This window comes from Bos taurus, chromosome 13, assembly GCF_002263795.3.
Source record: "Bos taurus isolate L1 Dominette 01449 registration number 42190680 breed Hereford chromosome 13, ARS-UCD2.0, whole genome shotgun sequence".
NCBI lineage: Eukaryota > Metazoa > Chordata > Mammalia > Artiodactyla > Bovidae > Bos > Bos taurus.
The window spans coordinates 12547396-13700828 of record NC_037340.1 but is presented as its reverse complement, the minus strand read 5'-3'; the positions used below and the strand labels follow the sequence as shown (position 1 = coordinate 13700828).

Here is a 1153433-nt window from a genome sequence, read left to right as displayed (position 1 = left end):
CCCCATGGACAGAGGGGCCTGACGGGCTACAGTCCATAGTTTCACAGAGTTGGACACCACTGAAGCAACTTAGCATAGCACGACACAAACAAGTGTCTGAACCAGAGCATTGTACGATCTGTTTTATGTTTTGAAGAAAATCTCACTCTGACGTTTGGAGAACAGATTGTAAAGGAGAAAAATAAAAATAAGAACAGTCTGATAATAATGTAAATAAACTCAGCATTTAAAGCCCCCTGTAGCATGGGGGTTTGTGCATGGAGTGACAACCAATGCTACAGACCTGGAGCTTCTCTCCAGAGCTGGGATGCTGGTTCTACAAGGAGACCTTGAATCAGGTCTGAGTTCCCCTATCTATGGAAAATGAACAATGAATAATAACATCACTTACTTCAAGGGTTATTGTGAGAATGGGTGAGTAAATATACATAAACCACTAAGAACAGACTACATCACACAGTAAGAACTACAGAAAGCTTGCTATTATTACTTTCTTTCTTGAGGTTAATGCTTTGCACTTATAGTTTCTCTTTTCATATTGATTGAAAGATTTTTGGAAAGCAAGAACCATGTCTTTTCTTCTGAAAAGTTTTTATAGAACCAACAAGAGATTGCAAGGGCTACACCTTCAATACAGAGATAGCTATTGAATTGAATTACGGGAACCTCAAAACAGAGGGATAGCAAAATGGGTATATTCCTGAAGGACTATGGGAATCTGGCAAAGTTAGCCTCATTTTTCTTTCTGGTTATTCATTTTTTTTTTTTAATAAACTAACAAGCTCCTTCTCCAGGGTGTAAATAAAGCAATCAGTTTAGGAGGTTTCTGTAACTGAAGAGCATGCCTCCTCTTTAGTCTCTATTCCCGTGGTGGGAACTCAGTAAATCTTTGTGCTCCTGGTGACAACATCTATGGTGACAGTATTTGGAATGCATGGCTCTACGTGTAATAGTTCCACACCAGGAAATATAAAACAATTTATCTACTGCCAATGTACCTCTTACATGAGACCTTGCTTCTTCTGAAAAGCCCAAGGTAGACACCTCTGGGAACCCTTAACAGGATCGATAAAAGATATTTTGATTTCTGCTCCTTGGCAGTTCCTACCATCCTGTAAAACCACAGTTGACTCTGTTTGCTTCTTTGAATTTTCTTTGGCATCAGAAGATAGAAAAATCCACTATTAGTCTTTATGGGTGATCAAGTCAACACATTGGCTTCGATCCCAGGCTTAAAAGAAACAGTCTTCTGACAGTTTTAGCCTACTCCTTCATGTGAAGCTGCCTGTTGTCTAAAATTGCCTGTTGAAATCCAAGGTTTCAGTGATTGATAAGACACAATAAAAAAGGGTGTGAAGGTGGTGGATTTCCTCAGATACATCAGGTCATCCAGGACACCCAGTCTTTCATTTGCTATTGTATCTGTGTATGGCACAATGATAATAATCAGTGTCCATTAAATGACTCAGGTTAAGCATTCATAATGGCTCGAATTCTCTGCTACCTTAATTGTTCACAGGGCACTGGGGAATCTTGGCACTTTTTCCCTTGTGAGTTGCAATGCCATAAGTAAGAAAAGATAACATCCTATCGACTCTGGTAATCCAAGGATGATGGGTCACAGCCAGATCATCCCCACAGTAATCCTACTGGTCCTGATCTGTTGAAGGGCCAACATTTCCTTTAACCCAATATGATCAACTTAATATGCTTCCCTGATGGCACAGTGGTAAAGAATCCGCCTACCAATACAGAAGATGCAAGAGACATGAGTTTGATCCTTGGATCTGGAAGATCTCCTGGAAAAGGAAATGGCAACCCTCTCCAGTATTCTTGCCTGGAGAATTTTATGGACAGAGGAGCCTGGCAGGATACAGTCCATGGGATCAAAAACAGTTGGACATGATTGAGCATGCACCCGCCCACAATGATCAACTTATTAGGCCCAGAAGATTTCCCTCTTCTACTATCTGTTCCAAAGCTTTTCTAAGAGGAAAATGAAGTCAGTCCATAAGAGCAAATGCTTTTTTCCTGTTAGGTGAAATCTTCCTTTTTCATTTAATATAAAGTAGCAAAGAGAGAAAAATGGAACACCAAAAATAAAAGGAAACCTCAGTTTATCCTAAGGTTTCAAAACTGTTTGAGCAGAGCTACTCACTTGTAATCTGTTCTGCATGCATGCCCAGATGTGTCCAACTTTTTGCAGTCAATGGACTGTAGCCCACCAGGATCCTCTGTCCATAAAATTCTCCAGGCAAGAATGCTGGTGTGGGTTGTCATTTCCTCCTCCAGGGGATCTTCCCAACCCAGGGATTAAACTCACATCTTTTGTGTCTCCTGCATTGGCCAGCAGATTCTTTACCAATAGTGAGGCCTGGGAAGCCCTACTCACATGTTCAAATTATAGTAAAATAGTCAAGATGCTAATATCAAAAGATGTGTAGTTGACCTAAATCATAAAGTATTTACTTTCTTTGAAGATTTCTCACTTTTAAAAATAGGAATACTGTGATTCTACTTTGCAATGGACCCCACCACCTTCTAAATTAGCTCCAAACAAGGGGCAAAAGTAACATATGTCAGCAGAACCTAGATTTCTTCCCTAAACAAAGCCTAGATTCTTTCTCTTGCCAGCAAGTCTCCTTACTTTTCATCACCTACTCAAATACCCTAAAGCCTTCCACTCCTGATGGCTGCCAACCTGACAGCCTCATTCATATTCTTTGCCAAGTACACAGAACCCCTGAGGGTTTTAGTAGATATTATTCCTAGATCCTCTGGGCATATACACAAATGTAAAGTTCTTGATTGCAAGTGTTCTGGAAGGAGACATGGTAAAACTCAGTTTGGAAGAGTGGGAAAGGAGACAGTTCCAGAAGGAAATGGTCCTGTACCATTATTGCACCCTGATCCATCCATGGAATTGGCTTTCAATCAGTTGGTCAATTGGCTTTCAATCAATTGCACTTCCCTGGTGGCTCAGACGGTAAAGCATCTTCCTACAATGCTGGAGACCTAGGTTCAATCCCTGGGTCGGGAAGACCCCCTGGAGAAGGAAATGGCAGCCCCTCCAGTGTTCTTGCCTGGAAAATCCCATGGATGGAGGAGCCTGGTGGTCTACAGTCCATGGGGTTGCAAAGAGCCGGATACGACTGAGTGGCTTCACTTTCACTTTCAATTGGTCAAGAACACAATTGACCTACTGATAGATGATGAGTCACTGGATCAAGCATGCCTTTTATTGTGAATTTAATAGTTTTTGAGGACCATCTGTATATACAGCATCCTTTAGGTGAGATAGAAGATCAGAAAAATGACAGATAGGGCCCCTGCTCCTCTGGAACTTAAGAAAGGAACATCAACCCACAAAGCAGCAAGTACAGAAGAGAGGACAATTAAGTGCTGGAAATTTCATGACCCAGAAAGCTTCCTGAGGACAGTATCTTGAGCCTCAACTGAGAGAACAATCCTAAGGTGAGCCCTGGAAGAAAATAGGAGGAACTTGTTGATTCCTTGCACAGTGAGGAGAATAGCTGGTGGGATTGGGAGTCCTTCAGGGCTCAGAGGAGCTGTTGGCAAAAGAGGTGGTTTTTTAGAGTCCCTTTCCAAAGAGAACAAATAAAATAGATGGTTGTATGGCTTAACAGAGAACCAGCAAATCAATAACAGAAGTACTAATTCCGAAACTGCTGTTGGGTCACCATTTGGCGTGATTCAAATGATTGCTCCCCAGTAAATTGTATCCTCTGTTTCTTCTTCAGTCAAATTAGGACACCCTCTGGATGCCTGGCAAAGTACAGCTAATTAACATTTGTTTACAAAGACTTAACAGAAGAGGCCCTGGGAATGTGTACTAGCAGCAAGGACCAAAATGTTTGCCTGTGGCACTTTGACTTGAAAGGAGATCCAAAATTAAAAAAATAAAGCAAAAACCACCAGGAATTGTAAGAGCTACTGAGGACAGCAAGTACTGAACACTCGAAACCCTCTCTGAGCTCTGTGCAAAAATTCTGAACTCTACAATAACATCTGGTCATGTTTGCTAAACCTTGAACTGTGTTCTCCCAATCAATTCCATACATGTAAGGAAGCTGAGGTATACTATCCATGCAAATTCATGAAATCACTCGTTATCAGATCAGATCAGATCAGTCGCTCAGTCGTGTCCAACTCTTTGCGACCCCATGAATCGCAGCACGCCAGGCCTCCTTGTCCATCACCAACTCCCAGAGTTCACTGAGACTCACATCCATCAAGTGGATGATGCCATCCAGCCATCTCATCCTCTGTCGTCCCCTTCTCCTCCTGCCCCCAATCCCTCCCAGCATCAGAATCTTTTCCAATGAGTCAACTCTTCGCATGAGGTGGCCAAAGTACTGGAGTTTCAGCTTCAGCATCAGTCCTTCCAAAGAAATCCCAGGGCTGATCTCCTTCAGAATGGACTGGTTGGATCTCTTGCAGTCCAAGGGACTCTCAAGAGTCTTCTCCAACACCACAGTTCAAAAGCATCAATTCTTCAGTGCTCAGCCTTCTTCACAGTCCAACTCTCACATCCATACATGACCACAGGAAAAACCATAGCCTTGACTAGACGGACCTTTGTTGGCAAAGTAATGTCTCTGCTTTTCAATATGCTATCTAGGTTGGTCATAATTATGATATGTACTAAACCTGGTCATCTAAGTACAATGACATGTTGAAAATACTTCAGTGGAGTCACACCACTTATTGTCTTAATTGCTTTGACTAAAGATCACTCATTTGAGCTGGAATCTCTCCTACTACTCTTGTTTTCAAACACTAATCAATAGTAGGAAAACTAAGAAATTAGGAAAAACGAATATCATTCAATCTAAGGGGAAATAAAAAGGGAAATCAAGTGACCTTGAAGGGAACAAAGAGGATCCTTAGAATTCAAAGGATCTTTTTTAGCACCGTATCCCACTGTGCTTCACGAATACACTGTTATTATCACTGTTCACTTCACTCGAAACAAAGAAGGAAAGCAGGGTAGCATAAAGAGAATGTGTGACTACTCAAGGTCACAATGCTGAACAAGTGAGGTTGGAAAGACTTCTAGAGTCAGAAATTGGAGACTAGAGATTCCTGGGTTTGCTATTTAGTAACTAAGTGAACTCCATTAGGTCACTTGGCCAGTTTCTTCTCTGCAAAGTGGAGATGTCATTTTTCATAAATTCTAAGGTTACAGTTTTCTCTGATTGAACATCTCTAAAATGAAAAAACCTCTTAACAACATGGTCTGGTACAGTTCAGGGGAAAGTACTTTTTCTTAGTGTAAATGAAATAGCAGTGTGTTTTGACATCCCTGGAGTTTAGATTTGATAAAAGACAATTAGAATAACTAACTCTGATGAGGCTAGAATATGGTAAGTGCAGGCACATGGATTAGTAGAGCTGGAAAGTATGGCAATCAAGGAAACACACTTCAGTGACTGGAATTTACTAGGTGAATGTAACAAAAAGAAAAAACTTCACATCTTATCTAATACTAACTTTTGGAACACAGGCCTATTAAATCTGACACCCTTGAAATACCTGGCCACAAGTTAAGTGCAAACAAAACCAACAGAAGTTTCATGGAATACTTCTGAAGAGTCTATTATTTAAATCTGAATTCCATATTAGCTTGTCATCTTGATCTTCTTGACAAGTGCACGTAAGGGTTTTGACACTAGGGAAGTTTCCAATATACTTTTACTATATATATTTAAAAAAAAGAAATGTAAAATACACAACTGTGTTTCTAAATTGCTACTGTTTATTTTAAGAAATAAAACATTCATCATCTTAAAATTCTGTACTTCTGTAGACTGATTGCTATGTGGTAAAGGGTGAGGGTAGCAGCAAATTATAGTCAATTCGGCAGCGCAGATAAACTGCAGCTGTTTTTGGTTCTGTTTCTGTAATATCTATAGCGGAATTCAGAATTTACTGAGAGCTGGCTTTTCTCATTTTACTGGCAAAGGAATTGCTGGCTTAAATTATGTCCATAGATCTGGAGAGAGAAGATGGCAGAAAATAAATATTCAGCCGCATTCAAAAAGAGAGATAGAGGACTTCACCTCTGCTGAGCATGCATTCTCTCCCCTAACACCTCTGAAGTTTGGAAGGTGACAATCCCCTCCTGGTCTTAGATGAATCCTTAGTTCTGCTACATGCTACTCATCTCAGAAGCATCTCTCTTAGCCTAGAATCTTCATTCACCAAGACCAAGTAAGCCTGGGCTTGGGTGGCTGTGTTTTGTCATTGTCATTGTCTTTTAGCCACCAAGTTGTTCCAGCTCCTCTGCAACCTCGTGGACTGTAGCCCTCCAGGCTGGCTCCTCTGTCCTTGGGGTTTCCCAGGCAAGAATACTGGACTGGATGCCACTTCCTACTCCAGGGGATCTTCCCAACCCAAGAATTAAACCCACGTCTCTTGCAGTTTCTGCATTGGCAGGTAGATATTTTTTTTTTCACCACTGCAACACCTAGGAAGCCCTGGCTGTGTTTACTTCTTCATTTATCCACCATGCGGCCAACGTTTCTACCCTTCCATAGAGCCTTTGATCTTATCCGCTCATGCTTTAATGCTGAAACTACTGGGAGAAATGCATGGGCACATAACATGAATTAAAGTGTGAACTAATTTATGTCTACCTGTGAAACAAAGACCACTAACTTAATACCTAACATTTATTGAGAGTCACTGCTCTGCCCCGATCTCCTCCAAACTTCACAATCCCTGGGTCATAGGCAGGCTTTACGAGGCGTATTCTTAATTCAGTGACTGATTTTTGGTACAGCTTGGAGGGAACTGCACGTAGGTTCAGGAATCCCAGACAGAGGGGTAAGTAACTCTGGCCTGGAGTAGTAAGAGGTAGAGCCAGTTTTCATCCAAAAGCAGGCTGTCTGACTCTTGAGTCCACACTTTTAACCAACTAATTCATTTTTGCCTTCTTGGTATTGAATTTGGGGACTGAAGGAGGGAAGGAGAGTCTAGTAAGAAAAAATGCAAAGGCTGTCAAACCTCCATGCTGACCTCAGTCAGCTCAGCTTATATACTAAGAAATAGGAGGTTTTGACATGTGACTCTTGCCTGGAGTTCAGGCTGACACTCTAAACCTCTATTTTGCATCCATAGCCTGCATCCCATCATCCAGCGCACTGAAGGCACCAGGAAGTGCTAATGTCAGATTGTCCCCTGAAATTAGTCCAGTTCTAGGGAGCGATCTGGATTGGCGGTGTTCAAAAGGAAATAGGTGGAGAGAGCAGTGGTGAGGTGTGGTCTCGCCAGGCACTGAAACGCTGCTGCAACTCCCAATAAGAGCTCTGAGGCTTTTCCATACACCACCCTACAGTGGAAATTATGTGGGAGAGGTCTGCACTGTGCCCAGAGCCTGTGAGCCTGCTGAGGAATTATGCAGTTAATGTGCTAAAAAATCCTTTATGAAACGGCGCTTCCTTTACCAGCGTCTCAACCGCCCACACCTGGGTTGTGCCTCTTGCTTGCGTCTGTGCAGCGACCTTCCTGGCACTATTGTATTTCATTTCCATTGAAAAGGCAACAAACTGTGTCATAACCACGCACTGTCTCCTTACCCACCCAGGTATGCAGACACCCCATCAGACCTAGCATCTCTTTCACGTTACAAATAGAGTAGCTAGCTAACCTCTCGTTGACAGCACCCTGCCCAACTGCAGCACTGCAGCTAGAAATGGCCCCAAGATAAGTCCTGGGCTTTCTCTAGCCCAGATTTCACAGGGACATGTGTGTGCATGATACTATGATAAAAGGAAAATACAATAGAAAGCTGGATGGTATATTTCCACTTTTGGGGTCTGCCACTGCGCTACCTCAGAAAAGTTACTTAATCTCTCTGGATTCTGGTCTCCTCCTAAATACTGAAAGAGAATTGTACTGGAGAATGTTTATGGGCTCTTTTAGTATGTATCTATAACTCCAAACATTGCAAGAATAGGAATCCTCTCTTATTATCTTGAGTTACAAAGTATTAACCAAGACTAAAGCAGGAGATGCAGGAGACATGGGTTTGTTCCCTGGGTCAGGAAAATCCCTGGAGAAGGAAATGACAACCCACTCTAGTATTCTTTCCATGATAATCCCATGGACAGTGGAGCCTGGTGGGCTCCAGTCCATGGGGTCTCAAAGGGTCAGAAATGACTGAGCGACTGAACGTGCATACACACACACAATAAAATTATTAGTTAAATACTGTGATGATGCAGAGTCTAAAAGAAGCTGGATGTTTGCACCCAGCGTTGGCGTGGATGTGCATCTGACGGACCTGAGTAGATAGGGCACACCACAAAATGGTAAGAGACAGCAGAGCTGTACTCCAAATAGAAGCCACTTCTAAAGAGCATCGTGTTAGTGACCCAAACTCCAAAGATGCTGAAGAGGACAGGTTGGCTGAGAGGCTGCCATCAAAGAAAATCAATTTCTCCCCGGGGTGGGGAAGCATCTTGCTGGCAGCCAGGCATCAGAGGTGGCAGCCAGGCATCAGAGGTGAGCCCAGTGGAGCTTTCCAAGTAAACAAAAATTTGTCAGGAGTTCAATTCAAAAAAGAGTCAGGAACGGGATGACTCAGAGCCAAGTTTTAAGGAAAGTAAGCAGAATTTCAGGAAATCAGTCAGTCAAAATATCATAAAATACGATGATCTGAGGCTGTGTTATGAGCACACACTTGAGGGCAACCTGGCCTGGATTTGGGGCGGGGGCAGGCCAAGCAGCAAACTAGGAACAGAAATCAGCAAAATGGGGTTTGCTCAAGTCAGGGAAGGAATTGGGAACATTATTTGCCTATTTGGGGGCAGAAAGGAATGGCTACCCACTCCAGTATTCTTGCCTGGAAAACTCCAAGCACAGAAGAGTCTGGCAGGCTACAGTCCATGAGGTTGCAAACAGTCGGACATGACTGAGTGACTAACATTTTCCCACACTTTTTATGTGTTCATGAAGCAGGGTCTCCACTGATCTCCAGAAAAAATTGCCATTTAAAGGGTCAGGTTCAGGAAGTCCTATTCAGACAGGGACACAGGAATATTTTGAATAAATATTCTCTAAAATCAAGATAGCCTAATATTAAACCAATTTAAAAAAAGAATGCAGACCATGAGTGATTAAGCTGGAATTTTAACAAATGAAATGACCCACGCCATTACTTTGGACAGTCTTTGTTCTGGTACATAAGATATGCCTGCATTATTACCATTTAGGACAACATTATGGAAACTTTGGAACTTCACAAGTCAACACCTAATTTGACTTCTTAGTTGTAGAAAAAGAAAAGAAAAATAATCCTGACAGCTGTATCCCATGAAAGCCAAACGCTGAAAATTAAAGAATGCCTGCACTGTTCCCGTCAAGTCCCATTCTCCTCAAGAAAGCCTTCTTGCAGGTGGACAATTTCAGGTTTTTCCATTGGTGAAAGCCATCTCCCAGAGGCTGGGTCTAGCCACACCACAAGGCCAGTCCCAGCTTCAAAAAAAGTGAGAATGGTGAGTTAGTCTCAGTTGGGTTGGTTTCTCTTGCACTTACTATTAAGCCAGCACTCAGTTCAAGCGATATACATGAAGTGGGTGAAGGGGTGAGGCTCTCTCCTGCCCTGATGACTCCACAGTGTTCCAGGTGGACTCTACAGAGCAAGGGAAGTAAGGAGTCTTTTACTGTAGATAAGCCCAGAGCCTCTGGCTGGTTACTGCAGCTAAGAAGATAAAGCAGGAAAGGGCCACACATATAACCAGCTGAGGAAGTCTGCACCCCAATTAAGGACTTCATCACTCGGTTTCTACTTCATAATGGGATCTTCTAAGTGGTTCCGTGAACCAGGTCAGACAATGGACCACCAAAGATTTGAGTCTACCTCACATATTAAAAACGGCATGATAACACTGAACTGTCCCCAACTTGGTAAGCATTTTTTAAAGACCTAAAGTGCATGCATGTGTGCATACATGCTCAGTCCTGTCTAACTCTTTGCAATCCCATGGGCTATAGCCTTCCAGGCTCCTCTGTCCATGAGATTTTCCAGGCAAGAAAATTGGAATGGGTTCTCATTTCCTTCTCCAGGGGATCTTCCCAGCACAGGGATCTAACCCGAGTCTCTTGCATCTCCTGCATTGGCAGATGGGTTCTTTACCACTGCACCATCTAGGAAGCTGCAAAAAACCTAGAGAGAAACCTAAAATTTCTACCAGTTTTCATAGAATCAGGAAATAGCAAGAAGAACTAGCTCCCTTCCTGCCCAATGCCTGGTCCAACTTCCACTGAAGTCAATCCAGGATGCCAGTGACAACTGTAGAATCCCCAGACCATGCCATAACCTTGTGGCAAACTGTCCAGACTGCTGGGTCAGGATAAGTTGACTCTCCAGAATATTTTAGATTTTGGGTCAAGCACTGGCTACCATGGAGCCAAAGATTCGTATTCACCCGTGCTTATGTGCTTGTCGTGAAGCTTCTACCCTGCCAGTGATTCTACAGAAGGCAAAGCCCATGCTGTGTTTTAAGCTGCCAGGATAGAATGACATGCAGAGGGGAAATGAGGGCACGCTGCTGAAGGCAAGGGGGAGAGAACAGGGCGTGTGTGATATGGGAACAGCAGCCGGAAAGCCAGAGCACAAGTGGATTTGCAACTAGCAAGAGAAACAAAGGGCAGCCCGACAATATTTCACAAATACATTAGGAGCAAGACAAAGGCGAATGTAGACCCGCTAATTAGTGGGGAGGGAAAACAAATAGCAGATGCATCAGAAGGCCTGAGCTTTTAATACCTATTATGCGCCAGGCTTCCCAAAAATGGTTAGTTCTCATCAGAAGCTGAATAAAAACCACGGTAATGAGCACGTGGTGGGAAAGGGAAGTTTAAATGGAAACCAAGCCGATTAGTAACTACTTAGTCAAGCTGGATGGTTTCACATCAGGCCCTGACAAGAGCCACGGTGCTAGGGCAATGAAACTAGCTTCTGAAATGCAAGTTCTTATTTAAAAAAAAAAAGAAAGAAAAATGGAAAAATGTATCAAAGGAACGCGGAGATTTCAGGTAGCTGAGTCCGAGGCAAAGGCAGGGTCAGCATTGAGCTTTTGCTCAAGAAGTGGCTGGAAAGGAGGAGAGAAACATAGGCATACCCACTGTGTGATGGTTGTCCATGCGAAGTCACTTTAGTCCTATCCGACTCTTTGTGACACCATGGACTGTAGCCCGCCAGGCTCCTCTGCCCATGGGATTCTCTAGGCGAGAATATTGGAGTGGGTTGTCCTGCCCTCCTCTAGGGGATCTTCCTGACCTAGGGAAGGCAGGTTGGCCGACAGGTTCTTTACCACTAGCATCACCTGGGAAGAGTAAGTTAAAGAGATTGCAGAGGGAAAGAAACTCAACCAGCAAGGGAACTTGCAGTGCCACATTCCAAAACAGACCTTCTGTATCTGCAGAAAATGGCAGGTGCTTGACCAAAGAAGGCAAAGGTCAGAGCCTAGGGTGGACCTGGGAGGCTGAAGACAGAGAGTATAATATGAAGCCGGGTTAAGGTTCCATCCCTTTAGATTTTGGATTCGTAGGAGACAAGAGTCAGCATCTCTACCCTGTACCATGCACGGTGCTAAGTAGAGTGTATGCATTTTTAAAAGTTTAATATTCTCAATAACCTGCTAGGATAAGTGCTCCAATGATCCGAGTTTTAGAAACTCTTAACTTGTTAGGCCTCAGATCCTTTCTGTAAATTACTTTAAAAAGTGGAGCTAAGATGGTGTGCGAAAGAGAAGCAGATGCATTTATCTGTTTATTTGGTCACCCTAAACTGCAAAATCTATACAACCTTTTTGATTTGTTAAAGCAAAGTACTATTAACAGATTTTTATCTACATGTCTATTAACAGATTTTTATCTACATGTAACTCACAGGGTTCCATCAAGATGTCCATACTTTTTTTTAAGCTTTAAGCAGATGTGTTACTTTAATAAATAAAAAAAATTGAGGCTTGGCATACTTTTTATCCTTCTCTAATTAAAGAAGAAGAAATGCACTGGGTAACTGGGCAGTGACTGTCAGCTGGCTGCAGTTAATGAAAGAGAATGATCACAGCCCAGTCAGGGTCTCACCAGGTGGCAGCATCTGAGTGTTGTTTTTGTTGTTCAGTCATTCACTTGTGTCTGACTCTTTGCGACCCCATGGACTGCAGCACACCAGGCTTCCTTGTTCTTCACTATCTTCCAGAGTTTGCTCAAATTCATGTCCACTGAGTCAGTGATGCCATCCCACCATCTCATCTTCTGTCACCCCACTTCTCCTTTTGCCTTCAGTCTTTCCCAGCATCAGGGTCTTTTCCAATGAGTCAGCTCTTCACATCAGGTGGCCAAAGTTTTATAGCTTCAGCTTTAGCATCAGTCTTTCAAGTGAGTATTCAGGGTTGATTTCCTTTAGGATTGACTGGTTTGATCTCCTTGCAGTTCAAGGGACTCTCAAAAGTCTTCTCCAGCATCATAATTCAAAAGCATCAATTCTTTGGCACTCAGCCTCTTTATGATCCAAGTTTCACACCCGTGTGTGACTACTGGAAAAACCATAGCTCTGACTATATGAACCTTTTTCAGTTAAGTGATATCTTTGCTTTTTTAATATTTTGTCTAGTTTGGTCATAGCTTTCCTTCCAAGGAGCAAGTGTCTTTTAATTTCATGGCTGCAGTCACCATCCATGGAGATTTTGGAGCCCAAGAAATAAAAGCTGTCACTGCTTCTACTTTTTCCCCGTCTATTTGCCATGAAGTGATGGGACTGGATGCCATAATCTTAGTTTTTTGAATGTTGAGTTTTAAGCATCTTAGTTTTAAGCATCTTAAGTCATTTTTATCAGAAACAAGGATGATAAAAATGACCAAGTCCCTCACAATGGCTGCACCTTTGGCATTTATTACTAAATCATCCCAGCAGTCTCTCTTTTTAGTCCTTCTTGAGCCCTAGGAGTTCGCCACACAAAATACAAGATTCTGTTTGCCAAAATATTTGCCGGTACTCTGGGGAAATTCTTCTTGGTATCACGGTTTCTGGGCCGTCACATGAACTGCCAGTAGAATACGTGGTGAAGAGGGACCTAGGAATTAGCGCTTCCTGGCTTTTCTGTTGTTGTTGTTTCATTCATTCAAGAAATATTGGGAAATGTTGGACTTCCCTGGTGGCTCAGGGGTAAGGAATCCATCTGCCAATGCAGGAGACACAGGTTGGATCCTTGGTCTGGGAAGATCCCACATGCCATGCAGCAACTAAGCCCATGCACCACAACTATTGAGCCTGTGCTCTAGAGCCCGGGAGCCCCAAATCCTGAAGCCCATGCGCCCTACAGCCCATGCTCTGTGAAAGGGAAGCCACCACGATAAGAAGTCCGAAACCACAACTAGAGAGTATGCACCCCTGCCCCTGCATCTGCAGAAAAGCCCGTGCAGCAATGAAGACCCAGCACAGTCAAAAATAAACAAGTAAAATGCAAAAATATTGGAAAATGTTGCACTCGAACAGACAAAACTCATTTCTGTACTGTATCACTTCGTAATCTTTGACATGCCGATTTGAATGCTAAGGATATATATAAAGTGGTTGTGGTACACAGCATTTCCCAAACAGGAATTACTGGAACAGCTATCTTCAAAAATATGAACTGTGCAGTGTCCGATAGGATTGTTCCATGTTTTGTGGGAATTTCCCACGTGGCACTAGTGGTAAAGAATCAGCCCACCAATGCGGATTCAACCCCTGGATTGGGAAGATGCTCTGGAAGAGGACATGGGAACCCACTCCAGTATTCTTGCCTGGAGAATCCCATGGGCAGAGGAGTCTGGTGGGCTGCAGTCCTTGTGGTCACAAAGAGTCAGACACAACTGAAGTGACTTAGCATGCACGCAGGCATATTTAACTGTATGTTGCCAGGGGGCTAGTGAAACATAGTTAACTTAGTATTAATATAAAACCAGCAAAGGAGATCTCCTTAGTTTCTACCAGCAGAGCTGCCATTTCCCAGAGCCAAATTAAGGAGTTGCTCCTGTGCCAGGCCTGGGGACATCATGCAAGTCCTGGACCTCCATCTAGCACTTATTCACTTAACAAGAATTTCTTGAAAGCAATTCTTCCCTGAGACAATAGAGATGCAACACTCAAACCAGATGTAGCGCACCTTCAGCCTTCACATTGATGATGGTCCTGCTGCTGCTAAGTCACTTCAGTCATGTCGGACTCTGTGCGACCCCATAGACTGCAGCCCACCAGGCTCCCCCATCCCTGGGATTCTCCAGGCAAGAACACTGGAGTGGGTTGCCATTTCCTTCTCCAATGCATGAAAGTGAAAAATGAAAGTGAAGTCACTCAGTTGTGTCCGACTCTTAGCGACCCCATGGACCACAGCCTACCAGGCTCCTCCATCCATGGGGTTTTCCAGGCAAGAGTGCTAGAGTGGGGTGCCATTGTCTTCTCCGGATGATGGTCCTGGTGCTGTCTAAATGGTGGAGTGATGTAGACATGAGGTCAGAGCTCCAGCACAGCAGCCAGGAATTACCCACAGTTTCCATTTAGCAAGTGAAAGACTTGATATTTCAGTCTGGTTGGACATTCAGAGCAACAGGGGTGTCTCACATGTATGAATGGCAGCACCCAGCATCCAGCACACATCCTTCAGCCAGCACAGTTGTTACAGCCCCACACTTGTGTAGATAAACTATCTGTGACAATGTTTAAGGCAGATTTAGTTTCAATTTTACACAGACGAATAAAAGTTGTACACAAAAGAAGCTGTGTGTTCTCATTCAGTCCCAAAAGACTTTCAATGAATGAAGTCTTCCACAGACAGTGAGTACTTAAAATAATAAGAAATGTGGAAAGATCAAAGTAAAATAAAAGAGAAGGAATAAGAAAGAACTGGAGTGACAAAGAATATGGGGACTCTTGACATTTTGCTTTTGGGCTAAACAGGTTTCTCAGAGGGCAAAGTTCATCATAGACATTTGAAAAAGTATTTTCCTTCTGGGTGTATGTGTGCGTGTGCATGTGTGTGTGTGTGTGTGTGTACATAAATCTAAAAGAAAAATAATCTCCTAGGAAATTCAGAGCTTCTGGAGGATGCAGTCAGTTCCTGATTAGTGTGAGCACAGGATGGACAGACCCTTGAATAGATGCTCAATTATTATTAACACAGTGTTGAGATCAAGGGGCTGTGGCCTTTGCTATACTGTGACCACAAAAAACTGCCCAAATGCCTTGAAGACAATCCACCGTGACCTTAATTTTAAGTTGCTTCAAAGGAGATTTTTGCTTTCAGAAATAAGGATTTAGGAGACAGTCTTTAGAAGTGATAGAATTTCTCTCCCTGAAAGCTTCAGGAATGGGTAAGTGGCTTTTTAAAGAGATTTCAGACATTCTCTTCTATTTTCTATCACAGCAGTATTCAAATGATGCTTCACATACTGTCTGAGTATGTGAGCATTTTCCTTTGAGCTAATAAATTACCAGGATAGTTTTGAAACTTTGGGTGAAACTTGAAAGTTTTTGTTTGGAAATATGGGCTATGTGAGCTTTCCAGGTGGCTCTAGTGGTAAAAATACCTGCCTGCCAAAGCAGGAGACCAGGGTTCAATCCCTGGGTTGGGAAGATCCCCTGGAGGAGGGCACGGCAACCCACTCCAGTATTCTTGCCTGGAGAGTTTCATGGACAGAGGAGCCTGGTAGGCTACAGTCCATGGGGTCACAAAGAGCTGGGCATGACTGAAGCGACTGAGCAGGCACGCACGCATAGGCTGTGTATTTCTCAAGGAGAGGAGCAATGTCTACCACTTATTTAGTGCCTGGAGGCCTAGAAAATTTTCATATGGACGGCAAATGTTCAGCCCTTGTGTGTGTGTGTGTGTGTGTGTGTGTGTGAATACATGGACTGTTTCTGTAATGGCATAGTCCTGGCCCTAATAACAAAGTGTTCTGAAATGGTGCTATATTTCTTTGTTGCTCAACTCTTTAAAAAAAAAGCTTTTAAAGATTTGCTTAATGGATTTGTTAGGCTTTCAGTCTGGTTATTAACCAAGTATACACCCCTTTCTCCTCTAAACTATCACTGCAAAGACATTATAGACTCAAAAATAATAGGCTGTCACATGCAAAACAATATTCTAATCAAACATCACTGTGATTCAATATGTAAGAATTTCACTGAGGATCTCTTTTTTGGAATTAAAGCTTCAGGTAGAATTATATAGAAAAACATCACATGTTACAAGGGAGAAAACAGGGCTGGTCTTAAATTTCTGATGACTTCTCAGTAAGCTCCTTCTGTGTACCCTTATTTATTGCTGTTTGATAGGCTCTCCTCTGTCATCACTATTTGTCACTCCCCCCGAAATCTTTTGGAACAACTTCACACATGGTGGATACTGATGGCTCCTAAACCAGCCCTCTGATCCAATCACGTATATCCAGCTGCCTGCTGGACATGTCCATTTGGGTGACTGACAGACCTCTCGCATTCCACAAGTCCATTCTGAACTCATCCCCCACCAACCCTAACCTTTGCCACATGCTATTTTTTTTTTAACTCAATAAATGTTTGTTAAATAAGTGAATGGATGATCTCCATTAATTGCTAAATGAATGTCATATAGAAGACAAGTTCTTATTTCTACATATGCTGCTGCTGCTGCTGCTAAGTCGCTTCAGTTGTGTCCGACTCTGTGTGACCCCATAGAAGGTAGCCCACCAGGCTCCCCCGTCCCTGGGATTCTCCAGGCAAGAACACTGGAGTGGGCTGCCATTTCCTTCTCCAATGCATGAAAGTGAAAAATGAAAGTGAAGTCGCTCAGTCGTATCCGACTCCTAGCGACCCCATGGATTGCAGCCCACCAGGCTCCTCTGTCCATGGGAGTTTCCAGGCAAGAGTACTGGAGTGGGGTGCCATTGCCTTCTCCGATTTCTACATATAGTAAGACTTAAAGTGGGTGGACCCTTTCTAAATAGAGTTGGTTTTTCTACTCTTTCTGTAAATCACAGGCTAGTCAATCACTGGGGAGCCGGACTTCTGGTTCCCTGAGCAAAGAGGCAAATCCCAGGCTAGGACCAGAGGAGGCTGTATTCAACTTCCACTGCAGTTTATAAATCATCTGTGGCATTTTCTTTTGAACCCTCCAAGCAAAATGTTATGCTTTCATCACAAACAAACAGAGATCCAGATGTGTTTCATTGCACACACACTTACATCAAAGGAAAGCAAATTGCTCAATATTTGGCTGACCATCTTCTACCACTGTGATACTCAGTGATATCCCAGCCTGATGATGACTGAGGCTGTGACTCTGGCCTACTCTTTTTAAAATTTATTTATTTTTCACTGAAGGATAATTACAATATTGTGTTGATTTCTGCCATACATCAACGTGGATCAGCCATAGGTATACACATGTCTCCTCCATCTTGAGCCTTCATCCCACCTCCCACCCCATCCCACCCCTCTAGGTTGTCACAGAGTCTGGCCTATTCTTAATTAACCAAGCTACAGGGTAGAATAATGTGTTAATGCATGCTCCTTTTAAAGAGAATATACACCATAGAATATGTGGAATTTATTTGGTTTTCCTAAGTGGCTCCAAAACTCAAGTTCTTCTAAATGATGCTTGTATTTCCTTTGAGTCTTGAACTTCTTACGTGGCTGGGGCACCAGAGGTACCCTGGCCAATGCCCAAGGAATCTCAAACCAGTGATTGAGGCCCAATTATTGCTTCCAATGCATGACAATAGTTATTTACAGTTAGAAAAGTACTGTTGCTCTCATAGCTGTTCTCCTCTGGAGTTTGGACACCCTCAAGAGTAAGTACACGGGTCAAACCATTGTGAAGGGGTCACTAAGACTAAGTGACTAATCCTTCTTTGACTTGTTTCTGTGATATTCACTCAAGAAAGGCTTTCATTTCAGGGAAGGTCGTAAATCAACTCTATGACATGTATACAGAGATTTTCTACTCAGTTTGGGTGGGATTTTCCATGCGTTATCTTATTTCGTGTCCAGAGAGGGTAAACAACTTACCCAAGATCACACAGTGGACGCTCTCCAATCGGTCACACATCTGTGTGCAACCTCCCTAATCAAACCACCTCACGGATTGGATTTCAGCTCACAGCTGCTTGAATTTCCACAATTTAAGGTCTATCTCTTTTTTCTAATTGTCACAAAATACACCAGGAAGGGGTAAGTGAATTTAGACTCTCTGGAAGTAGATGATGATAAGATGGAAGACATAAAAATAAAAGGCACATGTTGTCTGGAGGGCAGAAAGCAGGCAGGTGTGAAGGTGCTCCTGGGACAGCAGACACCTTGGCCTTCCTCTCTATTGTGTGGTCAGCTAGTTGACATTGACATTTTATATTAATGTGGAAAGTTTCCTGGATAGCAAACAATATCTACACAACAAGAGCAAAGTCTCATGCTTAGAGAACTGCCTCCTGAGCTTAAGAAATTATGTTAATCTACTCCTCTTTAAATAGCAGGAGACCTTGCTGTACTGTGATGTGCTAAATCACTTTAGTCATGCCCAACTCTTTGCTACCCCATGAACTGTAGCCTGCTAGGCTGTGGGATTTCCAGGCAAGAATACTGGAGTGGGTTGCCATGTCCTCCTCCAGGGATCTTCCCAATCCAAGGATTGAACCCACATCTCTTATGTCTTCTAAACTGGCAGATGGTTTCTTTACCACCACCACCACCTGGAAAGCCTAGAAAGAGACCCTGGGGATGAGGAATTCCATAGCATGAGCTCTACACAGGAGTCTCTCTGCAAGCTGGCCTGCGTCAGTGTTTCATCGATGTTCAGGCCACACTGGTTGAGATCTGAGTGAGGACCATTATCATGGTGTCATAGTCCTGAAAAGACTGCCGTGCAATTGCACATGGCAATATTTATCACCAAACAAGTGAAACAGAAATGCAGATAGTTCACTCGTGACTCTTTGATAATTTAAAGAGACGAGTGTATTTTGATCTTAAAAGTATTTTATTCTCCAATACTTTATCATGATTATTAATTTTATTTTGATACTAGTATTTACCCAGGAGTATCTGTCATAGTACAACCAAGAAATGTAATTGAATCAAGAATTGATTTTTATTGTAGCTAATAAAAAGCAAGTCATTATTATTACAAATTGCCCATAATTACAATTGTCTGGAGACTGTCTTATCAGTCTGAGTGAGATAGAAAAAGCTAAGATGTATAATAGCATGTCCTCTGCTATGAGTTAAACGTGTATGCTTATTAATGACATGTAAATTAATATTATAGCAAATTGAGTCTATTTCACCCTATAGGACAGAGCCTAACACTGGTGATGAGTGTTATTTAGTAAATGTGTCATTTATTTGCCTATATAACCCTATAATCTCTGGGCTTCCCTGGTGGCTCAGATGGTAAAGAATGTGCCTGTAATTTGGGAGACTTGGGTTTGATCCCTGAGTTGGGAAGATCCCCTGGAGAAGGGAATGACAACCCACTCCAGTATTCTTGCCTGGAGAATCCCATGGACATAGGAGCCTGGCAGGCTGCATGCAGTCCATGAGGTTGCACAGAGTTGAACACAGCTGAGCAACTAACACACCAGTATAACATGCGGATTTGCATATAGAGTGTGCCTAGCATTTTTTCAAGTGAGTGGAGATTCTGTCAGTCTTTCACATCAGGGATTGGTTCATAAAATTTCAAGTACCTGTCATGCTTATTTTGTAGTATAATTTTTTTTTTAAACTTTACATAATTGTATTGGTTTTGCCAAATATCAGAATGAATCCGCCACAGGTATACATGTGTCCCCCATCCTGAACCCTCCTTAATCTTGAAGATTAGTAAACCATTTGCTAGCCATGTTCTGGAGACCCCTTGTCTAAGTCTAAGCTCCTGTCTTCCAGCCACCCTTCTCATCTGCTTTCTTGGTGGACAGCTAACATGAATGAAGTCTACCCTCGTCTCAGCTGGAACACTAAATAATTCCAGTGGAAGGACAATGAAGGCTCCCTATCCAAGTCCTTCTGACTGGCTCTGAACCAGATTCCAGGGCGGGGTGTACATCTACCAGCTGTGTCTTTGCTCATATCTCAGGATAATTCTCCATTCCCAACACAGTGTCCAAGGCTCGTAGAAGCTGAGCAATTTCTAGGGGTGCTTATCTACCTTGATGGGAAAAGGGAGGGACGTTTCTCTTCTTTCTCTACTCGCCACCTCCCCACCCCCTGCCACACACACAGAATCCAGGGGAACTCTTTCTTTGGGTGCTAAGGGGCCCCCTCTGCCAAACAGGTAGAAAATGCAGAGAAGTTAAGGCAGATGGAGAGAGAACCATTCTCAGTTGCCATACAACCATCACATTTTGAAACATGGTTTCCTGCACAGTTGTTTAAAAACAGTGAGGCCTGAAATCAGACTGGGTGTATTGGACGAGAAAAGGTTTCTGAAACAGCAAATACAACATGCTATTCGCTAATTATCAAAAACTATTTTCAGTGTTGAATTGGTAATGTTCTTTTATCCCAAATGTGGACTAGAATGATCTTTTTAATGCTGAGTCTTCAAATTACATAGGAGTGAACCAGAGGGTGGACCCACACCTGCAGCTGATGACTGCTCATAGTATTTATAATGCAAGTAGCTAATTAGGATGATGGCCAAGTGGTAGTCTTCTGCTGATGTTAGCACAGAAAAGCATGGTTGTGTCTCTGTGTGCTTTTACCATGTACAGTATCATCAAGATAAAAACTAATGGTTATTTTCAACACCACATCTTTCAAAAATAAGCTAACCTTATCTTCTAAAAAGGGCTTCCCAGGTGGCTCAGTGGTAAAGAATCTGCTGCCCATGCAGGAGATGTGGGTTCGATAACTGGGTTGGAAAGATCCCTTGGAGAAGAGACTGGAAAACCACTCCAGTATTCTTTCCTGGAGAATCCCATGGACAGAGAGACTTGGTGGGCTAGGGGTCACAAAGGGTCGAACAGGACATAGTGACTGAGTACATCTTCTAAAAATCAAATCTATAATTCCACAGAGACAAAAAAAAATAGGTTAATAGTTGCTTTGGGATGAGAGTGGGATTTGGGATAGGGAAGTGGAGGGAATAGGAAGTGACAGCTAATGAATATGGAGTTTTTCTTAGAGGGGTGGGAAAATGTTCCAAAATTAAATTGTGGGGCTGGTGCACTGGGACGACCCAGAGGGATGGTATGGGGAGGGAGGAGGGAGGAGGGCTCAGGATGGGGAACACATGTATACCTGTGGCGGATTCATTTCGATATTTGGCAAAACCAATACAATATTGTAAAGTTTAAAAATAAAATAAAATTAAAAAAAAACTAAAATTACAAAAAAAAAAAAGAAAATGTTCCAAAATTAAATTGTGATGGGTCTACAGTTCTGCAAATATACTGCAAATCACTGAATTGTTCACTTTAAATCAGTAAACTTTATGAATGCCATTATATCTCAATATAATTAATTATATTTCAATAAAGCTATTAAAATGTTCTAGTCAACATTGTGAACTCTTTAGCTTTATCGAACTATTTGCGAGAAAGTGCTTAATTGCTAAATTGCATTTCTGTTTTATATTTACTGAATGAATTTTTAATTTTCTGGAAAAAAAACCCATTTGACTTGGCATCACCTACAGTCATAAATCATCTCAGCGTGAACTTTAAACCACTGTCTTTCAAAGTAGGACATGAGGATTATATACATCAGAATCAACAGGGAGCACTTTAAGATGCAGATGCCTTAACCTTCCTCTGGACCTACTACACTAAGTTCCAGGAATCTGCAGACTCTTAATGATCCCCAGGTGATTTTGATAGACAATGTGATTAAGAATCACTTTCTGAAACAAAATGAAATAACTGACCAAAGTCCTGTAATGTTTTTATGATGGTAAAATAAAGATGTTGTTTACCAGGCTCCGATTCCTGACCTCAGATTCTATCCTGAACCACTCTTTTTGGCAGCTCTGGGCTCTGACTTCGGCCGCTCCTAAACTTGCCACTCTCAGTCAGCTCTTCCCAGTCTGTGGGGCACTAGTCAAGGTTGAGATGCTCTTATCTGTGAATTCTGCAGGAGTAGGAGGCTAGTGATTAAATCCCGTGAGTTCAACTTCTTTCTCACTTTTTGAAATACATTTTGAACCAGAAAATTTTAGTCGCCTATACTGAGGTTTCTTGTTAGACCTTGTTTAATTGGAAATTTGTAATCTTTAGAAAGAAAATAAGGCATGAAATGTGATCAGAGTTAGCACTTTTTGGTCCCATAGCCAGTTAGGAACAACTGGTGGCCACAGAAGGGCCCAGCATGTCATGATGCCTCAGCCCCGCTCGTGGGGTTGCAGGTGCAGGACTGGCTGCACCTTCTCTTCCACTGGGGGAAAGCAGGCAAGCAGAAGTGGACATAACTCAATATATGAAAGGCCACGTATGACAAACACAGGCCTTCCCTGTGGCTCAGACGGTAAAGAATCTGCCTGCAATGCAGATGGCCTGGGTTCCATCCCTGGATCACGAAGATCCCCCTGAAGAAGGGAATGGCTACCCGCCCCAGTATTCTTGCTTGGAGGATTCCACGGACAAAGGAGCCTGTCAGGCTACAGTCCACGGGGTCACACAACTGAGCAACTAACACTTCCACTTTTCATGACAAACTCAGAGTTGACATCATTCTCAGCAGTGAAAAGCTGAAAGCTTTTCCTTTAGGATCAGAAGCAAGAAAAGGATGCCCACTCTCACTACTTTTATTAAACATTATATTAGAAGTCCTAGTCACAGAAGTTAAGCAAGAAAAAGATCTGTACTCTGAAAACTATAAGGTGTTGAGGAAAGAATTGAAGGTGACCCAAATAAATGGAAAGATAGGCCATACTCATGAATTGGAAGAATCAACATTGTTAAGATGTCCATACTATTCCAACACTATTTACAGTAGCCAAGATACAGAAGCAAGTTAAGTGTCCATCAGTAGAAGAATGGATAAAGAAGATATCGTATATACTTCTACATCCAGTGGAATATAACTTGACCATAAAAGGATTGAAATCTTGCCTTTTCTGGCAACATAGATGAATATGATACTAAATGTAATAAGTCAAAAAGAGAAAAATAATACACCATATGAATCCACTTATATAGCAAATCTAAAGAACGAGACAAACAAAGCAAAAGAGAAACAGAGCCATAGATACAGAGAACAAACTGGTGGTTTCCAGGAAGAAGGCAGTGGATGGAAGGATGAGATAAGAGGTACAAAGTACAAGCTTCCAGCTATAAGATAAGAAGTCATGAGGATGTCAGGTACACATGGGGAATATAGTTAATACTGTTACCGCAACTTTACATGGTGAGGGGGGATAGCTGGTCTTATTTTGGTGATCATTTCATAATACAGAAAATTATCGAATCACTGTGCTATACACTTGAAACTAATATAATATTGTATGTTAATTATAACTCAATTAAAAAAAGAAAACATATCAGCCAAGATGAAGAGTCTTGTTCTTGGGATGGTGATTGACAGGGAGGAACAGATTGACTTGGCATATATGTAGGACTCATTCATCTTTTTCAAGTACATTCTGGGGAAACATGGAGTTCTCTCAACAAGCTGTTACCAAAACAGCACTTTTATTTGCACAGTTGGAATCCTAACAGTTTAAGTGGAAATCCCAAGTTAAGAGAGAGGGGCATACTCTCCTGTGATAAAGGTTTCTGTGATTATATAACCTCATATTATAAGTAGCTCAACAGGAGTTAAACAATATAACCATATAACTGTTCCAGATGCTGCAGTCTTCGTATCTAAATAGGATACTTAATAACTAAGGTCAGCATTAGCTATTACTTGTTAAATGTTGATCCTTTTCTGTTAGTAAAGTTCGTGTCTCTTTTAGGTATCACATATTTGTATTTTAAAAGGAAATCATTTACTTGCTAGAGATCTGAGAGGTTTCTAAGCTATCTTAGTATATCATTGGAAGATAAAATGCTACGGCAATCCAAGAGGAGAAGAAGATAAAATGTAGCTTTCATTTTCTTGAAGAAAGAAATCAGTCAAAATAAAACAAATTTAGAGCAGACGCCCTCAAGTAGACACCCGACAAATATTGGCGGGAGATCTGGGCTGATGGGAATTTTCACGAACTTAGCATTTCTGGCTTTGTTCTTCTTCTGAATGCTGTCTCTGCAGATTTAAATCCATCTTGTTTCAGAATGCAGGATTTGTAACTGAGAAGAAATAGTGCAGATGGCTAAATTATCCTTACTTGTTTGAAACCATGACAACTCACCAGAATATAGCTTTAAACACCTGAAATTAATTAGAGAGAGTACATCTGAATATGGAGACTATGATTTACAGTATGGGCTTAAATACAGAGATATGTTTTGATTTCAGGTTGCCATTTATTGTTTTAGCTACGAATGTTGTTCAAACAAGCTTTGTTTCATTTTTTAATGAAGACTATTTTAAGGGGCAGTAGAAAGGGTATTCTGTCCAGTATTTAGAACATAGATACTTTTGAAGAGTCTGGAAAAAAATTCCTTATAATCATGATAGAATCTTTAAGTGCCTTAAGTGCAATAATCTTTAAGTGCCTTCTAAGGATCTTTAATTTTTTTTACAGTAATATTCCCTGAACTTTATTATAGGTCCTTCAAGAGTTGAAACTAGGTCCTGCTGGCTCTTCACCTCAGAGCAGTTTATAAAGAGAAAGGCACTGCATAGTGGAATCCGTTTGAAACTAAATTCACAGCTGACTAACCGTGTGACCTTGTGAAAATAGTTTAACCGCTCTGATATAGAGGGAGGACTCACAAATGGGGGAGAAATGGAATCAGAGACAGTGGGACAAAGACTGTGCCCAGGAGGAAGCTCTCCTGAAGGAAATAAATGGGTGGGTAGGGTTTAGATGTTTTGAATCTGAGGTTCTGGTGGGCCATCCAGTAAAAGATGTATGGCAGGCGGTGGGACATTTGGGCACTGGAAGGACTAGCATATACAGATATATACTTGGCTCTCCCTGTCATCTAATACTTGGATTTTTGAAAGTGAATAGATCATCCAATTTCATTTCCCTTCTTTCAAGTATAAAGAGGAAAGAATAACTCTAAGGATATCATTGGAGACTTGAAAGATCGGTGGCAATGAAAGAAACAAAGAAAGGACAGTCTTAAAATAGAAGGAAAATCAAGATGCTACCATTTGACAGAGTGTTTGAATAGGAGAAAGTAGACTGGAAGATCAAATGCTTTAGAGTGATCAAAAAAGATCAGGACTGGAAAAATAAAAGGTAAAAGGTTAGGAGTAAACACAATTAAAAAAAAAGCAGACACTAAATATAGACACACTTTTAAGAAGTTTAGGGGGAAAGGAAAGGTTAAAAAATAGCACAGTGATTTGAGGCACTCTAGAGAACTTCTTTTAAAGTTGGGAGACTGGAGTATGTTTGTTGATGGGGCAAAGAGCTCAGAAAGAAAAAGAAATTGAGTTTCTAATAAACTCAGGAGAAAATAAGGTGAGGGACGCAGAGTTAGATTAACCTTGGAAAGGAGGAAATCTCCCTCTGAGCCAGAAAGAGAAAGGACAATGGAAGGTTCAGATAAATTTTATGTCATTCACTAAATTGAAAATATGGATCTTATGCTTTGATTCCATTTCTCTTTATTCAGTTGTCTGTTGCTCTGTGCCTGTCTCCGCCACCCCACCCTGGCCACACACACATACTTACCAGATATCAAGTAAAATTCTATCTTTGAGAAGAAAACAATATACTCGTTTTTAAAGAGATGGTTAACCTCAGGCCACTGAGATGTTTCTTAGAAGGAATCAAGAGGTTATTCTGATACATTATTATGGTCTGAAAGAGTTGATGCACTTGGAAAAGGGGGCAACTTGATTTTTCCTGTGGTAGGGTTGGGTATTATATAGAATAATTAATACTTGAAAGGACCTTCCGAGTTCTTCTCTATAAGCAGTGCACAGTGTAGTGTTCAGTTGCTCTTTCATGTCTGACTCTTGGCAGCACAGTGGACTGTAGCCTGCCAGGCTCCTCTGTCCGTGGAATGGACAAGTATGCGGAAGAGGGTTTCCATTTCCTGCTCCAGGGGATCTTCCTGACCCAAGGATCAAACCCATGTCTCCTGCATTGGCAGGTGGGTTCTTTACCACTGGCCCCACCTGGGAAGCCCATAAACAGCATGGTGTTAAACAAATCTGTGAGTATATATTCACATATTTTAAACTTATTGGTTTAACACCACAGAACTCATTACTAAGAAGAGTTTTAGGAGAAGGAAAAGGAAATGTATTTTCTGTAAACAAGATCCCATGATATCAGCTCTAGTGTATGTTTGGAGAGCTCCATTTCGTCCACTTTTTTTTTTCTTTTTCTTTTTCAGCTGCACTGTGTGGCTTGTGGGATCTTAGTTCCCGAACCGGGGATTGAACCCACAGCCACGGCAATGAAAGCACTGAGTCCTAACCACTGGACCACCAGGGAATTCCCCCATCTTACCCAGTGTTTAATCACTTTCTCTTCACTGCTTCGGTGAGGTCAGGGCTTCTGCCTAGGTTATGACGGTGCCTCTGAACGCAGGGTGCCTGATACTGGACGGGAGAAATCAACTGCTGCTCCTTAGTCACACATACTCACAGCCTGAAGGAGACACTGCATGCCACCCAGGGCACATGGCAGCTACATCTGGGAACAGAACAGTTAGGGGTTGTGGGAGCCAGGCTTTGTAGCATCAGAAGGTTGAGGTGCCCTGGTACCCATGGGAGGACCTGACTTGATTGACTGAGTGAATGATTGATTGAATGAATTGAAGCTTGACTGAATGATTCTGTGAGCTGACAGGGGCCTGGGACACACTGGTACTCAGGGATGAGCAGGAATTCGTCCTGGTCCCTTTGATAAGGAAGGCTGTTTGTCTAAGGGACCTTACCCAAAGCAACAGAGGAGGGGGAATTTGTGGCGACACCATTTGAAGCTCTCCTGACTTCACCAAATGTTAGACAGCTCAGCATTTTGAGCCTTACTTTTATGCCTTTACACCACACCTGTAACATAAACAAATCCAAGGCATAAGTGGTCATGTTATAATGGGATTTCAGTGGAATCTGTGGTAGCTTAGTCATTATACTGGGGTATATCTGCCATGACTTCAGGCATGATTTTGGAGTCCTGCGGGAGTGATTCCTATAAATGATACTTTTTGTACTTTCTACATACACAGTTTAAGAGAACCACCAAGAAGAATTGGTTATAGAAATACCTCCTAATGCTTTGGTCTGTTTTGAAATGGCATCTGCTCAGTAAGCATATCTTTTATCTCTAAATGAAATCTTCCTTACCAGAGGATTTGTTGTTTCTGTTATTCAGTCACTAAGTCATGTCCAACTCTTTGTGATTCATGGACTGCAGCACACCAAGCTTCCCTGTCCTTCACTATCTCCTGGAGTTTGCTCAAATTCATGTACATTGAGCCGGAGTCGGTATCCAACCACCTCATCATCTGTCACCCCCTTCTTCACCTGCCTGACAGTCTTTCCCAACATCAGGGCTTTTCCAATGAGTCGGCTCCTTGCATCAGGTAGGTGTTGGAGCTTCGTTGAGTTGCACAAGCGCCTTAGCCACAACAAGGCTGTGACCCATGGAGAGGAGGAAAATTTAAGGAATCCAAAGCCACTGATTAGACATCAAGTGGGTTTTGTGTCTGGGAATGCTCATCACTTACTCAAATTGTGACTCCAGAAACAGGATTCCTGGGTTAACTCTTGGCTAAGAGTATCATTCAGGGTCCCAGCAGGTGACACTGGCCACAATCAAGCAGGGCCATTGAAAAGGATTTGATGGTGGATGTCATTGGAGTCAGAAACCACACCAGTTATTTTACAAAGAGAATTTAGTATAAGGATAGTATAAGGATAGTATAAGGATAGTGTTTAGTGGATAGCTGAAAGAGTAAAAACAGAACACTAATAATCACAGAGGAGAAATCAGCTGCAGGAAGTAGCTTGGGCAGAGGGACGGTGGGCAGCAGTGGAAACTATTAAAACATAGACAATTAGAGAAGGCATCTCATGGGGCAGGAACTAGATTTCCTAGGATGGGGCTCCCCTGGCTGGTGCTGACGGCTCTCGAGGGAGTGCAATGAGGCTGCGTCGGCAAGCTTTGAAAAACAAACTGGCTTCTATTTTTGCTGCTACTGGAGCAAAATGCTGCTGCCAGAGTGAAAAAGTGAAGGTGCAGTGATGCTGATAGGAACAAGAAGCAAAGACAAGGGAGAAAATTCCTTCTTCTTCCTCCAGGCTCACATCTCCCACAGTGGGAAGGACCTAACAAATAGCTCTGGCTCTCACAGAGATGCAGAACGGGTCCTGTGTCACGAAGCAGGATACATGACTGGGGTGGGGAGGGTTTCGACGCTGTGTTTTGACCCTGAGAATCAAGAGCCTTACAAGCAGCATGGGAGTGTTTAGAAAGGTGGGGACAACATTAAGGGAAACAAAGCGGGTATTTGAAGACTCTCAGGGGGGTGGCAACTGAAGGGGTAGCCATCAGGCCAATCTCAACATTTGAACATCTTGGGGCTAAAGCACAAATGGAAACCCACCTACCATAAGTCTATACATATTTCAAAGTTACATATTAAGCAAACAAACTGAAATAAAATATATTCTATCTTCTACCCTCTTACCTTAAAAAATATCATTTCACGATAACCTGAAAGCTGGCTTTGAATTTATAATTTTGGAGCTCTATTGGAAATGTGTGGCATAGAGAAAGCCAGCAGTCCTTGAATTATGTTTATTTGGCAGACAAAACTGAGAGCTTAAGCATGGGATATAGTATCTTAGATAGCTCAGAAAGACTGCTTCAAAGAGGCAAGGGAGGAGCCAGGATATATAGGAGTTTTTCCAATAAAGACTGGGAAGTCAGAATTTCAAAAGATTATCTGATTTCCCAGGTGGCTCAGCAGTAAAGAATCTGCCTACCAAGCAGGAGACACAGGTTTGATCCTTGGGTCAGGAAGATCCCCTGCAGGAGGAAACGACAATCCATTCCAAGATTCTTGGCTGGGAAAAATCCATGGACAGGCTACAGTCCATGGGCTCATAAAAAGATCAGACAAGACTTAATGACTGAACAACAACTGTTAATTAAAGAAAACCAGAAATCTCAAGGAATTTAGTGCTTTTCTAGGTATACTACTACTAAGTCACTCCAGTCGTGTCCGACTCTATGCGACCCCATAGATGGCAGCCCACTAGGCTCCCCTGTCCCTGGGATTCTCCAGGCAAGAACACTGGAGTGGGTTGCCATTTCCTTCTCCAATGCATGAAAGTGAAAAGTGAAAGTGAAGTCACTCAGTCGTGTCCGACTCTTAGCAACCTCATGGACTGCAGCCTACCAGGCTCCTCCGTCCATGGGATTTTCCAGGCAAGAGTACTGGAGTGGGGTGCCATTTCTATGTACAGGAAGATGCACGAGCCTGGGCTCACTGAAATCATTCCTTTGATGTGCACCTCAGCTCTCTGGGCCAGTGTGCAGTGCTTTCTCATCCTGAGTCTCCTCGGGTACACCCCTGGGGTGGCTGCAGTGTGACGGTTTAATGGCTGCAGCGTCTTTTGTTTACTAATCTGGCAGGCAACATTTTTTTACTGAGCGGCTTCAAAAAATTAGAATCCTCCCATTCTGTGCTAATTTCAGAATTGAGTTACCCATTAGGATTTCACTCATAATCACAACAAAAAAAAGCTGGGATAGGCATTTCAGCCCCATTCTGCAGATGGCAAAGGCAAGGCAAGGAGGAGCACACTGCCTGATCCAGGCTGTGGAATGCATCGCTGCTGCAGCTGAACAGTTACCCTGGGGCTGCAAGTCTTAAGAGATTATTTTTACGATGGCACTGTGATACTGCTTTTACTCAGCTTGCACTGAGAACGCCTCCCAGTTAGAAATTGCACCACCAGGCATTAGAACTCTGTGCAAAGTCCATCATTGAAAAAGGCTGAGGCATAATAGAACGCATTTGAAATAGCGCAGCAAATACACATGTTCAGTTACAGCAGCTTTCAAAGTAAATGGCTTGGCTACTTGAAGCAGAAAGTAAGAAAATAAGCCTGGCTAAATAAGGGAATCTTTTCTAGATTTCTATTTCTTTTCCCTCGGGTGCTCAGGGAAGACTTCCAGGTGTAGTTCTAGCAAATTTTAGGAAACAGACTATTTCAATAGAGGTAAAGGGAGAACTTGACTTGTCTGGTTCCCTTGTTATTGTTGTTGCTTTAAGTAATATTTATACTCCAGCCCTTTCCAAAAAACACTGAAAGAGCCATCATTCCTCCTGCTCCAGCATCTCAATTTTGAGCAGAGTTGGTTTAAGAGCTCTGCAAGTTCTCTTGCTGGAGGCGGTGTTTCTCAGTTAGCTGAAGAAAGACTTCAAGGTGTAGTTTTAATTGTGTCACAGCCCAAGTTGTTTCATTGCAAATCTGGGAGCATGCATGTCAGTACATACAGCATAATACATCGCCACCCCAAACCAAAAACCCAAGGAATGGGTTCAATTTAATGTGAGACAAAGGACAGCATGTTTCTGGCTGTAACACCCACATTATCCTTATCTCCTGCACGCAGTTTCAGGCTCAAGGCTCAGAAACTGAGATCCTCTCAGCAACTATTTGCTTAGGGGGATGTTCATAATAGCCATCAAGAGAAATCTCATGGCTTGCCTGTTTTCCAGTAAAACATCTAAGCTGGGTTTGCCTTTTGACAGAGAAAAGGGGCTTTTTAAAATTCCTAAAATCTAAAAGATCTGCCTCTCCATATAGTGATTCATGGCTAAAGAGGAGGCTTCAGAACAGGGGCCATGTGTGGAAGCGGGTCGGGAGGCGAGGAGGGGAAGGTTGATCCTCTCCATCCAAACTGGCAAATGTTACAAGTGATAAATTCTTCAGATAGCATCCTGATGAACAGAAATAGAAAGTCTGCACAGGGAGCACTGGATTTCTTCTGGAGGAGGGGGGAGGGGGCTATCTGCTTCCACCCATAATTAAAATAGGTGAGGCTGTCACTGTAAGAATCCTGGCCTTGTTAAGTGGATGGAAATTCATGGTACTGAGGTCCATTTTCAGGAATCCTCCCCTACGGCCATATGTACACATCTTAAGGAATTTCGCACCTTACTGCTCTTGTCCCTTCCGTGTTCATCCACTGCCCACTGAACTTCCCTGTTACCTACCCACCTCACTACCCCAAAAGACCCACACATCTGAGCCCTTTCTCAAGCCTTGCTGATGTCAGATTTATTTCCAAGACTCTTCCTAAGGTTCATAAATCTCACCTGCTAATTCAGGTTAATTTGTGAATAAATGTCAGTGGTTTCAAGAAGTGGCTTCAAGCCTCTGCAGATTGGATTTACATCTTGCTAAGACGCATACTTGCTGATACAGTTATTAAAGGAAGGAGTAATGGGACAATGAACTTCATTGGAACGGGGCTGATAAAAATAGCCACCACTAGCGTTTTGAAGGGCTTCCCTGGTGGCTCAGCAGTAAAGAATCTGCCTGCAATGCAGGAGACACAGGAGATGCAGATTTAATCCCTGGGTCAGGAAGATCCTCTGGAGGAGGACATGGCAGCCCACTCCAGTATTCTTTTCCTGGAGAATCCATTGGACAGAGGAGCCTGGTAGGCTACAGTCCATGGGGCCACAAAGAGTCAGACATGACTGAGCAACTGAGCACAGCACAGGGCACTTTGAATAGATAAAGTCTGGTGCTTAGAAGGGTATCAAGTCATCAAACTTGCATCAAACTTATGAGGGAAATCGTTCCCATCTTACAGATGAGGAAACTGAAGCAGTGGGTTAAATGACTTACTAAAAGCCACACAGCCAGCAAGCGTCAATGCCCATATTCACTACAATGCTACAGTCATCAATCCAGTATGGTACTGGTACAAATACAGGCGCATCGATCAATGGAACAGAACAGAAAGCCCAGAAATAAACCTAGGCACTTTTGGTCAATTAATCTATGACAAAGGAGGCAAGAATATATGATAGAGAAAAGATGGTCTCTTCAGTTCAGTCTCTCAGGCTGAAAGATATTCTGGAATCATACCTTTGGCCCCGGTATGGAAGTAGGCCTCTCTCTGGAAAGGAGCCCTCCAACTAAGAGCAGATGCTTTCACCAAGGCAGGTTTGTGGAGCAGTTGGTCTTGATCTCTGGCAAAAAGATATCTAGTGAGTTCCCTGGTGCTGGTCTTCCCTTGTTGTTGTCGTTCAGTCACTAAGTTTTTCCAACTCTTTGTGACCCCATGGACTGCAGCACACCAGGCTCCCTTGTCCTTCACTATCTCCCAGAGTTTGCTGAAATTCATGTCCATTGAGTTGGTGATACCATGTAACCATCTAATCCTCTGCTACCCACTTCTCCTTTGGCCTTCTATCTTTCCCAGTATCAGCATCTTTTCCAATGAGTCTCTGCATGAGATGGCCAAAGTATTGGAGCTTCAGTTGCAGCATATTCCAATAAATATTCAGAGTTGATTTCCTTTAGGATTGACTGGTTTGATCACCTTGCAGTCCAAGGGACTCTCAAGAGTCTTCTCCAGCAACACGATTCAAAAGTATCAGTTCTTCCATGCTCAGCCTTCTTTATAGTCCAACTCTCACATCTGTATATGACAACTGGCAAAACCATAGCTTCGAATATACAGACCTTTGTCAGCAATGTGAAGTCTCTGCTCTTTAATACACTGTCTGGATTTGTCACAGCTTTCCTTCCAAGGAACAAGCATTTTTTAATTTCATGGCTGCAGTCACTGTACACAGTGATTTTGGAGCCCAAGGAGATAAAATCTGTCACTGCTTCCATGTTTTCCCCATCTATTTGCCATGAAGTGATGGGACAAGATGCCATGATTTTAGTTTTTTGAATGTTGAGTTTCAAGCCAGCTTTTTCACTCTCCTCTTTCACCCTCATCAAGAGGCTCTTTAGTTCCTCTTCACTTTAGGCCATTAGAGTGGTATCATCTGCATATCTGAGGTTGTTGAATGCCAGCGAGCAGTGTTAAAATTGGCATCTAATACAGAGTAAAACAAAGGTTCCTCCTAACTGCCAAGTGAGCACAAACCCAAAAGCACGCTGGCCACTATCAGCATAGCTGAAATGCCAATGAAGGCATGCAGTGTTTGGCCAAGAATGTGATCTTACTCACTCCTCCTGGCAGGAAGCAATTTGGGGCCAGGGAAAAGGTCACAGGAAAGCAGAGGTAAGGGCTGTCCTGTCACATGGGGCTCAGCAAGGATAGCTCACAGTTTGATGAACCTGGTTCTAGCCTGATTCAGTTACTACCTAGTGGAGTGACCAGGCAAATTGCTTCCCTCTCTGGGTTTCGGTGGAGCTACATTGGTAACACAGGTGATATTTTTGAACAGATTTGTGTATAGACCTAGAAAGTGTTTTTAAAGTAAAATAAAAGTAACATGACTAGTATTATATATTAAAATGATAGTTACATAGTTTTAGGCTTGTTTTCTTCTTATTTAATCATCTGCTCGTATTTCAAAATTATAGCTACATACAAGAAATGTCGGAGAAGGCGATGGCACCCCACTCCAGTACTCTTGCCTGGAAAATCCCATGGACGGAGGAGCCTGGTGGGCTGCAGTCCATGGGGTCGCTAAGAGTCGGACACAACTGAGCATCTTCACTTTCACTTTTCACTTTCATGCGTTGGAGAAGGAAATGGCAACCCACTCCAGTGTTCTTGCCTGGAGAATCCCGGGGACGGGGGAGCCTGGTGGGCTGCCGTCTATAGGGTCACAGAGTCAGACACAACTGAAGTGACTTAGCAGCAGGAGAAGAAATATGAGCAGATGATTAAAGGAATAAGAAAAAAGCAAGCCAGAAATTTTGCAAACCCTTCTCACCATTTAACTATGGAGGAAGAGACAAAAAGAGCATTTTCCTTTAGGAAGACATACATGGAACAGAAAAAGAAGTGTAGGAGATTGCCCATCAACCAGGAGTGACCTAATCTGAATATTCCTTCCGATAGCATATGTAAAATAAGTCTCTAATTTGATACCCTATTAGCAAAAATTGCCACAACGGACTCAGTGGTCTTTCCAGAATGCTTGAATGAGTGTCTAGGCTTCTACAGCTAAAGGAAAATATTTTGTCCAAAGTCGTCTTTAAGATTCTTAAGCCTGAAGAGCCTGGATTCCTAATCACTGTAATACATGCATCTCAATGGGTTTTCTGTTTCTCTTTGATACACATGCGGAACTAAGCAATCAGCCCACGCAACTCCTCAGCTCTTCTCAGATACTTGATGAAGAGAATGAGAGACCACAATAAAACCTGCAAGATTACGCTTTCTATTTTTAACATAGACGATGCCCATTTCCACCAAAAACTATTCCTTTGTGATTTTTTTTTTTTTGAAAGCCAGACATAATCTCCAGAGATGTGTGTAGGCAGTCATGCAACTGCGTGTGTGTGTGTGTGTGTGTGTGTGTGTGTGTGAAGAACTGGAATTACACATCCCCACTCAGGTTACAGCAATTATCTGTATATAAACATCCCACTTAATCTAGTATGGCCAGTAATCCTATAACTGGTTTAAGTGGATTTCTGCCTACAATCCAAAGAAACCCAAACAAGGCCCACTTTAAAAGAAGTGACACCAAGCACTCTTCTCTCAACAAAGAAGAGGATGTTTTAATTAACACAAAAGATGTCCTATTGTATTAAAAATCAAGTGATCACTCACTGCATTCTTCTCAACAGTGAGCCAGAAAAAAACATGCACACAGGTCCACAAATAAAATAATGCTTCTGCTCTATTTCTTGACTTCTAATTTTCTGTCATCAAATTTTTTATTGGGTTGCTATTATCCTCAGAATAGAAAAATATATATGTGTATATATATATATTATGTCATAATACACACACACACAAATAAATAGATAGATACATATCTTTTTATGTTAAGGAAAATCAAACCTTGAAATGGAAAGCAATGTTTTAAAAAGAAAAAAAAATGAAGTTCAATACTTTTAGGATGAGCAAAGTAGCAAAGCCACCGGAGGAGACATGTTGCAGTGCACTGAGAAATGTGAGCAGCAGATGCCCAAGTCTGGGCACAAGCAGCTTTTAAATGAAGAGCATATCAAAACAAGGGCACGTCTCTGGTGAAAAGCATGGAGGCAAGTGGGAATACATCCATGGAGGAGGTGTGTTACTTTGGCTGTATTCCTGGAAGAAAGTCACAATCCATTGAGAGGTTCAGAGAGCAGATCCCATGCAGACAACCCTTCAGGATGTAGGATGACTCTGACAACAAGCAGGGAAAGAAATTTGACAAGCACTTAAAAGAAATTATTCCTGTCTAAGGTACTTGGCACCAATAATCCATTCAAAATGCACTTTAGAAGCACTGAGGCTGTGTATCCAATGGTGGTTATCTGAGAAATTGCCACTGAACACGAAAACCACTGCTACAGATTGCCACGTGTGGGCGGTGTACAAACGCACACATGGCAGAATAATGTGGCAGTCCTCCCCAAAGAGTCTCTATACTGCTAATTACACTCACCAAAATTTGACAAAAGACCTAGAAATAGCAAAAGTGATGCTTTTTTGTTGGCAGAGTTCAGGCAAATATCTTTTTTAAGGGCTCATTTTGATTTTGGTATATTTGGACTGGTTGGCGCAGGTTTCGAGAGTTTCCATGGTCACTGGTGAGTTTAACTCTAGGACACTTAGATAGATGAAACTCGTGTTTTTGAATTTTGTAATTGCAGTGTGGTTGATTTACAATGTTCGATTAGTTTCAGGTGTATAATAAAGTGATTCAGTTATTTGTGTATTATATATCATATATATTTTCAGATTCTTTTCCATTGTAAGTTATTACATGATGTTGAATATAGTTTCCTTTGCCATACAGTAGGTCTTTGTCATCTGTTTTATATATAGCAGTGTGTATCTGTTAATCCGAAACTCATAATTTATCTCTAATGAACCCTGTATTTTTCACGACACACTGACCGCATTATAAATACACTGGTTATGAGTGTTGGCATGAGTCAGCGTGCCTGCCTCTCTGCCCTGGCCCCTCCCTGCAGGGTAACGAACCCGCTTATCTGAGCAGTTACACAGCATGAATTGCTCTCCAGTCAAAAGCACCATACATTAGCATGGATTTATATGCTGTAGGTACATTATCTTCCTGACTTTTGTCATCAAAGTGCACTTGACACAATCTTCTCCCAAAAAGTGAGGAGAAATGAGAAACAAGTACCTGCTAGACATTATTTTCCTTAATGGTTTCTTGAGACTTGATTTTTAAGAAAGCATATGCTAATTAAAATGATTTTGTGTATATGGGCGGGGGAGAGGGGAGCAGTGTGTGGAAAAGAGTCTTGGAGAGACAAAGTTTTAGAATCCTGACTCTACTCAAAGTGCTTGCCTATCAAGAAATATCCCTTACAAGCTTGTCATTGTTTTCCCAAAGGTACAGCCCCACCTGAGGCTATCTGACCAGGCAAGCTGTGTCCTGGGCAACCACCACACACAGTAGTCACCTTAATTGGCTTGACAACTGTCAGAAATATGTTGAGGATGGCAGGGGATTTTATTTCCACTGACTTTTCCAGTGAAAGAATTAACAAGAGATAAATGGTGGCTTGCTTCACAAATGAATTCCACAGGACACTCAGAAGCAAAGCACAGATATGGGAGGTCCGAGGCCTTATATCTCAGTGTCTTTTAAATAAGCATTTTATTCTTGAAGGGTAGAGAGCACTCGCCTCTCATCATAGGAGTCACTCATGTGTGAGCCATATTTCTCCTTGGAAATCTCACCACTGTGGAGATCTCCCCCTGGAAATATCACTGTCTTTGTTCTTAGAACACCAAAGAGTGCAAGTAGGCTTCCGGTGCAGGGATTTTTCTTTCTCCTCCAGCAAAATGTTCTTGTCACGTCCATTTTTATGAACACGTGATTCATCGAATAGGCCTGTGGTTCTCTAATCTTTATTGTTGAACAAGTTTTGCTCTGTCTTCTGTCAAGCATCTATCATCCTGCCCTCCAAGAGCTAATATCATATTGTGTGACACAGAACACAAGAGTAATGCTTAGATTAATCCCATTTACAACATGAAGTGATGAAAACTATTCACAAAAGGAGTGGTTCTGTTTTAAAGATTACTTTCGGATTTCATTAAACTTGATTACATTTGTATTTGAAGTTCAACTTCTGAAGAAAGAAAAGGCAGCAGGTCATAGGGCAAAGAATTCCTGGCCAGGAGTGGGGGGCTGTTGGTTCCAGGCCTGGCTCCAGCACTAATGAGCCCACCACTGTGGACGCATCATTTAATCTTGCTGGCCCCAGTGCTCTCATCTATTAAATGGACCAGAGAGTTTCCAAGTCCCCTCGCAGCCTAACACTCAACTCCAAATCATTCACTGTCCACCTCCTTGTTTATAATTCTGACTGAAGCATGCGTTTGCTGGTGGTTTCTTCCTGAAGAGATTTTGTCATAATTTCATCTGTATATGTCAACCTTCCTCTTCCTAAACTCCAAGATAACTGTTCAATTTTTCCCAATACAAAGAGTGATGCTAGTTGGAGAGATGAAACTTTCAGCCATTCTAATAAAGGTTTTTTTTTTAATTATGAATATATAGTCTAATAAATATCCTAATAGTGGAAAGAATATGGTGTATCTGACATATTAAACTTTTAAGTTTCAAACTGCAGTTCTTATTATTTTATGGTTATGGAAATCACAGTATAGTGCAAAATTGAGTCTTTACCTTCCAGGGTAAACCAATAATTTTCCCTCAGCTAAAATTAGGCCGTGGTTTCTCATTTCTTATGAAATTCATCCAGGTTTACTTAATTTCTCTTTTGAGGTGGGTTTGAAGTTAGTATAGTTTTCATAAATAAATTATCTATTTTATATCCCATAATTATTGTTCATCCCATATATTGCCCTGAATTTTGTAAGGATGTTTGGGGTAGGAGGAAACATACTATTTGTAATGATTAGTAAAGTAAATAAATAGCAGTTTGTAGCTTGTACCTCTGAATCAACCCTATTAGAAAAAGGCAACATTCTGGACAGGGGTGAAATGCCATTGAGTAGTAATTTTTAGTGTTTTTCTTAAGAGTTAATTGTGGCCATCAAGGGATAAGCAGGTGGCAGTGGGAAGCTTGGATTTCATCTCATATAGTAGAGAGACGTGGACTGCATGAGAACTCCAGCTCTCTGGCTCTGTGACTTTAGGCTCATTCTATAACCTTTCTGACCCTCGGGTTCTCATTTGTAAAACAGAGAGCTGGAGACAGAGATGTCTCTTTTGCTGTCTTTCACATGCCTGTGGGTCCTTTCTTGGTATTTTTGTTGTTGTTTGTTTGATTTTTATTGCAATATAGGTGATTTACAATGTGCTAATTTCAGTTGTACAGCAAAGTGAATCATATACACACACACACACTTCCCTGGTTGCTCAAATGGTAAAGAATCTGCCTGTAATGCAGCAGACCCAGTTGCAATCCCTGGGTCAGGAAGATCCCCTGGAGAAGGGAATGGCTACCCACTCCAGTAATGTCCACGCCCGTAGGCCCCTCCTAAACAAGTAGATCCTGAAGCAGTGGGAGTCCTGGCCTCCCACACAGCATTCCTGAATCCATTCCTGGCAAATAGGAACAGGGTCTGGGAGAGCTGGTTTTCAGGTACTTTCCAGTGTTGATTTTTATCTTCCCTCCCCTGTGACCCCCTTCCTTCTGCTATTCCCCATAAGCCGGAATCAACAGTACATAAACCATCTGAACTCTTGATCAATGGGGTTCTTTAGGCAGCCGCATGCCACTCAACTGCAAAGCTCTATAATTTTCAGGGTGATTTTTTCCTTATTATTTTTAAATACCCTGCATTTAAAGTTTCACATCTGCAGAGCCACCGAGAAGAGCATGGAGAACATAATGCACAGTGAGCCCTGGAGGAAAACAAAGGAGGAGTGGGTGGTTTCAGACAAAGAGGTTGCCTTGAATCTCTGACACCGGAGTTTTCTCCTTGTTGTTGATCAGTATAGATGAAAGGCCGCTGGGGACGGCCGTGTGACTCTCCACACTGTAAAAGAGTGCTTCATGGCGTCGAGTCCTTGGGTTGAGGACCAGTTAGGTGTAGAGAGAGAAACTAAATGGCAGCCCATTGTTACAGAAAGTGTAACCTAGCAATGAATGGATGGGAAGAAAGAAAGAATTTTCGATAAAGAAAGGCCAGGTATGAAGCAAAAGACATACAGAGTATCCTTCTGGCCTGCAGCTTTCCTTATGGAGACAGGAGAACATACATGCAGGGTTGCCCGACATAGTTGTCCTCCCAAGGACAAACCTCACACAGCCTGTCCTTCCATAGCATCCACAGGTGGACGCTATTTCCGGGTGTCAACTCACACTCCTCACAGAAGGAAAGATAAAGTTGCAAAATGCTTCGGGCCATGAAACAGTTTCTTCTGACCTCAAATGAGCCTTCAGAGTGTGGCAGGCATAAAGCAGATTCACACCCTGCATGATGGCTAGAGAAGATAAAAGGCTATTCCACATTTAGCAAATTAGGCACCAGTGAAGAATCTCAAGGGGGGTCTGTGGCTTATTGAGCTGCCATTTCCCTTCTAACACTCTTCATTCATTCCCCATTTACTCTGTACCCTCTCTTTCAGTCAGCTCACGCTGCCATAATAAAAAAATGCCACAGACTGGATGGCTTTAAAAACAATTCCAGAGGCTGGAGGCACAAGATCTAGGTGCCAGCAGATTCGAGTTCCCGGTGAGCATTCTCTTCCTGGCTGACAGATCGTCACCTTCTCGCTGTGCCCTCACATGATAGAGAGAAAGAGAGAAAGGTCCCTGGCACCAAGCCCATCCCGAGGGTTCCCTCCAAATGACTGTATCTAAACCTAATTATCAATGCTTCCCAAAGGCCCCAGCTCCTAATACCATCACATGGAGGTGAGGGCCTCAACAGATGAATTCTGAGGGAACATAACCCAGTTCATAGCATCCCACCTCTTACCCTCCAAAATTCAGGTTCTCACATGCAAAACACATTCCTTCTACTCAGACAACCCAAAAGCCCTTAAGACATTCTAGCATCAACTCGAAAGCCCAAAGTCTCATCTGGACATCATTCAAAATCAAATATGGGAGAGACTCAAGGTAAGACTCACCCTGAGGCAAAATTCCTCCTTTTGAGCTGAGACCTTATAAAACTGGACAAGTTATATGCGTCCCAAGACACACTGGTGGGAAAGACCTATTCTAAATAGGAGAAATAAGAAAAAAGGAAGGGGTGATGGGTCCCAAAGAAGCCAGAATCCAGCAAGGCAAATTCCATGTACCTTAATGCTCCAGAATAATCCTCTTTGGCTCAATGTCCTGCCTTCCAGGTCTGCTGGGGTGGCAACATCATCACTGCAGCTCTGAGTAGAGGCCCTGGCCTCTTGAGACCACCCTTGAAGCTCTCTGTGAAGGCAGCACCATCCTAAGGTCCTGGGAAGGGGCATCTTGACTGACCCAAACCAGAAAGGCAGGCCTCACCTTTTGAAATTAAGGAGGAACCAACCCTGCTCCCTGGGGCTGTGGTGGAGTAGTAATTCTGATAATCTCTGAATCATTCTCAACTTTTCCTGGAGAATACAATGCATGCTATGCTTTACAGTCCTGCCTTATAGAACATGATAAATTCCACAGCTCTCCTTCATGACATCCTGCTTTTTCTGCCCTTGCAATTCACACTGGCAATGACTTTGCTGACATAATCGCATCTTCTCTTCTCCTCTGAACAGGCCTGCTCATCTTTTTCAGTATGGACAGAATGAAGTTGTTAGGTAGGTAGAATAGGGAAAAGGAGTCCAAAATGGTGGTGGCTAAAAGACAAGGAAGGGAAAAGCCTGCGAAAATAGAACAAAGGAAGGTCCGAGGACCAGAGTGAAGACTTCAGGTAGAACAAACAGCACTCCTGGCTAAGCCCAATTTGCTTAGGGCAGGCCCAGGTGGAGGAAAAAACATAAAAGGAGGGGCCAAAGGGCTTTCTCCCTCTCTTTCTCTCCCACATGCGTGCGCTCTTTCTCTCTCTCTCCCTCTCTCTCTTTCTCCCTCCCCCGTGCGCTCCTCCACTCTCTTCTCTTCGAGTCTTTGGGTTGGCATGCCCTCATGCTTCAAGGATGGATTCTCCTGCTATCTTCTAAATAAAATAGAGCTGTAACGCTGATTTGCCTAAGAGCTATAACACGGTTTGTCCAAGACCCGAGAGCTGTGATGCTCTGAGGGCTTTAATGTCCGTCGCTCCAAATCTTTGTTGTGACGAGACAAAGAACCGAGGACCATACACTCGCGTGACAAAGTGAAAGTGCAAGTTGCTCATTTGTGTCTGACTCTTTGCAAACCCATCCACTGTACAGTCCATGGAATTCTCTAGGTCAGAATACTGGAGTGTGTAGCCTTGCCCTTCTCCAGTCATTGCAGGCAGATTCTTAACCAGCTGAGCCACAAGGAAGGACCAAGAATACTGATGTGGGTAGCCTATCCCTTCTCCAGTGGGCTTTCCCAACCCAGGGATTGAACCAGGATCTCCTGTATAGCAGGCGGATTCTTTACCAACTGAGCTATCAGGGAAGCCCCATGGACAGAATGAGAGTATTCCAAATCTTCAAGTTCCGGTTCCTCTTTGTTTAACAATTCCTTCTTCAATTCACCCCTTTCCTTTCACTTTTTACTATAAGCGTAGGAGGAACCAAGCTGCTCCATCAATACTTTCCTTAAATCTCTTCAGCTAAATATCCAGTTTCATTGCTCACAATTTCTACCTCCCACCAAACACCTAGAACACAGCCAAGTGTTCTGTCGTGTTTTAACAAGGATCTCCTTTCCCCAGTTTTTCATGTTTCTCATTTCTGTCTGAGATTTCTCCATAATCAACCTCCCTGCCTGCTAAGTCGCTTCAGTCATGTCTGACTCTTTGCGAGCCATGAACTGTAACCTGCCAGGCTCCTCTGTCCATGGGGATTCTCCAGGCAAGAACCCTGGAGTGGGTTGTCATGCCCTCCTCCAGGGAGTTTTCCCAACCCAGAGATCGAACCTGCATCTCTTACGTCTCCTGCATTTGTAGGCGGGTTCTTTACCACTAGCACCACCTGGAAAGCCCTATTATCACCCTTAATGACCATATTTTTAGCAAGCACCTCAAAACTCTTCCAGTCTCTGCTGCTGCTGCTGCTGCTGCTAAGTCACTTCAGTCATGTCCGACTCTTAGTGACCCCATGGACTGCAGCCTACCAGGCTCCTCCATCCATGGGATTTTCCAGGCAAGAGTACTGGAATGGGGTGCCATTGCCTTCTCCACTTCCAGTCTCTACCTCATTTCAAAGAGCTTTCCACATGCAAAGAGCTTTCCACATGCTAAGGCATTTATTACAACTTTACCCTACTTCTTGGTGCCAAAATCTGTCTCAGTCAACTCAGGCTGCTCTAACAAAATATCATAGACTGAGGCTTAAACAGAGATTTTTATCTCAGTTCTGGAGACTGGGATGTCCAAGATCAAGGTACCAAGATATTCATTTCCACATTTCAGCTGTCTTCTTGGCTCTCAAATGGCCACCTCCTCAAGGCACCATCCTCAGGACCTCATCTGAATCTAATCACCACCTCCCCACTCCCCAGTACCATCACATGGGATGGGGGATGGTTAGAGCATCAGTGCATGAATTTAGTGTGGGACACACATTATCCATTTACCTTCTATGCCATAGAAAGAAGGTTGGGGGAGATAGGATTTCTGCTTCCAAAGATCTGAATTACCAAGATATAATCTGTTTGGAGAAGTCCAAAAAGACCTTCCCCAAAGAAATGATGACTGAGCCAGGATCTGAGAGATAAACAGAGGTCAACTAAAAAGAGCATTCAAGGCACCTGGCAGTGTCTGCAGATACTCTATAGCAGGAAGCAAATGTGACAGATTCAAAGCCTGAAGAAGGTCATTGTAGCTGAAGTAGAAAAAGCCCAAGAAAGCACAATGAGCAGAGTGAGGTTGGAGAAGCTGATGGAAGCCAGGCCAGTCCCAGCTTTGTCCATCCTTGTTAAAAAGCTGTCCTTACCACTGAACCACCTGGGAAGCCTGGAGTGGGGATAAACGGAGACTACAAAGAATGACAAGGAGAAGGTCAAGGAATGAAGGGCTTAGAAAAATAAAGTGGCACATGCTAACGATTGACATGCTTCAAAATGTGCCAAGGGCAAACCATAGGGTGACACCATTTTTGTACAGAATTATGAAGCTGCTGCTGCTGCTGCTAAGTCACTTCAGTTGTGTCCGACTCTGTGCGACCCCATAGACGGCAGCCCACCAGGCTCCCCCGTCCCTGGGATTCTCCAGGCAAGAACACTGTAGTGGGTTGCCATTTCCTTCTCCAATGCATGAAAGTGAAAAGTGAAAGTGAAGTCGCTCAGTCGTGTCCAACTCTTAGCGACCCCATGGACTGCAGCCTACCAGGCTCCTCCATCCATGGGATTTTCCAGGCAAGAGTACTGGAGTGGGGTGCCATTGCCTTCTCCGAATTATGAAGCAACTCTGCCCAAAGGTTGGGTAAGCTACATAAAAAGGTAATAATAATAATTAGACAACTGAAAGGATCTCAAGAGAAATAGTTGTAAATGTGCATTGGCAAAGTCTGGAGACCAAATAGTTTACCCTGCTTTTTGCTTTGTCTGTGGGAAAATTAAAATAATTTCCACCTGAAATCTGTAACAAGCTATGATAGTCATCCTATCTCCATTCCATATTGAATGCCATTTACAAATTAAAAAAATGTATTTCTATAGTCTACATATCATTGGTAAGGACATGCCTAATGTACTGGAGCAGGAGGCAAAGCATGAATTCAAGTTATGTTTGTTCAGACTTTTTTATACTCGTGAGGATAATTCTAGTGTAATACAAAATTGGATTTGCTCGCTTGTAAATATAACCTATGTATTAGCAACTTATGCTGTGATTGACCCAGATCATGGCTTTTATAAATAGCCTGCACTGTTTGGTATGGAATACACCCTGCACCATTTAGTACATCGAACAAGCTGAATTCTGCAACCCCTCCACCTCCCTAAGTGGGCGCGCACACACACATACACTCACACATATTCTTACATCCATCTTGCAAATGTTTTTAAATGAAGATTTGCAAGTGAAGTTCAGTAAGCTGTGACAGTAACTTACACACTAAGATGAGAGCCTCACCTGGCCCTCCGTGATTGCTCACACTAATTTTTCCATTTCCAGACCTTAGGAGATATAGGGGGTTGCGTACAGTCTCTTCTCTCAGTAGAGAGAGGGCGATTGAAGTTAGCAGATGGCTGGAGACAGCGAGGATTTTACTAATACAGGTCTATATAGAAGCTGACTACCCCTTAATAGCAGTCTGTACTTAAATGTGCCTCAGGTAAAAGGTCTTAATAGGTAATCTACAAACTATGCAGATTTTTCCTGGGTCACATCATTAATAATGTAAATTTCCCTATGTTCATATTTGCATCAGTTTATTTTCATTTACTGATCAGTTTGTTCATAAAGTATTAATATGCCAAATGTGGGTTCTATACCTGCTGGAGGTCAGTGCTGAGTGCTGGTCCTCCCTTTTGTGGCCTTTGCCATCCAAATCTGTGCTGTCAGATGCCGCACGGGCCACATGTGGCTGCTGATGACTTTAAACGTGAATAGTCTGAACTGAGATGTGCTGTGCATGTAAACTATACCCTGGATTTCCAAGACTGGTTACAAAAATTCTATACGATATCTCATTAATAATTGTTGTGTTGAATTGATGTTGAAACAATATTATTTTTGATAGACTAATTACATAGACTTCTAAAATTTATCATAACTGCTTCTTTTTATTCTTTTAATGTGGCAACTAGAAAATTTAAAAATACCCATGGTGCTGAGATTTAAATAAATAATCACCCATCTAATGGCAAATTGTAGTAAATACCATGAAATTCAAATGTCCACCACCCTCATTAAGCATGTCACTGATGATTTGAAGAAGTTAATATTTCTTCCTAGAGATATGGAGTGTAGCAAAATAAAACAAGGTTGGTAGACAGAGAAACCTGGCTTTGAATCTAGCACTCACTAGCCATGTGGCCCTAGACAAGTTTTTGAATTCTCTGAGTCTTGATTCCTTCATCAAATAAACACCCCACAGGATATTAGAAGGATTAAAGATAATGAATGAATGAGTACCTAGCTCAGAATCTAACATATACTCACTGCTCAAAAGTAACCCCGATTATTTAGTGTATGTGTGTAGTTTAATCACGTATGCGTGGAGCAGGTGGGTAGCACCGGGCTGACTTTGTATCAGTGTCACCACTGTCAGCTCAAGTGACATCAGTGGTGACGATGAGCAGTGGAAATAGCACATGGACACAGGCTGAGAAAGGCTCCCACCAGCAAAGTTCTTTTTAATACAGGCTCTCTTAACCCTTCCTTGATTATAAACCATATGAACCTCCAGCCCATGAAAGGTCTAGCTGGAAATCCTAAGGTAGCTTGCATGCCAATGACATAAGAGAGATGATCAAGGCATGAGTCCCCCATTCTCCATGTGTGACTAAGGCTTCCACAACCTTAGCCATGACCTTTGGTAAGCAGTTCTAAAAGTATAAAAATGTGCCCTGAAACAGTTATTGAATGCAAATTTGCCATTTGCTGACACATTAGAAGTTTCTGATAGCACTCTGTACTTCTTATAGACGACAAAGCCAACTTCACACTGCTCAAGGTTGACTTGCCAACCGATTAATCAGGTAAAAGAGGAAATCTTAAATAAAGACTCAATGTTTTGAAATCCTGAATCTGATTTATATCTCTTATGACCATGGACAGACAGATCGAAATTCAGGTCAATTTACCAAGAATTTACCCTTGATTGTGTACATGAGAATTCACTGCATTTGTGTCTGACTCTTTGTGAGCATATGGACCATAGCCCACCAGGCTCCTCTGTCCATAGGATTCTTCAGGCCAGCATACTGGAGTATATTGCCATCTCCTTCTCCAGGGATGGAACCCACATCTCTTAAGTCTCCTGCATTGGCAGGTGAGTCCTTTACCTCCAGGCACCTCCTGGGTTCATTGTACCTATAGCCAATCCAAAAGGGAATTTTAGTCTGAATCCATTCTTCCTAAGGCATACTGGCCTCCTCTTCCCCTTCCCCTTACCTCCCAAAAAGAATGATAGATAGCATTGAATCAAATGTAGGCATAAAAATATGCATGCCTATATTAGTCGCTCAGTCATGCCTGACTCTTTTTGACCCCATGAACTATAGCCTGCCAGGATTCTCTGTCTATGGGGATTCTCCAGGCAAGAATATTGGAGTGGGTTGCCATTCCCTCCTCCAGAGGATCTTCCCAAACCAGGGATCGAATCCAGGTCTCTGGCACTGCAGGCGTATTATTTACCATCTGAGCCACCAGTGAAGCCCATATATATGTATGCTGCTAAGTCACTTCAGTCGTGTCCGACTCTGTGCGATCCCATACACGGCAGCCCACCAGGCTCCCCTGTCCCTGGGATTCTCCAGGCAAGAACACTGGAGTGGGTTGCCATTTCCTTCTCCAATGCATGAAAGTGAAAAGTGAAAGTGAAATCGCTCAGTTGCGTCCGACTCTTAGTGACCCCATGGACTGCAGCCTACCAGGGTCCTCCATCCATGGGATTTTCCGGGCAAGAGTACTGGAGTGGGGTGCCATTGCCTTCTCCAATATATATGCATAGTATTGTTTAAAACAGACTTTTTTCCACATTTCAACAATAATTTATGTGCCTCTGAAACACACTAAACTATTACTGACAGAGATATTAACCACCTAATGGTCTCAGGGGAAAACGAGTCCAGAACCTAACTTTACTCCAGCATAATACTTCTTTCTGGGCTTCCCAAATGGCATTAGCGATAAAGAATCTGCCTGCCAATGAAGGAGACACGGGTTCAATCCCTGGGTTGGAAAGATCTCCTGGAGGAGGACATGGCAGCCAACTCCTGTATTCTTGCCTAGGAAATCCCCTGGACAGAAGAGCCTGGTGGGCTACAGTCCATGGGGTCGCAAAGAGTCCAACACAACTTAGCAACTGAACATGCACGTACTTCTTTCTGCCCTCGTGGAATTGGGCATAATGTTCTCTCAGTCCTCAGACCCTTTGGTTTTCTCACTTATTCCCTCCACTTGCAAAGAAATGTCCAACCTCCCTCTCATACAGCCCCGTGCATCCTTGCTTCCTCCCTCCCAGCTACCCTGGGACCCATTTTTGTGGCAGACTTGCTGACCTGGTTAGTGAGCATCCAAGTATGTTTACCTGGCAGAGGTTTGCTGGTTGTATGGGCTACCATGTGTTAGAGGTTACACAGACACACTCGCATTCCTTCTTCCCTTTTATTCATTCAATAAACACATGTTGAATGCCTTCTCTAACCCAAACATTATTTCAGTGGCTGAAACAAAGCAGAACCAAATCCCTTTCTTTGTGGAATTTACATTTTCTCTGGGAATGATTCTCAACAAGACAAATAATGAAAACACTGCAAATCTCAGATGGTGAGTGCTAAGGAGAAAAATAGAGCAGGACATGGGGGAGTCAAAAGTGTTGCATTTTAAGACGGGACAGAGGAGGTCAGTGTCACTGAGAGGTGGTGTGATAACCTGGACCTGGATGCAGAGGCAGGCACCCTGCTCCCAGCTTCTCCTTGACTCTGTTCCTTCATGAGACTGGCTAGAGAGTGACACAATCTCAAGCTTAAATCTTGTGGAAAACATCTAAGCTGTGTGCTCCAGTTCTAGCATTTACCAGAGGGCTCCAAGCCTACCAAATGGACAAATTCAGCTCTGCATTTCATCACCTAGAATTCCCTTGGGAATTTCCCCAATGTAGAGGTTATTAGCAGGGCAGGATTTGAGAATCACTGGACTTCCAGCTCTAATAGTTCTCAAATAGCATGAAAACAACACTCACACCCTCTGGTAACAGTTTTCTCTCCATCTCCCCTAAACCCCTTCTGAGGCAGGAGTTCAGATTCCTAATATAAAACTGTGAATTGTGACTTCTGCAGGCAGGCCTGGCTTTCTAATTCAGTAAAGCATAAAAAGGAGCAGTTCCATGCCATTAGAGATGAATAATAATAATAATCACTTGCTTTTATTGATTCCCCCCCCCCTTTCTTTTTTTTACTGAAAATCCTATGCTTTAGCACTTTTCTAAAAATTTACATAGATCATTTTATTTAATCTGCTTCCCTGGTGGCTCAGATGGTAAAGAATCCGCCTGCAATGCAGAAGACCCAGGTTTAATTCCCTGGCGAAGGGAATGGCTATCCACTCCAGTATTCTTGCCTGGAGAGTTCCATGGACAGAGGAGCCTGGCAGGCTACAGTCCATGGGGTCGCAAAGAGTTGGACAGAACTCAGCGATTCACACTTTCACTTTTCACAAAAATTCATTTGGGTCTGCAAGTAATTATCCACTTCTTAAATTTGAGGAAGGAAACACAAAGAAGTTAAGTCACTTGCAGCTAGTCGTGGCCAATCTAAGACCCACACTAGACAATATTTGCCTGGAATACTGGAATGTGGTGATTGAAAGGTTCTTGCTGGCCAAGTTGCCCATGCATGCTTTGATCCCTCCAGGTTCCCATGACATCGTTCCTTTCTCTTCTTTCTCTTCTCTTCGATTCCCATTTCTCTCTTTCCCCTTCATTTCTGGACCGGATGTTGACTTCACATCCTTGCTTTCCACGGTCATGTTCCCTCCAGTCCAGGACCCTCTCCTCAGACTTTCCAGAGGACAATACCTACTTCTCTAAGAAGCATAGATTCTCTGGAAAGTCTTTTTAATGCTTTTTTCTAAACACCAGTGATAAAGATAAAAAGATAGAACATAGAGACCTCTTCCTAGGGCCCTTCCTCCTCATCACCTTCTCTTTTCTCTCCTAAATCCTGTTGAGCAAAAGTTATTATACCTGGTGGCTCAGATGGTGAAGAATCCACCTTCAGTGCGATCGAGACCTAGGTTCGATCCCTGGGTTGGGAGGATCCCCTGGAGAAGGGCATGGCAATGCACTCCAGTATTCTTGTCTGGAGAATTCCATGGACAAAGGAGCCTAGCAGGCTACAGTCCATGGGTCACAAAAGAGTCAGATATGACTGAGTGTCTAAGCACACACAGAGAAATACTGGGGAGGGAGGGGAAATTATTTTTCCTTCTACCTTCCTAGGTTCTCCAGCTAAAGCCCCATTGATGGGACTGACAACAGATAGGGTAACAAGAGAAAAACAAACCAGAAATTTTTTAGCACGTGCATCCTGCATTCACAGGACATCCAGTGATGAGTCCCTGAAAGGGATGGTTAGACTGGGCTCTCTACACCCAACTCAGTCAAGGCAGGAGTAGGGGTGATAAGGGGGAGAGAGGGCACTTATGTAAAAGCAAATGACTTTCCGGAAAATACATGGGCCCTTAGCAGAGCAGGTGGGAGAAATGATCATTTGTGCAGGGGTCTGGGTGGGGCACCTGAAGAGACTGTAGAGTTGCCTAGGGAGGGGGGAAATTATGACAGTTTGGTTCTTTGAGGGAGGCTCTGCTTTTAGGCAGATAAGAGGTTTCAGGAACTTAAATGCCTTCAGCTCAAAATCACTTCTATGCCAAATGGCATATTTTGGGATGGCCAGTCCTGATCCTCTTCACTGTGTAAATGTTTAAAAAGAAGCTTCTATCTGATAACCCAGGTGTACCGCAGTGTCTCTGAATGAGGGACAGTGTTGGTGGGGAGCCCCTTGGCCACTGGGAAAGAGAGAAAGGCTTACCTCTGGCATTTATCTCTCATTCTTCATCCCCTCCGAGGCTGCTATCACCAATCCTACCTGGAGGGCACCCAGGCTGAAAAGGTCTTGGGTGAGAGATGAGGAGTCAGGCTTTGCAAAAAGGCAAGAGAAGAGAGATGCTAAGAAATTATTCTTGGCTGAGGTGGGCCCCCCAGGTCACTGGCCATTCCTAGATTTGTCGGTTCCTCCGTGCAGGTACATTCTCAGCCCTTCTATTCAAGGACCTCACAATCCAGACAAATCTAACCGTTCATTGCCTTGAAAATATTTAACCTTCTCACTTATTGAGGTTTGTGGGAGGTAGATTGAAATTGTTGATATCAGTGGAAGCAAATCACAATTACACTTTGTTCTGTAGACAAGAGTTGCTCAAGCCTTGGGACTGGATGCAGCTTTCACGTTTTTACATTAAAAAGTGCTAGTACGATGCTGGATGCTTGGGGCTGGTGCACTGGGACGGCCCAGAGGGATGGTATGGGGAGGGAGGAGGGAGGAGGGTTCGGGATGGGGAACACATGTATACCTGTGGTGGATTCATTTTGATATTTGGCAAAACTAATACAATTATGTAAAGTTTAAAAATAAAATAAAATTGGAAGAATAAAAAAAAAAGAAAAAAGAAAAAAAAAAAAAAAATAAAAAAAAATAAAAAGTGCTAGTAGAAGTGCAACGTGATACACGGCAAGTTTATTTGAATTTTTGTTTTAAAAAAGAAACTCTCTCTCTGCCACACTTTGCCCCCTTCCTTTTGCTTCCAGTATCTCTGTGTGAGATATGAACCACTTCCAAACATGTTAAACTTGAAGCCCTACTTAGTTTCTCAGGCTCATTACCAAGGATTTAAAACCTCTCTATTCATTCGACAACAATGGTTTCCATGGCAATTACTGCAACACATGACATTCCCTGCAGCTCTGCTTAAAAATGCACCACAGAAACAGCTACACATCAACTCAATCCTTAGGAAAGGCGGATTTTCTTCTCACTGACGCTGGCCTTGAGAAATTAACAATAATAATGATAATAATAATAATAATAAGTAAATTGATCATTTGGATTTCTTTGTAGAATATTGATTTTCTTCTCCTTTTATTCCCACCCATCACACCTGTGAAGACATAATTTCTTGCAGGAAATCATTTGAATTGCATTTATACAAAGGTGGCTGGGGTGAAGACAAAGTACTGACCATAATTCCCATCATCCCATTACCCCTTTCATCTCTTTCTGACTCTTCATTCATTTTCTGTAGCCCTTTCCCCTTCTAAGAGACACATAAATTCTGAAATAGTAAGTAGAGTGCCAAAGCAAAAACCCAGACGGAGCAGAGAATCACCTTCTGCACAATCTGTCTGCCCGTCCTGCCTCCCACCAAGGAGTCAAACAAAAGCTGCACTTAAAATGCACCCACAAGAAATGAGTCCAGTGGATGCACTCCTCAGTGAGGATAACTTTCGTTGAGCACAGGTGATGTGCAGGTACCATGGCAAAGAGCTTTGCGTTAATTACTTCATCACCATCCTGTGAGATCTGTATTTTCAGCTCTGTACAAATTAAGAAATGCATGCTCAGAGAAAAAGAAATTTGTTTGAGATCATGCAGCCAGATGAGTCAAAACTGTGATTTTTTTTTTTTTTTTAACCCAAATTGACCTGGCTCCAGAGCCCCTGCTCTTGAATTAATTGATAAAAAGACTTATTGTCTCACTCAGATTTGAGAGAAGATAGAGTGGGGAAGGCAATGGCACCCCACTCCAGTACTCTTGCCTGGAAAATCCCATGGATGGAGGAGCCTGGTAGGCTGCAGTCCATGGGGTCGCTAAGAGTCGGGCACGACTGAGTGACTTCACTTTCCCTTTTTACTTCCATGCATTGGAGAAGGAAATGGCAACCCACTCCAGTATTCTTTCCTGGAGAATCCCAGGGAGAGAGGAGCCTAGTGGGCTGCCCTCTATGGGGTTACACAGAGTTGAACACGACTGAGGCGGCTTAGCAGCAGCAGCAGCAGCAGCACAGTGGGGAAAGGACAGTCAAGAAGAGGTCCAAGCTGTTATCTGAGTTCTTGGACAGGCCCCTGTACACTGGCTGAGACAATTCTAAACAAGTCTCTGGAGTCTTATCCCTTCATTTATAATAATGGTGATGTTGACCTGCTTCCCTGGGTTAAGTAACAAGAGACTGTGACATAAACAATAGGGGAGAGTTTGGAAATGCTAAGCGGTAGTGATGGTGATCATAAACCCACAGGGAGAGACATATGCAAAGGAAAGACAGAGGGGAAACGCAGAGAACAAGAAAGCTTTAAAATGAATGGGAAGAGGGGCTTGGCCCAGAAAGAATGAACAATGTAATCCAGTCACCCTCATTCCGTCAAGCCCTAAGCAGATGTGTTGGACAAGAAATACAGCTCCTGATTCTAGCTTCTGGAAGCTTCTGGAAGACCTGACTCTAGAGGAGACTATCTGGGTCATTCCTGACTGTTTCCAGTCCAGAAATACATACGGCTCTGGAAGATTTTGTGCATGTGTGTTCACTTCTTCACAAGGAAGGATTGTGGACATAGAGGTTTCCTTTCAACAAGCATTGTAGTGATGCAAATATCAGTTTTCTTCTGCTTGGGAGCCCAATTATGTAATCATTAAATAAGGAGCTACATTAGCTTCATATTAAGGTAATAGCTATGCTTATCTAATTTCGCATTTACTTTACTTAAGCTAAGTCCTTGATGATGGATGATACCTTTAATTAAAGGTTGGCAATTAATGAAGTGGTTAAGGTTACCATGCTTGACTTTATGTTTATGTAGCAGAAATGAAACATGGAGGACCTTTGCATTGTCTTCTCCTTTTCCTACACTTTAGAAGCTATTTAAAGGAAAACTTTGGAATAATATTCATCCATGTATTTTTGTGAAAAGCATTATTCAGTAAAAAAAAAAAAGAATGGGGTTTTATTTTAAAACTAGAGAGTCGTGTAATACTTCCAACAAACAGATGAAGAAAACTGTGCTGACTTTAAAATTCAATAAAATTGGTTTGAATCCCAAGTTGCCATTTACAGATCAATTAAATTTTGGCAGATGTCACCGGGAGGGTTCCCTAAGGATGCTGACTCTAAAATAGAGATTGGAATATGGGAGGTTTATCTGAAAGTGCCCTTGGGATGTACATCCAGGGAAAGGAAAAGAAGGAAAGAGCTAGAAGCAGGATTGAACAGAGAGAGAAGCTGAGATTTCCTGTAGTCCCGACAGTTTTCAGCTGGCTCTCTAAGAACCCTAAAGCTGGGGTGACCCTTCAGAATGGTCCTGCATTTAAGTGAGGGGACCAAGCCATTGTCATTCCCACACTGATTAGTCATTGGATGGAGCCCACCTAGGAAGAGGCCATGACTTTGGGCAATGGGATTCCTTTCAGCAGAGGCACAAGCAATGATCCACCTCCCAGAAGCACCCTCAACATCTGGGGAAATAACATTCTAGAAAGGGCATATGGACAGCACATGACAACATCTGAAATGATACATTGTATCCATCCATCCCTCCATTTATCCAACAGGTAGTTATGGACCTGCTGCCATCTGCAATTAGGGTACCCAGTCATTAAGTGACCACCAAACCAGACCAGGCCCTTACCCTCATGAAACTTTCACTCTGAAAGACGAGGAAGGGGTTGTACCAAAAGAAAACAAACAAATGAAATGATTACAGACTGACAGTACTGTAAAGGAAATAGAGTGGTAAGTTAGGGACTCTTGAGAGTTGAGGCCACTTTAAATATAGCCCCTTCAAAAAGAAAAGATTGAAGAATGAATAGACAATAAGGGAGTAGAGAGTGAGGAATTCATTTGAAAACAATGGCCATGAGATAAAGGAGAGACCAGAGCTGCAGGAGGACCTGGTGTCCGAAAATGTCATTACTATTTTCTTGAGATGTTTGCAAGGCAATTGAGTAGAGAGGAAGGGAAACATGGGTCGGGAGAGAAAAGATAACTCAAGAAGCAATGGCAGGAGTTAGTGAAGTAGGGCCTGAAATCCAAACTAGCATCTGTTTCTGTAAACAACGTTTTACATGCCACATCCCCTTGACAACTTCACGCTGCAGTTATCAGCCTTGAGAAGTTGTGACAGGGAACTTATGCCCACAGAGCCTGGAATTTTTGCTGTCTGGGACTTTACCGCAAAAGTCTGCCGACTTCTGGTCTAGAGGAAGGGAAACAGAAGTACAGATCGGGATATACAGTGATGGAGAAGAGAAGGAAGTTGCATTTTGATGGCTTCCATTTCCTCCCGTGACCAATTAAATAAGAATGTGAGGAGTTGGGAGCATTTGTAAAGAGAAGTTTTGAAGTTCTGTGTTTAGTGGATTTACCATCAAAGTGCAGTAGAATTCAAAGAAGTGGTATTGATTGCTCCTTGGAGTTCTGGTCACAAATCTAAAGTAAACTCAAGGTTTAAAAGGAACTACCAGTTAAGATGTTATAAGTTTGTGCTTTGCCATCACTTCCTCTCTTCCAGCCCATAGCAGTGAGAAATAAAATATAAAAAGAATAAAGAAAAAAGGGTTGATTGAGCTTAGGAAGAAGATAGTCCTCTCAGTTTATTCAAACAGAGCAGAAAAGTAAGACAGCATTTGCAGTTGAAGCTGTGAGGCTGCTGGTAACTGGTCTAGAATCAGGCATTGATGGTTATAAATGTATATCCCTCAGGTTAGGGGATAAAATATGTTTCATTTCAGGCTCTCTTAAAGCTGAGATTGGGCGTATACATCAGTTAGGTTTAGCAGAAGAAACAAAATGTTCTAGAAAATTGAAGCATAGAGGAATTTAATACAAAGAAAATCACTGGGAAGTTGAAGAATCAGCTTCTTAGGCTAGGTATCTTGGGATGACTTCCAGAACACCATGGGACCAGCCACTAGGGAGCCACAACTTTAGAGCTTTGGGAGCTGCCCTAGGTAAGCAGCTACACAAAAAGGAGAATGTTAACTAGAAACTGCCTCAGGAAAACACTGCCCTTGCTACCCATCAGAGACAAACAAAAGCTGCAGGAAGATTGCTTCTACCTCACTTGCACTTTCCTAATCCAGAATGGATGTACTTAATTGGCAGAATCTAAATCACATCTGAGAAAGAATTTGTAGCTTTCCGTTTTTCCAGTAGTCATGTATGGATGTGAGAGTTGGACTATAAAGAAAGCTGAGTGCCAAAGAATTGATGCTTTTGAACTGTGGTGTTGGAGAAAACTCTTGAGAGTCCCTAGGACTGCAAGGAGATCCAACCAGTCCATCCTAAAGGAAATCAGTCCTGAATATTCATCGGAAGGACTGATGCTGAAGCTGAAACTCCAATACTTAGGCCACCTGATGCAAAGAACTGACTCATTTGAAAAGACCCTGATGCTGGGAAAGATTGAAGGTGGGAGGAGAAGGGGATGACAGAGGATGAGATGGTTGGATGGCATCATCAACTCAACAGACACGTGTTTGAGCAAGCTCTGGGAGTTGGTGATGGACAGGAAAGCCTGGCATGCTGCAGTCCATGGGGTCGCAAAAGGTCGGACACGACTGAGCGGCTGAATTGAACTGAACTGAACCTCTGCAGATAAAAGGAAACAGCAATGAAAGTGAAAGTGGCTCAGTTGTGTCCTACTCATTGTCACTCCATGGGCTGTAGCCCACTAGGCTCCCCTGTCCACAGAATTCTCCAGGCAAGAATACTGGAGTGGGTTGCCATTCCCTCCTCCAGGGAATCTTCCTGACCCAAGTATTATCAACCCTGGCTCACATGGTAAAACATCTGCCTCCAGTGAAGGAGACTCAGGTTCAAACTTACCACAGTGAAGTGTCATTACATAAATTGTTGCTGACCAGAGCCCCGGGGTCTTTCATTAAAAAGAATTATGAATCTTTTGAAATAAATAGGGGGAGAAAAAAGTCCTCAGGAACAGAAACTGAGTCAGATCACTTCCTGGGTCCGTGAATGATCTGGTGAGCCCTGAAATACCATTGTTGTATTTACACCTGAATAGTGACATGCATAATGTATTTCTGAAAAGGAGTCTGGGCCAAGGAACCACACTGCAGAGTAAGTCTTTTAAGAGTTCCTACTTGTAAGGCTTAATTAGATATAAAGGGAACCCAGAAAATTATTTTTTATTGGGGCAGTTTAGTGTCTATTGAGGTCCCTGTATATTTCTTTTTTCCCCTGGATGTCACTAGATTAAATCTTACAACTATATTTCAGGATTCTTGGAATTTATACCTTATCTCCATTGCCTTACAATTCCATCAGTATCCAAGAGTTTTATGTAACTGTATGTCTTCTTTTTTCTTAATATTTTAACTTTATTGGAGTTGTTGTTTGGTTGTAAAGTCGTGTTTGACTCTTTGTGACCCCATGGACTGTAGTGTGCTAGGCTACGCTGTCCTTCACTATCTCCTGGAGTTTGCTCAAACTCATGTCTATTGAGTCGATGATGCAACCCAACCATCTCATCTTCTATCACCCCCTTCTCCTCCTACTGTCAATATTTCCCAGCATCAGGGTCTCTTCCAATGAGTCAGCTCTTTACACAGTTGACTTACAACGTTGTGTTAGTTTCAGATGTACAGCAAACTGATTGCTATACATATATTCATTTTGTTAGGTTCTTTTCTCATGTAGGTTATCACAGAATATTGGGTAGACTTCCCTATGCTATACAGTAGGTCCCTGTCAGTATCTGTCTTATATGTAGTAGAGTGCATGTGTTCATCCCAAGCTCCTCACTTATCCCTACCCCTTATATCATGTTACTCTTGAGGGAAGTAATCTGTACTAAACCAATATTGGGTTCTCTTTATCAAAAAATCTACAGTCCAATGAAATAATAGTAGAAAATAGATCATTATGAGTACATACACTTATGTTTTTACTGTTTATATTGATTATAAACACAATATGCAAACACCCTGCAGTATACAGATAAAATCTATCTGTAACATAAGTTTAAATCTGTAAATAGGCTCAAATTAAACAAGGAATAGCCATTCTGATTAATCAAGTATTTTAGACTTCACCTGATTAAAAAGTTAGATAAAAATACTTATTGAGCAGGATCTCCTGGTGGTCTAGAGGTTAAGACTCTGTGCTTCCAATCCCTACTTGAGAAACTAAGAGCCCTCATGCTGAGCAGTGCAGCTGAAAAATTAAAAGGAAAAAAGTTATTGCACCCCTTGCACGTTTAGGGTGATGGTTTCAGTGTCACAAGTAATACAAAGAAGTATGAGAAAATGTCCCTACTTTCCAGAATTTTAGCTTATGTATTTTTAAATTTATAGAATATTTTATAAAAGCCATTCAATATTAAATATTTAATTGAAGTATGACTCAGATTATTTTAAAAATTTCTCTGGATGTTCAGAGCAGAAAAGGATTAATGTGGTCTGATCTGGTCAAAGAGAACTTTAGAGAGATTCTGTGTTTTTAAAGAGAAATTGGAACGTTTTAAATGGTTAACATATAAATTGGGAAACAGAAATGCAGAAGACATGTTTCATAGCATCAACTTCTTAGATAAAGGGTGTTTGTACAGGAATCATGGGGAAATCAGGTTACATGGTGAAGGACTTGGATGTCAAAGACATTAACCCCCCAGGAGGTATTTGGGGCCAATAGGAGACTTTGAAGCAGATAAAGATACTATGAAAGCAAGAAAGTAGGACTAACTGATGACAAGATACAAGTAGGGTTATATAAGAAAGACATTAGGGGCTTGAAATATTGTTGGTGGTGTAATATAGTGCCAGGCATGAAGGGTTATACCTCTACTCCAAAGTAAGGAGAAACGTGAAGAATAAAGGTCTGAATAAGAAAAACATTAGGATCAACCAACAGACATTCATACTAATTATTAGCAGTGAGATGACAACAAGAAATGAAAAACCAGAGACTCCAGAGGATCCTGCAAGATTCAATTTAGTTAGGAAAACTGGAGTATTTCTCATGAAAATAGTGAAAAACAGGAAAGAAAGCTGCTTTATCTCAAACCAAGCGTCCTTATATTTTTGAGGGATAATATGTATAAGCAACCCCAAAATTAGTAGCTGACAATGTGTGTGTTCATGTTTTATCTCAAGCAATAGCTTTTTACTTTGTCATAATGCTAAGAAATGCTAAGCACATCTAATAACTTTTTCTAAAAAGCAACTTTGACAGTGGAAAAATAAATATTCAATAGGAGCGTAATTGTTCACCAGGTCAGGCATACAGTGAATGTTTCATTGAGCCAGTGCTCCTGATAATGGCGAGAAAGCATAAATAAACAAACACAAGCATGTGTATTACTCATTAAATCATCCTTGACGGGCCTTAGACACTGAATAAAGAGAATTTATAAAATGCCCAATGTAGTTTAAGGGCCGGCTCATGGAAGAAATCTTAGGAAATCGAAGCTTTGTGTTTAGCTTATACTTCTCTTCCTGTTTTGCTCTGTTAACAAAAGTTGTTGGCCTTGGCTAATTGGTGTTTCAAATAGATTAAGGTAATGGACAAAACTTCATTGATGTTGGAGATTCATTCTTGTGGAAATGTAAAGAAATTTTAATCTGCACATTATCTGATCCAGAAGGTTCTTCTTCTGCTAAGTGTGTTTTATTAACCATGTCAGGAGTTTTGTTTTGTTTTTTTTCCATTGCGGGATCCATTCTACCACCAGGCAAAAGGAATACTCTCTCACTCTGTGAATTCTCTGTTTGACCTAACATCAAGTAACTACCGTCTATTCCAAGAATTGAAAACCTAGCTTGCCTCTGGCTCCTAAGGTCATGTGTTTAATTTTTTTCTAATTTATTTGTTCCTTTGGCTATGCCAGGTCTTAGTTGCGGCATACAGGATCTTTTAGCTGTGGCATGCAAATTCTTCATTATAGCATGTGGGATCTAGTTCCCTGACCAGGGATTGAACCTGGGCCCCCTGCATTGGGAGCGTAGAGTCTTAGCCCTGAACTACCAGGGAAGTCCCATGTCTTCAATTTTTTAGGTCATATACATCCAATTAAAACAGATTCAGCGCAGAATAAATGATAAAAGGTGGAAGACTCTCAAAGGACAGGTATTTACTTCAAGTTAAATAAATATGCAAGGGAACAAAAATTTATTCCTGGTTTGTACTGGGAGTATTGGGCACTTTAAAATTCAACAACTCAGAAAACATCTTTCAAGACAGCATCAAAGGAATCCTGTGACCCCTGGCAAGGTCAAGAATCATGAACAGACATTATCTTCCAGATCTGGAGGAGGAAATCAAATCAAAGTAGACTTTAAATCAAAGCGAATTTTATCAGTCTCATGAACTAATAAAAGGGTGCTGTATCTTGAACCCTTTGCAAAAATTGCAAAGGATAACCTTTCCAAGTATCCACCTGCTTCTTTATCTGACTAAGCCTTTAGTCCCAGAGTCTTTCTGCTTCTCATGTGGCCATAACTCCAAAAGCCCTGTCTCATCCCTATAGGGAAATAGAGACCAAATCAGGTGCTTCAAGCTGTAAGAAAAGCTAAAGGACTTGGAAGGTCAGATGATTAGGCATAGCTAACTGAAGGTTTCCTACCCATTTCCCCTTTCTTTAAATTTTGTGGTTAACATGGCAGGAGAGACTACCCAGATTGATTTTTAGGTTCTTTTCTTTAGCACAATGTGTGATGAGCTTTGTCGGGCTGTGTTTTGACACCATATGCACCCAAAGAAGAAGAAATCAACCCCAGAAAAGGCTCTAATGCTCTTAATTAACTAGTCAATATCTCATTAACTATGAATCTATCTGAATAGTTAAGGGAGATGGTGTGTCTTCAAAACAAGCACATGTTCTCCCTGAGTCAAACTCTTGAGTTTGTGTCCAGGGTCTGCCACTTATGAATGTTTCACCTCCAGCAAATTGTTTCAACACCACAGGTCTGAGTTCCTCACCTATACAAAGTAGATAAGAACAGTGCCTGCTCCTCAGGTTTCTGAAAGTGAAATGAGCTAACACACGTGATGCATTCAGTCCAGTGGTTCTCTCCTGCTTGGTGCTCCATACAAGCCAGCTGTTGGGACGCTGTTACTATTCCGACTCACAGTGAAAACTTGATAGCAGCACAATAGTACTCTCCTTTTGTGAAACTGCCTAATTTTCCTGGGATTCCTTGTCTATCCTATCACTGTGCCCTTACCATGCTATTTCCCTTATCTGGATTAACCACTGACCCTCCCTCCACTGAAGGCTAAAACCTGACACAAAATTTAGGATGTTTTCTCTATCTCACCCATTTCTATCCACTCTGATCCTTTCTCTCATCCCTCATCCATCCTCAGTGATATACACTACATTATCCTGAATAACCTACATAAAGTTAAATACACCAACATTAGAGTTACTCTTGCCAGTAGTAAGTTTGTGTTATACCAAAAATGTAGTGTTGCTTACGCATATCTGGATGAGAGACATGTTTTCATTTTAGATACCAAACAGGAAGAGGCTATTCTATCCCCAAAGGGGTTTACAAGCCCACTACCGTAGCAACAAGGCAAGCACTAATCATACCAGGAGAACACAACCATTAAAGCTAAGGTCTCTGATCACAGCAGAGAGAAACTCAGAGGCAGATACTATATATACTCAGAGCAAGTGCAGAAGCAAAGACTAAAACAGAGGCCCTGAAGCAAGAAGAAAACTGCTGTGGGCCAAAAGTGAACGAGGACAATATCACAGGACACACAGAAGAATATCTAGACTGAACTCAAACTATTCACTGAGCCTCCATGGCCATCGGTTATTTTTTCTTACTCAAGAACTGACGGTGGAAAAATCACTTAGTCCACTCTTCAGGTGTTTCTAGTAGAAATAAAAATCTGTATGTCATTCTTATTGTAAAAATTGGGTTCAACTGTTCTCAACAAATCAATTTATCAACTTTCATGAGGTCTTCAATTTTCATACATGACAGAAATAATCCAATGTGAGCATGTACCTGGGGTTTGCCCTACAAGACTATTTCCAGTGGGCAAAATACCATCGAACATCCTCTAACCACAAAACACCATTGTCTTAACCAAATCATTCTTTCTGTATATCCTGTCACTGCCTTTGTGTCTTTCACTAGAATAACTTAGGTTGCTCATAGTTTGTACACATATATGGTCCTACCATGGGTCCAGATACTCTAGGCTTCCAAATCTTTTTTTTTTTTTTTTTAATGGGTGATTTGAAAATTTTAATTTCTTACAACCTTATATTTAAAAACAATAAGATATTTTACAATATCTTACGTAGATGCTGGGTTATTTCAAATTATTTACCGGGTTCACATTAGCTGTCCAGCCCACAGACTTTTTTTTTAGTTGGGGTATAGTTGCTTTTCGATGTTGTGTTAGTTTCTGTTGTACAGTGAAGTGAATCAGCTACATGTATACATATGTCCCCCCTCCTTCTTGAGCCTCCCTCCCACCCCCCAATCCCACCCATTTAGGTCATCACAGAGCACTGATATGAGCACTCTGTGCTGTACAGCAGGTTCCCACTAGCTATCTGTTTTAAGGCAATGGCACCCCACTCCAGTACTCTTGCCTGGAAAATCCCATGGATGAAGGAGCCTGGTAGGCTGCAGTCCATGGGGTCGCTGAGTCGGACACGACTGAGCGACTTCACTTTCACTTTTCACGTTCATGCATTGGAGAAGGAAATGGCAACCCACTCCAGTGTTCTTGCCTGGAGAATCCCAGGGACGGGGGAGCCTGGTGGGCTGCCGTCTGTGGGGTCGCACAGAGTCGGACACGACTGAAGCGACTTAGCAGCAGCAGCAGTGTATAAATGTCAGCCTTAATCTCCCAGTTCATCCCACCCCACCTATTCCTGCCCAGTGTTCATACACCCATTCTCTACATCTGCATCTCTATTCCTGCCCTGCAATAGGTCCATCTGTACCATTTTTCTAGATTCTGCATATGTGCATTATACTCATTCTTCCTATCAAAGCTGAGAATAATGTCATTCTATTCGGATCATCCCACTCAGTACTTTACATGTTAAGGCTAATAACTCTTATACTTATTAGCTTATACATGTCTTGCTTCTTTAGCTTCCTTATAATCTCCAGGTCTAGAACATAGAAATTATTTTTCCTTCTTTGGAAAACTTCAAAATGCTGACTAGTTCCCTGCGCATAGTGGGATAAACATTTTACTTTACTAAATGACTGAAGAGATTGATGAAAGGCCAAACAAGTGCTGTAAGAGGGATAACAAGTTTTCTCTAGGTTCTTGGAACTTTAAACTGGAAAACTAGAAAAATTCAGATCCTAACAAATTCCTTTAGGAGAGGGTCATGAGACTGGGGTTTGGAGATCAAGAAGGCTGAATGTATGTATTCTAAACTCATGAAGACACATACACGTAAGAGCTGTTTTATTCATTGTCTTTCAATGCTCTTCATGTCATTGACTTTTTCCACGGGATGGAGGCTCTAAAGTAAAGCGGGAAAGGAAGACTCATTTTGGCTTACTCTGCACAGATCCTCAAGGATCAATATAGGCTGTTAAGTGGTTACTTAAAATAAGTGTTTCATTGTGTTGCATTTGTTATTGGCCTTAAAACCTCTGGCTGTTGCATAGCTTTGGAATTAGGATAAAAGAAAAAAAAAAAAAAAAACCTATAACCTAGAATAATCTCTTCCCCCAACATTGAAGAGGCAGCATCTTTAAGAAAGGGTAAACTTTGGGAGTCTCTTACCAGAGGCAGTGTTGCCCCAGAATAATGATATTCATTTTTTGGTCCTATAATGTTCCCTTCAGTACCATTTTTTAATCTCCTTTGGGAAACAAACTGCCTGATACTGAAAAATACTTTAAAGTTCCAAATATCTGGGAAAAGAAACAAAATTGTTTTTGAGTGGGAGCTGCAGAGTAAAAGAGATATGCCCAAAACACAATGAGGTATTGATGGAATGGCTTATAAATAGAATGCTGGTAGAAGAAAAAAAAAATTCAATTACAGGAACAGATAACAAAGAATGTGAGATACGGATTGACATCTGGGGACTTGGGAATGTGTTGGAAAAGGTTACCATAAATTACATTCTCCTGCTACACAGCAGTAATAGTCATCACACAAGAAAAGTGTATTTAAATTAAAATTTTCCCTTAAAACACTGCATCACAAAATATGTCTCCATGTGAACTTTAAAATGAGAGAATGAATTGGCAAGCCAGTTGAGCCATTTGAGAAGCTTATAATCACTCTTGGATTCATCAATATGCAGACAACCTTATGCAGAGGAAGAGAGAGGAAGGATTTATTCTTTTCCCAGATTCATCCTTGTACTTTGCAAGGATTAGTTTCTTAGTTTTGCTGTTAATCTCTTAACTATACTGATATATCGAGCCACTCATTGAAAGGAAGACTCCAGGTCCTATACCTACGATGGATTCACTCAGGAAAAAGTAGGAATATTTTTTTTCTAATCTTCAGAGCTCATAACCTGTTCTCCAGTGAAAACAATTTGCATTTTTTCAACATTACCAAGACCCCTAGGTTGAGCGTTCTGGCCATATCGTTGATCAGTTGTGTGACCTTGGGCAAGCCTTATCTTCTCTGGTCTTCAGTTTCTTCATATTTAAAATAAAGCAATTGAGCCTAACAATTTTTAAAGTTCCTGGCCATTCTGCAGTTCATGTTAATGGATTAATACATGGCACAGGTCATAATATATACAAAAAAATATGATCTAGATCCTTGTATTTCCCAATTTCAAGACCTCTTCTCTTCATAATTGTGTCTCCTGAGAATCAGAGACAAGGCAATGGAAACGGATTAAAAAACTATTCCATTTACTGTAAATATTTGCCTTTTGGTTGAGTCAATGGTGAATTGATCTCATAGTGACTACATAAACTCTATAGAAGTCAATAGAATTATCTGAAAATATAGTGCATGTGGTAGGGAGTGATTTCCATTTATCCCTTTCTCTTCCTTGTGCTAACATCCATGGGTAGGTTCTAAATTTAAAGAAATGGATTTTTTCAGGTCACAAATACAGTTACACAGTTATATCTTTGTGTTGGGCCTCTCAGCTCAGTGTGGTCATTCCTGCCTCTACATCAGGAATAATGTGTTTTCATTGTTTAAATGTTGGTGAATTACGCATATCCTGAATCTCCTGACAAGGATAAGATGTCAATATTTGTACATAATGATTGCTGTGTAAGATATGTGGTATTTACAAGCTAACAAATGAGTAATATTCACAAACAGAACTGAGAATGTAAATGTATTAATTTAATTTGCTAATCCTTGCTACCCAGATATTAGTTTAAGTATAATCTTTAGTTGTAATTTGTATGTTTAAAATAGTTGTAGAAGTAGCCAATTATTTGAGTCAAGGAGAAATCTATGAAAGTTAAGTTGGAAAGAGTGCCAGTTTTGATCCATTTACTATCAAGAGGGTACCTTGAAGGAAAACCCTGAAGCACTGGAACTTGGATTGACCATTGCAAATAGGAGATGACAGTCAAGATGAGAGATAATGAGAAGACTTTGGCAGGGGTGAAAATTGTGTCAATAGCACTCAGAAAAGCTGGCACACTGACACAAGTAACAGAAAGAGACCACTCAGTCTCCCGCCCACACTCGGGCAAACGGGCCTTTTAGCCACACGCGCCTTCAACAAGAAGTCCTGAGAAAGAGACAAAGCTGAGGAGAGCAGCTGCAAGCATCTCAGAGGTGAATGCTACAAAGCCGTCTCCAGATTCTTTTGAAAATCAAGAAAAATCTCTGGCCTGAAAATTTGATAATTACTAAGATGCCCTCGCATCCTTCCTTGAGAGTTGTGTATTCCAACCAGCAGGAGCAAGAGCGCTCAACCCTGTCCATGTTTTCCTGAATCTCTATAGAACCCCATGAAGGTCCTTTAGCAGTCAAATTTCATTTCTTCTCGACTCGGTTTTCTTGCACACCACCGTGTGCTTGTGAATCCCAGATCGGGCACTAAAGATATTGTAACTATTTGGGATAACTGCTTCTATAGAAAATTCCTTGTAACACTCTAAATGTGTTATCCAAATGTAAATATATTGATGTGAAACCCATTGTTAGATACCTCTCTGTGTCTTTAATGAGGCTCTTTGTCATTCCTAGATAACCAAGATATAAGAAAAGCTGGAGCTATTTTTGCTAATGCCTTTAAGAGCTTCTGGGGCTTCAGATTTTTTTTTTTAATATATTAACTGATAATAGGCAGGAAACTTAGTGATTACAGAGTTCAGACTTCTCACTTAATAGATGATTCAACTTCGCTATCTAGAATTTTTTTTTTCCAATCACAATCCTAATCCTTTCCAGTTTCCAGTAACAACCATGTTATTGTATTTATTTTGTACTTTCATCAGAATGAGTATTTTCTCTTAGATTTTCAAGCAATCAATAAGCATTCTGTTGGGAGTACTCTTCCTCCTCTCTGAGTTATGTTAGCTGATCTACGAGATGGAGTGAACTATTTACATCCTGGTATTTCCCTAAAAAATCATTAAAATCAGAAAACAAGGTAAAATAAATGAAGGAACAGGGGCCAGCAGACCCTGAGCTTCTGCTCCATTTAGCCAGGCTTTGCCTTCAGCATACAAGTAGAGGATTTTGAAAGAAGAAAAGTGGTTCTTTTCTATTCAAAGGTGATCAAACCACATCTGGAATAAAAGGTTCCCTCCTGGACTCTTCAATTTAAGAGGAGTTAGACAAGCCGATATGTGCTCAGAGGATAATGAAAAACTCCAAGACCTTGTACCGTAATGACAGATTGAAGAATAATATAGACTTTAAAGAAGAAAAGACATAGGGGATAGTGAAAACTATCTTCAAATATTGGAGGGTTTTGCAGTACAATTGTGTGAAAGAGGATCATGCTCCTATAGAAAGAGATAACCTCAATATCTCTAAAATCAGTGACCTGAGGGTATAGATGAGGACCCATCAGTGTCTGGACTTTATTTAACTTCCCCGCCCCACTTGAATAACTGCGGGTTCAGCTCCGCCCCGTTTATGTCTGCGTGCCTTCGGAGTATTTTCTTAGTACTTTGCACTTGTCCCCTCTGGTTTGTTTCCCTGTCACCTCCATTGCCTGTGAGGGAAGGACTTCAGTCTACCGACGCTGCTGGCGGAAACCCTATTACTCTGCAAGGGGTGTGGTCTCTTCATGCCTCAAAGCTTCAAAACCACTGAAACCCAAACATCTATGGATCCTTTAGGCTAAACTGATGTTGCTTCTGAATTGGTCTCAGTAAGGAGACCTTCCCCTCTCCCAGTAAAGCCAAGACCTGGTTACTGGGGTAAAACTGGAGACCTGATTCCTTTCCATCACACCCAAGACAGCTCACTAAAAGTTTCTCTTTTCCAAAAGCTCTTTCTATCCATAAAACATATATTCCTAGAGCATGACACCTGGATGAGAGGGGCTGGGGCTGACATCTGTTTCACATACTCAAAGTCAGGATTAAGTTCTGACCAGAGCAAACTGGGACTGATGAAGGAAGATCCTGGAGATGCTTCAATATAAGTGGCTTTATCAGCTCAAATGCTGGAGAAGTGGGTTTGATCCCTGGGTCAGGAAGATCCCCTGAAGAAGGAAATGGCACCCCACTCCAGTATTCTTGCCTTATAAAGAGTCAGATATGACTTAGCAGCTGGACAACAAAAACAAAACAGCTCATATGTGCTACCTGGAGAATTTTTCCCCTGTCACTGTTCCTGTTCAAGTGTATACTCTATAAGCATTCCCTGGAAAGTGACCTGGAGAAGATGCCAGCAGCAAATGAGTGTTTGGATTAAATAACCTTAAAGATGCCTTCCAAGTCCAAAACTGTAGGAGTCTAATCCTGCCTCCTCTCCTGATGCTAGAATGTTGGTGATAGAGACAGATTAGTAGGGCAGTAAAAACACAGGCTTTATGACAAATACCATGTGATATCATTACATGCCGACTCTAAAATGACAGAAATGAATTTATCTCCAAAACAGAAAGAGACTCACATAGAAAAAGGACTTATGGTGGTGGTAGGGGGTGCTGGGGGAGAGATGGGATGGGAGTTTGAGATTAGCAGATGCAAACTATTAGCACATAGAATAGGTAAACAGCAAGGTCCTAAAGTATTATTGTTGTTTGGATGTGTCCAACTCCTGGGGACCCCATGGACTGCAGTACCCCAGACTTTCCTGACCTTCACTGTCTGCCAGAGTTTGCTCAGATTCATGTCCATTGAGTCAGTGATGCTCTCTAACCATCTCATCCTCTGTCTCACCCTTCTCCTTCTGCTCTCAACCTTTCCCAGAATCACGGTATTTTCCAATGAATCAGCTCTTCGCATCAGGTGGCCAAAGTATTCGAGCTTCAGCTTCAGCATCAGTCCTTCCAATGAATATTCAGGGTTGATTTCCTTTAGGATGGACTGGTTTGATATCTTTGCTGTCCAAAAGACTCTCAAGAGTCTTCTCCAGCACCACAGTTAAACAGCATCAATTCTTCATCACTCAACCTTCTTTGGAAATGGCACTCAGTCTTTGGAAAAGGAAATGGCAACCCACTCCACTATTTTTGCCTGGAGAATTCCATGGACAGAGGAGTCTGGCAGGCTACAGTAGATGGGATCACAAAAAGTTGGACACTACTGAGCGATTATCATATTCAGTCTTCTTTATGGTCCAACTCTCACATCTGTACACGAAAAAACATAGCTTTGACTATCTGGATCTTCATTGGCAGTGATGTCTCTGCTTTTTAATTTGCTGTCTAGGTTTGTCATAGCTTTCCTTCCAAGGAGGGGGTGTCTTTTAATTTCATGGCTGCAGTCATCATCTGCAGTGATTTTGGAGCCCAAGAAAAGAAAATCTGTCACTGTTTCTACTTTTTCCCCTTCTATTTGCCATGAAACGATGGGACCAGATGCCATGATCTTACTTTTTTGAATGTTGAGTTTTAAGCCAGCTTTTTCACTCTCCTCTTTCACCTTCATCAAGAGACTCTTTAGTTCCTCTTCACTTTAGGCCATTAGAGTGGTATCATCTGCATATCTGAGGTTATTGATATTTCTTTTGGCAGTCTTGATTCCAGCTTGTGATTCATCCATCCAGGCATTTTGCATGATGTAATCTGCATATAAGTTAAATAAGCAGGGTGACAATATACAGCCTTGACGTACTCCTTTACCAACTTGGAACCAGTCCATTGTTCCATGCCAGGTTCTAACTGTGGCTTCTTGACCTGCACACAGATTTCTCAGGAGACAGGTTGGGTGGTCTGATATTCCCATCTCTTTAAGAATTTTCCACAGTTTGTTGTGAATCACACAGTCAAAGCCTTTAGCATAGTCAATGAAACAGAAGTAGATGTTTTTCTGGAACTCTCTTGCTTTCTCCATGATCCAACAAATGTTGGCAATGTAATCTCTGGTTCCTCTGACAAGCATAGGGAACTATATTCAATACCCTGTAATAAACTGTAATGGAAAAGAACATGAAAAAGAATATTTGTATGTATTCTTTATATATATGAATAATAATATGAATGTATATATACATTCTTTATATATATTATATTGTTATATGTATTATATAGGAATAACAATATGAATGTATATATATTACATATATATGAAAATATGAATGCATATATACATTCTTTATCATATTATATATGAAAATAATATGAATGTGTATATATATATTTTATATATACATTTATATATATATATATACGAATAAATGAGTTCACCTTCTGGTACAGCAGAATTTAACATAACTTGTGAATCAACTATACATCAATAAAATAAAATTTAAAAAGTAACACAGGCATTACCCTTAACAAAAAGTAGAAAACAAGGGGTCAGGATGTCTGTAGGCCCTTTTCTTAGTGCTGTTTCCAAGTGTGGTGTGTAGACACTGCATTATCATCCCCTGGGGAGCTTATTAAACTTTTAGATTCTTGGGATGAACCCTTAGAAACCACTGTCTCTCTGTTGGAAAACAATTCTCTCCAATAGAGCTTGCTGCAGTGATAATAGCACTCCATTATCTATGCCATACAGCGCAGTATCCACAAGCCAGATGAGACTATTGAGTATTTCAAATGTGGCTGGTATGACTAAAGAACTGAAATTTTAATTTTAATTTTAATCAATTTAAATAGCCACATATGGCTGGAGTCTGTCATATGGAACAGAACAGTTCTGAAGTCTTAGAAGAAGGGAGTTGAGAGAAAAGTAAGTTTGAGTTGTATAGGATAATGGTGGACATTGGAAGCAAAAACATGAGATTAGGGCCAGGATACAGCAAAAGTTAATGAGAATTATAACAGGAAGCGACCTAAGAGATCCTCTAGTACAATAGCTCATAACGTTTCTGAGGTTTGGGTACCCTCTGGGAATTGTTGAAAGCAACGGATATTCAGAGTCAGTAATATGCTCAGACTAATTCATATGATAAATTTATATGAAGTTTCAGGGCAAGAGAGTTAGTAATCCCTAAAGCTCATCCCTTGTCCCCTTTCCAAACCACAAATCCCTGTTTGGGAATTCCTGATATAGTAAAACACCCCCTCATCTATAAACAGAAAACTAAACCACAGAGCCTCAGGGTTGGCTCAAAACCGTTCATGTATCATCAAACTTGGCTTCCATTGTCTCCCTGTCTGATCCTCTGTACATCTTTCTTTACCAGAGTCACATAAACTTGTGTTTGATCTGGATAGTAGAGCTAGCTAAGATTTATACATAAAACTCAGGAGTTGGAGTATGCCCACTTAGATTTATTTGAAAGTGCAGTGTTTTTAGCAGCACTTAACCTTGTTCTCCTGTTTTTTGGAAATGAAGGAGCCGCTAGTTCGATATTCAAAATGCAGGAAGAACAAGGTGCATTTGACTATCTTTTCTTTCTCTTATATGAATAAAATGTGGTTAAAGTACATCAATAAAGAGACGTCTTGCTCCTTGGTGTTTGATTAGGAGAGCATTTATGCAATTGATTTTCCAAGTTCTTAGTCATAGAGCAGAAAGGTCCCCATACGTTTCAGGAGTTTTAACTGTTAAAAATAGTTTCAGTTGCTGGGTAAATACCAATTTGCAGCAATTGGTAAGAAAAATTTCGCATGACTATTTACATACATTGTAGAGAGACCATTAGCATCACCTTGAGCTATCTGTTGTTTGCTTGTATGTGTGAAGGGAGAAAAGCCAATGCTTAATACAACACTTAGAACTCACATTTGCTATTGTATGTTCATAAATATTAATCTAGAGAGATAATTAGCTCCATAAATTTTACAATTAGCCTTTCAGAAAAGAAGTGGATACTAATAAAAATAAGGCATGCTTTTAAGCATCTCCACTGCAAGTGTTTTCACTCTAAGAGCTCTGAGTCAGGTCAGTCTTTGTTTAATCTTTTCCTGAAATAAGCATGTTTTACACTTATTCCATCTCCCCCTTGGGATGATAGCCTTGCAACAAGGAAAATAGGTTTCTATTCTTAAAATCTAAGTACCACCTACTTTAAAAACTATTTTCTTTTTTTCTCTGAAATACTCTGGGATGACACAAAGGCCATGGTTCACCTGCTTGCAGATGATTCCAGATCAGGCCAAGGGAAACGTACATAAGTATATTCCACAAGTGAAATCAACATCTTTATTTTCACATGTTCTTCTGCATCTGTGGATTTGAAACAATGCTCTAGTCCTTAAATCTAAGAGTGAAATCCTACCATTCAATATCAGTTGCAAAATAGGGAGATGTTGGTCCCAAAGTCTAGGTCAAGGCCCTCTTCTAGAAGCTATGTGGTATTGTGGGGAAACTAATCCATTGGAAGTTAACAGTCCTGAGTCCTAGTACAATTCATATTAAGTCTAATTAATATTAATTAAATGGGTAAACTTGGATAAATCACACAATTTCTCTTTCTTTAAGAAAACAGATTATTTATGGCTGTGCTGGGTGTTCACTGCTGCGTGGGCTTTTCTCTAGTTGCAGCAAGCCAGGGCTACTCCCTAGTTGCAGTGTACGAGCTTCTCATCGTGGTGGTTTCTCCTGTGGATCCGGGGCTCTAGGGCTGGTGGGCTTCAGTAGTTGAGTCACATAGACTCCAGACATTGCAGCAGGTGGGCTCAGTGGTTGTGTCTCTTGGGCTCTAGAGCATAGGCTCAATAGTTATGGTGTGGGGTCTTACTTGCACCATGGAATATGAGATTTTCCCTCATCAGTGATCAAACCTGTGTCTCTTGCATTGGCAGGCAGATTCTTTACTACTGAGCCACCAAGGAAGCCCAGTCGCTTTTTCTTTGAAATTAAGAGGTCAGCTTGCTTGGTGGATTCCTAATCTGTCTATACATTAATTAGCATGCAGCTTCCTGGGCCTCTCTCCAGTACTATGAAATCAGAATCTTGAAGGAGTAGGGCCCGTGCATCTATTTTTAGAGACAAGCTCCTCTGGTGGTTCTCATATATCCAAAGAAGCCAAGTGGGTTTTCTGTGGCAGCTGGTGAATTCGGTGGTCTTTACAATTCCTTTGTTTTCTCAATGTCTGTGACTAAAATGCTCCCATGGATTGATGTAGGGGACAGCAAGGAGACCTCTAGAAGAAAGGGGCTGCTCATCTGGACCATGCGAATAAAATACAAAATGTGAACAGAATCAAAGGTTGGTTGTGACCTTTCTAATTCACTTAAGGCTAATTCTTCACTGTACAATGAAAAGGGTTGTAGTAGTGGAGTGTTGGTTGCTCAGTCATGTCTGACTCTGCAATCCCATGGGCTACAGCCCACCAGGATCCATGGGATTCTCCAGGCAAGAATACTGGAGCGGGTTGCCATTTCCTTCTTCAAGGAATCTTCCCAAGCCAGGGATGGATCCCAGGTGTCCCAAACTGCAGGCAGATTCTTTACCATCTGAGCCACAAGGTAAAGGGTTATAAGACTGCTCAAATTTTTCTCTTGAGGCAACCTAAAATATTCTCAGGATAGGAAATGATTTTGCTCTCTCACACCAGCCATAACTGATCATTCGTGGAGCCTGAATCCCTGTATTGTGAAGGACAGCAAGGTCACGTCCAGGGCCAGCCCGTGTTCTGCTCTCAGACCTTGTAAGAAGTCTGACACGTGCCAACTTCAGAGACCTGGATTCAAACCCCAGCCCTGCCATTCTCAGCCATGTCACCTTGACGTGGCCTCCTCTGTTCCACATTCATTAAAAAATAGGGATAATAAAACGTATCTCATAAAGGAATCTGAAGACTAAATCAATAATGTTTGAAAAGCTCATAACTTAAAAGGTAAAAAATATTAGTTCTTTATTCCCCTACATCCCTCGAGCAAAAATTCATATCTGATCTATCGACAGAACTTCCAATTAAGCCAGGGCCATACCTGGAAGATGAGAATAATTGCAAATGGATAATGAGTGAATAATAAAAGAAAACACATATATAATGCTTTGTGTGTCCCTGGCACTGATCTAAGCCCTTGAAAAACTCATTTATCCACATCTGCCCTTTTAGAGATGAATCAACCTAAGACAAAGAGGTGAAATATCTAGCCCAGAGTGACACAGTTAATAACTGGACTGCAAGTATCCATGCTCTTAAATACCTTGCTGAGCTACTCTTGGGATGGAGGCAGGGAGGGTAAGAGGATGGAAAGGAGTTCACATCAATATCAGTGAGCAGGATGAGAAGCCCACAGACCCCACCATGATCAAAATGCACACTTTATGTGGCCTGCCTGGGATCTACTGAAAAGTCACACTGACAGCTGTAGGTAGGACATGCACATATCAGGTACTTTATTCTCCCCCACCTCATTTTTTTGGTAACCAACCTGCTTTATTTATTTCACTCATAAGCTTCCTTCCCTGACCCCAAAGAGTCTGAACTTGATATTACTGTTTTTTTAAATGTTTAATTATTTTTAATTGGAGGATAATTGCTTTACAATATTGTTGGTTTCTGGCATGTATCAACATAAATCAGCCATAGGTATATGTGTGTCCCCTCCCTCTTGAAATATGAGTTTATCCGGTGAGTCCCAGTGTTGCATACTGAAATTCGTAGTTCAGTTTTTTTCTTATTCTTTTTCTTGATGGGAGTGGTTTTCCCCTTCCTAGTTTTCCTACTAAAGAGGCTGACTTAACTAAATCCAAAAGGAGGAATGAGGGCCTGGATGATGACGAAAAGTAGCTTCTGGCTTTCTGCACTTCGTGGGGAAGACCCCAGGGTGTGTTAGGAAGAGACATTTGCAGCCCCGAGAGTTTACAAGATGATCACAGTTTCAGCTGGCCCCCACACACCCTGAAGAGGAGGAGCTGGCAGGAAAGAAGTGATTTCAACTTTCTGTTTTTAGCAAACATAAAATTTTAACTGTTGAAGACAAAGATGCCACCCCCTTCTAACAGCTTACATGTTAAAGAAACATAAAATATTTCCTCCAACAGAACCATCGGTTCTGCAATTGTACATGTTTCACACTTGTCAATCTCCTCATGGGCTGGTGGCCCCATGATCCATTCACCCCCCCAAATCTCAGGGAGGCTTGAGACCACCTCCCACCCACTAGGATATTCCCAGTATTGCTACTGAACTTGGAGCCATGGGAGGAAATTTGCTTCAACTTGAAAGCTTTTCACTGAAAGGAAAAGGCAGATCAATGAGACCAATTACCTTGGTCTGATCTAGGACCCCACACCTGTCACTCACTCCTTCAAACCTCAGAGGAACCTCGTAGCTTCTGTGATTTCGAGGTTGGTTCAGAGGCACTGCTGTGCCACCCTGGGTTACCCAGAAACATCTTGGGGAGCCATGGCTCTCATCTTATGATTTCCTCCAGAGCAGTGATGCTCAGTGTGGTGTCTGGGTCAGGGGGAAAAGCTAGGGGCAGCTCTTTCAGGGCTTGTAGATGATATAAGTTTGGTCTTAATAATTAATATATTTTGACATTTCAAACAGCATTAAAGAGATATATTAGACATGTACCTTTATCAAAAGAAGTCATGGACATCCCTGGTGGCTCAGTCAGTAAAGAACCCACCTGCAATGCAGGAGACCTGAGTTCAATCTCTGGATCGGAAAGATCCCCTGGAGAAGGAAATGGCAACCCACTCCACTCCTCTTGCCGGGAAAATCCCATGGACAGAGGAACCTGGCGGGCTACACAGTCCATGGAGTTGCAAGAGTCAGACACGACTTAGGACTAAACCACAACATTACCTGCAAGTCATTAATGGAACTAAGAAGCCTCTAGCTATTCTCAGGGTACTCCAGGCTTGAAAACATACCCTCCTCCCCACTCTGGTGTGGATGCTAATATTAGCAGAGCACTGCCTCCTTCCATTGAAATGTCAGTTTAAACTCTCCCTGCACAGCCCCTAGAGCTTTCATCACATCAACTTACTGGATCACTACACTGTTAACCACTTGGGTTAGGTAACTGTGGTGGTAGCGTTCACTCCCATTTGATAGGACATAAAGCCAAGGAGGGTGAGCATTCAGTGAATACTCCAGGGTCTGGCCGGCTGGGGAAGAAAACATGTCCTTTCCACACCACAGGACAAGAGCCACTGTCCTCACTGTTCACATAAGAAAAGTTAAGAACCATAGAAATTAGGTGAGTTCTCAAAAGTTATTTAGCCTGTGAGTGGTGGAGAACACAGCTATAATCCAGCTTTCCCAACTCAGTTTTCTATTGTTTCACATCTTACTGCTGCTATAACACTGGCTAAAGCCCCAGCCCTTCCTCAGACACTAGGATCAGTGTCCTCAGGACCCCGAGACTAGTGGGTTTGAGATGCCCACCTCTGGCTAGGCAGCTTTTCAGTCGAGGCAGGAATTTGAGGCAGCCAAGTGCCAGTCTCTTCATGGGCAGCTCAGCAACCTTCCACACCCCCACGGAAGCAAACATGGGTAAGGCCACTCTTCTAGGTGTTTGGTCACCTCCAGGGGTGTAAAAGTGCTCCAGGACCCGAGTGCGACACACAAGGAAGACATGCAATCATAAGCACATGCACACACTTGCACATATTTACACACACACACACACACATGCCAATCTTGTAGCAACTCTACGCCAGGTGATGGAATGGGGAGAAAAAGCTTCTGAAGGTTAATTTGCTATTTTCTTTTTTGTGGCAACAGGGGTCAAGGCTATTTGGAATCCACAGATAATCCCCAATCCTCCCTTTTAGCCATTATTTGCTAACATTTCAGAGAGAAGTTTAGGAATAAAAAAAGTGCCTAAAACTCACCCCGGAGCAAGAAAAACCAGGAACCAGAACAATTTACTAGCTGGATTATCAACCCCACCTGGAGAGTAAGTTCTATAATAAACAGTAGAATTATCAGCCCCAAATCGAGAGTGAGTGGTATAAAGGAAAGCAGAGAGATGTGCTAAGCTATTTTCATCTCTGGTTCTGTCTTGATAACTTCCTTGCCCTGTTACCATCAGCAGCCCTGAAGGAGCCCATGTCTTCAAGCTGGTCCCCCTTCACCCTCTCCCAGAATCCCACCAAAGCAGCCTAGACACTTCCTGCAAAGCTCCATCCCCTGCTCCCTTTCTGTCTTTTAGAAAACACCAAGGCCCCACCTCTCCATGACCAGTTAATTCAAAGTCTTCATAAATTCCTCAGCTGGCTCTTCTGTGCAACTATGTCTAAGCTCTGCATGGTTCTTCTTTTCTTGCCATTTTCCATCCAGACATTTGTCTGGGCCCCATCCTTTCATATCCCACTCCCTTCTAGTGCAGAATGCATACGTTGAACTGCTGTCATAGACAAATGAAATTGTTTATCCCTGTAAGGACCAAGAGAAATGCAAATTAAAACAATGAAGTAGACCTTTGAATTTATCACAGTGACGATATCTTAGAATATTTAATTCCTGCTGTTCACAAGTATATGGTAAAGCTTGCAGTCTAATATACCTTTAAGTGGGTATAAACTGATGCAATATTTCTAAAAAATCAATTTCATCATCTCTTTAAGACCTAAAAGAGCTCAAAACTCCTGAATCAAAAACTTATTTCTTTGAATTTACTAAAAGGGATTAGTGAAACCTATGCACAAAGATTCATTATGGGAATGTTCAATATTGAGTTATTTATAACATTAGAAATGATAAATAAATGAAATGAGACATGAAATACTAATGGGATGGCTCTAAAGATACCACACTCTACCCATACTACAGAATAATAGTTGATCATTAAAAGCTATACTTTCAAAGGTGCATAACATGGGGATATCCTTTCAGTATATTAATAGTGATAAACATGAGATACAAAGTTATGCATATGAGCATATATTTACATAAATACATATATAGGGAAGTTTTTTAAATATATGAAATTTTAGTGGTTATTTCTGGGTGGTGGAATTATAGATAATTTCTGTGATTTTTCTCCCTTGCATTTCTTCATTTTCTAAATGTTCTGACAAAAAACAAAAAATGCATTATTGTGATAACTAGTAAAACCAAAAAATGCATATTTCATTAAATATTGCTGTGAAACTGGCAATTTGATCTCTTCCCTTTCCCAGATAACATACTTGCACTTTTTCAAGAAGCTGACTTTCATTAGGACATAGGGTTTCCATGAGTAGAAATCTCTGGCTGTTCAGATGAAGAAGATGATTCTACAGAGGGAACGTTTCCCAGCCTCTCAACTCCCAGGGCTACAAATGGCTGCTTTTCCCAGCAGCTCCAACACACCTACCCCAGCATCACACACAAGTCTCTTCTGTACTCACCGTCAGACATGGGGTTCTGACGTATTGTGTGTTTGCTGCCTGTGGTCCTGTATGTACCCTCATACACACTCACACTGTCTTGTAATTGGGCATCTTTTGTTTCATTCAATTCACTCTGTCAGCAGTTTCTGCTCTAAACAGTCCCTGAGGCCAAAAGAAAAAAAAAAAGTCAGTAATCAACAGACTACTTTCAAGTACAGAGTACCAACCTATTTATAAAAGGAAATTAAGTAAAACCGGTAATTATAACTAGCGTACAACCTTTCAACATAGTCAATGAGAAATTCAATTTGCTTAAAATAATGAGATACTCTGGCAGGAACAATCTGTTCGCGGGCTGTTCCCAAGAGCCTGGGGATGGAAACAAGCCCTGCCTGACATTTGATACTATCTGTCAGTTTATCAACTCTGTCTGGGGTGAGTTTTACGATTGCACTAGGAGGTTTAGAAGAGAGAAAGGAAAGGAAAATTCTCTTTTCTACCCAGCAATAGGAAACCCGTTAGAAAATGAGTTCAGATTTCTATTTTAAACACTTGAACAGTTGAAATAGTCTATCTCAGACCTACTTTCAGTGGGTTTAATTTAGCTACTTTCCACCCTTTTCTGCTGCTGCTGCTAAGTGGCATCACTTGTGTCCGACTGACCCCTGAGACGGCAGCCCACCAGGCTCCCCCGTCTCTGGGATTCTCCAGGCAAGAACACTGGAGTGGGTTGCCATTTCCTTCTCCAATGCATGAAAGTGAAAAGTGAAAGTGAAGTCGCTCAGTCGTGCCCAAATCCCAGCGACCAGATAGACTGCAGCCTACCAGGCTCCTCCATCCATGGGATTTTCCAGGCAAGAGTACTGGAGTGGGGTGCCATTGCCTTCTGTTTCTACTATATCCCAAACCAAATGGTTGAAGTCTCTTCAGTCTCTGCCCTACTTACATGTTCTTTGTCTAAAGTTTATCCATTAGTTTGTTTTCTGTTTTTTTTTTTTTCTGTTTTTTTTTTTCCTTTGTGGTTCCCATCTTATTGAAGTAAGACAAAGAAATATAAAAGTTGAATTAATAAGTGTCAACACAAATCAGTATCTACTGATTTGGGGGGCTTTCCCTACCTAGCTTAAGACCACCTCCTGGGTTTCATTCTTTCATTGGCTGCACACATTTTATTGGCTACTAAGTGTCAGCCCCTCTGCTTGGTGCTGGCAGGAAAAAAGAAAGAATAAAGCATGGACCTGTAGTTGTTGTTTAGTCGCAAAGTGGCGTCTGACTCTTGTATGACCCCGTGGACTGACTGTAGCCCGCCAGGCTCCTCTGTCCATGGGATTTCCTAGGCAAGAATATTGGAGTGGGTGCCATCTCCTTCTCCAGAGGATCTTCCTGACCCAGGGATTTCCTGCATTGGCAGGCAGATTCCTTACTGCTCAGCGACTAGGGAAGCAAAGCATAGCCCGTGTCTTCCTAAATCCCAACAGCTAGCAGGGAAGTAGATTCATAAACAGGCCATTATAAAAGCATTTGGAGATATGGTAATGGGGATCCTTGAGAAGGTTTAGAAGAGGTACCTACCTAAGTCAGCCTGAAGGGCTATCAGAAATTAGGATAGAAGCGTCAAGGAAGAAATAAGGAGATAAAATCCAAACTAAGTAGGAAAGGATGAGTCAGCGTTAACCAGGCTGAGAGGAATCATGCTCCCAGTGAAGTGAAGCCAATGAGGCAAGAACCCCAGGCCAACAAGCAGAATGCCCTTGGTAGCCAATGAGTGGCCAGTGAGGAGTGGTGAAAGATGAAGGTGGGAGGGGAGGCAGGTGTATCGTTGGCTTTTTCTGTGTAACAAACCACCCTAAAACTTTATGGCTCGAAATGCTGCTGCTGCTAAGTCATTTCAGTCATGTCCGACTGTTTATGACTCTATGGACTGTTGCCTGCCAGGCTCCTCTGTCCGTGGAATACTCCAGGCAAGAATACTGGAGTGGGTTGGCATGCCCTTCTCCAGGGGATTTTCCCAACCCCAGGGATCAAACCCAGGTCTCCTACATTGCAGGCAGATTCTTTAACACTGAGCCACCAGGGAAGCCCCAGGGCTCAAAATAACCACCATTATATTTATTAATACTCATAAATCTGTGGATCAGCTGGGCAGTTCTTTGGGTCTGGACCAGCTTGGCCAGGAATGAAAGGTATAGGATGACCTAACTCACACATCTGAGCTATCAGCTAGGATACCTGGGGTGTGGTCACTCATCCTTGAAAGAGTTCACTTGGATTCTTCATTTGAAGAACGTCAAGTGTTCCCAGAGAGCCCAGGAGTAAAAGCATTTTCAAGCCTTCACTTGGATTCACTTGCTAGTATCTAACTGGCTTAGCCCGTGTGGGAGAGGACTTTCAAAACCATGGGAGGTGTGATACATTGCAGGCTGATATGTTAACAATCTCCTACAAGAAGAAGGATGATAAAAGGTCTTGAGTGTTATGACATGCTAGAGAAATGGGAGACCGTTTAAGACTTTACAACAGAGGGAATATATATACACAAACATATATTTGCAAGCTAATGTTGTCATCTGTTTGGATAACTATCCAGAAGTGAAATTGCTGCATCCACTTGGTTTTTGGTTGTTCTGTTTTTAATTTTTTGAGAACCCTCCACCTGTTTTCCATAGTAGCTACACCAATTTGTATTCCCACCATCAGTGCACAAGGGTTCCTCATTCTCTACATCCTCACTAATATTTGTTATTTGTTGATAGTAGCCATTCTGACCGGCGTGAGGTGGAATTGCATTGTGGTTTTGATTTGTATTCCCCTAATGAAGAGGGATGTTGAGTATCTTTTCATGTGCCTGTTGGCTATCTGTAGGTCTTCTTTGAAAGAAAAAAAGTCTATTCAGATATTTCGCCTATTTTCAAATTGAATCGTTTGTTTTTTTGATGCTGAGTTAAATGAGTTCTTTATATATTTTGGATATTGACTCCTTGGTAGCTCAGACAGTAAAGAATTTGCCTGCAATGTAGGAAACCTGGCTTCAATCCCTGGGTCAGGTAGATCCCCTGGAGAAGGAAATGGCAACCCACTCCAGTATTCTTGCCTGGAGAATCCCATGGACAGAGGAGCCTGGTGGGCTACATACAGTCCATGGGGTTGCAAAGAGCTGGACACGACTAAGCAACTAATCACACATATGTACTGGGTTTTGTCAGCTATATGAGTTGCAAATATTTTATCCCATTTTATAGGTTGCCTTTTCATTTTGTTGATGTTTTCCTTTGCTAAGTGGAGTTCTTAGTTTGATACATCCCCACCCTTAAAAAAAAAATGTTAGAGTAAAGCTGATTTATAATGCTGTGTTAGTTTCAGGTGTGTGGCAGAGTGAACACTTATACATACCATAAATCCACACTTTTTAAAATGCTTTTCCCATATAGGTCATTACAGAGTATTGAGTACAGTTCCCTGTGCTATACACTAAGTCCTTATTAGTTTTCTATTTATAGTAGTGTGTATATCTCAAGCCCAATCTCCCAATTTATCCCCCTCTCCTGAGCCCCTCCCATCCATAACGGTTAAGTTTGTTTTCCACATCTGTGACTCTATTTCTGTTTCGTAAATACGTTCAGTTGTACCTTTTCTTTTTTCAGATTCCACATATTAAGTGATATCATACGGTATCTGCCTTTCTCTGGTATAGTCACATTTGTTGATTTTTGCTTTTGTTGCCTTTTCTTTTGGTGTAAACTCTAAAACTCATTGCCAAGACCAAAGTCAAGGAGCTTACCACCTATGTTTTCTTCAAGGAGTTTTATGGTTTCCAGTCTTACATTGAAGTATTTCATTCATCGTGAGTTAATTTTTGTGTCTGATGTATAATACTGGTCCAACTTCACTTTTTTGCATGTGGCTGTCCAATTTTCCCAGCACCATTTATTGAAAATGTCTTTCTCCCCATTGTATAGTCTTGGCTCCTTTAGTAGAAACTGACTATATATACTTAGGTTTATTTCTGATTTCTCTATTCTGTTCCATTGATCTACATGTCAGTTTTTACACCAAAATCATACTGTTTTGATTATTCTAGCCATGTAACATAGTTTGAAATTAGGGAGCATGATGCCTGTAGCTTTGTTCTTCTTCAAGATAGCTTTGTTCTTCTTCAAAATTGCTTTGGCAATTCAGAGTCTATGTTTCTTAGGATTGTTTGTTCAATTTCTGTGAAAAATGCCATTGATATTTTGATAGGGTTGCATTGAATCTATGTATCACTTTGGATAGTATAGACATTTTAACAATATTGAGTCTTTCAATACACGAGCATAGAATATATCTTTTAATTTATTTGTGTCTTCTTCATTTTCTTTCATCAATTTCTTATAGAATTCAGTGTATAGATCTTTCACCTCCTTGGTTAAATTTTTTCTAGATATTTTATTATTTTTAATGCAATTGTAAGTGTAATTTTGATAGTTCATTATTAGTATGGAAATGCAACAGATTTTTGTCTATTGATTTTATATCCTGCAACTTTATTTAATTTGTTTATTTGTTCTAACAGTCTTTAGGGTTTTCTATAAATAATATCATTATTCCATCTGAAAATAGTGACAACTTCACTTATTCCTTTTTTATTCGGATGCCTTTTATTTCTTTTCTTGCCCAATTGCTCTGGCTAGGACTACCAGTACTAGGTTGAATGAAAGTGTCAAGAGTGGGGATCTTGTTCTTATTCTTGGTCTTGGAGGGAAAGCAATCAGCTTTTCACAATGAGTATGATGTTAGCTGTGGACTTGTCATATTTATATTTTGTTTGTATTTTAAATGAGACAACCAGGAAACTATAATTTCACAGAAATCATAGACTCTGTGTCATAAAAGCTCATTCACTGAAGACAGAAAGACCTGGATTTACTTTGAGAAAGTTCCTCAACATTTGCAAGCCTCAAATTTTCCCATCTTTCAAAGTGGATATAAAAATATCAGATGCCTACCCCCATAGGGTTATAATGAGGATTACATGAAATAAGGCATACAAAGCACATCAATAAAGTCTAAACTTGTGATAAGCACCCATTAAGCATTGGTCATCCCTAGTTTATTATTATCATTATTATTGGTTTCTAGGAGGCTCAGCTGAGAGATGATCACCTAAAAGTTGAAAATGGGCAATAGTAGTTAGGGCAGAGACAAGAGGATGGGTTTGAGAAATATTTGGGGCTTAACACTGGAATAAGAAGGAAATTGATTTTATGGAGAACTCTAAGAAGAAGAAAGACTCAAGAAAAATCTCCAGATTTTTTTTCTGACTTAGGTTGCTGAGAGGATTGCTTCTAACTGGTACAGCTAATATGGGAGGAAAGCCTCATTTAGCAGGAAAAATAAAGATGAGTTGTATGTGAGGCGAATGCGAGATACCTGTGGGAGTCTAGGTATCTGGGCAGCCATTGGACAGACCCTGTGAGTTTAGTTGCAAGCCAATTAATGGCCAGCCTTGAGAGAACATAATGTGAAAAGAAACTACCCATATACTCTACTTTTGCTTGCAGGCAAAGGATCTTATTTTCAGAAGTGAATAGAGCATTATTCCTCCATAAAATCCAAATCCAAACAAGCAAATGTAAGTGACTGGAATTCCTCCTCTTGTTCACTGTGGGTTAACCGACCACAGCTTCTCTGAAGGGTAATGCAGAGCTCGTTCTGTCATCCATCAGAAGTCTCCATAGGGAGGGGCTAAGCTAAGTGAAATGCCCAGAAGCAGAGAAGACCAAAACACAGGAAGGGCAGCAGTTGTCTGGAGAGAAAGGGAAAGAATTTCCTCTCCTCCAGGAGGAAAGAGCAATTCAAGATTGGTCCCAACAAAGGCACTGTATTTGTTGGGAAATTCCCAATCAAATGATGAGTGTCAAGAGTCACGAGGCAGGAAGAAAAGAAAGATGCAGCTTTGCTTAAGAACCATAGAACTTTTACTGGAGGAGTATCGAGTACCAAGTCAATTCTCCTGGGAATTCTCTCAACTCTTAATTCTTAGACAACTAGAAAAACTCCTTCTCTTCCCCTAAAGGAGGGTACAAAGTCTTCCAGGTGGAAGAGATTTCAGAGGGTGTGCTGGTTGTCTTACTTTGATATCTGGAGGACTGCTCCCAGACAGCATGTGCCTCTTCCTTTGGACTTAGAATAGACAGAAACCAGTTTCCAAACATGCTAGAGTATAGGATAAAGGATTTGGAAATATTGACCTCCTAGGTCATTAGCTCTTAAACTGATGAAAACCATGGACATCTTGCCATAAAAATTCATATTCACATACAGTTATTCATAGGATTTGAGGACTTGTTCAAGGCTCTCAGAAGTAATCCATGGAAATTCAAAGGTCTGAGGACCCAAAGCTAACATCCTGACAGAGAAGTGGGGTAGGAGGGAGCACGAGAGAACAAGTCAGGGCAGGGACAGGCAAGGAATGCACAGTTTCACCAAGATATTAGCAGGAATGGCTGAGAGATTTGATAATGACATGTTGAAAGTAGTTCATGAAAACCTTTGTTCCCGCTCCCTTCTGGTGTCATGGGTGCTGAGGCTCAAAGGGCTGAGTTTGATGAGAAATCAAGGAATTTTGAAACTTGAGACAATGTTGCAGTTTCTGTATATAAAGAAAAAAAAATCAGTGCCAAATTCACATCTTCATTATAATGTTTGCTTTGAAAGAGGCATTTAAAAAACTTAATTTTCACATTTTGGGGGTTTGGTGAAGAGGGTGGAGAATGGCAGGGGCGGTGGTAGATTACTGTTCCAGGACCGTCCACCCACTCTGCCTTTTGTCTCAGATTTGGGCACATGGCTTGGTGTCCTTTCAGGGAACTCTGCATGCCTGGGACTTGAGTCTGCTCTGCTGTTCTGGGTGGGTAGCAATCTGTGCAGGAGGAGCCCCAGTTGCTAGTGCAAAAAGTGTAGGTGTCCCAGGATACCAAACACTTCTGTGTTACAAAACAAACAGGAGTAGAGAGGATGGAGTTTATGTCCTCTCCAGCCACATCATCGCTTCCTGTTTAAAGAGTTTGAAGTTCTCTGGTATGGGCTCCTGGTCAGCCCCTCCATGTATGTACATGTGTCAGCTTATCATTTACCCAGTTTCTCAGAGGAGATGAAAGTCATAGCCTCAGTTGTCTTTCTTCTTCCTCTTGAGCATTTCCCATCTTTCCTCTCTTCTGTTTGAAGTAGAGCATTGAAAGGTGTGGTCATGGCAAGGGACTCAGACATTCAGCCTCTCTTTTGAGTGTAGATTTCCTCTTCCTGTGCTCCCTAACTTCTCTCCAATTGCTTTCACTAGGATTTCTCCCTCTTCAGACCACTGAAATACAGTGGTTCCTCAAAGTTCATGCAAGAGACCAATTCTTTTTAAACATCAATCACTACCAAAACACCAAAGCTGTGCCTCAACCTTCCTATGTAGCAGTCATATGTTTGGTTACCCCAGAACATCTATTAAGATTAGGAGAATATAAAGCTTCTTTTCAGTTCAGTTCAGTTCAGTCACTCAGTTGTGTCCGACTCTTTGCAACCCCATGAATCGCAGCACACCAGGCCTCCCTGTCCATCACCAACTCCCGGAGTTCACCCAAACTCATGCCCATCAAGTAGGTGATGCCATCCAGCCATCTCATCCTCTGTCGTCCCCTTCTCCTCCTGCCCCCAATCCCTCCCAGTATCAGGGTCTTTTCCTCACATCATATATGAGTGTCTGAAGTGTGTTAATTAAGGATAGAAAGATACATGTTTCCAGTATCTTAAATGTTAAAGATAAGTGATTTCATCTATGGGAATGAGGAGCCCAACAACTTAGAATGTAGAAATTCAGTGAATTGTAATCATCCACACTGAACTCTGGATGATGGTATATTTGGCAATACCATTCTGAGCAATGGGAATATTTTAACTAAGCCTTGAGAACAGAATTTCCTTTTGTCTTAAATATCAACAGCTCCTAGAAACTAAAGTGTAAACATCACACCTTAGTATACTATGGAAAGAAAGCGTTAGTTGACCTCAGTTGTGTCCAACTCTTTGGGATCCCATGGACTGTAACCCGCCAGGCTCCTCTGTCCATGGAATTCTCCAGGCAAGAATACTGGAGTGGGTAGCCACTCCCTTCTCCAGGGAACCTTCCCAACCCAGGGATCAAACCTGTGTCTCCTGCATTGCAGGCAGATTCTTTACTGTCTGAGCCACCAGGGAAGCCCCTTGTATACTATGAAAAGTGTACTCAAAACTTTGAGTTTATTAAGTAATAATGATAAAATATGCTTCCAAATCCTTTCTGGACAGGCATAAATGTGACACAGACAAAATCAACACTAATAGCCAAGAGAACATTGTGTTTAATAACCTTCTGATATTACATGGTAATTATAATTAACTTTAAAGGACTACTATGTGATACACAGTCCTCTAAAACATCTTTGTAGTTGATTCCAAATTATTGGTAAGATTGGACAAATGGATACAATAAAATTGTATCATTAACAGAAGTTGCAACATTAACAGAAATCACATTTCAAGGGCCCTGATCCCTGGGTCTCTTCTGCCATGAGGTTTTGTGTTTCCCAATCTTTCTCAAGTGCCTGTTCTAGTGACCCTGACCCTTGACCGTAGATAAAGCAACACATTTTCCCAATTAAATATTTTCTCTTAAATATTCCCCAGTGCCTTCAAAAAAAATGGTGTCCAGGATAATACCTAAATATTTCTTTTCAATAAAACCCAGGGTTAAGCTTTTTATTGTAATGACTCTAGTCTAAGGAGACTACCTTTTTGTGCATGGTGGATATATTTATCAATACAGTGCTGTATGGTTAAAAAGGAACGGCTTCATGCATGGGTGGAAAAGCATTTCAAATACTTTCTCTTAAACTGATGGAAACCTTGTGTCCAGAGAGAGCACGGGACCTAATGAATGGAGCTCTTCTAGAGTGTTTCACTTCAAATCTTGTATTTAGTATGAGATATCGATACAGTCAAAGATTGTGTTCTGGAACCTCAGATAGACATGAATAAAATATGGACGTATTTATTACATGAGGTATTAGTTCCTCCTTAGGAAAGGTCCATTATAGATTTATGTCAGTCATCATTCTTTCAGAGGAGACTTGTATCTTTGCCATAGTTCTTTAGGGACTTGGCAGTAGGTTCTGCACCATGGCATGACTCATGTTCAACAACTGTAATAATCAATATTGAAACATGACCCTGCAACACTGCAGTAAACGCCTCACTGCAGGCAGCTGGGGTCTGGTGAGAGGCCCGGATCCCTGACCACATTGGTCAGGGGCCACATGATTCCAGTTGTGGAGTCATAATGCATATGGTTATGAAAGCATCCATATCTATGTAAATGATCATGAATGTCCATGGACATTCAGAGCACACTATTTAGATGAACTCAACTGAAACTGAAGAATTTAGGCATGCTGAATACTTTGTGGGATTTTGTCAGTTTTTGATGACTTTTGAAAACCAAATACTGATTTTCTGAATTGTGTATCATTCAGCATTTTGCTTCACTTTGTTTCCCTGTGCCCAGGTTTGGCACTGATTTTTAAGCACTGTTTATGAAAATTATTAGCTAATATAAATTGTAAGAAGAGTTACTGTGGTCTGAATATTTGTTTCCCCCTCCTCCCTGCCCCAGAATTCATATGTTGAAATCCTAACCACCGAGGTGCTGGTTTTTGAAGGTGGGACCCTGAGAGGTCATTAGGTCATGAAGGTGGGGTCTTCATGAGTGGGATTAGTGCCCTTATAAAGAAGACCACATACAGCTCCTTCACCCCTTTCTCATCTGAGGTTGTGGTGAGAAGCTGGTGGTCTGCAGTCTAGAAGAGAGCTCTCACCAGGGTTCAACCATATTGACACCCTAATCTAACTTCCAGTCTCCTGAACTGTGAGCAGTAAATTCCTGCTGTTTATCATACACCCAGCCTGTGGTGTGGAGAAGGCAATGGCACCCCAATCCAGTACTCTTGCCTGGAAAATCCCATGGACGGAGGAGCCTGGTAGGCTGCAGTCCATGGGATTGCTAAGAGTCAGCCATGACTAAGCGACTTCACTTTCACGTTTAACTTTCATGCAATGGAGAAGGAAATGGCAACCCACTCCAGTGTTCTTGCCTGGAGATTCCCAGGGGCGGGGGAGCCTGGTGGGCTGCCGTCTATGGGGTCACACAGAGTTGGACACGACTGAAGCAACTTAGCAGCAGCAGCAGCCTGTGGTGTTACGTCACAGTGGCCCCAAAGGACTAAGACAACAGTCCAGAGAAGTCATTAACAACAATGGCTTCTGATGAGATTTGAATTGAAATTTTGGCTTCACTTCTTGTTAACTGTAATGAGAGCCTGTCTTAGGCTCTTAACTTCTCTGAGATTCAAGTTTCTTACCTGTAAAATGGAGATAAGAGTAGAATATCTCTCTAGAGTCATTGAGAAGATTAAATGAAATAAAGTAAAAGCATTTAGCTTGGAGTATAAACTCAACACATATTAGCAGTCTTGATGTTTACTAGCAGTAGACAGTCATATTACAAAGAATTTATTCTGTTACCAAATTCCAGCTGACATCCTTAAGTGTGCCCATCAAGAATGTAAAACAATGGCAAGTAGACATTACGAGAAACATGAGCTTTGAAGCTGGTGGGCATGCAAAGGAGGAAACGAAAGCCATGCTTTAAAAGGATGAAAAGATTGTCACTATCCTCTTGGCTGCCAAGCCATCTGTGGCATGTTTTATTGTTTATTTCTGTTGTCCTTATTGTCTAGTTTCTGCCCCTTTTCTTTATAAGCCTTACTGCTGACCTCCTACATAAATGCACTATTTAATCCTTAACAATTATGACTAGCTAAGGGCAACTGAACAAAAAACAAAAAAAAGTGTACTGGGGGCAGCTGGACACTGTAAAGTTTGTCATCAGGAAAATAGAGAGTAATTCATACCTCCTGGGATGCAGATGTGAGGAAAGAGGAAGCTGGCTCATGATTTGAAGATACAGATTTTGCTGAGTAAGCATTCGTTTAAAAGTTATTTTCTTAATTGGCATTCACAGAGAGTCAATTTCCAAAATTCTAGTTTTAAAACCTCATAGAAGCCTGGTCTCTCTCTGAATTCATGTTGAAAACCACAGTGCTATTCATAATGTATACAGTTGTCATTCTGCTTTGCATTCTCTTAATGGAAAGGATTATAAGCATTTTTGCTTATAGTATTTTTAAAAGATTTATTTGGATAAAAACAGAAATGTGGAAGTTGCCTGACTGGTGACAATATTTGTAGCCATGGAAACAAATAAAATCCCAAAGTGGAAGGGGAAGCATGAGATCTTGGTGCAGACCTTTGGGAAAAGCCTTCATTCAGATGATGGATAGAGGAAGAAGAGACAAATCGAATAGTTTGAGAGGGAGAAGAACCAATATATTCATTTAACACATAATGCAAGAGGGACAAAACTTTAGCAGGAGTTTTCACACTTTTTAAGACACAGATCCTTATTCTCAAAGGATTTTACTTCACTTTCAATAAATAAAGTAACAAGAATAAACTGGTAGGACTTACTAATATGGCATTTTTTAAAATATTTATGCATTTATTTGGCTGCATTGGGTCTTGGCACATGGGATCTTCAATCTTTGCTGCAGCCTGTGTGATCTTTACTTGTGGCGTAAGAATTCTTAGTTGAGGCGCGTGGGATCTAGTTCCCTGACAAGGGATCAAACCTGGGTCTCCTGCATGGGGAGTTTGGAATCTTAGCCACTAGACCTCCTGGGAAGTCCCACTGTGTGACATTTGTAAGCACGCTATGTAAAGCCACTCTTAAATCTTATGCAAGTCTGGAAAATAGGTATTTTGATTACTCCCTTCTATTTTCTTATTTTACAGATAAGCAAACTGAAACACAGAGAGGTGAAGCAGCCTGCTCAAGGTCACAGAATCAGTAATGGGTAGATCCAGAAAGAATGACTCAGGGTTTGAAAGGTCTGGGAAGATACCACGAAGGTGGAGGAAGGGGCCTTAAAGGGGCCAGAGCAGCAGCCAGACTAAGAGAAATGAGGAGAGAGCAGAACAGAGCAATGATCTTCTGGCTCCAAAACGTTCAGCCAACACCCTAGCTTTAGAACACACTTTCCTCTTCATTTTTCATAACCAAATGGGGGTTTAATATCCCAGTTGAAATCTTGTAAAAAGTAGTCCCACACTTTTCATAGTGCCTCAACTCCAATCTCTCTCTCTCTTTCTCTTTCTCTCTCTCCACACACACACACACACACACACACACACACACACACACACACACAGTTTCAAGGGAGAACACAAGGAAATGAAGAGGAAACCACTTCACGTTACTGCTGCTTTGGCAGTGAGTGTCGGGATGGGGAGTGACGGTGAAGGAGATAAGAGGAAGATTTTAATGATGCTGTAAAGATTGTAGTGCATCTCCAGTCAGGGTGATGGGATTTAATCAGGAAACATAATGAACTTTTGATACCCCAAGCTTCCATTGCACAAAATACATATATTTAAGTGAAAAACAGACACTACTCCTTAAACTTTGGGCCAGGAAAGCCTGTACTGAAATGAGGCACATTTAAATTGCAGTTGATTCCTCTTCAAACCATTCTGTCTGTAACCTTTTAACTGTCTAATTTACTGCATTGTAAATCTAAGGAATGGCCCATCTGTGTTCAGTTCCCTCTTAGAAACAAAAAACAAACTGAGCTCCTATATTTGCTTTCTCTTAATAGCAATTTGGCTTAAGCCTTGGATTTCTTGATACTTGAGAGGGGTAGCTCCACCCATGGTGAGAGGCTGCGGACATGGGTTTTCTCTGAACTTCCCAAGGCATGGCTGACCTTGTACGGTGTCACGAAGTTCCTGGCCTCTGGCTTCAAGTTTGGGCTCCTTAAATGTAGGTACTTACTCCTACTCAGGTCTGTTTACCCCTAAATCCCTTCAAAAAGAATAGCACATTTATGCACCCACTTGGTCCTCAATCTTTTTAAAATAGAATAGAACTGAATTGCTTGCAGGAGTATTATGACCTCGATTAACCAAAAGCATCAGGAACTATGATTTAAAAATCCTTTTTGCTGGATCATAAGGCAGTTCTATTTCCAGTTTTTTAAGGAATCTCCACACTGTTCTCCATAGTGGCTGTACTAGTTTGCATTCCCACCAACAGTGTGGGATTCTCCACACCCTCTCCAGCATTTATTGCTTGTAGACTTTTGGATCGCAGCCCTGGGATGACTCAGAGGGAGGGTATGGGGAGGGAGGATGGAGGAGGGTTCAGGATGGGGAACACAGGTATACCTGTGGCGGATTCATTTCGATATCTGGCAAAACTAATACAATATTGTAAAGTTTAAAAATAAAATAAAATTTTTAAAAAAAGAAATAAAATGAACAGAAATTGCAAAAAAATAAATAAATAAAAATCCTTTTTATTTAGGTCAATTTATTTCCTTTTCACAAATGTTTATTGAGTGTCTACTGTGTATCAAATTTTAGATTTGGTGATGAGCTTTCAAAAATTAATATAAATATTGTAATTTGGGCAATGAGTCCCCTGCCAAAGTTGGACAGAGATGAGAACTTTATTTCCTAACCTGATTTTCAGCTGTTTTTTGATTGATTGACCCTTGGTAAGCACATACACATTTAAGGAAAAAAATAGGCGGGCATCGCAAAGTATCCATGATGGCAACAAGGAAATGGTCTTCTGTTTTCAACAACTTGTCACAAAGGAGCCACAAAATAGCCCATAGCCAGATAATAGGGCTTCCCTTGTATCTCAGATGGTAAAGAATTCATCTTCAAATCAGGAGACCCAGGTTCAATCCCTGGGTTGGGAAGATCCCATGAATATTCATTAGAAGGACTGAGTCTGAAGCTGTAGCTGCAGTACTTTGGCCACCTGATGTGAAAAGCGGACTCATTGGAAAAGACCCTGATGCTGGGAAAGATTGAAGGTAACAGGAGAAGGGGGTGGCAGAGGATGAGATGGTTAGAGAGCATCACTGACTAATGGACATGAATCTGAGCAAACTCCAGGAGATACTGAAGGACAGGGGCGCCTGGCAAGGTGCAGTCCATGAGATCGCAGAGTCAGACACGACTAAAGTGACTTAGCACAAAGCACACATAAACAGATAATTCACAGATAAATTTTCCTGTCTTTTCATGACTGATATTTTTTGGGGATTTGGAGTTGTCTCTAAAACACCTGACTGTGCCTATCATTCAAGAAGGAATGTACATTTATATTTGAAAATATTCTGGATCTCATTTGTATCTTTGCCAAGTGGTCATCAAGCTGCTCTTAGACCATTGTTTTCTATCAGATCACACTGTAACCATAAGTCTTTGATGTTATTTTTTATGATTTCTAACTAAGAGGGGCATGAGATAAATGTGTGTGTACTAAAACCCCTGTCCCCTCCTCTGTTGGATAAAGAATTGGAGACTCAGTCCTGTAGGGAGACTTGAAGCTCCTTTAAAGTAATGTGAAGTGTGCTGGGAAAGCCCAAAATAGTTCCATGCAGCTTCAAAATGAGAAAAATAGCTAAGAGGACAATGAACTGGAGGTAGAATTGTTTTCCATATATTTTGCAAATCTAGGCAATGCATTCTTCATTCAAGCCACAAAATGAATGAACAGCGGAGACAGTAAGACTCAGATGAAGACTCAAATTGCTTTTTACCTGGAGACCACTGTCTTCTGTCTCTTGGGATACATTTCTATCTAAACTCTTAGTATTTGGGGAGAATGGAGAGGAAAGGGGGCTAATTATCACAAGAGCAGATCTCATCACTAATCTTATTGCCAAAACTGAACCAATAACTTCAACAGAAATATGGAATATGTTACTGTAAAAAAGAATCCATTCTCTGAATAAAATAAATATAAATGGCTTTTTTCTAATAGTCTGCTAATAAATCTCTAAGTCTTTAGTGTTCCTACAGAAGGCGGTCAGATCTCATAGCTTAAAGATACACAAAGTAAGGAAGCCGTGTCTGAAGTATTTCCACCCCTCTCCCCCAGAAAAAATCATCTCTAAAAAAATTTCAACTTATAAAATTAATTTCTTCACGATATAAATGATAAAGGTTAGAATGCTTCAGAGAGGTATAAAATTAAAATGTTGCTTAAAAGATTCACAAATACTAATTCTCATAAGGTAAAACACATGAGCTTAAGATTTAGTAATTTTGCTAGGAAATAATGAATCAAATGATCTGGTCAAAAAGAAATTTGAAGGTTGTGAAGCCTTGACCAAAAGGATAAAAACTTTACATTACAAGATTCAGTGAATTTACCTCCTATAGACAGAGTAAAATGATCTTTAAGATTCTTCATAGTAGTAATAATATTAGTAATTCACTGAACCATTATATAAGCTATGATAAGTACGCTGGGAGCAAACATAAGATTTATTGAATTTATTTAGCTGTTCTTTCTACAAAGAGTTACTAGTAAATTTGGCTAGAAATACTTACCTGTTCCAATCAGCAGCACAGAAGTCTTGATCAGATAATAGAAAAAGAATAGTCAATTAAGCATGTCTAACTTCTTCACTATCAATAAAAATGTTTTGTTCAAATTAATAACTAATGAAGAGGATACCCTTACCCTTGTATAAAAAAAAAATGAAAATACCCTTGGTGTCTCTCCTTTGAATATATATATTTTATATCATCATTTCATGACTATCTTCCTAAAAATATCATTACAAATAAAAGCACATAATTTCAACTATAGAACGAAGCTTTGGATTTTCCGTGAGATCAAGGAAACATCTGTCTTTGCCGCTGAATCACCCCTAATATGATTACTCTTTCGGCTGGCTTATTGGTCAAATCAGAGTGCATGGTTGACCCTGCGGTTTACCACATCATCAAACATGAAACCTGCTTAAAGTAGTGACTGGACCACACCCTGGCCGATTTGAGCACATTGGACAAGCATGTTTACTCTGAGAAGCATCCAGGCAATGGAGGTCACACGTGTTTGCACAAATGTTCGGTAAAACTCTGTGCAAGAACATAGGGTCACACCAGTCATGGACAAAACAGCGAAGTTATACTGCAAGTGGAAGCTAGGCTTTGGGAAGGCTTTCTTTAATCAGTCCAAGGGGCTTTAGTGCAGAAAGCAAATATAATGAAGTATTTGGAAGTGTACTAGAGCCTCAGGAATTGCCTGTAATCAAAAGCCAAGAGGCATTTACATCATATACTTGAAATGCATGATCTATGCTGAGTGTTCTGCCAACATCTCCAGAGCTATAAGTCATTTTACAACCGTGCATGTGACTCAGAGTTGGAGAGTGCGGGTGTTTTGTTGTGCTCATGGCTCCTTCCCTTACCCTCCCATCCCTTTCTGCCCTAACCTTTCTCTTTCCTTTAAAGAAAGTAGACATGGCCCTCGTTTTCAGAGGTAAACAAAGGGGCTACTAGGACTCACTGCCTGCGTTCAGTCCTGCAAGTTAAGACACATTAAATGGACTCTCTGCTGAGATATCTGTGTTTTAGTCAGAAAAATATGACTGGGGAGACTTGGCTAGTTTCACTCCTCTGGGAGAACTTGGGAGGATTCAGACTGTGATGGAAAATCTGCTGGACAGAGAATAAAAGGCCTGAGTTTTAGTTCCAGTCCAGAAACTAAAGGCAATTGCATAAGTTTTGGGGCATGCATGCCCTTTGGAAATCAGCACAGTGGCACTGACCCATGGTTAGTTGAGAAGGAGCTTTGAATTGAGCTGATTTACTAATGATAAATTGAGTAGAAGACACCATGGCCACTCCTGAACCACTGGCATGTATTTTCACAAAGTGAGGTATCTGTATGGCCATGAAACATTAACTAGGGGTTCATTGTATGGGGTTCCAGTCAGTAAACGGGGTTCCTTGTAACAAGTTCTAACCAGTTTGTGAAATAAATTCTTGTGAATCTGTAAAATTCCATGGGTCCCTTTGTGAGCTGTCCCTTACAGCTCTCAGAGGTCACTCTAGTAAAACTAGAAAACTGAGATAATAATTTATTTGATAAAATGGGGTTGAGCTAATGATGACAAGGATTGAAAAAGTCTGGTTTTTCATTTACCTACAGATGTGTGCCTTTGTGGAAGGATGTTCAGACTGGAAGGTGGCAGATGCGGGGTTTAGACTAGGTTTGCGAGAATCAACTGTGTAAACAAAGGAAAGGGTTCAGTTCAGTTCAGTCGCTCAGTCGTGTCCGACTCTTTGCAACCTCATGAATCGCAGCACGCCAGGCCTCCCTGTCCATCACCAACTCCCGGAGTTCACTCAGACTCACGTCCATCAAGTCAGTGATGCCATCCAGCCATCTCATCCTCTGTCGTCCCCTTCTCCTCCTGCCCCCAATCCCTCCCAGCATCAGAGTCTTTTCCAATGAGTCAACTCTTCTCATGAGGTGGCCAAAGTACTGAAGTTTCAGCTTTATCATCAGTCCTTCCAAAGAAATTCCAGGGCTGATCTCCTTCAGAATGGACTGGTTGGATCTCCTTGCAGTCCAAGGGACTCTCAAGAGTCTTCTCCAACACCACAGTTCAAAAGCATCAATTCTTCGGTGCTCAGCTTTCTTCACAGTCCCACTCTCACATCCATACATGACCACTGGAAAAACCATAGCCTTGACTAGATGGACCTTCGTTGGCAAAGTAATGCTATCTAGGTTATGCCCACCTTATTCTGAAGTTCTTTCTAGACCTGAAATTCCGTGATTTTCATCAAAAGAGAAACCAAGGAAAAATATTACTGAGGTGGTCTTTAAAGACCATTTATGCTCCCTATAAATATTCAGAAGCTGTTTAATGCTGGAAGATGATCCTTGACCAAGAACAATTTTATTTCCTGACTCAATTTATAACCTTAGTAATAAATACTAACCCTGAAATCTGCAGCAAAGACCATGTGTTGACCCACCACTGGAGATGAGTAACGTACATGCTCTCAGGGGCACCTCCCCATGTGTTTTTGTTCAGGTGTTTCATTTTTCACAGTGTTACATTTTATTTATGTAAAGAGAATGTTAAAAATAGGAAACGGCAGTGAAATGAGCTACCTGACAGCCCAACAAAATGCCTGCCACAGGAGTTGTGACTTCCATTTGTAACTTGTAGGTTCAAACTACAAGTATTGGAATTACAGGCTTATTCTTTGATAGATCCCAAAGCCAAGCATGGGTAGAATTCTGTGCTGAAAGGCAGTGGGTATTTTCCATTCATCCTGATTTGGAGCCCCCAAAACACAAAGGTGTGGAAGGAAAATCATCATAGACAAAGACAGGGGGATGCCTCAGTGACTGTTTCTCAAGACTGTTAGGTACATTTTCTTCCAACATTGGGCCAGAAGTATAAAAGTTAGGATGTTTTAAACTTAGTGACTCATTTTCAATCAGGCTCAACTATTTGCCCACGATCATTGAAAATGAGAGAGCAGGCATTTTAGAGTGACACAGTGTCTGTTTTCTTGGATACCAACAACGGGAAGTTCTAAACATAAGTTGAAGAAGGAAAAGGATTTCTCATATCTCTGGTTACATCCTGGAGATCTGTGGAATTACACAAAAAGACATTTGGTTGGAGGATTTCCAAGTTAAAGTAGCTGTTTGATTTAGATGAGAGAGAGCATTTTTGAACACCAGATGTGTTTACCTTAAGACAAGCATATTAACACTGGCCTAGGGACCTAAAATCATTCATCCTTAGTGACTGTCCATTACTTGCGGCAAAACAACATCCTGCACACAGTGTCTCCCACAGGATATTTCATTAGCTCCAAAGACAAAATTAGACACTGCGGATGCCTCTGTTATTTTATCTTTGAGCTGGAGGGGTTGAATGGATCTTGAAGCCAGACTACTTCATCATCTTTAATGGGTGTTCTTTAAAGACTTAAAACTCCATCCAGGTTGAATTGGAGGCAAGGGGAAAAGATCTGGATGAAAGGAAAGCAAATGAGGCCTGGCCTCACGGACAAAACTAGCTTGTGCCCTTCAGTGAGTGCTTTCCCAGGTCTTCCAACTCTCCCCAGAGACTCAATGAAACCACAGAGATGGTGTGAGGTAAGGAGTCTTGAGAAATCCTTAACTCTCTGCCAAATATCTTCCCCTATTTTCTGGAATTCCGTGGAATCCAGCAGTGATTCCTAACTAGAACTATGTATGGAGAAGTGCCTATTAGAAACACCTCAGGGTCTTTTTTAAAAAAAAAAAAAAAAACATAGGTCGAAAACCTACAGAACTCCCAGAATCAGCAAGCTCAGTATTAGAATTTTCAAATGCTCTGAGGATGAGGGATGTCTATGATTTATGGCCAGTGTTGAGAACACTCTGAAATGAACCAGGACCGAAAGGCATCCTTCTTGCAAATGTGATCTCCCCTGAGAGAACCATTGATCTTTCCTACCTTAATTGAACCATTTCAATCACATTCTTGCATCATTTTAGAATTGGCACAGTCTAAGTGTTCATGCAGTCCAGTGTGCCCTGCCAATATTCCCAGTGAAAGAGTTAAGTCCGGAGATGGAAAAGTGCATTAACTAAGGACACATGAGTTTTACAGCAACAGCCAAAGTCAGAATCCAGTTATTTTCACTCTGATTCAATAAACGTTCTGCCCTGCCACCACCCACACCATCATCACCAGTGTGTCTCTGCAGCATCTATCACATGCATCGAGCAATATGCTCCCTCTCCAATAAGTTCTAGTGAAACTGGAATGAGAAAATGGTGCCATGTCCCACGGCTGTGTTTGGGACATAGAAAATGGCTTATAAATATTTCCTTTCTCAAAGATCCCCCTTTGGGACTTCCTTGGTGGCTCAGTGGTAAAGAATCTGCCTACCAATGCAGGGGACATGGGTTCGATCCCTGGTATGGGACGATCCCACATGCACTGGAGCAGCTAAGCCCCTGTACTGCAACTATGAGCCTGTGGTCTAGAGCCCTAGAATTGCAACTACTGAGCCCCCGTGCCACAGCTACTGAAGCTTGTATGCCCAAGCACATGCTCCACAAGAGAAGCCACAGCGATGAGAATCTCACACCCCTAGGGCTAATCCCACGACTAGAGAGTAGTTCCCCCTTCCAGCAACAAGAGAAAAAGCCATGCAGCAATGAACACCCAGCACCGCCTAAGTAAATAAGTACATAAAATTATTTTTTAAAAATGAGTAAAATCTCCCCTTTTGCCACCCAGGTACACATGCCTTCTCTGGGAGCATCACAGCAGAAGGCTCTAAATAGCTGACAAGAAGACTGTGGTTGGAAACCAAGAGGGCAGGCAAGATGGGTAGGGACCCAGAACAGGAAGATGTGCAGGAGTGGGGAAGTCTAGGCCAACTCTGCTAATGCCAGTTCTGTCTCTACTAATAGCATCAATGGATTCTTCTTACAAGAGGACAGACAGTTGGCTCCCAAAGTCTCTTAAAGAACAGATGGAAAGTGGGAGTTAAGAACTCTATTCTAGGACAGCAGTAATCACTGCAGATGCTGTGGTCTTAGCCAAATCACCCAACTGGCTTGTGACTCAGTTCTCTCCATCTGCTAATGTGCTAAAATAATGGGCCACACCATCTTCTGCACCTACTTGCCTCACAGATATGCTTTGAGGGAACATTACAGAGTCTCTCAGAGATTCCAGATTAATTCAAAATGTTGCAAGGTACAGAAAAACCAACTAATCACTATTGTTAAGGGGAGATTTATATTAACCTTTGTATTCATTGAGCATCTGAGGCCCTTTCTAAATGTAAATACTGTTTTCAAAAGGACAATTGATCTGGGACCGATTCCTGTGGATCAATACATTTTTCTGTGTATCGTATCAATTAAGATAACTAGTTCAGGCTGAAATACCCTTTGATATTTTGATTAAAACTAAAAGGCAGCAACAATATGAGCCTTGCTTTTCTTCAGGCAGTTAGATAAGATCTATCAAAATGAATATGCTACGTGTTTGATTGAATATGCCACAACACCCAGCATTACTAATCAGAGCTGTATCTTTAAGATATTCATGGTTTGAAAAAATGAAAATCTTCTTCCCAAACAAACAAAGATACATCTTCACATTTCTTCTCCCTCAATGCTTCTTTAAAATGGTGCCAAACAAAATTTTTCATTCTAAGCTTCAGAACATGTGTGAATATGATTTTATTCTGTGAGTGGCTGGTAATTTTTTTTTCAGAGTTGACATTTTTTGACAGTTCATTTCAAATGATTATTGCTCCAAGTTGTTTTCACTAATGTGAAATAACTTTAAAATCTTACATTTATCTTTAGACAGACTTACACATTATTTGAGTTGAAAGCTAAAAGTTTGAAGAAAGGAATTTTTCTTTGATTCAATTCCACATAACGTATAGGAAACTGTTCTTTCCTGGCAATAAAGACTTCTGTCTATATGGTGCCAAAAGAGCCAATGATGGATTTGGAAACGTCAATAAAAAATAGTCAAAGTCATAATTTGGTAGGTACACAGAGAACAAGTTAACTGTCTCACTTTTAGAGCAGTTAACAGTGCTTGAAAGGAGTAAATTGTAGAATTCTGGGTTTAGAAAAGAAAGAGAAATGAAATTGACAACTAAGTCAACATAGACATCTTTGCAAGTGAGTCTTGGTTCAAATAAGGGAAGCTGGAAGCCAAATGACCACCCAATACTTTAGGACTGCATTAATTTGTACCCCCTGAGTTATGGTGTGGGCCAGGAAGGCACTGTGCTGGCTTCATGTAGACATGATCAGAGCCAGGAAGTGCCTGTCACTCTCCTGCACAGAATCCCAATGCAACAGGGTCCTTCTAGGAGGCTGGCCCTATAGCTGGACACAAGGACCTTAGAGAGTCCTGGGCACATTCACTCACCCCAGCTTCCTGCACTGAGGGATATAAGGGAATGCCGTGTCCTCTCATTTGGTATTTCCTCTTTGAGCTGCAAGATGCCACCTCCAATAAATACACCTTAGCAAAATGCTTCAAAACCATGTACCTTTATTGCATTAGTAATGCCTTCTAGAACCCATAAGTCACACACATCTGAAATGAAGACACAGATATTATAAGCCATATTTGTTGCAAAACATAACTGACATCACTTCAAATGGCTGTCCCTAAAAATTCAACATGATTGTTAAGCCCTTCTTCTGAAAGAAAGATCCTGAAAGTCGACATCATCTCTGTCTACATCTAATTTGATTTCCTGGCTTGGTTAGAGATTAATGATAATGGGCCAGAGACACATGACACCCTTAAATTATATACAAATCCTCAAGTACACACACACACACACACACCTCTCTATAGACATATGTATATTATTATATGCACACATGTTATATATTATATACATAGATACATATAGTAAGAGGTTTCCCAGGTGGTACAGTGGTTAAGAATCTGCCTGCCATTGCAGGAGATGTGGGTTCCGTCCCTGGTTTGGGACAATCCCCTGGAAAAGAAAATGGCAACCCACTCTAGTAATCTTGCCTGGAAAATCCCCTGGACAGAGGAGCCTGGTAGGCTACAGTCCATGGAGTTGCAGAGTCAGACACAGCCAAGTGAGCATGCACACACTTGTGCATACATACAGTATATGTATATAGTATATTAATACGCATATTACTATATAATATAATGTATCATATAAATATAATATAATCTCTTTATGTTTCTGTTTTATGATCAGCCAGCTATCTTGTAATGGCCAGCTATTTGTCAGAAGGCAAACCAGGCACAGATTTACTGCAGCTCATCATGACTGGAGAGAGGAGGAAGTAGTGGTTCTGCATTCATATGTAGCATCATGAAAGCATGGCTCCAAGGAGATCTATTACTTCAGTCTAATAGTTGCTTTGAGGAAAAAGAGAAAAAGAATCACCATCTATCCATTACGGTATTGCATACAGAAACAATCTGTTAGAAAAATGAAACTTTCCTCTTAAGCCTAGTTATCGCCATATTAGGTAGACCCACCCATTAAAACGTGGCAGTGACTTTTATCCAAAGTACTGGCAGTGGTGTTTTCACAAAAGAAATAACTGCAAAAAGGACCCATTATACATACTGTATTATTCCAATGATATGACGTTCTAGAAAAGGCAAAATTATGGAGATAGTGAAAAAAAATCAGTGATTGCCAGGAGAAGAGAGGGATGAATAGGTGGCGCACAGAGGACTGTTATGCCAGTGAAGCTACTCTGTATGATACTTAGTGATGGATACCTGTCATCAGACACTTGTCCAGGCCCATACAGACCCCAAAAATGAACCCTGGTATAAACTATGGGCTCCGAATGATTATAATAGGTCAACATGGGTTCATTCATTGTAACAAATGGACCATCTAAATCGGGGAAGCTGTCTAAGATGGTGGGGGAGACAGGGTAAATGGAAACCTCCATACCTTCTGCTCAATTTTGCTGTAAACCTAAAACTGCTCTAAAAATATATGTATATAGTCTTTTTCTTTAAGGCCCCATTGGCACAAAAAAAAAATGCCAATTTGCATTATGAGTAAATCCTAAATCCAATTCTACATGTCATTTTCCACTTCTTGTACATTCTGCAGAAAATGATGAAATGATAAGCTTTTCTATAGATGGTGTGCAGAGAAGAAAGCATAAGTAATAGGGAAAAACACAGACATATAAATAAATATGAGTTCTAATTTCAGATCTGTCACTAATTAGCTGTATGACCATAAGCATCCTATCTCCAAACAATTATTAAGAATTTTATGTACCAAGAACTCTGCTAGATACAAGAACATACAAGCCAGAGAGATAAAAGGGCAATAAATAATTCTGGTTAACAGAGACAAATCTCTGATAGAAGCAAGTGACTTATTCTTCCTGGACGAAGGGACAACCCATGGAAAGATATCGAAGTTCTACAACAGAAGATACTAGCAGGGTGATAGAAGGAGGATGAATTACGATGAGCAAACTTGTTAAATCTTCAGACCTCAAGTAAGCGTCTTTAAAGTAATTGATTTGTGGGGCTTCCCTGGTGGTCCAGTGGCTGAGACTCCATGCTCCCAATACAAGGGTTTGGTCCCTGGTCAAGGAACTGCAAGCCACAGCTAAGACTTGAAGCAGTCTAAATATATAAGTAATTTCTTTAAAAAACAGTAATTGATTTGTATTGGATGCCTTTCTTTCATGAACCCTGTGATACACTAGTTGCTCTCATCTGTAGCCACCATATCTAGCCAGTTGCTGTGTACTTTCAGAGTCAGATTCTTGCAGTGGGTCCTCTTGACTTAGCAAAGGTGACCAATCACTTCATCCTGATGAAAAGCTTTGTTTTCTGCAAAGAGAAAGGTCTTGTAGTTGTCTGAGTTGTAAGGACAAAGTCTGAGCTGGACATTTCAATCAACAGTCAGATGAGTGCAGCTGTTTTAATTATCCAGTTAGCATGAAGTGACACATTTAGAGGAAAACAAAATTAACACGAGAAATAAAGCAGTGTAATGAAACCTATGGCAGATACCCATTCAAGGCATCAGTTTGATAAATTAAACTTTCTTAGCTGTTAAACTCTTAGCTCAGTAACTTTTAAAAGTAGATTTTTTTTGGGGGGGGTGGTATTTCCTTTTCCACAAATCATGAAACAAATGTCAAGTGGAATTACAAAGGGTGTTCCCTCTCTCAGTATTAGTAGTGAGGGTGGGCCGCATGGGGGTGAGGAATATTACTGTTCCTTGACAATATTATGCTCAGAAAATATCAAAAAGCAGAGAGTTTAAAATGGGTATTTACACATAATATCCATGCATATTTACATTTAATATCATATTGGATTTAATTTTATTACTTTCTGGAAGGCAATTGGGGGAAAAATAAACACAGTGGAATGCTATCTCTTTGGCGTGCAGAATCAATATGATAATCACATGGCTGATATAAACTCATAAGAAAATGCATCTGACATTTCATGGGAGCTTCTTAATTTAGTATTTACAATGTCTGTGTCAAATGATATAGCTTTATTGTTTAATTATGGAGATGGCAGAATGTAGCAGATTCCTGACTTTTCCCCCTTAATTACTATTAGCCTGCTTTTAAACTGGTGGATATGGTACGTAGGTTGGTCTCCGTGTTAGGTTTGCTGTTGCTCAGATTTTATATAATTTCTAATTCTCCTTGAAATGCTTTAGAAAAAACCCTTTTCCTCTCCAATATGTGGACTTTTATTATGAGCAATAATGTAACACAAGGGTATGATTATGGTGAGATAATCACAGTGCAAGATAGAAATGATGCTTTGGAGTACTATAACCTGCCCAAAATAATTATTCATCTTGCCGTTGTCCCTTAGATTTATTGCTCCTTCCTGTAAGGTGATCAGCTCTTTTGGAAATAGGGCTGGATTTTTTTTTTATGACACTCAATGTGCATAAGTTTTAAATGCCATTATTTGCACCAGCAAATATTTAATAGTGGGTAAGACAGAATGAGGGGATAAACAAATGCTTTGGCCCTCTCCCCAGCTGATATAGAATTCATGAACATGGGCTCTAACCCAGAGTAATGTTTGTAGAAAGGACACTGAGCTCGTGTTTCTGGAGTAATTTGGATTTGAGGATCTGAATTAACTGATTGCTAGGGTGATTAGGTTGACCAGATGTCTATTTTCTCCTCCATTGATCCTTTGGCAATTTTAACAATTCTTATTATGCCTTTGGTTTTAGCACCAGTTAGATGTCTATTGGGCTTCCCAGGTGGCTCAATGGTAAAGAATCTGCCTGTGATGCATGAGACTCAGGTTTGATCCCTGGGTCCAGAAGATACCCTGGAGAAGGATATGGCAACCCACTTCAGTATTCTTGCCTGAGAAATCCCACGGACAGAGGAGCCTGGTGGTCTATAGTCCATGGGTCGCAAAGAGTAGGACACAACTTAGCGACTAGACAACAGACAAACAGATGTCTGTTAGTATTCCTACTCTGCTGTAGAATGAACCCCCCACAAACACACAAACACCCTTTTCCTCCAAATAAGCTGTTTCCCCTTCCTGGGACCCAGGACCCATTGATGAAGCCAATGTGAAATATGTCTGACTGGCATCTTCCATAAGGCCATCTCCCCAGAAGCTGCTTTTGTAATTTTAAAGGCAGATTTATCTTATGGCAAATTGCTCCATTTAAACAACAGGAAACAAAAGTTATAAAATCCCACTGTCTCCAGAACTGATAGTGAGTGATTAACGTTACCCACAACTTCACAGAGGCTGCCACAAGGAAGTCAGCAAGGGAGAATTGATTGAGTCACTTATTCAAGAATAAAAATGAACAGGGTGCCAGGCCTGTAGACAGGGAGAGATACGAGTCCAGCCTTATCTTCATGCTATTGCCCCTGCCAGTTGCTATCACACTATTAAGATAAAGCAGGTGACCCAGGTTTAGAAGCCACTGATTGGAAGTTGGATAGTGAATTTAGGATTTTTTTTTTTCTCTCTGCAAGTGTTGGCCAGAGCCCGGACAGAGGTGAATTGGTAAATGAAAAATTCACTCTCTGGGAAACAGACATAAGGTACAAATCACAGCACGTAGGTAGCCAGACAGATCTTTTACTATAAAGTAGTGGGTGGCGATCAAGTGATGGGAATGGATGAAGATCTTGATGGTATCTACAGGCTCAAGTAGATAACTGTTCAGCTTGTTCAGCCTGGCTCATATCTCCCAGCTTCTCAGAGCCATCTTCCCATTAATAAATGAGGTCTACTACATTCTAATCCCTGTTTTAGGACTGTGTGACTTATTCACTATTCTCTGTTGTACTTTAAAACTGGTGAATCAGAGGTAAAAAATATTTAATGTAATTACTGGAGAGACAAGATATGTATCAAAGTACTGTTGCTCTTAATTAATCATTGATCCCATATTTGCCAATTGGCCTCATTACCAAAATGTATTTGTAACCCCAAAATCAATGCAGCATTTTTGCAATCATTTGTGGACATGCATGAAAGTGAAAGTGTTAGTCACTCAGTCATGTCCAACTTTTTGTGACCCCATGGACTGTAGACAGACTCCTCTGTCCATGGGAATTTCCAGGCAAGAATATTGGAATGGGTAGCCATTCCCTTCTCCAGGGGATCTTTCCAACCCAGGGATCAAATCCAAGTCTTCTGCATTACAGGCAGATTCTTTACTGTCTGAGCCACCAGGGAAGCCAATGTACATGTACAGAACAGCAAAAAACTTGGATTACCAGACGCATGTGTCCTCAGCTGAGGTCAAGCAAATCCTAAATATAAACAAGTGTCCTCCTCCCAGTCTGTTTTGTACCATGTTTTCCACATTTAAAATGTATTTAAAATGGCCATCAAGCATAGTGCTGAAGTGCTATCTAGGATTCCTAAAGGTAACATGTTACATGAAGGCTGTAACATGTGCATACATGTGCTAGGTCAAGATTGTTCAAGGATGAATTACAGTGTTCTTGGCCGTGAGCACAATGTTAATGAATCAACTGTATATATTATATGAGGTGTCTTTAAACAGTAAGGAACCTCCATACTGTTCTCCATGATGGTTGTACCAACTTACATTCCCACCAACAGTCTAGAAGGGTTCCCTTTTCTCCATACCTTCTCCAGCATTTATTTGTAGATTTTTTGATGATAGCCATTCTGACCAACATGGTGATACCTCATTGTTGTTTTGATTTGCATTTTTTTAATAATTAGTGATGTTGAGCATCTTTTCAAGTGGTTTCTGGCCATCTGTGTCTTTTTTGGAGAAACGTCTATTTAGATCTTATGTCAATTTTTCTATTGGGTTGTTTGGTTTTTTGATATTGAGTTGCATAAGCTGTTTGTGTATTTTGAAGATTAATTCCTTTTTGGTCACTTTGTTTGCAAATATTTTATCCCATTCAGTGGGTTGTTGTTTCATTTTGTTTATGGTTTCTTTAAGGCTGTTTTAAAGTGAAGCAAGTGAAGCAGAAAGAGATTAGCTAATGGATGAGTTTGAGCAAACTCTGGGAGATCATGAAGGACAGGGAAGCCTGGGTGCTGCCGTCCACAGAGTCGCAAAGAGTCAGAGGTGACTTAGTGACCAAACAAAAACAACAACTGGCTGAAGGTTACACAGCCATTAAGTGGCTAAACTGGGTTTTGAACCTGGGTCTTCTGATTGCAGATTCTTGCGGAAGCTTGAAGCCTTGCTGGGTCTTGGTAACCATGAACCAGAGTGCAGTGGCATCACCAGAAAGGGCACAGGTCTAATTTACATTAATATTCCAATTCCATAGCAGCTCATTCTAACCGGTAAAATTTTTGTGTTGGAACCAGAAAGCATGAAGCCGAGAAAGGACCGTGGTCATTACCCATGTCTTCTGTTCCCTGCCTCTTTCTGTAAATCAAAGAACTCTGACCAATTCACTGTCTTAATACTTCTTGATTCTAACCAGCCCTCTCAACCCTCACATCTTCAATAACTCCCCACCATCTCATGCTTGGATTTTTGCCACAGCCCACTCTGGCTTTCAGGCTTGCATCTTTCCAACCCATTATAACCCAATCTGAGGAATCTTTTCAACATGTAGATTTGGTACTTATAATAATTTGATGGCTCCCTAGTGTTCTGAGGCATAAAGCCATTTCCAGATGCAAGACAATGTAGGCCTGTCTTTCCACCCAGTCTCATCACCTACAGCTTTCAGTGCACCCATGTTTTTCCTGGAAAGGGGCTCCTTTGTACCTCAGGACCTCTGCGTTTGCTGGACCTTTGGCCTTCTAGCTCAATTGCCTCATGAGATCCCACTTGTCTTTTGCATATCAAATGAGCTATCACACCATCCAGGGAGCCACCTTCATATATGATTCAGTTCAGTGACTCTACCATGCCAATGCAAAGCACCCAACTGATCCCCATCAATATAATGATTACTATTATTATGATGATGATGGTTTAGCCCATTTTCACCCTTCACTTTATAGTTGAAAAAAAAAAGAATAGAAAAAGAAGCAACTCCTCCAAGAATATGAAGAAACTCACAATGAAATAAATAACAAATATATTTATGAGAGATATTAAAACTGAATCAAAAAAGAGGGGATCAACTATCCATGCCATGAGAGCCAGCTAAGATGGTTTCTGTCATTGAATCTTAAATTTATTCTAAGCTTCCCAATATCGGCTATAATAAGAAGTAAAGTGTATTATACAAGTCTCACTTTGTAGGAGAGGAAAGAAAATTGAGTCTTTTACAAGGAAAAAAAAAACTTTTTCAGCCCTACATTCTAAAATGTGTGTATCACATTGAACCTAGAGAGTACTCGAAGCCACGAAGTGAAAAGCAGAGTGGTTTCCTGGCTAACCGCACACTGCAAGCCCTGTGGAGGTTTCTGAAAGCTCCCATTCCTAGGCTTTGTCCCCGCTATTGACATTCTCTGGGACTGAGACCCTGATGGCCCCATAAAATCAGCATGGGTGGTTCTGAGTTACAGCCAGAATTAACCACCACAGGCAAATCCATTCTCTGATTTAGATCATTCTTTTTTTACAATTGTATTTATTTATTTATTCATTTTTGGCTGTGCTGGATCTTCATTGCTGCCCCGGCTTTTCTCTAGTTGCCGTGAGCGAGGGCTCCTCTCGAGGTGCGGTGCCTGGACTTATTGCGGCGGCTTCTCTGTTGTACAGCAGAGGCTCTAAGGCGCACGGGGCTTCCTTCGTTAGCTGCGGCAGGTGGGCTCAGTGTTGTGGCTCCCAGGCTCCAGAGCACAGGCTCAATAGTTGTGGCACACAGGCTGAGTTGCTCCTTGGCGTGTGGGGTCTTCCCAGACCAGGGATTGAACCCATGTCTCCTGCACTGGCAGGTGGATTCTTTACCACTGAGCAACCAGGGAAGCCCTGATGTCGATCATTCTTGCAGCAAATAATGTATTTTTGGCTTTGAGGCTTACCAGTACAAACCTTTTACTATAACTCAGTGAAGGATTAAGCACATGGAAGATGGATTGATTCTTGACAGACGCCAAGGATTGGCATGGATTGGGGGAAAGAACTGAGCATTTTCAAGTTGAGATAAAGATTGCTAATAGGGCAAAGGAAGGGACTCCTGGCAGGGTGTGTGTCTGGTGTCGAAGTAGGTGGTTGGAGCCCTCTTTAGGGCCATAAGCAACCTTGGTCTAAACAATACGACCATTTGATGAAATGCCTTCTTTCACTCCCAGGTGGCGCTAGAGGTATAGAACCCGCCTGCCAACGCAGGAGACTAAAGAGACGGGGATTAGTATCCCTGGGTCGGGAAGGTCCCCTGGAGGAGGGCATGGCAACCCACGTCAGTATTCTTACCTGGAGAATCCCATGGACTCTCCAAGGAGCCTGGCAGACTACGGTCCATGGGAATCGCAAAGAGTCGAAAGCGACTGAAGCAACTCAGCAAGCATGCACTTCTTTCACTCACACAGGAGACGCAGCCTGTGCAATCCCTAGAATGATAGCACAGTTGTCTCTGTTTCCCAGAACTCGAATCCAATCTGCAGAGAGCATCTTCTTATTCTCCAGAGGGCAGCAAATGTGGTAATCTCTGCCATAAACACACATCAGAAAAGAGCTCCATACTTTGCTCAAAGTAAAAGGGCAGTTTGCAAGTTGATTACAGAGTAATCATTTAATTTGCTCTGAGTTATTTCTACAAATACTGTATTCCGATTCTGCAAAGATGCTAATCTTAGCAGTGGGGAATTATGTCATACTGGCAGTATTTCAGTAGTATGGAGCCCCTTTCCCTTGGGCAGAGTTGGCGCTCACCGCACTTTGCTGGCCATGACTTAATCTAAACCCACTGCAGTGGGAAATTCTCCCTGGGAACAGCACGCCAGCACCAGTGGCTTTTATATCTGAGAGGAAGTTGGTTGTTATTATAGTTCAGTCCCTAAGTTGTGTCCAGCTGTTTACGAACCCATGAACGGCAGCACACCAGGCTTCCCTGTCCTTCACCATCTCCCTGAGTTTGCTCAAACTCATGTCCATTGAGTTGCTGATGCCATCCAAACATCTCATCCTCTATTGACCTCGTCTCCTCCTGCCTTCAATCTTTCCAAGCATCAGGGTCTTTTCCAATGAGTCAGCTCTTCACATCAGGTGGCCAAAGTATTGGAGCTTCAGCTTGAGCATCAGTCCTTCCAAAGAATATGTCCTTTAGGGTTGACTGGTTTCATCTCCTTGCTGTCCAAAGGACTCTCAAGAGTCTTGTCCATCACCACAATTCAAAACCATAAATCCATCAATTGGCACTCAGCCTTCTTTACGGTCCAGCTTTCACATCCATACATGACTACTGGAAAAGCTTACCTGAAACTAGGTATTAAGAAGCTGAGGGAATCAAGACAAACCAGAGATGATGAGGTGGGGAAGACATCATGGAATAGAAATGAGGAAGAGGATAAAAACAGAGCTTAAATATAAGAATTTATAATGTGTCAGACACTGTACTAAGTGCTTTACATAATTTTATCTCATTGAAAGCTTAACACAACTCTATGAAATTGAGTCTATAAAACCCAATTTACTGACCAGGAATTTGACATGCAGGGAATTAAATAACTGCCCAATGTCAGCCAAGGAGTGAAATTAGCTAACTTGGCCCAGAATCCAGGGAGGTTGACTGCAGGGTCATGTATGTAACCCCAGAGGCAAGAAAGTGTGGTGTGGGTCTTATAAGACTCTGATAAAACTGGACTCAGCAAGCCTTTCTAGGTTGTACTCTTATCTCTGCATTTTCATTGACTATTTATCCAGTGTTTGATGTTTGTTTTTTTAATATATCTCTGTGACTTGGAATGAGAAGGAACAGTATGCACTAGGCAACAGCATTAGGAAGACTATCCCATGGGAAACACACAGATCCTTTCTTCATGGCATTTGCTTCATTTTTACCATCTCTTCTGCTTTAGTGACAATTGACATGGATCATAGCTGAGCTTATGTACAGATTTCTATAATCCATACCAGAAATCTGCTCCCGATCATTTTCTAAAACAGAAAGGCCTTTCAGCAGATCTTATACCTTGTTCCATTACAGGTGATCCACAGAAAGTCACTGCATGTACGTAATAGCTCTGTAATGCATTGCATTTTTCCAGTCGCCTAAAAGCTTGGGTCTGCATCTACGTGGTCAAAATAATTTTGTTTCAGTACAATCAATTAGTAAATCTGGCTACTTTAATCAATTCACATCACAGTTGGCTAATTTGGTCAATCGATGCATAATGGCTTGTAAAAATGACCCAGATTAATGCTGAACCATGTTTTCCGCATATGAACCTAGTCCTGATGCGATTATATATGTTGACTGCAGAAAACTCTAGGGGATAGTCTCAAATCCCAATAGGTCTAGAAATCTATGAATAACATGCTATACACTCAGATGTTTTCCTAGAATTTGACATTAAAACAATTATTCTGAGCCCAGAGGTTTTCAAGAGAAATTCCACAACACCAAAATCACTAGCAGACATTCATCTCCCTCCATGGAATGAGGGGAGAAAAAGCAAACTCAGGGACATGCAGAAGCAGATGGCAGGAGAAAAGGTCCTTGTTCTGCTGCTTTTTTTGTTGGTTATAAAACAAGACACCACAAGTAGCCCCACTGCCAAGTCTAAGTGGGTGACAATATTTATTCAAGTTTACCATAAAATGAACAAAATAACTTTTTAAAAAGTCTTTGAATTGCCATTTTATGACTTTTATCCCTTAAAATTTCCCATGATTGGTTTTCAGTTTAATCAGATAGCCACTGAGTAAAAATATATGGACGGCTTCCCCTGTGGCTCAGGAAAGAATGAGTAAAGAATCCACCCTCAATGCATTAGACATAGGAGACACAGGTTCGATCCCCAGGTCGGGAAGATCCCCTGGAGGAGGGCATGGCAACCCACTCCAGCATCCTTGCCTAGAGAATCCCCATGGACAGAGGAGCCTGGCAGGCTACCGTCCCTGGGGTCGCAGAAAATCAGACATGACTGAAGCCACTGAGCACACATGCATATTTGCAAAAATGTAGGGAAGGTGCGAGATTTTCCCTATTCCTAAAGGTATAGTATTCATGTCTGTGTGTTTGTGTGTGTGCTCAGTCGTGTCCAACTCACTGTGAGTCCAGGGACTATAGCCCGCCAGGCTCCACTGTCCTTGGAATTTTGCAGGCAAGAATGCTGGAGTGGATTGCCATTTCCTCCTCCAGGGGATCTTCCTGACTCAGGGATCGTACCCCCGTCTCTTGTGTCTTCCGCACTGGCAGACAGATTCTTTACCTCTAGCGCCACCTGGGAAACCAGATTATTAATAGACGTGACAAATTAAAAATTTCCCGCATTTGGCCTTTCATCTACTTGCTATGTTATCATTTGCCTGCCTTCTATATACGGTAGCTGAGGGCAATTCTTACTATGGAAACATGGCCATAATATCCACAAAAACAGTAGTAACAGGAGCCAAAGATCATTGACCTTGTACTATATGAGGCTGCCATTATCAATTAATTTATTTAATGCTTATGGAAACCTTTTATAACATACTTTAGTGCATACTAATATTAATCCCATATTACACGAGGCAACATTGCATGTGTTAGAAGCATAGTAATAATGTCCTATATCTTCATAGAACAAAGAGTATCATGCTTTGCTGGATCACCTGGGAAGGCAGTGAGGTTTTAAAACTTCAAATCTTGAATCTCTGACCGGCAAGGTTTTCCCTGGAATGAAATAGCCTCAGGGCCAAAGTGAAAACCCCTTTCTCGATCATGTATATCTCAGGCTGGGTTTAGAGAGCATCCTTATAGGGCCAGCAACCTTGAGCTTCCCTTTCTTCCCAGCATCCTTCTTTTCTGTTCTTAGCCCAAGCTCTCTAACTGAACTTTTTGTCTGTTCTGTACTAAAGAAGTGCAAAAGGTACAAGGCACATTCAGCACCATCCTAAGCCCCAGAAGGACAGGAGGGTGAGTCCAGGTGTTTGGGTGTAAGCTACCCACCATGATTTTCTGCTTTCGCTTCATTCACCTCATTCATTTCTTTGAAAGTCCTAGCCATGGCATCGATTCCATATGATTTTTTTTTTTCTCTAAAGATATGTGCTAACAAGATTCAAGCCTGGGACAGTGCAATTCCATGTGGTTTCACCTGCTTTCACCTAGAAAGAGAGTATTTTTGCTCCTTGCTCCCAACTTGAACCAAAATAAAAAGCTAATGTAGACTTTTTCTCGCCTTGAACTTACTTTCCTTCAGCTGTCTCGTGGGCCTGAACACAGCTGTGGAGCATGCTAGTCGCTTTACTGATTTACTGTGTATTCCTGGGTTGGAACTGCAGAATCACACCTTTACCAAACAGCTCTGGAATCGCGTCTGGGCTGTCATTCATAGGAAAGGAAAGGGTCACTGTCAAGTCAAGCCTCACGTATTCATGTTAGGAGGAATTTGTATTAGTGCTAGGTATAGAGTACATGAAATAAGACTGATCTGATGGTAGTAAATCTGCCTGATTTAAGTGAGTTTCATAGGCAGTTAACAGCATGTAAATTTCCTAAATGTGATTAACAGCTTCATACACGTGAGACCCATCAGCTACTGACAAAGTTTTTCAAAAGGGAATGAAAAAAGATCACAAACAGATTTTCTTGAATTCTCCCTTTAGGGTTTTGTCTTTTTGCTACAGATTTTCACTCTTTCTACTTTTTTCTCTTATTTTAGAACTTAATATTTAATGCTGTTAAGGGTTCCTATATGATTGAGTTGAAGCAGAATAATTCTTCTTCAGCTGTTTAGCTCTGATAGCAGGCAGCAGTATATTTTCTATTTGGTGTACTTCATTGACAGCTTATTAAAATGTGCTGTCTCTTGTATATTAATTTTGGAGTCCTCGGATCCTGAAAAATCAATCTTTAATCACATGTTTACAATAGAACTGTTGAGTATTTTTCTCCATCAACACCACTGATATATTGATGCCATATCAAGTGTTATAGGGCTCAGAGGGTTTGGGTTTATTTTATTTTTTTTAACATTCCTCAAATCCTAGCATGGGATTCTGAAATAAGCACAAATTTATTAGCAATCCTCTAATTCCAAACTCCAGGTTTCTGGCATTTAAAAACTACTGCCAAGTGGCTATTATAACTAAACAAAGAATATATCAGAGGAGTAGAAGTGCTAGGGACACCCAACAAAAAAATACAGCTTTCCTGTACAGCCTCCAAAAAAAGCCTCATTTTATGCCTAAAAGGAGGTGAACAAACTTGCTCTCATACCAAGAACTAGAAGAATTCAGCCTATAGGACTTCACATCTCCCAGCCTTACACTTTACAATAAAACCTAGAATCAAACTTAAACCTTTGGAGGGAAAGGGTAGAGTGTGGATTTTGGAGAACACTTTAAGGATGGATGATTAGAGAACATAATTATGTTTCAGCCTCACTGATGTTTTTCGCCGCTGCTGGTCGGCTGTTATTCCATAAGTGAGTGGTCTCAGGATGGTCTCTGGGAGCCTTCACTGTGCCCCCGGGGAGTTTACATCCATGGGCAGAGCAGGGGGAGAGGCTGCCCGACATCAGAACTCCCAGAACCCTAAACAACTAAAGGAGTGCTTCTGTCTGGCCCCTCATGGAGCCCCAAGCCCTTTCACCTTTTTGTTTGAACTTCACCACCTGCCTCCAGGCACTCAGTGATCTCCGTGGACAGCAACACTGGGGTCAGGGATGTGTGTGCAAGGGCACCATGTGGCGTGAGAAAGAATGGGACTCAAACCTGCCCTGAACCCAGCGGACTCAGTCCTGTTCTGTACTCTGGGTCTTCTAAAGTCTCAGAGCACCTCAGCTTCTACTCTTTGAAAGAACCTTTCTACATAGCCTCTTGAAAATGGGATTCTTTTCCACTTTCTACAAGCATATAAGATGGAGGATGGTAGAACTATGAGTATGGAAGTTCTTTATCACTGTATTGCCGACGTTTAACATATTATTTGGGACACAGTAGATGCCTGGGCTTCCCAGATGGCGCTAGTGGTAAAGAACCTGCCTGCCAATGCAGGAAATGTAACAGACGTTGTGTTCAATCCCTAGGTTGGGAAGATCCCCTGGAGAAGGAAATTGCAACCCACTCCAGTATTCTTGCCTGGAGAATCCCATGGGTGGAGGAGCCTGGCAGAATAAAATCCACAGGGTCACAAAAAGTCAGACACAACTGAAGCAACTGAGTATGAGATGTCTATTCTTGGTCTAACCCTCTAAAAATCAGTGAGTGCCACTTGGCGCAATCAGAAACTTTTGTCAGGATCCTTGTGTCTACAGAACCAAATATTATATGATCGTGTAGACTGAGATACTCCTCTTCCAGAAAAGGAAACAGGAGGAAGGCAGAGAGAGAATTTCATTTATGGAGCACCTACCATATGCCAACCACTCTGATTTCACCATCCTTTCAAAAAAAATGTATGAAATTGAGAACATAATTTCCACTTTGGAGATGAATAAATCAAGTCTCAGAGATGTAAGTAGCTTATGCAAGTCACTGGTCTAAAATGGCAGACATTCATAGTTACGTTTCTGACTATGAAACTTTCCTCTTTACCAGGCAGTCTTGCCATAGATTTGGGGCTGTTGAGAAGAAGAAATCCAGAAAAGGATTATGACTCTAAGTAAGAGAATCACCTTCTAATTTTAAAGCTTCAAGCGAATAGAGAGGACCCACATTTTTAATCCAGTGGCATTCAGTTCAGTTCAGTCGCTCAGTCGTGCCCGACTCTTTGCAACCCCATGGACTGCAGCACGCCAGCCTTCCCTGTCCATCACCAACTCCTGGAGCCTACTCAAACTCATGTCCATCGCGAAGGTAGTGTATACCATTTTCACAAGAGAGGTGGTTAATGCTGAATCTCTCAGTTCCTGGATTCTGGTGTGCAATTGCCCCAAACTACTTCACTACCCTGACCTTGGACCTTTGCCCCAAATATTCCCTGCTGACCTTTCTTGTCCTCTCACCATGGTTCATTTTCCCATCCTCTGAAAGTAGCCTCAAGTCAATAATTCTCCCTTCCCCCCATGAGTTTAGAAAGAAACTATGGTCACAAAAGGCACTTTTATCCCTGGAATTCAGTTTACAATTTATCGGACTAATGGATGCATTTGTTTTTCAACATTGAGGTTCTTATATCCCCTAGAAAACTGGCCAACTGTTTTTTACCATCCTTTTGAAAATTTGATTTCCTTAAGTTTAATTAAGTCTCCCTTTATGTCGTCTTAAATAAATGTCTCACTAGCATGCTTTATGCAACATAAACTTCAAAATCATTATTACTTGAGCTGCATTCTTTTTGGATGACATAGACCTAGATACTTTGGGAATAACAGTCTCTTCAACAAAAGAACTAGTGTGTTTAAAAAGAGAATAATTCTTCCAGTGAAATGTTTTCTAGAGGGAATGTTGGAGTGCCCAGCGTACTCCATTTCAAAATACTAATTGGAGGCATTTGTTGTAGGAATCTGGATGTACTGCACACGATGTCACGTATGCAGTAGCTCTTTGCATAAGTGAATCATTGCAAAGCACAAATGGAGACAAAAAAAAAAGAAAATCAAGCTTCTGTAAAGCTATTAAAGAATAGCCCGTTAGTTGTCTTGGCCCTGAAGGAGTTTTACCTGATATTTTATTACTGACAAATCTGTATCGACTATTATTCTATGTTCTCCCATTTCAGAAGTAAGATAATAAAAGAATAATGGAATAATATCTTGCCAAGCAAGACACTCCATCTGCTTTTGTTTGTTATTTTTTTTTCCCAACCCATCGCCCACTTTCCCCAAATGCTTCCTCTAATGCAATAATTTTCCTTTAACACAGACCTATGATTTTAATCAGCCCATCTGTGTGGCTCCATCTGGGGGGAAGGATTGAGGATTCAATGTTTCACGTTCAATTCACATTTTGATTGGATTGTAAGGGCATTCACAAGCACCAGTTACCTTCCAAAATGCAGAGTTAGCCCTTGTAAGTCTGCAATTCTCACCAACTTTTTCTTTTCTCAGTAGGAGTTAAACTACATATTAGGCAAGGAATCGTGCATTATCTGAGAAGAAAGCAAATCCATGTCCCTATTGTCTGGGTCAGAGGTCACTCTGACCTCTATCCTACACTTACTGGTTCCCCTGGCTGTAGAAAGACAGAAGCCAAGATCATGAGTGAATGTGACAGGACTCTGGTGAGTAGTTGAAACCAGATCCACTCTGTAGAGACTGTGACTAAAGATGCTATAAAACATTCTGTAGCCATTAAACTAATGGCTCATAAAATGAGTGAGATTTGGACAAGCATAAACATAGAATCTGTTAATTGCTCTGGAAGATCGTATGGATTGGAAGGGAAATTAATGAGAGTGGGAAAAATGGAATAGGAAAAGGAATTGAATGAATATCTCCATTGTACTAAAAGCATATGCAATGCATTAGAATTACTGAGTTGTAAGAACTGCAGAGAATATAGCTACAAATAAAGAAACTGCAAAGATGAAGCATTGTAACTAAGATTTCAAAGAGATGGCTCCCATTCTCCCTTTAACTCATACTCCCCTGAACATGAGTTTGCTCTGAGGTACACAAAATGTACATTTTTATGCCTTATTAGATAAAATGTGATGTCGCAGAGTGAAAGTTGGCAGGGGAGCTCTAATTTGGAATTGCCCGTGTTATACACCTTAAGATTCTCAACTATAACGCAGCATTAAAACTCTTCTCACTGAATTCCTTCAATAAAAATCACAGCTGTGAGCATTCATTCAAATACGTACTTATCATGTTTTATTCCTACAAGTAATGACTTCCAGATTCAGCTTGACATTTGGAACTCTGTTTCTAAATGCAAGACTTAGAATTAACAAAGGTACCTCTCTCATCAGAAGCAAAGCCAAACTCATGGTGAGTCTGAACACACCAAACTAGTGAACGCGTATTTGAAAATCGTCATTTGGACCTGATTCTCTTCTGTGTGTGCACAGAAGTGAAGGAAGGGCTTGGGATCAACTTATTATCGCCAACCCAGAAATACACCTCCTATCTGTCTCTAGAGGTCATGTCAATCTGAAGAATGTTAGCTTTAGAAAGTTTCAGAACTTCTCAAAAAGCAAGGATACCAGTCATGCCAGCACTAACCAACCATTCCATTGAGAAATGATTTACAACATAACAACGAACCTATTTAAGTTGCTTCAAAATAGGAAACATCAAGTCATACTTTCTTTGATGAAAAGATGAGGAAAGATGTAAATTCCCAGAATGTGAACAAGTTGAGATTTTAGTGAATCACTAGACTTCTTTCTTGGAAGAGCATCCACATTTGACACTCAACTCCTATTCTAAGTTCTTAGGATCAAAGTTTTCCCTCACATAGGAGAAATTCTATTCATGAAGGAAGACGGACACTATACAAAATGTGAAACAAGGAAACGGGGAAGAATTGAGCAAAGATACTAAATAATGGCCAACATTCTGATGCCATGCCAGTTTGTGTGAAGTGGGTGGAGAGCCTGGTTTGCCTCTTCCCAGCTGCAAGATGCTCAAAATGATATTAATGATACATAACTCTTCATGCTGTTGTCAGGCATAAATGAAATATCTGTGTGAAATACTTAGCACAATGCCCACCACCCAGCAGGTGTTCTTGAATGTTAGTTCTCTTTGCTCCCACATACCAACCCATACTCATTCTGTCTCCCCTTCTGCTGTATTTTCCAAAGCCAAATGTTTTAAGCTATATTCTCCTAACGAAAAACAAAGTGGAGAAGTTGTTATTTCTGAATTTATTTTAAGACGGAAATCTGAGGCATACCTTCCACATGCTGGAGCAGGGCAGATGGCACCCTCTTCTTTCTGGCAGCTGTAGATACACAGGGTTGGGCTACAGAAAGGAATGAAATGAGTTTTATTTTCATCGTCTCACCTTGTAAGTCATCACCTGGCTTATCCCGTGATGTCTTTGATATTCACAACTAGTTCTTAGAAGCCTCATGTTGTATATTCTGCAAACACACCTCAACTTCCAAATTCTCCAATAATTTGTTTAAAGTATAAGCTTCTACTACATGGAAGAGTAGATTGTCTAGACATGCTAGGAAAGGTGAGGTGAAGTGGAGGCATTCTGCCATCTGGCAATGAGGTCACTTAGAACAGCCAGACCAACCCACATGTGCAATTTGTCTTTTCAAGTTCTGTTAGAATGCTAACACTTGGTGAACCTGCACTTGCCCTAAAATCTCTAAGCCTTCTTTTTGTTTACCTTTGTTTGCTGATCTTTCTTTTAAAAATTGTTTCAGATGTTTTAGTAGATGATAAGGCATGTAGGTTGAAATTCACATGGTGGGAACCAGGTCTTCCCTGCCCCTGAACCTAGTATTTCAAGTCCAGCGTCTAGAAGTTACCACTATTGCCAAGGCTGTAGGATATTTTCTCAGAATTATGCTCTGTGCACAGAGAAGTACAAATATATACACCAATAGGAGCATAAGATACACACAGAATAGCTTGAATCTTGCATTCCTCACTTAATATACCTTGTAGCTTATTCTGTATTAGCCATACAGAGAAGCCTCATTCTTTATAAAGGCTGCATAATATTCTGCCATATGGATGAATGAATGCTTTGCCTTAAACTATTTCTATATGAGCATTGAAGTTATTCTTTAAGCTTTATTATCATCATGATCATTACTCATTACTACAGAGACTGACTGGGGGACTATGTACCTGGACCTAGTTCATTTCACACTTGTGTGAGTATATCTAGAAGATAAATTTACAAAAGTTAAACTAATGGTTCAAAGACTATGGGAAGTTCTTCTTCAAGGGTATTTGGACATGGTCAAATTAATCCCATAGAGGGTTTAATCAGTTACACCATCAGAAATGCAGGTTGGTTCCTGTTGCCCTACATTCTTATCCACAGTGTCTCTAGGCTTTTTTGATATTTCTTAATCTGTGAAAATAATCTCTCAGTATAGTGTGTGCTTGTATTTCTCTGGCTTGGTATCTTTCTGTATGTTTATCATCCATCATATGTGCTTTATTTCGTACATATTGCTCATGTTTCTATTGGACTGTTGGTGTTTATGCTGGTTTATATCTTTTTATATTAAAACTGATAACTGTCATATGGGTTGAAAATTCTTTAAGATTTGTCCTTTTCTTTTTGTATATTTTTTAGTCACCTAGAAAACATTTCTATTTTTATGTAACTAAAATTTTCATTTTCATCTTTTATGTCTTCTTATATCACATTATAAAAACATCCCTATTTTGAGATTATTTTTTCTATTATTTTAAGGTTTTTAACCTTTAAAAATTTGACTGCACTATCATGTATTTTCGTGCAAAGAGTGAGATAGAGATGTGATATTTTCATGATATGTATACATTTGTTATTTAATGAACATTACATCCTCTCCCATTGATTTAAAACACCATTATATATATATATATATATATATATATATATATATATAGCTATTGCCCAGTATTTTACACTGATATAGTTGTCAATGATATGTAAATTGTTAAGCAAAGTATTTTGAAGTTTTTCTTTTCAGTTGAAAAAATTTAGGCCTACCAGTTTTGTTTTGTTTTGTTTTTTGTTTTTTAAAGATAAATACCACGTGATTCCATTTATCTAAAATATTTAAGATCGTCAGATCCATAGAAATGTAGAATGGCGGTGAGCAGAGACTGAGGGAAGAAGAAATGGGGAGATGTTGTTTAATGAGTAGAGAGTTTCAGTTTTGCAAAACGAAAAAGTTCTAGAAAACTGTTGAAAAACATTTTGATATTTAATACTACTCTCAGATCAGATCAAATCAGATCAGTCGCTCAGTCATGTCCGACTCTTTGCGACCCCATGAATCACAGCAATCCAGGCCTCCCTGTCCATCACCAACTCCCGGAGTTAACTCAAACTCATGTGCATCGAGTCAGTGATGCCATCCAGCCATCTCATCCTCTGTCATCCCCTTGTCCTCCTGCCCCCAATCCCTCCCAGCATCAGAGTCTTTTCCAATGAGTCAACTCTTTGCATGAGGTGGCCAAAGTACTGGAGTTTCAGCTTTAGCATCAGTCCTTCCAAAGAACACCCAGGACTGATCTCCTTCAGAATGGACTGGTTGGATCTCCTTGCAGTCCAAGGGACTCTCAAGAGTCTTCTCCAACACCACACTTCAAAAGCATCAATTCTTCGGCACTCAGCTTTCTTCACAGTCCAACTCTCACATCCATACATGACCACTGGGAAAACCATAGCCTTGACTAGACGGACCTTTGTTGGCAAAGTAATGTCTCTGCTTTTTAATATGCTGTCTAGGTTGGTTATAACTTTCCTTCCAAGGAATTTTAAGCGTCTTTTAATTTCATGGCTGCAATCACCATCTGCAAGGATTTTGGAGCCCCCCAAAATAAAGTCTGACACTGTTTCCACTGTTTTCCCATCTACTTCCCATGAAGTGATGGGACCAGATGCCATGATCTTCATTTTCTGAATGTTGCGCTTTAAGCCAACTTTTTCACTCTCCTCTTTCACCTTCATCCAGAGGCTTTTTAGTTCCTCTTCACTTTCTGCCATAAGGGTGGTATCATCTGCATATCTGAGGTTATTGATATTTCTCCTGGCAATCTTGATTCCAGCTTGTGCTTCTTCCAGCCCAGCGTTTCTCATGATGTACTCTGCATAGAAGTTAAATAAGCAAGGTGACAATACAGCCTTGACATACTTCTTTTCCTATTTGGAATCAGTCTGTTGTTCCATGTCCAGTTCTAACTGTTGCTTCCTGACCTGCATACAGATTTCTCAAGAGGCAGGTCAGGTGGTCTGGTATTCCCATCCCTTTCAGAATTTTCCACAGTTTACTGTGATCCACACAGTCAAAGGCTTTGGCATAGTCAGTAAAGCAGAAATAGATGTTTTTCTGGAACTCTCTTGCTTTTTCGATGATCCAGTAGATGTTGGCAATTTCATCTCTGGTTCCTCTGCCTTTTCTAAAACCAGCTTGAACATCTGAAAGATCACAGTTCACGTATTGTTGAAGCCTGGCTTGGAGAATTTTGAGCATTACTTTACTAGCGTGTGAGATGAGTGCAATTGTGCGGTAGTTTGAGCATTCTTTGGCATTGCCTTTCTTTGGGATTGGAATGAAAACTGACTTTTTCCAGTCCTGTGGCCACTGCTGAGTTTTCCAAATTTACTGGCATATTGAGTGCAGCACTTTCACAGCATCATCTTTCAGGATTTGAAATAGCTCCACTGGAATTCCATCACCTCCACTATATTTATTCGTAGTGATGCTTTCTAAGGCCCACTTGACTTCACATTCCAGGATGTCTGGCTCTAGGTGAGTGATCACACCATCGTGATTATCTGGGTCATGAAGACCTTTTTTTGTACCGTTCTTCTGTGTATTCTTGCCACCTCTTCTTAAGAACATCTGCTTCTGTTAGGTCCATACCATTTGTGTCCTTTATCGAGCTCATCTTTGCATAAAATGTTCCTTTGGTATCTCTAATTTTCTTGAAGAGATCTCTAGTCTTTCCCATTCTGTTGTTTTCCTCTATTTCTTTGCGTTGATCGCTGAGGAAGGCTTTCTTATCTCTCCTTGCTATTCTTTGGAACTTTGCATTCAGATGCTTATACCTTTCCTTTTCTCCTTTGCTTTTCACTTCTCTTCTTTTCTCAGCTATGTAAGGCTTCCTCAGACAGCCATTTTGCTTTTTTGCATTTCTTTTTCTTGGGGATGGTCTTGTAAGATGGTAAATTTTATGTGCTTTTTAACAGCAATTAAAATTTGTTTCAAATATACAAGGGAAGCAAAACAAAATAAACTCAAAACATCCCACAGATTAAAAAAAATTTTTTTATCATTTACTAAATCCTTATATGCATTTGGGCTTATTTCTACTCTGTTCCAACTATCTCCTCTACTCTGCATCCAATTCTGCCTTTTTAACTATTTTCCAGAGACAACAGTTTTTCATTATTGCAGCTTTATAACACATTAGTTAGTACTAAGGCTACTGTACTACTCATTTCCCTGCTTATCTAGAATTTTCTTGGCATTCCCTTTTTATTATGCCACATATCCTCTGGAGTAAACTTCTCTTGGTATTTTAATTAGATCACATGGAATTTGTAAATTAACATCAGATTCTTCAATTTCTGTGATACCATCTCTTCTTATCGAAGATGTGACATGCTATTATATTCATTTGTTTTCTTTTGAGTTCTTTAGTAATGTCTTTACATTTTCTTTATATATATTATGCATGTCTCATTAATTTCATTCCTAGCTATGTTCTGCAGAAGGAAATGGCAACCCACTCCAGTATTCTTGCCTGGAGAATCCCAGGGATGGGGGAGCCTGGTGGGCTGCCGTCTATGCGGGCGCACAGAGCTGGACACGACTGAAGTGACTTAGCAGCAGCTATGTTCTGAATTTGGGGATGTGACTGTAAACAGAAAGCATTCTTCTACCATACTTTTTTTTTATATTTATGGCTATTCACTTTGTATATTAATTTTTCACCAGACCGCTTACTGAATTATACTGTTTGTAGAATTTTGTCAGCTGAGTCTCTGTGTTTCGTGTATAAGTCACATATCGACTGCAAATATTCCTTACTAACATTAGCTTCTGTTAGTGGGGATAAGGTAGGCTATGCTGCATCGCTGAACATCCCCACATTCTTAGAGGTTTAGCACAACCAAAGTCTGTTTCCGGCCCAGCCAAAGTCTGCTGGGGGTCCAGGTGATTCTCCAGGACAGCAGTGCTCCAGGTGTGGCTCAGCACCCCAGGTGGCATGACCCTAACAGCACTTTGACACTAGCACTTGTTTCCATGGATACCATGCAACAGAAGAGAGAGACAAAGAGTGGGCTATTGGCAATTAAACCCAGTAGGCCTGTGTATCACCTCTGCTTGTATCATTGTTTGAGGCAAGTGAAACATTATACTCATCCAAGGGCAAGGAAGGTTAATCCTCTTAGGACCCAGGAAGTAGAGGCGATTTGAATACAATACAATGTATCTTCTCCCTTAATTCCCTGGACCCAGTTAGCAAATAGTTTTTCCAGTGGCCCCCAGCAGAATTAGCTCTTTGGTTTATTTATCACCCTGAAAGTTAAAAAATGTACATGTGAATAATTCAAATGATCTTTTTAAATCCTGCTAAAAGGAAACATTATTGAAGCCCAGTTCTCAAACATGTTTCAGGAACGATCCCAAGCCCGTGTCCCTTGCTCTGTGTAAGGTCCCATGTATCAGTTTATCAGTGTTTCTTGCATGAGGCTATGCCACATTCTAATCTGATCCACTGTAGGGTTTATCTCCTTGAGCTTTCCTTGCATGGTTTATCCCTTTAATTCTAGATTAACTCTGTACCTCTGAGAGGAGGAGAGAGATTTTCTTCTTTAAAGCACTGTGTTATATAAAATCTTTTTTTTTTTTTTTTACGTATGTGTAGAAGGGGAATGAACTTATGTATATAAATATATATATATATATATATCTTTGCCTTCTCCATCTGCTGGGCTCAAAAGCCACTACATCAAAAGTAAACGTATTCAAGTTGTCTCTAATGAGCAAAATAAAAAATGTTGGCATAAGAGAGGAGCGATACTACGTACCTATGGAAAGATTTTTAGATTGTCATCAAAGTCTATCCCAAAACAAGGTAATTACTTGATTAGTAAACACATACCACCCTGTGACCTGCAAATCCTTCCTACTGGTTGAAATGGTGACTAGGATAACATAATTTCTAATAATTCATGTCTTCTTAAAAGGCCTATTGTGTTTTTGGAAAAACTTTCCTTCCTCCCCAAACCCATTTGAGTCCATCTAAACAGAAGTATATTGTGACAAATGTGCTAAAGAAAAGATTATTGAGCAGAAATCTTTTTCACATAAGAAATACAAAAGAACCTAAAGGAGTGAATTTCTAGTACTCCCAAAGTATCATCTTAACGGCCAATTAGTCAGAGTTTTTTATTTGAATTATTCCCTTCTGATCAATAATATATACACAAGAAAATATCTGTTTTTAAAAATTCTCTGCATGATCAACACAACATGGAATTGCTACTTCACTTGACTCACGTTGTGACAGAGCTAGTGTTTGGCTTTTCAACCGGCAATAAATACCTTCCTCTCTCTTCTCTTCTGATTGTGCCATAATTAACACCAGGGAAGCACACGTTTAACTATATATGACAGATATTTATTTAAAATACCTTCTGGTGCATATATTAACATTTTTCTTTCTACTTTTTAAGTAGCCTTGAGTTCAGCAATAAAATCAGATTACATTTCTGTTATGTTAATAGCCCCATGCTAGTACAGAATATATCAGTTCAGAGGAAGTCAGTGAGCTATGTTACAATAATTGTGTTTACTGCATTGGACAATTTAAATAGAAAAAAAAAAAAAATGCTCTGGAAATGTGGCATCCTCACTGTCCCCTACCATCATGAAGCACCAACATCAAAGTCATGTCCAAGGCCACTAGCAGTAATCTGTTAGATACATGCCCAATAGTCAGTTTCCTTCTTATTTTTGAGAAAATGGAAATCTCTATTTTTGAGAGTCTTTACCCGAATATCATGGAGTGAATAATTTAAGTAAGTCTACTGTCAAAAAGACATTCTATGTGAAGATAATCTATAAGAGAAATCATGAAGGTGCCTGCTTCACCAAATTCTGAAAACCTAGACTAATGAGACATTTGCATGTGGGGCAATGAAATTATTAGGATAAAGAGAAATAAGGCTATTTTCATATTAGTATGTAAGTTTGGAAATGTATTTTCTCCCAGAGGTTATATAGGCGAAATGCATAAATAAAATCTACAAATCAAAACATTTTTCCAGATAGGAAGTGTGTCAGATATCATGATAATTGTGTAGATGAGCCCCTCTGGGACTCAGAGGGGTCCAATAGTCAACTCCTAGGAGTTGCATTTGCATTATATCCCAGTGTCCTGGCCCACTTATTGAAGGAAAGCTATGACTGTTGAAGTACAGTGTGCATCCTATAGAGATTTACGATGTTCTTTCAAAACATAGTTTCCCAGAATCGCAGACACAGAGGCATTCAGATGAAGATCATGTATTTATCCAGTGAGGACTGGACTGAAACCCCATCCGAGCAGTACAGTTTCCCCAGCATGGTACCGTCCACCTTAGCACCCCAGAAAGGATATGTTCTGTAGCCATCAGAGTTGGGCTTATGAGTTTCTCAGAGCAGGAGGAGACATTCTACATGAGCACTGGCTGTGCTAACTGGTAGTCAGAGAAGAAGCTGGTAGCCATCACACCTAAATCAAAGAACACATTGCTTTCAGATGAGATCAGTCGCTCAGTCATGTCCGACTCTTTGCGACCCCATGAATCGCAGCACGCCATGCCTCCCTGTCCATCAACAACTCCGGGAGCTCACCCAGACTCACGTCCATCGAGTCAGTGATGCCATCCAGCCATCTCATTCTCTGTCGTCCCCTTCTCCTCCTGCCCCGAATCCCTCCCAGCATCAGAGTCTTTTCCAATGAGTCAACTCTTCGCATGAGGTGGCCAAAGTACTGGAGTTTCAGCTTTAGCATCATTCCTTCCAAAGAAATCCCAGGGCTGATCTCCTTCAGAATGGACTGGTTGCCCTGATATTTTATCACTTCATTGTGCAAAATGCCCAGCAAAGGTAACTGGTAAAACTATCCTACTACCCGGTGGGCATGAGATCACAACTGTTATCTGAGACATTCTGAATTCACCTTTCAGTTGAACAACTGAATTGAATCAAGATGATTTGAACTTGTCGTGGATTCTCTGCTCTGCATAAATTAACCTGAATAGACCCTCCCTGGTCCTTCTTGGTCTTTTGCATCAGAAGTCTCTTTGTTGCAGCCCCATTAAATTCCACGGCCTGAATAGGGGTTAAGTAGAATTTCTGAGGTCCTGAAAATAAGCATCCTATTTATGAGGTTTCATAATACATAGAAATTGTACTTCTTTAAGAAGAAAAGAAAAACCATAAGATTCTTATGTATGGCTTCCCCTTTAGTCCAATTGATGAATAGTTCATCATACACAGAATCTTGAGAAATATTCAGTTTCTCAAGTTTAATCAAGAGCATGATATGGATAAACTGGAGTACCTTTAAATATTGTAAGCAAAGTTTCCAGTGACTTTCTGGCACACAGAGTAAGACACCACCAGCATGCCACTTTCTTTTGTTTATATAACTTAATGTAAGCATATGATATCATTGACACCAGATTACTAAGAGGCCCAGCATTCTATAAATCCATAGATCCCTGGATCATCTTGGCTTCTGTGTCTGAAGTTCTCCTTTAAGTATCCTCTACTCCAAGCCTATAATCTGACCACCAAAGGCTTCATTCATTAGCAAAATCCTACATAAATCTATTTTTCACTGATCCATCTGTCTATTCATTTATAAATGAGGGGAAATTATCATATTGTGGTGTAATAAGAGTTTGGGACTGTGAAGTATTCTGTACAGTATCTACTGGAAGGTCATGCATATCATGAATAAGATTAGCTCCAGATACTCTGAGTCATTAATGGAAAAGAAACATTTTACTGAAAGGCCTATCTTGGCATGAGTAGTCACTGCATCCACCTCAGTTTGAAAGGTGCCCAATACTGTTATCAGAGAAGGCAATGGCACCCCACTCCAGTATTCTTGCCTGGAAAATCCCATGGATGGAGGAGCCTGGTGGGCTACACTCCATGGGGTCACTAAAAGTCGGACACAACTGACCGACTTCACTTTCACTTTTCACTTTCATGCATTGGAGAAGGAAATGGCAACCCACTCCAGTGTTCTTGCCTGGAGAATCCCAGAGACGGGGGAGCCTGGTGGGCTGCCATCTATGGGATCGCACAGAGTTGGACACGACTGAAGCGACTTAGCAGCAGCAGTAGCAGCAATACTGTTATGACACATAAGGTTCTGAAAGTAAGTACTCACTGAAGAAGTTGCTATTAGGAGTGTGTGATGAAGAATACAGGTGTCTAATTATATCATGTGCCCCAGGGTAAGTCAAGACCTGCTGGCAAAGGAGCAAATTCTCCACTCTTTCTGGAGCAAATGGTTTCTCCAAAAGCAGAACTTTCCTCAAAACCATGAAGAGTTGGTTTCTATGTAAATTGGAGTCAAATGCCACTTTCTTCTCAAACTTTTCAACCTCACCCTGACTAGCAAAGTAGAAATCCCGGTATGAAACTCATCAAATACGGAATTTTGCTATTCCCACAATTAGGGAGACCCTGAACTCACTTCCCAAGTGGTAAAGAATATGTCTGCCAATGCAGGAGACACAGGAAATGCTGGTTCGATCCCTGGGTCGGGAAGATCCCCTGGAGGAGGAAATGACAACCCACTCCATATTCTTGCCTGGGAAATCCCAGGAACATAGGAGCCTGGCAGGCTACAGGCCATGGGGCCACAAAGAGTTGAACAAGACTAAATGACTAAGTATGCATGAACTGTTGAGACCCTGTTTTTGCACCTCCAGAGCCTCAATTATCACATACATATAATTAACATTTCTTCCTCTAAGTTTTTATTTGTCTCTTGGATTTGTTCTTTCTTTTGAAAAAAAAAAAAAAATCCAAAAGATAGCTTTAATATCCAACTCTGGCTACCACCTTTTGATCACAAGAAAACAAACCAAGACATACCCTAGAAAAATGTGCAATTGTGCGATTAACATGGACATTGTGAAATTCTTTCTAAGTAATTGAATACCCTAAGTGTCTTGAATAGTCTTACTAGCTAGTAATACCATCAGCTTGTGGCATATGGTCCTGTTAATTATGACAAAAAAGTATTTTCCAATCTGGACTATATCACAAATTGCTATATATCTCTTGAGAGCTCCCTCTTTGGATATTGAAATGGTGGTTGCAATTTACAGGGCTTCTGACATTTTGCAAACATTTCTATTTTTTAACTAAACATTCAGTCACTCAGTCATGTCCGAGTCTTTGTGACCCTGTGGACTACAGCACGCCAGGCTTCCTGTCCATCACCATCTCCCAGAGTTTGCTCAGACTCATGCCCATTGAGTCAGTGATGCCATCCAACCATGTTGTCCTCTGTCGTCCCCTTGTCCTCCTGCCCTCAATTTCCCCAGCATCAGGGTCTTTTCCAATGAGTCGGCTCTTTACATCAAGTGGCCAAAGTAGTAGAGCTTCAGCTTGAGCATCAGTCCTTCCAATGAATATTCAGGACTGATCTCCTTTAGGATGGACTGGTTGGATCTCCTTGCAGTCCAAGGGACTCTCAACAGTCTTCTCCAACACCACAATTCAAAAGCATCAATACTTCGGCGCTCAGCCTTCTTCACAGTCCAACTCTCACATCCATACATGACCACAGGAAAAACCATAGCCTTGACTAGATGGACCTTTGTTGACAAAGTAATGTCTCTGCTTTTTAATATGTGGTCTAGGTTGGTCATAGCTTTTCTTCCAAGGACCAAACACCTTTTAATTTCATGGCTGCAGTCAACATCTGCAGTGATTTTGGAGCCCCCCAAAATAAAGTCTGACACTGTTTCCACTGTTTTCCCATCTATTTGCCATGAAGCGATGGGACCAGATGCCATGATCTTCGTTTTCTGAATGTTGAGCTTTAAGCCAACTTTTTCACTCTCCTCTTTCACTTTCATCAAGAGGCTCTTTAGTTCTTCTTCACTTTCTGCCATAAGGGCGGTGTCATCTGCGTATCTGAAGTTGTTGATATTTCTCCTGGGAATCTTGATTCCATTTTGTGCTTCTTCCAGCCTGGCATTTTGCATGATGTACTCTGCATGTAAGTTAAATAAGCAGGGTGACAACATACAGCCTTGATGCACTCTTTTCCCAATATTTAACCAGTCTATTGTTCCATATCCAGTTCTAACTGTTGCTTCTTGACCTGCATACAGGTTTCTCAGGAGGCAGGTAAACTGAAAAATATGTAGGGACTTTTATAAATGTCAGAGGAGATATCTATTTTCACAGAGTATTGATGCAAATAGTGAGTTCACTTTTTTATTTTTCTCATTTCCACTTTGACCTTGTTCAAAATTTAAGTGGCAAAAATCTTTAGAATAGATGGATCTTAATTGCCCTGGTGTTGTTGTTGTTGTTTAGTTGCTAAGTCATGTTCACCACTATGGACTGTAGCCCGCCAGGCTCCTCTTTTCCCTGGGATTTCCCAGGCAAGAATACTGGAGTGGGTGGCCATCTCCTCCTTCGGGGGATCTCCCCGACCCTGGATGGAACCTGAGTCTCCTGCTTGGCAGGTGGATTCTTTGCCACTGAGCCCCTATGGATGCCAAGTTCCAGTCCAGCAGAACACGACTCATCCTCAGAATAGTCCACGCCTTCTGTCTTTGAGCACCTCGTTCTTGCTACCTGTGACGCTTTCTGCCTCCTTTTTGTCTGTTGACCAAAGCTTGCTCATTGTTGAAGTCCCATTTTGCATGTCATCTCCTCCAAAAAGCCTTTCCACTCCCTTAATTAACTACCCCTCCTTTTGTACTCTCAGAGTATTATTTCCATCCCAGTTTTACACTGTTCTCATTGTGCCTTTATTTATTTTTACTTATGCAATTAGGTGTGTATCTTTCTTTCAAGAGAGATTAAACATGCGGAGAAGGGAGACCTTAGCCTATCTTTGTATCTTTGTGTCCCTAGAAATATTTTGACCACATCAGGTGTTTAGTCAATGCTTGGCTAAATTGCTTTTTAATTCTGTGAAGATATTGTTCTCTTTTTATCTATCTGCCTTTTTTTAATTCATTTATTTTTCATTGGAAGATAATTGTTTTACAGCATTGTGTTGGTTTCTGTGTAGGTTAATACATCAACATTAATCAGCCAAAGTATACACGTGTCCCCTCCTTCTTGAGCCTCCTTCCCATCTCCCATCCCATCCCACCTTTCTGGGTTGTCACAGACACTGGGTTTGAGCTCCATGTGACAAAGAGAAAAACAAATATCATGTATTAACTCATATATATGGAATCTAAAAAGATGGTACCAATGAATCATTTGTCTATATTTGTTCATACTGTTGTCCCCTCTGCTCAGGTTGCCTTCTCTCAGGTCCTACCTCCTTCTTGACCCTAATGTCTTACTCATCCATCAAGACTTCTTAGATTGTCAGGTCCCTGTAGTAAGTTTTCTGATTATCACCCTCCCCTTACCAAATTTACAAGAGACTTGGGCCTCCCCTCTGCATTTTTATAGAAATCTCTATCTCCTCACGCATAGCAAGGATCACATGATGCTGTGATAACTTGTAGTCTTGTGAGTTTCTTAGGTGCAGGAATTATTCTTGTCACTCTGAATTTCCAAGACCAACTGAATAGGATGACTTTGGCAGATAAAGCAAAGCATCTTACAATCATTCTTGTGTAATTTTCTAAAAATGAAAGGAAGGAAAGACAGAAGGAAGAAAGAAAGAAATATGTTTAATTCACTTAACATGTTACAAAATCCTTGACTTTATTTTCCTTCTACCTCTCTATTCATTACCTAAGTATATTGGCCCAGTTATGGCAAAGGAGAGCCCACCTAGAGGTCACCTTTATTTTCTTCCGCAGTCTGCTTGCCACCCAGTCCACCTACTTGACTTCGAGGAACAAAGAGATTCCGACTGGCAAGAAGTCAATTACATGAATATGATAGACCTTCTATAAAGAAAAAGAAAAGTTTAAAAATCTCCAAACAGAGTAAACACTATGTTGTGGAGAACTTGTGGAACATAATCATAGTCATATCTTACTAGACATTCTGGATTAATATAAAATTTCACCAGCTTCCCATAGTCTGAGCTCATTAACAACACTAATAATATTTTTATCAGGAAGGAAGTATAGAGTAGTGGGAACAAGTATAAGTTTTGTAAACAGACCAAGGTTTAGATTAGATAACTCCACTTCCTAGTGCGACCTTAGACAAGTTACTTAACCTCAGTTTCTTCATCTTTCGAATGGAAATAATATAGCATTTTGTCACACTGTTACTAGAAGTAAACTTTGAAATATATGTCTATACTTTGCACAGTGTCTAGATAATAGTGTGAAGACATTAATCAGTTCAGTTCAGTTCAGTCGTTCAGTCGTGTCCGACTCTTTGCGATCCCATGGACTGCAGCACACCAGGCCTCCCTGTCCATCACCCAACTCCCAGAGTTTACATTAATATTAAGACATCCCTCTCCCCATTGATATAATGCTAGAGTTATTAAGACACACTTCTCATTATCTAGTTTTTCTCTCTCATATCCCTCACCTCAACCCCTGTTATCATTTTTAGATAAAAGTGGGCAAAAACAATATCAAAGTTCACCTTGGTAACCCTCGGTCTGTAAATCTCTGTCCTTATTCTCCCAAATATATCCTCCTTATTCTCCCAAAATATCAAGCCATTTTTCACATGGTTTATTTTAATAAGCTTTCAAACTACATCATAAACTCATGAGAGGAAGGACCCCGCTTTCATTTCTGATTTTGAGTACCTTGTAAAGACCTGGCAGGACACGGCCGGGAAATGATTGAGCCCTTCATTTATTTAATAGTCCCTCAAGACCATCCTGGAATAAGAAAGGAAACAGGAAGTCAGCAGCATACAGACTGAAAAGCAGAAAGGGGCGACTCCCTTTGCCTTGGCAGCAACGTGGTCTTTCTGTTTATTATCTCAGCCAAATTTTTCTCCCTTTCACACAATGATTGGCTGTCTCTTGTCAACAAAGCCATAGCGTGAAAGGAGCTTCCGACAGGTCACACCAACCATCCTACTCAGACTCATTTTTCCCCGCAAAGCCCCGACGCCAACCTCAGATGACCTTCCGATTCACTTTAACCACCAGACAGAGTGGGGCAGGGTCGCCTGTCTTGACTCGTGATGTCACAGCCTGACTGAGGAGGCCTTTCTGGCAAGGATCAGTAGGAAAACTGAAACAACTATGGAGAGAAACTGTTTATTGAAATGCAAATGAATCCTTTGTGCCTGTACTTTAGCTCCTTTGAAAAGGAAAATCTGTTAGAAGATAGCAGTATTGCCTCCCCCTCCCCCACCTGCTTATCTCTACAAAGTTTTAGGGCACGAATACTGTGAAAACACAGACGCATTTTGGAGAGGAAATACATATTTTTAAAATGCATGCTTTCTTTAAAAATAGCAAATGGAAGAGTAAAAGGTCCCAGAGGAGTAAATTAAGGTTGGCTCAAAAATCATTCATTTTCCCCAACGGGCCTGCAGGCAAGCAGGAGGCCTGCCCCACTCTGGGTTCCTCAGGAAGCCAGTGGCCGGGATGCACGGTATGGTCCCCAGACAGGCGGGGCATCAGACCCCAGAGCTGTCACCACACAAAAGTTGCCTCTCAGCCTGCCTGGCGGCTGCTGGCCTTCTCAAAGAACAAGGGCATTCCTCATCTGCATTGCTGGTAAACAGCGGTTGTTGTGAGAATTGGAGCCAGCACAACCCTTTGAGTTCTGCAGATAAGAAAGTCCTCTTGAAATGTAAAATATTAGAAAATGTTTCAACTATCACAAGGCTACATCCACTGCAGTGCTAAAGAGGGCGAGCAGAGGACATATGTGTGTTTCAACATCTCACTTGAGCACTTTGCACAGTCAGACTTCTGACAATTACACAATCCTTGTAAATGGAAATTTTTGGAAAATTGGGCCACAGAGTTTTAAAATATTTTCCTGGCTCATACCCTGACCCCTTCGTCTAATGCTCTCTTTTATTATTCCTGGATCTTAGGGAACAACATCTAAGTATTGATTCCTGTTGGTTCCCTTATTTTAGAAAAGTGAATGCCGGGAGGGTTTTCTATACCCACATTCTCCTGGGCCTGAAATTGAATATCACTATTTTCCTTTTTGTCTTCATGTCGCCTCTGAAAATTCTAAATTGTGTTCATCTTAAGTGGAAATTTCTCCCTTTGCATTCCAAGTATTTGACACAGTTACACTTTAATGAGTAAACTCATGTAGTCCTTAGTCAGAAATAACCTCTCTCTTGTTTTCCAATCATTGCGTGGACACTGTCTTAGCCTGGAGGTAAAAATGCAGGATTATCCTGCATTTGCACAGTCATCCTCCCCTCCCTTGCACCCCTCAAGCCCAGGCCTCACTTTGCTTTCTACCAGGTGACAGAAGAGGTTTACCTATGGCTGAAAACACGGCACTGGCAATTTAGGCTTTCTTTACAAAATCATGTCTCCTCTCTACCACCCCATGATAAATAGAATCTGTGCTGCCTGACACTTGTGAACAATGGGTGAAATGGATATTAGAAAAATCTCATTTATCTTCTGCTTTATTTCTTGATAGGGGTCCTTGTCACTAGGGCTATTGTGTGACCAGCTCCAGAAAGGGCATCTCATTAGTTTTTCTTATCAAGATAGCAAGGTCCTTTAAACAGCAAAGCACTTACATTTTAGATTCAATTAGGAAACTGCATAGTGTGTGTATGTGTGTATGTGTGCATTCATGCACTTCACAGCGTCTGCTTTGAGACACAGCTGTGTCAGATTTATTCTTACAGATTCATGTTTACCACGGCTGAAGCCAGCAGCCTGGCACAGTGAACCACACACTGAAACTCCGCATCCACCTCCACAATAGCAGGCTGATGAACTCATCTTCCTCTGGTCCCACAGTTTTGCGTGAGACAGGATCCCTCTAAGCCAGATAGGGGGAGCAGAGAAACCATGTGGGCATGGAGGGATACTGGTGGATTTCTTTTCTGAGGGGGTTTGTTTGAAAAATCAAGCAAAAGCCCTTTTCCAGCTCCTTAAAGCTTCCAACTTTGGTTGCCCCTGCCCCTCTCACACAGCAGCCTTTTTGGACAAGTGCATTTTGGAAACTCACAGTTACCACCCGGACAACTGGGAGAATGTCAACAAACCAGCCATGATTTCAAATATGTCAGAGGGAATTCAACTTTTTCACATCACTTCAAAAATCCTAGTGACAGGTGGATGAAGTGAGACAACTGGACATCAGGGTACATTTGGGTAAATTTAGCCAACAGACCAAGAGAGCCCTGCTCTCCACTAGCAGCTGTGAAAACAAACCAAAAATGAAAACTCCCACCAGAGTTGTGAACGACCCCTGGGGACACTGGCCTGTTTCGAAAGCACAGTGAGGATGCCAGTACAGTAGGACTTGGGGTACATCGCTTGTTATGTGGACGGGATGCTGCTGGCTGGCAAGGATAAATCCCCGCCCCCTCCAACCTTGTCTAACGTTGCCGAATACCCTCCTGTTGAATGGATGTTTCGAGGAGAAGGTCCAATCACCCACCTTGGAATAGATGGTCACCACCCGTGATTTAGGCTCATCATAATTGTGACGAAGAAATGACTTGCTTATATGATATCACTTATATGTGGGATCTAAAAAATAGTACAAATGAACTTATTTACAAAACAGAAACAGGCTCACAGACATAGAAAGCAAAACTTATGGTTACCAAAAGGGATGGAGAGAAAGGGATAGATTGGGAGTGTAGGATACTATATACAAAACAGATATATAACAAGAATCTATGTATAGCACAGGAAACTATATTCACTATCTTGTAATAAACTATAATGGAAATGAATTTTTAAAAGAATTTGGATATGGATATATATATATATATATAGCCCTTGGACTACAAGGAGATCAAACCAGTCAATCCTAAAGGAAACCAACCCTGAATATTTATTAGAGGGACTGATGCTGAAGCTGAAGCTCCAATACTTTGGCCACCTGATGCAAAGAGCCTACTCATTGGAAAAGATCCAGATGCTGAGAAAGATTGAACCACAGGAGACGGGGCAACAGAGGGATGAGGTGGTTAGGTAGCATCACTGACTCAATGGACATGTTTGAGCAAACTCCTGGAGATAGTGGAGGACATGGGAGGCTGGTGTGCTGCAGTCCATGGGATCACAAGGAGTCAGACATGACTTAGCAACTGGACAACAACAAATATTTGAATCACTTTGCTGTACACCTGAAACTAGCACAATAAGTCAACTGTCCTTCAATGTAAAAAGAACTGTATTAAGGAATTGCTATCATTTACTCTGATGCATGTAATGCATGCTTAATTTTCAGATTTGTGTTAGTTGGGGAAGGGCAGTTTCGCTCATTGTGGAATGATAACCTGGAAGAGAAATTTACAATATTAACAAAATTAATGATATTAAAGCTCTCTGAACATTTTTTATTTTTTTACAAAATTGGAGTATCATTGCTTTACCATGTTGTGTTAGTTTCTGCTGTACAACATTAAGAATCAGAAGAGATTTGTTTGTTGGCAGGTAAGTTTCTGGAGTGTCCTGTTCACTGTAGATCTCCTGACAAACAGCACACATTCTGCATGTCTATTTTTGAGTGAGTGACTACTGAAAGCAAGCTTTCCTTTCATGATGGAAGAAACTCCATTCTGAGATTCCAGGAAGGCGTCTTGTAGGGTGACAGGGTCCAGGGCCTGGCTTTGTGCTGTGCTGGCTGGGACTGATGCCGGGACCCTGGCTTCCTGGAGCCTGCATTCAGTCTCCTGTGATGAAGGGTGTGAACCCAAATCTCCCTAGGAGATGCTCCAATCTTATTCCCTGGTTTAGGATCCTAAGAGCTTGACCTCTTACTTCCCTTAGAAATGTGCAGCTTCTCAGATAAGTGCTAATACATGCCAGTGCTAACAATTTATTAGGCTTGGGTTGCTCCACTTTTCCCTACAAGACAGGGCACCTGAGGCATCTAAGTGTTCCGAGCACCCACAGATAAAGGGCCACAAAAGTGGGGTCTTGAGTGAGGACAGAAAGAGAAGTAAAAAGCCACCAAAATCAGAATCCACCTTCACCATTATCCCAACGGCCAGTCAGTAAACACCCACAAATAAAGGTAATGTATGTTCCTGGGTACAATGAAAACCAACAAATCCAAATGAAAGTCACAAGAACTTGATGCAAATTCCACAGTTTTCCCATAAAACACGGGTCTGTCGCTTGTCGCCCATCCCTGAAGAATATGGAGTCTTCTGCACATTGTCCCTGGGTCCCTCACTCTGCTCCCACACTATTTAACCAAGCCTCTTTCTGTCCCTACAACACTTGATAGTGTTAAATATTATAGCAGTCACATCCATCTTCATGCATAATTAAGACATGGATTAGATGCTTGGAAAATGAAAATTGCTGCTACAACTTCCAAGACTAGAAAAAAAGTCTCCAAATCCAGTATTACTTCCTGAATTTTGTTTCATGGAATATTTATGACAAGCTGTGATAAAATATTGAACCAGGATGTTCTAACTAGAAACAGGTGCCACAGAGGGGCCACATTGTTATGTGGGACTTGCCTGCCCCATGTTTGCCAAGAGCCTGTCTCTGCTACTTTAGATCTGCTGTGCTTCTGTTTTGGCAGCTCAGCTCTTTCAGTGCTAAGACTGAAGAAGCAGAGCCCGGAAGGGTGAGCTGGGTGCCCACGTCAGTGCTTTCTTCCTGCTCTTCATTGAGCTACCCACATCCTGGCTTGTCCACATCAAGCCTCCTCGTTGGTGGGAGAAATGATTAACTGAAGAATCAGTCACATTTCCTGCTATCTAATATCTCTATGAATTTACAAATAGGGACATATGGATGTGCCTGACTCTCCCCTCCTTCCTGAATTCAACCCTCATTTCTGAGTTTGATGATCTGGCCTCTCCTTCCTTGTTTCAGCTCAGCCCCCACCTCTTCACTCCCAGCCAACTCCTCTTGCGCCATTTCTCCTTCAAGCCAAACACTATACCTCCTTCAGAGCTTGGCTGAAGTGTCAGTTGCCATGACACCTTTCTTGCTAATGAACCCTGGTCTCTGAGGTTCCCTGTCCTTTGAATCCACTCTTTACTCCACCCCATGCATGGGTAGTCACGTTATCACTGCCTTGACCTAAAATCTGCTTTTCCATTGGATCACCTCTGTGTTTTCTAACAAATTGAGAACTATTTTTAAAGGTAAACATAAATGTGGGTAGGTTTTAGCCACCAAATCCCAAAGCCATTTTTCCACAGCTGAGGTGGAGCTCTTGTTTGTGAGAATTAGAAGACTTATCTATAAACAATGGTCACAAAGCATTAAGACCTCTGTTTGGACAGTGCCCTGCATTCACACAGTTCCTGCATCAACAGCATGTCTCATATGTCTGCACCACCCCTCAACACAGATGTGAGTGTTGGGCTTGGGAATACAGACCCCAAAGAGAAACAAGCATAAAATATTTTATATCTCTTGCTTTACTTTTAAGACTTGGTGTGAACTTTCTATCTCCCACAATAAACCATCTTGTTTTCTATTTTATTTTTTTAAAACATTTTTATTGAAGAACAGTTAATTTACAGTTTGTGTTAGTTTCAGGTATACAGCAAAGTGATGCAGTTATTGAATATAGTTCCCTGTACGATACAGGAGTATTGATTATTTTATATATAGTAATGTATATCTGTTAATCCAAAATTCCTAAATTAGGAGTCTGCTTTCTATTTTAAAATCATTCACCATTTAGTGAAAGTGCCAGACCCAAAAGACCCCATGAGCCTGTAATATCAGTTTGAAAAACCACTAGAACATCATTGAAAAGATCCCCATCATTATTCTGTAAAGAGGTGACACATTTGTTATTAATTCATTGTTAGAAAAGAAAAAATCGATCATCAGCTTGAATCACTTCCCCAGGTCACAGATTAGTGACAGACCAGAATTTAAACCCTGATATATTAATTCCAAACCTCATGTAAAAATGTCTTTGCCCCTCAAGAAATTTCCATCTTCACTGGCCTAATGATATATCAAAGTGTTTTTTATCTACCCCCGGCAACCTAGAAGCCACAAAGGAAGCCATTCACTGCCCAGACAATGTGCCAAGGCCCAGGTTTTCTCTGCTGGAAACCTTGCTCCCAGTTCTTGGCTCTGGTCCTCTCTGTGTCCACAACCAGCGTTCAATCTAGAAACCCAAGAGAAGTTCAACATCCTCCCTGTGTACTGGAGCATTTTCCCACCTTCATTATTATCATTCATCTGCCTTTTTTACTCAACGATAAAATTCTTGGATGTATGAATCATCTCTTCTGCATCTTTGATCAGTGTCTGGTCTCTTGTAAGCTCTCTTTTGTCTGTATTTATCAAATAAGTGGACTAGCTTCCTAGTTTCCTGTAGCTAGGTGGAGAGGGTTGAAGTATGTGAAAAATGTACCATTTCCCCAAAAGCCAAAGCCCAAGAATGACTGTGATGAGAAATATATGATGCAGTGTTGCGCCATGCCAGTCTCCAACCTTCCCTCTCCCCTGTATGTGGTAGGTCACATTCTGAAAGTGGTGTTCTGTGGCTTAAATGCATCAGATGTGTACTTAGATCTCCTGTTACTGCCTATTTTTATTTTATTTTACCATTTTGTAATTTGTTTCTTAATATCCAAGATGATTGACCATGCTACCCAGCAGCCTGAAGGAAGATATTCCTAAATGTCATGATTATTTATCCCAAAATACTCCAACAATCGTATTTGAAATTTGATGTTCTCAAACATATTACTGTAACTGCTTTCCATTTCGATTCAATGACGGAAATAAGGGGAGAGAGACGAACTGCTTATGAGCTATGTTCTTTCCTATTACTTGTCTTCTCTCACCAAGAGCCCTGGAATTGAAATGTTACATGTTCCTCTCCTTGTCTCATGATATATGGGGACTTCTCAAGGCTTGAGATTTCAATCCTGGATTTTCATCTGGTAAGCTAAGACTGATTTCCCATCTATTTTTCTTTGAAAGAGATACTATATCTAAAGAAACCATTATCCTCTGATATTTTCACTCTGGTGAAACCATGGATCATTCTAGATAGATCTACACACACTTACACACTCTTCATAGCCTAGAATGGCAAGTCTTTCATTTTCTAAATGACCTAATAAATAACAGGTAACTGCATATTCTGAATACGCTCGCCTTCACAGTCACAGAATAAAAAAGCAAGTCCATTTTTCTGTTGCAAGTTTGGAAATTGTTCCAAGTAGGTGGCAAGATGTGTCTTCTCTTTTATTTTGACTTGAGGTCAATATTACCAACTGTTTTCTCTGGGGAAAAAAAATGAGCTGCACCATCCCCCAGGTTGTATTTTTATGTCTATATGTTTCATATACAGATACATCCTATAGAGAGGAATATATCACCCGATACCACACAGCTTGTCTTGGACAGCAGTTTACATTCTCAAGCATCACCTCTGTGCAATAACAGACTAACAGACTTGTAAAGCATATTCTAACTTTAACCTACAGGTGTCACGATTCACGTTCTGAAAGAAGCGAGCAGATCGCCATTTCCTCAGGTATCTCTGGTGTTGCCAAAACACTGGATCCTGACTGCACGCGTGCCAGTGCTGTGAAGGCCTCAGCATAGTGTAAATAAACCCCAAATCTGGGATCATGCCCACATGCTGTCACAGATTCTCCGACACCTGAGCCTCTGCCTTCAGAGTCCCCCAGATTGTGGCAATCCGTCTACTCACTTATGCCACCTCCACATCGATCTCTGCAGGGGAATGACTTAAGGGGCCATTTAGATCGATGCCTGAAACAGCCCAACAAAGATATCCGCCCAGCCGTAATCTGCTCGTTCTGTACAGAGAGACGTGGGCTTAGCTCCAAGAACTCCAGTTGCATTACAAGCTGCTGGAAACTTTCAGGCTGCTTAATGCTCAGCAAGTGCTGTTCCCGAACCCAAAGAATAATAAAGAACAATGCAAAGCACAGCCTTCTCCCTTCATAGCATTTTATTAAAGCCTCAATTGGAAGCGATAAAATGAAATGGAAAACAAAATATAACAAACAAACAAAGCAAAACAAAAAGCCCCTCGTTGAAAGCACTGTTGAGTGTTCAAAGCGTCCCCTTGTACAGAAAGAGGATATGAAGAACAAGGCCTCTCGGTAAGAGAATCAAAATTGTTTTCACTGAACACATTCAAATTTCTGCTATACACCTTACTTGCCATTAGTAAACCTACTCATGTTGCTCAAACTCACAGTCAAAATATAGCTACCATAATTTTTCATAAAATTGAAGATATGCATACTCTAGTTCCAATCCTGGATATATTCCTAAAGGCAACAAAGCAGCCCATGTAAAAATATACTTACAGCATTATTTGTAAGGAAAAAAAAATATATGTGTATATATCTTCCAATAGAAGAATGAATTTTTTAACAAAATGAAATACTATATAGCATTTAAAACTGAAATAGAACCTCAACATACCATTTTTATACGCTCTAGGCTCACTATAATCAAAATGACAGAAAATAATAAATATTGGCAAAGATGTAGAGAAATGGGAATTCATGTATTGTTTTTGTTTTATATACTGTTGATAGGTAAGCAAAATGGTGCAGCCACTTTGAAAAAAAGTCTGGGAGTTCCTCAAATTGTTTAACACAGAGTTACCATCTGACTCACAAATTCCACTCCTGGGTAAATACCCAAAAGGTTTAAAAACAAATTCCACATGAATAATTTCTACATGACTGTTCATAGCAGCATTATTCATAACAGCCAAAAAATGGAAACCATCCAAATGTCCATCAAGTGATGAATGGATGAATGAAATGTGGCATATTGATACAATAAAATTATTATTCAGGCATAACAAGGAATAAAGTACTGATACTTGCTACAACGTGAATGAAAGGAAGTCAATATAAATCTGGATATTCTGGTTCTAGGACCAGATCTCCTACTAGCCAAGAAACTGTGTGCACCCATCCATAGGAAGCCAAACCTCGGCCTGCTGACCAATCTTTATACATTTTTTCTTCATGAAAGTATTTTTGACCTGTTTTCTGCATTTTTTCTCAAGTTTTCTGCATAGAAAAAGACAAAATCAGAGAGTGTCACCTTCAAATATATTCTCTATTGTTACAACTTCTGAATATATTCCATATAGATTCTTTTTGCTTCTTTTTCAAGTCAAGTATTTAACCTTTCAACTGACCTAATAGAATTTGTTCTTCACAAAGCCTAGACAGTTATTATCCAGACTGTGTTATGTTCCAGGACTTCGTACATCTTGCCAAGATAATACATAGAAAATGCCTGGGTCTCTTTGAGAATGATAGGGACTTCAAGGGAGTTGAGGGAACTTTTTCTGAGATTTGAGTGGCATCTGTAGCGTCTTTTCTAGGGATGATGTTGAACTCATAAATCAACCTGCATTATTGTTTGAGATGTTTGAGGTGATGAAAGTTCACCAGAATAATGCTAAAAAAAATAAAGTTTGTCTTCTGATTATTAGGAAAAGCAAGCATAAGCTACCTGGGCTTTCGTAGCAAAATGCTGCTCAAATTATTTCTATTGAATGTAAAATGACCCCAAGTTCTTGATAATAAGGGTTTTTGTTCTCTAAGATCTTCTTGACCCGTCTAATCCCTCAATTCGTTAAGAAAACAGGAGCATATTAAGGAGATCGTGGCCTGTATACAAATAATCTGTCACTGTTTTCATAATGAGGGAACTTTCTCCCAACCAGGTTAGTCAGTGAATTGTTTGTTCTTTAATAAAATATTTATGTTTTCAAGTCTAAAATGCCCTCAGTGTTGCAATATTTAGAGGAATTTCAAAGTGAGTAATTATAAGTAAGTTCTATGAAAGTAATTTTCCTTTCCTATTCTGTCAAAACTCTGAAAATAAGAAACCCATGCTTCTTCCACCCTTCTCCTTCCCTTCTCTATCTTCTCTCCAACTCCCCTCCCTCATTATGGTGATTAAGGATGGAATCCATCTTGGGCAAGATTAAGAAACTGGCCAACTTCCTCGTTTAGACCTCATTAGGACTCTTGCAATGACTTCAAGGTTACAGCCTCACCTCCATTTCCCAACCCTTCTAGCCACCCTCCCTACCAACCAGAACTGGTTCCTGCAGTGCAGACCTAAGCTTATCAGTGTGAGACTTCTTCAGGACTTTCAGGACTTCTTCAGGACTCCAGACCGCCTCTCAAATCCATGCATGGCTTTTCCTTCCTCCCAACCAGCCTCTCATCTGCCCAGTCTCACCAACTGAGCTTTCACCTACACTCAGATTCTCCAGAATGGTGTCCAAATAGTTCATGTATCATCTGTGGTAGGCTGAACAGTGCCCCCTCCCCAAAGAAACCTGCAGGTAATTCCTCAGAACCTTCAATACATTACTTGACACGTTAAAGGGAACTTTGTAGGAATGATGAAGTTCAGGATCTTGAGATGGGAAGATTCTCCTAGATTATTGAAGCGTCCTCAATGTTATTACTAGAATCCTTATGAAAGGCAGGAGGACCAGAGGGCGAGAAGGCAATGTGATGACAAAAGCAGGGAGAAAGTAGATGTGACAACAGAAGCCAAGGTCAGAGACTGAGTGATTTGAAGATGCTACACTGCTTCGTTTTGAAGGTGGAGAAAGGGGCTATGAGCCAAGGAAAGCAGGGGGCCTGTAGAAGATGGAAAAGACAAGGAAATGAACTTGATTTTGGACTCGCAGCATCAAATTTCACTGGTAATCTTTGTTCTCTGTTAGATTGGGTTGCTAATCTGATAAAGCAAAGTGGTAATGGATGATCCTGACTTAAATATATCCTCTTTCCTAGATAATGTTAACAATTAGTGAGATACGATGTTACAGCAACACTGCAAGGTAAATATTATTTTCCCATGTTAGAAATAATGACCTGGAGGCTCCAGAAAGATGAGCAAATTGCCCAGAAGCATAGAGTGTGTCTGAGGTTTGCTTAAACTCAGTGACCTCACGCTGTCCCTTGTCCTCATTCTATAGGACCACACAGTCTGTGGTTTTCTAAAGACCTGGTGTGTTATTTCAGGCATCACCTCCTCTAGCTGTTCTTAGTACCCCAGATGGATTTCCCCATCTGCTGCATTCAGCATCTGCTATGCCTGGTACACTCCTTCCTTCTACCATTTACCATCCATTTATCACCCCAGCGACTACAATCAATTTCTTTAACATATTCCTTGAGGCTAAGAAAATGCCTTATTTTCCTTCATGTTCCTAGCATCTAACCCAGTGCCTGCAATGCTATAAGCTACAAATGCTTGACAGAAGAAAATGAAGGGTGGAACCTTTTATAGATCTACAAATAAAGTGTCATCAAAGTGTATGACCCATTTACATTCATCTTTAAAAAGCAATCTAGTGAATCAGTTCTACTCCCCACCCCCACCCCTCTCAGTCCCAAATAAACCTAAAGTATGTTGACCCTAAATGGAACACTCTGTAGAAAAGACACATAAAGATGCTAACATATTGCAACCAATTACTTTGTTATTGTTGTTCAATCGCTAAGTCTTATCCGACTCTGAGACCCCATGGACTCCAACACTTGAGGCTTCCCTGTCCTTCACTGTCTCCCAGAGTTTGCTCAAATTCATGTCCAGTGAGTCAGTGATGCTATCTAACCATCTCATCCTCTGCCACCCTCTTCTCCTTTTGCCTTCAATCTTTCCCAGCATCAGGGTCTTTTCCAGTGAGTCAGCTCTTCGCATCAGGTGGCCAAAGTATTGGAGCTTCAGCTTCAGCTTCAGCATCATCATCAGTTCTTCCAATGAATATTCAGGGTTGATTTCCTTCAGGATGGACTGGTTTACTCTCCTTGCAGTCCAAGTGGTCTGTCTCTAAGCTAACTTTGTCAGAGTCCCTCTTCAGCAAAAGTTTATGATCAAAGTAAAACTCAGAAAAGATGTGTTTTTCACATCTGCTCTTCTTAAATAATTTAGTATTTTAATTAATTGAGGTATTATTTACATACAGTAAGATGCTCAGCTCTTCGATGTGTTCTTCCATCAGCTTTTTAAATAATAACTTTATGTATTTGTTCATTAATCTTGGCTGTGCTGGGTCTTCATGGCTGCATGCGGGCTTTTCTCTAGTTATGGTGAGGGGGCTACTCTAGTTTTGGTGCACGGCTTCCCCTTGCAGCGGGTTCTCTTGTTGCAGAGCACAGCTCTAGAGTCTGGGTCAGTAGCTGCAGTGCACAGGTTTAGTTGTCCTGCGGCATGTGGAATATTCCCAGAGCAGGGATCAAACACCTGCATTGGCAGGTGGATTCTTAACCACTGGACCAGTAGGGAAGTCTCTTCCATCCAAAGTCTCTTCCGTTTTGATAACAGCAAATCAAAGCACTTTCTATCACCCCAGAAATTCCTTCTTGCCTCTTGTCAGTCACTTCCATGTTCTCCTCCAAAGATTGCTGCTCTGATTTCTATCTTCTGGGTTAATTTTGTATACTCTGGACTTTCACTTAAGTTGAATCATAGAGTGTGTACTTTTTGAGCTTGACTTTTTTCACTCAATCTAGTATTTTTGAGATTCACTTGTGTTGTTGCAGCAGTAGTTCATACTCTTTATTGCTGGGTTGAATTTCATTTTAGGAACCCACTCCAGTTTATGTTTCTGCTCTTCTGTTGACAGACATCTGGGTTGTTTCCAGGTTTGGGATTTTTTCAATAAGTCTGCTATGAATGTTCTTGACCAAGACTTTTTGTGTGCATATGTTTTCATTTCTCTTGATAAATACCTAGAAATGAAATCGTGGGTTCACATTTTAAATCTATATCTGCATTTTACCAGATAGAGTATATATATCTAAATACTAGAGTGTTCAAAAATGTATGAATTATCATAATTGTTCTGTGAATGTCAGTGTGTTCCCATAGCAGACCTAGCTACCATGTGTCTTGGGTCACGTTCTCTTGCAGGAGAGGCCAAGACAAGGATTCCTGTGGATGTGATCTGTTGAAATAATGCTGTGGGAGAAGCGTGTTAGAGAGTAAAGGAAACAGGGTGTCAAAGGGAAGCAGCTAAGCAAAGAGGTGGTTTCAGCTGAAGCCCAGTCTCATTCTTATTCCAGAGAAAGCTCTAGAGCATCCCATCTTTTCTTTTTTTAATAATTTTATTTATTTGTTTTGGCTGCGCTGGGTCTTTATTGGTACTTGGGCTTTTCTCTAGTTGTGGGGAGTGGGGGCTTCTCTCTAGCTGTGGTCAAGGGCTTCTCATTGCGGTGGCTTCTCTTGCTGTGGAGCATGGGCTCTGTCTAGGGCATTAGGGCTTCAGTAGCTGCAGCACCTGGACTCAGTTGCAGTTCCCAGGCTCTAGAGTACAAACTCATTTGTTGTAGAGCACACACTTCGTTGCCCTGAGGCATGTGGGATCTTCCCAGATCAGGGATGGAACCTTTGTCTTCTGCATTGGCAAGCAGATTCCTTACTACTGGGCCACCAGGGAAGCCCTGGAGCATCCCATCTTAAGGTGGGAGAGCTGGGCCCTTTGTATTCAAACTTCAGACAGTCATCAGCTGAAGATAGTCCTCCTCCTCCTCCAGGGAGTGGATTATGTTTCCCAGGCATCTGTTGAGTATTATGGCTTCTGTGGAGGCCCAAAGCAATTCAGAGGGGGAACCATAAACAGCTAACGCTCACAGCAGCTGGGGCGGGGGGTGGGCGGAAGCAGCAGCCTGGTGAAGAGAACCTGGGTAGGGCTCTAAGAGTCCTCTCTCCCAGCTTAGCCACTAGAGTACATGAATTCTCTCCATCCCACAGTTCAGTTCAGTTCAGTTCAGTTGCTCAGTCGTGTCTGACTCTTTGCAACCCCATGAACAGCAGCACGCCAGGCCTCCCTGTCCATCACCAACTCCCAGAGTTTACCCAAACTCATGTCCATTGAGTCGGTGATGCCATCCAACCATCTCATCCTCTGTCGTCCCCTTCTCCTCCCACCTTCAATCTTTCCCAGCATCAGGGTCTTATCAAATGTGTCAGCTCTTCGCATCAGGTGGCCAAAGTATTGGAGTTTCAGCTTCAATATCAGTCCTTCCAATGAACACCCAGGATTGATCTCCTTTAGGATGGACTGGTGGATCTCCTTGCAGTCCAAGGGACTCTCAAGAGTCTTCTCCAACACCACAGTTCAAAAGCATCAATTCATCAGCACTCAGCTTTCTTTATAATCCAACTCTCACATCCATACATGACTCCAGCCCACAATTTTCCTTCAATTCCTTTAGGATGGGACAACCCACACAGAGAAATGCATTCAGGCATTATTCCAAGAGGCTCACCTCCACGGCCCAGATTAGATGATTCTATATAGATAATAGCTATCCCCCCAGACTTAGAGAGCATGCATGCCTCTTCGAGGAGTAAAAAGCCAACAGAAGCTGCCACCTCTGAGCATCTACCTGGTGGCCTTGCACCCCAGTGATGGTGTGACTGCTCTCTGATCTCCCAGCCCTGACCCCACACCCAGCGGTAGCTCCACCCCTCCATCATGGTACTGTGGTCAGCACTTAATATCATGGACTTGTAGTTCCAGCAGTCTCAGCAGGAGTATGAGGAAAGACAGTTTCCTTTGTGACCTGTAGGAAATTTCCATGTCTGAGTCTCATTTCACACTAACAACTGACCCCTCCTTCATAGACCTGGTCTTTTGAACAAGCGGTCTCTCTCATTGAGAGATATTGTAATCATAAAATGACAGAAATGGGCATAAAAATGAAGGACCTACTGTATAGCCCAGGGAACTCTGCTCGATATTATGTAGCATCTTGAATGGGAAAGGAATTTGAAAAAGAATAGATCCATGTACAGGCATAACGAAATCACTGTGCCCTCAACCTAAAACTAACACAACATTGTTAATCAACTGTACTCCAATGTAAAAGAAAAAGTTTTTTCTTTTAAAAAAAATGAAACAGGATAGATCACAAAATGGCAAAAGATTAATTTATCTTCTTTCTGGCCGAGCCAGCAATGGTGGGGGAATGGATGTAGAGGGGTCTCGGGAACCCCAGATGATCTGTGAACACAGTTGCCTTGCTTTCCGACGTGTTAATTGGAGAGCATATTAACCACTTGCCGAGAGAGAGGAGCATCACTACAACATTGCAATGCATCCATGGCAACTCGATGTCAAGATGTCTTTCCGTGACCCTCATGGCACTTGGTGTGAAGAAAGCCCCATTCCAGCTTCTCAGTGTGCACTGCTTCTGTTCTGGAGGGGCTCATTCTCAGCAGTATAAGGAGCTATTGTTCCACTTCTTGGAAATAAGATGGTGGTGGGAACGATAGCTGTTATTGCAAACTCATTGTAGTTTATTATTTCCATCAAAGAAAGAAAGCAAGGAAGTCCTCAGGCAGGCTTAGCTGAAATATTACAGGGGCTAAGAGGTGAACTTGAAAAGCCTTTCATTTTAAGCTTGCAGCTGCGGTGTGCGACTGAAAATCCAGCGAGGAAGAACTTGCCCCAAAACAACCACCGTGAAATTGAGCAGCATTTATTAATCTTCGGTTATTTCTGTCTGGTTGTTTGAGAGCAAGTAGCCATAAGTTCATATGTAAGGCAAGAGCCCCGTACATTACAGCTCCTCCCCAGCTTCCTCAAAAAAATAAAAACACAAGAAAAAATCGAGAGTATTCATATGCTGATGAAGAGAAAGTCATTTTCAAATACCCACTCATAATTCTTTAAATTGTGGTCCTTCTCCGAGTCCTGGGACATTGATTTTGGCTACTAAAGCTGTCACTTCATTTGATAACTGTGACCCCAAGAATAACTATGTAAGCAGCTGACCCAAGAGGAAAACAAAGAGGAAAAATACCTAAAGTTCATTATGTCTCAGTGATGCCCAGTTGTTAGAAAAGAGAATCCTACATGGAAATTACATGGTAACATGATAGGAAAAGTGTACATTGGCTAGCCCATTGAAAAGCTGACTTTATGTTTGAAATTACTTATTACTGATATCAAGGGCTCATGTGCCTGGCGGCAGATGTCCGTCCTTTCCCTCAGAGGTAAAACTCAGCACACAGCAGAAGTGTGATTACATTTCCAACTCAGCAGTAGTGACCTCTTACGGAGTTAGAGCACAAGAAGATTCCTCCGCACGTCATCTTCAGTTTACTACCACTGGTTAACCTAGTGGCACAAAAGAAACCCATCTGGTTAGAAGTGACATTTTGAAAGCAATGTTGACTTTGAAAGCTTACATTTATTGGGCCTCCTGGAGCTCATCTCAAAGAATGTTGAACTCTTAAAAACAAATTAGGTTAAGGATAAAAATCGTTGAAGACAGACCCCTATTAATATCCTTAGAGTTTATGAATTCACTCAAAATCTGGGTAAAAGAGAGGCAGAGTTTTGCACAAAAACACAGTTTCAGTGTAGTCCAAGCCAGTTGCAGACTGAGGATAAATTTCCAGCAACTCAAAGGGTAGACACAGCGGTCTAAGGAGGATAACTGTATGGATCACCACAAACTGTTGAAAATTCTTAAAGGAATGGAAATACCAGATCACCTTACCTGAGAAGCCTGTTATTGTTGCAGAAACTAGTACTCGAGAAACCAAGCACCACACTCAGAGAGTTGGAGAACTCAGGTTTATTACGCCGGCAGGCCCAGAAGAGTTAACGCTCCAAGCTCTGAGCCCTGAACAAAGGGATTGCAGAGTTTTTATAGACAGGCTATAGTGGGCAACATTAGCTATTAATAGGCTGGTTTAAACTAAGGGGTTTCACGTGCGTGGGAACAGCAGTCAAGATGGGGAGGGGCATGCCTGCCTGGTCAGGCATGATTAAGCAGGTTTGCAGGGGCTGGGTGATTGCAAAGAGCAGGACAAGGGCGAGTGAGATAAACTCCAGTTCCTAGTATTCAAGTCCCCACTTTCTGAGACTACGTGACCTACGTGATCTAGACTTTGCAAGGGGCAAGCTGAGTTACAGAGGCAGAAGGAGAAGGAGGTTACGTACAATTTTAACTTTTCCTCTTCACTGTGTGGGTCAAGAAGCAACAGTTAGAACTGGACATGGAACAACAGACCGGTTCAAAATTGGGAAAGGATTATGACAAAGCTATATATTGTCACCCTGCTTATTTAACTTATATACAGAGTACATCATGCAAAATGCCAGGCTGGCTGGGATCAAGACGGCTGGGAGAAATATGAACAACCTCAGATACGCAGATGATACCACCCTAATGGCAGAAAATGAAGAGGAACTAAAGAGTCTCTTGATGAGGGTGAAAGAAGAGAGTGAAAAAGCTGGTTTCAAACTCAACATTCAAAAAACTAAGATCATGGCATCCAGTCCCTTCACTTATGGCAAATAGAAAAAGGAAGGGTGGAAACAGTGACATATTTTCTTTTCTTGGGCTCCAAAATCACTGCAGATGGTGACTGCAGCCATAAAATTAAAAGACACTTGTTCCTTGGAAAGAAGGCTATGACAAACCTAGATAGTGTATTAAAAAGCAGAGACATCACTTTGCCGACAGAGGTTTGTATAATCAAACCTATAGTTTTACCAGTAGTCATGTACAGATGTGAGACTTGGACCATAAAGAAGGCTGAGCACTGAAGAATGGATGCTTTTGAATTATCATGCTGGAGAAGACTCTTGACAACAAGAAGACTCTGGACAGCAAGGAGATCAAACCAGTCAATCCTGAAGGAAATCAACCCTGAATATTCATTGGAAGCACTGATGCTAAAGCTGAAGCTCCAATATTCTGGCCACCTGATGTGAAGAGCCAACTCATTGGAAAAGACCCTAATGCTGGGAAAGAATGAAAGCAAAAGGAAAAAGGGGCGGCAGAGGAAGAGATGGTTAAAAAGCATCAATGATTCAATGGATATGAATTTGAGTGACCTCCAGGAGGTATTGGAGAACAGCAGAGCCTAGTTTGCTGCAGTTCCTGGGGTTGCAAAAAGTTGGATACCTCTTAGCAACTATTCAGTTCAGTTCAGTCTCTCAGTCGTGTCCGACTCTTTGCGACCCTATGAATCGCAGCACGCCAGGCCTCCCTGTCCATCACCAACTCCCAGAGTTCACTGAGACTCACGTCCATCGAGTCAGTGATGCCATCCAGCCATCGCATCCTCTGTCGTCCCCTTCTCCTCCTGCCCCCAATCCCTCCCAGCATCAGAGTCTTTTCCAATGAGTCAATTCTTTGCATGAGATGGCCAAAGTACTGGAGTTTCAGTTTCAGCATCATTCCCTCCAAAGAAATCCCAGGGCTGATCTCCTTCAGAATGGACTGGTTGGATCTCCTTGCAGTCCAAGGGACTCTCAAGAGTCTTCTCCAACACCACAGTTCAAAAGCATCAATTCTTCAGTGTTCAACCTTCTTCACAGTCCAACACTCACATCCATACATGACCACAGGAAAAACCATAGCCTTGACTAGACAGACCTTTGTTGACAAAGTAATGTCTCTGCTTTTAAATATGCTATCTAGGTTGGTCATAACTTTCCTTCCAAGGAGTAAGCGTCTTTTAATTTCATGGCTGCAATCACCATCTGCAGGGATTTTGGAGCCCCCAAAAATAAAGTCTGACAGTTTCCACTGTTTCCCCATCTATTTCCCATGAAGTGATGGGACCGGATGCCATGATCTTTGTTTTCTGAATGTTGAGCTTTAAGCCAACTTTTTCACTCTCCTCTTTCACTTTCATCAAGAGGCTTTTTAGTTCCTCTTCACTTTCTGCCATAAGGGTGGTGTCATCTGCATATCTGAGGTTATTGATATTTCTCCCGGCAATCTTGATCCAGCTTGTGTTTCTTCCAGTCCAGCCTTTCTCATGATGTACTCTGCGTATAAGTTAAATAAGCAGGGTGATAATATACAGCCTTGACGTACTCCTTTTCCTATTTGGAAACAGTCTGTTGTTCCATGTCCAGTTCTAACTGTTGCTTCCTGACCTGCATACAGATTTCTCAAGAGGCAGGTCAGGTGGTCTGGTATTCCCATCTCTTTCAGAATTTTCCACAGTTTATTGTGATCCACACAGTCAAAGGCTTTGGCATAGTCAATAAAGCAGAAATAGATGTTTTTCTGGAACTCTCTTGCTTTTTCCATGATCCAGCGGATGTTGGCAATTTGATCTCTGGTTCCTCTGCCTTTTCTAAAACCAGCTTGAACATCAGGAAGTTCATGGTTCACGTATTGCTGAAGCCTGGCTTGGAGAATTTTGAGCATTACTTTACTAGCGTGTGAGACGAGTGCAATTGTGCAGTAGTTTGAGCATTCTTTGGCATTGCCTTTCTTTGGGATTGGAATGAAAACTGACTTTTTCCAGTCCTGTGGCCACTGCTGAGTTTTCCAAATTTACTGGCATATTGAGTGCAGCACTTTCACAGCATCATCTTTCAGGATTTGAAATAGCTCCACTGGAATTCCATCATCTCCACTAGCTTTATTCGTAGTGATGCTTTCTAAGGCCCACTTGACTTCACATTCCAGGATGTCTGGCTCTAGATGAGTGAGCACACCATCATGATTATCTGGGTCTTGAAGATCTTTTTTGTACAGTTCTTCTGTGTATTCTTGCCACCTGTTCTTAATATCTTCTGCTTCTGTTAGGCCCATATTCAACAACAACAAAAAACAACAGTTACCTCTTGAGAATGAGATGAGGCCAGGAGTGAAACAATGACTCAATTTCAGTATTTATAAGAACACGTTTTATTGCAACCAGTTTGGAGCTCAAATTTTAAAAAATGAGTATAACAATACAAACACATATGAAACAAGCTCTGTGATGAAAGATGAATGATAATAGAGGTGATTTAACCTGGGATAGTGAAAAGTGAAGTCGCACAGTCGTGTCTGGCTCTTCACAACCAAGCTCTGCCGTCCATGGGATTCTCCAGGCAAGAATACTGGAGTGGGTTGCCATTTCCTTCTCCAGGGGATCTTCCCAACCCAGGGATCAAATCCAGGTCTCCCGCATTGCAGGCAGACGCTTTAACCACTGAGCTACCAGGGAAGCCCCTGGGAAACCTGGGAAAGTGAACCTGGGAAAGTGAAGCTAAAAAACTACTGTCAGAGCAATCCTTGAAACAATAGTACAAAGAAGATGCAAAGGGGATTTTCTCTATATTTACAAAGATCTAGCAAAAGAGAACATGCAGAAGTAGAGTTTGGCTACAAATTCCCGCAGGTCCTTTTTTACTTTAGCATTGGAATGGGCTCTCAAGGAAAAGTTTAGAATCCTAGAGAGAGCTGGAAAGAAAACAAACCAGGATAGAAAACCATCTGAAGGAATTCCCTAGCTGCCCAGTGGTTAAGACACTGCATTTCCAATGCAGGGGGAATGGGTTCAGTCTCTTGTCAGGGAACTAAGTTCCTAGATGCCAAGCTGAATGGCCAAAAGTAAATAAATGAATAAAAGAACTAAACTGAAAACCATCCGAGCCATCTGCCTTCAATTCCACTAAACACAAGAAACTGCAGACAATTCTTGCCTCGCCTTCATAGTAGCCACACCCTTCCCCCTCTAACCCCAGTGTGTGGTTTCGGAGAGTCTATAGTCCATGGGGTCGCAAAGAGTCGGACATGACTTAGTGACTAAAACCACAATGACAATCCCTATATGCATATCTTACTTGCATTCTTTTCCTCCCAAAGTTGGATGTGAATAGTTTAAAAACCGAGTGAAATAGTTAAGACATTTTTGCAATTGCAGAGAAGTGTCCATGTTAACTGCAATAACTAAAAATCATCATCATTCCAACAAATCCAATATAACCCAGGAAAATAACAATACCAACAAATGAAGCCAGTGTGAAGCCACTCAGCGCTGTGGTACTGGATTAATCATGTTGCTCTTTGAGAATGTAAAGCTTTTAATCATGTAGGGCTGCAGTCTTTGGTGAAAATTCATGGGCACTCTATGGGTTTATTTTGGGCCCCAGGGCCCCTGTATTGTTCACTAAGTACAGTGAAAACCTGTTAAGGGTAAAGAATAAAAATTAATGTCAAAGCGAATAAAGGAACTGAAAAGGTCAAAACTTGTTCCTAGGGCCAAGGAATATGCCTGCCCAGGGTAAGAACCATGGAAATCAAAATTAAATAGAGAGCTTATGCCCATAAACTTTCAGAAGTAGCAAAATTGCTGCAATTCAGCTTTCCAATGGCTCTGCGTTACAGACACATAATATGCATAGGGATGTATTATGGCTATGTGTAGACATATGTATAAGCAAGAGACAAATTTCAGTTTTTTGTTCTTGTAATTCAAATCCTTGAATTATCTTTTGAATTATCTGGCCTGAAGGAAGTACATAGCAGGCTCTCTCAGAAGACCCGTGTCAACCTTGGATATATATACATGCCTCCTGGTAGCTGTATGCATATATATGTACACACACACACACACAAATAAAAATCATGGAAGTTGAAGTTATTAAATGCATTCCTCAGATGTCCAGGAGCCTTTTTACTTTTATGTGCAGGAGCCATATTATCCTTATGGATGAATGGTGTGTGTGTGTGTGTGTGCCTACCAGCAGGCATTAAAATTTTGGTATCTAATGAACACCCATTTTGTATTGGAAAATAAACATAACACTGATATAACAAAAATATGATTACATTTACTTAATCCCAACCTCAGTGTATCACAAATTAGTTTGGGTTGATTTTTTTTTTTTTGCTTAAGTATTTATTTGTTTATTTGGCTGGGCCAGGTCTTACTTGTGGCATGTGGGATCTTTTTCTTGCTGTACAGGGGATCTTAGTTCCCCAACTAGGGATCCAACTCAGGCCCCCTGCGTTGAGATCACAGAATCTCGCCACTGGACCACCAGGGAAGGCCCACAAATTAGTTTTAAAAGAGGGGTGATGCTATCATTTCACACGTCATTTATATGAAACACTAGGATTTAGGATGGTTCGAGGGTAGGGTAGGATACATCAATGTCTGACAAATTATTCCTAAATATTAAGGTCTAAAAATAGCTCATTTGGTAGAAAAAGGTCCAAAAAATTCTAAGAAAAGAAAAAAATGTTCTACAAAACTGCTGGTACAGATGTAGCCCTTGCAATCACAAGTAATCGATGGTCCATGAAGGCAACCACGGTCCATGAAACCTAGATTTGGGTTTCACCGGCCATACTGCCAGGCCCGCGTGATATCAACAGGGCGTCGACAGTCAGGGCGTTTCTCAGCAGGCCCCCACCTTCTCCCTGCCTGCACCTGGAGAAAACCATTCCATCAGCCCTGTTGCCTCTCTGGCTGGGCTTTCACACATCTTGGCTTTCCTTTCTTCCATAGTCATTACCTCGGCTTCCAAGTCTACTAATCAACCTGGCAATACAAACCTATTCTTCCCAGTGGGGCCCTCAGAGCATTTACCTTTCCCTGTTCCAAGTAAGAAGTCCCAGCCAAGCACCAGGGACTGGGTGTTTGCCATCTGTAGATTCTACTGGTCAAAATCAGTTCTGGGTGGAAGACCCTGCATTGGCTCTGTGTCCCCCAGGAGGTTGGGGTGGGGGGGGATGAGTTGGAGGAGGACCATTCAGTGGCCAGCAGCTCTGCCTGTGACCTGACATGACCTCCAGCAACCATCACCTGCCCCTTGAGCATTGTAGAAGAAACCAAAATGGGTCTCAGGTGGTCATGGGAACAGCAGATGAGAAGGGAAGGAAAACCTCAGAATAACTTACTTCAGAAACAGCCAAGGCTCCCCCTTGAGGGGGAAGGTTGTGTGCCAGCAAGAAAGAGTCAAATTCACTCTGTAGCCTATTCTCAGGGTGTGTGTATATCTTGTGTGTGTGTGTGTGTGTGTGTGTGTGTGTGTGTGTACATACATACACATTATACTACAGCATATGTTTATAAGCCAGCAGCCCGCCAAAATAAATCAGGTGGAGGGGTGAAACAGGAGGGAAAATGAATACCTATTCTGGGCAATCATAAAGGTCCCTGTTCATTTGTAAATGTTTTAAGATGTCAGGTTGAAAGGTGCCAGGCTATTTGAATAAGTGAATTGGTCCACAGGTATTATGAATATGGCAGTAACAGTTATTATTAATCAAATAGCTGACTATTTTTTAAAGTCATGCAATAAGATCAGGAAAATACTTCTGGGGGTCAGCTTCCTATTTCAGTGACAGCCTGTATCAGGACATGTTGTGAAAACAGACCAATCATTTGTTTTAGAAAAAAAATAATATATTCAAAATCCATTCCTGCCTTTAATTCCTTCCAAATAAACAAAAGAGTATGTGTGAGTGGCTGCAGGAGAGTGTGCTTAGGTGTTGACATATTGAAACAGAGATGTTTTTCAGCGCAAAAAGCCACCAGAACATTTGCCAACCTGGTCACAGCTCTAAATGAGTGTTGAAATATTTCCTTTAACTTAAAGAACATGTAAACTGAGTTATTGAATGCATTCCCCAAGTTCCCAGGAGTCTTTTTGTTTTTATCTGCAGGAACCATATTATATGTAATGGATGGATCTTTTAAACACCCCGTCATGTGTGAGTTTATGTAAATTCGAGTTTTTCAAAGGTGCCTCTGCTAGACGCACACGTATTAGCCCCCCACCGCCCTGTGCGCTGGAACACCTGGGATCACGATGTAAGGTGTGATCAGAGGAAGCTCATATGGAAACAAAATTGAGCCTTTCTGTTTGCTAGTGGCATAGCTCTAACCATTTTCCCATCGGGACTATTCTGGGCAGAATGGCAGTTCATTTTAGCTTTTTACCCTGAAACTAACCCCATGATTCTCTGCACACCCTCACTCCTGAACAGATATATTTGACTACACCAGCTGCTCAAATGATGTGCCCCAGAGAGGCACAGATCAAAACATCAGCCATACCAGTTCTTTACTTTTCTCTACCATTTGAAAGGATGAAATAGACAATTCAGGCAAAGCACTGGTTAAGACGGAGATGCTGAGATACCCAGAGATTTAGAATTGTTTTCACCATTGCATCTTTTTCAGTTTTACTGTAGTATCATTGACATACAATACACTGTACGCTTTGATAGGTGTTGCCGTGTTTAATCATCTGTGACATCATCACCACGATCAAGGCACCAATTCTGCTTGGGTCTCTTTATCACTCTTCACTTTCACCCTGTCCTGCATTCTCAACCCCATCCTAAACTTAGGACCTTGCTCTGGTAAGGAAGCCAGGTGATTTTTCCTGTTAGATTGTTTTGGACTGCTTTCTTCTTCTTGGTGTCATTTAGCTTATTCCTCTCTCTCTCATGTTTCCCATAAAGTAGAAGTTTTATTTAGAGGCTTGATGAATTCCTGTTCAGCATTTTTGGCTAAAAATAACATATGTATTTCATGAGGCATCATGTCAAAGACACAATATCTGATTGATCCAAATGTTTCTGTTTTACTTTCCTAACACTCGCTTTTGTCTTTTTTTTTTTTTTTTGCTTTGCTTTTAATGATGTATTTTCTTCCTTAAAATTTAACATGTAAGAAAATCTAGGTTAGGGTTAAAATAACTCGTAGTTGAGTTACAGAAAATGGAGTTTTAATGTTGCATCTATTGTAAAATATGTCTGTGCATGAGTGCTGTCACTTCAGTTGTGTCCAACTCTTTGAGACGCTGTGGACTGTAGCTCACGAGGCTCCTCTGTTCATGGGATTCTCCAGGCAAGAATGCTGGATTGAGTTGCCATTTTCTCCTGCAGGGGATCCTCCTGACCCAGGGATTGAACCTGCATCGCCTGTGTCTTTTACATTGCAGGAGGCTTCTTTACCACTGAGCCACCAGCGAAGCCCCATGAAATATGTTTATTCCTCCCTTATTTACTCCTCACTGTGAAGAGAGGCAGCTTAGTAATGGTTTGGCAGCAAGAGGCGTGGATTGGAATCATGGCTCTCCCATTGAAAGCAGTGTGGCCTTAGACAATTAGTTTATTTTCCTCCACACCTTTGTTTCCTCACCTGCAAAATGGAGATGAAAATGCCAGCTCCAAATACATGAAAGGTACTTTATAGAAAGCGAAAGAAATAATGTTGATGTCTTATGAAGAATAACATTCTAATCACAGGTTTTATTATGCTGATGTTTCTTTGAGATAAGGAGAAATCCTCACTAATAAATCACATAGGTGGAGAAACTGAGACACACAGAGAGAAAATGACTTTACAAAGCCAAGTAAACATCATCTTCTTGGTTTCCACCATGATGGTGGATCCTGGTCTGAAATTGGTGGTACCTCATAAGAGCCAGGACCCAAAGACATAGAGGGATAATAGCCTACAGCCTATTGTGTGCTATCATTCTCAAAATGCAATTAACTGGGTGATGTATTTTCTCCGTGTGCATGCTAAGTCCACTTCAGTCACGTCTGACTCTTTGAGACCCTATGGACTGCAGTTCTGCAGGTTCCTCTGTCCATGGGATTCTCCAGGCAAGAATACTGGAGTGTGTTGCCATGCCCTTCTCCAGAGGATCTCCCTGACCCAGGGATTGAACCAGCATCTCTTATGTCTCCTGCACTGGCAAGCAGCCACCTGAAGTGAAATGAAAGTTGCTCAGTCATGTCCGACTCTTTGTGACCCCATGGACTATACAGTCCATGGAATTCTCTAGGCCAGAATACTGGAGTGGGTAGCCGTTTCCTTCTCCAGGGGATCTTACCAACGCAGGGATCAAACCCATATCTCCTGCATTGCAGGCAGATCTTTACCAGCTGAGCCACCAGGCAGGAGACCCATCTGGGAAGCTCCTGACTTTCTCCACACTTGCTGCCTAACTGCCATAACTATGTCAGCTCTTCCAGGACATCTTCACTCGTCCTCACAATATAATTTTCTGTCTCTCTCCACCCTAGACAATTTTACCTAAACTCCCCTCACATTTTTCACAGTATTATAGCTACTTAAGACTACATGCCTCTTGCAAGCAAAGACTGAATCATCTACATGCCTTAAACACAGCATATGCTCAACATACTTGTTGATCTAAATTAAACTTTCAACAAGAGTAATAACATCGTTACTGATTGGTCAGCCCCATTGTGACCATTAGACAAAACAAGTCACTTATCCCAAACCTAAATTTTGATTAAAAATTGAAAGACATTAATATACATTGTTATAGTTTAGCCCTTAGACTTAATGAGTGCCATATTTAAACTTGAGGAATAAAGTTGAAACTGCCTTTATAATCTGTCATTATTCTAAGGGCTAGATGAGCTTAACCTTTAGTTGCCTTCATTTATTAACAAGATAAAATATTTTAGTATATTCCAGAAAAAAGCAGACTAGCTCAGCTGGTTTTATTTGACAGCTGTAAGGTAATGATGACAATAACAATGTGTGGTCTGAGGAAAGAAATCTGCTAAGATTATTCTCTGAGGATGTTAGAATATACATTTACACAATGTTAATAAAGTACTTTGATGGGTCATATCCTTTGTTGTTGTTATTCAGTCACGAAGTCATGTCCGACTTTTTGCAAACCCATGGACTGCAGCATGCCAGGCTCCTCTGTCCTCCAGTGTCTTGGAGGTGTTTGCTCAGATTCGTGTACATTGAGTCAGTGATGCTATCTAACTGTCTTATCCTCTACATCCTCAAAATTAAATAGAAGCCAAGTAAGTACCATTTATACGGAGTCCAGATGAGTCCTGTGGCTAGTAGACAAGGTCCCTGGGTGCAACCTTTTCTACTGGGTCATAGAATGTGTGCTGTTCAAGGGTCCTGGCATAAAGCACATGAATTATATGGTGACAGTGGAAACCAGCTGCTCCTTTTGGAAGCTTAGAAGCAGTTCTGACTGTTAGGACTGGGCTATAGGACAAACCCACTGGAGAAGGGATAGGTTACCCACTCCAGTATTCTTGGGCTTCCCTTGTAGCTCACCTGGTAAAGAATCTGCCTGCAATGCAGGAGATCTGGGTTCGATTCCTGGGTTGGGAAGATCCCCTGGAGAAGGGAAAGGCTACCCACTCCAGTATTCTGGCCTGGAGAATTCCACGGACTGTAAAGTCCATGGGGTTACAAAGAGTTGGACACAACTGACTTTCACTTTCACAGGACAAAGAGAAACTTAGTGTTTCTCAAAGTTTCTCCAAGGCCATTAATAGCAGAATGACTTGTACTTCTTGAGAATCTAAATCCTGGAGGCCCTAACATAAAATACTGAATCAGTATCTCTGGAGTGGGACCTGCCTAGGAATTAGAGTTTCTAGACACATTTTACTGAATGGTTGTTACACAGTATGAAGTTGAGACCTGCCAAGAGTATGTCCAATGGATGTAAAAAGAGGTGATGCCCACTACTCCACCCAACCCTGGTTTCTTCCTTTCAAGCTCAATCTTTGCTTGGAAGCTGTCTGGCATTTGGTGCTTTATTTGGCCCAAATGAGGCTGACTCCTCTGGCTTTGGAAGAATCCTAACTGCTATCTGCTAAACAATGAAATTGGTTGCCACTGGGTCAATTTGATTGAGTTGTTCAGTTGGCCAGAACAAGCCACTGATCAATGAGATTGGCCTGATTCTATAGGGCCATATGAACAATGGAATCAGATGAAGCCAAGTAATGCAATTACTGGGAATTGACTTGTGACAGTCGATCTGGGTGACTTTTAAGAGGCAGTCACTTTAAAAGATGGTCCAGTAAGTTTCTGTCTTCGGTCTCTGCGTGTCCCTCTGTCTGAGCAGACCACTGATGGAGGTCTGTACCAACATTCTGCTTCTTTGGCATGTTTTTACTATTCTACTCAGCTAGTGGCCAGCCAGCTTTATAATCTTTTTCCCTTTGTGGTCTACAACTATATTATTTTAGGGAGATACTCATGTTCCCCACAGCTAGCAAAATTTTTTCCAAGCTCAATTTTTTCCCAAGGTCAGTAAATTATATTCAATACCTTAAAAAATTAAATGAACATTTTAAATTATTTTACTTTATTGTGACCATATTACATTTCTATTTTCAGGCTATAACTGACTTTGTCAGACGTTAGGTACTTACAACTGCTAAAGAAGTTTAATGATCCGATCACCAGGAGTCATGAGCTTTCTTTGGTCTTTCTGTGTGACAGTGATCTTTCTATGTGACAGCATTGCATCTGTCGTGTAGGCTGGCAAAGACTGCAAAAAGGTTAGAAACTGGGGCTGAATGGATCTCTGGGTGCAAGGGACTGACTGTTGATGGGTTTGAATCTGCCTTCTTATCAAGCGGTTTAGAATTATTTACCTAGGCATGCATTAGTCCCAGAACGGGGAGAGGTGCTGAAAAGGAGAGAGAAATCCCAGTTCCTGTCCTTAAAGGAAGTTACAATTCACTGTTATGATCTTATGTGGCTGTACAGTGTAACTGAGATTTTAAAGTCATTTCATCTAACCTACGCAGATGGGGTTCTTTCTACTACAATGAAGTCAAAAGATAAATCACATAGTCCATTCCAAGAGACACATGTAAGTGGTGGGACAGAATTTTCAAGACTCCAGAAACAACTAAGACAAATTAAGAGCCATATTCTGTCACATGACCATGAAATTGTGATCCTTGAACAACTAAGTGACTGATTTCTTCACAAAAAAAATAGATAATAATCCTTGAGTAATTAATTGATGCTTTTAAACTGTGGTGTTGAGGAAGATTCTTGAGAGTCCCTTGGAGTGCTAGGAGACTCAACCAGTCCATTCTGAAGGAGATCAGCCCTGGGATTTCTTTGGAAGGAATGATGCTAAAGCTGAAATTCCAGTACTTTGGCCACCTCATGTGAAAAGCTGACTCACTGGAAAACCTCTGATGCTGGGAGGGATCGGGGGCAGGAGGAGAAGGGGATGACAGAAGATGAGATGGCTGGATGGCATCACCAACTCAGTGGACGTGAGTTTGAGTGAACTCCGGGACTTGGTGATGGACGGGGAAGCCTGGCGTGCTGCGATTCATGGGATCGCAAAGAGTCAGACAAGACTGAGCGACTGAACTGAACTGAACTGACTGAATTAGACTAAGGACAGAATGACTATCTTTTCTATAGCTGAATACCTTAGTTGATACACTGGACCGTGTGTGTGCATGTGTGTGTGTGTGTGTGTGTTTATAGCAATGTGCTCCATGGAGATATTTTTACTCTTTTCAAAACAATGAAATATTTTAAACACAAAGCAGTATATAAAACATATAAATACAACTTAAAGAGTAATTATATGTTACTGCTGTTACTGCTGCTAAGTCGCTTCAGTTGTGTCCGACTCTGTGCAACCCCATAGACAGCAGCCCACGAGGCTCCCCCGTCCCTGGGATCCTCCAGGCAACAACACTGGAGTGGGTTGCCATTTCTTTCTCCAGTGCATGAGAGTGAAAAGTGAAAGTGAATTTGCTCAGTTGTGTCCGACTCTTACCGACCCCATGGACTGCAGCCTACCAGGCTGCTCGGCCCATGGGATTTTCCAGGCAGGAGTACTGGAGTGGGTTGCCATTGCCTTCTCTGAATTATATGTTAATATCCATTTAACTGCCATCAGATCTAGAAATACGACATTGCTAGCATTCTAGAAACTACATGTCATGCCCAGCCCCCCAGTGCAGGTAACCACCAGCATGAGTTCTTTGTGATACATATGCATATGAATGTGTATATAAATTTTTTTTAAAACATATGTATACTACAGTTTTCAGGGGCTCCCAAGACTACCTTCATTTCTGATACCAGGTACAAATTAGAGGGTTCCTAAAACCATCCTCAGGTTCGATAATTTGCTGGAAGGAGTCATCAGTTCAGTTCAGTTCAGTTCAGTTGCTCAGTCGTGTCCAACTCTTTGCAACCCCATGAACTGCAAAACGCCAGGCCTCCCTGTACATCACCAACTCCTGGAGTTCACCCAAACTCATGTCCATCAAGTCAGTGATGCCATCCAGCCATCTCATCCTCTGTCGTCCCCTTCTCCTCCTGCCCCCAATCCCTCCCAGCATTAGAGTCTTTTCCAATGAGTCAACTCTTCACATGAGGTGGCCAAAGTACTGGAGTTTCAGCTTTAGCATCATTCCTTCTAAAGAACACCCAGGACTGATCTCCTTTAGAATGGACTGGTTGGATCTCCTTGCAGTCCAAGGGACTCTCAAGAGTCTTCTCCAACACCACAGTTTAAAAGCATCAATACTTCGGCGCTCAGCTTTCTTCACAGTCCAACTCTCATATCCATACATGACCACTGGAAAAACCATAGCCTTGACTAGACAGACCTTTGTTGGCAAAGTAATGTCTCTGCTTTTGAATATGCTATCTAGGTTGGTCATAACTTTCCTTCCAAGGAGTAAGCGTCTTTTAATTTCATGGCTGCAATCACCATCTGCAGTGATTTTGGAGCCATAGAACTTAACAAAACTGTTACACTCACAGTGGTGGCTTATCACAGTGAAAAGGTGGAGATTAAAATCAGCTAAGGGCAGAGGACATGGGGCATGGTCCAAGAGGGTTCTCAGGACAGGGTTTTTAGCAGTCTTCTCCCAGTGGTGTTTGGACAGTGCTTACTTCTGCCGAAATGTGTAGTAATACATGCACACTATTGCCAACCATGAAAACCCATTAAAGCCTTAGAGTCCAGAGGTTTTTCTTTTTTTCCCATTATTTATTTATTTATTTATTTTAATTGGAGGCTAATTACTTTACAATATTGTATTGGTTTTGCTATACAATGACATGAATCAGCCATGGGTGTACATGTGTTCCCCATCCTGAACCCCCTCCCATCTCCCTCCCCATCCCATCCCTCTGGGTCATCCCAGTGCACCAGGCCTGAGCACCCTGTCTCATGCATCGAACCTGCACTGGCGATCTGCTTCACATATGACAATATACATGTTTCAATGCTATTCTCTCAAATCATCCCACCCTTGCCTTCTCCCACAGAGTTCTAAAGACTGTTCTATACATCTGTGTCTCTTTAGCTGTCTCACTTATAGGGTTATCATTACCATCTTTCTAAATTCCATATATATGTGTTAGTATACTGTATTGGTATTTTCCTTTCTGGCTTATTCCACTCTGTATAATAGGCTTCAGTTTCATCCACCTCATTAGAACTGATTCAAATGTATTATTTTTAATGGCTGAGTAATATTCTATTGTATATATGTACCATGGCTTTCTTATCCATTCGTCTGCTGATGGACACCTAGATTGCTTCCATGTCCTGGCTATTATAAACAGTGCTGCGATGAACACTGGGGTATATGTGTCTCTTTCAATTCTGGTTTCCTCGGTGTGCATGCCCAGCAGTGGGATTGCTGGGTCGTATGGCAGTTCTATTTCCAGTTTTTTAAGGGATCTCCACACTGTTCTCCATAGTAGCTGTACTAGTTTGCATTCCCACCAACAGTGTAAGAGGGTTCCCTTTTCTCCATACCCTCTCCAGCATTTATTGTTTGTAGACTTTTGGATAGCAGCCATTCTGACCGGCATGAGATTGTACCTCACTGTGGTTTTGATTTGCATTTCTCTGATAATGAATAATGTTGAGCATCTTTTCATGTGTCTGTTAACCATATGTATGTCTTCTTTGGAGAAATGTCTGTTTAGTTCTTTGGCCCGTGTTTTGATTGGGTTGTTTATTTTTCTGGAATTGAGCTGCAGGAGTTGCTTGTATATTTTTGAGATTAATTCTTTGTCAGTTGCTTCATTTGCTATTATTTTCTCCCATTCTGAAGGCTGTCTTTTCACCTTGCTTATAGTTTCCTTCATTGTATAAAAGCTTTTAAGTTTAATTAGGTCCCATTTGTTTATTTTTGCTTTTATTTCCATTACTCTGGGAGGTGAGTCATAGAGGATCCTGCTATGATTTATGTCAGAGAGTGTTTTGCCTATGTTTTCCTCTAGGATTTTTATAGTTTCTGGTCTTATATTTAGATCTTTAATCCATTTTGGTTTATTTTTGTGTATGGTGTTAGAAAGTGTTCTAGTTTCATTCTTTTACAAGTGGTTGACCAGTTTTCCCAGCACCACTTGTTAAAGAGATTGTCTTTTCTCCATTGTATGTTCTTGCCTCCTTTGTCAAAGATAAGGTGTCCATAGGTGCATGGATTTATCTCTGGGCTTTCTATTTTGTTCCATTGATCTGTATTTCTGTCTTTGTGCCAGTACCATACTTTCTTGCTGACTGTAGCTTTGTAATATACCCTAAAGTCAGGCAGGTTGATTCCTCCAGTTCCATTCTTCTTTCTCAAGATTGCTTTGGTTATTCGAGGTTTTTTGTATTTCCATACAAATTGTGAAATTATTTGTTCTAGTTCTGTGAAAAATACCGTTGGTAGCTTGATAGTGATTGCACCGAATCTATAGGTTGCTTTGGGTAGTATACTCATTTTCACTATATTGATTCTTTCAATCCATTAACATGGTATATTTCTCCATCTATTTGTGTCCTCTTTGATTTCTTTCACCAGTGTTTTATAGTTTTCTATATATAGGTCTTTTGTTTCTTTAGGTAGATATATTCCTAAGTATTTTATTCTTTTCATTGCAATGGTGAATGGAATTGTTTCCTTAATTTCTCTTTCTGTTTTCTCATTGTTAGTGTATAGGAATGCAAGGGGTTTCTGTGTGTTAATTTTATATCCTTCAACTTTAATATATTGATTAGCTCTAGTAATTTTGTGGTGGAGTCTTTTCTATGTAGAAAACCCTATGTGGAGGGTTTTCCATGTAGAGGATCATGTCATCTGCAAACAGTGAGAGTTTTACTTCTTCTTTGCCAATTTTGGATTCCTTTTATTTCTTTTTCTGCTCTGATCGCTGTGGCCAAAACTTCCAAAACTATGTTGAATAGTAGTGGTGAGAGTGGGCACCCTTGTCTTGTTCCTGATTTTAGGGGAAATGTTTTCAATTTTCCACCATTGAGGATAATGTTTGCTATGGGTTTGTCATATATAGCTTTTATTATGTTGAGGTATGAGAAACGCTGGACTGGAAGAAACACAAGCTGGAATCAAGATTGCCAGGAGAAATATCAATAACCTCAGATATGCAGATGACACCACCCTTATGGCAGAAAGTGAAGAGGAACTAAAAAACCTCTTGATGAAAGTGAAAGTGGAGAGTGAAAAAGTTGGCTTAAAGCTCAACATTCAGAAAAAGAAGATCATGGCATCTGGTCCCATCACTTCATGGGAAATAGATGGGGAAGAGTGGAAACAGTGTCAGACTTTATTTTGGGGGGCTCCAAAATCACTGCAGATGGTGACTGCAGCCATGAAATTAAAAGATGCTTACTCCTTGGAAGGAAAGTTATGACCAACCTAGATGGCATATTCAAAAGCAGAGACATTACTATGCCAACAAAGGTCCATCTAGTCAAGGCTATGGTTTTTCCAGTGGTCATGTATGGATGTGAGAGTTGGACTGTGAAGAAGGCTGAGTGCCGAAGAATTGATGCTTTTGAACTGTGGTGTTGGAGAAGACTCTTGAGAGTCCCTTGGACTGCAAGGAGATCCAACCAGTCCATTCTGAAGGAGATCAGCCCTGGGATTTCTTTGAAGAGAATGATGCTGAAGCTGAAACTCCAGTACTTTGGCCACCTCATGCGAAGAGTTGACTCATTGGAAAAGACTCTGATGCTGGGAGGGATTGGGGGCAGGAGGAGAAGGGGATGACAGAGGATGAGATGGCTGGATGGCATCACTGACTCGCTGGACGTGAGTCTGAGTGAACTCCAGGAGTTGGTGATGGACAGGGAGGCCTGGCGTGCTGCGATTCATAGGGTCGCAAAGAGTCGGACACGACTGAGCGACTGAACGGAACTGAACTGATGTTCCTTCTATTCCTGCTTTCTGGAGGGTTTTTATCATAAATGGATGTTGAATTTTGTTGAAGGCTTTCTCTGCATCTATTGAGATAATCATATGGTTTTTATCTTTCAATTTGTTAATGTGGTGTATTACATTGATTGATTTGAAGATATTGAACAATCCTTGCATCCCTGGGATAAAACCCACTTGGTCATGATGTATGATCTTTTTCATATGTTGTTGGATTCTGTTTGCTAGAATTTTGTTAAGGATTTTGCATCTATGTTCATCAGTGATATTGGCCTGTAGTTTTCTATTTTTGTGACATCTTTGTCTGGTTTTGGTATTAGGGTGATGGTGGCCTGATAGAATGAGTTTGGAAGTTTACCTTCCTCTGAAATTTTCTGGAAGAGTTTGAGTAGGATAGGTGTTAGCTCTTCTCTAAATTTTTGGTAGAGTTGAGCTGTGAAACCATCTGGTCCTGCACTTTTGTTTGCTGGAAGATTTCTGATTACAGTTTCAATTTCTGTGCTTGTGATGGGTCTGTTAAGATTTTCTATTTCTCCGTGGTTCAGTTTTGGAAAGTTATACTTTTCTTAGAATTTGTCCATTTCTTCCACGATGTCCATTTTATTGGCCTATAGTTGCTGATAGTAGTCTCTTATGATCCTTTGTATTTCTGTGTTGTCTGTTGTGATTTCTCCATTTTCATTTCTAATTTTGTTGATTTGATTCTTCTTCCTGTGTTTCTTGAAAAGTCTGGCTAATGGTTTGTCAATTTTATTTATCTTCTCAAAGAACCAACTTTTAGTTTTGTTGGTTTTTGCTATGGTCTTTTTTGTTTCTTTTACATTTATTTCTGGCCTAATTTTTAAGATTTCTTTCCTTCTACTAACCCTGGGGTTCTTCATTTCTTCCTTTTCTGGTTGCTTTAGGTATTGAGTTAGGTTATTTATTTGACTTTTTTCTTATTTCTTGAGGTAAGCCTGTATTGCTATGAACCTTTCCCTTAGCACTGCTTGGAGTCCAGAAGTTTAACCAGGACTCAGTCACATCAGAAAGTTGGTCATCTGCTAGGCTGATCTTTGTCTTCAGCCCCTCCAGAGATTAAGTTTCAAGATCCAAACTCCCCGTGGGCTATAAATCACATTGGCAGCATAAATTATTTTGTACAAACCAAGGCCCCCAGGTTAACAACAACACTCTTATGAGGTAGGGTATCCCAAGAGCTGAGGGCAAAGGCCAGAAGTCTCTTGGGAAAGGTTAACCCTTTACTGCACATTTCCTTTCATTAAAAATATAGTTTGGTTATGTCTATTTTTGAACCTCATAGAAATGCTTCATATAAATCATTGTATGTATATACTTATATGATATGTTTCATTTCCTTTAAGAGTTGTTTTTTTAATTTATTCCATATTGGGTTAACATTCTAGATATTCTTATCAAATATTAAGGAGAGTCTTGAAATCTTATTATTGATAAGTAACTAGAGGCCAGCAATGAAGCCAGCCTAGAACTCGCCACGCAAACAGCTAAGGACTCCATGTGTTTATAAATTCTCCCCATACAGTCTTCATCCTAGAGGACCCCAGAATGAAATGCAGTCACTTTTGTTTCAATTGTCTGAAAAGGTCTCACTTGCCCACCTGTAATGATGAGTTTCAGTTATTAGGATCTCATCATATCACCTCCCACCTGTGTCCCCAACAAAGATGGAATCAATCACAGGCTAAGAGATCAATACATTTTTTCCTAAAGAGCCAGGTAGTAAATATTTTACTGTTTTCAGGCTATATCCTCTTTGTTCCAACTACTTACCTCTTATAACTACTTACCTACTTACCTCCACATGGGTTATAGCATGAAAGCAGCCATGGACAACATGTACACAAATGCGTGTGGCTGTGTCCCAATAAAACTGCATTTATGAACACCAAAATTTGAATTGTATATTATTTTTACATACTATGAGATACTATTCTTTTTCATTTTTTTCAATACCTTACAAAGGTAATAATCATTCTTAGCTCATATAAAACAGGTAGCAGGCTGGTTTCTGCCCTTTGGACCACAGCTTGCCAACCACTGGGTAGGCTAATCCATTGATTCAGAGGTTCTAGAATTGGATTCAGGTTTTCCATTTATATATTTATATTCCTCGTTGCTCCCGGTTCATCAATCTTATACTCTTGACAAGCATGAAAATGAATGTAACTCATCTAAAACATTTTAGAACCCAGTTTTTATTGCTTGGTCAAAAAATGAAAATGTTACACGTGGTAAATGGATTTCAGTAAGCATCAGAGCAGAACAACTGGCTAATGTTCTAGGTTTTACAACCTAAATAAAACAGACCAAGCAGATTCCTATAATAATTCTGTGACATTAAGTCCGTAGTTAGAATTTCTATGGCAAAGGAAGGGCATTGATTCTCTTTCTTCCCCACAATTCAATCAACATGGATAAAATAGAGGGTAGTCATTAGGTACCAAAATCCCTAAGATAGTATAGACAACCCTTATAAAACCTTACAGCACAGCTGTAGCAACAGTCAGAAATCAGTTACTCAGCACCAACATTCTATTCTGATGAAGACTGAACAAGTTCCCCACAATTAAATCTTTCTCCTGCTGTCACTTTAGGTCAATGAGCAAATTGCAAGAGCAAATAACAGAAAATTCATATCATTTGCTTAATTACTATGCATTGCTTTCATTCCATCTTTATTTAACCAAAAAAATGAGCACATTTAAAAAATTAGCATAGAATATGTTTATCAAATTAAAGGACTGAACGTAATTACTTGTATTATTTTCATCTTTAGATCTGCAGAGCTTGAGACAGAGTGATCCCACCACACAGGTAAGAGATTGCATCTTTTGTAGACCGAAGATGGACAGTTTAAAGATACCTATTAAAAAGGTAGTGATGGCGGTTAACTCATGTGAATTCAGTTTTCTGCTTTTTGACGTATAAACACTTCTGTTGTTTCTCTTTGCATTTTTCTCTTTTGGATTGTGTTTACTGTTGAGTCTGCTCCATTTCCTCTTTGGATCACATTAACATCAAAGTTTTCCTGTTGTTGGATATTGACATCCCAGTATGACTATTTGATTTCAAATTCCTATACTTCTATTGCTTTTGGTTTCTTGCAAGGTGTTTTATTTTGTTTATCCAAAACATTGGCTTTTGAAAAAATATTTTGAATACGGTTATTGTAAGAATATAGAGAAAATTAGGTCCGAATATAGTTTTAAGGTTGGAAGCAGCCAGCTATATGATAATGCCATCCTTTCTGCATTGACAAAATGGCACACCACACCCAATGAATCTCATTGTCACATTATGCTTGTTAAGATCACTCAGCAAGAATTTGTAGAAAGAGATATTACTTAACTTTTTCTTTTCTGTGATTTTATCAAAATAACAGTATTCAAATTAAAAAGGATACTTAATTCTCCTTCTTAAATAATCTAACACAGGATCACCTCCCTACTGTAGTGTTTCCATATCCATATCTTGTGCACATTTATGCACTGCCCATTTTTTAAGACAGTTCAGAAGATGCACAGAAACTAATCAGCCATCCTCAATTCGTCCCCACAGAAAGGCTATTCAGAAGAACCCTTTTCCTTCTTCTCTTAGGTTTTCAAATATCATTGCAACTGAATATTGATAAACTCTGAAACATTGTACCTGATAAATGATTTCTATTAATAGCAATTTCATCCATTAGAGCTTTTTAATTTGTTTTGGCTTTGTTGATTTTCATGCTCTAGTCTTTCATTTTTTCAATACATTCCATTTTTCTGTTTCTTTTCAAACTTTTAATCCAATTACCAGCCCTGTAAACAAGCATTTGCTGCTTCCCCAGTAGATGCACTGAACTGTGAGGGGAAGTGATTTCTGATTACAGACAGGCTAATTTTCAAGGGACAAGAGGAACAAAACACAGTGAACTGAATACAAGAATAATGGATAATACCTTGTTAGGGGACACATGGCACAGACTTAGAGCACAGATGGAAAAGCGAAAACTTAACTTAATCCTAAAATGTGTATGCATTGCATGGATAGTAGTTGTGATCTGGGTCACATGCCATCGCTTGGTTATGAGAGGGAAGTTATTCACACACTTTATTGCTCAGGAGTGTTCAGTAACATCAGGATTAGCTTCTCTAATTGAGAGGGTGACAAAAAGCAATTTAGATCCTGTAAAGCCCTAGAGTTTTGTCAGTGGGGCCAAAAGCAAAGGCTCTTAGGCTGGAACATCTCCACAATTTCTAGATTTTTTATTTCTTATCCCTCTCCTTTCTTGGTTCCCTTTCTCACATATTTCCTGAACCTTGAGGTATAATTAATAACATCTTGGGAGTTATCTATGTTATAGCCTTCACATATCACCTGACGGTCATGTCTGGGGATCAAGAGAACACCACTGATGACGGTGAATTGTGTTTGTTTTAATATGAGGCAAGAGTTGGGAAACGCAAGGAGTCAGATGACTATCAAAAAGTCCCTAAAATCATGGGGGTCACACTACTAAATGTCTTGATCCTCCAACAGTGTGAAGTCTGATCATGATTATTACCTATTTAAAGCAGAAGCAAGACAAAGTGACCTTGAAACTAGATGCCACTGTTTTCTGGCCATAAATCTTACCCAGCATCTGAGGGGCAGGGTGTAAAGGGTAGGAATGGCAAGTCCTTTGCATTGGCAGAGGGTTCAGTAGAATAAAGTTGAAAAATCGCAACTAATGAGTACTTCGTCATACTAGGCCGCCTTCCAACGTAAGAATAGAACATCCTGTTTTGAAGATCCTAAACCGAAGAACAAGGTTTATAGGCAACAGAGTTTTTAAGAAAACCAGCAGGCACATAATAGTCACAGCACTGGAAGCTACCACAACGAGCCTTTCACCGCCGTGAGCTAAGATTCCTCCAAAATAATGAATTATCTTTGGTCACAGCAAAGCTCATAAAGGCAGGAGGCTAAATACTAAAGACCACCAGAGACCAAAATATCAATTTTTCAGAGAGAAGAAGAGCTTGATAGGGCTGTCAGAGTAAGTTAAATGTAGTGATGGGAAAGCGGTAAACTCCATGAATTTTCTCTGTAAATTTTCTCCGAGCATCTTGTAGGTTTGATGAGCTTCTGGGAATCAGAAGTCCAGAGGTAGACAGATCAGCTTGAACTTTGGCCCTACCTTCCGATGGTCTCGTGAAGCGTAGTCTGACTCTACGTAGTAGCACAGTTCAACATATTTCTCTCTGTTCTTTGGGCAAACATTAAATCATGAAACCTTGCATAGCACTTAAGAGACATTTAGCTGCCAAATGATGAGTAAAATGGGTGATTTAGACACTAAAATCCAAAGCTTGATGTCATTTTTATCATCTCATTTCATTATGTACTATAAAATACAGAGCTATAACTTATAATGACAATGACAATCATAAACCATATATTCTGTAGATTCACTTCTAACACTCACAGAATGCATTTTAGACAGAGTATAGTCCGTATACAACTAATAAATAGGGCATTTGACTTTAGCTTCAAAGGTTTTATATAATGTCTCAGAGGCCATGACCCCAAAAAATCAGATGTTCATTTGAATCCTGACTTAATGTAAGGCTGACTTTATAACTATCGATAAAGAAGACTTTTAGAAACAGTCTGTTTCCTAATAGACCAAGAGCACTTGTAAGAGCTAGATAAAGAGAATAAACACAAATAAGACTTTAGTCAATACAATCTGACATTTAGAAGGTGAACGATCTAGTTTGGCTTTCTACATTGATCAAATTCACTAGATACTAGATACTGAAGAGTAAAAGAAGAGTCAGAGGAAAGAGCCCAGTTCAGAATGGAAATGGCAGGATAAGGAGTGAAGTGCCTTCTCTGGCTTTTTTCACCCACAATTGTCACAGGAGTCATTGTAAACCACAGCTGGGTCATCAGGACCCTGGACCATTATGTGACAGGGAATTTTATTTACATTTCCTCTGTCAACATAGTAACCATATTGCAAGAAGTTGGACTACATTGTTGGCAAATAGTATTTGATTCTTTCAATTTGTTGATAAGATTGGAGGGGTGCTGTTTCACTTTGCCTTGTTGTTGTTGCTATTCATTCAGTCACTAAGTCACGTCCAACTCTTTGCCACCCCATGGGCTGCAGCACGCCAGGCTTCCCTGCCCTTCACTATCTCTCAGAGTTTGCTCAAATTCATGTCCATTGATTCGGTGAGGCCATCCAATCATCTCATTTTCTGTTGCCCCTTCCTTCTCCTGCCCTCAATCTTTTCCAGCATCAGGGTCTTTTCCAATGAGTTGTCTCTCCACATCAGGTGACCAAAGAATTGGAGCCTTAGCTTCAGCATCAGTCCTTTGCATGGCCCTGTGCTATTTGCAGATTAGTTGGCAAGGGGTTTGAAGTTGTTATATAAGTCTAAACCAGAGAACGTTAACAGGAAACTTAATTGCTAAAAAAAAAACCTTAATTTTCTGTGTATGTGTGTGTGTGTGTGTGTGTTATAACCTTCTGCTAACCTCATCCCTTCTCCAGTCAGGCAAGGCAAGAGTGTTAGTCACTCAGTCATGTCTGACTCTTTGCGACCCCATGGACTGTAGCCCACCAGGCTTCTCTGTCCATGGGATTCTCCAGACAAGAACACTGGAGTGGGTTGCCATTCCCTTCTCCAGAGGATCTCCCTGACCCAGGGATTGAACCCAGGTCTCCCACATTGCAGGCAGATTCTTTACTGTCTGAACAACCAGGGAAATCAGGGCTGGTCTGTTCTCCGATGACCGGTCCTGTGATGTGGCTTTCTCATCTTCCTTTATCTGGGGCTCTCAGTCTGCCCTGATTTCACATTCTTGATTAAAGCTCAAGTAATAGTTTTCTCCCCTAAATTCTTGAACTCTCATAATTGTATACTCTTTAAGGAACAGAGAACAGTCATCTCTCATCTATTTTGGTTCTGTTTTTCTAGATCTAATCTATGCCTGAGGAGCTCTGTTCCCTTCCTGTCTTCAACCATGAAAACACCCTGTGCTTAAACCCTGGGGGTTCCTCTTCCACATCCATATTTCACAAAAGAGTCTATTGTAAAAATCACTGCACAGGTTGGCATAGTTGCAGAGCATTGATGCTGTGGGACTGAGTGGTTTTTTAATGGATGTCCAGAGTCTGTGCCCAAAAGAACTTCCATAAAATTGCTAAAGGTTAACTTTCTTCCACCTCAGATTTGCTACTGAAATTAGCAGAGCTCATTTGAGAGATAAATTTGCTCTTTAAAAATTTATTTCCTCTGCATTCATTTTCTCCTCCTATAAATGGGAACCTGGGATCTCATAAAACTGTATTAAAATTATCAAATACTATTGAACCAACCTAATGAAAATTTTAACCAAAAGTCATTGTAAATTAGGTATGTGCTATACTGAGAACACAAGCCCTTGTAAAGTAGATATTGTTCTTATGTAAACTCATGAATGGAGACCTTCTTGAATAAATTACTTCTTAATAACATCAGAGAGTCATTGGCTGGGTAAATACCTCCCCGGGGCATTCACTGAGATCCTTGAATTTAAATGTTCAATAGAACTTCATATTTGTCACCTTTACTAATTAGTTTTTCTTTATGAAATCACTATTAGCATGAAAAAGTTAAATTTTGTGTATAATTTCTAAAATTAATGCTCCTTGAAAGACCTCAAGGGCTTGAAATTTGTCTTGCTGGAATGCAACATTTACATAATTTCTATTGCCCCAACATTTACACTCCCCAACTTCACTGTCAATTTGCTACCTGGAGCAGGAGGGAAAACATAATCTGAACAGCCAGAAAGTCTGGAAACTTCTGCTCAGAAGAGTGATGGACAGCAAAGAACTGAGTAGCAAAATCATATTCTAACTTGTGATTCAGGCATCAGCAATCTTGACAGTGGTTTTTTTCTAGGCCACACATTTCCAACAAATCCTACTGTGGCTACCACATTGGTCACACTCAGGCATGAGCTACTGAAATGTTAAATGATTCCCCGAATGATAAGAATTTGCTCTGTTATTTGTCTCTGCGGAGTTTTTATTTGGGGATTCAAGATTTTACGTGCATTCTCATTTCAACTTTGCAGCAGATGCTGCAGGTATTCTCTTATTAAGATAAGAACTGCAGGTCCTGTAACTTCAGCGTGGAATTGTTGAGATACCACACCCTACAGCACTCTTTAACAGGGAAGGTGCCACCCTTGCTTGTAAACAAACCTGAAGCTGCCTTTCCGCATACGGAGTAGCACAGCAAAACCGTGAGTCCTAGAGAGGCCACTCCCATGACATATTCAGGAAGAAAGAGGCAAATAGACTACAACCATTGTTTTCTTGTGCAGTCCAGATCCTGCCCAGGCTCCTCCTGTCTGTGGCCTACTACATCCCCAAATTTACAGATGATTTCTTGCCACTAAGCCAATAGGCTATTTGCTGCAGGAAAATGCAGAGAACACCCTGAGTGCCACACAGGGAGTTCAGTGCATTGCTTCCCAACCATGGCACCCCTACAAGACTTACAGCATTTTGCTTCCGCCCAGATTGAATCAAAACCATAAGACTAATTCATGATGATACAATTGGTTGTAAGAAAATGAATGGTACCCTTTCTGAGTGCCATAATTTTATACCACCTTTGCAATATATCCAGTCAAAAAAGTGTCTTTAACAAACTCAAAATGTGAAAAGTTAAAAAGAGTACTTGCATAAACTTCATATTACTGTGAAATATTTTCTAACATATAGGCTAAAGATATTAACAAAAGTTACTCAAGGAGGGTTTTATGTAAATGAATTTGCTAAAATACACATAAACGCTGTGAGTTAAGTTTTATTTGGGGGCAAAATGAGGACTCTAGTCTAGGAGACAGCATCTCAGGTAGCTCTGAAAAACTGTTTCAAAGAGGTGAGGGGTGGAGAGAAGTTCAGAATAAATGTGATTTTGATGAACAGGAAGTACATACAGTCAAGCACATATATATATATATATACATTTTTTTGCAGAGGTTTCTGTTACTCTCATGAAGGTTACTGTTAGTCACGAGGGGCAGACATCACCAGGAAGGAATTTAGTGCCTTTCTAGATATGAGGAGATGCAAGAATTGGGATCATAAATTCATCTCCTGAAAATATCAATCTGAAGACCTGTTCTACCAGTTTTTCCCAGAGTACAGAGTCCCCCTCATTCCTGATTTCCACCCTGAACTCTTTTCAGGGTGATGAAGATCTATAGCTGCAACAGCTCTTGATTTAATCCTTGTGGAGGTAGATAGCAAGTGTCAATCTGTAGGTGACACATGCAAATCACCAAGACACAAGGCAGCCTTGCCAAGACCCCAGATTAGCAAAAAACTGAGCATGTACACCAGCCTCCACAAAGAAAACCCACATTCAGCCAAAGATTTTAAACAGAAGTGAAAGCTGCTTCCACATTATGCTACAGAGTCATTGAAATACATATATTCTAACAAAATTACATATATATATAACATTTTTCTGCTGAATTTCACATCAAATCAAATATATTTGAAATCAAATATGAAGTCCCACCAAAAATAGTTCCCAGGTTAATTCATTCAACAAGTACAAGTTGAGAACAGTCTAAGCACCAGACAGATTCCATGGGCAAGAATCCTAGAAGACAAGATTGAGAGTGAGGGGCCAGGAGTGACCAGCTCTGTGCAGCGGGAGGTGTAATATGCACACACAGAAAGCTCTTCGGTTGTCCCTTTCTGTGTCATTTCCCCAAGTCCTAATTCCTCTCTTCTCCCAAGACCCTTCAGGATCATAGAGAGTTCCTCCATGCTAACACGTGCTCTGACCTCACATGGAGTGTCAGAACTTGGAAACTTTTTTTCTGTTTTGACTTGTTCATTACAGTGTCTGAGTGGCAGGTGTCATCTTCTAGGGTACAAAGTACACTTATGTCTGTAAATCCCCTTGCAGAGGTGAGGTTTGAGTTATAAAAAATCAGTATGTTTCCTGCCTATCAATTTTGTATGATAAAGATTATCTATATATCTTATTTAGTAAGAGTTATCCATATCTATGAGCTTCCCCAATGACTCAACAGTAAAAAAATCTACCTGCAATGAAGGAGACACAGGAGACAAGGGCTCTATCCCTGGGTTGGGAAGATCTCCTGGAGAAGGAAATGGCAACCACTCCAGTATTCTTGCCTGGGAAATCCCATGGACAGAGGAGCCTGGTGGGCTACAGTCCAAAGAGTATCAAGGAGTCGGACACAACTAAGCCACTGAGCACCGTACAATACATCCATGTCTATGCTAAAGCAGCACACTGCGTATAAAGTACTGACTTGCCAAAATAAAGGTAGAAAACAAAGTCGAGGATGCCCACCTATTCCCATCCAGCATCCATACATTCCTGACATTCTGAGTGGCAACCATGCAGGCCTCAAAGAGAGAACACCTGTGTGCAGGCTCCAGCTCAGCCTCTGTCGAACTCTGTATCCTTGGAGAAGTTTTCTTTTGTTTCAGCTTCCTTTTCAGAAAAATGGAGAATCACAGCTATTCCTATCTTTCAGTGTGATTTTATGGGTTAGATAATAAAATATATTGAAGATGCTTGGTATCATGACTGGAACATGTCATCAGGACATCCTGACTCAGAACAAGATGAAGGAAATAACGGTCCACCTGGAGAAGGCATCCAGACTCAGCAAGCTGAGTTTGGGGGAACACTGAGTGTGCCACAGTGAAAGTGGAGGCCACTCAGCTGTGTCTAGCTCCTTGTGACCCTATGAACTATACAGTCCATGGAATTCTCCAGGCCAGAATACTGAAGTGGGTAGCCTTTCCCTTCTCCAGAGATCTTTCCAGCCCAGGGATTGAACCCAGGTCTCCCGCATTGCAGGCAGATTCTTTACCAGCTGAGCCAGAGTCGGACACAACTGAAGCAGCTTAGCAGCAGCAGCAGCAGCACAAGGGAAGCCCAAGAATACTGGAGTGGGTAACCTATCCCTTCTCCAGGGAGATCTTCCCAACCCAGGAATTAAACTGGGGTCTCCTGCATTGCAGGCAGATTCTTTACCAACTGAGCTATGAGGGAAGCCCGAGTGTAATTCCCAGGCCCTGTCCTTGGTGTTCCCACCCTGTTATTTAGGACGCTCAAGCTTGACACATGAACATTCCAAATTACAGGGCGGAAACACCAAGGACGGGGCCTGGGAATTACTGACACGGTAGTGGCTTTTTGGAGGATATTACCAATGTGATAGAGATGTGGAGAATTAGTGACAAAGTAGCAAAGCAGCTCTTGGATGACAGCTGTCCATTGCAAATAAGGAGGACCATGGAAAACCCATCTCATTAAGAGTGCTGCCAAGTACCACTTAGGGCAAGGTGTGAGAATAAGGAGTTATATACAAGCCAGCTCTGTAGGCATCTGCAGAGAGTTGGCATGGCAACCCCAAGCCCTGACATCATACCAGACATTTCATTTCATAGATCCTAGGAACTCATCTGATGGGACAGTCAATTCATGATTGAATATTCACTTTAACTGGAAAATGTCTCCAAGAGGATCTTAAGCTCTTGGAATTGATTTGTGGAGCTCAGAGTGGTAGAACAGCTCAAGGATACCCCTTGACACAATGCATGTTAACTGACTTCTCTGCTGTAACATGGCAATAATAATACCTCCGTCTCTCAGGGTGTGGGGAGGATTGAATAAGAAAGACAAAACATTGGAAATTGCTAAGCAAAGTCTTGGATGCAAAGTAAATGATAAACACTTGTAACTTTCCTTTCTTTGTTCCTCCTAATTCCTTCTACTTTAAAAAGGAGGAATTCTACCTTTTCTCCAAATTACTTGTCCTTTAGTTTTCAGGCTTACCCATCCAAACTGTGGAGAAGTCTTCTCGGTACACTGCAGGTCTGGGGCTCTGATCCAAGAACATGGTTGTCAGCAAAACCATTTTGGGCTTGACTGCTTCCTGACTTCAGTTTTATTCTCTCTCACTTTACAGAAAAGTCTGCAATGAAAGATTTCTCATAGCAGCCGTCTATTTATTTTCATGAGCAAACAGCAAAAGATTGTGCAAAAATTAAAGAGCTTGTTTTCACACACGGAAGGAAGAATTGTCTGGAGTCATTCTTTTCAACACCACCCACATAGAGTTTTAAGCATCTTAATCATCACTCCGGATTATAAAATTCCATAATGAGTTCTGTCTTTGCAGCGAGCTTACAGGGTGGCTTTAGGTAATTATGTATAATATGCTGCTTTGCTGTTGTTCAGTAGCTTAGTCGTATCTGACTTTTCGACCCCGTGGACTACAGGACGCCAGCCTTCCTTGTCCTTCACTATATCCCAGAGTTTAGTCAAACTCATATCCATTGAGTCAGTGCAGTGACGCCATCCAAATATCTCATCCACTGTTGTCTCCTTCTCTTTTTGCCCTCAATCTTTCCCAGCATCAGGGTCTTTTCCAATGAGTCGGCTCTTCACATCAAATGGTAAAAATATTGGAGCTTCATAAGTCCTCCCAATGAATAATCAGAGTTGATTTCCTTTAGGATTGACTGGTTTGATCTCCTTGCTGTCCAAGGGACTCTCAGGAGTCTTCTCCAGCACCACAGTTCAAAAGCATAAATTCTTCTGCATTCAACCTTCTTTATGGTCCAACTCTCACATCCATACATGACTACTGGAAAAATTATAGCTTTGACTAGACTGACCTTTGTTGGCAAAGTGATGTCTCTGCTTTTGAATACACTGTCTAGGTTGGTCATAACTTTTCTTCCGAGGAGGAAGTGTCTTTTAATTTCATGGCTGCAGTCACCATCCACAGTGATTTTGGAGCCCAAGAAAATAAAGTCTGTCACTGTTTCCATTGTTTCCCCATCTATTTGCCACGAAGTGATGGGACCAGGTGCCATGATCTTAGCTTTTTGAATGTTGAGTTTTAAGCCAGGTTTTTCACTCTCCTCTTTTACCTTCAAGAGGTTATTTAGTTCTTCTTTGCTTTCTGCCATTAAGGTGGTGTCATCTGCGTATCTGAGGTTTTTGATATTTCTCCTGGCAATCTTGATTCCAGCTTGTGATTTATCAAGCCCAGCATTTCACATGATATACTATGCATATAAGTTAAATAAGGAGGGTGACAATATACAGACTTGATATACTCCTTTCCCAATTGGTTAATTGGTTAATGACATATATAATATCTATTATGTTTATATAGTATATAATTGCATTCTAATAAATTAGTATATATGTTATGATAATATATATCTACCACACAGTATATAACATATAGTATATACATTATTTTGTTATTGTTTAGTCTCTAAGTCATGTCCGACTCTTTTGTGACCCCCTGGACTGTAGCCGGCCAGGTTCTTATGTCCATGGGATTTCTCAGGAAAGAATACTGGGGTGGGTTGCCCATTTCCTTCTCCAGGGGATCTTCCCAACCCAAGGATCAAACCTGTGTCTCCTGCTTGGCAGGCAGAATCTTCACCACTGAGCCACTTGGGAACCCATATACATTATATGTTAGGATATTTTATGCACTATTATATATCTACCACACATTATATGTAGATATCTACTACATACTATAGTAGATACTTACTATTATATTATATATATGTGTATATATATATATATATATATATATTAATTTCTTCACAATAAAAGCCTTACTTTCCTCACAGAGATTTTTTGATGAGCAAGTATGATAGATGATGATACGAAAAGTCCTTTGAAACATTAAATATTCCAACTATGCTGCTCATTTACTTATGTATACATATGTATATATACACATCAAACTTACCAAAGAAAACAATACATATATTGATGACAACTCCACTTAAGTTTCTGACCACTGAATAATTAATAATCAATAATTATAACAATTAATTAAAATTATATTAATTAATTAAAATTATATTAATTAATATTAGTAATTATGGCTTGACCAGCAAGACCATAATTATTCATTGAGGATAAAAGAGAATTTCTATGAAACTTCAGGGTTTCTGTACAATAAGCTCATTGAGAGCATACTTAGTTTTGATTGCAGCCTGTGAGCCTAGCAGTGTGCTAGAGAAGGATGGAATAGCCAGGGTGAGCAATTCACATCACATGCAACCTTTGTCCTTGTGGAGATGAACACTTAGACATTCAGTAAATAATGGCACAAATAGATGTATAATTGCAAATTGGCTCCATGCACTAATGGATAAGAACAGAGCAAATAACATGGGCACGGGACCTAATCATCAAGGTGTTCCTTAAGGAACAGACATCCTCCGGTATCTGAAGGGTGATTTGCAGTTATCTAGACAGACAGCGTGGGAAGAGAGATGTGGGAGGCCTGCTCCAGGAGACGGGGTCTCAGGTGTCCTGGCTGGAGGAGGGAGCATTCTACCTAAGGCAGGAGAGCTTTCTGGTTGGGGAACTGGGAGATGGTCTGTGCAGGAGGAGTTCAGGAGACAAGCGGGACCCAGGTTGCCAGAGGAGGCTGACCTTGCTGACTGTGTCAGAAATGTTGCTCTTTTTTTATTAGTATTATTCACTCATTCATGATTGCATCCACTTGTACAGACACTTTGTAGGCACTGGGGCTACAGATAGGAATGGCCCGATCTCTGCCTGAAAGACTTACAGTCTAACAGAAGAGGCGATGTTCCAGATACATAGAGGATACAGATAAGGAGATTGGTCAATTCTACAGGGACTGGAAATCAGGAAACACCTTATGGGGAAAATGACCTTTGTTCAGGATCAAGACTTCAAATCAAGAAGTCTTTCTTGATTTCCAATCTCCATAGACCTGACCACTCCCCTCCTGAACTCGGGACAATCCTATCAGCAATTGATAATCAGTCGTACTGTGACAACTTTTCTGGCTTGAATTATCCACATAGACTACTAGAATGACTCTCACAAGTGTTAAAAGTGTTAATCACTCACTCAGTTGTGTCTGACTCTTTGTAACACCATGGGCTGTAGCCCTAGGCTTCTCTGTTCATGGAATTCTCCAGGCAAGAATACTAGAGTGGATTGCCATTTCCTTCTGCAGGGGATCTTCCTGACCTAGGGATCAAACCTGGGTCTCCTGCATTGCAGGCAGATTCTTTTTTAATTTTTTAAAAATTAATTTATTTATTTTAATTGGAGGCTAATTACAATATTGTAGTGGTTTTTGCCGTACATTGACATGAATCAGCCAGAGGTGTACATGTGTCTCCCCATCACGAACCCCCCTCCCACCTCCCGCCCCATTGCATCCCTCTGGGTCATCCCAGTGCGCCAGCTTTGAGTACCATGTTTCATGCATTGAACTTGGACTGGTCATCTATTTCACATATGGTAATATACACGTTTCAATGCTATTTTCTCAAATCATCCCACCCTCACCTTCTCCCACAGGGCCCAAAAGTCTATTCTTTACATCTGTGTCTCTTTTGCTGTCTCATATATAGGGTCATTGTTACCATTTCTCTAAATTCCATATATATGTGTTTTCTTTCTGACTTACTTCACTCTGCATAATAGGCTCCAGTTTCATCCACCTCATTAGAACTGACTCAAATGCATTCTTTGTAATAGCTGAGTAATATTCCATTGTGTATATGTACCACAATTTTCTTAACCATTCATCTGCTGATGGACATCTAGGTCACTTCCATGTCCTGGCTATTGTAAACAGTGCTGCGATGAACATTGGGGTACACGTGTCTTTCAATTCTGGTTTCCTCGGTGTGTATGCCCAGCAGTGGGATTGCTGGTCATATGGCAGTTCTATTTCCAGATTTTTAAGGAATCTCCACACTGTTCTCTATAGTGGCTGTACTAGTTTGCATTCCCACCAACAGTGTAAGAGGGTTCCCTTTTCTCCACACCCTCTCCAGCATTTATTGTTTGTAGACTTTTTGATAGCAGCCATTCTGACCAGCATGGAATGGTACCTCATTGTGGTTTTGATTTACATTTCTCTGATAATGAGTGATGTTGAGCAACTTTTCATGTGTTTGTTAACCATATGTATGTCTTCTTTGGAGAAATGTCTGTTTAGTTCCTTGGCTCATTTTTTGATTGGGTCATTTGTTTTTCTGGTATTGAGCTGCATTAGCTACTTGTATATTTTGGAGATTAATTCTTTGTCAGTTGTTTCATTTGCTATTATTTTCTCCCATTCTGAAGTCTGTCTTTTCACCTTGTTTATAGTTTCCTTTGTTGTGCAAAAGCTTATAAGTTTAATTAGGTTCCATTTGTTTATTTTTGCTTCTATTTCCATTACTCTGGGAGGTGGGTCATAGAGGATCTTGCTGTGCTTTATGTCAGAGAGTGTTTTGCCCATGTTTTCCCCTAGAGGCATGATACACTGCTTCTGGCTTTCAACTGGAGTGAAGAAGTTTGTGTTTTCTAAGTGATTATGGTAATCAGTAGTGAAGAAGAGAATGGCATCTTCAAAATATCTTTCAGATTTCACACCCCTAACTTCATCTTAGGGGAGACTGATCTTGTACTGAGAGAAATGGCATCTATAACACTTAAATGTTGACTTTTTTCCTTTTTAAAATTTTTATTGAAATATAGCTAATTTACAATGCTGTGTTAGTTTGGGATGTACAACAAAACGATTCAGTTATACATGTAAATATATATTCTTTTTTGTTGTGGTGTAGTTGCTAAGTCATGTCTGACTCTTCTGCAACTGCACGAGCTTATAGCCCGCCGGGTTCCTCTGTCCATCAGACTTCACAGGCAAGGAAACTGGAGTGGGTTGCCATTTCCTTCTCCAGTGGATCTTCCCGACCCATGAATCAAACCTGAGCCTTCTGCATTGACAGGAGGATTCTTTACCCCTGAGCCACCTGGAGAAAGAAATGGCAACCCACTTCAGTATTCTTGCCTGAGAAATTCCATGACAATTTGTAGAAATGTAGATCCTGGCGGGCTACAGTCCGTGGGGTCACGAAAGATTCAGACACGACTTGGTGACCAAAACAAGAACAAACAGCAACATATTCTTTTTTTTAAACATTCTATTCTGTTATAGGTTATTGCAAGATGTTGAGTATATTTTCCTGTGCTTTATAGTAGGTCCTTGTGGTTATATATTTTATATATAGTAGTGTGTATATTTTAATTCCAAACACCTAATTTATCCCTCCTTCCCTGTTTTCCTTTTGCTAATCATATGTTTCTGACATTTTTGTGATTCCAGAAAAATCTCCAGTCTTCACCTTAAGATGGAAATATCATCCCCACAAGAGATCTGAAATTCCCAAACCAAAAGGTTTAGTCCTTTGGCTTAAAGGCTTTATCCCTATTAAGGGGCTGGTGGCTCAGTCAGTAAAGCATCTGCCTGTAATGCAGGAGACCCAGGTTCAATCCCTGGGTCGGGAATATCCCCTGGAGAAGGAACTGGCACTCCAGTATATTTATCCCTATTAAAATGGTTTAAAAAAAGAAACATTCTAAGAAGTAGCAGATAAACCTTTTCTGTATGATTGTATGAATAAGTCATTGAGTCTTTTCAAGGGAAGAGGTTTTGTTTAGGAAGAGGTGGAATAAAACCCAAGTATTGGAAGATGGGTGGGATGAAATGAGTAACGCCAAGGAGACAAAGAGAAGACCCAACAACCACATTCAGAGACTACAATTTAATGCAGTCACTCCCTTGCATGAGAAATTTTGTGTTAAACCCCCAAATCCCAAGTTCCGGTTTCATTGTGGCTTCTGCTGGACCTCATCTTGAGGATCTAACCCTGGCGGCTCCTTTTTTGCTCCTGTGATAAATAACACTTGTGAGGCCTAAACTCATAAAAGCTCAGAGTAGTATTTGCATTTTTCCTGGAATAGAAAACGCCAGGTTTCCAGTTGGAAGCCCCAGCCGGAGAGGAGGGAGGCGGCTGCAGTGAGCACGTGCAGAGAGGAGGGCATCTCTGAGCCTCCTGCCAACGCAGAGACGATGCTGCATCCCCACCCGCTCGGAGGGATTAGGCAGACAAAACCCAAACACAGAAAGAGATGCAAATATCCCCAGGAACTGGGACAAGTAGGAGCCTCAGCTCCAAATGTCAATTACTGGAAGTCTCCAGAGCCTGGTTAAAAATAGATATGCAGGTTTCTTTGTTCACAAGTCAGAAAGGGTCATCCCATCAAATCAGATTCCCATCACCCTCTTTTCACCCAATAGCCGAGTTGTCAACCGTTTGCAACTGTAAATCTTGGTTACAGTGCTGTCACAGGCTCTAAATTAGCAGGCGCCCTTTCAATTATATTCAAATACTGCTGTTTCCAGGTTTTCACAGGATGTGCATGATATGGAGATGCACATAGACATAATATGTGTAAACATTGCTCTCTCCGGGTTTCCCCCACTCCCTCTGTGTGTAATGCAGAAAGAGAGAAAGAGAAGTGTTGGGGGAGCAGTCAGGAGTGCCAGCGGGCAAGTTAGGCAAACCAGGAGTCAAGACAGGATGGAGGTGAGGACAGCCACATCCAATCTTCATTTTCTGCCCTCACCGCACTTACAGAGCCTCAGAAAGCCCCTCACGCTGCAGCTTTCCTTGTCTCCATACTCAGGCAAATCCCTTGGTACCCACCTTTGCCCAAGAAATACTGTACAAATGAATTAGATTTAGCCTGAATGACTCATGAACTTCTCCTGCTAAAAGTGCTTAAATTTGCAGTCAACTCCAAATTAGACTTGGTAATTGAAGGAGCTGTGGTACAGATATTCCCAAATAACAGACAATCTAAAAGTCATTTTGACTTGATTCTGGTAGGTGATATTTGATTTTCAAGGGGAGCAGTGGATTTGCTTCCCTAATTAGTTTTTGCTTAAACAGGTATCCAACTTGGATTCTCTTCTATGAGCCCTGCCTGTCATGAAATAAAAGGAAACAAAACAAGAAGGAAAAGTCCAAAATGCAAATGTTGCCACTCAAAGGGGAAGTAGCTACAAAATGAACGATTTGCAAATTCTCAGAAAGTCTAGGTTATAATTGTGTCTATGTTTGGGACATTTAACACAGCATATTGTATCTCTGTAGTACTTCCTTCCATGGATAAGCAAGCATTTCAAAAACTAGTCCACCCTCTAAAAACTGGTCCAGATCTATTTTTGGTGATGAACAGAATTTATTAGAGCTCAGGAGGACCTTTCTTTAAATATAAGCAATTTTATTCCCCTGGACCTTTTCTAACATAAGTTTTCTTCCCCGAAATAGGTACAAAATAAAAGGTCCTATAAAACTGACTCTGCTTCAAACCATTCATGGTGTCTACACAAAAGGGCCATCCTGTTCTTTCTGACAGCTCTCAGCAATTCTTCTGCCTCCGGTGGCCCCGGCCTAATCTTTCAGAACCTACAGGCATTGTAAAGTGGTGCCTTTTGCTTTCTCTCTCTCTTCCCTCCAGATCCCTTTGAATAACAACTCCAAGTTTCCCGTTCTTGCCGTGTTTTGAAAACTGTTCTTAACCTTTCATGTATATTAACTCATTTAATCACACCTCTATGGGTGGATACCTTCACTAACTGTATTTTACCTAGTAAGCCGTAGAGTGAGGATTCAAACCCAGCAGTTTGATTCCAAGACTCACGCTTCTGCTCCTTACTTCTACCTGAATGTGACATGGTTCCCTACCCTGGAATCTACACGAATCCCCACTGCTGTGGCTCTACTAAAGACACAGAGTGTAATACTGATGACGTGATACAAAAACACAGCCATCCGTGGGTCCTTTCAACTCCCACCACTCTCCCAGTGACTCAGTCAATTAAGGCAGAATGTCTGCACGTGAGGAACGCTGTGTTCAAATAGCTCCCCAAGTGACTCAGTGGACAGCGGGGTTGAGAACAATTCATCAAGATTAACAGAGGGAAGAGGGGGAGGAGATGATGGGGAAATGATGGATAATAAAAATCTAAGTGTACATGTGTCCCCCATCCTGAACCCCCCTCCTACCTCCCTGCCCATCCCATGTATACCCATGGCTGATTCATGTCAATGTATGGCAAAAACCACTACAATATTGTAAAGTCACTAGCCTCCAATTAAAATAAATAAATAAAAACAGCATTGTTAAATCAGCTTATAAAATTGGCAATATCAATAAAAAGATGATTTACTAAAAAAAAAAAAAAAAATTATCTAAGTATTTGAGATTCTGAATCCCAACATTACCCCTGGGTCTGGATCCCATTACACACATAAAAATGTGTAGCCTTTTCTCAGGCAAGGAAGCGTTGCATGTAATTAAGTTGGACCTCCTCCATTCTTGAAGGGAAGAGCATAAAATCCTAATCAATATAGCAGTAGAGTAGACAAGGAGGTTGTGAGAGAGAACACATATGAGCTCTCTTCTGCCCCCAAAAATCTGTGATTGCAGAGAAAAAATACGAGAGTAACACTAAATGCAACCAATTGTTGTTGTTTACTCATAAGTCGTGTCCAACTCTTTTGAGACCCCATAGACGGTAGCTCATCAGGCTCCTCTGTCCATGGGATTTCCCAGGCAAGAATACTGGAGTGGGTTGCCATTTCCTTCTCCAGGGGATCTTCCTGAGCCAGGGATCAAACCTGTGTTTCCTGCTTGTCAGGTGGATTCTTTACCACTGAGCTACCTGGGAAGCCATGAGATAGATTAAAACGTCTTTTTACCTCTGTTCCTCACTTTGCATCTGCAGTAGACGTTGTGTCACTCTCACTTCAGTACTCTGTAAGCCAGATAATTATTTGCAACCCCCTGCAGTCCCAGAGCGATCTCTGAGCAAAGATTTAATGTCTGACTTCTATAGTGAGATTTCTGATTACTAAGACTTCATTATCTTTGGGAAACAAGCGTCAATACATTTATATCAAGGTACCAGAAAGTTTTATCATAGACTGTGAAGTCTGAACTACTCTTGTCAAAACAAAGGGATGAAGCATATTGTGTGGTTTACATTCCTTGATTCTTGTCTGTCTGTTTGCATACCCACTCATCTGAAAAATTTGGTAATTCACAATGGGGCTCTCTGTCATTAGTCTGAATTAGGAAGTTTCTACTGTGTTTTAGAAATCAAATTGAAGTCCTCAGGAGGTGAAACGCTTGAAATTATCTAAATGATTTTCATTATTGTAGCTCCGATTTTTATTAAACATGTTATTACTTTTCAGAAATAATGAACAATAATATAATAATTAACAACCAAATATACGTCAAGGGGTACTTTAATCCAAACTAGAAAATTAAAAGGCTGATGATCAGCATCTCTGGCAGTGGAGGATAGCCTCTGGTTTCCCTGTGAGGCCTTTTTTGCTGGAAAGTTTAGATGTGGAAGACAGACGAGCCTGGCGGGCTATAGTCCACGGGTCACAAAGAGTGGGACATGACAGCGATTGAACAACAACAACAGCAGCAACATCGGGCTTAGGTCAGTCCCGCACAGGCACACTGCTTCCTCCTTCATTCTGTCATCTGCATTGGTATTCTGCTGCATCATGTCTATCGTGCTGTGCTTAGTCACTCAGTCGTGTCTGACTCTTTGTGACCCCATGGACTGTAGCCTGCCAGGCTCCTCTGTCCATGGGGATTCTCTAGCCAAGAATACTGAAGTGGGTTGCCATGCCCTCCTCCAGGGGATCTTCCCAATCCAAGGACTGAACCCAGGTCTCCCTCATTGTAGGCAGATTCTATACCATCTGAGCCACCAAGGAAGCACAAGAATACTGGAGTGAGTAGCCTACCCCTTTCTCCAGGAAATCTTCCCAACCCAGGAATTGAACTGGGGTCTCCCGTAATGCAGGCGGATTCTTTACCATCTGAGCTACTGGGTCCCAATATTTGCTCTTAATCAAAGAAGCATAAGTTTTAATGATGTTCTTAGTATTTAATGGCGAAAGACTGGCAGCATTCCCATTAAAATATCCCCCATACCATCTCAGCAGACATGAAGAAACTTATATAATAATTTTTTTCTTTTCTCTTTCCTCTCCTATCTATCCAACCCACTTGCCTTCAGACTCTTCTATGAATGAACATAAAGTCACAGGTACATTTGTGAAGCGCTCGAACTGTGTGAATGTGTGAGATCCATCTTCCTCTCCTTTCTCCTCTGGCTCAGCCACTCTGAACTCACTGCAGTGTAGAAGTTCACCTCCTTCCCATAGAAACTTAGAAGTCTCAGGGGGAGACTTACCAATGGACTGACTCTCAGAAACATTTGCATTTAAAATATTTGATTCCTATTTTGGAATGAAAACCTGTGTTTCAACTTTAAGGTGGAACTAGCAGAGAAGGCAAAGGCACCCCACTCCAGTACTCTTGCCTGGAAAATCCCATGGATGGAGGAGCCTGGTAGGCTGCAGTGCATGGGGTCGCTAAGAGTTGGGCACGACTGAGCGACTTCACTTTCCCTTTTCACTTTCATGCATTGGAGAAGGAAATGGCAACCCACTCCAGTGTTCTTGCCTGGAGAATCCCAGGGACAGGGGAGCCTGGTGGGCTGCCGTCTATGGGGTCCTACAAAGTTGGACACAACTGAAGCGACTTAGCAGCAGCAGCAGCAGCAGCAGCAGCAGGGGAGTAAGAGTCCTGCAGGGTAAAGAGATGCCACCTGGAGAAATGACATGGAGAAACATATAGAGAATAGACTTATGGACATGGGGAGAGGGGAGGAGAGGGTGAGATGTATGGAAAGAGTAACACGGAAACTTACATTACCATATGTAAAATAGATAGCCGACGGGAATTTGCTGTATGGCTCAGGAAACTCAAACAGGGGCTCTGTATCAACGTAGAGGGGTGGGATTGGGCAGGGGATGGGAGGAAGTTTCAAAAGGGAGGGGATATATGTATACCTATGGCTGATTCATATTGCGGTTTGACAGAAAACAGTAAAATTCTGTAAAGCAATTATCCTTCAATTAAAAAATAAATACATTTTTTTAAAAAAGAAATGCCACCTGAAATTATACACAAAAATGTGAAGTGGAGCCTCACATGTCTCACTTAGCACTTCAATTCAGTTCAGTCACTCAGTCATGTCCAACTCTTTGCAACCCCATACACTGCAGCACGCCAGGCCCCCCTGTCCATCACCAACTCCCGGAGCTTGCTCAAACTCATGTCCATCCAGTCGGTGATGCGATTCAGCCATCTCGTCCTCTGTCGTCCCCTTCTCCTCCACCTTCAGTCTTTCATTTAGCACTTAGAGGAGATCAGAAAAGAAAATAAGTCTGGGCTTATTTCTTTCTGCCAAAATCTTCTTGAATTTCTCCTGTCACCGCCCCGCCCCTCACTTTGTGGAAATCAGGATGAACTACTATTTTTCTAACATTTTATTGGAACAGATAAAATGTTCCAATATTTTAGAATATCTATTATCACATCCATTCATTTATATATTACCTATGGCTGCTTTGGACTACTATTGTAAAGTTGAGTAGTGTCAGAAACTGTGTGGTTCACAAAGGCAAGCATATCTACTCTTGGTCCTCTATAGGAAAAGATTGCCCACCTGTAGAACTTGTTTACTTTTTACAAATTTTTACACAATTTTTAAAATTCACTTTCCATTTGCAGTTATTACACAATATTGAGTATATTCACCACACTGGAAAACACATCCCTATAGCCTATCTTACGCCCAAGTGTTTGTATGTCCCACCCCTCACCCCTGCCTTGCCCTAGTTTGTTCTCTATATATGTGACTCTGCTTCTTTTATGTTATATTCACTAGTTTGCTTTGCTTTTTAGATTCCACGTACAAGTGATATCACTCAGATCCTATGATTATTTTTTTACCTAGATTTTATAACTTTAAGCTTTATTATTTTACCAAAACTTTAGACAAATAGATTTGCCAGCCACCCAAAGATTCCTTCTCTATATGTCCCCTACCGGTTTGAAGGAGAGAAGATAAAGTAGATGAAAACACCAAAGCTCAGAAAGTCTTTAACAGTACTAGTAGGAGAGCAACTAGTCCACCAAGACTGGCCTACAACTCAGACTTTTATCTTCTAAAAACAAGCCAGTTTTTCAGTGGAACTCAACTCTTGAAGTAAACACTAAAATCGTGAGCTTGTGGGGTGGCTGACTTTCCACCAGTTTATTAATCTGGGTTAAATATTCAGATTCGTTTGAAATGGTGGCTCTTTGAGTACAATGCTCTAGAGGACATGTAAATAATAACTCAATGTTAAGGGTGCTAATTACAGACCCCAGTCTCTGTAATCATTGGGGTCATTTCTTTCCTCTATTTAAGGTAGGAAAAGTTGGTCAATCAAATGAGTAATGTCAGATAATGGGGAAATGATCATTATCATTAGTTGGATGGTAACAATGTAGATGAATTCCTTGTAAATCTAGAGGCAAAATAAAAATTGATAAAGTATAGAGAGACAGAGTTTTGGTTCATGTACAGAAAACAGTTCTCATCAGAGCTGGTCAATAGTTATGAATGACCCACTATAAGAATATGTGAACAACTTGTCACTGCTGAAGCAGAAGCAGCCTAGATAACCATCTGTCAAGGGTGGTGAAGGTGGGATTCCTATGTTGGGTGGGGAATTCAACAAGGTGACTTCCTTTACAATAATTTCCTTCTAATAGCAGGCATGATAAAATTCTGAAATTTTTAATTGATTTTAGTAAGTTTTATATTATTAGCCTAAATCGATTATTACTACACATCTAAAGATGCACTTTACTAGACAGTGTTTTAAAATGTTCATTTTTATGTTTTTATTTATTTGGCTGCTCTGGTTCTTAGTTGTAGCATGCGAACTCTTTAGTTGAGCCATGTGGGATCTAGTTCCCCAACCAGGGATTGAACCCAGGCCCCCTGCAATGGGAGTGTGGAGTCTTAGCCACTGGATCAGCAGGGAAGTCCTTAGATCCTTTATAGGGAGAACTTCAGGAATGTGGATTTTATGAACATAAATAAATGCACACAAACAAAGGAATAGGTAGGATTTCACATTTTATGCTTTTGGAGCTGATTTGAGAAAGGGAAGTTATGACAACACTGAGTGTTTGAGGCAGGAAGCAAAATTAAAAGGGAAAAAGAGGAAACATCAACTGTTAAAGAAAATTTTCCTGTTGCACAATAATTCTATTTCAGTCTACAAGTTGAGAAACACAGGATCATGTTTCAGTACTATCACATAATTGTCGACTGAAAAAAAAAAAACCACACACACAATGTGAAAGTAAGGTTTTATCTGGGGCAAAATGAGAACTCTAGCCTGGAAGACAGCCTCTCAGATAGCTCTGAGGAACTGCTCTGAAGAGATCGGGGAGAGTGAGTATACATGTGGTTTTAGTGAAGGGGATCCATGCAGTCGAACACACACTGTGGCAGAAAGTTGTTGCTGGTCACAAACAGCAGAGTCTCTGTTCATGATCTAGTGATTTTCTAAATGTGAGAAAATGCAAGCGTTTGAGCTCCTAAAATCTCTTCCTGAAAATGCCGAAAGCCTGTTCTCCCAGTTTTCCCACAGCACAGAGGGCATCATTCCCAATCTCCACCCTGAACTCTTTTCAGGATGTGTTGAAGGTCAGCAACTGCCATGGCCAGTGAATTTCTCCTTGTAAAGGCAGATGGCAAGTGCCAATATTTGGCTGGCAGAATGAACACATTTTAAAATAAATATGTAAATAAAGTCTCAGAGCTGGAAGTCACTCTAGAATCCCATCATCTTGTTTTTCAGATGTGGGGATTGAGGTCCCAGAAGGTAAAGGACTTGCCCACAGCTCATGGAATGATCATGGTGCTGAGGGATCTGGGTGGTGTTTATAGCCAAACTAACTCATTTATGTAAGGACTAATGTCTTAGGACACGAGACAGTGGCATTAAATGAACCTGAGGAAGGAAATGCAAACAAATTACTTGGCACATATTAAATATCTCCAAATGAAAGCATAGCAAAAATTATGTCAGTGTGTGAAACCGATTGGAGAGCAAGAATATTGTGGAGATTTGTGATAAGAAAAGTCATTGACTCAAGAAAGAAAAGCAAATCATAGGGAAACGGGTTATAGATTATTCCATTTTAGAGCGATTTCTCTTGTTTTCCTCTCTTTTTGTGAAGTCTATCTCACTGTGAGATCTTGCCTTGGGAGTTTGATATAATAGGTATTGTTGAGCCAAGAATAATGTCAAACATATATGATTGAAATAATATATGGAGAACAGTTATAAGTTATACTTAAGCTAAGAAATAATAATCCTGTTAGCCTATTGGATTCACCTTGACCCTTATACACACACACATATAAGCAGACTAAATTTTTATCTAAAAAATAAAGTCTTGTTACATAAACTCTATAAAGGCACAAACTATTTCTGGCCTGTGGTCTTTAAGCTGCCTGCCCTTGCAAGGTATTATATATGCAATATGTGCTTAATAAATACTCGTATATGAAAAGCATGATGATGATAACAACCTTTGCCAAATGCCAATTACAGGACATCCAGTCAAAGCTTCATGGGTCAATACATCAGCAGAAAGGAAGCAGCAAATGGAATTAAAATAATGTATCTGTTTGTTCATTGTTAATGGCTGCTATGAATTTGAATTAGGCCAGTAATTGCTTCCCTGATATGAGAGCAAAATGCCAAGGTAAAGACTGTAATTAACATTCAGAAGGAATAGAAGCCCAGAGTGTGCGGACTCTTTTGAAAAGAAATCTCTAGTTTCCGCTGTCCTTCTTCCAAACCTCTTCCAAATTTTTTAGCATTCTTTCCCCTCAATTCTGTTTTTGTTACTTTTGATCTCTCTCCTCACTTTTAACTACTGTCCCCAATTTTTAAGCCAGCAAAATACCTATGATTAAAGGCTGCTACTTCTTTCCTGTGAAAAGTTATGGAATAAGAAGTAACCATGGACGGAGGAGCCTGGTAGGCTGCAGTCCATGGGGTCGCTAGGAGTCGGACACGACTGAGCGACTTCACTTTCACTTTTCACTTTCATGCATTGGAGAAGGAAATGGCAACCCACCCCAGTGTTCTTGCCTGGAGAATCCCAGGGACAAGGGAGCCTGGTGGGCTGCCGTCTCTGGGGTCACACAGAGTCAGACACGACTGAAGCGACTTAGCAGCAGCAGCCCCACCAGTAATAATCGAAGTCTTGATGAAGAGAATGTGGAACGGACTCTGAGATACTCAAGTTTTAAAATAACACTTATTATCCAAGCTCCTTTGTATCCAAGGAGAGGTGAGCTGCTTCTTTTTGTCCTATTTGATTATCGCTTTATAGGGAAAGGGCAGTAGTATGGTCAAACAGCTTAAGTCCAAAGGAAACTGTCTCAGTTACATCAAACAAGAATCAAACAATAGTTATGTTGTTGCTGTTCAGTCCCCAAACCATGTCCAACTTTTTGCAACCCCATGTACTGCAGCATGCCTGGCCTCCCTGTCCCTCACTATCTCTCAGAGTTTGCCCAAGTTGTAGTATAGTATAGTTATTATAGTAAATTTAAAAAATCAAGCACTCAAGGTTTCTCCAGTTCCTATCAGCTGGGATCAGTTGGTGATCTTGAACTACTTAGAAGGTGATAGACTGATGTGTCTTAGTATATCCTCTATTTTCCCTACAAATCACAGAATTCTAAAAGGAACACCCATCTTTGCAAGGGAAGCTGATGTCTTGGTGCTTGGGTAACACAGCTCAGAACATTTGCTTTGTCCATTCCCTCCCCTATGGCTCCTCCCTCTGCCTTGGATTCCTCAAACCCATAACAATGTTTTGACTGAGGATTCCAGAATACGCTTATGAAAACTCACAGAGCCCTTTGCTGGCCACTTTGCAAGGACTCAGCTCCTGTGGTACTAAAAGAATGCTTTAAAGAGCAGACCAAAACCAGTTTTCCTTTCTAGGATAAGGAGCATAGTAACAGTATTTTTTGAAAAAGAACAGTGGGAAATAAAAATGGGTTTCTCAAAATCAAACCTTCAGGCAGGGTGGCATTGTTATAATCATAAGGTGGGGTAAAGAGGTGAATTTGAAATAAGTACCTCCGTCATCTGGGGATAACTAGTGTCCCAGACAAAAATTTGCCAAGACCAGATTTCATATCACTAAGTAGGAATAATTACAGGGATGCAGGAAGCACATGCCGATCAATGAGCTTCTCTGATTCAAGATGCATATACTAAGCGTTCAGTGCGTGGGTAGCACCGTCTTACAAGCATCACAGAGTCCGGCAGAAGTGTGGTGTTGATTTGATAATATGATTAAGGAAAGAGTTGTTTGGTTGAAAATCAATTACAGTGGTTTATCCACTACCCGGTGAGCTTGAAATCTGAATTTTTTTTTTCTTTTCATTTTTGTTCCTCCCTTGAAATGACTTTAAAATGTCAAATTGTGTTGTGGAAGCAGTGGGGGTTTCATTTACAATATCAGCATCATGAAATTTCACAAGAAATGCTAAAATGCATTAACGGATTCAGTAGCGAGCCATGGGCACTTGTGCACTTCTTCTAATGGAATACCTTTCTCATTTTTCTTTTTACAAAGTGAGACAAATGGCAAAAAATGGAGACACAGATGTTGTTATATAATGATAGAACAGCCAGGAAAATGAACTCATGAGATGGTACACTCAATGCATTTGAAAAGTAAGTCTAATGATAAGAATTAAAGACGGTTTTTTAGTTTTCTTTGTATGAGACTTTCTCGATCTTGACTACATTGACATTTTGGGTCAGATAGTTCTTTGTTGTGGGGGACTCTTCTGTAGGTTGGGGGATGTTCAGGAGCATCCCTGGCCTCTACCCACTAAAAGCAGCAACAGGCCCAGTGTGACAACCCAAGCTGCCTGTCTCCAGACGTTGCCAACTGTCTCTGCTATATACTGAAACCGCCTCATTTAGAAACTCTGCTTTGTACTGATGCCTAAGGAAGAACAAGTGTTGTGAACTGCTACTGGCTGTGAGAGCAAATTTTGGATTCAATGCATCACTGTTGCTCTAAGTTAAACCAAGAAATCACATACTCCAGGAACTATAACATTATCAAATTTGTGTGTTTTTTTTTTTTATTACAGTCTAGTTGATGTCCAAAATTATGTAAGTTTCAGGTGTATGACAGAGGGATTCACAATTTTTAAAGGTTATACTCCATTTATAGTTATTATAAAAAATTGGCCATAATCCCTGTGAAAGTGAAAAAAAAGCAAAAGTATTAGTCACTCAGTCGTATCTGACTCTTTGTGACCCCCATGGACTGTAGCCCACCAGACTCCTTTGTCCATGGACTTCTCCAGGCAAGAATACTGAAATGGGTACCAGTTACCTTCTCCAGGGATCTTCCTGACCCAGGAATCAAACCCGGGTCTGTTGCATTGCGGGCAGATTCTTTACAGAGAAGGGAATGGCTTCCCATCCCAGTATTCTTGCCTGGAGAATCCCATGGACAAAGAGCTGGACACAACTGAGCAACTAATGCATATTCCCTGTGCTGTACAATATATACTTGGAGCTTATTTATTTTATACAAAGTAGCTTGTACCTCTTAATCCCTTACCCTTTTTCTGTCCCGCCCCACTAGAATTCATATTTTTATCATGTGACTCATAAGTTTCTTTTCTTAAGAAAAAAAATGCACAGTGTTGTGATGTCCTGGTCCCAGGGTTGCCTTTCTGTGTCACCAAGTAGCCTCTGTATCTCAAGTTCATGCCTTAACTTCCCTGAGCAGAGACCACCTGGAACTTTTGCTCTAACTCGTGTGCATGGGGGTTAGTTATAATGACAAGCCATGTGCACCATAAGAGAGGGAAAGATGAATGTGTTTATTCTACCATCTGCTTACCCCCTGGGAGGATGGCAAACTGTTTATCTCTGGATTTGCAAGGAAGAGGCCACAAAGGGAGCACTGAGCCCGAACAATCCTCAGCTTTTCTAGACCCTTATTTCCCTATTTATAGAAAATTGAGTATCTTTTTCCCTTGGACCTTTCTTGTCTCAGAAGATTTGAGGATGTCTCTGTAGTTTTATGGAGCTTCTTGGAGATTGGTAGGATTTAAACATGAAGAACTGGAGTTTATCAAAATGGGAAAAGGGCATCAGTCCCCTTTTAATGGTGTGTCAGCTCAAGCTTGCCTTGTAGGTCAGGAAAGATTTGGACCCTCACAAGACCCAGGACTTTTCAGAGCAGATGGTTCTTGCCTAAAGTTAGAGTAGGACTTGCCATGATGGACTACATTCTTTTTCTCTATTTACTGTCTGGATTTCCATAAACTATGTTCGTCTCATTTTCCTAACACGTCACAGGTAAGCTCCTTTCTTGGGTCCTCCCTTCTGTGTATGTGTGTGTATGTTAGTTGCTCAGTCAGGTCTGACTCTTTGTGACCCCATGGACTGAAGCCCACCAGCTTCCTCTGTCCATGGAATTCTCCAGGCAAGATTACTGGAGTGGGTTTCCATTCCCTTCTCCAGGGATCGTCCCACCCCAGGAGTCGAACCCAGGTCTCCTGCATTGCAGGCAGATTCTTTACTATCTGAGCCACCAGGGAAGCCCCCCCCCCGCTCCCTTCTATAATACCTACCAATAGAACAGGGTTCACAGGACAGTGTCCTCAGCTCTACTCTCCTCCTTCTGCTTCCTCCTATGTGATCTCATTCAATCCCAGTTTCAAATAAATTCACCTGTCAATGGTGCATTTCCACAGCCTACAGTCTGCACTGAGTTCTGTCTCCTTCATCCAACTTGTACTTAGCGTCTTCATCTCAATACAAATGATCACCTCAAACTTAACCTGGCCAAGGGCCAACCACTGACTTCTGTCTTCTCTCCCTCAAACACCCAATCCTCCCCCAAATCTAGGAGGCATCCTTTCTTTGCTTCATACGCATACCTAGTTTTCCAACCACTGTTCACATTCTCCACTCTCATACCCTAGTGCAAACCACCTGCATCTCTCACCTGGACCAAAGCAATCATCTCTGAATTACCACTCTGTCAACAAAGTAATTCCAAAGCTTTCAGTTTTCTTCTTCCCATTATGCTTAGGGTGCAATTCAACCCTTATTAAAATCCACAAGACCTCCAAATCCTGGCTGTCACTTCCCACCACCCCTCCCTCACTCACAACATAATTGTCACACTGACCTTACTTCAGTCCCTAACACATCTTATTTGTTTTGGTGTGTGTGTGTGTGTGTGTTTGAACATGCTCAGTCACTCAGTTATGTCTGACTCTTTGCAACTCCATGGACTGTAGCCTCCCAGGCTCCTCTATCCATGGGATTTTCCTGGCAAGAGTACTGGAGTGGGTTGCCATTGCCTTCTCCAGGCTGTCTTCCTGACCCAGGGATTGAACCTGAGTCTCTTCCATCCCCTGTATTGGCAGGCAGATTCTTTACCACTGCCCCACCTGGGAAGCCCTTTGTTTTGATGGAAAAGCTTTGCCTGTTTCCCTTTATGTCTGTGACACTATTTCAAGACTTTCTAAAAAGCCAACTACTTGACTCTATCATGTGCTTGCTGACCAACAGAGTATTTTTATCCATCTTGAGATCTGCTGCTGCTGCTAAGTCGATTCAGTCATGTTCGACTCTGTGTGACCCCGTAGACGGCAGCCCACCAGGCTCCCCCATCCCTGGGATTCTCCAAGCAAGAATGGAGTGTGTTGCCATTTCCTTCTCCAATGCATGAAAGTAAAAAGGGAAAGTGAAGTCTGCAGAGAATCCCAAATAGCCCTTCAGTGATTTTTAAAAAGTCAACATATGAACTAGTCAGGTGAACTCCTATTTCTGGGTAGCTTGCTTCAAATTCTGGTATGTCATGTAATTCTCCTTTCACATTTTTGGTTACCTCTTAGGCCCAGTGATGCCCAAATTCTTTTTTTTTTTTTTTTTACAATAGGTCCTTGTTGGCTATCTGTTTTATTTTATTATTTATTTATTTTTGGTTGTGCTGGGTCTTGGTTGCTCTGTGAGGGCTCCTCATTGTGGTGGATTCCTAGGCGGGTGGGCTCAGTAGTTGTGGTGAATGGGCTTAATTGCTCCGCAGCATGTGGGATCTTCCTGGATCAAAGATTGAACCCGTGACCCCTGGATTGGCAGGTGGATTCTCAACCACTAGACCATCAGGGAAGCCCTGGTTATCTATTTTAATTATAGCAGTGTACACATGGATTGGGAATTTGGAATGCCAGAATTCTTAAGGCAACTTAAGAACAGAATGAGTCATTGTGTGTGAATCGAACTAGCACCGAAAGGAAATAAAGGTATAGATGCTTTCAGAGCAATGGGATCAATGCAGGTTTCTTCTTTCGGGCAATGTTTAGATGATAATTAAAACCATAACCCCTCCCAAAATATCAAACATCTTTTGGCCACTAGAAAATATGAAACTTCCTTCAAGAGTAGTCTTTAAATTGAAGCAACTCTCCAAAGCTCGTTTTTTCTTTTTTTTTGTATTTACATCGCTATTATTTTCTCTATAATAACTTTGTTGTTGCCTACATCAACAGAATTATCATTGGTAAAATAAATTTCTATCTGAAAAACAAAGCAAATATACAGTACAATGACCAATATTGACCTGAAATATAAAACAAGATGGTAGCTGAACGATAACTAATTAGAGACAAGCCATCAGAATTAGGGAGCCCTGCTAGTTAGACATATTCAGCTTCAAGAGGAAAAAAAAGTGTGAACTACAAGGGAAAAAAATATCCGAATCTACCTTGCATCTTTCCACAACTCAGCAATTAAATGAAATTCACACCAATTGAGATCAAGGATGCCTGTAGGCTGACACAATAAAAGAAGGTTACATATGCCCCTATGACATGTTGACAGAATTACAATCATTTCACCGCTAGAAGGACAGGGAATTTTTCATGAATTCCATACAAAGTGATATCCTTTAATCATAGGGAAAATGATTTCTCCAAAATATAAAAGTGGGCATGTTAAAATACTGTTTTTGCATCCCCATATGTATATTTTAATTGACAAATAATTATGTTGGCTTAGACCTACACTGAGCTCATTTCTACCCCATACAAACATAAACATATAAAAGCCATGTAAAACATAACAAACATCTAGCTTATTGAAAATGTAGTTTCTACTACAAAGGGGTTTTATTTCCACCATATAAAAGATTCATCACTGGATGACTTTATAAAGAGCTCTCCTGTGTTTTTTAAGTGTTTGCTTGGAGATTATTATTGGACCTAGATGATAAAAAGAAAGAAATTTAAAGTTCACATTCCAGAAAGCCATAACCAATTGAAGAGCTATCAAAAAAAAAATTTTTTTTTAAAGCATCTCTAAAATCATTACATGTGTCGATAGGAATGTAAGTCAACATTTTAAGAATTTCATGGATTTCTTTAAAGAACAAAAACACGATATAAAACAGGACATCGGTAGTTAACCAAAAGCCATGAAAGAAGAAAATAGACCCTTTGCTTTTTAAGTAACTGGAACAAAATAACCTTGTTCAACCATACTCATAGAATTTTTAACCCTCCAGACTCCAACTTAAAAGCTAGATGATCAAATTGTACACACAAAATAAGTTTTCATATATCAAAACTCGGGTCACTGTTTAGTAACCTCCTTTTACTTTCAAATTGCTAAATTATATTCTTGGATAAAAGTGATTTTTTATTTTTTTATGAAGGCTGCTTTTTCAATATCTACTGCTTACTACACTTATAGCAAAAAGGCTTAAATCATCATTTCTTTTATTAATCTATGTTATGTAACATTGTGGGTTCAAATAGTGAGTCTAAATCACCATTGTGCTGTTCTCTGAAACCAAACATAGCTGACACATTAGCCAAAAACTCTCATAAAAAAATTACAACCCAGGATTGTATTTCAGGTGATAAAGAATCTGCCTGCAGTGAGGGAGTCCTGGTCTCAATCCCTAGGCTGGGAAGTTCCCCAGGAGGAGGGCATAGCAACCCACTCCAGTGTTCTTGCCTGGAGAAACCCCTGGACAGAGCAGTGTGGCAGGCTATAGTCTATGGCGTCACAAAGAGTCGGATACGACTGAGCGACAAAGCATAGCAGAGCACAGCACAAAACCATCATTTTCTTTAGCAGTGAAATAACTCACCTATCTGCTTGTCTTAAGGGATTTCTATAAGGATAAGATGGACTGAGCTACCTGAAAACTCTGAGAAGCATGAATAGCTGTCCATACAGCCAATAGAAACAGGGATAGTTAACACTGGTATGTCATTTGCATTTATCAGCCACAGGTGATTAGAAACTACCCCCACGTGGTCCCTGAAAGTGACACGGTGAACCTTCTGGCAGGTCCCCATCTGTGACAAAGGGACACTTCCTCTTCTACGTGACCTGTTCTTTTGAAATCAGCTAGAGTTAATATAGTTCAGATCTAATTCGCTCTGTACTTTAAAACACAAACTTCGTTCTCCATTAGTTAGAAAATTTCTGCTTGAACATCAACAGAAACCATGTGGATTTACCAGCTGTAAAGAGTGTACCAGCTGATATTGCTAGCTGACCCACCGATATAATCACAGATAGAAATCCTATCCCCAATAACAGTCGAGAGCAATTTTTGTCAATTATGCTCTATTACTATTCAAATGGTCAAATAATTCATGAAGTTCTATCATAGTATCCACACTTACGCTTTGTAAAAAATTTGAGACTGATTATTGAAAAACCAATTCCTTTTGGTTATTGTTGTTGTTGTTTGAGTCAGTTAGTGTTACTTTCAGGTTATTGGCATGCTTGCGTCCCTGTCCTCCTTTGAATCTCAGGTGGGTACTGTATCTGAGTATGAGAGACCAAAGTGATCAGTACCACCCACAGCACAGGCAAAGATAATCTGTTGTTGGAATATTCCTTCCCACAGCAACAGTCTGGACTTCCTTTGTTTTTATTACTGTGCCCAAAGTTTGTACCTAAATCTCATGACCCAGATGTTTTAATTACGCCAAGCATAACTAATCAATACCAGCGAAATGCTCCCATAATTTAATAGAGTAGATAAAGCCTGGATGTCTAACAGATAAGGATAAATCATGTGGGCGTGTGAATCACAGTTTTTATCAGAGACTCAGTGGGATCATAATGTATTCTTTCAATCTGCACCAAAGGTAGTAGCAGGAAGCTATTTTATAGATTTCTTGGTAATCTGAGCTGATGTTATACCTGTTATAGGAGTTTTCCAATAAAATAGAAACACAGCAGGATAAAAAAGATACAAATGGTGATTTTATAACAGTCAATAAAAGCATGACTCTATAGTAATGGAAAATTTGTTCATGAATTGGGAAGTATCAGTGGCTCAGTTGGTGTGGTAATAAAATAATTTGTGTCCTGCCATTGGAACTTTTTTTAACGTGCCAGCATGTACCTTTAATTTACCGGTTTTTTCTTCCCTTTGAGAGAGGAGTCACCAAAGGCAATGAAACTTATTAAGAAAATAATGTATCTTAGTCAAATACAGGCGCTTCATCAAAATAGCCTTGTGAATGGCTTTTTAAACTACTTCATAGGCCATTACTTTTATTCATGAAAGAAAATTTATGTCTATTATATGAAAAATAAATTTATATTTAGCTCTCTCTTTTCATGCACATGGGAATGAAGCATTTTATGTATAAAATAGTTAACCTCATGCCTCCCAAATTAAAAGCTTTTACAACTCTTTATGTTAAGTCGTGTGTTGACCTACAGGAAGTAAAATGCAGAAAGAATGAATCGCCATTGTATGTGATGATTTAAGTGAAAGGAAGAAAAGCCGAGAAAAAGGAACCAGGGTCATATGAGGGAAGAGGGCAGAAATGATATGATATTCTATTTGATCCATCAAAGTACGTTCTATCCAAAAAATTTATCCCCAATCTTCTCCAAAGGGAATACTATGCTGCTTTATAGGTTTCTGTTAGTGTCTTTGTGGATATTAATTGGCTTGGGAAACTTTTCTCCTCTACCTTCACCCCACCCAGGGTTGCTAAATTATTATAAATAATTCAGATAATGACTGAATCATGTTTCCTACTGAAGCTATGGGAGAAGGAAATGGCAACCCACTCTAGTACTCTTGCCTGGAGAATCCTGTGGACAGAGGAGCCTGGTGGGCTGCTGTCCACAGGGTCACACAGAGTCAGGCACGACTGAAGTGACTTAGCATGCATGCATGCATTGGAGAAGGAAATGGCAACCCACTCCAGTGTTCTTGCCTGGAGAATCCCAGGGATGGAGGAGCCTGGTGGGTTGCCATCTATGGGGTCGCACAGAGTCAGACAGGACTGAAGCGACTTAGCAGCAGCAGTAGCAGTGAAGCTATACTCTCAAACTCATGAATTATCAGTATTCTCCCCCAGTAACAAGATGCATTCATTTAAATTATACGACTTCGTATTTGGTATTAAAGATAGGAGGAGAAGATCATTGTTATCTCAAGAATGTGGGAAATAAAACATCAAAGGGAGAAAGAAGCCACTTATAAATGCTTTCTTATCTAACAAAACCAGTCCAATTTTCTTTAAATTTCTCAGAGTTTAAAGAAACACACCTAAAAGCTGTGTTTGGGAATGTGGATGTCATGTTGTTCTTAACAGGAATAAAAGAACACTAGGAAGTTTGAACCCAAGACACATCCACTCAGTCTGGTCTCTTGCCCTTTTGGTGACTTCCCATGAGTTTAGGGCGGCTCATTCATCATGTTCAGGAGATTGAAAATCTGGGTGTACCCAGGAGCACAGGTCTTGGCCAGGGCTCCTCTCAAACCACATCACATTGTGTGGGCTGATCAACATCACATTCCCCTTGAGCTGTTTGCTTAGCTTGTCTTCATCCCTCTTGGCAATCCCCCCTCTTCTTTCTCTGGGCTGGTCTCAGAGTGAGGTTCATCACTCAGATCCAGTGCGGCCAAGGGCATAGGAACAAGACCAAAGCCACCGCACTGCAGTTGGTGGTGTCTGCAGGGTCCTCAGAGGTGGGATAGGAGTGACCCTGTCTCTGTGTCTGCATAATCCACACTGTATGACATGTTCAGGCAGCACCTAAGTGCTGGTCCCTGCTAACACCAGCATCCTCCTGCCAGGACTCATGGCTCTTGCTCAGGGGAAGCCCTTTGTTGCTCTTCATTCCCTCAATTCATTGAGTGGAAAAACAGCTCTATCGGGGGCTCCCACACTCCCGCTGAAAGCTAAGCTGGAACCTAGCTGTCACAGGGATTCTCTTCCAGGAAGCCAACCAAGGTTAGGCCACCAAACACCAGGCCCCCGGGCACCTACTGCTGTGTCCTCCTCACACCTGGGGAAAGAAGCCAGCAGGCTTCCCACATTTGGCAGTGAACTTGTCACCCGATGACAATGAACCTGAATGCCCGTTGCACCAACTCCCCAGACTTCTTCAGCCCAAACATTTTAAGAAGCAAAAGATAAACTATTATTTAAATATTTCCACTCATTCTGGGCTCCAAATTCACTGCAGATGGTGATTGCAGCCATGAAATTAAAAGACGCTTACTCCGTGGAAGGAAAGATATGACCAACCTAGACAGCATATTAAAAAGCAGAGACATTACTTTGTCAACAAAGGTCCATCTAGTCAAGACTATAGTTTTTCCAGTAGTCATGTATGGATGTGAGAGTTGGACTATAAAGAAAGCTGAGCGCAGAAGAATTGATGCTTTTGAACTGTGGTGTTGGAGAAAACTCTTGAGAGTCCCTTGGACTGCAGGGAGATCCAAGCAGCCCATCCTAAAGGAAATCAGTCCTGAAAGTTCATTGGAAGGACTGATGCTGAAGCTGAAACTCCAATACTTTGGCCACCTTATGCGAAGAGCTGACTCATTGAAGACCCTGATGCTGGGAAAGATTGAGGGTGGTAGGAGAAGGGGACAACAGAGGATGAGATAGTTGGATGGCATCACCAACTCAATGGACATGAGTTTGGGTAAACTCTGGGAGTTGGTGACGGACAGGGAGGCCTGGCGTGCTGTGGTTCATGGGGTTGCAAAGAGTCGGACATGACTGAGCAACTGAACTGAACTGATTCATTCTGAGGAAGCCTAAGTTTATTCCAGAATAATTCGTTAATGGAAGTTTGATATCACTTTTGAATGCTGTATGACAGTGGCCAAGGGCTTCATTCAGTGCTGTGAACTACACGACAGCCCTAAATCCAAACGACCTGGGCTGTTTTCCTGACCTTATTATCTAGCTGTGTGACCTTTCTGTGCTTCATCTGATCTCTTAAGAAGGAATTAATGTACTACTGATCCTGTAGGAAGATTAGAAGGATTGATAGAGGTAAAATAGTTAGCTTACCTCACAGAAGGTAGTAAACACTCAATAAATGTTAGCTTTGATTCTGATTTGGATGGCGGGATTAAAGCAATCTATAACATAATTTGAAAAGGACCAATGAGGCTGTTTTCATCCAAAGACAGACATTCAATTAATCACAGGTTACAGATATTATCAGCCCTTTCATCTGCCTGAATTTCATCATTTCTTGATATCTGGTTCAGTCCTCAAATGATACAGTGTAATGCAACTGAGTAGATCCAGTCAGACTGCTTTTCATGAAGAGGGGCAGGAAATGTCAGATGGGAAGTATTAGCCTCTATACTAGTCTGGGACTCTGGTTTAACATTGAGTCGGACACCTGGTGGGCTTCCCTGGTGGCTCAGTCAAGAATCTGCCTGCAATGCAGGAGACCCAGCTTCGATCCCTGGGTCAGGAAGATCCCCTGGAGAGGGGAATGGCTACCTACTCCAGTATTGTTGCCTGGAGAATCCCATGAACAAAGGACCCTGGCAGGCTACAGTCTATGGGGGTCTCAAAGAGTCAAACACAACTGAGTGACTAACACTTTCACTTTTTCACTTTCAGGACATCTGACAAGTAACTCATTAATAAATAGGAGCTACCATAATTCTACAATCTCATGGTTTTGGTGTAATAAAATTTTAAAACATTATTATGTTAAGTTTAGAATACCAGGCAAATATAAGGGACTGTTACCATCTTCAGTAGCATATTCCTTGCCCATGATGAATTTGTCTACTTCCTAATTGCTTTTTTGAAGCTGCTGTCAACACCCAATGTCTTGAGAGAGTCCCCATTGTCAGCACCAGCTCTTAAAAACCCCACAAAATGATGTCAGTAATGATTACATGAGAACACTTAGGTAAGGCAGCTAATGAACAAGAGGACAGCTTCCTTAGATACCAGGCCTCTTCACTAATTCTTGTGCCCACCTATACCTGCTCCCCTGTGTAGGGAGGAGGAATTGCACAGAATCTGGGAGGCAAGAATTTTGAGAAGAACAGGGTAGTGCCAAGGGTCAGCTCATCCTAGCTGCAGTCAATGTTGACTGGATGGCCTTCGTTCGAAAAATAGAGAAATTCAGACACCATGAAAAGCTTAAGAGTACCATTGAGGTCTGTTTATCTAAACTTCCTTATCCAAAGTCACGGTTCTTAATTAAGAGTCCAATCATTTGATCCAGACTCAAACAATTTTTTTTTCCTGACCATAGTTTACTGAGAGCTTCCCATGAGCCGAGTATCATTCAAAACTATTTGAACATATTAGTCCTCATCCTCACACTTGGGGTTATCAATAGTCCTTGGTGTGGGAATGAGGGAAGAGGCTCGGAGAGGTTCCACAGCTGCCCAAGCTCCCACGGGTGGGGAGTTGCAGAGCCTGGGTTCAAACTTTGGGCACAGAAACCCAAGGCCTGTGACAGTTGCCACAACTCCACTGACAGCTGGTGTTCAATCCAGATAATCTTGATGGGCAAACCATTGCAGGTAATCCAATTGGGTTCTTGCCTGGGACCAGTATGCAACCCCCTCCCCCAATTGAATTCAGCATCAAATGCACCATAAAGTAAGCAGAAATCATATCTTAGGAAAGGCAGGTGGAGGAAAAAAAAATGAATGCAAATTCTAAAACTATCATTTAAAACCCTACTGGATGTAAAACAAAAATGTTCTGCCTGGTAACACAGATTAATAAAATAATTAAGCCGTGTTAGACAGGTAATATTTTAGTCAATTTAGTGTGGGTAAAGCACTCCTGCACAGATTGCAACTTCTGCACAGAGACTATAAACATTTGCCTTTTATGAGTTTTTAAAAGCATATCTTACTTTAAATTCAAGACCTTAGTGTCACACACAGCTGCATTTGATGAAGAGTTATTCCTGCACCATTTGCAAAGAGGAGCCTGCCTCTGGGTTTTGGCAGAGGTTTAGAAGTAGGGGAGGTCAGTCTTTAAAAGTAACCAAGTAGATCCAGCTTGAAATATTAATCATTTGTTTACCCGCACCTAAGGCATTTTACTCCTGTTCATCTACACGGAAATCTCACTTGGAATTTAACAACAATCTATACCCAACCATCAAATATTTAGTGTCTGTTTAGGAAGAGTAATCGGTATAACTCAAAGTTACTGTTTGTTCTGTTTGATTAATGTTTGCCAAGTGGAAGTTTTGGAACAAAATGATACATCAGCGTTCCATACCTTCCTCTGCTTATCGATACCATGTCTCCTTCTGATCTTTCCTTGCATCGCCCTCTGAAAGTGGAGCACAATGAGTATTTTCTTGAATTAAATCTTAATTTCTGTAAAGAATTCGCATTTGCCCTGAATGGCAGACGTTTCCTTCTCAAAAGTCACCCTAGATAAACTAGCAGTATATCCACTTCTCACATATTTGCCTTCTCTACAATTTCACTAATCGCAGTTATAGCCGAGAACATCCTTCCTCCTGTCCTGGCTCCTTGCCTGTTGCATTTCTTCAGAGCAATCCTTTCATCTCTGGGGGCAGCACAGGACTATAAGTTGAGAGTTTGATGAATGAAATAATGAGCATCCTCACATGTATAGTGAGGATAATGGAATCCACCCCACTCATTGAACAGGCTGTTGCAATGATTAAACAAGTCAGAATCTAGGCAAACATTTTAAAAGTAGTAAAATAATGTATAAACATATATTCTTATTACTATTGCCACCGTTTGAATAGCGCATGGTAAGAAATTTTTGAAAGAAGTTGAAGGTAGGAAATACCTGTAGGCTCATAAAAATGTGCATAGCTTAAATAACTTTGTTCCATAAAAGGCAGAGTAGTTTCCTCAATGCTTGAATTGAAACATTGAAAGCAAAGGAATGCCCTTTATTTTCTCCTCTCAACTCTGACTCAGAGCCTAGTTCTCATAACAGAAATGTTTTTCTAAGTAAAAGTTATTTTTTTCAAGAACAGAATTTTGTAGCCCAATGCTTAAAGTCATCAATGTAATGAGTTTCAATAGGGGAACAATTCTGCTGTGTAGGAATCATGAATGACACCTGATTTACTACAACCAGCCGTCTACCAATGACCAGAAAAATTAAGAATAACTTGCATGGATAAATCGAAGCAAGCTTTAGCATTTCCTTTTATAATAACCATCTTGATTATCTTAACTTGGGCAAGATGCCAGCAGAAGTGAGATTTCAGAACCGGGCAAACTAAGAGATAATGAGCCAAGATACTTCTTTTTCTGACAAGGAAACAATACTTCTCTTCCTTGATGTTGGATCCTGATGTTAATCTGATTTTGATTTTTCTCAGAGGAAATGCTATCATCTCAACTGCAAAATCGATTCCTTCTTCATAAATCATTATGCTCTATGCTATTCAAGGATTTTATCTTTTCTCTGAATTTGATTTGGTGATATCTGTAAGGAACAAGACTTTATTTTTTTTTAATTTTATTTTATTTAACTTTACAATATTGTATTAGTTTTGCCAAATATCAAAATGAATCTGCCACAGGTATACATGTGTTCCCCATCCAGAACCCTCCTCCCTCCTCCCTCCCCATACCATCCCTCTGGGTCATCCCAGTACACCAGCCCCAAGCATCCAGTATCATGCATTGAACCTGGACTGGCGACTCGTTTCATATATGATATTATACATATTTCAATGCCATTCTCCCAAATCATCCTACCCTCTCCCTCTCCCACAGAGTCCAAAAGACTGTTCTATACATCAGCGTCTCTTTTGCTGTCCTTGGAGAACAGTGCGGAGATTCCTTAAAAAACTGGAAATAGAACTGCCTTATGATCCAGCAATCCCACTGCTGGGCATACACACTGAGGAAACCAGAAGGGAAAGAGACACGTGTACCCCAATGTTCATCGCAGCACTGTTTATAATAGCCAGGACATGGAAGCAACCTAGATGTCCATCAGCAGATGAATGGATAAGAAAGCTATGGTACATATACACAATGGAGTATTAGCCATTAAAAAGAATACATTTGAATCAGTTCTAATGAGGTGGATGAAACTGGAGCCTATTATACAGAGTGAAGTAAGCCAGAAAGAAAAACACCAATACAGTATACTAATGCATATATATGGAATTTAGGAACAAGATTTTAGATAGACCCAGATGTCACCAATTGAAAGTGCTAAATATTCCCTAAATTTATCTTTTTTTCTATTTAATATGACCTTGGGCTGGGTCTGTGCTTTCCTCAGGATGGCTGTTCTTAGAGTGGTTACAATAAACATTCCATAATACGTATACAAAAATGAATATAGTCGTCTCAGAAAAAAAAAAAAAGGATCAAACATTTCTTGACTTTCGGTAAGCTGAAATAAGCGAGATTCTGGTCTACAAGATTTTCTAAGCTATGTCCCCAGCATTCTAGAAAGGGAATTCTCAGTGGCTACTCAAACAGATCCAGTTAAAGAGAGAGACACAGTCAGAGACCAGTAAAGACAGCATTTGTGCGAGTGTGTTTTCAGTTCTTAGTTCATTGTCATTTGAATAATGTTTGAGCTGATGGAAATTCTTCTAGAAATTGCAAGCAGTTCACTAGTTTTTACCTTGAAATGTGAGTCTTTCTTTGAAACTTACTTAAACCATCTAATGTACTTCTACATCTTTTGCTGTCCCTTCTTTTTTTAAAAGCCCAGAACCTGATTACTAACCTGCAAAAGTGAATTAGCAACATTAGGTAGGATAAAAGAATACTGCTTTGAGAACTCGGGAAAGCACCAGCATGTCTTTCTGGGAGGAAGAGAGAGAGAGCGTTCTAAAGGAGGTGAAAATTAAAAGCCGTAGTACATACTTGACAAACAGCCAATGCATTTCAAAATGTTTTGTTATATTTACATAAATCACATCTCATTGGTAGTATTCTTCACATCTTGGTCAGATAATTGCTCTAAATACCACCGGAAGGGTATTGGGAAGACTAAGGATTGTCTTTTCTTTTTAAAGTAAGCATGATATTTGATTTTTAAAGGGCCAGTAATATTACCTATCAATCTGTTAAAGCAATGTAGAATCAGTGTGTTGGTATATTCAGCAGATGAATATCTGTGTTCCTCCCACTTGTGTCCCAAACCCAGCCCCAGGATGGCTGACTTAGAACTGCAGAAAAATCAAGGCCCCATCCTTGATTCGAAACTATTGTAAATCACTTCATCTCTGTGCATTTTCACAAAAAGTTCTATTCCTTTTATTTTGAATGAAAACAAATCAAAAACAAAAATAATAACGTCTGGGTAGTAATCCTGACATGTTTTTATTCCCAAGGACATTTCTTCCAGGATGTACAAATTGGGAAGTCATTTCACCTCTTTTGACTTCAATCTCCTGAACTATAAGTTAAATTTATAGTTGAAGCATGGATTAACTCTTTTGTGCTTCAAAAGTCCAAGGTCACACTCCGACCTTAATTATGTGGATTTTGTCAGTGATAGTTGTCAGCATGGTGTTCATACTGAAAACATACTAATTGTTCATATCTTTCTCTAAAATCCTTGCCTCCTGTAAATATTTCTAGCCCATACGTTTCTATATAAATGACTCCAAATGGCCACATAGAGTTGACTTAATCATTGAGTCTATTGGGATATTTCTAAGTGATAATGATCTTGATATACATTCAGAAAGCTCTGAAAGGAGTATGATTTTTAATGTAATTCTAAGATGTACAAGATGGCAGTTCTACTTAAAACATTTAATCCTGATGAGTAGAACTAGTTGGCAACCTCTGTTTTCTGCTGTTTTGGATACATGTTCAACTTCAGGACTAACTTGTGTAGATTAGTCTTGGATTTCTTTCTGCTTTTACCAGAATTCCAACTCCTAGCTCAATTATTGACTATAATTTCCCTAAGGGTATCTTTCTTTCTGTATTACTGAAAAATCTATTTTTTGTTTGTCTGTTTCTGGATATGAATAAAAAAGTGACTCTAATGAACTGACACTAACAAGAATAATAATAATAATATATTTGTAGGTGCTTACATTTATATAGGATAGTCTTTCTATCAAAAGCGGATAGAGGCCTTATCCTGTTTGACAGGGTGATAAACAAACTGAATCAAAGTGATCAATTCCATCACCAGGGGTGAAATGTCACAGGTATTAAATAGTCCACAGCAATACAGGAGTGAAGGGTGAACACAAAAAAAGATTTCTTTCTTTATCATCTTATGGGATATATCTCTACTGTTGGTGGTCCTTGTCAGACTGCCAGAGAACATCCCAGTGTGGTTGTAATAAATTTCACCTCCAGTCATTTGTGTTCCCACCGTGGGGACAGTATTAAGACAGAGTGTTGAAATGGGACTAGTGTGGGATTAGAGACAGATGGACCTGCTCTCTGGTTCCATTTCTTCCACTTAGGAACTTTCCAACTTGGGCAAGTCACACAGCTTCTGTGAGCAGTGTTTGCCATCCATGTGTGGTCAGTGCAGGATGTGCTGATGACTCCCCGGGCAGGATGTTAGAACCATTAAATGATATAAAATATTCCAGGTGCCCAGTGTATGCTTCAGTACTCCACATGCGATAATTCCTCAAGGAGGAAAGTACAGAATTGGTATCCAGGGCTGAGAGTGGGACAGTGGGTTTTTTTCCACTTTGTTTGACTGGTCATTGTCTACACATTTTCTGTCTTGCTAATTGGTCCCTTCTTGGTCTTTTGGTTAGAGAAGAGAGTTTTTTTCAGCTTTTCTTCTGACATTTTTTGTCTACTCCCACTGTAGTTTCGGGGTTGTCACTTGCTACAGTCCCCCGCTGGGGATATTTGAGGCATGAAGAAAACCCGGGGGACTCACTGCCATATTGTGGATCAAGTCCCATCGAGTTTAGCTGGATTGCTTTCTCCACTTGTCAGTCTTCTTATTTCTGTTTCATAGACACAGTGACCGAGTGTTTGGCTGAACTTAGCATGTACTCCATCCTGGTCATGAATGTGGAACACAGATTTTCTGTAATAATGTTTATTTTTGAAAAATACATCTCTAAAGTATGTCCGTATCTTCCTACCTTCCTAAGCATCCTATACAAAACACAATTTAATCTTTTATCATTAAGATATTACTATGTTAAATTTTTTTTTAAGAATAATGGTATGTTCACTCTCATAACTGCATAGTATTGTAGACACAGATGCTATAGGGGATTTACCTCCACTATAAGCTAAATCCTAAATATTACTTTCAGGCAAAACTAAGGCCCCTGTAATGGTTAAATCAGTTTGCTTCATCATCCTGTGTTACTTTTCTTTTTTTATGCAACTACCTATCCTAACATTCTTAGAGACCTTCATACCTTCTTCCCAATACTCCTCACGTTGTTTCTAAACCACTCCATACTGATACTGATAGTGAACTAAAGTCCAAGGTGACTCTACAAATCCTCATTGGCAACAACACCGAACACCTGCCCTCGAAGGCTTGATAAAGAAAAACAGGGTGCCATCTTAAAGATTCCTTTATGGTAGACAATAACCTGGTCAAACAGAAAATATCTTCTGTTCAATCCAATTCATTTTTATCAAGCACTGTGATAAGCCAGGCAGTGAGCTGCTAGGGGACACAAATATGAGAAAGATCCTCCCTCCCCAAGTTGTTTACAGTAGAGGGAGGAGGAGGAGGTCCCGCACACTAAGGACAGGTAGTGATGACAGAGCTCAGTTGGTAAAGAATCTGCTGCAATGCAGAAGACCCCAGTTCAATTCCTGGGTCAGGAAGATCTGCTGGAGAAGGGATAGGCTACCTACTCCAGTATACTCGGGCTTCCCTTCTGGCTCAGTGATTCATAAAGAATCCACCCACAATCTGGGAGACCTTGGTTCTCTCCCTGGGTTGGGAAGATCCCCTGGAGAAGCAAAAGGCTGCCCGCTTCGGTATTCCGGCCTGGAGAATTCCATGGACTGTATAGTCCATGGGGCCGCAAAGAGCCGGACACGACTGAGCCACTTTCACTTTCAGCGATGGCATAATGCTGATGGATTGAGAGAAGAGGGTTGAGGAGAGCCTCTGCGTAGAGGTGACCTTTGAGTTGGATTTTGAAGTATGAGAGGAATGTTTTTGTTTAAGTAAAGGGAGAAAGAAAAAAATACAAGCATGATCATGGGGGCTAGAAAACACCCGGAAAAGTCCAGAGCTTGGCATGGTGCCTGTTGTGCTGGGGATTCTCAGCTGATACTTGCAGAGCTGTTGATTTAAGCTTGCATGGTGAGTCGGAGAGATAGGAGAAAGTTAAAGGACTTTTGCAAGACATTTCTTCTCTGTTATTTTCTATTTCATTAGGTGCTTTTGCTCCTTTATTTCTGTTTGCCTGCCTCTGGTGTACAGTGATAATATGTGCACATGGCAAACTGCACAGTGTGAGAACTGCCTCTTTCAGGACAACTTGCCACAGTAGCCTTCTTTCTCTTTCTTAAAAAATCTTAAGAACATGAACTGGTTAAATTACTTTGCCGCCTCTAAATGTGGAATCTAGTTGAGTTCTGGAGGGGAAAAAAATTGATTGCCATAACAAGGTCTACTGCTAAACTGAACATATGTTGCTCATAATGTCACTTTCTAAATCAATGAAATTATCATTATAGAACATGTCGACAAATTAGACATGTAAAGCGCCGGCTGTATGTGGGAGAGATGTAATTTGGCTCCATAAAAAGAAAATTAAACAATAAAATATCAATGACAGATGTAGTTAGCTAAAGGTTTTGAGGTTTAAATACCAATTTGTGGGGAAAAAATTATGCAGACAAACTGAGGGTACCACATAAAAATACGAGTCTTCATGAGAGAGGAAGTTTCAGTCTTTTGACCAGATGTTCTAAAACCTTAGCTGTGCCCTTTATTTAATGGATGAGTCTACAGACAAGTTCCTAACTTTTCAAAATCCAAATAAAGTAGGTTAGTTAGTAGATAATAAAAGAAATAAAGCTAATCAAATATTTAATTCATGTCTCTGACTATAGTCCATAGAATTCTCTAGGCCAGCATACCAGAGTGGGTAGCCTTTCCCTTCTCCAGGGGATCTTCCTAACCCAGGGGTCAAACTCAGGTCTCCTGCATTGCAGGCAGATTCTTTACCAACTGAGCTATCAGGGAAGCCCGATTTGAAAGATATAATAGATTAGGTTAGATTGGTCAAGCCACATTCTCTGAACCTGGGATTCTTCAAGTGGAATTGTCTTGTCTTTCTTTCCTTAGAAAGCAACATGATAAAAAAAACCCCACAGGTTGCAATGTATTTCTAGTTGTGGTTAATTATTCCTAACAATAACAGCGTCATAGAATTACATAGAATCTTAAAGATAAGTATGAAAAATAATCAGCACAATTATTGATAATAAGCTTATCGTTATCACTAATAAAGTTGTAGGGTGTATTATAGCAAAATAAGTGAAAATCAATCATCTTTTGTACTCCAGAGAAGAATTTTCGTACACTGGCTATTCCTAGCAGGTTTCAGACTTTCAATGTCTATATCTGGAAGAATAGATAGACCCAAACTTTTCTCAGCACTGAAGCCCAGGACACAGTAATGGCATACAAGCAGTAGAAAACACCCGATGATGGTCTTCAACAACCCCTATTGATTAAGATAGGAAACACAACATATGCCAAGATTATAGAAACGTCAGAACATTTCAGCGTCTATGGAATTTACTAAGAGACTTCTCTAATCTTTTATAAATCTTCTACTTTTTCCCTCACTGTGCCTTCAATCTTGGGAATCAAGAATTGGTTCATATCTTGTCTCCTAGCATTGAGCACAGTAATGGGCACATAGTAGTAACTAAATAAACACATGTTAAAATGATATTCAGATGGATAGAGGCAGAAATAACAAGAAGAAAGGTTAAAATATTTCCCAAGTGAAAACCATTCATTCTGTCCATAAAATAGTTCTGTTTCTGCATGCAGGAATGTTGTAATCTGGCCCTTGTGTAGTTAGGTGGGGTCACATGAATGGGAATTCCAGCAATCACTTGTAAGAGGAAGTAGCCGTAGTCACGTCCGGGCTGGCCAGTCTGGTTGCTAGTGTGAGACTTGGTAGGGCGAACTTTCATTCTCTTGGTGCTCATGCCAGCTTCTCATCAGCCTGAATTATAATCCCAGGTTAATTATAATGAACAGAGTCCCAAACTAACCTATGGACATAATGTAAGAGTTAGAAATCACCTTTTGTGGTGCTAAGTCCCTGAGATGATGCTGGATGGTAGAATAGGCAAAGATAAAGTGGCTGCTATTATCTCCCAGGAAACATTCCTTCTCCTATTTAAATGTCGTATGGTATGCATGCATGCTTCCTAAATTGTTTCAGTTGTATACAACTCTTTGTGACCCTGTGGACTATAGCCTGCCAGGCTCCTCTAACAGGGATTCTCCAGGCAAGAATACTGGCGTGGGTTGCCATTTCATCCTCCAGGGGATCTTTCCAACCCAATCTCTTATGTCTCTTGCATTGGCAAGTGGCTTCTTTACCACTAGCACCATCTAGGAAGCCCACACCATATGGTATACATCTTCCCGATCATCTCAACCTCACTCCCAACCTCCATCCCATTCCCAAAGGGGCCAGTTTGATTAAACTTCCAAGTATTGCAGTAGTCCACACCTGAAGATTTTCCTCCAGTGGAAAAACTTTTCAGAGTGGGCTTACATACTAAGTTGACAAGGATGACTCTGCAGAACATTACACAAGCACACACATCTCAGCAACTTCATTCACTGTCTTTTTGGTCAATATAGAAAAAGTCTTGATATAAATAGATAGACTACCATGATCATTCAAGCAGATATTATTTTCATGTCTAATGTTATTGAATGGATGGAATTCCCATGTCTAATGTTACTGAATGGATGGTTCCATTATATTGCACACAATATAATTAATAGAAAAAAATGACAGTTTTGTAAAGTAGGAAGAAATGAGGATCTAACATAAATGACATTCTCTTCTAAAAGTTGTGGATTGAAAACTTCCCCAGCATCTGTTATGGAAATATGGAAACTTATATTTTTAAATGCAGTGTGAAATGTAAAATAAGAGATAAAATGTGGTGAGTCCATATTTGAAGATCCATGCTTGTCAAAATAACACTTTCCAAAAAAATCATTTAGAAAGGTTACCCCTCGGAATATTGCCACCAGCAGTGCTACTTTCAATAATTTGTATGTTTGGTATATCCATACAATATTCAGCCCTACCAATTCATAACCCCAGGAGGAAAAAAGAAGAAGCATACCAGTACAATAGGTAACCTCCAGACTGTGTGAAAGGAGACATATTTTGGCAGGCAGGTTGGGATTGGGAAGCCCAACCTCAAACTAGCCGAAGAGAGAAAGAAGTTGTGATGGGATCAATTAATTAGCAATGAAAATTAAGAAAGAAGCATCCAGCAATAAGGAGTGAGATGTTGTAACTGAAAGAGGAGTTGGGTTACTCACTCCCTTTTGGATGCTGGCAACCGTGGGGGCAGGGGTGGGGCAGAGGGTGGATGCCTATTCAGAGACCAACTCCCCCAGCTAACAATCAGTGGGCAAGAGCTTTTATTCACGGAGGGCCATGTGTAGAAAAAAGCACAGTCAACTCTGACAGTCATCTTGATATCTGTCATCAGTGTTCTGATGTTCCATTTCTTGAGGCCAATTCTTGGCATTGTGGGAGCTTATGTCAGGACTCCAGTCTGGTCTTCACATAGTTAACTTCTCCACCTGGTGGGGGTTTCAGTATCTATAAGGCAGCTCAGAGGCTATGGCTCAGAGTATTACCGATTGCCTTTGAAGAGGTCCTTGACTTTGCTTAATGACTTAACTATTATTATTTGGTCTCCGTGGACTGTTCCCCTTGGTTTCTGCATTTTCTCACTTCTCTGATTAAACTTTTTCTTTGGCTAAAGTTTTTCCCATAGCCAAAAGGCAGAGGACATGATGGGGGGTAAAGACCAGAGTGTCCTGCTCAGTTTCAATGTTGTGTAGAGTAATTGTGTCCTGGAAGTTAACTCTGGGACCATTTTCTTTATTTTAACAAGTAGCAAGAGTTCCCAGACAGACTAGTGTTTAGGATTCAGCACTTTCACTGCTGTGACTGGGGTTCAGTTCCTGGTAGGGAAATTGAAATCCTGGAAGCCGTACAGCACTGCTAAATTTTTCTTTTAAGTAGTATTGTAATACAACCTGCTAACAGTTTATCAAGCAATGAAGACCACACTCCTCAGGGAGAAGGAGAGGACCTAAAGGATGCTTCAGCACCTGCATCTGACTTGCCCACAAGTTCAGTCTATGCCTAGGTTTATTCCACCTGTCAATTTCTATAAGGGATTTGTTATTCTTGTTTGCATTGCATGTAGCATGTCCATAATCACATCCATAATTTATATTTTTCTTCAAACTTTCCCTCCCTCTGCCTTTCAGTAGAGATAGATATTCCAACAACAGTCATCAGAGAGACAAATTTTAAGCATGTAAAGAGAGTATGCCCAGGAGAGGCCACAGAAAGTGTACAGCCTGCAGAATCCATAACACCTGCGACTTTATATTCATCGAGGATTGGCTGTGAATTTTGTGGGGCCTAAAACTTAAATTTGGTAGGCCCTTTATAAGAATGATACAAAATTATAAAAACAAAGTCCACTTAAAGTCTCTTTTGAGCATGAGAAATCATAGGAAATAACAAATTTTACAAAACAAAAAATCCAGAAAAATAACATATGTATATTTATTAATAGCTGTGAAAATGCAGGCTTAAAACTCAACATTAAAACTAAGATCATGTCATCCAGTCCCATCACTTCATGGCAAGTAGAAGGGGGAAAAGTGGAAGCAGTGGCAGATTTTATTTTCTTGGGCTCCAAAATCACTGCAGATGGTGACTGTAACCATGAAATTATTTAGAAGACACTTGCTCCTTAGAAGGAAAGCTATGACAAACCTAGATAGCATATTAAAAAGCAGAGACAGCACTTTGCTGACAAAGGTCTGTGTAATCAAAGCTATGGTTTTTCCAGTAGTCATATATGGATGTGAGAGTTGGACCATAAAGAAGGCTGAGCGTGGAATAATCGATGCTTTTGAATTCTGGTGCTGAAGAAGACTCTTGAGAGTCCTTTGGACTGCAAGGAGATCAAACTGGTCATTACTAAAGGAAATCAACCCTGAATTTTCACTGGAAGAGCTGATGCTGAAGCTGAAGTTCCAATACTTTGGCCAACTGATGCAAAGAGCTGACCCACTGGAAAATACCCTGGTGCTAGGAAGGATTGAAGGCAAAGGGAGAAGGGGGCTGCAGAGGATGAGATGGTTAGATAGCATTAATGACTCAGTGCACATGAATATGAGTCAACTCCAGGAGATGGTGACCAACAGGGGAGCCTGGCATGCTGCAGTCCATGGGATTGCAAAGAGTTGGACGCAACTTAGCGACTAAAAAACAACAACCACAAAAATACCTCAATATTACTCTTTCTCCAATATGCATTTTGGTTACAAAGTCTTTGATCACCTTTGGATATGATCATCTTTTTTTTGTTTTTAATGAAGCAAGTGGAAACGTGACTCCATCTTCCAGAATGACTGACCAGAAGCTGATGGTGATTGTTACTATTGCTATGAGAGCTTCCAACTTCATAACTTGTCATTGGTAGTAGCATATACACATTTAGGATTGGAGTTAAATTTGGGAGAAGTTCTTCAAGTTTCTTTCCTATAAGAACTGTGAGGTTTGGAAGAATTTTTTGTAGGAGAGCTTCACAATTGTACATTTCACGTTTTGTTTTCTCTCCACTTCCCACACACTTCAGTGCAGGATGCTATTAGGGCATATTTATGTCACCATTGGGTCTCCACCTCAGCAATATCACTACAGTGCTAAGTAGGTTGGCCAGGTGGGCATAGGAGCAGCCCTGACAGCCGTTCCTAATCCAGAAATTCTGGCAAACTTTTAACTGTTCACAGAACCAACCATCCACATAAACATGAATCACAACATAATGTCCCCTTAGCTAGACCCCTAAAATACCATGGAATACCACTAACAGAAGGGGAGCCATCACAGATGGGAAGGTAATATGAGTGGGAAAAGGCACCTGTCTTAATCCATTGGAATCATAACATCTCACTTTTAAATTTTTTTTACAAACCTAGGACACTTTATAATAGGGTGACCAAGCATCCCAGCTTGCCCAGGACAGCCCCAGGCTTAGCACTGAAAGCCCAGCCTCCCCAGCAACCCATTAGTCTCCAGCAACCAGAACACTCAGTCACTCTATCTTATAGACACATTTCTGGGGCACTTCCCAGGGCCTTCCAGGGGCCCCGTGAGTGAGCGGCCGTGGAACTCAGCCTTGTGGTCCACCAGCCTTGTGGTCAATCTCTCTCCAGTTGCAGACTTTATCCTGAGAGTTATTACCTTGTGACACTGGACCATATTCATTATCTTCTGAGTTTCTTTCTCTTTTAACAGTTGTAAAATATGGTTGCTTGAGATGATTGCATGAAATTATAAGCATCCTGTGCAAAGTGGGAAATTGGCCCTTGGAAGTTATTATTATAGGCTATTATTAACTGCAGAAACCAAGAGATTTCCATGGTTACTTGTCTTCCATATTTTAACGTAAAATCAGTGATAAAAAATTAAAAGTTAAATTCTGAATTTATTTAAGCCAACTTTACATAATCCCATCCCTGTCATGTTTTATGAACTATTTCTATGCAGCCGTATGTTGTGAAAAAAAGTCACAATTAATTTTTTATGAGCTTAGCATCTCAGAGAGAACAGCAGTGATGCACTTTATACCAAAAACAACTTTGCAGCCCAAACCATTGGAATTAATAGTTTGAAACAAGACCTCACAAGAAACAAAAAGAATTATTTAGAACAAAACTAAAGTTGAAGAAGAGGAATATCTATTTCACTCTATACTATCAACATACTCCCTTGATAATTTCAGGGTTTAATCACCATAGCATCTGAGAAGTTGTTTCTTATTTTTAACTAAACTATGGACCTGTTTGTCTTATTTGTATCCCTATGGTGATAAAAACAAACGGTCAACATTTTCCTCAGAATATTTCTCATCTTTGTGGATGATCATTGTCACCTAGCCTTTCCTAGTCAAAGTTAAACAACATTGTGTCTTTATAGCCTTTAAGAGAGAAGCAGTGTGTCAGCCACAGGATAGCTTGTATTGAAAAGAAAGTGAAAGTCACTCAGTTGTGTCCAACTCTTTGCGACCCCATGAACTATACAGTTTATGGAATTCTCCAGGCCAGAATACTGGAGTGGGTAGCCTTTCCCGTCTCCAGCGGATCTTCCCAACCCAGGGATCAAACCCACGTCTCCCACATTGCAGGTGGATTCTTTACCAGCTGAGCTATCAGGGGAAACCCAAGAATACTCGAGTGGGTAGCCTATCCCTTCTCACGCAGATCTTCCTGAGCCAGGAATCAAACCGGGGTCTCCTGCATTGCAGGTGGATTCTTTACCAACTGAGCTATCAGGGAAGCAGGATAGCTTACTTGACAATATCTTTTCTGTGCCTAAAATTCAGCAATACTCAGAACATAAACTCAACTAATGGGCAAAAAACACCTGCTAAATGAGTAAGCCAATAATAGCTCAATGTGTGAATTGAGAGAAGTCACCAATGTCAATGGACTTGATCATTCTCATCTTTAAAATAAGGAAATTAGATTGCCTTGAGCACTCAGTCCAGCCTTGAAATTCTACCATCTTAGAATCTATTGTTTTATTCTTCATCCTGGATTCTTTCTAAGTAACCAGAAAAGGATACAAAACCCTGAGAAAGGATCTAGCCCAACATACTGGCAAGACTTTATCCTTGCCTCTTTGGCTATTCTCCTGTAAATGTTCATTAAACCCCCTTGCTTTTGAAATAAAGGTGTTGGGAAGGTAGTCCATGCTCCAGCCCGGAGTTCTTTGCTGCTAAGATCATTTCTACTCATTTTTTACCCATCTCCTAACTGTTTTTGCATGCCTTGTTACAGAGATGTATCAAGCACATCAAATTTGAGTTTCTGTAGATCAATACCTGATAAAATACCCCGGTTACAAATAATACAACTGAAGAGAAATATATTGAGGGTTTTGTTTGCTTGTATGCTTGTTTTAGTTCATGAAGCCATACCTATATGGTGAGATGATTGAGTTGGGAAGGGGTGGGAAAAAAGAAGAAAAAAAAAAACTTCTGATCCAGTCTTGTCAGCACTCTTAGTAGCCAAAAGATACTGACCGTCGATTTTGCAGGATTCAGTTGGTAAGATGATTTAATCATTTTTGAAACAGGAGACCACCAAGACCAATCCGTTCAGTGGTTTCATGTGAATGCTGGCTAATAATTTTGATCATGAGGATGTGGTACCCTGGTATACCAGTTTAAAATACTCTAAGAAATGAAAGAATCACTGTGCCTTCCAAATGGCACAGCTTAATCCCACAGAGAAAATGACTCCAGTGGGATGAGAGGCCCCTATCTGTGCAATTATAAATTATAAATAAGTAATTAAAGATTAATTCTAAATCTCTTTAGGCCCTAAGATGGATGGGCCATCTGGTTATTCCTGAGATGCTTAAAGAGCATTGATGCTCATATGTCCCAATCAATGGTAAGACCTTTTAGAGAGAAAAAAATGCAAGAAGTCTCAGTGTTTTGTTCTTGAATTTATTTATTGGTCCCATCTAACTCTTCCCTAAACATGTAAAATTTTTCTGGTGGGTCTGTTTAGTAGCTCATATACTGTTCCTAGGGATTCCCTGGTGGCTCAGATGGTAAAGAGTCTGCCTGCAATGCAGGAGACCTGGGTTCAAATCCTGGGTCAGGAAGATCCCCTGGAGAAGGAAATGGCAACCCACTCCAGTATTCTTGTCTGGAAAATCCCATGAATGGAAGAGTCTGGTGGGTTAAAGTCCATAGGGTCACAATGAGTTGGACACGGCTCAGTGACTTCACTTTCACTTTTCTTTTTCATACTGTTCCTCTAATTCTTATTAATCCTCATTTTTTGAAAAGCTATAAAGATTTAGGAGATTCTGTGACTTTGTATCAGCCTTTGTCATCCCAAAGCCTTTGTCATATAACCATCTTTGTATGAAGAATTACTAAGTCACACCAAAAGACAGATCAAGATTGCCAGGAGAAATATCAATAACCTCAGATGACACCATCCTTATGGCAGAAAGCAAAGAACTAAAGAGCCTCTTCATGAAGGTGAAAGAGGAGAATAAAAAAGCTTGCTTAAAACTCAACATTCAAAAAACAAAGATCATGGCATCTGGCCCCATCACTTCATGACAAATAGATGGGGAAACAATGGAAACAGTGAGAGATTTTATTCTGGGGGGCTCCAAAATCACTGTAGATGGTGACTGCAGCCATGAAATTAAAAGAGCTTGCTCCTTGGAAGAAAAGCTATGACCAACATAGACAGAATATTAAAAAGCAGAGATGTTACTTTGCCAACAAAGGTCTGTCTAGTCAAAGCTGTGGTTTTTCTAGTAGTCACGTATGGATGTGAGAGTTAGACTATAAAGAAAGTTGAGTGCCAAAGAATTGATGCTTTTGAACTGTGGTGTTGGAGAAGACTCAACCAGTCCATCCCAAAGGAGATCAGTCCTGAATATTCCTTGGAAGGACTGATGCTGAAGCTGAAACTCCAATATTTTGGCCATCTGATGTGAAGAACTGACTCATTGGGAAATACCCTGATGCTAAGAAAGATTGAGGGAGGGAGGAAAAGGGGATGACAGAGAGTGAGATGGTTGGAGAGCATCACCAACGCTATGGACATGAGTTTGAGTAAGCTCCAGGAGTTGGTGATGGACAGGGAAGCCTGGCGTGCTGCAGTCCATGGGGTTGCAAAGAGTTGGACATGACTGAACAACTGAGCCAAGTCCTTCCCAAAGAGCCATCTCTGAACAGCTAGCTCTCTCCAATGCTTCCTCATTCCCTCCTTATCCTGGGTAATGTATTTGCTGCCAGGATTCAAAACCGGCAGAAAACTGTCAGCTGTCAGGGAGTCATTGCTTTCACCTCTCCATTGCCCTTCATTGTACACAGTGAGGCTCATTGTGTACAGCAGGCAAGGCCGAGTTCATTAGCAGAGTCATGCAGAAAGCCGTCAGCAGTGGGGCGGTTCTTCTCATTCTCTGCCCTCTCCATTCTGCCACCCGGCACCCACCCTGACCCCCAATAAATCATCTGGCATTCCCTCTTCTCATTCTAGTTCCAAATTCTGCATTTCCTCACCTGATGGCAAGTGAGATAAGGAAGAATGACAGGTCATCTGTCACGTCACCTTTTTAAGCAGAAGACCTTGAGTCAAGGTCGAAAGAGACACTGTCAGCCATAATCTCATGGACCGTTTTGAGAACTCAAACATGGTTCCCATCACATGAAACTGATCAGCCTCTCCCCTGTGAACCAGCTTCAGGTCTTCCGTGACACCAGGAATAAAAGGTGAATTCTGCACACCCTGCCCAGCTGGTCCTCTGCCCACCATTCCAACATCATCTTGGACCACACTCCCTCACCCTGACGACACACAAGTAGTACAAGGGAACAGTACACCCTCTCTGTTATAGGCTGGTGGCACTAAGAGCTGCCACAGATATTCTGGAGATCTGTTTTGCCTATGTATCAAAAGACTTGCTGTACTTATTCTTTGACCCAGCAATTTCACTTCTTGCTTTTTACCCTAAAGAAATAGTCAGGACACATGAAGAAATCAATATACTAGTTTAGAATGCATTGCAAAGTTCTTTGTAGAACTTAAAACTTGAAAACCCTCTTTATATCAACCAAAAAAGAAGCTGATTAAATATACAGAAATTCATTCATAATTCTGAACCCATTAAAATTTGACTGTCTCCTTAAATGTGGGATATGCATTGTAATTTGCTTCTGAAGAGTATAGTATGGAAAAATTGCTAGAAGAATCACTTTTACAGTGGAGAACCTGATAAACAACACTTAGCCAGGTGATTAATATTGATATCAGCATGTTGATTTAATCATTCTGGTGGTAGTGATGTGGTGGTGGTGGTAATTCATATAGACACACACACACACACACACACACACACACACACTCCAGCCCCTTTTGTATTTCTGTGGGGCAAGTCTGGAGTCAGCTATGTCTCCAAGGAACCCTGTTCCCTTTTGTTGGAAAATGATGTTTAGAAACAAAATCTAGACCCAAGGTATGCTATTAATACTGGAAAACCATTGCTTCTAGGACCTCTAGCCAGAGTGACCTAGGAAATACATGTGTGTGCATAAACCCACACATAAACACAAACACCTACATTTCTACATCCATCTGCCTAGATGATATATAGACAGATGATTGATAAATTCCAATTCACCACCGTAGATTCATTGTGTCTTCCATGTTTATAATTTCTCTCTAATATCAAAAAACCTGGTCCTCATTATCTGTATTTCTTGTACTTACTTATTCAATCCTAATAAACACATAAAGCAGTTTCAGAATTGCTAACCCATACCTAATAACAAATTTAATAACTGAATTAAACTCTAAACATATATATATATATTTATTTTATTAAGTTTTTCTTTGACTCTTTCCCCATGTTTCTATTGTGTTTTTGATCCTTTGTCTCTAAGTTTTTAAGGGTTCCTTATGTATTAAGGATATTCGACCTTTTTCTGTGATATATGTTGAAATATCATCTCCCAGTTTATCAGTTGCCTTTTGATGTTGTTTATGAGGTATTTTTGCCATGTGAAATATTTTAATTATGTCATCAAATTTATCAATCTTTCATTACCTCTGGATTTTAAGACTTAGTTAAAAAGCCTTTTCCCCCCAAATTTAAAGAGGAATTCACTCATATTTTCTTCCAGTGCTTGTATGGTTTCATTCTTAGATGTATAACTCAATCAAGTTAACGTTTATTCCCAGGTATGGTTACACACTTCTTTCTGCATCATCTCTTTACAAGAACATTTTCATTTGAGTGAAATTACCTTGGAAGAAATCAGGTTAACAGAAAGGTGTAGCATTAAGTTAGCTGTGAAGAAAGAGCAAAGCTTTAACTTGAAATGGCTAGAGGCAGAGCCAGTGCTCATGATGACTTCCAGGATGGCTTGGTCTCTACCTGCCTCCCTAGCTTCAGCTCTCCATGATCAGGACAATCTTCTCCACAGAAGCCAGGCTCTTGTATCAACACTTCCCTGGAAATGTACATAAAGGCAAGATTCATGATCTCTATTAGCAACAACCGAGAATGGCAGCTTCTTCTGGCAAAGGATCGATTAAGCTTGTATTCCTTGTGGTTGGAATCTTAACTTCAGGGTGAAACATTCTAAGTTACATAATAGGCATTTCCACCTTTGCTTTCAAGGTATCCATTGCTATGTTCGACTTAAATACTTTTTTGTGCCCAAGACTGTTACCATTTCTGGGTAAATGGTGAAGAAAATGATCTTGCCTCCCAGAAAGTTTACCTTCCACTACAGAATACATGTCCACAGTTCACAGATTCTTCTGATTCCAAATACTGTTGATAGTCTTTACCCAAAAAAACTCCCTCCAAACTTGGAAAGTTTCTAAGGATACCCTGTGATTTAGGGTGCTAGAAGTCTCCATTGAATGAGAGATGATCTTTAGAGGCAATGTAAGCTTCTTTGGGCTGGAAGAAAAGGGAGCATTTCTGATGAAAACCAAAAAAATGGCAAGTTACGGGTGCCCACGATTAAATAAAGTTTTTCCACAAAGTATTTCATTCTATGCAGCCAGCTCAAGGACTGCCCTTTGATAACATAAGAATAGCTCTAATATCTAAATGGCGACAGAGAGTTGGGCCGTTATCACCCTGATGAGAAGACACTATCTGCCCAAACTCACATTTGAGGATTCCCTCTGTCTTTCTGAAGTGCGGGAGACCTGGGTTCAACCCCTGGATTGGTAAGATCCCCTGGAGTAAGGGAAAGGCTACTCACCCCAGTATTCTGGCCTGGAGAATTCCATGGACTGTATAGTCCATGGGGTCTCAAAGAGTCAGACACGACTGAATGACTTTCGCTTTCATTTTCTGACAGGCAACTTAACAAGTGCAGTGAATTTTTTTGATTGGAAAACACTGCTGTTCCATTTTGTCTATTTCCCACTCATGTACTTAATGCCTCAGCAGCATCTTTGTCTTAGTGATATTTCGTTCCTATTGTTTATTCCTCACCTGAAGTCATAATCCTCTTTGTGACGTCTTAACCCATATGGTTGCTATGGAAATGACTAGAATGTCACACGCAAAAGGATCATTACCTTTGGTTTGGTGCCGTCCAGACCATGTAAACTCTTAAGAGACATTATTTAAGGCAAATGTTTCAAAGCAAAATTAGAGAGAAAATAGATTTCTGGAAGCATAAACATAGTGATACAAGTGGAGTAATTCCAGTTACACAAACTTGGTCATCTCTAGTAATTCCAGAATATGAATTAAGAGGAAAAATTTTTCTTAGTAACTCACTTTCCTTCTTTACATTAATTTTTTTCAATACAAGTTTTTAAAATGTATTTCTTTGTAAGAGGATCTTTTCTCCAAATAGTTTGAATAAGACTATATTAAAAATATCTGATGCAAAAAAAAAAAAATGAGCCTATGCTGCTCAAAGAAACTCTAAAATCTCAAGGGAGAATAAATAAGTATAAATGTCATCAACTGACTCCACCAACTATATAATGGAAACAACTTCAGAAACCATATCCTCTTGTAAACACATATTTCTCTTCTCTCTGAGTTTAAAAAAGATCAATGGTGTTTTGCATCCTAAATCATTCAAATGCATATAATTTTTAGCGCCTGGAGATATTAGGTATAATTATTCACATATGCAAGAAACGAAAAGACATCTTTTGGTCATAGATTAGCAGTAATAGTACATGTAATTTAGTATTTATTTATATTAGTGCATTTCCAAACTGTTTAAAGAATGCTTTTCAGAGCAATTCCCTAGGATATCTGCTTGTTCCCAATTAAGGAAAAGTTGGCACAAGTGATTTTTTTGACCCTATGCTACACCAGCCCCTCTCACCAGGGACCACCTCTGCAGAAGGCACATGTACCTCATTCAACCAACCATGATGGCTGTGTTCCATGTCAATTCTCAAATGCCTATGCAATGAGAAGACACTGCATTTTTTTAAATTCAAAATATGCATGTTTTACTTCAAAATATGCATTTATATCTATTATGCTAGTAAAAATGATTCCACTTTTTTTTTAGTAATTTATTGAGTACCTACTTGGAGTTGGACCCTTTCTAATTTGACATTTAATTGGCCAACACTGCCATTGATTTTCTTTTTCCCTCATGCTCTGACTACAGGATCAAGATTTGTAAGTCAAAGAGAGGCTCTCTACCAAGAGGAGGGATCTTTTCTTACCTGAATGAACTCTCTAACTAAATTGGAAGTCAATCAGCAACATATCCTGTTCATATTCTATCAACTTTTTCTGCTACACAGGATTCATACATGGTGTTCCCAAAACAGCCCACTCAAAGCCAGACTTGCGGGAAGATAACCAGAGCAGGGAGGCTCAGAAAAGCCAACTCAGAGACATGAATTTGAGTTTATTCCTGTGGGAAAAGCTTCTTCCATAAAAGATAGGAGGAATGTGCTTGCTGTCAAATCCGTCAAAACTATGCCATGTAAAGCTATAGGGGAGAAAAAAAAAAGAAAACTCTGAGAAAAACCGAAGAGATATTTGCAAAGAGACCTATTTTATGGGCATGGCCTACTTGGGATTTTTTTTTCTATCATCACTCAGCAAGCACAGAAAATTTACAGAATGGGGGGTTAGAACTAATGCCAAGTACCACTGTAGTGGTCAAAGCCGTGCCTTCATCATCTTGATTTCTTAATAAATTAGTTTCCTTTTTTTTTTTGACTCATATTTCTTTTTATAGTATTCAAGGCAATTTTCTAGTCCATGTGAATTTGTTCAATCTTTTCTCCTAGATCCATGTAAACATTTTCACATATTCATCCAAATTCTTCCTTTCGCCGGCACCCCTTCGGAGCTCTCTTTGAAGTGGAGAACTTGGCAGATCCTTCCTAGCAGAGCAGCATGCTTCCTCCTGGGGGTTGGAGATGTGTGTTGTGTTTAACCTCCTCCTAACTGGCCTGCCTGCCAATAGTTAGCATAATTTTAAACCAGTTCCATTTCCCTCCAGTGGGTATATCTATCTCCACAAAGACCACCCATCTTTGTTCTGCTTCACTATTTACGGATTACTTTCTGCCGGCCTCTGTCTGATAGAGGATGATCCCTCTAAAAGGACCATGGAACTAGCTGATCATCAGTACTCATTATCTTTGACCTTGATGTAGGGATCTTTGGGTAAGTAGCATAACACTTGGTAATTTCTCATTCCTTCTGTACATGACCAGGGATGATCTCCTGCTCTGCCCATCTATTTTGTGCTGTCAGAGGGTAAAACATTTTTCAATGTTGTCTGCAGCATGTTGATATTATCTCCTGCCTGTCGTTTGGATTGGAGGACATAGAGATGGAAATGAGCACTCTAAAAAACAGTGTCCTTATTTTGCATTTGTGGCTGATTATTAATTCTCTCAACTGCTTAACTTCCACCCATGCCATTTCTCATTTTAATTTGATGGCCCATCCAGGGCATGAATCCTGCTGCACCTAAATCTTACCCATCCATCTAAGGCAAATCAGCTGCCTTATCATTCATGCTTTCTTTCATTGTCTTACTTTTGAGTCTTGCAGCAGAATTCTTTATTAGGAAAACTTAATAGTTTGGGTTCTTTGAGAGCAACAGGCAAATCTGCAGAAAATTTAGACAATAGATAATAGTGCTGGACAATATTGACCCAGACTTTTAAAAAGTCAGATGGTTACTATTAATTATGCATTTATTATCAAAGCATGCTGTCATCATTATTTTGGTGGATGGAGAATATAAGAATTTAACTAACGCTGGCAGCCTCTTGGAAAGATTCTGTGTCAAATAAGCCAAAAATGAGGCCTGGATCAGGTATTGATTAGCCATTGGATACAGAGTACTACTTCAAAAATTTTAGAAGTTTGCATGAATCATTTTAACTTTAACTTCTGAATAAGGCCAAACTCAAAAAGTAAGTTTCAAAGCATATTGTTAAAGAGGGAATTCTCATTATCCTTCTGGTGTCTTTCTGCCTAAAACTGAACAGAAGCCAACAATCACAGTGAAACAGTTTCTTGATGTTTTAAAACTTGTTACTAAATCTTTTAGACCTCAAAATTGAAAATGTGGGTGGCATTGGCTTTAGAGTTGCTATTCTTAATAATAATTAATAAAATTAAATAATTATATTATTAAATTATTCAAATAATAATTTAAATATCTCAAATGCACCCAAAATAGATGACTGCCATGTCACCACTGACTCATACATAATTCTTAGCAGTCTTAGAAAGCATCACCATGTGTGAAAGAAGAGTGTGAGAGAAGTAAATGGTTGTGGTAATTTCCAAGCAAAAGCTGGGTTGGGTAGCATCAGAGTTTAGCACCACTAGAGCCTTTGGCTACCTCGAAGTAGGCTTGCTTAAAAACTATTTGGATTTATCCAGCACTATTTTTTCAGAAGTAGAATTCTTTCAGGAAACTTAAAAAAAAAAAAAAAAAAAACCTGCAACAGTTTCTGATGTTGCCCAACTAGAAAAAGATCTATCCTTTGGGAGCCTGTAAGCTTGTGCACCTATAGATAGAGATTATTCTAAGTTATCCCTACACCACCCTGGAGTGATGGAGCCTAAAGCTTTGTCTCTTTCAACAAATATTCCTGAAGGGTCCGCTATGTGCCATGTACTGTGCTGAGCACTGAGTAGAGCACTGTAAGTAAAGTAAGTGGGATGGACCTTGCTTTCTTATAGTTTTCAGTGTAGTGATGGAGACAAAGAATAAATAAGTAAGCCAATTAATAAATGTATTTGCAAAGTATGGTAAGTGCAGGGAAGAAAATGAAAGAGGCACATTGACAAAAAGTGACAGGTATTGTAGGAGATGGCAAATGGTTGGACCTGAAGTCTGAGAGGGATCCAGCTTTGTGAAGGGAAACAGAGAAGAGGGTGAGGGGTACAGAACAAAAGAGGATAGCCTCAGTGGGTTCTCAGAGAACAGGAGACATTGCTTTAGCCACAGAACTTACAGAGGATCTGTGACAGGAGACAAATCGGGTAGAGTCTTGCAAGCCAAAGTATGGAGCCTGAGTTTCTATTTATTAAAAGTTCTAAATGCAAAAGACAGTGTTTTTTTCCAAAAAGAAGTAGCAGAATCCTTAAACATATTATAAAAAAAAGTCTGTCTGAAAACAGTCAATAGTGGAGGTGAGAAGACCAGGAAGAAGGACTCAGGGTCGGACCACCATGGCTGTAGCAATGAAGGGAAGTGGATGGATTGGAAGCGGTTCTGTCAAGGAAGCATCAGGACTTGTTGAGTGGAGAGAGGGAGATAAGACTGTCAAGAGTGATTCCCAGCTTTCTGGTTTGACAAACCATGTAAATTGTGACCCAATTTGCTGTGATGGGGAGGAGAGAGAGAGATGGGTAAATTTTTTAATCTGTTTTCTGAGCGATTGGTAAGTTATTAAGAGTTCAGCATATGGGCGTGTTGAGTTTGAAATGCTTGTAGACTACCAAGTGAAACATCAGGTAGACATTTGGACATTCAGTTAACAATTTCTCATTCAATACCTACCATGTGTCTTGCACTGTTCTATTATGATAGAAGATAAGTGGTTCTGGATCTAAGGGAAGTTTGGGCTAGGTATAAAATCAACTTAGAGCTGCTATAAGCACTAGCTTCCTTACAGAAGTTGCGTTGCCTTCTCTGTTTCCTTAACAGACCATGTCCTGAGACACATAATGGCAAGCCAAGAGCTACCAAGTGCTCCTAAAGAAAAAACTTTATATACTATCCATCCTACAAATTGTAGATTAAATGGCACCTGAATGACAGGAATCAGTTCACTTCAAAAAAAAAAAATAATCAATGTGCAAAGAATATTACCATTCATTTATAATAGCAAAATATTCATACAACCTAAATGTCTAATAAAGAAGGAAAAATTAAATAGCATACATTTTTAAAAAGCGGTGTTAAGCAGCCATTGTATATAATAGTTTTGAAAAATATTTAATGGCTTGAGATAATATTTAAAATGTATAAGTGAAAAGTAGACTACTGGAACACATGTAGAGTGTATAAGCTTTCTTTAAGGATTGAAATATATGCATAGAAGAAATAAAAAGAACATTAGTAAAAATGTCAATTATGGTTATCAATAGATGGTAAGATTTAAAGTGGTTATCATGTTTTCCCTATGCTTTCAAGCATTTCTCAAATGTTCTTATAATTAATCTACCATCAATTATTTGCAAGAAAGAGGACTGTGATAGGAGGCACTTTGGGGAAATAGCAGAAACAAGTAGACATGATCCCTACCCTTAAGTAAAATGTATGGAATAAATATTAACATGCAAGAAACAGGCTGGTTACTTCCTCTTAAGTCACTGAAAAGATCAGTAATTCTGTTATTTATAGCCAGCATATCATATGGAGAGAATTCATGGGGAAAACATGCCAGAGATCTGAAAGAGAGTCTCAATAAGGCAAGACAAATAAGATAAAGTGTGAAATTGTCACTGTTAATTAATATCTATGGTGCACCCACTGTGTGTCAGGCACTCTTTTAAGTATTTTACATTCTCAAAGAAAAACAATTGGAGAATCTTAAACATATGCTGGATTAATTTGGATTAAATACTATCCCTTTCTCTTTAAATACTCTGATGTAAAACAAGAATTTAGAAAGACTTAATTACTAAACAAACAAATACATACATACACATATAAGTGTGTGTGTGTTCCATCTTCATATAAAGTTAATTGAGATAAAGTTAAAATTTAATTAAAACTTTTGTTGCTAATTCTAGCCCCAGTGATAAGGTGGAAGAATATAACGGTTGTCACCTGTCTGTCTGTTGATTTATCATTAATTAAAGCCCAGCTGGCAAGGCGTCCTTGAAGCCGAAGTGGTGAGACTGCACCGCTGCAGTTGCCATGGGTGCAGAGAGTGAGGTCCCTGGAGTCGCTAAATCCATTCCATTCTTATTCCAACCTAGACGCTAGCATCTGTACAACCCAAATCCCTTTATTAAAGCAGATAGAAAGACCCACAAATGTGTTGTAACAAACATCACTTCTCAAAATAATTGTTTCAGGATTTCAAAGACATTTCAGAGCTATCTAGAAATCCCTGAATATTCTTTGTGCTCTTTATAGAATTCAGCAGGCTTAAAATCTCATTGTGCTAACCATATCTCTCCTTCTTGGAGAAATATTGGAGACTTCTGCTGCTGCTGCTGCTAAGTCGCTTCAGTCGTGTCCAACTCTGTGCGACCCCATAGACGGCAGCCCACCAGGCTCCCCCGTCCCTGGGATTCTCCAGGCAAGAACACTGGAGTGGGTTGCCATTTCCTTCTCCAATACATGAAAGTGAAAAGTGAAAGGGAAGTCGCTCAGTCGTGTCTGACTCCTAGCGACCCCATAGACGGCAGCCCACCAGGCTCCTCTGTCCATGGGATTTTCCAGGCAAGAGTACTGGAGTGGGGTGCCATTGCCTTCTCCATTGGAGAGTTCAGTTTGTGACAAATCTTTCTGGAATCTTGGTTGGGAAACTACATTGATAAATCACATTTTCTGGTAGCCCATCCCCCCTCTCCCGTGCTATCCTTTTACTTAAAAATAAGTCTCACTGCCTTACAAGCAAGTGCACCAAAAGGAGAGACTGTCCACTGTGTTGTAGGAGGATGTTTGCTTTAAAGCTAGGTCAGCTGACTCTAGTCCGGTGGTGAAGGAGTGAATGTTCTAGAGTAAAAGAACATAATTCCAATTCAGATATAAATCCATGAGATAGAATCTAGTCTGCATTTGAGAGGAACAGAATTATAATACAACTCCTTAGGGGTGAGTAGGGGCAAAGTAGACACCAGAGAAGAGCCATTATGTGACAGTCACTTTGTAACCCCATATTGATGGTGCCTTTTGCCTTTTTCTTCTATATTTCCTTTAAATAGCTCTTCACGCTGATAAAGCATTCAGTTTCGATAGTGACCTGTCAAATGACTTTCCTTTTAGGGCTGTAAATTTTGTGACTACCAAGCTTTAATAATTGTTGATTTGATCCCTGGGTCAGGAAGATCCCTTGGAGGAGGAAATAGCAACCCCATTCCAGTAATTTTGCCTGGAAAATCCCATGGATAGAGGAGCCTGGCGGGCTAGAGTCCTTGGGGTGACAGAAGAATTGGACACGACTGAGTCTGATCCCTGTGCTCACAGAGTAGTAAGGTGGAAATGGAGATAATCAGCGCAAATCTTGTTCTGCTTTTGGATAAATAAGCTTAACTTTATGTTTTAATGAGTTTAGATGTGTTTGTGAAATATATCATATTTTCAATTTGCAAGTGGGATGTTTTGAAAAATTGGGTGAGAAATTAAATACTTATGTGTGGTTTCTGGTGCTACTATATTCTTTTGTTGCCCAGCTCCCCTGACCTCATCTTCTTCGACTAAAGTTTAAAAGGTATACCTTCCCAAATGAGCTAGACCAATATTATTGCTGAAAAAAGATGTCTAGGTCATTGAGTTGACAAAGATGAGCTTTTACCTCATCCTCTGATGTTGTAACTGAAAACATTCAAGCAGATGAAGAGATGTGTTGCTTTTCAGCATTTACAGCAATAGCTGAGCTGCTGCTAAGTCGCTTCAGTCGTGTCCGACTCTGTGCGACCCCATAGACAGCAGCCCACCAGGCTCCTCTGTCTATGGGATTCTCCAGGCAAGAATACTGGAGTGGGTTGCCATTTCCTTCTCCATTCAGCAACAGAGCATGTGCCAAATTCAAATCCTGGTTCCCACTGACTTGTGCTCCTCCTGGAAGAGAATCTGGCTTGTAATTCAGCCCAGGGATACTCCCAGGATTTTTCTGTCACTATCAACCTTTGCTATCAACCATCACATTGTGGAATCCTCCTCGTGCTCAAAGATGCAACTTAGAGCATGTGAATAGCAGAAGCAGTTATATAAAGTTGGTCTATAAATATGACATGGAAGGAATGAACTGCTTTGATGTTTCTTTATGTTTCAAGGTATTTCTGAAGATCTGAAAGAGCTCAAGATCATTTACTGATCTTACCCAGTCAAAAGAGCTGATAATAAAAATATTTCCACTATAGACATTAAAAATGAAATACTAAGTTTCAGGATTATTCTACTGGCAATCCCTGGTTCAAGAGCATCCTAGTTCACATAGTAAAAAGCAAATATGTGCAAATTTACATATGTAAGTATGTCTACATATATTGTACATGTGTGTGTGCTCAGTCACTTCAGTCATGTCTGTCTCTTTGCTACCCTACGGACCATAGCCTGCCAGGTTCCTCTGTCCATGGGATTCTCCAGGCATGGGTTGCCATGCCCTATCCAGGGTATCTTTCTGATCCAAGGATTAAATCCATATCTCCTGCATCTCCTGCATTGCAGGAGGTTTCTTTACCCGCTGAGCCACCCGGGAAGCCCATATATTAGAGTTGTCTATGAACATTATCTAATGTACTTAAAGACAGTGGTTTTCAACTGATGTGTCCCATTAGTGAGTTGTGAATTAATGCTGTGGGTTGCAACTTTCTCTTTCATTTTTAAATGAGAGATGTGTATGTGCATGCTCAGTTGTGTCCCACTCTTTGCGACCCCATAGACTGTAGCCTGCCAGGCTCTTCTGTCCTTGGAATTTTCCAGGCAAGAGTATTGGAGTGGTTTGCCATTTCCTACTCCAGGGGTACTCCTGACCCAGGGATCGAACATGCATCTCTTGTGTCACCTGCATTGGTAGGCCAGATCTTTATCACTGGCGCCACCTGACACTATAGAATAAAATTTCTCTGAGCCTGTCTTCCATTAAGAGGCAAATATGGCTTAGTGAAACGTTTGTTTCGGTTTGTGTGTATTTGGTGAGTTGTATGTTATGTTACAATATGAAGTAAAATTTAAAGCCAACGTCATAGGAAGTTTATGTCCTTTTGATAGTAAAGGGTCATGTGTTTTGAAAATTCTTCTCTAAAAATGAATTCTAATTTTCAAAGCTCTGTGTGTGTGCATGCACATACTTATGCAAAACAGGAGTGTGTGGGGGCTTTTACTTACACACTTGTATGTATGTGTGCTTGTGTGTGATTCTACAACAGAAGCAGTAATGACTTAAAAATTAATTTTTAAACATCTATTTTTTTGGCCACACCATGTGGCATGCAGGGTAGTTCCCCAACCAAGGGATGGAACCCATGTTCCTTGTAGTGGAAACACGGATTTTTAACCACAGGACCACCAAGGAAATCCCTAAAAGAATTAATATTTTACTGCAGAGTTCCAATAGTCCCCACAGCTATTTCCAATCTTATCTACTTAGAAGTAGTAGAACATTCTCTTCTCTTGCTCACCTGTAACATTATGGAAATTCGTTAATAAACAGTATCTTATGAAAAATAAACACACTCCCAAAAATGAAATACTGTCAAGGATTGGGAAATAAAAGACCATGTTATTGAGTAATTATAGCTTTTACTCCTGGGTGGCAAAACCAGAGTAGTGTTTCTGTTTCTTATATAAAGAAATCCCCAAGTCTTTGGGGAGAACTCCTAGGGTGAACAGCTGACTTTTGAAACCATAACATTTCTTGTGTTATCCCTTCCTAGGGTATACAGGCCCAGGTTTCTGACTTTCCAAATTAAAGCTAAAGTTTACACAAAGAAGATAGGCCCTTCCTGAGGCTATACAGATAAATCCAGAGCAAAATTTATGACATCTAGAAAACAGGCCACGTGGCTTTACATGGATGCTGAGTTTGTATCTCCAATGCGTATTTATAGGTAAAGCTTTATTGTGGACAGGATGTTCATCAGATCAAATGCATGGATGTAATTAAATTTCTGCTTGTTGAGACTTGCTTTGCAGCTCTTATTAAAAGTAAATATAAATATAGCTTGTTTAGAGAGTTATTCCTTTTTAACTAGAGAAGCACAGGAAGTTAACCATTTCAAGGACGAAGCAGAAGCTCTCTTTTTCTGTTCTTTGAGATACTAGAGGAGAAATGAAGGCACTAGACCAGTTTCAGGTAATACATACAAATAAGCATGATGATTTTTAAAAATGGCTTCAGAACAGCCTCTGCTATCTTAGAATTTAAAGATTAATGGCTGTTTATGTCCAGATCCTTTTTCAAAAATAGTTATTTATTTATTGGGGCTTCCCTGGTAAAGAACCCACCTGCCAACTCAGGAGACTCAGATTTGATCCCTGGGTGGGGAAGACCCCCTGAAGAAGGGAATGGCTACTCACTCTAGTATTCTTGCCTGGGAAAATTCCATGGACAGAGGAGACTGGTGGGCTACAGTCCATGGGGTCATAAGGAGTTGGACACGACTGAGTGACTACCATTTTCACTTTCACGATTTATTTATTTGGCTGCGTCGGGTTTCAGTTGTGGCAGGCAGGATCTGTGTTGCATCACGTGGCATCGTTTTATTGCGGCACATGGACTCTCTAGTTGTGGTGCGTGGGCACAGTAGTTGTGGTACGCAGGCTAAGTTGTTCTGTGGCATTGAGATCTCAGTTCCCTGACCAAGGACCTGCATCCTCTGTATTGCAAGGTGGATTCTATCCACTGGACCACCAGGGGAGTCCCTACATCCAGATTCTTCAGATATGTTTTCTTGGGCATCGATCATTTTTGCCAAACTCAGTCTCCTACTGCTTTGAAGCCCAGTTCTCTTTACAGATCTGAGTTCTACTGGTTCTCTGATATCCCAAACTAGTATCTCTATGACTCCAAAGCCTCTCCTGGCTATCAATGCCTGAAATAACACCCTCTTGAATTACTAAGCCACAAGCTATCTGCTTCAATCAACTGACAATAAGAATATACTTTGTGTATTCTCTTAGTTGTTATCACTATTTAAAATTTGGAGACTTTAAGAAAATAGATTATTTGCTTCTTGTGAGTAGAGGCCATCGTCACTGGGTTCAAAGATGATACTAATCAGAAACTTTCAATACATTCCACGGTCATGTCTACAAAAAACAATAATGAGATGAAAACTTAAAGAGAAACAAGGAAAAAATAAGACATAATTAATATAGGCTTATAGTCTCAAAATATCATAAAAGTCCTCATATTAAGGTATATGAATGATTAATATAATTAATAAAACCTTTTATCATTTTACACCAGATATTTGGAGTTAGAACATGCACTTTTTTCCATTCTCATACTTATCTTCTATTGCCTCTTGTTCATAGTATACTGATATTCCAATTATTTAGGTATTATTTAGGATGACTATAGCGCAAGTAACAGAAAACCCAGCTGAAATTGGCATCAACAGTAAGGACACTTATTGGCTTAAAACACTGGAAATCCAGAGGCTGGACAGGCATTATGTTTCTCTTAATCTGGCTCTTCTCATTGCCTGCAATTCATTTGGTTCTGCCCTCCCATGTCTGTTGGCTTCCTCCTTGGGTTGGTCTTGATAGACCAGCAACAGCTTCGCTTCCAGTGTTTGCACAGGACAAATTGTCCAAAGGCAAAAGAGAAAGGGGCACTTTCATAACCTTTTCCAAAATAGCAGGGAAGGCCTCTCCTAAGATGATTCTACAGTGAAGTCCATGTGCCATTTTGCAAACTTATGTCAGGGGCCCTTCATGCAAACACAACCCGACCAGTCACACTTGGAGCTGTACCTGTGTGTGTGCTCAGTCACCTCCAACTCTTCACAGCTCCATGGCCTGTAGCCCACCAGGCTCCTCTGTCCTTGCAATTTTCCAGGCAAGAATACTGGAGTGGGTTGCCATTTCCTCCTCCAAGGGATCTTCCTGACCCAGGCATCAAACCCACATCTCCAACATCTCCTGCTTTGGCAGGCATATCCTTTACCACTGAGTCACACGGGAAACCCCTCGGAGCTGGTGGCTCAGATTGTAAAGAATCTGCCGGCAATGCAGGAGACCCAGGTTCAATCCCTGGGCTGAGAAAATACCCTGGAGAAGGGAATGGCTACCCACTCCAGTATTCTTTCCTGGAAATTTTCATGGATAGAGGAGCCTAGTGGACTACAGTCCATGGGATCATGAAGAGTTGGACATGACTGAGCCACTAACACTTGGGACTGTGGGTGTGTTCAAAGTCACTGGAGACACCTGAGCTGAGTGGGAAATAAGAAGGGACCTCAACAAAACTAGAGTTCTTTGGGAAGAAGAAATGAGAGAAAAGATGCTAAATAGAAAACCAATTGCCATGACTCCAACTTGCCTTAAAAAAAAAAATCTCTTCTTCCCATGTAGATCTAAAGTGTAGCTTTCCAATGATCAACTCTGTTGTTCAGTATGACTAGCTACTGTTTCTGTTAAACACAAATTTATCCCTGGGAAGTGTCTATTTTTCCCACAGTAAGTTCATAGATATATTAATAGGAGAAACTAACTAGTAAATATTTATTTTGGAAAAATCCATTTCATATGACATCAAGAATAATTTCTCCTTTCTATTCTGCATACCTGAAAAAATTCAGGAGCATAGTGATTCACCAAGAATACTGATGCTGATTCTTTCCATTTCTATAGACTTTCTTTTAGAAAAAGGCTATACTTTTCAGGTCACTTAATATCTGATGCAGCAGACCTTTCAAAGTTCCTCAGTCTATATTTAATGGTGTTTAAGGAAATTTAGCTCACTGATTACTAAGGGTGAAGTTATTTCTCACTATTACCGTCATGACTTTTGGTAGTGAGGAAGCTTCATTTCTGTCATTTTATTCATAAGAAATACAATAATAAAATACCTCTGCTTATAAGCATCAGCTTAAAATATCTAATATTCCCATTATTTGCTATTTGAGTCAGAAGCATTCTGTTTGGGTAGAGTTTATTTTTTCTCCTAAAAATAAAAGCACTCATAGTTTTCAGCTAGCTATTTTATTTTCACTTCTCCTAAAATAATACTATATTAAATCTTGACTTATAAAATCTATTCTATATTACATAGATTTATTCCATATTTGATTAGTAATTTTCCCCTGAACATTAGAGGCAGAAGGAGATTCATATTGAATATTCTCTCAGATATGTTGACTTTTAATAGCTTAGTTATATTGATTCAATTAACTGGTGACAATAATGATATTTCTATTGATCCCTTTATTTTTCTTTTCTTGAAATACCACTTTATTAAAATTCACTTGTGAGCAGTAATTTTCTAGGAATCATTGGCCTAGAACCATGTGAATATCAAAATCCTGTAAATCAGATAGACTTAAAGAATCAATAGTTTTTGTTAATCACTAGACAAAAGCTCAATATTTATAATAAAAAAACTTCTATGAATTCACTGAATTCCACAATAGCAATGACACACACACACGGACGTGCAAACATGGAGAAGGAAATGGCAAGCCACACAAGTATTCTTGCCTGGGAAATCCCATAGACGGAGGAGCCCAGTAGGCTATCGTCCACGGGGTCACAAAGAGTTGGACACGACTTAACTGAGCAAGCACATGTACATATGCATGTATATGAAAGCCCATAAAACCAAATGTACAAACGACTGAAAAAGAAATGATTAAGAAACATATGAAAAGATATTCAACCATCTAACAATAAAAGGTAATAATCAAATCAACTATAAACTATTTTCTAAAACTACAAGAATAAGCTGTCTTTAAATATATAGTATGAAGAAACCGACTGCATATCTGTGGCATGAAACAATAATCAGATCAGATCAGATGTCGTCAGTCGTGTCCGACTCTGTGGCAAATGCTCCTCCTTTTTCTTTCAGCGCAAAAATGAAAGCTGCACAAAGAGAAAAAGAAGGAACAGTTCTTGTCCTTATTTTCCCACACCATCGAACTCATTACAAGATAGTTACAGTTTATATAGCCGAGAACTTGTAAAGAATTCTTCCGTAATGAAGAAGCGGAATCTGTAAACTTGGCCTCTTGTAGAATGGAATTGTATGAGCCCCAGGACTTTCTCTCCATTTATTGATGGCTTCAGGTGCCTACACTCTACCTTGAAGCACCTCCAATAAAGTGTTGTTAGCAGCTGACTGATATTGACAGAGCCATCAGCAATCTGCAGATTTTCATTTTGAACTGTGGCATCCTGAAATAAGTTGAAGCAGAAATAATATCTCTGTGTTGAAAGATTTCAAATTCCTTTTATTGATAGGTGAAGTACAGGACTAGAGATGAGTGACTGAAAGATGCCTTGAGAGGGCAGAAATAACCAGGGGACTGCTGCCTGAAATTGTGGAAAGGAAAAACAAGAGGAAGGATGAGAAACCAGCCGTGCTCTATGCTGTTCTGGTGTATTAAGCTTCACTTCACCCTAGGCTCTTTACTTTTCATCAGGTTTGCCTATCTGCTTTATTCTCTTCAGAGCTCTAGGAGGAATTATCAGCATTACAACCCTTTGGCAACACTTAGTGGGAAGCCCTGGGAGGTTGGCAATCTGAGCCAGTGATTAGAGTGACATCTTCCTGCCTGGACCAAAGATAGCATTCATCATCATTTAAGTAGATACATGATGCTGCTAGACAAAACCTCAGCCCTGGATTACATCAGTGTCCCTTAGAGAGCTGCCTTTGTCCCAGCGTCCACGTGGAGTAGGAATCTTGAGGCTAGATGGTAAGACACTTGTTACAGCTTCCAGGAAAATTAATGCACTAAATCAGTTGGTTAATTATCTGTATCATTGACCTTGGTGCCTTAATGGGAAAGAGAGCTCAGACGTTGCACGGGCATAAACAACTGTCCGTTACATACTTGACAGACGTCCGTGCATCTGCACAGTGCGGAATGAAATAAGCCACCCCGTCCAAAACCCCTTTTCCTTTCTTAGTTTCATACGTTTCTTTTTCCCCTGACATATGCCTCACTGTTTCCCTAAGATCAGTACAATGTGTCTTCTAACTTCATTTGTCTTTTACTTAAGACTGCCTTCCTTGAACAGTGCTACTCAGATAGCTTTCTCTGTCTCCTGATTTGCAGACAGCCCTCTGAATGCTTATAAACTAGCGAAAAGCTGAAGTTCTCTTTGGTTGGCGCTATCTTTGCTTCACAGTGATACGAGCTATCTAATCTTGGATTGCTTCATAACACAGTTCCTGCCATCCTTTGTCTGAGTCTGAGCATAGCATCCAAATTCATCATTGAAGCCAAATCCCAAAGGCATAATACTCCCTGAAACCAGATGAAAGAAGAATATACAGATGACCGTGCCAAGCCCACCACACCCACCCTGCAATAAAGCAGGTACCAAGTGTGTTGGCCGAACCCAGGCACCTCACTGGGCAGCCAAACTTGGCTCACCCTGGACTTCACCCCCAGTTCAGCCACAGGGCCCAGAACACACAGAAGAATCATAATTGTTGCACCAGTCTCAATGCATATCTTCCCCTCCTCACTGAAAATAAGAATATCAATATCAGATGCCAAGTTTTTTCCTAGCTATTGATGCCTTTTGGAAAACCACACAGAGAGGACAAATTATATTCTTGAAAAGAAAGTACTGTTTTTATTAGGAAAGCCAGGTTTCTATCATCTTTACCATTGTTCTCCTGACTCTTAGCCTTTCTGCACCTGGCACCTCTGGATCTCCTCTTTATTCCTGCAAACATGGAATAAAGAATCCATCTAGGAATCGTCTGCTACTACTGTCCTTTGGATTCTCCACAGGATCCAGACTGACACTTGGAGGGGGAAGAGATTCTGCGACTGTGACTTGGTTTGCGATCTGATTGTGTTGGAAGAGCCAGCCATTTCACTGGTTCCTTCATTGCATCATTCATTTGTTTCTTAGATCATTATTCACTAGACAGCTTGTACCTTATATAAGCCCTGCTTAACTTACAAGATGCAAGTAATTCAGGGGGATAAAATATACAGTCTGATATGGGAGATGGTCATTAAATGGAATTACAAAAGCGGTGAATTCATGATGCCTATGATGAGAGCTGTAACAGAGAAGCATGGGTACCACGAGCACACAGTCGCTGCATCCCGGGACTCAGGAAGAGTTCCCAGGATAAGTGACTTGTAAGCTGAGTCCTGAGGCTCTATAGAACTTGTCCAGGCAAAGGCAGTAAAAGGCCACAGGTGTTTCTAGCAGAAAGAACAGTGTCTGTAACAGTGTTGAGGAGAGGAAGGGCTCTATGTGTGGGAGGAAAAGGAAAAAATCCCCGGCAAGGCATCGTGAGTGAGAAAGAACGACAAAATAAGGCTAATGATGTTGGCAAAGGTCACGTCGTGCAAGGCTTTGTAGGGCTTGTTAAGAAGTTTGGATTTATCGTAACAGCCATGGGAAGCCATAGAGGAATTTTAAGCTGGGTGTAACAAGATATAATGAGCATTTTAAAAGATCGCTTGGTGCTTTATAGAGCATGAGTTGGGGTGGTGGGAATTAGAAGTCTGCAGACCAGTTTGGTCTATAGTGTTAATATTATGATGACCTGAAGTAAGTGACAGTAGAAATGGAAATAAATTGATGGCTTTGACATCTGCAAGAAATTGATGATTTGGGGGAATAGAGGCAAAAAGGTATAAGAGATGGCTCTCATGTTCTAACATAAGCTGTTGAAGTGGTGGTGGTATCATTTTATAGTTTTGAGGAATGAGGTGGTATGAATTTGAAGAAAAACACTATACATTAATGTTTTAGCAGGTTAAATTTGAAGGACCTATGTGAAGAAAAAGTGAACCTGATAGGTTGTTGTTCTTTAGTCGCTAAGTCATGTCTGACTCTTTGTGACTGCATGGACTGTAGACTGTCAGGCTCCCATGTCCATGGGGTTCTCTAAGCAAGAATAGTGGAATGAGTTGCTATTCTCTTCTCCAGCGGATCTTCCTGACCCAGAGATCGAACCTGTGTCTCCTGCATTGGCAGGCAGATTCCTTACAACTGAGCCACCTGGGAAGTTGACTAATAGGTAGTCAGAGGTATGTGTTTCCAAAAAGTTGTGACACTTTATTTATGTGTCAGTTTCACTGGGCCACAGGCTGCCCAGATATTTGGTCAAACATGATCCTGAATATGTCAGTGAGGATGCTTTTTTGGATGAGATTAATATACATGTTAGAAGCCCTAGGTTTTAATCTAAGATTTACCATATACAAGTCTCTTCTTACCCTGTTTCAATTTGTCCTTTGAAAAAATACATGTGATGATACTTGCCCTGTCAAATGTGGAGAGTAGTTATAGGCATCAAAAGATATCATGCATGGGAAGTGTGTTTCTAAGTATAAAATATTGGCCAAATTTGTAGCTATGGGGCAATGGCTTTTCTGCCATGAAAAAGAAGTCATTTGAGCAATTTCAACATTTTGCAAAAGATTTTTAACTCCCCATATACTGTACACAAATGCAAACCACATCTCTTGGAGTTAAGCATGTGACGTTTCTTGAGATATTTTGAATAGACTTAGAAGCAGAGATTCCCAAAAAGCCTCAGAGTCTGTACTTATGAGATGGAACTCAAACAACATACACAGGTTTCCAAGGTCAAGAAACCCTCTTTGGATGATCTTAGGACTGATGAGCCCTTTTCTAAGGAGTTGTGTACTCTTTGTAGAACTTCCCTGAATTAAATGACAACCCACTCCAGTATTCTTGCCTGGAAAAATCCCATGGACAGAAAGAGCCTGGCAGGCTACAGTCCATGGGATCACAAAGAGTCAGACATGACTTAGAGATTAAGCATGCATGCCTGAATTTGCAAAAAGAGGGAGAGAACTGTAGAGGAAGAAATATAATTTTCCCTCTACCCTTCCAGGTTCCTGGCTGGGCCTTTGTAACAAACAAACAAACAAACAAAAAACAGATTAAGAAGAGGAAAACATAAATTTAATGATGTGTGTACCTCTTGTATGCAAGGGAGAGACCCAGAGAAACTGAATCACTCCCCAAAATGGCCCAAGCCATCGTCTTAAATACTATCTTTAGGTAACGACAAAGGAAAGATATTGGAAGGTAGAGGAGCCTATTCAAGGGAGGCGACCAGGAAAAGCACAGTAATGGATAAGAAGAGCAGATCTAGGTCTTTGCCTTCTCTATCAACAAGAGCAACAAGAGTTTCCAGAGATTGAACCATCTTTCTCTTCCTGGTATAGAGAGTGAGACACCCTTAGAAACTGAGATTTCCCTTCTAAATGTAGATATCTCCCACAAAAGGATAACTTCTACTCACTGTTCAGAGCCTTCCTTATTTCTGCTGTTTCTTTAATCAGCCTAGGAATTTTCTGGTTAAGAGGCAGCCTAGAGATTTCCTGGAGAAGAATCTTCCTGCCAATGCAGGGGACATGGGTTCGATTGCTGGTCTGGAAAGCTTCCACATGGCTCGGAGCACCTAAGCCCGGGTGCCACGCTCCTGAGCCCATGCTCTAGAGTCTGCAAGCGGCACCTGAGCCCATGCGCCACAGCCACTGGGGTCTGCATGCTGTAGGGCCCGCGAGCCACAGCTAGTGAGCCCTGTACCTCAACTACTGAAGCCCATGTGCTTAGAGCCTGTGCTCTGCAATAACAGAATCCACTGCAGTTAGAAGCCCATGCACCCCAACGACAGAGTAACCCCTGCTCGCCTCAACTAGAGAAAAGCCTGCATAGCAACAAAGACCCAGCACAGCCAAAGATAAATCAATTAATTTAAAAGTATAAAAAATAGTAATCGGCCTAAAATAATCCTTATGCCAAAAAGTCGTTTTCTGGGATAACAGATCCTGCTCCCCTTCAAGGAAGAGGAGGTGGAAAGACAGCTAATGGCAGGACAAAGTGAAGCACAGAAACCATTTCCCTTCTGTGCGTGGTTTCTGCAATTGTGTGCCTAGTCAAACTGTGCAGCTATTTTAAATAGAAATAGGCACGAGGCTGCGAACAGAGGGGCAGCGTGTCTTCACTGGGCGAAAGTACAGGATCCAGCTGGAAGGGAGAAGGAGGAGGATGGTTAAAAATGCCAAACAGAAGGAGACTGTCTCCTGTGATATTTATTTGCGGCAGGTGAGTCAGTCCATCATACCACCTGAACCACGGAGAATTGTGCTATTGTATTAATTACTCTCCTTAGTGACTCTCTGAGCTTTGGACTATTTAAATTCCAGCATGAGAGGGCTCTAATGGATCTGGTATTGTAGATGTAATGAATTAGTATTTCATGCTGCGCGGCTGCCTGAAAGAGTTCTAAATGGTAACCCACAGACGAGCAGCGCCCCATGCTTTTAGAGTTCATTCAGCCATTCTTTCCTATTAGTAACACAGCAACTCTGGGGTCATGTAAAAATTCAGAAAGGGAGCAAAGGAAGTGGCTGTCAGTGGGATGCTTTGGGAAGAGGAACCTGTTTGCCGGGAGGCTGTTTGTGATACCCTTTTTTTGGTACACATTGACAATACACCCCTACTAGATCACATCTGAAAGGGAAATCATGTGTCCTTTAAAAATTCCAAATCAAAGCTGCTTTGAATGGAATTTTTTTAAAGGTGTAGTTTCCACAAAAGCTCCACTTGGCAAATTGACAGGGATCTCATCTGGTGCCTTCATACTTTGATAATATAGTCCCACATACACAAGTGGTACAAACCAACACTCTCATGGCAAACATTTGAAAGTTCCAACACGATTGTTCACGAAAAGCTAATCCAACAGGCGGGGCACCATATGATGCATGATGTATCCTCTGAGAAGAGGCAAAGCCAAGTTGTCCAACAAGAGGAATGAGTCTGGAGAGCAGTCTCTGAAGGGAAAAACATCAGGCCAGGAGTCAATGTCAGAAAAAAACCCATGTCAACTGGCCCCCTTTTTTACATGTATAACATTGTAAACCATCATGGCAATACTTTACTTGAAAAATTCTTTTTAAAAAAAATTAATTTATTTATTTTGCTGCACTGGTTCTTTGTTGCGGCATGCAGGATATTTGGTTGTGGCACCCAGAGTGTCAGTTGCAGCACATGGGGTCTAGTTCCCCGACCAAGGATCAAACCCGGACCCCCTGCATTGGGAATGAAGTCTAAACTACTGAACCTTCAGGGAAGTCCCTACTTAAATAATTCTTGAGTTGGATAATACAGTCAAGAATAAAAAGCATCTCCTCACCTTTCTGGGCATATCTAACCCACTCCTACTGTGTCCTAAACATTTGTTTCCAGATCTTTGTACACACTAACTCTACCTCAAATCTCTGAGTTCTTATTTCAGTCCTGCCTTGGAGATGTAGAGAATGGACTTGTAGACACAGTGTGAGAGGGAGAGAGTGGGATGAATGGATAAAGCAACATCAACATACATACTTAATTGGGTGTAAGGTGGATAGCTGGTGAGAAGCTGTGTGTAGCACAGGGAGCCCCGTCTGGAGTGATGGCCTGGAGGGTTGGGATGGGGGAGGGGAGGGGAGGGAGGGGAAGCATGTATAATGATGGCTAATTTTCACTGTTGTATGGCAGAAGACAATACAACTTTGTTTAAAAAATTTTAATATATTTAAATTTAGAAAAAGAGAAAATAATAAATTCTGCCTTGGCTAGGCTTCCAAGAAAGCAAGGCCGAAGGCAAAAACTTACATGTAATATTTCATTAGGGAGTAGAATTCCAGGAAAGCAGGACTAAGGAGGAAAAGAGTGACAAGGAGGAGAAATGAGATTCCGTCCAAGGACAGCTTATCATTACCAAGCTGGCCACCCCTGGGATCCAGTGTCACGGCGGGCTTGATCTCATGGGACTGACATCCAGGGAGCATGTGCAAACCTCAGACCGTGTGTCTGAGGGAGGGCGGAGGAGGGATTCATCTACCAGCTCCCGCCTCCCACAGTGGAAGTTTATGAGAGAGCTGCCCCACACTTCTGAGATGCACAAACGTGGCATGGGGCGGGTCTCAAAGCCGCGCTTGTTTCTACTCTTAGAACAATAGAAGGCCAGGGGCAGCAGGCAACAGTGCCCCGTGCGGTGGCGGCAGGCAGGTCTGGGTTGTACCTGCGTGAAACTGGCCAGAACCTACGGGGCTGGTTACACAGCAGCCAGACGGTCAGAGCCACTGGCCCAGGTCTTGAAGAGAGTGACTGTCAGACTCAGCCAGCCCCTTGTGCTGTGTTGACGCCTCCGTACAATCGGGGCTTCACTGTTCTAAGATCAAGACACCCTGAGTACAGATATAAACCCAGACTCAATCTCTGAGGACCTAAAGTTAGAAAGGCAGAGGCTTACCTGGTGTTCCACTGGTTAAGAATCTGCCTGCCAATGCAAGATAGACGGGTTCGATCCCTGGGCGGGGAAGATCCCACCTGCTACAGAGCAACGAAGCCCATGTGCTGTAACTACTGAGCCTGTGTGCCTAGATCCTGTGCTCCTCACCAAGAGAAGTCACTGCAGCGAGAAGCCTGATGTTGTAACAAAGAGTAGCCCCCACTCACTGCAACCAGAGAAAGCCCATGTACAACAACGAAGACCCGAAACAGCCAAAAATAAATGAATAAATATTTTTTTTAAAGTTTAAAAGGGAGATAAAACAAAGTACAGCTCCCTTCCTGCAGCTGGTCTTGAAGCCATGGTCTCTACTCATCCTCCACCACTCCTTCCAGATTGCCCTTCTGCTCAGCCAGCTCTGGGGCTCACCTGTGTTGCTTGTGCATGTGAGGACTCACCTGTGTTGCCTGGTACATGTGAGGACTCAGGGTGCAAGGGAAGCAAGATGAAGGGGAAAAGTGATTACTTCTTAAATACATTATTCTGGCTGAAGAGTAGAGGATCAATTTATAGCAGCAGGGAGATTAATGGTAGTGTTACTACAGTTGACCAAGCAAAGGATGATGCAGGTCTAAATCAGTAGTGTAGTTACAGAGGGTTAGAAAGAAAGAATTAGATTAGAATATACTTAAGTGGTAACATCAGCAAGATTTTATAATCAATTACAGAGCTAGAAGTAAGGAGTTATGCTGGATAACTTGAAGGTTTCAGATTTGGGTTCCTAAGAGGATGTGGTGCAATGAGCTGGGATTGAGAATATAAGAAGAGATATAGATCTGGCGGAAAAGATGATGGACTTAGTTCTAGATAGAGTAAGATTGACATGCCCATGGTGTGAGTGTCTAGAAGGAAGCTAGGGCTGGAAATGTTTGGGAATCCTCCATATGGATTTGATGGTGAAAACTGTAAGGATATAAGAGATCACCTAAGATAATTATCTGAATCAAGGGGGTGAATGGACCACAAATATATTCTTAACTAAGTCAAATGTATAAGGAATGAGCAGACAAAAAGTAACCCACAAAGAGAAAAAAATGAAAAGCAGAGAGAGACAAAAACAGGACCCAAGGAAGAGCTTTGAAGGTCAGGAGAGGGGAGGGATGCTGGTCATAAGCAAGAAGAGAAACACTTCGTTCTCTGAGAAGAAAGAGAAAGATAAGTAGGGGCCCAAGTCCCAGCGTGAACAAATTGGATGTTGAGGTTAGTGGACTGGACAGGCACAATTTTCTCCCTGAAGTGTGGAGTAGTAAAAATTATGATGGACATGAAGGTTGAATGGATGGTTTGGTGAGAGCAGGGCAGGTAAGATTTAGTCTCTGTGTTAATAGGACAAAGAGGTTGCATGGTAAATCCAAGGTTGATGGACAGTCTCCAGGTCAATCTGATTTGGGGTGTCATTATACAACTTCCTCAATGGTGTACAGCAGCTGGTAAACAGGAGGGATGAAATCGAAGCATGAGACTGATCCCAGGGCTGAGATCTGGCAGCAAGGAGCACTAGAAAATGAGGTTACAGAGTCGTTGAAGCAGTTGGTCCAGGCTAGTAAGGGAGGAGATCGAGACCAGTGTGAATTTAGGAAAAAGCTAAGAAACCATGAACTAGAAGTACGAGGCCAAAGAGAAGATGTAGTAGGAATGAGAATTGAGAGTTTCGATCATAGATTGTGGTCAGGAAATGGAAAAAGAGTTTAAGATCATTCTTAACTGGTCATGGCCCCATTGTAAGGCCTCAGCCCTCTTCCCTTACCACCCCCACCCCCATTTGGGCCAGTCCAAGTTCCTCTTTGCCTCTTCATGAAATTATATTCATCTGATATTTCATACTTCTGAAACCCAGCCAAATGAATTAGGCTAATCTGTTGAACTAATTCATGATAAGATATTGATGCATGATGACTGCTTGATATGTTATCCATCCCAGAAAATAGATTCCTGATGATAATGACTTAAAATAGTGGGTCTTAACTAGGGAGGTAGCAGAGTCCCCCATCATGATGTTTCAATAATAAGTGCCCTCTGGGCTCTATCCTAAGAGATTCTGATTCAGCTGCTCTGTCAGGAGAACAAACAGGGGAATCTGAATTTTTGCAAACACCTCTGTTAAAGAGGGAGGTCAGTGGAAGAGCAACTGAGGGATAGATGAGCCTTCCTCTAGCTCTTCAAATCGATAACTTATTCTATCTGCAATTAACTTTAGAGTTACTCTTTCTGTCTCTCCATGAGGCTTGGCTATGCCCCAGTTTTGTATCCACCCCTCACCCAATTTTTGAAATCTCCCAGGTGATACAGTGGTAAAGAATCCGCCTGCCAATGCAGGAGATGCAAAGAAGCAGGTTCAATGCCTGGTTCAGAAAGATCCTCTGGAGTAGGAAACACTCCAGTGTTCTTGCCTGAGAATTCCATGGACAGAGGAGCCTGGCAGGCCACAGACCATGGGATTGCAAACAGTTGGACACGACTGAGTACACACACACTCTCACCCGATTTGCAATAACATTGGGTGTTTGTTTCCTATGAACACACTGAAATGTGAACTAAGCAAAGACAAAGACGTCTTTTTAAGATTTAGAAATAGATTTGGAAGACATTGTTTACAGTGGTGTTGCTGCTGCTGCTGCTGCTAAGTTGGTTCAGTTGTGTCCGACTCTGTGCGACCCCATAGACGGCAGCCCACCAGGCTTCCCCGTCCCTGGGATTCTCCAGGCAAGAACACTGGAGTGGGTTGCCATTTCCTTCTCCAATGCATGAAAGTGAAAAGTGAAAGGGAAGTCGCTCAGTCGTGTCTGACTCCTAGCAACCCCATGGACTGCAGCCCACCAGGCTCCTCTGTCCATGGGATTTTCCAGGCAAGAGCACTGGAGTGGGGTGCCATTGCCTTCTCCAGTGGTGTTGCTAATTTGGTGTAAATCTCAGGTCGCTGATGGTGGTCTTCCCACGTGTTGGTAGGACTTTATCTACAGAATGCTTTATCTCTACAGAGATAAGCAAAAATGAGATTTGAGTCCCTATTTCTGTCCTTGATTTTGGCTGCTGAAATTCTTCCCTGAATCCTGTGTGCTGCCCAGAATCTTTCCCAGCTATGGAATCCAAAAATATCGATTTCAGTCACTTACAACTGAAAAAGCTCTTATAGATGCACATATGAAAGGGAAATTCTTCCTAATCCATCAACCTGTCATTCATTTCTCTGGGTTCATTTATGTGCATTGGTAGGGAAGATTTTTACAACTACATAACTCCAACAAGAGCAGAATGGAGTAGCCCCTCATTAATGTGATTGACCAACAACAGGGAAATTAGGGAGAAGTTCTCGATTTGTAGGATGTATTTTATGAGAAGTATTATTGTGTTCAGGAACAAAAGCTACTGGAGTTCACATAAGGGCGTTCTGTGGACCTGTTTTTAATGAATAAGTAGGAAGGCAGTGTGGCTTCATAGTGAGTCTAGAAACGCGCCTTCTCATCTTGGTTTTGCCACTATCCAGATACACGATCTTGGGTAAATGCTTTGAGTTCTCAATATTTAGTATCAGCTGTAAAATACAAATTCTGTGATTCTGTCTAGAAAGATAATAATGATGATCCTATGTGCAGGGCAGCAAAGGAGAAACAGACATAAAGAATAGACTTTTGGACACAGTGAGGGAAGGAGAGGGTGGGATGATTTGAGAGACTAGCGTTGAAATACACGCATCACCATATGTAACACAGCCAGCCAGTGGGAGTTTTACGTATGAGGCCGGGAACCCAGGGCTGGTGCTCTGCGACAACCTACAGGAGCAGGACAGGGAGGGAGTGGGGAGGGGCCTCCAGAGAATGGGGACGTATATATACCTATGGCTGATTCATGCTGACGTATGGCAGAAGTCATCACAATATAGTAAAGTAACCATCCTCTAATTTAAAAAAAATTCTGTGATTCTAGGTTTTTTTTTTAATCAGCTCTAAATTATTAAATATAAACTACATGAACATTAAATAATTTTTCAGTGTTTAAAGTTGTGTAATGTTCGTTTGGTCTGCATGCAAATGCTGCCTCTTTATCTTTTCCTATTTTATTAATTTGCTAAGCAAACCTTTGTGATACACATGCCATACACTTCAAGCTGGTTCTAATCTGAATGTTCATCAATTAGACTCTGAATCAGTGAGCTTCGGATGGACCCAGTGAATGGGTGGAGTTAGTAATATCACAGGGGAACTGGGAGAAATCTCTATCAATTGCCAAAAGCTGTAAACTCACCATTGTTTCTTATTCTTCCTTAAGGCAGAGCTATGGAGGAGACACTCTGGATTTCCCTTTAAATTGTCCCCATGAGATAATTAAACACAGATCTTTATTTCCTAGGAAGTCTCCCATATGGGTAAAAGATGTGAAAGATCAAGGCAACATATGTGAAAATGTGTCAAGCAAAGAAGAAAACTCGCATATTTGAACATCTTAAAAAATCAAGATAAAAAAGAGAGTGCCAGGGGAGTCATAAAAAGTTAGCTCTAGGCCAGAGAAATGTTGCTTTTAATTTCTATACAGTAGAAGAAAATTTAGCGCATAAATCACATTTCATTAAAAGGTATATACCTTTAAAGATTTATATTATCAAATTGGAATAGGGGAGACAGCACAAGGCAGTTAAACTGTCTGAGACACGCTGATTTAGCATTTATTCAGTAAACAGGATCCTCTACTGACTGTAAAAATATAGAGCACATCTCTTTAAACACAAAAATAATGTCAATTTCAAATGAATGTGAAACAAAGGAGAGAAAAATAACCCCCCATTTTTTATAGTCAGCTACCTTTTAAGACCATTCTCAGTTGAGGCTTGTTTTGTGGAAAGTTTCTCCAGGCAAGTCACTTGAGGCATTAATATGCAGCAACTAAAGGCATAAAATGTGATAGTGAGACATTCTCCTGTAACTTTTTCTTTTAAAAAATATTTATATTTATGTATTTGGCTGTGCCAGGTCTCAGTTGCAGCTTCCAGGATCTTTACCTGTGGCACGGGAAATCTTAGCTGTGGCATGTGGATCTAATTCCCTGACCAGGGATCGAATGCAGGTGCCTTGCATTGGGAGCATGGAGTCTCAGCCCCTGGACAACCAGAGAAGTCCCTTCTTTTTAGTGAGTTACACTATTCTTAAAAAAAAAAGAGTTTTAAAATTGTAGTATAGTTAACTTACAATATTGTGTTAGTTTATATATATATATATACACATACATTTTTCAGATTCTTTGCCCTTGTACCCCATTTTTGGGAAAGAGCCCAGCATAGTACCAGCAAAACTAGAGAAGAGTCGAGGGGTTTGGGGCATGGAGGATGTACCTCACTTGCTTGGGCACAGTGATACGTGTGTGTACTCAGTCGCTCAGTTGTGTCCAACTTTTTGTGACCCCATGGACTGAAGCCCGCCAGGCTTCTCTTGTCCATGGGATTTCCCAGGCAAGAATACTGAAGTAGATTGCCACTTCCTACTCCAGGGGAGCTTCCCGACCCAGGGATCAAACCCGCTTCTCTTGCACTCTCTCGCAGCTCTTGCATTGGCAGGCTAGTTCTTTACCACTGGCGGTACCTGGGAAGCCCTAGTCATAGGTGGGGGTCAAATTCGCAGGGAAAATTCAACAGGACTCCTAAGTAAACACAGTGACCTGACAGAGAGCCATCCCACCTGGGAATCGCAGGGAGGTAAGACTGTGAGGCGTCTCAGTGCTTGTCCAAGCTCACGGGGTGTTCACAGACAGCTCCAGCATTAGAGGACCATCCGGCCTCCAAAACCTTAGTCAGTTGTAAGCTTCCAGAACTTAGAGCACACCTTAGAAAATGGGAAGAAATTATGAATTAACTGAGTTTACCCTGGCAAACTGGGAGCTTAAAAAAAGAAAAAGCATGTTGAAGAAAAATAAAGACATATTTCTTGCACACCTAAGTTATAAACTGAAACTTATATTGTCCCACTTATTCCCCTGAATGCTGCTGCTAAGTCACTGTAGTCGTGTCTGACTCTGTGCGACCCCATAGACGGCAGCCCACCAGGCTCCCCCGTCCCTGGGATTCTCCAGGCAAGAACATTGGAGTGAGTTGCATTTTCCTTCTCCAGTGCATGAAAGTGAAAAGTGAAAGTGAAGTCGCTCAGTCATGTCTGAGCCTCAGCGACCCCATGGACTGCAGCCCACCAGGCTCCTCCGTCCATGGGATTCTCCAGGCAAGAGGACTGGAGTGGGGTGCCATTGCCTTCTCCGATTCCCCTGAATAGAAATCACCTATTTCTTTGTTTGTCTAACTGGATGATAAGTGCTTTGACTAGAGCATAGGATCTAGCTAATAATGAGTGATTGATAAATTTATGGGAAAAGGATAAATAAATGAATACATGTTTTCGAACCAAAAATGAGTCATTATTAGAACTCTAAGAATTTCAGTCAGCTGGGGATAGAGACAAAGATTAAAGCCACTGTGGAGCAGTGGGTTCTAGTGGAGACTCGCATATGGGGCAATGGGAACACCAGAGAGAACAAGTAAAATTCTGGCTGGGAATCCAGGAAAGCTTCATACAGGAGATGACACTGGAGCTTAGACGTGAAGGTAGAAAATAGGCCCTGATAACCAATGGGGTCTTACATCTGGCTTAGCTAAGGAAATTGCCCAATTGTAGTTTGGACAGACACCATCTCTGCTGAGATTCAATGTGAAAAAAACAAAGATGGATGGAGGAGGGCAGTGAGTGTGGGTCCCAGGAAGAGGCATTTGGAAGGAGCCTAACAAGACACTGTGCATTTGGCTGAGTACGAGTCACTCTTTCTTCCTTCACCTTTTTTTCGCCTACCTCCACTGGGTCATCTCTTTAAAACCTGAATTTGTACCTGGGTGACAGTTCACAAACGGTGTTCTTCTGATGATTCCCACATCATAGAATATTATAAAGTTGAAGCAATGAGTTAGATACTCAATAGCCAGAAGTATTTAGGCTAGTTTTGCCCTTTCTCTGCCATTGTCTCTTCCTACACAGTCAATTAAGCAAATACAACATGTAGTTAGGGTGCAGTGAAGAAAAAAATGGGGCTGAGAGTTTTGAACATGTTCAATTCTTACTCTACCCAGTGCCTGTCTGTCTGCTCTTTGGTTTTGCTTTCTTTTCTCTTCCTCCTTCCTTCCTCCTGCCTCAGTGTGGTAGCATGATGTTTTCTTCATGCTTTCTACTTTCACTTTCTACTAGCAATCATGTCTCCATGCTCTGCTGGTCCAAAGTGAATTATCAGCACCACCCAGCCCAGTGGTTCTCACACTTCAGTATTCATCGAATTCATCTGAGATCATTTCTTTCTTTCTTTTTTTTTTTTGAAGTCAGTGCTCATGGCTTCATCTCCAGGACGTTAAGTTCAAATATCTGGGGGTAGGACCCAGGCATTGGCATTTTTAAATACTTCCCCAAGAGATTCTAAAGTGCAATCAAGCCTGAGAATCACTGATCTAAACTTTCCCTTCATACCTTAATTTTTCTTTCTCTGTAAAATGAAGTCATTGGCCTGAATGACATTTAAGAAAACAGTCAATTTCCCAGTGTATGATGTCCCCTTAAGAGGTTCATAAGGTGAATCCCAGGGGGAGGCTTGGTCAGAAGTGGGAGTTATGGAGGATGAGAGGGTGAAGTTGGTTGTGGGTAAGATGGGAAGCGGAGAAGGCAATGGCATCCCACTCCAGTACTCTTGCCTGGAGAAGCCCATGGATGGAGGAGCCTGGTGGGCTGCAGTCCATGGGGTCGTGAAGAGTCGGACACGACTGAGCGACTTTACTTTCACTTTTCACTTTCATGCATTGGAGAAGGAAATGGCAACCCACTCCAGTGTTCTTGCCTGGATAATCCCAGGGACGGGGGAGCCTGGTGGGCTGCCGTCTATGGGATCGCACAGAGTTGGACACGACTGAAGCACCTTAGCAGCAGCAGCAGCAGCAAGATGGGAAGGGGAGGACGGATGGATTCTTACAACTCCTCTGTCCAAATTTAAGCCTGATATTTCTGATGGTAGAGAGTTTTGTGTTTTTGTTTTGCTTCGGGCTTTTTTGTGGGTTTTGTTTTTTTGGTTCCAAAGTATGTATTTTCTTTTTCTTCTTTTTAATTTTTATTTTATATTGAAGCATAGTTCATTTACAATGTTATGTTAGTTTCAAACAAACAGCAAAGTGATTTAGTTACACATATACTTACCCAGGTGACTCATAGTAAAGAATCTGCCTGCCAATGCAGGAGATGTAGGAGATACAGGATCCATCTCAGAGTCGGGAAGATCCTCCGGAGAAGAAAATGGCAGCCCACTCCAATATTCTTGCCTGGGAAACCCCATGTACAGAGAAGCCTGGCAGGCTACCATCCGTGGGATCACAAAGAGTCAAACACGACTGAGCACACACACACACACAAACCAACACATATCTATTCCTTTTCAGATTCTTTTCCCACATAGGTTGTTACAGACTATTGAGTAGAGTTCAGTTTGCCTTTGTTTTACTTTGTTTTTCTCAAGAGGTGTAACTCACACTTCCTTTGAGGAAAGTGCCTTTTAAGTTATATATTTGGACATCTGATATGACTGAAAAACTCCGGACCCTTTTCTTATTGTTTGTTTTGTCTTAATATTGAGTCCAGAGTCAAACAGTCATTTTGTGGTGCTTCCCAATCCTACCGTAATTCTGTGCATGTGAATATTTGGCAAGAATTAGAATAAGAGATTCTTGGAGGCACTTACTCTGAGCATTTTTAATATGAAGACAGACCCCAGGTGCTTCTTGGTGTTGCTGGATTGGCAGTACAGCTCAGTTACTCCACAGACCTCTTTCCTTCCTGACCTAAGAATGTGTTTCCCAAACTGAGGGAAACACTTCGAAAGCCAAGGAACTCAGGCATCTAAGGGCTCCAGGATTTACAAGAGTTTCTATGCCTGACACTGTTAACTAGAACCCTACACATCAACACAGCTCTAAGTAGTTTCACTTGTCAATGGTCACGAAGTTGGGATTATTACAGACTCGGAGGAACTGTTCCACGTGGAGGGTCTGCATGTTTCAAGAAGCAACACGGCTTCTTCTCTCTGTCTCTTTTTTTTTTTGGCCCTGCCATGCAGCATGTGGGACCTTCATTCCTGGACCAGGGATCGAACCCATGCCCCCTGCAGTAAAAGCATGGAGTCCTAACCACTGAAACGCCAGGGAAATTCCACAACACGCCTTTTTGATCCTACATTCTACTCTTCCTGAGTCAAAACAGAAACACTAAGGAATCAAGTGAATCCATCCATAAAAGCATTTTTGGGAACATGACCCACTTACCAAAAATGCCAGTCTTCCTTGTCCTTCTCCCTATAAACAGTACTGATGGAAAGCCCACAAAGCAATAACCTTATGTTTTCCTCTTTTACTCATATCTCATCCTGAATGTTCTGCTTTCTGCTGGGAAATGTATCCACCTTTCTTCACCTTATTGCTGCCAGACCATTCAGGTTCTTCGTGACGTGTCCACTCGGTAAATCTGTTTCCCAGCCATCAGGCCTCGTCATCTGTGATAAGTCAGGCCAGACCCCTATTTTATTTGGGGAGGGCAGCAGTCATGGGCGAGGACGGATGACAGAACTCCAGCCACGGAACCCCCATATTAGTTGTGGGGCCCCCAAGTGTTTCATTAAATTCTCTGATTTCAAATGTATTTAGTAAATCTAAAGGGCCATGTGAAGATCATGACTTAGAGTGTCTGAATATATTTTATCAACTTTAACATCCCATACATGTTTAAGGTACAGTTCTTACCTTTTATCACTGAAAAACCAAGAAATCTCGTCTCTTGAGGGCTTGTCACAGTTTCTGGTTAGGCAGGACTTCTTTCAGTTGGCAGAAGGTACATGCTATGGCTTCCCAAGTGGTTCTTACGGTAAGGAACCCACCTGCCAATGCAGGAAACATAAGAGATGTGAGGTTGATCCCTGGGTCGGAAAGATCCCCTGGAGCTGGGCACAGCAGCTCACTCAAGTATTCTGGCCTGGATAATCCCAAGGACAGAGGAGCCTGGTGAGCTACAGTCTATGGGGTCTCAAAGAGTTTTGTCCCTCTAAAAAATACTGAAGTGGCACACTCCCCCCACCCCCAGTATCTGTAGAAATAGGGTCTTTGTAAGTGATCGTGTTAAGAGGAGGACATTAGGGTGAACCCACATCCAAAAAGACTATGTTCTTATAAAAGAGGGAAACCTGGACATAGAGATAAAACATAAGAGAGAAGACAACAGGAAGACAGAGGGAGACGAAAGCCACTTACAAGGCAAGGAATGCCTGAGGCCGTCCAAAGCTCCTGCTCAGCCCTCTGGAGGAGCCAACCCCGCCAACACTTTGATCTCAGGCTTCCAGCCTCCAGAACTGTGAGACAATAAATGTCTGTTGTTTAAGCTACTCCGTTTGTGGTATTTGGTTATGGCAGCCCCGGGAAGCTAATACGTTATTATTTCCGGAAGACTTGAAGTGCCCTGCAGCTGAAGCTGGAAGCGAAAATCTTTTCAGTCTGCAGCAGGGGTTGTTCGCAAGCAAAAATAAGAACCGGAGGTTATGATCTCAGACTTGCTGCTTTCGGGTCAATGTTTCTGGGGTTGAGATGGCTTGAGAGACTTAGCTAAACACAGATTGGACCCATTTCATCCGTATGGGAGGTTGCTGTACAGTATCTGCTCTCCACAGACCCTCACCTCTCCTGCCAGATTTTCTGTAGGCAGGCTTGGATCCTTAACTGCTTACAATTGAAATTCAAAGTGCTTAGTTATATAGTTTTAGGTTTTTCAAGTCAAATTCCACTGCATCTGCCTGCTGAAGTTATTGTGAAAGATTCTTGTCAAATATCAAATAAAGTTTTGTAAAACATCCCATATGCACTTGCGCTTTGAACTGTAACCAGTCCTTGTCTTGGACTCTTTATGGTGATCGAGACACCTGTGTAGTGCAGGGGTATCAACCCATCACTCAGGTTAGCATTGGCTGGAAGTCCTTAACATATCAGTGTGTGAGTGGTACGACGCTCAGAGATGCGATTTTCATTGTGTCTGAAGGGTGGCCTCAATGTCGGAATTTTAAAACTCCCGGCTAAGATTGACGACTACTGGAAAAGTGTACGTTCTGAAGTCAGCCACAGGTGACCTGAAACCACCGCTCCACCATTTAATGGTGGTGCTACTTTGGGCTTGAGTTTATTTCCTCATTTGTAAAGCAAAAGGAGTAATACTACAAGCTTCATAGTGTTTTCTGTGAACATTAAGAGAGACAAATGCATGTAAAATGTTTGTACCATATTACTGTTATCAGGAATAAAAATGTCCTTTGAACAAGGACCTAATGTGTAGCATAGGGAACCATATTAAATATCTTGAAATGACCTATAATGGAAAATAATCTGAAAAAGAATATATACATGCATATCTATACATATATGCACATATATGTGTGTATGTATATACATATACATGTATGTATACATTTGTATATATATAAGTGAATAACTTTTCTATATACTTGAAACTAATGCAGTATTATAAATCAACTACACTTCAATTTTTAAAAAAATTTCCTTTGGACTGTCCGCTTAGGGATCTCTGGTCATGTTGAGTATATAGAAGAGGCAATAAAAATGACCCTAAGCTACCACATGACAAAAGCACACAGTTGGCCAATATAAAACTCAGGTCTTTATGATGAGAGGTCTTCAATCACATCTTGTGATTCTTCTGGGAGGGACAAAAAATCCCTATAAAGAGTTACTTCTTCTAAAAAGAAGTTATAGCACAGAAACCCTTGAGCTATTTCTGCATTTCTCAATCTGCTATGACAAGTTTTCTATACTCGTGATTCAACTCAAAGAATGGAAACCAAGTTAGCAGGAAATAAACGGCCTAACCTTATTTTCAGGAGGTCGCAGGAGAGTAAGGAGAGGATTGGGGAATTTCCGTGCTGAGCAGGGGGTCTGCCAGCTCACTGGAAAGATGTTATAGGAACAGGAAACATCCTAAATTAAGCAAAATTAAATCATAAGCATAGTGAATTTAACCCTTCTACACCCTCAACCCTTAGAGGAAATACTTACTTCCTACTCCTTTTGGTCTTTATTCACCTGTAAGGATGATGCTATTAAGGATTATGTATGTTAAACACACATACAATAAAAGAAAGGTTATAGAGTATTCTATCCCCATTTTCATAGCAAATCGTCATCTCAGCAAACTGTTTTCAAGTAAATGATTTGTGACACCTGTTTTGTAGAATGAAAGCATGGACAAAATGAGGCAAGAACTACACTATGTGATTTGTGTTATAACTTTAATATGTGCTAAATATTCAGCTATAAAAAGTTACCCCTTGCATTTGTAATTATAAACTGACAAATTCATTTAAACACTGTCAACAAGAAATCAGAACTCTCACTTTTTAATCCTTCAGCAGATAGAAAGCCCTTAAGGTTTGATATCACATGCTTAAAAATAAAAAGTATTATTTTAGAGGCTATAGCGAGCCCTTCTTTGGAAATGAACTACACTATTTCCTGGTCCAATAATGTCAGCCTAATAGCTAGGATACACTTGTCTTCATGCTGTACTAATTCAAACAACTTTCCTTTTTTTTTTTTATTTAGTACTGTAAAAAACACAACATGCTTCCAATAAAACAGAAGACTTAGGGGGAAAAAACAACGGCTGGTTAAGAATGAAATCCAAATTTTTCTGTTTTCCCAGTTTTCATAAAATTCAAGCTTTACAAGCAAGACAAATGGTCAAACCAGTTTGTTTCTAAGAAGCCTCACCCTTTAAACATGATACCCAGACAGGGAGGTGTATAAAGATAACTGTGTCTGTGTAGCAGTAATTCTGTAATTAATTTGTTTTGAGCTTTGTGAAAGGACATTCTTTGTCCTTCCATAAAGAGAGGGCTTTGTGGTTGTCACCAGTTATTTTATCGTAACTCTCAATCGTCTGAGCCTGTAACATTCTTTTTCCTAGACTGAGTACTGTACTTAGTGGCTACATTCTTGTTGCTTTTTTAAATTCCCTTTTCTAAGATGGCTATCCAGAGAAGCACATGCTGAGAGACGGCACAGCAGTGCTCACAAACCTTAGAGCCTTCTGTTCTCTTTCTAAAGCCACACCTTTCCAAACAGTGATGGAATGTCCTAATATTTAAAATAATAAGACACTTTGGCCAGTAAACTGCCAAAATTGAACTTCTGCCACTAGATTAGAAAATTGCTTAACATCAGCTAACTGTAATTGAAAAGGATGGACGAAAATGCAATGAAATTATGCCAAAATTAATTAGGGAGCAAAAAAATGAGACAAATTTTTAGACCCCTGTTTTTGAAAGAATTTTCCAGCATCTTAGAAATAATGATTTAGGGATTTCCCTGGTGGTCCAGTGGTTCAGATTTAACCTTCCAATGCAGGGGGTGAGGGTTTAATCCCTGGTCTGGAAGCTAAGATCCCTGCATGCCAAGTGACCAAAAAGTCTAAACATAAAACAGAAGCCATGTTGTAACAAAAATTCAATAAAGACTTCAAAAATATTTTAAAATATTCTTCAAAAATAATGATTTCAAAAAAAGAAATGATGATTTCATAAATGAAGACATAATCTATAACCCTGTAGACCGGTGGATGCATTTAGACTTACAAGATCAGAGACTCACAGACTTAGAGAACAAACTAATGGTTACCAGTGGGGAAGAGTTAGGGGGAGGAATAGTCTTGGGATGGACATGTACACACTGCTATATTTAAAATGGGTAACCAACAAAGACCTATGGTATAACACAGGGGACTCTGCTCAGTGTTATATGGCAGCCTGGATGGGAGAGGAGTTGGGAGAGAATGGGTACATGTATACGTATGGCTAAGTCTGTTAGCTGTCCACCTGAAACTATCACAAAATTTTAATCAGCTATGCATGCGAGCATGCTAAGTCACTTCAGTCATGTCCTATTCTTTGCAATCATATGGATTGCAGCCTGCCAGGCTCCTTTGTTCATGGAATTCTCCAGGCAAGAATACTGAAGTGGGTGGCCATGCCCTCCTCCAGGGGATCTTCCCTAACCAGGAATCAAACCCTTGTCTCTTACGTCGCCTTCATTGGCAAGTGGGTTCTTTACCACTAGCACCATCTGGGAAGTGTTAATCAGCTATGCTCCAATATAAAATTATAAAAAATTTTTTTCTCTGAAAAAAATAAAAGTCAGAAACAAACTTCAAAATAGTATACTTCATTTTTCAAAAAAATCTGTATCTCCTAAAACGATTACTAAATTGATAAAATAACAAGAGAGGTCATAGTTTGCTGATTATGAAAAGAAATACATGGAGAGAACTTAGAAAATAGAAAGGGTATGATGAAAATAAAATTAAAATTAAATTGTGCTAACTGCATTTCTTTATGTATTTTTTCTACCTTTTGCATTCTTGTACAGCTTCTCAATATGTTTTGTCTGATCTTGTGGTGTGTGTATGAAACATACGTGAAATCTTATCAACTGTGTGTGTGTGTATAATCTTAAGTCAAAGTGTAAGAATTGACTTTTAGGCTCCACTGTGCTGTGGCAAGAATAAATTGTGTGGGACCCCTGACCTAAGAGGGCTCCTCTCTCCAGCTAGCCACACTCTCCCCTCTACACACTCTTCCTTAACGTGATCCTGAATTTCCATCACCTGTACTTAACACATTCTGACAGTGGAGATATATTTTTCTGAGATTAATCTTCAATAAGAGTGGGGGAAAAGAACAATGGGTGATGAGAGAAGGAGAGATAATTGCAAAAGAAAAAGCTAGACTAAGAAGGCTGAGCATTTCTGGGAAATGTGGAGAAAGGAAGACTGTTGCATTTTCATAGGGGTCTTCCTTGCTAACTGTGTGTGTGCGCTCAGTAGTGTCTGACTCTTTGCTGCCCCATAGATTGTAGCCCACCTGGGTCCTCTGCCCATGGAATTTTCCAAGCAAGAATACTGGAGTGGATTGCCATTTCCTACTTCAGGGGATCATCCCAACCCAGGGATTGAACCCTCATCTCTTGCATCTCCTATATTGGCAGGCAGGCTCTTTACCACCAGCGCCACCTGGGAAGCCCCAGGTGGGCTTTAGCTAGCTTTGCTAGCTTTACCCACTATGATATCTCTGACCTACTGGCAATTAAGTTTACAATCCCTGGTAGCAAGACAAAATATTGATAATACATGATACAGAACATGTTATGCCCTGATTTTATCTCTTATTATGGCATCACCTATTCAATGGACATGAGTTTGAATAGACTCTGGGAGTTGGTGATGCACAGGGGGGCCTGGCTTGCTGCAGTCCATGGGGTTGTAAACGGTCCGACAAAACTAAGCAACTGAACTGAACTGAACTGACAGTTCAAAAGTCTTTTGAAAGTTATTCCGCCAAAACACGGTTTCAATGGCTTCATAATATACCATCTTATAGTATAACATTGTATGCATATATATTTTTAATGTACCTTAAATTGCTGGACTATTAGGTTGCTCAGTTCAGTTCAGTTCAGTTCAGTTGCTCAGTCGTGTCTGACTCTTTGCGACCCCATGAATCGCAGCACGCCAGGCCTCCCTGTCCATCAACAACTCCCGGAGTTCACTCAGACTCACGTCCATGGAGTCAGTGATGCCATCCAGCCATCTCCTCCTCTGTCATCCCCTTCTCCTCCTGCCCCCAATCCCTCCCAGCATAAGAGTCTTTTCCAATGAGTCAACTCTTCGCATGAGGTGGCCAAAGTACTGGAGTTTCAGCTTTAGCATCATTCCCTCCAAAGAAATCCCAGGGCTGATCTCCTTCAGAATGGACTGGTTGGATCTCCTTGCAGTCCAAGGGACTCTCAAGAGTCTTCTCCAACACCACAGTTCAAAGGCATCAATTCTTCGGCGCTCAGCCTTCCTCACAGTCCAACTCTCACATCCATATATGACCACAGGAAAAACCATAGCCTTGACTAGACGGACCTTTGTTGGCAAAGTAACGTCTCTGCTTTTGAATATGCTGTCTAGGTTGGACATAACTTTCCTTCCAAGGAGTAAGTGTCTTTTAATTTCATGGCTGCAGTCAATATCTGCAGTGATTTTGGAGCCCCCAAAATGAAGTCTGACACTGTTACCACTGTTTCCCCATCTATTTGCCATGAAGTGTTGGGACCGGATGCCATGATCTTTGTTTTCTGAATGTTGAGCCAACCTTTTCACTCTTCTCTTTCACTTTCATCAAGAGGCTTTTTAGTTCCTCTTCACTTTCTGCCATAAGGGTGGTGTCATCTGCATATCTGAGGTTATTGATATTTCTCCAGCAATCTTGATTTCAGCTTGTGTTTCTTCCAGTCCAGTGTTTCTCATGATGTACTCTGCATAGAAGTTAAATAAGCAGGGTGACAATATACAGCCTTGACATACTCCTTTTCCTATTGGGAACCAGTCTGTTGTTCCATGTCCAGTTCTAACTGTTGCTTCCTGACCTGCATACAGATTTCTCAAGAGGCAGATTAGGTGGTCTGGTATTCCCATCTCTTTCAGAATTTTCCACAGTTTATTGTGATCCACACAGTCAAAGGCTTTGGCATAGTCAATAAAGCAGAAATAGATGTTTTTCTGGAACTCTCTTGCTTTTTCAATGATCCAGCGGATGTTGGCAATTTGATCTCTGGTTCCTCTGCCTTTTCTAAAACCAGCTTGAACATAAGAAGTTCACGGCTCACATATTGCTGAAGCCTGGCTTGGAGAATTTTGAGCATTACTTTACTAGCATGTGAGATGAGTGCAATTGTGCGGTAGTTAGAGCATTCTTTGGCATTGTCTTTCTTTGGGATTGGAATGAAAACTGACCTTTTCCAGTCCTGTGGCCACTGCTGAGTTTTCCAAATTTGCTGGCATATTGAGTGCAGCACTTTCACAGCATCATCTTTCAGGATTTGAAAGAGCTCAACTGGAATGCCATCACCTCTACTAACTTTGTTCGTAGTGATGCTTTCTAAGGCCCACTTGACTTCACATTCCAGGATGTCTGGCTCTAGGTCAGTGATCACACCGTCGTGATTATCTGGGTTGTGAAGATCTTTTTTGTATAGTTCTTCTGTATATTCTTGCCACCTCTTCTTGATATCTTCTGCTTCTGTTAGGTCCATACCATTTCTGTCCTTTATCGAGCCCATCTTTGCATGACATGTCCCTTTGCTATGCTAAGTCACTTCAGTCGTGTCTGACTCTGTGCGACCCCATAGACGGAAGCCTACCAGGCTCCCCCTCCCTGGGATTCTTCAGGCAAGAACACTGGAGTGGGCTGCCATTTCCTTCTCCAATGCATGAAAGTGAAAAGTGAAAGTGAAAGTGAAGTCATGTCCGACTCTTAGCGACCCCATGGACTGCAGCCTAACAGGCTCCTCCGTCCATGGGATTTTCCAAGCAAGAGTACTGGAGTGGGGTGCCATTGCCTTCTCCGAAATGTCCCCTTGGTATCTCTAATTTTCTTGAAGAGATCTCTAGTCTTTCCCATTCTGTTGTTTCCCTCTATTTCTTTGCATTGATCACTGAGGAAGGCTTTCTTATCTCGTCTTGCTATTCTTTGGAACTCTGCATTCAGATGCTTATATCTTTCCTTTTCTCCTTTGCTTTTTGCTTCTCTTCTTTCACAGCTATTTGTAAGGCCTCCCCAGACAGCCATTTTGCTTTTTTGTATTTCTTTTCCATGGGGATGGTCTTGATCCCTGTCTCCTGTACAATGTCATGAACCTTATTCTATAGTTCATCAGGCACTCTATCTATCAGATCTAGGCCCTTAAATCTATTTCTCACTTCCACTGTATAATCATAACGGATTTGATTTAGGTCATACCTGAATGGTCTAGTGGTTTTCCCTACTTTCTTCAATTTAAGTCTGAGTTTGGTAATAAGGAGTTCATGATCTGAGCCACAGTCACCTCCTGGTCTTGTTTTTGTTGACTGTATAGAGCTTCTCCATCTTTGGCTGCAAAGAATATAATCAATCTGATTTCGGTGTTGACCATCTGGTGATGTCCATGTTTAGTGTCTTCTCTTGTGTTGTTGGAAGAGGATGTTTGCTATGACCAGTGCATTTTCTTGGCAAAACTCTATTAGTCTTTGCCCTGCTTCATTTCGTATTCCAAGGCCAAATTTGCCCGTTACTCCAGGTGTTTCTTGACTTCCTACTTTTGCATTCCAGTCCCCTATAATGAAAAGGACATCTTTTTTGGGTGTTAGTTCTAAAAGGTCTTGTAGGTCTTCATAGAACCGTTCAACTTCAGCTTCTTCAGTGTTACTGGTTGGGGCATAGACATGGATTACTGTGATATTGAATGATTTGCCTTGGAAACGAACAGAGACCATTCTGTCATTTTTGAGATCGTATCCAAGTACTGCATTTTGGACTCTTTTGTTGACCATGATGGCTACTCCATTTCTTCTGAGGGATTCCTGCCTGCAGTAGTAGATATAATGGTCACCTGAGTTAAATTCACCCATTCCAGTCCATTTCAGTTCACTGATTCCTAAAATGTCAACATTCACTCTTGCCATCTCTTGTTTGACCACTTCCATTTTGCCTTGATTCATGGACCTGACATTCCAGGTTCCTATGTAATATTGCTCTTTATAGCATCGGACTTTGCTTCTATCACCAGTCACATCCACAGCTGGGTATTCTTTTTGCTTTGGCTCCATCCCTTCATTCTTTCTGGAGTTATTTCTCTACTAATCTCCAGTAGCATATTGGGCACCTACTGACCTGGGGAGTTCCTCTTTCAGTATCCTATCATTTTGCCTTTTCATACTGTTCATGGAGTTCTCAAGGCAAGAATACTGAAGTGGTTTGCCATTCCCTTCTCCAGTGGACCACATTCAATCAGTATTGCAATAAATATCCTTATACATAAATCTTAAAAACGAAAAAATTAGAAATGAAATTCCTGAGTCAAATAATAAGAATATTTTTTAAAATTTTGACTTATAATTCCAATGCCTTCTGGACCACAGTTTAAACATTCACCTGCCATATAGCTAGCTATATATGAGTGGGTCCATTTAATTGTACCTCATTTGGCCATTACATATAGTCGTTTAAAGGCGTTTACCAAGTGGATGGGTAAAGCACTGTACTTCATGTTTAAAAAATATTTTTGTATATATTTATTTGGCTGGGCTGACTCTTAGTTGTGGCATGCGGAAATTTGAGTCTAAGAATTTGAACTCTTAGTTGTGGTAGATAAGATCTAGTTCCTTGATGGAACTTGGGATCCCTGCACTGGGATTGTGGAGTCTTAGCCACCAGACCAGGTGGCAATAGTGGTAAAGAATCTACCTGCCAACACAGGAGATGCAAGAGACTTGGGTTTGATCCCTCCATCGGGAAGATTCCCCCACAGAAGACGATGCCACCCTACTCCAGTATTCTTGCCTGGGAGATCCCATGGACAGAGGAGCCTGGCTGGCTACAGTTCCTGGGCTCACAAAGAGCTGGACACAAGTGAGTACACACACATGCAGCCACTAGATCCCCAGGGAAGTCCCTCATTTTATTTTAACTAGCATTTCTTTTATTCTTTCAGAGATTTTATATGTATATTTTCATTCGCATTCTTTCTCCTATACATTTTCTGTGTTTAGCATTCGCCCACATTTTCTCTACTATATCCAAAAATGTTGCTGTTATAGGTACATATATATTTTAAAATTTGTTTTCATATTCTAATGTATGATGTTTTTGATAAACAGATTTTTATGGATTCAAATGTGAAACTCTTCATTTTTTATAACTGCTTTTACTTAAAAATTTCCTTTATAATTGGCTTTACTTGAAAGCAGAGAAATTATCAAGATAAAGATTTGCCTCCCCTATTTTCTATAATTTTCTATGGTTTTACTTTTTACATTTAGTTCTTTCATCTGTCTGGTATTTATTTTGTTTCTGATATGAATTGAGGGTCTAATGTTTTTACTTCCATAGAATTCCCACAGATTTTCATATGATGCCAATTGAGTAATTATTACATTTTCATCATCATCTATTAGTTTTTTTATTAAAGGAATAGTGTAAAGACTGTGAGGACCATATTCTGTTTCAGTGATGCTCTGTTGAACTTTATACCAGTAGGCTTCTACTATCATTGTTTCTATCTAGATACATTTTCTTTCCTTCCTACTTTTTCTCCTTTGGGAATCATTTCAGTTCAGTTGCCCAGTCGAGTCCGACCCTTTGTGACCCCATGGACTGCGGCACGCCAGGCTTCCCTGTCCGTCATAAACTCCTGGAGCTTGCTCAAACTCATGTCCATCAAGTCAGTGATGCCATCCAACCATCTCATCCAAACCTCCATTTGGGAATATCTCCTTCCTAATTGTACTTATATGCATGTAGGTTTTGATCTTTAGATGGCAAATAGTAATTCCCCTCTGGACTCAGGAAATGCTTTTTTGGTTTTTGTTACCTGCACACTCAGAAATGTTTGATCTTTTGTAAGCTCTCGTAGGGTATGCATAAAGGATCCATTGATGAGGGTTAGAGCTGGAGTTGTTTTCTCCCATAAAGGAACACTTTGGAGTGGATGTTTATAAAGGAAAGTACAAAGGCAACTGAGTGGTCATTTGTTACTCTAGTTATCTTATTCAGCAAGGACTCTGAAAGAATGCTTTCAAAAGGGAGGTGAATGAATATTCAGTGACTCTTCAGTGATCTCAGAATTAACCTATGATTTCTGCCTTCTGCCTTGATCTATAAATGAATTATGATCTTGTGAAAGTTTTTTGTTGTTGTTGTTTGGGGTGGGTGCGAGGGCTGCACCAAGTCTTAGTTGCAGCACGGGGATCTTCATTGCCTAGAGTGGGATCTTTAGTTGAGACATGGGGGTTCTTAGTTGCAGCATTTGGGATCTAGTTCCCCAGCAAGGGATCAAACCCAGGCTCCCAACATTGGGAATGCAAAGTCTTAACCCCTGAACCACCAGGGAAGTCTCAGAGAAGTTTTAATAAAACCACAATGCTCATTCATTTAATTATCCAGCTGAACTACATTTTTGATTTGAAAAATGCTTTGCCTTTCCTTCTGATTGTCCATTAGAAGATGTGTTTTAGGTTTGGAACGAGAGGGTGACTCAAAAACCAGACCACTTTGTTTCAAACCTCGCCTCTGCCACCTACTCACTATGATCATTTTTTACCCTTTTTGAGCTTTTAGTTTCCTCATCTGTAAAATGAAGATAAAAATAGAGCTTGCCTCATCGCTTCCTATGAGGATTGAGTGAGTTAATTTCTGTAAAACCTTTAAAACACTGGCTGGGACATAGTAAGTGCTATGGGTTTGTTAAATCAATAGTCTTTTCCATTTTCACTTCTAGGTCCTTCTATTATAACTGTGACAACTGTTTAGTGGTTTAAAACACTGCTCAAGTACACTAGGGGAAATGAACTATTTTAGGAAACCTTCAAAATATTTTATAATCTAAATGATCTGTGGAGAGATACATCTGGATTTTCATATATTAAGATATCTTAAATTGTGGCAAATTAATAGTGTTTCATTTTCCTTTTGCTAATGTACAGTAAAATAGGAATTAGAGGAACAAATTGGAGATGTGTCACAGGTAAGGACTAATTTCCAAACTTCCCAATCAACAAAGATTATTTTCAATGAACTCAAGTCCCAATTTTTTAAAGCATGAGTGTAATTATAAATGATTTTTAAATTTCTCATCAAATGGTGACTTTAAGGATAGCTGGTATCAGCTGGCTATTAAGTTAATTGATTTTCATTTTTTATGTTTCACTAGAATACATTTTCTTTTTATCAACAATATAAATGAATATAATTTCTATTCACCTTAGGTCACATATGGCTTGGTTCAATACAGATCCTAAAGCTATTTTTTCAAAATCTCTAGAATTTGTTTTTTATTGTTGTTGAATACTTTTCACAGCATTACTCAGAGTGTGAAAAGCATAAACCAATGCAGATCTCTGGATTGCTCGTTTTTAATAATTAGTAATAAGAGTTGGGACATGTTCAACAATTTTACAGAGTAATTTTATATATATTAATCCAATAATTTTTGAAATTTGGTTCATACTTTGAATTTAGTTTTTCTAGTAATTCAATTTTATTGTATCTTACAAAAATATTGGTCTACAACATATTGAAAAGTTAAAAAAAAAGAAAAAGAAAGAAACATGGTCCTCCAGCATGATGAAAAGCACTGCCTAACGGATCATTTGATTGCCAAATAAACACTTTATGTGCTGTGCACGCTCAGTAGCTCAGTCGTGTCTGATTCTATGGGACCCCATGGACCATAGATCACTAGGCTCCTCTGTGCATGGGATTTCTCAGGCAAGAATACTGGAGTGAGTTGCCATTTCCTCCTCCAGGGGATAGCCTCAACTAAGAGATTGAACCTGTGTTTCTTGCATCTCCTGCACTGGCAGGAGCAGTAGCACCACCTGGGAAACACTTTATACAATCAATTATCAATCAATATTTTTGTTTGTTTGCAGTTGCTACTTTGAATTAAATTAACAAGTTATTAGGTATTTAAATCTGTGACTTCAAGTAAATTCATTGCACAATGTAATTCCACTTAGGTCTGCTGGGTTTGTCTTTGAAGATAGTAAGAGGCAGCTTATCCTTTTCTCTGAGTGATTCCTGGGCAGAATTCCTGGTCAGGCAGTCTTTCATAAGCAGATGTTGACATTGTTTCATTGACCGGAAACTTGACAATTATGTTTGACTTTCCTCTAAACCTCAGTTTTCCCCCTTAGAAAGCAGTGAGAAGTCCTATCCTGAAGCACACAAACACCAGAGAAATCTGAAATTGCCACTGAAAGAAAAAACAAAAACAAACAAACAAAAAAAACTAGGATCAGTGGTGCAGGTTTCTATTTCCTGGCTTGGGCTACGGGGACCATCTGAACAATACATCTTTTTTTCTGGGCATCGCTTTGTCCCTCTTGCTGGGAGCTGTGAGTGTTAACAAAGCAGACTGGAAATTAAAAGAAGGACATTATACAGCTTTAAAAATCACATCTTCTGTGGCAGGACAGGAGTTAAAGCTCGAATTTTTTTTTTTTCCCCTCTGTATGTACCAAATTTGGCCCGTGATTCCTTTGAATGGCATGAAAAGCTGCTGGCTGGGTGTTGGTTTCCTCTCCTCTCTTCCTTTCTCACTTTTAAAATATGCCTGGCAGAGACTCAACCCTCCTCTCCTCCTGCTTTAATCCATTTTGCCCTCCTGTTCAGCTGACTAAGACTCCAAATGAGAAAAAGCATTCCTTCCCAATTGTTAAGAGGGTTTTTGCATCGTTAGAAATATTCGGTACATATGTAGACCCTGAATAACACATTCTGTCTTCCCCTCTCCTTAGCAGGTTTTGTAGCTGTCTCTTCAGAGACACTTTAGAATTTTTTTAGTTGCCATAATAACAATTTTTTGTGCGTATTCCATAATAGCAATTCTCCAATCACTGACGAAGCACCAAAATACATATCTTTGTTCATAGGCTTTTTATTGTATCAAGTGTTGGGAGCCAAACAGGAAAGCACTTGAAATTCCATTAAAGTTATATTCGTTTGTTTAAAAAAAGAGAGAGAGAAATCCTGCCATCTTTGGAAGTTGGTCTCTGTAGACCTTGTTAATGTGAGGATAGGTACAAGACACATTTTATGTAACTGAAGATTAATGGTTAACTGTTTCAGGTTCAGACTTCATACAATAGGAGGCGATGCTTATTTGGTGCAAAAACAAGAGGACACAGCAGCTGTGTTATCTGTATAAGATAAATACAATACAAAGGGGCTCCCAAATTTTACAAAATGTCAGCTTTGGTGCTTCTGAACATATCAATGTTACCAGCACTTAAAAATGCATTCAACTTGCCCCTCTTAAGAAGGCTGCCTGGCGTTTTCTAATTTCCAATATTACAAGATACAGGCATTCTTTCATCATATCACTGCTTTGTTGAAAAAGAAAGCTCAAGTGGGGCTTTTTATGTTTGGCTTATAACACCTAAGACAGTAAAGATGATTTAAGAACATTTCAGTAAATGCATTTTGATGCCTGATTGTCAGGGAGGGAAAAACTTTCCTCTACCCTGCCATGTTCTTCCGGCTGATCCAAGAATTAAACTAACACGAAACAGGTTAACAGGAGAAGATAGAGTTTAATTTCACATGTACAGGAATCACACGTAATGAGAGGGTCAGAGACAGAAAGGTAAATTGAGGCATATGTGTCATCCTGATCTGAGGAATGGGATGGGCCCTGGGGCTTTCGAGGACCAAAGATGGGAGGGCCATTCACAGGATGATGACAAGAGCATGTGTCTGGTAATGAGATGTTTGTCCTGTAATATAGATGAGGCCACTTAGAGAAAATGTCTCTCTGCTAATAACTTTTTTAGGAAAAAGCTAATCTAAGTTCTTCTATGAAGTTGAAGGAGGGGCAGTAGTGTCTCTTTGGGCTTCCCTGGTGGCTCAGCAATAAAGAATCTGCCTGCAATGCAAGAGACCTGGGTTTGATCCCTGGGTCTGATTCCTGGATCAGGAAGATCCCCTGGAGAAGGAAATAGCAACCCACTCCAGTATTCTTGCCTGGAGAATCCCATGGATAGGGGATCCTGGCGGGGTACAGTCCATGGGGTCGAAAGAGTCGGACATGACCTGTGGACTAAACCACTAGTGACTTTCTAGCCCTTGGGGGTCTTGATTCCCTGTAACTCAAAATAATCCACATGCTGAAGTGGCCCATTTTGGGGAGACCTATTCTGATCCCCAACACAACCAGTAACATCAGTGTGCCTTTACGTACCTCCATAAATGAAAAATAATCACCACAGTGATAATGCTCTTTTTATTTCAAAGTCAGTCTAGCATAGGCGTGTCAGGTTAGCAAATTAAAATACAGGACTTACAGTGTCAGTACAGATAAAAAAGCAAATAATTTTTTAGTATATGTGTGTCCCATGCAATATTTGGAGGGGGCATACTTAATCAAAAATTTCCTCCTCGTGTCTCTGAAATCCGGCTTCAACAGAGTGTGCTGAATTTATCTGGCGACCCTTGTCTATCATCACTGCTATGAAAACAATGCAGAGCTGGATCTGATTTCCAGGGTCAAGAACAAGAGCTGGAGTTTCTGAGTTCGTTCCACCTGCCAGCTTTACAACTCTGTCCCATCACCAAGACCAGGGAAGCTTCTTCTGCAGAAGTAGAATGTATTTCCAATCAGTCATTTCAGTTTCTTAAAGGGAGAGAGAGAACTTACCCACTTGAGGAAAAGAAAAGAGATGGCAAATAAGAAAAAGAAAAATCTGAAACAAGCAGAAGGGGAAAGAATCTTTATTGGGAAGTAATAGAATTAGGACTGATTAAGCTTCAAGCAAGATTTTCTAAAATAAAATTTAAAAAATTAGAATAATCAGATTCCTAGGAATCAGAAATTAGAGACAAACACAGAATGAAAAAAAGGACATAAAATTGTTATTTTTTTCCCCTTAGCAAGGCTAAGGCTTTTTTGTTTTTTTTTAATTCCTAACTATCAGAACATTTTGTTGGGAGATAAATTTCCCAAGACATCATGTCTGTCTTTCTAAAGCTTTGTTTAGTGGTTGGTCTAACTTCTAGCTGATGGAGAAGGCTTGTTTTCTTTCTTTGGCTACTTCACACCCAAGGGCTTCTTGTTCCTCTATAAGACGAGTTCCCATAGATCTTCACCTTTGGCTTCAGTGACATGGTTCTCAACACATGAAAAGCCACCCAGGATGCTAAAGGACCAGGGCAAATTTTCTACTTGAGTGCATGCTCAGTCTATCCGCTGTGGAGTGGGGTGTCATTTCCTCCTCCAGGGGATCTTTCCAATCCAGGCATCAAACCCGTGTCCCCTGCATCTGCTCCACTGGCAGGAAGATTCTTTACCACTGAGCCACCAAATTTTCTATTTGCTAACCCTCCATCAGCATTCCCTGTCTAAGTCTGGTATGAAATGCAGTTTCCTTGGCTCCTGCTCTTGTCTCTTCACTGAGATTCTGGTTTCCATTTGCTTCCCAGGTGACTCTAACCCCTATACTTGTGAAAACCACAGGCTCATAAGGTTTGGGGCCTGAGGTTTTGTTTGCTTGGATGCAAGAGGTCCAAAGAGGGGGGTCGTTTTTTGTTTGCATTTGGATTTTGGTTTTGGTTTCTGTGCCTGGGAAGAGGGAAAGACATAGAAAGTTTAGTTACATGCAAAGGAGAATTACGAGTCTTGTCACTGGTAATAGTGGGACAGTTCATGAATGTTGCTTTATATGGATGACCATTCTTTTTTGGAAAGGTACATTTTTATAACATGATTCACTTTATTCTGAAAGTTTATAATACAGTATTTAAGCCTCCTAACCTCTTTGAAGCACTTTCAGATACATTATCCTTAAATAATGTCCTGAGATAATTAAGACAAATTTTATCATCACCATTTTACACAAAAATAAACTGAGGTCTTTTGATTTTCTCTTTCTTTTTTTATTTTTTAAATTATGAAAATATAACACATTTACAGGACACTTGGAAAATACAGAACAAAGATACATATAGTCCCACTGTATATTATAGTTATTTTTAAGTAGATAATAAATTAAGATTTTTAGCTGGAGTTTCAATATCAAACTCTCAAAAATTAATAGAATGAATATACAGAAAAGTAGGATATAGTAGATCTGAAAAGCACCTGAACCAATTCAACAGAATTAAGATTTATACAATTTTCACACAACAGTAGGATACAAATTTTATTCAAGTTCCCATAGAATATAAACCAGGAGACACTGGAACATGTCCAGGGACATAAATCAAGGTGCAAAACTTTCATGGTCTAAAGACATAAAAATCATACAGAGTATGTTTTCTAATCCCTGTGGAATTATGTTAGAAATCAATATCAAAAGATATTTGAAAATAACCCACATATTTTCAAGTGCAACATGACATTTACCAAGAGACATCTTTGACTTAGCCACTGAAAGCCTCAATAAAGTTAGAAGACTGAAAAAAAACAGAGGGTGATTGCAGAGTAGAAAGCATTTAAATGAGAAATTAATATAAAAATGAGAAATTAATATAAAAATGAGAAATTAATATCAAAGATACTTTTAAAAAAACATGTTTTTGGAAATTAAATGGATGACATTTTTTTTTAACAATTCAGGGACAATTCAGAAGAGCCAACTATTGAAAAGTCGTTATAAGCAATAATAAAACAATTTCATTTTTAAAGATATCAATTAATCAAAATATGAGAAAAAGAACACAGAATTAAACCCTGTAATTCATTCAGTGACGTGGAAGAAAATTATATTTGGGGGCCAGAGTTTTCTACACTAAATTTAACTTCTTGAGTTTTACATATAAAAAGTTTATCGTTGATTTTCCTGAGCTAAAGATGAATAGTTGGCCAAATTTTGAACAGGGCAGTATTTTGTTTCTTTCTTCATCCTTACTGGGTTCCCTAATAGCTGAAGGTGAGTGAATTTTTCTGATGGCCTTTTTCTTAGTAGGAAATGGATCTATTTGATGTGAAGCTGTTCAAAATCAGGAATGGAATACTTAGGGGAGAGAGGAAAAAGGGAAATCTGCATATATAAAGCATGGAATTAATTTCCAGTATATGTAAGAAAACACTTGTTCCTCAAAATTAAGAAAGAGAACAGCAAAATCTTCAGCCCATTTGGACTCAATTCAGCCCTTCAAAGATGGTCTATCACCAAACACTTTCAGGGAGTGGATTTGAAAGCCAGTTCTGAACGCTAGGGTTTCCTAGGGTGCCTTAGGAGAGGAAGCAGGAAGGTCATGCAAACCATCTTATCCACGCCTAACCTGATCACAACCCTAGTTCCACCCCGATACAGATGCACCCTGCTTTTGTATTCCTCCCTGAGGGAGGGAGGGAATGCCTGGTGTGGCCACTCCCGTGGGGTCCAGTGGGTGTGGCTTCTGGGTATCACCCCTCCCCCTGCTGAGGACTAGCCTTGGGAGCCCAAATTTTCATGCCTGAATGTCCTCACCTACATTAACAAAATGGGGGTGCTTCTGATAACTTACCTCATAAACAAGTTAGTTACGAGGACTAAACGAGCTAACATAAATAAATTAGACCTCCAATTAAAATAAATAAATTTATATTAAAAAAAAAGAAATTAGAACAGTTTCCAGTAATAAACTTTCACTAGAATCTGTTTCTGCACTTGGACTTGGGGCAGGGTTTCATCCAAAGGAACTGCCTTTAAAAGTTTTTTGTAAGGACGACTGCCTTAAAACATGATTTCGTAATCGAGGAACACGTTCTTGTCCTTTCGTCCTTTGGCCAAAAACCAAGTCCTTCCGCCTGTCACCCATTAAGCCTGAACTCCAAGGGTTAAGGACCCATTCCCCCTTCTCCCCCAGACCTGAATCTCAGCGGCAGAGAGATGGGTTAATATATAAGGATGATCTCACTGTAGTCACAGAAGCGATTTCATTATAATCTTTGTTTTCTCCTGCTAACTTTCTAAATGGAGAAACATCTTATTAATTACCTAAGCATTTGGAACCCTTTGGAGGTACACGCCCCACAAATGCTATTATTATCACCCACATTTGGTGAAGTACTTGAGGATTACAAGTGTTCTGTAAAGGTTTATACATTACTCTGCTGTGACCCAAGATCCACAGTGGGACAGCAAAGACAGCCCAGGAAGAAGCATGAAGCTCCAGAGAGGCAGGGGTTTGTATAACAGGTATGAAATTCTCTTTCAGTTTAGCATAAAGATAGTCAGACTCCTAAAGAGAGTCATTTACAGCCATTAAGGAAACTGTGTATGACTGTAACTGGGAAAGCTGAGGGTTTGCTGCATATTCTTAGAAGGGGGTCCTTAGAGAAAAGGGTAACAGGGAAAGGATTTAAAATGCTGTGAGGGGCATTTTGAGTTAACTGGAAGAACTTCTTGACAATAAAAGCAGAACACTGCCAACAACTGTCACCACATCTTTCCCTACAGAGATTCTTTTTCTTTAAGTTCAGCCTAAAGGCAAGAAACTGGAACCCATCCTCCAGGCTGACCATTTTAGGTAGTAAGGTCAATGCAGAACATTGAATGGCTGCGCATTCTTTTTAAGTCTGAACTCTTCTTGTGGGAAAACTATCGGCTGGTGCCAGTGTGCCCTTAACACCCCTTAACACTCTCCACACTCTTTTCAACCAAGACAAAAAGACCTAGAACTGGCCATGCACAATAATCATTGTTTTGTTAGACCAAGGAGGCTGATCTTCCATGTCTGGTGATGATCTTAAAATTACCTTTTAAAATAAGGGTAGGGAGAGGAGGAATTGGATAGAAAGAGAGAGGATCAAGAATCAAGTAAAGCTCATGTGGCATGCAGGCATAGGAAAAATCTGAATAACCAGAGAAGTCATGGAGACCGTTATGCCAGGGGATTTCAAGGTCAATGCCAGGATCCTGGGAGGACAGGGTGGGGGAAGGGCTTCAGAAGCGGAGCCTTAGCTAGAACCTAGTAAAGCAGAAAACTCACTAAGAGACAGTGCTGAGGAAAATTAGAAACCTGCATGCTCACCAACAACCGACATCAGCACACAGACCAGTCTAGAGGAAAACATTTCTGCTCTGGATTTTTTTTTTTAAACATCTGCTATGCACGGTTTCAGATGATTATTGAAAGGATGTTCAGTTTTAAATAAAGGACAAAAGATATACAAGTTGAGGGAGAAAAGCCCACGCCCTCTTCTGTTAATGCTTAGAAAGATTCTACATTTCCCCCTCTTCATGTTATTTTAAAACATGAAAAAGAAAGAAAGCGGGGGGGGGGGGGGGGGGGGGGGGGGGGGGGAGCAGTGTAGCAAATTCTCTGCCAGAAAACACACAGTAAATTCTAGCTTGTTAAGCAGCCTGGTTCCAAATTATTTCTAAAAAACAAATCCTAACAGTCATGTAGTTACAGCCTCTGAGGGAAGCTGTAAGACCGACGCTGGTGTCCCGGAACCCAAGCCACCAAAAAAAAAAAAAAAAATCAAGAAAGAAACCTAACCGGTTTTCTGACAGAAATATGAAAGCAAAATCTCAGAGGCAAGAGGATGCCCCAGAGGAGGAGAAAGCTGCAGCTTGCAGTAATCTGTAAATGATTGCTGGTAAAGTCTGGAGGCTTCAGGCTTGATCTGTGTTTGTTCCAAAAGCAAGCCAAGAAGGACGGTGTTAATAAAGAGAGATTTAACTGAGAGCTGTGCTTGGAATAAAGTGGGCTACAAAAAGGTCAAATGTGATCAGTCGGAGCAGATTACAAGGGCTTTAAAAGGTGGTGTGGAGAAATGAGCCGGGGTGGGGAAGTAATATAGCGCAAGATTGATTTGGGGGGTGTGTGGGGGGGAGGGGGGGTGGAGAAAAGCCAGGACAAGTGCTTATCAATCCTAGAAGGAGGAAGAGCCGCGCGGGCGCCCAGTGGCTCCGGGCCTCAGCCGAGCAGCTGGCTGCCGCCTCCTTTCCCCTTCCCTCCCCGCGCCCCCTCCGCCCGGGACTGGACCTGCCTTCAGCCACCCTCTAGACAATGGTCTCTTTAATCTCTGATTTGGATCCACTCAAAGACTGGAAAGTTTTAAGGTAGGCCTGCTTTCCTTTCTCTCGCGTCGCTGTTTCCGTTCACGGCCAAGTTCCTCCCCCCGCACACCCCCCCCCCCCCCCCCCCAATTAAGGCGCTCGGGTCGCTGCGCGCAGCGCCTGCGGTGGGAGGCGGGGGCCGCCGGATCTGCTCGGGGCTGGGGTGCTCCGGGGTGATTCGGCATAGACTTCCAGCAGACGCGGAAAGAGGGGCGTGAGAAGTCCTCAGTTTCATCCCCGAGGGGAAGGCGGCGTATTTTAATGACAGTTTGTCTTCGTGAAATGATTCTTGACGTCGGCCGAGTCTTAACCAGTTATCCTTGTCATTGCGTTTCATGGGGCACTGAATCCATCAGAGAAGTGGCAAACTTTCTGGGACTTCAGATAAAAAAGCGAACTTTTCCAGAAAACTATTGCTGCTCTTCTAGGAAGAGAGCCCATGGAAATGCGGTTTCCTCCTGTTGACCTCTCCTCCCCACCCCCAGGTCTAATTTGGAAAAGCCAGTGCGATGAAAACTCGGCTCACCTTTGAACCGAATGAGTGGAGTTTCTGAAAGGAGCTCTTTCTCTGAATGCCCCTGAAAAGATGAACTCTGACCACTTCGTGATTCAGAGACCCAGAAAAATGAGAACCCAAGGACTTCAAAGGGGCAAAAGTTTATGCATTTCCTCCACTTGAGTCTAAACTGACTCCTCCCTTAGAGTTCACAATTCCTTTCTAGTTTAACTTAACATTGAAGAGTATTTCCCAGCCAAAAGAACTTTGGGCAGTTTTTAAAAAATAAAAAATGTTGATGAGTTTTTATGAAAAAGTGGTTCAACACAATGACGTGTTGTCTCTGGTATCTACTCCCGAACACGATTCCATTGGAACTACATCAAGTCCCAAACAAGGCACCTCTTTTTCCTGACGTCTTGGCTATTAATTGGCTATTACTTAGTTCTCTCTCATGAGCTCTGCCTAATTTTATTATTTTTAAAATTTATTTTATTGAAGTGTAGTTGATTTACAATGTCATGTTAATTTCTATTGTATAGCAGAGTAATTCGGTTATATATATATATACATTGTTTTTCATGTTCTTTTCCATTATGGTTTATCACGGGATACAGAATATAGTTTCTTCTGTTATACAGTAGGACCTCGTTGTTTAGCCATCCTATATAGGTTGCATCTACAGTACTAATCCCAAACTCCCAATCCCTGTCTCCCTACTTGGCAGCCACAAGCCTGTTCTCTGTGAGTCTGTTTCTGTTTCATAGGTCAGCTCATTTGTGTCATATTCTAGATTCCACGTATGGTGTTTGTCTTTCTCTTTCTGACTTCACTTAGTATAATACTCTCTAGGTCCATTCTTGTTGCTGAAAATGGCTTTATTTCGTTGTTTTTGATGGCTGCGTATTCCATTCTATATATATGTGCCACAGCTTCTTTATCCATTCAACTGTTGATGGACATTTAGGTTGTTTCCCTGTCTTGGCTATTGTAAATAGTGATGCAATAAACTAATTTTATTATTTTTAAAAGCAACCAGATGAGGGGCTTCGCTGGTGGTCCAGTGGCGAAGACTCTGAACTCCCAAAGCAGGGGGCCCGAGTTCGATCCCTGGTGGGGGAATTAGATCCCACGTGCTGCAACTAAGAATTCACATATTGCAACTAAAGAGATTCTGAGTGCGACAACTAAAGATTCTGAGTGCTGCAACTGAGGATTCCCTGTGATGCAACTAAGACCTGTTCCAGCCAAATAAATAAATAAATATTTTAAAAATAAACAAAAGCAACCACATGATACAAAAGAGCAAATAAATGAAAAATTGGCTATTATCTATCTCAATAATTTTCTTTTTAAAAATTCTTGTACGTTGCTCTCTAGAACGTCACATGTATCAGTCAGTCAGTTTAGTGTCTCGGTCATATCCGACTCTTTGCTACCCCATGGACTGCAGCACACCAGGTTTCCCAGTCCATCACCAACTCCCGGAGCTTGCTCAAACTCAAGTCCATTGAGTTGGTGATGCCATCCAACCATCTTGTCCTCTGTCGTCCCCTTCTCCTCCTGCCTTCAATCTTTCCCGGCATCAGGGTCTTTTCCAGTGAGTCAGTTCTTTGTATCAGGTGGTGTGTATACATATCATATAGCATGTGTCGTTTTATAATCTCTGCAGTTAAATATCAAATGCGTTTCCAAGTTTCTGCCTCCCCTTCATAATCAAATTTTTAATGGGTATAAATGATGTTGATTTGTACATTGTTTTTACTGAATTACCCCGTTGATTGAAAGTTTAGACCGTTTCCAGTCCTTGATTTATATGAACGATTCAGTGGCATCTTTGTGCATATACCTTTCTGCTTTCATTAAGTAATTCCCAGGATTTCTAGATGAAAAAACACGAGTGTTTTATGGGCCTGTCGGTGATATTTTCTTCTATTTGTAGATTTAACTTTTACTTTTAAATGAGAGATGCTTAAGTACTTCTGTGAATGCCCTCATGATGCAGCTATTACAATAAATTTCATTCTCCTTTTCTTTAATTGCATTAGTAACCTACTTCTAATATTGAAATATTTCTTAAGGGTGCTTTTTAAAAAATTGTTTTGGGTGATTAACTTATTAATATTATTGCCCAAATGGATAAGACGGGCCCCAGCTCTGAGCATATGTAAGATCCAGTTCAGTTCAGTTCAGTGGCTCAGTCGTGTCCGACTCTTTGCGACCACATGGACTGCAGCATGCCAGGCCTCCCTGTCCATCACCAACTCCCGGAGTATACTCAGACTCATGTCCATTGAGTCGGTGATACCAAAGGCTTTTTTAGATGATGATCCCTAGTCTTAATGTACTTGAAAACCAGTGGTAATGTTGCCTTTCCCCTCAATGTGTCTCTAACATAAGTGAAACGTATTTATGGCCAGAGTAAGTAAAGCTCCACAAACTTGGACTGAGAAGACCTGGGAAAGAGAAGGATCTTTGCATTGACCTCTGGTGCACCAAGTTCATTCTGTCCATACCTCTCCTTGGCAAGTGTTATTCCATCCTCATTTCAACTGTGTGTAATTCTTTCCCATGATAAATTATTATAAGCTAGGTAGTATTAAAGCGTTACATTTAAAATTCCTTTATTGTTTATAATCAGGCATCATTTTGGCTAATTCCGGTTCATAGAGCCATTCACTCACCAACGCTAAGGCTCCGTCCATTACAGGCATGGTTTAATACTCCAGTTTATTGTGCTTCACAGATATTGCATTTATTACAGACTGAAGGTTTGGAGCAACCCTGCAATGAGCAAGTCTTTTGGCACCATTTTTCCAGCAACATTTGCTCACTTCTTGTCTCAGTATCCTATTTTGGTAGTTCTCTGAATATTTCAATTTTTTCATCATTATTGTACTTCTGGTGATCTGTGGTCAGTGATCTTTAATGTCACTTTTGCAAAAAGATCATGCATGATTCACTGAAGGCTCAGATGACGGTTAACAATTTTCAGCAATAAAATATTTTTAAATTAAGGGGCTTCCCAGGTGGCTCAGTGGTAAACAATCCGCCTGCTAGTGCAGGAGACACAGGAGATGCGAGTTCAATCCCTGGATTGGGAAGATCTCCTGGAGAAAGAAATGGCAACCCACTCCAGTATTCTTGCTGGAGAATCTCATGGACAGAGGAGCCTGGTGGGCTACAGTCCATGGGGCCACAAAAAGTCAGACACAACTGAGTGACTGAGCACACACACACACATACAATTGTTAGACATAATGCTATTTCACACTTGACAGATTATAGTTTAAATATAACTTTTATTTGCACTGGGAAACCGAAAAACGTGTGTGACTCACTTTATTGAGATTTTCACTTTACTGCAGGGGTCTGGAATCAAACCCATAATATCTCTGAGGTGAGCCTGTGTGTGCAGGAGAAGCAGAGATACAACATGACCTTATAAATGGGATAATCTAGCTGGAGACTGAGGATGTGCATGCTAACGGCGTACAGGGTTATATGTGATATGATTTACGTCAATAAAATGCTTTACAAATCCAGAGGTGAGGGATCCTATTACAATACTGCTACTGCCCTTGTCTGATTAATAGGTGAGCAGAATGCTTGGTCTATAACACAGAAAGACTTTCAGACCTGCCTAACCTGGAATATTTTCCATGTTTGCTCCAGGTATACAGCCTGGAGTTCTGCCAAACCTGATGCTCTTGAAAGTGATTGCAAGGCACATTTTTTGAATCTGCTTACACCCCAGTTTGGTGTTATAAGATATGATCTGCGAGTGGGATACCAGTTCAGGTCATAAACCTTTTTCAGGCACTGTATATTTGGCATCACTCCCTCCTAGGTTCATTTTGTCAAATGGAAAAAAAAAATATATATATATATATATATATATGTATGTATATATATCCAGGTTGGGAATCCTGCTGTTGGCTGTTTTAACTCCTGTATACCTTAAGTGGCTTAAAAGAAATGACTTACACCAACATTCATGCCAACAATTTGCAACTGTAACACTCCCCTCTTGACTACTGGGAAAGCACAAACACAAAGGCTTCACTCAAGAGACTCAAAATCAGCTAAGTCAAAAAAAAAAAGGTACATAGAAGAAGAAAAAGAAAATTACAAAGTAGTAGATGTATGATTAAAAGAATAAAACAATCCTGCCAGTTTGATTCATATAAGAATTCATGGTCATCGATACCACCTGAGGGAAAACAAATCATAAAGATGACTCAAGTTCAACAGGTTGAAAACGGTACCTATAATCTCCCCCACGTCCTGGTTCTTTTCTGGTGTTCTCAGGCTTATGAATCACAGCAAGTAGGTATCCAGCCAGGTACTCAAATTGGAAAGTTGGCAGGCTCCCTCATCCCTCATATTCCTTCCTAATTACATCCAAGCTATCGCCAGCTCCACGGATTTCAGCTCCTAAACATCTCCTGCATCCCCACTTTTCTCGCCCCAACTTTCCTTGCTGTGATCTTATTGTGCTCAGAACTCTATCAGTTCAGTTTAGTTCAGTTCAGTCGCTCAGTCGTGTCCGACTCTTTGCGACCCCATGAATCGCAGCACGCCAGGCCTCCCTGTCCATCACCAACTCCCGGAGTTCACCCAGACTCACGTCCATCGAGTCAGTGATGCCATCCAGCCATCTCATCCTCTCCTCCCCTTCTGCTCCTGCCCCCAATCCCTCCCAGCATCAGAGTCTTTTCCAATGAGTCAACTCTTCACATGAGGCGGCCAAAGTACTGGGATTTCAGTGTCAGCATCATTCCCTCCAAAGAAATCCCAGGGCTGATCTCCTTCAGAATGGACTGGTTGGATCTCCTTGCAGTCCAAGGGACTCTCAAGAGTCTTCTCCAACACCACAGTTCAAAAGCATCAATTATTCAGCGTTCAGCCTTCTTCACAGTCCAACTCTGACATCCATACATGACCACAGGAAAAACCATAGCCTTGACTAGACGAACCTTTGTTGGCAAAGTAATGTCTCTGCTTTTGAATATGCTATCTAGGTTGGTCATAACTTTCCTTCCAAGGAGTAAGCATCGTTTAATTTCACCATCTGCAGTGATTTTGGAGCCCCCCAAAATGAAGTCTGACAGCGTTTCCACTGTTTCCCCATCTATTTCCCATGAAGTGATGGGACCGAATGCCATGATTTTCGTTTTCTGAATGTTGAGCTTTAAGCCAACTTTTTCACTCTCCACTTTCACTTTCATCAAGAGGCTTTTTAGTTCCTCTTCACTTTCTGCCATAAGGGTACTGTCATCTGCATATCTGAGGTTATTGATTTCTTCCAGTCCAGCGTTTCTCATGATGTACTCTGCATATAAGCTAAATAAACAGGGTGACAATATACAGCCTTGACATACTCCTTTTCCTATTTGGAACCAGTCTGTTGTTCAATATCCAGTTCTAACTGTTGCTTCCTGACCTGCATACAAATTTCTCAAGAGGCAGATCAGGTGGTCTGGTATTCCCATCTCTTTCAGAATTTTCCACAGTTTATTGTGATCCACACAGTCAAAGGCTTTGGCATAGTCAATAAAGCAGAAATAGATGTTTTTCTGGAACTCTGTTGCTTTTTCCATGATCCAGCGGATGTTGGCAATTTGATCTCTGGTTCCTCTGCCTTTTCTAAAACCAGCTTGAACATCAGGAAGTTCACAATTCACATATTGCTGAAGCCTGACTTAGAGAATTTTGAGCATTACTTTACTAGCATGTGAGATGCGTGCAATTGTGCGGTAGTTTGAGCATTCTTTGGCATTGCCTTTCTTTGGGATTGGAATGAAAACTGACCTTTTCCAGTCCTCTGGCCACTGCTGAGTTTTCCAAATTTGCTGGTGTATAGAGTGCAGCACTTTCACAGCATCATCTTTCAGGATTTGAAATAGCTCCACTGGAATTCCATCACCTCCACTAGCTTTGTTCGTAGTGATGCTTCCTAAGGCCCACTTGACATCACATTCCAGGATGTCTGGCTCTAGGTCAGTGATCACACCATCGTGATTATCTGGGTCATGAAGATCTTTTTTGTACCGTTCTTCTGTGTATTCTTGCCATCTCTTCTTAATATCTTCTGCTTCTGTTACTCTATACTACCTCCTAAATCTCCCTGCTTCAATTCTTGCTATCATAGGCTACTTTTCACAGAAGAGGAATGAAAACACTTGAAAGCCGTAAATCAGATCATGTGACTTTCCTTTTAAAAGCCTCCTGGTTATTCTTCAAATAAAAGCCAAGACCCTTATCCTAACCCACAAGACCTCATCTGACCTTACCCTTGACTATCTCTTCAACCATAGCTCCTCTGTCTTTCCCCACATCCCACCTTACTCCAGCCCCTCTGGTCTTCTTTCTTTTCGTCCAATGAAGCAAGCTTATTTTGGCTGTAGGGTATTTGCAAGGAGCTGTCCCTCAGTACTCTTGCCTGGAAAATCCCATGGATGGAGGAGCCTGGTAGGCTGCAGTCCATGGGGTCGCAAAGAGTGGGACACGCCTGAGCGGCTTCACTTTCACTTTCACTCCCGCTCCCTGCCTGGAAAACTCCCTCACTGTTCACCGGGCAGGATGCTACTGTCATTCAAGTCTTAGCTCAGATGTCACCTCCTCAGTGAAGCCTTCCTTGATTCCTCATTTTTTTTTTTAATTGAAGTATAGTTAATTTGCAATTAGTGTTAGTTTCAATTGTACAGCAAAGTGATTCAGTTATATATGTGTGTGTGTGGGTGTGTATATTCTTTTCCAGGTTCTTTTCCATTATAGGTTTTTACAATATATTGAGTATAGTTCCCTGTGGTATACAGTAGGACCTTGCTGTTTATCTGTTTTATATATCATAGTGTATGTATATTAATCCCAAACTCCTAACATATCTCTCCCTCCCAGACCCCTTAATTTAAAGCCATCTGAAAATGACTCTTTAGCATTTCTCACTGGTAGGCTGAACCATAGAAAACTGCCAACATTCAGCCACTGCAGACCTATAAAACTTTCAGTTTTGTATGGTTAAACTAATACTCTCACTATAGCACATATTGGTTTCTGCTGTTTTCATATGTGCTTATTTATTATTTCTCTCCACTGTTAGGATCTATCTTTGGTATGGTTAACTGATGCCTAAAATATTTCCAGGCACATTATAGAGAATGAATGAGTGAAGAATGAATGAATGGGGACTTTCCTGGTGGCCCACTGGCTAAGACTCCACCCTCCCAATGCAGGGGGCCTGGGTTCAATTCCTGGTCAGGTAACTAGATCTCACATGCTGCAACTAAAGATCTGGCATGCTGCAATGCAAATTGAAGATCCCAAATGCTATAACTATGACTCAGCACAGCCAAATAAATATTGTTTTATGAAAAGAATGAATGAATGAATGATGTGGTCTCTGTGTATCTCCCTCATTAACTTTATACTCCGTGAGGCCAGAGGCTTTATGTATTTTGTTCATACTCCAGAGTTTCCCTGGGATGGTGGTGATGGTGTCTTATGTGGAATGAATAAATGGATGAGTGTCTTCTAACTCAGAGTTTAGTAATTCTCTCTCCACTTCCTCCCTTCTGTTGCAATCAGCCAAGTGTCTGGATTTAATAATATGGAAAATTTTTAAATTCTCTGAGAACCCAATTCAACCAGAATTTTTTCTACATAAAACAATGATCTAGATCAAGGGTTGGCAAACATTTATAAAGGGTCAGATAGTACAAGGGTCAGGTTTTGGTGGCCACACAATCTCTGTTGCAGCTACTTAGTTCTGCCATCAAAACATGAAAGTAGCCAAAGGAAGTATGTAAATAACTAGACTTGAATATGAACCAATAAAACTTTATTTATAGAAACAGGAAGTAGGTAGTATTTGGCCCTAGGTCCATAGCTTACCTTTCATCTATCATCTAGGCTAATGACTTGACCAACAACAACAACAGCAACAAAAATACAAGTGGTTTTGATAGATAGTTGGAAGGATGTTTTCAAATCTCATATGACACAGTACATGCCATAAACTAACCTCATTATTGGGGAAAAAAATGAAGAGCCTTGGTGATATTTCACAGGTCAGAGATGTTTTCAGTCATGAGCACTTGATCTTGCAAAGATGATTACAGTCTGGAGGAAATTTATGGCTCGCACATCCCTTAAATGTTTGGACGAGCCTTCAGGCTATAACAAAAGACACTGTTGCCTGTTCCCTTACTGAGTGTGTGAGAAACTCCCTTTAATGAGAACAGCACATGTTGATGGAAAAAAAAAAAAAATAGAACAAATCCTGACATGTTTTAAGTCACTGCCTGGCCTCGTTTCTTTCTGTTTCATTGCTTTCTCCAGCTCATTTAGGAGATATGTCTCTTTCACATGCCTGATAAATCTCCCAAGATGAATTCCAAACTCAAGAAGAAAGCGTGCAGTGTGATTTTGAATGACTGCCGTGTGTAGATACTCTTCAGCTCATATTACATGACATCTTGGAGATGCTTGGATTGGGCAGAGGTTATGGGGAACTCTCTTGGTGTCCAGTCAGAGCAGGTTGGCCACCCAAAGATCAGGGATTATTAGTCTTCTTCCAGGATGACAGAAGAATTATTGATAGTTTCTGGGTGCCAGGCTTTATGCTAAGAGTTCCTTGTTTAATATCTCACTTAATCTTGCAGCAGCTCTATGACATAGGTGGCAGCACTGTGGCTCCTGTTTGCCGCACTGTAGACTCCAGGTTTTGTAGCTCTGGGCCAGAGCACTTGAAAATGTACTGTCTGGCACCTTGGAGCACTGGCACCTTGGTGAAGCATGTTGCTTTCACTGTGCCCTCGAAGGGAAAAATTTGCACCCCATCATTCTTTTTTCCACTGGAAAGTTTGAAGAATCATGACCCACGTACTCCTGGGTACTTTAAAAAATCTTTGCAGAGCAGGGGGAGAGTAAGGCTATGAAAAAGCAAGAGTTATATCCAGTAATAATTCTCTAGAAAGAATGAATTACATGTTTATAAAAGTGAACACAAGACCTGGGCCTTTTAAATAATGTATTATATCAGAGAATAATCTACTGTTTTTCACAAAACATGACTAATGTAGCACATAGCATAACTAATAACGACAAAGGGTATTATAAGATCACATAAAAATGTAGAAAAATCCTGTTATCCATAGGTTGGAATGTTACTGCCATGGTTTTTACCTCTCATTCCAGCCCTCAAAAATCCCAGATGTTAAGTCATCCTCAGGTATTGTTTCTAGTCCATTGCCTCCAATAATCAGCAGAAAAATATTCACTTGACAATTACTTTATTCCCCCTGCTGAGTGGGTCTGTTTCTCCAGTGGATTGGACCAGCAGAGTATCAACGACAAACCCAACACATCCCAAACCTGTGAAATCTCTGTGAGGAGAAACAAAGGAAAAACTCCCCTGCCATGGGGGAATGTCTCTCTAAGGTCAGAGACCACAGAGAAGAATACTGGAGTGGGCTGCCATTTCCTTCTCCAAGGGATCTTCCCAGCCTAGGACTCAAACCCAGGTCTCTCACACTGCAGGCAAACTCTTTACCATCTGAGCCACCAGGAAACCCCCACAGAGAAGTTATTTTTCCCAAATGGAAGAGGATCACCTGCCGCTTTTATTCCACTATTTCAAAAGAGGATCTGCCAGTGACCTCTCTACACTCCCCAAATAAGTGTTCAAACTTAAGCGTTCCTGAATACTAGCATCATATTCTATAGATCAGGGATCCTCAACCCCTGGGCCATGAACTGGTACCAGGGGCCATGGCCTTTTAGGAACTGGGCCACACAGCAGGAGGTGAGTGGCAGGCTAGGGAGGGAAGCTTCGTCTGTATTTACAGCCACTTCCTAACCTCACATTTCTGTCAGATCAGCGGCAGCATCATGATGAGTTGTGTAATTATTTCATTGTATATCACAGTGTAATGATAAATAGAAATAGAAGTGCACAACAAGTGTAATGCACTTGAATTATCCTGAAACCAACTCACCCCCCGCACCACCACCGCCAGTCTATGGGAGAATTGTCTTCCATGAAACTGGTCCCTCGTGCCAAAAAGGTTGGGGACTGGTGCTGTAGGTCATAGTGTAAGGAGAGGGCTCAAGGTCAGGTCTGTTCCCGCATGCAGTCCCTGTGTTTCCTCCCTCTCTGTTTTGGTGCAACAGAAGGCACCTCAAGAGATCAGCTAATTACTCCCCTTTGTGCAACTTTGTGTTATAAAATCTCCCTGACCCAGATCTGATTCTTCCCCATTTCCTCCAAAGGCTTTCCAGTGTGCTCAGTGGTAAAGAATCTGCCTCTCATTGTAGGAGAAGCAGGTTCGATCCCTGGGATGGGAAATGGCAGCCCCCTCCAGTATTCTTTTCTGGAAAATCCCATGGACTGGGGGCTACAGTCCATGGGGTTGCTAAAGAGTCAGACTTGGCTTAGCGACCAAACAACAATTTCCTCAAACAGCTCAGTAACCATCTCTCCTTGCCTTTACATCCCACACAGTAGCCATCAGGCAAGAAGGTTTTCTTCCCCAAAATGCTCATAGCACTGAATCTAAGCCTTAGATGCTCCAGTGCTAGTCCAAATTTCCTGCTTTGTAAGGTTTATGTATATTTTAGTTTAATTCCTAGACTGTAAACTCTCAAAAGATAGATAAGGTCCACGCCCCATTCATCTTTGCATCCACTTGCATCCTTAGCATCACCTGGCATGGCATTTCACCCAGCCAGGATTGGAACAGACATCTGCATATTCCTGATTTGTAAGATGAGAGATTGAATGAGATTATATCCAGGGATCCCGTCTATAAAATTACACAATCAGTGTGAGAACAAAGAAGCACCCTCCCCCAGGACCCTGAGTCCCCTCTCTGAGCCACATGATGCATCCTTTCCCTACACTGACGAGTTTTTCTCACAGCAAAGCAATTCTCTTGCTATTGATCCTCATTTTCTTTCAAGCCTCTTTTATTCCCAGTCCTTCTGTAGAGTTGATGGACTAAACTACAAACCTGGTTTCAGATGTTCTGTCTCGAACTAGGGCTGTAATGTAAATCAGCTGTTCCAGGAATGAGTTTTGCTGACACGTATTGACATTAGCAATCATAGGACCAGTCCTACGGGGCTCGGTATTACAATCAGTCCGGGTTGCAGGTGTTTCGGTTACCCGTGGCTTTGGCACACCATTCTGTTCTTCATTGCACTAGTTTTTCATTCTTACAGAGACACAAATGTCTAAGCCAGAAAGAATTGTAAGAGGCCCCTAGAAACGGCAATTTTCTGTATTTTATCATGTTTCCTGGTGGGTGAGTGAAAGATTTTGTAAACAGAAAAATGTTGCCCTCATTTAAGTTTGGTATTTACAAATGGAACACAATGCTGCTTCTGAGCCTTTACACATGACATTTTTTCCCACCATCATTATCATCATTATTGACCATAACAACCATTATTGAGTACCCAAAAGCTGGAATATTCTTTCCATCTTCTCCATGAAACACACATGCTTAAAAAATTTGTTCTAACCTGAGCTTCTGAAGGCAACTTTGCCTGATAACCCTGCTCACTTTGTCCACTTGCCTCATTAGAACTTCCTGAACATTTAGCCATCACTCTATAGAGATGTAGTTTAAATGACTATTTGGAATATGGGGGCTTTTAAGGGGCAGATATAATTGACATATAGCCTTATGTTAGTTTTTGGTGTGCAACATAATGATTCACTGTTTGTAAAGACTACAAAAGGATCACCACAGTAAATCCAGCAAACATGTCACCATACATAGTTACAAAATATTTTTCCTATGATGAGAATTTTTAAGATTTACTTTCTTAGCAACTTTCAACTATGCAATGTAGTATTATTAGCTATAGTCACCACACTATACATTTCATCCTCATGACTTACTCATTTTATAATTCGAAGTTTGTATGTTTTGACCTTCATCTATTTGGCCCAACCCCTAACTCCCCACCTCTGTCAACCACCACTCTCATCTCTGCATCTATGAGCCAATTTGAGTTGGTGGAGGTTTTTTGTTGTTGTTGTTTTTTATAAGATTCTACATATAAGTAAGATGATACAGTATTTGTCTCTGTCTCACTTATTTCACTTCGTGTGTAACACCTTCAGGTTCCATTCATGTTGTTGCATGTGGCAAGATTTTATTCTTCTTTATGGCTGAAAATATTCTGTTGTACATATATCCTACCTCTTCTTACCCATCCGTCTACTGATGCATGCTTAGATAGTTACCATATCTTGGCTGTTTTAAATAAAGTTGCCATGATATGGCGGAGAAGGCAGTGGCACCCCACTCCAGTACTCTCGCCTGGAAAATCCCATGGACGGAGGAGCCTGGTGTGCTGCAGTCCATGGGGTCACTAAGAGTCGGACATGACTGAACAACTTCACTTTCACTTTTCACTTTCATGCATTGGAGAAGGAAATGGCAACCCACTCTAGTGTTGTTGCCTGGAGAATCCCAGGGACGGGGGAGCCTGGTGGGCTGCCATCTATGGGGTTGCACAGAGTCGGACACGACTGAAGTGACTTAGCAGCAGCAACCATGATATGGGGGTGTATATACCCTTCTGAGTTAAGTGTTTTTATTTTCGCCAGATAAATACCCAGGAGTGGAATTGCTGGATTATGTGGTAGTTCTATTTTTTAATTTCTGAAGAAGCTCCTTACTGTTCTCCATAATGGCCACCAGTAGTATTTTCATTTACACCAGTAGTGTACAAGGATTTCCTTTTCTCCACATCCTTGCCAACACTTTGTATTTATTGTCTTTCTGATAACAGCCATTCTAATAGGCAGGAGGTGATAACTGCATTGTGGTTTTGATGGGCATTTCCCTGATAAATAGTGACACTGAGCACCTTTTTATATGCCTGTTGGCCATCTGTATGTCTTCTTTGGAAAAAATGTCTTTTCAGATTCTCTGCCTATTTTTAAATTAGGTGACCTTCAACACTGAGGCCCGCTATGGTGGGTATTTATGAAATCTGTACATTTCAATGACATAACAATTGTGGTTCTTTTACACACAGATGGGAAGTAAGATTGGGCAAATTGTTAAATGGCATTGTGCTCAGGGAATGGAGGGATATTTGGGTCCTGATGGAGATGACAGCTACCTCTCATGGGCAAGTTTCCACAGGGACTGAGGATGGAGAGGCCGAGATGGGGGCCCCTCAGTTTCCCAACCAAGGATTTTAAAAGCTGTTTGTTTGGGAATCCTAGGGGTGAGAGAGGGGAGCTGGAACATTCTATAATACTTAGTCAGCCTCCCCTACTGCCAATTCTGCCAAATTCAGACCCTTGTGGCCTGAGAGAAACAATAACAAATTGAAGCAAAAACAATAGTTGATAACTAAATGTAGCATTGGCCCAAAACCCCTATATAAATATATATCTGTAAAATCTAATGAGCTGGTTTGGACTATACAGAATACTCAGTTTTCCCTTGATATAATCTAGTTTCTTCCAAGTAACTTCTGCTCTGTTTCTCATCGAAACCGCAGCTTTGGTTAGAATGTTCCTGCTGAAGGTAATCAAACACTGACTATTTCATCTCCATTTTACAGTGGTCTAAACCAAGTGTTGGTAAACTTTTTTTTTTTTGGCAACGGGCCAGTTAGCCAATATTTTTGGCTTTGCTGACACACCATATGGTCTCTGTCACAACTATTCAGCTTTGCCATGGTAGCACAAAAGCAGCCAGAGACAATATAGAAATGAATGGGCATGGCGGTATTCCAATAAAACTCTACTTACAAAAACAGAGAGTGGGCTGGATATGACCCACAGGCCATCATCAGTCAGTGGCCCATGTATGCTCCGCTGAGTTCTGGATCTTTCAGAGCCAAGGCAGCCTGGCCAGCAGCAGGGAAATTGAACTAGAGGAAGCAGCAAGAGAGAATGTGTTTTCCCAGATGCTGTGCACTGAGCTGACCTAAGCTGTACTTGGCTTCATCGCTGGGAAGAAGAGAAAGGGTACGGGGAGTAAGGGAGGGACGGTTGGGCTGTCTCAGACCCAGGATCACCTTTTACTTTGGCTACATGGAGGCAAGAAGCAGAGCGTCCTTCACCTTTCAAGGAAGACCCGGCACTCTTACCCACCTGACCTTTATGATGACCCGGAAGCTCATCAATCCGTTGCCAGAACTCATCTCTTTGGAGCATAGGGTCAGATGAGGAAATGAGACCAAGGGAGGGAAAGAAAAGAGGATCTTGAAGAATCTGCCCTACAAGGATTATAGGAATCTGAGGAAAGAAGGCAACCCGGGTCATTGATTGCCCAAAGCCCAAGATAGTCACAAAGTGATTTCTGGAGAAATACAGCCTGACTCCCGGTGCCTTTGGTCTGTATCCACTGTTGCTATCTTTATCACCACAAAATTGTCCTGGAACTTACCTGACAGTCCAGTGGTTAAGACTCTGCCTTCCAGTGAAAAGAGGGTATGGGTTCGCTCTCTGGTTAAGGAGATGAGATCCCACATACCTCGTGGCCAAAAAACCAAAAAAACATAAAACAGAAGCAATGTTGTAACAAATTCAATAAAGACTCAAAAAATCTTCACAAAAAAAAATCGCCCTCTTCTTTAGGATGTGGCCAGGTGGCACAGTAGTAAAGAATCCACCTGCCAATGCAGGAGATGAAAGATTTGTGAGTTCAATCCCTGGCTCAGGAAGATCCCGTGGAGTAGGAAATGGGAACCCCCTCCAATATTCATGCCTGGAAAATTCCACGGACAGAGGAGCCTAGTGAGCTACACAGTGCATACGGTCACAGAGTCAAACACCGCTGAGCACACAGCATTAAACAAAAATAAAGCTCACTCACAGATTGAAGGCTAAGTTGAACATGTGCATGATTGTGCCAAGCAGAGAGATTTAGTATCTCACAGAAGCCCACAATTCCTGCCTATGACGGGTACCTCTTTGCCCCCACCGTGACGGGTCATTCGTCACCATCATTGTAGAACACAAATAGCATTTTTGAAGAGATTTGGGATTAAGAACGGGCACCAGGCCAAATGAAGGACCACAGCTTTCCTGGCTTCTCCAGCGTTGTAAAGCTCTTCAGAGAGATCAATCAGTTACAGCTTACTCGGAATCTAGATTACCATGATATGATGTCTGGGAATTTACATTTTAAGACTTACTTCCTCTTATGCAGCTGGAGTGGGGCTGGGGGGGTGGGGGCACAAGTGTCCAGGAATTAGGAGTTTGGTGAGGATTTCTGTGCCCCAGTGTTTCTGCCCAGAAGACCAGTGTCAGGAGCACTTGAGGGTGAGTTGAGTCCCTTCCTGGTGCAGGGAGCGCTCTCCACTCTTGAACCTTACTTAATAAATTACCACTTCACAATAAATTGCCCTTAAATCACTCAATCGAAAGTGTCAGTTCCTCTTGTCAAAGAGCTGGAATTATATAAGAGAAGACCACTGGAGAGAGACGTGGTTTGAAGCAGAATTTCTTTCTTAAAGACTTTAATTTCATTTATGACTTCTTCCCAATTGCTAGGAAACCCTCTGGTGCCTGCCCTGCTCCAGATCTAATCAGGCTCCCTCCCAGCTCCCTGGCTTTGTTCTCTTCCCCAGCCCCCAACTGTCCCCTCCTGGAGCAGGACGCAGATTTTACCTCTGAGCCCCTGGCACTGGTGATGACAGACAGGAAGGATCAGGAAGGAAGAGTGCTATGTAATGCATCATTTGCTCGATTAATATTTCTGAAGGAAAGGAAGGCGAGTGTCACTGTTTTCATCTTTGAAAGAGGGGTGAGTGTGTTGGAGGAAAACAGCTCCTGAGGACTTGGATTTTTGTTTAAAAGTAAAAAACCAGTAACTGAGTTGGAGAGTAAAGCTGTTTCCCTGCTTCCCAAACTAGTATTTGCCTTCCTGTCTTCTCTCATTACGAAAGGCAGGCCGCAAAGGCAGTTTTCCATTTATTGAACATATCTTGGGCAGAGCTCTCATAACGGGACTAGCGTATTGTGCTTTTGAATCCTGCTTTTAAGCTCTGTCTGCAATCAGGCCGAGCTCTCTGGAGGATAAAGCTATATTAAGCTTTAAATCTCTAGTTAATTTTTTTGTTTGTTTCCATAAAATTGCTTTCCGTGTCTTTTGCTTTTTCTCTGCGGGTCACTGTTCAGTAAATCAGCAGAATCACCAGTCCTCTCAATGAGCCCATTAGTTAGATGGGGATCAGAGAGAAATATTTTGCATATAAACTTCAAACACCATAAAGCAGAGAAAGAGTAAGAGGATTTGAAGTCACTGACTCTCTATTTTATAGCATGGGTATTTCATCCCAGTAATTGGTTTAAATCCCTTTTGATCATCATTTCTTATATTTTGGCAATATTTTTCTCTTTATAAAGACTGTGAATGTTTTTTAACCTGTCCGAACGCCCTTCTCCCACCTTGATCTTTTACTTTCAGTGATCCCCTGCAACTTAATTTGCTCTGAACTCCAACCGCCATACTGTAAAAGTTTGAACCACATCTTCGAGGCAATAAATTTCTGTGTTTGTCATTGGTAGGCAGAGTGGCTTTTGTTAATTAGAGTTCAGATGAGGAAAAAATAAACCTGTTCTAGAAGGAAAATGCCCTCATGTTTCACAAATCTATTGATTTACATTTTGATTTCTCTTTATATTTGATTTTTAAAAAAATAATTGGAGGTAAATGTAGTTAATTTTGTGTTATAAGGTGATACAGGGAGCTGCCTGTCTGCTTCTGGCTCTAGATAAACCTCTGTTTTAAGAAGTATTTGCTGAAAACCTAATCTACCTGATTATAGCAATCAAGATGTTTTGGGTTTATTGAGTGTATTTTGCAAATGCACAGTTTAATTATGACATTCTCTGTGTCCCTTTCCTATGATTATTTTTCTCTGTAATATGCACATATTGAATAGCCATCGAACTGTCTGTAACGGGGAAAATGAATAAGTGGAAAATTAAATGTCCAGTTAAGTAGCAAGAAGCCTTCAGCAGATATGGAAAACAAGTCATATCTTAAAAATACAGTCCATTCTTCTGAGGGGCTTGAATAAACAAACTTAGTATTACTCAAGCTAATCATATGGCACTAATTTACTGCCTTGCTTTTCCATTAAACTCTCTCCAGGTGACTCCATATGACAGTTGAGTTTAGTAGATTCCAGATTCAGGTAATGGATTAACATTAAGCAGATATTCTTTTAAAGACAGCATGTAACCAAAGTCTGTACTTGAATTTTCAACATGAAAACCTCTAGTAGAGGAAATATAAACTGTGTTAACAGGAATTCTTCTGCCCCTTACTTAAGAAAGAAAACCGAGCACTGGAAAAGGAAATTGGAAGTCTGTTGTTGTTCAGTCACTAAGTTGTGTCCGACTTTTTGCAACCCCATGCACTGTAGCACGCCAGGCTTCCCTGACCTTCACTATCTCCTAGAGTTTGCTCAAATTCATGTCCACTGAGTCAGTGATGCCATCCAACCAACTCATCCTCTGTCGTCCCCTTCTCCTCCCACCCTCAATCTTTCCCAGCATCAGGATCTTTTCCAGTGAGTCAGCTCTTTGCATCAGGTGGCCAACGTATTGGAGCTTTGAAAGTATGTAGGTTATAGTTATTGGAAACTGTTCCAGAGGTCTCTGGATGGTACACAGCAAATATGGCAGGCGGTCAAGGGGTCTCCCCTCTGCTGCTTGAAGTAAGTGGATGCTTGGTGGGAGTCAGAGTTGAAGAGAAGGAAGAGACACATCTGTCTATATTAGGCTTTCTTTGTCCTGAATTTTGGACATGAAGTAAGATAATGAGATTGGTGGAGGCCTTCCTGGTGGTTCAGTTGGTAAAGAATCCACTTGCAATGCAGAAGACAGGGGTCCAATCCCTGGGTCAGGAAGATCTCCTGGAGAAGTGAATGGCTACATACTCCAGTATTTCTGCCTGGGAAATCCCAGTGGACAGAGGAGCCTAGCAGGCTACAGCCCATTGGGTCACACAGAGTCCGGCATGACTTAGTGACTAAACCACCACCAACCACCACCGCCAAAGAGGTTGGTGAGCTTACTCCCTTCCTCGACATTTCTTATTCTAATTTGTTCCTGGAGCCTAACATGTAGGGAGGAGAGAGAGCTTCAGAACAACACAGACATGAATCCAGGTCCAATCTGCCACTTAATAGCTGTGTGACTTTAGCTAGATACTGAACCTCTGAGGTAGTGTTACCAAGCAAAGGTTGTGTGCCTAACATGGAGTGAGGCCAAATAAAATTAAACATCACAGTTTAGAGCAGAGAAAGTTTATTGCAGGGCAAAGCAATGAGAACAGGTGGCTCATGCTCAGAACCCCCAAACTCTTCGATGGTTCAAGGGAGAGAGTTTTTATAGGCAAAATTTGGGGTGAGGGCTATCAGTTCAGTTCAGTCGCTCAGTCATGTCCGACTCTGCAACCCCATGAATCGCAGCATGCCAGGCCTCCCTGTCCATCACCAATTCAGACGCATGTCCATCACTCTCCTCTTTCACTTTAATCAAGAGGCTCTTTAGTTCTTCTTCACTTTCTGCCATCAGATCAGATCAGATCAGTTGCTCAGTCGTGTCTGACTCTTTGCGACCCCATGAATCGCAGCACGCCAGGCCTTCCTGTCCATTACCAACTTCCGGAGTTCACTGAGACTCATGTCCATCGATTGCGTGATGCCATCCAACCATCTCATCCTCTGTCGTCCCCTTCTCCTCCTGCCCCCAATCCCTCCCAGCATCAGAGTCTTTTCCAATGAGTCAACTCTTCATATAAGATGACCAAAGTCCTGGAGTTTCAGCTTTAGCATCATTCCTTCCAAAGAAATCCCAGGGCTGATCTCCTTCAGAATGGACTGGTTGGATCTCCTTGCAGTCCAAGGGACTCTCAAGAGTCTTCTCCAACACCACAGTTCAAAAGCATCAATTCTTCGGCGCTCAGCCTTCTTTACAGTCCAACTCTCACATCCATACATGACCACATGAAAAACCATAGCCTTGACTAGACGGACCTTTGTTGGCAAAGTAATGTCTCTGCTTTTGAATATACTATCTAGGTTGGTCATAACTTTTCTTCCAAGGAGTAAGCGTCTTTTAATTTCATGGCTGAAGTCACCATCTGCAGTGATTTTGAAGCCCCCAAAAATAAAGTCTGACACTGTTTCCACTGTTTCCCCATCTATTTGCCATGAAGTGTTGGGACTGGATGCCATGATCTTCGTTTTCTGAATGTTGAGTTTTAAGCCAACTTTTTCACTCTCCTCTTTCACCTTCATCAAGAGGCTTTTTAGTTCCTCTTCACTTTCTGCCATAAGGGTGGTGTCATCTGCATATCTGAGGTTATTGATATTTGTCCTGGCAATCTTGATTCCAGCTTGTGCTTCTTCCAGCCCAGCGTTTCTCATGATGTACTCTGTAAGGGCTATAGTGTGTGACTTTCTTCTGATTGGTTAGTGGTGAGGTACCAGGGAGGTGTTCCAGGAATCTTATGCTCAGCTTGAAGTTGCTGTCCTCCACCTCGGTGGGGGTTTTAGTGCTACAGAAGAACTCAAAGATGTCATTAAATATATTCCTTGAGGAGGAATCAGGACCCTGCCCTATGACTGCACTATTGGTTAGAGAGGAAAACATGAATGAGATCATAAAATGGCATCTGTGTAGATACAGAAGTAGGTAGAGCTGTGGGAATTATACATGGGCCTCTGGCCTAGTTAGGGAGATTAGGAAAGGTGCTCCTGTGGAGTGGTTAGTTAAAGTAAGATCAGAACATGATGTAGGATTTAACTAGTAGGAAAAGGTGCTAAGATGCCTTCTAAGCCATGTTGGGGATCTTGTTCTTTCATCCTGAGAACAATGGAAACTACTCAGATTTTTCAACAGCAATGTGCCAAGAAGATTTCCAAAAGTTCATACAGAGAGCAAGTATGGATGTGCAAAGAGCATTTCTGAAGCTGTTGGAGATGTCCAGTCCAGAGATGACAGGAGCTTGAACTAGGAGAATAGCAGTAGGGAGGGAGATAAGTGGACAGACTCAAGTCAGATTTAGAGGCTTCCCAGGTGGCTCAGTGGTTAAAAAGAAAAAAAAAAAAAATCTGCCTGCCAATACACAGAGATGTAGGAGATGTGGGTTCAATCCTGAGCTGTGAAGATCCCCTGGAGAAGGAAATGGCAACCTGCTCCAGTTATTCTTGCCAGGATAATCCCATGGACAGAGAAGCCTGGTGGGCTACAGTCCATGGGGTTGCATAGGAGCCAGATATGACTTAGTGAATAAACAACAAAAAATGAGATTTAGGAAGTAAAATCTAAGGATTTGAGGTGATCTTGGAGATGAGGGTCAGGGAAGAAAAATACCAAGGATGACTTGTACATTTATGGCATGGTGGGTGTGTCATTTACTGAGGTTGAATCTTGCAAGAGAACCAGATTTAAGGTTGGTTTGGACATCCTGAATCCAACGTTGCCTCTAAGATACCTAAGGAGACACCTCAAGCAATAAGTTGACCCTATGGATCTCAAATTCCAAAGAGATGAGTGGAGAGATCTAAATATAGTTCATTTGTGTGTTGGGGGGTGAGGGGGTGATTGAATGCATCTGTGGTGGTTGAATGCATGTAAGTAACATTGGCATGGAAAGGAAAGAGGACCTAGGACTGAGGCTTAAGAAAATACCAGTGGTCAATGGCTTAGCTCCTGATGTTCGCCACACATCTTAGTCATCATTAAATTAATTTCACTTTCTCCTCGGAAGCACCTCCTGAGTTAAGGTCCTTCTCTTCTTCCTTAGTGCTTTGGCCGTGAGGTCTTCTGTCTTTCTCTCTAATTTGGTTAGGTTCTAACAAGGTTCACTGGCACTTTGCTTCCCGACCCCGGGGCTTCTCATGGAGCTACTGTGGTTATCTTCTTAGACAAGTGTGATCTTATTTCTCCCCTACTTAGAAGCCTTGGGTCTCCTTGTTCTCTCCTGTTTCTGTGTTTGCTGAGCAAGAATCACGTTGTACCGCCACTACTTATTCCAAAGTTGGTTTCTCTCTGGCTGAAATGCAATAGACTCGCTGGTAGAGGGGACCAGACTTCACCCACCTTTGGATCTTCACAGCCTGGGAAAGCATTTGGCATCTGGGAAGTGTGCAGTGATGTGACCCCTGCTGCCATTCGACCTTCCGTTCCTTCTCTACAAATGTGGCCACAGCTCTTTGCTGCCTGCCTACCTCAGAGGCACATTTTCCTGCAAGGGAAGGAATCTCCTTACCTTAAAGAAAGGAGTTATATAAACAATGCTTAAAAGGAGTGCTAGGATGCACATATGCAATCATGTGTTTTGAACTTAGTAGGCAAAGTGGCTTTACTGGTTTAGGCATGACATTATTTTTACTCAAAGTAAAATGTTCTCAAAACACCCCCCTCCACCAGATTAAATTCCATAGGTTAATTACATGTGTTCAGTGAGAAAAATTTCAAACTTCTTTTTAAAGAATCTCAGGGGAAAAGATGTCTTTTAAAGGAATTAACTACCTGTATTTCTTGTATATAGACCTGATTTACTATTTTACTGGTTTTCTGCAATGAAGGTTCTTTTCCTACTCTTTTCATATGAAAGAGATAGCATGTTTTTGAATAAGTATGGAAACCTTATCCTTTGGAGATAAGGAAATTAGATATTTACCTATTACATATTTTTATTTTTCATCTTGTTTGGAAAACAACTGGTCCTAGTAGCTTGCCTAGGATTGATACATTCCAAAAAATCTACATATAATTAACTTTTTGTACATTTCTAAGATTTTTCACTTGTAGGGCAATGATGAATACTGATAAATCCAAAATGAAATTTTTAGGAATAATTTACTTATTTTGATAAGAGTCTGGATTCTCTGAGCTCTTAAAAACAGGATGTTTTCTTGAGATGGAGTAAAAAGGCCCTGAAAAATACCATATGTAATTCTATTCTTCTGTTGTTTCCTTGGGGAATAAAATACCACAACCAAGAAAGCACTTCTTAAAGCTTTTTTTCTGTGTGTGTGTGGATAGAAACAGAAAGAAAAAATATACAGGTAATACCAGTACCCTTTAGAGTTCCAGGTAAAAATAAATGTATGATGAGCCTGAAGTTGAAATTACAGGTTAAGTCAAAATCCGGTATCTGAGGCCTGTCTCCAGACATTTCAGCTGCACCAGCTCTGCATTCGGAGAAGGCGATGGCATCCCACTCCAGTACTCTTGCCTGGAAAATCCCATGGACGGAGGAGCCTGGTAGGCTGCCGTCTATGGGGTCGCACATAGTCAGACATGACTGAAGCGACTTAGCAGCAGCAGCAGCAGCTCTACATTTATAGACTTCCCCCACACAGTCTTATAGGATAAGTGGGGAAGAGTGAGGATCAGAGCTGTTGCCAGGATATAAATTGGTTACAGGACTGTAACTCAATTTGAGTAATTAGGAATGAGGAGTCGTGATCCATCTCATGCTTTGACTGTTCACATTTAGATCTCTCTTCTCTGCACCTCATGCTTTTTAATCTATCGGTTCAGTTCAGTTACTCTGTCATACTCGACTCTGCAACCCCATGGTCTGCATGCAGCATGCCAGGCCTCCCTGTCCATCACCAACTCCCAGAGTTTGCTCAAACTCATGTCCATCGAGTCAATGATGCCATCCAACCATCTCATACTCTGTTGTCCCCTTCTCCTCATGCCTTCAATCTTTCCCAGCATCAGGGTCTTCTCAAATGAGTCAGCTCTTCACATGAGGTTGCCAAAGTACTGGAATTTCAGCTTTAGCATCATTCCTTCCAAAGAAATCCCAGGGCTGATCTCCTTCAGAATGGACTGGTTGGATCTCCTTGCAGTCCAAGGGACTCTCAAGAGTCTTCTCCAAAACCACAGTTCAAAAGCATCAATTCTTTGGCTCTCAGTTTTTGTTATGGTCCAACTCACATCCATACATGACTACTTGAAAAACCACAGCTTTGACTAGACAGACCTTTGTTGGCAAACTAATGTCTCTGTTTTTTCATATGCTGTCTAGGTTGGTCATAGCTGTTCTTCCAAGGAGCAAGCATCTTTTAATTTCATGGCTGCAGTCATCATCTGCAGTGATTTTGGAGCCCCCCCCCCCAAAAGTCTCTCACTGTTTCCATTGTTTTCCCATCTATTTGCCATGAAGTGATGGGACTGGATGCTATGATCTTGGTTTTCTGAATGTTGAGTTTTAAGCCAGCTTTTTCACTCTCCTCTTTCACTTTAATCAAGAGGCTTTTTAGTTCCTCTTCACTTTCTGCCATAAGGGTGATATTATCTGCATATCTGAGGTTACTGGTATTTCTCCCTGAAGTCTTGATTCCAGCTTGTGCTTCATCCAGCCCAGCATTTCTCATGATGTACTCTGCATATCAGTTAAATAAGCAGGGTGACAATATACAGCCTTGACATACTCTCTTCCCAATTTACAACCAGTCTGTTGTTCCATGTCCATTTCTAACTGCACATGCATACAGATTTCTCAAGAGGCAGGTAAGGTGGTCTGCTATTTCCATCTCTTTCAGAATTTTCTACAGTTTGTTGTGATCCACACAGTCAAAGGCTTTTTCATAGTCAATAAAGCAGAAGTAGATATTTGTCTCGAATTCTCTTGTTTTTTCTATGATCCAACAGATGTTGACAGTTTGATCTCTGGTTCCTCTGCCTTTTCTAAATCCAGCTTGAACATCTGGAAGTTCAGAGTTCTTGTACTGTTGAAGCCTGGCTTGGAAAATTTTGAGCATTACTTTGCTAGTGTGTGAGATGAGTGCAATTGTGTGGTAGTTTGAACATTCTTTGGCATTGCCCTTCTTTGGGATTGGAATGAAAAGTTATCTTTTCCAGTCCTGTGGCCGCTGCTGAGTTTTCCAAATTTGGTGGCATATTGAGTGCAGCACTTTCACAGCATCATCTTTTAGGATTTGAAATAGCTCAACTGGAATTCCATCACCTCCACTAGCTTTGTGCGGAGTGATGCTTCCTAAGGCCCACTTGACTTCGCATTCCAGGATGTCTGGCTCTAGGTGCGTGATCAAACCATCATGGTTATCTGGGTCATTAAGATATTTTTTGTATAGTTCTTTTGTGTCTTCTTGCCACTTCTTCTTAATATCTTCTGCTTCTTTTAAGTCCATACCTAATCTATAGTGAGAAGTGAGGGACTTAGTTAACGGAGCTATGTATGTATATGTGTATGTGTGTGTCTGTATATGTTTCCCTACAGTGGCTGAGTTACATTAAATGTATATGTGTGTGTGTGCTCAGTTGTGCCCAACTCTTTGCGATCCCATGAACAGTAGCCCACCAGGCCCCTCTGCCTATGGGATTCCCAGGCAACAGTACTGGAGTGGGTTGCCATTTTCTACTCTAAATGATCTTCCCAACCCAAGGAGCGAACCCTAGTCTCCTATGTCTCCTGAACTGGCAGGCAGATTCTTTACCACTGAGCCACCTGCTGCTGCTACTGCTACTGCTGCTAAGTCGCTTCAGTCGCGTCTGACCCTGTGCGACCCCGTGGACTGCAGCCTACCAGGCTTCTCCGTCCGTGGGATTCTCCAGGCAAGAACACTGGAGTGGGTTGCCATTTCCTTCTCCACCTGGGCCACCTTCTCCACCCTTAAATATATGGAAAAGCCATCAAACAATTTTATTCATTTAAAAACACTGAATTAAGTGTAGTGGAAATAATAGAATTAATATAAATGATTTCTAAGTATGGTATCAGCTTCCATTTGAATAATAATCATATACCAAGCCCTGTCCTAAACATATAACATCTATTATCTCCTTTCATCCTTGCAACAATCCAATGAAGCTGGTCACAACCCCATTTTACAGATAAGGAAACCAAGGCATAAAACTTGCCTGAATTCATACCATTAGTTGTCCACCCTTATTTCAGATATTTTTAAAAATTAACAATAATTGCATTAAGCAAGAACCACATGTTTTAATATAAATTAAATTATATATAATGTTATATATTCATATATATTTTATATTAAATTATCTGCAATTAGATAGCCAGATAGATATAGCGGGTTAATAGACATAATCTGGGTCTAGATAGAGGTGTATCTATAGAGAGACTGATAGCATTGCAGTTCAGCACAACTAAGAGGTGCAAGTTCATTTTCCCTTCAAATACCACTTTGAGCTTTTTCCTATTATATGCATAATCGTAGTTATTAAAGTTTAAAAGTAGAAAGTCTAGCATAGCAAATTGGTGTAAGAACTTTATGAAACCCTCCGTTTTATCATCTAAATAATGAGCTGTGTTATACGGGTTAAGCACACTCAGGAGTGCTATTAATAGTGTGTGATGCTTATTATTTATGTATGTATGTATTTGGCCAGCCAAGACAGTTTCCTAGAATTTTCCATTTGCCTCATTTCACAGTATCTGTGACCACTCAGTCATATCCACAACCCTCTCCCCCAAAGTTCAAATACATATCTGGAACCTGCGATAGTCCCCCAAAACTCTGATAAAGAATAAAAGTAAAATGAACTGGAGGGTATTTGAAATCCCGGTCAAACCAGCCTGGAGCACACACCTCAGACAGTCCTATTTCCTTAACCCCACATGCCTTTAGGATCATAATTATACACAGCCTCTAACTGGAGCATTAACACTTTTAATGTTAAGCTGTACTTTTCATAATAATGCCAAGTGTAAACCCACTTAAAATAACTCCTTTCTTGAGCCAGTGTCAGAAATATTTAGTCTCTAGGAGGGAACCTCAGCCAGAGGAGGTCAGCTCAATCTGTGCCTGCACAGTCAGGCTGCCAGAAGCCCTAAGAAAAGGTTGAGAATAATGAATTGTAAGCTGAAAGTTTTAGCGCACATGAAAAGTTAACTCTCCAGCTCTCATCCCCACCTCTGTTAGCCTCCAATTAAGAGAGAAGACTCAGAGGAAGAGCTGGGGCTGGGCCACCTGGTGGAAACTTTGTATCAGACGGTGACCTTTCCATGTGTCATTGTTTGTCCTCTCCACTTTCTTGGGCATACTGTTTTAATAACAGTTTGTAATTTTCATCTGCACCAGCAGCTTAATAGTTTCCAAAGAGACTGGTACTCATTTGAGCTGTTTTACGATTGGAAACTGGCCTTTCTTTGGAGATGGTGCAAATAGCATTATTTGCTTCAACCTCCCTGGGGCTCCGCCTACATGATTTCAGTAGGTCTTTTTCCAGAAAGATGCCAGTGTTTTCAGTTTCCAACGGTGATAGTAAGATGTCTGAATTCCTATAAAGTCTCATAACGGTACAGTTAATATTTGCACACGTGTTTAAATATGCCTGGTACTTTTGCTTTGTGGGGGTAAATCCTTTATGAATTATGTCACCTATTTAGATATCGAGAACATGTGTCCCTCTCCACTGTATCATCTTCCATAACAGCTAAGAGTGCAGAGGACATTTCTCTAACTCGGAGGTTTCCTGTACATCATTCAGTCTCACTAAGCTTCAGTTCCCTTATCTATAAGATAATAAACTTAGATCAGATCATCCCTCCTATCTGAAGCTCTGATTATATGATGCTTGTGAATCCATCTTCAGGTTATGGGACATGTTATTCATACAGAGATATTTTAATAACAATCATATTCAGTTCAGTTCAGTCACTCAGTTGTGTCCAACTCTTTGTGACTCCATGAACCGCAGCACACTAGGCCTCCCTGTCCATCACCAACTCCCAGAGTCCACCCAAACCCATGTCCATTGAGTCGGTGATGCCATCCAATCATCTTATCCTTTATTGTCCCCTTCTCCTCCTGCCCTCAATCTTTCCCAGCATCAGGGTCTTTTCCAATGAGTCAGCTCTTCACATCAGGTGGCCAAAGTATTGGAGTTTCAGCTTCAACTTCAGTCCTTCCAATGAAAACCCAGGACTGATCTCCTTTAGGATGGGCTGGTTGGATCTCCTTGCAATCCAAGGGATTCTCAAGAGTCTTCTCCAACACCACAGTTCAAAAGCATCAGTTCTTCAGTGCTCAGCTTTCTTCATAGTCCAACTCTCATATCCATACATGACCACTGGAAAAACCATAGCCTTGACTAGACGGACCTTTGTTGACAAAGTAATGTCTCTGCTTTTCAATATGCTGTCTAGGTTGGTCATAACTTTCCTTCCAAGGAGTAAGCGTCTTTTAATTTCATGGCTGCAATCACCATCTCCAGTGATTTTGGAGCCCAGAAAAATAAAGTCAGCCACTGTTTCCACTGTTTCCCCATCTATTTCCCATGAAGTGATGGGACCGGATGCCATGATCTTAGTTTTCTGAATGGTAAGCTTCAAGCCAACTTTTATCTACCTTGAAAGAGCCATGCTCAGCACAAGAAGCCATACTTAGAGCTTGAAGTACAGTCTCTAATATTAATCCTTACAAATTCAGATTAAGGGGCTACATAGGCACAGATAGGAGCTTTCACGGTGGCTCAGATGTTAAAGAATCTGCCTGCAAGGTAGGAGACCTGGGTTTGATCCCTGGGTTAGGAATATCCCATGGAGAAGGGAATGGCTACCCACTCCCATATTTTTGTCTGGAGAATTCCATGGACAGAATAGCCTGGGAGGCTGTAGTCCATGGGGTCGCAGAGTTGGACATGACTGAGCGACTAACACACACACACACACACACACACACACACACACACACACACACACAAGCACAAATGCCAGGGTCATCAAACCATAAGAGGTTTGGTTTTGAATAAGTTAAACCTCTCATTCGAGCATTCCTTTATTATTAAAATAAAACAGCGTACTCCTACTTTCACTGAATAAATTTCATGCAAGTATTTCACTAATATTTATTAGATAGGGAAAAAATCAGTAGTCTTTCCCAAGTAACCAATTGTCCTGAGTTGATCCTCCCTTGAGGAGGTTAAGTTATTATTCCTTATCAACAGGTAAGGAAACCTAAGAGCATGGAGGTGGTGTCACCTTCTTGGTTATTCATCCACCAGTGGCCAAGATGGACTTCACACCCACAGGACTCATGTTCTCAGTGTTGCAAGATTTAGCAAATAAAAACATAAAACATTCAGTTAAATTTGAACTCCAGAGAGCAGCAAATAATTTTTTTATTGTAAGTATGTCTCAAACTTTGCATGAGATACACTTATACAGAAAGAATTATTAGTCATTCATCTGAATTTCTGTTTTAACTGGGCATCCTGTATTTTGGTTGGGCAAGTCTACCTGCAGACAAAATTCCATGACAGAATCTGGATCTCCGTGCTTTGGTAGATGTATTGGGGATGAACACGCGTATGTGCATGCTAAGTCTCTTCACTCGTGTCTGACTCTTTGTGACCCCATGGACTGTAGCCCACCAGGCTTCTCTGTCCTTGAGATTCTCCAGGCAAGAATACTGAAGCAGGTTGCCATTTCCTACTCCAGGGAATTGTTTTAACCCAGGGATCAAACCTGCATCTCTTTCATCACCTGCACTGGCAGACAGATTCTTTCCCACAGTGCCACCTGGGAAGCACTTCTGTGGGTTAATGGTTTTGAAATTTTGAATGATTATAATCAACTTGTATAGTAGAGAGATAGGTAGATAGATCGGTAGGTCGACAGATAGAGATACATAATTTTTAATCCTTAATAATTTTATGGAATCTGGATTTAAATATCTTCCAGATTAATTTACCAGAAGTTAATCTAAGGAAATTGCTCTGTCAGATTTGTAGGTACAGCAGGCTTTGGGGTGTAATGTACAAGGATTTCTTCTGGGCACCTTTCTAAGGAAAGCTTTAAAAATGTACTTCTGCATATCAGCCTTCAGGCAGCCAATGTCCCGGAGATGATAAGCAAAAGGGAGTGTACAGAGACACAGGTGAGGGCACGTAGTGACCCTGGTAGAGCCTAGGTAGTTGACCATTGGTCCTGCAGAGGCTCATTTCTGTGGATGTGATGCAAATGTTATAATAAAATTCCCCAGCATTTTCTGTAGTTGGCTAATCTTTGGAAATGATGTAAGGTCATTTTTAACATACAACTGCATTTTCTAAAATCCAGCAGAAACAACTTGTAATCCATTGGCCAAGTTAGGTTTGTTTCTCCCCAGCATCATTTATGTGGTATCATATCTTTAGTTACTTCTTTGCCTGCCAAGCTTCAGTGTAGAGATTATTGGAGTAAAGCCAGTCGAGGGTCAAGGTACAGAAATTTCTGTTGATAAGTTTTATAAGACCCCTTTCTCAACAATGCATGGATAATGTACAGTAATGAACATTTCTGCACTTGGATACATAAACGCAATTGTTTAGCCTAGGCTGTGAAAAGATTTTCAGAGGGTGCACACAAATTGTGGGCATTAAATGCCGTGGATTAAAAAAAAAAAAAGATCAACAGGAAGTTATTGTAGAACTACAGTAATAATACAAACAATATTTATAGCAGATCATTGGCGTCTGAATTACAATGTAATCACAGCTACTTATATCTATAGTCTTTACTTCAATGCCAGTCTGTTTCCTGAAAGCTTAAAAGATACGTATAACATAGTTCATGTAATATGTCACTCCATAATGAAGCCAAGACTGACTCCTCCTTTTATGGTATTCTTCCTTGGGTCCGTGAAGGATTTTTTTTTTTAATGTAATGGCTTACAATCCACTCTTTTTTTTCCTTTTTACAGAACTTCCCACTCCTGATGCCCTGTGGGAAAAGCTATGAAAAGAAAATAAAAGGACTGTGGGAGAGATGTTGGTGGAAAACAAGCCCTCTAAACTTGAGAGGCTTTATTTCTTTTCATTTTTTTTTCTTTTACATAGAGAATATTCACATAAAGAAAATAAGAGACTTATAATTCCCATAATTTGGCTAGAAGAAGTACACAAGTACATACTTCCTGTGTGTTAGTCATTTGGGGTTGCCTAGCTGCAAAACACAAATATATTGCAAAACTATTTTTTTCATCTCAATCGTCCACATCTGTCAACGAATCTACTCCCTTAATTTGTTTTTCAGTGTGTTAAAAACAATAGACGTCACCATATAAAATTCCAAATTTCTGATGACTCCAACATTGTTTAACTCTGCATTTGATCCCCAATCTTGTTTCAGTGTTGAGATTGTCTGAGGCTGCTTCAGAGAGAATGGCCTAAAATTAACTAAAAGTGCTAGAAATGGGCAGTGTTGACATGCTGGAAGAATGTTTTTTCTTTTTTCCTGAAGCCAGTAGAACAAAGAAAGAAATGTTGTTTTGTGCAGAGATGCATTAAATTCCCCATTGCAAATTTCAAGTATGTTAGCATTATTCTAGAACAAATTGCTCCAGTGTTGACTTCTGATGGTGTAATGAGTATTCTGAGATACTTGAATGTGATCCCAGATTCCCTGGTGTTTACCTCCTCAGGGTTGGCTAAGGGTCATGGCTAATACAAAGCGTAGCCAAGGCACTTCGGGAAGAGGGTTTACATAGCCCCTTCTGTCTTCCTGTGCCATGGGGTTGGCACAGACCAATGTGCACCAACTCCCTACAAAGTCCCTGAGCCCAAAGAGGTGATGCAATAGCTCCTGAAGCGAGGTGTTACAAGAGAATTCGAATGTGATAAACTCAGTTTTCTTGGACGTTTCACCCACAGGGTAGTGATATGGGACAACTCTTCATTCCACCATGTACAAGAGGACCCCTAATGGTGCACTTGATGCCTGGTGTTTATGTGGGCAACCTGTCCTGTGTCGGTCACCCCAAGAAAAACTAGCTCAGTGCCTGGCACATGGTTGGTATTTAATGAATATTTGCCGAGCGAAAAACATGTGGGGTTGTTGTTCAGTCACTCAGTCGTGTCAGACTCTGCTACCCCATGGACTGCAGCACGCCAGGCCTCTCTGTCCTTCACCATGTCCTGGAGTTTGCTCAAACTCATGTCCATCGACTCAGTGATGCTCTCCAACCATCTCATCCTCTGTCGCCCCCTTCTCCTCCTGTCCTCAATCTTTCCCAGCATCAAGGTCATTTCCAATGAGTTGGCTCTTCCCATCAGGTGGCCAAAGTATTGGAGCTTCAGCCTCAGCATCAGTCCTTCCAATGAAGACTCAGGGTTGATTTCCTTTAGGATGTACTGGTTTGATCTCCTTGCAGCCCAAGAGACTCTCAAGAGTCTTCTCCAGCATCACAATTCAAAAACATCAGTTCTTCGGTGCTCAAACTGCTTATGGTCCAGCTCTCACATCCTGGAATACATAGTCATCCTTACATGACTACTGGAAAAGTCATATTTTTAACTATATGGATCTTTGTTGGCAAAGTGATATGTCTGCTTTTTAATACACTGTCTAGGTTTACCACAGCTTTTCTTCCAAAGAGCAAGCATTTTTCACAAATGGGTTCAACACAGGGATTCTAGAGCTACTGGCAGAGAGATTTGAATATACTTGGGACCTCTTGTAAGATCCCAGACATGACAAGTGGGATCAACTCCTAGCACAAGAATCATTTAAAAAGCAAGAAAATAGTCAAGGCTCCTCTTTGTAGTTTCACTTTGGACCTCAACTTCTTGACGAATGCTGTTCTAACAGAACAAAGGAGAGGGTAAACCTTTCTAGGATGATTATAGCTTTGTGATGGGCATGAGGTTCAGTCCAATAAAACATTCACGACCAAGGAGGTGACTAAGCATAGCATGATTTGGGTCAGGGGCTCTACCTAATTTATACATCTTCTCTCTAGTTTCCTTGATTATAGTCTCAAAGTTACTTCTTTCCTTCCCGCCTCCTTGTTTCTAATGTGGAATTACCATAAATAAACAACCTTTGAAAAACATGCATTCATTGCACTAGAATTGGAGGGAAAAGCAGGCACAATTGGGATTTAGCCTTCCCTGCGGACTTCCCCGGTGGTCCAGTGGCTAAGACTCCGTGTTCCCAAAGCAGGAGCCCTAGTTCAGTCAACACCTGGTCAAGGAACTAGATCCCTCATGTTGCAGCTGAGACCCAGCACAGCAAAATCTACATTTTTTAAACAAACAAAAAATGAAGCGAATTTAGCCTGTCACTAAAAACAGTAAAGAGTGAGATGCCTCAGTTAGAAAAACTAGCTTTCTCAACTATCTAGGACTCACCCAAGGACATCATTTTGGAGTTCTCCATGCCAGGAGTATCAACTGTCAATTTTTCAAGTTTTTGAGCCGAATACACACAGAGAGGGGCATAAATAGGTATTTTAAAATGTGAGTTTTGTGAGGCAAAAATTTCAGCAAGGAGAATAAAATGAAGCCATTTCTTCCCTTTCATGCTTTTGAGGGTCTGTCCTCATGCATAAAACTTTTGTGATAGTACTTTATGGTTTTTCTCTCCAAAGAGCATTATGTCTTTTTCAGAATTATGGTATGTAGCCCACTCTAGGCGTTTCCCTGGTGGCTCCGCTGGTGGAGAATCGGGTCGAGAAGATCACCTGGAACAGGGATAGGCTACCTACTACAGTGGGCTTCCCTGATAGGTCTGTTGGTAAAGAATCCACCTGCAGTGCAGGAGACCCCAGTTCAATTCCTGGGTTGGGAAGATCCGCTGGAGAAGGGATAGGCTACCCACTCCAGTATTCTTGGGCTTCCCTTGTGGCTCAGCTGGTAAAGAATCCGCCTGCAATGCAGGAGACCTGAGTTTGATCCCTGGGTTGGGAAGATCCCCTGGAGAAGGGAAAGGCTACCCACTCCAGTATTCTGGCCTGGAGAATTCGATGGACTGTATAGTCTATGTAGTCGCAAAGAGTCAGACATGACTGAGAGACTTTCACTTTCACCCACTACAGTCAGTATTCATGGGCTTTGCTGGTAGCACAGGTGGTAAAGAATCCGCCTGCAATGCAGGAAGCCTGGGTTCAATCCTTGGCTTGGGAAAATCCCCTGAAGGAGGGCATGGCAACCCACTCCAGTATTCTTGCCTGGAGAATCCCCATGGATAGAGGAGCCTGGCGGGCTACAGTCCATGGGGTCACAAAGAGTCGGACACGACTGAGTGACTAAGCACACAGCCCAGCATAGCCCACTCTAATCAACCCGGTTAATGTAAATGAAGCAATAGCAGACATAATTCAAAACCACCAATAATTTCAAAGGGCATTTGTGCTTGATTTTGGAATGTAAATGATATTTTCTCTTACCAACTGTGTCCATTAGACTAATGTTAGATTAAGGCTAATTTCCAGAGCACCCAGCAAGCGAGAGTATAAAGAAATTGCTAAGATACCTCCTAGGGCCAGGATGAGGCCCAACCAAGAGAAAGAGCTCTCTGTAAACAAGCAGCAAAGTGGGTAACAGGGAGAAGGAAGCATTATCTCATTTATTCTCACCCTGTCCCTTGAAACAAGGTAGGGATACAGTCAAGGATTTTGAATCAGGAGGATCCAGGGACACATAGGAACAGAGCCATATTAGAAAGAGAGGGCTGGGATGTCAGGGGCCACGCCCGTGCCAGGGCAAGTATGTTACCTGATTTTAACTCTCATAACAACATGAGGTTATCCTCGTTTTACAGAGGATTCCAAGTACCAGAGAAGCTGATTAACATGCCAAGCACACACACACCTACTAGGGAGTGGCAGGGCAGGGACTTTTTTTACTTGACCCTGTGAAGAAGGCTGAATGCTGAAGAATTGATGCTTTTGAACTGTGGTGCTAGAGAAGACTCTTGAGAGTCCCTTGGACTGCAAGGAGATCCAACCAGTCCATCCTAAAGGAGACCAGTCCTGGGTGTTCATAGGAAGGACTGATGCTGAAGCTGAAACTCCAGTACTTTGGCCTCCTCATGCGAAGAGTTGACTCATTGGAAAAGACTCTGATGCTGGGAGGGATTGGGGACAGGAGGAGAAGGGGACGACAGAGGATGAGTTGGCTGGATGGCATCACTGACTCGATGGATGTGAGTTTGGGTGAACTCTGGGAGTTGGTGATGGACAGGGAGGCCTGGCGTGCTGCAATTCATGGGGTCACAAAGACTCAGACACGACTAAATTGAACTGAACTGAACTGAAAGCCTCTTCCCTTTCCATAAGAATCAAGAAGCTCACTAAACCTCTTAACATCACACGTAAGAGGAAAAATTAGCTTTATGTGAAATATAACAGAAGTATAGAATTCACCATCAGTACAAAAGGAAACCTGGTTTATTTATGGGGCAGATTCCTAATAGGCAGACACAATATTTCTGTTCTGCTTCCGGTCCAGAAGTCTTGTTTCAGTGATCAGCCAATACATCTGCCCAGACGCGATGCCTTAGAATCATCTTTATTCTTTTTCCTCTCTCGTCTACAGCTGTATCAAACCAGTAACAAAATTATATCTCTCTTGCTTTATAAATGTCCCTCACATTTGTGCTTCCCCACCCTTTTTCCCCTTATATAGGAGGTTTCTCTGGTTGCTCAGGTGATAAAGAATCTGCCTGCAATGCAGGAAAGCTGAGTTGGATACCTGCAAGATACTCTGGAGAAGGGAATGGCTACCCACTCCAGAATTCTTGCCTGGAGAATCCTATGGACAGAGGAGCCTGGTGGGGTACAGTCCATAGGGTCACAAAGAGTTCCCTTTTTTCCCTTATATAGGAAGCTCAAGTATAAGTCAAAGATGTGATACCTGGACTTTTGCCTTATCCCCCAACTTTTCTTTGCATCTTGAAACTACCTGTACTTTGTGACAAGGTTCATTTTTATATATTTGAATCCTTAGCATGCATCAGACCTTGAGCTTCTATGCCAGGGTAGGCAAAAAACAGGTGTAGCCCTGTCCTTTTGGAGCTTATAATCTACCGGGGAAGTAGACAAAAACCTGCAAAGAAACTCATAATTATAAGACTGTAGAGCTTTAAAAGATATAAATAAGGTGCGGGGGTAGAGAACAGTGAGGAACCTGCTTAAATAAGGTGGCCTGGGATGACTTCTCTTAAGAGGTGATATTTAAGCTGAGATGGAGCTTATAAAAGGTCAAGAGTGAAATTGCCAGGAAAGGCAACAACAGGTGAAAAGTCTCAGGATGTAAATGAACTTGTCTGGCTGCAAAATGACATGAGGTAGAAAAAGTGAGCATGCATAGCCAGTCATACAAGGTCTTCTAGTTCAAGTCAAAGAGTTTGTGTTTCCTTCCTCGTGAGATGGAGGCCACTGACAAAAAGGTGGTTGTCTGATGAGATTTATATTTTAGGTTCTGAAAGGAAACGGGTATGATTGAAGTGTAAAGAGCAAGGAAAAATGTGAATCAAGGTGAGGCCAGAGGTGGAGATGAGGTCAGACCATGCAGGGTGCATTAAATTTTTGGACTTTTATCCTCAGAGCCACAGGAAGCCACAAAAGTGTTTTAAATAGAAGGTGACTTGAAAAGATTTGCTATGACAGAGAAAAAGGACAGAAGTAGACAAGAAAGGAACTAGAAAGGCCAGTTATGAGGCTGCTTCAGGTGTTCATGCAAGAGATAACAATGGCTTAGACTAAGGCAATGGAGAAATGGGAACAAATTTAAGGTAAATTAAATTTTTAAAAATTTACTTATTTTTAATATTTTTTTTTTTGTAGTCAGAGAACTTAAGGTAATATCTACCCTCTTAGCAAAATTGTTCCAATTTTATTGAGATGTAATTGTCATATAACGTGTAATTTTAAAGGGTACCTCGTGTTGATCTGATACAGTTTTATACTGCAAAACGATTACTACTGTAGCTAGCTAGCACCTGCATCTCATCCCATAATTACCATCTCTTTTTTGTGGTGAGAACATTTAAGATCTACTTCATAGCAACTTTCAAGCACACGGTACAATATTAACTATAATCACCACGCTGTGCATTAGATCCCTAGAACTTACTCATCTTGTAACCAGATCCTGTTGTTATTCTTGTTCAGTTGCTAAGTTGTGTCTGACTCTTTGCAGCCCCATGGACTGCCCCAGACCAGGCTTCCCTGTCCTTCACCATAGGCCCTATATTGTAAATCTCCATGGTTTATTCATCTTGCATAACTGAAACTTTGTCAAGTACCTGGTAACCATCATTCTACTCTCTGTTCTATTATTTTAACTATTTTAGATTCCACATGTAAGTGGGATCATGTAACATTTCTCTTTCTGTGTCTGGTTTATTTCACTTACCATAATATCTTCTGGGTCCATCCTGATTGTGCAACAAATGGCAGGATTCCCTTCCTTTGTTGTTACAATTGAAGTCTAGTTGATTTACAGTGTTGTGTTGGTTTCAGCAGATGTTTTTCATTATAGATTATTACTAGATATTGAATATAACTTCCTGTGCTCTTCAGCAGGGCTTTGTTGTTTATCTATTTTATATGTAGTAGTGTGCCTCTGAAACTCCAAAACTCCTCATTTGTCCCTCCCCTCCCCTTTCCCCTTTGGTAACCAGAAGTTTGTTTTCTATGTCTGTAAGCCTATTTCTGTTTTGTAAATAAGTTCATTTGTATTATTCTTTTAGGTTCCACGTATAAGTAATATTATATGATATTTTCTTTCTCTGCCTGACTTGTTTCACTCAGTATGACCATCTCTAGGTCCATCCACGTCTCTGCAAATGGCATCATCTAGTTCTTTTCCATGGCTGACTAGTATTCCATAGTATGTATGTACCACGTCTCCTTTATCCATTCATCTGTCGACGGACATTTAGGTTTCTTCCGCGTTTAGTCTATTGTAAATAGTGCTGCTGTCAACATGTATTATAAAGATACATGTGTGCATGCATCTTTACAAATTAGAGTTCTCATCTTTTCCAGATGTATGTCCAGAAGTGGGGTTACTGGGTCAAATGGAAACTCTGTGTTTAGTTTCTCAAGGAAACTCTGTGTTGTTCTTCGTAGTGGCGGTACTAATTTACATTTCCAGTAACCATGTCGTGGGGCTCCCTTTTCTCCACACCCTGTCCAGCATTTATTGTTTGTAGATTCTTTGAGGATATGACCGTTCTGACCATGAGGTAATACATCATCATCATCATTTTGATTTGCATTTCTCAAGTAGTGATGTTGAGCATCTTTTCAGGTACCTGTTGGCCACCTATATGTCTTCTTTGAAAAACTATCTATTAGGACTTCCTTCTTTTTAAGGCTGAATAATGTTCTATTGTATGCATAAACCACATTTTCTTTAAGGTAATTTTAAAAAGTAAAACTGATAGAAGCGGCTAATTGATTTGGATGGGGCAAGGCCCAAGCGAGATGAGGCAAAGGGTAGAATCAAGGATGTTTTGTACAGAATTAGGAAGACAGTAGTGCTGTTTAGTGCTGTTTAGTGAGGTGGGAAATTGGGGCATGATTTGAGGAGAATGCTTGGAAGATCATGAGAACAAGTTTGGACATGTTAAATTTCAGGTAACTCTGACATAACTCAAGTGTCCACACAGAGGTGTCATCTATAACAGCTGTATCCATAAGAGTAGAACCCAGAGAAGAATTCTGGGCTAGAGATAATAGATTGTGAGAGGAAAATCAAGCAGAAGAAAATAAACCAAGCCATGGAAATGAATGAGTCTACAGAGAAAGAAGAAAAGGGACAGAGAACTGGACGAATCCCATCACCTAGAGACTAGATAGAGAACGAAGGCTCAGACCACCTGTCCAGGAGTGGGATTACTGGGTTCGATGCAGGAGACCTACGTTTGATCCCTGGGTTGGAAAGATACCCTGGAGGAAAGCATGATAACCCACTCCAGTATTCTTGCCTGGAGAATCCCCATTGACAGAGGAGCCTGGCGGGCTATAGTCCGTGGGGTTGCAAAGAGCCAGACAAGACTGAGCAATTAAAGACCGCACAGAGAAAGAAGAACCAGAAAAGTAGCCAGAGAGACAGGGAGAAAATCAGGAAAGGGTGATGTTCCAGAAACTAATAGAAAACATTGTTTCAGGGGGGAGTACTCAATAGCAGAGGTAGATACTGCTGAGAAACTGGAGCTAAAACTAGCAACGTGGCCATTGGATGTGACAGTGCTGAGGCAGTGAGCCCAGCAGGGAGAAGCCATTCGGGGCTGGACTGAAATGAGAAAGAAAGACAGGAACACAGTGTGTGCAGGCAGAGCGCTGCCTAAAATCCTTACTTAATCCTGTCACTTCTTTTGTGAGACACTGTGCATGGCTTGCTATGTTCTGCCTGTAGCATAAACCCACAATTTTCTAGCCTCACTGCCAGCTTGTCTTCCATCTGAATACTCCATTCAGGTCAAACTGAGCTCATCCTGTAACTTCCTTTCCTCTTTACCTCTGCCCACATACATTCCTAGGTCGAGAATTCCCTGCTCTCAAGCTTCTTTGTGTCCCCACTCCTACATGGAGGTTTTCGCATTTGCTCTGATCTTCCCTCTGAATGTTCCAAGGCACCTTCTGTCTGTGGCCCCTAGAATGACATTTATCAAAGACTGCTGTTATTCATGTTATCTTTCATGTCGTCTCTTACCAAAGGGTCAGGATTACAGTGGACTTTGCATTAAACATTTTCCCAACACAAAATCTCGCCTGTATTAGTACATAGTATTGCCTGACCCCTGTGACATTTTCCATTCATTTCCTCCTGACTGTGGAGTTGGCATCAAGAACAAACTTAGCCACACAACTGCCTAGATGCCTTCTGGAGGAAAACTGCTGCCAAATGACAAGACCCTGATCCAATGACTGTTTTTGTTTTGCTATTAGTAACTTTTTTTTCACCTTAAGTATAGTTTTACAGAAAAATTACAAAGATAGCACAGGGTATACCACCTCTAGTTTCCCCTATTATTAATGTCTTATATTAGGCACATTTGTTACAATTCACGATCAATATTGACACAGATCATTACTATTATAGCCTGATCCTCATAGTTTGTTCAGATTCCCTTAGTGTTTACCTAGTGTTCTTTTTCTAGTCCAGGGACCCCCTCAGGATGTCATATTACATTCAGTCATCATACCTAAGGAGAATTAGGCGTCTCCTCTTGGCTATGAAAGTTTCTCAGCTTTTCTTGGTTTTTGACTATCTTGATAGTGTTGAGGGGTACTGGTCAGGTATTTTGTAGAGTGCCCCTCAATTTGAATTTGTCTGGTATTTTTCTCATGACTGGGCTTGTGGGTTTGGGGGAGTGGTGACCAGAGAGATACATTGCTGCCAGTCTCATCATATCAAACATGTGTGCTATCCACATGGCCTGCCACTGCTAATGTTGACCTTAATCTCCTAGTGCCTGTCCTGTTTCTCCACTGCCAAGTTGGTTATTTCCCCCACTGTCCACACTTGTGCTCCTTGGAAAGAAGTCACAATGAGTATCCCACACTGAAGAAGTGGAAGCGATCTCTGCTCCTCCTACCAGAGGGCGGAGTAGCTACAAAAATTATTTCAAAGCAGATTTGTCTCTTGTTCCCCCATTTAATTAGCTCTTAAACTGCTTATTTACATCTGGATGGACCCTTGATACTTGTTTTATACTTTGGATTATAATCCAATACTAACTTCGTTGTTCTACTGCTCAAATTGTTTTCAGTTTTCACCACTGGGAGCTCTCCTAGTTGGCTCTTGTATCTCTTTGACATACCCGCATCCTTAAGGGCTCTTTGGTTTGTTATATTTTGAGTATTTTTTTGCTCAAAAACAGGATGCTCTGTGTGCATGTTGTATATTTTCTGCCTGAGTCCCAGAATCACCCTTTTCTTGAAGAAACCCCAGTTCCACTTACTGGAGAATGGCATTAGAAAGCAAGATCAGGGGATTTCCTAGAAGTCCAGTGGTTAGCACTCTGCACTTTCACTGCAGAGGATGTTCAATCCCTGGTTGAGGAACTAAAATCTCACAAGTTGCATGGCGTGGCCAGAAAATACATATATAAAAGCAAGATCAGGGCACTAGGTGTGCGTATTACTACTGAGTCGTCATTGCATCTAGGCCCTCTCAGGTGACAGAGCAAGGAAATATATACATGTATGCTGCTGCTGCTGCTAAGCCGCTTCAGTCGTGTCTGACTCTGTGCGACCCCATAGACGACAGCCCACCAGGCTCCCCCATCCCTGGGATTTTCCAGGCAAGAACACTGGAGTGGGTTGCCATTTCCTTCTCCAATGCATGAACGTGAAAAGTGAAAGTGAAGTCGTTCAGTCGTGTCCGACTCTTAGCGACCCCATGGACTGTAGCCTACCAGGCTCCTCCGTCCATGGTATTTTCTAGGCAAAAGTACTGGAGTGGGGTGACATTGCCTTCTGATATTAATCTTCAAATATTTATATATAAACTATCAATGTCAATAATAAGCTAGGGGCTTCCCTGGTAGCTCAGTGGTAAAGAATCTGCCTGCCAATGCAGGAGACATGAGTTCAATCCCTGGTCCAGGAAGATCCCACATGCCTTTGAGTAAGTCTGTGTGCCACAGCCACTGAAGCCGGCACACCCTCGAGCTGGTGCTCCCCAGCAAGAGAAGCCACCCCAATGAGCAGCTTCCACACTGCAGCTAGAGAGTAACCCTCACTCACTGCAACCAGAGAAGAGCCCACATAGCGATGAAGACCCAGCACAGCCAAAAATAAATAAATACATACAATTATTTTTAAAATATAAAAAATAGTAAGCTAAACATAACGATGTCTCCCACTTTTATCCATTACCTTTTCCCTTTATTTGCAAACTCTCCCTCCAGCAATGAGGTACCTAAGTCTCAGCTTATACCATCAATCTAAGGTGTTCGGTTTCACAGGTATAGTGATTTCAGAGTGTTCACCCATACTCACACCCCTGTGGCGGACAGCTATCAGCTGGAGTACAGTGCTTACGGGTAGTTCCTGTTGCCTCTAGTCTTATAGACTCCTCTCATTTCCAGAGTTACTTGGATCAAAATCTTTCCCCCTTTATCACCTTTGGTAAAGCTGTTTCATATATTTGAATATAGTTAGATTATTTTTGACACATTCTGAACTCCATCCTGGGATCTTAAATGAGCTGAACTTTGCATAAATTTAGGTTCACTCTTTGTGCTGTGACGTTTTAAGGGTTTTAATAAGTGCAGTATCTTGTATGCACCATTACAGTATATTACGGACCAGTTTAACTACCCGGATATTTCCTTGTGGGTCATCTATTCAACCTCCCCACTCCAACTGCTGGGCAACAACTGATGTGTTCAATGTCTCTATGGTTTGGACTTTTCCAAAATGTCATATACATAGAATCATACAGTATGTAGCCTTTCTAGACTGGCTTCTTTCACTTCCAAATATATATTTAAAATTCATCTGTGTATTTCCATGCCAACTTGGTAGCTCATTCCTCACTATCACTGAATTGTATTCCAATATATAGATGTACCATGATTTGTTTATGCTTTCACCTATTGAAGGATATCTTGGTTGCCCTCAGTTTGAGACCATTACAAACAAAGCTGCTAGAAACATTCATGTGCAGGTTTTTGTGTGGGCATAAATTTTCATGTCAATTGTGTAAATACCTAGGAACATGATTGTTAGGTCATAAGCTAATAAGCTTTGTAAGAAACCACCAAACTATCTTACAAAGTTGCTGTACCATTTTGTATTCCCATCAGCAACAAAGGAGAATTTCTGTTGCTTCACATCCCACCAGGAATTGGAATCATCAGTTCTTTAGCTTTTAGTCACATTCCTTTATTATCCTTTTAATATCTATCAAATCACTAATGATGATCCATCTTCAGCTTCTGATACTGGCAGTTTGTTTAAACCACTCTCGTTCTTACGTGGCTCGAGATTTATGAATTTTATTGACCTTTCAAAGAACTAGTTTTGGTTTCATTGATTTTCTTTATTGTTTTCCTATTTTCAGTCATTGATTTCTGCTCTAATTTTTTATTGCTTCTTTTCTTCTTCTTGCTATAAGATTACATTGTTCTTCCTTATTTAATATCATAAGGAATAAATCAACTATTGATTTTTAGATTTTTCTTCTTTTCTCTTATGCTTTTTTAGTGCTATAAATCTCCCTCTCAACACTGCTTTTGCTGCATACCACAAATTGTGTTATAGTGTATTTTTATTTTCCTTCAGATCAGATTATTTTAAAGTACCCTTGAGACTTCTGTTCAACTCATAGCTTATTTAGAATTGCAGAGTTTGATTTCCAAATATATGAGAATTTTATGGCTATCTTTCAGTTGTTGATTTAGTTTAATCCTGTTGTGATCCAAGAATATACTTATATGAATTTTGTTCATCTAAATCTGTTGAGGGGTATTTTATGGCCCAGAATGTGGTCTATTTTGGTGAATGTTCCACTTAAACTTGAGAAGAAAGTGTCTCCTGCTATTTTTGGATGAAGAATTCCATAAATGTCAATTAGACCAAGTTCATTGATTGTACTGTTCACATCATCTCCATCTTTATTGTTTTCTGCCTGCTTGATCTGTTATTGACAGGGGTGTGCTGTGCTGCGCATGCTTAGTCACTCACTCGTGTCCGGCTCTTTGCAACTCCATGGACTGCAGCCCCCTAGGCTCCTCTGTCCGTGGGGATTCTCCAGGCAAGAACACTGGAGTGGGTTGCCATTGACAAGGGTATAAGGCACTTAACTACGTCTTGATCTTTGAAACAAAACCACTGCCCAACAGTACAGATCCAAGTTCTCTCTGATCTAACCCAGTTGTCTTTCCATGAATTATGAAAATGAGTATCCTTGGCACCAGATCTATGAAACAATAGGCTAACAACCACTTGTAGAGGACACTGTGGAAGGGAATCATGAATCAGGACAAATTTGAATTAGAAGATTTCTAAGGTCGTTTCTACTCTGGGATTCTGGATTCTCTTAGTGATGCTTTTTACTTTGACTTTTTTCCACTTCTTTGCTCCCATTCTAGCTTCTGCCTCACAGTCCTGCTATTTTTGTCCTCAGTAATAGAAGTTCTTGGTTAAACAAAACCTGATCTGTGACTTCTGACCAATATATAAGAGTATATTCATTGAGGGACCTAAGTGGGTCAAATATCTTTCTGTTTTTTTCCCCAAGATCATTCTTTAATAAGAAGGACTTGTCTTAAAATATTCAAGCAAAGAGTAAAAAATATATATACCTCCCTGTGAGCCAGATAAAGTGATGATTCTGAAAAAACTGAAGAAATTTAAGGAGTCTTTATCAATATTTCTAGCCAAAATAGTGATTCTCTTGCTATCCCGCTATCTTTTCCTAAAATAAAATTGCTTAAAAGAAAGAGCTCTTTAAAACACCTGAACTTAGGGATACCTGAACTTGGATAGTAAGGAAGATTCTGCTAAGTGGGGACAAAGAGTGCAGGGAAGACCTGCTCTGCTGCTCTTTGCACTTATATCCCCAGAAAAGTGATGAGCCTGGGGAAACTTTGACAGATGGCTCTTTTATGATGTCTGTAAGTCAGTTGTGCAAATTAGCATATAGCTTATACCTAATATTAGAGAAATTTCCTAAGCGTCTCCTCTCTACGTATTCTTTGTTGGGTTTTCTTGGGACTCCCTGACTTTAGAGGATTTTAACTGTTTTAGGTCCACAAGGAAGGGCAGTTTGGTTATGTTTAGCAGAAAAGTCTGGCCCAAAGCCTGATCTATGACCTGACAAAGGGACAGAAAATTTGCAATCAGAATTGTCTTGGAAACTCAGGAAAGTACAGCTGCTATTTATTGCTTCGCTCTCCCACAAGGACTTCCTTTTGAGAAGGAGCCTTGTAACTATTCATTAGTTCTCAGAGCTTCATGTTAGATGGATGAATGACTAGAATTTTCATTCCATTTTTGTAGACAAGAGTGTGAAACAGCAAGGTTTTAATTATTTGCTCAAGGACAGGATTGGGTCTTCTCAAATGCCAGTTCCTGTTCACTGCCTAAGCAGTTTCATAGCCTGTAATATTTAAATTACTGCTTAAATGTTTTATTTAATGATAAGTGGCTTTTGCCATCATAGATGGGAAATAGCTTTGGCCATTTTCTTGCTTGAATAACTGGAGTCTCTGAGAGGGTAGGCTCATTCTTAGAAGGCGCAAATGAGAAATCTGTTTTATACATGTTTCCAAGTACAAATTGGCTTGTGTAAGGGGAGAAAGAAGGAAAACATAGCCCCAGTTTCCTGTCCACTACGCCTCAGCTCATTGCTCTGAGAAAACGGGAGGTGTTTTTATAAATACCCGGTGTTATCATGATATCTGTGGAAACTCCCTAAAATTTTAAAACAAAAGAAAATAACAAAACACAGCACACATGCGCACACACAGACACATAAGTTGTAGCTAAAAGCCTGCTACATCTCTGAGCAATTTCAAAAGAAAGGCAGTGCCTTGAAAAGAGAGGTCAAAGAGGGATTCCAAAAGCGGAAATACAACTAGATAGCATCTACCCATTTGGTTCAGTGATGAACAAACCACTGATTCAGTAGAGTAACTCAGGATGTCAGGGCATCCATATGCATCTGTTTACCCATCGTAAAATGGGTCACTGACCTGCGAGGCCTCTTTTATTGTAGGCATTTGTGATTTGAAGGATCCTTCCATGATCCCTGAGTTCAAGCAAGAGCAGACATTTCCCTGAACAATCTTGGGGACTATTCATCCTCTTGTGTGCAGCCCCAACAGTCTCATGCTTAACTATACATAACAGGACTCTTTCCTTTCCCAATGTTTCAGTGTTGTTTTCTGGCTTCTTCAACGCTTTCCAGGACACGGTTGTTCCTGGAGCTTTTTTGCTGACAGTGAACTCTTTCCACTCGCTGCCCAGATTTTTTCACAGATGTTCTCTATATCAACAGAACAGCCGCAGCTGGTGCCTGGTCAGTGAGAGTCTAAGGAATTTGCTGGTGTCTTTTCATCTTGGCAAATATCGTTCAGATAAGCAAATAACTTTCCAAAAATCCCAGAAGAATCTATGTATGTGATAGTTTCCCTGTCACTTTCTTTTCAAGAATGTGTCTTCATTTTGATGTTTTTATCACCAGGAATAAAGATTTAGAAGGAATCCATAAATTGCAAGAGAAAGCAGTAATTGCCTTCTGAGTTGAGTGTAACATGGGAAGCCAGTGTGAAACCCTGAATGGTCCAGATCTGTAACGCAAGCTTTAGACCTTGAGTTTACACTTAACACAGAGCAGAAAGACCCCCTTGTAGGCGTGCCTGCAAGCAGAGTGTGGTATATTATGAATCTGAAGATCAGCTTCTATTTTGCTGAAATGAGTTTTGAAAATAGTCTAAGGAAAAGTTATGTTTTCCTAAAGTAAAAATTGAGTTTGGGCACCAAACTGTTGTACATGCTGTTTAAATGAGATTTGAGCATTTCCAAGTGATTGCAGGTTTTGGTTTTCTGTTTGTAATTCCCTCTTGCAATTTCCCCATACCTGCTCGCCTAAGGTTAAGAAAGATACATCTGATGTGATTTCTTTTATTACGTATGTATTTGATGTACAATTTTGATAGCTGAGTCCATTATTAACCTTGAAGAAGATGATCTAAAAAAAACTAAGCCTACTTTAGTATTTTTATTTACATGAGAGGTATGTACATTATATATATAAATATACATATATTAACATGAGTGAGAAACATATTAATATGAAATAATCTGTTACGTGTAAAAATATAATTCTATGCTATTATATAGAAATGCATATTATATAAGTTTACTTACATATACATTTATTTATATACATAAAAATAAATATATGTGTATAGATATATAAAGAAATATTTAATACATATAGGTATGCATAAGTAAATTTAAGTAAATTTATATAACATATACTCCTATATAATAATATATAATTATATATGGCATATTATATATTTATACATTTTATAATATTATATATTTATAAATTTTATAATATTATATATTTATACATTTATTATTGGAGCTTTCCGGTGGTACTAGTAGTGGTAACCCGCCTGAAAATGCAGGAGACATAAGAGATGCTGGTTTGATCCCTGGGTTGGGAAGATCCTCCAGAGGTGGGCATGGCAATCCACTTCAGTATTCTTGCCTGGAGAATCCCATGGATCGAGGAGCCTGGCTGGCTACAGTCCTGCTGCTGCTGAGTCACTTCAGTTGTGTCCGACTCTGTGCGACCCCATAGACGGCAGCCCACCAGGATGCCCCATCCCTGGGATTCTCCAGGCGAGAACACTGGAGTGGGTTGCCATTTCCTTCTCCAATGCATGAAAGTGAGAAGTGAAAGTGAAGTCGCTCAGTCGTGTCTGACTCTTAGCGACCCCATGGACTGCAGCCTATCAGGCTCCTCCATCCATGGGATTTTCCAGGCAAGAGTACTGGATTGGGGTGCCATTGCCTTCTCTGGGCTACAGTCCACAGGGTCACAAAGTTGGACATGACTGAAGTGACTTTGCACACACACATGGCTTTTAATCACATATTACTGTGTCTTCCACTATATACATGATAGAGATGTATTCATCTGTATGTAGTTACGGAGAAGGCAATGGGACCCCACTCTAGTACTCTTGCCTGGAAAATCCCATGGATGGAGGAGCCTGGAAGGCTGCAGTCCATGGGGTCACTGAGGGTCGGACATGACTGAGCGACTTCACTTTTCACTTTCATGCATTGGAGAAGGAAATGGCAACCCACTCCAGTGTTCTTGCCTGGAGAATCCCAGGGATGGGGCATCCTGGTGGGCTGCCGTCTATGGGGTCACACAGAGTCGGACACAACTGAAGTGACTCAGCAGCAGCAGCAGCATGTAGTTATAGGGGCTTGCCAGGTGGCCCAGTGGTAGAGAACACGCCTGCCAATGCAGGCGACGCAAGAGATGCGGGTTTGATCTCTGGGTCAGGAAGATCCCCTAGAGTAGGAAATGGTAATCCACTCCAGTATTCTTGCCTGGGAAATCCCATAGAAAGAGGAGCCTGGTGGGCTGCAGTCCATGGGGTTGCAAAGAGTCGGACATGATTGAGTGACTGAGCACACACACAGCACATATGTGTAGATATACTGTATCTTCCACTATCTGTATTTATATTTATATCTATATAAATAAGGACATAAAAGTGTAAGAAGAAGAGCATTGCATGAACTGCAAAGAAAACTGTATGCTAGTCCTTTCACAAAGATAATTTTAAAAAGTCATTTCAATTCTCCCTGACTTCTCATCAGTCTGTAAAATAGCAATGATTCCATCTGACCTACTTACTTTTCAAGCTCAAATGAGAAACTGTTCTAGGAGAAAAATGCAAATGTGAAGTCCAGGTGTATCCCTGTGAATCACGTGTGTGAAGAAACACACTTTGGTTCTGTACAGTCACCTCTGTGTGTAAACATTCACATGATTTGAAGCAAATATTAATACAATGTAAAAATATTTGATTCGCCTTTATGAAAGGGAGAATGGCTTTCATGCTGAAAAAGCATCATTATAGAATGACTTTCAATATCAAGTTCAAGTGAATGTGAAAAGGTTTCCTTTTGGGAAGCATGTTGATAGTAGAAAGTAGAGTGTGTAGTTTAAAGCACTGGTTCTCCCCTCATGGTGCAGCCCCACCCCTGGAGATTCTGATTTGCTTGATCTCAGCTAAGACCTGGTATAATTCTATGCATCTTTGAGATTTTAATGGGCAGCCAAGTTTCACATGGTGATTTCTGAATTTGAAGATACAATATTTAACGTACATTCAGGAAAAAGTAATTCTGTGAAAAGTGAACACAGTCAAGTTAGTAAATATTGAATTTTAACCCAAAGGCAACTATCACAGAACATATTCAGCACCATCTCTTTCCCTCCCACCCTCTTTATTTCTCCCACTGTCTCCCTCTCTCCTTTCTCTTGCTCTCAAAGTATACGAGTCCATCAGATAACTGGAGATTACAATTTCCTGCTATAGTGTGCATATCAGTTGAGATTAAATCCTTTGGAAGAAATTTCATTTCCCTCTCCTATATGAAATTGCCCTTTTAAACAAGTGCATTTTAGGTAAAAGCTTTTCTATTTGATCTGTTCAGTACCTCTTTATTGCAACAAAGCCAGCCTGGTCCTGAATACGTTTGAATGCTCTTGAGTTATAGGGAGTGAAACCATTTTATGTATCTCATGTTCATGCCAATATGCCTTTCCTGTCTGTGGGCCGCAGACTTCAAAACTAGTGGCATTGCCTTGAATCTTGAGGTGGGATCATTTGAAGTGGCACTCTCTTTAAAAGCATGACATGTGAAACTGAAGAAACTGGTAAAGATTAGGAATGTGCTTTTCACCAGAAGACACTTAGTGGGAAATTAAAAGTTTGGCTTAAGTTTATGAATGGGATTAAGATAGAAGTCTTTAATTAAAGCACTTCAGAGTCACACATAACAGAAGGCGAGCTATGGCAAGAATTCTGTTTTCTCTGCTCCCAGGAAGGCTCCCATGATGTCGTAGGGTTTTTCCAGTCTATTCCCTGAAGGGTAGAAGGAGAAGGGATTGTTTTGGCTTTTTTGTGCTCAGGGTCATCTTCTCAAGTCAGCTGGGGAGACAGAGAAGAGCCATCAGAAGAAGAGGTTCCTATTCCTGTCTCTTCCAGTCAAGTAAATTGAAAAGGGCATTTCATTTATCTCTATCGAGTTTCTTCAACTATCTAGAAAATGGTGATTATAGCCTGAGATTGGAGGGGGAGCCAGAGAGGGAATTCCACCACGTTTTAGGTAGCATCTAAGGAGTACCTCGCTCTGCAGTTCATGACTGTGGACTCCCTCACATAGGCTCAAGAAGCGACTGCCTGGTGAGGGGCGTGAAGGGGAAAAAGCCTGAAAACAACTTCTCTGTCTGCTCCAGACTGAATGTTTGTGTCCCCCACCCAGTTCATATGTTGAAGCTCTGGTCTCCAGGGTGATGAGATTTGGAAGTGGGGCTTTACGGAGGCCAGTCGGCTTAACTGTGGCTGAGTTGTATTCCATTGTATATATATACCACGTCTTTCTTATCCGTTCCTCTGTAAATGGACATCTAGGTTGCTTCCGTGTCCTAGCTTTTGTAAATAGAGCTGCGGTGAACATTGGGATGCATGTATCTTTTCGAATTGTGATTTTCTCAGGACATATGGCTTTTAAAATTGAATAAGGTAATTGAATAATTTAAGTGGCAAGGGAAATTATTAAATAGTTTTAGATAGTAGGGTAATCTCCAAAAAGGCCTGACAGCCACGCTCTGAAGCTACACAACTAGTTTAAAAAAAAGCCCAAACAAAAGACAGGGCTCTCTCCAGAAAAAAGAAAACCCAGCCATATGGCACTGCTCAGTACCTATACTTCTTGGAGCTGATTCGGGAACACTGCTCTGGCTGCTCCTAGAAGTTCTTGAAAAGTGAATCGCTGGCACACGACCATCTGCTTTTATGGTTTACCTCTGAAACCAAGGCCATCAGGGCCACGTCTGAGCGATAGGGCCTGGGTCACATGCCTTTACAGGAAACGATGGGACTGCATCCTTCTGGCTCCTTCTGGGGATTTCATAACATGGAAAATTATCGAAATGTAGGAAGGGTGTTTGAGAGTGCTGAAAGTGAAGTGAAAGTGTTAGTCACTCAGTCATGTCCAGCTGTTTGTGACCTCAGGGACTGTAGCCCGCCAGGCTCCTTTCTACACGGGGTTTCCCAGGCAAGAATGCTGGAGTGGATTGCCATATCCTTATCCAGGGGATCTTCCTGACTCAAGGATGGAACCCAGGTCTCCTGCATTGCGGGAGAGTGCTGGTCAGTCACAAAAGATGATAGAGATGACAGTGGTGACACCAGCTGCAACTGATAACAGCTACCATTCCTGAGCATGCTTTGCATGCCAGGCATTCTGTTTTTATACATAAAGAATGTGGCAAAGCCTTAACAAGCATGCATACCTTACTCAGCATCGGAAATTCCTTCTACGGAGAAGGCTTACACGTGTACAGAAGGTGGCAAAGTCTTTAAATGGCACAAAAGGTTTACTCGACACCACAGAAGTCGTACTTGTGAGAAAACATACAAATGTAAAAAAGAAAACGCAATGTAGACATACTTTTAAATTTTCTTTACTTTAGGCCGTGGTGTGTCTGTGTTACTGAGTGGGCTTTTCTCTAGTTACGGTGAGCAGGGACTCCTCTCGAGTTACACTGCAGGCTTCTCACTGTGGTGGCTTCTCCTGTAGCGGAGCACAGACTCGCAGGCACGCAAGCTTCAGTAGCTGCAGCACGGGGGCTCTGTAGCTGTGGTTCCCGGGCTCTAGAGCACAGGCTCGGTAGCTGTGACACACGGGCTCAGTGGCTCCGTGGCATGTGGGATCTTCTCAGACTGGGGATCAAACCCACGTCTTCTGTATTGGCAGGCAGAATCTTTACCACTGAGCCACCAGGGAAACCCTGGGCAGTCTTTTAAATTCTTTGCTGTTAAATGATCTAATCCTCATAGTAAGCCAGGGAGGTGCGCAGTATTATTGTACCTGCTTATAAATAAGGGAACTAAGGGACAGAGATATTTAGTAAGTTGCCCGGGATGACTAACTGGGAAGAAGCAGAAGCCAAATTCATTCCATCCTTAACCTTTACATCTTCCTTTTTTCAGATACATACTAGAAAATAGTTTGGCAGATGTTAATAAAATTCAGCAATTGCATTCTTGGGCATCTGTCCCAGAGAAATGAAAATTGAAGTTCACACAACAAATGCTCGTAGCAGCGTTTAGGTATCAGACTTGCACTCCTACCATAAACAGCAAATGATGATGGAACAATTAGAAGTCTGTCTGCAGAAAGGGAACTTTGTTCCTCATGCCATCATTTCCAATAAAGGTAGCAGAGAACGTCTTTGTGTCCCTGTGTAGGCAAAGATGTCTTAGATGTAACCCTCAAACCCTGATCCAAAAGTTGGCAAATGGAATTCATTAAAATAAAACAGAGATATCATTTTGCCAACAAAGCTGTAGTCTTTCTAATAGTTACGTATGGATGTGCGAACTGAACCATGAAGAAGGCTGAGCACTGAAGAAGAATTGATGCTATCAAACTATGGTGCTGGAGGAGATTCTTGAGAGTCACTTGAACTGCAAGGAGATCCAACCAGGAAATCCTAAAGGAAATCAACCCTGAGTATTCATTGGAAGGACTGATACTAAAGCTGAAGCTCCAATACTTTGACCACCTGATGTGAAGAACCGACTCATTGGAAAAGACGCTGATGCTGGGAAAGATTGAGGGGAAGAGGAGAAGGGTGTGGCAGAGGATGAGATGGTTGGATGGCATCACTGACTCAGTGGACACAAGTTTGAGCAGACTCCGGGAGATAGTGAAGGACAGGAAAGCCTGGTGTGCTGCAGTTCATGGGGTCACAAAGAGTCGGACGTGACTGATAACAACAACCAAACCAAATAACAATAACCAAAACAAAACAGCACAACAAAACAAAAATTCTTCTCTTTGAAAGATGTCAATGAGACTGAAAAGATAAGCCACAGACTGGGAGAAAATATTTACAAATTATATCTTTGGTAAATGAATTATGTCCAGACTATGTACAGAACTCTTAAAATGCAACAGTAAGAAAACAACCTAATTTTTAAAAATAAGCAAAAGATTTAACTAGGCACCTCCCCAAGGAAGACGTATGGATGACCAACAGGCACAGAAAATATTTCCAACATCATTAGTCATTAGCAAAATTAAAACTAGAATAAGCTACACCTGTACATGGATTAGAACGGCTACAGTTAAACAACTGAATATAGAAAGTGTCCGTGAGGATATGGAGCAACTGGAATGCTCGTATACCACTGGCGGGAATGCAAAATAATACAGTCACTTTAGAAAACAATCTGGTAGTCTCTTAAAAAATTAAATGTATAGCTACCATCCAAGGCAATCATTTTATTCCTAGGTGTTTACTCAAAATAAAGAAATTTGAATTTCTGTACAAAAATGTGTACATGAATGTGTATGCTAGCTTTATCTGTAACACCCCAAACTGGAAATAACCTGGATGTCCTTCAACAGGTAAATGTTTAAACTAGCTGAGGTACATGAATACCACGGAGTACTACCCAAGAACAAAAGAAACAAATGGATTTACACAACTTGGGTAGATCTCTAGGAAATTATACTGAGTGAAAAGTGTTCAGTTGTTCAGTAACCTCAGTTGTTCAGTAACCTCAATTCTAAGAAGTTACAAGCTATATTCATGATGAAATGTAGGGCAGATTAGGGTTGCCAGAGCTAGGGATCAGAAGGGAAGGGGCAACAAGATAGTTTTTTGATTATGAAAGGAGAACAAGAGGAACCCTTATGGTGATGTAATTCTTTGTATCTTGACTGTGATGATGGGAACACAGCCCTGGACACATGTGATAAAATTGCATAAAACTAAATATACGGATGAGCTTCCCAGGTGGCAAAGAATCCACCTGCCAATGCAGGAGACGTGGGTTTGATCCCTGAGTCAGGAAGATCCCCTGAAGAACTAAATGGCAACTCACTCCAGTATTCTTGCCTGGGAAATTCCATGGACAGAGCCTGGCAGGCTGCAGTCCATGAGTTGCAAAGAGCTGGACATGACTGAGCGACTGAGCATGCACACAAATATACATACATAAATGAGTGCATTAAAAAATGAGGAAATCTGAATAAGATCCATGGATTGCATCTGAATAAGATCCATGAGTTGTGTCCATGTTTGTGATATCATGCTATAAGTTTTTCAAGGTGTTACCATTGTGGAAAAATAATTAAAGGGTAGAAGATCTCTGTGTTAGTTCTTGTAACTAGATATATCTATAATTATTTCCAAATGAAAAGTTTAATTAAATTAAAACATACACCTGTATCTCAAGACAACAGCATGAGATGAAATCCCCTTATTCAGGTCTTCAGTTTCCAAAAGCTGACGTTGGAGACAGGACAGGAGATGTGCAATTTATTTTTATGGATCCTTTTTTAGGACACAGGATTACTTGGGCACAAGAGGGTTTGTGCACATACAATGCAACTGTTCATTATCATTTTAACTTTCTTTTCCCTGTTGATCAGTCCTGGATTCTTAGTTGCAGTTACAAGAACAGGCTTAATTATCAAGCTACTGTAAGAAAGAAAAAGGATACTTAGTGGAAGGATCTGAGGAGCTCAGAGAAGGCTGCAGAACCAGTTTTGGAAATGAGCAGAAAGAGAAGCAGCTCTGGAGGTCTAGGAAAGGAAACCACATAAATAGAGTGGTCTCATGGTAGGAACAGGCGGTTGGAAGGCACAGTGGCTGGGAATAATGCACGCCAAGCATTTTTTAGTTATAAGATCACTTGCTCATGGCCAGAGTCCAGCCTACAAAGGTCTCTCACTGAAGGACTCACATTCCTTCCTCCTTGCCATATAGAGACAATGAGAGCAACGACCTGGCCTTTGTGGTCTCCTTAGGGAGGAACAGACATCTGAACCTAACATTGCACTCAATTCCCCACAGTGTAGGAGGCAGGGCTCCACTGGAGGAAACCAGGAAGCCGTCGGGGAGGAGAAATGATGCCGTGTGACCCGATGGTGATGAACATCTGTCTCAATAAGGGTGTTAAAAAGGAGAGGGAGACTTAATACCTGTGCAAAAGTCAAGGATGGGGGGTGGTGTTTCCAAAGGACCTGCAAGGCACCTTTTCTACCCTCTCAATTCCTTCTTTATGAAGTTTCTAAAATCCCATCATTTGGGGATATTTTCATGTTAAGCATTAACCCTCATTTGATAGCTCATTTAAATTTATTCTTTCCCCTGGTAGAGCAAAAATGCCAGGTCACCGAAATATTAGTATAGATGTGTCTGTGGACATTTAGAAGAGTTCTGTGTCAGAAAAGGGGAGGATCTGAAATAGGGAAGCTAAAAATGAGGCTTAGGTCTGCTCAGGTTTTGTCCAGAGCTGTCCCTGCCTAAGGAACAATTTAGTGGTGTGTACCTATTTAGGTGTATGAGGCCCAAACTATGAAAAACTGCAAAGCAAAGCAGACTCGGGAGTCAGGTAACATACATGCTGTGACTTCTGATAAAACATTGGAGCCAAACCTGCAAAGGGCTCTACCTGAATGGTCATTTACTCTAGAAGTGGATGTACAGAGATCAGTCAGCTGAGAGATCACAGGTAAGAAATGGATTCAATTCAAAAATTAACCCCAGTAAATCACAGGGTCCACATGGCGTATTCTCAGCCCAATAATTCATTAGAAAATTATAGTCCAAGAACCAAAACTATTTATTGGCAAAAATGATTCCAGTTTTATTTGCATTTCCCTCAAAAATATTAGGGCTCCTCTGATGGCTCAGACAGTAAAGAATAAAGTAAAGAAGACAGTAAAGCCTGCAATGCAGAAGACCCAGGTTCAATCCCTGGGTCAGGAAGATCCCCTAGAGAAGGAAATGGCAACCACTCCAGCCTGGAGAATTCCACACACAGAAGAGACTGTTGTAGGGTCACAAAGAGTCGGACACAACTGAGTGGCTAACCATTTTCAAAAGTATTAAATGAATTGTGTTCAGTTCAGAAGCCACAGTTCCCAAAACCTCTTTCTGCATTGCTCTGGACTGTCCTTCTGTACTACACACCAAACCTGAGGAATCTCTCTTCCTCTTTCAACTCTCAGTCCAAAACCCACCCTCACCATTTTATATATAAATATAAAGATATCTAGATGTGAATCAAATAACATCAGCCCTCTTGTCACTCCCACTGAATCTACGTGATTGCCTTGAACGGCTGAAGGTGCTTGAAGGACTAGAAGAAGAAAATGCATTTTTCACTCAGAATAACATTTGGCGGCAGAGGACGAGATGGTTGAATAGCATCGTTGACTCAGTGTACATGAGTTTGAGCAAATGCTGCTGCTGCTGCTGCTGCTAAGTCGCTTCAGTCGTGTCCGACTCTGTGTGACCCCAGAGACGGCAGCCCACCAGGCTCCCCCGTCCCTGGGATTCTCCAGGCAAGAACACTGGAGTGGGTTGCCATTTCCTTCTCCATGAGCAAATGCTGGGAGATAGTAAAGGACAGCAAAGCCTGACGTGCTACAGTCCCTGGGGTCACAAAGAGTCGGAGTGACTGAACAACAAATGTTTGGCCCTGTTACACAAGGATTTAATCACACATGGGTGGGCAGGAAGTGGATTCCAGGTGAAGAATGACCGACAAAGTCCAACTGTTAGGCACGGATGAGTAAGTTCACGCTCCTGACGCCACGAGTGTGTAACTGCCAAACAGACAGAAGGCCATCTTCGCCTGTCTCGAAAGTGTATTCTTGGGTCTACATGTAGGTCCACATGCCTCTCTCTGGTTCCTGAAGCGTCACCCGGCTGTGCACCTGGATTCCAGTCCCAGCGAGAGACTGCGTGATGCACAGGCTTTGCCTCCTTTCCCAGCACTCACATGGAGGGTCTTTGGGCCCCCTCTGCATGTCAAGATGTCCATTTGGCATCCAGTGTTCCAGTTGCTTCCTCCAGCCTTGTAACTCCAAGGTGCTTTTGGCATTCCCATCTGCAAGTGTGATCAGGTGTAAAAGAGGATGTGATACCAAAGTGACACTGCCGTCACCTCGGATGGACTTCCCGCAGCTGACATGTGTACACGGAACAGCAGTACACAGCCTGCTCGTCCAAGTCCACGGCACTGAGGGCAGAGCAGAGGACAGGGGCTCTGGTAACAGCAAAATGCAGGGCCCTGTCACCAAGGGCCAGCAGAGCTCAGGGAGGCTTAATCCCTTCAAGACCTCTGGCACATAAACCCTATACAGATTGTGACTTAAAAAGGTTTAGCCGCCAGACTTGGGATATCGCTCATTTCTGACATATACCAAGAAAGCTAGCTACCCATTCATTGTGCTACAGAAAGTCTCAATAGAAAAGAATCAGGGTGATTAATTTAAACTGAATTATTCTCCATGACAGCAGTTCCTGAAGTTTGTTGAATAGAACACTGGGATCCCTGGAGGTATTCAAAGGCACTAATATTCAGCATTAATTTCCAACTTTGTATTTACTGATTTCTGCTATGTGCTAGGCATGATTCTAGCCCAGGAGATTCATCAATGAATCAAAGTTTGTTGAATAGAACACTGGGATCCCTGGAGGTATTCAAAGGCACTAATATTCAGCATTAATTTCCAACTTTGTATTTACTGATTTCTGCTATGTGCTAGGCATGATTCTAGCCCAGGAGATTCATCAATGAATATTCAGCATTAATTTCCAACTTTGTATTTACTGATTTCTGCTATGTGCTAGGCATGATTCTAGCCCAGGAGATTCATCAAAAAAAGACAAAAGTCAGGAGAAGTGGTGAGGCGATCTCAGTTTGAAACACTAGATCTAAGAGTAATTCTATTAAGAGCATTTAGAGAGAAAGGGAACTGAATTATCAAACTTCTTTGGTGGGTGGTATCTGATGTTGTCTTCCTAGTGAGTTAATCTTGCAGAGAACTTAACATTTCTAATTTCAAGGCAGAACTATGTGAGCCAGGATTCCCACCATCTAGGAAGGAGAAGAGAGAGAAGTTAGTATTTCACTGACAAATAAGGTTAGCACATTAATTGCATTTAATTTTAATCCTAACACTAACCCTGTTAGCTCTGTTATGTGGGTATTAATCCCATTTCATATACAAAATGGTATTGGATTTTCTAACTAAGAAAAAAACCAGAATTGTAACATTTTCTTATTCATTTACCTGTGTTGGGTCTTCGTTGTGCTATGCTGGCTTTCTGTAGTTGCAGCAAGCGGGGGGCTACTCGTGGTTGCGGTCTGCAGGCTTCTCACTGCAGGAAGACCAAGGTGGTGTCTCTTGTGGAGCAAAGGAGCTCGACCCTTGGGCTCAGTAGTTGTGCTGAATGGGCTTAATTGCCCTGTGGCATGTGGAATCTTCCCAGCCAGGGATCAAACCCCTGTTGCCTGCATTTTAGGCAGATTCTTAATCACTGGACCACCAAGGGAGTCCATTTTTTTTTTTCTTCTCTTTTTTTTACATTGACTGGTTTTTAACTACTATATTAAATTCAGTTCAGTTCAGTTAAGTCGTTCAGTCATGTTCAACTCTTTGTGACCCCATGGACTGCAGAACGCCAGGCTTCCCTGTCCATCAACCAGCCCCCAGAGCTTACTAAAATTCATGTCCACAGAGTCGGTGATGCCATGCAGCCATCTCATCCTTTGTCGTCCCCTTCTCCTCCTGCCTTCAATCTTTTTCAGCATCAGGGTCTTTTCCAATGAGTCAGTTCTTTGCATCAGATGGCCAAAATATTGGAGTTTCAGCTTCAGCATCAGTCCTTCCAATGAATATTCAGGACTGATTTCCTTTAGGATGGACTGCGTGGATCTCCTTGCAGTCCAAAGGATTCTCAAGAGTCTTCTCCAACACCACAGTTCAAAAGCATCAATTCTTCTGCACTCAGCTTTCTTTATAGTCCAACTCTCACATCCATACATGACTACTGGAAAAACCATAGCTTTGATTAGATGGACCTTTGTTGGCAAAGTAATGTCTCTGCTTTTTAATATGCTGTCTAGGTTGTTCATAGCTTTTCTTCCAAGGAGCAAGCATCTTTTAATTTCATGGCTGCAATCACCATCTGCAGGGATTTTGGAGCCCCAAAAGTATAAAGTCGGACACTGTTTCCATTGTTTCCCTATTTGCCATAAAGTGATGGGACCGGATGCCATGATCTTAGTTTTCTGAATGTTGAATTTTAAGCCAACTTTTTCACTCTCCTCTTTCACTTTCATCAAGAGGCTCTTTTGTTCTTCTTCACTTTCTACCATAAGGGTGGTGTCATCTGCATATCTGAGGTTATTGATATTTCTCCCAGCAATCTTGATTCCAGCTTGTGTTTCATCCAGCCCAGCATTTCTCATGATGTACTCTGCATATAAGTTAAATAAGCAGGGTGACAATGTACAACCTTGACGTACTCCTTTCCCAATTTGGAACCAGTATGTTGTTCTATGTCCAGTTCTAACTGTTGCTTCTTGACCTGCATACAGATTTCTCAGGAGGCACGTAAGGTAGTCTGGTGTTTTAAGAATTTTGCAGTTTGTTGTGATCCACACAGTCTAAATCTTTGGTGTACTCACTAAAGCAGAAGTAGATGTTTTTCTGGAACTCCCTTGCTTTTTTGATGATCCAACAGATGTTGGCAATTTGGTCTCTGGTTCCTCTGCCTTTTCTAAATCCAGCTTGAACATCTGGAAGTTCACGGTTCACGTACTGTTGAACCCTGACTTGGAGAATTTAAGCATTACTTGCTAAAGCTGAAACTCCAGTACTTTGGCCACCTCATGTGAAGAGTTGACTCATTGGAAAAGACTCTGATGCTGGGAGGGATTGGGGGCAGGAGGAGAAGGGGACAACAGAGGATGAGATGGCTGGATGGCATCAACGACTCGATGGATGTGAGTTTGAGTGAACTCCGGGAGTTGGTGATGGACAGGAAGGCCTGCTGTGCTGCAGTTCATGGGGTCACAAAGAGTCGGACATGACTAAGCGACTGAACTGAACTGAACTGAACTTGCTAGCGTGTGAGATGAGTGCAATTGCGTGGCAAACCATTCTGTATCACAGTAATTCAAGTCTATGCCCCAACCAGATCTGCCTCTGAAATATCCTTTCTCTGAAACATCACCAGATTTCCCTTCTTAATTGGATCATTCCTGTTGGCATAGAACATTGCTATAGTATCATCCATCATCAAACAAATGAACAAATAAGTAACAGTCTTTTGGACTTCTATTTTCACACTTGACTGGGAAATCAGTATTGGACTCGACCTCCATCATAAACAATTAGAATACTGGAGTAAAAAGCTATAAAATCAATTTTTTTTGGATACTGGAAAATGGGCACCATAGGATGTTAATCACTTAGAGAAGGGAAACAAGTGAAGTGAGTTCCCAGATTCTACCTGGAGGCACTTTCTGAACTGCAGCACCGGAAGGAATACCCGTGAAAAGAAGAGCAGTATCAGTGAATGGAGAGCAAAAGGACTCAAGTTTGGAGAGGCTTAGGAAGCTGGAATTTTCAGGGAAGAGACCCAGACAAGAAGGATTTTTGCAGAATGAAAGCTCCAGAAATCCATGAAATTGCCTCGAGTCTTTGACTGAATTCTAAGCTTCTCATGTGCTGGGTGAATCTCCACAAGGCTGGGATAAGAACAACCAGGGATTCTACAAACTAAAAAATGTACAGGCCTCTCAGAGGGTGGGAAATGTTTGAATTTCAACCAGATCAAATGGAGAGAACTTGTTGACAATGAAACCATTCAAAAGAGACCCCAAAAGGATTACTTCTTTGTCGCAGGACTAAACTAGCCCTAGAGTAAAAGCTACTTCAGATTCACCCTAATAAAGCTAAAGAAATCTCAGGAGGATTAAGCTGCCCCACAAGTAACTCAACTGCCTTCCAAAACACACTTAATGGAAGACAACACTGCAATATTAAAAATGTCCAACATCCCATCAAAAATTATGAGATTACAAAGAGGCAGGATAATGTAGCCAAAAGAAAAATCAATAAAAAAGAAAGACTTAGAAATAACAGTGATGATGAAATTATCAGGGAAGGACTTTAAAACAGCTATTATAAATATTCTCAAGGATTTAAAGGGAAGCAGGAATATGAGTAGAGAAACAGAATATATAAACCACATGAAGGGAATTTCTAGAATTGAAAAATACACTAAATTTTTAAGTCGTTAAATGGACTCATCAGCAAATTAGAAATTATAAAAGAAATATTAATGAACTTAAAGACATAGCAACAGAAGTGATCCAATTAGAAAGAAACTCAGAGAAGAAATACTGAAAAAACAAAACAAACAAAAAAAAAAACCCAGAGCTCCATTGAGCTATAGATGAATTTTAAGTGGGCTTAAACATAATTTGGAGTTCCAGAAGGGAATGCAGGCAGAATAAATAGTTGGTGAAATAATAATCGAAATTGTTCAAAACATGATGAAAACTGCAAACCCTCAGATCCAAAAATTTCACAAGTACCAAGCAGGGTTGGGAGGTGTGTGTGAGGTCTTGCAGCATCCAGTAGGGTACACCTGGCTTGTCTGAATGGTAGAAGGAATAACAAGGGAGGGAAACCCCACTGTAAAACTACTTTTCCTACCATATGTAACAGAGCTAGCGGGAACCTGCTGTAAAGTACAGGAAGCTCAGCTTGGCGTTTCATGGTGGCCCTGATGCCCCGGTGGGATGGGGGCCAATATGGGATGGAGGTCTAAGAGGGAGAGGACGTGTGTGTACATAGAGCTGATTCACTTCATTGGACAGCAGAAACTAGCACAATGAACATTATAAAGTGACTATGTGTATGTGCGTGTGTGTGCTCTGTTGTGACTCTTCACAGCCCTGTAGACTGCAGCCATCCAGGCTCCTCTGTCCATGGAGCTTCCCAGGCAAGAATACTGGAGTGGGTTGCCATTTCCTACTTCAGGGAATCTTCCCAACACAGGGATCAAACCCACATCTCGAGCCTCCTGCATTGGCAGGTAGATTCTTTACCACTGTGCCACATAGGAAGCACTAAAGCAATTATATTCCAAGTGGGAAAAAAAAAAAGGACTTGACTTATATTTGATTTTCTAATGGCCCACTGCACATCCATTCACATGACCTGGGCCAGATTCTTAGACTAGAGAAATATACTCTGTATTTTGATAAGCCGCATTTCAGAAAGACAGGCATAGTGAGATAGAATGTCTGGTCGTTTGCCGTCTACCCATTCTATTTATACATGTTTCCTTCCACATCTATCGCACTCTATATTCTTGTTTTATTTTTCTGCCTAGAACTTATAAGTAATCAAAATCATATTAATTATTAATTTATCTACTCCATTATAATAGAGTACTCTGACATCTTCTCTTTTCCAGTCCGTAGTACTTGGTCAATAAATAGTTGTTGAATTAATGGGAAAATGCAGGGATGGATATATATATTTTCTGAAAAGTCGTAAGATATACCATCTCTTCTTTTCAGTAAGACATTTAGATAGTATTATCTTTTTAATTCAACTAAAAGATTCAGAAACTCAAGGAGTTTATAGACTAGGAAGAAATGTATTTTGTCTCACAACCTTGATAAAGCACTATGTGTATAGGTATAATTTAATATTAGGGTTGAATAACTGGTTTCTTTATCTTTTGTGATAGCTGCAAGGTGCTTAATAACTAACAGGTAAAAAGTAAATATTTATTTTTCTTTGAAGAACCGACTTTCACACAGCAAATTCAAAACCATAAGAAGATACTATTAGAACTGGACTTTCCAGGTATTTGTGAAAATTATGCTACTTCCCACCTCTTTTCCCTTGTTTATTGGGGAGGGGCACAGTCATTCATTTATTCACTTGGTTTTGACTACAAGTGGGATTTTAAAGACCTGAACGCATGAAGTTAAACAATAAAGAAACAAATTGCACATTTCCTTAAAATGTAATCCTCAGACCAAGTCTTGGTTAAAGGCTCAGCTTTGTCAGGGTAGCTAATTCTTATTATCCTAATTAGAATTTAATTTCAGGATTTCTTAAACAAAAGGGATTCAATATCCTCATTTTTTTGGTCAAGAGGCTAAATGGAGGGAGTGTTAAGAATCCTTTGGAACCGAAGGATCTGACCATTTTTCATATTTTGCTAAGTAAACAAGGAAATTATGAGTAGCCTCCATGGTCTGACCTGGTATCTGGTCTGAGAAGAGAGGAGAGAAGTTTAGAGAGAAGATAAGCCATTTCCTCAATTAATAGCATTTCACACAGAACATTTTTTCTGGTTAACCTGTTATTCTGTCAAATAATCACACACACACACACTTTGTTGTATTAGCCAGAATCCTTGATTCAGAGAGCTCCAAATACCTGCCTGGCCTAACCTAGTGCTATTAGTTAGACCATATATTACACTCTGATGTTTCTGATTCTTAGAAGAATTTTTAAAACTCTCAGCATAACATCTCTAACAAACCTTAGAGATTTACAGTTTTGATTTACCTAGAAGTAAAGATGTTATTATCTGTTGTCAGTAAAATAATGTTTGTTTCCTCAGATAAATTCCTAAAATTCTCAACATTTTGGTCCCCATTCTTCTTTACCTTTTTAAAAAATTTTAAGGATCTCAAAGAGTATTTATTTATATGTGTTGTGTCTAGCCAATATTTACATTAGAGATTAAAGCTGAGAAATTTTTAAATTATTAATTTATTCAGTATAATAATAAATCTATTACATGCTAATACTTTAAAGAGAAATGTTATTTTTCTGAATAATTTTATAAGATAATTTTCTTTCAAGAAATAGTTACAAGGTGGCTTTATTTTATAGTTTTGTAATCTTTTTAATATCTATAAAATAAGACAAATGAGTTCTTGTGTATAGAGCTCTGCGTTCAGTCTGTTGCAATGTGTGCAGCAGTGCACTCATGAGAGAGTTAGATGAAAAATAGAAAATAAAGTTTAAACGTCCTTATAAAAATAGTTTAACTTCACAGACCTCCTGATTGGGTCTCTGGGACCCACAGGCATCCCCAGGCCACACTTGGAGAATGTCTGTCCTAACCAGTTCAAAGAGCTTCTCTCTCTGACCAGTGTCTCCTGATGGCAATTGTATGACTCATAAAAAAGAAATGAAAAGTGAGCAAAAGTATAAGAGAAAGAAGTACATTTTATTCCTTTGGTTTCTTTAGCAACCATTCCTTTGGCAAAACTTGATTTTAATTCAGTTGATAAATTTTATATGATGAGACATAGTACATTTTGTAAAAAAAAAAAAATATATATATATATATATATATATATATATTTGCATGGTCTTGTAAAAATAAATGATCCTTAGAATGTTTCTCAGTTTTGAAAGATGCCATAGATAAATCCATCCAAAAAGTTAGCCTTCAGCCACTCGAACCACAAAGCAACACCTCTGCCCTCCCAATCCCGCTCCTTACCTGTCATCCTAATATCTCTCAAGAAGTGGAACTTCCTGCTTTCAAAATTATTTTTAAAATACTTTATTTTAAAGTGAAAAGTGTTCAATGTTTCCTAGAAGACATGATCCAGGAAGGTAAAAATTACTTACATCCTTGAGTTTATGAAACTAAGACGGAAGATAATTAATATGCTCAAAGGTAGACAAAGGCCCTTGACTTTGTAACCATTAAGTAATTAGACATAATCTTTAAAACACAATAGGTCTAATAAAAGGAATTGGCAGCCTGAACCTATTTTCTTTTTTATTCTCACTGTCTCCAGCCCTCCAAAATGCTTACAATCAGGGCTCTTGAGACATTTTAATAAAACTAAAACTAGTTCTTCGTATTAACATATGACTTCTATCTGTGAAAGTATACTTCTCTGGAAATGTTTGTATGTAGCTTGCAAGGTTGTTAGATCAGATGACAATAGGGGACATTTAAACGTGTGTGAAAGTGAAAATGTTAGGCACTCAGTCGTATCGGACTCTTTGCGACCCTATGGACTGTAAGCCTGCCAGGATCTTCTGTCCGTGCCAAAATACTGGAGTGGGTTGCCATTCCCTTCTCCAGGGGATCGTCCTGACCCAGGGATTGAATCCACATTTGCTGCATTGCATGGAGATTTTTTTACAGTCTGAGACACCAGGGAACTCCATGTAGTGGCTCTAATATTCATGTATTCTGGTTACTAGCTGTGAAAAAATTATCACCAAGCTTAGCAACTTAAAACAATTTTTTACTTTTTCCCACAGTTTTGTAGGCCAGGAATTCAAGAAAGACTTGGCAATGTAGTTTTCACTTAAGGTCGCTCATGTTGGCTAGGCTGTAACATGACCTGAAAGCTCGACAGGGGTGTATTTCCAATTCGGCTCCGTCATCTGCCTGAGGGTTGATGGAGGTGGTTAACTGGGACTCAGCTGGGCTGTCAATCAAAACTGGCATAGACTTTCTACAAGACAGTTTCAAACTTCTCATGCAGAACCTGGCTGGTTTACCCTAGAACAAACATCTTAAGAGAACTAGGCAGAAGCTTCTCACTCAGTCTTTTGTGATGCAGCCTCAGAAGTCACTCAGCACTAATTCTATTGTCTGCTGGTTACAGGGAAGTCATTAGGGTCAGCCCAGATTCAAGAGGAGGGCATGTGCACCCTACCTTTCAATGGGTGATGTGTTCAGTAGTTTAGACATGCTTTAAAATCAGCACACCACATAAGGTTGGGAGGGCCTACTTTAATATTTTCAAATGAAGAAAAACATGTCCCATGGAAATGAGGTAATATTGGTAAAATGCATTATATCTTTTTGTAATTAAAAATATTCATGATCACTTGAAAACAACTTATGTTCAGAATTCTCATTTTAATTCTGTTAAAATTGCTGTAGTGTGTGTAAAGGAAGCAACCATTTTCAGAAAGCAAACTCCTAAGTAATTCTTTTGTTCTGAAGTTAATTTGTTAAAGGTTGCAAATTGCTAAACTGTTGATAGAGTTACTGTTAAATTAGATATTGTATTAATATTACAAATTGTTTGAATAAGCTCTGAGTCTAGAAACTATTGAGAGAGGGATGGTTTCATTCTTCTGGTTGATGAAAATGTGATCATAAAGGAAAAATTTGTATATTATCAACAAAACATTGACAAATATAAGCATACTTTCTATATGGAAGTAAAAAAAGGACAGAGAAGAAAACCAAAAAGAAATATGCACAGAATTATAAACATTTAATAGTGGGCAATAAGTGAGGGAGGCAGAAGCCTGATTCCCAAAACTAAAAATGTCCGTCACCTGTAAGGACTTTGGATACTGGCTTGGCCTGATGGTGAGAGTTGAACCAGATTCAGCATAGTTTATCTGCTAAGACAGAATTTAGGATGCGTTAAAATGGAACATTCTAATTTAGGACTGAGAATTAGAACAAAGTTAAATTAAGTTGAATTTCACAGCAATTTCTGGAGACAATATGATGCCTCTCTTTTATTTTGGATGCAACAATTTTATGTCCTAAGAAAAAGCTTGAAAATAAAGTCCTATATGAATTTTAGATTAAAAGTCTCTCTTTACCTTTTGCCTGGCTTATCTGTCTTCTATCTATGCTCCATCCTTTTACCCTTGGCAGAAAAACTATTCTTTTAAAGCCTAAGTCAGTCTCAGAAATCTCCAGGTACAAAGACCTTCTGATGATCCCTGAGGCTGTACAAGGTCCGTGGGTCCTGCCACCCCTCCCCTCACCTGTCTTTTGACCTGCTCGCCCACCTGCTTAGCCCCTCCCCTGCACAGGCCTCCTAGAATATGCTTTTTTTGAATTACAGACTAATCGCTTGTTTATTTATGCTTTTTAAAATTGAAGTATAATTGCATTACAATGCTACATTAGTTTCTGCTGTACAACAGTGTGAATCAGCTATATGCATACACGTATACCCTCCTCCTTAAGCCTCCCTCCCACCACCCCCATCCTACCCCCACTGGAATACTCTTCCTCCCTTCCTTCAGAGAATGCCATCACAAGTTTGTCCAACAGACATTTGAACATTTAGGTCCAGAAATCAAAAGACTGTTCTTTAATGGAGATCTAGACTTGGAAATTGAGAGAATCGCTTTCATACAAGTAGCGATCCATGGACAGAAGACATCATTAGAAAAATTGTAAGATTAGAACCCTGAGGAGGAGCTCTGGTTTAAGGGGTGAGTAGAGAAAAAGAAACAGTATAAGAAGAGATAAGAAGAAATGAGAGAATTATGTCTGTCAAAGGAATATAATATTATAAAACATAGTAGTGACTAGGCAACAGTGTCAAGTTTTCCTTTGCTTAAATTGAGGAAGACAAAGAATATGCCATTGACTTGTATATGAGTAATACCTGGGGTTCGAGAAAATTTCACTAGAGCCAGCTACCAAGACCACCCAATTGGGACGTTGTTTAAACACAATCTAATGATAATAATATGTGAGTTAGTGGTCTTTTTCTTCAGTGTTTTTCAACTATTCAGATCAAGACGTAAAGAAGCAGAGAGATTAAATCTATCTAGAGTTGGGATTTTCTTGTCAAAAAACAAAACAAATAACACCAAAGCTTTAAAAAGATACAAAGCCAATTTTATTGCCTTCCAGGCAAGAAAAATACATCAGTGGAGAAATGCTCTGAATAGTTAGATAGGAAAAAAAAAAGGGGGTCATTAAATATTGATAGTGAGATGATTTATAGTTGTTATGCTAATTAAAGGATTAAAAGCAGCACTCTAGATAGAATGGAATGAATCCATAAGTGTGTATAGAGTTAATTTTTTAAAGTTTTGTTGCTCTGTTAGTCAGAAAAGAGATTTCAAGTAGGTCCAGTAAAAGTCTGGTATTCCAGGCCACTCAAAATTTGTTATCAAGCTTCTCTGATGTTACCACCAGTTGTGATAAAACACAACATTCCATTTTGATGGCTCTTAGGCAAGGGCTTCTGTAAGTAGAATAATTTCCCTTTGTGCCATGAAGATGAGAAGGAAGGAGGGAAAAACAAAAAGAATGACACCAGTGGGGACATGAGACCCAAGCAGGGTAAACAGGGAATGAAAGCAAAGGGGAGAGAACACAGCCCGTGTGGTGGAAAGTATTTCTTCATCCACCTGAAGGGCAGTTTCAATGGAGCTCTTTAATTGAGCAAGCTGGAGGGAGAGGAGGCTGCGACTGGAGAGTAGGAGGCATGAACTTGTGATTGCAGGCGTGACAGCAGCCTCAAGGATGTGATGGCTGGGTGACTGCAGGGCACCATGGGAGGTGGTCAGAAAAGACCTAAGAGCCAGAGTGTTGGATGTATCATCCGCCATAGACTTTGGAGTTCCCTATGATCATGGCCACAGTTAGGACTCTTAGGAATGTTGGCTCCAGCTATGGTGAGAGGCTGGGTAGACCAGATGCCCTGAGCTTCGAAGTGACAGTGGTTTTGCAATGATCTGGAGAGAGTGTGAGTACATTCTCCCAGATAGTGAGAGCGAAGCTTCCTTAGAGTCCCATTACCTTCTGAAGAAGGTATTATCCCAATTTTAGTGAAGAGAAAATGATATAATCTGTGTTATTTTCATGTGTGTTAAAAGCAAGTGAGAAAGTGTTAGGCATCTACTAATCAGCATTCATATACGATTTCATTTCTTTCAAGTCATTTCACATTTCTTACCTTCCAAAACCTTTGATGTTTCCAGTGTCTTGATTCAAACTGAAGCTCTGATTTTTGCTAGCTAGGTGACCTTGGGCAAGTTAGTAAATCTTGCTCAACCTCAGATTTCTCGTCTGTCAAATGGTACCAGGGTGATTACAAGTACAGAATTAGATATTCATGTAAACATGTATTATAGGAGTTAACACACAGTAAAACTTCACCAAGTGAATGGGTAAAAAATGTATTTATTCATCTAAATATATGCACATTGTGCTCAGTTGTTTCTGTCTCTTTGCAACCCCATGGACTGTAGTCCATGAGGCTCCTCTGTCCATGGTATTTTCCAGGCAAGAATACTGGAACTGGTTGCCATTTCCTACTCCAAGGGATCTTCCCTACCTGGGGATTGAACCTGAGTCTCTTGCATCACCTCCATCGGCAGACGGATTCTTTACTACTGAGCCACTTGGGAAGCCCAAATATATGCACACACAAAAAAAGTTTCAGTATTCTGCCTCTGCTACCAACAATTTTTTAAACCTGGGCAAGTCACTTTAACATCTTGGCAGTTTCTGAGACTTCCCTGGCAGTCCAGTTGTTAAGATTCATTGCTTCTACTACAAGGGGTACAGGTTCAATTTCTGGTTGGGGGACTAAGATCCCACATGCTGTGTGGTATGGCCAGAAGAAAAAAAAGTAAAGTATCTGGGCAGTTTCTTTACCTTGTCACCTATTATAACTCAGAGGAGAACAAAGTCATTTCTCAGTGTAGTTTATTAACACCTCATGCATACTGTGGCCACAGTACTTATTAAATTAATTTGTGTGCTTCTTGTCTCCTCTAGACTGAGTTCTTTGAGAGCATAGACTATCTGTTAGTTAGCTCAGGCTGCCATAATAATATACCATAAACTGGGAGCTTAAACAACAGAAATTTATTTTATCACAGACTTGGAGGCTGGGAAGTGCAGGATCAAGGTTCTACTCAATTTGGTGAGAGCTTCTCTCACAATTCATGGTGAGAGCTTTCCTCCTGGTTTGCAGAAGACTGTCTTCTCATGGTGCCCATGCATGGCAGAGAGAAAGAGAGTGAGCAAACCCTCTGCTGTCTCTTCCTCTAAGGGCACTAATCCCACCACAAGGGCCCCATCCTCATGACCTCATCTAAATCTGATCACCCTCCAAAGGCCCCATCTCCAAAATACTATCACTTGGGGGGTTAGAACGTCAACATATGGATTTGGGGAAGAAACAAGCATTCAGTTCATCACAGACTAGCTTTCATCTACAAATCCATAGCACTTCCCATGTCATTTTTCCTTGCTTGTTGAAATTTTAAAGCCTCTTCTTGTCCCCAAATTCTGTCATGTAGGAGTGATTAAAAAAAAAAAATATCCACAATATAGTAGTTTCCCCTTATATAAAAATTTTACAACTTGCGTATTTTCAAAATCTCATAGTGTGTTGTTGTTTTGATATAATGAGCTTAATTTGCTGTATCATAGCATATTCATTTTAAAAATCCATTTTAATAAGTGTCCTTGGAGGGAACAATAAGGAAAATTATTTTTCCCTGCTAGATAATTCTCATTCACTCAACAGAGTAACCAGTAAACAGAATTCACCACGTGCCTTACTTATCACTTGGTCTCAGAAGGAAATATGGTTTGTTTCCTACTGTATTCAAGGGAAAATACGGAAGGAGGCCATCTAGTGACTAGCATAACACCTGCAAACGCCTAAAGGGATTATCACTGAAGCCATTTGCATAAAGAATGTCACCAGGGCTTCCCTGGTGGCTCAGTGGTAAAGAATCCGCTTACCAGTGCAGGAGACACAGGTTCGATCCCTGTTCTGGGAAGATCCCACGTGCCGCAGAACAAGTAAGCCGGTGTGCCACAGCTACTGAGCCTGTGCTCTAAAGCCCAGGCTGCCACAGGAGAAACCACAGCAATGGAAGCCCACACCCCGCAGTTAGAGAGCAGAACTGCTCGCTAAAGAAAAGCTAGAGAAAAGCCCATGCAGCAATGAAGACCCAGCACAGCCAAATAGATAAATAATTTTTTTAAAAAGAAAAGAATGTCCCACCAACCAGAGTTCAAGTAGAATGTTTTGTTAGGTTCTTCTTCTGTCTCAAAAACATCAATCTGCATTTTAACACTAGTTATTACATATTCATCTCTTCTAATTCTCCCCCAAATAAAGTGCATCTAATAGAAACAGAATAAGCTAACATGCTTCTAATTTTAATGAAACCTTTCAAGTCTATATTGCAATTCTGAGAGTGAGTCACAAAGAATTTTATTACCCTTATATTCACATCTAAGTCATTCTCAGTAAGTTTTTATTGCATGAATGGAAAAAATATTAATCTAGTTTAGTATACTAAAGAACAGCTCAAAATTCCTGGGTTTGCTTTGCCTAGCAGATAAAATTTTTGTGTCTTATTTCAAACTTGCTAGGTTGAAATCCTCTGAGGATTATGTTTTCATTTATATTCCCAGGAACCTTTTATTCTTGAGCTAATTTATTACTTTTTTGTTACTATAAAGCAAAATGAGGGAGAAAGAAAGATGCAGACAGTATTTGAAAACTAAACTGAAAAAAATTTTCCTAAAAGTGAAGTAGGAAGTTCTCACCCTATTTTGGCCCTAGATTATAATATATCAGCTGCTTCAGTGGGCACGGGGCTTCCCAGATGGCCCAGAGGTTAAAGCATCTGCCTGCAATGCAGGAGACCTGGGTTCAATCCCTGGGTCAGGAAGATCCCCTGGAAAAGGAAATGGCACCCCACTCCAGTATTCTTGCCTGGAGAATCCCATGGATGGAGGAGCCTGGTGGGCTACAGTCCACTGGGTTGAAAAGAGTCGGACACGACTGAGCGACTTCACTTTCACTTTCAGTGGGCAAACAGAGGTGGTCAGTAACTTTTTTTATTAGTGGTTAGTTTATTTAGTGTTCCTTTCAGTGTCTATATTATAATGTTTGCAAGCTAAAGGCAGTAGGAATGTGTACATTTGGGGGTGGGTTTCTGGCGAGTAGCAGGGTGGGTGGGCGTGTTCTTGGGGATCACAAGGAATACTTCTGACTTCAGTTCATCTCCACCACAAGGTCACTGAAAAGGAAGATTAAAGTATGCCAGTTTTCCCCTCTTAAAATAATCTTTTCACAGTTAATCCTTTTTCCAATTCCATAGCTGTTATAGGACCTACATCTTCACATGGCTGAACTTTGCTTACTTCAGCTTGTTTGTTGCCTTTTTCCTTCAGTCTTGGAATGTTCTGGCTTGGAAAGGGGGAGACGTGTGTCTTCATATGTGATAAGTCACTTATCTTGAATCCAACAGTTGTGCTTCATGCAGATAATAAAAGTAGGGGGAAATAATGTTCCACTTATGCCCTTTGCAGAATAAGCCATAAGCTACTAGACATTGACAAGAATATACTAAGGTAACTTCTCTTTCTGGTGGAAACAAGTTACAGGGACAGAATAGGTGGTAGTGTGCTGGAAAATACTTAGCACCCACTCTCTGGGAAACAAAAGCCCTGCTGTGTGGTGTCTGCAAATTTTGATAGTTTGTAAATGTTTCACCAAGGCCAGTGTGAAGCTACAGTGTGATGTCACTGAGCAGAGACATAGAGGTGTACACAGTCAGCTCTCACGAGTGGATGTGAGTGAACTTCTCACACCTGGATGTAGTCAAATTACACCTCCCCTCTGAATCAGCTTCCCGTCCAGGGTTGCTTACAGATGACTGCCAAGTGGAAATATTAATTGGTTTGGATTTTTATTAATACATATGTTAGTCTTCAAATGCTACTTAAGCTTTAGGGGCTTCCCGGAGAAGGCAATGGCACCCCACTCCAGTACTCTTGCCTGGAAAATTCCATGGACAGAGGAGCCTTGGTAGGTTGCAGTCCATGGGGTCACTAAGAGTCGGACATGACTGAGCGACTTCACTTTAACTTTTCACTTTCATGCATTGGAGAAGGAAATGGCAGCCCACTCCAGTGTTCTTGCCTGGAGAATCCCAGGGATGGGGGAGCCTGGTGGGCTGCCGTCTATGGGGTCACACAGAGTTGGACACAACTGAAGCGACTTAGCAGCAGCAGCAGCAGGTGGCTCAGTGGTAAAGAATCCACCTGTCAATGCAAGAGACGTGAATTCGATCCCTAGGTCAGAAAGATCCCCTGGAGGAGGGCATGATAACCTACTCCAGTATTCTTGCCTGGAGATCCCATGGACAGAGGAGCCTCGTAGGCTGCAGTCCACAGAGTCACAAAGAGGTGGACACAACTGAGCGACTGAGCACACACGCACAGTCCTTAATATTTCATAGGTATAACCTTTTATTACTAGTAAGGTTATAAAAAAATTCATTTTTTTCTGTTTTTAAGGTTATAAAAAACAGCAAAAAATTCAATAATACTCTATTTTGGGGTCAAAACTGAACCTCTCCAACTTCCAGAGTCCCTTCTCTTGCATAGTAATCTTTTAGGCCTCAAATTTCTGCATCTTCTTTTCTTTCACTCCTATTATGAGGTATCTCCCCATTTTATTTCTTTTCCCTGTACAGGCTAAAATCCATGGTCCATTGCTTCAAATAATATCTACCTGAACCCACAGCTATCTTGCTTTCTCTTCCCTCCTCACACACTCTTTAAAATTGCAATCCAAGATCAATCCGGTCATTGGATTTTTCTTCTCTTAACTGGACAGCTGAGCACAGATGGGGAAATCCCAGCCTTCTGGCAAATGGTATTCTTCACGTTTATAGCTTACAACATCAGCATGTAAGTGAATTTTTGCTGGATTCTGTCTTAAGTTACGCATATCTGATATTTCAAATATATATCCCTTTTTTAAATCTGAGACCCCATATTTTTCACTTTCTTACCAAATGATATGCTTCCAAATCTCACCTCTCATTTCTTACCCAATCTGGAAACGTATCTATAATCTCACTTATTTTTTGGCCTCTTTTCTGCCTTCTTTCCATCAAAGCCGAATTCCAGTATGGGTGGTTTTGCTATGTATTCCAGCTATCTGTTCTTAGTTAGCACCCACCTCCAAAAGCAGGAGCTTTAAAACCATGTAATGCTATCTCTCATGGGCCTCAGCTGGGCTCTTCTTACTGGACCCTCTCATGTAATTGAGGTCAGGTATTGACTGCAGCAACTGTCATCTGAGGTCCTGATGGAGTGAGATGTCCAAGATGGCATTTGTGTGGATGGGAGGTGATGTTGGCTGTTGGCGGGGCGCTCAGCTGGGGAGTGACTCAGGCACCTCCGTGTGGCCCCTCCATGTGACTTGGGCGTCTCAGCCCAACCTTAGCTTCTGAGATAGCACATACCAAGAGCAGATGTTCCAGGAGGTGTGGAATTAAAGCTACCAAACCATTATAAGTTTGTGCCCAGAAAGGACACAGTGTCTTGTCTGCTGTGTTGTGTTGGTCAGAGCAGTTGCAGAGCCAACCAGATGCAAGTGAGGAGAGAAATAAACTCTACCTCCTGATAAAGGAATAGAAAGGTCACATCGCAGAAGAGCTTAGGGGATGGAGGTATGACTGCTGTCATCTCCGGAGCCTCCAGTCTGCTGTGGTGCTAAAGCTCTTAGTTTTTACCTGACTCCTTCCTACTGGCTCCTCTACTGCCTGACCTATCAGTTCAGTTCAGTCCCTCAGTCGTGTCTGACTCTTTGCGACCCCACGGACTGCAGCACACTAGGCTTCCCTGTCCATCACCAACTCCCAGAGCTTGCTTAAACTCATGTCCATCGAGTTGGTGATGCCATCCAACCATCTCATCCTCTGTCATCGCCTTCTCCTCCTGCCTTCAGTCTTTCCCAGGATCAGGGTTTCTAATGAGTTGGCTCTTAGCATCAGGTGGCCAAAATATTGGAGCTTCAGCTTCAGCATCAGTCCTTCCAATGAATATTCGGAATTGATTTCCTTTAGGATTGACTGGTTTGATCTGGCTGTTCAAGAGACTCTCAAGAGTCTTCTCCAGCACCACTGTTTGAAAGAATAAACTATTTGGCGCTCAGCCTTCTTTATGGTCCCAACTCTGCAATCTCATATCTCTACATTGAGATTAAAAAAAAAAAAAAAATATATATATATATATATACACACACACACAGATTAATGAATTAATCACTTAATGAATGGTTACTTTTCTCTGTGTACATTATACTTGAATAATGCATTTATAAAATGGTAAGAATTTGTGGTTCCCTGCTGGCAAATGTGTAATATGCATTTTTGATACTAAATTCATTGTATGTATTTTGGATATTACCTCCAATGATAGGTATTGCTCCAAGTTTAGCACTTTTCCTTCTAGACTACAGAATTAATTGATGTTTACCACATACATAAAAGGCAGGATGTTACAGCAACACATACTAATATTAGAATAAATAAAACTACTTCGTATATCCATATGTCTCTATCTGCATTGCTATAGCTAGAACCTATCTATCTATCTACCTACCCATCTATTTATCAAGGAAAGCAAAATTTTCCATTTTTCCATGCCTTACTTTCTTTAATAGTAAAATGAGATAATAAGGTGGTCTATTAACTTGGATATGGAGAGATCAGACAATGTGTAGAAGAGATTTTATGGTCTGGGAAGAAAGACCATTTCAGATACTCAGTTTCTATTTTAGTTCCAAAGAAATTAGCTACCAGTAGCCCTTAGAAGTTGAAATAAAGATGGTCCTGAATATGCATTTTAGGATAGAATTTCTCTCTGTCGAGATAAGTAGGACAACTCCCTTACTAAGCCTTGTTTTTAGGAAAATGACACACCAGACAGTCCTTGGCACCCCCATCTTTCTTCCTGTTAGTGTCCACTCTCTGACCTCTCCTCCACACTGCATTATTCCACTGGGCCTTATTACATGATGGATCTTTTTAAAAAAGCAACTATTAGTCATTGAGATAACTTAACCTTAATGCCTAATGTATCTGTTGTCCCAGGATATGTGTGAATTTAGATTTTCTCTGTAACTATACAATAGGTTTTTAAATTCATGTTAAAGCAATTTGGGCATCAAGGCACAAGGAATCAGGGTCCACAGGAAAGGCTCAGTTCGGTTTGGTTCAGTCATTCAGTCATGTCAGACTCTTTGCGATCCCATGGATTGCAGCACGCCAGGCCTCCCTGTCCATCACCAACTCCCGGAGTTGACTCAAACTCATGTCCATTGAGTTGGCGATGCCATCCAGCCATCTCATCTTCTGTCATCCCCTTCTCCTGCCTTCAATCTTTCCCAGCATCAGGGTCTTTTCAAATGAGTCATTTCTTTGCATCAGGTGGCCAAAGTACTGGAGCTTCAGCTTCAGCATCAGTCCTTCCAGTGAATATTCAGGACTGATTTCCTTTAGGATGGACTGGTTGGATCTCCTTGTAGTCCAATGAACTCTCAAGAGTCTTCTCCAAAACCACAGTTCAAAAGCATCACTTCTTTAGCACTCAGCTTTCTTTATATCCAACTCTCGCATCCATACATGATCACTGGAAAAACCAGGAAAGTTTTACCTAATGGAAAACCACTGAAGCTCTCCACATGGCTCTGTGCTTCCATGATCTCCAAATTACCAGTAAATCCTTGAGAAGCATTAAGGAACTCCTGTGAACAACCCTTGTAGGAACTGGTCAGGTCCTCTGATTCTCAAGGTAAAGCCATTTGAACATTGAGTATGTATATAAACTGAGACCAAAAGTCTTAGTTTATATTCATACAACTAAGCAGAAGCAGAGGAGCCTGGCGGGCTACAGTCCATGGGGTAGCAGAGTCCGACACGACAACAACAACAAAAGCAGAAGTCAAGTGAGCAAAATCTCTTCTACACATTGTTGAGTTTCTTCTTACTTCCTTTTTGAAAACTTCAACCCTGAATCTGAGGGGTCCTCGGCCCATCACCTGCCTGGCCTTCCCCAGCCAGGCATCAGCAGACATCGGCCCTGACAGATAAGAGGCAGAGCAAGGTGGCAGCCATGCCAGTCTGAAAGCACTCTCCCAACTAAAGAGTGATTTACTGCCACTTCCCTGTTAGTGGGTCTTGGTTGCCTCCAGCCTGGTTATTGTTCCCTAGGCGTTACTGAACTTAGGAGCGCAGTGGCCCCGCAGTCCACAAAGGCAGTAGACCTGCCACCCCACCCCCAGCTTGCAGGGAAGAGCAGCTCCCTGCTACCGCGCCATAAATAATTTAAAAAGCTCTTCCAGGCAACACAGTCAAGATGCAGATTTAATTTATTCCCTGGGAGGACTAAAGGTGGCTCTATAGACCTGGTTCACAGTCCAGCTGAGCTAGGGACATGAGTTCCTTTCAAAATATGTCACACTTACAGAGCACATGCCCTGGGGTCTCTCACTGGACTCCTTGCAAGGAATGGTTGGGTTATTTGGCTGATATATATATATACACATACATACATATATATATTTTTTTGCTTTGTTTTGTTTTTCCTGGTTACTCACCACAATAGAAAGGGAAATGATACTGATGTAAATGCATGGCATTTTGCAAATCTCTCAGTTCACAGGAATCTGTAGACACAAATTCTCACGTGTTGATTGGTGATCATCTTTTGATATTCTTTAGAAAGTTTCTTTTTTGAAACCTACCTGTGATCTGACCTCTAGAGTCATTTTATGTTAGGGGTCCTCAACTTCCAGGATCTAATGCCTGATGATCTGAGGTGGAGCTGATGTAATAATAATGGAAATAAGGGCTTGCCTAGTGGTCTAGTGGTTAAGAATCTGCCTGCCAATGCAGGAGTCACGGGTTCAGTCCCTGGTCTAGGAAGAAACCCACATGCCTCAGAGCGACTGTGCCCCACGCACCCCAGCTACTGAGCTAGCCCACTAGAACCCAAAAGCCACAACTGCTGAGGCCTTTGCTCCTAGAACCCAAGCTCTGCAACAATCAAAGCAATCACAATGAGAAACCCGAGCACGGCAATGAAGAATAACCCCCGCTCACCACAACTGGAGAAGCCCACGTGCAGTAACTAAGACCCAGTGCAGCCAACAGTTTTAAAATAAATAAATAACAGGAACAAAATGCACAGTAAATGTAACGCACTTGAATCATCCCCAAACCATCCCTCCTCCAGCCTGGTCCACGGAAAAATTGTCTTCCTCAAAACAGGTCCTTGGTGCCAAAAAGTTTGGGGACTGCAGTAGTATCACCTGCTAGTCCTAATTCTAGCAGGAAAAGAAAGACACAAAGAAATCCTAACTCAGATGGCTCAAAGGATTTCTCATGGAAGATTGTTGGGTGTATAGCCACCAAGGGACCAAAGACCCAAAGCCAGCAAGAGGAACCCAAGAACCAGAAGCAGAAGGAGGCGCCAGGAACAAGGAGAGGAAAGAGTCTTTGCAGAGAAGACAAACATGGCAGAAACTTGATAACGCAGCCCAAGGCTGGGAGCAGCAGGGAGGCAATCCCTTTATCTCTCTGCTTCCATCTTTATATCTGCTGTCTCATTGACCCAACCCAACAGGAAGCAGCTGTCAAGGGTCCCAGGGTGAGGTACAATGTTTGGATTCGACCTACCGGAGCCCACAGGGACCATTGTGGTTGGGGGACAGAGAAGAATGCCATACACAGCTGACACATACTGGGGTCACTAGTTAGCAACAAAATTGAATTAAAGGATTTCCACACACTACCTTTGGTGAATGTCTTACAAAAATATATTTTGCTTTTCCGAGAAATGTATGTTTGCATTTTTTTTATTTTATTAGAGTATAGTTGATTTATAATGCTGTGTTAGTTTCAAGCGTACAGCAAAATGACTCAGTTATACATATATATGTATGTTCATTCTTTGTCATATTCTTTTCCTATATAGGTTATCACAGAATATTGTATAGAATCCCCTGTGCTATACAGTAGGTCCTTGTTGGTTGTCTATCTTATATACAGTAGTACATGCATATGGGCTCAGTTGCTCAGTCGTGTCCAACATTTTTACGACTCCATGGACTACAGCCCAGCAGGCTTCTCTGTCCATGAAGTTTTCCAGGCAAGAATACTGGACCAAGTCACCATTTCCTTCTTCAGGGGATCTTCACAACCCAGGGATTGAACTCTCATTTCTTGCATCTCCTGCATTGGCAGGTGGATTATTTGACCACTGTGCCACTTGGATATGTGTATGTTAATCCCAATTTCCTGATTTACCCCTCCAACACGTTTCCCCTTTGGTAACCATAAGTTTGTTTTTCTATCTGTGCATCTGCTTCTGTTTTGTAGATAAGTTCATTTGTATAATTTTTAAAAATTGGATCCCACATATCAGTGATATCACATAATAGTGTATATTTCAAAGATCTTCTGACCTGCCTTTTAGTTCCACATTTTAAGAAATGCCTCTTGTTTTTCCTGTGAAGTATGTCCTTTTGAAAAGCATGTTTCTGCCCCTTCTCCCTCCCTCACCTTTCATGATGAGAGCATTTGCAAAGTATGCCAAGTTCGGCTGGAACCTTTTTGACAAGTACTTAGTAATACTCAAGATTTGTTTTTCAAGCCTGGGTTGCTATGATTGTATTCCTAAGGAAGTTTGTTAAGTTTGGGGAAGACTGTACAAGTCAGAGACCTGACCCAGTCCCTCTGACCTACGAGGTGATTTGAGGAAGTGACTTAATTTCTCAATTGTTTCTAAATGTCTGCGACAGAGAGAGAAGAAAGACTGCTGAAGTTCAAAGTCACAGTGATGTTCTGCTAAACGCTTTGCAAAATTTTAAGTGAAATTTTCCAAATACTGATAAAAACATTCCAAATAATGTGTCCTCTGATTGACTTCACACAGCTGTCAGCTGACTCCAAACATTTATGGTTCCCATTAAGAGCTTAGAGGAACAGATAAGGGTTACTTCTGCTCCATCTACATGATAAACGCCTAAGGCTGTACTGACTCCTCTATAAACAGGGGAGATAAAGCCACAGAAACAACCACGAAAACTTCTAACAAAATTTTAAAGGCTCTTCCATAGCCTGGTGGGCTTTTTCTTGGCTTTGGGGCACAGGGGTTGAGAAAAGAGGAGAATTTTGTCCTTTTGGTGAAACCTCTTGCCATGGAGAATTTGTAACCTGTGAAATTATGTTATTTCTAGACCAATGTGCTTAATATCACACATACACACAGAATTTGGGGAGGCAACACCCGCAGTTATAAGGATTCTGAAGTCCCATCTCACAGAGTGCCTGTTTCAAGAGTTTCTGGGTGACCCTTTTTGGTGGTTAAAATAAAACACAAACCTTTCAAGTTTCTCCCTTGCTCGCGTTGAGTCAGCTCTTGTAATTCAGTGGGTTTTTGGGTAAATGTGCACACATCAACTCGTTGGCTTATGTACACACATAGATTGTACCACGCTGGTCAATGCAATATTTATATTTGTACTTTGAGCTGCCTAAGATTTTGTCATAAAACCTAAGGCTGCTGTAGGGGAGAGAGCACATAAAACTTTCATGACTCGTATAAAAAATACAAAATGTTATCATGAATATTTAATAAAATTTGCAGCAGTCAATGAACAAAATCAATGTTTTTTAATTAAGTTATTCATTTGTAATACGAGCTGTACCTTGTTGGGTGTTAGCATGGAATTTAGCAGGTTGAACTTAAAATAAATAAATAAACTTTATTTGAGCCCTTGGGGGCAGTGGTATTAGTAATAAAACTATTAATTGGTTGCCTTTTCTTTGATAAGCAAACAAGGTTTCTTTGGGGACAGCATCTTGTATTCCACAGTGTTTTACAGTTCTCAGCTGGATCTTGTCCAAGACGTTTCGTAAGATGGATTGCAGTTCAGAGTGTTTATAACAGGTACCTGCCCGCTCCTAGACTATTGTCAATTCTTACCAGGTCTCTTTTGTTAAGAACTGGGGCAGCTGAGGGGTGAAAGTTTAAGCAACCTGAATGGGTTTTTACCCAAGGTTTTAAAAGTCACCAGATGTTGAAGAAATTAGTAGTAAACCCAAGGCTTGAGAATTCCGTCTCCTCTGTCTTGCTCAGGAATTCGTTTGTCTCATCTGTCTCGGTCTCCTTTCCCCAAGCCCCCATCATTGATCGTCAGAACTTGCTCCTTGGTCTGCCCTCCTCTGAGGGTGTAGAGGAAACAGGTTGCTAGAAGCCAGATTCTGTGCATACTGTTCTTCCTTATGGCCATTTAAAGTACTGCTTGAGTAACATGGTGTTAGTGTAGCCTCCATACTTCCTTTAAATCTAGCTGGTATCAATAATACATTGAAATTGCATATTAAAAACTATACACTGTGTTTATAATACCCTTTACCCACACTACAGAGAAAACACCTCACCTATCTTATATGACAGTGTCCTTACTTGTTAACCATAAGTTGAAAAATACAAGTGGACCTCTAAGGACTTGTGAGACCAGCTTTTTGCAGTTTATAGCAGAAAAGGGCATTCCCCCCCATTGATTATGATCATTAAATAAATACTAATTATCGGTGTAATTTCTAAATGCAAAAAAATTAATTGTACATTATTTTACATGACTATTGGTTAAATTTATCAGATAGGGACATCACAAAATCTGATATAAATAAAATAACTGAAAATAAAAAATAATATAACTTGGTAAAATGAAGTGTATAGAATTTGGGATTAATTTAATAACTTATAAGGAAAGTGCCAAATGAGACATGCATCTTGATGCATGTCCCGGATTTATTCATAATAATAAATTGAAGGTATGAGGGACACAGTAAATTCAGCAGGGAAACCACCGAAAAAGGTTTTAACTTTGATTTGTTTTAAGAATCTCAAGAATAAATATCATATGTAAATTGGATTTAGTTAGAGTAGATCAAAGATGATTTCCTTATTAGAATTATCAAGAATAATTGATGGAGACTCTTTGAGGGTAAGGAAAGTGTAGAAAGACAGTATGCTAGCTTATATTATGCTTAGCTTTTAAAGTTGTTTTTTGAAATTTGTCATCTTCATTGCTAATATTTCACTGATGGTTTATTCTTTATTTCTTCAATAGAATATTCAATTTAAAATAAAACCCGATATTCCATCTGAAAATTTCAATTCCCACCACAAGTATAATTCAATTAAGCTCCAAATATTTCTTTTAAAAACACAAAATAAAATCATTCTTTCTACATATGCTATTTCTGCTCAGTTCCAAAAGGATAAAAAACTACATTTGCTTAGTTTTGGTTCATCTATCACTTTGTACATTTTTATGGATTTTTATGTGTAATCACATTTTCAGAGAGGATTTTTATATAGTCTGCTCCATTTCTGCAGAGTTATTATCTTCCAGCCCTAAAATTATAGAAATTGATACACAATCTTTGGTTTCTCTCTCCTTGGGAAAGTGATAGGTAGATATCCATCATTCACAGTGGCAGGCTAAACTCACTTTGTTTACTGTAGTGAAAGATGACTTTTCCTCTTGTTTCTATTTTTCCCCCCTTCTTACTAACAATGGTGGTGGTGATCAGAGTGGCTTTGATGTGTATGTTGAATGGGAGTTTGGGGATAGGCACCTTATTTCTAAGCCTTGGAAAGAATCAGCATTTTTCTTCTAAAAGCTCAATAAAATATGTTACTTAAAAGGAATTTATAAAAGAATTTAGACTTCCATTTGCCTTTCCTGTGGAGGCCACTCTCCATATATCTCTTCCCCCTACCTCTCTCTACCAATTTGCTCTTTACAAGATGACTGCTCTATCAGACATAAAATGCTGCCTTTTTCACTTAACTATGCAATAGCCGCTCTCTGTACTTCTGGGGCAGGTTTAATGGTGCATTTATATTCCATTCAAACTTGAACACAGCAAGAACAAACCTACCCACAGGAATCATAAGTACTGGTGGCATTTGTGGGGATCTGAAAGCTTTGCATACAACATTCTATTTACCTGAGCTGTTTCAAAGTGTTATCATTAAAACACAATTGTGCTTTACAGGTATCAGCTGGGCATCGGTGTGGTTCACAATCATTTTTATCCTTCTTCCCTATGGTTTATGTTGAGGTTTATTTTAATCTCTAGATTTGAACAGAGGGCCATATAAAAAAGCCTCACATACAGCAATCTGTTAGAAGGGAACCTAATGTCAGTTTCCATTTGATTACCCTGGAGAAATGTCTTCTTCTAGAATAGGGCAGGGGAAATGCCAAGTGGTAAGAAGTGGGGTAATGCTCTGGAAGAGAACTCTCACAATGGGCCAGTCTGGGGAGATTTTATGCAACCTTAGAGTTAAATGCTTGGAGACAGGGTCCCCACCTTGCCTGAAAGAGTCCCACCACTGATTAGAACTTAGGTGTGTAGTAAGAATTCTCTTTGACTCTTCCTCTTACATAGAGTAGACTCTCATGTGTGGTGAAAGATGCTGCATCTGGTGAGGCTGGTCAGTTTTAATGCAGTTTGACCACTCTGATTTTCTGAAGACAAACTTGTGAGATATATACATGGTTCTTCACAGACCCCAGCCCTCCCTGTGTGTGTTGGGTTTCCCTAATGAAATGCTCCTCCACTTAAAGGAGTCATTCTCTTACATTCTCCTGTGTTTCCTTCCTGCTGCTAAAACATACTGCCAGGAAAGAATCGGTATCCTACACTCCTTCACATGAAGGTGAAATTTCAAATGTAAATTTAGAGACACTTTTAAAAACATAGCAATGCTTGGTCACTGCGTGAAGGTGTTTATTTGTGCATATGTGGTTGCATGCATGTAGGACAGAAGTTGAAGTCCTTACCTGTGCTTCCTGAGCTCACATTTCCTCAACTGAAAGGTATCTGGAAAGTTGTTTACCATTACTCTTATCTAGAGCAGTTTCATATCCTTTTAGAAGAATCCTAAACTAGTATATGTCTAGAATGTCTCAGATACGGCTCCATACAGGTGAGCAATTAATGTAAACTGTGAATAGGTCAAGAAGAGGCCATGTGGGTGATCTGGGTCAGCAATAATTCAGCCTTCCTTCATCCCAACCTTCAAGACAGTGTGACCAGTTCTGCTTCATGCATATTATATTCAACAGGCCTGGCACAACCTTTGGCCTCTCCTAGTTGATAGCTTACCTCTTTGTTTAAGCTGTTTTTTTTTTAATATTTATTTATTTACATGTATAGAGTCTCAGTTGTGGCATGCAGGATCTTTGATCTTCTCACAGCATATGAGAGTTATTGTTTTTTTTTTTTAGTTGTAGCATGCAGACTCTTAGTTGTGGGGTCTAATTCCCTGAACAGGGATGGAACCTGGGCCCCCTGCATTGGGAGTACAAAGTCTTAGCCACTGAACCACCAGGGAAGTCCCAGCTCTGGCCTTGACAGCACTTCCCATGGCTGTACGGATGTTCTCTCAAGACTGTGGTGCGTGCTACCAGGCCCCCCCGCCCCCATCTTGGGCGAGGGGAGGGCTTTCTGAGTAACAGTATCCAGCCACTCCTGGAGGAAAGAGTGTTTGTTTCCAATTAGGATGGAGATCACACCGTCATTTATGACAGAAACACTATTTTTTCTTTTTCATAGGTATACAAATGAAAGGCACTGTACTGATTACAGCTGTATCCCAGTGTCTCCTGGTCTCTGTCGAGCTCCGGGTGGAGATCAAGGTCAGGGGAGGTGAAGAGCTCTGACTGCCCTCCAATACGTGGTCTGGAAAAACCAATGAAGATTTTTATCTTTACTTCTCACATGCCTAACTCTCAGGGCTTTTCCACATTCCTTTTTGCTTTGGCAAAGATGCACACGGGGCCATTAATTACTTGTCTCTTTATATCTAGGGTAATAACTGGGAAGATTGTACCCACAGGTAGCTATCGTATAGGTAATCAAATGAAAACAGTTAATTCCAAGCCTGCACAGCAATGGACTTCCTCATAATGGAAAATAAACAGGGTGTCACTTTTCTAAACAGCTGAACATCTAAAGAAGAGGCCTGGGGAATCCAAGTCCATGCATCTAGCAAAGGCAGAAAAACGATGCTGGCAGCTCCTCACCGTGTCTGTGCACCCACTCCTCAACACTTCTCCAGTGTGTAGAAGAAGCAGTGCCACGCTCTGGCTATGCAACCTGATTACACCCAGACTAGGACTTGGATTTAGAACTTCAATTTGGCCCATGCACTTAAAAGGGAATTTAATTCTTTAGAGCTGGGTAATCGCAAAACTCATTCTTGGGACTTCCCTGATGATCCAGTGGTTAAGAACCTGCCAATTCAGGGACATGGGTTGGATCCCTTGTCTGGGAACTAAGATCCAATGTGCCATGGGGCAGTTAAGCCTGTGAGCCACAGCTACTGAAGCCTGCATGCTCTGAAGCCAATGCTCCGCAGCAAGAGAAGCCACCACAATGAGAAGCCAAAACTAGAGAGAAAGCCCCACTTCCCGCAATTAGAGGAAGACGGCATGCAGCATCAAAGACCCAGCACAGGGAAAGATTAATATATAAAAATTTTTGAAAAACCTCATTCTTGACACTGATCGTGTAATAGATTCTCAGGATAGTAAATAAAATATGGGGCTTAAATTGACCAACACCCTCCTACATTTTAAGTATTCTGAATGAAAGTGAAAGTGTTAGTCGCTTATTCATGTCCGACTCTTTGTGACCCCATGGACTGTAGCCCACCAGGCTCCTCTAACCATGGAATTTTCCAGGCAAGAATACTGGAGTGGGTAGCCATTTCCTTCTTCAGGGGATTTTCATGACCCAGGACATTGAACCTGGGTCTCCCGCATTGCAGGCAGATTCTTTACCATCTGAGCCACCAGGGAAGCCCAAGTACTCTGAATGAGTAGGTGGCAATTACATTTGAAAAGCTCTCTGGGAAGCGTCTACAGGATGACTGTCTAAATCTTTTGCGGCTGAATTCAGGAAATCTCTCCTTCATCATGATCTGGATTCTTTCCACTCAACTGTAATCCCTTTGTCTGGTGTCCATTCTGGCTTCAACATGAGAGTAAATGCTGTCTGTCTCCAACTGTCCTTCATAACTGGTAATCCTACCCCTAAGCCTCATCTTCGCCCGGAGAACGGTTCTGATGCTTTCACATAGTTGAGTCCACCCTCCCCAACCCCACTTGCCACCTCACCATGTGCACATTTTATGGACTTTCTTGTCGAGTCTGACAGTAATGGCATCAGAGAGGACCAGCTCCGTAATTAGAAAACCTGCCATCTAACCTCCTGAGAAATCTCACACAGGGTGAACGTGAGCAGTTCAATTTTCCTTTTTAAATCCATTTAGCAAATATTTATTCAGCCTGCTAAATAGAAAAAAAAATGCACTCAATCTAATGGGAGTCAGGAAGGGTAAGATAAGGTTCCTATCTTCAAGGACCATAAATCTGAAATCTGTGAACAGCCAAGTGAAAGAACGTAGCAATGGATGAAGGGATGGTACAAGGCAAGGCAGTTTCTTGGGTTGGTTCCTACTAGTTATGGACACTGTCAGGAGTTGAGCTGATCAGGGAGGAAGGATCAGCCTGGAATCTGGGTTTGGAAAGAGTCAGATTTCTCCCAGAGCTCCTGTTAATGGGGCATATGTTGTGATCTGTGCTATCTTTACAAGCGTCTGAAAATTTAAATGCACTTTCATTGTAGGCCTGAATATTCAGAGCAGAGGGACCGCAGGGGTGAGAAATGCAGTCTAGCAGCTCTCTGGCCTCATTGCTTACTGTGATCAAATAAAGAAGGATGCTGGCATTTTCCCCTGGTGGTCCAGTGGTTAAGAATCCACCTGCCAGTGCTGGGGACATGGGTCTGATCCTGAATCTGGGAGGATTCCACACACAGAGGAGCAACTAAGCCCATGAGCTGCAAGTACTGTGTCTGTGCTGTAGAGCCCTTGAGCCCCAACAAAAGAAGCCACCGCAGTGAGAAGCCCGTGTACCACAACGGATGAAATCCCCTGCTCGCCGCAACTAGAGAAAGCCGGCACAGCCCAAAATAAATAAATAGATAAATCAATAAAAGAAGGATGCTGGGAAACACATCTCTGACACATCCTTTTAGGAAACTATGCCACTAACCTGAAAGAGCCTTCAAATGGGATCTGGGGTCATAAAGGCCCTGGTTGTACTCTCTACTCCTGAAACATGTGGGGCATCTGGATACAGGGCACGATTTCTGAAGCATAAAGAGCAAACTGAGGGAGGAATAAAGGAAGACCTATAATATTATGCAAGGACATTATTATTCGGAGGAGCTGGGAACAGTTCGAAGCCAATAGGAGTAACAATAAGTGTCTGTATCACGAGGGCGCTGAGGAAACAAATGCTTTGGAAAAGGAGGCGAAGGCATTTGCTCCCTACCCACCTCACACAAATCTGAATAACCCTCCTCCAAAGGGTGACAGTCAGGGGAGAAACAGGCAAAGCAGCGTGTCTTTGGGGTCCGAGCAGCTTGGATGGCTGGCTTTTCAGGACTGAGAAATTTCTCCCGCAACACATTTCAATCATGGTACTTCTGATGTTTTTAACCTAGTTTATCCAGTGTTTGATTACCCGAATGGTGATTGTTGGTTTAAAATATACAGATAGATGGTTTTCGTCATGTTAAGAAAGATGACTTTTGATCCCATTTTACCTGAAGTATTTTTACACCTGTTTATGCAATCTGTGGGGTTCCCTGGTAGCTCAGTGGTAAAGTCCACCTGCCAAAGCAGGAGACAAGGGTTCAGTCCCTGAGTTGGGAACAGCCCCTGGAGGAGGAAATGGCAACCCACCCTAGTATTCTTGTCTGGACAATTCCATGGACAGAGAAGCCTGGCGGGCTACAGTCCATGGGGTCGCAGAGTCAGACACGACTGAAGCGACTGAGCGCACATGCAGTATTTGTCTTTCTCTCTCTAGCTTATTTCACTTTAATACCCTCAAGGTTCATCTATATTGCTGCAAATGATAAAAATTTCCCTCCTTTTAAAGGCTGAATAATATTCCTGTGTGTGTGAGAGAGCGAGGGTAACATCATCTTTATCCGTTCATCCATCAGTGAACGCTACTTAGGTTGCTTCTGTATTTGTGTGTGCTGTGCTTAGTCTCTCAGTTGTGTCTGACTCTTGCGACCCCATGGGCTGTAGCCCGCCAGGCTCCTCTGTCCATGGGGATTCTCCAGGCAATACTGGAATGGGTTGCCATGCCTGCCTCCAGGGGATCTTCTCAACCCAGGGATCGAACCCAGCTCTCCCGTGTTACAGGGGGATTCTTTACCGTCTGAGCCACCAGGGAAGCTTGGCTATTGTAGATATGCTACCGTGAATATAGTGGTACTTTTCAAAGTAGTGTTTTCATTTTCTGCAGATAAATACTTAGAAGTAGAATTGCTGGATCATACAGTAATTCCATTTTTACTTTCTTGGGGAAACTTCATACTATTTCCCATGATGGCTACACGAATTTACATCCCAACAACAGTGTACTAGGGTTCCTTTTTCTCCACCTTGTCATCTCTTATCTTTTTCACAAGTGTGAGGTGATATCTCATTGTGATTTTGATTTGCATTTCTCTGATAAATAATGATATTGAGCAACTTTTCATATACACTTTGGCCATTTGTATGTCTTTTTTGGGAAGACTTCTATTGAAGTACTTTCGCCCATTTTTTAATGGAGTGATTTGTCCGTTGGCAGTTGAATTGTATGTCTTCCTTGCGTATTTGAATATTTAGCCTTGTCAGGTATGTGGTTTGCAAATACTTCTCTCATTCGGCAGGTCGTCTTTTTACTTTGCTGATTGCTTCTGTTACTGTGCACAAGCTTTCTAGTTTGGTGTAGTCCCACTTCTTTATTTTTTGCTTTTGTTGCATTTGCTTTTGGCATCAAATCTGAAAAAAATCATTGCCAAGATGAACCAAGGATCTTCCCCCTGTGTTTCCTTCTAGAGTGTTATGGTATTAGATCTTCAACTTAAGTATTCATCCATTTTTCAGTTAGTTCTTGTGTATGGTGTGAGATAGGGGTCCAGTTTCATTCCTCTATAGGTAACTGTTAATGGTTTCATTTGCTCTGCAGATGCTTTTGATGTTTATTTTTGTTTCTTAGTTGTTTATTCTTTATTTGTATATTTTTGTTTTTGTTGCTTTTGTGGTTTTAATTTTCTTGATATACTTTCCTCTCCCAAACAGCTGGTTCATTAACTGATTTCTGAACTGATTTCAGAGTTTATTTTTGCTTTTGCTTTCTGTAATTTCTACTAATATCTTTTCTATCCTTCTGTTTTTCTTATCTTTTGCTTACTCTCATAAGTATAATTTATTTTCACTCATTGTTGAATAAATCTACCCCAGTTATAAATTTTTATATCTTATATTTTAATATTTTTATTCTCTAATAGTTTGTAAAGTTTAAAATTTTTTTTCTCATTAAGTGTTGTGTAGTAGACTTTTTGTTTAGCTTTGTTTTATTTTGTTTTAGATTTCCAAGTGATTTGGTATATTTCCTTAAATTTTCATATTTCTGATTTTATTTCATTATGGTCAGAATCTATGGCATTTATGATTCCTTTTTAAAGGAATTTTTAAAATGTTTTGATAGCCTATTATTGGATCAAGATTTTGGTTGCTTTGTGCAATATAAAGCTGGATAGAGATATATCTGTTCAATTTTATCTGTTTTATGATATTCAAATCTTTAATCTCCTTGTTTTTCAAATTTTTCACCTTTGAAAGACTGAGATATAATTCTCACAGAATTTTGTTTTTGTTCATTTCTTTTATTTCTAAGTTTTTGATTTGTTGAAATGCTATCTGAATTGTGACCTACATGTTTGATAATTTCTTTAAGAAAATTGATTCGGTAATGAAAATGATACTCTTTCTCATTTAAAGTTTTTTGTACTGAATTCAGATTTACTTTTAATTATTATTGCCACCACTGTTTTCTTTCTATTTGTGGTTACCTGATACATTTGAGCTCATCTTTAAAAATTTTTTTTTCTTTTTAGCAGTTTTCTGTCCTTTTGTTTCCCTTTAAAATAGCTTATAGTTGGATTTTGGTTTTAACAAATTCTTAGAGGGGATTTTAAACTTTGTTCAAACAATGATTTTCTGTCTTAACCAAATGGTTAAACAAATGTCTGTCATATTATTTTAAATATTTCATGTTTATATGCCTTGATCTTTCCATAATTATCTGTCTTTTGTGCTTTTATTTATTTTTTCCTGGTGGTGAGAAAGGCCCATTTCTAAAAGGTAGAAAAGCTTTATTTACTGATTCAAGAACCATTATTTTAATTCATCCTTCTATATAATGTGAAATTTAGAGTGATTTTACTTCTCCCCATCACCCTTTGGCTAATAGTAAGTGATATAAGATTCCAGACCCTGGTTATTACTACTTAATCATATTTATTACTAAATTGTAAATTGTTGCAACAAATATTTTCTTTCAAAAATTATTTCCAACATTCATGTTTAATTCTGTAGCTTTATTTTTAGCTGTTACTTGAGTGTAAATCTGTAGGTTTCACTTGTTTCATTGCCACCAGAGTCCTTTTACACCTTGACTTTCCCATGCTTACGTTCAGCCTTTGATTCACCTCCTTTATAACTGGAATAGATTTACATAAATTTGTAGAACTGGTACATGGATTATATATTTTCAGAGACCTTGCATATCCAAGCAAGACTGCCTGTTGCCTTAAAATCTGAAAACCATCTGGCTATGTACAGAATGCTTGAGTAATCACTTATTTTCTTAAGAAAAAAGTTTGACTTCATTTTTTTCCTGCAATTTGCAGTTTAGAAAGAGAAGTCTGAGCAAGAGAGGCATTCTTTTATTAAACTATCAAATATTTTAAACCAGTGTCCAAAGATTAGTAAAACTAGACAAAGGTAAATCCACCATCCAGATTTAATATAATGAAATATTTTTTCATATATACTACAAATCTATTTTCTTTTGTTAAAGAAGAAAAATATTAAGAGTCAGCTAAATTCCCAATCTGACTTCTGACTAGAGTGTTTTTCTTTAATCTTCTTTTAAATTTTTATTTATTCATTTATTTTTGGCTGTGCTGGGTCTTCGTTGCTGCACAGGCTTTTCTCTGCTTGCATAAACTTCTCATTGCGGTGGCTTCTCTTGTTATGGAACACAAACTTAGCTGCCCAGGGGATAGGGGGGTCTTCTGAGACCAGGGATGGAACCTGTGTCCCCTGAACTAGCAGGCAGATTTTTGACCACTGGACTACTAGGGCATTCCTTTTCTTTAGTCTTGACATTTTAAAAGCGTTGGTGTATGTATAGGTATATGTCTCTTTGCATTTATTATTCTTTTCTGGAATGCAGATAAATCTTTTCCTGTTGACTCATTTTGCTTAGTTCAGAAATGTGTTTACTGAATTTTAGTGTCTATATTAAGATGCTACTATATTAAGATGTAATATTAGACAGCATCACCGACTCAATGGACATGAATTTGAGCAAACTCTGGGAGATAGTGGGGGACAGAGAAGCCTGGCAGGCTGCAGTCCATGGCGTCACAAAGAGTCAGAGATGACTTAGTGACTGAACAACAACAAACAAAAACTTTAATAGACATTGCTGATTTAATTATATGTGCATGTATATGCATAAATATGTATACACAGATATACATTTATATTTATATAGATATGTACATGCACGCATGCACATATGTATGTATCTGCATATATATACATGCATGCATGCATGCTGAGTTGTTTCCGTCGTGTCCAACTCTGTGTGACCCTACGGATTGTGGCCTGCTAGGTTCCTCTGTCCATGGGATTCTCCAGGCAAGAATGCTAGACTGGGTTGCCATGCCCTCCTCCAAGGGATCTTCCCAATCTAGGGATCGAACCAGCATCTCTTATATCTCCTGCATTCACAGGCAGGTTCTTTACCACTGGTGTCACCTGGGAAGCCCATATTTATGCATATATTTATGTAAATGATATACATCAGTAAAATGATAACCTTCTGCTTTTACAGCTACTAAAAAGTCTAGGTGGAAGAGGGGAAGCTGTCTTTGCATCATGGAGATGTGACGTTATGTATCTTTTTCTGTGATTTCTTTCTTGGGAATGTGGATTTTCTAGACATAGGATTATCAGTGTTTTTCATTCAATCTTTTTTACTTAGCGCTTGTTTTCCTATATGTGATCTGTGTTTTTTCTCGGTGTCAGTGTGAGTGTCAGTTTTTCTTAGTGTCAATTGTGTATTTCCTATACAATGTCAATGCTCTTTGTTGCTTTGAATTCGCATTTTCATCTATTCTGGCATTCGTTTTCATTTTCTTTATTCTAAATTTCCTTTATCTATTTGTGGCTGCCCTCGGCTTTTGTCGTTGTGTTCAGGCTTTTTCCAGTTGCAGTGAGCAGGGGCCACTCTCTGGTTGCGGTGCCGGGGTCCTCATTGTGGAGCACAGGCTCGAGGGTGCAGGCTCAGTGGTCGTGGCACACGGGCTTAGTTGCCCGCAACACATGGAATCTTCTGGGACCAGGAATTGAACCCATGTCGCCTGCATTGCCAGGTAGGCTCTCAGCTTCTGGGCCACCAGGGAAGTCCTGTGTTTATTTTCTGACATGAATTTCTTCTCTGTCAGTTGCTTTTTCATACCTTGCCCAGATCCACTCCCCTCTAAGATTGTAATCTCCTGATTCCTAAAAATCCATGTTTCCTTGATATTCTAAGACCAAGCGCAGAGGTCCATAGTTTCTAGTTTCATGTAGGGATGATGGCAGTGATAAACGATGGATATCTACTCATCAAGGGTGCTGTGCGTATAAATCCATTTCATCTTCACACCACTTGGTGCTGTTATCCTCATCCCAGTTGACTAATCACTAATCGATGGGAAAGCTCTGATTTTAGTCCAGAAGTTTGGCTCCCAAATCCCCATTCTCAGCCATGAAATAGTTCTATAGGCACCGTGCTGTGTAAGGTACACTTCCATTGCATCTACAGGAAAATGGATCCTTTCTTTTATGCTAGTGCTTCTTTGCCCAGACTCCTCCCAATTACACACTTGTTCTGTTTTTCATACCGATCCTCAAACAGAGAAAAGATTTTCTATACCCAGCCTTCACCCGCTGACAAATTCATCTCTCAGAGTCTCCCTGGTGCTGCTACAATCCCTTTCTCATATCTGAAGCGTGAAAGCAAGTTGTTGGGTATATGCCGCATAACCCTTCTGCTGCCTGACAGTCATTTATCCAGTATGATTCTACCTCACTGAGTTGCAGAAGTCTGGGCATGGACTTCCCTGGTGGTCCAGTGGTTAGCACTGTAATGCAGGGAGTGTGCGTTTGGTCCCTGGTTGAGAACTAAGAAACTACATGTCATGTGGTGCAGCCAAAAAGTAAAAAGTAATAATAAAATAATAATAATTTTAAAAAAGAAGTATAGGCACAACGATATGATTCCTAACTCCATATGATCTGTTTTGCAATTGGGGGTAATTTCTCCCAAAGCTTAGTGGTATTTTCAATTGATAGTTTTCTCTGCTAATCCCACTGCATTTTTGCCTCTTGCTGTGTGTCTTGAAGGGCACTGCAGGAGAAACACGTGAAGGGAATCAGGAACAGGTAGCACATCACCAGCATACTCCTGAAGGGTACAGTCACTGCTAGCAATTCCGCTTATTTGGCTGGATGGTCCATTTGCTCCAGAATGTTCATCAATATAGAGGGCTGTTGACTTGCATCTTCTTACTCACACTTTCAGTCTCATCTCAAAAACTGAAACCATTAGCAAGAAGAAGGAAGTTGAAAAACTAAGTGAAGAAGAGAAGAGAAAGAAGAAAGAAAGTAAGAAAGCAGAGCATCTGCGGAGTGAGCCCACCGCTGCTTAAACTGCTGTAGAAGAGCAGGGTTGAAGTGTGGTTTCCCTCACAGTTGGTTTTCTTAAATTCATCGCCGCTCTCAGTACTTGACCGCAAAGGGAAAGTGTTCCATTGTCACTAAATTACTTGCCTGAAGAAGGAAGGAAGTTTATATTGGCTTAATCCTCATTCATCTCTAGGAAAATGTGCCCTCTCTTTCTCATGAAATTCAATTCATTATTGGAAAATCCCACTGCTAACATGAACAAATTGAATTATTCCATTGGGTTTTATTGCTCTAAAAAGCAATTCGTTCATTGACAACAGAAACTATATTACTAAAAGGGAAAAAAATAATACTTAATAACAAGGATGTCCCATGTGAATTCTCTCCCCAAAGGTTTTCTTGTGATTTGGGCTCCTAATAAATAAATAAAATGCATTTACTATGCTGCTGTTCTTATTTTATTATTCTGTTATTCCAGAATGTGAAACACTGAACAATACCCATCATGTTCTGGATTCAGGATTCAGCTCTGGACCTTTGGCTTGTCCCCTCAATGCAAGCAGAGGCCAAGTATATTCCGATCTATGATCTTGTCTTGACTTTCGAGTAAAGCTTGTTCTCCCCACTAGTTTATAAGCTCTGGATGTTGGAGGATGGCAAAAGTGCTTATTGTCATTCTCCCTGACTCTCAAATTGTTAGTTTTATACTTTTTAATTAAGATTAGATAATGCTGGGAGTGAAAAATAGTTTGCTTTCATTTTATGATATTTTAATAGGCCATCATAAGGTACTGTCCTTTTGCTAGCTTAGTAACAGACACAGTCACCTTTCCAGGGGTAGCCAGCATGTCTGTTACTTTCAGGAGAAATGCCTTCAGAATGCTTTGCAAACCTGAATACTGACTAGAGGAAGCAAAGGTATATTAAAGGAAAAAAAAAAAAAAAAAAGTACTAACAACAAATGAGACTGTATGTTAACTGAGCTGCATTCTATTTGTTTCTAGCTTTATCTTATTCTATTCTATTGATTAATTTTTGGCTGTGCCACAGGGCAAGTGGGATCTTAGTTCCCCAACCAGGAATCCAGCCCGTGCCTCCTGTATTGGAAACACTGAGTCTTAACCACCAGACCACCAGGGAATTCTCTAGCTTTAAAATTTCCCCTAGAAATTGAGCATTTAAGAAATAAAATTTGAGAAGTGCCACATTTTTCATGATCTAAAGTTTTATATCCTGTTATAAGGAAAACAAAAATGTTTTCTGCAAGCAGTAATGTGAGATCTGGGGCATCTCTGAGGGGATTTCTGTTTTAAATGTGCATTCTGTATACAAACTGGCCTTCTTTACTCTTCCCTCGGTGTTACCATTGGTCACCATGGAGGCTGCTGCTGGGAATAGCCCTTTTAGATGCTGCTGAGATGAACCGCACACTCCTTGTCTTGCGTCATTCTCAGGAGTCCCTGGTAGGCTAGCAACACCGTGATCACAGCCCATGTCATGCCTGCCTCCAAGGTGGTGGGATCCCACCACTGGATCCAGGCTGCTGTGGTCCAGGTGACATAAGCCCAGAGGCATTTAGGAAGATGCACCACGGGGAGGTGGGGAGTAGATGATGGACAGATTAAACCGTATCTAATTCTTTCTGTTTGACCATTTTTTACCATGAAAATGACTGTTTCATATGTCTTAACCTAATACATTACCCTGATACTGCTGTTAGAGGTGCCGTGGGTGAGGTGCTCTTGTGATATTCCCCCCTTCTCCCCTCCTCCCCTTCTTCCCCCACCTCCCCCTCTTTACTCCTCCTCCCCATCTTCTTCCTCTTCATCCTTTCCTCCCTATCCAGAATCATTTGGGATTGTGATTTAGGAATCAGCAAGGAACCCCAATCTTTCTCTCCTTTTTCTTTCCATTACATTTTTTAAAAATAAATCATCTCAAAGCTTTAAAACTCTATAACAGTGACTCCATGAAGAATAACTGTAACTAAATTAGATTTCCTGAGAGCTGGAGCTGTGTACGTCCCAGTGGCTGGCTTTGGGTGGGACCTGTGCATGCCTGCAACGGGCAGAAGGGATTGTGGCCACCCAGAAAGCGGCAAGGGATGCTCTGTACTGAACGGCTGCCAGTGCTAACACTGCCTTCTCTCACTACGAATGTCCCCCTCCCTCTGTCTCTTACAAGGACCCTTGTGATGACAGCGGACCCACCTGGATAATCCAAGATGTTCTCCTACTAGAAACCCTTAAATTAACCACGTTGGCAAGGTCCCTTTTGGCCATATAAAGTAGCATATTCACAGGGGTCAAAATCTGGAGACCCTTGAAGAGTTATCATTCTATCTTTCATTTCTTATGATACTGGAAAGAACTCAGTCTTCCCACATAGTCTAATGGTCTGGACAGATGGTCTTTTATATTTTTAAATCAGCATTCTATCCAAGATCATTTTCCTGTCTTCCCTTCTTACTGTAGGTAACTGTACGAGCCAGGTACCTGTTTTAGCCCAGACTAGTGATGATAACAAGAGAAGTCATGGGACCTCCCATCTCCCCTTTGACTGATCCTTTAAGACAGAGCTGTGAGAACGTGGCTGTCACCCAGCTTGCTATTCCTTGGACGAGCCTTCCATCAACAAGTTGGGGCATCCTGATGACAGAACACTCACTGAACATTCAAATTCCTGAATGCTGCCAAACTGCTCACAGGGGGGCTGCCCTCCTGATTCTTACACTTTCTGACAGATGAGACTCTTGCACACAGACACCCACGTTAGAGTCTGACTACCAAGCAAGCATGGAACATCTCTGTGCATTAAAACACGAAGTGAGCAGTGTGTGAGCATTATTTATAAGTTGTTTGTGGCCAAGCAAGGAGCTGTCACAACGGCTGCATTTCTACACAGGGTGGGATTATAAGGGGTGGAGGGTGGGGTGGGGAGGGTGCAGAGTTGTGTCCAGGTGCCACAGCTTCCTCAGTTTGCTGTTGAGAATGAACGCCTCAGCGGCTTCCCTTAAGCCTTTAAGCTCCCTCTCACCAGGTCTAAAATAACCGGGGACTGGCAGAAGCCTAGAGCTATTCCTTTCCAGGTTTGTAGCATTGTTATTTTTTCTAAACTCCACTTGTGGAATGTTTAATGCCAATCCAACTTGCAAAGCCATCTGATACGAGCACATCATCCCATAAGCATTTCTGACAGCCAGTGTCACTGTGCATCTTGTTTTTTTATCACCCTCCTCTTTACAAGGTATCACAGATAGCACGCCAGGTTCAGCTGTGATTAATAGGGCTCTCTCACCATTGACTTCACTGGGCTCCAGCCTCCCAAGAAAAATGTGGCTGCTGATAAATCTCACGTGATAAGAGCTGTGTTATGTAAGGCAAGCATTTCACTCATATTATTATGACCGCCTGGTAGTTTGCAGAGTTCAATTGAATTGACAGGGCCTCTTGTCCCATTGATTTTGTTCGGCTTCTGCGGAGTGAGCAAAACAAATTCTTACAGAACTGATAGAGACGAGACTATTTGGCTGTTGTGTATTTTGGGAGGCCTTTCCAGACTATTTTACATACTTTGAAAAGGTTTCTCTAGGGGTCTTCCGGTGTTTTTTCCCTCGGAAATTAATACATCAATGTTTCTGGTGGAATATGAAGCTGAGCAATTAAAAAAATTGTCTAGGAACAGTCTTGAAGCAAAGAGAAAAGTGCAGTTTTCTTTCCATTTGTAATGCCCCAGTATGACTATGGGGGACTTATATGTGCAAGAGACTTGTGCGTGAAAGGGCAAATTGTTTGAGTTATTCAATTTCTAAATGGCGAAAGAGTTAAGTGGTTAAAAAGAAAAAAGAAAAGGAAAGCACCTTGGCTTTGATGGGAGCCTAAAGAATATTCCTAAAGAGTTGCTTACTGGAAACACTCCGAAGGACATTTAATTGTGCACACAGGGTATTGAGAGGGACAGAGAAGACTTTCCTTTGAATTGAAGTCTGTTGGGGAAGAACTGGGGGGAGCTGTTTCAATTCAAAGCATAACTTCCAGCAAAGCTAAAAATTATCATTTGTTTATAGAGTAGCATGCAATCATAAGGTCCAGATAAATAAATAAATTGGTCTTTATGAGGGTAACAAGTGATGAGCAGAGCTTTTCATTTTAAAGAAAAAATGTTTCCCGAGTAGAGAGAGAAGGAAAGCTCACCTTGACCACCCTCCCTCAGCTGCTGTCGTACCCGTGTTCCATGAACACGTGACTCGAGTCCAGCCACAGTGCAAAGCTGCAAACCCTCAAACTTGATCTTTTTCATGAGCCACGCCTTTGCTCGAGCTGTTCCCTTGACCTGAAATCCTCTCTTACCTGTTTGTTAAGACCTAGAACAGAGTCATCACCACCTCTCATCAAAACTGGTGTCTCTCTTCTGAAGTCTGTGAGCACACTGTACACACTTCTTTTATTTATTTACTTTTGACCACAGTAGGTCTTCATTGCACGCAGGCTTTTCTCTAGTTGCGGCGAGCAGACGGCTCAGTAGTTGTGGTGCATGGGCCTAGTTGCCCCCCAACACACGGGGTCTTCCCAGACCAGGGACCAAAGCCGCATCCGCTGCATTGGCAGGTCTTCCAGCACCCCCCTAGATTGTGAGTCATGACCGTGTGACCTTGACCTCTGTATGCCTGCCCTGCCCCAGAAGATCAGAACCTCTCAGCGAGTGCTGACTCATGATCGAATGGTTTTGTGCCCAGAGAAGAAACACCAGCGAGTCCAAGGAACAGCCCATCGCCCTCTATTTCTTATCAAGTCCAAGAACGTGAAACTCCTAATGTAAAAATCTTCTCTGATGAAGAAAGCAGAGGGTGGTTGTAAAATTTAAAATCCTCTAATATAAAATGTTCATGTGGGCAGATCCAACAGAGAAGAAACTAAGCCTCAGGGATTTTCACTCTGAAATCCATGGATTTGCTCTTTTGTTGTTTTCGCCTCTTCCCAGTAATTCCATGTGATGGAGGCATTTTGCAGGGGTTAATCTACACGTAATGAAGTTTCAAAGAAATCATATACTGTATTCTACTTATGGGGTCCTGGAGTCTTTCTTTTCTAGACAGCATGGTACAAAACAGTGATAAACAAGCTGATGCTTATCACTGTAGATAATACTTTTTTCCCCCTTTTCTTTGTTTCTTCTTTTCTCTGTCTTTTTGTCATCCCCAAAGCAAGTGTGCATTATTATGAGTGACTTTTTCATTAAAATCAGGCTTTGTGCCTACTCTAGCATAACTGGAGAATCTCTGGAACCCAGACCCATGCAAGATCCAGGTGATCAACTTTATTTCAAAAGACCTCCTGCGGTCACAGGCCCGTGTCCATCTGACCTTGGCTTTCTGATAAGAGTGATGGCAGGTGTTCATATCTGGTCTGCACTGAGCACTCATATGGGGAACTCAGTCCTTGGGACTTCCCTGGAGTCCAGTGGATAAGAATCTGCCTTGTAGTTCCAGGGACTCCGGTTTGATCCCTGATCGGGAATCTAAGAACCCACTTGCCTAGAAGCAAATAAGCCTGTGTGCCACGGCTCGAGAGTTTGAGTGCCACAACTGAGACCTGATACAGCCGAAGAGACTCAGTTCTGCCGCCTCCAACCATGGGCCTGCTGGGCAGGAAGTTACCCTCCCCTCTGAATGTGCAGCACGATAGAACGACAGAGAGTTTCAAAGGGACTGGTTCTGATTCTGAGAGAAATAAACAGCCCATCCTCAGTAATGACTGACTTAGAGAGACTAGATTCTTTCCTATGCTTGATAAATTTGGGACAACGACAGCTAAGAGAATCCTACACCAATGTTGATCAACCTTGAACTTCTAATCGAAACTCAAAAGTATGCAGATTAATGAGATGTAAAAAATGGGGTCAAAGTAATGAAGAGGTTTTTTTTTTTTTCCCTAAGTCTCAACTTAGAGAATTTTAGTGATGACTTGTGGATGTGCGTTAGTTCTCCTGACTGTTTTCTTCTCTCATTTCAAAATGAGAATACAATTAATAGCCAAATGGAAGAGATAATGACATACCAAGGGGGAAGAGGATCCAATCCACTATTGTCCAAATTTCTAGGAATCAGCGGTGTTCAGGGAGCTTTGTGGCTGGGTCTGGAGGGCTGAAGGATGCATTGCCCTCATCACAGAGAGTGAGGTAGGATGGAAGGACCACAGACTCCCAGTCTGAGGCTGTGGAAGTGCCCATCCCCTCTGCCTCTCATCAACCTCATTCTACAAGGTTGGCTCACAAGACTGGCTGAGCTCCATGGAATGACAGAGAAAGTGCTCCAAAAACTGAAAGACACAATACAGTTGTTTCTTATCACAGTCCTTGAAATTATTGCTTTATAATTTACAGATGCTTCCTCCCGATCTGTTTCAGATACATGCAATTTAGTTTACTATTTGTAAAGAAAATGCCTTCTGAAGCCCCAAGCACCTCTCACCTGGACGTTGACAGACAGCAGCAGGCTTTGGTTTCGGTTGCCCTGCCCGTCGTCAGTGTGCAAGGCAGTATCTTCCATTTCCACAGTGGAAGCGAAAGAGGAAAGCAATTGAAGGAAAGAGCATCATGGGGAAGCTCAGGGCTCAGACTGATTTTTCTCTTTTGTTTAAAATTATTTCCAAGAGATTAGAACTACATGCTCTAAGTCTGAACAAATGTAAATAACTTGAGGATGATCTGTTTGTGATTTTCATACTGCTTTTCCTATGATGAGATTGTTGGATGGCATCACTGACTCAACCATCATGAGGTTGAGCAAACTCAGGGGGATGGTTAAGGACAGGGGAGCCTGGTGTGCTGCAGTTCATGGGATCACAAAGAGTCAGAGGAGACTTAGTGACTGAACAACAATTGTGCTGTTAACCCTCTTCTGATGTAAATCCTTGGCCAAAGCAGGCCCCTGGGGTGAGGGGCCTGCAGCCTCAACTAACCCAGACTCCATGGAAGAATTTCTATTCCTTCCTCTAAAATTTCTATTCCTTTCTCTACCCTCTCTGCTAGCGTAGCAGAAAGTGATAAGTTTAGAGTTAAAATTGTTATGCTCTTTTGTTCTTCTTTTTCTTAATCTATTTATTTTATTGAAGTACAGTTGACAATGTTTCAGCTACACAGCAAGGTGATTCAGTTATACATGTACACGTATGTTATTTTTCAGATTATTTTCCATTATAGGTTATTTGACAATATATTGACTGCAGTTCCTTGTGCTATACAGTAAATCTTTGTTGCGTATCGTTTTAAAAAAAATTAGAAATCTAGCATCTGTTCATACTAAGTGAAACAAGTAGAATCAAAATGTCATACATTTTTTAGTTAGGCAAAAGTTCATAAGTTTTCTAAAATATGTATATTATGAATACTGTTTATATATATGTATACAACAGCTTTTCTACTATGCTTGATAAAGGCTTGAGAAAGAATATAAAAAAAAGAGAAGAGATGAAGAAATTGGAAAACAAACTAAATGAAACGGGAGCACTCTGTTCTTAATAAATCTGTTTTGATTGCAAAAAAGAAAAAAAGCATAGCTGATAGTGTTGGAAATTGAAAACTGGAAATGACGAAATCCAAAAACTTTCCCTTTATCATTAATAACAATAATAATAATAGGCAACTTTTATTGAATTTCTTCTATGTGTCAGATGCTGTACTGGGTACTGACATACTTCAACTCGTAATTTCATCCTTACGGCGGCCCTGAAAGGTATGTGTCATACTTCCCATTTTTCATATGAGTCAACATCAGCTCACATGGTTGGCATAACTTGGAAAGCTTGTAAGAGGCAAAACGGGGACTCCAGCCCACATCCGACTCCAGGCCTTAGTTCCCTTCACTCCTCCGTGCTGCTGCTTTACTATTTATTAGCTAGATGAGCCGGATGGATGGATTTACAGAGCTCCAGGCCTTAAGGTCAAATAACCTTTGGCTTCGCGGCTCTACCCTGTCACTTATCACCCTGGAGGTCTTGCAAGAGTCTGTTAATCACACTAAGCCTGTTGTTTCATCTGTGAAGTGCTGTTACTATTAGGCCTTCAGTTCTCATAGGATTGCTGGGGGACAGAGGACAATGCGTTCTGAGTGTTACACGGATACCGGGGCTTCTTACAACTCTTGCCTCTTGAATGGTGTTGTTTGCAAAGCTTGTTCTTAAAGATGTGTTTGTGTTAAAGGTTTTATATTATTCTAAGACATGGACATTTACCAAGTAGCTCAAGCCATGACAGGCAATAAAACCTTTATTTAATTAGAGCCCAAATATTTATAAACTCTATGATCTACATTGCTTTTTGCTGTTTTCTTGAACTTCACTTTTGAAGGCAAGACGTCAGTAAGAACACAAGTGAGCAGCCTAGATTTGCTAAAAATCCAAACAGCTTCTAAGATATTTATTTCTAGGGTCGCCATCAGAGGCTGTTGGAGCAGGAATCTTCCCTAGGGACCATAGACTTCAAGTTGCTAGTCTAAGGTTGCCTCTCCCACTAGAAGCCTTGAGCCCATGTAGCTCTCTCTGTCACATCTGCCCGTGATTCTTTCTGAACCCCATCATTGCCTTGGCATCTTGTTGCACGCACACTGACTCTCAGAGCCAGAGCATTTTACATCTTCTCCATCCACATGGAAAGGTACATTTTTCTGTTCCTGTGGTTAGGGGCTTCCCAGGTGGCGCAGTATTAAGGAACCCACCTGCCAATGCAGGACATTCAAGAGACGCAGGTTTGATCCCTGGGTCTGGAGGATCCCCTGGAGAAGGAATTGGCAACCCACTCAGTATTCTAGTCTGGAAGTTTCCACGGACAGAGGAGCCTGGCGGGCCACAGTTCATGGGGTCGCAAAGAGACGGACATGACTGAGCATGCACACACACACAGAGTGGATGGATTCATTTTTAAAAGACTTGCAGGCACAAAGACAGGAAGGAGAAATTCCCGATTGTTTCAAAACATCTTGTTTCCCAAACTGTCTCATTCATGGTTTTTTGTTGTTGTTTGTTTTTACTGTTGTCATCTGTCTTCTCTCATAATGGCACACTAAGTTCACAGGGAAACTTGAACCAGCTCCGACACATCATCAACTTGAACTAACCATTCCCTCGAGCTGCCATTGGGCTCTGCAGATTGCTCCACTTTGCCCGGAAATGGCCAGTCTGACTCCTGAATTTTACCTGGCCATCAGGGAGGATGGCATTGTGTTGCAATATGGAAGATGAAAAGCACAGAAGGATGACTTGTTGTTACAGTTGAAAGCAAACGCAGGAAGATATTGTGTTTGTGGAGGGTTAGGACGGGTCATTCCTTAGTCTCAGATGGAGATAATCGTACTTGAAACGAGAATGTGCCCAAAAGTGGAATGTGGATATCATTTTTCACACACGGTCGTGTTTTCCTTAGGACTATCTCCTCTTGATTGTTTCATTCCTAGCAGTGGCTCCTCTGGGGCTTTGGGAAGAGCACGAGAACAGAACATTCGAACCTCTTGCTTTGAAACAAGGATTAGAATTAACTGCCCTTCAAATACAGCAACAAATGAATCCAGCCCGAATCAAAATGAGAGGGGTCAATCCAGCTCTTTTCACTTCACAGATCAGGGGAGGTGGGGTGATATTCACACAAAGACACAGAGAGGGTAAAGTACTTGCCCAAGGCCACACAGCAAGTTTCTGAGTGACTTGGAAGCAATGACATGTACAGAAAGATCTTAATTGTTGGAGGCCTAAGATGATAGGAAACTCCTGATGTTTGAGACATCCAGCAGTTCCTCTGCAGTCCAAGTGGTTGCCGTATCAACTGCCACGAGGGGGGAAGCCAGCCAACCAGTGCATGCTCAGTCGTGTCTGACTCTTTGTGACTGCATGGACTGTAGCCCCCCGCCAGGCAACTCTGTCCATGGAATTTTCCAGGCAAGAATACTGGAGTGGGTTGGAGGTGAGGAGCAATCAGCTTAAACCCCAGAGTCAGGCAGGAGCAGAATGCAAGCATCTGTGTTTGAGTAGAGAGCTGGCTCTGCACTCTTATACACTGCTGCAGGACCTAAAACCGTGGCCTGGGTCTTCTATGCAGGGTTCCCAGAGCAAACCTAGTTTGGGAAGGTGAGCACTGGATGTGCTCTATGATTTCTAGACTCAAAGTTCTTGGACCAGAATGGCTGTGTTTACCGCAACAGTAATGAATGTGGGGCAGAACCTCCAAGATAATTTGAACAATAAACGTTTTTAACCTGATTCACACAGGGCAGAGAAAGTCCATGTGATAGATTTTTCATTTGGGGCCAAAAAGAATTAGAGGTAATCTCAGAAATGTTCCTCTTTGGGCCCAGAGGCCAAAACTTGCAGCTTAAAGAAGAAGTATAATGTGAGCTTTAAAATGGATTATCAAGAGCCAAATAGAATAAAATTGGGGTCTGAGTAGATGAGTTGGTAATGTGTTAGATTTCCTAGATGAATCTTCTGACCAGTTAAATAGCACCAATAAGATGGTTTTAATGTAACATCTAAAATTGCTAAGCTTTGATATTGTAAGTAACCAGACCACATAGTGTGATGCTAAGAGTAACTTGATTTTGGTGGTATTGTTCTAAAGCAGATCCTCTTTATCAAAGTCATAGATACATAGGGCTGTTTCAAAGATAAAGTGAAAATTCCTTTTCACAGTTACTAGTTTGTATCATCAACTTTCAATCATACCTATATGTCTGGTATAAGCGGTTGGTTATATAAGCTTGTCTGAACTTAAGAAAGGGATGATGAACTAGGAAGTGTAATCTACTGTGTTCACCTATAAAATGCCCCCCCTGAAAAAAAAATCTGTATTAAAAGCAGGCAGTCTATCAGGTACAATGTTTTTAAATGACACTAACTCAGTTCCCAGAGTTAATCTGCATGCTGCCCCAAGATGAGTCCCCTTCCCAACCCTATGGTGAATCAACTTGGAGGATGGATCCACTGGAAATCTAATATGATTTCCTACTTTCTCAAGTATGAAGACTTCCTAGGTGGCTTGGTGATAAAGAATCCACCTGCCAATGCAGGAGACATGAGAGACGTAGGTTCCATCACTGAGTTGGGAAGATCCCCTGGAGGAGAGCGTGGCAACCCACTCCAGTATTCTTACCTGGAAAATTCCATGGACAGAGGAGCCTGGTGGGCTACAATCCATAGGGTTGCAAAAAGTTGGACACAACTGAAGCGATTTAGCATGCTGCATGCATGCAAGTTATAAGCTGGAAAAGTTTGTCCATTGAGAAAGCCAAAACTCTATTTTTAATGAATGTCTCTTACATTGCTCACCTAAGCAATATGCTGAAATGGAAGTGAAACAACTAACTAACTAAATAGCTAATGTTTATTGAGAAGTGAACACTAGTTGCTGTATGCCTGGCACTGTGCTGAGTATTAACATCTGATATCAAATTTAATCCATGTAAGAGTCCAGAGTTATCCATGTGTTTCAAATGAGGACACTGAGTTGCCAAGGTGGGGTAACTTGCCAAGGTCACATGCAGATAGGGGACAGAACCAAGATTGGAAAGGTGGTCAAACTTTTGACCCACAATCTTTTATTATTATTTGAAGTATAGTTGACTTACAATGCTGTGTTAATTTTTACTGTTCAGCAAAATGATTCAGTTATACATACATATTTACACACACACACACACACACACATTCTTTTTCACATTCTTTTCCAGCATGGTTTATCATGGATATTGAATATAGTTCCCTTTGCTATACAGTAGGACCTTGTGGTTTATCCATCCTGTATAATAATCATTTGCATCTGCTGACCCCAGATTCCCACCCTTCCCCACCCACCATGGCAGTCACCAGTCTATTCCCAATGTCCCTGATTCTGTTTCTGATTCACAGATAGGTTCATTTGTCATGTTTTAGATTCTACATATAACTGATATCATAGAATATTTGTCTTTCTTTGTTGGGCGTACCTCACTTAGTATGATACCCTCTAGGTGCATCTGTGTTGCTGCAAGTGACGTTACTTCATTCTCTTTTTGACTGAGTAGAATTCCATTGTCTGTATGTACCGCATCTTCTTTATCCATTCATCCATTGTTGGATATTTGGGTATTTTCCATGTCTTGGCTATTGTAAACAGTGCTTCTGTGAGCATTGGGGTGCACGTATCTTTTCAAATTATGGTTTTCTCTGAATATACAGCTTTTTATAATTGGATAATTTAAGGGACAAGGGAATTGGGGGGGATGTTGAGATGAGATGACTGTATTTTGCATTCATGGATGTGAATGGCTGTGAACGGGGGGGTCCAGAGAGCAAAGTGTAATGGGTTTAATAGTGTCCCCCCCCTCCCTCCAGAGTATGTCTACCTAGAACTTCAGAATGGGACTTACTTGGAAATAGGGTCTTTGCAGGTGTAACTAGTTAAGGTGGGAGCATACTGGGTTAGTGTGGACACTAAATCAAATATGACTGGTGTCCTTGTAAAAATAGAGGAGACACAGGCACAAATGGGAAAGATGGACATGTGACAGTAGAGACAGATGCTGAAGTCATGTGGCAATAAGCCGAGGTCACCAGGGATGACTGGCAGCTACTAGAAGCAAGGAAGAGGCAAGGAGGGTTCTTTGCTAGAGAGTTCGGAGATGGCTTTGCCCTGCTGACGTCTTGATTTTGGACTACTAGCCTCCAGAATTGTGAGATAATAAATGGCTGATTTTTAATCCCCCCATTTTCTGTATTTTGTTGCAGCCCCCCTAAGAAACTAATATACCATGGTAACACTAATCAAAAGAAAGTTGGAGTGGCTTTATTAATAGTAAGGCTATTAGTAGAGATAAATGGGGTCATTTGATAATCATAAAGGGTCAATTAGAGATTTATCAAGAGAATATAGAAATCCTAAACTTTTATGTATAATAACAGAGGTTCAAAATACATGAAGTGAAAACATAGAAAAAATCAACAAATTCACAATAGACATTTCAACACTCCTCTCTTAAGAAATGATAGAACAAGTAAACAAGAAATCAATAAGAGCATAAAAGATTTGAACACTTGAACCAACTTGACCTAATTGACATTTATAGAACATTACACCCAGCAACAACATTCATATTCTTTTCAAGTGCCTATGGAACATTTATGAAATAGACCACACTCTGGGCCAAGAAACAAGTCTCACTGAGTTTAAAAGTATTCAAGTAATACAAAGTACACTTTGACTAAGTAGAATTGAATTAGAAATCTATAACAGAAAATGTTTAAATATTTGAAATGAAAATAACATACTTCTGGAGAATCCATGTGTCAAGTAAATCAAATAGAAAATCAGAAGGTATTTTGAACTCAATAAAATCAGAAACACAGCATATCAATATTTCTGGGATGCCACCAAAGCAGTATTTTGAAGACTTTTCAGCACTAAACTCTTACATTAGAAACAAAGTCAGTTCAGTTCAGTTCAGTTCAGTCACTCAGTCATGTCCAAAACTTTGTGATCCCCCATGGACTGCAGCAAGCCAGGCTCCCTTCTTCATCGCCAACTTCCATCGCTCAAATTCATGTCTACTGAGTAGACAGTAGCATCCAATGATATCCTCTGTCATTCGCTTCTCCTCCTGCCTTCAGTCTTTACCAGCATCAGGGTCTATTCCAATGAGTCAGGTTCTTCGCATCAGGTGGCCAGAGTATTGGAGCTTCAGCTTCAGCATCAGTCCTTCCAATGAATATTCAGGACAGATTTCCTTTAGGATGGACTGGTTTCCTTTGGGATGATCTCCTTGCAGTCCAAGGGACTCTCAAGAGTCTTCTCCAACACCACAGTTCAAAAGCATTAACTTCATTGGTGCTCAGCTTTCTTTATAGTCCAACTCTCACATCCATACATGACCACTGGAAAAACCATAGCTTTAACTAGACAGACCTTTGTTGGCAGAGTAATGTCTCTGCTTTTTAATATGCTGTCCAGGTTGGTCATGACTTTCCTTCCAAGGAGTAAGTGTCTTTTAATTTCATGGCTGCAGTCACCATCTGCAGTGATTTTGGAGCCCCCAAAAATAAAGTCTGTCACTGTTTCCATTGTTTCCCCATCTATTTCCCATGAAGTGATGGGACCAGATGCCATGATCTTAGTTTTTTTAATGTTGAGTTTTAAGCCAGCTTTTTCACTTATCTCTTTCACTTTCATCAAGAGGCTCTTTAGTTCCTCTTCGTTTTCTCCCATAAGGGTGATATCATCTGCATATCTGAGGTTATTAAAATTTTTCCCAGCAATCCTGATTCCAGCTTGTGCTTCCTCTAGCCTGGCATTTTGCATGATGTACTCTGCATATAAGTTAAATAAGCAGGGTGACAATATACAGCCTTGATGTACTCCTTTCCCAATTTGGAACCAGACTGTTGTTCCATGTCCGGTTCTAACTGTTGCTTCTTTACCTGCATACAGATTTCTCAAGAGGCAGGTCAGGTGGTCTGGTATTCCCATCTCTTTCAGAATTTTCCACAGTTTGTTGTTATCCACACAGTGAAAGGCTTTGGAGTAGTCAATAAAGCAGAAGTACATGTTTTTCTGGAATTCTCTTGCTTTTTCGATGATCCCGTGGATGTTGGCAATTCCATCTCTGGTCCTCTGCCTTTTCTAAATCCAGCTTGAACATCTGGAAGTTGATGGTTCATGTACCGTTGAAGCCTGGCTTGGAGAATTTTGAGCATTACTTTGCTAGCGTGTGAGATGAGTGCAATTGTGTGGTAGTTTGAACATTCTATAGTATTGCCTTTCTTTGGGACTGGAATGAAAAGTGATCTTTTCTAGTCCTGTGGCCACTGCTGAGTTTTCCAAATTTGCTGGCATGCTGAGTGTAGAACTTTCACAGCATCATCTTTTAGGATTTGAAATAGCTCAACTGGAATTCTACCACCTCCACTAGCTTTGTTTGTAGTGACGATTCCTAAGGCCCTCTTGACTTCCCATTCCAGGATGTCTGGCTCTAGGTGAGTGATCACACCATCATGGTTATTTGGGTCATTAAGATCTTTTTTGTATAGCTCTTCTGTGTATTCTTGCCACCTCTTCTTAATATCTTCTGCTTCTATTACGTCCATATTGTTTCTGTCCTTTATTGTGCCCATCTTTGCATGAAATGGTCCCTTTGTATCTCTAATTTTCTTGAAGAGGTCTCTAGTCTTTCCCGTTCTATTGTTTTCCTCTATTTCTTTGCATTGATCACTGAGGAAGGCTTTCTTATCTCTCCTTGCTATCCTTTGGAACTCTGCATTCAGATGCTTCTATCTTTCTTTTTCTCCTTTGCCGTCTGCTTCTCTTCTTTTCTCAGCTATTTGTGAGGCCTCCTCAGACAATCATTTTGCCTCTTTGCATTTCTTTTTCTTGGGTATGATTTTGATCACTGCCTCCTGTACAATATCACAAACCTCCATCCATAGTTCTTCAGGCACTCTCTTTATCAGATCCATTCCCTTGAATCTATTTGTCACTTCCACTGTATATTCGTAAGGGATTTGATTTAGGTCATACCTGAAAGGTCTAGTGGTTTTCCCTACTTTCTTCAATTTAAGTCTGAATTTTGCAGTAAGAAGTTCATGGTCTGGGCCACAGTCAGCCCCCAGTCTTGTTTTTGCTGACTGTATAGTTTCTCCATCTTTGGCTGCAAAAAAATATAATCAATCTGATTTCAGCATTCACCATCTAGTGATGTCCGTGTGTAGAGTCGTCTCTTGTGTTTTTGGAAGAGGGTGTTTGCTATGACCAATGCATTCTCTTGGCAAAACTCCATCAGCCTTTGCCCTGCTTTATTTTGTATTCCAAGGCCAAACTTGCCTGTTACTCCAGGTGTTTCTTGACTTCCTACTTTTGCATTCCAGTCCCCTATGATGAAAAGGACATCTCTTTTTGGTGTTAGTTCTAGAAGTTCTTGTAGATCTTCACAGAGCCATTCAACTTCACCTTCTTTGGCATTAGTGATTGGGGCATAGACTTGGATTACTGTGACATTGAATGGTTTGCCTTGGAAGTGAACAGAGACCATTCTGTCGTTTTTGAGACTGCATCCAAGTACTGCATTTCGGACTCTTTTATTGACCATGAGTGTTACTCCATTTCTTCCAAGGGATTCTTGCCACAGTAATAAATATAATGGTCATCTGAATTAAATTTGCCCATTATGGTCCACTTTAGTTCACTGATTCATAAAATGTCAGTGTTCACTCCTGCCCTCTCCTGTTTGACTACTTTCAATTTACCTTGACTCACGGACCTTACGTTCCAGGTTCCTATTGCAGTATTGCTCTTTACAGCATCGGACTTCCCTTCCATCACCAGTTCTATCCACAACTGGGCATTGTTTTCGCTTTGGCTCTGTCTCTTCACTCTTTCTGGAGTTATTTCTCCACTGATCTCCAGTAGCATGTTGGGCACCTACTGACCTGGGGAGTTCATCTTTGACTGTCATATCTTTTTGCCTTTTCGTACTGTTCATGGTGTTCTCAAGGCAAGAATACTGAAGTGGTTTGCCATTCCCTTCTCCAGTGGACCACGTTTTGTCAGAATTCTCCACCATGACCCACCCGTCTTGGATGGCCCTCCATGGCATGGCTCATAGTTTCACTGAGTTAGATAAGGCTGTGATCCATGTGATCAGTTTGGTTAGTTTTCTGTGTTTATGGTTTTCATTCTCTCTGTCCTCTGATGGATAAGGATAAGAGGCTTAAAGGGAAGTCTCAAATTGGTGACTTCAATTTCTACATTAAGAAACTACAAAAAGAGCTAATTTAGAACAAAATATTTAGGAACTGACTCATTTGAAAAGACCCTGATGCTGGGAAAGATTGAAGGCAGGAGAAGAAGGGGACGACAAAGGATGAGATGGTTGGATGGCATCACTGACTCAATGAACATGAGTTTGAGTAAACTCCAGGAGTTGGTGATGGACAGGGTGGCCTGGCGTGCTACAGTCCATGGGGTTGGAAAAGGTTGGACACGACTGAGCAACTGAACTCAACTGAATTTAAGATAAAAGAAATAATAAAGATGAGAATGGAATAGAAAGCAAAAAAACAACACAAAAAATTAATGAAACCAAATGCTGGTTCTTTCAGAACATGAATAAAATTGCTAAACATCTAAATAGATGGATTAGGAAAAAAAGAAAACAATTTACTAATATCAAAAACAAAAGATGTGACATAATTAGAGATTCTACAAATATTTAAAGGAATAATAGCAAATTATTATGAGCAACATTATGCCAACAAATTTGAAACTTAGATTAGGTATCAGCAGACTTTTTCTTTCTTTTTTTTTTTTTAATTTTATTTTATTTTTAAACTTTACATAATTGTATTAGTTTTGCCAAATATCAAAATGAATCCGCCACAGGTATACATGTGTTCCCCATCCTGAACCCTCCTCCCTCCTCCCTCCCCATACCATCCCTCTGGGTCGTCCCAGTGCACTAGCCCCAAGCATCCAGTATCGTGCCAGACTTTTTCTATAAAGCACAAGTGAGTAAAATCTTTAGGCTTGGAGGACCACATATGGTCGATGTCACTTTTTTTTTCAATCTTTAAAAATGTAAAAAAAAAAGTTTGCAGGCTATGGGCTAACTGCTGACTTAAGTGAAATAGACATATCCCTTGAAACACACAAAATTATTAAGCTTACTGAAGGAGAAATAGATACAGTGGGCCCTGCATATCCAGAGTTGTGGAACCTGGGATATGGAGGGCCAACTCTACCACGTCATTTTATATAAGGAACTTGAGAATCCACAGATTTTGGTACCTGGGGGTGGGGGACTCTTCAACCAATGCTTTGTGGACATCAGGGGACAATGTCACCTAAATAGTCCTATATATAGTAAAGAATTAAATTTGTAGTTAAAAAATTTCTCACAAAGAAAACTCCAGATCCAGAGGGGCTTACTGATAAATTCTACCAAATATTCAAGGGAGAAATAATACATTCCTACCCAAACTCTCCTAGGAAAATTAAAAAGAAGAGAATACTTTCCAACTTATTCTATAGATTATGGAATTCCCTGGTGGCTCAGACGTTCAAAGCGTCTGTCTACAATGCGGGAGACCTGGGTTCGATCCCTGGGTCGGGAAGATCTGCTGGAGAAGGAAATGGCAATCCACTCCAGTACTATTGCCTGGAAAATCCCATGGACAGAGGAGCCTGGTAGGCTACAGTCCATGGGATCGCAAAGAGTCGGACACGACTGAGCGACAAAAGCATCACGTATTACCAAAATCAGACAAAGACACTGCAGGAAAACTCCAGATCAGTACCCACTGTGAACATAGATATATAAATGCAGGAGGAGAAGGGGGTGGCAGAGGACAAGCTGGTTGGATGGCATCACCTACTCAATGGACATGAGCTTGAGCAAACCCTGGGAGATAGTAAAGGACAGGGAAGCCCAGCATGCTGCAGTCCATGAGGTCGCAAAGAGATGGACACAACTTAGCGACTGAGCAGCAACAGACAAAATTTTAATGTAATGAATCCAACAATATATAAAAAGGAATATTCATGATAACCATGTGGCTTTCATGTCAGGAGTGCAAACTTGTGGCATCACTTGAAAATCAATTAATATAATTTTCCAAATTAACAAACTAAAACCATCTAATAGTCACAGAAAGGGATTTGACCAAATTCAACATCCATTCCTGCATAAAATGTTTCCACAAACCAGGACTAGACAGAAACTGCTTCAATCTGATCATATCAGTGATATCAATCAATCTGATATGAAAAATTAACTGCTATTATCATACTTCATAGGGAAAGAATGATTTTTACCTAAGCGCAGAATCAGGACAATGATGTCTGCCTCTTCAATTTTATTCAACATTATACTGGAGGTTTTAGCCAATACCATCAGGAAAACTGACATAAAAGTGCAGCATAAAAGACAACTATATTGTAAAGGAAGAAGGAGATGTTCTTGTTGTCTTTGTAGAAAATTCTTTGGAATTTACATAAAGCTACTAGAACCAATGAATAAGCTTAGCAAATTGACAGGATATGAGATCTGTACTAGTAAAGCTAATTTATTTATACTTATTAGCATTTATTTGTATTAAAGTATAGTTGATTTACAAAACTGTGTTAGTTTCAGGTGTACAGCAAAGTGATTCAGTTATATATTTTGTTTCCAGATTATTTTACATTATAAGTTATGACAAGATATTGAATATTGTTCCCTGTGTTACACAGTAAATCTCTGTTGCTTCTGTATTTTATATACAGTAGTGTTTATCTGTTAACCCCATACTTTTAATTTACCCTCCACCATCCCTTGGTAACTATCAGTTTGTTTTCTATATCTGTAAATTCGTTTCTGTTTCGTAAACTGATTCATTTGTATTATTTTTTAGATTCCACATGTAAGTGGCATCATATGATAACTGTCTTCCTCTGTTGGACTTCACTTAGTATGACAGTTTCTAGATCTATCCATGTTGCTGCAAATGGCAATATTTCATTCCTTTTTATGGCTGAATGATGTTCCATTGTGTATATATACTATGCCTTCTTTATCCATTCATGAATGTCTTGGCTACTGAAAATAGTGTTGCTGTGAACATTGGGTGCATGTGTCTTTTCAAATTAGAGTTTTTCTCTTTTCCAGATATATGCCCAGAAGTGGGATTGCTGGATCATATGGCAACTTTAGTTTTGTAAGGAATGTCCACACTGTTTTCCATAGTGGCTGCATCAACCTACATTCCTACCAACAGCATAGTAGGGTTTGCATTTCTCCATGCCCTCTTCAGCATTTGTTATTTGTAGACGTTTTAATGATTGCCATTCTGACGAGTGTGAGGTGGTACCTCACTGTTGTTTTGATTTGCATTTCTCTAATAACTAGCAACATGGAGCATCTTTCCCTGTACCTGTTGGCCATCTGTATATCTTCTTTGGAGAAATGTCAGTTTAGCTCTTCTCCTCATTTTTTGATTGGGTTGTTTGTTTCTTTATTATTGAGTTGCATGAGTTGTTTGTATATACTGCCATTTATGATACCATCAAAAATATTAAGTGCTTTTGAGTAAATATGACAGAAGAGGTAAAAATCTATACAATGAAAACCACTAGTCATGCAGAGAGAGATGATAGAATACCTAAGTAAATGGAGAGAAGTAATACCAATTTATGTGTGAGAAGACTCAATATTGTTAGGATGTCACTTCTCTCCAAACGGATCTATAGTTTTAATGCAATACCCATAAAAATTCCAACAGGCTTTTATAAGTTAGAAATTGACTAAAATTTATGTGGAAATGTAAAAGGCCTACAATAATCAAAATAACTGTGGTAAATAAAGAACAAACTTGGAAGGTTAATACAGCATGATTTCAAGACTTAGGATCAAGCTGCAGTAATCAAACCAGTGTGATATTGACAAAAAGATAGAACAAAAGAACCCATAAAGAGATCTATACATATACAAACAACTGGTTTTCAACAAAGATGCAAAGACAGTTTAGTAAGAAAATGATAGGTTTTGCAACCACATCATGCTAGACCAACTAGATAGCCACATGCAAAAAATTAATAAATAAATGTTGATTCTTACATCATACAAAAATAACTCAAAATTAGCATAGGTCTAAATACAAAATTGAAAACTATAAATCTTCTAGAAGAAAACATTAGAGAAAAATCTTTGTGACTTTGGATAGGCAAAGAGTTCTTAAATACAGTTCTAAAAGTAATGATTCAAAAGTTAGTGCTTGGAGTTTATTTTAAAATATCCTTGTTTTTGAGAGAAATCATGAAGAGAAAGAAAAGTCACAGACTAGGAAGAAAAATTTGTAAATTGTGGCTCTGATTAAAAAGAATCCTGAAAATGAAACAGAAAAACAAATAACTAAATTTTTTTTAAAAAGTGGACAAAATATTTGAACAGGCATTTCTCCAAAGAAGGTATAAAGATGTCAAGTAATTACATGCAAAGATGATCAACATCATTAGTTTCTAGGGAAACCCAAATTAAATCTACAATGGGCTACCACTCTACAGCTGTTTGAATTTCTAGGCTAAAACTGAAGACGGATCATACCAAATCATGAAACTTTCGTATACTCTCCTGCACTCCTCATAGGTAACTGTAAATTGTTACAGTCATATAGGTGACTGTAAAATGATACAGTCACCCTAGAAAACCATTTAACAGTTTCCTAAAAAGATTAAATATACACCTGCCATATGATATAGTCATTCTATTCCTGGATGTTTACCCAAAAGAAAGAAAATCATACAATGTGCATACAAAGACATTTACATGAATGTTTACAGCAGCTTTATCTGTAATAGTCAAAAGATGGAAATGACCCACGTGTCCATCAAGAAAAGAATAGATAAACAAACCATAGCACATTCTCAGAATGTGCTCAGGAATAAGGAAGAAGGAACTATTGATACAGGCTACAACATGTCTGAATCTCAAAGTGATTACGCTGAGTAAAAGAAGCCAGACTAAAAAAGTAATACTGTACGATTCTATTTATAGAAAATTCTAGGAAATGCAAACTGATATGGAGTGACAGGGCAAATCAGCAGTTACTTGGGGATGGAGGGAGAGACGGGAGGAAGGGATTACATGAGGCAGAAGGAAACTCTTGGGGTAGATGGTATGTTCATTATCTTGATCGTGGTGGTAGTTTCATGGGTGTATACATATGCCAAATATTAATCAAATCCTACACTTTAAGTATACTCCATTTATTATATGTAATTATACCTTAATAAAGCAGAAATGGACTCTTCCTAAAGGAGAAGGAGGGGAGGAGAAGAAAGGAAGGAAGGAGGAGAGGAAGGGAGAAAGGGGAATTTCAGCTCTCTAGGAAGCTTTCTGGGAGGCTAGGTGAGTGAAAGGAAAGAATTTCTTTCAAGCCCCCAGTGTCTCCTAATTTGATTGGTCTTAACTCGGTATATGAGCTACCAGGCAAGTCCCACTGGGATGTTTGTTTGCATAGTTCTAATCACATTAACTTTTAGCAACTTCTCTGTGATATCTGTGGAACATCAATGTTGCAGCAGTCTACCGTCTCAGAAAAAACTAAAAACTTTCTTCTCCCAGGAAGTTAGCTGGAAAAGCGAGGGGCTCCACATAGAACCCAGGCCACAGGTATCATCCAGGACTTGTTTTTCTATTAGTAGAAAAGCCTCCTCACTCTCTACTTAACCCTTACTGCAGAGGATTCTGTTCATTACAAAATATTCCAATAAGCAGGCTCGATTGAGGAAGATACAGTTGTAAAACAAGTGAGAGATGGATCATATTCTTTACCCAAAGTCCCCAAAGGGCTCTTCTAAATAAGAAAGCTTTCTGAGGACATATAAAATTAATGTAATATATATATAAAAATGGCTTTGCATGCACTTCAGGAATGTGTCTACATGCTTTAAGCCAGCCGGACTGAGTGAAAGGAGGTTTTGCAAAAGCAACGCTTTCTGTGAATGGGCCCTTTCTGGTCCCCCGGAAGCTGGCAGTGAAGCATCCACAGGACTCACCTAACTGCCTGCATCTGTGTGCTTTGCGGGGACCTCAGGGACCTTCCTGGTGCCCCTAGCAGGAGGCCCTCTGCTCTGCTCAGCTGTCGAGGGGTGACCTGGGTTCTTTGACGCCCTTCTCCAGGGCAGATCCCCAGGCCTGTGCTCGTCCTCTGCCATGCGCGACTCCGTGGTGGTGTGGCTAGACCTGGCCTGGTGGTGACGGGAGCGGTAAGTGTCCCTCTCAGATAGGCAGGCGTTGCAAGTGGGAGCAGGTCGTGTGTGCAAGCCTGGTCCGCACTCTGGACTGGTCCGCACCCAAACCTGTCCCCTCCCAGACCAGCCCGCAGCCCTCCCCAGGACCTGGGCACAGGCGGTGCCCACTTCTGCTACCTTCTGGAGATGCAGGAATCGGCTGGTGCACCTGGGAGGGCCCTGCAGCCTGCCCCCAGAGAACTGCTGCCCAGAGAAGGAGCCCCACAGTTAGGGCCTCCACTCGGCTGCACAGCCCTGTTAAACAAAATGTTTTGTGTGTAGAACTGAACTTTTCTATGCCCAACTCTCCCCTCTTTGCAGAGGCCAACACTTATCTGCCTCCCATGCATCCTCCCAAGCCTGTTTCTCTGCTTTTCCATCTTCCAGCGGACCCATGGAATGTCTCGCTCTGTTTGCTTTTAACATCAGTTCAGTTCAGTTCACTCACTCAATCATGTTTGCAATCTATGGGCTGCAGCACGCCAGGCTTCCCAGCCCATCACCAACACCCGGAGCTTGCTCAAACTCATGTCATCAAGTTGGTGATGCCATCCAACCGTCTCATCCTCTGTCATCCCCTTCTCCTGCTTTCAGTCTTTCCCAGCATCAGGGTCTTTTCCAGTGAGTCAGTTCTTCTCATCAGCTAGCCAAAGTGTTGGAGTTTTAGCTTCAGCATCAGTCCTTCCGATGAATATTCAGGACTGATTCCCTTTAGGATGGACTGGTTGGATCTCCTTGCAGTCCAAAGGACTCTCAAGAGTCTTCTCCAACACCACAGTTCAAAAGCATCAATTCTTCAGCTCTCAGCTTTCTTTATAGTCCAAATCTCATATCCATCCATGACTACTGGAAAAACCAATAGCTTTGATTAGATGGACCTTTGTTGGCAAAGTAATGTCTCTGCTTTTCAGTATGCTGTCTAGGTTGGTCATGGCTTTTCTTCAAAGGAGCAAGTGTCTTTTAATGTCATGGCTGCAGGTCACCATCTGCAGTGATTTTGGAGCCCAAGAAAATAAAGTTTGTCACTGTTTCCATTGTTTTCCCATCTATTTGCCATGAAGTGATGGGACTGAATGCCATGGTCTTAGTTTTTTGAATGTTGAGTTTTAAGCCAGCTTTTTCACTCTCCTCTTTCACTTTCATCAAGAGGCTTTTTAGTTCTTCTTCACTTTCTGCCATAAGGGTGATGTCATCTGCATATCTGAGGTTATTGATATTTCTCCCTGCAGTCTTAATTCCAGCTTGTGCATCATCCAACCCGGCATTTCACATGATGTACTCTGCATATAAGTTAAATAAGCAGGCTGACAATATACAGTCTTGATATACTCCTTTCCCAATTTGGAACCAGTCTGCTATTCCATGTCCAGTTCTAACTGTTGCTTCTTGACCTGCATACACATTTCTCAGGAGACAGGCAAGGTGGTCTGCTCTTCATATCTCTTTCAGAATTTTCTACAGTTTGTTGTGATCCACACAGTCTAAGTCTTTGGTGTACTCAGTAAAACAGAAGTAGATGTTTTTCTGAAATTCTCTTGCTTTTTTGACCACCCAAAGGGTGTTGGCAATTTGATCTCTGGTTCCTTTGCCTTTTCTAAATCTAGCTTGAACATCTGGAAGTTCACAGTTCACATACAGTTGAAGCCTGGCTTAGAGAATTTTGAGCATTACTTTGCTAGTGTGTGAGATGAGTGCAATTGTGTGGTAGTTTGAACATTCTTTGGTATTGCCTTTCTTTGGGATTGGAATGAAAAGTGACCTTTTCCAGTCCTGTGACTACTGCTGAGTTTTCCATATTTGCTGGCATATTGGGTGCAGCACTTTCACAGCATCATCTTTTAGGATTTGAAATAGCTCAACTGGAATTCCATCACCTCCAACATCAGCTGCATTAAAACTCAGTGTATTCTGCAGTTTATTCTTTTTATCCTTCAGTATGCCTTGGAGTTCTGTCCATTTTAGAACTTACATGGCTACCTCATACTTTCTAAAGACTCCATATTAACTCCACAGTGTGGACATGGAAGTTTATTCCATGGCCTTATTTGTAGGCATGTAGATGGTTTTAGTTACACACAGCACTGTGATATCCGTGTGCATGCGTGGTCAATCGTTCCAGTCGTGTCCGATTGTGACCCTATGGTGTCCGATTGTGACCCTATGGACTGTAGCCAGCCAGGCTCCTCTATACATGGGATTCTCCAGGCAAGAATACTGGAGCGACTTGCCACGCCCTCCTCTGGGGGATCTTCCCCAACCAGGGATCAAACCCGCATCTCTTGCGTCTTCTGCCTCACCAGGGGATTCTTTACCACTAAGTCACCAGGGAAGCCTGCTGTGATGCCTGCAGGTAACCTTCAACCCTACACCTGACCCTGAGAAGCATTGTTTGATGTCTTATCTGCTCTCAAAACATCCAGTACATTCAGACCTTTTCCACAGAAAGTATCTCTGTCTCAGAACCAATAAGATAAAAGCTTATAGATTACTATTAGTAAAACTGGAAAGTGAAACTTTTTTCTTAGATCCGTTTCTCTCACTCTGGCCATTAGATTTCTATAGAGGTCCACCCAGATTATCATCTTATTTTTGGTGTCTTTTGACCATGATTAGCCATGTGTTGTGTGGTTTTCTTCTTTAAATCATTTATTGTAGAGTTAGACAGGCCTGGGTTCAAATTGACTTCTCTGAGGTTCAGTTTTCTTATCTGAAAAATGGGCATCATATAAGTATGATTCACCCTTGTGGAAAATAGAAGATGGAATTTATATAAAGTGCTAAGTGATCAAACCATAGTAAGTATGTGGTTGCTGGCTGTTATAGAGTAAATGATAAACTCTGCAGTGTAAATCTATTTCAGTGTTTTTAATATAGAGGGGATTTTTAAAACATGTGTTTGTTTGGCCTTATCGGGTCTTAGCCGTGTCATGTGGGATCTTTCGTTGCATCCCCCTGGTTTTGTACACGGGCTGGTCGCAGCACGTGGACTGAGTTGCTCCCCAGCATGTGGGATCTTCCTTCCCCAACCAGGGATCAAACCCACGTCCCCTAAATTGCAAAGTAGATTCTTAAGCACTGGACCACCAGGGAAGTCCCTTGAGTGACTTTTTAACAAGAGCCATGACTCAATGTATTAGCGTTTTTGATGCTAGTAGTCTATCTTGTGGATGTGACTGCTATGTACTTACTCTCATACAACTGCACGTGCCCATTTTAGGCTTATGTTAATTGCCCGTATGTTTGGTCTAAGTTTAGTGAGCTATTAGATAATCTCAAAGTTGTAGAGGACCTTAAAAGATGATCTGTTCTAACTCCCTTCTCGTCATTCCCGGGTGTACAGACCTGGTCTAACAATTTATTTCCCAGGGCAGCTAATTCAACCAGATAAGTGGTGAAAATATTCCCTAATTCCCAAAGTGGTATTACCTAATTGTCTTCTATCATCAAAGTCATTCAGGTGATTAATTTTCAATCATTCCCTACATAAATGGGAAGGAACTGAATCTTCATCGATTCAATGTATTCAATTTATTGAGCGCTTTCCGAGGACCACTGTCCATTCTGGGTGCTGATGATAGAGATGAACAGTACCCCGTGTGACTTTACAGTCTAGCAGGAGAGGCAGCGCTAAAGTGTTTATGAATTGGAGTCTAGATTTACAAGAAGGTAACGTTTTGCTGATAGTAATTAGGCACTGTTTCTATTAGGCTGATACTGACCTTGTGCTCCATGACATACTAAGCCAAGAGACAGATTTGGCACCATTCAGGGGTGTCTTAGTTTTGGCATTGCATAGTTTAAGCAAGGCAATGGCACCCCACTCCAGTACTCTTGCCTGGAAAATCCTATGGACGGAGGAGCCTGGTAGGCTGCAGTCCATGGGGTCGCTAAGAGTCGGACATGACTGAGGAAATTCACTTTCACTTTTCACTTTCATGCATTGGAGAAGGAAATGGCAGCCCACTCCAGTGTTCTTGCCTGGAGAATCCCAGGGACAGGGGAGCCTGGTGGGCTGCTGTCTATGGGGTCGCACAGAGTTGGACACAACTGAAGTGACTTAGCAGTTTAAGCACTGCATAGTTTAGGCACTGCATAAGTATGCCATAAATTAACAAAAAGACAGTGGTCTGTCATATAGAACAAGTGAATGAGGCTTTCAAACACAAGCAATTTTTTTTCCCAAAAATCTTGAGCAGGAAAACATACTTTACAAATCTAGCATTTTCTTTTTTTTTCAATTAAATGACACACATACATACACAACCAAAAGGGAAAATTGTTTTCTAGGTTGCAGCAGGCCCTGGAGATTTAAATACTGAAACCTTCTATTTGTACCAATAATTCATATACAGCTAGATGGGGTGAAAAAGGTTAATGATGGAATTTTTTTTTAAGTATGTTTCATTGACTATAAATGGCAGATCTGACAGTTAAAATGAAAATTGTTCCAGAAGAAACTTTAGTCAGACTAATTATTTGAGACGTTATAAGGATATATAATTATGTTCTTCACCTTTAAAAAAAAGTTTTATTACAAATGTGCTTTTAAAGAACAAGTAGAGAAATAAAAGCTGTAATTGTTCTTAATTATAGCTAACTGTAATTGCACTCGATTGCAATACACTGAATATCACCAGTGGCTAAAGAAATTCTGGCATACAGACAGTGCACCCACATTCAAGAGATGAGGTACAGATTCTGAATATTCTGTTATCTGTAATTTAGCTCTTTTACTGCTGATTTCGTTTCTGTTGGTTTTATTTTATTTTATTTTTTAGCAATTGTAGAGATATGATTGTCATCTGTGAATGTGTTGAAGGTTGGAGATTTCATCTGGGGTTGGTTCAAAACCTCCATCGCCACAGAAAAGACATTATGGCGATTGTTGAAGGAGAGAACTGGATGTGACCCACTGATTGAATACACAGATTTGAATTTCTAGAGGTAGTGATGAATACCAAATGTAATTTACCCAGCAGGACCCACGTGGCCTGGAAGATGAGAGAGAACACACCTAACACACCTAACACACCTAGAACACCCTAACTTCCTCTTTGCTCTCAAGTCATTCAGACGGGTAAATTAAAGAAGCAGGAACGCATCCATGAAGGGGAGAATTTTCTCTCACTCCTCCCTTTGTGTTCAGAACTTAGATGGAATTCTGTGTCTGACCAGACCTCCCTGCCTGCCTTTATAGTCAGAAGGGCCGGGCAGGAGCCCCTGAGTTGACTGTTTGGTCACAGACTCCTGAACCTCTTAGCAGTGCAGTGCACGAGTGCTCAGTCGTGTCCGATGCTTTGCAACTCCATGGACTGTAGCCCGAGCTCTTTTGTCCATGGCGTTTCCCAGGCAAGAGTACTGGAGTGGGTTGCCATTTCCTCCTCCAGGGGACCTTCCAGACCCAGGGACTGAACTCATGTCTTTCGCATTGGCAGGTGGATTCTTTACTACTGAGCCACCTGGGAAGCCCTGAACTTCTTAGAGCCTTACTTCACTTGTCTGCAAAATGAGGCATACTGATAGGGAATCCACTTCCTCATCCAGGAGTATACCAGGGCAGACTGAAAATCAAAATGAACCCACCCTTGGACACTAGGGGAGAAAAGAAGTAGGTTCTTTAGCTTCCAGAGAAAGGGGCATTTTATTATGCATTTATTATGTCCACTGCTCTAAAAGTAAAAAAATAGAAAACCAACAAAGAAACAAGATTCCCCTGAATCACGTCGGAACAGCCCTTATTACTTTTCAGTGTCCATGGATGGCTACTATAAGCTTTCACCATAGCTGGATAAGCTTTGACAGAATTTCTGGAGTCTTTTTTTCATTAAAAAATTACTTATTCTAATTTAATTAAAATTTTAAAATTTATTAATTAAAAAAAAAAAACAACAACAACAAACATTTAATGCCTTGGCCTGAGCCCTGTTCCTGACAACCAGTTGTCACCAGGTCTGCACGGAGAGAAGCCGTCTGAGGTCCTGTCCTTTTGGCCAGTCTGCGCCCTGAACAGAAGCGTATCTGCTCCTCACTCGGGATGTTGGGTGAAAACAAACAAGGACAAGAGGCCTGAGCTCCAGCTTGTGCTCCTTGAAGCCTGACAGCCCCCAGGGCCTGGCAGAGCCTGCAGGGCCAGTCTGTAAAGAGGGGAGGAAGGAACTGGACTCCTAGCCAGTCTCCAGCCAGGGATTCAAGAGCTGGTGTAACCATCTCTCCATCTTTCTGATGAAGTAGCTCCATCCCCCGTGGAGTTTGACTGTGGCTGTCAGAAGCCTCCTCCTCCTTCTCCTTTGTCTCCCCCCACCATCCTCCCTGTGTCTTTGGTCCCCTGCTGCCCTCCCCCAGGTCAGAGCCCATTCCAGGAATGCCCACAATGTCCGGCAAGCTCTCACATCCACTTCAGACTGGCCAGTGGCTTTTGTGTTTCATTTTACTATTTTTGGCCACAGCATGTGGGGTCTTAGTTCCCCGACCAGGGATTGAACCCACACCCCTGTACTGGAAGCATGGCGTCTTAACCACTGGACTGCCAGAGAAGTCCCTGGCTTTCATATTTTATATTCTTGGGAAGGGCGGCATCTATAAGACAAAATATCCTTCCTCTTGCTAAAGTCTTTTCATCAGGCAGGACTTTGGCGCAGTTACACTGATGAAGTCACTCTGGATTTGTTTTCCAAAAACCTCCACAGGAGGGGCTCATCATGTGCCGGCATGGATAAAATCCCACCCTGCTCCTGACACGTGGGCATCCCTGTGTGCGGGCCTTGGTCTCAGTGGATAACTCCCCTACTGGGTGGTCAGCCTTGTGAGGGAGGGGTTCACGTATATTCATTTCCCGCTCCATCCTCAGCACATAGAAACCAGCACACAGTAGGAGCTGTAGAAATATTTGTTGAACAAATTAATAAGTAAATGCTAATGACAAATGCTAATGAACTCAATACCCATACACGTCAGTTGATGGATTAGGCCATTAGTCAAACATTACAATGCAGGCTGGTGTTTGCAAATCCCTCTTTGATCCAGAAATTATCAGGAGTGGGGATGATTTTCTCTCATTAAGAGGACTTATTGGTGATATTATGTCTCTGGGAGCTAGGAGAGAAAAATTAGGCTTTTATTTTTGCACAATGGGCCTCATTTTAAACTGACTTATCAAAGAAAAAATTATTTTCAATTAATAACATGGGGGGGCATATTTTCCCTTATGAAGCTCACTTATGAACTGCAGTACAGCTTCCAGCTCAATGATTAAAAAAAAGTAAATGCAGAGGTCTTATAGTAACCTAGTAACTACCTAGAGGGTGTAGTAAGCTAACACCCTTCCCCACGGCAGGAGCCGAGTGTTTAAAGGATGGTTGGTTCAGGTACTTACTGGATCATATCATGTAACCATGCTGGATTTCCAGAGCAGAAAGAGCATAAATGATTAAGAGGTAAACCCATGAGTGCGGAGATGTCATTCTCCTTCTTCTGATTCCACCAACAAAGTCCAGGACCGCCATCTCTCTCTCAAGTGCATTCCTGGGCTAAGTGTCAAGATGACATTTTTGAAAGAAAAGACAACAAAAGCCCTTAACACCATCTCCCACTGACTGAAGGGACAGCAGCAGTGTTGTTTGAATAGTGGCCCAACTCACAGATGACAGTCCGGGTGCCACGGTACCTGAGGCAGATTTGACTAGAAGAAACCTGGGGTGATTTTGTTCTTAAGGCCCGTGAGCACAAGAGCAGAGCCAGAGGCACACATTTGTGGCTGTTTTATAGGAAGAGTGCTAAAATAATCTGAAGAAATCTGGAGCCCACACAAATCTTAGCAAGGACTCTGAGTCGGACTGGCCTATTCAGAAGGAAAGAGCTTCCATGGTGGCTCAACAGTAGAGACCCTGCCTGCTAATGCAGGAGACTTGGGTTCGATCCCTGGAAGATCCCCTGGAGAAGGAAATGGCAACCCGGTCCAGTATTCTTGCCTGGGAAATCCCATGGACAGAGGAGCCTGGCGGGCTACAGTCCGTGGAGTCACCAAGAGTCGGACACGACTGATGAACTGAACAAGTGACAAGTCAGAAGGAGGCTGGATACATCAGTGATGAGACTAAATTAATCTTCATGCAGCCAGTCTTCTGGCAACCCACATCGCATGTCTGCCCACTCCCACATGCTAGTTCCCAGGACCCCGCTGTATGACTCTGTTTCCTGAGGATTTGGTGGGCAGAAGTCCCATCTTGCCTTGGTGGCTGCCCTCAGCCTGAGTTAAATACCTAATTGATGTAAAGAGAGACTCCACCTGGTGGACTATACACTCAGGCATGGTGGGTTTAACCCCTGCGAGCACAGACGAGGCAGAAGGAGCGTGAAGTGATACCTCTTGTGAAGCAGGTCCGCAGGCGGGACCACTTCTGTGGATGTTGCCGGCTGATACCTCATTCACTTCCACGCCGGAGTGGACTTGAGAGGCTGGCCGGCCTCTTAGCGATATGAAGTGTCTCTTGTCGAAACCTGCAGTTTTCTAAGTGACTGGGTGAGTTTCCCTGAGGATCTCGTCTCCCCTTTTAGTTTATCGGTATTTAGAAAGTACAGGTCCAGACTACCATTTCTTTAAGTTACAGCATCACCTCATATTGCCTGCTCCACTCACTGGGTACCAGTGAATAATTGCTTGGAAAAAAAAAAAAAGAGAGATGCAATGCAATAGTGCAAAGGAAATAAGTAGACATAAGAAATGAAGGTGGGGGTAGAAGTCGTTGCATGTCATGCCTTCATATATTCAGTCCCCTTTCTATAGAAATAGCCCTCCTATGGAAATAATAGCCCTCCTGTGACTCCTACTATTATGTATTGATACTATCTCCTACCTTGCCTCATTCTTCTTCATGACATATGCTATGTAGTGCCATGTGCTGTCATATCTGAGTCTTTGTGACCTCATGGACTGTAGCCTGCAAGCTTCCTCTGTCCATGGGATCTTCCAGGCAAGAATACTGGAGTGGGTTGCCATGTCCTACTCTAGGGGATCTTCCCGGCTCAGGGATTGAAACCACTACTCCTGTGTTTCCTGCATTGCAGGCAGAGTCTTTATCCACTGAGCCATCGGGGAAGCCTACATAAGGTGGTCATAAATACCCATTTGCTTTTTTGTTTTTTGTCTGTCTCCCGCTTCTAGATTGTACAGTTTCCAACAACGGGGCCATGTTTTGTGGTGGTTCTCTGTTCTGGCACAGAACCCAGAATAAATGAGTGGATGTAAAATATGTATACATCAGATCTGGTAGATACTGAGAGCAAGCAAGGCAGCAGAGTGACCACAAGCATAGAATGCCTCTGTCCATCACTAGCTGTTTGGCCTTGGGAAGCTATTTAACATTTTTCTGTCTCATTTTCCTCATCTCTATTGTAGTTGAATCATAGTTAACAACGTCATGAGGCTTTTAGATGAGTTAAGTGAGTGAACGCATGTAAATGGCCTAGAATAGTGGCTGGTATTAAATAAGAGCCCAGTGAATGTGAGTTATGCTGTGTGAGTGTGTGGTGTGTATATGTGTGTAGGTTTCACCATGTAAGAGTAATTGCTTGCATTTATACACAAACGCACACACAAGCCCACACACATTTTAATTATGGGAGTGAAAGTTGAGGAAGGATAAAGTGATAGAGAAGAAGGGCCAAAATAAAGAGATTATAAATTCAAAGAAATTATCAGAAAGAAAGAAGTTGGGATGAGTGGAAGGAGAAGTGTCTTTGACTTTATCAGAGAAGACACTTTAATCTCTAAGGTGTTGTAGATTTCCCAGACTCGAAGTTCACCATGTAGGAAAAAAACTGAACTGTTCTAAATTGATATATGAATTTGTAATGATGCCTTGAAGCTAATCTTTTTTATCTATGTATTATTTGGAAATAGATCCAGCTTTAAAGGCCCACTGTTTGCCCCAAGCACTGGATGACCAAAAAAAAAAAAAAAACAGACAAGGAAAAGAATAAAATCTAGTTTATTGTAATACTTTCACCCTTACCTCTTATGACCAGAACATTAAATCATTTACAGGGGCAGGCAATAAAAATAAAAGGTATTTTAACTTTTTTTTTTTTTTGGTCTTTGTACTTTTGGAAGAATCAGAGGTGCCAATGGAGAGAAACAGTCCAAGTCTTAAAAATATTTATCATGCTAGCACACAATTAACAGGGGGGTTCTCATGTCCTCTGTTTTATAGTTTGTCAGCTAATTTTGGAAACTGGCAAGCTGCACAGAAATAGATAGCTCTTGCTTCAACACGTCCTAAAAAAAGAACTGTTTGCATAGTTCAAGAATGGGATGGAATAGGGGAGGATGAGGAAGACCGCTATTTCAAACAGCTAAGAAGAGCTGGCATCACTCTGTGCGCCCTGGGAAATGTTCTACACATTTAAAATTAAAATCGTTTTTAAGAATTGCTAAGTAATCTACAAAAACTGTAAAATACACATGAGACACTTGTCTGCTTTTGCAAATACTTGTCTCTTCTAGTTTATTTTTTCCCCTCTTTGGTAAAATGGAATTTATAGCCCAACTTCAAATTTGCAGAAAGCTTTCCTGTCTGTTCACACTGATGATTGATCCAGCAACGCTAGATCAAAGGACAGCATTATTATTCCATTCTGGGACTCAGCAACCCCATGAGGCAGAAAGAATTGTCCAAGGATATCAACCTATCAGAAGTGAATACCCTCCATCATTTTGGTCTATTTCTTAGCCCCTAGGACAACTCTGTTTCTCGGAATATATGACTTCACTTTGTCATCTTTTTCATCGTTGTTTTCGTTCAGTTTTTAGCATTCCACTCTCTTCTTGAAATCAGATTATCTTGATCATGACAACTAAGGAAAGAAAATTAGTGCAATTAAATTCCAAATATTGCTATAACTAAAACGGACATTTTAGAAAATTAAGAGACTGGAATTACCTGCCAGCAGACAATATTTGATGGTTCTCTTGCATGCTTATTTATTGAGTGTCTGGTAGGTGCCAGGCACTGAGTATCCAAAACCTTGAACAAGAAGCGATCTTTGACTTAGAGGAGCTTTCACTAGTGGAAAACTCAAAACTATTCACCACTGAATACTTTACATAATGTCCTTTACTGGAGTGTAAACACTTGGAAAGAAGGATCAGGATTTATTTCCTCTTGGTGCCACTGAAAGCACCCAGCACAGTTTGTGCTGAACATAGCCTCAGTGCTCAGTGAATATGCTGGATGAATAAACATTAGTGATGAAGATGATTTATGCTTAGAAAGGAGTGTTATTAATGGACATTGTGATATGTATAAGTTTATTGAAAAAGCATCATTCTTATGGCATCTTATTTTCAAAAGGCTTAATTTTTTAGAGCAGTTTTAAGTTTATAGCAAAATTGAGGGGAAGATACAGAGATTTTTCTTATGCCCCCACCCCTACTCAGGCATAGCCCCCTCCAGCCCCCACCACAGTGGTGCGTTTGTCACAACTAATGGACCTACGTCGAAACCAGAGTCCATAGTTTGCATTAGGGTTCAGTCTTGTACATTCTATGGACTTGGACAAATGTGTGCTAACATGTGTCTACCATTATGGTGTCATAAGAGGAGCTTTACTGCCCTGAAATTTTTCCATATGGCATCTTCTTTAGGTTCTCTCAATTGGGTTATGAAGGAAAAGTGTATAAAAGATGCTTAGCATGTTATACTACGTTTATTTTCCTCAAGGGTTTCTTTACAAAAGATATAAATTCATGAAATGTGAATAATTCAGATGATTTGTTAGCAATAAAGAAAGAATAAAAGTGAACAAGTTATTATTTTAAAAGCTCTGGTGTTCTGATGATCTCAAAAAATGGCCATTGGTTGGTGAATCCTCGCCACATTCTGCCATCAGATACAGTGGTTCTTTCTATTTTTTTTTTTTTTTAAATCATGGAGCTACATGCTCCAGAGGAATCATCAGGTTTTGTCAGTAACATAAATTAAACTGTGTTCACCCATTCATTTATGTTCACCAAAAATTACATTTCTTATGAAATAACGTCTGTAATTCTAATGTGAGTACATGGCTATATAAACGATAAATTTCCCCCTGCTAGTACTAAGTGAGTGGAAAGCATAACTTTTTTCTAGCATTTGTCTTTTGCTATAAAGGCAAGGCAAACACCTGAGTCTGTGGATGTACTGAATGGAATTCTGCATTGTCTTTTGTGCGTAAATCACACCTATAATTCACCATCTAGGAATTTCTAGTTTACTTAAGAGGAATAAGAACTTGGAGAAACTTGTGACAACCATGCCTTTTTTCTCCACAGTATTTATAGTTGTCTTGTCCCTAGACCTAACTTACCATCAATTTTTCTTAAGCTTGTTGACTGGAAAAAAAAAAAAAAAAGTACAACCTAAAAGTTGAGAATTATGTTTCATTTGGCAGATGAAACTGAAGACTTAAGCCCAGGATGCAGCCTCTCAGATAGCTCTGAGGAACTGCTCCAAAGAGAAGCCAGGATATATCAGAGTTTTTGCAACAAAGACCAGGTAGTCAAAACATTGAAAGGTTCCTATTAAAGAAAACCAGATATCTCAAGCTAAGGAATTCAGTTCTTCTCAATGCTTGGAAAGATGCAAGAGTCTGGGCTCACTGAAATCATTCCTTTGACATGCACCTCAGCTCTGTGTGGCCAGTGTCCTTCCTTCCTCATCGTGAGTCTCCTCTGAGCATGCTGACGGAGGTGACTGCAGCAGCTGCCTGCTGGATGGTAGGCATCCTGTTTGTTTCCTAAGTTCGGTCAGAGCAGCTGTAATGTGGTGGCTTGATGGCTGCAGCATCCTTTGCTAAGTGATAGGGAAGGCAGCATTTTTTCATTGATAAGCTGCTTGTCATTTTTAATCTTTCCAGAGAACCCAACTCAGTTTTCCTAGAAACAAGAACTTTTCAGTACCTGTACGTGTTTGTGTGTGCTCAGTTACTCTGTCATGTCTGATTCTTTGCAGCCCCATGGACTGTATCCCGCCAGGCTCCGCTATCCAAGAATACTACAGTGGGAGTGCCATTTCCCACTCCAGGGGATCTTCCTGACGTAGGGATCGAACCCATGGTCTCTTGCGCCTCCTGCATTGGCAGACAGATTCTTTACCACTGCACCAGCTAGGAAGCCCTTACATCATGTTTGGTTAGAGATTAAAATGAGTCCCACTAACACAGACAGGTGGGGAACAAACACAGTGTACTCTTGGTAAGCGTGCAAACTTATGTGATGGTGCAAAGTGAAACAGGCCCTCCTGAGAGGGCTCAGGCACCATGTTCTTCCAAGAGAATGGAGATTGTTGGTTAATCCAGGAGGGTTTTGAAACAGGTCAGCTGCAGATTTGAATTCTGCTGCTGTGTTGCAGTGGTTCCCCACTGAGGGCAGTTTTCCCCCCAGGGGACATTTAAAGACGTTTTGATGGTCACAGTATGGGAGGGGGGATACCATGGGCATCCAGTGGCTAGGGGCCAGGGATGTTGCTGAACATCTGCAAAGCACAGGACAGTCCCTCACAAGGATCATTTGGCCCGAGATGTCGTGATAGTGCCCAGATGGAGAAGTACCGCTACTGTGGTTTAAATGGATTTATGGTAATATAGATCCAATGTAGTTATATTAGATACCACGGGAACTTCCTGGAGAAGGAAATGACAACCTGCTCAAGTATTTTTGCTGAGAAATCCCATGGGCAGAGGAGCCTGGCAGGCTACATGACAGTCCTTGGGGTCGCAAAGAGTTGGACACTACTGAGTGAGCGAGCACACACGGGGGGACTTGTTATATTAAAACACGTATAGTCTTCGAGCAAAAAAAGGAAAGGGAATTGTACCTTCACCCTGGGGTGCTGCTGTTACTATGATCAAGTTCTAAATATAAAATTAACCCTCAAGGTCAACAAGTAGGTCAGAAAAGTTCATTAATTCCTTCCTTACAAATCGAATAAGCATTGACTGAGTGTACATATATTTTGGACTCGAGTAATGAAATGATAAATAAAAAAATAGAATTTAAAAGATACTTCTGTTGTGATACCATGTTATAAAGGAAGACTGAGGAAGGGGTGCTTCTTAGCTGGGGGAGGGGGTGGTTGGTGTCCACAATTCCAGATTCTGTTTTGAAGGAAAATGTTCTTAGGCAGGCATGAAATTCTTAAATGAGATGAATACATGTGAGGCCTTCAACAATGTAGTGGACAAGGCTCTCAACTGCGGTTTTGTTGAAGGAGTGGAGCATTCTCTCAAAAGCCAACTTCTAGAGCAATGAAGGCCAAAGCTTTAATAGTATGTGGTTATTTGGGGAAGAGCATTTCTATAGGAGCTGAAATTATAATCACTTATATTTTTAAAGCAGCATGGCTCTGTGGGAACCAGCCTGTCCCTAGAGTGCCTGGGTGCTGTCACAGACAATAGGTGGGAAGGAGTTCTAGAAACTAGGAGGAAGCCCTCTGTTTGGATTAAAATGAGTATATAAAGACAATGCAAGTTTCAAGGTGAGATTCTTAACCCAGGATTGACATATTGGCTTTCTGAGGTCCATGAAGCATTATAATTTTACACCACGTTTTGTGTATATGGGCATGTCATGTGTATATCATTATTTTGTCCTGCATAAGGTGTTTGTATCTTTTCTAAATTTATGCTTAATTGGAGGATAATTGCTTTACAGTGTTGTGTTGGTTTCTGCCACACATCAACACGAATCAGCCAGAGGTATACACTTGTCCCCCCACCTTGAACCTCCCTCTCACCTCCCACCGCAGGTGTTTATATCTTTAATGAGACTCTCTTTTCTTTTCTATTATAGGGTATTACAAGATATTGAGTATAGTTGCCTGTGCTAGACAGTAGGACCTTGTTGTTTTTCTGTTTTATGCAGAGTAGTATGTACCTGCTAATCCCAAACTCCCAATCTATCACCCTTCAGCCCTGTCCCCTTTGGTAATCATAAGTTTTTCTATGTCTCTGAGTTTGTTTCTGTTTTGGAGATAAGTTCACTTGTGTCGTATTTTAGATTCCATTTATGAGTGACGTCATACAGTATTTGTCTTTCTCTGTCCAATTTACCCACTTAGTAGGATAATCTCTGGTTGCGTCCATGTTGCTGAAAATGACATAATTTCACTCTTTTTATGGCTGAGTCATACTCTTGCCTGGAAAATCCCATGGATGGAGGAGCCTGGTAGGCGGCAGTCCATGGGGTCGCTAAGAGTCGGGCACGACTGAGCGACTTCACTTTCACTTTTCACTTTCATGCATTGGAGGAGGAAATGGCAACCCACTCCAGTGTTCTTGCCTGGAGAATCCCATGGACAGAGGAGCCTAGTGGGCTGCCGTCTATGGGGTCGCACAGAATCTGACACGACTGAAGCGACTTAGCAGCAGCAGCAGCATTCCATTGCATTTGTATATACTATCTCTTCGTATGAGAGTCTTAAAGGGATTATATGACATGGAGAAGATTATGCACCACTGTTCTAAGAATTATACTTTGCATCCCTCTGTCTCAAGTTAAGCCCACTTCTGCTTTTAGAATATCTCAGCAGTAAGCCTCCATCTCCTCCATCTCCTTGCACCCATTTCTTCCAAGAACACATCTGTAGTCAAAAGATAAGATGTGTAATTGGAACAGGTTAGCTCTGAAATGTATCTCTGGTCGTTCTTACTCACGTGCTACAGAACTTCCATCAGTGACTTGTCATTTCTGCCATGTTAATTGTCATAGCATCTGTGATTAACCCTTTGACCTGGTAGGACATTGTAACAAAGAAATGAAAACAGTGGTGGTGGTGGTTTAGTGGCTAAGTCGGGTCTGACTGTTGTGATCGCGTGGACCATAGCCTGTCAGGCTCCTCTGTCCATGGGATTCTCCAGCCAAGGGTACTGGAGTGCGTAGCTGTTTCCTTCTCCAGGGGATCTTCCCAACCCAAGGATTGAAGCTGGGTCTCATGCATTGTAGGCAGATTCTTTACCACTGAGCTACCCAGTAATTTGCTGCTAAAAGAGTTGGATTCTGTGCTGGACATGTTACTTCATAAACCTAAGGTGACAGGGACCAGTACAAAGACACACCCTCAAAGAAATTTGTTCCTAAATGATTCTCGGAAAGAGAAACAGGTGTTTTGTTCAAATGGAAAACATCCAAAACTTGGTTTGGGATTCTTTTCCCACTTATTTTCCTTCCATATGTTGTACATTTTAAAGTTGAATGTTTTAAAATCAGTTAAGCTCAACCACCAGAAAGCAGAGGCAGATATTTTGCATGCGTGTAGAATTTCCTTGGAAAGTAACCATTGAAACACTTAGGGGAATTAATCAGAAATGTGATGTGTTGATTTTAAGTTTCTAAACAACTGCAAATACAGTAACTTCTGCACCCATATGATACTGGAATGCCTTGGCACATTAGATTATGGCTTTATTAAACACATATTTATAATTTGTCAAAATAGGCTAATCATGCTTATCTTCTTTTTCTTCCAGAGAGACAACCACAGAATTAGCTGGAAGTCTACCAAGGTGAGCAGTGAGCTTTGTTTATTTCTGTACGTGAGTTCTGATACACCCCCCTGACAGAAGAGCTGTAGCAGAATGAAGCAGAGGTATTCTTCATTTTCTCTTCCTCATGTTAGATTTTAAGACCTCTGCTTCACCATGTAAACGCCAAAAACTGGGTATAAGTGATGTAACCAAGAGGTAGTGAACGTGGTGTCCATACGTGACTTAGAGAAGTCATTCTCGTCCCATGAAAGTTATGTCACGTACAGGGGTCCATCGGACCTATCTTCTCCACAGACATCATAAACATGCTACTTCCTGTGTTATATTCATGGGTACTGACAATCTAAAGACATACTGAATTGTTTGTTTGTTTTTTTTTCCATGATATCCATTAGTGGTATGGGCTTCAAGGATTGTAGATTTGTGAAAATTTTGAGCTTCCCCTAAAGAACTTGCATCATGGTTTTGTCGATAGCATAAATGCATTTGTAATTCACATTTGAATAACTAGTTACTATCTCACCTGGGAAAGCAATCAGTATATAAATTGATTGATGTCTTTAATGTATTTTGGATATGTCACTATATGACAGAAGACATGATTAACAGAGTGCCAATTATAGGCAGCTAGCCATCAGAAATGATTACCACTATCTGTTAGAAGAAAGAAGGAGAGAAAGAAAGGAGGCAGGAACGTTCTAAGAGAGATTTTCTGGGCATCGCACAGAACACCTAGCATCGTGCCTGCGTCCTTGAAGCTGCTTGGTGTCCTTCGGTGAATGAACGAATACGGCATGGAGTTTTGCCTGGAAAGTGTTGGAGAGGGAAATGTAGAGACTCTCAAGAAGGATAGAAGAGCTTACAGAATGTGATGATGCACAACACTAGGGAGTCGGGGGAGGTCTGAACCGTCGCCATCTGTTCCAGGACATAAGCTCATGTGGTTGCTTTTTTTTTTAACATACAGAAAATCTTTGCTTATAGGATCATAACTAATATGGCCAGAAAACTGTTTTCTGTGATCCAAATATTTAAATTACTGTATGTCTTAATTTTTGGGGCTACCATCTCAAGGCTAGCTTGCAGGATTAAAAGCGTTTGTGTGTTCTGGTGCGGGTATCTCCACCGGGTGCGTTTGTCCTGTGCTTTCAGTCTGGAAAGAGTCCCGTGTGAAGACCCGGCATCTCGTCATTTTCTGGGAGACAGAGAGTTGTGTATCTACTCGTGTTTGTGGTGCAGAAGTTAATCCCCAAATAATGGAATGAAGGGTGACTTTTAAACTTTTCTAGAATGGCTAAGGGGTGGGCCACCCCTGTATTGTCAGTTAAGACCCGTGCAGAACTGTAATCATGAAGATAAAAATTATTCAGATGTCTGCAAAATCTGGTGCACACCCTGAATTTAATTAAGTAGCATCCTGTTGTGAATATCAAGTGCCATTTCCCACAGTCACCGAGAATGATCTTTGGTTGTTGCTGGCTTATTACTGGAAGGAGTCTGCTCACTTCTTGAGTTTTGTGGGAGGTATTTTAGTAATGAGCCTACTTATTGTTTCTTTCCATGAATTTTTGTTACTTCAATACTGCATCGTGTTGAGAATAAACACCACCAATCCCATTCTAACTGCAGCATGCAGTCATTGTATGGTGGTAAGGGCGTGAGAAATAATATGTCAGTTATTTCTCAATTCTTCTAATGTAGCCCTGGGCATTCTTTTGACTCTCTCTGGGGACAGTTTAGGACATTATCCACTGACAATTATTTCCCTTCACATTAACACAAAATAATGTGACTATTTGATGATGAAAACTTCTCTTGGCGTCCACTCTTCCAGCTGCTAACGTTTGTCTGTTTGTACCATCTTATGGAATTCAATCAGGTGTTCAACTCTCAGCCTTTTTTAGCCATTTTTTTCAAATTTCTTCAGCTTGTCATTGGGATAGTGCAAATGAGCCCTGGAAAACCTTAGTGCATTTAGAACAAGACACCTGTCGTTACTCTGTTTGTCGGCTAATGATTAGTGGAACATGACACTTTGGAGGTTTTATCCTTCTAGTCATAAAAGTGTGCTTATGTGGTGACATCTGGGAAAAATGGAAAATTGTAATTCAGGCAACTGCCACCTTGTGATATGTAGCTGGAAGGAAAGACAGTGGCGTTTCATAGCAGGTTTATGTTTTGGCTTACCTTGGCTTTGACTATCTTCAAACTTTCGGAAAGACCGTTTACAAATATTGCACAAAGATGAGATATTTCAACTTTAATTGCTTTACACAGCTGGCCACTGATTGATACTATTCTGTGAAATGTGCAAATCATATAGCAGTGGATCCTCTCTTGGCTGTTAAAAATGGGTTGAGGTTGAGCTGAGGTATATGCACAAGGTACTTGGACAGACACCTGGGTTTCTTTCATCACTAATGATAACCTAAATGTGTTTTTGGAATTCTTACCATTGCTGAAATTAAAGCCTAGTTATAATATGTCGCCAGAAAAAATTGGACTATATGGGCAACATGCACTAAGCATTGTAATCATATTATAAATATTAAAACCAATGTTCTTGTCAGGATTAAAACAAATATTTAAACTGGCTACGTGTTCTACTTATGCTATCCTCTTAATCTTGAAGTGTTCTGGAAAAGGAATGTATGAGTCCATTTCCTGAGCTGTGAAAAGGATCGTTTCTAATCTTATATAAGACTTCATGCTTTTATTTTGCTGTAGCGAAGATCAATTAAGCAATTGGAACAATTGTTTTTCTCCACTGCAAGCATGTCTTTCAAGATCTTTTTTAATGGTGCAAGGTGTTTAGTTTAGGTAGATGCATTTTAATTAAATCATGGTAAAACCCCAGTTGTTCAGGCGGAATGGAGATACTAACTTAGTTATGATAAACTGGGATTTTAGTATAAAGGATGCCTATACAGAGGGATAACTTTATTATGGATAGCAGAGTGAAGGTGTCAATAAAGTGTTTATTAACAGAGGTTTTACTCTGATCTTGCAATATTAGTGGCTGTTTTTGGAAAAGAGAGAGCTTTTTAATTCCTTAAACATAATCTGCTGTTTCTCAACATAAACTAAACAGAATAGAAAATAAAGCTATTTAATAGACCTTAATAGGAGCATTGTAAAGATGCCAGTAGAGATTCATGAGCAGTTTTTAAAGCTCAACACCCAGAAGTCAGGATGCTCTTTGAAAAGCATGAAGGATTGGTAAATGAAGCTTACAATAATTAAATACATAAATAAGATACTATTTTTTAATGGATTTTAGCAGAAGCCAATGGAGGCAGGGGCCAAAGGTTAAAGTTATAAAAGACACACAGTCTTTTTCTTCTATTTTACTTATTTGTTTAATATTTATCGATTTATTTGTCTGCAGCAGGCCTTAGTTGAGGCGCATGGGCTCCTTGATCTTCACTGCAGCATACGGGATCTCTTAGTTGCAGCATGTGAGATCTGTTCCCTGGCCAGGGATCAAACCTAGGCCCCCTGCTCTGGGAGCACAGAGTCTTAGCCATTGGATCACCAGGGAAGTCCCCTTTTCTTCTACTTTAATCCTGTAACTTAATCTTTTTTCAGTTCTTTCTCAGAGGAGGTTAGGAAATATAAGCATTCAGTGGAAGCAATTTTTTTTTTAGCCTTTTAACACCCAAGGCTAAGAACATCAGTATATACCATCAGATTATCATTTGAGCTTCTCTACCAAGAAGTTAGAACTTGGTTGGTGTGACTATCAGAGAGAAAAGTCATGGCATGGCAGTTTGACTTATGAAATTGTGATCTTCAGTTATAGGTCTTTGTTATCTGAAATTTGAACTCAGCAGATTTCGTATAGTGAAAGGGCAAGGCTGAACTCTGATTGGCCAGATATCTCAGTCATGGGTGTCCCTGATCAGGTAGCAGCGAAGGGAAAAGGTGGCGACAAAGAGAATTAAGGAAATATCTGGCGGCTCAGCTCACCATGTATGCACCATGGGTTTTCAGTTAGACGTTCATTCCCCTGTGGGGGCTTTGGTAGGTAAGAAAAGCTCACATTTCTCATAGTCCTCAATTAAGTTGCTGTCTTCTGAAAGACCTTTAGCAATTAGAAGATAAGAATGTTGGTGACACGAGAAGCAAAGGCAGCAAAAAAAAAGTAGACAAAAGCGGGTCTACGTCTTACTGAGGAGCTTCTGCAAAGCAAAGGACACCATCAACAAAATGAAAAACAAACTGTAGAATGAGAGAAAACAATTGCAGATTATGTCTTCTAAGGTTTAGTATCCAAAACATGTAAAGAACTCACACAACTCAATAGCAAAAAAATTCAACAGTCTGATTTTAAAAATGAGCAGAGGACCTGAATAGACATTTTTCCCTAGAAGACATACAGAGGGCCAACACAGGTACATGAAAAGATGGTCAACATCACAAATCATCCGGGAAATGCAAATCGAAACCACAATGAGCTATCACCTCACCCTGGTTAGAATGCCTTTCATCAAAAGACAAGATAACAAGCATTGGTGAGGATGTGAAGGAAGGGATTCTCATGCGCTGTTGATGGGAATGTAAATTGGTGCAGCTACTATGGAAAATAGTATGGAGAATCCTCAAAAAATTAAAAATAGAACCACCACATAATCCGGTATTACTGCTTCTGAGTATCCAAAGGAAAGGAAAACAGAATTTCAAAAAGATATCTGCACTCCCATGTTCATTGCAGCAGTGTTCACAGCAGCCAAGACATGGAAGCAACCTACGTGCCTATCAGTAGATGAATGGATAAAGAAGTCCTAGTATTTACATTCACTGGAATATGATTTGACCATGAGAAAGTAGGGATTCTGCCATTTGTGACAGCGTGGGTAGACTTTGAGGGCATTATGCTAAGTGAAATAAGCCAGACAGACAAAGACAAATACTGCATGATATCACTTATGTGATAAAGATAAAGACAAATACTGCATGATATCACTTATGTGATAAAGATGTGGAATCTTTTAAAAAGTCACAATAAAAAAATTAAAAAGTCAAACACATAGAAAGTAGAAAACTGGTTGCCAGGACCTGGTGGGGACAGGGTTAAGGAAATATGGGGGGAAAATGCTACTAGTTCCAAACCAATCTCATACTAATTAATCTAGAGCTGATGAATATTTCTTATTTTCCTTATTATCCCTAAGAAAGAACAGTTTTCCCAGCTTCCTGGGACCCAGGTCTGTTGCAATTTGATATTTACAACATCCACCATTCATTAATTAATTCAACAAAGGTGCATTAACACTACTTCTATGCAAAGAATGGTTATAGGCTCTGTGGTGGAGAACAAACTGATCACTGTCTCTTCTCCTAAGTAATGTAGTCTAGGATAGCAGGTAGAGATAATCACGGTGCTGGGTGGAAAGTGTTTAATGCCATAAGAAAGGTAGAAAGACATGTCAGCAAGCAAAAGGTACCAGGGAATTTCAGAAATGAGATGGGCCACCTCTAATTGGAAGAAGCAAGGACAGCCTTGTGAGTCAACCTTCTGAGCAAGGCTTGGACAGATGGCTCAGGTCTGACCATATGGCGGTGCAGGGGGCTGTTTCCCCCACACAGAGGGAACATCATCACCCAGAGGAGGTGTGCAGGGGCTGTGCAGGGAACAGGAAGTGGTGCCATCTTGTTGGAGGGAGTGCAGAGACAAGAAGAGGCACTTGGAGATCACCTGATGTGAAGGGTTTAGACCCCAGTCTGAGGAGCTGTTCTTCTCTTTGATTATTATTCATCCAAGAAGAGTTCTAAACTGTTGTTTAAGAAGAGTCATCTGGGCAAATTGACAGAATGGGTTTGGGGAAAGAAAAAAAAAGTTGGCTATTCTCCACAGGGGACCCCACGGGACTCCCAGACCTTACAATCCCTCTCTGAGTCACTGTTCAGCTAACAATAGAAAATAAGCCCTCTGGTTTAAGTGATTATCTTCCAAACCTTACACTACCCAGTTTCCTGCTTATAGCACCCACCATTATACTGCACACTGACTCTGTGGCCACAGTTGCAGTTGGTAAGAAGTATTCTTTTTCCTTGCCCCAACCCCCACCTCCTTATCTTTTACAGTGCATCCCACCCCCACCCCCATAGCCTATGACTAAATTTTTTCCTGCTTGAATCTTTCTCTTATAATATTTTTATTATCGATCCCAGGTTGAAGCCATTTAATAAAAAGCATTGTAGCTATATCAGGGTAGAAAATGCAGATTGAGTTTGTAGCTATAGTTCAAGAAATCTGAGAAAACCCATAGTTAACATGGTGCCCTTATGTATTCTCTCTTTTTCCTCTGCCATTCTCAGCATCTCTTGCGTCTGATGTGCCTAATGTTCACAATGTGACTGCCACAGCTCCAGCCATCACATGGAGACATGATCATATCCAGTGAAGGGCATTTTTTATCATGTGTTCTATTTTAGGGAAGACTTTCTTGCCTGTGTCTGAGTTCTTAGGGAGGGGAAATTGGGTTTCTGGTATTTGCAGCCTTTATATTAGGAGACATATTCTGCCATTAAGAAGAAAAGAAGTCAAGGTAGGGGGAAATGGCTTTACATACTTAGGAAGTGGTATCTGCCACAAGAACTCTTTTTCTTACTCAGTCCTCAGCCTATTCCAGCTGGGTTTCTAACCCTTTCATTCCACTGTCCTGGCCTGATCAAGGTCAACAGCACCCTCCGTCCAGCAAAGTCCAGTGGCCATTTATCTGTTTTCTCATTTGGTCCCTCAGCTGCACACAAAGTAGGGCCTCCATTTTTCATGAAACGAAAACCTTCTGAGTTTCCGGGACAACAGTCTTTCCCAGGTTTCTCCCTCTCTCACTGGCTCGTCTTTCCCAGTCTGCCTGCCTGTTCTTCCTCCTCTGCTGGACTCTGCGTGCTGAGCTTCCCAGGACCTCCCTTGTCCATTTCTCTCTTCATTCATAGAGAGGATGTAGAGAGAGAGGTCATCAAGTTCATCTTAAGAAGGATAGTTCCTGTTTTCATATCTCCAGCCTCAGTTTCTACCTTGAGTTTCAAATCTGAATACCCAGTCATCAGTTTAACATCTCTTCTTGGATATATAATCTTGAAGTTGATGTGATTGAAAAGAACTCCGTTTTAAAGCATTTATTTATTTGGCTGTGTCCGGCCCTCGTTGGAGCTCTGGCTCTTTGTTGCAGCACGGCGCTTCTCTCTAGCTGTGGCACACAGGCTCAGTACTTATGGTACATGGCCTTAGTAGCCCATTCCCCGACCAGAGATCGAATATGTATCAGCTGCCTTGCAAGGTGGATTCTTAACCACTGGACCACCAAGGAAGTCCCTCAAAAAGAACTTTTAAATCTACCCCCAACCACCTTAACTTCAGGCACCCAGCTGTTTAAAGGAGAATCCTTGAGTCATTTATATTGCCTTTCTTTTTCTCACACTTAATAGACCATCCATCAGCCAAGTCTATTGACTCAGTCTCAAATTTCATCTATAATTTGGCCACTTTCTCCATCTTTTTCTAAGCCGTCGTAGACTCCCACTTGTACTGTAAAAATGGCCCCTAACTGGTCTTCCATTTCCTCTTTTGCAAATCATTCTTCACATGGCAGCCGAAGAGATCTTTGAAAAGTCATCAATCAAACCACACTGCTTTTGGCTTCAAAGTGAGCAAGTTTGCTCTTGCTGGGAATAAAGTCCACACAGCGTGCCTTGGCATCCGGGAAGCTCCGTGGGCTGCCTCTGCGAGCTCATTGCCTCCTGCTCGCCCTCTCCTCCCTTTCCTGTGTTGCTGACCCACTGGCCTGTCTTCCCTCTTACTTCTGCAGAGATCCTGCTTCTGACCACTCTAAGAAGTCCCGTCTGTAGCGAAGTTACTGTCACGTTGCCATATTATGTCACCCGCAGAGTAGCTGTCATTATGTGTACATTTATTTGTCCATTTACCCATTGTCTGTTCCCCTCCCTTCACCCCCCAGAACAGAATCTCCTTTGGCTTTCTTGCTTATTCCTCCGTTCACAGGACTCCCAACAGAGATGGCAGCCAGTCGATGTTTGTTGAATGACCGTGTGAGCCCCCATTTTAGAGAGAAGAAAATTGAGGATCTGTCTCTCTGTCTTCATTTCTTTTCTCTGTCTACTTGAAAGTCTCTTATCATCTCCCTGTTCTTTTTCTCCTTCCCCAACCTATCCCTTACACATCCCCTATACAGGGTGGCCAATTACAGCCCACAGACCAAATCCAGCCTGTTTCCTGTTTTTATAAATAAGTTTTTATTGGGACACAGCCAAACCCATCTATTTACATATTGCCAATGTCTGGTTTCATGCTATCAAGTCAGAGCTGAGTGGTTGTGGCAAAGACTGTATGACCCAATAAGCCAAAAACATCCATTATTTAGTTTTATAGAAAAAGTGGACCAACCCATGCTCCAGACGCATCTTAGATGCATTTCTGCTCTGAAGTCGTCTCTATCTGGAAGGGTTCCGTGCCTCTCCTGTAGTTTCTAAGGGCCCGAGTGCTAACTCCTATGCTGGCATCCGTATCATTGATAATAGAGTTCAGTAGAGGACTTTTAGATCTCCACTAATTAGGAAATGCATTACTACTACTAAGTCGCTTCAGTCGTGTCCGACTCTGTGCGACCCCACAGACGGCAGCCCACCAAGCTTTGCTGTCCCTCGGATTCTCCAGGCAAGAACACTGGAGTGGGTTGCCATTTCCTTCTCCAAGGAAATGCATTGAGATCCCACTATTATTCATTGTTTTTCCTCAATGTCTAACAGTGCCTGGAACATAGTAAACCCTTAATTAATATTTACATAAATCTTTGAGTGAATAGATGTTTGAATGAATGAATAAAAGTTTGAATTGGGAAGTATCCTGGTCTGGTGGTGCTTTTATCACAAAATATCAGAGCCTGGGTGACTTAAACTTACCTATTTCTCACAGTTCTGGAAACTGGGAGGTCCAAGACCAAGGCGCTGGCAGATTCAGCATCTGAGTGAGAACCAGCTTCCTGGTCTAGTGTCTGCTGCCATCTTTCTGTACCCTCCCCAGGTTGGGGTGGGGGAGCTGGGAAAGAAGGGGAGAAAGAAGAAGAGCCATCTCACTGGTCTCTTCTGATCCCCACCCTAATGACCTTAGCTAAACCCGATCACCTCCTAACCCCATCACACTGGGCTTTAGGATTTCAACATATGAATTTTGCGGGCTTCCCTGGTGGCTCAATGGTAAAGAACCTGCCTGCCAATGCAGGAGACTCGAGTTTGATCCCTGGATCAAGAGGATCCTCTGGAGAAGGAAATAGCAACCTGCTCTAGTATTCTTGCCTGGAAATCCCATGGGCAGAAGAACCTGGCAGGCTACAGTCCATGGGGTCACAAAGACACAACTTTGTGACTAAACAACAACATACGAATTTGGGGGTGGGGGGACACATTCAGCTCCTAAGAGGAAGGGAGGGAGGAAGCATTGGAGAAACTTCACAGACTACCAGTCTTAGACCAGATATATGATTTCTGTGTTCGGTCACCCTTCTCACTCTGCTCTTGCCAACCAGAAAAATTCATCTTGTTGGCTGGAAACTTATAAACTTAAATTTGACTGTTACCAGGCTGCTCAGAGCTGTTGCTGTTGAGTCTGTTAGCACAGAGGTTAAGAGACTGGGCTTTGGGCTCAGACACGCTTTAATCTTGTGTTTGTACTTTTTTTAAATTTAAATTTATTTATTTTAATTGGACGCTAATTACAATGTTATATTGGTTTTGCCATACATCAACATGAATCCGCCATGGGTGTACATGTGTTCCCCATCCTGAACCCCCCTCCCGCCTCCCTCCCTGTACCATCCCTCTGGGTCACCAGCCAGTGCACCAGCCCCAAGCATACTATATCCTACGTCTTAATCACGTGACCTTGAATGAGTGAGTTAATATCTCTGTCTCAGTTTTTATTTGAAAATTTGGAAAAATTATGCTACCCATCTCATAGTGTCACTGAGAAAAGATAATCTGTATAGAGTATTTAGCCTGGCACCCAGGGAGTAATCAGTAGATGGTAGTTTTTAAAGTGGTGGATTCAGAGGTAGCTTAATGCTCATTATTTGGGTTGTGCTTCTATCGAGACAAGATACCTTGTTGCCTTACAAGAAGCACTCTGGTGAAGTGGTTCAGCACATATACTCTGGAGACAAACTTCAACATATGTTCAAATCCCTGTTCGGCTCCTTACTTGCTCCGTGATCTTGGGTACGTTTCTTCACCTCTCTGTGCCTCGTTTTCTTTATCTGTAAATTGGAAGTCATTATAGGAACAGTTGTTCAGAGAATGAAATAGGTGATAGGTGATAGGTGTAAAGTGCTCAAAATAATGCCTACTTTACTTTATTGTAAGGAAGTTAGAGTTGCATGCTAGTTGAAACTTGTGACGGGGAATGAAGCAATGTTAAGCCATAGGCCACAGAAACCTCTCGTTCAGATATTAATTATTCTGTGGCTAGATCTTTTGCCTTGCTATGTATGATTATTGATCTAAAATAAAATGCTCCAATTATTAAATATAAAATTCCCTTGACCTTGCTATGACACATGAAAATACCAGTTGCCCAAAGAAAGTACATATGCACATATCGCCTATCTATCTTGGGCAGCTCTACCAGGAATATGGTTTTCATTGATTCTCCAGATAACCTAAATCAAAACATTTCTTTATGGATGTGTATAAGAGTCCATAGTGACTGAATTAAATTACACTTGTTTTATAATATAGTGTTCTGATGTGTAACAGACTATCAAAGGAACCATCTTTACAAAGAAAACTTTAGAATATTGTTAAGTTACTCACTGCATGACCTATTTAAACTGCTCAGATTCTTCTTGTAGACTGCATAATTAAATTTTAAATGGAACATGATAAAGAAATTATACTGGCGATCTCCAGAGATTTCGATACCCTATTTGGCTCTTTATAAAAGTGTAGCAAAGGCATACTTTAAAATTTAATAAAGGCCTGCCCTAATTTTTTTTTCCCTTTTAGATTTTCTTTATCTGTTCAGGCATCCAAAGATGTGTTATATTATCCACAAGTGTTACCTGAAATAAACGATCAAAATAAAAATTCTTAAAAGCACATTTATCCCAATTTGAGAATTCCATTACTTGCGCGTGAGAGCTTTTGTGGAGCCGTTGAACTCCTTGAAGATAAAACCTACCATTTCCTGAATTTGTCACCATGGAGAATTGGGGCTTTATTCATTCTGTTTGTGGAAGCGTTCATATCTTCAGCGCTTCTAGAGCAAAGGGGTAGAAAATGGATTCCAGGGAAGATGTGATTTTGCAATTAGAACTCCTTCTTTGCTATGGATAAGTTGCCCTTCTTGAAGGAGTTGACGGAAACACACACACACACACAGCCTGTTGGAAGAAGGGTTAATGCAGAGGACAGGAGAATTCTAGGACTGAGCCTCCTAAGAGTTATTGGAGCCTCTTGGGCCAAGAATTCTGTTTCATCACCTTCCATTGTTCGTTTTCTTTTGTACTTAAAGGGATGCTGCCAAGATAAAACTATGTTAAATACATTTTCCTCATATTTGCCTGATACTGCTTTGTCATATAAAACATATTAGAAGAAAAGCTTCTCAGCCTTCCCTGAAGGATTTCAGATTTGCTGTCCACTGAGCTTTGACAAAACATGGAAGCGTTTCTCTTCCCGTGCAGGATTGGTTTGTTTTTTATTATACCTTCTCAAACATTTGCCTCCGTCAGTGTTTGGAGTGTTCAAGCTACCAAGATCATATAAATTAACAAAACTCATTTATACATACACACTGTTAAACCTTAGAAAGCTTTCTTTTCAGATTAGGTTTTGTAAATGTTTCTATTATGTATTTCCCTTTGCCTTCTTTCTGGCAAATATACAGATTTCCTATTGGGCTCAAACCACTCAAGCATCCAATTCTGGTTTCATTTTTCAAATAAGCTATATTAAACTCACATGCCACTATATAAAACCAAACGGAGGCAGTGACACAGGCCAACAGAGAAAATAAATTCACCATTTAGCCTGACTGTTCATCCTTAACCCTCTGCCTGTCACACTTTGGGTGGGGGAGGAAGGACGGAACTTCAAGGAGAGATGCTGAGCTACATAAAGGATGCTAAAGAGGAGTTCGTATCCAGAGCAGGATTATCCAGTGAGGAAGTGGAAATTCTGCTTCACCACCACAATATGACATTTGAGACCATCTCCTGGTCAGACTCAGGCTTCCCAAGTGGTACAGTGGTAAAGAATCCACCTGCCAGTGCAGGAGACACCGGAGACAGGGTTCAGTCCCTGGGTCAGGAAGATCCTCTGGAGGAGGAAATGGCAAAACCCACTCCAGTATTCTTGCTCTGGAAATCCCATGGACAGAGGAGCCTGGCAGGCAATAGTCCATTGGGTTGCCAAGAGTCAGACACAACTACATGACTGGGAACACACACACAGACGCAGACGCAGACACACACACACCCACACACACCCACACACACACGGCCAATTCAGACCTATGGCACTCGGGTGAGTATCTCCAAAGGTGACACTTAGTCACCTGTAACTCATTATAATGCACCAGGTTCCCCCTGAGCTCCTTGATGCAAATTGGGCTTTCAGTGAAATAGATTTCAATGAATAGCTCACAATTTAAACATGTATGTAAGGAATAATGAAGATGCTTATGGACATAATAAACAATGAAACTTTAAGATTCATCTGTTGACATTTAACAAGATTGTTATTACTAGTTGCATCACCAAGCACCCATGTGAGCAAGGAAATTCATGAGATCCTATGGAGGTGCAGGGTATGATGAACCCTGCTTTTAAGAACCAAACTATCTAAAAGTGGAAATCTGGTTCATAGTAGGAGAAATGATGCTCTTCACTAACTCTCCGTGCTTAGGACAAAGTCTGTCCAATGATGAGATGAAAGCATTTCTATTGAATACATTAAGTATCATTTAAATTGAGCAAGTATTTAAGTTCAGAGGAGAAAGAGAACAGTTTTCAGTAAGGTGATTAGAAAAATCTCACCATGGAGGATGTAGATCTTCTAGGAAAAGACACAGCAGCAACAAGGCAAAGAGTGAGAAATATGGAGTTCCGAAAGGGGGATTGCAGCCAGCTGGTTTCAACCAGATGTTTTGTTGAGAGAATAATGAAATATGAGTTGAGAGGTGTAGGTAGAAGTGACTTGCACTCTTTAAAGGGATGAGAGAGTTTTCATTTTGTTTGGCTTTGTTTTCAGTGGGCCATTGGAGGCGTTCGAGTTGGATGAATATGGGATTCAAAAAGTGTGTGAGCAAGGTGACTGATGGTGTCCTACAAAATATATTATTCTGGCAAGAGCAGCACAAACCATAAACTCCAAGAGGACTAGGACTAAGTTCCATTTTGTTCATCTCTTTTATCCTCAGCACCTAGAACAGTGCCTACAGGCCACAGTAGGTGCTCATATATCTGCCAAATGAGTTAATGGTAAATGGAGATGAGGGTTTTTCCAAATAGTTCAAATGAGGATAATAAATGCATGAACTAGACTGATCTTGTAGAAAGGGAAAAAAGCAATGACTGATTACAGATAATATTGGAAAACACAAATCAGTATTGCTTGCTGAAACTCAGGCAGTAGAGAAAAAGTTTCCACTTTGGGCATATCATTGGTGTCATCCACCAAACCCAGTGAGGGAGGTCTGGAGAGGGCTTGTTGGGAGATGTGAAGCTAGAAAGAGGATTGCTTTATAAGTTTCCCCGGTGGCTTTAGCGGTAAAGAACCCATCTGCCAATGCAGGAGACGTAAGAGATGCAGTCTCGATCCCTGGGTCAGGAAGATACCCTAGAATAGGAAATGACAACCCACTCCATTGTTCTTGCCTGGAGAACCCCACGGACAGAGGAGCTTGGCGGGCTACAGTCCACGGGATTGCAAAGAGTTGGACATGACCGAAGCAACTTAGCACACACACACACACACACACACACACACGCACACACACACGAATTTGAGATAAAGGCCAGATATTTTGATGAACATTTCTGGTGGAGGGTGAGGGACACTTGTGGATTTGGAACTGCAGATTTGAGCATTAAGTAATAAAGCATCTTGGGGATTGCTTGCATGAAAATTTAGTTGAAGTCATCTTGTGCACACATGGGTTTTGTGATTCCCTGTCAGAGTGACATCCTTTGCCAAATTAAGCAAGATGCAAATTTGATACTGAGTCCATGAGGACAAATGATGTTGAAGCAGAGATAAGCGTAATACTCATGTGGTTTTTAGTTCATTCTGCCAATTTCTCAAGAGAATGAATAAAGGAAGTTCTCTAGGGTGACTTAATAGACTGTGCCCTCCCCTTAAATGCCCACCTCAAGTTGCCATCTTGGTTCTGACACTCACTGTGAGAACTTGGTACCTGGCACTCCTGGAGGGGTTGAGTTGGCAGCTGAATCCTCTATGCTGCCTGCTTCCATTTGGCCTTTCTCATCTTGGCCTGGTGCTTCTGGGCTAATTCCATCACGTCTGGAGTTTCATCTTCTCTGGGTTCATGCCTGAAGCTCTGGCAGTTGACTGTGTTCAGTTGAGAAAGTCCTATCCAAGTTCAAGTTCCAAGATGCAAGAGTCTCTTTAATACTAGGGGGAATGGAAACCCAAGTTCAATGCCACATTTTATCCATTCATTTTGTAACCCGGTTGCAGCATTGCCGAAATGTTACAAATTAAAATATTTTCTATAAAGGAGCCAGGATTCATTTAGGAAGGCTTTGGGACAACTTGAAGAATTACCGTTAAGGGAAAATAGGTCATAAAAACCACCTGGGAGCTGGTTCCCCAGATCAGCCCAGGGGTTGTTGAATCTTGTAGATTTTAAATTTTGCTTATGAATGTGTATGGCCATTCAAGCATCCTACAGAGATGCCTGTGAGGGTGAAAAAGTTGTTTCTGTTTTGAGCTCAAGTGAAGGACAATAGTACTTTAGAAAATTGGGAAATGAAACTCTGTGAAAGGAACTAAAGACAGAGTGAGATGAAGTCAGAGCAATTGTGAATTCTCAACCCCGAGAACACAAAGATTTCTTATGTATTCTTCTCTCTTCCTGTTCCAAGCTCTCAGTGGATCCCCTCCCTTCTCTAATGTATATGTGCATTGTTGTTGACTTTTGTGAAGTAGAAAGCAGCAATAAGATCTTTAGAATGAACAAAGGTCAAGAAATGGTTCCTCTCACTCAAGCATAGACAGATTCAGTTTTCAAAAAAAATTTTTTTAATAAATAGATGTTTTTCCTTAAAAAGGAAGAAATGGTTACTCTCAGTGCAGCAGTAATCAAATTTCAACATAAAATTTGTTCAAGATCACAAAGCAATCTGCATAAGAATTGTGCAAATATTCTTATGTGAATATTCTCCCCACCACCACCACCTGGCCTGTTATTTTTCCTAAGTCCAGTGGGAGGACTTTTGAGTTAGATGGAACTTATCTTGCATCACTTCCTGGTTTTATAGATGAATAAGCTGAGTATCAGAAAATCAGAAGCCAGTTTTAGTGACCACACTCTTTGTGCTTGCTGGACAAGTCGATATTTGCATGGTGTGGATGGAGTCTGTGTTCATTTCAGGGTCTGTTCTTGGAGTCATAGACCTGGAAACCTGTTATCTACTTTCTGAGATCTTTTTCCTCTCAGTTTTCTTCTGTCTGCCTTCCCTACCTTCCCCTGGGGACAAAATCTTCATTTTCAGTATTTTCACGAAAGCCTTGTTTCAACTAAATGAAAACCAGGTATAGAGATTTGGTTGATGTTGAGTATATCATAGTGTACAGTAATGCTTCAGAGGGGACATCTGAGTCCAGTGGCTAAGACCCCAAACTCCTAATGCAAGGGGCCAGGGCTCCATCCTTGAGTTCGCATGCCACAACTAAAGATTTCACAGGCCTCAGTGAAGAGCGAAGATCCCACATGCTGCAAATAAGACCCGGCACAGCCAAATAAATATTTTTTAAAAAAAATAGTGCTTCTCAGATTTTAATGTGCTTGTAAATTACCAGGGGATTTTTATTTAAATGCATAGTCAGATCTAGTTAGTCTGAGATGAGGCCCGAAATTCTGCATTACAAACAAGCTGATTCTGACCACCCCATGAGCAGCAAGGAACTGCAGACCCACCAGCCACATCTTGTTTGAAAGAAGTCCCCATCACTTTCCAAGTTCTGCATCCATATCTTTAGGAATACGATGCTTTTATTATCTCTTATCTCTGGTTGGCTTGTTTCCTTTTAGAGAAGATGCTACAGAGTGTTGTGCAAACTGCCACTGCAGGAGTAATTTCTTTTCAAAGTCTGAGATACTATAAACCCACTGTAGCAGCCTGTGGATTGAACTATATAAAGGCAATCTTAGGTTATCGAGCCCATGTGAGTTTAGGATTCAATATCAATCAAGATTTGACTTTCAATTCTGGGTTTATGATGAGCAGCTCCCATTGAAGAAGAAACCAGAACTTTGGCTATTAGAAACTTTTTATTTTACAAATACAAAGACTTATTTATGTCAAGTAATTGAGTTCCCAGATGTTCTCATTCTGTATCAGTGACTGTAAACAGTGTCAGCCTTGGTAATATGACACAATGAATATATATGTATTCACATTCATATTCAGGAGTCAGCCTCAACACTACAGTCAATTCACAGGTTATCTTGCTCATTCCTGGAAACTGGTGTTTATTGACTGTGCAGATGATAAAATTGTCTTTGTTTTATTTATTCCATATGAGCCTGCAAAGTATTCTAGAAGAAATATTACTTCTTGCCCCTCTATTCCCATTCATCCTATCCCCTTTACTAAAGTAAACTGAGGTATCTGGATATAGCAATCTAATTTGGGATGACTCAAGAGAGATACAGAAAAAGATAGGTAACATTGAATACTCAAAATTCAATAATGAAAAATAATTACTTTAGTGAAAAGCCAGCTGTTCTTTCTTTCCTAATAGGCATGTGATGTTGATGAAAAATAGCATTCAAGTAAAGTTTACCAAGTAGGACTGGTTTGATTCGGGGTATTATATTATTCTGCAGAATAGGAAATGTTATTTAGGTTGAACAAAAAGCTGAACAGTCCAGCCAGTCCAAAAGACCCAAATACCAAAGGATTATCTTTAGAGAATGAAAAATGCTGGTGCATTATATGTAAGGCAATGCATGATAATTCTTTCAGAGAATATTCTGCCTGTGTTTTCTATGTCCTTCAAATTTCATTTGAATGAATGCTTTATGGATTTCTGTGACGCTTGGGGACATGTTAAAATACCATTGCAAACATACCAGGGAACTCAGGTTTAGATAATTCTCGATTTGAATGATTATAGCATGCTGCTGTATCCCATTTGGAAAAAAAAAAAAAAAAATAGGAGTTTTGTGACAATTTGAAGTTTCCTTTCTGTGTCTCCCACAATGGGTTTGCACAAAGAAGACCTTTGATACATAGATTGGAGTCCAAGGACATGAGGGAGTGGGGAAGGGAGGCGGGCGGGAGGCCGGCCAACAGACATGTGCTCAGGAGTCGGTTACTGCCCAGCAGAGGGGACTCAGGCACCCTGGGCCCCCATGGAACACTGTCCACTGCAGGGCGAGCAAGCTGCTGTATGTTCCATAATACCTTGTCCTTCAGTGGTTGATGTCCCTCAGGGAGAATTCATTCACGGGCACTTCTCTCTTCCCCATGCTCAGGCCAAGCACTTCTAAGGCCAGAGAAGACACACTCTGAAAGGCAGCAATAAGAGGAATCTGTAGGCTTCTGCATAGCATCTGCAGGCAACCCTCAGGGCAAATTAAAAGCAGGCCATGAAAGTTATGACCAACCTAGATAGCATATTCAAAAGCAGAGACATTATTTTGCCAACAAAGGTCCGTCTAGTCAAGGCTATGGTTTTTCCTGTGGTCATGTGTGGATGTGAGAGTTGGACTGTGAAGAAGGCTGAGTACCGAAGAACTGATGCTTTGAACTGTGGTGTTGGAGAAGACTCTTGAGAGTCCCTTGGACTGCAAGGAGGTCCAACCAGTCTATTCTGAAGGAGATCAGCCCTGGGATTTCTCTGGAGGGAATGAGGCTAAAGCTGAAACTCCAGTACTTTGGCCACCTCATGTGAAGAGTTAACTCATTGGAAAAGACTCTGATGCTGGGAGGGATTGGGGGCAGGAGGAGAAGGGGACGACAGAGGATGAGATGGCTGGATGGCATCACTGACTCGATGGATGTGAGTCTGAGTGAACTCCTGGAGTTGATGATGTACAGGGAGGCCTGGCGTGCTGTGATTCATGGGGTCGCAAAGAGTCGGACATGACTGAGCGACTGAACTGAACTGAACTGAACTGAACAATATCTGCGTTACGGGTATGGTCACCATTGTATCCAAGCACCCGTTACAGTGCCTGGTACCCAGCAGATGCTTCTTCTTGTTGTTCAGTCACTATAATTTGTGTCCAGCCCCATAGACTGCAACACACCAGCCTTCCCTGTTCTTCACTGTCTCTCAGAGTTTGCTCACATTCATGCCTATTGAGTTGGTGATGCCATCTAACCATCTCATCCTCTGCTGCTCTCTTCTCATTATGCCTTTAATCTTTCCCAGCATCAGGGTCTTTTCCAGTGTGTCAGCTCTTCACATCAGGTGGCCAAAGTACTGGAGCGTCAGCTTCCGTATCAGTGCTTCCATGAATATTCAGGGATGATTTCCTTTAGGATTGACTGGTTTGATCTCCTTGCAGTCCAAGGAAGTCTCAAGAGTCTTCTCTAGTACCACAATTTGAAAGCATCAATTCTTCAGCAATCAGCCTTAAATATTCATTCAGAGAAGGAAGGCAGGGAGAGAGGAAAACACTTGACTCAAATAAAATGGGAAAAGCTGGCATTGGCTACCTGCCAGCCAACAACAGTAATAGATTGAAGATTAGAGGTAATTTTTTAAAATGATATCTCACTTCTGACTTAAGTCCTCAAGCTAACATTGAAATTTTATGCTTGCCAGATTTATTATGCATGAGGAGAGGGGACAAGAAAAGATAGGCATGAGAGAGCAGACAGCTCTGTGTATCAACAACCTCAATTCTAAAGTCTGCACTTGGGGACTTGACTTTTAGCATCAATAGTTATATTATATCCACTTAATTTTTTAAAAGATTAACAGTGTTTTTATCTTTATTCAGTATATATATGTTCGTCGTTATCTGTGAATCACCGAAGAGCTGCATGGATCATCCATGCCAAGTTCTAGATGAGGAATTAGGTTAAAGGACTTAACTTCTTGATTGTGGGGTGACCTGGGGAGCCTGGGTTTGAGGGAAGGCCAGCAGAGGCAAAAATGGAAAAACTGCCTTGGTTACCTGGATGTTTGCAGATGGGCAGTGACTTTGTTTACATTCTGCTAACATATTTGAGTGAAGAGTACAACAGTCAGTAAATCACACAGATATTTCAGATACATGGCCCTAGGCACAGGAATTTCTAGAAATAGCGTGTGATTACTTGCATTCATTATTCTGATGGTTTTCATTATGTAAATAGATAGTTTTCCCCTGAGAGTGTTTCTCTTTAGCCAAGCATGGACCTGAATGTGTTTATATATGTCTGTGTGGTATGTTGGGAGGAAGGCTGGAAGGAGGGACTCCTCTCCAAAGTAAGTGGAGGGTTTTGGCTTTTTTTTTTTTTTTCCCTCTTATTTGCTGGTTTTAATCATTTGTAACTCTTGTATTATAACACTCACAATTATTCCATAATTCAGTGAATGCAAAAACCTCAGAAGGCCATATTCTCTACTAGACAACCCCCTCTGACACTGACAGGTGTGCAAACTTGTGCTCGTTTGTCCCTTTTTATGGACCCTGAGTGATATTGTTCGAGATAAATCGCATTCAAGGAAAAAGGGACCCATAGGGAAGTGGCATCAAGAAGGCAGAGCTTAACAGTGTCAGCAAAGGGTTAATAAGCTAGACATACTCATTTGTTGCCAGAAACAGCAGCAGAAAACATTTGGCAATGATCCCTTCCTTTTTTCCTGGAGTGAAGGCAAAATGGGTGACAGAGACACTGGGGCCAGCGTGGACTCAGAGCACTAAAGTATCTTCCTGTGCTCAGGAGCTGGACACGTCTCCCTCCCCTGAGGTCCCGCCATGGCCCTGGAACTGGGTGGCAGGCCAGTTAGCCACGAGTGGTGTGGGAATTCAGCCCATAAACACTCTCTTCCTTCTAGCAGGACGCCTAGCTCTGCCTGACAATTTCCTCATACTGATTTATTGATTTAATTTTTGGTTGGCAGTGATGGTAGTTACAAAGTAAATTCACCCCAGAAAAAAAAGGGTATTTTGGGAATTCATTAATGCTAACTCTGCACTTGGATGCTGGATTCACTTCCCATCTGCCCAAAACAGCCAAATAAAACAAGGAAGTGACACCAAGCAAGTGACAACTAATTATCTCCTCCGTTTATTCTGCTGGGATGGTGGGAATTGAAGGGTATTGAAAGCTGTTTTCCTCTTAATTGTTAACCTTAGAAATCAAAAGTCAAGTGACCATCACCAATACCATATATGTCATTGTGTTTGAATTCCAGCAATGTATTTCTCTATCTTCATTTTGATTTAGGAATCAGAAAAAAAAAGAAATTGTCTTGGATTCTTCGCTACTCTTAAACATGTCTTAGTGTAACACATTACCCTAAAACCTAGCAGCTTAAAAAAACAAACATTTGTTATCTCAGTTTCTCTGAGTCAGGAACCTGGGCCTGACTTAGCCAAGGGCTCACATTTCAAGCCCATGGACAGAGGAGCCTGGTGGGTTGCAGTCCATGGGGTTGCTAAGAGTCGGACACCACTGAGCAACTTCACTTTCACTTTTCACTTTCCTGCATTGGAGAAGGAAATGGCAACCCACTCCAGTGTTCTTGCCTGGAGAATCCCAGGGACGGGGGAGCCTGGTGGGCTGCCGTCTATGGAGTCTCACAGAGCTGGACACGACTGAAGCGACTTAGCAGCAGCAGCAGCACATTTCAAGATTTTCTGACAAAGCTTCAGTCATGATTTTAGCTGGGGCTGCAATCTCATATGAAAACCCAACTGGGGAATGACCCATCTTCAAGCTTTCTCTCATGGTTTTTTGTGGTTGTTGGAAGAATTCAGTTCTTCATGGGCTGTTGGACTGAGGGCTTCAGTCCCTGGCTTTCTGTTGACTGGGGTTGACTTCCATGGCAGCAAACAAGAGTGAGAATAAGATACGGCCAGCAAGATGGAAGTTGCCGTCTTTTTATAACCTAATGTCGTAAGTGACGTGCTATCACTGTTATAGTGTTTCCTTCATTGTAAATGTGTCACAAGACCCAGCCCCTGCTCAAAAGAGGTGGAGATCACTGGGGGCCACTGTAGAAGGTGCTTACACAGATACGATTCCAAATCTCAATGTGGAGAGTTGTCTTTGCTGCAGTTACATGATATGTTCTGAGACAAACTCATCGGTGGTAATATGGATTGATGCCTTGCAGATACAGAAGAGAGAAATCATAAAGCCAAGAAAAATGTGATAGTTATCTACTTGGTAATTGAAATTTGTCCCACTATGGCTAAGAAGAAACCAGAGTTCAAGCCAAGAGGATGTTCTGTGAGGGCTGAAGGACAAGTTGTTTGAGCTCTGATAGCAGAAGGACCTGTGGATCCGAGACCTAGAGAGAGGGTGGGAGGAGGACTGTGACTGTCACTTCGTACTAGAACAAGCAGATTGTGTTAGGAAACAAGAGTCCCTCCTCTAGGACTGCATGTGAAAAGATCAGGATGCTCTAGAAGGACTTTGGAGACCTGGGAAAAACACTGTTCTCAAAACACTAATTCTATCACCTATGCAGGGTGGCTCCTGGCTGGATTCACTCTGCAGCCTGACCGCCTGATGGTGGGCTGGCCGTGGTCCAAAGGGTGGTGCTCCATCCATATGGAACCTGGGCTCTGCTCACCGTAGAATGCCATAGTCAGCATGCCTTTGGCACCCACTGAGCTGGATGTCAGGAGTCCCTGTTCCAGTGCTGGATCTAGGTCCGTGTTCCTGGATCTATGGAAGTGTTACTAGATCTAAGTGTGTGTCTTTGAGTCTTTTTAGTCACTTTGCCTCCTTGGGTTTAGGAAGCTGATCTATGGAATGAAGTAGAGATTTGCCTCTCCCCCCACCTACAGTGCCTTAAAGAGATTGCCAGAGACCCGTGAGCAGCTCCATCCAGTCCCACGTGTAGACACTTCCATGCACATAGCATGTCCTCTGTCTGTAGTATTCAATACCACTGACCACCTCCTTCTCCTCCAAGCACTTCTTCCATTGTGTCGATATCATTTTGGAAGTCATTACCAAACAGCTTATCTTTGAAATGTGAGGGTATATTTGACCCAGGGGAGGCATTTTGCATGCAGAGAGTGGAGGGCTAGACTAGCACCTCAGTAATTGCATGCACCAGGGAACAGGAGAAGAAGGTGTTTCCAGCAGATACACCTAAGGGGTAAAAAGGTTGAAATTGGAGTGGTTTTAGCAGTGAGTTGGAAGGGGGCAAATCCAGAAGATTCATTCAAGAAGCTCAGCTTCGAAAGGGATCACAGAGAGGTGCTGGGAGCTGGTGGGAAGTAATGAACTTGAGGTGGCTTGTTTCTTAAAGAGAGAAGAGACATACACATTTAAATGCATAGAAGGCATCAGTAGAGAGGATGAGGATGGGGGTGCAGTTTCTGGGGAGGCAAGAGGGGTTAGCCTAAAAGAAGATGGCCAACGCCTCCATTTAAATAGGATGGAAGGAAAAAGGGCTTTCCTGGTCGCTGAGACGGTACAGAATCTGCCTGCCTTGCAGGAGGCCTGGGTTCAATTGCTGGGTTGGGAAGATCCCCTGGAGAAGGGACTGGATACCCACTCCAATATTCTTGCCTGGAGAAGTCCATGGACAGAGGAAGAAAGAAAGGTGTGTGTGGCCTTAGATCAACCTGTGGGACTGGCAGCTTCAACGGGTCTCCTAGACATTCAACCCAAGAGCAGACAGGAGCAGCAGGGGTGTGGCCAATGGCCCAGGAGCAGGGGCGGCTGTTACTGAGCCTGACGTGGGGTAGGCAGAGCAAGGCTGGAGGGCAGTGGAGGTGTCTGACAGCATCTCCCTCCCTCCAACCCTGCCACCTGCACTTACACAGAGGGAGGAGGAGTTGTTTGCAGGGCAGGGAGTTCCTCGGGTAGCCAGGAGGGAGCCTGGCAAGCTGTCAAGTCAGGGAAGGCTTCCCGGAGGAGGTATGACTAGGGGGCCTGTATCTTGGAGGATGGTCAGGACTCAGGTGTTCCGGGGAAGGAGGAAAGCAGGTAACCACGTGTGCTAAGAACCTGCTCCCTGTATGATGCCGGCACCTGTCACCCACTTTCCTGCTGCCTTTTGTCAGAGAAGGGAAAAGACCTGCCCGACGTCCTTGGGCTGCTAGGTGAGCAGCCGGGCCCTGACCTCAGGCTGTGTGTGTCTCCAGTGTATACCGCACTGCATCCTGAGGGCTGTGTGGCCAAGTCAAGAGCGTGGCTGCGCTGGGCACAGCAGCTTTGACACCAGAGAATCTGGGGCCAGCATGGGCCAGCAGCACCGTGAGCCTGGGTGAGCCTGATCAGCGCGGGCAGCTGGGCGAATCTGAGTGGCAAATGGTGTTGGTGGCGCTCCACCCCACGGGGACATCCGTGGGTGCCACACACCTGACCGGGAGGAGGCCACGCAAGGACCTGTCAGCAGCTGCTCCGGGACGCGAGTCTGGCAAGGTGGCAGTTAACTGCTGACAAATTTCTGACAGGGCCGCGACAATATGTTAATGTGCATTCTCCAACAATATGTTTCCAGCACTGCTTTTTTTCCCCCTGCTGGTTTGATTGAGAAAATCACAGCCACCGAAAGTGCAAGATTTATCCAGAGAGCGTAGCAGGGGTTGGGGATGTGAGCGGGTGTGGGGCGGGGGGCGCCCCTTGGGAGGAATTTACCTTTTGAAACCAGAGGGGGAACAGGTGCTCTGGAAATGGCTCGTAACTGCGTGAGGGCGGGGACCGCGCTCCTGGAGGGGAAGGTTACTCAGATTAACGACATTCCACGGAAAATGATGGCATCCTGGCTCTGTCACTAAAACAGGTGGCTGTCATTATGGCCGTGCGCTCCTAATGGGAAGATAATACGGGGGGAGAGAGGTTTATATCGGCCCCAGAAAGATGAAATTGCACATGAAGGAGGAAACAAGGCATAAAGAGGGCCGCCTGGGGGAATTTCTCGCCCCACAGGACAGCACGTGATTCTCATTAATGGTGCAGCGTTCCCATCACTCTATCCAGAGGGTTATGTTACCTACATCGCTTTCATTTTGGGGGGCTTATTCAAATTTCATTTGGGAAAGATTTTTTTTCCTTCTCTGTATGTTTCTCTTCCATTTAAGAGAGTGAGTATAAAAATGTACTGTGTGTGTGCTCAGTCGTGTCTGACTCTTTGCAACCCCGTGGATTGTAGCCCACCAGGCTTCTCTGTCTGTGGGATCTTTCAGGCAAGAATACTGGAGTGAGTTGCCTGGATCTTCCAGACCCTGGGATCAACCCACGTCTTTTGAGTCTCCTGCATTGCAGGTGGATCCTTTACCACTGCGCTGCCTGTGCTGTGCTGTGCTTAGTTGCTCAGTCCGTATCCGACTCTTTGCAATCCCATGGACTGTAGCCCGACAGGCTTCTCTGTCCATGGGGACTCTGCAGGCAAGAATACTAGAGTTCTTGCCACGCTGTCTTCCAGGGGCTCTTCCCAACCCAGGGAACAAACCCAGGTCTCCCACATTGCAGGCAGATTCTTTACTGTCTGAGCCACCAGGGAAGACCAAGAATACTGGAGTGGGTAGCCTATCCCTTCTCCAGGGGATCTTCCCAACCCCGGAATCGAACCGGAGTCTCCCACATTGCGGTGGATTCTTTACCAGCTGAGCTACTTGGGAAGCCCATAAAAATGTACTGTATATGACGAAATGTACCCCCTTCCTTTTCCTACCAATCATGGTGGCTGCCCAGTAGATGATGGGAAATCCATGCTGCTGCCCCGTCACTTCAGTCGTGTCCGACTCTGTGCGACCCCATAGACGGCAGCCCACCAGGCTCCTCTGTAGTGGGCTACAAATAATGATGAGGCCATACAGGGGTGCTGTGCGAGGTAATTGACGTGCCTATGTGCTCTGTTTTTTTCTTAAAATGATGAAGTTTTTTTTTTTTTTTTTTAAAGATGAAGTCTAAATGTTGTCAATTTAATATAATGGCACCATTTAAACTTATTTGGTGCTAATTATTTCCCGGCACTGTTTTTAAGCATCTTATAAATATTCACTGTTTCCATATTCACAATAACACTTTTAAGGAGCATCAATATCTTTGGAGGTTAAGCGTGAAGAGGGTGAGGGACTCATCCAAGGTCATACAATCAGGAAGTGGTGAAGTTGGGGTTCCCGCAGCAGCAGACTCCTGAACACTGCTATCCACTGGCTGCCCTGCACACATTTTGCTCATTTTCAGTTTCATGGGCCTTTAAATTACTTGTCCCCTCTTTCTAGGGGAGAATACATTTTGAAATCTCAGCATGTTAGACATCACTGCATTGACAGTGGGTGGATATCAGAATGGCACTTGAACTTGAGCAGACAGTGGTGTTTTCCATTTCACAAGGTGTCTTTGAAACGTGCAGTATGGGTCCCTGTCAGACCTTCAGAACCCTGCCCTGCTTGCTGTGTGCACAGTTGGGGGAGGTAAGGTACTCCCTCCTTGAAATCTACTAGAAGTGCGCACTTACTCTCTCAAGCACAGAAGATCAGCACAGAGTTTCAGATATGCATACAATCTTATGTGTGGTTTAAAACCCTACTTGGGATGCTCAGTTGGAAGGGTCTTTCTTTGGCCACACTGAGCATAATTTTTCCTGAAGATTTAGAACTGATGGAGCACAAGTGGGAGGCAGAGTAATTTACCCTGTTCCCCCCGCTCCCTGTTCACCATTAGACACAAGACATGAACAGCTCTTTCGCCTTACAAGGCTTAGCCAGATTGCCAAGCAATTACCGTGATTTATGAGGGCAGGAGTAGAAGGAAGCAGCAAACGTAATTGTTAAGTGAGGATGGTCAGATTACCACGCCTGTAATTTGTAGCTTATTTCATGCCACATGGCGTACCTAAGCAGCATATAGAAGAGGGGAATGGTATCTTACTACTTTTGTGTCCCCGGTGCCTAAAACAGTGGCTGGCTTTCAATGTTTGTGGAGCACCTAGCATTCAGAAGACTCCCTGCTAGATACCTGGAGTCATTCAAGAGGGCCTTTGGCTTTCTGCTTTCAGGGTCATAAATAATACATAGTTTATGCTTGCTCGGTCATGTCTGATTCTTTGCAACCCCATGGACTGTAGCCTACCAGGCACCTCTGTCCATGGCATTCTCCAGGCAAGGGATTGAACCCTCGTTTCTTGCATCTCTTGCTTGGCAGGTGGATTCTTTACCACTACACCACCTGGGAAGCCCCATAAGTAATATAATGGGACAAATATAAACATCTGTTGCACAGATGCGTACATGAAAATTGGCATTTAGAGGAGAGAGAAAATGCTTGGGGAAATAGGAAAATCTTTGTGAAGAGGGTATTGAAAAAAAGCTGGCAGAGGCTAGGTGGACTCTTAAGGGATGAGGAAGATCTGGTAGAAAGTTCACAAGAGTGTTAGGCATGTACAGGTTATAAAGGAAATAATAAAGCTGAGATAGGTGTTGACATACGGTGAGGAGTGTGACTGCCAAGCTGGGGCATTTGTGTATGGTAGGCCAGGCAGTGAAGGACAGTGGAAGATTTTGAAGCAAAGCTCACAGTTCGCCTTTGGAGGGGTTGAGCTCCAAGGGTCTGTCGTGAAGGGTGAACCAGGAGCAGAGAGAGCTGCTGGGAGGATATGAGAGTTATCCAGAGGAAGGGAAGCCAGACCAAGATGGCGCCAGCAGACTGGAGAGAAGAGATGTCTCTCAGGTGTAACTTAGAGGAGTTAGAGTTGTTTGGAGGGGAACTAAAACCAAGGGAAGTTTGAGTTACAACTAAAAATTCTGAACCGGGGGATCTGGGGATCAGGAGGAAAAGCGAGTGTAGGAGAGAAGATGCCCAGTTGGGTTTCCTTTGGTGGGACATGGAGGATCATAAACTGTATGCTTGGCAGTTGGAGATGTGTAGGTGGGAGTGGCTGAGCCCAGGAGCATCTCCATGGAAGTGACGGTGGAAGAGGTGATGATGAACCAGAACCCTGAGGGAAAACGAGTAACGTGAGGTACCCCAGGATGGCTCAGACACATTCAGGTCAACGAGAAGATCCGTCATTCGTGTTTCACGAGCACAAAGTGGCCAAGAGTGGAAACTCGTATTTCCCCATAGGTGACCAGGATCGGGATTCCCAGGTGGCTCAGTGGTAAAGAACCCCCTTGCAAATGCAGAAGACGAAGGTTTGATCCCTGGATGGGGAAGATCCCCTGGAGAAAGAAATGGCAACACGTTCCAGTTTGCCTGGGAAATCCCATGGACAGAGGAGTCTGGCGAGCTACAGTCCATGGGGTGGCAGAGTCAGACACGACTGAGCGTGCACTGAGCTGAACTGAGCTGACCAGAGTCCACCCCCCACCCTCTCCAGTTCCTACTGCCTGGGGCGCACGTCCAGGCAGACTTCAGAATGACTTCTCTCGGGACAGTGGTACCAGCCCATCCCCACTGCCTGGTGATAGTAGACTCAGTTGTTTGGAAGTCAGCAGTCCTCTAGCTGTTTTCCCTTCTTCCAGCCTGGAACCTTTTAGCCTCCATCCAACACGTCAGTGAGAATGATGTTTCTAATATGAAATTCAGATCCTGCCCCTCCTCCCCTAAGACTCTCCATGCTAATAGCTACAGACATTCTAAGCAGGGCTTGAGATAGCCCTCTGCCAGGAATCTCTGCCTTGATACAACTCCTTCTTTGGGGGTCTTCTAGCCCCTGGACTCCCTCCCACTTCTCAGAACAGGATTCTGTATGTGATACAAAGGGCCCTTTGCTTTAAGTTCTGGCCTTGGAGTATCTGGTCCACGAACTTCCCATGTCTCTGTTCCCAGTCTCCCCAGTGATTCAGGGAAGAAATGGAGCTGTCCGTTCATGTGTCCATCCGTGGGACTGCCTCGGGCCCTAGGTCAGGTTGCTGAACAAGTTAGCAATCGTCTTGGACAACCCTCACTGAGCCCTCAGACTTAGATTAGTTCCCCATGGTTGGTGGGGCAGGCCGTGTTCAGGGCAGAAGTAGCTTTCTGATCCATGATCCCTTTGTGAGTATAGGCTGTGTCCTGCATCCTTCACGAAGGGAAACACACATCAAAGGCAGCATAAAGCATACCCCCCACAGGGTAGTTCAGTGCCTGATTAAGGAACCATTATTCATGCTCCGTGAAAGTCCTTCTACACATAATGTTTTGTCAGAGACAGTATACCTCCTAACAGTTCATTTTCCCAGCTACCTTCTTCATTAGATGCGGACAAGTGATGGGACATGGAATCCGTAGTGGCCTCCTCTCAGACTGAAGACATTCACATGAAGAAACAGCTTCTCTTTTCCTTATTCTTCCCCACCCTCCCCACCCCTTCACACGTCACAGAAGACCCCTGACTGCACAGCTGAGTGCCCACTGAAGGTGCTAGCTCTCTTGGCTGCCAGCCTGTACCGGGCTGTAGGTGAAGACCCAGGGGATACACATTGGAAATTAACCAGAAGCCAGTGGGTATCCTTAGTCACCTCTGAACTTGCCTTGAAGATGCAGGGTCTGCTTCTGGAGAGAGCAAAGGGGGAGCAAGTCCTTATGAACACTCACACAGACACACAGGAGTTGGAACTGGTATCTATCCAGAGAGTAAGAGGGGGAAAGGGGACAGCTTGGAGGAGGAGAAGGAAATCTGGGCTGAAATATTTGGCCTGTGCTATCTGGGCAGCATGCCTGTGTCCCCTGAATTTGCCATGCTGAAATCCCGACCCCCAGAGGTGACGGTGTTGGAGGGGAGGGGAGAGTGCTCGGGAGCTGCTTGGTTGTGAAGGTGCCGATCTGAGGCACACAGACACTCTGACCATAGGGCATAGGACAAATACTTTTCAGCCTGATTTTCTTCTCCTCTCCCAAGCTGTGCCCTTTCCCCTTCTGAAAACAGAGGGACAGGGTGCTGGTTCTGAGCCAGCAGGAGGTCCTTCATGAGAACAGGACTGCTGGCACCTTTGCCTTGGACTTCCGGCTCCAGAACACTGAGATATAAGTTTCTGTTGCTTGAAAACCACCCTGACTGTGGATTTCTGTTACAGCAGCCCAAGAAGACTGAGGCTAAGCATGAGACAACCCTACTCCAGCATTTGAGGGTGCCCAAGCTGTTCCCTCCATCTAGGAGCCTGCCCTGTAGCCTGCCCCATCCAGCCTGCTCCAACTTCAGCTCCTCCCATATTCTCTCTCTCTCTCCTTCAAGCTCTGCCCCCCTCCCAAAGCCCCTGCATCTTCTGGAAAAGGCTGTCAGTCCCCCAGCCCTGCCTGTGTCCCCAGGGGGCTGTGACTCCCCGGGGTCTCTCCCCAGCCTCATTGCACTGTGTGGATGGTGGTGGTGGGGGTGCTGGGGGACAAAGTAGAGGACTGTATGATGTGGGTGAGGGGATGGCAGGGGGATCTTCTCTCGGAGTTGCAGACTGTTTATTATGTTTTTAAAGTCCCATCTAGAAATTCAGACTCAGTTCATGCTGCAAGGATCCATTTCTGGCTGAAAACCCTTGCTTAGCCTAAGGAAGAGAGTCCCCTTCTTCAGATTGACCCATCTTTGACATTTTTTAGTGCCCAAAGAGCATCCGTCTCCTCTCTGAGCCTGGCTTGCTTGAGGGTCTTCTCTGATTGCCTCCCTCCCTTCCTCCCATGGCCACAGGAGGGGTTGGGGCAGGGCCCGGGGCGGGTCTCTGGCCACATTTGTGCCCATCACTGATGTGCAGACTGTGTGCTTCTGCCCGCCTTGTGTGTCCTCAAGCAGGGTGGGAAGCTGGAGCTGGCAAGGGCCGTGATCTGAACATAACTAGGGCACACAGAGGAAAGAGGTCACGGGGAGAATGGTGACCTTAGCCCTGTAGGATCAGCTGTTCTGACTGGAATCTCCACAGACACTGGATCTGAGCCAATGGAGTGAGTGTCTTAAACTCAGCAGGATTTCAGATGGCAGCCTGGCCAAAGGGTCAAAGGAACCAGGCAGTGTTCCTTAAACAGTAGCCTCCACAAGTGGGCATGGGATGGTCCTTAATATTCTCATCTTTTTTGGTGGGGAGGAGTAGATGTATGATTCCTTTAATAATAGGATGCTACCAGGGGCTTCCTGCTTGGGGAAGAATGGAAGGATTGCAGGGGTCTCAGAAGAGAGATGTGAAGAATGACCACTTCTACATATGAATTTCCACTGCTGCCACCCTGTTTTGGAAACTGGAGACCATTTACTTATTTATCATCTTTGCATGTAAAATTGTAATTCTCGCGATTATGTTGCCTCAGGGCATGAGTACAGAACATAAAATTCCGTTAAAGTCTACAAGGCAGAACAGCAGCAGCTATCAGCACGTATTAAAATCTCTACTGTTCAATGCTTCTTAGGAAGGTAGGTCACACATCCAGGCCTGGGCTACACTAAAGCGGAATTTCCATAAGAAGTACTTTGAAGATCACATCTGAGAACAGGTGGGTTGTAGCTTGGTGGGATGTGTTCGTTGCAGCGGTTACTTTTGCGATGGTGTCGTGGTAACTTGAGAACATCACTGTGTCTGGTTGGCGAGCCTGTGTTTCCTGATCTACTATTTAGCGAGACACTTGGAGTCTAGGAAAGCCAGTTACCAAAGCCACCAGAATGAGCTGACTGGGAACTCATCTTTAGTACTATTTTTCTTTCCTGTAGTTCCAAATACTCAAGCCCTGACGTTACTAAGTTTCTGTTTAATGAACAGCTACCACTTAAAGAGAAGAGTGATTGGGTGGGTGAACATGGCTCCATGTGTTCATTCCTCCAAGGACACTAGCTTTGAAGGATGAAGACTGCATCCCCTGACCCCCAACCCCCGGACATCCACTCTTCCTCCCTTCCTGGGACAGTGGGGCTGAAGGCACCCTATGGCTGGTGGGACAACTCCAGAAGCCCAAAGTGCAGAAGACCAAGGGGGAGCCCGTCATTGGCAGACTGTTCAGTGTTTCAGTTCAGCTAGTATTCCCTGCTTAACGCCAGTCCTTTCATTTTATCCCTTGAACAAAGAGGAAAGAAGGCAGCTCTTACTTTTCCATTTAAATCACATGCTAGTCACCTAAGGGGGCTTCCCTGGTGGTTCAGACAGTAAAGAATCTGCCTGCAACGCGGGAGACCCTGGTTCAATCCAGGGTCGGGAAGATCCCCTGGAGCAGGGAATGGTGACCCACTCCAGTATTCTTGCCTGGAGAATCCTATGGACAGAGGAGCCTGGTGGGCTACAGTCCATGGGGTTGCAAAGAGTCGGACACGACTAAGTAACTTTCCCTCACTCACTAGTCACCAAATGTGGGGTAGAGATGAAGAGGTCATCTCCCATTCTGTCACCTGTCCCTCAAACGCCGTACCTCGCCCCTTTGACGCAGCAGCCCAGATGTAAAGCCATGGCTTAGCCAAGAGACGAGCCCCAGAGGGGAAGGGCATTCTGCACACACAGGTGTCTGGGGCCAGTCTCCAGTGCCCAGGGCTTCTTCCAATGACAGACTCCGCCTTGGTCTTCTGCGCTTGGGACTTCTGGGGCTGTCCCACTGGCCACAGGGCCCCTTCAGCCCCACTGTCCAAGGACAGGAGGGTGAGTGGATGACAAACAGAGCCAGTGGCCCCAAGCCAGAGAGGGAAGCATGGCTGCCCTCAGCCTTAGGAGTGGGGGCCCCAGGGCTGCTCTACGCAGCCACGCAGAGTGTCTTTGGACATTTTCAAATGTCAGGAAATAGCAACGGGGAATTACTCTGCCAGAATTACTGTCTTGGTTGTACGTTCTAAGGGAAGAGCCGTGTCATAACACACTCTTAATCCTTAGCCGCTGAAGTTCTGCAGCTATTATGTACTTTTCTTATCACAGCTGGGTACTCTGGACCAGCTCAGAAAAGAGCCAAACCTCCATCCTTTTGAAAACTTGGCTGTTGGACCATGCCCACTGTGGGGAAGGGAGATTTCCTCTACCCTTCTTGGTTCTTCTAGCTGTCTGACATGAGACAAATTGACACAGAAAGTCAAACAAAAGTTTAATAACATGTGTATGTGGGAGAGACCCAGGGAAACTGAGTCACTCGCCAGAATGGCTGACACCCTCGCCTTCAACACCATCTTCGGCTGAAAACAAAAGAGGATGTTGGGGGTGGGGCTTGGGACTTCAGAGGGGAGGAAGGCTGTTCACATGATGTTGGAAAAGCAGTTGTTAGATAAACAAGTGTTTGCTGGGCCATGTGGAGACAATGGGACATAGAAAGGAATTCTAACAAGCAGAATCGCTCCCCGTATACATACCTAGTTCATACTCTAATAATTTATGTTGCTCACTCCCTTGCTGGACCAAGTCCTCCATCTACATTATTTTTTATTTTTTTTTTTAATTTTTCGCTGCATGGGGTCTTCATTGCTGTGTGGGCTTTCTCTGCTTGCAGTGCACGAGCTTCTCATTGCTGTAGCTTCTCTTTTTGCAGAGCACAGGCTCTGCAGATACTCAGGCTTCGGTAGTTGCAGTACATGGACTCAGGAGTTACCGCTCCTAGGCTCCGGAGCACAGGCTCAGTGGTTGTGGTGCACGGGCTTAGTTGCTCCTCAGTGTTTGGGATCCTCCCAGATCAGTGATCAAACCCATGTCCCCTGCATTAGCAAGCAGATTCTTACCCACTGTACCACCAGGGAGGTCCCTTACATTATTTTAGGGGGTTGTGGGGATGGTCACAGGTTCTTCCTGAGTCTTTTGAGCCTTTATTATTTTCACATGCTTAAGAGACATTTGAGGGTGTAAGTTTTGCTTCTGTTTCAGGGGCTTCCCTGATAACTCAGTTAGCAAAGAATCCACCTGCAATGCAGGAGACCCCAGTTTGATTCCTGGGTTGGGAAGATCCCCTGGAGAAGGGAGTGGCTACCCACTCCAGTATTCTGGCCTGGAGAATTCCATGGACTGTATAGTCCATGGGGTTGCAAAGAGTCAGACACGACTGAGCAACTTTCACTGTGCTCACTTCACTCTGTAAATCCGCCAACTCAAAAAAAGAGCTATCATTGCACATGGCTTCACAGAAAAGGCAGGTATTAATAGGGAAGAAAGACAGTGAGGGAAGAAAAAAAAAAAATAGGAGTTAGACTTTGGGGAGAAAGTGGCAGGACTTGAAACCCTGGGAAGAGGCCTTGACAGTGGAGCCCCAGAGTCTCTACATCTTGTTCCTTTTTCTACGTAAATATTTGAACACTTATCTCTATCTAGCTACCTCTCTTTATAAAGAATTAATGAGTATGAGATGGTGCAGAAAAAGGATTGCAGTTATTTAAGTGGCTACTTTAAAGTTAGTTTTAATCAGACATTTGTATCATGTAATTATGGCCCATGGCTTTATGGGAGAAAACTATAGTTTAAGAAATTAAGCCAAGATAGTGTGGAGAAGGAATGCTCTATGATGCTGGTCCCCCATTTGGTCCACATGTAATTAAGTTTGCTCATTCTTCCTGTAATCAGGCGTCCAGAGTGATCCCTACATTTTTAAAGGGCTCAGGTTCAGTGGTCGTAAAAGATGATGCTGGAGAAAAACAGATGGGTGAGTGGGTTCAGATTGCCTACATAATAGAAAAACAGTAATAAAAATGCCATCACCTCCATATTGTGGGAAGACAAATGCAGTGCTCATCACGGATGACTGGTTAGGCTCATTCTGTCCTCCAGCCATAATCAATTGTACATCATTAACAAGACACAAAATCTTTACTAATTAGCTTTTATGATTATACTGTTATTGCATGGAGGCATTTAAAGCATTGGCGATAAAGGAGATTCGATGCCCACAAAAGAAGAATCCTCTGAAAGGGGGGAAATTTCGGCCCCACCGCTCGAGTCATCATCGGAGATTTTCACTCACTGTTACCATCTGTAATTTTTAACTCAATTCACTGTGAAGATTAATATTTTTAGTAAGTGAGTGACAACTGTTGAAAAGAGGGAGAAGAATATTGAATATGCTTTCACACCAGAAAAACTGGGAGAAAGTCAAGCTGCTGAAGTTATCGAACAAGAATAATTGTTCATTTTCTCTTTGATTGAAATCTTCAAGTCTATTTATTTTTCTTGCCCTACATATCATGTCTTATAAATTGTTCTTCTCTCAGTGTAAGAAATAAAGTTCAGCCAATTAAAAAAGAGTTAGATCCATACCTTACACCAGGATATATTTCAAAGGGATCCAAGATTTAAATGCAAAATATGAAACAATAAATGTATCAGAAGAAATCATGGGAGAATTCTTTGATAACATCATAGCAGGGAAGCCTTTTTAAAAACCATGATACAAAATCCAAAAGCTATGAAAGAAATATTAGATAAATTCAACTCCAAAAAAAGAAAAAAATTCTGCATGGCAAACTAACAAAAACGGACCAAAACAGCAATAAACCAAGTCAAAAAATAAATGACAAGCTAGGAAAAAAAAAATTTGCATTTCATATCACAGACTGAGGCCTGCTATCTCAAATATGTAAAGAACTGCTATAAATCAAAATGACAAAGTCCAGCAAACCAATGGAGAAATAGGCAAGGATATGAATAATCATTTCCCAGAATAGAGTATTCACATTTTCCTAAAACATATGAAAATGTGCCCAGCTCCACTCAAAAGGTAAATGCCAATTAAACTACAGTGAGATAGCAGTTTTTGATGATCAGACCAGCAAGATCAGAAAGTTGTATAAGAGGTTTTGTTGATGAGAGCATGAGAAGTAGGGTCTTTCCCGTTGCTGATTGGAGTAGAAATTGGTACAGATTCTGGGGAGAACAGTTTGGCAACGTCGAACAAAACGACAAATGTACAAACCTTCCAATCCAGCAATTCCACTCCTAGGAATTTATCCTACAGATACGTTTATGTGAAGAGATTTATTTAAAAGTTACCCGTTCCTGCATTGTTTGTAAAAGAAAATGCAAGAAAACCACCTCAATGCCCCTCAGTGGGAAACAAGTTAAATTACGAGACAACAATCCAGCGGAACACTTATGTTTCTGTGGAATAAAAATACGGATGTTCTTTATGCACTAATTTAGGAAAATCCCCAAGTTACATTAAAATTTTTTTTAAGGCAGCAATATGTAGCACAGAGTAGATAAATATGTTTTGTTCAAAAGGGAAAAAACAGGCAGATGCATTCATTGTTTTAAAAAGATAAATCATCATCTTTGGTTCTTAGACGATTAACTGCTCTTCCAAAGGTTCCAGATATTCAGCACTTCACCCTTTCTATTATCTTTCCTTCTGGTTTGAGCAATCTCTGTAAGGATAACTCTGCATTTTTTAAAGCATCATTTACTGATTGCTTTCTAGAGCTTCCACAGATCTCTCTTTAAACCTCAGAACAACATTTTCAGAAAGATGGTGATGTGTCTGTTTTATGGATGAGATAACTGAGACTCAGAGATGGCAAGGAACTCACTCAAGGCCACGTGGCTAGGAAGTTGCAAGTGAAGTGAAAGTCACTCAGTCATGTCCGACTCTTTGCGACCCCATGGACTATACAGTCCATGGAATTCTCTAGGCCAGAATACTGGAGTGGGTAGCCGTTCCCTTCTCCAGGGGTGTCTTCCCAACCCAGGGATCGAACCCAGGTCTCCTGCATTGCGGGCAGATTCTTTACCAGCTGAGCCACAAGGGAGACTCGAGAAGTTGCAAAGCCAGGCCCGAGTCTGCCTGGGCCTAAAGCTTGTATGCTTCTTGCTCAGCCAGGTTGAGCAAGCATTCCTCACCTTTCTCATTTCACGTGAACTGATGAAATTCTAGCTGAGCATGAGGGTGGCCCATGAACTTTGCAGCTTCCTAGGCCCTATCCTAGGGCTTCCCTAGTAGCTCAGTTGGTAAAGAATCTACTTGTAAAGCAGGAGACCCGGGTTCAATCCCTGGGTTGGGAAGATGCCCTGGAGAAGGAAATGGCACCCCACTCCAATACTCTTGCCTGGAGAATCCCATGGACAGAGGAGCCTTGTGGGCTGCAGTCCATGGGGTCAAAAGAGTCGGGCACAACTAAGCAATAACACACACATCCTAAATCTAGGATCCTAAATTCAGGCTCCATCCTAAATCTATTGATCCAACTCACTGGAATAGAACCTTTACACGAGGGCTCTTCAAAGCTCCTTGGAGGAGCCTGATAAACATGGAGCTTCAGAAGCACTGCCACTCAGTAATAAGTAAGACTAGCTGCACCCACCCACATTCACTTGTTCTATTGTCAGACAGCCACGTGAAGTAGGTACTGTCAGTGTGCCCATTTCACAGATACGGACACACAGGCTTCGAGCGAGAAGTGAAATAATCTGCCCCTGCCACAGGGCTAATGATGGGGTGGGAGCTGAGGTTTAAGGCCGGATAGACTGGCTCCTGGACTCTGATCCATCGGGCTACATTCTCAGCTACATACAGTGCTCGTATGGAGTGATTAGCCATCATAAGGTAAGACACCAGGATATTGTTCTGGGGCCATGATGGTGGATGCGTGGACTCAGTTGAAAGGGAATATGGGGCTTCCTTCTGTTACTTATCAGGAAACTGAAACTCAGAGAAGTGAAGGATCCCAATAGTTTAAATAAATGCTCAACAGAACTCCCTGCTTCCTTCTGTGTCCATCTTCCTTTTTTGCCCAACACATCAAGTCGTTATTTGAAATTGCCCAGACCTAAGTTAGAAAAGATTGTACTTGTTAGAAAGAGATGGGAAGAAAGGGCAACTGAGAATCCATTTGCTGTGGTTTTTAAGGTTGTCTTTCATGGATGCATCAGTTTACAGATATTTTTATAGCAACATCCTTCTTCTTCTTTTTTTTATCTCCGTGTTTGATGGGGAGCTTACCGAACATCGATACTGAGTTATTTTACTTTATTGCTGCCACAATACTGCCCTTAATAAAAAGTGAAAGAAAGAAGAATGAAAGCTTATGGTCTCTCTACTCTATTTCTTCAAGAGAAGCCCATCATCAAAGTTTTAGGGTTTAAAATTCTTTTTAGAGAAAATGCTTCCCTGTCACCAGAAGAAAATGCTTCAGGTGCTCTTTTTACTTGCGTATTTCTTTCCCTTTCTAGCAGTCCCCACCCCCTCACCCCGTGGCATCCATCAACTGCATACAACCTTGGGAGGAGCCCATACTTGGATCAAATCCTATTTCTGCCTCTTTTACACAGTATGACCTGAAGAAAGTGTCTTAACCTCTCTGAACCTTGGTTGTTAAACTTCTGTACCACAATGTTAAATAATATCTACTGGTCAGGACTGTGAGGCAGAAGGTTCAGTGAACACTATTTATGAAAGCGCTCACCAGAGTGGCCCTCACATACTCAATGCCGCTTACATCTCAATTACTTCTCTAATAATGAGATAAACTGCCTCCTTATAACTTGACGACTGGCTCCAGCTCTGATAGCTGAGCTCTCTGGATCAAGGGTAAAATCTCCCACAGGGCAGCTCCCCAAACATTTAAAACCAACCACCTTCTCACCCAAATCCTCCCCTTGCTTCAGCACTCTGGAGTTTTGACTTCTTCTCCTATGATAATTTTTGGTCTCTATATCATTTAACCAATCTTTCCACCAATTCATTCAAACTGGTTTATGTGTTTAGCTGTGAGAGAAGGTCCTGGTTAATTTATTGAAAGAAGAATACTAGTAGAATGGTACATTAGTGCCAAGATAGAATTAGCATTGCTTCTTGGAAGGAAACCTATAAGAAACCTAGACAGTTTATTTAAAAGCAGAAACATCACTTTGCCAGCAAAGGTCTGTATGGTATTTCCAGTAGTCATATACAGATATGCGAGTTGGACCATGAAGAAAGCTGAGCACAGAAGAATTGATGCTTTCTAATTGTGGTTTCTAATCTAAATCTGGATAAGACTCTTGAGAGTCCCTTGGACTGCAAGGAGATCAAACTAGGCAATCTTAAAGAAAATCAACCGTGAATATTCATTGCAAGGACGAATGCTGAAGCTGAAGCTCCAGTACTTTGGCCACCTGATGCAAAGAGTTAACTCACTGGAAAAGACCCTGATGCTGGGAAAGAAGGCCAAAGGAGAAGTGGGCAGCAGAGGATGAGATTATTAGAAGGCATCACCAACTCAATGGACATGAATTTGAGCAAACTGTGGGAGATAATGAAGGAGAGAGGAGCCTGGCGTGCTGCCATCCATGGGGTGGAAAAGAGTGATTTAGTGACTGAACAACAACAATAACAATCCTCAGGGATGCACTCAGTCACTCACTCACTAAAGATTATCCCAGAATGCCTTCTGTTTGAATGTAAAAGAACGGATTGGTTCACTTATGAGGCGATGTGAGTTAAGGCCAGAAGACTCCTGCTGGAATTAACCAGGTCATGCTTTCAACAACAGCTCAGGCTTACTAGATTGTAGAATTGTCCCTACGATTCAGGAAAGAGTTGGTAGTTGTGGATAGAAACTGGTTTGGAGGTCAGAACCGACAAAAATAAGCTCTTTACCCGCAAACAAACTGTTTTCCTGTAGCCTTCCCCATTTTCCTCTTTGGGATCATGTTCTTCATACCATGCTGGTGACATTATGAGGCTAAATACTAGAATAACAGAACTTCCCTGTTAAGCTGGTGGTTAACACTTTGCCTTCCAATGCAGGCGTTCGGTTCAGTTCAGTTCAGTCGCTCAGTCACGTCCAACTCTCTGTGATCCCATGGACCAATGCAGGCAATTCAGGTTCAATTCCTCGTTGGAAACCTAAGACCCCACATGTCTCATGGCCAAAAAAAACAAAACATAAAACAGAAGCAACAAATTCAATAAAGTTTTTTAAGTGGCCCACCTCCAAAAGAATCTTAAAAAAAACACTAGAATCACCTCACATTGTTCGGAAGAAGGTCATTTCATCACAGCCCTCCCTCGGTGTTCTCAGGGGATTGGTTCGAGGACTGCCCCCTCCACTGCGTGTACCGAAATCCACAGATGCTCAAGTCCCTTAAAGAAAAAGTATTTGCATATAATGTATACAGCCCTCCTGTATAGTTCAAATCATTTCTAGGTTGCTTATAATACCTGAAAAGAGTGAAAGTGTTAGTTGCTCATATGTGATTCTTTAAGACCCCATGGACTATAGCCTGCCAGTTTGCTCTGTCTGTGGGATTCTCCAGGCAAGAATACTGGAGTGGATTGCCATTTCCTTCTCCAGGGGATCTTCCCAACTCAGGGATAGAACCAGGGTCTCCTGAATTGCATGCAGGTTCTTTATTGTCTGAGCCACCTGGGAAGTCCTTAAAATACCTAATGCAATGCAAATGCTGTGTGAATAGTTGCTGGTTTATGACAAATTCAAGTTTTGCTTTGTGGAACGTTCTGGAAATTTTTTTCCATAGTATTTTCTATTTGTGGTTGGTCACATCTGCAGATGAGGAACCTAAGAATACAGAGGATACAACTGGAGGGTCCACTGTATAGTTTCTGCTTTGGTTTTCTGTTTTAGAGGAGTATAGGACTCCAGGAATGTTTATGGAGTGTTCAGTAGGCTTGGATGAAGTAGACAGATGAAATGTGAGTGATTATTTAGGAGTCAGTAATTGAGCCTGGCTGGAAGCTCTCCTTCATCAAAGAAATGTTTAGACCAAAAGAAGCATGTGTCTGCCTCTTCATACATCTGTCTAGAGAGAAGGGTGTGTAGAGGGAATTGAAGAGATTCAACAAGAAAGGAAAACTTGTTCAAGCATGAGGGAAATGTTGCCCTGAAATCTGTGCTTGGCTTCTTCCCAGAGATGATGCTTCTCCTGGACTTTGCAGCTGAATTCTCAGGGATTTATCCTCAGAAGTACCATGTGTACCAATGCATCTGCTTCTGGAAGGAACCACATTTTTAAGGGGGAACACAGAACAAACGTGGAGCCAGGATGATGGAAGTGAGAAACCAGCCATCTGCCGAGATATTTTGTAGCCCAGCCTGAGGCTCTCTGGAGCAAACACATGGAACATAGAGCATCCTGGCCAAACTGTGGTGAAGACCCTCGGATTCGGAACTGCCTTGTCTGCCCTGTCTGACAACTTTGAAGTGCCATTTCACTGCCCTGCCTTTCAGATATGTTAGAAAACAAAGAATAAGGGGACTTCCCTAGTGGTCCAATGGTTAAGAATCTGTCTTGCCATGTAGGGGATATGGGTTTGATCCCTGGTGGGGGAACCAAGAGTCTACATGCTGTGGAGCAACTAAGCCCATGCACCTCAACTACTGAGCCAATGCACCACAAGAATCTGTACCCTGCAATGAAAGATTCTGTGTGCTGCAACTAAGAGCTGATGCAACCAAAATAAATAACTATTAAAAAAAAAGAAGAGAGCCACCGTATCACCCCTGTGTATGAATGTACTGTGCTTGGTTGGCTACCAAAGACTCAGCCAACACATCTTTCTAGTACAGAAAAGCCCCAAATCCAGTTTAATACTGCCATGGACTGAATGTTTCTCCCTCCAGAATTCATGTATTTAAGCCGTAAGCGCCAGTGTGATGGTGCTTGGGGGTGAGACCTTTGGGAGGTGATTAGGTCATGAGGGTGGAGCCCTCATGAATGAGATTAGTGTCCTTTTAAGAAGAGACAAGAGAGAGAGGATCTTGCTCAGCCTTGTGAGACACAGTCAGAAGACAGCCATCTGCAAACCAGGAGGAAGGCCCGCACTATGAACCAAGCCCTGTGGGCACTCTGGTCTCAGACTCCTAGCATCCAGACTACAAGAGAGAAGTGCTTACTTTTTAAGCCATCCAGTCTGCGGTCATGGTGTTTTTGTTATAGCAGCCCAAGCAGACTAAGAGATGCACGTCACAATTATGGCCTTCTACATATCAGTTATCCAAGTCACCCAGTCCATCACGGCTTTGACATTGTACTTCTCATCAGAGTTGTGAGATCGTGTTCATCTTCTGTAAATATTTACTGAGCATTTAAAATACTCTTAGTTCTCCTCAGAAGAAAGCAAATGTTCACAATAAATTATTGCCTGCATTTTACAAGGGAGACAGATAAGGTTCTAACTAGGTGATTTGTCCAACATGGAGAACCAAGCTGGGATTATAAGAATATTCTTGAATCTCCAGCCTGTGTTATTTCAGGGCAGTTCTACCATCTTCCTAAGATTGAATATTACATTTTTCCTCCTTGGGTATTTCTGATCCATCTGCAGAAGGTGCTGTCATCACATAGGTATTATCTGGCCTTTTCAGAGATAGAGATTGACCCCAAACCCCAGGGGAAGTTGCCTTAGATTATTTTCCTCTGTAAAAAAATGTTTGCTGGATGAAAAAGCATGAAGTCGGTGCAAACTATTATAGCATTGAATTATCATTTTCCTTTTCAATTAGCACCAGGAGCTGTCACCTCATGTGACCCAAACTGAAAAAGGATTAGCATCAACACGTCTTTATTCCAAGTCTATGGTTATCAGCATACACATGAAGCTGTCAGGATTCTGGCTACAGGCTCCAAAACTCTCCAGCCACTCAGGATGGCTTTAAACTGCAGCTGGATTTCATAGCCAGATAATGAACTTCTTAGCAGACTTTTCAGCCAGTGGCACACTCCTCCTTAGGGATCATGGGGCTCTAGAAGCAGGAGATGTTGGCAACTGGAAACCTTTCTGATAAAAGGCTGAAAGAACAGTGGTGGGAGAATGAACGCAAGGAGCTTTTCCTTCTCTCTCTATTCCTCCTAATGTGTAGTGTCTGAATCTTCCTTCCCCAAAACTTTATCTTTCAAACCACTTGAAGCCAGTACCCTTTGAGGCATTGAACCAGTGAACCACCATGTAATGCAAAAAATCCAACTGATTAGAATTCATGTTAGTACCCACCCAGTAGAAGCAATATGCAGGCAGACCTAGTTTTTGCATGTGGCTTTATTCTGCAATTTTTTACAGATTGAATGTCTGCGGCAACTTGTCAGATTATGTTTTGTTTTGTTTTTAGCAATAATGTATTTTAAAGCTAAAGTATGTGCATTGTTTTACATACTGTTATTACATACACTTGGAGAAGGGAATGGCAACCCACTCCAGTATTCTTGCCTGGAGAATCCCACGGATAGAGGAGCCTGGCAGGCTACAGTCTACAGGGTCGCAAGAGTCGGACATGACTGAGCGACTAAGCACACATTATATGCTTAATAGATCAGTGTCCACAGAGTCGGACACGACTGAAGAGACTTAGCGGCAGTAGCAGCAGCAGTACAAACATAACTTTTATATGCACTAGGAAGCCAAAAATTTTGTGGGACTCACTTTATTGCAACATTCACTTTATCACAGTCGTCTGGAACCAAACCCACAATATTGTCGAACTATGCCTGTGTTCTTAAAGCTAGTTGGTAGAACAGCCTGTCAAATGGAAACCTCTGTTTAATTGATACAACCATGCTTCACTGGGCACAGTGAAAATTGAGATTCAGAATGGTGACCTAGAGGCAATGAAATATTTTGAAACACGTTGAATCATCAGAGAAAGATTAAAATATGTTGTTTTAGCATTAATAGTATTCTATTGTGTTCCATTTCTTGCAAATTGCTAATACATACCTAGTATTTTTGGTGATACTCTATTAAACTGAGTGTTTGATTTGACACAATATCCCATTTCCTAGCAGAGACTTCTTGTTACATCTGGCTGGTTGTTTTTGCTCAAGGCAGAGTTAGGTGTTTCTTATTTTTTATGGGGAACTTAATAGGCGTGCGTTAGAATCTGCCTCCTTTTTTTTTTTTTAATTGGGCATTAACTTTATAGACTGAACTACAGAAGGCACATTTTAGAGGGAGGTATTGTAACTGGTTGTGCCCTCAGCCAGACAACTAGCTGCTCCTAAGGATCTCAAAGTTTGGCATTCTCTGGCTAATGGGATAAAAAGAATCTTTTTCATTGCTCTGATATCTCTTCCTATGTCTTGAGCACAGCCCCCAGCTCCTCAATGGAATTTGAATTCCAAAATAATCCCTCTTATAAGGAATATTTTTAGGCCTGAAGAAGGCCAAAGAGTTTCATTTGGAACTGAAATTCCTCTGTTCCCCGCCCCGTCCCACCCCCAAAATAGAGAAGAGGTAAGTTCTTCAAGTAGGTGAGGGGATTTGGACTTAATGATCTCAAGGTTTAAAAGAGACCCAAAGGAAAGCTGACCTCGTTTTATTGGCAGAAGATTACACTGTGTATTTATAGTTTGTGATATTGACTTCTTGAAGACAAAAACTAAAAATATATTGGGGAATGTTATCATGTTAAAGAAGGAATGTGTGACATTGCCATTCAGGTAAATTTCTTCATGTGACTAATTAAACAATGGTGGCACCAACACCAAAGATTTAGTTTTGGTTTTAGGGTTATTTATTTTTTTTAAGATGTTTGAAAAATATTTTGCACATTATTCAACTTGGGACTTTTAAGAGAATATTTCACTGCCTTCCTGGGTATACTTTCTTTTCTTTTTTTCCCCTTAGATCTTTTTTTTTTTTTCCCCCCAATCAAATATGGATGAAAAACAAAAATTTAATCTAAAATTAGAAAAGGCTTTTTCTTCTCCCCCCTTCTCAATCCACAGGCCCCATGGATCCACATGATGAAGGTTTCAGGAGAAACAAGAGAGATGCTCATTACCACTCTCTCCGCCTGGCTCTGACTCCTCTTTCAATCATCACACACAGGCTTTGAAGGGTTCTCGGAACCACTGATTGCTGTAGGACAGACTCATCGTTCTGCCCAAAGAGGCTGCCATGCTTGAAGTAACAGAGAAAATATACCTTCACAAGAAATCTCTTTTTCAACAACTTAGAATGAGGAGGGGGCTCCCCTGGTGGCTCAGATGTTAAAGAATCTGCCTGCAAGGCAGGAGACCCAGGTTCGATCCCTGGGTCAGGAAGATCCCGTGGAGAAAGGCAGGGCAACCCACTCCAGTATTCTTGCCTGGAGAATCCCATAGACAGAGGAGCTCAGCGGGCTACAGTCCTTGGGTTCCCAAAGAGTCTTTCACTTTTCAGACCGAGGAAGGCAGGGGAGGGAGGAGGGAGATGATAGGAGAAGAGGAGGAGACATAATCGGATATTTCTTCCAAGCCCTCCAGAGGTCATGCAGACCCTTGGCTCCTTCCACAGGCAGCTCCTCGCTGTTGCCCAGCCTTCTGATCCTCATCTTTTCAATGAGTAAATTCTGTTTTAGTCTACACTGGAAAAAAAATGTCCCTTCCCTTCCACACTTGAAGTTGTCATCTTCAATTTTGTCCCCTTAATGGGAGTCTTTAACATTTCTTGCCAATGAGGATTAGAGCTCTTCCTTGAAATTTGTCAGATATGTATGTACAGGCTGAAAACTGGAGACCCTTACGTGAAGGATGGGAGCAGGACCCACCCTGGCTAGCTTTTACCTGACAGTGTGAAATCTCTGCCTTGTTCCTCTTCTTATGGACCTAATTACAGGTGCATTATATCCGATATGTGTTTATTTTAAATTATTATTAATTTTTGGCTGTGCTGGGTCTTCCTTGCTGCATGTGGGCTTTCTCCAGCTGTGGCAAGCGGGGGCTACTCTGTAGTTGTAGTGCATGGGCTTTTCAGTGCGGTGGGTCTCTTGTTGCAGAGCACAGGTTCTATACACTCAGGCTTCAGTAGCTGTGGCACGAAGGCTCAGTAGCTGCAGCTCAAGGACTTTGGAGCACAGGCTCAGTGGTGCATGGGCTTAGTCGCCCCTCAGAATGTAGGATCTTCCTGGGCCAAGGGTCGAACCCATGTCCCTGGCGTTGGCAGGCAGATTCTCAACCACTGGATCACTAGAGAAGTCCTGTACATGTGTTTTTATTGATGAATTATTACTCTTGGGGGAGCTGTTAGTCATTGGTTTGTTGGAAAATGATAAGGTAGTTCATGACCAGGACTTAGTTTATGGCTTTGGGGTAAGAGTGCTAAATTGACATCAGAGTGAAGGTTGCAGGAAGAGGTAAAAGTGTCCATTGAAGGTGAAGGAGGGAATTTATCTTCCTAATATTGTCACCCTGAGCACAGGGAGCCCAATCTCAATGTAGCAGCGAAATCTCAACCTTTCCCGTTCTAGTATACATACCTACCCCCTGCAGACTCTTCATGAACAAGGCTATTGACTTCCTACCAAGTTCACAGTTGTCAAAAAAAAAAAAAAAAAAATCAGCAGATTCTCCCTTAGACCAAACTCTAAAATCTAAAACCATATGCTCCCACTCAGCCTGAAAGCATAAGTTAGAATCAAGGAGATATGAGACTAGATATCTTTCTTAGCATCTCAAAGCCTGGCCAACAGAAGAGAAATAGCAGCATTTGGATAATATGACTTTGCAGCTATTGAACAATTTTATGATTCAAAAATTTGGAAACTGTAGCATTCCTTTACTTAGTTACTAGGGAAATTCTAAAATCTTTCCTCAGGGCTCCCCCTTCCTCCACCCTGACTACGGTGTTCAGGATGAACTTAGCAGTGTCTGTAATAGTGCTTTATGTATATCAGACTCCAGCACTGAAAAAAAAAGTTATTTGGATGGATCTTATCACTGATTAGGGGGTAAACTGACCACTTTTGAAGGTGATTTAACATTTCAACTCTTTATGATGTCATTTGGTGCCCCAGAAAAGGTAATTTACTAAATGGTACTTTTGTAACGTAAAAGAATTAATGATCATCGAAAGTGAGCAAATTATTCCTTTTTCAGTTTTAGAATCAGGTCTAATAGAATTATATGTGAGGCCGTCCACCTTTCAAAGGGATTTGATTTTATGTCATTTCAGCGACTTAAAAAAATATCATCTGAAGAGCAAAAGAAAGCCTGGGGCTTTTGATTTGTCTGTTGTACGTTTTCAGACACATCTACAGAAGGAATAAGAAAATAGATTTTTTAAAATTTTAAGCTGAATGTGAACCTTCCCTTCTCATATTGTCATTTGAGAATCAACAAAATCATTAAGAGTCTCATGCAGAAGCAGTGCAACTCTTTACATCAAACAATAAAAATAATTACAATAATAATAGATATATACGTTTTGTATAACATTTCGGACTTTACGAAATGTTTTTCCATCCTACTGTCTCGCAGTGTCAATTATGAATTAGCTGTGAAGAACCTTTTTATTTTTCTGGTTGATATGGAAAGATTTTAGCTGGGCATGAAAAAACTTTCAGCTTTCACAGTGGTAAGATGCTGGCATGGTTTACTGAGAAAGACTGTGGAGCCGTCATTATCTTTGATGATGAAAGCAAAGTATATTTAGAGACACAATTAAATTTGCCTCTAACCCAGTTCTTGGGGTCCAGGAAAAAAGGTTGTTGCTACTTTTCTCTTTTTACTAGAAGAATCTCCTACCTTTCCATCAATAAATATATATTCATAGGCAAATATTGAATCATATCCAATGTAGGTAAAGTACAGTAAATATGGTCCCCCTCTCTTTTTTAAATTTATTTTACTGAAGCATAGTTGATTTGCGATACTGTTAATTTCTGCTGTATAGCAAAGTGATTCACGTACAAGTGTATATACCTTTTCATATTCTTTTTAATTACTGTTTATCACAGGACATTGAACATAGTTTCCTGTGCTATAATAGAGCAGGACTTTGTTTCCTTTTTAATACTTTTTTAAATATTTATTTATTTGGCTGGGTCTTAGTTGAGGCATTCAGGATCTTCAGTCTTCCTTGTGGCATATGAAGTCTTAGCTGCAGCATGGGCACCCTAGTTCCCTGACCAAGGCTTGAACCCAGGACCCTGCGTTAGGAGTGAAGAGTCTTAGCCACAGGGAAGTTCCCAGGACCTTATTGCTTATCCATTGCCTATATAATATTGTAGTTCTCATCTCATAATCTCAGATTCCCAATCCATTCCTCCCGTTCCCATTCTCCCGCTTGGTAACCACAAGTCTGTTTTTTTCTTTATTTTATTGATGTAGAGTTGATTTACAATGTTGTGTTAATTTCTGATTCTCCTCACTTTGGTATCATTTGACTGGGCTTCCCTCATGGCTCAGCTGATAAAGAATCCTCCTACGATGCAGGAGACCTGGGTTCAATCCCTGGGTTGGGAAGATCTCCTGGAGAAGGGAATGGCTGCCCACTTCAGTATTCTGGCCTGGAGAATTCCACGAACTGTATAGTCCATGGGGTTGCAAGGAGTCAGACATGACTGAGCAGCTTCCACTCACTCATTTGATTTGCACACATTTCATTTTTTATTATCTTATTAGTTTTCTGTTAACGTCATGTGTGTGAGTTTCCCCAATTTGATTGGAAACTTTTAATGAAACTCATTCTTGGAGTCACTTTTGTACTCTCTACAGGGATTATTACATATAGGACATTTAAAACAGTTTAATTGACCCATGATTGATACTGGGTTGGCTAAAAAGTTCATTTGGGTTTTTCCATAAGATGTTACAGAAAAACCCAAATGAACTTTTCAACCGATCTAATATAATAGCTTCAGTCGTGTCCGACTCTGTGCGACCCCATAGATGGCAGCCCACCAGGCTCCCCCGTCCCTGGGACTCTCCAGGCAAGGATACTGGAGTGGGTTGCCATTTCCTTCTCCAGTGCATGAAAGTGAAAAGTGAAAGTGAAGTCGCTCAGTCGTGTCCGACTCCTAGCGACCCCATGCACTGCAGCCCACCAGGCTCCTCTGTCCATGGGATTTTCCAGGCAAGAGTACTGGAGTGGGGTGCCATTGCCTTCTCCGCAATATAATCCCAGCCTGAAGACAGTAGATAGAGGAAGCAGTGGTTTCTGAACTTGATCCTGGATCAGAATCACCTAGAAACACAATTCTAGGCTCCACCCCAAGAGATTCTGATTTAGGAGGTATAGAGTCAGGCTAATAATTTGCATTTCTAATAATTCCCAGATGATGCTGATGCTACAGGTCCTGAGACCACACTTTGAGGATCATTGCATTAGATTCAGGTGTAAAGTTGCCTCCAAATTTTATTTGATGATATTTAAGATTTCTACCAATGTCTAGTTGGGAAGCCCTTTAAGAGCACAAAGCCACATTATTCATAGAAACAAATGTCATCAGGAACTTACTACTAAACCCACAAAAGACCTAAAAGAAATCCAGCTGAGCTGCAAATATATCAAGCTATATGAGTGAATAACTCTGATTAATGATAATGATAATTTTCAAAATGAAGATATATCCCACATCATTAGCACAGCTATTACCCAACTTATGAATGGATCATATTCCACCGTTTATTTGGGGTCTGTTGTATTTGGAACTTAGAATGTGTTTTGCCACAGAAGAATTGTGAGAAGCAATCCTAGCAAATGTCTAACTCATAATTCTCCCGAAGATAGTTCTAATAGTACCACAGGTCTTAACCCTGGGTTTCTAAGCGGACAAGTTTAGGGGTATAGCTTTATATCACTGCCAGCTGAAGAGGGTACCCAGATAGAATAGCAGCGAGGAAGGGGTGGATATTCTGTTTTGGACACGTTGAGTTCTTTGGCCCGTCCAGGTGATGCTCACCGCGCACAGCATTATGGGCGTATCCACAGCTCCACTATAGCCGACTCACAAATTACAGGTGCCCTCTCCGTTTGTCAGCCAGTGATAAGGGGAGCTCAAGGTGCCTTTCTTCCATAACCGGATCGATAGCACAGCCCACCGGAGCTGTTGAGTCCAGAGAGAGCTGCCCATCCTTTGTGTGTGTCAGCGGAGCGGGGGGACAGGCTTCCCACGTGGCGCTAGTGGTAAAGAACCTGCCTCCCAGTGCAGGAGACGTAGGAGACATGTTGCCAGGATTTCATCAGGAGAAAATGGGAAGGAGCCAGAAAAGGCTGAGAGAGTGGCCCACCTGCAGTGCATGCCCAACCCCAAGGGAAGGCAAGATTGGTGAAAGCGTCCCAGACCCACATGGAAGCTCTGGGTGGTCTTTGAGTGAACTTGCCTCCCAGAGCTGTCCCGTGTCTCCCAGGAACAGACCTGCCTTGACAGTCCTCCTGTGCTCAGTCTGTGGCTGGGAACAGACAGCGTGAAGTGTTATCTGGAGCACACACATGCAAGTGGACCTCAGAGCCTGGCCTCTGGGGACCTTGGTCACTTGTGGCCCCTCTCCTGGGCTTTCTGTCTGGTGTGTTTCCTTCACATATACCAATAGCCAGAACATCCTGGGTCAATGAAAAGTTGTGCTTTGCAATGGGAATGGTTATTAAAGTCAAAAAAAAAGAAAAGAAAAATGCTTCATTATCTTCAATACTTTGAAAGTAGAGAGCAGAGACCATTAAAATCTGCCATGATCTGAAAATTTTACTTTAAGCCTACAGTTTCAGCCTGTCTGTCCCTCCGGACTGGTCTTAAGAGCTGGGAAGAGGAGCAAAATGATCTGCCTTGGCCTCATTTTTCTCTCAGTGCTTAATGAAAGGGCAACAAAATGCCACGTAGCCTGCTGCCAGAGGGAGGGGGGAGGATGGGGGAGGGGGAGGCTGGAAAAAGCACCAAGTGAGTAATTGCTACTTCATAGTCAAGAAGTGGAAATGCATCTCTTTTTTTTAATTTTGATGGCTAAAATTTTCATTCTTTTGACCTAGAAAAAAAGTCTTGGCCTTTAAATGTGGAGCACCTAATTTTTCATTTTATAAATAATCTGTGTTCCATTCCACTGGCTGGAACGTGCGATGATGTTTAGAATACCAGCTGCCACCTAGCGATATTCCCAAAGTTAAATATACATGTATCATGCTGTATTTTAAATTATGTAAGTAATTTGCTTTCTGATTTCTGATGTTGAATTGGATAAATGAGAGTTTACAGTTCTCAAAACCCAATGACTTTTGTCTTTTGGAGGCTGTTTGTGGGAGGTGTGGGTGCACGGGGCTCAGGAGTTCTTTTAGATGACTTTTGAAAAGCTTAACTAATGCAGAAGTTCCTGCGATGGTGCAGGCGTATTGTATTCTAATTGTAGGGCTCTTCACACCCTGTTCCTTTAGGCTGAAAATAATGTGTCACAAAATGACAACCTATCCATGGCTTTTGCTTAAAATGTGATAAAAGCCATTCAGGCATCAGAGTGGGGCAGTTGCTGACTGTTCAGTATTACTTTTCTTGGTGAAGAATACATAGATTAAAGGTCAGGCCCTTATGGAAACTGATGAAGTTGCTAATTGTGTAGTTAAGGAGATACACTTCTAATGACTGGAGTTCAAATTAATAGCAAGATAATGACTTAAAGAATGAAAGACAATTTTTTTTTTTTTTTGGTCCTTGTTCAGAATGAAAATACATTAGACAGTTCTAATAATACACAAAGGAGATGAACAAAGAGCTTGTTTTTTCTGAGAGGAAGAACCGCTAAAATTATGATTACAATGACAGATGGATTCAGAGACAGTTTCAAAATGTGAGACTTGGGTGAACCCCGAAAGGCATGAAACAAAATCCAGTAAGTTGCAGGCTAGGGGTAGGCATTCCAGGGAATAGAAACAGGGAGGTGTTTCTAAGAACCGTGACTTGCAGGGGCTTCCCGTGTTTCAGGAAGGTGCATTATCTTATGTGAAGTGGAGATTTAGCTGTTAAGATGTGCAACACAGGCTGTCCAGTAAGGTTAAGACTTTGCCTTCCAATGCAGGGGTTACGGATTTGATGCCTGGTTGGAGAGCTAAGTTCCCACATGCCTTGTGGCCAAACAATCAAAATGTGAAGCAGAAACAATATTGTAACAAATTCAATAAAGACTTTTAAAATGGTGTACACCAAATTTTTAAAAAGAAAAAAAATAAATAAAGATGAGCAAAATCATGGCCTGTAGATGAACCAGTCTATGCCCTTGGTTTTTGTAATAATAAGGAACAAACTACCGACATTCCTATTTTGCCTCACATACTGAAACCCCCGCAGTATTCCATGCTGTGTCTTTCTGTCTGTCTCTCTCTCACTCACACATTCACTTATAGGCACACTCTTTCCTTCACTCTACCCAGAAAGGAAAGATGCTCTCTGTAGTTCTTTGCCTCAGAACATATATCAAGTAGAAATGCATTCCCTTCAGTTGTACATCTGAAGTAATATGTAGTTACTTGAGGTCTATTTATGTAAGATTTTCCCACATAAATGGGGATGTTTATCTTTTGTTGTTGTTGTTCAGTTGCTCAGTCATGTCCAACTCTTTGCAACCCTATGGGCTGCAGCACACCAGGTTTCCTTGTCCATCACTATCTCCCGGAGATTGCTCAGATTCATGTCCATTGAGTCTATGATGCTATGATGTCATAGCATAGTCTATGATGCTATGAGTCTATGAGTCTATGGTCTCATCCTCTGCCACCCTGTCCTTCCAATGAAAGATACACACATTTAATGGTCCTGTTTTCAATAGGGTGTTGGTCAATGCTCATGTCATAGATTACCAATTTGCCACCTAATTAATAATTATTGTTTAAATACTTGTTTGGGGGTGGGAAACAACTTTCCCCAGCTGCTAACAGAGACTAACAATGAAATTTCATCAAGCAACTGAGTGAGGCAGGCTTCTGATTAAAGCAACATAGTTTCCATTTCTGCTATTATTTTTAATATGACTTTAGCTAAAGGATTGAAATGTAATGTTTAGAAGAAAACAGCTGAGAAGGTTCTGTTTATGCCATCTGCTGAGAACAGAAATGTTTTGCTGAAATGTCTTCTGAATACATCCAAACCTCAGTATTCATGTCTTCTCTAAAAACAGGAGCTAACTAGCAAGTCCTTGGTTCAAACTGCACAGACAAGAAAGCCTCTTAAAATCATTGTTTTTCAAACTGTGACCCAAAATACTGATTATTCCATACTTGTAGGTGGTAAACAGTAATCATCAAGAACGCACCACTTTCTCATTTAGAAAAAAGATGTCGTTCCAACAGGGTGGAAGCCGTCATCCTGTTTGGTCTGTGACTCTTCCCTCTCCAGATTCTGTTCCTGCATCGGTCATTTGATTCAGCTCCTAGCTCTGCATTAGCAAATTGCACCACGCGCGGCTTTTTCACTCCCGAGGTTTTAGTTGGTTTTGTCTACTTATTCTCTTCAGTTCACCAAGTCAGCTATGTGTTTCTTCACTCTCCTTTTCTTTTTCATAGAAAACTTGAGGTGTGTCTCTTTAGAGCTTGGGAATCAAGTAATAAAATAGGGCCCTGACTTACAGATGAACAGACGGATGGAGAGGGTAGTCGTTAAGGATCCTGCATTCAATGAGCCACCCCATGCCGTGGAACCAGTGACATCCAATAGGAGACTGAGCTGCAAATGAAGAGCGCCAGGATCCCAGCCCCAGGTGTCCTTCCAGGGTTCACTCTGCCCCTCAGTGACTCCACACCTTTCCTTCTGACTCTGGTCTTTGGTGTGGCTTTCGTTTCCTGCATGCCTTTTTTCCCTCTGCTTCTTCGAAGAAGAGGCTACCTCTTCCGAATCAGAGGCTACCCCTTACAAGGAGTCCTGCCTGGTCCTCACAGGGAGTACCGAGCTCTTCCTCCTGTGTCTTCTCCGAGATGGTTTCTTTTATGGGAACTCCTCATCCCATATTATCTATCTATCTTAAGTCAGGTTTCTTTCCAGATCTTCAATCCCTTGCTCCAGCTTGTCCGTTGTGCCCCGTTCTCACACCCCCATGTGTTTTTGGCTTCTCTCTCTTTGGTTTTCCCTTCCAGCCTATAAATGTGTACAAAGCTCCAGTATCCTGAAACTGTCCTATCCTGGGTGTTTTTCTTTTGAAACCCAAGTCTCTTGAAAGAGTCATCAACATGCAGTGGTTTTTACATCCTCACATGTTATTTATTAGTTAATCCTGTCTTGTCCCGTCCTTACTGCTCCACTAAAATTGCTCTGATAAAGATGATCAATGACTTGCTGTTTGTCAAAATGTAGCCCTTATCGAGTTTTCGTACACTGGATCTCCCTGTGGTACTGATATCACAGGCAGTTTCTTGTATGAGGGAACTCACCCCAGGTTTCCTCAAAATATGCTCCAAGAAACATTAGTCTTGGGGAATATGAATAGGTTTTATATAAAATGAGTTCCATGGTCAGTTAATTTTAGAAAGCTTTACATACTATTATCATCTTTAAAGACTTGCACTGCAAATTAGCAAGCCAGTGTTAATCTGTAAAACTCATCTTATTAAAATACCAGGAATACCGTTTGGGAAATGCTGCCCCTCAACCTTGAACCCACCATTGCTGTGCTCTTCTGGTTCCAGGAGCCTCTGTGGCTCTCAATTCTGTCTCTCTTCCCCTCCCCGCTTGGGTATTTCCTAGCATTCTGCTTGGACCCACTGCTTTTCTTTCCTTATGTTCTCTCCTTGGAGAGCTTGTCCTCTCTGTGGCTTTAAGTACCTCCTACATATTGATGAGTGCCAGTATAGGTCTCCAGTTCTGAACCTCTCATCCACTTCAGACCCACATATCCAAGTTTCTACCCTGTTTCTCCACTTGCATGTTTCTTCACCTTGATGAATCAAGGCAATTCAAACCCAACTTGTCTGCAACTGATACGATTATTTCCATGTCCACCCTTCTGTTTTGCCCTGTTTCTGTCCCTGGCTATTAGTGAATGGTATTAGTGAATGGCACCCAGAGATTCCCCTTTGCTGGAAAGCATGGGAGCAGAGCTGATCTTGCCCATGACTTCCTCCCTACACTACAAAAAGTGTAGTCTGCACTACAAAACTCCCAACAAGAATGTCAAACAGAGGATGAAATGTTTCTTCAAGAGCAAAGAATACAGAAACCTAGGGAGTTGGCTGGACAAAGCAGAAGACACAGAGTATCCTCCCAGATGGAAATATGACTTCTGAGGCCCCAGCCCCCCAGGCCATGCATCACAGCAGAGTGTCACTCTACTAGGTGGAAGAACTTTATCTGTGACATTTTGAAAGGGTATTAAATCCTGGCACCCACCCACGCTGGGCTCTTCTGGAGACCGTGCCTGTGAGCCTGCCTACTCACCATGTGGAAGAGGCCCGGCATGAGTGGGAAGATCCGCCACCAGCTCTTTAAGGACAATCTTGATATAAAATGAGGACAGTTTGACCCAAGTTTTCTTCTTGAGTCCCCGGATCTGGCTGCCTTCCTGATTTGGGCTTTCGCTTTTCAGCTCCATTTCTGATCCCTTTCATGCATGTCATTCTTATTTTCTAATGAGGCATATAGTGATTCTATGGCAGGCTAGATAAATGGAACATCATGGGCTTGGAATCAGACACACCTGTATCTAAATTCCAGCTCTCTTATTTCAGCTCATGTGACTTTGCACAGGGCATTGAGAATTCTCTGTCAACTGGGGATAAAAATACCTTCTAGAGGAGCCATGAGGCTTAAATGAGATCACTCACATTAAGTGTCATGCACAAAGCAGTCATTTACTATGGTAAATAACAGCATACTACTAATGGTGCTTACTCTCACTTCGTATGTTGAATTCATCTTTATTTTCCCTGACTGCATTTCTTCTGCACCCCTTCCTTTACCAGTACTGGCAGATCACTTATATAAATATTATAACTCATGACTCCACTGAAACATTCTCATCTTCATTAAAAGTTTTCACGTAATTTCCTAAGTGCTGGGAAGGTGTTAGAGAGAGTAAGCCTGAAATTCAATACTTAGATAAATAAAAAGTCCAAGATGTTTAGAGTCTCCCTAAGATAAACCGGATTTGGGTTATAAAGCCCTATTTGAGTCTCTCACATAATAAGAAATCTATGAAATGTAATTGATCAAACTCAAGGAGATGCAGAGTCATATGGTCTCTGCTGGGATTTGAACTTGAGGCTTAAATCAGCCTAGGCAAAGCAAACCTGAAGCTTAGGTACTAAGCTCTGCCCTCTGGCTATGTGATTATATATAGCAATTTCCTATCAGTGAAAGGAGAAGAAATGCTTGCTGAATTGCTCTTTTCCCTGGTCCCACCTCTCAACTATAACTAAGTTGAGTGTAAATGAACAGCGTGACCTGCCTAGTCAAGTGTTGATAAACCAAAACCGAAATTAGTTTCCAGATCATTATGTGGAGTCAAACTTCTGTTTTTACCATAAAGGTAAAGCAGTGATTTTACCGTGCTGTGACTCAAAGATTTATCTTTCCTTATTGGCAGAACTCTGTTTACATATTTATCTGAAAATGAGTAATAGTCACTGGTTAGCAACAGTGGATAGACGGTGGAAGAAAGCCAGAAGTTTTTAGTTTTCACAGGTAATAAAGCACAATGGTATCTCTCGCCTCCTTTCTGACTGTGTGACATGGAACGCATTGCTCAAGTGATTTATTTTCCCCAGTGAAAAGATCCAGGGATCAGAAGTTTGAAGACTTTTTCTCTAACGACAGGTTCACAAACTGAGCGTTCAATTTTCTTTTTTTTTTTTCACCGTAGAGTTACGACAACATCTAGCTCGTGGAGATCTTGGACATGAATTTGTTGTGTGGAATAACATTCATAGGTGATTGCCTGAAAGGAATATGATGTCATTGTAAGCTAACATTTTTGCACGCTTCCTAAATGCCAAGCAATACCTTACATGCATTTGAGTATGTGGTGGAAAGCAGATCCCATACTCCTGTTTTGTAGATAAGGAATCATTGGCTCCTGGTGGTAAATAACATGTCCAAAGGCTCCTAGTTGCTCACTGATTAAGCCAAGTCTAGAATGTGGGTCTTCTGCCTGAGAAAAATTAGAACTATCTGACGCTTCTCAGCGTTGTGAGACGATGCGGCAGACAGAGTAACTTGTGACGATGCGGCAGACAGAGTAACTTGTGTCTGCATTTATCTTCATGATGTCTTGTCTCTGGTCAGGCTTGGGGATTCTTTTTACTTTAAGCTGTTTTACCCTTTCCTTTCCCATGCCTTTAGTTTTGGGGAGGAGGACTTGAAATCACCTTTCATTTTGTTCCCTTTTTCTTCTATTCCCTTTTCAGGATTCAAGACCTGATTCCACTTTCTAGTCCCAAGTTTCTAACCGATCACATGGCACAGTGCCCTTAGTGAGGCTTTGGAAACTGCAGAGCACTTGTAGACACAAGGAACTGGTGATCATCAGCACGATGGCTGACCTTGCAATTCAGACCACAGTTCCACGTTCATTTATGCTGAATGTCATCTTCCCTTGTCTTGTAGGATCTGGCTTTGAGAAATGTCCCCTCTCCTCCCTTGAGGGAATTCAAAATGCAACCCTGGGTCTCTTTCTGGACCCCTGCCGTGTACATGTCAATTTTTATCACTTGCTGTGCATTTTCTAGGAAACTGTCCTTCCGTCTGCTCTGCTCGGCCATCGTGTTTTCTGCTGTTCCCATCACTGAGTTATTTTTGAGCACAGATCCCACCTACCTGTCTGTGTCTCGGAGAGGTATTCCTGCCCCTAGGAAGTTCCTCCTGGTTAATCCCCTTCTGTCAGGAGCACTGCCTGACTGGGACCAACTCTTGACAGCATCCTAGGCAAATGCCTGCAGAAACCTGCCTGGAGCCACAGGCGGAGTCCAGAGCCCCGCACCGTGTCTGGTGCTCCTTTTGGAAGTTGAGATGAGCCGATTCTTCTGGAAACTGCTGTGAGGGGAAGCTCTTCACAAGTCATTTTGTTATTCAAAAGGAACAGTGAGAGCCTAGAACATCTGTTGTTTCAAACGTGCTGACACGGACACTTAGGGATGCGACGGGTCCAATGACGTGTGTGGTATTTCCAAATACTCTCATCGGCAAGGACTATTTTAGTCTCTGGGTAATATTGTACATGGTAGACTCATCATTGACATCTGGCTGGTTCATATGTAACCACTGAAATCTTTCAAAACAAAACTGTTGCAAAGGATATTTAAACCCAGAATGTCACTTGGGAATAAAACGTTCCCTTCTCTGACTGTCTTTCCTGGTGTGAAATGTAGACATTTTAAAGATTAGGAGGGAGTCAATTTGGATACTCCGAAGCACAAAAATGGAAAGAAAGCCTTATTCTGAATGTCATCCTCTTCTGAAATTATAGAGGGGGAGGAATTGTGCAGTTTTAAAAAGGGAAATGGAAGGACTGTGTACTCTTATTTGTTCAGTTTATTCAGGTACCTCGTTGCCTACTTGATGGTTCACTGTCCTGTGGCCTGGAATTAGACTGGGTTCACTTTGAACTGCACCCACTGCCTCATAGCTATATGATCCTGAATGTGGTATCTGACTCATCAGGGCTCAGAGTCTTCCTCTGTAAAACTGAGGTATCAGTAGCTCCACGTCTCCTGGAAGTGCTGTAGGAATAAATATCTTGCCTACAAAGAGTTAAACCCAGTGCCTATGCAGTAAATGCTCAATAAATGCCAGCTGCTATTTTGCTATTACATGGAAGTAGATGTACCCAAGAAGGTATAAGCAGTTTTTGTTCCAGATTTTTTTCCCCAAAGAAACGTAGTTAACATTAAATGAGACTTTTTTGAGGTTGATAAGAGATTTATAGAAAATGTTCCTATGAAATCACCATACTTGACTCCTCTTGAAATTATATGGCTCAAAAATCAAAACAAAAGAACAGCTCTTGAAACATTTCCAGGCTTTCAGTTTGACCCCATTGTTTTTGAGTTATTCAAAAAATGGATATCCAGCAGGATCCTAATGCTTTGCAAAGTCAGTCTCTGTCATAGTTTAACCATTTTACCACCTTCTTGCAGTTCTGATAATGTAGGTCTTGTGGGAGTATTGATCAAATGGCAAGCAGACAAAATTGGCTTCTTTTTAGAAAGTTGTGTTAAAAAAGTAGTCTAGCTCAAGATTTTTTTGTTTATATTTATGTTTTTTTATCAATGACCTCAACTGGTGGCAGATTAGGAAGGCAAGCACTGAAGCATTCCTGATAATTTTCTTTATGGATCTCTGAGGTGGTTTGTATATTTTTAAGACATAAATGTGATGGATGACTGGCAGTACAGTATAATCAGCATCCAAAATGATTGAATTTGAGCTCAAAAGTTGTGTCCTATATGCCAAGAATGCAATAAAAGCTACTGCAAATACTATAGTGGCTTGTGACTGGGAAGACTAGAGGCCTATCTAGCAATTGCCTAGGAAGAGGGAGCTGGGAGAAATCGGCAAGGTTCAAAAGCCACCAGTGATGCTGGAGGCTTTATGCTAGCAAATTTGGAAAACTCAGCAGTGGCCACAGGACTGGAAAAGGTCAGTTTTCATTTCAATCCCAAAGAAAGGCAATGCCAAAGAATGCTCAAACTACAAACTACTGCACAATTGCACTTATCTCACACGCTAGTAAAGTAATGCTTAAAATTCTCCAAGCCAGGCTTCAACAGTACATGAACCATGAACTTCCAGATGTTCAAGATGGATTTAGAAAAGCCAGAGGAACCAGAGATCAAATTGCCAACATCCGTTGGATCATCAAAAAAGCAAGAGAGTTCCAGAAAAATATCTATCTCTGCTTTCTTGACTATGCCAAAGCCTTTGACTGTGTGGAGCACAACCAACTGTGCAAAATTCTTAGAGATGGGAATACCAGACCACCTGACCTGCCTCTTGAGAAATCTGTATGCAGGTCAAGAAGCAACAGTTAGAACTGGACATGGAACAACAGACTGGTTCCAAATTGGGAAAGGAGTGTGTCAAGGTTGTATATTGTCACCCTGCTTATTTAACTTATATGCAGAGTACATCATGAGAAATGCTGGGTTGGATGAAGCCCGAGCTGGAAGCAAGATTGCTGGGAGAAATATCAATAACCTCAGATATGCAGATGACACCACCTTTATGGCAGAAAGTGAAGAAGAACTAAAGAGTCTCTTGATGAAAGTGAAAGAGGAGAGGGAAAAAATTGGCTTAAAACTCAACATTCAGAAAACTAAGATCATGGCATCTGGTCCCATCACTTCATGGCAAATAGATGGGGAAACAGTGGAAACAATGAGAGACTATTTTGGGGGGCTCCAAAATCACTGCAGATGGTGACTGCAGCCATGAAATTAAAAGACAGTTACTCCTTGGAAGGAAAGTTATGACCAACCTAGATAGCATATCAAAAAGCGGAGTCATTACTTGCCCAATAAAGGTCCGTCTAGTCAAAGATATGGTTTTTCCAGTGGTCATGTAGGGATGTGAGAGTTGGAGTATGAAGAAAGCTGAGCGCTGAAGAACTGATGCTTTTGAACTGTGGTGTTGGAGAAGACTCTTGAGAGTCCCTTGGACTGCAAGGAGATCCAACCAGTCCATCCTAAAGGAGATCAGTCCTGAGTGTTCATTTGAAGGACTGATGTTGAAGCCGAAGCTCCAATACTTTGGCCACCTGATATGAAGAGCAGACTCATTAGAAAAGACCCTGACGCTGGGGAAGATTGAGGGCGGGAGGAGAAGGGGATGACAGAGGATGAGATGGTTGGATGGCGTCACCGACTAAGTGGACATGAGTTTGGGTACCCTTCGGGAGTTGGTGATGGACACGGAAGCCTGGCATGCTGCAGTCCACGGGGTCGCAAAGTGTCGGACACGACGGAGTGACTGAACTGAACTGAACTGATGCTGGAGGCTGTTGCCCTAAGCCTGGATGCTGAAAGGAGGAGAAAAAGACTTATGAAAAGAGAAAGGGGCAGTATTAAAAACCCAGTGTCCAAACAATGTCAGTATTGCTGATGCATATGAGGAAAATTAACAGAGAGCAAATTCATGAGCAAAGAGAGCCTTATGTAAGCATATTTCACGCCTTTTGAGAAGTCAGGAAGAAAACAATTTTGGCTCCTTGGCAGGACACAGCTCCTGATTACCGTGCAGCCCGTATCCAGGAGTCCAGGCTTCTTGTTTTCCAAACCCAGAAACTGTCTTGCACGTTCTAGCCAGTTCTCTGCCTTAGAAATTTTCCCGTCCACTTTCTGGCCTGAGGTTTGGCCACCATTTTCCAGGAGGAAAAAAAAAATGGCTGAAACACAGCTGCCTGTGAGCAAGGAAAGACGAGACAGAGCATACTTGGGGTCCTGCCTCCGCACCCGTGTTTTGCTGTGGTGATTCTCTTCTCTTGGCTCTGGGCAGGCGTCTTCCAAATAAGATGAAGCCCAGAGAGTCACTGATCAGCAAACTGCAAATTGTAAATCCAAGAAGGCGCTTTAGGGGAGAGTCACGGGAATTGCTTAAATAATCTTCGATGATAGTAAATAACAATTATCATAGGAATCGGGTGGGATTGTAGCTCTGCAATTTGCCAAGTTCTCAGCTAAAGAGCAATTCAGACTTTGAGATTCCTGGAGAAGCACAACTACATCAGAACATATTTGGTAAAACTACTGAAATGGTGGGGGTCAGGAGTAGGGGGAGAGACGGTGGAGGATTAATAATAATAAACAGGAAGAGAAAAATTCTGTAATGGCAGAGATTTTAGTAACAATGTTTTGGTCCCTTTTTGATAAAAAGAGATTATTTTTCAATGGCATGGTTGTTTTGAGAAAGTGAAAGGGCAGTATTTTTAGGGAGAACATGGAAATCACTTGTAGAGGCAAAGCTAAAGGTGATAAATAAGAAGGCACTCAGCAAACCAGGACCCTGGGTTCATAATTCAACAAAGAGACATCTGACTTTTTTCTGATAAGTTGCTAAAAACAGAGGAAAGGGAGAAGAATACAAGGAAAGAGAGAGAAGAATTGTAATAGCTTTAAATGTCAAAGAACGATAAAGCAGTGAAGCAGTCCAGGTTACACTGAACAGATTTTTAAGTGGATGTGCAGTATTGATAACTATAGGCGCTGTGTTGCACAGCAGATCTTTAGAATTCTAGGTGTTCATCTTGCATGACTGAAACTACATGAGCAACTCGCCACTTCATCCTCCTGAGTCCCTGACAACCACCGTTCTGCTCTCTCCTTCCGTGAGTCTGACTATTTTAGACATTTCTATCTATAAGTGCAGTCACACAGGACTTGTCCTTCTGTGACTGGCTTATTTCACTTCATAAGATCCTCAAGGTTCATCCATGTTACCACGTATTGCAGGACTCTTTTTAGGCTGAATAATATTCCATTGTGTAGGGGTGTGTGTGTGTGTGTGCACATTTTCTTTCTCCATTCATCCATTAATGGGCATTAGGTTGTTCCCGGAGAAGGCAGTGGCACCCCACTCCATTACTCCTGCCTGGGGAATCCCATGGACGGAGGAGCTTGGTGGGCTGCAGTCCATGGGGTCGCTGAGGGTCGGACACGACTGAGCGTCTTCACTTTCACTTTTCACTTTCATGCATTGGAGAAGGAAGTGGCAACCCACTCCAGTGTTCTTGCCTGGAGAATCCCAGGGACAGCGGAGCCTGGTGGGCTGCCGTCTATGGGGTGGCACAGAGTTGGACATGACTGAAGCGACTTGGCGGCGGCAGCAGCAGGCTGTTTCCACATCTTGGCTGCTGTGAGTAATGCTGCAGTGAACGTGGCCCTTGTGGTACAGAACATGCCTACCAGTGTAGGAGGTGTAAGAGACGTGGATTCAATCCCCGGGGTGGAAGATCCCCTGGAAAAGGGCGTGGCAACCCACTCCAGTATTCTTGCCTGGAGAATCCCATGGACAGAGGAGTCTGGCGGGCTACAGTCCCTAGGGTTGCAAAGAGTTGGACACGACTAAAGCGATGTATACTCATGCATGCATGAACGTAAGAGTATGGATATTTCATTGAAATTCTGGGTTCAGTCCTTTTGGCTACCCAGAAGTGGGCTTGTTGGATCATTGTTGCTGTTGTTGTTTTGTTGTTAAGTCACGTCCGACTGTTTGTGACTCCGTAAACTGTAGCCTGCCTGTCTCATCTGTCTGTTCGTGGGATTTCCCAGGCAAGAATATTACCATTTCCTTCTCCAGGGGATCTTCCCTAAACAGTGATCGAACCCATGTCTCCTGCATTGGCAGGCAGATTCTTTACCACTGAGCCACCAGGGAACCACCTTGTTGGATCACATGGTGGTTCTCTTTTTAATTTCTTTGGGAACCCCTATTTTTAATAGACACTGTGCCTTTTTCCAGCTGCCATCTATGGGGTCACACAGAGTCAGACACAGCTGAAGTGACTTAGCAGCAGCAGCAGTGCCTTTTTCCATTCTCAGCTATAGTGTACAGGATTCCAGTTTCTCCACATCCTTACCATTACTTGTTATCTTTTTTTTTTTATAATAGCCTCCTTAGAAGTGTGAGGTGATATCTCATTTTCTGATTTGCATTTCTCTGGTGTTTAGTTCTGGTGAGCATCTCTTCATGTACCTGTTGACCATTTGTTCTATGTCTTCTTTGGAAAAATGTCTGTTCAACTCTTTAGCCCATGTTTTAATCCAGTTATTAGTTTCTGTTTTGCTCCTGAATTATAGGCGTTCCTTCTAAATTTTGGAAACTGACTCCTTATCAGATACAGGGTCTGCAAATATTTTCTCCTGTTGTGTAGGTTGCTCTTTCATTCTGTTGATCGTGTCCTTAGCTGTGCCGAAGTCTGGGGGCTTTTATCTCACACACACAAAAGCCAGCTCAAAATGGGTTACAGACCTAAACGTGAGACCTGAAATGGAAAGACTCCTGGAAGAAAACAGAAGAGAAAAACTTCATGACATCGATCTTGGCAACGATTTCACAGACACGACACTAAAAGCACAGGCAGCAAAAGCAAAAATAGACGCACGGAACCACATCGAGCCCGGTTTCCACTTTATTTTCTACTTTTCCAGGGTCTCTGCTGGTGACTCTGCTTTGTTGCACTTTTGAGCTTCTCTTCCTAATCACTGAGATTTTTTTTTTTTTCTTTACAGATGTAACTGCTCATCTAAAAGAAGCTGTGTCTTTTTTTCCTTTGCTCCCAAGACAGTATCCATCTTGTTTCACAAGGCATGTTATCTTCAAAGGCCTTCTTGGACCTTCGCTCTGGTGTGTCTCTATTTGGACTTTCTGCGAAGCCCTCATTCTTTGCGGCCTCGTTCTCGTACTTATCACTTAACTGCCTCTGCTCAGCTGTGCTGGCCATCTGGATGGTTCTTAAAAACTGCCAATAGACTCAGAAATCTGCACTTGCTCTTCTCAGGGCTTATATTCTCTTTCTTATATGCCTCTTTCTCTCTGTCTCGTTCATCTTTTCCAACAAAGATGGTCACAAAAACCCTGAACCACTAGTGCACAAGGGCTGTGGGTAACTGGTACCCCAGGTCCCTCGTGACGTATCAGCCGAATTCTCAGAGCTGATATAGATCAGTGTCCAGTAAGTTTGTTGAATGAATGAATGAATGCTTTGCACATGTTTTATTCCCTTCTTCTCATCTGGGATTCCACTTTATGATATAGACTTCTGTGAAATGCCTCTCATCAAAGGTCTTTTTTCTCTGTAGTCTTTGTGGCTGTTGGAGTGATGTGATCTGTTTGAAGGCTGAGCAGGGAATAAACTTCTTAAACTTCACCCACCTGTCAAAACATTTATTGGCTTGTACCTTGCACTTAGCAATCCTCTATTGATACTGCATTTTGAGAGCACTGAAAAGCAATAGCTGGAAAAAATAGGATGCATGTAGTCTAATGTAGTCAAGATTGGAGAATCAGCACCTACAGTAATTTTCACAAGTTCATGAATGTCTCAGAGGCATTCATGCATTTTTTAAATCCCAGGTTTCTCTACCTGTTTTACAAATAGCAAAGATGTGCAAAGTTGTCTTTTGTTCATGCATGCGTTGTTTTCACTGAAAAGCAGGTATTTTGAACAGAGCTACTCCCCTTTCTAGGACATCAGTGATTTTATTATATTTTACACTAACCCTTTGCCACTGAGAGATTATAGAAATGATAAGAACAGCTAACGTTTCTGTGCACACTCTTGTGCCAGGCATTGTGCCAAGGTCTTTTTCAGGAATTTCCTCGTTTAATTCTATTAAGGAGGTAAAATTATACTCTTCTCATCTGAGAATTGAGAAAATGGAGATTTAGAGGGACCACTCAGGATTTACACTGTGATCTGTCACATCTCTAAGCCTCTGCTCCTAACTGCTTGGTAGGTGACCTCCTCTACTTCCTGGCATAGGTGGAGGTGTAGGAGGTCTTACAATGACCCAGAACCCCCCTTTCTCATGCATGTGCCTGACGTTATATTTCTAAACCGACAAAAGAAAACCAGCCTTCAAACTCACTTGGGAAATGAGTCATTAGCTGCTACAGAAATGTACGAACCTAGCCATCCTGGGGGCAGAGCTGAGGTTAATCAGCTTGTGGGTCCTTTGGAAAAGAGATGGGAGGACAGAACCCAGCCCTGCCAGGCTAGAGGTCCAGGAGGGAGGGGGGTGAGGCCAGAGCAAGACGGAATGAGGGCCAGGCAAGAGCTTCTCATCAGCTCTGAGGATGAGAAAACGTACCTAATGCCTTCTTACTGCCCTGTGCTTTCAGCTTTGATCTGAAGGGAAGAAGTCGGTTCTGTGTCCAGACCAGATTCATTTATGACCTGAGGCATATTCATCCAGTCAACTCAAGGATTACAATTTCCCACCACTACTTGAAAGCTAATTAGTTTATCAAGCACTTGCCACTTTTCGTATTCTTGTTCAGAACTACCCGTAATCTTCAATTTCTAAAATGCTTTTGGTTTTGAAGTGACTTTCATTTCTCTTGGTTCACTAGAGCTTTCTTCACTTATTTTCATGTTTGAAATTGTATGGGAATACTGTGCTTCTGGATTTATTCATTTAAATTGTCAGAAGTTGTGTTGTCATATGCTGAAGAAGTCCCTTCCGGTTTTGCTGTATTGATGGGGTTATTAACCCTTTACTGGCTTGAGGACTGCGTCTTAACCCAGCAGTTTAGCTCAGGGCTTCCCTGACAGCTCAGTAGGTAAAGAATCTGCCTGCAATGCAGCAGACCCTGGTTCAATTCCTGGGTCAGGAAGATCCTTTGGAGAAGGGATAGGCTACCCATTCCAGTATTCTTAGGCTTCCCTTGTGACTCAACTGGTGAAGAATCCACCCTCAGTGAGGGTGACCTGGGTTGGATCCCTGGGCTGGGAAGATCCCCTGGAGAAGGGAAAGGCTACCCACTCCAGTATTCTGGCTTGGAGAATTCCATGGACTGTATAGTCCATGGGGTTGCAAAGAGTCAGACATAACTGAGCAACTTTCGCTTTTCACTTTAGCTCAGGGATTAATTTTTTCAGTGATTTAAACTCCTTTTAAATTATTTTTCTTCCAGTTTTTTTCAGGAGGCATATTCAGACCCTTGGACCACTTGTACAAAATGAAATTATTAAGTAAAATTAGAGATACATTTGACTGATGTACTTTCTACTTAAGTATCATGCATTCCCATTCAGCATTACATACACACATCATAGTAAAATAAACAAAGGGTGTTTGGGGGTAGTATTCAGTAGGTAACTTGTACCTAAATTGACACATCCTCTCTAACCTAATGGTTTATGTGGCTGACTGGATTAGGGACTGAGGAAAAATGAAATTAGCCTTTAGAACAAAAGAGCAGACACGTGGATTTTCTACTGGACTTGCTGATTCAATCTACAATTTTTGCAGAAGGTCTATAGAAACCCTGTGCTGTGGTAGGTATTATTGTGGAAGTGTGTTTTTAAATATTTTGTTATCTGATTTGTTTATTCATTTTGGCTGTGCTAGGTCTTCCTTGTGGCATGAGAAGTCTTAGCTGGGACATGTGGAATCTCATTCCCCAAACAGGTATAGCACCCAGGGCCCCTGCATTAGGAGTATGGAGTCTTAGCCACTGGACCACCAGGGAAGCCATGAGGACAAAAACGTTTTAATGTAACTTTTGAATCTTGCCCTTTATGCTTTAAAAACCAGCATTTCACTTTGCTTATAAGCTCTGAGCTCAATTACTGAACTCAAGTGGGGAATGGAAGACTCACTCATGGGAGTTTGATTCTTTTTAAGACCTCAGGGTGGAAGAGATCGTGGTAAGAAACAGTAACACTTAAATAGAGTATATTATGTGATAGGTTCTTAACATTTGTTCAATCATTTTATCTTTTCAGCATTCATTATCCCCAATTTACAGATGAGGAAATAGTTCCAGATAAGAAACTTGCTCAAGAAAACAGAAAGATGGTCACTGAGTCTGAATTTGATTCAAGCTCTGTCTTACTCTAAAACCTGTCTTCTTACTGGTACTTTTCATATCCAATCATAAAATATAAAATTAAATAAGGTTTTGATAGCTTTTTAATATGCTCAATGCAGGAGGCCAAATAGAATAATTAAGAGTCTAAAATAGCTATTTTGCTTTGACTATTTGGCATATTTAACTGTCTACAGTTACGAGTTAAATGGATAATTGTTAAGTCTCTAAATTACTTTAGGTTATGTGGACATAAGCCTGACACGGTCTTATTCTGACTCTAATTATATTTAATTTCATATCCCTAATAGCTCTTTGTCTGTGGCTATCCTGGAGGAGAGGGAAAGGTACATTTTGAGGATGTCTTTCATTGTGATGTTTGGTAATCCTTAGACAAGACAGGTATTACCCCCTTTAAAGAAATTCCATACAGAAAAGTCAGGCTTACAGATACAAACAAGTCTTCTCTCGTAAAGGAATGCACCACAAATTTAATTTAAATTAATTAGTAAGTATATTTAAAATATTATTTTATAAAAAACAAGGTCCTACGGTATAGCACAGGGACCTATATTCAGTATCCTGCAATAAACCATAATAGAAAAGAATACAAAAAAGAATGTGTATATGTGTATATATATTTTTTTTAAGTGACTCACTTTGCTATACAGCAGAAACAGAACACTGTAAATCAACTGTACTTCAATTTTTTTAAATCTAAAAAATATGATTTAAATATAGGAATTTGAATTGCACTTCTTTTTAGAAATGTATCTTTTATGCTAAGTGAGGCACATTTGTGTCTTGAATTGATCAAATATTTGTCCTTATGTAAAGCACAAAACACTTCTCTTATGTGATCTCAAGCATTCTTTTAATAATTTTAAAAGCAAACAGGGACCAGTACAGAGATGAAGAGAGACATGTGTGTGAATGAGTCACCGAGGTTTATCCTAATGGCCAGTATTCCAAATCTTCTACCACTTTGGGAGGAAATATGATAATATACTCCCCCCACTCCTTTCCCAACTTCCAAAGAAGCATTTTGACTGGGAATTAGGTGGAATTTATTCTACATATAAGTGAAGATGTTTAAACTGTAATTGTATGCAATTTGAAGAAAATATTCTTTCAGTGGCATGAAAATCAACCTGCTCAGGAATATTAAAATGTATTGAGGTTCACACTTTTGTGATAATATTTTATCATTTTGAAAACTTATTCTTAATAGACCCTCACATTACATTTCAGTAAAGTGGTTTCATTTTCTTTAACAACCATTAATAGCTATTAGAGGTTAAGAAAAAAATAAGGCTTTATATAGATCATTAAAGTACACTTAAGTAATTTGTAATTGACAATTAAATCAGCATGGCAAGGCATTATCATAAGTTTGATAGATCTGCCTGTTTTAAAGAGCTAAGAAGAAAGGACTCCTTTGTAAGACATCCTACTACAGACTATTCTTGCATTTTAATTGATCACAAAGAACACATTGTCTCCATATATGTGCTTGGTAATCATCTTTTACAAGTTTCCTTTTGTGAGGATTTCTAGGCTGTGTGTGGGAGTGTGGTTCATGGGAGAAGCAGTGTCCTTGGTGAGATTAGGAATTCACAGCGACCTTTAAACCTTCATAATAAGTAAGATAAAGAGTTAGAAGTGTTCCACTTTGAGAGTCCAGATTCCTCACTTTCTGTTTGCTTCTCCTCTTCCTTCATTTCTCTGAAGAATGATGAATGTGTGGTCACAAGGCTGGGTCTTTATGTTACCATGATGATAGCCACACAGATGCAGGGGGGGAGGGCGGGGACAGGCGTTGACCTTATCCTCTCAAACCATAGAAGCAGCATGTGGGCTCTGTGTGTGTAAAATTTGTACTACCCCACCCCAGGAAATTTGTGGACTTATTCCTAGGAAATTTGTAGAGCATCCAGAAATTCTGGTTAAAAGAATTTCTATGTTTAGATTAAAATGCAAAAACATAAACTCCATTTGAGAGGGAATTCTAATCACTGATACAGTTTTTCTCAGATGGAACACATAAAAATTTCATAGATAATTGATTAATTCTTACTTTTCTTCATTTCTTTACAACATATAGTAACAATGAAGTTTATCCTTTTAGTGTAAACCTTAAAAAACAGAATGTGTTCTCTGTATTTAAACTATGAAAAAGTCAAAAAAAATCAAAGGATCTCTGTCTATATAATTTGCTAGACTCTGAACTAGGTCAAATACCAATACAGTTTTTTTCCCTGTAATATCTAAGAAAGGTATTTTATAATATGGACATAATCAAGTTTTATGTGAGCTCCACTAATCTCATATTTACCTGCTTCCTCTGTGTGTGCTCAGTCATTTCAGTTACATCTAACTCTTCGCGATCCCATGGACTATAGCCCACCAGGCTCCTCTGTCCGTGGGATTCTCCAGGCAAGAACACTGGAGTGGGTTGCCATGCCCTCCTTCAGGAGATCTTCCCGACTGAGGGATGGAACCTGCATCTCCTGTGTCTCCTGCATTGGCAAGCAGATTCTTTACCACTGAGCCACAGGGGAGCCCCATCTGCTTCACAGTATTATTTAATTCATAGATTTTATAGGATTTCAATGTGAGATAAACGCATCATGTTAGAAGTGAACGGGGATGATGAATGATGTCTAAGTAATTTTAAAATTATTGAAACTAGTTACATGTTGGTACTCAGATGGTAGAAATTAAAATTTTTATTTAACTAGGAAGGAGAAAAGAGTCTCATATACTCAGACTGTGTATCCTTACACTGTAGAATCGTTCCATGCACACTACAGATACTCAGTAGTATCTGAGTAAAAAATAAAATTTTTTAAATTTTATTTATTTGTTTTTGGTCTTTATTGCTTCAAGAGGGCCTTCTCTAGTTGTGGCAAGTGGTGCTGCTCTCTAGTTGCGGTGCTCGGGCGTCTCTTCGTGGTGGCTTCTCGTGTTGGGAGCTCGGGCTCTAGGGCATGTGGGCTTCGGTCGTTGCAGCTTTGGGGCTCTAGAGCACAGACTCAGTAGTTGTGGCATATGGGCTTATTTGCTCCATGGCATGTGGGATCTTCCCAGATCAGGGTTTGAACCCGTGCCACCTGCATTCACGGGAGGATTCTTTACTATTGAGCCACCAGGGAAGCCCTGAGACTCAGTGATTTTTAAAAACTGAATTAGTGAATTCGAGGGGTTCCAACCACACCGGAAGTGACCATGCACACCTGTTAATGGGTAATGTAACGCCAACCTCTCTGCCACATGGCCGGCCTCGCTAGGAGGATATGTGGGAAGTGTTAGCATTGGAATCATAATGGCCATGTTCTCCTACTGCTAAATATAAGGGGTCTATATGAGTGTATTGAGGGCTTCCCAGGTGGCATTAGTGTTAAAGAATCTGCCTGCCAATGCAGGAGACATGAGAGACATGGGTTCAATCCCCGGATCTGGAGGATCCCCTGAAGGAGGGCATAGCAACCCACTCCAGAATTCTTGCCTGGAGAATTCAACGAACAGCAGCGCCTGGTGGGCTACAGTCCATAGGGTCGCAAAAAATCAGACACAACTGAAGCACTTAGCAGGCAGGCCAAGCGTGAGTGTATGGAAGAGAGAACCCTGCATTCAGAGAAGACCCCTGCCCTGTGGACTCTCCACTCAGCGCAAGCCCAGCGGGTAATTGGTAAAAATGTTAGGAGAATGCTGTAGAAATGTATAAATTGTTTACTTTACGGGAAGAAGCTAAAAGTCAGGAAGAGATTTTCTGAAGGTCACCCATGGACAGCCTTCTTGGCAGTAGTGATCTTTAATTTTCAAATCCCGCCACCTCAATCTGATTCTGCTATTTGAAACATGTTTCAAGGTATTAATGAAAGAAATTAAGATTGGCAAGACTGTAATGACACTTGATTGCAAAAAGCAGGCTGCAGAATGGCTGATAACTTTAAAACGTCTGGTCATTCAGCAGTGAAAAACCGATCTTCAGAGATATTTTTTTCCATTTCTGGTAGTGTGCTAAAAGCTCACTAATTCAAAGCAGTCTCTCCTAAAATTAGAAAATGTCCCAAATAAACTATTTTTGTAAATATTATACTAAGGCATACTTATACTACTTAGTGGAATTAAATATGTTAAATGAAAACAAATATGTCACAACAGGGCTAGAGTACGTGTATTTTCTAAACTTTACCATATCTAGTTACATCACTGACTTTTTAAAATTGTATCCAAAAGAATTACATATTCTTTGGGATTTCTAGTTAAGACGGTGTTTTGACTTATGCCCTTGACATGATTCAAAGATAGAGTACTTGAAAAAAAAAGAAAAGAAAATCCTCCACAAGCAATTATGGTTTTATGCCAAGAATAAAAAGATGTTTTTTGCTTTAGGAAAATCTGTTAATATAATACATCATCTCTGTAGGTCAGCAAGAAAAAAAAGATCTCAAAAGATAGTAAGTAAAATTAAACCCTTATTCCTGAGACGGGGGTGGAGTGGGGGGACTCTGAGAAAACCAGAAATGAGAAGAAACTTTTTAAAACTTAATAAAAGACAGCTATCTTAAACCAGTCCTTGAAGGAGAGATGAGCAAGCATGCAGATTTTCAACATTAAATAATGGTTTGTAAGGTTGGATCATAGCAATAAGACATGGAACTGAAATATTTTTTGAATATTTATTTATGTATTTACTTGGCTTCACCAGGTCTTTGCTGTGACATGCAGGATCTTTAGTTACAGCATGTGATTTCTTAGTTGTGGCACATGGGATCTAGTTCCCTGATCAGGGATCAAACTTCAGCCCCCTGCATGAGGAACGTGAAGTCTTGGCCACTGGATTACCAGGAAAGTCCCTGGAACTGAAGTATTGATATGACAATCAGAAACACAAAGATAAAAAATACGTTGTTTGCACAGGACATGTGTGTCTGTGACTAGGATCATGAAAAAACAAGGTCATCAACTAAAAATCTCTGAGTTTGAGAAGATAATAACAAGTGTTTTCAATCAATAACTTTACCCAAATCAGTAGTAACACATGTGGAAACTATTTAAAGAAAACATTAAGTTCTCCCTGAGAGAGCCAGAAATTAAGATTTTAGTAAATTTAGAATTTACTTATGTTTCCAAGTGGAAAGAGCAAGTTCTGTATAGATGTTGCTGCTGCTAAGTCGCTTCAGTATGTTAGGTTTCCCCCAAAAAATTTAAGGGTTCAATTCAAATATGATTCAGAGTCTCAGTAGAACATGTTTTTGCATGAACAAGATCATTTTAAACTTGAATTTCCCTTTGCAAGAAAAGAGTAATAATTAGAGTAATAGGCATTCTAGCTGTTTTAAAATAAAGCTACCAAGTGTTCCAACTTAATACAAAGAGATATCAATGTAATAAATGAGGGAGAGGTTAAATAGAGCTTAATCTAATACATCAATACATGCATCATACACCAGAAACCACTGGAAAAAAGAATGAATCATGAAACAAATGATAGAGATAAAGCTGCCTTTTGGTAAAAAAGCAGAAACTCAGGTTGGAGTTAACTCTCCAACAAAATTCTGTATGAATAAAAGAGTAAAAATTAAAACCAACAAGATATAAAGGTAACAGTTTAATTTGCTTTCAGAACAAGGAAGACCTTTTATGTAATAAATAAAAATATAAGGGAAGTTATTGAAATAATTATATAAAAAATTTTAATTCAGCACCCCAATTATTTTAGTTGAAAGCAAAGTAAATGATGAATCTGGGACATATTTATAAACCTTTTTTTAAAAGAATTAAAATACAGAAATATATAGAGAATATATAGATATATATAGATATATATCTATATCAGTTCAGTTCAGTTCAGTCACTCAGTCATGTCTGACTCTTTGTGACCCCATGAATCACAGCACGCCAGGCCTCCCTGTCCATCACCAACTCCCGGAGTTCACACAGACTCATGTCCATCAAGTCAGTGATGCCATCCAGCCATCTCATCCTCTGTTGTCCCCTTCTCCTCCTGCCCCCAGTCCCTCCCAGCATCAGAGTCTTCTCCAATGAGTCAACTCTTCGCATGAGGTGGCCAAAGTACTGGAGTTTCAGCTTCAGCATCATTCCCTCCAAGGAAATTCCAGGGCTGATCTCCTTCAGAATGGACTATATCTATATATCTATATATATCTAGATATCTAGAAATATATATACAGCTATACTCAAAAAGCACCAGTTTTTGACTGAGGCACAGAAACTGATCTTTCAGAAAAGAAGACAAAGGACAATAAGCTTTGGGGAAAATATTTATCTTCATTAGAAACAAACACAAATCAAACCGTGACATAAGTTGCTTCACTCAACACTTTTGCAGATTTAAAATCGAAAGTCAGTGTGTTTGAGAGACTGGTAAACCAAGAATTCTTCTTACTTTGTGGGCAGGTGTCAACTGTTGCACATCTTCTGTGAAACAATTTAGTTATTTGTAATAAGACTTAACTTAGTACTCATCTCTCAGAAGAAAGTCAGAAAAGACCACAAACATTCATGTTTAAGAATTTTCATCTCAGTGTTATGTATAAAAGTGAAAATGTAGAAACACTGCTAATATCTAATCTTGCAAAACTAAATTATGAGACATCAATAAAATGAAATAACATGCAATCCTTAGTAAACATTTTTTTCAAAATTATTGGGAAATTCCCTGGAGGTCCAGTGACTGGGACTTGGCATATTCAATGCCAGGGCCCACGGTTCTATCCCTGGGTTGAGGAACTAGGATCCCATAGCCTCCACAGGGTGGCTAAAAAAAAAAGAGCTACTTATGGGAGAAAAATAGCTCATGTTTTAAAAAAACAATTAAAAATTATATGATCAGTACATCCCCACACGTGCATGCTAAGTCACTTCAGTCATGTCCAATTCTTTGTGGCCCCACGGACTGTAGCCCACCAGGCTCCTCTGTCCATGGGATTCTCCAGGCAAGAATACTGGAGTGGGTTGCCATGCCCTCCTCCAGGGGATCTTCCCTACCCAGGGATAGAATCTGGGTAGGATCAAACCCATGATTCTTGCATCTCCTGCATTGGCAGGCAGATTCTTTACCACTAGGGCCACCAAAGATGAAGTACATGTATTGAAAATAAAAGGAAATGTACCAAAAGTTAAACCATTATTTTTCTCTAGTCAGATTTAGGTGATAATTGTTCTTTTTTATACTTTTTTCTATTTCCAGGCAATATTGTGAACATGAATTGCTTTCATAATCATTAAAAACAGTAAATATTATTTTTTGAAAGAATCACATTCGATGCTCAAACTTTTCCTAAATCTGAGTTAATGGCATCTAAATTAAGAACATTTTAATAGTAGAGTTTTTAATAGTATAATGTTACATGCTCAGTGGGAATTCAGTATGTTATATTGATAAGTATCATTTGGAGTATTATGCTAAATATAAGCTAAAAAAAGGCGATTATTTCCCAGAAATAGATAAATAATTGTTACCAAAAATGTTTGGTTTCAGCCTGAAACAGCCTGGAAGTAGGATTCAATAAGTCACTCGCAAATAATGAGACTGACAGGCTTGTAGTGTCTATATGATCAACATGGTTTGGGTATTATTTGGGGCAGCGAGTGTTCCCAATGGTTTGTATAACCTTAGTGGGCTCGCAGGTCTTCCAACACTGAGCCTTCCTTTGTAGGAATGCTTTTGGTGCTTATGGCATCTTTCTGAGGTTTGCATGTGTTGTTTTCTTGTGGGTGTGTGTTGTTTTGGTGTGTGTGTTTTCCCATGAAATATTCCTTTTGAAGTTCAGAGCTTAGGCAGACAAGCAAGAGTTTGGCGGGTGTGGCTTTCGAATGCATAAAATAGCAGCTTTAATCTCACGTTCTGATTGACACCAAACAAAATGCAGACTAGTTCTTTGTTCTCCAAAACACAGTGGAGTGTGTGCACGTGTCAGTGTTGGATGTGCACACGTGTGTGCATGTCCGTGTGTGTATTTGTGTGCACATCTGTGGATGTGGTTTGTTGAAAGAAGGAAAAAGGTTTGAAAAGTTGAACGGCAGACTAATGAATTTGACATCCTTCAAGCTGTGACTCATGAGGAGCAATTCCGATGTCACGGAGAAGGTGACAGCAGTCTCCACTGGGAGGACTGCCGCTGTGGAGACCTGTTTTCATCTCCCCGGTGTGTTGGCCCAGGTTGCATAGACCGCCAGTGACCAGGCTGCGAGCCTCACGTATGGTATCACACCAGCCTCTCAACAATAATAGAAACCAGTAATGATCCAGGGGGTCTATAAACCGACTGCATCAGACTAGATAATTACACAGGGGCAAGGTTACCTGGAGGAAGGGTAGGAAAGTTTCACTTCCTAGTAATTTTGTTTTCTTGATTTTTTCTTTTTTTTGGAGGTGGTTCCGGCTCTTCATCTTTTGTCAATTCCCTTACTCTGTGTGGCTACAGACAGGCGCTGTGGCTTTTATTGTCAGCCGCCCCCGGAGACTCATGAGAGTTCAGAGCAGGAGAAAATGCTCTTCAAAGATACCGAGTCATGTGGAACCTCTGTGGCTAGTTGAACATTTGATCATCTGAAAATAAAAGGCAGCTAAGTTTGTATCGCGTGATTGTGCATAGACCGCGGTAGGCTGACACCTACTCACTCACCACACTCACTCCCTCCTTTCCATTCTGTCCACCTCCCTTAGTTTCTCCTTCCACAGGACACCCCTGTGCCATGCCTCTCTTCATTCTGGTTCTTTGATTATTTAGTCATTTGTTTGTTTATTCTAGGATACGAAGAACATTCATTGAGCACCTCCTATCTATAAGGCATCTTAGTAGGCACTGGAAAAATAGCAATTATCATCACGGTCCCTCGTCTCAAGGAACCAATGAAAAGTAATGTACTAGTCAGTTGCTGCAATAAGGTTGCATACAAATGCTTCTGGAGTACAGTGGTTTGCAACAATGCACATTTATTCATGCACAATGAGTCTGCAGGTCAACAGTAGTTTGGCAGAGGTTGGCTGGGTGGCTTTCTTTCAGGCTGTGATTCAGCTGTGCTTGGCTCCACAATGTTTTTTGGGCTCAGGTCTTCTTCATGTATATTTGTCCTGAGACTCAGGTGGAAGGGGCAGCAGTTCCCTGGGATATGCTTCTCTCGTGGCAGGTCCCAGAGCGTCAACACCCAATTATACCACACAAACACATTTAATATAATGCCTGCTAATGTTTCAACAGCTGAGGCAGGTCACATTGTCAAGTCCAATGTCAATGCAGTGGAGAAATGTATTTTACCCATTCTAGTGCATGACGAGGTCACATGATAGAGGGAAGGCATGAAGAATTTGCAAGGTAGTTAATCTACAGTAACAACTGTGGCGTTAAAGTATGTTAAATGGTACAAGAGAGGTGTATTGAAGATACAGAGGAGGGATAGGGAAATATCTCAGGGAGGGCCAGGTGCATCAGTCAGGATTCAACCAGAGAAGCAGTCCAGTAGGATAGGTAGATAGGTGATGGATGGTTCGATAGACAAAAGACAGATAGATAGACAGACAGGTAGATGATGGATGGATGAATGCGTGGATGGATGGAAAGATAGATACATGGAAAGATGAATGGAAAGATACATAGATAGGTGATGGATGGATGGAAAGATATATAGATGCAAATGCTAATGCTAAGTTGCTTCAGTCGTGTCCAACTCTGTGTGACCCCATAGACGGCAGCCCACCAGGCTCCGCTGTCCCTGGGATTCTCCGGGCAAGAATACTAGAATGGGTTGCCATTTCCTTCTCCAGTGCATGAAAGAGAAAAGTGAAAGTGAAGTCACTCAGTTGTGTCTGACTCCTAGCGACCCCATGGACTGCAGCCTACCAGGCTCCTCCGTCCACGGGATTTTCCAGGCAAGAGTACTGGAGTTGGGTGCCATTGCCGTCTCCAAGATATATAGATAGGAGATAGATATTAGACAATAGATAGAGTTTAGATAATAGAAGATAGTTGATAGATATAAGGTGGATAATAAATAGATAAATGGATGGACGGAGGGAAGGAAGGAAAGCAAGAAAAAGAAAGAAAAGAGAAAGTGGATAGATTGATTGATGACTACATAAATAGATGATACATGGATGGTAGTTAGAGGCATAGATACATAGTTGTTACAAGGATTTGACTTTAGTAATTGTGGCAGTAGGTTAAACAGTCTCTGTAAGGCTTTTTTGCATCAGATACGGAACTTGATGTCCACATGCCAAACAGTCAAGAAAGGAAAATAGATGTAAAGTTGGAGCAACCCAGGGCAAGCCAGAACCTCAAACAATGCATGTTTGTATTCAAGGAGGTGCTAAATCACAGGTCAGTTCTTGTTGCCTCTGCCTTGGGAACCTTGGGGTCAGAGGTCAACACACACAGCTGGCCCAGGAGTCAGGGACCTTCCGGAAGACTGGGAAGGCAGAGCTGCTGCTTGTCACAAGGAGGCCAGTCAGCATATCAGAATGCATGTGTGCAAGCTGCAAAATGCTGTTTCTCTTCTGGCCCACATAGCTCCCAGGACTATCCCTGTGGCTCACTCCAACCAGAAACAGTTTATTAAAAGAAAGTTATTTTTGTAGTTGCAGCATTTTTGTCTTTCTCTTGTTCCACTGAAATTTCAGAGTCTGATTATTTTTATATTCTGTTGGCCACATCATGGCATACCTATCAGCTACCAGCTGCCAGAGTAGTTTTTCAGTTTCCCATCAGCATGTTCAAAAAGGATGCTCATTTCCTGATCCAGAAAGTACGTTGAATCTTCATTTCTTCTGACCTGTGGAATCCAGACCCCTTGCTCCCTTGGTGACATTCATAATCTGGCCTCCCTCTTCCTCATTTCTTTTCTTTCCCCACATTTATCAGCATCTGTGCTCTTCTATTCAGACTTTCTCTTCACCGTCTCCCGCATGAACTCTCTGCACACTAGTTCCCTCCACTAGGGGTGTCCTCACCCTTTGACTCCATGTCCTGCCCAAATGCAAGTGGATTCCTCAAGATGCCCTCAACTTTATTCCTCCAGGAAAGGCTCTCTGATCACTCCAGCCACTCTAACTTCTCTTTCTTGGAACTCTTAGGGCTAATGAAACATGCCTGCAGTAGACATGATATTGTTCTTTGTTTCATGTAGTTCTGTCTTTCTAACATGATTATACGTTCACTGAGGACAGGGGCCATGACTGGCACCTCTCTTGAATTCACTTTTAGATAACTAGGATGTTGTCGTTTAGCTCCAAGTCATGTCCGACTCTTTGCGGCCCCATGGACTGCAGCCTGCCAGGCTTCTCTGTCCATCAGATTTCCCAGGCAAGAATAATGGAGTGCATTGCCATTTCCTTCTCCAAGGGATCTTCCCAACCCAGGGATTGAACCTGTGTCTCCTGCATTGCAGGCAGTCTCCTGCATCAAAAGCAGATTCATTACCACTGAGGCACCAGGGAAGCCCCAACTAGCATGTTAGTCCCTCAAAAACAAAAAATCTGCTTGGTTTATTTCATCACCATGTTGTGTTTTATAAAAAAAAAAAAAAAAAAACTGGGACCATATTATGACATCTGTGCATTTCCTTTGCTACTGAGATGATGTCCTCGCCTTATTCATGGATTCAGCCAGACAGCCAGCAAGTATTTTTTGAGTCCCTATTTTTTCAGTCCCTATTTTTGTGCTCAGCAGTTGGTAAAGTCAGGTCCTGGAGGATATGCAGAAATAAATCTGGTGAGGGGATGGAGATAACTGGGAGAGTCTTGCACATGTCAGAAACAATAGCACAGAGAACAAATGGACAATAACACAGAGGCAAGAGAAACCGTATGTACACGAGGACTTCAAAGAAGGGCATGGCGCAGAGAGCGTAGTGTGTCTGCTGAGAAGACCTGCGAGATGAGGTTGCAGGTGTGGGTGGGTTTTGTGAACCATATTTTGTGGCTTAGACATCATCGTAGGGACAAGGGGAAAGCTCTGATGAGCTCTAAGTTGGGGCAGTTAGTGACCATATTAGAGACTTGTGGGCATTTGTGCTAAGCTGCCTTAGTTACGTCTGACTCTATGACTCTATGGACCATAGCCCACCAGGCTCCTCTGTCCATGGGATTCTCCAGGCAGGAATACTAGAGTGGGTTGCTATGCCCTCCTCCAGGGGATCTTCCCAACCCAGGGATCAAACCTACATCTCTTATGTCTCCTGCGTTGCAGGTGGGTTCTTTACCTAGTGCCAACTAGGAAGCCCATTAGAGACTTAACTCTGCTGAAAGGTATGGCATGAATCAGAGAGTAGAGATGGAGGATTCCTAAGGACTGGGAGAACCTGAATTAGGAGATCATAGATGGTGATAAACCACTCAGTATCACAGTAATCCAAGTCTATGCCCTGACCAATAATGCTCAAGAAGCTGAAGTTGAACAGTTCTATGAAAACCTATAAGACCTTCTAGAACTAACACCCCAAAAAGATGTCCTTTTCAGTATAGGGGACTGGAATGCAAAAGTAGGAAGCCAAGAGATTCCTGGAGTAACAGGCAAATTTGGCCTTGGAGTACAGAATGAAGCAGGGCAAAGGCTAACAGAGTTTTGCCAAGAGAACACACTGGTCATAGCAAACAACCTCTTCCAACAACACACGAGAAGACTCTACACATGGACATCACCAGATTGTCAATACCAAAATCAGATTGATTATATAATTTTCAGCCAAAGATGGAGACACTCTATACAGTCAGCAAAAACAAAAAAACTGGGAGCTGACTGTGGCTCAGATCATGAACTCCTTATTGCTAAATTCAGACTTAAATTGAAGAAAGTAGGGAAAAACTTTAGACCATTCAGGTATTACCTAAATCAAATCCCTTACGATTATACAGTAGAAATGACAAATAGATTCAAGGGATTAGATCTGACAGACAGAGTGCCAGAAGAACTATGAATGGAGGTTTTTGACATTGTACAGAAGACAGGAATCAAGATCATCCCCAAGAAAAAGAAATGTAAAAAACAAATGGCTGTCTGGGGAGGCCTTACAAATATCTGTGAAAAGAAGAGAAGTGAAAAGCAAAGGAGAAAAGGAAAGATATACCCATTTGAATGCAGAGTTCCAAAGAATAGCAAGGAGAGATAAGAAAGCCTTCCTCAGTGATCAGTGCAAAGAAATAGAGGAAAACAATAGAATGGGAATGACTAGAGATCTCCTCAAGAAAATCAGAGATACCAAGGGAACATTTCATGAAAAGATGGGCACAATAAAGGACAGAAATGGTATGGACCTAACAGAAGCAGAAGATATTAAGAAGAAGTGGCAAGAATACGCAGAAGAACTGTACAAAAAAGATGTTCATGACCCAGATAACCACAATGGTGTGATCACTCACCTAGAGCCACATCCTGGAATGTGAAGTCAAGTGGGCCTTAGGAAGCATAACTACAAACAAAGCTAGTGGAGGTGATGGAATTCCAGTTGAACTATTTCAAATCCTAAAAGATGATGCTATGAAAGTGCTGCACTCAATATGCTAGCAAATTTGGAAAACTCAGCAGTGGCCACGGGACTGGAAAAGGTCAGCTTTCATTCCAATCTCAAAGAAAGGCAATGTCAAAGAATGTTCAAACTACTGCACAATTGCACTCATCTCACACGCTAGCAAAGTAATGCTCAAAATTCTCCAAGCCAGGCTTCAACAGTACATGAACCATAAACTTCCAGATGTTCAAGCTGGATTTAGAAAAGGCAGAGAAACCAGAGATCAAATTGCCAACATCCGCTGGATCATCGAAAAAGCAAGAGAGTTCCAGTAAAACATCTATCTGCTTTATTGACTATGCCAAAGCCTTTGATTGTGTGGACCACAACAAACTGTGGAAGATTCTTAAAAAGATGGGAATACCAGACCACCTGACCTGCCTCTTGAGAAATCTGTATGCAGGTCAAGAAGCAACAGTTAGAACTGGACATCGAACAATAGACTGGTTCCAAATAGGGAAAGGATTACATCAAGGCTGTATATTGTCACCCTGCTTATTTAACTTATATGTAGAGTACATCATGAGAAACGCTGGGCTGGATGACGTACAAGCTGAAATCAAGATTGCTGGGAAAAATATCAATAACCTCAGATATGCACATAACCCCACCCTTATGGCAGAAAATGAAGAAGGACTAAAGAGCCTCTTGATGAAAGTGAAAGAGGAGAGTGAAAAAGTTGGCTTAAAGCTCAATATTCAGAAAACTAAGATCATATCATCTGGTCCCATCACTTCATGGCAAATATATGGGGAAACAGTGGAAACAGTGGCAGATTTTATTCTTTTGGGCTCCAGAATCACTGCAGATGGTGACTGTAGCCATGAAATTAAAAGATGCTTGCTCCTTGAAAGGAAAGTTATGACCAACCTAGGCAGCATATTAAGAAGCAGAGACATTATTTTGCCGACAAAGGTCCGTCTAGTCAAAGCTATGGTTTTTTCCAGTAGTTATGTATGGATGTGAGAGATGGACTATAAAGAAAGCTGAGTGTGGAATAATGGATGCTTTTGAACTGTGGTGTTGGAGAAGAGTCTTGAGAGTCCCTTGGACTGCAAGGAGATCCAACCAGTCCATCCTAAAGGAAATCAGCCTGAATATTCATTGAAGGACTGATGCTGAAGCTGAAACTCCACTACTTTGGCCACCTGATGCAAAGAACCGACTCATTTGAAAAAAATCCTGATGCTGGGAAAGATTGAAGGCGGGAGGAGAAGGGGATAACAGAAGATGAGATGGTTGGATGGCATCATTGACTCAATGGACATGAGTTTGAGTAAAAACCCTGGGAGTTGGTGATGGACAGGGAGGCCTGGCCTACTGCAGTCCATGGGGTTGCAAAGAGTCGACTGGACTGAACTGACTGTGATGGTGATAAGTAGATGGGTTCTAGAGAAAGTCTGGTTCAGTTGACTTACTGTCTCCCTGGCAGCTTTTACTCACAAGCATTCTAATTCCTGTATGTTTATATTCACCCAAGGCAACGGCACCCCACTCCAGGACTCTTGCCTGGAAAATCCCATGGACGGAGGAGCCTGGTGGGCTGCAGTCCATGGGGTCGCCAGGAGTCAGACACCACTGAGCGACTTCACTTTCACTTTTCACTTTCATGCATTGGAAAAGGAAATGGCAACCCACTCCAGTGTTCTTGCCTGGAGAATCCCAGGGAGGGGGGAGCCTGGTGGGCTGCCGTCTATGGGGTCACACAGAGTCGGACACGACTGAAGTGACTTAGCAGCAGCAGCAGCAGTCACACTTTGACTATGAAATTAAAAGTGGATAGTTGAATGGGTCTAGTTGCATCAGGTCTGTTCACTCTGTGAATTTTCAGGGAGCGTTTATGGGTCTTTTTCTAAGTGTGTGATACTCCACTCAAAAGTTTAAAACCCTTGACCCCGGAATATGCCCCCCAAGTCTAGAGTTTATAGTTCCTTATAACTTCTGGAATCCCAGTCTGGCCAAAAGCACAGCCATGTTCAAAAACTGCTTTTGCTGCTCCCTTTTTGAACTGGTGGACCCAGCCAGCCTATGGGAGCATGCGAGTTTGTTCTGCATGACTGCTCTCCTGTTCTGCAAGCTAACTGCAGCCCCCCAGCCCCCTCCCCTCCCTTCTTGGTATTTTAGTTATGCCTTCAAGGAGATGGTGAGCAAAAGCAGGGCACTTGTCACTGCCATCTCAAATTCAGGACAAGTACCTGAAAGCTGGGCTAGAGTCAGGCCGGAGCAAGCAAGGATTTGATCAAAACCTCTTGAATTGGATCGCTTCCCCACCCAGACCTTACCCCTGCCTCCATTTCCAGTGGGTATGCAGGTGTGAAAGCAGCCTACTTCCTCCATTTAAAAGCACGCTGCCTGCTAGAGTTACTGCCCCAGTTCTCAACTGGTTCCTGAAACTTTCTGAATCTTCCTACGTCGGATTTGCACTGCCCTGCTTTTTTCGCTTAGTATCTAAACATATAACTCATGATCTCATATACAGCAAGAAAGGTAACTCAAAACCTCATATACATATGTTTTCTCTCTCCTGCCAGATTTAAGCTCCTTAGTGACGGAGAAGGCAATGGCACCCCACTCCAGTACTCTTGCCTGGAAAATCCCATGGACGGAGGAGCCTGGTAGTCCATGGGGTCGCTAGGAGTCAGACACGACTGAGCGACTTCCCTTTCACTTTTCACTTTCATGCATTGGAGAAGGAAATGGCAACCCACTCCAGTGTTCTTGCCTGGACAATCCCAGGGACAGGGGAGCCTGGTGGGCTGCCGTTTATGGGGTCACACAGAGTCAGACACGACTGAAGTGACTTAGCAGCAGCAGTGATGGCTTCAACCCTGTCTTTCAGAGGAGCATCTTTCTTTGCCTCCCTCCTCCAATTCTGGTCTGCCTGGGATTCTGGTCTTGGTCCTGTTCTCATTCCTTGCCCTTGATATTCCTGCAGTGGTTCTAACTGTTCCCTCTGCTTGGAAGATCCAGCTGCAGGGGTCTCCAGCTCAGCTCATCTCCAGTGAAACTGATCTTTCCCATCCACCCTGTTCTGCTCTTTGGGGTTTTCATTTACTTAGCAGTGTCATCATTTGCTAAATTTTCCAGATTAAAAAAAATCAGGATTTTCTTTGACTCAGCTGTTTTCTTCATTCCATCCATTCAGTTGTCCTTATAGTGACTTGACCCCCTCTTCTCCCCCAGTCCTCACCACCTGGACCATGTAAAGCAGTGAAAAGAGCTGAGTCCCACCCCCCATCTTTGCCGGTTTCACTGTACTTGTCGGCTTGGGCCTCTCTTGACCTCCTAAGCCCCCCTGTCCTCATCTGTGTGATGTGGATGATAATAGCAATTTACTGAATTGCTCTGGTAATTGAGAGATTTGATCTTACGTGGAGGCCCTCAAGCCCAGCCAATAGGCAGTGGTCCATGAGGAGAAGACTCATCTTGCCAGCCGCGTGGCCTCATGGCTATACAGCAGCTCCCCTGCCATCTCCCTGACTCCACGCTCTTCTCTGTTTTGGGGTCAGGCTGAAACCAGAGTCACTTTTCCAGAGCCAGAGCCATTTAAAATCTTTCATGGCTTCAGCCAGCCAGGTTTCAGTCTAGGATGTCGTGTCCCTCCTCCCTCGACTTGGGGCCACTCTCTGCCTCATCCTCCCTTGGCCTCTAGGAACTTTCCTTTGATGATCATGACCTAGTCATGTTCTGTGTGCTTTTCTGGCACCCACCATAACAATATTCAATCGTAACAGGAATAGAGAGGTCAATGTCAAGTTTTGTGTCAATCCCTGCAATAAAGAACAAAATCAAGCTAATACACTTTTGAAAGTGAGGAGACATCTCATTAGGAATTGCCTTGAGAATATGTCTATGGTCTTTAATAACATTTACTGCTTTGTTTTTAATAGCAGGTGAAGGATGAAGCTTTATAAGGGAATATTGTTATTTTAGTTGCTGAGTTCTGTCCGACTTGTTTGTGATCCCATGAACTGTAGCCCACCAGGCTCCTCTGTCCATGGGAATTCCCAAGCAAGAATACTAGAATGGGTTGCCACTTCTTTTGCCAGGGGATCTTCCCAACCCGCAGATCAAACCTGTGTCTCCTGCTTGGCAGACAGATTCTTTACCACTGAACCACTTAATAAGGGGATGTGCATGCTGTGCTAAGTCACTTTAGTCGTGTCTGATTCTTTGTGACCCTGTGGACTGTAACCTACCAGTGTGGACTGTGACCTACCATGGGATTCTCCAGGCAACAATGCTTGAGTGTGTTGCCATGCCCTCCTCCAGGGGATCTTCCCAATAAGGGGATAACTTGCTGTAAATCCCTGGGGATCTTATGAACTAACAGGGAAGGAGGACAGAGGGTGAAAGTGGTGACCTACCAATATATATATAGGACTTCCCTGGTGGCTCAGATGGTAAAGCATCTGTCTACAATGCGGGAGACCTGGGTTCCATCCCTGGGTCGGGAAGATCCGCTGGAGAAGGAGATGGCAATCCACTCCAGTCCCGTTGCCTGGAAAATCCCATGGACAGAGGAGCCTGGTAGGATACAGTCCATGGGGTCGCAAAGAGACACGACTGAGCGACTTCACTCACTTTCACGTCACTTCACCAATATATAGAGAGAGTTAAATATGGGAAACAGGTTGACTGAAAATTGATGAAACAAAAATTAGACTGATTCTGATGTCTGTTCCCTGCCCATAAGACATTTGCTTTTTCCAAGATACCCCACAAATCACCCTCCAACTCCCACTGCTCTTAATTCTGAAAGTTTTGTCAACTCATTTTATCGTCAATGCCCGTCCCTCAGTTCAGTTCAGTCACTCAGTCCTGTCCGACTTTCCGACCCCATGGACTGCAATGCGCCAGGCTTCCCTGTCCATCACCAACTCCCAGAGTTTACTCAAACTCATGTCCATTGAGTCAGTGATGCCATCCAACCATCTCATCCTCTGTCATCCCCTTCTCCTCCTGCCTTAAATCTTTCCCAGCATCAGGGTTTTTTCTTGAGTCGGTTCTTCTCATCAGGTAGCCAGAGTACTTGAGTTTCAGCCTTCAGCATCAGTCATTCCAATGAAAATTCAGGACTGATTTTCTTTAGGATTGCCTGGTTAAATCTCCTTTCAGTCCAAGGGACTCTCAAGAGTCTTCTCCAACACCACAGTTCAAAAGCATCTGTTCTTCCGCGCTCAGCTTTCTTTACAGTCCAACTCTCACATCCATACCTGACTACTAGAAAAACGATAGCTTTGACTAGATGGACCTTTGTTGGCAAAGTAATGTCTCTGCTTTTTAATATGCTGTCTAGGTTGCTCATAGCTTTTCTTCCAAGGAGCAAGCATATTTTAATTTCATGGCTACAGTCACCATCTGCAGTGATTTTGGAGCCCAAAAAAATAAAGTCTCCCACTGTTTCCATTGTTTCCCCGTCTATTTGCCATGAAGTGATGGGACCAGATGCCATCCTCTTAGTTTTCTGAATATTGAGTTTTAAGCCAACTTTTTCACTCTCCTCTTTCACTTTCATCAAGAGGCTCTTTAGTCCTTCTTTGCTTTCTGCCATAAGGGGTGGTGTCATCTGCATATCTGAGGTTATTGATATTTCTCCCATCAATCTTGATTCCAGTTTGTGCTTCATTCAGTCTGACATTTCACACGATGTACTCTGCATATAAGTTAAATAAGCAGGGTGAAAATATACAGCCTTGACATACTCCTGTCCCTATTTGGAACCAGTCTGTTGTTCCATGTCCACTTTTAACAGTTGCTTCATGAGCTGCATAGCGATTTCTCAAGAAGCAGGTCAGGTGGTCTGGTATTCCCCTCTTTAAGAATTTTCCACAGCTCTTTGTGATCCACACAGTCAAAGGCTTTGGCATCGTCAATAAAGCAAAAGTAGATGTTTTTCCGGAACTCTCTTGCTTTTTCGATGATCCGGCAGATGTTGGCAATTTGATCTCTGGTTCCTCTGCCTTCTCTAAATCCAGCTTGAACATCTGAAAGTTCATGGTTCATGTACTGTTGAAGCCTGGCTGAAGAATTTTGAGCCTGGTCCTACCTGCTTGCAATTTGTGAACTCCCAAACTTAGCACTGATGGAAAGTAATGAGGGAAATGTATAATTTATCACTTTATTTTCTATTCACCCATATAAATGGTGCCTTAAAGTTAGAAAAGGTTTCCCTGGTGGTTCAGCAGTAAAGAATCCACCTGCCAAACAGGAGACATGGGTTCAGTTCCTGGGTTGGCAAGATCCCCTGGAGAAGGAAATGGCTACCCACTCCAGTATTCTTGCCTGGAGAATCCCATGGACAGAGGAGTGTGTGGGGCAACCGTCAGTGGGGTCACAAGGAATCAGACAGAACTTAGTGATTTAACAACAACAGCAACAAAGTTTTAAAAAATAGTAAAACATCAAGCCGATCATTCCATCTCAATGAATTGATCAAGTTCTTAAAGTCATAACAGGGCCTTCTGCATCTGTCTGTCCCTTTCTGGGTCTAACAGAGTGACTGCTCACAGTTGAATGTGGTACTTATTTCACAAGTCGTGTCATGTAGCTATAAGCCACTGAGTTTGGGTCACTTAATAAGAAGTGGGTTTCACAAAGAAATTTAGCTCTTGAACAAATATTTATTAAATGTCCAGCAGATGCCACACTCTGGCCACACATGATGATAAACATGGAGTGAGTTCCTGCTTTAATGCAGCTTCAGTTCAGATGGAGGGGAGAGATCACAAACAAGAAAATAAGTAGATAATCTCATTTCAGAGAGTGATATTTATAAAGAAAGGTAACATGTAAAGCACCTGCATATTCTAAAAGAGCTGTTGTGGTCGTTGCAAAACCATCTTTTCCAGACCATCTGGGTTTTTGTTTCATCTCTGTTGGGTAATCACGTGAATCCCCACCTTGGTCTCACTTGCCCATCAGGAAATCTACCTGCTGCACCCTGATCTTCAACATGCTTGTGCTGTTCAAGTCTTATAATTCCTAGAATCAAAACCACTAAGAAAGACAGACGCCCAAGTGCACCAAACTCTGCATGGCCATCGAAAACTCTAGATAGTAGTCAGTTCAGTTCAGTCAGTTCAGTTGCTCAGTTGTGTCCAACTCTTTGTGACCCAATGACCCGCAGCACACCGGGCCTCCCTGTCCATCACCAACTCCCGGAGTTTACTCAAACTCATGTGCATTGAGTCGGTAATGCCATCCAACCATCTCATCCTCTGTCGTCCCCTTCTCCTTCTGCCTTCAGTCTTTCCTAGAATCAGGGTCTTTTCCAATGACTCAGTTATTTGCATCAGGTGGCCAAAGTAGTGGAGTTTCAGCTTCAGCATCAGTCCTTCCAATGAATATTCAGGCTGATTTCCTTTAGGATGGACTGGTTGGATCTCCTTGCAGTCCAAGGGACTCTCAAGACTCTTCTCCAACACCACAGTTCAAAAGCATCTGCTCTTCCGCCCTCAGCTTTCTTTATAGTCCAACTCACACATCCATACATGACTACTGGAAAAACGATAGCTTTTACTAGACAGACCTTTTTGGCAAAGTAATGTCTCTGCTTTTTAATATGCTGCCTAGGTTGATCGTAGCTTTTCTTCCAAGGAGCAAGCATCTTTTAATTTCATGGCTGCAGTCACCATCTGCAGTGATTTTCGAGCTCCCAAAAATAAAGTCTGACACTGTTTCCACTGTTTCCCCATCTATTTGCCATGAAGTGATGGGACCAGATGCCATGATCTTAGTCTTCTGAATATTGAGTTTTAAGCCAACTTTTTCACTCTCCTCTTTCACTTTCATCAAGAGGCTCTTTAGTCCTTCTTCACGTTCTGCCATAAGGGTGGTGTCATCTGCATACCTGAGGTTATTGATATTTCTCCCAGCAATCTTGATTCCAGCTTGTGCTTCATCCAGCCCAGCATTTCTCATGATGCCTTGACGTACCTCTTTCCCTATTTGCAACCAGTCTGTTGTTCCATGTCCAGTTCTAACTGTTGCCTCCTGACCTGCATACAGATTTCTCAAAAGGCAGGTCAGGTGGTCTGATATTCTATCTCTTTAAGAATTTTCCAGAGTTTGTTGTAGTCCACATAGTCAAAGGCTTTGGCATAGTCAATAAAGCAGAAGTAGATATTTTTCTGGAACTCTCTTGCTGTTTTAATGATCCAACAGATGTTGGCAATTTGATCTCTGGTTTATCTGCCTTTTCTAAATCCAGCTTGAATATCTGGAAGTTCATGGTTCATGTACTGTTGAAGCCTGGCTTGGCGAATTCTGAGCATTACTTTACTAGTGTGTGAGATGAGTGCACTTGTGTGGTAGTTTGAGCATTCTTTGGCATTGCCTTTCTTTGGGATTGGAATGAAAACTGACCTTTTCCAGTCCTGTGGCCACTGCTGAGTTTTCCAAATTTGTTGACATATTGAATGCAGCACTTTTACAGGATCATCTTTTAGGATTTGAAATAGCTCAACTGGAATTCCATCACCTCCACAAGCTTTGTTCATAGTGATGCTTCCTAAGGCCCATTGACTTCGCATTCCAGGATGTCTGGCTCTAGGTTGGTGATCACACCATCATGATTATCTGGGTCGTGAAGATCTTTTTTGTACAGTTCTTCTGTGTATTCTTGCCATCTCCTCTTACTATCTTCTGCTTCTCTTAGGTCCATACCATTTCTGTCCTTTATTATGCCCATCTTTTCATGAAATGTTTCCTTGGTATCTCTAATTTTCTTGCAGAGATCTCTAGACTTTCCCATTCTATTGTTTTTTTCTATTTCTTTGCATTGATAGCTAAGGAAGGCTTTCTTATCTCTCCTTGCTATTGTTTGGAACTCTGCATTCAAATGGGATAGTAGTCAAGTTACAGAATTTCTGGGATGTGCCAGCCTGAGCAGAAGGTGACAGTGTGTGCATGTGTCTGTCTTTGTTGTTGTGGTTTAGTTGCTAAGTCCCGTCTGACTATTTGTGACCCACTGGGTTACAGCACACCAGGCTTCCCTGTACTTCACTATCTCCCAGAGTTTGCTCAAACTCATGTCCATTGAGTCGATGATACCATCCAACTGTAACCGCAATAATAAAGTAGCCCATTTTCCATGCAAATATGAATGCCTAACTTACATGTATTCACCTGTGGTTTTCCCAAGATTTCTGATATGCCCAGGGGTGGCCCTTGGCAAAACTTTAGGCCAAAAATGACCACTCAATTGTGAATGTGTTATTTATGATGTCATATGAGTTCACAAGCCCTGGTGGCTCACTATTAAAGAACCCACCTGTCAATGCAGGAGACACAGGTTTGATCCCTGGGTCAGAAAGATCCCCTGGAGAAGAAAATTGTAACCCACTCCAGTATTCTGGCCTAGGAAATCCCATGGACTGAGGAGCCTGGTGGACTGAAGTCCATGGGATCACAAAAGTGTTGGACATGACTTAGCAACTAAACAATGAATTCACAAGCCAAAGTTAGTTATCTTATCAGCAGGGTTACTTACGGTAACCATTTTCATGGGAAATCTTTGACTTTCTTCTCATTGTCTTTCACAGACCCACCTACGTGGAAATAGATCTCCAAACTCACTTCATGGTGTCTTTTCACAGCCCTGCTTGTCTATAGAAAGCAAGTTATTATTACTCTTTATAATAATAAAACCTCTTAAATTTATCTAGGGCCTATTTTCAAGTGGTATCTTGGAGCTCTAAGTACTTCCTGGTTTATTATTTACACCTACTCATTGATAAATATGACACTTGATCTTTTGAAGGGGCTTTACAATAAATCTTACTAATTACTCATCCCCAGGCCCCACTTCTAGCAAAACATCTCCATTTTGCAAAACGAGTACATCATCCCACTGCTTGGAGAAGGAATATCCATGTGGAACGTGGGGCCCTTGGGTTGCTCATAGGGACAGCTGTTCCTTAATCATGACTTGGAGGTGCTTTTTGAGTCCTCAAGTGGGAGGAACTCCAGTTACATAGATCTTCAGATTACCATCAAATCCTTTCTTTGCTAAGGCTACCGAGGTCTTACATTAAACCAACTGTCAATTTTGTGTGTCAAGTAGTGATTTGTGATCCTTGTATCCTTGGGGCTTTGGAGGTCTTTCCTCTCAAGGCAGGAGGGAGCATGGGGTCTGGAAGCACAGGATTGCTCCCGTGTTCCATTCATTCTGGCTCCTGCGTGCAGATTTCACTGCTTTGCCTCATTCTGTCCACGGAGACCCTTCCTCGGAAGCTTAGACCTGGTCAGGGGAACTTTGTGTCTTCTGTTTGACGTCAGCTCTAGATGGACACCCCCCTCCTCACACAGGCACTTAACACTTTACTGAGCTCCTCCTAGGGGTCATGTATGGTCTTTGCAGCAAATCCATTTCTCGTACACCTTGGTTGGCGCTTCGTATTCGCTTCACAGACTTTGTGTGTTCTTTCCACCTTTCATAACAATGTGGTATGTTTCTTAGTTCAGCCTGGCAATTCTTGATGTCTGCTATGGTCTGAATGTTTGTGACAACCCCCCACCCCCACCCCCAACGAATTTCATATGTTGAAAGCTCAATGCCAATGCATTAGGAGGTGGGGTCTCTGGATTAAGTCATGAGGGTGGAATCTTCATGCATGGGATTAGTGTTCTCATAAAGGAAACCCCACAGAGACCCCTCATCCCTTCCACTACGTGAGGACAAAGCAAGGAGGTGCCCACTATGAACCAGGAGGAGGACCTTCATCAGAACTTGACCAGTCTGGTGCCTTGATCTAGGACTTCCAAGCCTCCAGAGCCATGAGAAATAAACATTTGCTGCTTCAAGGCCCCAGGTCTGTGGCATTTTGCTTTAGCAGCCTGAATGGCCTACGGCAGTATCTGAAACTAACAACTAAATAGATTTAATATCTTCAGTGCCTCCACATTCCAAGATGGTTCTTTTTTGACGGGAATCTGAGGAGCAGACTAGATGTTTTTTAGAGTCCCATCCTTTTATTTTTTTTAGTACTTATTTATTTATATCTGGTTATTATTGGGTCTCAGTTGTGGCACACAGGATCTCCATTGCATCCTGTGGATCTTCCATTCTGGGGCATGGGCTCTCTCTAGTTGTGCCATGCAGGCTGCATGCCACATGGGCATGTAGTTGCAACACATGGGCTTGGTTGCTCCACAGCGTGTGGGATCTTGGTTCCTCAATCAGGGATTGAACCCGCATCCCCTGCTTTGAAAGGCAGATTCTTAACCACTGGACCACCAGGGAAATTCCTAGTGTCCCATCTGTTTTATCAAAAGAGTTTATGCAGCCAGGTCCTACATCTCGAATACTTCATATTGTACCCTTCTATTGAAATGGTATTTTCCATTACTTTTGCAATGTACATATCAAAATGCAAAGACAAGGCACAGAAGGCAGAAAAAAGTTGAATTCATTTTTTGTTGGATTTGGAAATTTGGCTTTTTAATCCCAGAAATTACCTACAATATAAAGAAACTCATAATACAGCTTTAAACATTTTTTTTAGGAAGCGCATATCTAGAAAGGTCACGAAATCTCAGCTCAGCTCCATACTTCTCAATTGCTGTACCTCTCCAGTTTTTCCCTCACCAAGCTTGCATTATTAGCTCAACAATTAATTTCTACAGTTAATAACAAACTTCTTGGATATAGAGAGCATTGAAATTGTTTTTGTTGTTGTTCTTTGCTAATTACTGCTATAATCCTTATCCTCTTAAAAACTTTCCCCTACAAACCAAATTTAATAATCATCAGGGTTGTTAAAAATTAATTCCTATAGGAGATGACCTCAAAATATTGGTCTCCAAAAGTGCTTAGTCTGTCTAGTTTCAACTCAAACTGTATTTGAAATAAAGTTTTGAAAGAAATTGACAAATACTAGTAGCTCAGAAACAACCTTCAAATCAATTTTTTTATTCATTTACTATCTGTCCTCTAAGATAGGTAACCTTGAGGATCTAATGTCTGGTGATCCGAGGTGGAGCAGATGTAATAATGATAGAAATACACTGCACAATGTAATGCATTTGAATCATCTGGAAACCACTCCCCCACCCCACTCCCACCCCCAGTCCATGGAAAAATTGTCTTTCATGAAACTGGTCCCTGGCGCCAAGAAGGTTAGACTACTGCTCTAAGGTTATTAGTGTCACATGAGAAAAGTGTGAAGCTCTTCATTACAATACCACTCAAAAGGCTTGCCTTCCCAGTTGCGTCTGTCACCCCTGGGCACAGTGGGGCTGCTGAGTCGCACTGCAACCCAGTAGAAAGAACAGGTGTCCAGACAGGGCTCCCATGCTCTGTCATTATCCACCTTCTGTGGGCATTGTTTCTGTGCCTGAACTTTTTCAGCAGAGCAGGTAACAGGACCAGCTGTGCACACCCCGAAATGTTGTAGGGATTCATCAGGGAAATAGGCAAAGTGTCAGGGAAGGCCTTCTCAGGGTTGTGAGCTGTGCTGGTGGAATGCTTGAATTAGTGGAAGAAGTGGTGCCCCACCCCATGATTGTTACGGCACCTACAGGTGCCGCTGCTGCTGCCGCCAAGTCACTTCAGTTGTGTCCGACTCTGCGCGACCCCATAGACGGCAGCCCACCAGGCTCCCCCGTCCCTGGGGTTCTCCAAGCAAGAACACTGGAGTGGGTTGCCATTTCCTTCTCCAATGCGTGAAAGTGAAAAGTGAAAGTGAAGTCTGTCAGTCATGTCCAACTCTTAGCGACCCCATGGACTGCAGCCCACCAGGCTCCTCCATCCATGGGATTCTCCAGGCAAGAGTACTGGAGTGGGTGCCACTGCCTTCTCCAACTACCGGTGGCACAGGGGTAAAGAATCCACCTGCCAGTACAAGAGATGCAGGAGACTCATCAGGTTCCATCACTGCGTCAGGAAGATCCCCTGGAGAATGAAATGGCTACCACTCCAGTATTCTTGCCTGGAAAATTCCATGGAAGGAGGAGCCTAGTGGGCTACGGTCCATGGGGTTGCAAAGAGTCAGACATGACTAAGAGACTGAGCATGCGAGCACATAAAGGAATATGGAAAATAAAAGTCTTCTCAAGTGTTAAAAACAAATTCATTCCTTTATTTCACAAACTCTTATTAAGAATCAGCTAGATGTCGTTTATTCTATTGGGTGGATTAAGAATACAAAGATTGATCCAGTGTGGATCTGGAGTCAGAGGATTCCTATGCAGTATGACACACCTGCCTTATATTCACTCATATTTCTATCCCCAAGTTCAGCACAGGCAACTGGAGAGTGTAAGACCCCCAATGTGTCACCTTACTGGTATTTGGATAAGCACTAAACTCTTACCTCAATAGCTTTCTCATTTTTTAGGTGCCTAGACTCAAATGGAAGTGGAGGGAATATAAAATATTTAATGGTTTGATTCCATCCCAGTCCTTGCTACTCCAGATCCATAATTCATTTCACTAGAGGAATAGCCCCATGCACAGCAGCCCTGGCTTCCAGTGCTAAGAATCTATTTATGGATTAGCAAATGCATTAGTGCTACATGTTAGTACTTGCCTCGGAGTTTAGCCCTGTCAGAAACTGGATGGAAGTATTAAAATAGGGTTTTGTGTCAGAACAGTGTATTTTTACTTTGCTCTGATGCACAAAACCACGGCTTGTGTCAGGCCACTCATTCCACTCTTTGTTAATATTTGCACTAACGGAATACATCGTTTCATTATACACACCTCCAGGGCTTTAAAATAACTGAGCAGGACTTCCTGGCAGTCCAAGGGCTAAGAATCTGCCTGCCAATGCAGCGGAAATGGGTTCGGTCCCTGGTCAAGGAAGATGCTGCAGGGCAACTGAGCCCATGTACCACAACTACGGAAGCCCGCCGGCTCAGAGCCTGTGCTCCTCAACAGGAGAAGCCACCACAATGAGAAGCCCGTTTACTGCAACAAGGAGTAGCTTCCACTCGCGGAAACTAGAAAAAACCTACATGCAGCAACAAAGACCCAGCACAGCTAGGTGATATTAGTGATATATATAATAAATACTAAATATGTATTAATAATAAAGTATAAATTTAGCAATCAATTAAAATAAATTAATTAAAAATATAAAATGAGCATTTGTTGCCCCTGTTTATCTACAGGGCAAAGAGAGCTCTAGAGACGGGAGGTGAGCCCTGCCTCAGCTCTCAACACAGGTGACTAGGGAGATAGCTCAAAACCCTCTCTCTGCAGGGTCTCTGGTTCCAAATCATTTACATGATGTTGATCTTGCTCCAAAAGAGTACCTTAGGTTGTACATAGTACGTCTCCCCTGGCAAGGTCCTTCATTTTTATATATTCACTCTCTAACTCTCAGACATGATGATGAAGGAAGGCAATGTGAAAATCTGCTTGTTTTAAGGGCAGAGCTGTGGCTTCATTCTCTGATCGCAGTCCAGTGCTTCATCATGGGATCTTCTTGCCATCTAGAAATGGGAATGGGGACTGCTTTCAGTCACTGCTGCTTGTTATTATCAGCCCTGTTGACAAACTAAGCGTGATTACCGGGCAGTAACCCTGAGAGCATCATCTTCACCCTCTAGAACATCTTCATCTCCTTATCTGTGGGCCAAGACTAAGTTCAGAGGTCAGAGATCTAGGAAGATGTTGGGGGTGTGGTACTTCCCTGGTGGTCTAGTGGTTAAGACGTCACCTTCCAGTGCAGGGGTCCAGGCTCAGTCGCTAGTGGGGGAACTAAGATCCCACATGCTCCCTGTCCCCCCAGTAAAACAAAACACATAAAAATAGAACCATTATTATAACAGGTTCAGTAAAGACTTAAAAAAATGGTCCACATTTTACAAAATCTTTTAAAAAAGATACTGGGGTGCATTCCAGATCTCCAAAAGAGAGGATAATGGGGCGCACCATGATTTTCCCCACCCCACTATTGTTCCCACAAATATTTTGAGTCCAGATTATTACTGAGGTGCACGATTGTGCTGATGAGAACAGGTGACGTGTTCCCCCCCGGGAGTGGGGAAACCAGTGTTCTGTGAGCCAGCTCTGTTTCAGGCTGTGTTCTGTGTCGCTCCATCCAAGCTGAGCGCATTCTTGGCTTCCAATCAGCACACACCTCCTGGAGCAAAGCCTTCATTTGCAGTTTTGGACAACTGACTATTCCATCCATAGCATCTTGTCTTTCCTGTGTGTGTTTAACTTACTGTTTTACTTGGTTAATATGCCTGGAATTCTTATAATTCCAATAAACACAAGTACAGTGTGTATTTCCTTGGCTAACTGTATATGCTAAGCCCAGTGAGGATAATGAAATACAGAAGCAGGAGTTTTTTCTTATTTTGGAAAAGAGCATTCTAATTGGTCTTTTGAGGCATATGCTCCACTGTCTATTAGGATTTCAGTATGACCAAACAATCTTTGCATTGCCTGCCTCTTTTAGAAGTCCTGCTGCAGGTGGGTTATGCCCTGATCTCCAAAACTCTGGTGCTCACAGAGTTAAAACCTTTCCAAGTTTCTGCAACCTCCGTCCTCCCCATCCTCAATCCAGAGTGGGGCTAAGGGTCTTGACCTTGTCACTCTTTCTGAGGACAAGGGGTGAGGAAGAGATGAATCCAGCTGTGAATTCAGCGTCCCAAAAAAGAGAAGCAGAAATTCCTTTTTAGCACCCTGACCCACCCACATCTTGTGTGAGTCATCTGCGAGGCTTGCTGACAGTGGATGGCAAAGAGAAAACATGCACTTGGTTTTGCTGTGAAATGTATAAGACAAAGAGGTAAATGAGTGACTTATTTTTCTTTCCAATTTCTGAAGATGGTAATTAGGAGAACTCACACCAGCCAGGCTCAAGCGAATGCAAGCAAGACCCCTATAGGCAGCACGGTGTATTAATGTAAAAATATGCTTAGACAACATAACTTGTCAGAGAGGATTATTTCTACTTAGTGGATCTGCAGGAGCCCCTTTGCTCTACCATTCAGAATTTGACTAGAGAAGAGAGTGAGGAAAGAGAGAGAGAAAGAGAGGGAGGGAGGGAGGGAGAGAGAGAGAGGGAGAGAGAGAGGGGGGAGCGCACATTAGTGAACAGCTACTGTGGCATTGATGTTGGAGCGCACTTCTGAACTGGCTTTTGTTGAGACTATCAGTGTATCTGTGCAGAAAGCATGCGCTGTCCCAAATCCGCTGTTACTATGAGAAATGAAGAGCTGCTTTTAAGGTATGTTGCTGTGTTCTTTGTTTTAATGTATGCCTTGCTAGTTTTCAGAGCTGGCCGAGACTGTCATCACGGTCAGAATCAAGCAGCTTCCTTATCTTAGAAGAAAAAAATAAAAAAGAATCTAGAGAGAGAGAGGGGAAAGAGGGAAACGAAATCGAGACCAAGAGATTGGGAGAAAGAGAGAGCAAGCGAGAGAAAGGAGAAGGACTCCTGTGGACGAGTTATATTTGCAGGAGTTGCCTTTTGCAAGCATATCATGTATTTGCTTGCTGCTATTTGTGCGCGGCCAGTGGATAATTTTAAAGGCTCCGAATCTGGCTCTGGGTTTGTCTTTTCCTTTGCAATGTCTAAGCCTCTTTCATTATTATGCACTCTGCATGGAATACTCAGCGAGAAAGGAGCTAAGGAGACTCCATATTAGACTTGCGTTCCAGATACCGCTCTAATCTGGACTTAGCCTACCTAAATAGTCCTTCTGTGTTACCAGGTTTGGATCACTTTATACTGTTTGCCAAAATGTGTACCTGTTTAAAGACCTCTATTCATGCATGGCGTCCTGGGTCCCTCTGTATTGAAAGCAAATATTTGTTTCCTGCATCTGTGTAAGGGTCCTACCGCTTACCAAGAATGAGCCACCTTTGGGGAAGCAGAGAAAGAATTATGATAGAATTGGCATCCTGCTTTGAAAAATGTAGTCTTTTGTTTATTTGCTAGCAGACATTGTAGCACTGAATACATCTATGGGTCTGACAATGGGACCCGTTGAACAATGGAGCTGTCAAACTAGCTTAATGCATGTCTGGGTTTTTTTTTCCTTCTTCTTTCTCAACACCCTTTTTATCTGTTTTAATCTTGTTTGTATAGACTATCCAGATTGAAGAGCTTTTAGGACTGCTTGTTTGTGGTTTTGTGCATTTGAAAAATTTAATATCTGCCGTTCATAGGGCTTTTTGCATTTTGCAGCTATGTTGGTTGGATTAAGTTAGAGATTTATTACTTACCTCTCTGTTAAACTACAGAAAGAAACTCATTGATTGAGAACGCTTGTAATACCATTATCATTCTAGCAAATACCTTGTTATCAGACATGCCTCTACAGTATTTAATGCTTGGAGATTTAAAATATGCCTGTTTGGTGGACTTACGGAACATAGCACTAAAGCAAAGTTAAGAGGAATATTTCTAATGTTTAAGTAAATTATGATTTCTGATGTCTGCTTCCTCTTTTGGCATCCAGGTACATAAACAGTTTAGAAATTCAAGGAGAAGTCAGAACTTTCGCCCTCCTAATTTTGGTCACAAACTATCACTAGCCAGCCTGTTAAATCGTTAAGTTAAAGGTCTCTACAGAATATATTGATTTTTGATATATGATTATGTGCTTATAAAATGCATTTCTACGCAGGGCAAACATGTCTCACATCTTCAAAAATCTTTCCTTTTATAACATGGGCAATGGTTTCTCAGGTGAAAACAGTGAGACTTCAAAAAGAAAAAATAGAAAAATCAGTTTCAAACTTCTCCAACATTAAAAACATTTTTATTCTCAAACTAGATATAAAGGAACTGATCCTAGAAGATTAAATGGTAATTGATATACATGAAAATCATATCACTGACATTTGTTTCCATAAAGAATATGTCTTTTCTAACATTTTAATGTTTTGCTTTAATTAGCTGTTTGTGCCAGAGCAGTAGATTGAAAAATACTCATAAATTCATTGAGATTTAGAACCTAATACTTAGAAACAGAAGGGAAATTATTTTAAAGGGCAAATTTTAAAAAGTAGATATATTTAATTACAAATATTTCTTCTTGGATTATATTGTGTTCAGATTAGTGATGTACCCAGTAAATAAGGAGCAAGATGTAGTCCTTATAAAACCAGCTATGAAACATTCACTATTTTTCAGAGTTTAGACATGCATTCAATTTTTCAAACTTAGGCTGAAATGTTATATTTAATACAAAATTGTGAAAATTCATGTTGCAAGCTCAATAAATTGCCTTCTCAAACATAAATTTTCTATTGATAATATTTTCAGAGCCTGGCTGAACCCATAACGTATCTGTAGAATAATTATATTTTTAAAGTTATCCATGGTAAGTAAAGTGGATTTTATGATTATGTTCTCTTACTTCCAAAGGGATATGAACAGCTCATTCCATTGGGTATGCCAATAATTGCTTTTGGATGAGCTTATAAACGGTAATTGGTGAAGCTTTCTATCTGAAACTGGCCCACTGTTACCAGCACACCTAGATTCTTCTTTCATGGGAAATTTTTTTTTCTAAATCAAAGGTCACAAAGCAATTTTTTTGTGATTTGGGGGAAAGAAAGTAGTGTCCTGTGTTTCCCAGCTGCCTGTCAGAAGCAAGCTGAAATAAAAAAATACCTTAGCAATCTCCATGTTAAATTTTTGACTAAATTATAATCATTCATCTGTGATCTATTCACTTTAATCCCTGGATGATCATACTAGGTCCAAGAACAAGGGAACCCCCTACCCACTCGTGCTTTGACCCAATCATTACCAGCTTCCAGAATTCTGAGGCCCCCATTCCAGCGTCCAACACACAGCTATCTTGTCCTCTAGCCTGATGGGGGAGTGGGAGATGGCCGGAAGTTGGCCAACTTGTCTACATCTATTTCCACAACAGTAACAAGATACGCAATCTGTATCCTGCCATCGACTTCTGTGTTGGGATGATTCCCTTCCAAGGTGACCTAAACAAATGTCAAAGTGAATTTTAATCCTAAGCCCAGACTTGCAGAAACAGAACAGATGAGTCAAACTCGGAAAACGGCTTCTTTCAATAGAGTCACAGTTGCACCCGAGTCCTTGCACACAGGAGCCTTGGGAATATGCAGCTGTGTTCAGCAGACCACAGGCTGCGAGATATGTAACCTCAACATCCAAAGAGTTCTTTTATTTGTGAAAATGAAACCTCACAGTTTTTCCTTTTCAAAATATGAGTGCATACAATTGCATAATATCCCTTTGGGTCTGAAAAACAAAGGCCTTTGATTAATATTCATATCTAGAACTTTAGAGCAAGTGCAGATTGTGCTGGAATACCTAGGAAGTCATTGGAAGAGTGAATCAATACTAATTATTGTAATCAGGGTGGTTAATTAAGTGAAAATGTGGCTGATAGAAAGTTCATTGCTCACAGCCCTGGAAACACCTAGGTTGATGAAAAGAAGGTAAAATCCAAAAGCAAGCATGGTACCCAGGAATGATCTCTCCATGTTTAGGGGGTCAGAATCTGTCCACAGAAAACATACCTCGATTTGGTATAATTGCAACAGTGAGAAAACCAGAAATATCAGACTCAGTTTCTGGTGTAGAGGTTTCTATAAAAGTCATTAACAGAAAGCAGTTTGTTAAGAAGCATCTCCTGCGGCTCCCACAGCATTTATCTGCCCTTCTTCCAACGGTAACAAGTATATTTCACTCTGTGGCAGTAACGTCTTAGATCATCTTGATTAGCCTTCATTGAATTTCTTTCTGCATTTTGGTAATTCCTGGGGGATATGTTGAGGGTGGGGAGGTGGGTTCTCCTTTCATCACACTATTGATTGCTTCCTTCTTGGTTATTATTGGCTTTGGGAATTTTTCTGAACTCGCAGTGACTTTTATTCTGTAGGAAAGATGAGGCAGTGGTTTTTGGAGGGGATTAAGATCCGTGGCATTTCATTTAACTGACATGGGGAAGAGGGTGTCAGAGGAAGGAACGCGTATGTGAGGTTTCAGGGCTGTAGCCCATTAAGAATTGAAATGAAGTGTCCTGGAGCTGAAACACCTTTCTGATCCCACGGTACTCATCTCCAGAGGTCAGGCTGAGATGGAAGCTAGATGTACATGTAAGAGGGAGAGACTGTGTGTGTGTGTGTGTGTGTGTGTGTGTCTGAACCTCTACTCCACTCAGAAATGTGCTGGTTAACCCTGATTTCAGATGAGGGACCCTTTGTGCCCAAATGCAGCCTTCTGCTTCATGCAGTGTCATCAGGGGTTGTTCTGTACAGGTATGTTTATCTGATCCAGAGCTTTCTTCTGACTGTAACTTATCCCAGCACATTTTCTTGTATGTCAAGACCATCATAGCTAATGGGGAACAGCATCTGTGGGGGAGGGTGACAGCAGCCCAGAGTGGCATGTGTTACCAGGACAGCTCGGCTGCTCCCTCACCCCCTTCCATGGTGACCCGCCCATGATTGGCTGCCTAGGGTCGTGATGAATCACTGCAGTTTAGGAAGCAGGATATGCCAGTGTGCTCTCGGAGAACAACAAAAACCACAATTTTCCTCCATAATCATTCAGTTCAGCAAACTTTGTTATCATGAACATGAAGAGCATGAGGTTTGAAGTTATCGATAGCTGTGGCTTTTCAAATCCCTGGCTGAGAAGGGATTTGAATCGGTGGAAACTATGTTGAAACTTACGGATGGCATTGCTGGCTCCCAGCTGGTGTGTGAACTGACGCGAAGGGGCACCATGGTACCTGCTGCAGGAAAGAATCAGATGCCTGTCATCCCTCCTGCAAAACTGCCCATCTCAGCAATACAGGTGCTTGCAGGTGTCGTCATCGTCACGCCTTGCTTTCTGAATATCTTGGTCTGGGACCTCAGCTCTTTCGGGTTCTGTGACATGGCTTTCCCATTCATTCAGAGATGACTTAGGAAGCATCTCTGTGAGTGGAAATGCACTGAGCTGGTGATGGACGGTGAGAACTCCTGGTGGTGGCAATTAGGGTTCATTTTGACTTTCTCTTTGGAAACTGACTTGATCAAAAGGGATGGAGCTCTTGTCACCAGCTGCCAGATGCTCAGTGCCCGTCCTGTATAAACTGTACCCTTCTTCCCGCCCTGGGTTAGGGCTGCTGGCCTTAGAAGTATCAGTGAAAACGTTAATACTACAAGGACAAAAGGATTAGGACTGCTGTTCTCTTTTCTTACCCATCTACCAGTTCCAGGTTTGAATAAAGATTGGGAGGTGGGAGTATTGTAATTGGAATTAAGAATAAATCCAAACGTGATTGACTCTGTATCTGATGCTACACTAGGGGATCTCTTTTATTTTATATAATTTAATCCTCCCAGATATCTAAGAGATAATGGTAGTTATGTTATTCCCATTTCAAAGACAAAAAAACTGAGACCAAGAGAGAGACCCATATTCGATTCTGGAGTTGGAAATCCCCTGGAGAAGGGATTGGCTACCCACTTCAGTATTCTTGCCTGGAAAATTCCATGGACAGAGGAGCCTGGCACGCTGCAGTCCATGAGGGTGCAAAGAGTCAGACACAACTGAGTGACTAACATTTTTCACACTAAAAGGGGGAAAGTAATACCCCTAGACACATGACTCATGGTGGAAGGGATTCTAAGTAAGGACTCAGGCAAACTCCTCCGTGGCCAACTTGAAAGTACAACTGTTGGATATTTGACACTTGAAAGTCATATTTTCCTCTGGTGCCACATTTTCACAGTGCACTTCAATTTGTCCATACCTGGAGAAGGCGATGGCACCCCACTCCAGTACTCTTGCCTGGAAAATCCCATGGACAGAGGAGCCTGGTAGGCTGCAGTCCATGGGGTCGCAAAGAGTCAGACACGACTGAACGACTTCACTTTCACTTTCATGCATTGGAGGAGGAGATGGTAACCCACTCCAGTGTTCTTGCCTGGAGAATCCCAGGGATGGGGGAGCCTGGTGAGCTGCTGTCTATGGGGTCGCACAGAGTCGGACATGACTAAAGCAACTTAGCAGTATCATAGCAGGGAAGCTGTACAGTAAGAAAGGGAAAACCATAGCCATTTTTGCTTCTGAGTTCTTAAAACTCCCTTGAGGTCTTTGAATTAAAACACCTATGCCTCACTTTTCTCATGCTTTAATCTGTATAATGGGAACACATGTTGGAAGGAACAGTAGGGCAATCTGAAGCGTAATGAAATTAAAATGTGTCTTTTAACCTACATCAGGGACCAAAATCTGTCATACTGTAACCAGAACCAACCAAGCAACAGATACCCTGTGTGACATAATCTCAGCAGTTAGGAAGCTCACAACAGTCTTGAAACAGAGCGGGAACAGTGGGCACAAAGGTATCAAGCCGTGTGTATTGCAGGGGAGGGGGTCTTGAAGGACAGAGGAGGGAGCAGGAGGGAGAAGTTGTCCTTGGAACACCTTGGATTCATCTTTGTTATTAAAACAAAGCCAAACAAAACTCCTTCACTTCATCCCCTTTCTTCCTCAGACCAGAGGGTCATTCACATCGCTCCTCTGCTCTCACTTCACCGTATTCCTATGATACGGTGCAAATGCAGTTGTTAGCCTCCACCAGGGAGTGTTGAGAGACTAACTGATTAGGTCACATAAAGGTTTACACTCATCCGTAGAGATAAGACAAGATAACACATTTCCACTCAGCTTGGGTAGATCACTACACTGCTTTTTCATAAAGGTTTTGGGTAGTTCTTTAAAGAAGAAGAAAAAAGAATTATTTTCCCCTAATGGACTTCATAGGAATTAGCATCACAAGCAAATTTAAAGAAAAAGTCATTTGGGATTTTCAAAAACCTCTATCATAAAGCTAAAAATAGTTAGAGATTTGAACTATATTATAGAGAAAAAATAAATTTCCTGTGCTCAAAACCTTAATGTATTTTCAACCTACATGTCACTTTAATAGATTGGTTATGTAATTGCTGTTGTAATAATTAGGTTAACACATTGTACCTCTCATCTGAGGATCATGGTAGAGTTTGATTTTTTCAGCCATTCATCCCTAGGAGGAAAAGATGGCCAAGCACATGCAAAGATCTAGACGATCGATCAGAAAATTCAGTGACGTGTTCCCAGTGTTAGTCTGCTCTGACAGAATCAGATGCAGAATCCAACAGGTTTGGTTCTTAAGTCTTATCTATTTCACTCCACTTGCAAGTAGCTTTTGTCTTAGAGAGTTGAATCTGCATGCACCGTATCAGATGACTTCTGATCCTTGGAAGGAAAAGCTCTTTGACGGGGAATCCATCATCATGTGGGTAAATGTGCTTTGTTTTACATGCAGTCCAAGCATTTGGTCTCTTTAATCCTTCCTCTTCTTCAAGATGTATTTGTTCAGAAAAAGGAGAGACACTGAGGCCAGTGGGGCTCTCAGACCTCCGGAGAGTCCCTCTCAGTTCCAGATTTTGATTCTTGCCAAGATCAGCTTCAGACTACTCCCCCAATCCCTCCAGGAAAGCTTAAAACTTCCTTTCTCCATTTATCCACCCCCACCTGTTGGCGCTCGCTCTCTGGACCTAATGTTATGCCTACTGCTATATCCACCCAGCTGTCGCCGTTCAGCTGTTGTCTTTTGTCAGACGGTAGTTTCTCTTTTTGAAATTTATAGCACGTGACAGTAAAATGAGAACTTCTGGCCAATTGGGGAAAACATTTGGGGGAGGGGGTGGTTCAAGGGCCGATTGCCAGGGAACTCAAAACCCCATCCTGATAGCTATAAATTTTGTTCCTGCCGCCAGGCTGGCACCAGATAAAGGTACCCGATACAGTCTTGACAAATCTCAGCATCTTTGAGAGGCCGCTGGGACATTCCTTCGGAGGCTGTGTTTTCTGAGTGCCTCCGTGCACACATCACCAGGCCAGCCTTCTTCTCCTCCCCACCCCTTCTCCCGTCTTCTCCTCCCCAGTTTTCAAATCCTGTTTATTCACTCTGCGGGACACGGTCTTACATCCTCCCCCCTCCACCCCATGATGATGTCTGAAGAGAGGGGCACCCCAGAGACAGCTGTTCCTAGCTGAGAACGCAGCCTTGGTCCAGGCAAACTTGACTTCCCCGACAGATGAGCCCCCAAGACTGGTCATTTTGGTGGTCACCTGCCTCCTCAGCGCCGCAGCTGTGGAGGAAGGCTGTCTGGCATTGTCTGGCTTCCGTTGGAGAGAGAAAGCGGGAGAGAGAAAGAGAAAGCTGAGGGGGGAGGGAGAGAAAGAAGGCTGCAGCAAGGATAATGAAGAAAGGAAAAGGGAAATGTAAGGCCGAGAGGGAAGTGATGAGCTGGCTGGGCGTGAGGCCTGCCAGGTCCACAGTGTTAGCATTTCATCCCCTTGGAGTGGAAGCTTCTGGAAACCCTAGAGGGGCACCTCATTTCCAAGTGCGAAGGTATGTACACAAACAACCCATCTTCCGTTGGAGGGTCTCTTCAGATGGGAGGGAAGTTCACCATTATGTCTTCGGCTCTGTGGAAAACAGATTCAGAAAAACACAAGATTGCAAAAAGCCAGTAGCAGCTGCTCTCCAACGGCTGAAAATTCCCGTTAAAAAAAAAATGTAAAATAAGAGTTTGATCACGATGTCATCCTTACTGTAGTGTGATTTTACTGAAGTCCTTTTAGGAATGTGATAAAGTCACTATTCCAGAACTTTTCAAAATGGGGTTCAGGGGCAGCGGATGATAAGATCATCTTAAAGTTATGACTGGTGATAGAAGTATTTAAGAGGTACCTTTATTATGGAGCTAAGAAAATATACCTTTATAATGTATCACTTAAGGATCTATTTAGGGGTTTTTAAGCACATGGAAAAAGACACAGTTGTTTATTTTTGCAAGTTGCTGATGAAACTGGGGTAAGCCAAAAACAAACACATGGCCATGAAGAAACTTTCCCAGGTACTTAAAATTCATGTGGATTTCACATTTGTTGGCTGGAAAACCCCCAGTGATGGGAATCCCATTCCCCACATCCCTTCTAGGGCCTTTCTTGCTCCAAATGACTCTCAGCACACTGGGCTTTTTTTTAACTGGAACAGCTATGTTAATAAAATTTGACTTTGAAAAGGTGATGGGGAAAGATGTTTTGGATTCTAGTTTGTAATAAAGAGCCAGAAGTGAGGGGAGAAAAACCCTGTCGTGAAGGTGCCTGTTTGAGGAGATGGAATAGGATGCGTACATCTATAGCTGCATGGCCGACCGTCTGCGGCTTTAAAGAGGCTGTGACCCGTGATGTTATAAGTGGGAATAATTAAAACATGGAAATTTGTCGTAAAATACACAGGGATGTCTGCAGGAGAAGAAGATTAGCTGTTGGGTTATAAGCATGTATCACTATCGGGCCCCGGTCTCTTAAGTTACGGTATAAACTTTGTGCAAAAATGTTGGAATGTTTATAGTCAGGGACTCTATCCTGGTGCATTGATGAAGGCGGGTGACAGAAATACAACACTTTGCACCAGAGCAGTGTATACTCCACGTAAAAATGCATTTATTAGCACTGTGTTTCTTTTGAGAGGTTGTGTGTGTGTGTGTGTTTTACTATCAGTGATAATTCAGTGCTCAAACAATGACCATGGGAGAAAACTCAGTTTGAGATGAGGCTTGTGGGGGGCGGCGGGCAGCGAAGGGGGGCAGTGCTGAAACAGCACCGTGCACCCAATTGCCTTGGAAGGCCTCGTATAAAATGAGGTCATTCAGAAACTTTCCCTTGAAGTGCTTCCAATTCTTGAATTGCCTTTTGTTTGGGAAATGAATAGCAAGTTGATTAAAAAAAATAGACAATTAGGGAAGGTAGGGGGATGGGCTTAGGGACCAGCTTAAGGTTTTTCTACAGTGAAGCAAAAATGGTGAGGAAATTGCGTGGTTCCCCACTGCCTGGTCCCCAGGGTGGTCAGCACACAGAGGTGTCACCCACCAGGTTGGGTCCAGGAGGGGGGGCTCACCATGGCCTCACCCTCTTTCACTGCTGTTGGTAAGAACCTTGGCAATAAAATAGCGTCTCTGAACCCCGTGTGTTTAGCAGCAGCTCAGTCGAGCTTTCTGCAAAATAATTCCAACTACCAAATCATAATACCTGATGGCTCGTTACAGAGTGAAAATTTTAAAAGGAGGTGGCGGGGTGGGGGGCGGGGGGCGGGCGTCGAGTTGTTAGGTTTTTGTTTTTTTTTTTTTTCCTTCTGCCAAAGCAGAGAAATGATAGATTGAAGCTTTTCATCAAGTGGTATTTGTTTGGATGTTTTTGTTTTGTTTTTAAGCTCAAGAGCTTTTGAATTTTTGTATTTTTTGAAAACGGCTAGTGTGGAGGTGCTGTGATCATAGAAACACACCTCTATGGGGTGTATGTACGTGTGTGGACTTTGCTTCTCTCTGGCACCTACATTAAGAGCCTATGCAGTCACTCTCTTATTTACGTATTTGGCATCCCAACTATTTCAGCTCAGCTACATCCAAAGCTTCCCTTCGTTCCCGTTGTCACTGGATTTCATGTACGAGCCAGTCTTCTTTTATATCTGACCCCGGGTTTGCTTCTGACTTCACATGGCCAAAGCAAATGTGCTTTGAAAACTCTGGGACACACTGTAGTTGTTAAATAAGGCAGTAACCTATGCACTCGTGGTTCTTTCCCTATGACCTACTTACATACTTCCTCACCCTCCTTATAGTATGATTAAAAGCTGCTTTGAATCCACTATTGCCTCGAGGGATTGGAGCCTAGAATTTAACAAACTGCTGAGAAGGCTTAAGTCAGTAAGAGGCCTTCCCCTACAGCGTCTCCCAACTAATTCACATGCAATTAAAGAGAAAATAAATATTTCAGAAGTGCACGTGTTAATGAAGCTTTTTCTACCTTCTAGGATGTAGATGTGCATGGAGCTTCATTCCATAGCAGCCTGGAAAATATTTTCCTTTTTGATGAATGCAGTTGTGTTCTGGAGGCCAGTTCTGTTCGTTCGTTCTTCAGATAATTTTATTATAGAGTCAGCTGCTTATCTACATTTGGGAGTTATATAAATCATATCTTCAAAATCAGGAACTGTCGAGGTTTGTCTCATTTATCTGGCTAATTACTTTATCAAGGTTATTGAAAGACCAACAAAATTCTTACAATTTCAAAGACAGTCTGCAGTAGCAAGGGTAGGGAGAAAATGTAACTTATTAGGAAAAGTTGGGGCATTTGGGTATAAGAATTCATTTTACTGCATCTGTTTTTCAGTTCTTTATGAATCTAGACCTGGTTCCACAGAAAGGCAATATTTTAAGAGGAAGGTTGGTCCTAGCCCTCCACCTATATTAGAATGATCTCAGTCAAAAGCCAAGTACATTGCTCAGCTGAAGAAGAAAATCAAGTCAATTAAGTATGTATGGACCTGAGTACACCAGGCCTATTATTCCAAATTGCTCAAGGCAGGATTTTCAATTGATGTGTGGATTTCATACTGATATATAAATATCCATATTCCTTCATAAGCTCCAAAGATTATCCTATCTCATTATAACATAAGAAATTGGTGAGAAAAACAATTTTTTTCTCCATATAATGGTGTCAGATACACTTAAAGCCACGTGATACAATGCCACGTGACCTGTTTAACCCTCTGCTGCCTGACTACACCCCTAGGTGTGAAACATCATTTCAAAATAAAATTCAAAGTGATTACCAAAAGAGACAAGCTATGAAACTTCTAGTATGCAATTTATGAGGTTACTTTAGAATGTGAAACAGGCTACAAATAAGTTTTACAGGCTTCTGACCTTGTGAAAATTTCAGTTTCATCTAAAAAACGCAGCAACAAAACAGTCACGAGGCCGCCAAATTAGAACATCACTTTATACTTATCTTTTAAAAATGTTCACAAATCACTTGGGAAAATTGAACTCCCTTTTTGTCTTCCTGAGAGTTCTGTCCTGTTTCCCAATTCCTATTAGTAAATTGGTCACAGATCTTAAATGAGTATTTAAGCTTCATGGCCATTACAGACCCAACACTCATGAAGCCACTCTTGGTTTTTAATCACTGTGTTAAATACTTGGAAATGACCAATTCGTGATGTATCGTTTTAAAAGAAAAGGTGATTTATCATTCTTAGTTTCAGTCCCGTATACGTCTCAATGTTTTCAAGATGATACAGAAGGAAGTATAATCGTGCAGGGATTCGTGCATCTTTCTCCTTGAAGCACTGAAAAGTCCCCAAATGTCAACTTGAGCCGTTTCTCTGATATTTACTTTGGCTCAACCGAGTGCTATTTCAGTTATTGTGGTGAGTTCATACACGGGCGAGCGCAGCCCACCGACGAGCATTTAAACTAACCCCGGTGATGATTCGTCTCTCGTGGCTTCCGTTGGGGAGTTCGGGTGCGCTCGTGGCGTGCACGGGGCTTGGGCAATACGGTGGCATTCAACCCACGACAAGCGGTCATTCGGGCCTCCTGCCAGGCGCCTGGAAACGGGACCGGACACAGCCAGCGCGCGGGGCGGGTGTGCAAGTCTGGACGCCAAGGACCGCAGGCCGGGCGGCGATCTGTCCAGGGGGCGGTCCCGCCGCGTCCTCCTCCCCCCGGGGGCCGGGCGCGCGGGCCCGCAGGGGTTAAGCGGCTGCGCGGCGGGCGCGGCGCTCCGCCCCCGCTCGCCGCACCTGGCGCTCGGCGGCCCGCGGCCCGGGCGCTGGGTGTCGGCGGGGATTGGCGGAGAACGGCGTGGAGAGAATGTGACAAGTGCCGGCTCGGGCGGCCGCCGCGGGGAGGCCGCGCGCACCTGTCCCTGCCCGTCTGCGCCGCCCGCCGCCGCTCGGCCGCGCGCACCGCCGCCCCCCGCGCCCGAGCGCAGAGCGCGCGCCGCGAACATGACTTCTGCCTTCAAGCTGGATTTCCTCCCGGACATGATGGTCGAGGGCCGCCTGCTAGTTCCCGACAGAATGTGAGTGTGGCCGCCCGGCCGCCTCCGGGACGCTGGTCCGGAGCTCCGCGGAGGGAGAGGGCGGGCGGCGGCGCTCCTGCGCCCTGGGGACGCGGGGGGCGGCTCCGGTTCGGCCGCGCCCTGGGGTTCGGAGCCGGCGCTGGATGCGGGGAGAGGTGGGAGCGCGTCCGGAGGAGCGGCGGAGCCCGGGGTGGGGCGGAGAGCGGGGACCAGAGAGCCGGACTCGGGAACCCGGGGTCTGGGCGTGGGGTCCGGCCCGCGGGGATCGGCGAGCGGGGCGCGGCGTCCCAGGGTGGGGTGGGCGCGTGCACGCTCGTGTCATTTGAAATTCGGGGCTGCTGGAGCTCTCGTGGCCCGTTTACAGATCTCTTCTTGCTACATTGTCCGCTCCTCTTGTCTTACCCTTTGCAAAAATCCTTTTCCTGGGGATGGGGGGGGGGCGGCGGGGGGGGGGGGGGAAGGAGGAGGAGGAGATAATTACAAAACATTAAAATAGCCAGGTGTACTCTGCAGAAATTAGACATAATTTTTACGTAATCACGGTGGTTTGTCTGATATGCAGCCTGTAATTTAATAATTAATGTGATTGTGGTTGTTTTACACGTCGTCAAACTAGAGTAGAGTTTATTGGGAGAGGTCGAGAGCTGGGATTCCTTAAGAAAGGAAAGTATGCCTCAGTTTTCTCGGGGCTCATTAGTCTTGATAGGAAAGTTACTTTTATCAGCTGGGGCACTCTGGAGGCAATAGGATCTGCTTGTATTTCAGGCATGTTTGAAAAGATAGCCTCGAAGGTTGCCAGGAGTGGGGATGAAAGGTCTGTGTCCATTTCAGGCTTGGAATATACACAGTTGTCTCTTATCAGGCAAGAAATGTGATAGTGAATCTAAGCTACAATTAATCGAGCGAAAAAGGGACTGCTCTCCTTGGTAAGAGTACGTATAAAATGTTTCCTATTGTACGCACCCCTAGATAACATTCATATTCTTTCTGGCACTTTGCTGTATCCGTTGCAATTTTCAGGCCATTCCGAGCTTTATGATCCATTTCCCTGGCAACTAACTTTCCCCTACGGTGCTAGATTCTTTTTCTAGGATGTTAAATGTTATGAGCTGAGAGATTCTTGAGAAGCTCCGCAGTGGCCAATTATTTGAGCCCCTAGGATTTAGGAGGAAAAAAAAAAGGTGAGGAGAGGGATGAAAATCTGTTAAATGTGAATTGTCCTTCTTGTCGATATTAAGAATGTTAACTTGCTTTTACACGTGGTCAAGTTCATTGTCCAACTAAGATAATCAGATAATGTAAATTAAAATATTGAATTTCCCTTTGGCAGTTTTCTCTGTGAAGTTAATCTTGATTAGTACCGTTCCCATGATATTTGTTTTGAGAGATTGCTGGCTTCTCCCCCTCCCCCCACAAAAAATAGCTACCTTTATAGGCATTCAACACAAGTTTGCATAGTTAGCTAATTTGAAAGTTCTGTGTGTTTTCTCCTCTGCTCCTTAGCGTGTCAGGGCCGAACCAAAGGTTTTCTTGGTCATGATTGTGCAATTGATGGTCACCTGCTAAGAATACTCTCTGAGTGCAAAGTGTTAATGGCCTCTGAAAGATGCTCTCTCTTTTCAGTTAAATTATTAATTATGAAAATTTAATTTATCATTTTCATTTAGTGGTTGAATGTGACTGGCGCAAACTACTCTGAATAAAGCATTTTTGTCTTAAGGATGGAGTCAGCTCTGAAGATCCTACTATAACTTCAACCCATTTCTCTTTGTGTGTTAGTTATTCCATGTGTTAGATTATTGAGTTAAACTCAAGTTTTCAAAATCTTTTTCAACTCTAGCTTAATTAAAGCTTAAAAAAAAAGAAAAAATAGAGGATTTGTAAATAATGTTATTGTTTCTAAAATATCGATTTTATGTCTCCTTAGCCCTAAGAGTACTGTAGCATGTTTTCCTTAAGAGTTTGTAATTAATTCACATTAGAGTCAGTCTTTGGGGAATAGGGATGCGTGGGAAGGAATATGACAAGTTGAAAATGCTTGAAATTCACCTCCACGTGTATCTTATTGCCACATTCAGACAGTTGAGAGGGTAGTGGTGCGGGTTTATTGTTTTCTGGACCCGTTGTCTTTTATGGTCTGTTGACATTTGGACTTAAAATGCCATGAGCTAGATATTGGCCTGTTCCTAAAAAGAACTTATATAAAACACAGGGCTTTTCTGGTGTTGATTTTTCTAAATCTGTGCCACATATTTTCAATGGCGTTCTCCCACAAGAATCTATTAGATAAGTTTGCAAGATGTAATATGTTTGAGTCCTCAAGGCAGATGAACAGATAGCTTTTGAGGTAGATGATTATGCTTGATGGCCCCATGAGCCATCAGGCGTTTAAAGAGCCGGATTGTTTAAGGCTCTGTAGTGGGTATAGAATTGTTGTGACTTGGGCTTCAAAGTCCTGGGGTTTTCAGTGTTCGACATCAAGACTGTACATGGAAATAGATCTTTAAATGATCTTAACTATCAAACTTTTGTTGTTCTTGTGTGACTGTAGAATGTCATTTGCAACAGAGCATAATGAAAACAACACCAGAACTGATATTGTAAATCCTTTTTTAAACTGGGGCAGTTGGTTTTGGATTATAGTTGGAGATGGGGATTTTTTCTTTGTTTCACCTTTTGACTGATCATATGTATGCATCAGGTTTTTTTTTTTTTAATGTGTTTGAATTTTTAAACAAATTTTAAACAAAATCTAAGAGATGCTATCTTGGAACTGAGAAATCAGAAGTGGAAAAATCTATGAGCGCACCTTTTAAGTATTAGTTCAGATTTGTGATGTTAAGAGTAAGATGCTGAGGAGAAACCACCAGTAAATTAAAATGAAATCTTCCTCCCCCACACATTTGGTGAGTAACTTTACTGACAAAGAAAAAAAGTTACCCTGAGTCAACTTGGTGCATTAACCTTTTTTTTTTGTGGAGTGCTCCCAAGTCGGGATAACCTGAAAGATATCTATATGGGTCTAATTAAACTGGAAGGCAGTTCTAGGGACATCATTGTGAAAGCTGTTAAACCAGACCTCATTGTTCTATAGATAAGGAAACCATTAGAGGAGCAGTGGGACCAGTCCAAGAAGGCAGTGTTATTACTGCTTCCCTCTCCCCACTGAAAGGACAAACACAGGAGTCATTCATTGAATGCCTGCTGTGTACCAGGACACTGTACTTAGGCTTTCATGGTCGCTGTAAGGGTGGTGGCTGTTGCACCCATTTCACAGATGATGTTTGAATAGACTACATTCTTGTGCATGCTGTACAGGCAGTAAATGGTGAAGCTGTGGTTCACTTGTGTGTGTATATGTATATATGTGTGTGTGTGTATTATATAAATGCATGTTTATGAGTTGATACAGAGAGAAGAGAGGACAGAACTTTTGTTGGGAATGGTGGAGAATTATAGGAGATACATGCCTATCATTTAGGATTGAGTCTCTAATTTGATTCAAATTAGTGAATTGATCACACTTGTTTGATTTAAATTCACAGTTATTCCATGAGCTCATGAACTAAAGAAAATACATTTTAATTTAAAACTTTTCTTTTTGTTTACCAAATCCCAGCAAGATAAAAGTCAAAAGCCTTGAGTTTTTTTTTTTTTTTTTTTCAGATGGCATTTAAAGTTTTTTGGAAAATGCCATTACCAATAATAATAAAATACAGTGCTGAGATTTGTCACCCAATTCCTTGATAGACATAAGAGGAAATTAAAACATGAAGACGCTAAAATAAGGATGGTGTGTATGGTACTTTAAGGAAATTTTTAAACAAGTATTTTCAGGTGGGATTTCTGAGTGCCTATCTCAGTATCAACTGCTTTCTGAAACCGAAAATTCCTCCCATGTTGGCATTTAGAACACTAATGTTATCTTTGATCTGGGTTAGAGGTATTATTTTAACTGAGTGTTGCTGTTTAATTGTAATTTGCTGGATTGAGATTACTCTGGCATCTGTTGATGAGATGTGGTCAGCTGGGAGGAATAAGAACCTTGCAAGATAAGATGAAAAGAAGATAAGATTTTCAGATATGAACCCAGTGATTAAGATTTCATAGCCTCATTAAGAATGTTTTCCATCCCAGTGGCCCCTCCCCCCCAACACTATCATAATAGCATATTTGCCTTTTGATAAAAAACAGCAGTCTCCTTCCCTTTTTAACATAAATCCTCAGATTTTTCATTCCTCCTTACTCCTTTCTCGTAGCTTTGTTTCTTACAAGTTCAGCCCCCCTTCTCTTGTCATTGAGGCTTTTATATTAAGTCATGTATCATGGGGGTCTGATGTCACTGTAGTAAATGGTAGACGGACCTCGCAGTTGTCAATACTATCAGAATCTCTTACCTGATTTGCATTTCACTGGGAAACCTCGGGATTTTCAGTACGTGGCAGGCAGCCCAGTGAGAAATCAGTAAGTCACTGATGTCTTTTTCACTTCCCATGCTGAACCTCCAAACTTAAAAAATCTTTATTTCCCATTTAGAGTATTAATACCGGAAGTTTTTTTTTTTTCTTTCAGAGGAGGCTTCGGTTTTTGCTTTGGGCTGGCAGATTAGGCCGTCATGAAGAGTTAGCTATTTCTCAGTGTCATATTTGTTCTACAAAACTGCAGAAGAGAGGCTTTGTAAAGTCCAAATGATTTCCAGCTCATACAGTTCAGTCGCTCAGTCATGTCCGACTCTTTGCGACCCCATGAATCGCAGCACGCCAGGCCTCCCTGTCCATCACCAGCTCCCGGAGTTGACTCAGACTCACGTCCATCGAGTCAGTGATGCCGTCCAGCCATCTCATCCTCTGTCGTCCCCTTCTCCTCCAGCTCATCAGCCCCTCCCTGTTCTCGTGCCCTTCTGTGTGTATTTCCACGGTCCGGGTGGAGCAGGTGATAGAAGGAAGCCAGCCTCGGCGGTGTGCTACTTGTGTAGCGGTGCAGAAAATGCATTTTTATTTTTCCTCAAGAAAAAGCTCTTGCTGAACTTGAAGGGAGACAGTGCCGCACATTCCTGGAAAAACCTTGGTGGGAAACAAAAAGTAATTAGCACGGTAAATGTGATGCTCGCAGGTAATTGTAAAATAATTATTCCCCTTTAGCATCATCAGTGTTTAATTGTGCCATCCAATATTCTCATGCTCTGAATCTAGATGTGAAGGGATGGAAACCCCCCATCTCCTCCTGGGAATGTCTTTTTCATTTACTGTAAGCTTCAGACTCTTCTGAAAGGACTGTTAAGAAGAATGAGGGGGAAGCGTACAGGGGATTTTCAGCGGCTTCACTCTTCCCGTTTGTTCTAAACCGTGATGGAAAGGGATTGCTCCAACTAGTTTTATAGAAGTACAGTTCCACTTATGTGTTGAAATCCCTTGTGAGCGTATTTGGGATGTACATGTTCACATTGTTACCCGTGGAGCTTTATGAGCAGTCTGTTTTATGAACTGCAGATTGTATATTATGTTCGGATCCCGAGAGTGGTGCTTTACAATCAGCTGATGCTTTAAAATGAAATGCTAATAAATATGTAATCATATGGTTCTCAAAATGACAGATGAGTACAAATTTCGGGTTTTGGTTAAATTTTAATTCCTCCATTTGAATGAATGCCTCAGAGCCAACTTGCTGGCAAATTATCAGACCCAGATTTTTTAATTTCCCCTCCTAAAGATATATGTAAATCAAGTTTAGGCTGCATTTAGACGAAAATATCATTTTAGTTTATTCTTCTCAACTTGTCTGCCAGATTCATGTGGCCTTCTACTTAAGGTCAGATTTTTAAATAAAGAAATCTGTTTGAAAGAGACCTCAGTTTAAATGGTGTGTGCCCCCTTTCCATCAGCAGAAGTTAAACAGGTAGAAACAGGGTTCTTTTAATAGTGATAGTGCTTTAAAAATGGGGTACGGGCAGTGTGTGAATTTTAAGTCTTAATAATTAAAGAAATCGGTGGTTGGTTTTCTCTGTGAGATTGTTTATGATTCTGTCTGTTATGATCGTAGAAATCAAGTTCCCCCAGCCCATTTGCCTGACATTTATAGACTCAAACAGGACTGAAGACTTCCAGGGGTCACAGATGATGGTGCTGACTCACTCCTCAGAGAATGCATTTAATTTCAGCTGATTTCTCTGACATTTTGATATCACTTGTGGACAGCTTTTGAAAAAAATTTGTTTTTGAGTTTCATGGAACAGGATAGTTCTTCAGCTTGCATACTACGATCGAAAATTCAATGTTTTTATGCTGAAGGGGCTTCATTTTCGTGCTTTTTCACAAAGAAGTTCATAGCCAGACTTGGGCTCATTAAATTTTAAGATGGTATTTTAGATCCTTTTCCTTGAATGATGTCTTCCTGTCTCCTGGTCTCCTCCTATAGCAGGAAATTTGTACCACATTTATGTGACAAAATCAGCTGATCCTTCAGGCTAAAAGAGCAAAATATTTTGTTGTTCACCTGGTTGTAAATGTGTGTAAAAATGGGTGCACACGTGTATAAAGACATACGTATGTAGATATAGGTGAGAGAGATATATATATATATATATATGTATTGTTGCTCAGTTGCCAAGTCATGTCCAACTCTTTGTGATCCCATGGACTGCAGTGTGCAGGGCTCCTCTGTCTTCCACTATCTTCCTGGACTTTGCTCAGGTTCATGTCCATTGAGTTGGTGATGCTATATAACCATCTTATCCTCTGCCCCCCACTTCTTCTTTTGCCTTCAAATGTACACACACACACACATACATATATATATATAATTTATATTATATATTTATAATTATGTAGGCTCAATATCATGTAACTATATATAATATAAGTTATATATAAATTACATATATAAAAATGCACACATATATATTAAGTATCAGTTCAGTTCAGTCATGACCCCATATAAATAAATGTATGCGTATATATATATACACACACACATCTATTTGGAAAACTATCTTTGCATAATTCTTCACTTTCTTAAAATACCTTCCATTTAATGGGCTTTGTCTCTAAAAATTATGAAGTATTAGTGACACTGCTGGAAATAGTTCTTCGAACGTTGTTTTGACTCTTTGGCCCAGAAGCTCAGAGCAGCTTCTGTTAAAGGTGAAGAAAGTGTCACTGCGATGGACCTGTCACACCTTCTGGGTGAAAAGCTGAGACCCTTCCCACCCGGTTGAGTGACTTTTCTCTCCTTGCTGCAAAGTCCTCAGACCTGGGGACCGCTCCTGTTTCTCAGTTGCCGTTGAGATGTTGCTCATATCAAGACCTTACAGGTTTAGGGTAGGAAGAAAGGGTCTTCACAGAAGCATATCAGTAGACCCTCCATCAATATTTTCTTGGGTAGACGTGGCTGGGGCTGTAATCCCATAGCTGTTATCCCATAGCTTCCTATTGCTGCTGAAAGGAGACTTTGAAATCTCACGTCTAGTGGGATTCCAGCACATCAACTGAACATCTTGAAAAGGCTAAAGCTACAGGAGATTTATGGACCTGTACAGGGATAAATTGGTATAAACCTTCTTCAGCACACATGCACACCTTGACGCTAGCTGTTTTCTCTGTACATCTCCAGAGTAAGACATTGGGTATCACACAAATGACGCCAATGTAGGCTGAAATCTGATGTTTCATATTCTCCTTGGGGGAGGGGGGAAATCTTAGGGGAATAATAAAAGAGAAAGATGATAGGAAAAAGTGTAGGAAGGAAAGCTTTTGGTCGTGGACTAATGGATAGTCGTTCCGTGCTCTTACTCAGCTGAATCTTCTCTAGGTCATTAACAGAATAGCTCTTCCTAAAGTTTTCTACCTTTCTTAGGTCTTCCTGATACGTATCTTTTGCATTCTTTTCTGAGTCTTCCAGTGGGCTTCTCTAAGCCCAATTTATTGTCCTTCTTCTGAGGAGTTTTCTGAATTTCAAGAGAGGGGGCCACATGCGTCCATAACACCGTTCTCAGAACTGCAGCCTTGAGAAGGGCAGCACCTGAACACCTTGGCCATCACTTGCAGTAGGTTCCACTGGCACAGCTGGTGTTTCTGTGCATAGAACTGTATTTTGACTTCCTAGACTATAGAAGGGGTGTTGAGTTTTCTGGTTGGGCAGAAGGGCAGCATATTTCGGAGTGATTAACTTTATGGATGTCATTGTCTTCGCCTGCTATATTTGGCTCTGCTGCAGCTGTGTTTGCCTTCTCAAAATTGTCACCAGGAGGCCTCCAGCTGCAATTATTCCCTTCAGTTTGTGCTGGTAGCATCCTTCCTTGTGACTCCTGTGGTCTACCCTGCCATCTTGCCTCAGCGTCAGGAGTCAAAGGCAGCACACGAGTTCCTTAGGGAAAACCTGATGGCTAGTTAACACAACTGGCAACTCCATGTCAAGACAGTAGCAGTTAAGTCCTCTTCATTTTACATTCTGGTGAGACCTGTCAGGGTGCTGCTTTCTCTTCACAGAAAGCCCATATTTTCCTCCTACTTCTCTATTGCTCTTCAATGGCAAAGGGTCGATGCCAGCATGTACTGATGGACGGTATTTCTTCCTTGTCTGTATTACTAGAGCAGTTCCGAACAGGTTTTATTTTGGTTTTGAATATAATTGCTTTATAGTGTTGTATTTTCTGCTGTACAACAAGGCGAATCAGCTGTCTGTATACATATATTCCCTCCCTCTTGGACATCCCTCCCACCCCAGATCCCTCACCCCACCCATCTAGGTCATCAGAGAGCACCGAGCTGAGCTCCGTGAGCTGTACTGCAGCTTCCCACTAGCTCTCTATTTTACACATGGTAGTCTGTAATGTCAATCCCAATATCCTAATTCGTCCCACCCCACTGTCTCCCTGTGTCTATTCTCTGTGTCTGCTTCTCTATTCCTGCCCTGAAAATAGGTTCATCTGTCCCATTTTTTTTAGATTCCACATATATGCATTAGTAATACATGTGGAATATAGCAACCCTAGAGTGATGTTTCTCTTTCTGACTTGCTTCAGTCTGTATGACAGACTCTAGGTCCATCCATGTCTCTGCAAATGACCCAGTTTTGTTCCTTTTTATGGCTAAGTGATATTCCATCACACACACACACACACACACACACACACCCCACCTAGTACACACACACACACACACACAATCACCTAGTTACCCATTCATCTGACAACGGACAGAGTCAGGACAGAGCAGATATTTTACTTCTGGTATTTTCAGGCCCCTCACAAAACACGTCATTGCAGAGGAGACTTAGAGCATTTTTTTCCTGTTAGTTGAGCCCCTCCCACAGAATTTTCTTTTCTCTCAAGAAGATTTGAGTAAAGGTTGGTCTTCATATAGAAACCGTGTAACTTCAGTTGTCTGTGCATGGGTCTTAGTCTTGAGTTAGAATTTCCTCTTGGATCGTTTCTGCTTGTTGGGGACACTTGCCCTGCATCAGGAGCTGCTGTGTGTAGCAGAATGGCACCACCAAGGATGTGGCTGCAGGATCTCTCCACCAGTGGCTGGAAGGTCATCCTTGAAGGATGAGCATCTTTTCCTAAACAAGAGTCTCCTGCCTTCTCCCGGCCTGTCTCCTGATTTGTCCCACACCCCCCTCTAGTTTTAGGTGACTTGTCAAGATTCCTCATGTAGAACATAAGGAGACTCAGGTACACTTCCTTACATGTGCCCCAGGATTGTTTGAAGCTCATGTCCAGAGAGGGATGACAACCTGAATATTTTACAGCTTTGTGTTACTTAAGACTGACCAAAGTTCACCTGCCTTTCCTGGGAGAAGCAAACACAGGGAAACTTCATTACAACTGACCAGTTAATGTCTTCTCCCTCAGAGCATTCATGCTCTAACATCTTGGCTGAAGACCCATAAAGCAATATTGCTCCCATATAAACTTTCAGACAGGATCACATTAAGAAGACTGATTTTGTTTTTGTTTTTCTCTCTCTCTCTTTCTGCTCGATGATTGAGAAATAAAATACAGATCATGTTCCAGCTGTGTATTTGTGGTCAGACCTTGCATTCTGGAATGAGGTGAAGCAAAAAGCAATATCTCCCTCCAGTATCCCCATAGGTATATTTGGAAAAGCCAATCTGTACGCCAGCTGGAATAGATCTTGATTTTCTTATGGGAGGAGCCTCAGCTGCTCATCTCACCTGATGGGACTCCTAACCCCAGCAGAAACCCAACTATGATGTGAACGTGGAAATGAGTATTGTAGGCCCCCATTGCCTGCTGGCCTCATGAGGGTCTCAGGCCACAAAATGCCAAGAATCTCTGAAGGAGAAAAGGACTTGGAGTGATCTTTTAGGAGTTGGCACAGTGGGTGGAGGTGGGTAGCTAGCCACACAGTTCATCCTGCTTTTCTGCTCTAATTACACAAGCCCTTACTTCTCCTGACACAGTGGATAGGGTCCTTGAAGTCCTAAAAAGCCAGAGTTGCAGCCAGTTGAAGGTTATAGGTCAGTTGTTCCTATGGTTATAGGTCAGTTGATGGATTATGATCAGATTCAGCTGGGAAGCCTGGCGCCTCCTCTGAGTCCATTGACTGAGGGATGTCCTCCATGGTATGTCAGGGGCCACGTGGCACCCACTCTGGTCAAGGGAGTGACGTTGCCAGTGAGACACCCCCAGGTCATGAACGTAACCTCCCAAACCAAAACTCCATTGCCTCCTGTCGCAGACCACTTTGCATGAGGGTGCACTCAGGCACTATCAGAGATGACAGTTGATTCTGAGATCATTAGGGGAGGAACATGGGGTCCGTGGGTGAAAGCTGGCAGAAGCTTTTGAAAAGGGGCTGCCTTACAGATTCTACAACTGTTTCTTTACAAATTGATGAGTTCTTTGCAATTGGAACGTTTTATCTTCTCAGCGTTTAAGACATCTAATTCACTTTGTAGGCAGCCTTTCAGTTGGGCCAAGACTTAGTGTCCAGCTGTCATAAAAAGTGACCAAAATTGTACTTTTTTATATTTATTTTTAATTGGAGGACAATTGCTTTACAATATTGTGTTGGTTTCTGCCATACATCAGCATGAATCAGCCATAGGTATACATATGTCCCCTCCCTCCCACCTCCCACCCCATCCCACCCCTCTAGATTATCACAGAGCAAACAGATTTGAGCTCCCTGCGTCATACAGCAAATTCCCACTGGCTATCTGTTTTACATATGGTAATGTATATGTTTCAGTGCTATATGTAGATTCCATACATATACATTAATATAGGATATTTTTCTCTTTCTGACTTAACTTCACTCTGTATAAAAGTCTCTGGGTTCATCCACCTCATTAGAACTGACTCAGATGCATTCCTTTGTATGGGCTGAGTAATATTCTGTTGTATATAAGTACCACAACTTAATTATCCATTTATCTGCCAGTGGACATCTAGGTTGCTTCCATGTCCTAGCTGTTATAAATAGTGCTGCCATGAACATTGGGGTACATGTGTCTTTTCTGTGTGTCTTTTTTGATTATGGTTTCTCAGAGTTTATGCCCAGTAGTGAGATTGCTGGGTCATATGGTAGTTTTCAAAATTGGACTCTTATCAGCCTCAGGAGCCGTGGAATGGCTTTGATCTGGTCTCTATGACTTTTTCAGATCTACTCAGAACATGTACTTTGATCCAAATTGATTTTGTATTTTCTGTTCAATAAAATAACAATGTCTTCCCAGAAGCCAAAGAAAATGTTTTCTGGCATCAACAAAACTATAATTCTTTGACGACGGAATACTTGTTTTTAGTGTGTTTCTCATAATTCTGACGTTTTAAAGAGTGTTGCCTTTTTGTGGATGTGCTTTCCGAAATATTTTGTGACATTTGCTCTTCTTGATTTAGGATGTACTAACAGCCCAGCCATGAAGCTAGGACTTGTATAAACCATCAGTAATCCTCAGAAAACGTTGGCAACATAAGTTGTCTTGTTCTTGTTTTGCAGAGGAGGAAAGGAAGTTCTAGAAAATGAAGGCACGTATCAGGTTGAATTTCAGACACATTGGAGAATTGGCTGCTGAGTATGTGGATCCTGAGTATGAAATAGTTTCTTAACTGTGACCTAATAAAGATTGAAGACAAAAGGAGAAGGAGGCGGCAGAGGATGAGATGGTTAGATAGCATCACCAACTCAATGGGCATGAATTTGGGCAAACTCTGGGAGATAGTGAGGGACAGAGGATGCTGGGATGCTGCAGTCCACGAGGCTGCAAAGAGTCAGATGTGACTTAGTGACTGAACAACAAAAATAATTATAACCCACTTTTTTTATACTCTTTCACATAAATTGCTTGCTCTTGATTTTATTTCATCTTCTGAGCCCAGAAGGCAAGTGTTAGAAGAAAGGGTCACCGTAGCAAAACTGAGATCCCTTAATGCCAGAGGCAGGGTCTTTCTTAAAGCTGAGATCCGGAAGCAGTTAACATTGAATGTTAAGTGTTAGTCGGGCAGTCCTGTTGGACTCTTTGCAACTCCATGGACCATAGCCCTCCAGGCTCCTCTGTCTGTGGAATTCTCCAGGCAAGAATACTGGAGTGGGTAGCCACTCCCTTCTTAAAGGGATCTTCCTGACCCAGGGATCAAACCCAGGTCTCCTGCATCGCAGGCAGATTTTTTACTATCTGAGCCACCAGGGAGCCAACGTAGCTCTCTATTGTTCATTGAAGAAACTGTGTCTTCCAGGAAGAGATTTGTTTGGGGGATTTCATTAGACACCTGGCATCCCACCCCCATTTAATTTCTTCTTCTTGATTTTTGCACCTGATTTAGAGGAATACTGGCCTTCTTAGGGTGCTTTCAGCCCATAGCATGTCATCTTGTGAATTAGAAAAAGACTCCTGCATGGCATTCAGTCCCCGATGTCCCCCTCAAGTGGTTACTTGCTGCTGTGTCCTTTCTGTAGTTAACTTGCGGTTTTGCCCCCTCTTCATAAATGGGCCAGAGAAGTCTGCAATAGAATAAGTGTCTCTGTACAAGGTAACACATGGGTTTTAAATGATTGACAGCCGTAACCAACTTAGGCGTGGTCCCTGGTCCCTTTCAAATATCAGTGCTCTTTTGACCTTTTCATAGCATTTTGCTCAAGTGTGTAAACAGTGGAGGGCTTCCTTGGTGGCTCAGCAGTAAAGAGCCCGCCTGCCATGCAGGAGACACAGGTTCGATCCCTGGATCAGGAAAATCTCCTGGAGAATGAAATGGCAACTTCTCCAGTATTGTTGCCTAGGAAATCTGATGGATAGAGGAGCCTGTCCACGGGGGTCGCAAAGAGTCAGACATGTCTTAGCAACTAAACAATGATAAACATTTGATGGGACTCTGGGTTTTCAGCACATCAGAGACTGTGTTTCCTCTGTAGATACCCAGAGTAGAAGAACCAGTAACAGGAAAGTTAAGAGTAGAACTCAGGCCTGGGTCTGTCTAACCCACACATCATTTCATACCAGATATCAGCTTGTCGCAATGCCTGTATTCTTGGCAGGAGGCACGTTGTAACCTCAGAGGACGTGATTGGAGTGGAGTTTTCATGCCCCGTGTGGTTATTGTATTCTTGCTACTGATGCAAACATTATCTATAATTACATTTTCAAGTGACTGAAAATTGCAGGCTTTGTTGAACAAAAATACAGCCAAAGAATGGAATGTATATCCACTCCACCCTCATTATAAGGCTTTCAGAAATCAGACTATAAGGCCCAATACTGTGGCTCTCAAACGACATGATACCAGCTCCTTTCTCTGATGTTTGAACACTTTGTCAAAGTGCTGGGTTCCCAACGATGATCATAAAATTGGAGGAAAATGTTATTACTCTTTTAGTGCTCTGCCGGCTCCATTGTCAACTCTGTCACAGTGGCAGGATCCACTCACAAATCCTCTGTTTCCAGGATGTCATATCCAGAAGCCACGATTTGATTTAGATCCAAGGAATGGTGGGCCGCTTTGAGGGAGTTGGTTGAAATAAAAGAGACTGTTGCTTTCCTGGGGTAGATACTGTTACATCCTTCGGACACATTGTCTTCAGGCTGCCTCTATTCCCACCTAGGGTGCAATTTAAAAATAAAATTGCCTCCATGGGGACCTACTGCAAGTTAGACCTTTGCCTTGGTCTTAGAACCTGGCCATGGGACAAGAAAAATATCCTGGCCAACCTCATTCTTCTAGACTCAAGATAAGACACCCCCCCAATCTATTTTCACTGAGAACTTAAACCACATGGAATTAAAAAAGAGAGAGAATCTGACATGTGAGACCATAGTACTTTGCTCATTGTTGATTAGCATCCGAAAATTCAGGGAACCCATGAAATAGAAAGTATTCCTTGGTTTTGGATGGAAGGCAAACAGGAGTAAGAAATTATAGTGACGTTATTGTTAATTTGTTTCTAGGATATTAAACTTGTCACTGACATGGTTCACAAAACCACAATTCACTGTCTCGGCTCTAGTAGAGTTCAGACTCTTTGCAAAACTGAAAAAAAAAAATCATTGGGGTGCTTTAATTCAGAAAAGGAGCTGGACAAACACTTGGGTCAGGCTTCCCAGGAAACCCACAGACCTTTCCTGATTCTGTCGAGTTCTGCCCTGACAGGTAGGACCCCAGTGTCATCAAAGAGGCATTTTTCAGGTCATAATTAAAGTGTGGGCAGTTGGAATCCACTTAGTTCTGGTGTATACCTGGTGAACTGGATGCTCGTGTGTGTGTGTGTGCAAGTAAAGATTCTAGAAGGTGAAAACACATGTCTGTCATAGTGTATTGTAACACACACATATTGTGTTACCTTTTCTGACATAAATTATAAACTCAAATGTGTGTACAGTTGGGATATGGATAGACCACTTTATACTGTAATATGAAAGTTACCATGTTTTTAACATTCATAGAGATGAAATGAGATAATTTGGGAGTCCAAGTAAAATGCTTTCTATGTGTAATACAATGAATCAACAAGATTGTGTGTGTGTGACTTTTTTTTTATTTCATTTTAAAAAATCTAAAGGGGTTGTTGCAGCTGTTGACACTTTTGTGGCAGCGGAAATCCTGAGACCTGGCCATTCTCTATAATATAATTGCCAGATTGTGAGGTGTAAGTGAGGGCAACTCAGTTTGTGTATTTCATCAATTCCCTTTGTTTAATTACACTCTCCCACATTCAGCGTGCTTTTTTGACAGGTTATGTGTTTATGTCTCTAAGTGCCTGGGCTTCTGATAGCTTGGGTTCTTAACCAATCAGCAAAACTTACTTTAAGAAATTTAATTAGCCTAGAACCAAAGTAAATTAGCTTTTAAAGTTATCTAATTCTCGGGGTTTCTTGTTTGCTGCCGCAATAGCAAATTGATTCCACTGTGGCGTAGTCGCTCGAGCGCGAGTCAGAAAGGACGTGGCCGTTGTACAGTTTGTGCTGCACACTGAATGGTTAAAATTAAGTTGGACAGCTGAGGAGTTGAGGATGTGTGAGTCACCACTGACCTATTCATTGGCTGAGTCAATCAGTTCTAAACATTTTCTCAGCTGAAATCTGCGTGTGTTTCTTTAGCTCTAAAATTCCTGCCCGTGAACAAGAGTTGCAGCCTGTGTTGAGTGTCAGCCTTTAATGTATTGGCTGGTTGCTGCTCATTCTAGGTGTTACAGAATTTTATGGAGTGTTAACAGTAGTTCATATTTTAAGTTAAACACTTGGTTACTCTGAGGTTTTGTCTATCAGTTTCTTTCTTTTTCAAGGAAATGCAGGTTTAAGATGAAGAAGGCTCTGCATTGTTTGTTTTGGGTTCTGCCAAGATTAGTAAAGGATTTTCTTGTTGGAAAATAAAAATATAACCGTTTTGTCTTTCTAAAGACCTTTGTTCATCATCCTGTGGATCAGGTGAGGGGAATATGATATGATATTGCCTCAATTTTTTTGCTATACATACATCCTTCCTGGAGTTCTTAAAAATATTATTACTAAGGGCATTAAGTGGAGGAAACGTGGTTTCTTGGTGGTGATATGCATGTACATTTATGGTCTTGGCCACTTGGACTGTAGAAGCCAGGCAGCTTGAGAGATGGGGGAAACATTCACTGTAACATGTAATATTGCAGTTCTTTCCCATTAAAAAAAGAAAAGCTGCGAGAGTAATAGTGCCCTACCCACTCCATTAGGTCCAGTTGGATCAGGTGTGATCCACAGAATTAATTGTGCAAGCAGAGAAATCTGGATTTTTATCCTGTCCAACTTTTTGCACCTTCAGCTTCCTGTAGACAGACTCTTGAATTTATGCTTGATCTAGAATCTGGAGACCAAGCTGGCATGTAGTGTGAAAATAAGCCAGTGTCCTAGCAGCCACTTACCAGTAGCTCAAGATATGACCTCCAGTTGGGACTCAAGACACAATGAGTATGTGCCCCGGTTTCTGGAGATTCTGCCAGTTGCACCTGTCATACTGGCGTCATCATCAGTAGCATCTGCCTTTCACTCTAAAAAGTGTCCCATATTTGATGATAAATTACGTGGTCCCCTTCTCATGTTTGGTCCTGTCTCACTAGCTTTCTTAAATATAAACATGTTTGCCAGCTTTTAAAAGTCTATACATAGGACTAACCCAAACCTTTCCACAAAAAGGGTTATCCATGCTTTGAAACATTCAGAAAAAAGCAACTTCCAGCCTTATTTTCTCTGACCTGTTCCCTTGCTTAAATCCTTAGAAAAGTTCTTCAGAATTGAACAGAAGTTTGCTCGCTGTTTCTAATGCATTTGTACGGGCACTTTGGGATGGACTAGCTCATTAGATTGTTTCTTTCTGACTGAAACCACTTGTTCTGAAAATTCTCGTCCACAACTTTGTCTGATCACCGTTCCCCCAGCACATGGATTTGGCATTTGAGGAAGTGGACACCATATTTACAGGGCTGCCTTTCTATTCAGCTCTGTTAAATTCATGAAATAACTGCCACATTCTGGAAAGCTCAACTTGGTGGCTCCATTAGTTCTGTTAAAGTTCAGCTGGCACATGAGCAGAGCCAGAGAGTGACCTGATGGTGCAGGCTTTCTTTGTCCTCATGCCCCTCCCCCCCGGTGAGATGGGAACAGGAGAGCCCAGTGAAGGTATGATGGCCCCAGGGTGTCCACTGATGTTTTTGAATTTCAGTCTCTGGGGTGCGTTTTTGCCCTCACCCATGCTAATTCATCTTTCTCCTTCCCTGCTGGAACTTCAGAGGATTTGTGCAATCTGTGTGTTTAAAATCGATTTCCTGATTTTTTTTTTTTTTTTTTTTACATTTATACCCAGCTGTTTGTTATTCAGTGCAGCCATCAGCATCTGCGTCTCAATGGACCATGTAATGTGCAGCTGTAGCCAGATGTAACACTTCTGCTCTCTAAATGTTTCCGTTAGAAGCTTAGAGAGGCAGGCTTACGACTGCTGATAACCAGGTTGCTGGCATTAATTTACCCTCTGGAGCTACACAAATTCTGCCTGGCAATGTGATTTCACGACCAGCCAGCTGAGCAGTGTTTGCGGTCTCCATCCCCAGTAGCGGTGTTGACACTGTATGTATCAAGTACACCCACACTGATATGAAAGGTGCTTGTTCGGCTAATTCAGGCGGCAGGAAGCTAGCTGTCTGATCTGCACGCGTAACACTCTGCAAGCAAGGTTGTACTCGAGAAACATTGGCCAGGATTCATAGCCAACCTTGGCCCAGATTAAAATAAGTTCGTCACCTAGTCTCCTGAAGAGAACATTTCTTAGGAAAAACAACTGTAGGATCATTTCTCTGCCTTGTATAGTCAAACCTTGTTTCTGATTTGCACTTATTATTCAAATCTGTGTCTCCTTTTGTATTTGTATGATGTATCTTTGTTTAGAGGCTATAGCTTCTACCAAATTTAATTACTTCCCTTGGAGGCTTTAAATTGAGGGCAGTGTCTATTAATTGTTAATTACATTCCCTTGCCATTTACACAGCAAAAGTGCAGTTTCTAATTGAGGGTCTGTTCTGTACAATGACAAGCAACTTCTTCCGTCTCAATATTTACCTTTCTGTGGGGTCCGATTTTTATTTCTCTAATCTTATCTTTTATTAAACATAAAAGTAGACATTCCAGTGATATATTGGCCATTCCTGTGATCCACTGTCGTTATACATCTCAGAGAGATACGTGGGAATCATATTTGGCTCTGTGTTGCCATCTGGTGGTGTCTTGATCTTTCATAGCCTCCTTAGAGCAGTGTCTGGTGAGAAGATGGTACCCAGGGTCTGTTCCCTTCTTAGTTTTACTGCACAGCCTCTCTGGGGATTTGACATTAGCCTTCCTCCCCACTGGTGGCTGAGGGAAGCATCACTGTGGCTCTGAGTTTTTTGTGTCATTAAGTATGCATTGCGTGTCTTCTAGATATTTGGCATCTTGCATTATTCAGTCTTTGATTCTCAGTTTGTCGTTGTCAGACTTCCTTTTCTAGAAAGCTTATATCCTCAGCTAACCCGTCTGGCCTGAGAAGGGGAGGGGAAGATACGTCTCAACGTTCGATCTGGGTTTCTGTCTGGATATCTTTTGGAGAGTGGTATTTCTGCCCTAGTGGCTGTGCTTTGAGTCAAGTCCAGCCTGTCTGCTCAGTGATGGCTACTTCCTGAGAACCTTGAGTTGGCTGCAGTTCCTTTTCAGCAGTTTATTAAGAGCATTATCAATCTTAGGAAGGGTTTGGTAATTTACTGAAAAAAAAAAAGAAGCGTTGTTTGTTCATTTATTTATTAGACTCGATGATTCACAAGCTCAAGTAACTTCCCCACCCAGCTTAGACTGTTTCATTTCTTACTGATATCTCCATCTCCTCTTTGAAGTGGATCTGCCGTAATACTTGGCTTTCGTATGATGATGTGCTTCTGTTCCATAGCCCCAAAACTTTAAAAAAAAAAAAATCAGAAAGGTAGAGAGCAAGAAAGAATCAAGCTACAGGTTGAATTAATGAGCAGGGCAAAGTGGAAAGCATTAAATCCTTTATTATCCGGGAGGTTAGGTTTATAGCAAAACCAAAGTGATGGTAGCCTGTGGTTTTTAGTGGAATTTGTAAAATTAGGGGAAAAAGAAAAACCTGCTTGACAGTGCCTAGACCTCTAGGTAGATAGTCATGCTACAATAGAAATCTGCCATCTCTAATAGTAAGAGATGCTGAAGGTAAGCATGTACAATCCTGTGTATCCTCAGCTGCTGGGATGGCTGCTTCTGGAAGGACCAAGGTACACCAGCAAGGAGAAGCCTGGGTCAGGTTGAGGGGTGGGCGGGGATTGACCCATTCCAGCCTCACTTGAGAAATGACTTCCCTCGACCCCACCTGCACCCTGGCGGCTTTGTGAAGTCCTCTTGGAACTGGCCTTTGATCTTATGGGGGGAAATGCTTCTCTTCTTATAAAGAATGCGTCTAGGGTGGTTTGCATTGCACTATGCCACCAGGCTGTGCTGGTGGAGGTATGTGGTGTGTGAAATTGAATGGTCTTTCAGACTGTGCGGCTTATTAAGTTATTGATACAGGATAGTTGTCAACTTAGGCAAGGTGTAGAGATAATCCTATTAGAAAGTGATTACTCTTCTACCGCAAATTCATTAAAAAAGATATGATGCTGGGACAGTAGGAATTCTGACAGAATTTCTGGGATCGATTTAGTATTATGCATTACACAGTCATCAAAGTGAATTCTGAAATGACGGAATGTCCATGGCCGCACTGGGGATCTCATATATATTATGCTCATCCATAGAGAGATCATACGTAAATTACAGATAGAGGTGGGGTTCAATGCTCTTTCTTAAGGGTTATGTTTTTTTAATTGTATTGAAGTAGAGTTAATTTACAATGTGTTAATGTCTGCTGTAGAGCCAAGGGATTTAGTTGTACATATGTATATAACATATACATATTTTTCCATATTCTTTTCCATTATGGTTTATCGCAGTATATTGAATATAGTTCCCTGTGCTGTACAGTAGGATCTTGTTTATCCATCATCTGCTAATCCCAGCCTCCTAAGGATTATGGCTTCAAAATGTGCTATAACCTTTTGTATAAATGTCACATGTCAAACTCTCTTAACATTTGGAACCCCAGCTATGGGCTTAAAATCAGACAGTTAGTATAAATTACATGGGTTGGGTTCATTTTTATTAAAATATTTCTGGCAGCGATGAAACTCGCTTACTAAATTTGATTTTGGAATTAAAAATGGAAAGCTTTACAGAATCATGGAAATGGAGGAGAGGGGCCTTCTGTAAGGGCTTCCCTGGTGTCTCAGTGGTAAAGAATCCACCTGCTGATGCAGGAGATATAAGAGATGTGGGCTCCATCCTTGGGTCAGGAAGAAGAAATGATCTGGAGAAGCACATGGCAACCCACTCCAGTATTCTTGCCTGGAGAATCCCATGGACAGAGAAGCCTGTCTGGGCTACAGTCCACAGGTCACAAAGAGTCGGACGTGGTTAGCGACTGAACGAGCACTTCATGTGGGAAGCCAGCTGCCTTGCCTTCTCATTCCATCCCCACCCCTCACTGCCCCCGGCGCTGAGCACCCTGTGCTCCCATGGCATTCTGTACCTGCGAGCCAAGAGCAGCATCCGAGTTGCATCTCTTCCATTAGACTACAGTACCCTGAAATCAGAAACCAAGATTCAGTGAGCTGATGACCACAGCACCTGGCATTCCTTCCAGCTCAGAGGAGGTGAGGGTGTGTCACATGGCGTGGAAAAGGAAGAGCACTCAAGAACTAACATTGCTGGGGTGGAAGTGAGCTGAGCAAATTGTCCTGGAATTCCCGCCTGGGCTGGGGACGTGGGACACACAGACAAAGAGCATGTCATCGGAGCTGACAGCACTTTCCGAGATCCTTGAGTCCAGACTCTGAGTGCCTGAAACCTGGACCTCAAATCTTTGGCCGCGGACTTAGTTATTTACCCCTGGAGATGCCACTTTGCTGTATCGGTCCACGTGCACGTTTGGTTTCCTTGTGTAAGCGTTAGGAGCTTCTGAATGCACATTATTGAAGAAAAATAATTGGAGAGTCACAAGTTTGTTTTTAAAGCTTTATTGAAAGCCGCTCAGTGGAAGACCAGTGTTTAGTGTGTGTAATAACTGTGGTCATTGAAGTAGGAACTTGCATATCAGTTTTTCGGGCTAGTTTCATTACAGGCTAAAGGATAATTATATATCTCTTATACTTTACACTTTTATGCCAGTGCTACTGGGGGTGACCATGGGCCCAAGCAATGCAAATATGTAGATAGAGATTTTTTAACATCCACTATAACTTCAGAACATAGTATGCATGGGGAGGAGGTGCACTGGGGTGGAGAAGACAGCGGTGTTATCTTTTCTGTTCTTTTGTCACGCTGATGTTACCATGTCATCTCTACAGAAAGGATCTCAAAGACACTCTAGGGATTGAGAAGAACAAAGTGTGTTGATGGTGTGTATCTGGGCTACTAGAAACTGATTTTTAATTGAAGATTTCCCATCTTCCAGGAGTTCAGCGTCTCTGTTACTGTTCAGTCGTCGTGTCTGACTTTGCGACCCCAGGGACTGCAGCACGCCAGGCTCCCCTGTCTCTCGCCATCTCCCAGAGTTTGCCCAAGTTCATGTCCATTGAATTGGTGATGCCATCCAACCATCTCCTTCTTTGCCGTCCCCTTCTCCTACCTTCAATCTTTCCCAGCAGCAGGCTCTTTTCCAAGGAGTCCGCTGTTCTCATCAGGTGGCCACAGTATTGGAACTTCAGCTTTAGCATCAATCCTTCCGATGAGTATTCAGGGTTGATTTCCTTTAGATTCAGTGTCTCTTAGGAAACTGTAAATTTTGGGGGGGGGGGAGTGTCATTTCCATGTCATAGGCAGGGGGACCAGGTATTCTCAGGGAAATGGGGACGGGAGGAGTGAAAGAAACCCCATGCCAGTGCAGACCAGGTGGCGTTCCTGTAGTTAACCACATCTTCACGGTGTTCTCTGTGAGAACTGGCTCCAACCGCAAGGAGATAATTCAAAACAAGCAGATACAAGACTCAGACATCATGTTTTAGAGAAGAAATAAAATAGGCTCTCTGTTATATAAACACACCAACTGATGGTTAGTGCCTGATAAGCTCTTAATCTGCTATAATGACATTTTCACATCTGATAAATGGCATCATGTAATCAAAGTAACAATAGTTTATAGAAACTTTAAAGGTATAATTTGTATGGAATTTTAATTATGGAGCTGTAGAGCTCTGAGCCACCAGGAAAACCTATTTTATGCTGTATTTCCTGTGTGGTAACTTGTGTTGCCCCTTTTTATCATTCTGGTCCTTTTGGTCTCGCCCTCTTCCCTATACCATGACTTTAGTAATTATTTCTTGGCTTAACAAATACTTATTAAATGCCTGCATATGTGCCAGTGACTCTTCTAGGTGCACCGTCAATGTTGTAGCCCCATTTATAGAACAGATACGTTTTTACTTGCCCTCTGCCCTGTGAATTCCCTTCTTCCAGCCATTCCACCTTCTGCCTTGTAGACTTTTCCATGATGCAGCTGTGTTGTGCCTGCTGTTTACCTCCGTCTCTGTGGTAGGTTGTTTTCGTTGCTATTTTCCAGCCTCCTGCCCCTAACTGTCTTAGTTCATAGCTGCTATAACAAATTACCACAGACGGGGTGCTTAAACAGCAGATATTTATTTCTCACAGTTTTGAACGTTGGAAAATCCAGATGAAGGCACTGGCAGTTTTGATTCTTGATGAGGGCTCTCTTGGTTTGCACACAATTGCCTTTTTTGGCAGAAAGAAGTTCTGCAGTCTCTGCCTTTTCTTATAAGGGCACTAATCCTATCATGAGGGCCCCATCCTCTAACCTCATCTAAACCTAATTAGCTCCCTAAAGCTCTACCTCCAAATACTTTGGGTGTTGGGGTTTCAGCATATGAATTTTGGAGGGATATAAACATTCTGTCTATGATAGATAGTGGTACCACCAAGTCATAGAAGCAGATCTTTTGAAAAGAGAAGCGGAACAACCACAGTCTACCCTGCTGAGTGGGATAGAGTTCGGAAGGTGACGGTGTAACACCAAGGCTGTTAGCTGTGAAGGGTGGTTCACTATTAACACACATTCTTCGGGATTTCCCTTTCACCCTTGGAGCCTGAGCACTCAGAAAGACATACCAGAGAAAGTTCCCAGACCCTCTCATTTCCTGAGGCTGAGAAAATGAATGTTGTGAGTATCGTTAGTACTGAGATTGTAAGGCTTCATATTAAAAATACTCCTCATATTTCTTAGTTTTCTCTATATGTGTTTAATTTCTGCTCAGTCAGGTTACAGGAACTTTTCTTATCTGGTTTTCCAGACCGTTTTCTTGAGAAAATTGCCTTTTGTAAAGAGATCTCTCTGGGCCTTTACTGTGATATTTCCCCAGCAGGATCTCTGTAACCCTTCTGCCAGGAATCCCTTTGGACTTGAATGCATCCTGGAGATGTTACAGTATGTAAGTGGGTATTTTTGGATGTTCACAGCCCTGTTACTATATATAAAAAGAATTCTGCCAGGGTTATTTGGATTTTCAGATATTTGGTGCATACCCAGCTCCACTTTTCTGAGATTAGTTCCATTATTCTCTATGTGGTTTTCACTAAAATTATATTATGATCTACTCCTTGGGGACATAGTTATGGACCCATGGCTAGCAGGATAGACTAGAACATTTGTGATGAACTGTTTTCATCAGAAATATGATCAGAATCTCATTAGGAAAATGAAATGAAAAGGAAAGCTGAGGGCTTAGCATGGGGTTGATATTTCAGGAAATCACCAAGAGGTTGGATTTCTGTTGTGGGGGGGGGGGGAATTTTATATTTGTGACCTTTCCTTTCATATTTCTGTTACTTTCCACAGTAGATACTATATTTAATTCAGAGCTTGTGAGAGCCTGGAAACATTGCAGTAGATTGAATGACTTTTAACTGGGAAATCGAAGGTCCGTGTTCTTTGGAAGCAAGGGTCATAGTCAAGGTGGAAATGAGGACACAGTTGGCAGGCGTCAAGGCCACCCCAGCGCACAAATGACCTGACAGTCCCTGGGGACTTCAGAGAGCCACCCTGATGTTTCTCCTAACCATAGATTTTAACCTGGTTTTCCTTCTTTTTTACCTGAGAAATTGTGATTGGCTGTCAACACCCCCATCCTGCATCCCCCAGCATCATTCTTGTTTGGTTGGTTGGTTTTGTTTTACTGAGATAGTCACCCTTCTAAAGTGTACAGTTCAGTGGTTTTTAATATATTCACAAAGTTGTGCAGCCGTCGTCACTGTGCAGCCATCACCTCCAGAAAGAAACCCCATGCCTCACCTGTGCTCGTCACCACCTAGCACTCCTCCCAGCCTGTGAGCCCCGGCAGTCACCTGTCTGTGGATGTGCCTCTTCTGTACATATGACATAAATGCATTCATGCAACATGTAAACTTCTGTGTCTGGCTTCTTTCGCTCAGTGTAGTGTTTTCTGGGGAAGATTGAGGGCAGAAGGAGAAGGCCTCGGAAGAGGATGAGTTAGGCGGTTGGCATCACCAACTCACTGGACGTGAGTTTGAGCAAACTCTGGAAGATGGTGAAGGACAGGGGAGCCTGGTGTGCTGCAGTCCATGGGGTCACAGAGAGTCTGACATGATTTAAGTGACTGTACAACGTTTTCCAAGGGTCACCATATTATCGTCTTCCTCAGTATTTCGTTCCTTTTGTGGCTGGGTAGTATTCCATTGTATAGACAGACTACAGTTTATTTGTTCATCAGTTGATGGACATTTAGATTGTTTTGACTGACATGAATAGGGCTGCGGTGAACATTCACATACAAGTGTTTGTGCGAACATGTATTTTTAGTCCTCTTGGACTAAAAGGAGTAGAATTGCTGGGTCCTACGGTAATTCTGTGTTTAACTTTTTGAGAAACTGACAGCCTGTCTTCCAGAGTGAATGCTCCATTTTACTTTGCACCTATTAGCATGTGAAGTTCTAATGTCTCTACATCCTTGTCAACTTTTGTTGTCGTCTGTCTTATTTATGTTTGTTTTGTAGATGAAAAGTTCAGGGTATAGAAGGTAAGAGTCAAACCGTCAGAGGGTCATAGGTAGGATCAGGGAGAGGATTTGTGTTTCCTGATCATAGTCGCTATTTTCCTGTCACATTTTGTTTTAGGAAAACCAGATGTGAAAAAAATCATTATCCTGGAATTGACCTATGTTTATATCCCCATCATAAGAATAGAGTGTTTTGTTTCTTCGTTATCTGGTTGTGTATCTCCAACCTCAACCTCTTTTCTGAAATGGAACTTGAATAGCCAGCTGCTTCCTTGCCTGCCTCCACTTGGGCGTGGACTTGGTATCTCAGACTTGTCCCAAACCAGACTCTTGTCCCCTACCCCTTCCATTCCAGTCTCTCTGAGTGGTACCCCGCTGTTCAGGACGAAAACCTGAGATACTTCCGAGCTTCTCATTCTCTCATCCTCCAGATCCAGCCCATTACTAAATCCTAACAGTTTATCCCGTAGTCACTTCTGTTCAAGCTGCTTCATTATCACTCCCCTGACCAAGGCACTGTCATCTCTAGACTCCTCTTACCGGACTTCAAACCTTGCATATCCCCTGGCCACCCCACTTCCATGGCTTCTGTTCAAGCCTAGAAAGAAATGTAAAATCCTTGTACCATTCTAAAGCCCTTGACTGCCCCATGCCCCTCGGTTCCTGCCATATTCTGTTTATTCTAGCCCTGCCAGTTTTTAACTCTTAGCTTTCCTACGAAGATGCTCGGATACGTTTATTTGCTTATTTTCTGCCTACCTTTCAGGATTTAAGCCCTGAGGCAGCAGACACTTCCTGTCTTGGTTTTACTGCTCTATCATCGTAGGTTGAGATCAGACTTAACACGTGCTAGGCACTCAATCAATTACCCTTGAATGAGCAGGCTGTTCTATTCTTCTTCCTGGCATCACTCAGAATCGTTTTGCTGTCAGCCTGTGTTGAGTGAGCTTTTAATCTTTCTTCCATTTTGCAAAAGGTCTTCCCCTATAGTTGTGTATAAATCTGTGCAGGCCTTTCCATAGCACAGTTCCTTCATAGATAAATTTGCAAGCATGCTTGGCAGGTGCTCTGAGACCTCATCTGAAAAATGCCCCCACCTATAACAAAGATGATGATTATATTGTTGTCAATTTTATTACTCAGTCTGGTTTTAATACATTACAACAGTATGGACCCTGTTAGCCAAGTATGTGATAATGGCCTTGCATTATAATACCCTAGGATATAATATTGTAATGTAATAATATCTTATTGCTGTTCTCCTGCTAATAAGGATCTCACTTACATATGCACAGAGCCCTAGTAGTTGTTTTTTTTTTTTTTAAATAAACATTCAGGGGGAAGAATTTGTTGAGAATCTTGTCTAGAACATAAGCTACCAAATGGGATGTTGACAGTATATATCCATGTGTATAAGCTGAACATGCAGAGTTTAATTCAGTCATCTTGCTATGTTGCACATTGTTCCCTAAAATTCCACATTGTCTAAGTGCCTTCCAGTAGATGAGTAATTCAGGAGAAGAGACTTGCTCTTATAGTCAGGTTTCCCTGAGTGTCAGTCTTTCGTCTTCAAGGTGCTGTGTACCCATAAGACTCTCTCTTTCTCATCAGTGTTACCTCACCTGTAGGAATGGGATGAACAACAGTAAGCCGCCTCCTGAGGTTGTGTGAGAATTGAGATGATTCATTTCAAGTACCTGGCTGGTAATAAAATGTGCAATAAATGTTAACTGCACTTATTAGTACTATTACTATCTTAAAACATTTGTGCACTCTGGCTGAAGAAATAGTCATTCTAGCATCATTTTGCTGAGGGATATCAGGGAGAGTAGTAAACCAGCTATAAATAGAGCAGTAAAATTCAGATGTATTCCCTTTGCTCCCCCCCCTCCCCACTCCAGAACTGTATCTCATTCAGCTCCTGGAAAAAGAGACCCGGGCTGCCGCTAAACACAGCGTAACAAAATAATATAGAAAGAGACCCCCTTAAGGTACCATACATGTTTATAGCCTATTTAGGGAACAAAAATGGATCTTTCTGTGGCACCGACTCTGGCCAAAACACTCAGGATACCCATTAGCTTTCGTGCTCATTTAGCTGTTATAATGGCAGTTCACAGTCTCTTCCTCCTCTTAATCTGAGCCTCTGGGGGTGGTAGTGAGAGAACAAACCCAGAATTGAAAATACCCCCAGTTTGTTTTTAAAGGCAAAAGCAACGACGTGGGCACCCAAGTCTGAGCAGGGAGGCTGCCCGGCTCTCCTAGCCTTCAGCTCCGCTCTGGTGTCAGCCACCGTTGAGCGAGTTCATGCCTCCTCGGACCGTCTGCACAGAGGTTCCCAGGGTTGCACAGCGGGAGCACTGCAGGCTTGTTGGAAACCCTGAAATCCGGCCCACCCCCAGACTTCCTGATCCCGTGGGTCCCCTGAGGGGCTGAGAATCTGCCTCTCTAAGGAGCTCTGAGGCGGTGCTCCTGCGCCAGCCAGGAGAGGAGACGGCTGCAAGCTCTTGGAGGTCTCCCCAGCGCCCAGGCCCGGAGCTGGGCACGGGGTATGCCCCAGGATATATCCACTTGTGGGTGTGCTGTGTCTGAGGTCACTAAGATGAAATATAAAAGGAAGATGAAGTATATTAAGGTTCTCATTGGGCGCCCTGCCTAATCCTCATTAAGACTGTCCTGATTTCTTTTATGTCCTGGGCGTGTGGGCTCAGGGCTAATTTCCATGGCTTCTGCGTCCCTGGTGTTCTGTTGTTTTCATCTAGTCCAAGGCTCTCCTCGTTTACCCTTTCTGTTCTCGAACCTCTAGACAGACTACTCATCATAACCCTGGGAACCCTCTGGACCAGTATGTGCGTGAGAATTCTTTTACCCCCCAAAGAGCATCTCTGTAAGCCCCTTGTTGTCCATCTCATTTCTGGTCCCCCTTAACTGAAAGCTGGAGCCTTTGGCTTGTGGCTTCATTTTCTAAAACTTTAAACTTGATCGAAAGTGTGCCTGTGCTAAGCTGACATTGGATTGAGTCCCTGGGGAGAGGGAAAGGGTTTGTAGGAAAGCGGTACAAAACAGACTGGACTAGAGGAGGGATTGTTTGGAATTATTGTATTGCCAAATTCATTGTTTATTTCTCTCTCGTTTTTCTTAGTGTGAGCACTACGGGTATTCCTTCACCAGAAAAGAATTTTAAGGGGTGGTTTTGCATATCCCTTAAAGTCCTCCTATTTGAGTATCAACAAATTTTAGAGGAAAGAAGTGTTTTCCTTCACAAAAATAGGAAAAAAAAAAAATGAGTTTCCACTTCCACGGACCCATTACCACTTACAGTGGAGCCTTCTATGCAAAGATAATAAAGACCTTTAAATAGGTTTTTCACTGAATCTCTGAGTACAGTTTTCACTCTTTGCTTCCAGCCAGCACTCGAGTTCAGATTTTAGTGTTTTGCAAAGTAGATTCCGTGGAACGCTAGGAGGATGTTTTATGGATGGAAAGCATTCAGTGACAGAAATAAAGCTTAGCAGTCATAGGTTTACATAAAGTTAAACAAGTATCTTTAATTTCTTATTCAAGACTAATCTTTAATATGGGTTTTGGGCCTTGTGGGTAAGGGAGAGAGGTGTTGCTGGACTCTTCGGCATAGGAACTTTTGGTAGAGTTTCTTATGGTCTTCATGTCATTTAGTACAGACTTTAGGGGAGTACTGTGTACAAATTCTTGGGTAGTATCATAATTTTTGATTCCTAAAGAAGACTCAGGGATATATAGGATAGAGAAAGCTATTCTTTTTCTGTACAGAGATACAAGAGACATAATTTTGGTTCCTTTCAGAAGTAGGGAAAATTTCTTTTCAAAAAATGTACGGTAGTATGTCAGTCATTCTGTCACACTTAAGGCCCCAGTGCCTACCCTGAATGCTGATTTCTGGTTAAATTCTTGAATATAGAAGTGTTCATTTTACATTGTTGAATTTAGAGAAAATGCCAGTGTCCAATTCACCCAGCATTCTGTTGCTACATGTACTTCTATGGTGAGAGCATGCAGAGAGGTCATGTTTTTTTTCCTCCCCTCCCAGATGTCAACTTTCAAAATCATGGAAAAATTAAGCTACTAGTAATTTTTTTTAACTGGGGTGTGGTCGCTTTACAATGTTGTATTGGTTTCTGCTGAACGATGAAGTGAGTCAGCTGCGTGTATACATACATCCCTTCCGCCTTGAGCTCTCTCCCACCCCCGCTCCATCCCTCTGGGTCACTAACTCCCTGCACTCTGCCGTAGACCCCACTAGCTGTCTGTGTCACACGTGGCAGAGCACATACCTCACCCTGAGTCTCCCAGTTCATCCCGCCGCCCTCACCCCCCGCCCTTAGCGTCCGCATGTCCGTTGTCTGCGTCTCAATTCCTGCCTGGCAAATAGGTTCATCTGTACCATTTTTCTAGATTCCACATACATGATTTAATACATGACATTTGTTTTTCTGACTGACTTCACTCCATTTGAAACTCCGTCATTCATAATTTAAACAAGCCCACAAAGCCAGAAGTCCACACGTAAGGATCGTAGCTTGCCGCTTTATACTCTTCCAGGTTCGCTGGTCTTTCTCCCTGTTCACCTCCCCTAACACCCCAAGGCTGTATTCCTGTTAGCAATACGCCGTGTGCCACCCCATTTTCTCAGTCACTAGAAAATACCAAGTTCGGGCTTTGAAGGCTATTCATCTCTGAGACGCTGTCAAAGGGAAGAGTGGAGTTATAGCTGTAGGTTATTAGCGCTACTGACAATAGAAAAGTCCCCTTTGCAGTTGGGCTGTTGCCACAGTTTAAATGTTGACAAAGAACAGGATGTGCATTTTTAGCTGTTGGATGAGCCCATATAGACAAGTGGTGAGAGGTGAAGCCAAGCATAGACTTGATAAAGAGATGGTTACTTTCTGGAATTTAGGGCAATCTTAGTTACTGGGTTAGCCGAAAAATGAGTTTGGGTTTTCCCATAGGATGGCATAGAAAACCCCAAACGAACTTTTTGGCCAACTGGATATTCTGTGCCATTCAGCTTTTCATTTCCAGGGTGGCTGCTTGTGTCAGCAAATGTCTTAGCGCCACCTGTCCTTGTTGGCTATCTTATCCCCACCTCTAACCCCCCACCCACGCCACTGATGTTGGCATTGGGAAGAGCTGGGGTCACCCCCATTTGACGGCAGTGTTACGCGTGTTAGGATCCACCGAGCTGTGAAAAACACATCTGTAAAACACAGGAGGTAGAATTTAAGAATGTGGTCATCCTCCTCTCCCCTCCAGGGGCCAGCCGAACTTTTTAACGCAGTCCGTCATAGAGCACTGGCTTTTTCTGTCGCAGCCAATCTGGTTCTCATTCAGCGAGTGTAATTATGAGTGTAGGTGTTATGGATTAGTTGGTTATAAGCCCCCAAACACACACACACACATAAATGCATTGCATGTAAAAGTCCTAAGTACAGGATACCTCATTTAAAGAAGACAAGGAGCACAACATCGTGGAAGTTGTCAGGAAAACAGGAATTAGGTATTTTACAGCCCTTTCTTTGTCTCTGCATGCCGTCTTCCTGTATCAGCAGCCAGAGGAGCTGCAAAATATGTGCAGGATTGAGTGGGAACTTGGGTGTAACCTCTTACCATGAAAATTTGGCAGGGAGCAAATCACTTCTTGTTTTCTGCGTGTTCTTACATAACCTTGAACACACTGTTCTGTTGAAAAGTCTACTTTTTCCCTTGCTGGGGGGAAAAAAAGTCAGACTTAAGCCTTACTTTTGAGAGCTCAACTTGTTTGTGTGCTTTTTTAAATTGTTTTTGAAACTGCATCTCTCTGTGTGCTCCTTCCTACCCCCGCTCCCAAGTTCCCAAATGCTGGGTAGCAGATGTGAGCCTGGGCGGAGAGGCCAGCAGCTTGACTTTTGATGGTATTTTAATTATTTGGAAGATGACAGCATACTGGATTTCATCGTCTCTTTACTGCCGTGTTCTGATGTCAACAGGGTTGTGCAGGTCTGCGCGCCTTGCTCGTATCTAATCATTTTATGGCAAAACAGATGAGGAGACGTTAAGGACACAGCCCATGGAAACTCTGTATGCCTGGACCTCTGGTTTTCCCCAGCCTGTGTATGTGTGTGTGCTCAGTCGTGTCCAACTGTTTGTAACCCCATAGAGTTGGCCCCGCCAGGCTCCTCTGTCCATGGAATTTCCCAGGCTAGAACACTGGAGTGGGTTGCCATTTCCTTCTCCAGGAGATCTTCCCAACCCAGGAATCGAACCCTCATCTTCTGCATATTCTGCATTGGCAGGTGGATTCTTTACCACTCCCGCCCCCTGGGAAGCCTGCGTCACGCAATGAACTGCCTTTATTTGGTGCTTCTCATTTGCCCCTTTTCTTTTTTCCTTCCAGAAATTGGATATTTCTGGGTATCTTCTGTCCTTTTCTTTCATTCTGCCGCCTTCCTTTTTCGTTTCCAAAACAATAAAAGTTACTTGATCATCCTGTTTCTGCATCTCTCCTTTCCTCCCCCTATCCCGTGCTTCTAGTACATCCTTGGACTCAGAATTTAGAGTAGAAAAGGTCCTTAAAGAAATGGTTCGTTGTGAGATCTTGCCTGCCTCCTTCAGCTGGTGGGTTTGTTTGTTTGTTTGTTTGCTTTTTTTTTTTTTTTTGCATGCACTTGGGTATGAGGAGGAGGAAGATGGTCGATGTGACAGCCTTCACATGGTCTCCCCACAGTTTGGAGAATGAGATGCTTGACAGGACAAAGAGGCAGAAACTGGCAAGTAGGAGACATTTGTATTACCAGAACCTAGCCTTTCTTGAGCCAGAAGCAAGGTCTAATTTGGTTCTGCTGAGACTGGATCAACACAAGAGCCCAAAACCCTGTGCCCAACACAAACACCCTCACAGAACCTCACGTACTCCCCAGGACCGTGTCTGCTTTCAGCAGCCAGACCTGCACACGTGGAAACTGAAAAGCACGCTGTGATTCACTATCCCCTTTAACGCACAATGAAAGCAAAGTGAAAGTTAGTCTGCAATTCTTTGCGACCCAGTGGACTATCACCTGCCAGGCTCCTCTCTCCATAGGATTTTCCAGGCAAGAATACTGGAGTGGGTAGCCATTCCCTTCACCAGGGGATCGTCCCATCCCAGGGATCCAACCCAAGTTTCCTGCCTTGCAGGTGAATTTCTTAAAAGAGAAAGACCTGGTGTCTGGGAGGGGTAAGGATTCGGAGCTAAAATCTCTGTGAGCTTTCGTTTCTAGTTTCCTAAAAAAGAACTCTTCTTGAAAAGCTTACCCTTTAAGAGTCTCTTAAAAGAAAACTTGTGCTGGATTGCACAGGGGCCATGCAGTGAGGAGGATGCTGTCTTAAAAGCATCCTTTCTACTTCATTTCACACAAAATGCCTACTTACATTTTGAATATTGAAAACAACTGAAACATATTCAGTTCTCTTTCAATTATCCATTTATATATTATTTATGAAAAATATTTAAATCCAGCAGGTCCTAGCTTATATTCTTCTGGGTTTGCTTCTTTGGCTTAGCTGGCTTAGATGAAACACAGTAATAACCCTAGCAGTGCACGCTTATGAAAGTCAGTCTGATGCCTTCCCAATCAGATACTGCATTTGACTTCTTTATTCAGTGTATATTAAGTACCTACTAAGTGACAGCCTGCACTGGGGGCTAGTGTTTCAGGGTAGATATGATGACTGCTTTTTCTGGCGCTTACACTCAAGAGGAAGGCAGATACTAATCAAATAATCACACAATTATATAATTCTGATTTAATTGGGGGTGGAACTGGTCCAGGCTTCCCTTGGATGAAAGGTTTGAGCTTCAGGTGAAACATCTTCCTGTTGTCTGCTGCACAGGATTCCCCTACAGTTTCATGACCTTAACTGCTTCCTGGACTTTAAGATTTCTCTTCTCATTTGTGTGTGTGTTGCTGCCGTTAATACTTTTTGCTTTGCTAAAATTGGATCTCTAGGCCATTCGGGGGAATTTGGAGAAGATGTAGCAGTAGAGATCATTACCTTTTTTCAAAGACATTGCAAAATCTAGTTGAGATAATCTAGTTTTGAGTTACTATGATCCCACCTTGCTTGATCCAGACACCTAGGAGAGACTTTTCCTTTATCCTGTTAGCAATGTCTAGGCTGTTTGGCCTGAAAAATCACCTGACTGCCAAGTACTGAGGCACTTTCTTCAGGAGATGATCACTGTTGCAAGGGTCTTGGGTTCTGCTCTGTAGCTTTATCAGATGGGACTTCTACCCTGCCCAGAACCTGCCATGTTTAAAAAATTAACTGCAGATAGAGTATAATTCAGGCTTCCCTGGTAGCTCAGCTGGTGAAGAATCTGCTTGCAATGTAGGAGACGCCAGTTCAATTCCTGGGTAGGGAAGATCCTCTGGAGAAGGGATAGGCTATGCACTCCAGTCCTTGGGCATCCCTGGTGGCTCAATTGGTGAAGAGTCTGCCTCCAATGCGGGAGATCTGGGTTCAATCCCTGTGGAAGATCCCCTGGAGGAGGGCATGGCAACCCACTCCAGTATTCTTGCCTGGAGAATCCACATGGACAGAGGAGCCTGGCGAGCTGCAGTCCATAGGGTTGCAAAGAGTCAGACATGACTCAGCGACTAAGTACAGCACAGAGTGTAATTCACTTACCATAATTTGTTGTTGGTGGTTGGTCTTTCTCTGGATCCTTATAAATTTTTCTGGCAGTTACATTACAGGATCCTTTACAAAGGAAGCTCTTTCACAACCAGAGTCTTGTTTGATCCAACCAACCGTTAACTCCATGCAACAAATAGTCCTGCTATGATAGTGATATTCACAGGAAGAAGTTGCAGCCTGGGAAGATACAGTAAGTGGATGCAGGTGGTCCAGCTAGCAGAGGCATGGAGCTGAAGTCTTCTAATGTCACAACCTAGCATTTTCCTCATGGTGACACATAGCTGCTCCATATTGACTCTTCAGAGCTGGTTACTTTCCTTAGAGTGAAATTCCACATGATCTTATTTCACTTCTCTCTTGACTGGAACCTGAGTTACTTGGTTAAAAAATATTTTCTTCTCATGACTTCCGCGGCAGTCCAGTGATTAAGACTCTGCTTCCACTGCAGAGGGTGCCAGTTCAATCCCTGGTCAGAGGACTAAGATCCTGCGTGCCCCACAGCGTGGCCAAAAGCAAGCAAAAAAAAAAAATGGTTTTTTCTTATTCAGTATAATCTTATAGTATTGGGTTTATTGCTTCAGAGATTTTTATTTAATAGAAAACCAAGGTCACAGCACAGTAAGTTGTAGTCTCACAGGTTGGAGGAGTCCTTCAGAAGAATCCACTCTGTGTCTTTAAATTATCAGCCGCAAACTCTGTCATTATGGATATATTCTCTGGACATTTATTGTTATTATTGTTACAGTCACTTTACCAACGAAATGTCACACAAGGGCATTCTTTTGTCCCTTGGATCAACTGTTAATTAGTTTTTCCTCATTGGACCATCTCTTCGGTTAAGTAGATGGATGTTCGGATCTTGTTCAGGATTTTCACAGATCCTTTCCTTTCAACCACGCTGGTCTTGTGTTTCACCTGAGACACATCAAGGACATAAAATACATGTAAACACATTCAAGAGCAGTTTTAACTATGTGTGGTGGCTGAATTAGGAGGAGGTGTCCCATGCTGTTATCTTTTTTCTTTTCCCTCTTCACTTGCAGGCTAACATAATTGTTTTTCTTTGGCATCAACAAATTTTCATCATTATTTTGTTCCAATAAATACATGTTTAAAAAAGACCGAACCAGTTTATTTGTGGATTCAGACTCTGATCTTTCTATCAGCTCATCTTGAATTTACTTTTGGCAGTTTTGTTTATAGTTTTTGATAGTATTATAAATAGTGGAACTGTGTTTGGATACTTTGAAAAATAAAGACAAGTGACTATCCCATTTTGATACAGCCTAAACAAAGCTGCTATGAATTTCGACGCTAGTCTCTTTAGAAAGCAACGAATCCTTGGACTGACTCCTTCAGTTGTGTGGTGTGATGAGACACGCACCAGTGCGGCGCCTGGCACACAGACGTGCCCGGGAGATGCTTCTGATGGTGATTCTTGCAAAGCTGGAGTGTATTTATACAGTCACAGTCCCCAGGGGCCATGGCCACACCTTTTCTTCCTCTATGCCTTTCTTCCTTTATGCCTTTCTTCATCAAAGTTTTAATCTTCCATCTTTCCTGCTTCCCTGGGGGCTCAGACAGTAAAGAACCTGGCTGCAATGCAGGAGACCCTAGTTTGGTCCCTGAGTCAGGAAGATCCCCTGGAGAAGGTTTGCCTACCCACTCCAGTATTCTTGTCTGGAGAATCTCATGGACAGAAGAACCTGGTGGCCTACAGTCCATGGGATTGCAGAGAGTAGTGCACGACTGAGTGACTAACACTTCCACTCTTATTTCACCGTCCCATAGGTGCTGAGGTATCATTAGGAAGAGGTTGATATTTAGAGCTGTGGTTCTTAGACCAGGAAGGATAAGCATAAGGTTTTGTTGCTATTATTCAATCGCTAAGTCGTGTCCAACTCTTTGCGACTCCATGAACTGCAGCTCACCAGGCTTCCCTGTCCTTCACTGTCTTCCAGATTTTGGTCAAACTCAAGTCCATAGAGTCAGTGATGCTATCCAACGTCTCATCCTCTGTTGCCCCCTTCTCCTCCTGCCCTCAGTCTCTCCCAGCCTCAGGGTCTTTTCCAGTGAGTCAACCCTTTGCATCAGGTGGCCAAAGTATTGGAGCTTCAGCTTCAGAGCCTAAAATTGCTAAGATTTTATTTTGATAGGAAAGGACATTAGAAAATCTGTCATCAGCTTTCACTGTGATTTTCAAAAGAAGTAGACAGTCTTTGTGGGTATTAATAGCACTGGCTTTTATCATAATTTCAGTTTATGAAAAATCTTTATATTGTCCTATTGATCTCATTTCACCATGGATTAGAGGGAACTCTGAGCTGACAGTGCTTTGGTGAACCGGGAAGGTCAAATGAAGGACTGAACAAGAGTTAAGATGCTGTTGAGAGAATATTGTAAACTCCTTTTTCTAGCATATGAGATCTAAATCCATAGTCTGGCTATAGTAGATAATGAAATTTATTGAATTGTCGCTATTACCATAATGGGCATAACCTGTATACCATGTGTTTGGATATATATATATCATTTATACAAGCCCAGAATAATTGAAAAAGGGATTGATGGGAAAGGTGTTAAGTCTTATTTTATCTGTCTTTCCTCCCAGGATTCTTGATTGGCACAGAGTGAATATAGCTGAAAGATATACATTCACACAAAAGAAGTAGGTAGATTCTACAGCATGTTCGGTTCGGTTCAGTCGCTCAGTCGTGTCCAGCTCTTTGTAGAATGCCTTTAAAGTCCACATTGGCCCATTATTATCCTTATATTTAGTACTACAATTTAATCGTCATCAGGGCACTTTATAAATGGGACAAATTCTTGTCTCTACCAAGTTTCTGAATTGGAATAACTGAAAGGAGAACAATAAAGGGAGGGACTTGGCTAACAGAACGTAATCATTTTATCCAACATAGTTTTAACAAAGGTACAGATATGGCCGGCTCACCTCAGTGCATTTTCTTCGTTTCAAAATATTCCTTTTCCTCTGTGAGAGCTGAGGAGGTGAGTGGAATAGATGTACTGGTCTTAGAAGGTCTTTATGATCTGTTCTAACCCTGACACTCTAGGGAATGGGTTCTGAAGAGGAAAAACAAAGGGTTTTTTTAATAAACCTGACCTAGTTTTGATCCCAGTTGCTCCCCCCAACTCTGGATAGCGTTAGAAAGCACGGCAGACTCGATAAACCCAACCGATACCGGGCACCCTCTTGAAAGCTCTGGCCTGTGAATTTTTGCTTCCGTCCCTCTTCCCCATCTGGTGTATACCCTGTCCAAGCACTTCTAAAGGTTCCTTTTAAGTCCCAACTGCTGTATTATTTAAATCCTATCTACAGCACTCTGGGCAAGCAAGGCTCAAATCTGCTTTTGTACTTGAAAACAAAGCTTTAAAAGCAGCCAGGGGAGCCACACTGGAGAGTAGTGATTTTGTGACAAGGGCCTAAATCCAAGAAATGCATTTAGAAGGAGTTTTTGTTTGTTTTAGGCGCAATTGGTTTCAGCATGTTTGTCCAATGAAAATGGAGAATACTGAACTCATGTATAGATTAAAAAAAAAAAAATCTCTGTAGGAAACTGGAGATTTTTGTTAGAGGTAGAAATATATGTCCCCCATGGTACTTTATATTCCACACTTCTATAAAACTACTTAAAATACACTTTATAGTCACAGGAACAAATTATTCTGCATATAGAATGTGCCCTTTCACACTCCATTTTATTTTATGGTTATTCTGTAAATGGGGCTTTGTTGTTCCTATGGGATATGAATAGTTAGAATTAATGGTTAGATCTTCTGCCTTCTGCCTTTTCTAAAATGCAGAGCTGGGGATGGGTGGCTAGTAGCATGCTCTGTGTTTTGTAATCCATCAGGTTGTAATGGTTTATTTGTACCTGCATGTTCAGTCGTGTTTGACTCTTTGTGACCCGCTGGACTGTTGCCACCAGGCTCCTCTGTCCGTGGAATTTTCCGGGCAAGAATACTGGAGCAGGCTGCCATTTCCTCCTCCACAGGATCTTCCCAACCCAGGGACTGAGCATGCATCTCCTGCGTTGGCAGGTGGATTCTTTACCACTGAGCCACTTGGGAAGCCCATAAAGGTTTATTACATGTGTTTAAACTTCTCAATACTGTGACAGTCTCTGTACAAGTTAAAGAGAAGTGTTGGGTGATGTTATAAGCATAAATTCCACAAATTGAATTTATGATACAAAATGAGAGATTGGAGGAACACAGTTGGGTCTTTGAGGAACCCTTATGTAGGTCGGAAAGGTATTTGAGTTGTACACGAAGGGAGTCAAGGGTTTTACATGGTAAGAGTCAGAATGAAACGTTTGCCCGGTGTGCTGATTGACTTCTAGATAGAAGCGTCACAGAATGTCTCCAAGGAACCAGCGTGGGAAGCTTTAGCTTCATTAACATCGTAGACCTCTCATCTCCAAAGAGGTGACATGAAGAAGACTCTCAGAGCTAGTGCTAGAAACATCATCATCCTGGTTAAGCAGAGCAGCAGTCCAGTCAGAGAAGCAAGACGAAGCATCGGACAGGCCACAGTCATTAGAAATGATTGTAAACTTAGATCAAAACAAAGAAAGATATCCAGAAGTCCTGATACTGGAGGAATTTTACATACATAGAAGGGAAGGGCCCATAGGAGTAAAATTGGGTCCCCAAGGCCAGGCTCCCAGCCACACTGTTCTGGAGGGGGCCTTCCCCGGGAGGAGTTAGGGGGTCCCCACCAGCTGGGTGAGCTATCAGTCTGCTGCTCTCAGTTGAATACCAAAGGTGGGCCCAGTGGAGGCTGTGCGAGGACAGTTAGCAAGTAGCCACGCCAGTAGGCTCCAGTGCCAGCTATGTGACAAGGAATCAGGCCGCCCTGATGAACCAGTGATCTCCAGAGGCGGTTGGTCTAGCCCCAGAAAGAACCAGAGGTCCCAGTGCTGACTTTGAGGATGATGCCTGCTGGCTGGGCTCTGGGAGGCGATGGGAGGGGGCTGCCTGCAGGGGGCGCCCTCCCGCCACCGCTGTTGGGGTGCTCTCGGAGTGGAATTCTGAGCCCCAGGGAGCAGCAGCTTCTGTGAATGTCTTGTATACAGCCAGGTAACTAGCCGGAGGAGGTTTTCATTTTGCTAAATGTTAATCTAGAGAAAGAGAAAAAGGAAAAAACAAGTTAATGGCATTATAAGCAACTGCTCACCATGGAACTCTTAGAAAGAAGCCCCAGGCAGGGCCTTGACGGGGAGGATTTCATTTGAATAAGTGTTAATCCACCAATGCTTGGCCTCTATGGATACAAATGCTAATTTTGTGCTCAGAGTCATTGAAATATTATTCTTTTTTTTTTTTTTCCTTTTTCCTAATGAAGTTCTAGAAGCTGGCCTCTAGCTGTGAGGTCTTAACTAGGAATGATGATTGTCAAGGTGTTACTTGGGGAATAACAGGAACCTGTTTTGTTTTTAAGTTTTATTTTATATTGGAGCATAGTCAATTAACAGTGTTGTTAGTTTCAGCTATATAGCAAAGTGATTCAGTAATACATGTATCTGTTCTTTTTCAATTTCTTTTCCCATTTAGGTTATTCAGAATATTGAGCAGACTTCCCTATGTACTATAGTAGGTCCTTGTTGGTTATCTGTTTCAACAGTTGGTCCATGTTGATCCCAAATTCCCAATCTGTCCCTCCCCCACACCCTTCCTCCCAGGTAACCTTAAATTCCTTCTCTAAGTCTGTGCGTCTGTTTCTGTTTTGTAAAGAAGTTCACCTGTATCATGTTTTTTTTAGATTCCGCATATAAGTGATTTGTTGCTGTTGTTCAGTCGGTAAGTCATGTCTGACTCTTTGTGACCCCATAGACTGCAGCGACTGCAGCATGCCAGGCTCCCCTGCCCTCCGCTATCTCCCAGAGTTTGGTCATATTCATGTCCATTGAGTAGGTGATGCTGTTGAACTGTCTCATCCTCTGATGCCCCCTTCTCCTTTTATCTTAGGATATTTACCTTTGTCTGGCTTACTTCACTTAGTATGATAATCTCCAGGTCAATTCATGTTACTCCAAATGACATTATTTCATTCTTTTTATGGCTGAGAAATATTCCATTGCATATATGTTCCACATCTTCTTTATCCATTCATCCTTCAATTCCTTTAGTTGCTTCCATGTTCTGACTGTTGCATATAGTGCTACAGTGAACATTGGGGAGCTTATCTCCCTTTGAACTGTGTTTTTCTCCATATGTATGCCCAGGAGTGGGATGACTGGGTCATATGGTAGTGGTTCTAGTTTTAGTTTTTTAAGGAACCTCCGTGCTGATCCAGAAGTCTGTATTCTTGCCTGTTTCCCCAAAACCCAGCCTCATTCCTCTAACCCCTGTTATCACAAAGATGCATCTTAAGATGTGGCTTCCAGTGAGATCCTGTTACTGGCTGGCAGTCCCCTACAAGGAATAAATATATTTAGCAAAACTAGTTCTGCTTTGGCCTGTAACCAAGTTAGCCAAGTTTGCAAGTTAAGTAGAATTTTTTTTTTCTTCTCTTCTTTGGGTAGTGTCCTTAGATTGCCTGGAAATCAACTGAAACTGCCCAAAAGGAAAATCTTTTATTCCGAACCAAATGAGAATATATTATCTGAAGGGGAAAAAAATACAGATCTGATGTTAAAACCCTCTCACCTGTTATTCCTGGAGAATTCAACATGCCCCGTTTAGGTTTTAGTATTTCGATGAATGCAAAAGAAGATAAATAAAACACAAGACCAGGTTAGCCTGAACTCAGCCACGTAGTCACATTGTATGTGCTGTCTACAAATTGTCCTACAGGTGGAATCTGTCTAGGTCCCCTGTGTGTTTCTTTGGTGAAAAGGTTTAAAGGCTGCATTGCAGTGAGTTACATCATGTTTGCACCCTGCTTCTGTTGGTTGTAAGAGCTATTAGAGCTATTTTTCAGCCATCGGTATAAGCCAGCGGGTGAGGCATCGCTTCCTGTATTGCACATGTAAGAAAACGAAGCCACGGGCAGGTGAAATGACGCCTTCAGGGCCTGACACCAAGGAATAAAGCCGCCTCCATAATATGCCTGAGATACCAGGGGCTCAGTTCTAGACCCCTGTAATAAAGTGAGTCATGTGAATATTTTGTTTTCTAGTACACAGTTACATTTATGCTAAAGTCTGTTAAGTGTGTCATCACATTGTGTCTAAAAGAAAGTACATATCTTAATTTTAAAATACTTTCTTGTTAGAAAAATGATAACCATCATCTGAACCGCTAGCGAGTTGATCTTTTTGCCTTAGAACGTCAAAGATCACTGACCACAGATCACCAGAACAGATAGAATGATAATGAAAAGGCTTGAAATATTGCAAGAATTACCAAAATGTGACAAAGAGACATGACGTGAGCAAATGCTATTGAAAGAAACGTCCCTGAAAGACTTGCTCAGCACAGGGTTGCCACTAACCTTCAATGTGTTAGAAGGAAAACAGAAAGCTCGCTATCACGAAGCACAGTAAGGTTTGGTCGGCCCGCCCAGGCATCCTGACCCTCATCCACTGCTTCTTCCATTCTGTCCCACAGCTTGGCCACACGATAGATAATGCGGTTTTAGTGAATCAGCTAAAATAATGTGTATTCTGATCGTTAATCCCTGACGATTTGATTTGAATCTCATTTCTGTTTCAGGATGGATGATCCTGTGCTTGAGTTTTTTGGTGTTTATAGCGGGCTTAATATATACATGGATGGCCTGCCTCTTAAGAACTGGGGGAGGTTGGAGCCATTTTACTAACGTGAAAACGGACTGTTAAGGGCCCCCACGAAGCTGGTGCGTGGAAATGTGGGAAAATGCTGCTGTGGCCTTCTCCAGGCTGAGCCTGTTGGAGGGAAAGCCTGGGCTGAGAGCGTGAGAGCATCCCATGTGAGCACTCTCATTTCTGTGCATCACGGATTTTAAACCTTGAAAGGAAGGCATGGAGCCCAAAGAAAAGAGTTGAGCCCCTGCAGTAAGCTTTTCCAGGTAAAAGCTGTCAGCACAGAGGCAGGCCAGCGTGTGATGTCCATCAGCCCTGGGGAAGCCTGGCCCAGGGCGCCACCAGAGCCTCTGAGTGGTGCTTTCTCTTAAGGAAACTGAACCCTTCAAGGCCTCCCCAGCCTGTTTATTGAATACGTGACATCCCTCCAACAAGTGAAGTTTCTGTCTCCTCATCACTTGCCTAAAGGAGGATGGAGAACCTTTCATTTAAATTATTTGCATTTATCTGATTAAGTACCAGTTTCAGCCTTCAGAAGCTTGGCGCAGGTACTCAGAAACCAGTGGACTTGGCTGTGGTTCTTTTTCTCAGATTCTCTCCCATAAAAAGCTTATCTGAAGTGCTCACCGTTGAAATGAGATGCTTGTGCTCAAAGAGGAAGAGAAGAGAGATGTAGACCATTTCGGGGGGGCCCTTAACTGCCTGTGGAGGGGCCAGCACGAGACTGGGGGACTCACATTTCACTTTGTCTCCTCAGGTGTCTGAACAGCCTCAGGAGCTCAGAGGGGTGCCTGTGGTTTTCCTCTTGTGATACTTTAGATACACGGAGGCCACCTTGTGACTGAACCCAACTCTTGGTGCAGAGGGAACCTCCCCCACAAGGCTTCCAGGACCCGCTGGCCCACAGAGCTACCTTCCCACCGGGATGAGTGGTGTCCTTGGGATCCAAAGGGCATTTTGCACCTCCCAGTGGCGCCGTGGTAAAGAATCCTCCTGCCAGTGCAGGAGGTGCGAGAGACATAGGTTTGATCACTGGATCGGGAAGATCCCCTGGAGGAGGAAATGGCAACCCGCTCCACTGTTTTTACCTGGGAAATCCCATGGACAGAGGAACCTGGTGGACTGCAGTCCATGGGGTCTCACAGAGTCGGACACAGCTGAGCACGCGCGCACGCACACACACACTCTTAGGAGGCATGAGGAGCCTCCCTCCTGCATGCCAGATCTGGTCATCATGATCTCATCATTTCAGGAAAAGCATGCTTTGGGTGCACGGTGGGGTTTCTTTTCTCTTGCTGTCCTCTATTTCCCAGCCGTGGTTCTGCCGCTTTGCAGTCTCTCCTTTGCCTGGGTTGGGGTGTCATCCTTCTTGGATGTACCTTGATGTAGAATAATTAGGGATGTGCTCCATGTAAGGGAAGGGGCTGCCTTTTCCACGTTACTCCCATTTGATGATCTGTGAAGTGACTGGAAATCGTTCAGTAAAAAATGCTGATTTGAGATGGCCTGGTAGCCACCATAGCACTTGTGGTCTCTTTAAAATCTAGGCACAGAAACATGCAGACCTCAATATTTAAACTGTAGGATTTTATCTGTCAATTTTTATTTGAGTTTTTCATTTGAAAGCATTGCTGTGTGTCAGGCACTGTGTGGAGAATTTCTATTTTTAACGTCTCTTGGGAGCACATTTAAGTTAAAGCCTCATAGATCTGTTGTTTATTTGTTTTGCTTTAATTAACTTTTACTGGAGTATAGTTGCTTTTGGTATTCCCAGGTGGCATTAGTGGTAAAAAACCCGCCTGCCAATGCAGGAGACTTAAAGAGTTGTGGGTTCAATGTCTGGGTTGGGAAGATCCCCTGGAGAAGGAAATGGCAACCCACTCCAGTATTCTTGCCTGGAAAATCCCATGGACAGAGGAGCCTGGCAGGCTGCAGTCCGTGGGGTCCCGCAGAGTCGGACACAACTAGAGTGACTTAGCACGTAGCACGCGGTTGCTTTATACTGCTGTGTTGGTTTCTGCTGTATAGCCAAGTGAATCAGCTATGCACATCCGTCTGTCCCCTCTTTTTTTGGATTTCTTTCCCGTTTAGGTCCCCACAGAGCACTGAGTAGAGCTCCCTGTGCTCTACAGTCGGCTCTTATTGGTTATCTGTTTTGTACATAGCTTTAATATGTGTCCATCTCAATCTCCCAATTCACCCCACCTTCCCTTTCTCCCTTGGTATCCATGTGTGTGTTCTCTGTCTGTGTCTCTATTTTACAGTTTATTTTTTTGACTTAGTAGTAAGTAAAATGTTCTTTGAACATACTTAACCGATTTTAAATTTGAACATTCTGATGCTTTTTGATTTGTTACGCCAGTATGGCAGATAACTTTAAAAAGGGACATGACTTTTTTTGTGTGTGTGCTTGTCAAGATAGAAAAAAAACATTATATAAAAAAAGTATAGATTTAAGAGCTCTGTGTTGTGTAGGTAAGTGGTTTTCCTTTTCAGCTACCACATTAGAATCTCCTGGATCATTCTTTGAGCATGCTGACACTCAGGTCCCATTTTGACCAGATAAATTAGCCTTTCTGATAGGGGGAACCTGAACGTTGCTTGGGTGCTTGTTCTGAGTGGGGATGGGGCAGTCTGGGCCTTCTGAGCTCTGTGTCGGTCATCTAATGCCGCTCCTGGGGATGCGCTCATCGCGTTAGTTGTGTCCACTCAGTTGAAGCACAGGAGACCCTTTATCCATGAGTCTGCTCAGCACATCCTTTAAGGGTCTCCTCCATACCAGGCTTTTTTCCAGCACCTGCTGGGAAGAGTTGGTCCCCTCCTCCTGGCGTTTAGGTTTTGGCAAAAGTTGACTTATTGCCTTGTCACTGTCTGAACATACCCCTACTACTACTACTACTAAGTCACTTCAGTCGTGTCCAACTCTGTGTGACCCCATGGACTGCAGCCTTCCAGGCTCCTCCATCCATGGGATTTTCCAGGCAAGAGTACTGGAGTAGGGTGCCACTGCCCTCTCCGGTACATACCCCTGGCAGGGCCCTATTGTCTGTCAGTTTAACCTAATTCTTGGGTCTGGGCTGGGTGATGAGAATCAGTTCATGGGGCTTGACGCTTGTTCTGACTTGTGGGTTTTGTTTCTCCCCTGCCACATGCACAATGTTGGATTAACTCACGATTTTCAGCAAGTTATTCTCTACCGCACTCCACCCAGGACTGGCCATGTAACCACGGAATTGTTTTTGTTTGCCTGTTATAGAAAGACAAATAGTACCTTGCTTTTATTTTCCTAGAATCCTAAGCTTTAAAGTTAAAATCAAACAACATTTCTTGGTTAAAAAAAAAAATGAAAGTTTAATACTGTGGAAGTAGTAGGTAAGCAAGTCATTGAATGTAAAATAATGATTCAGTTTAAAAGTAAACTCATCATTCAAGACTGAAAGACTTTAAAGTATTCAGGATGTGAATTGTTCTGCTTCAAACTGAGTATAATTAACACAGCCCCTTGTGTATCCTGATACCAATATTTTGTCTCTTCCCCACCCCCCAATAATTCTGAAATCTTGATATATAGAGCGTGAAGACCAGAGATAAAACACACGTTCAACTAGGCAGAGACTCTTAACTGACCCAAATAGCAGTTCATTCATGAGATAATGTGACCTGCAGTCATGGGGATGGAATCTCTTGATTGAACTGGGGTAAGCCTGGCATAGAACAGACTCTGCAGTGATCAGAGAATCCGCAGAAATAAGCTCAGGCAGGAAAATATGGCAAAAGCTGTGCAGACCTCATCTCAATTCCAGGAATATTTCTTTCTTGAGATGTGTGTATCATTTGTCAGCTGGACTGTTCCTGCTAATCCTTTAAAGCTTGTCTTTTATTAATGTGAAGTGCCTTGGTATCAAAGGATTTGAGCAATTAAGCGATTTATATATTTTAAGGTTGGTTTTCTGTTCATAATTTGGGAATCACACCTTCTGTTAAAAAAGGTTTCCCCTTTGGAGACGGCCGATGTATGCTAGGGTTTTGGGGTATTCACACGTTGGACAGGCATCATCATCACCAGAGCATCTTTACCTGTCCTGGGAGTCAGTACTCTGCATTGTGTATCCAAGTGTGCATTTCTTAATCATAATAATGCCTTTTGCAAAAATGTGAGGTTCTTTTTGTTCCCTTCAGCCTTCTTCTCTGACAGTAAATGTCTATATTGCTGAAGGGGAAGTGCCTTAGCACTGGTGCTGTCTCAGATGCTTTTTGGAAGGAGATGGGGAAAAATAAAATCAGTATACCAGTTAGTTTTGGGCTTCCCTAGTGGCCCAGTGGTAAAGAATCTGCCTGCCAACACAGGGGACATGGGTTCGGTCCCTGAGTCGGAAAGATACCCTGGAGAAGGAAATGGCAATGAGCTCCAGTGTTCCTGCCTGGAGAATCCCACGGACAGAGGAGCCTGGTGGGCTCTGGTCCCTGGGGTGGCAAAGAGTCAGACACAGCTTAGCAACTACACAGCAACAACACACCCGTTAGTTTCCTACCCAGTAAACAGCTCATGTGATGGTGTCCCGGGTCATCCATAAGGGGCCTCAGTAGTTGGTTTTGACTAATTCATGTCCAAATGGGAAGATGGCAGGAAAGAGGTTTTCCTCTTCAAACCAGTAGGGAAAAACTTAGAGAAAATGTAAAATACTAAGGTCAGGCCTTATTCATTCAGTAAATATGTCTGTGGAGCAGCAGTGAAAAAGAAAAACAGTCCCCTCTCCCCAGCCAATTGGAGCATGCAGTCCGCTCCTGGGTAGCACTACCTGTGTGTCTGTGGAGGTTTGGGGAGGAGCCACTGTTGCTTTTGTCAGAGTCATCTCTGGAGTTTCCTCTGTCCGTGGGATTCTCCGGGTAAGAATACAGGAGTGAATTGCCATTCCCTTCTCCAGGGAATCTTCCCAACCCAGGGATCGAACCCAGGTTTCCTGCATTGCAGGCATATTCTTAACCATCCAAGCCACCAGGGAAGCCCTTAATCAAATTAGTCTCCCCTTATATTATAGGGGCTTCCCAGGTGGCTCAGAGGTTAAAGCATCTGCCTGCAATGTGGGAGACCTGGGTTCGATCCCTGGGTCAGGAGGATCCCCTGGAGAAGGAAATGGCAACCCACTCCAGTATTCTTGCCTGGAGAATCCCATGGACGGAGGAGCCTAGTGGGCTACAGTCCACGGGGTCGAAAACAGTCGGACACAACTGAGCGACTTCACTTTCACTTTTCACTTTCTATATTATAAAATCTTTCCCCATGTACCAGGTGGTGGGGCTGCTGGGGACAGAGACACCGTCTAGTGAGTATGGGATCCCTGGTGATGCTGAGGTTTATAACCACCACCACCACCACCCCCCAAACACACATGCGCTCCCCACCCCACCCCGAGACCACTGGCATAGATGTTGCTGGGCCATAAGCTCAGCAGTCAGACCCTGTTCCTGGGTCTGCAGCAGGAATATCATGTGACGTGACAGATAATCTTACCAAGAGGTAGAAGCTGCAGTGTGAGGGAGTTGAATTTGTGACACGCACTCCCAATTCCCTTGTGCCTCACTTAATGTCACACTAACCTCTTAATGGCTGTTAACAACGTCATCTCATGAATTCCCTTCTGCATTTTGAAAGGAGGAGCCCAAGCATCTAACAGAAATGTCTGAGGCCAAAAAGTTCTGAGGGAGAAGTCGTTGTAACCTCTTTTCAAGAGCACGTACACATGTGCGTGTTGGACAGATTTAAAATCACGGGGCTTAACTTGACGCCATTCGATTTTATGGGAACAAGCATTATGAGAGCCAGTGGAAATATATTTTTCAGGTGCTGGTAAAAGGCAGATCCCTCACCGGGGAACTAACTTTCTGAATTTTCTGAAGATCTGAGATGTGTGAGATGCATAACCCGTTGCCGGGATTAATGTATTGGAGCTGACTTTATGTTTCCTAAGGAAACTAAAAGCGCTGCTCAGTCCTGTGTGGCGTATATTCCACTTTTACTTAAGATTCTACACACATGGTAGGGAGAGTACCAGCTTTACAGGGGAAAGAAAAAACTTTTTAAATCTAAATATTGATTTAAATCGAGTCATGGCTCTTTGGACAATACCATTTAGTCACTGTTGTTTCTGAGGCAGGAAACTTGATGTTCTGGGTGGTTGTAAAGGAGAGAGAACATGGTTCCCTGGTGTACGTCTCGGGGTGGAGTAGACCACAGGTTATTTAGAGTCAGATCAGGCGGGAATCTGAACCTCCCTTTTTCTCTTTATTGGTTCTGTGAGCTTGGGCAAGCTAATTCACCTTCTGAATCCCAGTTTCCCATCTGTAAAACAAGAACACTCATTCACTTTGCACAGTGTTGGGAATTTCAAAGCCAAACAGGTAAACCATCTGCCCCCAGTAAGTACTGAGTAAATACTTGTTCCCTTCATTGTTGTCAAGTATCTTGCTGTCAAGGCTGGAGAGGTGAAGGAAAGTATGAAAACATATAATCATAGAGAAAAATAATGAAGCAATAATGGGCAACTTCACTTATTTCACAGAATATGGTGAGAAAAACGAAACTGAGTTGGGATCCACTTTTCCTAAGGTCCATTGAGAACCTATGCTCCCTGCTTGATTGCAGGTGCTAGGGATCAAAATCATACATAGGCTTTGCCCTCATAATCTTCGTGGGTTTGTGGGTTAGCAGACATCGATTAAACACTCACACGGGGACTTGGCTGGTGGTCCAGTGGCTAAGACTCCGCACCCCAAGGTGGGGGACCCCGGTTTGATCCCTGGTTGGGGAACTAGTTCCCACATGCTGCAGCGAAGACCCAGCACAGCCAAATAAATAGATAAATAAGTAAACAATCAGGGACATGTTGGAACTGAGTCAGATGGAAAGGCAGTTTATTTTGGGTGAGGTGATACACAGCATAGACAGAAAATCAGGAGATAGGAAGCATGAGGCGGCAGCTGGACTAGACGGTTTGAATCCTGCTCTTCCCCTTCCTGGATGTTTACCCGTGGCCCTCTCTGAACCTTGGTTTTGTTGTCTGTAATGTGGAGGCAATGGATCAACTCCTCAGGGGGCTATGTTGAGGATTAAAATTGAGATAAAGCCCATTGGGCCTCCCACGTGGCGCTAGTGGTAAAGAACCCATCTGCCAGTGCAGGAGACGTGAGAGACATGGGTTCTGTCCCTGGGTCGGGAAGATCTCCAAGAGGAAGGCATGACAACCCACTCCAGTATTCTTGCCTGGAGAATCCCCTGGACAGAGGAGCCTGGCGGGCTATGGTCCATAGCGTCGCAAAGAGTCAGACATGACTGAAGCGACTTAGCACGCACAAAGCATGTTAGGCACCTGTTCTAACCGAACATCGCGCCCTTCACAGCATGATGACAAGAATCAGTGCCTGTCCCAGCCAGGGGCTTGTGCAAAACAAATGTACTATTTTTCTATATTTGAGTCATAGAACTTGGAAGCTTGGATTTAAGACTATTTTAGAGAAATCGTTTCCAGCTTCTGTGCCCCTAAGCCCCTGAGAGGACTGCAGAGTTATGACCAGAAATTCTAAAATCCTTGAGCACATCAAGCATTTTCTGTAGAGGTCTGTGTGCACATGTGTGCATCACAACATTTGTGTGATCCGTTTTGTTGCTGTTTTAATCAGTGAAGTGGAAAGTTCTGAACTGTATTACTAAACTCAAATACTTTACACACCCTTCTGTAAATTCTCAGTCATCAGGTTTCAAAAAAGTTCAACTGTTGTCACATGAGGGAACAAAAAAATCTTTTTGAAATATGTTCAAAAAGGTAGGAATTACTGTTCAAGGGAGTTTGAAAAAAATGGCCAAAGATTGGAAGTTGCCTAGTGACTTTGGCTTCTAGCCTAGTTCTCCATTCTTGGAAAGTATGTCAGCTCTATTCTGAAGTCAGATGTCATCACTGAAATGAATACCTCCATTCTCAAAATATCTTGGCACTGCCTTAGGAGCAGCGTGGAATTAAAGGGAGAGATGCCACCCGAGGTCTGGTTGGTGTTATTTGGGTTCCCTAACTAATATTTGGCATGGAGATGGGACCCATTATTCTTCGAAATGGGACCTTCCCTGTGGTTCGGATGGTAAAGAATCTTCCTGAAATGCAGGAGATCCGGGTTTTGTCCCTCAGTTGGGAAGATCCCCTGGAGAAAGGAGTGGCTACCCACTCCAGGATCCTTGCCCGGAGAATCCCATGGACAGAGGAGCCTGGTAGCCTACAGTCCATGGGGTCACAGAGTTGGACACGACTGAAAAATGGGTGAACAGACACCCTCCACTTCCTGCAGTTCTTCTGTGACCCAGAAATTTAGGCCCAGAAAAGAATACAGCAACTCACCTAAGGTGACGGAGCCTTGAATGACAGCACAAGTGTAAGCAGACACAAACCAGAGTGATCACCTGGGCATGGCCTTGTTTGAACCTCTGTGTAGGAAGACACCCATTCCTTTAGTGAAGACCCACTGTGACCTTTTCCAGCAGTGGGAACTGTGTGTTCTTCTTATGTTCAAATATCTAAAGCAGAACAATGTGAACTACTGGCTGATGCCATTTAGGGGCCATGTTAAGCTGCGTATTTAAATTTTAGAGCTTATTTTCTCCTAGAAAACAGTTTACAGGTAGGTTCAGTTGGGGTACAGAAAAAAACCCTCTTGAACTCAGAAGGGAACGAGCTAAGAGCTGTTTTTGATGATATTCTAGTTTGCTGCCATTACTGTGGGAAGATGCCTCTCTGTCTGGATCCTTGGGCCTGATAAGTGAGCCACCTTGGCCCTTGCCACATGACTGTCCCCTCCTTCCTTGATGACTACGTCTGAGTGGCAGAGGCCTGGGGAGCGCCCAGTCACCTCTGCTTTTGTAAGGCGTGCTTATTATCTGAGGCCATGTTTCTAATTCCTGTACAAAATAGTGAAAAAAACTGTCATGCCACACCACCTTATTGTATTAGCATATCATATACACATGTGCACTTTTTAAGTAGAACAAAGTAGATGCAGGTTAGTGTGAGAGTTGTTCAACAGAAAGATTGCTCTGTGGAACACCACCTCGTTAAGGAGTAAAGATTGACTAGGGTGGAGTCCCCGTGTATAAGAAGGACATGATCAGGAAAGTTCGAGAGAGATGGTAGTTTGATCATCAAGACTAGTCTGATGGAGTGTTTTATTCTATTTTGTTGTTCAGTCGCTCAGTCATGTCCAATTCTTTGCAACCCCATGGGCTATAGCACTCCAGGCTTCCCTTCCCTTCACCATCTCCCAGAGCTTGCTGAAACTCATGTCCATTGAGTTGGTGATGCCATCCAACCATCTCCTCCTCTGTCATCCCCTTCTCCTCCTGCCTTCAGTCTTTCCCAACATCAGGATCTTTTCTAATGAGTCTGTTCTTCTCATCAAGGAGCCAAAGTATTGGAGTTTCAGCTTCAGCATCAGTCCTTCCAGTGAATACTCAGGACTGATTTCCCTTAGGATTGATTGGTTTGATCTCCTTGCAGTCCAAGGGACTCTCACGAGTCTTCTCCAGCACCACAGTTCAAAAGCATCAATTCTTTGGCGCTCAGCTTTCTTTATGGTCCAATTCTTAGACCCATACATGACTACTGGAAAAACCATAGCTTTGACTACATGGACCTTTGTCAGCAAAGTAATGTCTCTGCTTTTTAATACACTATCTAGGTTTGTCATAGCTTTTCTTCCAAGGAGCAAGCGTCTTTTAATTTCATGGCTACAGAAACCATCTGCAGTGATTTTGGAGCCCCAGAAAATAGTCTCTCACTGTTTCTATTGTTTCCCCATCTATTTGCCATGAAGTGATGGGACCAGATGCCATGATCTTGGTTTTTTTAATGTTGAGCTTTAAGCCAACTTTTTCTCTCTTCTCTTTCATCTTCATCAAGAGGCTCTTTAGTTCCTCTTCACTTTCCACCATAAGGATGGTTTTATCTGCATATCTGAGGTTATTGCTGTTTCTCCCAGAAGTCTTGATTCCAGCTTGTGCTTCATCCAGCCCGGCATTTCACACGATGTACTCTGCATATAAGTTTAATAAGCAGGGTGACAGCACACAACCTTGATGTACTCCTTTCCCGATTCGGAACCAGTCTGTTTTTTCACTTCTGTTTCTAACTGTTGCTTCTTTACCTGCACACAGGTTTCAGTGAGGCAGGCAAGGTGGCCCCCATCTCTTGAAGAATTTTCCAGTTTATTGTGATCCATACAGTCAAAGGCTTTAGTCAGTGAAGCAGAAGTAGGTGTTTTTCTAGAATTCTCTTGCTTTTTCTATGATCCAGTGGATGTTGGCAATTTGATCTCTGGTTTCTCTGGATTTTCTAAATCCAGCTTGAACATCTGGAAGTCCTCGGTTCACATACTGTTGAAGCCTGGCTTGGAGAATTTTGAGCATTACTTTGCTAGCGGGTGGAATGAGTGCAATTGTGTGGTAGTTTGAACATTGTTTGGCATTGCTTTTCTTTGGGATTGAAATGAAAACTGACCTTTTCCGGTCCTATAGCCAATGCTGAGTTTTCCAAACTTGCTGGCATATTGAGTGCAGCACTTTCACAGCATCATCTTTTAGGATTTGAAATAGCTCAACTGGGATTCCATCACGTCCACTAGTTTTGTTCGTAGTGATGCTTCCTAAGGCCCACTTGACTTCACACTCCAGGATGTCTGGCCCTAGGTGAGTGATCACACCATCGTGGTTATCTGGGTCATTAAGATCTCTTTTGTTCCATCTGTAAAGATGTTTAAGAAGCTCAGAAGAAGGCTGCTATGTCAATAAAGTGGGTTAATGCTCTGAGCCATACGTATTGATTCAGATGTCCAGACTCTAAATGTGAATATATGTCCTCTCACCTTTGTTTCCATTTGGTTTGGCATTTAAGAGACTTGTCTTTTGGGGATAAAATATTTGCAGCAGAGCAGGTGACACCATTGGCAAGGATGAAATGGAGGGAGAAACTGTTGAAATTTCTTAGGAATGAAATGAAGAGTAATACTGATGAAGAACCCAGGCAAACAGATACTATGAAATGATGCCTAGAAATTTTCTGGGCAAGAAAAAAGTTACTGGTGTGAGAGCAAAATCTCACTTGACTGACATCTTTAATTTACTGCTAACGTTAATATCTCAGAAGGATCAAAGCAAAAATCTCTTCTTTTTTTTCCAGATTTTTGTTAAAAGCTTTCTTTACAATGATGCATCAGCATGCTTTTTTTAGTGTGAGGGATCCTGATTATTTCAGAACATTGGTTTAGAAAAAAACTCTGACGTTATGAGAAAAGTTATGATACCTAGTTTTTAAGAAGTCTAGTTAGATTGCTGATAGACATAAAAACCAGACATTTTTAAGTAAGAGTAGATGAGACAGGAAGCATTGCTTGGATCCTGGGCATTATCTTGTTTTCAGCTTCCTGAAGCCTGAGGAAATTTTAAGTTACGTGGTTTGAGCTCCACAAATCAAGGCGTTGGTCATCAGTAGTGGATTTTCAGGTTTAACAGGGATTGACGAGAGGAGAGCTTGCCTTGGAAATCTGATTTGGGTTATTGGTAGCATGGAGCCTTCCAGAAAGCAGATTACAGTAAACAGAGTCTGAGCAAGAGGTCTTGGGCTTGGAGATCAGATCTCCTTGTAGTTCTCACTCTGTCATTCAGGGCTCCGTCACCTTAGGTGAGTTGCTGTATTTTTTTTTTTCTGGGCCTAAATTTCCTCATGTACAAAATGGTAATTTCCCAGATCCATTGTGGTTTTAAAAACGATTAACCCTGAGACACATCATCAGTGTCTCCTGGCAGGGTGGTAGTCCAGACAAAGCTTAGGGTTAGCGTTAGAAAAATCGGATTGTCTACCTATAGAATGGCTATAGAAATTGTGTGAAAAGACGGAGGTGGTGTGTGAGCCTAGAATGGGAAAAGGCTTCTCCTTGGTTAGTTTTGTTTTGATCGACATTTCTATAATGATGACAACTGCTACTGTTTTCTTCTTCCTTTTTAAAGGCAAATTTAGTTAAGTGAGCAAATACTGCACTGGAAAAAAATCGTAAATCATCCCAAGTGGGTCCGGTCTGATTTAGTTCAATATTTAAGGTGTTCTTTAAGTCTTTAGTAACTAGAGGCTTGACACCATAACTGGGAGCAAAACATCAAAAGTAATTAGGTCAGCCTGTGGTGTTAGAAGCCTCTGTCCTCCAAATATGTGGTTGTGAGTATGTATTCTTCTGCCTCCTGGAAAATGATGCAAGTCCTCCGAGCCCTATAAAAAATACACGTTATTAGTTCTGTTAGCAAAACTTAAAGTTGGAACTGGAAAGTCATTAATTTCAGAGTTAGCTATTTATTGCTAAGAGTGTTCAGCACCCTGACACTCTCAGAATGGAAAGGCCAAGTGAGCCTCTTGACAGCTGAATTATGAACGATTCCCCCATAATCTTTACCATCCAGCACACATAAACATAAAGCTAATTTCACTTTTATGAACTCCAGTCCCATAGCTGTAGAAGTTGTGTGTGAATAGAAGAAAAATTTGTAGGAGGAAGACAATCGTCTGATACACAAACTGCTACATCAGGATTGAGACATAAATTCTATATATGAGGAGTTTTGCAACAAAAGCCCAAAATAATCCTTGAGAAACAAGTACTGAAGGGAATGGAAAAATACAAATTAGTTTGGGAAATGACCTGCTTAGACTGACTAGAGCAAGCTGTTTTCTGCTGGTTCAAGGTCATTCCCTCTGACAGGCCTTGATGTCTCATCCATGTGAGTTTTGAACACATTCCCTTGGAGGGCACTTCCACAGTCTAATGGCTTGAGATATTGAAAGCTTCTTTAAGACAGTCAGCCTAAATTTTCTTTTAATTTCCTCTTCCAGTGTCTCTGTAATTGCCCTTTCTTGTATTATCCTAAAAGGAGTTTGTGGGGAACATGTGCAGTGGGATGGCGTGTTCAGTCTTTTTCCTCTGGGGTGCTACAAATTTCACCTTTCATAAACTTATGCTTTGCTCACAGAAGATGACTACAAAGGGAACGAATTCACTGCTTTTCCAGAGTTGAACAAGTTCTGCCTGTAATAAAGGTGCCCACAGAGTCTAGCTGGAGCCTGAGTCCTGGAGGAGAGAGGTTGCCTGAATGTATTTTTTCGCTGGCCTCATTCCAGTTCTTGGCCCATTTCTAGAGTCACTGACCTCATTTATCGCAAACCTCCTTCCTCCCTGAAAACACCATCTTCCAAAGCCAAGCCCTACCCCATACACACTGACCACTCAGGAAGGCTGTGTAAAAATGTAGCGGGACAATGTCCTGTACCCATCAAAACCTTGCTGAATGCATAGGGATATCAGATCAGCAAAGTGTGGGTCATTCTGTCTCTTCATGCACTGCCTACAAAAAGAACACCAGCGATTCTGTATTCTTATCCCTGTAATGTACTCTTGACCACCATGGGTAAGACTGTAAACCCGTGGATGCTCCATAGAGAGGATCCGGGAGGAATTTTGTTTCTGGGCATGTGTTTGAGAGTCATACTGCTCCTGTCTTTAGTGTAGATGTGATGTGATTAAAGAATTAAATAAGCAAACACTTTTGGACCAGAAGAGAGTTGTTCTACAGTCGATTAATTCCCTAGAGCAGATCGCTGCCTTCTTTGAACTATTTATATTCTGAGAGTGCAGCTGAGGTGTGAGAACCTTGCACTCCTTCATGAACTGACTATACAAAACTGCTCTGTCTCCTGTTTTACCTCCATGCCCTCTCTGTGGTGCTCAGGATACTCTTTGTATTTATGAGCCTAGAAGTAAAAACAAAAACATTGCTAAACTTCTTCAGAATGATTGGGTACAGAGGAAGGCATCTGGGGAAAAAAATGTAGATTTCATTCATTTCTTTAGGATCTACTCAAAGTCCTATCACCTAAATGATTTCTTATTCCGTAATTTCTTTATATTCCACGTGTCGACTTTGGTTTTAGTACATGCCCAGCTTTGGGGGTTGATGGACAGTTATCTCCTCCACAGAAATGTGGGGAAACTGCAGGTCCATGGAGTCGAGCTATTCAAAATAGAGAAGTGGTCACTTAGCCCTCTCTCGGGTTGGCTTTTGCTGTCACCTGGCTGCATCCTGGTGTGTGGTCAGAATTACCATGATACAACGCAGATGATAGCAGCATTTAGGAATAAAAAGCAGATCGCTGTGGGATCAATTAGTTGCTCATCATTTGTATGACTCATAACTGAAAAAATGAACCTGGCTGAATAATCAAGAGTATAAACCACTGTTAACTGCTCCCAGGTTCAGAAGTCTTGGCTGTATTTGTAAAAGGTGGTAAGGTAGGATGAAAAGGGTTTGCACTTGTCAGACACTAGTTCAAAGACTGGCTTTGCTGCTGAGTGTCATCTTAATGAGTTCTTTAACCACTAAAGTTATATAGCCATCTAAAAAAATGGAAATTACATAGGCTCACATTATGAGAATTCAGTGGGGTTGTGTATAAATGGTCCAAGTAGGGACCTCCTTCATGTTAGTTCCCTTTGCTTTTTCTGTCTTTGTCTGAACAAATTTGTATATTTACAAGTCTTTGTGCTAGCATCTTTAATGGGTTATTTCTTAGTAAGTGCCCAGTTTCTGACCCGTCATGATTGCTCACTAAGATGTTCATGGAATGAGTGAGTGGATGGTTACATATGTTTAGTGGGGTGTGGCCATTTTTTTCCCTCTATTAGACAAGGAACATAGAGTTGGTAGTTTTCCGCAAGATTACCCAGAAGATGGAATCACTGCCTACCCAGACATCTAGAAATGTACTGTACAGCTCTTGTAAATTTCAGGCAAACGCAGTATTCCTTCCTGTATGTATTAACCATTGCCTTCTTCTCCATCAGACACTCACTCTGTGAAAATATAATTTCCGCATGGCACTGATTCCGATATTGGAGGACCTTTTCGTTGTGTCTTGTAGAGGGAACCTCATCCATGTGCTTAATTTGAAGCATGCAGTAAGGAGAAGGCATTCGGAGGTGGAGGAGAATGGTGGCCACTCTTTTCCGGGACAACCTTTGATTGGAATCAAAGTCCTAATACTCATTTAATGAAAAGAAGATTGCTGGAACTATCATTTGACCCACGTTTGCTGTTATTAGAATTAAGTCTAACCAGCTGCCAGTTCCTCGAGGCAGGTGGCTGTAGCTTTCTGTCTCAGCATCTGCCTATTTTTCCGTTTCTAATTGGCTTTGTTAGATAAGTTAGTCTGGTATTTGTTTGAAAAAATATATATCTGTGTGTGTTGAACTTCTTCTCACATTTGCTTGAGCATCTATTTCCTAGAAATCAAACTTTCAAAAACTGAAACTCTATAAATGTAAGAGGGATTATTTTAGAGGAGGGGACAGGCTCAATCTTGTGATCAGTTATTTAGTACGGTGAACAGTACTAGTTTCCGTTCTGTTCTAGAACGTTCTGTTCTAGAAGTAATTTTTTATATAGTGGGGCCTGACTAAAGAATATTCGGACAAGAGCATTTCCATTCCCAGTAGAATTTGTTCCCAGAAAAGATGGAAATTATACATCAGGACCCTGCTTCACTTTTTTAGCACCACTGATTCAAATACTAGCCAGAACCTAGGAGAGTTGAGATGGGGGGAAAAAAAGTTCATTAAATTGACATGTTGGAACCTCTAAAAAGGTTCTCATGGAGTACTCATTTAGAAATAGATGAAAATTTGAACATATATATATATTTTTTTTTTTTTTTTGGCCTGAAGTACTTGATTCATGACTCACCTTTCTGGTGAATGGTTTGCTAAAGGGTTTTCCCATGTGCATATCTTATAAAACAAAGATTTTTTCAGGGTGCATTGGTCATTTATGGACATACTTTCCCTAGATTCTAATTTCCTCATAATATTGGTGCCTTCTTCCATACGTTTTTAACTCATAGAAAAGAAAAACACATCAAGTTTTGTTCTGGGGCCAATAGCATGCCACTCTCGCCTACTTTTCTTTCCCTGGAGGGACTTGCAGATTTTCCTGTGACTTTGGCCGGTTGATCACAGAATGGTAAATATTCCAGTGAACGGAGTCTGGAGCCCTGGATTCCTCCTTTCTGGTTGGAGCCAGGGTTCCGTGGAGGAGAGGAATAAGGAAGGGAACATAAATGTGAGACTCCACGTGGATATAGAAAACAAACTTATGTTTACCAGAGAATAAGGGGTGGGGAAAAATTGGGAGATTGGAACTGACATATGCACACTGCTATATATAAAACAGATAACTAATAAGAACTCTACACTCTGTAACAGCCTATATGGGAAAAGAATCTCAAAAAAAAGTGGATTGTATGCATATGTGTGGCCGATTCACCTTACTTGTGTCCCTGAGGCTAGCACCACGTTGTAAATCAACAATACAATTAAAAATTAAAAAAAAAAAATTCAGACTCCAGTCCTGTCCACCCCCATGTTAATCCCTCACTTAAGCCCCACTGGTTTTTTTCTCAAGAGTTCAAAACTCTTAATTACTCCCCAAAAGACACATCCAAAAATGATACCCAGCCTTCAGCTCCTCCTAGCAGAAGACCCTAAAGAAAACCTATCCAGTAGGCAAACTCCTATCTTTTGTTGAAATTACAGGAGAGATCAACTCAGTGACCTGGCCCAGGTGATGACATTCCCAGCATTTCTGGATTTCTGGGTTATTCAGCAGTTTCTTCTCGTACAGAATGTTGGTGGCTTCCACGGGCAAGGCGATGTGCTGGGTTTCCCTGCGGAGCAGAAAGCATGGTGGCCTAAGAGTCTTGAAGCACGGGTTCCAGGTTCCACTCTGCTGTGAGTGACTGAGTGAAAAGAAAACAGTGTTAGTCTCTCAGTCATGTCCAACTCTCTGTGATCCCGTGAACTGTAGCCCACCAGGCTCCTCTCTCCATGGAATTCTCCAGGCAAGAGTACTGGAATGGGCACCCTTTCCCTTCTCAGGCACTCTTTCTGACCCAGGGATTGAACCTGCTCTGCTGCATTGCAGGCAGATCCTTTACCATTTGAGCCATCACTGTATGCAGATTGCTCCTCCTGCCTGGCTTGCTCCTCTCTCTTCTGTAAAATGAAGGGATTACTTTGAGCTCTGAGATCCCTTCCAGTTCTAAAACTTCTGTGATTTTCTGATTACAAATCTCTCGAGCCAGTAATTCATGATTCCAAGTTTAGGCTGAAAACTCAGTTCTTTCGACTCTCAGCCTGAAGCACATGGTGGCCTGTGAAGAGGTCCATGCTTGGAGATGCTTGGTTGTCTTGCCTTGTAAACCTACTGAAGATACTTAGTGTAGATGGCCAGGGAAGCCAGACTTCCAGACAGACACATCAGAGCTTTGCCGTCTTTTGAATAGTGTGTGTTGTATACCCTTTTGTACTAACTGGCAGTTATGAAATCACTGGTGTCTTAATGCTGCTTAAAATGGGGTGAGGTTTTCTACCTTATACTGATATCTGCAAGCTAGATGCCAGATGAAGAATTCCACTGAAATAAGAAAACATGCTGTCTTTCTCCCTTCAGAGGAGTCACCTCTGCAGACAGATCCCAACCCCAGGCCCCATCCCTACATGTAGTTTCCTGTGGTCGCGGTTTTTGTTCTGTCTTAACTGGCAGTGAGGTCAGAGGTCATAATGACCCTTCTGTTCTTATCACAGGCTCTGTTGATGGTTGACACCTCCGTTGGGGCAATAAAAATGAGCTGGTGAAAGACTTATCTTGACAGATGCCCACGATCAGGGCTATGCCAGTTGACATGTTCCTAATAATAGGAAACAAATGTGTATTTCCGCTTCTTGACTCACTTCGCCAATTCCTTACAGGAGCCCTTGAACTTAAAATGTGATTAAATAAGAAGGAACTGGAGAAGGCAGTGGAGACCAATGCAGAGGGTAGTTTGGTGACTGTTTTGTATTATTTCTGTCCTCTCCATGAGTGAGAATAACCACCTGTGAATGATGAAAGATAACGCAAGTTTTGTTGTTGCTGTTTAGTCCCTAAGTCGTGTCCTGCTCTTTGCAACCCCATGGACTGTAGCCTGCCAGGCTCCTTTGGCCATGAGATTCCATGCAGGAATACTGGAGTGGGTTGCCCTTTCTGCCTCCAGGGGATCTTCCCGACCCAGGAATGGTACCCGGGTCTCCTGCATTGCAGGTGGAATTCTTTACCACTGAACCACCAGGTAAAGTGAAAGTGAAGTTGCTCAGTCGTGTCCGAATCTTTGCGAGGCTCCTCCACCCATGGGATTCTCCAGGCAAGAATACTGGAGTGGGTTGCCATTTCCTTCTCCAGGCAATCTTCCCGACCCAGGGATCGAACCCAGGTCTCCCACATTGCAGGCAGACACTTTAACCTCTGAGCCACCAGGGAAGCCCAACTCAAGTTTTGCACGAAAGCTTTTACTAAGGTAGCACCATGTATCTTCCACTTTCCATATGCCTGCTTCCCCTTGTCCTGCAGTGGGTGAGAAATGCATTGGTCACCTCTTCCCCCTGCCCAGAACAGTTTCATGGTTTAAGAGCCAGGGCTCTGGCTTCAGACAGCTTGAATTGGAATCTGGATTCCATCACCTATTTGGACAGGCCTCTCAGTGTCTCGGTACTCAGTTTCTCCATCCTTAAAAAGAGGGTGAATAATGCTTTTCTTGTTTAGTCATGTTGTTATTCAGTTGCTAAGTCATGTCTGACTCTGTGACCCATGGCCTGCAGCATGCCAGGCTCCTCTGACCTCTGAGCAGGCTCCTCTCTGAGTTTTCTCAAACTCATGTCCATTGAGTCAATGATACCATCTAGCCATCTCATCCTCTGTCGCCCCCTGCCCTCCCACTCTCAGTCTTTCCCAGCATCAGAATCTTTTCCAGTGAGTTGGCTCTTCACATCAGGTGGCCAAAGTATTGGCCTTTAGTCCTTCCAGTGAATATTCAGAATTGATTTCCTTTAGGATTGACTGGTTTGATCTCGTTCCTGTTCAAGGGACTCTCAAGAGTCTTCTCCAGCACCACAGTTCAAAAGCATCAATTCTTTGGCACTTAGCCTTTTTTATAATCCATCTCTCACATCCGTACATGACTACTGGAAAAACCATAGCTTTGACTATATAGACCTTTGTCAGCATTTAGCTGTAGGTAGGATTAAATCATACTAGATGGGGAGGACTTTAACACAGAGCCTGCCATATAGTAATGGCATCCTTGTTGCTTGTCTCCCACGGCCAGTCTCAGCAACCAAAATGTGAGCTGCTTTAGAATATATTTAAATTCTCAGTCCATCAGGCTGAACTCTAGGATCAAAAATTCAGAGCAGGTACCCACCCACTGTGAAGAGCCAGCATAGGCTGATTGTCGATGGTCTGAACTAATAATTATGGGCAGAGAAAAGAAACCATCCTGTGGACAATTCATTTCCCTCCAGGAAAAGGAAGAATCCAGGAAAACCCACTTTCTTGTTCTCTAGTTGGATGTTAAGCCCAAGAAGAGAAAGTATGTAATTCTGTGACTTAAACTGATCTGTAGTTTTATTGAAGGGGTGTGCCAGCAAATGTGGTAGAAATAAACACCAGTTAAGACATAGTTGTTGTATTTTTTATCTTGTTGGACAGATAGAGGAATACCCAGACACCTGATGGATTTTGCCTTTGAGTAAGTGTGGACTGGAGATGGTCGCCATGCTGAAGGTCTTACTGGGTTGAATGAAGGGATATAGCAGCCCACAGTTAAATGTGATGTGCAGGTATTCCATTCAGTTCAGTTCAGCTCAGTCGCTCAGTTGTGTCCAACTCTTTGCTACCCCATGAATTGCAGCACGCCAGGCCTCCCTGTCCATCACCAACTCCCGGAGTTCACTCAAACTCATGTCCATCGAGTCGTTGATGCCATCCAGCCATCTCATCCTCTGTCGTCCCCTTCTCCTCCTGCCCCCAATCCCTCCCAGCATCAGAGTCTTTTCCAATGAGTCAACTCTTCGCATGACGTGGCCAAAGTATTGGAGTTTCAGCTTTAGCATCAGTCCTTCCAATGAACACCCAGGACTGAGCTCCTTTAGGATTGACTGGTTGGATCTCCTTGCAGTCCAAGGGACTCTCAAGAGTCTTCTCCAATACCACAGTTCAAAAGCATCAATTCTTCGGCGCTCAGCTTTCTTCACAGTCCAACTTTCACATCCATACATGACCACTGGAAAAATAGCCTTGACTAGACAGACCTTTGTTGGCAAAGTAATGTCTCTGCTTTTTAATATGCTGTCTAGATTGGTCATAACTTTCCTTCCAAGGAGTAAGCGTCTTTTAATTTCATGGCTGCAGTCAGTATCTGCAGTGATTTTGAAGCCCAAAAAAATAAAGTCTGACACTGTTTCCACTGTTTCCCCATCTATTTCCCATGAAATGATGGGACCAGATGCCATGATCTTTGTTTTCTGAATGTTGAGCTTTAAGCCAACTTTTTCACTCTCCACTTTCACTTTCATCAAGAGGCTTTTTAGTTCCTCTTCACTTTCTGCCATAAGGGTGGTGTCATCTGCATATCTGAGGTTATTGATATTTCTCCCAGCAGTCTTGATTCCAGCTTGTGCTTCTTCCAGCCCAGCGTTTCTCATGATGTACTCTGTATATAAGTTAAATAAGCAGGGTGACAGGGAGCCTTGACGTACTCCTTTTCCTATTTGGAACCAGTCTGTTGTTCCATGTCCGGTTCTAACTGTTGCTTCCTGACCTGCATATAGGTTTTTCAAGAAGCAGGTCAGGTGGTCTGGTATTCCCATCTCTTTCAGAATTTTCCACAGTTTTATTGTGATCCACACAGTCAAAGACTTTGGCAAAGTCAGTAAAGCAGAAATAGATGTTTTTCTGGAACTCTCATGTTTTTTCCATGATCCAGCGGATGTTGGCAATTTGATCTCTGGTTCCTCTGCCTTTTGTAAAATCAGCTTGAACATCTGGAAGTTCACAGTTCACGTATTGCTGAAGCTTGGCTTGGAGAATTTTGAGCATTACTTTACTAGCATGTGAGATGAGTGCAATTGTGCGGTAGTTTGAGCATTCTTTGGCATTGCCTTTGTTTGGGATTGGAATGAAAACTGACCTTTTCCAGTCCTGTGGCCACTGCTGAGTTTTCCAAATTTGCTGGCAGATTGAGTGCAGCACTTTCACAGCATCATCTTTCAGGATTTGAAATAGCTCAACTGGAATTCCATCACCTCCACTAGCTTTGTTCGTAGTGATGCTTTCTAAGGCCCACTTGACTTCACATTCCAGGATGTCTGGCTCTAGGTCAGTGATCACACCATTGTGATTATCTTGGTTGTGAAGATCTTTTTTGTACAGTTCTTCTATGTATTCTTGCCATTAGAAATGTGAAAGGCTTGGGGGCCCTGAGAAAGGAGAAATGAATGTCTTTGGACAGGTTAAAGATGAAGTCTGTGAATCTGACTTGGGCCTAAAAAAGACAGGATGTTGATACGCAGAGTCAAGGGTGGGATTGGGAAAGAAATCAACCATCCTTTTGAATGTGTAAGTAATAGAGGTCACATGCAGTAATTCCTGCTTTTAAATGGAAAAGTCAATATATTGCTTAAAAAACCAACCAATTCGGTTTTGGTGTAGAAATCTCAGGCCCTACCTGATCATGAATTAACAAGTCCCTGGGAAAAGGATAAAATGAAAAAATGTTTTCTACCTTTCTGCCAAGAGTATGGAGAAGGCAATGGCACCCCACTCCAGTACTCTTGCCTGGAAAATCCCATGGATGGAGGAGCCTGGAAGGCTGCAGTCCATGGGGTCGCTGAGGGTCGGACACGACTCAGTGACTTCACTTGAACTTTTCACTTTCATGCATTGAAGAAGGAAATGGCAGCCCACTCCAGTGTTCTTGCCTGGAGAATCCCAGGGACGGGGGAGCCTGGTGGGCTGCTCTCTATGGGGTCTCACAGAGTCAGACACGACTGAAAGGACTTAGCAGCAGCAGCAGCAGCCAAAAGAATAATGAAAATCATGGTCTAGAGAGTATAAACCCCTTCAGAGAAAGGCCATTATCGTCTGTCTGCTGAGGTCATCAGTATATATGCTTTTAAATAAACCCAATGATCCTCTTAATATCTTATGGAAATGCAAGCTCCAGCACATTAAAAAGTATTCTGTTGGGACACTTGGCTATTGCTGTATTTTGCCAAGTGTGTTTTTAGAGGTTTTGACTTCTTAAAAGTCTACAAATAAACACCCTGTGGTTTTATTAGTTGGTAACGCAGTGATTTTCTAAATATTCAAAAGTACCTTTGTTAGGGTATCTTTCTATTTATATAAAATTTCAAGTATATGTTACATTGGTTTTTGCATTCACTCCTGGGGCTGTTTCTCCACCTAAGTTAACAAAAAAGAAAATGCATGTGACCTAGAGGTTTATATGATACCATCATTGAAGACACTCGAGGTCATTTTCCAAATCTATATATAATCCATAGGGAAACTAGACCCAAAAATATAAAGTGCACTGACCCAACATCATACTGTCGGTGACTGACTGATCTGGTTCTGGAAGCCGGACTTTTTAACTGTTGGATTGGGGTTCATCTATTACACCCTCATTCTGCCCATTGGGAAAAAACAAACTGGGAACTTAACAGGTTTTTAAGCAATGTAATAGAACACCATGGGTCTCTGGCCCAGGATGTTTCAGATACATTTCGACTGACAAATTGTTGTTTAAAAATAACAACAATACTATAAAGTTCTCCTAAGCACTGGTACATGTATTCATTCATTTTATTCATCACAGCTTGTGGTATTGATCCTGTTATTCCCCCAGTTTCCAGATGGGCCACGGAACTGTGTAAAGTTTACGTTTCGCAGCAGGGGTGTGGCTGTGCGTTGCAGAGCTGGGATCCTGACCCTGGCAGGCAGAGATCAGCACCTCTGTCTGCTTGCACTAATTGCGGTCTGGTCACTGAGGGCTTTCTGTCCCTGCCTCCCACCTGCCTGTGTCAGGAAGCAGTCTTTGTAATTCCTTATTGACTGTTCCTGTTGGCTTCCCAGGTGGCTCAGTGGGGAAAGAATCCGCCTGTAGTGGGAGTTCAGCCCCTGGGTGGGGAAGATTCCCTGGGGGAGGGCATGGCAACCCACTCCAGTATTCCTGCCTGGGAAATCCCATGGACAGAGGAGCCTGGTGGGCTTCAGTCCAAGGGGTCGCAATGAGTCAGACATGACCGAAGCGACTGAGCATGGACTTTGTGAAGTTGCTACCATACAGAGGCTGTACCACCAGAGTTTCATTTGGATCCTGGATCTCTGTTCCATTTCCAGAGAGGCCCAGCATGCAGAATGTCCGGCATCAATCCAGACATTCATAACAAAGGCACGTTGGCACCGCAGCCGTGGTTTTGCCATCCACAGCAGCCCTGTGGCTGCAGGGCAGATCCACGGAGGAGAAGACAGTATCTCCCTGCTTGAGCAGGTGGTTGAAATTCCCTGAGCGTTTGCAGCCCCAGCACCATAAATTTCTCTCCATCTAGGGCAAGTCTGTTTTTTTTCTTTTTTTTAATAAACACATTTGCTTATTTAGTCTTGGCTGCACTGGGTCTTCGTTGCTACACAGGCTTTTCTCAAGTTGGGGCTGGCAAGGGCTGCTCCTTGCTGCAGCGTGAAGGCTTCTCATTACAGTGGCTTCTCTTGGGGCACATGGGCTCTAGGCACACAGGCCTCAGTATTTGTAGCTCCTGGAGTGCAGGTTCAGTAGTTGTGGTGCACAGGCTTAGGTGTCCTGTGGCATGTGAGATCTTCCCAGATCAGGGATCGGTCCTGTGTCTCCTGCATTGGCAGGCAGATACTTTACCACTGAGCCACCAGGCAAGCCCTCAGCCAAATCTTGACTTCGGGACAGGACTTCTAGTGGACAGTCCACACACCCTGGAGGGTACAAGCCAATAAACACTCCCTGCCTGGATCTAAAGCAGGGTGGGGACTAGACTCCAGCATCATTATATGTCACAAAAGGGTCTCATTGGGGAAGGTGGGGCTGAGCAGTGCCCCGTATTTGATAACATTGAAAGAGCTTTTTTCCTCTTCCACAATTAATCCATGTCTCCATTTGCACATGTTAAAAAAAAAAGAAACTGACAGTACCAACAACACGAGAGAAACGCCCAGCCTGAGCAATAAATCTCCGGAGGCATTCAGCAAGTGCCACGGGGCTCATTAATCTTGATTATTTCCCGTAATAGATAACTTCACAAATCAGCTATTATTCCTAATCATGCACATAAAGATAACAACGGAGGGGTAATAGCTTCCTGCCTGGCGAGACCAAAATAAAATTTTATCTAAAAATGTGTTTCTGCACATTCCCGGGAAAGGTGCTTTCCTCCTTCTTAAAGGGGCAGGAGGAGATGGAGGGGAGGAACCACGGAGAAAGAAATTGATCATCGCGGATTGGGTTTTTAAAAAGAATTAGGTGTGTTTGATTTTCTCAGGGACACTGGCCGGCTTGCATGTCAGTGTGTCGCTGGGAGGTAGTTTGGAGAGAGATTGGACCATGAGAGACAGAGAATTGTGCAGTTCCAGTCTCTCAGAGAAGAATACACAGGGAAAAAAATAGAAAGCAAGGGGATGGTATCTTTTTTCTGTGAAGTTGACATTTTGGGTTTCAGGATTTTTGCTGAGTTGGAGAAATTGCTTCACATTCCCAGACTGTGTTTATCTTCTCCGGAGTGCTCACCAGATACCAGGTACCAAGCAGAATGAATGGCAGCAGAAGAGTATGTGGATGATGAGAGATGGGTCTCCTACATGTTGGAGTGGTGTATGGGTGGTAACATTTTTTGAATATGTGATACCAAGCTATCTTAAACTTAAAAACTCTCAGGTCTTTGGCCAGGAGCAAAAACATGTATCTAATTGAGTGTTGGAAAGAGGGCTCCCTAAAGTCACCCTGGTGAAGGAGATTACTAGCTCCCCCTCCTACACAATGTATTTCTGATGGCATTGCAGTTGATGTGGGCAATGGCTTTATCATCCTGTAATGACAAGCTGCACCTGTCCATCATTTTGTTATCAAAATGCCAGTGCACTGCAGCAGGGCCTGGAATGAGATATATCACATTTATGATGAGATTTGACTCCACAGTGTTCAGTCAGCAGGAATAATTGACCTATCGCAACAGTATGTGCCTACGGAATCAGGGGCTCATCGATGCTGGAGAGTACTGGCCAGAGTGTTCTTCACCGGGCACCTGAAGTTAAAATTTCACTCTCAGCTTCTCTGTTTCTACCTGAAGCAAAGCTATTCTGCTGTCCCTGAACTTCCCAGGAGGATCTGGAGGTGGTGATTCCCACAGCCACCTTCTGCCTCATTCAAATTTATTAAACATTATGGCAGAAGAATTTCCAGAACCAGTGATTCAACATTTTCCTGCCAACACAGTCTGTCTTTCTGATACAGTCACAGCAAGGACAGAGAAACTGAATACCCCTTAACGTGCGAGGCGGAGTGTTAGACCCTGGGACAGAGACATGTCCCAGACATTATCTGTACTCTTGGGGAATGGGGCAGTCCAGTAGAGGAGACAGGATGCAAAAAACAAAGCTTTGTACAAGATGAAAGGTGTGCCAGGGTGAAGGTGGTGTTCCAATGCTGAGGGCATTCAGGGGAGACAAAGTGGTTCATTAAAGAAGGGCATCTCGGGTTGGAGATGGGGGTCTTGAGAGGAAGGGGACATATGTATGCCTATGATTCATGTTTATGTATAGCAGAAACCAACACAATATTGTAATTATCCTTCAATTAAAAATAATTTTAAAAAAAAACACTTAATTGGAAATACATAAATTGTTTGTCAGTTATATATGAAATAGGATGAGGTATAATCCGCCTGCAATGCAGGAGACCTGGGTTCACTCCTTGGGTTGGGAAGATACCCTGGAGAAGGGAATGACTACCCACTCCAGTATGTTCTGGCCTGGAGAATTCCATGGACAGAGGAGCTGGTAGGCTACAGTCCATGGGGTCAAAGAGTCAGACACGACTGGGTGACTTTCACTTTTCATATTTTAAATTGGTAGTAGGTATGATTAACAGTGAATATTGACTTAATAGTGAATATATAACATTTCATGATATATGTAAGTGAAGTCATTTCTCTGTACTCTGCACCTTAAACTTATCTAGTACTGTATGTCATATCTCAGTAAAACTGGAAAAGAGGGGGGAAAAAAGGGCATCAACTTATACCCACAAGAGGAAAATGCACTGAGGCTGCGTGAGTAGCGTGAGCAGGGCGAAGCCATGGGAGAAGAGTGACGAATCCAGTTGGGCTGGAGAAGGCAGTGAAGAATGGGAAACGGAGACGGAGAGTGTTGATTGAGACAAGATTAGAACGGACTGGGCACGCTCTGCTGAGGAGTTTGGACTTTTCTCAGTACACACTGGCACTCTGTTAAAGGGTTTGAAGCAGGGAAATGACATGATTGGGCCTGAAGTTTAAAAAGATTAATATTATTTCAGCAATAGTCAGAATCGATGAGAAGAAAAAAAAGAGCCTGGAAGCAGATCCCATGTGTGTATTGCTGCTTGTCTAGACTCTTGAAATGATTGTGTGATTCAGTTGTGTGGATGGGTAAGCTGAGAAGACAAATGCCCTGGGCAGAACTGGTGGTTCTGTTGGGTGTAACAGTAACCTACTGCCGCATAACAAATCAGCCCAAACTTCATGATGTAGAGCAACCACATCCCTGGAATGGGTGGGTGGGGAATTTGGACAAGACATAGTGATGATGGCTTGTCTCTGTTCTGTGGCATCTGGGGAAAGACTCAGAGGACTGGCAGTGTCTTTGAGAATGAGCATTGTCTCCAGTGTTTTCAGTCACATGTCTGTGTCAAGATAAACAACTCTGGACAAGAGAGTTGCCTGGAGAATCCCATGGACAGAGGAGCCTGGTGAGCTACAGTCCATAGGGTCACAAAGAGTCAGACACAACTGAAGCAACTTAGCACACGCACGCACAGTAGTCAGGACCGTGTTCAATCAGTGACACACTGTTGCAATAGGAAAAGTCCAGCAAGAATGGAGTTCCACTTGGATTTTTACAGAGCTTTGGCTTCTCTGGTGGCTCAGACAGTAAGGAATCCGCCTGCAGTGCAGGAGACCTGGGTTTGATCCCTGGGTCAGAAAGATCCCCTGGAGAAGGGTATGGCTACACACTCCAGTATACTTGCCTGGAGAATCCCATGGACAGAGGAGCCTGGCGGGCTACAGTCCATGAGGTTGCAGAGTTAGACAAGACAGAGCGACTAACACTTTCACTCTCACTTGGATGTTAGGGAGAGTGGGGGATTGGAGAGGGGGTGGGTGGGGGGTCGGCAGAATTAGAAATGTGACAGTTACAATAGAAAGGAAGGAGGCCTTTGGTTCACATGAAACCCAGGTGGGTGTGCTAAGTGCCCCTTTAGGAAGTCAGGCTCCTACTTGCCTCCTCTAACCCCCACCACAGAGGCTGGGGTTTCCTCAGAGGCCAGATTTTGGCTGGAACAAACAATTCTTTTGCTGCCCTGACCTTTCTCTCATGGGCACTTTAAGTGGTGGGGTAGGAAAGGATCTTCTTAGGGAGGTGGTCTTAAGCTGTTGGGAACACTCCATAGAATTTGTTCAAGTCTTTATCAGCTGGGGTCAGACTTAGCTGAAGGACTCAGAGGAACCAGGTGTGAGTGTGGTCAAGGAGAGATTCTTGGTCATCAGACACGTAGGATGCAATCACTCAGTGATGAAATAGATACAGAGTTTATGGTATTGCCACATAATTGAAAGTTTTATAGCTACTTAAATCAGAGCAGTAGCTATGAAAAATGGCTGATGTGTATTGACTGTCTTCTATTTGCCAAAATTTGGAGAAAATGTAAGTGATGGAGCAGAGTTTTAGAACAATATTATGAGGCTTAGGCTTTACTTGCACCAATTTATAGATAATTGATATAGTCTAAGTGAAAAATCTGGAGAAGGCAATGTCACCCCACTCCAGTATTCTTGCCGGGAAAATCCCATGGACAGAGGGGCCTGGTAGGCTGCAGACCATGGGGTCGTGAAGAGTCGGACATGACTGAGCGACTTCACTTTAACTTTTCCCTTTCATGCATTGGAGAAGGAAATGGCAACCCACTCCAGTGTTCTTGCCTGGAGAATCCCAGGGACAGGGGAGCCTGGTGGGCCGCCGTCTATGGGGTCGCACAGAGTCGGACACAACTGAAGCGACTTAGCAGCAGCAGCAAGTGAAAAATCATGTGTGTACTTGCATATATAAAACACTTTTTAAAAAGTACAGACTGGAAATATATCAAAACACCAGTGGTAGTTTTGTTAGAGGAACAAGGTCCTATGTTTTCTTCTGTTTCCTGAATTTTCTATTATGTGATCATGTTTTTTAAAAAGATGTGATTGTCACCTTCAACACCATTCTTCGTTTTGCAGCCCTTTGGGAGTGTGGGCAAGGTCACGTGTTGACTTGTATCAGTGATTGGCGTTACCTTTGGAAACCTTTCAAAGAGGATGTTTTCGAGCCAAAAGATATCAAGCAGTAAGAACGCATGAGCGTTCACCATGTTTTGTCCCACTGGCTTCCCTGAATAAAGTGACTCTAGGACAGCCTTACCAGCATCTCCCTGAAATCAGGTCATGCTTTGCACAAGGTGCTGTATAGTCAGGGCGCTTAGAGAGTTAAGTGACATCACTTGTCTCCAGGGAGATGGTGGCTAAGGCATTCTTTACTGATTGGGGAGTAATACGAGGAAACATTAAACCAAACATGGAGGAAACACCGCCCCCCCCCCCAAAAAAAAAAGTTCTCCCCTCAACCTCACCCAGCACTGGCATAGCAGTTTCTGAAGTCGTTTTGTAGAAGTTAACCTTCAGGAAAATAGAACGCATAGGAAAATGGATAAAGGTTAGCAGTAGAATTCTCCTGAATGACTAAAAGTGAGCTTCTGACCATTGAACTATCTCAGAGTGAAAACTGAAATTCTTCGTCAGAAAAAGAATTAACGTGGGTCATTGACTGACATCTCATCAGTGAGGGCTCCGGTAAGGTGGTCACAAGGATTTAAAGAGCATTTGAGGAACCAGGTGTTTATAAGGCATTTAAGAAAGAGTATTACGTTAGAATTTCTTGATTATATATTGAACTGATTAATTTCCTAGATAGCAGTGAGACCTCATGCTTTGGGGTACTCTCTTCAACTGAGGTAAATCTAGAAATTAACCTGTAACTCTCGTTCAAATACTAAATAGCAAAATCAGACACAGGTATTTTCTAGAGAAATAATGTTTGACCCATTAAGCAGTGCTCCAGTGTGACAATATGAGGACATGCTGTACATTCCCCCACACCCCCCCACCTTGTAAGTTTTAGGTCAGCTTTCCTAACCACACAGTTTACATTGTTTTCCTCCTTTGCAAAATGTTTTAAGGAATGCAGCACAACACAGAGCTCTCTTAGAGTGATAGTCGTGATCAAAAGAGTCAGACTCTTGCCAGGGGGTCTTGTGGATACCCCTCAGCATTTTGCACCCTGATTTCAGGCCATGCCATCTTAGACTGATAAGTAAACTCCACTTCACAGCTGAACAGATAGCCAGTTGCACACACATGTGTGCCTGTGGGACACACATGTCTTATTTTGCAGCCATCTCTGAACTTGCAGCCTCACTTTGCACTTCTCACCGAAAGAGCAGATGCAGTTCCTGGCGTTTGGGTGCTGTGAAAGCCTCAGTGTGATCGTGTCTTTAGTGTGTGTGACCGAAGGCTGGCATCAGTCTTAATTTTCTGTTCTGTCATGGATTTCGCTTGCCAATAGATGCAGTATCACGTGGTCACTTGTAATTGTCTCCTAGCTTTTTTTCTGCATCTGTTGGTATGTTCATTTCCTCGCCTGCAGGAGGAGGTAATGCTGCTGTCAGTCATTTTAGCAGGACGCTCATCCTGTTTCCTCTTCAGAGGGTGCTTCTGAGATGGCAGGAGTTTTGTTGTCGTTGTTCAGTTGCTAAGCCGTGTCCAACTCTTTGTGACCCCTTGGACCACAGCATGCCTAGCTTCCCTGTCTTCCTCTGTCTCCCCCCTTCTCCTCTTGCCCTCTGTCTTTCCCAGTATCAGCGTCTTTTCCAATGAGGCAGGAGTCTGGAGTTTGGGAATTAGTGTACAGATTCCTCAGAACTGTTCCTGGGATTGGAGCCTAGTCTTAAAAGTCACAACAACCAACGTTTGTTTGAACCTCCAGGTTCCTCGGTCCTGACAGAAAGTGCTATGAAATACACGCACGAATCATTATTTGAGTATTTAAATGCACACCTGCTGCGCAAACCAGGCATGTGGAGAAAGAGTCGGGGAAACAGAAGGAAGAAGAGTATCTGAGATGGTACAGAATCACACCAACAACCATAAGGCATATCCCAGCTTTATAATGTTAACACATCACTACCTTAGTATCATCAAATCAGGGATTCCAGTGAAACTGTTTTGATGGGTCAGCAAACTTTTAAACAAAACCTGATGCTAATAAGGGCTTCCCAGGTGGCTCAGTGGTAAAGAACCTGCCTGCTGGTGCAGGAGATGCAGGTTCAATCCCTGGGTGGGAAAGATTCCCTGGAGAAGGAAATGGCCATCCACTCCAGTATTCTGGCCTGGAGAATCCCATGCTCAGAGGTGCCTGGAGGGCTGTATAGTGTTCATGGAGTTGCAAAGCGTCAAGACATGACTAAGTATGCAGGTGTTGATGCTAATAGTAATCTCCACGTATAAAACAAGCAGTTTTGATTTTACTAGGGAACAACCTCTTTTTTACAAATATTATCCAGGCCCCTTTTTTTTCCTGCCAGCCGAATCAGCCAGTCAGTTCAAGTCGCTTGGCCCAAACTGTCAATGTGCTCACAGCTTATTATTCATTTCTTGATGCCTGTTTTCAGCTAGAACCCCAGAATGGCAAATTAATAAGGTCAACCCGTGATAGAAGTACGGCAGCCTCAGCCTCCATCTCCACCACTCGGACTAAATGAACTCTTCTGAGGTCGAGTCAGTATTTTCCATCACTGTCATGGGCAATTAGTAGCCACTTACAATTGGTTCCAGTTCATTTCTGCTAATGGTATTAGGATGAGAGCCTATTGACCACATGATAGTCCAGCAGTTCTCAGACTGGATGTCCAGGTGGTGGATCGCAGGCCATTCCGTTTTTTCAGCCCAGTTTGGAGAACTGCTTTCTGTGGATTCCAATTCTTTAATTGTACTTTTGTTTATGAAAACGTGTCTTTATGGCGCATTAACTTGCTGGAGACCTAGCAGCCGGACTGAATTGAATTCCAGAGCATTCACTTTATGTTAAGTACATAACAATGACAGAAACCGCCTGTTATTCTAGAAATATGCAATCCTGTGTTACTCTCCTCAAATGCCGCCGTGTGTAAGAGTAGCTTTGGAAGAGAAGTATGTCAGAGTCAGCCGTGGTTGTGGAGAGTCTGGTTACTAAGCCCTGTAGTCCATTTATGGGCAAAGAACCACTTTGTTTTTTGAAATCACCTTGTCTGTCTCCTCCTGATTCTTATTTTAAAGAACTTGGGGATGCTGAGCAGATCAGGGGACTGGTTGAATGTTTTCTAACCTTCTAATACCGAAGTGGGCGACAGTAAAGCTTCCATAGCAACCAGTCTTTTCCTGAAAACATCTTCTCTGGAAGGGGAGGGGGGGCATCAGGAAAGCAGGAGCCACGTCTCTGTACTAAATGCAGCTGCTGATTGACTTTTGAAGGTAAAAAAGGGGGCATGTCAAGCTCTGTGAGAAAGCACTGCCTGGGGTGTGCTCATGCCAGGGTGTCTGTCATTTGGTTTCTGAAGCTTCACAAGGCAGCCTCTGTCGCTGGCAGATAAACCTTACCCACCAGATAAACATGCGCGAGACTGACTGGTCTGAACTGCTCGAGTAGCGGACGCTGAAAAGATCCTTGGGCCAGACCTTGAAGGATACACTGCACTTGTTTTAATTGAATATCATTTTGGACATTAATTAATGTGTCCGTTCTCATTTCCCGACATGGCAAATAAGGATGTGTAAAAACAGGATAATTACGTTTTGATATTTTGGGGTTAGAGTCAGAACTGGATTGGATTTGCTGTTGATCTTGGGCAGTGATTTATTATTCCTGTCAATCATCGTACTCGCCTTCCTTTTCTGTTTCTCTTCTTAGTTCTGCACTGAGACGGGCACTGGCCCTGACACACAGCCCTGTCGTTTTGGGGGCAGGGTGTTTGCAAAACAGAGTTTCTTCCTGTGCTTGTGGGCCGGATGCTTTGAGTCTCAACCCTGAGAGAAGCAAGCACGTGCACACAGGACACCCATCCACGCAATTAACCAGAGTCTGTGACTTAACTTAAAGGAGAATCCTTGCTCTGGGAGGCTGGGATGGGGCAGGGGGAGCTGCGAACTGCCTGGTTGTCTGCATCCAGAGCGTGTCATCTGGACTGAAATCCGCTGGCACCATCCGAGTTGCCATCCGTGATGGTCTTGCCCACATTTCAGCTCCCTGGTGTCCACTTACTGTCCTTTCCCCTGTGCTGGCTTACCTGTAACCAGGATGCAGCCCAGGGACATTTTAATCCATGTTGCCGAGGTTTAGCAGAGGCGTGTAAACCTCCTTGTCTTCCGCTCACGTTTTAACTGTGACAAGACCTTGTCACTCGGAAACAGCCTCCCAGCTGGGGGAGAGGCCTCCTTGGCTTTCAGCTTGAAAGAGGTGGTGCTGGAATTTTTGTTTGGAGACCAGAAAAAGCAGGTGACAGAGGCAGACGTGCGATCCTCCCCAGCAGGAGAAGCTGGGCTGTGGGCGTTCATCGTCTCCACGGGAGACACTTTGAAATGAAATTCCTACGAAACAGGAGACCAACACTTAGAATCAGGAGAAAAGTGATAAAGTCCGTTGTGAAATTTCCTGGTGAAAAAGGATGCATATATTTTAACTGATTTGCAGAGTAAAACTGTTTTTTTTAAAAAATTTCCTTGGTAGTCACAATATGCTTTCACATTTTGTCATATTTAGTCTATACTGTCAGTGAAAGTATGTCTGGGCATCTCCCTCACACTCGCGGATATTAACAGCCCCTTTTCTTTTCTCTTGCCTCTGTGCTGATACCAGATCTGATTTGACAGAGAAATAAGTAGCCTCATATTGACCTGCATTTATGGCAAAAGGCATTAATGCACCAAATGCAGAGGACATACATTTACTTCTAGCTCTAAATAACCAAATCTTAAATAATGCATTCCAGCAAGGTGATCTATTAGAACAGCCCTCTTAAGAAGTGCTGTGTTATGAATGGATGCTGCATTTAAAATATCCATTTCCTTGCCTTCCTTCTCCTAATTACATCTTTCTTTGTCTTACCTCTTATTTGCATCCCTGAAGTGCCAAGAGAGAGGGAATCTAGCTGGTGGTTCCCCCTTTGCAAATCCTCCTACTTAGGAGCAGCCCCTGTACTGTTGACTTAAGCTCATTTCTGTTCAAGGAAAACTGCCTTGCCAGGGAAAAGATGCTCACTGATCGCTCCATCTAATTAAAAAGAGGAGTAAATCACTAAAAACAAATTAAGCATCTTAAATAAAATGGAAGATAAAAGCGATTAACAATCAAAGAGAGGAAATGCTTGCCATCTCGCAAGTCTGGTTCCCCAGCTCACTGAAGGCAGCTGGGTTTAAGGACTGATCAAAGGGGTTGGCAGAGCTTTGCTCCGTGGAACCCCTTTGCAAAGAATGAGGCCAAAATGATTCAAAAAGAGCTTCAGGTTCGAGCAGTTCTGCCGGTTTCCTGTAAATGAGGAAGCCACAGGTAGCCCTTTCTGTTGGGTCCTGTGGGACCTGCTCACCCTCTTCCTCCTTTAGCCCAGGATAATGGAGGTGACTTTCAACCCCTGGCCACCCTACTTTAAATAAACTGGAAACTAATGAGAATTTTATACTTGACCTTAATCTGAAGAGGTCTGAAATAAGCTTATTACTAAGCAAATCCTTCATCTCCTGCTTGAATATCTTTAGTCCTGGTAGCTGGTGTCTTCAAATGCATTCCAGCCCAGTGGAGTCTAAAGCCAACAGCGAAATGAAGTTTTTAATCACTGGTTCCAGAACAGCGTGGTCTGAGGAATGTTTGTCATTCCACACACAATTTTCCTGATGCTGCTTGAACTCTGCGATTTCTGCATTTTTCTATCCTATGCCATTTAGTGATTCAGAATATCCCCTATAAATATCCCAACAAAGGCGGGCGGGGCTGGTCTTTCCTTTCATTTTTCTCATGTGCCTGTGGGTATTGTCATAAAAAGCAAGAGAAAGGAGAATTATTTCATTGACCCATTAATATAAGAAACTTGCCTTTAAAAATGTTTCATGTCATCTTTTTCGCTCAATGGATATTCATAAAGAAGTTCCTTTTGCTTCTCAAGTGCTCATCGTGAAAGAGATGAAGAACAGAAGATTTTAATTTCTGAGTTGGGTAGGTTTAGGAGAAGAGGGGTAGATAGGAAATGGAAATCTGAAAACATGAGAACACCCAACAGAATGACCTACTTGATTCCAGGCCTTGACCTGGAAACTCTTGACTTCTATTGTAGTAAGTTCCGCCTGACTCTGAACCCCAGGTCAGGAGATTGGAAGGAGTCCAGTGTTTTGGTTCAGTGGCTAAATCTCACGTCACCCTGACTGACTGACTTGAGTCTTTAGTTCTGAAATCTGTCCCACCCTGTCTGCCTTGTGACCAGGTGCCCACGTGAAGGCATGTCCTGCTCTTCCCCTTCCTGCTTTTAGGGTCCTGCTGGGTTCCTCGGTTTCTCTGGGGGTTTTCTGATACTGTGTGCCCTGCCAGGGACACCTGCTCACAGTGGTTCTTTTTCTGATCAACTATGCTGTTGTGGGAGAAGGCAATGGCACCCCGCTCCAGTACTCTTGTCTGGAAAATCCCATGGACGGAGGAGCCTGGTAGGCTGCAGTCCACGGGGTCGCAGAGAGTCAGACACAACAGAGCGACCTTCACTTTCACTTTTCACTTTCATGCATTGGAGAAGGAAATGGCAACCCACTCCAGTGTTCTTGCCTGGAGAATCCCAGGGACGGAGGAGCCTGGTGGGCTGCTGTTCTATAGGGTCACACAGAATCAGACACGACTGAAGTGACTTAGCAGCAGCAGTGGCATGCTGTTGTGATCACCTGTGATGGGTCTCCCCAGCTAACCACAGGTGGGTCTCTTCTCCAGGCTCTGGGGTATCCCCTCTCCCGCCACCAACCGTGAGATTTGAACACACCAAGTCACATAAAGTTGGGTGTTGTCCTTCAGTCACTGGGCTTCAGTTGTTCAAGTGAGCACTGGCCAGAGGCCATGAGATCTTGACAGCAAACCACAGTGTCCCCCGTGTATTAGCCAGAAAAGCAATTCAGAATTATTCTTCAAAGGAAGTCTGAGAGTTCATGGAGGTTTCAAGTTTTATCTGTTCGAAAGGTGAAGTCTGTTATACATGCCTAGGTTTTTCCTTCCTTTTTTTAACTGGAGTATGACGTACAATGTGTGTTACTTTCTGCTGTATAGTGACCACAGTGATTTGGTTATACATATATACATTCTTTTTCATATTCTTTTTCCATTGTGGTTTATCACGGTATATTGAATATGATTCCCTGTGCTGTACAGTTATACGTGTCTAGGTTTTATATTGAGTGGACCACCCACTAGGACTGGGATAAAGAAGCTCGTGAGCAGAATGGCCTTTGCCATGGAGAGAGGCAGGCCCTCGGAAGGCATCACCTTTTCTTAACGTGAAGGTCAGGGTGCAGCATGCTCGGGGCTCTGGCTCCACTTACCAAGTTGAGAGATGTGTCTGGTCCTTCCTTCTGCTCTGTCCCCTTCACCCCAGGGGTCAGTGGGAGTCGGACTTCAGCTCAGGCCCCAGGGTCCTAGAGGGAAATGAAGAAGCAAGTTTTGAAAAAGGAATTACAGAGCAAGGGAGGACTCAGGACAGAAGAGAGAAAAAAAATAGGTAAGGAAAAGAGGAGAAAATGAGATGACAAACTCCATAAGCCTCATCTGTCCCTTTAGAAAGGAGACTGTTCAAATGACCCCGTCTCATCTGTTTTTTTCCTATTTAAGAAAATTCATAATAGGTACAAATACACACAGACTTCCCTGTGGCTCAGACAGTAAAGAATCCACCTGCCAATGCAAGAGGCACAAGTTCTGTCCTTGGGTCAGGAAGATCCCCTGGAGGAGGAAATGGCAGCCCACTCCAGTATTCTTGCCTGGAGAATTCTGGTGGGCGGCAGTCCCTGGGGTCGCAAGGAGTCAGACAGGGCTGAGCAACTTCCACAAATACATGTAACGAGTAAGTTGTTTTCTCTGTGAAATAGGAAGGGCCCCACTTAGAGTCATCTGTTGCATCTTTCTCTCCTGTGTTTGGGGGCCTCTATCTACTCATCAGTGGTTAATTCCTTTGGACTGACCAGCAGCTGATTTCACGGAGACATGACACTCCCTTTGCTGTTGGCCCGGGGTGAGGACAGTTTCCTCATACTTCTTTCCATCCTCTCGGTTAGAGTACGGTCCAGGAAGGACTGTGTGAAGCTGGGTGTGCCTTAAAAGGCGGATAATGGACAGAACTCTAGATCGGGTTGTGTTATGGGAAAACCAGGATGGCTTCAGGTGAAAGCGCGGCCAGAGAATGAGGACTGTCCTCCTGGGGACGGTGTGATTGACGGCCCTTGGCCACCAGCCATCCCATCTCCAAGGATCTGCGGGTGTGCGAGTCCATCGGGAGGCATTGTTTGAACAGCCAGGCACCATGTGAGGGGTGCCTTGATGAGGAAGCCATGAACTCCTGGGGTCCCCTCACCTTCCGAGGGAGCCCCAGTGGCTCTGCCCTTCAGCGTAAGTGATGCAGAGCCCCCATCCATCACTTTGGACAGCATGGTACATCCGAGGAGCAGAGAGCTTACACAATATACTCGGCAATAAGTCACAAAAACAGTCGTATTTTTTAATAATACTTTTGAAGGAGAAAAATCTGTTTTTCAGTAAATTCTGACATGGCTTCCCTCCAGATTGTATTACTCACTTAAAATTATCTTAGGGTCAACTTTTTTTCTTCTGTTCATTGGCTTTTTACTAGGTTTCTGCCTAAGACAAATACATCTCAGAGGCAGATTGAAAAAAAAAAAAAGGACTAGCTTCTGGGGGTGGGATTCTCAATTTCCTTCTCTTTCTGCTTTTGGGTGGTAGTAAGCATGTTAACACCAGTGTACTCAAATTCTACTGAAATTTTGTAGTTGCTGTTTATGATCAGAGAAAATTATTTCTCAACACAGTCCTGTGTCATTACCCCTATATATTTGACTTTTCTTTGTGAAATATCTTATTTATCTTCACTGCTGTGTAAATTACAGTCTGTCTGATAAATGGTAGGTTGCTATCACTTTCAGTGGTAGAATTCTGAATTCGTTACATATTACATAGTTAGCTCTGTTGATGAGAACTCTGCATTCCTACTTTCTTCAACGCATAGTTTATATTTATAACGCAAAATGGCCCAGGGTCAAAAAGTTGATGCTGCAGGCTCTTGGATGAGGGTAATGCTAATTGTAGAAACTCTTCCCTCTCCTTTTCCATTCCTGCGATGTCAACACGTTATTCCTAAGTGACATGGGGCTTTCTTTGTGCAGGGCCAGATGGGAGTTCCTAATAAATCAAGGTGGATTATACTGTCCAGGAAAAGAGAAGATGCCAAAAAGTCTGTGAAATTCATTCTTCCCCTGGCAGGAAAGGATGATACTCAGCCCCACTCAACTTTCCCTTCGTCACATCCCACCACCAGTTAAATGTTAAATCTATAGGTTTTTATTTAGATTATTTTTAAATTTTGTATTTTTTATGTATTTTTGGCCATAGCATGAAGTTTGTGGGATCTTAGTTCCCTGACGAGGAGCCAGACCTAAGCACTTGACGCTGAAAGTGCTGAGTCCTGAGCATTGGACCGCCAGGGAGCTCCCGAAGCATGAATTCTAAATCCACAAGTGGAATAATGTGCAGAGTCTTCCAGGCCAGAAAGAGGTCCCGTAGCATTTTATAACATGAGATCTCTTGGAGCAGGGAGAAGTTGCCAGCACACAGAAGCATGCAAACCCGGTGACCAGCACCCTGGAGGAGAGCAGGAGCCGCCAGCTCCCCTGCTGTGTTGGCTGAAATGGGAGGTCTCAGATACCAGCTGTCTGGTTTTCTTCTCTTCCTTCTATGAAATGGAACGTTGCATTCAATGAAACAAAGCCGGGCAAAGAAGGCACATGTGCCACTAAATAACCTTTGCCACTATCTTCCCCACCCAGGGATCGAACCCAGGTCTCCCACATTGCAGGCAGATTCTTTGCCATCTAAGCCACTGCTGCTAAGTCGCTTCAGTCGTGTCTGACTCTGTGCGACCCCGTAGATGGCAGCCCACCAGGCTCCACCATCCCTGGGATTCTCCAGGCAAGAACACTGGAGTGGGTTGCCATTTCCTTCTCCAATGCATGAAAGTGAAAAGTGAAAGTGAAGTCACTCAGTCATATCCAACTTTTCGCAACCCCACTGACTGCAGCCCACCAGGCTCTTCCGTCCATGGGATTCTCCAGGCAAGAGTACTGGAGTGGAGTGCCATTGCCTTCTCCGTCTAAGCCACTAGGGAAGCCCATTTTTATTTCTGAATCCTCCATTTCTTTTATTTTCAGTAAAGTGTTTTAAATTGGAGGATAATCATTTTACAACGTTGTGTTGGTTTCAGCCATACAACAACAATGTGAATCAGCCATAGTATGCACATGTCCCCTCCGCTAAAGCCTCCTCCCCACACCTCATCCCCTGCGCTGCCCCTCTCGGTCATCACAGAGCACCAGGCTGCACTCCCTGTGTTCCACAGCAGCCTCCCACTAGCTAGCTGTTTACACGTGTAGTGTATGTATGCCAGTGCTGCTTCCTCAGTTCCTCCCGCCACCCTCTCCTCCCCTGGCTGTGTCCACGGGTCTGTTGTCTATGTCTGTGGGCATTGCTTTCCATTGGACATTTGAGAGAGATTTATTAGGGGAGATCAGCATGGATTAAATACGGAGGCTGGGGCTTGCGGATGGAAGGTGGGGAAGGGAGGCATCAGTGATGGTCCCAGGGTTTCTTGTGTGCTTGAATGGAAGATTGTGGCAGCCAGTTGGAGACTTGGTTGCTTTGGGGAAAAGATCAGGAGGGTCAGGTTTTAGGAGGAAGTTGCAATACTTGGAGACATCCAGGTGGAGATGGTGGACGGCAGAATGGATGTGCAGACCTGGCGGCACAGGGAGAGCCTGGGCGTGAAGATGCGGGTTGTGACTGTGAGTACGCAGGAGTCGTTCCGGATGTGAGTATGGACCAGGTCACCTGACGGCTCATCAGCTGCTAAGAGTAAGAGGAGGAGCCCGGGAGGCCGGGGGTAGGGGGCTGCGGTTCCAGGGATGATGGGCATCACAGAACCCAAGACAGGAGAGCGTTTCCAGGTCAGAGGAAATGACATCCTCGGTAATGGGGTGCGTGGCTTTCTCCCCTAATTCAGGCCTCGTCGATTGTTGGCAGCATCGTAATCTGACTGCTTTGTAGAAAGATTGGCTGTGCCGTGTACACAGCAAGAGCTCACCCCTCCTGGTTGCTGACTGGTATATCTTTACCACTGTGACACACGAGAAGAACTTCCAGCCTCTGCGTACCGAGCCTCATGTCTCCCCGGCCTGGAATCATTTTGCTTTAATATCATCCTGTGGGAAATGAATCTAGTTTATTGCTCCGTTCTTTCTATCGTATATGGGATCCTAATGATCTTTCCTTTTCTCGACAATTTGGATAATGACAGGAAAGTATCCTCATTGCTGAGTTGCCCTGATTTTATAGCAGTTTCCTGGGAGCAGGCATCAGACGCCCCTAATAACATGATAGTCCAGATTTAATAAATGTATTTTCCAAAGTGTTTTCGCTTCCACGTAGAAGCAGAGGGGCCCTTTATTGAACTAATTATAATGTCAGGACTATTGATAGCGCTGCCCTGGTTTTGAGTGGAGGAGCAGAGAGAGCTGCCCACCCCCCAACTTTATTTACCGCATTGACGTTTCCGAGTTTGAAGGTTTGACGCTTGTTATTAGATCAGACTGTGATCCGGTGACTCCACTGCCGAAGCAGAAATAAATTCATAAAAATAGCCATGGTTGTTTACAAAAAGCTTTTCCAGTCCAGGACCAAAATAGACCCTCAATAGATGGCAAGATATTTCCCCCAATATGCCAGTTTTAAAATTATCGATTGTGAAGAAGAGGCAGTAACTGGTGCTTTTTTGAGGGGTATGAGATAAGAAAAAAATGCTAAATATTTCAGCAAGTCTTGGTTCCTCAAGTAACTTTGCTTTCCCTGTATAAACAATGCCCTCCTTGAGGATAACAACAGGCATGGGCTGTTGATTATTTTTGACAAGTTAAACTTTCTTGCACTCCTTCCTTGAACCTTGTTGTTGTTCAATCGCTAAGTCGTGTCTGACTCTCTGCGACCCCATGGACTGTAGCACGCATCCTTGAGCCTTATTTTATAACTTCAGAGTCTTCAGATTTTAAAACAGATTTCCCTTCTGGCCTTAGAAGCGGACAGTTGCCTGTAACTTCTGCGGTGGAAGTTTTCTGCCTGTCCCTGGAGCTCTGGGCCCATTTACCTGTCCAGTCTCAACTTCAGCCATGCATGTGGCTTTTTGGGGGGGGGAGTATAATTGCGTTACAGTGTTGCATTTATTTCTCCTGTACAAGGAGGTGAATCAGCTATATGTATACATATTCCCACACCCCTCCAGGTCATTGCAGAGCACCGAGTAAGCTCTCTGTGCTATACAGCACCTTCCCACTGGCTGTTTTACACGGGGTGGTGTATATATGTGATCCCAGTCTCTCCATTCATCCCACCCTTCCCTCCCCACACTGTGTACACACGTCTGTTGTCTACACCTGTGACCCTGTCCCTGCCCTGCACATAGGTTCATCTGTTCTGTTTTTCTAGATTCCACATATAGGCATTAATACATAACATTTGTTTTTCTCTTCTGACTCGTTTCGCTGTGTACGGCATACTCTAGGTCCATCCACATCTCTACAAACGACCCAGTTTCGCTCGTTTTGTGGCTGAGTAATATTCCACTGTGTATATGTACCACGTCGTCTTTATCCACTCATCTGTCAATGGACATTTAGATTGCTTCCATGTCGTAGCTAATATAAATAGTACGTTGGGGTACATGTATCTCTTTGAATTATGGTTTTCTCAGGGTATGTTTGGATTCCCTTGTGGTTCAGCTGGTAAAGAATCCGCCTCCAATGCAGGAGACCTGGGTTTGATCCCTGGGTTGGGAAGATCCCCTGAAGAAGGGAAAGGCTACCCACTCCAGTATTCTGGCCTGGAGAATTCCATGGACTGTATAGTCCATGTGGTTGCAGAGAGACACGACTGAGTGACTTTCACTTTCCCCTTTGTGGGTTGGGTGAAGTTTCAACTTCTTAGCATGGCTGAAGGGCAGCTCACAGTGAACCTCCAACCTGCCTTTTTCTAACGTCTTAGGTGGCGACTTGCATAAACTCTTCACCCAGCTACACAAAACCATTTATCAGTATCTGAAAAAATCCACATCTTATCATAGCCAGCCCCACACCATCCCTCCATCTTTGAGCTTCTGCTCATCATTCAAGATTCAATTCAGTGTAATGTCCCCCTAATGACTTCCTGTATCTCTGGAGTTTGAATGTTTCCTTCTTTCTGTTCCCGTGATGTTGTGTAAGCTTCTAGTGAATACATTTTGTGGGGATTATTTTTAGTAATTAGCATTAGAGCCTAGTCCTTTTTAAAGCACAGGCTTTTGGATCAGGTGAACCTGAGCTTGAAACCTGACTCACCTTGAGCTGAAATTATGTGTTTTATCTGAACCTCATTATGCTCATCTGTAAAATGGGAATCATTGTAGTGCCTTTTTCAAAGTGTCATCATAATTACCTAAGCGATGTAAAACCCTTGACACATTAATCTAAAGACTGTCCCTGGCATATGTTCACTTGTTGAAGTGTTGGTGGTGCTGTTTGTCATTCTTTCCAGATTGTGGGTTCCATTAACTGGTCCTTAGTAGAACTTCAATAAATAGTCAGTGAATAGATAACAAGTGGGAAATCCACACGTGAATGTATTTTGGTAATCTCAATGATTTAAAAATCTCCTAAGACATGATATTATTATGGAGATTAAAAGGCCAAAAAGTTACCCAGTATTTTAAAACATGGATGAGTGAAATTTAGTAACCCCTAAATTTATGCTCTCCTGAAATGTAAGAAGTTCGAGTTGTGCTATCATAGTTGGTCAGTCTGCTTTTATTCAGCAAAGCATGACAAGTATTTAAATAAATAAATATGAACCATGTCACCCCTTTCCTCTTACGGTTTGGTCTGCAGCATTAATTTGATTATCACAGATCTTGACTGCTCTTCATATCATACCTTTTTTAGAATGCTGTGAATCATGTCAAGTTATACAGTTCTTTTATTTGGAGGAAAGTAAATTTTTCAAGAGCTTATTCTTCTAGTATTTCTAACTCATTTGCTTATCTTTTGCCTCATGCTATAAATTACTATAATCCTTTTTTGGATGATGAGACATTAGACTCTTGAGATTTTTTTTTTCTTTTGAACTTTTTAGTTGGTTTTGAGGTATAGCCGATTAACAATGTTGTAATGGTTTCAGGTGAGCAGCAAAGGGGCTCAGCCATACAAATGCGTGTACCCACTCTCCCTCAAACCGCCCTCCCATTCTTCAGATAAATTTAAAAAAATCTGCATTTCAGCTTCCAGGAAGCAACATATTTTCATGAGGTTACTTCATGAACTTAACATATTTGCCAGGAATATAAGTTACAAGAAACAACCTTGAGCTAAGAAAAAACTTCAAAAGTGTACTAAGAGGAGAAAAAAAAGCATTAAACACAAGTGACTGCATTTTCTAATAATGCTCATTGGGATTGGTAAGTATGGGAGCCTCCTAGAGAAGCGCAGGGATGTTCAGAACCTTAGCATCAGCGTGTTCTTTGTGTCTAGACTGGCTACGCCATGTGTAGCATATGGCCAACACAGATAACTTAGGACCATGGACTCTGAGACACTGAGCAAGATCCTGGTTACAGCCTTGTAATCACCTTCTCTGAAGATCCATGATTAAAGAATAAAAACCCGGGTTCAGCTGACATGTCGTTGGGGCCAGGCCTTTTCTTTGCAACCCTAGGATTTCATGATGAGCAAAATTAAAACAAGGATCCAAATCCATATCCATTTGGGCTTTGTGATGGGGAGTGAGAACGTTTCAGTCCAGATGAATCACGGTGTCTCCTGATTGATGGTGGGTGAAAAATAAAGATAGTCCTTTTTTCCATCTACAGTGGTGACTAAGAGCACAGAATCTGGAGCCGGGTTCTGGGTTTGAATATGACTTTGCAGCTTCCTCGGCTTCCCTTGTGGGCTCAGATGGTAAAGAATCCTCCTGCAATTCAGGAGACCAAGGTTCGATCCCTGGGTTGGGAAGACTGCCTGGGGAAGGAAATGGCAACCCACTCCAGTATTCTTGCCTGGAGGATTCCATGTTCAGAGGAGCCTGGCGGGCTACAGTCCATGGGGTCGCAAAAGAGTCGGACACAACTGAGCAACAAACATTTTTAACTTTTCAGCTTCCTAGTTGTGAGCTTGAATTGGTTCACCTCTTGGGGCTCAAGTACTTCGTCAGTAAAATGGAATAGCTAAGTGCCCATCTAAAAGAGCCATTGTGGAGCTTAAGTGAGATCATGTGTTTGTAAAACTGTAGCACATTTTCTGACTCAGAGGAAGACATGGGAGCAGCTGCTGTTGGTGTTACCCTTCAGGATGGGTTGGCCCGGATTTGGGTATTTCATTTACTTCCAAAACACCAGTGACTTCTGATGACATCATCAGCCCCTGTCTCCCCACCACCCCCCGATTAGGTGCCGAGAGGTGATTCATACCATCATTCCTTGCCTTTAATGGCCTGTTTCATTCTTTCTTCCCCCTTCGCTCCCATCCCCTTCAGAGCTCACCATTGTAATGCATTCAGCATTTCTTTAGGTGTATATTTGTCCCTGAAAAGTATTTATTTCTTTAAATAAATTTTATAATATACATCTCTGGAGTATGGGTTGTGGTTCCTTTTTCTTTTTTTGGTTGGTGCTGCTTTTAGAGCTACATAGGTTGTGGGTTTGCATTGTATTCTCATTTCTGGCTGCCGTGTGGTATATGTTGTCTACTCACTAAGTTTTGTCCAACTCTTTGCGACCCCATGGACTGTAGCCCGCCAGGCTCCTCTGTCCATGGGATTTCCCAGGCAAGAATACTGGAGTGGGTTGCCATGTCCTTTTCCAAGGGATCTTCCCGACCCAGGGATCGAACCCGCGTCTGCTGCATTGACAGGTGGACTACTGACCCACCTCGGAAGCCTTCACGTGATATATAGCATCCTATCAACTTTCTACAGTTTCATTTATTCACTCGCTTAGTACTGGTCACCCATAGCTCCCAGATATTCCAAATCCTGCTCTAATGAACATAGTGTCCTTGTATGATACTTTGTGGGTGTGTGGCTGTGGATTACTTTCTCAGGGTGGTGGGGCAGGAGCCCACTTCACCTCCCCAACTGCAGAGATAGATTGCCAGGAGGATGGATCCAGTCCCTCCTCCCAAAGCTGTGAACGAGCCCTGCTGTCACTCCTCCCCTCCACAAGGCACTGGGTGACTTGCTGGCTCTAGTCTGGTAGCTGGATCAGTGTCCATTAAACTTGCATTTCTCTGATGACTAATGAGACCAAGCTTCTTTTTATGTTCCTCTTAGCCATTTGGATTTTCCCTTCTGTGAATTACCTGTTCGTACTTTATGCACGTTTTTCTGTTGGGTTTCTTCTCTTTTTTTCTTCTTGATCTCTTGTGTAGTCTAGATATTAATCTTGTGTTCCTCTTTAGAGATGAAGGTGTCTTGTGTCAGTTTTCTCTGTGTCATCATTTGTGGTAGGCAGATCCATTCTTTTCTTTTATGAGTTAAAAATAAATCATGTTTGAGAAGTCTTTCCTCAAGCAATCAAGGATATTTTCCAACAACTATTTCTCTTTGCTTCATGTTGTTGCTGTTCGGTCACTCAGTCATTTCCAACTCTTTGCAGCCCCATGCATGGCAGCACACCAGGCTTCCCTGCCCTTCTCTATCTTCCAGAGTTTACTCAGACTCACGTTCATTGAGTTGATGAACCATTCAGCCATCTCGTCCTCTGTCACCCCCTGCCCCCAGTCTTTCCCAGCATCAGGGTCTTTTCCACTGAATCAGCTCTTTGGCCAAAGTATTGGAGCTTTAGCTTCAGCAACAGTCATGCCAGTGAATATTCAGGGTTTCCTTTAGCATTGACTGGTTTGATCTCCTCGTTGTCCAAGGGACTCTCAAGAGTCTTGACTGCGCTTTATATCTAGACCTTGACCGCATTCCAGGAGGAGGTTTGGGGGATTGGTTTTGTTTTTATAGTGAGGAGATATGGGTCTAACAGCTTCTCTCCATGACAAGCTAGTTTCTATAACACTATCCCTTAAATAATTCATTTATTTCCCCCTAATTCGTGTTGCTACCTGTAACATGTGACAGGTTACCACATATACATGGAAACAGTTTGGGGCCCTGATTCCATTTCTAGAACAGCAAATAAACCTGAGCAACTTGGATGCCAGGAACCCCAGCGCCTCATTGCACCTGGGAGTTGGGCTTGGAGTTTCCATCCAGAATTTTAAAGCTGGAAGGGCCTGTATGTGTAATCTACTGCACGCTTTCATTTTTACGTGAAGAGTCTGCAGTGTAGGGGTCAGAGTCTTCAGAGTCCCGTGCCAGGGGCAGACACTGGGCCGTGACCCGGTTTCCTCCAGGACCGCCCCCGAGTTCTCTGACTCCGGCTGCCTCCTGCCTCTCTGGGGGCAAAGCAGGTTTGTTTTTGTCCTCACTTTCTGCTCCCTCCTGTCACAGTTTTGTGGGTTTCGAGTGACCTCGTTAAGTGACCAAAAGTTTTGCTATGTAGGCTGGTTATTACCTATAACTACTGGGTGTAGTTAGTTTATCTTTTCCTCTCCTTTTCTAACTTCCTCCCTCCCTCCCTTCTTCCCTTTTTGTAGCAAGAAGGAATTTATTGGTGTCCGTCTAGACAGCAAGGCAGGCTGGAGAGCAGAGATGATGGGAATCGCCTTTTGATGCTCTGCATTTTAATATATGACTCAGAAAAATTAATCTGACTGCCATTCCTTCCTAGACACACTGCATCTTCAGATGCTTTACAAGAGTATGGTTCTTTGTGTGAAAAGCTTCTTTTCTTTCTCTCTTATTGAGTAGAACTGGAAAAAAAAATGCTATGGAACAGAAAGCATTGTCAGAAACCATTCGGTCTCTTGTGTGTTTCCCCCTTTTCTCCCTAAAGTGAAAAGTGTTAGTCGCTCAGTTATGTACTACTCTTTCTGACCCCATGGACAGTAGCCCGCCAGGCTCCTCTGTCCATGGGTCTCTCAGGCAGGAGTACCAAAGTGGGTAGCCATTCCCTTCTCCAGGGGACCTTCCTGATGCAGGGATGGAACCTGCGTCTCTTGCATTGCAGACGAATTATTTATCCCCAAGCCACCAGGAACCCTAAGTCTGGGGCAGACCCTGCTCAGGCTCCTGTATTGTTATCCACAATCATTTTGTTTCTAGTCTCAGCAGGGCTAGGTGTGTAAAAATGTTACTTCATGAAACAGAAACGGAAGAACTTGAATGGGAGGTAACATCTGGAGGCAGAGTCCGTGGGAAGAGAGAGGCTTGGGGACTTTGCTGTTGGATGAGGGAAGAAGGCAGGAAGGCAGGCAGGGTGGTCCTGCGGATGACTTTTGAGGTCAGGGCCGTTCTCAGCAAGTCCACCTTGCCAAGCCACTTCCCTGTAGAACACCAAGAGTCAGACGTGCCAAGGCAGAGTCCCATCACGTGCCATTTCTCCTCGTGTCCAGGATCTGTAAGCCTGCTCTTGTAACCCCCGAGCACGTGGATGCCCTGATCCCTATGAACCAGGCAGAGAGGCCCTTTGAAATGTGACACATCCCAGGGGATGTGGAGCCAAGTGTTTCAGGAACAGGGCTGGCAGACGGGAAGACCACACATCCATGTCTCCCTGGGCTTGCAATCATCCCCATGATCTTGTCTGTCCCTGAAGCTGGACCTGTCATCTAGAAGGGATTTGCAGTCCTTGGATGAAAAAGTAATATATAGCACTTATTCACAGGATGAGTATTTCCCCCTCAGGGGCACGGAAATCTTACGGGCCTCTTAATGATGATCTTCATCTTTCTGCTAAGTGTCTTATTGACTTCCCAAATACCCATGTTAAAGACGGGCAAAATGACCCACCAGAACTGTTTTACAGCTCATTGCTGTTCAGTCACTAAGTCGTGTCCGACCCCTTGCGAACCCACGGACTATAGCCCACCAGGCTCCTCTGTCCATAGAATTTCCCAGGCACTAATTCTGAAGTGGGTTGCCATTTCCTTCTCCAGGGAATCTTCCCCACCCAGGAATCAAACCCACATTTCCTGCCCTGGCAGGTGGATTCTTTATTGCAGAGCCACCAGGGAAGCCCCACTGCACAACTTACCTATTTACTAACTAGGCTGTCTCGTAATATCTAAAATGATCATGTGTGTTAGTCGCTAAGTCATGTGTGACTCTTTTCAATCCCATTATAGCACACCAGGCTCGTCTTTCCATGGAATTCTCCAGTCAAGAATACTGGAGTGGGTAGTCACTCCCTTCTCCAAAACAACAGTAGCCACAGACAATGCTTTTGTAAGTGATGGACATTCATCAGTGTAGTTAAGGCTGATTCATAAGAAGCAGCAGCTTAGATTCCCTTTTCTCCATATTCAGTGAAATCTGCTTCATAAAATAAAGTTTTTTCTTCCCAGCAAAGCAGAACAGAGTTGTAAAGGAAAGCTATTTTCAATTATAAAGAGGATTTATTTTCCTTTAAATGGGAAACTGTTCTTGGTTTATGGCCTGGAGAGGATCTAAATGCTTGTCTGCCTGATGTGAAAGCGTGCTCTCTTTCACTAGCCTTATGTCATAGAGGTTACAGATGAAAAATGATGGAGATGGTAGGAATAAATCTTCCTGGGCTGTGTCTGTAAAGCAGGCAAAAGGCCCTGGATTTCGGGTGGAGACACCGGAACTCAGTGTGTTTCCACAAGCACTTTGAGAACAAATCAATACCTCAGACAGTGATAGATTTTAGGAAACCATTTCTCATACAAAGCAGTAGAATTTGCATCTTATGAATTTGGTGGACTTGAATAATCAAATGGACCTTTGTCAGCCACCTCAAGGAACTGACTCATTGGAAAAGACCCTGATGCTGGGAAAGATTGGGAAGGCAGGAGGAGAAGGGGTCGACAGAGGATGAGATGGTTAGATAGCATCACCAACACAGTGGACATGAGTTTCAGCCAGCTCAGGGATATAGTAAACGACAGGGGAGTCTGGCATGCTGCAGTCCATGGGGTCGCAAAGAGTCAGACACTACTTAGCAACTGAGCAATAACAACATTAATCAGACATTTGGAGTAGGAGATAACCTGTGCTCTGACAAGAAGAGTCCGTGCAACCTGTGTGGTAGGCTTGGTTTTTGTACAGCAAACATGCAAAGAATGTGGCGTCTACCCCCAGAGCAGCTTTGTTAAAAGTCTCAGTCAGTTCAGTTCAGTCACTCAGTCATTTCTGACTCTTTGCGACCCCGTGGACTGCAGCACGCCAGGCTTCCCTGTCCATCACCAACTCTTGGAGCCTACTCAAACTCATGTCTACCACGTTGGCGATGCCATCCAACCATCTCATCCTCTGTTGTCCCCTTCCCCTCCTGCCTTCAATCTTTCCCAGCATCAGGATCTTTTCCAGTGAGTCGGCTCTTAGCATCAGGTGGCCAAAGTATTGGAGTTTCAGCTTCAGCATTAGTCCTTCCATTGAATATTCAGGACTGATCACCTTTAGAATTGACTGGTTGGATCTCCTTGCAGTCCAAGGGACTCTCAAGAGTCTTCTCCAACACCAGAGTTCAAAAGCATCAATTCTTTGGTGCTCAGTTTTCTTTATAGTCCAGCTCTCACATCCATACATGACCACTGGAAAAACCATAGCTTTGACTAGACTGATCTTTGTTGACAAAGTAATGTCTCTGTGTTTTAATGTGCTGTCTAGGTTGGTCATAGCTTTTCTTCCAAAGAGCAAGTGTCTTTTAATTTCATGGCTGCAATCACCACCTACCGTGATTTTGGAGCCCAAGAAAATAAAGTCTCTCACTGTTTCTACTGTTTCCCCATCTATTTGCCATGAAGTGATGGGACCAGATGCCATGATCTTAGTTTTCTGAATGTTGAGTTTTAAGCTAACTTTTTCACTCTCCTCTTTCACTTTCATCAAGAGGCTTTTTAGTTCCTCTTCACTTTCTGCCATAAGGGTGTTGTCATCTGCATATCTGAGGTTATTGATATTTCTCCTGGCAATCTTGATTCCAGCTTGTGCTTCTTCCAGCCCAGAGTTTCTCATGATGTACTCTGCATATGAGTTAAAGAAGCAGGGTGACGATATACAGCCTTGACGTACTCCTTTTCCTATTTGGAACCAGTCTGGTGTTCCGTGCCCAATTCTAACTGTTGCTTCCTGACCTGCACGCGGAAGCAGGTCAGGTGGTCTGGTATGTCCATCTCTGAAGAATCTTCCACAGGTAAAGGTTTGCCTACCTGTTTTTTTCTTGTATCCATTTTTGGCTTTCCAAAAGGCCTCCTTCGTGTTTGCTCCTCTAAGTACACATGAAACATCATAGCAAAAATTTTAGAAATGTCCCGTATCCATCCAAATTCTGAGCGTACACTCTTCTTCAAGCCACATTTTTATTAAGTATTAATATCCTTTCAAGAAAATCTCGCTTTGTAGGCTCTTGCATATTCTTCTTCATCTCAGCCATGGGGATAATAAGCTTTTTCGTTTCTTGAAGATGTATCTCAGGGAGTGGAAAGCATTCAGTCATGAACCAGGGAAAGAGACTCAGAGACTACAGAGGGTGAGGAAAGATGAGTCCAAATTGGTACCTCTTGTGAAGTGTGTGTATACACACATAATACTCATGGCGTGTGTGTTTGGCTCCTTAGCTTTATCTACACACACATTTGAATTAGGACTAGAGCTGTTAGCTGAAGCAATTGTTTATCAGTTTTCCAACAGGTAATAGAAGTGAAGGTTTTAACATGGACTGTATTTACTGCCTTTTTGTTTTTTTACTTTTTAAAAGCCAAGGAAGAAGTAGCTATGGTGGATAGCCAGAGAGATGCCTTTATGTTTGTTTAAGGAGTTTGAGTGAACTCCGGGAGTTGGTGATGGACAGGGAGGCCTGGCATGCTGCAATTCATGGGGTTGCAAAGAGTCGGACTCGACTGAGCGACTGAACTGAACAAAGGCGAAAGGATTCAAGTGGCAGTCAGCTACAAACAGCAGTTTTTGTTGGGGGGAAAGCCATGGCAATAATCAGTTCTTCAGTCAGCATCTTGGAGACAAGCAAAGTTCGAACAACAGAAGTGGCGTATAGACGAAAATAAGAGGAGTAAATATGAAATCATGACGGAAGGTAGTGGGCTGGGTCACAGTAGTAAAAGCATCGCATTTCCGCATGTGTGGCCCGTATCTGAGCCTCTGCTCCAACCACAGAAACACTGTATTTTCTTAGCACACATATTTGGAAAGCCAGTGAACAGGGAAGTGCAATTTTCAGTTGCTCAGTTGCTCAATACCTTCCTGTTTCAAAATATAGATGATTTTCACTTGCATTGGAACCTAAATTTAGGCCCTGATGATTCTTGTCAAGGTAATAAGAGCACTGCTTTATATGTCTTGGGAAATGTTTCCAGAAGGAAAACGAAGGTTCTGTTCCACTCACTGTTACACTGGCCCTTTTGTGTTTTAAATTCAGTGAGAAGAGCGTCATCAGCATCATCATGACTATTAATATAATTATCACCACTAGGCGGTGCGTGGGGAATTGGAGGCACCGACGATGATGGGATCCATGCTCCTATGCTGTCACTAATTGGCAGTTAAGGGAATACCGACGTGTATCAGATGAAAAGGTCATGGTAGCATCCAGTGCACTTTCCTCAGTAATTAGATTTATGCTGGGGCTGGAGGGTGGAGGAGGCCATGGCAGGAGACACGGCCTTCCATATGTGGGTCTGTATATAGACGTAAAAGACAGAAGCGGGGTAATGTGTTTATGTGTTATAAGTGTTCTATATCAGAAGCAGGAATTCTTTTTTTTTTTTTTTAACTTTATTGATATATAGTTGATCTGGGCTTCCCAAGTGGCAGCACAGTGGTAAAGAATCCACCTGCCAATTCAGGGGACACAAGAGACTCAGGTTTGATCCCTGAGTCCAGAAGATCCCGGGAGAAGGAAATGGCAACCCATTCCAGTATCCTTGCCTGGAAAAATCCCATGGAAAGAGGAGGCTGGCAGGCTGCAGTCCATGGGGTCACAAAGAGTTGAATAGGACTTAGCAACTGATCATACACACATACACACACACACACACAGTTGATCTACAGTGTTACGTTAGTTTTTTCTATACAGCAATGTGACTCAGTTATACATACATACACAGACACACACGTGTGTATTTTTTTTCATAATCTTTTCCATTATGGCTTGTCACAGGATATTGAAGATAGTTCCCTGTGATGTAAAGTAGGACCTTGTTTGAAAGTGTTAGTCGTTCAGTCGTGTCCGACTCTGTGTGTTGACCTAGTTTATCCATCTTATGGTTAGAAGCAGGGATTCTTTAAGCCAGAAACAAAGGGTGGAGCTGGAGTCTTGAGAATCCCCTTTGGAACATGATGGTCTGCCTTGACCTGGATCCCCAGCCGCTCCCCTTGTGCAGAATCGCCCGCATCAGGGTCCTGGTGTGTCCCCTCCATGCAGCCAACCCAGGAACATTAGAGCCGAAGTCAGGTTCTGGATTTGACAGGTGTCATTTTCCAGGGGCATCACTTCTTGATTTCTTCTTTCTTTTTATGATCTGGAGGTCATCAGGGAATCTCTGCTGTCAGAAAACAGTGTCAGCTTCTGGCTCCATGTATAACATCTTGTGTCTGGTTTCCTCTAGACTGAAAATATAAGTGGAAAGAATTATAGATGGCTCAATTAAAACAGTAATTGGCCAAAAACGGCTCATAACAAATCCAATTCTGGGAAGTGCCTCTGTGCTCTGATTATCACGTTCCTCCCTATTTCTCCCACTTAATTTTTTAAAATGTGATGTAATAGCTCAATTAAGGATTCCTCATTTCTCATTTGTCTTTCTAGCCCTCGTGCCTAGTGAGGGGCCTGGTGCATAGAAAATACTGAGAGTAAAAACAATAAATCAGATGAGAGTGAATAATGATCAAAACCTGGTGGGAACACATGGCTACCTCCTCCAGTTGCCTGGAGGATCCCATGGGCTGAGGATCCCATGGACCGAGGAGCCTGTGGGGCTACGATCCATGAAGTCGCAAAGAGTTGGACACGACTGAAATGAGTTAGCACAAGCATGCGATGATCAAAACGACCTTCAAAAATGTGTTGAATACGAAAAATCCTAGTTTCTTAGTGTCCACAGCCATTGTGTAGGCCAGTGGTACTTATGTAAAATATCAGGATAAAATGGACAGGAAGCAAAGTTAATGAAAAAACATAATACTATCAGTAAATCTGTAGCATGTTGAAGACAATTGGACAGTTTTTGATATTGTATCAAATCTTTGGTAAATGCCAGATTTGTATTTGCCACAAGTCACTCGGCGGCTACTGGACACCGACACTCTTATCAGCTACAGTCTTGTTGTTGTCTAGTCACTGAGCCGTGTCCGCCTCTTTTTGCAACCCCATGGACTGTAGACCACCAGACTCCTCTGTCCATGGGATTTCCCAGGCAAGAATACTGGAATGGTTGCTATTTCCTTCTCCAGGGGATCTTCCCAACTCAGGGATCCCACCCACATCTTTACAACTGAGCCACCAAGGAAAGCCCTCTGTGTCATTGGATCTGTTTTAAAAAAATGATTTACTGCTACTCTTTTTTTCATGAGGGGACAGAATAGGATACCTTTGGAATTTCCCATAAATAAAGATGAGTTGACATTCTACCCATCACCTAATATCTTGTGCTTTCCCAAGAATGGAGACCATTTAAATTCTCCTCATTCCCTTTGGTTTGTTGACTTTAAAAACTTATCAGTTTCCCCATTCGGCATTAAAATAAAATAGTATGTTTAATCATCATAAATTTGAAATGCCTAACAGCCACCCAAATATTAAGTAGGCAATTAGATATATGAATCAGGAACTCAGGACCTCAGGAGAGAGGTGAAGGCAAAAGATACAAATTTAGGTTTCATCATATTGGACTTTTTTTTTTTTTTTGGCTGAAACAGTTACATTTATTTTTGGGGGGTTGGAGTGAGTGTCATAAAGATTAAATTGCAACAGGTTGAGTCAGTGCAAAATAGCATAAACCATATGAAAGACTTCCTAGATTGGCACCTGCAAAAAAAAAAAAATCATTTCTGGAATGATATTTAAAGTGCTGAGAACGAGTGGGAGCATCTGAGGATGAGCAGAGACAGAGAAGAGACGAGGTCCATGGACTGAGCTCAGAAGCATTCCAGCAGCTAGAGGTGCAGGAGGAGAAGTTAGCAAGAGAGGGCCCCAAGGAGACTTTGAGACCTTGATAGTATTACTGTCTGACCATCAGCAGAGGACTTGCAGGTCAGACACACGGATGGCATGCCAGAGCAGCCAAGCACTGCCGTGTGTGTGAAGTCGAGCGAGTGGATGATGGTGCTGGCTTTTGAAAAAGCAAAGGCCCTTATTAAGGGACTGTCTAGTTGTCACAGGTGCGCAAAGGCCCTTTCCTTCTTGTGACTTGAAAAGATCATTTCCTAGTCTGAACACCCACAGCAGAAAATGCAGTCATCTTGGTAGAACTTTTCAGTTCTGCTTAGCCAAAACATATAGCCAGCTGCAGCAAAATTCTATTTGGTTTTTGATTTAAGGTCATCAGATTACTGGGTAAATGACCTTATGTATTGTTGCCCATTTTGTATCATCATTAGGTTCCCAACAGATAGCCTGTACCTTCTGGCATGGAGTAGAGGCTTCAGAAATATTTTGGAGTAAAGAGTCCAATTAAACACACCTTTGGCCCTCCGTCAGTGTATGGAGATCTGTGCTGCAAATTGTTCTGGAGGTCAGTGAACTTCAGCAGTGAGATGTGTCTAGAGCACACAAACGGAGTTTTTTCAGACGGTAACATTAATTCAGAGAGAGTCAGAAGCCGCCTCCTAACCAAGTTTTAATGGGTTAAAAGGATCTATTGGAACTTCCCTGGCCATCCAGTGGTTAAGGGACTCCACGCTTCCACTGCAGAAGGTGCGTGTTCGATCCCTGGTCTGAAAACTAAGATCCCACGTGCCTCATGCATGACTAAGGAAAAAAAAAAGGACACGTGCCTTATTCAGCTTTCTATTTCCAGCCCAGCAGTTGCCGAGAACCAGACACTGTAGGCGCTGAACAGCTTTCTGTTGGGTTGTTGTAAAGAGGGATGTGGGACATATTGGGTTGTTAAGAATACATGCTCCTTCTCACTAGGGAGAGAGAGGGCTGGCTTGCCGGAGGAGGGAGCTGGGTGTGTGAGTTACAGGGACCCATTCTCCATATCTGCTGAAGGGCTGTCAGATAGGAAGTACATTTAGAGACCTACATGTCCCTTCAGCTATTCATCACTGTTGATTGGCTCCGGTGGCAGGCAGCAGTATTTTTAGAGAAGCGAATGATACGGAATTTCTTCATGTACAGAACGTTAGCTGATCCCATTACTCAAAGCTACTCAGAAAGTCAGAGCTGACACTTGACTGAGCTCCGGAGGAAAAACAATAGACCTAAGAAACAAAAATCCCGAATTGCATGATGAAAATATAGGTAGATTCAAGTTAGCGCCTCAGCACCGTTTATCCAGTTTGGTGCTGTCAGTGGGATTAAAAATAGAATTTTCACAGGGAGCAGTTTTATGTAAGTCTTCACCCTTATGGAGTGAAAAATAGGTTGAGTTTCCTCTTCTTAGACCACCCTCCTTTGAAATATACCTGACATTTGTGCTCTGACAGTTGGTGTATGTAGATAGCAGGAAGGACCTTTTTCCCCATAGAAGCCGGCACAGTGCTTGTGTATACTAGTTTCCAAAAGATAAATGCAGGAAAAAAAAAAAGTATGTTTAAAATGTCCATGATCCTATGGGATGGTGTTAGTCATTTCTCACGTAAAATCCTTTTAATTGAAGTCTCTGCGATAATGTGTTTGAATTGCTTCTCTACAAGAACTGGAGACCACAGAAATTTATAGATCATCCTTCAGAAGATCAAAGGATCAGGCTGGATGCAAATTTAACTGGCAGTAAACCGCCGGTCTCCTCCTCAGCAGATGCTTTTCAGTGCTGTGTTCTTTGACTGACTTTTCAAGGCCTGATGGTTTTTAAGAGGCAGCAGTTCCTCTGATGAGTCTGTTAGGCTTGTCAGTGAGGAGCCTCTGTTTATTCACATCCATACCATATGCATGAGGCCTCTGAGGCTTAAGGGTTCGTAACCAGACTCTGACGAGCAGGGTTTGCAGATTTTGAGCCACAATGCTCCAGCCCAGGGGTAGTGCCCATTTTGGTGGAACAAGTGTCTTCTTGGATCCACCTGTGTCATTATTTGATAAAATTTGTCAGTGGTTTTCTGAGCTGCGTGGGAAGAAGAGCAACCCTGGCAAATCTGGGGAACAGGTTGAATGCTGAGTCCTGGTGGGTTTGCTTTTGAAAATCGATGAGGAGAGAGGCCCCGTGTTCCTGTCGGTCACATGATTGAGAAAGGCATTGGGATGAGTCCAAGGAAACTTTTAACAGGATACCAGGGAGGCGGTGTTTCTGTATTAAACATTGATCAACAAGTTGTTTGTTCTGGTTGGAGAAGAACATGCAACATCGTAGTAGAATGATTAATTGAACAAACACATATACAGCGCTTGTTATATGGCAGGTGTTATTCTAAATGCTTTACAAAAAGTTAATTTATGGTAAGGTTCTATTATCACTGTCATTTTGAAGATAAGGAAACACAGGCCCAGAGAAATGAGGAACTTGTCCGGGATCACACAGCTAGTAATAGCAGAAGTTGGCCTTGAATCTGGGTGGTCTGGCTCAAGGCTCCAGGTTCAACCCACTAAGCCATGCTTCTTCCTACACATCCTGTGAGGTGTGATTTCTGAATCATTTTGACAAGCAGTGATGTGTTTGTGCTTAGTCAGTCAGTCACATCTGACTCTTTGCAACCCCATGGACTGTTGCTCCCGTCCCAGGCTCCTCTGTCCATGGAATTCTCCAGGCAAGAATACTGGAGTGGGTTGCCATGCCCTTCTCCAGGGGATCTTCCTGACCCAGGGATTGAACCCAGGTCTCCTGCATCATTGGCAGACAGATTCTTTACTGCCACACCACCTGGAAAGCCCTACAACCAGTGATAAAGTCCCTGTAACCCAATGAATTTTATTCCTTTATATCATCTCTCTCCATTCACCCCTTTATATTAAGACCATTAAGAGATTTTTGCTGAATGTGAAGTGTGCTGGTTTAAAAGACTTGCCTTGAATGCTGACATCTACTAGCCATGTGGCTTGAGAAGAGTTGCCTGAGTTGCTTTCATTTGCCAAGTGGGTATGATGATGTCACAGAAGTCAAAATGTTCTAAGAGTGCAGAGCACTGTGGAAATGGGCCAGGCTTCCTTCCCAGAGACCAGTGGTTCTCCAGTGACAGCAGTGCCCAAGGGGGTCTTGGCCTTTCCCTGGATTTCGTATTACTGCCTGTGAGTTCTCTGGAGACTGCCTCGAGACGTGGGTGTCATTTGAGGTCATGCCACATGACCTGTTGGGGGTTTATGTGTAACTCTTTAATGTTCATAATCGAAACAAAGACTGTAGATGTGATGGGATCATGACCCCTGTTCACATTAAAATGGGGAACAAAGTCTCCATTCTGGGCGGTACATAACTTTTAAACCGGATGACTCTCCAGAGACAGGTACCTTGGAGCGGCCCCACCACTGACCCCAGGCTGTGTGATGCTGGAGCTCCCAGCCCTAGGCTCCGGGTGGATAGGCTTAATCTCAGCTTTGGTTCTGATCTTGTCCTGGCTAACTCATGCATGCACAACATGATGGGGCCGTGTCACGCCTCACAGCCTTTTTCTGTGCTACCCTTTTATACATTTTTTATAAGGCAGAATGTATTCAGAGCATTCTGCTTCAAAAGGCATTTTGCTCTAATGGCTGTGAAGAAATGTTTACTACTGTGGTTCTATGTTTTTAAAAAACAAAAGGGTAATCACGAGCACTTAATTGTCTTCGATGCTCTACAAATAGTAATTAAAACTCTTTCTTGTGTGTGGTTTTGCAGAAGTGTAAACATGTCTGTGAATGAAATTAGGCCCCATGTCAAGCCCAATGTGCCCAGCAAAGGGGCTGGTTTTTAGCAGTGCCCAAGGGCTGCACACGAAGCCCAATTGTAAAAGTGAGCCCCATTTAAGTGTGTGCTGCTTCCACATTCCTGTTCTCAGTCTTAATCAAAGGTGCAGTGTAGTGTTTTCACAATTTGCCTTCTCTTATTTATTATCACTGTGTCATGCCCACTCCCAAACCATATTCATCTCTTCCATCCCCAAAGCTTTCTGTCGCAGCACTCCTGAATAACATACTTCTGTTACAAGATTGGTGTATTCGAGAAGTAGTCTGCAGTGTCCCCCATTTCACAGAGAGAAGAACTGAGCCATAGCAGCCCCTGATTTTTGCATAAGGTTAAAGCTAGCCAGTGAGAAAGCTGAAGTTACCCACTTTGGGATTCTTGGCCCCGGGTTTCCCCAAGCAATTCCACAACCTCTCATGTGTATGTACCAAGAACAGCGTTAAACCAGCTCCATGCCTCAGCTCGGTCTGTCCAAGGATGAGACGATTAAAAGCCTGTCATGTTAGTGTGTAGCTCAGGAGTCACTTCTCTTGTCCTTGCCTCACTTGAGCAGGGAACAAGGAGGTCAGCAAACCTGATTCTGTTTTGGTCCTGACCAGCGACTGGTTGTTTGACCTTTCCCAAGTCACTTAACTGCTCTGTCAGTCTCTGTGAAATGAGGATGGAGGAGCCTGTCCCCTGCCTGTCTCCAAGGGTGACTTTATCAGGAAAGGTGAGTGGAGATGCTCAGAGCATCTCAAGGCACATGCCCAGGCCACTCTCCAGTTGACCAGATACATAAATGAGGCTGATGCTAGATGGGGACTCGTGATTCTTTAATAAAAAGATGTGCCAGAGCAGCAGCATCAAAACCTTGACACCTTCCATCTCCCTGGATTAATGAAGGTTTGAGAGTCCAGAGGTCCCTTTTTTTGTTTTTGTTTTTGGTAACCCTGAAATTTTAGATACCTTGAGTAAACTTGAACAGGTATATTTAGGAGGGTCTGATAAAATAGGGCAGTAAACTGAGTTAGGAAAATTCAATAGACATGCTTCCTAAAAGTCAGGTTTTACTTGACCTCCTTCTGTCTTTCTTGAGGAACGGTTGCTGTCACCCAGCTCCCTCCGAGCAAGCTAGGAAATTTCTTTTGATTCAGGACAGCATCCATAATTTCTTGTGAAAGCTGGTGACAAGCACTTTCTTCGCAGACCCTTTCATAACGTTTTTAAAAAATTGTTTAAAAGAAAAAAATTCTATTATAACAGCTATCAAATTTATGGTTCCCCCTCACATAGTCTAACCATTAATAACTTATTCTATCAATTTCAAGAGAAATGTCATGGTCAGAAACGTCATGTTTGTATTATACATCTGGAGGTTCTTTTTATTGACAAAGTTAATATATTTTAATATTTTAAAATCTCCCATAAGTTATATCTGAAAAATCCAAAACCCCAATAAAGAAACGGGCAAGGGATTCAAGTTGGCTTTTCATAGAAGAAATGCCAGTGGCCAAGAGGGCATGAAAACTGCTTTCAGCCTCCCTCGGTAAAGATCAAGCAGGATGTCTGGGTTCACATCCTGACAGTGCTACTTACTTGGGCTGTTGGATTTTTCTCCTCCATTTTAATTTTTTTTGAAGCATTGCTTTTATTTTTGGCTGGGTCTTTGTGCAGCACGTGGTCTTTCTCTAGTTGTGGCGAGTGGGGCCTAGTCTCTCTTGCGGAGCACGGGCTCTAGAGTGCCCGGGCTTCAGTAGTTGCGGCTCCCAGGCTCTAGAGCACAGGCTCAGTAGCTGTGGCTCACAGCCCTAGTTGCTCCACGGTGTGTGAGATCTTCCTGGACCAGAGATCCAACCCGCGTCCCCTGCCCTGGCAAGTGGATTCCCAACCACTGGGCTACCAGGGAAGTCTGCCCTGTCCTTTTGTTGATTAAGGTTTTGTTTACATACAGTGGAACTGAATGCGCTTTGATAGTTGTCTGTAGTCGTGGGCTGCTGCTACTGCTGCTAAGTCACTTCAGTCGTGTCCGACTCTGTGCGACCCCATAGACAGCAGCCCACCAGGCTCTCCCGTCCCTGGGATTCTCCAGGCAAGAACACTGGAATGGGTTGCCATTTCCTTCTCCAATGCGTGAAAGTGAAAGTGAAGTCGCTCAGTCGTGTCCGACTCTAGCGACCCCATGGACTGCAGCCTACCAGGCTCCTCCATCCATGGGATTTTCTAGGCAAAAGTACTGGAGTGGGGTGCCATTGCCTTCTCCCAAGTCATGGGCTACTCCCCAGTCAATGTCCTTCCTTTTATTATGCTGTGATTCGCCAGCAGCAAGTTTTCCCAATCATGCCGGCTTTGGTCGGACCAGGTATGGTACTGAATGCACAGGCTGAGGGAGAGGTTGGTGCAAGTCAGCAGACACCCTTTGAGCCTGTGTATGTTAGGCACTTTTGCCAGGTACAGGGAATACTGAGTTCGTGAAGTTTCTGTACCTAGAAGTGTAAGCCATTGCAGAGATAATGTTTGTGTATTTAGTTGTTCATATACACTCTGATGAAGGAAAGGATGCCTGATTATCAGTGCCAGGGAGCAAGATTTCTAAATGGGCCAGGCTGTCCCCATTCCCTGTGCTTCTCCCTTTGAGAAGAAATGCTTTGCTGAGTTTTGCTCTAGATTCTCCATGTTCTAACAGGATTTCATCATTTTGAATAAGAGGAGATTTACCAGGAGAAAGTCGGGCTTCAGACATCCTTCACCATGTTCAGAAACACTCTCGGCCCCACAGTCTTTGAGATTGATGTTCCTGCTAATATTAAGCATCACCAAAGACCCACCTCCAAGAACCAGCTTCCACTGTTCAAAAAGCCGAAAGCAAATGGGAAAGCTCCATTCAGCAGGGAGATGGGAAGAGGCTGTGCTTTCACTCTTCCTGCATCTGGGGCCTCTCGATTTGTCCTCCAGCACCCCCACCCCTCTCTACCCCATCCAGTGCCTCCATCCGCTCTGTCGGGTGGGCTCTTGATTTCCTAGATTACCCTCTGGGAAAGGACAAGAGCTGTAGCCAGCCCCGGAGCAGCTCTAGAGAGAGTGCTGAGACTCTTACAGATCCTTCACTGGTGCTCCTGTCTGAAGCCTGCAGTCCTTGAAATGCAAAATTACTGCAGGTGCAGTTCAAAAACTGCACAGATCAGCCAACCAGTGCCTCTCGAATCAACAGCTTTTAAAGCGTGTCCATCTGCAGAACCGCCGTGAGCTTGCAGGTAGCCACACTGCCTGTAAATGAGCTCAGAGTCGATACGGTTTCTGTGCCTTAGCTGCCAAGGCATGTTGCTGTTGGGGACAGAAGTCACCACTGTAGACCCAAACCTGGTTGGGGAAGTTGTGAAGTCGACACAATTGGACTTTTCAACTCAATGCTATTTTTGCAAATTCAGAAATAATAAAATTCCCACCAATTTCCAGGCATAGAAAACCAATTTCTCCCTTGATGGGTCCAATTACATGGTTGAAATAAAATTTTAAGACCTATCTTAGTATTTTCTGAGCCTGGCCCCTCTCTGTGGGCTTCTGAATATGAACGCATGTAAGATGTTTGCATGTTTGTAGGTCTGGGCTGTTCACGTGAAAGGAATTAGGCAAATTCTAGGAGAATGCCAGCCAGGAAGTAGCATTTTCTACCTTGGGGTCCATGCCTTCCTTCTTTGGCTCCCCTCCAATTCTCTCTTCCCTCCCTTCCTTGTTAAATATTTGAAGCCCTACTAAGTGCCAGACTCAATGCTTTGCCAGGGAAATAAGAATCAGCAAAAGCAAAGCTGTGGTCTGTGCTCTCAAGGAGCTGATGGTCAAATCAAGGAGGCAGGCAGGCAGGCACTAGGCAAATAGGCACAAAAATCCATATAAATGGCACATTTCAGTGAGTGCGATGAAGAAAACGTGTCCAGTGCTGAGAGGTTCGTCCTTCCTTGATGCCTTGAGCTTTTCATTTGGGGAGGAATGGTGCTGTCTGTCTCTGAATGAAGGGCCTTTCCAGTACTGTCTTTCAGGAGGTCTTATTCTGAGCGTGTAGAACCCAGCAGGCTGAGAGAGAGGCTCTGATGACAGGGATGTCTTTCATGGAAATTATTATGCCTCTTACTGAGGAAATTGACTTCTCAAGGAAGAGCTCAGCTCGTGCAGACTGAAGGGGGTGGGGCATGTTTTGTCCATACTTGCCAGATCACTGGATGGCTGAGCATCATGGCAGAACATGGACCCAGTTTAAAGGGTCTGGTGCATTTCAGATCCAGGTGAGGAGTCCAGGTGATTACAGCATCTCTGGGAACTACCTTTGGTTTCCACCCTGCCTTCCATCATCTTTCTTAAGAAAGCTACTGAACAGGGAACATTCATTTTTTAACAGCATAGCATTGAGTGGTATTTGGAACAGTGTCTTTGGAAGGTGGGTCTTTGCAGCAAGGCCCAGGCTGTAGACCCGACTCCTTCCTGAAGGCAACATCCTGCCACCCCCAATACTGGGCAGAGCAGCCTTATTTCGCAGCCTTATTCACTCAACTATTTTTCTTTTTTTTGCAATTAAGATGGTAACCATTAGAATAATATAAACCACTTACTAATCAGTTTAGTAACCAAGGACAGCTGCTTTACACAATACGGAGCCAAATTAAGAAGGCTTTTATGATGTTCAGAAATTGCCTGTTAGACAAAGTCAAAAAAACAAATGGTAAAATCAATTGACTCTTTGCCGGTTTGCAGCCAGCTGTCCCCTCCAAACAGTGACTGCAGAAAGCCACCCAGGTGTGGTGATGCAGAATGTCTTCAGAATGTAGTTCTGTGTTAGATGTGTTTCTTTGAAACTCCAAGGAATGGGCCCCTGAAAATCAAGCTGTTTTGGGGGAAAAGTTGTCTCATGTGAAGTGTTAGAGCATTCTTTGTATATATCAAGTATGGACATTAGCCAAGCTTGGCAGCCTCCAAAATGTAATTTTTGTCCCCTGGAAACATAGAGTCTTGAACACAAATACAGGAAGGTATTTTAGAGTCTGAAGTCACTGGCATGGAAGTAATAACTGATCTGTGGGCATTGGGAGCAGGACTCCTGAGCCAGTGGGGGGCGGACATTGGAGCATCCTTCCTAGGACCTGGTAGCACAGTGGTAAGTTCTGGGCCTGCAGCGTACAACTTTGAGTGTCGCTCTCCCTCCAGTGACCAAGAAAAAAAAGGAAAACGAGGGTAGATAAATTTGGCCCCTGGAGTTTCCTGTTTTCCCTGCCCCCTGAGTCTCCAGTTCCGGATGGTGGAGTAGAAGTCATAGATGTGAAGCACAGAGGCATCTCCCACAACCAGGAGGATCCAGAGTCCCCCCAGTGTCCTCGTGTATAAGGACACTCTACAGGGCCATCCTCGGGTGCATGAAGTGGGCACACAAGGCCCCACACCTCCATACAGGTCTCCAAGGCTCTGTGAACCGTGCTTTCCATCTTCAAGCATTTCCCGTCAGCCCTTCACGGTCATCGTTCCACACAGTATTCCTGTTCCCCTTGTGCAGCAGCTATAAAATCCATCCTCCATCAGAAGTAAACATGGAGTTGAGAGGCATAGTCCTGAGGAAACAGCCTTGACTCTAAGACAGACATGGCAGGTTGGGGAGCCCAGGGCTGAGACAGGGTTATGGCAGAGGGTGAAGGCTGAGAGTTTGGTGATGACCCTGTGTGACATCTCTGGTGCTGAAAACTGTATTGGGCCAATTCCTTAATAGGCGAGGGGTCCTTGCTTTTTGTGGAGGAGAACCGGCCACTTCTGTCATGGGACATGAAGGCCAGCCTTCTCCAGTGATGAGGACACTGGTGGATCTCAACCTGGGTGTCCTTCTGCCAGATCTTAATCTGGAAAAGTAATTCTAACGAAGCTGAGAGACGTGGGGAAAATTAGGAAGCTAATATACAGAGAAACCTGAAGACGTGTAGGCTCTCCCTTCCTCTTCCCGCCCTCCTCCTCTCCATTTCGCGCTCCCAGTGCTGAAAAATGAGAGTTTTCTATGTACATGTACACCTACACACACCTAATGTGGTCATGCTTGCTCTTCATGACTTTCCTGTGAAATGCGATTAGTTCCAAATGTTTTTGTGCCTGTTTGAGAAAAGGATGGTATCACTTAGCTTCTTTATTCCTAGTAAAGATGGAAATGGGTTGGGATAAAGGTTGCTCCGTTGAAAATAAATTGCAGTCCAAATATGCATATAATTTACTTCAGGTGTTTCATATCTAGGACAGAAAGTGATTCAGCATTTAGAAGTGTGATGTTAAAGTGTTTAAAATTTTCCCAGAATTTAGTGATCATTTATGTCAGGCTGATGGAAAATATAATAAAGCATTGTCACTTTTCCCCATTTATTTATACAACACATATTTCAGGATGCCTGCTCTGGGCCAGACACTCTTTAAGTTCTGGGTACATAGTGGTTCCTACGACATACTCAGTCCTTGCTCTCAGGGAGCGTATAGCCTGTAACTGTATAGGAAATTTCAGAAGATGTTCAACAGAATGAAAATCCCTCTGATTCATCTTCATAAATTCCTCTGCTAATTAACTTTCTGTAGCTTTGGACAACATTATATTTCCCTTGGATTCACATGCATGCATTTTAAAGAAAAGTTTGAGTGGTTTCTTAAGAACAGGATGAAGGAAGAAAATGCTGACAAAGCTTCACTTTCTTGGAAAAACAGGAGATCCCAAAGAAGCACGGGGTGGGATTTCCCCACTTGCTGCATGAGATTGTTCTACAAGGTGCATGTGTGTGTCCAGTCGCTCAGTTGTGTTCAACTTTTTACAGCCCCGTGGACTGTAGCCCACCACACTCCTCTGTCCATGGAGTTTTTTCAGGCAAGAATACTGGAGTGGGTTGCCATTTCCTTCTCCAAGGGATCTTCCCAACCCGGGGATCGAACCTTCGTCTCCTACATTGGTAGGCTGATTCTGTACCACTGAGCCACCTGGGAAGCCCTGTTTTCTAAGTTACTTCCATCTAAATGGCTTCCTTTCTAATAGGAACCACTTAGCTGGACCAAAAATGATGATCGTTTCAGGTTCAACGGTCTCTCTCTCGAAATTGACCTGATTGGTGGTGGAAACAGTCAAGAACTTATGCAAACGTGGGATGAGGACCTCGGGCCCCAGCCAAGCATAGACCATGAAACAGCAGGTTCTGTGCAAACCCACCTCTGAGCAGAGAGGCTTGGGTAGGAGGGAGAGTCCTGTCTCTTGCTAGCTGTAAAATTAATTTGCTTGGACACACATCCAAACTTCTGTGAGCCAGCAATTGGGATGATTTCATGACCTTTGTTATTTATAATGTGGCCATAGGAGAAAGCCCTTGAGTAGGAGATAATGGAGACAGGCGGGTTTAGGATGGATTCATTTGGTGAAGAAAATGCGAGTTTCACACACGGAAACGAGCAGCTGAGAAAGAATAGCTCAGCCTTAACAGCTTAAATTTGAAGACTCTTCCAGTGAGAGATTGAGTTCCTCCACTCACTCCCTTTTTTAATAAACCAGTGATCTATTATCTAATAATGTACCTTGTTCATTTCAAGTTGCTCACAGTGGTCCAGAGAGGATGCTGTTAAGTCAGCAGCGACAGCATTTTGTCACCCTGCCTGTCTCCTCTCGGTCTTGCCGCCCCTCCTCCTTGTCACTGTAGCCTTAAATCCCCGCTGCCCCCATTCAAGTGTTGACTCGTCTCCTAAAACTCACCTGTACTGTTTGTGTCTGACGTCTGCCTTGGCAGCTTAATTTATACGTCTGCTCTTCTTGGAACAGAGTCACCCCCCAACACTGACTCTAATTTCCTGTTTTTAACTTCGCAGCCTTTGCTGGGTCCATGCAGCTTCTAACCAGTGCAGACCGTTCATCTCAATCTTCTGTCAACCCCCGCTTATCACTTTCAGTATATTTCCTCAGATTTTCCTTCCATCACTCAGAATACCATCTTTCTGTCCAGCGGACAGAACATGGGAAATCCTAGGGCTTTGGTAACTTGAGCCACTTCACACGGCCTCTGAATAACCAGAATGTTACTGTCATGAACAGGGGGGATGGAAAGACTATCCAGTGGGGATGACCCATGTCTCGAAAAAAAGATTGCCTGTACCTGAACTCCCAGTTCTTCTGTATTTATATCCATCATCACTCACAACTTTTTCTGGGGTAACTTAGGAATCTTCCCAGAGCCCAGGGTCCCCCTTACATCTCGGAAGCACTTATTTCTTCTCTCTCTTAACTGTTCATACATTTCAAGATGTCAGCAGTGGACTTAGATGTAGTACATTTAGGAAAATATCAACTCAGCCCTTGCAGAAGTGGGTTATAATGTTAGACAAACTAGGAGGCTGAGAGGAGTTTGGCACATCTCCAGAAATCTCCAGGAAAGTAGATATGTGAACACGTGTATACGTATTTGTAAATAGTTATATCCATGGATCTTCTTTTCAGCTATTTTCTGAAAACAAAAAGAAACATCGGTGATGTGTATTTTAAAAATTTTCTTTCTCTTGGTTAATTTTGGTTCCAGTTGATTCATATTCTTTGCACAGGGTTGTATGACAGTCAGTGATACACAAAATGAAGTGTGTTAGGACCATTCTCTTCCATTCTTTTACAATCTGTGGATGCAGAGTGGGTCTTTGAGGTTTGGCAGATTTCGTGATGTACATGCTGCAGGCAGTTAGCATCTCCTGTGGCCTTCTAATCTTCTGAGCCTTTGCCTTCACAGTGTATTTCATATCCCAGGGAACCTTCTCTTCAGAACTGGTGCTCATTCATACTTTCACCCATCTTTCTGCAAGCACTTTATGCCAGCATTACCACGGCTTAGAGTTTTCCTAATGCTTAAACCCTTAAGGGAACAATACCATCTCGTGAGGTGAGCAGGAGGTAGGAGCTGAAGTTGTGTTTCTTCTTCTAATGCCCCATTGGCGTGTTATTCTTCTAAGGCATTGATCACTACTTTGTATCATAAGTGGAGAGATCTGAAGTGTATATACATGTCTGTGTGTGTGTGTGTGTATCTTAGGTATATGAAGATATGTGTATGCAACATATGTATTTATATGAATGGTCTTGCATTCTAAAGTGTAAATAATTTTCATATTTCTAACCAAACGATGGATTTTTGAGAGTACAGTGTAGTTTTTAATTTTTATTACTGCATCACTACTAGCATAATCTTATGTGTTTGTGTATGCATATGCCTGGGTTTTCAAAATATTCGTGGGAAGGACTGATGCTGAAGCAGATCTAATGCTGAAGCAAATCTGATGCTGAAGCAGACTGATGCTAAAGAAGACAGTAAAGAATCTGCCTGCAGTGCAGGAGACATGTGTTTGATCCCTGAGTTGGGAAGACTCCCCCGGAGAAAGGCATGGCAACCCACTCCAGTATTCTTGCCTGGAGAATCCCATGAATGGAGGATCCTGTCTGGCTACAGTCCATGGGGTCACAAATAGTTGGACAAGACTGAGTGACTAACACTATGCACATGCCTATGTGTTTTTATATCAGTTCAGTCGCTCAGTCATATCCAACTCTTTGCTACCCCATGGACTGCAGCACGCCAGGCTTCCCTGTCCATCACCAACTCCTGGAGCCTACTCAGACTCATGCCCATCGAGTAGATGATGCCATTCAACCATCTTATCCTCTGTTGTCCCCTTCTCCTCCTGCCTTCAGTCTTGCCCAGCATCAGAGTCTTTTCCAGTGAGTCAGTTCTTTGCATCAGGTAGCCAGAGTATTGGAGTTTTGAGCTTCAGCATCACTGCTTCCCATGAATATTCAGGACTGATTTCCTTTAGGATTGACGGGTTGGATCTCCTTGCAGTCCAAGGGACTCTTCAAGAGTCTTCTTTAACACCACAGTTCAAATGCATCAATTCTTCAGTGTTCAGCTTTCTTTATAATCCAACTCTCACATCCATACATGACTACTGGAAAAACCATAGCTTTGACTAGATGGACCTTTGTTGGTAAAGTAATGTCTCTGCTGTTTAATATGCTTTCTAGGTTGTTCATAGCTTTTCTTCCAAGGAGCAAGCATCTTTTAATTTTATGGCTGCAATCACCACCTGCAGTGATTTTGGAGCTCCAAAAAATAACATCTCTCACTGTTTGCAGTGTTTCCCCATCTATTTGCCATGAAGCAATGGGACCAGATGCCATGATCTTAGTTTTCTGAATGTTGAGTTTTAAGCCAACTTTTTCACTCTCCTCTTTCACTTTCATCAAGAGGCTCTTTAGTTCTTCCCTTTATACCATAATGGTGGTGTCATCTGTGTATCTGAGGTTATTGCTGTTTCTCCTGGCAGTCTTAATTCCAGCTTGTGCTTCATCCATCCCTGCATTTCCCATGATGTCTTTTGCATATAAGTTAAAGAAGCAGGGTGACAATATACAGCCTTGATGTACTCCTTTCCCAATTTGGAACCAGTCTGTTATTTCATGTTCGGTTCTAACTGTTGCTTCTTGACCTGCATACAGATTTCTGAAGAGGCAGGTCAGGTGGTCTGGTATTACCATCTCTTTAAGAATTTTCACAGTTTGTTGTGATCCACACACAGTCAAAGGCTTTGGCACAGTCAATAAAGCAGAAGTAGATATTTTTCTGTAACTCTCTTGCTTTTTTGATGATCCAATGATGAGTGCAATTGTGCAGTAGTTTGAGCATTCTTTGGCATTACCTTTCGTTGCAATTGGAATGAAAACGGACCATTTCCAGTCCTGTGGCCCCTGCTGGGTTTTCCAAGTTTGCTGGCATATTGAGTGCAGCATCTTAGCATCATCTTTTAGGATTTAAAATAGCTCAACTGGAATTCCATCACCTCCACTAGCTTTGTTCGTAGTGAATATTCTTCCTAAGGCCCACTTTACTTTGCATTCCTGGATATCTGGCTCTAGGTGAGTGATCATACCATCGTGATCATCTGGGTTGTGAAGATCTGTTTTGTATAGTTCTTCTGTGTATTCTTACTACCTCTTCTTAATATCTTCTGCTTCTCTTAGGTCCATACCATTTCTGTCCTTTATCGTGCCCGTCTTTGCATGAAGTGTTCCCTTGGTATCTCTAATTTTCTTGAAGAGATCTCTTTTTTTCCCATTGTATTGTTTTACTCTATTTCTTTCCATTAATCACTGAGGAAGGCTTTCTTATCTCTCCTTGCTGTTCTTTGGAACTCTGCATTCAGATGCGTATATCTTTCCTTTTCTCCTTTGCCTTTCGCTTGTCTTCTTTTCTCAGCTATTTGTAAGGCCTCCTCAGACAACCATCTTGCCTTTTTGCATTTCTTTTTCTTGGAGATGCTCTTGATCACTGCCTTCTGTGCAATGTCACGAACCTCTGTCCATAGTTCTTCAGGCACTCTGTCTATCAGATCTAATCCCTGGAATCTTATTTCGCCTGTCCACTGTATAATTGTAAGGGATTTGATTTAGGTCATACCTGAATGGTCTAGTGGTTTTCCCTACTTTCTTCAATTTAAATCTGAATTTTTAAATAAGGAGGTGTATTTTTTTTGTTGTTATTGGCAATAAGTGTTTTTGTATAGGTGTATGCAGATGGCATCACTGACTCGATGGACGTGAGTCTGAGTGAACTCCGGGAGTTGGTGATGGACAGGGAGGCCTGGCGTGCTGTGATTCATGGGGTCGCAAAGAGTCGGACACGACTGAGCAACTGATCTGATCTGATCTGATCTGATGCAGTACATCTATTTGCAATAAGGAGTGTTTTTATATAAGTGTATGCGATACACTTACTTGCAGTAAGGAGTGTTTTTGTATAGGTTATGTTTTTGTTCATGTGTGCATACTTGCATGTTGGCATTTGCATTTATAATGCTGATTGAATCGTTTGGGGGTACGTGAGTATTACTGAAGCCTATTCTGTTACTAGTCCACTAAATGTCAGTTTCTTTTTTCTGCTCTACCCTTTCACTATTGGTATTTTATATTTTTTTTATTTATTTATGGCTGCTGGGTATTCATTGCTGTGTGGGCTTTTCTCTAGTTGTGGGAAGTGGGGGCTCCTCTCTAGTTGCAGCACACAGACTTCTCTCTTTGCAGAGCATGGGCTCTAGGCTGCGTGGGCTTCAGTAGTTACGGCACGTGGGCTCAGTACTTGCAACTCTCAGGCTCTGGAGCGCAGGCTCAGTAGTTGTGGTGCATGGGCTTAGTTACCTCGTGGCTTGTGGGGTCTTCCCAGACCAGGGATCGAACTCATGTCTCCAGCATTAGCAAGCGAATTCTTTACCACTGAGCCACCAGGGAAGCCCCCACTACTGGTTTATACAAACTAGATATTGAAACTCAACACAGCTAGAATTACATCCAATGTTAGAAATATGACGAACCCCTGAAGCTGCATTTTAGTGCATCTGCTTGTTAACTGAGAGATACACATTGAACACCCAAGACAAACCTGACCATTGTTACCTGTGTGTTGTGGTATTAAACCAAAAACTATTGTAAAATAAATTTAAACAACTTGCCATCAAATTGCATTTCCACTGAAAAAAGTTCATAATGTAGCAGCTTGAAAGTTTGGATATTTGACTTCTTTGAAGACTTGGCAGGACAGTAATTGAGTTGGTTATAATGTTGACACCTGCCTTAGAAGCCAAAGGACAAAAAGACAGTTTTGAAGCTCACGATGCCTTTGAAGCATGTCCTGAGGGAAGCCAGCTCTCATTTGTTGAGGTTTGTGGAGAACACGTTGTACCAAGAAGCATGAGAACTCCTGGGGCCCCTTATGGACACTGTATACTCAGTCAGTGAAGGAAGAGTATCATGACACTTTTGCAGGACTTCTGCCCAGTTCTGAGTTCTGATCATCGCAGCTGGAGAAACATTACTCTTAGTTGCTGGGGCTTATCCTGCACTTAATAGACCTGTTCTGAAAGCTGACTTTGATGCCCCTTCTGCATTTATTTTGGTTTGTAAAGTCCAAAAATATCAAATAACAAGCAGGGCAGGTCTGTGGACCAAGAAACTTTCCCCATTCTTGAGGCTCAGACCTCCTCCCAGCGTCATCTTTGTCCTGGCTTAATATGGACCATGAAACAGGATGAGACACCCTCAGCTCTGTTAATATAGCGTAAACTATTATACATGAACTACACTTTGCAGCTAATTGTAGCTCAATAATCAGTTGACCTTGGGGTTTTTTTGTTTGTTTGTTTCTTTGTTTGTTTTTCAGGGAAACAGAAGGCTCCATGGTGAAAGCAAGAACGTGATTTGAAGGGTTGGCCCAGAGATCTAGTTTTGAAGCTGGTTAGTTGTAATAGCCAGCACTTCTAAGGAAAGAAGTGGCTTTCTACTAATTCATAGATAAAACTCAGAACAGATTCCAAGCATATTTTGGATGGATGTTGAGTTTTAAGTCGTGTTTGTGGACAAAATTCTTAATTAAAAAAAAAAAGTGGACAACTTACTATTCAAAAAATTTTTGTAAAAGGTAGCGTTTATATCTGTGTGCAAACAGGTGTCCAAGTTGGTTATCCTCGGGTTATCCTATTTTATCCAGGTTCCTTGCTTCCTTCCTGCTTGGATTTTAAGAATTTCACTGCCAGTTAAACACGTCCATCACTGTGTAGTCAAGAACAAGGCAGAAAAGGGGAAGATGATCCGTGTTACTTCTTACAAAACACGTATTTCTTGCTGAAGATCTAATATTTAAAATGAGCCTGTAGGTAGATGTTAATGATTGTTATCTTATCTCTCTATTTGTACCAGTGTTTATAAGCAGGTTATGCTGTTAAGAGGGCAAGGACCTTGTATACATGAAGGTAGAATATCAAGGGAAGGAAGTAGGGACATGCTTTTATCACAGTGAGGCCGGGTTGGCTTAAGAGCACAGCCAACGAATGAAAATAAACCTCTTTCATAACTCAGCCGCTGTGGGCAGCCCAGGTGTAGTGTCTCAAAAACCCACAGGATCCTGCAGACTCATGGGAGTGTGTATTAAACAGTTGACAGGGCCCAATGAAATTGTCTTTATGTTATGAATTTTCAATTGCAGTAAGTTACAGCTCATTCAAGGGCTAATATCCATAATGCAGTCTGACAGCAGCAAAGTCACTCTGCCAGCAAAAGACTGAAGTGAGAAGGACTGCTAACCGCCTGCCTGGGAGAAGACATCACGCAGTCTCAGCTAGTCCCATGTCCGGGGGCGTCATAGCACACAGAACCAGGGCCACCGAGAGGACCTTCGGGTCTCGGTGAATCATGCATCCCAAACAGTGGTCATCTGTACAGTAACGTGCGCTTTGTTCAGGCACCAGCAGTTTCTCAGCCTCACAGCAGGGCAGATGAGGACTCTGAATAATCTCAGAGGCGGTACTGGTGGTTCCTGGTGTCTAGCGCTCAGCGTGATGAAGGTGGTGGCAGAAATGTCGGGTCTAATGTGAGTGGTGAAAGTGCCGTTAATTAAATATGCTGCTTTGTTTGAAAGTATAGTACTGGAAGGAGCCTAAGGACAGCTGGGTTACGTGTGTGCGCTCTTCTAGAATTCCAGTGAGCTTTCCACTGTTGAGTAGGAAAGAAGAAAATGTGAAAGTCTAGGGAAGAAGACGAACACATCTCATTTCCCCTAAGGAAACCCCTTGAGTGCACAAGGAACCATGGCAGGGGAGAGGACAGTCAGGTGAAATAACAGGTGTTTGGAGCCTTGAATCGACTACGTCAGTTCAGTTCAGTTCAGTCGCTCAGTCATGCCCCACTCTTTGCGACCCCGTGGACTGCAGCACGCCAGGCCTCCCTGTCCATCGCCAACTCCCGGAGTTACTCGAACTCATGTCCGTTGAGTCAGAGATACCATCCCACCATCTCATCCTCTGTCGTCCCCTTCTCCTCCCACCTTCAATCTTTCCCAGCATCAGGGTCTTTTTAAATGAGTCAGCTCTTCGCATCTGGTGGCCAAAGTATTGGAGTTTCAGTTTCAACATCAGTTCTCCCAATGAATATTCAGGACTGATCTCCTTTAGGATCAAGGTCAAGGATCTAGATTTCTTTAAATTATCAGAGTCTAGAAAGTTGGAGCCATTAAGTGCCCTTCATTCAGATATCGATCTCCTCATTCAAATAATGACCGATGATTCAAATGTTGACCTTTCTCACCATTGAAATACTGATTCTTTGAACCAGCAGCTTCTGCTTTGGGACCAGGAAGAACAATAAAAAGTGATTCTCCGCATCTCACAGTTAAAGGCAGCAATAATGATCACTGTGAAAGGGAAATCTTATACCTGTACATACAAGATGTAGAACTGTTTTAAATGTCTGAACAAAAGAGCAAGCATTATATTTCTTAAAAAAACAAAAGGGAAATAAGTGTGCTAGGCTGTCCTAAGAGACATTTGTATCACTATAATCCAGTGAGTAGCATGAACCCTGCTTCATAGAGGAAGTCTGAATCTCAGAAGGGCCAGGTAGCTTCTGTGTGAGTTTCCCACCTGTAGCATCTGCCCTATCCTTCACCTTTGTCTTCACACACCCAGCATTTTTTCCCTGGGGAGCCAGTAAGAGACACAGCTTCTGACAGGAGGAGTAATTCCTTAGGGCTGACTCTGCAGAGGACTTTGAAATCTTTAAGGACTGCCCCCTCCCCAGGTTAACAAGTGTTGCACAGAGGCTGAAAAATTCAGTATTTGTGCAGCAGACCTTGTATTTTCAGTTGCCTGTCACAAATGGATTCTCTTGTGTCTTTTCTGGTTACAATTGTGTGTTATTGGATATTTTCCAAAGAGCGTAGCATTAATTAGCATGACGATGCTTGCATATATTTGGCAAAGAAAGTCAGTTACCCATCTAAAGAGAGATGAATACCTGTCCTTCCTTCTCTCCTGCCTGAAAGAAGGGAGTGTTGCAGCCAAGCCCAGTGTTGAAACCAAGTGAAAAGGCGCCCCCTGCAGGAGACTCTTTGCCTCTGTCCTTTCCCTGTGTGTTGTGTGTAGATACTCTTACAAGATTTTCGTGTGGATCCCACAGACCTGCTTATTCATGGTTAACAAAAAAATTTTAAAGGCATGGTGGGTTAGCTGCTGAGTGCCCTGGGCCCACCAATGCCAAAAGAGAGAGTAGTCAAGTGCTGGCTCAAAAATAAATAAATGGAAAAGCATCCCCTTGGGAATTGGAGATGGTCACAAGGAAGGCTCTCAACAGGACTGGTTCTTACCAGACCATTGGTCTGATTGGGTCACTGTGGGTCACCCACGGCATCTTGTGCTTCTCCCTTTCAGCATCTCTCAATCTCAGAGTCTCCCATGGGTGAGCCAGTCCTCCATGCTAGGGGCCAGACCTTCACATAGATGCCTGCCACTGAGGGCTGACCGAGTGAACACTTGCTTCTCAATTTCTGCATTTCCTTTGGCAATGGGATGTGCAAAAGGAGCTGGGGACGAGAGAATGGGGAAGGCACTGAAGAGCCCCAACCCGTGCAGAGCGCGTCCGCCTGGTGGGAGGGGCCGGGAGATCTGGCAAACCCAGGAGAGCTGCGTGTCTGTAATTGAATTGAAACACTCTCCTTTTCAAGTAATTGAAGCAGCTTTGGCCAATGGCTCCAGAGGGCATGTACTAAATCTCCATGCCTAGTGTCTGTGCTGTCGGGAATCTGACATTCTCCGTGTGATCCTCAAGTGCTGTGTGGCTTCACAAGAATTCTAATAGGCAAGGCCTTTATCTGAAAGCATGCTTTGAGGGTGGGTGACACCCTCGGCAAGACTTGATCCCTGGTCCTGACTCCAGTGCACTTTCCTACACCAACCAGTTGTGACATAATGTGCTCTGACATTCTTGGGCACCTTCTCTTCAGGAAACACTGCCTGAATTTTTCTCCCACAGTGCCCTTGCTGTCTTTGTACTTGTTTCAAAATAATTTATATACAGCTTCCATATTAACCTGTGCACCTCTTTTTTTTTAAAGCAATTTCTCCCTTCCCTGACATGTCTTTTTTAGGTACATGACTTGAAATATAGTGGAGGTCACGGGCCGAGACCAAGTGCATGGCTTGTACCTTATTTCTTTGGTTTATCAGAAATCTTGGACTCTTATGTATTAAAAAAAAACATCTCTTCCAACATGACTCCACTATAGCTTACAAGTTAGCAAACAGATTTTCTAAAAGGAAAATTAATTTTGTCAGTGCCCAAGAAATACACTGCAAGAAAGACCCTTCCCTTTCCAAGAAATATTCTAAACATACACAGTCATTTTTTCCCTCCTTGTTAAAGGATAATAAAACTTTATGCCGCAGAGTGAGGGTGCTATAAGCTGCTTTGTACTTACAAATGTTCTTGTTTGTCTTTGCTTTGGAAAACTCACTGTTACACCACTCCCCTGGATTTTGGTCAAATAGCATAGACTCCTGGAGAAGGCAGTAGCAACCCACTCCAGTCCTCTTGCCTGGAAAATCTCATAGGCAGAGGAGCCTGGTGGGCTGCAATCCATGGGGTCGCGAAGAGTCGGACACGACTGAGCGACTTCACTTTCACTTTTCACTTTCATGCATTGGAGAAGGAAATGGCAACCCACTCCAGTGTTCTTGCCTGGAGAATCCCAGGGACGGCAGAGCCTGGTGGGCTGCCGTGTATGGGGTCGCACAGAGTCGGACACGACTGAAGCGACTTAGCAGCAGCATAGACTCCCCTGACCAAAGACCTTTCCCAGAAGTCCTGGCAGCAGATGGACTTGTCTAAATTTGGTCTCGTTTCTAAGTACCGGCTTGGGGCACGGGTATGCAGATTCAAGGATCTCTCCCCACATCTATGGAACCAGATTCGTGGGGTTGTGGAGCCTAAGATTTTGCACTTCTGCCAAGCTCTCAGGTGATTCTTGGCTGTTTAAGAACGATTAGATCCATTGAGCAAATACTCATTATGGTCTGAAATATACCAGTCAGTTCCCTAAATCCTGGGAATAGAAGGATGCACAGAAATGGACGTGACACTCTAGTGTGCTGCTTTACATTTGTTTAGGAATGTGATGTGGCCTTGGATGGTGAGGTTCAGAGAGACACCCGAAAACCTGGAGCTGACATGTTAAGTCCATCAGCCAAATTAGCCAATTGAGGAGCTTCTAGTCTGGTTGAGAGAACACTATATGAAAAATAAAAGGAGAGGAGTCGATTCATTCACTACTGCGAAGAAACTATCATCTAGTGCATGGTTAATTGCTGAGTGGTGCTAACAGTAACTGTTAATGTCTTAAGGGTCACTCTTTCCTCTGCATTTCCTTCCATCTGGCTTTTTCTTCATCCTGAGTCCATCCTATCTCTAAAATTCTTTTTAAAAAGTATATAATATTCAGTGTCACTCTTAAAATATTTCATATTGCACCATAGACTGTTGGGAATTTTTGAAACAGAAGGTTCTTCTTCAGATCATGCTGCTGACTTAACATTATCCAACTATGAAGCAAAGAGATTAGTCACCTAATTATGTGGAGGCGTACTCAGATAAGGCTTCCCCGGTGGCTCAGTGGTAAAGAATCCACCTGCAACGCAAAGACACAGGAGGCCCCAGCTTTGAGAAGCCTGGCAGACTACAGTTCATAGGGTCGCAAAGAGTCAGACGCGACTGAGCATGCACACACACACTCAGATAAAGTAGGCACTTTTTGGTTCTTGAAATGCTACCTAGTCTGAGTGAGTGAGTGTGTGTACGCATGGCATCGTGCTTCCCTGGTGGCTCAGTGACAAAGAATCCTCCTGTCAATGCAGGAGACAAGGGTTCAATCCCTGGGTCAGGAAGATCCCCTGGAGAAGGGCATGGCAACCCACTCCAGTATTTCCTGGAGAATCTCATGGACAGAGGAGCCTGGTGGGCTCATGGGGTTGCGAAGAATTGGAGATGACAGAGCAACTAAACAAAAACGAAATAACACATGGCATATTTGTATGAGTGTGTATGTATGTGTATATACGTGTGTACCTATGTATATATGCACATACACACATAGGAAAAATCCAAGGAGAAAGAAGACTTGGAAAATACGTGATTCCAGAGTACATGAACTCAAAGTTACAAGAACTCTTTTCATCATTTGAGATACTGGAGATTGCTGCAGGTTGGCTTTACAGAGGAAAGAATGTCCTCTTGAGAATTTTGAAGAGGCCCGTAGATTGGAGCGAGTTATAAATGTTCTGTGTAATACTCACCAGTTAGCTCTCCTGGGTTGGCCTCTCTGTGGTTTAAGTACCCTGAATTTCAGGCACATTTTAGAGAGTTGGATGCTTATAAATCCCAGCAGGCGGAGGTTGTATCAGTGCAATGGTTTAGTATTTTGGTTTTAGAGTCAGAGGGTCTGTGTTCAGATTAAGTTCCCTCCCTTTTCTGTGTGGCCGTGGGACTTAATTCTTAGACACTTAATTCTTAGTGATCTATAGCATATCACTGTTAGGCAAGTTAACAGGTTAAGCCCTTACCCACAGGCCTGACATCAAGTCTCAAGAAGTATGAGCTCTGACTTTTATCATCATTATTTCCTGTTTGTTAGGAGGATCCACTGTATATTTATTCATTTGACTTTCTCTAAAAAGTAAGAGAAAATAGGATCTACAAAATAACCTATTGGCCTTTTTCAGCAAGTAGTCCCACCTGTATTTCAGCAGATGGGAAAACTTTTAAAAATAGGATCATCCATATTCTTCCAGTTATTCAGAATCTTGAAATGTTGGAAACAAGCTTCAAATGTATTTGCTTTTGATCTGTACGCAAAGGAGGGTGTGAATTTACAGATGCGTTATTTAGTACTCATAGTGCATATACCCACCAATGAATGCTCAATTTAGGATGGTAAAAATAATTGGAACAAAATTAGCACAATATGAAGCTGTCCTGAAGCAGAATGTAGCAATTCCTATAAAAGAGGCCTGGCAATATTAACAGTAACGATGATGGAATTTTCTCCTCCCAGCAGCTGGGTTTCTTGGAGCTGTTTTACATATTCAGTATTAGAACATTGCTAAACTAAACTGAGACACTGGATGGAATCAGCTTTGTCCTGAAGCTCAGGCCTGGGACCCACAGGGTACCTGGCCATCGCGAATGACATTTCCTAGGTGGGCCACCTGGAGCTTTCAGCCAGCTGGGCCCAATTTTGAGCTGAAGCCCAGGGAACTTCTGAGCATAGAGCGTTAAAAGCCATATAACTCTCACATACTTGTCCCCTATTTCTTCCTGGAAAGACTTTATTCACTCTACCTAGACATGTTCCAAGAGCATAGCGTGTTCAGGATTGTGCTGGGTGCATGGTGGTTATGAAAATGAGCCTGACCCTCAAGGAATTTATAATCTAACAGAAAATGGGTAGCCTTAATACCTGCTCCCAGATTTCTGTTTTTAAAAGATGTGAGCAGGTGTCATGAACTGCCTTTGTTGAATGTATGTCAAAACCTTGCTGTTTGAGACACCAGGATAATTCAGGCCATCTCTTGAGTGTTTAAACAGAGCTGTGTTCTCCCTCCTGCACAATCTGTGTGTGTGTGTGTGCGTGTGTGCATGCACGCTTTCTGTCACGTCTGACTCTTTGTGACCCCATGGACTGTAGGCCCCCAGGCTCCTCTGTCCATAGAATTTTCCAGGCAAGAATACTGGAGTGGGTTGCCATTTCCTGCTCCGGGGGTTCTCCTGACAGGGATCGAACACGAGTCTCATCTATAATGATTTAAGATGGAACCTTGGGTACTGTGGTTGAGAAAGTCCATGAATTATCATATCTAAGTGAAAATCAGTGCTTATTGTATAATAAGCCTGAAACATATTGAAGGCATTAAGTGCAATGGTATGTGACTGAACTGATGGGAATTAATATGTAATTACTGTTTTTTTTACAGTATGGTTATAGTGATTATGATATATTTATTCTGTTTTCCTTTGGAAATACAGTATAATGTAATTATAATTAATAACACTAAAACTAGGCTCAATTACTTAAGTCATGAAAACGAATTACCATCATCACATTGAGAATTTCAACCAACCCATATAGACCATCTCCAAAAATAATAATGCTTCTGAGAATATTACTTGTAAAGAAATGGAAATGAATAAATGCTGAATTTATGCTGAAATCTATACAATGTTAAACAATGAAAAAAATACCAGAATTGTGTAGCTCGCTGTTATCTTTAAATCCTCATGTATTTTATGAATCTTCACCCTTTAGTTTTAATGGTAAATTTTTTAATTATAGAAATTACATTTCCAGAAACCTTATTTTAGGGAAAAAAATACATATATATAGTTTAAAAAGAGGGAGATAAGAAATCCTGTTAAAATTCAGGATTATTTTTGAACCATTAATCAGCTTTTTGAGGAATATTTTTAATTTTTACATGACAAAAAACATTGCATTAATATTAATGGCATTATATGCTAAAAGGGGCCATATTTATGTTTCCTTAAAAGTATTTCAGTTACTTTTTAAGGATGAAACTTTCATGCAAATTATGTGTATTATGTGTATTTTATGTAAAAGGAAAACCTACAGAGAAGAACTTCTGATCACCAAAGTTTGTAAGGCATTTCAGTGCAGTTAATACATATATTTTCCCGTGATTATTCTAGGAGCTTCTTTAGGGTGCACTGGTGCCATTGGAGAGCTCAGAGGAATTCTCTGAGTCTTCTGGATTATGTAAGTGTTAGTCTCTCAGTCATGTCTGACTCTGCGACCCCATGAACTATAGCCCGCCGGCTCCTCTGTCCATGGTATTTTCCAGGCAGGAATACTGGATTGAGTTGCCATTTCCTTCTCCAAGGGATCTTCCTGACCCAGGAACTCTCTGAGTCTTCTAATTTATTTTATTATTAGTTCAGTCGCTCAGTTGTGTCTGACTCTTTGCAACCCCATGGACTGCAGCACGCCAGGCTTCCCTGTCCATCATCAACTCCCAGAGTTTGTGCTCAAACTCATGTCCATCCAACCGTCTCATGCTCTGTCGTCCCCTTCTCTCCCAATCTTTCCCAGCATCAGGATCTTTTCCAGTGAGTCATTCTTCGCGTCAGGTGGCCATAGTATTGGAGTTTCAGCTTCAACATCAGTCCTTCCCATGAAGATGGACTGGTTGGATGTCCTTGCAGTCTAAGGGACTCTCAAGAGTCTCCTCCAACACCACAGTTCAAAAGCATCAAATCTTCAGCACTCAACTTTCTTTATAGTCCAACTTTCACATCCATATATGACTACTGGAAAAACCATAGCTTAGTTATAAAATCTATCAAATCTTTACCTTTTTTCTCTTTCCTCTTCTCTTTCCTTCCCACCCCTCACATCAGGTTCGTTTTCCTGAAAATTCCATTCAAGTGCCTATTCTTGATCCCCCCTTTTTCATCCCCAGCATCCCAAATTAGCCCTTATGATTCAATTATGTTTTATTCAACAAACTCCCTTTCGAGTCATACATACCAATCACTCAAAAATCCTTCCATTCTGCCTCTCTAATGTCTCTTCGTCACCATGTTCAGTTTCTCATCTGCATTCTTTTTTAAGAGGTTTAAGTCAGGTGTAGTTTCTTGGGATTTAACTTAATATAAAAAGATAAATAGACATTCCTAGTTTTTATAGAATGGTGAGCCTAACAGAGGCTTCCCAGGTGGCTCAGTGGTAAAGAATCCGCCTGCCTCGGCAGGAGCCACAGGATTCTCAGGTTTGATCCCTGGGTTCGAAAGATCCCCTGGAGTAGGAAATGGCAACCCACTCCGGTATTCTTGCCTGGAAAATTCCGTGGACAGAGGAGCCTGGCGGGCTACAATCCAGGTAGTCTCAAAAGAAATCGCACACGATCAAGCAACTTAGCAAGCACTCACAAGCCTAACATATTTTGGGAAACAGCCTCACTGTTTAATCAATTAATCAGAAATGCTAACAGTAACTCAACTTGGCTTAAGGGAAATCCAGCTGATAGGTTCTCACTGTTCCCCAGTTATAGGAGCCCCAAAGGAGAGGGTGTATTTTAGACTTCTTCTGATGAGGGCCTCTTTCTGCTACCTAGTAGGCATCTCCATGAAATACTGCAGACACGGAATAGTCTTCCCTTCTGCCCTGGTCTGCCTTTTAGCCTCAAGCAAGGCTCTTCTTCAGTGGTGACATCCACTTTAACGAGATGCATTTATGAAACCCTGTTTTTAATCTTTGGCCACCTGATGCGAAGAGGTGACTCATTGGAAAAGACCCTGATGCTGGAAAAGTTGAGGGCAGGAGGAGAAGGGGGCAAGAAAGGATGAGATAGTTGGATGGTATCACTGACTCAATGCTCATGAATCTGAGCAAATTCCGGGAAATAGTGAAAAGACAGGGAAGCCTGGCGTGCTGCAGTCCATGGGGTCGCAAGAAGTCGGACACGACTTAGTGACCGAACAACAACAGCAGCAATTTTTATTCTTAAAAAAACATTTTGATATGTTGCAAAAGTGCACAAAATTCTAAGTTCCTTAGTCTCATAAACATAGCTTTGACATGTAATGCCTTTGTGTGTATTAAATGACAACAGTTTTCTGGAATAATGCCCATAGTTTATTTCTATTAAAAATGGAATTGCTGATTTTGTTTTTAAATTCATCTGTTCAGTACAAAACTGTCAGTCCTCACCCTGTGCCGGGCACTGTGCTGAGCTCTGGGAATGCAAACCCAAGGGCCTGGCCATCAGCGTCCTGTGTGTGGCACAGAGCTCAGTACCCGCTAAACTGTCGAGGAGGGAGAGAAGGGTTCCCTGAGAAGTGTCACAGGCAAACAGGACTGGACGAATGAATGGAGCCGGAGGACTGTGGAAGGCTGAGTTCATGTGGGACCTGCAGGTCTGGAGCGGACTTCGAGGGGTAGAGTGCTGAAAGCAAGGCTCTGGAACTAGCTCCCAAAAAGCATTGATCATCCTGAAGAGTTTGCATTCTCTAAAGGAGCTGGAGCAACAGAGGCAGTTTCACATTCTTAAAAGACCCCTCTGAGAGCCAAGTGGAGAACGAAGGATTGTGGTCCAGACTCGACAGCCGTAGAGTGCAGGGGGTACAGAAGCAGTGGGCCTTGCTTCCTCGGGACCTCTGCTGTTGACTTTGGAGTGTGGGATAATCAATTGCTGCATATTTATTTAGTTCTTGATGCCTTTATTTAGATACCCATGTGCCTTGATAGATGAGAATCCAAAGATCTGTTGGCCCTAGTTCCTTCCCTAAAGACATTTAGAGTCAAATCAGAAAGAAAGACGATCACATAATATATATAGTGTTTTAATTGCTTTCAGAGGACTCTCTGATCCAGTGTCTTCTGAGCCTGGAAACAACTGTGATCTAGCATGTGATTACAGCCAACATTTTATTAGTGGAAGTCAATATTGCAGATTTATCCATCTTTTGTGGCCCCGTTTGAAAGCTGTGGAGCTCCAACCAAGGTCTTCTCTGCACTGTTTAAATAATAATAATCCAATAATTTTTTGTTGTTGTTATTGCATTCCAGGCCCCTCTGTCCTCCACTCTCTCCCAGAGTTTGCTTAAATTCATGTCCATTGAGTCGGTGATGCTATCTAACCATCTCATCATCTGCTTCCCCCTTCTCCTTTTGCCATCAATCTTTCCCAGCATCAGGATCTTTTCCAGTGAGCCAGCTCTAAGCATCAGGTGGCCAAAGTACTGGAGCTTCAGCATCAGTCCCTCCAGTGAATATCAGGGTTGATTTCCTTTGGGATTGACTGGTTTGATCTCCTTGCAACCCAAGGGACTCCCAATAAAATACATAGGCTAAATAAAATGCAGTTATTCATCAGATGTCTTATGTAGACAAGAACTATTCAGGGAGTTTGGAGAAGAATTAATTGCTCTGTCTTGAATGGTAATTTGCTTCTTGATGGAGTAGGAAGCTAATTCTGGGTGCAGACGTGAATGAAGAGGCAGACAACAGGATAGAAAAACATGTGCCCAGGTGTTCTCATAGGAGAAGTAGGGAAAGAACTGGAATTTTCAGTTGGATCCAATGGTGAGGAATTCAGATGTCAAGGTTAAAAGTATATGGACTCTCCTGGAGTGTGTGGTGACTGCAGGAGACTTAGAAATATATAAGTTGGAAAAAAGAACTTGGCAGTGATGCATGGAATTAATGAGCAGGTGAGGTGTGAAGTCAGGTGGTTTAGGACAAGATACAGTAAAGGCAGGGCGTGTGTCCCCTCCCCTGGGGGAACTTCCACCCGCCTCTGTCTTCATTCCTTCTGTCTCTTGAGCCTCCCATTGTTACTCATGCAGTCTGCATTTCTTTCGTATTTAAGATGATAAAGATAGTTCCCACAGCTACCGATTCCTAAGGTGATTCTTTGTCACTTTTTCATAATCCTGACATCCAGTTCAATAAACTGTTTTTGCTGCTTTTTCATAATTATGATCCCCATACAGGCTTACCTAGTTTCATTGCACTTCACTGTATGGGACTTTACAGATAATGCATTTTTAACCAATTGAAGCTTTGAGGCAATGCTGTGTGGTCAGATGACGGTTAGCGTTTTTTCTAGCAATACATCATTTTTAAATTAAGGTATGTACATTGTTTTTTTTAATAATCAAACGAATGTTAATATATTGTCTAAGCAAAGGAATGTCTTAATCTTTTTTTTTAACTTTTTATTTTGTATTGGGATATGGCCGATTCACATTGTGGTGATAATTTCAGGTGAACAGTTAAGGGACTCAGCCATTCATATACACGTATCCATTCTTTCCCAAACTCCCCTCCCATACAGGCTGCCACATAACATTGAGTAGAGTTCCATGTGCTAAACAGTAGGTCATTGCTGTTGTTCAGTCGCTCAGTTGTGTCTGATTCTTTGCTACCCACTGGGCTGCAGCACAGGCTGCTTCCCTGTCCTTCACCATCTTCCAGAGCTTGCTCAAACTCATGTTCATTGAGTTGGTGATGCCACCCAACCATCTCATCCTCTGTCATTTCCTTCTCCTCCTGTCCTCAGTCTTTCCCAGCATCAGGGTCTTTGCAGGGAGCCGGCTCTTCACATCAGGTGTCCAAAGTATTGGAGCTTCAGCATCAGTCCTTCCGGTGAATATTCAGAGTTGATTTCCTTCAGGATTGACTGGTTTGATCTCCTTGCTGTACAAGGGACTCTCAAGAGTCTTCTCCAACACCGCATCAATTCTTCAGTGCTCAGTCTTCTTTATGGTCCAACTCTCACGTCCATACATAACTACTGGAAAAACCATAGCCTTGTCTAGACAGACCTTTGTGGGCAAAGTAATGTCTCTGCTTTTGAATATGCCATCTGTGTCTATCCTTGTTGGTTATCTATTTTAAATAGAGCAGTGTAAAGTGTGTACATTGCTTTTTAAGGCACAATGGTATAGCACGTGGAATAGACTAATAGTTACAGTATGAAAGTGTTAGTCAAGCAGTCATGTCCGACTCTTTGCGACCCTGTGGATGGTAGCCCACTAGGCTCCTCAGTCCCTGGAATTCTCCAGTCAGGAATACTGGAATGGGTAGCCATTTCCTTGTCCAGGGGATCTTCCTGACCAGGGACCAAACCTGGGTCTCCTGCACTGCAGGCAGATTCTTTACTGTCTGAGCCACCAGGAAAGCCCAGATATAGTGAAAAATATACATATACGTAACTTCTGTATGCACCAGAAAATCAAAAAATGTGTGCAGCTCACTTTGTTGCATTATTCACTTTATTGAAGGGGTCTGGAACACAACCCATAGTATCTGCAAGGTAAGCCTCTATTGAAATTTTTCAAACATTAAAATGCTAGCAACTTCCAGAAAAATACATTCACTCCTTTCCAGGTCCTGAGGACATACTCCTGCAGCTAAAGATCTCACTACTTTTTCCTTCCACTTCACATTACCTGTTGTCCTGGCCCACTTACCCTCCAGCTGGAATAATTCTTGCTCTTACTGAGTTGCTCCCTTCATCAGCACTTAGGATTCTGCGTTGGAAATGACGTTCATGCTGGATGAGTTGGTTGGAAGTCTTCTAATATGCACACCATTTTTTGTCTTTTTCCCTTATTGGTAATGTCTTGTATCCCTCGCATGGGTTACTTGAGCTCCATGCAAACCCTGCAGGATTTCATGTTGTTTTTCCCCAGTTCAGAATCCCTACCTAAGGCACTCATCCAGGTTACCTTCACCTTTTCAGTGCTCCATGAGCATCTTCTTATATTTGGAAGTTTCTAGAAATAGCTCTGTATTTATGGTCATCTCTTTTCTTCAACTCTGTTTCTCTTCAAAGGCTACCCTTGACTTAAAAACAAAATCACAGTGGGGGTGGAATATCTTTACTCCTCACACAAGGGAAACTATGAAATAAAACGCACAGATGTGCAGAAGTCAGTTCTTCAGCTAAAACCGTGTAGTCCCGGTACAGCCCTGGACCAATGGCGCTCATGTCCAGACCGCATTTCCCGGTTAATGCCGGGCCACTGGGCACATTTTCATTTTCACTCTGTGGGCCTCTGGTGGGTGTGTTTCATAAGGACATTATCTGGTGGAAATGCCACATTTTCTGATGTTGGAACAAAGTTTCAACATAATTGCCTCTGAAAGACATTCTCAGCTCTGCATTTGCAGCTCAGTATCTCACTCATTTAAGGCAAGGTCTGAAAAGCAGCAGGCGTGTGAGTCAAGAGAAGAAGGGAAAAACATCTGTCTCCCAGCCTCAGACTGATTCGTTACCTGGGCAAGGAGGCAAAATACCTAACTTGTAGTTTGATGTTGCATAAATAGGTATAGCTGCGGGGTGCCGTCTGCTCAGGACAGAGCATGGCGTTCTGTGTCAGAATGTTTACTCTTAGGCTCCACAAATGGGCAGTGTGTCGTTTGCAGTGGAATCATGCTTATTTTGCTTTCTCTCCCAACTCCGTTGGTAGTTTGATCTTGAGCAAGCCACTTACAAAGGAAAGAAACTTCAGAAACAAATTTAAAGAAACATTGAAAGATTTTTTTTTTTCCCATAGGGTTTTCTTGGCCCTCCCTCCCCATGGAGCCTTCATAGGGATGTGCTGATTGGAGTACCAGGAAGCTGAAAATACACTACACACCAAGGCTCTCTTGTTTATTTCTGTGTTGAAGCCAGGGCAGCTTAATACAACTTGAGAATGACTAAATCCAGCCCCGTAGCATAACTGTCTGCATCCCCGTAATGCAGTAGCCCAAGGTAATCTGCTTGTCAGGCACTTTCCTTTCTGATCCCAGCAAGTCCCACATTCTGGAAGCAAATGTTGTATTTACCATAATCCACGAAAGGAAAAAAAGCCCCGGCTAAAAATACAAAACAGAACAAATGTGAAATGTCGCTGCCGCTCCAGTCCTGTAATTGGTCCATAAATGAGTCTCCAGCATCTGTGAGGCAGAGATACTTTTATGTATCACTGAAAGCACTGGCTGCACTTCAGATAGGTTTGCGAGGGCATCAGGACGCCTAAGCGGCTGCACGAGGCATTTTCTGCTGACCAAGCAAATAGCGGCAGGTTGTACACAGGACTCTCACGTTTGCAAGCACGATTGCCTGGTGAGTGATTACATTTAATATGAGAATCAGGTAGGGTTGTTCGCCCAGAACCGATTGGTGGGGTGGAGATATTAAAGGCTAGAATTGCTTGGGGAAATCTCTATTCTCAAATCAGTTACTGGAGAAGGGTGGAGATGCTGAGGAAGTGGAAATAGAGAGAGGAAGTGAGCTGTGGGGAGATGCGGGGTGACTACAGAGAGAGGCTGGTAAACACTGAACTCCCTTTAATCTGAAAGTGGAATAACCACAGCTGAACCAAGTGGATGATCCAGACAGGCCTCTGTACAGTACAGGAAGTTGTTTAATTGATTTTTCTTCATTTAGCATCATTGTCAATATTAGTTTAAAGCTGTATAGAGCTTTCTGGGTGGTGCTTGGGGTGTCATGACTTTTATATCCTGCTATTCACCTTGTATAAAGAAGGCTGAGCACTGAAAAATGATGCTTTCAAATTGTGATGCTGGAGAGGACTCTTGGACAGCAAGGAGATCAAACCAGTCCATCCTAAAGGAAATCAACCCTGAATATTCATTGAAAAGACTGATGCCGAAGCTCCAATCCTTTGGCCACCTGATGCAAAGAGCCAACTCATTGGAAAAGACCCTGATGCTGGGAAAGATTGAGGACAGGAGGAGCAGGAAATGACAGAGGATGAGATGGTTGGATGGTATCAGTGACTTAACGAACATGAGTTTGAGCAAGCTCTGGAAGATGGTGAAGGACAGGAAAGGCTGGCATGCTGCAGTCCATGGGGTCACAAAAAGTCAGATACAACTTAGTGACTGAAGAACCAGCACCACCTTGTATGAGAAACAGTTATTCCTTATTTAAGCACTTTCCCACTTCTCAGATATTACTTAAAAATTAAAGAACCATGGGAAAACACTTCCATTCTTTGCATGTGCAGTTTAACATTCAAAACCGTGCATTTAATCCTCACAGCAGCACAAGGATAGGCCTCGTTGTGTTCCTTCTCCAGCTGAAGGGCTTGGGACTTGGATGACTTACCCAGGATCACGTAACAGGAAGGCTGTAGAGCTGGGACTTGAACTTGAATCTGCCTCGCACTAAACCCTCCGTCTTTCCCACTGCGTTTACTTCCTAGAGGTGTTTTGTAGTATTTTAAAGGCACTCAGTAAAACGATCAATTGTGAGTGAATGAGTGGTTCAGATAACAGTGCCTTATTAAGTTGTGTTTTCCGTGCATTCATAGGGAGGAAACATTTTTATTACAATCTAAGCAAAAAGCTTAGTTTGTGTTCCCTTTCCATTTTATTATCCCTGTGTGACCTGTGTATCTCCCAGGCCACGAGTGCATCTCCTTAGCTGGCCGAGGGAAGGTACACAGAGTGAAGTGGAGGAGAACGTCTGGCTCTGTGAACCACATTCCGCGATTCCCTGCCGGCCATGTGCTCACATGCTGTGTCTCAGGGTTGTTGCTCTTCACGTTCCTGAATGATGGAATCTTTCCTGTCACTGAAGAGGTCTTTTCAGGATTCTTTCCTCCTGAGGCCAGAGGCACCTGATTCTCTGTGTCAATAGGTAGCTCGTCTCTCTCTCTCACAATCCACAGCCGCGACCCCGTGTTACCTTGTCCTGATTTCCCTGACATGGCTTAAGTGAAAAAAATAAGGCAGTTCAGCAGCCAGCCAAAGGCCATGACGCGTGAAGTCAGAAACTAGACTGAAGGTGTTTATTTGAAGGAAAAAGGTGGACCCAAAATGGTAAATGTAGCTTTGCAAAGTGGTATTTAGGATTGAATGGCGCCTTAATAAATTTACTGGGAGTCATTAGACTCCAGCACCTGAATTAAGAGGCTTCCCAGATGGTTCAGTGATAAAGAATCTGCCTGCCAGTGCAGGAGATGAAGAAGACACAGGTTCAGTCCCTGGGTCAGGAAGGTCCCCTGGAGGAAGGCATGGCAACCCAATCCAGTATGCTTGCCTGGAGAATCCCATGGACAGAGGAGCCTGGTGGGCTATAGTCCATGGGGTCTCAAAGAGTCAGACATGACTGAACATGCACGCACAAGAACTAAGAGACAGATTATTGTATTCCAGTTGTTTATCCCATCCCTCCCCCTATCCATCACTTCATCCTTTCATCCCCCACCTGCAGATTCCTTACATACACCAAGGTAATCACTTAAAGACAGAGAGACTGTAGGATGGTAACACAGGAAGGAACAGGTGGTGATGGAGTCAAGTGAAACTAGAGCTGGGACTTTGAGGTTCTTGCCTTTGTGAAGGATGAAACCTCAGGGAGAGGAATCGCGACTTCTCGTTTGCTCTGGTCTTCCAGCTCTTATCATCATGGTGCTGGCAGCAGTGGGCCCGACAGAAAACTAGTGTCTGTCCAAGTCAGAAAGGTCGCAGTTTCGTTGGTTGCTGGATGTTTAAGAAGCTCTCATTTGGAGATTGTTAACTTCAGAAGAGAAAGAGTCGCTCAGTCGTGTCTGACTCTTTGTGATCCCGTGGACTGTAGCCCATTACGCTCCTCTGTCCGTGGGATTTCCCAGGCAAGAACATTGGAGTGAGTAGTCATTCCCTCCTCCAGGGGATCTTCCCAGCCAGTGATCAAACCCAGGTCTCCTGCATTGCAGGCAGATTCTTTACCACTGGGCCACCAGGGAAGCCCCTAGCTTCAGAGTTAAAAGTAATTAAGAACCAGTTCCACTTCCCTCCTTTTTTGTTACTTTTAATATGATGGGCCCCAAGAGCTTCTGTAGTCATTAAAAAATAAAATCCTTGTGCAGAACTTGTCCTCATAAGCCTTTTTTTGAGCGTGGCCCCTGCGCATACAAACCAGGATGTCTTTGTTAATTAAGTAGGGTGAGCCTGTTAGAACAATTGAGCTCAGTGTTTTGTAACCACATGGCAAGAGATGCGAGTGAGTGCTTTTCTCTTGCACTTCTCTTAGGAGTGTAGACTCTTAAGTTATAGAAACATATATAATCACTGTTTGCTGGTTTTATTAGGAGGAAACGGCTCTAATTGTCCTTGTCTCCAAGGTGGAGAATGGAGAGTTCATTCTGCATCACTTGAAAAAAAATTGTTTTGAACATGTGACCACAGTGTGTCAAACTGCCGTGCAGAACCATGTCCAGGTATCACAAGTGGGGAGGTATCCTTCCTCCAGCTGGGGAGGTGGTTGTATTTGCAACCAAGAGGTTGCTAGAGTCACACATCAGAAGGACGATGGGCCTGACGTTGTCCGAAATAGTATGCAGATGTTAGATTCAGATGAGTTTTACATTAAAGGGGGACAAGAGCTTAGCACCACCAGAGCTGCCAGAAAAACACCTGTTCTTGTTTATGCATAAATTAAGTAGGATTGAGCCTGGAACTGGTGTTTGGTTTATTGAGGGGCTCTGTGCTTTTCCTAAGTGTGCACTGTGATCCCGTGTATTAAAACTAACAGTGAAAGGTATTCCCACCATCCCCAAGTCGATATTTTTAGTAACTAAGAGAGCCGATGCTTTATTCAGATTTTGCCAAAGGTAGTCCTGAAACTCATGTACACAGCATAGAACAGATGGAGTGGCTTTTGCTGACTGGTTAGAATAGGCAAAGTATAAATTTTAAAGGTGAATTTTGCCCTATCTGCTGCTTTGTCCGGTCTTTAACCAACTGGAATATAGGGCTGTGAATAATTAAAGCCGAGACTCAGCAGAAGAGACCTGTGTGGATCTTAATAAGAGTCAAGGATGGTTCATACTTGTCCCATAGGCAAAACAATACACCTTTGATATCTTGGGTCAGAATAATGTTGTGTCCTTTCTCATTTCTGAGATGCTTGGCTTCTTAAAATGGCCATCTTTATTCAAATTAAGGACCCATTTAGAGTAGTTTTAATAATGTATGGTTTCATACATAAGTGATTCCATAATGTATTTCACCATTATTCTCTGTCAGGGTTTTGAATGTTATTGTTAATTAAGAAGAGGAAAAAAGGCATTTTCTCCCTTCAGCCAGTGAAGCCAGTTGCCCTCATTGTTAGCGATTGTTGTCTTAAAAACAACCCCCTAAACAGCTCTAGTACCCTGTCAATAATGACCAGTTAGTGAATTAAAAACTGACCCGGTAAATCTCATCATCCTAGGTTCACAGGTGAGCTGACCCCTACCTGGACCCCATTTATCTCGAGTGACCCATTGACCAGAGGGAATCTTCTACTCATTTCCAGTGCCTCCCACCCACATCTAAATTATTAACCTGCATATTCAGGAGATGCCCTGAATCAGCTTCATCAGCTGGTACTGTTTGACTTTCCCACACAGCTGAACCCACAGATCTTGAGGTTTTAGAGCATCTAGGTGAAAATCCCCCTGAACAAGTCCTTTCTATAACACGTTACACAGGAAGGTGAGCCCGATGGCCAGAGGAGGTGGGATTTCCAGATACGGTGTGAAATGAACACGGAGGCTTTGCACTTTCTGAATGCAGCTTCGGGACACCTCTGGCATTCCTGTTATTCCTGGCTCTTTCCATGCCCTGTACTCACAGTCCTTGTGTGCAGAGGTGGAATGTTGCCAAGCTGTCCACTGACTTCATGATGCTTGGGGTTGCTGATGAAACCTCAGTGTGGAAGCCTCAAAAACAGGCCGATGTCAGATCATATGTAGAGTTGTAGGTACGTAGTTAGGGCCTTTCCTCATCATCTTGGCTCCCCGCCCCACCACCCCCACCACCACCACCGTGTGAATATCCTCCATCCTAAGGTATTTATTCACTCAGGTGTATACTGTCTGGTCAGCTGATTTCCAAAACTGTGATTGCCTTTCTGCCATTCAATATATTCATAATATTATGGACACACAAAACCTTATATAGTTCTATTTCCCAGGGGAAATGTGGTTTCCAGAATTGATACCATATGATTCAGGGAGGAGAGCTGAAATTGTTTACAGAGTTGTTTGGGTGGTGGTTTTTCATGTTTCTGTATCTTTTTGCACTTGATGTGTTTTGGGGTTTCAGTATCCATAGTGTTTCTGTTTTATTGTCAGTTTCACTAACATAAGATACAGATCTTTCCAAATAGTTGTGCTTTCCCTCAATCCATCTTCAACAAACAAACCAACCAACAGATCATGGTTTTTATGGTGAGCACGGAGCTGAAAGCAGGGTCCTAGGGATCACGCCTTCCGTAGTGGTCACCTGCTGGGGCCCAGGCCCTAACTCCATGCGTAGGACACATAGTCACTGTGTCCATTGTCATATGAACATGAACCCTGTCCACCCACGTCCTAGAGGAACTTACTGTCCATTCTGCATTGTTGGAAAGGCTTCTTTCATGGTTGTATTTTAATGACTCCATTGATACGGGAATTCCTCTTCAGTTTATTGGATTTGATTGCCCTTACGCCATTGTCTATTAAAAAAAAAAAATACAACCCTAGAATCTAAAAGATACTTGTAACACCTTTCCAATCATGGTCAGCTTCAGATCAGTTAAAGCTGAGCTGCCAAAATGTAGTCAAACCTGTTAACATTCAGCAAGAAGAAGAAATCAAAACAAAAAGCTCCGTAGCGATTTGTTTTCGATTTTCAATTTTGAAGTCACTTTTAAAGCTGTGCCATACTCGAATTATCATCTCCTATTCATTTCCCGCATGTATAACCTCCTCCTCCTCAAGGAGTCTATTTAGCAAATATTGTCAATTCCGGGAAATTATGATTGTAATTTTGGTTGGCCCAGTTTAGAGCTGTCATTTTAAAATTGAAGAACTATTGTAATATGCCTCGCATTGTTGTTATTAAAGATAACAGTAATTATTTCAGCAATTAAAAAATACCCACAGTAATCATTGTTGTTGTTCAGTCACTCAGTCATGTCCGACTCTTTGCAACCCCATGGACTACAGGACACCAGGCTTCCCTGTCCTTCACCATCTCCCAGAGCTTGCTCAAAGTCATGTCCATTGCAGGTGACTTTTCAACTTCTCTGACTCCCCAGGACTTTGCAAGAGCGATGTGAAGTGTTGAAAAGTTTTAACAATGGAAAGAGTAAATGAGGAGCCCTAATCATGAACCCTAACAGAATGAGAATATTTTAACTGATGAGGAAAAAGCATGCTGTTTGTAATTTCTGTTTCCATGACCACAGATGTTTCTTCACCCAGTTCTTAGTAACATAGTATTGTGCTTAATTTACAACCAAAACGTTTCAATCTCAAGTCCCAGGATCCACATTGAGTTATTAAATGTAAACCTCATGACTCTGCTTTGGCTTGTTACAGTATCCTATTGCTAGTGTCTTGGGCATTGCTTGCTCTTGAATGGTTTTTTCCTTTCATATCTTTCGCATGGGTGGGATAGCAGGAAAATAAACCAGGAGAATGAGCGTTCATCGTATATTATAGACTTCTGCTGTTGTAGTTGATAGTTTTTGGCTCGCTTTGCATTATTGTGCCTTGAGGTAAGGATGCACTAATTCCTTGCAGTGGAGTGAGGTCGAGAGGCTTTCGGGCTCTGGAATCCTCTATCAGGCTTACCGTTCCTGCAGATTTCCGTTCTGTATGCCCAGGGGACAGTGTATGGCCATGAGCCATCGTGTGGGAACCCTGGCTCCGAGAACCAGCTTGGCTGCAGGAGAGCTGGAAGATCTTAGTGCCTCGTGAGCTAAAGCCTTCACCAAAAGGAGGCCTGAGGCTGTTTCTTCTGGACCAGACCCTAATTGGAATCCCTGGTTCTTCACGTCCTCACGATGAATTCAGTCAGGGAAGAAGGCTCTTAGGGAAATCAGTGTCGACTCTCTCCACCAAACCAGAGCGTCTGGCTTGGGCCATTTGTGGCTCTGCCTCGCTGGACCTTGCAGAGATGGGAGAGGCGCCCACCCCTTACAGTGGGAGGCAGCCCTGGTGCATTTGGCACCAGCCATATGGAGTTACGAGAGAGCTTTCCAAAGAGAAAAAAGAAACCTTTTTTGGGGAAGCAAGAACTTGTAGATTCTTCAAAAGCTGCACTGAAAGTTGCTACCCTAGCACCATGGTCCAGGAAAAGCCTTGAGCTTGGGTTTGACCCCATTAACTTTCCTCCTGAAGAGTGGAGCCGGGGGAGGGAGAGGAGTTTTGAGTGCTTAAGGAGTGTGCTATGTGCTGAATGTTTCTTCCCCAAAATTCATGCATTGAAACCTGTGGCCCAGAATGATGATATTAAAAAGTAGGTGTGGCCTTTGGGGGTGATGAGATCCTGAGGGTGGATCCCCCATGATGAGACTAGTGCCTTTATAGGAGAGACCCCCAGGGAGCTCCCTGGCCCCTTTCTCCAGGTAGGGACACTGGGAGAAGTTGGCCATCTAGGAACTAGAAAGCTGGCTCTCAGACTCCGAATCTGCCAGTACTTTGGTCTTGGACTTCCAGAGCTGTGAAAAAAAAGCATCTCTTATTTTATAAACCATTCAGTTTGTGGTATTTTTGTTATAGTAATCCAGACAATACTTTCGCCATGTAATACGAAGAGCCGACTCATTGCAAAAAGACCCTGATGCTGGGAAAGATTGAAGGCAGGAGGAGAAGGGGACGACAGAGGAGGAGATGGTTGGATGGCATCACTGGCTCAACGGACATGAATTTGAGCAAACTCTGGGAGACAGTGAAGGACAGGGAAGCCTGACATCCTGCAGTCCATGGGGTCGCGAAGAGTTGGACACAACTTAGCAACTGAACAACAGCAACAATCCAAAGACAGGATGTGTAGAAGAGGATTTGAGCGGCCAGCTGTTCCTCGTGCAGAGGTGTAGCAGAAAGAATTGCCTTGCCCCAGAAAAGCATGGTTATGTAGTCAGCTTCAAAAAGGACCAAAGTTTGGACAGAAAAGAGCATCGTGACACTTTATTCAAGACCTTAGGGGTGCAGGGCGTGGGAGAAGACCTTGGGTATTCGGTTGTACGAGCTACTAAATAGTGAGAAATGTGAAGGCAGAGACTGTCTTACTCATCACTGTATACTGAGCACAGTGCCTGGCACTCAATAAATAGTGGCTAAATAAGTGAAGAGAAGGTATGGTGGAAGGAGTAATAGTGGGTGCTGTGGCAGGGATCATTCAGAGAGTGTGAACTGTGAAGAAGTATGTATAGTGCAGGTCTTCCTCATGTCTTCCTGTAAAGACTTTGATTTGCAAAATTGTCAACCTTTTAACTTTTCAAGGTCTTTAAGGATGTCCATGAAGAAGACATAAAACTTTTGTTCCATTCTTAAATCATCTTTTGCAAATAAAAGGAAATGTATTTTTCTTTCCATTTTTTTTCATGGTAGTGGTTGTTCAGTCACTAAGTCGTGTCCAGCTCTTTGTGACCCCGTGGACTGCAGCATGCCAGATTTCTCTGTCCTTCACTGTCTTCCGGACTTTGCTGAGATTCATGTCCATTGAGTTGGTGATGCCATTCAACCATCTCATCCTCTGTCACCCCCTTTTCCTTCTTCCCTCAATCTTTCCCAGCATCAGGGTCTTTTCCAATGTGTTGACTCTTCACATCAGGTGGCCAAAGTATTGAAGCCTCAGCATCAGTCCTTCCAGTGAATATTCAGGTTTGACTTCCTTTAGGAATGACTGGTTTGATCTCTTTGCAGTCCAAGAGACTCTCAAGAGTCTTCTCCAACATCACAGTACGAAAGCATCAATTCTTCGGCACCCAGCCTTCTTTATGGTCCACTCTCACCTCTGTACATGACTACTGGGAAAACCATAGCTTTGACTATATGGACCTTTGTTGACAAAGTGATGTCTCTGCTTTTTAATGCACTTTGTAGGCTTGTCATAGCTTTCCTTCCAGGGAGCAAGTGTCTTTTCATTTCATGGCTGCAGTCATTATCTGCAGTTGATTTTGGAGCCCTAGAAAAGAACATCTGTCACTGTTTCCCTATTTTACTACCTATGAAGTAATGGGATCAGATGTCATGATCTTAGTTTTCTTCATGTTAAGTTTTAAGCCAGCTTTTTCACTCTCCTCTTTCACCCTCATTGAGAGGCTCTTTAGTTCCGGTTGGCTTTCTGCCATTAGAATCTTAACCTTAACTGTGCCGCTGTGTGCCATTTCACTGGATCAGCTTGTTTTCAGAATGCATCCAATTTACAGAAATCCACGGTTGTCCTTTTTTTTTTTTTTAACCTGACATACTCCCTTGTAAAATTTCAGGTGGTACATGATTGGCTGTAGACTAGTCAAGGATGGTTCTGAATCCTGAATTCTAGTAATCCAGTTACAGCTTTTTAGCAGCCTAGAGTTGGGGACGGGAGGCCTGCCTTCTGTCCGGTCACCGTGAGGTTGGATGCAGCATTTATATCTCTGGAGCCCATGTCTTTCACAGTCAGACTTAGTGAGTTGAGCTGTTAGCTTCCAGAAACAAAAGGGATTGCTTTAACCATATTATAAGAAGAAATTCTCTCCTCTGCTGGATGAAATAAGGTATTTTTGAACGTCAGCTAAAGCATCATTGCGGGCTGTGACTGGTACCTCATTTTCCCCAAAAAGCAGTGCTTACTTTATCTTTTTTATTTTTGTTCAACTTGACCCACCAAACTTAAGCCACTCCAGAGAGGTCTCTCCCCACTCTCTCTTTAGATAGATCGATATTTAATTTTTAATATTCTTTCCCAGGTTTTCTGACAGGTTATACATATGCTAATAGAAATAAGCTTATTATTTGAAGCGCTGAGCTGCTCGTCACCGAAGCTTCATTAACACCGTTATCACCGCCTGACATTTATCTTATAATTTTCTGGAGCTAACTGTTGTGTCTCCATGGAAACCCAAATTGCAATTGAAACAAGTGTGATAATAAAGGCATCCGCCGAGATTGACAGGGAGCAGAGCCTGGTTACGTCTGTTGATGGTTCCTTCCTACAGCTCAAGATTGAGATTCTGCGCTCAGGGGCATTGAGAATTCACTCCTGCGTCCCGTGTCCACCCTGGCTATGACTAGATGGCAAGTTCTACTGTGACCTCCCTGGTTCTCGTGTTAGTAATTAGGTCGCTCATTTTGACTGGCATCCTCCTGAGGTATTACAAATAATGGATATAAAACTGACCGTGTTCCTCTTTGAAATCGAAGAGGAAATTCTTGCTGGATGCTTTTGTCTCTGAAATGTTGGCTGGGCCTTCTCTCAGCAACTTGCAGTACCCAAATGGGTTGCTCTCTGGGTAAGGGGAGCAACCACAGCCTTAGGTCATATGTCCCCCTCAATACTGAAGAACCTGCGCTCTTTTCAGGTCACGACTTGCCATCAGTTTGGTTGGTGCCTCAAAGCAAGGAGTCATGGAACTGGAGTGGGTCCAGAGTGAATTAATCTGAAATTAATTTGATTCTGAAAGACTCCATCTGGCTGTGTTTGGGAAAGGCAGTTAGACAGATATATAAACAAATGATCATCTGTATTCATTGTGCCAGATGTAGTGTCAAAAAATGAAGAAATGGCTTTAAAAAAAATCAACGATGGGGAATTTTGATATGATGATATTCAGCCTCATGGAATAACAGCTTTTATAATTTTGCACATAATCCTATTTCTATTCTTATTTGTTTAGGAGGTTAGAGCTGATGGTTTGTTTTTTTAAAGAAAAAGGCAAATTAAATGTCAAAGCCTATTTTAATTGGTGATTTAAGATGATCAATGGAATTTATGACATGTGGAGAGAGAGAGAGAAGACCTATAGATTTCCAAATCAGAATGTGGTGCTTGGTATTGATTTCATCTTAGATGTGATTTAGAGTTTTAAAAGCTAGCAAAGTAGAATGTCATTTGGACTTTGTCTTTTGAAATGGAGTTTTGCAGCATGACATGCCAACATGTTTGTCTCATAGGGAGCCGTACGCAAAGAGCTGACATACGTACAATTCTGGAGGTCATCTTCGAGTAATTACACAAACTTGGCAACGTTCTTTTTCCATTGTTTTAAGCAGACTATCAGAGAGGCAAGTATTTTGGATCACTCTCTAGGAATTTAGTGTGATCCCTCTAAAACCTCTCATCGCCTTTTCTTATGTTGGGACAGAAAGATGCCAGAAAACTCATGGTTAGTCTCATGAATGGTGTCACAGCCCTCTCTCATATGGGCCCTCTTTTCCAGTTCTCAAACCTCAAACATCATGTTTTGTGATTATCTTAAAGAGAAACAGTTAAAGTTGGCTGCTTGATGAGGAACAAACAATTTACTTTGGAGAAACCACATCCCACAAGGGAAACACCTCATCTTTGCTTCAGTCCCCACCCACGATTCTCACTTCTCCCAGCCAAAAAGGCAGGTAAAAAATTGAGCAGAAAATGTAAAGTTAAACCCCTTCCAGAGCCAAAGCGTCTCAGCAAAATAGGTTGCTGCCTGTGATGACCACAAATTAGGTGGTCCACAGATCTTGACTTCTGATGCTCACAGCCTTGTTAGGATGAGAAAGTAAAATCTCAACTTCCCAGAGCCCCCAGGGGAGGGAGTCAGTCTGCTCAGTAGTTGAGTTTGTAGTTGAGTTGAAAGCTTACCCTTGAGGGCAGTAGTTCTTTTTGTTGTCTTATTTGTGAAGGAATTCTTCTTAACAATAAATTATATATTTTCTTGCATTCTTAAAGAAAATTTATTGAGCATAAGGTGACCTTTTAGATGAGACAAGGATAGTCATTATGCAGATTAATTATTCTACTGGGCAGCTGTCCTTGGGAACTCCTGAAGAATGTAAGTCAGCCCAGCTATCTACCAACATAAAACAGGAAATCTTTGAGGAATGGATTGGGAAGCTCCCCAGAGAGCTTAAGGGGCACAGGCATCAGGCTGGAAACTTTGTGAAATATGTTTTTGACTGCTCTGATGTTCTTTGTTTAAAAAAAAAAATAAACTTTTACTTTTCTTTTTATGCCACACAACTTGTGGGCTCTTAGTTTTCCCGGCTAGGGCTCGAACCCAAGCATTGGAAGCATGAAGTCTGCCAGGGAAGTCCTGATGTCCTGGGGTTGGTTGGTTTGTGTTTTTTGGTATTCTGTTTTTGACATTTCACAATCATGTGAGTTGAAGGCATTATCAGAAAAAAAGAAATACATCTGAACCTCATAAATGGCAAATGCACAGAAATACACAAATGGATTCTGATCTAAACTACAGTCATTAGTATGACGTAATTAGTTCTTATTAACCATCAGCTTCTGATTTTCCAGATCAATGGAAAGAAAAGCAGCATTGCTGATCTCCCTGTTTATCCTCCAGCCTCTACTGCTGGCTGCATCCCTAAGGCAGGCATTCAGGACTTAAGTTGTATTCCTTGATCACACATCATTTATGACCAAGGAAGGTAGTCCAGAAGCAGATTGAGGAAAGAGTAGCCTGAGATTAAATTTTGCCATTGATAAATGGTTAAATGAATAATGAATGGAGATGATCAATATTTAACGGAAGGACAGATAGAGTTCTGAGTGCCAGGCAAACTCAAAGGTCAGTGAAATCTTTGTGCCTTAGTCCAGAGTCGGAGAGCTCCCTGAACGGTTTTGAAACGATTTTATCATCAGAGTGGTCAGAATTAGGTCAGTGGCTGCACCGGGACAAGTGCACCTAGCGGTCATTTCGAGGAAAGCAGGCCTGATTCGTAACTCATCGGTAATAGGTGTAGTGACCCCCAGGTTCAGGACAGCAGTTCCAGACGGGGTAACATGGTTCTCTATGATTGTGGTGATGAATTGTGTAGTGTGTGACTTAACGCCGACAACTTTTAAGACTTCTCGCTGTGTTCGATCTGTTCAAAAGATACCCGTTGTACTGAGACTGAACGCAGGGCTCTGTGCTGGCCTTCTCTGAGCACTTATATTTAGAGCTGCTGTCTGGCACCCAGCCCCTCTCCATCTCCCTTTCCTGCTTTATCGTTTCTCCATTGAAATGCTTGCTTAGAAGATTTACTTAGCTTGTTTTACGCCCTGCTCTAGACTAGAAGCTCCATAAAGGCAGTTGTACCTGATCTGATTCACCGTTTTATCCTTTGCACGTTGAATAAGGCCTGAATAGCGGGTCACTTCAGGGTTGTATGTTGAGGGAATGCTTAAGACATCCGTGTCATCGGCAGTCCCACAGTCTCACCATGTGCCTGACTGGCGGCTCGTTAACGATGGTTTCCGTAGGTTGGACAGTCAGAGAATGGGCAGGCTTGGGCTGGCGGTCACCCTGTGTCACATGCGTGTTCTAAGACATTATTCCTGGTCTCAGATTTGGGGTGGGGCAGGGGGCAGATTGAGGCAGTAAGAAAACAGGGAAGTTGAATGTGAAACCCAGGTGGACGAAAGGAAGACGGGAAGAGGTTATTTGTAGAGGCGCTGAGCTCGAGGTAGTGCCGGCCCTTCTGCTGACTGTCTCTAGAGACGGTCAGATGGGAGGGTTGAACGGACGAGCCCAGGGGGAGTGATAGTGAGTGACAGGCCGGCTGGAGGGGTGAGCCCAGAGGAGCTAGGCCAGAGTGAAGAGTGGCGCTGGAAGGGCCTCATGGACAGAACGGGCTCCCAGTTCCTTGGAGCAGAGGTGGGACCCTGTGCCGTCCCCGCCCTGGTGTGGGTCAGCAGAGCAGGTGGTGGCCATCCGGTTGTGGGTCCGTGTGACACTGTCTGCAGGCTCCGGTCCCTTGTCTCAGATGCAGGGGGAGGGGAGGGGGGACCCTGAGCCACGTTCTCTCCAGGCCCAGCTTCCTTGCTGCAGTGGTTTTCTTTCCGTCTCATTGCCAACTCAGGGAACAGTACAGCTTGTCACCCTGTGGCTCTCATTATTGAAGACTCCCCTGGCAAACTGGACCACGAGGATGGAATGTGGTCACAATGCTGAATGCCAGGCCCCATGGCCAGATGAGTCCCTGTGGTTGGCTAACCATGAACCCTTACGTACCCGCTCCTCTGGGCCTCAGGCTCTGTGGTTTGGTTCTGTATTATACATATGGCTGGTTCTTCTCAGTGGCTACTGGTGGCTTAAAGGCATAAGTTACACGTTTCCATTCTCTCTCCTTTAGACCCAGCACCATTCCTGACCTACACGGCACCTGTGTATGTCAACACCTATGTAATAAAAGGAAAGAAAAGGGCCTTGTGTGTGAATAACTCTCAGGGGAGGGGAAAGGGGCAAAATCCCACCAAGGTGAACCCTCCACTTCTACCATCAGTATTTCTTCAGTGGATGGAGGGTGTTGTAAACCTGACCTGATTGCATTCTTTGTCTCACACAAGTCAGTCGAGGCGAAATATTGTAGCCAGTGGTGGAAGCAGGAGTTATTTGCCTTGGAAAGCACAGTCACTGAATCCCAGCTACAGGTACCAGGCACCAGGTCTGTTCTGTGTGGTCACTCTCAACATAATACATCCCGTTTTCATCATTTGCTGCCAGAATGTGAATATGGGAGACATTTTAGGTAAAAATCAGTGTTCACTTTGGGAAGTTCAGACCATTGTTGAGTTGTCCCCCACCTCTTGTCTTCATTTCGTAATGATTCATGTTTCACTTAATTGATGTGGGGCCAAGCCAATGTCTTCTCCATCATCCAGAAGGGCCATTTGCAAGCAGTTGCCCATGCCCACAGGTGGCTCCGTCAGCATTTAGCCATGGGCGGGTGAATCAGCCTGGAAGGGTACCCAGAAGGGGTGTGCAGCCCAAGCCAGCACACCCCCTCCCTCGCCTCTGTTGGCTTATCTGGAACATTGACCCCCACCCCTGGAGGGGGAGGATTAATTAATGTGAGCTCCAGCAGCACTTGGAAAAGGTGAAGCCTGATATAAATCTTATGCGTGATGATTATTTCCCTGTTGCCATTTCTAAAGGTTCATCTACAAACTTCCCTGTACAAATCCCTTATGCTCTGCAGTCCACAGAACTCTTTCTGATAAATCCCTGAGGACAGTGAGCTCCCTGAGCCAGGGCTGTCCAGAGCTGATACCCAACTGCCTTCCCAGCGAGGGCGGTCATGTGTTCAGACTCCAGGGACCCCCTGGATGTCGCCACATTTGCTGCTTTGTGGGGCTTTTCCAGCTTTCTGCTTTTTACCAGCAGTCCAGTTGAGATAAGCTAGTAAGGTCTCCCTTTTCCTTGGTGAGTCCATATGCCTGTGTTGTGCAGTTTTCTGCCGGAATGGTTTCCTGCCAGTCAGGATTGCGCTTCATCCTGGCAATTGAATGTACAGCTTTTAGACCTGCTGAATCCACATACAGTCCTGCACCGACTCCAGCCGTCCAGTGGAACACCCATCACAAGTGCATGCTTTCCCTGTGAATGAAATCGCTGTCCTGTCCACTGTTAATAAATTGTTTCTTTTCAAATTTTGTCAAAGTCCAGGGGTGAACATTGTACATGTGGTTACACTTGTAGGAAACTTGGACTTTTCTTCAGAGGAGCACAAACTGATTTATTTACAATTTGGAGAAAGGCTTTGCCTTCTTCAACGATGCTGGGTATTACTTGATCCATTTGATTTTCTGTGAATTCTCCCATCCTGTCTGCAGAAGTCTCACCTCCAAGACTGAGGGCCCCGTCCTGTTACTGGTGAGGCCACTGTGGGGCCCTGTTCTGTAATTGGTGGACAGGAAACTCACAAAGCTTCAGCTGCACATGAGAAATGATATCAGACCCTTCCAGGTAAATATGGGAATGGCCTTGGTTTCATCGTCTGATGCTGAGAAAACTGATACCCAGAGAGTTTTGTTAGGTCTACCAGAATCTTCCAGCCATCCAGCGTCTCCCTGAGTGAGATGCAGCTGTGTCGGTCCACTGGCAGAGGTGCTCTGTTGAAAGGCAGTCAGAGAAGATGGAGGTGTTCTTCACGGCAACCCCAAAGTGGTGTGTTTTCAAAGGGAGCTGCAGTTCGCAGAACTCGAGGCTGGTGACGGCTGATGCCTCTTCCTAAAGGGAGAGGTTAGGTTTAGAGCAGAGGGTCACGACACTAGTAGTGCAGGACCAGTCTCTGATACGTTCCCCCAGAGAGTGGCATGAGAAAGAACTGATGATGTACCCCGCGCACCGTGCTGCCAGTCCATCAAGAGAATTCTGCTCTTAAACAGTAAGCCACAGCAAGAGGGACAGTGTAGAAGGCTGAGTCTCACGCTGTCCCGTTCCCCACCAGGAAGCCCCAGGCCCATTGCCAAGCTCTTCTGCTTGTGCCTCACACAGCTCAGCCTTGGGCAGTTTCCTCCAGTCACCACACAAAGCCTATTTCTCCATGGGCTATTACTTAAGTATGAGGATATTAAAAAGTGCTCCCTCGGCCCATTAAAGGAGCAGCCTGTCCACTGACTGCAAGGATGGGCCTGCAGTTGGGATGCCAAGCAGACCTGGCACAAGTTGAGAGAAAGGATGCTCCGGGGGCAGCCCCGAGCCACCAGCCACTTGCAGAATCAGAGAAGCAAAGAGCCATATGGGGACTGTGGCGTCTCTTTGTTGTACACATACGGAAACTGAGTGGTTACTCGATTACCTTGGGATCTCACTGTTAATTTAATGCTGAGCCAAGACAAGAACCCAGGCAGGCTGGCCAGTCCACTGCCGACTGACTTAATAACTTCTGGGTGACTCAAGCATTGGTGTCATATTCATGGCCCCTCATTTTGTTTACCCGAAACAACTTCCTGATGAAATGTTTTGGTGAATCTCAACTCTCTATTTGTCTTTAGAAAATAAACCACTTACATTTACATTTATTTAAGTTCATTAAAGTAGAATTTTGAAATTTGGTTTTTCAGTTGCAGTAACTTCAAGTGTGCAGTAGCCACATGTAACCCTTGGTTACCATATTGGATTGTGTGGGCTCCATTCCCATCATGGCACACAGTTGGCCGCACTGATACAGGAAGTCCCAAGGAACAACAACAACAAAAAAATTAAAATGGATAAAAAACTATGGAGTAATAAAACTGTTAGTAACTGTCAAGGAGATTGGGCTTCCCAGGTGGCTCAGTGTTTAAGAATCTGCCTGCCAGGCAGGAGATGCGCGTTCCATCCCTGGGTCGGGAGGATCCCCTGGAGAAGAAAATGGCAACCCACTGCAGTATTTTTGCCTGGGAAATCCCATGGACAGAGGAGCTTGGTGGGCAGCGGTCCATGGGGTCGCAAAAGAGCTGGACATGACAGTGACTAAGCAACAACAACCAAGGAGATTGGCTAATTTTATCCAAAGTTTTTCCAAGGCAAGGCATCTTCCTGTGTTGTTTTCAGGTTGGTATATTTTCTGACGGTGGCATTTTATTTACTTTTTTCAACTTTTATAAAATTATTTATAGCCACTTGGGATTTCTCATACCCATTTTGTAAGTTTGTTATTCTTTCTTTTGTATAGATAAGGGAGATATAATACAGAAAGTTTCTGTCCAAGGAACAAGATAAAATAATAGAAGTTGTCATTTATTTTGTTTGCATTCTCCAAAAAGAAGCCTGCATTCCCTGGGCTTCATAAAAGCTTGCATCCTAGAGTTAATAACAATAATAAGAATGCATTGAATCAGTTATTATAATGTCTGTAATATTTTGCTACTTAGAGGAACCTCAGAAGATTTTGCATATCCTCTGTTGATCTAGTTCTCTCTACTCGAAAATAGAGTAGGGAAGTAGGTCAGTGTCAGCACTTAAAGCAAAGAGTAAGCACTATCATTTTTCCCCCCAACATCATCATATTTTCATCTTGGCTCTGAGATCAATATCACCAGTGCCTGCTGGCTTAGTGCCCTCCAACTTGTGGTCCGATTCCATGTGGCATCTGGCCTGGAGGAACCTTATGTGGCTCTTTGCCAAGAGCAAAAGTAGAATTGACACCCAGGATAGTATCGTAGTTTGTAGGTAGCAGAGATGTATGGGCTTGTGTCTCAGGCCTGCCAGCGGCCACTGAGTCCACAGGACACATCACCCTCAAGAAACCCAGTTCACAGACTATTAAGCAGTAACTGTTGGCCTTTGTTACTGTGTCCGGATTCTGTGTACTGTGTTCAGATTCTGCAGACACCTCTTCTTAGGAGAGTGACATTGGAAAAGTCACTTTACCTCTATGACTCTCAGTTGCTTCATTTCCAAATCGAGGATAATAATTTCATCTTTGTGGAGCTGTTGTGGTGCTCTTGTGTCCTGTACCTGGAAAAGCTGTTTGGCAAAGAGTAGGCTGTCAATAAATCTTTGAATTAGAAGCTAATTCCTGCCCTGTGCTGGGGGCCGAGGATCGCTAGGGAGGGTGGGAAGGGAGCTAGTCTAATTTCCTAAGTCTGAGATCAGATTGCAATAAATAGAAGGTGTTACTGAGAGTCTTAGTGAGAGTTGGGGTATCTGTTCCCATAATTACCCTTCTTTGTAGATCGAATTGATTTCCCTGTGGCCTCTGGCAAGTACCCCGAAAGGTTTAACTGTCACACACATGATTTCTGGCTTCCTTAGAAGTATCAGCGCTTATAGCCCCATGAGGACAAAAGAGTCGTTAAGTCTTCTGTAGAGATGAATATCAGCCGGGAAGAAAGTTGGAAGTCCAAAGGAGGAGGAGCTCGTGTGTTAGAACTAACTTACCCAGGCTCCTGATAACATACCATCGGGATCCAGGGCATGGGATTCAGCAACACAGGGGTCATCAATGGGGTAGGACCACTGATGCTTCGATCAGGAAGATGTGCCTTTGCTGTGAGTTTGTGTAACAGCTAGACATTGTTGGACTTAGTTAATGGATAGTCATGCTCTTAGCATTTGATGCAAACCTTTGAAACATTTGTTTGCAAAATGGCCAGGTAGTGGGAAGGATTCAGATATGGAGGAGAGGTGCTCATTCATGAGATCCTGTGGGAGTAGAAAGGGAGGCAGTCTCGGGAGTTGGAGACGCTTTGTGTGATTATGGAGAAAGTATGGGTTGTAATATAGTCTTAATAGACTCTTAGGTTCCATACTTTGCACCCGGATTCTCACACACCAAAAGAGGAAAGATGTGTGTATATGTGTGTTAGTGCTGCCTTTTATCTGGCAGCGTGATTCCAGGGAACCAGTAGGTCTTGCTCTTGGCCTTGTCTTCTCATAGATTTTCCACAAGCTGTTCACTCACAGCCCAAAACAGACCTTATACAATACTTGGCCACATGATGGTTTAGAAGTACTCTGTGCTTTGGAGCCCATTGGGCCTGTGTTCAAATTCTGCTTCTACAATGTATAAACTGGTAATCTTAGAAAAGGAAATTATTTCTTAGATATCTGCATCTGAAAAATTTCTCATAGAAATGGTAAAAGGATTAGATAATACATGTAAAGCACCTAGCATGGTATCTGGTCTAGAATTGCTCACTGAAAGATGCCTATTATTATTACTTAGGATATGAACTGTGTTTGAGTCCACACTAGGAAAAACTTTGGATTGAAAAGTAGACTTGTAGTGGTCACTCATTTCTAGTGCTTCACAAGTGCACAGAAAAGATTAACGGTGGGAACAGGTGACACCCATTAGACACTTTGAACTTGGGGCCACATCCTGTAGTTAGCACATGGCTCAACAGAGGTGAAGTCTGTTGTTTCCATCTTACAGATGAAGAGTCTGAGGCCCAGAGCAGCACAGTTAGGAAATGATAGTGCCAGGATTCAAACCCCAAGTGCTAACCCCCGCTGGCATCAGGACACAAGAGGTCTAAAGGCATCCGTGAAGGATGACTGAGGGGCAGGGATTTTAAATACACACTCCCCAACATAAAGACCAAAAGGTGAAGCATAAGCCCCTCTTCACGGTGTCTCTCCCTTTGCACCCCAGGGAGTGTGTATTTATTTATTTATTTTGAGAAAGTAGAAATGGGCCCTTGTTTGGAGACCCATGAAAGAACACTTGCTCTAGAATTCTAAGTTGAGGTTTAAGGACCAGTGTGCTGCCACCTGGTCCGTCTGTTGTGTTAACTCTGTTCAGAGGAGATGCAGGAGCCCCATGTTCTGAACTTCCGTTCTCTGTTAGCCGGGACCTGTGGCAACGCCTTCCTCTTTTCATTCTAGCTGATTGTCAACAGCGGTAACCACAGGCCCTTCCTGTCCCAGAAATAAGTCTTGCCACACTCTCAGCTCTCAACGAGCTGTGAGCGCTACATTCTGTTCTGCGTGGGGCTCTGCCACCTCCTCCTTGCCAGTGTCAGCCCTGTGGGGTTAAAAGTGTTTATTGAATTCCCAGAGGGCAATTTGAAAAGCAGTCGAGGTGCATGGGAAGAAGATAAACGCTCCAACTCTAATATAAACAAGCATTATATTACACCTAAATTGTTGAAGGAAGGTTTTGTGCTCAATATTGTATTCAGTAGAACATTTTTTTTTTAATATAACAATAAAGTTGATTAGAGAAAGCTCTGAAAGTGCTTTCAAGTTAGTCTGATTGTTTATCTCAAGGATTAAAGAAAAAAAAAAATAGAGTGGTAAATTGGGGCATAAGGAGAAATAGAAACTGAAGCCAGGACCTAGTTGAAGAGTATTTACCATCTTTTTCCTCTCTGGATTAAACTGAATTCAGAATTTCTCCTTTCCATAAGTTTTACTGCTGTTGTTTGTTAGCCATCAGTGTCTTTTTTTTTTCCCCAAGGGCTCAGGACTAACCTAGTTTTGCAGCAAATTTAAGGTGCTCTGAGGGGTTTTGACTGAAATAAAGAAACCTACTTAAGATCTTTGAAAACCTTCTTACTGTTACCCTAGGCTACAGTGAAGAGACCATTTTCAGTGAAGCTTTAGTCCTTGTGGCCATTTCTTGACCTTTCTGCCTCCTGGGCTAGAGGCTGGGGTTGGGGAGCAGTCATGAACATGGCTCTGTAGGTTCTGTGTTTGCTGAATTTAAGTGCATTTTATATGTTTTCACAGACTGAGGATTAGTACTGCAAATCAGTGCTGCTCAGGGCAGTCAGCCTTGTCACTTGGCAGAGTAGGTGGCTTTAGGGTGCATTGGGGGAGGGGGGAGATGAAAAGAGTATGTGGCTTTGCTTTATTATTTACTGCAGCTTAAATGGTGGAGGGATCCAAGCAAATATGAATGCCTTCATCATCCTTTTACATGTTGGTGACTAGAATTGCAGGTTCTAAACAAGCATTCTCTCTTTCAAATGAGGGTTTTGGAAAACAGCATTAAGGAGGATTGATATGTAAAAGCTTATGGTCTTTGCTCTTTGTATCAGCCCCAGATATTTATTGAAGCTGGGAGAAGGAAAGGCAGACTTACTCTTTTCTCTCCCAAACGTGTGATTGTTTAGAACTCAAGTGCAACATCTGGATGTCAGATATACAGAGAGCAATTTATGGAGTGTGAAAGATTTGAAATATTCAGTGTCCTTTAGCGGGAACTCAACTTTCTGGGACTGCTTTTTTTTCCCCCCTCCTATCACAAAGCAGGCAATTCTGAGATCGCCTTTGCCTCTCTGAATTAAAGCCTTTGTGCCCCGGTCCCGTAAACAATGTGCTTTTTAAACGGGAGCCCTCCTCCCAGCCAGGGCCCTTTTCTCCAGCGTGGGTAGCCAATCGGGTGCACCCAGCCGCATTGCTGGAGCACTTTCTCTTCTGAGCAGCAACAACGTACTAATTTGATGCACACATGGATGCCTCGCGCGCTCTGCAAATTCATCACCAGCATCTTGCATTAGTCATCTGACGGACTGCCAAGTGTTTCATTTTCTTTTCATGTGACTTTATTATTACCACCTCTCTCCTGTCTTCCAAAAACCTTCCAAGAGGGGTGGAGGGCGGGGTGGTGGGAAAGGCAGCAGAAATCCAACCTTGCCTTTCTTTCCACATGAGAGCCAGTGTGAGACTGATAACGCTGCGGATGCGTTGATGGCAGCCTCGCGGAGCGAGACCTGCACTTAACTTGCAGCTGCCTCCCGAGCCGGGTTTCAAGATGTCCACGCCCCGGGTGACACCCGGTGGGGCGCTGCCCCGGGCTCGGGCGGCGGTGCCGAACAGCAGCCTGCAGTGAGAGCCCGCGCCGCGGCCGCCGAGGAGCAACCTAATGGTGCCTGTGCTTTGTTTTAGTTCATCACATTTCCACGACTCATTAGGCACTTTGCCCCGTGCTCCTCTTCCTCCTCCTTCCGCCTCCCCGCCCCCACCCCACCCCCGATTTTTTGTCTTCCTGTCCCTCGCCCTGCAGCCCTAACTCTGGCTCCCGCTTCCCTTTTTGACAGTAACGGCACAGCCAACAAGATGAACGGCGCTTTGGATCACTCAGACCAACCAGACCCAGATGCCATTAAGATGTTTGTCGGACAGATCCCCCGGTCCTGGTCAGAAAAGGAGCTGAAAGAACTTTTTGAGCCTTACGGAGCCGTCTACCAGATCAACGTCCTCCGGGACCGGAGTCAGAACCCTCCCCAGAGTAAAGGTACAGACAGCAGGGCGCTCGCGCGCGGGTCAGGGGCGTGCAGTCCAGGCCTGCGGGGGTTGGGGTGGGGGTCCTGGTTATTCACGGGAAGGGAGGAGGGTGAGAAAGACCCGCCCCGCTGCCCCTGTGCCCCGTGGCCAACGGGCTCCTCCCAGCGCCCCTGCCTGCCTCCCGGACAGGTGGACCAGCTGGCCTCAGATGCAGGGAGGGAGGAGCAGGGGGCGGCCGCGCCTCTCTCCAGGCTCGTGATTCCTCCCTGAGGTCACTTTCTAGGCAGCGCAGGCTCTTCTGGGCAGAGTGGCTGGCCTCCCAGAGGAATAGTGTTTCTTAGCCTTGCATTTCAGGATCTCTTTCTACCCGCCCCGCCCCCCCCGCCCCCTCCACTTTTCTGTTACTGCCCATGTAATTACAATTGCATTTCACTTTTCCGTAGCCTGTAGGGATCTTGAAGTACCCTATAAACAGCAATAAGCACTGGCGTAAGGAATAAAGGGTACACTTCTAGGAGGGACATTAATTCTTGGGGTCTAGATGGAGATCATTAAATGAAGTGTGCCTTTGGGGAGAGGAAGTAGCACCCTAGTGGCCTGAAATAGTTAGCGCACCTTCAGAAATGCTTGTGGTTTACGCCCTTAGCAGTGCTAAGATTCACGTGTGCAATCTGGAGGCTGTCATTGCCTCCATTTTAAGATGAGGGTGATGGGGAGGGAGGCACCATTCTTAAATAGAGGCTGGAAACGTCTGTCCAGGTTGAAGCTTCTGGATATTGGAGTCACCCATTGTGAGCTCTGTGTAGAAATGAATTTACAGTATCTCCTCTGCTGCTACCATCTGTTCTCTGTCCATGTTTTAACCTTACTTCGATAATTGTTTCTCTCTTTTGGATCTTCTGGTCTTCCTACCCAGGGCTCCTCCATCTCTTTGTGAGCGTCACAGTTGCTGTTTCCCTGCACCTCGGTACTTCTGTCTGGCTTGTTATCTTTTTTCTCTGCTTCCTCTTATAAGAGGTCCTGTAAGCTCAGTGTATGGCTTGTACACACACTTTAGTTGAACACAGGAACGTCAGCTCATTCTCATCTCTGAGCCTCTTTCTTACTGTCAAGGCAAAGGGCTACTAAGTCATTGTTGGAACTCTGACGTTCTGAGTCCGAGAAATGTTGGGCCATCTCTGGTTCCCTGTAGATGCTGAGGTCTGATAGGACTTTTTGGAAATGTTTGAGAAATTTTGAAACCCCTTGTTGCTGTTCAGTCGTTCAGTCATGTCTGACTCTTTGACCCCATGGACTGCAGCATGCCAGGCTTCCCGTTCATCACCATCTCCCAGAGCTTGCTCAAACTCATGTCCATTGAGTGGGTGATGCCATCCAACCATCTTGTCTTCTTTTGTCCCCTTCACCTCCTGCCTTCAATCTTTCCCAGCATCAGGGTCTTTTCCAATGAGTCAGCTCTTTGCATCAGGTGGCCAAAGTAAAACCCCTAGATCATATCTATTTTATAAAGGTGAACAGGCATGCCTTCAGATTATGTTTATAGGACTCTCCTTTTCTGTCTCAAAAACTGTCGTGTAACACCAAGAGTGTTTTCAAAAGAATGTATAGAAGAATTTTGTCACCACATACTTGATTGTCCCATAATTTGAAAAATATAAATTAGGTATCTCAAAGTCAAGAGGGTTAAAAATATCACAAATAGGGCATATCCCTAATATTGATCATATTTCTAAACTCTTTACTGACATATTTCCCAAATGGAAAAGACTAGAATGTGTTTTAATATTTTTACAGTGTCCAAAGACAGTATAATGAATGGGCTGAAGCTGAGGACTCAGCTAAGAAGGGCCCTCCCACCTTCTGGAATAGCCCCCACAGAAAACTAGGCTGTCAGCAGTAAACCGGTGCTTGGGAGTCAGTAACCACAGTTCATCCTTGACTAGGAAAACGTGCTTGAAAATTTCAGTTTATTCAGCATTTTTCGAAATGACTTCTGACACAATGATCAAAGCTTTATTGTTACACCACCTGGTTACGTGCATTTTAGCTTTTGATCACACGTTTCTACTTTAGCCAAGAAGACCTTTCTCTAAGTCAAGTAAGTGTCTGTGCCTGACCTAGTTCTTATACTATTTGCTCTCTTTTCCTCCATGTTCCTCTGAGCAGTATCTTTACCAGGCTATATTTGTGACTTTATATTTTAATTTCATTCACTCAGTCTTATAACTGACTTCATTAAAATAGTTTGTATCAGCCCACAGTCTTGGAGAGAAAGGGAGACCTGGTAAGAGGACTTACTCTTTTTTCAACCCATGCTGTGTACCAGGCTCTATGTTAGGAGCTTTGTATGTGTGTGTGTTAGTTACTCAGTCCTGTCTGACTCTTTGTGACCCCATGGACTATAGCCCACCAGGTTTCTCTGTCCATGGAGTTCTCCAGGCAAGAATAATGGAGGGTGTTGCCATTTCATTCTCCAAGAGCTTTGTATAGTTATCTCATTTAATTCTTACTGGAATCCTGAAAGCAGTTGGTCCTAGTCACATTTTACAGATGAGAAAAATGAGCATCACAAAAACCTAAGAGATGTAGCCTAGTTTACCCAGCTAGTAAGCATCAGAGTAGAAATTTCAGCCCAGTTCATCTGTCTTCATGGGCCACTCCATCTTACTTCTCAATGAGATGAGGCTGCATCCAGCCTTGAAAGTGAAAGTGTGTTAGCCTGTCAGTCACATTCCTGACCCAGGGATCAAACCCACGTTTCCTGCTTTGCAGGCAGATTCTTTACTGCTTGAGCCACCAGGGAAGCCCTTGGTCTGCTTTATTTCAGGATTGGGTAAGAGGTCCTTTCTCTAAGGGTTCCCCAAGTGAAAGGCAGGAATTTTGCCCTTCAAGAACAGGGTTGATTTTGCTTCTGTCTTTGTCCTTAGTTTTTGTACTCCTGGCTTGAGATTATACATCACTACAACTCATGGCATCATGGGTTAGAAGTCACAGCTGAAATCATTCAGGTCTTACCTTTGCAAATATAGGTCAGTTCCCAGTACTGTGAACTCCAGGTCTCACATCAAATATTGCTTGAAGTACATGGGCTGTCAGCCAAAGCTTGGAAGAGTTTTTGTTATAGAGACATCTCTGTTGTAACGGTGTTTGTTGTGATGGGATTTGAGCTGTATAATGACATTCCTCTTGGAGGATTACAGCCCTTAGCCGCTTACACATGGAGATCAACCATCACCACTTTACATTATCTTTGTGTTCATAGGTAAAACAATGAGCCCACATTTACACTGGTTCTGACTCTATTAACATAGTAAAATTGTCCTGCTTTCCTGGGGCTGATGTCAGAGCCTCAGAAATTAGAAATTTGGAGGCTCTCTCTAAACATGGTTTAAATTATCGAAGGCTTTCAGGGTAGCCTTGATGAATTGCATTACTGACATCAGTGGTTTCAAGGAAGGAGACAGAATCAGGCATTTACCTAATACAGGTGAATTATGTTTTTCCTCTCATTTTCTATGTGATGTGCTATTTAATCTTGCGGAATAAAAACTTTTTTCTATCTTTGAAAATATCCTTTAAGGAAACCTAAACTGTTTCTTCTCTCACATAAGTGTATGTGTTCACTGAGCAGCCTCAGCAACTCTGGGGAACCTGGCTCAGTAAACCATCGCACCTCTGAGGTCCTAGGAAGAGCATGTTTTATTGAGCAGTTATTGGTCGAGTAAAGATAGTGAGAAATACTCTATAGTAGTTAAGAGCATGGCTTTTGACCTCAGCAAACCTCGATTCAGTTTCTAGTTCCATCACTTACTACATGCTGGCCTTGTGCATGTTACTTAATCTCAGCTGGAAATGGAGACAGTCCCCCAGTGGGTTGCTGAGATGGAGAAATCACATGCTTTGCACAGAACTGGACTGTGGTAGGAGCTCACTGTGGTGCTGGTTGTTACGACAGTTATTAGTATCATCACTGTCCCTGAGATCTAATAGGGACAGTGAGGCAAAGAAATACACAGGTCTCTATGATGTAAGAGAATGTGAGATAAGAGTAAACAAGAAAGAGATGAGCATATTTGAATTGTAGGGGTTCAGAGGAGGGATAAATAACTTGCAACTAAAGAAATAGGACAAAATGGCATCCTTACCAAGTCTTGAAAAAAATAATAAGATTTGAGTAAGTAAAGACATCACCAACTCAGTGGACATGAATTTGAGCAAACTCCAGGAGATAACAAAGGACAAGGAAGCCTGGTGTGCTGTAGTCCATGGGGTCACAAAGAGTAGTACACAACTTAGTGACTGAACAAGCAAATAAAGACAATATTGAATACAAGTAGATGGACTGGCCTGATTCTGGTGTGCAGAGGAGAACATGCAGGTTGGGTTCTGGGAACTGTCCCAGAGTTCAGAAAAATGTGAAAAATATAGAAATATAGAAAATGAAGGAAGAGGGGATGAGGAGGAGGCTTAGAAATGAAGCCTAGGGTCAGTTCCTATAGAGCTTATATGTCAGGCTAAAATATTTGTGTTTTATTTCTTAGAGAGCCAAGGGACTGGGAAGATATTTCAGCAACAGGGAGGGTGGCCAGGAAACTGGTGGCCTGTGTCAGGGAGTCCATGGAGCCTAGACAGGACACTGTCATGGTAACGGAGAGGGAGAAACCAAGTGACCAAGATGTGATCGTGTGGGAGGAAGTGGACTTGAGAACTCTTTTGGAGCGGTAACAGTTGGGAGGTTGTGGCCTAACTGGGGAAGGAGTCAGCAGGTGGGAGCTGACAGGGAGCCAGGTGGTCAGTTTAGTCTCGATCACATCGAGTCTGAGGTGGCTCAGAAGAGTCGAGCAGAATGTGGGCCAAGGAAAGTGATCGTATTTGGTGATTGGAGGACCTGGGAGCATTTCAGAAGGATGGGGGAGGTTGGGAGAGGGATCATGTAGGTTTCCACGTGGGGCTATGAGTGGAGACTACCTTTTCTGGGTGTCAGGGAATGAAAGGAAAGAAAGCTTACATGCAGCACTTTTTTTTTTTTTGGAGCCAAAGGTAAGAAGATAGAGCGAAAAAAGTTAGTGCAAGGTAGATGGGGCTCAGGGTCCTGGAAGGGATGCAAGGAGTGGCTGAAGAGCACGTGTCAGGGGGTGGAGAGATGCTTTAGTCGAGACAGTGGGGCTGTTGGGACGAAGTAACACCAGAGTGAGTTTTGGTCTAGTGGAGGGAGATGAGACTCGGTACACGTGCCCCTGGACTTCTCTAGAGGGTCGTACATTTCTGAGAAGTCTGGGTGGAATCAAAGACTTAAGAAGAAAAGGTGAAATGACTGCCTTGGAAAATCCAGTAGGGAAGGAACAAGGGGATTATTGAGCTTGGAGGAGAGTGCAGTCACCCTCAGGTTGTGTCTGGTTACAGTGGGCCCTGGCAGCTGTGGTTCTCTGTCCACTGGCGAGTGAGCCCGAGAGATGCGGCTGGAGGTCAGGAAGGGTACTCGTTGCATCAGGATATTCACTGAGGTCTCAGGTGGGGAAGCTGGTGAAAACAAAGGGTAGCTCTGGTTTGGGAGAAGGAAGAGCTGGTGGGTAGAGGTGGTGAGTGACATACATTCTGAGAGGTGGCAGGTTGTGGGAATGGTGTCCATGGCACCCAACTCAGAACCTGTAAGTGGTACATAAATTTGTGTGTCTTAGACCATCACTCTTGCAGTTTCCATTTTAATCAGAATTATACCCCAGGATCCCAGCACCCTGGAAAAACCTACTCTCTAATGAATGCTAAATTATATTTCCCTAAGCTCCATCAGTTAGGTATTATTATTCTGATTTTACTGGAAGAAACTCTTCAGATTCTGTGCTGAGTGACCAGAATAGTCATTTGATGTTTGAGATGGGGAGGCAGAAGCAGACCCTTGGCCCTGACCAGTGCCTCGCCCATCACATTTTTACTGTCTCTCTTTGACTTCTCAGCTAAGAGAGAACTAGGAACGGGAAGTGGCCTGCATTGACTAGTGCTCCGTGCCAGAGGCCTGAAAAACAGAACTTCCTTTTTTCTTGAAATGTGCTCAGGGGCCATGGCGTAACCACCATGCAGCTGCAGCCCTTCCAGCATTGCGAGTCCAGGGTGGGTGGAATAAAAGCCACATTCACCGCTCCTCAGGGAAGGGGGATTACCTTTAAGCTTCAAAAGAGCAGCTTTTGCCCTTTCATCTCCTGGTTGGTCAGGCTGCAATTGGAGAGGTGCCAGGGCTCACTTTGGGTGATTTCATCCTTTTCTTTTCCCTCCACTGATCTTAGGTGATAGAATATGAGTCCCTTTTTTCCTTCTTAATGCCCTTATTTCAGTCTTCAGGAATTCGTTCATAAAAATCTACATTCATCCTCCTCTCTTCCCAGTTCAATACGATGGAAAAGTTGTCATGGAGAATGAGATGTCAAGGAATGAACAGGGGAGCTGAAGAGGAGGAAGAGAAGGGTGGAAAGCACCAAAGCTAATTGTCTTTATTTCAGAATCTGGCGAGACAGCCTGGAGGATAGAACATTCCTCTGGGCTCAAATGAGAGCAGGCCCTGGAGCCATGGGACTTAAAACTGGTGTTTATTATCGTGGACTAGTCTAGAGAACCAGCCTCAATCTCTGTACCTTTGCAGGGAGTGATAATGCCTACCTCCAAATTGTTGTATATATCCAGTGGGAGGGCAAAGCAGTGGGCAGCTGCTGGTAGAGTCCAGAGGGAGTTGATCATCTTATAACCTTAAGTCTTCTTCAGAATGTGCAAGGCTTGTGAAGAGCACCTTCAACCTTGTTATTTGAGGAAGAATATTGAGGGGCTGGAGTGGGAGCAGAAAGGCTTATTTTCATGTTCCTTGCCTTTGCTTTCTCTCCCAAAGATTCTCAGAAACTTCCTTAGAGCAGTAAAAATGTCCTTGGAGCCAGTTTATTCCAATGCTTTCCTCTCAAAATCGATAATTGAGAAAGAATTCAGAACGCAGGAAGATGAACCAGTTTTACATTTTTAATGGACACGGGGATAGGATTTCTGCCCTGAATTTCTTTCCAACGAGGGTGGCAGGCTGCCCTAGATTGTCTGGGACAGTCCCAGTTGTGTTAGTGCTGCCTCCGTGGCCCGCAGGAAGGGTGCCTTCACTCTGAATTAACTTTACGTTAACAGAAATTGCTGGGTAACGTATCATGACATCCTTTCATTGTTGTCTGACCGAGGTCCTGCAGGATAAATATGAGATGCAGTCAGAGGCTTTATGGTCAAGCCTGCAGGAAGCTTTATCACGTCCTTGGGAGAGGTAGAGTCATCAGTCTTAGCATATGGTTATATTTTTTTTTAAAAATTAACAATTCAGTCTTTTGAAATGGTGAGTCTTAAATTATTGTAGCTTATGTAGACCGCACCCAAGGAACTGATTGAGATAAATGAGAGAGAAATGTTAAGTGAGCCTTGATGAAATCATAGTGAGGAGGAATCCTTTTAAATACCCCATACTCCATGCCCAGAGATTGGGCTATACTTGTCTACCTCAGCCTGAATTTCCATTATTTATATCAGAAGGGCGGAGTCTACCCTGGCAGATAATAATCTGTCCTGGGTACATTTTGATCCTTATATCTCTGGAGGGAAAAAAGAGGAAGAAGGGGCAGGAGAGAGATCCAGAGGACACACAGAGACTGGGCCAGGATCCAAGAAGAAATGAAATTAACCTAAGGTTGCTTCTCACCATTTTGTTTTCTTCTCCTCTGTCTGGTACATCAGCTGGTCCCCAGTCATTTTGTCATCTGTAGATTTGTATTTCTGGAATTAAAGTGTCAAAAGAATAAAGAAAACAGGCTCTAAACAAAAGGAGAATGGGCCCTTGGGGTAGAAATTTGCCATAAACTGTAAACCTAGGGTTTCCTGGTTTCTGTTTGAATCCCTCCAACACATGTTAGAGGTTGACTGAAAAGGCCAAGTTTAGGAGGTCTCACAACTCACAATTCCCACGGATGCATTGATAGTTTTCCTGCCTGGAAGTCTGACTTGCCTTTTTATGTGCACCCAAGGAGATTTCCCCACATCAGAGATTCTCCACCATCTGTTATGCAGTTGTACCACCCTGGGTCACCATGCTGTGGGTCATTATGAAACCAGTCTTTGGAAATGGGAAGTCCAGTGTCCTAGCCAGAAAGAGAAGTGCTCTCCCTGGGTAATGCTGCTGGTTACTCTGCACGACGCAGGCATTACCTGGGAATGGCCTTAGCATGACCTTGGCTCTTCTCTCTCTCACTCCAAGGACCCCAGATAGTCAGGTCATCAGGTTGAAAGGTTGACTTTCCTCCTGCTTCCATCTTGGCTTCTAATTAAAGTTTCCAGTCAGCCATGGTTATGTCCTATTTTAGAAGTGTTTAGAAATGCTAGCACTAAAAATATAAATAAAATCATTACATACTTTATAAAGCATTAGCTCCATAGATAATATATTATCTTTAATCATCCCAACCGTGATAAAAATATACCATGCTGTTAGCAAAATTAGCTCCCCCCACCTTTTTTTAACCTTGTGTTTGTAGATTTTCTTAAAAGACTGAATTTTCACTCTTGGACCTGTGATCCCAAATGCTACCATAATTGAGACATGAGGTTTTTATACCTTGTCCAGTTTCACTGATGCTGAGACAGTCCATTCTCACGTTTTGTTATCTGATATTGGCTAGTCCAAACCTCTTGCTAGAACAATCCTCCTTCCCATTGGACATAAGTGATTATGTCCAGGATTACCCATCATGAATAAATGCAATCACTGGGACCTCCAAAACCAACGGAAACTAAACAAGGATGAAAATAGAGTTGGTCAAATAGGGAAAAGTAGAATGCTAAAATAATGAGTTACCAAATGATTGATACGGGTTTTTTATAGGCTCTGGTAGCAGAAATGATAGATGACAGTGTTGGTCAAGAGAATTGAGTGTGTTCTGACCCATCCTCTGAAATGCAGGGGAAAATCATTTAGAAATTAGGTATCTCACTAGAGAAATGTGCAATGAACTAGACCAGTTAAATATAGTAAAGAATCAGGGACTTCAAATGTCCAAAGATATTTTCAAATCTGCCTTGATGAGTACATGTGCTAGAGAAAGGAGCACAGAAAAAAAGCCACATGTGGAATGATGGATTATGATTTCACAAGCCCGTTCTTCACTGAGTCACATAGACAAAAAGCAAGCAAAGAAGTAGGTTTGCTCTAAATGGAAAAGGGAGTTATTTGGCTGAAGAGGGACAGGTTATAATGGTAGGAAAAGAAAAAAAAAATCTAGTGGTTCCAGGAGAATGGGGATGGCAATCTAAATGCCACAGGAATTGATATTAGGATCAATACTTTTTCACTCTCTATGTAAATGACTGAGAAAGATGTCCCCAATATAGTATCCATGTTCTTCCATTAATTCAAACTGGAGAAACCCAACTGGAGAAGTATACCTGGGGCAGTGATCAGATGGAAGAATAAAGGAATCTAATTTTCTCATTTCTATTAGAGAATCATGAATTGGAATTAGAGAAGTGAATCAAGAGATTGAAAGAGAATATCCACCCATCACACTTTTTAAGTGACCCAAAATCTGAGTCGTTGTAAAATGTTTTGGGGTGCATTAGATGTTTGTAGAACAAATTCAGAACCTACATGTGGGTGGAGACCTGTCTCTTCAAAATTGCCTTCAGGGTCCTCTGTGCTGTTTGCCTTCTTTTCAGCTTTAGGTGAAAAAAGTGCCCCCCAAGCTCCCTGTGGTTTAATGGAGACCACATCATAGTTGTGTAGAGCAGTCAGATCAGGGGAGAGGGGAAGAGGCATAAGAAAGAAGGCTTCTGACGAGTGAAGGGTCCAAAATGGTTCCCCAAAGGCTAAATGTTCCAAAGGAAGATGCCAGACGCCCAGTGTTAAGGAACAAGTAACTCACTGCTTTTCACAGAGCTTTTCACTCATATATAGGCCATGGTGCCTCATAGGAGGAAATGTTATTGAAGTTCCATCAAGGAGATGGACACGCTTCAGAGGCAAAGCAGCATGAATCACAGAGGTCCAGGAAGGTGCTCCCGTCTGGAGAGGTCCCGAAGGTGAACTTAAAAGGCCCGAGAGCATGGAGTCGTGAGGATGAAAAGAGAGAGGATGCAGCCAAACGTAAAAAGATGGACTGTGCTCTCCAAAATAAAAAACAAGAAGAGAATGTGATTGAAGTTTGGGAGATGCTAAGGTACAGAGTGAGGCTGTGTGGAGATAAGCTCTTCTGATTAATGCTGAACCCCAGGATTCTGGGGCTTAGCCTTAAAATGTTGGTGCGGCAGGCCAGGTGTAGAGTTGGAGCAAACTTTTACACAGAGGAGGTGGTGAACTTAGAGAAAAGGATGAAAGTTAGGGCGCGGGTGGGGGCAGCTGCTTCCGGGAGTGGTCCCCTGGAGTGGTCCTCAGATCGGCACTGCCCCACTGGGACCTTGTGCCTCCCTCTTTTGTAAGAAGGATCTGGAGCTTAGGGTGACCTTGAAAGCCCCGGGTCCCATTTAGTGTGGAATTTTAATGTCCAGTAGAAAAGACAAAAGATGTGGCCCAGGAAACTAGCCACGTGTTTCCCCACGAACCCGTCACACGGCAATAAATGTCCATCAGCACCTACTGTGTGTGGACTTCCCAGGTGGCTCAGTGACGAAGAAGCCACAGGAGGTGCGGGGTTGATCCCCGGGTCAGGAAGATCTGCTGGAGGAAGGCATAGCCACCCCCTCCACTATTCTTGCCTGGAAAATCCCATGGACAGAGGGGCCTGGCAGGCTGCAGTCCACGGGATCGCAGAGTCAGACACGCACCTACTGTGTGCCAGGCATTGTACTTAACTGCTGTAACGTGGAGGTGAACAGGCCATGTTCTTGGCCCCACCAGGAGAGAAAGCATTGACTGGCAATAAAGGAAGGACTACATGAGTCCTTTAGAAACATGCAGGCAGCTTGGGGTCATCACTGACCACTTGGTGTGTGTGTTGACTCTTTCAGAGCAGACACTCAGGAGGCCTCGTGAGCCGAGCACCCTGTGCCGTGTGTACAGCAGTGGTGGGGCAGGGGTTGGGGGACCCCGAGGTTGTACGATGGTGGGAGTCGGAGGTTTTTCTCTTCAGCAGCGCACCCCCTCAGTACTTTCCCCTTTTTCCTCAGCCTTATTTTTCCTTCTTCTTTCTCCTCCCCGTAGGGGGTTGAGGATGAGATCAGCCTAAGTTTTACTCCATCAGCTTGACTGAGGGTTCTCTGTTAAATCCAAGGGCACGCAGTGTGCAGCCCCCTGTTGGCATGACTGAGTCTCTGGTCGTGTGTCAGCTGGTCCTTACTGTCCCCCTCAACGTCACCCTGATTGGTGCCAGGTCCTGAAGACGGGGCTGGCCCCTACCTGGTGGAGCTGCGTCCAGTTGACAGGGGAAGTATATGTGTCCCGTGTACAACACACAGATACTCACACATACACACCCCTACGTTTTAAACTTTCTGGTAACTCGAAATTTACCTCTTTGAACACCGTTTCTTCCACTGTATGCATTATTGCATGCATGGTAGACTTCTGAGAAGCAAGTTTTTCATAAAATACTGGCTGTAAGTTGCCTGGTGTAGGGTGAGGGCTGAGGGAAGGATGTGGGCTCTGCACAGTAGGTGTGGGAACAGAAGACAGATGAGAAAAGCAACAGTAGTGGGTTCTTACCCTTGTGGAAGATCTTAGACAATCCACGTGTATGGAAGGGCTTTTATAAACCTAATGATTCTTTCTCAACGAGTGTGCTAGAAAATATTACACGCAATTTAAATCTGCATTGTGTAGGAAAAGAGAAGGATGTGGTAGCATGAGACAGGGAAGGGGTAGTCAGTCAGAACCAGTGAACTCTGGGGAAAGGGGTAAAATTCATTAAAACAAGTATTTGCAACTCAAGAGATTTTTAGAGGATCTCCTATAGATTCCAAACCTAAGTAGTTGTTCAGAATTCTGGACCCTAACGTGCCCAGTCTGAAGGGCAACAGACTCTTTCAGAATAGTTCTTCAGAATAATTCTATGTCTGATTATTCTTGATCCAGCCCTGATTCCTGTGGACATTCTATAATGACGCAGGCTTCACATCATAACTGCTCATTGGACCGTGTTTAATATTGTACCAGGCTTTCCATTTGGGGCCTTTCAGGTTTGGTTTTTGTCTCTGGCACTCAGACGTTTCTGTACAATCAGTTTAGAGCTGACATTGCAGCTCAACTCCCATCCCATACGATGTTAGTCTTGAGTTATTTTCAAACGTTTGTCCCAGGGCCTTCATGCTGTTGTATGCAGACTGTCTGGTTACCAGCTGCACTCAGTTTTGAAGATGGTTGATTGGCATTAGAGGCGTGTTTTGTGACCACGAGTGGAGTGGAGTTTCCCGGTTTTCATGGCAGGAATCCCTAGGCTTACTAGACTAACCATCGTCCAGAAGATATTTCACACAGAAGCCAGTTCTTAACCCACTGCTACACCCTACCCAGCATCACTGCTGCTTTCAGAAGCCCATGCAGGGTAGCTCATTTTGGATGTGACCCTTAATTACCATTAATGTAATGATTGGAGGAGTCACCACTATGAGAAGGAGATAAGCATGTTGGCTAACACGCGCTTTATGTACACAAACATTTCTCCCTACAAAACTTCTATTCCTGAGGCATCCCTTATGTGGGACCTACATTCTGTTGAGTCGAGTAGTAGTATAGTCGTGGATACCAATTCTGAATAGGTTTTCCTAGCACATTACAGAGTTCCTACAACCTAATCCAAGATGTCAAGATAAGACTCAAGATTCTTATTTGTCACGTTCTGTGTTGCTGCTTAAAGATTCTCCATGGTCAGGGTGGTTGGTGTTTGTGGAGTTGGGTGTTTGATTTTTGTCTGTTTTTGCGCATGAATTTTAGATTTTAAAAGGAATTTCAGGTTGTTAAAAGGAGGATGTAAGCAAAACTGTTTGCATGAGTTATGACAAAACATTGCTTAATTTATTCACTGCTGCTGTGCCGAGTGGAGGGCCCTTCCCCTGTGCTGGGGGGAGGGGCACTTCCGTTAGGCTGGGAGGATGTAGGCTGACTTTTTCACTCTCTAGATGGAATCAGGTTGCTCACTGGCAGAGCAGCAAGCTGGGCTTTCATCGCTTTAACGCTCCAAGATCCCTATGAGTTGTCCAGTAGACAGCACTCCCTCTCTCTTTAGCATCAGCCATAACTCGTTCCTTTGGGGTGAGAATGCTAGTCAACCCCGGAAAGGTTGAGAGAGGACCTTTCTCAGCAGCCTCTGCCTCACACGTGGTGCCTGATTCATAGCATAAGGGAGGCTGATGAGAGAGTGTGGCGGGTGTTGCATCTCCACCAACATCCCCGCCCCCCACGGGCCCCGACCGAAGTCAGCATGTCTGGGGCTGATCTCAGAAAATAGCTGCTGGGTGGTTGCCTCAGGCAAAACCCAGTGGGGTAAATGAGACACCCCTGAGGAGCGGGTCGAGGTGTTCTGTAAAGAAGCACAAACTTGCCTCTAGCACCACTGCCTTCCTCCCCCTCCCCTCCCTCCAGGCTCCCTTCCACCTCACCCAGGAAGCAGCCTGGTTCAGCAGAACAAGTGGGTACAATTCCCATGCCCTGTCCACTCTCCTCTTGGCCGAGCAGGCTGCTGAGCGTGATGCTCTCTTTGTGGAGGGGCCACCTGCCTAATGGGAGCTGGATTGTGACCACCCATTCGTTGGCCGGAGGCCACCACACAGCTGCCAGATGGTGACAGTCCTTAGCTGTTGTGCAAGTGCAGAGCGGGTCGTGTTCCCCTCTGGAGGTAGACAATGGGTGGGTCCTTCCCCCCAGCCCACGCGCTTGCAAAAGGCCAGGCTTCCAAGAGCCAAGGCTCCGCTCTGATCTCCTTGAAGGTGGAAAAAGACTTAAAAGGTTTGTTGTTCAGTCACCAAGTCGTGTCTGACTCTTTGTGCCCCCGCGGACTGCAGCACGCCCGGCTTCCCTGTCCTTCACTATCTCCCAGACTTTGCTCAAACTCATGTCCGTTGAGTCAGTGATGCCATCCAACCATCTCATCCTCTGTCGCCCCCTTCTCCTCTTGCCTTCAGTCTTTCCCAGCATCAGGGTCTTTTCCAGTGAGTACGAAAAGGTAATGAATAAATTAAAGACACATTTTTTTTTTAATCGGGTCTCTGGGTTTTCCTCTCTTCCTAGTTGTTCTCTAATCTGTACTTCGGAGCACAGTGTTGAAGTGGGATGTGTCAGGCTTTTACATCACAGATAAAACCCCCAGGCAAATAAAACTTGCAGTTTAAGAGGCAGGAGAGAGTCTCTGGCCACTGGCAGAGACTGACTGTGGAGCCTGAGCTCATCAGTAGTCAGAAGGCCTGCCCGTGGCTTCAGGATGCCCCACCGGGACTGCTCCACGGATCAGAGGGGGGCCTGTCTCTCCACGGCTTGCTCTCCCCCTGCATTAGCTGAATAGCCGCACGAGCATTCGCACAACTATTGGCCAGACGGCCCTAGCAACATAAAATGCTGTGTTGACACATAGCCCATCACATGTTAGCGATGAAAACGCTGTATTTTTAGAACACTTCAAAGTGAGGAAACCGTTAAAGCCCTATCACATCCTCCCTTGCCCTCCGGCCGCTTCCTCCGTGCCCCCCAGGAACATCGCCCCCATCTTCTGGAAGAGGAGCCGGAGACAAAGATTAAGTGATATTTTGAGCAAAGCTGATAATGCCAGGGGGAAATTGCTGATCTCGTCTTAAAAATCCAACACACGCTTCGAGGTGGTTTTTCTAAGGCTCCCACTCCTTTTTACCTATGCCATGTGGGTTCCATATGACCTTGAATCTAAGCCTGAATATTGCATGTGGAGTTCAAAAGACAACTCAGTCTCCCATTTTCTTTCGTGGCATTCATTCAAATAATAACAGGCACATAATACTGTCTTGTAAAAATCAAAGCTCCAGGCACACTTTGAAAATCTTTTAGAATTTCTAACACTTATTTTCATAAGTGTCTTTCATGCAACTTGCTGAAGACGGCTTGTTAGCCAACTGTATCTTTTATGTCTCTGGAATTCCTGTGCCTAGCCCAGGGCCTGGCACGGACCAGGCGATCAGAATTAGTGACTGAAGTGACTACTACCTCTCTTGGGCTCAACATTGACGTACCCATTTTTTTTTTTTTTTTTTAACAGAATTTCTGCTGGTAAGCAGGGAGGTTTTCATCCATTCTTGGAACACTGTTTGAGAGCCTTATGTGTTAGGCAGTGTGCAGTGTGTAGTGAATCCCCTACATACCAACCTTCTGGTTGAGAACTTTCAAAGATGTGAACATGTGTTCCATCAACATCCGTTGATGCGTGAGTGAAATTTCAGCTTGCCCTCCGTCTCCTGATGCTGAGGATCCTTCAGCTCCACCATCTCCCACCTCCTCTCCCTCCTCATGTCAGTAACTCTTCTTGCTTGTTCACTCTATGTCAGCCCCTGTATGCCAGCTGTTGTACTGGACTACTACTTTTCAAGGTTCTGTACTGTTAAGATTGAAAATGTTTTCTTTATTTTTTGTTTTTTATGTGTTATTTATGTGAAAAGTATAAACTTACTATTATACAGTCAATTGTGTTAGTTGGGTTAATATAATACTGTATACAGTATTACACAGTCAATTGTGTTAGTTGGGTCCCTAGGCTAACTTTGTTGGACTTGCGAACGTGCTCTCAGAATGGAGCTTTTCCATGTATAGGGGGCTTACTTTGTACTAGAGTTACTAAGGTGAAAGACGTGGCCTGTGTCTACAGGACAGTGGGGTGGGAGCACAAAGGACGTGTGTGTGTGTGTGTGTGTGTGTAGTGAAAAAACAATCTATGAAATGTTCCCTTAGAAGCTCCCTGACGCAATAAAATTTCAGAAAACCAGCAATGTGCAGATAGGGGAAGGGACTTCTTAGTTGTCCAACTTGAATCCATCTTGTAGGTGCTCAGAACCAAGCCTTCAGCTGGGAAAGCTTATCACGTATTGGGAAGAGCTGAGCCCACCATCAGCCCTCAGCACTGCTCCAAAAAAATTTCCACTCTGTCTCTGTTAAATGTTCATCACTCAGTCACATCCAAGTCTTTGCGACCCCATGGACTGTAGCCCACCAGGTTCCTCTGACAATGGGATTCTCCAGGCAAGAATACTGGAGTAGGTTGCCATTCCCTTCTCCAGGGGATCTTCCTGACCCAGGGATCAAATCCGGGTTTCCTGCATTGCAGGCAGATTCTTTATCATCTTAGCCACCAGGAAAGTCCCCCACTCTGTCCTTACTCATCCCCAAGTTAGTATCTATCCACACCCACAAATCCACAGGACTCAAGTGTCTCTTACATGAGACCATGTTTATTAGTCCATTTTTGGTGCTCAGTTATTTGGAGCCAGAAGGAAAGAAAAGTAGATCAAGTAAGTGAAAGTATTTTATAAATTGTCAAACTCCACACAAATGGGAGGTGTGATGCATAGGTATGTGTATTAGGTGTCCTTTTCCTGGTTTAGGCTGATCACCATGGCATGTTTAGCTCTTGTGTGCTCTTTACCTGCAAAATAAAATGCCAGCTTGCAGTCAAACGCTCTGGGATTGGATGGCGATAAAACGGAAAGACAGTGAGGTGCAGGGGTGAAAAACAGGCCTTGACCATTAAGTGCCTTCGTTGTGACCACCCCCCCACCTTTTCTGTGTGTGTTGCCTGATGGCTCCCTGCCTCAGTTTCCTCATCTGCAAGATGCATAGGGCTGTTACACAGATACAATGAGATCATACACATAAAGCACTCAGAACAACACCTGGCAAGTAGTAAGCTCTTGTTGTTCTGAGTCTACTCTAGGTGAGGAAACTGAAGTGCACAGAGGTTAGGTGAGCATCCCAATTCAGCATAGCCTCCTAGCAGCACCTCTGCGCACAGCCTGCATTCAGAATAAACTGACCTTTCAGTAAGAGCAGGATCACTTCTCAGTAGTATTGCCAATAATAGTAACAACAGCTAATATCTATGCAGAGTACTTGATACGTGCCAGCTCCTACACCAGGGGCTTATACTGACACCATACAATATCTTATTTTAACTTAACACCCTTCCAACAGTCTTTTGATGCAAGTACCACTTATTGAGCCCATTTTATACCAAAGAAAACTGAAATTTGAAAAACAAACACATAAATAAGTGGCAGACAGGGGATTCACACCTAAATAGTTTGTGTTGAGTCCGTGCTCCTAACCATCACTGCCCTGCCTCCTGAGTTCCTCCAGCACTCTGGGTGTGCCTGTATTCTTTGTACTTACAATTACTAATTATAAATTATAATTGAAATTACTAATTAACTAAGTCTGGGTTTTTTTCCTCAGACTGCATGCTCCTCTGGAGTGTGAGTTGTGTTTGACAGTTCTGTATGCCTACCACTTGGCGAAGTATGTTGTATCCAGTAGATGCTTAATAATGTTAAGTGATATACAAGTTATTCCCCGAACACTCCTTGGATTTCATGCCTGTGTCTTTTCCATTTCCTCTGTTGTTGTTGTTCATCTCACTAAGTCACATCCTACTCTTTGCAGCCCATGGACTGCAGCACACCAGGCTTCCCTGTCCTTCACCATCTCCCAGAGGTTGCTCGAACTCATGTCCATTGAGTCAGTGATGCCATCCAGCCATCTCAGTCTCTGTCATCCCCTTCTCCTGCCCTCAATCTTTCCCAGCATCAGGGTCTTTTCCAGTGAGTCAGCTCTTCACATCAAGTGACCAAAGGATTGGAGCTTCAGCTTCAGCATCAGTCCTTCCAGTGAATATTCAGGGTTGATTTCCTTTAGGATTGACTGCTTTGATCACCTTGCTGTCCACCAGATTCTCAAGAGTCTTCTCCAATACCACAGTTCAAAAGCATCAATTCTTCAATGCTCAGCCTTCTTTATGGTGCAACTCTCACATCCATATGTGACCACTGGAAAAACCATTGCTTGACTATATGGACCTTTGTCTGCAAAGTGATATCTCTGCTTTTTAATACACTGTCTAGGTTTGTCATAGCTTTCCTTCTAAGGAGCAGGCATCTTTTAATTTCACACCTTTTAATTTCATGGCTGCAGTCACTGTCCACAGTAATTTTGGAGCACACACAAAAAAAGTCTCTCACTGTTTCCACTGTTTCCCCACCTATTTGCCATGAAGTGATGGGACCTGATGCCATGATCTTGGTTTTCTGAATGTTGAGTTTTAAGCCAACTTGTTCACTCTCCTCTTTCACTTTATCAAGAGGCTCTTTAGTTCTTTGCTTTCTGCCATATGGGTGGTGTCATCTGCATATCTGAGGTTATTGATATTTTTCCCTGCAATCTTGATTCCAGCTTGGCTTCATCCAGCCCGGCATTTTACATAATGTACTCTGCATATAAGTTAAATAAGCAGGGTGACAATATACAGCCTTGACGTATTCCTTTCCCAATTTGAAACCAGTCCATTGTTCCATGTCCGGTTCTAACTGTTGTTTCTTGACCTGCATACAGATTTCTCAGGAGGCAGGTCAGGTGGTCTGGTATTCCCATCTCTTGAAGAATTTTCCAGTATGTTGTGATTGACACAGTCAAAGGCTTTAGCTTAGTCAATGAAGCAGAAGTAGATGTTTTTCTGGAACTCCCTTGCTTTTTCTGCTGTCTGACTATATGTTGGCAATTCAGTTTCTGGTTCCTCTGTCTTTTCTAAATCCAGCTTGTACATCTGGAAGTTCTCGATTCAACGTACTGTTGAAGCCTAGCTTGAAGGATTTTGAGCATTAGCTTGCTAGCATGTGAAATGAGTGCAGTTGTACAGTAGTTGGAACATTCTTTGGCATTGCCCTTCTTTGGGATTCAGATGAAAACTGACCTTTTCCAGTCCTGTGGCCATTGCTGAGTTTTCCAAATTTGTTGGCATATTGAGTGCAGCACTTTAACAGCACCATCTTTTAGGATTTTAAGTAGTTCAGCTGGAATTCCGTCACCTCCACTAGCTTTGTTCGTAGTGATGCGTCCTAGGGCCCATTTGACTTCGCACCCCAGGATGTCTGGCTCTAGGTGAGTGATCATACCATTGTGGTTATCTGAGTCATTAAGACCTTTTTTGTGTAGTTCTTCTGTGTATTCTTGTATCCGTTTTCTCTACCTGGACATACTATTTCTTCTTTTTGCCAGTTCCAATGCTTATATCCTGGTCTTTCAAAGTAGACATTCATGACTGCTCCTTCTGGACACCGCTTCAAAGAGTAATGTCCACTCCATTGAAAGTTGTATGGCATTGCTTTCTGTGTCTTGCTGCAGTTGGGTTTGCAGTGGTCTTAAGTGAACTTGGAGCTTCTGAAAGTGAGGGGTTATTCTAGTCAACTGGTATACCTCATAGAACCTCACAGAACTTAATTGTTGTTGTTCAGTTACTAAGTCATGTCCAACTCTTCAAGACCCCATGGACTGCAGTGTGCTAGGTTCCTCTGTCCTCCACTGTCTCCCAGAGTTTGCTCAAATTCATGTCCATATAGTATAGCACTTAATAGAGTGCGTAAAACTATAATGAACACCGGTTGAGTGAGTGAGTGCCAGAGGCTCAAGAGAAAGGAATATTTTCCCCGCCAGCTGATTCTGCCTTTTTCCCTTGTTTTTCTTTTCATGGCACGTTGAGATAGAGTGCCCCGTCACATTCCTAGTTTTGAGTCAGCTGGTGGGCAGTCTATGGAGCATGAAAAAATACTGTTTCAACTGGAGCCACGGAAGTAAGAGAATCATTTTAGGGTGTCAGTGTAGTGTGAAGAGCTTTGACATTTGAAGTAAAATAGGGAAGGAGAAAAACAGTTCACTGTGCGGTTGGAATCTATTGCCAGCAAAGGCTCGGCGCCCTCACAGCCGCATGCTCACCTGAAACCCCGCCAGACTTACAGATGTTTCCTTTGGCTCCGGTCGACAAGCCACAGCGCGGTTCTCAGGCTCAGCTCCATTCTGGCAGGGAGCGGCGTAACAGGGAGTGGGGCAGCGAGGAGAGGAATGACCTCATAGGTCTCCTCCGTTCCGAGTTTCTCAGATCCTGTGGTGTGCACTGCCTTTCCCCGTCGAGTGTTCATACATCACTCTGTTCACTTGGTGCCAGCACATGCACAACCTTTTTATGAGGCTGTGAAAGCTCCACTTAGCTGAGCGCATTTTGGAACTCTGTGAGATGAGGACCTGTGATTGTGATCCTAGAAATTCCCCAGAGGTCATGCGTAGGTGAATGGAAATCTTCCAGACTTGGGTTTTCTTCCTTCAAGATTATGACATAAAAGAAATTGTATCCTACCCAAGGGGGATGAGGGGGCAGTACAAAACTGAAGAAAGGGTGGAGAGTCCCCAGGCTGGGTTTCTCGCCTCGTTTCTACTCCCAGGTTTTTAAACTGTCCCCTGGGAATGAGATGATCTGGCTGCACACAGCATCTCCACAAGTGGATTCGCCTGCTCTTCTTTGGCCATCTGTATTCTGTTCATGGTGCCATCTTCCTTCCTTTCAACTAGTTTCCAAATCTTCACCTTCATATCCACATTAAATGAATTTGAGTCATTTGTGTTCTGACAGCTATTCTCTCCTTCCTACAACCACTACTGTTTCTCCTGCTTCCTTGGGACGTTGCAAGTAACCTTTCAAATGTCTCCTTCGCAGCTTTGTTGAGCCACAATTAGTATACAATAAATTTCACATACTGAATGTATAAAATCTGATCATTTTTAACATAGGTGTACACTTCTGAAACCACCACCACAATCAAAATAGCAAACATATCCATCACCCCAAAAAACTCGCTCATCTTCCACAGAAATCCTTTCTCCCCTGCCCTGCCCACCATCACCGATCTGCCTTCAGTCACCGTACATTTCCATTTCCCAGAATTTTTTGGAACTGCAGTCATACAGTGTGTGATTTTTAAAATTTTTTTGGTGTGGCTTCATTCACGCCATATAATTATTTCAAGGTTTAATATTAGTGGTTCGCTTATATCAGTAATGCACTCCTATTAATTGCTAAGTAGCGTTCTACTGAATGAATATACTGCAGTTTTTCAGTTCTCCCATTAATAGGCATTTGGTGGTTTCCAGTTTTTGATGATTAAGAAATGAAGTTGGTATGAACATTCATACACAAGTGGTGTTTGCTCTTGTTTCTCTTGATCATCTAGGAGTGGAATGGCTGAATCAGATGGTGGTATATTTAACTTTTTAAGAAACTGTTTTCTACCGTAATTGTACCATTTTACAGTCCCACCAGCAGTTTAGGAGTTTCAGTTCCTACACAGCCTCACCAGCACTGGGTATAATCACTGTTTCTAGTTTTAACCTTCTAAAAGGTGTAATGGTGTATGTCATTGTGGTTTTAATTTTCATATAGCTAAAGATGCTAAGCATATTTTTATGAGCTTACTTGACATCTGCGTATCTTCTTTCAACTATCTGTGTAAGTCTTATGCCTGTCTTTAATTGGGTTGTCTCCTCATTGTTGAACTTTGACGATACAAGTCCTTTTATCAGATCAATGTTTTGTATATATTTGCTGTCAGTCTGTGCCATGTCTTTTCATTCTCTTAATCATGTCTTTTTAAAAGCCAAAGTTCTCCATTTTGATGAAGTGTTATTAATTTGTTCCTTTACTGATTGCGCTTTTCGTTTTGTATCAAGGAAAACCTAACCCACAGTCACAAAAAGAGTTTTACTTCCTTTCCGCCTCCTTCTGGCTAAAATCTCCAGGTCAGAATTGAGTAGAAGAAGTGAGAATGGACATCACTATCATGTTCTTGATCTTAGATGAAAATCTGTCTTTTACCATTAAGTATGATATAAGCTGTAGGTTTTTCACAGATGCCCTTTATCAAGTTGAGAACATTCCCTACTCATGTTGCTGGAAAGTATTATCAAGTATGGATGTTGGGCATTGTCATTTGCTTTTTCCACATCTATTGAGATGATTGCATGGTTTTATTTTTTAGATTGTAAGTGAATTGCATTGGTTTGTTAGGTAGTTAGAACAGGAAAAAGGAGTCCAGAATGGCGATGGCTAAAAGGCAAGAAAGGGAAAAGCCCGCGAAAATAGAACAAAGGAAGGTCTGAGGACCTGAGTGAGGACCTCAGGTAGAACAAACAGCACTCCTGGCTAGCCAATTTACAGCACGTTGATTTTCAACATTAAATCAGCCTTGCACTGCTGGGAGATAAACTCGACTTTATTGTAAGATACAGGCCTTGTGTTATTGGATTCTGTTTGCTCAAATTTTATTCAGAACATGTGCTACTCTACTCAGGAGAAATATTGTTTTGTAGTTTTCTTCTAATTTCTTTAGCTGATTTTGGTGTAATGTAATCTGGACTCATGAGTGAGTTAGAAGATACTCCCTCTTCAATTTCCTAGGAAAGTTTATTAACTTGTATTATTATTTTCTTAAGTGTTTGGTAGAATTCATCACCTCAATCATCTGGAACTCAAGTTTTCATTGTGAGAAAGAGAAAGTTTTTAAGCACCAATTCATTAGTATTTATAAACCTATATGTACTAAATATATATATATATATGTACTTATAGGTCTATTTAGTTTATATATTCTTGAGTTTCTCTCCTTTAGAGAGTATCTGTTTCATCTAAATTGTCAAGCTGTATTTGTGCAAAGCTGTATATAGTATTTTTTATTTTATCTATAGATTGTGTAGTGATATCATCTCTCTCATTCTTGATATTGATACTTGGTGCTTTATCTCTCCTTTTTCTTCATATGCCTGAAAGTGTCTCAATTTTATTTGTCTGCTCCAATAACTAGCCTTTGGTTTTATTGAGTTTCTCCGTTGCTATTGTTTTCTCTATTTTATTGATTTTCACTTTGATTTTTATTACTTTCCTTCTTTTACCTACATTGGGTTTAATTCAGTCTCATTTTTCTAGATTTAAAGGTAGAAGTGGAGGTCATTGATTTGAAATCTCTCTTCTTTTCTAATGATCACATCTGCTGGTAAACACTTGACCTACGTTCTGCCTTAGCTACCTCCCACAAGTTTTGATATGTTGTGGTTTCACTTTCATTCCGTTCAAAATACTTTTGAATTTCTTTTGATTTCTTCGTTGACCTGTGGTTATTCAAAGCGTGTTATATGGTTTCTAAGTATTCAAAGATTTTACAGATATTCTATTATTGATTTCTAATTTAATTGTATTGTGGTTAGGGAAAACAACATACCTTGAATGACTTGCAGACTTTCAGATTTATTGAAACTTGTTTGATGCTCTGTAACATGGCCTATCTTGGTGAGTATTCAATTTGTGTTTGAAAATAATACGTATCCTGTTGTTTTGGGGCCGAGTGCTCCATAAATGTCAGTTTGGTTGATGATGATATGCACATCTTCTGTGCCCTTACTGCTTTTCTGTATATTCTATCAGGCAGGCTGTTGAACTCTCAAAATATTATGGTGAAGTTTTCTGTTTATTACTGCACTTCTATCAGCTTTTACTTTATTTATTTTGAAGTTCTGTAATTTGGTGCATAAATGTTTAGCATTTTTTTGTCCTCTTGATGAATTTCTCCTTTATCATTTTGAAATGCTATTCTTTATTTTTTATATTATCCTTTGCTTTGTGTCTACTCTGACTGATGTTAATGAAGCTGATCATGTTTTCTTTTAATTCATGTTATGATGTTATATTTTTTTCCATTCTTTCACTTTTAACTCATGGTGTTAGTATAATTTAAAGTGCATTTTTACAGATAGCAGACTTCTTTTTAAGTCACTGTGGCAAGTTCTGTCTTTCAGTGGAAGCACTTACATAGTTAACGTTTAATGTGGTTGCTGATAAAGTTGAGTGTAGATCGTCTTTTCAATGTTTACTTTTTATTTCTCTCATCTGTTCTTCTCTGTTTCCTCTTTTTCTGCCTCCTAGGATTATTTTTATTCCATTTTATCTCTTTTATTGACTTATGAACTATCAAATTATTTTGTTATTTCAAGGGTTGTCTTAGGTTTATAGTATTCTTACTTTGTTAGAATTTGCCTTCAAATAATAGTGTACAACTTCCATATGGTTTGAGAATTTTGCTATAGTTCAATTATACAACAGTATGCTTCCATTTTTCCCCCTCCCACAATTTATGCTATTATTGCCATAATTTTGTTTTTACATATGTGGCAAAGCCCACAATACATAATTTTTTGCTTAGGTGGTGAGATTTCTTTAAAAGAGATGTAAATTAAAAAAAAAAAGACTACTTGTTTACCCATGTAGTTACTGTTTCTGGTGTTCTCCATTCATCTGTGTAGACCCCTATTTCCCTCTGGTAGCGCTTTCTTTCTACTGAAGGACTTCATTAGCATTTCTTACAGCATAGGTTGTCTGTTGCATGTCTAAAACATTTATTGCGCCTTTGTTCTTGAAATGTATTACCACTGGATATAGATTTCCATGTATTTTTTTTCCTTGGAGTATTTTAAAATTATGTTTTTAGTTCTATTGAGATTTAATTGACATAAAACATTGTATTAGTTTTAGTGTACTGCATGGCATTTTGACATATGTACACGTCACGAAATGCTTACCACAATAAGTTTACTTAACACCCGTCTCTTCATATAGTTAGCTTTCTGTCTTATAATGAGAACTTTTAAGATTTACTGTTAGCAACTTTCAAGAATACAATACAGTATTACTAACCATGGCCACCAGGCTGTGTGTTTCATCCCCAGGACTTACTTATAAGTGGAGGTTTACTTTTGATCAACACTTCACCCATTCCACCTACCCTCCAGCTCCTGTCTCTTGTCAACCACCAATCTGTTCTCTGTAGCTAGAGTTCATTTCTTTCATTATTTTAGAGATCCACTATCTTCTCAACGTGTGTTTTTCCTGATAAGGAAATCCTTCCCTTTGTTTCTCCATGTATATGTGAGGCTTTCTGGTGTGCTTTTAAGCATGTCTCTTTATTACTGGTTTTAAGCAGCTTGATTATAAAGTGCGTCTTGATTTCATTTTCTTCTGTTTCTTTACTTGAGCTTCATTGAACTTGGATCTATGAACTATATAGTTTTCAAGAAATTGCAGTTTTTCCAGCCCTCCTTTTGTTCAGATATTATTTCTGTCCCCCTTTTCTCTCTCCTTTGGAGGCTCCAGTTAGTCACATACTTGGCCATGTGAAATCATTCGATGGCTCACTAATGTGCTTTCCCACTTCTTTTAAAATTCTCGCTTCTTGCTGTGTTTCACTTTGAACACAGTTCGCTCACTAATCTTTTCTTCTAAAATGTTTAATCAGCCATTAATCCCATCCAGCCTCTCTCATCTCAGATATTATAATTTTAAATCTCTGTAAGTCCATTTGGACCTTTTTTATATCTTTCAAATCTCTGCCTATGTTTTGAAACATACCAAATACAGGGATAATAACTATTTTAATGTCCTTGTCTGCTAATCCTAACATCTGTATTATCTCTAGGTTGCTTTAAATTAGTTGATTTTTCTGTCTACAGACTGTGGTTACCTTATTCTTTGCATGGCTAGAAATCTCTAATTACCAAGATACCCATACCTTCTGAAATCCATCTTGTTCAGTACTACAGACTTTTGCCTTCCTTTAACGTTTTTGAGGTTTGTTCTGCAATGCAGTTAAGTTACTTGAAAGCAACACAATTCTTTTGAGTTTTGCCTTTTTGATGTATTAGGCAGGTCTGAAACAATACCCAGCCTAGGGCTAATTATTTCATGCTTTGAAGGTAAGGCTTTCCTTATTTCTCTTACCAGTGTGCCATGAATTAGGAGTCTGGCTACTGGGAATGGCACTACTCTTAGCTTTTAATCCTTTGGATAATGTTTTCACTCCTGGTCTTTGCTGTTGCTGTTGTTCTTCAGTCACTAAGTCATGTCTGACTCTTAGTGACCCCATGGACTGCAGCACGCCAGGTTCCCCTGTCCTCCACTGTCTCTTGGAGATTGCCCAGATTCACATCCATTGAGTTAGTGATACTATCTAACCATCTCATCCTCTGCTGCCGCCTTCTCCTCTTGCCTTCAATCTTTTCCAGGATCAAGATCTTTTCCAGTGAGTCGGCTCTTCACATCAGGTGGCCAAAATATTGGAGCTTCAGCTTCAGCCCTTCCAATGAGTATTCAGGGTTGATTTTGTTTAGAATTTAGGAGTTTGTTTTCTCACATGGACTGATCAGTACTCTACTGAATACTCCAGGGACCCTCTGCAGATATCTGGGGTTCTCTCTGTGTAGCTCCTTTCTCTCCAGTCCTCTTTCCTGTGAATTCTAACTGCTTTGTCTCCCCTACACTCTCAGCTTAAATCAGTTCAGGATGGCTACCATATTCTACCTGGCCTCCCTCTCCTTGTCCTGTAGTCCAGAAACTCTTTAGGGAAGTCAGCTGTTTCAGGCTGGAAAGTTAGCATCTCGAGCCAGAAGCAGATGTCTGCTCTTCTGGGTTATACTTTCTATCCCTGATTTTTTCCTTCCTCAGAACGCCCTCTGGTACGTCCAGAGGAGACAGAACACCGGTTATGGTACATGAATGCTTCATAGTGCTTTGTTGCTGTTCACGTGCTAAGTTGTGTCTGACTCTCTGTGACTGCATGGACTGCCTCATGCCAGGCTTCCCTGTCCTTCACTATCTCCAGGAGTTTGCTCAAACTCCTATCCATTGAGTCCATGATTTCATCCAACCATCTCATCCTCTGTCACCCCCTTCTCCTCCTGCCCTCAATCTTTCCCAGCATCAGGCTCTTTTCCAGTGAGTCGGCTCTTCACATCAGGTGGCCAAAGTATTGGAGCTTTAGCTTCACATAGCCTAGTAAATAAAGCTCAGATTCCTTGGCTGTATTTTTTAGGACTTATGTAAACCATTCTGCTTTTTCTAATTCTCTTCTTAATTTTCATTCCTACAGATCTCTCCTTTATAAGGTAGAATTCCGGTACTCCATCTCTTTCTCATAGAAGCTTGACTTCTGGACCTGCCATTTCCTACAAAATTTTATCAAATTTCCAGATTGAAAATAATCTCTTCTCTCTCCAGACTCCTATAAAAACTTGTATGTGCCTCTTTTCTTCAACCTATCACCTTCTAATGTGTATTAGCTTATGTAGACACATGTCTTATCTCGTCTGTCTAAATCCCTTGAGGTTATCTGTCATCTGCAGATGCTCTTAGAAATAATACAATGTGCACACATTAAGGCAATCTGGAAATGGCCATTCAGTACCCATTTACGGGGAATCAGGAATGAACACTGGGGTGATGAAATTCTAACCCAGTGATAAAGAATATCCTCAGTAAAAATAACTGGGATGTTTAACGTCTGTAGGATGCTACAGTCCACTCCTCCCTGAGCTCATGTAGCCTCCTCTTTCTTCTCTGTGTATCGGCCTACTCACAAGAGGTGCCCTTGTCCCTTTGAAATAAGGATTCTGAAGGCAGGGATTTTTATATCCATGTCTTGGTCTCCCTGCGACCTAGTACTGTACCTGGCTCAAGAAATAGCTGTTTAATCACAGCATCAACTCCCAATAGGAGGTCCTCTTAAGAGAATTTTTTTTTTTTTAATTTCCGCAAAGCAGACTAGACCCTGGATGTGGTACAGAGAGCTTTTGTCTTCTTCCAAAATCTGTCTGAAATACTGAAAGCATTCGAGGAAGGAGAAGGCACAAAACTAGATTGTGACACCCCAGTTTCTCTCTCTTTATAAAACTCGACTGAAATGATTCCCCTCACATGAGGCGCCGAGAGTCGTCAGATGCTCCGAGACCACAAGTGGAATTGGAGGTTGTCGGGAGCTGGGGGAGGGGTAAATGGGACGTTGTTGTTTTGTGGGTGCAGACTGAGTTTGGGAGGATGAAAAGGTTCTGAAGGTGGATGGTGGGGATGGCTACACGGCAATGTGATTGTGCTCAGTGCCTCGCCATGCACTTAAAATTGGTTATACTGGTACAGTTTAAGTTACGGATAGTTTGTCCCAATCTCAAAGAAAAAAAGGTTTTTTTTGAAGTCTTGGGCATATTTATGAAAAGATCATAAAGTGAAAGTGTTAGTCACTCAGTTGTGTCTGACTCTTTGCGACCCCATGGACTATATAACCCACCAGGCTCCTCTGTCCATGGAATTCTCCAGGCAAGAATACTGGAATGGGTTGCCATTCCCTACTCCAGGGGATTTTCCTGAGCTAGGGATCAAACCAAGGTCTCCCACATAGAATCCAGGTGGATTCTATTCTGATAGTATGCCACAATCTCAAAGAAAAAAAAAGAATTTGAGGTCTTGGGTGTATTTATAGAAAGATCATAAGTGAAGTTTAAATTACATTTCTGATAGCTGTGTGATGTTGGGTCAGCAGTTTGTCATCTCTGAATCTGTTTTCTCGTCTGTAAATGAGGCCTAAGGTCTTTAGAAGCACCAAGCCAGCCTGTAACACAGTGGGCACTCACAGACATCTGTCTTGCTCTTCCCTTTCTAGCGTTCTGATGCATGTCTTCTGACTCTGAAATTCCTGTCCTGGTCGTGGGCTTGGAAGATGCAGGGGGCGAGACTTTGGGAAATGCAGTGTTTGGTTTTGCTCACCTAGTCTACATGTCTATGAGAGGCTGAACCACACCACAGAGCCCTGAGACTGGGGTCTTAGGAGGTGTCCCTGGGCTCCAGGTGTCACCGTGGACTCTGGTCCAGGACTCCATGGGAACAGCTCCCAAAGGGCAGTCTCAGGAAAGTGACCTGTTGGGGGACACACCATCTCAAGTCACTGAACATCTAGGGGAAGTAAGAGCCCCTGCTGGGTACCCCTCTGCCTTCCTGGTTCCTCATTTCAGCGTGGACTGCCCAGGTTGTATACCCCCAAGCATCCTCATTTCCAAAGCTTAGATCATTCCCAAGTCATCAGACTCGGCTTATTTTGTAAATAAGAAGTAGTGACTGGTGGTTTTGTTAGTGTTCAGATGTCTGATCAAAGCAATTATCCAAGTCTGAATATGGGGAAATAAATCTCCAGTAAGAGGGCAGGAGGACTGTTTTTCTGTTCCTCTGGTTTATAGTCTCCCGCCCTCCCCCTCGCATGCAAGTGTCTTGACTCTTGTGTGTCTTCAGTCTCTCACAAAATCGACAGTCCAGGAATTTTCTGGGGGAGGGTGGAGTCAGTGTCACTTGATTGGTGGCAGTTTGCCCGAAAGAGCCAGTTAGTGGTGAGGGATTGCCGTCTGCTCCTCTCCGGCCGCACAGGCCTTTGTACAAGCTCGTCCATCACCTGTAAGCAGCAGCTGTCCCAGGCGTACAGCTGTGCGCCCCTCGGGCTGTGATCTTGTCAAACTCACTTGTATGAAGTAGGGCGCTAATGATGATTTACGTGGGGCTCCAGCACATCCCCAGATGCCCAGCTCCGAACGTGGAGGAAGAGCCACCCCCGAATGAGGACCCCTTTGTCCAGGCAGGGTTGGAGGCGAGAGAGCACACTGCAGTTGGTTAGAAGCCCGGCCGGCTGCTAGGTTACCCTGGCAGTGGTATAGGGCCCCAGCTGGTGTTGCCGAGGAGCCGGGGGCAGAATGTATCTGTCCCACAGTCCTGCCTTCCCTGCAGCCAGGGGCCTGACTGTTGGAAGGGAGGCTGTGTCACCCGCTGACACCCACAGACTAGATTTGGGGGGAGCTGGGATTCCATGGAACCAGTCACTCTGCTCTTGAACCTCACAACACCCGCTTGACAGTCTCCTGTAACCCTGACAAGTGAGCCCTGCTATTTTGGAAATGTGTCAGGGACTCTGAGTTCTGATCAAGACTCAGAATGAGTCTCCTGTGTGGCCTGGAGTAAGTCGCCTGCCCTCTCAGTGCCCCTTTCACAAAGTCGACAGGAGGTTCAAAGAAGACGCAGTGATTTGCGTGTGCGTGTGTGTGTGTGTGCATGTGTGTGCATCCACACGTGCCTGTTAGAATCACCTGGAGAGACTAAGAAGCCGAAGCACCAGTGCCTACCCTCCACCCTCAGGGATGCGGACTTCATTCCTCTCCAGAAGGGCCCGGGCAGCAACTAAAGATGCTCAGGGATTGGCATGTGCCCCAAAGTTCAGAGGACCAGGTTAGATGGGACAAGGGTACTTTGAAAAAAGGAAAGGCACTCCATTAACTTATTTGGTGGTGGTGGTGGTGTTATTCAGTCCCTAAGTCATGTCTGACTCCTTGCGACCCCATGGACTGCAGCACACCAGGCTTCCGTGTCCTTCACTATCTCCCCGAGTTTGCTCAAATTCACGTCCATTGAGTCAGGGATACCATCCAACCATCTCATCTTCTCTTGCCCCCTTCTCCTGCCTTCAGTCTTTCCCAGCATCAGCTCTTCGCATCAGGCGGCCAAAGTATTGGAGTGTCAGCATCAGTCCTTCCAGTGAATATTCACGGTTGATTTCCTTTAAGATTGACTGGTTTGATCTCCTTGCACTCCAAGGGACTCTCAAGAGTCTTTTCCAGCACCACAGTCCTTCAACTCTTAGCCTTCTTTATAGTCCAGCTCTCACATCCATATATGACTACTGGAAAAAATCATAACTTTGACTAGATGGAACTTTTGTTGGCAAAGTGATATCTCTGCTTTTTAATATGCTGTTTGGGTTTCTGACAGCAAACCTACCTGGTGTTACTGTTGCCTTTTCTGCTTGTTTTGGTGATGACTGAGGAACTTAACCCAACTGATATAATGCCATTATAATCGTTCATGACCTGGCTTGGTTTTGTTTTTCTTAATATTCCTTCGAACACCCAGCGCAGACCATTTTCAAGTGAGGATTAGGTAATTCGCTGCCTGAGACACAAACACCCCCAGTGTTGAACATCTCACCAGTCTTGCAGTGGCTTTTCATAGAACATCATAACAGCCCTTCCCTAGGAGACCGTGGCTTTACTGTGAACCGGGAAAGACCACGCTGCCTCTCCAGGCTTGGGACTCCAGGAAGTTGCTTCCTGGTTGGAAATCGCTGGGGCATCTTCAAGGAGACAGATGCCAAACAGGAGGGTAAGGGAGAAAATGATTTTGATGGATAAGTTGGTTAATTTCAGCCTAGAAACCTTACAAGGAAGGGTCTGCAGGAAATCACAGGTTTATGTGAATCTGAAAAGAAAAACTGAAGAGTTTCACAGTGACAAGATAAGTGCCGTAATTGTATTTAAATGAGCTCAGTAGAAAATTTCACCACAAACTGCATTAACTAAAGAAGGTTTTCCACAATGGGGTATAATTGAATTAACATTAAAGTTAGCGCAGCCTCCAGCAGAGCATTCCTATTGGTTCCACTCAAGGATTGGGGTGGGTGTGTGGATCAAACCCAGCTAAGGGGGTGGATTTTCATCAGAAGACATAACACCTAGTGAGGGTCTAATACAGTTTCTGCTATGAGGGGAAAAAAATACAGATTTAACAGAATATGATCTTTTAAGGCTCTGTTTGATTTCATGTGTGTTTGTATCACTTTGTTGATGGAATCACTTTTCCAAGAAATGCTATAATACATGTGCTTCTATGGGGCTTTAATTCCTAGTATGATCCTGGGAAGAGGCTGTGAGACGTCCAGTCATCTTCATTTTGCAGATGAGAAAACTGAGATTTACTGTTGAAATAAGGGTCACATATCTGGAAATAGGACATGAACTTGGGCAAACTTTGGGAGATGGTGAGGGACAGGGAGGCCAGGCGTGCTGCAGTCCATGGGTCACAAAGAGTTGGAGACGACTGGGCAGCTGAACAGCAGCAGGCTGGAAGTTAGGTCCTCCGTTCATTGGACTCATCTTAAGACTCTCATTTTCGTGATTTTTCTGTCTTATAAATGTTCCTATGGTTTTACTTTGTGCTTTTAAAAATTAAGATTTTTAAGTCAGGTTTTCATTTTGAAGTAAAAGAATGAGGAAATTGAAAATTTTGAGAAAGAAAAGCAGCCTTCCTTTGCCGGGTAACCAAAATATATCTACCTTTGCCTTCATCTGGCCCTTGAGAATCATCAAAGTCCTTTTTCTGCAAAGGGTTTCCTGCAGCATTCAGGGTTTAAGTAACTGATTGTAGACAGGTCAGAAGAAAAGGAAAGCAGGCTGCATGAAATGCCTGGATCCTTGATAGAAACTCTTCCTAACCCTGCCCCCCACCTTTTTGTAATTATTAGCAAAGGTCAGTGACACTATATTACATTGTTTTACTAGGAGTAGTGTTGAATTTTAATTCTCATCAAGTCAGATAGCAGTGTCTGAACCCAGAAGAAAGTGCCATTGGTTGCAGAAACCCATACATATTATCTCTGGGCTTATCCAGGTGGCTCAGATGGTAAAGAATCTGCCTGCAGTGCAGGAGACCCAGGTTTGGTCTCTGGGTTGGAAGGTCCCCTGGAGGAGGGAAAGGCAAAGTCCAGTGTCCTTGCCTGGAAAATCCCAAGGACAGAGGAGTCTGGCGGGCTACAGTCCATGGGGTCGCAGAGTCGGACACAACTGAGCAACTAACACTTTGACTTCCTTTCAGAGGTATTCTTTACCCCAAAGGAGTTCAACCCAGTTTTAATTTGCTGTCTGTTTCACATCAAACAACACACCATCATTTTTTATGGTGCGATGACTCTTAGCTGGATGAGCCGTAATCTCAGGAAGGAATGGGGATGAGCTCTGATCCTGGTGGTCTCTGCCCTGAGCTGAGATTTTCAGTGGGTCACTTTTAGGCCTGTTGTTTCCTTCGTCTCATCCAGGTTTAGCGGTGACCTCAGTGCCTTCCCCTGCACGGTTCAGAAGGAGCTTTTGAAGTGTCCTTGCGGAAGCCATAGAAATCTATGATATTTATTGTCAGTGTTCCACTCTGAACTTAAAGTCACCTCCTATCACACCTCTAGGTGTGATAATATTTCTCTTTCTGTCACAACGGAGTAATGTCACACTTGGCACTTTTACTGTCCTTTTCCTCAAATATCCCCAAAGTGCTCTCCGAGGGTGTTAACTGCTATTTGCCACTTTTTTTCTGCACTGGAGAGAGCAGAAGCACACCAGGCACCGGGAGATTTAGTGTGCAGTCAATAGGTGGTTCTGAACAGCAGCCAGTAAAATTCAGCATCTCCTGACCCCTGCTTCTGTACTTTCCCTGCACTGGGTCACAAGGCCTGATAGCCTTGCTTTTTATCCCTTCCTCTTTCGTAATCATCAGACTTGGTTCTGCCCCCGTCACACCCATGCAGGCCAACAGCAGAGCTTAAGAAAGCAGTGTCACCAAAGAGAATAGGATGGGAGCTAAATCATGTTTGAGGTTTTGGCTGGCATCAGATCGGAATTAGGACACAGATTAATTCACCATTACCTCGATACTGCAAACTAGGCTCTGTTGGTAGGCCTTGGCATCACAACTCTGCATTTGCTCAGAAAGAGGAGAAAAAAGGAGCCATGATCTCTAAGACGATACACAGCCTGTTTCCAGTCTGGTAGTATTTTATATAAACTGGCACCGGTAACTGTGTATCATTTATCTTCCAAACCTTCATTTCACATCGCCTGCGACTTGAGGCCAGAAACAGTATGACCGTGCCAAAGGGTGGGTGGAAAAATAGCCTTGTTATTAACCTGCGTTGAAAACATAATGGCTCTTTGGACATCTTCATTCACAGACGTGGTCCGCACCTGTTAACGCTCTTCCTTCACCGTGGCAGGTCAGAGTCTTCATGTAAACCTGCTCTGTCCACGTCTGTGGGGACAGAGGTTCTTCCCCGAACCTTGGGGAAGAAATTAGCCCCTCGAAAATGGCTTTATCCTTCCCGTTTTCATATGGTTCGAATCTGTAAGTGGGCTGTTTCTTGGGGTCAGCAGCATGTGACCATAAACACCCAGAAAGATGTCATCTAGAGAGATTTGGACCTGTCATCCCACAGCGAACCCGGGAAGTCCATGATTGTGGTTGGCCTCCTTGTAGAGCAGGGGTCCCCAGCCTCTGGGATCTGATGCCGGATGACCTGAGCTGGAGCTGATGTAATGATAATAGAAATACAGTGCACCATGAACGGATGCGCTTGCGTCATCCCGAAACCATCCCCCCACCCCCAGTTGGTAGAAACACTGTCTTCCACAAAACTGGTCCCTCGTGCCAGAAAGCCTGGGGACCACTGTGTAGGCAACAAGGAAGGATGGAACACAGTTTCCCGGGACCTGCTCAGCCTCTGAAGCCGCCAGTCCAGGTTTACAAAGCAGCGAGTTAGCACCCTATTTGATAACAACTTCCATCTGTAGAGGCCCCATTTCCACGTCATCACCGCACTTATCCCCCATCAGGACCCTGTGAGTGAACATGTTGGGCTTAGCATCCGGGCGTTACACCGAATGGGACTCTGGTCGGAGGCGGTCAGGGACTTGCCCAGATGGGAGACTGGGGACCAAGGCCACCACCTTGGACTCAGGCCAGTGCTCCTGCTGTCCCACCAGGTGGACAGCTTCATCCTGGGGCCTCCCGTCACCACGTGGGACACCTCCTTTCTCCACGAAGGAGTCGAAAAGGCTTTGTGGTTTCAGAGGCGTCCATTGTCATCTCGAGTTCTACTTCCCATGAAAAGGACAGTGGGTAGCAAAGCGTCCCTTATCAAATGTCACAGGGAAGAAAAAGGAACACAGCTCACTCTCTGTGCTGTCCAGAACCCAGCTGGGGCCCAGGTTGTACCATACCTCCAAGGAAGGCAGTGTAGCATTTAGCGGCTGCCTCTCAGAGAGCCACTTTGCTTTTAAACAATGCGTGGTGGAAGACACACAAACTGGCCTTTGGACCAGCGTGCTCAATGCGCTGAATGGAAGCTCACTTCTCTTTGACTGACATGGTCAATGGCAGGGTAGGGTGGGGGCAACTCTTAAAACTTTTATTCCCAAGCGGTATCTGATATTTCAGAGCATGTGGACAAAATCTGTTCCTGCCTGCTTTATGGGTAGATATTTACTGCTGATTTTAATTCACATCTTTACGAGGATTCTTCTGTATCTTTTTTTGATGTTGACAGTTTTATTAAGGCTATTTCTTTGGATTTGGTTGTTGTTGCTCCTTTAAAAATGTATTGTTGTGGCAGCTTTGAGGCAGTTGCAAAATACTTTTTTTTTTTTTTTTTAATACACAAGCTGGATTAAAATGTACAGTAACTGTCACCTGGTAACCAGACCCCATAGAACTGTGTCAACATTCACCAGTGATTTATGGCTTTAAATTGGAATCAGCTGATGTTTGGTTCCACAGTTTTGAACTCTGCAGGGTTAATCTGGAGCCTGCTGGTACACATGAAATAGTTGTTTTATCTGCTGTTCTAAGACTGATGAAATGTTTAAAAGATGGCTATGTAATCAGTCAGTTATCTCCCAGCATTACAGCTTATTCCGCTTGGCAGTGTACAATCTCCAAAATAATTATTCTGCTGTAGTTAAAACGTGGGAGCCAAATGCAGCCCCTGATATAAAACTGCATTCAGCAAGTCCTTTCGCAAACTGAATAGTTCTATTTTGTTATCTTCTTAGAGGGAGAACATGGGTTGTGATGGTCAGACCTCCTGGGAGCCTGAAAGCTTAGGGCAAGGCCTGGGAGTAGGAACACTTAATCTATTGTCAGTGGCTCTTGCTACCTTTGACCTTTTGTTTTTAGATGAACTTGATTAGACTTTAATTCACTCATCTGGATGTAGGTAGGCCCCTTGGAAGTAAGGTTACTGATTCTTAGAGTTTTCTTTTGTCCTGAAAGTAATCAGAAGATACTTAAAATTAAGGGGATTTGAAAAAAAAATTCAAGACCAGTATCCACTTTTTAGCATTCTCCTTTCATCGCCATCTATTGAAAAAGACCTGAAAGGGAGAGGTCATTTGGTCAGCTTCAGACCTAGCATTTTCTGCAAAGCTCATCTGAAGAAAAAGCATCATAGTTTTCCACCACCCCCCCCCCTCCATAAACTATGTAGTCTCCAGGGATAATTGCTCATTATAAAGATGTTTTTAAAGGAAATCCACAGACATTTTATTGATGTTTCAAAGAAGACCCAAGACTGAGAATAAAATCTTGTGTATAAAGGTCTGCTGATGAAATTACACAACCTGTCTGGAACCGAAAGTAGAATGTACGCTTTTCAGTTTGTGGGGAAAAAAGGATACAATGACTTAATTGTATTTGAGGGCACTTCTCATCTTGTGGCCCAAAACGTTCCTCTGTTGGCTGAGGAGGAATGCCTCGTGGAGAGGGATTTGTTGTGGTGGGTGTAGTGTGACATACGGTCATGGGTTTGTTTTTCATAGGTGAAAGATAATCAGAAAAGAAATTCTAGTTTTCTTAGAACCCCAGAATATTCTCTCTGGCACCAGCCTCTTCAGCTGGGGACAGTGAGAAGCTGTTTGGCTAAGATGGCAGTACAAGGTGCTTCCTGTTCGTTTCTGTGATGATTTATGCTTCCTGACTCAGTTGCTCATCACCTGTTTGCTTCTCCTCTCCCTCCTGAATATACAGTAAGTCACTCCCAAGCAGACTCCAGTCCCTCCAGCCAAACACTACTTCCGTCACTGCTTCAACTCAGCCCCACAGTTCACTGCTCCCCAGTTAGACACATCAGAAGCAGGTATCAAGGAAAACTCCCCACTTCCAGTGCAGGGGGCACAGGTTCAATCCCCGGTCAGGGAACTAAGAGTCCACATGCCACATCATGCAGCCAGAAATTTTTTTAAGTAAAAAGAAGTAGATGACAGGCTTGTGAGCAGAACCAGCCTATATATTACTGTACTGTCTAGAGTCTGCATTGGACAGATCGGACCTGGAAACAGGGTTGATGATCCCTGCTCCCCTCCTCTCCTGAGTACGTCTTCTCTTGAAACATATATCTAATTACACTGAGTCCATTTCTAATCACAGTTAAGAGCAGGCCCTCTAGACTCCACTCGGCTTGCCTGTTGTTGTTACTCAGTCACTAAGTTGTATTCAACTCTTTGCAACCCCATGAACTGTAGAACACCAGGCCCCCTTGTTCTCCACTATCTCCTGGCGTTTGCTTGGATTCATGTCCATTGATTTGGTGATGATATGTAACCATTTCTTCTTCCATTGCCCCCTTCTCATTTTGCCTTCATTCTTTCCCAGCATCAGGTTCTATTCTAATGAGTCAGCCCTTCCGGTGGCCAGAGTATTGGAGCTTTAGCATCAGTCCTTCCAATGAATATTCAGGGTTGATTTCCTTTAGGATGGACTGATTTGACCTCCTTGTTGTCCACGGGACTCTCAAGAGTATTCTCCAGCCCCACAGTCTGAAAGCATCAATTCTTCAGCTCTCAGCCTTCCTTATGGTCCAGCTCTCACAAGCGTGCATGACTACTGGAAAAACCATGGCTTGTCTGTTAGGGGAAGAAGCCATCAATAATTGAAAAGCTGATGACAGGCAAGAAGTTCACCTTGATGGGGGATTCAGAACTTTTTTAACTCTCTCTACAATCTATGCATGGCTTCCCTGAAGCAGTTCTGAGGAAGGCTTAGAACAAGGGATATGATGAACTCTGGTGAGATAAAGCCAGAATCCTCAGGCTCCGGATAACCCAGATGCGTGCTGATTGGATGGCCTGCATTTCCCACCTGGGAGCGTTCCAACGCAGTCAGCACCCAGAGGTACCCTGGCACAAATGTCTGGAAACTGGGTCATGAGAGGTACGTTCTAGAGAATGTGGTTTAGGGCAGGTCCTCCAGGGACAGGTTTTGAGGGACCTTCCAGGTTTCACAATGAATAATGTTCAGATAACATCAGTACTTTCCAGCTCTCACCTTGGCAGTCCTATGAGAGTTTTAAGGGAGCACATGAACTCTGTAGGGCCACCCTGGAAGCTTTGCAGATAGTTTGCAAGAACCAGTTAGCCTATATGATTTTCATGCTGCCTGCAAACTGTTTAGTAGTCATGTTCACATGTAGGTGTATCTCTCATAGTCAGCGTCACCCTCACCTCCATTCCAAGTGTTAATTTTAATTTGTTCCTGTATCACAATGTTAAGACTTAGGCATCAAAGCATCTTCTTAGGCAGAGACACTTGGTATTCTATATCCTGATTTAGATTTATATGAATTCTCAACCAATGGGGATAAAAAGGTGCTTTTTATTAAATTTTTAAAATACCCATTCCCTAGATTTTCATAACCTACATGTTGATATCATATATTCAGTTTTACTTGGGCATGTGCTTATTTTCATGGGTTTTTTGGAGGCATTTAAATTGCAGATCTACCTAGGCACTGAAAGGATTCGGAGACATGCTTGCTCTCCTGTAACTTAACACAGGAAAGTGGTTACAGGAGGTTGTCTTTTTTTTCTGCCAACTTGGTCCAGACTCCTCGAGACCTTTCCAGGTCAGATTTCTGTACCTACCTGCACAGCGGGCCCTTTCTGGGCCCCAGACCCATTTGAGATGCTAATCGGTTCAAGAAGCAGTTGAGGAAGGGTGCATGCTAAGTTGCGTTAGTAGTGTCCGACTCTTTTGCGACCCCATGGACTATAGCCCGCCAGGCTTCTCTGTCCATGGAATTCTCCAGGCCAGAATACTGGAGTGGGTTGCCATGCCCTCCTCCAGGGATGGAACTGCTGCTGCTGCTGCTAAGTCACTTCAGTCGTGTCTGACTCTGTGCGACCCCATAGACGGCAGCCCACCAGGCTTCACCGTCCTTGGGATTCTCCAAGCAAGAACACTGGAGTGGGTTGCCATTTCCTTCTCCAGTGCATGAAAGTGAAAAGGGAAGGTGAAGTCACTCTGTTGTGCCTGACTCTTAGCAACCCCATGGACTACAGTCTACCAGGCTCCTCCATCCATGGGATTTTCCAGGCAAGAGTATTGGAGTGGGTTGCCATTGCCTTCTCCGAGGGATGGAACCCCTGTCTCATGTCTCCTGCGTTGGCAGGTGGGTTCTTTGCCACTAGCGCCACCTAAGGGAGGGAGTAGGGCACAAACCTGAGTTGTTGGGTCAGTGCTTTGAAAAGCAGTAACAGAAAGAAGAAAGAGCAAAGATGGAAAGAGAAGACAAAAAAAAAAAACAAAACTTATGAACTAAACCTCACCATAGAAGCAGATGAACTTAGAAATTGCTTACTGATGTGGGTTGAAATGTAGATAGACTTGCTTATCAAGAGTTACATCCTTTGCTCAGTCTAGTCAATTTTAGTAAGTGATTTAAATTAAAAAAAGAGGGTAGTCTCACCACAAAACCATTAGATATGAGTTTAAATGCATCATTCACTGTGTCTAGCTGATTCTTCTATAGCCATCCACCAGCTTCTCATTTTCTGGAACCAGGTTCTGAACTATCCTCATTTCAGCCCTTCTGGTGTATTTTTAACACAGCCACTTTGGTCAGGACCTCGAAAATGCATGAAAGGGATAGGACAAAGAGCACTCATGTGACTGTCCACGTGTCAGTCATCTTTCTACACGTGTATTTTTCTACCGTTAGATGTTGTAGTCACCAGAAGAGGCTGAACTGCTGTAATAGGCCTAAAAAGGTATTAGGACTTCAGACACTGTGGCAGTTTTCTTTCTTGCTCATGTCAGGAATCCTTCCTGGGAGTTCTGGGTTGGTGGTGACACAGGGAACCAGCATTCTTCACCTTGTGCCCTGGCCTTTCCCTTGGTTTGCTGTTGCTGCTGCTGTTATTAAAAATCAGGTAAATAAAGTGATGGTGCTTCTAAATGTGTAACTAACAGTTTTGTGGTGAGAATACCCTCTTTATTTTTTTTTTTTTGGCCATGTGCCTCCATCCAGAAGTAAAGGAAGGAAAATGCGGAAGACCTCCATCTGCTCTGTTAAAAGCCCTGGAGCAGCAAGTAACGCTCCACCCACATCCCTTTAGTCTCTGTGCTTTGTCACGTGGCAAGAAGCCAGCCCACGTGGGCTCACCACGCCCTCCAATGCAGTCCTGTCCCTGTGGGAGGAGAGGATGGATCTGGGTGGCAGCTGGTGAGCTCTGTCACAGGTGGTGTTTCCCAGGCTTCCCAGAGGATAAGAATCATTGGGGACACTTTACAGATCCCAAGACCTGGGTTAGTTCCAAGGAGTTTATAAGCAAGTGATTATTATCTTCAGGAAGGCTTGAGAAACACTGTCTTAAGATGTAATTGGATAGTGGGAAAGGTTCTTTGAACATTTGTTGCAGTCTTTTTAAGATTTTTTTTGGAGTGGACTATTTTTAAAGTCTTTAATTGAATTTGTTACAATATGGTTTCTGTTTTTTATGTTCAGGTTTTTTGGCATTGAGGCACTTGGGATCTTAGCTGCCCAGTTCAGTTCAGTTGCTCAGTCGTGTCCAACTCTTTGCGACCCCATGAATCGCAGCATGCCAGGCCTCCCTGTCCATCACCAACTCCCGGAGTTCACCCAAACTCATGTGCATCAAGTCGGTGATGCCATCCAGCCATCTCATCCTCTGTCGTCCCCTTCTCCTCCTGCCCCCAATCCCTCCCAGCATCAGGGTCTTTTCCAGTGAGTCAACTCTTCTCATGAGGTGGCCAAAGTATTGGAGTTTCAGCCTCAACATCAGTGATCAAACCCACACCCCCCCTGCATTGGAAGTCAAAGTCTTAACACTGGATCACCAGGGAAGTCCCTGTTGCAGTCTTAGGCTGAGAATGCTATGTTATGTGAAAGTGAAAGTGTTAGTTGCTCAGTCATGTCCCACTCTTTGAGACCCCATGGCCCGCCTGTAGCCCACCAGACTCCTCTGTCCATGGAATTCTCCAGGCAGGAATACTGGAGGTGGGTAGCCATGCCCTTTTCCAAGGCATCTTCCCAATCCAGGGATCGAACCCAGCTCTCCCTCACTGTAGCAGATTCTTTACCACTTAAGCTGCCCAGGAGTGGTGCTAAACCCAACCCCTGGCATCCTGGTTTAAGTGTCTTTAGTCTTCAGGTTTAGCTACAGGCCTTGCTGGGTAGACTAGATTATACAGTGACTCTTCTGTGTACTACTTACACACTTGTCCAAACCCGAATTTTTCTTTGAATTAGTCGACTGCTTCCCTTAGTTGGGAGAAGGAAATGGCAACCTACTCCAATATTCTTGCCTGGAGAATTCCATGGACAAAGGAGCCTGATGGGCTACAGTCCGTGGGGTCACAAGGAGTCAGACATGACTGAGTGACTAACACTCCCTTAGTTGATGAAGTTCACCCGTCATTTCGACACAGTTATTCTATGGTTTATATATCCATTTATGACAGGTCTTTAACACATAATTCAGTGTATAAGATTGACAAGGAAAGAACTCCTAGGATTTCACCCCTCTTGTGATAATGTTGAATCCTTTAGAAACCTGCCATCATGGAAATTAAAAGTATAAATATGTTTGACAGGTAGTGGTTGAATTATTTATCAGTGACCTCAGTCCAGAAATGAAGGCTGGAAAACTGTTCCACTCAGCCTTCTGAATGTTCCAGAAGAATGACACAGGTGTGGGGAGTTCCACTGGGTACTTTCCATGGTGCATTTGAAGCCTAGACTGCCTTCTTCACTCTCCCCAGCAGTGATGTGGATCATGTCCTTTTCGACAAGTTGAAACCAACTTTAAGGTTAGCCTAAGACAGTTATATCCAGGAAGGTAGCTTGTCCTTTCAAATTGTGGTGCTGGAGAAGGTTCTTGAGAGTCCCTGGGACTGCGGGGAGATCAAACCAGTCCATCCTAAAGGAGATCAGCCCTGAATATTCATTGGAAGGACTGATGCTGAAGCTCCAATACTTTGGCCACCGATGCAAACAGCCAGCCCATTGGAAAAGACCCTGATGCTGGGAAAGATCGAGGGCAAGAGGAAAAGGGGGCAAGAGGAGAAGGGAGCGACAGAGGATGAGATGTTAGATAGCATCACCGATTCAATGGACATGAATTTGAGCAAACTCCAGGAGATAGTTTGTCCTCCTAGGACAGAGGAGTCTGGCGTGCTACAGTCCATGGAGTCGCAGAGAGTCAGACAAACTTAGCAACTGAACGACAACAACTTGTCCTGTCACTAACATAAAAAGTATTACAGGACAATAATGAAAAGATATTTGTGACAGCCACTGTTTTAGATCACTTGAGGTATTGATCTGGTCGTGATACAATAAAATTGAGAACTGACTATGAGACCCTTAGTGGTGGAAGAACATCTCTTGTAACTCCAAAGCAGTGTTATTATCATCCGTTATCTGCACGATTAGGGAGCAAAGGCTTCTCTGTACAGTGATCTTTGTTGCCTAGAGCCTTTTAGCTCCTTGCAGAGTGTTTCACAACCTGCCTTTCTTCCCACCCCCATCTTAAATATCATTTGTGTTTGTTTGAAATCCAGAGGAGCAGAAGCCCTTCCGTTCAAAAGGGACTAAAGACTTAAAAATCTATCTTCATCTAGTCATCGGAGGCTGGAATGGGAGCCTGTGGGGCATTATTTCCTTTCTCCGTTTTCTAAAGGTTTAACAGAAGAATAAGTATCATTGGGCAGTGATAGAGAAAAATGAAAGTTCTTAGATCAAATATTGCTTCGGCATCCGTGCAGCATGGGGAAGGCAAGTAGATGGCGTGTTATTCTTGAGTGAAGCCCAGTGGCTGCCAATCAGTGTGCAGTATGTAGAGTTTTCCATATTCTTGAAATCAAGGCAATATTTCACTTTTCCCTCTGAGGTTTTCTCGGGATAGATTCTCTGGCAAAGAAGATGAATCTTCTCTCTACCTGCTCAAGAATGAGCAGTTAACTCTGTAGCTAAATATTAAACACATCAAGTCCAGGGGACCGTGTATTATATTTTTCTTGTATCCATCATCAGTTATACTTATTTAATTTCCTGACAAATGGAAAGCCATGCTCAGTATTTATCTAGGTTGAGATTTAGAGCAATGAGGAAGCATGATGGTCTTTTTTTTTTTTTTTCATAACACTTTTATTGAAGTAGAGTTGATTTACAGTGTTAGTTTCAGGTATATGACAAAGTGATTCAGTTATACACACACACACTTTCAGATTCTTTTTCCATTATAGGCTACTACAAGATACTGAGCATAGCTCCCTGTGCTATACAGTAGGTCTTCGTTGCTCCTCTATTTTGTATATAATAGTGTATATCTATTAATCCCAAAGTCCTACTTTATCCCTCTTCCCCACCTTTCCCCTTGGTAACCATAAGTTTGCTTTCTATGTCTGTGGGTCTGTTTCTGTTTTGTAACTAAGTTCATTTGTATCATATTTTAGAGTCCACATAGAAGTAATATATGCATTTGTCTTTGTCTGACTTACTTCACTTGGTATGATCATCTCTAGGTCTTTGTCAAGAGTGAGATTGGGGTTCAGGCTTTGCCAATCCAAATACTTTCTCTCTGTGCCTCGGTTTCTTTCTCTGCTGGCAGTAGGGACTTAGATGATTACTAAGGCCCCTTTCCGCGCTCCAGTCCAGGATTTAAACTGGATCACAGTCAGATCTGGACCAACCCTTGTCAAAATTACAACATAAGTGAAGTTTCTTTCCCCTGGTCACCGTGTATTTTCCATGACACTAATTCATGCCCCAACCACAGCATTTTCACTGCATAAACTCTTTTCAAAGCTTGTAGCCAGAGACTGATTTATACTCCAGTGTGAATCACTGGGAAAATAGATCATAGTGTTGTGTATTCTAAGGGAATTTTGTTTTAATACAAATCTGAGCTTCAGGTCATAAGGATGAAGCTTGAAGGAGAAGGGGCAGAGTTGGGAGAGAGCCTGTGGAGAAGGGTTTCTCTGCAGCAGCCCGATTTTCATCTGTTGTCCCAGAATAATAACTGATAGTCCCCCTTCCACTTTCCAAAGTGTCCCCGCTTGGATAATGAATTCTTGGTCACTCTAGGTGTGGAAGAAGCCCTCACAGTACCCCCAGAATGAGGTCAGAAAGTAGAAGGAAGAAAGCAAGCTGAGACTGTTCATTTGAGTTTTCTGCGTGCCCAATTTGGAGGTTAATATTGTGTATACAGGAGAAGGCAATGGCATCCCACTCCAGTGCTCTTGCCTGGAAAATCCCATGGTGGGAGGAGCCTGGTAGGCTATGGTCCATGGGGTCGCTAAGAGTCGGACACAACTGAGCGACTTCACTTTCACTTTTCACTTTCATGCATTGGAGAAGGAAATTGCAACCCACTCCAGTGTTCTTGCCTGGAGAATCCCAGGGACGGCGGAGCCTGGTGGGCTGCCGTCTGTAGGGTCGCATAGATTCGGACATGACTGAAGTGACTTAGCGGCAGCAGCATTGTGTATACATGAGCTTGCTAAAGGAACCCAGTGAAATCTGTTTGACCTGACCATCAAACTTAGGTCGGAAACATACAGGTAGACGACAAGTATACAGGGTCATTTGTCAGAAAATGGATTCAGGAGTACTGCATGGACCGTCTTCATCACCAGTAGCCTGTATCAGAAAGACTCCTGGCAGATGACGTCTGGCTGTGGGGCGAGCAGATGGGCAAAGGCCCTAAGGACAGTCGATCCATCGGTATTTCAGAAGCACCCACGAGCCCAACTTCCTGTTGAGCCTTGTGAAGGGGACCAGGGAGCCTTCAGAAGTGGCTTCTTGCCTTTCAAGATGGTCCTTAGATGGCAGATAATGAAGTAATAGCAGAACCACTGTAGGAGACAGTGGTTCATCAAGCAGGCAGTGCTTTTTTTTTCCCCTTGTGTTTTATCATTTTGTGATGGGGACTCTCAAAATGCAATCCCACCCCTGGGAACCCCTTTTCTCAGGGGGTACCTAACGCACCTGCAGTCCTCCTCTCTGCTCTCCTGACCGTGATGTTTAGAACCCCGCCTCTTCATGCAGAGCCCAGTGTCGCTGCTTTCTTCTTCTTCTTTTCCCTCCTTTGTTGTAGTAAAATACAGAGAAAGGGCAGGTCTGTGCTTCGGCTCCTTTTTCAGGAAGGAAACCCAGGCTTGCTCATTAGACAGCCACAGGGCTCATTTCTAAAAGCTCACTGTCTTAGGGAATTTTTGCCTCTTGGGGGAGCGCCGCCAACCATAGAGTTGGGGGAAATTCTGTGATACCCTGTATAGGAAATGTCCTCAAAATGATTCTATTAAAATGGATCGACTGCTCAGAAGCCATGTAAATAGATGTCCAGGTTCCTCGAGGGCCATGCAAATGGGTGCACTTGGCCAGTTCCGAGTAATTACTCCAGAAAGCAAGACAACAAAATCAATTCCAAGCCTTGTTACAGGGTGTGGGGGCATCACTTACCAAAGAGGCTGGCTTGTTCCCCTTCCGTCCGGAGGCTGGTGGCGAGCCACGTGTTGGCATGGCTGGCGTGGGAATGCCGCCTTTCTGCGCCTCAGGGTTGGAGGTGCATATTAAATCATCAGGGTAATGCTGAGTGTCCCTCATCTGCCTCGTGGGAAACCTGCACAGGGTCCGCGTGGGCCAGGGGCTCTATGGAGGAACATAACCAGTTTACAGTGGGCAGTAATCCCTGACATTTATTTAACCACGTCAGTTGTATATACCAGGACCTGTGTTACATATACATTTTCATAAATTACCTTTTTTAATATAATAACCCTGGGACAGAGCTGCTGTTACTCAGGCCATTTTATAAGTAAAGAAAAGAGGCTTAGAGAAATGTGTCCAATCCCGAGTCTGTCTGAAGCGCTGGTAAAGGACGATTTTGTTACTCAGCGAAGCTTTATGAGCAGAGCGAAGGGGAGTATCCACAGCCACTTTGGAACCTGTCGTAGTCTCTGCCCTGAGAACTCTGGGATCAGGGCTGCTTGCCTGTTATGAACATCGATTTACACAATTGGCTACAAAAATGCTTTGCTTATATGATTTCCACTGCCCCAGGCAATTCATAAAAATGTCTCCCTCCCTGATCTGCATGCGCATGAAAGATGCCTTCGTTATTGTGGGAGTGGGCTAAGCAGTTACACTGGCCATAAATATCAGCTCTCTGGAGCCATCTGCCAGGAAGAAAGTCTGAAATAAGGTCAGATCTTTCCTTGAGCCAGCATGACCCCAAAAGACCAGAATGAGGAAGTCAACATGACTCTCCTCACCCCCTCCATAACAGAAAAAATACCTTGCTTCTCCTCTGAATTGAAAAACTCTTCTAAGAGCCAGCCGCACCTAAAACAGGGCCATACGTTTTCGTCAGTGATGCTGCTAATAAGTGATGAACTGTATTTTATTCCAGGTGACATAAGGGGTCAATATGTGTAGACTTGGCAGATACAGGTTGCCCCACCATCCAAGCAGGATCATGAAATTGAGACTTAAGACGGTGTTCAGGCCCACATCTTATGGCCCAGTGTACTGAACTGAGAATCACAGGAAGATAGATACGATTGTAACCTACTCTCATCACAACCAGACTCTGAATTATAATGCCGTCCTGTCCCCAAGAGAATGTATGTACCCAATAACCTTATATTAAAAACTTTTTAATGAGGTCCCTCAGTGCTTTTGAAACTAAAATCCTTTTTTAATTGGATTCAAGATGGAACTACCTCCTACCACACTTAACCCTGGGACACCTTCCAGATTAATCGATGTGAGGGTGTCTTGGTTAGCTAAGCCTGAGGCCTTGCTCCATCCTCTGGCCCCTTGGAGAAGAAGCACTTGTTGCCATGGCCTTCTGGGACCCTCTCAGCCACCCACACTGGTAGGGGACTGAGCAGCCCAGGAATTGGGGCCAGACCACTATATGGCCTTCTTGTCTTGACATGTTCATCCTAAAGTTATTTTTCTTGCCTTGAGGGAAAGTTATTTTTCTTGCCTTGCCTCTTCCACACTCTAGAATTAACATTTTAAAAACATGAATTAATCAAGTTCACAGTTTGCTTATTCTCTTATATTTCTTAACAAAGGAGACTGCTTGCTTTCTCCATTCTGTCCCCACGGCTCCTTGACAAACGTGTGTGTACACACTCAGTCGTGTCTGACTCTTTGCAACCCCATGGACTGTAGCCCTCCGGGATCCTCTGTCCATGGAATTCTCCAGGCGAGAGTACTGGAGCGGGTTGCCATCTTCTGCTCCAGGGGATCTTCCCAACTCAGGGATCGAACCCGTGTCTCTTCCATCTCCTGCATTGGCAGGTGGATTCTTTACCGCCTGGGAAGCCTGACAAAGACTCAGGCCACCATAAACTCACCTCCCGATGCTTAGAGCAGAGTGCAGGCCTTTAAGGAACACGGTTTGCAGTGATTGTCCCATCCAGGAAAAGGGGTGATGTTAAAGTTCTCCAGATACATTTACAGCTATGACACTGAAATACTTTAACCTTAGTGGCTTATCTCAGAGGCCTGGGGAAGGGGGAAACAGCAGATCCCAGTTTTGCCCTTGGTATCTTTTCCATGTGTCCTGCAGTTGGGATTTATATCATAATCGGTGAGGAATGGTTGCAGTATGTGCAGAGCCAGGCACATCCCTCCTTGCTTTCCCAAGAGGCTTAAAAATGTGGTAGATTTAATCTAGATAAAAAAACAAAAACAAAAACAAAAAAAAAAACAAAAAAACCTCCGTTTTCCTGGCAGAAGATTTAGAAAGCCTGCCTGACTTAACAGAGCCATGGGAGAATCAGGAGATGGTTCCTCCAAGAAAAGTGCCCCAGCCGAGGGAGGCTGGTAATGGCCTTGATCTTGAGGCCAGTTAGCTGAGTGTGGTCCCAGGCCCCAGGTGCAGACTCTCAGGGTGGGGGTTGCATGGAGCCTGGTGAGATCAGCAGTCTCTCCTTGGTTGAAAGGTTGGCACTGATGTACTGTCTTGGAGTCCTCCTGCTGGGGACAGGAGCCAGGGTTCTTGGAGGGAACATCAGATCCCTGCCCCAGGCAGCCACAAATCATAGGCAGGGCTCTTCCTTTGTCAGAGAAATTCCCAGGGGATTCCCTGGGATTGCAGTTGGTGGGCCAGACAGTGGTGTCCACGTAATTCAAGTACTGAAAGCAGAACAGTGGCTCCGTCTCTGCTCCCTAGGTGGTGGCCAGATGGCATTACTTTTTACATCAGGGTGCCTATCACAGTTTCATTAAAAGCTGACTTCTACAGGATGTGGCATTTGTAATTGGGGAGCTGTTATTCTTGCTCTGGAGTCTCACTTTTAGATAGAGAAGGAGACAGTGGCTTGTCCTAGGAGACCACTGGTTTAAAACAAGAGAGATTTCAGGTATAAAAAGACATTTTTGGTGACATGGGAGGAGGTTGAAGCAGTTCTGGAATCTTTCAGAGGAAAGCGGAAGCTACCAGGACTGCTTGGTGGAGGGCGCTCCTGTGATGGCATTGACTCTGAAGGCTGTTGTCAACCACTAATGATGCGGATGACTTAGCCTTTGCTCTGAACCTCTTGCGTGATTGTGGGCAGTTGGCTCACCTGAGATGGAAGGGAGCTGGAGAGTTGGGTGACTCGAGTTAACTGTTAATAGTTGTAAAAATCTGTGACTCTGTGGAATCAGAAAGATGAGGCATTGACTTCCTCTAGTTTTACTTTTCTTTTGCGTTTAAAGCCAAAAAAAAAATAGGATAGAAAATTCTTTCATCTTCTTGCAGGTGCTTCCCATAAGGAATTTCTGCTTTGCTGCTCTTTAAAATTCTTTTCCCTTGTATCTTAGTTGGTGTTATTACAGCCACCTTGGTGCAGCAGTTCAGATGAGCCACCTTGAGGAAATCGTACTCTGGAATACATAAGTGTGTCTACCAGCCAGAGGACTGAATGTTGTAATTTTTTTATTGAGCTGTAGTTGATGTTGATAGTACTTTGTTAGTTTCAGGTATACAGCAAAGTGATCCAGATAGATAGATACATATATAGACGCATAGATCATATGGTGGATGACGGATGGATGGATGGGATGGATAGACGGTAGACGGACTGACAGTTCATAGATTCTTTTTCAGATTCTTTTCCATTATAAGTTATTAATACAAGATATTGGGAGTAGTTCCTTGTACTGTACAGTAGATCCTGTTTGTCTATTGTGTGTGTGTGTGTGGGTGGGTGGGTGTGTGTTTAAGTATGTATTGGTGTGTATCTGTTAGTCCTGTACTCCTAATTTTTATCTCCCCTACACCTTTCCCCTTTGGTAACCATCAATTTCTTTTCTATGTCTGTGAGTCTCTTTCTGTTTTTGTAAATAAATTCATTTCCATAATTTTTTTAGATTTCACATATAAATGGTATCCTGTGATATTTGTCTTTGTCTGACTTAACTTCCCTCAGTGTGATAATCTTTAGGCCCACCCATGTTGCTGCACATGGCTACGTTTCATTCTTTCTTACGGCCGAGTAGCATTCCATTGTGTGTGTGTACCACGTCTTCTTCATTCCTTCATCTTTGATGGACACAGGTTACGTCCATGGCTTGGCTATTGTAACTGGTGCTGCTGTGAACATTGGAGCACGTGTATCTTTGAATTAGAGTTTCCAGTGTTTTCCAGATACATGCCCAGAAGATAGATAGATGGACCATATGACAGCTTCAGTCTTAGTTTTCTAAGGACCCTCCATACTGTTCTCCATGCTGGCTACACCAGGTTACATCTCCACCAACAGTGGAGGAGGGTTCCAGGGGACTGAATTTTAAATACTGCTGTGATGTCAATAGCATTTCATGCCCCATCTTACACGTAAACCACGCACATTTGGAGGACAACGTAGAAAGAATAAAGACCAAGGGCCGTGGGGGCCCTAAGTTAACAACAGTGCGCCAGGTGTGGTTTCTACCTGTGCCGGTTCTTCCCGGTGGGCGGACTTCAGGCTGAGGAAGGCGTGCCATCTGCACTTCCTGGGGGACCAGCTGGAAGAACAGGGTTTCGTTCTTGTCCTTTTCCTCATGACGCTGAGGGCTACCTGCTAGACCACTGGAAAACTACTTTTTTAAGGTCAAAGCTACATTGACTTTACAATTTTAATTCAGGGGATTTTTGATGGGGTTTTTGAGCCTTTAACTGCTTTGTAGAAACCGAAAGTCAAGCGTCTTGGCAGGGGTAAGGCCCATGGTTGACAGTCTCACTGGGCGAGAGCTTCTTTAGAGCACAGCATGCCCCACGAAGTCCAAAAACCTTTGGACTGTGAAAGAAGCATGAAATTCTCTACATAGTGGCTGAGATGGAGGGAGAAAGCCGATGACGGGAGGAGGAGGAGCCTGTCCTCTCTTCTGACTTAAACTGACAACTGACTCTCCAAGAAGCCAAGATCCCAGTAGCAATTCAGTTGTGTGAAGGAGGCGCCTGCTTGGCTTGCAAATGTGTAGACAAAAGAGAGCTTCATTCACAGAAAGAAAGAAAGAAAGAAAAAAAACACCATAGAGGGTTCACTAATTTAGCCTTGCAGGGCCTCGGTCTCTTGATCTGTTGGCCCGTTAGAATTCAAAGGCAGACTTGAAGGGAATTTTCAATTCACTACAGGATGACTCTGTTGCTGTCTTGAATTCAAATATAGCTTGAGTTGAATCTGTCCGCCAGGACTATTCCCTTTTTTTTTTTTTTTTTTAAAGAAATAAGTACAAGGTTCGGTCTGCACATGATCTTTCTGTGGTCGTTTTCAAGTGTTTATTTGTGTGGGTTTGGACAGTGATGGAAATTTCTGGAATGAGATGTGGAATGACCTTGAGGATGTGGGCAACCCCTCTTTTACGCTGGGGATGGAGTTGACTTGGAGGGTCAGCTATCCAGGTGTGCAAGGCCAGCAGCTCCGCACTTATTTATTTTACAAGCTTGGCCACACCTTCTCACATCCATCCTCAAGTTGTTGTTTGTATTTCAGAAAACGTCCCATAATTTCCCATATTAAGATATTACTGAAGAATTCTCAGTCAGGCCTGGAATGTTCCTAAGAGGCCCTTTCTCGCGTTTATGGGAGCAGCCTTTCAAGGAGAATGTATCGTCCATCCAGGCTGGTGGCTCGAGGAGAATCGTAGGGAATGACCAGCTTCCCGTGTTGCTGAGAGTCTAAATTGTTGGCGTGTGCTCTGAAATACCCTACAGCTGACAAGTGACTCTTTCAATATTTGCAAACCATCCAAGTCCCTGACTTCCCATCTCTATACCTGGATACTTTAAAACAAACACACAGAGCAAAAAACTACCTTGTTCATATTTTAGAGCTAAAGACGTGAAGAAAACCGCCTTTTAGTAAAATGGTGTCTTCAGAGCATCAGACCTCAGTTTCCTTCCTCCCCAGTTTGGTAGCCTCAGAGAAAGTTTCCTTAAGTGTGGGGTCAGTTTTCTTCAGGGCATAACTAATTTTAAAATCCAATCTCAGGATCTATTCTCTCAGGCAGTGTCTACACAGCCCTCCACATGGAAGAATGTGAATTCAGTGCTGTTTGACTCTGGACAGGCCGTGATATAGACTGATTATCTCTACATAAGCGGTGCATTTTTTTTCCCCTGAGCATATTTTTACCAAGTCTCCAAGTCAAGCTTTCCAAGGGAAACAGCTGTGGTTTGAAAGGATTGGTGATAATCCAGATGGTTTCTTTGAGGATAAGTCTACTTGATCATTTAAAATTAAAGTCTTTCAGTAAAGTTGAGCGTCTTCTTGATGTCTTTAAATACACTACTGCTCTGTGTCTGTGTGTGTCTGTGTGCATCTGTGTGCATGTGTCTGTGTGCGTCTGTGTGTGTCTGTGTGCGTGTGTCTGTGTGCGTCTGTGTCTGTGTGTAGGTACCATTGGCCCATCTCATCTGAGGCTTTATCTTTGGAAACAGCAAAAACCTCACCACCATGTCTCTGGTCATGCAGCAGTAAAGCTGGCAGAGTCCCTGAGGGAACCTTTAACGGCAGCAGAAATTGTTTGTGAGGAGAGGCAGTCAGTCAGACACCAGCATCCCTGTCTGGAGTAGGTGGCTCATGGCGTCTCTGGGAATTACCATTCTCAACTTCTGGTGCGAGATGGTCTAATCACACCTCACCATTACAATACTGATGACAAGCCGAGCATGCGCAGCCACGTTGTTGAACTTGCTGACCGCTGGGAGTTGGGGCCCTCTAAAGCTCCCAGCCCCACCCCGACTCATTCTCTCCCGGCCCAGCGCCCCCTGGCCACCTCCTGATCATCCAGAGATGCCCACAGCAAGGCCTCATACCGGTCACCTTCACCGTGGGTGCTCTGCACCCCAGGACCTTTCTGTCTAGACCTTCTTTACCATCCAAATGGATCTGGCTTAAGTGGCCGTCTGAGGGGTTAGCCAGGTATTCACAGTTAAGCTGCAAAAAAGAATTCACGGGAGATGGTAATGGCCAGTAAGCTCTCATGTGACACCCCCAGCAGTGTGTACAGACCCAGCAGCACTTGGGGGTCAGTGAGGGGTCGTCACTGGCGGACTCTGTACAAACCTGAGACACCAACACTTGGTTCTGGGATCACCTCTCAGGTTTTACCCCCAAACCCATTTCAGAGGAGCCTGGTGGGCTGCCGTCTATGGGGTCGCACAGAGTCAGACACGGCTTTCCTTGTGGCTCATCTGGTAAAGAATCTGCCTGCAATGTGGGAGACCTGGGTTCGATTCCTGGGTTGGGAAGATCCACTGGAGAAGGGAAAGGCAAGCCACTCCAGTATTCTGGCCTGGAGAATTCCATGGACTTATAGTCTATGGGGTTGCAAAGAGTTGGACACGACCAAGCAACTTTCACTTTCACTTTTCACTTTCAGTGAGGAGTAAGGGGTGGGGCTGATAAATAGACATGCAAAAGATGGATTTTTAAATTTTTCACTCCAGAATCCAGAGCTCTTATTAACACAATGAATTGTTGAAACTCTTGGAAAGTGGGATGCCTTGAAATCTCCTGGGCGTGGGACAGCAGGTTTATCTTTTCTAAGCCGGCTGCTGCCACCGGCAGAAACTCTGGAGCCAGAGGATAAAGGTGGCAAGAATCATAAAGTGTGAGTGCTTACGAGACTGTGTCAGACAGGCAGAGTAGAGAAATGCGAAGCCACCCAGAGCAGAAACAGGAGGGCTGAGCCTGGCTGAAGCCTCCGCACTACCCATCCTTGGAGTTCCCTGGCAGGTCACTTCCCCTCTGTGGTGTAGAGCAAGCCTTGCTCTGCGCTCATGGGCAGCAGGGAAAGCAGGTGCCAGGACTGATGCTGACGCCGGAAGGGTGGTCCCCTCGGGCGCGGTGCAGCCGCTGACCGCTGAAGGGCGCCCAGGGCTGTGGTCGGTGTTCAACCACCCACCTTCAAGGATGTTGGGAGCAGAACCTGGTAAGGGAGAAAGGTCTGTCCCGGAATCAGACTGCAGGGCCATCTGGTGTTACAGCTGACCTGCAGACAAATCCATTGAACTCACACCTGAGTTACAGCTGGCATGGGGAAGTCCACAAGCCACGTGGCTCCCTTAACAGCTGTCCATCCAGGTGGGGTAGGCAGGAAAGAAAATGCCCACCCTGTTACATCACCATGAGTTCTCTAGGACCTGGAGTCTCTCCCCGACTTTTGCCATGGTGATCACCGCCACCTCAGGGCAGATACTAACGATATTTTTCCCTTCGTGTGTTGAAATGATTTCCTCAGGTCAATGAATCTTAAGATTTTAATGAGCATATCAAGTGGACTGGTTGCTTAAAAAGTCTGGTTGTTTAGCTGGGAGAGGACTCAGAGAAGCAAGAGTCTCTGAAACACATTCTTATTCTGGAAGCATCCAGACTCAAGTCTCATCGGGGGGAAAACCACAAATGGCTGCCTCAAAGATGAATGTTGAAATTGGGAGTTCTCTATTTCTACCGCAGATTTTCTGATAACTTAATCAAACGCTATTTTTATTAAATCAATTAGTATGCATGTGGAGTGAAGTGCAAGACATTTTTTAGCCCAAGAAAGGGAAGGAATAGTTTTGACTGTTAAATTTATTCTGAATGAAACCTTTTGGCTATATATCCAGGTAGGGTTTTTTTTTCAGGGAGGAAGTAGTGGTAGGCAGCCCTGTTTTTTGTGCATTGATTTCGAGGTGATGCAGCACAAGTAACTCAGGTATAGAGGAAGTAAGGTGTTTTCCACCAAGGCATTCAGGAACTGAAAGTATGAAACTGAAAGAAGAGTCTTGGGGTGAGATTTCCCCCAGAGCCCCCACGTTGGTGCAAGTTGTTCATTGCGTGAGGGCATCCAGCTGAGGCTACACTTTGGGGCAGAAATTCAGCCCAAGCTCTAAGTCACCAAGCCACGGGGGCCATGCCCACATGGGGATAGGCTGCCTCTTTCAAAGGTCCTAAGTGCGTGGTGCCCAGGGATGAGCTGTCGGGTTGGAAGTCAGTGAGCAGTGAAGGGGAGGCGAGTCAGCAGTCGTGTCCAGGATACTCTTCTTTGTATTACAGCTAGAACTAGAGCTTTGAGGGGCATGTTCTTCCAAAGTCTTTGTTTCAATAGGACTAAAGTATTGAGTTGACCAAAAAGTTCATTTGGGCTTTTCCCTGAGATGTGGAAAAACCCAAACCAACGTGTTGGCCAACCCAGTAGAAGAGTTAAGAGGTATGCACAGTTCCCAGAGAGGTCTGTCATGGCAGATCCCTGAGGTCACCTGTCAGCTGTACAGGCAGAGTGGACCCTGCATGAAATTGGAGAGAGTTAGAAATTTGAAATACCTTTCCTTCACTCCTTAGATTCTTCTCTGCTTTCTTGCCCCTCCTCACCCCATCCCATGCTGCTCAGACATCAGCTTCAAACTTTCTCAAAGCAAAACAAACACAGAAACCACTGTCTGTTCACCAAGAACCTTGTTCAAGACGGAAACACTTGGAGTTGCCAAAGTCATACTAAGGTGTAAAGAGCTAGGAACAATTAAATATTACCTTCCTTAAGGGTAGCGTTTTATTGCTTCAATAGCAGATGAACTACACCTTCCCGGTGGACTTCCAGGCCATGGAAAGTGATTGGAATTTTGCTTGAGTGTTTAGGGCAAGAGTGGAGACCACTCTATTCCTGAGCCCACTGCACTGGGTCCAGGGTGGCCCCATAACAAGTCTGCCTTGGTTTACATCATCTTTGTTCCTCATTGCTTTTGTCTTACCGTGCATGTCAGTCACCCTTTTCAGTTCCCTTGTCATTCCACTGTTCTTTCAGGTTGATCTTGGCTTTTCTCCTTATCTCTGAACTTGGCCGGACTAGCATTTGTTTTCCTTCTGCTTAGGAAATTCTTCCTTAATTGCCTTCTTGCCAGGCAAGCAAACTGCTCTATGACTTCTACTGCATCTGAAAGCATCTCTCTTTTAAGTATCACACCCCTAAAATCTACCTGCTTGAAAGCATCGGATTCTGCCCCTTTCTGAGGCCTTGGTTTTGAAGTCGAAGTTCAGAGCATCCCCATTGCTTGCTTACCCAGAAGAGAGAAAGGAGAACTTCCTGAGAGTCTGGTTGTTAAAAGCTTTTAGAAGACAGAGATAATGTCTTTTTCTGTTTCTCTTTTCAGTTTTATTGAAATACAGTTGATTTACAATGTTGTGTTAATTTTTACTGTACTGCATAGCAATTCAGTTATACATTCTTTTTTTAATGTGTTCTTTTCCTTTACGATTTTTTTCTCCATGTTATTCTTTCTGTATCAAGTCTAATAGAAGATAATTGGTATTTTTCCTCCTCTTAAAGTGATTACAGTGGATACCAGAAGCTGGAACTGGACTTTGCTGTTTAAAATCATTCCTTGATTTAAAGCAATTCCTATAGCTTTTCTGGGCTTAGGTTATGCCAGTGGAGCTGAAAATCACACATTAATTTGATCAGTTTAGGAAAAATAATCTACCACCAGGCAGCATGACCAAATGCACTCTGGTCTAAAAAAGTCAAACAGCTGAAGTGGAAACCTCATATATAAAGGCCCACTCTGTCCATCTGTGATTCTTTAAAGACCCTTCACAATTTTCGTATTCCTCCCATCATGCAAATTAAACACGTGAAGAGTCTCCCATCCTTGGAGACATGGAGGTTTTTAAATGCCAAAAAGCTAGGATCATACTCTACTCTATCCAGAAGGTGAAGGATTTGCATATTTAATCTCAGTAGACTCCAGTGAAATAGTATATGACAAGGTTCCAAGTTTTGTTCTTTTTTCCAAATAAGGAGGAAGCATCTTATATGTATTTCGGAATGCTGTAGGGGTGGTACAGTACTTTGTCTTCTCCTACTCCTTCCAATGAGTTTTTTGTTCTGAAAAGTAGATGCTAATGTGTGATTCGGAGCCTTTGATGGTTTGTGGTGTCAACTTCCTACTCTCCAGATGTGCCACTTGTCTCTGTCCGTGGTCTTACATCATTCCCCTAAATAGAACCAAAGTCGATGCCTTAGTGCCTTGAATTTCTCTCCAGCCACTTGCTGTACTTGGCATTTGAGGACCTCTCGAGGCTCTCCCCATCTCTCTAAGCATGAGGATAAGAATCAGAGCTAATTGAGTGTGACTGCATCTCTCTGCCTCTTTTTCTCAACCCAACTCATCCAAGACAGGCAGGTCAGAGGGAGCGTCTTTTTCTTTTAATTTCTAAAGTTCTTTATCCCTTTTATCTATACTTGGTTATACTAAGAAATGCTATGCTAATTAACAGATTCTTAACCAGTGTCTTCATCTGGTTTAACCATGTTAACCAGTATCTTTAGGCACAGGTTGAAGAAGGGGTGAGCCTTGCTTTAGAATACAGAAGGAATGAGAGGTTTCAAGACCATTTTCTTTGGTGGAGGGAGGTGGTTTGGAGAAGTGTATCGGCTAGTCTCCCTTGGAGGAGCCTTCAGCCTGGACTCCCATCACCTCTTAAAAATGAGGAATCAAGAGGTTAGTGGTTGACGTCCCATGGCCATGTTTCATTCTCAGCACAGAGAGTGCAAACATCTGTTTCAGCATCTGCCCACCACATATAGCTCACTTTCTCGACTGGCTAAAATAGAGTCTTTCATTTCAGCAAACAAATATTGCATGTTTTGTGTGTGGAACTTTACATTATGTGCTATGGTGGAAATTGGAAAGAAGAGGGCTTGTTCTCAGCTCCTAGGTAGCTTATCATCCAGTTGTCTAAGCCTCGGAGTTGAGAAAGTGTTTTAAAAGGGTGATGTTCTAGAGATATCTTTTAAGACAATTATAGTTAATATAAGTGTCTGCTCTTGTGGTTGTGATTAAACACTTCACTTGATGCTGTGACTGCACCACAAGTCCCATTAACAACTCACCCACGGCCTCCCACCCCGGTTCCTGAAGACCCGGGTTCCCAGTAGTTGGTACGCAGTTATGAATTGATTCCCCAACGTGGGGAAAAGCTAATAAATATGATTTAGGATGAAAGGCGCTGGGTAAATGCTTGAGCTGTTGTCATTACTGTTGCCGTGCACCTTATTTTTAAATTGTGCATCCTTTTAAGTAGTTGACTCGTTCGCCCCAGTCTCCATTATATCTAAGCAAAGCATTCACAGAAATTTCTAAAACCTTTTCATTTCTCTCTGTAGGTTGTTGTTTCGTAACATTTTATACAAGAAAAGCTGCACTTGAGGCCCAGAATGCACTGCACAATATTAAAACTTTACCTGGGGTGAGTCGGTTTACTTTTGTACCAAAATCACTTTATTGCTTGAAAATGGTCCTTTCAACTGAAGGTTCTAGTGATGGGCTCTTAGTGCCAAAAATGACTTTGGGCTTTTGAGGAGGGTGTGCTGACTAGCCCCCACCCCCACCTGGCCCCCGGTCGCCCTTGCAGCAGCCAGAGCGGCTGGCCAGCCCCTCAAGAAGCGCTGGCATTAATGCTGACAGAAAGACCTCTCAGAGAGTGTGTCCCCTGGTCAGAAAATCAGAATGACCCCACTGGGTCACAGTGGCTGCTACAGAGGATTGGGTGGGCAGCGATTGTAAAGGGGAAAAAAAAGAACTCACGCACACACGCATGCAATACACCAGAGGAGCAAATGGAAAAGGAAAAGCTTTTACTCACCAGGAGCCTCTTTTCAAATTTAGTCCTTAGATTTTTCTTTTGAAAGGACAAAATGTACTCTGCACAGCCGTAATAGTCAACCTCCTAATGGCTTCTAAACAGTCAGTGGTGGTTAACAAAGTCAATGTTTTAATGCCCAATTTGCGGCTTCATGTCGATAGAGAACAGAAAATACAAAGCTTACAATTTTTTGTTTCCATTTCCTTCCCAGTCATACTGGACATTTGGTACCATTCACTAGAAATGAACTAATGTTGGCTGTAGCTGCTGCATCAGAATACATGATTTCTGGGGGTTTAGGACCGTTTTATCTAGTGCATGCTGGTATAAATTTCTCTGTGCTAGTTGGGATATTTTCCCCGTTGATTCAGATATCAGGGATGAATTTATTTAATGGCAGAATGTGTGTTGCTGATAATGAAGAACCTCTGGTAAGCAGTGCTGCGTTAATGATTTTATTGAAACCTGGTTTGATAAGAGTAAAAGAAAAATAACATCATGTCCCTAATGTTTTCAGGGTATAATTGTAATGTCTTATCATTTATCTGTCATGCAAACCTATGTACACAAGTCATTTGATACCCTGTCACCCCCAGAGAAGATTTAATTCACCTTAGCTCCATTGAAAATCATATATTTTAGTGGCAAGATACTCAGTAAAAGGTTTTCAAAACATTAACTTGGTAATAACAAAAAAGTAGTAAATTATGAACTATGGTCTCAAACCACAGTGCTTTGGTTTTCCCCTTTTTGTGTGAGCAAATCAGACAGACTGGGATTCAGAAAAGCAAGTGTAATACCAGAATTCTCCCTCCTAATTTAATTTAACTACTTCTCTCTGAAACGTCTTAGGTACTTTTTTAGTAGGGAAGATTTTCCTGGGTCTAAGTGCTTTGTCTGATGGTTTTTTTAAGTATTATTTCAGCTTCATTCCCTGGATAAATGGAATTTTTCCAGTGTAAGTTCTAGGAGGTTGCGGTGTTAGGTTACATTACTGAATGAAGCAACCAAGGTAAATATTTACTGTCTATGGTAGAAAAAAAAGATAATTTTTATTTCCCAGGCTCCTAATCCAACCCAGAGACCACTTGGTATTCCTTCCTTTAGAATGAAATACTTTCCAGTAATTAGTGTGCAAAATCCCTTCTATGTGTTTAAATAAATTACTTGAGATGATGAATTGTTATTATAGCATTTAGGGTCTATCGGTGCCAAATCTCATCCTATTTTAAATTAATGTGAAGCTTGGTTCATTTGAGTTTATCCCCTCCACTGGAAGGAGCACAACTCCTAACATGCCATTTTCATGCATGAAGATGCTCCTCAAAACCCAGAGTTAATGAATGGGCTGTGTTGAAACTCGTACAAATGACTGATGAGCTTGCTTCTGTTTGGGACATCGGACATTTTACTCTGACCCCTTTCTCAGCAAACACATAGCATCTTCTGTATTTAAAAAAAAAAAAAAAATCGTTACCCATGTCTCTTTTTTGCTTTAAAATTTTCTGCATGCAGAAGTCAGGGCTGCTGATTTTGGAAACCCATTATTAAGGACAAGAATTCTGAGGTTGGAAAAGACGGTTTGTAGATTGTTTTCAGCTTTCTTTTCATCCGGTTCAATTTCCTCTGCCCAATTACTTGAGGCAGGTTAAGTGAAAATTCTGAGAAGTCAGGTCTGATTTGTAAGCTCCGAGGCTTCACAGCACACACACTGTTGCTACATCTGCCATTTCAAATTAGGTGAATGGGAGCAGAGTCCCACATCTCGCATTTATGTATTGCTTTATCTGATCAGCATCACCCTTAACAGCTCCAGCAAGAACATGAAAGTGGTTTCCTATCAGCTGGGAGCTTTGGTGGACGGGAAGAAATGGGACCAGACATAAAAGATTAATGCATATTCTTGGGGAAAAAATATTACAGGGTGCCTTGCTGTTTGATTACAAGCCTTGGAATTAGTCAACATTTCCATAATTCTAAACCAATATACACCTGTTTTCCCACTGTGATGTGAAGGCACAACTTAATTTAATAGAATCCCTGCTGTGCTAAATCTCTCATTAAATACCAAGCAAGTTCAGTAATTTAAAGTTGTAGCACTACTATTTTAACTGGTTGCCTTCCTATTATGAAATTAATAAGAAATTAATGATGCACTTTGCCATATGCCTTCAGTTTCTTTCTGAATAAAAATAAAAAGGATAAAGAAAAATGCATCACCAGCTGACACTTTAAAGCTTTTCTGGTTGTAATCATTTCTCCTGTGGATAAAATCCATTAAAAAGGCACTTGCTGCCTTTTTTTTTCTAAAGTGTCCAAAACTTTCCATTTAAAACAAGATCAAATAGTGCTGGGTGTTTGGTTTGCCTTTTTTTTTTTTTTTTTCCTGTTTAATTTTCTCTTGCAGTTGATGTGTTTTGTCATATGGAACTTTTCATCATGCAACCAAACTTGGTGAATGTCAAGGAATTTTCATTCTTGAGAGAAACAAAGAACTTGGTTCATATGGAAAAGAAAGAAAAGCTGATGGGCCATTCTTGTATGCAGCTGAACATTCTTTCATGCACTCTTCCTCCTATGTAATGTGTGGATTATAGAGACCCTTTCCTCGGTGGGGTGTAGGGTGAAGCATCAGGGCGTTACTTAGCACCACAAAGTCATCAAGGACACATCTCTTAAGCCTATCTCTTACTGTGTGACTGAGAAAGACACTGGGTCTGTCAGGGGCTTACATCCTCTGAAATGCTCAAAATAAATCCTAGAAATACACTCTTAGAAGATAAGGGAGCAAATTCAGCAGCTCTACATAGGGAGCAAGAAATGAGCTTCAGAGGGTTGGGTGGTCCTTCTGGATTGATGACACTCTGCTCTAGAGATAGTGGTTTGACACTTAAGGAAGAGATCAAATCTTACACACAGGGCATGATTTATTACTAACATTTCATTAGGTTAGAGCTTCCCTGATGGCTCAGCAGGTAAAGAATCCACCTGCAACGCAGGAGACACAGGTTCGATCCCCAGGTCGGGAAGATCCCATGGAGGAGGAAATGGCAACCCACTCTAATATTCTTGCCTGGAGAATCCCATGGACAGAGGAGCCTGGCGGGCTACAGTCCAAAGGGTCACCAGGAGTCAGACACGACTGAGCACACAGGCACATTAGGTTAACAAACCGCTCATGAGTGTCGGGTGCTTCTGGTGTGCCAGGCAGCAAAGCTCTACAGTTACAGCACGCACGTGACCTTGAAACCCCTCGTGAGTCTATGACCATGTCTGTGCAGAAAGGACCACTGGATGCGTCACTGGCCTTGGTACTAACTTCTGAGCCTGACGTGTTCCATAGCTGAGCCACTTGTGTCCTTGAACAAATCCTGATTGCCTCTCCTTTGATGATACAGCCGAGCAGGCTGAGAGGTACTGTCTTTGTTTAGGGTTTCGGGCAGGCACAACCTCACTGGTAGAATTACTCAATAGAAATGTCATCGTCTGCCATGGTGCTTCCCAGAGAGAAAAACCCTGTGAAGGCAACTCTCGAGATTCATTTTGTTTTCCCTGACCTAATTTAGCTTAATTAAAAAATAAAGTAACGACCTCAGTGGAGGCCCAGGAAAACTGCTATGACCTCTTCAATAATCATGTGTCAGGGCCAAATATCCCCCTGCTCCAGGCCTAGCACCACTCTTTTTCAAGGTCTTCACACACATTGTCTCTTGCAATAAGGCTTTTTGATTGAAAATCTCCAGCAGCATCGTTAGAGCATTCACCATATAAATTAATTTAATTAAGGATGTAATAACAGAGACGAATACAGTTTTGAAAAAGCTCTTAAATTTGAACGGCAAGGAGAAATTGGAATATTAATTGCAAATTTCTTCCAGCCACTTTCTCCAAGCCTGCCTCCCTCCTTCCTAAGAGTCCCTACCAGTTTTATTAAATGCAGTTTATATTAAGGAGTTACTGCCCTAAGAGCACATTTGTTCAGAGCGCTGCATGTTAGCCGTGGCAGACGGGAATGACACGTAGATCTGAGAGATAAAAACCAATGGGCTTGATCCACCAGGAGGAAGCTGTAAATGAAATGCCCTCTTGGGCCACATGTGCTCGCCCGCATGGCGTGAATGCCCCCCTTCCTGGCTGGCCCTGTGTGGGCGGGCAGCCCTCCCCGATGGCCTGGAACACAACCCTCCATAGAATTGTCCCCCAGTGTCCTCTTAGGAGTGCTGGGGCTTCGTTTCTTGCAGCAGAGCAGCAGTGACTGGCACTGGGAGCGAATTCACTTTGCCCACCGTAATGCTTTTCCAGGGACTCACTCTGCACCACCTCTTCTGATTATTAATATGTACTTAATGTCTTTGTTCTCAGAGCTGCAGTGATTATTTTATCATCATCATCATCGTTATTTCTGTCATAAAAATATTTCAAACTCCATCTCTTCCTATCATGGAAATTTCCCCCTAAACCATCCCATTTGAATCAAAGCCTGACGAGGTTGTGCTCAAAGTATTTTTTCCCCCTAAGGTACCTTTTATTGAAAATTGTTAGAGAGGGGAAAAAAAAAAAGGGCAAAAGATCAGTATGAACAGGTTTGAGTCCTCAAACTCCTGTGCCATGGAGAACACACAAAATATTCATACCTTTGTTCAACAAATATTTACTGAATTTTTATGGTTGGTCAGGCGCCATTCTAGGTTCCAGAGACCTATAGTAGCTACTGTGATGTTTGTAACTAAATCTTTAAGAAACAAATCCAGCCAATGTGCTTATGTATAGTTAGTGTTTAATAAATTGCTCTTGGATATTTAATACCCAAATGAGTTAAAGAAAAATACCTGTAGACAAGTTGAGTTTTATTCAAAAAAGTGATTTTGCCCAAACACTCCAAAATATAAGATGCATGCAGATTTGTGATTCCATGTGTATATAATGATAGCTTGTTTCATATAGAGAGAGCTATATATTTACATATTATGTATATCTATGTATTATGTATATCTCTGTATTAAAGAGATGGGAATACCAGACCACCTGACCTGCCTCCTGAGAAATCTATATGCAGGTCAAGAAACAAATGGACATAGAACAGACTAGTTCCAAATCAGGAAAGGAGTATGTCAAGGCTGTATATTGTCACCCTGCTTATTTAACTTATATGCAGAGTACATCATAAGAAATGCTGGGCTGGATGAAGCACAAGCTGGAATCAAGATTGCCGAGAGAAATAGCGATAACCTCAGATACGCAGATGACACCACCCTTATGGCAGGAAGAGAAGAAGAACTAAAGAGCCTCTTGATGAAAGTGAAAGAGGAAAGTGAAAAAGTTGGCTTAAATCTCAACATTCAGAAAACTAAGATCATGGCATCTAGTCCCATCACTTCATGGCAAATAGATGGGGAAACAGTGAGAAACTTTACTTTGGGGGGCTCCAAAATCACTGCAGGTGGTGACTGCAGCCATGAAATTAAAAGATGCTTGCTCCCTGGAAGAAAAACTATGACCAACCTAGATAGCATATTAAAAAGCAGAGACGTTACTTTGTCAACAAAGGTCCATCTAGTCAAGGCTATGGTTTTTCCATTGGTCATGTATGGATGTGAGAGTTGGACTATAAAGAAAGCTGAGCACCAAACAATTGATGCTTTTGAACCATGGTGTTGGAGAAGACTGTTGAGAGTCCCTTGGACTGCAAGGAGATCCAACTAGTCCATCCTGAAGGAAATCAGTCCTGAATATTCATTGGAAGGACTGAAGCTGAAAGTCCAAAACTTTGGCCACAATCTGGGAGTTCCCGGGCAGTGACTCGAGAGGAATCCTGATGGGCCCCTCGCAACTCGAAAAGAGACCTGACTTCTCTGAGGCAATACAAGCCGGTCCCTGAGATCCCCGTTGCAACTCGAGAGGAGCCCCACCCCTCCCACGATCCTCCCAGCACCCGCCCACCACCCTCCCAGCACCCACCCACCACCCTCCCACCATCTGCCTAACACCCTCCCACCTCCCTCCCAGCACCCACCCAGCTCCCTCCCACCTCTCTCCCAGCACCCTCCCACCACCCTCCCATTCATCTTCCCACCCCTGTTGGGTAGGGTCGAGTAGGATGAACCTGTTTTCTTATACATAAAATGGGAGGATCTAGCTCGATCTGTGGTTTATAAACTTGACCTTTTGGAGCTCTAGTGTATCTAGGATTTATTGGCTTTCTGTGTTGTGATTCTGGGTGAGATTTCATCCAAAGAAAGATAGAGGGACACCATATGGCTTCCCTATCTGCACCCCTCTGGAAAAAGGATCACTGTGCCATGTTCATTATTGCATCACCAGGGTCTACTGCATCCCACAATAGACCCTCGATAAATACTGTATGGAAGGAAAGACAAGAAGGGAGGGAAGCAAAGTAGATGAGAGGGATGTTGAAAGTGTAGGTGGATAGGAGGAGAGATGGCAGGGTGGTGGGAAGGTGGATGGGAGGGTGGTGGGAGGATGGTGGGAGGGTGCTGGAAGGATGAGAAGGTAGATGGGAGGATGAATGAGAGGATGTGAGAGGATGTGAGTGGATGGATGGGAGGATGGATGGGAAAGTGGTTGGGAGGGTGGTGGGAGGAAGGTGGGAGGGTAGTGGGAAGATGAATGGGAGGGTGGGTTGGAGGGTGGATTGGAGGGTGGTGGGAGATTGGTGGGAGGATCGTGGGAGGATCATGGGAGGGGTGGGGGTTGCCGTGGGGCTCCTCTCGAGTTGCAACGGGGATCTCAGGGACCGGCTTGTATTGCCTCAGAGAAGTCAGGTCTCTTTTCGAGTTGCAAGGGGCCCTTAGGGATTCACTGTCGAGTCACTGCCGGGGAACTCAGGGAACCTCTCCTGTTACCTCGGGGAAGTCAAGTCTCCGTTCAAGTTGCAAGGGCGAGCACGGGAGTGCTCTGGAGTCATGGCAGGGGAATCAGGCCTCAATTCGCATGGAAGGGGGAATCTCAAGGTGTTTCTCGAGTTGCCGCAGGAAGTGTGGGTTCCCTCGAGTTGCCACAGGGATCTGAGGGAGCCTCTCATGTTGTCTCTGGGAAGTCAGGAATCCTTTCGAGTTGTGAGGGGCCTCTCAGGATACCTCGCGACTTGGTGCAGTCGACAAGGGCCTCATCTCAAGTTGAGGCAGGAACCTCAGGGTTCCTCTTCAGTTCTGACATGGAAATCGGGGTTCCTATGGAGTTTCAACAGGGGAGTCAGGCCACCTGATGTGAAGAACTGACTCATTTGAAAAGACCCTGATGCTGGGAAAGATTGAAGGCAGGAGGAGAAGGGGACGACAGAGCATGAGACAGTTGGATGACATCACCAACTTGATGGACATGAGTTTGAGTAAGCTCCGGGAATTGGTGATGGACAGGAAAGCCTGGCGTGCTGCAGTCCATGGGGTCGCAAAGAGTATGACACGACTGAGTGACTGAACTGAATTTTGTATATAATGATAGTTTGGTTCACATATAGAGATCTATATATTTATGTACATCTCTGTATTCCTACAGGAAAGACATTCACACACATCCACATGTGGTTATCAGTTCAGTCAAATAAAGACAGGAAGAAATAGAAAATCTCATTTTCTGTTTGGCCTGCCCACATATTATTCCTTACCTGGTAGTCACTTTTCTTAACTTAGACTTCACGAGCTGTGTAATTCTTCACGTTTGTTGTTTGGTTGGGTTTTGTTTCAGCTTAGGATCATAACTGATTCACAGCACAAGTAGAACGGCACTTGACAACTGCCATTTAATGATGATAATCCCTGCCTTCCACCTCCATAAGAGAAGAGTAGGTGCTGAGTGAGATAATGTATGTAAAGCTTTCTGAGCCCCTGAAGAAATAGACTTATAAGACATTATTTCTGCTTGACAGTTTCTGTAGGTGTGAAGTTTTGCGGGGAGCAACCCAACAGATAACATGTATTTTGCTGGGGACGATGTCAGGACACCCGTTGGGTATACATTCTTCAAACTTCACCTTTGCAGAATGTGGTCAGGGCTGAGATATTTGGCCTTTCTAGCCCTGAGCGGCTGTTTTCCCTACTGTGCCTGTGCTTTCTTACTAGGGACTGTAGCCCGCCAGGCTCCTCTGTCCATGAGATTTCCAGGGCAAGAATACTGGAGCGGGTAGCCATTCCCTTCCTCCAGGGATCTTCCCAACTCAGGGATCAAACCCGTGTCTTCTGTGTCTCCTGCATTGCAGGTGGATTCTTTTACTGGTTGAGCCACCAGGGAAGTCCTTGTTATCAATAAAATCACTTTAAAAGGCCTGTGATGGAGAGCACCACCGTGTGGCTGCGGAGGAGCTCCTGGGAGGGGTGGGTGCAAAAGCCCCCACCCCACCACCTGCACCTCCAGAGCCAAGCCAGTGTGAAGACAGGTCCAGGGTATAGAACCAGCCCCGAAGGGATCTCAGCCTGTTGTGGCAGGATTGCTGACCAACTCATTGGCTTAAACCCAAGAAAGTTGGAGGAAGAAATCCTTGGCCTGGTTCTTTGCAGGCTTCAGGCCAATCCCAAGGGATCTGGGAAGGTATGTTTTAATACTTTATAAAAACCCTATTCGGCTTCCAGGGTGGCTCAGATGATAAGGAATCTGCCTGCAATGCAGGAGACCCTGGGTCAGGAAGATTCCCTGGAGAAGGGAATGACAACCCACTCCAGTATTCTTGCCTGGAGAATTCCACGGATAGAGGAGCCTGATGGGCTAAAGTCCATGGGGTCGCAAAGAGTTAGATGCAACTGAGCAACTAACAGACAACAGTCCATTAGTGTATATAAAATAGATAACTAATAAGGATCTACTGTATACCACAGGGAACTCTTCTCAATACTCTGTAATGACCCACATGGGGTAAGAATCTTTAATAAAAGAGGGATAATGGATAGATGTGTATGTATAACTAGTTCACTTTGCTGTACAGCAAAAGCTAATACAACATTTTAAACCAACTATTCCCCAATAAAAAAAAATTTTTAAGGTTGTTGGAAACTGTCCATTTACCCACCATAAGGTTTTACGAGCTACCTGTGTAGTGGGCGCTTCTGCTTTGGACAGGCCAACAATCCATTCAGTAACTTTGGGCATTTCCTGGTGTTTGGGTTTGATTACCTTAAGCGAAAAACCAGTTTTTTGGTTTTTGTTTTTTTTTTTTTAAAGAATATGGCCTCCTTAAAGTAATCACCTGTGGGAGGTGATTCATGAGGGATCCTTAATGGTGGCAAGTTGAGAATGGCTGAGGTGCGAAGCCCAGGGTTAAATCAGGAAACAGCTACACCACTTTTTTAGTAACAGAACTCAGTGGGAGGCCTTCCAGTTTTGTTTTGCAAACAACACAGTCTCGAACACTGACCTAATTAATAGGATGGACCTAATTAACAGTCCTAATTAATAGGACTGTTCGGAGAGCTTAGCAACTTCCTGCGTGGCTCAGTGGTAAAGAACCCGCCTGCCAATGCAGGAGACACGGGTTCGATCCTGGTCTGGGAAGATCCTCTGGAGAAGGAAATGGCTTGCCCGAGTGTGCACGCCGGTAACGTAGCACAGGTGTTCGGCCACATCTGCACTGTCACCTACGGCATTGTTTGAGAAAGGTTGGTGTCTGAAGGGAATGGAGGGCAAAATGAAGTCATAGTTAGATTTCAGAGTTTATCATTTGGGAATACAGCAAGTCCCCTACGTACGAACAAGTTCTGTTCCAAGAGCACATTCCATTTCAGGAGCACCTGCATAAGCCCGATTTGTAGGTAAGTCCAAGAAAGTTGGCCTAGATACCCGACTAACGCAGTTGACTGTAGGCTACTGCTTTTGCACTTGCTTCCAGACATCCTGGGCTTGAGATAAAGATACTATGCTGCCGTACTCTACGCAGTACTTCACCGTGAGGTACACTAAAGCACAGCCACTTGTAGACGGTGCTCGTGTGTGACAGTGTACCCCAGACCCGTAGACTCACTCACGCGATTGAACGTGTCAGCACACATTTGGATCTTCGGAAGTTGGCACCGTGAAGGTTCCTATGCAGGTGGTGGTGGTGGTTCAGTCGCTCAGTCGTGTCTGACTCTTCTGCAGTCCCATGGACGGTAGCCTGCCATGGCTCCTCTGCGCATGGGATTTCCCAGGCAAGAATACTGGAGTGGGTTGCCATTTCCTTCTTTAGGACATCTTCCCTGACCCAAGGGTCAAACCCACATCTGCTGAATTGCAGGCAGATTCTTTACCGCTGAGCCACCAGGAAGCCCCCCGTGTGTCAGGGACTTAACAGTATTCCGTTCAGTTACACAAATCTCTGTTCCCACAAGGCTGGTAAGATTTCATTCAAGAGAAGATTGGGGGGAAACCCATGAATTTGACTAAAGGTCTGGATGGAACTGTGGAGGAAGGGATTATGACAGTCAGATGAGAGGGGAAATGTTTAAAAGTTGGGCAAGAGTCCGGATTCCGTCGTTAGAGTGGGCGGTCTGTGTGAGAACACATCACCCGAAACAGGGCCGTTAAGCTGGGCAGTCCTCTGCTCTTTCACGGGTGGGCGAGCCCAACTCACGAGACGTCTGGGGGAGCTGGGATGGCCAGTTCAGAGCCTCCAACTCGGCCACCGAACAGTGTGTATGACACGGGGAGCTGTGAGGAGCACTCTCCAGGAGCCCTGAGGTCTTCCCCAGGCACCAGGAAACAGAGTGGCTGACCTGGGGCCAGGGAGGCCGGGAGAGGGAGCCTTGGCTCTCCTCTGCCGGCTGGAGCCAGTCTGCTTGGGAGCAAGGGAAGGAGAGCAACGCCTGGGGCCGGTGGGGGACCTCACGTGTCCTCTGCTCGTGGTGTCACAGTGCACAGATGCTCAGGAAGCATCTTACGACAGGGCTAGTAAAGTTTGGATAACAAAGCAGTGTTTCAGGACCAGATCATTCCTGCTCTCACCACCCGCGAGTCACGGAGACGAAAGGAGAAAGGGCAGCGGCTGCGGGATGCTCGGGACAGGGCGGGGCAGGGTGCAGTGTGACCCGTGTTCCCGTCTGTCTCCTTTGCTGTTCTGACGTCCTCACTTGCCATCAGTACTCAAAATTCATGTCTGCACTGCCACCCCCTCCCCTCGAGTACTCCAGAAACACTCGCAAGTCCATCCTTTCTTCATCCAAAGGCTGAAGCGGTCAGACTGCTGTGACCCTTAAAGCCCTTCTCAGGCGCCTGTGCGTTGACTGCACTAACGTCTTGTTGAAATCAAGGAAACCTGTCTAGGTAGGAGCGTGGGTCCATAGGTAGGAACGTAAACGTCTCTGAGTGACCTGCTGGGGCTGTGGGGTGGCGATGGCAGAGGAGTTGGTGCAGACGCGGCGGGCCATCCCACATGTGATGCTCCACTCTGAGGCTCCCAGCCCATTTGCTCCCCTCTGCGTGAGGACCAGCAGGGGCTTAGCGCTCGTGATTCTTCTGCCAGGGAACAGAGAAAGGACAGGGAAGGCGATGAACGCCAGCAGGTCGGTCTTGGCCTGACGAGGGTGTCTAACCTGCCAAGGCTCCAGAATGGAGGTGGGTTTCCTCTGTCTGGTCTCTGTCCCTGGTCCACATGCATTGTGAGTTGCTGTGTTTGTAGACGGCTTTCTGATATTGTTTATTTGCTGCCTGTCCTAAAAACATTTCGGGATGAAGTGATAGCGTTCACCTTGTGCGGAGGACGCGGAGGCTCCGGAAGATTAAATTAACTTCTCTGCCCTCCCCTGGCACAGGACTGATGGCACCAGAATTAAAGTCACAGTCCCTCAGCCTCCCCGATAGCCTGGGCTCCAGATGGGAGATTCTGATCTGATGCCTGCCCCCTCGGAGGGGCTAGGGAGTCAGACTCGAGAGGCTAACGCCGCACGACGATGAAAATCACTACGTAGTAACAGCTGTCAGTGGCCCCGGTGTCAGGCCCCCGATGGACGGAGGCTTTCGGGATATAGCACTTGGCATTGTCACAGCTATTGCACGAGGTAGGCATCACCCAGCCCCTTTGCTAGTAAGGAAGCTGAACCTCAGAGAAAGGGAGCGACTTGTCCAGGGTGGCACAGCCCATAAGGGGGAGTGGACAGACAGTCGGGTTCAGACCAGTACTTCTGGCACCTGTCAAGTTTGCACCCCACTCTGCAGGCTCGCAGAGGCTTACAGGTCCTAAGCCCCGTTGGGCACCCCCATTCCTGCAGCAGGAAATGTGTCCCCAGCCGGTCCCTGGCTTCACCGACAGCTCCCGATAACCACCCTGGCTCCCTGTGCAGCCATCTTAAGCCAGTTTGAAGCCTCAGCACTCCCATCACCCCTTCTCGTGGTGCTGCACGGGGGTCCCACCTGAGGGCCAGAGCCCCTGGACCCAGGACTGCCCTCCCCACAGCCAGCCAAGCACCCCTGTCCCGAGGATCAGTCCTGACACCCCATGCGTTGGGGCATGAGGCCTCAGCCTCTCACCCTGCCCAAGACGTGAAACCACGCTCTCAGGCCCTGACTGAGGTTCCCACAAACAGCAGGTATGAGAGGCGGATTTTCCTGGTCACTTGGGTCCAAGGTGACTGACACCAGGTTCACTGAGACGGAGCCACGTATCAGATGCGGTCCTTACTTGAAGAGGAGCTGCTTTGCAGACATGATTATAAATGCAGCACCTCTCTTCAAAGGAGCGTAGCTTCACCAACGTCAGCTCATTAACATTCAGGTTATTAGGGTTCTTTTCTTTATCTGCAACCCCAGGCTCTCAGCCCTAACTCCACAATCTGCATTCTAATGTCCTGTCTCTGTCCAGCTGGCCTCCCTGTCTTCTTCCATCTCTGGGCTCTTTGTCCAAGGGGCGAGGGCAGATGGGGACAGGGCTCATCTCCGAAGATGAAGCATAAACCCTATCACGTGCCATCCAAAGCTGTGGGCCAGTCGGGGGGAGCTCGGAGGAGCTCCAGGCCCGCCGCCCTTACCCACCCTGTGGCCCCGACAAGACCTGGGGGCCTTAACAGAACAATCAGACCCACCCACCCTCTTACTTCGTGGGTGAGGAACCAGGGTCTGGGGGGTGAAGTCTGCAAAACCATCTAGGCATCTGCATCCTCTGCTTCTGAAAACGAGGGACCAGACTCCCCCCAAACAAGGGCACTTTAATCCACAGCAGCCGCCATGAGCGGGTGGCACAGCCTCCCTAAGCAGCCACACCAGCAGTACTGTCCTTGTGGCTACAGCACGTCAAGGGCAGGGAGGCCAGGCCAACGGCTGCTTCGCCCTGGATTCGGAAACAGCTGCCCTTCTGTCTGCACCCCGCCCCCCAGCCCCCCCACCATTGGCTCTGTCTTCCCCCTTCGAGTTCGGATCAAAGGCTGGAGGATCGATGAAGATATGAGGGTAGGGGATGTGGGAAATTCTGTGCAGTCATCACGCTGTGATTTCTGTGTGGCTAAGAAGGGGGGGTAAGTGGATTATTGTGCAGGCTTAGACACATGTCACCTCTGCCGCTGTCTTGGTCATGGAAACATGTGACCCTGGGCATGTGAGGTTATGAGACCCAAAGTCTTGTGCTCTCTGCCCCGCCCCCTTCCTCAGGGTCAGAAAGGACCACAAAAGAGCAAAGAGCAGGCTCCCCAGAAAACTCACCTCCTTCCCTGGAAGATCCATGGAGTATGTTCTGGGATATTCAGTTCACGCATCATGCCCTTCTCACGTGGAGACTGTATCGTCATTTCTTCAGGAGAGCATATATTTAAGTACATACCAGGAAACTGTGCCAGATATTTTGCATTAAGTGTTGCATGGGGTCCAGGGTACCGCTGATGAACTGTCAACAAGTCGTGTGGATTAGGAAAGAGAAAATCCGTTGGTATCTCCTCATTCCATCCTGCATCCTGAGTGTGAAGTCAGACCCATAGTGGGAACCCTGGAAGGATTAGGTTTCTAGCAAGTTTTGGTTCAATAAACCTGATATTTTTCACTGGCTTTCAGAATTTAGATAATCAATGTTCAGTTAATAAAAATCATACTAATAGTGAATGCTTATTGACCTCTATGGCTAATAATTTCCCTCCTGTACTAGATACAAGTTGGATGGGAAAGACAGCTATGAGCTAATTTCAGGTTAACTTTTCCTTGTCACCTTCATCCATTGGTAATACCTGCTTTATGATAGCCTAATATTTATGATATCATTTAAAGAGAAAGAAGAGCATTAGCCCAAAATTCAGTGAGTTCTCACTTACATTTCTTCTGCTCATGGAGGCATTAACTATAATCACAACCCCTAAAAAAAAAAAAAAAAAACACTCACAGGTACCACTGAGTCATTTATCAGAGAATCTTCCTCACTCAAATCACTTCTGAGTTACTGAAATCACTCCTAAGTCAAAGTTGTCTAGATAAACCCCTGGAGGTCATTGACAAAAACTAACCATCATCAGTAAGGAAAAGAACAGTAAGAGTCACAGACTCAGGAAATCCATGGCTAATCTCAGCAGGTTTCTGCTTATTTGAATGTTGTTCTCTGAGTAAACAGAGGAACACAGGGCATGCAGAGGAAAAAGACCAGATCTTATCATAAGTGTCAGTCACTTAGAAACAACACCGTTCAGTGCCCCCACTTTATGATAGAGGAAACAGAAACCCAGAGACATTGGTGACGTGCGGAAGGGTGGGACAACTCACGTCTCCCAGTTCTGCACTTGTTTTTTCCTCGGTTCCCTAAAACTTCTCTTTGCCATGACGCCAAAACATCATTTTAAGGAATCAGAAATTCAGAGCCCAGATTACCAGTCTGTCCCTGGATTACGCTCTGTGATGTGAGGCAAGCGAATGTGGTGATTCCTTTTCTCATTTCCATTCTCCGAGCAAGACCCAGAGAGATAATGACAATATTCTTCCTGGCCCCTTACCTAAAATGACAGATGAATGAGATGAACTTATGAAGAATGGAAGGAAGAAAAAGGAAAGTCCTTAATCATGAAGTCCATCTGCATCTACAGCTGGGGATGATTAGTAACCCTGACTGATAACCAATCTCACCCGGGGAATTTTTGAAACTGCAAATGCCCAGGCCATAGCTCGAGCAAATTAGCTAAGAATTTCTCAGGGTGGTAGCTTAGCTTCAATGTATTTAAAGTCCCCCCAGCGAGCCCTGTGTTTAGGCAGATTTGAGAATGGCAGCTGGGGGGATCGTCATCAGCCCGCAGAGGCGTGTGGTGGTGGTGAACAGTCTGCTTCTTCCGCCGTCCATCCAGATGCCTGCGAGTCCCTTACCTGCTGGTTGTCCTGCCACAAGTACAGCATAGGCTTGCTACTCAGGCTGTGGTCTGTGGAGCAGAGGCATGGCCGTCATCTGGGAGCGTGTTAGAAATGTCCTCTGGCCCCACCCCAGACCTGCGTTTGAACTAGATCCCTGGATGATGTGAATACCTAGTGTGTGAAGTTTGGTGCTTATGCACTGGTAGAAACAGGCCCATCAGTGCTGCTGTCCTGGGAAGCCATCGCAGTTCCCTTTAAGCTGCGCCGAATGTGTGTGCTTACGTGCCTCTTGCCACCGCTCAGTCTGTCTCTCCACTCATCTGAGTCCTGGAGAAGGCAGAGACACGGACACCTTCCCTGGTGCCCTTGTGGACACTCTTTAACAGTGCATCGGGGTGACCTGCCCATCCAGGACAGGTGAAGAAGAGGCAGCTCCACTGGGGCTGGAAGGGACCCTCCCTTCTCCAGCATCCTTGTTTCTGGGCACTTGTATTTTTCCATCCCATCAACACCCAAAAGACCCACAGATGAGATAGATGAGACTGATGCAGAATTCACGGGTCCCAGACTGGGAGGGGATGAGTGGAGTGGGTGCTGTTTTCAGCCCTGTTTTATTCTGAAGCAAGAATAGCGATTTTCTGCCACCAAGAGTTAATCCATAATACTCATCAGCCCAGCCCCATCTCACAGGAGCTTCTAGAATCCCTGCTGCTTTGTCCTTCGTGGACTTGAAACGCCTTCAGAGGAAAGCAGGGGGCTTACTCTCCTGTTTCTCTTGGAATCACAGCTTGAGAGGCAAGAAGCTGTAAACCACCACCCGAATGCTAGGGTAGAGTATTGACTGTCTTCTGGAAAGAGATGCTTTAGGTCCCTACGTTTCTGCAGTTTGGAAGGCTTGAAAGGACGGTCACCTGCCCTAAAGAAAGTCGTTGTGAGACCTCACCTTGACGGGGTTCTCGTTTTCCATCCATTCTTCTTACAAATCTAAAGACGTTTTTCGCATTTTGGCTTATTTCTAATCCTCAAGAGTCCTCGGTAGCAGTCTCTTTGCACAGGGTCGCTTGTCACCACAAAGGATGGAATCCACAGCCAACCTCTCCTGAAGTCACAGCTGTCACTTGTCAGGCCAGCATCAAAGCATGAACGTGGCTGACTGACCAAAGCAGCAGCAGGAGGCCAGGCAGTGGACGGGACAGGAGGTGCTCAGAGGAAGAAGAGTTCGGTGTCACAGCTGCTGATGGTGTATTAGACCCCGGGAGAAAAGGGGGCCCAGAAGGAGAACATGCTATGCAAGAGGGAGACCACCAGGCTTCCTCTGGACCTGCCACACGCACCTTGTGCTGCTCGTTTTTAGAGCAAGCAAATGACTAGCCCTTGAGGAAGAACTTGCATCAGCTGGGTTTGTGTACAGTTGATACCTACTCTGTCATGCTCACCTTCCTCTGCCTGTTTTTTTTTTTATTTCAGTCTCTGATTTGAGCTGGATTTGAGCTTTAGGAAAAGAAAAAAAAAAGCTTCTGCTTCTTCCTTAGGCGGTTTGGAGGTTCATAACCCTTACTGTTTTCTCTCTGGTGCTCACTGTGCTCTGAGTCCCACAAGTTGAGCCCCTTATCTTTGGTCTTGGAAACAATCAGAAGCCAGATGCAGCTGACTAACCATGAACCCCTCTTATCCTTCAGGAAGGAAGAGAGAACACAAGGCTAAGGAGGTTTCAATCCTTGAGACACCTCCTGAGAGGTACCCCGATGAAGCAGATCAAAAAGAAGTATTCTCTCTGTACTAATTTTAAAGACACACCCTCGTATTTCTGTATCATTTGCTTCTCAGGTGAAAGTCACTCAGTCACCGATGATAAAAAGAAAATGAAAAGCCCTTTGCATACAGGTTAGGGCTCCAACAGGGCAGGTCTTTCCACCGCAACTGTGCTGAGTGTCCGGCTCCCAGAATAACATCTCCGAGTCTCATTTGAGCATGACCTTCAGTCTCTTTGGCAGCATTTGGTTAGACAGATGTGGTAGTTGGATTCTTGGGGTGTTTTCGTCAGCATTTTAGTTTGATTCTCTTCTCTAAACATGATAGGCTCAAAGATGAGTTTTATGGAAATGCAGAATATCAACATTTCCATTGTATCTTTTAAAAGCTTTATTGGGAACGAGAAAATGTAGCTGAGACTTTAACAAAATTCTAAGAAATGAAAGGAAAAAAAAATACACCAGCTGGCCGCCCTGATACTGATTTATGGACGGGAGGCTGGGTCTGGCCTAAAGCTTGGAACACGGACGAAGCTGGAGCAGAACAGAGCTGAGTGCAGACAAGAACGGAAAGGCGTCTCAAGCTGTGTCTTCCCAGTGCCTCCCACACACAGTGAAGAGAAATGATCAACGATGTTCTTAGGAAAACGTATATTTCTCCTAAAGATGGCAAAGCAGAGGACTACGCCTTAGGGTCACTTTCTCATATGGGGCGACTTCACTGTGTCTCCGTCATTCATTGTCCTGGCTTCCCTCCACCCCGTGGAGGCTGTTGGATCCCCACACTTGACCTTGACATCAGACCTTTCTGTCAAGCCCCAAACCTGGATATTCAGCATCTGTTATTGGGAAGTTCCATCCAGATGGCCCACAGGAAATTCCAAAACTGAAGTCCTCTCCCCCTAAAAGCCCAGCCCTCCTTGTGCGTCACCTACATGGACATGAGGGCCAACCAGGACAAGAAGCTGAGATCATCCTCAGCTTCCCCTCATCCTGTGTCTTCCCCCTGCCTGGGCCCCATTTATCATCAGTGGGGAGGTCTGTGTTCTCCCTGAGAAGCAGCTCTGCAACTTCAGCCTCTTCATCACTTGGGTCTCATCAGTTGTCATCACAGCTAATAAAAGCACAGATGGGCTTAGGGGAATTTTTGGAGTTATCCTACCTAGAGCTAAACTTGTTAGTCTTCTGAGTGCTTTCCTGCAGGGGAGCGGATGGTGGAAGTACCACCGGATGCTGGGGGCTTCACGTTTCCTTAGCTGCTCTTGGGAGTCTGTGAACATTGTTGTATTGTGTCTTATGGCTGAAAAAAAATGAACACAACTGTCGACTCTCGAGGTTGAGGTGGGAACTCCATCTCGTGTCTCCACCGTGTCTTCAGTTTCTTTGCCATCCTGGCTCACACAGTGTTCCCGCCATGAAAACGCAGCCTCACGCTTCCAGAAGGCAGGAGTGAATGTTCCCGCTTTGTGGTCCACGGTGCGTAATTTCGCCTGTGCTGAAATTCACCCTCCCCACTGCTGTGTTCTGTTCCGCTATGACTTATGCATCAGTGTCTCCCACACAGAGCTCCAGCTTCAGAAGTAACGTTCTCAGAGGCCAGGGTGGGGCCTCGTACCTTTGGCTCTGGCTCCGCAAATGTTTGTTGAGTAAACAAACTCCCAAGGGGATAGCTTTTATTCGTAGACACTCTAACAGTATCAGATAATCTCGAGAGTTCTTTACACACTGGTGGGGTGACAGTAAGAGGAGTGTGCGTAGCCTCAGCTCTTCCGTGGTCTTTCACACTCCTTCGGGTCACATAGACTCCTACCCTAAAGACTAGAAGCACAAGATGAAACATACACTCAAGACCGGACAGTGAATTTGCTGATACGATCCTTGCTTCCAACATGAGTTTCCTGAAGCTTAACGAGGCCAAGTGGCTCGACTCTAGGTGCTTAGCATTGGCAAAGCCAACATGCAGACCCCCCCCCCAAACCTCATGATTCTGACTGAGGTGTTCTTTCCATTACAAAGCAAACATAAAGCAACCACAGTTTCCCAGACCCACGTTCAGTACAGCACATACAGAGAAGCAGAAAACCATCAGAGTAGATTTGCCCCTGCAGATGGAATGTCAGGGAAGGGTTCTCCCTTTATTTCCTTAGAATAAATTTCCTAGGAAAGTCTTATCTTGTGGATCCCCTTTCTTAGTTTCCCTTTGCCATTTAAACTTTGGTCACATGCCATATATTGAAAGGCCCAAGCCTCGAATTTAATCTCTAGAAGACTGAGCTTCAGGGAAGGTATTTATAGAACAATCGAACCGTCAAAATTTCCCTAAGCTCTGCCAACAAGTCGTTTCCAAAGTTGGTAAATGATCTTGCACATTAGAATAGTAGGTGGAGATCAAAACAAGACCGTGAAATTAAGCTTAAACTCATAAAGAATTAGCAGCACTGGAGGAGAGATCCTCATTTGGCAAAGTATCAACCGAACTTTAGTACCATGGCGGAAGATGAGATGAATAAATATAGCTGCTAAAAACAATATCAGATGTCTTGCTCAGATGTTTAATGGATTTGCATTTTAAACATGGGTAGTATGAAATAGCCCTTAAGGCATTTTTTCAAATTTGCCATCTATTTTTAGTAGGGAATTTTTTTTAGCCAGTCCTCGTTTCTTTAAAAAAAGAGATTTAATCATTTTTGCTTAAACATGATTAAGAAAAGAAAATTACACTAGTTATCTCCTTTCATTCACTGAGTCAGTACAAATCCCAAAGGCCATGGAGGTAGTTAAATAAATAAATGGGAAGAGACTGCTGAGTGAGGTATGGTATTTATTTGACTGTTGTAAATGAAGTTGTCATTCCTAAGCCAATCAAATCATGCATTTTTTATGAGAGGTTGCAACTTGCAGAGAGATGGAAATGTTATACACTAATTAATAAACGTGGCTGGCAGAGCAACTCAAACACTCAGAACTGAGAAGCTAAGCTCTGGCAGGGTCATTAGAATACAGGCTTCAGTGATGCTTTTCTGCTGATGAGATGAAACGCCTTTCCCTGTCAGAAGGTTCAAGATAAGATACTGTTGGCTTAAATCTTCCAAGTTAGTTTTGAACCAGAGGTTTTAAAGATTTGCTTGTTAGAGGGGCATCATGGTGTCGTGGCTTTGGTTTGCCTTAGAGTTGAAAGGAAACTGGAGATTACTGGATAAAGCATCAGTGATCTTGAGAGAGCATGGAAGCTACTAAGAGCAGATAAAAAGTGTCTTGGGTTGCACACCAAATACCCATCAAGTCCAAGGTTGGTTTAGAGGGTCGTCTTATTTTATGTTATCAAGTCGATGTTTAATTGAACTGATACAACTTGTAAATATGCAGATGGATTACTGGAAAGATCTTCAAGCCCAGCAAAGGAGGTATCCTGCATGACCTGAATATTTAGGGCTTCTTATGGGTCATCTGAAAAGAAGATGATACCATTCCTTGCTGTGCAGGATGGGAGGTCATACTGTATGACATCTCACCAGTCAACCATTGTTAACCTACAGAAATGGCAATTTCATATGATTGGCCTGTAACTTGACATACAGGTGTTTCTGAGTAACAAATATACAGAGGCTATTATTGACAAAGAAAATACTCTGTAGATGCACGGGAAGGACTATGATGCCTTTCTATGGGTGAGCCTGTGGCAGAAGAACCAGGAAGAAGAGGTTCTTCAGTTTCACTAGAAGAGATGGGAAGTGTAGAGCAATCGTGGGAAGTCACCCTGAAAAGGTAATTTGGGACCAAAGCATGGAGTTCCTTGAAAGATGGGCCAAGGAGCCAGAATGTAATTTGATAGGTCATTGAAAGTGTTTGAGCCAGGCACAGACATCATGACACCTGCATTTTCGGTGGATTAAAAAGGCAGCAGCGTGTACGATGCTCTGGGAGGCAAGGAGCAGCATGCAAGGAGTCCATTACAGGCATCTGTGTGAGCAGGAGTGGGAAAGAAACTTGACAGAGACAGATCTAGAGTGAGAATTCCAAGAAGCAGAAGAGTAAGCCAGTGTGGCCCGGGTACTGGTCCCACGAGGGGTCTGGGAACACAGAGCGGACAGCTGCTGCCAGTCCTGGGCTGATGCTGCTTCAGCCCCAGGCTCACCCCACACTGGTGTTTCCCGGGACCGACCGAAACCCAGTGCAGTGTGGGCAGCTTTCACTGTGCAAAGGGCTGCTTCCTGCAAGAGTGAGGCAGGAGTGTGGCTGAAACTGAGTAGAGGGAAGCCTGGGAAACTGTACCAGGGAGCGTCATGAACTGAGCTGGGTCCTGGGAAGGGGGCAGAGAGATCGAGGAGGAAACATGCTCCCAGTCTGACTAAGATTCCCAACAGGATGAGGAGTCCGCCAGACACGTGGACCCAGCAGAAGGGCCAGTTAAGCACAACGGGCATCTCCCCCCAGAGGGCACATCAGTGAGGGAAGTGGACCACCCTCTGCTCACGAGCCCACAGGCCTCGCTGCCCCCAGTCCAGGGAGCTGAGACCTGGGTAACCGTGACCACCTGGATGACAGCTGTCAGGCAGGGGGCCACCGCGAGCCCAGTGGGCTGGCCTTGGGGTTAGGCCCCGGCCATGTGAGAGGCGAGCCCGAAGGTGGCCGTGATGGGTCAAGGCTAATGTCAAGAGGACAATTTGTTTTTAAACCAGACTCATCTGTCTTAAAATACGAGAGGATACTAAGTTTGTGGCCTGTAGGACCATCATACTGGCAATGTAGGGAAACGACCAGGTCATTAAGTCACTCCTCTGTGGCCAGGTCAGGCCCTGTTATTTCCATCTGTGTTTTCCCTGGCTCAGTCCGGGAGCGTATCTAATGGAGCGTCTGGGTAACATCTGGAAGAGTGACTCTTGGCACATTCATCACTGGGTTTGGGAAGACAGTTCCACTGTCAGAAGGAAGTCATGGTTAGAAAGCATATCTGTCTATTGTTAATTTGGGCTTATTAACCAGGAGTGGCTGTTGCACTCCGTCCCGTGCGTGTGTGACTTGTGTGGTCCTCTGCTGTGCTTATGGGTGTTGTCCTGTGGCCTGAGTGGCACTGTGATCCTGCACGCCTCTTCCCACGTTGTCTTTCCACTTACCTCCATTTCTGGATTTGTTCTAGGCCCTCCAGTCTTGCGTCATTAAAACGTGCAGCTCTAAACAGAGGATTCCAGAGAGCCTAAGTACAGTCACTCGATTTTAACTGGTTCTGCTTTGCTTTTCATTGTATTTATTTGGGAGCGCAGCTAATTGGATCATTTGTTTATACTCTATCCCAGAGAGTCAGTGACAGAGGGAAGAAACAAAATCTTATCAAAGAAATTGCTTTCTGTTTGTAAAAATAAGACTAAACATAGTAATAATACCTTCTACTGAAATCACAGCTAATTAGGCCCCGCATCTGACTAGAGGGTTAAAAAGTGTCATAGATTTACCTCTCTAAGTAATATGCTTACAACAGTTCCATGAAAAATTAAGAAAGGATTAACATCCTTCTTCAATGGGGATGCTTCGAAAAGCATTACGCTCGCACTTTGTTATAACAATTATTTTTCATTCACGTTCTGTGCCTCCTATTTTGAGCCTATTCATTTTTCCTCTAATTTTAAGAATAAATAAAGCAAAATGGAAGCTCGTGTTATTACTTAGTATGAAAACACAGAACCTAATTATAGCTAATGAGTGTAATAAACGCCGGGCTGCACCTCCCCTTGCTTGTGTGTGTTTCCTATACAGAAGGTAACACGGGCTGAGTAACGAGGACGCCAAGTTACAGATGGGGTTGAGGAATGCTATTTGACAGGCGATTAGAGTCATCTGTCAGAAATGATGACTTAATCACCAGAGCAGACTCTAGCTCCCCTCCTGTAATTCCACCCAGAGTAATCTAATTTTCCTGCAATATTTTATTTATTTTATTTTTTGCCAGGACTAAATGGTTATGCTGCTTGACTTTCCCCCTCTCGTGTACCACACGACTGTAACTGAAATGTAAATAGCCAGTAACATTATAGCAAAAAAAAAAAAAGGCTGCCTTTGGAGCCCGAGAAGGCAAAAGCAGATACATAATTCTGGGTTCTGTAGATCGTTTTCTCTCACTGGGTTGTTAGTATATATGGAAAAAGCTGGGAGCAGTATTAACTGTAAACTTCCCATGTGACCAAGAAAGGCTGTTCTTGCAGCGTGTTTCGATTGGGGCCTTTTCCCTCAGCGATCTCCTTTTGCTTTGTCAAATAGTAATGACAATGATAATGATAACTTTACTGGGCACATATTATGCAGGCAGTGCTTTAAGCACTTCACATGTATCAGTGGCTATTAGGACGAAATAGTCATTTATTTCCACTGTAGGTTTTTTTCCTCTGGTTGTGATTTGCCATGGGAAGAGAAAGGATAACATGTTTCTTTGTTATTGTCATATTCACATCCCCTTTTATTCTTGGCTTTGATCACTTTTGTAAAGATATACGTTGGCAAATATTCATTTAAAGTTTTCTGTGTGCCTTCTCTATTAACTTAGTTAGAGATGCATAATGGAGAAGGCGATAGCACCCCACTCCAGTACTCTTGCCTGGAAAATCCTGTGGACGGAGGAGCCTGGTAGGCTGCAGTCCATGGAGTTGCTAAGAGTCAGACATGACTGAGCGACTTCCCTTTCGCTTTCCACTTTCATGCAGTGGAGAAGGAAATGGCAACCCACTCCAGTGTTCTTGCCTGGAGAATCCCAGGGACAGAGGAGCCTGGTGGGCTGCTGTCTATGGGGTCACACAGAGTTGGACACAACTGAAGTGACTTAGCAGCAGGAGCAGCAGAGATGCATAAAAGAGCAATTTGGAATAGTACTGTGACTCAAAGCATAAAGGAATCCCATTCACTCTGCTTGCACCAGCGAATCTGCATCTTCAAAAGGCCACTGTCTACACGATGTCCTCCAGAATTTCCCAAGCAGTGTTCAGCATGGGTGGTGTGGTGGTGAGTGTAGCTGCCTTCCAAATCAGTATTCAGATGATTACTTGGCTCCCCAGGTACTACAGTGAAGAGTCCACCCACCAGTGCAGAAGACACAAGAGACGTGGGTTTGATCCTTGGGTCAGAAAGATCCCCTGAAGTTGTAAATAGGAACCCACTCCAGTATTCTTGCCTGAAGAATTCAATGGACAGAGGAGCCTGGTGGGCTCCTCTTGCAAAGAGTTGGACACAACTGAGCGTGACCACACACACACATTCAAATAGAAACAGGCATTGTACAATTCAGTCAACTATCATAAAGCCAAATACCAATGCCTACCTGTGTAAATGCTGACTTATCTAATAAGTGGTCTATACTTGATTCATTTTATAGATTCCAGTGTACTTTTCCCACTAACAGTTTGTGAAGAAACCACAAACTGTAGATCAGTTGTCAGTAATTCAAAACTATTATTCTCTCGTAGACTGAGAGCTAATTTTGCTTATCAATTGTTTCTCATCATCATAGGTATAGAACATTTTGGATAACTTGGCCCATAATATAAACTTCACAGTCTACTTCCATTTTGCATGTATTTTAAATGACCTGAAGGAACTGTAGAAGAACTAACATTTAATCTGTCTGAATTAGAGCATACAGTTCGTGGTCAGATGGCACACAGATCAGAGCTATACTTTCCTAGTATGGCCGTAAGGCTGTTTTTCTTTGACTCACGACAGCATTTTAAGTTTTCTTTCCTACCTTTTTCATAGAGAAAACCTGGACAGTCATTTTTGTCCTGAGCCTAAAATATTTTACTTCCTCCTTTCCGGTCTATATGTCTTGTCTTTCTTTCTCTTGCCTCATTGCTGTGGCTAAGACTTCCAGTATTATGTTGAATAAAAGTGGCAGAAGCGGGCCTCCTTGTCTTGTTGCTGAGCTTGAAGTGAAACGCTTTCCATTTTTCACGGTTTAGTGTGTTACCTGTGAGCTTGTCATACATGCCCTTTATTAGATTGAGGTGCATTCCCTCTGTACCCCCTTTGTTGAGAGGTTTTTTTTTCCTCTCACAAATAGATGTTGAATGTCGTCAAACACTTTTTCTGCATCTGTTGATTATTACATGATTTTTAAGCTTCATTTTAAAACGGGATGTCACGCGGACTGATGTGTGGATGTTGGATCATCCTTGCATCCCTGGCGCAAATCCTATTTGATCATGGCACACGACTCTGTTAGTGTACTACTGAATTCACTTGGTTTCTGCTTGTCTGGAAAACTCTCAGTTCTGAACGATACATCTGTTGGGTAGAGTAGTCCTGGTTGGGAGTTTTGTGTTGTTTTCCAGCGCTTTGAACGTATTGTGGCATTCCCTTGTGGCCTTCATTGTTTCTGCTGAAGAACCTGCTAGTAATCTTATGGGGGCTTCTTCTTTTTCTCTTGCTGCTTTTAATAGTCTTTTGTTGTCTTTAACTTCTGACATTTTAATTATAATCTGTCTTTGTGTGGATCTCTCTGAGTTATTTGAAACACTCTGGGCTCCTGGATCTGAATGTCTGTTTTCTTCCCCAGGTTAAGTAAGCTTTCAACCATTATTTCCTTAAATAATTATTCTTGCCATTTGTCTATTTTCCTGGTGGGATCCCTAGAATATGAATGCCCGTCCTTTTTAGTGTTGTCTCATAAGTCCCTTAAGCTATCTTTTTTTTTTCATAAAAATTCTCACTATTTGAAGATGATATATGATATTATATAGAGAAAACCTTAGACTCCATCAAAACACTGAACTCATAGGCAAATTTAGTAAAGTCACAGCATTCAAAGTGAATACACAAAAAAACTGTGGTGTTTCTATTCACTAATAATGAAATATCAGAAAGAGAAATTAATAAAACAGTTCCATTTACAATTGCATCTAAAATAATAAATTTAACTAAGGAGTGTATATAGAAAACTACAGGACCTTAATTGAAAGGCGTGGAAGGAGACATAAATAAACGTAAAGATTTTCTGTGTTCATGATCAGAAGAATTAATATTGTTATAGTTGCCATACTACCCAAGGCAAGCTACAGATTTGGTGCCATCCCTGTCAAAATTCCACTGATAGGCTTCACAGAAACAGAACAAATAGTTGTAAAATTTGTATGGAACAACGGAAGACCCTGAATGGGCAAAGCAGTCTTGAAAAAGAACAAAGCTGGAAGCAACATGCCCCTTATTTCAAAGTATATTACAAAGCTGTAGCAATCAAAAGAGTATGGTATGGACATTAAAAACAAACATATAGATCAATGGAACAGAATAGAAACCCAGGAAATAAACTTACACGTATATAGTCAATTAATTTATGACAGAGGAGCCAAGAATATACACAGTGGGCAAAGAACAGTCTCAAATGATGTAGGGAAAACTGGACACAAAATTCACACAGTACACAAAAATTAAGAAAATGGATTAAAGATTTTAATGTAAGACCTGAAATCGTAAGACTCCTAGAAGAAAACATAGGTGGCAAGCCCCTTGACATAGCTCTTGGTGATGATTTTTTTTGAAACTGTTACCAAAGCAGAGGCAAGAAAAGCAAACATAAATGAGTGAGACCACATCACACTGAGAAACTTCTGCACAGCAAAGCAAACTATTGACAAAAAGAAAAGACAATCTAATGAATGGGAGAAAATTATTTGCAAATCATATATTCAAGGGATTAATATCCAAAATATATAAGGAACTCATCAACTCAGTAGCAAAAAAAACAATGTGATTTAAAAATGGGCAGAAGATCTGAATAGACATTTTTCCTAAGAAGACATCTTGATGGCCAGGAGGCACCCGAGAAGATGCTTAGCATTGTTATTCTTCAGGGAATTGCAAATCAGAACCACAGTGAGCTATAACTTCACACCTGTCAGAAGAGCTGTTGTCAAAAAGATAAAAAATAAAAAAGTGTTGCTGAAGATGTGAAGAAAAGGGAACCGTTGTCCACTGTTGGTGGGCATGTGAATGGATGCAGCCACTTTGAAAAATAGTGTGGAATTTCCTCAAAAATTTAAAAATAGGACTATCATATGATACCTCAGTTCTCCTTCTAGGTATTTATCTGAAAGAAACAAAGACATTAACTTGAAAAAGATAACCCGTACTCCCATGTCCATTGCAGCGTATATTTACAATAGCCAAGATATGAAAGCTACCAAAGTGTTTGATGAATGAATTAAGAGATTGTTTCATATTTAAATATGTATGTATGTATATGTATATATACACATGTATACATTCATAATGAAATATCATTCAGCTATTTAAAAAATGAAATCTTGTCTTTGGACGAATGATGGACCCTGAAGGTAGTATGCTAAATTGAAATAAGTCACAGAAAAACAGATATTTTATGATCTCCCTTATATGTGGAATCTAAAAATTAATTTTAAAAAAACCTCACAGATACAGAGGAAAAGTGATTGCCAGAGGCTGAGAGTAAGAGGTGGGAAAAATTGCTGAACTGGGGTCTTTGTTTAAATAAGTCTTTAAAGTATGTATTTCATATGTGCATGTGAAGTATATATGAATGTATACATATATACACATACACACCTTCATATATAAGTTTCTAATTGGGAGGTACCCTCCAGACTGAGAGAGTCTTTATGTCTAGCGTGGAAGAGGAGATTTTGGTAATCCTCTCAGTTCTTAGCAACCACCATCTCACAGCATAGCTGTCTGGATATGCTAAGGGGAGGCTCAGTATGCAGGAGGGGTTGAGAGTCTGTGCTGCAGCCTGAGACAGCCCCAGCGCAAATCCCTGCTCCACACTGCTCCCTGTGCCTCGGCCAAGTTCTTTAATCTCTCTTTGTCTTCCTCCTTCCATCCCTCCCCCAACCCTGTCCCTTTAATTCCTTATTCATACCTATCTCAGGGTTGTTGTGAGAATTAAATTAGTTAGGATACATATAAAGAGCCTACAGCAATCAGTGCTTAGCTCGGGAAAACTGAGAGCACAGGGGTGATATTTCCTCTGTTTTCACCAAAATTGCCTAAATGCTCTACTTACGTAGCAAACACAATTGTGAGCGCCAAGCCCAGCTTCATCCGTTGGAGACGGATCCCACATGTGACTCTGGTCACCTGTATTCTTGTGGAGGCGTCACTCTGTTAAAAGATGTTTTGGGAAGTTTATCGATACATCACCATTTTCAAAAATCAGAGAAATTCAAAGGTCCTTATTCAATACTGAGAGGTCAACATTCCTAAAACTCCCTTTTTTTCTTCCCAGTCTCCTTTATGCAGAGTATAAAAAGCAGTGATGGCAATGGCAGAATTTCCTTCCTAGAGAGATGGGGGAGCCTCTATGGCTCTGGGAGTTCCTTATGGTCGTAGAAGATCCCTTGACAGTACATCTGCCTTTGGGGTGATGGGCTGCCTCCAGCTGGTGGCAGTTCTTCTGAAATTTATTTTGCCCATTTGCAAAACATTTTGGAGAAAAATTGAGGAAGCGAAGATGCCTTTGGTATCTCGTAGTCTGCTGTCCAACAATATTCGACGTATATTCTCCATGAGTCAGGTTTGCGTTGTCAGGGAGGGAGCGCAAGAGAAGTTCCAGTTCATCTCTCCTGAGCGGAGTCTGTTAATTTTCTCATTCGGCACATGGCTCCTTCATGCATTCACTTCCTCCCTCCCCTCTCCTCCTCCCTTTAAATACTCTGTGGGCAGTAAGCTTATAACATGTGCCATCACGGCTGCTCTTTCTAGGGGTCACAATGGGGTTAATAATGAGGTGCGTGGTGGTGACTCTGTAAAATCCATTTCAGGTTAAAAAATGGCATGTTTTATACTGAGTCTGGTGTTAAAGGTGGTTCACTCATCCTTTGGTGATGGCCAGGGTTAAACAAGTTTCAATACAAATTCTCCTTGGTGTGAGAAACAGGGTCCTGGGTCTTCCAGCCTCCATCTGGGTTAACACTGGCCGTTTCAGCTCAGAATCACCTCCTTAGCCATCACAGGATCGAGGCAGAAAGATCTGGGGAAATGACTCAGACTTCATAGAATGTGGTTCGTGGATGCTGGTGGTTGTGGTCCAGGCTTGTCTTTGTCACTGGGATGCGACAGGACTCATCGCAAGGGTGGTGACGGCTGCCGCCAGGGGCGTCTGTAGCTCCCTCCCCATGCCGTCACCTCCACAGCCTTTGGGGGGTGCCTTTGCCCTATAGTTACGTCCTCATCTTTATTTCTGTGAGCTGCAGCCAGGCTCTTGGTGACACATCCCAGGCTGACATGTTCCAGAGTGAGAAGCAGCAGGTCCTGCCAGCAGTAAGGGCCTCAGATCTAGGGCCCCTGTGAATGTGGGGGATACGCTGAGGGAGGGCCAGGGGCCGTGCACTCACCTTTAGGAGGCAGGCTACGGGGTGAGGCTTCCTGGAGGCTGGAGCCCTGGACGCTGACAGCTTCCTGAGAGAGTGGGGGCATGGGATGAAACTAGCCCACGTCAGAGAGGAGGGCCCCCAGGTCAAGAGGCCCTGATCGGCCCCCCTAGAGACAGCAGCTCAGTGGGCTGCGGTCACAGTGCCCTTTGCTTTCATGATCAATACTGAATACCCAGATGTAACTGAAAGTAACAGCCAGTTTCTCTCGAAACTGCTTGACTAATCCCCCTTTCATCAGACTTCATCTGCATTTGTTTGTTTGTTTAATTGAAATATAGTTGATAGTATTACATTAGTAATATACAGGTATATAGCAAAGTGATTCAGGTATACATATATATGTATGTGTAATTATATATATTCCTTTATTCTTTTCCATTATAGTTTATTCCAAGATATTGAACATAATGCCCTATAATATACAGTAAATCCTAGTTGTTTATCTATAGATTTCATTTGCCTTTAAGTAGGACTAAATAGAAACCAACAAGTTACCCAATACCTTACTGTGGAACGTGAGATATGATGTCACTGTTCGGTAATAAAATGTAAAACAAAGTCACATGCAAAGCAGTCTTCAAGGAAATGGGTTTAGAAGGCTTTCTTCATAGAAACATAAACTCGATGAACTCTGTTAAATGCGCTGCCATGAAGCGGATATGTTTCCAAAATACTTGATTTTGCCATTTCCCTGGACAGGCCCCCTGCTGTGGGGAAACTGGAGTAGGACAGCCAGGGCCCTGCTGTGGTCTCTGCTCCAAGGCAGCTGAGCTGGACTCAAGTCTTAGACTCACTGGGCTTCCCAGCTGGCACTAGTGGTAAAGAACCCGCCTGCCAATGCAGGAGACATGAAGAGTTGAGGGTTCAATCCCTGGGTCAGGAAGATCCCCTGGAGAAGGAAATGGCTACCCACTCCAGTATTCTTGCCTGGAGAATGAATCCCATGGACAGAGGAGCCTGGCGGGCTATGGTCCTTAGGGTCACAAAGAGCTGGACACAACTTACTGACTTAGCACGAGTGCTTAGATTCACTGCTGCTGTTCCTCCAGGCCTCAAGGAAGCTACCCTGTCAGTGTCACTGGCTAGAGGTTGTAAATCCCCAGGCTCCTCTGTGTAGACAGATCATAGCAATACAGACCAGTGACAGTTTCTTCAGACCCAGCTGATCCTGTGTAACAATGGAGATGCAGCCTTGGCGTAATTAACATGCCTCTTAACATATATACTATGAAGCATTACTCGGCCATTAAAAAGAACAAGGTGATGCCATTTGCAGGAACGTAGATGGACCTAGAGATAGTCATACTGAGTGAAGTAAGACAAAAAGACAGACATCACGATCGCTTACATGTGGAATCTAAAAAAAAGTACAAACGGACTTACTTATGAAACAGAAATAGGGTCACAGATGTAGAAAGCAAACTAACGGTTACCAAGGGGGAAAGGAGGTGAGATAAAGTGGAAGATGGGGTTTGACATATACACACTTCTGTATATAAAGTAAGAACCTGCTATATGGCACAAGGAACTCTACTCATACTCTGTAATGGCCTGGATGGGAAAAGGATCTAAAAAAGAGTGGACACGCGCGTAACTGATTCAGGCAGGAGACTGGAACAGGGACGGCCAAGCTCTTGGGCCCTTCCTGCCATTACTGCTGTCTCCTGCCCAACTGCAGAGCACGGTGCATACCCCCACCCTCCAGCTCGGGCGGTGGAGGTGGTCAGTGTCCCCATCGTGACAAAAGCTGTGTTGCCAAGCTTCAGCTCTGATGCCACGGGTGTCATCTTCAGTCCTTGAGGAAGGCAGTGAGGGTGTGGCCTCTGGCCGCCAACCCAGGGCCGTTTCTGTTTCAGGGCTGAGATGTGCGCTGCTTTCTCTGTGCTTGAACTTCTCTGATCGTGAGCTTATCCCCGACGGCGGGTCTTGCAGCGCTTTGTCCTTTGGGGTTTGGTGAATGAATGGTCTCTGGCGACATCCGTTGCCCCCTCTGTCGGCTACGATGCGTCATCATCATTCGTTAGGAGCGGTGCGGCTCAGTTCTCTGACTCTCTTCCTTCAAGTAGGTTGTTCCTCCCCTGAAATGCCCTTCACTCAAGTCCTGGGTGGCCTCAGGGTCCCTTCAGGATTGAGCCTGACCGTCGCTCCAGCTGAGATGTGTTCTGCACTTGCCCTTCCTTTGTGTCGGGCGTCTGTCTGAGTCCCCACGCCGCCTGTGGAAAACACCTGGTGTGTCTCTCTCTACCTTTACGTCAGACACTCTGTTGTGATGAGAACTCTTGTTTACCCGTTATTCCCACCATGTGACAGAGCGGAATGAAGTGAACGTGTGAGTTGTCTTAGCACCCTACTGAGGTGAATCTTTGACACCATTTCCTGTTACAGAGGAGGAATCTCCCTATATTATAATATTATATTATATTGAAACTTTAAACTGGAATGCCCCCTCCTTTGCAGGAACTTCCCTACTCCACTCAACAAGTTCTCCCAAAGTTCTTGGAATCATAAGACTTTGAGGAAGTGACATAACATTACAAGAATAACTCCTCCAAACCGTTTTTTTTTTTTTTTTTTGTCTTCCTTGACATTTACATCCTGTACCTGATCAGGAATTTGAAACTCAAATGAACTGTTCGTGATAATGAGCCATTCCTAATACAGTCCTGATTGAACACCTCTCTCCAAGAAGGTCAAGGCGCTTTACATACAGTTATCACAGTTGGTTTCAGAACATCCCTGGACTAGGGTAACTACCTGTTTAGAATCACCTTGGTCTGACAATCCAGATCTCCATAAGGAGATCTCCCCTTCTCCTCTCCGGATCCAGGAGTTCAAGTTCAAACAAACCCAATTCAAGTCCAGAGTGGCCCCGGCTGTTTTATTGCTACCGGTGGTACATTCCTGAGCCTTCTGGATAGTCTTAGATCAGAATCAGGGTCAGTTCTCAGCAACAGCAGGAAAACCCAGAGTCAAGTCTTCACACAATACCCATGGTGGAGTTCTGTTGGTAAAGCGTGCTGGGAAGGCAGAGAAAGACTGCTTTTCCCCAAGGGGATACTGCTGGCGCCTCCAAGCGAGCGTCTCTCTGGCGCCTGCAGCTTCTCCTCGTAGGCTCAGGAGTCCAGACACCGTGTTCGGCATTTGTGGGGGAAGCCATGCAGTTTGTGGGAATTGGTCCTGGTTGAAGAGCAGGGAACTCTAGTTTCTGATCCCAGCTGTGTCATTAACCAGCTGTGTGTCCTTCGTGGAGTCCCTTGTTCCCTTCAGATGTTGAGAGTATTGAATGAGGTGATTCCCAGGGCCCTTGGCAGCTTTAGTCAAATGATTCTGTCCTTGCAGCTCCCAGATTTCCTCATCCAAGGCAATGGCACCCACGCCAGTACTCTTGCCTGGAAAATCCCGTGGATGGAGGAGCCTGGTAGGCTGCAGTCCATGGGGTCGCGAAGAGTCGGACACAACTGAGCGACTTCCCTTTCACTTTTCACTTTCATGCATTGGAGGAGGAAATGGCAACCCACTCCAGTGTTCTTGCCTGGAGAATCCCAGGGACAGGGGAGCCTGGTGGGCTGCCATCTCTGGGGTCGCACAGAGTCGGACACGACTGAAGCGACTTAGCAGCAGCAGCAGCCCTCTGTGCACATCGCTGATGGATCTGAGGGCTCACAGCACTCTCTGTACTGCTTTTCTGATCCTCGTCACCAGCTTTCTCCTTTAGTTACGTGCGTGTCAGTCGCCATGTTGGGTTGGCAGTGTCTTGAAGGCGAGAGTCCTATTCATTGACTTTTTGTGTCCTGTGTGTAATGTTGGCGCTCTTATCTCTCCTGTAGCTTTAACCCGTGAAATTCATCTGAGTCATTTCAGCTCATTGACCTGTACAAGTGTTTCCTGTCTGGAAAGAGTCCACCCTCATCATCCACCAAGCCTCCTGTCTTCCTCCCTGCCGCCTCTTAGAACAAATCTCGAAGTAATTATCTGCATCTATCATATCAACCATTACCTTTCCTGTTACCCTCCCACCACCTGCAAGTTGGCATTCTGGCCCTCACTACCCTCACAGAAGCTGTTTTGATAAATTAAAAAAAAAAAAATCCGTATTGCCAGATGCAGAAGGACCATGGGGCACTTTGACGCAGCATCTAACAGCACTCGCTCTGACCACCACCTTGTTCTTGAAACTCCCTGCGTGGCGCCTGTGGGGCACGCGGTTCTGTCCCTGCTTCTCTGGTTGGCCCTTGCTCTGCCTCTGACGACTCGTCTTCCCGCTGTCCCTTGGTTCCGCCCTTGGTTGTCATCTCCCTTCACTCACTTTCTTCTCTGGACAGTTTCAGCCACACCTGTGGCATCAGCCCGCTCCCAGAGCCGTCCTGACAGTCGAGACCCATGTTTCCAGCTTCACACCAAATGCAGGGCGTCCTGACCTGTGCCCCTCAGTCTCTGCCCACCACCTCCCCGGCCAGCTTTCTCGTGTTTCCCCTGTTGAGGCAGTTACTTGTAGGGCACAGCATTGTGTACAGGACACAGAGGTGAAGTGAACAGGCCGGGGTCCCGCTGCACGTTCAGCTGTCCAGGCCTGGGCTTCTGCCACCACCAGCCAGTTCCCTCTGAGGTTCAGGCCTTCACCAGCTTCCGGGGACTGTTTGTAGTCAGTCGCCTCTGAACTGTCCCCCTCAACTCCTGAGTCTCCACCCTCCAACACTGCAGCCAAAGGTGGCTTTTCGAGAAAGCAAATGGGATCTCATGGCTTTGCTGCTTAAACATTATATACCTGATCGCTGACTTTTAGGTGAAATTGCAATGCCTTAGCCTGTGAGATGGCACCCCACTCCAGTACTCTTGCCTGGCAAAGCCCATGGACGGAGGAGCCTGGTTGGCTGCAGTCCATGGGGTCGCTAGGAGTCGGACACAACTGAGCGACTTCACTTTCCCTTTTCACTTTCATACATTGGAGAAGGAAATGGCAACCCACTCCAGTGTTCTTGGCCTGGAGAATCCCAGGGACGGTGGAGCCTGGTGGGCCTCCGTCTCTGGGGTCGCACAGAGTCGGACATGACTGAAGCGACTTAGCAGCAGCAGCAGCAGCCTCCAAGATGGTCAGCAGCCTGGACACCAGCTGCCCCGGCACCCCTTCTCATGTGCCCCCGACACTGACACAGACACTCACACTGCACTGCCTCCAGGAGGGCCGGGCGCTTCCTTACCACCGTTTCTGTGTGTGGGACAGTCCACCGGCTGCCCCCCTCCTCTGCTGGCAAGTCTGCCAGCCTTTAGGACTCAAAGCAGACGGGCCCTTTGCCACAGCACCCCCACGGCCCTCACCAGGCAGAGTGAAGTGCCTGCTCCCCTGGACTCCCACAGCCCCTTTTCTGAAAAGACAAGTCTGCTTACTGACCCCTAAGCATTCCACTCTCATCCTGGTCTCTTCTCTACAAATTGAACGTATTAATGAGTGGAGTGGGAATACAAGTGGACCCCACACCTCAAGGCCTGTGTTCTGTGCGTAAGAGCATCTTGCCTTGGAGCGTAAACGAAGCAGCTCTGAATTATTTAGCCTCTCATCCCCCGGTACTGCTCTCTCGTCCTCTTCCTCTAGTGTTTGGAAGACCCTGGCAGGCATTAGGTGCATGTGGTCTCGACCGCCCGATAATCACTTCCCATCATTTCGGTGCCAGAGCCAAGTAGCATTCCCCTTTCATTTAAATTAGATAAAACCCAGAGCTGTGGCTGGCAAGTGAGGGAAGTCCACTGGGGAAATTAAAGGTTCAGACAGAATGGGACCCATTATAATAAAAGCATTTGCACAGCCACTGATTCCATCTACCCCGTGGCGTCGACAGTCCTTGGGGTAGGATGAAATATGAAGCGAGAGAGCCCGTGAAAGTCATTTGAGGAATTTATTTTAATTGGAAACGGTGGCAGCTTTCTGTGCTTGGAGTCAACTCTGCAGATCACGCACAGGAGTGTGATTGGCATCATTTAAAGAGCATGGAGCATCTTGTTCCTCCAAGATGCAGGATCTTGGTCCCACGCTGTCTCAGGTGCTTCCTCCACCTACATGCGCACTGAATGGGATTGTCAGCCCCTCCCTCATCCTTTACTCCCTCCCTCTCGCCTTCTGTCCATTCTTTCACTGCCTTTGCATTCCTGTCTCATACTTCACGTTTAATAAAAATTAGATGATGACACCTAAATCAATCAATGGGTCAACCTGCAAATTACTCAGAACTCTAGAACCCAAGAAACAGCCATGCAGCAGACATAGAATGACCAGGAGAAAAGTGGACCATCTGTAATCATTTGTAGTAACACAAAATAACGATAGCTGTTTTTTCCTATGCCTCATTTGTTAAGCACATCACATGCGTCTTCTCTGATAATTCTCTCCAGCCCTACTGTATAGATGTCACCTCCATCTTACAGAAGAGGAGACTAAAGCTCAGAGGAGATGCTTGCCCAGGGTCACGCTGCTATAATGAACGGCAGAGCCAGAATCACCTGTCAGATCCTAGCAGAAACCACACTGAGTGGTAGAACCAGATTTTGAACTTGAACCTGACTGCAAAGCTCACGTGTTATGATACCGTGTCACAGAGCCCTGGGACTTAAAAGCATCCTGTTGCTGAACATCAAACACATGCTTGCATTTAATATATAATGGTTCCTGTTAACTGAGAGAGGTCTCGTTGTTATTTAAATGCCTTATGAAGGTATCCGTAGTCTTGTTGAGCAGCATGGGGTTCTGAGACTGTTGAACTGTTGTTCAGTCTGCCTTACCTTCTCACTTTTCTGTTTTTAGATGCATCATCCCATTCAGATGAAACCTGCAGATAGTGAAAAATCAAACGGTAGGTGGTGACCAATTGTCTCCTATTAATGTCTGTTTTCTTAAGCACAGAAGTGAGGCTGGTGGGGGGAGGGGTTGTGGGGAGGAGCTGGCTGTTTCTCTGGGGAAGGCAAAGAGATGTGCTCCAGGAGCTTCCATTGGGGTGGGCACCTCTGGAGAAACGTGAACTTCAGTCCCCCTCCCTCCTGTATCTGGTGTAAAGACCTGTGAAGATGCTACAAGTGGCGGTTTTCCATGTCCCTCTGTTTGGGATGTGACTGGTATGGTGACCCTATGGCCTTTGGCTCTTGTCTGTCTCCTCTGACAGCCGCACAGGCACCCAAGGGGGAGGGATGACCTTACACCAGGCAGAGAAGCCAGGTGAGGAGGGCCTCGCCCACCAGGACTTGGGCTGTCTTTTTTTCCCCCCTTTCCTTTGGTCCTCTGGCTTTGAGAGTGTCTGATTGCACTTTTCTCTAGGTTGTATCCATGCATTTGAATCTATATTCATTCAGAATTCAGTCTGCTGGTTAATAAACACACACTTAAGTGCAAAAATATATATATGTATGCATTTGATGACGTCCGTGGAATAATTGACTTGCCTCTCCATGACACCAGAGGGTTGATGGGCACATTTCTCTCTGGAGTTTCTGCTTCAACTTGTGCAGACTGTCTCTCCTCGTTTTATTCTTGGGATTGACTGAATGTGTGTTAGAGGAATCTCCTGCCTTCCTGGAGCTCAGCACCCCCATCCCACAAGACTGACACAATCAGCGTGGTTTCCGGCCTCCAGGCATCTCTGCACCTCATTAATTAGTCATGGGGCAGAAGCCACGCACTCGGAGATCCGCATATCTGCATGTGTAAATTATGATGAGGCTCTGCCTCTCCACGAGGTGTGTTTTTGCTGATTGTAGTGCATCCCATTTTCTGGCCCCATCAACTGGAAAGTTCTGAAGGAAGTTCCCTGCCGTATGGGGATGCTGCAGGCACTGGGCTCGCCTGTTGGGGAGTAAACATTGGTGCTTCACCACCATCCTGAGCAGCCACACCCTTCTCTTCGGGTCTGATTCCTTTTCCTACAGTTCTTTATCGCAGCCGTGGTGTTGGGTGTCAGAGGGCCTAAAACCCACCACTGCTTTGTTTTGGGTCTTAGTCCACTCGCTTTGTCCTTTGTTTGACAATTCTTCGTCAGTTACTTACTCTGTGCCGGGCAGGTTGCCAGGGGCCGGGGCTGCAGCAGTGAATTTTTAAAAGCAGAAAAGGACACAAAAGACACTGTCCACTCCCTCCTGGAACTCGTGTCTGTTGTCACTGGTTTCAGTATCTGACAGTCATGGAGAGATTGGACTTTAATCTCATTCATAGAATAGGAATAAAGGTAACTGCCTCTCAGAGCTGATCTTTTTTCCTGGATATTTGGGCTAGTGCTGTAAGTGACTGAGCACTTGCATAAAGTGGTGCCTGGTGTCCCCACCCCCACTCTTCCCTGGCCCTTAGGACCCTGCACCCTGTGTGTCTGCCCAGGCAGAAGGCGGGCTCCCTGAGCCCACATGCTCCAGGTGGGCATGCCTGCAGTCCGTTCTTTTCCTCCTGGGAGAGGGGAGGGATGGAGCTGGTATTTGTGGGATGAATCAGCGAAGGTCATGCTGGAGTGTCCAGCCACCAGGAGATGCTCCCTGTCCTCTGGCTCCATAATCCTCCACACTGTCAGGACGCCGATCATGGGATCAGAGTCTGCAGAAGAGGCTTCATTTGAGCCTTAGGCCATCGTGATAAACCTGACAGAGAACTGAGTTAAAAACGTGAGACTTAAAATACCTGAAGAGTTGAACCAAGAGAAGGTTTCTTCTGCAGTTTCTGCTGGGCAGGTACAAACCGTGACTGTCCTCTGGACACTGAAGGTGGTGTCTGCTTGGGTCTGGAACCACAGCAACAGGATACAACTGCCAGGGACACACCCTATTTTGCACAGTCTCAGAAGCCAAGCAGGACTGGGTACTGTGTTACTAAGATGAGCAAATACCCAAAAATGCCAGGTCTCAAGCCCTCTTTCGAGGAGCCCGGACTTGACCCCTGACCCTGCACTTGTTGGCTGTGACCTTGGGCAAGTTCCTCTAACCTCACCCAGCCTCCACGTCTCCAGCTGTAAGAGGGGCTGTGGTCTTCTAGTCTGTGCTCTGCCTGTACGGCCCACCTGACGGCGTCATCCCGCGGTTGACATCTGCAGAACTTAGGGTCACACCTGGCGCGAGGTGAGCATCCACTCTGCTCCGCTGAGGACATTAACTCCAGCCCTCAGAGGCAGCTTCTCTGGTGCCTCCTGAGAGCAGAGGCCGGCCCTTCCAGCCCTGGGCTCTTCCTGCCAAAGCTTAGTTCTGAACACACAAAGGAAAACCCACAAACCTTCTTTCTGGGCCGTCGGTCCCTTCGCTTGCAGATTGAACTTCATTTTCTGAATTTTCAGTTAAGAAACAAAAAGTCAAATAGTATAAAGGGACCGAAGGTGGCTTTTAAAGAGCTCTTCTTCACAGAGGCTCCCGCCTTGCATAGTCATGAGCAGACTTCAGGGTTCTCCTTGGACCTGAGTGGAAGAAGGAGAAAGGTATTATGTCCCAAAGCCAGGGATACAAGCTGCAGGCCTTTTCTGATGTCACATGGCATTTTTAACAGGTAAGCATAGTTTCTGAGAGGCTTCCCTGGTAGCTCAGCTGGTAAAGAATCTGCCTGCAATGCCAGAGACCCCAGTTCAGTTCCTGGTTAGGAAGATCCCCTGGAGAAGGGAATGGCTCCCCACTCCAGTACTCTTGCCTGGAGAATTCCATGGACAGAGGAGCCTGGCAGGCTGCAGTCCATGGGGTCACAGAGTCAGACACGACTGAGAGACTTTTACTTTAACTTTTTACTTTTTCATAGTTTCTGCAGCTCAGAGAGCATCAAGATTTCTTGGGCTCAGATGCTCAAAATAGCTCCTGTGGCTGTGAAAGAAGTATAATGAGCTGTAATTGCACTTTTTTTTTTTTCTGAGTTTGCTGACATTTATGGATGGCACAAAGGACTCATCATAGTGAGACAGTTACTCTCTTCATTATCAGTGTGTTCAGATTTCTCCAACTTCATATTTGCTGAGCAAGATTCATCACAGATTCATTAGTGATGGACAAATGAACTCCAGAAAAGCAATCGCTCCTTTAAGCTTTTGTCCACTCAGGGATTCTGACAGAGGGAACCTCTGCTGAGCCCAGAAATGTGGTTTGTTATTCGGTTACTAAGTCATGTCTGACTCTATGATCCCATGGACTGTAGCCCACCAGGCTCCTCTGTCCATGGGATTTCCCAGGCAAGAATCCTGGAGTGGGTTGACCTTTCATTGTCCAGGGATCTTCCCAACCCAGGGATCTCACCCAGGTCTCCTGCATTGCAGGCAGTTTCTTTACCACTGAGCCACCAGGCAGGGAAGCACCCCCCGCCTCCCCGCCCCCGCCAGAAATGTGAGTCTGCTCTTGTATGTTCCCTGCACTTGAATGTTTTCTGGAACAAACCTGCGAGATCTCCACCCTTCCTGGAACCTGTGCTTCCAGTGGCTCTGGCGTCAGCTGTAGCCTCCAGCACATTTATGCAGACTCCCAGCGTTTCATCAGTATTTCACGTTCTTGCACTTCTACTGCGCCAGGCATCCAGAAAAAAGATCCTACTCTGGACCAGCAATAAAACATCAGGGACTTTGAGAAGAACGCACTGAACATATGCCCGGGTCTCAACAGCACCCACCTTTTGTGGCCCTTTTTCCCTTGCACCTAGTTGAGTGGGTGGTACAGGAAGAGCGTTTGAGGAGGCGTGGATTATTGCAGGGACCAGCCACACTCACACACACACACTCTTCTTCATTCTGTCTCCCATTAGAGGGCCTGTTTCCAGCTTTTAATCCTCCATCGCCATGTAGAAAAGTCAACCAACTGTGCAGGATTGAAAGTTAAAGGCAGTTGCTGGGTCTCCAGTCAGTCCAGCAGTGGGCGATGAGGAAGTTGTGGTGGTCGCCTTTGGTTCTGGGCTTGGGGTCCCAGGGGCTGGAGCCGTGTGTACTTGTGAGGTCACACTCCTAGCTTCAAGGATTCTTTTTTGATTCTGTGGACAGAATGTCAGGTTCATTTTGCTTTAACTTCCAGCCTCACGGCCTGTCAAGGGTCCCGAGAGCCTCGCATCCAGAAATGCCATGTAAGCCCCCATCTCTTTCCTCAAGGCCTCTGAAACCTCCAGTGACCGGGCATCCAGTTCCAGGCTTGTGAGAGCCAGTGTGAGGGGACACTGTCTGTCCAGGGAGGGTGCGGCCTGGAGAGATGGGGATCTGGATCCCCTGCAGTCACTTGCTGATACACTTGGAAAGGAAGAAATCATTTTGAAATTCAAAGTAGACTCTGGGATTCAGAGGCCATAATTAAATGCCGTATGTTAGCACCAACACATTGGAAAGTTGTTAATGAATTCAGGCCGCCCCAAATACAGGTGCAACTTTGACAGGTTGTACACCAGGGTGTTAGCACAGACTTACGGTTGAGAGTGGGGGCACGTTAAAAATTAAGTTTCTAGTCCCTGAACTTAAAAAGTCCCCGTGTACCTGTAATATTAACCTTCTCATTTACTCTGTGGAAGGGGAGCTGGCAGTGGTCGCTGCTGTGAATCCACTTTCAGCTTGGCCGCCAGCGTTCGTGGCCACCCTGACTGTGTAGCCCCTGGCGTATGAAGCATTTCCCCTCATTCATTCATTGGTTATCCTAAAGGAAGATGGACTTTTCCTCCAGAGGGCGAAGACGTTATCTTTTAAATCTTTTTTTTTTTTTTTTAGTTTCCCTAAAGCACTTAGCAGAACATTATGGATGTGGTAGGTTTATTTAAGCACCTGGCATTCTTGTGGATGGAAAAAAATTAGTGAGCTACGTAACTGCTTGGGAGTGCTTAGGCAAGGCCCAGCAGAAAATGCCTCTAACGTTGATGAAAAAGTTAAGTGAATTTAGGATGATTATGTTTATTTAACATGTCGACGGAACTGTTCGGCAGTCCTTAGAATGGGAATCTGAGGACTAAATTTCAGAAATAAATTTTCACTGGAAGATCCAGGCGAACTCAAGGAAAGCTCGGTATTTGTAGTTAGTCCCATTTTGCCATTGCAGTAAACAAGGTCCAGCTGTTAAAACCACAGAGCAGCTTTGGCTCAAGAGATTGCTGCCATTCAGGTTCCTATATAGATGCACACACGTGGCAACACATACGCACATGTCCACTCACACATGCATACACACATGTGGCGACACACGTGTCCACTCGCACGTGCATACACATGTGGCGACACACGTGTCCACTCGCACATGCATACACACATGTGGCGACACATGTGTCCACTCACACATGCATACACACATGGCGACACACGTGTCCACTCACGTGCATACACGTGGCAACACACGTGTCCACTCACACATGCAGACACACGTGGCGACACACGTGTCCACTTGCATGTGCATACACACATGTGACGACACGTGTCCACTCGCACATGCACACACACATGTGGCGACACACATGTGCACTCACATGCATACACACATGTGGCGACACACACATGTCCACTCACACGTGCATACATGCATGTGGTGACACACGTGTCCACTCACGTGCATACACACATGTGGCGACACACGTGTCCACTCGCACGTGCATACACACAGACGTGTCCACACACATACGTTACACACACATCCACACACAGGGCAGGAAGGTAGCACTTTCGGTAGCATGTGGGTGGTGCAGCTTTTCTTTTAAGCTGACACTTGTTGCTGAAAAAAGAGACAGTGACGTTTCCTCCCTCTGCTTGTGGGAGTTTACCCTCCACTGAGCCCAGGAAGTCAGGATTTCCTAAGTGGTTTCCTTTTTTTTTTAATATTCTTATAGAAAGAAATCACTTTTGAACTTCTCAGGAGCTTCACGTTTAGATGACTCTAGCATTCCCACCCCAACAAAGCTCAAACCCTGAGAACTATTTTGGTTAAATACCGTAATTATAGGTTTACCAGGGAAACCAAGGACCAACTGGGACTTTATCCTTTGCTTTTGTTTGAAAGAACCAAAACTGGATTCTTCTGGATAAGAAGAAATACAACAGAAATTAGTTTTTTACTCATCGAGATATCAGCCATAGCTTCCTGAGGGTGGGAAGGGGTCGGGATGGTTTCCCTCCTTCCCTAAGTTCCCCTCCCTCCTCGGTCCCATTTCCATCAGTCCCGTGTGTTCCCCTTCTGGTTTAGGGGAATGCCTCATGCTGTCAGGGTCCTCACACTGGAGCTCAGAAGCTCCCATTGGCAAGAAACCATCCTCTCTGGGATCTGATGCTTCTAGAAATGCTTGGATCCTTGGGCCAACCCAAGCCTCGACTTAACTGAGCTTCACCAGCTCCTACTAGGTGACCGGGACTCCACTTACTCTGACAGGAGAAAAAAGGATTTCTTAAATTAAAAAATCTTCATCTGCACAAAGCAACTGGGGTTCTCCACAGCCTCTGCCCAAGAATTAGAGCCTGTGATCCCTATTGCTTCCTCGACAAGGCTCAACAGGGTCAAGGGCCCTGGACCACTGGTGACCTCCCTCCCGCACTGAGCCCGTCTCTGCCCACCAAGCAGAAAGTCATACACATGATGCTTCAGTAAGGCTGCCTGCCTCTGCGCACCCCAAGGACCGGCCTTGTTCTACCCTAACTCTGTGCCTTGTCTGGTTAATATGTGATGTCCCCAGCCCACTACCAATCCATCCGGACCCTGCCAATGCTTCTTAAAGTCCAGCTTCAATTCCACATCTAATATCAAGCCTTTCTCAAGCTCTGGAGCACAATTCATAGTTCACAGGGATTGTGGAATTGTGGTTTTCAGCCTGAATTCCTTGGAACCCTCTTTTCTCTTCATTGTCTTAGGAGCCACAACCAGTGTGGAAAGAGGGGCTGGTAGAAAGGGATTCTGAAGTCCACGAGCCTCCAAACCCAAGTGCTTCAGTTCTGTTCAGTTCAGTTGCTCAGTCGTGTCCGACTCTTTGCGACCCCATGAACCACAGCACACCAGGCCTCCCTGTCCATCACCAACTCCCGGGGTCCACCCAACCCATGTCCATCGAGTCAGTGATGCCATCCAACCATCTCATCCTCTGTCATCCCTTTCTCCTCCTGCCCTCAATCTTTCCCAGCATCAGGGTCTTTTCCAGTGAATCAGCTCTTTGCATCAGGTGGCCAAAGTATTAGAGTTTCAGCTTTAGCATCAGTCCTTCCAATGAATACCCAGGACTGATTTTCTTTAGGATTGAGTGGTTAGATCTCCTTTCAGTCCAAGGGACTCTCAAGAGTCTTCTCCAACACCACAGTTCAAAAGCATCAATTCTTTGGTGCTCAGCTTTCTTTATAGTCCAACTTTCACACCCATACATGACCACTGGAAAAACCATAGCCTTGACTAGACAGACCTTTGTTGGCAAAGAATTGTCTCTGCTTTTTAATATGCTGTCTAGGTTGGTCATAATTTTCCTTCCAAGGAGTGTCTTTTAATTTCATGGTAGATGAACCATATAACCAGGCTGCCTTCTATCACTTGAGAGAGAGAGAAAGGAAAGAAAAGAAGAAAAAGAATGGAAACTTTCATTCTGTGGATGATAAGACTAAGGTTCAGGGAGGTCTGCTTAGCCCCCAAGGTTACCCATCGCCTTCCGGGCAGCCCTGGAGTGAGGACCAGGGTCCCCAAGTCACAGCACTGGCCTCCTCTCCTGGCCTCGTCTGCCTTCTCCAGACTCAGCAGAAACACAGTGGAGGGAGCGGAACCCCATGCTGGAGAGGGGAGTGGATCCTGGTCCAGGTCAGGCTTACCCACTTGTGGAAGGACCCCTGGCTGGACCCTTCCCCCTGCTGGGCCTCGGGCATCTCTTTAGAGTCACACAACACATCTTTCAAGGCTGTTACTTACGGCCTGGGATTCTGTGACTGCAAGCTCTTAGCCCCTGAGCGCCACCCTGTCCAATGTAGCAGTCACATGCAGCTTTTAAATTAGAGAAAATTACGTCACAGGAAGAATTCACCTTCTCGCGCATACTGGCCAGCTTTCAGAGTGCTCAGTGGCCACAGGCGGCTTTAGCTACTGGGGTGGACGTCACAGACCGGACCTCCCCCTTCCTGCCGAGCTCTCCTGGGTGGCGTCGCTTCAGAGGAAACCAGTCTCTCTCCATTACATCAACAGATCGCCCGTCCCAGCTCCTGGAAGACACAGACCATGGAGTCTGACTTCAGTACCTGAAGCAATTGGCCCTGGCAAGTCTCAAATACACTCTTGCCAGTTAGAGGATAATGAGATACTTACTGTCCAGGGAAAGAGTAAGAGAAACAGGAATGAAAGCCAATTAAATTGCAATGACAAGATTATAATACAGATATAAAAGGATCCCTTAAGCTAGGACTTTCTGAAGTGCTGCTGTAGCTGGCCATTTTTTATTATTATTTTTATTATTATTATTCTAAGAGATGAAGTGAAACATGGGAAATAAGCAAGCCTTCTCCCTGAGGGCTTCTAGGACGATCTTTGGCACTCTCCTACAGAAGGCTGTGTTGAAATCCATAATAGTCCTGCCTTTGAGACTGAGCATACCCTGTTACCCTGAGCTCAAGCACATTGGTTTAGGGGGAAAATCTCCTAGGTCATCAGGAATAAACCTTCCCTGATCTCTACCCACTGTCAGCTTCCAAGGTTAGAATTTGCACGTTGTCGCCCTGACACCCAAATGCATTTCTGTTCATCATGAATCCTGCGTCCCAGACTTCCCTGGTGGTTTAGTGGTTAGGACTGCGCTTCCACTTCAAGGGACACAGGTTCGATTCCTGGCCGGGGAACTAAGGTCTCCCATAAGATCCCACATGCTGTGTGCAGCCACAAAAAATAAAAAAATAAAAAATTGTACCTCCAAATGGACAGAATATTCCTTCCTTGTACTTTTTTTTGTTGTTGATGCATTTCACCCTGAGACAGAGCCCACCCCCAACACGAGATTCTCAAATAACTGCAGCCCCACTCACCTGACTGCAGTTGCCTTCGTCTTTAATCATAACGTGCAGACCACGTGTGCTGCCCAGGGTGGGGCTGTGTAGCCAGTGCTACGGACAGAAGGCCATTGCCCAGCCCCCTGAAATTCTCATCCCTTCTCTCCTGTTCTCCTCTGGACCCCTGAGGACGAAGCTGTTTGAAATTGGGGAAGGAGAATGCTTTCTTCGGTCAGCGCTTTGTTAAAAGCTTTGTTGACCACTTTTTCACTCGGTTTCTGTTGTTTTTCCTCTCCTGACCATTCTCTTTCCCTGTCACTCAAGTTAGAAGAACATCTATCCCCCACCCGCAACCACAAAACAAAATTTGTGTCCCTAAATACCGCTATGCAAGGGTATCACTTAGCAGTTACCCAGAACTTTACCGTTTTAGTGAACATATTACTGCTTAAAAATGGGAGGGAAAGGACTTAAAAACAGCGTTCCATGTCCCTTGGAGATGTTTTGTTAGTGTACAAACTCCTGGCGTCGGAATAGGAGCTGAGACGCTGAGGAAGGGCCGGGTGGGAGGGCAAAGGTGGCCTGTGTGTGGCCTGGGCGTCTGAAGAGTTAGCCTCAGGGCCCGGTCGGAGGTGGTGATGAAGCGTTGCCTGCAAGGAGTAAGATGAAATGGCCCTGGCTCATTCATTATTTCTATCTCCTAGCCGTGGAAGACAGAAAATTGTTCATAGGAATGGTTTCGAAGAAATGTAACGAGAATGATATCCGGGTGATGTTTTCTCCGTTTGGCCAGATAGAAGAATGCCGGATCCTCCGGGGGCCCGACGGGCTGAGCCGAGGTGAGTGTGCCGTCTGCAGCGTCTCTGCCCTTCCGCACTAATTGGAGCCCCGCGTCCCAGCCAAGGTAGATGCAGCCCCGCGCACGGCCGGAGGTCGCCCCGAGACACGCCCCACGGGACGAACTTAGCCAGCCCGAACTTTTCACCGTGGCGGGAGTGATCACCTCTTATTTCTTGAGTCGAGAAGGTCCTGGTGCCAGCATATTAGTTCAGGTTATCACTGTCAGACAGGAGGCCTCAGGCCGCCCTGTCATTACACATCGCTTTTCAGTCTCAGATTAGAGGAGATTGGGGACGGGTTGGGGAGAGACTTGGCGGGTGAGAGAGAATGTGTGCCGCTTGCATCTTAGTTTTCTGACTTTCCGCCTGTTCCTGGAAGAGGTGTTGAGGGTGTGGGTATCTAAACAGAGAAATAAAGCAAGAAAAAAAATTGCCCTGCATAGCATAGAGCAGATACAGACTCGAGTAACCCAGCCTGTCTCAGGGTGTTAGGGTTTTAGAGCAAGGAGCAAACCTCCTGGAGTCCTACACATAGAGAGTCCATTAAGTGACAGAGAAATGAATTCATCCAGAAGATTGCAGGTTCTTTGTCACCAGGATAGAGGCAAAGGCTGGGCTTTCCAGCACTGATGAAAACCAGCATTTTCGCCAACAGCGATGCAAGGTGGTTGGAGATGACTGTTCTGTTTCCACACTTACCTCCCCCTTTGACAAGGCCATACGCCTCCTTCCTTAAACCACTCATAAGGCTTGTCACCAGGTCCCCAGTCATCTAAGTCCCCTGAGTCAGCTCAGCGAGGCCCTCGGGAAGCCATGCATGTAAAACACGTTTGTCCATTCTCATAAGAAAGCTGTTTTTGCAACACATAGAGGATTTCATTCAATTAGTGGAGTTTCCAAGGCAGGTTCCACAAGGATAATTAGAAGCGTCTCTCGGGTCCCCATCTCTGGTTCCTAGGACTGCACTGCCTGCCTCTGTCCTGAACCCTGTGTTGAAAGAAAAGTTTGGGCCTTGAGTATCAAGGCCCTAGTGTTCACCAACCTCCCTAGTCTTACCTAAACTCTCCACCCTGAGAAGAAGAACATGTGTTCTTTAGACTTGTAGACATAAAACTTCACGATGTCAGCTGCTCGAAGGCACAGGGAACAAAAGCTTTCCACCTGCCTCCACCCCCAGAGCCCCAAAACAAAGGGAGTGTTGAGAAGAACTATGGGAGGAGGAGGAATAACTCTAGTCTTGTGATCCCTACATTTCTTTCTGAAGGTGGCTTTAAAAAAGAGAGAGAGAGGAGGAGGAGGAGGCCTGGAAATGACGCTTAGCGCTCCCTGAAAAGATGGGAGTATAAAAGCTGAGCAAGACACCATGTCAAGTGGGGTCCCTGTGTAGCAGACCCAGTGCCTTGAGCTCATCTGTCACTTAGCACCTGTGCCTCCACCAGCATCACCCCAGCTGGCTCCCTGTGCTGGGGACCCGGATGGCCTCGCAAGCAGAAGGCTGCCAGGTTTGCATCCTGGATCCCTCTGCAGCACCCCAGCAGCCCCCACGCCAGGAGAGCTGATCATCACATCGGATCATCCAGTCCCGCTGCAGCCGGGAGAGGCAGATAGGCACACAGTCTGGGAGGGCAGATGCCTGGGGGAGATACAGCATGGCTGAATTAAATAGGCAAGAAAGATGAGAGTATTTTTGTGAACCCTTTTCTGCTGCCAGTTTAGTCCTAAGAACCACCATTCTCCCCCATTACGATTCTCAGGCACGTTTCCGTGTTACTTTGCGTTTTTCATTTGCTCAGGTATACAGCATGGACGAGGAACAGACAGTCGTAGTGAACTGTATAGTGCCTTGGAGGTCGATGGCCCTGGGGTCCGGACCTAGAACTTCTCCAGAGAAACTCATGGGGTGCTGTCCACTCCTCTTCCTGTCTCTGTCCTCAGTTTTCCCAAAAGATGGCAGCAGTCAAAATATGTGCCCTTTTTGAATAGGGCATGGTTAGCTTCCACATTTTAATTATCTTCTTCTTTTTTTGGCCGCACTGCAGCTTGCAGGATCTTAGTTCCCCAATCAGAAATCGAACCTGGTCCCTTGGCAGTGAAAGCGTGGGGTCCTAACCGCTGAACCGCCAGGGAGTGCTCCTACGTTTTTGTAGAAGCAGACCATTCATAGGGTGTCATGGAGGCCTCGACTATGAAGTAGGCATGCTGGACTTCTGTTCTCCCCCTACTGATTTATGAACTGAGTCTCTGACTCAATTTCTCCACCTCTCCAGTGGGGGCAGTGATGGGAACAGCACTGGTGTCTAGAGATCCTCAAGCATATGGTAGATACTTCTGCAGTTGAGATTTTAAAGCAGCCAAAACTTTCACAGAAAAGAGCACCAAGACACCGTACTTGAGGAGAGACGTTGGCCAGTTCAACCTGCCATTCGGTTGATGAACCAGCACTTGGCACCAGAAGCAGCCTATTTCTGAAACAAGTTACACTTTCTTCAATATTTTATGCAAATACCGGTTTAATATAAAGAGTAGACTCCTCTTCCTTGCCCCCCCTTTTTTCCAACAGAAAAGTAATTTCTGAATTTCTAGAAAACTGATGAGAATCCCCTATGGCAAAAAGAAAATACTCATTTATAGTCATTTGTTCTGAAATATAAAGACGGACAGTGGTGCATTTTTCAATTAGCAATACCCAGGGACTCCTGGGTACTGGGGACTGCTCCTAAATCAGTGTATTTGTTGAAAGAACAATTCTCTTTCATGCTACTATTTTGCTTTCATTAATGAATTGCAGTTTTCAATCAAATATTAATAAGTATCTCCCATCAGCAGCACTCCCGAGCAGGAACACTCAGCATTTCCGGTCTCCATGCCTGTTGCTGGCTCAGCTGTTTATAGAATAAATAAAAACAAAATGAAATGAGAGATTGGCTGCTCTGAAAAGCACCTTTTAATACTAAACCAGGGTATAAACTAGTCAGTAGAAAAGGATTTAAATCAAACCACATGATTATGATAGGGGAGAGATGCCCTTGAGTCGTGCACATTTCCAGTTAGTAGCCCTGGGTCTCCAATAGGTGTCCAATGTCTTTCCTCCTCTACTGCCATGTCAGTAGTTGACATTCCTACCTGGCAGGTGTTACGCTGAGGTACCTCCAGGCTTGTTGATTCAGTATCCCTGCCCTACGTGAGAGTAGCTGCCAGAACTCACACTTATCAAGTCCTACGATACTTTCAGTTAGAATCACTGTTTAAAAAAGAAAAAATCATGACTTCCATATAGGCAGGAAAGACTGTTTTAAAGGCCCCATAGTTATTCACTGGCACCCAGATCTGTGCCGTGTTTTGAGACAGGACCTCCCATGCTGCCCTGTCCCCCAGGGAAACTGTCGTGTCTGCACGTGGACAGCACCTGCCAGGCCTGTTGAAATGACCCAACAGACGTCAGGACTCTGCTCACTTTACACCATGTGCCCACATCTGAACATGCATCTTCTCCTCTGGGGGCAGTAACCCATTCTGCCATTTTGGAAAACCTGGTTTGAAATGCTTTTCAGCCCCTCATGAGATATCAGATCTTTCTGCAATGGCAGATCTGCCTCTCAGGGCCCCCACGTGAGCCTTCACTGAGAAGCAGGCCAGATTCCACAAGCCCACCCATGGCAGGCCGAACAAGACGTCTGCTGTTAGAAGCACAGCCTCAGACTGCTCCACCAACACATCTCCTGGACAGTGTAACCTGAGCATGTCCGTTTCCTAAAATACAAACGTTCTCACCTGCAATCCCACGGTCAGATTGAATGACTTGGGTACGATCTGCCGGGCTTGCTACACCCTGGCAACGGAATATCTAACTCAGAGACAATGAAGGGGTTGATTTGGTTCTTCTTTCCCATGAACTGCAGTCAGATCTTCACTGCCATTTAAGGTAACTTTCTGCTTGTTTAAGAATATTCCAGCTGTGTTTATGATGTTCCAACATTCTCCTGCCAAAACCCTTGACAAAGGAATTGGCGATATTTTCAGGGATGTTGGTGAGCACAGTCAGGATGCAGCCATTATGTCCTCATTTGTTTTTATTACATCTGATCTGAAATGTGGGGGTAGGCTTTTGACTTTTAAAACATGTACAGGGAGAGGACTCAGTTTTGATCATGACATTTTAGTCATGTCCACGTAGTGCCCAAGCATTCAGATACATGGGAACCTGTGCCAAAGGCCTCCTGGGTTATTAGCTGCATCTTGTCATCCTACCCAGGTGGCTCAGTGGTAAAGAATCCACCTGCCAATGCGGGAGATGCAAGAGATGTGGGTTCACTCCCTGGGTCAGGAAGATCTGCTGGAGTAGGAAATGGCAACCCACTCCAGTATTCTTGCCTGGAGAATTCCATGGACAGAGGAGCCTGGCGGGTACAGTCCACAGGGTCACAGAGTCAGACGTGACTGACTGAGCACGCAGTCATCCTATTCTGGATACTCTTCCAGTCTCATCTCAGGGGTGAGATTTTGCCAACTCTGAAGTCCTAGCCTTCCCTCAATCTCGGGAGCCATGAATGAATGATCTCTCCATGCCAGTTTTAAATAAACAAACCTGACCTTGGGGTTGTGCATCATAGTATTAATTCTGATGCTCCAGTGTTTTACTCATGGAGTAGTTTAAATCCTGCTCAGAAGATACAGAGAAGAAAACTGGCTGTGTTAAGATCTTCCTACAGCTGAAGAGGAATTTATAAACAGGTTTTCCATAAGCTGACATCTTCTCATGCCACACAAGTTATCTTAAATTATGCTTCCTTCAGTTGAAATAAAGTGGCTGTTGCTGCTCTTTCAAAGAAGCAGCAGAAAACAAGAGGCCTTGGCATCATTTTATGTGCTTTTAGAAGTGCTAGTGCCTCTGCTTTTTTCCTTTCTTTCTTTCTTCTGTCTCATTCTCTTTTTGGTACACAGCAAGAATTCATCTAGTTCTCTCAAAATTCCTTTGCACCCTAGAGAAAAGGTAGAACACCTGAGATAAGACATCCTTTCAATTGAAATGACAAGTGTAATAGACGGGGACCAAAACCCACTCGGCGACAGGGCTCTGTGCTCCCCTTAGATCCTGTCTGTAGGAGGAAATCACTCTGAGAAACCTTTCCCCAGTCAATCATTCATCTATTCCAGTGGCAGGAAGACAGCCTCACCGTCATAAGAGAAATCCAACTCCTTTTTTTTTTATTAGCAATCTCTGACACTCTGAAAGTGGAGACAATAAATAGTGGCAAGGTAAATTACAGGTTGGATACATTTACAGATGGAATTTTTGCCTTTATTTATTTATTTTTTGCTATTATGTATTTGGAAGCTTTAAGATATATAGGCTGTCTTACCCATCCTACCACCACCACCAAAAGTAGCTTCATTATCTTGGTACCAGTATTTTTTCCCCAAAATCTTAAGTTCTCTTGCATTTTGCCAGCTGTGCGACAGCCTAGAACAGTTGAGGGCTGACCCTGTAAAATCAGAGCACTTGTCCTGTTGAGACCCAGTGGACTCCACTGTACCCAGAAGCTCACTTGTAGAAAGAGAAGGGGGACAGTGCACCTAAGACATTTCTGTCCAGTGGAAAGTCATCTGATTGCCTTGTGGAAGAAGGCGCCATCCCATCTTGACCGTAGGCACTCGAGTGACCCTGTGTTAGTGAAAAGCCGCAGATGTGAGGGCTCACTCCAAAGCCAGTGGCTTCAGTGGTGCTGAAAACAAAATGAATCTAGTCACAGGACTACCCACACCCTCCTGTTTTAGAGACGTGGCAAAGGTTAACAAGCTACCAGCCCGTGGAACATCTGGTTCTGAAGTTGCTTGACTTTATCCAGAGCAGCAAACAGACACGTGCTCCCCTTTTATAAATGACACGGTCGTTTTTCTGCCTTAAGTAACTGAGCACAGCACAGAACGTGAAACTTGACAGAGCCCCTAGAAGACAGGTTTCCTCTCACTGCACTGCTGCCGACAGAATTAAAAGGTTAAGGAAGTCATCAGATTTGTCAGATCATTTTTTGGGAGGGGATGAGGACTGTATAATTAGAGGCATCAGTCAAGCTTTTAATTGCAGGTTTCATAGAGCAAAGGGCAATGAATGGTTCAAGTTTATAGAGAGATCACTTCATTGTTCTCTTGCTAGAGTTTTCTTTTGAGACCTGTTAATTGCTAGATCTTTCTCCTGAAGTTAACAAAAGTTCGCTTGCTCTGAAACTGTAGTAAATGCATATACTGTGCCTTATTGATTTTTGTTGACATTTTACATGTTTTTTTTATGCATTCTGAACCTCCGCTTGGACACTCAGTTTGGCACGTGCCCCCAAATAATAAAAGCAAAGTGAATGAAACAGAGTTAGCCCATGGTTTCAGATCTGCCTCCATTAGATGATTTCCTGTGCCTCTCCTGCAGTCTCCAGATAAGAAAGAAAAGTCTCCCGGTCTTATTTCCCCTGCTAATAGTGTCAGTGATAATCACAGTCTTCAAGAGATATTACTTTGAAACGGATGGTGAATTTGGGACTCTCTCATCTTGGAGCTGAGTACATTTCAGTATGGAGCCAGCAGAGGTCCCGCCGTAGGTCTCTCACGGCATTACACACATCATCTCATCTAGATGCCTTAGAGGAGGCCGCCCAGCTGCTTCTGTTGATGACAGAAACCACAGCCAGTATAGATAGAGGCACCACACTCAAACAGCGTCACCAGCTGCTGTAACGTCGGAAGAACTAAGAAATCGCGTGGCATTCTTAGTGAGCTAGACTGCAGGCTTCATTAGGACAGCTTAACGTAGAGGTGAATGAGATGAACCTCCCATGTACTAAGAGTTTTTGTGTATTAAAACTTACAGCATGATGCAAAAAAAAAAAAAAAAATGCATTGACTTTTTTTCATGACTGGATGTTGTTGTGCTTTGGGGGTGTGGGCAGGCATTGCTTTCTCTTATTGCTGTTGGATGAAAAAGTGCTAATACAGTATTGACTTGATAATCTCACCAGGTACACATGCAGAGCAAACAGAGAAAATGTATTCGATGGCCCCCACAGTGACTCCCATGCACCGAGCCATGCGCTGGTTGTTGAGATGTAGAGTTTTCTGCTTGGCTTCTTGGCCATAGAGGCACCCATCTCATGCAGTGGGTGCCAGAATTCCACTTTTGTGCACTCACTCTGAGATGACAGGCTTTGGCCCCTCAGTGTTTAGATCTGCTTCATTTGCAAATCTTTTTAAGTAGCAATAATAATAATGTTTTGAGGCAATTGAGTGGAACACTAAATTATTCTCTGATACCTAAGTTCAAACTGTGCAAGGCTAAAGAAGCTGAAAATCAATGCACTTTTAAAGTCATTAGAGATCATAAGTGAAATAGTCTGCATTGCTTTAGCTAAGCTTTTAGTGTGCTGTGGTATTATTATAAAATCAGCCTGAATCTGCATTAATTTCACAGTCTTTTTCTCTGAGAAGCCCAAGGGTGCCTGATAAATAAAATGTAAATTTTAGAAGGCAGTGTTTTTATTAGTGGAAAGGGCAGTGAGCCATGTAGTTGGAGCGGTGACCTGCATGGTAGCTGACACTGCTACAAGGAGTCCTATGGATGCTAGTTATTTTACAGCTGGAAAAAAAAAAAAAAGAAAAAATAGCCAAGGAGGGTTCAGTGGGCCTCAGGGGAGTCATTCAGAGAAATGTGCCTTGTCTTGTGTATGTTCCACTTGAGGTCCAGTCTCTGATGGAAACCGCAAGTTGCAACTTTCAGAAGTCATGAAGATTTGATACAAATAACAAATCCAATGCACATGTTTACATTTTACTTTCTATGCACTGTTGAATATTCCCAGAGTAATGGCGCATTTGTTAATAGGGGGTTTGTTTTTGTTCATCATTAACAGTTACTAAGTAGTTCGTACAGGATTTGGGTATATTTATTTGCATTTAAGTAACATGAATGTGTATTTATACATATATCTAATTTTTAAACCACCCAGAAAAGATGAAGTATATTTATTTGCTGACATTTCAAGCTATTGGAATCTCTTTGCTAATTTGCCCTGGGTGTGAGGATTTTATTATTGGCTGCTTAAAAATCAAGGCTCCCATTTGAAATATAGAACCAGAGTGGGTGGATGCCCTCAGTCAAGATAGTCAGCCAAGGAGAAAATGTAAAATTGCAACTCTGTATTTTAGAAAATGCAAAGTAGGTCTTGCGCATTTCAAACCTGTGGCTAAAAAAACTTAAAAATTAAAAAAAAAGAGTACCCAGCCTCCTTTCCCTGGACTGCGTTCTAAAAATAAATAAACTAATCCATCAGTAAATCTCTCTGCTTTGGTCAGATTAGCAAGTCAGCACTGTAAGTAAAAAAGCAACATGAGATTAAAACCAAAGAGAGAAGTTGTTGAGTTTATGTACTACTGAGAACAGTGTCGTCCTGTGGCAGTTCTCGTAGACTGTGTTGGTTTAACAAGCGTCCAAACCTTTTGTCTTGTTGTTTTTGTCTTTCCTGCTCCCTGTCCCCTTGTTTCCCACAGGCTGTGCGTTTGTCACGTTTTCTACAAGGGCAATGGCACAGAATGCAATCAAAGCCATGCACCAGTCTCAGACCATGGAGGTACTGTATCATCTGCCCGCTCTTCGTTTTCTTTGTGCAAATGCTGGGGGATGGAAAGCGACTCTCTCCTGTGTGGATTGTTCACATGACAATCACAGATGTAAACTTTCACCACCTTTCTCTTCATTCATTCATACTCCCCCTCCCTTAATCTCTCTCCCCCCGCCCCCCTTTCTTCTCCCTCCCGCTCGCTCTCCTCTCTGAGTTTCTCCCCTAATGACTGGAAACACACCTAGTAAAACCTTCCACTTGCTCTGCATTCTTTGCTGAGCCTTCTGTGGCGGTGGCCCAGGTCCTGCTGTGTAAAGTTCATGATGCCATTTAACCCGGGCATCTTTGTGCCCCTCAGGGAACAAGTCCATTGGCCAGCCGCCAGGGTGGGATGGGTTGAACGCTAACAGCCCCCATTCCAAATTGCAGTGGGCCCCGTGCTCAGTCACAGCGTTCTTTCATTTCTTTTTGTCTTCTTTTTAAATGTGAGGTCAAGTGACCTTTAATCAAGACAAACAGAATTGTTTTGGCATCAGCAGTGTCGGAGAAAGTTAAGACTTCTCCTACAAGATGAAACCAGCGCAAATGTTCATGTATGAGAGCCACCCACCCCCAAAATTAGATTTGCCCCCTTGCTAAAAAAAAAATAAGAACAGTAACCAAGAAACTCGAAGGCTCCAATGTGATCTCCTAACGAGAGACACAGTGGCTTTGGGGGAAGAGAAATACGCTGGCATGGGCCCACAAATGTAGACGACGGCTCTGTCCTTTGAGTCTGTGATTCGGGTCATGGCCTTTCAGGATTTTGCACAAAAGCATTCCAAGAGTGATATGCAGTTCCTTACTCTGTATTGTCTGATAGAATCCTTTGGGAGTGCATGTTCTGCTGTATCATGTGAACTGTATCTTTGTGTATGGGTGATCTTTTCTGGAGGTGGCTTTGTACTATTACCTCAAGTTATGTTTTTCATCTTTTGAAAGAAAAAAAGAATTTTTTTTTTTTTTCAGTTTTATTTAACGTGCCAAAAGTTCTCTATTGTTTGAGCTTCTTTTTTGCCTCCACTTTTGCGGGGGGTTTTAATTTTTTTGTTGTTCGGTTTTTTTGTTTTCTTTTTTTTGGCCATGCTGCATCTCCCGAAGCATGCCGGGAGCTCAGTGATCTTTCTGAGTCTTGTTCTGTGGGCAGACTTTTTCTAGGGAGCAGAAGGGTGGGTGGAAGTGTGGGGGACGAGAGTGTGCATGGCATTGTCATTCAGTGTTTACTCTACTTTTCTGAGTTTTGATAGCATTGCAAAGCCTATTGTCTTTTTCAGACTTCCTTTTGACTTCAGTATTCCTAACATACCTTATATAATCACTGTGTTTTCCTTTCAGTGCAATGCATTTTTAAGGCACTCACACCCCCCTACGTGAAGGCAAGCTCAGGTGAAAGTCGGCCACAATAAGAGAGAATTAGCGGGATTTGAAATATCTAGGAATCCAGTCTCAAACAACAAGCAGTTACACATGTGATCATGTGTTTGTTCCCCTCCCACCCTCGTCCCCCGCCCTTCTCTTACCTTGGGCAGCTCCACTGCGGTGGATCAGCCTGGTTTCCAGCTGCAGATCAGCCTGGAAATGAAAACAAAAGGACTGTTAAGAAAAAGAAAGTCTTGATATACATGTGTTTTACTCTTAAACATTTTTATTTCCTGTGATGGAGTGATCTGTTCCTGATGGGTCTCACCTTAGATTATTTTTTTCACCCCAGCTATTTCAGCCCTGTTGGAAACACTTGCCGCCCCAGTACCCTCACCCAGGGCTCCCGACCCGAATGGGAGGACTGTGTTCTGTACGTCCCTACGGACGGAGAACACGAGAAAATACAGCAGAACTGGGTATGAACCCAAACCAAAAAAATAACAAGCTCTCAGAAGGAAAAGAATTTGCTATAGAGAATGGGGCGTATTTATTCTTCAGAAGTCGTTGATCCTTTGTTAATATCACTCTTATCAGAAATCAGATCTGATGCACTTGTTTTTAAATATGGACATCCATGCTTAATCAGAGAGGCCCTTAGACACTTAAATTTATTGTTTAATTCAAAAATATTGACATTTAAATGGAAGATTATTATGCAGTCTCATTAGAGTTGTATAACTGAAGTTTGTTTTCTTTTTTTTTTTAATTAATCGCATTATTTTTAGGACTCTGGCTCACATCTTCAACCAAGATGTATGATCTAAGAGATACGAATTCAAAATGACGTGACTGTTAAAGTTTAACTGAACATATTCTTTAAAGAAAAAGAAGTCATTAATTTTATATGGTACCTTGATTTTTCCCACCTTCCTCCAATCTCTGCCCACCCTCTTTTTCCCTTTCATAATTTATACAAGTCATTTTTTGAGCTATAATCATTGGCCTGATTTTCTGCTTTTATATCATTTTCTGGTATTTAAGGAAGAAAAAAAGTCAACCATAAGAGAACTGTTAGGAGGAGATGCTATAATTTGTTACAGAATGAATTTGATAGAATAACAACCCTTTCCATGCAAAACCCTTGCTCTCTGTAATTTCCATCTTCAGAGTGGTTTTGCTCTCTTTAAAATGATGAAGCACTAAAATACAGAGCAGACAAAGAAAAATAGAGTAGAGATTTTTTTTTTCTAATGGTTACTTTTATTTAGTTTATTGACTCTTAACATCCTGGGTTGTGACTGTGACCCCCAGAGCTGAAGATCAATCCACTGGAGGTTCAACAGCCCGTCACCTCACTTTTCCCACATTTTGGGGGTTAATAACGGGCATGATTGCCTCATCTATGCATAGCTCCATCCCCAGGAACTACCCAAGGTGACAAGAAAAAAAATGCAACTTTGTTTTCTAAGAGAAAGAAAAATTAACCCAAAGGGAAGGGGAAAGCTCATTTAAATAGGAATATTAAATTTCTGACAGAAGAGAGAGGTCTGTTATCATGCTGAGTTTCAATAAAAGTTTGTTGTTTTTTTTTTAATCACTTGGGTAGAATTAACTTCTTTTTTCTCAGCAAAATTTCACAGCTTTAATTGTGATGGAATGTGTAGTAAGCTGTATGGAGAGGGAAACCAATTGGTTTCCACTGAGTGTTTACCAAGTGGCGAATGTTGAAAAGTGATCTTAAAAGGAAGTCCTCCTGCCTGGGGTGTTAGGCCCTTACTTTCCCTAAGGACCACCTCCATCTCAAAGATGCTGGTCCTGTTATATAACCTATGGCCATTTCTCACTCACTACCCCTGATCCTGCCTTTTAAAGGAAATGAACATGGAAAGAAGCTCCTAGAACAGCAAGATTGATTAGGAAAAGAAGCCAAGTAGAAATCTCCACCTCCCATTTGAAATCTCCACCTCCCTGGACTAGAACACAATCCTGATAGTTCGTTTTTGATTTGCAGTAACCTGGGATTAGTGATAGATTAGATGTGGTAGAGAAGGAGGAGACCTTTCTAAAAACATGGGGACAGGGACATGGGTTCATGCCTGCGTTCCCTGAATATCTCCTTCCTTCATCCACGTTCCTAAAAATGAAACCCACTGCTCCCGATTACATTACTGGGTCGATGTAATTCCCACCATTCCAAAGTTAAAAAATGCTTAACTGAGCATTGGAAAGAGTGAACAAAAAAGAAAAAAAGACGTGAATGACAGGCACTCTCACTCCCATTACGTCTCCCCCTCTTCGTGCCCAGGTTACACATAGCAACAGACAGACACACCACGACAAGTCCATCTTTCAGACAAATGAACCATGAAGCTTAATTAAGGGCCAGTGATCAGGTCTCTTGTCCCTGAGGAGGTCCTGGGATGGTGGAAGGAAGACCCCTGAAGAGAGAAGGCGAGGCAGTGTAATAAGCAGATCACGAGAGCAGAATGGCTTCTTCAAGCACCAGAGCCCCAGAGACACCAGTGACAGACCCTGGAATAATATTCTGTTGATGGTGCTATTCAGAGAAGACGAAGGACCATCAAACCACTTAAAAACCAGCCCGGCTCGGCCCCTCTGCTGCAGTCATTCAGAAAGCTAGGCCCCACACTGACTGAGTGTCCCGAGCCCAGTGGACCAGGCTGTAACCCCCTCTTCACTTTCCGCTGTGTCTGACCACAGGGCTGCTCTTCACCGATCGTGGTGAAGTTCGCGGATACGCAGAAGGACAAGGAGCAAAGGCGCCTCCAGCAGCAACTGGCGCAGCAGATGCAGCAGCTCAACACTGCCACCTGGGGGAACCTGACGGGTCTGGGCGGCCTCACCCCGCAGTACCTGGCGGTAAGTTCCTGGGGGTGGGGACGTGGGGTCCCCAGGAGGAGAGAGAGAGCCCCGCCCCTGGAACTCTTCCAGACTCCTGTTCCCTCAGTACACCAAAAGCTCAGCCTCGGGACGCTGTGAATGCCAGGAAATTCTTGGCCTCGATGCAGAGTTTTTCCAGGTGAAATTGATGAGCATAACGATGGACCCTTCGGTCTAGCTAGATGTAGGCTGAGCTGGGCTCCACAAGGCTGGGTGTTAACCAGTGTTCCAGCATCAACTCCTGCATCAGGAGGGGTGCGGCATGCTCCCCGCACCGTGATTTAAGGTCCCCAGGCAGCCGTGGTCTGCCCGCTCTCTATGCCCGGGGCAGGGTGTTCTTTGGCAGGACTTAGGAGGGAGGCCTCGTGGAACTGTCCTTCACTGGGTCTTCCCAGAGGAGGGATGTTGATTCAGTTCAGATGTTCCTTTATCTGTTGGAAACCCGAAACTCAGATCCCGTTTCAGGACGAATAGCCCCTGTTCTTCCAGCCATCCCTTACAGTTCATTGTTGCTAAACTTTCACCTCCTTTTTTGTTTATTTGCACCTTTGTGCTGCCCATTTCACTTTGCCACTGTCTTTATTAAAATGCCAGAGTCAAAACCTAGGACCGTTCCCCTGGTAAGATCGAAACAGCATGAGGAGCGAGCCCTAGTGTGAGCTTCAAAGCATCTGAACGTAGCTTGAAAGTGGTGGAAGGCAGCTCACACTCCCCTAAGGTTTCGCTTGCTTTTGCTTGATCTAGTGCCGAACCATGCTTCTCTACCCCCTTTCCTGCCGGGCTACACATTAATTAATGTAATTTTATATTGTGCATTTGGGCCTTTGATTCTAGCCGCTGTCTGTCCGTGTATGTGTGTCCTCATTCTGTCCTGACCTTTGAACTGTTGCCCTCAGTATAGTATGACCCATGAGCTGTCCTTTGTAGCAGAACCCATACTGTTGTGCAAAACAGCCCTCCCTCTAACCTTGAAAGGTGATCCCCCTGCTGCAGGTGAGGGAAAGGAGAGGCTTAAAGAGGTTTTGTTACTTCCCCCAAGGTCATGGCGCTGGTGGTCAGGCAGGATTTCACCCCTCTGTGTGCTCTCTCCATCCAGCCTGGCTGCTTCTCCAAGGAGTTGTGACTCATATTCCCCTTTTATTTTAATATTTACTTGTTTGGCCGCGTTGGGTCTTAGTCGAGGTTTGTGGGGTCTTCGTTGTTATCACGCAGTGTTTTTCATCGCCGCACACAGGCTCTCCAGTTGCGGTGCTCAGGCTTAGTTGCTCCATGCAGGTGGGATTGTAGTTTCCAGATCAGAGATCACACCTGCATCTCCTGCATTGCAAGGCAGACTCTCAACCACTGGACCACCAGGGCAGTCCCTGATAATCCTCCTTTACCCACCCTCAGGCCTGTCAGGGTCTGACGAGCAGTAACTACTCATGACACGTCTGCGTGTCTTGCGGGAGAAGCATGCCTCTCCTGCCTTCCCCTGAATCACTGATAGAAGCAGTAACCGAGTTTGCTGTCACCTTCTAGCCAGTTTTCCATCTTATCCACAGGGACCCCGTGTGAAATTTCCTCATGTCTTGCCGAAGTAAAATTGGTGAAATAAAATATAAAATAATCTATAATTTATATAGTTATGTATTTATATATCAATTATGTATTTATATATTAAATATGAAATAAAATATAAAAATTTTTTGTTGCTGAAATAAAAAATAAAAACAAGGTTTTCTATCATAGGTTGATGGCAAGCTCACCTTTTCAGAGTTTTTAAGGATCCAGCTTTGTGTTCCACTGTTTCCAGGAGCCAGGACCCCTGTGCCTGTCCCAGTCTTCTGGCCCCACCACCCAGCACCTGTTTTTTTGTGTTGAGGGTAGATTCTGACTCTGGCTCACCAGAGTGTGGTTGTCAGTGGAAAGAATCCTCGGGTTAATGACCCTCCAGGTATTGCAACTTCCTCCAGTAGAAATTATTAATCCCTCAAAGTATCTTCAAAGCTAATTTAATTTGACTAAACTTCAGTTTTTAAAACATGGTACAGAGCTGCATTCTCTTGCAACCACAAGAGAATGGGAAACCTGAGAAATCAAACCAAGAGAAGGGATTTCTCTCAGTCAAAGCGAATCATCCCTGGCTTCCCCTCTTCCTCACTCTGTGTCTGTGTCTGTCTGATATCTAGGTATCTGTTACACCGAATCCAGAAGGATGAGTGAAAGGTGTATTCCTGTTTCTGATAACTGCTCACATTAATCCCCATAGTATCGTTGCAACTAGGACTTGGGTAGAATGGAGTCAGCTGCTGGATGCCCGTTTGTGAGTCCCGTACCATGGTGGAGTCTCCTCCTCCTAGAGCAGAGGAAACCGACACTTAACCTGCCCGAGTGGCAGCACTCTCCGTTAGGCTGCGCAGAGCTCCAAGTGAATGATGAGAGCCTATTTTGTAAATAGTGAATTCTTCTGGTTCCTCCTCAGCTCATAGAACTGTGGCAGTTTTTTAATAATAGATTTGGTGAGTCTATGCTTTTGACATCCATGGACTTCTGAGTATAGGAGACGGCCCCACACCCGCTCCAGGGTACAGACTGTGGCTATACTGATCTACCAGAAGGAGGGTATCAGTAAGTCCAGTCACACACTTAGTGCAGCACCTAAGTGAAAGCCACTCAGTCGTGTCTTTGCAACCCCATGGACTGTAGCCCGCCAGGCTCCTCTGTTCATGGAATTCTCCAGGCAAGAATACTGGAGTGGGTTGATATTTCCTTCTCCAGGGGATCTTCCCGACCCAGGGATCAAATCCGGTTTCCCTGCACTGCAGTCAGGTCTTTACCCTCTGAGCCACCAGAGAAACCCTAAGTTAACCTGTAATTCAACTTACTGGGACAAGTAAAGGCGTGCTTTCAAATGGTGATCACACGCCTTACCTTGTGCTGCCCGCTGTTTCTGCGTGCGGGATAAATGTACTTCTGGAAGCTCCCGAGACAAAATGCAGAGACCTTTTCACAGCTGTCTTCATTTCTTTTTAGAAGATGCTAATATATTTCTAATAATAGCGTCAGGATATATAGCACCAGATAGTTCTAAGTTTTGACAAATAGTATGTTCCTCTGTGCCCACAAAGTCCACCTTAAAATGGTTGACCATTGTCTTTATCCTACAGTTATGACTGTAGCTTTGGAGCTGTGAATAGATACATTTATCTCTGTAGGTATCTCAGCGGTTTCTCTGTTAGTCCAGGAGTCGGGGAATCTGTGCATTCCTAATGAAGGTTGTAGGACAGGGAGCTGTGAAGGAAAGCGGAGGAGACCCAGGGTTGGACCCTGATTGACAGAGATGAGTTACGAGAACTACTAAGCTCCAGAGAGATAGCATTAGTCACGCCATGTTGGATTCCATAGATTTAACACCTGGTTGTTAAAAATTGTAAATTGATGAATTGTTTAAGGCAGTGACGTTATTGAGTCTCCCGGTGTCTGGTTACTTAATAGAGATTAGACATTAATATGGATTTATGGCTCCAACACTGGGAACCTTTAGCTGGTTAAGAGGCAGCAGTAGCTGACTATTTGAATGTAAAGGGAACTGGATGTGCCCCTGTGGACGTGGCAAGTTCCTTTGTCCTGAGCTGCCTTTCTTTTTGACAGGATGTTTCTCTGTTTTTGGTGTTTTTTTTTTTTTTTTTTTTTTCAGCTTCTGCAGCAGGCCACCTCCTCCAGCAACCTGGGTGCATTCAGTGGCATTCAGCAGATGGCGGGTAAGTCATGAGGCCTGCCTGGCCTTTGGACCGCTCTGTTGTCTGAATTTGGGATGGGTTCAGAGGGTGAAGAAGATGGGGGAAAGAACCACAAACCTGTCCTGTTGGCTTAGGTGTTACACCTTAGAGTAAGCTGCTCAGAAGTTGATTTTCTATCCCTGGCATCTCCAACAGTTCTATAACAAGAAAACTGGGGGCTGAGAATTCCTGCATAGTACCCTCGAGAAAGTGGAAAGTGTTAGTCACTCAGTTGTGTCTGTTTGCGACCCCATGGACTGTAGCCCACCAGGCACTTCTGTCCATGGGATTCTCCAGGCAAGCATACTGGAGTGGGTTGCCATTTCCTTCTCCAGGGGATCTTCTGGACCCAGAGATCGAACCCAGGTCCTCCCACATTGCAGGCAGATTCTTTTACCCTCCAGAGTTGTGTTTATTTTTTCTTAAAGGGTTTGACTGCTGGAAGGTGGGGAAGGGGGAGGGGGTGGATTTCCAGCAAGAGCTGTGTATCCAGGGCAGCCACCATGATTGACGTCCCTCTAAAATTTTAATAACAGGCAGTCAATAAAAATGTTTTGTCCTCCATAATGAAAGCCAGGCTTGCAGACCTATCTCTGACTGATACCATTTCAGTCCCTTGATAACCACAATTAACAGGGGTGCCTTTTTTTATTTTTATTTTTTTTAATTTAAAAGAATCCTAGCTGATAGAATTGTGCATCAGAAGCTTTTATGGGAAAGTGGAAATCTTCGTTGTGGGGGGGAGGGGGGCAAGGTGGGGGGCGGGGTGGGAATCACAGTGGGACTGCATGTGAAAGCCAGCCCCTGAAGGTTTTCTTTTGATAATGAGCTGTGTTGGTAGTGACCTAGGGGCAGTGATTAGTGAAAGGTGGGTCCCGCTGAGTCACCTTCCAGGCTGATACCCTGACCCGTGCGGTGAATCAGGACGTAGGGGCCAGTAACCTGCCGCGAGGAACAGTCAGGAAGCTTCTTCCTCAATTCCAAAAACGTCGAGGAGAGTGGGCGAGGAGAACAGATTGTTGGCATATTAGAGGCAAGCCCAGTTGCTTCCATCAGTGACACCCTGAGTCAGTGAGATTAACCCAGGACATGCAGACTCTAAGCCTGATTTCTTTATCTGTCACTGTGAAAACTCCTTTTTTCTCTTTTTCTCCTGAATCCATAGCCTGTGTTATTATTTTTCTTCTCCTTGTGTCACTTTGAACGGAACTGGAGAGACTTGGCATGAGCACACTCAGATCCCTCCTCCTGTGCGTCCTGTGGCCGTTAGCCCTGCCTTCCGTGGTGGCCCCTGGGGCTAAACTGTGACCTTTCTGACGGGGTGGACTGGCCTGCAGTAAGAGCAGCGCTCAGTTACTCGTGGCCCTTTAAATCTGCGGGCACCGCCCACCTATTCTGTCATAAGACAGCTTTGGGATTATTAGAAAAAAATAGATGTTAAAATAAAAAGTAGTGAAATCATTCAACAGAATGTTAATGAACACAGTTGAGAAAGCTGGCCTCGGAGCTAAGTATCTCCTTGAACAGTTGATTTATTTTTAGTTCTGTGAAAGGAGGCTGGAGAGACAGAACTTAAATATTCAAGGAGTTTTCTACATTTTTAAAAAAGAGAAAACCTCCGGATTGCACCCTCTGAAAGAAATGTCAAGATGCATCGTGTTTTCCACCAAGGCAGGATTTTTCTTCTAATCAGTTGGAACCCCCCGCCCCCAAATTCAGAATTAAGAGTCTTCCCTTAGAGGAAGCCTCAGGCTCTCCCATTGCCGTGGTTAAATTATGCAGAGAAGGTCACTGGGTCCCGAGGCTGCTGCCCGGCGTGTCTTCCCGGTGGACAGGGCGCCCTGCCACTCTTCATTAGGCCGTGAGCCCGCGGCGCACCACCTCGGGTCAGGATGTTGGTGTGTGTACACCACGCAGTCATTTATCAATGGAGAGTACCTGGGAGTCACCTTAGAAGGTGTGTGGAGCAGATGGCTAATTTAAAGTCAGTCTGTAAATGCGCTCGGCCTTCCAAAATACCCCTTTCTTGAACCTTCTAGTGTGAAATCCAGCACCAAGGCTGCCCAGGCTGTGCAGTCAAAGGCCAAGTGTCCCATTTTCTGCTGTCACCTTGAGTAGTGAGGACTGAGGATGGGGGTGTCAGGGTTCTTCTGCTTCGCCATTTCTGTAACAAGTGCCCTTCATTCTTATGGAAAATCAGGAAGCATTATGGTTATTTTTTTTTCAACCAAGTTCTATGGCCCCCGGCTCTTTCATTGTCTCCCCAAAGTAGGGCTTTTCTCACCGTCAGTCACCTAAACCCATCCTGGAAAGCAGAGGGATCATAGGGGTCCCTTCGTGGAAGAAGGTTCCCGCACGCACTGAATTGTGGGAGGGGGCCGCTCTTCCCCGTTTCCCTAAAAGTCTTCACTTCCTTCCCCTCCTCCCTCACCTGTGAATTCTCCTGAAGCATCGACGCTGAGAGGGTGTGGCCTCCTCTCAGTGGCATTTGTGGACTCTTTTGGGGCTGCCGACAAGTGAGTAAATTTATTATTTCGCAGGTGCAAATTTACGTTCTGCATACAGTCCCAATGAAACTTAAGTGAAATGCCTGGTTTTTGAATTAAGAAATTTGACTTTAGCTGGACATCTAAGCCACACACCGTTCCATAAACTAACGGCAGTATCTTTAAGAATGACTTGTTAAAAAAATAAATAAAAGAAACAAAGAAGAATGCGTCGTGGAAGGTTTGGGGTCAGCAGGTGGGTACAGTGTCCTACGTGTTACACACGAGCGTGCTTCTCACCACACTTTCACCAAGAGGTGCCTCATCCCAGACCCCTCCTGCGGCCACAGCGCCTGTAAGCGAGCGAGGCTGTGGAGGAGCGAGAGCAGTGCCCAGTCGCTCAGTCGAGTCCGACTCTTTTGCGACCCCATGGACTGTAGCCCACCAGGCTCCTCCGTCCGTGGGATTCTCCAGGCAGGAATACTGCAATGGGTGGCCGGCCATTTTCTCCTCCAGGGCATCTTCCCGGCCCAGAGGTTGAACTTGAATCTCTTATGTCTCCTGCATTGGTAGGTGGGTTCTGTACCACTAGAGCCACCTGGGAAGCCCCACGTTCATGTCCAGAGAGCCAGCTCCACGGGGCAGACTCGAGCGCTGCAGCTGAGAGCAGCGTCCACAGACGGTGAATGTCATCTGGGAAAGCAGGGATACTGTGTTGTGAACAGCTCTGAAAACAGGGTCTGTCCTACAGGAAACTGAGGTGTCTCACCACCGTCTAGAATGTCTCATCTGAATGAGGAAACATTTTCTGTTTGAGGAGGAAATAAAGCTGGAAAAGGAAAAAAAAAAACAGAAAAGCAAAACAACAACAAAAATTAGGTGACAAGTTTCTAAAGTAGTTACATCAATAAAATCAGATGAGACATCAATGATATACTTATTTGTTCTTAAAAAAAAAAAAAACCAAAACCATTTACCTTTCAAATTAAAAGTAACTTCAGAAGTGTTTTACCATTTTATGAAAGGGAACCTTTCCTAAATCTGACATATAAAAAGCAGAGAATATAACAGTAAGGCTGTAATCTTTATAAGCTGACTGCTTTTATGTGCATCCTTTTTATTTTTTGTGTATCCTTCAAGTTGATTGATTCTACTTTCCCTCTTATCACTTGTGATAAAAATTTGTCCATTTCCCACTCAAACTGTGATACTTTTTCCATGAATTTCTGAAATCTCCCTAACTTGGGGTCTGAGTTCAGGCCAAGAGTCTGGATTTTTCCAGAAAAGAAAGAATAAGGAGAAACTGGTTTTTCGGTCTTTCGTTTCTTTATAACAACGATCATCTGAAAAAAGCATCATGTTAGAAAAACAAGGGTAGTAGTACACCAGTTTGCTTTTCACAGAGCACCTTGAAATAAGCCTGGGGTTCATCCTCACACTTTACGGCACGCCAGGGAGAAAACCACCACTACAGCGCTCCCACATACTGCAGCAGCTTTGTGACATAGGGACTCTTAGCATCCCATTCCACAGGTGGGGCAACTGAGGGTGAGAGAAGTTAATGAACAAACTTGCCCAGAGTCACCAAGGTAAGAAATGGCGGGTCCGCATTTCAAACTGGCCTGAGCTCCCTGTCGCCTCCCCCGCCCCCGGCCGCCACTCAGTGCACTGCGCGTCCACAAATCCAGGTATGGAATCACTCAGACGAATGAGGAGACCAACCAAGAAGCAAATCTGAGCCATCAGTGAACAATGCACAAGAACCCCAAAACTGCTCCAAGAGAAGCAATCCAGTGTCGGCCGCAGAAAAACCTCCTTTCATTCTGGACAGCGTCACAGATTTATCAGGGGGTGGTTTTCTGCTAGAGGAAATGTTTTTCTAGGGTGAGGGGGGCTTGTTAGTAAGAAATTGCAGAGGTTATGAAGCGGTGGCCTAAGAAGAAGATCTGATGACAAAGGGAAAACTGCTTCGCTTGACTTCCGACAGTCAGAAGCGTGTAGTAATTTGCTTTCAGAATCTCTGGCCTAAGTTTCCAAAGTCAGAGGGAAATCATAGTGGGCAAGTGTCTGCCTGAAAGAACCACATAGCGACTTCTGTACTGGTCGGAGATCCGGCTCAGAGCAAAGACGGTCTCAGCGTGTCTGTGACGAGCGGAGAAGAGGGAAGACTTTGGCCAAAACTGGACCTCGCGTTGGGGACACACCTGGGAGGTGTGCAGACTGGACCCACAAAGGCCCCGGGTTCTTCCCAGAGCCCAGCCTCCCCTCCTCCACACCCCGCACTCCCTGCTAATAGTCCTTAGGAGAATGCGAGAATGCTCCATAACCACCCATCTGTCACTTTCTAACAGACCTGATTGGCAAGCGCTGGTAACAACTGACATCTGTTCTCGCTTATTGAAATGCAGATTTATGGTAATTGCTCTGAACAATAAGACACAGAATTACCTAAGGTGAACATTCAATTAAATTTTCATGCCCTTCTCCTTATAAATAATTTAAAAAAAAAAACCTTCAGTTTCAAGTAGGCACAGTGTGCACTCTTCGGTACATACTTTCCTCATTTAGAGATGGGTTGTCTTTTCCAGAGTAATGAGGGAAAAGTGGAACCCCTGTATGCCTAACTTTCCCCCCACCCCCCGGCCATCTTGGCACATTGTTGGATTTCCTAAAACTTATCTCAATGTTTTGCATTTCTCATCGCTCAGATTATTTGCCCCTGGTTTGAAGGATGTCCACCCGAGCAGAGTGCTTTGTGAGGTTAAAAGAGGGTGGTTCTCTTCTCAAGGAAGAGCTGTTTGCCAACCAGAAACAGCATCACCTCGCCCCCCCCACCCCACCCCTGCCCCCAGGGCCTGGGCCACCCCTCCTCCATCCCATGCCCTTTGAGGATCTTTGTGTCGGAGACCGGAGATGAGATGGGGGGCCCTGGGGGGTGGAGAAAGGAGCTGAGGAGGACAGGACAGGGTCCTTAAACACACACACACAGAAAACACAAAATGATGGAGAAGGAACCAGACATGTGAGTTCAACATCAGCAGAAGCAACACCCCCTTTCAGACAGCCGGAGCAGGGACGGGGTGGCCAGGACTGACTGTCCGTGGGGGGCTAAGCCTGCAGCAGCTGGAGGTCTAGAAAGATGCTGGTACCGGGAAGTCTGTGCAGTTCACCAGGCAGAGGACGGAGCTCGGGGTGCGTCCCCTCGGAGCCTCCTGAGCTGCCTTCGTAGCTGAGGTCCGAGGCCTTTCCCACTAGCAGTGGGGCCGCCAGGCCCCCAAGCCCCTGCCTTGAACGGGAGGGGAGGGGAGATGTCCACACTGCAGGTGAGACCCTCTGGTTACAGGAGCGCCAGGGGCAAGAAGAGCCAAAGCGTCTGTCCCCGGGGCCCTGCACGCCTGCTGTGAAGACAGTGGGATCCTGCCCCACCGGTGTCCAGGGCTCTCCCCACACCCCGCGCGTGTTCCTGCGATGTGCCGATGTCAGCCGTGGCCGGGGTGTCCCCGCTAGGAGGCTTTCTTGCTGGAGGGACGGTCTGGGGAACAGGCTTCAGGCCGCTACCTGGCTGGACAGAAGGACATTGCAGGGAACAGCTGCGTGTTGCCCCTGGGAGGTGGACAGGAGCGCCCATCACATCCCTCACGCCCACTGCCCGCAGGTTCCTAGGGCCGGCCTCAGCACGGCCCCTGCCCTGTGTTAGCCGGCAGCTCCGATGTTCTCGGAGAATGTCTGGCTTGACTGTATGCATCATGGTTCGGGGTCGGTGGGGGCAGGGGGGTGTTGGGATGGGGGGAGCTGTGTTCTTTGATCCAGTCTCTGTGCTGTCACTCCTGAGCTCAGATTTCTCGATTCCTCCCAATTGCTGTCGCCAAGCCCAGGGCTGTCGTTGAATGGTTTTCTACCAGGACTCGCAGCCCTTTTAGGACATTTCGTGAGAATGAGCTTCTGGGTCCGAGTCTTATTTCCAGAAACAGATAGAATTTCCCGCAGTCCCTGGCTCCGCTCCGCTCGGATGGGAGGTTTAGTTCTCGGCCTGGGGCCCGGGGTCTGTCTTGTCGTGGCCGCGTGCTGACAGCTGGCGAGCTGGGCAGCACCTGTAGGTCCTGCCTCTGCTTCTCTCCACCTAAGCCCCACCTCCTTGCCCCAAACGCTCTGATGCTGGAGTCACGACGCCTCTCCTCCCCTCCTTCATCTCTGTTTTGCTAGGGTCCATGTTCTGCTCCGTAGCGGTCGGTGGTTGAACAGAGCTGGCCACTCCCAGTGTGGCGCCCCAGAACCTGGCCTTCACAGTGGAGGCAGGGCAGCCCCTTGGGGTGAGGGGGGAAGGGGACACCCGGGGAGGACGGGGGGGACACAGAACCCAAGGGTGGTGGGCTGGACTCCAGGGCAACGCCGAGTGTTGGTGGGTGAGAAAAAGAAAACGCACAGACCTAATAAATATTTGCAGAATGGATTAATTAACGACTGAGGGAAATAGTCAATATTTGAAGCTGTTGTAAATACTGAAGAACGAAGAACAAACAAGAAAAACCTCGTTTGGGTCTGTAGACAATGCTCTTTATAGCAGCATGGGAACATTTCATGCTGTTGGTTGCCCTGTTCATTCATCTCCTGGGGCTCCATTTTTCACCTACTGTGAATGAACATGGCTCTGTGTGTGTGTAGGTGGGCTTGAAAGCAAATAAGACAACAGCTTTGTCCTCAAGGAGCTTAGTGTCTATGATGTGGAAGCAGGCTGCGATGAACGCGTTGGGAGTTAGATAGCGAGCCGGAGGATGACAGGTAACGAGTAAACGTGCCACTGGACGAGGCCCGTCAGTCACCCTCCAGGGGGAAGAGCCTCAGTGTCGGGAGGGCCTGCGAGGCTCTGACCCGGAGGAGCAGGCTGAGCTCCTCCACCCCAGCACCAGGCCGTGGTTCCGCAGTGCGGGTCAGAGCAGGTGTCCTGGGAAATGCAGGCTGAGGAGGGTGCTCGGCTGATGGTTACCCGTGGCCAGATGTGCAGACTGTAACATCGGTGCTAAACCCTTCTCGTGTGCACAGCTGTCTGTCCGTGCCGGTGTCTGGTCGTCTGCATTACATCCTGAGCATGTTAGAGGGGCCGCGGGGACCAGGCAGGTCCTTGCTGGTGCGCTTCATCCCACCCTGCAGCATCCCCCCAAGCCCAGCCCCTAGGCACACAAGCCAGCCTGTGGTCAACCGCTTTCAGGAGCCACACCCAGGGGACCCCAGGGAGATCTGTGCTCAGTTCATGTTCCCCCAGCTCTGTTTTCCTCAGGCAAACCTGAAAAAATAGGCCCTGCGCTTTCCCTTCACAGGGTCCCGTCAGCACCCCCCTGCCTGACCCCTGACCCAAGGCGGGGACAGAGCTTTGTCCCCAGTGGCACGTGCTCGATGGAGCAACGTCTTCACGCTGGCAGGATGCCGCTGGTGCCTTGTCCTGTTCCCAGCACCCCCAGGACCTGTGTGGGTTTGCAGAACAGGTGCTGCTTTCTCCCTAAGCCACCAGGGCTGGATGCCTCCCAGAAGGAGCCCGAGTATCACTGTGAGCAAAATGAGAACCCAGATCGCAGTATGGGCCTGAGGAACTCTTTCCTGGTAGGATTAAGTCCTGACGAAGGCACCTGGGGTGGAGGAGCAGGGTAGGTAAGAGAGCCTGGCTCTGAGTCCAGCTGAGGTTCCACACGGTGGCTGAGGGCTTCCAGCAGGCGTGCTCCTAGAATGTTCTCTTGCCCCTCCTCCGTCTCCCATCCCCTAGCCCTGTCATCAGGCCACTGTCTGAAAAGCGGGTTGGATTCACTATGTAAATGTGTATCAAATGCCTGGATTTGAGACATGAGAAAAAGGTAAGATGAGGCTGATAACTTCATTATCTTTCTGTGCAAAATTCCACTGTATGAGGAAGGAACTGCTGTTGCCTGCTTCTCAAATGTACATGACGGAGAAATGAATCATGGAAAAAAGACTCGGTGTAGAGAATCTCTGAACCTCTGGGGACTCAGGCATGGAGTCTGTGCCTGGCTAGTCCCCCCAGACCTGTCAGCAGAATTTCGTTTCTCTCCATTCTTTTCTTGATTTTCATTAGCCCGCAATTCATTCTAGTAAGTAGTTCCTCTTTGAGATACAAATATATTTAAAATACAGATATTGCAAGTAGAAATATCACGGCACTGCCATTTTTCTTCATTCTTTTCGTCAGCAAATATTATTTGAGTTCCTGAATAAACCGAGAGAGAAGTTTGGGGGTCTATAATGACAGTGACACTCACAGTAGTTGCTGATGATTTGGGGGGCTTATGTCATGCCAGTCACTGTGCTCAGTCACTTCAATCATTGAGTTATTTAATCTGCACAACAACCACGTGAGTGAGGAGGTAAGTAACTGTTACTACTCATTCAGGAAGCAAGAATCAGAGAGGTTAAGAAATCTGTCCAGAGTCACACAGCTTACAGATCCTGGAATACAGATCAGTGTAACTTCAGAGCAATAAAGCATCATTTCTTCTGTCACGCCCTGAATGCACACCTGTCGAGTCTAAGGATGGAGAGTGTACCCTGAAGCCCTCCCTCCAGGTGACACCCTCGCAGTGGAAGGCCCTGCCGTGCGTGGTCCACACGGAAACCTCTTGCTTGTTTTTTGTGCTGAGCTGCACCGCCCAGGAAGGGGCAGTTGGGCAGAGGGTCCTGGGCTGGGACGGGACATGTGGTACCGCACGAGTCCTCAGGGCAGCTGGGTGAGTGTGCCAGCCCCAGGGCCCTCTGTGCTCATCACCTGCCTTTTCTTTTGGGAAACGCGTAAAGGGCCTGCTGCTGACGTGCCCTCTCTCTCCCCGCTGCAGGCATGAATGCTTTACAGTTACAGAACCTGGCCACGCTGGCGGCGGCTGCAGCCGCAGCCCAGACCTCAGCCACCACCACCAATGCAAATCCTCTGTCCACCACGAGCAGCGCCCTGGGAGCTCTCACCAGTCCCGGTAAGGGGTGGTCCTGCCGCTGGGAGACAGGACGCGGGGGCAGGGCCAGGTGCAGGGTGGACATGCCCAGACCCCGCCAGGCACCAACTTAGTTACCGCTTTACTTTGTCTTTTTAATGTATCTTTATTGAAATAGAGTTGATTTACAACGTTGTGTTCGTTTCTGCTGCACAGCAAAGTGACTCAGTTACACATATGTCGACATTCTGTTTTATATTCTTTTCCATTACGGATTATGCCTGGATTTTGAATATAGTTCCCGGTGCTGTACAGGAGGACCGCATTGCTTGTCCATTCTATACAGAACAGTTTGCATCTGCCAATTCCAAACTCAGTTCATTCCCGCCCTGCTCCCCTCCTGGTAGCCACAAGTCTGTTCTCTGTGTCGTGAGTCTGTCTCTGTTTCATGGGTAAGTTCGTTTATGCCCTAATTTAGATCCACACATAAGTGGCAGCATGTGGTCTCTGTCTTTGTCTGACTAAGTATGATAACCTCTAGTTGCGTCTTGTCTGACTTACTACACTTGGTATGATAATCTCTAGTTGATACTGCTGCAGATGGCTTTTTTTTTTTAATGGCTGAGTACTGTTCTATTGTATACATGCACCACGTCTTGTTTATCCATTCAGCCGGCAGTGGGCATTTGGGCTGTTTCTGGGTCTTGGCTACTATGAATAGTGCTGTTATGAACATAGGTGTGCAGTTACCCTTTAAAGAAACAAAAGTTTGAGCATGTGCATTTTTATCTTCCAAGGATAAAATGAGAAGAAAAACTTTGTGAGGGAATTCTCACACATTCCTTTTGTTTGAAAATTGTGCCGTCCCTTCCATCCTGCTGAAGTTGCCCAGTGACGAGGCACCTCATTCCCTCAGGAATGCTCTTTTCTCCTGGTTTTGTGGTGGTGGTTTGTTTTTAGCAATGTAAGAATTCCCTGTTAAAACTCAAAACCCCGAATCATCATCTGTGATACTTCACACCAGCTTCATCCTTTACTTGTGGTTTTCAGCGTGGAGGTCCAGAGGGGACCGTCTTTGTTGCTCCTCTGTGGTCCCCTTCTGGGCCATGTCATTTAAAGTGAGGTTTTCTTTACCCCCTCCTTAGAAATTCTGTTGCCTTATTCAAAGGCAGATGCTGTTTTCTTTTTCATATGAGCCAGACCAAATGTGGTTGCTTAGACACCAGGATTTGTTTTTTAAAAAGTGTTTTGCTGGCTTGCCTTCCTCTCTGGGTTTTCTGGGCCTTGATGGATGATCTCACCTTCTGCTCTGGTACGCGGAGGCGCTGGCCTGGACAACATCCAGGCCCCTTTCTAACTAACAACCCCACGGCCCTCTATCGGCCACTCGGAAAAGACGAGCTAACTGGCCCCTACACTTCTCTGTAACAATGCAGGGTTTTCTTCTAGAAGAATAGAGAAGGAACACTACAGTGCCCAGTAGACCAGCCTTCTTCAGGCAACCACCTTCAGGGAGGACAGACGCCCCACAGCCCTTAATTTGTTACTGAACACTGTGTTTCTAACTCATTTCCCTCTGAGTTCAGTGTTGAGGGAGGAACTTAAGAGATGTTGAGGAAAGGCTGGACAGTGTATCCATCACCTCATCTCAGACCAACAGCATGTGGGACGTTGCCTTCATTCTTGAAATGTCTTCAAAAACATACCATGACAACATGTGGGCCTCGTTCCACACAACAGATAATACTCCTGAAAAATCAGCTTTGTAATTTTTTCAAGAGACTAAGCTATAACTAATGCAAAACATAAACTGGTTATTTAAATACATCCTTTTAAAGAAATATGCGTTTTTGACATAGTGTATTCTCCCTTATGAAAATAATAGTGATTTTTTTTTTCTTAAAAACACAAGTATTTGACCTCACTAGTGTCCTTGTTTTAGAAATTAGACTGAAGAGTGTTTTGCTAAATAAGAAAAATAAGAATTAACCATCTCGGGCTTCCCCAACAGTCCGGTGGTTAAGACTCTGTGCTTCCACTACGTGGGTGCTGGTGTGACCCCTGGCCGGGGAACTAAGATCTTGCATGCTATGAGGCCAAAAAAAAAAAAAAAAGAAACATCTCCCTGTGAGGACTGTGAAAAGATTATATTAAAACAGCAGTCTGAATACCTGAAACTAATACAATATTGTAAATCAACTATAAAAATTTTTAGCCCAATAAAAATTTTTTTAAAAAAAACACTGTATATGGTTTTATATACATAGACCGTTTGTCAGCATTTTTAACTGATATTTTTAACTATATTTTATTTGGAGTGAAAAAACTAAACACTTCTCAAGATCTGAGGGGTGTTTTATTTGTTTATATAAAAAGGAAAAGGATTAGGTCTTTTTTTTTTTTTTTAAGAGAAAACACTATTAACTTTAATTTGGCAGAAATAGATGATTGTAATTTTTCCAACTACGGCTGACTCCCTTTTATTGAGAGTAAAAAGAAGAAACCACATCATTGATAACAAGGTAGGGGAAAAAAGAACACTTTTTCCCCTAAAGACTCTTCCTTACATGGCAAGGAGGCAGTCTGCTATTTGGTTCACCAGGCTTTAAAGAGTTTAACATTGTCACTACATTGAAATTATTCTCCTGTTCCAGAAGCAACCAGTATCATAAATGGACATTTTGGTGAAGGGTATGTGGCCTGTTGTTTGCTTGGGAAGCTTCATTCAACTTTATGAAAATTCATTCTTCCATTGTGACAGCTGGGTTGGGAATGTGCCTTGGTTCCAGGGAATTGGAATTAATATTCCACCATTTTGTTTTCCTTTAGTAGAAGGCTCGTGGGTTTAGGAAGCCAAGTGCAAAAGCGTCTGTCAGCTCATCAGTGTTGATACTGTAATTGATAGCTAGTGCTCTCAAGTGACTGTGCAGCCTTAGGCACTGGCCTGGGTGCTGGGGACACAGCCAGGAGCAGGACACACTCCCACCCCCGGGGGCCTCCTGTCTGTTCCGGGAATCCGAACAGGGAGCAGTCACGGGTGCCGTGTGTATGCCAGGCAAGCGCTGCGATCTTCGCAGGCAGAATAAGATGGAGAGAGGGGTTGGAAGGAGGCTTTCCCCTTCTGAAAGGTGACGTTTGAGCAGAAACCTGAGGAAGGTGATGGAAGCATGGAGATGATCCGGGGCAGGGGTGTCCAGGCAGAGGACCGAGCAGGAATAGGCTGCGAGGAGGAGGAGGACTGGCGTGACGCCATCCTGAGGAAACAGTGAGAGGTGAGGTCCATGTCTGCAGATCCACGTTAATTCCATCCAGTATGGTCAGGAATGCGAGGACGGAGTGACCTTCTTAAAATGCAGAGCACTCGAACAGCCTAGGAAGAGTATGTAAGGAAACTTGAAACATACTTGGCCATTTTCAGCTTTTTTCCTGAGACCTGAATGAAAGGGAAAATGTGTCCTGAGATGTATTTTCTTTCTTCCAACCCCAGCCAGGCATCCTTCCCTTTGCTCTTCACATGGCGTCCGGCCCAACCAGAAATCCTGCCAAGCACTGTGTCAGGGAGATGGGTTTCTCTCTTCTGTGTTGAGCAGAGCTTTGCATAAGAGCCGAAAATGTTTCATTAGAGTCCTGAAATGTGGGCAGCGGAAGCAATTTAAATCTACATTTCAATTATTTATCTTAAGTGTAACTAAGAAAATCTGGTGTTTAAGTGAAAGTAAATTATTTGTCTTATTTCCATCAGGGACTCTTCAAAATCACAGAAAACATGGTTAGTAACAATTCATGACTCTCCACTTCATCAGAACAATTTCCCAGGAAATAAAAGGGATGGAATGCTAGTCCCAAGGCCAGTGTGTTTTTTGTGTTGTTGTTTTTTTTTTTAATAATTAAAAAAAAGGGGGGGGGGTGCTTCCTGTTGAACCATGCATAACCAGCCAGTCCATTCAAACGGAAAGCAGAGCTTCATCTACCGGCCTGCCCAGGTTTTGGTTCAACTGTTCTTGAGACATCTCTTGTGCTTCAGACAAATCCATCTCGGAAGTACAGGGACAGCTCAGCACCCGCAAACTATTCATTTTTTAACAATTGTTATGTATCATTTCAGTTCTGTACACCCAGGAACAAACTCCCTAAGCATTATTACAAATGATTTTAAACAGTCTATGCTTTAAAACATGAAAGATTAAGCATTATTTTTTTGTAAAAAAAAAAAAAAAAAAGATCCCCTTAGGCAATAAATATAGGTTTCTTTGACTCCTGGCCTTGCAATAAACATGAAAATAGTCTCAGTTGCCCTTGGTTGGAATAAGTGTTTCATGCAGTTATCAGATGGTAAGGAGTAAAATTTAAAAATCAGGAAAGAATAAAAACCAGGTAAATGCATTATTATGCCTTTTATGCATTTCTTATGGGTCTTTTGAAGCCTGATTTAATCGTGTTTCTTGTCTTTTATTTTGGTATGGTAATTTTCCCTTTTGTTTACTATGGTCTTCTATGTATTTAATTAATTCTTGGGTCATTTCTTCTTACCCCATTTCGAACCTGTTGTTGAGACATGAGTCTCAGTATTGGTAGAAAGGGATAAAGTGTAAGGTGTGTGGCTGGGTCTTAAAGATACTAATGTCTGCCCGGCTTGTGGCTCTGTTGCCTTGGCCTGCGGTTCTGAGAGCGTGGACATACGCGTCAGCATTCCCACTTGCGAGCATCTCTCTGGCGTTTTCTGTCCAAAGCCTAACGTCATGTCTGTGTACATCATCCTGCTGCCCTTCTACTTTCTTTTTTAAAAATATGTTTTAAAATTCTCTAATCTTTCTGTAAGTGCATTCAGTCAAGTGCACACTTCAGGCTAACAGATCATTTCTTTCAAGGGTAAAGCACATTTTTAAATACTTGGGCATGTTCTCCCGTTCCCACCGTTGGCTTTCCCCTGAGTTTTTTCTGTGGAGTCTAGGCAGCGTCTTTTCCCACCTTTGAGACATGGCCTCCTCCTCAGAGGCTGCAACAGACACTGCGTCCCAGGGACAGGGGGACACTTCCTCGCGGACTCCTTGAGGGAAATGAATCTCATGTTCCTATGAGATTCAGACCTGCCCTGGCTCCTCACGTAAGAAGGGCTGGCGAGTGGTGTGTCATCCACCAGCGTTACCAGGCTGGCTGAGTGGTGGGGACTCAGAAGTCATCCTCCGAGTCATCCCAGAGCCCTTCAGTGTCATGAGAGGCTTCCCCCTCTCCTTCCCCCAAGGGTCCTCACACGTGTGTCACACGAGAGCTTGCCTCGTTTGGAAGAGGTTGATTTAACCTGAATTCCCGAGCCTTCTGAGAGCTTGGCCAGGCAAGTCCATGAGAAGGGGTTGGACTTGCGCCACCCCTCCGGTCCATTGCATGCAAGGGACAGTCGGTGAAGCCTGGAGGGACAGGAGAGAAGGACAGACAGACAGCAGGCTCTGGGAGAGGGCGTCCTTCAGGCTGCTGTGGTGATGCCACAACCTCGGGAAGACTAAAGCCAGCCACTCTTCCACAAGCCTGTTCTTGCCGCATGGAGACATCCTCTTTCTCTCGCTGACCCATCCTCGGCCCCTGCGGGACCTTCTCAGCCAGCCTGTGGTCCACTGTCCTTAATCGGTCACCGTGTCCAGTCGATTTTCTCTCTCTTTTCCTCCAGCACCTACACACCCCCACTGGGTGAAGTTCCCTTTTCTCTGCGCTGTGTCTTCATGGCGCTGAGCTAACACTTAGAAAGCTGCCCAGCCCAGGGGGTGGCAGTAGATACGGTCCTCCCCTTTGCTGCAGAGCTTGACTTTCTGCAAGTCTGACCCTGGGTGCGCAGACGCTCCCTGTCGTGCGTTCATAGAGCTGTGGCTTCGCTTAGGACTTGCTCTTACTTTGTTTGGGGTGCACGTTCTCAGTATTTGAGATAGGGGCTTTCGTTCCCTGCTTTAGAGGCTCTGGAGACCATGCTGTGTCCATGATTCAGTATAAACGTTGCCTTGCACGGTCCCAGGCATCGTGTGTGGGGCCCTTGTGAGGCGTGTGTGAGCTCAGAGGTATGTCTGCTGCACAACACAAGCACTCGGTGAGACCTTTCCCCCCACCCGACCCCAGACTCTCTCTCCCACTGTCTGACATAACCTTGGTATCACCACTGCCACTGGTAAAAGCGTGTATGGATTGCCTGTGTTTTGTATTAAATGAAAAAGCAACAACACTTTTAGTCACAACTTCTCAGAAGTTTATGACCTAAGGTCTGTGCTTTAAGACTTAAAAGCAGCAAAATATAAATGCTACTTTCGTAGGTGGCTTAGTCCCACAAACTGGATGCAGTGGCCACATGCACAAAACAAGCAGGATGCCCCAACTTGGATTCTTCAGGTGGAAGAGCGGGAATCAGATAAGGTCCACCGTGTGAGTGACGGGAAAGATCCTGTCTTAATGGGTGACTTTTAACAGGAGAGTCAGCACTGGAGCCAGAACTTTAAGATGAGTTAAGCTTTCTGAGGTAGAAATGGAAGATTTATCAGATGTGTCAGGTGTGAGAAAATACAGAAAAGGCATTCTGTCAGCAAATGGAAATCCATCTCCCTTTTCACCAGCGTGAGATAGACGGGAAATAGGAACCAGGGAGAGAGGGAGAGCCCTGGAAGCCGTGGCTGAGAAGCTGGGACTTCCTCTTGCAGGCGGTAAAGAGCCAGGTGAGGACTCTGAGCGCAGGGGTGTCAGCGAGGCTTGGGTGCTGACTGGATGTGAGGGAGCAGAGGGAAAGAGGTGCGGACGGAAGTGTGCCGAGTATGGGGACCCCAACGCAGCATCCTCATCAGCAGAGAGGGCGGTCGGGAGCAGGCGGAGCTTGCGGCGGAAGGTGCTCCGTACTCAGGCACGCTGAGCAATGGCACGCGTGAACTGGTGTGTCGTGTAAATACATCCTGCAGGCAGGGTCCCTGACCCTTGAGCTTGTCCCAGAGCAGCTGCAGAGGTGGGCAGGTGTCAGTGTGGTCTTGAGGGGGACCATCGAGCCAGAAGCACAGCAGAGCAGCAGGCTGGGGGGTGAAGCCCTGACCCTCACCTGTGTTTGCGGGGCAGAGGGGAGGAGCCATGTGGTGGGAAGGGAGCCCTGAGGAAGCGTGGTTTCAGGGAACCAAGCGTGGGAGTTTCAAGCAGGAAGGAGATCGAGATGAGGGCAGAGAAGAGGTGTTTGAGTTTGGCCACAGTCGGGCAGTTCACCTCCCACCCCGAGTGGTTGGTTCACTGTGATAGTGGAAGGGATGTCACAGTCCTGGAGGCTGTGAGAGGGGGCGTGAGACTGGAGCCAGGAGCTGTGTGTTTATAGATGACATCTTCCTGCAGTGTAGTGATTTTTTTTAAGTCTAGAAGGGTCAATAGAAGGAGAAATTTTACGATGGAGAAAGACATATTTCTAGACTTAAGAGGAGGTGGAACAGAGGTGATGAGAAGCCAAAGAGAGGCAAAAACTGATGGACTGAAGGGGGAAGGACTCAAACCCTCCTCTCTGGTGCCTGAAACAGCGGCTTGTGTGAGGCCCCATCCCCATCCCACCTTCAGAGCTGTCGCCTAGCACTGGGTTAGACACTCATATACAGGACAGGGCACAGAGCAGAGAGGATGCTCAGTGAGTGGACTGGGCGCCCTGAAGAGAGGGAACACCTCCACCACTGAGACCCACAGGACTGGGGAGGCTGTGAAGGATTTGAGACAGAAAGGTATTCACAACACACGCAAGACAAGAATGTACATGTCTAGGGCTAGAAACCATAAAAAATTCATGCCCGGTGCAGAGGTTTAAAAAAATTGTTAAAAGAATGCGATAGAGGAACTACAGTTTCACTTCCATTTAGAATACGTGGCCATCCTGACCAAGAGCTGGAAGGCTGTGACTTAGAGCAAGTCATTTCATCTTTGTTTAGTTTCTCCACTGTGAAATCGAATTGTCCATTTCTACATTTACTGAATTATCGAGGGAATGTGTATATAATGTATGCTATTGCTTTTTAAGACAGCATTAAAGTATCATATGGGGAAGATGATTATTTTGGAATGACACTAAATTCTGCTCCTCTGAACAATAAGAAATTGGTTAAACCTGGAATAAGCCCCAGTGATATTTTTTTCTCTGAACATTTGACTTTGGAAAGCAAATACCTCCCCACTGTTCCTAAAAATATTAGACTATAAATGCAGGGAGTAGAGCCTTTCCTTCCTTCTTTCTACTCTGGGACTTCACTGAAGAAGTTGGCTGTGAACTTCAAACTTGATTTGAGGTCACAGAATCAACACACCCTGCTTATCAAAGACAGAATGGCCACCGTGGGAGTAAAGAGAGCATGGTAACTTTGACCGGACCCATTTCCTTATAGCTGTCGTCACTGAGGGTAAAGCCCTTGGTGAGTGGTGGCTTTTTTTCAGGCAGTATACTGAGCATGTGCTCTGTGGTCAGTCATTTCCCAAGGAAACCATGCAAGTAGCTGATGGGTGGTTCACAGCATCTCAGACCTTGGACTCTGCCGGGTAGCCTCTCGCCAGCCGTGTGCTCCTATTATCCTCAGGGAAAGCTGCCTCTTTCCAGGACGTCCTAAGACCAGCATCCAGACAGGTCTTCCAGGACCCTCCCAGGGACTTGCTTTCTACAGAAATCTGTGTTCCTCATGTTTCCTCTCTAGAGCCTGGTCAAACAGTAATCTGACCCGTTTCATAAGTACCTGGAATCTTTAAGATCATTCATTCATGAAGGTGCCTCCCTCTGTGATCCACACGAGGAAACGGAAGCCTGCAAGGTCAAGTGACCTGCGGAGGAAACACAGGCTGTTAACCGCAGCTGAGGGGTCACCGCTCCTGCTGCCCCAGGAAACGTTCAAAAGCAGGAGCTCCTGGGCACCTAGAATTATATTTCAGGTTGAAATCACCATGAATTTTTTTCAAGCTGTGTCCATGACCATCTGTTTAAAAAAAAAGGGGGGGCAAATACTGAGGCCAGCTACAGGAAGGGTGTGGTTTTAGTTTGGTGATTCATAAGCAAAATATCACTAGATGAGAAAGCAGGTCCAATTTGTCCTGTCCTTTGCTCCATTCTTGTTTGATCCAGGTAGACTGGAGTTTATATAAAACTGTTTAAGTTTATGGCCCCAAATGACACCGTCACTCTCGTGTCCCTCTTTACGGACGGGGGAGGACCCTGGAGACGAGGTGAGGTGAGGAGGTGCGCAGCTGGCTGGCAACCCTGGAGTACATGCTTTCTTAGTAGCGCCCCCCAGTGACAGCCCCAGGGAGCACTGGAGATGAAACTAAAGCAAGGAAAACGGTGGGACCTTTGTGGGCACAGAGGGGATGATACTGCCCACGTCCATTCCCATACCACTCTCTCATCTTTGGAGACGTCCCCTGTCGTAGAGTAATGCCTCAAAAGGGGCTCAGAGTCCCTGCAAGGGACTTCTTCTAGCCAGCCCTGCAGACGTGGAGGCTTCCTCTGGCCCATCTGCAGAACTTGTCTGTCCCAGCGTGGCACAAGCCAGGTTGCTGACTGAGCTCCCTGTGAGTTGGAAGCGGGTTAGTGAAGGAAGAAGATGATGCGGGTGTTTGTGGGGTAATGGGCATGCGCATTACAGATGGCTGGGCACTGAGATCAGAACACCGCAGCAGCTTTCAATGTCCTTTTCTAAGGCAAACAGCCTCCTCCCACCCTGTCATCTCTCCTCTCCCCATCCCTCCCCCTGAAAAATCCTTTTAGGGAAGAAATGGAAGTAAGAGGTGTGGTTATTGTGGAGTAACTAGGCCCCGCGGGAGAGGAGGTGCCGGGCTCCCCCTCAGGTTGTGGTGAGCTAACGACAGAGGCGCCCTTGTCGCCGCTTCACCACTCGGCCCCCTTGGGAGCATCAGCGCTGTGTGACGCAGAGCAGTGACTGCAGGCTCCGCTGTCCTGAGTGCGTCTGGTCAGTGCCCCCTTGGGAGCATCAGCGCTGTGTGACGCAGAGCAGTGCCTGCAGGCTCGGCTGTCCTGAGTGCGTCTGGTCAGTGCCCCCTTGGGAGCATCAGCGCTGTGTGACGCAGAGCAGTGACTGCAGGCTCCGCTGTCCTGAGTGCGTCTGGTCAGTGCCCCCTTGGGAGCATCAGCGCTGTGTGACGCAGAGCAGTGACTGCAGGCTCCGCTGTCCTGAGTGCGTCTGGTCAGTGCAGATAGTGTTCTCTTCTGTTTGCAGTTGTTGTGTTTCCTAAACCACAAAGCTACTGTGCTTTCAGTGTCTTGCACATATGCTGAAGGCAGATTCTTGGTGTCTTCTGTTGATGTCGTTTCATTGTAGCTTTTTAAAACTCTTGTGGTCCACCGTGGAACTCTGCCCAATGTTATGTGGCAGCCTGGATGGGCAGGGGTTTGTAGAGAGAATGGATACATGTATATGTGTATGTACACTTGAGCCCCTTCTCTCTTCACAGCATTGTTTGCTAATTGGCTATACCCCAATACAAAATTGAAAGTTAAAAAAATCTTGCAGTCCAGGAAAAGTAGGGAGAGGGTTCACAGGTGGAGATGGAGGCACTGGGTTCCTAGGAAGCATGATCATCTCTGGGACCAAGTACTGGAGACAGGACTTGCCAGGGCGCCCATAAAACGAAGGAGAGAAGGTTCCCCTTCATTTAGGAAGGATGGTGCAGACGTGGTCAGTGTCAGAGGCTGGTGCCCCAAATGGCCACTTTCCTACTTCTCTGGCTGGATATGAAATCTGTGAAAGGGGGAAGAGCCGCATTCTGTCCTTTGAGCAGTGGGCCTCCCGCCAGACTGCTTGTCACCCCGCCTCGTGCAGAGAATAAGAAGGAAGCCGCACCTCCTCTGTGTCCCTGCTCACAGTCCAGGGAAAGGGGGACGAGGCCGTCAGGACTGGCTCAGGCCTTTCCAGGGGCTGCGCCAGCGTGTAGCCTCAGAAACCTCAGGGGACTCTGGTTCCTTCCGCAGAAACTGCATCAGGGGCCCTCTCTGCTCCTGACCTGGCCCCGGTCCCCCTCCCTCTCCAGCACCCTCACCCCTCCCAGCTTGTCTTCAGAAGTCCCGGAACCGAGTTGCCATGTGGGGTCACATACACATGGCTCTGATGGGTCACGTGGCTGTTTCGCCTGCTGGCTGGCCATGCTCAACACCTCTTTGGCCTGCTTGGTGGTTGAGAGCCGGCGGTACTGCAGGCATGAAACATGGCGTGTGACCAGGTCGGTCCATCACTGCGTGGAAAGTGAGGCAGCTCTGCCCCCCATTCCCCCCTGCACCCCACACTCCTCTGGCTTTGAGGTACAGCCTATCCCCTGCATGGAGCATCCTTTGACTAAAAGAGATGCCGTGGGCAAAGATGAACCAACATTTACCACCTTCTCTTGAAACGCTCCTGTGCCACCTTGTAAACAGTTTAATTGAGAAAGCAGAGGATACGGTTCTTAGTGGAGACAGAAGGGAATTTTAATTTTAGGTGGGCAGAACGCAGGCAGCCTCCTGCCAGGCTGCCAGCACAGAAATAAGGAAAACAGGCATGTCGATGGCATTTAGTACATCTCTTTGTTTTGTGTAGAGGGGCTTCTCTGTTGTGTTTCTCCTGAATATTTGAAGTACTTGATTGAGACTGGTTGTGTGACAAATTTAAGTTTTCCTTTTGCTTTAAAGAGATTATTTGCTAGAACCCATAAGGTTCTTAAAGGCAGCCAGATACACAACTGAGATATCTTTTCCAATTTAGACTTAAACTGGGGTAAATTTTCAGAGTATTGTCCAAAGCACTGGCGCACACGGAGTCTTCTCACGTTAAGGCAAGTTGTTCAGCTCCGTTAATCTCATGTCTGGTTCCTCTCCCCATCTGTCTACTTGGACTACCCGAGAGCAGCACAACAAGGGGGCACAAGACCACAGTGCACTACAGCCAGTCTTCTGGGGTTTTAAATAAATAGAAAAGCAAAATAGAGACCTCCAACTTGCATATGTTTTTTTAATTTTTGTTTTATATTGGCATATAGCTGATTTACAGTGTTGTGTTAGTTTCAGATATACAGCAGAGTGATTCAGTTATACATACGTCCATTCTTTTTCAGATTCTTTTCTCATATAGGTTATTAGAGAGTATTGAGTAGAGTTCCCTGTGCTCTACAGTAGGTCCTTCAGTTCAGTTCAGTTCAGTCGCTCAGTCATGTCCGACCCTTTGCGACCCCATGAATTGCAGCACGCCAGGCCTCCCTGTCCATCACCAACTCCCGGAGTTCACTCAGACTCACGTCCATGGAGTCAGTGATGCCATCCAGCCATCTCATCCTCTGTCGTCCCCTTCTCCTCCTGCCCCAAATCCCTCCCAGCATCAGAGTCTTTTCCAATGAGTCAACTCTTCGCATGAGCTGGCCAAAGTACTGGAGTTTCAGCTTTAGCATCATTCCTTCCAAAGAACACCCAGGACTGATCTCCTTTAGAATGGACTGGTTGGATCTCCTTGCAGTCCAAGGGACTCTCAAGAGTCTTCTCCAACACCACAGTTCAAGAGCATCAATTCTTTGGCGCTCAGCTTTCTTCACAGTCCAACTCTCATATCCATACATGACCACTGGAAAAACCATAGCCTTGACTAGATGGACCTTTGTTGGCAAAATAATGTCTCTGCTATCTAGAATATGCTACCTAGGTTGGTCATAACTTTCCTTCCAAGGAGTAAGCATCTTTTAACTTCATGGCTGCAATCACCATCTGCAGTGATTTTGGAGCCCCAAAAATTAAAGTCTGACACTGTTTCCACTGTTTCCCCATCTATTTCCCATGAAGTGATGGGACCAGATGCCATGATCTTCGTTTTCTCAATGTTGAGCTTTAAGCCAACTTTTTCACTCTTCTCTTTCACTTTGATCAAGAGGCTTTTTAGTTCCTCTTCACTTTCTGCCATAAGGGTGGTGTCATCTGCCTATCTGAGGTTATTGATATTTCTCCCAGCAATCTTGATTCCAGCTTGTGCTTCTTCCAGCCCAGTGTTTCTCATGATGTACTCTGCATAGAAGTTAAATAAGCAGGGTGACAATATACAGCCTTGACGTACTCCTTTTCCTATTTGGAACCAGTCTGTTGCTCCATGTCCAGTTCTAACTGTTGCTTCCTGACCTGCATATAGGTTTCTCAAGAGGCATGTCAGATGGTATTCCCATCTCTTTCAGAATTTTCCTACTGATTATCTATTTTACATATATCAGTGTATGTATGTTAACCCCCAAATCCTAATTTATCCCTGCACCACTTTCCCCCTTTGGTAACCTAAACTTGTTTTCTATGTCTGTGGCTCTATTTTTTAATAAATAAATTCATTTGTGTGGTTTTTTTTAGATCCCACATATAGGTGATATGTATTTGCCTTCCTCTGCCCAACTTAGTTCACTGAATATGACAGTCTGTAGGTCCATTCATGTTGCTGCAGATGGTACTGTTTCATTCTTTTTATGGCTGAACAGTACTCCATTTTATATATATATTTGTATGTATACGCATGTACACACACACACAGCATGTCTCCTCTCTCCATTCATCTGTCAGTGGGCACTGGGTTGTTTCCGTATCTTCACTGTTATAAATAATTGCTGTAAAGCTCTCAGTCTTAACTGCACCCCACTTGCTTCCAGTTTTCTGGTTTTTTTAAAGAGGGCAATGAAATGGTGATGGTGTGTAATTTATAGCTGTAGCCTCATTTTTTTTTTCATTTTTCACCCTTTCATATTGTGCAGACATGTTAAATACACTTCCTTTCTATTGCGCACCAGTAATTCCAGTATCTGAAGTTTTGGTCGATCTAAATATAGGGTCTAACTCTGTCTCTGCTGATTCTTACTCTTGGTACTTGGTTTACTTGTATTTATTTTTTTTTAATTGTGAGCTTAACTGTCTTGGAGCCTTATTTCTGAGAGTTCTTTGTTGAAAATGGGCCCTTTCAAGGTTGACTTACAGTTGATTCTACAACGTGCTAGAAGAGAGTACAAGCTAGGGACCACTTTAAATTGATGGTTGGATGGGTTTTGACCAGTCAGATAAAAGAAAGTTGTTCTGCAGACTTATGTGAGGGCTAGTTTATTATATACTATCAGAGGGAATCCCCTCCCCCTGCTCAGCACTGTTTTGACACAGGCAGTTGTCCTTACAGTTTCTGAAGCAGGAAGTGTGTCTTGTTCGTGCTTACACTGCTTGTGTAGCCTTCAAGGGTTCCAGACTTTCTGCGGGGGCGGGTCTCTTCTTAAGCACTTCACCTCAGGTGGACCCTAGACTTCTCATATCTGTCATGCACTGGAAGGCTTTGGGAACTGGAGCTTAAGTTCGTCTAGCTCACCAAATAGCCTTAAGGCAAACGCTACCTTCAGTGTGCTGCTTATCTTCCTGGTTCCCACTTTCATTTATATCATTGATTCTGAGTATCTCTTACCAAATGGTCAGTTATTGATGCAACTTAAAGCATCCTTTAAAATACCTTATTGAGCACTTTAGTTTCAGTGGGAGAGTCTCTCTAGTACCTAGACCACCTAACCACTAGAAACAGAAGCCCCCCGCATTTCCCATGGAGAAATGCATTTTAGTCTGATATCAGCCTACATGTGACAGCTCTTACCAAACTAATGTGCCATCGAGTAAGGGAGAAAAACTATCCCTGGGGCATGTTCTGATTCTCAGCCAGTAGTAAAGGCCTGGGGGAAAGAAAATGAAAAGGTAAAGCCCTGAAGAGCTTTCACATGATTTCAGGTGACACCAGAGAAGAGCTTCCAGAATGGTCTTCAGTATGAGGACATCTGAGGACTTTTTCCCAGGAAAACATTCATAACTAATGAAAATTATTTAAAAATGAATAGGGAGGACAGCCACTTTGGAGAATATTTTAGCATTTCCTCAAAATGGAAAACAGAGCTTTATCATATGACCAGCAGTCCCCCTCCTAGCTACGTATTCAAGAGAACCGAAGACATATGTCTGCCCAGAAGCTTGAGTACAGATGGTCACAGCAGCATTACTCATAACAGCCCCAGAGTGGAAACAATCAACATGTCCACGGCTGATGAATGGACAAAGTGGAGTGTTTCCATACAGTGGACTATTATTCAGTAATAAAAAGGGATAGAGTACTGACACATGCTGCCACATGGATGAACCTTGAAAACATTTTGCTCAGTGAAAGAAGCCAGTCACAAAAGATGACATATTTTATGATTCCATTTATATGAAATACCCAGACTAAGCAAATCCACAGAGATAGAAAGTAGATCAGTTTGCCAGTGTCCAAGGAGAGGGGAGAGAATGTAGAATGAGTGTTAATGAGTATGGGTTTCTCAAAATTAGACTATGGTGCTGGTTGTATAACTCTATGAACATATTGATCAGGGAATTGCATACTTTCAAGGAGTAACTTTTATAACATGAATTATATCCCAATGAAGCTGTTAGTTAAAGGTGGGGAATTGTTTTATCTCCCCTTCTATAAGCACCACTACTTGGATCTTGAAGTCTTCTGTCAAACCCAGGAATGTGTATGACTTTTTTTTTTTTTTTTAACTTCATTGAGAAAATGCCATGTCTGAAGCATAAAGAATAAGAAAGCCAAGAATTGCCATTTCACTCCCCCTCCCCCACTTTGTGCTGGTCATTTGTTCAGAGGTTCCTAAAGTGGGGCTGATGAAGGACCCACCACTCAGGAGGAAAGGCCCTCTTCTCATGGCTTGGCCCCCACTAGCCAGCAGAGCGCATGTTCGCTGGCTGGCACAGCAGAGCCATGATGATTTTTTTCACTAAATGTCACGGTCACAATTGCTACAAGCCCAGGCCATGTCTCTCACACTAAAGCCTAAGCGAGGTTCCCGGTCGTCCCGTGACTGAAGGCCCCCAGCTGTGTCCGCTAGGACGGGACAGACTGCGTCCTGGGCCAGCGGGCTCTCACTTACGGTGCCTTTCTCTCCCCACTCCCTTGTCTGCCTTTTGTCTTACAGTGGCTGCTTCAACCCCCAACTCCACTGCTGGTGCAGCCATGAATTCTCTGACCTCTCTCGGGACTCTGCAAGGACTGGCAGGAGCCACTGTCGGACTGAATAACATTAATGCACTAGCAGGTACCATCAACAGTGAGTATTTGCTGCTCTGGTGGACAGCCTTCCCCCAAATTCTCCACAGACAGTGCTCAGCCAGAGACAGCCTGCAAAGGCTGCATCACAGGGAGAACTAAAGCTTGGGAGGAGGGGCAGGAGCACACGCCTAGACGGGCGTGCTGCCTGTGTGCACTCTGTGTCTCCACAGACAGCCCCCTCGCCACCCTAAGTCTTCAGGGTGCAGGTTGTGTACTTGGTCACAGGTGTCTGTGGTTGACCAGTAGCCGCAGGTTTCCGGGACTCTGGGTGGGTTCTGGTTTGGTGCCCTTCTGAGAGGCTGTGAATAAGTTATAAAAGAGAAATCGATGAGTTGGAGGTCAGGACCACAGGGCCAGCTCCCAGTCTGCTCTCAGTCTCCCAGGAATCTGAGCCAGTCACTGCCCCCTTTCTGGACTTCAGGGTCCCATCTGAAAATGGGACGTTCTGGATCAGGTGATCTTAAAGGTCTAAAGTCCCTCCAGGTCTAAAATCCAGAGGTTTATGTCAGTCATAGAGGAGGAGAGAAGAGGCCTTGGGAAGCAGGAAATAAGGCTGAGTGGAGAGGAGTCACCCCTGGAGCCAACGTCTAGGGTCTTTCTTAAGCCTCCAGCGGCCGGGGTCACCCTACAGCAGTGCGTCTCCTGAAGGGCCCCATTCCCCTACGGCAGGTGGAAGCAGAGTGAGGCAAATTGTTTACAGAATTCCTCAGCTCTGAAATACACAGACTGACCAAAGAACTCCAAGTTCTGTCTACACAGCCTGCCCACTTCCGGTGCTTTACATCTGTGGGGAGAATGGCTCCTGACCAGAGGATGAGTCACAGCTGAGGCTCGAGCTCAGCCTCGGCTCCTCCACTAGAGGGAATGGTCCTCAGTCCACAGAGGGGACCCCGGGTCTGCCTTTCTTGCAGCTCGGTCCCCACACCCTGTGCCTGACAACAGCCACACCCAGTAGGCCCACGACAGCCTAAGGAGATCTGACTTGGGGACCCATTTACCTAGCAGGCCACCCAACCTCTGCCCGTTTTAAGTATTAAAAAAAGAGTTTTGACAAGCTTCCTTATTCTTGGCCACAATTCAGTTTAAGTGAACAGTTTTTAAAGGGTGATCAAGAAGTACAGTTTATTTAAAAGAAAAAAACAAAAACGTGAATAATTCTATATCCTAAAATCCCAAAAGAATACCTTGTAATTTATTTTGTAAAGAAGAACCTAGAACTCACCCAAATGAAGACTAGCTGTTATCACCCAGATTAGAAGATACAAGTCACACATTTAGAGGTAGGGAATTGTTTCAGGTTTTATGGAATCCTTTTATGCAGATGCCCTGGGGAAAACAAACAGGAACTTGGACTGAGTGTTATCTGACCAGAGGCCAAAGAAAGCGGAAAGGAAAAAGATTTTTTTTTCTTTCCAGACTGGATGGCTCTTGATTAGCGAGCAGACAGTAAATGCAGTGGTAACCAGGTGACAGCAGAGTACTGCACCCCACTAAAGCTGCCTCCAGCGCCCCTCTTGCCAGCAGCCCTCATGGCCTTGACTCCTGTTTCTGACCTTGTTCTGCAGACGCTCCAACTCACTTGTCCTTCCCCTCGGTTGCAGACGAGTGTTTGCACACACCCCTCCATGCTGCTTCTAAGCCCCAGGACCTAGTTCCCCTAAAACAAGGAATTTGATTTGACCGCCTGCCTGTCCTGGGTCTGCACAGTACCAGGCCAGTGGGAGTGGCTGTCCTCCTCAGCGCGTGCTCTGACTGCTGTGTGTCGTCCTGTCCGTGTGGTCCGCCTCCTCAGCCTGTCCTGTTGCCCTTTGCTGGGATTTCCCGTTGTTACCGTGAGCGGCTAGGGAGGGACTCTGTTGAATGGCAGAGAGACCATGGTTGGTTCTTGTGTGGGGTCTGTGTTACTCAATTTTGCTTCTGGCAAGAACAACGGCCTTATTGTTGTGTTTTTTAAATACTTAGCCACTGGATAAACATAGGTGTATAGTTCATGGGAAATTAAGACTGTTTCTAGTCTCAAATAACCTCTGCTAAACAGTATGAACTAGGAAAATGTTTAAACCCAAAGTCATGCACAAAGAAAACTACATTCTGCCTGCTGGGGTGAATTACCATCAGAGCTATTTCACAATCCCAACACTGTCTTGGAGCTTATACTTGCTTCTCAGACAGCAAGAGAAAACCTAACGTAGAGGGTCCTCCTTCAGACCGTTCCTTCACAGACAGTGATGCCACCTGTCCCACTGGACAGTCCTCAGAAAAGGAAGTCAAGAAACGGGAACCTGGGCAGAGGCCACTAGAGCGGTTTCCGTGTCATTACCGTTTGCTCCCCCACTGCACCTAAGAACCATTCCCTGCCATCGTAAGGAGAGGTTTCTGGGGTTCTGAGTAGAACCAACTCTTTTCCACAGACAAAGGAGCGAGGGACAAAGTAGGTGGTAGATGGATCCAGTTAATTCCCAAATTTTACCCCTTCCCTCCCAGAGGGTTCCTCATCTCCCCACAAAACAGAAGTTTTGGTTAGTAAACAAGCAGCTACGCCATTTGAGCTCCATATCCTTGTTCTTCCTGTGTAAGTTCATGCATGGATGGAGGGACTAAACCGGAGGACACTACTCTAAAGCTAAAAGCAGAACGGCAAGATGAGAAGGAAGGAACATGGGCAGTTCACTGACAGGAGCTTTCCCTCCTGGATTATGTGAGGCAGGTGTCACTAACAGCTCAACTAGGAAGTGCACTAACTTTATCGCTAGACCATTTGCAGAGGCCTTCCCGCCCTCATTGAGCTTGCCACACCTGTCCTTTTGTTCCAGCCTTCCTCACACAAATAGCACCTGTGGGAATCTTGATTAAACTGGGATGAAATGATCAATCCATTTGGCTTTTTTGAAGAAAGCCCTGTTCTTTGAAGGGGAAGCATTTTATGCAATTAACCTTCAAACCTCTATTTCTGTTGTCCAACGTGCTTAGGTGGAATCAAATACCAGCAGCTGAACTGACAAGTGTTAATGTCATATAATGATTATTTAATATAGAATAACATTAAATCATCAACAGGAATAACTCTCAGAAGTTGAAATCCTTCTCTGATGGTTCTTTGAATTCTGCCTGGTGATCAGTTACCCATTCCACCTTGGCGTTAGCACACACACCTCAGAAACGGTCAGAATAAATTCCTTCATGGAAAGAAACCTGAAGCAGAGTCAGCAGGCCTTTGCTGGCCAGCGCCTCCCGAGCTTAGTTGGGATCAGCTAGAGCTGCTTGAAATCACTTCCTTTTTCAGGAAGTTGGCTTTCCATGCTCATGACCCCCAGGCTCTCCTGGACACACCACCCTCACCCCAAACATCACCCAGGGGCAGCACTGTCCCCTCAGCCCCCCAGGGAGAATGCCAGCCCTGAGGCACCATGAGATTCCTCCACGGTTAAGCCATGCTCTCATTCCTGTCTTGTGTGTAATCTTCTAAGAGGTGAAGGTGTCAGAAGAACAGAGCATGATGGAGTAAGTACCTGTCCCCTCTCCCCTGTGTCCTGTGGATGGCAAGCAAAAGTATGCATGGAAATATTGAGGCGATTCTGATATCTGATTCCTCTGTATGATAGCTAAGCATCCTTATTTTGCTGTCCTCTATTCTCACCAGACTGCTTATTACAGTTTTTTTTCAGTTAATCATCTTTGCTATTTTAACATCCTTAATCAATAGCCCTAATTCCTTCGATTTTCATTAATGTTTTCACTGAGTTCTTTGCAGAAAGAGATCTTTACAAAAAAAAAAAAAAAAAGTCTTCATCGTAAAGGGAACTCAAAGGAATTATGATGTCACCTCTTCCATTTCCTGAGTTCATTGAAAAGTTCACACTCTATTAAAGTATACTTGTTTTTACTCAGTATTCAGGAAAAAGTGACACAGTCAGCAACCATAACAGAGCAAAAGAGCAGCCAGGAGACAAGGAAAAAAATCAAAAGTGTGCTGGCCGCCACCCAGTTCACATGGGTTAATAGCCAAGATCCAGCTCCAGACGCAGGGTCACTTCAGTTAACTGGAAAACATGGCATGGAATGCTCTCTCTGATGGAAATCCCAGTTCCATGGGCACTAATTAGTATTTGGGCGCGTGTGTGTGTTTGCTTCAGAGAATGGTCCCATCCCCTTTCTAGCCTTTCATACTGAATAAGCGGCTTCAGTCCTCCTCAATGAGGGGAGGGAGCTGCATTTTTTCCTGCACCTTAATTCTTCATCAGCAAGACTCTCCCTAAGGTCCTCATCCCCAACAGCATCTTCAGCTGCTTAGGAAGCCAGTCAAAGGAACTGGCGATTCACTGAGTACAGCGCTCATCTTCCCGGCCATTTCCACATCAGGCAGCTTAGGGTGAGAAGGTTCATCCTGTCCTTTGCTTTCTCAACCCCTGGGCCATCCCATGGCTCCTCAAGACCCCGTAAATAGAGTTAAGTGTACAGATCACAGGCCTCTGCCACTAATGTTTTTTCTTATGTGCTTCCAAGCTATAAGCAGAAGGCTCTTATTTCAGAGAGCCCCAGTCTTGCCAGTAGCACCCTGCATGGAGTTCAGATGAATTGCCCACCTATAGTGCCTCGGAGAATTCGCTCCCTGGCCTAGTGAGTGAGGCTCACCATCGCTCAGGGGGTTGTGGTGGTTGTCTGTATGTCTGCCATTATTTATGACTTGTTCCTTCATGGTTTTGTCTTTAAGTTCACGTTGGTGTAACTGGTGTGCTCGCTGCATGCACTTGCTGTCGTACTTGTGTCAAATGATTCTCTGACTTCCTTTGGAAAGCACTAATGAAAAGTGCTGTTTCTCTTCTCTATTGTTGGGTTTTTTGTAAAGTTGCTCAAATGCTCTCAGGTATGGCGGCTCTGAATGGAGGACTTGGCGCCACGGGCTTGACGAATGGCACGGCGGGCACCATGGACGCCCTCACCCAGGCCTACTCAGGGATCCAGCAGTACGCGGCCGCGGCGCTGCCCACGCTGTACAGCCAGAGCCTGCTGCAGCAGCAGAGCGCCGCCGGCAGCCAGAAGGAAGGTGGGTGCCCGACCCGGCCCGCGGGCAGCGTTTGGCCCCGGAGCAGAGTCCCAAGGGAAGTTGTGATAAGCCGCTGTCCTAAGAAGAGCGGCCTCTTCATTTCTCCTACTCACGGTTTAAGACATCCGACAGGCCTGAACACTCTGTTGCAGTTTTCTAGCTGTCTTGGACCTCCACCCTCTGTGTGCCATATCGCAGTTACCTGGTAGCTGCTGCGGCCAAACCGCTGCCAGGAGCCCCCTCTCCCGAATCAGAAGGGCCATCTCCTTTCTCCCCTCCACGTAGACTCCTCGTTAGAAGAACCCCAAGTCATCAGTGCAGCATCCTGGGGGCTCACCGGCTTTTGCAGGGTCCACGCCCCCCTGGGCGTGACGGGGAAGCTGGCCTTGGAGTTGGCGATGTTGTCCAGGTTAATGACGAAATCCACTCCTAGGATCGACCCGGTCTTTGTTTAGTCAGGGTCTTCTGGGGAAGCAAATAAGTGATTGATTGCCTTGCTTCTCTGCCAATAAGGCAAAATAAACATCAGGAAGTGAATGCTAAGAATACATGAAGGCTAATTATAAAGCAGTTAATGAACTGGCCCAAATAGGGAGGGTTTCTCTCTTTCCTCCTTTTGGTTCCTTCTTCCTGACTGAAGTTGCTTGTAAAGCAAAATCTGCACTGAGATATTTATTCTCTTTCTGACTTGTTTTGCATAAAAGAAGCAAGGATAAGAAAGTGTTGAAGACATTTTTAAAATTCCTTTTCGTTCTATCCTCACCCATAGTTCCAAACTGGTTTTTGTCTGAAGACTTTGACTTTAAACACGGTCTCCAATAAGAAGTAGAATGGTTTTACTTTGTCAAGTTGGGAACTGTAACAGGGACACAACTCTAAAGATCGTGTCATTTTGTTTGTTTTTTTTAAGGGTTTTTTTCTGTTTATCAGTAAACAGCATTCAAAATAGAAGGAACTTGAAAATCTGAGTTTCTCTCAACTCTCTTTCCTCTCAGTTATGATGTTATTGTAGTTTATTTTAAAGCTCGCATGACTGTTCAGACAGCTGCATTTTCCCAGGTGTGTGGAGACCCCGTGCCATAAATACCTCAGCTTCCCCAAGGAAAGCCTGTGTGGCAGTCCCTCTTTCTGAGGTCTGACTTCCACGGTAACAGATGAGGGTGGTAGGAAATAGCCTGTGAGATAACCATGTCCTCGGGAGACACCAGGAAAGACAGTTCCCCCCGTGCATCTGAGTGCTGGTCACTTCCCTGTCAGCCATGGGGCAAACCGTGTAACGTGGATCCCATTAGGCACCAGCAGACTAGAAAGTTAGTGGCTTAGGAGAGTCTGGGCCCCGAAGTTGCTTCACCCCAGCTCAGAGCCCTGAATTTCTGTGCCTTGAGTTTCAGGCACTGCTTGTGCAATAATTAACCCTCTGGGATTAATGTAAAGTAATTCAGAATAAATACTGTCTCCCCAGATTACTTATATTTAGGTGTGCGGGCTACCAGTAACATGGGTTAGTGCTCAGTCTTTGTTGGTGCTGTTTCGGGATTATTCAGGTCAGGTCTTTTTTTAATCTCCCGTGTTTTCGTATGTCTCTTCTGATCATCATCTTCTCACTCTGTTAACGTGTACTCAACAAATTTAAACCATCTTTTCCTGGTGGCCACTAACTTTCTAGTCTGCTGGTGCCTAATGGGATCCAGGTTACACGGTCTGCCCCAAGGCCATCCCTGCTGGCTGACGGGGAAGTGACCAGCACTCAGATGCACGGGGGGAACTGGCTTTCCTGGTATCTCCCGAAGACATGGTTATCTCACAGGCTATTTCCTACCACCCTCATCTGTTACCGTGGAAGTAAAGAATCTACCTGCAATGAGGGAGATCTGGATTCGATTCCTGGGTTGGGAAGATCCTGAGGAGGAGGGCATGGCTACAAACTCCAGTATTCTTGCCTTGAGACTCCCCATGGACAAGGGCCTGGTGAGCTGTAGCCCATGAGGTCACAGAGTCAGACACAACTGAGTGACAAAGCACAGCACGACATTAGCTTAACTAAAACATACTTTAAAAGGCAAGTAGTACTGAGAAGGAAAGAAAAATGCCACGATGAATTCCACTGCTAAACAGGGTTTTAGGTTTCCTATTCCTTAGTTCTCTAATCAAGAGAGCGCAGTCAACCTGATGTATTTAGTCATGTACCCTAGTATATATTTTCCCATAGGAAAGTGAACCAGTCTGGCCTTGTAAAGAAATGGTTTTAATACTTCTCCAGCTAAGACTTGGAAGCATTAGGCATCCCTACAGATCTGAATTCAGGCAACCTGATCACCTTTCCTGCCATTCCTGATCACCTTTCCTGCCATTCCTAAATAGCCTCTGACCTCTTTCACACCTTCCTCTCCCTGAGTTTGCAGGAGGCATCACACACACACACACACACACACACACACACACAGCCCCCAGATCCCAACAAGACGCTGGCACCCCCAGTGCTTCCTGCTGCATCAGGGGCCCTGGGGCCCTGTGAGAAATAAGAACTCGGGTGCCAGGCAGCTGGACCAATGAATGACACAATTCAACATGCTCTGGCAAGTCAGTCAGGTGTAGTGGAAGTCCAAGGAGTGCGTGGTTGATCAGCAGGTTTCTTACTGAAGGGAGATGGGAGGAAGATACAGAGGGTGAACCCTCGAAAAATTGTTTCTTTGCCCTTGGCATCTCTGGCAGTAGCCGCCTTCACTGAATGTTAAAGAGATATTCCATACCAAGTCACCTCTTTCTCATTTTTGTGTTAACGACTTTGGCAAAATCCAAGTTATTTCTTGGTGATGAGGGGGAAGACAGAGCCTCCTTGGGCTTATTTACTTTCTTCCTATGTCCTTGGTTCCCTGTCTGGCCCAGACACATTCAGAAGGCACTGCATCCGAGAAGGCCAGGGCTGCCGTGCGCAGCCAGTAATCTGTCATAGTGCGTTAAAACTGCATTTTCTCCCTGGGCTTGAGGAGATGAGATGACTTCGCAATTCAGATTGGGTCCCATTAATTCTCACTGTTCATCTGGACTTTTATTCAGAAGCACGGCCAGTTTGGGCAGTGCCAGGCCCCCTGCTGCACGCTGCCTGGTGGCTCTGAGAACATCCATCTCCCGGCTTCTGGTTCTGCATGTTCTGCGTGTTGACTTCTTTTAGTTTAGTTGTTTTTTTTTTTTTTTTTTTTTAACCAGGAAACATCTGGGGACCTAAACCCTGTAATTGTGTCCCTTTAAATACAAAGTGCATCTCTTGCACTGGCTATGCCCTTGGAAATTGTGAGCAACACAGAAAATTAAAGTAGCCTCATTAACACATAAATAAAAGGAAATGCTTCATCTCTGTGGCCTCAGAAATTTGTTCCAAGAAGATCTCTCCTTGTGAAAAGTTCCCTACATTACAATACTTTTTTCTTCTATGATTGTGTGTGTGGAAAGAAACTTGTTTTGAGTTTTCTTTGCAAAGATGTTTATCCTTTATATTTTTACAAAGTTCTTTTTACCCCAGTTTTATTTTTCTTCAACCCATTCAGATAGATGTACTCCCCACAGCCCCTGGGGACCCACTGCACCTTGTCCCCTGGGGCTTCCCAGGGGCACAGGCAGTCCTGGCTCTTCTCCCATGAAGGTCAGTTCAGGTCCCAGGAACCAGTGTCTTGGCCACTTCACCAGCTGGACGAGCTCCCCTCTTCCCAGACACCATGCCCAGAACATCCCAGAGGTGTCCAGCGCGGGGCTTCCCCAGAAGCTCTGCAGAAGGATCTGCCATGCCCCCGAGCACCCTCTGACCTGGAAAGCATGCTTACCTGTTACGTATTAGAAGGTGACTCTGTGGCATCAGGTCACTGGGAGTCCCTCCTTTTTGCTTTGTCTAAGCTGCAGATACTTCTTATGCGGGGAGTTAGAGATGGGAGAATGGAATGGAAATAAAGTTCAGAGAGCTTTCCTCTCTGGTACAGCTAAGCTCTCCCCTGTTCTACCCTTCTTCCTCGTATTTCTGGAAGTGATGGTTAAGAGTGAAGCTCAGCTTAGTGTTTGAGCAGCTTCTGTACCTCGTACATTCAGTGTGCAAGGCTAATTCCCAGGGACATCCTTCTGATCACAGTTGTGAAACTCTGGCTACCTATTTTTCCCTGCCTTGACTCACTGCCAGTCACTTCTAATAAAGATGATGATTAGACTGTGTGTTAAGCGATTTGCCAGATCAAAACTGGATGGATAATTAGGTAAATGATTGAGAAATCCAAGCAGCATTACTGCTATATCCATTATGTCTAAATTGCTGCAATTTGCATAGAATACACAGGATACTCTCTCCAAAAGACAGCATATACTATGTGCTACAAAACACAGCCACTCAGGAAAAACCCACACCTGAATTCTGCCCTCCCCTCCACCCCATGATTGCTACCTTCACACCCAGGAAGACTGAAAATATGCTCACGCGCAATAAGCAAATGTGACCCACAGATCATAGATGAAAAGGATGCCATTCTTAACCGGTATCTCTTTGGAAATCAGAAATATATGAAGCATGACTCCTATCCTAAAAGACATACCAGCACTGGACATCTGTCTGTCTCCATTCTCATTTAACAGGAGAGAAAGCCACGTGCTTTAGCCCATCTGTTGTTAAAACATTCCTAAGAAGCTAAGAAGTGACGAATACCTTACTCTGATTTTTTTTTTCTTTCCTCTTCAGGTCCAGAGGGTGCAAACCTCTTTATTTACCACCTTCCACAGGAGTTTGGAGACCAGGACATCCTGCAGATGTTCATGCCTTTTGGAAATGTTATCTCTGCTAAAGTCTTCATTGACAAACAGACCAATCTGAGCAAGTGCTTTGGTATGCAAAAGAAACCCAGTTAGAACATTACAGGGCGCTCCCAGTAAGGAGTCCTGGGAGGCAAAGTACAATGGGCAGTATTCTAGATGCCAGGACAGGGCCTTCAGTGTGTGTGGTGGTTCCTGGCCTCTAGATCCATGAAGCAGACTAGGCAAAGTCATCTCAACCGGAAGAGGAAAAGGGGCTGTATAAAAAGGAAAGATCTGGGAAACTGAATGCCCACAGAGGAGGTGATGCTTTGTATTGTACTGTGCAGGGACCTCACTACTGGGAACTAACGTCTTCACTGTAGAGCAACATCGGTCTCTGGGCCCTATAGTCTAGATGACGAGCTTCACCAGATGGAAGTATGGTTTAGAGACTGTAGGGTGGTCAAGGCTGTCCTGATAGAGGGGCGCTACAGACACTTGGCGCGAACCCCACTCCCTTCACTGTGACTCGGATGCTGTGGGTGTGGGCAGCACACTGTGCTGGGGGCTTATGGTCCAGCGTCTGGTGGTACATAAACGCACACACACCTAAGTGCACACGCCACCCCCACAGCCCCAGCTCCACGGGCACAGGGACGGTGGCGGATTTAGCTCATGGTGGCCTGAGAGGCTGTGGTCTGGCGGTGGGTGGGATCTGCAGTCACAGCCTAGGCAGGCAGAGTGCCCTGGAGACACAGGTCTTCTCAGGACCTTGGACAAGCCCTGATCCGTGGTGGCCTGAGCTGTCAGAGCCTCCTCCTCCAGGCAGCCTGGACTCTGCCTCCCCAGGGTGACTTTTGCTCCCAGAGAGAGGAAGGCAGGCTCCCTGCATGCCCTAATGTTTTACAAAAGAGGTGAGCGTTCATTCAATTTAGTTCTCGTTTTATGTTGTGAACCCTTGTGTCTCCCACAGTAGTTTAGAGGCTCAAATGTCTAGGGTATATGTGCCTCCCGTGGCAAGTCCTGGCCCAGTCTGAGGTGTAACAGTTGATTTATTCACTCGTCCAATCTAATGACTCACATCCGCCGTAGGTACTAACAGCAGCACAAAACAAGATCAAGTAGAACAGATACGGGCCAGTGGAAAATGAAGTGCATGGTATAAAGAAAAACAGGTGGGGTGGTTCTCAAAGAGGCAGAACCTCAGACTTGGTATTTGGCTGATGGGTAATGGGGCAACCCGTCTAAAGAGAGTGCTTTGGCTTCTAAAATTCCATTATCATAACATCCTTCTAATTTCTGTGCCGTCACCAGGAAGGTCTGAAGCCTCTGTTGTTAGGGGAATCAGTGTGTCAGCCATTTAAAGTCACTGTTTCTATCCAAGTGGAAAGGCTGTTAGCCTGAACCCATTACAAGTATATAAACGCCCTTGTAATGGTTCATGAGAATGAAATGGAAAGTAAGTCGTTACAGAGGGTGTGCACGTGTGTTTTGTAAGAGCTCACCACCGGAAGCTTCCCTGCCCCAGGCTTCCAGCCAGACATTTAAGGTCCTCATCACTAAACAGTGTCTGAGCTTATTTGGTGATTGGAAAGGGTTGTACTTTGCAGTTTGATTTTGAGAAAATATTTACTGTCTTGAAAAGAGTCAGCCTACAAATTACTTAACCACCGTGTGTATAATAACACGTAGCAGACGACTGTACTTAGCATTGGGCACTGTGTTTTCAGTTGTGCAGCATCCCACATGTAAGTGTCTCAGTGAGACTGCTTCTTGGGGTCCCAGGTTTGCCAGTCATAAGCCATACCCCATTCTTTATCCTAAGCTTTGGCCAGGTTTCATTATCCATTTCACCCTTGATGCATTTCCATTCTTGTAATCATCTTCCTACCTCTGGATTAAGATGTAGAAGAAGAGTATCAGCAAAGTCTTAGATCCAAGATCACATTTATTGGGAATTTAAATTTAATAAAAACTTAAACCCATCTTTTTGCATACAACCAGCCTATGAGAAGCTATTCTGCCTTATATACTATACGCCTCTTATTACCTGCTAAGGGTATATTTATGTCCCTTTCTTCCTCTAACTCGTAAAGGAATGTTCTCCTTAGTAGATGGAGAAACTTGGTATAAAACCTTCTGAACAGTTGGATGGTCAGAGTTGAAATCCAATCAGTATAACTTCTTCCAACAACAAAAGTTGTTGGGGCAACACTTCTGCACTAGCATTAACTGAAGAAACCTTGGCGAGTAACCCCTACCCCCAGTGCTAAAACAAACCATGTGGTCAGAATTCTGTGTCTAGGTCTTGGCAGAGCTTGTCAGAGGCATCTGAGTGTTGGTACAGAGAAAAATTGTGGGAAGTATGTGTTAGGATGGCTGTTAAGCCCTGAGCTGTTTAGACTATTTATTCTCCAAGAAACACTTGGGGATATACAAGGTAGCAATTTCCATTCTAGTGAATTCAGTGGAGCTTTGAAAATGGAACTTGAGATAGAGAGAATGGCCCAACATTTCCCCTGGGCCCCTAGGTTCCTCTCAGTAATAGCTCCAATTGGTAGAAATCAAGTACAAATTATTCTAGAGTTAATTCGCTGACCCCATCCTGTATCCAGGGAGAACTGGAATGAAAACAGTCCAGGTCTTTGGCAGCACATCAGTTGCCTTCCCTTAATTATCGTGCCTCTAAACCTCACCTGGCTGGGGCCTGGAGCCCTTTGAGGGCCCTGCATGCACTGATATACTGGAGACTCTTGGAGGAGGATTCTAAGGCACAAACAGATTTGACTGGAATTAGTCAACCTGACTCACGACAGTGCTGTGTGAGTTTTAGCTTTCTGCGGAGGGGGGTTGTTCTCATGATAGCCAGTCATCTCCACTGCTTCACAGTGGATGTTTCCAGTGCTGCCCCTAAACCACGACCGCGAACTGAGTAGAGCTGACCCGAGCCCCCAGGTTGGGCCCTGTCACTCCCACCTGCAGAAACATTCTCCAGCCACCCTGCACTGCTCCCCTGCCTCTCCATCCTGATTCCCGCCCTTCTTCCCCTCGTGTCTTCCAGGTTTTGTTAGCTACGACAATCCCGTGTCTGCGCAAGCTGCTATCCAGGCTATGAACGGCTTTCAGATTGGCATGAAACGCTTGAAGGTCCAGCTGAAGCGCTCCAAAAACGACAGCAAACCTTACTGATCCTCCCCCAGAGGCTCCCTGCTCTTATTTTAGCTTTCTTAGGGTAAGTCCCACGAGCCAGCCTGGGCTCAACAGGAAAGGCAGAGGAGGACCACATTGCCAACTTTTACCAAGAGAGACGGTTATTTTTACAATAAGGCCTCCATTTCCCCTCCCGCCCCCCACCCAGTTCGCCATAACTAAACTCGGCTACCTTGTTTCTATCAAGTAAATCCTCCTCCACTCGTGCCACTGTATTCTCCTTTGTTTTGCAATTTGAATCTCCTTTAACCTTTTTTGTTTTGTTTTGGGGGTTTTGGGCTTTTTTTTTTTTTTTTTTTTTTTTTTTTTTTTTTAAGAAAAACACGTATACAATAAATGACATCTTGAGAATTTACAAGGCAAACAAAGGCTAACGTGCAATTCTAACTCGAGACCCCTGTGCCCCAGAGCACTGCCTGGAGAATTCGCCCCTCCTGCCCGCGCCCACCCCACAGGGGGGCGCCAGCTGTTTATAGAGGGTAAGGTGGTGGCATAGCGCCAGAGAAAAGCCAAGAGAAGCACTTAAAATTAACAACACAAAATGTCTTTCCACTACATTTGGTTTAATAAGTAGGATTTTATTTTAGGGTTCAAAGAAACATGACGTTTATTGGTCAGATTATTACACTGGTTGTCTATTTTGTTATTGTTTTATTTTAGTTTTTAGAAAGGATTAATGTAAAAAAAGATTTAGAGATCTGTTTCTTAAAGCTACAGGGTTTAAAAATTAAAAATGAGTGAAAATACTTGATGTTTCTTGAAAGATAAATTTAATAATAAATAAATAATACATAAATACATAAATAAAAAAGAAAGCCACAGGCCTGTAAATTTTATTTGTAAAAAAAGCATTTCTATTTTTGTACAAAATTTTTACTGCCTCAGAAATAATGGAAGCTATTTATTGCCTACTGTTAACTTATTGGGTACCTGAAGAGCAGTTCTCTGTGCTAGCTAGATTCTTCTGAAGTAGTCTCTAGAGGAATCATTCTAGGAACGGGCTTTTTTTCACCGTTGAACCCTGGGCCTAAAGTTCATGCTTTATCCTCTCGGTGTTTGTATCTGTCTGATGATTTTGTTCGTAACCTCCATTATCTAGTTTACAGTTTGGTCGTCTGACTTTCCCGTCTGTTACATTCGTTGAAACTGGACCCTCTTCTCCCCATCCCTTGCCAGTCCCTCACCCCAAAATACCCAGAATCCATCCCTTTTCCCTCTCTGGATGGATTCTCTTGGGTTCCATTGTGTTGTGGATAAAGAGTGTAAGAAATGCAAATTACGTGGATGGCTGGTAGACTCCTTAATGACCTAAGATTTGCATTAGTTTCTCTCCTGCACCCTGAAGAGTGATTTTGTTGCTGCTGCGTAGATTCTGTGTAACTTTTTACTCTCCCTGTTTTCTCCCTAGACATCTTCATGCCCGTTAGTTCACCGTTTGCCTAGCATGTCCCTGTGGCGTCTCAAAAAAGTTTCATCGTCCAGTCATTGTTTCTGATGTCTTTCTGACCTCACATCATATTTGGTTCTCCTACTGACCTTTGATCTAGTTTGACCTTTGAAATTTGCATGTGACCTCATCTAGCTATGAATTCTGGGAAGTCAATGTGAAAAACATTGCTGCATTCATGCAAGACTGAAATTTATTATTAGACAAATTAATTATAGAAAAAACCTGTGGCAAAAATGTTTCTTTCTTATTTTTTCTTTCTTTTCATAAAACAGACTTGAAAGTATTATACAGGGATTGGCATTCTTCCCGGTCACTGGTAACAATAGCAATATGTGTCCAGGGACACAGAATGTTGGTTTCTAACAGACTACTTCCAAAAACAGTTTGAGAAAAAAACTGTCTGATTTTAAGTCTCTAGAGGTCTGTAATAGTTTTTACATTTTTCAGGCAGTGTAAAGTTTTTTGATAAGGCCATTTTAGGTGGCTCACTTTCTCATTAAGATATATATATAGAACCACTTTTGTAGATTAGTATAAGAAAAATATTTACCCTGTTTTGGGGCAAATGCTACCTATTTGTGTCACCTTTTGCTGAACTGACTCACAGTTAGACAATCCATGGTTTAATGCACATGAAATTACCTATATTTTATACTGTTTCAATGTACAGGAGAAAGGTTACTGTAAACTGTGTTACGTTGGTGCTTCTGTGAATTAAGTTGTGGTTTCATCATGAGTCTTATGGTCTTAATGTTCTTTGTTGATAAGACAAGTTTAGAATTGGTTTACTTAAAACAAAAAAGAATTTCAAAAAAAAAGTTGTTTGCTTAAAAAAAAATTTCATGTGAGGGGAAAAAAAAATCCTATTCCAGAATAAGTTTTGTGTTGGCTTGTAAAGCATTGATGTCATTTTTTTTTTTAAATTGTGGACTATTTAGATGTGTTTGTGTTCAGCAAAATGTGATTTTTTTTTCTTTTAAAGAAAAAAAGTGAAAATATATAGTGCCAAATTCCAAAGGTACTTCCTTCCTAGAGCTTCAGTGTGTTTCTTGTGAGAAGTAATTTGATAACATGGGTATTTTATTATGTGTTTTGTATAAATCCCTAATATTTAAAAAACAAAAAACAACAAAAAAAAAGGTTAAAAAGTTTGTTAACTTGCTATCCTGTGGTCTTGTTGCCTGAAATTGTTATTGTTTGTTATTTCTCTATGATGTTTTTTGTAAGACATTGTATAAGTGCCCATGTCTCACTTTTTTAACCACTCTGCACATCAATGCTGTGACGGCAACCTCACAATGTATTTTCTTCATGATATATGGAAACCTCTAAGGTGAGAAAGTTTTGAACTTTTAACCCTTTCTACCCAGAGCTATCTGGAATGTTGATAACTTTTTATACTGTCATAATTTCCGTTTGTTTTGGGGTGTTTCTAATTTGGATTTCTTGTTCTGCATATATCTTTCAGTTGTTTCTGTCTTTCCTACTTTTTTATCCTTTGGTTGAGATCCAAAAGAAAGGAAGAGAGTTTTCGAGATAAACGGGAACGGTAGATAGAGTCAAGCACCTAAATAAACCTTAAATTCAGTCTGCTTTTGAGGTCAGGTGAGCGGTATGTTCCAGTTTACAGTAACATCATGCACCTGTCCAGGTAAACCATTCTGTGATGATGGGGTAGTCTTTGGAGGGATTCTGCTTTCGTTTCTTATTCCCAAGGTAATGTTTCTTATCAGCCATTGTGCTGGGGATTGTCCGACCCCAGTGGATACCTCTGAATGAGCAACGTGTCTGGAGTTAGACGCTGACCATCCTGTCCCTGCCTTTTTGTTTCCTCTGAGCTGAATGCATCTACAGGGGACTGACCATTCAAGGCAAACTCAGTTCTTCATCAGTTACTGACCAAATACCCAGCACCAGTTCCTGCTGCCATTTTCTAAAGTGCCATATTTCTTTGACTTCATGTGAACAGGTCTCTTGCTGTCCTGACAAACCCCAAGTCATCCCTGCAACCCACTCAAAACTCCTACCTTTTTTGGAAGCTTGTTTCGTAAAGGAGTTCAGAAACTGCTGGCTCCACTTCCTCCATTTCCCACTGACCACCCTGTTTGGTTTATTGTGTGTGTGGATGTGATAGCCCTGGGAGGGAAAGGACTAGCCTCTATTGATGCAAAAAAAAAAAGTTTCCTTCTTACAGCACATGCACTTAAAATGAAACGACCTGTATTATCCTCACACGTGTTTACTACTGCTGGGGCCTTCCTTCATCCTTCGAGGGCTATTTTGTACTTCCTGCAGCTGAATAATAAAGGTTATCGCACACGTCTCTCTCGTATATACGATACGGTGGTAACACAGATACACATGTAAGAACACAAGACAACACCATCTGAATTTCCTAGACTGTTTCATTCAGAATCTCATCAATTATACATAAACCTTAAACTATCTTCCCCCACTTCACTGAAGCCAGAAGTGCTCCAGTGCCCTCCTCCTCCCCTCCGCTCCCCCACCTCCCCCAGAGGAGCTGAGTGCACTCAACAAGAGGCTCAGGGCGGGCGCTTAGAGCTAAGTGTTGATTCTGCAGGCAACCAAGACAGTACCGTTAGGGGGAAGGTCCTTTTTCTTTTCTGGGGGGGGCATGTTTCATTGCTCAAAAGATAACCCTCCTCAAAGACAAGCTGTCCTTTTCTTCACTTTCTCTGTTAATATCAAAAGGAAAAAGCTGCAAGGGTGCGAAGGGCCTGTGCCAGAAGAAAACACACAGGGAAACTGCTTTTTTTTTAAATCAAGTGTAGAGAATAGTCATTTTTAAACTGAATTAGAGAATTGTGATCAAATGGCAGTCCTCAAAGGCGTAACAAGTTCATCTTTCTTTCACCATAGGGGTTATAGTTCTTTGGCTTGTGCTACTCTGGATTCATTTTACTGTTTGTTTTTAATTATCTTAAGTGCTAATTAATAAGAAATAAAATTTTAAAAAAACCTGTAGTTTCATTACCTTTTTGAATAATGTCATACAAAAAAATGTATGTGTTTTTTTGTGCTGTGAGAATTGTTGTTTGTAGATTAATAATATCATTTTGTTTAGAATTACAAAATAGTTTTTAAATATTGTCTGAGAAAAGCCAAAGTTAATGCAACCTAGTGGAAAACTGTAAGACCATTTGAGTATTGTTTGTTTTATTGATGCATTTGGATTTTGTTGTTTGATGGAATTTGAGCCAAAAAAAAACGCAGGCTTTCCTATTTCTACAACTGATTGTACTTCTGCATTTTGTACCAGTGGAACTTTTTATACTGGAGATTAAAAAAAAATGGAAATTTTTGTGGCTTACTCTAGTGGGCCCCCTGACAAAGACTGATTTCAAGTTTGATTTCTGGTTGATAGAAAGAAAGTTGCTTTTCTTTTGAGAATTAAAAACTTTGGCTTGATTTCTTTTTTCCCTTTGCTTATATCTAGCATTAGAATTTTGTCTTAAAATACAGCGGTAAGTTTCACTTTTTATTCTGTATTGTGCAGTTACACAATAAGGTAATTAGATTTAGAAGTACTCAGTCACTTTAAGTGGATAAATGTATTAGTTAAAACTTTAGGGGTTTGCTTTTTTGCTGTTTAGATCAAAGTTTTTTCTGATTCTTCTGTCCTCATTGTGAACATAACCGTGTAGTTGAAACAGTCAGACTTATTTTTGTAACGTATGTTATTGTGTGATGCAGTTTTTTGCTTCTGTCTCCAATATTAAACCATTTTCCTAATACTTGTTTCTCTCTCTGAGTGTTGTATTGTTGGTAGTCATTGTATGTTGGTGATACATCTACACGCCTCACTGTTTCACGTATCTGTTTTTTTCTATATGTTGTGTAAAAAGATACAGTCGATTCCACCTAAGTGAATATCTGATTTGGGGAAGGGGAACTACACACCAGCCACCTCGGATTTATGTACAACAGCCTATTTTAACCACTGCTTCCAAGACTTACGTCTATGGTCCACCTACATAACTGCCTGCAGAGTCAGATTTGCCAAGACCTTGTCCGGTCTTTTGACCACACTGGTACATTGCACTTTCTCTCTTCTCTGCTCTCTGCTCCTCTCTTCTTCTCTTGATATGTGTACGCAGTTCTTAACACTCAATAATGGCTGCCACTTTGCTGCATAACCTTAGGAAACGTGAGAAGAGAGGCAGCAGCGCTGGGGTTTCTTCTATCTACCATGAGTCCAAAGGCCTATCATTACCATCAAACTCTTCTCAGAAACAAGTCACTTTTTTTTTTTAAAGGTGAGCTCCTTAAGGGAAGAAACTAAACTTTACTTACCTGGTGAATAGATATGAAAGGTATTAAACTGAAATCCATGCGTTGCCATCAATCAATAGCTATGTGTAGAAAAGTAAATTATTTTAAAGAGCTAGCTGAATCCAGGAGCAGCTTTAATTATTAAAACTAATGGAAGAGAAAATACTTGCAAAGGCTCAAATGGAAGCTCTACTCAGTCTGGTTGGGTGGGAGGGGGGAAGGTAAAGCTTCTCATGCCCAAGTCTTCATAACACATCATCCATTTCCACATGAAAACCAAGACTGCCAGATACATCCACACACGCCCCCCTGAAAGTGTATACTTTGTAGAAAGCCTTGTCCCTCACCATCGCCCAACCCCAGGTAGAAAACTAGAGAAAAAACCATTCCTTGTACGCCCTTGAAAGCTGAAGCCACAGACCCTCCTCCCTTTCTGCCCATCTCTTCTGCTCAGGAATCTGATTGCTCTCCAAGTGCTCTTACAAGATTCCACTGACGTCTGCTCCCTGTCTGATCTCTCCCTCCAACTCTTCAGACGCACAGACTCTGTCTGACTCAGGCCACCCGGCACCGGCAGCCATCCCCTGGCTGCCAACGAGGTCCTCCCTGCAGGTGCTCAGGCCCCTCGCCCTCCGGTTTCAGCAGCCCCTCTGAGCCCTAGCCTCTCTTTTCTAGTTGGCGGCACAGCACAGAGGGGCTGGGTTGAGGCGGAGGCAGTTTCCCACATAGGCCAAACACCTCAGCGAAGTAGCCTCCACTAGCTCCGGACCCGCGCAGATGGGAGCTGACTTCCTGCCAATACTTCTGCTTAAACCTCATCAGAGCCTTCATCAGTTTGCCTCTGAAAACCCACTGCTTACAGCAGTGGGGAAAAGAGCGCTAAGGGTGTGATTTCCCTTTCTTTCTCGTAAATACTTTTGCGTGGGTGGAGGGTGTGAGGGAGGGGAGAAGGGTGTAAAGAGGGTGATCAACTCTTTCCAAGATGCGAGTGTTTACTTTTTCAATATTTAAGTCATACAAGTATCTACATCCACCATTTGGCACAAGGCAAAATACTCCTGCTAAGTAAAAGAAGGGAAAGACAAACCAGAATTGTTTGTTGTTTTGGAAAAACAACGAAAACAATAATTCTCCAAAGAAGGGGACACAAGTCCTAGCTCCCTTAAGCACGTATGACGTAAAGCCGGTCCCTGCTTAAATTCACACTTGCCCTCTTGATTCTGTAAAACACTGCAGTGTCAGCAAGGCGTCTTTGCCTGCCACGCACGGACCACACTGGGACACGACAGACCTGTCAACGCTGACTTTGCTGACAGAAGTCACACGTCTGCACAGCCCACAGCAGTTCTGAGCAGTCTCGGGCGGGCACTCTGGGCTGGCGGGCTAGGAAACACAGTGAACATTAATGTACTGTGAATCGTTCCTGATAAGTGAATAAAACATTGTGACCAAACAATCAGCTTATTCACTTATCAGGAATCGACTGTTCTGCTAACTCGCTGTTTTGTTTTTCATCTCTGTTGTAGTTCACTATTTCTGCTGTGTTCTGTTTTCTCCTCTCATGCTTGGGCAAAATCACTGGGAATATTATCTTCATGTGACCATGAAACGTTTATATCGAGTGAAAATGATATCTTAACAAAATCTATGCACTTGCTATCAGGAACACAATACTGGATGTGTCTTATATATATTGAACTATATAGTACTCGATTTCTTAAATAAAGCTTAAGAAAGGATTCTGTTGTGTGTAAAGTTAATGTTAACTATTTTTCAAAGCAGTGTTTCTAAGGGGTATTTTTGTTCTTTTCTGTCTTGCGTGATACAGGATATTTTTCATTAAAATTATAATCACTGGCTTTATGACTTAATATTTAATAAACTGACTTTGGAAACAAAATGGAGTGGGGTGGGGGGAGTTCTTCCAAGTGTATTTTAGTGAGAGACATCTGGAAAACCATTCCCTTACTGGTGGCCATGGCAAATCTGAGGCAGCAGAAGAAAGCAATCCCTTCACCACCAAGAGACCCCTGGAAAGCATCCAGAATCTGCCCTGACCTAGAAAACCCCACTGCCTTTCTGAATGTGATCTCTTTAGGCTCAGAAGAAAGGGGACGAGAAAGAAAGGCAGATCCAAGAATACTGCTGGTTGGCATCAATGCTTTTCCAAAATGAGATGACACTAAAACCATACCCTGCTGGAGAGCAATGGCGGGTCTATTCAGGACTGCAAAATGAAAGAAAGCAAGAGAAGGGGTTTGATCACTCAGGATGAGAAGGGTAAAATTTCAAAGTGACATGTGAGAGAGACATCCTATAACAGTTGCAAAGCTTAAATGGGAGGCCTGCTGCTCAGCCCTTTGAAGGAATATTTTTGATATTTTTCCTATGGGCCATAAGTCTGAACAGAATGGCATTTTCTATTGGATTTTCTTTTTTGCTTTGAGGTTTTGTGTTAGATTTGTTTTTCTTGCTTAGTGTTTGATTCGAAGAAAAAGTCCTAAACTTCTACTTGCAAAATGGCACAGGCATGCTAATCCTTTATAAAACAAACCTTATTCAGCCCCGATAATGAGGGACAGAGATAGCACAGTCAATGAAAATCCCCAGATAATCCAAAATTCTTCTTCCAGTCTCTGCCTCCTCCCACCCTAAACCTCCAATTAATATTTGTGACCAAAACCAAAATTTCCAGTGAAAGTGAGAGATCAGAGAAACAGTCAAGGGTACCAAAGTCCCAGGGCCAAAGTTGATGCACTTGCTGGAGCTCATGCAGTTTAAGGTTGAGGCAGAGATTCTGTTTTTAAAAGGTTAATATTTTGAAAACCATTGGTCTACATGAACTGGGCTTGGGTGTTGAAGAATGGGTGGCCTTCACCATCAGTCTCATAGCTAGAAAGCATCCTCTTTGTGAAAAAGGACACATCCAAGGCAATAATGGGGAAGATGGACTCTGAGCCTCAGGGAAGAAAGGATGAATGCCAATATGCCCCTCTTGAGCCCGCAGCCCCAATTCCATCATCCCTGCTCCAGAACTCACCGGCCAAAAGCTGCGTGCTGGGGACCAGCTCAGAGCAACGGCATGAGGGTCTGTCAGGTGGGAGCTGCTTTAGGGGGAGGCACCATTTCTCTGAAACTTTCTCTACTGGCAGCAAAGCCACCTGGCACCAACTTCTGCCTGCCCACATCTGAAGGATGTTTTTACAAATAGAAACTATATGTACATTACATACATACACATAAGACATGGTCTGTGATCTGCAACTGATCAACTATAGTTAAAGCCCCAAATAAAAATCCCCAGCTCTGAGATGTGCGGTGGCCCCTCAGTCTCGAGGCTGGTATGCAAGGTGGAGAACGTGCCTAGATGCCCTCTGGAGCCACGCGCCTCCGTGGGGATGCCAGCACCAGCACCCATCACCCATGTAGCCTCTCCGTGTCTTCATTTCCTCACTGGCAAAACTGATGCAAGAATAATACCAAGTGCAGAGGGCTGTGAGAAGGATTAACTAAGCCAGTATTTACAAACCACTTGTGCTAAGGGTCCATCATGTTCTAAGTACTCAGCAAGGCCGACCAGTGAACAGTGGCTGTGCACTAACAAGGCCCATTGCAAGAAACCAGGAGAGGCAGGCCCTCCCGCAGGCTGCCCTAAGCCCCAGGTAAGAACTCCATTCTCAGAAAGGAGACACTCCGCTGGAGTCCACCCCTTCCTACCTCTAAGTATTATACTCGCGTACCTCTTACCCAAAAGAAAAGCCTAGCTTTCCAGTTTAGGTCCTAGGTGGGAATGACAGAAATCACCTGGAGATATGCCTGCAACAAGCCTTCCAAAGCACTTGTGTTCTCAGTTGCGGCACCAAAGCCAGTATGTCTCTCAGCACCTCAGGAAGAGCAGGGCCAGGGCTCAGAAGCCTGGATGAGGCCCAGCACAGAGCTCTCTAAACCACTTCACCCCACGCCCAGCTTAACTGCTTCTGTTTGTTTTGATTACTGGTGATCCAAGTAGAATTTTATTTAGAAACACAGTTTTGTTACTAAAAGCACAAAGATTAAAACTCACTGCTTTAGATGGGGGTAGTCCTAAGAGAGGGTCAGTGTTACTTAGGCTCCGTGCCATGTATTTATTGTTCGGAATCAGTGTCTCCTTCCTCTCCCTCCCTCATCTCTCTACTGCTTCTGTGTTCCCATAGTTCACTGTCTGACACATCATGACGTTCACTATTTGCTGTGTGCGTTTACATGTTGCTCGACTGCGAGCTGTGACGGCGGTGACTGTCTCATTCATCTCTGTATCCCCAGTGCCGCAACACAGTGCCTGCCATGCAGTCAGTGTTCAGAACCACCGGGTGGACGGATGAATGCAGCAGGCAGTCTTGCTAGGGCTGGGAGAAGCATTCCTTATTAAGCGGACAACTCAGGAGATATTTGTGGAGAGAAATCTGATTACAGTCTGGGATGAGGATGGTGGAAACTGGTGGTCGAAGTCAGGAGCCACTGTGTGAGGCCTGGGGCACAGATGGGGACGAGGAACACTCATCTGCTTGTGCATCCCAAACACACAGGTTCTGCCTTGCCGCCACAGAGCTCATCACTACTCGGTCCTGACTGGAAGGACATTCCTGTAATTAGGTCAAACTCCCTGAGCAGTACTGTCAACTTTTCCTAAGCTAAATTCTGAACCCTTTCGGGAACACTTTTTAATCTAGGGACTATCCCTAGATGTTTAATATTGAAGAGATCAGACCACTGAACCGAGTACAATTCAATAGAAAGCTATGAGTAAAGGCACTGACTGCCAAGGCACTCTTGAGAAGCGGTCAGCACCCTTCCACCCTCTCAGCTGCAGCCACTGTTCAACCTGCCAGGTTAGGCCCGGAGCTGGAAGGGCCACGCAGCCCACAAGCAGCACCACGACTGACTCATCAGAACAGCCCTGAAGGCAGGCAGTCCGTGCTGCTGCCCCGATGCTGTGTGGCTCCAGACATCCGGGAAATGCACCTGAATCTACGTGATGTGTCCCAGCTTGTCAACAGCTACCACAAAGATAGAACACAATCCACTCAACAGTCACTTGTTCAAAAGACAGGTATTAAGCAGCTACCCCATGTGAGGCACTCAGGCCAGGGTGGGTAGTGCAAAGAGAAGTAGTCCATGGCCCTGCTTCCAGGAGTCTGCCTTGATTGGCATATCTGCCAAGTAAGGAGAACCTCTTCAAAGCAGCAAGAGTAGATATCCAAACACAACCCTCTCTCCCCACAACATGTCTGAACGGACTGTGTCACCACAGTACCCAAGCAGGGTTATTATAGACTGAAGATCCACAGACTAGTCCTTCACTGAGCTTGGTGCTATTCAGACGCAATGTCTTCCTGGCTGGGTGGGGTAGAGTGACCAGAGAATTCGGCCGGGTGCTGGTCTGCCTGACCCAGGGCCTCAAATAGCCTGGGCTGCTCTCACCCAAGCAGGAGAGCTGAGTCTGCCCTGCCTGCTCAGGGCATGGCCCTCACCCCACAAACCCCACACCAGAAACTCTGTTCTGGAAAATTTGGGAGTTGCCTAAAGTGGGCCCACTCAGTTCCACCCAGGCCAGAGAGCTGAGTCATAGCCCATATATTGCAGAGCATAACCCCAGCCCCACCTGACAGAAAGAGCTGTGAGAACACCTGGAACTTGCTGTATAACCCAGCAACACTCAAGCCAAGAGGCAGGTAGGCAGAGGTGAACACCCCTAAAGCAAAGCCAGAGGCCCTGTTCAGCCAGACAGGGGTAAGCTTGAGCCGAGACCCCAAACAGCCTGAGTGGCGCTGGAGCTGCTGCTTCTGTGCCCAGGCAAAGAAACTAATTCATAGCCCCACTTATCACTGAATACAGCCATCAACCTGCTAGACAGGAGAGTCTTACCAGAGCACACAGAAGCTGCACAGCCCATCCAACAGCCCTACTTACAGTGACACTTGCCCAGAAAGCTGTGGCTTTTCCTATACGCAGAGGAAGGCCTGTGGCATCATCTGACCAGAATGTTCAGTGTACACTCTTGCCTGCTTCAGGTCCTCAAATTGCAGAGACGCTAATTCTTAGCCCCACCTACAGCTGAGTATAGTACCCAAGCCTGACCAGAGAACCCAGGTGACCACAAAGCCCATCCTACAGCCTCACCTGGACAGAGAACAAGCTAGTGTTTCCAGCCAGCTGCTCCCAACAAGTGGCACACACCACTATCCCATCTCACAGCTTAAAGCACCAAAATTAAACCTTGTATCAGGCGCCACCTGTCCAAGGACATATGCCCAGAAACCTAAAATGAGCTAATAGTAAAAACTATCTCTACCAAAGAAAACCTGCAAAGTCTGGAAGAGAAGACCCCTTACTCAAACTGCACAGACATCAATGTAAGGAATCAAGGATTATAAAAAATCAGGAAAATATGACACTCTCAAAAGTAATCAATAAAGTTCAAATAACTGACCCTAAAGAAATAAAGACCTATGAACTGTCGAATAATCCCCCTCAAAAAGTTTAGTGAAATACAAGGAAATAAAAACAACTAAATTACATTAAGAAAATATTAAACAAAATAAGTTAACAAAATGAGAAATGCAACAGAAATAGAAACCATCTAAAAAGATGAAATACACAAAAATACTAGAGCTGAAAAATACAAAAACTGTCTGAGGCATTCAATAGAGAGCTTCAAAAGCAGACTCAACCATGCAGAAAAAAGAATCAATGACCTGGAAGACAGAACATGTGAAATTATCCAGTCAGAGAAAAAAGAATGAAAAAGAGTGAAGAAACCCTATGGGACACAATGAAAAGAAACAATATTCACATTGTGGGAATTCCAGAAGAGAAAGAGACAGAAGGTATGTTGAAAGCAAAAAAGTATATTTTCTTTAAAAAGTTATATGTAAAGCAAAAAAAAAAAATTCCCAAAACTGGGGCGAAAGGTACATATCCAGATACAAGAAGTCCAAACTATCCCAAACAGGGTGCTATGATTACATTGTCAAAAGTCAAAGACAAAAGATCATTAATAGCAGCAAGAAAAAAGAAGTTACGTAAGAGAGAACCCCATAAGATAAGATTATCAGCAGATATTCTCAGCAGATACTTTTCAAGACAGAAAAGATACAGAATGCCTTAAAAACAGAAAAATCCAATGATACAGGAGACTCATTTTAGCCTTAATGACACAGAGAGACTGAGCATGATTGGATAGGAAAAGATTATTTCAAGTAAAGCATAAGCAAATCAAACAAACCAAGGGCACATGTGTGTTCAGTCGCTTCAGTCATGTCTGACTCTTTGCGACTCTGGACTGTTCCCCACCAGGCTCCTCTTTCCATGGGATTCTCCAGGCAAGAATACTGGAGTGGGTTGCCATGCCCTCCTCCAGAGGATCTTCCTGACCCAGGGATGGAAATCACATATGCCTTCATCTCCTGCATTGCAGGCAGATTCTTTACCACTGAACAACCTGGGAAGCCCCAAACCAAGGCTGAAATGAATGTGAAAGTCGCTCAGTCGTGTCTAGCTCTTTGTGACCTCATGGACTATACAGTCCATGGAATTCTCCAGGCCAGAATACTGGAGTGGGCAGCCTTTCCCTTCTCCACAGGATCTTCCCAACTCAGGGATCAAACCCAGGTCTCCCACACTGCAGGCAGATTCTTTACCAACTGAGACACAAGGGAAGCCCAGGAATACTGGAGTGGGTAGCCTATCCCTTCTTCAGCAGATCTTCCTGACCCAGGAAATCGAACCAGGGTCTCCTGCATTGCATGCAGATTCTTAACCAACTGAGCTATCAGGGAAGCACCGAAACCAAGGTTAACTATAGTTATATCAGACAAAAGACTTTAACCTGAAAATGGCAAAAAAAAAAAAAAAAAGACAAAGAAGGTCATTATGTAATGATAAAGGAGTCAATACATCAAAAAGATAGTTCAGTTCAGTTCAGTCACTCAGTCGTGTCCAACTCTTTGCAACCCCATGAATCGCAGCACGCCAGGCCTCCCTGTCCATCACAAACTCCCGGAGTTCACTCAGACTCAAGTCCACTGAGTCAGTGATACCATCCAGCCATCTCATCCTCTGTCGTCCCCTTCTCCTCCTGCCCCCAATCCCTCCCAGCAGCAGAGTCTTTTCCAATGAGTCAACTCTTCGCATGAGGTGGCCAAAGTACTGGAGTTTCAGCTTTAGCATCATTCCCTCCAAAGAAATCCCAGGGCTGATCTCCTTCAGAATGGACTGGTTGGATCTCCTTGCAGTCCAAGGGACTCTCAAGAGTCTTCTCCAACACCACAGTTCAAAAGCATCAATTCTTCGGCACTCAGCCTTCTTCACAGTCCAACTCTCACATCCATACATGACCACAGGAAAAACCATAGCCTTGACTAGACGGACCTTTGTTGGCAAAGTAATGTCTCTGCATTTGAATATGCTATCTAGGTTGGTCATAACTTTCCAACTGTAAATATTTATGCATCCAACGTCAGAGCATTTAAATAAAGCAAATACTATAAAAAAGCTAAAAGAAAAATATATGGCTACACAATAACAGTTGGAGACTTTTAACATCTTATTATTAACTTTGAATAGATTATCCAGACAGCAAATCAATAAGAAAACAGTGAATTTGAGCAATACTGTAGTGCGAATGAATCTAACAGACATATATAGAACATTCTATCCTACAAAGTAGACAACATTCTTCTCAAGAACACATATTCTAGGATAAATGACATGTTTGGCCACAAAACAAGTCTTAGCAAATTTAAGAAGACTGAAATCATATCAAGTTGTCTCCTCTGCTCACAATGGTATGAATCTAGAAATCAATAATGAGGGAAAAACTGAAAATTTCACAAAAACATGGAAATTAAGTAACATTCTTCTAAACAACCAATAGAATAAAGAAGAAATTACATGGTAAAAGTATCTTAAAAATGGAAACACAACATACCAAAACATATGGGATGCAGCAAAAGCAGTTCTAAAATAGAAGTTCACAGCAAAATGCCTGTATTAAGAAGTAAGATCCCAAATAAACAACCTAACTCTATGCCTTAAGGAACCAGAAAAACAACAAACTGAGCCAAAAATTAGCAAAAGGAAGGAAGTAAGACTGGAGCAGAAACAAGTGAAATAACAGGAAAACAATAGAAAACATTAACTAAATCAAGAATTAGTTCTTTGAAAAGACAAACAAAATCAACAAACTTTTAACTAGACCAGTTAGGGAAAAAAGGAGGACCCAACTCAGGAAAATTATAAGTGAAAAAGGAAATACTAAAAATAATACCATAAAAATGCAAGCAATCGTAAGAGGCTAGTATGAACAAATATACAACAGCTAACTGACCAACCTAGAAGAAACAGAAAAATTCTTATAAGCATATAAACTAGGAGCTTGATTCAGGAAGAAATAGAAACTCTGACTAGGCCAATTACTAATAAGGAGATTGAATCAGAAATCAAAACTATCCCAGTGAAGTGAAGTCCAGAACCAGATGGCTTCACTGGTGAATTATACCAGACATTTAGAAAAGGCTTCAGCCAATCCTTCTCAAACTACTCCAAAAAACTAAAGAGGACACTTCTAAATCCATTTTACAAAGCCAGAAAGGACACTACCACATCAATATCCTTCATGAATACAGACACAACAAGTCTCAATAACATATTAACACATGATCAAGAGGGATTTATACCTGAAAGCGTGGTTCAAATACATGAGTTGAAGTGACATTACTACTACTACTACTACTACTAAGTCGCTTCAGTCGTGTCCGACTCTGTGCGACCCCATGGACTGCAGCCTACCAGGCTCCTCCATCCATGGGATTTTCTGGGCAACAGTACTGGAGTGGGGTGCCACTGCCTTACTGGAAAGAAAAAAAAAATCATATTATCATCTCAATAAATGAAGAAAAAGCATCTAACAAAATTAAACATACATTCGTGATTAAAAAAAATTAATAAATTAGAAATAGAAATGTACCTCAACATAATAAAGGCCATATATGATTACATCACAGCTAACATCACATCAGTGGTGGGAAGCGGAAGTTTTGCCTCTAAAAATAGAAACACGAGTAGAAACACGAGGGTTCCCACCTCTACTGCTCCTATGCTCAGCACAGTGCTAGAAGCCCTTGCCAGAGTAACTAGGCAAGACAAAGAAATGCAAGGCCTCAAAAGTGCGGGGGAAAAGGAGTGAGACTATCTGCAGACAACATAATTTTATATCTGGAAAATCCTAAAGATTCCACCAAAAAATATATATATATATCTAATTAACAAATTCAGTAAAACTTCAGGATACAAAATTAACATGCAAAAATCATATAGCATTTCTATAAACAATGAATTATCTATAAAAGAAATAATTACAATAGCATCAGAAACAATAAAATATGTAGGAATAAACTTTAAAAATGAGATGAAAGATCTAAAAATCCAAAAATCACAAGACACTGAGGAAAGAAATCAAAGATGACACAAATAAATGGACATGTATCTCATGCCCCTGGATTGCAAAGATTAATACTGTTAAAATGTCAAAACCACCAAAAGCCATCAATTAAGTCAATGTAATCTCTTATCAACATTCTAATGGTATTTTTTTAAGAGAAGTAGAAAAAATAATTCTAAAATTTATATGTAACTAAAATGACTCTAAATACTAAAGCTATCATAAGAAACAAAAACAAAACAGGAGGCATCACACTTTCTGATTCCAAGCTATACTATAAATCTACAGTAATCAAAGCAGTACAGTACTGCATATAAACAGAAAAATAGACTAACTGAACAAAATCAAGAGTCCAAAATAAATCCAACCATATACAGTCAACTAACATTTGACAAGGGAGCCAAGAACACTCAATGGAAAAAATACAGTCTCTTCAATAAAAGGTGCTGGGAAAATTGGATATTCACATATAAATACATGTAGAGGCAAAAACAAGACCCACATATATGCTGTCTATAGGAGACCCACTTCGGACCCAGAGACACATAGAGACTGATAGAGGACGATAAAAGATATCTTGTGCAAATGGAAATCAAAAGAAAGTTGGAACAGCAATACTCATAATCAGATAAAACAGGTATTATATAAAGACTATTACAAGAGACAAGGAAAATCACTACATAATGACCAAGGGATCAATCCAAGAAGAAGATATATAATATATATATTATATATAATATATATGTATATATGTATAATATATATGTATATATATAATATATATGTATATATGTATAATATATATAATAATATATATGTATGCACCCAACATAGGAGCACCTCAATACAAGGCAAATGCTAACAACCATACAACAGGAAATCAACTCTACCACAATAATAATGGGGTCTTTAACATGCCACTTACACCAATGGACAGATCATCCAAACAGAAAATAAATAGGAAAACATGATGCAGCAGACAAGCTAGACTTAACTGATATTTATAGGACATGCCACCCAAGAGTGACAGAATACACCTTCTTTTCAAGTGTACATGGAACATTTCTCCGGGGTGGATCACATCTTGAGTCAAAAATCAAAGCCTTGGTAAATTTAAGAACTCTGAAATCACATCAGTCATCTTTCCCAACCACAATACTATGAGATTAGAAATCAACTACATGCAAAAAATTAAAAAAAACTATATTAAAAAAAACACAAACAAATGGAGGCTAAATAATACACTACTAAATAACCATGAGATCACTGAAGAAATCAAAGAGGGAATAAAAAAAATACACAGAAACAAATTACAACAAAAACATGATGACCCAGAACCTGTGGGACACAGTAAAAGCAGTTCTAAGAAGCAAGTTTATAGCAATTCAATCTCACCTAAAGAAACAAGAAAAATCTCAAATAAACAGTCAAGCCATACACCTAAACCAAACAGGGAAAGAACAAAAAAAAAAGTTATTAGAAGGAAAGAAATCATAAGATCAGAGCAGAAATAAGTGAAATAGAAATGAAGAAAACAATAGAAAAGATCAATAAAACTAAAACTTTGTTCTTTGAGAAGAAAATAAAATTGATAAACCTTTAGCCAGATTCAAAAAGAAAAAAAAAAAGAGGAGAGGATTCGAATAAATAAAATTAGAAACGAAAAAGAAGAAATTACAACTGACATCACAGAAATACAAAGATCATTTAAGAGACTACAACAAAAACTTCCTAGGTGGTCCAGTGGTTAAGAATCCACCTTGCAGTGAAGGGGACACGGGTTCAACCCCTGGTCGGGAAACTAATATTCGTTATGCCGTGGGGCAACTAAGCCCACACACCACAACTAGAGAGCCCGCAAGCCACAACAAAAGATCCTGCATGAAGCAACAAAGATCCTGAGTGCCACAACTAAGACCCAATGCAGCCAAATAAATTAACTACAAAAAAAATGAGACTACTGTATCAACTATATGCAAATAAAATGGACATCCTGGAAGAAATGGACAAATTCTTAGAAAGGTACAACCTTCCAAGACTGAACCAGGGAGATACAGAAAATATAAACAAACCAATCATAAGTAGTGAAATTGAAACTGTAATTAAAGATCTTCCAACAAAGAAAGTCCAGGGCCAGAGAACTTCACAAGTGAATTCCATCAACATTTAGCAAAGAGCTAACACCTATTCTTCTCAAACTCTTCCCAAAAATTGCAGGGGGAGGAACACTCCCAAACTCATTCTACAAGGCAACCATTACCCTGATATCAAAACCAGACAAATATATCACACACACACACACACAATCACAGAATACACTGATGAACATAAATGCAAAAATTCTCAGCAAAATACTAGCAAACAGAATCCAACAATACATTAAAAGGATCATATACCATGATGAACTGGAATTTATCCCAGGGATGCACTGGTTGTTCAATATATGCAAAATTAACCAATGTGACACACCATATTAACAAATTGAAGAATCAAAACCACATGAACATTTCAATAGATGCAGAAAAAGCTTTTGACAAAATTGAATGCCCATTTATGATTAAAAAAAAAAAAATCCAGAAAGTAGGCATAGAGGGAACCTACCTCAACATAATAAAAGCCAATATGACAAACCCACAGCAAATATTCATTCTCGATGGTGAAAAACTGAAAGTATTTCCTCTAAAATTGGGAACAAGATGTCTCACCACTCTTATTCAGCATAGTATTGGAAGTCCTAGCCACGGCAACGAGAGAAGAAACAGACATAAAAGGAACACAAATTGGAAAAGTAGTAGTGAAACTAGCGCTGTTTGCAGACGACATGATACCACACAAAGAAAATCCTAAAGATGCCGCCGGAAAACTACCAGACCTAATTGATGACTTTGCTGTAGTTCCAAAGGACACCAAATTAACGCACCTTACATTTCCATCCACTAACAACCAACACAAGATTAGAGAGATTAAGGAAACAATCCCATTTGGCATTGCAACAAAAAGAATTAAATGCCTAGAAATAACCTACCTAAGAATGCAAAAGACCTCAGAAAACTACAAAATGCTAATGAAAGAAATCAAACACATGGACGCAAACATATGGAAAGATATACCATGTTCTTGGACTGGAAGAATTAACATTGTTAAAATGACTATACTACCCATAGCAACCTACAGATTCAACGCAATCCCTATCAAATTACCAATGGCACTTTTCACAGAATTAGAACAAACAGTTTTTACAATTTGTAGGGAAACACAGAAGACCCCGAACAGCCAGTGCAATCCCCAAACAGCCAGTGCAATCTTGAGAAAGAAAAACAGAGCTAGAGTAACCAGGCTCCCTGACTTCAGACTATACTACAAAGCTACAGTATGGTACTGGCGCACACACACGCACGTGCACGCGTGCACACACACACACACACACCCCCCAGAAACACCAGAAATACAGGCCAATAGAACAGGATAGAAAGCAAAGAGATAAACCCACACAGAGATGGTCAACTAATCTATGATTAAGGAGGCAAAAATATACAATAGAGTAAAGACAATCTCTTCAATAAGTGGTGCTGAAAAAACTGGACAGCTACATGTAAAAGAATAAAAATAGAACGCTATCTAAAATACCACACACAAAAATAAGCTCAAAATGAATTAAAGACCTAAATGTAAGACTGGACACCATAAAATTCTTAGGGAAAAACATAGGAAAAACACTCTTTGACACAAATCATAGCAAAATCTTTTTTGACCCACCTCCTAGGGTAATGAAAATAAAAATAAACAGGACCTAATTAAATTTAAAAGCTTCTACATGACAAAAGAAACGATAAAATAAAAAGTCAACCTTAAGAATGGGAAAAAATATTTGCAAATGAGACAACAAACAAAATAGCTCATGCAGCTAAATATCAAAACAAACAACCCAATCAAAAAATGGGCCCAAGACATAAGAGACGTCCAAAGAAGACCTACAGATGACCAACAGGCACATGAAAAGATGCCCAATATCATTAATTATTAAGAGAAATGCAAATCAAAACTACAATAAGACATTACCTCACACCTGTCAAAATGGCCATCATCACAAAAAACAATAAATGCTGAAGAAAGTGTGAAAAGGGAACCCTCCTGCATTGCTGGTGAGACTGTAAATTGATACAGCCACTATGGAGAACTCTGGAGGGGCATCAGAGAGCCTTGGAGAATGGGCTTCCCCGATAGCTCAGTTGGCAAAGAATCCACGTGCAATGCAGGAAACCTCGGTTCAATTCCTGGGTCAGGAAAATCTGCTGGAGAAGGGATAGGCTACCCACTCCAGTATTCTCGGGCTTCCCTTGTGGTTCAGCTGGTAAAGAATCCACCCTCAATGTGGGAGATCTGGGTTCAATCTCTGGGTTAGGAAAGATTCCCTGGAGAAGGGAAAGGCTACCCACTCCAGTATTCTGGCCTGGAGAATTCTATGGACTGTATAGTCCATGAGGTCACAAAGAGTTGGACGCGACTGAGTGATTTTCACTCACTATGGAGAACAATATGGAGGTTCCTTTAAAAACTAAAAATAGAACTACCACATAACCCAGCAATCCCACTCCTGGGCACATACCCTGAGAGAACCATAACTCAAAAAGACACATGTACCCCATTGTTCACTGCGGCACTATTTACAATAGCCAGAATATGGAAGCAACATAACTGTTCATCAATAGATGAATGGATACAGAAGATGTGGTACATATAAACAATGGAAAGTTACTCAGCCATAAAAAGGAACGCAGGACTTTCCTGGTGGTCCAGTGGTCCTGGTGGTCCAGTGCAGGGGACACGGGTTCAATCCCTGGTCCAGGAAGATTTCACATGTGTTTGGGGCAACTAAGCCCATGTGCCACATCTTCCAAGCCCAGTCTCTAGAGCCCAAGAGATGCAAGTACTGAAGCGTGCATGCCTAGAGCCTGTGCTCCGCCACAAGAGAAGCCACCACAATGAGAAGCCCAAGCAACACTATGAAGAGTAGCTCCCTCTCACCTCAACTAGAGAAAGCCCGAGCACAGCAATGAAGAGCCAGTGCAGCCAAAAATAAATAAATCTCAAAGAAGAAGAAACTTAACTGTGTTATTTGTAGAGATGTGGATGGACCTAGAGTGAAGTTAGAGAAAAACAAGTATCATCTATTAATGCATATATGTGGAATCTAAAGGAACGGTACAGATGAACCTACCTGCAGAGACACAAACATAGAGACTGGATATGTGGACCCAGTGTGGGGAGGGGACAGTGGGGGAAATTGGGAGATTAGGATAGACATGTATACACCACCATGCATAAAACAGACAGATAGTGAGAACTTGCTGTACAGCAGAGGAAGCACGGCTTGACGCTCTGAGATGACACAGAAATGGGGAGGAGGGGGAGGAGGGAGGTTCTATACGTACACCTATAGCTGATTCACTTCACTCTACAGCAGAGACCAACACAACATTGTAAAGCAATTATATTCCAGTTTAATAAAAGTGAAACTAGACCCCTATCTTATACCATGCATGCGAAGTCACTTCAGTCATGCCTGACTCTTTGGGACCCCATGGACTGTATCCTGCCAGGCTCCTCTGTCTATGGGATTCTCCAGGCAAGAATACTGGAGTGGGTTGCCATTTCCTTCTCCAGGGGATTTTTCCAGCCCAGGAATCAAACTGCTCTGTGTCTCCTGCATTGGCAGGCGGGTTCTTTACCATTAGCCACCTTGGAAGCCCCATCTTACCCCATACACAAAATTAACTCAAAATGGATTAAAGACCTAAAAGTAAGACCTGCAACCATGAAACTCCTAGAAAAAAACATAGGGGGAAAGCTCCTTGACACAGAACATGGACCCATAGGCCACAATTTTTTAGATATGACACCTAAAACACAAGGAATAAAATCAAAAATAAATAAGTGGGACTATGGACTATATCATTAGAAAAGACCCTGATGCTGGGAAAGACTGAAGGCAGGAGGTGAAGGGAATGACAGAGGATGAGATGATTGGATGGCATCACTGACTCACTGGACATGAGTTTGAGCAAGCTTCAGGAGCTGGTGAAGGTCAGTGAAGTCTGGCGTGCTGCAGTCCACGGGATCGCAGAGTCGGACACGACTGAGCAACTAAATAACATGGACTACATCAAACTGAAAGGCTCTGCACAGCAAAAGAAACCATCCACAAAATGAAAAGACAACTACAAATGGGAAAAAATATTTGTGAACCATACATCTAATTAAGGGGTTAATATCCAAAATACACAAACATCTACAATTCCATAACACAAAAACCAATAATCCAACTTTTTAAAAAGGGTAAAAGACCTGAACAGACAATTTTGAAAATCCAATATATGAACAGTCAACAGGCACATGAAAAAAACGCACATCATTAGTCAACAGAGAAACACAAATCAAAACCACACTGAGACAGGTAACACCTCCTGCCTGTTAGAATGGCCATTAAAAAAAAAGAAAGAAATGGTTGATGAAGAGCTGAGACAAAAAGGGAGTCCTTGCACACTGTAAACTTTACAACCACTGTGAAAAACAGTATAGAGAATACTAAAAAAATTAAAAACAGAATTACTATATGATCCAGCAATTTCACCTCAAGGAATATATGCAAAGGAAATGAAAACACTAATTCAAAATTATATCTACACCACTATGTCCATAGCAGCATTATTTACAACAAAAAGACATGGAAACATCAACAGCTGAATGGATGAAGAGGTTGTAATACACGCGCGCACACACACACACACACACACACACACACCATGGAGTATCATTCAGCCATTAAAAAAATGAAGAAATCCTGCCATTTCCAACAACATGGATAGACCTTGAAGCATTTTGCTAAGTGAAATAATTCAGACAAAGACAAATACTATATGATCTCCCTTTGGAGGAAAAAACAAAACACCACTCATAAAAGAGATCAGATCTGTGGCTACCAGAGGTGGGAGAAGAAGATGACAGTCAGAAGGTATAAAATTCCAGTTATAAGAAAGATAAGTATGAAGGATGTAATATACAACATGATGACCACAGTTAACATAGTCGCACAGAATAAATGAAAATTATTAAGAGACTAAATCCTAAGAGTTCCCATCACAATGAGAAAAAAATTTTTGCTGCCTCTTTTTATTGTACCTGTATAACATGATAGATGCTAATTAACATTACTACAGTAATCATTTCACAATGCATGGAAGTTGAACCACTATGTTATATAACTTAAACTTATACAGTGTGTGTTGAGTCACTCAGTCATGTCCAGCTCCTTGCGATCCCATGGACTGTAGTCCATCAGGCTCCGGGTTGCCATTTCCTACTCCAAAACTTATATTGTGGGGTATGTCAATTATACCTCAGTAAAACTGAGGGAAAAAAAGAATATGATAAATATAAATATATAATATTCACACACATAAATACAAGAGTCCACAGTTTAAAATTTAGATAATTTATGATGTTACAGTGTACATGAATTTGAAAACCCTGATCTAAAGCAATGTTTTCCAAATTACATTCTACAGACATTAAGCTGCAAGATAATTTACAGGAAAAAAAAAAAAAATAGGGTTTGGTAGCCAAGATGTGTGAGAAATGCTGTTAACTTCCCAGGTGACTCAGTAAAGAATCTACCTGCCAAGGCAGGAGACCCAGGGTTCTATCCCTGGGTTGGGAAGATCCCCCGAGGAGGAAATGGCAACCCACTCCAGTATTTCTGCCTGGAAAATTTCATGGACAGAGGAGCCTGGGGGCTCCAGCCCATGGTGTCACAAAGAGTTGACGTAACTGAGAACACACAGTAAATAGCCTCCTCTTGAAAAATCCAAAATGTGTAGTAAAATTTATACAAAAAGCTCCAAGAAGCAAAGAGCCACCTATTTAACTTTGCTTAACCTAATGCTTATGAAATAGGGCATTCATTCTTAAAGCTCTGTATCAATATAATATCTATTAACCTGAGGGACAGCATAGTGTGATGTCATAGGTTCAAATCATGTCAGGTTAAGTGCGTGGCCTTTGGAACAATACTGGCTGCACTTGAATCCTAATTAGCTCTCCCACTTATTAGCTATTAGTTTCTTCATCTGTAAAACGGATAATAAAAATACATACCTACATGCAAAGTATACAACTGGCCAAAAAGTTAATTCAGGTTTTCCCATAAGAGGTTAAGGAACATCCTGATCAAAATTTTTGGCCAACTCAAAATTTATAGCAGCACTAGTAATATAAGCACTATATAATGTCGACTACATCCAAAGAATCAGTGTTCTACAGTGTGAGAAATACTGGTAGACAATCAAGTCCTTTCAGGGCTCTTGTCTCTCCATGGGAAGATTACCAACTAGTTAGAGACAGGGGTATATAATTATGACACCATATGTAAAGTGACACAGTATGTAACAGAGTTTTGCCAAGAGAAAGCACTGGTCATAGCAAACACCCTTTTTCAACAACACAAGAGACAACTCTACACCTGGACATCACCAGATGGTCAATATTGAAATCAGACTGATTATATTCTTGACAGCCAAAGATGGAGAAGCTCTATATAGTCAGCAAAAACAAGACCAGGAGCTGACTGTGGCTCAGATCATAAACTCCTTATTGCTAAATTCAGACTTAAATTGAAGGAAGTAGGGAAAACCACTGGACCATTCAGGTATGACCTAAATCAAATCCCTTACAATTATACAGTGGAAGTGACAAATAGATTCAAGGGATTAGATCTGATAGATAGAGTACCTAAAGAAATACGGACAGAGGTTCCTAACATTATACAGGAGGTAGTGATGGACGGAGGAGCCTGCTGGGCTGCAGTCCATGGGGTCGCGAAGAGTCGGAGACGACTGAGCGACTTCACTTTCACTTTTCACTTTCATGCATTGGAGGAGGAAATGGCAATCCACTCCAGTGTTCTTGCCTGGAGAATCCCAGGGACGGGGGAGCCTGGTGGGCTGCCGTCTCTGGGGTCACACAGAGTCGGACACGACTGAAGCGACTTAGCAGCAGCAAGCAGCAATCAAAAGCACCCCCAAGAAGAAGAAATGCAAAAAGGCAAAATGGTTTTCTGAGGAGGTCTTACAAATAGCTGAGAAAAGAAGAGAAGCAAAAGGAAAAGGAAAAGAAAAGATATATCCATCCGAATGCAGAGTTCCAAAGAATAACAAGGAGAGATAAGAAAGCCTTCCTCAGCAATCAGTGTAAAGAAATAGAGGGAAACAACAGAATGGGAAAGACTAGAGATCTTTTCAAGAAAACTAAGAGATACCAAGGGAACATTTCTGGAGAAGGCAATGGCACCCCACTCCAGTACTCTTGCCTGGAAAATCCCATGGACGGAGGAGCCTGGTGGGCTGCAGTCCATGGGGTCGATAAGAGTCAGACACGACTGAGTGACTTCACTTTCATGTATTGGAGAAGGAAATGGCAACCCACTCCAGTGTTCTTGCCTGGAGAATCCCAGGGACGGAGGAGCCTGGTGGGCTGCCATCTGTGGGGTCACACAGAGTCGGACACGACTGAAGCGACTTAGCAGCAGCAGCAGCAGCAAGGAAACATTTCATGCAAAGATGGGCACAATAAAGGACATAAATGGTATGAACCGAACAGAAGCAGAAGATATTGAGAAGAGGTGGCAAGAATATACAGAAGAATGATACAAAAAAGATCTTCAAGACCCAGATAATCACAATGGTGTGATCAGTCGCCTAAAGCCAGACATCTTGGAATGAGAAGTCAAGTGGGCCTTAGAAAGCATCACTACAACAAAGCTAGTGGAGGTGATGGAATTCTAGTTATTTCAAATCCTGAAAGATGATGCTGTGAAAGTGCTACACTCAATATGCCAGAAAATTCTGAAAATTCAGCAGTGGCTACAGGACTGGAAAAGGTCAGTTTTCATTCCAATCCCAAAGAAAGGCAATGCCAAAGAATGTTCAAACTACCACACAATTGCACTCATCTCACACGCTAGTAAAGTAATGCTCCAAATTCTCCAAGCAAGGCTTCAAACAGGACATGAACCAAGAACTTCTAGATATTCAAGCTGGATTTAGAAAAGGCAGAGGAACCAGAGATCAAATTGTCAACATCCATTGGATCAGAGAAAAAGCAACAGAGTTCCAGAAAAACATCTACTTCTGCTTTATTGACTATGCCAAAGCCTTTGACTGTGTGGATCACAGTAAACTGTGGAACATTCTTCAGGAGATGGGAATACCAGACCACCTTACCAGCCTCCTGAGAAATCTGTATGCAGGTCAAGAAGCAACAGTTAGAACCAAACATGGAACAATGGACTGGTTCCAAATTGGGAAAGGAGTAAGTCAAGGCTGTATACTGTCACACTGCTTATTTAATTTATGTGCAAGTACATCACGCAAAACGCTGGACTGGATGAAGCACAAGCTGGAATCAAGATTGCAGGGAGAAATATCAATAACCTCAGACATGCAAATGACACCATGCTTATAGCAGAAAGCAAAGAACTAAAGAGCCTCTTGATTAAAATGAAAGAGGAGAGTGAAAAAGCTGGCTTAAAACTCATCATTCAAAAAATGAAGATCACGGCATCCGGTCCCAATACTTCCTGGCAAATAGATGAGGCAACAGTGGAAACAGTGAGAGACTTTATTTTCTTGGGCTCCAAAATCACTGCAGAGGGTGACTGCAGCCATGAAATTAAGATACTTGCTCCTTGGAAGAAAAACTATGACAAACCTAGACAGCATTTTAAAAAGCAGAGACTTTACTTTGCTGACAAAGGTCTGTATAATCAAAGCTATGGTTTTTCCAGCAGTCATGCATGGATATGAGAGTTGGACTATAAAGAAAGCTGAGCACCAAGACTCTTGAGAGTCCCTTGGACTGCAAGGAGATCCAACCAGTCCATTCTGAAGGAGATCAGCCCTGGGTGTTCTTTGGAAGGAATGATGCTAAAGCTGAAACTCTAGTACTTTGGCCACCTCATGTGAAGAGTTGACTCATTGGAAAAGACTCTGATGCTGGAAGGGACTGGGGGCAGGAGGAGAAGGGGACGACAGAGGATGAGATGGCGGGATAGCATCACTGACTCGATGGACATGAGTCTGAGTGAACTCCAGGAGTTTGTGATGGACAGGGAGGCCTGGCATGCTGCTATTCATGGGGTCGCAAAGAGTCGGACACAACTGAGCAACTGATCTGATCTGATCTGATTCCAAACTAAGGACTTTGAGATTTCTGCCACAGGGACTGAGGTGCACAAATGTTAAAAACAACCAATCAACCAGCGAAGATCAGAAGGTCAATGTGGGAAGTGACCTGAAGAGGAAAAGACTAGATGCAAGGATATGTAATAATTCAGGTAAGCAGAGAAGGAAGGAGCAGTCAGACTGGAGGGGAAAACAGGTTTAGAGGTACTTCAAACACAGCAAAATACTGAATGTGACATTCAGAGAAAGAAGAAGGGAGGAAGGGAATCCTGGAAGGGGATTGTGGGTTATCAAGTAGGTTTATATCATGTTCATATCTCTCCTGATCTTGATCTCAGGAGGCAGGGCTGGAAACAGATGTGGGAGACATGAATCTGGGGGGTCACTAGTTAGGGGGGTGGTTGGGCTCACCTTACAAGAGCATCAAAAGGAGGGAAGGCGGAGGGACTTCCCTGGTGGCCCAGCGGTTAAGAATCTTCCTTGCAGTGCAAGAGAGACGGCGTCAATCCCTGGCCGGGGAACTAAGACCCCACATGCGGCAGAGTCACGTGCCGCAACTACCAGCAGTGCGCCACCACCATGCGATGGTGGCGATGTCTATGCATCGCAATGAAAGATCCTGAGATTTGCAACTAAGAACCTGACACAGCTTAATTATAAAACAGGCAAGAAAAACGAAGGAAGGAAAGGGGCTTGTCGTGTGTCAACTGAAAAAAACGCACAGCCTAAAAGTTCAGAGTTGTTTTATTTGGCAGACAAAACTGAGGACTTAAGCCCAAGACACATATGCTTGCGTGCTAAGTCACTGCAGTCTTTGCAACCCTATGGACTGTAGTCCACCAGTTTCCTCTGTCCATGGGATTCTCCAAGCAGGAATACTAGAGTGAGTTACCATGCCCTCCTCCAGGGGACCTTCCCCACCCAGGGATAGAACCCAAGATTCCTGCATAGGCAGGAGGGTTCCTTACTACTAGCGCCACCTAGGAAGTCCAAGACACAGCCTCTCAAACAGTTCTGAGGGACTATTCCAAAGAGGTAAAAGGGGGAGCCAGGATATGTGAGAATTTTGGCAACAAAGATCAGGTAGTCAGAACATCAAAAGATTACTGTTATTTAAAGAAAACCAGATACCTCAAATTAAGAAAGTTAGCACTTTTCTATGTATAGGAAGATGCAAGAGGATGGGCTCACTAGAATCACCCCTTTGACGTGCGCCTCAGCTCTCTGGGGCCAGTGTCCTGTATTTTCTCATCCTGAGTCTCCTCAGGGCGCACTGCTGGGAGTGGCTGCAGTGTGATAGTTTAAAGGCCACAGGATCTTTTGTTTACTAATATGGCAGGCAACGTTTTTTCATCAACACCTAATAAGATGCAGGGGCTTTATTTCTCCTATCCCCAAAAGGAGGTCAGCACTCGGACTCTGGGAAAGTTGGCATGTAACATCTTGAGGCAACATTCCATCCAAAGCCCGTGCGCCCCAGTGACCTTCCTCCTCTGCCCACTTGATGACCAAAGTCTGGGATTTCGATCAGGTGAAGGCGATTCCCTTGCTCCTCTTCCACACAGGCCAGGGGACTGCCAAGCTCCACTCACACCCATGAAACCCTACAATTGAAATGGCTACTTGGATACAGCCCAAGATAGAAAACAGTATGGAGCTTCCTTAAAAACCTAAACTTAGAACTCCCAGGTGACTCAGCACTCTCTCCACTGGGCAAATACCAGGGAAAGTTCAATTCAGTCCAGCAGCTCAGTCGTGTCCGACTCTTTGCAACCCCAGGGAACTGCAGCATGCCAGGCTTCCCTGTCCATCACCAACTCCCAGAGCTTGCTCAAATTCATGTCCACTGTTTTTTAATTAATTTATTGTTTTAAGTGAAGGATAATCGCTTCACAGAATTTTGTTGTTTTCTGTCAAACCTCAATATTAATCAGCCATAGGTATACATATATATATATAAATATATCCCCGCCCATCCTCCTCCCCATCCCACCCCTCTAGGTTGATAGAGCCCCTATTTGAGTTTCCTGAGCCATCAAGTTGGTGATGCCATCCAACAATATCATCCTCTGTCATCCCCTTCCCTCCTGCCTTCAATCTTTCCCAGCATCAGGGTCTTTTCTATGGAGTCAGTTCTTTGCATCAGGTGGCCAAAGTATTGGAGCTTCAGCATCAGTTCTTCCAGTGAATATTCAGGGCTGGTTTTCTTTAGGATTGACTGATTTGATCTCCTTGGAGTCCAAGGGACTCTCAAGAGTCTCCTTCAACACCACACAGTTCAAAAACATCAATTCTTTGCTCAACTTTTTTATGGTCCAACTCTGACATCCATGCATGACTGCTGGAAAAACCATAGCTTTGATTATACAGACCTTTGTCAGCTGTCTAGGTTTGTCATAGCTTTTCTTCCAAGGAGCAAGTATCTTAATTTCATGGCTGCAGTCACCCTCTGCAGTGATTTTGGAGCCCAAGAAAATAAAGTCTCTCACTGTTTCCATTGTTTCTTCATCTATTTGCCAGGAAGTATTGGGACCGGATGCCATGATCTTCATTTTTTTAATGTTTAGTTTTAAGCCAGCTTTTTCACTCTCCTCTTTCACTTTAATCAAGAGGCTCTTTAGTTCTTTGCTTTCTGCTATAAGCATGGTGTCATTTGCATGTCTGAGGTTATTGATATTTCTCCCTGCAATCTTGATTCCAGCTTGTGCTTCATCCAGTCCAGCGTTTTGCGTGATGTACTTGCACATAAATTAAATAAGCAGTGTGACAGTATACAGCCTTGACTTACTCCTTTCCCAATTTGGAACCAGTCCATTGTTCCATGTTTGGTTCTAACTGTTGCTTCTTGACCTGCATACAGATTTCTCAGGAGGCTGGTAAGGTGGTCTGGTATTCCCATCTCCTGAAGAATGTTCCACAGTTTACTGTGATCCACACAGTCAAAGGCTTTGGCATAGTCAATAAAGCAGAAGTAGATGTTTTTCTGGAACTCTGTTGCTTTTTCTCTGATCCAATGGATGTTGGCAATTTGATCTCTGGTTCCTCTGCCTTTTCTAAATCCAGTTTGAACTTCTGCAAGTTCTTGGTTCATGTCCTGTTTGAAGCCTTGCTTGGAGAATTTGGAGCATTTCTTTGCTAGCATTTGAGATGAGTGCAATTGTGTGGTAGTCTGAACATTCTTTGGCATTGCCTTTCCTTGGGATTGGAATGAAAACTGACCTTTTCCAGTCCTGTGGCCACTGCTGAGTTTTCCAAATTTTCTGGCATATTGAGTGTAGCACTTTCACAGCATCATCTTTTAGGGAATTCCATCATCTCCACTAGTTTTGTTTGTAGTGATGCTTCCTAAGGCCCATTTGACTTCACCAAAGAAAACCATAATTCAAAAAGACACATGCACCTCAATGTTCATAGCAGCACTATTTACAATAACCAGGACATGGAGGCAACCTAAATGTCCATTACCAAAGGAGTGGATTAAAAAGATATAGTACATATACACAGTTGAATATTACTCAGCCATAAAATGGAGAAGGCAATGGCAACCCACTTCAGTATTCTTGCCTGGAGAATTCCATGGACAGAGGAGCCTGGCAGGCTACAGTTCATAGGGTCACACAGAGTCAGACATGACTGAAATGACTTAGCACGCATGCAAGCAGCCATAAAAAGGAACAAACCTGGGTCATTTGTAGAGACGTGGATGAATCCAGAGAGTGTCATACAGAGTGAAGTCAGAAAGAGAAAAACAAGTATCATATACTAACGCATCCATGTGGAAATCTAGAAATATTGTATAGATCAGTGGTTCCCAACCTTTTTGGCACCAGGGGCAGATTTCGTGGAAGACAGTTTTTCCATGGATTGGAGGTGGGCGTGGTTTTCAGATGATTCAAGCACTTTACAGTTTCTGTGCACTTTATTACATCAGTTTCACCTCAGATCATCAGGCATCAGATCCTAGAGGTTAAGGACCCCTACTGATACTAAGAATAAAACAGACAACTGATGGGAACATGCTGTATAGCACAGGGAACTCTACTTAATAGACTGTGGTGTCCTAGATGGGAGGGAAACCCAAAAGGGAAAGAATATAGAAATACACATGGCTGACTCACTTTGCTCTGCAGTGTTTCTGCCACGGCGCTGTGAAGCAACTATACTGCAATAAAAAACATGCTCAAAACCCTCATCCTACCCCTTTCACACCCTCACTGCATCCTTGGCTTAACTGCACCCCTGAACTTTACTCAGGAGCAAGGAAGAGGTTCAAGATGGGTTAAGGTTCAACAGTGTCGGGGGTGGGGGTGGGGGGGGCCTTTTTTTCCTTTTTGCCATGCCTATGTCAAAATGGCTGCATCAAAATCAGTACAAGGAATCATCCGACCTGGAGCTATGATTCTATCCTCGCCTGGACCAGCTGAAATCTCCAGGTAGGATGAGCTCATCTGATTAGCTGCCTTTCCTCTCTGGCAGCTGAAAACTGTACCAAATATACATCATCAAGTCCCTCGCTGCAGGAAGGCCACATTCTCTTCCTGCCAACTTTCCACTTTGAGGCTAATCACCCCAGCCAAGAATAGACATCTGTGGCAGTGTGACGCTGAAAGACCACAGGGTCGTGAGCTTGTAATTTTGCCGGCCGGCTCCTAGCACCCAGGCATCTCCTGGCCAACTGCTGGAGACACAAGAGCATCACCGTGTGCTGGGAACAGGCCCAGACCAGTGCCCAGCACTGCACCATCCTGCTCCTCTCAGGCTGCACCTGCCATCTGCTCTGATCCGCCCCCTTTCCCCACAGCAGGAAAGGGTTCCTTGGTCCAAACACTTCCTCTTTAACAAACTCCATTTAGAACCTGAAGCCTTGCACTCCACAATTTAATAAAAGCCGAAAAGGCAACAATTCTGGAAGAGGTTACACAATATCAGTTCCACCAGGAAGCCTGAATGGTCCTTCTCTGGGAGATGATCTTAATAGGATGGATGGCAGGCGGAGCCGGAGAGGAGAAGGAGCAAGGATGTGGTCGAGGTAGGCAGCGCCCCAACAAAACGTTTATGCCCAAAAAGCTGACCTTGGGCGTCCCAGCCATGTGCCACGTGTTGCAATATATTGGCTCATTACCTCATTTAATCCTCAGAGGGACCCAAGGAAGGGGGCATTCTTGTTTCCATTTTATAGGGAAGCAAATGAGTTTCAGTTGTTGAGTGTTCATTTAAGGCCAGCCAGCCAACAAAGGGCGCCAATAGTTCGGTTCCAGGGTTTCCCTAATGACCTAAAGACGCACAGCTGATAAAAGCCCAGATCAGGAGGGCAAGGACGGCAGATCACCAGACGCTCCCTGGTGGCTACAGAGGGCACAGTCCACTGTCAAGGGCAACGGAAGCGTGCGCTCCTGTATTCAGGGGGCGGGAAGATATGGTCCCTCCCAGTCGTGCTTGGCCAGGCCTCAGGGTCACTAGGCCGCAGCCTCACCACTTGATAAGGTGGAGCTGAAACCGCCCCGCCCCCAGGCGTCCTGGCCTCGGCATCTTGGCGTGGTTCCCACAGCAACCCCACAGGCTGCGCAAACGTCTCTGACCACGACCTCCGGAGCGCAAGGCCCATTATTGTCCTTCCCACTCATCACCTCTCACATGGCCCTTGTTTTCAACTTGAACCTCATCAGGTTTTCTGGGTAAACGCGGATATCACGTTGTGTTTGCCCCACTCTGGCCAGTCAAGACAGGCTGTGGCAGCTTACCTGGCGGTAGGCCGGGCATGAACTCCACGCAGCAGCCTCCTCCGGCATCCTCAGTGTCCTGGTGCTGCTTCTCAGCAGCCGGTCCTTGACCTCGCCCGTGACCCTTGACAACGCCTGTGGTGACGTAGGTCCACCGCGGCCTGGGGTGAACCCCACAGACAGCAAACACCTCCTTCCGGCCTGAGGGACTGCGAGGAATCCGGGGACATCCGGTCTCTGGGACAAGGCATTCTGGGACGGCTGTTGGGTGGGAGTGGGCGGAGCTTGCGTGGGTCCTCGTTCCAGCGTCCTGGCTGATTCTGGGTACCGCAGGGTACCTGCAAACCCTGAAGTTATCTGTGGAACACAGAGAGGTGCGGGAAATAGCTACAGTCACCATTATCTCTTTCCTCCCTGGCTTCGATCCCTTCCTCAACCCAGAGCTTTCCTCTTCCTGGTGTTTCTATTTTACACTAAGCCACCGTTTGTAAACTTAAAAGCCAAGCGTGTTACTTCCGTTGTTTGACTTCATTCTTTGGGATAAGGTTGCCAGAGAAAATTACAAGACATCCATTGCATTTGAATTTCAGATAAATGTCAATTAGTACAAGTATATCCCATATGTTGCATAGTTAAGTTAGTACAGTCGCTCAGTCGTGTCCGACTCTTTGCGACCCCATGAATCGCAGCACGCCAGGCCTCCCTGTCCCATCACCAACTCCTGGAGTTCACTCAGACTCACATCCATCGAATCGGTGATGCCATCCAGCCATCTCATCCCTCTGTCGTCCCCTTCTCCTCCTGCCCCAAATCCCTCCCAGCATCCGGGTCTTTTCCAGTGAGTCAACTCTTTGCATGAGGTGGCCAGAGTACTGGAGTTTCAGCTTTAGCATCATTCCTTCCAAATAACACCCAGGGCTGATCTCCTTTAGAATGGACTGGTTGGATCTCCTTGCAGTCCAAGGGACTCTCAAGAGTCTTCTCCAACACCACAGTTCAAAAGCATCAATTCTTCGGCACTCAGCCTTCTTCACAGTCCAACTCTCAAATCCATACACCACCACTGGAAAAACCATAGCCTTGACTAGACGGACCTTTGTTGGCAAAATAATGTCTCTGCTTTTCAATATGCTATCTAGGTTGGTCATAACTTTCCTTCCAAGGAGTAAGCATCTTTTAATTTCGTGGCTGCAATCACCATCTGCAGTGATTTTGAAGCCCCCCAAAATAAAGTCTGACACTGTTTCCACTGTTTCCCCATCTATTTCCCATGAAGTGATGGGACCAGATGCCATGATCTTCGTTTTTTCAATGTTGAGCTTTAAGCCAACTTTTTCACTCTCCTCTTTCACTTTGATCAAGAGGCTTTTTAGTTCCTCTTCACTTTCTGCCATAAGGGTGGTGTCATCTGCGTATCTGAGGTTACTGATATTTTTCCCAGCAATCTTGATTCCAGCTTGTGCTTCATTCAGTCTGGCATTTCACATGATGTACTCTGCATATAAGTTAAAGAAGCAGGGTGACAGTGTACAGCCTTGACGTACTCCTTTTCCTATTTGGAACCATTCTGTTGTTCCATGTCCAGTTCTAACTGTTGCTTCCTGACCTGCATATAGATTTCTCAAGAGGCAGGTCAGGTGGTCTGGTATTCCCATCTCTTTCAGAATTTTCCACAGATGCTGCATAGAATATACTAAAAAGTATTTGTCATTTATCTGAATCAGATTGAACTGTGTGTCCTGTTTGTTTATTTGCTAAGTCTGGCAATTCTATTTTGGGAAAGACCTGTTTTCTGTTATCCTCATTGAGTGTAGTACCATGGGATAACAACTGCGTGTGTGTCTTTGTGAGGAGAAAGATTATGTTAATATTTCACAATACATCTTCCCACACAAACAGAAGTGCACGCATTCTGTGAAGGTTTTTAAAGCAAGGATAACAGGCACGTTTTATCTGCAGGATACTGCAAAGTATTTATTTGGAACAAACAAAACTGTCATGTCCCACGTAAGTTAGGAAGTGCACATTTCTGCACTGCTGCTGCAGCCTGCTCCCTTGTACCTGTTTCAGCCACTGACATTCAGACCATGTAGACACAAGGGAATTCAACCAAATAAAAGCAAAGTTCCACTGCTCCCTCGTCTCACACATACACACTGTGCTCGTTGAAGCAAGCAGAATCGCAGAGTGCTCTGAAGTCATGCATTTCCTCTTTGCGTGAACCTGGACGAGTTACTTCACATCCCTATACCTGAGTTAAGGGCACAACAGAAAAATAATCACACGACAGTAGTAACCCTTATGGTCAGAAATGCTGACTGAAGTAGCGGATGTGGCACTGTCTAAGCAATTTAAATCCACTGATACACAAGAATTTACTGTGTTTACTCAGCCTTCTCAGACATGACTGAGAGAAGGTGACTAAAGAGGAACATTTTTAACAGGTTATTCATAAATGCAAAGAGTTGGTGCTTGGGGATGACTGGGCCGTACCTCCTGTCTGATTTTGCCCACCACAACCCTACTTTTAGAGGAACCTCTGCCCTAAGACTTGGGATGGGCATCCAGGCGAAAAAAAGGGGGCTCTGAAGAAAGAGACAGGAAACCTGACAGGACGTGCTTTTTTCAAAGATGCACCCAGAACCAAGCTTGCCCAACCATCGCAGACCCTCCTGTCACTCGCTGCATCTTCCCTTCGCCAGCCTGCTTAATATTCCTTCCATTTCACCCTCCTCCCTCCAGATCCCAGTTGCCATAGTCAAGCAGCCGCCTCCTGTGTGATGACACTATGACCACTCACATGCTAACCCGGACTGCAAACCCAATTTTGCCCTCTTTATCCTTTCTTTTTAGGAGTATGTGTGTTGGAATTCCCAGGTGGTCCAGTGGTTAGGACTCTGCGCTTCTATTGCAGGGGGGTACCGGTTTCATCCCGGATAGGGAACTAAGACCCTGCCTGCCATGTGCCTTGGCCAGAAAAAAAAAAGTTTGTTTGTGTCCTCAAGTGTGGGCCCATGTGCAAGAATCTAAGAAAAAAACTTTGGCATTGACAGAAAGGTTGATTTTTTTTCTTGGCCCTAGTGGGCTTTCTTTGCCTGTATTACTGACATAACCAGGGACCACCCTTGGTTTGAGTCTAAAAAGAGACTCACACAAGAAAGGGTCTTCATCATGCCCTGGGCTTGAGACCTGATTCAAGGGCCCCTGGGCAGTAAAGGACAACAGGGCCTCTTTGGCTCTGACCTTTTTGTACAGAGAGTCACCAGGCAGAGGGGACCCATGTCCCCTCTCTGCCCACATTCCCCCCCACAGAAGAAAGCAGACATAGGTCACCCGGAGGACTCTTCCAAGAAGGGTCAGAAATGTACCTTTCCAGGATTGCCCTGGTGGGCCACGGTTAGGAATCCAGTTTCTAAGGCAGCAGACACAGGTTCCAGGCCTGGTCCGAGAACAACCCACATGCTGTGGGGCAACTAAGCCTGTGTGCCACAGCCGCTGAAGCCCTTGTCTATAGCCTGTGCTCTGCAACAAGAGAAGCCCCGCAATGAGAAGCCTGCACGCTGCAACTAGAGCGTAGCCCCTGCTGCCAAAACCAGAGAAAGCGCTCACACAGCAGTGAAGACCCAGCACAGCCAAAAATATATTAATTTTTTTAAGAAAAGCAATGTTCCTTTTCATTCTATTGCCTCTGGAGCCACAGATGCCCTGAAGTGGGCATAACTCATAAACATCTTTACACACATCTTCCCTCACCAATAACCCAAACAATCAGGGGATGAAGCTCTTCTTGAGCTCCTTGTGTGTGCCCAGCATTATCTAGGAATTGTAGACTGATAAATGGAGCAGGAATAGCATCAAAGAGCTTTCGAAGAGCTTATGACACTGGATGGTCCCAATTTACCTATGCAGGTAAAGTGATCTAGTTAGTGGGGGGAGGGGCTCCCATCACCCCAGCCCCACCATTTCAGCCACACTGTGTCCCACTGGATTGCAGCTTGTGATGGTTGGCAGAGTAAGGTCGTCTGTCAAAGAGGGCTCTGGGGAGCTGAGCGCTTGACCATGGGAATAGAGTGGAATGGAGGGAGATAGGGGACCCGCATCCTGGGCCTCCATGTGCCATGTTGATTTCCATTGCACTTCTTCTGAGGCATAAATTGCTCTGATTCTCCTTTCTTCCACCCCAGCTTCTCCTCATCTCTCCCAAAGGATGCTGAACCTCCAATTCAGGTTTAGAAGGAAAGAATGAGGCAAACAAAGGAGGAAAACATACTCCAAGTCCTGTTTTGTTTCTAACCAAGACTCCTGACTAAAAGGAGCTCCCAGGATTGGGGGGAAATGGGGGCGGGAAGGGGAGGAATAAATACAAGGAATCATGAGGTCATGAAGCATCCTTTCTGCTCAGAACTACAGGAAATATCAAGGTCAAAAGCACAGCCAGTTTAGAAGGACAAGCAGAAAAACCACAAGGCAAAAGGAAGTAGAAAAGAGCCCTCCTTAAGCAAAATGTTAAATACACTTATTATAGCAATAAATAATAAGGCAGGATGGAGTGTACATGGTGTAAACACCTTTAATACAATTCTAATTTTCTCTTTGCTTCAAGAGCCACAGATTGTTATGGCAACAAAACAGAAAAACAGATCACAGTATTAATTTGATATCTCGGCTTCATTTGTTCCACATTTGCACTACAACACATGCATGATAAACAAGCCGGGGCTGAGCCAAAGCCGAGAAAGCGCTAAAACCACAGAAGGGCACAACGGAGCACCCTCTCAGCCTTGAGTTTTGTTAAATAAAAAACAAATAATAATTTTCTACAAAGAAGAGCGGTTCAGTTGCCCACACAATTTGATATTTGATTGATAACACTTGACAAGCAGATAATTCCGTCCTCGCCAGCCCAATGATAAAAGGGAAAACGGGAACAGACAGCAGAGGATCGTGCAGGAAGTTCTCCACCGCCAGTTTGGAGCGAGAAACCTTGACTGTCCCGGTTCTTAGCTCTCTGTGTGTCTGGACCCCCGTGCACGCCTTCCTACCCTCACCCAGCTCACTTTTTACTCATCACTAGTGTGATCTTCTCAGAACAAAATCAGATTGTTTGACATGGAGAAAAAGAAAGTCTCATAAATTGCTGTTGGGGGAATGAACTGCTAGCATCTCCCTCAGATAGAAACGTGGCAACATCTAGTAAAGTTCAATATTTTCAAGACCCATGACCCTTCTGAGTACAGAATTTTTTATACAGATGCTTTCTCCCATGTCTCCAAGGACACATGCCCAAGACTGTTCATTCCAATATTGTTTATAGCAGAAAAACATCAGAAGCAATCTAAATGTCCATCAAAAAGAGAGTAGGTGAATTATAGGTATGAATGGGAGAAGGCAGTGGCACCCCACTCCAGTACTCTTGCCTGGAAAATCCCATGCACGGAGGAGCCTGGTAGGCTGCAGTCCATGAGGTCGCTAAGAGTTGGATACGACTGAGCGGCTTCACTTTCACTTTTCACTTTCATGCATTGGAGAAGGAAATGGCAACCCACTCCAGTGTTCTTGCCTGGAGAATCCCAAGGACAGGGGAGCCTGATGGGCTGCCGTCTATGGGGTTGCACAGAGTCGGACACGACAGAAGCAACTTAGCAGCAGCAGCAGCAGTCATAAAATGGATTACACTTCTGTTAATTCAAATAAATGACCTAGAAGCATATCTTCAATGTTTACAAATTTCAGAAACATTATTGAGCAAAAACCCAAGTTGCAGAATGATATATATGTATGACATTATTTATATAAAATTTTAAAACTTGTAAAAAAAATGCCATACAATGTATATGGATCCACAAATGTGTAAAAAATAATGTATTTTTTTAACATCTTAAAGATGTTAAAGAAAAAGAAATATGACAACATGAGAGATTATGCTGGTTTAGATTTGACAGAGAAGGTTTTCTGAAGAAATATGCTTGAGTGACAGGAAAGGACCCAGTGCCGTGATGGTTCTGCACAGCCTGGGGTTTAAGAGACTTTCTGGAATCAAATCCTACTTTGTCTGCCATTTCACTATTGTGTGACCCTGGGCAAGTTATCTGACCTCTCTGTGGCTCAGTATAACAACAGTACTTACCCCATAGGGCTGACATGAGACTTAAATATGTTGATGTATATAAGTCAGAACACTGCCTGGCACGTGGTCACAGCTACATGAATGTGTGCTACTATTTATTTTTTAGGTAGAAGAAACAGTAAATTCTAAGGCAGGGTGAAAGGGAGACAAGATGGGCAGAAAAACTTTGAGTGTTCATGCAAGTGCAAGAAATGCAATGGTCAGATCACATTATCCTTCCCAGGACTGGCCTATTTGATGCACCCAGTGAAACAAGAGTCTTGCATCATCACAATCAGCAGTGGTCCTGGGCTGAGCACACGCCTTCAAGCCCTGGGCTGTGAGCCCTGTGAAGACAGGAACCATGTCAGTTTTGTCCACTGAGCTCCGACCACCGTTACTGTCACGTGCAGTAATAACAGTGACCATTGCTGTTGTCTACCTCTTACTATGTGCAAATCACAGATTCTAAGCGCTTGGTAGCTCAGAAGGTAAAACGTCTGCCTGCAATGTGGGAGACCTGGGTTCGATCCCTGGGTGGGGAAAATCCCCCGGAGAAGGAAATGGCAACCCACTCCAGTACTCTTGCCTGGAAAACTCCATGGATGGAGGAGCCTGGTAGGTTACAGTCCATGGGGTCACAAAGAGTCAGAAATGACTGAGCAACTTCACTTCACTGGTTCACAACCTGTAGGAAGCCACTTAATCCTGCCAACATCAAACAAGATATGACTATTATCCTCCTCTTAATAGATAAACCAACCATGGACAGTGAAGACAAGTAATTCATTCAACGTGGCCACCTTATACATGGTGAAGCCAGTCTGAGATGGTTCCTGTCAATGACTGTGAGCTTAATAAATATCTGTGGAGGGAAGTCAGCTTGGCTGAAGGCAGAAGGGAAGAAAAATTAAGAAGGTCAATCCTCCTTTGAAAATAACTTGGAATCTGATACAAGGCAGAATGGTTCAGACAGTAAAGAACCCACCTGCCAATGCAGGAGACACAGGGAGAGGCAGGTTTGATCCCTGGGTCAGGAAGATCCCTTGGAGAAGGAAATGGCAACCCACTCCAGTTTTCTTGCCTGGGAAATCCCAAGGTCAGAGAGGCCTGGTGGGCTACTACACAGTCCATGGGGCCTCAAAGAGTCAGATACAACTGAGCTCACATGCACAAGGCAGAAACTTTAAAATTCCGCTGCAGAGAAAGTACAGTGATGTTACCTGGAAGAACCTGGAGGCACATCTATGACCAGCACCCAGTGCCCATCGACTGGCTGGCTGTGGACAACGCTGCTTCCTGGAGTCCTCTCCAAAGTCACCTCGCAGCAAAGCGCAGCTGCAAAACAGAAGGGGACCCACCCCGAGAGCAGGCAGCTGGTGTGAGCAGGAAGTGGACAGAGCCTGGCCTCATGGGACTGTCACCCAGACCTGAAGACAGCCTCTGCGTAAGTCATCTGAGGCCACCCACTTTAAGGCAGGCATCAACATCCTGGTTCTATAGCACCGCGTCTTAGCTCTGCCCCACCTGCTATAAAGGCCTCTGCAACTCCAGCCCCCCACCTTGCCCACCCCCAGGACCCCTTGAGGGGGCTCACCAGGGCCATCCTCCAGGCACCGTGGCCATCTTCCACCTCTCAGCCTTCAGCACCAGCTATGCCAAAGGTTCCCACGTTGGTGCCAAGGTCACTGCTTCTCACAGACCTCCACGTGTCACTCCACGGTGCTGGAACCCAGAGGCTTGGGTGGGAGATCTCTCGACCTGATTCTCCACCTGCAGCTCCCCCCAGGCCCTCCAACATCGACTCCAGGGGGAACCCATCTCTCCCCACCCCAGTGCCCACCTTGGCCCCAGAGACCCTCCAGACTCGGCAAAATTGCTTCCTCACTTTCTCCCTGCAGCCACCAAGCTCCGGAATTGCAGCACAAATCCACAAGGCCTTAACTGAATATAGACCCTACCTGAGTCCATGTGGCAGGCCTTGTCTCTGAATCTAGCCTGAGGCCATGGCCTTCTTTCTGCTGATTTATTTTTTCCCTCCTTAGTTTCTGGGGCAAACAGACCCCTCGGAATAATTCTAGGAAAGATGGGGAGGGGAACTGAGAGCAAAAGCAGACTCTCCAATGTGGGGAAAAAGAAGGCTTTGCCCAGCTGAGCAGGCAGAGAATGCTTCAGAGAAGACATCAGGTGTAACTGCACCTCGGAGAAGGGTGGGCTCTGGAAAGAGGTGGCCAAGCCTCCCCAGACGGTGGGGTCCAAGGCAGGGTGCACAGAGCATGTGATTCTTCAGTGCTCAGAGATGAGGAAACTGAGCCAGAGGGACAGTGAAGGAAAGAAGGTCAGACCTTAGACCCTGAATAGCAGGTCAAACAGCTCGAAATGAAACAAAACCCAGTCTAAGCAATGTCTGCTACAGCTCTCTTCACACATATCCTGGGGCAGAGGAACTCCGAGGACAGATCACACACAATTTCAAACACCTCCTCCCTTGCCTTCCTCAACAGCTGAGCCTATAAAATAAATTCCTTTCCAGCCATCATTAAGGCTCAGATTGGCCATGTGACACAGTCTGACCATCTACATAGCAGTGCACTCCTATGGAAGGGCTGCCTTCCACACCCACTCCCACAACACACACACACACGAGTTCTCAGGAGCAGAAAGCCCTTGGCTCTTGCCCTTCATTTTCACTCTTCCTCCTACCTTGTTGAAATACAGAAGATAATGGAGCTTTCACTAAGAGGACCAAAGCCACATATGAGGATGGCAGAACCAGGAGACAGAAAATATCCTTGAGCAGCCCTGGACCACCTCCCTCCAGCTTCCTGTTACATTTAAGAAAAGGAAAGAAGGAAGAAACAAAACAAGAAGGAAGGAGGAAAGAATCTTGTTTAGGCTATTAATCAGATATATGTTTATATTTCATTCCTATTCATAATCTATAACCTACAGGAAAATGCATTCCCAGACACTGGAGGATCACTTGTGATATCATAAAATGGGAACAGTTGCTATGGGAGCAGTGACATAAACGAGGAGCCATCTCACTATGGAACACTACATAGTGGATAACAAGGGTCATGTGAGCACACACACAGATAGCGACATGGAAAGCTTTCCACTGCAGATTGTCAAGGAAAACAAGCAAATTAACAGAACAAGATTGGCCCATCTGAGTGATTTTAAAAATCATAGATGTGCATGACCTATCTATAAATGTATAACTAAAAGAAGTACATATACTGCCTGTTACCAAAGGCTATTCCTGGGCTTGTGGGAGACTAGGCTTGGGCTGGGGTGAAAAGGGGCTTTTGTTCTTCCCTCTCTGCTTCTGTGCAGAAAGTAGCTGAAAAGTATAATTAGTTTGCTCCCTTCCCTTTGAGTAATTAAATTCTAGACTTCGCTAAACCTGAGTAGATGAGTAAACGTCTTGGACGACCATCCTCTAGATGTCTTTGACTCTACAATTCCAACTGTTTCCGTCGATCTCCCGTCACAGAGAGAGACAGATGGCGCGTGGATGGGGCTCCACCAGGACTGCTATGCTGGTGGCATTTCTCTGCTGGGCATCTGCCCCTTGGAGACCTAGAAATGGAATTCTTGCACCCCGATCAAATAAGTTACTGGGCCATTCAAAGAGCTGGCCACATGACATTCCAAATCCAGCCAAAATGCCCTTGCCCACTCTGCTCAAATGATTCTGGCCCATGCAGCCTGATTCCCATGCTTTCCCAGGGACCCCAGCCCTACCTCCCACTCCACAGGCCTGGGAGTCTGAATCAAGAGCTCCCATCACTTCCCCACCATACTAAGGGTTCAGGGACATCAGCTTCTGGCTTTCTGGGTTCTGCTCACCATGGGTCTGCCGATGCCATTAGCAGGTGAGTGGATGTGACCTGTGAATTACACAGCTGCTCAGCGGGATAATTGCTCTGTAATCTAAACCATAATGGGTGTGAGAGAGTGGCTGCTCTGCACGTCTGAGGACGTTCACAAGACACAGTGTCCTGTGAAAAGAGCACCGTGTGGGGTCCCACCGTGGCGAGAGCACCGCGGGGGCATCCAGCGGTAGAGACAGGATTCAGGCACACACGTGTGCAGGGAGCTGACCAAACCTTTCTGAGGCATTAGGTCAAGTAAGTGCAGATTAGCAACTGTGCACACGGGATGAGAGGCCGGGGGCAGACGATTCATCTTAAAGTCAGCACGAGGGTCTGCCAGAGCAGCACAGGGCTCACAGGACGGGCCCCTGCACAGCGTCTCAGAGGCAGACCTGCCTCCAGCTCGCCGTGGGCAGCCTGGCACCCACTGGAGAACAACAGGGACCACACATCCCTCTCCTACCTGCTGTCCTGCCTCTAGAGCCAAGTCCCACTTCAGTCTAGTCCTGCAGCCATTCCACAGTCACCAGCCACCCAGGCCCGAGCTGGGCAGATGCAGATGGCAGCCTGGGGCTGAGCCCAGCAGGGGCCATGCTGGGGCTGTCCCTGGCCGGCCAAGCAGCTGCGGGGGCCGGAGAGCGAGGGAGGGATGATAACACCGCAAACAACCATCGGGCACCGGTGGACAGGAGATGCAGGTCGGGAGGGCTGCACTCAGAACCACCCCTCCCCACCCTCCAGGCCACTGGGGTGCTGGTCGGAGCCAGGGCTGCACAGCCTCCCATCTGCTGCTCAGGAGGCATATCGAGACCAAGGTCCCCTTCTGGCGGCAGCCTGTGGTTTTTGCAGAGGCTGAAGGGTCCATGAGAAATGTGTGATGGGGTGGGAGAGAGGAGCTGAGGGAGCATGTTGAGGATATAGCGTGGGGGACCATCACTTCATGGTGGTTCTGGAGCCCGCCCCCCCAGGAATAACCACCCACCCCCTGCTGCTCCCTCATCTCCCTGACCCTTCTACCCAACGGCCCCTCTCAGCTTGAGGAGGAGCGAATGGAACTCACTCACTAGTCTCTCTTATCCTCTGGCCCACCTGCCACCTCCTTCCCTACCCGCCCACTCAAAGGGTGTTTTTAAAGCTTAAAAGGGGGGGGAGAAATCCCCAAACCCTCCCAGTAACAAAAAATCATGTAATTACTTTGCAGCTACTTGTCCTTGGTAATTTGATGCTTGTGTTGCTATAATTACACATTCCGTGGAGTTACAGAGTTGCAGTTCTGGGGTGGCCTGTCGGTGACATCTGCAGTATTTTCAAAAAAAAAAAAAAGTCGGAGAGCCTGGTTGATGGAGCTACAGATCCAGCCGTGGAAGGGGAGGGGCGGGAAATGCAGGACTGGGTGCAGGTGAGGCGCTGGGTGGGCGCTAGGAGGAGGGACCGAGCAAGTCTTTCTTTAATGCCCACTGCGTGCTGGGCCTGGTTTATCCAGGAGCGCACAGGGTCTGTATGGGAAAATTCTCCCCCTCACCGCACCTTCTGTGCATATGGACTCCGGTCCGAGTTCACCTCTCAGAACAGCTCTCTGCTCCATCCTCACCCACACCCCTGCCTCCACTGTCCCCATGTTCATCTCTTCTCCCTTAACTGACCCTTTTACAAAGAGGAAGCTGAAACCCTTCCTTCCAGCCCGGCTCCCCCTGGCTTACTGCTGCCTTCTGGAAAACATGCAGAGCTCTAGCCTGGACCACTAGGAGGTCTGGCGGTGCCCTGGCTCCACCCACATCCTATGCCTTGCTCCTTCCGCTTCATGGGAGGCTGTGCTGGGACTGGCATCCCTGCGGAGGAAGGTCAAGGTCAGAGCAGGCGCCACCCCCCACCCCCAACCCCCGGACAGGGAAGGCCCAGGTCTCTCTCCCTGGTGGGCATGGGAGCTACGGCAGGCAACTCTGCAGTGGGGCTGGAGACTTAGTCCTTGCAGCCTCCTCTCTCGCAAGGTGGTCCTGGGTTTGCAAACCAAATTCATGACGATGGAGGGAGCAGCAAGGACGTGGGAGCAGGTGGGCCACCCTTGGCTTCTGAGATCCCTTAACGCGACATGAGTGAGCTGCTGTAACTCCCCCCATGGTATGAGAAGGGGGAGCACACCTCACTTCTTGCCGGAACGGAGTTGGACTCAGGAGCCCAGGCCTCCCAGGCTCCACAGACTGAGACGATCTGGAGGCAGCAGGCTTTGCTTCCCGGGGTGCCACAGATACCCATCAGGTAGGTGCTGCTGCGCGTCTGTGGTCAGAAGCTTGCAAAGGTTAAACACACCCCAGATTCCAGGGCGCCTACATTCCATCTCCTCATAACTGAGCAAACAGAACTGGGCCGGCCCTCCATCAGCTTCTGCTGTTTGGGCACCTGTGCCCAGGGCAGCCGAACAGGTCGGGGCAGGGGGCATCCCTCTCCCATCGGTCCTCCATCCCCACCCAGCTGCTCAGCCCTCACCAGGGAGACCACAGGTCCAGGCTTAGTCACATCACCTCTGAGCACTGTCCAGCCCTGGCTCAGGAGACCAGGGGCTCTGGGATGTCCACTGGCTTTCTGAGGCTATGGAAGGCATTCTGTGTCCCCCTCACCACCCCTGGGAAGCGTGTCAGCATGGATGGGAGCAGGAAAGATGGGAAGGGGCACATTAACTCCTCAGAGCGTTAACACCCAGCGCCTCTGCCCGCACACCCTGACCTGCTTGGCAAAGCCCTGACCCTCCAGCTCCAGGGGCATCCTCCTCCGATTGCCCTTTTGTCCTCCTTTGCCAGCAAGCCTCCAAATGGTCCACTCTTCTCCTTAAAAGAAAGATGGTAACAACCGTCCCTTATCAAGAATACACTATGTGACTTCCTGGTGGCAGAGTGGATAAGAATCCGCAGGCCAGTGTAAACATGGGTTCAATCCCTGGTTCGGGAAGATTTCACATTTCACGGAGCAACTAAGTCCATGTACCACAACCACTGAGCCAGAGTTCTAGAGTCCACAGGCCACAACTACAGAAGCTCAAGTTCTGCAGTAAGAATCCACGGCAATGAGAAGCCCACACACCAGAACTAGAGAAAGCCTGTGTGAAGCAACAAAGAGCCTGTGAGCTGCAATGAAGACCCAGTGTGGCCAAAAGAAAAAAAAAGAGCACACCGTATTAGCTCCCTGCTGCTGCCCTAACAAATCACTACAAGCCGGAAGCAATAGAAATTTTTATTTCACAGTCTGGAGGCCAGAGGCCAAAAGTCAAGGTGTCAGCAGAACCATGCTCTCTGGGGAAGACATCTTCCTGGCCTCTTCCAGCTTCTGGCAGCTCCTGGCATTCCTTGGCTCATGGCCACATCACTCCCATTTCTGCCTCTGTCTTCACACAGCTGCCTTCTCTATGTCCCTGTTTCCTTCTCTCCTATACAGATGCTCTTGGTGAACTCCAGACCCACCCTGATCCAGGCTCATCTCATCTCCATCCTTACCTTCACTGTGCCTGCAGAGACCCTATTTCCAAATGAGGTCACATTCTGAGATTCTGGATGGACATGGCCTTGCGGGGCTCACTGTTCAACCCACTCCACCCACCACATGTGGACACAAGGCTGGACGTTTACCTCGTTACCTGATCAACTATGCTTCTCATCCCCACATTCAATAAGGAAACCGAGGCTTCAAGAAATGGACTGAGTGGCAGCCACTGGAGTCCTTGCTTATCCCCCTCTGCTGTGCTGCAGCCAAAACCAAGGGCTTCCCCAGGATGGTGTCCACAGCTGGGGAAGAGGCTGGACACTGACTCCCTCTGTTGCCTGTACTCCCAGGTCTGTGATTGAAAGGCGGTGACTAGCTAACAGCCCAAACTCTGAATATCATATAAACCCTGACAGCTGAGAGGCAGAGACCACAGAGAGGCAGGCTCAGAGTTGGATGTCCTTGGCTAGCTAAGTAGGGCAGACTCCGGGGAAAGGCTGTGGTCAGCAGGTCTGTTTCTTTGTAGAGGCTGGTGGCAAGGAGAGGGCAACTTCAAAGGTTCCCCTTAGTTTGAACGACCATGGAGCTGGAATATGGGCAGGGTGCTGTTTTTCAGAAAAAGCTTTACGCAACAGCTCTTTGAGCTTTAAAGAGGGGTCAGTCACCTGGTTGCCATGCAGAAAGCACAGAATTGCAGAGAAATAGAAGGCACAGGTCCCGATGCAGAGGCAGATACGCTGATGAGGAAATGGACAGAGAACACCCACAACGACCACGCAGAAGAAAAAGGAAATTGGGCCCAAACTCTCCCCTTGAATGAGCTCTCGAGGACGAAAGAGATGAGCAGGGTTGGTGAATAAAAAGACCTTGGGTCTAGTGGTAGGCATCAGGCCACCCGTTAAGCATCTCAGCTCTTCGTCTACATTCCCAGGGTTCACTTCAAAGATGAGCCTGGTGAGCAGGAAGGGTGAGTAGGAAGAATCACAAGTGGCTGCAGCATGGAGAACACTCCTGGGATGCCGGCGAGGGTGTGAGGGCGGCCTGAGCAGCAGAGAACAGCCAGCAGGGAGCCCCCACAGGGAAGCCAGGCCCCCGAGCAGCATCTCTCGCTTTGGGTTCTGGTTTGAAGAAGTCGAGCAGTCTCTCGAGGAAGCCAGATACCACTTCTCGACCTTTCCCGAGGGAGGGGAAAGGGGCTTCTTAGACTTCCAGGATTTTATCTTCCCACAGAACCTTTGCAGATTCCACCATTTCGTTTTCTTCCCAGAGTCACATGGCTGAGAAGTGGCAGAGTCTGTGAGACCCCGAAACCTTGGTGCCACTTCTGCCAACACATGAAACACAGCCTTCCACCCCGGGTGGCAGCATGTGGCCAAGAGCCCCGCCTTCTCGGATGGAAATAAAGGGACAGTGGACTTCCCCAGTGGCTCAGCAGTAAAGACTCTGCCTGCAATGCAGAAGACACAGGTTCCATCCCTGGGTCGGGAAGACCCACTGGAGATGAAATAAAGGGATCAGCTTAGTGGTGATCCAGAGGGACTTCAGTTTCTTCAGGGAGTGGCACAAATTGATTTTTTTAAAAAACTCATGCAGCATTTATATTCATTTTAACCCAAAATAATTGTACCATGAGGGGCTAAAGAAACTGAGAGTAGAGGAAGGCTCCATGGATGGAGGCAGCCCCCGACTTGCTGGCTGGATACCTCAGAGGTGGCTGCACGGCTGGCTGCTCCACCGGGTTGTGCTGAGGCGGCGACACATTACTTGACAGATGAGGAAATGGAGTGAGAAAGGGAAAGGGTCTCTGTTTTCACAGAGAGCGACTAGCCCAGGGCCAGGATGAAAACGAGGAACCCCAAGTCCCACGCCCCGGCCTCCCTGAGCCAGATCCCCCTCTGGACTTCGTTTTAATTCAAGGGCAGATCATGTATCAAATTAACTTGACTCTGGAACAACTGCAAACACTCAATAAATTATAGAAACAGAACTCTGTAGCTGGAGGGGACCCTGGAAGTTACAGGGCCGGTGGTTTGCAGCTGTCGAATTACCCGCAGGACTGTGAACACGGGCCGAGTGGATGGGCATGGGGACCCACTGACTCTAGAGGGGCTCCTGAGTTTATAAGTGAGGAATCTGACAGCCTCCCAGGGCCCCCACCAGCCCATAAAGGATGGGAGGACAAGAACATCACAGACCCTATGGGAAGTGTCTGTCTGTTTGGAAGCTGGGCTTATTTTGGCCTGAAAGAGGGAAAAAACTACCATGGAGGACCTGGTCGCCAGGGCTGGGGCGTTTGGAGTGTCCCCAGAGGGAACTGGGGACTCCTCCAGACTTCTGAGACAGTGAGAAGACCCAGCCTGAGCAGAAGGGTGGTTCCATCTGAGCCCAGGCACAGAGGGTCTGGCTCAGCACTTTTCAAACACAAGGCTTGAGGCAGGGATTCTTGGAGCTCTTTGTTCAGCCCTGCACATTCCTGTCAAATCTGAAAATTGGAGGCCCCCCCCCCGCCGCCCGCAAAAGCTTATTATTATTATTCTTTTCAGTCATTTTAAAAGACATAAAGGCATGAAAAGCAAGAGAGCGCAAAAATGTGCTTGTGGCCAGAGGGAGCCCTGTTTGCCAACCTGAAATCTCTGCTTCTCATTAATTAGAGGAGCCGAGAAATCATCCTTCAAAAGCTGGCTTTTCAACCCAAACTGCCAACTGCTCATCCTTTTTGCAGGAACCACGCTGCTGGCCACCTCTGGAGCCCGAGCCCTGGATGGCCCAGTGCCCTGGCCACACAATTGGAATGGCCACTCTCACCACTCAGCCTGCTAACTACTGCAGAGAGGGCCCCTGGCTCAGCCTCTTTATCTGTCACAGCCGGGAGCAGGGCCGTCCGCACGCTCCTCGTGGAGCCGGGCTGGCGGAGCTGCTACTCCCCCATGCCAGGCACTGGCCGCTGCTCCTCTCTCCACTTCCAGGATCTGGATCCCATCCGGCCCTGGGCTCACTCCCTGGCTGGCTCCACTCTGGCTCACAGAGCACAGGAACAGCTGGGGAAGTAGTGCTGGCGGGTGGTGGCAGCTCCGGGAGCTGGACTAGAGGCTTCCTTTCTGCTTGGCAGATCTCGGACAGTTGGAGACCACACAGGGGTCCGGGGGCGGTGGGCACCAAGGGGATCATGTAACGTGTGGTCTCAATCCCACATGGATGGGGAAGGGGAACCCTGGACACCAGGCTTCCCACCATGAAGGATTGTGATGCTGCAACTTACAAAAGGAGAAATAAATTTGTCCTTAGTCCCTGATCCCAGCACAGAGCTCCCCAACCCTTGGCATTACCTAGGGGAGGAGACTGAAAAAAAGTGTCCTTGTTATGTGACTGAAGTGCCTGGAGGGCTGGCACTTCCAGTCCCTCCCCTGAGCTCTGGAGAGCCAGCAGAGCTGGAGAACGAGTCAATCACCAATGGCCAATGCCTCTTTCATTCCACAAAGCAGCAGAACGGATGGGATACCTGGTTCACAGCTATATTCAGAGGCAGAGAAAGCTCACAAAGCAGTAGAAGAAACTTCTCAAATTCTGGTGGAGGCTGGGGCTGGGGGTGGAGAAGAAGGGGAGGGGTCTTGAGGAAAGAAGGAAGAGGTAAACGGGCAGAAAAACTTGTGCAGGAAGAAAAGAAACAGCTAGTAAAGCAAGAGGGGATGCTTCATGCTGGCCTGGGGGACATCCACTTAGGGTCATCCCAAAGGTCTGAGCCAACTCCTGGAGGGAGCCCAGGGGTGGGGTGGGAAGGAGCATAACATGCCTGGGTTTCCTTCTAAGTTTAAATTTCTTACACCCACCTTATGATGAATCTGAACATCTGTGGCATCTCCTGAGTTCATGTTTGTTGGCTCTAAGGGGATGGTGGACAAGTTGGGTCCCCAGCTAAGGGTATAGAGAAAGTCCTAACCCTCAGCTCCAGTCGACCCAGGCAAGAATAGTATCTTTACTATGGGCTATGAGTCACTTTCAGAGGCTGAAAAATATAAGACAATGGGTTCCTTCAGGCTCTCTCCTACCCAGTCTGCCTCACATCCTGGCTGGAAAGACAAGGAGAAAAGTGGGGGAGGCTGGCATCTTGGATCTCCAGACTGCTGCATGGTCCCTCTGCACCTCAATGCCACATGGGGTCCCACAGAGTAAGAGGTGGAAGTGCCAAGTTGCAGAGCTGTTCCAGTGCTGGGGGTAATGGCAACGGGAACAGCCTCGCAGAGTGAGAAGCACTTGGAATGGGTAGTCAGACCGTTGGTTCTGGAACCAGCTCGGGAGGTGGGAGTAAGCACTCTTTTCCTGGCCCTGAGCTTTCAAGCAAAGACATCCTCCAGAAAGGGGAGGCAGGTGTGTTGAAGGAAAGAGTCGTGGGAAAACCCAAGCTAAATTTCTTACCTCCTGGCAGAAAGCGGGTAAAAAGACCCCTGAGCAGGAGGTGAGTTTGGGGAATTCCATGGACAAGGCAGTGGAAAGGTTAGCAAAGCAGGGAAGGTTCACCCACAGCCTCAGCGTGATTCAGCCAAGCATCTGCTGGAGACATTCATAGCCTCAACAAAAACCTCAGGCTCCATAAAGTACCTGAGGACCTTCCAGAACCTTCATGATTAGTCTGGGTAGGGAAGAGGAAGGCGAGGCCATAGGAATTTTAAAGAAAGAAAATAAGTCTGCAAGATCAGGTCTTAGAGACTAAAAGAGAAATGTCACAGGAAGAGAGGTTAGCAGCTGCCCCCGATAGGGTGGAAATGGGATATTCCAAACCCACCGCCAGGACAGGGAACCAGGTCTAGCTCATGGTTCCACCCTTCGAATTTCGGTTCCCATGTGGATTGGTGTTGCTCAACTGCTCAGTCGCGTCCGACTCTTTGTGACCCCATGGACTGCAGCACGCCAGGCTTCCCTGTCCTTCACTATCTCCTGGAGTTTTCTCAAACTCATGTCCATTGAGTCGATGATGCCATCCAACCATCTATCTCATCCTCTGTCACCCTCTTCTCCTCCTGCTCTCAATCTTTCCCATCCTCTGTCACCCTCTTCTCTTCTTGCCTTTAATCTTTCCCAGCATTAGGGTCTTTTCCAATGAGTTGGCTCTTCGCATCAGGTGGCCAAAGTATTGGAGCTTTAGCATCAGTCCTTCCAATGAATATTCAAGGTTGATTTAAGATTGACTGGTTCGATCTCCTTGCAGTCCAATGGACTCTCAAGAGTCTTCTCCAGCACCACAGTTTGAAAGCATCAGTTCCTTGGCATTCAGCCTTCTTTATGATCCAACTCTCACATCTGTACATGACTACTGGAAAAACTATAGCTTTGACTATATGGACCTTTGTCGGCAAAGTGATGTCTCTGCTTTTTAATATGCTGTCTAGATTTGTCAGAGCTGTTTTTTTTTTTTTATCCATATGGATAGGGGGGTTTTAAGATGAGCTGCTTAGCATCTCTGAAATGTCTTTGGTGTTGGAGAAGATACAGGTCACAGGTCAGAACAAGGTGGACCAGGCCTTGGGGAGGCTCAGAGCTCCCACAGCTCCCGTGCACAGCCCCTTGGCTGGCAGAACCAGAAGTGATACAGGTGCAAATCAGAGCAGGGGAGACCCCCACCTGGCCATCCCAGAGGTTAGGTCCCATGATGAAACTCCCTGGTCCTTCTCCAGCAGCATCTCACCCAGGTTCCGCTGAGGGATGCAACAGAGTTTGACCTCTGATGCTGGTTCAGGACAGAACGCCCCTGTGAGGTATGTGGTGATGGGCCAGGAATTCCGGGCATGACCTGAGGGTAAGAGAACTCATGCTGCACCCCGAAAACCTGTAAATGTGTTCCAGGTTACTGGAACAAATTCTCATCCAGTCCAGGTACTACCCTAAAATATGGCTGAATCAATATCCAGCAACACTATGGCTTCTGATTCCAGCTATTCACCCCCCACCTCCAAGGGCCTGGGGGCAGGGTTGCATGGGTTCCAAGGCAACTTCACTGGTGGAGAAGCCTCGGGGAGCAGGGCCCAGGAGACTAGCCTCCCTCAGCTTAAAGGGTCTGCCCTCCATGCATGAGAAGGGGTTGCAGGAACCCAGTATGGCCTCAGATCCTACAGGAACCTAGAGCGCCTAAGACAGCAACAGTGTAAGGGACCGCATTAAGGACACTCAGCGAGGGCTTCCCTGGTGGTCCAGTGCTTAAGAATCCGCCTTGCAATGCGAGGGGCACTGACTCGATCCCTGGTCTAGGAAGTTTCCACATGCCACAGAGCACCTAAGCCTGTGCCCCGCAATTACTGAGCCCACAAGCTGCAGCTATGGAAGCCTGCGCACCTAGAGCCCCGGCTCCACAAGAACAGAAGCTACAGCGGTGAGAAACCCGAGCACCACAATGGAGAGTAGCCCCCTCTCACCACAACTAGAGAAAGCTCACGTGCAGCAACAAAGACCCCCCCCCCCACAGAATAAGTAAATAGATCTTTAAAAATGAAAAAAAAGAGAACACCCAATGAACAGCATTTTACAGGAAAACCCAGCTTGCCTAAAGTGCGGAGAAGTGGTAGGTGAGGTTTGAAAGTGCCATTAATGCCCGACTGTGGGTGTCCTCACACACCGGCTAAGAGGTGTAGGCTTTTCCTTGCAAGCAAGGGGAAGGCGCTGAAGGGGGCAAGAGGCAAGCGGAATTTGTGTCCAGAGGTATGCTGGCAGCACCACTCATGCCCTCCAAAGGGCTCCTCCCTCTTCCATGCTTCTCCCCCGTGCCAGCTCCTGCACTGGCCAGCTTTCCAGGTCAGTGCTCGGCACCAAGAGGTTATTAAACATGATTCCCTGAGTGTGTGAATGGATAGCGTGTGACATCCATGGGAATCCAAAGGGGAGGAGTGTAAAGAACACTAAATATGACACCCCGTTTACAACCACCATTTAAAAACTCAACGGTGGAAAAGAAATTATTATTCAATTATTTTTCTTAGGCAGAGACATCTATCTGAAATCAATATTTTGGTAAGTCATTTAGGGTAAGTTACACGATCATCAGAAACGATCACAGAACGGCCTTTAAGGAAAGTGGCTCTAGTTAACCCCGTTGCCCTCTGCTTCACCATGATCTGTACGGAGTTTTCTACAGGTCTGGGAGTGGAGGCTGGGCATGGCTGCTCTGCTTCTCATGAAAGAAGAGGGGACAGTCACCCAGATCAGGCGCTTCCTGGGGACAGGGAAATGGAAAAACACTCAGAGAAAGGATGTTCGAGAAGCAGAGCATCTAAAACGGATCTTTAAGTCATTTGCTGCAAACCCCCTCATTTCCCTCCCTAGGGATCCTGCTTGGCTGACTTCAATTCTTGGGTTAGGGGTTTGTTCATTTCAAGTTCTGTTCCCAAGCTGGTGCAGGATAGAAAGAGGCCGTTCCCATAAATGCTAGGACCTGAGGATGAGGACAGCTGACATCTGGCACCGGTGGATGGACCGTGAGTCATCCATGCTGAAAGGGCCCTGAAGACGGCCTCCAGGAGGACACGGGGCTGGGGAGAGGCAGGCGGCCAACGTGAGGATGAGACAAATCCCTGAGGACAGCGGACAGATCCAGCGGCTCCTTGACCGGCCCACCGCCAACACCAGCACCTGCTCAGGTCCCTGATTTCTCTGTCTGTGTGATGATCTTTGATTCTCACAACTTAGCAGGCGAGCAGAACACAGGGAGGGCAGGACATCAAGAGGACAAAGACTCAAAGGAAGTTTTTCCAGGGGGGGAAAATAAATAATAATAGGCTTTCACACCAAGCACTGCTCTGGGAATTCAACTGCTCACCCTGTGTTCTAAGTGTACATTTACTAAGAAAGCAAAAATAAACCAGATGAAAGCCATTGAAACCCTCCCAGAAAGAAGGCTTCCCCAGCTTGTACCCCACCACCACTTCGCCCCATGACTCTCTGGAACGTGGTGCAGCTAGCCGCAGAAAGGGAAGGCTGTAATTAAAAGGAGACTGGCTGATGCTGATGCTCAAATTAAACTCCTTTAAACAACAACAACAACAACATTTTCAATAAAGAGAGGCCAAACTCAGCATGCTTCAGTCATTACTGGAACACTTTTCTTCCAGGAGGGTTAGCAAATAGGAAGTACAGGGCCTTGAAATTTTGATCAAGCAAAGTGTTTTAAAGGGTTTTTATTTCCTCCCTGTTCATTAAAATTGCACTACTGTGATTCTATTCTGTGTATAAACTAACTACACACACGCCCGCTGTGTTGCTTCTACCCAGTGAGGACGAGAGGACCCTCTGCAGGAGCTAATATCTCTTTTAGGATTTGTTGGGGAAAAGCCATACAGACAAAAGTATAAATGAAAATAGCCCATGTATATTTATATATATATAAATATACAAAAACAAGTGCCTATTCCCATCACCAGGGTAGTGGCTTTGAACTTGAGAACATAAGAAAAATACGTCTATTCGATCAAAGAAGCAGATCTACACTCGAGAATGTGACTTACAGGGGCCCAGAGGCCCCTCACGCCATGACTGAACCTGGGAAAACTGAACCCCAGCACCTCAGAGAAAAGAAGGATCCTGACGGCGGCAACCTGGAGCCTGCTATTCCCAACACAGCCCCCTCCCTTTTGGCTCAGCGACAAGAAAGGGAGGGAAATAAAAAGAGAGAACCAGGAGGAGAGGGAGAGAGGCCTGGGCGAGAGAGAGAAAAGCAGTGATGAGAATGAAGGAAAGATCTCAGAGTGCCTTTGGTCACAGTAAGAGAAACCAGTTCAAGTCAGATTACGAGAAACAGAGAGATGTACTTTCAAGACAAAGGGGTGATTCGTGGAAATCCACTCAAGTGGGCCTTGGGAAAGTTCTAGGGCAAGGGTCTAGACTATCTTCAGGCCCATAGGCCACCCCCCAGGCTCTTTCAGCTCCCCGCCCTACTCCTCCCACCACCTAATTCCAGGCCAGCACCCTCCCTTCTCAGCCCTCAGAGAAGTGCACACAAAGACACACGGGGTCTCAGGATCACACACGTGTGTCCCCACACCCAGCTGCACACTGGAGAAGACGCACAGGCCCATCTTCTCCAGTTCCCGGGCTCATTAGAGCTCAGATAATGGAACAGCTCCTCCCGCTAATGACCCACAAGCAAGTGAAGGAGGGAAACCAGCCCCTCTCCTACTTTCTGAAGAGAAGCAGGGAGGAAATGGTCACTGAGTTTTTAAGAGTGCAGCAGCCAGCTGGCCATCTCCGAATCCCAAGTCTAACCTCCCCGCAGTGAGAATCTGATTGGCCTACACGCCCAGCTCAGCTCAGTACTGCAGGGAGCGGTCACGTGATGCGAACATGGGCCAGAGCCCAGCTCCAGAGCCGAAGCTGGGAGCGGTCCCCGAGCAAGAGGGATCACCCAAAAGCTCAGGTGAGGAAGGCTCTGGAAAATGAGAGAGGATGGGGAGTAAGTGGCAGTCAGATGGATTTATCTGGAGGCCAGCAGTGCCCTGGGTGAGGGCAGTTTCAGGGGCGTGTAGGGCCGACAGATAGACATCCATGGGAAGGAGAGGTGGGGGGACATCACTGGAATATTTGGGCTGGGCACTCGAGGGGACAGAAGGAGTCACAACTGGGAGATCAGGGTCCTAAAGGAGTGTTTTCAAAGGGAAAAGTTCTGAACACATTTGACTGATGGTGGAAAAGAGCCAGTAGGTGGAAATTTGCTGTGTGACACAGTCAGCCCAACCCAGTGCTCTGTGATGACCCGGGACAGGTGGCAGGGGGGGAGATGGGAGACGGGTTCAACAGGGAGGGGCCGTGTGTACTCCTAGGGCTGATTCATGTTGATGTTTGGCAGAAGCCAGCGCAATATTGTAAAGCAATTATCCTCCATTAAAACATTTTTTAAAAAGAGCCAGTAGAGGAGGAACATTGAATCCCAAGAAGGCAGGTGGAAATGCTGGCTTTGGGAAAGAGGGGGGACAGTTCTTCCATCTCAACAGAAATGAAGCAGGAAGCAAAGAGCAGTCAGAGCCTGTAATCAAAGCACACCGACGAAGTGGTGTGTGTGTGGGTGTGTGTGTGCGTGGGTGTGTGTGTGCACACGTGTGGTGTGTGTGTGTGGGTATGTGTGTGTACACGTGTGGTGTGTGTGTGCACACGTGTGGTGTGTGTGGGTGGGTGTGTGTGCACATGTGTGGTATGTGTGTGTGTGGTGTGTGTGCACACATGTGTGGTTTGTGTATGTGGGTGTGTGTGGTGTGTGTGTGTACATACACCATGCACAACCGTACAAGGGAAAGGAAGTAGGGGGATACTCTGTGTAGATCATGGACATGGGCTGAACGAATGAATTAATAAATAATGAGCTGATGAGTGAATACTCAACACATCTGCTGAGAGACTACAAACCAGGCCTGCTCTTTTTTTTTTTTTCTTTTGAGTAAGATTTGTCCTCGAATTGCCACCTATGCCCCTTGGCAGTACAGTATCTGGACTAGCAGAAAGGAACCATCCCATTACCCCCTGGAAGTGGGCCATCCAGTTGCCCACAGACAAGCCAAACTTCTTCTCTAAAACATTTTAAATAAACTATAAAAGCTGGAGAAGTGTGATTAAGCCCCTACAGCTGCAAATCACAGAGCGTGCAACAACTGGGCCCAGATAATTTTAAGGGCTGTTGTTACAAATGAAAACAACAGGCAGACGTCCCTGGCTGGGTCCCTCTCCTCCACCACCGCCTGGATGCCCTCCACACCCCAGTAGGTACTGGATCTGCCTGCGCAGGACACCCCACTCTGCAGGGCCCCAGGGTCAGGAATAAAGCCCCCTGGAATAACCGGGCTGTTGAATTTCAAATCGAATCACCCGCACAGGCCCATCTTCTCCAGTTCCTGGGCTCATTAGAGCTCAGATAATGGAACGGCTCCTCCCGCTAATGGCCCATGAGCAAGTGAAGGAGGGAAACCAGCCCCTCTCCTACTTTCTGAAGAGAAGCAGGGAGGAAATGGTCACTGACTATAGCCCCAAAGTTTTTAAGAGTTTTGGAACAACTTCCTACCATGAGAGATTTGGAGCATGAAGAATGGATTCACCAGGAGGTAGTGGTTATAGGCAGAACAGACATTCATCCGGGCATCCTAGTGACCGATGTCCAGTGCTCTAGAAGGTTCCACAGCTAATCTCACCAGTAGGCAGGAAGTGTGAGAGATTCCTGGAGCCAGAGGAGGTCTTCAGAGGCTGCGGGACTGCCTGCCAGGGAAGTGACATTGGCTGGGAGCTGCCTGATATGTGTTGATCTGTAGGACACGCTCTCCAGGGACAGTGAAGAATGTGATAGCAACTGGACAACTGGAAATAGAGAAGTCAACCAAGATGTTTCTAGTAATCAGCCATGTGTGCAGGGCTCAGGTCCGCTCTGCTGGAAAAACAGGAAGCATTTTGGGCTTGGAGCATTCCCTGGGTCAGGACTCCATTGGCACCTCTGCCAGGGGCCACAAGAACAGAGAGTACCCCTTACTGCCCCGAGGTCTGATGCTGAGCCCTAGCCGCCCTCCAATCACATTCACTTGCTTAGAAATCATCTGATCTTCAGAAAGTGATGCCTAACAAAGAAGAGGACTTGGAGTTGGGGGTTCTATGCAAAAGAAAGCTAAGAGCAGCTCCCTAATTGTGTGGGGACCCAGCAAGTGTTCCTGAAAGGACAAAAGCAGTTTGGTTACCTCCACACATGAGATGTGTGGTCAAGTGCCCGGTGCCCAGAAGGTGAAAAGGTAAGCAGGTTCTACCCGGTCCTATTAAAGTCACTCCCACTAAATTGAATGGAAACAAAGGGATTCATGGCTCCAGGGCTTTCCTAGCCCATCAGGCTGGGAATCACTCCTTACAGGCAAGTGACCTCAGGAAATAGAATTAGGATTCCTCAAACAAATTCTACCTCATCCCTGATCTGTGCTTCCTGTTGTTGTTATTAGCTGGGAAGAAACTTTGGGGTCACCCCAAGCAATGCAGTCACCCATCTGAGTCACCTCCCCGCTTCCCATCCATCATGAAACCTGCAAAGGAATTGTTAAGAATCCCAAGGACCTGCTTATGTGAGGGTCCCAGAAATCTCAAAAGAGGAAAGGGATGTGGACGGGCTTCTTAGGTGGCTCATTGGTAAAGAATCTGCCTTCAGTGCAGGAGACACAGGGTCAATCCCTGAGTTGGGAAGATCCCCTGGAGAAGGCAATGGCAACCCACTCTAGTACTCTTGCCTGGAAAATCCCATGGACAGAGGAGCCTGAAGGTCTACAGCCCATGGAATCACAAAGAGTTGGACATGACTTAACAACTCAACAATAACAACAACAAAGGGATGTGGACACCAAAGTTTCACAACCCAAAGGCCTTGGCCAGCCCAATGATGTCACATGATGGGGGAGCAAGAGTGAGCTATCACCATGGCAACCAGAAGGACCACCTGTGACTCAGGGATCTCTCCTCCTGGGCTACCCCCAGCAGATTCTCACAATCTTCCAGGCAGGGAAAAGGGGGGTGTGCTCACCGAGAGGAAACTAAGGCCTGCCTTCTTCTGGTCCCGGACTCCCAACCCAATCCCACACTTTCTGTGTCCTCGTCTGCCAGGGAATGAGGGGGCAGTCCATTTCATAACCAGTATGTAGGTGTTGAATGCCTCCTGTGTGGAGGGCTCTGGGCTCTGCCCCAGAGGACACAGGCAGCAGGGACCACAGACTGAACAGTCTCTGAAATGCAAGTCAGACGCCCATCAGGGCTGAGGAGCTGCGGCTCCTGGAGGAGGGCATGACCGATTCTGCCCCCGGGGATCCAGGAGACTCACAGAGGAGGTGACCTCAGGGCTGGAACATTGAGCAGCTCATTATGAACTGGCAGACAGAACTTCCAGCTGGGCTGGGAACACTTCTCAGCTCCCCAAGGCAGAGGAGTTCCTCTGCAGTCAGGGCCTGGCCCCGGGAGCCTGGGTCACGCCAGGCCATGTTCCTGGCTGTATGCTGGTGAGGTGCCAAGGGCTTCGCCTCCCCTCCTGCCCCTCGTGCCTCCTGCTCCTCCTGCCCTGATCCAGCTCTGATCCACTCCTTTCCCTTCTAAAAATGCCCCGTTCATGCACCAACTGCCGTAAACTCACCAACATTACCATTCTACTTGAAACACCTTTTTAAACATTTACAAAAGTGGAGATGATAAATTAATGCACCTCTATCACCTAAATTCAACAGTTTTCACCTCACAGCTAGCTGCGTTTCATGCATAATCCAGCTTGCTTTTCCCATCCTCCACCATAGACAACATACCATTTCATCTGTAATTATTACATAAAGTATCTTAAAAAGATCAGTTTTCTTAACCCACATCCACAAGACTGTTCCTTTAAAAAATATCAGTTTCTGAATATTATCAAATATCCAGTCAGTGATCCCAAGTCTGGATTTTTCAGACTGCATTCTCAAGATGTTATTTAATACATTCCTCTGTCCCTTGACTTCTCTGTAAAAGGATATTTAGATCTAGAGACTGAGTGATTATTTTTGGCAAAAACTTCAAAGGCAGTGGTACCTTCCATCAGCAAGTACAGCAAATCTGGTCGGTTCCTTCTGAGATGTTAACAGACATGGATGCCAGATCCATCCATTTCTTAGAGGTAGTCACACGGTGATGCTCTAATTCTATAACTCCTTCACTGATTGGCCAAAATGCTTCTTAAAAAAAGAGAGACTTCATATTGGGGGCAGGAAGGACAGAATGAAAACTTGATTCTTTCCCTTCTTATACCAGTTTCCCAAAGGTTGAATTGCTTTCCTAACGTTCTTCAAAAGTAACCAAAGAGTATCTGACTTTTAGCACCATTATAAAGGCTTGGATTTGGGGGCTTTCCTGGTGGTCCAGTGGTTAAGACTCCACCTTGCAATGCAGGGGACACTGGTTCAGTCCCTGGTTGGGGAACTAAGATGCCACACGCCATGGAGCAACTGAGCCTGTGCGCCACAACTAGAGAGTCCACGCACCCGTAACTAAGACCTGACACGGCGAAATAAATATTAAAAAAAAAATAAAATAAAGGCTCGGATTTCAACACATCTGATGTGCTTTAATCCACTGCAGTCAGTCCCTTGCAGTCATCAAGGGAATTGTGGTGTCTGAATTGTCTCCTCTTTTGCCAGTAGGACTTTGGCTCCTGCGTCTACTCTGACATTTCTCTGCTTTCTGGGGTGACAAGATGGTCCAGGCTCATCTTGTACATTCATCTCAGTCTTGTTTATTTCAATAGCAGGTCCCCTGACCCCCGCCTCCAATCTGTCTGTGTCTTCACTGCAGCTAGATTAATCTTCCCTCAAATTAATTTTAGCTGTTTCTCTTCTTGGGAGACAGCGTGATCCAAGAAAGAAACAGGACCTTTGGAACTGGGGAGAACTGGGTTTGAAAGTTGGCTGCATCAATTACAAGATGTGATGACATCATCTTCTGAGCCTCAACTGCCTTGTTGTAAAAACAGGAATAATAATATCTTACCTTAGAGGATTATGGTAAAGACTAAATAAATGTAAAGTGTCTGGTTTAGAATCTGATGAATAGTAACTACATGTCGCATCCATTCCTTTTCTTATTGTTCTTTTTGAGTGGTTCCTAGTGCCCCTCGCATTGTACAAACTTCCAAGCCCCCTTTCCTCTGACCCACAATGTCTGTTCATCCACCTCCACTCCAGTCCCACCAGCCCACTCTCACCCAAGCTCCTAACTCCCATACCAACCTTTATTTACACCACCCACTTCTGTCTTAAATGGCCCACACACTTCTGTTTATCCAAATCCCACCCATCTGTGAAGACCCAGTTTAGGTCCTTCTGTTTTCCCAAATCCTTCAGACCTCATACTTTTCTCTTCCCCCGAAAGCCTGTCTGCCTGCCCACAAAAGCAGGCTGGGGGCTAAACTCTTCTGTGGCCATTTTCCTCTGCTGCCTACAAGTGAGGACAGAATACACTCCAAGAACCGCTGTTTCTGAAGCTGAGGACTGCTGTGTGCACAGATCCCTGGGCATCCCATCTAGATGTATGGCTGTGAGTGTGCAGGGCCAGCTAAGGGTGTGCTCATGAGTGTGTACATTGGTGTGCACATGTGCACATGATTGCCTGTGTGCATGTGTGGTCAACACCCTGCAGGAAGCCAGGCTCCCTGCTGTCCTCTCTGACTCAGAATCACAGGGAATCCCTGAGGCCCAGCCCCACCCTCAAACTTCAGCCAGAACGCGGGAGGATCCTGATCTGGACAGAGACCTAGTGATGGTCTCCTTGGGGATCTCAGTTTTCCAAACCAGATATGACCCCATCTGGAGAAGGAAGAGCCATAAAGGACTAGAGAAAGCTTCCCTGTCCAGATTTACCAGCTGGATCTGGAATGAAAGATGAGCCCTGCACAGAACTTTTCCATGGAAGAACCATCCCCCAAAGAATCAGCGAGAAGCACACTCAGCAAGACCCAAGACAGGAAACCCCGCCCACCCAGCAGCCTGGACAACCATGCCAAGGCATCACAAAACTTGGAGAGGAAGCTGTGACCTGCGGGGTCCACCTACTAGCCCTTCCTGGACGTCAGTGTCTGTCCCAAGATGGAGTCCCTGCTGTGAAGAAAGAAAGAAGAAACTGTGTTTCTGGTACAAGACAAAATGGTGTGCCGGGGCAGATGCCGAAGCCCTGAGTGGGCTTTCTTGGGTCTTTGGTCTTTAAAAGAAATTCCTGCCCCTTCCCTCAAAAGGGTTCAAAGCTCAGCATAAAAAAGCAACAGTGATTTAAGCCCTATAACTGGAGTTTCCTTGGAGGGCTAGAGGGGCAGGGGGAGCCCTGGGAGGAACAGAGGGGCTGGGCAGCACCCCAAGAAGAAGATGGCTGGTGAGGAGGTTCGTGGAAAGCCCAGGGGTCCCTTGGGACAGACACGGGCACAAGTTCAGTGGTCATCTGTCAACTCTGTCCTGAACTCACCTCTGGTGTCCTGAGTTGTCAGGAAGAGGCATGGGCTGATGTGCTGCAGGGGATGAAGGAAGTGGGCTGCATTCCCAGTTAGCAGCTCTGTGTCCAGAGGCAGCAGAACATAGGTGAGACAATCCCAGTGATTCCAGACGAAAGTGGCTTTGGGGCTGAGCAGGAGGGGGCTGGGATCTTTCTACAGGGAGTGAAAATGGAGCCTCAGTTTGCTTGTGTGTGTGTGTGTTAGTCATCTCTGACTCTTTGTGACCCCATGGACTAAAGCCCGCTCCTCTGTCCATGGAACCTCCAGGCAAGAATACTGGAGAGGATTGCCATTTCCTTCTCCAGGGCATCTTTCTGACCCAGGGATCAAACCCATATCTCCTGCATTGCAGGTGGATTCTTTACCACCTGAGCCACCAGGGAAGCCCTGGGGTATTAAAGGCGTGGTGTCACTTCTCGTAAAAAACCACAGGGTGCCTGGTGGGGGCAGACATCCACTCTCCTGGCTTTTTCTTCCCAGCCTAATCTCGCCACGTCTTTCAAGCTCTGCCAAGTTCGTTCCATGGACGAGTTCCATGGAATGTTCCACGTTCATCCATCCCCCTCGTAACAATTTTTTTTCCTTGTAGCTGTTTAATCCTTTGAGTCTCCTCCCTCATTCACTCAGTACCCTCTGGGTTCAAAGCTCTGGATGGGACCTTGGGGGACCACTGAGATCAAAGCAGACATTAGGACAGCACCATGACCTGTGTGGGCTCTTCCTGCACAAAAAAAGTCTTAAAAATTCCACATTATAGCAGTGTTGGTACAAAGGTGAATATATTAACAGCACATATGACAACATTTTCTTCAACATAAATGTTCATTTTCTTTTTGCTTCTGATTTTTAAAGAAATGAAAACTAAATGCTGTGGACCCCTGAGAGTATCATGAGTCCTAGGCACTGTGCTTGATGGAGGCTTGGGCCCTGGCAGAGAGATGCAGAGTTGCCAGCCTGGCTCATGGTCAAGGATGGAAAGTGGGCCATCCTGGGAGCTTTCAGAAGCCCCATAGCTCAAGGGCACTCAGACAACATCAAAACTTCAGGATGGGACACAGATATCGGTATTATTTTTAAAGCTCCCCAGTTGATTAAAGGTGCACTCAAGATTGTGAAACAGGGATTCTCAGCTCCAGCTGCCCAAGAGAACTACCTGAGGAGCTTTCTGTAAAAACCCAGGGAAGAGGTGCTGTGCATCCACCTTCTTAAGGCCTCAGCGATCCCCCTGTAAAAGGCTCCTCCTTCCCTTGCTAGGCAGGGACTTAGATGTACTCACCATTGTTGAGTTGCAATTCTCTGCTGATTCTGAATAAACCTCTTTGCTAGAGAAATATCTAGCCATCTATTTGTTTCAAATCAACACCATTAAACAACAATGCCTCATCCTCCCCCCTCCCATCGGACCCTGGCAACCACTTTTCTGCTCCTATCCCTACGCACCTGACTGCTCCAGGCAAGTGAAATCACACAGTATTTGTCCTTTTGTTTCTGGCTTATTTCCTTCACAACACCCTCAAGGTTCATCTATGTTGTCGCACATAGGGTCACATGTTCATGCGTTGTAGCACATCTGTGTCCCCTCACTCAAAGGCTAAATATTGTTCCATCCTGTGTACAGGACACGTGTTATTCCTTCAGGAGATTTCGTCTCTTTCGTCTACCACTGATTTCAGTGTCTAGAACCGTGCCGGCACACAGGATGTGTTCACGTATGTGTTGAAAGACTACTTTAAATGAAAGGATCCATCGCAAGCACTTTTTGCCTTCCAAAAGCATTAGCCGTTGTGGTGGTGACTAGCCGTCTTCATTGTAGAGGCACCCATGTAAACAGAGGGCACTCTCAGTGCTGCCAAGAAGCAGGGCCATTTCCCCAGGCCACCCTCGGGTGCACAGAGAGTGAGGTGGGAGAAGCCACAAGTTGGAGCTCCATGTCACCGGTGCTCTCGAGCTTGAGAGTCAGAATCTGAAGATCCGCCAGCTTCTGCCTGAGCCAGGCGGGTTCCTGCCATCTTGGGACCTTCTGCTGGGACACACAAAGGTGGGAGGAGCTGACGGCTGCCCTCCGCCAGCCCTTATCCTTCTCAGGGACCCTCGCTTTCCTCTCAGATGAATTCCTCTTCCAGGAAGGCCCCAGTCGGCATCTGTAAATAAGAGCTGGTGAAGCGATGGAGGCAGCAAACACTGGCCCCCTCGCTCCCTCCTGCCTGGAGGAAACCTGGAGTCCAAGTGGGTGGTCGTCGTTATGATAGGGAGAGAGAGGCCTTCTGCACTTCCTCTTGGGAGAAATCCCAGGAGACTCAGATCATCCGCCTGAAGATGGTCACTGGGCAGCCCAGGACCATCTCTCTTGTCTCTTTGTCACGACACAGACCCGGCCCCACGATGGCGCCACCGTCCGAGGCCTCTGTTCCAGCTGCAGGCTGGTGAGGGGTATGAGGGAGCCCAGGAGGGAGGGGGGCACAGGAACAGCCGAGATGTCTTTTCACAGAAAACTCTGGAACCTTTACCCCTCTGCCAGAGCCTCACCACCCAGAGTTTGATGGGGGCAGCTCCGTCTCTCCCAGCAGCCCCAGCTTGCCCAGCAGCCTTCTGACATGAAGTAATAATTGTCAGAAAGGGTCAGGCTCCAGCAGCTGAGAAAACACAAGCGTGACCCTGAAAAGGAAGGCAGACCCTGCCGATTCGGACGCAGCCCATTAGCAGGTCAGAGAACCTTCCCCGCTGACATCTGCAATGTGGCTGCCTCAACAGGAGACGTGACGGCAGAGACAGCCTCTGGGCAGTCACCTTGACAGGGCGTGTGTTGAGCCCTCCTTCCAAGTGGCTGTAACGCTACAGTGAAAACACAACAGAAGGCAGTTCACGGGTGTTTCTGCTTTAGTACAAAACCAACAACCAACCACAGGAATTTTGGAGATTACACAAAAGCACACAGACGGGATAAATTGCCCATAATTTTATTCCTACGAGAAGAGAGCTGCTGTCTCGTGGCACAGAAACCTCGATCTTTGTCAGTGTGTGGATATGTGTCTCTGTGCGTGTGTATAAGCATGCACATGTGTATATTGTGTGCACGCATGTGCACATACGTTGTGTGTATTATGTGTGAGTGTATATATGCATGTTATGCTATATGCATGCATGTGTATTATGTGTATATTATGTGTAGTGTATATGTGTAGGTACATGCATTACATGTGTGTATGTATATGTATCTGTATGTCTATAAATATATATTGCATGCAAGCATATGTTTGTATGTGTACATTATTTATATATATGTGTATACATTCCCAACATCCATTGGATCATAGAAAAAGCAAGAAGAGAGTTCCAGAAAAATACCTATTCTGCTTCATTGACTACACTAAAAATTTTTGACTGTGTGGATCACAACAACCTGTGGAAAATTCTTCAAGAGATGGGCATACCAGACCACCTTACCTGCCTCCTGAGAAATCTGTATGCAGGTCAAGAAGCAACAGATAGAATGAGACATGGAACAATGGACCGATTCCAAATTGGGAAAGGAGTACGTCAAGGCTGTGTATTGTCACCCTGCTTATTTAACTTATATGCAGAGTACATCATGCGAAATGCCGGGTTGGATAATTCACAAATTGGAATCAAGATTGCCAGGAGAAATATCAATAATTTCAGATGTGCAGATGACATCACCATTATGGAGAAAGCAAAGAGGAACTAAAGAGCCTCTTGATGAAAGTGAAAGAGGAGAGTGAAAAAGTTGGCTTAAAATTCAACATTCAGAAAACGAAGATCATGGCTTTTTGTCCCATCACTTCACGGCAAATAGATGGAGAAACAATGGAAACAGTGACACTATTTTCTTGGGCTTCAAAATCACTGCGGATGGTGACTGCAGCCATGAAATTAAAAGACACTTGCTGCTTGGAAAAAAAGCTATGACAAATCTAGATGGCGTATGTATGTACAGTGTATGTATGTAAGGGTATATGTGTGAGGATATGTATGTGTATGCATATTATGTGTGTACATATGTGTATATATGTATCTATATGTGTGTCTATATGTATATGCATATATAGGTGCAGGTATATGTATGTGTTTTATATTATGTGCATGTATTATGTTTATACATGTGTAAGCATGTGTACGTACCCATGTATGTGTAGGTGTGTTATGTGTGTGTATATTGTGTGCATATGTATGTATGTATACATGTGTATTGTGTGTATTATATGCATTTATGCGTGTATATCACTTGCATATGTGTGTGTATGTATATAGAGGCAGTGATATTTTTATGAGGATAGACTTCTATTTGTAACAAAAGTCAATCATTAGTATAAGAAGATATGCTATGAGGTCAAAGGTATTTTGGTATTGTAGCTTTATTGTTTGTAGACATCTTTCATATGCTTCCATAGCAGCATTTTCCAAACTGTTCCACGAATCACACACACACATGAATTAAAATAAAAACCGGGACTTGCTGTTGCCCAGCTAGAGAGTCCCGGGCACACAGGGACCCTGAGAAACTGTATCAATAAAAGCGATTAAGCACGGTTTACCTCGCACCGTCGGCCACTGACCACCTTTCTTCACGTGACCACTGACCCTGCTGGTCTGAGGGATAAAGGCAACCATCTTTTCTCACACCCTTTCCTGAAGCCGGGGTCCAGTCCTTTCCAGTTCTCCCGGCCTGAGGAGAGGCCAGTCCAACATCACTGAGGGGATTCTGAAAGCAAGAAAGGAGCGGGAAAGTGGCCAAGCATCTGAGTAACATAACGCTTTCCCTGCACATTCCCCCAGCTGCTCCTGGCCAAGGAGTGAGACAGATGACAGGAAGGGAATGAAAATCATCACTTCTCTAACACACAAGGTGACTATCACTGCCCGAACTTTGACCCACTTTCTCACTCTCACCAAATTATGGGGGTTGACAGGCAGGGGGAGAGAAGACATTCAGAAATCTTATAAACAAGGATCTTAGCTCTCTCTTTTTTTTAATTTGGATTACAGTGTATTGATTGCTTCTGTAATCTGCTTTTTCACAGCATATCATGAGGATTTTCTCAGGGCATGAAATAGTTTTATAAAACAGAATTTTCAATAACTTCATACAATTCTATCTTGCAGATTTTCACCCAGCGAGCCAGTTATCAGTTTGTTGCCTACGGGATCCAAATTCGCCTGCAGCACCTGCTCTGTGATAAGCGGCTGTGAGCACTCACTGGCTCTCCTTGACCATGGGTGCAATGCTAAACTTCTGTCAGTAGAGGGCAAGAGAGGACCCGTGCAGGAGAAGGCCAGGTCCTTTCCCCTCGTTTCTGGGAGAGACATTTGCTCTTTTTCATCCCTGTTGCATTGTCAGTTGTGTGCATGCGTGTATGTGTGTGTGTGTGTGTGTGTGTGTGTGTGTATGCCCGGTGGTGCCCCGCCCTAGCACACAGGCAGCATCAGAGCCTTGGCCCAGGCTGGTGACTGCCCAGCTGCAGACCCCCAGTGGGGACACCGCTGTGCTGCCAGCCTCATGCAGGCAGTGGCGCCTTGACCGCTCTCTATGTGCCCACCTATAAGCCCCGTTTGCCTGTGCTTTGGGACACATGTTCCTGCTGCCGGGGGACATGGGTCAGCTCTCACCAGTGGACTTCTGTCCCAGCCAGTGACCGCACCCCCAGCCCACACCATACCTGTTTCATCTATGGTGAACCCCCTTCCCAGTCTGCCTTTTCTTGGGTGTCTTCCTGACCTAGGGCACCCGAGTTCTCTTTCCATCTTTATAGCCACTTTCATACCGTTGTTTCATAATTTCTTATAGTGAATGTCCCTTGTTCAAATTATTGTACAGTTTCTGCCTCCTGATTGGACCCAGATGTAAAAACCCAGCGCTTTTCAGACATTACTTTTGAGTTGTTTTAATTGGAAGTTGAGCAGTAGGAAAGGATGTATTTACCCTAACGTGGCCACCAGGCCAAGCACAGGCAGCCAGAGAGCAGGGATGCTAGCCGGCTAAATGCCTGTCACGAGAACTAAGGCATTCACCTTCACGGCAGCCCCGGGGACGGCACTGGGACAACCTCAGCAGAGGGGTCTGCGGCCCTGTTCTCATCGGGAGGAACTGGGTCCCGGCACACGAGGCTCACTGGCTTGTCTACAAAGGCAGCACGAGGCTGGGGCTGGAGCTTCCGGGAGGCAAATGGACACACTCCCGTGCTTTATTACACAACGTACACATGATCATTTCAGAATGAAAACGCCTAATACCACCACACGCCACAGAGTCACTGGATACAGTTCTTAAAACGTTCCGCAGTTCTTTTTATCCCCAGAATACAGCCCAAACAGGGATGTAGTGTCAAATGACTGCATTTTATAGTCACCTGAAACAGTCCCTTTGGGGATAGTTACGCCACCGGTCCAAGACCCAGTTCTGCTCAGCTGTTTCTCTTTGCTTTCAACGTTTAGGAAGCACACCTTAAAATATAATTTCATGGCATCATTATGTAAAACATTTTCATGATTTCAAAGGTAAATACACAAGGGGAATTTAATAGACTGCCCTTAACATGTGTGGGCTCTAGCACAAGGTCACAGACAGAGGCCTGCATTCTATGTGGACGTGTATTTTAAAAGAATAAATTCTTAAATAGAATACGTGCCATCCTTTTCTTGGAGAAGCACTTCCTCACATGGACATGGAGGCCAATTTCCACGGCAGAACTCGGGCTCCTTGGAGCTCCACGACTCCCCTGGTAAAGAACCCTCCTGCCAATACAGGAAATGCAGGTCTGATCCCTGGGTCGGGAAGATCCCCTGGAAAAGGAAATGGCAACCCACTCCAGTATTCTGGCCTGGACAATCCCATTCAGAAGAGCCTGGCAGGATACAGTCCACAGGGTCGCAGGGTCAGACGTGACTTAGTGACTGAACAGCAGCCAGAGTCCCACAGTGAGAACAGCGATGCAAGGCAGCCTGCCCCTCACTCCCTCTCTGGTCCCTTCCTTCACACCTTCCCACGGCTCAGGGGGCCTTGCACACATGTGGACATGCCAGCCCTAGTCAGCTCTCAGGAGGATGGGCCCTGAGATGGGGCCCTGAAAGCGGGCTTGGGGTCATGTAGGACATTAAGGGCCTCATGATCTAGAGAGGAGGCTGTCAGCGCCCTGTCACTTGGCCCTTGGGATCCTCACCCCCAGGTCTGGGCAGGGACTCCTCCCACCCAGGACTACGGGCAGCATCTCCTGTCCTGCACCCCTGCAGTCTTTGGTTTGCCCTTTTTATAAACAGACACACATTTTACATGTAAATAGACTGTATCTTCACACATACACATCTACACACAGACGTCCTACCCTGTGGCTAGGGATACTGGGAAGAGGATAGGAGCTCGTGTTCACAGAACCAGCCTCCTCCCATCAGGTGAGGGGCCCGGCTGAGCTGCAACGAGCACCGGGGACTGCTTCCCGTCACTTTGGGACGATTCTGTCAAAGAAAGCAAATATTACTGTAATTCACATTAACCAGCAGGAAAACAGTCTCCTCCACGTACCAGCATAAGGCAAATTCGACACAAGAGACACAGGTTCAGTTCAGCTCCGCTGCCTTGAACTGACTCACTGGCCTGACCAGCTTCTCTTTCCACGGCAAACACCTCATGCAATTAGGCCCCCGGCCCCTCCAGGAAGCAGGGTCCTCAAGAGGGAGCCTGGCTCAATCACCCACGCCCGCCTCACAGGCTCCCCGCTGCACCACCGCCCCTTCCATGCTGATCCGTAAGCCCCGCGTTGGGAAACTGCTTTACCTTCTTCAGCCCCATCTCCCCCATTGGAGAAGGGGCCTCAGGCTGCAAGCTGCCAGCTCTCCACTGAAGCCCCAGGTCCTCAGCTGTGGTCAGCCAGACAGGCTTACACATTCCCCACTGAATGACAATGTGAGAGGAAGTCAGAGAGGGTTGTAGGCTAACGGATACAGTTTCAGTTCAACCAGATGAAAAGTTCTGAAGCTCTGCTTCACAATCATGGGAATATACTCAATATTACTATAAACTGTACAGGTGAAAACAGTAAAGATGTTACGAAAACGGCAAATTTTGTTATGTGTTTTTTACAATAAAAAGCATAATAGCAAAAGACACTTATACAAAAAGACAGGAGGATGAAATCCAAAAGACCCCAAAATCACCATCCAATTAGCACCGATCAGCCAGTATGTCTTTTCTCTCACAGAAAGGAGCTGAAGTTGGCAGGGACCCCCCTGGACACCGTCCCCGCTGGACACTGCAGTGCCCGTTGTGGCCACCAGGTGGCCTGAGGGACCGCTCCTCTCCAGCCAGGAAAGCGGAATCAGGAAACCTGTGAGCCAGTCCAGAGTTCTTTTTGTAAACACAAATAAATAAACATATATACTATTTAAATAAGCATAAGTTTCATTTGTAAGAACCATGTGGCTCAACTAAGAACTCTACCTCTCATAAGCCAGCACCTAACCTTACCTCGGGTTAAAAACTCTCTGAATTTTTTTTAGAATTAGAAATATCAGGAGCCACACTCACTTCATATCAGATCTCTCGTCAGCGTTAAAGGAGAGAGGCCTCTCTTTGGATCCTTAAATAATAACTAGCAGAGCTTTGCTGGAGGGTCCTGAAGTCTCTTTCTGAGAGAAAACCAACAGTCCATCTGCTGTGAGCTCTTATCCCCATCCTGAGTTTTCTCTCCATGTATGTAATTTTAAGAAAAAACCTCCATGAAACCATGGCAGCCAGAAGAACAAGGTCCTATTGCATAGCACAGGGAACTATATTCAATGTCTTGCAATAAACTCCTAATGAAAAATAATATGAAATATATTTATGAAAGTGTTAGTCATTCAGTTGTATCTGACTCTTGGTAACCCCATGGACTATAAGCTTGCCAGGCTCCTCTGTCCATGGAATTCTCCAGGCAAGAATACTGGAGTGGGTAGCCATTCCCTTCTCCAGGGATCAAACCCGGGTCTCCTGCATTTCAGGCAGATTCTTTACCATCTGAGCCATCAGGAAAGCCATTATATATGTATATGAATCATTCTTTGTTGTACATCAGAAACACAACATTGTAAATCAACTATACTTCAATTTAAAAAAATAAATAGACATGGTGGCCAGGCTGCCATAATCCTCTTCGAGACCAGCTACCCAATCAGGAGAAAAGGTCCCTCGGTTTCCATGGGCAACCGCCACTTGGCCCTGGCTCTCGAAGATCTTGTCACAAACCAGCGTTTCACTGAGACTGGAGATTTTTGTTGTTTAAGAAAGATGTCCCTCCTTCCTACCTTCAACTTCATCCTGAAACCTCAGACCCATCTGCTTCATTTTCTTTCCAACTAGGCAACCCTTTTGAACAGAACAGCTGGTAAACATGCAGGAATCAGCAGTTTCCTCTCAACTGGCAAGTGAAGGTCAACCCACGGGGCTGCTTGGCCAGGAAGTTAATAATGTCACTTGTAGAAACAATTTTTCTACATAAGACGGCAGGTGAAAAGACCCTGTTTCCTCGAGATGGGATCCTAAATGAATCTAGATTGGTGGTTCTCTGCTTGGAGATGTGACTCAATAGTCAGTTCAGTCAAAGCACCTATTGTAGCCTCCATATCCTCCTTCCCCTCTTCTTCCCCTTATCTGTGGTGGCCACATGCCCAGACCAGATCATCGTGACCATCCTTTTCCCCAACTTCCCAACTTCTCTTGCAACCAAGGGTGGCCTCACAATCCACTCTGGACCCAAATGGAAGAAGTAGATTAAGAACACTTCTGGGACAACTTTACTTTTCCTATTAAAGTGATAGACAAGGCTGGTTCAACTCCTCAATTTCCTTCTTTCCCCCTTGAATTCAGACACAGTGTCTGGAGCCATAGCATCTATCTTGCAACCATGAGGCAAAGGAGGAGCTTGCGTGAGCATCATGGGTGAAGGGAACCAGGGATAGCAAGCCCTACCTCTGAACATTTGCTTATGTGAGAAAAATAAACCCATATGTGTTCAAGCCATTTTAGCTGGCTTTCTGTTCCTTGTATATTCATACAATTCTAAGTGAGACACACCATGCTTGGCATAATTGCCATTGACTCTGCTGTCTCTGACGGAATCTAAAGCCAAAGGAGCAGCATTTCCACCTACCTTCTTGCTCCACCATCTTTCCTTCGGAGGGCAAACTCATAAAACCGAAGTTATGTAGATGAGACTGTGAAATCCTCCAATCTGACCCAGGAATTTTTGTCACTGACAACTGATATCCAAAGAAGGTTATGGGTCTTTATGTCAAGGAAGATGTTAAAGGATCAGGTCATTCCAAAGCCAGGACATCTGCCCCCTGGGGGTGGGGGTGGGGAGGGGCCCTTTCAGGAGCCAGAATGTCCCTCAGCCCTGACCAGGTGCCATTGTCACAAGGATGCAAGGGTCCGTGCAGCCCATGACTTCCTTTGGATATCAGTTGTCGCTCTCCACCTCCCTGCTAGCGGGGTGGGGATGAGGAATCCTCTCCTGGCTTCATGCAGACTGGAGGTGGGGTCACTGCTCATCTGCACAACTCAGGGCCCTTCACTTCTCTTCTGGTTCTGATGGGACAGGGTCGCTGGCCAAGCCCACCCACCACACTTGTCTCTCCTCCCCGCTGCTGTACCTGGCTCTCCTGCACAAGGCACCAGGGTAGAAGGTAATAAAATCCTGTTTCAAGGTTGTGGCTGCAGGGAGAGACGGAGAAGGCAATGGCAATCCACTCCAGTACTCTTGCCTGGAAAATCCCATGAACGGAGGAGCCTTGTAGGCTGCAATCCATGGGGTCACTAAGAATCAGATACAATTGAGTGACTTCACTTTCACTTCTCACTTTCATGCATTGAAGAAGGAAATGGCAACCCACTCCATTGTTCTTGCCTGGAGAATCCCAGGGACAGGGGAGCCTGGTGGGCTGCCATCTATGGGGTTGCACAGAGTCGGACACGACTGAAGCTACTTAGCAGCAGCAGCAGCAGCAAGGAGAGAGGCTCCTGCTGAATCCACCCCCACTAAGCGGGACAGGCCTGCACAGTGAGACCCACACTCGCCCAACCTCTGTGAGTGGTACCTGCTTCCCCTGTTGCTCCTGCTCCTTACAACTGTCTCATTCCCTTGATGCGTGGCAGGCTGGATGGGGCCCAGACATGTCTGCACATCTCTGCGCTCCCTTCACCTGGTAACGCTGACCATGACACCTGGCTCCTCACCACAGCTATTCAGTTCAGTTGCTCAGTCATGTCCGACTCTTTGCGACCCCATGAATCATAGTACGCCAGGCCTCCATGTCCATCACCAACTCCTGGAGTTTACCCAAACTCATGTCCATCGAGTCAGTGATGCCATCCAGCCATCTCATCCTCTGTCGTCCCCTTCTCCTCCTGCCCCCAATCCCTCCCAGCATCAGAGTCTTTTCCAATGAGTCAACTCTTCTCATGAAGTGGCCAAAGTATTGGAGTTTCAGCTTTAGCATCAGTCCTTCCAGTGAACACCCAGGACTGATCTCCTTTAGGATGGACTAGTTGGATCTCCTTGCAGTCCAAGGGACTCTCAAGAGTCTTCTCCAACACCACAGTTCAAAAGCATCAATTCTTGGGCGCTCAGCTTTCTTCACAGCCCAACACTCACATCCATACATGACTACTGGAAAAACCATAGCCTTGACAAGAAGGACCTTTGTTGGCAAAGTAATGTCTCTGCTTTTCAATATGCTATCTAGGTTGGTCATAATTTTCCTTCCAAGGAGTAAGCATCTTTTAATTTCATGGCTGCAATCACCATCTGCAGTGATTTTGGAGTCCAAAAAAATAAAGTCTGACACTGTTTCCGCTGTTTCCTATCTATTTCCCATGAAGTGATGGGACCAGATGTCATGATCTTAGTTTTCTGAATGTTGAGCTTTAACCCAACTTTTTCACTTTCCTCTTCCACTTTCATCAAGAGGCTTTTTAGTTCCTCTTTACTTTCTGCCATAAAGGTGTTGTCATCTGCATATCTGAGGTTATTGATATTTCTCCCAGCAATCTTGATTCCAGCCTGTGCTTCCTCCAGCCCAGCATCTCTCATGATGTACTCTGCACGTAAGTTAAATAAGCAAGGTGACAATACACAGCCTTGGCGTACTCCTTTTCCTATTTGGAACCAGTCTGTTGTTCCATGTCCAGTTCCATGCATATAGGTTCCTGACCTGCATATAGGTTTCTCAAGAGGCAGGTCAGGTGGTCTGGTATTCCCATCTCTTTCAGAATTTTCCACACTGAAACCATAATCACAGAAAACTAGCCAATCTGATCACATGGACCACAGCCTTGTCTAACTCAGTGAAACTAAGCTATGCCGTGTGGGGCCACCCAAGACGGGCGGGTCATGGTGGAGAGATCTGACAGAATGTGGTCCACTGGAGAAGGGAATGGCAAACCACTTCAGTACTCTTGCCTTGAGAACCCCATGAACAGTATGAAAAGGCAAAATGATAGGATACTGAAAGAGGAACTCCCCAGGTCAGTAGGTGCCCAATATGCTACTGGAGATGAGTGGAGAAATAACTCCAGAAAGAATGAAGGGATGGAGCCAAAGCAAAAACAATACCCAGTTGTAGATGTGACTGGTGATAGAAGCAAGGTCCAATGCTGTAAAGAGCAATACTGCATAGGAACCTGGAATGTTAGGTCCATGAATCAAGGCAAATTGGAAGTGGTCAAACAGGAGATGGCAAGAGTGAACGTCGACTTTCTAGGAATCAGCGAACTGAAATGGACTGGAATGGGTGAGTTTAACTCAGATGACCACTATATCTACTACTGTGGGCGGGAATCCCTTAGAAGAAATGGAGTAGCCATCATGGTCAACTAAAGAGTCCGAAATGCAGTACTTGGATGCAATCTCAAAAACAACAGAATGATCTCTGTTCGTTTCCAAGGCAAACCATTCAATATCACCGTAATCCAAGTCTGTGCCCCAACCAGTAATGCTGAAGAAGCTGAAGTTGAACGGTTCTATGAAGACCTACAAGACCTTTTAGAACTAACACCCAAAAAAGATGTCCTTTTCATTATAGGGGACTGGAATGCAAAAGTAGGAAGCCAAGAAACACCTGGAGTAATGGGCAAATTTGGCCTTGGAATACAGAATGAAGCAGGGCAAAGGCTAATAGAGTTTTGCCAAGAGAACGCACTGGTCATAGCAAACACCCTCTTTCAACAACACAAGAGAAGAGTCTACACACGGACATCACCAGATGGTCAACACCAAAATCAGACTGATTCTATTCTTTGCAACCAAAGATGGAGAAGCTCTATACAGTCAGCAAAAACAAGACCGGGAGCTGACTGTGGCTCAGATCATGAACTCCTTATTGCCAAATTCAGACTTAAATTGAAGAAAGTAGGGAAAACCATTAGATCATTCAGGTATGACCAAAATCAAATCCCTTATGATTATACAGTGGAAGTGAGAAATAGATTTAAGGGACTAGATCTGATAGACAGAGTGCCTGATGAACTATGGACGGAGGTTCGTGACATTGTACAGGAGACAGGGATCAAGACCATCCCCATGGCAAAGAAATGCAAAAAAAAAAAAAAGCTATTCAGTAGACCACTATCAACACACCCAGCCTTGAGTCTAGCATGGCACAGGGGCAGGCCAGGCTGGAGAGGGTTTGCAAGGCACTTGGAGGACGTGGGACTTACATCCAGATCCCCAGAGTGCTGCAGCAGGGCTCAGGAACCCGTGACCACAGGATTCAGTGTGATGAGTCATAGGAACCTAGCGCCGAGCCTGGCAGAGCGGACCCCATGGGCCTGTGCACGTAGGCACGAATTAATGAAAACCTGGGAAAACCGGTGGCGCTGGACGGCATATGCCCAGGCGGTGCTCATGCTCTAAATGAAATAGGAAAGTCTAATCCTTCATCCATCATCCAGTCAGAAGGCAGACTGATCATTTCCCCGAACACCACTTCCCTTCGACAAACACTGGCCATAAAGCAAACGCGCTGAATCTTTAAGAGGCCATAAAGCCTTTGGCAGTGGCATGGGGCTCTGAGAACATACACATGAATAAATTAAAACCCAAAGCTGTCGCAGAGATGCAGCCACGTCCAGAATGACACTTATCAACAGGCTCTTAGAGGAAAGAAACACGGCCACAGCATTTCACATGACTGGGGGACAGCCACCCACCAGGCTCCCAGTGCCCCCGGCCCTAAGCCACGTGGGCAGCTCCCATCCGGATGAACAGGGAGCTCACAGAGGAGCACGGAATCAATGCCCCTGGTCGGCCAACCAGACTGCAACCCCATCAAACAACTCTCAGGCCACAGACCTGCTCCTCTGAGGAGGGCGAGGTCGGTGACCAGTCCAGGGATGGAGAGCCACAGCCCCCCTCAGTGACCAAGTTTACAGTCAGTCACCAGACAGAGTGCTCCAGGGCAGGGAGAACCACTGGAGCAGGCTAGCAGGCTCCACGTTCATGACAGACGTGGGCAGGGCCCTTCGTGTGGAAAGCCTGACCCTGGACACTCGATTTCTCTATCGAGTGCTGGCCACCAACCCCAGGAGGGCTGCCTGCACCAAGATTTTGTCCTTGATTTAAAAACATTCTTTTCCCTGAGGACCTCTGATCAGGCACTGCAAAGAATTGCAAGGAGGCCCTTGGAGTCAGACAGAATTAATATGACTTGTCCTCCCGCTGGGTCTCAGCAGGACACTTGACACAGACCACAGCCACGTGACTCCTTTCCCAGGACTGCAAGTCAAGGCTGCGAGCTGGGTCAGTCTTTGAGGAGGATTTGCAATAGAATCAGAGATGAGGATTTGGCCGAGGGGTGGGGGAGTGGGCGGCAGTTTTTTCTACCTTTTCACCTGTAAGCCCAGTCCAATCAAGTGCCCAAACACACATTTTTTCAGGGTTGTAAAAGGTACGTACAAACCAGGACTCACAGGAGGCTGGACACACAGAGGCTCTGCTAAAGCCACTGAAGAAGGCAGAGTTTGGCAAAATGGAGTTCCTGCTTCAGTTCCAGCAGCCTCAGATGGTGGAGACATGTAATAAAGGTCAGGCAGAGTGAGAAATATTCTTACTGGAGAGTCAGCCTAGGTTTGCTGAACACTTACTATGTGCCGGTGCTGTGCTGGGCGACAGAAACATAAGCAATCTGGGGCAAAGCCAAGACTGAGAGGCCATTTGAAGGCAGTCAGGCCCTAGATATGATGAACTATCCTCCTCCGTGCCTGTCTGAGGACCGGTCAAATCCTTCCCCTTCCAAAAACCTGAGGCACAGAGACAAATAATTAAATGTAGGTTTTCAAAAAAATAATAATCATAAATAATCAAGTCTGTGCCTGCTTCTGCACCACAGGAATGCTATGTCTGGGTTCATTCAAATCAGCCATGGGGCTGTCTCAGTCGGCTAGGGCTGCTGTAACAAATACAGCACAGACTGGGTGTCCTAAGCAGTGGACAGTCATTTCTCCCAGTGGCGAAGGCTGCAGATTCTGTGCCTGGTGAAACCAGGGCCACGTCCTGGTTTGCAGATGGAGCCTTCCTGCTGTGTTCTCACATTACAAAAGGGACTAGAAAGCTCTCTGGGGTCTCTTTAGAGGGACACTAATCCTAAGGACACTTGAGAGTTCCTCCAACCGACCACAAGGAGAACAAACCAGTCCATCCTAAAGAAAATCCACCTTGAATATTCATTGGAAGGACTGATGCCAAAGCTAAAACTCCAATACTTTGGCCACCTGATGCAAAGAGCCAACTCATTGGAAAAGACCCTGGTGCTGGGAAATATTGAGGGCAGGAGGAGAAGTGGGTGGCAGAGGATGAGATGGTTGGATGGCATCACTGACTCAACGGACTTGAATTTGAACAAACTCTGGGAGATAGTGAAGGACAGGGAAGCCTGGCATGCTGCAGTCCACGGGGTCAGAAAAAACTGGACATGACCCAGCAACTAAACAACAACAACTACGTCATCGGGGGGCTACACCCTCAAGACCTCATCACCTCCCAGAGGCCCCATCTCCTAATACCAACACCCTGGGAGTCAGGATCTCAGCAAATCTTGGGGGACACAAAATTCAGTCCATAACATGGACTAAGCAACGTGGGCTGAGGACCCCCCGTGGTAGACAGAAGGGGCTCTCCTTGTTCTTTACGGGTATAGCATCTGAGTTTATGACATCTTTTTCAGCATCAAGCTATTAAGCTATCTAATTTTTAAAAATACCTATTTATTTGGCTTCACCACGTCTGAGTTGCAGCACATGGAATCTAGTTCCCTGACCAGGGGTCGAACCAGGGCCCCCAGCCTTGGAAGTGCAGAGTCTTAGCCACTGGACCACCAGGAAAGTCCCTCTAATTTCTTTTTTCCCACACATATACACCTCACTTTTCCCCAAATGAAAACCTCTTTCCTTATTACTAAATAAGGCAACTTACATCTTTGAACATCTCCCGTTTGTCCAACACTGTACCACACGCTTTATATTGAACTCTCACAACACTCCGAAGAGGTTGGCACCCCAACCTGTGGAGGAGGACACAGAGACTCAGAGAGATGAAGTCACCTGCCAAAAGCCACATAGCTGGTCATGAGCCAGTCAACTCCAAAGCCCACATATGCCTCTTCCAATATCAACAAAACCCTCATTGATTAATTTGCTGCACACAAGTGGGCTGTCGTGACTCCTTCCATGCTGATGGGAACAGATGGAGCAGATGAACAGAATCTACTCAGCCAGCCTTTCTCTGGCCAAGGCTGCTCCCAGAGACAGGGCCTGGGAGCAAGTGCCCCTCCCTCCAGTGGACAGGAGGGTGGACAGCTTCCAGCAGGGGGTGTGATGGGGCGGTGCCAGCATCCTCTGGCTGCCGTGCACAAAGATGTTCAGGCCATGGGTTTCTCAAGGGACCCTGGGATGGAGGGCCAGTGGCTCTGGCAGCAGCAGTCACTGCCTCTGGGATGGCATAGGCTCCCTCTGAATGACTGGATTCAGGTTCAGGTGGGAATGGAAGTGAGACCCCTGAGTTGATCCCTGTGTGCCTCCCCCAGGGTCCATCTGGTCAACCCAAAAAGCTTTAGTCATTGATGTTGAGCTGAACTCCTCAGTCATAAGCACCTACCAAGGACAGCAGCATGCATTCCACCCATCCCCATCTAACAGAACCCCCTGCTATTCCTACCACAAAACTTGGGGCCGTGGCAGAGCCACCTTAGAGGAACCTATCCATCCATCCATGCAACACAGAGGGCCCCCTTAGACAACCTGCTCTTTGACATGCTAGAAATGTCATGAGCTCTGATAATGACTTGTTTTCAAATCTTGGTCTGCCACAACTATGTGAACTTGAGAGACTCACAAGACTTTCCTGTGTTCTCATCAGTGAGCCTACTTCATGAGGTTCTGAAGGAAGGACACGGAGCAGCACCTGGAATGATATAAGGCTCTAAATGACAGCGTGGCATGCTCACAAACGTGGACGCGCCTGTACCCCTACTAGTCAGGGTCCCACCTCTTCCTCATCGGGCACAGATGGCCAGGGATTAAAGGAAAAAGAAAAATCTTACTGGAAATTGTTATGTTAGTAGAGACAGAAATTTTACCAGCACTGTTTCCAAAGTAATGAGGAAGGTAGAAAATATACCTAATTGTCTGGGATGAGGTGGCAGAGGAGGTGGTTCAAGCAGTGTGGAAGGGGCCATTTGATTTCTTGCTGCTTTTAGTAAAAAGACAAGAGAAATGCGCTAAAGGCAGAACTGGACCAAAAGAGAGGCAGAACTTTCTGGATTTGAAAATTCTCACCTTCTCCAGACAGTAAATGATGTTAAGCTTAAAGGGCTCCTAGGAAAAATGAAGTACATGGCACTGTCAGGAAAATCAATTTTATGGACGAGCCCAAGTGTTTGGCTGTCTTAGTCGGCTTGGGCTGCCATACAAACAACAGATGCCATCAACTGGGCGCTTCAAAAACCCTGTCCTCACAAAGCGCATATTGGAGCTATTTGCAGGCGAGGCTTTTTCCCTAATGGAGGGAGCCCCCAATAGGATCCATAGGGCATCCACAACATTTTTAAGGGAATCATATTGGAAGAAGCATTGACAGCTTTGGCTGAAATGGACAGACAGCACAAATTGAAAAGATGCCTGAGTGTGTGCAAGCAAACCCTGTTCAGCCAACCCTCATCCTCTTCATTGCTCCTTCACCACTGACTCTGGCCCAACCCCTCTGTCCTATCCATTCTTCACAAATTCACTTTTTCTTTCCAAAATGTATAAAAAGACTCTGCTCTGGTTGCTTCTTTAGTTCTTGATTCTCTTACGGAGGCTCCCATGAATGTGTAACAATTTACTAAAATGTGTATGCTTTTCCCCTGTTCATCTGTTTTTGTCTGTTTAATTCTTAAACCCAACTGGAGACCTAAAGAGGACAGAGGAGAATTTGTCCTCCCCTACAGTGGATAGCTAGACGGTTAGATAAATGTATTGGATAGATACACAGACAGATAAAGATATAGGTATAGGATGAATAAATAGATAGATGACAGAAGACTACAGAGGAAACATTTATTTTTACTGTCTTTCTAAAATGTGAACAAAGGCAAAGAAACGACACACAAGCATAAGTGAATAAGAACTCCTGAATACAAATTACTTGCTTTTGTTCATCACATTCCAAGAGGAATTTTAGAAGAAAAACTCAATGCTTCCCAATTTCCCCCTTTATTGATTACTTTTGATGGATACATTTCTCAGCAATTTCACACAACACCAACCAGGAGATTAAAACTCAACATAAACTAGAACTCTAAGAACCAGAGCTGGCCTGTTTCTGTCCCCTCTGGCGTACAAAAGAACATAAGGAGCAGAGGAGGGTATCTGGATGCTCCAAGGGCTGGCTCCTGAAAACTTGTCCCAGGCTCCCTCCACCCAGCCGTGTGCCTCCTTCCATGTGGACTCCTCATCCTCATGTTCCTCGTACACAGAGGGAAGGTCACGATGCTTTGCCTGCTTCCCTAGAGTGTGTCAAGCAGACCGAACAACCATTTGAAAGAATGCAGCTGTTTGGGATAAAAACTATGCAGGGCCAACTACTGTCCCTTAATAACAGGACTGGGCCTCCAGAAACATGACAGGCAACTCACCTCTGCTGGAGGCCCCGTGCGGTGTTAAGAGTTCTAATTCTCTGTGAAGGGCCCAGATGGAATGTGCAGCCATATGCCATGTGCATATTTTTCTTTACATAAAGCTGATTATCTACCATTTCCTGGAAACAAAGAAAAATTACTTGTAATTATTCTAGGCTGAAAAAAATAGGGACTTCTGGAAGTTTTTTGCCTCCCCTCCTACAATGCCCATTAACAGATATAAAGAAATAATACCATGTGGACTGAGCATTAAGCAATAAATCAGAGCATGATTCACACCTTCAGAGGAGGTGGGCAAGAAGGATCTACCTTTAAAGAACTCCAGTGAAGGCAATTACCATTGTTATTTGAAAACATTTAAGTCCTCTATTGGAGAACACTTAAGAAAGCTGGCAGGAGTGAAGGGGTCGGGGGAACCCACATGACCAGCACAATTAGGGAGAAAAAAAGGCAAGCATTGTTTAAACCCAGTTCCTTAAATCCTCCCAGGCCTCAGCTCCCGGTTGGGAAGATACCATTTCTGAAAGCCTGTTATACTTTCTTAAGTTTTCAAAGAACTGTCAGCAACACGCCAAGGATGGGAGGTGCTGAATGTGAGGTGTGGGTCAGGCAGGCTAATGGCTGTTGCCTCCTTTCTGCTCCAGAACCCTCTCCTGACAAGGTAGCATCCTGGGGCTTCTTGTCCGTGAGCAAGGAGTGGATGGACCATGGCGAGGGTCTGAGATTCCACACTCAGACTATAAAATCATGGGTGAATGAAGAAGTGACAACAGGCAGGGCTGCCTGCCCTGCGGGCTAGAGGATGCTACCTGGGGGAAACCTTTGTGCTCATGGCCTCATGCTAGAGAAATCTGATTTGGGGTTTGTTGTTGGTGGGGATGCTCTCAAATGATGAGGAAAAGGACTGGTGTTTTTTTTCACTTTTGGTATGCTGCACATGGATATTTTTTATGAAGTACCCTAAAACGTAATGACTCAGAACATGAAATTAACCAAAGAAATACAAAATATAAGCCCCACTACTTTGGTAGTTTCAACAGACATAAAATTTCTCTCTACCCTAGTGCCAGAAAACTTTCTAAAGACGTATTCCCAACTTCGTACTTACCCCATTGGAGACCACCAGGTGAAGGGCCACACTCTAAACAGTTCTAGTCTAGGCCTGTGTATTCCAAAGTTGCTGCTGGAAAACGAAGTCATCCAAGGTGATCTCAGGGAAAACGGCTCTGATGGTCATGCAGGATGTGAAAATGCTGTCTGTCCTGGACATTCACTAGGCATGGTAGCATATTAAAGGCTCTGAGAAATCCTGTTTCAAAAAGTAAACTTTTTTATTGAGCCCAGTTTTTCAAATTTATTTGCTCACTTTCTCTTTTCTCCCTTTTAAGTTTCTTTACTTATTAATTTATTTTTGTATAATACGTGTGAGATTTGCCAACTTACATTTCACTGGTCTCTATAGTCAAAGCTATGGTTTTTCCAGTAGTCAGGTACAGATGTGAGAGTTGGACCATAAAGAAGGCTGAGCACCCAAGAACTGATGCTTTCAAATCGTGGTGCTGTAGAAGACTCTTGAGAGTCCCTTGGACAGCAAGATCAAACCAGACAATCCTAAAGGAAATCAATCCTGAACATTCATTGGAAGGACTTGGAAGGACTGATGCTGAAGATAAAGCTCCAATACTTTGGCTCCCTGATGTGAACAGCTGACTCATCATCAGAGCCGACTCTGATGGTGGGAAAGACAAGGCAGGAGGAGAAGCGGATAACAGAAGGTGAGATGGTGGATAGCATCACTGACTCAATGAACATGAGTGTGAGCAAACGCCAGGAGATAGCGAAGAACAGCGTAGCCTCACATGCTGCAGTCCATGGGGCTGCAAAGAGTTGGACACAATTTAGCAACTGAACAACATCACACACTAAGAGATGTGGGTCTGGGGTCTGCCCTCATGGGAATCTGCCCAGCCTGAGACACTGAAAAGTCGGTCATAAGGCTGGACCCCAAAATGGCAAGTCCCCCAGCCCCAGTGAGTCTTTGCTAGCCAGTCGGCCCTGCAACGGTGGTGTCTGGACTCCTTTGCAGACAGTGGCAAATGGTCCAAGGAATTGCTTCTGGTGACACTGAGGTTCCTCTTTGTTTCACCTCCACAGGTAAGAACTCCAGTTGTTGGTGCCACAACATGTTGGCAATTGCTTCACATGGTGGGACACGGTGGCCTTTAGTGAGAGTCTGTGTGTTGAATAAACTCAACCAAGGAGATGGCGAGTTATCCTAGGAACTCCAGGGTGCCAGCTATTGTGACACACTTTATGCTCCTGGGCTCACTCAAGCCAAGCCCGGAATGGACTTTTCTAATTAGTCAGCATCAGGCAAACATCCCCTGGTGCAATCAACGTCCTTACAGGAGGCTTTCAAACTCCGCTTGGAAATACATTTGAATTCACTAATTCACTTACATTTAGTGACTATATTCACTAAACTCCCAGTTCCCCTCTGACAAAACAATTATCTGCAGTCCAGTTTCCACGCACAGAACCCCAGTGCCTTCACACCGGGGTCAGTAGCATGAGCGGTCTGATTTTGCAAGGACTGGTGTCACTGTTGGTTTTAACAGTCATGGGGCAGCTGATGAGCTGGTCCAGAATATCGCTGTCTCTCAAAGACCTGGAATTTCCTGCTGCTGTATCAAGTCAAAAACACAACAAAGTCAAGGCCACTTTCTCATTTCCAGCTCAATCTCCTTACTTTTTCTGCATTCCTAGCTCTATTTTGTATCCCTGTGGATACAGACTACTTTACAGGCTGCTCTGATGTATACCCTCCTGAGGCCAGGAAAAAAGTGTTTCCAGGCCTGGGGTTTCCTTGGTAATAACACTGATGCGGCGTTTAGACTCAGAAATTATGTAGCCAACTTGTCTGCACGTCACATCATCCCCCCTGCCCATCTGACACGAATTGCCAATCATTGTAGGCACCAAGAAACTTTCCACTGGATAGATGATAAGTGTCCTGGGTAATCAGGATGGTATAATTATGAGATCCCCAGACCACATCACATGCCTCTGTGTGGTTATAAAACATGCCAGCACATTCTTGGATTCACCTCCCAGGGAAAGGTGAGCCTGCTTCTCTGCCCCTGAACGAGGGCCAACCATGGGCACAGGCTTCTGACAGTCAGACTGCAGCGATGAGCCTCCAAGATGTCACCAGCTGCTCCTGGATCGTGAGACATCGTAAATCAACATGGTGGTCATGAGCCACTCCGTTTGGGGTGATTCGTTACTCAACCAACAGGTAACGAATACACTTCTTGAATGGGACACCCGGAGCTCTTCCCACGTCTCTGTTTTTCAGCGCACACCGCTGACCTCTTTAGGACTCCCCCAGCTAGTAAGGCTCTCCCAGCTGCTAACAGAAAAGCACACCAGGTCCCACAGATTAGTTGTGAACTGACCCCCCTTCCCACCTCCTCCTACCCCACGACTCTTACTTTGCTCCACGCTGCTCACCTCAGGTGCTGATTCAGACTTTCTGTTTTCGATGCTTCTAGTTATGAAGCCCAGTTGCTCACTGTGAACTGTTCATGCCCTTGGTTTTCAAGCTCACTCGCCCCCGAATCTGTCATGTGCCCAGTAGACAGGCGGACCCCACCCTGCAAGAAATGTACTCAGCCCAGCCTGTGGTCGTGTCCACACGTTCCGCAAGCTCACTCACGCAGTCATTCAAGTGTCTGTGGAGCATCGACGGGGCTCCAGGAGCAGAACAAAGCTGATAATCTCTCACTGTTCAGTGGGAGCAAGGAGAAAACTCATCTCTTCATTAACAGTGTGACGAGCCAGTACCAACCATGACCGTGCAGTTAGGGCAGAACAATTAAACGGGAAAGATCTATTTTTGCTGCTGTTGCAGGAGGTCTTGTCAGGCTGTGAATGGGCACAACTGCCCATTTTCTTACATCGAAAACGGAGATGACAGTGGTGCTGTTGTAGGATTAAACGGGACACTATCTGTAAGACGCTTTGCCCAGTGCCTGACGCAGAGGAAGAGCTCAGTACACACAGGCTGTTCTCATTCTTATTACACATTAACTCAAGGTTAATACACCCAATACGAGTGCCCTCATGCTCCCTCTGCCCTTCCCACATCTTTCCCGTCCCAGATCAGGACACATTATCTTCCAAGCTACTCAGCCAAAAAGAGACTCCAAGCATCTGCAGCGGTCCTGTCTCCTTTCCTTGGCTCACGGCCCACATCCAGTCCAGCAGCAAGGGTGTTGGCTCCATTTTTGAAATAGGTTTTAAATATATTCACCACTTCTCAGTCCTCCCTGGCCCACCCTGTCCACAGTCTCGTCGCCTCCCCTTGGTTAACAGCTGAGATGTGCCAACTCCTCCACCTGCTCCTTAACCAGCAGATGGGAGAACAGCGCTTAAACAAAAGTCACATCAACCTATTTACTGCTCATAATCCTCCAGTGATTTCCCATCTTTCTAATGACCTCATAATCTCAGGGTCTGGCCCCAGACCTTCTCTCTCATAGATGTCTCGGCCCCTCACACACTCTTGGCTTCAGCCTCGTGGCCCCTCCTGTTCTTCCTCAAGCAAACGGGCCCCTCCTGCCCAGGACATTTGCACTAGCTATTCCTTCAGTCTGAAAGAGTCTCCTCCAAATACCTAAAAGTCTTGCTCCCTCCTTCCAGTCTATTCTTAACGGTCAACTTCTCCCCAGGGGAGCGGGGGTATTCACCGACCATCCTAAATAAAACCACAACCCCTTCCAACCCTCTCTCCAAGCTGTTTCCTCACTGGCTACCTTGCTATGTGTTGACTTTATTGTCCCCCCATTGGAATGTGAGCCCCATGAGGGTGCGGGCCACTGTTCAGTGCTCTACAGTGTAGTGAAAGTGTTAGTTACTTAGCCATGCCCCACCCTTTGGGACCCCATGGACGGTAGCTCGCCAGGCTCCTCTGTTCGTGGGATTCTCCAGGCAAGAATACTGGAGTGGGTTGCCATTCCTGTCTCCAGGGGATTTTCCTGACCCAGGGATCAAACCCAGGTCTCCCACATTGCAGGCAGATTCTTCCCGTCTGAGCTGCCAGGGAAGCCCCTCACTACTCTATCCCCAGTGCCCAATACGAAGCAAATACTCAGTAACTGTCCAAGGGAAAGGAGGGAAGGAAAAAGGGGAGGGGATGCACTACTTCTTTTGCTTTGAACAACCCAGAAAAAAATCTAGGCTGATGCAGTGCGGAGCCTCACCTGGGCTCTAGGCTAGAGCCCTCTGTGCTTCCTCGGCAGGGAAGGGAATATTGTGGCGACTTGGGCACCTGTCCCTTCGTCTGTCACTCAGCACAGGTACAGAGGAGTCACTGTGAGTTCGTTCATCTGCTGATCTTAGGCATCATCTTCACTGTGCCAGGGGGCAGAGGTAAACTTTCTGAGTAAAAAGCTTTGCCCAAGGTGAAGAGGAGCGCAGGGTTCAAGGTCAAGTCTTCCTTCTGGGATGCAAGTTCTTAAGGAGGCCCCTGGCTTTACTGAGGTCAGGGGCAGGGCCTGAGTGAATCACCCCGTGCTCGCCCGCAGCGGGGTGTACATGGGTGGCGCACACTCCCTGGCTGGGTCAACAGCCTGACAGATTAGACAACGTGTTGAGCTGGGCGTCACGGGATACGGGTTTTAGTCCAGGTTCTGCTATCAACCAGGTCCAGGAGCTCCGCTCACAGCTGCCACAACCCTGTGAAGAGAGTCACTGCTCACCTTCTCAGGAGGACACCATCACCAAGGTCCCCACAGGCTCCAGAGTGTTTCAGACGAGAGCCTGACAAGGAACCGGTGGGGGACACTTGGTGGTGACGCCCGAGCTCCATATGCAATAGCTTTTCCCTTTTTGATTTGCTTTGACTCATTCATTCAACAAATGCTTATTGAACATCCACTCAGGTAACAAAGGCACATTTACAAAGGCTCTTACCTTCAGTGGGGGCCTCTTTCCTGGGTCTCTGTCTCCATTTTTTCCTTATCTCTGAGTTCTAACCCTCATACTCCTCCCTGGAAAGAAGCCAGGGACCTCTTGGGCCAGAAAGGTATTGGCTCCTGTGCCAAATGGTCAACACAGATGTCCTCTCGGGGGAGATGAGTGGCCTCCGAAGGCCCAGATGAAGTCTTCAGTAGACACCACACTCTGCAGCCCCATCACATGACAAGTGGGCTGGGTGACCTGTCTCAGCGTGGACTTCAAAACACGCTTTAGGAGGGAGCAGGGCTGGGGCAAGGCAGGACGGCAGAGACTACAGATTTGCTGGAAACAAGCATAGTAGGGCCTCTGGGTTCTGTATGGACGGGTGGTCAGTGTTGCCACTGACTGCATGGCAGGAGGCCCAGGCGTGGCAGATGGCAGGGACACAGCCTCAATTACAGCTTCATTAAGGAATCAGGTGGGTTATAACTTTCAGCCTACAGCGTGGCTCAGCTGAACTGCACTGTCTTCTCCCCACAGAGTCATCCATGCAGAAGCAAAGAACTGCTGCTGAGCTGTCTGGCCTGTGTGCACATTTGGTAGAAAGAGAAACAGTGTGCTGAGGAGGTGTGCGTGGCCCACTGTCCTGAGAGTTTCTCCAAGGGTGCTACGCTCCAGCCCTGCCACCCTGCGTGCAGAACGTTCACCAGTCGCTTGTGGCCTCTTGTCCTTGGGTGAAGCTGCCAGGTGACTGGACTCTGGGTGGGTAAGTTGTCCCTGCACCCCCGCCAATGTGTTTCATCATAAAAGAACCTCCGGTTTTCTTTGCATGGGGCTTAATTGCTTGTACGCTTTCAATTAGGTTCTGGTTTCCCCTGCTTTCTCAGAGTTTATCTCAGACCTAACTCAGATTAAGGTGTTTTTTTTTTGTTTTTTTTTTTTAAGACACTGTACAGATACCCCTTCTCAGGACTGATTAAATCCACACTCCATCTGGCATTACAAAAGCTGTTTCAAGCCTGGATTCCTTCTCTGAAGTTATTTGCCAACAACCCATCCATAAATTAATGTTATGGTGTGTTTATTAGTTTCCAGGCCTTCGAATAGTATATCGATTCGGGGCAGAGGCTTAGCATCTGGTTTAGCTGAAGAATTTAATTTTCTACAAACCACAATCTAATCATATCATCTGGTACTCAAACAAACACAAATTCAGTGGCCTTTAAATGCTGATGACTGCACCAGGGCCGAGCCCAACTCAGTCTCCACCAGTCTGCCATGACAATGAGGGTGTTAACAACAACAAAAAAAGTCAATACAGTGGATTATTTAAAAGGCTAACTACATTCAGTTTAATGGACTGTCCATTTTTTCTGAGTTTATGCTCATCCTTTCTCACGTGTGTACCAACATTCTTTAAGATATTTTTTAACAAGTGTATTTGATAAAATAAAAATGGACAGGACTTCTCTGGTGGTTGTGTGGTTAAGACTCTGTGCTTCCACGGCAGGGCACATGGTTCAAGGAAATAAGATCCCACGTGCCACAAGGAGCAACCAAAAAAAAAAAGAAGACAGTTCTATGTGCCTCAAATTTTGTAAATCATTTTACTGATCCATGAACTCCAAAAGATAGGCTATCCCAGGCTAATGAAACATCTGGTGATTTTTAAAAAGATGGGACAGGTCCAGGCTTAAGACTTCCCCACCGCTTTCTCAGACTGATAAACACCCACCACTGTTTCTGAGGGGCCAGCGGGGAAGAGAAGCCAGCCTCACACACAGGCTTTGAAACAGAAGCAAGTCCAATGTCAACTTACTGGCAGGAAGAGACCAGCAGGGATGGGACTCCCCTTGCTTCAAGGTCTCCATGTTTCTGAGATGTCTGACTTCCCAAAAAACACTGTTATTGCCTTTCGAACTTTCACTCACTGGCATCACTTGACCTGTAGCTTTGATATGAAAACAAGCAAGTGCCCTTCTGTCCTGGGCCACACCAACCTTGAGGGATCGGGATGTGGCCTCCATTAGTGCCCTGGGCTCAGGGTGGCAAGCCTGTGACCCCTGGCTGCCCTTCAGGGCTGCCCCAGGGGCCCCTCTGATTTCCTCCCCTTCTTCCTCCCTGAACTGAGAGACCAGCCAGGGAAGCAGCAGGACTGTTTGCGGGTGGGGTGGTGGGAACGGAGGTTTGAAGGCATCTTCACTGGGCATGGCCATTTGCTGCTGTTATTGTTTAGCTGCTCAGTCGTGTCTGACTCTCTGTGACCCCACGGACGGTAGCCCACAAGGCTCCTCTGCCCACGGGATTCTCCAGGCAAGAATACTGGAGTGGGTTGCCATTTCCTTTGAGCTCCACCCAAGCCCTGTTAGGCTCATTCATTGTTAGAACTTTTAAACGGTGCCCTAGATGGGACCTGTCCATCTTGGCTGGCTCTTAGCTTTCATCCCTACATGCCTGGGACACCTCTCCTCTTCAGGGGTCCTAAGCCCTTCTTACCTCTGTCTTATTTCAACATGGATCCTTCTAACATCCTAGGCACCTGCCCATTGGTTCTAAACCTTCTTCAGTGTCTGCCCACAAGGCTTTGAAGCCTTGTGTACATAGAACTTCCCTGGCCCTCCCAAACCTACGGTAAGTGACCCCTGACCCCACCTGATGCATGACCTTCAACAGCACAACACCATCAGCTTCAAGGTTGGCCTGATGCAAAGGCAGAAGTTGGAAAGCCAACCAAGGTCTAGGTGAACGCTGTTTGTAGCTCTGTTAGTAATAAATTAGACCTCTTTGCACGTCAGCACATATCAGACTATCTCTGTTATTCTTAAAGAATGAACAATATTAGTGTTCTTTTATATGGTTATACACCTCAATTTAGGAAGCATCACTATGAACAAAGCTAGTGGAGGTGATGGAATTCCAGTTGAGCTATTTCAAATCCTAAAAGATGACACTGTGAAAGTGCTGCACTTAATATGCCAGCAAATTTGGAAAAGTCAGCAGTGGCCATAGGACTGGAAAAGATCAGTTTTCATTCCAATCCCGAAGGGCAATGCCAAAAAATGTTCAAACTACCACACAATTGCACTCATCTCACATCCTAGCAAAGTAACGCTCAAAATTCTCCAAGCCGGGCTTCAACAGTACTTGAACGGTGAACTTCCAGATGTTCAAGCTGGATTTAGAAAAGGCAGAGGAACCAAAGACCAAATTGCCAGCATCTGTTGAATCACAGAAAAAGCAACAGTTCTAGAAAAACATCTACTTCTGCTTTATTGACTACGTCAAAGCCTTTGACTGTGTGGATCACAAAAAACTGTGGAAAATTCTTCAAGAGATGGGAATACCAGACCACCTTACCTGACTCCTGAGAAATCTGTATGCAGGTCACGAAGCAACAGTTAGAACTGGGCATGGAACAACAGACTGGTTCCAAATCTGGAAAGGAGTATGTCAAGGCTGTACACTGTCACCCTGCTTATTTAACTTGTATGCAGAGTACATTGTCCGAAATGCCGGGCTGGATGACGCACAAGCTGGAATCAAGATTGCCAGATATTGGAGAAATATCAATAATCTCAGATATGCAGATGACACAATCCTTATGGCAGAAAGCCAAGAGGTACTGAAGAGCCTCTTGATGAAAGTGAAAGAGGAGAATGAAAAAGTTGGCTTAAAACTCAACATTTAGAAAACTAAGATCATGGTATCTGGTCCCATCACTTCATGGCAAATAGATGGGGAAACAGTGGCTGACTTTATTTTGGGGGGCTCCAAAATCACTGCAGATGGTGATGGCAGCCATGAAATTAAAAGACTCTTGCTCCTTGGAAGAAAAGCTATGACAAAATTAGACAGAATATTAAAAAGCAGAGAAATTACTTTGCCAACAAAGGTCCGTCTAGTCAAAGCTATGGTTTTTCCAGTAGTCATGTATGGATGTGAGAGTTGGACTATAAAGAAAGCTGAGCACCAAAGAACCGATGCTTTTGAACTGTGGTGTTGGAGAAGACCCTTGAGAGTCCCTTGGACTGTGAGATCAAACCAGTCAATCCTAAAGGAAATCAGTCCTGAATATTCATTGGAAGAACTGATGCTGCAGCTGAAACTCCAATACTTTGGCTACCTGATGCGAAGAACTGACTCACTGGAAAAGACCCTGATGCTGAGAAAGATTGAAGGTGGAAGGAGAAGGGGATGACAGAGGATGAGATGGTTAGACGGCATCACTGACTCGATGGATGTGAGTTTGGGTAAGCTCCGGGAGTTGGTGATGGACAGGAAAGCCTAGTGTGCTGTAGTCCACAGGGTCACTGAGTCAGACATGACTGAGCAACTGAACTGAACTCAATCTCAATTTAACCGATCCTCTGCTGTTGCAAGACAAACATCCTTTCACATCTATTTTTTTCTGCTTGTACTTCTGCTCATGCAGTGGTGTGGGACTTGGCACACTGAAGGGGAACTTTTCCTCCCATTGGCAGAGCATGGACATCCTTTCTGCCAACTGGCCTCGTCGGTCATTGCTTCCATTCAGCAAGAGAGTTCCAGAAAAACACCTACTTCTGCTTTATTGACTATGCCAAAGACTTTGTGTTGATCACAACAAATTCTTAAAGAGATGGGAATACCAGACCACCTGACCTGCCTCCTGAGAAATCTGTATGCAGGTCAAGAAGCAACAGTTAGAACCAGACATGCAACAATGGACTGGTTCCAAATTGGGAAAGGAGTATGTCAAGGCTGTATATTGCCACCCTGCTTATTTAACTTATATGCAGAGTGAAGTGAAAGTTGTTCAGTCGTGTCTGACTCTTTGCGATCCCATGGACTATGCAGTCCATGGAATTCTCTAGGCCAGAATACTGGAGTGGGTAACTGTTCCTTCTCCAGGGGATCTTCCCAACCCAGGGATCGAACCCAGGTCTCCCACAGTACAGGTGGATTCTTTTAACAACTGAGCCACCAGAGAAGCCCATATGCAGAGTACATCATGGGGTCACAAAGAGTCAGACACAACTGAGTGACTGAACTGAATTACTGGCAGGATGGAGAATGTGTTTAATAGCGTTGTATTTCTCTATCCGTACATTTTCTTTCACTGTTCTTTGCTCATATTCTACTTGGGGGTACTTCACAAGTCTCAAAGGGGAAAAACAAACTTCAAATATAAGTGATATTAGTCTATTCCCTATACAGACATTTCTATTCATCGTTTAACCTTACTGAGCACATGTCCCAGGCGCTGTATTGCACATCATGTACACATGATGTACATCATCTCAGTACATCTTCAGAGCAGGCCTGTGGAGAATGCCTCATCTTCTCTATTTCACTCAAGAGGCTAAGGTTCAGAAAGGCTACTGGAAAAGCTGAGACTCATCTCCAAGCCTGCTGCAAACCTGAGTTCTTTCCAGACACCACTTCATCCTCTAGATAAAAATGCCCTCACATGATTGTAAGGTGTTCACAGACAGTAACAGAAGGCCACAGAAGCTAGAACAACAATGACGTAGAGGCGGAGATGGAGCGACATCTCCTTTCTTCATGGTCAAAACAGTTTGCTTGGCGGCAGAGGCGGGCACGTCATTCGTGGCTTCTCATCAGAGGTTTTGACCCCAGGACTCTGGCTGCTTGTGGCTTATTCCTATACAACTGCATCACGTGGTTCGGGTCTGATGGACAGATAACAGAGTCGTGAACTGTTGGGCTGCTGTGGGCTTAATTTTTAAGAAGAATCCTAATTTCTGAGCCCTACCCCCAGAGATTTGCCTCATTCATCTGGGGTGGCCTGGGCACCAGTATTTTGGGCAGCTTCCCAAGAGACTCTGGTTCACCACCCTGGTTGAGACCTGCTCTCCGACGTCATCTCCACCAACCCATCCAGCTCCAACGCCCACATTTTAGAGCTGAGACAGTGAGGCCCAGAAGGAAATGTGGCTTTCCCAAGCTCACCCTGCTGGTGAGTGGCAGCTCAGACAGGGGCATAGCTATGATGACTTCCAGTCAAGCTATGATGACTCCACCAAGCTGTGCACCACCAGGGCCATCGCTCTCTGCCCTTTCAGAGGTGGTCCTGCTAATGGTATGACTTGTGGGTACAGATGTGGTTGATGATTTAACACTGCATCCATACAGCAACCTGAGTGTCTAGGTCTTATTTGCTCCTTTGCATCCATCCTCTGCTCCCTGGCTGTCTTGTGAGGGTCCCTCACTTCCCATGGCTGTGAGCCAGTTTCCTCTGTGCGTTTCCGTGGTGACTTCCCCGCAGGACCAATCTGAGCCATATCTCTTCTCATAAGCATCATGTTCGTGCTTGTCATACAGGGGCTGAGCGCACTGGGTTCCCCACCCTTCTGGTCCGTGCCATAGATGTGGGTCTTCATTTGTAAGAAAGCATGAATGCCAACCCTCCCCACACGTCCGCCTGCTCCTTAATGCCACAAGGCCATCTGTTCTTTGCTCACCACTATCTTCAGACCGCCTGACATGGCAGCTGCACAAAGCAGACACACAGGCCTGGGGTTGGGGCACCCTCCCCTTAGAGAATTTGGGGCAGAACCCTTTTCAGACTCTCCCTTCCACCTCTAGAGTTTGCAGATCAGAGAACCCAGGCCCCAAAAGGCTCAGGGACCTGCCCAGAGTCACACCAGGATCTCAGTGGAGCTGATGAATGCATTCAAGACCGGCTGAGCTATCTGGGAGCCGTGGTTCATTGTGGATTCATATTTGGCTTTCAGAGAAGTGAACCTCTGCACGCCCACACACGGTAACTCCCACATCAAATCTCCTTAGGGTACCACCTGCAGCAAAACTTACAGATGTGCTCGCCAAAGTCAAGGGTGTTCCAGGGAAGGATGTGAGAGGTCTTGATGCAGCCGGCTTTATCTTCAAATTATGCTGACTTTCCTCCCAATCAAAGTGGAAAGTTTGATCTACAGGGAGTTTTAATTATTGATGTTTTAATCTCCAGGAATACAGAAAGTAACAAACTGGAATAAAACCAAGGGCAGCCTGGTAGCGGTTCCCAAGCACGTGAAGGGTCAGAACTGCCCTCTAACTGGCATCATTTTCCCCATGTAGGCCCAATCCTCCCACTACGCCCCCACCCTGCTCTGGAGAGAGTGGCATTGCTTCCCACACATGCCAACCTGGCCGTGGCTCTAGGAATGACAGCAGATGACAGCCCCAACGCCCTATCAAACTCCAACCATCTCTTCAGTCAGGTCACTGGATCTTCTCCTGCACTTAGGCTGCTGACCTCTCCTCCTTCCTGGGACCTGCAGCCCCCCAGCCAGGGCCCCTCCTCTCCCATCACCCTGGGCCATCCTCCCCCCGCCCCCCGCAGGTGTCCTGTCATGACACGTGTGCCGCTGTGTTGCTCGTGAGACTCTCAGCTCCATGTAATCAGGGCTGCGGCCCTCCTGGTCACTAACGCCCAGCTCTGCGGGGGCTGGGAGGACAGGTAACCTTCCTCCTTACTACTGCGTGGTGATGCCTTCCTGGAAACCATGCACCAATCAGCTTGTTGAATCCTCACAACTCCAGGAAACGAGCACTGCAGCCTGCATACCCCAGAGAAGGGCACAGATGCTATGGTCCTGCTCCTCCTTCCCCAGGACGGAGGCCAGTGGATGCCTCGGGCGCCGACTTCAAACTCGACTCAGTCTGATGCAGAAGCTCCGTCCTTAATCACCGGGCCTGTGTGCCGTGGAACCCCAGTCCAGGCCGGTCCCTCCGAGTCCTTCACGCTCCCCTCCTCAGCTCATCTCCTCCCCAGGCAGGTGCTCTCCTATGACTTGACCCCTACGTGCCAGCAAGTCCAAATCTCTCCACAATCACCAGCTGCCCATCTGCTCGATGTGTCCGTACCCCACTGTTCAGATTCTATGGGTCCAAACAGAAGCCGTCTCCTCGTCAGCCCTAAACCCACTCCTTCTCCCGGATTCATCAGATGGTGGCCTCACTGTCCCTCCCACGGCCCAATCAGGGAACTGCAGAAATCAACCTCTGGCCTTCTGTTCCGCTCAGCAGTACAGAATGATGTGTGCGAGCATACAGGTTCTGAAGAACACAATTCTAGTCACAAGTGCAAGAAAAATACAACAGGCATAACTTTAACAAAAGAAGCATAACACTGGACCAGAAGAGTCAAAACAACTTGAGAAAGAACAAAGTTGGAGGATGTACACTTCTTGTTTTCGAAACTTAAACACTTATATGATTCATTGATTTCTTGATAGAGGTACTAAGGCAATTCAGTTTTGGAAAGCACTGTCTTTTAAACTTGGTTCGGAGACCATTGAACATGCATATCAACTTAGATCCTTCCCTCACACCTTATAACAGTAATAATTTGACATGGCTCATAGATCTCAATGTAAGAGCTAAACTGTAAAACTTCTGAAATAAGACACGGGAGAAAAATCATTCGTCACCTTGGGTTAGGCAGAGAGATACAATATTAAAAGCATGATCCATGGAGGAAAAAAAACAATAAACTGGACTTCATTAAAAACACTCATACTTCAAAAGACATCATTAAGAAACTGAAAAGACATGTCACAGACTGGGAGAAAATATTTGCAGATCTTATGTCTTACAAAGGAATTGTATCCAGAGTATTCTAAGAATGCTTACTTTAAAAAAATAAGAAAACCCAATTAAACAAGTGAGCAAAAGATATCAATAGTGATTTCACCAAAGAATACACACGAATGAGTCATAAAAACATGAAGAGCTGCTCAATATCATTAGCCATTTGAGAAATGCAAATCAAAGTCACAGTGAGATATCACTTCACACCCACTAGAATGGCTTTAACCAAAAATACAGAACAAGCATCGGCGAGGACGTGGAGAAATCAGACCCCTCATACACTGCTGGTGGGAAGGTAAATGATACAGATATGATGGAAAAGAGTGTGGCAGCTTCTTTAAAAGTTAAACACAAGTTTATCATAAAAGCGAGCAACAGCGCGGCTAAATATACACCCAAAGAAAATGAAAACAAGGCCAAACACTTGGCACAAATGGTCAGAGCAGCGAGTGGAAATAACCCAAATGCCTATCAACTGGTGACTAGAGGGACAAAGTGTGATAGCCAGACAACAGACTCCTAGTCAGCAATAAAGAAGAAAGTGGATACTGACACTTGCTACCCATGGATGAACCTCAAAAAGCAAAAAGAAGTCAGATGCAAAAAACCCCACATATTGTCTGATTCCATTTCAAGGTCCAGAAAAGACAAATCAGAAAGACGGTGGATTAAGTTGCCTGAAGCTGTGGGTGGGAATGGATCCTGCAAATGGGGAAAAGAGCTTTTTGAGGTAATGGAAATGCTCTAAGATTGGTGTGCTGTGATGGCTGCATAACTCTGTAAATTTACTAAAAAATCACTGATGTGTATACTTAAATGGGTGAATTTTATGGTAGGTAAATACTACTTTCTTAAAATTGTCAGTGAGGGAATGGAAGTTCTAGACTCAGATTCAAGTCCTGCCTGGGTCTCTTTTCCTAGCAGCTGTGTAACTTGGGCCAAGTCACTTCAACTCCCTGAGCCTTAGTTTTCTCATATGTAAACTGGGAACTAAGGTCATACACTTCAGTTATTGGGAGAATTAATACGGGTAATATGCCGAGCACAATGCCAGACACACAGCGAGCATTCAGTAATGTTAGCTATTATCCTTAATTGTTATGATTACATTCAATCAATTATCAAGTTTCGCCAATTTTTACTTAGTAAATAGTTCTCAAGTTCATTACCTTTTCTTGGTAATTTTTCCCCTGGTGCTGGGATCCGTACCACCTTTTAGAAATAACACTTGTTGCAACCATCCAAACATCCCCCAGGCCTATACCCCTACATCCGCCTCCACAGGGCACACAGGCCCCCAGGCCAGGTCTTTGCAGACTCTCCCACCCCATCCCAGACACACATGCCAAAGCGAGAACTTCCCCACACACGGCACGAGGCTGCGTGCATCCCTTCTCTACAAACGCCCCTCTCCCTCCCTTCAGTCCGTCTACTCTCTCTCCCGCACAGTCCCTCCCAGACCCTCCAGCACTGGGCTTTTCTGTGCCCACAATGGTCACCTGTACACGTCCCATCGCCAACACTGAACTGAGACACAGACTATAAAACACACCTCCTATCTCGAAGTATGAACCCAGCACCGTCCCAAGGCGACTAGTACACTGTAGGGGCTCAATGAAATGCTGACTGGTCAGGTGGACACCAGTGTGCAGCACCTTCTCGGCTTCTCCATGGGCTTCCTGACAGCTTGGGCCTCTTTTCAGCAGGTCACTTAAGGAAAAGTGACAGAAGTTATCCAGGAAAACGGAAATCCTCATAAGGCTCAATCTATTTGGAAGAACTGTTGTAAGAGGTGATGAGAGGAAGCACAGGGTCTGGCCTTGGGCTGAAGTCACTGCCACTTCCCACCACTGCCAGCAGTTCATCAGAACTGTGAGATGGCTGGGGATGTTCATCTTTCCAGTCGAAATGTTCCTAACTTACCCGAAATCAGTTTCGAAACTCTGAAAGGGGTCTGTTAAGAATTTTTGAGACAGCTCACAGTGGTAATATACACTTGATTAAAAAAAAAATTTCCCCAGTTAGTCCTAACGAGCAGCAGGGGTCAAGATCCACTCTTATGAAATCTGTTATTTTTTCCTCTATTTTTCAGGATTCTTACTGATAAAATGGTGGCAGTTATGCTTAGATTTATCTATAACCGAAAACCCTTCTGAGAGTACAATTCACAAGTGTTAAATGGAATCCTTTGTCCTGTTCTCAACACCTTACGTCATTGTAAAAGTAAAGTCTGACTTATTAAAACTGTCTGATCGATAAGTATTAATGTTACTATTAGAAATGAAATGTAAAATCCATTAAAGGACAATTACAACAAACTGCCAAAACCAATCTTAAATAACCCACAATCAAGAGCATCCGAAAACAAAGGCGTGAATGTAAAAGATAACTGAGAATAGTATTTCCAGAAGATTAAGCTGTAGATCCTGTGTGAATAAAGCCCTATTTGTGGACCTGGAGTGTTTTTCTCTAATCATAGAAAAAGAAAAGAAAAGAGATCTTAGCAAAATATTGACTAGGCATCACTTTTGTGCTTATGGTGTAACGAGCCCTGAGACCAAGATTGGAAATGATTACAAATATACAGGGACACTCACTGTGACATAAAACTTAGGATCTTAAAATGAAAAAAAGTTAAAACAATCACATCACATCCTGTAAACATCTATTTTTCTTCTTTGGAGATGTCCCAGACTGAATCTCTTTTCCTTCTTTAGAGAAGCGTTCTGTCACTGATGGTGAAGAGGCTTAGGACCTGTCACCCCAAAACATGCCACTTTGGGGGTACAAACGATTTTTGAGCTGAAGTTATGAGTCCCTGAAACCCTTTACCTGCCTAAAAGCAGAGCCTTCCCAAAGAATGCAATTGTCATAAATCCCCTCCCCAGGCAACTTTATATATAATCTCCTCTTCTGGCACCCCACTCAGCCCCCAGGACACATGATCATTTCTCCTATCTGCTTTGCTGAAGGCCCATTTATTTTCTAGAAAGTCATTTGCTTTTACGTAAGTGCCCTTTCTTCCCCATCCCTCCCTTTCCCCAGCTAAGCTGGGTGGAGAAACCCCAAGCTAACCCTCCCCTGGAGCACCTCATCACTGGATCCCGTGAAGGCAGGGCACACGTGCGAATGGCCTTCTGGCTGCTTTTCTCCTACTTGTCTGTCCTTTATCTGCCCAATCTATGAGGTCTGGATGGAGAACCTAGAGGGCAGGAGGAAAATGCATTCTGTTCCTCCCCTGTATGTCTGGTTTGACAGGATAGGCATCTATCGGCTCCCAAAGCTGTCTTCTGTTTTAAACATCCTGGAAACATAAGCACCTGAAAGAGCTGAAGTTTTAAAACTCTTTGAGACACTAGGTCTAGTTTAATTTTTCAAACTATTAAAAAAAATATATAAACTATATCAAAGTGCTTACTGTGTTAAGCAAAACTGCTATGAAGAAAAGACTTAACAGTGGTAAAATATTTACCTCGTATATATCTAGAGAAAAAAATGAAGATCCTTACCAGATTTTTTATAAATATACTTAACCTCCTATATGAATATTATTCCATCTTTTAACATTTCATTATTTATATTTTATTAAAAGATAAATTTGAAAGAGTAAAAGTGGATGGTGGCAAAATAATTTCAAATTAAATTTTCCTACTTGAAAAACCAACAGCTACATTTCACAATGGAGGAAAACTGAAAATAACTCCTTACTGCTATTAAAAGGGCTTCCCTTGTGGCTCAGCTAGTAAAGAATCCGCCTGCAATGTGGGAGACCTGGTTCAATCCCTGCCTGGGTTAGGAAGATCCCCTGGAGAAGGGAAAGGCTACCCACTCCAGTATGCTGGCCTGGAGAATTCCATGACTATATATGTCCATGGGGGTAGCAACGAGTTGGACACAACTGAGTGAATTTCACACACTAACAGACTTGTAAGCTATTAAAAATGGCTGATTAAATAAACGCAGGTGATACGGTTCTAAATACAGAATTACTGGAAGCTAGTAAAGCATGTAACACAGAACTGCAATATATATAGTCATGGAGGCAAATACTGGGTCATATCTACTCAGTTAGAAGTGAACAAGGTTTAGAAAAATCAGAGATGCCATATGAACAGAGCACATAAAAGACACAAACAAAATATACTTCTTCAGCATGTTAAAAACAATCACATCAAAAAAAGTATACAGATAAAAAATGTCATAGATGACATAAGAAAATAGTGTGTGTATATATTTTTTGCATATATATATATATAAATCTACAGTATTTACCACTGTTGATATATATATATTTTGAAGCAGCTTTGATGCTGCTATCATAAACTAAATTGTACAGCTTGGATTATTACAAGTCACAGAATCAAGGTTTAAAATTGGAGTTCACATCCCCAGCTACATTTTTATATACATTTATTTCTCAGCTTCCACATGATCTGGGTCGGGAGTCTTGTGGTATTTGGATTTTGTCGGAGTTTCTATGCAGTGCTCAGCTGCTAATACACTGCATTTGTTTTGCCCTTTAATAACATCATTACCAAGTTGATTAAAATTACATTAGACTCATTATATACATAAAAAATATTGTCACATTCACTAGCTAAACAAATGTTACTCTCATTTTATAACATATACTTCTGTACCTTGAAAGCTTAAAAGCCCCAATTTACAAGAAGAACGATCAGTGTTAGGTTTTCTATTCTCTACTGTTCGAACAAGAGCAAGGTAAGGGTGAAAACAAGCTCTCCAGTGAAACCCAAAGACATACTTTCTTGGAGTGCCCAAAACTTGGTCGCTGTTTTGGTCATTGTAGTGTAAAAGAATATTCTGAAATACATTGCTGATTTGTTACCTTTTGAAACTGAACTTTTTTCACTGAACCAACCAACCAAAAAAAAGATTTCTGAAAAAATGATAGCCACGCTATTTAAAAAAAAAAAAAAAGGACCAAAATCTGAGATTCCTAGTAATAATTAGGATCATTTTTTACAATTTTACAAAGCAATAATTTAATGGCCTAAGAGCAGCAATATCCACTGACTACATTCTTTAAAGGAAGAGGGCGAGGAAAAGACCATGTAAGTATCTCCCTGCCCTTTGTAGGGAGGTTTCACAGGAATTTAAGGGACAGAAGTAAGAAAGGACCATATTATTAATCCTGCTTTCAAATGAATTTCAAAGCAGTTGGTTCTGCTATGAGTGACTGGTGATCGGTAACTTGCAACTTCAGCTGGCATCCACTGGAGAGTTATGCACACACTTCCTGGGCGTCTGGCAAGCATACTCTGCTCTGAGCTTTGTAGGAGTCAGACCAGAAAAAAGGGCACAGACACACAAAAGCGGACTTCTCTGTGAACATGGACACACTGCGTGCTGCACTTCTGAAAACAAAACTTAAACTGCACTGATTTTTTTAAGCACCATTAAGTGGTTAGCCTTTCTCTCCAATGTCTTTAATTTTCAGACTGAAAGCTGAATGAGAAAGCTGAGCATTCCATGAGATGCTGAATCAAGTCAGGGCAAACCCTCAAGTCACTTTAGGACCTGGGTTAAAAATAAAACGAGGGGACGTGGCGGTGGACGGACAAAATCTGACTAAAAGATAAGTTAGGGAAAAGGAGAATAAATTATTCCATGGATCTAGATTAAAAGTTCTTTTAACATTTTTTTAGTTCTGTGTTTGACTGTATATGGGTAGATGCCTATATAGTAGCTATTAAAAAACACATACACTAGGTAGAGCCTTAAAAATATCTATTCTACTGCTTTTCAGTGCTTTGTAACATTACTCAAAATAGAATGGGCTAAGAGAGTACAAATATTCAGATTTTGGAGAAAGATATTAATGAAACTGTGCGTGCATCCCTAAATGCTATTGCTATGTTTCCAGGTTAAATTCCTTTTAATGGGTTCGGTGATGATGCACGTTAAAAGCTCGTCTTTAAGCAGCATCTAGGTGGGGATGAAATCACTTCCATATATTCTTATTACTGACATACATGAGAACTGTGTGAGTTCTTTACAATCGTATAAAATACTGCTTTGGCAATTATAAACATAGCAATTCAGGTCTCATACGGTTTCTATTCTCTTGTCTGCAGCAAGTACAAATGAATTCTTACAGCAATACTGACTCCTGCATAGAGAGTCCATCCCGATTTCTGTAGTGATACGCTGGAGGCGAGGGCCCTGAATACTGAAACCCGGGTGAAGTGGCGTCTTCCAGAGCTGGGGAAGTTCTATACCGCACTGGACCATCTACGGAGACTGAGGGGAGTGAGTGGTCCTGATAGGGGGCGTGGTGAAACGTGGGGTGTCTTGGGAAACTGCTCAAGTGGCCACGGTTGACATCTCTTGTCCACGGCTGTCCGTGCATCTCTGGTCTCCACGTGTAACCAACTTCTGACCATTTTCTGTTATCTGGCAAACAATCCCCTGGAGGAAGGATGAATCTCCCATTCTTTGGGGACCCTGAATTGCCCGAATATCCGCCGGCACCAAGATCAACAGGGAGAACTTCTATTCGACTCGACGGCTGGACCAGAGGAGTCGGGCGGCTGTAAGATTTCTCTGGAGAAGCACTGATTGAAAGTGTGGAGCCGTAAGGTCTCCGGGAAGGATTTGTGTGTGCCCCGGGGGGAAACGGGAAGCTGCTGTTGGCGGCGGGGACCCGTTTTGGAGAGCTGCCCTGGTAGGTGGGGGGGTTACTGTACGAAGGGGGGTGCGCAGGCCCGCGATCTTCCCCGTCTGGCAGGAACGGGTGCTGGGCGTAACTTGAAGGCAGGACTTTGAAGGCGAACTTGGGCGGGGCTCTGGACGGGCTGGCGCCAGGCTCGGCGGGCCTCCGGGGGCTCTGCGCCCGCGCGCGCTCCAGCGCCTCCTCCACGGCGCCTCCCGGACCGTCCTCGGGCACGTTGTCGTACTGAGAGGCCGTGGAGCCGCGCTTGCCCTCATCTGCATCCAGCACCTTCGTCTTCTGCCTCACGTGGGGAGCCCGGGGGTCGGCGAGCGCGGGGGGTGCCGCCCGGCTCCGGCCTTCCACAGCGGACTTGGCGGTCTTCTCCAGAACCGCAGCCTCGGAAGGCTTGTGCCATCGGGGCGCGAACTCCTTCCGTGCGCGCGAGGTGGCGTTGCTGTTCTGATTGGCCGCCGCGTGGTTGTACTGCCCGGAGCCGTCCTGGGCGCCCGGTGGGAGTCTCCTCTGCGCCTGCGCCTGCGCCTGCGCCTCGTCGCGAAGCCGTTTACCCTCCTCGTCCGACGACTTACGCCGCTGCTGCCTCGCCCTCTCGGGGGTGCCGGTCCGGCGTGGGTGGGGTGGGGAGGGCTCGTGGATCTTGTGGGGCGAGCCGCTGCCTCTCCGACCGCCAGGGTGGGGACTCGACCTGCCCACGCTCCTCTGTCCGTTGCTCAGGTGAGTAACACCAGCTGACTGACCTTCAGGGGGAAGCTGCCCCAAAGGTTTCTTTGGAAATTCATCCTCTTTGCCTAAAGGGAAAGACACATTCATAAGTGCCATATGTGCATGAGCAAACAGTACCAAACCTAAGACTTACAATCAATGAATTTCTGCTTACTCTTCACTTGCGCACTCAACACGCATACCCACAACAGAGACATGCAACATTTTAGTAGCTTAGGAGAAGCATTTTTTAGAGAGATTGACATGAAAACATTCCAAAACTCAAAAGTCTTATTAGACAATGTGCAGATCGGAAGATTTTATATAACCTTATATGAGTAGTAAGAAAAAGTGATAGTGACTCAGTCGTGTCCCACTCTTTGGGATTCCATGGACTGTAGCCCACCAGGCTCCTCTGTCCAGTATTTCCCAAGAATACTGGAGTGGGTAGCCATTCCCTTCTCCAGGGGATCTTTTGGACCCTCAGATCAAAGCTGGCAGGCAGATTATTTACCGTCTGAGCCAACAGGGAAGCCCTATGAGCAAGGGTCACAGAATTGTATAAGATGATTATTAAATTTTGTTAAGCTATTATTACCTGCTTTTTCAAAAATGCAAAGCTGATATTCTCATTTCTATTCCTAAAACAATCTTGCAGGTCAGTAGTTCAATGTCTTACTATTACATTCCTTCCACTTAAGCATTCCTCAACTAAAAGAGTTTAGACTCTCAGTAAAATAGTTTCTATCAACTTCAAGCAAGTCTGCCAAGTTTAAAGGTCAACTGATGACCAACTGTGGCTCCAAGCTGTACCCAAATCGCTCATTATTATTCTCTCAAGTAACTCCACAGGATAAAAAGAAACAATATTCTGTACTTCCAAATTAATATTCTAACAGGGTCCCACTTGAAATGCAAAAAAAGGAAAAAAGAAAGAGAAAATCATATTAGATACTTTTAGTTTTACATTTCAAATAACACCAGAAAATTAAAGAGGAATTAAAGGAATGTGCATTTAGTAAACAGTGTCTAAAAACAATCCACCATAATATGGACACCCATAAATACCATCTTGAAAAGATGACAGACTTCACTTGTAAAAATTCCAAAGTTTAAGATATATGCTTTCTACCTGTCACTACAAAATCATACATTCTCACTTAAAAATAAGTTGTTTCTCTCTTCAAATGTCCCCCCCACCTAACAAACGGTTAGGAGGAAGCCATGGGTCCACAGTTGTGAGCAGGCAGACGCCACCTTGCTTTCATGTAGCTCATGGTTTAGGTGATGATAACTATTATTTACCCACATATCATAATTTTAAGATATTAAAAAAGTTCAATGAGCTTTTCCTTGGAAGGGAGCGGAGAATGATGGTAAATAACCTTTAAATAGATGAGCCGCCAGACTCAGAGTTACTGAGCTAAAAATAAACTTTGTGTTTCCCTAATTCAGTGGGTTTTTTTAACTTTTTAAAAGGAAATTCTCCTTCTCTAACCAACTCTCATATGAAACTCTAATAAATAAAAAAATATAAACAAAGCTGCTCTAGGTAAAGTGGAAGGAAGAAGTAGGGAGGAAAGAAGACTAAGAGAGAATTGAACATCTGGGGAAAATAATACCACATCATATCCTGTCCCTATGTTCTCATATCCAGAGATTTCCATCCTGAAATCTGGATACATAAAAGGCATGCATCAGCAAAGACTAATAGGATGCATGGTAAAATGCAGAATTGCAAATATAAGGCCTGTATTTCTCAGGAAAAGGAATGAAAAAATGAGGAAGTAACAGACTGAGGTGGTAATTTCATGCCTGAAGCAAAATGGAAAGGTATGTGTTATACATATGAGGGATTTTTAATTTTTCAATATAAAGGGTGAGAAAAGTATTCACCTTACACTTAACACTACTTTATATTCAAGCCAATATACACATTTCTCTAAGAAGAGACATTAATATTCTATGCATCTACACATCATATTAGAATTAAAAGAAAATTTTAGCATGTTCCATTTACTGAATGGTCAAGAGGCCAAAATCCACACCGGGAGGGAAAAAATCTGCAACTGTTTTAAAACATCCAAAAAGTAGCTTCTTAAAGGTCTTTCACGGTCACCCATAATATATCTCCCTTTCACCTTAGGAGTCGATAACCGGCTCAAAGTGCGGTCCTACTTATTTTGCAGTCTAGTGTCTAAAATAGTAACAGAATCACAACTGAGGTTTTGACAGAATGTCCACTCATTCATATGTAATTAGTCTTAATTAGAGTAATGATGTTATCACTCAAATAAACAGTACAGAGACATAACAGTAATAAATACCCAAGATCTATATAGCTAAGAAACTAGATATAGCAGGATTTGGAGGGAAAAAAAAAAATTCAGTGCAAACAAAAGGACATGATGTCTATAATTAACTGCTGAATGTCAGTCTCTCACTAGGAACGAGGACTCTAAGTGACGATGGATACCTCAACTGAACAAAGCTATTTAGAGGATACAGCCCTTAGCTCCCATAAAGATTGTAAGTAGGAAAAAAGGAGAGCACTTTGAAAGGAGCAATAGACAAGCATATAAGAAACAGCCTTCTAAAACCTAGGTGCTTGAAAACCCTAACTCCTCCCCATATTATGGATAGTACTGAAGGTTAAGCCAGGGGGCCTACGCGGGAGGGTCAGTGTGTTCCCAGGCACCAGGGCCGGACCGCAGTGCTGGGGTCTGCACAACTTAGAACAGCACGGGACAGCAGCTCCTGTCCACAGGGACCTGTGACCGGGGAGCGGGCAGGGCCGTGACTCCGCACCCACTTCTGTCCTCTACCAGCAGTCGCTGACTGACCCAAGCCCTCTGAACAGCGCAAATCCTCAGCAGTTCAAGGGCAAGCAAATGTACACTTGTTCACGTTTCTAAGGGCCTCCGTGGCAGTGGGAAGGGCCCTGTCTCTCAAGAGGAGGGACCTAGGAGAAGGAAGGGAAAGAGGGGAGGGGAAGGATGGGCCAGAATCAGGGAGAATAATGGGGGCGATGGGGCGGGGAGATACCCACAGCAGAGCGCTGGGCCTCCTGAGGCCGCTGCTGGACTGAGTGAGGCCCAGGACTCATCTGGCAACCATAGCAGCAAAACCCAGGGGCCCTGCGCCCAGGAGAGCTGACCTCTGTGTCTAAGTACAGGATCAGGAGAAAAATATTCTCCGACTTCATTATAAAGTGATTCCTTTCTGAAGCACATACACCATTGTCTCATGTGCTGAAGTACGTATACCATTGTCTCATGCGCTGATAAATATTCTCTGCCCTTTTCCCACACAAGTAGATCCGTATAAGCATTAAACATTCTTGGACAGTATCTTTCACAGATTCAAACTATTCAAACTATGCAGCGCCCCCCCCACCCCGCCCAACGTGCCTAATACACACTCTGCTGCATTTGGTCTTTGGTTCAAATATCTCCTTTCACACCTAAGCAACGGGGTATAACTAAAAGATTCAAGCATAATTGATGTCAAACAGATGGCTATAAATAGGCAATAAGTATTAATATTTATTATCCATACTTTCATTCTGGACTTCTTTTCAATAGACATGACATTGTTTTCTGCTCACCTCACTTTAGCTCCTTGCCTAAAATTCTGTTCTTCACTTCCTCCCCTGAAAACCAGGAGTTTAAATGAAGAAGTGGGAAAGCAGCATGATTCCCATCACACACAAGACGGACGCTTCTGTGAAAATACCACGCTAATGACACTTTTCACTAGGGTTCCATCACATAAATGGTAAATATCTTTATGCCACTGCCAAGAATTAGACTACTCTGCTCAAAAAAAAAAAAAAGGAACTGTAACTTGATATATTTCAGAAAAAGGCAAAAAGTTTCTTATTTTTCTTGAATAACACTTTTTTCTTTAAAACAACAACAAAAAGAACACTCCTTAGCATCCCTTTAAAAAAAAAAAAAGGGAGTCTCTTTAGTCCCTTCTGGCTGCTCCATCTTCCATCGTACTCAGGTCTCTGTCACCACCCAGTGGACACCACACGCAACTACAAGTCCCTCAGCCGGCCTGCCTCGGAAGACCGCAGTGGCTTTCTGTATCCAAGCAGAGAACATGAGCCCGGAGAATATCCCAGCTCCGGGGTCATTTATCCACCCCCACCTCCTCTATCTCTGTCTACCGTAAAAAGATCTTACAAACTACCGCCACCAAGTTTCCTCATGTGTAGACTGGGGCTGAGTGTTTTGTAAAAGTTATTTGAGGGATTAAATGAGACACTGTGTGGAATGTGGCACAGAGCAGACACTCAATAAACAGTAGCTGCTAGTTAGACACTAAATCAGTCCATTCCATTACACAGGTTTGGATATTTTATTCTCATGTTTAAACAGTTCTGTTATATATATTTTTTCTATTAATGTATGTGTCTTTTACTAAAACTTGTTTTAAACTTTTTAAAAGTAGGTAAGTCATTTAAAAATAAATATTGGAATAGCAAGAATATAGTTAGTAACTGTTACTCCAAATGCATTCCCTGTGACAGGAAAGAATCAGTAGAGAAGGACAACACTACATGAGAGGAGACCTCCCGGAGCAGGGCGCTGGCCTCACTGGGCCCAGGCCCACACGCCACCACTGCAGTGACGGCTTAACTTCTGGTGAACCCTGATGACGCAAAACAAACCTCAGAGAAACACCGATTAGACTCCTTGCGCTTAAATAACTAAAAGCAAAGCATCTTGGTTTTTAGCAAAAGTGTGTTCTGAAAACTTTCTACTGTGCTCTCTCTGCATTTTGTTTTTTCTTTCCCTCTCATCCAGTACTACCCTTCATCCACCCTTCCCTATTTACCCTGTTTCTAGCTCTATTATGACTCTATTCATACTCTATTGTTGCTGCGTAAATTCTGGGTCTCCTCCGTGCACCCTGAGAACAGAAGGAATGTCTTTTTAGTTGTTAAATCCCCAACACAGCACCTAGCAGAAAACCTAACAGGAGGCACTGGAAGATGTTTTGGAATAAGTGAATAAAATATATTATCTACACTGCAGCATACTGCGAAGAACCAGGGATGAGCAGTCAGGAACCTCAGACTCGGACTCTGCTATCTGCAGCTTCTGCGGGCTTCATGTTTATTAGCATTTTAGTATCAGTTTCCTCTTCTATAAAATGGGACTTCTACTTGCTCCAGCACCGCATGTGGTTCTACAAGTGATGGTGAAAGTAAAGAGTGCTGATTGTTATGGTAACTTAAGCCATGGTTAACTTCTGTTGAAACAACATTATCTATCTATTAAACTTCCTAATTTTCCAACTAGGAGAGGCAGATTTAATGAATATTTGCTCTTTCTTAAACTAATGAAGCCATAAGCAGCCAACAAGACACTGATTTACATGATGTCATCACAAGTATGCAGACGTTTTCACAGCAATGGGCCATGTTAACTGCACAGTATCTCCTGATCTTAACTGTAAGTTATACATAAAGCATCTGGCTATTTCCTTACCAGGCTCTGGAAGGTCGAGCTTTGCCCGCTTCAGTTCTGCCATAGAAATCTGGAGCTGCTCTATTACAAAGTCATCTTCGAAGAAAAAATCCTTTGCCAAGGTCTCCTGAAGAAATTCTACAAGTTCTTCCATGGACAATCTCATAAGATGTTCTAAGAAAAGATGAGAAAAATATACAATGGCTACTTTAGGTTGAGAAGAAAACGTATTTTATTCGATGTCTATTTTTAAGAGTGCACCACATACAACTTCCAAATAGCCTTGTGACTATCACCAAAACTCAGTTAGTACAAAACTGTTTCCTGATATTAAAGCACAGAGAAAAGCAGTTCACAGAGAAAAGCAGGTAGCCTCGGGGGACTGGGGAAAGGTGAATGCTGCTAAATACCTTCTCACAGGTGTAAGAATAACCATACCTGGGTATTATTTTTCCCCAGAGCATGAGCTCCTAGAGACCGGAGACTGACAAAGACCACCCAGGATGATGTATGTGTTTTTCTGATAACAGCTGTGACTGCCACAGGCATAGCCACTTCTAGGTCTGTATTTTAACTGTCTCAGAGTTTTTCAAAAATCTCGGAGGCAAGAATTCTACCACTAAACCACCAATGCCCCTCTCTGAATTTCTTGAAAATCTGGATTATTAATTTTATCTGTATTGATACTATGCCAGTGTCCTACAAGCAGATGTGTGTACATGCAGTTCAACTTACAGAAGTAAATGACACTTTACACATTATTCACCTCTTTGCTTTCCCCCAGTCAATGGTGTGTATCACTGATACCTCTCACTTCAACAAGTATGATTTTATGCTGTCATTATTAACAACTGCATAAGAATCCACTGTGTGTATGCTCTAAATTTATGAATAATTGGTCTTCTAATACTGGGCATTTAGGTTGCCTTTTTTTTTTTACTGTTTAAAGTCACAGTGTGATTTTTCTTTTTTAAATAACAATGCCTCTAAATATTGGTAAGGGAATCAGGAAAAAAAACAAGAAAAAATCTTAGGAGCCTCAGGTAACTATTGGCCCAGAAGCTTTATATGATGAAGGAACTTCATATAAGTCCTTGATCTCTGTCTTCCTAATGAAGAAAGAGTATACAACAGCAAAGGCTTTCCAGAGTTTAACCTAATGATAGTAGGATTTAAAGTAGTTGTTGTGTTTAAGGTTAATTTACAAAGAGTAGAGGAACTTTTTACTTGTCAAAATTAATCAAGAGTCGTAAGTGAAACACAATTTAAGAGGAGGGAGAGAGTTATGGGGCTTTCTCACTGCTAAAGGAACGTTCAACTGGTAAGTATATACCTTAACACAGAGTATGCTTCTGTTCTACATCTTGGTCAGTTCATAATCCAGAGAGAAGAGAAGGGCATGGTGGGGAGAGGGGAGGGAGGGAGACTGACTGACTTCCTGCGGTTATGACCACAGATCTGAGTTTTGGGAGGCAGTTCACTGCCAAACTGCTTCATCTTAGGGCTGTGGTTTGGTGTTGGGGAGGCAGGGACGTGAACCTCAAGACTTCTGAATCCTCTTCTCTCAGAGTAAACAACACAGATGTGATTTTAAAGTTTCAGTCTTATCTAGAATCTGAATAATCTGGTGCTCCTGAAGACCATGCTTTTCAAGTAAGCAATCAAACCATTTCCTATCAAAGTACCAAGGACATTCTTAGAACAAAGCCACAGCGGGGAGGAAAACTAGAGAACAGGACCCCAAGCACTCAGCTAATGTGTCACTGAGCTGGGAAACTGAAGAGATGACCATTCAAGAACAAGGCAAGCGGGCGGAGTATACAGTGAGCGTGAACTCAGGCTGTGCCGCAGGCGGGAGGTGCTGCCTGAGGGGCACCCACGTGAGCTTCTCTTCCCTTCTCTGCATGGTCACAAAAGGAGTGCCTAAGTTTTAAGGGTAGTTTAAGACTTTAAGGTGAATAAGGTCCCTCATATTCATAAAGAGCAACTCTCACTTCTTGACTTTCAGAGTAAGGCACAGCATATCCTATTTACCAAGCCCTTGCGATATTGCAACTGAAGGCCTTTTGCTACATTTGGACAACTGTGGGCCTGGAGGGTACTTGCTACAGAGGCCACAAAGCAGCCAGACAGGGAGATAGGGGGAGGGTCCCCAACTCTGGTCTATGGCGTGGGGCTGGATGCTCTTTTCCTGGTGAAGCAATCACAGAAAACGCCCTCTGTAGACCTGTTAACTAAAGGGCCTGGCTTCTTTGGTCTCTCCCTTTTCGTATTAAACTTATCAAAGAAAAAAAATAAATAAATAAGGGACATCCCCCCCACACACACACCATGGAAACAAGTAACTAGTAGGAATATTAGTAGTAGTAAAACCAACATACTACATTCAACTTAAATGTGAAGATGAAACTGACACAGAGAAAAGAATTAAGAGTTTTGCAAGGAGTAAGCTTCTAGTCACGACGAAGAACCAACGAGGGAAAACCACCAACTGAAGATAATTTCTTCACTGATTTTAAAGAATTTTTAAACTCATTACTAAAAAGAAATGACCTTGAAGTTGGGTGGGTAACGAGAAGTCAAGATTTAAAACAAGGCTAGCTTTTGTGAAATCTTTATAATTAAATGCTTTCTTACTTCTGTGTAATTTTAAGATTGTGTAAGACATAGCAGTAAGAACTCGCTCTCCTTCGAAGATATAGATGTCCCATATTCTGAGGTTTAGTGTAAAGGGCGTCTATAATTAAAAACAAAACAGAAATAAGATGAACAGTTTGTCCTCGTCTGGTATTTTTAATTTTATGATTGGACTTTTAAAAGAAACACTCACCCGATCAAGGAAACATTGAAAAAACCATTTCATTGTGTAAAAACTTGTGTAGACTTCTTGAGAATCCTGGAAAAAACAAAAATTTCACAATTTCTGGATTGCTGCACACAAAACATGACAATATAATAAATACTAAAAGTTAGGCAGGTTGTTGGAGGCAGCTGTCACAGCTGAACAAAACCATTCATTACGAATCTCCTCTGTGCTGCGGTATTTCCACTTTTTCTCTTCTGACTCTCTCTTCTTCCTCAGTTGTACTTTTGAAAATCACCCTGAGAATAAACCCCTCATAAGATAAGACTGTAATACAACACTTTGATTCTCTTTTAATATATTCTAAAAGGAAGCATCGTTGCTTTACTAAATTACTGTATTTTTTCAGAGGAGTATGCATGTGATTCACTGAGGACGAGTCTGTATGATCCTTAAAATATTTTAGTGCAAATACTTTAGTGCAATTAAAAAACCTCCTAAATCACTGAGGAATCACATACCCTTAAAAACTATATTGTTTGTATTATTATGTATCAGCTTCAAAGGCGACTGATGCTATGAGTTAGGGCTGTGATAGTTCAGCGGTACTAAATTCCACCAATCTAATGTCCTGTGAGCAACTGGAACTGCTCAGTAAATGAAATGGACGAGACTGTACACCAATAGAGTGATGGGGACCAATGGCTGCACTCAAGGCTTCTAGCTTTATTCTTGGTATAGGTGGGTGTAAGTCAAGGTCATATCTACCTACCAAGTGCTGCTTAAGCTTGGACAAAAATTTATTCAGTATTTTTTCATGATGTTCTTGAAACCTCAAGAGTTTGGGAAAACCATGGACAAAAAATCCTAGAATACAAACATAAAAACAATACTTCATAAATAATAACAACAGAAACCCCTAGTTTAAAATGCAACATATTTCTTTTATCTTTTAGCTGTTAACAACAATAAAAACAAACCTAATAGTTACCCAAATATTTTTACTTCTCTCCAAGGTAACAATTATGTATAAGCTTTGATTAATGAAAACTTATAGCCTAGTATGTGTTTGCTAAGGATCGCCTATCACCTTGTAAAAATATATAAGAGGACGGAGTATTTCTGAATTAAAAGGGAAAATAAGAAAATAAGAAAAAATGGAAACTGAAGCTTTTTATCAAGATTATCTGTTTCCTTGAAGTACTGGGTAAACACACACTTCTATAAATTATTCTAATCTTGATCACTTATTTTGCTTCCCCATTATATAAAACAAACACTGTATTACTTTTTTCGGGCTTACTCTAACAGTATCATTAGAGTAACCATGATTCCCAGGTTAATATCACTTTTTAATCCTTTTTATAAGTGATATGTAACATAAACTAAAACATACGGGCATGTATGATCAATGTTAACATAGTCTATCCCAAATGATTACGCAATACAATCTATAAGATTTCTAGGAAGTAACTGTAAATGGGAAGTTAGTATTAACTTTGTGTATGTAACTCATGGAAATTTACATCTATTTTTATTCACAAGTTTCCTTTCAGATATTCTAATAGTCCATTAAAAAGGATGCACACACAATGAATTTGATTTCTCCATATGGGTTCTTCAGCCTGGGTTCTAGGTAACTTCAAAAGACGTTAATAAGTGTTCTATGTTTTTAAAAGAATCCAGGAGAAATACTGTATGTCACATATACCCTTTTTTGCATATGTTCACAGGCATATGAGCTTTTGAATGTTTCTAAGTTGTTTCATAGACTAAAGACACTTGTTTTTCTTGGTTTACCTCATCTCCCAGACTTATCTGATCTTGGAGTCCAATATTTCCCCACAGAACGCATGTTTCCAAAACGTAAAAGTATGTCCCTGCAAGAAACTGCGGAACACTGCTGGGAAGAACTGCTTTATGATCCTTGGGGAAGGGCTATTTCTTAACCGATTCTCAGCTTTCTAAGGAGTGTGTAAAAATCTCCAGAGATAGAAAATTCCTCCCCTAGTAATACTTTCTGGTGAAATAATTTCATTAAAAAAAAACACAAAACTCTCTCTCTCTACTGACACTTTCATGGTCAATTTGAGAGGAGTGGGGGTTGGAAGAAACTCAAGACAAAGTCTGATTTTGAAAAAGGCAATTCCTTCAGTAATAAACAGAGCTCAAGGATGCTAAGATACCCAACACCGCTTCCCTTTTCAGTGGGGTTCCAGACTTGGTATTTTAAATCTCATGCTTTAGCCCTCACATTACACTTTTGTGAGTGATAACAGCTTCATATAGGAAATGCAAAGAACTGAGGTAGCCTTCAGTTATAAAATTTCATAGGCAGATCTAGAAACAAATATCTCTAGGTACAAACTTACCCATAACAATGACCTAAACTGGTTTGTAAATGTAAATGTTAGAATATTAAAATAAGTACTGCTTTGTAGATTAGTCTGGGGCTTCCCAGGTGGTGCAGTGGTAAAGAACCCACCTGCCAATGCAGGAAGCACAAGGGAGGTAGGTTTGATCCCTGGATCGGAAAGCTCCTCTAGAGAAGGACATAGCAACCCACTCCAGTGTTCCTGCCTGGGAAATCCCATGGACAGAGGAGCCTGGTGGGCTGCAGTCCACAGAGAGTCAGACATGACTGAGTACACACACATAGCTTAGACTGCTGACAGTAACTACTGCAAGCAAGTTACCAGGCTTCTTAAAAGAGATGGATTTTCTAAAACTGGACAGTATTCCACATAATTACACACTACTTAAGCTGTTAATATTCCACTGTACTTCCAAGATTATCAGCAATGCCATCTCACGCTAAAGCAAAATAAAGACTGATAAGGAAGAGTTGTGTTTCTTCAAGATGCCTTTTGCAATGATACTATTGAATGGCAGCTCAATGTAACGTGTCTTACTAATGGAGTCCACTTATGGGATGCAGAGAGTCCAGAAACACTTATCATGTAGACAGTATTTATTTTTTAAAAAATTCACAGCAAACACTGAAGGAGATAGCTAAATGCAAACATATACACATACACACAATGCTTCGACAATAAGCACATGGTAAGAATGTGAGATTTAATAAACTATGGAAGGTCATAGTTTTGAAAATTTAAAACATCACTTTAACCTGTGGCAGGTTCCCCAGCACATGAAGCTTTAACGTTCACAAAGAGAATGATGGTCCATTCTCGGAGTGATTAGTGTTAAAACTGTTTTTAATTTGGTATCATCACACTCAATGGCATTGAGAAAATAATTTTGCATTATATAGAGAAACACCACTTTTATTTTCAAGAGAAGTTTCAATCCAAACTCTCTCAAGTTAAGTTTATTGCATATGCTTGGCAAATATAAGAAAAATATTATTCAAAACAGTGTAATAACTTGAAAACCAAAAAATTATGCAAGCTTTGAAATATCAAACTTCCCAGAATATGTTATCAGCTTTTTTTACTGTAAGATGGAACCAATTTTAAGTCTGAAAGAATTAAAACACATATTTGACATACCAAATCACTGTGGGCCTTTCCTTTAAACACCTCAGTGTCATTTCTCAATTAATATTCTCTAACAAACTGGTATAAATCGCAATATCCAGTCAACAGTAGACATTTCTCTGAAGGCATAACTGTCTAATAGTTTCGATCAAAAGCTTCCAAGAATTCAGTTTTTCCTAAATTCTTCCAAACCTAGTTTCTCCTAACCAGGGCAAGTAAGGAAAGAATTTTAAAACGTCAATAGTATATTTTGTAGTAAAGACGAAGGACTATAAATCTGAACAGAAAAGCTTAGAAAAGTTCAATGAAGAAGAATTAAATAAGAAAATAGTAATAAATACTAGTGAATTAAACACGCCCCTAGACAAGTTTCTATACTTGACTCTACCAAGCATCACCCCCAAGTCTGACTTTGTTCGAACCTGCCAGTCTCTCCCTCCCCTGTTTGTTGCTGGTGATCAGCCTCAGGGTCCTCTTACCGTGCATGGCGTGTTTGGGACCTGAGAACAGCTTGACCAGGGCCCAGAAGGCATCTTCCTCGTTCATATACATGAGGAGCAAGGCTGTGATCTGGCTCATCCCCTGACAGTATCCAACCTCCTAAAGAGAAACGAGAACAGAGAAACCGGGGGTTTTAAGATCAAATTACATGTACAGGCAGGTATGAAAAACTGAGGTAGAAAACAGAAAAGGCCTAAATACATTACTTAATGCGCAGTTCTACAGAGAAATATTATAGCCTTCACAGTACTGAACCACATGCTATCAAAGACTGTGTTTGTGTTGAAGGATACATGCAGAAGTGTGGACAAGGCTAACCTACAAGGACTTTACTGACCTCTGCTCAATACTGTTCTTACACTTTCTGTAAAGAGCACTGTTTCTATGTCTGTTTTATGTGTGATTCTCAGCTCAATATTCCTCCTCTTTGCTCAGATGTTGGCAAATTTCTCTCCTTGCACAGTTCCCAGTTGGCTGTCTTTTCTCTAGATTTCCAGATCCTTACAGAGACATATTTTGGGGGACCCCTTCCAGTCTAAGCCCCTTCCCTGAGAACTGCCCATTCTCCCCATAATTACACATAATGACACTTATATGTCATATCGCATGGCCTTAGGGATCCATGTCATGACATGTGAACCACCGCTCATGGAGACGAGGACACCTAACTCCGGCTGCTGCTGCTAAGTTGCGTCAGTCGTGTCCGACTCTGTGCAACCTCACAGACGGCAGCCCACCAGGCTTCGCCGTTCCTGGGATTCCCTAGGGAACGGGATTCCCTAACCCCAGGGAAGCATTAATTCAGCTGCATGACAATTTTACTCATTCATTAATCACATGTTTCTCTAGGAAAACTGAATAAAGCCACAACTACGTATACAGTGGTATGTAGTTGAACAGAATGCCCACATTGAGGCTATGGCTGCAAAGCAGCCTAAGAAAAACAGACAAGCAGGCACAGAGAAACATCTGAAGAGAGAAACAGTACAATGAACAGTTTCCAGAGACAATCAGAGTCACCACGTGGCCCCGAGCGGGACAGAAAGAGGAGCTCTTCTCCCTGTAGGCTTCTCACCCTCCAGCTCCAACAGCCACCCTCAGCTTCATTTCTATGAGATGTCCCTTTAATCAATTCCTTTTTAACTTGCCCTAGGTTGAGTGAATTTCTGTCCCTTGTAACTTAAAAGGTTTTGATTACAGTAGAAATGGTACACCTCAAGGTTCAAGGTGTCCTTCCTGGAATCTGGTCAGCAAAGCATTTACTTGGCATCTATACTGGCGTTGACACTAGCTGATCTCTTCCCCCAAATCTCTCTCCCTCAAGAGTAATCAATGCCTTAAGAATAACATGTTCTAATACCAAAATGTTTAGTTTTGGCTTACTCCAGGAGACAGCAAGTAGGTACCTACGTTCTGCTATCCGGACCTCACCAAATAAACGAAATGTGATTCTGAAAGGCAACCCCCCAGGGGAACGAAGAGTCACCAAGAGTCAAACAGAATTAATCTAGCCACTACTTCCTGCCCCTCTTGCCCTGCCAATTCCCAGTCCTAAGTGCTTAAAATAAAAACAAGAAAAACACCACCACAAAACAAAGCAATCTGTAGTAAGGGGGGAAAAGTGAGCTTTGCTGTCCTACTGTGGTTCTTCCCACTTTCCAAGCAACTCTGCTCTGATACCCTGGGGCAGATGAGGGAGCCTTGGGAAGGTCCACACAGACCGTCCAGTCCTGAGATGAAGCAACACAGGCCAAGGGGGTTTTTTCAGGAAGGAGGCCCAAAGATTTCCTCCAGGTGCTCAGAACACAGCTCAAAGAGGCAGGCAGGCAGGCAGGCGCTGACTTACCGTATTATAAATAGAATATGCAGCAAGAACGTGGAACAGGGATTGTTGCCTAGAGGAAAGAAATTTACATGGAACACAATTTAGTTTTTTCACTTTTAAAATTAGGAACTTAAAAAAAAAAAAACACACAGTTTGACTGATGATAAATAGATAATCCAGATAAAGCTACTATTATTATAAAGAAATGACCCCAAGCTCAAATTTAAACAATACACAGCCCAAACTTGAGGCTAGATAACACTCATTTTGACAGAAAGGATTTATAACAAAAAGCACAAAGCACATCACCATGTCTTCAATTTGGTGTCCTCTTTCAGTTCTCACTATAGAATCATCCCCACAGAAGGGGCCGGCTGGACGGAGCTGTGGACCAGCCTGCTGAAGCCTCATTCACAGGGCCAGCATCCCGCATCACCTTGCAGGGTGGGGGCACGTCCCCTAGGGGGCGGTGTCCGCTGGAAATCGACTTCCAGGACTGGCATCACCTCTCCCCTGGCCAGGATTCAGGGCCCAGGATCCAAGCGTGGGAACAGGACTGGCTCCACCCACCGTTGCCTCTTGTCCACTAACAACATGTTTGCTTTCTGCTCCATCAACCTTAGGCTCTGCTGCTCTAGAGGTCCTGGCTCCAAAGAGAGGAGTGTCCCCACTAGGAGACAAACACTTCCACCGAACTGGGAGCCAGGTTGGCCACCCCTACCACTATGGGCTCCGCATGCCTCTCAATCAGCGGGCAAAGGAGGCGGCGAGTGTGCCGGCTGGTGACTGATCCTGGTCGTTAAGGTGAAAGGTGAGCTGCTAGGACACGGTGGACATAAGCAAGAGCACGTCTGGGACAGAGAATAACTGAAGGTGCCTTTGAGTATAACCGAACCCAGTGATTCAAGTCCACGGAACACCGCCACAATCAAATTCAGGCAGGACTGCTAATGGTAGACTCTTCAAGAATAAAGGTTTAGGGCCCCCAGCAGCCAAGGTGCCTGTTGAGGGCAAAGGGTACACGGGATGGGAAGTGGAAGGTAAGTAAGTTATGACCAGCAGGGACCGCATGCCCAGTCACGGAGATGACGACTACATCTGTTAAGAGTATGTTTTCCTTATTTTGGTATCAATGTCTGTGGATATACATATATATTTTTAATGTGCTTTGCTCCTTCTCTTTTCCCTTATGTCCCCATCTACCATAAGATGTTTAATAATAGCTGACTTTATATCACAGCATTTAGGTTACACGTATCAAAGCAAAAGGAGTACATATCCCCAAGGACTCAGCATCATTCTGTCGGGAGGGGGTTGGCATATTTTGAGTTGTAAGCAGAATAGTTGTGGAAGTACCGAATATTATAAGGAAGTACAACTTTATTGTCGTTATTCAAAAATTAAGTTGATGAGTGTGGTCTGTGATACTGAGCTTCTTATGTACACTTGGCTGGGCTGCAATCCCCAGATATTCAAACTCTAATGGAGGTGTGGCTGTGAAACAGGTCTTTTGTAAATGTAACCAAAACACATAATCAGTTGACTTGAAGTCAGGGAGATTACCCTCCATAATCTGGGAAGCCCTGGTGCAATCGGTCAAAAGGTCGTAAGAGCGCCCAAGGCCCTTCCTGACACCTGCACTACGGACCCTGAACTTGCTAGTCAGTTCCGGCACGCTGTAAGTCAGTTCCGGCACGCTGTAAGCCAGTTCCGCACAGCAAATCCTGCAGTTTACATCTCTTACTGGTTTCTGTTTCTCTGGCTGAACCTTAACTGATGCAGAGGACAGCAAAACTACACATTGCATTCCTAAACAGTCACTGTCATTTTATTCACCCATTTCCCATTTTTTTAGTTTCACCTGTGCATTGAATCAAGGGTCTAAGAATGCATTTATTACTGACACGGTTCTCAAAAAGTAACAAAATCTCATTTCTGAGATTTTTAATAAGAGTATCTACCATATATTTAAGAATTTATAGATCATAAAATGATTTTATAGCAAACAGAATAGCACGGATATGTCAAAGATTAAAAATTTAAGCTAACTGATATCCTAAAGCTTACATAATATGGACCAAAGGATCTGCCAAAATGTAAACCCTCAGAGGTGGAAGCCAAATCATCACCTATACAGGACAGTCCAAACACGCACATTTCAAGCTGATGAAGACTATTTGTAAATGCTAGTCATAGTTTATAATATTAAACTTTACTTACTTCACACCGTATCTGTCTCTAAACATGATATGGTCCCTAAATGTGCGGTTGACATCAAGGTCTATCTGTCTGATATCAGGCGAACAACCCCGTGCTCTGTGTTTTAATTTCTGAAGAGGAAAAAAAGAGAAGAAAGCCATTTTAATGGAAATCAAATGTCAAAAAGTCTATGACAAACAGTAAAGTAATTGTCATTAAAAAACTTTTTTGATTAAGGAAAGCCATTTCCATGGTTCAAAAATAACAACATAACAAGGAGCACAGTGCAGGCTCCCCTCTGTCCACACACCACCACCCTGCTGCCTCCTTCCCTCCCGTCCTCTCAGGACAGCTAGATTTTCACTTGGATGGAAAATGTTTGGAGTTTGCGTTGCTAAGACTCTTCCCAGGCAAGCCAGGCAGTTCACGGTGATTCCTTTCTTCTTTCCAACATAATGTTCTAGTTTTCCTTGGGGCTTATCACTGCCCGGCTTCTCGTTTCTCGATTGGCTTCGTTTTCTGTAAAGTGTTGGTGATTCGATCCAGGCTCATTTTAGGCTGCTGTCAGCCTCTCCTGGCTCTTCTAGCAGAACAGGCACCTCCTGTTTTCAACTCCCCACAGACTCGGCTCCTCGGGCCTTTGGACCAGCTACTCAGTGGGGCTTCTCAGGGGCTCCCCTTCACAAACATCTGCTAGGCCTTGCTTTGCTTAGGTTTCCTGGCTCCTGCATCTCACATCTTTCTTGGTTTATTTCCTTGTTCTGAGGAGCTCGGCCTCCAGTAGTTTTTGTGAAAAGACGTGTGGAAGATCAATTTTTTTGATACTCTGAACATGTTAAGTCTACCTTCTTTCTTAGCTATTTGACTATTTTAGAATTCTAAGTTAGAAAATATTTTTACTCAAAAGGCACCACCTTCACTGTCTTCTGGCTTCCAGTGTTGCCATTCTAATTCCTTCTTCTTTATAAGAAAGGAGCTTCTATCTCTGAGTTCTGAAATTTGCAATTTCTGTGTTTGGTTTGGATCTATTTTTAGCCACAGGTTTGGGCATTTGATGGATCTTTTCAATCTTAAAAACTCACTGAGTTTTGACTTCACAATCTATTTTCTGGGAAACTTCTTCACTTGTCATTTTCAAACCCTCCTCTAGAATTTTTCATTTCTATTATCATCTTTTATATTCATAGGCTCTGTTGTTCTCGAATGTTCCTTTTATAGCATCCTATACTTGTTTTATGGATGCAATATCTCTTTTTATCCCTCTGAAGACATCAGCAATAGCTCTTCTGTTTTTTTCTTGCTCTATGGTCTGTTTCCCATAAGTTGCTTTTTCCACTTGTTCCCTATTTTCCATGCTAGCTCCTAGCTCCTCTCCTCACTGTTTGCTTGTATTTGAAAGAAGACACAAGAAAGCTGATGGAAAGTTGTGTGTGCAGACGGGCTTCACAACTGTCTTCGCTGCAGAGTGGTCCAGCTGCTTTCACTGGGCCTCCCCTGCAGTCAGGAGTTTGGGGGTTATTTTCTTGGGCTGGTCAGATTCCTAGAGAAACACTCTTCTGATCCCCGCTCAGGAGGACAAGTGCCCAACTGCTGATGTTCTGGGAGTCGAGTGAAGGGAAAGGCTGGTCTGCCCCAAGTTCAGGGCATCCACTCCCCTGCATTTTCCTCCTCGTGTCTGTGCCCTCTCCAGCCCTCTGTTTCTCATCCCCCCCTTCCCCAGAAAGGAAATGCTTGACCAGACATGATAAAATATGCTTTAAAATACAATTTAGTTCAAAGGGAGAAAAACACCCAAACATATCTATAATATGAATTATTCTAGAGGACAAGAAAACTTAACACAAAAAAGACCTCATGGCAGGAGAAAAGCCCAGTTAAGTAGGTAAAAAAGTAACAGAACAGAAAGACTATTTATGTCCTAGAACGGTGACAAGCTAAGGGCAGAATACAGGAAATTAAGCATATTTATCTAACAAAAGGAGGTAAGCAACTTCTCGGGTAATCTCTGAGACTAAGTCCACGAATGTCACAATAATAAAGGATAAACACTTACTTAACAGAAATAGGATCCATGAGCCTATAAACCTGAGGGCAGAAGCACAGTGGAAAGCACCTGGATGAAAAGCTAGCCACCTCATTGTGGGTCTGGCCGACAACACTCTTCAGCCTTGCTAAGGCTGCAGGTGAGGTCTTCAGGCCACCACTGTGGCCAGACCCCTGCCATCTGTGACACAGATCACAAGACCCCAGAGAGACAGATAACAATGAGATACAGTTAAAAGAACGGGAGAAACAGTAGGTAAGAGCACTGGCTCAGGAGCCACCACCATTATCACTGTTTGAGAAAAATCTTAGTAGATGAAGGAAAAGTAGTTTTTTTCTCATTAAATTTCCATAACCTCTTACAGAAAAACCCAAACAAACTTTCCGGCCAAATCAATATCTAATCAACCATTTAAAATAATTTTAAACTCTAAAATCCCAAGACATAAATTCATAATCTGTGGAGGGTCCAAACAATTAATTTAAAAAGTCTTACTTTTAAAAAAAAAAGTAACTGCTTTAAAAAAAAAATAACTGCTTAAATTAACCAATATTTATAACCTTACATCTTGATGAAAAAAATTCTTTTAATTTATTTATATTTTATTGAAGGATAACTGCTTTACAGAATTTTGCTGTTTTCTGTCAACCTCAACATGAATTAGCCATAGGTACACATATATCCCCTTTTGCCACTATTATTCAACATCGTTCTGGATGTCCTAGCTACAGCAATCAGAGAAGAAAAAGAAAGAAAAGGAATCCAGATCAGAAAAGAAGTAAAGCTCTCACTGTTTGCAGATGACATGATACTGTACATAGAAAACCCTAAAGACAGTATCAGAAACTTACTAGAGCTAATCAGTGAATTTAGCAAAGTTGCAGGAATCAAAATCAATATACAGAAATCATTTGCACATCTATATACTAACAATGAAAAATCAGAAACAGAAATTAATGAATCAATCCCATTCACCACTGCAACAAAAAGAATTAAATATCTAGGAATAAACTTGCCTAAGGAGACAAAAGAACTGTACACAGAAAATTATAAGACACTAATGAAAGAAATCAGAAACGACATAAACAGATGGAGAGATATTCCATGTTCCTGGGTAGGAAGAATCAATATTGTGAAAATGACTATACTACCAAATGCAATCTACAGATTTAATGTGATCCCTATCAAATTACCAATGGTATTTTTCACAGAACTAGAACAAAAAAATTCACAATTCATATGGAAACGCAAAAGACATCAAATAGCCAAAGCAGTCTTGAGAAAGAAGAATGGAGCTGGAGAAATCAACCTTCCTGACTTCAGATTATACCAGAAAGCTAGTGTCATCAAGACAGTATGGTAGTGGCACAAAAACAAAAATACAGACCAATGGAACAAGAAAGAAAGCCCAGAAATAAACCCATGCACCGTGGGTACCTTCTTTTTGATGAAATTTTACTTATACATAAACAGGAAGGTATCAAAAGAGTGTTCTAAAGTTTCTTTTCTAATTAATACTGGGTTTAAATTATAAGTTTTCTTCATTTCAGTTATTTTAACTTATTCTATTTATATATACTTTCAGAGGAACATTTATTTTTAGATATACATTTCTTATTCCTTCCAAAGGTTAATATAAAATTTAGGTTTAGAAAGGCTATAGCTGAGATGACAAGGAGGTAAATTTAATGCACTGGCCAATTTACAAGTCTTGCTGGTCACTTTTATTAATGAATAATAAAACCTAGAAATGCCATAACAATCTTGGGGGAAAGAAGAAAACAGTCAGTCATACACACGCAGCTGCTGGATAAACTGAATTCTGCTATTATTTTCCTAAAACCTCTAAAAGTGACACTGTAAACCTATTACTAATACTGCATTGCAAATGAATAGCTGCAACCAGGTGTTAATTTTCCTTACGAATATGCCCCAACTGTGACTGATGGTTTCAAAACGCCAGGCTGGCCCTCAGTACTCACACTGTACAGGTCTCTGGTCTCTTCCTTCATTTTTGGGATCTCCAGGAGCAGTGCCCAGACTTCACCTCTGAGCTGGAGTGGGATTCCTTTGTAAATTCTCCTATGAAACTTATGGAAAGAAATACAAATTGAAATCACTTAAATCACTTTTGTTATTCTTTTCAAAGGATTCCTGGTAACTGATAAAATTTAACACTCTTGGATCCTCTCACGTCTCCTCTTTAGATCTGAACAGGGACATATACACAGAAAGGACAGAACAAACAAGTAAGAAGATGTCAAGTATGTCCATACATTAGTATTTTCACTCACTGCAAAGGTGCGCCTTCAGACACTCGAGAGCACAGTCAGCGCCCTTTCTAAAGCTGTGAACATCTGACACGTTCCCCGCTGATGTGCCTAACTAGTTTTTTCCCTCGTACATCTAAAAGGTTCAGAATAACAAAACAGTTCTCTTGTGTCAGTGTCTTTATGGAGTCTCTCCAGAACGTTCTATCTCACAACTCATTGTGGCCCCCAGTCTTTATGCATCTCCCCCCTCCCTGTCCCAACACACACACACTTCCTCTTTCCCTCTCTTCTCAACTCTGGAGAGTTCCTTCAGGAAAACTTTTGTTCTTTTCCTAATGACGCTGATCCTATCTGACCAGACAAAAATAGTGATAAATTTCCATCAAGAAGGAGCACCACTTCTGAATATATTATGTATAAATCATCAGTATCATTAACTCTTTGGGTACTTGACACTGCTCTCACTCTAAGAATCTTAAGACTCAGCATACCTCTCCAACTTCTTGTGATTCGCCTTTTTCCTTAAAGCTAAGCACATATTCAAAATAACATATACTTATTATGCTCATTACAAAGTTGTACATAAAGAAACTTTAAAACTTAAAAGGAAGTGATGAAACAAATTATGGCAGAAACTTCAGGAACAAGGTAAAAATAAGTACATAGTTACCATTATGAACAAAATAATATTATTTCAATAGCATGTAAGAAAATAAGACATTAGAACTAATAACCAAAATGCTGATGAGCTATGAACTAATAAGCAGAGCTTCAACTTCTGAAATTATACTACTTAGATTTTTTAAAATGAAGCCTTTACTAAATCATGATGTAGCTTTAAGAAACTGTGAACTTAAATAATTAACACTGTAGAATGACTTTTCCTGTGAAACAGTGCTTACTGTGATGTTGACTCAATTAGATAATCACATACATAATTTCAGTTTTGTTCCTTTGGTATAAACACAGTACGGTCTCAAATTTGAAATTTCAGCAGACAGCGACTAGAAACACCAAAGAGTTAACTCAGGCAGCAGATGTAACTGAAGAATATGTACAGAAAGGCTGTGTGTAAATTCCACTCTGCTTCAGCATTTCCCATGTGCTGAACGCTTAACACCATTAACTGCAAACTGAGTGTGTGGGTTTTTTTAAGTGACTTTAAGATTTATTTTCCAAAGAAAGTTTATCACCTATGTTCATTTCAAATTTACAATAAACTTAACTTTTTAAAGGAATATAATCCACTAAAAGCAACTTCAAATTCTCTCCTGAATTTCCAGAGTAAAGGTGTTAAACTGTGAGCAACGATGGCAAGTAACCAGATCGACTCTGGTGGACACAAGTGCACGTCCATTAGACAGATGTCCTTCCATGAGTAAAATGAGAACCACGTGCGTTTCTTACACTGCATCACTCACAAGGATTTTAGACATTATTTACTGCTTTTGTTCAATTCTGTATTCAACAATTATATATAAATTACTGACTCCAAATAGGCACAAGTCTCCTGAGTCTGGATCTGAGTGTTTTAAACCATCCCTGAGGCCCCATGCTTCTTAACAACATTCTATTTCCTTCTGGCCTTTAACTGACAAAAGGGACTTCTAAGCAAACAGACAATAAGCAAGCCCCGGCATCTGGACATACCATCTCTTGCTTATCGTTAAAAACAGCCTTGAGAAATTTAATTCTATACATCGTGTCTCCATTTTCCCATCAGTTGAATCAAATGTTGGCTAATTCAAGTCTGTCAGTTACCTGACCAACAAAGGTCCATTCAGTTATTTGACCAAAAAAACCACCACCATATATATATATACACACACACATATATATATCCATTGTAGGAACACTGTTATGACAGAGCTCAGACACAATAATATCACGACTAGTTAAATGTCTCTGCCAGCAGAGATAACTTCATCCCTTCATTTAATAGATTATATTAAACGCAGTGTGACTGCACATAGCGGGTAGTCAATGTGAAAACACAGGCAACCTTAATGGCAATTTTTTCATTAAAGCTTATATTCTAAAAATACAAATATTCTCTATCAGACCTATATATTTTTATTTCAAGATATTTATAGATATTTCTTTGTACTACTACCACATAAGTAAGGATTCTGTTGAGAGAAAACATATACTTTCCTTTGGAAGAGAAGGAAAATATACACTATTTTTTAACTTCAATGTAATTTAAAACTGGGTATAAACCGAGAGCAGCAATTCTTTTAGAAGGTGCATTCTGCCTCATACCAGATTGGACCATATATATCATCAAATAATTCTAGTATTCATTATAGTTGTGGGAAAGTGCTTTAAAATGATACATGAAAGAAAGCTCCATTAAAATCTCTCTCACTGAGAAGTACATTAGCAGAGTTGCTGTCAGGGTAACAGCCTAGTAGAATGCTCATTTTAACAAAGGCTTACATACTACCACAGACATATGTATACTAGAGAAGGACATAAAGTCATGTAATTCTACAAGTATTTTATTGGACTGAAGCTGAGATTAAAGCGTAGGTACAATGCATCATGATAGATTCTGTAATTAGCACTTGAAAGATCTTTCCACAAACACATTAGGTGAAAGAGTTGTCAGCTTTAGGTCAGTCTGAGCAGCAGAGTGTTAAACCAGAACACAGAGATCATGACCAATATTCTACTCTGAACGGATTCTTCTTGAAACATAAAATAAAATTAGTAACCCAGAAATGAACTTACTCCTGATGAAAATAAAATAGTAACAGTCTAATGGAATTTAAATGGGGATATTTAGGATGCTCCAGAAGAAAAGTGATGTTATTCCTGGGAGATACCCCATGACAAAAAGATTTTCAAGGCTGAATAAATGTCACAGAATTTAATGTCCCTTTTGAAAATTTCTACCACATATTAAAGATGCTGAGGAATCCTGTAGTAAAGAAATCTGCTTACCTCTGTTCAGTTTTAATTTTCCCAAAGTGACTTAACCGAAGAGCCTCTCTCTCATGTAATAATAAGCAACACTTACTGACCGCATATTAAGTGTCAGGCACTATTCTTTGCGCTTTGCATGAATTATCTTATTTAATCCTCAAAACAACTCGGTGAAGGAGGTATTATGATTACCCTCATTTTACAGACAAGCAAACTAAGGCAGAAAAAAGCTTAAACACCTTCCCCCAAGTCACACGGCTAACAACGTGGCAGAGCTGGGTTTGAACCTGGGATAGTCTATTGTTTAATCAGTAGGCAACACTGTTTCCATGTAAAAATACCCCTTAGAACCAGGGAACTGATACTCCCTGGAATTCTTGTTGGCAAAGGCTGACACACAACAATTTATATCTATGTAAATAGGAAAATGTATATATACTGCATAGAAAAAAAGTGTGAGGAAACAGACAAAAATCATAACAGTTACTCAGTGTTTTGTTGTAGGATTGTGGAAGGTTTCTTTTTTCTATTAAAAAACTTTTTAACTGTCTAACCTCCCTTCAAAAAACTGCTAGTGAATGCTTACTACATGTGAGGTGCAATGCCTAATGGCTTACATCGATAAAATCAATGAAATCATCATCTCTTTGAAATGGGTATTATTATCTCCATTTCAAAGATGAGGAAACAGAGGCTTAGTTGTCAGCAGTTCTCAAGGCATGGGCCATGCAAACTATTTTCTTAATGATACTAAAACATTACTGGCCTCTTTCCCTGCGCTGACTTTGGCACTGGGAGCAGAAAAACCTTAGTTCATGGCTCCCCATAAAAGCTGAAGCTCCTGGCACCTCGGCACAAACGAAGGCAGGAGAAGCACCGTGCGGCAGTCACTGTTCTTTGATCACAGTTTAAAACAGAGGTCACTGCACTTAGCAATGCCCTTAATGAAGCAGTGGAAACTATTAATTTCACTCCATCTCAATCCTGAAGACACATCTTATTAATACTCTGGGTCATGCGGTAGCACACACAGAGCACAGTGCCAGCCTCAAGTAAGAGCATTTATGAAACTGAACTGCGATCTGAACCAACTGCTTTTGTCAAGGACACTAATCTGAAAAAAATGAATGACTAACAAACCGTGGTTGTTGAGACTTGTTTAGCAGACAGATGCTCAAAAATCAATGAAGTAAAAAATATAAATAAATAAATAAATGAAATAAGCCTGTTACTCTAAGGAAAATTGGTTGTCGTTGTTTAGCCTCTAAGGCATGTCCAACTTGTTTGTGACCCCGTGGACTGTAGCCCACCAGGCTCCTCTTTCCAAGGGATTTCCCAAGCAAGAATATTGGAGTGGGTTACCATTTCCTTCTCCAAGGGATTTTCCCAATCCAGGGAACAAACTCAAGTCCCTGGCACTGGCAGGCAGGTTCTTTACCAAGGAACCACCTGGGAAGCCCTTAAGGAAAACACCTGGATAGCATTGTTGCCACTGGTAACTTTTGCCCTTTCAAGCAAAAGTTAGAATTTTGGAAAACTTCAACTACTAGGAACTTCACAACTGAACAATGTTTAAAGACTTCTCTGATGAGATTAGTAGGAATATTAATAGATGTATGCATTAAAAAAAAAAAAAAACTGATTTAAACAGCCCAAACTCAATCCCGGGCAAAAAGATTTAGGAGGGAGATCTGTTAGATGCTTTAGGACAAGGACGAGCTACTGTTCACGAACACTTTTCAAAACAAAACTTCTCTCCTTCTGAGCAGGAAGACAGATGGATACCAAGCCTGGACTGACTGCATTAATCCTGACCCCAAAGGGAAGCCACAGTCAGCGGGAAGCTGGCACCACAGCAGGCAGAGGAGGGAGATGGAAAGACACAAAATCACCAGCAGCAATGTAACTAAGCAGCCGAATTCCGTCACCCCTGAAAGCCTGCCGACCTCTGCGCTGTCCACCGCGTCCTCTCAATTCCTGCAACCAGTCTAAACTGGGCATTCTGTGACAGCACAGAGACTCCTAATTTAATGCATTCCACTCAGAAGCTTCCCTGATAACTCAGCTGGCAAAAAATCTGCTTACAATGCAGGAGACCCCGGTTCAATTCCTGGTTTGGGAAGATCCGCTGGCGAATGGATAGGATACCCACTCTGGTATTCTTGGGCTTCCCTGTGGTTCAGCTGGTAAAGAATTTGCCTGCAATGCAGGAGACCTGGCTTTGATCCCTGGATTGAGAAGATCCCATGGGGAAGGGAAAGGCTACCCACTCCAGTATTCTGGCCTGGAGAATTCCATTGATTGTATAGTCCATGTGGTTGCAAAGAGTCGGACACGACTGAGCGACTTTCACTTCACTCACTCAAATTAAAATTAAAAAAAAATTTTTAAGAATATGCATGTTATATTCTTATCATGAGAGAGGAAATTTTACTGGGAAAATCCACTTCATAAGGAAGTAATATTTTAATTACCTTTTCAGTGTTCTTGTATTTTTCCCATCCTTTTAGCATTTTCAACCATTTAGTAGTTCTTTCAATTTCCAGGTGCTTTTGCTAAAAATAAAATTGAAATTTATTGTTATTGTTTGTTTCAGACTTCTTTTACTTAACAAATTACCAAAAAATGTCAAGGAAAATGCTGCTGAAAAAAGAACTACAAAAAAGTTATGCAACATTGGACAGCAAATATCTTAACTTTTTAAAAAATAGTTGGACACTTGATTACTGCTGTATCAAGAGTATGCTCTTGCTTAAGTTAAAATACACAGGAGAGACAGGTAAAGAGAGAGGAGTCACTCAGATTTTCTAACATTTCAAATTAATCTAACTCTGGGTATTTTCCCTGGAGAAGGGCAGGGCAACCCACTCCAGTATTCTTGCCTGGAGAATCCCCATGGATAGAGGAGCCTGGCGGGCTACAGTCCATGGGGTCGCAAAGAATCGGACATGACTGAGCGACTAAGCACTTGGTATTTTACAAAGTTAGGCCAAAAGGAAATTTTAAAATATTTTGAAATATCTTTATGAAGCAACAAAAAACACAACTTCAAAATTCCATTCTCTTCTTTAACATTTTACTGAATTGTGGCATTTTAATTCCTTCCGTGACAAAGGTGTTTTTTATAAAGGAGAACTGGATATTATTGGGAGATCATTACATAACTAGCATTATGCTAGTGAAAACTGTACAAAGTAAGTAACTGTTGCTGCCCTTGGGAAAGTTCACCATCTGCTCAAGGGCCCCTGACACGGAACATGCAGTGCTGGGCCTAGAGGCAGAGAGCGCGACTCAAATCCTATGGAGGGAGCAATGCCACCCACCCAGGACGGCAGAGAAGGCACCCTGAGTGCAGAGCTGGAAGACTGTTCGGGTTTTTATCCAGTGCAAAATTCCGAGAAGCGCGGGCAGATATACTTCTCAGACAATGCAGCACCACAGGGGCTAAAAAAGGATGCTTCCAGAGCTGAGGCTGAACACACGGTCGGTCGTCTCCACTGTCACTAAACTAAGATTCTGGGCAAAGCTGGGAATGGGGTGGAGAGGGTTAAGGGAAGAGGGGAGATGGAAGAGAAAAAGCTTCTCCCTCACTCTGGTTTCCAGGAGAAGGGATTTTTTTCCTAAGTCCTCCAGCCTGCCCTCCAATCTCTTATTAACTCTCATGGTGGTAGAGTGACTTACCTGACTGGTACATTCAGAAAAAAAGACCTGGGTGTACAGCCCTCCATTCCTTCCCTTTGCAGGCCCAGCCTACACTCAGAAAGCACATGTGGGTGGGCCGAGCGGGGAAGCGAGTCTCTCTCCAGGGCCACCCCCCCACCTCCGCTGCTGCGCACCTGATCTCCTTCCCCCAGCGGCACCTCCCTGCACGAAGGCCAAGGTGCCTGTGGCCTCTGACTGCCTGGGAAAGAGCCGCAGGGTCCACACCTAGTGATCACGCTTTTGTGAGAACAAAACAACAGAATTCCTAGGAGCGAGCGAGCTGCTGCTGTTCTGTTAATTCTCCTCAGCGGCAGCATGTTCTTCCCCGAAGGCCTCTGTAAGTGTTTTAAGTGCATCTAAAGAGTGAAGGAAACAGAAGACCACACGGGAAAGAACAGTTCTGAAGGGACATTTTATGCTCAAAAACGTATGCTCGCTACACCCCTATGAGGTAGGCATAATTCTCCTCACTTCACAAATAAGGAGACAGAGGCCCAAAGGAGCCAACGGACTTCTCCACGTTCCCCTCTGGTCAGCTCAAAGCCAGGCTGTCTGGCCCCAGGACCTGCGTGCTGGGCCGTCACGTGCTAGGCCCTTACCTCCACCCAGTCCTGGCTCTCCTTGGGGGAATCTCAGCTCTTGGGCGAATCCAGCCCCAAATAGGCAGATGGCACAGGCCCACCATCGATATTTTTAGATGCAAGAGAACCGTAAAATCCCAAAGAAAATCCTCAATATGGAAAAGATTCTCACCACTCAGAATACTTTGACGCAATTTTTTTGGGGGGTGGGGGGATTATATCCTTAAAACTTTTTAATTACTTCTTTACTCTTCTAAAAATTTTGATGGCTTTTTCATAACCAAAGATGATCACTTGTGAGCAAAAGATACTCTGTTATGATTCTCATTTTTCAAAAGATTAAGCATATTCTTCATTATATTATTAGTGATAAAATGCTACAGATGGTTCCAGAAATATGTTTAATTTTAAACCTCAGCAGGGCATTGAAATCTAATTAATGTTTCTGCTGAACTTGACTTCAGAGAAGGCCAAGCTGTGAAAAATTAAGATGGATCTAAGGAGCCATTCAGTCACTTTACTGTTCTGCACTTCCTCCCCTGACTTCCTCAAAGCTCAATCCCTTTCTCCACCAACAAGAAAGCAGCAAATAATTCAAGCCAACCCAAGAGCATAATAACATATACTTTGCCAGGAAAAACCCTGCTCAGATCTAGCAGGTCTCCTGCTATCTTTCCTTTTTATGACTATTAAATTGTCAATAACTCACTTTAAGGAACAGCTATCCTTTTTTTAAAAAGGCACATTTTTGTATTCTAATGCTCATCATATATACAGAGATTATTTTAAATGCTTCACACTCTTACATGCAAGCATAAAACACACATGCACAATTTTAAGAACTATTAAGTATGCTTTTCTTTCCCCTACAGCAAAAAAGGAAAAATTTTGGGTAAAGCTCCCAGGCTGTAAAATTTTAAAATTATACACCAGTATAAAATTATACATTGGTATTCCATCGGGCTTAAGTGTTAACTCTGTAACACTGTCAGATCAACTATACCAGATTTGAATGCACTCATGAATCTGTAATAAGCGGATAAAATATACTTTATCAGCAAAGATGCTACAGCTTATCAACTCCAGAACACGTGTGATAAGTATGAACTTAAATGCTCTAGAAAAACAGGCTTGCCGTGGACTCACTGACACCAAGACGCTAGAACAAGAGCAGCAAGGTAGAACCGCACCTTGAGGTTCAGCAGACAGGTCAAACTCCACACAGCCAAAGCGAAAGTGAAAGTGAAGTCACTCAGTCGTGTCCAACTCTTGGCGACCCCATGGACTGTAGCCTACCAGGCACCTCCACCCATGGGATTCTCCAGGCAAGAGTACTGAAGTGGGGTGCCATTTCCTTCTCCAGGGGATCTTTCCAACCCAGGGATCAAACCCACGTCTCCCTCATTCCAGGCAGACTCTTTAACTGCTGAGCCACCAGGGAAGCTAAAAAAGGACACACACATCCAAAAGGACTTCCCTAAACAGGGTGCTGCTGCCCTTCCCTTCCCTGCTGTGAATGAACAGCACCACCAGCCACTGGATCAGCCTAAAACCTTAGCTTTTCAGTCTTCCATTTATCTTCCTTCTAGACCCAAACTGCACTTTGCTGGCCCCGCCCATGTCTCCGGCTTCCATCACGTCCTCTGCCTGTTCTGGGGGGTGGGAGTGGGGCAATGCTTATCCCTAGACAAGGGTAAGAACTCACAGGCAGCCCTGAGTGGCCTCAAGCCAGCCTCCACACTGCTGTGACCTTTTATGTGAGTCCCAGTTTAAAAAATCCTTCAACGACTACCCATTATCTACAAATAAAGTTCAAATGTCTACACAGATGGCTCTAACACAGGATGACACAAACTCACCTTCTAGTTTCCTGCTATTTTGATGACCTGGTCGTCATTCCCAACACACAATGTATTTTCATGCCTCTGCTAGCAATCTATACAAAACTGCTATTAAATAACTCTGTTGACTTTATACACAGACATCTTACTTTCTCTAATTTTTACTGAAACATTTCAAACCTGCAGAAAGTTGGAAGCCCAATGCACCATATACTTATATATGCTTCAGCAAAATCCATCAATTACTAACATTTTGCCAGATTTAATCTATTTATATTGGGGTGTTTTTTTTTCGAGGGGGGGGAGCTAATCTATTAGAAAATCACAGACATCATGAACACTCCAAATATTTACCTAAGAATAAGACACATTATCCTACATAATCATAGCACCACTATCACACTCCTTCAAGAAATTTAAAATTGGTTCATTATTTGATAATAAACCATCCATATATCAAACTCCCCACTAGTCTCAAAAGTGTCTGTACAGCTGTTTTTCTTTAGGTGGATGGAGAGAAGACATCTCTTTAGTTCCCTTTACTCTAGAACAGTCTCCTGGCCTTTGTCTTTCATGATGTTGATTCTTGAAGGGTATAGTCTGTACTATCTGACTTTGTCTAATTGTTTCCCTGAGATTTTGGTAGGAATACTACATAACAGATTTTGTGTCCTTATGGCATCCACTGGCAGCTCGTGCTGATCTGTACCATTATCTGTGATGTAACTTTTGATGCCTCGGTTAAGTGGTATTTGCCCAATTTCTCTGTTAACAGAGACATCCCCTTTTGTAACTAATATGTAATCTGGCTGGTGCACTTTAAGACAATGTGGACATCCTGCTCCTTAACAACTCTACTCAGTGGTCTTCTCATCCACTGTAATTTCTACCTGAATCAATTCTGATTCTGATGGTGGTAAAATGGTTTTTTACCTTTTTCATGTGTGTATGGTAAATTTTTTTTTTTTACCATTTTAGTGGGGTTTTTTCCCCTCTCATTCTTTCTATATTACCATCTGATATTTTCTATTAAAATGTTTTCCCTCCTGCGTCCCTCCCAATTTTTAATATCACTGTGGTGTAAAGATAATCTAGCCAAGGCTATGGTTTTTCCAGAAGTCATGTGTGGATTTGAGAGTTGGACTATAAAGAAAGCTGAGTGCCACAGAATTGATGCTAATGAACTGTGGTGGTAGAGAAGACTCCTGAGAGTCCCTTGGACTGCAAGGAGATCCAACCAGTTCATCCTAAAGGAAATCAGTCCTGAATATTCATTGCAAGGACTGATGTTGAAGCTGAAATTCCAATATTCTGGACAACTGATGTGAAGAACTGACTCATCTGAAAAGACCCTGACATGGGAAAGATTGAAGGCAGGAGGAGAAGGGGACAACAGAGGATGAAATAGTTGGATGGCATCACTGACTCAATGGACACAAGTTTGAGCAAACTCTGGGAGTTGGTGAAGGACAAGGAGGCCTGGTGTGCTGCAGTCCGTGGGGTCACAAAGTGTCAGACACGACTAAGCAACTGAACTGAACTGATGGTGTAAAGAACTATTTTATTCATTCGCTGTGTTATAATCCATTATTATCATCATTATTCCTTTTGAGGCTCGAGTCGTCCCAAATTTGGTTGGACTGCCTCTTACCTGGTTGTAGATTTTCCCTCTTCAAGTGGATCCTTTAGACATGCCCAATTTGGCACAAACTGATTCAGGTTCACTTTATACTTTTTCTAGGGTCTATACCCTAGACCTAGATCATCCATTTCTTTAAAGAAACAGGGGTACTTTTTCAGGGGGAATGGCTACTAGATGTGCTCATCATTGCAGTTTTTAAAATCACACAGGAGACCCCAGCACAAGAAAATTCTACTCCCCTGAGAATGTCAGGACAACACATATCAAAAGGAAAAACTTCCATTTGAAGCTTGCAGTTTAATACCTGATCATCTTAAATTGGCATCCCCTCTGAATCAAGACAGGCCCCTCACACTGGGGAAAGCAGGGTTTAAGGATTAAAAATGGGACCAATATCTTCTTTGTTGCCTCAATCTCTAGTGATCTGAGACTATACTTTAAGCCCATGCAGGACCAGTTGAACAGGAAGTACTTAACAACTGCTGCATCACCCACCCAGTATGGAGTAACCCTGTATTGGGTCCGACACTCCTCCTGCCCCTAACATGATCAATAACCAAGACAGTAAAGGCTAACCACACACACAATGCATGGATGAATATTAAACAGTCTTCTCTTCTACAATAATAAATCTTAGAACTTTACAGAAGTTCAAGTCTTCAGATGTTTTTTGAGTATTAGGATGTATGACTAAAGACAGTTGAGCCATGCCACGCACTCCTCGACCTCACCAGCAGAGGTCAGGAGAGGATAAGGAGTGCAAGAAGTAGACATGTATTTTGACAGAATGACATTGAAAAGTCATGTATTTCAAGTAAGATTTCACAACACATAAAATTAAGATATAATTTTAAAAATCTGAATAGGCTCCAATATTCCATTAAGCTATGCAAAATATCACTGCAAAAACGAATAGCTGAATCCAGGAAAATTCATAGTTTTACATATCCTTTCCTCCTTATTAAAAGCATCAATAAGCTCAAAGAAACAATATAATCCATTATTAATAGTGTTCTCTGCAGAGTAAATATAAGTGTGTTTGTTTATTTGTTAACGTGCCTGTTTGGGGGAATCCAAAGCACTCTGCAAATACCAACAACAATCCTCTTATGAAGGCCCGATTTCTACTACCCCTATTTTCAACAGAAAATTGCCTTATGTTAAAACAAAAAACAAAACACCACCACTGCAAAGCTGGAACTAAAAGTCCTGAGACTTTACTGTGTATTAGTGTACAAGTCTTTTCAAATGGCAGGCAGGAAGTTCACATTGCAAGTAGATGCTTTGTGAAGACTAATAAATACTTATAGCCTCCACAAGGCTATCATTTCCACTAATTTATTTAACGCAGCAATATATGCAGAAACTTGTATTAGTTTCCTAGAAATGGCAGATCTTGAACATTTGGTCTACGCAGTCACTGAAGAACACATGGACTAAGATGAAACCAGGAAAATTGGGGGAAATCCGGATAAACTAAAAAGTTTCCAGCCTCAGACTGCTTTTCATGTGTCTAGAGTTCTCATCCCACTTGGAAGAAATCAAAGCTGTGAAATGCGGGTCACACAATGTGAGCTCAGTTTATGGATGAGGGTAGAATGGAATCTCAGTCAGCAGCCTCAGAACTCCCTCTCCCAGTGACACATTGACAGGGAATATAAAACTATCTTGTGTTAAACTGTGAAGGTATGCATGTCATTTCTTAGTGGTTTCCTAGTATATTAAACTCTTTAAACAATCCATTAATTGTAACTTGAATTCCAATGGGTAAAGAGGTCTTTTAGGTACAGGCAAGTCACTTTAAAAAATTTAAAAACAACTTCCCTCAAGCATGTATCCTCTAAAATGTTTTATCTCTTATTTCTTCTTTACTTTACGTCACATTTTTTGAATCATCTATACTACTGATTCCCATACGTCTGAATTTTTTGGACCAGGAAATCGTTTTGAAAGGTGAGGAGAAGAGGCACTGGAGAGAAAAGTCAGTATTGTAATAGGTTGCCAGATTTTTATTCTCCCAAATATGGACATATTTTGTTGAAAGACACCTTCCAACTCTTTTCTAATTTCTCAAATAAAGCACGCTGTCACATTTGAAAGGACAAGCTCTGCCAGCCTTTAACTCTGCGTTTCATGACAGAACACATCCTTATGTTCACCTGGTCATTCACTCAGCCGCCATTTATTCATCACACACTACGTGCCCTGCTCTGGGTTCTGTGGCTGCAACAGTGAACAAAGCAGAAGGAACGCCCTTCAGAGAGATTATATCCTAGTGTGGAAACAGACAAAATACAGAGGTAAGTGAAATGCTGAGTAACTTGGACAGTGTTAGTGCTAAGAAAGAAATAAAGGTGGAGAGGGTAGCTAGCTTGTGTGGGGGAGGAGCTCCCAGTCTTGTAGTTCTTGTTGAGGGCCCTGGCCTGCGGGAGAGGAGGGGAGAGACAGAAACCAGTCATGCGTAGCTCTGAGGCTGTTCTGTGGACCTTCCCTTTTACTGTGGATAAGATGGGGGGTCGGCATCACGTTCCCCTCAGGAGTGACATGATCCCTCTTACTCTTCCAGTGAGCAGACAGCCTGTGGGGAAAAGGGGCGGCGCACTGGCAGAAGCAGGGAGCTGGAAGCTCCAGAAGAGGCTCCAGTGAACCAGGCGGCACGAGAGGAGATGCTGAGAAGGCGTCAGACTGAATTCATGGCGAGCAGAGCCAAGAGAGGAGGTGTGGAGTGAAAGAGGACATCAAAGACAACTGAGGAGATTTTAGACAGCACATTGGATGGGTGGAGCTGCCACTGGCTGAGACAGGAAGCTTGCTCACAGATGTACTTGAAAAGAGAGAAGTTCCAGGCCTGAGCCCCGGAGCACAGTAGAAAGAATAAAGATGAAGATGAGAAGGAACAAGCAGACGAAACCAAGAAAGAGCGGCCAGTGAGGAAAGAAGAAGGGGTTCTGAAGGACAAGACAATACAAACTTACCTCAAGAAACAAGAGAAAAATCAAATAAATAACCTAACTTTATACCTAAAGCAACTACAAAAAGAAGAAATGAAGAACCCCAGGGTTAGTAGAAGAAAAGAAATCATAAAAATTAGGGCAGGAGTAAATGAAAAACAAACAAAGGAGACTATAGTAAAAATCAACAAAGCTAAAAGCTGGTTCTTTGAGAAGATAAATAAAACAGACAAACTATTAGCCAGACTCATCACAAAAAAAGGGAGAAGAATCAAATCAACAAAATTAGAAATAAAAATGGAGAGATCACAATAGACAACACAGAAATACAAAGGATCATAAGAGACTACTATCAGCAACTATATGACAATAAAATGGACAACCTGGAAGAAATGGACAAATTCTTAGAAAAGTATAACCTTCCAAAACTGAAACAGGAAGAAACAGAAAATCTTAACAGACCCATCACAAGCACAGAAATCGAAACTCTAATCAAAAATCTTCCAACAAACAAAAGCCCAAGACCAGATGGCTTCACAGGTGAATTCTACCAAAAATCTAGAGAAGAGCTAACACTTATCCTACTCAAACTCTTTCAGAAAATTGCAGAGGAAGGTAAACTTCCAAACTCATTCTATGAGGCCACCACCACCCTGATACTAAAACCAGACAAAGATGTCACAAAAAAAGAAAACTACAGGCCAATATCACTGATGAACATAGATGCAAAAATCCTCAACAAAATTCTAGCAAACAGAATCCAACAACATATTTTAAAAGATCATACATCACAACCAAGTGGGCTTTATCCCAGGGATGCAAGGATTCTTCAATACTCACAAATCAATCAATGTGATAAACTACATTAATTGAAAGATAAAAACCATATGATTATCTCAATAAATGCAGAGAAAGCCTTTGACAAAATTCAACATCCGTTTATGATAAAAACCCTCCAAAAAGCAGGCACAGAAGAAATATACCTCAACATAATAAAAGCCATATATGAAAACCCACAGCAAACATTATTGTCAACAGTGAAAAATGGATTTCCCTTAAAGCATTTCCCTTAAGCATTTCCCTTAAAGTCAGGAACAAGACAAGGGTGCCCACTCTCACCACTACTATTCAATCTAGTTTTGGAAGTTTTAGCCACAGCAATCAGAAGAAAAAGAAAGAAAAGGAATCCAGATTGAAAAAGAAGTAAAACTCTCACTGCAGATGACATGATCCTCTACACAGAAAACCCTAAAGACACCACCAGAAAATTACTAGAGCTAATCAACGAATATAGTAAAGTTGTAGGATATAAAATTAACACACAGAAATCCCTTGCATTCCTATACACTAACAATGAGAAAACAGAAAGAGAAATTAAGGAAACAATTCCATTCACCATTGCAATGAAAAGAATAAAATACTTAGGAATAAATCTTCCTAAAGAAACAAAAGACCTATACATAGAAAACTATATAACATTGATGAAAGAAATCAAAGATGACACAAATAGATGGAGAAATACACCATGTTCATGGATCAGAAGAATCAATATAGTGAAAATGAGTATACTACTCAAAGCAATCTATAGATTCAATGCAATCCCTATCAAGCTACCAATGGTATTTTTCACAGAACTAGAACAAATAATTTCACAATTTGTATGGAAATACAAAAAACCTCAAAAAGCCAAAGCAATCTTGAGAAAGAAGAATGGAACTGGAGGAATCAACCTGCCTGACTTTATACTACAAAGCGACAGTCATCAAGACAGTATGGTACTGGAACAAAAACAGAAAACCCAGAGATAAATCCATGCACCTATGGACACCTTATCTTTGACAAAGGAGGCAAGACTATACAATGGAGAAAGTGAAAACTGAAAGTGAAGTCGCTCAGTCCTGTCCGACTCTTTGCGACCCCATCAGGCTCCTCCGTCCATGGGATTCTCCAGGCAAGAATACTGGAGTGGGTTGCCATTTCCTTCTTCAGGGGATCTTCCCGACCCAGGGATCGAACCCTGGTCTCCCACACTGCAGGCAGATGCTTTAACCTCTGAGCCACCAGGGAAGCCCCCAGTGGAGAAAAGACAATCTCTTTAACAAGTGGTGCTGGGAAAACTGGTCAACCACCTGTAAAAGAATGAAACTAGAACACTTTCTAACACCATACACAAAAATAAACTCAAAATGGATTAAAGATCTAAATGTAAGACCAGAAACTATAAAACTTCTAGAAGAAAACACAGGCAAAACACTCTCTAACATAAATCAGAGCAGGATCCTCTATGACCCACCTCCCAGAGTAATGGAAATAAAAGCAAAAATAAACAAATGGGACTTTATTAAACTTAAAAAGATTTTGCACAACAAAGGAAACTATAAGCAAGGTGAAAAGACAGCCTTCAGAATGGAAGAAAATAAGAGCAAATGAAGCAACTGACAAAGAATTAATCTCAAAAATATACAAGCAGCTCATGCAGCTCAATACCAGAAAAAAAAAAGGACTCAATCAAAAAATGAGCCAAAGAACTAAACAGACATTTCTCCAAAGAAGACATACAGATGGCTAACAAACACATGAAAAGATGCTCAACATCATTATCAGAAAATGCAAATCAAAACCACAATGAGGTACCATCTCACACTGGTCAGAATGGCTGCTATCAAAAAGTCTACAAACAATAAATGCTGGAGAGGGTATGGAGAAGATGGAACCCTCTTACACTGTTGGTGGGAATGCAAACTAGTACAGCCACTATGGAGAACAGTGTGGAGATCCTTAAAAAAGCTGGAAATAGAACTGCCATACAACCCAGCAATCCCACTGCTGGGCATACACATCAAAGAAAGCAGAATTGAAAGAGACACGTGTACTTCAATGTTCATTGCAACACTGTTTACAACAGCTAGGACATGGAAGCAACCTAGATGTCCATCGGCAGACAAATGGATAAGAAAGCTGTGGTACATACACACAATGGAATATTACTCAGCCATTAAAAAGAACGCATTTGAATCAATTCTAATGAGGTGGATGAAACGAGCCTATTATACAGAGTGAAGTAAGTCAGAAAGAAAAACACCAATACAGTATATTAACAAATATATACAGAATTTAGAAAGATGGTAACGATGACCCTATATGCGAGACAGCAAAAGAGACACAGATATAAAGAACAGACTTTTGGACTCTGTGGGAGAAGGCAAGGGTGGGATGCTTTGAGAGAATAGCATTGAAACATGTATATTACCATGTGTGAAAGAGATCACCAGTCCATGTTCAGTGCATGAAACAGGGCACTCAACACCAGCTGTCCTGGTACACTGGGACAACCCTGAAGGAGGGGATGGAGAGAAAGGTGGGAGCGGGGTTCAAGATGGGGTACACATGTACACCCATGGCTGATTCATGTCAATGTATGGTGAAAACCACTACAATACTGTAAAGTAATTAGCCACCAATTAAAATAAATAATTAACGGAAAAAAAAAAGAGAGAGAGAACATGTGAGAGTGAGAGGTCAACCAACCACATCACAGTGTGGGAGGGAGCTGGGAACTGAGGACCTGGGGCGACAGTACAGAGATGAGAAATGAGAAGCACAAGCGAGCACATCAGCTGAGCGAGCGCATCAGCTGAGTGAGGCTGGAGGAGGAGGCACTGGGGGCTTGAGAGGGAAGAGGAAAGGGCACTAGTTAAAGTGGGAGCAGAAATTCACCAGGAAGGCATGGCATGGAGTCCAGGCAGCATAAACGTGCAGCTGAGATTTGAGATCCTGGATGTAAAGTAAAGCCATTCGTCCCAGCTGGGAGTCTTCCCCAGTAGCACAGAGCCACACTGGCGCTGCAGGGGCAGGAAGGTTAGCTCAGAAGAAGCAGGACAGGGGAGGTCCTGACCTGTGGTGGGAAGAGAGGGTGCTGAAGACCTAACAGTGATGGGATCCAGGCGGTCCAAGGATAAGCCAAGTCAGGGCACTAACAGAGAGAGAATGGCCAGAGGGTGGAACCACCCTGTGTGTCCATGTCCAAGTAGAGTGGTACAAGCTCCCCAGGAGCGGAGCTGGTAGATAGCGCTGCACCATCATTTCCCTCTCCAGCAACCCAGGGCCGCAGGGACCAGCCTTCTCCTCCAGCAGCACTGCCCTCCCACGGCATGAATACCAGGCCCTGAAAGCCACGGTTATGTCCCTCAACTGTCTCCCCTGGCCTGCCTCCAGTCACTGCCAAACAGCAAGCATTACAGGAACAGAAACCATGTCATGTTTTCCTGATATTCCAGGCTACTGCCTTGATTCTAGACTCCCGCTTGACACACTGTTGCTAAGCAGTAATACAGCTTTATTAAAAGAAATTCCTTTGCCCAAACATCAAAGTTATGACACAAAGAGAACCAGGCATTCACTGGAGAATTCAACCTCAGGAAACACCTACAGGGTTATCTACATGGCGTATGTAAAATAGCAATTTTATCCAACATTATACTACAGTATTAATTTTCAGAAGATTTTGATTTTTAGATTCCCTAAAATGCTTTTCAAATTCCAGCACCAATTTTACCTCCATTTTCTGAAAATCAGCCTCGTTTACCCATCAAACATAAACGAACAGACTAGTGTCCCTGATCAACAGTCTCCCTCTCCATTCATGAATCCTTACAGTTCATTTTTTTGGTAGATGAGAAAATGGAGAGGTGGAGAGGGGGACTCCATGGGACTCCGAACGATCAGTCTCTAAGTGTCAGCACACCCAGCTGTGGAGCCAGGCCCCAGCCAAGTGCGATGAGAAAGGGGAACCGCTCAGTTACCAAAGCCTGACAGGTTTACTATATATAAGACTTAAGTCTTTAAAATGCAAACGTACTTATTTGACTACAGCAAACTCTTTTTGCAGTTATCTGCAGGAGATGCAGAGGAAACCTCGTGACACAGTTGTGCTGCAAAGAGCGGCTGGTCTGGACCAGAGCTGCAGGAGCCATGTGGTGCCAGAGAGGTGCCCAGGCAACGTTACAGCGTGGGGGCCTGGGCTCCCGAGCACATGCTCTCACCAGGCCCACGTCCTGAGGCGGCCTTGACGGAGAACCACCATCCACGTGCAGGCTCTGCCAACAGCCACCCCTCCTTTTCCCAAGTACCTACAGAAGTTCCATAAAATCTAAAGTTGTTTCACCATTAATTTAACTATTTTCTTACAGTGATATTTGGAGGGTCACATTTTGATGCTGACAGCAGCACTGACAGGTAATAAAGGCACCCTCAATCACAGAAGTGGCACCTTTTCTTTCTCTGAGGAATGTAATTCCTCAGCAATGAAAAATGAACACAGAACTGGACTTACCCGTTCCATAGCTGCATTGTGATATGGGAGCTCCTCCTCACTGCAAAGGAAAAACAGTGGGTGTGAAACAGTTGAAATCAGGGCAAATTTTTTTTTAAAAAATTATAAATCTGTAGGTACACATGATGTCCAACCATCGACCTGTCATCACAAGAGTTATGTAAGCTTCCATTCCACCACATTCAACATGAAACAATGAGCTATTCTGTAAACAGGTTTCCCAGGTGGCTCAGTGTTAAAGAATCTGCTTGCCAATGCAGGAGACACAGGTTTGATCCCCTAGAGAAGGGAATGGCAACCCCACTCCAGTATTTTTGCCTGGAGAGTCCCAAGGACAGAGGAGCCTGGAGCGCTACAGTCGATGGGGTCGCAAGAGTCGCACATGACTGAGAGACTTAAATAACAACATTCTGAAACCACATCTCCTGTCTTCACATCTCTAGGCCCACTCTGCCCAATCTCGTCATCTTTAGCCACAGGTGGCTGTTTAATTTTAAATGTCAAATAAAATGAAGTCAAATTAAAAGTTCAGTCATCAGCCTCACAAGCCATAACTCAGCTACCACACTGAACAGTATGGATACAGTGAGAACACTTCCACAAACGCTGCAGAAAGTTCCACTGGACAAGACTGCTCTAGTCCAGGGGTCAACAACCCTTTCCTGCAAAGGTAAATACTGAAACAGCAAATATTTTAGGCTTTGTGGACCATACAGTCTTTTTCGTAATTACTCAACTCTGATGTCATACTGTGAAAGCAGATGCTGACAGCATGTAAACCAGGTGTGGGTTAGATCCCATAAAACGTTTACAAAAACAGGTGGAGAGCTGGATTTGGCCTACAGGCCATCATTTGCCAACCTCTACCCAAGACCATCACCTCCACTCTCTGTCTCAAACTGTAGCCCGTAACAAATGAGTGTTCAAAACAATTAGTATAAGGAAATAAAACTGCCTCCCATAGATTTAAGAATTAAAAAGAAAACTTAAAACTTTTACTCTGTAAACAGGCAAAGCCTCGTTTGTCAAAACTTCAAAAAGAATAACTTTTTAATGTACAATGAAAGATCAAATCCATTTCTCTGATACAGTAATTTTGTGATATCACCTTCAATATAAAACATTCAGAGACTCGTATTAACTGTCAGTAATGTAAAAACAACTATTTGTACTATCTATAAACAGTGTTATGTGCTTTGAGTTGTTCTATCAGTGGTACTGATGTTTTGACAAATGAGTGGAAGTCACTCAGTCACGTCCGACTCTTTGTGACCCCAAGGACTGTAGCCTGCCAGGCTCCTCTGTCTATGGAATTCTCCAGGCCAGAATACTGGTGTGGGTAGCCGTTCCCTTCTCCAGGGGATCTTCCCAACACAGGGATCAAACCCAGGTCTCCTGCATTGCAGGCAGATTCTTTACCATCTGAGCCACCAGGGAAGTCTGGTTTTGACAAGATCTATACGTATTTTTGCCTTTCTCTTCATACCAGATAGTAACACTTTTAAGAACACAACACATTAGTATACAAGAGTCCAATGTTTTCAAAAGCATTCTTTGCTACTCTGAAGAGTTCTTAGATAAAGCATAAAGCTATAGCAACAAAACTGATCACAAAATGTTAAGAGCTGAAGAGATCTCAGAAAGCTAGTACAACCCCTCATTTCACAGATAAGAAAACTAACATTTTCACTCAGTCACCATCATTTACCCTAATACAGAGATGCTTAGTATTATCTAACCCAGTGGGTTCAAACTTAGATTTGTATCCATATTCAAATTGCACAAGAGTGTATGAAAAACAGGCTAAGAAATCAATTCTCAAGAAAAGAAATCTTGAAGATAAATATAAGTTGCTTTTTTGTAAGTGGCTACTCATCTTTTCCTTTTGAAAATAGCTTTTGTTATGCTCTTACTCTAACTTTCCCTGCTAATTTGTGATCTGATTACTGGGGTCAGTGCTGTATGAATGGCACGCATCCATTCTTCACTGACTAGCAGAAGGCGGCCTGTGGACATCACTGGAACATACTTGCCAAGAGATGGGGTCAGCAGGGACATCTTGAAAGAATAAGGACATCTGGCAACCTCTGGGTGCACCAAGACTGGGATCTCTTGGGTGAGTGGGCTGCCCTGGGCAAGAGCAACCTTCTGTGTGGCTGACTTGAGCATATCCTAACAGTGAACATTCCTAACTGCAAATGAAGTGCCATCTCTGGCTGCCACCACAGGTCAAGTTCTTCAGGGTCCTCCCAATCACTAGATAAGACTAACAGGCCTAACTGTGCCTGCTGTCAACACTGAACCAGAACCAAGCATTGCATGTGTCTATGGAAAGATGGGAACCATCTGCTCAGGCTACGTGGTCTGCATCAGGCAGAGCCTAAAGAATGAATCCACCTCTGGCAACCACCAATATGTTCTCTGTATGGATGAGTTTGGGTTTTTCTGTTTTTAGATTTCACATACAAGTGAGCATTTGTCTTTCTCTGACTTATTTCATGTAGTACAGTTCCATCAGGGTTTATCTCTGTTGTTGCTAAAATTTGTTGTGGTAGAATTTCCTTCTTTTATGGGTGAATAATATTCCACTGTGGATAAACATCACATTTCCATTTATCAGTTGATGGACATTTAGGTTCTTTCTGTGTCTTGGCTACTGAGAATAATGCTGCAATGAACACAGTGGATGCAGATATATTTCTGAGTTAGTGTTTTCATTTCTTTCAGATACATATTCAAAAGTTAAAGTTGCTGGATCATATGGCAGTACTATGTTCAATTTTTTTGAGAAACCTCCGTACTATTTTTCATAGCAACTGTATCGATTTCCACCAATAGTGGGCAAGGGTTCTCTTTTCCCCACATCTTTGGCAAAACTTACTTCTTGTCTCTTTGATGATATCCATTCTAACAGGAGCAATGTGATACTGCCCTGTGATTTGTATTCTGCATATAAGTTCAATAAGCAGGGTGACAATATACAGCCTTGACGTACTCCTTTTCCTCTTTGGAACCAGTCAGTTGTTCCATGTCCAGCTCTAACTGTTGCTTTCTGACCTGCATATAGGTTTCTCAAGAGCCAGGTCAGGTGGTCTGGTATTCCCATCTCTTTCAGAATTTTCCACAGTTGATTGTGATCCACACAGTCAAAGGCTTTGGCATAGTCAATAAAGCAGAAATAGATGTTTTTCTGGAACTCTCTTGCTTTTTCCAAGATCCAGCAGATGTTGGCAATTTGATCTCTGGTTTCTCTGCCTTTTCTAAAACCAGCTTGAACATCTGGAAGTTCACAGATCACCTTACCTGGATCTATTTGTTTTTTCAATCTGTTAGTAAGCTTAAAGGAATTACTAATTACATTGTATGTACTTGTGGTTTTTCAATAGTTCAGGTTGAGTATTTCTGTAACTATGAAACTCCAGTACTTTGGCCACCTCACGCAAGGAGTTGACTCATTGGAAAAGACTCTGATGCTGGGAGGGATTGGGGGCAGGAAGAGAAGGGGACGACAGAGGATGAGACGGCTGGATGGCATCACTGACTCGATGGACATGAGTCTGAGTGAACTCCGGGAGTTGGTGATGGACAGGGAGGCCTGGCATGCTGCGATTCATGGGGTCCTGAAGAGTCAGACACAACTCAGTGACTGAACTGAACTGATGAGATCAAGTTTCATTTGGAAACATAAAAGTTAACTAACTTGTTAAAATCAGTTAGCTCAATATACTGACTAAATTTCACTTCAGATTTTGTAGCAAATTTTGTCTTAGATTAACACTAGTCAAAATTAGTCAAAATTATTGGATGGGTAGAAGTTCTCCTCAAGGCCCTGTCATTAAAACAGATACTCTTGAACAAAAACACCATTAGTCTGGATTTCAAGTATTTATAGTTATCCCAGGGACAGGGGAACCTGGTGGGTTGCCGTCTATGGGGTCGCAGAGAGTCAGACATGACTGAAGCAACTTAGCAGCAGAAGCAGCAGCATACTAAACTTCAGACAATGTATGCATGTTTTTAAGAAGTGGTTGAAAATCTGAGGCTTGGTATTATCTTTTTCTGTAAAAGTTTCCTTGTAATTCTTCTATTAATAACTTGTGGCCTAAAAGCATTATCTATCATTATCCAAATACCAAGCATTCTTTGTTGAGCAGTGACTATTTTTGAAAAAAAAAAAAAAAAAGTTGAAAGTTCAAATGCTGAAAGTTCTCTAAGTTCTTAAAAAAGCTGGACTTCTCCACTCTCCAGATGCATCACAGGCACATAGCTGGGGACAGCTTCCCATTTCTGCATACTAAACAAAGATGACCCTGTTCCACCAGCAAGCCAGGCTGGTTTGCCAACAGTTTTTATATTTATTGTGAAATCTGCTATAAAACCAAGTTAGTCCTGTGCCGTGTTTGTTAATTATGGTCATCCTTCTTCACATATAACAAGTAATTTAACTTACAAAAACTGTCATTATACATGAAGTCAGCAGCCTTCAGAGAAGGCTACAAAGTTACTTTGTACCATTTTATTGATATTGACACTTAAAACCCATGTTTACCATAGAACCAATAAAAAACTACAAAGAATTAAAACAGCAGCAAGAAGCGCTCTTTTGATGGAGGTCTGAGAGGGAGCGAGGTCTAGACGCCTGCGCCAGGTGGCCTTACTCAGTAGCACAGAAAAACCCAGCTTACAGTGACCAGTGACCAGAGGCACCAGCAGCAACCTCGGAACAGCGTCTCACTGAAACGAGGCGCTGTACCAAAAATCAATACTTGTGTGAAATTCCATAAAGCACAACATCACACTAAACCCCGTTTCTGTGTTCATCATTTTCCTTCGTAAGGCCTGCTTTAGGTTTGCATCACAGAGTAAATAAAAAATTCAGTGGGCTGGCCGGAAAACTGGTTCGGCCTTGTTTCCAAAGACTGGGTGAGCTCACCACTATCTAAGCGTCCATCTCAGGAGAGGAATCATTTCAAACAGGCCCCCTTCTTAGGCATTCTTCTTTTCCCCTTTAATTTTCTCCAGGCATTTCAAAGAGCTTCACTGATGTTTCTCTTATTAAAACTACAGAGGAGTAATAGTAACAGGCAGTAGAACGCAGAAGTTCCGAACTCAGGCTCTGCCGTGAGCTGCCGAAGTCAGTTCCTCGGAGCTGACATTTATTGCAAGCAGAACCTGGGCAAGCTGTTTGACCTCTCCATGCTTCCGTTCATCTTAAGAAAGATAAAAAGAGTACCTATGTCTAACAGGTTTAGAAAGGAATAATCCACGTAAACAGCTTAGAACAGTGCCCAGCACACAGTAAGTGCTCAATAAATATAAGCTAATATTATTAAGGTAAATCACTGGTCTATTTCCCACTACAGACAAATGGACCTGAGCACAGAAGTGAAAACAAATCTGGAATAACTGAGCGTGATTTTTAGATTGCCAAATACAGGTTAGGCTTCTGGGCCAGAACCTAGTAGGTAACTCCCAGGCCCTTTTGTAATGTAAGAGGTTTTCATATGTGTCAGTGTTAATTGCTCAGTCACGTTCAACTCTTTGTGACCCCACGGACTGTAGGCTGCCAGTCTCCTCTGTCCATGGAATTCTCCAGGTAAGAATACTGGACTGGGTTGCTGTGGGGAGACAGCAAAGTAGCCAAGATGGCATGTTCAGGCTCTCTCGCCCAATGTTTTATAAATAATGACTATGTAACAGCTGAGATCATTTATAGCACTGAACATGCACGTCAGGAGGTACTGTATGCATACATGAGCTAGGAAGCAGCAGCATTTAGTGCTGTGTCATGGCTGCGTCTGTTGGGTCCGCCATGAGAGGGGAGAATATAGCGTGTCTGCTGCTATGGCTGCTGCGTCAGCCAGGAGAGAGGTTGTGTTGTGTTAGGTTATGCTATGTCTGTTGCATCAACCATGAGAGGGGAGAATAAATGTGTCTGCAGTTCCTACGGCTCCTCGAGTCTTCTTACAGCCTCTTAGCTCATGCCTTGCCTATCCTGGGTTCAGCGAACAGTATGCACAGTGAGATACAGCAAGATAGTTGCCATCCCTTCTCCAGGCGACCTTCCCGACCCAGGGATCAAACCCAGGTCTCCCGCATTGCAGGCAGATTCTTCTACCTTCTGAGCTACCAGGGAAGCCCTTTTCATGTTATTTTGTACTGTATTAGACCATTTTTTTCATAAAAACATCTTTTAGAGTGGTTCACTGCCATCACAAATACTTGGAGAGGTCAAAAATCAGCTGAGTTGTAGCCTACCTTGTGAATCAAAATCTGAGATAGAACCCAGAAATCTATTTAAACAAACAAACATTCTCCGGCTAATTCTAACATGCAGGAAATTTGGGGACCCAGTGATCTTATGGTGCCCAATGCTCAAAGTGTCCTTCAAACAGCATTCACACACCTCAGAATCGCACATGAACCCACACAAGGGTAAAAATCACCTCCTGCCTCATTTGTGGCCAAGTCTGCTTTACTTATAAAAAAGTGAAAGTGGGGCTTTCCTTTAAGAATAGTATTTTCATCATAAAGACTGCTCTCGTTGGTCTGTTGAAATTCAAAGTCTTCTAATTGCAACTACTCAGGAGAACATTTTGGATATGCTGATATCATTAGGTAGCATAATAACACCTGAGGTTTGTCTAGACCCGTAGGTAGCATTCTGTCATTTTATTTCTTCAAAGCTTCAAGTAGCCCTAAATATGCAGGCAGTTAATGATTTCTGTTTCACAGATAAGGCGTGAAATGGTTAACTGAGACCAGCAAAGCCAGAAGAACAGCACACATTGTCTAACTCCCAGAACAGTTTCTGTTTGCTTGAGAGACCCTGAGAAAAACATGATACAACAAAATATTTTCTAAATGCAAGAAAACTGAACAGAAAGGAAAAAGAAGGTCTGAGTACTATAAAGTTACTCCTAGGAACCTCCTAAGAAATTTTATTTTTTCTTCAAAATGTAATCATGTGTCATAAAATAAAAATCCCTGGCTTTTTCTTCTTCATAACAAATGAGACTGGGGAAAATGTGAATAAGTGGCAAAGGTAATTAATAAATTGTATGGAACCAAACGAACTATAGAGATGTAGCAGAGTCCCTAGCCTGGCAATCTAAACAAAGCTGGAACCAGAACCCGCAGACTCCTATCAGTGCAGGACAAGGGTCAAAACCACTCTAACTACTTTATAGTGCTCCAGACCTTTCTCAACTCTTTGTACAACAAATTCAGGATAAATGGAATTAATTTTGAGAAGCAATAACACAAATACACTTCCAACCGTAAGAAAGATCAATGGCATTTCATTCCATTGCTCATTTTTAGGCTGCATAACACTGACGTTCTGACTGCTAATTATTTTTTAAATGCACTTATATAAAATAAAATGCCTTATAATTATTTTCAAAATACAAGTTGTTATTGATTTCCATTTAATTCTGCTAAATTATTAATACAACTCATTTATTCCACTTAATGTTCTTCTTAAAACACAATGAATATTAAGGATTATATTCTTAGCTATAGTTCAATTTCAATCATTGAGGGTAAAAAATGCCAGGAACTTAAGAAAAAAAAAAAGAAGAAAAGCAGGCTGCAGGACTAATCCTAGAGTCTTAATCACAGCAATGCTATTAAAAACAAAGAAAATCAATGCAATAGGTGACCATAGAAACATAATTTTAAAAGTCAGCTTTCAAACTATGCAACTTACTGTAAGAAGCCAAATCTATCCGTGACTTTGTAAACAAGGTAATCAGCATCTTCCCAAGGTTCAATCTCTGCACCTTCTCGTCCCTATAGAAGGGGACAAAGAAAAGTGTTACTGGGAATATATAAAACTGAATAATTTCTTTAAAAGACCAAAAAACAAGGGTTAGAAAAAACTATGTCTCGCCTTTTCATCCTAACTTCTCAGAAAAGCGGACCACCTACTTTGCCTCTCTTCTTCCCCACTTCCCTCCTCCACTGGCCCTAATACTATCCTTCCCAAGGTCAAAACGGCCTCCCTCCATCAGATCCATGGACACTCCAGCCTCCTCATCGAGTGAACTGTTTGGGTGCACTCATCAGTGCTGCTCACGCAACCTCACGACACCACCATGTCCTGGCTCTCCCATCCCTGCCCTACTATTCCGCGCTGGCTTCCTCCTGGGTCCTTCCTGAGTGCCGGTGGGCCCAGCGCTCTGTCCTCAGCCCACTGCCCATCACAATCCCCTCTTGAGCTGTGAACACCAGCACTGATGAGAGCAGGAGCCCCAGAAGGGTCTATTCCATCCCTCACACTTCACACTCTGTACCTGACCGTCTCATGGAATCTCCACCTGAGGGTATTTACAACAGCCAGTCAGCTCACTCGCTCTACTCCACAAACGTGAGAACCTTGTGGGCAAAGCATCCCTGTAACTCTTATTTGTACAGTGATTCCCCAAGGCCTAGCATGATATCTGACCTGGTCACTTAGTGTTAACTGCAGGAAAAAAATGCACACAAGCATGAATGAATGATGGTTCTATTCATTTTAAATTAGTTAAATAGTTAAATAAATTAACTAGGTTTCTTGCAGAGTATGCTAAAACCTAGTCATAATAATAGGAAACTGTGTCTGATGTTTCAAACAAGCAACTTAAAAACAAACTCTGGGAACAGATTGTTAAGTTGAGCCCTGCCTGCATGTTCCTGTAGGGCACAGTCCAGATGGCCTTCTATAATTTCATGTTCCTGTTATTCTCACAAATCATCAAAAACAACAGACACAAAACTACATGCAACCAATATAAATATACAACATGACATTTATAGATCACAGCTACAACTCATTATAGATCTCAAGAGATAAAAGGTACTAATAAGGACATATGTAAATTGTCAACAACTGTGATATTCTGGGGCATCAAAAACCAGATTCCACAACTAACTTGAGGATAAAAAGCTAGAGATTATACTTCATGTACCAATTCAAATTTCAGATCCATGTTTTCTACTTTCAATATCACATATCAATTAAATAAAATAGGTATTTAACTCTATATACTAATGTAATCAAAACATTTATTGAATACCTACTATGAGCCAGAACTGTTGTAGGTATTTAGGATACAAAAGCAAATCAAACAAGAGAAATTCTTACCCTCAGAGAGTTCACATTCTAGGAAGGCGAGCAGGCAACAAAATATAATAAAAAGTATGCTGACATTTTAAAAGCTATGGTGAAAAATAAAGAAGAGAAAGGGGACAGAGAGAGCCAGAGGATGGAGGGGGATATTCAACAGTGTGGTCAGAGAAGAGTTCACTAAGAGGCAGCATCGGGGCAAAGAGAAAGAGGAGGCGAAAGGGCACGAGGGTATCCAGCACACAAGTGCTCCAGGCAGAAGAAACAGCCTGTGCGAAGGCCCTGAGACAGGAGCAAGCCTGGAAGAATAACAGGCGACCAGCGTGGCTGGAGAAGAGGGACGGAGGGAGAGAAACTATGGAGGCAAAGCCAGAGAAATTAGATGACTTCAACAGTCATAGGAAATAAACAAACTGCCACTGTAATTTAAGCCCTCCAAAAAGCAAATCCTCTTCTATTTATATTTTTGAAAATAGAAATTAATTAAAGAGTAATGATGAATACTTACTCTGTCATATTTAGCAACTATTTCGGCTCGCTCCTGGGCAAGTTTAAGTGCTACATCCTGGTTTGAATCTGTGGAGAGACCAAATTTCAGTGAACTGTTGTTTAAAGATTTATAAAATTAATTAATCATAAAACTAAGACAAAACAAGTGAAAATAAAACAATAAATTGATGCTGCCTAAAATGACAAATCAGCAAAAATCAAATAAACTTACAAGGGTGAGTTAAGTATCCATAACTACAACTTTGAAATATCTACATATCTACTATTTTGATGTTACATACCACCCTCAAAAGAAAGCAAATCTGTTAACACAGCATTAAGTTAGGGGATATGTAAATCTTATCCCTCAAGAGTTATATTTGGATCTAATTTCACAGAAATAAGAATTAAAGTAGAAACTGGAAATGAGAGTTCTAAGTTTTCAGATGAAATCCACTTGGGTAGGTGATGAGAAGAGCATTCAAGAAGGCTTTTAAAAATTTAGGTAATTTACTCACAAAATAAACTAATGCAAGATAGAGTTTAAGGGTTTTAAAAATATATTTCTCTGACATGATGAATATAATCATTTCTTTACATTTAGCCTGAGGTCCCCCTTATCAACTGTCCCAACTATTATCATAATGTGCAGTTTTACCACAACACACACCCTTCTTTCTCATTACCCATCATGTTATCTTTCAAAAACGTAAGTCTGACAATGATTAGAGATCAAAATATGAAATAGTATGGATATGATTACACACCCAAGTCCCATAAATTAAAAGATCAATGACTGGCTATATATAAAAGGCACCTCTGGTCAAGACGGAAAACAAGCATTCCAGTGGAAACTGGGCAAAGGTCATGAGCAAGACACTCACAGAAGCAACAACAGCAGAGACAAACCTGTTCCCAGGAAGCGCCCGGCAGGCAGTAAGATCCCGCCAGCAGTGATCTTACATGCCTTATCACACTTAAGTCCGGGCTTTATCCTGGTAATTCTATTACACAGATGAAAAAAAAAAAGAAAACAAAAAACAGGGTTTAAAGATTTTAACCGACTTGTCTAAGGTCACACAGCTAGTAAACAGCAACGATAGGATTCAGAGGATATTGAATCTACAGCCCATAATTTTAACCATTACTCTATTAAATGATCACTGAAAGACACAAAAAAGGATGTCCAGTGAAATATGGCAGATGGGACACACACTTTTATATCCATTCCTCCTAAAACCCCACTAAACTGACAACATGGGGTTCTTTAAATCCTGGCCCTCAGGGGCACAGCAATGGAGGTTCCAAAGAGGTGAGGGTGGGGTTGAAAACAAGTAGTTGACTGAAGGAGCCAAGTTCCTAAGAGTTGAAGGGAGGCATGTGTGTATGTAAGAGGCTGAGTGCGGGGAAGCCATCCTCGCCCTCCAAAGCAGGAAATCATGAGATAATGACTAAATCTGCAGAACAGGAAGTGGTAATATAGGCATGTTATCTAGTGCTTTGGAAGTAAATAGAAAATCAATCAGCTGGGACTGGAGAGCAGTTACTTCTATGGGTGGGCAGCCTGGTGGGGAAGCGTGTGGAAGTGAGCTTATTTTTCAAAGTAAGTTTTACAGATCCTAAATCTTTACACCAAGTAAAGTTCTGACAAAAATAAAAGCTAATTTTAAAAGCCAAGACATGCAGGGCGGGGCCAGGGGGAATCAAGTCATTAGAAACTAAAGAAATGCAAGTTTTAAAATACCACTTTGCACCTATCTCAGACTGACCCCAAAACGCACCAATATTACTCAGTCTCGATACAGTGTGGGGCGATGTGCCCTCACTGACACTCGGTGGACTCACAAATGTATCAACTCTTTCTGGAAAGCATCCTGATAAAACATATCAAAAATCTTCAAAACAGGCATCTCCTTTACCCAACAGTTCCACCTCTAGGAATTTATGACAAGGAGATAATCACAAGGTTGTTTTTAATAGTAAAAACAGCAAAACAGAAATCTGTCAATTTCTTAAAGCTTATTTGGGGGAAAAAGTGTTTATGCCACCGCTTTTCTCAAAGTGTCAATTGAGAACCTTTGCGGGAAATGTGAATAAATAACACAATGGTCCAATAAAATGCTTTTCAGTAAACTAATGCATCCCAGGTGGCACCAGTGGTAAAGAATCCACCTGCCAGTGCAGGAGACCTAAGAGATGCAGGTTTGATCCCTGGGTCAAGAAGATCCCCTGAAGGAGGGCATGGCAACCCACTCCAGTATTCTTCCCTGGAGAATCCTATGGGCAGAGAAGCCTGGCCAGCTAAGCCCATAGGGTCGCAAAGAGTTGGATATGACTGAAGCGACTTGGCACACACAGGATGCACTCAGAAGTCTGGGATACTCAGCTCAATTATACACATATGAATTATCTTATTTTAGACTTAGGAACCTTCCTCAACTCCTTTCTCCTTCTTCCTTTACCCAGTTTTAACCCATTGCATTCATATACCCACCAAAAGGGCAGGGGAAGCAAATGAACAGAAAATAAACTCAAACTAGGAACCCTGACCACACAGTAAATTCCATTTCCATTATCAGAACAGCTAAGCATGAATTTCTATGGTGACTGGGCAAAATTCAATAAATGAGGGCTTTCTCGGAAGTATTTTATACCAGTCCCTTATTTCTGCTACTAGTCCTAGGAATCTCAACTATATTTCTAGCTTAACAATGAAAAGTTTAATAAAAGTATAAAGGTAAGAACTGGGAACAGTATAGAGCTGGGAAATGAAGATACAAAATATCCCAAGAAAACATCTTTGTGGCTGTAAGATACTATGCTTTACATGGATCCATCTCCAGTCTAGAAATTTCTAGAAAGGAAAACCTAGCCAATAATAGAGGCTGTACTGGAACTGGATGAAGCTGTGCTCTAATGTTATGAAAGAAAAATGACCAAAATGATTAGCGCAGCTGATTCTGAATCAAGTAAGTGCTAGTCTTAAATTCCTTTAGAAAGCTCTTGTTATTTCCCCATGAGGAGAAAAATCTGTGGTATTAATAAATGTAAAAGAGAACAGATTTAAAGTCAAACTTATCTTATAAAATATAGCCAAACCTGCTTCTTTGAAGAGACTAAATGGAAATGCCAATCTTTCCCGACACTCAGTTTAGAGACATCATTTAAGGCAATCATCTTTCCAGAAAGTAGTGTCCTTATGCAGAATTCACTGAAGTTAAATTATGCTGCACACTGTCTTATCTACAGTTGAGAAGTTTATTAAGAATTATAATAGAATAATCCCTATGGTTTTGTTCTGATTGCTTATTTAGAAATTCCACTGCAGAACAAAGAGTTTGCCCTAAAAACACTGACCACAGAGGGCACGGCAGCCGTCTTGTGCCTGCAAGTGTGCCCCGACTTCAGGCGACCATTAAACAGCAGCAGTGGTCCCGGGCACTTACACCACCAGTCATCAAACAACAGAACTACCAGAGTAGTCAGCTCAAATGCAAACAAATTACTCTAATTGACTTTCCATCTAATATAAGAACGTCTCAAAGTATAAGAGGCACATTTTAAGCAGTTAAAGATCGAAAGACATTTGGATTAAAAACTCAAGTACATATAAAACATCTCGGGGCACAAGTGTACAGAAGAAAATAACGACAGCATTTTAAGAACACCTCTAATTCCATGTAATCATAAGAACTTTTAAGAATCAAGCATCCACCTGAACTGTAATAGCCCCAGACTGTAATGAACAATTCACTCAAAGGTTTTAAATTTTAAATTCAATCCAATGACACAAAATTGACAGACCATTTTTCCTAGTATACATTTTGACAGATGAATGTTAAATAAATATATATTTTAACATAAAAAGTACTTTACCCTTTGTTAGATAACCAGTCTGGCCCTGGGAATTAACAACAGCTTCAGTCCTCATAGAGTAAATTTATCTATACAAGATTCCATTCCTGCTCTCCAGCTACAAGTACACCAGCAGTGTTAGGCGGCCCCTCACACATTCTGCAGCAAACTGAAACAGAAGAGTGGAAGGCAGCTCTGCTTTAAACTATTTGTGAAACAAACACAAGAAAGAAAAGGTTTGAGATATATTCTAGGGAGAATAAAAGACCTTGCTGTGGTTACACAGACTACAGATACCCAAACAAAGATGATGTTTGTTGAGGGTAAAAACATGCCTCTCAGGCTCCATCCCAAGTATGAGCCACACCAGCCTACACCCAGCATTCCAGCTGGTAACAAACAGGGGCTTTGAATAAGCCTTAATCTTGAGCTTCAAAACCAGCCACATTCTTACTACTTTTATCAAAACTTGTCTTGGAGCAACAAAGAAAATTTTTATTTAAAACAAACTAAATCTAAGTATGAATACTCAAGTACATTTTATAACAATTTCAATGATACTTTTTAAAAAGCTTCAGCCCGTTTCAGACACTAAGCAAATACATACTAAATTCTGGACGGTTTTGGAAATATTTCACACAGCACACACTACAAGTGAAATAAAAGTTTCATGATACAATATGCGTAACTACTGCAGGGCAGCACTGTGAAGTGCGGAGTCTCGCCTTCTGCCCTTCATTGTGTCCTTCTTTCTTTTTTAAAAAGTGAGTTGGGACCTACAATATGGAAACTACTTTGCAAACATGGCAGCCATGTCAAAGCCATGCTTATGCACATTAATTACACTAATGAATTAAGTTTACAATCAAACTAAACTTACACTTAAGCTTAAGCCAGTTGTAAGAAGCTCAGGGAGAGGGTTGAAAGTCCAAATCATAAACCAGGACGTGGGGGTGCGGGGCGGCAAGTGTCCCCTTGTCTTTTGAGCTTCTGGAGGGTGCCTGCTTTCCTTGGCTCCAGGCCCCTTCCTTCACATCACTCCAACCTCTTGCCGCCATCCTCAAATCTCCTCCCTCCTCTGACCTTTTTGTCCTCTTCTCATAAGGTTCCTGTGATGACACTGTGCCCACCTTCATGATCCAGATCAGCTTCCCATTCGAAAATCCCTTTTGACATATTAGGTACATCCTCACCATCCAGCCATCTCATCCTCTGTCGTCCCCTTCGCCTCCTGCCCCCAATCCCTCCCAGCATCAGAGTCTTTTCCAATGAGTCAACTCTTCACATGAGGTGGCCAAAGTACTGCAGTTTCAGCTTTAGCATCATTCCTTCCAAAGAAATCCCAGGGCTGATCTCCTTCAGAATGGACTGCTTGGATCTCCTTGCAGTCCAAGGGACTCTCAAGAGTCTTCTCCAACACCACATTTCAAAAGCATCAATTCTTCGGCACTCAGCCTTCTTTACAGTCCAACTCTCACATCCATACGTGACCACAGGAAAAACCATAGCCTTGACTAGATGGACCTTTGTTGGCAAAGTAATGTCTCTGCTTTTGAATATGCTATCTAGGTTGGTCATAACTTTCCGAGGAGTAAGCTTCTTTTAATTTCATGGCTGCAGTCACCATCTGCACTAATTATGGAGCCCAAAAAAATAAAGTCTGACACTGTTTCCACTGTTTCCCCATCTATTTCCCATGAAGTGATGGGACTGGATGCCAGGATCTTTATTTTCTGAATGTTGAGCTTTAAGCCAACTTTTTCACTCTCCACTTTCACTTTCATCAAGAGGCTTTTGAGTTCCTCTTCACTTTCTGCCATAAGGGTGGTGTCATCTGCATATCTGAGGTTATTGATATTTCTCCCAGCAATCTTGATTCCAGCTTGTGTTTCTTCCAGTCCAGCGTTTCTCATGATGTACCCTGCATGTAAGTTAAATAAGCAGAGTGACAATATACAGCCTTGACGTACTCCTTTTCCTATATGGAACCAGTCTGTTCCATGTCCAGTTTTAACTGTTGCTTTCTGACCTGCATACAGATTTCTCAAGAGGCAGGTCAGGTGGTCTGGTATTCCCATCTCTTTCAGAATTTTCCACAGTTTATTATGATCCACACAGTCAAAGGCTTTGGCATAGTCAATAAAGCAGAAATAGATGTTTTTCTGGAACTCTCTTGCTTTTTCCATGATCCAGCAGATGTTGGCAATTTGATCTCTGGTTCCTCTGCCTTTTCTAAAACCAGCTTGAACATCAGGAAGTTCACAGTTCACGTATCGCTGAAGCCTGGCTTGGAGAATTTTGAGCATTACTTTACTAGCATGTGAGATGAGTGCAATTGTGCGGTAGTTTGAGCATTCTTTGGCATTGCCTTTCTTTGGGATTGCAATGAAAACTGACCTTGTCCAGTCCTGTGGCCACTGCTGAGTTTTCCAAACTTGCTGGCATATTGAGTGCAGCACTTTCACAGCATCATCTTTCAGGATTTGAAATAGCTCCACTGGAATTCCATCACCTCCACTAGCTTTCTCCGTAGTGATGCTTTCTAAGGCCCACTTGACTTCACATTCCAGGATGTCTGGCTCTAGGTGAGTGATCACACCATTGTGATTATCTGGGTTGTGAAGCTCTTTTTTGTACAGTTCTTCTGTGTATTCTTGCCACCTCTTCTTAATATCTTCTGCTTCTGTTAGGTCCATACCATTTCTGTCCTTTATCGAGCCCATCTTTGCATGAAATGTTCCCTTGGTAACTCTAATTTTCCTGAAGAGATCTCTAGTCTTTCCTATTCTGTAGTTTTCCTCTATTTCTTTGCATTGATCACTAAGGAAGGCTTTCTTATCTCTTCTTGCTATTCTGTGGAACTCTGCATTCAGATGCTTATATCTTTCCTTTTCTCCTTTGCTTTTCACTGACTCGACGGACGTGAGTCTGAGTGAACTCCAGGAGCTGGTGATGGACAGGGAGGCCTGGCGTGCTGCGGTTCATGAGGTCGCAAAGAGTCAGACACAACTGAGCGACTGAACTGAACTGACACCTTCCAGAGATTAGGATGTTGTGGGGAGTCAATCTTCAGCTCAACACACCTTGTACTATCTGTAAACGTTTTTATTTTTTCTTCATACTTAATCAGTTGTTTGTCTAGATACAGAATTCCAAGCTCATGATAAATTTTTTTTTCCCTCAGAACTTTGAAAATAAGTGCTGCATTACCTTCTGGCTGATTAGAAATCTGATGCCAGTCTAATTACATTTACAGGAGCCAAGGAAAGCAGACAGCCTCCAGAAGCTCAAAAAGACAAGGGGATACCTGACCCCCCTTCTCGAGGCATCCCAGCATCTCCCCTGGTGTCTCCCCGAGGAATCAGCCCTGCTGACACCTGACTTTAGCCCAGTGTAACTACGTACATCCTCCAGAATAGTAGGAGGATCAATTTCGTTGCTTTAAGCCACCAAGTTTGTGACAGGCAGCAACAGGAAACTAATACAGTGATTCACAGTTTACTGCCTCAACAATGTTTCTCTGACAAAGACTCTCTCCTTGTCCAAACTTTACTAGGCCTTGACCTTGGCCTCCATCCTGTCTTCAGCCTGCCTCACCCATCTATAGCAAGAATCCCCCCCACCCTTGATACCTCATCACCTTTGCTATCTGGTCAGATTTCTCCTCCTCCACCCTTGATATCCAGTAACCCTGGCCTGTCTCTACCAAAAATCCTATATAAGTTTAGCAAGATTCCCCCATCACTGAGGTCTCCTCTTAGTAACTTTGCACCCACCAAAGCCCTCATTTGGTGAATTAATGATAAATCCCTTACTGTACTTGGAGTTGAGCCCTATCTTTCTCCCCTATTGTGATATTCTTGACACTCCTTGGAACAGCCCTGAATAAAGTCTTCTTTATTGTTGTAATAAGTGTTAGAATAATTTTTTTCTTTAACAGAATCAAAATGAGGAGCAGACACTGGATCCATGAAATCTCCAGAGGCTAAAATTGGACATTTCCAGATGCCAATGGGGCAGCTGCCTAGAGAGTTACGAGACTGCATTAGAAGAGGGAATACAAAGTTTCTTCAAGAAGAAAGTGGATGCCAGGCAACATACAGATCACGGCATTATTGCAATACGGTAAACGCTTACATATAAAAGACACCAAAAAGAGGTAAGAGGACTGTTAGAAATCTCAGGACAAACAAAGCAGGGAGAGCTGAAAAGTCATGGTCAAATATTGATATGAAGTAATATACAAAGGGGTGTGGCTATGGATTTGATACACATGGGAAAAGTGAATCCATCTGACCATGACACTGTCAGTAGGATTATATTTCTTTCCTACACACCTCATCATTATATTTAACACTGAAGTAAACTATACTGACTACTGACTTTATGATTATATAAGAATTTTATTGGCTTTTAATGTTCAGTATCAACTATACACACAGTGTCTAAAACTGAACTCTGATCTGAACAGCTGCATATGCTCCACTCCCAGCCTAAGTCCCCACTCCTAGAAGCAGCCACCATTCTCTCCCAAAACTCTTCTCCACACTGTACAAGAATCTGCATGTACGTATGCACAGGCACATATATTTAAATGTCCCTTTTCTATTTAAAAACTAGAACCATTCTATATATAATTCTAGATCTTACTCTTTTCTTGCTTAACAGTGCATCTTCAAGCTTATGCATATCAACACCTACCCAGTGGTATGCCAGTAAAAGCTTAGCAACCAGTTCCCGGAGGGAAGAAGTACAGGCTGTGAGCTCTGGTTTGTGGTATCTGCCAATTTCCATGCTGTGAAGATTCCCACCGCAGTGGCCAATTCCCAAGATACCAACGTGACGTCACTGAACAGAGAGATGAGGTTGGCTCCAATAAGTCCGTGGATCTCCCTCAACCCTTTTTCACAGCTGTAAAGTTTCCTAATGCACTAATGTAAGTTATCAATCAGTTCTCTCTTAGAACGTGACTAGGATAAAGCAGAGAGTCAATTTGTAATGAGAGCTAAAGATGAAACATTATGAGGTAAAGAGCTTAACCAGCTATGGTGACCAAAGGCAAGCAGAAAAAAACGAGGAAGCAGAAACCACAAGCAAGCTGAGAGATGCTGCAGGGAGGAAAACGGTGCCCAGTATGCAGGGCACAGCAGAGTCACTATCATACAGACCTTTCAGCCTAAAAATAAGACACACAAGCCTGTCCCTATGTTGCTGCTGCTGGCTCTCCTTTCCCGTGCGATGCATGCACGCAGCAAGTGCTCTTTTCCCGAAATTCTCTGAGTAAGTTATCCATGTCTATGAGTTCCTTAATGTCATCTCATCTTTCAAACAGAAGAGGCCCTGAGTATCAATGGTGCCTAAACAATGTTTCAGTTATTTGTGATCACCTTCTTAGTATAGATTTTGTTATTGTAGTTGTTCAGTCACTAAGTTGTGTGTGACTCTTCGGGACCCTATGGACTAGAGCAGGCCAGGCTTCCCTGTCCCCCACTATCTCCCAGAATTTGCTCAAATTCATGTCCACTGAGTCGGATTATGAACTAAGATACCTCAATAATAAAGTTTTTTTTAATAATAAAATCTTAATAGGCACCATTGCTAAAAACTTCAGCATTTATCTTGCCATGTTCTAGATCCAAGACTGGAAGGAATGCTCAGAGAAGAAATGCCAGAAACATCAAAATACAACTAAAAACAAACAAAATAAAGGAAGGCACACCAGTCACATGAGAACCTGAAATACCACTTATTTTAAATGGTCATTCTGTGAGAGATGAAATTAAATACAGCACTTAAAGTGACATATGCCTGCTCTGCAACCAAATTTATTCTGGAGCGGCATCCCAGGAGACCTTGACGTCCTGAGCCAAACGCTCCCCCTGGTGGTCCTGTGAGGAACGATCCAGAACCTCCAATCCTTTTACAACCCTCTGCTGGGAGGAACTCTGATCCAAAGATCGGCTGCTTATGAGCCCTCCAGCACAGTCCCACCCCCGCCTCTCACAACTCAGTTAACTCCACATTCAACAAATGTCTCATCAAAAAAAAAAGTACAACCTCAAGAACCCATTTCTCTCCTTCTTCCTTCTCCCACTGGAGCAATAATCTTAGAAAAATCATTTGGCTTCCTTCCCTCTTTCCATGTTAACTTGGAAACAACATAACAACAAGATTCTCATCATAGCTGCAATTATAAAAACAGCATAACTAGTCATGATCAAGGGCAGGGGCAGCCAAAGACGGAAAGTCAATACAGGAAAGAACCAAGGCCATAAACCCAAAGGTCCTCAGAAATGCCCCAACTTCCACTTCAGAAGAGCCACACAAGCTTCCACATACATCTTCATAGTCCTCCTCTGGTAATATGCATTGTCTGAGACAATAAAAGTGTTCAAAACAACAAACCTAAAGCCTCAATTTTAGCTTTTATTTGTCAGCATAAATAGGATTTGTACCTTTCCATTCAAAATACTTCTATTATCTCACTAAGCAGCATGATGTCAACATTTTCTACAATGTCAAGCTTTCATTTTAAAACTTTTCATTAAATACACAGAACACATTTCTTCAAATTCTCATACAGAAGCCCAGTTTTCAACAAGGGTGAGTGGGATTGAGGAGAGATGTGAACGTCCTCATGTGAGCAGGTCTGTACCTTGTTGCTCAACTGAGTTCCTTCCAACACTTTCCCAACTGCCATCACAACCTCCTTTCACAGGGTCCCCCAACTTATCCAGGTCCTTTTCCTGCTTTTACAAACAAAAAGATCAACATTTTATAACTGGCAGGTCATTTGTATGTTCTGTTTCAGTTGTAAGCATATACATTTTAAGAGCTGTAAGAATAGGACAAATCTCCAATATTTTAAAATGGAGCACCCAGCATCACAGAGAGATTTCAGTTCAGTTGCTCAGTCGTGTCTGACTCTTTGCGACCCCATGAACCTCATCACACTAGGCCTCCCTGTCCATCACCAACTCCCGGAGTCTACCTAAACCCATGTCCATTGAGTCAGTGATGCCATCCAGCCATCTCATCCTCTGTCATCCCCTTCTCCTCCTGCCCTCAATCTTTCCCAAAATCAGGGTCTTTTCAAATGAGTCAGCTCTTCACATCAGGTGGCCAAAGTATTGGAGTTTCAGCTTCAGCATCAGTCCCTCCAATGAACACCCAGGACTGATTTCCTTTAGGATGGACTGGCTGGATCTCCTTGCAGTCCAAAGAACTCCCAAGAGTCTTCTCCAACACCACAGTTCAAAAGCATCAATTCTTCGGTGCTCAGCTTTCTTTATAGTACTTCTGTTACTAATAAAATATTTTAAATCATAATCTTAAAATAATTACTTGCTTCTTGATTTCCAGAAGGATGAGAAACAAAATCATTTTAAAGTCCTACAATTACTAATAAAGTTTCATTACTATAACAGAGAGGATAATATTTGCCCCTCAAATTTAATCATGACTACAGACTTAGATAGAACTGGTCACGGCTCCTTTAGGTCCACTGTACTTTTACCATCTATTTACCTACAACAATCTACTGAACACACTTATTTCCAAGTCACTCCTATTAAACTGTAATCTTCATGAACAAAAGACTGTACCTCACTCATCTTGACATCTCTTGTGCTACCACAGTGCCTGGCACACAGTAGCTGCTTACTAAATACTTCTATATAGCTTCATTGCAAAGAAAATAAAAATAAAAATGTCTTTACTAAAGAGCCTCTTGATGAAAGTGAAAGAGGAGAGTGAAAAAGTTGGCTTAAAACTCAACATTTAGAAAACTAAGATCATGGTATCCGGTCCCATCACTTCATGGGAAATAGATGGGGCAACAGTGGAAACAGTGTCAGACTTTATTTTCTTGGGCTCCAAAATCACTGCAGATGGTGACTGCAGCCATGAAATTCAAAGACACTTGCTCCCTGGAAGGAAAGCTATGACAAACCTAGACAGTATATTAAAAAGCAGAGACATTACTTTGCCAACAAAGGTCTATATAGTCAAAGTAGGGATGTGAGAGTTGGACTATAAAGAAAGCTAAGTGCTGAAGAATTGACGCTTTTGAACTGTGGTGTTGGAAAGGACTCTTGAGAGTCCCTTAGACTCCAAGAAGATCCAACCAGTCCATCCTAAAGGAAATCAGTCCTGAATACTTATTGGAAGGACTGATGTTGAAGCTGAAACTCCAATACTTTGGCCACCTGATGCAAAGAACCGACTTGCTGGAAAAGATTGAAGGCGGGAAGAGAAGGGGATGACAGAGGATGAGATGGTTGGATGGCATCACCGACTCAATGGACATGAGCTTGAGTAGGCTCCAGGAGTTGGTGATGGACAGGGAAGTCTGGCATGCTGCAGTCCATGGGGTTGCAAAGAGACAGACACGACTGAGTGACTGAACTACTGAACTGAACTTGCTAAAGATTGTTAGCTTTCTCATATATTTTATTCTGGTTTTTTTTTTTTTAATACTATTTCAAGGGAGCATTTGAAATTTTATTAAGACTCAGACAGGAGAAGTCACAGTCCAAGTAGCACTTGTGATTATTTACAAGATCCTCATATTCATTAAGGAACGAATGAAGACATACATGATTAACTGTGTGTATGTACGTGTGTGGCTCCTGAAAGATGAAGAAACCAGAGCCTTGTTATGTCTGTGTTCCCATCCATACCCCTCACATTTTCCCTCCTTCTAGCTCCCCAGCCTACTCACAGACCATCACTGTCTCACTTGCTTTACAGGAAGGTCTTGCTCACTCGGCTGTGTGTGCCACATCGTACTTCACAAAGGGCATTCACTAGAGCAACGTTCCCAGCTCCCCTACTCCTCTCAGAAGCTAGGGGTTGGCTTGGCTGTGCTAGTCACCCGGTGGGTAAATCTAAGTCGAGAGAGGCTAATAAGTCCTTTCCACTTCAGATCTAATGTCAGGTCCTCCATCAGCCGACACAGGAGGCATTTTGCTCTCCATCTGTCAATCTCTCCTGCCCTACTTCTCAAAGAGAAAGAGCATCACTGCTGCTTCCCTAGAACTCCCAAAATCAGACTAGTAACGCCAACGTTTATGTGTAAGATGATTCAGAGACATGACGTGATGTAACAATGCTTAAATACCATTACTACTGGAGAGAAACATAATTATTACTTGTTGAATGTGAGTTTAATTCCCACACTTGGCGGCAGGGTTGAATGACAAAATTGCAACAACAGATCCTTAGAACCAAGACAAGCATATGAGTCATTTTACTCACTTCAACCGCCTACAGTTGCTGGCAAACTCAAGATTACACCTTAGCAGTTCTTCCAGTAGCACGAGAGCATGATTGTATTAACAGATGACACAAGACTGGTCTGCAACAACTCCCTGTTTGTGGAAGCTTTATAACCTGCTTAGTGAGGTTTAACAGGTACCAGACATTTGCCACGGAGAAGGCAATGGCACCCCACTCCAGTACTCTTGCCTGAAAAATCCCATGGACAGAGGAGCCTGGTGGGCTGCAGTCCATGGGGTTGCTAAGAGTCGGACACGACTGAGCAACTTCACTTTCACTTTTCACTTTCATGCATTGGAGGAGGAAATGGCAACCCACTCCAGTGTTCTTGCCTGGAGAATCCCAGGGATGGGGGAGCCTGGTGGGCTGCTGTCTATGGAGTCGCACAGAGCTGGACACGACTGAAGGGGACATTTGCCATGCATTTGCTATGCGTAGTATCACATAATCAAATGCCTTCATGATTAATTTCTATGATTATAGAAAGAATTCTGTTGAATTCAGTTCATTTACTTAACTTTCACAACTCTTTTCAGCTCATTCAGAATTATAAGCATTACAATTTTATTCATTACAATAAAACTTTGTGCTGAATTCAGCTCAATGGATTTTAATAAGAAATAATGCAATTACACCAAATTCTTGAAGGCCAGATATAAAACAGAGAATTCACAGACTGCTCATCCTAATAGCAAATAACTAATCCCACAAGTAGTTTGGCAAGCTTTATTCTCACCCAAAGGTAACTTTTCCACTCTTTAAATCAAAGATGCAAATATGTAAAAACCAAATTGTGCTCAAAATGGCACACGAAAATAAGAACTAAGTATTACCCAGAACAACTGAGTAGCACACAGGAAGAACTGCATTAACGCATAAGCGGAAGTATGAACTATGCAAGTATCCAGTCCCCACACAGCCCTTAGGTTCAAATTGGGACATAAGCCCATCAAAAGTCAGAAATTTGGGATACGATAAATGTTTTACATGCTTGCATCATATTGAAGCTGCCATTCATTCACTCATTAAATAAGACAGAGAGCCCTAAAGTTCGACACAATACCACAGAATTCTCACAACATACAGCACATTTCACCCAACAAACCCTAAGAATGTCATCTATACACTTCTCATGTGTATGTGTGTTTAATATGAAATGTTTCTTTACATGGTTACTGTAACTGTGTTAACAATGTTATGTTTGAGTGACCAGTATAGGATAAGATTTATTTTGCATAACAAACATCAAAATGCTATACAAATAGGGTCCGTCACTGATCAGGAGTCCTGATGACTTAAGTGCCAACAAAGAGCCAGCCAGGCTCATAAGTAGGAGCTAGCACTTACTCTGTGCAATTTTAAAGTCTTATGTATGTTATTTCATTTAATGTCTTCACATCAAAACTAAGAAGTAGGTATCATTAGCATTCATTTAAGAGACAAGAAAATTATTAGGTAAATGAACTTGCAAGGATTACACAGCTTTGAAGTTGCAGAATTGGCATTCAGACCCAGGCAATACGGCTCCAGAGTGCTCTTAACCACTCCACATGGTCTCTGAATAAATAAAAAAGGAAATTGAACAAAGGTTTATCAAGAGGATCTGTCAACAGGAATACTCAGAACAGTATTAAACAAGGGCAAGAGGCCATGGAAATGCTCTCCAGTCAACAGGAAGGCAACATGTTTCTGAAGAGGAGAGAGAACAGAAAAGCTGTGGAGAAAATGACCACGACTCAGGAAGGAAGGGGCTTCCCAGGTGGCACTAGTGGTAAACAACCAGCCTGCCAGTGCAGAAGACACAGTAAGACACGGGTTCGATTCCTGGGTCGGGAAGACCCCCTGCAGGAGGGCATGGTAACCCACTCCAGTTTCCTTGCCTGGAGAAGCCCATGGACGGGGCAGCCTGGAGGGCTTCAGTCCACGGAGTCTCAAAGAGCTGGACACGACTGAAGCGACTTATCATACACGTAGGAAGGAAGAACAGTTTAGTCTGCCTGTTAACAGCTGCCTGTTGAACTTTTATAGCTCATTAGGCACTGTGCTAGGTACACAGAAAATCTCAAACAGTTCTATAATCTTTTACATTTTACAGATGACAAAAATAAAATGCAGAGGTCAAGCAATTTGTCCAAGTCTAAATTATCATCAGAGTTCAACTCAAACCCACAGCTGAAAGGCTCCAAAGTCTGTGTCCACCTGCCCACTATGCTAGAGAGAGAAAGTGTGTATGTGTGTCTAAACTAATAAGGTATATGCTACCAAGAAACTGGTGCAGGGCCACCAGAAAGTGGGTTAGTTCATTCCAGTGTGCTCAAAACTACTGCTCTGGTTGTATTTCCACAGTGAGTGTCCTATTCTAATAAAAAGAAAAGTCTTCCTATATCTGAAAATGATTACTTTCCAGAGTTACTTATTCCTTACACTTTCAGATACCCAAGTGTCCAAGGTTTCCTCCATTGATACTATAAAGCTGCCATAGTTTTATGGTTATAAAATGCATTTTCACAGTATCATAAACAAGGAAGCAAATTTTTTCAAAGTTTAAATTGAGGCAGCTAAATATTGTTTTCATACACAACTAGATACAAGTAAGCTTTGGGGGAAAAAAAAAAGCTTTCCTAGTTATCAACTGCCAGACTCTGGGCAGGAAAACAGGAGACATGGGCTCCCCACCCACGGCATCTCACATACTGTTCATTCATTATAACCCAGTCCACCACTTTTTGTTTTCCAAACCTTTCAACCACATGTTTCTTTCTACATGTAACACATATTGCTCTTCAGAGTAAAGATTCATTAGCTCTCAAGTGTATCAAACTTAAAAAAAAAAATAGCCCCAACACATCTATTGGTTATTTGTAGTAGATAATACTATACAAGATTCCAGAGTTTCCCTGACAAAGACACCTTAATAAAACGAAACAGACACTGTTCACCAAAGCGAAAGGAACGAGCAGTGAATTTCTCACACCTTTGTTGCAATGGAGGCACAGCTTTTTCTAACAGTATTTACTCACTAAAAGCAGTCCATCAGTTCAATCCGAGTATTACCTTGGAACACAAATGTGCACAATTTTAAGACCAGATGCCTTCACAAAATTTAAAAACAAGACTAATCACATCCAAAGATATACTCCTTTAATATTATGAAATGCCTATATAATGTTGCATACATTACCTTCCAGATAATGTATATAACATACCTGAGAAAAAAAGCAGTAGTAGCGTATAGATTTCCAAAGAAACTTGCACTGTTACATTCAAGGTTTAAAAATAAGACAATAATCTTAAATGCAACTGACTGATGAAAGAAAAGGGGAAAGGGTGGCCATTGGGCTCCAGGTAACAACTTGCCTGGAGACCCTGAAAATTCACATTTAGTTTTCTTGTCAGCAACCTATAAATCCCATTCCCACCCCAATGCCTCACTCTCAATTTACCTCAAAAACTTATACACAGGCTCAATCAGATTCTAAACAATTTTTTTTTGGTACACAGCAACCAAGCAATAAAACTCTTTTAAGAAGTCACTAAGGGGGAAGAGAGCCTCTTCCAGCATGATGAGTTATGCGAACTTCCACATAAAAGATTACCATACTCCAGAAGACTGACTATAAAAACACACTTCATATTAAAGACCTGCCATCCTTCTCACTGCAGGAAGTATTTCTTAGAAAGCATTGTTAACCACTCAATGAGTAAACTATCTGAAATTACAAAATGCATTTAGGACAGTAATCCAATTCCTCTTTTATGAGTAAATAAACATGGCCAACTTCACAAAGCAGCAAAATGATTGGAAATGATGTAAAATGTCCATCAATTCAGCTATTAAAAATCATGAAGCAATATTCTGTACTGATTTGACTTGGATTCATCTCCAAGATGTACTGTAAGTAGAGGGGGAAAATGTCAAGGTTCAGAACAGTGTGTATAACACACGACGGGGGTCAGGGATGAACATAAATACACAAAGTTCACAGCAGCTGTCTGGGGGAGATGAGTGGAAAGGACACTTATCTTTCACTGGATAACCTTCAATACCCTTGAACTATTTATCATGTACATGTGCCACCTTATCAAACCCTAACATGAAAGTGTTAACAATTGTAAAGATAATGAGCAGGAGAAAAATCCTTCCTCAGGAAAAGGCTGAGATTTACTGTGTATCCAACATAGCTGCTTCTGCACAAGCAGATGAACCCTAGTTTTAGCCTCCAGAGACCCCTCTCAAGTGCAAGGCCACCTCAGCTTTTCCTGATGGAATGGCCTCACCTTCCAGTTGTCTTTACTGCTCTAAAGGAAGGAAAGGAAGAGTAGAAATTCAAAGAGATGGGGACGATCTCTTTCCAATGACCAAAAGAAAACCAATTAATACTTTCACTTCCAGCAGCCCAAGCAGGCAGGGGACCTGTGTCAGAGCATAAAGAGGAGATCAAGAGTCTATATTCTACCTTCTGGATAAATGAATAGAAAACGAGGCCCAGAGAAACTTATCCTTATCCACCATAATAATCTGAAAGGATCAGCTGTACTGAGAACTGCAAAATTTAAACAAAGGATAGTATGTTACATTTTACACTGTTAAGGGCTGGTTCAAATACTTAAAAAAATAAGCACAAACCAAACAATAAAACTGACAGAGCATCTGCCTGAGCAGATCACACCACTTTCCTGATCAATTCACTGACAAAGGAGATTCTTATTACTGACAAATCTGGGCTGTTTAGAAATGGATGTCTTACAGGACTCAGGTTTACAATGTTTCTGAAATGCTTTTAAAGCCATCTAGAGCGTGTTTGTTGTGTGTTTTCCTTTATACTTGTATTTTCCTTAGGACACTGATCTTGCCAACTGCTGTTTTACCAATAGCGGTCCTTTTCAAGAACATAACTTTAATAAACTTGCTGACAAATAGATTACATTTGTAATCTGTTGTGAATGGCAAGTTACTTTAATTGACCATTTTTAATTGAGCCAGATTAATGAGTTCCTTGGTTTCCAATAAAGCCATCAATGCTTTGACAATTTCACAAACTCACAATGTGTGAAGCTCTTTGCAAGCGCTGAGAAACACAGAATATTAAAACATAGTATCTGCTCTCAAGATGTTTACACCTTGTAAATGAATAAAAGGATTCTTACTCTAAGAGATGTGTTCACCAGCAAGGAAGCAAGGCAAAAGTAACAATCCTTAAACAACAGCACACCCTCTACAGGGGACAAGGAGGTTGCCACACAACGCAAATTGTTTCTAAGGTGACCAGAAAACCGTGGAGCATTTTATGAACTCATTCTAAGAGGTGATCACTGAAGACAGAACCGACTTTGAGTGAGATCACTTTTATTTACTGCAATGTTACACATGACAGCCTACTTGGATTTTTCTTCTAGGAGATGTCTTCAGTTTGACTTAATGATCCTTGAGAAATCTAAGCACATCTAAAATCAGAAGCTCAGCTGCTTCACAAGTATGCTAGAATGCCGACAGAAACTAAAGTGAAGTGTCTACTTCCTTTCAAACACTATCAAGCACCAAAAGTCTTCTGGAAACTGTGATTATTTATAATATGCTTTAGAAAAGGCCTTCCTACTGAATTATGTCTGGAATGTGAGGCTACAATCAACAATTTCACAAGTCTTAACTAAGTGAAATCAATACTGTTTCACAAATAAGTCCATATACAGTCATCTTACTCCATTTTTAAAATCCAATTCAACAGAATTGTTAATAACTGCTCTATCACTAAGTGATAACTAATGTAAACTTGGGCCACAACCTGTGTGAGCATCAGTCTCCTTACCTGGACAAGAGGTACCCAGTGCTAAGAACAAGCATGTTAGCTAACATTTACTCAGCGTCTACTATGTGTCAGGTGTGGCTCTAAGCAGAGCGTAATATCCTAGCCATATATTCTCAAGCATATGATCAAATGGAAACTCAAGCAACCTTACGGTGGAGTCACTATTACTGTCACCAGATTAGAGATGAGGAGAATGAAGACATTCAGAAATTTCCAAAGGTCTCACAGCAAGCGCCAGAGCCCCAAATGTCTGGAATCCAGAAGCCAGACTCTAAATCATTAAGATAGTGCTCCTAAAAATGCTAAGACATCTCCTGTCCAATCTGTAAAGTTCTTGCAAACATCCTACTTAATTAGGCTCATAAAAAGCATTCTAGAACTTTTAAGTGCCATGTAAACATAAGACAAGATTGAAGAAATTGAGTAGGTACCTAAGTTTGTGTAGGTACCTAAGTAAAAATTAAAATGAAGAACAAAAGTTAAAGGAATTGGAGGGAACCTCAATGTGTACCTAGCTCTACTTCCCCTCTGTAACATTCTTAATAAGTGGTCACTGAATTCAGTGACCTTCAGTGCTTCAGAGATGAAATCTCACAAGTTCACAAGTCAGCCTTTTCCATCTTAAAATGTTCTATTTATTATTAGAAATATCTTCCTTCCTTTTAGCTCTAAACAAAATTGAGCTTTTCCCACCTGACAACCTACAAATACAAGTCACTGTTATATTCACACTGTGACATATGACATTTTATTAAAGTTCTCATTTGAAATTCGACACCTAAACCCAACATGATAGCCCAGAAAAAGTCTGAGATAAGGAGAACAATAGCTCTGTTACTCCCTTGATCTGCAACCAAACCAGCTGGTAAGTCAGCATAGTGGGCTCCAATTTAGCATACACTTAAGCTCTCTCAATCTTCTCTTAGGAGCTGTTTCAACCTCAATGTAGAAGTTGACATTTTATAATTTTCAATCAAACTTTCTTTCATTTTGGTCCAATATTCTAGCCTGTAAAGGCCTTTGTGAATCTCCATTCCATAATCTTATGAGCTCTGCCAACTCTGTACACTCCTCCTTCTGTCATAATTCCAATGACCATAACTGAATTTTTATCCAAGCTGAAGAAAAGCTGTGAATAAGTTAAGACCATAGGATACACTGGCAAAGACCTTCACTCTGACATAATTACTTTAAACATGATTCATCAATTAATTATAACATCTCTACATGAGTTCTAGTCGATGGTGGCATCATAGAAGACTTCATATCACATTACTTTCTAACACCCAAATATCGATAAAACCTATCTCTAACATTTCCTCAGGGTGTTTATCTAATGACAACAACATTAGTTTATTCTTATTATATCCAGAAAAGTTCCTAAAAATTGCTGCCTTTTAAACCCATTCATAAGCCATTATTTAATAAAACGAAGCTAGAATTCTGATTCAAATGATCATGAAACCCAATGGCTTCTAATTACCAGAGTCGACCCTCGCTCCTCTTCTGAGTCCAGTCTTCAGGTACCTTCTCCATGTTCTATTACTCTTAAAAGACTATTTACAGTTATTCCAAATAGTCTAAAACTATATTACTCAACCTATCCTGAAGACCTGACTTAAGGGTGTTACCATGTCCTAATCTACCTTGGGCTTCAACTACCTCTCACTTCTGTCCATTCCCTTCTCTTTTTTGAAGATAATTTTGTTTCTTGCTTTTTACTTTTTTAAAAAAGCAGATGGAAGCAAGAATCAAGACTCAGAAGCACTCTCTCACATTTACATGACATGACTTGCCCTGAATAGCAGGCCTATCTGGTCATTACCGATCTCCAGGATCCAAATTATGCTTCTTCAGATGTTTTTAACATGCTCCACACACTGCTTGCGGCTGTCAGTTCATTTGTGCTTGATCCTTCTGACAGTGGTGTTTCAAGTACCTACTACTCTTTTTCATTCATTACTGGTTACAAATCTTTTCTTCTACCTTTCATTCTTCTACCTTGAATTCAAAATGCACCTTAAGAAGCTACTTCATTTTGTGCAAATTCCTTTATCTTTTCTTTCTCATTAGAGTCAGTAGCCACTGGAGATCTTTCTTTCACTGATCCAGATCTCCTTTTAGAGTCTGTGAATATAAGCAAGCTCACCTTCATGCTAATATTTTCCTAACTTACTTTCCTGAAGACAATCCTACATCACTAAGTACTGACTTTTTTCTTAGAATTTGACAAACTCTAAGAAGTTACCCTCACTTCTACGTTACTAACAAACACCCGCTCCTTCGCTTGAATTAGGCCTGAAAAGCGCTTGAATTAGCCCTGAAAAGTAGTTCCCTTCATTGTTCCTGTAACATCCTAAGACATATACTCACCAGTAGGAATACAAGATGGATTTATTTATATCTGAATAAGCACTGTTGTCAGGCTTAAATTCTTGGTGAAAGAAGATGGCTACAAATGACAGCAAAGTCGCAGTCTCAAAGGTGTCAAAATAATTAAATGGGGGGAAAAAATGGTCTTTTCAATAAATGGTGCTGAAATAACTAGAAATCTATATGGGGAGAAACGAATAAACTTTGACCCTTACCCCAAACAGTACACAAATTTCATCATCTCACACTTTTAATAATCACTAATCACTTTAAATTTTGTCTTTATTATACTGCAACTTCTTGCTGTCTTTTGGAGAACTTCTAGATTCATGCCCCTATATACGTATGTCTAGGTTGCTAGAAAAATCAAGTAACTAAATTTATGCAAACAGTATGAAAAATAATCACCAACAAGCTCTGACTGAGGGCCTGAGCCCTCTCTAAACAGCATGCATGAGTTTAACTCACTGACTTCATAGCATCTACTTTGGAAGCTATTAGCTTCCTTCAGCCCATGAAATAACCTTTAAATAAAGTAAAGGATTATTATAAAAAGAACAATGATAGCAACTCACACTAATCGTACCCCGCCCCTCCACCCAGGCAGGCGCCACACAGATCATGCATGGTTATTTACACTGCTCTTCACCCACTATACTCCCACACGCGCAGACTTTACTCCAGTTCGAGGGGCACCTTCCCCTCCCTTCCGCTCTTCTGCTTCTGGGCCAGCGAATATCCAATCCCCTTCAGCTGGCACTCTCCTCTCCATGCCGACTCTTCCCTTGTCAGTCCAGGAGCGGCCTCTTCAGGACCATCTTCAGGGGTTCTCTTATGGTGCCTTCATAACTTCCTTGACAGGAAGCACCACATCTGTCAATGATTTGTTTGCTTTCTGTCTTCTCCACTGAACCCACAGGTTGGTCCGGGTCATTTTATTTTCCACTGTAAACCACTGCCAGCCATTACAGTGTCTGGCACAAAACTGATGCTCACTAAACTTACTGCATGACTAAGTGAACCGACAAGAAATTCCTAATTTAATCCTCATCACAGCACCAGTGACACAGGAACCACGGAAGACTTGGAGAGGGGACACTGGCCATTACCCAGTGGGGGTGCCACAACCCATACCCAGGTCTTTCCATCTCCAAATCCTGTGCACCTCACTGTGTCAATGCCTGTAAGTGGTTCTATAATGGACTGCTGAGGTCTATTCATCTAGTCTTGAACTACTGGTCAAACCCTATCACAAACCCAAGGACTATTCAGATTATTTCCCTGGAATTTTGTTTGATCAAATATTCTTTGAAATAATTGGGCCAGTTCAATTATTAAGCAGAAATATTTACTAGGCCTCATGGTACTTCCTGGAAAAGGCTTTAATTGGGTATGACTAAACTTATAGAACATTCCTAAACAATAGGTGTGTATTTTCACTAAAGTACGCTCACCCTATTAACCACAGAGCTTGCAGTCTCACGGTTCTTATCACTACCAGCTCTCACTCGACTGTACTTCCTGCCAAGACCAAACAACAAAATGCCAGCCATCATAAGTAAAAGGCTCAAATATGCCTAGAGGCGTGGCATATACACACCAATTAAGAAAAAACAAAGGTTATATTCAGCAAAGTGAGACTTACTACAATAATTCTATTCATCAAGAAAAAAAACTAAAAGCCAAAAAAAGAACAGCAGAATAAAAGAGCTTTTGAATGACAGTGAATTTGAACAAGTGAGTCAGGATAGTGAGTCATCCTTAAGTGTGTACCTCAAAAATGTGAACAGATAACTACCGCAGGTCCTAAGATGCTAATTATAATCACTGTCAAAATAAGGACATAATGTAGCTTTGTGCTGAATTCCTGTTTTCAATGGGGTTATAGTTTTGCCACCTACATTAGAATTGCAAATGGTTTGAAGATTAGTTCCTGAAATACCATCTATGGATAGGGGCAGCCAGGGAATATATGATGGAATATATAAGGGTACAACACCAACCGAAGTTCTGGTAAAGTTCAGTAATATCCTTGGGCGGGGGCGGATGGGAGATGAAATCAAGAAATCCTTTTATGTTGGTGTAATACAATGCATGTTACAAAGAGAATTCATACACACCAGTTCATACACATCAATTAAACATTCTTAAAGTAATGAGACTTTCTTTTCTTGCAAGAAACGCTTCCAAATTTACCTATCTCCACCAACCATATCACCATGCCAGACTTTTTCTTTCACTCTTCTACATGTAATTTTCCACTAATTTCTGACTTTTTTTCAATCATCCCTTGCTTTTTTCATTTCCCCCACTACCACATTCGTCTACAACCATATTTTGTTCATGGAATTATATTTGCTGAATGAAAAGAAAATGTTGTTCCAAGATAATGTCCAATAATTCCCAACTGTGGTCTATTGGGATCATTTGGTCGGTATGTCATAAGTAACTTGTCAAGCATAATAATATTTGAATTTGAGTCTTTCCCTATAGTAAAGTTCCTCTAACTTGGATTTCCATCTTGCCTTGTGCAGAAAATAAAATGATGGCACTTGGGCAACTACAGTAGATTTAACAGACAAGCTGTCCATGAGACTCTTCACTGCAGTGACTGTTTCCTGTTATATATGTTATAAACATATAAAAGGTTAAAAACCAATGACCCTTACTGTGCTATGTGAGTGTATATTTATACTAGTTCACTGAACCCCCTCACTCCATTAATTAGTGTTAGATATGCCTGGGTACAACATAAAACTTAAAATAGCAAAACTGAAATGAAAGAGATACTGATTTTCCTCCGGATACCAAGGAAATTCAGATCTTAGTCATCTAGGTCTGATATGAAGACTCTAGAGTCAACAGGATTCCAGGCTCTTCGATCTTTCTTCTCCAGTATCTCCCTCAAGACTTCCATCCTCAAAGTCACCTCATGGACCGAAATGGCTGCTGGATCTTCAACCATCACTTTGTGTTACAGACGGCAGAAATGAAGGAAGATAGATGGCAAGAGGAAGCAGGAGTGTACAGAAGGAAAAGAGTAACAACACTACCTGCCCCAGATAAAAACCTGCTGAGAGGCAGAAAATGCAACAGTCTCCCAGGGCTGGGGAGACAAACAGTGGTGCTCACAGCACCTACAACAGAGCCAAAACCCCACGGAAGAAGAAAGCAAGAGCAGCCAGCCAGTCAAAATCTCAGCTGCTTAACTCTGCCATGCATTTGCCCATTCTTAAGCAGCACAGACTGAGAGAAGCCAAGTAGAGAGTAGCAATAGCAGTTAAAAAGCTAAATAGTTTTTGGCAACCTCACAGTCCTGAAATGATAAAAATTGCAGCTAAAGATCCACCATCAGAAAAGAAACCTGGTAGGTGGCCCAGACTTTCAGGTGAGGTCACTGAATGACTATACATTAGGATTAATGGAGAACTGGAAATAAACAAAGCCTAATAAATACTCAGACTTGCAACTCAAGTTCAAACCCAGTGAACTAAGTTACCATGTCTCGTCTCTAACTGCCTGCCAGAAGCCAAAGTTTACCCAAAACTTCTACAAATATTTCACATAATAGCTGCTATTCTATTAAAAAAAAAATCAGGCATAGGAAGAAATAGTACCAAGAAAAAAAAAAAAGAAAGCAGAGACCCACAAGGTAAGTCAGATATTACAGTATCATTTTTTAAAATTCTGTAAATAAAACGTTCGGGAAGATCAATGACAAGATAGATAATTTCACCAAAGACTTGGAATCCCCATCCTTTTTTAAAGACGCATATGAAAACTCTAGTACTAAAAAATACAATCACTGAAATTAAAAACTCAACAGACAGTCTTAACAGCAGATTAGATATAACTAACAAGCGGATTCGTGATCCAGAAAGACAAATCAGTAGAAAATATATAGATTGAAACGAGAGACAAACAAACAAAAAAACACACAGAAAATACATGAAGCGCATATGAGACACAAGAAATGGTATAACACACGTATTCCTGGAGACTCGGAAAGAGAAGATAGATATAATACTTAGAAGCAGTTTTAAAGAGCCAATAAGCAAGAATGGTAATTCACAGACTCAAAAGGTAACATAAACCTCAAGCAGGATAAATACAAAGGAAAAACCTCCTGGACACATCAGAGTAAAACTTCTGAAATCTAAAGAAGAAATCCTAAAAGCAGCCAGAGGAAAAGACAGGTAACTTTTAAAGAAGCAGCAATAAATAAGACTAATGGCAAACTTCTAAACAGAAACTATGAAAGTCAGGAAACAGTGAAACAATATCTTTAAAGTGCTGAAAGAAAATAATCAGCAACTCAAAACTTCAAGAAATTCTTTACACATCCTTTAAAATTGAATCCAAAAATAGAGATACTTCCTAGACCAACAACTGAGATATATAATGGTCCCATACATACACTGAAATAATAAAAGAAAAGTTCTTCAAGCAGAAGAATACGAGCCTTAATGAAAGAACAAACACGAAGGAAGGAATAAAGAGCAATATAAAAAGCAAATATAAGGATATTCAACACATGGGACTCAAAATGTACCTAGACTCAAAATATACACGAATAATACCCAAAGACAGGAAGACAGAAATGCAGGTAAAGCATTTTAAGGTTCTTAAAGTTTAAGATTTTGCTGGGAAATGGGTAACAGCACTAATTTATCATATAGTCAAATAGCTCAAGGATGAAAAATGCAATCCAGGGTAACACTAAGAAAGAGGAAAAGAATTTATAACAAGCCAATAAATGTGACAATGGATAATAAAAATCTGAATAATCTAAAAGATGTCAAGCAATGACAGAAAAAAAATTTTAATAGGTGGGAAGACAGAAAAGCAGATTTATACTCATACATGACAGTAATATACGTAAATAGACTGAACACTCCAGATAAAAGATAAAATAATCAGAATAAATGTAAACATATAGATATATACTACTTAGAAGAAACATATCTTAAATATAAGGACACAAAAGTTAAAAGAAAACAAACAAAACATTGGAAAAGGCATACCATGCAAACACAAATCTAAAAAAGTTACCACTGGACTTAGATTAGACACAGTAGATTTAGACAAGAATCATTAGCAGAGATAAAAAGTTACATTTCACAGCAACAAAAGAATCAATCCATGTGGAAAACCTAAGTATGCTTCAAAATACATAAAACAAAAACCAATAAAATTAAAAGGAAAACAGACCAGGTAAAGTACTTTAAGGTTCTTCAATTCAAACTCATAGTAGAAAATATTAATATAGAGAAAAGTCAGATAGTCTTAGATTTCTCTAGACCTCTCTTAACAAACTGAACATATTCAGTATTTTTGAGTAAACTGATCTGGCTCTCAATTTTAGAGGTACCACCAACTGACAACTTAGATTTTTTTATAATCCTTGCATGAAAGAAGGCCTTAGGGGTCATAATTAGAGAACTTTAAAAGAATTCTAGAGCAACTCCATATACTCAAAAGAACTTTTACTGGATTACTAAAGCTGAAGCATACAACTCATTATCAATTACAGATATCATTTCATTAACTCTGCTGAATATTTTGTTGTCCTTCTATACCAAAGTTCCTGCATGCTTCCTTCATGCTCACTCGGCTCAGTTATTCATTCACAAGTTCGTTTAACATGTTAGAGAAACCTGAAATCATCTTCTTGGTCAAAACTAGGTAACTTCTTAATAATAGGAAAGATTAAGGAATAGTCACCAAAAAAAAGACATATGGAGACTAGTACTACAAAGCCGGCAAGTATGATAATCAATATAATACAACAGCAGTTAAATTTTATTACCATTTTTAATACTTCTTTATGATATAACCATAGCAACTATGGATGGATGGTAAAGTCTACACATTTTTCAAAATATAGTACATTTAGCAAAGGAGATTAAAGTGGTGTGAATAACATCCCACTTCAAATCAGACTTAAGATTTTAAAAGCAAATTTTAAATTGACTTTCTGCCAATGTTAAATCGAAGTCACGGGGCTAAAAGTCTGACCAAAGTGAATTTAAAAGAAAAATGGAAAAGGATAAATTGAACACAGTGAGTACAGACAACTCCTTGGAGATTTACTGCAAAAGGGAAGAGAGAAATGGAACAGTTGCTGGCAAGAAGAGCAGAGTCAAATGAAGTATTTTTTTAATTTGATATGAGAAATAACGGCACATGGAGTAATGGTGGGAATGATGAGCTGGAGGAAGGAACTGATGACAAGAGAAAGGACGGACAGCTGAGTGAGCAGGGTTTATGAGCAGATGAGGACAGAGAATTCAGCACTCAAGCAGAGGCTACCCCACGGGGCAGGAACAGGCAGAGCCCACGGCTTCAGCTGATGGAGGTAACTGACGGAATCAGACGCTAGTCCACTGAAGCAATTAGCTTCAAGTTTCCCAGTTACATAAGAGGACAAGATAATCAGCTGAGAACTGATATGTCAAAGAGAGGCTGAAGGTTTGAGAAACGGGGAAATGAGACAGTCACCAACACGAATGCAGTAGTGTAATATAATATGACTGACTGGAAGCGTAAAATTCAGGACAAGCAGTCAGAGGTGGTGTACTCTCCAGCCCCATGTAGCTGCACTGGTTTACGCAAAGTGGGTGTCAAGTCGGCCAGAGCCTGTCGGGAAGTCACAAGTCACAAGAGTCACCAAAGTGACTCTGAAGCCCTGGCCTCTTCTTCCCCTCTGCCTCTGCCCTCCAACTGAATTCCTCTTTTACCGGGAGAAGCACCAGGCTCATGCACAGAGGAACGTCGCCGCCTCAGGGTATCCCTTACCAACAGGGCTCCCTTAGGTCTCTCTCCTTGTCTTTATGCCCTCTGTCACCAAGTTCTCCCATGAGTGATCACATCCTTTCCCAAAATGATGAATCCTGTATCCGTGTCCCTCTATCTACCCTGTACTACCTAGACGCTAAACGCCTCTCTGATGCTTTCTGGATGTCTACACTGGGTATCTACAGGCCAAATCCCAATGTATCTGAAACAACCCTTGACAGTCTGGTCCTAGTCTGTGGTTGTGGAATTCCACACACACCTCTGTAGTTGAAACACACTGTACTTCTTCCTCAGATACACCCAGCTCTTTAACAAGTCCACACCTCTACAGCTATCTAAAGTCACCTCATTAACTTTATATAAACTACAGCCACTTAATCCCAACCAAGTTGAAAGTTACAACATACTGAAGTTGGTCCACGTATAATGTGTCATAAAGGAAAATTCTCATAAGAAAACAGATTTGTGTGTGTGTGTATCTAAAGGCACTATATAGGCAGTATGTAACAGTACAATATACAAACTAGTTTTTCAGGGAGTTTCTGATGATTATAAGTAAATCTGTAAATGCTTTAGGATGTTTATATTAAAGGCAATATTTACTGACTGAAATAACTTCTTACCCTAAAAACACATGATCATGGAAATTATAACATCAAAAACATAAAAATAAGGATATGGCTGGTTTAATCATTTTCTGAGTACAGCAAAACAGCAACTTTAAGATCAATTTCCAGACCACTCAGTAATTCAACATCCAAAGTGAACATGTGTATTCCAAGCACCACAGTAAGACCTGTTGCAGTTTAAAGAGTACAGCTTAAAGATTACAGTGGAGTAATACAAAGTCTCATTTTGACCTCAATTATTACAGTTTAACGTTTATGGAGTGCCAAACATGTGTATCACCTAAGTAACATTATACCGCAATAACATATGGATGTACAATGCATTAAGTCCAAATCTACTTTGCTTTCTTAAACAATACAAAGTACAACCTAAATCTTGATCACACATAAACACAGACTGTTGCAAACTGATTATGGAGAGAGATGACTGCTTCCAACTGGCTGGGGAGGGAAGCCCCTTCTCACTCCTGACCCTGAACACCAGCTCCACCACTGACCAGCGACTTGATCTCAGCCTCTCAGCCTCATTTCCAGTAAAAGAAGACTGAGTCAACCCCACGCCATGGAAGGCTGTCTGCAGGATTTAGCACAGTCTGCAAAGCAAGCAGTATTTGCACATGGGGAAAAAACCGAAAGACAGACTATAAAATATTAATCTTTCCTGAGTAAGGAAATTAGAAGACTTTTTTTTTGAAAAAAATCCCCTTGTATGTTCTACATTGTATAAGCTTTCTCCACCAGGATAATAATTCTGTAAAAATAAAAGGAAAAAATACAATGTTTTATTATAGAAAAAAGTACAATATCTCAAATTTCACATAATCCTTCCTAATAGCACTCACTGTTTGAATACTCTGTGCAGATACATTATACAAGCACACAGACACATTTTCTTTGCTCAGAGCTCACAGAAATCTCTGAATGAGTCAACTAGGCATTTATATAAACTATGTCTAATATTAAGCAAAACAAGTTTTTATATGTAAGAAAACGGAGGATCAGGAAGGTCACTTAGCTAAGGATATGACAGAATCAGGATTCAAACTCCAGCCTGATCTGTGTGCTCCACACACTACCTTACATGAGGTTAATTATTAACTTGTCAACAAAGGCCAAGAATCATCTTACTATTAAGGAACAGAAAGAAAATGCAAATACCTGAAGGCTCAGGGGCTTTTTTCCTATATAACTCTGCTCTAAAACACTCTATTCTCCTTGCTTTACCGCTGTTAATAAGATTCTCTAAAAGAGAATAGGATAGGATATCTGTTTTTTTAAACATCCTTGGATTTGGCAAACTTTATGTATCAAGCCATCTCAGATAACTAAAATACAGCTGAGAACAAGGTAAATAGGAAAAAAAGAGCCCTGAAATGGGGGTGGGGGTGGGGGGCAAGGGCGGGGCGGGTACTCAAATAGCAGTTAAAATTCACATACTTTACCTAGAGTCTCAAAACCTTCGCTCAGAACAAATTTATCCTGTTTGTATTCAGAACTAGTTTCAGACACAATTAAAACCAGGTTGCTGGTTGCTTCATTCCCCAGTCAAAGAAGATTGAAGCAGGAAATTACAAATAGGAAGAACTGTTAGAGGCAGAAACATTGATAAAATACAAAAGGTACAGCTGCCTAAAAAGTCAAAGCTAAGAGATGATAAGAAAGCATTAAAAGCATTTAATCTAAATCTTTTTTGAGTACATTCAAGCAGCCCTGAGTATCACATTAGGCCTTGCCTTCAGTTCAGTTAAGTCACTCAGTCGTGTCCAACTCTTTGTGACCCCTTGGACTGCAGCATGCCAGGCTTCCCTGTCCATCAACTTCCACAGCTTACTCAAACTCACGTCCATCGAGTCAGTGACGCCATCCAACCATCTCATCATCTGTCGAACCCTTCTCCTCCTGCCTTCAATCTTTCTTTGCCTTACTAAGAAAAAATATCTAGTACACTCTATGGCATAAAACAGTGAAATGATATGTTACATAGTTTCATCCAGAATAACTTAAAAGTATGTGCTGTAAGCATCCAAAAATTTACATTATACAAAACTTCATTTGCTAACTGAACAATTATTACAAGCTTGTAAACTATTCAGGCAATGCAGATGTATATATAGAAAAGTGAGATCTCTTTCCACATTCTCCCTTCCCAAACCCACTTTCCAGTGTTAACTGTTCTTGGTGTTCTTCTATAGAGTCCTTCTCTTCTGAATAGGCCAAAAAAGATGTAATCATACCGCACACATATACACCTGCACTCATGCGCAACAACAAATACATATATATAGAGGGCAGGTGGAAGAACTCTGCTTTGCATAATCTACAAAAATTTTTTTCCTTCTAACATACTTTATGGCTGTTTTCCAAACCTGTTCTCATAAATCAAGTGTATTTTTACTGGCGGACTCTCCTGTACTCCACTGTCATGGATATACCATGATGCAAGAGTTTTTCTCTCACTGACATTCAGATACTTCCTCAGTTCAGTTCAGTTCACTCAGTAGTGTCTGACTCTTTGTGACCCCATGAACCGCAGCACGCCAGGCCTCCCTGTCCATCACCAACTCCCGGAGTTCACCCAAACTTATGTCCATCGAGTCAGTGATGCCATCCAGCCATCTCATCCTCTGTCGTCCCCTTCTCCTCCTGCCCCCAATCCCTCCCAGCATCAGAGTCTTTTCCAATGAGTCAACTCTTCACATGAGGTGGCCAAAGTATTGGAGTTTCAGCTTTAGATACTTCCTAGTGGTCTGATATTATGAAAACAATGCTACAGAAAGGAGATCTTTCTGCACATGAGCAGGCAAGGGACCGTATTTCTACAGAACAGTCAGAAATCTGTACTGATGGACTGGATGAAATATAACCCTTAATGCTGATAAAGAATATGTTACCCATCATAAACCTTATTGTCTTATGAATAATGTGTTAGAACCTCTTAACACCATATGTTATTCATATTTTTAAATATCAGTCAGTCTTAGGCACACATGACATTTTGTATCTGCATTATCCAACAAAGTTTGCTAGTTGCCTATCCAAGATTCTCACATCTTCCTTACTAAGAACACCCCATGTCTTTTCACCAAGAATGCTTCAAGTAAAAGAAACAACAAAACACTTGCTTCCCAGGTCCCCTTGCAGCTAGCTGCTGGTAGCACATGACACAATTCAAGCTGATGGTTTAAGCAAAGTTTCTGCTTTCTTTCTACAGGTGACACTCACTGTAGATTTCCCCCTTTTCCTTTCTTCTGACTGGCTCTTGGACCCAAGGATGAGGATGCAGCAGCCACCATGCAATATAAGGACAAAGACTGCGCGTTACTGAGGAGAAAAATTAAAATATCTGGGTTGCTTAAGGCATTTCTTGCCCAATGTATCTGCCATACTACCCACACTGGACTGTTCCAGCCATTCCGTCTGCTTTTAAATTCTTCTAAGTCACTTCAGTCATGTCCAACTCTATGTGACCCCATAGACGGCAGCCCACCAGGCTCCCCCGTCCCTGGGATTCTCCAGGCAAGAACACTGGAGTGGGTTGCCATTTCCTTCTCCAGTGCATGAAAGTGAAAAGTGAAAGTGAAGTTGCTCAAGTCATGTCCGACTCTTAGCGACCCCATGGACTGCAACCTACCAGACTCCTCTGCCCATGGGATATTCCAGGCCAAGAGTACTGAAGTGGGGTGCCATTGCCTTCTTCGCTTTTAAATTACTTATATCTAAATACAAGGCCATCAATAAACAGCTGTCTGATTTTCAGTAACATTCAAAATCCCTTCATATGTTACTAGCCATATGTACTTCCTCTGTAATTTATCTGTTGTATCAGCTAAATGTCCACTTGGTTGTCTCTTGACCTGCAGACATGGAATTTTACAGAACACAATCATATGGGAACTGACTAATTTCTCAGTGTCCTGGTTTTATCAGGCATTAGTAATTAAGTTTTGGAGAAATAAAAGTATTGGTCTTTTGGTAGTTTCTTGGAAAACAAGACGTCTATCTACTTACTATTCAATCTAACTTATATCCACCAAAAAAAACTATATATGATACGAATGTTCCTAACAGCTTTACTTGTATTGGTCAAAATCTTGAAAAAAATCCAAATATCCTTCAATGGGTAAATGGTTAAATTCTGGTATATTCATACTATGGGATACTACTCAGCAATAAAACTAAACTTGAGATTCATGTATGAAATAGTTTGCATGGATACTGGGGGGTGAGGGGAGCCAATTCCTGAAAGTAACATTATATTATTCCACTTATATAATATTTTCAAAATGACCAAATTAGAGAGATGAGAAACAAATGAGTGGTGGCAGGGGGCTCAGGAAGGGCAGGCAGGGCGAAAGGAGGAGGCGTTACCATAAAAGGGCAGCTCTGAAGGCGATGGAGCAGATCTGCATCTTACTGGTGACGGTTATAAGGATCCTCTATGTGCGATAAAACTACATAAATTATACACCACCCCCCACCCACACACACACAAATACATGTAAAATTGGTAAAATCTGAATGTAGTCTGTGAGTTGCATCAATGTCAATATCTTGGTTTTGATATTCAACTATCATTCTGTAACGTGCTACCACTGGGGGAAGTTGGGTGAAGGATGCATGGGACCTCTCCGTATCATATTTTGCAACTTTCTGGGAATCTGTAGTAATTTCCATTTTAGTATATGTGCTGCCAAAGCAAGCACTGAACCTGTTTCAAAATTTTCAAAGTATTTGTTCCTATTTCTGAAAATCCCATCGTCAATAGATCCTTTCTCACTTTTCAGTGTTCCTCCAGCAGACTCTGGGTAACCATTTTCCTTCCTTTCAATTCCACTCCAAGCCCCACATTTTCAGTCAAGGCTTCACATAACAGAATGCATGCGAGTCACCACTTCTCCCACCCAACTGTGTGCACAGACAACTAGACACTGAGAATTCAGCCTAAGGGACTCCAGGACTACCCAGAACAACCATTCCAAAACTCTTTTCTTGATATTTTTTATTGTTCACTTTACAGAAAAATCAGTGTTTTCTGACAATTATTTAACATGTAAAGGAATATTAAAATGTTCTAAAGTAGAAATTTAGATTAGCCTAAGTCAAATTTTCCAAGTATAGCATCTATATTCTGTTGGACATTCTGGGTAACGATAGTGATGAAACCAGCAGATGTTCAGGTAATAGTCATTAAAAGCGCTCCATGACTAAGTAGCATAATGACCTTTATTAATCACTGCATCTGGTGCCTGCCAAATGGGAGAGAAACAATACTCAAGCAGCCAATTTTTAAAGGGTACCAAGTTATCTGAATCAAGACACTGCAGCACTTCTAAATTACATTTAAATTATACCAAGATAGCGGTGCAAACAAACATTTAATTCCAAGTAGCATTCTAAGCACAATAAGTCACTGTAAACCTAATTGTTGTCTAGAGAATGTTTATATCATCTACTGGGCAGTCTGTTTCAGTAATAAAATAATATAAAGTGAGAATTGAGTCTTCTCGGTAATTAGGTAACTGATTAAATATACCAATTACCTATTACCCATATATGCATTCATCACTTTGATGATAAGCTAGAGAGAAACAAATATCAGACAAGCTCACAAACCACTGCATTTCTCAGAATTCACTTTTCTCCAAAATGATGAACGAACTGTGGTCCTTGCCCTCAAGAAGCTCACAGAGTATTGAAGGAAGGGCACTTTGAAAAGTAACTGTAGTATCATGTCGTAGGGTAACAAGCAGGGATACACACAGAGGGCAACTCTAAAGAATTCTTGAGCAGAACCTGGTGCCTCTGTCTTCCAGTTCCCAACTGCCCCCAGGCCACCTCCAAACACCCAACACTACAACACTGAATCAAAGTCTCAGAGATGAGGTCCGAGTACCTCTGGTTACAATCCAAGACAATTTACATCTGAATTTTATACACATAACTTTAGTTACTCAAATTTTATTCACATTTATTCAGGTTTTATAATATCCACTCTTTTCTCCATCAGCATAACTCAAGGCAACCTGCACAACACAGATGCAATATATTGCAATACAGTATATGCAGTCCAAAACGCAGCTATCCACAGAAAATCATGGACTTGCCACTGATGTTGTTATAAATTAAGCAACTTGTAATAACAAATAGGAATTCTGTATGACCTTAAACCACAGGCATACACCATTCTATAGTAGAGGTTCAGAGGTTTTACACTTTTTTCCTCATATGGAGAAAATAACTTCTTTAAAGTATAAGTTCAGTTTAGTTGCTCAGTCGTGTCTGACTCTTTGCAACCCCATGAACTGCAGCACGCCAGGCCTCCCTGTCCATCACCAACTCCTGGAGTCTACCCAAACCCATGTCCATTGAGTTGGTGATGCCATCCAACCATCTCATCCTCTGTCGTCCCCTTCTCCCTGCCCTCAATCTTGCCCAGCATCAGGGTCTTTTCAAATGAGTCAGCTCTTTGCATCAGGTGGCCAAAGTATTGGAGTTTCAGCTTCAGCATCAGTCCTTCCAATGAACACCCAGGACTGATCTCCTTTAGGATGGACTGGTTGGAACTCCTTGCAGTCCAAGGGACTCTCAAGAGTCTTTTCCAACACCACAGTTCAAAAGCATCAATTCTTCAGCGCTCAGCTTTCTTCACAGTCCAACTTTCACATCCATACATGACCATTGGAAAAACCATAGCCTTGACTAGACAGACCTTTGTTGGAAAAGTAATGTCTCTGCTTTTGAATATGATATCTAGGTTGGTCATAACTTTCCTTCCAAGGAGTAAGCGTCTTTTAATTTCATGGCTGCAGTCACCATCTGCAGTGATTTTGGAGCCCAGAAAAATAAAGTCTGACACTGTTTCCACTGTTTCCCCATCTATTTGCCATGAAGTGATGGGACTAAATGCCATGATCTTAGTTTTCTGAATGTTGAGCTTTAAGCCAACTTTTTCACTCTCCTCTTCCACTTTCAAGAGGCTTTTTAGTTCCTCTTCACTTTCTGCCATAAGGGTGGTGTCATCTGCATATCTGAGGTTATTGATATTTCTCCCGGCAATCTTGATTCCAGCTTGTGCTTCTTCCAGCCCTGCATTTCTCATGATGTACTCTGCATATAAGTTAAATAAGCAGGGTGACAATATACAGCCTTGACATACTCCTTTTCCTATTTGGAACCAGTCTGTTGTTCCATGTCCAGTTCTAACTGTTGCTTCCTGACCTGCATACTTAATTATACCTAGGTATCATTATTATAGAAACATGAAAACTCAGTTTTGCTTATTAGAATAGATGGTACATTTTTCCTTTTAAATGACTTTTTTCCTTTGTTATATTCACGCGATAAGCATTTGTTCCCAGGTGGCTCCATGGTAAAGAATGTTCCTGCCAATGCAGGAGACACAGGTTTGATCTCTGGGTCAGGAAGATCCCCTGTAGAAAGAAATGGCAACCCACTCCAGTATTCTTGCCTGGAGAATCCCATTGACGGAGGAGCCTGGAGGGCAATAGTCCATAGTTGCAAAAGCGTCAGGTACAACTTAGTGACTAAACAACAACAACAACAACAATAATAATCAGGCAAAACACAGAAAGAAGCAACAAAAAGCAAACCAAAGAGTATGGGAAATAACCTAAAGAAATGAGTAAATCAAGATAAAATCACCATGTTTTCAGAATGCATAACCAAGAAAAACACCAAATTTGTCACCAATTGGTGCTTTACACGTCATGACCATGCTGCAGGGTAGTGACCTACAGTGGTCAGAATTGTGGTCCAGATCCCTCCCCGCTGAAACAAGTACAGCCAAGTAGCTGAGTATTAAGAGACGGAGCACATTTCTGGTACTGACATCACAGATGGTGAAAGGGGTTTCGAATTCCCCTTACTTCAGAGATGACAAATAGCTGTGGCTTTGATATTAATAGAAATACTGATTGCATTTCAAAAAGATTCTTTTGCTCAACAAGCATATCCTGAGCATTTACTAAATGCACAAATAATAATGCTACACATTCTAGGACAGCTTACATACCAGTGGAAGAGATAAAACCAGCACCATTAAATATTTTAACAACAAAGGCAGTGATTACCTGAAAAGTGGAACAAAGGGATAGAACTGGAAGGCAGTGAAAATGAGTTGGGAAGGGTGGGCTGGAGCACCCAAAGTGCCCGACAAGGGAAACTGTGCTTCACCGTGAAAGCAGTGAGGGTTCCCAGTGAATGTTTCAAGCCAGTGACAGAAACAGTACTCTAAATTGCAGTCAAATATAAAAATTCAAATACAAAAAATTATCCAAGCAGGTCAGTGTATGTAATTTTTTTCTCAAAAGGGCAATAAAAGATACATAAAGGACAAAAAGATAATCACTACACAAGTTATGAAGCATAGTAAATCTGAACACAATGCGTATTTCTTTCTTTAATGAGCACATACAACGTGACTGGTACTGTTCTAAGCACTTTACAAATGTTGACTCACATAATCCACATTAACGATCTCAGGAGAACTCTTGTCCAAGTTTACATATGAGGAGACTGAGGCACAGGAAAATGAACTAACTTGCCCAAGGTCACATGACTATTAAGTAGTGAATATAGGAAACATGAACCCAAGCAGTCATCCATGCAGGAGGCGTGAGTGCTAAGTCACTCCAGTCATGTCCAGCTCTTTGCGACCTCATGGACTGGATGGAACCCACCAGGCTGGGATTCTCTAGGTAAGAATACTGGAGTGGGTTGCCATGCCCTCCTCCAGGGGATCTTCCCGACACGGGGATCAAATCCCAGTCTCATATCTCCCGCACTGGCAGGTAGGTTCTTTACCATCAGCGCCACCTGGGAAGCCCACACAATCTGCCCAGTGCGGCCCAACAGAACACGCACTCGGTGCAGCTAGCATGGCTGAGGAACTCAATGTTTCATTTTACTTAATCTTAATTATCTAAGCTTAAATAATCCCATATTAGTGGCTAGTGTAGCACGCTGGACAGAGCTCAGACTCTGCTCTTCATTACACCAGAGCACTGCCTTACTGACAAGCAAGAGAGGAACCCTGGCCAGGCAGCCAGTTCACTGCACTCAATTTTTAAAGTTTAAACAATTCAAAGTGAAAGTGAAAGTGAAGTCGCTTAGTCGTGTCCGACTCTTTGCAACCCCATGGACTGTAGCCTACCAGGTTTCTCTGTCCATGGGGTTTTCCAGGCCAGAATACCTAATAACTGGGCTTCAAGCAGCAAGTGACTGTAAAATTCACTCTTTATTCTTGAACTTCTTCACCAAAGTTAAGACAAAGATACACTGGGCCAATGAGCTAAATAAGATGACCTTTCTTTAAAATAACATTTAAAACAGTTATTAAGCTTACTGCAGCAATGTTTACAATAGCCAAAACATGGAAGCAACCTAAATGTCCATCAACAGAGGAACGGATAAAGAAGACATGGTACAAAATACAATGGAAATCACTCAGCCATTAAAAAGAATGAAATAATGCCATTTGCAGCAACAAATTAAGGAAGTCAGAGAAGGAGAAATATCATATGACATTTCATATGTGAATCTAAACAGAAATGATACAAATGAACTTACAAAACAGAAAGAGACTCACAGAATTAGAGAATCAACTTATGGTTGCTGGAGTGTGGGATAGTTTGGGGTGGCCATGTACACACTGCTGTATTTAAAATGGATAACCAACAAGGACCTACTGTGCTGCCCAAGAACTCTGTTCAATGTTATGTGGCAGCCTGGATGGGAAGGGAATTTGGGGGAGAATGGATACATATATATGTACAGCTGAATCCCCTTTGCTGTTCACCTGAAACTACCACAACATTGTTTGTTAATCAGCTATACCCGAATACAAAAGTTTAAAAAAATAAAAGTAAAGCAAGGTTAATTTTAATTAAGATGTGTACACAGGAGTATATTTCCCTAAAACAAAGTTTTGATAAAACTTTTATCAATTAACTTTGCCCACAAGACACACATACAACTGCAATTTCCAATATTACAAATCTAAAGAAGAAATTCACTGCTTAAAGCTTTCTAAGTACAAATGAACCAACACTACAATAGTAACAAATATCACTATATTGAATCAGATCATTGTCCACAGAATCCTATACTCTGTCTCAGATATAAACTCCTTTAAACAAACTATCAGCCATCTAAGTGATCAGGAATGTAGCATCAACAGTAATAACAAAGATAAAAATATCAAAACCAACAAAAATATTAATGGCAGCTTACATTTAGCCCTTACTACATGCCAGCCACTGTGCTTCATATGGCTTCTCTCAATCCTCACAACACTCCTGTGAAATACATATTGTTATCATCCCTACTTTTCAGATAAAGAGTCTGATGCACAGGGAGGTTAAGTAACTTGCCAAAAGTCACACAGCTAATAATTGAGTAGCAAATCCAAGTCTGAGACACAATCTGCCTGATTATAGTCCATGTTCTCAACCAGCCTCCCCTGGGCTGCCATGATTCATGAGCAGTAAACTGTGAGAGTCTCTAAAAGCTCTCCATCATTAAGTCAATTACACAACCCAATGTATATGTGTTTGTATGGGTTTAAAAGAGTAAATGTAGGCAGGTAGGTCTTATAAATTTGACATTTTAATCTAAGAGGCTATCACAAAAAACAAAAATGGCATTAAGTAGTAGAATATGAATGCCAGGTCCCTATGAGATCTTAGGGGACAACTCATATAATAGATGGAAAACCCCATGACACAAAGACATTCACTAACTTGCCCAAACTCACACAGTGGTACGACTAGGTCTTCTGACTCCCAAATCATCAGTGTCCCTCCCATCATATTAAAATGGCCACATCTATGTTTTAACTTGGGATATATGCTACTCCTTACTAACACTGACCAACCCCAGCACTGAACTAAGTACAGTATTAATTGTGCTTGAAATGCATTGAAAAGATGCGACTTGCTTTTTAATGTTTTTAACCACACTGGATACCACACTAGGGAGGATCGCTTTGACTACAAGTAATAAACCAAAAAGTCTACAGGTAAGTCAAGGCTGACACAAACGCTCACTGGTCTCGCTGGTGTCGCGGGAGACCAGACTTTTATGCTTCTCTTCCACCATACTGCTTTTGTCCTCACAGTCACACTATGGCTGCTGTAACTCCAGGAATTACAGTCCCATAACAGGTGCCAAGAAAGCTGTAACAAGGAAGCAGAGGTGACAACTGTCTCAAAAAGCAAAACTTTCCCAGAAGTCTCCAGCAGGCTTTTGCTTAAATCTCAGGAAACAGCTTATTTGCTGGTTTGTCTTTTAACTGAAACAAAATCAAGATCCTACTGTTAGTAAAGATTTAAGGGAGACTGGGTGGACAGTGAACAGTGTTTGCCACAAGCAGCTGTTTCTCAGCTTCTCATGAAATAATTATCATGGCATCTTCTTTCTTGGTCAAGAGCATGAAACTCTCCATAAGTCACAGAAAACATCAAAGAAATAAAGGGCACTAGATGCTATGACTTCACTCTCTCAAACTTAAAACAGTCAACATGTAGCAAAATATGGATATAGTTTAAACATAAGCTGAAGAGAAAATAAGAGAAAAAAAGCAACAAATAAACATGCATAAGCTGAAAACCATTACCTATCAAACCATTACAAAATATCTTAAGGGAAAAATCACACATTTCTCTGTCCATTGTTACGTTATTAGCTATAATATTTCACTTAATATTTCTAATGATCAGTTTATGACAATCTCAACTATCTAAGACACAGCTAAAAATCAGAATGGAAACTAAGATGTTCAATAAGCCAAAACATTATTTCAATTAACATTTACTAGTCGATTTAATAAATATAATCATAAGGTATAGTAGAATTTTAAAGATCAAGTAATAGAGGCAAATGCTCTCATAATGCTATAAGATTACAAAGAAAGAAATGATTAACTCTGACACATAAAGAGGAGAAAAAAATCAGGGAGCACTTTCTGGTGAGGGTTTCATTTGAGCCTTGGAGGCTGATCTGATAAGGACTGCAAGTCGCTGGAGAAGAAAGGAAAGGACTTCCCGTCCTGATGGGGCAGCACATCTGGGAACAGCAAGCATTCTGGCGCTGCTGGCACAGAGGGTGCATGGAGAGAGCTAGTGATCATCACAGCTAGGAATACAGGTTAAGTCCCAACTTCAGGTTTTATGGCAAATTCACAAAATGAGCTCACACAGCAATGGGAGGATGGAATACGAGCTCAATGGCCAAATATACCTGACCAGTTTTCTCACTTCACTGTCGCCTTAGGAATATTTCCAAACTTTTTCACAGGGGATAGAAGCTCATGTTTGGCACTGAGCTCTCCTCCACTATTTATTTTGCTTGAGATGCCTATTCTCCCTCCCCTCCCCCTCAAGCTTTTATGCATCCTTTGCTCAGTTCAGTTTCTTAGTTGTGTCCGACTCTTTGCAACCCCATGGACTGCAGCATGCCAGGCTTCCCTGTCCATCACCAACTCCCGGAGCTTGCCCAAACTCACATCCAAAGATTCGGTGATGCCATCCAACCATCTCATCCTCTGTCGTACCCTTCTCCTCCTGCCCTCAATCTTGCCCAGCATCAGGGTCTTTTCAAATGAGTCAGCTCTTCGCATCAGGTGGCCAAAGTATTGGAGTTTCAGCTTTAGCATCAGTCCCTCCAATGAACACCCAGGACTGATCTCCTTTAGGATGGACTGGTTGGATCTCCTTGCAGTCCAAGGGACTCTCAAGAGTCTTCTCCAACACCACAGTTCAAAAGCATCAATTCTTCAGTGTTCTGCTTTCTTTATAGTACAATTCTCACATCCATACCTGATGTGAGAAAAACCAGAGCTCCTGGAAAAACTATAGCTTTGACTACGTGGACCTTTGTCAGCAAAGTAATGTCTCTGTTTTTTAATATGCTGTCTAGGTTTGTCATAGTTTTTCTTCCAAGGAGCAAGCATCTTTTAATTTCACAGCTGCAGTCACCATCTGCAATGATTTTGGAGCCCAAGAAAATAAAGTCTCTCACTGTTTTCATTGTTTCCCCATCTTATTTGCCATGAAAGGATGGGACCAGATGTCATGATCTTAGTTTTTTGAATGTTGAGTTTTATGCCAACTTTTTCACTCTCCTCTTTTACTTTCATCAAGAGGCTCTTTAGTTCTTCTTTGCTTTCTGCCATAAGGGTGGTGTCATCTGCATATCTGAGGTTATTGATATTTCTCCCAACAATCCTGATTCCAGCTTGTGAGTTATCCAGCCAGGCATTTCCCATGATGTACTCCGAGTATCAGTTAAATAAGCAGGGTGACAATATACAGCCTTGACGTACTCCTTTCCAGATTTGGAACCAGTCTGTTATTCCATGTCTGGTTCTAACTGTTGCTTCTTGACCTGGATACAGATTTCTCAGGAGGCAGGTAAGGGGGTCTGGTATTCCCATCTCTAGAACAATGTTCCACAATTTGTTGTGATCCACATAGTCAAAGGCTTTGACGTAGTCAATAAAGCAGATGTTTTTCTGGAAACATCCTTTGCTACTTAGCTCAAATAAGAGTATCTGTCACTTTACCAAAGAGTTTAATCTCTTCACTCTCGTAATTACCAAACCAGGGCCAGTTGCCCCCTGGGGTTCCCATGACATCTCATCTATTACAATACCCCTCATACTACTGTAATCACTGTCTTTCATCTCTTACTAACTGCACATGAATTCCTAGAGTTTACAAATCTGTACCCTTGCATCTAAGATGCAATAAGTATTAAATGCATGTTTATCAAATAAAAGGAGAAAGCTACTTTAATAATCTGGAGGAGAGGTGCTAAGGCATGAAAGTGAGAATGAAAAGATTAAGACAGAAGCAAAAGCCCATATGTTTTACTAGCAGGAGAGATTTTCAGGGCTTCACTCTCAATCTACAGATTTTAAGAGTAATTTTGATAAACATGGTCATCTGGTTTTATTAACTACAAAAAAAATTTTTTTAATAAGAAACTTGAATCATTAAGAAAAGATATATATTCGGCATACTTCTGTTTAGCCAGACAGATAAATATGTAATATTCTCAAAATATTTTTGTTCAAATAAACATGATGCCTTTAAAGGATAAAACCAGGCTCCTTACTTATACACAGTTACAATGACTACATTTGTGCCTGATGTACATCTGAATAGGTTGTAGGGTTTTACCTCCAGCCTACTCTATGACATGGTTTCTTCCCAATCTGGTCAAGTTTGGCCCTGGAGATGCAGGCTAACCAGGTCATTCTAGAGGTAAACTGTGATAGTTTATTTTTCCATTTAGCATAGAATCACTTATCCCATTCCCTTCCCTGTCCACAAAACTAAACTGCTTGAATCCTGCCCATGAGGCCCTCATGGCAAAACAAACAAGTCACAATACTGCCCTGACTATATAAAAACCTGTCAACTAGGCTGTACAAACAAACATATATTCTTCCATTCCTTCCTTTACTCAATAAACAGCTGGGATCTACTCTGTCCCAGGTATGGGCAGGGATCATATCTTATTTTGTATCCCCAGTGATTCATTAGCAAAGTGTATTCCAAATAGTGGACACCTGATAAAGGAGAGTAAATGAGAGAATGACAAACAAAAGAATATATACACATGCATATTTGACCCTCCTTCCCTTAAAGCAAAGATACTTTCCTGAAGACCAGTTGTCTTTTGCCTGCTGCTGCTAAGTCGCTTCAGTCGTGTCCGACTCTGTGCGACCCCAGAGACGGCAGCCCACCAGGCTCCTCCATCCCTGGGATTCTCCAGGCAAGAACACTGGAGTGGGTTGCCATTTCCTTCTCCAATGCGTGAAAGTGAAAGTGAAGTTGCTCAGTCATGCCCGACTCCTAGAGACCCCATGGACTGTAGCCTACCAGGCTCCTCCGTCCATAGGATTTTCCAGGCAAGAGTACTGGAGTAGGTTGCCATTGCCTTCTCCTGTCTTTTGCCTAGTATAGCCTTTTTCCAAGATTTTTTGCTATACTACAAAACATCTATTCCTATCCACTTCAACTATCTTACAAATGTCAATCACTTCCAGTAGTCCCCCCAGCATCATTAGAATAGAGTGTGGATCCATGAGAATTATCCTTCAGATAGTACTACCACCAGTTCTCTCCCTTTCTTACAGTGCTAACTGCTGCAAAATCCAAATCCCTGAAAGAATATTAGCATGAATAAGCACTGCACTTCACTAAATGTTGGTAGACTGGGATACTTGATTAGCTTTTCTAAGTGACAAAGCAGTGATTTGGCAAATATTCTGAAAAATTTGAGAGAAAATATTCATGAATATTCTGTAATTTCTCTCCTCCAAAGTAATTCTTAGCCGTACCCTTGGATCTTACTTAAAACATGTTAAGTTTGTTTACTGGCTCATATCAAGAAAAACTAACTGATGAAAACTTCTCAAAGCATCTATCATAATTATTTCATCCCCAATTTTGATACTTCTGCTCACAAATCAATTTTCCCATAGTATTTACTATTAATGTGAACACAATACTTTGAAATGTTGCAATCCCTGCAGCCATCCAAGTTCATGCTACTTATTAGAGAATTGAGTTTAAAACTCTTTTCCAACGAGTCATTGTTTTATATTTGTCTGTAGGACTTTACCTTTCTCAAGCAGTTACCAATATTAAAAATTGGTAAAATACAGCATTACTTTGCAAAAAGATAAAATAACAGTAAACATATTAGCTAAATGATTAAAAACACCATTAGAACAAGTTTGATAAAAACAAGCTTCTAAGAAAAATGTCTATATATATATATAAGCTGCTTCATGGAAAATTCTATCTGAAAATATAGGTGAAAAAAATCTAAAAGCAAAAACCATTCTACTACTTTAGTATTTAGTATCTTTTAGTACTATGTTTCCTATATTCAAATGGTATTTACTGTCAATATGATAACATTATTTATAAGTATATGTGTGTGTGCATTATGAAAGGCAAGAATATTATTATTCTTTCCCCACATATATCCCAAGTAACAATGACTGTGCCTGAAAATATATAAACTAGAAGAAACTAGTTATTAAAAAAAAATTCTGTCTGTAAAGGTCAAACTGTATGAATGCGACATTTTCAAACAGATTGGGATTTAATTAATTTATATTCTCCTGAAATAGCAAAAGCAATAAGCTTTTTTTTAAAAAAATGCCTAATTGTTAGAATCCTGCTATTCAGAGATAAAAAGCAATCTTCTGTTTCAGAAGAAAGTGAAGGAGAAAACAGGAGGTAAATAACTGTGAAGCATCCTAGATAATACTATCACATTTTCATAATGAAAAGAGTTTCTTTGATTTGTGACATCATTTTTGTCCATTTAAATACCTCATTCTTTCATGAAATGAGAACAGACAAAATTTCTATAGTTGCTTTCAGCTGTAATATTCTGTATATTACTAATTAAATTATTATGTTACAATATTATCTAATATCATCACCCTAAATCATTTTACATAGGACTTGGAGGAATCTCATAAACTTAACTTTAAACATAGATCATATCAAGTTTTTTTCATCCAAAATATTCTATATTTTATATCATCTGAAGTATGCTTATGCTATTCTGATAATATAAAAACAGAATGATATATCCTTCATATGAAAAAGCTGGCATTTAAATTTATCAACTGGCTGATTTTAAGCTCTAGATAAAATTAGTTAAATTGCCAGTATTACAAACTTCTCTGCAGGCCTATATTTTTTAAATTAATTCCTAACTGTCATCTTAGAGATTAACTAAACTATTTCAAATGCTAAAAATCAAAACACAGAAGTATTAACACTTCTTCAAAGATCTATCTGCATTAGTTTATTTTAAGATCCGTAAGTCAGGCATGCAATTAAAAAAGATTTTGAAAATGTATTCCAGCATATCTTAAACTGTCACAGACTATAAATATTGGACTATTTTAAGAGAATTAAGCATATATCATAAACAGAAAAAAGCAACTATTCACTGAAAAAGGCAATAAGATCTACCTTTCACTGGCTAAATTCGTATTTATTACTACTATTTAATCACTTATTCACACAAATAAGAACCAAGCAGTCCTTCTGCTCTGCTATAGGTGGAATTCAAGCTTGTTCTCTTCTGATTTCTGCCATGAACATTATATTTTAAAATTAGAAGAGGATTACATAAATTACTCTTCTCACCCCCAAAATAAATATTGTGAGAGGATCCTGACAGAAGGAAAGTTCGGCTGCAATGGGTATGTCACAACCTCTCCTCTCTCTTCAGGCCTCATAATAAAATGATATGCTTCTCCTTTGTGATTTCAAAACAGTAATAATGAGGCGCGTTAACAATTATGCCATTACCTGATCCTCTTCAGATACCGAAATACATCAGAAGAGCAAAAGCACACAGTCCACCTCAAACTCCTCTTTGACAGCTGCTCCTTAAGTCGATATCTGTAAAAATCTCTAAGTGCCTTAAAGTGCTCCGACTGTGATACTGCTGCAGTTCCTACCTTCCTTCGCTCTGGCTGCTCTCTGCCTGGATGGTGTCACCAGCTCCTTTACAATCTGCAAGACTTGAATCATTGCTAGTGAACAGGCCAGAGGCTCCAGCTGCGTCCCCCAGGAATCCAACAGGTTTCACCAGCGCGAGCTCACTGCATGTCTGCTTTCAGGAAACTCAGGATGAGCACAGTTCAACTCCAGAGGAATACATGCTCTGCTTAGCTCTCCCTGCAGGCTCTGAAGCAACTAGTAAGATATAGGAGTGGATGGGCTGCATCTCCTTGAAATGAAGGCTTCAAAGTGATTTTTTGCCACATGTGAAAACCACCATCCTCAGAGTCCAAAATGTATAACTTTGCACAGCATTAACAAGTTATATACAAAACAAAATGTAAGTAATCTGTGAAGCACTGAGCACAGTGAAAACATTTTCTGACAAAAGTCACGACAGGAAAAATAAAGTGCTACGCTATAAATCCTCTCACATTGTGGATCACAGATGCTGTGTGCAAGTTTTAAAAAACACACTCAGAAGCAGTCAACCAAAATACCCTGCACTGTCAAAGCCCTGATATTTTTTTTTCAATTTTCTCAAAAATCTCTTATTTGAAATACAGAAAATAAAATGTGGATAAAAACACAACTCTATCTTGCTAACTCCAAGCTTTCAGATCTGCATAGAAGATATGGTACCTCAAAAAATACCCCAAGAACCCGCTGCCCTCCCCCTCACACAGGCCCCACTGACAGTCTAGCCCCTGCAGCGAGGTCTTGGTCCCACTGCACACTCGAAACCCCCAGAAAGGTTGTAAATTCACTGGTTTCACCATCTGAGCCGTGGGCCAGAGAATAGCAAATCAAGTATAAGCACTGTTTCTGCCGTATGATTTTTAACAGCCAAGCTGCAACTGTGCTCAATTAATATTTAATACTTTTGTCACATGTTCCATTCATCACACAGCAGCCCTTTCACAGTAAACCTACAGAGTTAATTAAAAGAGAAAAACAAGCTTGAGGTTAATACAGTCAAATGTTACATTTACTAAAGTGATTCTTCACCAGCACTGTGTTCCTCCCTCTGTACTGTCGACTTTCCTAGTTTTCTTTCCTTCCCATTTACTGATATTCTTCATGTATCATAAAATAATACACCCTGGAGCAAATCAAAGGCAGTTTCCTTTACCTCCACACATTTAAAGGCTTGCTTGCTACTTTCCCATTTTCCAGTTGGACAAATGAGGTACCCGGTGAATCAACCATGGCTGGAAGTATAACACAGGCTCCAACCCAAAGGCTTCTGCCTACCATGGCACCAAGCCTCTTGTGAAAAAACGTACAGTTCCGAAATTCAGGATAAGATTTTCAGCTCTTCAGAGAAGTACTAGAATGTGTGCATATACATCACCCATAATCTATTCTTGATATGGGTGTTAATGTAAGATGTGTGTGCTCAGTTGCTCAGTCGTGTCCAACTCTGCGACCCCATGGACCGTAGCCAGCCTGCTCCTCTGTCCATGGGATTCCCAAGCAAGAACACTGGAGTGAGCAGCCATTCCCTTCAGGGGGTCTTCCTGACCCAGGGACGGAGCCCGAGTCTCCTGTGTCTCCTGCACTGGCCGGCGGGTTCTTCACCACTGTGCCACCTGGGAAGCCCACGGGTGCTGCCAACCCACGGCAGTGAGAGAAGGCTGGCCAGTGGAGGGCAAGACCCAGCAGCTATCCCAGCTATTAAAGAGCTTGTCTGTACTTGAAACCCAAATCAAGAGTTCAAATGGGTCAAAGATCAAATTCTAAACCTCAAATCAAAACTGTGCTTTTCAATGCATCCCTCTGAAGATCTGAAACAGGCAAATCAACATTTGAGTCAAATCCTTCAAAAATTCCCCTCATTCTTTCCATCCCTTGCCCCATTTCCTAGGGCAGTTCTGAACATGAAGTAGTAGTAGTGACAGCCGCTCAGTCATGTCCGACTCTTTGTGACCCTATGGACGGTAGCCCACCAGACTCCTCCGCCCATGGAATTCTCCAGGCAAGAATACTGGAGTGGGTTGCCATTTCCTGCTCCAGGGGATCTTCCAGACCCAAGGATAGAACCTGGGTCTCCTGCATTTCACGCAGATTCTCTACCGTCTGAGCTACCAGGGAAGCCTGAACATGAAACCAGTGTTAAATATCTACTGGCTTTATTTTCCAGTCCTTTGCAAGTCCAGCTCCTGAGAAAGTACTTCCATTTTCCGAGGAAAGAAAGCACGTTTGTGAAAAGTACTTTCTGGTAGCTTTGCTTTCTCTTTCCATCAAGTAGGACATCATCCCCTCAGTCAACTCTGTTCTCCGTATCTGACCAGTGAAGAGAAGAACATCTGTATTTGTGTTTCCGTAAATTGTGATTATCATTACGCCTGTCCTCACTGATATCAGTATGATTTCGTAAATGAAAATCATACAGCAATCAGTTTGGACACACTGGTTCACCACTGTCAACCTTTGCCAAGACACAGATTCTTCTTGTTTCTCTCATTCGCTTCTCATGTTTTTATCACACACTGCATCACTTAAAATATCTGCGCATATATTCTAATATATGGAGCTGAGTTGTACTCTAAAATACCAAGATCACAGAATACAATGACAGACTGAGGAACACTTACAGATTAGAGGAAGAATGAAGAGTCGGGATAACTAAATGGAACACATGATTCCAGACCAGAATTGGACCAGAAAGGGATGAAGGAAAATATATGACATTTTGAGACAGCTGGCAAAATGTGAATACAATCTATAGATTATCAATGTTAATCTCCTGACTATGACCACTCCAGAGCAGTTATGTAACAGAATATCTTGGATGTTAGGAAATATACCCTGAAGTACTTAAGGGTAAATACATTCATTTACTCTCTAATCGGAGAAGGCAATGGCACCCTACTCCAGTACTCTCGCCTGGAAACTCCCATGGATGGAGGAGCCTGCTGGGCTGCAGTCCATGAGGTCAATAAGAGTCAGATATGACTGAGCGACTTCACTTTCACTTTTCACTTCCATGCATTGGAGAAGGAAATGGCAACCCACTCCAGTGTTCTTGCCTGGAGAATCCCAGGGACGGGGGAGCCTGGTGGGCTGCCGTCTATGCGGTCACAGAGTCAGACATGACTGAAGTGACTCAGCAGCAGCAGCAGTGAATAATTATCAAAATTTATCATGTTTGTTGTTTCAACCAACGGTATTAGAATAAAATTCTGCGAGGAAAGTGGAATGAATGTATATTTCAGAGGGGGGAAAGGACAGTACCTAGAATCTCTAGCAACCAAGGAATAGCCTGTCAGTTTTTTTAGATGGATAGAATTGGGTTTCAAACCACTGTGATATTTAAACCCTGCTGGATAAACTTACAAGAGGAATCTAACAGTTTTCAACTACTTAATATGTTTCCTTATCGGCCCTCTAGCACAAAGAATTGGTTTACTCACAGTCTTTAGCTCTAATCATTGGTTCATGCTTAGTCCAGTTTTATTTAATTCACTTAATGCCACAAAGCAACCATCAAAACAAAAACTAGGACCTTAGTAATCTACATGTAACCTGCGGTCCCTCCAACCACCAATTCATTCCCCCTGCTTTCAACTCAAAGTAAGAATCATCCTGAATCCAGTAGCTATCGTTCCACTAGTTTCCTTTATACGTTATTACACACATACACAAAACCCTAATGTGGCTATTTGGTTGCTCTGAACCTTATAAAAAGGGCGTCATATTTTATATGCTGTTTTGGGAATTAGATATTTTTTCTTTAAAGTTAATTCTGTTACATTCTAGACCAGTGAATCTCAATCTTCAATACACACTGTAATCTCCTGGGAAATTTTTTAAAGTATGATGTCTAGGTCCATCCACAGGGATTTTGACTTCACTATCCTGGGGTGCAGCCTGGGCACCATAAACATTAACAGCTCCCTCAAATGATACCATTCAGTCAAGGTTAAGGACCACTGGAGATCCATTCTAGAAGAACGACACAGGAAAAGCTAACTACATGTGAGTAAGTAAACATGAAAAGTACAAAATGTCATGATGCCCTGTTACCATTTTTTATACACACATGAGGGGAGAGAGAGAGTTGAATGTATGAAGAAAAATATCAAAATGATACCAATGATTTTTCCTCTGGTGGCATTATAAAGTTTTAGTCTTCTTTTGCTAGACTTTTCCACAGAGAACACATTTTACTACTTTTTTTTAAGGAATTATACTTTGCTTTTTTTTTTTTTTTTTAATAATCTGCATCATCTCACCAAAAGAGATATATATAGAAAAGAAGTACTATAGAAAAAGAGGCTCAACATCTGGCCATTAGAGAATTTCAAATTAAGACAACAAGATATCAATACACATCTATCAGAATGGCTAAACTCCAACACTCTGACAACATCAAATGCTGGCAAGGATGTGGAGCAACAGGAACTCTCATAAACTGCTGATGGGAATGCAAAATAGTACAGTCACTGTGGAAGACAATTTGGCAGTTTCTCACAAGACTAGATACGCTAATATACTATACTAATATGACCTGCCCATTGTGCTCCTTAGAATTTACCCAGATGAGTTGAAAACTTATATTCACATAAAAACCTTTATATTTATAATTGCCAAACACCTGGAAGCAACCAAAACATTCTTCAGTAGGTGAATTCTGAATAAACAAACTGTGATACATCCAGGCAATGGAATATTATTCAGCAATAAAAGGAAGTGAGCTTTTATTATCAAGCACAAAAAGACATAGAGGAATCTTCAACGCATATTGTTAAGTCAAAGAAGTCAATCTGAAATAAGCTACACAGTACATGATTCCAACCATTTGACATTCTGGAAAAGGCAAAAAAAACTACAGAGACAATAAAATGATCAGCAGTTGCCAAGAATTTGGGAAGAAGGAAAAAAGAATCAATTTTTAGGGCAAAGCAACCACTCCAGTGTTCTTGCCTGGAGAATCCCAGGGGTGAGGGAGCCTGGTGGGCTTCCGTCTACGGGGTCTCACCGAGTCGGACATGACTGAAGCGACTTAGCAGCAGCAGCAGCAGCAACTACTCTATGTATTACTGTAATGACAGAAGCACGTCATTATACATTTGTCAAGACTCATAGAACAAATGACTCAAGGAGGGAACCCTAAAGTAAACTATGGACTTTAGTTAACAATATTGCTTCAATACTGGCTCATCAATTGCAGTAAATGTACCACACTGGTGTAAGATGTTAACAACAGCATTACAATGGAACTCTTGGTACTTTCCACTCAAATTTTCTGTAAGCCTAAAACTTTTCTGGGAAGAAAAAAACTCTTTATAAAAAATTACAAAGGAATTAATCTATGTTTAATATATATTTAATCTGCATCCCACTCTTCAGACTTTAATGCAAAGATAAATCCAAAGAGAACAGAGTTTAATAGGAGAGAGACTGCTTAACACAAAAATCTGAACTACCTACATACATGAGAGATCCACGTGGCCTGGAGGACAAGGAATATTATAATTGCCCTTGCGATGGGCTGCCTACAAACACTTGTAAGCTACTTCTTTTTTTAACAGAAAAACTTTTACTTCAATCTTGGATCCTACATTTGAATTTTTGTAGGCCAAAACCTCCAAAACCACTAACTTTTGGCCAAGCCCCAACACCACTGATTTACTTTTCCTTCCCATCACTTCCAAATCCAGCATCTCCAGAGCAGAACCAAGGGAGAAAACCCATGAGCAAAGGAGAAAGATGACGAGAGAGAGAGAAACCCAGCAGGCTGGAGAGACAGTACTGTCCATCTGCTTCTGTGTGGACATTTCAACTGTGCCATTTTCCCTTCTCCAAAGGAGAATACAAGGCAAAAATCAACTTCTTTCAGATGAAAGGGGACAAACAGGTACTGTGTAACCAATGATGTAAAGAAAAAACAGTCTGGCAGAGAAAACAAATCTTTTCCCACCATATCTCCTTCAACAACAAAAAAAGAAACAGGAAGAGAGAAAGAATAAGATTGAATTTGATCACATTTGTATATTCTTTCTCACATTCATTTAATAAAACCATGAACAAGTTCACTGAAGCATCTTTGTGGCCCTAAGTGAAAAGAAATACAAGAGAATCCATACACTCTAAAGCAGAATTATACTACTATCCATACCAAATAGTGTTACAGACACTTCAAACCAACTCCTTAGAATCTTAAAGAACTACAAACACTAATTTAACAAAGTCTCTGCTTTTTTTCAATTTACATCTTTAATAGTTTTTATTTCAAAAAGAATACATGCTTATTGTAGAAAAAAATTATTCAAAAATAAGTCAAAAGAAAATAAAAATCTTTCTCAGGCCCACTGTATAGACATAAGCACTGCTAACAACCTTTTAGACTTTTCATGTACTTTCTGCTTGCTGATTTAACCAAACTGAGGTAACAGTATACATACTCTTTTGGAACTAATTTGTATTTTCGCATTTCTGAATATTTCATCGACATCTTTTTCATAAAACAAACACAGACATGGCTATGTGCACTGTGCTCTGTCCACAAAAATTTTTGATCAAATGAATAACAGCCAGCATCTTTTCATTCTTGGCAAAGATTCAGATTCTTTTTCTACCCAATTTTCAGAAAACTTCTTTGGTTTTTCCTGGAAATATATTTCAGAATTAAACTACTGTCATTCTTTTTTCAGAACATGTAGATAAATGAGAAGAAAAAATGTGAGAGGTTACCCTTCTCATGACAAAAATAATTTGTAAATATTCAAGATGTCAGTCAGCCTGCAGATAGAAAAACACTACTGAATGTTAAGCTGCAAACCCACCTCTGACTGGTCTCCTCTTGGGTTAATAAACCAGTTAATATACTTCACTTCCTTGTCATTCTACCTTAAGTATGAGATATAATCACTTTGCTCTAGAATTCTGAAAATCAATCTCTACAAACTCATCAATATAAAATACAATATATACTGTTTATAAAAAATGAAAGTTGCACATTCTTTCTATACCTAAAACTATACTATTTTCTGTCCAGTGTTCCTAACAATTCATAATGAGCATTTAAAAATTAACGTTGCCAAAAGCTCCTATCTTGACAGATTTTCTTCATAGGTGTAAAGGTAAATGTCCTGAAACTGTAGGACATGGAAGGAGCCACAGACATGTGTTTATGGATGATAACATTATCCTTGTTTTACATAATCTCCAAGAATATTAGATATAGTAACTGCTTATGAATGAAGTACCTGTATTAATGTAATCAAGCTAGCTATTCTTCCAAAACTAGTTTTTAAAAATATTTTACCAAAAAGGGCAATCCATTTTACTTATAAAAAGCAACCAAAAAACTTTTCAACTCTGTAGCTCAGTGGAAACTGTCATAAATATGCACAAAATATACCTTACAAACAAGGAAATAGACATATTATCCCAATATAACTTCACAAATTCTTAATGTACTGTCTGTATACCATAAGTGCATGTTAAAGGCAATAAAATCTCATTAATCCTACAAAACATTAAGCACCTAGTATGTATGCACAACACCTAGCAGGCACCGAGTAGGTAACAACATCAGCTGCTGGTTATTACAGGGTGACCAACCTTCCACCTTTCCCTTATCCAAGAGTAACTGGCATTAAACAAGTAATTACACAGTTAATTACTGAATGACAACTGAATTGACTACTGTGAATAATTACTAGATGACTGAGCATGTGTCCTTAAGTGGAAAAAGTGTGAATTAAAGGCCATACCTAGTACATTATAACTGAACATATTCCAATTTCTGAGTTACCACGTATCAAATCTTTAAAGTACGCTTCCTTCTGTGCAGAAATGACCTCTCTTCTGACTTTCCCAAGCTACATGTAGATGAGTGCAGATATGGAAAGAAAAGAGGCTGCTAGTCATAATAAGGAAACTTAAATATGACTTTATTTTCAAAATCAAGAATTCAAACAAAACACAACATCCAGGCAGTCTGACCTCCTCTAGATACTAACAAAACTATAAAATAACATTAGTAGTTTTAAAAAATTCATTACCATTAAGAAAACACATATAAAAAATCATTTACGTCTATGTTTATCCCTTAAATCACAATTCAATTTGGAATAAATCATAATTCATCACACAGCATCAAATATTTGTGTGTGGACATACATATACATATATGTAACATACAAATATAAAGACATAGGTATTTCTAGAGAGTTCACAAAAGTGCTTGTGCATATAGACACAGCAGTCCCTTCAACATTCAAAAAGACCTTTCCAGAGCTTCCTCAATGCAGTCTGTAATCACCACAGCACATTAACCACCAAGACAGTCCCTGACAGGACAATATATTAAGCAGAACCGATCCTATCATTCTCTGCTCATCCTCTCTTTCTGAAACCTTCTTCTTCCTCTGCCTTTTCTGTATACTGTGAGCTCGCTCTCCTCTGATCACCATAAAATGAGGCATGTCCCAAAAGAAACAAATAAAGCTCCAATAAACATACAAAAACTGTATTGTTCCATAATAAATTTTTGGAGACACAAAAGCATTATCCAAGGTTAAAAATCTGTGATTTTTCAGGAAGAATTCTGGAAGACTGTTTTAGAAGAATATGATACAACAGAAAGTGTAAATAGTGAGCACATGAAAAAAGATATCCTAACCATGATACACCACCTCAACACCATTAGGATGGCTGCTGTCCAAAAAACAGAAAATAACAAGTGTTGGCAAGGATGTGGAGAAATGGGAATTCCTGTACAATTCAAAATGGTGTGGCCACTATGAAAAACAGTACGGCAATTTCTCAAAAAATTAAACATAGAATTGCCATATTATCCATCAATTCCATTTCTGGGTATGTACTCAACAGGAAGCAGAATCTCAGAGGGATATCTGTACACCTAGGTTCACAACAGTCTTATTCACAAAAACCAAAAGGTGGAAGCAAACCAAGTATCCATCAACAGTTGCTGCTGCTGCTAAGTCACTTCAGTCGTGTCCAACTCTGTTCGACCCCATAGACAGCAGCCCATGAGGCTCCCCCGTCCCTGGGATTCTCCAGGCAAGAACACTGGAGTGGGTTGCCATTGCCTTCTCCAATGCAGGAAAGTGAAAAGTGAAAGTGAAGTTGCTGAGTTTTGTCCGACTCTTAGCAACCCCATGGACTGCGGCCCACCAGGCCCCTCCGCCCATGGGATTTTACAGGCAAGAGTACTGGAGTGGGGTGCCATTGCCTTCTCCTTCCATCAACAGATGAACAGATAAACAAAATGTAATCCACACAGTGGAATATTATTCAGCCTTAAAAAGTAATGAAATTCTGATACATGCTACCATAGGGATGAACTTTGAGGACAGTATGCTAATCGAAATAAGCCAGTCACAAAAAGACAAATACTATTTGCTCCCTCCAACAAGAGGTACCCAGAGTAGTCATATTCGTAGGGACAGAAAGTAGAATGGTGGTTGCTAAGGGATCAGGGGAGGGGAACATGAAGCTGTTTGATGAATACAGAGTTTCAGTTTTGCAAGACACAGAGTTCTGGAGATTGGTTGCACTATAATGTGAATATATTCAACACTATGCTAGCAAAGTAATGCTCAAAATTCTACAAGCTAGGCTTCAACAGAACATGAATCGAGAAATTCCAGATGCTCAAGCTGGATTTAGAAAAGGCAGAGGAACCAGAGATCAAACTGCCAACGCCCATTGGATCATCAAAAAATCAAGAGAGTTCCAGAAAAACATCTACTTCTGCTTTATTGACTACGCCAAAGCCTTTGGTTATGTGGATAACAACAAACTGGAAAATTCTTAAAGAGATGAGAATACCAGACCACCTTACCTGCCTCTTGAGAAAGCTGTATGCAGGTAGAACATGGAACAACGGACTGGTTCAAAATTGGGAAAGGAGTATGTCAAGGCTGTATATTGTCATCCTACTTATTTAATTTATATGCAGAGTATATCATGCAAAATGCAGGGCTGGATGAAGCACAAGGTGGAATCAAGATTGCCAGATACTGAAGAAATATCAATAACCTCAGATATGCAATGATACCACCATTATAGCAGAAAGCAAAGAAAAACTAAAGAGCCTTTTGATGAAGGTGAAAGGGGAGAGTGAAAAAGCTGGCTTAAAACTCAACATTCAAAAAACGAAGATCATGGCATCTAGTCCCATCACTTCATGACAAATAGATGGAGAAACAATGGAAATAGTGAGAGACTTTTATTTTCTTGGGCTCCAAAATCACTGCAGATGGTGACTACAGTCATGAAATTAAAAAATGCTTGCTCCCTGGAAGAAAAGCTATGATCAACCTGCTGCTGCTAAGTCGCTTCAGTCGTGGCTGACTCTGTGCAATCCCATAGACAGCAGCCCACCAGGCTCCCCCGTCCCTGGGATTCTCCAGGCAAGAACACTGGAGTGGGTTGCCATTTCCTTCTCCAATGCATAAAAGGAAAAGTGAAAGTGAAGTCGCTCAGTTGTGTCCGACTCTTAGCGACCCCAAGGACTTCAGCCTACCAGGCTCCTCCGTCCAAGGGAGTTTCCAGGCAAGAGTACTGGAGTGGGGTGCCACTGCCTTCTCCGATGACCAACCTAGAAAGCATATTAAAAAGCATTACTTTGCCAACAAAGGTTCGTATAGTCAAGGCCATGTTTTTTCCAACAGTCATGTACGGATGTGAGAATTGAACTATAAAGGAGGCTGAGGATCAAAGAACTGATGCTTTTGAACTGTGGTGTTGGAGAAGTCTCTTGAGAGTCCCTTGAACTTCAAGGAGATCCAACCAGTCCATCCTAAAGGAAATCAGTCCTGGGTGTTCATTGGAAGGACTGATATTGAAGCTGAAACTCCAATACTTTGGCCACCTGATTCAAAGAGCCAACTCATTAGAAAAGATCCTGATGCTGGGAAAGACTGAATGTAAGAAGAGAAGAACAAGGAGAATGAGAGAGGACAAGACGGTTGGATGCCACCACCAATTCAGTGGCCGTGAGTTTGAGCAAGCTCTGGGAGATGGTAAAGGACAAGGAAGCCTGACATGCTGCAGTCCATGGGGGTAGCAAAGAATCAGACACAACTGAATGACTGAACAACAACTGAACTGTACTCTTAAAAGCAGTTAAGATGGCATTTTGCATTTTGGATATTTTATCACAATTTTTTTTAAGTTTTCCTGTCTAAAAATCAAATATGCAACTGAAAGCAACTTTATGTTGTTTTGAGCCTACTAAGTCACCTACTAGTGATAGTGAAACTGATATTCTGTATATCAATTACCAGAGTCACTATAAATTGATGTCATTTTTTAAGAAAGACAGGAAGATTTAAGCAAAAATATTTCAGTATTATAAATCTAGCCTAAGGAGTTATAGGCTTTTTTTAAAGAAATAGGGCAAAATCACCAAATATATTCATTTTGCAAACCTTTCTTTAAATGAACCATCTTAAAAAAAAAAAAAAGGAAATAAACAAGTTACTATGCATTGTTACCTTTAAGGAATAAAATTATGAATTCTAATTATAAAAACTATTATGGAAATATGGTAACTAAAACCAATGTTAGAAATTCAAATATAAAAGTGCATACACCCTATGAACCCAATTATATCAAAATATATATAGCAAGACAATACCAGAGGGTCATGCAAAAAAGCAAATGAATGGGGTTACCAAAGACTTTCTCTCCTTTCCAAATGGACTTATTTTAATGTTATGGTTATACTTTAAAACAACAACAATGAAAGGAAATTAGTGAAGATGAAGAAAACAGATTCGTTTAGATGAGATTAGGTAAAATTAAGTACAAAATGGAGGCAACGGGAGAGTGTTCATCTAAACTAAAGTTGCCAACTTTAATCCCCTCCAAACACCTATTTCTACCAATGCTAAATTCACCTCCATTTCCTAGTCTCTCAACTACAGACCTTTACGCCTGCCATTTCTTCTGTTTAGAACCCTCTCCCCGCCAGCCTCAGCTGGAAGATGATTTCCCCAGGGTGGGCTTCCTGTGCTCCCCAGGGAGAGGCTCCTGGCTCCTGCAGACACCTACATCTCCTGTCTGCACTCCCAGCACTGGGCTGTCCGTCTTCCCCACTAGTTAAGGGCTCCATGAGATGCTGGTCTTGTCCTTGTCTATTAATAAATCCCCAAAGACCAACACAGCAGCAGTGCATGGGGAGGTGCTCACTAATACTTGTTGTACTAAACAAAAGCATTATTAATACTTATTCCAAGTCATGGATTCTCTCCCTTAAAATCTGTTTTAAAATCAGACTCAAACACAACTCCTAAAATATTTTAAGAAATTAATTTATATCACCTGTCTCAGTGTTGTCTAAAAACAAGTTTTGAACCTCTTATACTTTTGCAATAGTCCATCAATTTTCTAGCTTCCAATATACCTTTCAATTATTAAACTTTTAAGAGTTATAACTATAGATGGTAAGTATTCTGACATTTCACATTAAATTTAATATAACCCATAAATCTCTAAAACCGAATGGGAATTGGAGCCTTAGTATGTTCATTTATTCTATTTTAGCTAAAGAAAATTTATTAGGACAAAGAAGCATCAGGTTATGGGAAGGGCTAATCTTTAGTGAAGCAAATTCAATTAATAGATGAAGAGCTGCAGCTGGTTTACTGTTATTTAAAAAAACACTAAATTCAACACTGCTATACCTTATTTCACAGTACCTGTTCAAGAGCATCTTGAGATTTCTGTCAATGTAATTCAAAACAGAAATCATACAGAAAGGAATTTCTCTTGATAAAAGCCAAATGTTATCTCCTTTCAAGGTCATCTCACATTCTAGAAAATATTTTATTGCCATTTTTTGAAACCTTCATAATTAAGCAAAACAGAAACTTGCAAAGCAGAACGATAAATCCTGTTCTTATGGAAGATATTTGAACTCTATTTCAATTAAAGAAAAAATGGGAAATTTTTCTGCGAAAGAACCAAATGGGAAGGAAATGGAGCGATCACTACACAGTCCCCCTGTCCCTTCCAGAACTTCCTGAGGAATGCCCCCAAACCTGTCACACAGGCCAGGGTGGATCCCGGCAGAGGAGCCTCAGACAGTCCTAACCTGAGGGACGCTCTGTGAAAGAGCTGGCCTGCATTCGTGTAGGACACAACATCCTGTGAGATAAAGAACATCTGAGGAACCTTCCAGATTAGAGGAGACTGAAGACACCAGACACTAAATGCAAGGTGTGAATGACACTCAGCTGGACCCTGCACTGGAGAGACAGAAGTGCCGCAATTACTGAGGAAACTGTAAACAATGAGGTGTGGTCTGTAGACCAGATAAACACAATCTATTAAAGCAGTTTTACTGTGGTCACGTTATGAGAGCCTTCCTCTTCAGGACTACTTACTGAAATACAAAATGGAGCATGACATAGGCAACCTATTCTCAAATGGTTCCAAAATCAGTAACATGTATTTTTTAATAACACACATTCAGATACTTAAAAATAAAAGACAGAATTGATCCCATGGGAAAAATAAAGTTGGACCAGGTGGAAAGGAGGGATAGAATTTCACCTGCTGAGAACAGACACACACTTAGACAGAAAAAAATAACTTAAGAAGGACAGCACTGAAAACCTAGAGGTCATTACTGTCCACGAGAATGCAGCTCAATAAATTCAAGCAAGTTGGAAATTCAAATTCTGTTGTGCCATAATTGTCACAAACAAGTTTGCAGAGTTCTTCCAACGCTGATAATACCTAGTTCCTCCTTTCCTGACACATAACACTTCCCACTTGAGCTATATCTACATATCACATAAGGAAATAGCAGAAAGTCATGAAGGGAAAATAGAAGAGATCAACTATTTACAAAAAACTTAATACACTTTTGCTTTTCGAATTTTTTTAAGTTATAGTCAAGCAAACATATTTTGCTCTACTTTGCATGTACTAGAACGTAACAAGGTTAACCAGTGAGATCAAACACAGGACTTTACAGGGTTAAAAGCTTTTACCATGCATCCAGTAAACTCCATTCTATCCTATTCTTCTAGAATCCAAAATAGGCAACAGCACTTTTAAAAGGCACTGCGATTCCAAATGCCCCACAATTTAATGTAAGATGTATACGAGTGCACACTAGTGTTTAACTGTAATGTTTCTACATTCCATTGTTTAAAGCTTAACACCTGACCGCTCCAAAAGTGTAAGTGCAAAGAAAACTGTCGTAGCTCCATGGGTACCTGGGTAATGCCAGCAGAAGTCAGCTTCTGAACTTAGTGGGGAAAACAGCACTCTACTACCATCTGCCTATACAATGACCACCATCTCTGAACTTGAATAAGAGATAACTCATATAAGAAGTGTTCACAGGCTTCCCTGGTGGCTCAGAGGTAAAGAATGCGCCCGCCAACGCAGGAGACACAGGTTTGATCCCTGGTCTAGGAAGATCCCACAAGTCACAGAGCAACTAAGCCTGTGCGCCACAACTGCTGAGCCTGTGCTCTGCAGTCCGGGACCCACCACCACTGAAGTCCACGCCCTAGAGCCTGTGCTCCTCAGCAGGAGAAGCCACCACAATGAGAAGCCTGCACAGGGCAACGAAGAGCAGCCCCCACTAGGGAAAACCCTGTGCAAAACAAAGAACAAGCACAGCCAAAAATTAATTAATTTAGTTAAATAAAAAAAGAAAGAAGTATCCAATCCCATTTGGCTTCCTAACTTCTGGACCACAATCATGACAGAAACATATGCAACATTTCCTGTTTTAAAAAACTAACTATGGCTCAGTGCTTAAAATGGGAATCAGGGAAGAGGGTAAGGGAACCTGGGGAAATCTTTCCACTCTATTCTTGACCCTCTCAGCCCACGGCTTTAAAGAGAGGCTAGAAAGAATTATTTCATAATCACTTTTCTATCTACAAAAAAGGGGAAAAAAGGTAACACCAAAATACCACTTTAGATCAGTTTTGAGGGAGAAAGACAGAGGCTAGAGAAATTTAATACAAATTTCACACATCTGAGAAATGAGAGGACAACCATACAATGACATCCATCATATACATTCACAGGCTCCAATTCCTTTAACAGAAAATGTCTATTTGACTTATCTTTTGATAAATGAAAAATACTAAAAGTCACACCTATAATATTTTCATATAGAAATTCATTTTAGATAAGTTTATGTATGAAATTTTCAAACCAGTACATCAGTTCTAATAAAGTGGATTCAAGAAACTGTAAAAATCAAATCCTATTTTCTGAAATTAGCATCCTTTTCAAAGAGATTTCTCTCAAGATTTTGTTAAATGCAGCTATGTCAGTATTTAAAATGCAGTTCAACTTAAATTTTCTTTTCTTTATCTTCTGTGGTACAAAGCTATTCCATAAGATAGGACATATATTCCAGATAGACTATTGTTGTAGAGAGAAGACAATACTTAAGAAAAGTCTTATCTTACTTGCTGCATGATTTTTTCTATTTAATAAAACTCAGAAGAATCTTTATGCTACCACTCAGGGGTTTAGTAACCTACTCAACAGTTAGAGCATTATCTGCTCTCGTGAATGTTAAACCAAGTCTTCACCTCAGCATTGTCTCTCAGTCTGTGCTCCAATGAATGATGATATTTGTTCCTCTTACTAGAAAGACACAAATACACTACATCCCAAATTATTCACCACCATTACCTTTTCTTCATATAAAAGAGAAATATTTCATATTCAGAACTGACTCAAAAAACTCACTCCACCAATTAGGCCAAAGGGCAGAATCAAACACCTCCAACACAATAGACTCATTCCTGGATTGCCCAGTCAACATCCAAAAAGACTCTCTTAGGAAACATGTCATGCAATTACTTACAGAGCAAAACTTTTCCAAATAAAGTGAAATAAATGCAGAAGTAAAGATTTAAAAATTTAAAATAGACTGGATAAACTTCATCTTTTTAACTTAAAACTTGGGAAAAGAAAAATAAGTAGTATCCTAAGTTATCACTTTTGGTTTTTGTTGCTATTTTGGCTTTTTTAAAAAAAATTTAATCAAAATAATCATCTAGAAATTATTAAGCACTGCTCTTTACACAAACTACTCTTACTGTTACAATCTCCATCAAAGATCTAAAATATCCATTTTAAATTACAGCCAGACTTTAAATATAACAGCTTTATTTCATTTTTGACACCATCTGATAAAATAAAATGTTTAATAAATTTGATAAATGTTGCTGCTGCTTTGACTCTGTGCGACCCCATGGACAGCAGCCTATCAGGCTCCCCAGTCCCTGGGATTCTCCAGGCAAGAACACTGGAGTGGGTTGCCATTTCCTTCTACAATGCATCCAAGTGAAAATGCTAAACATTGCTAAATATGGCAAATATAGAAAATTAAGACCAATTTAAGTACTGAAAAATCAAAAGGCTTTTTGTCAACTGTAAAAAGCTAACAATTCACAATGAAATGCACATCACAGCAGCACAACATATTTCACAAGATACATATTCAGCCTCAGAACTTGACAGGATATATAAAAATCTAGAATAAAAGCCGAAAAACATCTTAAAGCATTTAACAAATTCTTTAGGTCTTACAGTTGGGGCCTCCCAATTCATGTGTCAGGATATACAGAACCTGATCTCTGGGCCTGGCCTGAGGTGTCAGAGCTGGCTGCCTCCAAGACCCCAACGTCTGCATCAGTTGATCCCACATGCCGTGCAGCCACGGCCAGGTCCTACACGGTTCATGACATGCAAAGGGCGAGGAAACGCTACAGAGGCACATACAAGGACCCAGTTCTTGTAATCTCTAGAGAAACACTGACAAAATTTCTAGTTACCCAACAATCTCACCCAAATCTAGGTTTGGAAATCCTATCTAGATTTTAATGACGTATCTTCCTATTTCTTAACCTGTGCCATATTTTACCGTATCTTCTCCAATGTTTGTTTCAAAAACAGAAACTCTGATTTACTCAGTCCCCTCCCACCTTTATGAAAACTGACAAGCCCCTGGGAGCTGCAGCACAGCAAAGACCATGACAACATTCCCTAACCCATGGTCCCCATCATCCACTCAAGAATGATTGCCATTGCTAGAGAAAATCAAGTTGGCAAGAGACAGAGACTCAACGCGTTATTTCCAAGGGAGCAAGGAAAGAGCTGAAAACTAAGAACAAAACTAGGAAAGGCAAACACTGCCTGTGACCCATCTTTTTAATTTATATCTAACAAAAATGTCTCTTTGTCAGAGGAATTTTTCCAGAATGAAATCTTAAGTAGTCCCCCTCACTGAGGTCCCTCAACAGTTCTAAGCTGGGCACTATAACCTAAGTCCAAACCTCCTGAAATGTGTTCACCATGGACCCTGATTTCATCTACACCAGCTTTACCTCTCACAAGCTCTTCCCCAGCTCTATACTCCAGAATGTTCAACCACTCAGTAACACCCTCCTGTGGTCAAACCCTCACGTCTTTCTCACAGTGCTCCCCTACTTGGAACGCTTTATCCTATTAACACACACACACACTCTTCATGGGAGCAGCTCAAACTTCACCTAAGAACAGTAACACATGGAACAGTTATCACACAGTAAGGGGGTCACACAGGAACACTCAAATCCATGCACTATTTATTGAGCATCTACTGAGTGCCAGGAACTAAGCTTAGTTCGGAGAAGGCAATGGCAACCCACTCCAGTACTCTTGCCTGGAAAATCCCACAGACGGAGGAGCATGGTAGGCTGCAGCCCATGGGGTCGCTAAGAGTCGGACACAACTGAGCAACTTCACTTTCACTTTTCACTTTCATGCATTGGAGAAGGAAACGGCAACCCACTCCAGTGTTCTTGCCTGGAGAATCCCAGGGACGGGGGAGCCTGTTGGGCTGCTGTCTATGGGGTCACACAGAGTCGGACACGACTGAAGCGACTTAGCAGTAGCAGCAGCAGGAATAAGTCTTTACCCTGAAGGAGTTTACAGATTAGATAAAGACTGGAGTGAACGGGCCAGTGATTTTCCTGGAGGAGATCAGCTGCAAGAGTGAGGCAGGCAGCGTGCTCTGGAGGAGCAGCACCCTGGGGCTCCCCCAGCGAGTGAAGGGGTGCATGGATGGTGGAGAGGAGCTCTAGGATCCAGGGAACTGAACAGAAATTGATTTTTTTTTTTTTAATTTTAAATGTGATGTAAGGATATGAGACTTCATTATAATCCCAGTGGTTAAACCCCCAATGGCATTGTTCATGCTTTGCAGCTCCCTGTTTTCACAACAAACACTGAGAAATCACTGATAAAATATAAAGACAAATGACCAAAAGGACATTACCTATGCCCCTAACAAGTTAAACATCTCCACGGATCAGAAATCTCACAGGAACACAAAGTGTGAGCCTAAGCGAGGCCAGGAGGTCTGCCGGGCTCTGGGCCCCAGACAGGAAAAGGCAGCAGGCAGGCAGTGGGCTCTCAGGGATTCACATGAGTTGATCGGATCGGGTAGCAAGGGCTCCAAGTGAACTAGGGTCAGCAGCAGGCACTTTGCTGAAAACCAGGCACTGGGGTGGCGCTCTGCCTTCTTTAGGGAACTAGATCGAAAAGATTTGTGCTAACTGCACTGAGGCCACAGCCTAGGAAACGGCTGACCTCTTGCCAGCTGACCCAGTGACCAAATCTGTGATATCCCCAACGTCACCGGGGCCGGGGCCTGGTCCACTAACACAAGACCTAATTCTGATCTGGGAACTCTAAAGCCAGGCAGAGACAAGGGCAAAACTGCCAGACCAGCAGGGGAAACCAGAGAGAGAAAGAGACAGGAAAAAGAAAACTCCCATCACAAGAAAACTCCCGTGCCTGCAAAATTACAGAACATGATGTCGACACCAATAATATCAACAACCAGAACATAAATTCACTGCAGACAAAACAAATCATCAAACGACCTGAAAAAGACTAAAATAAACATGTTAAAGACCCTCAAAGAGATAAGTAACAAGAGAAGTGAAAACATTTTAAACACAAACAAGCAGAAATGAGAAATGAACTAGTGGATATAAAAAAGAACCGATTAAAAATCTTGCAGATGAAGTATAACCATTGTAATTTATAAATAAAAATGTTTGTGGTTCCAGTACTCATCATCAGACGCCTAGTAAGCCACCCCTCCCTCTACCTTCAGGCTCACAGGGCTCTGAGTTTTGCGGGACAGCCGTGTCAGACTCCAAGACTCAAAAATGAAAGACACCTGGGCATTTGTCCTCAAAGAACTTGCCATCTGTAAGTGACACTACTAGACCACTAAGATTACAAAGTAGAACAAAATTTAAATTTCAAAAAAAGTAAGCATTTCTTAAGTTAAAATGCTCTTAGTGTTCATGAGCTTATACTACCATCTTTACTAGAGTTGGCACTCTACAAGAGAGAAACATTCTCACCAAATTTCACATGAATGGAGCTGAAATAACAAAAGCTGCTTCTTTCTTAATCTGTATTTGAACTCATCTGGCAACTATCCTTATTTATTCAAAGCACACAACCAAAAAAGTAACCCACTGAAAAGTCTCCAAAACCCAAGACCACAGCTTGCAGTATTACTTTTAGTAGAAACTACTCAAAGATCTCACAATAACAACAGCTTCACTTTCACTTATCAACTTTTGCCTGATTATTCAAATTGATGAGAAAAGCTACTGTATTCCTATCGAGGTTAATATAATCAGTACGTGAAAAATTTTAAACTCTGTGCTATTATATTCTAATAAGAAAATATTAACTTCATCCCAGTTTCCCTTACCAAAAAGGCTGTACTCTAAAAGTACACAACAGTCATAGGATCCCAATCAAGATAAAATCTTAATTCTTTCCTCACTCTCTAGAAGTAAACAATTAAAATAGTAAAGTCTAGTTCTCCTGTTCATGAACAGAAGTAGAAAGGAATGACAGGAAATATTATATATACTATCCCCTTACAACTGAGAAGATAAAATCTATTTCAAAAGATAAGTCTATAAGATAGACTTGGTTCCTTGATCCAAAGACACTGATATAGCTTTGATTAAATAACATTAACCCATGTTACCCAATGATTAAATGTCACATAATAAAATCTCTGCTAATTATGGTCGATTGCCATCTTCCCTCTTCATTTTTCTAAAGAGTCACTTTCCAATGAATAGTCAATAGAAAAGTTTAGATGGTAAACTAAGCCAGCCAAGAAGCTAATGACAAAGAGATCCTCACATCTAACTTCTTAGAATAAATCAACCACCACACAGGACCACCTTCTTTTAAACAGAGACAAAGGCACGTTATTGGGCCACACCGCAATATTCAATCACTGATGAAGTGACGTAACTCCAATTTGCCTAGGACACTTACCCATGACTGGAGATGTCTCTGTATGTGGTCCCGATCCGGCGCTACACCCAAATCTGCTGTCCAGTGTTTCTCAGAGGAATACATGTCCTGGGAAGAAAACAGAGAAAGAAATCATATTTTCTAAAGGTCAATATTTAAAATTTTCTAAAAGAAAATAAAAATAATTTACTTACAAAAATTTACTATTTTCAAAAAAAAAAAAAAACAAAGACCCTGACATCATCTAAATGTAAAAAAATTACCAATCTTTGGAACATCATGATTCTGTTCATATTTTCCTTTTTCTGTAAGAAGTTACCCCAAAAGCAAATAATATGTATAAAGTTGTTGCCACAGAAACTTATTAATCTGTTTTCAGTTCCCTCCATCACCACATAAATAAGTCAGAGGAAGAAAGCACCCCATTTCGGGTAAATTAAACACATTACACCTGCTGAATGTATTTTGACTGCACATAAATGATTTATACACACCATCAAATAAAAGTTACCAAAGTTACTGCTATACTTTCTCTAATAATGGGCCTTTTCTTCATTATAAAGTAATAGGGCTTCATTGTTTTAAAAAATTGGAAACAGCTAAGTAGAAAGAAAAAATTATTTCAATAGTACAATGCCACTACATCTACCCAGTCATTTGTGGCATGTCTCCTTTCCAGGAATTTTCTGTATATATTTTTAAAGTGTACTTTTATAAACCCTACATACAAAATTCTGTATTTGGTTCTTTTCAGTTGAGTAAAACTTAATGCATCACCCTGTATTACTTTTAAATACAAAGTTAACCCTTTGTTAGCATATAATCATAAATCTTCCTCCCTTGATAATATGGCTTCCCTGGTGGCTCAGATGGTAAAGCATCTGCCTGCAATGAGGGAGACCCGGGTTCGATCCCTGGGTGGGGAAGATCCTCTGGAGAAGGAAATGGCAACCCATTCCAGTATCCTTGCCTGGAAAATCCCATGGATGGAGGAGCCTTGTATGCTACAGTCCATGGTGTCGCAAAGGGTCAGACACAACGGAGCAACTTCACTTTCCTTTTTGATAATATATTAAAGAAAATGAGGCACAAAGAAACATTTAAACATTACCACGGGTGCACAAGTATCTCCCTGAACCTAATGGATGAAATTCCACAAACCAGATAATATCAGATTCGATACCAAATTTACACTTGTGCTCAGGGAGCTGCCCTCATAAACTGATTAGCTACCTCTCAGGATCACAAGGAAGGGTGATACCTTTCTAAGTCAATTAAGAAAACAGCACAATAGTAATCTGTTTCTGCTTCTGAAACAGATTCCAGTTCAAGAAACATTCTTTGAAGAAATAACGCTTGCCCCATCTCTAACTCGTCTTTACTCACGCCATGCAGTATATGAAAGCAGTGTGAACTTGCAGAAGGACGCCCAGTTCCGACGCCAGCAGGGTCCACGTGCTCTCACTAGCCGCAGCCTGTCACTGCAGGGGGCGCTGCATGATCACCTGGCCCCCTCCCCACATGGCCTCGCACTGGGTATTATGAAATGATTTCCATTTCCAGGTAACCCGATTATTCTCCCCAAAATGAGAAGCTGTATGAAAAAATCTAAAATAATCCACATGACAATAGGGTCTGACCATGAAAACACTGTCTTCCTGGCGCTTCACCCAGCCCACCCAGGAGACTAGGTGGTGGGCCAGGCTTCCTGGTGTCACAGGGTGGCTGGGGCCGCCACCCTGTGACACAGAGTAGACCACACACTCAGAGGCCCCGGGAGCTCACATGTAGCTCACTCACACCTGTGGGGACTGCTCTCTCTGTTCATATTTATATCGAAGTTTCTTATCTTAAATTTAAAATTCCTAAATGGCAACATCAAAGCACTTTGTACTAAGCCGTGCACCCTTCCTACCCATAGTTATGAACTGCCAAATAAATACTTATTTAAGGACTGCAGTTCCTCAGATATTAGTTTTCTCAGCACCAAAAATAGTAACCTCAAAAGAAACAGGACAATAAGACTTATAAACACTGAATTTATAACCTTACCATCTGAGTTGATAAATGTACTTGACAAATATGCAACAATGCATGAGCTGGAATTAATGTCATGGAGTAGTTCTTAGAAAACATATTTTTAAATTACTTATAATTGAAGTCACGTGTTCAAGACTCTTTATGCCAATCACAGCTTTGAAATGCAAACCCTTCATGCACAAGTAGGTGGGCTACCAATTCTTTTCAGCAATGAGGCAGTTTAGTAGCTCAAAAGATAACATTTTCAGATTTCCTCCTGTAAATGCTATCGCCTGGACAAACAAAGGAGAAAGAAGAATCTTACATGTTGTTTTTCACACCATCTAAGAGGGAAAGAGTACTCTGTCTCAAATCCACAGTTTCACATAAAAGGCATTATCGGGGTACTTCTGCATAAGCTGGCCTTTCAACGCATTTTACAGGAACTTGAGCCAGGGGTACTTTCAAGTGTCTCCTCCAACTTTTGTGACAAAGCCATATTCAGGGAACTCAGGTTCTAGCTAAAGGAAAGAAATTCCACCATACCCTTTTCTTTATTGCAGGCACCAAACATGACCTAAAAATAATTCCCGTCATTCTTGGTCACCTAAAACTTAAATTTAACAGAATTATAAATCACAACATACAGGATCACAGACTACTGTCTCTAACAGTATTCTTCCCAGAGATCAAATTAATATTAACTTATTTCATTGTACAATAACTCTTCTTAAAAAGAGAATACTCAAAAAATCCCAATATCCACTAAAAACTGATGTGATCTTCATTTTTAGTCTCATCACAAAGTATATTTTTTAAAAAATCAGATTTAATCTTGAAGATATTGTGCAAAGTGAAATAAGCAAGTCATAGTAGGAAAAGCGGTTTCCCAGGTGGCACGCTGGTAAAGACTACGCCTCCCAATGCAGGAGACACGAGAGACAAAGGTTTGATCCCTAGGTTGGGAAGATTTCCTGGGTAGGAAATGGCAACCCACTCCAGTATTCCTGCCAGGAAAATTCCATGGACAGAGAAGCCTGGCAGGCTACAGTCTATGGGGTCTCAAAGCATCAAACATGACTGAGCAGCAGCCATGGAGAACAGGACAAGTACTCTATAACTCCACTTAGATGAGGGACCTAGAGAAGTCAAATCCACAGAGACAGAAAGTAGAATGACGGCTGCCAGGGGTTGAAGGGGCAGAAAATGAGTTAGTATTTGATGGATGAAGTTTCATTTTGGGAAGATTAAAGAAGTTCTGGAGATGAATGGTGACGGTTGCACATTAATGTGAATGTACAGATTCAAGTTCAGCAAATTCCAAGAGGTATAAATTTTTAAAAAAAAGAAAAAGAAAAGAAAGAAACAGACACCCAGAGATACCACAGTGAAACTGCAAATCATCGATGACAAAGAGTTCTTAAAACCAACCAGAAACAAAAGCAGATCACTTACAAAGGAACAACCAGACTCTGACTGATCAACTGCAACCACGGAAGCCAGAAGACACTAGAACAGTATCTCCACAGTTCCAAGAGAAAATAAGTTTTAAGCTGTAATTACTACCAACTCAGCTAAACTATTTTTTCAAGAAAAGGGGCAAAATAAAGAAAATTCAGACATAAACAGGGAATATACTGTAAGCAGATCATCATTAAGGATGCTTCCAAAACTATAGTTCATAAAGATGGAAGACGATGCCAAAAAGGGGTCTGAAATACAGGAAAGAATGGTGAGAAAAGAGAACTGTAAAAATGGGTAAACCCAAATATTGGCGGTATAATTTCGAAATGATGAGTTATAAAAACAAACAAACCTAAAGTACTGAACAAAAACAGCATGTAATCTAGGAGGAAGGTAGCATAACAGGAATGGAACTATTCCAAGTCTCTTATACGGCTTTTAGGAGGAAGATGAAGCAGACACCATCTGTTGTTCATTTGCCTTCTATCACTTGTCCTCGGATACTCCCCACCTCGTGGATTTGAGGGCCTGGGGACGCGACAGATAGGAATGTGAGCAGAACTGCACCAGTTCTAACCTAAGGCTTTACGAGCACTCAGCTGTGTTCTCCTGCACTCCTACACTGCACCCCAATCTCTGCTGGTCCCAAAATGAGGAGACACCTAGCACATAACTAAATCCAGCCACACCCAGCAGAGACTGCCAAACCTATGAGCTAGAAATAAATGTCTGTCACTGCACATCACTGAAGTTTCACAGTGACTTGTTACATAGCATTATTACAGCAAAAGATGACTAATACAAAAGGCAAAGATACTATATATGCAAATTATATTTGTGGGTTTTAGTTTAACTAAAAAATTTTACTAAGTTTACAAACACCTGCATATATACACAAATACATATATGTATACATACATATGAAGTGATACTATTTACATAAAGTTCAAAAATAAATTTAACAATACATGAACATATGTAACTATAAAGAAAAGCAAAAGAAAAAAGCAGAGTTGAGGCTAATGGTTTTCAGGGGACAGAAGTAAGACAAGAGGAGCTATAGGGAGATATAAGAGGGCAGGGCTAACACTGTACCACTTAAGCTGAGAGAAAGGACATATACATATCATTCTATTAGACTTATATAACACACTTATTACATATAGTCCTTTCTATGAACAGAATGTTTTATATTTTAATATGAAAGGCAAAACTTTTCCAGGAAAATTCAGAAATGATTATAAAAGAAATTTATGTAGCCACATGCAAAAAAGAGGTAAATGTATTTATAATCTTTAAGCCATAATTAAGAGGCAGAAAGAGTCGTAGTGACTCATTCTTTAAGCTGCTGCTGCTGCTAAGTCACTTCTGTTGTGGCCAAATCTATCTGACCCCATAGATGGCAGCCCATCAGGCTCCCCCGTCCCTGGGATTCTCCAGGCAAGAACACTGGAGTGGGTTGCCATTTCCTTCTCCAATGCATGAAAGTGAAAAGTGAAAGGGAAGTCGCTCAGTTGTGTCCAACTCTTAGCGACCCCATGGACTGCAGCCCACCAGGCTCCTCTGTCCATGGGATTCTCCAGGCAAGAGTACTGGAGTGGGGCGCCATTGCCTTCTCCTGGTCTTTAAGAGAAAGAGACAAATACAAGTGATAGCCAGGTTCACTATAAAATGCAAGACAGAACTGACGTGAAGAGACGGATATTCATTCTTTATCCAGATGCGGAAGAAGCTGGCCTTCCCAATGAGCTGCATTGCTTAGCTATCTGATCACTGGAGATTCTGATCTCACAGCTGTATAACCCAAGTTCATTTTTTAGTAGAAATTCCTAAACCCTGTTTTGCTAAATTACTATGTACTGAACTGTCATCCCAAGAAAAAGCTTAAGAAAATTTTCTTATTAGAAGCATTATTGGTAACAGCAAAAAAAAAAATTTTTAACTTAAATGTGCAATAATGAGGGACTGCATAAATGAATAGCTGTTAATTTACATGGAATGGAGTTTGCTGTATCCACTTAAAAACACCTCAAAAAGATTTTAACGACAAGTGAATGAATGCTCTCCAATGTCCTTTGTGCAACCTTCTCACAACCAATAAGAAATATCAGAAATGATGTCTCAGAGAACTTAAATGTAATACCCCAAAGGCTTATAAACCAAAACTTAAAATGATTAATGTTCAATTTTTAAATTTAAAATAGAATAATATACAATACAACAGATAATATACAAATTTACTATTCATTCAATAAATATTTCCTGAGCAGCTATTACAAGCCAGGGAGTGTTCCAGGCTCCACAGACACAGCCACAAACCAAAGACCCCTTTCGCATGGAACTCACATCCCAGCAATTCTAGAGCCTCTCCTTAACTCAGGTGCACAGTTCATGGTTGAAATAAATATGTCAGGGCATTCCAGGGTAATATCTTCTCATGCCAGATAAACAAATAACTTCAGTTAATACTAAAGTGGGCTTCCCAGGTGGCGCCAGCAGTAAAGCAACTGTCTGCCAATGCAGGAGACTAACAGTCGCAGGTTTGATCCCTGGGTCAAGAAGATCCCCTGGTGAAGGAAATGGCAACCCACTCCAGTAATCTTGCCTGGAAAATTCCATGGGCAGAGGAGCCTGGAGGGCTGCAGTCCAATGAATGATGACTATTAAAGTCATTCATTGACATGGATGGTCTCACCACTGTACTTTCACAATTCTTGAGCTCTCTATAAAGAATATTCATTCTCTCTGCAATTTACCCCCCCAAAACACAATTCTAAATTTTCAAGGCTTTCTGTGTTTTCCCTGCTCAAAAGAAGTAAAGCCAATCTTCTACTACAGCTAGAGTAAAAGGAGGTTTATTTAGCCCATTCACTAAATTAACGAAGTACTTCCGACTAATAAGATCAGAGAAGGAGATGGGCAAAATGAGAAATCATCCAATTTCCTAGGTTTGTTTACACGTGTATGTTAATGAAACAGCAGATAAGAATGAGATCTGATTTCCCCTTCTGCAGGTAGAATTTAAGTTAGGTTTCCAGAAGGACTTATCAAATTCTAGTAGTAGCTTTACACTGGGCAACTTCTAGGTATTTAGGAAAGACAAATGTCCTTCCCAAGGTTTCCTTTCCTATCTCAGTTACAGAGAGGTGGGTATTTCCAAACTACCTTATATTTGCCTAACGCACTTAATATATCCTATCAGAACTATACATAATGCCTGAGGTCTACAGATAAAAGCTAAAATAAAGGCTACCGTATCTCTGATTATCAGGGGTCTGGCTTCATTTTAAAAGTCAGTTAAGGACTTCCCTGGTGGTCCAATGATTAAGAATCTGCCTACCAATACACGGTTTTTTCAGTAGTCATGTATGGATGTGAGAGTTGGACTATAAAGAAAAGCTGAGCGCTGAAGAATTGATGCTTTTGAACTGTGGTGTTGAAGAAGACTCTTGAGAGTCCCTTGGACTGCAAGGAGATCCAACCAGTCCATCCTAAAGGAAATCAGTCCTGAATATTCATTGGAAGGACTGATGCTGAAGCTGAAACTCCAATACTCTGGCCACCTGATGTGAAGAACTGACTCACTGGAAAAGACCTTAGTCAGTAAAGAGTCTGCCTGCAATAAGGAAGACCTGGGTTCGATTCCTGGGTCAGGAAGATCTTCTGGAGAAGGAAATGGCAGCCCACCTCTCCAGTATTCTCGCCTAGAGAATCCCATGGACAAAGGAACCTGGCAGGTTACACTCTATGGGGTCGCAAGAGTCAAACACGACTGAGCGACTAAGCACACAGCACACATTGAGCTGGGAAAGATTGAAGGTGGGAGGAAAAGGGGACGACAGAGGATGAGACGGTTGGATGGCATCACCAACTCGCTGGACATGAGTTTGAATAAGCTCCGGGAGTTAGTGATAGCCAGGGAAGCCTGGCGAGCTGCAGTCCATGGGGTCGCAAAGAGTCACAACTGAGTGACTGAACTGAGCTACCAATACAAGGATTCAATCCTTGGTCCAGGAAGATTCCATGTGCTGCGGGGCAATTAAGCCCCTGCACCACAGCTACTGAGTCTACAGGCTCCAGAGTCCATGCTCTGCAACAAGAGAAGCCCCACACACAGCAACAAAGAGAGTAACCCCTGCTCACTACAACTAGAGAAAGCCTGTGCACAGCAAAGAAGAGCCGGTACAGCCAAAAATAAATACAAATAAAATTTAAAAGTCAGTTAAAAATTCCAGACAACTGTAATAGTAAGCCCTATAGCAGATACCATGAGAACTATAAAGAAAAGTAGGCAGGATTCCAGGCCCTACATTAAGGATTTACATCGAGCTGGATTCTAAACACAAGTATGTATCCATCCATTCAATAGATACTAATTCAGCTCTACAACATGTAAAACTTTTCAAAGGGCTCAAGATACAGCAATAGACACAAACCTGGTCCCAACTAACAGAACGCAGTCAGGACAAAAGTCCTAAAAAAGATGGGAGTCAAGGGATTACGCATGGGGAAAAAAAATGCTTTCATAAACTAAATATCTCATATATCTGGCACATGGATTACCATGGGTCCATTTTTGGTCTTGTTATAAAATAAAGGAGTTGAAACAATTTTTAAGTTCTCTTTCGAGCACTAAAAGGTTTGTGACCTAAAAATCAATTTCAATTCAATGGGTAACTGAGGAATATTCTAATCCCTCACCATTATAACTAGAATCAATTAATAAATTATTGCAATAAACCAAGTATGAACTAAAACAAACTGGTCTGAAATGCTGGTTATGTTTGAAAAGGGGGACAGAAGGGCAGATTCAAAGGACACTTGGAAGGAAGTCAAAAAGACTAACAGTGAAGTAATCAAAGGTAATCCTAAATTTTAAGGGGGAATCCAGATGATATTCCTTTGGCAATCCTCAGTGATGAGAGATCATCAACTCTGGAGGAAAAAGGGTTTGTAAAAGAAAAATATTCCCAAGCAAGTCTGGTGAAGGAGCTTAGAATTCAAACCAACAATAAAATGTGATATAAATTGATGACAAATAGGGTTCAATATTTTAAAAAGCAACTTCTAAAAAGAAATTTGAGAAATTTCTCTTCAGCAACTGATACGGTCTACTAACAGTAACTACACCTAGTACTCATTTGAATACGGATTCTAAGATGCTGTTTCAAAATGAGTCTACTATCTCACAACCAGATTATCCTAGTAAGCCTCTATTTACCAATAACTAAGTATCAGCTGGGAGAGTAAAACACAAACTCATGAGAGTTACATAAAAGACAAGGGGCCTGCATTTCCAACAAAGCTAGGCCACATAATACACAACATTCTTAGAGACAGAAACCTAGACTTAAATACATACACGTAAAGTATATTTTTTAATTATTAAAAATATCAAAGGGTTAAAAACTGGTACAACCACTTTGAAAAACTGATAATAACTACAAGAGTTAAATATTTACTCAACAATTCTATTTCTAGGGATATTTCCAAAAGAAAGGAGTCCATATGTTCAACAAAATACATATATAAGAATGCTTTATTTTAACAGTCCAAAATTGGAAATAATGCAGATATCTGTTAAAAGCAGAATGGAGAAATAATTGTAATACAAAGAAGCCTGGAGCTTCTTTCCTCCTGGAAACGTTTACCCAATCAAAAAAGGTGCCTGAGGGGCTCATTTATACTTAAGCAGCCTTGAGGACTCAGAAGACAGCAAATCAGAGTACAAGAGCCACTAAGGGAGCCACACCCCCGTCTGTAATAAGACCTCAAAAAGCTGAATCCCAGAAGAAAGGATAACACAAAAAGTAAACCAAACCAGTCTTTGCACAGACACTAAAATAAATCTCAGTTTGAATCAAGGTGATCCTAAGTGCCTGGCAAAAGCAACAGAAAAATCCTCATCTAAATCTACATTTACTTCTAGAAATAATCTGTCAAATACAGTGAACAGTACACAATGAGCATGCATACACGGAGCTGACACTCCTCAAAGAATAAGAGACCACAGGAAAACTTCTGCAGGACTCTGGGACAGAGTTACTTGCTTACTCTGTTCAGAGACATGTGAAGAGCTTGCACATTTTGACAGGGAATTATAAACTATAGAAGTGGCATAGCAGATTTTTAAAAGAACCAAACTGAAATTCTAGAATGAAAAATACAGCAACGAATATTAAGAATCCAGAAAATGAATACATTGAAGAACAAATTAGAGATGAAGACTAAACTGAAAGGCCAGAGGTAAACTGAACCACTAGAAAAAAAAATTAAAACCCAGAAGGCAGGTGAAACACAGTGGAGTTACCGAGACCTAACGCTGGGTAACTCAAGTCTCAGAAAGATTAAGCAGGAGAAATGGGGAGAGGCAACATTAGAAGAGATGACAGCTGAAAACTATCCAAGACAGATGAAAGACACCAGGTCACAGCATAAACAGCTATGAAAAGAAAAGGGAGGAGAGGAGAGAGAGATCATTTGAAATCAAATCTGAAAGACAAAAAGAAAATCTTAAAAACAGCCTATGAAAGTGAAGTGAAAGTCATTCAGTCATGTCCAACTCTTTGTGACGCCATGGACTATACAGTCCATGGAATTCTCCAGGCCAGAATACTGGAGTGGGGAGCCCTTCCCTTCTACAGGGGATCTTCCCAACCCAGGGATGGAACCCAGGTCTCCTGCATTGCGGGCAGATTCTTTACCAGCTGAGCCACAAGGGAAGCCTGAAAATAGCCTGAGGAAGAAAGAAATTATCAACAAAGAAGTGATAAACAGCAGCTGCCTTCTCAATAGCAACAAAGACAAATATTATAGAATAATCTCTTCTCCAAAGAATATACAAATATATGTATGTGCGTATTGCCAATCTAGAATTCTATACCTAGCAAAATGTATCTTTCAAGAATGTACGTGAAATAAAAACATTCTCAAACTAAACGTTTTAGATTTTGTCAGTAAATCTAAATCCACTCTAAAGAAAACACTAAAGGGTATTCTGCAGGCAGATGGAAAATTTTTCCAGACAGAAAGTCAGTAACATAAGGAAGAAGAAAAGGGCAGTAAGCCTGATTGGATAATAATGGTACAAAACAATAGAAATAGGTCTTTGGGGGTATAAAACATACATACATTTTAAAACATAACAATGAAATACAAAAAAAAGGAAGGAAATTGACTTCCATGTTTTAAAATTGACTTACATTATGTGGAAAAAGGGTGAAAGTCTCAATATTACACTTTGATAAGTAGAGAAAAGATTAGAATTTCTTAGGCAAATACTAAGGAAGAGTAAAAGAATATATAATCCCAAGGTAATTAAAAAAAGGAGGAAATGGAATAATTATTTTTTTTTAAATCAATCCAAAACAAATCCAGAAAAAAGGAACATGGAACAGGTGAGACAAATACATTCCTCTTAATTTTTAAACATTCATATCAATTGTTATTATCTGCCAGTTCATTTTTTATAACAGGCATCAGCAAAATACACAGAAATATCTATCCCCCACTCACATACCTAACCTTTATAAATTTTACTTTCCACATTTATTTCCATTGTCACTCAGTTTTCAAAGCCGTATTTCACCTTTTCTTTTCTAACTACAGATATGGTAACAAGCATTAAAAGATTCAAAAGGAAAACAAACAAAAAGAAACAAGGAGGAAAAAAAAAAACCCAGAGAACTAACTGGCTTACAAACGCTGCGTTAATTCCACAATAAAATATTAATCTGCCATTACTGATCTGTGTAAAATCACTAAGGGCACACTCTCCTTCTGTGATGGCCCACACTCTGTGGAGTGTGCTTCTCTCTGAATCTGAATAAATCCACTTCTTACCTATCACTTTTTCTCTCACTGAATTCTTTATGCGATGGGACATCAAGAATCTGAGCTTCACTAGGTCCTTAAATCAGGTACCATGGTGTTTGGATGGGTTTGAGCCCCAGCCACGTGGGTTCAAGTTCTAAGCAGGGTTTTGGCTGGGTTAGAGTCACAAACTGGGTTTTGGCTGGGTTCAAGTCCCAAACAAGATTTTGGCTGGGTTCAAGTCCCAGCCTCGTGGGTTCAAGTTCCAAGCAGGGTTTTGGCTGGGTTCAAGTCCCAGCCACATGAGTTTGAGTCCCAAACTGGGTTTTGGCTGGGTTCGAGTCACGGTACATGGGTTCAAGTCCCAGTCTGAGGTAAATGGTTTCACTTTTAAGATATTCTCTGTCTTTGTTTTCTTTAGATTACTGTGATATATTTAGATTTGGGGGAAGAGGGTTATTTTATGGATATTCTTCAGTCTTTAGCTTCATTTTGAAATATTCTAAAATTTAGAATACATCTATGTGAAGTATCTCTTCAAATACTGATCTGTTACTTCAAATACTGAATGTCTTACTCTTCTCCCTCTGCTCTGGCACTACGTGTACGTTGGGATTTCAACTATGTACTATATGTCTCACACATTTTCCACCTTTTAGAGGGCATGCGGGGGCTTCTAAGGTGGCGCTAGTGGTGAAGAATCTGTCTGCCAATGCAGGACAGGCTGGTTCAATCTCTGCGTCGGGAAGATTCCCTGGAGTAGGAAATGGCAACCCGCTGCAGTATTCTTGCCTGCAAAATTCCATACTCTGCTCTGAGTTCACACTCAATGAAGAAGGAAATGGCAATCCACTCCAGTATTCGTGCCTGGAAAATTCCATGGACAAGAGAATCCTGGAAGGGTACAGTCCATGGGGTTGCAAAGAGTCAGACACGACTGAGCATAGAGGACAACCAAAATTAATATATTAAGAAGCTTAAAATGATATTCTTTCACTTATTTCATGAAAAGCATTACTCTAATATTTTTTAATTCCCTTGTTAATTCAGTGAAGGAAAACTCCAGGATAAAATGAAAACTTCTACACCAGTATCAATGTCATCAAGACACAGGTGCAACATATACCTCTCTCAGAGGATAATTAAGTAATCCTTTTACAGCCCCAAATACTTAACCAAACAAGATGTGAAACTCCAGAGCTTACAGTGAATTGCTACTTGCATTTTGTGAGGATTAGACATTTTAAATAAGGCTGTCTGAGCTTTTCTAAGGAAAATGTTATCAAATTTTAAAACACCAATATTATACAGTCTGTCTAAGGAAATCAAAGAACTTTTTTAACTTTTAATTCCAGTTTTACAGATATAGAAATTATCAAATAATCAGTGCCAGAGTTGTATAGTAGTGGACACCAAAGTGTGCAGTCATCACCAGTCTAGCGAGGTCGGAGTCATCTGGACGGACTCTCTTTCTACAAAGGCTGAGCCACCTGGTTCAGACGATGACAGCTCATGAGGCCAAGAGCCAACCTTCCCCCCACAAGCAACAGTGGTGGGACAGGTGCCACAGAGAGAACTCTCTCACCCACAAGCATTCTCTTCTCTACACGCTCCTTCATCCTCAGTGTCCCACCCTTCCACCTGCCATCTCTTCCTCATCCTTCAGGTCTTACCAGCAACTTCCTCAGGACAGCTTGCCCTGCCCCTCCCAATCAAGTCAGGTTCCCTGGTGACTGGTTTTATAGTTCCAGGTACTGTACTTCACAGGACTGATCCCTCTAGTTGTTCAAAACAAGGTATATGACACAAGGCTGTGCGTACAAGAAGGCACCCAAGAAATATCTGTTGAATAAACAAATGTGAATTTATAATTCTCCCCAATTTTACAAAGAAACAACCTTTAAAAACTAAGTTATCTTCATGAAATGCGCATAACCTGGAAATGGCAGAGACCAGTTGAGAGTTCAAGTGTCTGTGATTAATTCTCAGGCTCTAATGTCCACATACTATAAAGAAGTGTTGTAGAAGTCAGATTTCTTTCAAATGAGTATTACTTTGGTTTTGACTTTTACTGTAAAAATTGAGACACTTTCTAAAGGAAAAAAATGAGACACTAAATATAAATAAATCATATCTAGCAAGACAATACACCTTTCAAAAATCACACTGAAGGACAAACTATACCTTTCTGGTAATAAACGATCAGAGTATTATTGGTAACAGTACTATTTCACTAAACAAAACAAAAATGGTTGAAGTGAAATTGCAAGCATAAACCAGAAAATGTAATCACTTGCCACTTTCTAACTGAAGCAGCAATTCTTAAAAGTTCTGGTATTGTGTCTTTAAGTTTTTTGTAGGACTTCAAATTGCCTTAACATTACTAGCATTTACAATCAAAGTAATTTTGTTTCAACTTGCCACTAGCTTAAATTTACTGGTCTCTTTTTCACTCATCTTCAATAGCTACAAAATGTAACAGTACCTTGAGATAGATGGGAACACCATGGGCAAAGACTGAACTGACCAAAAACCAAACTGACCCTGCAACCTCTGCCTGGCACTGGGACCCAGCTTGCATCTGCCATACCAGGAAGTTGCCTCAGTTCCCAAGGATGACCAGCCAATTAACAGATGGTGCCAAAGCCAACACTTGTACCTACTGGCTTGTTTAACCAATGGCAGCTGTCCTCCCAAGGAGCTATTTCATATCAAAACAATGTCATAACTGGTAATGGGCTATTCTCACCAGAAACATAACCCTAACCCCAGAGAGCCAGGTCTGCTAGTTAAAAACATTAAGTAGGCATCAACAGCAAGACTTAGGGCCCAGGTTTTTAATGTTTGGGAAATGATGCTTCTCTGATGCCCTTGTAACACCTGAGTGATTCTTTAAAGACATAATCAGCAAAGGAATTTCTATTAACTCAGAATACCTGTACTGGCAATTAAGGCACTGGTTTTTTAATTTATACTTTTATTCGTGTAGCTTCTTTTCTCTTACATTTTTACATATTTCAATTGGCTATATAGAACATAACATAGGAACAATATCCATTTTAAGTAATAAACTAGATGATGTTTACAAACTTTACTATTAAAAAAAAAAAAGCAAGCTCAGTATCATTTTTCTTAACTTTAGGGTCTGACAGAGTGAGAAATAAAAGCAAATAAACCACCGTCCATTTAATGCTGCCTAATCTGATTCTTATTAAGATGACTTCACAAAAGAAAAAAGCACTCTGACTTTCCTGAACAGAACTTCCCATAGATTCAATATATGAGGGAGTTGGGCAGGGTGGTATCTAAAGTTTTGTCCGACCTCCGCGCTACGAAATATTAAGTATCCCAAAGACTTACTTCTATTTATAAATGGATTAATACACGATTGAAATAACTTTCTTCTAGCAAAGTACTTAAAACCGCGTCCCCACTTTTTTTCTATATGTCACATTATTTCCATGACTTGTTATTGCTCCAATTCAAAACTCCTTCCCAGTCCCATAAGCGATTCATTTAGCTCCTGATGAAATCTACCGACTAAAAAGCATCTGTGGATTAAAATGAAGGGCGGGGGACGGGGGGCATTTCAGTGTACAGAAATGTTCACCCGTGGATCCACAGAGCCCTCACAATTTCAATTAAAATACCTACGAGTAACCGTTCGCCCGCATCACAACTGCCGCACCAACAACACCCGGCTGTGAGCTCCCAAGTATTTTGCAAACTTTGCAAAGGCGCACAGATTTCCAGGTTCTCCAAAGCCCTCATTCAGCCCCATCCTCCCCTTGCCTAGTCGAAACGAAGTTCCGCGGCAGGAAGGCAATAATTTTAAAAGAACGAAGTTTGCCTCGGTCCTGCCCACTTGGACTCTGGAGGACGCAACTGAAACTTGCAAGGGAGACACGTCTCCCGGGGACCGAAACTTGCCGGGGGGGTGGGGGGGGGGTGGGGGTGGAGAGGCAGCGGGTCTCCCCTACCCCGGGATCTGGCCGACCCCCGCCCCTTCCACGAGCCCCCTTCACCGGTCGGCAGGTCCCCCTCCCGCGCCGTCCCAGCCAGATCCAGCCCGCACGCACCCCGGCGCCCCTCGCCCGGCGCCCGCCGACCTGCCAATCACACCCGCAGCACCCAGCCGTCCGGGCTTCAGGGGGCGGGGGCCGGACGGCCGCGCGCGTTTCCGGAGCCGGCCCCCTCGAGGGCGGGGGCCGGGAGCGCCGCTCGTCCACCTCCCCTGCGGCCGCGAATGGCGGCGTCCGGTTCCCCAGGGCCACCTCCGAGTCCATGTCCGGGGGAAGCCGGCCAAGCCCCGCCGCCGCCAGCCCCTCGCAGTGGGAAAGGGGAAAATGAACTTACCTCCGAACGGTCCCGTCGGCGGAGGCTGCGGGCGGGGGGTCCCCGGGGGCCGAGCAGGTCCCGGCGCAGCGGCGGCGGCTACCGCAGTGCCCTCCGCCCCATTGTTTCCCTTCCGAGAGGATCCCGGCAAAGCCGAGCCCGGGAACCAGGAAGTTCCCCGGCGCGACACCTCCTGCCGCCGCTATGGAAACGGCCCCCCGCCTCCCAGAGCAGCTCACCCGGGACCCCGCCTCCGAGCCGCCGGCCCCGCCCGCCTCACGGGCCGCCGCCAACCGTCGCCGCTGCGGCCGCGGCCGCCGCCATCTTGGCGCGGCCCGGGCGGCCCCTTCCCGGCGGCACGTGCGCGCTGCTCCCGCGTATTCCCGCCGGCCGCGGGGGCGCGCTGCCAGGGCCGCAGGGTGCTGGCGCCGCTTCCCAGGAAGCGTAGCCAGGAGCGGCCCCCGGGACCCCGAGGGAGGAGAGAGAGAGAGAGAGAGGGTCCAGGAGGGACTGCAGAGCTAGGACCTGGAGCGGGGCTTCGAGTAATTGCACGAAAACGACAGGCTTCAGCTGGTGTCCACTGGCAGGTCGAGGAATGGCTGACACCAGGGGTGAGGTCAGCAGAGCAGTGGCCGAGAGCCATGGGCTCTGCAGCCAGATTGCCTCGTGTTTCGTTTCTGGCTCTACTACCCACCAGCTGTCAGAGCTTGGACACTAATTTTCTGTATGCCTCAGTTTATCTGTAAAGTGGCATTTTAATACTTGCCTCATAGGGTTGTTACCTGGAAGCAAGTGCATAGTATACTCAGTAAGTGCAAAATAACTATGCTTTCAATAAAATGGCATTGGGTCTGACAAAAGTCACATTTCTGTCTTTTTCCAAGAACTTAATCTAAGTGCTCATCAGCACCACTTTAAATAGGCTACTGTGTAAGATCTCATTGCTGCTTGAAAGATGCTCATCTTTTGTCCCATCTTTCTCTAGGTCAGCGTTCCTTTTTTAAGATCGTGGAAATTGTCAAGAGTTTTCGTATCCAGAATCTTCCATCAAGAGGTTCCATAAAAAGATGAATGATGTAAACTTTCCAATACTGTAATTAGCTGACAGCTAAATGATTTATGCAATAGGAGCTAGCAGAGTTAGGGTGTGCTGATATCTAAAGGCTTCCTGTCCTTCATTCCAGGAACTAGAGTTACTAAAGCTGGCAACTCTGCATGGCTGCTATTATCTCTCTTTCCAGCTTCTGAAAACTGACACCAAGAAACTGGGTGTTCTGGGAGAGGAGGGGTGGAGGAGGAGGCAGGGTCACTGGGCTCTTCCAAAGGATTCTTTTTCAAGAACGGAGCCTACCGTTGGTTAGGTCTCAAACAGCCTTTAGGCTTCTCCTTAGAGCTCACAAGTGTTGTGACCTTGTTTGTACACTAAGAAAATACAATTGTATACCCTTTGGGTCTGCCTTCATACATTTAAGCCAGATTTGTGAAGACTAGTGTTTAATGATTCTGATCCAACAAGAGCAGGACTTCCCTGGTAGTCCAGTAGTTAGGACTCAGTGCTTCCACTGCAGGGAGTACTGGTTCGATCCCTAAGATCCCACATCCTTCAGGGAACAGCCAAAAACCATGAACAGTCTGATACATGAAATGAATTGGGGTAAAAACAGATCAGGAGTTGGCAGGACATGGGTAACTTTTTCAACACCTAAACACTTCTCCAAAAGTTATAGAATTCTTTCATGAGGATCCTGCAGATTGGGATATTTTGAATCTCTAAAAGACAGGAGCCCCCACTGCATCAGTAGATTGCTTCCCACATGGTAGGCCCTCGGTAAATGTTTATTGAATTAAATTGCTGTTTTTGTGGTTGAGCTCTCATTTCAGGTGGCCTTGGGGACCATAGACTCACAGGAGATGTTACTCAAGGGACTTCCTTGAGAACTTCATAAACAAGGACCTGGAGTCACCAGATAATGAATTAATAGGATTTTGGATGAACAACCCCAGCCCCAGGCTCACTTGGCAAAATAAAGTGGAAATTTCAGATGTTTTTTTCCATAAATTTATAAGGGTAATTTTTTGAAAACTTTAGATCTAATTCTGGGCAGCACTGATTCAATTTTATACTGCAATTATAGCATGATTAAAGTTCAGAAAAACCCACATTTTCTCCCAAGTCAAAGTGTCACATCTCAGTATAAAACCTATATTCATTCTTGAAAAGTGAAAGTGAAAGTTGCTCAGTCGTGTCCGACTCTTTGCGACCCCGTGGACTATACAGTCCATGGAATTCTCCAGGCCAGAATACTGGAGTGGGTAGCCTTTCCCTTCTCCAGGGGATCTTCCCAAGGGGTCTCCTGCATTTCGGGTGGATTCTTTACCAACTGAACTATGATAGGAAGGTATAAATTTAGGGACTTAACATAATTTTTTCAAATTAATCATCTTGGAGCTATTGTTAAGCTATAAACACAAATTTCTGTCTTTATATCCCCAGCATAGTGTTTGACACATAGTAGTCATGTAAATTCACTTATCTATGGCATATGATAAATACATAGAATCTGTGTCAATCATTAGCAAGGAAATAGAATCATTTTTGCTCTAAATCAGGTATGGGCAAACTTGTTTTTAAAGGGGAAAGAGCAAACACGAGAACAGCCATACACAACATGTAAAAGAATGAGTGTGCCTGTGTTCCACTAGAAATTTATTATGAAAATAGGTGGATCTGACCCACAGGGATGTATTTTACCAATCCCTTAAGTAATTATATTTGGATTATTCTCACTCCAGTTTTACATTCATTCCAATGAAATGCCAGATATTAAAATACCCTTTAACTGAAGAAAGCATAAAAGCCTGATATTCATAAATCACCAAAAAGTAGAAAAAAACATGGAGTAACAGTTTTATATTACCAATTAAAATATTTCTCAAATAACAAAAAGTTTAGAGCTATGTCTCATATATTACAATGGAATAAGATAAATGGATATTTGCATTTCATTTTTGCAAAAGTTATGCTAATGAAAAAAAACTTAAAATGTTGCCAAAGGTAAAAGTATATGTTTAAATCCTCACAGGATGTCATAATAACCAAGGCCAGAAGCACAATCTGTGGTGAGAACAGAAGAACATAGGACATAAAGGAAAAAAAACTACAAAGCAAATCATACACCCTTCACTGTCGTCTTCAGAATATGGATGAAAGGGTGGGTTCCCAGAGTCTCCTGTAAAATGAGAATTTGAAATGTGAACCCAAGGCTAATGGATTCATTTAATTTTTTTAATAAGGGGAAGCAGATAGCTCCCTTGAGGGGGCAGTTTTTTGGTTTTAGTAAAGCTATGGAAACCTTATGGCAGAAAGTGAAGAAGAACTAAAGAACTTCTTGATGAAAGTGAAAGATGAGAGTGAAAAAGTTGGCTTAAAACTCAGCATTCAGAAAACTAAGATCATGGCATCCAGTCCCATCACTTCCTGGCAAAATAGATGGGGAAATAATGGAAGCAGTGAGAGACTTTATTTTCTTGGGCTCCAAAATCACTGCAGATGGTGACTGCAGCCATGAAATTAAAAGACACTTGCTCCTTGGAAGAAAAGCTATGACCAACCTAGACAGCATATTAAAAAGCAGAGACATACTTTGCCAACAATGGTCTGTCTAGTCAAAGCTATGGTTTTTCCAGTAACCATGTATGGATGTGAGAGTTGGACTATAAAGAAAGCTGAGCACGGAAGAACTGATGCTTTGAACTGTAGTGTTGGAGAAGACTCTTGAGAGTCTCTTGGACTGCAAGGAGATCCAACCAGTCCATCCTAAAGGAAATCAGTCCTGAATATTCATTGGAAGGACTGATGTTGAAGCTGAAACTCCAATACTTTGGCCACCTGATGCGAAGAACTGACTCATTGGAAAAGACTCTGATGCTGGGAAAGATTGAAGGCAGGAGGAGAAGGGGACGACAGAGGATGAGATGGTTGGCATCACCAACTCGATGGATGTGAGTTTAAGTAAGCTCTGAGAGTTGGTAATGGACAGGGAAGCCTGGCATGCTGCAGTCCGTGGGGTCACAGAGTCGGAAACAACTGAGCAACTGAACTGAACTGAAAGCTATGGAAAGCCTTGCAATGCACATTTTTGTGCTCACGAGCAGTAGTACTTTCTGAAATGTCATCAGAAGCCATCAGTGCTTTTCCATTGGTTAGGAAAATCAGCTCAAATGACACTGCATATAATTGTCCTTAGTTGTTGAAAACAGCTTAGGCCAGTCAACATCTTTGTACCGTGTATAAGTGGCAAAGCAATGGATAATCAGCAACCATATCCACACTACTTACATTGAAAACTTACCCTAAAAGAGAAGTTACTGATCACACAGCAAGGAAGAAGGGTCGATGGCATGACTGTGAACCCCATAGAATTGTACGCAAGATGTTGTGTGCACAGTTTGTTCCTTATAACATTCTGGGGTTGTCTTGTTTATTAGTATACTCGGGTTTCTTCTGTCTCTGTATCATAAGAATGGACACGCTGTGAGACTAGAGAAGGGATCTGTCTTCCCTACTCTATCCCTTGGTCCAGATCAGTGTCTGAAATATAGAATCAGTGATCTATAAATAATCATAGAAGGAATGAAGGAAGACAAGGAGGGAAGAGAGAAGGAAACAAGGGAAGAAAGAATGGAGGAGGGAACAAAAGTAAACAAATATATATTTTTTCTGTATAATACTGTATATCAGCTCTACTTAAATTTTAAAAATACATTTTTTTCTTGGAAAAAAATTTCCTAACTTTTCTCATATGCTCAATAGGGTGTGTGACTCAAAAGAAAAAAAAAAAGGTAGGAATGATTGGTTTACAACTACAGGGGCTGCCTCATCATCTCCTCCCGTCTTTTGTTCGTAAGCCAACCTGATCCTGATTATATACCAGAAGGGTTATCATGGTTTGCCAGAGACCTATAATAATGTCACAGCATTTGAAAAGCCTGTCCTTATATTTTTATAGCTTTAGAGAATTTCTCCTGTCTGCTCAACTCAGAGTTTCCTTACTTCAGCTGTACATTTGACTACCTCTTAGATGTCAGTCATTCCATTTATCTGTTTTTTGCCTGTGTTCAAAAGTTCTAAGATATTGAAAAAAAAATTGAAGTACAATTTCAAGGCATTTTTGTCTCCATTGCAGGGCAATAAAACTTTTGTCTCTGTGTATATGAATTTTTTTAATTTACTTTTAAACTCTGTAAATATATATCTATATATGTTGTCTGAGGGTTGTTTTCAAAGATAACCCCACCCCTCAATGAGCCATGCCTTCAACATCCACATCCTTTCATATCATCTTCCTCTTGAATTTGGGCTGGGCCTGTGACTCACTTTTGATGAAAAGAATCAGGTAGAAATGATGTTAGGTGATTTCTAAGGCTGGATCATAAGAAATATTTCTGCCTCCACCTGGGTCTCTGGAATACTTATTTTTAATGGGCTTTCTCCCAGAACTCAGCCATCATGCTGTAGAAAGCTCAAGCCAGAGAGGCCACACACAGGTGGCTTGAATGATAACCTTGGCTGAGCCCTTGTATCAACTGCTAGCCAGATGGGTGTGCCATCTTGGACATTCTACACAGTCAAACCTTCACTGTGCCTTTAGCCCCAACTATGCAACCCCATGAGAAACCCCAAATAAGGCCATCTCAGTCAACCCATGGGACCCGCAGGACCACAAGAGCAATAATAAACTATTTTAAGCCATTGAGTTTAGGACAGTTTGTTACCCTCTTACAAGTAACTGGAATATATAGATTAACATGGTGTTAAAGCTATACTTATATTTTAGCTAAGACCTTAATGAACAAATAACATAAGATTAACAGAAATGGCATATAAGAAGGTCAAGTTGTATTAGAAGAAGGTGAACCTAACATTTTGATTATGCTTTTCACTACTAAGTTGCTGATTTTTTGTCTGGTTCTTTCCTTTGCTGCAGAGTGATATGCTGGGCATTGTGAAACAACATGACAGACAACCTTTTGGTGTCTATAAAGTAAAAATACTTGTAAGTACATTTGACATAAATAGATATGAAATAAGTCTTTGCCCGAATGCTTTGGGTAAAGGAGTGGTTACAAAAGGGGTTACAAAAAGTTAGACCAAAGACACACTTAAAATAAGACAATAGATGAAAAACAATTTTTTTTAATCTGCTCAGCTTATCTTTTCTATTTGCTAATACTTAATTTAAAATGCAGTCCAGTGGTTTGGGCTCTGTTGTCTCACTGCCAAGAGCCCAGATTCAATCCCTAGTCAGGGAAGTAACAGCCATATGCCATGCGGGGTGGCAAAAAAACAAAAACTAAAAACAAATTCAGGTCCATAATTCCTGATCTGTAATTCTGAAATTAACAAAGCTCTGAAAACCAAAAAATTTTTGTAAATAATTTGTCACCTAAACTCACTGGGTAGCAACTGCAATGTCCTATGACTATTTATTATGGGCTTTATCTTATTTAAATGAACACTCAGTTCCTTGCAGAATTAGTATGTTTGATTACAACATCCTATCCCAGACCCCACTTGTGCTGTCCCCACAAGTAACATGCACTATGTGTACTGTGTCACCCTCCTAAAAACTGAAACTTCTGAATTCAGAAACACTTCTGGTTTCACACCCAAAGTTGACTTTATAGGTGACCTAAAACGAAGATCATGGCATCTGGTCCCATCACTTCATGGGAAATAGATGGGGAAACAGTGGAAAGTGTCAGACTTTATTTTTGGGGGCTCCAAAATCACTGAAGATGGATGGTGACTGCAGCCATGAAATTAAAAGACGCTTACTCCTTGGAAGGAAAGTTATGACCAACCTAGATAGCATATTCAAAAGCAGAGACATCACTTTGCCAACAAAGGTCCATCTAGTCAAGGCTATGGTTTTTCCAGTGGTCATGTATGGATGTGAGGGTTGGACTGTGAAGAAAGCTGAACGCTGAAGAATTGATGCTTTTGAACTGTGGTGTTGGAGAAGACTCTTGAGAGTCCCTTGGACTGCAAGGAGATCCAACCAGTCCATCCTAAAGGAGATCAGCCCTGGGATTTCTTTGGAAGGAATGATGCTAAAGCTGAAACTCCAGTACTTTGGCCACCTCATGTGAAGAGTTGACTCATTGGAAAAGACTCTGATGCTGGAAGGGATTGGGGGCAGGAGGAGAAGGAGACGACAGAGGATGAGATGGCTGGATGGCATCACTGACTCGTTGAACGTGAGTCTGAGTGAACTCTGGGAGTTGGTGATGGACAGGGAGGCCTGGCGTGCTGCAATTCATGGGGTCATGAAGAGTCGGACACAACTGAGCAACTGAACTGAACTGAACTGAACTAAAAGTAAACTCCTTATTTCGAGGGGAAGGGCAGTCTACTACAGTGTCCTTGAGGACTCTGAATTCACACATCTGAAGGTCAAACTCCAACTCCCCTGCTGGCCACCTCTGAGACCTGTATGCAACCCTCTGCCTTAGTTTCCTCCTCTGCAGAATGAGGATAGTAATAAAAACTACCTCATTGGGTTCTTAAGAGGACAGAAGGAGGTTATGCCTACAAAATGCTTAGCCCAAGTGACTAGCATTAATAATAACTTTTTGTTCACTCTTACTGTATTATTATTAAACATAAGTGGGTTTTTTTTTTTTAATAAACTCAATAAAACAAATAATATCTCAAGATTCAGTGAGGGAAAAAGAGACTACTGAAGGTATTATCAGCAGAAAGATATTTAACACATGAAATCAGATGCCACAAGGACTTTGGAAGGAGTGGATGGGTGAAGGTCAAGAGGGATATCCTGTAACTCTCAGGTTATTCCGCATCAGCTGTGGACCTGACGTCAGGAAGCCACTGCACCCAGAGATCAGAAATTGCAGGAAATGACAGGAAACCATGGCGAATGTCACAGCCACCCTGCAGCTTAGAAGCTAGTGCCTGTCAGGAGCAGTCTTGGCATCTAGCTTCACTGCACAAATTTATATCGTGTGAGTGGCTGCAGGAGGAAGAATGACACAAGCCTTGTGCTGTTCAAATCCCAAGTGCATCTCACTGACAGAATCTAAACCTTATCAGAACCTGTTGGCAAAGGACTTTGGGAAATGCAGCTCTGAGATACAGGCAATGTCTGACATTTTTGCGACCCCATGGACTGTAGTCCACCAGATTTCTCTGTCCATGGGATTCTCCAGGCAAGAATACTGGAGTGGGTTGCCGTGTCCTCCTTCAGGGGATCTTTCTGACCCTGGGATTGAACCCACATCTCTTTTGTCTCCTGCATTGGCAGGCAGGTTCTTTACCACTAGTACCACCTGGGAAGCCCAATATAGGCAATACCCAACACAAACAGTAATTTGATAAGGATAATTGACATTTGTCAAGCACTGTGAGATAGGCACGGAGAAAACAATGGCACCCCACTCCAGTACTCTTGCCTGGCAAATCCCATGGAGGAGCCTGGTGGGCTGCAGTCCATGGGGTCACGAAGAGTCGGAAATGACTGAGAGACTTCACTTTCACTTTTTCACTTTTCACTTTCATGCATTGGAGAAGGAAATGGCAACCCACTCCAGTGTTCTGGCCTGGAGAATCCCAGGGACGGGGGGACCTGGTGGGCTGCCGTCTATGGGGTCGCACAGAGTCGGACACGACTGAAGCGACTTAGCAGCAACATCAGCAGTGAGATGGGCAGGAATTGTAGCACAAGGGCCTAAGTGATGTGCCTAGAGTTGCATGGGGAAGGAAAGACTCCAGTCCCTGTACTCCAGATCTAGAAAGTGTGTCTTTACACCAGAGTGTCCTATTTAATCATCTGAGTTCTACTTTATCCCTTAAATCTTCATCAGATCATTATATTATTATTGATTCACATTTCTCAGTTCAGTCCCTCAGTCATGTCCGACTCTTCATGACCCCATGAATCGCAGCACGCCAGGCCTCCCTGTGCATCACCAACTCCCGGAGTTCACTCAGACTCACGTCCATCGAGTCAGTGATGCCATCCAGCCATCTCATCCTCTGTCGTCCCCTTCTCCTCCTGCCCCCTATCCCTCCCAGCATCAGAGTCTTTTCCAGTGAGTCAACTCTTTGCATGAGGTGGCCAAAGTACTGGAGTTTCAGCTTTAGCATCATTCCTTCCAAAGAAATCCCAGGGCTGATCTCCTTTAGGATGGACTGGTTGGATCTCCTTGCAGTCCAAGGGACTCTCAAGAGTCTTCTCCAACACCACAGTTCAAAAGCATCAATTCTTCAGCACTCAGCTTTCTTCACAGTCCAACCCTCACATCCATACATGACCACTGGAAAAAATATAGCCTTGACTAGACGGACCTTTGTTGGCAAAGTAATGTGTCTGCTCTTCAATATGCTATCTAGGTTGGTCATAATTTCCCTTCCAAGGAGTAAGCGTCTTTTAATTTCATGGCTGCAGTTACCATCTTCAGTGATTTTGGAGCCCCAAAAAATAAAGTCTGACACTGTTTCCCCATCTATTTCCCATGAAGTGATGGAACTGGATGCCATGATCTTCGTTTTCTGAATGTTGAGCTTTAAGCCAACTTTTTCACTCTCCACGTTCACTTTCATCAAGAGGCTTTTTAGTTCCTCTTCACTTTCTGCCATAAGGGTGGTGTCATCTGCATATCTGACGTTATTGATATTTCTCCCAGCAATCTTGATTCCAGCTTGTGTTTCTTCCAGCCCAGCATTTCTCATGATGTACTCTGCATATAAGTTAAATAAGCAGGGTGACAATATACAGCCTTGACGTACTCCTTTTCTTATTTGGAACCAGTCTGTTGTTCCATGTCCAGTTCTAACTGTTGCTTCCTGACCTGCATACAGATTTCTCAAGAGGCAGGTCAGGTGGTCTGGTATTCCTATCTCTTTCAGAATTTTCCACAGTTTATTGTGATCCACACAGTCAAAGGCTTTGGCATAGTCAATAAAGCAGAAATAGATGCTTTTCTGGAACTCTCTTGCTTTTTCCATGATTCAGCAGATGTTGGCAATTTGATCTCTGGTTCCTCTGCCTTTTCTAAAACCAGCTTGAACATCAGGAAGTTCACAGTTCACGTATTGCTGAAGCCTGGCTTGGAGAATTTTGAGCATTACTTTACTAGCATGTGAGATGAGTGCAATTGTGTGGTAGTTTGAGCATTCTTTGGCATTGCCTTTCTTTGGCATTGGAATGAAAACGGACCTTTTCCAGTCCTGTGGCCACTGCTGAGTTTTCCAAATTTGCTGGCAGATTGAGTGCAGCACTTTCACAGCATCATCTTTCAGCATTTGAAATAGCTCCACTGGAATTCCATCACCTCCACTAGCTTTCTTCATAGTGATGCTTTCTAAGGCCCACTTGACTTCACATTCCAGGATGTCTGGCTCTAGGTGAGTGATCACACCATCATGATTATCTTGGTTGTGAAGCTCTTTTTTGTACAGTTCTTCTGTGTATTCTTGCCACCTCTTCTTAATATCTCCTGCTTCTGTTAGGTCCATACCATTTCTGTCCTTTACCGAGCCCATCTTTGCATGAAATGTTCCCTTGGTATCTCTAATTTTCTTGAAGAGATCTCTAGTTTCCCATTCTGTTGTTTTCCTCTATTTCTTTGCATTGATCGCTGAGGAAGGCTATCTTATCTCTTCTTGCTATTCTTTGGAACTCTGCATTCAGATGCTTACATCTTTCCTTTTTTCCTTTGCTTTTCGCTTCTCTTCTCTTCACAGCTATTTGTAAGGCCCCCCCAGACAGCCATTTTGGTTTTTTGCATTTCTTTTCCATGGGGATGGTCTTGATCCCTGTCTCCTGTACAATGTCATGAACCTCATTCCATAGTTCATCAGGTACTCTATCTATCCGATCTAGTCCCTTAAATCTATTTCTCACTTCCACTGTATAATCATAAGGGATTTGATTTAGGTCATACCTGAATGGTCTAGTGGTTTTCCCTCCTTTCTTCAATTTAAGTCTGAATTTGGCAATAAGGAGTTCATGATCTGAGCCACAGTCAGCCCCCAGTCTTGTTTTTGTTGACTATATAGAGCTTCTCCATCTTTGGCTGCAAAGAATATAATCAATCTGATTTCGGTGTTGACCATCTGGTGATGTCCATGTGTAGAGTCTTCTCTTGTGTTGTTGGAAGAGGGTGTTTGCTATGACCAGTGCATTTTCTTGGCAAAACTCTATTAGTCTTTGCCCTGCTTCATTCCGTATTCCAAGGCCAAATTTGCCCATTACTCCAGGTGTTTCTTGACATCCTACTTTTGCATTCCAGTCCCCTATAATGAAAAGGACATCTTTTTTGGGTGTTAGTTCTAAAAGGTCTTGTAGGCCTTCATAGAACCGTTCAACTTCAGCTTCGTCAGCGTTACTGGTTGGGGCACAGACTTGGATTACTGTGATGTTGAATGGTTTGCCTTGGAAACGAACAAAGATCATTCTGTCGTTTTTGAGATTGCATCCAAATACTGCATTTCGGACTCTTTTGTTGACCTTGATGGCTACTCCATTTCTTCTGAGGGATTCCTGCCTGCAGTAGTAGATATAATGGTCATCTGAGTTAAATTCACCCATTCCAGTCCATTTTAGTTCACTGATTTCTAGAATGTCTACATTCACTCTTGCCATCTCTTCTTTGACCACTTCCAATTTGCCTTGATTCATGGACCTGACATTCCAGGTTCCTATGCAGTATTGCTCTTTACAGCATCGGACCTTGCTTCTATCACCAGTCACATCCACAGCTGGATATTGTTTTTGCTTTGGCTCCATCCCTTCACTCTTTCTGGAGTTATTTCTCCACTGATCTCCAGTAGCATATTGGGCCCCTACTGACCTGGGGAGTTCCTCTTTCAGTATCCTATCATTTTGCCTTTTCATACTGTTCATGGGGTTCTCAAGGCAAGAGTACTGAAGTGGTTTGCCATTCCCTTCTCCAGTGGACCACATTCTGTCACATTCCTCAGATCAATCTTAAGAAGAAATTTTGCATTACTATCTAAAGCAGAATGCAAATTACTGAGGTAGAAAAGAGATGTCATAAACAGAGATAAGGTAAAAATGAACACACTGAAAACAATGATATTAAAACCACTTAGATAGCATTGCCTAGAGGGTTCTGAGCCTGAAGCCTGTTCTCTTTGTTGAAAAGGGAGATTAGCATGTATGAGAGATGTTAAAAGTACTAAACCTACTGGCAATAGGTGGAGATTATCACTGATAAATTCACAAGGACTAAAAGATGACTGAAATCTCTGAAAATAAATTAAATTTCTCACTATGAAAGGCAATGCTATTTAAAGGCTTGCCCATCTTACCTACCATCAATAGAACTCAATCCACACATACATATATCTATGTATATTTGTTGGTATATTTATTAGTACAGCACATTTTTGCTATATAATAACTGTTAGTGTTAGCTGCTCAGTTGTATCTGACTCTTTTTGACCCCATGGATTGCAGCCCACCAGGCTCCTCTGTCTATGAAATTCTCCAGGTTCCCCAGGCAAGAATGCTGGAGTAGGTTGTCATTCCTTTCTCCAGGGGATCTTCCCTACCCAGGGATTGACCCAGATACCTGGGTCTCCTCCATTACAGTCAGATTCTTTACTATCTGAGCCACACCAATTGAATGGACATGGACTTGGGCAAACTCCAAGAGTTGGTGGGGTACAGGGAGGCCTGGTGTGCTGCAGTCCAAGGAGTCACAGAGTCAGACACAACTTAGTGAATGAACAACAACGACAAATATGAATGGGCTGCCATTCCCTTCTCCGGGGGATCTTCCCAACCCAGGGATTGAACCCAGGTCTCCCGCATTGCAGGTGAATTCTTTACCAACTGAGCCACCAGGGAAGCTCCCAGTGGTTTGGTCACCTCATGCGAAGAGTTGAGTCATTGGAAAAGACTCTGCTGCTGGGAGGGATTGGGGGCAGGAGGAGAAGGGGACGACAGAGGATGAGATGGCTGGATGGCATCACCGACTCGATGGACGTGAGTTTGAGTGAACTCCGGGAGATGGTGATGGACAGGGAGGCCTGGCGTGCTGCGATTCATGGGGTCGCAAAGAGTCGGACACGACTGAGCAACTGAACTGGACTGAATAATTCAGCTCTATTATGTAGCCTAGTTAGAGTTGGGTTTTTTGTTGTTATTTGCAACTGTTCTACCCGCCTTCTCCTAAGTTCAATCCAGTCTCTCTCCTAAGCACTTTCTTCTAATACTTTTTATGTACTTTCTATTATTAAAAAAAAAAAAGTATTAGGAGAGAGACTGGATTGAACTTAGGAGAAGGCGGGTAGAACAGTTGCAAATAACAACAAAAAACCCAACTCTAACTAGGCTACATAATAGAGCTGAATTATTCAGTCCAGTTCAGTTGCTCAGTCGTGTCCGACTCTTTGCGACCCCATGAATCGCAGCACGCCAGGCCTCCCTGTCCATCACCATCTCCCGGAGTTCACTCAAACTCACGTCCATCGAGTCGGTGATGCCATCCAGCCATCTCATCCTCTGTCGTCCCCTTCTCCTCCTGCCCCCAATCCCTCCCAGCAGCAGAGTCTTTTCCAATGACTCAACTCTTCGCATGAGGTGACCAAACCACTGGGAGCTTCCCTGGTGGCTCAGTTGGTAAAGAATTCACCTGCAATGCGGGAGACCTGGGTTCAATCCCTGGGTTGGGGCAATGCGGGAGACCTGGGTTCAATCCCTGGGTTGGGAAGATCCCCTGGAGGAGGGAATGGCAGGCCATTGCAGTATTCCAGTGAGAGTTCCATGGACAGAGGAGCCTGGTGGACTACACAGTTCATGGGGTTGCAGAGTTGGACATGACTGAGCCACTTTCACTTCACTCATATCACTGAAAATCTACCAGAAGATGGGCTTTGTAGGACTTAATGATATTGTCAAGGACTAGCTTCTTTCTCTGCTTCCCATCATGTCAGCTCCACCCAAGCAAGTCAGCTGCCAGCAATTTCCACAAGTTCATGCCTCCTTATCTCAGAAAAAAACAACAACTCCCAGAAAACCTAGTCTGTCTCAAGCTCTGGTGTGAACTGAATCACATATCCATTTCTGAATCAATATTCATGGCCAGGATATAGGATTGTGTTAATTGCTTTCAACTCCATTTAGCACCAAAAATGGAGTTAGGCTTCTTCCCACATGGGGAAGGCATGGTTCTCCCAAGCAAAATCAGGCTGATGACAAAGAAAAGAGGAATGGCTATGGGGGAGGTTGTCATAGTATTCACCACAGGTAATCTTACAGGCATTGTAACAGAGGAGATGGGATTTGACCTGGTCAGTGGGAGCCAAATAGCAGAAGAGTTTGAGTAGTAGTAGTGTTAGTCGCTCAGTGATGTCCAATTCTTTGAGACCCATGGACAGTAGCCCGCCAGGCTCCTCCATCCATGGAATTCTCCAGGCAAGAATACTGAAGTGGGTTACCAGTTCCTTCTCCAGGGGATCTTCCTGACCCAGGGGTCGAACCCAGGTCTCCTGCATTGCAGGCAGATTCTTTACCATCTGAGCCATCAGGGAGGCCCATATGAAAATTAGTAACCCTAAAAAAATAGTTTGAGAGCATAGCATTATGGAGGACTTCAAATGCCTGACTAATGAGTTTAGACTTAATTCACTAAACTTAATTAACTAAATAGCAGCAAAAATGGTGTGGGGTTTAAAAAAAACACTATGAAAAAAAAAGAAGGGGGCAGGTTTCTTTAATTAAAACTGTATAGAAATGAAAGAATTTATTCAAAATATAAAAACAATTTTTTTTAATTTAAAAGGGAATTTCTTGGTGATCCAGTGGTTAAGACTCCATGCTTCCACCACAGCAGGTGTGGGTTTGATCCCTGATCAAGGAATCAATACCATGCCTTGAGGTGAAATCAAAAAAGAATTTAGGAAAATTCATTTTAATTCAAGGACTTGGTATTTTATGTTAATCATTTATGGAAAATCATTCATTCACTCATTCAATCAACAAATATTCATCGGGTCCCTAATATGTGCTGTGCACTGTAATGGCAAGAGCTGGTGATTCAGTGGCAAAAGAACTGTCATCATGGCAAAAGAGCTGTCATCACCTTTGGGTAGGGTATTAGTCAATGAAGAACTCATCATGTCATCAGATTCTAATGTTTCATCTGCCTTTGGAAAGTGTTGGTTAAATTCTCGGCCAGAAGAGAATTACAGCCACTGAACCACTCACAGCCAGTGGAAAGAAAGGTAAGAAAACCTTCAAATTATAGTCAACAAACCTGATCAGGGGTAGTTCAGAGACCAAGAAGGTTCTCAAGACCTCCACGTTCTTTGCCAAGTTTATCCATTCCTATCACGAGTTTTCTGAGTCTGGTTAATACTTCACTACAGAGAGGTCATTGTTTAGCCCTAATTGGATAAAAGGACAGGAGGTACAACTAAAGAACTTCTTTACCTCAATTTTGCTTTGCCTCATTGCCAACCTAAATATTATCATGTTAAGATCAGAGTGGCTCAGCAGTAAAGAATCTGCCTGCAGTGTAGGAGCCCCAGGAGACATGGGTTCACTCCCTGGATCAGGAAGATTCCCTGGAGGAGGGCATGGCAACCCACACCAGTATTCTTGCCTGGAGAATCCCATGGACAGAGGAGCCTGGCAGGCGACATTCCATGGGTCGGAAGGAGATGGACATGACTGAAGCGGCTTGGCACAAACCCTGATGTGAACGATGGACTCTTGGTGGTGATGCTGTGTCAGTGCAGGCTCATCAGTTGTACAAATGTATCATCTGGTGAGGGATGCTGATATTGTGGGAGGCTATTGGGGTGGGGCAGGAGATATATGGCATATGAGAAATCTTTGTTCCCTCCATTCAATTTTGCTGTGAACTAACAACTACTCTAAAACATAAAGTCTATTTTTTTAAACCAATGAAATAAAAAGGGGGTTATATTAATTCAACCTATATTTGTTAATTCCCTAGATATGCCAAGTACTGTGAAACACATTATAACATCAAAAATGAACAGGACACATATGGTTCCTGCCCTCACAGAACTTATATGAATGTGTTCATCAGATTCAGTCAGTTTTACTCTAAATAATGACAGTAATCATTGTTGTTACCCTGTCTAGATGTAGTGAGAGTCAATACGGATGTGCCAGTAGCAAACTGGGCAACCACCAACATCCATGGCAAGCAAATTCATAAGAAATAGAAACACAGATGATTAATAACCACCTGTTCTGTTTCTCAAGTAATCAAACCTAAATTGAGGCCAATAGAATGTTAATTATTCATCTACCATATTGGCCAAGATTTTAAAACACCCAGAATATGTTGAGAATATCTTGCTGGCCGAAGAGTAACTGGTAGGTTTTAACTAAAAAGCATTTTGCAATATGTATTAGATTTTATAATGTAAATACATTGATCCAGTAATTTACTTTCTAGCCATATTTTTAAAGGCACTAACTCACACACAGAAAGGCCCCACAAAAATCTATGTATAACGAGGCCATTTATCACAGCCTTGTTTATAATATGAAAATATCAGAAGCCACCTGCATGCCAATAAACAATTGGTTAAAACAGAGCAACCCATCTAACAGAATGCAATTCCATTAAAAATTATGTCCAAAAAAATTATGTCCATCTACAGACTTATGGTTGCCAAGCTGAGGGGGTAGTTGGGGAGGTATGGATTAGGAATTTGGGGTTACCAGATGCAAACAATTATGTGTAGAATGGATAAACAACAAGTTCCTACCATATAGCACAGGAAACTATATTCAACATCCAGTAATAAACCATAATGGAAAAGAATATGAAAAAGAATACACATATGTATAACTGAGTCACTGTGCTATACACCAGAAATTAACACTCTAAATCAACCATACTTCAATAAAACAATTTTTTAAAAAGTTGTGTCCATGTGTATTTATTACCAATGGAATATACCTTTAACCGACTTTTACAAAACTACATATATAGTAGAATCTTATTTTGAGTAAAATATGTATGAGACACATAAACAAAAGTGTGAAGGAAAGGAAGCCCATTGAAAATGTTAAGAGTGGTCATTTCTGGATAATAATAACTGGACATTTTTTTTGTATTTATACATTTTCACATGTTCTGAATAACTTCTACAGTGAGCTTGTAATACTATAAACATCTCTTCTCCTCTAGAACTCTGCATTTTGTGAAATAAACATCCAAACATGTTACACCTTTTTGCATGGGAATTTTCATTGAAGGAAGTGTCTAAAGCAGTTTGGGGATGCCTCTATGGGGAGGAGATGAGGGGGTATGGAGAAGCTGGAGAAATGCGACAGCCACGGTCTAACCTGCAGCCCATGCCCCCAGACTAGAGTCAAGCCTAACGGCAAAACAGGTTGCAAACAAGGACCAAAAGCAGTTTTCCCAGAGGACACTGTGAGACAGAGGCATAAACAGTGTTAACTTCAGTGCCCAGATAGGGCACATGGCAGGTCACCCAGAGGAAGACAAAGAGTCATTCTCCGACATTCAGAGCAGCCAGAGGAGCAGTAAGGATCTGTGGGATCATCCTCACGTTGCTAGAAGTGGAGCAATACTGCTCCAACGAAATTGCAGAAAATGGAGCGTTCTGGAGATGCCTTAGAAAGAGCAAGTTCAGGAGAGGGTGAAGCCAGAGCTGAAGGGAGGAGGGGTCCAGAGAAGATCTTCAAGGTGGGAAACCTGAGAGCATGTTTCACTGCTGATAAAAGCATCCAGGGCCAGGAGAGAGATCGAAGGTAAAGGGGAGAGGGGGCTCTTCTAACTGCGCTCACAGTCTAGCTCAATCTCATCCACACCATACTTTTAACTACCACATTGTATGGGAATGGGGCTTCCCAGGTAAAGAATCTGCCTGCAATGCAGGAGATGCAGGTTTGATCTGGGCCAGGAAGACCTCCTGGAGAAGGAAATAGCTACCCACTCCAGTATTCTTGCCTGGAGAATTCCACAAACAGAGGAGTGATGGGTTACAGTCCATGGGTTCGCAAAGAGTCAGACACGACTGAGCGTTTAACACTTTCAGTTTATATGAGAATCATCCGATTGCCCCACTTGTAGCTGGAGCCCAGGCACACTGTAATTTATTAAGTGAAACTTTCTGCTGATCTGCAGACCCACATAATTAACTCATCATATCCCTCCCAGCAACTCCTCTGCTACTAATTTCATCATACACACACCATTCTTCCTTTTGTATTCACATTCAATAACTAGCACCACCATCCACCTAACTGCCCAAGCCAGCCACCAGGGCATTCTCCCTCCCATTCCTTCTCATCCATCCCCATTTCCAACAAGTCAACAGAGTCCATCTTCAGATGACTCCTGAATCTATTTCCTCATCTGTTCCCACCACCATTACTCTTTTGATTCCATCTCTCATCACTTTGCATTTGGATTACTACAAATCTCTTCATCTCCCGTCTATTCCTCCCTCTGTCCTATGCAGCTATGACTCACATGGTTAACAGCATGATTTGCTTGTTGTTTAAATCTGACTGTGTCACTTAGCTGCTCGTTCAGAGCTTCAAAGCAAAGTGCATGTGAGCACTCAGTAAATGATTGACAGGCGGACTGAACAAAGATTGTCAATCTTTTCCTCATCTGGGATAACTTTGGGCTAATAATCCTTTCTTAGGATAACCTAATCCTGCTGGTCTCCAGGCAAAGACTCAAAACAGATGTCCTTTGTACATTAATGCTCTTCTCAGGGTTTTTTTTTTTTTTTTTACACGTTATTTGTTCATTTTTCACTCTTCGCCAAGAAGTACAAGGGGAACCCTGGAGTATATTATGTGGTCATGACAATTGTTTTGTGGATATAATGGAAGGCCCGTGTTACATACAACTGGGGGAGGGAGGCCCTTTGAAAGTGGAAAAATAAAAGACAACCCTGGAATTACAAATCACGCATTTACATCTCTGCTACCAGGAGATACTAAGATAACTATGAAATAATCCATTGCCAAATAACAGGAAGGACAGCAACAGAAATAAGTATTGAGGGGCATAGAAAAGTACAATAGAAGAGAGCTCTGAACGGAGCAAACTGAGCAAGTGCAACTTCATTTCCTTCTAGAATGAAGTGGCGGCTATGCTGATAAGGAGCCATAACTATAATCTACAGCATCTTTCTTCAATAAAGATTCTGACGTGACATTATCCTCAAGAAGCTAAGAAGATGCAGTTCAGTGGAAGAATGGCTAATGATGAACATGTGTGTGGTACCAGCATCAAGACGTATCTCAAAGAATACCAAATACACTCTTTTTGACCAAAAAAAAAAAAGTTAAGATCCACCTTTTCCAATGTTGCAAAATTAGGAAGCAAATCAATATGGAACCATCTTTTCATTTTCATTACATCAATGTACCAAAATATAAAGAAATTTGCTCTGGTAGGCAGACTCAAGATGGCAGTTTTTGTGATAGATAATGGCCAGTGATAACCCTTCTGCACTGTGTACTTATCTGGGTATAAACTGTGAGTGTCTTTGAGTAAACAGGGCATATACAAATAAAACTATTAATAAGACGTAACTATGTTGAGGTTAAAAAGAACGTCATCACTTGTTTCAGCAGTAGTGAAACTTGTGTATTTAATCTTGGAGTCCTTGCGAGCCTTCCTCAAAAAGCTAATAATAGTAAAAAGAATCTGAAAAGGCATGTTAAGCAAAACACATGGAATAAAATTTTTTAAATATACATTTTTTTAAAAAACACAAATATAAGGAATTTCTGTCTCCCTTATCTCTGAGAGAAGACGCTCCTCAGGAGGACAAGATGCTGACGATGGAGAGCTTGCCTCTGCACCTGAGTTTCATTTCCCCTTGGGGTTTGCTCAGTGGGAGTGACAGTTGTTAGTGATGTTCAACAAATATTGCTGGCTCTCTACCTCTCAGACATTCGGTAGGATTGCTTCCTAGCCCCTTTGGGTTGGGTGGGGTCCCTCTGGCTAATGAGTTGTGAACAGAATGTGGCATGTGTAACTTCTGTGTGAAACACGTGATTGCCAGCATGCAACTCTCGAAGCTCTCTGTCACAATGACGGCGAGCAAAGCAAGGCTCCAGATGCTGGCTGCCCAGCAGCCTGAATTACAAAACAATGCAGAGTCTTTAACGTTGCAGCTACCTGACACTGAGGATAACAGCGGGAGGTAAACAATAGGCTATCCAGGATGCTTACAAGGAAAAGCTGGTGGAGCTTTGTTCATTTCCATTTGTCATCCCTTGTTGCTATTTCTCAGTCACTCAGTTGTGTCTGACTCTTTGTGACCCCAGGGACTGCAAAAGGTTCCTCTGTCCTCCTCTATCTCCTGGAGTTTGCTCAAATTCACGTTCATTGAGTTGGTGATGCTATCTAACCATCTCATTCTCTGAGTCTCCATTCTCCCTTTGCCCTCAATCTTTCCCAGGGTGCATGTGTGCTAAGTCAATTCAGTCATGTCTGATTCTTTGAGACTCTGTGTACCAGCCTGCCAGGCTCCTCTGTCCATGGGATCGTCCAGGCAAGAATACTGGAGTGGGTTGCCATACCCTCCTCCAGGGGATCTCCAGACCCAGGGATCGACCCGCATCTCTTATATCTCCTGCATTGGCAGGCAGGCTCTTTACCACTAGCGCCACCTGGGAAATCCAATCTTTCCCAGCATAAAGGTCTTTTCCAAAGAGTAGCTCTTCACTTATGTAGCAGTAGAATGTAGTAAAGTCTCTTTGAAATGCCATTTTTGTCTCAACTGTGTGAAGATGAGTTTTGTTTTATTTTTTTTACATTGGGGGGTAGGATGTTCATGGAGAAAGTATCTGTGCCATGGTGGGGACAGTATCATCACAGTAGAGAACCCCAGGAGAAAGTGAAATGCCCATGTTTCGTGGGCAGGGTGTTTGATCCTGCTGCCCAGTCCCCTAAACCTTCCCCTCTGGTACTTCTTAAGCCCAGAATGTAGGAGCTTTGTGATTTAACTTCTTCCCTTACTGTCTATATGATAAACTCTGAGACTTGAATGCATCAGGCTGGAAATATTAGGACAGGGATCTGAACAGCACCCTAGTCAAGATCGTGAGAGTCCTGAGAGGCTAAGACATAGGCTACGTGGGTCATAGTGGCAAGTGAGTAAGTAACGTAGTGGAGAGATGTTCACATTCATCAGCCTCGTCTCCTTATAGACTCATTCCAGCCCCTTTGTGATTACCTGTGGTCACGTGACTGAGCTCTGCTCAAAGTGTGCAGACGTGGTGTTCATCCCCTCCAGTCCTGGCCCACTGAACCCTCCCAGAGGCAGTTCTCTATGCTCTTTTCCTTTTCCAGAGCAACTTTGGAAGCAAATGTGGAAGATGATTCAGATGGAATAAGCTTGGGTTCCAGCAGGAAAACCCAAGAAGGTTTTATCTTCATGAGAAAGAAAACCTTACTGTGTTAAGCCACTGAGACTTGGCAGTTCATTTTTTGAAGCAGCTCACTTAACAATAAATAGCTTTGTTATTATTGTTGTTGTTGTTGAATTTGGCATATCCATATTTTCTTTAGATTTTTAAATAATTTATTTAAGTATAGTTGATTTACACTGTGTTAATTTCTTCTTCTTTTTTTTTTTTTTGATTTTCCTTGAATAATTCCTTTATTATTTTCTTAGATTTCTCTCTATGTCTTGAGCTCAAATTCAGCAGTTTGAAGCATTACACCCCTTTTTCATAGGTTCCATGTCTTCTTCCTGTTCCCATTTTCAATCTTTGGGCATAGAAGATAGCATTTGAAATCCTTGTATTTAGAAATGTCTTTATCCTGCCTTTATACTTGACTCATAATTTGACAGAACATAGGATTCTGGGTTTCAAGACATTATCAGAATTTTGAGGGCACTACTTCATACACTAGCATTTTGTAACTCAAAGTACACTCAAGGAACCAGCAGCACCATCATCTGAAAGCTTGTTAGAATCAACCTCAGACCTAATGAGTCAAAATTTGCATTTTAACAAGACTTTCAGTGATTTGTAAATACATGTAAATATTTGAGAAGCACTGATCTAACCTGAAGTGTTGCTATTCATTTTTGGTTTTGTTTCATTTGTTGGACTGAAGATGCAATGAGTCATTTACAACTTGAGAATCATGTCATTTGTTTCTGGGCAGTGTCCTTGTACAATTTCTTGATAATTTCTTCTTTGCCATTTTGTCTCATACTTAGAATGTCTCCTAAATGGATGTGGAATCTCCTGGATTGATCCTCTAAGTTTTCATCTTTTCTCTCTTTTTCAACTCTTTTCATCTTTATTATTTCTTGAAACTCGAGAGGAACTCCAGGAGTCGGGCCACCAGTCAAAAAGACCCATATGTCCCCATCTGCAGGGGTCCAGCCCCGGCGGATCCAGGGAATTAGAAGCGGGGATGGCGTCGGCGAGGATCAGGAAACAACTGCTTAATTAAACTTTAGTTAAGGATATAAAGAGAAATAGAATAAGGATAGCTCAGTGAGGAAATTCAGTGGAGAAAAGAAGCTGAAATAAGGATAGCTCAGTGAGGAAATTCAGTGGAGAAAAGAGGCTGAATAATTCAGCCAGAAGGTAAAAGAAAGAACGACATGGTGAGACCAAGTTTCGGTGAACAAGGCAAAGTGATTCAGTTGTACATATGTTTACATTCTTTATATGTCAAACCTAAAGGAAATCAGTCCTGAATATTCATTGGAAAGACTGGTGCTGAAGCTGAAACTCTAATACTTTGGCCACCTGATTCGAAGAACTCACTCATTGGAAAAGACCCTGATGCTGGGAAAGACTGAAGGCAGGAGGAGAAGGGGACGACAGAGGATGAGATGGTTGGATGGCATCACCGACATGATGGACATGAGTTTGAGCAAACTCTGGGAGATGGTGATGGACAGGGAAACCTGGTGTGCTGCAGTCCATGGAGTCGCAAAGAGCCAGACATGACTGAGCAACTGAAATGAACTGAACTGAACATTCTTTCTCATATTCTTTTCCAATATGGCATATCACAGGATAGTGAATATAATTCCCTGTGCTATACAGTAGGACCTTGTCGTTAAGTATCTCATCATTCCTATACATTTCTCTATAAATACCAAGGAAACAACAAAAAGATGCCCAAGGAAGCAGGATGGGAGGAACACAGTCAGCAAGAATGAGGTTCCAACACTGCTGTGGGGCCCTCACAGGAGAACCCTCTTCTCTGCATCCTCTCAAGCTTGCATCCTTCATCTCGCCTTCTGTTCACAGCCAAGTTTCTAGGAATAGCCATCTGCATGTGTTTCCTCTGCTTCCTCACCTCCCACTCATTCCTCATTCCATAAAATCTAGATTTCACCCCCAAACTCTGCTGAAACTGCACCTATGACCTCCTAGCTGTCAGATACAAGCAAATGCTTTTCATTCCTTATGGAGCAGCTTTGAATATATAACAACAGGCAGACTTTAAGAAATGCTCTATTTATGTTTCCCTTTCTAAAAATTAATCTAAGCTCCCTTTCCCACTAGATAGGGAGGAAATCCAATTTCTGCCATTACTGAAGTTCTCTTTATGGGACCTGGGTCAGCAAGATTCCAGAGAGTTTTAGATAGCACGCAACACTGAGGGTGGGGTCTTTGGTTCCCTCAAGTCTGGAGTGATCTGCTTTTTTCCACTCCAAATGCTTCCATCAGGGATGGATGGCCCCCCTGCTTCTGTTCTAGGCTGGGCGTGGGGGTGCTGTCTAGACTAGTTGAACTGGCTTTCCCCTCGGTGGACACTGCACCTGTCATTTGCCCACTGGTCCTAAGTGGGAGACCTTGGGCCCCACCGCTCTAGAGTCCACAGGCCTCAGTTCACTTCTCCATCCCTCAGGACGCCATCTTCTCGCTAACAGGTCCGCTCTCAATTTTGCAGCCTCCTTGGAGCCCTTCCTCTGCTCTAAAACAAGCCAACTCCTTTTGAGCCCCTAAGGGGACACGGATATCCTTGATCTCCAAGCTCAAATGCCCCTTGAGCAGGGGAAAGGTGAACTATCTCCCACTGACCTATACACTCAGTAGATTAGCTCTTAGAACTTGCCTTGCTTGCTCTCTGAGGTCCAGAATAATCTCCCCTCCTCCAAAGCCTCTCCTCCTTTGAATTCTGTGAACATGCTTCCTGAGTCTTCCTTCTTTCTCCTGACTATTCTTTCTTAGTCCTCTTTGTTCTACCTACCCCTAAATCAATGGTTCTTTTTTCCTTTTTTTCTCCTAAAAGTACTTTGAAAGATTATACACTCTCTCTGTACCTTTTGAAGTTGACATTTTTAAAAATGTTATCTTAAGTCTAAATGGGCTTCCCTGGTGGCTCAGTGGTAAAAAAATTGCCTGCAATGTGGGAGATGCTGGTTCGATCCCTGGGTCAGGAAGATCCCCTGGAGAAGGAATGGCAACCCACTCCAGAATTCTTGCCTGGAGAATCCCATGGACAGAGGAGCCTGGTGGGCTACAGTCCATGGGGTCCCAAGAGGTGGACACAACTGAGTGACTTCCACTTCACTTCACTTAGCGACTAAACCAATGACAACAACTCTAAATAGCTGCAACAATGAGTTTTCTAATATAGCATAAATACAAGTGTTTTCACATAAAGCTGTTATATTCATTCTTCTAAATAAATCTAATGAAATCTACAAAATATGGTGATTTCTTACAACCACTATCATCATATTTTTAAATATTTGAACAATCTCTTTTTTAACAGATGGCATTTTATATGTTTTTCCCCCCCTTTGATAACACATTTCCTTTCCCAAAGAATTTTTCCTTAATACACTTTACACTTTACAGCCTTTTACTGATCACTTTACTTCTCTGGCAAAAAAAGTGTAAATTAAAATTTGCTGTGTTTCCCATAGCCACAAGCCTCTAAGTGTTAAAGATTTCTCTTGTGATTTCATTGAATTTGTTGCAGTGATTTCCAAGAATAATATTAATAAATTTAATGGACATAATTATAAGACAAACTATTCTGAAGGTTCAGTTCAATTTCAATGGGTTTGTTAGCCTTATGTAGCATTTACTATCATAAATGATATAGAAGATTAGGTGTTTTGACCTTTTGAATAGTTAATATTTTGAATAGTTAATATTCATTGAAGAATACTTTGGACTATTTCACTATTTATGTCCAGGTTCATTGTATGACTGTGAATACTTTATGAAATATATACTTTTTTGTATGTATATTGTTCTTTGATGAAATATGGAAAAGCATAGTTATATTCGTTTACAGTACAATTTGTGTAATTATTTTTTTACTAAGATCTAGAGTGAATATCGGAGAAGGCAATGGCAACCCACTCCAGTACTCTTGCCTGGAAACTCCCATGGACAGAGGAGCCTGGTGGGCTGCAGTCCATGGGGTCGCGAAGAGTCGGACATGACTGAGCGACTTCATTTTCACTTTTCACTTTCATGCATTGGAGAAGGAAATGGCAACCCACTCCAGCGTTCTTGCCTGGAGAATCCCAAGGACGGAGGAGCCTAGTGGGCTGCGGTCTACGGGGTCGCACAGAGTCGGACACGACCAAAGTGACTTAGCAGCAGCAGCAGAGTGAATATAAAATACATAGAACCAAAAAGGCAAAAAAGAAAAAAGACTCTGTGCTGAGTTGTCATTACAATAATTATTGATACATAATTGATCAAAACAATAAAAATATTATACATTTGATATTTGATAGAAAAGTAAACTTTTCCCACAATTTCACTGAAGTATAATTTTCATCCAAAAATGGTTTTTCCATTTTAAGTGTACATTTTGATGAATTTAGACTATTGTGTTCAATTATGTAACCAACACCACAATCAAAATCAAAATCTAAAACATTTTCTTAACTCCAAAATTTCCATCTTGCCTCTTTGCAGACAATCGCCAACTCTTGCCCCTAACCCTGCTAAGTCGCTTCAGTCGTATCCGACTCTATGTGACCCCATAGACGGCAGCCCACCAGGCTCCCCCGTCCCTGGGATTCTCCAGGCAAGAGTACTGGAGTGGGTTGCCATTTCCTTCTCCAATGCATGAAAGTGAAAAGTGAAAGTGAAGTCGCTCAGTCATGTCTGACTCTTAGCGACCCCATGGACTGCAGCCCACCAGGCTCCTCCGTCCATGGGATTTTCCAGGCAAGAGTACTGGAGTGGGGTGCCATTACCTTGCCCCTAACCCTAGGCAGCCACTAATCTGCACTCTGTGATTATTTTTGCCAGTTGCTATGGTCTGAATGTTGTTATCTCTGCCAATCCAGATTTTGAAGTCCTGATGCCCATATAATAGTATTGAAAGATGGGGCCTTGGACTTCCTAGTGGTCCAGTGATTAAGAATCCGCCTGCCAATGTAGGGGACACAGGTTCAGTCCCTGCTCTGGGAAGATCCCACATGCCTGAGGGCAACAAAGCCCGTGCGCCACAACTACCAAGCCTGTGCTCTAGGGACCATGCAACATAACAAGAGAAGCCGCCGCAGTGAGAAGGCCGGGTACCACAGCTAGAGAGTGGCCCCTGCTTGCCGCACCTAGAGAAAGCCCTCAGGCAGCAGTGAAGACCCAGTGCAGCCAAAATAAGTAAATAAATAAATTGAAAAAAAAATCAAAACAAAAGAGACCTCAGCAATGAATTTATGGGTATGTTGATGTTCAGTCACTAAGTCATGTCCGATTCTCTGATACCCCATGGACTGCAACACGTTAGGCTTCCCTGTTCTTCACTATCTTTTGGAGTTTGCTCAAATTCATATTCATTGAATGCTATCTAACCATCTCGTCCTCTGCTGCCCTCTTCTCCTTTTGCTTTCAATCTTTCCCAGCATCAGGGATTTTCCAGGGAGTCGGCTCTTCTCATCAGGTGGCCACTGATACTGGAGGTTCAGATTCCGCATCCATCCTTCCCGTGAATATTCAGGGTTGATTTCTTTCAGGGTATAATATTAAAAAAAGAAAAGAAAAAAAAAAGGTGGGATCTCTGGTTAGGCATTATATCATGAGGATGGAACCCTAATGATGGGGACAGTGCCCTTATAAAATATACCCCAGAGAGCTCTCTTGACGCTTCCACCCTGTAAGGACATAGTAAGTGCCATTTACGGACCAGGAACTACGCTCTTAGCAGACCAGAATCTGCCGACACCTCGATCTTAGACTTCCCATCCTCCAATACTGTGAGAAATAAAGTTGCTGTTAGTAAAGCACCCAGTCCGTGGTATTTTGCTATAGCAGCCTGAACAGACTACGACAGAAAGGTGTCTCTTAATTTATGCGACCAGAGATATATATTTCTGTGCTCTGCTCTCCCAGTGTAGTCATCTGTCGGTAAATATGACTTGTCACCAGAATGAGACAGAGTTCAGGGTTAATCCCATCCCTATTTTTCACTTTTACAGATGGAAGCTTTGAGAAACCTTTTTCTCATAAATAAACGGATGGGAAAAGAAAAGCTGTTTTTCGTTGTTTTTTTTTTTAATAGCAATGTCTCTCAAATCTTTGAACTCTTTTTTTCGTTGTACCCCAAATTGCAGAGTGATCTGTAATCACAAATCACTTGTGATGGCTTAACAGCTAACTACTCAGTGAGGTTGACAACTTCAATTCTGCTAACATACAGGGTTGGAGGCCACTTTTCTGGCAGAGGGTTTGCTACTTAGTCAGTAGAGTCATTCACTTCCTCAGAAATAGTGCCAACAGTATTTCCAACTGCCTCTTTGTTTGACACCCCTGAGGTTTTTCACCCTCCAGGGTAATGTAACATGGTGCGGTAAAGACTGTGCCTTTCTTTTGGAAAGTAGAAGAAACGCGATTGTGAAAAAATAAGAAAGGAGACCCTCTCCCCCACTCACCAACCACCCCACCACCACCATCACAGATTTAGGAATGGAAGCTGGGGATCTATAAATGGAATCCTCTTAAAACATCCATACTCTTGCATCTCTTAGAAAGTCTTCACTAGGAGGAATTTATCCCAGTTTAAAGACCTCTGACGTAAAAAAAAGATGGGCTTCCGTAGTGACTCACGGTAAAGAATCTGCCTGCAATGCAGGAGACCCAGGTTTGGTTCCTGGGTTGGGAAGATCCCCTGGAGAAGGGAATGGCTACCCATTCCAGTATTCTTGCCTGGAGAATTCCATGAACAGAGGAGCCTAGAGGTCCACGTGGTTTCAAAGAGTCAGACATGATGGAGCAACTAACACATCACAAAAACCTTTGCCATAAACCACTAGCATTAGTTTGGGTTCAGCCTCAAGCCATATCTTCACCTCTTCTAACACTGCATACTCTCCTTATGTGACCTCAGCCACATCTTTGGCTTCAGCTGCCATAGAGAGGCTGAAAACTGCCAAATGCCTCCTCTCAGCTCAGACTCCTATCCTTCATCTAAAAAGCATATATTCAATTGGTTCTTCAATATCTTCACTTTTCACTTAGGTTTGATTAGCTTTCTTATATGTATCAGTTCAGTTCAGTTCAGTCACTCAGTTGTGATCGACTCTTTGTGACCCCATGGACTGCAGCACGCCAGGCCCCCCTGTCCATCACCAACACCCAAAGCTTACTCAAACTCATGCCTATCAAGTCAGTGATGCCATCCAACCATCTCATCCTCTGTTGTCCCCTTCTCCTCCTGCATTCAATCTTTCCCAGCATCAGGGTCTTTTCCAATGAGTCAGTTCTTCACATCAGGTGGCCAAAGTATTGGAGTTTCAGCTTCAACATCAGTCCCTCCAATGAACACCCAGGACTGATCTCCTTTAGGATTGACTGGTTGGATCTCCTTGCAGGCCAAAGGACTCAAGAGTCTTCTCCAACACCACAGTTCAAAAGCATCAATTCTTCAGCACTCAGCTTTCTTTATAGTCCAACTCTCACATCCATACGCGACTACTAGAAAAACCATAGCTTTGACTAGACAGATTTTTGTTGGCAAAGTAATATCTCTGCTTTTAAATATGCTGTCTAGGTTGGTCACAGCTTTTCTTCCAAGGAGCAAGCATCTTTCAATTTCATGGCTGCAGTCACCATCAGCAGTGATTTTGGAGCCCAAGAAAATAAAGTCTGCTACTGTTTCCATTGTTTCCCCATCTATTTGCCATGAAGTGATGGGACCAGATGCCATGATCTTAGTTTTCTGAATGTTGAGTTTTAAGACAACTTTTTCACTCTCCTCTTTCACTTTCATCAAGAAGCTCTTTAGTTCTTCGCTTTCTGCCATAAGGTGGTGTCATCTGCATATCTGAGGTTATTGATATTTCTCCAGTATCTGACAATCTTGATTCCAGCTTGTGCTTCATCCAGCCCAGCATTTCTCATCATGTACTCTGTATATAAGTTAAATAAGCAGGGTGACAATATACAGCCTTGAAGTACTCCTTTCCCAATTTGGAACCAATCTGTTGTTCCGTGTCCAGTTCTAACTGTTGTTTCTTGACCTGCATACAGATTTCTCAGGAGGCAGGTCAGGTGGTCTGGTATTCCCATCTCTTGAAGATGTTTGTTGTGGTCCACAGTTTGTTGTGATCCACATAGTAAAAGGCTTTGGCATAGTCAATAAAGCAGAAGTAGACATTTTTCTGGAACTCTCTTGCTTTTTCGATGATCCAACGGATGTTGGCAATTTGATCTCTGGTTCCTCTGCCTTTTCTAAAACCAGCTTGAAAATCTGAAAGGTCATGGTTCATGTACTGTTGAAACCTGGCTTGGAGAATTTTGAGCATTACTTTGCTAGCGTGTGAGATGAGTGCAATTGTGCAGTAGTTTGAGCATTCTTTGGCATTGCCTTTTTGGGGATTGGAGTGAAAACAGACCTTTTCCAGTCCTGTGGCCACTGCTGAGTTTCCCAAATTTGCTGGCATATTGAGTGCAGCACTTTCACAACTTCATCTTTCAGGATTTGAAAGAGCTCCACTGGAATTCCATCACCTCCACTAGCTTTGTTCATAGTGATGCTTCCTAAGGCCCACTTGACTTCGCATTCCAGGATGTCTGGCTCTAGACATATCCTATCCTAGAATTATGAAAAAATATTCAATTCCATAAACTGAACAGGAAACAAAGTAGTTAGTATTTTTCTATCACTTTACTGTCTATAAAGTGCTTTCATCTATAGACATGTGTGTATAGTATAAAGTAAATAAAGTACACCTGTGATTCAGACAGTAAACACTTATACTGTACAGATAAGGGAACTAAGACTGAGAGGTAGAGTGAAAAGTCAAGTATTGGGTTGGCCAAAAAGTTCGTTTGGGTTTTTCCCTATAATTGTACAGAAAACCCAGAAGACTTTTTGGCCAACCCCGTATATTCAGAAAAACAAAGGAAAGAAAAGATTTATTCTCTACATTGATGGAGAGAAGTTACTTAAATAAAAATATTAAAAATTAGCACAAGTAACCAAACAACTACTCAAGTAGATGATACAAAGGATAATTTCCCACTAGTTTTCATTTGTAAAGTAGTACAGATTTATAATTTACATAAAAGCACCATATCTCTTTTCCTCAAGGAAATACAAAAAAAGTAAAATTGGTTGGCTGGAAAATAAGTAAATTAGCCCACAGTCTCTAAGACCCTAAACAATTTGATTAACAACTATCAATGATTAAATGGTTGTTTAGCCAGAACAGAGGTGAGATGTGTCATTTCCTTGGCTTCCTTCCAACAGTTTAATTCCATACAAAGGAAAAAAGTAAGGTTTTCCCATTTTTTATTGTGTTTTTGACACAGTCATTTGCTGAATGTACGTTTCCTGTTCTGAGTAAGGGGTTTGTGGATTGTGGGGAAAAACAACATCTTCAGCTCCACACATCTTGAACAAGTGTTGTTTATAACAAACCAAAGGGCCTCAGGGGAGTTCTTTGAATTTTTGTTCAACCTAGAAAACACGATTTCATATGATTCTGAGATGGTGGTCAAGGAGTGATCAACCAGGTCTTCGAAAATATACTTCTTTTTTTTCTATAGTTGTTCCCTTCTCATCTTTGGATCTTATTTATCATTATCTGAGATATCTGTACTACTTATCTTTATTGTTTTATTGTGGTGGTGGTTTAGTCGCTAAGTCCTATCCAACTCTTTCCACCCCATGGACTGTAGCATGCCAGGCTCCTCTGCCCAGGGGGACTCTCTAGGCAAGAATACTGGAGTGGGTTGCCATTTCCTTCTCCAGGGGGTCTTCCCAATCCAAGAATTGAACCCAGTTCTCCTGCATCACAGGCAGATTCTTTACCGACTGAACTATGAGGGAAGCCCTAGCTCCTTACGGTTTTATCTTCACACATAAATCTAACCTTGCGTTTCCTTAGTCATATTTATTACTCTCATTTTCATCTCACGGTTTGTACATTTGTGGACTTTGGATATATAACACCAAGCTTCTGTTGGCTCATAATGAGTGAGGTCTCCTCTATCACCGCATGTTTTATCTGACAAGGACATGCTGAGGTAAGAATGCAGCCAGCCAATGAGCAGGGGGAGGCTAGCTCTGAACAGAGTAGACGCACTCCAGTCCAACCTGTGTAAAGTCATACTTCTTACTTCATGCTTCTGAAATCTTTGACTCCACTTTTAAATTGGAAATGTTGGTGGAAACACAGCTTCAATTTTAAAGGAGCCAAGAGGAAACGGAGGGTCTCCAGGACATTCTGAGTGCGAGTGTTCCCAGTTCCATCTCTGGAAGCGGAGCTGCTTCTATTGCTTCCAGACCAGCTAGTAACGGGTCCTTTAGGGACCTTGGAATTCACAGGGCTGAGGGGGCTGTGGCCAAAGTGTGAAATATGCTCCACACCAATGTCCTCAATTCTGTTGCCCTGCCAACCTCAGTGGCACCCAAAGTACACAGAATATTACCAGTGTCACTGAATATAATAACTTAAACCATTTTATCATGACAAAGCAATGCTTTTTTGTAAAAAATTCAAACAGAACAGTGATTTGGAGAATAAAAGACAAAGTTCCACTTAATACAGCTCCTTCCTGCATAGCAATTTACTGTTAAGGGTGTGAGGGGAATCATACATATCTTATCTATTTATGTGCATTTACTGCTTCCCTGGCTGCAATGCGGGAGACCTGGGTTCGATCCCTGGGTTGGGAAGATCCCCTGGAGAAGGAAATGGCAACCCACTCCAGTATTCTTGCCTGGAGAATCCCATGGACAGAGGAGCCTGGTGGGCTATAGTCCACGGGGTAGCAAAGAGTTGAACACGACAGAGCGACTTCACTTTCACATGCATGTGCACACACACACCAGCCTATTGCTTTCAAAAACCTAAATGGTATACCATTTATAGTGCTCTGTGATTTAAATTTTTCATTTAATAATTCACTTTCAGTTCAGTTCAGTCATTCAGTCATGTCCAACTCTTTGCAACCCCATGGACTGCAGCACACCAGGCCCCCCTGTCCATTGCCAACTTCTGGATTTTACTTAACTCATTTCCATTGAGTCAGTGATGCCATCCAACCATCTCATCCTCTGTCGTCCCCTTCTCCTCCTGCCCTCAATCTTTCCCAGGATCAGGGTATTTTTCAATGAGTCAGTTCTTCGCATCAGGTGGCCAAAGTATTGGAGTTTCAGCTTCAACATCAGTCCTTCCAATGAATATTCAGGACTGATTTCCTTTAGGATTGACTGGTTGGATCTCCTTGCAGTCCAAGGGACTCTCAAGAGTCTTCACCAACACCACAGTTCAAAAGCATCAATTCTTCGGCACTCAGCCTTCTTCACAGTCCAACTCTAACATCCATACATGACTACTGGAAAAACCATAGCTTTGTCTAGACAGACCTTTGTTGGCAAAGTAATATCTCTGCTTTTTAATATACTGTCTAGGTTGGTCATAACTTTTATTCCAAGGAGCAAGCATCTTTTAATTTCATGGCTGCAGTCACCATCTGCAGTGATTTTGGAGCCCCAAAAAATGAAGTCTTTCACTGTTTCCACTGTTTCCCCATCTATTTGCCATGAAGTGATGGGACCAGATGCCATGATCTTAGTTTTTGAATGTTGAGTTTTAAGCCAACTTTTTCACTCTCCTCTTTCACTTTCATCAAGAAGCTCTTTAGTTCTTCTTCACTTTCTGCCATAAGGTTGGTGTCATCTGTATATCTGAGGTTATTGATATTTCTCCCAGCAATCTTGATTTCAGATTGTGCTTCATCCAGCGCAGCGTTTCTCATGATGTACTCTGTTCAGTTCAGTTCAGTTCAGTTCAGTCGCTCAGTCATGTCCGACTCTTTGTGACCCCATGAATCACAGCACGCCACGCCCCCCTACCCATCATCAATTCCCGGAGTTCACCCAGACTCACGTCCATCGAGTCAGTAACGCCATCCAGCCATCTCATCCTCTGTCGTCCCCTTCTCCTCCTGCCCCCAATCCCTCCCAGCAGCAGAGTCTTTTCCAATGAGTCAACTCTTCGAATGAGGTGGCCAAAGTATTGGAGTTTCAGCTTTAGCATCATTCCTTCCAAAGAAATCCCAGGGCTGATCTCCTTCAGAATGGACTGGTTGGATCTCCTTGCAGTCCAAGGGACTCTCGAGTCTTCTCCAACACCACAGTTCAAAAGCATCAATTCTTCGGCGCTCAGCCCTCTTTACAGTCCAACTCTCACATCCATACATGACCACAGAAAAAACCATAGCCTTGACTAGACGGACCTTTTTTGGCAAAGTAATGTCTCTGCTTTTGAATATACTATCTAGGTTGGTCATAACTTTTCTTCCAAGAAGTAAGCGTCTTTTAATTTCATGGCTGCAGTCACCATCTTCAGTGATTTTGGAGCCCCCAAAAATAAAGTTTGACACTGTTTCCACTGTTTCCCCATCTATTTGCCATGAAGCGATGGGACCGGATGCCATGATCTTCGTTTTCTGAATGTTGAGCTTTAAGCCAACTTTGTCACTCTCCACTTTCACTTTCATCAAGAGGCTTTTGAGTTCCTCTTCACTTTCTGCCATAAGGGTGGTGTCATCTGCATATCTGAGGTTATTGATATTTCTCCCAACAGTCTTGATTCCAGCTTGTGCTTCTTCCAGTCCAGCGTTTCTCATGATGTACTCTGCATATAAGTTAAATAAGCAGGGTAACAATATACAGCCTTGACGTACTCCTTTTCCTATTTGGAACCAGTCAGTTGTTCCATGTCCAGTTCTAACTGTTGCTTCCTGACCTCCATACAAATTTCTCATAGGCAGATCAGGTGGTCTAGTATTCCCATCTCTTTCAGAATTTTCCACAGTTTATTGTGATCCACACAGTCAAAGGCTTGGCATAGTCAGTAAAGCAGAAATAGATGTTTTTCTGGAACTCTCTTGCTTTTTCCATGATTCAGCGGATGTTGGCAATTTGATCTCTGGTTTCTCTGCCTTTTCTAAAACCAGCTTGAACATCAGGAAGTTCATGGTTCACATATTGCTGAAGCCTGGCTTGGAGAATTTTGAGCATTACTTTACTAGCATGTGAGATGAGTGCAATTGTGCGGTAGTTTGAGCATTCTTTGGTATTGCCTTTCCTTGGGATTGGAATGAAAATGGACCTTTTCCAGTCCTGTGGCCACTGCTGAGTTTTCCAAATTTGCTGGCAGATTGAGTGCAGCACTTTCACAGCATCATCTTTCAGCATTTGAAATAGCTCCACTGGAATTCCATCACCTCCACTAGCTTTCTTCATAGTGATGCTTTCTAAGGCCCACTTGACTTCACATTCCAGGATGTCTGGCTCTAGGTGAGTGATCACACCATCGTGATTATCTGGGTCATGAAGATCTTTTTTGTACAGTTCTTCTGTGTATTCTTGCCATCTCTTCTTAATATCTTCTGCTTCTGTTAGGTCCATACCATTTCTGTCCTTTATCGAGCCCATCTTTGCATGAAATATTCCCTTGGTATCTCTAATTTTCTTGAAGAGATCTCTAGTCTTTCCCATTCTGTTGTTTTCCTCTGTGTATAAGTTAAATAAGCAGGGTGACAATATACAGCCTTGACGTACTCCTTTCCCGATTTGGAACCAGTCTACTGTTCCACGTCCAGTTCTAACTATTGCTTCTTGACCTGCATACAGATTTCTCAAGAGGCAGGTCAGGTGGTCTGATATTTCCATCCCTTTCAGAATTTTCCACAGTTTGATGTGATCCACACAGAAAAGGCTTTGGCATAGTCAATAAAGCAGAAATAGATATTTTTCTGGAACTCTTGCTTTTTTGATGATCCAACGGATGTTGGCAATTTGATCTCTGGTTTCTCTGCCTTTTCTAAATCCAGCTTGAACATCTGGAAGTTCACGGTTCACTTACTGTTGAAGCTTGGCTTGGAGAACTTTGAGCATTACTTTACTAGCGTGTGAGATGAGCGCAATTGTGTGATAGTTTGAGCATTCTTTGGCATTTGAGCTCATTTTATGCCATTACACATAGATTGACTTCATTTTTGTTAGGAGTTGCATAATATTTCAGATGTGCTACAACTTACAATCCTCTGTTGGTAGATATTTAGGTTATTTTCAATAAGTTTTGCAAACAAAGGGACAAGAGATACTCTTGTACATAATTTTGTTCATATCTGCCAGGATTTCCTAGAATAGATTAAAAAAAAGGATCACTGGGCTACTGGATACTCACCAAAGATAATCATACATATTTCAAGCTGAGAGAGGTCATGCCAGTGTTGGGAGAGACCTGGTCTCCACACTGGGGGTGTGTCTTAGTTCATTCGTGTTGCTTTAACAAAAATACCATAGACTGTGCAACTTAAACAATAACAATTATATCTCACAGCTATGGAGGCTGAAAGTCCAAGATCAAGACACTGGCAGATGCAGTGTCTGGTGAGGGCCCACTTCCTGGCTCATAGACAGCTGTCTTCTCCCTGTGTCTTCCCGTGGCAGGAGGAGTGAGAACTCTCTGAGGTCTCTTTGTAAGAGCATTAACCCCACTGATGTAGGCTCCACTCTCATGATCTAATCACCTCTCAAAGGCCCCACCTTTAAATACCATCTCTTTTGCGAATGAGATTCCAACACAGAAATTTGGGGAGCAGGACTGTCCTACAGACCACAGGACACTTCGTATTCCTGACTCTACTAATTAAAAGCCAGTAGCATCCTATACTGGAGAAGGAAATGGCAACCCACTCCAGTATTCTTGCCTGGAGAATCCCATGGATGACAGATGAGCCTGGCAGGCTACAGACCATGGGGTCGCAAGGGTCAGATACGACTTAGCGACTAGATCATGATCAGTATCCTATATTAGTTTCCAATTGCTGAAAAACCAATCACTCCGAACTTAGCATCCTAAAAAAAATATCCACTTATTGATGTTATCACACAGATTCTGTAGCTCAGGAACCTGGGAGCAGCTTGGCTGGGTGCTCCAGGCTCAGGGTCTCTCATGAGCCTGCAGTCAAGGTGTGAGCTGACTGAACTGGAGGGCCAGCTTCCAAGTTCACGCACACAGCCGGTTTGCAGGAGGCTTCAGCCCCTCATCATGTGAACCTCTTCCTAGAGCTGTTCACAGTAGGGTTTCCACAGATCAAGTGGAGAGAAAGACAGAGAGATAGAACAGGAGGGGGAGAAAGGAGAGAGGAAGCCCAAGACAGAGGCCATGGTACCTTTCCTAACCTTATTTCAGAATGATTGGCCCTCACTTTTTTTTTAATTGGAGTACAACTGCTTTACAATGTTGTGTTAATTTCTGCTGGACAACAAAGTGAATCAGATATATCTCCTCCCTCTTGGACCCCCCTCCCACCAACCCTCAACCACTATGGAGAAGAGTATGGAGGTTCCTTAAAGAACTAAAAATAGAGATACCTTATGATGCAGCAACCCTCTCCTGGGCATTTACCCTGAGGAAACCATAATTCAAAAAGACACATGCACCCCAATGCTCACTGCAGCCCTATTTACAATAGCCAGGACAAGGAAGCAACCTAAGTGTCCATCGATAGATGAATGGCCCTCACTTTTATAGATGGTCATACAGATCAATCTTGCTGCAATATTGGGGAGGAGGTGCCCAGAGAGCTAGGGGTCGGTGGGGGCTAACTGGGAAGCTGGTTACCATATAGCCATCACCCCTGTGAGAGCAGAAACATCCCACACATACCCGAGCCCCGCTCCTCTTCCCAGTTAAGCACAACCAACTCATTTTATGGTGGGAAACTGAGCAGAGAGGGAGGGGGAACCTGCTGAGACTCTAGAGCTCATTAGAGGCAGGGCCCCTGCACTGTCTGCCTCATGCTAAATGCATTTGCAGACAATCTTTGGAAACCATTTGTGTTTTAGTTGTACTCCTCAGTTTTAAATAAAGAAAGAAATTATGGTAATAATTATGTATTTACGTTAGCAGCAGATTTTCCCCCCCTGATTTCAGTATTTCTTCATCCTGAATAAAGTAAGCTTCCAATTTAAAACTCCTCTCCAATTCTCAAGTGCGGTTAAAACTCAGCTTGGTGCTATCGTTTTTCATATTTTCCAAACAGGAATTAGAAATGCTTTTTTTGTATGTCAAAGAACTGCTGATCTTGCAAAGAGCTCTCTAAGTGGGGTGGGAGAACTTAGGAAGATGTGAACAGTGCTGAAGGGTCCAGGGTTTCACAGCCATTTGTCCTTTGATCCTCCTAACAATTCAGGAGGTGAGCTTTGTTGTTCCTTATTTGCCAGCAGGGGAAACTCATACTCACAAAGATCAAGCAACAGTGAAGTGACAGACCCAGGATGAAATCAGGTCTGCGTGAACTTAATCTCTGCTCCTGCATGATTAGGACTGAACTCTTCAGACTAACAATGACAACACCACCAACAACAAAAAGAATAGAAATTAGTTCTTTAAGAAGACTAAAAGAAGAAAGCCCAGAGAAACCCAAAAGGATTATCATCCTCAAAGATGAAGGAAATAATCACGTTACCTCCCAGGAATGGATTGTGTACCAAAGCCTTTCCTCAAAACTGATAATGAAATTTACAAAAAGATGTGATGAGTAAGTGACTCTGGGTTTTTGAACAGCTGGGGGGCAGGTGCATTATCTAGACACAAACACAGCAGGACATCACGTTGCAAAAATTTAGAACAAGCAACAACCTGGATACAGATGGAATCATCCTAAGTGCCAATGCCTGCCCTTAGTTTGATTGGTCCAGACCTATCACACTGCTGAGCCTTACTTACCTAATCTACCAGCATTTTGAGTTCCACATTTATCCTAGCCCTACTAAATGTCTAAAACTGATAATAGCTACTATTACTGAACACCAGCTATGTGTCAGGCAGCTTGAGGCATTTTAGCTACATAACTTCATTTAATCATCATAACACTTCTCTACAGATGAGAAAAACAAGTGATTGAATAACTTCCCAATGTTTTGCTAGTGAGAGCATCACCAAATTCTAAACTGTCCGACTTCCACACCCATACTCCTTGTACGCTGACTCCCATAAGGGCTTTGATGTGGAAAGGTTGACACAGACATTTTTTTTTTTGACAGTTGTTGTTGTTCAGTTGCTAAGTCGTGTCCAACTCTTTGTGACTCCATGGACTATAGCCCTATAAGCACCTCTCTGTCCATGGGATTCTCCAGGCAAGAATACTGGAGTGGGTTGCCATGTCCTTCTACAGGGAATCTTCCTGATCCAGGTATTGAACCCACGTTTCCTTCACTCCTGCATTACAGGAGGATTCTTTACCCACTGAGCCACATGGGAAGCCATTAGTGGGTATAGTGAACACTCAATGAATAAATGTTGTTATCTGATACTTTTGCCATCATATTTGAGATGCAGCATTAGACGGTCTCTTCTAAATAATGGATAGGGGATATAAAATAAACTCTGTCAAAAAGGAAAAATATCACCAGAGATATCATGACAATTACCCAAATGATGGGAAGTATGCTCAAAATCAAAATAACAAAACAAGAGAAATCTAAACCATATAAATAGATTTTCTACTATTAACGCCAATAGCAGCAATTTTATTTCAGCAAAACAATACCATCTGTCATGCAGAATGTCAATTTCTATTTTTTGAGTTTTGTAGTTCTGCTTGTACTTAATATGTTTTGGTTTTATAATTGTAGAAGAGCTATAAATACAGGTTTATAGCTCATCTTAAATATTACAATGTATGTATTATCAAAAGTCTTTCTGTTACCAATGACAAAACCCAAACCAACCTGTCTTCATTCTTCATATCCTGCCTGTAATCAGTGTCTTGGACTAAGATTTTATAGCCGTCTCTTCGCCTATATCTCCCAATGAAATTTAGGCATTGCCCAATATTCTTCCCTCAGTTCTCTTTTCTTCCATTTGGGGAATTCATCCACTCATGCAGCTATGATTGTGAAACGACATCCTTAACCTCTGTATTACCATTCACTATCTCGTCAGACCCACATTTCTGACTGCCTGATGGACCTCTCTACCTCCTGTTAAATGTAACACTAAGGAATTTTCCCTGACCATCTCTCCCCCTTTCTCTCTTTAAAGTAAGATATTTTAACTGTAATTCATTAAGATCACTGTCTTTCCTCTTGGGTTTCTCTCCATCCTCCTTCTCCTTGCACAGATACATTGGAAAGCTATGGCCTTTTGGATTCCAGCTAAGGGGAAGTTAGTTGACTTAGGGATACATCCTATTGGGTTTGGTGGGACCCCATGTGGTTCACAATCACTTGGGTGTATGGTTGTTATCAGCCTCCCTAGTGTAGGAATGGCTTCCAGGAATATTTCTTACTATACATTAGGCTGATTCACCCAGAAAGCATGTCTTAGTATGAAAGTGTCCTACTGCACCAGGCCCTGAAAGCATACCGATAGTGAAAGAGAAACAAGTTTGAAATATACAATCAGTTCTCAGTGAAGCCCAGTCAGAAAAGAAGGCCTCTGCTTCTGACTCCTTGAGGACTTCCCTGGTGGCTCAGAGGGTAAAGCGTCTGCCTTCAATGCAGGAGACCTGGGTTTGATCCCTGGGTGGGGAAGATCCCCTGGAGAAGAAAATGGCAACCTACTCCAGTATTTCCATGTCTGGAAAACCCCATGGATAGAGAAGCCTGGTGGGCTACAGTCCATGGAGTCACAAAGAGTCGGATACAACTGAATGACTTCCCTTTCACTTTCCCTTTCTGACTCCTAAAGAGTTAGCAGGATTCAACAACATGGCAAAGACCCTTTTAGACATAGTGCTTCTTTTTTTTTCTTTTTTGATGGGAATCATGTGAAATAGAAAGATCATAAATTCTGTATTAGAAACTGTAATAGAACTACAAAGAACTACAAAGAGCAAGGGTATCTGTAACAACCCAGATATGAAAAAAGCTATATTTCCAGAATTAAAAATCTATAAAATGAAATGAGATAATCTGCAAAACAAGATAATAAGAAAAATCTGTGAAGACTGTTTTGCCTTGTACAAGATCTTATTTGATCTCTGTTGCATAAATAAAGAGACTATATTTCCCCCAGTTTTCAAATAAGACACAAATAAGTTGTCCAAGCTTGAACTGGCACCTGACTTCCTCCTTTCTTACTGTACAGAAGGAACCTCTGCCCTTGGCCAGCTGGTCTACCAACCTGGCCTCGGCTCGTCTTGTTAGCCCACCGTGGGGAAAGGGCCCATCTCACATCGCTGTCTGCTGTCAGCTCTGCTCTGCTCACCACGACGGACTGCTGGGCACACAGATTGGAAGACAATCTGAACGATGCTGAAGTGCCAGGGGGCATGTCTGCTGCTTCCGGGGTCCTGCCGATCAACCTAGAGAGGTTTTCTTGCCCTTGATGTCTTACCATGTTTCTCATTGATAGGTGACTTCCGCTAGGAAAACTTTTTCTCCCAAGTTTTTATTTTAAAAATATCTCTCCTACAGCAAAGTGAAAGAATAGTACAAGAATAGCTGTATATGCCCAGCCCCACCCTCGAGTCTGCTGTGTCCACACAGAGGAGGCGCTTGCCCGCCCAACCATGCCTCACACAGCTGTCCCTCAGAAACAAGCAGTGGCTGTCCATCCACATCATCTCCATCCCCCCGCCCCTCACCCCCCATGATGATCACTGCACAATTTTTTTTTATTCACAAATTTGTGTCCCTTTCTCCTCCAGCCTTCACTTTGGGATTGGTAACTTATTTGTCTGGCTTCTTGGAGGCATCTCTGCGAGTTTGTCCTCAGGTGGTCTTCATGGATGTCTTTCAAAAAATGGTTATTTTATATGATTTATGATGGAATTTATTCTAATAAATCTCCTATCATGTGGCTTCCCTTCCTTCTATATGGGCTTCCCTGGTGGCTCAGATAGTAAAGAATCTGCCTGCAGTGAAAGAGACCTGGGTTCAATCCCTGGGTCAGAAAGATGCCCTGGAGGAGGAAATGGCAACCCACTTCAGTATTCTTGCCTGGAGAATTCCATGGACAGAGGAGCCTGGAGGGCAACAGTCCATGGAGTCACAAAGAGACATGACTGAGCGACTAACACTATTACACTATCATCATGCAAAAAAATAAAAGGAAAAAGAATAGCTGTATACCTGTCACCAGATTCAAAGAGTCGTTAACTTTTTGCCACATTTGCCCTCTCCCTCTCTCCTCACCCCTCCTTCTCCCGCTTCCCTCTTCTCCCTCCTCTTTCCTCTTCCCCTTTCCCTTTCTCTCTTTTATTTGAAAATAAGTTGCAGATATTGGGGCATTTCACCTTAAGTCTTAGTATCTTCTAAAAACAAAGACACTGGACTTCCTTGGTGGTGCAGTGGTTAAGAACCCACCTGCCAATACAGGGGACATGGGTTCGATCCCTGGTCTGGGAAGATCCCATGTGCAGCAGGGCAACTAAGCCCGTGTGCCACGACGACTGAAGCCTGCCGCCCTAGACCCCGTGCGCCACACTAAGAGAAGCCACCACAGCGGAATGCCAAGCACTGCAATGGAGAGTAGCTCCCACTCGCCGCAGCTAGGGAAAGCCTATGCGCAATGACAAAGACCCAGAGCAGCCACAAAGAAAGAAAGAAAGAACACGATCTCAGTTCTTTTCCTCACGGTCACTAGTTACTGAATAAAATATGTTTTCACAGCTTTAACTAATATTCCCCTTTGTCTTTAACAGTGGATTGAACTGGAACACCATGAATGCCTACTGATACCTCCATTTCTCATGCAGGATCATATTTACCTCCATTCTACGTTGCTTCTCCCCCACTACAATGAGAGCTTTAGGTCACCCCCACACGATTAAAACATTGACTCAGTTGCTGTGTCCTACAACATGCACAAGAGAGGTTCACACGATGACCCCAATATCACTCTCAATTACTAGCCTAATGCATACACTCTTGCAGGTCTTCTCCTCATAGAATATATCCCACTAGTCAGAGCATGGGGCTTCCTTGGTTTCTCTGTGATAAAGAACCACCTGCCAATGCAGGAGACATGAGTTTTATTCCTGGGTCCAGAAGATCCCCTGGAAAAGGAAATGGCAACCCACTCCAGTATTCTTGCCTGGGGAATTCCAGGTGCAGCTCATGGGGTCATAAAGAGCCAGACACGACTGAGCAACTGAGCAGCAGCACAAGTCAGAACACAAGGTTCAAAAGTTACATGTAGTTCTTATCTGTGTTGTTACACTATCAGTTTGCTAACCGCATAGATCCCTTTATTTCTGTTCACATTCAGCTTCAAGGGTTTTTTAAAATTCCTCTTAGATTTAATTTGATGTGTTAAATACTTATAACCTCAAAGAAGTGAAAACTATTACTCTCATCTGTATTCCTTCCACTCCACTCACACCTATGCTTTATAGGTAATCTTCATTTGTTTCTGGTTTACCTGTCCTGTGATTCTGGTGGAAACAAGCAAACACACACATATTCATCTCCCCACAAACTTTTTTTTTTCTTAAATGGTACCATGTTTTATATATTCTTTTCCACATTGCTTTTTCACTTAATGATATAGCCTATAAATCCCTACACACCAGTTCATACAGATTCAGTCATTCTTTTTTATAGCTGCACAATACTCCATAACATGACTGCTCCATGATGGATTCAACCAGTCTTTTATGGAAAAAAACTTTGGTTGTGCTTTCAGGGTTTCGCTATTATAAAAAATTCCACAATCAATAATGTTTTTCATGTGGCATTCTGCATCTGGGAGGTTGTTTCTTCAGAATAAATTAGTCTAAGCTGAGTTGCTGGATCAAAGGGCATGCAGACCTTCTGACACCTTCATTTCAGTTTAGTGAGACCCATTGATGTTTATTAAATGTTACAAAGTCCTCCTCCTTAGTTGTTAAGCTGCTTTGAACTCTTGCCAGCAATGCCTGAAAGTACCTCAGTTCTCTGTGGAAACTGACATATAAAGAAACGTACCTGTTACAGGTGCCTGAGAGTGGAGGGTTTATTCTATGGGCTTTGTCATCACCAGAAAGCCTTCCTACCATGAGTCTTCTGAGTTTGTATGTAGAATAAGACTGAAGTGAGACTTACTGCCTGCAATAGAGGCTGCAAAGAACAATAAAACCTTGGCATGATGGGTTAAACACACATGCACACACACACACTTCTGACACACGCTACAACATAGATGAGCCTTGAAAACACTATGGCAAGTGAAATAAGCCAGACACAGAAATATAAATACATATGATTTTACTATATAAGGTTCTTAGAATAGTCAAATGCATAGAGATAGACAGTAGAATGGTGTTACCAGGGGAAGAGGAATATGGAGTTTTACTTAATGAGCACAGAGTCTCCACTTGAAAAGATGGGAAAATTCTGGAGATAAATGGTGGTGATGGTTGTACAACAATATGAATTTACTTAATGCTACTGAAAGTGAAAGTTGCTCAGTCATGTGCGACTCTTTGCCACCCCATGGACTATACAGTCCATGGAACTCTCCAGGCCAAAATACTAGAGGGTGTTACCTTTCCCTTTTCCAGGGGGTCTTCCCAACCCAGGAACTGAACCCAAGTCTCCCTAAATGCAGGTAGATTCTTTACCAGCTGAGCCACCAGGGAAACCCAGGAAATGCTACTGAACCATGTATATAAAAATGGTTAAGATAACAACTTTCATGTTATGTATTTTTAAAACCATAATTTAAAAATAAAAGAAACAGAAAACTTTTAAAATTCCTGTCACATAATAGGGACCTCCACTTGAGTTCAGACTGTAATCTTGTCTTGTGGTGGGATATACCTGGGCAGATTTGGGGACATGTTGGGGTGGGAAACAGTGGAAACAGTGTCAGACTTTATTTTTGGGGGCTCCAAAATCACTGCAGATGGTGACCGCAGCCATGAAATTAAAAGACGCTTACTCCTTGGAAGGAAAGTTATGACCAACCTAGATAGCATATTCAAAAGCAGAGACATTACTTTGCCAACAAAGGTCCGTCTAGTCAAGGCTATGGTTTTTCCTGTGGTCATGTATGGATGTGAGAGTTGGACTGTGAAGAAGGCTGAGCACCAAAGAATTGATGCTTTTGAACTGTGGTGTTGGAGAAGACTCTTGAGAGTCCCTTGGACTGCAAGGAGATCCAACCAGTCCATTCTGAAGGAGATCAGCCCTGGGATTTCTTTGGAAGGAATGATGCTAAAGCTGAAACTCCAATACTTTGGCCACCTCATGCGAAGAGTTGACTCATTGGAAAAGACTCTGATGCTGGGAGGGATTGGGGGCAGGAGGAGAAGGGGACGACAGAGGATGAGATGGCTGGATGGCATCACTGACTCGATGGGCGTGAATCTGAGTGAACTCCGGGAGTTGGTGATGCACAGGGAGGCCTGGCGTGCTGCGATTCATGGGGTCGCAAAGAGTCGGACACGACTGAGCAACTGAACTGAACTGAACTGGGGTGGCCTGAAAGAATTTTACTTGCAAGAGGACTGGGAACTTATTGAAAAGGAAGAAAGACCCAGGCCCCAGGGAGCTGATCCAGAAACAAAGTCTGGCTCTGAACATGGGAAGAGCAATTTTCCAATTCAGGGAGGGGCCCATAGAGTACACACTCCCCTTTAGTCTTTGAGTACACTCTTCCCTTTAGCGTCTTTATAGCCCTTCCTGCAATTATAGTGATAGATGTATTTAATGCCTGTTGCTGCCACATGCTCCAAACTGCATGAGCACACCTGTCTTAGTCCATACAGCTGCTGTAACAGAACACCATAAGCTGGGATCTTATCAACAACAGGTATTTACTTCTCACAGTTCTAGAGGCTGGGAAATCCAAGGTCAAGACATCTGCAAATTCACAAACTCCCTGACTTCAGTAGTATCAAAAGCAAGCTACAGTAATCAAAATAGCATGGTACTGTCACAAAACAGACACGTGGATCAGTGGAGGAGAGTAGAGCCCAGAAATAAATCCATGCACTTGTGGTCAACTAATCTATGACAAGGGAGGCAAGAATACACAATGCAAAAAAGAGTCTCTTCAATAAGTGGTGCTGGGAAAACTGGACAGCTGCATGTAAAGGAATGAAATTAGAACACTCTCTAACACCATACACAGAAATAAACTCAAAACGGATTAAAGACCTAAAATGTAAGACTGAATACTATAAAACTCCTAGAAGAAAACACAGACAGAACACTCTTTGCCACAAATCACAGCAGTATCTTTTAAGATCTATCTTATAAACTTTAGAAAATAAAAGCAAAAATAAGCAAATGGGACCCAATTAAACTTAAAAGCTCTTACTCAGCAAAGGAAACCACTAACAAAACAAAAAGACAACCTATTGAATGGGAGAAAATATCTGCAAATGATAAGTGATTCAACATCATACATAGGAGCCTGGTAGGCTACAGTCCATGGGGTCGCAAAGAGTTGGACATGACTGAGCGACTATACTTTCACTTTTCACTTTCATCACACATATATAAACAGTTCATATAAATCAACATCAAAAAAAAAAAATCCCAAACAATTCAATTTAAAAATGGGGAGAAAAAATTTTTTTACTGGGCAGAACTGAATAGACATTTTTCTAAAGACGAAATGCAGATGGCCAACAGACACATGAAAAGATGCTCAACATGGCTAATCATCAGAGAAATGCAAATCAAAACCACAATGAAATATGAGATGTTAGTCCATATCTGTCAGAATGGCTATTATCAAAGAAGGACACAAATAACAAATATTGGTGAGAAAAAGGAACCCTCATATACTTTTGATAGAAATGTAAATTGGAGCAGCCACTGTGGAAAACAGTAAGAAGACTTCTTTAAAAACTAAAAAGAGAACTACCATATGTAGTAGTGTTAGTCAGTCAGTCATGTCTGACTCTTTGTGACCCCTTGGACTGTAGCCCTCCAGACTCCTCTGTCCATGGAATTCTTCAGGCAAGAATACTGGAGTGGATTGCCATTTCTTCTTCCAGGGGATCTTCCAGACCCAGGGATCAAACTTGGGTTGCCTGCATTTCAGGCAGATTCTTTACTATCTGAGCCACCAGAGAAGCCCAAAATGGGGCTTGAACCCATGACCCTGAGATTAAGAGTCTCATGCTGACTGAGCTAGCCAGGCAGCTGCTAAAGTGAAATTTGCTCAGTTGTGTCCAACTCTTTACAACCCCATAGACTATACAGCCCATGGAATTCTCCAGGCCAGAATACTAGAGTGGTAGCCTTTCCCTCCTCCAGGTGATCTTCCCAACCCAGAGATCGAACCCCGGTCTCCCACATTGCAGGTAGATTCTTTGCCAGCGGAGCCACCAGAGCAGCCCTAGAACTGCCATATGACCCAGCAATTTTACTCCTGGGTATATATCTAAAAATAATAATAATAATAATAATTTAAAAAGACATGTATCCATTGTTCACAGCAACATTATTTACAATTGCCAAGGTACCGAAGTAATCTGAGTGTCCATCAACAAATGAGTGGTTAAAGAGCACATCTGTGTTGTTGCTGTTCAGTCGCTCAGTTGTGTCTAACTCTTTGCAACCCCATAGACTGTAGCCCGCCAGGCTCCTCTGTCCATGGGCTTTCCCATGCAAGAATACTTGAGTGGGTGGTCATTTTCTTCTCCCAAAGAAGATGTGTGTGTGTACATATACACAATGAACACTACTCAGCCATTTTAAAAAAAAGAAAGAAAGAAATCTTGCCATTTGCACCAACATGGATGGACTTAGAAGACATTATGCTGAGTGAAATAAGCCAGGTGGAGAAAGACTACCACCACACACCATCACTTACATGTGGAACCAAAAAAAAAAAAACCCAGTGAACATAACAACAAAAAAAGAAGCAGAGTCACAGATACAGAAGACAAACGAGTAGTTACCACTGGGAAGGTGGGGAGCGGCAATATGAGGGTGAGAGAGTAGGACAGACAAACTGCTGGGCGTGAGATAGGCTCGAGGATTATATAACACGGGGAGTTTAGCTAATGTTTTGTAATAAATGTAAATGGAAAGTAACTTTTAAAAATTGTTTAGAAAATCTAAAAAATTTTAAGGCAGTGGTAAGTAAGGACTCACTTTCTTATTTATAGACAGCTGTCTGCTTGCTGTGTCCTCACAAGATGAAAGGGGTGAGGGAGTTCTCTGGGGTCTCCATAAAGACACTAATCCACGACCTACTCACCACCCAGAGGCCACACCATCACCCTGAAGGTCAAGATTTCAACATGTTAATTGTGGAGGGGAGGCGGAGGCACATTCAGTTCACAGGCAGGACCATGATTATTCTATTCATGGCTCTGTGCCCCCTCTACCCAGCTGACTCCCACTGTCAGTAGCACTAATACCTGCCCGCTCCCTCTTTAAGGGAGTGCAGGGATTCAGAACACTATGTGGTGGTGGGGAGCATCCCTGCTCCTGCCCACTTCTGGGGATGCACACGTGGGTCCTGGGCTCACAGGCTGCTGCTGCTAAGTCACTTCAGTCGTGTCCAACTCTGTGTGACCCCATAGACGGCAGCCCACCAGGCTCCCCCGTCCCTGGGACTCTCCAGGCAAGAACACTGGAGTGGGTTGCCATTTCCTTCTTCAACTTGGGAAAGGAAAAGTGAAAGTGAAGTCGCTCAGTCGTGTCCGACTCTTATCGACTCCATGAACTGCAGCCCACCAGGCTCCTCCGCCCATGGGATTTTCCAGGCGAGAGTACTGGAGTGGGGTGCCATTGCCCTCTCCGGGCTCACAGGAGACTACGAATAAAAGAACTGTCACTGTGAACTCTGTCAAACTCCGGGGCATGAGCAACATCACATGGGCTCTTTAGAGAACGTGGCAGGCGGATGAGGTCCTTTGGGATGGGCTCGAGCCTGAGGATTTCAGAGTTCCCAGCAGCAGTGTCAGCTGCCAATGGAGCATGGCAAACCACACCTTGACTTTGCTGCTTTCTTTCCAATCCAACCTCAAAATATCCTAGCATCAGCCATCTCAGAGCTTGAAAATGCTCTATCTCTTTGTATATTAATGTTTTAGAGCCACATGGATCAAGTTCTTGAAATTTCAGTTGATTGGATTTTGTTATGATTAATATAATTTCTGAGATATTTTTGCAAGAGGAGCACTCTTCTGTCCTGCTCCTCTATCCCTTTCTCAGCTTCCCAGCTTCTGGTTCATATTAACACCAGTGGATCTACTCCTCGACAGCTCTTCCTGTTTACCACAGTTGCACTGGAGGCTGTTCCCATTTACAACAGCTGCATTGGAGGCTGCAAGGATGTTTCCCGACCTCTGCCCTGGAAATGAAGAAAATTCAAGACCCCATTTCCTCGATTCCCTCCACCCACGCCTACCAACATTTACTCCCTGATCCTGTGACTGCTGGCTCTTGAGTGACTAGTTACGACATCAGACCCCAATGCCAATTAGTCTCTAAGTTGTTGCCCCTCAATATCTTCGGCCATTCTCATCTCCTCCTGAGTCAATAACATCTTTTGTTACCATAAGAAGCCAATTCAACCTATCTATTGACTAGTGCTTTCTCATGTGAGCCCTTGCAAGTTCCCAGTAAAGAAAGCACGTCCCTCTTTCTCGACCAAGACTGAACTGAAGTTCCCAGGCACGGGGACAACCTCACGGGCACACCGTTCCAAGTAGGGCGGTGCTGCTGCTTTGTGCAGACAGAGCAGAGTTAAAAAGGAAGAAAGGGACAAGAGGAGGGAGTTTGGGAGCATTGAGATGTGCATGGAAGGAGTTTTCTAGCCTGGGCCCTTCCTGAATTATGGAGATTTATTCCATGTCTTCTGCCAGGATTATTTGATGGCCCTTAATATGATTTTAGCACTATTTTTGGCCAAAGCTCCACACTGTATTTCAATAACCTATTGCTTTATATTCTTTTCCTCACAATGCATGTTCCTCTTACCACATCTGACACTTGCCCCAGCCTTATCCATGCTACATGGATGCACAAAATTTCTGGGTATCAGCAATAAAGAAGAACAAGAACTGACAGGTGCCATGACATGCATGAACCTTGGAAAGACCAGGCTAAGTGAAAGAAGCCAGTCACAAAAGATGAAATATTATATGGTGATTCTATTTATATGAAGTATCCAGAACAGGCAAAGTCATAGAGACAGAAAGCAGAATACTGGTTGCCAGGGGCTGGGGGTGCGGGTGTGAGGAGTGGTTGCTGATGAGTGCAGGGCTTCTTTGAGGGGTGAGGGGCATGCAGTTCTGTGACTATACGAAAAACCACCGAATCGTACATTTTTTCATAGATTTTATTTTCTATGTGGAGCATTTTTAGTTTGTATTGAATTTGTTATAATACTGCTTCTGTTTCATGTTTTGGAGTTCTGGCCTGGAGGCATGTGGGATCTTAGCTACCAACCAGGGATCGACCATGCACCCCCTGCACTGGAAGGCAAAGTGTTAACCACTGGATGACCAGTCAAGTCCCGGAATTGTGCATTGTAAGTGGGAGAATGGTATGATACGTGAGTGGTATCTCCATAAGGCTGTTACCAAAACACAGCTGGCAGTGAGGAGAAAGGAGGAAAAGGAAGAAGTGAGCATAGGAGGAAATGAACTGCGAGGTTGGGAGAACTCAGAGGGGGATCAAGAGAGTTCCTAGGAGGAAGGAAAAGTATGTTCTTACAAAAAAAAATCAAAAAAGGGATTTTACCCAATACCTGAGAAGACTGCTATCTCTAAAGTGTGTTCTGGAAACTGCAGGAAGGCAAAAAAAAAGAGAGAGACCAAAAAAAAGCCTGGATCCATGTGGCAAATGTGGGAAACAGAGGGCAAGGCTGACAGCAGATTACATGCACCAAAGCTGAGAGTCAGCACAACAGAAAGCAGAGTGGAAAATACAGCCAGGACAGAGAGACAGGAAAAGAATTTTGAAATAAAAATTAGGTTGAAAGAGACAGAGAGCGCACTTTCTTTCTCCTGGCCTCAACAACACAGACCCCTCTCCCTCCGCCTTCTCTGCGCCCTCTCCTTCTCTTCCAGGTGGATTTCCTATCCCAGCTCTGTTCGCAACAGGCTCAAGTGGGACCCTGCCCCTTCCCATCCGCCAAAGGGGTCCTTCCTGGAGGGCCCTTTGCCTTGCTCTGATGACAAGCCCAGGAAGTCAGGGGCCTCGGGAACACACACAGGGGCTGAGCAGGGTTATGAGGCTGGCACGAGCTCCCTCAAGCATCCAGCTCCCGGGCAGCAGTGTTCCTGGTCCTCAGCAGAAGGCTATTCACGGATGGAGCCAAGCAGAAACGATCTTTACTAAGTAACCAGGAAAGTCCCTTGATGCCAGGCCAACTGGCAGCTTGTGAGAGCAGACAGTTCTGGAGCGGGTCACATCTACTTCCTCTCTCACCAAACATCTGGCCTGGGCACTAGACCATGAGGCAGGAAGTCCCGAGCACTTGTTTTTAGCTGTGACATGTGGTCTGGGGGCAAGTCCTTTCAACACAGAGCTCGTTTTCCATTCTGCACTCATGCAGCAGCTTTTTACTCTGAGTAGATCAGAGTGGCAGACAGTAACCTGGTCACTGTTAGGGTTCCCATCTCACAATTCTAAACGTTGAGTAAGGAAACCAACCATCTCTTGGGCACATAGTGAGTCACTGGGTCAGGCCAAGATTAGAATGCATCAGGCCCCAGATCTAGGTCTTATCAAACAGGCCCAGGTTAATTGTTGGGGTGACACTCTGATGATGCCTTAAACTTAAAGCTATGAGAGCCATTATAACAGTCTGCTCATAGGCTTTTTTAAAAAACGTTACACCTGTTTTATTGTAAGAGAGTCAAAACTTAGAAAGGTTAAGTCGCCTAAACTAGGAAAAAAACCTCTTAGCTTTCTTGATTCCAAATCCTCTGGGTGCATGCTACGTCACTGCAGTTGTGTCTGACTCTTTGCGACCCCATAGACCCTCTGTCCATGGAATTCTCCACGCAAGAATACTGGAGTGGGTTGCCATGTGCTCCTCCAGGGGATCTTCTTGACCCAGGGATCGAACCCGCATCTCTTAATCCTCCTGCAGTGGCAGGTGGGTTCTGCCACCTGGAAAGAACCCAGGTGGATTCTACCAGTACTGCCACCCGGGCAGCCCAAATCCTATAGGCCTCCTCTAATTTATCTAGTCTTCAAATAATACAATAGACACACCCACATCCACATCCCTCCCCAACAAATGAGTCACAGTTAAAACTCTAAATTGTGTAAATTTTTAAAAATTTACACAAATCTTTAAATTGTAGAAGTTTATTATTTAAAAATTGGACATAAAGGAAGCAGTCCTGGCTGCCTAAGACAGTCTGGGGGTGGGGTGGGGGGTGGGGCAATGCTCTTCGCCCTTTGTGAGGCTTTTTTCTGTATTTTTTAAATTTACTTTATTTTTAATTGGAGTATAATTGCTTTACCATGTGGTGTTGATTTCTGCTGCACAGTAACATGAATCATATATAAGTATAGTGCATCTCCTCCCTCCTCAGCCTGCCCTTCCTGTTTTATTTACTTTGGTACAACAAGTCTCCAAAGCAGAAGTACACCCACTCGAGGCCAAGAATGGGGTGACTTCACTCACATTTGTTCAGATTTGTGTACAGCAGCTCGTTTAGGGACTAAATGTGACTTGGCTTTTTGAATATGTTTTGTGTGTATGTGCTCAGTCACTCAGTTGTGTCCGACTCTTTGCAACCCCACAGACTGTAGCCCGCCAGGCTCCTCTGTCCATGGGATTCTCCAGGCAAAAATCCTGGACTGTGTTGCCATTTCCTTCTGCAGAGGATCTTCCTGAGCCAGGGATTGAACCTGAATCTCTTGCACTGGGAGTCAGATTCTTTACCAGTGAGCCACCTGGGAAGCCCATGACTATGCTTCATATTTGAAAAGCAAGGCATAAAGTGAATACACTTCCCTTTTCCAGAACCAGGCAATCAGAATGTCTGTCAAATCAGACGTCCTGTACGTGTCTATGCAATCATGTGTATGCAAATTAGAAGTTTGAGCCCTGGGAAAAGTTTTAAAACATAATCACCAGCATCTCACCCTTACTCCACCTACTTTCCACCTAATTCACAAGTCCGAGAAAGTCCAAGATATACACAATTAAAGAAAAGATTTCCTGTAGAATTCTACCACCAGGAAGCATTTATTAAATACCTAAGTGCTTGTGGTTCTGGACTAAGCTCTGTGCAGAGGGAATTGCATAGAACTGGTCTCTCTCTTGTTTTCAAGACCTCACCTTCTAAGGTAAGCAGAATTCACCTGGATAAACAGGTTCAGGACAAAATGACAGCGGGTGGGAACTTAAAAACATACCAGTGGCTGGCCACTGAAGTATTCATCTGGTCCATGTCAGTGCATTTTCGGGGTGGGGAGCCAGGAGAAAGCATGTGGGGGTGATCGAGTTTCCCAGGGGCCTTGGGTTCAATTGCAGACGCTTCCCACATCTCTTGAAAGAGATCGGCGAAGCAGGCTGTAGGATGAGATTGCTGCCAGGAGGGAGGAAGTAGTGGATAAACACCTGGGCTGGAAGAGGAGGGGGCAGAGGGCAAGCAGTGAGGGTGTGGCCAGAGAGGTCAGCGAAGCAGAGAGAGAGGGACAGATGAGGAGAACACAACAGAACAGCTCTCGCTGCAGCCCCACCCACGCCTTTAAGCCCAAGGTGTTCCTGAAGCCTTAGATTCTAAGACGGGTGTGACGGGTGGGGCTGGGGAAGAGGAGGATCTCAATGAGGTTAACACGTGTGGATTGGAGTCAAGGAGTGAAGGGCACAAAAGGGAGTCCTGATAAGTGACAGGATCAAAGGCATCAGGAGAATCTTTAAATCTGCTCTCGGGGATGAGGAGACCCCAGCAAAGCCCTTGGTATTTCTGTAGATGAGTGAAAACCACTCAGAAGGGGATGAACAGGGGCCAGAACATCTCGGCTGACCCGCTGACTGTAGTTTACAGTCAGGCCTTGTAAAAGGATAGGGGTGAGTATCAAACCTGACTTGGTGTCACGAAGCCCCCAGAGGAAAAGAGGATTTTGTCTTTTAAAGTCATCAGATTTGCTAATTAATAGCTACAAGCTTTCCAAACTTTTTTAGACCACAGGTAGAACCCTGGTCCCACCACAGTCCAGACCCCACACACAGATAATGCACCTGTAGAGAGGGGCTGGGTCCCAGATTGAAGCATCTCATTTCAACCCCTTCAAATAACACACATTTTCCCATAAATTATGCACGTTTGTAAAAAGAAACATCTAAGGCATTTTAATGAGGGAACAAGAAGATGGAGAGCATATAGCCAATGAATGTGTTCAGTGGCCACTAATTCTCATGAAACAACGATTATAATTATGACAGTGAGATACTACATCTTTGCAAAAGAGTGGTAAAAATTCAAGATTGTCCATAGCTAAGGTAGAGAAATAGATTCTCTTCCATACACTGGCAGTCTACTGATAACACTTTAGGGGGTGGGAATTTGACAGGATCTATCTTTGTGAAATGTCCATGCCTTTCTGCCAGCAATTCACTTCTGGATGTCTGTCCCAGTTTCCATCTGTTCTAGAGAGTTATTCAAGTGTATGCACAAAAGAATCAAAGAATGTTTATTACAGCAGTGTCTAAAATTTGGAAAAAAAAAAAAAGGAAACAACTTAAAAAGCTATCATTAGAGATACTAGTTAAATCTTTGCACATCCATGAAATACACTGTAGCAGCAAAAAAATAAATAAATGAATGAAGTAAATTCATATGGAAAAGACCACATCAATAGTCTTATGTGAAGACATATCACTGACTGCAAATTGAAGTTGCAGAAGGCTACATGACATTGTTCATGCAAATACATACACTAAATTATATATTTCTCTATGTAAATATGATCACTCAAATGAAAACAAGAAAATCTGGACATTTATACCAAACCATAACTGAGACTAGCAATTATGTCCAGGGTAGTAAGTAGGTTGGGGAGCGGGGAATTCAGAGGGATTTTTGTCTTTATCTGTGTAGAACTTTCTCTTACAATGAGAATATATTCATGGGTTACTTGTGCCAGTAAAAAATGGATTTTAAAAGAATGAGGAATGCAAATGAACTTACAAAACAAAAATAAACTTATAAATATAGAAAAAAAAAAACTTATGGTTCCAAACTTCTCTGGTGGTCCAGTGGTCAAGAATTCATCTGCCAATGCAGGGGACATGGGTTTGATGCCTGGTCTGGAAAGATTCTTATGTCTCAGGGCATCTAAGCTGTTGAGCCACAACTAGTGAGCCACTGCTCTAGAGCCGACGCTCCACAAGAGAAGCCACCTTGATGAGAAGCCCATGCGCCACAATTAGAGAGAAGCCTCTGCTCACCACGACTAGAGAGAAGCCCGTGTGCAGCAGTGAAGATCCAGGGCAGCCAAAAATTAATTAACTTTTTAAAAAAGAAACAAAAAAGAAACTTGTTACCAAAGGGGAAAGAGGGTCAGATCAGATCAGTCGCTCAGTCCTGTCCAACTCTTTGCGACCCCATGAATTGCAGCACGCCAGGCCTCCCTGTCCATCACCAACTCCCGGAGTTCACTCAGACTCACATCCATCGAGTCGGTGATGCCATCCAGCCATCTCATCCTCTGTCGTCCCCTTCTCCTCTTGCCCCCAATCCCTCCCAGCATCAGAGTCTTTTCCAATGAGTCAACTCTTCGCATGAGGTGGCCAAAGTACTGGAGTTTCAGCTTTAGCATCATTCCTTCCAAAGAAATCCCAGGGGAAAGAGGGTGGGGAGGGATAAATTAGGAGTTTTTCTTAAAATATTCACGCTGCTCTGTATAAAATAAATAACCAGCAAGGACCTGCTGGTAGCACAGGGAACTATGATCAATATCTTGTAATATCCTATAATGGAAAAGAATCTTAAAAAGAATATATATACATGTGTATTTCTCTGAATCACTTCGCTGTGCACCTAAAACTAACACAACATTGTAAGTAAACTATATTTCAATAAAATTTTTTAAAAAATAAAAGCAGAAAAAGAATGAGGGGAATGAACAGAGCATCTGTCTTCATGAGCCAGACAAATAAATAGAGCTGACTGCTGAGAAGGATGGAGCTTCTTCCCAGGGAACAAAGCAAAATTACCCACTTCCTTCTCGCCCTCACACCCTCTCCTCAGTGCAGACTGGATGTTTAACACATGGACCCATCCATCTCTATTGGCTGGGTGGCCCCAGCAATCTATTCTGAAGCAGTGGTACCCCAAACCACTGACCCACCCTCCGCAGAATGAGGAAGACACTGGACCAAGAACCATCACTGAGGGAACTTCCCTGCTAGGTCCTCGCTGCAACTCGATAACCTATAGTTTCAGAACTCACCGTCAGACCATTTTCCTTGATTCACCTCCAAGGGAGTTTGATTTATTACACAGAGAATTCAAAGAGCCTCAGTCTCAGTGAGTCTGCAGTATCTGTGGTTTTAGAACAGATACACCAGACTAGTTTGAATATACTGAATTGGCTCTTTAACAAGTCACCCACAAGAGAACTGGTGACAAAGATAACCTATGAGTTGATGGGCACAGAAAGTAACCCTTTTCAGATGAAAAGACTGGAAAAAAACAAACAGATAAACAGCAACAAAAACAACCGAAATCAGAAGACTGGGGAAAGAAAGAAACCTGATTTGAAAAAAAAAAACCCTCCATGTTAAGTTGCTAAGTCTCATTTTCCTCAGTATTTTCACCTTCATATTTCACTCTTCCTTTTTCATTTTCCTACATGAGAGGTGAAAATACTGAAGCGTGAATGAGCCCTTTATCCTCAGAGAATGTTTGGCATAAAAAACAACTGCACAAGCTTTTATTTTCTTTAGAGGGGAACAAAACAATATTTTCCATCTCAACCCAGCTAACAGGAACATTTAAAAAATATTTTGCTGGCAGAGATTACAATCACAGATGCGCTGAACCAAACAGCATCACATTGCCTTCCTCATTAATTTAATGAATTGTGACTTCACACAGAGGTTCATATTCAAAAACTAAGTTTCCTAAAAGTAGTATTATGGTCTTGACTCATTGAAATTACAATGAGGCAACATGATCATATATTGAATCAAAGGTCTTATTGCAACAACTGGAAAAATATTCTTCTGTGTATACAGTGTCCCTGCTGTAACCCATTTTTTGGCTCTTGGTAAATGACATAAAACCCACTTAAAATTCTATTGTTTCCTAGAGGGGTGGGATGGGGAGGGAGGTGGGAGGGAGGTCTACGAGGGAGGAGACATGTGTATACCTGTGGATGATTCATGTTGATGTATGGTAGAAATCATCACAATATTGTAAAGTAATTATCCTTCAATTAAAAATAAAACAAAAATTTTTTTAAAATTATGTTGTTCAGTTGCTGAGTCCAGGCAATGTGTGTATACACATATCTGTATAGTAATACACTATATTTCAAATGTTTCTGTACATTTGAAATTTTTCATAATAAAAATTGGAAGAACTTCAGTTGCTTCTTTCAAAATCTCTGTGTGGTGACCCCAGTACTACTACACCTTTTTCTGGCTTTCTCATGTGTAATAACTTAGAGGCAGATGGCTCTGACCTTCTCTGACTCTACTTTGCACGCTGGCTTGTGTAACTCCATGTCTCTTCTAAAATAAGCTGTCTTTGGACCACTCCCTGTCTCACTGTGGCTCATCACAAAATGTCAAAGCTCTTTGCCCAGCTTTCCCTGTTCTCAGCATCCAGCCCTCCCTCCTGCTTCTTCTTGGTCCCCATCATCCAGGAGCTGGTCTGCTCACCAATCCTCTGTCTTATCGTGCATCTCTGCCCCTGGGGCATCGTGCCAGGAAGGTGCTTCCTATGACTGATCTAAGGTCCAGCTATTCCAGTCAGCCTACGTCTTGCTGCCCCCACTCATCCCTTGTCTTTAGCACCTGGAGTCCGAACCATATACATCCAGAAAGAGTACCCACCTGCTCCTAGCATGCAAATGGAGCATTTCCATTCTCAATGAAGTTACCACCTCGGTGATTCCCTCTCAGCTACTTAAAAACCCGAGATGAAAAGAACAAGCATCAACTAACAGGTGTTGGAAGGTAAATTATTTACCACTTTCAAAGCAGTGGTGTTCTAGAGGAACACAAAAGCAAATCAGCTAAGAGTACGTGACCCTGCCGTGTGTTCGTTCAACACAAATTGACAGAGTATCTATGCGGGTGCTTTTTCTGGGCACTTAAGATACATCAATGAATAATACAGATAAGCCCTCAAAGAGCAGATATTCTGTGGGGAGCAGGGGTGCAAACATAACTAATATATACCTCTTTTATAAGGGTGATGATCCCACTCATAGGGATTTCCCCAGTGGCTCAGTGGTAAAGAATCCACCTGCAAGGCAGCAGACTCAGGTTCAGTCTCTGGGTTGGGAAGATCCCCTGGAGGAGGGAATGGCAACCCACTCCAGTGTTCTTGCCTGGGAAATCCCATGGACAGAGGAGCCAGGTGGACTGTAGTCCATGGGGTTGCAAAAGAGTCAGACATGACTGAGCAACTAAACAACACTCCCACTTATGAGGGCCCCACCCTCATGACCTCATCACTTCCCAAGGTCCCCATCTCCTAAAACTATCACAATTGTAGATCAGGGTTTCACCATATAATTTTGGGGGAGACAACAAATACAAAATTCAGAATATAGCAAATAATGAGGTTTCATTGAGACAATGATATTTGCGTAAGGACTTGAAGAAGATGAGGGAGTCAGCCATGAAATACTTAGAGAAACAGCATTCAGGGCAGCCGTGCAGAGGGAACCCAGCAGGGGATGAGCTGAGTGAGGTTGCATCACTTCTCAAGTGTGGGCACTCAGGCGCTCAGCAACTCACACCAGAGGACATGATTCCTAACTGGCTTTCTCCTTTCCTTTCCTCCAGACACACCCTACTTCAGCACATGGGGCTTTCCAGCTACAACACAATCTTCCACATTGCTTAAGGCAAATGTCCAATGCATACTATATTAGGTAGGGCAGCAAATAGATAACTGTGTACTTCTATATCTCTCGACTGTCTACTACAGCACAGATCTCAAAGAAGACACTAAAAAACACATCTGTCCATAGAGAACAGGCTTGTGGTTGCCAAGGGGGTGGGGGGAAGGATTGGGAATTTGGGATGAGCAGATGTAACCTATTATATTAATATATAGGATGGATAAATAACAAGGTTCTACTGTATAGCACAGGGAAATATATTCAATATTCTGAGATAAACCATAATGGAAAAGGATATGAAAAAGGATAACTGAATCACTTTGCTGTACTGCAGAAATTAACACAACATTGTAAATCAACCTTACTTCGATAAAATTTTTTCACAATCAAGTCTGTTAACTGATTTATTATTTAATGGCCTTGCATATTATCAAAATATCTCTGATGGTTCAGATGGTAAATTATCTGCCCGCAATGCAGGAGACCCAGATTCAGTTCCTGAGTTGGGAAGATCCCCTGGAAAAGGGAATGGCAACCCACTCCATTATTATTGTCTGGAGAATTCCATGGACAGAGGAGTCTGGAAGGCTACAGTCTATGGACTCTGCAAAGAGCTGGACATGACTGAGTGACTAACACGTTCATACTTTTAATATTATAAAAACCTTCACCACTATTTCGGAAACTTTTTCTTCTTTTGATTTCATGTTATGTCCTTTGGAAAACTGTAAATAGAACTTAGCAAATGGTAAGGGAATAAAAGAAATATCCCACTCCAAATCTCTGATGGAAACCAGTCAAGTCAGTGTGTGGGAGGAAGAAGGCAGACAGAAAAGATGGAAGGAGGGAAAGTCTTTCTGTGGGAAACCCAGCCTCAGGGAGTTCAGTTCCATTTCGCCCTCTGTCCAGGGAAACCTCAGTAATCAAGGCAACCTGGTTTCAGAGGAAGTCTCTGTAAACGGAAACAAATGAGGCAGACTGAGGACCTACAATTTATACATTTTTAACTTAAAAACATGAGTTATGAATCATGTTTATCCCACACGGAAGTCATTATAGAAAGTGGAAGATGGATAAAGAAGCAAACATTAAAATTTCATCTATCCTGACTCTCAGTCATGTATTATCACCTAGCTATACACACACACTTTAAAAACCACAACAAATAAAATTATCCAACTGGAAAATACCTTGTTGCCTTAATAAGATTGATTTTCATCTTAACAATGACTGAGCAATAGTAATATTTCTAACTAGAAGAAAAAAACAACTTTCTCTTCAGGATCTAGACTTCCTGATACGATGAAGGCAGGCAGGTTGTTTACTTCTTTACCTTGCCCTGACACATGTGTTGTCTTCTGCAGAACATGATCAGTTCTGGAACACTACCAGCCATGGGCACAGGAGTCCACTCAATCATTTCATCAATTCGTGCATGGCCATGTCCATGTGCTGGGACCACAATGTTGAACAAAATAAGCATGGTCCCTGTCCTTAGGGAGTTCCCTATCCTGGAAGGCACAAGACATTAAACAGGAAAATTCACAAACAAACATTTAAATTACAGTTACGGTAAGAACTAGAACGATCTCTGTTCGTTTCCAAGGCAAACCATTCAAAATCACGGTAACCCAAGTCTATGCCCCAACCAGTAACGCTGACGAAGCTGAAGTTGAACAGTTCTAAGAAGATCTACAAGACCTTTTAGAACTAACACCCAAAAAAGATGTCCTTTTCATTATAGGGGACTGGAATGCAAAAGTAGGAAGTCAAGAAACACCTGGAGTAACAGGCAAATTTGGCCTTGGAATACGGAATGAAGCAGGGCAAAGACTAATAGAGTTTTGCCAAGAAAATGCACTGATCATAACAAACACCCTCTTCCAACAACACAAGAGAAGACTCTATACATGACCATCACCAGATGGCCAACACCGAAATCAGATTGATTATATTCTTTGCAGCCAAAGATGGAGAAGCTCTATACAGTCAACAAAAACAAGACCGGGAGCTGACTGTGGCTCAGATCGTGAACTCCTTATTACCAAATTCAGACTTAAAATGAAGAAAGTAGGGAAAACCACTAGACCATTCAGGTATGACCTAAATTAAATCCCTTATGATTATACAGTGGAAGTGAGAAATAGATTTGCCTAGATCGGATAGATAGAGTGCCTGATGAACTATGGAATGAGGTTCGTGACATTGAACAGGAGACAGGGATCAAGACCATCCCCATGGAAAAGAAATGCAAAAAAGCAAAATGGCTGTCTGGGGAGGCCTTGCAAATAGCTGTGAAAAGAAGAGAAGCAAAAAGCAAAGGAGAAAAGGAAAGATATAAGCATCTGAATGCAGAGTTCCAAAGAATAGCAAGAAGAGATAAGAAAGCCTTCCTCAGCGATCAATGCAAAGAAATAGAGGAAAACAACAGAATGGGAAAGACTAGAGATTTCTTCAAGAAAATTAGAGATACCAAGGGAACATTTCATGCAAAGATGGGCTCGGTAAAGGACAGAAATGGTATGGACCTAACAGAAGCAGAAGATATTAAGAAGAGGTGGCAAGAATACACAGAAGAACTGTACAAAAAAGATCTTCACGACCCAGATAATCACAATGGTGTGATCACTCACCTAGAGCCAGACATCCTGGAATGTGAAGTCAAGTGGGCCTTAGAAAGCATCACTACGAAGAAAGCTAGTGGAGGTGATGGAATTCCAGTGGAGCTATTTCAAATGCTGAAAGATGATGCTGTGAAAGTGCTGCACTCAATCTGCCAGCAAATTTGGAAAACTCAGCAGTGGCCACAGGACTGGAAAAGGTCAGTTTTCATTCACCAAAGAAAGGCAATGCCAAAGGATGCTCAAACAACTGCACAATTGCACTCATCTCACATGCTAGTAAAGTAATGCTCAAAATTCTCCAAGCCAGGCTTCAGCAATATGTGAACCATGAACTTCCTGATATTCAAGCTGGTTTTAGAAAAGGCAGAGGAACCAGAGATCAAATTGCCAACATCCGCTGGATCATGGAAAAAGCAAAAGAGTTCCAGAAAAACATCTATTTCTGCTTTATTGACTATGCCAAAGCCTTTGACTGTGTGGATCACAATAAACTATGGAAAATTCTGAAAGAGATGGGAATACCAGACCACCTGATCTGCCTCTTGAGAAATCTGTATGCAGGTCAGGAAGCAACAGTTAGAACTGGACATGGAACAACAGACTGGTTCCAAATAGGAAAAGGAGTACGTCAAGGCTGTATACTGTCATCCTGCTTATTTAACTTACATGCAGAGTACATCATGAGAAACGCTGGGCTGGAAGAAGCACAAGCTGGAATCAAGATTGCCGGGAGAAATATCAATAACCTCAGATATGCAGATGACACCACCCTTATGGCAGAAAGTGAAGAGGAACTAAAAAGCCTCTTGATGAAAGTGAAAGAGGAGAGTGAAAAAGTCGGCTTAAAGCTCAACATTCAGAAAACAAAGATCATGGCATCTGGTCCCATCACTTCATGGGAAATAGATGGGGAAACAGTGGAAACAGTGTCAGACTTTATTTTTCTGGGCTCCAAAATCACTGCAGATGGTGACCACAGCCATGAAATTAAAAGACGCTTACTCCTTGGAAGGAAAGTTATGACCAACCTAGATAGCATATTCAAAAGCAGAGACATTACTTTACCAACAAAGGTCCATCTAGTCAAGGCTATGGTTTTTCCAGTGGTCATGTATGGATGTGAGAGTTGGACTGTGAAGAAGGCTGAGCGCCGAAGAATTGATGCTTTTGAACTGTGGTGTTGGAGAAGACTCTTGAGAGTCCCTTGGACTGCAAGGAGATCCAACCAGTCCATTCTGAAGGAGATCAGCCCTGGGATTTCTTTGGAAGGAATGATGTTAAAGCTGAAACTCCAGTACTTTGGCCACCTCATGCGAAGAGTTGACTCATTGGAAAAGACTCTGCTGCTGGGAGGGATTGGGGGCAGGAGGAGAAGGGGACGACAGAGGATGAGATGGCTGGATGGCATCACTGACTCGTTGAACGTGAGTCTGAGTGAACTCCGGGAGTTGGTGAGGGACAGGGAGGCCTGGCATGCTGCGATTCATGGGGTCACAAAGAGTCAGACACGACTGAGAGACTGAACTGAACTGAACTGAAGAACTAGCTTCCACAGTGGTTCAGATGGTAAAGAATCTGCCTGCAATATAGGAGACTCGGGTTCGATCCCTGCATCAGGAGGCTCTCCTGGAGAAGGAAATGGCAACCCACCTCAGTATTCTTGCTGAAAATTCAAGGACAGAGAAACCTGGCCAGTTTACAGTCCAAGGGGTTGCAAAGAGTTGGACACAACTTAGCAACTAACACTTCACACTATGGTAAGTTTTAGGAAAGAAGTTTAGAGAGAGCTGGTCTAGCAGTGGGAGTGAAGATGCCAAGGGGGCAGACTTTCTTAAGGAAATAATGCTTAAACTGAGGCCTGAGGTAGATTAGGTCTTAGCCAGGACATGAAAGAGGGAGGGAGGGTCCTCACAAAGGGAAGGGACTCAGTGCTTTCAAGGAACTGAAAGATCAGATTGCTACAGATAATTAGAATGGGAAGGGATTGTATTAGTTACAGTTCTCCAAAGAAACAGAACAAGTAGGATGTGTATATATAGAGACCTATTATAAGAAATAGGTTCATGCGTTTCTGGGGGCATGTAAGTTCTAATACCTGAAGGATGACACAGCAAGCTGGAAACCCAGGAGAGCTGAGAGTATAATTCCAATCCCAGCCTGAAGGCCTGAGACCCAGGGGAGCTGATGATGTAGTCCAGTCTCAAGTCCAAGGGACTTAAGATCCAGGAAGAGTCAAAGATACAGTTTTGAGTCTAAAGAGAAAAAAAGTAAATGTCTTAGTCCAAAGACTTTCAGGCAGGAAGAAGTCTCCATGCTCAGGGGAAATCAACCTTTTGTTCTATTTAGGCCTTGAACTGATAGGGTGAGGCTCACCACATTACCGAGGATAATGAGTAAAAAAGGAGAGTTAAAAATTAAAATAAGAAGAATCCTTCCACCTTTCTACTCCAATCTGATAGAAACTCTCTCATTCTTGCTTTTGTAGAGAAGGAATCTTAATCAGTGTGAAGAGAAAGTCATGTGCCCCTAGTGGCCGGGAGGAATATTAGCACAAAAGCAACAAACTTGAATGCTGCTGCTGCTGCTGCTAAGTTGCTTCAGTCGTTTCCGACTCCGTGCGACCCCATAAACGGCAGCCCACCAGGATCCCCTGTCCCTGGGATTCTCCAGGCAAGAACACTGGAGTGGGTTGCCATTTCCTTCTCCAGTGCATGAAAGTGAAAAGTGAAAGTGAGTCACGCTAAAAAAAAGTGAAAGACTCGCTAAGAGTCGTGTCTGACTCTTAGCGACCCCATGGACTGTAGCCCACCAGGCTCCTCCATCCATGGGATTTTCCAGGCAAGAGTACTGGAGTGGGGTGCCATTGCCTTCTTCACAAACTTGAATAGGAGTTGGCAAACCACAGCCTACAGGTCAAATCTGTCCTGCCCACAGCCTGTATGTGTTTTTGTACAATCTGTGAGCCAAAAATGCCTTTTACATTTTTAAATGGTTTTCTGAAAAGCAAAAGAATACTATTTCATGACATGTGAAATATATCTGAAATTCTAATTCAACGTCCATAAATCTTGTTGGATCACCCTTCGCTGGGGGTGCTCTCATGCTATGAGACAAAACTGGGTCATTGTGAAAGAGATGTGTGATCTGCAAGGCCTAAAATATTTACCATCTGGCCTGTACTGGTCTGAATGCTTGTATCTCTCCAGAATTCTTATGTTGAAACCTGACACCCAGTGTGATCCTATTAGGATGTAAAGCCTTTGGGGGTGAATAGGTCATGAGGGTGGAGCTCTCATGAAGGGGATTAGTGCCCTTATGAAACCCCAGAGAACTCCCTCACCCCTCTGCCCCTCTGTTACACTACACTATGTGAAGTTACAATAGAAGGCACAGACTAGGAAGTGGGCCTTCACCAGACACTGAATTTGCTGGAGCCCTGATCTTGAATGTCCTGGTAACAGAATTGTAAGAAGCAAATTTCTCTTTACAAGTCACCAGTCTGTGGTATTTTTGTTATAGTTGCCTAAACCAATAAGACATGGCCCTTTACAGAAGAGGTTTGCCAGCCCTCAAGGTTAAAGGGAATGGACAGGTCAGAAACTCAAGAAAGGAAGAGTCAGGCAAAGCTGTAGAAGGTAGTCCCATCCCACCTTCATCCTGACACCTCACAGCTCATGTGAGCACTGAGCTCACATCAGAAAAGGGTCTCTCTGTGAGGCTTGTAGTACCTTACAATGCCTTGGTTGTTCAGAGGCCTAGGGAAGGGAAAACAATGAACATACCATGCAGCCTGTCAGCACATTACATATAGACTCACATTTGGATTATTATTGCTGTTGTTTGATGATTGTGTGTTTTTATGCTAATTTAAAAAATGTTCCTTGGGCTTCCCTGGTGGCTCAGTGGTAAAGAATCCGCCTGCTAATGCAGGAGATGCAGGTTCGAGCCCTGATCCAGGAAGATCCCACATGCCGCAGGGCAACTAAGCCCATGCACCACAACTTCTGAGCGTGCACTCTAGAGCCCAGGAGCCGCAACTACTGAAGCCTGCGTGCCAAGAGCCTGTGCTCTGCAACAAGAGAAGCCACTGCAATGTGAAGCTCGTGCACAGCTAAAGATTAGCCCCGACTCTTCCCAACTAGAAAAAAGCCCTCACAGCAATAAAGACCCAACACAGCCAGGAATAAATAAACAAAATTTGAGGGGGAAAAAAATATTCGTTTAAGCAAAAATCCACTCTGCCTTTTAGAGTCTGACATCCATCACCAGCCGTGCATTCTGACCATGTTGGGGGTGAGTGACATTTTCCTACAATGCTGGCTCATTATTTTTGCTCCTGGATTTGCAAATCCAAGGATCAAATGGCACAGTCTGAATCCAGCTCAGAGGGGAGGGAATCCCACCAGAGGTGCCCTGAAACAAAGCAAACAAACAACTTCAAAACCACATCAGGCAATCTGGACCTGTTACAGGACAGATGGAACTCTGAATTGTTTGATTCCATCAGCAGAACAGAGGAAGGAAATGTTTTAAAATGAGATTATGTTATTTTCCCCAGTTCTTATTATGAAACCTTCCTGAAATGAACTTTAAATATCGGCAGCCCCTTTCATGGAGATGAATGGGTTTCAGCCAGCAGGAGCATTGCAGGAAAGTGGCTCCATTATGAAAAATGTGGAGAGGCAGAGGTTGAGTTGAATAGTGGATCCCTGTGGGGTCCTTTGGCTGGGTGAAAAATCAGGCTCTCAAACACAGCTGTGTGTGTTAGGAAGGGCCAGATGTCTTTGAAAAATCTATGTGCCCCATATAAACATTAATTAAGGGGTCCTTTTGCAAAAGACATCAATTGTAATGAATAAAAAGTCCTCTGAATTCTTTGCCCTCAACAGGAAAATGATTGACAACTAGCTATTGTGTGGAGAAGAAAAAATACACTGGAAGTTATGAAAATTTCCCCTAAATAAAATCATGTGATAGTTCTTTATAATGCTAGGTTTTCTATACAGAATTTTCCAAGGGATGTTGTCTGTATTATCCAGCCCCAAACCTTGTTAAATAAAAATAAAAACTTTAAAAAAAAAATGGTGTTTTTCTAGTGTTCCTTGTCAGTGAGCATCCAGGCATGGCTTGGCTAGGGATGTTTTCATTTGTCTCTGTTGTATACACACACACGCACACACACGCACACACCCCTCTAAATATTGGGTTCCTCCAGATCCCCTGAGTTATGGAGCGCATATCCAACTGCTGATCTGACATTGCCCCTGAGAAGTCTCAGAACAACTGAAATTTAATTACCTTCCCCGTACTCTTCCTGGATAATTTTCTCCTGGTCTTCACCAGCTCTGTAAATGGCACATCCATCTATGCATCAAGCCAGATTTAGGATTCATCTCAATTCTCCTATTGTCATTACCCAGCCCACAGACCATTCCAAAGAATGACTTGAAGTGTAAATAAGCCTGTATCATTGTTCTTTTAAGACCTTCTCTGACTTACCATCACTTTTAGAATAAAATTCAAACTCTTCTTCCTTAGCCTGCAAAGCCTGCGTGGTCTGGTCGGGTAATTTTTCGAGCATTTGCTCAATTATTCCTTCCTCGGTCACAATGTTCCAGCCACACTGGTATATTCCAGTCTTCACATGCTAATTCTCCACTCTGAGCTCTGGGTTTCTGTTCCCTGTGTCTGCACAGCGCACCCCCACATGCTTCATAGACAGCCGCTTTGACAATAGAGCATGCTCTCAACTTCCTTTTCCTTTAAATGATCAGCATTTGGGGCTGAACTGTCACTACTAGAATTCAACATGGCCCCCCAAATGCACCCTTCCTCTCTATCTAAGCTCTGGGTCACTAAGAAATAAGTCAAAGGAGCCAAGCAGATGAAAACCGAAACATTGCCTTTACAACAGATAAAATAGATCTCGGAGAATGTGGCTTATGTTATCTGCAAACAAGTGGCTTCTGGACACTGTCACCAAGTTCAAATAGACCTGCCCCCACCAGTAACAGGCTCTGCTATGTCAGAGCACACCTCCCCTTGTAGGGGTCTGGCCCCTGGAATATTGACAGCAGGGAAGGGCAGAGAAGACCTGCATTTTCTGCAGACAGTCTGATTCTCTAAAAAAAGAAGAGGACGCATCTGAACCCTGCAAACCCAGTATCTCTTTCCAAACGTAAGGAATTCCTCTTCCTCTAAGCTACATGGCAGAAGGAGACTAGGAGTGTTATACTACCAAAGCTTCCTCCACATGGTAGGAAGCATCAGAAGTTGAGAAGTGCTCTCTATTGTGCCCCTCAGCCCTGTCACCTCCTTTAAATGACTGCCTTGCTCCCCTCCCCTGGGCTGGGCTCTCCATCTGGCTCTCCTGCATTCCTGCATTCATCTCCCCCATTACCATAATGATCTCCTGTGTGTCTGCAAACTTCCTAAGGGCAGAGGCCAGGGACAATAAAGAGTGGAGGGAAGATATACTGTGGGCTGGTGGGGAATTCTCTTGCAATACCCCACAGGTTGAGGGATGACGCCAACTTGGGAATGGAATGCCAGCTAGGATGGGACTATCAACAAAACGAGAGCAGCCCAAGGACCGCAGCAGAGCTGGCCTGTGCTCAGAAGCCGCTTCTGGAGAGCTCCACCTTATCTCTTCCCAGCCTCAGAGAGAGGGATAAACCAAAAGGAAGGTTTGTCCTCCTCACACAGGGTTTTGTGTGACTTTTTTTTCCTTTCCTTTTTTTTTTTTTTTAACATACTGAAAACAGAAAAATACCCATCAGACAAAGGCTGCCATGACCTCAGGTTTCAATGGTTCAACCCCTGTTGCAATGACTCAAAGGTTAAGTGGTTCAAGGTGTGTCACAATGACTTTGGCTTCCCGGTGACACAATGCGCTCTCACACACTAAACTGATCTGATTTTAAAACCAGTGCAGCTGCAGCTGAAGCTGAAGTCTGTCTCTACCAAGGAGATTTAAGCAGCCCCCATATGTGGGGTATAACACGTACACAGTGCTAATTTTTGGCAGGTATGACTGAGAAAGTGGTCTAATCACTAGTTATAACCAACAACTCTGTGCTTTCTCATCCTACCATTCACATTCTCTGCAAAGGGTGGTATTTAAGTCTGAACTATTGCAGAGAACAAGGAAGAATGTGCTTACATGTAGGGCAAGCACCCCATGGGGAGGACCAACCTACCAGATTGAGGACAGCAAGAAACAGAGTTATTAATATGTAAGTCACAACCTAGATGGAACAAGCAATATTCCCAGGACAGAGCAAAGCTTAACCTTGCTCTCCGCCCCCCTCCCCCATTCCCCACCATGAGACCACGGGGACCAGGGGACAAGTTGGGAAGGCAGTGCTGTGCACGGCTACTGAGAAAACACCAAGACTCCCGTAGAGCTCGGTCTACACATATAGACTCACACATAGACCTGTGCATGCAAATTTGTATAAATAACCCTTACAGAGCCACATCACCCCACTGTGCTCCACATACAACTTCCAGTTATACCATGTCCTTTAGTGGCTTCTTCCTTTCAAAGAGCCCTCAGTGTTTCTGTTAACCTTCAGCTTTACTGAACTGTCCAACCAGGGAGGGTGTGGATGCTTAGTGGGACTCACCTGAGCCCACACGCTATGCTAAGTGAAATAAACCAGTCATAAAAGGACATACTGTGTGATTCTACTTATATGAATTTCCTGGAAGAATCAGAATCATAAGGACAGAAAGTAGAATGGAGGTTGCTAGGGGCTGGGGAAGCAGTGTTTAATGGGGACAGAGTTTTTATTGGGGAGGATCAAAAAGTTCTGGAGACAGACAGTGGTAATGGTTGTACAACAATGTGAATGTTCCTAAGGCCACTCGACTGTAGACTTAAAATGTTTAAAATGGTAAATTTCACATTGTGTATATTTTTGCTGGATTTTTTTTTTAAAGAAAGGGAAAGTGAATTAATATTCATGGAACACCTAGCATATATCAGTACCACCATAACTGATGCTCATTTAATCCCAAACAGATCCCCTGGGTTCTGTGCAAGGCAGTCAGCAACCACATCTGGTCAGGTGTCCAGAGACCACCCTCCATTCTAGACTTCTGGCCTTTCTGGGAGGAGTGCACATACCACGGTATATGCCCCTGCCCCCAGGGCAATGGTCAAAAAACTGCCCCAACCTGCCAGAGTTTCCGGAGATGGGGCCCCACTTTTAGCCACCAGCTCTTTGTCCGTTGACGAGGAAGAGATCTGGATTCAATCTTCCAGGCCCTGGCTTGCCCCTGTTTCCCAGCCCAAGTATGGCTGCCCTATAGCAAAAGGGGTCCCCCATCCCAGGAATCAGAGTTCTGTGCGACCAGGGTCACATGCCTGTCAGAGATGAGGAAAGACACACAGCTCCATGAGCTGGGTGGTCTGCTGCTTGAGGACCTCCTGGGCCCCTGACAGCCTTGGTGGAACAGGAAAGACTACTATGGTAGAGACTCGGAATCCTTCTCAACACAGCATCCTGGGGTCAGAGTTGATTTAACAAGGTGAAACAACCGTTGTTATTTGATGGGCCTGGCCTTGGCTTTTGTTCTGACTTTCTCCAAAAGGCTGCCAGGGCTCCACGCCCCATCCCATGCTCAATCCAGTCATCTGAGCTGCTCTCCCCAGCCTGCTTCTTGGAGAAGGCGCTGATCAGATAGAACTTGACCTCCTAAAAAGGCACAAAGCTGAAAAATCCCACCTGCCATTGTCCTGCCTCCACTCTCCAGAGCCAGCTCCCGAGTTCTCATCTTCTCTCCTCTCGGCCCCAGGTCCCTGGGCCACGTAAAACAGGGCAACTTTACTATCTCGCTCCTTTTATTAACAACACCTCTGCCTCCCATCACCAAGGCCTGAGCCAGTTTGTTTCAAAAGCTTCTTTCTCTGTTAGTGAAATAGCACTGACTTCAGACTCGTGCATGGCCCAGCTCCACTGCGAGTGAAACAGACAGGACAGAGACACTCCCATTGCGGGTGGGAGATGCTGTTCTCTCCCCTGCAGGACTTCCCTCATCACGTCCCACCCCCACCCCCGCTCTCAATTCCTTTTACACACACACACACAAACACACACACACACATACACGTTTGGAACAAGAAGGAAATGATTCTACCCTTTAGATTCCAGGCCTGCTCTTGATCGTGGAGATAAGTGCACCCACACTGGCCAATGGCCTCACCCCAGCACACATGGCCACCTCAGGACAGCTGGACTGCAGTAGGGCTGGGCAGAGAAATAAGGAGGTGGCCCTGCCCTGGCCACTTGCACAAGCAGCTTTCAAACCAGATCAGCAGGCCCAGAGTTCTTTGTTCTTTCTGGTACCTGTCTAACCTGTGTTGAACCAGGGCTCTGGCTGCTCCCTCTCGGAAGGAAGAAGAGAAGGCTGCATTTCATTTATGGGAGCCCAGGAGCTGGCTCCCCACACCTTAAAACCACAACTAACCTGACTACAGGACTCTGGGACTCCAGTTCGGGACAGGGAAGCAGGGGAAGCCCGGTGTCAGATCTGGAGAAGGCCGGGCTCTGTGCATCCCTGCCTCCTGGTGGGACTCACCTATGAGCATTCAGAGGCAGCGGGGACCCATGTTCAAGGTCGACTTCTAAAGATCCAGAGAAGGCCTTTGCACCAGCGCCTAGGATGTGGCGGTGAACAAGAGGTGTTTCATTTGTTTGGAGCCCAAAGAAAAAGGCAGGTCAACCTGCTCTCCCTCCACCAGCTGCTTTAACAACCACTGCAAACTATAATTATTAATACATTTTGCCAGTTGGACCAGTTGAGGAAATGGATGGCTTCCCCTGCAGCCAAGGTGTTTGTTTGCCAGCCCTGGGGGTTCTGGGAACTATCCCTGAATGTCTTAGTCTGGCTTTTAACAAGCTTGACTTGTTCTGTGAGTCATAGTCCAATTAAAATAAAAGTGGTGAAGGAAAAAAAAAAAATTGAAGAAAAGACAGAACTCCATAGAGGATACACGACCAGTAAGCATGTATGTTACAGGACGCCTTCCTCTAAAAACACCAACCCAGGACTTCTCTGGTGGTCTAGTGGTTAAGAATCCACCGGCCAATGCAGGAGACATGGATTCAATCCCTGGTCTGGGAAGACTCCACACGCCACAGGGCATCTAAGCCCACATGCCTCGACTACTGAGCCAATGCAACCCTACAGCACATGCTCTGTAGCAAGGAAAGCTACCACAATGAGAAGCCCACACACAACTGGAGAACAGCTTCCACTCCTCGAAACTGAAGAAAGCCCATGCGCAGCAACAAAGACCCCCCACACACACAAATTAATTCATTAATTAACTAATGAAAAAAAAACGCCAACCCGAAGTCTCAACTTACGACACTTTGTCTAGCACGGAGGCAGCTATTGTCATGACAGAACGTTAATTTTATTTCTCACCCAAAAAATCCACCAGAAGTTTCCTTTTGGTCACCAGTGAATTTTAATCATTACTAAATTGTCAGAAATCTAATTTACATACAACTGCTTCAGAACCCCTCTATTGTATAAAAAGCAAAATATTCTTGGAATCTGAAGCTAGCAAAGCTCGGAAAACACCAAATGCTTTTGTAATTGTAGATAATAATAAGTGCTCATTTGGCATGAGAAAACATGAAATATAAACATCAGCTCATCAAAGGACTTCACATGTCTTAAAAAGGAAAGAAAACAATGCACTCCAGGAGCCAAACTCAACAAACCTGACTCAGAGAAGGTGTCCTTGGTCATTAGGCAGATCCACAGAATATGAAGCCCAGGGCAGCTGCACTCCGGGTTCCCCCTTGTTTTAAGTTGGACAGGTTGGGGCGGCCAGGCTGGGTTCCTCCACAGCCCTCAGAGCTCACCGCAGCTCACCGGTGCATCGACCTCATTTTCCAGGCAACGTTAGCTTTGGCAGAGGTCTGGGAAGAAGTACTTAGGGTCCCACCGGACCTCTGTACTCTGTGTCCCTCTCTCCCACACCTGGTCCAAAGCTAGCCCAGCCCAGAGACAAACTGTAAAGCAGGTAAAGGAATCTTCAACTTCCTCTACCTGCCCGCCCAAATGTCCACCTCACTCCTTTCCTTCTTCCTGTAGGCCCCAGCCCAGCCCTATGCACTCCTAAAGCTTAGGCTTTAAGCGAAAATGTGATGGTCTTTCATCAAGATGTCCATAGCTGCTCTTTGGCAGCTGAGCTATTGCCTCTCTGAACAGCATCTGCATTCTTGACAAAACTCTAAGTGATGGGTAATTTAACCATCCAGTTGACTGGGCCAAGGGATGCCCAAATAGCTGGTAAAATACTGTTTTGGGGTGTACCTAGGAGGATGTTTTCAGAAGACATTAGCATTTGTCTAGAGAACGTAAAGATTTCCCTCTCTGATGTGTGTGAGTATTGTTCAATCCATGAAGTGCCTGAATAGAACAAAAAGGCATAGGAAAGATGAATTTGCTCTCTTTTCTTGAACTGGGGCGTCCATCTTCTCCTGCCCTCAGATAACAGCACTTCTGGTTCCCAGACCTGGAATGGGACTCACCCCAGTAAAACCCTGGTTCTCAGGCCTTCAGGTTTGGACCAGAACCATACTACTGGCTTTCCTGGGCCTCCAGCTTACAAATGGCAGATTGGGAGACTTCTCAGCCTCCAACATCACACAAGCCAATCCCTCACAATAAATCTCCTTTGTATATCTGTCTGTCTATATATATCCTATTTGTTCTGTTTCTCTGGAGAAGCTGACTAATACAAAGAGGAATATGGTTCAACTGGAATTTCAGATGTCAGAAGGAGGAGTTATAGGACAAGGGAAGGGGTAGGGAGGAATGCCACAGAGGATCTCTGAAGTCACACAGAGGAGGTCTCACCAACATGAGCCACACACAGGACCAGGCCAAGTGTTACGAGGTAGACCAGTTGTTCAGGAGAAACCACCTTTGATCAGTTAATTAACCAGAGGACAAGAGTGACCCACAATCTAGCAGTGCTCCATGCTGGGGGGTGGAAACTCTGACTCCCAGGAAAGGAGATCTTCCCTATAAAAGGGCTTCACACACAGGGTTGAGGAAGTATCTGGAAATAGAAAATGGTATTGGCAGAGTCAGACTGGCCCCAGGTATGTCCCCAGGAGGAATACAGGTATTCTGGACTTGTGCCATTGAAGCACACAGGAGGGATGGCTCGTCAGTGACCTCGTTACTGCCATTGCCCAGAGAACCAGTTACACCGGCTCGTGGCTCACAGCCTGCTGATGCTGGGCTCGGATGCCAGGTCTAGGAAGAGCCCCAGAGAAACCCAGTTCCTAGGCAGAAAAGCTCCCTTTACAACCACATCAAGGGCCTAGAACTATTTCTTCTTGGGAAAGAGCAAGACCTCCTGTGCTTGTTGAGAAATAGGTGACCCGTGAGTCTCAGTGGGTGTGAAGTGTCTCCCCCATATACTCCTCCAGCTCTGCCCACAAAGTGATGGGTTGAGTTGTGAGCCCCGCAAGCCAGCACTGAACATGGAGCTGGTGCACCTAAGGCAAGGGGCCAGACTTTCATCCTGAGGCAGCCTTGGCTTCCAGCTGCCTGGGACTCAAGGGCGGGTGGAGGGGCGGGTGGTGTTGCAGCAAGGCAGAAGGGCAGCCAAGGGCAGTCAGTGGCCAACACAGCCTGCTAGGTTAGAGGCAATCTGGGGAACCACCTGGATCTATTCCGGCCAGAAACATGGCTTCCAGTCTTCTTCTATTCCTTTGATGAGGTTTTTTCACAGACTGGTTTCTTAGTCCATCATCTGTATGGATGTTTATTTCTTCCCGCCTTTGCTTCCTTGGTTATTTTTGCACATTTGATGTTCCAGGCTTCCGTTTCTCTCTCCTAGAGTGTGGCTGAATGTCCATTCAGAGACATACTTCAGTCCTTATCTGATCATTTTTATGTTCCCCCTTCTGAGCTACAGTTCTGACAAGGGTTTTGCGCTCATAGCCACTTTTCTGTATCCAGTCATTTGGCAAGGATGGAAACAGGAGTGTTTCTGAGAGTTCTGAACAAACTTTGCTGGCAATGCTGCTTCTGGCCTTCTCTCCTGAGATCCTGTGAAATGTCCTAGATTTCACGCCACCTTATTGAGAGTATTTCTAACTACTGTATGGATCCCTTGGGTCTTTGGGTCATTCCTCCCGATTTTGTGGAGTTCTGGAAAGGGGCTGAGATCCTGAGAGCCTGGGGAGAGGGGACTGGGTAAGAGCTTCTGTCCTCAAGCAGCTTCCTTATGGACACTCATTGGCCACTTCATTCACTAGAGAATGTTCCTGATTTTACTGATTAACCTTCCTTTTTACATTTTGCTTTTGTAAGACAGAGCGTTAAAAAGCAGAGACATCACTTTGCCCACAAAGGTCCATATAGTCAAAACTATGGTTTTTCCAGTACTCATGTATGGATGTGAGAGTTGGACCATAAAGAAGGTTAAGCACCAAAGAACTGATGCTTTAGAACTGTGGTGCTGGAGAAGACTCTTAATAATCCCATGGATAGCAAGGAAATCAAACCAGTCAATCCTAAAGGAAATCAACCCTGAATATTCATTGGAAGGACTGATGGTGAAGCTGAAGCTGCAATACTTTGGCCACTTGATGCAAAGAGCTGACTCACTGGAAAAGACCCTGATGCTGGGAAAAATTGAAGGCAGGAGGAGAAGGGGGCAACAGAGGATGAGATGGTTGGATGGCATCACCAACTCAATGGACATGAGTTTGATAAAACTCTGGGAGATGGAGATGAACAGGGAACCCTGGCATGCTGGAGTCCATAGGGTTGCATGTCCAAAGAGCTGGACACAGCTGAACGGCTGAACAACAACAGTTTCCTTATCAATACTTGTCAAGCTGCTTCATTCACTAGAGAATGTTCTTAATTTTACTGATTAACCATCCTTTTTACATTTTGCTTTTGTAGGACTTTGGTGGGGATGCAGGTGGAATGAGGAGCCACATAGAGTATCATGTTTCTTCTCTCAGCGACCACTTTTCAAAGGTTACAGTGTGGGATCGTACCCTTTTCCCCATTTGACAGTGGGAATTGAGGCTGGACACAACCATCCTCTTCTGATCTCATTAAACTTTGGGGAGTGAGAGAGTTGTGGTCTGACTTCATTTATTCTTGGGAAATGCAGATCCATGAAATTAGAGATCAGTATTCCTCCCAGCAGGGTGTGGGCAGCAGAGAACGGAACAGGCACCCAGGCTGTGGGGTCACCATCTCCCAGCTCTGGGACAGTGGCCTTGGTGACATCCCCACAATACCTCTGTCAACCCTTAGTCCCCCACCTGGGGACACATGTCCTCATGGCCTCAGCCAGAGCCAGAAACATAGGGACCTGTTTTCAACTGAGCTGACATCAGAGAAAAAGGAACCCTTCCATTTCTGTTAGGAGCCTCCACCCTCGCAGTTAATCTGTCTACTCCACCTGTGCAGACGGCTCCTGTGGCCAGCATCTCCGTGGGACTTTGTCAAGGACCCACTTCTCCGATCCCTCCATCCAGTGCTTCTCCAGGCGCACAGGAGTCCGTCTACCCGCCAAAGAGCATCTTTCCCCAAGGCGGTAACTAGCAGTTCTGGCTCCTGAGGCTTGGAATGTGAAAAGTGCTCTGAGGCCAATGGAACAACCATATACAGGGTGGCAAAGGAAGAGTGACTCCTACATAGACAGAGTTCCCTCCCTGAAGCCCAGTGCCCACTGAGGCTGACACACGGCCAGGGGCCACCTGGCCACCCCAGCATGAAGCTGCCCTCAGGTGCAGATGCGAGAGGCAGGGAACGTGGTGGGCATTTCCTTAAGTTAACAGCTTAGGACTTACAGTCTTCTAAAACCATTATTTCAGGCCTTCCCTGGTGGTCCAGTGGTTAAGACGCCACCTTCCACTGCAGGGGGCACGGGCTCCATCCCTGGTCAGGGAACTAAGATCCCACTTGTTGTGGGGCTTCCCAGGTGGCACTAGTGATAAACAACCCACCTGCCACTGTGGGACACGCAAGAGACATGGGTTTGATCCCTGGGTTGGGAAGATCCCCTGGAGGAGAAAATGGCAACCCACACCATATCTTTGTCTGGGAAATCCCAGGGACAGAGGAGACTGGGGGCTACAGTCCTTGGGGTTGCAGAGAGTTGGACATGACTGAGCGACTAAGCACACTTTGTCATGTGGCAAAAACAAACAAAAAGCCATTATTTAAAAACTCTGCACCCTACGCAATTTGGCATCCAGTGTTAGCCCAGCCTCTCTGCCCTCACTTGGGCTTCTCATTGTCCCAGGGAGGCTCCTGGTTGACTCCAAGCCTCGGGTGGGGCTCCAGCCTCTCCTGACACCAGGTTCCCCTACCCCCATGGGGCATGATCACCTATGTCCTTAATTTGCATGATTTCCTTCACATAGTGTATGAAATGGGCCTTGGCACAGAGCAAACCAAGGAAGAATTTGCCGAATGGAGAGAGAAGAGCCGGACACGTAGAGCTGGGTGCAGCTCCTGGCCAGCAGGAGGAATCTGGCTGGAAGCAGAGCTGCTATTTGGCAAACCCACCCCTACGCCTGCCAGAGTTGCTGGGAATTCCTCACCTGATTCCTGGCCACAGACGCTCCCGTAACAAGCAGTGGTTCCCCCACCTGGCAGTGCCAGGGAGCCATCTGGTCTGGTATTTGGCTCAGCGGGAGCACAGGGTGGGGGAGGGGCAGGGCACCCACAGTAGTCCAGCGTTCCGTTTCTAGTTTAACTAATAGTAACTGTCTTCTTTCAAACATCTGAATGCCGGCACTGTGACAACATTTGTTTGAGATGTTGATCGCAGAAACAGAGACGTGAGGAACCTCCATGTTCAAATGCAGCACCCGGAGCAGACCTACCCAGGTAGGTCCAGTCCTGTGTGACCAGTAAAAACTGCTCCAGTCAGTGTGCACGTATGGTCACATCCCTTTTATTTTTTACCATTAATACGCAGACCCTGTGTAACTCTCAGGAATTGCATTTCCTTCCTTCAGGGATCTCCCTCTTTCACCCCAAGAGACCCACACCACCTGAGCAGAGAAAAGCTTAAGTCTAAAACGTCTTTGCTGCTGGAGGCCATCCAGCGCTGCTGCTGGAAACTGTTTCTCCTTGATCCCACCAGCCATAGCTGTCCACCCCTGGCCAGAGCTGAGCACAGGAGGCTTCGGCCCTTAGAGGTGGGGTCAGCCACTCCCCCGGGACTAAATCTAGCCAGGAGGACCCCAAATGTGAGTTCTTCTCATGCTGCCATAGCAAATGACCACCAACTGGGTGGCTTCAAACAACAGAAATTATTCTCTCATGGTTTCAGAGGCAGTGGTCAGACAGGGAGCTATGGACCCCATGGGCCAACCCACCTCCTCTTGCTGTGCCAGTCACCTCAAACTGCAAAGAAATGAGCTAAATCTGGCTTTGCCATCTGAGGCAGGTAGAGGATTATAATAGTAACCAGTGTCCACTCTATCTTGTTTACACACCAGGTAACCTACTTTTTAAAAACACTGTACCCTTCAAACAGGCAGGGGCCCTCTGAGATGGGCAAGGAAGCTTCTCAATGCAGAGGCATACGAACTCACCCTCAGAGAGGCCCAGGGATATGTCCAAGGTCAACCAGCCAGTAAGCAGCAGAGCTGGGCCCCAAAGTCCCAAGCTCACGTCACACCATACACCTGTCAGTCAGAGAGGACAGTGACTATCAAAGTGGGCCTGGCAGCCTCCAGATGTGACAAGGGTCTGACTGGAAAATTCAAGAGGGTGTGCAGTGTAAGCGGGGCCTGGCCTTGCAGTGGGGACTTAGGAAAAGCTAGATACAAGAGAAAGTCATTTCTTTGCAGTTTGAGGTGATCAGCACAACGCCATTATAAGCCCTCAGTAAGGAAGGTGGTGGCTTTGTTGTCTGAAATCTAGGAGTGTTTTATGGGGAGAGGGGACACATCACACTTACCCCAGGCGGGGGCTGTGAAAACACAAAGTCCTGATCTCCACCCCAGATCCATCAAGTCAGGATCTGTGAGAGTGTCACTGGCACTTCTGTTTTTAATAAGCCCCCACTCCAGTGTTCTTGCCTGGAGAATCCCAGGGACGGGGGAGCCTAGTGGGCTGCCGTCTATGGGGTCGCACAGAGTCTGACACAACTGAAGTGACTTAGCAGCAGCAGCAGCACGGAAGCCATAAGTACACTGACATTTGAGACTTACTTTGCTGCTGTTCATCAGCAGAAGGATGGATAAAGAAGATGCGGTACACGTATACAATGGAATATTACTCAACCATAAAAAGAAACGAAATTGTGCCATTTGAAGAGACATGGATGGACCTAGAGATTGTCATACATAGTCAAGCACATCAGAAAGAGAAAAACAAATATTGTATATTAATGCACATATGTGGAATCTAGAAAATGGTACAGATAAACCTATTTGCGAAGCAGAAATAGAGACCCAGATGTAGAGAACAAACGTGTGGACACCAAGAGGGGAAAGGCAGGGTGGTGTGACTTGGGAGATTGGGGTTGACATACATACTGTGCATAAAACAGAAAACTAATGAGAACCTACTGTGTAGCACAGGGAGCTCAGTGCTCTGTGCCGACCTAAATGGGAAGGAAATCCAAGAAAGAGGGGATATATGTTTACTTATAACTGATTCACTTTGCTATATAGCAGAAAGTAATACAGCATTGTAAAGCAACTCTATGCCAATGAATTTTTTTTAAGACTTATTGGCTCTTATGGGTTGAACTGCAGCTCCCCAAGATTCATATGTCAGAGTTGCAGTTCCCAGGGCCTCAGAATGGGACCTTACTTGGAGATAAGGTTTTCAAAGAGGTAATCAGGTCAAAACAAGGGCCTTGGGGTGGGCCCTAATCCCACATGACTGGTGTCCTTATAAGAGGAAATGGGGACACAGAGACCTGCATAAGTGGAAGATGATGTGAAAAGACACAGGAAGAAGATGGCCATCGTCAACGAGCCAAGGAGAGAGCCTGAAACAGATCCTCCCTCGCCACCCCTCACTGCCAGCCCCTTGATCTCAGGTTGGCAGCCTCCAGAACTGCGAGATCATAAACGCCTGCTGTTTAAGCCACAAAGTGAACAAAGACACCAGGCCCACCTTTGCAGGACATTTATCTTCCATGGGCCTGGGGGCAGGACCCAGAATGTTCCGAGCCACAGCTCAAAGATAGGACTAGCCTTCCATTTCCCTCCAGCAGGGAGAAAACCTTTCACACAAAGTTCTTCCAGCAAAGTAATCTGAGAGCAGCAGAAAAGCCAGGGTCTGTTTTCTGGGACAGGGAGGAATAGATGGAACAAAGTGTCTGACCCTGAGGAGCTGAAAAAAAGTGAGAAGGAGAGAGATTAAAAGTGGAAAAACAGAGAAACAGGGATCCTGGGAGATCATGGTTTTCAGTCCTTATTTGTAGGCTGGTGCTGCCGGATGTCTTCTTTTCTGATCTGCAGGAATTTGGAAAACAGAACTGGTTGGCATTCTGAGTGCACCTGTTACTTTGCCAAATAAATGCTCCTCTGAAAGTCTCCTGCTGGGTTCTCTGGGATTCCCGCTCCAGGGTCTCCTGGAATGGGGGTGAGATGGCAGGAAGAGATGCCAGTCCCTCCTGGAAAGCCCTCTGGCCTGTTCAATGTACAGCAGAGCCCTTTGTTCCCAGTAGAGCCCCTTAGGCCTCATGTCCCTGAAAATCCTGCCTTTGAAAGGAGAAAGCATGCAGGGTGAAGACTCCCCCTCCAGGTTGTCCTCCTGACTCACAGCAAGGCCTTGCATCCCCCAGGGCACTTGGGAAAGAGCAGCTCTTTGATAAATGATAACTGCGTGGTGACATGGGGCCCAGTGAGTACAGAACATCCTTCCTCAGGCCTAGGATGGTCAACATGCTGCATTTTTCTATCTCAGCCTCCTCGCTCTTAGCCCCAAGTGTTAATTGCTCAGTCGCTTCCGACTGTTTGCAACACCATAGACTGTAGCCCACCAGGCTCCTCTGTCTGTGGAATTCTCTGGACAAGAATACTAGAGTGGGTGGCTATTCCCTTCTCCAGGGTATCTTCCCTATCCAGGGTTCAAACCCGAGTCTTGTGCATTGCCGGCAGATTCTTTACCATCTGAGCCACCAGGAAAGCACTCCTAGCCTCAGAGCTTTTTAACATGAGCTCTGTTTAATGTGAGCTTGACTGCCCCTCTCTCTCCACCCTGAGAAACCAAGACTCAGTCCCATGAACTTGCAGCATGCTGCAGCTGGAAAGGATCTTCGGAATCATACTGTCTGCCCCTGGCTTTCTTGGTAAGAAAGACACGGCTCAAAGAAGTTAAGGCACTGTCTCCCCAACAACTTCTGACAGGTGGCAACCGCAGACAGAGTCTTCCGAACCCCCGCCAGGGATCTTTCTATAAAATCAAAGCCAGGTAAATGCTGATCCCACACCACATGGGAGGGTGGGAAGGTTGTAGAGAAGTTCTCTGATCAGAAACCAGATCTGTTTCCAAAACACGGCACGGATACCCAGCCCTTTCCTACTTAAGACATTTGCATAAACCGGCCTCGTGCCTGAGAGTGTTTGCACCCAAACCTCTTCCTCCAGGTCCACAGCCTCTTCTTCTTCAGAGCTTATCTTGAGCCTCATCTCCCCAGAAAAGGCACTCCAGGATTCCCCGGGCTGATCAGGACCTAGGGATAGGTTCTCATAGCAGTGGGCTTTTCTCCTGTGTGGTGCTTATTGATGGTTACAACTGCATTCTCAGTGGAGAAGGAGTTATTTCCTATCTGGCTGCTGCTGGCAAGTAAAGTTCATACCAAATTTCTCATCCCTGTCTTTCCAGCACCTCCTACAACATCACCCAGACTGGGTGGTCAAGAGGTAGGTGTTGACTTGATGGCTAACTTAGCAAATGAAGGACTCAGAAGTTCTGCAATAAACCTGCCCATGTAACTTTGCTTTTGCTTTGCATTTCCCAGACCAGCTTGAGTCAAGAACCCTCCTCTTGAGAAATGGCCCCTGAGGAAGCAGGCCATCCGGAAAACAAGGGGAAAGAACAGTGCCTGCTGCTCTACACAGACTGCCCTGAGTGTACAAGGTTCTGACGCCTCCTGTACCCCATCCCAGGGAGAACAGAACGTGGTTTCTTTATTAGAGATGAAAACAAGTTTGACTCACAGTGGTGTCAACTACAAACTGGCATTCACCATCTACCTCTACAAGGATTAAATCATGTGCTGACCTTCAACACCCCCTGAATGGAGTTCAGGGTGGAGAGCAGAAATGAGTCACTCTGTGCTAAGGGAAAAACTGCCAGGACAGGTCTTCAAAGAGTTAGATATTTTCGGGAGCCAGTTTTTTGAGCCCAATTCTTGTGTCTCTCCGTATCTAGAAAAGTACTAAAATCCTTCCCGGTGACAACTGTTCATGACTTGCAAAAGCTCCACAAAACTAGTAGAAATCTTCCGGACAAATGTGTGCCTGATTGCATGTATTGCCTCTTCAGCAAAATCACTTATATACTGTCCTTTTCCCTCTGCCTCTCTGTAGCAGTCTCTCAGGCTATCTGAGGTGCTGTCTTCTGGGCCACTGTCCTCATTTTGCCACAAATAAAACTTTAACGTTGTGCGTTTTTCTAAGTCGACAGTCTCTTTTGCCATCAGAAAAAATAGATAACTTGCCACCATTCCCAAGTCTTCATTCTTAAGTCAGACCTTCAGAATCTAGGGCTTTTGAAAACCAGAAGCACCACCATTTGCCACCATTGCTACAGTAGTGGAAGTGCCTCTTGATCTACAGATTTTCCAAAGAAGCTGAAGTTTTTTTCAGAAGCAAGTGAAGTCAGTATCCACTGTGAATTCTAGTCCAGGGAAGGGCCTGACTCTCCATTAGGGTGGAGGGACTTCACAGGAGGGGAGCCAGACAGAGGAATAGGCCCGCTGACCTCAGCCGTCTCATTCTCCCCTATCTGGAAGCCAGGGGGCAGTAGAGCTCAGAGATCAGTTTATCAGTTTGCACAGAAACATCTGTCCCAAAGAAAGGCAATGCCAAAGAATGCTCAAACTACCGCACAATTGCACTCATCTCACACGCTAGTAAAGTAATGCTCAAAATTCTCCAAGCCAGGCTTCAACAGTATGTGAACCGTGAACTTCCAGATGTTCAAGCTGGTTTTAGAAAAGGCAGAGGAACCAGAGATCAAATTGCCAACATCCGCTGGATCATGGAAAAAGCAAGAGAGTTCCGGAAAAACATCTATTTCTGCTTTATTGACTGTGCCAAAGCCTTTGACTGTGTGGATCACAATAAACTATGGAAAATTCTGAAAGAGATGGGAATACCAGACTACTTGATCTGCCTCTTGAGAAACCTGTATGCAGGTTACAAGCAACAGTTAGAACTGGACATGGAACAACTGACTGGTTCCAAAGAGGAAAAGGAGTACGTCAAGGCTGTATATTGTCACCCTGCTTATTTAACTTATATGCAGAGTACATCACGAAAAATGCTGGGCTGGATGAAGCACAATCTGGAATCAAGATTGCCAGATATTGGAGAAATATCAGTAACCTCAGATATGCAGATGACACCACCCTTATGGCAGAAAGCGAAGAGGAACTAAAGAGCCTCTGGATGAAAGTGAAAGAGGAGAGTGAAAAAGTCAGTTTAAAGCTCAACATTCAGAAAACTAAGATCATGGCATCTGGTCCTATCACTTCATGGCAAATAGATGGGAAAACAGTGGAAACAGTGGCAGACTTTATTTTTTTGGGCTCCAAAATCACTGCAGATGGTGACTGCAGCCATGAAATTAAAAGATGCTTGCTCCTTCGAAGAAAAGTTATGACCAACCTAGACATCATATTAAAAGCAGAAACATTACTTTGCCAACAAAGGTCCGTCTAGTCAAGGCTATGGCTTTTCCAGTAGTCATGTATGGATGTGAGAATTGGACTATAAAGAAAGTTGAGTGCCAAAGAACTGATGCTTTTGAACTGTGGTGTTGGAGAAGACTCTTGAGAGTCCCTTGGACTGCAAGGAGATCCAACCAGTCCATCCTAAAGGAGAGCAGTCCTGAATATTCACTGGAAGGACTGATGCTGAAGCTGAAACTCCAATACTTTGGCCACCTGATGTGAAGAACTGATTCATTTGAAAAGACCCTGATGCTGGGAAAGATTGAAGGCAGGAGAAGAAGGGGACGACAGAGGATGAGATGGTTGGATGGCACCACCAACTCAACGGACATGAATTTGGGTAAATTCTGGGAGTTGGTGATGGACAAGGAGGCCTAGCGTGCTGTAGTCCATAGGGTTGCAAAGAGTCGGACGCGACTGAGTGACTGAACTGACAGAAGCATCTTCATCATCCAAGCAGTAGAAATATCAACTTACGTTTTCTTTCCTGATGAAAAGGCCTCTGAGAAAAACCATAGACTCCTTGCTATATTTGCGTGAGAAACAGCTGCTATTTTGGCACATCCACAGACACCCAGCAGCTCCGGCTTTCCCCTTGGCAGCCCTCGCTGGGAAGCCTGCTGTGATGTAGGTGTCTGTGTTTCCAGAACTTGAAGTACAGAGAGCCAGACGAGGCACTGCTCTTGTGTGACATCTCAGGGAGCACACGAGACGTCTGCATGAAGCCTCAGCCAGGAGTGGGTTTGTTTGGCCTCCTACCCCTCTGAGTGTACAAACGCTAGTGGGAGGAGGGCCTGGGTGGCCTGGCAATACAGACAAGAGGCTGCCCGTGCGTTCACAGACACTAACATCCACACACGCGCGGAGAAGGATCTGCAACACTGCAATCACGCAGGAAGCCTCGGAAAGTTCCACTAACAGGATTCTCTCCGGGAGCTTGCAGTGGATCCAAGGCTCAGACACTCTGCGCTGGCTTGGCTGGATGTGAGCAGCTGGGGATGGAGGCCCAGCTGGCACTGGGAACAAGAGGAGAAGTCTGCACTCCAGGCACCCCCAAGAGCCATCTGAGGGGCCACCCCCATATCAGACTTTGTTCTGTTTTGGTCATACTGTGGGGCATGTGGGATCTTGGTTCCCTGACCAGGGATCGAACCTGTGCCCCCTGCAGTGGAAGTGCGGAGTCTTAACCAGGGAAGCCCCCCTCTCCCCCTTTCAACACAAAAGAGGCATCAAGGCTTCCACCTGATACAGCAACGTCCAACCTCTGAGAGAGAGAGCAAGGAGGTGGGAAAGGATGGCCAGAAAAGGGAAAGTATACTAAGAATAACTTTTTTTTTTTTCCCCAACTGTTTTGGAAGTGGGTGGCTGGAATCAACAAATGATGACTGACTGGAAAGCAATGCTCATAGGTTGAGAGGATGTTTTGCAGGAAACATCGCTTATTCTTTGGTTGGAATATGGGGTGTTCTGGTTGTTGTTGTGTTTGTGAGTTGTTTATTCTTTAGTGGCACAAGGACATGGGGAAAGGAGAGGCTGTGAAAGCCACCAGGTCGTCCAAGATTGAAGAGGTGGAAGGGGCTGGGTTTGGGCTTTTGCTGGGCAAGACCGACCCCACCCCCAGGAGTAAGGGGTGGGTGCGCCCACTGCCTGTCATGCTAGAAGCCACCCATAAGGAGGGAAAGAGTGCCAGAGAAACAGCTTTCTCCCTTAGATTCCTTGGAGGAGAAAGCTGGACCCAGTCTTCATCATCGAGATTGGTTCAAGGGTAAGTCAGTTTCTGCCTCCTAGAACCCTTATAGACTGTGAGCATAATTCATTTATTTGGCCAGTACCTATTCAATATTCAGGGCCCTGTGCCTGTCACCATCCTGATATTAATCTCTGTGTTATACTTTCTTAAAAATAGCCTTCTAACAACATTGTAAAGCAACTATCAGATCAGATCAGATGAGTCGCTCAGTCGTGTCCAATTCTCTGCAACCCCATGAATCGCAGCACGCCAGGCCTCCCTGTCCATCACCAACTCCGGGAGTTCACTCAGACTCACATCCATCAAGTTGGTGATGCCATCCAACCATCTCATCCTCTGTCATCCCCTTTTCCTCCTTTCTTCAATCCCTCCCAGCATCAGGGCCTTTTCAAATGAGTAAACTCTTCGCATGAGGTGGCCAAAGTATTGGAGTTTCAGCTTCAGCATCAGTCCTTCCAATGAATACCAAGGACTGATCTCCTTTAGGATGGACTGGTTGGATCTCCTTGCAGTCCAAGGGACTCTCAAGAGTCTTCTCCAACACCACAGTTCAAAAGCATCAATTCTTCGGCGCTCAGCCTTCTTCACAGTCCAACTCTCACATCCATACATGACCACAGGAAAAACCATAGCCTTGACTAGACAAACCTTTGTTGGCAAAGTAATGTCTCTGCTTTTCAATGTGCCATCTAGGTTGGTCATAACTTTCCTTCCAAGAAGTAAGCATTTTTTAATTTCATGGGTGCAGTCACCATCTGTAGTGATTTTGGAGCCCAGAAAAATAAAGTCTGACACTGTTTCCACTGTTTCCCCATCTATTTGCCATGAAGTGATGGGACCAGATGCCATGATCTTTGTTTTCTGAATGTTGAGCTTTAAGCCAACTTTTTCACTCTCCACTTTCACTTCCCTCAAGAGGCTTTTGAGTTCCTCTTCACTTTCTGCCATAAGGGTGGTGTCATCTGCATATCTGAGGTTATTGATATTTCTTCCGGCAATCTTGATTCCAGCTTGTATAAAATAAAAGTCTTGCCAAAGTGACAACATGAGTTGAGCTTTCACTTTGTAGGAGAGGGGCGTGGGAAGAGCTCATGCCCACCTTGGGTGGGAGCTGGAGGGAATTCCTTGTTCCAGAAACTCACACAGAAAGAGGAGGGAGCAGTGGTGGCGGTGGTCCCACCTCAGAGTTCTGCACGGGCCCTGGGGCAGGGAGCACCAGCATGGATTCACAGAACACGTCAGTGTCCTTGGAAAGCCCCAGAAATGCTTCAGGACGAAACCCTAGGAAAGAAGTTCTTCTAGGTAAGCAAGATAAAAGCATAGCCATGTGGTTGTACAGACATGAATGTATATGAGGCCTGATCTACTGGGGATGTTTAGGGCACACCGGTTACAATAAAACATTCAAATATAATCTTTAAAAAATTTGCTACTACAGTCTGACAGGAGTTCACAAAAGCTAAAGTTTTCTATCAGGACCAATCACAGACACAGCTAAAACTCTTGGACTCTGTAAAATGGGCAAGGGTTCTTTCTGTACCCCTGGGGGACCCAAATGACAATTTGCCTTGGGCCTCCAGTCACGTCTACTAAGGAAGTTCATGTGGGTAGGACCCCGTGAAGGAAAGGATATGACGGTTACCATTAGGGTCAAGGTCAGATGACTGAGGGCTCTGGGGCAAATCCAGCCGCTGTCTTATTTTCTCCCGGTATATGTTGTTCTTTGTTCGGATTGTGAGTTTTAGGGTCGTGACCTGAAATGTGGAAGGATGTGCTCTCTTTATTTCTATAGCCTGATGTATGTCTTGCTGGCAGAAATTGATCCAGTCAATAAGGAGCAGCCTGAGACAATTCAATGACACCCCCGTTGCTCTGAGTCATTCAGATCAGGTTTCCTTCCCTGGCTTCTCCTTTGGCCAGAAGATGTAGGGGGATAGTGAGGAGGCCACCTTCTGTCCTACGAGCCTCTGCAGAAATTTCACTTGCTTTAGCGAAGAGACTCCTCTCCAAGACTTGTAGCCTTCTGGTGCTTTTCTAGAAAATTAAGACACAAGCCCTTTCTCTTTGAGATCCTCCCAAAATCTATCGTGACTTTCTTTTCTTTTAATCCCACTTGTTGATTTTTTCTTAAGTTGTTCTGAAATATATGTAACATAAAATTGACTATCTTAGGGACTTCCCTGGAGGTCTAGTGGTTAAGACTCTGTGCTTTCAACGCAGAGGGCATGAGTTTGATCCCTAATTGGGGAACTAGGATCCCACATACCACACAGTCAAAAAATTAAAATTAAAAAAAGAATATTCTTGAAAAAGGTTATTAACCATTTCTAAGTGTACAGTTCAGTGGAATTAAGCACATATTGTTTTTAAACTATCCATCCCAGAACTCTTTTCCTGTTGCAAAATTGAAACTCAACACCTTTTAAACAACTTGTTCTCTCACCTCTTCCTGCAGCCCTGGCAACCCTCATGCTACTTTCTGTCTCTATGACTTTGACTACTCTTGGTGCCTCTTATCGGAGAAGGCAATGGCACCCCACTCCAGTACTCTTGCCTGGAAACTCCCATGGATGGAGGAGCCTGGAAGACTGCAGTCCATGGGGTCTCTAGGAGTCGGACACGACTGAGCAACTTCATTTTCACTTTTCACTTTCATGCATTGGAGAAGGAAACGGCAACCCACTCCAGTGTTCTTGCCTGGAGAATCCCAGGGACGGAGGAGCCTGGTGGGCTGCCGTCTATGGGGTCACACAGAGTCGGACACGACTGAAGAGACCTAGCAGCAGCAGCAGCAGCAGGTGCCTCTTATAAGTGGAATTGTGCAGTATTTGTCTTTTAGGAACTGGCTTATTTCACTTTGCATAATGTCCTTTTGAGGACATTATGTCCATCCATATTATAGCATGTGCCAGAATTTTTTTTTTTCCTTTTTAAGGCTGAATAATATTGCACTGAATGTACATAAGACATTTTGCTCAACCATTCATCTGCCAAAGGACATTTGGTTTGTTACCACCTTTTGGCTATTATGAATAATGCTGCTATGAATGTGATGTACAAATAACTCTTCAAGTCTCTGCTCACAATTCTTCTGGGTGTACTTTCAGAAATACAATTGCTGGATCATAGGGTAGCTCTATTTTAACTTTTTGAGGAACTTGCATACTGTTTTCCATACTGGTTGCATCATTTTACATTCCCATCAACAGTGCACAGTGGTTCCAATTTCTCCACATTCTCATCAACACTTGTTATTTTATTTTATATAGTAGCCATCTTAGTGGGTGTGGGGTGGTATCCCTCCATGGTCCTAGCTTGAAGATTTAAAAATTTATTTCCAGTACCTTCAAGACCATCCCCCTTCCCCAGAGAAAGCCCCATTCAGGGTATCCACATCAGGGTCTCACTCCCTTCTTGGCTGTCTCAATGTAATTTTTATGTCTATTTTTATGGGAAATATTACTGTCACATTATTGTGATTTTCCCCAACTCTTGTTTATCTGGCAGAGGTTCTCTATGCTGAGTAGTAACCAGGACGGGTGCATCAACTGAGAGAAAATGCACGGTGTAGAGGTTGTGAGTTAAGTTTTGTTTGGGGACCTTACTGAGGACGATAGCCTGGGAGACAAGCCTCTCAGACAGCTCTGAGGAACTGCTCTGTAGAGATAGGTGAGGAGCCAGGATGTATACAATTTTTTTCTGGCTAGGTACAATTTTTTTCTGGCTGGGGAATACATATAGTCAAGCATACATCCTGGTAAAAGATTACTGCTAATCGTGCACATGCGCACACACACACACACATGCACACACACACCCAACCAGATATCTCAAGTTAATAATTCTAGTGCTTTTCTGTATATGAGAAGATGCAAGAATCCGAGGTTACTGAAATTTTTCCTTGGATATGCATCTTAACCATCTAGGGACGTGTCTCCCAAGTACAGAATGCTTCCTGGGCTTTTCCATCCTCAGTTCTTCCCAGGGTGCCCTGCAGTGGCTGATGGCTTGATCCTTATAGAATTTGAGTGACAGGCAATATTCTTTTCTTTACAGGTGGGATAAGATGTGGATCCCTTCAGCCTCTAGGTGGTCAGCTGGGCTGCAAAGCAGACTGAGTTGGCCTACCTTGAGCTGGTTACCCTGAGTTGGTGGCCGGTGGCTTTGCCCAGTATACTGTACAAATACGATATTACTGTTTTCTCTGTGTGCCACAAAATGGAAACCTTTGGGAGTGTTCTTATGATAAAACCTTTGTTGAGTTCTTTGGGCTTTCCCTCTTGATTGAAAGTTAAACTTTTGGAACTGTAAAATCTATTAACTTAAAAAAAAACTCTTGCAAATGACTGGACTTTTAGGTCATGACTGATGATGATGAGTTTAAATGTTATTTGAGATGCAATCAAGAGCTAGGTTGCCTCCAGATTATTCTGTGATATCCTCTTGCCGCAGCCCATGACTATCCCCATGGCAACAAAAAAAAGGGGTAAAGGTGGAGCAATGTAGCCATGTTGTAGCCACGTGTTCCCGTAAACAAACCCACTGAGAAGGACAATGCAGATAGTGGAGTGCAGTTTATTACACCGGCGGGCCCAAGGCAGAGTCTCCTCTTAGCCAAGGACCCCGCCCAGCATTTGTGAAAATCTTTTATACCCATGTGTTTGTGTCTGAACCGACCATTCCAAATTCCTTGAGACACATAAACCAAGGAAAATACAATCCCAATAACCCCATCATTCACGTGCTATGTGCTCATGTGGTCAGACAGTCAAACAATCAGCCAATAATCAAGAAACCCAAGGTTACACTCCGATTGATACAGAAAAATTTATGGCCTGTCTGGAGAAAGGGGTGATTAGTGTATGTTTTCTCTTAGGCGATGAGTAACCTAGATATGATCTTCAAGGTTCCCCTGTCTGGAGGGGGTCTTATCCTTCTGTTGTTGTTTTCAAAAGCACTAAACACAGAGTTCAGAGTCCATTGGAAAGGTGGCCGAGCATGATCAGCATGAACAGGCCTAAGATGGAGTCCTTCTTCAGCCAGACCCCACTGACCATCCCCTTTGACCCAACCACACAGGAAAGGTGTTGTCACTCTCCCAAACGTGCCAAGGAGGTGTGTCTTTCAGCTCTGAGCCCTGCCCTCCAAGCCTGGAGGCTGCCCCCTTGTGTGCTGCAACCAAACTGTGATGGGCTGGCCTCCCAGACGAATAAAATCAAAAGAGAGAAGCACTCTGGGTGCCATCAAGAGATCAGAAAAGAGAAATGAGCAGGGTGGCATTTGGCAGGAAGGGAACTGATTTGGGGAAGCGCCAGCCCTGATTCTCTCCCCCGAGAGACAATCCGTGCTATTTGAGGTCAGTTGTTCAACACTCCTTCTGTGCCCCAGTTTCCTCTTCTGCAGAACAGGCTCTAATCATACTACAGCATGTGTTATGGAAATGGATGAATAATCAGGGCCTCCCACAGAGGACGGATGCCCTAAAATGCAAGTCAGGAGCAATGAAGAATACTCATCTCTGGAAAGCGGGAGAGACGCGCTCAGATGTTTTGGGGCTGGTTGTGTTAACGTGCTTAAGAAGGGTGTGTCCTTGAAGGAGAAGCTGCTGACAGAAGGAAGGGGCACTCTGAGCATTGTGAGTTTCTGTAACATAAAAAGCCTCCCTCCCTTTCATGCAAAGTTCCCTGAGATGTCTGTTAGGAAGAAAAGTGCTTAAGTGGCTGGAGGCTGACTTCAAATCCTATAAATGTGTGTCTGGAAGGGTCTTCACACACCTTCTGGCTTAATGTTCTTCTAAGTTTGGAGAAAGGCTTCTACTGACAACACAAACAGGAATTTTGGCTAGAGCCCAACAGATCAGCAAGGTAAGAGCGGAACTGCTGGGCTGGCGGTGAGGCTGGTCTGTCTACTCGGGCCTTCAGCCCCACCCTCTTGCAACCCACAATCCTAAGGCCCCTCCTCAGAACCCCTGGGGCTTCTCAGGACTGTTTGAAAACATCCTGACAAAGGTCTCTCCTTGATAAAACCCTACACAGGCTTCCTGAACTTTTCCAAGCCTCACTTTTAGGACTTCTGTCTTCATCTCTGGGTTGTCTGATTTTAGCAAGAATACTGCTAATTTGGTTTAGCTAGACTTCCACCCCTCCATATCTGATGACCCTCAGCATCAGATCGGGTTCCTCATCCTCTACTACCCGCTGGCGATACCTGGCCTGCCCTCAGCAAGAATCCTGTTGGGGCAGGTTAGCCAGAATCCCCCCTTCCCCTGATGTTTTTTCTTAGGAATCTTCCATCCACCTATCCCACCCACTCCCACAGCAAATGCTGGATTTGTCTGATTCTATATTCAGGTCTTTCTTCTCTGTTGCAATAATCCTCAATAAAATATGGTTTTGCTGCTTTAACCAGAGTCAGTCTAGCTCTGGGTTTTCTTAAACAATCCTAATTAGCTTCAGGCTTTCATTTGAGAGATGAGTAGACAAGGATCAGTAGAACCTGGATGTCTTGATTTCTGACTCAGTTCTTTCCTTTTACACCAGGCTGAGAACAATGGGAGCCGTCAATAATGGGGTGACGGAAGTCAGCAAGGGGAGGGGGGTGATAAGGACAGAAGGCAACAGATGGGTGTGAGCAACATTCTTACAAAACAGAAGAAAATCAAAGGGGCTCATCTGACTGCAGGGCTTCCCAGGTGACTCAAAGAATCTGCCTGCCAAGCAGGAGACGCAGGTTTGATCCCTGGGTTGGGAAGATCTCCTGCAGGAGGAAATGGCAACCCATTTCAGTATTCTTGCTAGAGAATCCCATGGACAGAGGAGCCTGGCAGGCTATGCAGTTCATGGGGTTGCAAAAAGCCAGACACAACTGAGCCACTAAAGAACAAACAATATCTGACTGCAGGATGTCAGAGGCATTTCCTTCGTGTCTAGGGCAGTGCAGACAAGGAGAAGGAGACTCCTTTCTCACGAGTTGAGGACAGGGGAGAGGATGCTCCATGGGCCAGGAGGACCACCCCACTTTTGCTCCAAAGGGGCATGACTTACTGAGATAGCCTACTTATGGAAATGGGTATTTTGTAAACTTCTGTTTCTTAAATCAATGGTAATCTAAACTCAAAGTCTTAACATTTGGATCTTTCTCTGGAGTTTTTGCTAATCAATCTGTGAACTGCCTGGAACCGTTAAGAAACGTAGCAAAGTTGCAGTGATTCTACGATTTCCTTGTGCACCCTCTGCCCAGCCCCATCTCAGCCACATTTCCCTCCATTGTCATGAATGCAAAGGAAGTCTTTATCTGAACAACTGTCCAACAGATATGGCTGCATGCACACGTATGTGTGAGGCATCCAATGGGGATCTTAATCTCCCTGAAGAAAATTAACCACATCGATGAAACTGAAAGTCACTCAGTCATGTCCGACTCTTTGCAAGTCCATGGAATTCTCTAGGCCAGAATACTGGAGTGGGTAGTCATTTCTTTCTCCAAGGGATCTTCCCAACCCAGGGATCTCTCCTGCATTGTGGGCAGATTCTTCACCAGCTGAGCCACCAGGGAAGCCCAAGAATACTGGAGTAGGTAGCCTATCCCTTCTCCAGGGGATCTTCCCAACCCAGGAATCGAACTGGGATCTCCTCCATTGCAGGCAGATTCTTTATGAGCTGAGCTACAAAGGAAACCATATCGATAGATGATTCCTAAGTCTGATCCTAGGTCCTATACCTTTTCTCTTTAAAATACTTGAGACCAGAGGAACCAAACTTTTGGAGGACAATTTTGCAACAAGTGCCAGAGGCCATCAGGTATGTTCTTATCCTTTGGTCCAGCAACTCTGCTTCTAGGAATTCATCCTAGAGAAATACCAGAGCTGTGCAGAAAAACTTATGCAAAAGGTTGCCTATTGTGATATTACTTATCATATTAAAAATTAGGAACAATTTAAATGTCGGTTAAGAGCTGAATGGTTAAATAAATTATGGTAAGGCAGTATTATAAAGTAGCT

At 42.8% G+C, this 1153433-nt stretch overlaps 3 protein-coding genes, 5 long non-coding RNA genes and 1 other non-coding gene across 20 annotated transcripts; 4 read left to right on the top strand and 5 right to left on the bottom strand.

The window, feature by feature from the left end:
* Nucleotides 1-222664: 222664 nt before the first annotated feature.
* On the bottom strand, nt 222665-223950 carry LOC112449250 (uncharacterized). Its single transcript, XR_003037716.2, has 2 exons — nt 223737-223950; nt 222665-222968 (listed from the first exon to the last, which is right to left on the bottom strand). It is a non-coding gene; the product is annotated as an uncharacterized lncRNA (long non-coding RNA).
* A 51688-nt stretch (nt 223951-275638) lies between these two features.
* Nucleotides 275639-833078, top strand: CELF2 (CUGBP Elav-like family member 2). Of its 6 annotated transcripts, none has more exons than NM_001428342.1 (15): nt 275639-275816; nt 407426-407461; nt 666112-666308; nt 723710-723792; nt 760347-760395; nt 770136-770270; nt 778803-778882; nt 782996-783154; nt 786855-786918; nt 796259-796393; nt 812321-812440; nt 817319-817498; nt 822213-822356; nt 825327-825497; nt 826884-833078. In NM_001428342.1, exons 1-14 carry the CDS (start codon nt 275764-275766, stop codon nt 825452-825454), a joined length of 1563 nt encoding a protein of 520 aa, NP_001415271.1. In that variant the 5' UTR covers nt 275639-275763; the 3' UTR covers nt 825455-825497; nt 826884-833078. The 6 variants fall into 6 exon arrangements, with proteins under 6 accessions (NP_001415271.1, NP_001415270.1, NP_001415268.1 ...); NM_001428341.1 differs by having other exon boundaries at nt 812321-812452; NM_001428339.1 differs by lacking the exons at nt 275639-275816; nt 407426-407461 and adding an exon at nt 515966-516222.
* Nucleotides 417357-419067, bottom strand: LOC132346878 (uncharacterized). The gene is made up of 2 exons (XR_009496840.1): nt 418641-419067; nt 417357-417717 (listed from the first exon to the last, which is right to left on the bottom strand). It is a non-coding gene; the product is annotated as an uncharacterized lncRNA (long non-coding RNA).
* MIR7861 (microRNA mir-7861) lies at nt 634125-634185 on the top strand. Its single transcript, NR_107846.1, has one exon. It is a non-coding gene; the product is annotated as a microRNA mir-7861 (primary transcript).
* Nucleotides 812448-869217, bottom strand: LOC132346877 (uncharacterized). Its single transcript, XR_009496839.1, has 4 exons — nt 866362-869217; nt 865988-866102; nt 858680-860909; nt 812448-814307 (listed from the first exon to the last, which is right to left on the bottom strand). It is a non-coding gene; the product is annotated as an uncharacterized lncRNA (long non-coding RNA).
* Nucleotides 869218-888861: 19644 nt separating this feature from the next.
* LOC112449249 (uncharacterized) lies at nt 888862-900648 on the bottom strand. Its single transcript, XR_009496838.1, has 2 exons — nt 894467-900648; nt 888862-892821 (listed from the first exon to the last, which is right to left on the bottom strand). It is a non-coding gene; the product is annotated as an uncharacterized lncRNA (long non-coding RNA).
* Nucleotides 900649-921310: 20662 nt separating this feature from the next.
* On the bottom strand, nt 921311-1132786 carry USP6NL (USP6 N-terminal like). 6 transcript variants are annotated; one of them, XM_059892656.1, is made up of 16 exons: nt 1060407-1060823; nt 1045054-1045140; nt 982291-1029764; nt 978434-978501; nt 976528-976610; nt 968817-968856; nt 955242-955322; nt 949549-949656; nt 945544-945653; nt 943345-943393; nt 941477-941597; nt 938270-938364; nt 937525-937590; nt 937332-937431; nt 934716-934868; nt 921311-929300 (listed from the first exon to the last, which is right to left on the bottom strand). In XM_059892656.1, the coding sequence occupies exons 3-16, from the start codon at nt 982343-982345 to the stop codon at nt 927934-927936; spliced, it is 2496 nt and encodes an 831-aa protein (XP_059748639.1). In that variant the 5' UTR covers nt 982346-1029764; nt 1045054-1045140; nt 1060407-1060823; the 3' UTR covers nt 921311-927933. The 6 variants fall into 6 exon arrangements, with proteins under 6 accessions (XP_059748639.1, XP_059748640.1, XP_059748638.1 ...); XM_059892657.1 differs by having other exon boundaries at nt 1060437-1060823; XM_059892655.1 differs by having other exon boundaries at nt 1060684-1060823.
* Nucleotides 929140-934722, top strand: LOC112449248 (uncharacterized). 2 transcript variants are annotated; one of them, XR_003037714.2, is made up of 4 exons: nt 929140-929226; nt 931651-931743; nt 932878-932991; nt 933752-934722. It is a non-coding gene; the product is annotated as an uncharacterized lncRNA (long non-coding RNA). The 2 variants fall into 2 exon arrangements; XR_009496837.1 differs by lacking the exon at nt 931651-931743.
* Nucleotides 1058943-1065874, top strand: LOC132346866 (basic proline-rich protein-like). The gene is made up of 3 exons (XM_059892867.1): nt 1058943-1058982; nt 1060036-1061738; nt 1063746-1065874. The coding sequence occupies exons 1-2, from the start codon at nt 1058943-1058945 to the stop codon at nt 1061406-1061408; spliced, it is 1413 nt and encodes a 470-aa protein (XP_059748850.1). The 3' UTR covers nt 1061409-1061738; nt 1063746-1065874.
* Nucleotides 1132787-1153433: the final 20647 nt, after the last annotated feature.

Coding starts and splice junctions, on each gene's coding strand:
- CELF2 (NM_001428341.1), top strand. CDS start 275,764: ATGGTCTCTTTAATCTCTGATTTGGATCCACTCAAAGACTGGAAAGTT. Junction 760,396..770,135: donor AGATAGTGAAAAATCAAACG/GTAGGTGGTGAC, acceptor TCTATCTCCTAG/CCGTGGAAGACAGAAAATTG. Junction 796,394..812,320: donor GGGAGCTCTCACCAGTCCCG/GTAAGGGGTGGT, acceptor TTTGTCTTACAG/TGGCTGCTTCAACCCCCAAC.
- USP6NL (XM_059892656.1), bottom strand. CDS start 982,345: ATGAGGACTGAAGCTGTTGTTAATTCCCAGGGCCAGACTGGTTATCTA. Junction 937,591..938,269: donor CCAAGCTTAAGCAGCACTTG/GTAGGTAGATAT, acceptor TGTTTTTTCCAG/GATTCTCAAGAAGTCTACAC. Junction 929,301..934,715: donor GCTCGACCTTCCAGAGCCTG/GTAAGGAAATAG, acceptor CTTTCCCTTTAG/GCAAAGAGGATGAATTTCCA.
- LOC132346866 (XM_059892867.1), top strand. CDS start 1,058,943: ATGACCAGCCAATTAACAGATGGTGCCAAAGCCAACACTT. Junction 1,058,983..1,060,035: donor TGGTGCCAAAGCCAACACTT/GTACCTACTGGC, acceptor CCCGGCTGTGAG/CTCCCAAGTATTTTGCAAAC.